Below are 1,101,786 nucleotides of genomic sequence, written 5' to 3'. Positions count from 1 at the left end.
CGACTTACATCCAAGGCTACCCCCTCTCCCTCACCCTTTGTGGATCCACTGAGAATTGTTAAAGGTCACCCAGGGGAATCACCCAGCAACTGTGTGACTTTCATCCAAGGGCATGACGAAATTCGACAGTCATCATCTGACATAAAAATGACGGAAAACACCTCTCAGCCAATGGAAGCATAATGAACTGTCGGAAATGCCAACGGACCAATAGGAAATGAGCTCTCATCTCCCCTCCCTTTGTTATATTATGAATCCAGTATTCCAAGCCCCGTGTCTGAACTCCATTTTGAGAGGATGGTGAAATGCAAGTACCAGCAACAGTGGCCAGCCAGCACCCTCTGCCGTAAGAGGAATGAGACTGGAAGTAAGTATCAAATAGTAATTATTACTATCGTTACTAACAAATATAAATTAGAATATATACTTATGATTTGTTATTGTTTCTTCAACACAGTGCACACCTGAACCCGTGGTAGCAGAGCTGCTGGATTAGGACAACCACATACTATTGGCCACAATGCCGCAGCAGCAACAGCTGCAGATGGTGTTCCTGATATATTGGACTTGGCATCTTTCAGCTATACTGTGCAGCCATCTTCATTCAACTATCCTGTGCTGCAGCAGCAGCAGCAGCAGCGACCATCACCACTGCATCTCACGGAACTGCTGGAATTTTCTCCATAAACAGTACTATTGTTCACAAGCACAAACAACATTACTGCATGTGGATCTAAACGTCTAAATGAGTGTCTGGATCCTGATGATGACTGTGCTGTGGTTATTAAAATTGAAAACGCGCAACGTGTTGATTAGAAAGTTCAATAGTCATGATTCGAGTGGGAATGTATGAGCAGTATGGTCCGTTATATAAAGAATAAGATGTAGGACGAGTATGATCCTTCCCACATTTTAACTGACAGTCAAGTACTAGGCCATAAAGTCACTATAGATGATATTTATATGAGGTGATGTTAGAATTAATATATTTAAAATATTAGAGAGTTGTGAAATTAGATGATAAGTACTGTGCAATAACAAATGCCACAGAAAGATCGTGTCATTGGCAACCACATCTAATACCTGCTTAGTATGAGTTAGTATGAGGGCAGTTCAATAAGTAATGCAACACATTTTTTTTCTGAAACAGGGGTTGTTTTATTCAGCATTGAAATACACCAGGTTATTCCCCAATCTTTTAGCTACACAACACTATTTTTCAACGTAATCTCCATTCAATGTTACGGCCTTACGCCACCTTGAAATGAGGGCCTGTATGCCTGCACGGTACCATTCCACTGGTCGATGTCGGAGCCAACGTCGTACTGCATCAATAACTTCTTCATCATCCGCATAGTGCCTCCCACAGATTGCGTCCTTCATTGGGCCAAACATATGGAAATCCAACGGTGCGAGATCGGGGCTGTAGGGTGCATGAGGAAGAACAGTCCACTGAAGTTTTGTGAGCTCCTCTCAGGTGTGAAGACTTGTGTGAGGTCTTGCGTTGTCATGAAGAAGGAGAAGTTTGCTCAGATTTTTGTGCCTATGAACACGCTGAAGTCGTTTCTTCAACTTCTGAAGAGTAGCACAATATACTTCAGAGTTGATCGTTTGACCATGGGGAAGGACATAGAACAGAATAACCCCTTCAGCGTCCCAGAAGACTGTAACCATGACTTTACCGGCTGAGGGTATGGCTTTAAACTTTTTCTTGGTAGGGGAGTGGGTGTGGCGCCACTCCATTGATTGCCGTTTTGTTTCAGGTTCGAAGTGATGAACCCATGTTTCATCGCCTGTAACAATCTTTGACAAGAAATTGTCACCCTCAGCCACATGACGAGCAAGCAATTCCGCACAGATGGTTCTCCTTTGCTCTTTATGGTGTACGGTTAGACAACGAGGGACCCAGCGGGAACAAACCTTTGAATATCCCAACTGGTGAACAATTGTGACAGCACTACCAACAGAGATGTCAAGTTGAGCACTGAGTTGTTTGATGGTGATCCGTCGATCATCTCGAACGAGTGTGTTCACACGCTCCGCCATTGCAGGAGTCACAGCTGTGCACGGCCGGCCCACACGCGGGAGATCAGACAGTCTTGCCTGACCTTGCGGCGATGATGACACACGCTTTGCCCAACGACTCACCGTGCTTTTGTCCACTGCCAGATCACCGTAGACATTCTGCAAGTGCCTATGAATATCTGAGATGCCCTGGTTTTCCGCCAAAAGAAACTCGATCACTGCCCGTTGTTTGCAATGCACATCCGTTACAGACGCCATTTTAACAGCTCCGTACAGCGCTGCCACCCGTCGGAAGTCAATGAAACTATACGAGACGAAGCGGGAATGTTTTAAAATATTCCACAAGAAATTTCCGGTTTTTTCAACCAAAATTGGCCGAGAAAAAAAATGTGTTGCATTACTTATTGAACTGCCCTCGTAGAATATTTGAGCAAAAATAATGTTACAATAAACCAAGTGGAGCAACACATAAATTGCTGTATACCCCCTGTGCCAAAGTGTGTATATTTAGGACCTGTAAAAACTGTCAAGGGTGAATTCACAGATGGGATTCCTATGTGGGTAATGCCACCTGTCGGCTTGTTTGCCATTCAGGCTGAGTTTAAGTCCTACAGACGGCTGTTATTTTTCAAATTCTGTGCAGCCACTATGCATTGTACCTAAAAGTCAATAAAGAACGATTTCTGTGCATAAAGAGTTGTTGTTCTTTCAGTCCCCCCCCCCTTCTACTCCCACACACACATGTCATATCTGACCACTTAATGAAAGAATGTATAGCTTCTCCATATGAGGGCTCAGTGTGCCACCCCCAGGCTACTGCTAGGCTACTGCAGCTGCTACAGCCGCCGCCCCCAGCTCGCTGCTACCCACATCCTTGGTGTGTTAGTACTACCTCCCTGGAAATGTTAGTACCACCTCCCTGGAGATGTAAGTAATGCCAACCAGGATGCTGTCAGCAAGTCAATGAAAATAGAATGAGTGTTATATAAGAAGTGCACATTGAGACAGCCACAGGCAGGTGGTTATCAGCTCCCTGATAAACAGCCCACACTTTGTGAGCATCTCATATGACACCCTATAATAGTCAGAGTGATTGAGAAACGTCCAGCGTCTCTCATTGGTAAACATCTACAAAATAATTACACACACTGAACAGGAAAAAACCATTTATTGTTTTCCATTTTATTACCAACATAATGCAGTTTAATAGCTGTGGACCATCGAACTGGCATCAAGCATTTACATCATAATATACAGAGTAAGAAGTTCATCCCTCTTAAACACTTGAGGTAGTAACATAAACCTATGTGAAATTTCACACAGCTAAGTTATAAGCTGTGTAAGAAAGAGGTAACAATCCACTGCATTTAATGATTTAAGCGCTCCACAAATATTTCGTGATTTCAGCCACTTACAGACGGAATATACTGTAGTAAGCCACTTATCATCCTCTTGGGATCCATAATCCTTCAGCTGAATCAATGCAACATATTCAGGAAGTCCAGAATGTGTAGGTTAAGCAGTCATCTTGAGTACACTGAAGTTCTGCAGTCAATAAATAGAGATGTAATGGTCGACACATCAGTGAGTCTGTCTTCCAGTATACACTCACTGCCCTCACTTAAGTTAACAATAAGCACAGTCACTTCACAAATGATCATCATCTTGTTAATTCTGGGGATGAACTGGTCGTAGTGGCCAGAATAACCATTATTTATAGTTTTTTTAAAGTTGCTCACACTGTTGCAAAAAATGTGTATAAACAATGATCGATAAATAGCTCATTCAGTTGTGAGAGAACCAGCAAAGGACTAAGAAGTCAAGGCATATTGCAGCAGCAGCAGCAGGTGAGTTGTAGAGGCCACATGATGTGATAATTATGTTGCCTAACAGTAGCAGCAGTTTAAACAATGCAGGCTGTAAATGCACCAATTTTGATATGATATCTGACTGAGAGTTCTATCCGGTGGACTTATTGCATATCCACGATTTCATGAGATTAAAGGTATATTATCTGTTGATGAGTGGTACTGACTATGTGATAGATCCATGCAACTTCAGCACTGTTGCACAGCAACGTTCATTCACCATCAATAATGCTGGGGGATCATACTGACACAGTAGGTGACTTCCCTGGAACCGTTACAGTATTTAACGGCAGAGAGTGTTTCCACCTGCAGGAAAAGAAGATTGAAAATCTAGTGTACACAAGTCATAGTATAAAGTATGGTGTAAACTGTTGACTAAGGTGGCAATTGCATGTTCACTAGTTCTAGGGAGACAATGTGCAATAAGCTTTTGGAGTCTGCTCGCTGAACTCTGCATCCATCAGAAGAAACCGTCGCTCAGTTGTATGATACAGGTTGCTTTGGACTGGCGGTGGCAAATGTATGAGCCAAGAGTCCCACATATAGGCACAAAACTGCTCTCGTACTTAAGTCTGTTCATATACTCTGCAATATGTTAGTGTTTATAAGTTTACTGTGTGGTCCCATATAAAGTGCCCTGTATGTCAATGTGAACGTCTACCTGTTGTTATGGCAGAGAGGACGAAGTAGCCCCTTCACAACAGTCTTGTGGTAACTGACTGGACCTTTAGTGATGACACTGGAAACTGGAGGAGGAAGAAGAAGAAAGGGTCATTATTACTTTGCGATTACATTTGCGATTTAATTGTGGGGTCTTCAGGCTGTGGAGAAACTAATTCAGTTCCAGCATTGTTAACACATCCTGAAGGTGTCTGCTTCGATCACATATGTATTTTTTCAGAAACCCTACTTCAGCCGAAACATTGGCTATTGCAGGAGATATTGCACGCCATTGAAGGGGTGATGTAACAGACATTCAGCGAAAATAGCGATATTTAACCATCCGTGAAAGCAAAGCCAAACAGTGCGTTCATACTTGGCAATGTCACAATGGAAAACCAGGATGAGATTAGAAAATATTTCTGCTTTGGTCGTCATATGCAAGTCGATATACACTAATCGGCTAGTATGATATGACCACCAACCTAATAGTCGGTATGTCCACCTTTTGCATGGATGACAGCAGGGCTGCCTCATGGCAAGGAAGCAATGAGGCCTTGTTGGTAGATCGCTGGAGGGAGTTGGCACCACATCTGCACACACGTCACCTAATTTCCGTAAATTCTGGGGAGGGGTGCGATGAGCTCTGACGCTATGTTCAATCACATCCCAGATGTGTTCGATAGAGATCAGATCTGGAGAGCTGGGGGTGAGCACATCAATTATAACTCGTCACTTTCTTCCTCAAACCACTTCATCACACTCCTGGCCTTATGACATGGCGTATTATCTTGTTAAAAAAACGCCACTGCTGTCAGGAAACATGAACGTCATGAAGGGTTGTACATGGTCTCCAACCAGTGTGCCTTGCACAAGCTCCACTGTACCCATGGATGCCCACGTGAATGTTCCCTACAGCAGAGGCCTAATGGAGCTGCTGCCAGCTTGTCTCCGTCCCACAGTACAGGTGTCAAGGAGCTGTTATCGTGGAAGATGACAGATTTGCACCCTCCTGTTGGCCTGATGAAGAAGGTATCAGGATTCATCAGACGATACAATGTTCTGTCACTGTATCAATGACCAATGCCGATGGTTACATGCTCATTTCAGTCATAATTGCCGATGTCATGGTATTAACATTTGCATTTACAAGGTTGTTGGCTGTGGGGGCCCATTGTTAGTTATGTTTGGCGCACTGTGTGTTCAGACAAGCTTGTACTCTGGTCAACATTAAAGTCTGATGTCAGTTCCGACACAATTTTGCCACCTGTCATGTTTTACCAGTCTGCCCAGCATATAGTGTCCGACACCTGTACTGAGGGGTTGCCTGCCCAACCCCACAACGTAGTTTCACCTTGATTTCACCATGTGTTGAAGACACTAACCACAGGCCTTCTCAAACACCTGGAAAATCGTGCCATTTCCGAAATTCTTGTACCAAGCCTCCAGGCCATAACAATCTGACCTTGGTCAAACTCAGATAGACCGTGCGCCTTCTGCATCCTACACATGGACAGCATACTCACTGATATTACATACACTGTGCGTGTGTCTGACTAGCAGTCATTCTTCACCAGGTGACGCTGCTATCACCTGGACGGGTTTATGTCATAGTAGGTCAGTGGTCATAATTTTCTTCCTGAGCAGTGTATTTTATTTGAACCAGACATACTCAAGGATCCCAAAGCAGTTGATCCAGGAAAATGCAAGCTTATTATAGCTTTCAAGCTGGAAAGTCCGAATTTAAAGCATATTTACCAAACTCATGTAGGAACTGACATGTTATTCAAAGAATTCGTAACCATATGCAAGGATTGATGGAATATCTCGCAGTATCGATCTATGATTATTAATAAAACGAAGAAACTGAATGAGGGGCGATATAGACGAAACTTCAATGAGATACTGTATAAAAGGCAGATTAGGAGAAGGTAGTGTAAGTTGATGAGGATGACGAATTTTGAATTTCTCTGATAACTGTACAGATGATGATACATGTACTATGGTATTGTGTCATTAGCACGTCCTGTTGACATGCCTGTTGAACTAGACTCACTTGGTCGTTTTGTTTTGTTGAGAACAGAGGCTTCGAAGTGGACACTGGTTTTGTAGCAGTTTTGCCTGCTGTTTAAATAAGTATCATGTAAGTAGTACTTCCATTTTAATAAATATTAATTGATTCCTCTTAAGCCTTGTAGATTTAATGTTGTTCTCATAACGGTTTAATGACATTGTTCTGTGAGACTTTGCATGTTTAAGTCCGTATCCAAAATGTCGACTGCAGCTAAGATGGTGAATCCGCCATCTTACTCACCTCTCTCTGTTGCCATATTTCTAATTCCTCTGTTACTTTATAGTCATGTCATTTTGATTACAGGAGACGTAGTAATCATGGTATGATAATCATGCTTAGAACCCATGGCTGCCACTTACAGCTCACACTCAATCAAAATAAACACTGCTTCAAACTGCACCTGCACGGAGGGCGTGGGAACTGCAAAGCAGTGCCGATCTCACTGACGCATCGATACCGGAAGGTAAAGGATTGGGATTTCTCTGTTCACACCCACCTCGATATACAGAGGTATCATATGAAAGACTTCGATATAAAGAGGTGACTTCGATATGAAGAGTTTTCGTCCACTGAACTTCGACTTACATACGTAAAATCTACCCTTTTTGTGCCTTCGAAAAACTTCGATATAACGGCGGGTTTTCTTCGAAATATTAAGGTTTTGGGCTTTCAGAGGAAGGGAATGAAACGAAAATTCAATATAGACACGTCTCCGATACATCGAGATTAGATATATCGAGGTTAGTACCACATCTCTTTATGGTTAGTCAGCAGTGACAATCAGAGCTGTGATCGAGTGTCGTCAGGCACGAAATGTTTGCTTGGTTACTATTCGGTTTCGATCCATATCTGGAACGAAACAATCCATCATGTCATTTAAGTTACAGACATGTGCACAACTGGCTGCTCATCATTGACTTTCATTTTTAATGTCATTTTGTGTTAGATAACAAGTACAATGGGCGGTTTTCGAACAGCACATAGATGAATTTGCTGTCATGAATACTCTGAAATTATTAGTGATACATTGTTGATGGTGATGTCTCAATAGATCGTTTGATGCTGTTAATCATGGTATTCCCAATTAGTTAGTTCATTAATCAGTTTATGCAAATGAATTCGCCAAGCGAACAATGATCAACAGATGGTTGGAAAATCCTCTAGAGAGCGTTGTAGCATCGTGGTATTACTTTACATCTGGAGTTATTGCCATACAGAGCATTTCTTTCTAGTGGTTACTTGTAGTAATCATTTTGCATAGTCAAGCAACTGAACCAAAACGATATTAACGGATCTGCAGGCCACATGCAAATCAGGAAGAATGCAGTTCAGGTCTGAAACTTCCTGGCAGATTATATCAGCGCACACTCCACTGCAGAGTGACAATCTCGTTCTGGCAGTTCAGGTCGTTTGGATACTTTTGAGCATGATAATACATTACGAGATGCTGTAAACTTTGGAAACTTATGATTAGACCTTTACATTTATGTAAAATCATAATCGTTAAGTTTATCTTTATTTGTCTTTTTGTTGCATTCTTTTCTGCTTTCAACAAAAGAATAGTCGATATTGAATGTACTATGTTGATTATTCCATGCACTTTGTACATATTATTACGAGTAATAGAATCACTAGCACTAGTTAACCCGCTGGACATCGCCTGAGTTGTCATATTCTGAGAATTATTTAAACCAGTCGTTAGCGTTGGCATATCGTTACTTGGGAAGGTGTTGTAGTCGGTACTATGAGGTGACAATTATGTAACTTTATGGACTAACATGGACAATACATAGACATAAGGTTGCCTTGTGGGGATATTGGCATTTATATCCACGCAAAATATCTCTCAGCAGCATAAACTATCTACAAAAATGTATAGTGAAATATTAAAGTAATAGTACCTGCAGAGAGTCAGGATGCTTAGCTACTGTCATGGTCGCTTCCTGAATTTGTATCTGTAAACATTAAATTTGTGTTTCTTTCAAGTAAAAGACTAGTTGCATTTACAGAACTTGTGAATGTTAAAGCAGATGTTGCACTTTCTGAATGACAAGCCACTTTTTGAAAAGTTACACTTTCAAAGTAAAATATCACTTTATCCTTCTTTTAAGTGAACAGAAAATTACATTTGTCACATAATTCACGAAACTGTGTAGACTGAAATCCAGCAAGGTATTTGCTACTAGGAATAATATAAAGTCACAATACCTTTCGTCATCTTCTCCTGGCGTCCAGTATCTGTTACACATTATATTTTTTTAAAGAATTTAGACAGTAAATATTTATGGTTAGTTGCACAAACTTGTCTTCATGTACATAATTGCAATGCTTTATATTACAAAATACTATACCAGCTTTATAACCACTGAAAATTATAAGGTTTGTAATATACGTTTAGTAGGAAAAAGGACACTCCTACTAAATACAGAAACTCAATGAAATAAAATTTTTGTTTTAAACAATAGTCACATATATATTACTTAACTTTTACACAGCAGTTAAAACATGCCTTTTACAGAAGAGTAAGTCTTCCTGGTATAAAGTTCACATTATACTGACTACACAAATAAATAATATACTTCCGTCTTTTGCACTGATGGTGACCTATCTTCAAGCCTCTAGCGAGAAATGCCAAAAGATGAAGAATCAGCAGCTTACATTTGTGGCTTGAAGTAATATCGTTACTTCAGTAGTATTTCGTAGCTTATATAATGTACCTTGATTTAGTGTAGTGCGTAAGCTTACCCAGACACACTAGCTTCAAACTGGCAATTAATTATATCTTCTTCTGTGGATTATCGCTGCATAAATACTATGTGGAAATACAAGTAACATTTATATCTCGTCCATCTGATGCTATTCTTGCTAATAAGCTCCGAATTCCACCACACGCTACTATACTAAGTTCAGAAGGACGAGTGGCGCGGTGGCTAGCACACTGGACTCGTATTTGGGAGGAAGACGGTTCAATCCCGCGTCCAGCCATCCTGATTTAGGTTTTCCGTGATTTCCCTAAATCTCTCCAGGCAAATGCAGGGATGGTTCCTTTGAAAGGGCATGGCCGATTTCCTTTCTCGTCCTTCCCTAATCCGATGAGACCGATGACCTCGCTGTCTGGTCTCCTTCTCCAAACAACCCAACCCCCCCCCCCCCCCCCTTTCAGAAGGCTGAGTAAGAGACTTCTTCGAGAACCTCCACATGATATGAAAAGCGTGATAACTTCGCCACCTAAACCCATCTTGGGGGGATCCGCCTAATGATTCTGACTTAATACTAAAGCCATGACCAAGTACACTAACATTTCACTGAGCGAGGTGGCACAGTGGTTAGCACACTGGACTCGCATTTGGGAGGACGACAGTTCAATCCCACGTCCAGCCATCTTGATTTAGGTTTTCCGTGATTTCCCTAAATTGCTCCAGGCAAATGCTGGGATGGTTCCCTTGAAAGGGCATGGCCGACTTCCTTTCCCGTCCTTCCCTAATCCGATAAGACTGACGACATCGCTGTTTGGTCTCTTCCCCCAAACAACCCCAACCCCACCCAACTAACATTTCAGATAACATAATCTCCCTAAGGAAATCTATAAAACAATACAAAACAATTACTTAAACAGTATCTTTCACAAATATGCATATCAGTTTACACTGTACGGTTACTCACTTGGTGAGAGCACTCTTCAGGGCCTGTTTGAGGAGCTTCTACCTACACTATATTGGTTTTTTGCTATTGCAACTATATGGCATATGCTTACTTTAAGATGTCATCTCCCACCTCTATTACTTCTGTAAGCAGGAAGATGCTTATGTGTTGCCTACCACAATAATAAAACTATTGCAAAAAAAACTTGAATGGTTGAAATATGATGGTATACAGAGGTACATCATTGTTTAAGTGATAATAATGATTAATATTAATGTATTTGTGAACTGTACGTATAAGTAAATTTTTCATAGTCCTTTTTGGGAATGTGTTGTCATGGTGTTTGTTAAAGGATCTTTGCAGTTGACATGTGAAAACCTAATGTGAATTTAAATTTAAGTGTATAATTCTAATAATGTAATAAATTGTCACTAAATAACAAATAATGATTTGACAGCCCCATTTTTTTTAGATATTACGTCTACATCTACACAGATACTCTGCAATCCATTGTACAGGGTACCCTTTACCATTACACCACTAATAGTCATTTCCTTTCCAGTTCCACTCACAAATAGAGAGCGGGAAAAACGACTGTCTGTATGCCTCCATATGGGCCCTAATGTCTCGTATCATGGTCCTTAAGTTCAATGTATGTTGGAGGCAGAATAATTAATCTACTGTCACCTTCAAATGATGGTTCTCTAAATTTTCTCAATATTGTTCCTTGAAAAGAATGTCGCCTTCCCTCCAGCGATTCCCGTTTGAGTTCCTGATGTGTGTCTGTAAGAAGTGTGTACTTTTCAAACCTGCCAGTAACAAATCTAGTTCAAGCCCAAAGCACTTACCAGTAAAATAAAATTAATGTTAATATGTTTTCTCTGGAACATCATCATGAAATTTAGCACACACATTAACAAATAATGTAGGACTTATATACATTATTTCGAAACAAAAAAAAAACCGTTTTGGAATTTCCAAAAATTAAAAATTATTTGATCTGGTAAAATTTAGCACCATTATGAATCTTTTCAATTAGCATATCCTTTGAAAGCTTATAAGAAACTGACTGAAATGGTACAAATTTTAGGTCTGTAAGTCAAATAGTTGTTGAGAATAGTGATTTTAAGGTTTAAAAAGTAACAAAATTAGCATAATTTTGGAGGTTTTAAGCATTAATAACTCATACACCCCCATGAACCATGGACCTTGTCATTGATGGGTAGGCTTGCATGCCTCAGAAATACAGATAGCCATACAATAGGTGCAACCACAATGGATGGGATCTATTGAGGGGCAAGACAAATGCGTGGTTCCTGAAGAGGAGCAGCAGCCTTTTCAGTAGTTGCAGGGGCAACAGTCTGGATGACTGACTGATCTGGCCTTGTAACATTAACCAAAACGACCTTGCTGTGCTGGTACTTCAAACGGCTGAAAGCGAGGGGAAGCTATAGAAGAATTTTTTCTGAGGGCATGCTGCTTTACTATATGGTTAAATGATAATAGCGTCCTCTTGAGTAAAATATTCTGAAGCTAAAATAGTTCCCCCATTTGGATCTCCAGGTGGGAAATACTCAGGAGGACATCATCATCAGGAGAAACAAAACTGGCGTTCTACAGATCGGATCGTGGACTATCAGATCCCTTAACTGGGCATGTAGGTTAGAAAATTTAAAGGGAAATGCATAGGTTAAAGTTAGATGCATTGGGAATTAGTGTAGTTCGAAGGCAGGGGGATAAAGACTTCTAGTCAGGTGAATACAAGGTTATAAATACAAAATCAAGTAATGGTATTGCAGGAGAAGATTTAATTATGATTAAAAAAAATAGGAAGCTACTACAAACAGCATAGCGTATGCATTATTGTAGGCTAGATAGACATGAAGCCCACACCTACCACAGTAGTACAAGTTTATATGCCAACTAATTCCACAGATGATGAAGAGATTGAAGAAATGTATGTTGTGATAAAAGATGTTCTTCAGATAGTTAAGAGGTACGAAAATTTAATAGTCATGGGGGAGTGGATTCGATTGTAGGAAAAGGAAGAGAAGGAAAAGTAGTAGGTGAATATGGACTGGGATAAGGAATGAAAGAGAAAGCCGCCTGGTAGAATTCTGAACAGAGCATAATTTAATCATAACTAACACTTGGTTTAAGAATCATGAAAGAAGGTTGTATATGTGGAAGAGGCCTGGAGACATTGAAAGGTTTCATATTGATTATACAGGGTGAAGCGCTTAAAACTACTTGCCGGAATTTCCGTCGAAATACACATCGAATTAAAACAAGTGATAATAAACAATGTTCACCTCGACGTCGGACACCTGTTAACAAAATGCTCGATACTCTGCACCACCCGTGGGGGCGGGAGGGCGGGGATGACTTTGAAATCTTAAATGAAAACCTCTATTTTCATTGTGGTTTTGGATTCTCCGTGCAAAAATGTGCAACTTTTGAATGAAGCATTTCTTTCATTTGATGATAGATGGCGACGTAATCGGTACACATGAATATCGGGTGACAATCTACATCTACGTCTACATGGACTCTGCAAATCACATTTAAGTGCCTGGCAGAGGGTCATCGAACCACCTTCACAATTCTCCCTTATTCCAATCTCTTATAGCACACGGAAAGAATGAACACCTATATCTTTCCGTACGAGCTCTGATTTCCCTTATTTTATCGTGGTGATCGTTCCTTCCTATGTAAGTCGGTGTCAACAAACTATTTTTGCATTCGGAGGAGAAAGTTGGTGATTGGAATTTCGTGAGAAGATTCCGTCGCAACGAAAAACGCCTTTCTTTTAATGATGTCCAGCGCAAATCCTGTATCATTTCGGTAACACTCTCTCACATATTTCGCGATAATAGAAAACGTGAGGCATTTCTTTGAAGTTTTTCGATGTACTCCGTCAGTCCTACCTGGTAAGGATCCCACATCGCACAGCAGTATTCTAAAAGAGGATGGACAAGCGTAGTGTAGGCAGTCTCCTTAGTAGGTCTGTTACATATTCTAAGTGTCCTGCCAATAAAACGCAGTCTTTGGTTAGCCTTCCCCACAACATTTTTTAAGTGTTCCTTCCAATTTAAGTTGTTCGTAATTATCATACCTAGGTATTTAGTTGAATTTACGGCTTTTAGATTGGACTGATTTATCGTGTAACCGAAATTTAACGAGTTCCTTTTAGCACTCATGTGGATGACGTCACACTTTTCATTATTTAAGGCCAACTGCCACTTTTCGCACCATTTCGATATTTCTTCTAAATCGTTTTGCAGTTTGTTTTGATCTTCTGATGACTTTATTAGTCGATAAACGACAGCATCATCTGCAAACAACCGAAGACGGCTGCTCGGATTGTCTCCCATATCGTTTATATAGATAAGCAACAGCAAAGGGCCTATAACAAAACCTTGGGGAGCGCCAGAAATCACTTCTGTTTTACTCGATGACTTTCCGTCAATTACTACGAACTGTGACCTCTCTGACAGGAAATCACAGATCCAGTCACATAACTGAGACGATATTCCATAAGCACGCAATTTCACTACAAGCCACTTGTGTGGTCAGTGTCAAAAGTCTTCCGGAAATCCAGAAATACGGAATCGATCTGAAATCCCTTTTCAATAGCACTCAGCACTTCATGTGAATAAAGAGCTAGTTGTGTTTCACAAGAACAATGTTTTCTAAACCCATGCTGACTGTGTGTCAAATGGCTCTGAGCACTATGGGACTTAACTTCTGAGGTCATCAGTCCCCTAGAACATAGATCTACTTAAGCCTAACTAACCTAAGGACATCACACACATCCATGCCCGAGGTAAGATTTGAACTTGCGACCGTAGGCGTCTCGCGGTGCCAGACTGTAGCGCCTAGAACCGCTCGGTCACCCAGGCCGGCGACTGTGTGTCAATAGACCGTTGTCTTCGAGGTAATTCATTATGTTCGAACACAATGTATGTTCTAAAATCCTGCTGCATATCGACATTAACGATATGGGCCTGTAATTTAGTGGATTACTCCTACTTCCTTTCTTGAATATTGGTGTGACCTGTGCAACTTTCCAGTCTTTGGGTCCAGGTCTTTCGTCGAGCGAACGGTTGTGGATGATTGTTAAGTATGGAGCTAATGCATCAGCATACTCCGAAAGGAACCTAATTGGTATACAGTCTGGACCAGAAGACCTGTTTTTATTGAGTAATTTAAGTTGCTTCACTACTGCGAGGATATTTACTTCTACGTTACTAGTGTTGGCAGCTGTTCTGGATTCGAATTTTGGAATATGTAATTCGTCTTCTTTTGTGAAGGCATTTCGGAAGGCTGTGTTTAGTAACTCTGCTTTGGCAGCACTGTCTTCGATAGTATCCCCATTGCTATCGCGCAGAGAAGGCATTTATTGTTTCTTGTCGCTAACATACTTCACATACGACCAGCATCTCTTTGTATTTTCTGCCAGGTTTCGAGACAAAGTTTCGTTGTGGAAACTGTTATAGGCATGTCGCATAGAAGTCCATGCTAAATTTCGAGCTTCTGTAAAGGATCGCCTCGCAACCATGGAGATTTTGCGTCTGTTTAAATTTGGCATGTTTGTTTAGTTGTTTCTGCAACAGTGTTCTAACCTGTTTTGTGTACCAAGGAGGATCAGCTCCGTCGTTTGTTAATTTATTTGGTATAGATCTCTTAATTACTGCTGATATTATTTCTTCGAACCCAAGCCCCATCTGGTCTACACTTATATTACTAATTTGGAAGGGGTGGAGATTGTCTCTTAGGAAGGCGTCAAGTGAATATTTATCTGCTTTTTTGAATAGGTATATTTTTCGCTTATTTTTCGAGGATTTGGGGATTACAATATTCACTCTTGCTACAACTGCCCTGTGTTCACAAATCCCTGAAGCGGTTTTGATGCTCGTTATTAACTCAGGATTATTTGTTGGTAAGAGGTCAAGTGTGTTTTCACAACCGTTTACTATTCGCGTGGGTTCATGAACTAACTGCTCGAAATAATTTTCAGAGAATGCGTTTAGCACAATTTCGGATGATATTTTATACGTACCTCCGGCATTATACATGTACTTTCGCCAGCATATCGAGGGTAAATTAAAGTCTCCACCAACTATTATCGTATGAGTCAGTTACGTGTTTGAAATCAAACTCAAGTTTTCTTTGAACCTCTCAGCAACTGTATCATCTGAATTGGGAAGTCTACATCTACATCTACATCTATACTCCGCGAGCCACCTTACGGTGTGTGGCGGAGGGTACTTATTGTACCACTATCTGATCCCCCATTCCCTGTTCCATTCACGAATTGTGCGTGGAAAGAACGACTGCTTGTAAGTCTCCGTATTTGCTCTAATTTCTCGGATCTTTTCGTTGTGATCATTACGCGAGATATATGTGGGCGGTAGTAATATGTTGCCCATCTCTTCCCGGAATGTGCTCTCTCGTAATTTCGATAATAAACCTCTCCGTATTGCGTAACGCCTTTCTTGAAGTGTCCGCCACTGGAGCTTGTTCAGCATCTCCGTAACGCTCTCGCGCTGACTAAATGTCCCCATGACGAATCGCGCTGCTTTTCGCTGGATCATGTCTATCTCTTCTATTAATCCAACCTGGTAAGGGTCCCATACTGATGAGCAATACTCAAGAATCGGACGAACAAGCGTTTTGTAAGCTACTTCTTTCGTCGATGAGTCACATTTTCTTAGAATTCTTCCTATGAATCTCAACCTGGCGCCTGCTTTTCCCACTATTTGTTTTATGTGATCATTCCACTTCAGATCGCTCCGGATAGTAACTCCTAAGTATTTTACGGTCGTTACCGCTTCCAATGATTTACCACCTATGGCATAATCGTACTGGAATGGATTTCTGCCCCTATGTATGCGCATTATATTACATTTATCTACGTTTAGGGAAAGCTGCCAGCTGTCGCACCATGCATTAATCCTCTGCAGGTCCTCCTGGAGTACGTACGAGTCTTCTGATGTTGCTACTTTCTTGTAGACAACCGTGTCATCTGCAAATAGCCTCACGGAGCTACCGATGTTGTCAACTAAGTCATTTATGTATATTGTAAACAATAAAGGTCCTATCACGCTTCCCTGCGGTACTCCCGAAATTACCTCTACATCTGCAGATTTTGAACCGTTAAGAATGACATGTTGTGTTCTTTCTTCTAGGAAATCCTGAATCCAGTCACAAACCTGGTCCGATATTCCGTAAGCTCGTATTTTTTTCACTAAACGTAAGTGCGGAACCGTATCAAATGCCTTCCTGAAGTCCAGGAATACGGCATCAATCTGCTCGCCAGTGTCTACGGCACTGTGAATTTCTTGGGCAAATAGGGCGAGCTGAGTTTCACATGATCTCTGTTTGCGGAATCCATGTTGGTTATGATGAAGGAGATTTGTATTATCTAAGAACGTCATAATACGAGAACACAAAACATGTTCCATTATTCTACAACAGATTGACGTAAGCGAAATAGGCCTATAATTATTCGCATCTGATTTATGACCCTTCTTGAAAATGGGAACGACCTGCGCTTTCTTCCAGTCGCTAGGTACTTTACGTTCTTCCAGCGATCTACGATAAATTGCTGATAGAAAGGGGGCAAGTTCTTTAGCATAATCACTGTAGAATCTTAAGGGTATCTCGTCTGGTCCGGATGCTTTTCCGCTACTAAGTGATAGCAGTTGTTTTTCAATTCCGATATCGTTTATTTCAATATTTTCCATTTTGGCGTCCGTGCGACGGCTGAAGTCAGGGACCGTGTTACGATTTTCCGCAGTGAAACAGTTTCGGAACACTGAATTCAGTATTTCTGCCTTTCTTCGGTCGTCCTCTGTTTCGGTGCCATCGTGGTCAACGAGTGACTGAATAGGGGATTTAGATCCGCTTACCGATTTTACATATGACCAAAACTTTTTAGGGTTCTTGTTTAGATTGTTTGCCAATGTTTTATGTTCGAATTCGTTGAATGCTTCTCTCATTGCTCTCTTTACGCTGTTTTTCGCTTCGTTCAGCTTTTCCTTATCAGCTATGATTCGACTACTCTTAAACCTATGATGAAGCTTTCTTTGTTTCCGTAGTACCTTTCGTACATGATTGTTATACCACGGTGGATCTTTCCCCTCGCTTTGGACCTTAGTCGGTACGAACTTATCTAAGGCGTACTGGACGATGTTTCTGAATTTTTTCCATTTATGTTCCACATCCTCTTCCTCAGAAATGAACGTTTGATGGTGGTCACTCAGATATTCTGCGATTTGTGCCCTATCACTCTTGTTAAGCAAATATATTTTCCTTCCTTTCTTGGCATTTCTTATTACACTTGTAGTCATTGATGCAACCACTGACTTATGATCACTGATACCCTCTTCTACATTCACGGAGTCGAAAAGTTCCGGTCTATTTGTTGCTATGAGGTCTAAAACGTTAGCTTCACGAGTTGGTTCTCTAACTATCTGCTCGAAGTAATTCTCGGACAAGGCAGTCAGGATAATGTCACAAGAGTCTCTGTCCCTGGCTCCAGTTCTGATTGTGTGACTATCCCATTCTATACCTGGTAGATTGATGTCTCCCCCTATTACAATAGTATGATCACGAAACTTCTTCACGACGTTCTGCAGGTTCTCTCTGAGGCGCTCAACTACTACGGTTGCTGATGCAGGTGGTCTATAGAAGCATCCGACTATCAAATCTGACCCACCTTTGATACTTAACTTAACCCAGATTATTTCACATTCGCATTCGCTAATAACTTCACTGGATATTATTGAATTCTTTACTGCTATAAATACTCCTCCACCATTGGCGTTTATCCTATCCTTGCGGTATATATTCCATTCTGTGTCTAGGATTTCGTTACTGTTCACTTCCGGTTTTAACCAACTTTCCGTTCCTAATACTATATGCGCACTATTTCCTTCAATAAGAGATACTAATTCAGGAACCTTGCCCTGGATACTCCTGCAGTTTACCAATATTACGTTAACTTTTCCTGTTTTTGGTCTCCGAGGACGGACATTCTTTATAAACGATGATAATGTCCTCTCTGGTAAGCCGTCAGGTATTTTATCGTTTCGCCCAAGGGGGGGTCCCTCTAACCTAAAAAACCCCCGTGTGCACGCCACACGTACTCTGCTACCCTAGTAGCTGCTTCCGGTGTGTAGTGCACGCCTGACCTGTCTAGGGGGGCCCTACAGTTCTCCACCCAATAACGGAGGTCGATGAATTTGCAAGGATCCAATTATTATTTTATTCCGGTTGCCGACAACGACCACTGCAAATACTAACTCACAGGAAGTATCTACTTCAATTTCGCGACAAGTTAAACTACATCTGAGAGCAACAAACACGCCACCGCCAACCGTGTTTAGCCTATCCTTTCGGAACACCGTTAGGTTCTTCGCAAAAATTTCGGCTGAGCTTATATCCAGCTTTCAGTGCCTATAATGATTTGAGCATCAGTGCTTTCTGTAATTCTTCATGCTATCCCGGCGATCTGTTGACATCTTGGATATTCGGGAATCCAGCCGGATGTTCGCGTCGTTCTCGCACGATATTTCAACAGCGTGCCTCGCTGTCTTCTTCAGGTGCTACCCAAGGTTCATAAGGATGGGGTTCCACTACGACCTATTGTCAGCAATATTGGAGCAGCAACTTACCCTACTGCGAAATACCTGAAGATAATGTTGACACCACATGTGGGTAAATGTGCACATCACATCCGGAACTCAGAGGATTTCCTGCAACGACTGGGCTAGCAACACATCACAGACACAGACATCATGGTCAGTTTCGATGTGGTGTCTCTCTTCACACGGGTACCACTGAAGGAGGCACTTGAGCTATTGGAGAGAAGTTCGATGGGGCTCTCCTTGACCTATTCAGGCATGTACTCACCTCGACGTACTTCCTATATGGGGGTCAATTTTACAAACAAACACAAGGGGTGGCGATGGGCAGCCGTCTATCACCAGTGGTGGCCAACCTGTTTATGGAAAGGTTTGAAGAGAAGGCACTCTCTTCAGCCACATATCAACCCAAGTGCTTTTTTAGGTATGAGCATGATACCTTTGTCATCTGGCCCCATGGTAGAGAGAAGTTAGATGAGTTCCTGCTACATCTGAACTCTTGCCATCCAAACATTCAGTTCACAATGGAAATGGAGAACCTACTTCCGTTCTTGGATGTGCTGGTGAAGAGAAAGGCAGATGGCACATTTGGACAAAGTGTGTACCGCAAACCTATGCACATTGACTTATACCTACAAGCCAGCAGTTGCCACCATCTGGCACAGAAGAATGGAGTGCTCAAAACACTGGTCCACAGAGCACAAATTCTGTCAGATCCTGATAGTTTGGCCACAGAAATAGAACACTTACGATCAATGTTCAGCAGGAATGGGTACTCCTCTAGAGATATCCAGAAGGAATTTCAACCTGCCAACCAGCCAAAGGATCCAGAAGAAGAACCAGAAGAGGCAAAGAAGATGGCATACCTGCCATACGCTGGACCTATCTCTGCCAAGATCAGTAGGATTCTCAAGAAATATGACATCAAGAGCATATTTTGCCCACCCACCAAAATTGGGGCTATGCTGGGCAATGTAAAAGATGTATTTACAACATACCATGCCAGTGTGGAATGTCATACATTGGCCAGACCACCAGAACTGTGGACATCAGGTGTAAAGAACACCAGAGACATACCAGACTCAGGCAGGCAACTAAATCAGCCATAGCAGAGTATTGTCTGGAACTTGGTCATTCAATGGATTACAATGACACCAAGATTGTGACACAGACCTCAAGATTTTGGGACAGTGTCATTAAAGAAGCCATTGTGATTAAGGTCACAGACAATCTAATCAACCGTGACTCGGGATACCAAATCATCACTGCCTGGAATCCAGCGCTTGAGCTTGTGAAAACTCAACGCAGGACACTCCGGGATTCTACAAGAAATAGAAGTGGAGACCGAGAGAACAGCCGTGAGACAAGGTGTCGGACATTAGAGATCATGAACTCGTCTTCAGAAGACGGCCAGGCCGGGCGCGGACGGCGGAGGGAACACCGGCGACCAGAGAGGGACAATGTAGCCGCGTCTGGCGGGCGCGGACCTCAGACGAAACACACGACGCGGCGCGGACCGATTAGGGAGCGCCCAGCACGAAACAGAAGTGGAAATCAGAGTAACAGTCAGGAGATAGAGCACCCAACATCTCAGATCGGGTCTGACACATCTCAGATGACAACCACACCCGTTGAGGACGGCCAGAACGGGCGCCGACGGCAGTCAGAACATCAGCGACTGGAGGGGCCCATTGAAGCCGAGTCTGGCGGGCGCGGACCACAGATGGAACACTCGACCCGGCGCGGACCGATTAGGGAACGCCCAGCTCCTCCCAGGCATAAGTACTGGACTCGATCGACCCAAGGACCATTCTGAGTTAGTCAGCGGGCGCTCCGCAACTGCCGCGTGCAGAGTAAGAGAGGGCTGATCCGTGGTGAGAGCGCACGTCTCGGAAATATTGTCGTGTCGCTCCAAAGCAAATTGTCGTGAAGAGACGACGCACTCGCCATGGGCAAAGGGAAATGCGGGAAACGCAACTCACCTGCAAAGATGCTAACTCGCGCAGACTTTCTTTGGTCGGACGGCAGCGAGCGCAGCGTCTCTGCAGACCGACACAGCTGCTCCGTCGCACCGACTACCCACGCAGAAGAAGAGGTGGTAGCACAATCATCTGTTCGACCCTCCGCCCAAGTTCTCCCTGTAATCATACGCTACGCGGGTCGAGACTGGGTGGAGACTTACGATGAGGTGGCAATGGAACTGCGCTACCACCCAAAAGTGCAGACGTTGGACAATGACGCCACACTGTCCATCCAGCCACGTTTGCAGGAGGATCGAAAGATTCTCTGCGATAGGCTGAAGGCGTACCTCAAGGAGCTATCCACTACTTACAAGAAGAAACTGCTGCGGAAGGTCCTACTAAGGGGGCTACCATGGGTCATGACGACCGACGCGGTGCGCAAAGCCCTGTTGCACCATAACTATGACGCCATAGTTAAGCTGCACAACAGGATGAATAAGAAGAGGCCGCCACTGTTCATCCTGGCTGTCGAGTCGCCTCAAGAAGACTCCAGCCAGGAAGGCAACAAAGACGTCGGAATCTGCAGGCTAATAACCCTGGCACGTTTCGACGAGACGGTCGAACCACTTCTGCCTGACCTCGACACGAAACCTCAGTGTTTCAAGTGTCAGAGGGAGGGTCACGTGGCAAAGCACTGCCGCTACGAAACGAAGTGCGCCAAATGTGGAAGCGGCCATGACACCCGCGAGTGCACTTTGTGTAGAGAGGACAAACCAACTTGTGCTCGCTGTGGCGGCGACCATGTTGCCAGCTGGCGAGGCTGCAGGGCATTTTCAGCCCACATAGATGTCTGCCACAAGAAGAATCCGACGGCAACGAAGAGAAGGAGGAGGAGGCACAAGCGCACAAGCGCTGATGCCCCAGAGAAGGCGAACAAAGCAGCAGCGCCCCGCCACAACGCGCGGCCGGCCCCTCCACCCGCCAGTAGCAGAGGCGGTGGGCAAGGGGGGGGGGGGCCCTCGCGCGAGCAGGAGGGACGCCACTTAGCAAGTTGCAGCGGAGAGAGCAACATCGACGCGCTGATGGAGGAAGCCGAGTCACGTTTCCGTATGGCCCTCCACGCGGAGATGGGGGCTGCCTGCCTCCTGCTAAGGGAAGCATTGGCTCTCCGCCTGCAACGTGACGTGCCGACGGCACATAGCAGCGCGTCCGCGGCCACACAACAGAAGATAACAGCAAGAAGCCGACGGCACATAGCAGCGCGTCCGCGGCCACACAGACAGAAGATAACACCAAGAAGAAGAAGAGGATGGTGATCAACCGCGCCAGCCAGACCACAGATGGCACACCAACCATCCCCACGGAAATCTGCGTGCGTGTCGAAGAGGGCACCCAGACGTCGTCCAAACGGTACAGGCGCCATCGAGGCACCCAAACCGTAACGGCAGATGCGGAGTCCATCGGCACACAAACCGAAATGGCAGCTATGGGGCCCACTAGGACTCCATGGCAGCTACATAAGGTCACAACAACGAGCAGCAAACCTCTCACTCCGAGATCTCCCTCTCCAGAGGTAGAAGACCTCGGAATAAGACGAATATTAGGTGACGCCCAAGAACGTGGCCCCAGCACAAATCCGGCAGCGCCACAGAGAAGACCAACGTCCTATAGAGAGTACGATTATATCAAACATTGGAAACTGAGATAGGTCCAATCAAATAAAGTCAAAAGGTTGGAAACAACCAGCAGCTCCAGGCGGGTTTTGCAGGTTTTCCTTAGGCTGTAAGGTGAATACTGGAGCTGTCCCCAGAAGTTCCTGCAAACAAATTCCCAACTGGGAGAGACAAGCCCCCCCCCCCCTTATACCCCAAACCAATAAATAAACAGAGCCAAAACAGCATTCCATTAAACTAAGGCCAAATAAAGCAAGTTGCCCTCCAGTGCCCCGCCCACTACCACTCAGGTGTGGGAATAAAAAAACATAAAAAAATTAAAAAAAAACAAAAACCCAGGGACCAGTCTCAGGTAGCACCTGAAGAAGACAGCGAGGCACGCTGTTGAAATATCATGCGAGAACGACGCGCACATCCGGCTGGATTCCCGAATATCCAAGATGTCAACAGATCGCCGGGAAAGCATGAAGAATTACATCAGACCACTCTATGCGGAGAAGATGTACCGTAACATCAAGAAGCTGGACAAGCTTCGACAGAGGAAAGGGAGGATGCTGTGTTCTCTCAGTTTCCTGCTGAGATGCCGAGAGGGGGAGGTAGTTCCAGTTTTCGCCAGGATCATGCATCACGTTAACTCGAGAGCGGCAAACAGGATCAAACACCGAGCTAGTCTCGCTCTGGTTAGAGTGAGAGTGCGCAACCTGCGCCACCGACTGGATGTTACGTCCAGGGAGTTGCTGTATCTTCACCTAACTATAGCAGCTTCCTTGACCACTCAAGACTGGGACCAGGTTGACGGTGCCTCCTGGTCTCTAGCAGAATGCACCAGCAAGAAGTCAATGGCACGCCAACTAGCCAAGTTTGAGCGCCTCAACAACAAGGTGCAACAGACTGGGGACACACGCATGGTGGTCAGTCTAAGTGACAAGCAGCTCGATGAGACCACCTTAAAAGTACTTAGCAAGGGCCTCAATTTCGCAGTGACCCCTAGAAATGTGCCTGTCACAGCCTTCATCAGTGCAGTTGAGCAAGTGGCCAACACGCTACCTTCTAGTGTGGCCGAAGAGATCCGAAGAGAGGCCTGCAGGGCGCTCACCAAGACCAAGCCACCCAAATCCAACATTTCAGGTGATGAAAGGGTGGCACTGAGGCGTCTCCGGGAGGATGACAGCACTTGGTGGTGCCCGCAGACAAGGGGAACTCCACAGTCATCCTAAAGAAAACAGAATATGACAGAAAGGTGCAACAACTTCTGGAGGATCCTGCATACAGGTCAATAGCAAGGGACCCTACAGAGAAAGTGGACAAAAAGACCAGGGCTCTGTTGAAGGAGACGGGCCTGCCTGAACAAGTCATCAAGAAGCTGCATCCCAAAGTGCCAGCACCACCTAGACTTTATGGACTCCCCAAGGTTCATAAGGATGGGGTTCCACTACGACCTATTGTCAGCAATATTGGCGCAGCAACTTACCCTACTGCGAAATACCTGAAGATGATGTTGACACCACATGTGGGTAAATGTGCACATCACATCCGGAACTCAGAGGATTTCCTACAATGACTGGGCCAGCACCGCATCACAGACACAGACATCATGGTCAGTTTCGATGTGGTGTCTCTCTTCACACGGGTACCACTGAAGGAGGCACTTGAGCTTATTGGAGAGAAGTTCGATGGGGCTCTCCTTGACCTATTCAGGCATGTACTCACCTCGACATACTTCCTATATGGGGGTCAATTTTACAAACAAACACAAGGGGTGGCGATGGGCAGCCGTCTATCACCAGTGGTGGCCAACCTGTTTATGGAAAGGTTTGAAGAGGAGGCACTCTCTTCAGCCACATATCAACCCAAGTGCTTTTTTAGGTATGAGCATGATACCTTGTCATCTGGCCCCATGGTAGAGAGAAGTTAGATGAGTTCCTGCTACATCTGAACTCCTGCCATCCGAACATTCAGTTCACAATGGAAATGGAGAAGGATGGACTACTCCCGTTCTTGGATGTGCTGGTGAAGAGAAAGGCAGACGGCACATTTGGACACAGTGTGTACCGCAAACCTACGCACATTGACTTATACCTACAAGCCAGCAGTTGCCACCATCTGGCACAGAAGAATGGAGTGCTCAAAACACTGATCCACAGAGCACAAATTCTGTCAGATCCTGATAGTTTGGCCACAGAAATAGAACACTTACGATCAGTGTTCAGCAGGAATGGGTACTCCTCTAGAGATATCCAGAAGGCATTTCAACCTGCCAACCGGCCAAAGGATCCAGAAGAAGAACCAGAAGAGGCATTGAAGATGGCATACCTGCCATACGCTGGACCTATCTCTGCCAAGATCAGTAGGATTCTCCAGAAATATGACATCAAGAGCATATTTTGCCCACCCACCAAAATTGGGGCTATGCTGGCAATGTAAAAGATGACCTGGGGCTATGCAAGCCAGGTATTTACAACATACCATACCAGTGTGGAATGTCATACATTGGCCAGACCACCAGAACTGTGGACATCAGGTGTAAAGAACACCAGAGACATACCAGACTCAGGCAGGCAACTACATCAGCCATAGCAGAGCATTGTCTATTCAATGTATTACAATGACACCAAGATTGTGACACAGACCTCAAGATTTTGGGACAGTGTCATTAAAGAAGCCATTGAGATTAAGGTCACAGACAATCTAATCAATCGTGACTCGGGATACCAAATCAGCACTGCCTGGAATCCAGCGCTTGAGCTTGTGAAAACTCAACGCAGGACACTCCGGGATTCTACAAGAAATAGAAGTGGAGACCGAGAGAACAGCCGTGAGACAAGGTGTCTGACATTAGATGTTGACTCTGAAATTATTGGTATATCTGAACACTTCTTAAATAAGGAGATAATTCAGAGGCTTCCTTTACCTGGATACAGGTTGGCTGGCAGCTTTTCTAGGAGCTCTTTGCGGTGTGGGGGAGTAGCCATGTATGTGAAAAACGGTATCCCATTTGAGTCAATTGATGTTTCAAAGTACTGCACTGAAAAGGTGTTTGAATGTTGTGCAGGTGTGGTTAAATTTAGTGGAGCTAAACTTCCTACAGTTGTTATTTATAGATCCCCAGACTCCGATTTCACAACATTTTTGCTAAAGCTAGAGGAGGTTCTTGGTTCACTTTATAGGAAATACAAAAAGTTAGTTATATGTTGTGACTTCAATATAAATTGTATAAGTGACTGTGCAAGGAAAAGGATGCTGGTAGACCTCCTTAATTCATATAATCTTATGCAAACCGTATTCTTTCCAACGAGAGTGCAAGGGAACAGTAGAACAACCGCAGACAATATTTTTATTCATTCGTCATTACTAGAAGGGCGATCTGTTAGCAATATGGTGAATGGCCTTTCAGATCATGATGCACAAATTTTAAGTCTAAAAGATTTTTGTGCTGCAACAAATGTTAAATATAGTTACCAACTTTTTAGGAAAGCAGATCCAGTTGCTGTAGAGACTTTTGTAAACCTTATCAAGGAACAAGTGTGGCAAGATGTTTATAGTGCTGATACAGTAGACGATAAATATAATGCTTTCCTCAAGACTTTTCTCGTGCTCTTTGAAAGTTGCTTTCCGTTAGAACGTTCAAAACAGGGTACTAGCACAAACAGGCAGCCTGGGTGGCTGACTAAAGGTATAAGAATATCTTGTAGAACAAAGTGGCAATTATATCAAAACGTTAGAAACAGTCACAATCTAAATGCAATAGCCCATTACAAACAGTATTGTAAGGTGCTTAAAAAAGTTATTAGGAAGGCAAAAAGTATGTGGTATGCAGATAGAATAGCTAAGTCTCAGGATAAAATTAAAACCATATGGTCAGTCGTAAAGGAAGTGGCTGGTCTGCAGAGACAGGTCGAGAATATAGAATCAGTGCGTAGTGGGAATGTCCGTGTTACTGATAAGTCGCATATTTGTACAGTATTTAATAATCACTTTCTGAATATTGCAGGTGAACTAAATAGAAACCTAGTCCCAACAGGGAATCATATAGCGCTCGTAGAAAAAAGTGTTCCGAGACTGTTACCTGAAATGCTCCTCCATGATACTGACAAGAGGGAGATTGAGTTAATAATTAAATCACTAAAGACCAAGAACTCTCATGGATATGATGGGGTATCTATCAGAATACTGAAGTATTGTTACATGTATATTAGCCCAGTACTTAGCCATATCTGTAACGTTTCCTTTAAGAGTGGTCGGTTTCCTGGCCGATTAAAGTACTCGGTAGTGAAGCCACTTTATAAAAAGGGAGACAGGGATAATGTTGATAATTATAGACCTATTTCTATGCCAGCGGTGTTTGCTAAAGTTATCGAGAGGGTTGTATACACAAGGTTACTGCAGCATTTCAATTCACATTATTTGCTGTCAAATGTACAGTTTTGTTTTAGAAATGGCTTAACAACTGAAAATGCTATAGTCTCTTTTCTCTGTGAGGTTTTGGACGGATTAAATAAAAGGTTGCGAATGTTAAGTGTTTTCTTTGATTTAACGAAGGCTTTTGACTGTGTTGACCACAAAATATTACTGCATAAGTTGGAACATTATGGAGTAAGGGGAGTAGCTTACAATTGGTTCGCCTCTTACTTTAAGAACAGAAAGCAGAAGGTAATTCTCCGCAATATTGAGAGTGGTAATGATGTTCAGTCCCAATGGGGCACTGTTAAATGGGGCGTTCCCCAAGGGTCGGTGCTGGGGCCACTGCTGTTTCTTATTTATATAAATGATATGCCTTCTAGTATTACAGGTGATTCAAAAATATTTCTGTTTGCTGATGACACCAGCTTGGTAGTGAAGGATCTTGTGTGTAATATTGAAACATTATCAAATAATGTAGTTCATGAAATAAGTTCGTGGCTTGTGGAAAATAATTTGATGCTAAATCACAGTAAGACTCAGTTTTTACAGTTTCTAACTCACAATTCAACAAGAGCTGATATTTTAATCAGACAGAATGGGCATGTTATAAGCGAGACAGAACAGTTCAAGTTCCTAGGCGTACAGATAGATAGTAAGCTGTTGTGGAAAGCCCATGTTCAGGATCTTCTTCAGAAACTAAATGCCGCTTTATTTACCATTAGAACAGTATCTGAAATAAGTGACATTTCAACACGAAAAGTAGTCTACTTCGCATATTTTCATACGCTTATGTCATATGGTATTATTTTTTGGGGTAATTCTTCTGATTCAAAAAGTGTATTTTTGGCTCAAAAACGGGCTGTTCGAGCTATGTGTGGTGTAAGTTCGAAAACCTCTTGTCGACCCCTATTCAATAGTCTGGGAATTTTGACATTACCCTCACAGTATATATTTTCTTTAATGTCGTTTGTTGTTAGCAATATTAGCTTATTCCCAGGAGTTAGCAGCTTTCATTCAGTTAATACTAGGCAGAAATCAAATCTGCATGTGGAATGCACTTCCTTGACTCTTGTGCAGAAAGGAGTGCAGTATTCTGCTGCATCCATTTTCAATAAGCTACCACAAGAACTCAAAAATCTTAGCATGGGCCAAACGCTTTTAAGTCTAAACTGAAGACTTTCCTCATGGCTCACTCCTTCTACTCTGTCGAGGAGTTCCTGGAAGAGCTAAAAAATTAAGCAAATTCCAGTGTTACATTCTTGATTTTCTTTATTTAAACTAACGACGTGTCGCTTGAATATGTTTCTTATATTTCATTTTATCTGTTTCTACAATCTACAGCTGAATATGTTTCTTATATTTCATTTTATCTGTTTCTACAATCGTGTTGTAATTTCATGTATTGACTCGTTCCATGACCATGGAAACTTCTCCTTAATGTGGTCCCACGGAACAATAAATAAATAAATAAATAAATAAAAAATAATGAGACTAGATCTGACACACCTCAGATCATGAACTCGACTTCAGAAGACGGCCAGGCCGGGCGCGGACGGCGGAGGGAACACCGGCGACCAGAGAGGGACAATGTAGCCGCGTCTGGCGGGCGCGGACCTCAGACGGAACACACGACGCGGCGCGGACCGATTAGGGAGCGCCCAGCACGAAACATAAGTGGAAATCATAGTAACAGTCAGGAGATAGAGTACCCAACATCTCAGATCGGGTCTGACACATCTCAGATGACAACCACATCCGTTGAGGACGGCCAGAACGGGCGCCGACGGCAGTCAGAACATCAGCGACTGGAGGGGTCCACTGAAGCCGAGTATGGCGGGCGCGGACCACAGACGGAACACTCGACCCGGCGCGGACCGATTAGGGAACGCCCAGCTCCTCCCAGGCATAAGTACTGGACTCGATCGACCCAAGGACCAGTCTCAGGTAGGCTCAAATGGCTCTGAGCACTATGCGACTTAACTTCTGAGGTCATCAGTCGCCTAGAACTTAGAACTAATTAAACCTAACTAACCTAAGGACATCACACACATCCATGCCCGAGGCAGGATTCGAACCTGCGACCGTAGCAGTCCCGCGGTTCCGGACTGAGCGCCTAGAACCGCTAGACCACCGCAGCCAGCAGTCTAAGGTAGCACCTGAGGAAGACAGCGAGGCACGCTGTTGAAATATCGTGCGAGAACGACGCGAACATCCGGCTGGATTCCCGAATATCCAAGATGTCAACAGATCGCCGGGAAAGCATGAAGAATTACATCAGAAGACTCTATGCGGAGGAGATGTACCGTAACATCAAGAAGCTGGACAAGCTTCGACAGAGGAAAGGGAGGATCCTGTGTTCTCTCAGTTTCCTGCTGAGATGCCGAGAGGGGGAGGTAGTTCCAGTTTTCGCCAGGATCATGCATCACGTTAACTCGAGAGCGGCAAACAGGATCAAACACCGAGCTAGTCTCGCTCTGGTTAGAGTGAGAGTGCGCGACCTGTGCCACCGACTGGATGTTACGTCCAGGGAGTTGCTGTATCTTCACCTAACTATAGAAGCTTCCTTGACCACTCAAGACTGGGACCAGGTTGACGGTGCCTCCTGGTCTCTAGCAGAATGCACCAGCAAGAAGTCAATGGCATGCCAACTAGCCAAGTTTGAGTGCCTCAACAACAAGGTGCAACAGACTGGGGACACACGCACGGTTGTCAATCTAAGTGACAAGCAGCTCGATGAGACCACCTTAAAAGTACTTAGCAAGGGCCTCAATTTCGCAGTGACCCCTAGAAATGTGCCTGTCACAGCCTTCATCAGTGCAGTTGAGCAAGTGGCCAACACGCTACCTTCTAGTGTGGCCGAAGAGATCCGAAGAGAGACCTGCAGGGCGCTCACCAAGACCAAGCCACCCAAATCCAACAATTCAGGTGATGAAAGGGTGGCACTGAGGCGTCTCCGGGAAGATGACAGCACTGTGGTGGTGCCCGCAGACAAGGGGAACTCCACAGTCATCCTAAAGAAAACAGAATATGACAGAAAGGTGCAACAACTTCTGGAGGATCCTGCATACAGGTCAATAGCAAGGGACCCTACAGAGAAAGTGGACAAAAAGACCAGGGCTCTGTTGAAGGAGATGGGCCTGCCTGAACAAGTCATCAAGAAGCTGCATCCCAAAGTGCCAGCACCACCTAGACTTTATGGACTCCCCAAGGTTCATAAGGATGGGGTTCCACTACGACCTATTGTCAGCAATATTGGCGCAGCAACTTACCCTACTGCGAAATACCTGAAGATGATGTTGACAACACATGTGGGTAAATGTGCACATCACATCCGGAACTCAGAGGATTTCCTGCAACGACTGGGCCAGCAACGCATCACAGACACAGACATCATGGTCAGTTTCGATGTGGTGTCTCTCTTCACACGGGTACCACTGAAGGAGGCACATGAGCTTATTGGAGAGAAGTTCGATGGGGCTCTCCTTGACCTATTCAGGCATGTACTCACCTCGACGTACTTCCTATATGGGGGTCAATTTTACAAACAAACACAAGGGGTGGCGATGGGCAGCCGTCTATCACCAGTGGTGGCCAACCTGTTTATGGAAAGGTTTGAAGAGGAGGCACTCTCTTCAGCCACATATCAACCCAAGTACTTTTTTAGGTATGAGCATGATACCTTTGTCATCTGGCCCCGTGGTAGAGAGAAGTTAGATGAGTTCCTGCTACATCTGAACTCTTGCCATCCGAACATTCAGTTCACAATGGAAATGGAGAAGGATGGACTACTTCCGTTCTTGGATGTGCTGGTGAAGAGAAAGGCAGATGGCACATTTGGACAAAGTGTGTACCGCAAACCTACGCACACTGACTTATACGTACAAGCCAGCAGTTGCCACCATCCGGCACAGAAGAATACTGGATTCGATCGACCCAAGGACCAGTCTCATGTAGCACCTGAAGAAGACAGCGAGGCACGCTGTTGAAATATAGTGCGAGAACGACGCGAACATCCGGCTGGATTCCCGAATATCCAAGATGTCATTAGTGCTTTCTATTAGCGCTTGGAGCTCTGGTACTTTTCCAACACAGCTACGACAGTTTACAACTGTTATACCAGTGGTACTTGTATCTACGTTTTTCCTGTGTTGGTCTGCACCCTTTGTGACTGAAGCCCTTATTGTGTTTTCCCGAGACCCTCTAACCTAAAAAACCGCCCAGTCCACGTCACACAGCCCCTGCCACCCGTGTAGCCGCCTCCTGCGTATAGTGGACACCTGACCTATTCAGCGGAGCCCGAAACCCAACCACCCTTTGGCGCAAGTCGAGGAATCTGCAGCCTACACGGTCGCAGAACCGCCTGAGCCTCTGATTCAGACCCTCCACTCCGCTCTGTACCAGAGGTCCGCAATCGCTCCTGTTGCAAACCGGTAATAACTCACAAAATACACCTCTGATTAGGAAAGTCGAAGTACATTGGTTGATATTTGGGAAAATGCTATAATGTGCCAACGTCTATCCCCCGTAATGCATTCTTAGACTACATTTAGCATTACCCAGGAACAAGAAGGTGGACGTAGTAGTAATGTGTTCCCTTTGGGATGCCTGATTTTGGTGAGTCGCGTTGTTTCTCACTATCTCGGGGTGCTTGCTGACTGTGAGTCCCCTTGCCTCTCACAAATACTCCAGTGCAGCAAATGTTCGAAATGTCCTTTTTTTCTAATGCATATTGCAACTCTGTGTTTGAATGACAACCCGACATGTATTAGTGTCTCTGCGCTAATGTTTCCGCGTTCATTACCAATTCGTTGCCGTATATCTTCTGGGTTGTTGGTACATTCATGTAAACTCTCTCTTTTAACCATCCCCACAAGAAAAAAATCGTCAGAAGTCAAATCGGATGAACGTGCGGGCCACGTTTGAGGATCTCCTCGTCCAATCCAGCGACCTGGATAGTTTCGATTCAAAACTTATTGAGCTAGTCGTGAATAATACTCTGGGCACCCATCTTGTTGTAACCATATGTCCAGTCTCTCTGAAGTGAAACATCGTCCATTAGCAAGGGTAAAACATTATCCACAAGATCGTTGTACATTTGACCAGTCAGATTACCTTCTATGAAGTATGAGCCAATTGCCTGCATACCTAAAATACTGCACACAAACGGTTACACTATATGGGCGTTGATGTTCAACTTGCCGTACCCTATGGGGATTCTTTCCTGACCAATAATGCATATTATGTCGATTCACTTGACAACGTTTCATAAAATTTTATTCACTGCGGAAAAGTACTTGCGAAATGAAATTGTCATTGAGTGCCAGTTGTTCCTGTATGCAGCTGCAGAAATTCAGAAGATTGTGAAAATCGTCACCAGGCAATTTTTAATGCAGCGATAAATGAAATGGATGCCATTTGTGTGCCTGCAGTATGCGTAAAACACTTCTTTGCGAAATTCCTGAACCTCGCGGAATTTGCCGGAACTAATGTGAGGATTTGCAGCAAGCGCAGCTAAAACATTCACCGTGTTATTTTCGATTGTCATAGGCCACGGTCGGGCTTTTTTTCTAGGTTTACACTTCCCGTTTCTGTAAGCTGGTGGACAATACTGCGAAACTTTGTTGTAGACGAAGCGTTTCTACCGGGGAGCAGAGTAGCATACCTTTGACGAGCTACAAAATACGTGGCAATGATGTTGACCCTTTATGCAATCATTAACATTGCGGAACAACTGCGACGAAATGTGTACAGTCCGAATCATTGAAGTAACATGCACAATCTGACCGCGGACTGAGATCATGATCTAGGTCAGTGCTTCACTCAATTGTGGGAGGTGCCACACGATACCCTTATCAAAAATATCAAAAACGTACTTCGATTGTCTTAGCTGGATGTGTATTTGTTTGAGATAGTAAGAGGTTCCATCCTTTTTTTTTTTTTTGCATGTCGATTCTCATTTTCATCAACTTTATTAATATTTTATATCATTTCGCGGTGGTAATGGGCCGAATAAGGTTATTCTGATGAGAGTATTTGTACTGAGAGCTCAAATTACTTTTCACTTGGTTGCTATCCATGTTGGGAACTGTATGTGGTCTTGCTTTTAGTTTTCTCTGTTACTTCCCTGTATGGCTCGTTGTGAGGCGAGCATCGGAGAACGCGACACACTGTTTCCGTGAGGGGTCTGCATTTACACAAACACGGAGAGGGTTGCACACAATGCGCTTGTGCGCCTGGTGAGGCGAGTGACCTTGGTCGAGTTTCGCCTACTGTAAGAGGGGCGAAACGATTTACGAGCCGTCTGAGTGTCGCCACTGTTTACATGTTTACCGTTCCGGTGCATCTGGAATGGAGACTGTTGGCACCAAGTGACTGCATTGTCTTCGTGATTCTGAGAATTCTTGTGGGCGATGCCCTGCTTGGTGCGACTGTCTGGCGCCAAATGGCCGGTGGTCTTGGAATGCAGTTATCTAGCCGGTCAAAGGGCAAGTTTAGTGCCCCCAACTACGACTTCGGTCACATTCCAGATTCATTCTGCGACTTAAGACCCAAATTCTTACTCTGCGTTTTCGTGCCTGAAGCGACAGGGCGAGTTTAGGCGATTTTGCTGTCTCTCTTCCTGGAGCTACATTCTCGTGCATCCAGGAGTTTCTCTGGTTCGGCCACGTGAGGAGAACTTAGAATTCTCGGACAGCATTCGAGGCCACAGGTTGAAATAGAGTTGCTGTGCAGCAGGAGTCAGAATGCTGCCTACCGATGATTTGCTGCAGGTTTCAGGACTGGTAAAGTATTTTGCGGCTCTGGCATTATAGGACCTATCATTTTTATACTGAAGTCTGAAGCACCACTCGCGCTCACATTGCTACAAGTCCACTTTTTTGTTTCTCCATGTGTTCCGATTTGAGCTCTCACTACTAATCCCGAAACCGCATTGTAGTCGGTGGAGTAATATTTGATTCATTAGGACCTCCAGTTATTACCAAAAAAAAAAGTTCAAATGTGTGTGAATCTTATGGGACTTAATTGCTGCCCGCATCTCGTGGTCGTGCGGTAGCGTTCTCGCTTCCCACGCCCGGGTTCCCGGGTTCGATTGCCGGCGGGGTCAGGGATTTCCTCTGCCTCGTGATGGCTGGGTGTTGTGTGCTGTCCTTAGCTTAGTTAGTTTTAAGTAGTTCTAAGTTCTAGGGGACTGATGACCATAAATGTTAAGTCCCATAGTGCTCAGAGCCATTTGAACCATTTGAACTTAATTGCTAAGGTCATCAGTCCCTAAGCTTAGACACTACTTAACCTAAATTATCCTAAGGACAAACACACACACCCATGCCCGAGGGAGGACTCGAACCTCCGCGGGGACTAGCCGCACAGTCGATGACTGCAGCGCCGCAGACCGCTCGGCTAATCCCGCGCGGCAGTTATTACCGTCAGTCACAGAGAGTAGGAGCCCCTTGTTCTCGAGCAAACTCTTATTCTCATAATAGTTCAGTATACCCTATCTTTTAGCCTACAGTTTGTATCGACAGTCAAGTAAGTACCTTTATGTTTTGATATACAAAAAAAATCAAGAACTCCAAACTGCAGCAGGATCTACTGCAAGTATTATGACAGTTAGGCGGGAGATAAGAAAACTTGGATTTCATGGTCGAGCGGCTGTTCATAAGCCACACATCACGCCAGTAAATGACAAACGATGCCTCGGTTGGTGCAAGGAAAATATACATTGGACGTTTGAACGGTGGAAAAACGTTGTGTGGAGTGACGAATCATGGTATGCAATGTGGATATGGTGAATGCCCAGTGAACGTCATCTGCCAGCGTGTGTAGTGCCAACAGTGCAATTCAGAGGCGATGGTGTTGTGGTGTGGTCGTGTTCTTCATGGAGGGAGCTTGCACCCCTTGTTTTTTGCGTGGCACTATTACAGCATAGGTCTACATTGATGTCATGAAACGTCCTCTTAGAAAATTATATATTACTGTGTTGGTAAACCTCTTACGTTATTTGTTTTTCAAACAGCTGAGTAAAACTGAACGTACTGAGACATTTCTCTTTTTACATATTCTGATCATCACTAAACTGACACTCAATATTTTAAGCGTAGCGCAGTCTGACTTTCAATAATTCCCACAAAAGAATGGCCCTGACTAACAATAACCTGTACCTTTCATGAATCACTTACCTCACAAAAATCTTCGTTACTCGAACTACTGCAATACAGCGAGTGCCAATACTGCTAGCTAAATAAAAGATTCTAACTGCTGAAGGCACTAACTGCTGATAGGCATAGATTTTGATAGAGAACAAAAACAATGCTCTGCTGAAGAAATCGGACTTACCAGAGCAAATGAAGAAGCGACTGTGCCCCAGAGCCCCAGGGATACCACGCCTCTATGGACTCCCCAAGATCCATAAGGAAGGGGTACCTCTGAGACCAATTGTGGACTCCATCAACTCTCACAGTTACGAACTTGCCAAATACCTAGCGACACTGCTCAAACCCCTTGTGGGACACTGCAGCCACCATGTGAGAAACTCAGCCGAATTCGTAAAAATACTCAGGGACATGCGACTACAAAGGGAGGACCTACTCGTGAGCTTCGACGTGACGTCGATATTCACGAAAGTGCCTCTTCAAGACTCCTCGGCACTTTTAACCCAGCATTTTGAACCACAAACAGTCAGCCTCTTCGAACACGCACTAACAACCACCTACTTTCAGTACAACGGGGAATTCTTCGAGCAGATCGACGGTGTGGCGATGGGCTCCCCATTGGCTCCTGCGATTGCAAACCTCTATATGGAACATTTCGAGGAGGTGGCCCTCCAAACTGCCAGACAGAAACCGAAGCACTTCTTCCACTATGTCGACGACGCTTTTGTCGTACGGGGACATGGCAAACAGGCGCTAGATGAGTTTCTTGAACACCTCAACAGCATCCATCCGAACATCAAATTTACAATGGAAATGGAGGAAAATGGAAGCCTCTACTTCCTTGATATTTTAATTAAGAGGAAGGCAGATGGATACTAGGCCATGCAGTACATAGGAAGAAGACACACAGAGATCTATACCTTCATGCAACAAACAGAACTGACCACCCTGGTACATAGGGCGCGCGCCGTCTGCGACAAAGACAGCCTACCATCCGAACTGCAACACCTGAGGGAAGTCTTCCAACAAAATGGCAACAGTAAAACGCAGATTAACAGGGCACTTAAAAGGAAGAAGGAAGCAGTGAGAACCCCAGAAGAAAATAATGAAGGAGAAGAAGAAGATAAACGACTCGCTTTCCTTCCGTACGAGGGTCCGCTCTCGACCAAAATTGCACGACTTCTGGGAAAATACAAGATCAAAACCATTCTCCGATCACCACCGAGGACGAGGGAGCTCCTAGGTCCTGCCAAAGACGCGCTGAACCTTAACACACCAGGAGTATACAGTATACCATGCGAATGCGGAAAGCAATACATTGGGCAAACACAGCGCTGCGTATCTAAACGCTGCAAAGAACATATCAGATGTGTGCGACTAGGCCACACAGAAAAATCAGCCATAGCAGAACACAGCATCAATGAAGAACACACCTTCAACTTCGAAAACACGAAGGTACTGTGCCGAGCATCTGGCTTTTGGGAAAGCGTTATCAAAGAATCCATAGAAATAAGGATTCACGAGAATCTGGTCAACAGAGACGAGGGATACCAACTCAGCGCAGCATGGAACCCTGCGATAGCGGCAATCCGTCGGGAGCACGCCCGTCAATGTCCTCCGCCGCGGACGCAGACAGAATGCTTACACCGAGGACTGAACACGGTCGCCGGGAGCGCCCGCCATCTCCACCACCGCGCGACGCCGCTGGTCCACCGCAGCCACCCTAGGTCTAGTGGAGGGGGGTGAACAGTGAGACCAGAAACTCGAAGGGCTGGACACCACGCGACCCGGCGTGTGGCAGCTGGCCCGACACTTCACCAGGGAGAAACTGTACACCCCCACGTTACAAGGGCCCGACGGACCAGCATATTCTGCGGAAGAAAAAGCGGAACTGTTGGCCCTCACACTCGTAGCGTCATTCACACCGAACCTGGATCCCTCAGACCCAGCGTTCACACTTGCTACGGACCAGGAGGTCACACGCATCTTGGCCCAACCAGCGCGCAATATCATCCGACAAGCTAGTACAGCTGAAGTCAAATGGGCCATCATGCATACCACCGCTAGGAAAGCCCCTGGTCACGATGGCATTCAAAACCGTGTCCTCCAGGAGTTCACGGACAAAGCTGTAGACTACCTAACACACATCACGAATGCCAGACTCAAGCACCAATACATCCCCGCCTTTTGGAAGACGGCCAAGGTCCTGACGTTCAGGAAGCCGGGGAAAGACCACTCCCTCCCACAAAATTACCGACCCATCAGTCTGCTGAGCGCGCTCAGCAAGATCGTTGAGAAGGTAATATTAAAACGACTCACCAGGCACTGTATCACAAACGACACCTTGAGACCGGAGCAATTCGGTTTCAGGAATGACCACTCAACAACACAACAACTCCTCCGCGTCGTTGAATACATAACACACGGATACAACACAAACAAAGCGACTGGGGCGGTGTTCCTGAACATCGAAAAGGCTTTCGATCGTCTATGGCACAACGGTCTAATACGCAAACTTAGTGAGGCAGGGTTCCGCGACGGGCTCGTACGTCTCATACACTCATATCTCACGGACAGGAGTTTCAACACCGACGTGCAGGGCAAACAATCGACACGACATGGTATCCAGGCAGGAGTACCCCAAGGAAGCATCCTAGGGCCCTTACTGTTTAACCTCTACATTAACGGCCTCCCAGCTACACACAACACGACGGTAGCAATCTACGCGGATGACTCCGCCATCCTTGCGCAAGATTGGAAGCCGTCTAACATTAATTCACGACTACAGACTGCACTCAGAACGGCGGAGCCTCGGCTGGTGAAATGGCGTGTTAAAGTAAACGTCGACAAGTGCGAGGCCGTTCTGTTCACTAGAAGACCGAAGCAACTGCGCAAACATCAGCACTGCAGCCCAATAACACTACACACACGCCTAATACGTTTCCGCGAGAAGGTCAAATACCTCGGTGTCTCGCTGGACAGGAAACTACTCTGGGGGGACCACATTCAACACGTGACCAACAAAGCTAACGTGAGGCTCAAACAACTCTACCCTATGCTTAACAGGCGTAGCACACTGAACAGGAGGGTGTCTAGGTCCATGTATATGACACTTATTCGACCCCTGATGACGTACGCAGCCCCTGTCTGGGGATACGCTGCGCCAACTCACCTGCGCCGTCATCTAACAACCCTACCACAACAAAGGTCAAAATTTTAATAACGATTGTGGTGTTGCTCACGCTGCTAAATACTGCTTTTTCGGGCAACATCAGTCACATTATGTGGCAGGTGTCATTAGAGCACAGTTAATAGTCATTTCATGTAATAATGAAAAAACTAGGCCCTCATCTTTTTGTGTTTCCCACGCTGGTCTCGTATTATCATGGCTCAATCGTTGAAAATCTAGGTGATTATGATTCCAAGCTCGGATGCAAAGAGGCCTAGGTTTTATTCTGCTGTATTCAAAAGTTTTGTAGATGCGCCTCTCAAACCATTCTTGGAGATTACACTTTTGCTGGACAATGGTGATGTAAAAAAATAATCAGCACTCCGAAATTAAATTACACTTCCTTTTAATTGCTTTTATTGCAATATCACGCGACACACTAAACATCACTTCACAATACAAAACATACTTGAAAACATCTTCCTCACAGTCACTGTTAAAGTTCACATTTTATAAGCGGACTACAATACGCGTCTTTCCAACATGACGTCCTAGACTTGACTTTCTCAATGTCCGACTCTCTAACAACTTAACAATTAACTAACTATCGTTTACGCGCCCAAAAATCAGAATTACAAGTACTCAATAATCATAGTGACAAAAGAAAGAATACACATAAGAATAATATCATTGCAATATAAACATATCGATGTATCACAAATGAAATCAAATCTGAATGTTGTCTCAGAAATTTGTTAAGTAGTTAACAGAAACACAGTAGAATATTACTGGTATCGATAAGTTCAGGTGAGGTGCCGTAATGGTTGCGTAATTCAAGTACCATTACAGTCTGCAGCTCATGCAGAACAAAGTTCTCAAAATCATAAGCAACGCTCCGCGCTACACACGCATCGCGGACCTTCACCGGGAATACCGGCTAGATACTATCTTGCAGGTATTCCAAAAACTCTCCACACGACTGTACAATAACACGAGACACTCGCGCAACCCGTTTATCCTTTCTCTGGGTAACTACGACCACAACCGTAGATGGAAGCATAACAGACCAAAGACACTACTGGCTAGGAACTAAACATCTATAGTCCATAGAACGCTAACACGACAGTACTGGCGAGCCCCTGTAACACAGCTACTACTGGCAACCCCAGATTTTCGACCACCCGAAAAACAGGCAACCGCAGGGAAACCATACTGTACACAGCACACAAACCAACCACACACACCCCCTACACCGTCTGTGAGCCGATCTATGACCGATCGCCCACTAATGTACAACGACCTTGAACTGTTGCAGGGACGCAGCAACTGCAGCAAGCATCGCAACGAGCTCCAACAAAGACAAAGGTAACGATGCATAATACGTCGCACTAACATAACCACACCTTGCATGCACTGTCGCAGATAACAAGCCGCTACTGCCCTTACTACCCGTCCTACTGTCGCAGAGGATTTTTCCCTTGGCGCTTGCCTTGGCACTTTATTTTCCTCTGCCCTTACAACCGCTAGCCTTCGATCGTTTTCGACCACTTCTATCTCCTGATGGACCATGTTAATGAGTAATCTTACCCAGACGCATGGATAACATCACAACCCGCATCCTGTGACGCCTGATTCAAAAACTAATATGTTTACGGAGGTGACAGCAGAACTTTTGGTTTGGTCACCACTTTGGTGTGGGCATGGAGGGGCCCCATCCTTCAGTTTAAAGAATCTCGACACTTCGCCAGGAGATGGGTAGTATGACACTTCCCGAAACGTCGCGAGATATCAACGCTACCACCCGGCTGGAGACCCGAGAAACCTTCATCAATGTATTTACCTTAATAATGTTCAAAAGTCGTCATATATACCAATTCATGACGTCCATCTTTACAAATTTCCTTTTTCTGGCGGACACACGTCCAGGTCATCCGCTTATAGCGACCTCTCAAAACTCTGACATCTCTCTTTACACATCCACCACTGCTGGCGGCTCACCTCCAACTGCGCAACGCTACGCGCTCTTCACATCCACCTGCCAACACTACAATAGTGAATATTCCAACAATGCCAACCAGCCACAGACTGCACACAGCACAGTCAGTGATTTTCATACAGAGCGCTACGTGGCGTTACCAACATAAAAACCTAAACAGCCTACTTACAATGTTTTAAGCATCTTCTTGCTTCTCACTGCAGAAGAGCAATTCGGGGATGGCGACTGCGTCTTTCAACACGATCGAGGACCTGTTCATAACGCACGGCCTGTGGCGGAATGGTTACACAACATCCATGTAACGGACTGGCCTGCACAGAGTCCTGACCTGAATCCTATAGAACATCTTTGGGATGTTTTGGTACTCCTACTTCGCGCCAGGCCTCACTGACCGACATTGATACCTCTACTCAGCACAGCACACCGTGAAGAATGGGCTGCCATTTCCCAAGAATCCTTCCAGCACCTGATTTAACGTATGCCTGCGAGAGTGGAAGCTATCTTCAAGGGTAAGGGTGGGCCAACACCATATTGAATTCCAGCATTACCAATGGAAGGTGCCACGAACTTGTAAGTCATTTTCGGCCAGGTGTCCGGATACTCTTTGATCACATAGTGTACATGAGACCCTTAAACTTACATGGTTTGTAGAACCATGCTCATTAACAAAACTACCCCACTATGTATCATAAAAAACGTAAGTACTCTTATCATTAATTATTAGTTAAGCAAATCACAACAAACTATAACTCTTCAAATAACAAATGTCATTTCATAAGCAGTCTTTTGACCTACTCAAAATTATAACTGGCTGTGCAAATAACAACACAACTTTATATTCAAGTTTAATCACTTTCTCATAATAAATTAGGGCACACAGAATTAAATTCGCTAGGATAGGATTCCTATCCAGTTTTCTGATTTGGTATAATCACGGGTATAAGATAGAGTTTTTAGCAACACCACAATTATTATTAAAATAAACCAAATTCCACATTTACAGAGTGCCAAATGCAAACAATTTAGTGCACTGAGGGCGCAATTTGCAGTGGCTGTTAACTTGGCAGCGATGCAATCATGGCAGTACTGTTAGCCTCGCCCTATTGCTGATCTTCTTGGCGTCGAAATAATATTTTTATAGGGTCAAAAACCATGCCATTGTGACCTCCCCTCTCTTTCTTTCTCTCTCTTGCTCTGTTGTCATCGTTTTCTTCTTTTCTCCTCGGCTGTCCAAACCCTCTTCATTCATCCTTCGTCGTACTGCGGCTGTATCTCAGGGTTTTCGACAAAAGGGAGGGAGAAGGGGGCACATATGTGGTTGATCACGATGACGTAGTGCTATGTGTGAGTGTCACCATTATCTCTGTTTTGGGAAGATTGATGACTAAAGCTGAAAAATTCTTCTAAAAAGATAAGTGCTCTCTTTTTCAAAAGGTGAAAATTGTAGTGTAGAACATAATTTTTATCGATCTACTAAATTGAAGGAACATGACACAGTTTATAAAGTTCCAGCTTCGGATGAAGTTTATTTAACCCGAGGAGCTGATACAAAACACATTCGTTCCAAAGTCATTCACAACGAGAGTACTTAGTTTTCTGATGTGCGTGTAGTGGTCACCAATGATTGAAATGATCGTTCCGGTAATTCCATTACAAACTGTTTATTGGTTTCTAGCCAACATATCAATCAATCGACTATTCCTTGACAAATATATGTCGTATTATGAGGTAACGGGCGAGTTGCGGCGCCCTGGAAATATTCTAAGTTCAGAGTTGGCGGCCACCACTCGGGCCGTTGGGCAAGCCGTGGATCATTAGCAACCGCGTAATGCCGCACAACGGCCGGACCACGTGGTCCATCGGCCGCGTGGCCGGGAATTCGATAATGACGCTGTGTCGGTGAAGGAGAGACGCCGGGAGTGCCAAAGATGGCGGACTTTGTGAAACCATCATTGCAAACATTTCACAGTTCGTATAGAAATTAATAATAGCCAGATGAATCATGATACCTCAAAAAGAAAAATGTGCATTACTATTGTTTGCACGACGATTCTGATGGTGTAAACAGGTTTCCAATATCTTTATTAGTTTAAAGTTTAGTATCTGACGGTAAACTGTACAAGTAACACCCAGCAACGAATTTCCAAAATCTAAACGGTTCATCCTATTTCGTCAATCAAAGTGTCTATAAAAAGATGTTAGTGTAAACCTAAATTGGTATAAATTACAGGCATGTAACTTGAGTAGTACATGAGTTATTGGAGTTCAAAGTGGCCGATTACTATCGATCGCGTCAGGCCATAAGTACTTCACAGTTACACGAAATAACGGTAGCAGCATGCTTATAAATATATTTATTCGTCTGTGTCTTTGTTTATATTCGATATATTCTATTCATGAAGAAATTGGTTAAATATTTACTGTGTGTTAGAAAGCACAGAGACATTAGGCTACTGGCCTACCTTTAGTTCTATTCCTTTGATATATGTTTATTTAATTTGTTTATGTATCTAATAACGCGTGTTGGAGCGTGTTTATGGTCCAACCGTAGGAATATTTATTTCATTTCAAGTATTTAAATGTAAATCCATTATTTCGAATGTGGTTAAATATGTTTGCGGGTGTACGTTGCCTTGGAGACATGGAGGGAGCGCTCTAGCCAATCACAGCGCTCGTTAATGGTGAGACTGTATGAAATTGGGGGAGGAGGATCGTTTCGAGTCGGCCGAAGTGGCCGAGCGGTTCTAGGCGCTTCAGTCCGGAACCGAGCGACCGCTACGGTCGCAGGTTCGAATCCTGCCTCGGGCATGGATGTGTGTGATGTCCTTAGGTTAGTTAGGTTTAAGTAGTTCTAAGTTCTAGGGGACTGATGACCTAAGATGTTAAGTCCCATTTTTGATCGTTTCGAGAGAGGGCACTGGGGCAGTTTGGGACAGTGCGGCAACTACTATCCCACACCCTAGACAACGAAACCAGCCAAAACTTTTAATATTGCAACTCTGTGTCTGAGGGTACGTAGCTGAGGGCCACCACATCATTTCATTTTACTAATTGAAAGCCCGCAGTATTCAAACAGTAAATGAAAACCCCATTTACTGTAAGCACCAAGAACGATTACTATAACCTCCAATAATTATTTAATAATTATTACCAAGTTAATGTCAAGAAATTACGGGAGTATCAAGTAATCCTTCACGCCAGTATAACGCGCGATAGCCTACCGCGTATCTCAAACTTCGCGCCGTTATTTCAGTCCGCGCGCGATCTGTTTGTAACAAAGTTTGGCCGTGGCTTTCTAGAATGTTTTGCAAACCAACTACGGATTATGGATTATCAGTTTTAGGTCACTTGTTTAAAATTAAAAAGGATCCGAACTCGATTACAACTTGTCCGCGCACTTGAGCAACTCAGAAGTTATTATCTTTTTCAAAGGAAAAAAATTTGCGCATAACACAGCATTGTGATCTGCTAGGTAAAAAAAACTCATTACCTATTGATTCTTATACACGCGTTACTACCTGTTTTGACTCTCCTACCCTCACGTGACACAAAGCATATCTGACTTTAATGGACATCCCGACAAGATATTTGCTTAAAGATTTCGTGGGCTACTCCGACGGTTACCCATGTAATGCTACACCATAATAATGGTATCATCAAATTATGCATCCGAGGCCCACAGAAACCGCCTCTTAAGCTCTTCTGGCCTCAAAAGTCCAGGAACACGAGCCATTATGATTCGCTGCTGCTAGCGAGGTGTTAACACAGCATTGCCCAGCCCAGACTACTTACTCGTCACAAAGGACGAGTTGCCACTTGCGCGCCAACCACAGCTTTTCCATTCCGCCAGGCTACTTCCGTATCTGTGGGGCTTCCCCACATCTTTCACATTTAACCCTACGTTCCCTAATTATGGACCCACATCTTTTACATTTAACCCTATGTTCCCTAATTATGGACCAAGTCATTTATAGTACACTCCTGGAAATTGAAATAAGAACACCGTGAATTCATTGTCCCAGGAAGGGGAAACTTTATTGACACATTCCTGAGGTCAGATACATCACATGATCACACTGACAGAACCACAGGCACATAGACACAGGCAACAGAGCATGCACAATGTCGGCACTAGTACAGTGTATATCCACCTTTCGCAGCAATGCAGGCTGCTATTCTCCCATGGAGACGATCGTAGAGATGCTGGATGTAATCCTGTGGAACGGCTTGCCATGCCATTTCCACCTGTCGGAACAGCAAGTTCCCTTGCCGGTCTAGGAATGGTAGAACGATGGGTTCGATGACGGTTTGGATGTACCGTGCACTATTCAGTGTCCCCTCGACGATCACCAGTGGTGTACGGCCAGTGTAGGAGATCGCTCCCCACACCATGATGCCGGGTGTTGGCCCTGTGTGCCTCGGTCGTATGCAGTCCTGATTGTGGTGCTCACCTGCACGGCGCCAAACACGCATACGACCATCATTGGCACCAAGGTAGAAGCGACTCTCATCGCTGAAGACGACACGTCTCCATTCGTCCCTCCATTCACGCCTGTCGCGACACCACTGGAGGCGGGCTGCACGATGTTGGGGCGTGAGCGGAAGACGGCCTAACGGTGTGCGGGACCGTAGCCCAGCTTCATGGAGACGGTTGCGAATGGTCCTCGCCGATACCCCAGGAGCAACAGTGTCCCTAATTTGCTGGGAAGTGGCGGTGCGGTCCCCTACGGCACTGCGTAGGATCCTACGGTCTTGGCGTGCATCCGTGCGTCGCTGCGGTCCGGTCCCAGGTCGACGGGCACGTGCACCTTCCGCCGACCACTGGCGACAACATCGATGTACTGTGGAGACCTCACGCCCCACGTGTTGAGCAATTCGGCGGTACGTCCACCCGGCCTCCCGCATGCCCACTGTACGCCCTCGCTCAAAGTCCGTCAACTGCACATACGGTTCATGTCCACGCTGTCGCGGCATGCTACCAGTGTTAAAGACTGCGATGGAGCTCCGTATGCCACGCCAAACTGGCTGACACTGACGGCGGCGGTGCACAAATGCTGCGCAGCTAGCGCCGTTCGACGGCCAACACCGCGGTTCCTGGTGTGTGCGCTGTGCCGTGCGTGTGATCATTGCTTGTACAGCCCTCTCGCAGTGTCCGGAGCAAGTATGGTGGGTCTGACACACCGGTGTCAATGTGTTCTTTTTTCCATTTCCAGGAGTGTATATTACATAACAATTATTCCAGTAGTTATTTAAATTCACAAGTACAGTTTAAACAACATCGTTCAAAAGTTCACGAAACTGAAATATGTACACATAGTCAAAGAATTTCCACGACAGATACATCATACATAAGCAAGACTACAAATTGACATAGAATTATCCATATACAAGGGCGTACCCAGGATCTGAACTAGGGGGGGGGGGGGGGGGGGAGAGGGGACAGGTCATACTAGTCTCAGGAAACAAGGACTCGAGACAACATACAGCACTTCTTATTAAATAAAACAGTAAACCAGTGAAAAACTGCTTTTAATAAACGTTTTAAATACAAGAATGCACTTGTACAATCCGAGAAAACATGCAGCAGTTCTTATTAAATTCGGCCGCTACAGTATAACAATCCTCAAGCATCTAAAGTAACATCACCAATTGGTGAAGATGGGTCTAGTCAGCCGAAGGATTTATTGTTTGAGATTTTGGGGATGGTAAAGGACACAAAGCAGAACCTAGAAAAGAAAATGGACGAAGTAGAGAATAAGATGCTTGCGAATGTGAACGAAGTCAAGAGGGAAATAGTAGTGGTCAGTAAGACGAGTGTCAAAGCAAAGAAAAGGGCCGTCTGAGCCAAGACAGACGTAGGGCTGGCAAGGGTGGAGGCAGCTGGCCCAAAAGAAAAGGGCCGTCTGAGCCAAGAAAGACGCAGGGCTGGCTAGAGTGGACGCAGCTGGCCCCAAAAAAGTTGCATGCAAGAAGCGCCATGCAAATTGCTGTAATAAAAGACAAGGGGAAGAAAGCGCTTGCGAGCACGACACAAAAAATGGAATGCGTTGAAGAACGCGTTGCGGGTACTACCCAAAGATGCGAAAGTGTAGAAGAACGTGTAGCTCGCCTGTAACGCCAAGCAGAAATTGGAACATCGCGTCCAGAGGCGACGACCGGTGGACATGGAAGTGTGGCGCTGGACGGAGGCCCTCCGTGCACTGAGTCGGCGCAAGATAGTGCACTACCAAGCACACACAGCACCAAGGGAGCGCACGGACGCAAAATCACAGCCCGATCGGAACAACTAACACTCAGTCCGGTATCATTATGGGGCAGGACTATGGGGTCACAGCACGCACCAGGAGATGTCAGTTCACGTCGAACAGATGGGCGCGTTTGATACTAGAACCGATGGAAATGTGCAAGAGGGACCAGAGTTAGATTACAAACACTTTTTATAGGTCCTCAAAATTTCCAGGTAAATGGAGGCTTACTTCGCCGAAAAATTTGGCTGTCACAATTTTATAGCACGCTCTCAATATCTTGGCCATTTCTAGCAAAATTAGAATTTCTCTGGGGCGCATCGAGGGCACGGCAACTGAGGAAATGCGCGGTGTTTCGGGAACATGCCGATCGTACCAAGAATTCACCGACGCGTTTCTAGGAATGCATTGGTGGCGCGAAATGCAAGATCGAATAAAACAGGAAATCATTTTGTGTCCAGATCTGGATGTGTCAGGATACAAGACCCCCCACGAAGCTCTTTGAGACTTTAATTAAAAAGAATCAGTTTCTTGATGTGCCACATAGTGATAGAGAAATAATTACGTTCTGTTTCACGAAACTGCCAAGCAACTACCAGCAAGCACTTGTAGGAAAGTACGGATCGAATATTGAAACATTCAAAAGCCTTCTGCGCGAGTTGGAGTTAATTTTTGAAAAACAAGCAGCGCATGGCCGAAGGAAAGGGCAATATAACTATTACAATGGCGACTTTCGTGGAGCACCACGCAATAACAACAACAGTGATAGGAGGAATGAGCGTGATGGAACATCCGGGAGGCATGGGAGACAAAATTCAGGACGGCAAAGTAACTGGCAGAGGGGAAATGATACCTGCCAGTACGACACGAACTGGAGGCGCAGAGATTCATATGAACAGCGGGATGAATCAATCAAAATACGTAGTCCTAACCCGAGTTCCAGTCACCAAAACAGAAACGGAGGGCGAGCAAGAGACTCCCACCAGAAAGGATCTCTATCCTACAATTAATGGGACAGTAGGGAGCGTACGACTACATGGAATTCTGGACAGTGGCAGTCACATAACTGCGATCTCTGATGCAGCATTTCAAAAATGCCCGCACAAGGAAAGCTGGCCCACCTTGTCCTTGGAAAAGACGGATACCATGGGGCCACTACAAGGAAAATGCACTGAGGTCAACAAGCAAACGAGGTTAGAGTTCACATGTCAGGGGAACAGGCAAGAGACCAATTTCTTAGTCATGCCGAATCTATCCACCGACCTGATAATAGGCATGGACTTTCTAAATGAACACCAAGCTGTACTTGACTTAGGAAGGGGAGAGGTTGTGCTGTGGAAGGACAAGACCGTCACCATCAAATTTGAAGAACACGTGATACAAGCAGAACTTCCCACCAATTGTGTTAGACTCAATTACATGAACAATAGTTATGAAGATAGGAAACGTGTGTCTGACCAACCTGAGGGAGAGGAGGAAGAAGACAGGACTGAAGCGGCGACATAAGAAATTAAAGCAGTCATAGAGAAAAAAGTTGAAGAGATAAAGAGTATAGAGCCAACCAAGTGCAAGGAGTTACACGATATGTTATCAGAAAATAGAGAAGTATTCCTACCGAAGACTGGATACATAAAGAATTTTCTATATGTATTCAAGGTGAACCCGCAAAAGAAGTTCTTTGTGCCACCTTATGTCATATCAATGGTTTATAGGGCGAGAGTACGAAAAGAAATTATCCTCATGTTAAGAGAGGGAATAATAGAGACAGTGAGGTCGACATATAACAATCGTTTGAGAATTGTCGACAAGGCGAATGGGGGAATTCGTCTTGTCCTAGACTATCAGCAAATAAACACAATCATTGATCCTGAGATGGACTGTCCTGAAAGATTAGATCAACTACTACAAACATTTGAAGAGGTAGCAGTATTCACCTCTGTGGATCTGAAATACAGCTTTTGGCATCTTAAATTACATTCCAGCTGCAGGAAATGCACTGCATTCCTGGCATTTGGGGAGTGCTACCAATTTTGTCGATGACATTCGGCCTAAACATTTCATCTGCAGCATATTTTAGGAGGCTTGATGGGATTCTCAGTGAAAATCTAAAAAGACACATCACCAGTTATTAGATGACCTGTTAATAGCGGAAGTATCTTTTGGGCAGCACAATGCAGTCCTCAGAGAACTGCTGCAAACCTTCAAGGAGTTTGGGGTTATGGTGAATATTGAGAAATCGAACTTTGGCACGTCCTCTGTGAAATTTCTGGGACACATTATTACAGGTGACGGCATTGCTCTGAACCCAGAGAAAACAGAAGCCATAGCGAAATTTCCGAGGTCATGGAACAAAAGACAGCTGAGAGGATTCCTCGGAATAATAAACTTCTATAATCGCTTCATTCACATGAAAACACAGAGCTGTTCCCGGATGAATCAAATAACAGGAAAGAAGGTTGCCTGGGACTGGGACGAAACTGGAGAGAGCGAGTTTCTGTCACTGAAGGCGGCACTGCTACAAGCACCAATCCTCTCGCAGCCAAACACAGCCCAAGACTTCCGCACGGTCACTGACAATTCGTACTCAGGATTGGCCCTAATGATTTTCCAGGATTATGTCGAAGCAGGTAACCAGATGCGGGAAACTATTGTGTTCGGGAGCAGAGTACTTTCCAAAAGTGAGAGGAACTATTCGGTGACAAGAGTTGGATGCATTGGGAATAGTGGAGGCGTTTGAGAAATTTAAGTTCTTCTCGTACAGCAGGAGAACCAGGGTCTACAAGGACCACAAAGCACTGGAATTTCTACTTACTGCCAAACTCAGCCACAAAAGATTGAGAAGGCGGGCGACATATCTGCAGCAATATAATTTCATTCTAGAATATATTCCAGGCAGTCAAAATGTTATTGCAGACGCTTTGTCACGTACTCCGATGGGACTTGAAAGTAGTACAAATGAGGAAGTTGAAGGCAGCTACTACAGTTTGTACTACATGCAGATTGTGACATTCGAAAATTTCGTGACATGTAGTATGAAAGACATACAGGGGGAACAGGACAAAGATCCAGACCTCACCAAAGTAAAACAAAAGTGGAAGGACAGGGGACATGGACAATTCTACCTTTTGAGAACAGGCATACTTTTTCATCGGAGTGGTGGGGGAGATGTCGAATGGTGCCTGTGTCTTCCAGAACATTAATCAATAAGGTGGTGTGGCACACCCGCCACAGTTATGGGCATTTCAGACCACGGAAATGCTTCCTGAAGCTCAGAACACTGTGTCACTTCGGGAACATGGAGTGAAGGATCCGGCGAGTGCTGTTGGTTTGTAAAGATTGACAGAAAGCAAAACACACCTCTGTCAGCATGCAGGCACCGCTGTTCCCGATAGTGCCTACGAGACTGAGACAGTTAGCTGCGACCGATCTGATGGGACCTTTGCCAAGGACACATAGGACATATAGTTATATATTAGTGTTTGTCGAACTGACATCGAAATTTGTAACGTTTACTTCTCTCAAAAAGGCAATGGCACTTACAGTGTCGCGCGCCGTAGCTCGGGACTTTCTGCCACAGGTGGGACACATCCGCAGTACAAGTCGAGTAAGTGGAAGTAGACGTTGAGACGTCACAAAATTGAGCCGATCTTCGTCTCGTCACACCACCTAAACTCCAATGTAGCAGAACGGGTCATAAAAAATCTTGGAAACTTGTGTCGACTGCACTGCCACAAGCTGCACACATCACTGGATGTCTTTTTGAAGGATTTTCAAGACGTCATCAATGAGGCACCACATGGGATTAATAAGTTGGCACGTGCCACTGTGCTAAAGAACTGACAGCCTCAGGATCTTATCTAAAAACTACTGGATTTTCCACTGAGAACCTGTGGACAACACCGGGCCATAATAGAACAGGCATTAAATAGAATAACGGGTGCAGCTAGAGACAGGAAACCCAGTGCGGATAAAGGAGAGCGAGAACACATTTTTGGTATAGGGGAAAAAGTATTGGTGAAATCTGTTCAGTTTCTGAATAAACAAAAACAGAAACGCCAAAAGTTTTTCTCGGTGTAGAATGGGCCCTACAGGGTTAAAAGAATCGCCCGCCAGAACACGTATGAACTGCAGATACTGATGGGCAAGAAATTCATTAGTATTCACCACATATCCTACATCAAGCCGTTTGTAGGATAAGTCTTGTGTGTGAAACAAAATGGAAAAATTAGCAAAATAAACTGGATTAGAAAACATCTTTCCATTGTGTACGTATTAGACATTAAAGGTGGTAATTTGTTTTTATTTATATTCTGTAACATGTACATGTGTAACTTGTAGAGGCTACGAAGTGACGTATGATTTTGCGCCATCTTGGTTAACTCTGAAAGTGAAGATAGGAGTTGTGTCGGTCTAACTCCTCAATTTTCCGGACTCAGCGTTACAAGGGGGAGCCACCACTCTTCCGAGTCAATAGTAACACAGACTCGATCTTCAAGTGTCTTTTGTCTTTACAACATACGTATCACTGTGTCTTTGTTGAGCAAGAGCTTCTGGATGCATATCGACAGTGTTCTGGGCAGCCGGCCGAAGTGGCTGTGCGGTTCTAGGCGCTGCAGTCTGGAACCGCGAGACCGCTACGGTCGCAGGTTCGAATCCCGCCTCGGGTATGGATGTGGGTGATGTCCTTAGGTTAGTTAGGTTTAACTAGTTCTAAGTTCTAGGGGACTAATGACCTCAGAAGTTGAGTCCCATAGTGCTCAGCGCCACTTGAACAGTTTTTTGTTCTGGGCACGCCTTACAGGGTTGCACCATTTGTTTGTTTTCGTGGTATTTGTCACTGGTGTTATGGGCACACTATTGCAGTGTTGCACCTATTTTCAGTGAGGATTTACACGTGGTATTTTTATTAAATTCCATTACTAAGGCAACTACAGCTAATTTTATCTCTCCTAATATGTGTTCATTGTGTATTTGTGTGCAGCCGCCATGTCTTGAGCAGTTTCAGGGACCCATCGAGGCCTCTGGGATCAGAGACAGCGAGGGACGTGCAGTGGCGACTGTCGATAGCATAGTTAGCGAAGTTAAATTGTCGTCAGTAGTTGTAAGCCTGCTCCAGTGACGGGTAGGCTGTAGTTGGGATTACATATAGTAGATAGATTATGGTTATGGGTAGTGTACTTCAGATTATTCTTTATCTTAATGAGTCAATAATTACACATACACACACTAGTATTAACGATGGGCCCATAGGTTAAGTCACTATACTTTATAATTAATATAATGGTAAATTCTGTGAACAGAGTATAAGACATTTTATATTTATAGTGAATTGGTGTAACAGTTCTATTCATGTAAACATTCATTTCTATTATTTTGTTATTGAATGTACAAAATATTATCTGAGCGATTCTAAGGAGTTCTTAATGCTGTATTTGCAAAAAGTTTTTGGGGAGGCACACTTTTTAAACCGATTTGAGTATTGCGCAGGTACTGGAGGCAGCGAGAGATTGCTGGACGAGAACTGACGCTATAGGGTGCTCGGTGTGGAATAAATGGGCCCGAGCGACACGGAAAAGCCTGAGGGAGGCCGCTGTCAGTCACGACACATCCCTCCTTCTACCCGAGGGCTCGGAAGCACGTGCCGCCTCGCCTACCTGGTCAGCACTGTGAAAGTAAAGCCGGGTTCACACACGCAACGAAAGTATCGCCACAAGTGAAGTCATTCTGAAGTGGCGCAGTGAACTTACCGTTGACACAAGATGCCACAAATTCTTCGTAATTGCGCAGTTTGCAAAATGGAGTCACCTGTCTCAGCTGATTAAACGGCTGTATATATTACTAAATAAGATGTTTTGGAAACATAATAAATGTAAAATATTATTTACCAAAGTGTTTCTCGTCTCTCTTGTCTCGACTACATGTTTTAAGAACCGATCTGCAACTTCAAACCAAGCAAGGCTGGGTTTATAATTACCGTCTGTAGACGCACCACTCTTAAAGTGATTTCAGTACTTTTTTATGTTCATTCATGTAAGCATTTCGAATGCTTCGAATTTTTAATTTTGTTGTTGCTACATTAATTCCAGGTACATATACACGCATACTGTTTACTATTTCAATTAACGCAGCATCTCTCAAATTTCTGTCTTTGTATGATTCGCTTTTGTGGTTCCAAAGGCATTCTCGATCTTGATACACCTCCAAGAATCTAAGACTCTCATAATTGTCGCTGTTGACCACTTTTTCGACTATTAATAACAAACGCACAAACAAAAACACTATCTGCGAACGAATACGCACTAGAAAGGTTTGAATCCAGCCGCGAGGTAGCAATCGAATGACGTTTTTCGATTGTGGAGAAGACAAAATGGCGTAACAAAGTAGAGCCAAGTTCAACTTTTCGTGGCGTGACAAAAGTTGCGCTTCTTAAATGGCGCCACCGAAAACTAGGAGTTCACACATGCAACTACAAAGCAACTCCAGTTCGCCATTAGCAGTGGCGATACTTTTGTTGCCTGTGTGAACCCGGCTTAAGGCGGTGGCTCACCTGGCGGACGGCTCTGGGTCAGCTGAGGAAGGACGCAACCCTTGGAATCCCACTGGGATGGGGGAATACGTTAGCGGCTGACCGGGGAGACAGCATGGCGCCATTCAGCAGTGATACAGAAATCGAGATTCCACTGTAGAAGAGGAGCCAGACGATGAAGGTGTGCTCTAACAATGACAGCAAGAGACGTTGGAGAGCAGGGCTCTGAGCCGCACTTATGATGGACGCCATTTTCAGTTCCTGCACGAGTTAACATAACTCAATTATAATAGGCTGGACTGCATGCCCAAAGCAGTGCCATGCTGGGTATTGCTGGACCACGGTGTTTCGTGATGGTCTTCTCTCCTACAGGGAACACTTTCGAGCAATCAGCCATATTGATCGATCTTGTTTCGACCTCTGTCGGATTATTCCACGACAGCTAGAGTCACTCTGAGAGAAATATCCTGTATTGCAATTTTTTGGTCTACATAAGGTCAAGTGTTACTGTCTTCGGACAGCCAACTACCTGTCCTATGGATCTGTTCCGAATCTTGCGGCCCCCAATGACAATCAGATCCTGTACATGTGCTTGCCATCATACGGCACAGTACTGCAAATCAACAATTGGCTGTCCTACCACCATATGAGCTTCCTGTCGACTTACAATGCAACTACAAAGACGGAAGAATGACTGGAGATACTTCCGGATCCTATTTCCGCGCCTGGTTCTGGGAAACATTAGATTGGTGGGTCACACCACTAGCCGCACTTCCCCCAGCAGGTGCCATTTTCTCCACACCAGGAAACACAACCCCACTCCACAGATGAGTGCGGAAATGTCCATGTGTTGAGTGATTCGTTGTGTGATGTTAGGGCGTGAAGGATGTTATGGTCAACTGCTTTTTTTTTTTTTTCGCTCAGACAACTGCATGAACACATTAAATTCGTGTCCCTAGTGAAAACATCCCCCCCCCCCCCCCAATATATCCTGGACCTTACCGTTGGTGGGGAGGCTTGCATGCCTCAATGATACAGATAGCTGTACCGTATGTGCAACCACAACGGAGGGGTATCTGTTGAGAGGCCAGACAAACATGTGGTTCCTGAAGAGGGGCAGCAGCCTTTTCAGTAGTTTCGGGGGCAACAGTCTGGATGATTGACTGATCTGGCCTTGTAACACTAACCAAAATGGCCTTGCTGTTCTGGTACTGCGAACGGCTGAAAGCAAGGGGAAACTATACCCGTAATTTTTCCTGAGGGCATGCAGCTTTACTGTATGATTAAATGATGATGGCGTCCTCTTGGGTAAAATATTTCGGAGGTAAAATAGTCCCCCCTTCGGATCTCCGGGTGGGGACTACTCAAGAGGATGTCGTTATCAGGAGAAAGAAAACTGTCGTTTTACAGATTGGAGCATGGAATGTCAGATCCCTTAATCGGGCAGGTAGGTTAGAACATTTAAAACGGTAAATGGATAGGTTAAAGTTAGATATAGTGGGAATTAGTGAAGTTCGGTGGCAGGAGGAACAAGACTTTTGGTCAGGTGAATACAGGGTTATAAATACAAAATCAAATAGGGGTAATGCAGGAGTAGGTTTAATAATGAATAAAAAAAATATGAGTGCGGGTAAGCTACTACAAACAGCATAGTGAACACATTATTGTGGCCAAGGCACTAAGCCCACGCCTACTACAGTAGTACAAGTTTATATGCCAACTAGCTCTGCAGATGGTTAAGAAACTAATGAAATGTATGATGAGATAAAAGAAATTATTCAGGTAGTGAAGGGAGACGAAAATTTAATAGTCATGGGTGACTGGAATTCGAGAGCAGGAAAAGGGAGAGAAGGAAACATTGTAGGTGAATATGGATTGGGGCTAAGAAATGAAAGAGGAAGCCACTTGGTAGAATTTTGTGCAGAGCATAACTTAATCATAGCTAACACTTGGTTCAAGAATCATGAAAGAAGGTTGTACATATGGAAGAAGCCTGGAGATACTATAAGGTATCAGACAGATTATATAATGGTAAGACAGAGATTTAGGAACCAGGTTTTAAATTGTAAGACATTTCCAGGTGCAGATGTGGAATCTGACCACAATCTTTTGGTTATGAACTGTAGATTAAAACTGAAGAAACTGCAAAAAGGTGGGAATTTAAGGAGATGGGACCTGGATAAACTGAAAGAACCAGAGGTTGTACAGAGATTCAGGGAGAGCATAAGATAACAGTTCACACGAATGGGGGCAAGAAATACAGTAGAAGAAGAATGGGTACCTTTGAGAGATGAAGTAGTGAAGGTAGCAGAGGATCAAGTAGGTAAAAAGACGAGGGCTAGTAGAAACCCTTGAGTAACAGAAGAAATATTGAATTTAATTGATGAAAGGAGAAAACATAAAAATGCAGCAAGTGAAGCAGGCAAAAAGGAAAACAAACGTCTCAAAAATGATATCGACAGGAAGTGCAAAGTGGCTAAGCAGGGATGGCTATAGGCTGCAGTAGGTACTGGGAGATGAAGAAGCTTGCACAGGATAGAGTAGCATGGAGAGCTGCATCAAACCAGTCTCAGAACTGAAGACCACAACAACAACAGTGAAAACATTGTTTTATGTGCACCCCAAACTTTATTTCAGAGACTAGAAACTGGAAATACAATGTCAACTACATGTATATTGTTTTGTTTTATATCTTGAAGTTCTTTTTCATATGCGTTCACGTTCAAGATATGCTGATTGCCTATCACCATGTCAGTTTGAAACAAGTTTCTTATGATGCACACTCTGTGTGATCTTCAATCACACAGGTACACTTACACAATTTCTGTCTTTTTTATGTACACTATATCCATCTATCACACTTATGTTCATGCCCACCAATTGTCACTATATGTACAGATTTCTTGCGTATGTACCAATATTTACAAAATGCTATACACAATAAAATGCCACAGTTGCATGAAAGTTTTTGTTTATTTTATGTATGTGTACGGGATATCAGCAGTTACAATTCTGGTTAATGTTGAATGGACCATAAGTCAATCAATCACTCTGAAAAACTTTCATCCTTTCTGTTCAGGCAGATAGCGTGAATGTGGTTAAATGTTTCAATCATGAAGCATAGAAATATTGTCTTTCTGGCTTCATGCAGTAGTATGTGCATGTTTGAGTTGGGCACCAGTCGCTAACTCTTAAATGTTAACTTAACGAGAAGCTTGCAACGCCTACATTTTACGGCAGCTTCGAACTTGGCCTTCTGGCATATTTCCAACATTTGTGTGAATGTGCGAGTATGTCCATGAACGACAGTCGGTCCCCTGAGGGTGAATTTGTGTTGGGTGAGAGTAAGATGTTGGCAAAGTGGTAAGAAAAATTCCGCCTTTCTTTTTATCATCAATTTGTTGTGACAGTTTCTTTTGGGTGATCGATAGACTAGCTCTGTCAAGTGAGTCAACCAATACCAAAAATAAATCTAAAGTGACTGGGGGTAATGAGAGGTTCCATGCCTTTCTTTGCATGTTGACTCTCATTTTCATCAATTCTATTAATGTTTTATATCATTTCACCATGAACCATGGACCTTGCCCTTGGTGAGGACGCTTGCGTGCCTCAGCGATACAGATGGCCGTACCGTAGGTGCAACCACAACGGAGGGGTATCTGTTGAGAGGCCAGACAAACGTGTGGTTCCTGAAGAGGGGCAGCAGCCTTTTCAGTAGTTGCGGGGGCAACAGTCAGGATGATTGACTGATATGGCCTTGTAACACTAACCAAAACGGCATTGCTGTGCTGGTACTGCGAACGGCTGAAAGCAAGGGTAAATTACAGTCGTCATTTTTCCCGAGGGCATGCAGCTTTACTGTATGGTTAAATGATGATGGCGTCCTCTTGGGTAAAATATTTCGGAGGTAAAATAGTCCCCCGTTCGGATCTCCAGACGGGGACTACTCAAGAGGACGTCGATATCAGGAGAAAGAAAACTGGCGTTCTGCGGATCAGAGTGTGGAATGTCTGATCCCTTAATCGGGCAGGTAGGTTAGAAAATTTAAAAAGGGAAACAGATAGGTTAAAGTTAGATATAGTGGGAATTAGTGAAGTTCGGTGGCAGGAGGAACAAGTCTTTTGGTCAGGTGAATACAGGGTTATAAATACAGTCAAATAGGGTTAATGCAGAAGTACGTTTAATAATGAATAAAAAGATAGGAGGTGGGTAAGCAACTACAAACAGCATAGTGAACACATTATTGTGGCCAAGGCACTAAGCCCACGCCTACTACAGTAGTACAAGTTTATATGCCAACTAGCTCTCCAGATGACGAAGAAATTGATGAAATGTATGATGAGATAAAAGAAATTATTCAGGTAGTGAAGGGAGACGAAAATTTAATAGTCATGGGTGACTGGAATTCGAGAGCAGGGAAAGGGAGAGAAGGAAACATAGTAGGTGAATATGGATTGGGGGTAAGAAATGGAAGAGCAAGCCGCCTGGTAGAATTTTGCACAGAGCACAACTTAATCATAGCTAATACTTGGTTCAAGAATCATGAGAGAAGGTTGTATACAGGGAAGAAGCCTGGAGATACTAGAAGGTATCAGATAGATTATATAATGGTAAGACAGACATTTAGGAACCAGGTTTTAAATTGTAAGACATTTCCAGGTGCAGATGTGGATCTGACCACAATCTATTGGTAATGAACTGTAGATTAAAACTGAAGAAACTGCAAAAAGGTGGGAATTTAAGGAGATGGGACCTGGATAAACTAACTAAATCAGAGGTTGTACAGAGTTTCAGGGAGAGCATAAGGGAACAATTGACAGGAATGGGGGAAAGAAATATAGTAGAAGAAGAATGGGTGGCTTTGAGGGATGAAGTAGTGAAGGCAGTAGAGGATCAAGTAGGTAAAAAGATGAGGGCTAGTAGAAATCTTTGGGTAACAGGAGAAATATTGAATTTAATCGATGAAAGCAGAAAATATAAAAATGCTGTAAATGAAGCAGGCGAAAAGGAATACAAACGTCTCAAAAATGAGATCGACAGGAAGTGCAAAATGGCTAAGCAGGGATGGGTAGAGGACAAATGTAAGGACATAGAGGCTTATCTAACGAGGGGTAAGATAAATACAGCCTACAGGAAATTTAAGAGACCTTTGGAGAAAAGAGAACCAACTGTATGAATATCAAGAGCTCAGATGGAAACCCAGTTCTAAGCAAAGAAGGGAAAGCAGAAAGGTGGAAAAAGTATATAGACAGTCTATACAAGGGCGATGTGCTTGAGGACAATATTATGGAAATGGATGAGGATGTAGATGAAGATGAAATGGGACATATGATACTGCGTGAAGAGTTTGACAGAACACTGAAAGAACTGAGTTGAAACAAGGTCCGGGGAGTAGACAACATTCCATTAGAACTACTGACGGCCTTGGGAGAGCCAGTCCTGACAAAAGTCTACCATCTGGTGAGCAAGATGTATGAGACAGGTGAAATACCTTCATACTTCAAGAAGAATATAATAATTCCAATCCCAAAGAAAGCAGGTGTTGACAGATATGAAAATTACCGAACTGTCAGTTTAATAAGTCACCGTGTAACGCTGCGCTTTGTGCACACACGATACTCTTTAAAGCCTGTAAGTTGATGGGCTTCACCTTGTGAGAAAGGATTTTTGTATAGACATTGACCGCGTCTACCTGAATGGAGGCAAATCAGACTTACATCCACTCTGTAATAACAATGATACGTCAAGCAAGTCTGAAATGCAACTACACGTAGGATGGACAAGAAACAACACTGAAGATGATACTAATTTGTTAACAATACGGTCGCCAGCCTAATTAGGTATTAACTGAGTTTCTTCCCTGTACAAGTTGATATACGTTCGTGCAAAACAACACGTAGTAACACTGCATAATATGGTAAATTTTAGAACCAGAAAATCTACTGAACTGATAATTTCACTTTCTGTACTAATATGGATAAACCATAAATACATAACATTACACTATGTTTACTATAACACTTCGTACTGCCTATTTATCTGATTAAAATCGGGCATAGGTTACCCTAGAAATAGCACTTTCGAAACACACACACACTGTCAATTTTGATAAAGGTAAAACACTGATAAATTTTGGTTTCTATTTTGGCTTTGATCTTGCTGGTCAAATCAGTTTAGAACACTTCAGAATTCAAATGAATAAAAAAAGGGGGGGGGACCCTGAAACTGTTATGATCACTGTATTAAAACAATTAATTACTGAAATCATTATGTGCTCAAGATTTCCAATATATTAGTTACTACTCTTTTCATTTTATTTCCTGCTCATTTGAATACCATTATATCTGTCTCGAAATGATTAAACTTCACTACTAAATCAATATCAAAATTATCTTCCAACTTTGTCAGACCTTTGTTATTCGTCTATTAGTTCATTAACAAAAAAGTTCTTTAAACATCATTCTCACATAGCTAGGTCTGCAGGTAATTATTATTAACATAAACTTTAATTCTTCATTTCGGGACACTCAGATTGCATAACATTTGGAAAGGACCCTGGCTAGGTTAGTTGTGAGGATAATTAAATGATAGGACAGTTCTGGTAAAATTTAAGATGTTATTGAACAGTATGGAACAAAAGTAACACTGGTCCACACGAATACAGTACTAAAAGTTTCAACCTGTTCGTATCGATGCGGCGGTTGGCGGGCGGCGAGATGGCGAGGCACAGAGCAGCTATGGCTCTTGATGTATCGGCACTTTACTTCTTCATAGTGCCGCAATACTTTTCCATTTAGTGCCTATGGAATTTTGCCATGCTGTATAGGCGTCGGAACGGCAGATCCGAGGCTCAATGAAACCACGTCTTCCAGGAGAGCCTCCTCGATCCAGAACGTGTTGCTCAGACCAATACCCAACTCCGCCTACTACTGCTGAGCCCGTTATGCCGTGCAGCGCCCGTGTGCATTTTCCCGCGCTCGCCTGCCATCCACCTTTTACCGCTCCCTTACAGACAGGGTATTCACCATAGGTTTTGCATTCTACATATCCTAACACGTTGCCTACGTATGGACCAGACGCACAATTATAATTTTAAACATGTTACAATATATTCAACGTTTGCTACACTTCAATTCTATTACAATATTGCTTGAAATTTGACATAAACATTAATATTCACATTGAAAATTGTTTACAGTTTCGTTACCATAATGGCATGAAACAAAAAAAAAAAAAGAAAAAGAAATGAAATCGGAACATCGATTACACTAATTTATCAAAAAATTAAAGAAAAAATTATTTGTATAATAGTACAGCGTTGTTGTTGTTACAACAGCTGCAAAATACTAACGCGAATTCTCCACAGATGAATGGAAAAATTGGTAGAAGCCGACCTCGGGGAAGATCGGTTTGGATTCCGTAGAAATATTGGTACACGTGAGGCAATACTGACTATACGACTTATCTTAGAAGAAAGATTAAGGAAAGGCAAACCTACATTTCTAGCATTTGTAGCTTTTGACAATGTTGACTGGAATACTCTGTTTCAAATTTTAATGGTGGCAGGGGTAAAATACAGGGAGCGAAAGGCTATTTACAATTTGTACAGAAACCAGATGTCAGTGATAAGAGTCGAGGGGCATGAAAGGGAAGCAGTGGTTGGGAAGGGAGTGAGACAGGGGTGTAGCCTATCCCTGATGTTATTCAATCTGTATATTGAGCAAGCAGTAAAGGAAACAAAAGAAAAATTCGGAGTAGGTATCAAAATCCGTGGAGAAGAAATAAGAACTTTGAAGCTCGCCGATGACATTGTATTTCCGTTGTAGACAGCAAAGGACCTGGAAGAGCAGTTGAACGGAATGGACAGTGTCTTGAAAGGAGGATATAAGATGAACATCAACAAAAGCAAAACGAGGATAATGGAATGTAGTCCATTTAAGTCGGTGATGCTGAGGGAATAAGATTACGAAATGAGACACGTAAAGTAGTAAATGAATTTTGCTATTTCGGAAGCAAAATAACTGATGATGGTCGAAGTAGAGAGGATATAAAATGTAGACTGGTAATGGCAAGGAAAGCGTTTCTGAAGAGGAGAAATTTGTTAACATCGAGTATAGATTTAAGTGTCAGGAAGTCCTCACTGAAAGTACTTGTATGGAGTGTAGCCATGTATGGAAGTGAAACATGGACGATAAATAGTTTCGACAAGAAGAGAATAGAAGCTTTCGAAATGTGGTGCTACAGAAGAACGCTGAAATTAGATGGGTAGATCACATAAATAATGAGGAGGTATTGAATAGAATTGCGGAGAAGAGGAGTTTGTGGCACAACTTGACTAGAAGAAGGGATCGACTGTTAGGACATATTCTGAGCCATCAATGGATCACCAATTTAGTATTGGAGGGCAGCGTGGAGGGTAAAAATCGTAGAGGAAGACCAAGAGATGAATAGACTAAGCAGGTTCAGAAGGATGTAGGTTGCAGTAGGTACTGGGAGATGACGAAGCTTGCACAGGATAGACTAGAATGGACAGCTGCATCAAACCAGTCTCAGGACTGAAGACCACAACAACAACAACATCATTTCACGGTGGGAACGGGCCATCTAATGAGAGTATTTCTACTGAGAGCTCAAATTACTTTTCACTTGGTTGCTATGCATGTTATGAACTATACATGGTCTTGCTTTTAGTTTTCTCTGTTACTTCCCTGTATGGCTTGTTGTGAGGCATATACTGGAGAATGCGACACACTGTGTTTTCGTGAAGGGTCTGCGTTTCAGTGAACACAGAGATGGTCGCACAAAATGGGCTTGAACGCCTGGCGGAGCTACTGACCTCAATCGAGTTTCGCCTACTGTATGGAGGGCGAAAAGACCTGTGAGCCATCTGAGTGTCGCCACAGTTTATGTTTTTCCATTCCGGTGCATCTGGAACGAAGACTGCTGGCGACGACTGGCTGTATTGTCTTCATGATTCTGAGAATTCTTGTGGACAATGCCCTGCTTGGTACGACTGTCTGGCGCCAGATGGCCGGTGGTCTTGGACTGCAGTGATCTAGCTGGTCAAACGGCAAGTTTAGTGCCCCCAACAACGACTTCGTTTTTACTCTAGATTCATTCTGCTACTTAAGACCCAGATTCTTACTCTGCGTTTTCGTGCCTGAACCGACAGGGAGAGTTTAGGCGGTTTTGCTGTGTCTCTTCCTGGATTTACATTATCGTGAATCCAGGAGTTTCTATGCGTCGGCCACGTGAGGAGAACTTAGAATTCTCGGACAGCACTCGAGGCCGCAGGTTGAAACAGAGCAGGAGTCGGCGCCTACGTCATCAGAATGCTGCCTATCGATGACTTGCTGCAGGTTTCAGGACTGATGAAGTATTTTGTGGATCCAGCATTATAGGACCTATCATTTTTATACTGAAGTCTTCAGCAGCACGGCGCTCGCTTTGCTACAAGTCCACCTTGTTTGCTTCTCCATGTGTTCCGATTTGAGCTCTCAATACTAATCGTGATACTGATTACAGTCAGTGCAGTAATATTTGATTCATTAGGACCTCCAGTTACTAACGTCAATCACAGAGAGTAGAAGCCCCTTGTTCTTGAGCCAACTCTTATTCTCATAATAGTTCAATATACACTATCCTTTAGCCTACTGTTTGTATTGACAATCAAGTACCTTTATGTTTTGATATATAAAAATCTCATTGTAATATTTAATCTGCACATCATTTCGTAGATAGATGCAGAATCCCATTTTCTCTCGTTTCTTACGATAAAATTCCCTTTTCTTTTACTGAGTAGATTACGATTTTTATTAAATTATTGTGAGCGTGCACTCCTTATTTTACCAACTAGCAGGGTTCACCATCAATTCCTTTCGTTACCATTGTGCACATAGTTAATTAGGTGGTAGGTAAGGAGGGGGTCGAGTGTGTGTCTAGTTCTCATGCAAAATTCGCCAGAATTAAAGAGGTACAAACTCTTCTCCACCCCAGCACATCGCAATAGTACCATTTTGCAACAACTGCCACCTCATTTCCATGTTTGCCGACTAAAGCACCATCTATCATGAAATGAGAGAAATGTTTCATAAAAAAGTTACATATTTTTCACGGAGAATCCAAATCCGCAACAACAAATAGGGATTAATAACTAAGAATTCAAAGTCACCCTCCTCTCCCACCCCTGGGGGTGGTGCAGGGGGATCGGACGTTATGTTGATGGATGTCCCTCTTCAACGTGGACAACGTTTATTACCACTTTTTTAAATATGATGTGTACTTCGCCAAATATTCGGACAAACAGTTTTACATGCCTCATCCTGTATAATGATAAGACAGAGGTTTAGGAACCAGGTTTTAAATTGTAAGATGTTTCCAGGAAAAGATGTGGACTCTGACCACCATTTATTGGTGATGAACTGCAGATTAAAACTGAAGAAACTGCAAAAAAGTAGACATCTAAAGAGACTGGACCTGAATAAACTGGAGGAACCAGAGGCTGTAGTGAGTTTCAGACAGAGCATTAGGGAATGGTTGAGAAGAACAGGAGAAAGAAATAGAGTAGAAGAAGAATGGGTAACTTTGAGAGATGAAATAGTGAAGGCAGCTGAAGATCAAGTAGGTAAGAAGATGAGGGCCAGTAGAAATCCTTGGGTAACAGGAGAGATACTGAATTTAATCGATGAAAGGAGAAAATATAAAAATGCAGTAAATGAAGCAGGCGAAAAGTAATACAAACGTCTCAAAATGAGATCGACAGGCAGTGCAAAATAGCTAAGCAGGGATGGCTAGAGGACAAATGTAAGGATGTAGAAGCATATATGACTAGGGGTAAGATAGATACCATGTAGAGGAAAATTAAATTGACCTATGGATAAAAGAGAAAAACTTGTACGAATATCAAGGGTTCAGATGGGAAAACAAGCTTAAGCAAAGAAGGGACAGTAGAAAGGTGGAAGGAGACAATCTATACAAGAACGATGTGCTTGAGGGCAATATTATGGAAATGGAAGAGGATGTAGATGAAGATGAAATGGGAGATATGATTCTGTGTGAAAAAATTGACAGAGCACTGAAAGACCTAAGTCAAAACACGGTCCTGGGAGTAGAAAACATTCCATTAGAGCTACTGATAGCCTTAGGAGAGCCAGTATGACAAAGCGTTTCTATCTGGCGAGCAAGATGTATGAGACAGGTGAAATACCTTCATATTTCAAGAAGAATATAATAATGCCAATCCCAAAGAAAGCAAGTGTTGACAGTTGTGAAAATTACCGAAATATCAGATGCAAAATAGTAACATGAGTTCTTTACAAATGAATTGGAAAACTGGTAAAAGTCGACCTTGTGGAAAATCAGTTTGGATTCTGTAGAAATGTTGGAAGACGTGAGGCAACACTGACCCCACAACTTATCTTAGCAGACAGTTTAAGAGAAGGCAAACCTACGTTTTGTAGATTTAGAGAAAGCTTTTGACAATGTTGACTGGAATACCCTCTTTCAAATTCTAAAGGTGGCAGGGATAAAATACAGGGAGCGAAACCAGATGGCAGTTAAAAGAGTCGAGGGACATGATAGAGAAGCAGTGGTTGGGAAGAGAGTGAGACAGGATTGTAGCCTATCCCTGATGTTATTCAATCTGTATATTGAGCAAGCAGTAAAGGAAACAAAAGAAAAATTCGGAGTAGGTATCAAAATCCGTGGAGAAGAAATAAGAACTTTGAAGCTCGCCGATGACATTGTATTTCCGTTGTAGACAGCAAAGGACCTGGAAGAGCAGTTGAACGGAATGGACAGTGTCTTGAAAGGAGGATATAAGATGAACATCAACAAAAGCAAAACGAGGATAATGGAATGTAGTCCAATTAAGTCGGTGATGCTGAGGGAATAAGATTACGAAATGAGACACGTAAAGTAGTAAATGAGTTTTGCTATTTCGGGAGCAAAATAACTGATGATGGTCGAAGTAGAGAGGATATAAAATGTAGACTGGCAATGGCAAGGAAAGCTTTTTTGAAGAGGAGAAATTTGTTAACATCGAGTATAGATGAGTCAGGAAGTCCTCACTGAAAGTATTTGTATGGAGTGTAGCCACGTATGGGAGTGAAACATGGACTGTGAATAGTTGGGACAAGAAGAGACTAGAAGCTTTCGAAATGTGGTGCTACAGAAGAATGCTGAAGATTAGATGTGTAGATCACATAACTAATGAGGAAGTATTGAATAGAATTGGGGAGAAGAGGAGTTTGTGGCACAACATGACTAGAAGAAGGGATCGGCTGTTAGGACATGTTCTGAGCCATCAATGGATCACTAATTTAGTATTGGAGGGCAGTGTGGAGGGTAAAAATCGTAGAGGGAGACCAAGAGATGAATAGACTAAGCAGATTCAGAAGGATGTAGGTTACAGTAGGTACTGGGAGATGGAAGATGCTTGCACAGGATAGACTAGAATGGAGAGCTGCATCAAACCAGTCTCAGGACTGACGACCACAACAACAACAACATCATTTCACGGTGGGAATGGGCTGAATAAGGTTATCTAATGAGAGTATTTGTACTGAGAGCTCAAATTACTTTTCACTTGGTTGCTATGCATGTTATGAACTGTATGTGGTCTTTCTTTTAGTTTTCTCTGTTACTTCCCTGTATGGCTTGTTGTGAGGCGAGTACCGGAGAATGCGACACACTGTGTTTTCGTGAGGGGTCTGCATTTTCGCAATAGGCTTGGACGCCTGGCGGAGCCATTGACCTCGGTCGAGTTTCGCCTACTGTATGGAGGGCGAAAAGATCTGTGAGCCGTCTGAGAGTCGCCACAGTTAATGCTTTTCCGTCCCGGTGCATCTGAAACGAAGACTGCTGGCGCCGACTGACTGTATTGTCTTCATGATTCTGAGAATTCTTGTGGAGAATGCTCTGCCTGGTGCGACTGTGTGGCGCCAGATGACCGGTGGTCTTGGACTGCAGTGATCTAGCTGGTCAAACGGCAAGTTTAGTGCCCCCAACTATGACTTCGGTTTTACTCCAGATTCATTCTGCTACTGGCCATTAAAATTGCTACACCAAGAAGAAATGCAGATGATAAACGGGTATTCATTGGACAAATATATTATACTAAAACAACCACCTCTGCCCGTAATAACGGCCTTGATACGCCTGGGAATTGAATCAAACAGAGCTTGGATGGCGTGTACAGGTGCAGCTGCCTATGCAGTTTCAACACGATACCACAGTTCATCAAGTGTAGTGACTGGCGAATTGTGACGAGCCAGTTGCTCGGCCACCATTGTCCAGACGTTTTCAACTTGGGGAGAGATCTGGAGAATATGCTGGCGAGGGCAGCAATCGTACATTTTCTGTATCCAGAAAGGCCCGTGCAGGACCTGCAACAAGTGGTTGTGCATTATCCTGCTGAAATGTAAGGTTTCGCAGGGATCGAATGAAGGGTAGTGTGGTGTCACCGCCAGACACCACACTTGCTAGGTGGTAGCTTTAAATCGGCCGCGGTCCATTAGTACATGTCGGACCCGCGTGTCGCCACTTTCAGTGATAGCAGACCGAGCGCCACCACACAGCAGGTCTAGAGAGACGTACTAGCACTCGCCCCAGTTGTACGGACGACGTAGCTAGCCATGCACACTGACGAAGCCTCGCTCATTTGCAGAGCAGATAGCCTTCAGCTAAGTCAATGGCTACGACCTAGCAAGGCGCCATTAGCCTTACATAGCTTGTATCTAAAGAGTCTCACTTGTCTCGTCAATAGCGATGTACCAAGGATGGATTAAAGTTAAGTATTCCAGAAGCTACGTACTTTTCTTTATAGCATTCATTACGTATCCTGTTACAGACCTATCTCTTGCCTGCGTGAGCTAAACGCGTGCCTTTCGGCTACTTCCGTGGCGTGGCTGCCTTGTTAGGCCACAACAGTTGGCGACAAGAGTAAAAGCGGTCTTCTTCTTTATACTTGCTTTGCTTACATTTGCTTGTGTCATGGCTTCGCCACAATCTCCAGATGTACTGTCCGAATTTTATCGCTTGCAGAATCAGCAGACGCAGGCCTTATTGGATGCCCTTGGACAGCTCGTCCAGGGTCAACGTGCAATGCAAAACGATGCGGCAGCCGCCGCTTCACCGCTACCGCAGCCACAACATGCAGTTGCACCCCCATTCCGTAATTTTCAAGCCGACGTGGAAACATGGACGGAGTGGTCACGCCAATTTGGATTCCATCTCGCCGCCTACAGAATTCAAGGTAACGAGCGGCAGCCTTTTTTATTGGCCTGTGTAGGTGTGTCCACCTACCGTGTGATAGTGAAATTGTTTCCCCGACGCGACGTGGCGACTCTGTCCTACGAAGAAATTTTGTCGGTGTTAGATGCCTATTTCAAAGAAAGAGTAAATGTCGTTGCAAAAAGGTATACGTTCTTTCGTACTAAATGTACGGCCGGTCAGACTAATAGGGAGTGGGTTGCAACTTTGCAAGGCCTTACAAGGGATTGTGCTTTTGAGTGTGAATGTGGACTCCCTTATTCAGATACTATGGTACGTGATGCAATTGCACAGAACGTTCTGATGTTCGTATACGGGAGCAAATTTTGAAACTAGTCAATCCCTCCCTTCAACAAGTGATAGACATATTAGATAGGCAAGACACACTTGACTTTGCACAGGAATCATTTGAAACTTCGCCAGCCGTGTGTCACATTAACCAGCCCGCCGGGCGCGCTGCACGGAACGATAAACAGCCCTCGCGCTCGTCCGCGCAGCTGCTGCCTAGCTCTCCACGTGTGCCACGTAAGCGAGCAAATGCAGTGAAATCATGCCCGCGGTGTGCGACTAGACATTCGCGTGACAACTGCCCGTCATGCCAAGCTATTTGCTTTTACTGTCATAAGAAAGGTCATGTTCAAAGTGTTTGCCAGAAAAAGCTCAGAACAGACAATAACAACCATTCCAGGCCCTTTGCTTCGCGCCGGAATCGAACCAAGAATAATCAGGCTCGTGAACCTTCGCCCATGGACGTTCATGTAGTTAATTCCACTCCGTCCAGTGCCACTTTCTCTACCAGTGACTGTGTTCGTCCCACAAAACGTGTGCGTCGGCGTCAACGGAAATCCCGTCAGGTCGCAAGTGCTTCTGTACCTGTTTCAGTTCAAATTGCATGAGACAGTCGCTCTTGTCGTCAGCAGGACAATAAACTTTTTGTAGACTTGGACTTTGGAGGCAAAGAGATCCCATTCCAGCTCGATACCGGAGCTGCAGTTTCATTGATCAATCACGACACGTACAAACAACTGGGCAAACTTCCATTGCGTGCCGCAAATGTTCAGCTCACTAGTTATTCAGGACAGCCTATCCCTGTGTTAGGACAGTGCAGCCTTCTTGCGACATACAAGGGACAAACAAAACTTGTGTCATTTTACGTACTTCGTTCTTCTACTGCAGTGAACTTGTTTGGTTTGGGTTTATTTAAGTTGTTTAACATGTCTATAGTCAATCAGGTCCTATCAGTGCATCAGACTGTGCCTTCAGCCAGTGTTTCTCGCCTATGTGAAGAATTTGCAGACATTTTTGCACTGGGCCTTGGTTGCGCTAAGAACTATGAAGCACATTTGGAACTGAAAGTCAACGCACAACCGAAATTTTTCAGAGCGTGCAATGTTCCCCACGCATTGCGTGATGAGGTCGCAAGAACATTACACGATTTAGAATCACAAGGTGTAATTGAACGTGTGCAGGCTTCTCTCTGGGCCTCACCCTTAGTCATTTTGCCAAAACCTTCCGGAAAACTGAGACTTTGTGTGGACTTCAAGGCCACTGTGAATCCACAACTAGTGATTGCAACTTTTCCATTACCCCACCCGGAAGATCTTTTTGATAAACTGTGCCCGGGTAAATACTTTTCGAAGTTGGACCTCGCAGATGCGTACTTGCAAATACCAGTGGACGAAGACTCCCAGCGCGTCTTGGTGGTTAACACGCATCTTGGTTTGTACCGATTCCAAAGACTGCCATTCGGGTGTGCCTCCGCCCCTGCATTGTTTCAGCACTATTTACAAACTGTTTGTGCGTCAGTCCCTACTGCTGCGAACTATCTGGACGATATTGTGATCTCCAGAAGGACAGCCGACGAACATTTAGCAAATCTAAGAACATTATTTCAGGTATTGCGACAAAATGGTCTTCGCTTGCGGAAGGACAAATGTGTGTTTTTTGCTCGTGACTTACCATATGTGGGACATGTAATCAATGCCCAAGGCATCCATCCCAGTCCAGGGCACCTCCGTGCCATACAAGACTTGCCTTCGCAGCAGAATTTGAAGCAGCTACAGAGTGTGTTGGGTAAAATTAACTATTATCGTAACTTTCTCCCGCATGCCTCTTCCATTTCAGCTCCGCTTCATCGCTTACGTCGTAAAGGTGTTCAGTTCGTCTGGACGACGGAATGCGAACGCGCCTTTCGCCAGTTGAAATCGGCGTTGCTTTCTAATACTTGCCTTACGCCATTCGATCCCCAGAAACCCCTTTTGTTGATGGTAGATGCATCGGATTTCGGGATCGGTGCTGTGCTTGCGCACAAAGATGGATCGCATGATCGCCCTATTGCCTTTGCGTCCAAATTGCTCTCGTCTGCGCAAAGAAATTATTCGCAGATAGAGAAAGAAGCTTTGGCTCTTGTGTTTGGTGTTAGTAAGTTCCATGATTTCTTGTATGGTCGTCACTTTACCATTATCACGGACCACAAACCTTTGACATCGCTTTTTCATCTGAACAAGCCTGTACCTCCACGTACAGCGCAGAAATTCATTCGTTGGTCTCTTTTCCTCATGCAGTACCGCTACGATATCTTGTATCGGTCCACTGCTAAGCACGGCAACGCTGATGCGTTGTCCCGTTTGCCTGTTGCTGAGGATAAAGCATTCGATTCTTCCGAACTTGCTTGCATGTTCCTTGATGCGGAAACCGATGACGTGGTCGAATCGTTTCCGATTGATTTTCGTCGTGTAGCTACAGCCACAGCTGCTGACCCTGTCCTTGCTACCGTTTTGCGTTTTGTTGCTACGCAATGGCCCTTGTCAAAGTCGCGGATCGAGGATCCGCTGGTTCGCCGATTTTTTGCTCACAAGGAGAGTCTTTTTGTTCGACGTGGTGTTTTGCTGTTGCGTTCTGATAATGATCAGTCCCGAGTCGTGGTCCCACGTTCGTTACAGTCCTCTGTCTTACGGCTTCTCCACCAAGGACATTGGGGTATTGTGCGAACGAAACAACTTGCTCGTCAGCACTGTACTTGGTTCGGCATCGATGCTGCGATTACGAATATGTGCTCTTCTTGTATGGTGTGTGCCGAACAACAATCCGCACCGCCGCGGAAATTCTTTGCATGGACACAAGCCACTTCCCCTTGGCAACGCTTGCACATCGATTTTGCTGGTCTGTTCTGGAATGCTCGATGGTTGGTTGTGGTGGATTCCTTCAGTAATTTTCCTTTTGCTGTCCGGATGTCTTTCACGACGTCTTCTGCCACCATCCAAGCCTTATCCGCTATTTTTTGCATTGAAGGTCTTCCACAGACTATTGTTTCTGACAATGGCCCACAATCCATGTCCGCAGAATTTCAGTCATTCTGCAAGGCCAATGGTATTCAACATCTGACATCCGCGCCGTTTTCGCTTCTGTCAAATGGTGCCGCTGAAAGATTGGTCCGGACTTTCAAGTCACAGCTGTTGAAGTTGAAAGAGTCGCATTCTCGGGAGGACGTGTTGTTGCTCTTTTTGTCTTCGTATCGCTCTCAGTCCCGAGATGGTCGCTCGCCGGCTGAGTTGCTCCACGGTCGTCCTCATCGAACCTTAATGTCTTTGCTGCATCCGCCGCGTCAGGTTCCTGTGCAGCGGCAGCCACCTGCTTTTGCTCCAGGCGACGTTGTATTCTATCACAACTATCGCGGTTCACGGCGTTGGCTCGCAGGGCGCATTATTCGCTGCCTCGGCCGCGCTATGTATCTGGTTTTGGGGGCCTCTGGTGAGGTGCGTCGGCATCTCAATCAGCTGCGCCTCTGTCGTCGCCCGGGTTCTGCCGCTCCCCGTCTGCTTTCAGCGACGGTGCCGTCTGGTCAGCGCCCTGGGGACCCATCTACTGGCTCGCCACATCCCCAGGTGTTACCGACGATGCCTTCCATTTTGCCCCATGGCGACGCGCCGCCGCCGCCTGTTCTCCCGCCGGCGCCGCCCGCAGTGGACGCTTCGCTGCAGCCGCCAAGCGCCTCCCTGGGTCACGCGCCACCGATCGCTTCCCGTGACCAGCTGTCCTCCGCCATGGACCTCTTACCCGCTCCGGACCACATGGCGTCATCGCGCGTCGGATACCCCGACGCAATGGAGGTCGACCCTTCGGCCCCTCCTGTCTCTTTACGGGCGCATACACCGCATGTTGACGTGCACCCTGGACTAGGTTTTCAGGCGTTTCCTAGCTCCCCTCGGACCGAATGGCCGGGTGCGGGTGGCATAGCCTCGCCTGTTGTTAGGCTCCCCACCTCATCGCATACGTCAACATGGGGTGCTCCCCACGGCGGGCGGAAGCCTTATAACACGACCGTTCGCCGATTTGCGGGGGAGGAATGTGGTGTGACCGCCAGACACCACACTTGCTAGATGGTAGCTTCAAATCGGCCGCGGTCCATTAGTACATGTCGGACCTGCGTGTCGCCACTTTCAGTGATAGCAGACCGAGCGCCACCACACGGCAGGTCTAGAGAGACGTACTAGCACTCGCCCCAGTTGTACGGACGACGTAGCTAGCGATGCACACTGACGAAGCCTCGCTCATTTGCAGAGCAGATAGTTAGAATAGCCTTCAGCTAAGTCAATGGCTACGACCTAGCAAGGCGCCATTAGCCTTACATAGCTTGTATCTAAAGAGGCCGGCCGCGGTGGTCTCGCGGTTCTAGGCACGCAGTCCGGAACCGTGCGACTGCTACGGTCGCAGGTTCGAATCCTGCCTCGGGCATGGAGGTGTGTGATGTCCTTAGGTTAGTTAGGTTTAAGTAGTTCTAAGTTCTAGGGGACTGATGACCACAGCTGTTAAGTCCCATAGTGCTCAGAGCCAGCCAGCCAGCCAGCCAGTTATCTAAAGAGTCTCACTTGTCTCGTCAATAGCGATGTACCAAGGATGGATTAAAGTTAAGTATTCCAGAAGCTACGTACTTTTCTTTATAGCATTCATTACGTATCCTGTTACAGACCTATCTCTTGCCTGCGTGAGCTAAACGCGTGCCTTTCGGCTACTTCCGTGGCGTGGCTGTCTTGTTACGCCACAACAGGTAGAGCCACGGGTCGTAACTCATCTGAAATGTAACGTCCACTGTTCAAAGTGCCGTCAATGCGAGCAAGAGGTGACCGAGACGTGTAACCAGTGGCACCCCATACCATCACTCCGGGTGATACGCCTGTATGGCAATGACGAATACATGCTTCCAATGTGCGTTCACCGTGATGTCGCCAAACACGGCTGCGACCATCATGATGCTGTAAATAGAACCTGGATTCATCCGAAAATTGACGTTTTGACATTCGTGCACCCAGGTTCGTCGTTGAGTACACCATCGCAGGCGCTCCTGTCTGTGATGCAGCATCAAGGGTAACTGCAGCCTTGGTCTCCGAGCTGATAGTCCATGCTGCTGCAAACGTATATACTGGAGAATGCAACACACTGTTTTTTCGTGAGGGTTCTGCATTTCCGTGAACACAGAGAGAGTCGTACACAATGGGCTTGAGCACCTGGCGGAGCCACTGACCTTGGTCGAGTTTCGCCTACTGTATGGAGGGCGAAAAGACCTGTGAGCCATCTGAGTGTCACCACAGTTAATGTTTTTCCGTCCTGGTGCATCTGGAACGAAGACTGCTGGCGCCGACTGACTGTATTGTCTTCATGATTCTGTGAATTCTTGTGGAGAATGCCCTGCCTGGTGCGACTGTCTGGCGTCAGATGGCCGGTGGTCTTGCCATGTAGTTTTTGCAGCTGCTCAAATGGGAAGTTCAGTGCCCCCATCTAAATAGCTGGGGCATGATTGGTCAACTGAAACTGAGGCCAGTTGATGTCATAAAGCCTTGCACGAAATTGGTAGGAATGGTCGATACTGGCGTGAACGATGTGAAAGTGTTGTTAATAAAACTCCTCTATTTAAACCAGACTGAACTGCATGTGACTGCTTTAGTCTTTAATAAAACTTGCATCTGACTGTGTATTTAACTGAACTGAATTTTATCTGACTGCATGAAAATATTGTTGGAAAATTAATACTCAAAATACACATATGACTGCATGAGAGTTTAGTGATAAAAATAAATGAAAGTCACCAACCTGCATCCGACTGCGTCTGTGGACTTAGCTCGTGCACTCCTTCCTGTTTAGCCGATAATAAAACATATATTCAACTCAGACGTAGTGCAATGGCATGAAATTGTCATTCTAGATAACTTTACTCATTTTGGTCCTGTTTGTTACTTAATAAAAATTCTGTCCTGATCTGAATAATTTGCCAACTGTGCAATGGCATATAGATTATTTTACTCTGATAAATGAAATTGTTAGCTTTACTCATGGGAACTTTACTTTAATGTACCTTCTGGTTCAATGCAAGCACAGGATGCGGAGAACGACATAAGGTGTGAGATGAAACACTAATTTTATCTAAAAAATATTTATTGTTGAAACTTTAAAGGCACATGTGGAAAACTAAAAAAAACTTCTATAGCATGGCTTTACGAGATAGTTTCACAAAACGCTTATTGCATCAACAATGGGATTTCTATCTAGCTTTTAGACATTATTTAACCAATGAAAACCTATTTTATTAATTATTCTTTCTAGTTTCCCCAGGTATGTGCCGCGTTTCGGTCAATATATAGCTTATTATGTGCGTAGCGCCAATTCTTACTTTGATGCTGTCACGACCCGGCTGCTTCCTGCAGGCATCTAGCTCCGACTCGAAACACGTCTGCGGTGTCTACACATCTCCTCACCACTACTCAAACTTTTACCGCGTGCACCTAGCTCTGTTAGCTGTCAAAGAGCGTACTACTCGAAGATGTACTACTCGTCCAACCTTGCTGTTGGGAACTATCGACATTTTTCACTGGCTCTATCGTGATTGAATCTCAGCACATACCTTTCAGTTGTTCTGGAATAGTGTGGGGGAATTTTGGAATCAGCACTGAATGGTGATTCGCATCTTTTCGAGTGTAGTGGGGAGTTAAATAACGTTGGCTTCGCTCTTGCATTGCGTGGGCGCATGGCATCGGGATCTGAACATTGTCGGAATCGGACAGTCTTGTGGCTTTGTCAAACTTTTTCAGAATCGTTGTGAAGCTGACTTTGGTCATACTCCAGTTTCTTTCTGCGACTTAATACTCAGATTCTTACTCTGCGTTTTCGTGCCTTAACCGAAAGGGCGAGTTTAGGTGGTTTTGTTGTGTCTCACCCTGGAGTTATGACACAGTTGTAGTGCATGTGTTTTTTAACGTACTTGATCAAATCCCTTAAGCGCATTTTAAAGAAATTAAGCATATTCATTATTTTAGCGATAGTTCTGCAGCACAGTACAAAAATTCTAAGAACTTCCTAAATTTTTGCCACTGTGGCCTTAATTCACAAAATTTGGAAAATCCAGTTTCCGGTCCATTTTTATTGCGGTATGCAATAAACATTTCTTTTAAGTTGCTCCGTAATAAGTATTTCTGTTTTTTAACCTTTTCCCCATCTATCTGAACAGTAATACAGTCCTTTTTTCCTGGACAAATCCGACCAAACTCTTCATCATAAAAACGTTCTATGATTCTTGCCTTCACATCCTCAGAAAGCTTTTTCCCTCATTTACCTTTGGGCTGTGTCAATATTCCCTGTTCAGCTTTTAACTCTCTAGCCTTCCTTACCATTCTTTCTGAAACACTAAATACTTCCATAGTCTTTTTGATAGACCAGCTTTGGGGAACTAAGGTCAAAATTTGAGTTTTCTCGTTGTTATTTGATATATGTAATTTTTCTTTCAGTTATTGGATCAGCTCAATGTAATCTGGACAAGTAAGCATTGCTTGCTTGTGGATAATTGTTGCAATTCACTAGGATCAAGTCCTCCCACTTCTGCAATTTTCTTAATAACTGCATCTTCAACTTGATGTATTTTGCGCTTTGCATATCCTTTTGTATCCCTTGCACCAATTCATTGAAATTTTAATGGTGATATTCCAACAGATGTTAAGCTTGTATTCAAATTGTGAACAACATTAGTCTCATCATCTTCATCTGACTGATATGTAACGTCAATTTGTGAATATTTCAGTGTATCAAATTCTTTTCTACAGGAATGGTACTTCTTTGGCCTGGTTTAATATCAGACATGGTTATACTTTTTAGCAGGTCAGCTGTTTCTATGTTGATTGAGCGCAAGCTTTTTCGTGCAGTGTGGTTTTTCGTGCCAAATGGGTTGGAGCATGATCTTCGCAAAAATTCAAATCTTTTTAGGAGTAAAGCTTCATGATAGAAGCATAGTTGAATATTTTCAGTAGAGTGTAAACCGCTCCATCTAGTAAGTAATTCTCGTTCTTCTAAGGAAAGTGCTTTACAGCTTTCAGAACTTTTAAGGCACTGTATGTCGTTAAATGGCATGGGGAATCAGTATTTCCAAAACTGCATACATTAACTTGATCTTGTTCTTCCATTTAACAACTTGATATGCCACAGACACTAAAATCAAATTGTCGAGTCCTAAATGAAGAAAAGAAATAAAATTAATAAGCATTCAGATTTCCAAAAAATTATGTAGCAGTCTCTAGTACAGTTAAATGGTTAAATTTAGCAATGAAGCTGTCACAGACAGGTTTAAAATAACCGAATAAACAGCAAAATGAATATTTAAACAATGAAGACATAATCAACAAAATTCCAAATTTTAGACGATATTTTCGCACCTTACCCAAAGAGACACCAAAATGAAAATAAGTTTTTCTAATAGAATGAAATGTACTCTGTTGAATGGTGTTAATTAACGTAATGTGGTAGGTGTCCATTTTGAGATACATGACTTTGAAAACGGGTATATTTTGATACATTCATGCAAATTTACAGAATGGTAGCACAGTAATTAAACACACAAGCCAGGTCAAAATTTGTGATATACTAAACACCCAGACAGACAGTAGTTTGGCGAAAGACCAGGTCCATAGCGCACTTTATCCACTACTTAAGTCTCGTAAAAGTATGGGGCAAATTTCTCGCGATATGATTTTTTGCCCACTTTGAACTGAGATTATGCCAAATGCATTTCTTCCTGAACTCTACTTGCAACATTTGTGTGTAGAGCACACAAAGTTGGACCACTACAGCCAGAAGCAAGAGTCTAGCTCTTTTACATTAGGAACAGTGGAATGCCAAACTTGACGATTTCTTCACGATTTCTCGGTCTCTCTAAAAGTAATCTTCACGAAATGGCTCTACCACCTCAACCAAGTTACAGGTGAGCCTGAAACTTCGCATAAGATCATGTAGAGTCCTCAGGTACATCCTGTACAAATTTCAGCAAAATTGAAGAAGGTCGAGCTGGGAGCCCTAGGACACTTCACGTGGAATGACCCTGTTGGAAAGATGGTTCATTAGATGTACGCCTCAATATTCTCCTTTACCTTTGCTGATCACTCACTTTTCGGAGTAAATGAAAAACACTCAGTAATAAAACTTGCTTGATAACAAGGATTCGGTACTCTAGGTATAAATCTACAACCACTTCTGATGCTTTATCACTGTGATAACGTGTAATTTACGTTCGAGCATGTTCTCCTATTACATAATGAGTAAATGTGCTGAAAGTGCCAGAAAGCCACGAACGCACTGCATGGGTAACCAGTGTAAACAGTGTATAGGGGTAGTGTTAATGTTTTTATGTTCTCGTTAGTTGTAGACAGCTTTTACTGTTCCTGGCGGACACTATCAGTATATACGTATGCCGTTCGGGTGGAAGAATGGACCACCCACTTTTCTGCGATTATTAGATGGGCTTTTAAGGGGATTGAAACCAAAGACATGTATAGTTTACCTAGATGACATTATAGTATCTTCGAAGGATAAACCAGAAAATGTATCGCAGTTAAGAGAAGTCCTTAGAAGATTGCGGTCGGCACGGTTAACTTTAAGTTTACAAAAATGTAATTTTGCGCAGACGCAGGTCAAATCTTTAGGTCATGTAATCAGTGAACAAGGAGTTCAAAGCGATCGTAAATTTGTAAAAGATTTTGCTAAAATAGCCGAGCCGTTAACAAAGCTTTTAAAGGAAGGGGTTAAATTTCAATGGACGGAGGAATGGTAGCAAGCTTTCGATGAATTAAAGATGAGATTAGTTTCTGGTCCGGTGTTGATGTTTCCGAATTTTGAAGAAGACTTCATCTTACCACGTGACGCTTCAAATGGCGCACTAGGATGTGTTCTGGGGCAAACGGTAAAGGGAGAGGAGCATCCGGTGGCGTATGCTTCCAGACAGTTAAATAGGGCAGAGCGGAATTATTCCACAACGGAAAAGGAGGTGTTGACTGTAATATATGGAGTTAACGTATTTTGGTTGTTACCTTTATGGTAGGAAGTTTAAGGTCATACAGATCATGTGGCGTTGAGATGGTTACTGGGACTTAAGGATTCTTCTAGTTGGTTAACACAGTGGGCTCTAAAATTGAATGAGTTTGACTTTGAAGTAATTCATAAGCCAGGGATGAAACACGGGAATGCAGATGCATTAGAAATAATGGATAAGAGTGTCGCGGATTGGCAAAGGGCACAAGCAGAGGATGAGGAGTGCCAGGGTTTTAGAACTCAACCACATTTCATTGTGGAGGGAAATTTGTTGTGTAGAGTCACCAGGTGTGGACCATGGGTAGTGGTACCAAAGAGTTTGAGAGAGGAAGTCTTAAAGCAGGCCCACGATCATGTGCTTTCAGGGCATGGGGGTCGTCGAGCAACGGAAAGACGAGTAGCAGAACGATTTTGGTGATGCACTCGGAGAAGGGATGTGGAACAATACGTAACAAATTGTGTACCATGTGCGCAGTGAGCGGATGTGACACACGCAAGAATTCCATTGCATAGGTTACCGGAGGCTTCGAAACCTTTGGAGTTTATCGGGCTAGATGTCTGCGGGCCATATAACAAAACACCGACAGGGAATCATTACATTTTAACTATAATTGATCTCTTTTCGCGGTTTCTAGCCGTGTTCGCAATACCAGACCAGCAGGCAAGTAATGTCACACAAGGGTTAGTCAATAACTGGTATTGAAGTTTGGCGTGCCTGATACCATAATTACGGATCAGGGAATGAACTTCATGTCCGAATTAATGACACAGTTGTGTCGGTTATTGAGAATTAAAAAATTATGGACCAGTCCATTTCATCCACAGGCGAATGGGAGAACGGAGCAAATACATAAGACAATTTTAAATCTGCTAAGTTATTATGTGAATGGAAATCATGATAAGTTATAACACCAAAATACATTTGGGGGGCGGAATGTCACCATTTGAGGTGGTCTATGGTCTATGCCATCACCGTTTGACGTTCTATGTCCGAAATCGGGAGCTAAAGGGGACGCAGTGATGAAATTTGCACGGACAATACGGGAAGTCTGGAAGAGGATACAGAATGCCAATACGAAAGCGTTGGAAAGGCAGGAAGAACAGAATAAGCAGTTGGGACCTTTACCACAGTACAGGGTAAGTCAATGGGTACTGATCACGAATCCAAATACACCCAAGGCAAAGACGAAAAAATTCTTGATGAAGTACCACGGACCATACCAGGTCGTGGAGATGACTTCGCCTGCAAATGTTAAAGTGCAGCTGCCAACAAAAACATCCGTTATCCACGCAAGTAGAGTAAAGCCTTTCAAAGGAATGGTGGACGGATTACCTCAATTACAAGGAAGTGACCCAACTGCAGAGGCTTGGCAAAGCAAACGGAAGAAGGAGGTCGCGGCGGAGGGGCAACAGCAGATGCATAACGTTCCCTACGTGTTACAGCCATGAAGGGAGTAAATTATTATATGTGTAATATTGTATGGCATGTTTATATTTTGTATTTTTGTATCAAGAGATAATTTGCGTTTTTTGTGTTTTGGTGGGGCAGATAGTAGTTGCGTTTTTCTTCTTTGTTGTTTTAGTTTTGTCATTGTATGGGGGGACTATTTTCAGAGAGTTCGATAGGGCCGGAGTGTACTATCGGGAATTTTTGAGGGTGTCGTACGATGTTGTACTGACTTGTAGTGGGAAGGGGTTCTGGAGATATTACCAATGCAGAATCTGACATATCTAAACTCCACGTTAAATCCAGAGGGTTTGAAAACGTTGCATTCCTTTATTAATGCACAGGAAGGATCTAGTATTGGAAGACGTTCGAATGTTACAACAGTACCACACTGACAGAATAATGACAGTGAGCATTTCAGCCACAGGGTGTGCCGTTTTTCTATTTTTCCTGAGTATAGCTTTGTGGAGAGTTTGGAAACGTGCACCAGTAGAGGAGGTGCCACAACACATCAGTTGTCTACGGCGTGGGTAAACAGTGTATCGGGGTTGTGTTAATATTTTATGTTCTCGTTAGTTTTAGACTGTAGCATATAAGTTTTGTGAACAAAGTATGTTTACGCAGCCACAGGCCATGGCTGTTATATTTCGATTCGGGACGAATCTTGTTGAAAGGAGGGTGTGCTGCGCTAGTATTAGTCGTAGTCATAGGAAAGGGGAATTTTGTTAAAATTCAGTTACGGCGCGGTTGGGCGACGAAGTCTGGGGCCGCTGGCAGTGTGTAGTATTAGTCGGCAGCCAATAGGCCAGACAGGGTAAACAAGTGTGGAGCTGTAGCGGCGTATTACACGTACGATTTGTTTGGAATGAAGCAACAGCGAGGCAGGGAGCTGCTGCGTTGCTTTAAGTTATTGCGATGTATGAGGCGGGGCACTATTCCAGATCCAGGAGGGCGATGTGTAAATGACTGACGTATGGGAATTTAGCCCTGTCATAGTTTCTGTCTCTCTCTGACACTACGTCAGAAGCGAGGGGAAAAGCAGTATAAATAGTCAGGCACTTTTAGCTTGAGGAGTGTATCAGGTCAGTCGAGAGTCGGGTCGGGCCTGTGCTGGTCTACGCTTATAGGGGACAGTGTGGCAGCGATGTGGTAAAATTCTGTGTAACCTGTACTTTATTTCTATGTACTTGTTCGGGCTGTATCCACCTCCAGGGACGCAACACTGGGGCGGGACGGAACGGCAGCCGGGTACTTGTGGATAGCACGGTCTGCCTGAAACAGGGCAGCGACAGCGATCTGCAGTGGGTCCAGGACGAGCCATGTTCGCTTCCCGCCTGGCGTACCGGGGTCCGGGTGAGGTGTTTGCTGCGGGAGGCGCGGCAGTGCTGCAGTTGCACCAGAGATGGCGGCGGGTGTTGCCATCCGGCAGGCACCACTAGCGGCAAGTTGCGGCACCGCATCCAGGATGACGCAGGTTCGAGTCCGGTCCTGACCTGGGAGCAACAACGGCCCGAGGGCCACGGGTGACCAGTACAACCACCTTCGTCCCATGGTCAGACGGAGTAGGCCAAATGGGGCGGAGGGCGGCGAGGACCAGGGACTGTAGGCAGTCTCCGGAATTTCGAGCAGCTACGCGATGCAAGACACGACGCCACAGCGAGCAGCGACTGGGGAGAGCGCAGCCAACTACCAGCTGAGTGGCCTTGATGATAGGGCATCAGCGTCGGCATACCAGGAGTTGCTGAGCCGGCTGGACTCGTGGGACAATGCTGCGGGTGGCATGCTGACACTACGCTGCACCCATCATAGTACTGTAAATTATGTGAATAAAGGAATACTTCCGAATCCTGCTGTATCACTCTGCACTGCCCCTTGATGCCACTGAATTTTCTCAGCCTCCTGACGAAATACGGCGCTTCAGCTCAGTATCTGGAGTCTCGGGTTCGACCATCGACACCCCACAACACTAGAATGGTTTTCTGTTGTTCCATCTGTTGGCTCCATTGAATTGACTGAAAATGGCAGAAAATATTTCATGGCAATGGGATTTTGATGGATTTGCAACGAACCGTGAAAAGGTTGAAATATGGGGTTCTTCTTCCTTTTGGAGCAAAATGCCAGATTTATTATGTAACAGTTACTTGTATGACATATGACACTGAATGCAATTCATAGGTACCCTGGCAGTCATGATTCATATTGGTATGTGAGCATAGTTGACTGAGCTACTTTGTAAAATTTCATCTATAACTCTACATGAAGAACTTGGTGGAGATGAAATTCTTCCAAGTCAGTTAATTATCTGTAGTTGATAAGTTATTTCGCTTGACAATGGGATGAGCTGCGAGGGTTTTAGCCAATTAAACAAGCTAGGAGTAGAGGGTACACAAAATGGATGCATCCATTTGTATGCAGACACTAATGATAAGATGCCACATCTGTCGACTGTTCTCTAGTAGGGGAGCGGTTTTCTGTGAATTGTTACAATATTCACGAGGGGTGGAGTTACTTGAACTTTATAGAGCAGTCCTCTTACAGGCACAATCCCATGGATGATACAAAATGCCAATAAAACTGTATTTACAGCACTGATTGGTGGAAATGAATTGATCATAAACAAATTCAGAGACCGTTTTAACTCGTGGAATCAAGGAATAGGTGGTTTACTTCCCTAGGGGTAGACTAGAGGTCCTAGTATCCATAGTGATGCAGAACATGGTACTTTAATACACTGGTTTTATGAGAGGAATACGAGATCCGTATGCCATTGCCAAACATATTTCGAGTGCGGAAAGACAACAAGACTTTGTTGAATTTCTGTGTGTGGGATCATAATTTATGAGAAATTTACCATAGAGTTTGGGAGTGGGCAGAGTAGTGGTGGTGTATAATGTTGTGAAAGCCTGTTATTCCCATTAATCACCTCCAAAATGAAGTGTCTGTCTGTTATGAAGATATTTAATCATTCACAAAAAGGTATAAGTATAGGGCGTCTTCTTGTGCTTAACTAGGGTGTGAAAAGGTTATGTTGTGTGTGAGATAGAGAGGTATTCATGCTCTTCACACATTGTTGTGCAGTTGTTTCAACAGCTAAAATTAAGTTTGCGTTACAATCTGGTTGACGACGAACACTGTTAAAGGATTTTGGAAGTTTGACATAATGAATCTGAAGCATCTGGATAGCCTGTTCATATTTCAGCACTGTCTGCCCATGTATATCATCGCATTTGTATCCCCAGATGTTGCTGTGGAACACTATGTGTAGACGACATCCCAGATTACCTTTTTTAATTTCTTCTTATGTATAGACTTGCTGACATTGAGTTTTTGATTAGAACGAGCGCTAACTTATTTACACTTTATTTTTAACATAGCAGTCTATTCTAACAATTACTCCTCGATAGTTCCCAAACGAATATTCTGATAACCCACAGACTAAAACAGAAATAAAATAATGACAGCTATGAAGAGGAAGGCCATCCAATTAGTTTCCCCGCTCTTAATTTATGCTATTTCTGTTGAGCTATATGCCTTGCCTTATACCTCTCATATTTCAGGTATTTGTCAATTCGCAAGCTATTTCCGCTGAGTCTTTGAAGTGCAAAGCTTTATTCCTGGATTGGTAGCCGACTCAAGAACCACATCAGCTCTGGAATCGTATTCCTTCTTGCAGTGAGGACGAATGGGACTTTGGGAACATTGTAGATTAAGTCTGGCAATCCTGTGATAGTCGAGAAATTTTCTGTAGTGACACAGAATTATCCTTCTAACTTCATTTGATATAGGCTTGGTATTTCAGTTAAATATTATGAACAAATTTCACTTATGGCGTGTCATCTAGCTAATGTTTGTTTATAGTCGAGAAACGTCAATTTACGCAGAAACTACAACTTATTCCGTCTTCATCGCGAATTAACTGTCTTAGTCAGCACTAGGACTATGAGGAAGCACTAAATACTGTATTTGTATCGGGAATGTTGTCGAGCTGCAAACAAAAGTAGCATTGGTTCTAGGTTGCAGTCTCACAGGAGACTGTCGTTTTACCTCTAGTGTGACAGAGCTACAATCGTAGCACATGACTGTAACACATAATTCTCGTCAAAATGATCCTATAAGAGACGACTTGAAAGCACTCAGCCTGTAGAGGCACAGATATTCGAAGTTCCTGCCTTCATCATTTTATAAACTCGAAACAAACCTATGCTACCACCTCCTATTTCCAGGTAAATTTTGCTTAGTATTCCTCATATAATATATTGAGAAAATCCTGGTTACAGCATTATTGTTACGGTATGGTGTATACACAGTTCATAGAAAATATTCCAAGCTGAAAACCAAACGACAGTATTAAATAAAATCATGCTTGCACGTATGGTTTTAGAAACGTCTGCTGTTGATCTTGAGCTCAACGCGCGAGACGTCGCGATTACCTGGACTGACGCCTGCTAGCATCAAGCGACTGCAGGCTGGCGGAGCAGAAATTGATATCACGGTAGGCAGCGATGAGCTCTTCATGTAAACGCTTCCCCAAGTTTTTGCTGTTGCTATCAGTTTAGAAAATGATACAAATTATTTTCAAACTTTCAAAAAATTGATACTGTTAGCAGACCTACGAGTTGTGCTGTATCATGGAAGGATCAGGGTTCGGTTGCACTTCGCAACGTTTACCAGCCAGCGCAGCAGAGTCGTTGAAGTGGAAGCAACACTTCCTTTGGAAACTTCTGCATCCTACAGGGCTGGCAGTTTGAGTAGGTGACAGTCATGTGATTTTATTTCAGTTATTACAAAATCTAAGTTGAATTTACGCCATGGATAGTTGAGGCAACTGTTTAATGGCGACTCAATCGAGCAGGATGAACTGAACAGACCAGGGAGTCAGGAAGTCTGAATTCTCGTCCAGTGCAGTGCAACTGAGCTACGGCATAATCGTGACGAAGCTATATGCGATGATCAGTTTTACCATTGCTTGATGTGCTTACAGAGCACCATGTAGAGGTATCTTTAAGGAATTAAAAATCATGACCTTACCATCTATATTTATATTTGAAAGCATCTGCTTCATTAAAAACCATCAAGTTTCAGCTGTGAATAGTGAGATCCACAATTATCAAACAAGGAACAGGGATGACTATCCTTGGGATGCGCACAGAAAAATCAATATATCAGGACAGTGCTATTTACAAACCAAAAATTCTGTACAATGCATTGCCAGATAGCATCAAAAGATACCAAACATTAATACGTTAAAAAAAGAACTAAAAAAGTCTACTAATAAACAGCAGCGTCTACAGCATTAATGAATACCTGGAATTTTGCTCAAATCTGTAGGTCTGCTTCATAAGTCTTTAAACAAAAATTCATAATTATCAACCATTCCTAGATAAAAACAAACTTCTTTCATCCATGTATGTATCTAATTATGCACCTAGCTAATCATCTTGATGTTGAAGCTGTTTTGTCTGTATTTGCTCTAACAATAACATATGTTTTTGAGTAGGGTCCACCTTTAGCAAAACACAATTTCGTTTTTTGTCTCAGAATGTTTCACTGCAGTTGCAGATCATCAGTGTTTTTTTATTGTTATGGCTGTTAAACATAAGAAATGTTCTTTACTGTTTAAATACATATATAAATATTCGTTTCTAAATCATAATTATAGGTTTTTGAAGAGCACATAAAATTGTTTATTCATACGTTCTTACCATAAGGCGTGGTTTTCCTGCTGTATTACGTTTATACAGTGACTGTTTTTCTTTACAATTTGTCACCTGCAACTATATACAACTTAATGTAGGCAAAACATTTACCCAAAAATTACTATTTCTAAGCTGTTATGGCTATACCTGAGATTAATAATTTATGTGTAAGTGTGTGTGTGTACCTATTCACATTATGTTTCACTTACGGTTTCTTTTTCGTAATCTTCTTCATTGTCAAGTTCTATGTATGGGAACGGGATACGATTATCAGTCGGATGCAATAACTATCCCCATTAAATTCCACATAGAGTTGTATTTTGTAGTTAGTCATAAACGTGTACTCAGCCTGAGATACAGAACAGAACTAAAAACCAATATGGAGGCTCAGCAGAGCAATAAGAGTCCAAATATGGTGTTAATCGTGGTCGATACGACCAATCGACGCCACACAGCCCCCTCTCCCCCATGCAGTATGGAGTACGACCTGTGAGGCTTGAATGGAGGTCATGTGGGCGTCGGCGTCAGTAGTAGTCGTGCGAGGTGGCAGGTGCACGACCAGGATTTCCATCTCGGTCGAGGCGGAGTGCGGAGGCGGAGTGATTGGCAGCAGGTCCACCTCGCAGTCAGTCAATCAGCGGAGGCAGACGATGCGTCGGCCGACCCGAGAGCAGGCGTGTGGAACGGCCTGCGGTGTGGTTCAGGCGTGCCCGCCCCGAATGCAGATCGGGTCGTCTGAACAGATGAACGTGCAAATTTCTGACGGGTCGCACTCACGGGGGAGGTACAGGCTGACATTTAACTGCCCGTTGGTGGGTGACGCCCTGGTGTCTGTTAGGAGCACGAGCACACGGTCATCGAAAATGACGATCGACACGTCGGCCACGCGGTGTGGTGGTACATTGCAGCACAGGTTGAATGTGGGAGAGCGAGTGTCAGCAGTCGGTGAAGTGGCGGCGAAACCCGCACGTGGGGTGGATGGCGACGTGCCTGGAAAACCTGCGAATAGCAGCGCCGAATCATGGGTTGGAGGAAACAGGGCCGTGGAATGAGACAAAGTATTTTCGCGCTCCACGGCGAAAGAGTCGTCAGGAAGGTCCGACTGAGACGGCAGAGGGGCGTCGGCGTCCACGAAAGCAGTTTGAGCCTGCGCAATTAAACAGTTCGAGGATGATCTTTTACCATAATGCCGAATGTTGTCTCGCCCTGTCGGAGTACCTTAAAGGGGCTGAGGTAGGGTGATTGCAGGGGTTGTCTGACCACATCATCCCTGAGCATAATGTAGGAGCAAGTGTCGAGTGAGGTTGGCACGTAAGTGTCCGGTGGGGAATGGCTGATAGGCGGGTGTAGCCATGCATGTTTGAAGTGAGTGTACATGCGACTAATGAAATCTGGGGAGGGGAGAAAATACTCGGGTGTTTGAGGCAGGATAAGTTCCCCTGGTAGGACTGGGTTCTCCCCGAAAACGAATTCAGAGATGGTTCCCTGTTAGTCTGGTTTAATGGTCAAATGGAGATCGAGTAACACCCATGGAAGCACCTCAGACCAGAGGTAGTCATGGCACCTGAAGGCAGTTTTGAAGGTGCGGTGCCACTGTTCAATTAACCCGTTGCTTTTTGGGTGGTAGGCTGTTGTATGAATGTTTTTAATGCTGCAGATGTTACATAAAATGGTGAACAGGGCAGACTCAAACTGCCGACCTTGGTCGGTGGTGATGGTGGTTGGGCAACTGAACCTGGCAATCCATGAGGAGTCGAAACCCTTGGCCACAGTTTCAGCAGTGATGTTGGGTAAAGGAACAGAGCTTCCACCCAGCGAGAGATGCGGTTGATTGTGGAGAGAATATATCTGTGAACATCCTACAGTGGTAGTGGATCGATAAGGTCGATATGTACATGACGAAATCTTCCTTGTGGAACTCGGCTAGTGGAGGGGAGGTGTGGTGACCGATTTTGTTGCATTGACAGGAGATGCAGCTGTGTGCCCAGGTCTGACACTCCCATTTAATATTTTTCCAAAGGAAACGCTCAGATACGAGCCATGTGGTGGCGCAGACACCAGGGTGAGCGAGGTTATGCAAGGTGTCGAAGGCTTGTCGGCGCAATGTGGGCGGGAGCAACGGCCGAAGGGTGCCGGTAGAAGAATCACACCACACCTCATCCAAAATGGTGGGGAACTTGGCTTCAGTAAACACAAGAGTTGTTTGAGGATCTGCAAGGAGAGCTTGAGATTCCTTGCCAGAGGCCTGGAGAGCGGCCAGGTAGGATAAATCGATGATATGTGAGACAGTATTGATCCACGAGAAAAAATCAGCGGGGATGTTTTTTGTGCCTCTGATGTAGCGAACGTCTGTTGTGAATTGAGAGACTAAATCAAAGTGGCGGAAAAGCTGAGGGGATGGATTCTCAGGAGGGTTGCTGAAAGCATCCGCTAGTGGTTTGTGATCAGTAAGGATGAAGAAAGAACAGCCCTCGACGATGGGGCGAAAGTGTTTGACGGCTTCATAGACTGCTAGAAGTTCCCTCTCAAAGCGGAATATTTCTTCTGAGCTGTAGACAGTTTTTTAGAGGAGAAACCATGTCACCTTTGTGTCGCTGGCATCCATAGTGATGAACAACTCGGCCGACGGGTTGGGATGGGCGAGTGTCATGGCGTGAGCTAAGGAAGATTTAGAGCCTTGAAGGCCTCCAGCATAGGTTCAGTCCAGCGAACTGGTTTAAGGCCGGAAGTCTGTTTGCCTGACAGCGAGTCTGTCAGCGGGGCCTGCATGGCGGCGGCAGAAGGCAGATGCCGACGGTAGTAATTTATTGTACCCAAGAAACGTCAGAGTTCTTTGTAAGTAGCCGGAGGCGGCAGTGACGTTTGGCCTTCACGTGGGATTTGGGGGGCTGTATTCTGTCTGTACGGATGGTGTAACTCAAAAATGTGACAGAAGACTGGCGCAATGGGAATTTGTCTTTGTTGATCTCGACGCCATTGGAGTTCAAGGTCTGGAGGACATTGGATAAATGATTTTCGTGTTCCTCAGCCGGGTTTCTGAAAATGAGTATGTCATCCAGATATGCAAAGCAAAACTCGAACTCTCGTAAGATTGGGTCGAAGAACCACTGCCATGTTTGTGCCGCGTTTTGCAGGCTGGACTGCATGAAGTTGCATTGGAACAAACCGGGTGGCATGATAATAGCTGTATTTGGAATGTCTTCCGGTGCTACAGGAATCTGGTGACAGGCATGTTTACAATCAATAACACTGAAGACTGGCACCCGATAACATATGAGTGAATTCGTTTATGTTTGGCACTGGGTAATTGTCAATGATGATACGAGCATTTAAGCGTCTGTAGCCGCTGCACATTCGGAAAGAATCGTCATGTTTGGTGACGAGGTGAATCGGTGAAGACCAGTTGCTGTCCGATGGTTGCAGGATACCTGCCTCCAAAAGTTCGTTAATTTGCTGCCGGGCCATGCGTATCTTAATGGGGTTGAGGTGTCTAACCTTGTACCTAATAGGAGGGCTAGCAGTGGTAACTATCTTGTGTGTCGTTCTGTCAGTGACAGAAGAAACTGAGAACTGCACACGAGGCCGAGCAATGTCCTGACGGGAATTTTTCGGACGAGTGGGGCGCGACGAGGTGTAACCGTTAGCGCGAATGGGAAACGGCAGCACAAAAGTCACCAGCCTATTATGTGAGTGCGGCGTGCGCTTGTATGGAGAGGTCGGCTGCGTGCACAGTGCGGAGCGGGATGGGACGCGCAGTGACTGTCTGTTGTCAGCCTTGCCTTGGGTAGCCGGCGCGGGCGAGAGAGATGTTGGCATCACAGGGGGATCAGAGATGGCCACCGAGTCACGTGGCTGGTGTGTGATAGAGGGGGAATGTTTATGAACACGCGGGGCATCTGCTTGTGCGGTGGGTGTGGTCGTATCGCGCGCGTGACTGTCATTAGAAGCACAGTTTAAACACATGGCACTGAACGTGGTGAGCGCGTCGGGGGTGTGGTGTCTACCGGACGCGAATTGTCACACGCAATTAATGTTTTTGAACTAACCTGCTGAGTGTCTGAGCTGGTGTGTCCTGGAGAAACACTATTAGGTGGCGGCACTGTGGACTGCAGCTTCAGCAGTAAGGTACAAGCCGCGACAAGCTCATTGTAAGTGTGTGCTATTCGTTGTTTCAGCTCGTTTTCCCCGCGGACTTGTGCCGCTGAGTCGTATTCTGACAGTAGGTTAGTGATGCAGGTCACAATGTTGCCCGCGAGGGCAGAGCACTCACGTACTAATTCACATGTTGCAAGAGAAACAGAACATGAAGCATAAGTGCGGGAACACAGCATCAGTGTGTTAGCAGGATGATGTAGCACTGAGCCCTGAACCAAGCTCAAAGAGTTTGTAATGTGACAAAAAATTCATACCGAGAATTGGTTCATTGATGTCGGCAGTGTAGAAAGTCCACGGAAAACACAGAGAAGGAGATAGGTGCACCGTAACTTTGACAGAGCCTGAGGTTTGTAACATTGATAGCTCATAGAAGTGACCTCGTTGGTGAAAAGGCGGGAGGAGCCTATGATGTGGGTATGATAGACACGTCAGCACCTGTGTCGACTAGGAAGATGAGCCGTGACGAAATGTCCGTCATGTATAAACAAGCGCTTGGCCGAGTGGATGGAGTGCAAAGTGTGAGGACGCCTGTGAGGTTCCCCGCAGGACTCGGCATCTTCTAGATCCTGCAGTCAGTGTTTGGGTGGTGGCAAAGTAATCGACACTTCTTGGCATCATTGCCGAAAATCTTGTGGTACCAACAATATGGATCAGCTGGATGTGGTGGTGGCAGCGACTGTGGCAGCAGAGGAGGCTTGTCCTAATTGATTTGTTCTGGGATGTATACTGGCATGTATGGTGCATGGGCATTTCTTGAATGCTCAGACGGAGGAGAGAGCAAGTGGATACTGCCAGGCAGTGTACACGGTGTGGAGGCGAAGCGAGCTCTGCCTCTGCCCACAGACGGCCGGTAAACAGGAGCAGTTGTGCCAACCAGTGGTGAGTGGTGTGCTGGTTGGTATTGTTGTAGCATTGCACACAGGTGGTCTGCGATGCGAAGACAAGAGCCGATTGACTCGAAGGATTGCAGTAGCAGGTGAATCTGTAGGTCGGTAGATAACTGGACCATACCACCCACAGAGTAACGTCCAGTATCGTATGTCCACTCATTCACAAGTAATCGAAGGCGGCGCCAGAGTTGTGATGGAGTTCCGTCCCCCCAGGTGCTCCTCGTACAAGGCCTCAATGATTAATTCTTATGGTGAGCAGGCGAGTTGGTCCAATATTGTTTTCTTTGCGAACTCATACTTTGGTGGAGACGGTTGCGAGAGGAGTAGATCACTAATTAAGTCAGAGTGATCATGGAGGTGTGTGACGAGACATAGGAATTTAGAGTTGTCGGACACATTATGTAACTCGAAACAAAAAAACTCAAGCGCAAACCATGATACAGGGTTGTCCTCATGTAAAGGGGACAGCTTCAGCAGATGGCCACAGGGGGGAGGGAATGAAGGTAGCTTCGGTGTATCTTGGACGGCCTGCTGGTCTGTGGTAGGAGAGGCTGTACTGCACTCTAGCTCCATAGGCATAGGTGTGTTATTGGCAGGCATGTCCGAAGCAACGGCAGGCTGCATTGTCCTTGACGTGTCGCGAAAACATGACGTGGCTGGCATGGTTGGTACTGTGGGAATGAGCGGTTGCGCAACATGTGTGGTAGTTCCATAAACTGGACTGAAGGTTAGAGATACAGATTGGAAATTGTCCACCTTGGAAATGACGGGGAAGGCTGGCGTGGCAGACACAGGCAGAACTGTGGGAGAGGCGAGCGGCTGAATGGCCGGAATTGGCGCCCCCGTGTGTGTGTGTGTGTGTGTGTGTGTGTGTGTGTGTGTGTGGGAGGGGGGAAGTGTAGGGGGGGTTTGTACTTCGTGCGACAACAGTGTGAGTTATCTGTGCACATCGGGAACACACCCCATGTGGTCGGACTATAAATTACCAGTGAAACTTGCTGAACAACGCATTGCTGCGGTAAAATGTTCCTGGAAGGCAAAACACTGTAAGATGTGCTCGAGCCCACGTAGTCAAAAAACTGAGCAACAGGTCTGGTGGGTTAGCAAGGGGAATTTGGTGCATGAGAATGTCCATCGTTAGTTTGTGAGTGAGGCAAAACCGGAATAGGTTGATAGTGTGTGCGTTGCACACGGCACGACTGTAACTGACATTGTGGCCTGTTGAGAGTCAAAGTACGTGTGCGAATGTAGATTACTTTGAACATTACATGATCGATCGGTAGTAACACAGTTCTGAAAATTATCCACTTCACATTTCACATGTTGGCGAGCACAGTCTGGCGACATGAAACCTGAGTCCATTGTTTCAGTTAACGGTGTAGCACTCGACCATTGTAGAACAACAAAGTCTGAGGTTAATTTGGTTGGAGATCGTGAACCACTGTTGATCACCGGAGAGCCGGCCATTGGCGAAGGATTGAAATGGCCTGGTTGTCGTAGTTGGGCCTCCAAATCTTCGAACAAAGCACTGGGTGAGGTAGCCATGGCGTCGTGCGCATAACCTGTTGATTTACAACACCCGGTGCAGAAGTCGCAGAAGGCCCAGAAACTTCAGAATCACCAGTATGGGAACGGGTTACAATTATCGGTCGGATGCAATAACTATCCCCACTAAATTCCACATAAAGATATATTTCGTAGTTAGTCATAACGTGTACACAGCTTGAGATACAGAACCAAAAACTAACATTGGGGCTCGGCAGAGCCCAAAGATGATGTTAATTGTGGTCGATACAATCTATCGATGCCACATATGTATTGTCACTGTCACTGTTTACCAGATGTAATAACAAGATTGCGGATGATGGAACAGTAGAAGGTGTGAAAACAAGATGGCAGACAGTGGAACAGTTGAAGATGCCTTTGGCAGTCGTTTTTAAATTCCTCAGGTGTGTGTGTGTGTGTGTGTGTGTGTGTGTGTGTGTGTGTGTGTGAGCGCGCAGGCGTGTGAAAAGAAAGAGAGAGAGACTGAGAGAGAGAGGGGAGGGAGAGAGAATAGGTTTGAAGATTTATCATTGTTATTATAATTATATTTAATTATTCTTAGTTTTATGTGTGTGTGTGTATGTATGTGTGTGTCTGTGTGGGGGGGGGGGGTGGGGAGGGGAGGGAGGGGAGAGTTCAATACGTTGCGGTTACCTAATAATTCTTTGAGGGCAGAGAACAGAATTCCATTGCAGAGAGTTGTGTATTCATTTATTACGTGCTTTCCTTCAACTCTGGCTTTTTGTATTTGATAATTTTCTTCAATTGTTAGTTTTTGTGGGGGGCTCTTGCTGCATTTGAGAATTTTCAAATCAGTGTTGATATCTGTTGGGCTATGTTTACTGTCCATAAGGTGTTCAGCAAATGTGGAATGACAGCTGTTACTTTTCAATGCTCTTCTGTGTTCTGTGTATCCGGTATTAAAGTTTCTGCTTGTCTGTCCTATATAAACTGATTTGCAGTCCTGAAACATTAGTTGGTAAATACCAGATGTGTTGTGTTTGTCTGTACTTGTGTTGGTTGTCCTTAGTTTCCTCTGTGTTGTCTGTCCTGTAGGCTATTTTTAGCCCTTGTTTTTTGATTATGTTGACTATTCTGTGGGCTGCTTTGTTATTGTAGGTGAGAACGAACCACATGTTTGTTGTTGTGGGTGTTTCTAGATCATGTGTTCTCGTTTCTGTGTTTGTAAGTTGATGATAAGGCTTTTGTGTGTTGGGTGTCTTTTATAGGTTGTTTTAATTGTGTGGTTCAGTTTATCTATAGTGTTTGCGTCAAATCTATTCTCTACAGCTATTTGTTTGATTGTCTGTAATTCATTGTTATAGTGTGTAGCATATATTGAAAACTAGCTAGTTTGTGGGTAGTCGGATGATTGGAATGTTTGTGAATGGCTGTGCTGGTGGTGGTTACTTTTCTGAATATGGAGAATTGGTGTTGGTTGTTGTGTCTGTGTATTGTGAGGTCAAGGAAATTTAACTCTTTGTTGTTTTCTGTTTCTAAGGTGAATTTTATTTTTGGGTGGACTTCGTTCATATCACTATGAAGTTATCGGATGCGACTGAGTGTTTCATCTAGAAGACATATGACATCATCTACATAACGATACCAATATATTACTCGGTACTGTTTAGGTACTACTATTGTTTCAAATATTTTATTTTCAATGTGATTAAGAAGGTGGAACATAATGTAAATAGATACAAACACACTCTCACAACCTTTCACATAAATTATTAATCTCAGGTATAGCCATAACAGCTTAGAAATAGTAATTTTTGCGTAAATGTTTTGCCTACATTTTAAGTTGTATATAGTTGCAGGTGACAAATTGTAAAGAAAAACAGTCACTGTAAAAACATAATACAGCAAGAAAACCACACCATGTGGTAAGAAGGTATGAATACACAATTTTAAGTGCTCTTCAAAAACCTGTAATTACAATTTAGAAACGAATATTTATATATGTATTTAAACAGTAGAGAACATTTGTTATGTTTAATAGCCATAATAATAAAAAAAACCTGATGATGTCGCAACTGCAGGGAAACATGTCTGGCACAAAAAGAAAATTGTGTTTTGCTAAAGGTGGACCCCACTCAAAAACATAGGTTCCTGTTAAAGCAAACACAGACAAAAGAGCTTCGACATCAAGATGATTATCTCGACACCCTGCCAGGCATTTCAAAGCAAGCTCTACAACAAATTCTGGAACAACACAGCAAAGTTACATCAAACAATTTTAAATATAAAATTCAACAGAATCTGTCTTTCACATTAATGTAGTACCTAACTACATACACGTAAATGTAAACAGTATGTCACCTGCAGCCCAACATACCAAACACAAAGCTGCAATTGAGTGGATGAAGCAAGAAATTACATATCTACATACAAAAAAAGCAGGCACTCAATGCTGAACTGTTCAAAATTCCTCTGGAACTAGGAAATCACAACAAAATCTCTGAAATACCGTGAAGCGGTGTGACTTTGAATGGCGAGGCGACTTTGAATAGCAATTTAGTGTCTTTTTTAAAGTAAATGCTGCACTCTAATGTGTAAATAAAGAACTACGGTCAACGTCATAAAATATCACCAATAATAGATACTTTCAGATGATGTAACAGTCGACATGAAATAACATTGTATACTAACGCCAGAAAATAAAATAATTTTCTATAAATTAAGTTCCTTCACAAATGCAAAACATTTGTCTATTATTAGAAGCATTTTTGTGTGTAGAACTTGAAACGAATTTCCGTGGGCAAGGTTAACACTTGAATGAACATGTGGATTTTTTGGCTTTAGCGACCGACTGCCCACAGAAAACTCCAACCAATTGCCGATCAGGCACTTTAATTAAGTTTGTGTGGCTACACCAAACACAAGAAAAACACTACAGAAACTCACAGCATGCATATTGCAACTAAAGTCCACAAGACCGACCCCAAAGAACGAGACCCCAAAGAACATTTACTCTACACTTTGTAGGTGGCAGTTACATGGGGTCGATGGCTGCCACAGAGCACCCTCCCCCGCCCCCCCCCCCCTTACCTCCAGGAGTGCGGAGCACTGGGGGAAGGAAGTGTGCATCTTCCTGTGTATTGGTGGTTGTGGGATGCTCTCTGGTTGATAACGGTGTATGTGAAGAGTCCATGCTGTCTGTGCAGGGTGAGCTAGTGCTGGTATAGTCCGCCATCCAGTGGGGGTGACGGACTGGTCGACCTGCACACTTGAACTGGACAGGCATGGAAGATGTCGGTGTTGCAGTACATCCGAAGAGGCGGATGCGAATCTTGAGCATCCCGTCGGTGCGGAACGTATCCATCCCATTTGGGATGGGGATTGTGTGCAGGATGGTGGACTCGCATGAAGTGTCCCCTATGCGGAGGATGAAGATGGATCCCTCGTGGAGCTGCAAGGAAAGCTCGTAGTGTGGGCACTCAGAGGCGTTGATTGAGATGCAAATTTCGTCGACAGTGGACTTAGTGGGCACTAGGGGAGGTGGTGGGGAAAAATATGTAGTTCAGGAGAAACACTGGAACACTCTGCAGGGGCATTGGCTGCTGAGAGTTGCGATGGAGTAATGTCAAATGCAACATGTGGCTGGGCTTGAGGTTGTGGATTGTCACACGCAGTGCCTGAGTGAAACGGGGGTAGAATATCGTCACACGCAACAACTGAGCTGCCCACAGGTGTAGGCTCAGTGCACATATGATCATGGTGGGGCACAGGGGAGTGTGCAGTCTGTGTGAGATCGGAATCATAACCTGATGGTGAAACACTCGACTCGAGAGGGTGTCGTACAGATGCCTCAATCATCCAGGCTGGTTTCACGCATTTAAGGGAAACTGTCTGGCGATGGCCACTGACCAGAATGTCCACAATGTGAGCCACTACTCAATGCGGGCCAGAGTAAGGTGGCTGTAATGCCAGTTTGACTGTGTCATGCTGTAACATAATGAACTCACAAGAGTCCAGTGCCGAATGCATCAAGTCCCAAGGATGGGTGTGTGGTTGTGGAGGGGGTGTGTGGATCGCAACTATGTGTGTCTAGACATGCCTGACTAGAGCAAGGAGGTCGGACAGGTCGCCAATTGCTTCATCATTGACGAAGTCTGCAGGCAGAACTAGGGTCTTGCCTTACAGGACCTCCGCAAGTGAAGCCTGGAGGTCTGTCTTGTAAGCCGTGCATATTCCTAACATAGCTCAGGGAAGGGCGTCGGACCACTCACTGCCATGGCACATGAGGGCCGCTTTCAGAGTCCTGTGCCACCGCTCGACCAGTCTGTTGCTCTGTGGGTGGTAAGACATAGTGTGGTCTATCCACCCCACAGAGTACGCAGAGTTTGTTAAGCAGCAGGCATTCAAACTGCCTTCCTTGGTCAGTAGTCCTGAACAGCCGAATCGAGCTATCCAGGAGGATACGAATGTGCATGCTATGGAATCCACTGTGATGTCCTACAGGGGTATTGCCTCCACCCAACATATAACACGATCAATGACAGACAAGATGTACCTGAAACCATCAGACATGGGTAATGGTCCTACGAGGACCAGATGCACATGTCGGAAGTAGCCTTTCAGGATGTCGAATTTACCTAGACGGGGTTATGTGTGCCTGCCGACTTTGCTGTGCTGACACTGTAAACAAGCACGAGCCCAAGTACAACAATCCCTCTTCACTCCCGGCCAGATAAAGTGTTCTGTAACAAGGCACGTAGTAGCCTTAGCACGAGGATGTGAAAGGTTATGTAATGTAGTGAATACTTGGTGACGCAGTGCAGGGGGAACAATAGGCCGGGCAGTATCCGTTTAGGATAGGGAAAGTTAGTTTTGTGCAATATTCGGAGCATGAGTTACAGCCAGGTGTGGGCCACATTGCAGTAAGTTCTGCATGCGTAACGCAAAGGGGCACACTTAACAAAACAGAGGCGCACAGCCGAGTACATATAGGTGCTGTTTTCTAACAAGATTGATTCAAATGTGGCAGCTCTCCTGGATGGCGGGGCTTGTCACACCACCAGGCTACATGCAGCAACAGATGGGGTGACAGCATCCCAGTCCACAGTGGGTCGTTGGTTCAATCCTCTGAGGCCGACGTGGAGTCCACAGCCAGCCAGCGGTGGGCCAGCACAGGCAGTCGTCTCAGCTCCTGACACACCCCAGAGACCCGAGGCGAGGGCTGCAGATTCGGACACCAGATCGCGGGTGATCATTGCCGCCTCATTCTCAACTACGCCACCGAGGAAGAAGCAGCAGCAGGGCCAGTCTACGGCTCCTGGCGAAGCAGTGCGGAGTCAACGAGTATGGTGGCTGCTGACGCAGCCATCCTGACATCATTGGAACTCAGCGGGCCGGCCAATGCTGGCATGACACAGCACTGCATTGCACAGCCTGCTGGGGTGCTTGCTCAGCATTGCGGAGCCCTGTGATGCAGATCGAGTTGAATGGAGCACTGTAGTGGAAACAAATAAATTATTTGGAAAGTTCTCACCAAGTTTCAATACGGGACCTCCTGGCACCCATCCACTACAGATGTATCGCACCACAGTGGCCTGACCGAGCCCGTATGTTACGGGAAATGATCTGGAGGGAAGTACCTGGATCCTGTCGGAGGCTGTGCAATTCGGTCGGTATCATTGTCCTGTAAGGGGGCCAATTCATCAAAATTAATGGGGGACGAAATTACAGTGATACGTGATAGTTAGTCAGTCACCACATTTTCTGAACCTTGGATGTAACTTATGTCTGTTGTGGATTGGCAAATTAAGTCCATCTGCTGAAACCTACATGGGGGAAGGTCAACAGCGGGGTTACAGATAGCCTCCATGAGAGGGCAATGGTCTGTGCAGAAATATTTTACAGCTTCATAAACCGCAAGCAATTCTCTGTCAAATGCTGACCATTTACCTTGAGCCATAGATAGTTTTTTGGAAAATAAATGGAGTGGTTGTGTTGTGTCACTGATGTACTATTGGAGGACTGCACTGATTGCAAAATCACTTGCATCTGCCGTAAGAGAGATGCAGGAATTTGGCAAAGGGTGAGCGAGAGTGACACCGTGCTAATGCTGCCTTAAGGTCTTCAAAAGCTCTCACCATGTTGTCAGACCACTGTACTCAGCGATGGCGCAAGGTTTGTTTCCCAGCCAATGCGTCAATCAAAGGGGCTTGAATTGCTGCCGCCATCGGCTGGTCATGACAGTAGAAATTGATAGTTCCTAAAAACTGGCATAATTCACGAAATGACACTGGGAGAGGTAGACCGCGAATGCAATCAACACGCTCCTGAGGGGAGAGTATACCTTCCGAGGAGATGGTGTACCCCAGAAAATTGACAATGGTGCAGTGGAGTTGTGAATTGTCATTATTGATCTTGACTCCGTTACGTGTCAATAAGCCCTGTATCATGGCCAGGTGGAGGTTTGTGTTCTCTGTCAGAGGAGAAAAAAATGACTATGTCGTTGAGGTATGAGTAACAATATGTGCAGTTAAACAAAAGTGAGTCTATAAAACGTTGTTAAGTTTGGGCCACGTTTTTGAGGCAATAAGGCATGTAACAAAATTCATAGAGGTCGAAAGGTGTGATCAATGCTGCCTTTGATATGTCATTCTTTTCCATGAGTATCTGTAAATGTGCCTTACAGCAGTCCAAAACACTGAAGATGCATGCTCCGCTAAGTACTTGCATTTAGTCTTGTATATGAGGTATCGGATAATTGTCTAATATGGTCTGTGTGTTGAGGCGGCGATAGTCGCCGCAGAGGCGCAGAGTTCCTTCCCTTTTGGGAACTAAATGTATGGGTGAAGACCAGTTACTGTCCAACGGACGAACAATACCTGCCTGCAGAAGTTCCTCCACTGTGGCCTTAGTGAGGCATAGTTTATGTGGCGGCAGTCATGGCGCTTTATGACGCACTGGTGGCCCATCTGTTGTGACAATTTGTGTGTCATGCCATTCGTGATAGCATTCAGATGGGCTGGTAAACTTGCTTGGGGGCCATTGTGAACGGGGATCAGTAGCACATGAAAGTCACTAACCGATGTGCTGGAGAAGCTGTCTGTGTTGGTGGCAGCAAAGTTGCACAAGGTGCGTCTCTGGTGTCAGGAGGCAGCGGCGTCAAAGTCCCACACAGTACATCGCCGGTGTTGGAGGGTGGCGTCATTGACAGGCATTGGATGAGGCATCGAGCCTCGGCGAGGGCTTGCATAGCCGACGATATTGCGCTGTTCAGTTCGGCGTTGCGAGTGCGGTGATCGTCGACTGCTAGAGCCCTTAGACTGAAGCTGGGTGATGGAAGTTGCAAGGCTGTCCACTAGTGAAGAGCACTCAATGAGAGCCATGTCAAAATCGTCAGGAATCTGAGGGGGTGGGAGGTCTGAGGAAGCGACTGAACACACAATATGAGTGGATGAGGCATGGTACAATAATGCAGCCGACTGGGGGTCTGGAGACAGTCACCTACAAATATCCTACACCTAAACACATGACATGTGGTGGAAATGTTAGATGTTCTACACACAATGTGAAACATTTATAATTTATGTGAAAAGCCAGTTAAAAATCCACTGTGAGCCCTGAAATTAGATCACATTCTGTTTGAAGGAAGGATGGTTGCAGTTTCGTATACACCAATAACAAATTTCCATCACACCAAGGCGTGCCTACAGTGGAAATCTGTTAGTTAAAAAATTATACAGCTGCCCATCAAAAGTGTGTTTCTGCCATCATGGTACAACTGATAGATAATCTTTGAGTACAAATCATCTACAACTACAGCTAGCTGTGAATCTATTGCAACCCACAGTATGAACCTATCTTATCAAGTGTACGAATCTACCTTTTGCCTACTGTTTGAATCTTCTACAGCCGTTAGTATGGCATTAAACCAATTGAGCCAATGCAACCCAATGTATTTTGTGTCCAAAGTAGTAATTTAACCCTCTTAAAGTTTCTGCAATGTTATCACAGAGCTTGTCTGGAACCAGCTCTGAGTCCTGCTACAATATATCTGATGCTGCATCTGCTGTGTTGATTTCAGATTTGTAATTATTTTCCTGTATTACATGCCATAGGAACTAAGTATGTTGCTGTAACACTAGATACAGTACTATCTCTACATGCTTCTAGTAGATTTGTGATGTTTGGCTCCTATTTTGCCTTGTTCAAGTTGATGTGAAAATTCAATGACTTGCTGTATGCATGTATGTGACCTGACACCATTTAGAAATCCTAGGGAGGTGCAATCAGGAACATTATCTTTTGTGTAGCACAGAACAGATGGTGTAATGTATTCAGATTTGTAAAATTCAATCAGCTATAGTCAGCTACCAGTATGGGAGTGACGTTGGCCACTCAGTACTGCTGTTTGCAGGCCTCAATCACTGGTGGGGTGAAGTGCATGATTCACAAGATACCTGCAGAACGCTGTCGCTTTCACCGCACGATCCATTAGGTTTCTGACAGCACTCTCAAGTTATTCTGTTCATATTTCCTTCTTCAGATGGAGCTAGAAACCTGTGCTGTGTGGCTGGTGAAAGCTACAGTCATGTATCACCAGTTGTCGCAGCACTCTATTTGTGTTGACAGATCAGTTTTTCATCTTGAAAAATGGTGTACAAGTATGGTGTAGAAAATATCATACTTTCCTGTCATATGTATCTGCTGTGATTTGAGAGTTATGTTTCAGTTTGTAAATACACTGCTCAACAAATGTTTGGAATATTATTGTAAAATGTAAGCTACGATACTAGAGGTCTCATTGACCTACGCACTTCATGCCTTATCCAGTCAGAGCCCATGCAATGGACTGCATTTAGTAAGGCATGTTTTGTGGCAGTTTCTCAGTCATGTAAGCATACTGCTGCCACAGTGGCACACTGCGAGCAATCCAGTATCAACAACAGCTTTGTTCGGTTTGTGTTCAGCACTGCAGTAACATGCCATGTAGAGGCATATGGCATACAATACTTTGATAGAGTCAGGATAGTGGCTTTACTTTCAGCAGGTCATACACAGCAAGATGTTGCTGATCAGTTCATGTGACTCAAAGTGGTGTATTTAAGGTGTGTAGAAAACAGAGACAAGAAATGTGAGTGATAGACCTCACATGGTTGTCCTCACATGACAACACCAATGCAGGATCATTTCCTCCAACTCTCGGCTCGTAGGCACCTGACATCAACAGCCAGAAATATTGGAAATTACTTCTCCCGGGCAACAGGGATTCGTATCACAGACCAAGCAGTGCGTAGAAGATTGCATCAGGGTGGTCTTCATTCCAGACGACCAATAAGTTTTGCACTGAACCAACGGAACCTGGACTATTACACATCAACAATGGACCAATGCAGAATGAAGTAATGTCATATTTGCTGACAAGACCAGGATTGGTTTGCAACCAGATGCTATGATACTAGAGATCTCACTGACCTACGCACTTCATGCCTTATCCTTCAGAGCCCATACAATGGACTGTGTTTAGTAAGGTAAGCTTTTTTGCAGTTTCTCAGTCATGCTAGATTTGTTAGGGTTTGGAGAAGCAGTAGTCGACATCAGGAATGCCAATGTGTTCTGAAAGTCCATCTGTTTGCAGGTGGAAGTGTAATGTTCTCGGCGGCAATAATGATGGGTTGGTTAGAAGCAAAGATTTTCCCAAGAAAAGTACAAGGAATTATTTAATTGTGTGTGTATCATAATACTAAGCCGATACAACCTACAAGAACAGGAAGGTTAATAGTGTAACAACCACAGCAAGGCACTATTCAAGTGAGACTTACTTGCTGACTATACAAAACAGAGAATGTTGTTTATTCAATGTAGTAGATTTGGTTATGGTCCATGTACTAGTTTCAGAATGATTATTGTATTATTAAGACAGTGTACAAGGGTGAGCCAAAATTATCCACAATGTTGACATAACTCTTCTTACTTTGTTCATACTGACTTCTGTTTTTCACAGTGTTGCACAAACAAACCTACGTATCACATAAAATATCAGGCTGATTGATATATAATTCTCTTTGTAAGTTTTCTCCATTGGAGTTCACTGACTTTGCAGTCCATTGTAACACTTTTGAAAGTTTCATATTTTAATGTGTATTTGATGGCTAATTAGAGTAAGGTCAAATACACTTCACACATCATGCGGCAGTTTTTCATGTATCTAACTGTGTATGATGTCATATTTCCTGAAATATGATAGGTCGGTAGTTCTTAGCCCACAGCGATTGTTGCCTTACAGTAAGAGAAGAGTGTCTTTAAGTCTGGTTGAAATCAGTCCCTGTAGTTGAGGAGATGTGGAACATACACACACATACATACATACATTAAATCATTTTTATAATATGTATGCATACATCAAGTTTTTTACCTTATAACTAAATAGGGTTCCTGTGACTTCCACTAGTTATGCTGCACAAGTCCCATCTGAAGTTGATTTCTTACCAAACTCAATGCAGCATGTCAGGTATGACTTGATCAATTGGAAGACAGGAGAGGTGAAGAGGAGAGGTGAACCATCTTGCATAATATTCACCAAATTCTTAGTTGTTAACATCAATCTGGCGATTAAAAAGTTTTTCAACATATCTAAGTACACTATTCTGTTGATAGCTTTCTCTCAAAAAAAAAAAAAAAAAAAAAGGAGAGAGAGAGAGAGGTTGGTTAAGGCAGACATCTTTGTTCCAAGTGCCATCAGCATTTGTGGTGGCACGATTCTGTACTAGTGTGCCACAAGAACAAAACTTGATCTATTTTGCTACAAGTTGACAAAGAGATTAAGTTGGTAAGCCATATGAATAACTTTGTATGAATTTTCAAAGTTGTAGCCTGTTTTGATACATCTGATATCGCAATGAGAGATCTGCTCCCAGCAGTGCCTCATTAGCTCAGTGATTGTGCACATCTTATGATGTAAGGGTGGTGTGTTTTGTCAGTTCTAATCACAGTGTAGCCAAGAACACTAAAGTTTCTCATTTTCTGTTTTATTTAATGGAGCAGCAAATTGCTACAAGAAATTATTTAATAAAATCTGCACAAAATCTTTAGATATTAAGTGATCTCACAAGCTCATCTCAGCAAACTGCGTTAATAATCATCGATGTCTGACTTATGAGAGCCAAACTGTAACACTATACACTGACGAGATAAAACATTACAGCCAACTGCTTAATAGTTTATTTGTCCATCTTTGGAATGAAATGCATCACTGATTCTGCGTATCATGGACCCAACAGTTTGTTGGTAGGTTTGAAACCTTAGATGCCTATGCACAGGTCATGTAATTTGTGTGAATAATAGGCCGCTGATTTGCATACAAGTTGATGGCGCCTGATAGTGACTCATTTGTCTTCCATAGGATTTACATCAGGCGAATTTGGTCACCAAGACACCGATGTAAGTTCACTATAATGCTCCTCAAATCATTGCAGCACGGTTCTGGTTCCAAGACACAGACAGTCATACTGCCAAAAGATGACACAGCTGTCGGGGAAGACATCAAGCATGAAGGGGTGCAGGTGGTTCGCAGCTGTCATGGGTCCCATGCAAGTGCAGGAGTCTCCCATAGCATAATACTGCTCCCATCAGCCATAAAATAACAGTGTCTCTTGCAACTTGATTGTCTGCACCAAAAATGCTCTTGCTGTAGCTGAAACAGGTCTCTGCCACACAGCTCATAAGGAAAGAGTAGATTCACATATAACCCAAGCAGCAATATGTGTGCGGGGAAAGGACAGTACTCCCACTTCGTCCAAGAAGCTGATTTTAAAGATGAGCATTGTCAGAAGCTCTCAAAGTCACATGGTGTTCTTATGCTGTTTTCAGAAGATCTGATGGAGGTTTAATATTAGCTGCAACCTTTTCAGTAATTTTTGCATCTCTCTTCTGAAAAATATTGTTCACAAAGTCCTTATCCATTGGATGAAGCACAAACAGGCCCTTGGAAAAATACACAGCATATTCAGCCTATGGACTATTCATTTCATCCTAATATTCCAACCTTCCACCACAATGAAAACACATGGTTTCATCTCCATCACCAGTATAAAAGAGTCCAGCTTCACTTAGTTAGTTAGGGCATTGCTTAATAGCTAAAGACTAACCTTTGAAAGATGTCAGCCTTGCATCATATGTTCTATATTTAGTGTGAGCTACCCTAATTTACTGTATATCACACACCGAACTGCATAACAATGCTGATTTAGGAGATAAAACAAAGAGTTTGACCCACCAAATATACCTACCCAACACCCTCAGACACTGACTATGTAACAGAGCGACCTGCTTCCAAAGCTCTCTTTATATATAGCCTACTCTAATGACCCAAGATGCTGACACTACTGCTCACATGATCATGACATCGCTTCAGAACACCGAGCAACTTTGAGAAATTCTGACAATGCTCACTTGCATAAAATCTGCCTCCTGGAAAAAGTAGGCAAACTGTTCATTCCCTGCGTATTGCTGCATGTATTAACTGTGAACCTACACTTTCCTCATGTATTGTGAGTCAGAGATCTGTTTCAGCTACAGTAAGAGCATTTTTGATGAATGCAACGATGTTGTAAGAGATGCTGTTTTGATGTACTGTACAATGTATTTTTCATGCTGAGTTAAAAAACATTGTGAAGAATAAAGCATTATTGTTAAAATGTGTTCTTTTCTTTTTTTTTTTTCCTACATCAATCACACGTAGACCTGTTCTTTGATAGTTACGAACACATAGTGATCTTAACACCTCCGGACCTGTGCTGAAGAATAGCTATCTTTTTAGTGTCGAAGTATGGAACTGACATATAATACTACAATTCTGTCAATGTATTCAGTCTTCCAGGGGTTTGAAAAACATTTCACCACCAGCAGAGTACTGTTGTTAAAATCTATGCTACAGAGTTCCATATGATTTGCAACAACTGCTTTGCGACATGTACACCCCGCTAAGCTAGTAGTGACTAGATTCCGTCAAAAAAAAAAAAAAAAAAAAAAAAAAAAAAAAAAAAAAAAAAAAAAAAAAAAAAAAAAAAAGGTTCAAAATGGTTAAAATGGCTCTGAGCACTATAGGACTTGACATCTATGGTCTTCAGTCCCCTAGAACTTAGAACTACTTAAACGTAATTAACCTAAGGACATCACACAACACCCAGTCATCACGAGGCAGAGAAAATGCCTGACCCCGCCGGGAATCGAACCCGTGTGCCGGAAGCGAGAACGCTACCGCACGACCACGAGCTGCGGATGACTAGATTCTGTCCTGAGGTGAATTGCAGGGAGAAAAAGAAAATCTGATTGTTGCCTACAGCCACGCATGATATAACTTCAGTATGAAGCTTTACACAGCAGATGTAATCCGAGTTCACAGTTAAAGGAGCTTCGTTCCTTAATGTATGCACTACATGTTGGATGGAAGTTACATATCAGTACTTTAACAGGGGGGAAGTCTACACATTCTAGAGACAGTGTACCATGTTCCATAGTCAGGAGCATGGCGTATATTTGGAGAAACTGGCATGGACGCAATGGGAGTAAAAAAAAAGGTCCATCTAAAGCAGATCTGGCTGACATTGACATGGACAATCAGCTTCCAGAGATCACAAGTAGTTTATGAATTCAGATAAAACGTATTCTAAATTCACTTGTAAATTTAGCAAAACTGTAAACACTTAGCAGAATTTGGCTATTTCTCTGCATGATAGATACATTTAAGTTCTCTATGATAGAATCAGTTCTTTAAAAGATTTCAAATCAAGATCCACTACTTCATTTTTCACAGCATCACACTGTTTCTCAAATAACTGTTTCTTCTAACTTCTGCACTGCATGGATACATGAACTGAAGCACTGTTCTAAATCATTCACATGTATACTACACAAACAAAGATAGACCATAACATCACTGTACACAACTTGAATACATAGTAACCAGTGGTTCAGTATCTGTGACACAAGAGATGGGGCCATCCCTAAGTCTTAAGCTGGTCGTAGGTTGTGTTCCAAAAATGAACAGCATAGAGACAGAAGTGACGACACTTTCTGCAGACCTGACCATCATTTTACAGGACAATGCTCAAGCACGTACAGTGCAGCCTGTTGCTGATTTGTTTTACTGATGGAGCTGTTAAGTGCTATATCACCTACTGCACTCCCCTGACTTAAGCCCTCACAAGTTCAATTTGATTTCTAAACTGAAGGAAACACTTCACGGCATTTGCTTCACAACTGCTGCAAATTCGTTGGGCAATAGACCGAACCGCTTGAACTGTCAACACAACTGGCACTGCTAAGAGTATCCTACGACTTCCACATTGCTGGCAACTCGTTATACACAATGCCGGTGACTACTTTGAAGGTCAGTAAAACTTTTAAACATGTACCTATTTTGTATGAGCTGTAAATAAATAGTTGCCACGATTAAAGTTCCAACCCTCGTATAAATAAAGGCATATGACACTGACACTCTCCCAACCAAATCTTGCCATATTTGCGATATCCAAATACTACCATACTTTTCTTTGGTATCCAGATGACAAATGGATTCATATGTTGTTGGTGGATAACAATATGTCTGTTGTTGATGATGATGGAAAATTATGCACAGGATTATATCAATCACTATTCAGTCATCACATTCCTTCTCAAAGGAAGTACAACAACATGGAACTGGGAGGAGAGTCATATGTCTTTAATGACTTATCATTCACAGAAAAGCACCTTCTTGCATCATTCCACACATTTATCAATATCCAAAACTGTCATGGAGTAATTCAAAAAAAGCAAAATGGGATCATCTGTCACTTCCCACAAATTTGAGAAGCTGTCAAGCAGTCTTATGGATGCTGGCACCATCATAATGAAAGGAGATTTGCCATTGAGAAATATCAAGTGGAAGTTCAGTATTCAACCACAAATCATGAATCTTGCTTTCAATTACCTTAAGAAGCACAAACATCTACAAACCAAAGTCAGTCCTTCAGTTCTGAATGACAGGATAGTTATGTGAATGATTCATATCAGAACTGGAGCCAGGGACAGGTACTCTTGTGACATTATCCTGACTGCCTTGTCCGAGAATTACTTCGAGCAGATAGTTAGAGAACCAACTCGTGAAGTTAACGTTTTAGACCTCATAACAACAAATAGACCGGAACTTTTCGACTCCGTGAATGTAGAAGAGGGTATCAGTGATCATAAGTCAGTGGTTGCATCAATGACTACAAGTGTAATAAGAAATGCCAAGAAAGGAAGGAAAATATATTTGCTTAACAAGAGTGATAGGGCACAAATCGCAGAATATCTGAGTGACCACCATCAAACGTTCATTTCTGAGGAAGAGGATGTGGAATAAAAATGGAAAAAATTCAGAAACATCGTCCAGTACGCCTTAGATAAGTTCGTACTGACTAAGGTCCAAAGCGAGGGGAAAGATCCACCGTGGTATAACAATCATGTACGAAAGGTACTACGGAAACAAAGAAAGCTTCATCATAGGTTTAAGAGTAGTCGAATCATAGCTGATAAGGAAAAGCTGAACGAAGCGAAAAAGAGCGTAAAGAGAGCAATGAGAGAAGCATTCAACGAATTCGAACATAAAACATTGGCAAACAATCTAAACAAGAACCCTAAAAAGTTTTGGTCATATGTAAAATCGGTAAGCGGATCTAAATCCCCTATTCAGTCACTCGTTGACCACGATGGCACCGAAACAGAGGACGACCGAAGAAAGGCACAAATACTGAATTCAGTGTTCCGAAACTGTTTCACTGCGGAAAATCGTAACACGGTCCCTGACTTCAGCCATCGCACGGACGCCAAAATGGAAAATATTGAAATAAACGATATCGGAATTGAAAAACAACTGCTATCACTTAGTAGCGGAAAAGCATCCGGACCAGACGAGATACCCTTAAGATTCTACAGTGATTATGCTAAAGAACTTGCCCCCTTTCTATCAGCAATTTATCGTAGATCGCTGGAAGAACGTAAAGTACCTAGCGACTGGAAGAAAGCGCAGGTCGTTCCCATTTTCAAGAAGGGTCATAAATCAGATGCGAATAATTATAGGCCTATTTCGCTTACGTCAATCTGTTGTAGAATAATGGAACATGTTTTGTGTTCTCGTATTATGACGTTCTTAGATAATACAAATCTCCTTCATCATAACCAACATGGATTCCGCAAGCAGAGATCATGTGAAACTCAGCTCGCCCTATTTGCCCAAGAAATTCACAGTGCCGTAGACACTGGCGAGCAGATTGATGCCGTATTCCTGGACTTCAGGAAGGCATTTGATACGGTTCCGCACTTACGTTTAGTGAAAAAAATACGAGCTTATGGAATATCGGACCAGGTTTGTGATTGGATTCAGGATTTCCTAGAAGAAAGAACACAACATGTCATTCTTAACGGTTCAAAATCTGCAGATGTAGAGGTAATTTCGGGAGTACCGCAGGGAAGCGTGATAGGACCTTTATTGTTTACAATATACATAAATGACTTAGTTGACAACATCGGTAGCTCCGTGAGGCTATTTGCAGATGACACGGTTGTCTACAAGAAAGTAGCAACATCAGAAGACTCGTACGTACTCCAGGAGGACCTGCAGAGGATTAATGCATGGTGCGACAGCTGGCAGCTTTCCCTAAACGTAGATAAATGTAATATAATGCGCATACATAGGGGCAGAAATCCATTCCAGTACGATTATGCCATAGGTGGTAAATCATTGGAAGCGGTAACGACCGTAAAATACTTAGGAGTTACTATCCGGAGCGATCTGAAGTGGAATGATCACATAAAACAAATAGTGGGAAAAGCAGGCGCCAGGTTGAGATTCATAGGAAGAATTCTAAGAAAATGTGACTCATCGACGAAAGAAGTAGCTTACAAAACGCTTGTTCGTCCGATTCTTGAGTATTGCTCATCAGTATGGGACCCTTACCAGGTTGGATTAATAGAAGAGATAGACATGATCCAGCGAAAAGCAGCGCGATTCGTCATGGGGACATTTAGTCAGCGCGAGAGCGTTATGGAGATGCTGAACAAGCTCCAGTGGCGGACACTTCAAGAAAGGCGTTACGCAATACGGAGAGGTTTATTATCGAAATTACGAGAGAGCACATTCCGGGAAGAGATGGGCAACATATTACTACCGCCCACATACATCTCGCGTAATGATCACAACGAAAAGATCTGAGAAATTAGAGCAAATACGGAGACTTACAAGCAGTCGTTCTTCCCACGCACAATTCGTGAATGGAACAGGGAAGGGGGGATCAGATAGTGGTACAATAAGTACCCTCCGCCACACACCGTAAGGTGGCTCGCGGAGTATAGATGTAGATGTAGATGTAGATGTAGAAAGGAAGTGATGTCTTCAAAAGCAGCATTAATGCCAATGGGAAATTTTTTTATGCTATTTTGTCGAGTGCACGTACCTTTTACAGAAACAAGCAACTGCAGCTGGGTCACTATATGCTTATGGCAAATGAGATCAACACTGCAACAACTGGTCAACCTATTCACGCCGTTTCTGCTCTTTGTGGAGAAGAAATGTAGATTACTGCTTCAACAGCAAGGAAGTAACAGAGCACTGTTTTAGATCAATCAGCACTGCTTGATCTGAAAACCGAGATGAGAATAATGGACGGGATACTGTTAGTCACGAAAAAATTAGCAACTATCTCATAATCGCTCATCAAATCAAGACTGTGGCTTTACATCACAGCCATAGCATATATTGCCACACTGGCTCATATGCTCGAACTTGTGCGAGTTATCATTTGACATCTTCTTTAACAACTGCAATTGCCGTTTGTGGCTCACTGGAAATTGTACTCAGGCATCTCAAAAACATCTGTGAAGTGACTGGAGAATTTAAGACGGTACTACTGACTTCAATGTCACCATGTCTGCAGTGATAGTGAATAAAACAGATGATTTATTGTTTTAAAACAGATGATTTATTGCCTAACACTCTTTCGCTATCTGGCAGAGAAGATCTCTCTCTTGTTAAACTTGTACTCTGGGCTTTGAAGGCATCTGTCTTCATCGTGTACTGCAGGAGTTTCTCACAGAGTTAACTAATGGAACAGGGGCAGGGGGAAAACTACAGTCAATGAAACAAAGTCAACTTGAACATACTATATACTGAAACTCATAAAATAACACAAATGAGAAGTAGCCCTGTTACACATTATCTTTCAAACTATCTAAAATCTAAAATTTTGAGTGCCTTGGTGATTTGCTGACCTGATGCAGGAGAGGAAATAAAGCAAGAAAACTACATCAAATACATACTCTTAACACATTTATCAAGAAGCAAATTGGTTGTTTATATGCCTTTGTATGTATGCTAATATCCTTTTGAGCACTATACAAGATAAAGATTTTTACATGGAAAGAACATAGGGGGATAGTTCCCCAGAGCAATGACCAAAGAAGCCTTACTATCTCACCTTTGATATATGAGAGCTGGAACAGGAAATTCACTGATGTCAAATGATTGTGTATACAGGTCTCTGTCCGTGACCTAATCTTCTTTATCGTATTCATATGACCACTATGCTGAATATACAATGGTGGTATTTGTTGAATGCATAGCGTTTTTGCGAGAAATACTTGTTTTTCTCTTTTTTTCCTCAAACGAGATATACCAAAATAACACAATTCTAACATTGCCACATAGCTTCCAACACACTATCCACCGAATCATTTACACTGGTGCAACTGTTATGCAGATCAGTCACAACTACACATAACTCAGAGTTACTGTATGAGAAGGGATTGATAATGATATTGTATTATGGCTAGAAGAGCATGTACCATCTTCTTTTTCCACATTGGCAATGCACGTAAATGCAGTGGTACTTACAGTTTTCAGAAACAAACCTGCCAGTACTTACACAGCAGTCCGATTTGAAGTGTTATAGTCCATAGGTGACATGCCGATGGGATTTATGACTGCTCACCTGCTACACACAAGTCAAACTATCAGTCCTTGGTGTCTGGATTATTCTCTTAAGATTCATGCAAACGAATCTGAGCCAGACATATCCATCCTACTTAGCTCGCTCCACATGTTTACTGCTAGGTATTTTACTGCAGTTAATGTTTCTGGTGACAATGTGTATCTTCCAAATATTTTGCTATATTTAGATGCCACTACAAAATCTCTATACCCTTTCCAGTGAGTATTAAATGGTTTCAGACTAAGATGTCCCACACATAACTTTTTATGTGTGCCCTCGCTCCAGTACTTTGATTTAAAAGCCACTTAAATTCCTCAGAACTTTTTAGATAACTATAGTTTGCTACTCCTGTGTATCATGTCTCTTACCCTAATTGTTAAGCAGTGAGGATACTACCTCAGCTTTCACAATAGTAACAGAAGACAGGTAACTTATCCACCTCTAAATCTTTACTGCAGTCAGTTCCTTCACTACCTGAGGATGCCATATTAACTCATAATTTTACCAGTTGTGGCTTCATTTCATTTCTAAACCCTGTAAGAATTCTTACATTCTTATTCATAGTATCTAGTAATACTTTTTATAATATTTCCACTCTGCTCACTATAAAATCTTCTACTGATTCAATGATCTAAATGTTAAAACTTTGTTTTCTAACTTTTCTTCCAATAATTCATGATGATCATCTAAATCCTGTACTTGTTTTAATCTTAATTCTACTCTCTTTTGTAGTTTGTACATTCTAACACAAAAAGGTGCAATCGCTCCACCTGCTATTATTCTGTCCTACTTAAATTACTAAACTTTTTCCTTTATTTTCAGCTAAATTGAGTTATACACATCATGTATAAGCTGTGTGTACCTAAATCTGCCAAACATATTTTATGTAGCTTTGTTATTCACACAGTAATTTTCAATATGCTGTTTATAGTAAAACATATAGTTTTGCTGGAAATTGTGTTAATGAAGAATAACTCATAAATAAAATTATTATGACAGCATGTAATGGCCAAAATAGTGTGAGCTACTCAGAAGATTTGAGTATTGACATCACTCATTAGAAAGTCCTTATTTCATTATTTCCAGTAATCTGGCTTGGTTTTCTTAAAAGTAATTAATTTAAAATTATATAGATAAAAAAATCAGGGAAATTTCAAAACCTGAGGGCTTAAGGGTGGAAGATATAGTAGTATGCAAGACAGAGATTACCCTATCTTCCACCTTCAAGCTATCATGTTTCCAAATCTTGTAAGGTGCAGTCCACAACAATCAAGTCTTTCTTTCTCATCCTTCTGATAGGGCTCCCCTGAGCTACTTTTCCAAACTCTTCCCATTTCCTAAGCCTCACCAGTCATTTTCCTTCACCCCTCTTCCTTCCCCTGCAGCCCCTCTGCAAGCAGAAGAAACCACTGGCTCCAAAAACTTGCAAAATTTTAATACCTTTATATGTGTGTCCTCCAGCTGCCACCTGGTGAGTAGATCTAATTACATTTTCGAAAACTGATTATTTCTTGATATTATTAACTTAAAAGACATTTATAATTAAATATTGGTCACACTCAAATTAACATTTGCCCACTGAGCTATTATGCTTGTAAGATTCCGGGATTTGACTTCATATTTTTGTTGCCCTAATTTTCCTGAACCACATAATACTCTTCAGTATTCAATTGCTAAATATTAAATTTCCAACTTGCAGTTTTATGAACTACAATTTAATTCTCAAGATCACAAAATATCATTACACCAGTCTTTATATAGAAACCCATTCCAAAAATCTTCAGTCTGCCGCCAGCATTCATACGATTAACATATCTCTGTTAAGGCAGTTGTAGGATTGCAGTCAATGTGTTATTATCATGCAATAACTTGTGTTACCTTTTATTGAATTCTTTGTATCAACAGGAGTGACTTTCATTTCAGTTGTCTCTGTGTGTTACAACATGGACTTTTGCATATTTCTTCCAGTAAATCTTGTATGTGTTGTCTGTAAACTACAGACAGTGTTTTGATACTCATCTGTTAGGCTTTGTATATGAAAATGCACTGTAAACATTCTGTTACTGTCATACTTTTTCATAGGTTGTTGAAAGCATTTACCTATGATGAACATTTTATATGAGATCTGAGACTGGTCATTGTGTTGCTGCATGTGTTAATAAATGTGGAAACAACCCAAATTAAGTCAATACTATGTTGAATACATTATTTGAGAATTTATCATAAAACCAGATTACATCAATTCGATATATGTACACTGATGAGACATAAAAAATCACAGGTAAGGCACCTTTTACAATTCCTTATTTAACTGAGAACCTTAATGAAATACATTTGAGAAAGTCTTCCTTCCATTTCAAAGATTCTGTTGCTTATACACTACTGGCCATTAAAATTGCTACACCAAGAAGAAATGCAGATGATAAATGGGTATTCATTGGACAAATATATTATACTAGAACTGACATGTGATTACATTTTCATGCAATTTGGGTGCATAGATCCTGAAAAATCAGTACCCAGAACAACCACCTCTGGCTGTAATAACGGCCTTGATACGCCTGGGCATTGAGTCAAACAGAGCTTGGATAGTGTGTACAGGTGCAGCTGCCCATGCAGCTTCAACACGATACCACAGTTCATCAAGAGTAATGATTGGCGTATTGTGACGAGCCAGTTGTTCGGCCACCATTGACCAGACATTTTCAATTGGTGAGAGATCTGGAGAATGTGCTGACCAGGGCAGCATTCGAACATTTTCTGTATCCAGAAAGGCCCGTACAGGACCTGCAACATGCGGTCGTGCATTATCCTACTGAAATGTAGGGTTTCGAAGGGATCGAATGAAGGGTAGCACCATGGGTCATAACACATCTGAAATGTAACATCCACTGTTCAGAGTGCCATCAAGGTGAACAAGAGGTGACCGAGACGTGCAACCATTGGTACCCCATACCATCACGCCGGGTGATACGCCAGTATGGCGATGACGAATATATGCTTCCAATGTGCGTTCACCGAAATGTCACCAAACACGGATGCGACCGTCATGATGCTGTAAACAGAACCTGGATTCATCCGAAAAAATGACGTTTTGCCATTCATGCACCCAGGTTCGTCGTTGAGTACACCATGGCAGGTGATGCAGCGTCAAGGGTAACTGCAGCCATGGTCTCTGAGCTGATAGTCCATGCTGCTGCAAACATCATCAAACTGTTCATGCAGATGGTTGTTGCCTTGCAAACGTCCCCATCTGTTGACTCATGGATTGAGACGTGGCTGCACGATCCGTTACAGCCATGCGGATAAGATGCCTGTCATATCGATTGCTAGTGATACGAGGCCATTGGGGTCCAGCACGGCATTCCGTATTACCCTCCTGAACCCACCGATTCCATATTCTGCTAACAGTCATTGGACCTCGACCAACACGAGCAGCAATGTTGCGATACGATGAACCGCAATCGCGATAGGCTACAATCCGACCTTTATCAAAGACGGAAACGTGATGGTACACATTTCTCCTCCTTACATGAGGCGTCACAACGACGTTTCACCAGGCAACGCCAGTCAAATGCTGTTTGTGTATGAGAAATCGGTTGAAAACTTTCCTCATGTCAGCACGTTGTAGGTGTCGCCACCAGCGCCAACCTTGTGTGATGCTCTGAAAAGCTATTCATTTGGATATCACAGCATCTTCTTCCTGTTGGTTAAATTTCGTGCCTGTAGCACGTCATCTTCGTGGTGTAGCAATTTTAATGGCCAGTAGTGTACATACACTGGTATGGCACTTATACATACAGCGAGTCGAAACTGCATCAAGTAAACATAGAGTTTGCTCCCTGCAGGCTAACTGTCATATAGGCTACACTCCATCTTGTTACATACCACATTTTTTTTTTTTTTAATACCAACAAACAACTGACTGATACAAAGAAGTTAACACAAATATTGCGATCTGGCAATTTAACTACCGAATGCTGACTGGCAGAATGATTGTCCTGAATGCTGATTAACAGAATCATCGTCCTGCCTTACTATTTCTATACGTTCATAGTAATGCAACTCAAAATACATTTCAATGTTGTTAATAGCAACCTACGAGAGAGAAAATTTACTGGGCATGAAAATTTAATGAGCAAAGCAAAGGAGCAAGACTGTTTTTAACTATGCGTTGGATAAAGGGAAAATCGATAGAAGTATAGGAAGTACATTGTGAATATTATGTATAACACAGACCCTGCCAAAATTGTCTCAAGAATGAAATTTTCTTGATCAAATGATTAGTTAACCACATAGTTTTCTTAATTTTCTTCTGAAAATGTACTGTTGCTATGTTGGTAAGATTCTTTGGATGTGCCTATGCCTTGCCTACAGTTTAGTATGTTTTATAGATTCAGCCTAATCAGACACTTCCCCCAACTCCTTAATTTGCATAAAGCTCCTTATCTGGCTGGAACTGGCAGTATGAGATTGTTGTAGACATATTTGCTGATTACAAAGTTCCTGCCTGTCCTCCTATTCCTTCATGTATACAGAAAAGGGAAGATTCTTTCAGTCATTCCTTGCTGTATACATGTATAATACAAGAGAGAAACTGATAAGAGGACAATGCCCCTGTTAACTTCCTAAGCTTAATTTGAACCATACAACGAGGTTCTTTAAAGTATGGGAAAACTGCTACTCAAAATGGCTGAACGTTTATTGCTGGGTTGCAGGGGATATGATGCAACACTCACAGATGAGATGGAAGGGACCACTTTTTCTAATCAGAGCTTTGAATATCTTACTGAACATATCCAATCGGGGACACGACTATTAAATTTTTACTAAAAATTATAACACAGAAGAATCACGAGTAATGAAAAGAGTAAAAGAAAAATTTTTTATGTGGTGTAATTACAATTTAACAATTTTTAGATTTTTTCGCTTTACTTGTACTGTGAAAATTTGCTTCTTGTCAGACTTCATGATTCTACATTAACAGGAAATAACCTATAGGTTTTGCTGAGTGAGGTTTTGATGAGTGAGCGAGATAAATGGCCAAATCTTTTGAGTGCATTGATTTAGAAGCTTAAATTTTTTACACCACCAAGGGATCATAGACCTTAGAAAGTCACACAAACATGAATTTGATATGCCAACAAGCTCACAAGAAAAAGGAGTCTTAACAAATGGACATACAAATAAATAGATGGATAAAAAAATATTTGTTTGTGTTATATAATAACAAATTAACCATTTTGGATATTTTCCTTTACCTGTAATGTGAAACCTTGCTTTTCACTGAATTTCATGATTCCAGGTCAACGGGAAGTAACCTATAGGTTTAATGAGTGGGTTTGTGCCTTTCAAAATATGTGATATAAGTGGCAGAATCTTGAAATTGAATTGGTTTAGGAATTTAAAAATCTTTACACCGCCAAGGGCCACAGACCTTAGTATGTGACATAAATTTGAATTTGATATGCCAATCTGTTCAAGAGAAAAAGGGGTCTTAAGAGATGGGCAGATTAATGGACAGGTGGACAACCAAGTGATCCTATAAGGGTTCCGTTTTTATAGATTGAGGCACAGCACCCTAAAAATGAACTCACAGATAAGCTTTTGGACCATGTCCATCCTCAGAAAACACACACACACACACACACACACACACACACACACAAACAATAGTTACAACATCCAGCACAACAGCCTTACAGGTGAGGTCAGGTAGAGTACATGAGAGGAAAAAGGGGAGGGGAGGAAGGAGGGAGAGACAGCACAGGAACAGGATAGGAACTGGCAAATGCAAATTCATTCTGGTGCAGGCAGGGAGGGTTGCATGAGGTACACAACGAAATAGAAGGAATGGGTTGGGAAGAAGGGGAGGGGGAAGCGAAGCAAAAAGAAACAACTGAGGAGGAGGGAGATCACAGAGAGAACAAAATGGTGCCAGTTAATGGATAGCTGAATCAAACTTGAATGAAGTGGAAGGTATTAGGGGGTAGAGGTGAGCGTGGGGCAAGAAGTAGTATGAGTTTGTGGTCAGAAGGATTGGGGGAAGGGGGGCGATCCATATGAAATGCGTTTTGAAGCTATCAGTGCAAGTTAACATGTTGTGATCAGCAGCATTCTCTGCTGCTGGTTGGTCAATTTCCCTCTTGGTCCAAGGTTGGCATTGGCCAATCATTCATGTGAATGGGTGGTTGATGGTTATATCCATTTAAAAGGCCATGCAGAAGTTAGAGTACAGTTTGTGATATGACTGCTTTCACAGGTGGCACTCCCTTAATGTGGTAGGTTATGTTTGTGATGGGTGGAATAGGATATGCTGGGTGGCATATATGCATGTCTTGCAATTGGATCTTTCACAGAAACATAATAGCACAATGACAGACAAGCATATTTCACAGATTGGTTGAGTCGGTGCGAATTACCACTTTGGGAATGACGGAAAGATGGTCATTGTTTCAGTGCAAGATGAAAGACATTCACAGTTCTGATGAAAATTTTAGTTAAACAGTTCCATTCCAGGGTGATAGTAATAATATAGAGTGTGCTATTATGAATAATACAGGGGGGTGCCACTGTGCAGCTGGTTAGTGGGAGAGATTGGAAAGTTAGGATGTAGTATGGGAGATCTATTTGAGCATTAGATTCGGTGGAGAGTGTCTTTCTATGAAGGTCTTAACAAGACCTTCAGCATACCGAGCAGAGGACTGCTCATCAGTGTCAGTGACCATCCAAGAATAGCTGGACTGTGCAGGAGAGACTTTCTAGCATTGACAAGATGGCAGTGATTGAGGTGCAGATACTGTTGGTGGTTGGTACGTTTTATAAGGACGGAAGTTTTTGTGGAGTTATTCGAGAGGTGGACGGGCAATGTCCAGGAAGATTCTGGAGTCTCGTTTCTTCACATTCTTAAGACTGTTTCTCTAATCTTTGTGCAACATCACTTTCATTGCCTACATCCTATCATCAAAAGTTTTGATGTTTTACATTCAACCTAATGACTTCTCATGCCATAATGAACTTATATCTTCAAAACTATATTTACATACACTTCAATATTCGTCTACTGCCCGAATATTTAGCCTGTATCAGCAACAGTTTCTGTAAACACAAACAGATGACTTGAAGTAAGGATTTTACTTACAAACAAGGTGATCCAACACATCCACATGATACTGAAGTGCAAGATATAGGGTACTCCATTGTGACCTGGAACAAAGTAATCATGAAAGATAAGCAACTCAAGCACAGTGATAGAGTAACAAGCAATTTAATCACATATTAATTTATTTTGAGACAATATGTATCTACCAAAAATTCTCAGTCCCTTTTTATGTTTAAAATTCCAATCTAACTAGTGTTACCCACATATGTAGCAGGTTGCATTTTATTTTAACATTATCATGTTTTTAAAACCTTGAAGCAGTTTCTTTTTTAGTTGCATAAAAAGCATAAACCCTGAAATTCTCACGTTAATTTGCCCCATCCACCCAGTCTTCAATGCGTTCATCTACAAAGCATTTTCCCAACAGTCCATCCCTAGTAATATGTATCCACCACTCATAATCGTATCCATAAGTAACAAGATCTCTGAAAGCAGCAAAGAATACTAACATTCAGTGCCCTGTCTCTGATAAGATCATAGTAGTCAGAAGATAATCTTGGACTGAACAAAGGATGGGAAGGAAAATGACTGTCATTTACGAGGAATCATCACAGGGATCCATGAAACACTATATGCATCTGTAAAGGTATCCTGGCAACATAAGAACACATACATTATACAGTGATAGAGATACAGCAGATCATGGTCGCTATGTAGCACTTACTGCAAATGGTATCCCTACATCCACTAGCACAGAAAATATCAAGTTTTATGTCTTTGCTTTGCAATATGGAATGCACAAGGACTCCCATCAGCAGATCTAACTTTGCAGCATGGCTTGTTATAGCATTTTTCATTGCTAGACAAGTGCCCTGTTGATGTCAGCATGGTCTACAGAGCAATGTTGGAGATGAAATACACTAGTATGCAGTGATGATGTATGTACAACTGGATTTTATTTTGGATAGTGTGAGCTGACCACTCTGGATGCAAGATGCCCTCATTTTACAGGTACTCATTTGACAGACTAGTTCAGTGTGCTTGAGTGTCATCAGATGGAAAGTGCTACATAGGAACCACGGAAAAGATACAAAAGTCCTTCCTGTAGACTACAGTCATCATGGTACTCCTAGGAAACACATGCAGTGGTGTAAGTGCTCCTACCATGAGGCTACACAAGATTATAAAACTGGTACTGGCATAATGATCCATTCCCACACTACTGAGATAGTTGTAATGTTTGCCAGGGGCATGCCAGATGAAGAAACAGTGAGAATCATTCTCCTGGGTAAGCTGTGACTCACTTGCAAATAGGAACATTACCCCAAAATATTTGAGTCCATTCATGGCATACAAGACAATGTATTACCCAAGCCATACAGTGCCTTTGTGTGAGAGGAATCTATGTTTACAATCATAATCTGCTAGCCAGCATACAGTGCAAGGTGAATAGTACCTGGTACTGATGTTAGTCATTCCTTTTCCTGTTCCACTCATAAATAGAGTAAGAGAAAAACGACTGTCTATATGCCTCCTTAGCACTAATTTCTTTTATCTTGTCTCTGCAGTCCTCATGCGAGATGTACATTCTTGATAGCAGAATTGTTCTGCAGTCAGTCTCAAATACCAGTTCTCTGAACTTTCTCAATGGCGCGTCACGGAAAGAACACTGTATTTTCTCCAGGGATTCCCATTTGTGTTTGTGGAGCATTTTCATAATACTTATATGTTTAACAAATCTACCAGCATAAATCTAGCAGCATGCCTCTGAATTGCTTCAGTTTCTTCCTTTAATCCAACCTGACGAGTATCCAAAATACAGTATTCAAGAACAGGTAACACAAATGTTCTATACACAGTCTTCTTTATAGATGTGCTGAGCTTTCTTAGAATTTTTCCATTAAACTGAAGTCTGCCATTCGCTTTTCCTACAACCAACATCATGGTCCAATTATACACAGTCTGATAAAAGAACACTGTAGTACTCCAAAGATGCAGTCAGATGTAAATGTAACTTCATACAAAGACACCATCAGCAAGTATGTGTGGGTGCAACTTGGACATCAAATCTGTCCCATTGTCATTATCCAGAATATCAAGGACCACTTGACACAGCTGTGGGCCAGTCAATCTCAGGAGAGGATACAACTGCTTAATTACTCCCTTCCTCACCAAATCAACTTATCTATCCAGGTCACAGTGGGAGAATGGCAAACTGATATGTAGGCTTGTACTCTGAAGTTCTTTGTAAAATTCACTCAATTTTGTAATCATTGCATTATCATCAGTACCCTCTCAACCTGTGATATTTCACTTCATTTCCTCTTTCCATTCTTGGTGCTTCATTTTTTTTTGTCAGGCAGTGCATTTCTTATTGCTTTGGAATGTTACACATAGATATTTCATTGCTGTGACTGTTTGAACCAGGACAGCACTAATACTGCATGCTACAGGATTTTTTTCTACAATCTGGTGGGTCTCTAAGGAACCTTTTGCAGTCATCAATACACACTGTGACAGAACAATACACTCTCTCATGGACGATAATGGGCATAGAGGATATTGGGAGATACTGTGCAAGTTGGATATCTTTTGCCATTTATGGCATTATAACAATTCTGGTACTGGGTTGCAACAGATTGCTGACCTTGCCTGTATTGTAATTGAGTGATTTCTCCTAATGGTACATCTGACATCAAACACCTGGTGTAACTTGTGGTAGTTGTGATGAACCTCAAATGATCTGACCACTTGGTGTGTCATATATGTCATATATTTATGTGTTGTCCTGCCACAGTTTACTCTGCATTGTCTGTGACCCAATGTTCTTTTCAAGAATCTCAAAAATAGCTTAATTTGTGTACATAAATATACATGTTTATGCGTTGTTGTTGTTGTGGTCTTCAGTCCAGAGACTAGTTTGATGCAGCTCTCCATGCTACTCTATCCTGTGCAGGCTTCTTAATCTCCGAGTAACTACTGCAACCCACATCTTCTGGATCTGGTTAGTGTATTCATCTCCTGCTCTATCTCTACGATTTTTATCCTCCACGATTCCCTCCAATTCTATTCAGTAGCCCCTCATTAGTTACATGATCTACCCATCTAATCTATTCTCTTCTTGTCTGAAATATTTATCATCCATGTTTCACTTCCAAACATGGCTACACTCCATAAAAATACTTTCAGAAAAGATTTCCTGACATTTAAAACTATTCTCAATGTTAACAAATTTCTCTTCTTCAGAAATACTTTCCTTGCCATAGCCAGTTTACATTTTATATACTCTCTACTTCGACCATCGTCACTTATTTTGCTCCCCAAATAGCAAAACTCATCTACTACGATAAGTGTCTCATTTCCTAATCTCATTCCCTCAGCATCACCTGATTTCATTTGACTACATTCCATTATCCTTGTTTTGCTTTTGTTGATGTTCATTTATATCCTCCTTTCAGGAACAGGCCATTCCGTTCAACTGCTCGTCCAGGTCCTTGGCTATCTCTGACAGAATCACAATGTCATTGGCAAACCTCAAAGTTTTTATTTCTTCTCCATGGATTTTAAATCCTACTCCAAATTTTTCTTTTGTTTCCTTTACTGCTTGCTCAATATACAGACTGAATAACATTGGGGATTGGCTACAACCCTGTCTCACTCCCTTCCCAATCACTGCTTTCCTTTCACGTCCCTCTACTCTTATAACTGCCATCTGGTTTCTGTACAAAATGTAAATAGCCTTTTGCTCCCTGTATTTTACCCCTGCCACCTTCAGAATTTTAAAATAATTTTATGTGTCATTCAAAGTAAATTATTTTCTTATTGGTGATGGTAACAAGTTATGCCTTTACTACTATATGCTCTTACTTTCCTGGATTAGTTGGTGCTTGAGGATTTATTTTTTCATTTGTTAAGGCTGTTATACAGTTCTAGTCATTCTGAAATGCTAACATGACACAGTAACACACATTCAATTCTGTTTCCTTTAAACTTAAAAATTTGCAGTAGAAATTGTTAAAATGCTTCAGAAGGCAGTGGTGGTCTAGCAGCTAACAAGCTCTGCTCAGAAAAATGGTTTAGATTTCTATCATAGGCCACATTCTCACAAATTTCTGAAGAGAATGGATTTAGTAAAATTGTATATAATTAGAGTTGATTTGCTGATTTCAATTGTATAGATCAATGCCATTACAGCTCATTTAACTCTGTCAAGAAATATGGCACAAGTGATTGCTTGATTATACTGATGAGTGTAGATGAACATTATTTGTTACATTACTCAACTTCCAGAATAAAAGCCATTATAGCCATCACTGATTTCATTTACACAAATAATGGGAAGTCTGAGTAGTATTTAAACTCCACTCATGCCAAATACAAATCAAGTGTGTTAATCACCAGTGCTGGATGATGCAGTTTTTGCTGAAGGAGGGTGTAAACACTGTGGACATTCACAGGAAACTGATGGCAGTGTGTGGTGAGAATGTACCATCATGGAAACTGCTCTTGCAACACGGCAACGCTTGTCCCCATACAAGTCAGAAAACCATGGCTGCCATTGCTGAAATGGAGATTCAAGTTCTGCCAATGCACCATATTCTCTTGGTTTGGCTGCTTATGATTATCATGTATTTGGGGCTCTGAAGAAACCTCTAGCTGGAACTCATTTTGCAGTTTTCCAGGAACTGCAAGCACTTGTCCTGTGGCAGGTTGGCAAGACTACAGAAAAGTGGTCCGAGGAGGGCCTACAGAAGTTAAAGTTGACAAGTCACAAGAATACAGTGGTGTGGCAGTACCTGGAAACCCATTTCAACTATGGCAGCTGTGCTTTTTCAGTTTGTGTGGGGACAAATGTAGTCTTGTTGCAAGAGCACTTTTTGTGATCGTGCACACACTCTACACACTGCCATCAATCACCTGTGAATATCTGCATAGGTTACATCATTCTTCCACAGATATTACACTTCTAGTGATTGTCTTGCCACTTACAGTTGACTAAAAGTACTACATACTTGCAATTGTAATGAGGAGTCAAATGGTGCAACATGAATAATGGGGAATAATATAATGGGGAAAATCAATGTGGAATGCCTCTCGTATTTTTCTGAAAGTCCAATACTATGCCTCCAGTCTCATAGATACTACACACCAAATTAAATAGCAGTTTGTTTGCCATTTTCCCCATTTTAGAAATTTGAAGGGAATGTTATCTATATATATCTTCCATTGTAGTCCATTACAAATCTGCCAAAACACTGTTAAACTATGAATGAAATACAGGAGCCCCTTTTCTCTCAAACTGACCTCCATTTATTCTTGTATCACAAAGGTAGGAAAATTTCCTCACAGAGGTCTTTAACATATTATTTCCACCTATTTGCTCTCTTCTCTACATTTCACAACAGAATTTATATTGCACTTTTACTGTTGAAACCCTTTCTTTTAATTTCACCTATGTTGTTTTGACTTTTCTCTATACAGAATCTGTTTACCCGAAGACCATTTCTGTTTTAATTTCTCCCATTTTTCCTGCAGCCACTTCACATTAGTTCCACTACACTTCCTATTTATTTCATCCCTAAATGACTTATATTGTTGTGTTCCTGTCTTTTTCTTGTGCATTTTTGTGCTCCATTCTTGCATCAATCAAGTGAAATATTCTTCTGTTATCCAAGATTTTTTTGCAGTTACCTTCCACATATATTTGTCCAAGCAACTTCTGTAATTGCTCTTTTTAGAGACATTCATTCCTCTTCTAATGAACTGCCTGTCATTGTATTCTTTACTGAAATATATACAGAATTAGAGAACTTCCAACACATTTCATCAATCCTGAGTACTTCTGTATCCCATGCCTTTCAAAACCGATTCTTCCAGATGATCCTCAAATTCAAGTCTACCCTTCATCATTACTAAATCATCACCCAAGTTATACCTGCTCTTGGGTATGCCTTACAATCAAATATCTGATTTTGAATCTCTGTCTGACCATGAAGCAATCCCGCTCAAATTTTGGAATCTTCCTGTATCTCCCGACCTTTTCAAAGCATACTTCCTGCTTTTGTGACATTTGAGTAGTATATTTGCTGTTACTATCTGAAATTGATTGCAAAACTCAGTCTCCCCCTCTCTCATTCCTATTACCAAACTCATATTCTCCCTAACTCTTTCTTTTATTCCTTAACCTACTACAGCATTTCAATCACCCATGCTTACAAGTGTCTTTAAATAAGACCTCAGAAAAAGATAGAAAAACAAATTATTTCATGACTTTTTTAAAAATTTTTCAGCACAATCCCCTTTTAACTCCATACACTTTTCCAAGCATTAACCCCACTTTTTTGATGTTGTTGTTGTGGTCAGTCCAGAGACTGCTTAGATGCAGTTCTCCATGCTACTCTGTCCTGTGCAAGCCTCTTCATCTCCGAATAACTACTGCAACCTAAATCCTTCTGAATCTGCCAAGTGTACTAATCTCTTGGTCTCTATGATTTTTACTCTCCGTGCTTCCTTCTAGTAGTAAACTGGTGATACCTTGATGCCCCAGAACATGTCCTGCCAACTGATCTCTTTTTCTAGTTAAGTTGTGTCACACATTCCTCTTCTCTCCAATTCTATTCACTACTTCCTCATTACTTCTCCAGAAACGCTTCCCTTGCCATAGCCAGTCTACATTTTATATCCTCTCTACTTCGTCCATTATCAGTTTTTTTGCTCCACAAATAGCAAAACTCATTTACTACTTAAAGTGTCTCATTTTAGTCTAATTCCTCCAGCATCCTCTGATTTAATTCGACTACATTCCATTATCCTCATTTTCCTTTTGCTGATGTTCATGTTGGCAAGCCTCAAAGTTTTTATCTCTTCTCCATGGATTTTAATTCCTGCTCCAAATTTTTCTTTGTTTCCTTTACTGCTTGCTCAATATATACATTGAATAACATTAGGGATAGGCTATAGCCCTCTCTCATTCCCTTCTCAATCACTGCTTCCCTTTCATGCCCCTCTACTCTTTATAACTGCCATCTGGTTTCTGTACAAATTGTAAATAGCATTTTGCTCCCTGCATTTTACACCTGCCACTTTCAGAATTTGAAAGAGAGTATTTCAGTCAATATCGTAAAAGCTTTTTCTAAGTCTACAAATGCTATAAATGTAGATTTGCCTTTCCTTAACCTATCTTCTAAGATAAGTCATAGAGTCAATACTGCCTCATATGTTCCAACATTTCTATGGAATCCAAACTGATTTTCCCAAGGTCAGCTTTTACCAGTTTTTCCATTCATTTGTAAAGAACTTGTGTTAATATTTTGCAAGCATGACTTATTTATCTGATAGATAGATAATTTTCACACCTGTCAACACCTGCTTTCTTTGGGACTGGAATTATTATATTATTCTTGAAGTCTGAAAGTATTTTGCCTGTCTCATACATCTTGCTCACCAGATGGGGAAATTTTGGTCATGGCTGGCTCTCCCAAGGCTATCAGTAGTTCTAATGGAATGTTATCTACTCTCAGGACCTTGTTTCGACTTAGGTCTTGCAATGCCGTCAAATTCTTCACGCAGTATCATATCTCCCAATTCATCTTCATCTATGTCCTCTTTCATTTCCATAATATTGCCCTCAAGTACATCACCCTTGCATAGACCCTCTATATACTCCTTCCACCTTCCTGCTTTCCCTTTTTTGCTTAGGACTGATTTTCCATCTGAGCCCTTGATATTCATTCAGGTGGTTCTCTTTTCTCCAAAGGTCTCTTAAATTTTCCTGTAGGCAGTATCTATTTTACCTCTAGTGATATATGCTCCAACATCCTTACATTTGTCTTCTAGCCATCCCTGCTTAGCCATTTTGCACTTTCTGCTGATTTCAATTTTGAGACTTTGTATTCCTTTTTGCCTGCTTCATTTACTGCATTTTTACATTTTCTCTTTTCATCATTTAAATTCAATATATCTTGTGTTACCCAAGGATTTCTACTAGCCCTCGTATTTTCACCTACTTGATACTCTGCTGCCTTCACTATTTCACCTCTCAAAGCTACCCATTCTTCTTCTACTGTATTTCTTTATCCTGGTCTTGTCAACCATTCCCTAATGCTCTCTCTGCCAGGTCTCATCTCCTTAGATTCCTATCTTTTTGCAGTTTTCAGTTTTAATCTACTGTTCATACTCAATAAATTGTGGTCAGAGTCCAGTTCTGCCCCTGGAAATGTCTTACAGTTTAAAACCTGGTACCTTAATCTCTGTCTTACCATTACATAATCTATCTGAAAAATTCCATTGTCTCCAGGCCTCTTCCACATATACAATCTTCTTTTACAATGCTTAAACCAAGTGTTAGCTATGGTTAAGTTATGCTCTGTGCAAAATTCTACCAGGTGGTCTCCTCTTTCATTCCTTACCCCCAGTCCATATTCACCTCCTACTTTTCCCTCTCTTCCTTTTCCTGCAATCAAGTTCCAGTCCCCCATGACTATTAAATTTTTGACTCCCATAACTATCTGAGTAATTTCTTTTATTGCATCATACATTTCTTCAATTGCTTCATCATCTGTGGAGCTAGTTGGCATACAAACTTGTACTACTGTGGTAGGCGTGGTCTATGTGTCTATCTTGGCTACAATAATGTGATCACTATGCTGTTCATAGTAGCTTATCCGCATTCCTATTTTTTTATTCATCATTAAACCTACTCCTACATTACCCCTATTTGATTTTGTATTTATAGCCCTGTATTCACCTGACCAGAAGTCTTTTTCCCCCTGCCACCAACCTTCACTAATTCCCACAATATGTAACTTTAACCTATCCATTTCCCTTTCCAAATTTTCTAACCTACCCATCCAATTAAGGGATCTGACATTCCAGCTCCGATCCATGGAATGCCAGTTTTGTGCCTCCTGATGGCAACGTCCTCCTGGATAGTCCTAGCCCAGAGATCTGAATGGGGGACTATTTTACCTCCAGAATATTTTACCCAAGAGGACGCCATCATCATTTAACCATACAGTACAACTATATGTCCTCGAGAAAAATTACGGCTGTAGTTTCCCCCCTGCTTTCAGCCATTCGCAGTACCAGCACAGCAAGGCTGTTTTGGTTGATGTTACAAGGCCACATCAGCCAATCATCCCCTGCAACTACTGAAAAGGCTGCTACCGCTCTTCAGAAACCACACATTTGTCTGTATTGCTGAGGCGCGCAAGCCTTCCCACTAACAGCAAGGTCCATGGTTCATGGGGGGGGGCCAAGTTTTTTAAGCCATTCGAAAGGTAGGATTTCAGAAGGTCTGCAAGATAGTCATTTGTTTGGATGATGATCTCCTGGTTCAACGTGAACTGATATCTATTGAGCCATTTTTTTCATGTTTGAAAATATATGTATATAAAAAAAAATCACTAGGAGTCAAATCTTGTGAATGCAATGGATGCTGCAATAATTCAGACTTTTAATTCCATAATTTTGGCCATCAAAACTGCACAGGTGCACATCTGTGCATTGTCATTGACGGAAGAGGATTTTTTTCTTTTCAAAATGGGGATTTTTTTCTTCTACTCCTTCACTCAACCAGTACAATAATGATGCATAATACTCTCCAGTTATTGTTTGTCCCTATTTCAAGTAATCAACACAAATGATTCAATGTGCATCCCAAACAAACTTGGCCATCACTTTGTCAGCCAATTTCACCATCTTTGGAGCCCATTTGCCTTAAAAAAAAAAAAGCTTTGATTGCTTCTCATCTCTGGAGTAGTAGTGCATCCATCTTTTGTCCAGTTACCAATCAATGCAAAAATCCAGGAGGATTTAAGCAGAAAAGTATAAAAACAGCCTCAGTGTCAACCACATGGTTGCATTATTCTCCACAGGCCAAACTTTTTTTTTACACCCATTTTTTCATGCAAAATTAAAAACATTGTACTCTGCAATAAACCTGTGGCATCAACTATTTCGTGCATGGAATTTGTCAATAATTTCGGAGGGGTGGTAACATCCACCGGGCGTGCTGAATGCTGTTCATCTCTTGTGGATCTATGGCGATGTTTGAATTTGTTTATTGAGCTGTGAAAAATGGCAAACACAGTATCAGATGTGCTGTTAACTTCATCCGACTTAGCTTTGACCTGTTTTGGTGTTAAGCTTATAAATGTAAGTGTTTAACGAACACTTGAAACTCACTTTTTCCATGTTGCGAAATAAACATGCTTGTTGCTTCAATCAACTGGGACACTGAAACCATGTGATGGATACGGCTGCAACTTTACCTGCCTGTTGGTGACAGATGACACTTACTACCAGCAAACAGTTTTGAAATAATCTTATCAGTGAGATGTTCACAGTAACTCATTCTCTACCACATCTCCCTATTCATGAAACAGCATAGTCCCATTACATCACTTTATGCTGCTATTAATATTACCCTTTATTCTCCTGACCGAAAATCCTCATCTGCCTTCTGTTTAACTTCACTGACCTGCACATTATCTACATCTATACGGATATTCTACAAATCACACTGACGTGCCCAACAGAGGATTCATTGATCCACTTTTACAATAATTCTCTACTATTTCAATCTCGAACAGCATGTGGAAAAAATTACACCTACATCTTTCTGTGTGAGCTCTGATTTCCCTTATTTTATTATGACGATCATTGCTCCTTATGTAGGTCGGTGTCAACAAAATATTTTCACATTCAGGAGAGAAAGATGGTGATTGAAATTTAATGAGATCTCGATACAGTGAAAAATGCCTTTGTTTTAATGATGTCCCCCCAAATCTTGTATCATATCACTGACACTCTCTTCACAATTTCTCAACAACACAAAATGTGCCGCTCTTCTTTGAACTTTCTCGGTTTACTCTGTTAATCCTATATGGTAATGATCCCACACCGCACAGCAGTACTCCAAAAGAGAACAGACAAGCATAGTGTAGGCAGTCTCTTTAGTAGATTCTGCCAATAAAATACAGTCTTTGGTTTGCCCTCCCCATGACATTTTCTATGTGTTCTTTCCAACTGAAGTATTTATTAGGTATTTGTGGCCTGTAGATTTGACTGATTTACCATGTAACCGAAGTTTAGCGGATTCCTTTTAGCACTCATGTCAATGACTTCACACTTTTCATTCTATCTATATCCGAATCCCGCTCCAGCTACTGCCGGGTCTGGGTGCTGATGAGTCCTCTCCATTTGGCTCGGTCCTCCCACCACTTTTCTTCCTCCACTTGCTGCCAGGTCACACCTCTCCTTTCAACAGACATTCTCACTCCCATTTTCCACCGTGTTCTTGGGCGCCCTCTAGGTCTTTTCCCATCCATCTTTAGTTCTTCCATAATTTTGGGGAGTCTCTGCCCATGCATCCTCTTAACATGCCCATACCATCTTAATCTCTTTCTTTCAATTTCTTCTCTCATGCTTTTTTGTTTGAGGTCCCTTCTAATCTCTACATTCCTTGCTCTGTCCATTCTTGTTTTTCCCTTAACTGCTCTGAGAATTTTCATTTCCCCTGCTTGCAGTCTGCTCCAGTTCCTTTCTGTCATTGTCCATGTTTCTCCACCATAGGTGACAATAGGGATGTAATAATTCTTTTACATAAGGAGTTTTGCTCTTTCTGAAACTTCATTATTCCAAATCAGATGTTTTATTGTTTGGTAGAAATTGCCTCTCTTCTGTACCCTCCTATTAATTTCGTTAGTTATTCTTCCATCCCTAGATATTTCACTCCCTAAATAAGTGAAACTTTCTACCACTTTGACGGGTTCTCCATTCAAGGTAATATTTCCGTTGATTCCTTTCTCCCTTCCAAACACCATTACTTCACTCTTATCTTTATTTATTTTTAATCCATACCTTGTCATTATTTCCTTCCACGCATCAAGCTGTAACTGTACATCTACCTCTTTATCACCCCATATTACCATATCATCTGCAAAAATCATATTTTTGTCTTTTTCTTTTACTATATCTTTAACTGCCCTATTCATTCCCTCCTTCACAACATTAAAAAGCGCAGGAGATAGAATACTTCCTTGCTTAAGTCCTTGTCTTATTTCGAAGTATTCAGAGTTCCCCAATGGTGTTCTAATTCTACAATTGTGGCCTCTGTACATTGTATTTATAACATTAATGTATCCATCTTCTACATCTATCTACTTCAGTTCGTCCCAGAGTCTTTCCCTGTCAACTAAGTCATATGCCTTTTCTATGTCTATAAAAACCATTATCACCCTTTTGTTATACTCCCAACTTTTTTCCATCAGTTGACAGATAGAAAATATCAGGTCGATCGTGCTCCTTCCTTTCCTAAACCCATGCTGTTCTTCACTCAGCTCCTTTTCTATCTTTTCACTTATTCTATTTAGTAAAATTCTTTCAAAAATCTTGGCTGTATGACTCATGAGGGTTATTCCTCTGTAGTTTTTACAAAGTCTTTTATTGCCTTTCTTGAAGATGGCAACAATGTCTCCTGTTCTCCAGTCGTCAGGTATTTTACTATTACTCCACACGCTTGATAGTACTCTATACAGCCACTGCATTCCCACTGGACCTGCTGCTCTTATCATGTCCACTGATACTTCATCAGGTCCTGGGGCTTTCCCCCCATTCATCTTCTTCACAGCTTTTTCCATTTCTTCCCATGTAATTTGTCATAATTCTGCTTCCCAACTTCTCTCAATTTCTTCATTATTTGTTGTTTCCTCATGCACCTGCTCCTCAGCATTTAACAGCTTCTTAAAATGTTCTTTCCAGAGATCTTTTATATTCCCTGGATCTTCAATAATGGTACCATCCTCTGTTTCCATCTTTACTGGTACTTCAGAAGCCTTCCTTTTATTTTTCATCATTTTATAGAACATTTTCTTATTGCTCTTCACATCTTCAAGTTTTTTTTGTAAACTCTTCCCATGCCTTTTTCTTTGCTGTTTCCACTATTTCTTTGCACTTCTACTTTTCCTCTATATATCTTTTATGGTCTTCGTCATTTTTAGTTTTCCACGGGATTGGAAATTGAAGGAGAGTGAATGTGCTGAGAAGTACAGAGAATTAATAACACAAAAATTTCCAAAAGAAGTTTTCTGCGATGTAGAAAAAGAATGGAGTTTATTCAAAGGCACTTTAGTCAAAGCAGCACAAAAAGTATGTGGCAGAACATCTGGAAAGGAAAAAATAAGACAGACAAGTTGGTGGGATGATACCACAGTCCAAGCAGTTAGAAGAAAAAATGGAGCATGGAGAAAATGGTGGAAAACTAAAAATGGAAAACACTTTTCATTATTTAGGGTTAATTGCCAATTTTTGCACCTTACAGATATCTTTTCTAAGTCATTTTGTGAGTTGTTTTGATCTTCTGATGACTTTACTAGATGCTCATATTGTCTCCTAAATCATTTATATAGATAACGAACAGCAAAGGGCCCATAAAACTACCTCAGGGAATGTCAGAAATCACTTCTGTCTTACTCAATGACTTTCCGTCAATTACTACAAACTGTGACCTCTCTGATGGGAAATCACAAATCCAGTCACATAACTGTGCTTATATTCCTTAAGCACAAAATTTGACTACAAGCCGTTTGTAGGGTACAGTTGCAAAAGCCTTCTGCAAATTTAAAATCAATTTGAAATCCCCTGTTAATAGCACTCAATACTTCGTGAGAGTAAAGAGCTAGTTGTGTTTCACAAAAATGAAGTTTCTTAATCCATGTTGACTTTGTTGACCTTGTTCTCTTCAAGGTAATTCTTAATATTCAACACAATATATGTTCCAAAATACTGCTGTATATCAATGTTAATGATATGGGCCTGTAATTTAGTGGATTACTTCTATTGCCTTTCTTGAATATTGGTGTAACCTGTGCAACTTTCCGTTCTTTGGGTATAGATCTTTCATCAAGCGAATGGTTGTATATGATTGTTAAGTATAGTGCAATTGCATCAGAACACTCTGAAAGGACATAACTGATATACAGTCTGGACCAGAAGACTTGCTTTTATTAAGTGATTTAAGTTGCTTCACTACTCGGATGATATCTACTTCTAAGTTACTCATGTTGGCAGCTGTTCTTGATTTGAATTTTGGCATATTTACTTTTGAAGTCCATGCTAGACTCAGTCTTTGCATTTGCCTTTCCAGTTTTCTAGCTTTCCTATCACATTCAGATTTCTGACATTCCACACTCTGACTCATAGAATGCTATACTTCCACTGGTTTCTCATTTTTTTCTCATGGTCATATCCTCCTTGGAAGATCCCACGGGGCAATCAGAATAGAGAACTAATCCACAATCTTTTTCCACTTGAGAGACTACCATGACACTTTTCAATTACAGTCCAAATGTTCTGCAGATACCAGTGCTTCCATCTTTTAGGAGCAGCTTTTCATCTCTGTCTAATCCTCACATTGTTTGACAAGGCTTTTGGTAGAATGATGGTGACTGCTTATGGTGGAAGTTTTCAGCCACCCCTGCTGTGCAGTATTTGTTTCATACTAACCAGTTTTAAGCACAGCTACATAACAACTGACTAGCACATTCACAGATACTATGGTGCATAGCGCATAATAAATTGAGTCTGACAAGTAATACAGAAAGGGGTTAGGAGCTGGCACCTCTTTTACAAGTTATCAAAGAGAATAAAGATATTATTTAAATAAATACTGAATTTTTCAGCATACCCATCCTGGCATTAATCCTAAAACATTACCACTGTAACCAATAACCACCCAGTTCTACCTCAGAGAGCTTTCTCCCTCTCATCTCCGACAATAAAGGTGGACACTCAAACAACTCTTACATTGTCGTCAACGTTCCAATCGCACTACAAAACTGTGCTGGGATGCGACATAAAATTTATGGTGTCAGGTGTGTGGGGTGATTTACAAGGTGGTTTGGTAGACAAGTGGATAGTTGAACATAAAAAACAGGAAAATAGGAAATTGTAGTGGTGTCCCAGAATCGCACTACAAGAAGAAGAAGAAGCCATTTATGAACAGCAGAGCCCAAGATTCCGGAGAGCCCAGCAGACAACACGAGTAGAGATGCCCAACTGCAGCAGATCAACAGAAGAACAAGAAGATCCAGTCAACAAAACAGGTAAGCCAATGCAATGAATTAATAATAAGATCCTTTGAACTTGTAACAAGATGACGTCCTCCTGTAGCGATAATATGGGTATCAGTGCTAAGGATGCGGTAGGATTGATTCTGAAAACATTCAATGGGAATAAGAAGGAATCTCAAGAGTTCATAGAGAATGTGAATGCTGCTTTTGGAATAGTTAAAAACAAGGATGCAAAATTACTATTTCAATAAGTAAAATCTAAAATCACTGGGGATGCGAGATCAAAGTTAATAGTACGGGAGAACACAAAAAATTGGGCACAAGTAAAAAGTGTGTTAGAAGAAAATATTCAGATAAAAGAACTAGTGATTTTTACACTTGCCATATGTTCAAAGCTACTCAGTATGCAGGGGAATCAATTGCCTCATGGGGTAATAGGATAGACGAATTGTGAATGCAAATCTTTCAGGGTGGCTGTAACTAGGGTAATGGATAGAGAACAGCAAAAAGAGGCTGTAGAATTAGTATATGCATTAGGGTGTGCATGTTTAATACAAGGGTTAGCAAATGAGAGAACTCAAATTATAGGGAGCGCAGTAGAGGAGAAAATGTGAGTTGGGGGAAGCAGTAGAGATAACCCAACAAGAAGGAAGTGCTATTACGTCAATGAAGGAAAAGAATCAGGTGTCGAAGGGAATGAGTTGGCATGATAGCAAAAAGAAAGCACTAAGACCAGTGAAACGTTACAAATGTGGAAAAATAGGACATGCATCCAAACAGTGTCGTAGTAATATGCAAGTCAGATGGGTACCACTATCCAACAAAGAAGTGCAGAAGAAGCGCAAAAGTTTCAGAATTATTGTTATCACTGTGATAAACCGGGGCATACAGATGCAACCTGTGAGAAGATAAATATGTGTCAAAAATGTAGAAGGAGAGGACACAGTGCGAAAGATTGTCGAACTCCCAGGTGTCATACTTGTAATAAATATGGGCATAGAATGTTTAAATGTGGAGAAAACCGCAGAAGGCAACCAGGAGAATGGCTGGGAAACGAAGCAGGTTGTACGCAAAGCAGTCACACATAACCACTGTTATGTGTCAAAAATGTAGGAGAGGACAAAGCGCGAAAGATTGTCGAACTCCCAGGTGTCATACATGTAATAAATATGGGCATAGAATGTTTAAATGTGGAGAAAACCGCAGAAGGCAACCAGGAGAATGGCTGGGAAACGAAGCAGGTTGTACGCAAAGCAGTCACACATAACCACTGTTGTGTGTCCAAAATGTAGGAGAGGACAAAGCATGAAAGATTGTCGAACTCCCAGGTGTCATACTTGTAATAAATATGGGCATAGAATGTTTAAATGTGGAGAAAACCACGGAAGGCAACCAGGAGAACGGCCGGGAAATGAAGCAGGTGGTATGCAAAGCAGTTGCATGTAACCACTGTTAAGTGACCTGAAGTGCGTGTAGTAGACTGCGAAGCAGAAAATGAAATAATTACGATATACTGCCAAGAACTCGGTACGAGGTTAAAGTTTTTAATTATATACGTCTGCTCAAGGTAGAAGCAATAACTGTGGAAATACCTGTGAATTGTAGAGAAATAAGAAGATTGAAAGGGGTTACAGAAAGTACAATGAACACAATGGGCATAGCGGAATTGAATTTAAGACTAAACAGAAAAGTGTTGGCTAAACAGACATTCCATGTATTATGCAAGGGAACAGATGTTCCACATGACGGACTAGTAGGAAGAGATTTTCTACAATGGCAGAAAGCTATCACCGGTTACCACAGGAGACAACTCAGAGTGAATGGGCAGAGCATCCCGCTAGTAACGAAACAAGAAGGACAGCGATCACAGTTAGGACCAAGGGCACGTTACCAGGAAGACAAGGAGCTGACTACAGAATTGCGTGAACTCTAGGGCGCAGTAGCTGTGGACGGGCAGATAAGAGATAAACATTATGGCTCGTTAAGGTCACAGCATAGAAGGACAACAGATCTGGACCTACACGAACGCACAGAAATAATAGGACTTAGGGAAGAAAGGGTAATTAAAATTAGATTGGCTGAATATGAAAAAATTCCGGAGGGAGGAGACGTAATAGTACCAAAACAAGAAGTACTTAAGGGTGTGTACATTCCAGAAGCAATTGTGTAAAACATTCAAGGGAAATGTATTATTAATATGTTAAATACCAATGAAGTAACATGTGATGTGAGTCCAGTACACTTAAGCACAAAGTCATTAGATGTGGAAGCAACAGTAAGGAGAGTAAAAGAAATGCCAGAACAGGCAATGAATTACAAAAGTCATGCAGCACAGGTTAGACACACATTACGAGTGGATCATTTAAATGAGGAAGAGAAATATTAAGTGAAAACTCTGTGTAGTGAGTACTGTGATGTATGCCATTTAAAAGGAGATAAATTATCGTTCACAGAGACAGTAAAACAGACTTCTGATACTGCCAGAGCATGCAGGAAAAGTCATTAATGTCAGACAATATAGAATACCAGAATCCCAGAAAGAAGCACTACAAGAGCAAGTAGAAAAAATGTTAGCAGACGATATTATCATAGAAAGCCAAATTCCATGGAATGCACCGATTCTATTAATTCCTAAGAAAGCAGATGCTAGTAGGCAGTTAAAAATGTAGATTGGTGATGGATTATCGTAAAGTAAATGAGATTTCAGTAGGGGAAGCATTCCCGATCCCGAATATATCGGAAATAATAGACCAGCTAGGAAAAGCAAAGTACTTTTCAACATTGGATTGAGCCAGTGGATATCACCAGATATTAATGGAACCCAAAGACAGAGAGAAAACAGCGTTTAGCACTAATTATCAACATTATGAGTATAAAAGAATGCCTATGGGTTTAAAATGAGCGCCCAGTACATTTCAGAGATTAATGAACGTAGTGTTATCAGGATTACAAGGTACCAAGTGTTTGGTGTATTTAGACGACATAACATGCTATGGAAGTTCGCTAAAGGAACATAATGAAAAATTAAGAGAGATTTTTGATAAATTAAGAGAACACAGGCTGAAGTTACAGCCAGAAAAGTGTGAATTTTTATGAACTGAAGTTATATTTTTGAGGCATAAGATAACAGACAAAGGCATACAGCCAGATGAGCGGAATATAGAAAAGATAAAGAAATTCCCAGTACCAAAGACAAAGAAGGAATTAAAAGGATATCTAGGTCTTGTAGGATACTATTGCAAATTTCTACAGAATTTCAGTGAAGCTGCAGCGCCTTTACATGAATTATTAAAGGATGACGAACAGTATAAATGGGGAAGGGCACAGCAAGAGGCATTTGAAGAATTAAAGGAAAGATTAATCAATTCCCTCATTCTGCAGTATACTGATTTCAAGAAACCTTTCATTATTATGACAGCTGCAAGTGGAATAGCAGTTGGTACAATACTGTCACAAGGGAAAATTGGAAGCGACCTACTGATCGTATACGCCTCCAGAACATTAAATAAAGCAGAAAGAAAGTATTCAGCCACTGAGCTGGAATGATTAGCATTAGTATGGGCAACAAAACCATTTTGACCATATGTGTATGGAAGAAAATTCAAAATAGTAGCAGATCACAAGCCTTTAATGTGGATTTTCAGTGTGAAAGATCCATACCCAGGTTATTAAAATGGAGATTAAAATTAGAAGAATATTCATACGAGATTGTACAAGGTTATTACAAATGATTGAAGCGATTTCACAGCTCTACAATAACTTTATTATTTGAGATATTTTCACAATGCTTTGCACACACATACAAAAACTCAAAAAGTTTTTTCAGGGATTCACAAATGTTCGATATGTGCCCCTTTAGTGATTCGGCAGACATCAAGCTGATAATGAAGTTCCTCCCACACTCGGCGCAGCATGTCCCCATCAATGAGTTCGAAAGCATCGTTGATGCGAGCTCGCAGTTCTGGCACGTTTCTTGGTAGGGGAGGTTTAAACACTGAATCTTTCACATAACCCCACAGAAAGAAATCGCATGGGGTTAAGTCAGGAGAGCATGGAGGCCATGACATGCATTGCTGATCATGATCTCCACCACGACCAATCCATCGGTTTTCCAATCTCCTGTTTAAGAAATGCCAAACATCATGATGGAAGTGCGGTGGAGCACCATCCTGTTGAAAGATGAAGTCGGTGCTCTCGGTCTCCAGTTGTGGCATGAGCCAATTTTCCAGCATGTCCAGATACACGTGTCCTGTAACGTTTTTTTCGCAGAAGAAAAAGGGGTCGTAAACTTTAAACCGTGAGATTGCACAAAACACATTAACTTTTGGTGAATTGCGAATTTGCTGCATGAATGCATGAGGATTCTCTACTGCCCAGATTCGCACATTGTGTCTGTTCACTTCACCATTAAGAAAAAATGTTGCTTCATCACTGAAAACAAGTTTCGCACTGAACGCATCCTCTTCCGTGAGCTGTTGCAACCGCGCCGAAAATTCAAAGTGTTTGACTTTGTCATCGGGTGTCAGGGCTTGTAGCAATTGTAAACGGTAAGGCTTCTGCTTTAGCCTTTTCCATAAGATTTTCCAAACCGTCGGCTGTGGTACGTTTAGCTCCCTGCTTGCTTTATTCGTCGACTTCCGCAGGCTACGCGTGAAACTTGCCCGCACGCATTCAACCGTTTCTTCGCTCACTGCAGGCCGACCCGTTGATTTCCCCTTACAGAGGCATCCAGAAGCTTTAAACTGCGCATACCATCGCCGAATGGAGTTAGCAGATGGTGGATCTTTGTTGAACTTCGTCCTGAAGTGTCGTTGCACTGTTATGACTGACTGATGTGAGTGCATTTCAAGCACGACATACACTTTCTCGGCTCCTGTCGCCATTTTGTCTCACTGCGCTCTCGAGCGCTCTGGCAGCAGAAACCTGAAGTGCGGCTTCAGCCAAGCAAAACTTTATGAGTTTTTCTACGTATCTGTAGTGTGTCGTGACCATATGTCAATGAATGGAGCTACAGTGAATTTATGAAATCGCTTCAATCATTTGTAATAGCCTTGTATATAAGCCAGGAAGATTAAATGCCAATGCAGATGCCTTAAGCAGAATGACGCACAGCGATGAAGAGGCACAGGGAATCGAAAATCAAGAGCCAGTTAGAAGAATAATTCATGATACGGAATTAAGTGAAGACACCAAAGAGCTAAGTGAGGAACAAAAGGCCAACATTGTGAAAGAAATACATGACAATCCATTGGGTGGACATCGAGGAACACATAGGACACTAGATTGTTTAAAAAGATACGGTTCATGGAAAGGAAAGAAAAAGGATGTTGAAGAGTACATTAGAACAGGTGATAAATGCCAACAGAATAAATTTATGCAGGGAAAAACAAAAATACCATTAGTTATTACGGACATAGCCGAAACAGTGTTTGAGAAATGTTATATGGATATAGTTGGTCCATTAGGCATAACTGTGGAAGGGAACAGATACATTTTGATGTTTCAGGATGATTTAAGCACGTTTACAGCAGCAATTCCAACAGAGAGACAAGATGCAGACACAATAGCCGAGAAGTTCATAGAAGAAGTTATTTTGAAGTTTGGTATTCCTTCAGTAATACTGACAGATCAAGGATCAAATTTTCTAAGTCAAGTGTTCAAGAGAATATGCAAATTATTAAGAATAAAGAAGGTACAGACAATCGCATTTCATCCGCAGACAAATGGATCCTTGGAACGAATGCATAGGGCTCTAGTAGAGTATTTAAGGAATTTCGTTAAGGAAGATCATACTGATTGGGACAAGTGGATATCATATAGTTGTTTTGTATTTAATACGACATCACATAGCAGTACAGGGTCTACCCCGTTTGAACTAATGTTCGGAAGAACAGTGAACCTACCAGGAATACTGCAAAAGGAAACAGCCATAACAGGATATGATTACGACGACTGTGTATACAATTTCAATGCTAGGATGCAAGAAGTGCATCGAGCATTATGACAAAACAGAGCATCAGAGAGCTTTTCACGTAGGCGACAGAGTACTATTGCATGACGAAAAAATACAATGTGGGAGATCAAAAAAGTTAGATTCCCAGTTCATGGGCCCATATGAGATAGTGAAAGTGGAACTGCCCAATGTGATCATAAAGATGAAAAGGCAGCAGGAATTGAAAGTGCATGCAAATAGATTAAACCCATATTACTAAAGAAGTTAGAAGGGTAACATCAAGATTTCTGTTACAGACCCATCAGGATGGCATCAATCCTAATGACGTGGATTCTAATTATGTTCAATGGATGGTTGAATCACAGTTGCCACGAGCAAGGAAAAACGGATGGACTTGTGAAGATTAATCAGATAAGAGAATCACCAGGGCTATGTTACCATCACAAAGGCGATGTTGAAATTACGAGTACAACATGGAAATTGGTAACATATGTAAATTTGAAAACATTAGATGACAAATTTCATGCTGTAAAAAGAGAAAGATTAAAAATGATACAGCAAAGCAAAGAGAGACTGGAATGGTTAAACATTAGTCAAGTAAAGTGTAATATGTTGATTAACGCGTTTACGCACCCTATAGAGCAATTGAAAGAAACCAAGTCCCTCATTAATCAATTAACAAGACCAGTGAGAAGGCAAAAGAGAGGAAATTTAAATTTTGGAGGGGAATCGAGTGAAATTTTATTTGAAACCTCAGACGAGGCAGAAGCCGAATATTATAAAATGCACATCAATAATATGGAGTCAAGATCTGAACAATTGTTAAAATTATCTAAAGAGCAAGTAGCAGTAGTCAGAGCCACATTGTCAGGCTTGAATGAAACAGTAGATGCAATCACGACCAATGAGCAATTACTCAAAAACGGAATGAATAAATTAGAAAATTTTGTTAAATATTCTCTGAGGACCACAGACTATGGCCTCAAGAAAATGGCTGCATTCATGACACTCAATGTACAACTCTTACAATTTCAAATGGTATGTAATGAAATAAGTAGGGAATGTGAAGGATTAGTAAGTGCAATAATTTATGCACAGAAGGGTATCCTTGCACCTCATATTGTTAATCCAAGAGAAGTCAAATTCCCGATCCCCTTAATGGAAGAATATGGATATATATTATTGAAAATTATAAATCTCAATGTATTCATAACTAATGAAATATTGGAATCTGTTATTAATATACCACTGATTGAAAACAAAGATTTTAACCTGTATAAAATGTTACCAGCACCCATTAAGTTAACTTCAGGTGTAGCTCAATATGCGTATATATATATATATATACAACCAGAAAAGGAATAATTACCAATAGATAGTTCTAAAAAACTATATACTAAGTTATCACGGGATGAACTAAATTGTAAAGATGTAAATGCACAAAGAAAGAGATGTAAGCAAACGTTTGGGTTAATTTCCACGTATAATCAAGAAGATTGTGAGGTAAAATTATTACAAGACAATCATAAACTTACTAATTGTGCCAAGAAAATGATTTCATAGCTCCTATAACATTTGTATGCTGTGCAAAATGTAACTGTTGCAAGGATTTATACAAAAAGTTTTTTGATGATGGAAATTGCAGTCGATCTATTTGTATCAAGATGAAAGTCGTGCAAACCCGTAAAGTAAATAGAATTCCTTTAAGATCAGCTGACATAGAAGAAGATGTGGTAATATATGAAAGAACTCCCAGAAACATAGATGACTGAGTAATAATTACCAACAGACGATTAGATGTTTTCTTTCAGATGCAAAATAAGAACTATGTAAAAGGGAAATGTGAAACCCTTATGTAAAATTGAACATAAAATTGTCAAATATAATGATTTCAAATGAATAAATGTTTTTTGTAAATATATGACAAATTTTCTTGCACATGGATAAATGTTAAAATGTATTAAAGGCACTCTGAACAGTGCACATTAATGTAATTTTGGGGGGAGGTGTCCAGTCCCAAGGAAAAAAAAAAAAAAAACAAATTAATAATGATTTTATTACACAATACTTGTCAGATGAAATGAGCGGAGAACAATTGTCACTTCATGAAGTTAGAAACCTCAGAATTTAATTGAGAAAATCCTGGTGGAGGATGTTTGTGAAGGGGTGAGAGATAATACGCATACAATCAAAACGTGCACATTAAGAAATTATTTTAACCACAGTTGAATGACAACAAAAGTTTTCCATATCTTATGTAAAGTAGTGACCTTCAGTAGCCCGTAAGATCATGGACTAAACACGTGATGGAACTATTTGAGACTGCGCCAAGGGATACAAGCTCTGATGTCAACAGAAGCTTTCCAGTACACGTAAGTGGTAACATCGAGCGAAAACCTCTAGGAGAAATCCGACATTAAAGTATTTACGTGTCAAGGGAGCCAGGTAATGGAAATATCCCGAAAGGCTATTATCAAGGGTCAACCACAACTTAGACGGTATATAAGCAAGAGGTAAAATGAGAAGAGTCAGTCTGATGGAGTAGTCTGACAGAGGAGTCCGAGAGCAATAGTATGACAGTCCGCTGCAACCTGTGTATGCAGAAGTAATGTTCGCAGCGAGAAGTTGGTGATCAGGTCTGGAGACACACACAGCAACTGCAAGATAAGTAATCATTATCTATTCTGGGGAATAGCTCTGAACAGAGACGATTTATCTTTGTCTCAAAGAACAGCTTGCATTTGTAGCTTCGTAATTAACAAGAACAATTTACGGAATAGTAATTGTCTCTTGTAAGCTTAGGCGAGTGGCCTCCTGATAAGAGTAAATTGAATCTGACAAGTAATACAGAAAGGGGTTAGGAACTGGCACCTTTTTTATAAGTTATCAAAAGAATAAAGATATTACTTAAATAAATACTGAATTCTTCAGCATACCCATCCTGCCATTAATACTAAAAGATTACCACTGTAACCAATAACCACCCAATTCTATCTCAGAGAGCTTTCTCCCTCTCATCTCCGACAATAAAGGCGGAAACTCAAACAACCCTCAGATTGTCGTCAACGTTCCGATCGCACTATAAAATTGTGTTGGGATGCAACAGTTCTTCTCTTCTGCATTCTCTACAATCACCTCACACCCATTACAGACCGCAGAACTTATTTTAAAAATTTCACAGTTTATAATATTGTGTTGTCTGTTCTACCTCTTACATAAACTGAAATTTTATAATTGTAAAATTTGAAAGTTTTGACAAAAATGTAAACTCCCATATTTCCTGGGATCCCCCTTATTGTGGCTGTTCTTTTTAATCCTCTTGGCTCCCTTATTGACTGCCTCTTTCTCCTGTATATTTTGTCAATGATCACTGTTATATAAAAATTAATCCCCCAAAGTAATATGGATAGCTCAAATTCCATGACCAACACATCTAAAGAAGTTTTAATGTAATAATCAATACCATTGTCGACATATACCCTTTTCACTGTTTGTGCTTCTATACAAAGAAGACAATGTTGCTCAACGAAATGCAAGGAGCAGAGAAAGAATAACACAGTCTATGCGTCTCGAGTGGTTGGGAGAGGGGGAATATTTATTTGTTTTTCAGTCACTACTGGCAACCCACAGGTGCACTTGCCTCATATTGATCAGCAGCTGTGGTGTAAATAACACACAGAAGTAACAAGGACTCGCAAAAGAGCATTGTGGGAGTGCTCATGTTTAAACACACACTTTACTTATTTCTCAATTGACTCACACAACAGAACGACATTTTGCAACACTTCAAAAGAGACACGGTCTCCCCTTCCAAGAAAAAGTAATGTAGTTGTGCACCTGAAATTTATTGTGACTAAACCCCCTTAAGTCATGGTTAGACATTGGTCATCTCCCTTAAAAGCAAAATGTTGGTAACCTTACTCCCTATAGATGTGTTGGGGGCATAAATTTTGTTCAAGGTCTTACAGTTATATTTCTTGAGTATGATGTCATCAACAAAGTTAGGACTACAGATGTTGAGAGATGACACACATTTAACTGTGTTTAATCCTGTAGGATATCTTGTTTTCACTTTTGGGATGCATGTGAAATGATGTACCAATCTCAAGCAATTGAATTTTGCCTGCTGCCATGCAAAAGTCTTCATCTGCGTACGGTCTACACGTGACTGTGTATTGTTAACCTGCACCTTATGCATGTTACTTCACACAGTACAGCACTTGGGAGCATGCCTCGTACAAACAGGTGATTTTATGAACTTTTGCACAGACTACCTTCAATACTTATACACTGAGTTTCATAAAAGCAATGCCACTGTTATTCCAAAAGAAAATGTACAATTGATATAAAAAGTGTTTTGTATTATCCTTCACTGTAGGAATGAAGTATTTCAAATTTTCTGCATGGGAGGGGAGTGGAACCCACATATAAAGAGCCTGCACGTAAAAACCTATGTGAGCACAAAGGATGTCACAGACTGTACATTTCTCCCTCTATAACAAATCTCTAATGGAGGAATAAGCTGACTACGAAAAACTAGGGGCAGCAGTCAACTTGACAATGCTCCTACTGCTTCACTGAATATGATCAGGTAGGGTCTAGTTCTATGCTTACTGAACAATGGAGTTGATATCGTCCACCGGCTTGATGTGAGATTATCAGATCACAAATTGATGATGATGCTCATCATTGTTACTGAATCCCTTGACCGAGGAATGAGGCGTTTGTAGCACAATTCATCAGTTTTGCAATAGCCGAACTATGTGGTGACACCTCCCTCTCAGATGCTTACATTTGCAATGCGGTAGCACAATTCATCACTTTTGCATTAGCTGAACTGCAGCACTGCCATCTCCCTCTCAGATGTTCACAACTGAATGGTAGACCTAGAGATGATGGAACCGGACAGTGACAGCATGGTCAATTTTGCCATTTGCCATACTAACATACCTGAGTATCACCCTCAGGCCTGCCCTGTTGGCTCCCTTCAACCAGGTAATTGTCACAAAACATGGTCAAATTAGCACTGCACAGCTAATGTGAGATGTTAAACAATCCAATGAAATTAACTAACACAAAAGAGTTGCCCCAGACACTTACTTTCACAGACTGCACCATTCTCATTACAGTAGCACTCTTTTACCACTTCTGGCGTAGGACATTTACCTGTCCACTACACTTTCCCTTATCGTGCTACAGATACTGCTGACTGCTTCTCCATTTACAACACACATCTTCATAAACCAGCAATTATCTATATTTACAAACTGCTCCAAAATATCCTGACAAGGGTCGGTATGGGTTTTCCTTAGAGGGAGGAGGGGATGTGGGCTACCCACTTACTTCCTCCATCTAGCTACCCAGAAACATTAGCCAACTGCCAACAATGACAAAGCACTGATGGCACACTTGCATCACTGAAGCAGACCATGCTGCCATATTCAACTGACCATGTCAATATCCACAACATGCCCAACAGAAAGCTGACTATGTCAAAACAGCCCAATAAACACAAACATGTGACTGGCCATAATTTAGAACAGCTGTTGGAGCCCGTTTGCTGGAGGAGCTCAAATCCAAAGAACTGGTGCCCTTATTATGACTGGAACCACTGTGCCCCAGTTTCTAGAGGACTGATGTAGTTCTCAGCACACACATATTGCTTGCTTACTGAGAATAAATGTTTCAAGTTATTTCAGCCTGCGTAAACTTTGATGCCTACCTTGGATCAGTGTACTTGCCACCATCACTGTCGACACACAATGGCAGATCTACTACTGCTGGTCCTCGAATCCTGTATCATCCATTCTAATGACCTTCTGATACTCCATCCCCAAGTGGCCCTTTACAAAATTAATTAAAACGTATTTCAGCATGGCTGGCACAAGCAATGCATTTGATATTTTACAACTAAGTTATTCTGTCATAGCTGTTGAACAGTGCACAGAGAAGTAGATTTTACTCACAATTTTTACCAGTTCAAAAATTCAAGAGCTGATGAAACCTCAATTCTAAAATCTCCCATCAATGCTACATAAAAGTTTTTGGGGTCTCGAGAAACAAAAATTCATAAAAGATTTTATGTCCTGCAGTGTCACAGTTGAAACAGTTCTCTATTAGGCCTGAGAAAAGATGGATTTTCAGTGAAAGCATTCAATAGAGCAGCTAGTTATTTCTTATTACCTATCTTTAGACAATGTGAAGAATTTTATAGAAAAAATAGATACTGGTACTGTTTTTTTTCTATAACACATTGTTTTTATATATTTAACTAGAAAACTTTTTCCTTATTAGTGTATGTTTTAGTGTTCATTGCCATGGTTTCCATACAGTTCATTACAAGAAAAGATTTTAAATAATTACTTATAGTACTATCTTCTTCCAAAGTGATTTTGTGATTGCAAAATAATCTTTGTATAAATACAGATTTCATGATGTATCAAAGCCCATATGAATATGTGGGATAGTAGAAGAAATACTATACAATTTGTTTTCAGTTAATTGTATGCATCAATTTTATAGTCTGATTTCACTTGCAAGGCCTATCAGGCCATGGAACTTCGTACTTCTGATCCTTTTCAATGAAGCCAGTCTGTTGCTCTCCTATGGTCTGTGTACTCAACTAGCATGGATAGCATGACATAACTATAGAGCAAATTCTTTTTCCAAAACTCCCCTGTCTATTTCATTCAGCTTTGAGGCACATAAACAACTTTTCTTATGGGAGTAGTCAGATGCTCACAAACCTAGTCAGAGCCCTTTCTTCACATTCCAGTTATAGGCATCAAAAATATTATCATTGGATCACATATTGAAACAGAATTAAGGAAAACTCACTGAACAATTAAGATATACTTGCAATTCTGTGTTCTGTCCTCATTTCTACATTCTTTTCTTGTCCCTTCTTATATACTGTGTTCAATAAAGTTTGTAGAAGCAGCTGTGGTTTTATAACATTTCACCAGTTTCCAATTTTACTTTTTCTAATTTATGCAAAGCGTGTCATCACTGTATTTAAATCTCTGTATTTTATTTTCAATGCACACATCTTCTAAAATAAAAGTGAAAGTGCATGTTAAGGAAATTAATGAATTTCTACTTTTTATTTGTTCAGTTATTACTTTGCACCAAAAAGGTGCTCTGAATGCTATGGTTTTTATCACATTGGTCACAATGTTAAATAATATAATTATCACATGAAGTGCATGAACAGCACCTTGTAATTACTATCCGATTATCAAGTCATAAAACAATTACTGCACAATTATGTAGTATCACATTAGTTTTGTTCATAGTTCTTAATGCTGTTTACTCAATTTTGTGACAATAATTAAAAACTAAAAAGTATAAGGAACAGAATGCACTTCTTGTGCTCCTGGGTCTACTTTTTTCTTTAGTATCTTAATTTGAAGCGATTCCTACTTCAGACTCTTTGAATTTCAAGTCCTTATCAGGTGCAAAGTAACCAACCTCATCCTCCCTAGAATAACACCGACTTTTTCATGGAAACTTCATTTAATGCTTTCATACTATCAATATATAGACACTGAGTCTGCCTTATATATTTTGGTAAAGTACAAAAATGTTATTTTTAAATGTATATGATCTTGAATATTACATCCATAAGGGATGGCATTATGAGGGCTGCAACTATTGATCAATACAAATTAGTTTCTTTAATTTGTATATGATCTTGCTCTACAAAATGCAGTTTGCTCTTCTAACAAGGTTTTTGTTTTTAAAAGTATATAGTTCATCACTTGACAGAATTTATGGTGAACAGAACTTGCTGCAATCCTGCATCTTTATCTTTGCACAGATCTTGCATGTAATTTCTTTATCAGTCCACAAACTGTAACAGCGCCCTACACACTTACCTTCACCTATGATATCTGTTTTTGCATTATTTTTTCTCCTGAAAGCACTATTTTTCCTTACATCGCAGTTTCTTTTTCTTCATTGTAGAATCTCAAGTTTTCACTTCTTTTCCTTCATATGCAACATCCAAAGGAATTAAATCTTGTCTTCTTCCTCTTCTAAAAGAAAACTTAATATTGTTTTCTTCTACATTGAAGTCTAACTCTTACTTTATCACTCTCTCATACATACTTATACAAACCAGTACTTTCATGTGAAACTGAATTACAGACACCATATTTGTTGGAGAAGAATTCTTTTTTACCACAGCCAATGAAATAGTGCAGCTTGTCAATGAAGTAGCAAGGTACAGAACATCAGTGCATTTAACTTTCGATGAAATGTGGTTGCTCATTGTATATGAAGCATCATCTCAGACCTCATACAGTCAATGGGCTTGTCACATTGCATAGAGTCACAGGTTCACTGAAAGCATTTATTTTTTCACTGGTGTTACAATAAGAGTTGACAGCACTGGACAACAAAATGTTGTGACAAGGGTCTACATCACCTAAAAAGGATTTTAGCATTAGATGGACAGGCCACAATGCACAAAATTTGTAAATTTTAGTCTAAATAATAAGAGAAAAGTCAGGCAACCTCGTATGTCTTTGTAAGCAATGTGTTTGACCTAGATACAGCTCCAAAATGTCTCTGAGCTGAGGGCAGCAGTTGGGTGCTCATGGATGAGGATAGCTTTCAAACTCTTTCAATGTCTCTTGAGGTGACTGTGAGACATCACGGCCATCATCAGAGTGCAAATGGATGGTACAAATTACTAAGTAGGTGTCTATAGAATTAAAGTGGTTATGAGTATAATTTCATTATGAGTATTCTAAAAGCAAATACCACTTCCACTGTGATGTTTGTTTACATTTCTCAGTGACGCTTTGCCCAATGTGTTGTTATAATATGAATAATGGTTTCGTAATGCAATCTCCATATTTTGGGATGATTTTTTATTGTCTAAGGTTATGCATTACTCTGAGCTACACTCATAGAAACGATGGGTTATTAGTTCAATGAACCATTCTCTTCTTGATAACAAGACAACTTATCACAAGCGGATTTCTGTCCTGTTAACAAGACCCAAGTAATAATGGTATTTTCTACAGAAACAACAACCTGTTTTACATCTCAGCATTTCCTTTGTTTGTCTGTTAAAGATGTCAGAGAGATTTTGAAGGTTGCTTCCTTTCTATGACATATATTTCTTCGGTATCAGCATTTCTTCCCAGTAACTATTCCCTTCTTCAGTACCTTTTAGTTTTCTGTATCTTTTAATTTCTGACGTGTCTATTTTTCCCCAGCCTCCACCTCTACCACATACAATCTACTTATCTTTCCGCTCTTATTAACTCTTGCACAATGTTTTGTCAGTAATCTCTGTTTTGCTTACACACTACTTCCACCTTTAAGCTATCAGGTTTTCAAATCTCATCTGGTGCAGTCCCTAACAATCAGTCTTTCCTTATCATCCTGTATGGTAAGTCTCCCCTGACCTGGGGTTCTAGGCAACTTTTCTGAACTCTCCCCATTTCTCAAACCTCACAGTCCTTTCCCTTCAACCCTTCTGCGGAAAGAGAAGCCACTGGATTTGAAAACTTTCATATTTACTTAACCTCCTGAAGCCACTTGGAGAGTAAATTTTTTTATCTGTACAATTGCATTATATTTTCAAAAACTGATGATTTTCCTTGATCCACTATAGTACTATGTATGACTTCACAGACAGTAATCAAGATTAAGATGAAAAACATGAAACTTGTGTTGATCTAAGAAAGCTTTTGATACAACAGATTGAGAGAGACAATTTACAAAAATGAAAAGAAGACATAAAAAACTAATTTCAAAATTATAAAAAAGTCAGCACTGATTAAGATATCGTGAATGAAATGTCCTCCAAGGTTTTTTTTCAGTGAAGGTTAAGTAACGAGTTAGACATAGATGTTCATTGTTTCTTTAATATACTTAACATTTTTCATAATTATAAGAGGGGTACTAATGGAACTACAGTTTTTGGTAGAAGGAATGTTTATAATAAGAAGCAGATCTAAAATATGTCAAAAGGTACACAGCCAATTGAACCCAGTAACTGACGATAAGTACACCACTATGAGAATATATTAACTCTACACCCCCATGTCCCCTCCACAAAGGTATATTTGGCAGATGTGTGTTACATTGTCCCTCTGTCACCTACAGGTGAAGTCATGCCAGCAAGTACTATCAGAGCTGATCTGGTTGTAAGGGTATAAAATGATGTCTATTGGATTAAAAGTAGTGTTGTGCCAGAACTATTTTGCTTGGCATGGTTGAATGAACTAAAAGACACCACCATGGTTAATGCAAGAGCCTCATGGAAGTAGTTCAGACCAAATCCGGTCAAGCGAAGTTACATCAGAACAACCCGCTGATAAAATAAGTACTGTCACCATGTTGACAAGCAGTTACCCCACACTCGACTCAGCAGAGGGACTAGAGTTATAATATCATCAATGCAACACAAAGGCAGAGCCACTGTGGCAACGGTGACCTAGCTACTACAGGTCAAAACTACAAGGTCTGTCTAAAAACTATCCGACCTTTGATTTTCCTGCACAAAATAGAGATGATAGTGAGGTGCCACTGTACACAGTAAAGGAAGAGACCTTTATGTACATGCTGAAATTTGTCCCCGCCTTCCAGCATGTCAGTCGCTGCCTGTCAGTCGCTGAGTGAGGTGCTACACAATGTGTTTGTTGGATTACTAATTCTCTCAAGATGACTGAACGTATTGAGGAAAGAAACTGCATCAAATTTTGTCAAAAGCTTGGTGATTCACAAAATGAAACAATTCATAAGATTCAGCAGGTATTTGGAGAAGATGTGAGTGTAACACAATTTAAGGAGTGGTTCAACTGATTCAAAAATGGCTGCACATCAGCGGAGAGTGACCAGTGTTCTGGCAAGCCCCAAACTAGTCGGAGTGCAGCTGTTGTTCAGAGGGTGCAAAATATGGTAATGGCAGATCATCGTTTGACTGTGCGGGAGATTATCCAAGAGGTTGGACTGAATAAGGATTCTGCACATGCAATTTTGCGTGACAATTTGAACATGCACCAAGTGGCTGTGAAATTCTTGCCCAAGTTGTTGCCGGAACAAAAAGACCTCCATTTTTATATTGCACAGGTCCTTCTGGACACCACCAACACTGATCCTGGGTTTCTGAACACTGTGATAACTGGAGACGAGTCATGGGTGTACGGGTATGACCCAGAAACAAAAAGACAGTCGTCGCAATGGAAGCATCCCGAGTCTCCAAGGCCGAAGAAAGTGCGGCAGGTGTGAAGCAAAATCAATGTGATGCTGAATGACTACTTTGATGTCCGTGGAATTGTGCATCACAAATATGCACCAGAAATACAAACAGTGACAAAGGAGAACTATCAAGACATTCTCTGGCGACTCCGTGATGCAATTAGGCACAAAAGACTAGGCGTGTGTAACTGCATCACGACAATGCACCTGCGCATTCATCCTACTTGATTCAAAATTTCTTGGCCAAACATGGAATTACAGCTGTTCACCAACAACCTCCCTACTCTCCAGACATGGCTACTTGTGACTTCTGGTTGTTTCCGAGACTAAAGACGCCACTGAAAGGATCCCATATTGAGAGTAGAGAAGAGATAATGCGGAACATGACGACAGAGCTGAACACCATTCCAAAAGAAGACTTCCAGAGGAGTTTCCAGCAGTGGGAGGATCGGTGGGCTAAGTGTGTGCAAGCACAAGGGGCTTACTTTGAAAAGGGATTAGCATCCCAACCCCATCAAGTATTCGAAATATTTTTTCTGGCCAAAGGCCAGATACTTTTTAGACAGGCCTCATAAGGTTCTGTTGCTGCTTACATTACAGAAATCGATCCCTTGGTAAAACAGGGACAAGCCAATCATTTACAAATACTCATTTCTATACAGATATATGCAGTCTTACAGCCACCAACTGTGAGAAGGGAAATACACTGGATCAGCTAGCCTGAATTCTGTTGCTGCTAGCTGCAACTCTGCTCACTGTGCCAAGTCTAATGCTGCTGACTTAGTGCTTCCTGCAGGCCCACTTCAGTCACTCCCGGGCTCTTACCATGGCCATTTACAGTTCATGCTTGGAGCTGTGCAGCTGCTGAACTACCACTGCCTGTGTGTGTGTGTGTGTGTGTGTGTGTGTGTGTGTGTGTGTGTGTGTGAACTCCTTGCTGTCTGCATCTGCTCATGGGCAGGCACTGCTGTTGGGAACAGTCTCATCTGTGCTGAATCCACTGTACGATTCTGTGCGCTCTGGCGTGCCCCACCCTGAGCTGAGGCCGCATATGTGCCCCATGTGTGCATCTGACCAAGCTGCTACCATCATAATTTCAATGACTGAGCATTGTAGTAAGCTGCTTGCTGACACCACCACCTCCGCATCTGCACTGTACGAGGTGCTACCCAACATATCCTCCTAATATCCTCTTTCACCTTCAAAGTAATGCGCTTGGGAATGTACACAATGTTCCCAGCATTATTCCCATTTTTGGAAGTGCTCCTGGAAGAACACAGGGTGAAGGATGTTCAGGACCTGCTGTGATTCTACTTTGGTGTCTTCAACCAAGTCAAAACATCACCCTTTCAACGTGATTTTCTTCTTCAGGAACAGGTAGGAGTTGCATGGGGGTAGGTCTGGTGAGTAGGGACGGTGGAGGACCACTGTCTTGTTTTTTCGGCCAGGAATTCCTTCATAACAGGTAAGGTGAGAGCGTGTGCATTGTTTTGGTACACCAACTAGTCTTTCTTTTTCCACAACTCTGGCCATTTGTGCTGAACATTTTTCCTCAGTCACCTCAAAACTTCACAGTAAATCTGCCCATTGACAGTCTATCGATGCCTTATGCACTATTCCCTGAATGTTGGGGAAAAATTACCATTGGCTTCATGTTGCCAGGAACTTGTTGAACTTTTTCCGGCCTTGGAGTAAATTATATTTTCCATTTTAATCATTGCTGCTTTGTTTCAGGGTCATCACTGTAGATTGAAGATTAGTCATCTGCTATGACTCTGCACACTCTCAGACACTATGTTGTGGCACAGTACATGTCTGAATTCAGAGATTTTGTTAGGCTGAGAAGGTGAGGGAACAACTATGCTGCAATTCATCTCATGTTCAGCTCATCTGCCAGAATTTGTTGACATGTACCATATGACAGCCCAAGTCTGTTACTAACATCATGAAATGTCTGCTTTCAATTTCCATGAGTCACATCAAGCACTTTTAGTTCATTTCTGGTGTTGTGCATGTTGACATTTGACCAGAATGTTTGTCACCTTCCACAGATTCTTGGCCTTCCTTGAAGTGCTTTAACCACTCAAAATGTTATTGCTTGACTCTGTGCTCTCTCAACAAAAGGCACTGTCAGCATGTGGTGGGTTTCAGCTGCAATTCTCTTCAATTGAAACAGAATTTGATGCAAATCCATTGCTCCTTCACATGATCCAATTCACAATTTGCAGAAATATTGAAACACAGCCTAACACACCAATACAACTAACAACTGCATGTGACAAAGATGACACAACTTTGTGTCACAGCAGCTACGTGTACCTTTTAGACATCCACCAACGGAATGTTGTACTGTTACTGGTTTGATCAATACAATGAAATTCTTGAATATTTTGGGTTGCACCTAGTACAGCTTAAGTCTTGTGGGCATTGTCCCCTCCAAGCATTACCACGACTGTTCTAGTTTCCTGAGCAATAAATGAATGTTTTAACAGTGTTGTTGTCATAGCAAAATGTTGGACGACAAACTGGCATCCAGTTGCTGCTCCAACATTATCCCACCCAGGATGGTGTACTATGAACTTTCTGACCTCTGACAACCTAGTTTCACCATGTATCATAGAGGCCAACTACTTCTGGACTCAATATATGGTGTCAGAAGCAGCTACTGACATCTGCAGCTGAATCCATGACATCTCCAGCCAATTGTGCAATTTCAATGGTAGTAGTGTAGCTGGTGAGTTTTTTTTAATTTTTGTGTCATTTTTGTTTTGGTTTGTACATGGTTGTGATAGACAGAACACAGGGATATGGAGGTACAACTTGTGAAACTGAGGGACCAGAGCATTTGTCGTGGTTCAAGATGAACTAGCTGAAAAGGTGGAGGCAAAAGCTCCATTCAGTGTACTCACTCCCTCTTTGGATTTGGCCACAGCTAGTCTAACAGCTCCTTTTTCAGATAAGATAAGTGAGGATGTGTCAGCATTTATCAACAATCTGGAAGATGCTGCTGTGAGCCTGGGTCGGGCAAAGTACATTTTCACATGGCCACGTTATGACAGCTGGGTGAGGCAAAGGGATACATAATCTGTTAATGAGCAGTTGAATAAGGCACCTACATTCGAACAACTCAAGAATAGACTCTTTCAGCACTTGTGAAAGCAGTACAGTACCAGGTTCTTTAGAGAGCAGCTCGATGAAATGTCTCAGAAATGGAATGAATCAATGGAAACATTCTTAGATACAAATAGGAGAATAAATGTGTAAAAGTATGACATAACACAGAATGAGATGACAGATAAAACTGTTGTGAAGATGCAGAACATAAAAGTGCTGGATGTGCTTTTGAGAGGGCTACCACCTGATACATCAAGGACAGTACAGATGGAAAATCCAAAGGATTTGATGCTCCATTAAGGTTGTTACACAACTGGAGAAAGTAGATATAGCAACATGGACATTGAGTGGAGACCTTTGTTTCAGACAAACAGTCAATGCATCTGCATTGCACAAAAAAGTACAGCATTTAAAAGTAAAATAACACAGCTTCAGAAACTTTGTTGATATGATTTGTAGATTTGTTCCACCCCAGTGGACCATTACCAGTGACACTCATGACATAGTACAAAATCCCAGTGGGGTATAATCCTCCTATCTATATGGAACCATAAAGAATAACTCAGCACTTGCAATCAATAATGGAAGATTTCATCTATCACCAGCTGGATGATGGCATTATTGAGGAGTGTGATAGTTCATGGATAACACCCGTTGTCATGGTGCCCAAAATATCATCAAACAAGATAAATAAATTAAAAGTTCTGTTGCAATTCCCAATATCTAAGCACAAGGACAGTGATGAAAGCATATCCTATACTGAATATAATGGAAACACTGGACAACCTGGGTCAATGTAAATACACCGATGACTGGGTGCTGGCAGTGAGCCATTGAAATTTTGAAGAAACGGAAGCCATCTTAACATCTGATTTGGCGATAATAGGAACATACTTTCAGAGACAGAGACTGAAACCAAATCCTACTAACACCCAGATGGCTTGCTTCCATTTGTGCAACAGAGTGGCTAACAGCCAGCTCCAGGTCTAATTTGATGACCACAATTAGTACCCAATACCTGTATGAGTTACACTAGACTGGATGCTGTCCTACGAAAAGCATTTGGAAACACCGCTGCAAAGATATGAACTAGGAACAATATCATACATACACTGTGTGGAACAATCTGTGGCTCTGCACACACTTTAGCATTAAGACTACTATACAGTGGAACACAGTGCTTCTGTACGACTCAATAGCACACACAAAAAAATTTTGGCACACAGCTGAACAACAAAATGAGAATTATCAGTGGTACACTAAGATCAGCCACCAATGAATGGCTGTCCATTTTGAGCCACATTATGCCCCCTGGACTTAAATGAAAAGCAGCTCTACTCCATGAGTTTAAATGCATACAAAGCAACCTGCAACATCCTATACATCAAGATGCAAGAAAGAAATTGCCTTTGATCAAGAAAACCATCCCAGAAAAGAGCCACAGAACTGCACAAATGTCAGTTCAACATTAACAGACTCACAGGAACAAGACTTAACAGAGGCTTGCTCTCCACATTACCAAAATTTGTCTCGCATAAGAAAGAAACCCCCTGCCTTTGACCAGTCATGCATAACATGGAAAATATTTTAACGGAATACACCCCAATCACGGCAGACGCATGGATACACTTCACAGAGGGGTATGGCTCCATCTCCAAAATGTGATTGTGGAGCAGCCAATCATACCGTTCGTCACATAGTTACAGAATCCCCCAACAGGGATTATCGTGGTACTTTCAATGACTTCCTGATGGGAACAAATGATGCAATTGATTATACTAAAAATTTGTGTGTCTGTGTGCAAACTACGTGAGTTATTGTTTGTATTATACTAATTACTGTGCTTAAAAACCACATGATAAATAAATAAATGTAAATACTTCTCCATTACAGGTTTAAAGAGTAAGAATCACCACTTGGAAGTTTTTACAGAAGTCTAGGCAAAGACCATATTCACTCACATTTGGGGACATTACGAATATTCAGTTTGATAGCCACAAGATACAAAGAGGGAGCCACGCCATTCTACAAGTCTGCATGGATCAACTATCTACCATCTCTGGACTCTACTGCTGCAAGCTGGAGGTCATCTATTCGCACCATGTCCGATGCAGCCACACATGCACCCTTGCCAAGCTGTTGGTGGCACTGTTTCACCATTTGCGCTCAAGAATGTACTGGCATGTTTCAGAGGTTATTAGATGGAGTACTAAGATGGTTAAAACCACATCAGTGTACTGTCTATTTAGCCAATATTATTATTATTATTGTTATTATTAAATACTTGGAGAAACATGCACAACAGCTGGAAGAAGTGTTTAAGAGGTTGTGTTCAGCTTGAAGTAAACTATCTAGGCCTGATTAGCCAAGATGGCACGAAAACTGACCCAAGATTGATATGTTCTGTTTGCGATTTCTTAGTGCCACAAATTGCAAAACAATTCCAATTATTTACAGGTCTATGTGATCGTTACAGAAAATTTGTCAAAGTGGTTGCTGAAATCATTAGACTGTTAATGCAATTGTAAAAACACGGTGCAAAATTTTAGTGGGCAATCAAATGTTAAGTCACCTATTTTCATTGTTACCTGTGTAGTATGAAATTTGGAGTTGTAAAACACCAACCGGCATTAAAATGATTGTTAGGGATAAAAGATCCTTTGAGCAGATTAACTCATTGGGAATTAAAATTAAGTAAATTCAATTATGAATAGTACACAAATCAAGCAGGAAACACAGCAATGTCGATGGGTTGAGCAGAAAGATTGGGGTCATGTGGACACTTCTCGGAAGCCTTGCAGAGTGGCAGAAGACACAGACCACTGACACAGACTGTTAGTTATTGCGGACACAGTCAAGTTTGCTGTGCATGATGGGATATTCAGGCCATGTGTTGTGATATCCACAGCTCGGAGGATGAAATCGTGCTTGTTTGAGGAAGCAAAAAAAGTTCACTGGACTAAACATAGTAAAACCCATTTAGATTAAGGAACAGCAAATGAACTCTGTGGTTTAATCTGAAATAATGTAAAGGAAAAATTGAATGTACTGTACATAATTGTCAATTTGTCAGACATGTGTCACGACTGCAGAACTGCAATGAGCTGAGCTGGTGGGCCAGATTTTCTGAAAAAGGGAGGTGTGCTGTGCTACAACAGTTATACTTGCATGGCTGAATAAAATAACGCCATGGATAATGAAAGAGCCTCATGGAAAGCAGATCACACCAGAGCAGGCCAGGGAAATTTACATCAGGAGCGATCTGTCACCGCAATATCAGGAAGTTAGCACCTGTCCCAGCAGGTGACCAGATTTGATATAATCGATGCATCAGAAAGGCAGAGCTGACGTGGTGCAGGTACCTGATTGTTACATGTCTGAGCCATGGCTCTGTTGCAGCTTACTTGATGGGAATCTATGGCTTGGCAAAACAGGGACGAGCCAAACCCATACAAAAACTCCTCTTTTATAGACAGAGGAATGCAGTCTGATGCCACAAGATCCGAGCAGGGACCTATGCCATTTTACAAGTCTGCAGAGTTAAACCAACTACCACCTCTGGACTCTGCTGCTGCTATCTGGAGCCTTGCTATTCACACCAAGTATGATGCTACCATCGTACACATCCTTGCCAAGCCGCCATTCCAACAGTACCATGCCCAATTTGGTGAACTATAGCTTGCTGATGTTTGAAGACTCATTTCCACCACCTACTGTAAAGGTCAATCACTTCTTGACACTGCGGTAGTAAAACACAAACTTCTTATATGGCTGTATCTTCTCACAACAATTATTATCACAATTAATGACCTGTTCGGAATCAGGAAGAACAAACTTCTATGCACCTCTTTTGCTGCTAAGAAGCATGGCAAGGCCAACTTGTTGACTTTGCTGTCCACATTATCATTTCCTGCCACTCATTTTTCCATCTTCCAGCCTACTTGCCAATGACTTATACTATGCTGTATGGCATCCCATGGTGTCACAGTCTGGCAGACTGTAAGACAATATTTCTGGAATGTCAGCCTTATCATTTTTATACACTCCCACATGCCCTGGTACACAGTTCCTTAGTTTTACTCGATAAAAGTTTAATGGTATCTCAATGTTCTTGATAATTCGTCCAGTAGGATATATCTGTTGTATTGATGTCAAACACCAAAGGAATCAGCGTAAACAATTATTTTCCCTTCATCTTCTTCTGTGATTTCAGTTTCAAATCACATATAGAGAACAGAAACTTTGTTCCATCACAAGATTTTCTTGAGAATTCCAAGTTTTTCAAGGCTGAAATTAAACAAAAATTCATGAACCAGTTTTTATGTATGCGAGAGTAAGATATACTTCACTTCTTTTCAGGCCCACAAATGATATTTTTGAGCTGTTGCATGTCTTATTAGTTATTGTTCTCAGTTCAGCTATGATTTACAGTTGTATCATCAATTTTGCAAGTCAAAGTCTTGTCATCCTTGGAAATTCCTTTGTTACCATTGTTTGACAACATTCCATGCCTTGCTGTCTCATTGCATGACAGCCTCAACTATATGAGAAAATGGTCATTGTTGGTTGTGCAAAATGTCAACAAAGTACTACTTTGCCTTGAAATTAGTAAAATAAAGACTTTTGTGATGTGAGAATAAAAAAGTCAGCATCTACTTGCCATTTTCTCATGTGCGTATTACGCTCCATTGCATTCACAATCTTGCAATGGGAAACAGACCTAAAACCAGAGAATGTAAAGATAATAACAGTAAACCATGTGGTCATCGCACGTGCTGAAGTTAGCCACGATTGAGCAAGAAACACTGAAACAATCGAATGAACATCTTCATTTTTCTTTATGTGACCACAACCAATTGTATATCAAGCAAAATCTCTGAATGTTTTCTAACCAAATGACTCACAAGGGGAGGGCACAGGATGGGACTCACCAATTTGGCTCAAACTGTGTGCATAGAAGCAGGTAGATGCCCTTTTCAAGTTCCTACAATACTGACCTGAGAGGGCCACAGGAATAGAAAAAATGCTCCGTAAATATTTCTAAGTAGTCTGTGAAGGAGTTTTCAGTACCCATAATCAAGTCAATGGCACAGCACATGACAAGCATATCGACTGAAAATCTGCTGGCTTGGGTTTGATTCTCGATACTTTCCTTAACACAACATTAAACTATTGAGCATAAAACTTAAATAGATTTAAACAGTTCAGTTTATATAAATTAAATTAATGTATTCAGTTTCATTAAGATTATGTAAATTTAATTAATTTAAATATGAACAGGTATTGTTTAAAGATACAATTCCGATGGTTTGTGATTTCATCCATTCTTCAATACGAAGTTTCATTGGGTTCATATCACCACTCTACTTCTTTTCCTTTCTCTTTCATGAGTTAAGAGCACATGGCTCTGGGATCTGTACCAAATCCCCTATAGTTAGCCTTTACTATACTTGTTTTCTGATGTTTTGTTACAGTCTCTACAGTCACGAACAGTGTCTCGCCATGTGTATGCAGTGATTTTCCCTGAAAGCTTATTGCTTCATTGGAAAATCAAAACCCAACAAGAATTAGATACATGTGAAGTGATTAGTGAAAACATCGAAACTATTACTTTGGATGAAAATTTAAAACAAAATATTACCAGTGCTCATCATTATTATTCTTTTTCAATATATATAATAAAAGGTATCATCCCCAACAATCCTTCTGCATATGCGGATCCCGTAGCAACAGATATGGGTCAAGCAATTGCAGAACAGGTTACTGAAATTATTAATGACAATTTCACAGTAAATGTAACAGGTTCTTTCTTCAAATACTCACACAAATGATGCCAATTATGATCCTAATGAATATTACCCTCGAACTTTGGCGTCCTTGGCTGGCAAGAAGGAAGTCTTTGACTTTGCTGCTGCTAATCCAAAATCAAAGTTTCCATCATTAAAATCATGATTCCCACTCTTTGGGAAAAAGTGGAAGGGAAGAGTGAGCCTGTGAGCGAGCAAGCGTGCTACTCAAAAAGGGCTTGCCCCCTCCCCTCCCCTCATGGCTCCAAATTTGGAAACCACATGATCCCAAAATGAATAAATCCATTCAATCAGGTACTTGCAAGCAAATAATATTTGGCTCAACAGGATTATATGTACATTAAAGTCTCCAGCTGTTAAGGTTATATTTTTACAAGCTTCAGCAACCAGATGATCATGTAGTGGCAGGTATAAAGAATACACTGTCTCTGTGCACAGCTTTCAACAATTACTGCTTGCACCCTGTGGAGAGGGAAACTTTGGGTAGCAGTTGTGCGAATCTTTAATCAATATCAACCATTAAAGAATGCTGTCACTTTAGCCTCTGCTCTGTCTCCACTAATATCATCTTTCTCAAGGATGTTGTAGCCTGTTAGCATGTTTGTACCATGGTTTTTTTTGAGAACATGTTTATACTGGACTTCACTGTACTCAGAACATTATTCCCTCTGTCAATCTATTATTTTCGTGTAATATAAGTACTGGTTTAATTGGAGTGAGGACACCACAAAAAGTACAGAAAGAATTTTTATACTAACCTTCGCAAACTTCTACATTCCTAACAGTCTACTCCATTTTAATCTCTGATGTGATATCTGCAACCCACTCTCCACTACTCTGGGCAAAAATGATGACTGCTTTTGCTGGAGAAAAGTTATTTGTACTTGCTGGCTGTTAAAGTAGTATGTTGGCTTGGTTACAGCTGCCTTGGTAGTCACAGTCACTGTGTACCCTTTAACATTTACATTAGTTACATACAACTGTTGTTGCTTAGTCTTTGTTGAGACTTCTCACTGCAGTAAAGGTATATTGAGAGATTGTGTGAACATTTTTCTGGTTTTGAAGGCCTTTTTCTGTTTCCAGCAAAGTGTCTTAGCTAATTACCATAGTTTCCAGAACCTTTATCTTCCTAATCGATCATAGTGGTTTAATCAACAATTCACACAAGAAGATGGCAAGGAGAATTCTACTCATGGTCAGTGGCACTGCAAGCACAGATGGCACCTGGGGCACAACACTTTATTGCCACTCCCCCCCCCCCCCCCCCCCCCCCCAAATGGCAACCGGGGCAAAAACTTTATTGCTGCCCCCCTCCCCCCCCCTCATCAGCTCCCAGGGTACGACACAGCACTTTACAGGCACCCCAGTCCAGAAACACATTTAGTAATATAACATATAGAATTTACTCTAACAATAATATATTTTCTGGAAAAATCTTGTTTGTCTTGGTGACTATTTGGCATCTGGAGAAACCCCTTGCCACCCCTCCCTCTCTACTCCATTGCTCATAGTTCTTTAACATCTGATATGTGTTGCATCCCTCTAGCATAAGAAAGTAACAAACATATCTACATCCACATACATACTCCACAAGCCATTACACAGTGCATGGTGGATGGTATCTTGTACAACTACTAGTCACTTCCTTTTCCCGTTCTGCTCACAAATGGGGAGAGGGGAAAACAACTGTCTACATGCCACTATACGAGTCCTAATTTCTCTAATCTTGTCTTTGTGGTATTTATGGGAAATGTTAAGTAGATGACAATTGAATCATTCTGCAGTCAGCCACAACTAATAGCTCTCTAAATTTTCTCAATAGTGTTCTATTCAGGGTCCCCTGTTCAGATGATCTACACTTTTCTACAACCCTTCCAACAGACCAAAGTCATCCATTAACTTTCCCTATTACCAATCTAATGTGGTCATTCCATTTCATATTGCTTTCCTATGTCATGTCTAGAAATTTAATCAACATGACTATGCCAACTGCCTGCCACTAGTGCTGTATTCAAACAGAACGAGATGGTTTCTTCTATTCATCTGTTTTAAATTACTGTTTTCTAATTTAGAGCAAGTTGCCACTCCTCACACCAAATAGAAATTTTGTCTTAAATCATCTCGAGTCCTCCTACAACACAGTCACTCAACAAGAACTCTTTCTGGTATATGACAACTACTGAACTTATGAATCACATACTCATTTATACAGAGTGATCCTACAAACTTTGCCCAGGGACCAATTCCGACATCCAGGGCTGGTTAAGTCACATGAGGGGGGGGGGAAATGTTCTTGAACCGGCGCTGCCAATATCCTTGTCCCCGATGAACACTCACTGTCAAAGACAACATACTGGGATCTGTTACTTAAAAACTATCACTGGTAACTTAAAGAATCCATAGTATTACAAAAATAAAGCCTCATTCTCAAACAAATTAATAATGTTTTAGTACATCTAAGACACACTGAGACATTAAATGCTGTTGATGTATGGATGAAATAAGGTTGTGTCAATGAATTTCAGGACATAGTGATTCACTTACCACCCCCAAGGTGAGTGTGTGACAACACAGTGACCAAGTACAGTGGCACATTGGTTAGCACACTGGACTGTCGTTTGGAAGGACAACGGCACAAACCAGCATGTGGCCATCCTGATTTAGGAGTTCCGTGATTTTTCCTAAATCACTTCAGGCAAATGCCAGGATGGATCCTATGAAAGGGCATGGATGACTTCCTTTCCCATTCTTCCCTAATCCCATGGTACTAATGACCTTGCCGTTTGGTGCCCTTCCCCAAACCAACCAACCACACAACAAACCCAGTGATCTGCAAACCACCCTACACGACATGTGTCAGTTGAGCCACCAGCCACGTTTGAGCTGCCGATCATAACCAGATGCCCGCAATGTGCTGGATCTACCAGCATCCACTAGACAGCTGTCACTATCAATCTGTCAGAAGTGAAATCCATTGAAAAGTTACGCATTAAGAGTGCACCTGACCCACGTGTCAGGTCAGAAAGTCTCCACCAATCAGACTCTAGCCGGCCAGCCACCAGCTACTCTCTTTGAGATCTGAGGTTTGACACTAAAGGGCTGCCCGTGTAATACAGTGATGCATTCACATAGCCACCGCTCTGTTCTTAATGCAGTTGTTCTGACCTCTGAGAATGTTGTGCCAGATTCAGTTTAGTGCTGCCACGGCATTGGTCAGCCACCACCACCACCATCGCCATACACGTATAAGCACAATATGTTACGTTGCCTCCAAGCACTGTGCCTGACCTTCAAGGATGACTTCTTCTAGTACAACAGTATGACAATGTCAAGATGTCATGGATTTAGCTCACATTCTGCCCATCAGATGAGTGTAAGTATCTATATATTCTCTAGCTTGATGAATAATACGAAAGTTTCCTGAACTCCAACTATCTTGTTGCAGCCACCTCCAGCGGACTCCTGTCTCCTCGTCAGCCCATTGAATCGCCTGGGTGGGAGAGCACCCAAGCCAACCTGACTGACCTAAGAAACACTCCCCCACATCGCAGCATTCACCCCACTGTTACAACTTTTAATGGGAGAGCAATGACACAGTTGGAGATGAGTTTTTGTCGCTTTCTGACATTGTTATTGCTGATTTTAGAAGAGATGGTTGATGGCATCACTGTCGCCATTTCCATCGGTATCAGTGTCATTTAATGGACCAACAAGTGTTGGGATTGGCAGCTCACAGTTGGAGTTGGAAGCAGAACTTCAGCAAGGCCATTACGAGTAAGTGGCAGCACGTGTGTACTGAAACCACTCGTGGGTTCTTAGTTTCATATCTGTCCCATTTTCTTGTGTTTATATATCATAGACAGTTATAACAGAAATAGAAACTGATTCTGTAGATATGAGTGAATACATCATACTGTTTCCAGAATGAGATTTTCACTCTGCAGCGGAGTGTGCGCTGATATGAAACTTCCTGGCAGATTAAAACTGTTTGCCCGACCGAGACTCGAACTCGGGACCTTTGCCTTTCGCGAGCAAGTGCTCTACCATCTGAGCTACCGAAGCACGACTCACGCCCGGTCTCACAGCTTTACTTCTGTCAGTATCTCGTCTCCTACCTTCCAAACTTTACAGAAGCTCTCCTGCGAACCTTGCAGAACTAGCACTCCTGAAAGAAAGGATACTGCGGAGACATGGCTTAGCCACATTCTGGGGGATGTTTCCAGAATGAGATTTTCACTCTGCAGTGGAGTGTGCGCTGATATGAAACTTCCTGGCAGATTAAAACTGTGTGCCCGACCGAGACTCGAACTCGGGACCTTTGCCTTTCGCAGGCAAGTGCTCTACCATCTGAGCTACCGAAACACGACTCACGCCCGGTCTCACAGTTTTACTTCTGCCAGTATCTCGTCTCCTACCTTCCAAACTTTACAGAAGCTCTCCTGCAAACCTTGCAGAACTAGCACTGGCAGAAGTAAAGCTGTGAGACCGGGTGTGAGTCGTGTTTCGGTAGCTCAGATGGTAGAGCACTTGCCCACAAAAGGCGAATGTCCCGAGCTCGAGTCTCGGTCGGGCACACAGTTTTAATCTGCCAGGAAGTTTCACATCATACTGTAATTTTCTTTACTTTTAGATAGGTAAGATAAACAACTGTACAAAACCTCCAGGACCCAAAAACCTACTCCTATGTACAAGTTAATACTGCTGCAGAACTGACAAGTGAATTCCGTGTACTATTAAGTGTTTTAAGGATTAACATTGCCTGGAGACTCAGAGGGACAGCATACAAAGTGTTGCATCAACTATGTAACAAGTGGACCCAAGCATAAAAAGTGTATAAATTTATCGGTTACGTTAGCGTCTGTGTCATTGCACAAATACATTTTCTTCAGAAGTAGCCAGTGACGAACTATAGGGACACTAGTCATTTCTAAATATATCTTAGTGCATTACTCTAGTTAGTTTTCATCAAAGCAACACCATGCTAAATTAAAAGACTGAATTGCTACAAAGAGGGAAACTATGTTGCATGATACCGTGATCCCAACGAATTATGGGACACACTGATTCACTTACCGAAAGAATGCAGCTGGTGACACAGCAACTTGCAAACTGCTCCACATGCTATGTCAAAGTGTGGGATGACCTGAATAATGACGCATCGAAGCAGCATTGTGTCAATCGGTAGCGCATGCCTTAGCTGCCAGACAGCCAAAGTCATCACCTCCAGCATGATAGAAGCAAAGAGTTATAACGTGACATAAGCAAAGAGTTATATGTTAAAGAGTGCAACAGACCCATGTGTCTGATCAGACAGCCTCCTTAAGCTAGAAGCTAACCAAGCTGTTTGGGGTCCAGAGCTTGACTGTGACAGTCTGCACACATAATCCAGTGACACTTTTTGTGTAACCCCCCACTGACTGCGAGTGGTAAGTGATGCCTTCACATAGCCGCCGCTCTGTGATGACAGCCTATACTGTGTTGTACAGTGATGCTGTCAATGTCAGGCTACACCTACCAGACAAGGGTATGTATCTGTATCTATTCTAACTTGATGAATAATAAAGAGTTCCTGAACTCTGATTACTTCGCTGTGGCCATTCTTAACTCTGGTGGACTCCAGTCTCCACCGACACTTGGGTGGGGCCGCAAATACATCATCCCGACAACCTAAGTAATGCTTCTCCAACTCACAGTAAACTTCAGTGACACCTGCCCATTACAATATTAAAATGAAAACTGATATTCTACAGTTCACAAGTGGCCTCTTGGGAACAATTTTTCACTTTGGACATATTGTTGTAACCAGAATGAAGACTGATCTGCTGCACCTCTCCATGCTACTCTATCCTGCGCAAGCCTCTTCACCTCTAAATAACTACTGCAACCTACACCCTTCTGAATCTGTTAACAGTACTCATCCCTTGGTCTCCCTCTATGATTTTTGTGCCCCCCCCCCCTCCCCACACACACACTGCCCTCCCTCCAATACTAAACTGAAGATACATTTTTGTATCAGAACGTGTCCCATCAACCAATCCTTTCTTTTACTGAAGTTGTCATACAAATTTCTAGTCTCCACAATTATATTCAGTACCTCCTCATTAGTTATGCAAACTACCCATTAATCTTCAGCTTTCTACTGTACCAGCACATTTCAAACGCTTCTATTCGCTTCTTGTCTAAACTGTTTATCGTCCCTGTTTTGCTTTCATATAAGCCTACATTCCAGACAAATATCTTGAGGAAAGACTTCCTAGCACTTAAGTCTATACTTGATGTCAACAAATTTTTCATCTTCAGAAACACTTTCCTTGTCACGGTGAGTCTACATTTTACATCTTCTCTACTTCAGCCACCATCAATTATCTTACAACCCAAATAGCAAAATCTACAATTCTAATAAGTGCCTTGTTTCCTAATCTAAATTCCCTCATCACAACCTGATTTAGTTCATCTATATTCCATTATCCTTGTTTTGCTTCTCTTGACGTTAATCTTATGCCCTCCTTTTAAGACACTGTCCATTCTGTTCAACTGCTCTTCAAAGTCCTTTGCTGTATATGACAGAATTACAATGTCATCAACAAACAGCAAAGTTTTTATTTCTTCTCCATGATTTTTAATTACCATTCCAAATTTCTCCTTGCTTTCCTTCCTAGACTGCTCAACATGCAGATTGATTAACAATGAGGATAGGCTATAACACTGTCTCACTCCTTTCTCAACCACTGCTTCCTTTTCATGCTCTCAACCATTATAATTGCCATCTGGCTTCCCTGAACAAGTTGTATACAACCTTTCACTCCATATAGTTTTATTCCATATTTTATCTTACTATCAAATTCCATTCCCCAATCACAATTAAATTTTTGTCTACCTTAAAAATTTGTGTAATTTCTTTTATCTCATCATACATTTCTTTAATCTTTTCATCATCTGCAGAGCTAGTTGGCATATAAACTTTTACTACTGTGGACTTCGTGTCCACCTTAGCTAAAACAAGCTTATCTAAATTCCTGTTTTCTTATCCATCATTAAACCTACACCTGCATTACTCCTGTTTGATTTTGTATTTATAGCCCTGTATTCACCTGACCAGAAATCTTGTTCTTCCTGCCACCGAGCGTCACTAATTCCCATTATATCCACCTTCAACTTATCCATTTCCCTTTTAACAAAAGTGGCTACTCACTTGCACTTAAACATTACTCACACACAAATGTGCGTGTGTGTGTTTTCAACAAAGACCTCGGCCAACGAGGTATTTGTTGAAAATAGACCACCACACACACACACACACACACACACACACACACACACACAGTCATGTGTGTGTGTGAGTAGTGTTTTAGTGCATGTGTGAACACGTGTGCACGCTTTTTGTGTGTGTGTGTGTGGGGGGGGGGGGGGGGGGGTGCGTGCCTTTGCATGTTGTCTATTTTTGACAAAGGACTCATTGGCCGAAAGATTGTCTGTGACAGTCTTTTTGTGTCTATCTGCGACTCAACATATCTGATATATAGCGAGTAGCAACTTTCTTTCTCATAATATTGTTACATTCCATCCTGGATTTTTCATTGTTTCATTTTCCTTTTAAAATTCTCTAACCTAACTCCCGATTAAGGACTCTCCAACATACCACCCTCCACCCCATAACTTTTGTTTCTCCTGATGACAAAATCCTCCTGAGTAGTCCCTGCCTGGAGATCCGAATGGGAGACTATTTTACCTCTGAAATATTTTACCCAAGAGATACCATTATCATTTAACCATACAGCAAAGCTGCAAGTCCTTGGAAAATATTATGGCTGTAGTTTCCCCTTGCTTTCAGCCATTCACAGTACCACCACAGCAAGGTCATTTTGGTTGATATTACAGACCCAATCAATCATCCAGACTATTGCCCTGAAACTGCTGAATAGATTGCTGCCCCCTATCCCTCCATTGTGGTTACACACATGGTACGGCTATCTGTATTGCTCAGGAAAGCAAGCCACCCCACCAACAGCATGTCTGTGTTTCATGTAAAAGTAGTAGTAGTAGTAGTAGTAGTAGTAGTAGTAGTAGTAGTGGTAATAACAACCAGCAGAAAAATGTTCCTGTTGGAGAACAAAACAGGTGAATATGCTCTTTATCAAAAGTCTCTCGCTGAAATTTGGGGTACCAGCTGTCTCGTTCTACCTTCCCCAACATCTTTAAATTTTTTTTGCAAAGGTATTGACATGTGAACATATTTGTGCTCTTTTTAACATGTAAGTCACATCTCACTCCCACAAACTGCTTAAATTAACTTACTCATACCCACTAGCAGATCGCTGTAAGTCTTTCACATCCACCCACTCACAATTAGCCACTCTCACTCATGGTCACTATCTCTTTGTGGCTCCCCAACTGTCACTGTCTCCCATCTCATGGCCTCAGTTGCCTTCATCCTGTCCTACCACTGCCAGCCGGTGTGGTCATGCTGTTCTAGGCACTTGTCTGGAACCGCGTGACCGCTACGGTTGCAGGTTCGAATCCTGCCTGGGGCATGGATGTGTGTGATGTCCTTAGGTTAGTTAGGTTTAAGTAGTTCTAAGTTCTAGGGGACTGATGAACACAGGTGTTAAGTCCCATAGTGCTCAGAGCCATTTGAACCATTTGTCCTACCACCGCTGCCTCTTCTCACTATCACTGTCTCTATCTTGTTCTCTCTTATTCTTATTATCTCATTTTTCCTTCATACTGCTGCTCTCTCTTTTCACATTCTCTATCTCTCTCTCTTCCTAGCTCTCATTGTCATAGACTGTCTCTTCTTATCACTGGTTCTCACCCACTTACACTTTCTCCTTCTCATTATTCCTCTTCTACTGGCACTGTCTCCTTCACTATTTTCCTGTCATCTATGTTCCCCCAGCACTGTCCCCCTCTCTTTCTCTCACACTGCTATTTTTTTCACTCTTTCTATACAACAACCATTGCCTACAATCTTTCAGCATTTATTACTTTTCCTTCTCTTTTCCGCTGCGACTGTCCCCTCCTCTCAAAGCATAAAAAAGTGCAAATCTGTTCGCATGTCAACATGCTTAACAACATTTTTAAAAGTGCTGAGGAAAGTAGAACGAGGCAACTGGTACCCCACTTTTCACTTTTCAGTCAGAAAGAGCATATTTACCTTTTCTGTGCTCCAATTGGAGCATTTATCTGCTGGTTTCCCTTCTTTTCCTTACCACAGCTGGAAATGCCTCTTGTACGAAAAGATCTTGATGGGTCAGTAAAATTTAGACAGTTTACTTATGTGCAATTGAAATATCGCAAAACTAATTTTACATCACAGATTGGATCTTATGTGCACAAAAATTTTGCATGTGTTTCATTACTACAACATAGAGTGCCCAGAACCCTTCTAATGATAACAGACACACATTACATCATATTTATCCATGCTATGTCACTTTATAAGATATGTTTTCACTGCACACCACATTTTACATGCACCAGTAGGGTAACTTTGAACCTCTCTGTATCTCAGAAACTGGAAAAGATATCGAGAAAATTTTCAAGGTTCTTGAAGATAGAAATCTCAGGAATATGTTGTAAAAATTACAGCCACTTGCTGTGCATAGCCATCTTTGAATGCGCGACTGGGGTTTGGTCCACTGCTGATGGCAAAAAATGGTGAAAAACTGTTTTTTTTTATTTCCTCAGGAACTGCATCATTTGTTCATTCACGGATAAACCTGTCATCAGTCAATTTAATTTTTATGTGTACAAGTAGTGTAACTTTGAAAGTCTGTATATAGCAAATTTTCATGGTTTTTCAAAATCAGGATCTTAGGAACACATCGTAAAAAGTTCAGCCATTTGCTGTGCATAGTCATCTTGGAATCCATGACTGAGGTTTCATTAAAAAAAAAAAAAAAATTACTTTCAACTATTTTTTACACCTACAGGTAATACAATTTTGACAAACTGTACCCACAAAACTTACGCAAATGCATTATTCATTCATTTACAGGTATACTCGTCACTTTAATTATATCATGGGTACACCCATCAATCAACCTTTCATGCATAATTTACGTATACTAGTAGGGAAACAGATATCAAGAAAATTCTCAAGACTGACTGAGAGTGTTTATATTCATCTTGGAATCTTCAGCAGGGTTTGGTCTGCTGGTAAAAGTGGAAGAAAAAACTTTTTTTGCCCCCTCACCCCTCCAAAGGAATTGCTCATGAACTGCTGGTGCCTCCATAAGCCCCACCAAATGCAAAAAAGAACCAACTGTGTTCCTCCATTTGCCTAAGCAGGAGGACTTGTGTAATATTCGTACGCTGACCCTGTACTGTACAACAGTGATCCTAAGACACTCCTTCTGTTGTGTAAAAAACTGGTCCCTAGCACACAAGAAATCCGTAAACTTGACCCTACCTTTTTATCACAAATAGAATCCAAGGTATGAGCATCAGAAAATCCCGTTTTTATGCCTGGCATTTCGGAACATATTGGTAAGCATATTGTTGAATACACACCAATAGTAATAATAATAACCCTACTGTGCAATATCTTGGCGTCAGGTACCTGTTTCCAAACATTTCCTGTATCTCCATAAACTTAGTTGACACACATTCTGATCCCCACAGCCTCTTTGGTGATTGAGTGCCAGCAGTTTGAAGTGTGTATGCTGTGTCTGCTTGAATGAGTTCTTCTGCTGTTCATAAACCTGTGTTCACTAACAGAATTTTTTTTTTCTAGATTCCTGTAGTTGACTAACGTTAGGTACAGCAATGGGAAATGGTTCGCATATACTGTCCCACACAACCACTGCCACATTCACAGGGATATCATAGCAGCTGGGACTCTGAAGCTCTCGTAGTCTAAAGAGTTGAGCCAGACACACATTGAATCCATTTGTTGAGTATGGTACACGGTTTATTCCAGATCTGGTACCAAGAAGGTTATCATGCATGTTCAAATAAATAGTGGTTCATTTCTCATTTATCCTCAGTAAAAGGTGGCAGCATAAACTGTCACCTACTCTTACGGTAACACATGATTTGGGTTATAAGGAACTGACGCAACTCTGGATGGAATAAGGCCTGGAGCACTGTAGATTTCAGGTGGTTTTCCACACTTCTTTAACACATGGTGGGCGCTCTCTGTAGTGGACGGAGTGCAGCACTCACAGGTACTGAAGAACAGACTGTACTGATGTGCTAGCTTTTGAGACAGAGAGGTGAGCTAGATCCAGATCGAATCTGCATAATGGGTGAACTACTGCTGGACTGGTACACTGGTCAATCTGAGTGTGGTTCTTAGACAGTTTTCCATAATAGTTTAAGCAAATGGAGATTCCATCTCAAACCATACAGTTTACGTCAACTCGTGGTCATGAATTTCACTGGAAAAAATGTATATTAGACCTCTGCATCAAAAATGTTAAAACATGAAATATTTTCATTTCATCTTAATTTTTGTAAATGGGACAGCCCTTTGAAAAATCTATATTCTGAAAATAACTCTTAAAACAGTAGAGAACAAAAAAAATTATATATATATGACTAATAAACCAAAAGTACTGGAGACCTGGGGCAGATGTTTTGCATTAAGCTCCCTTTTAGCGTGTTGAAATTTAGTTGACACCTGCACACTTATGGGCTTCCTTTACGTTAAAGACAAAATACAAAATTTAAGTTAATTTTTCCAATTAATTTTTTTTTCTAATTTGGAAAGTCACAGGATGCTATCTTTTCTGTCATATTATTAGATACTACTGATGTAATTATAAACAGTATCTTCTCTGCCCCAGTTGTATGTATTATGTAAATATTTATTACCAAAAATGTAAAAAAAATGTATTTTTACAAGTTTGTATGAATTATTTAAACGAAAAACCCCATCTGAAAACTTCTAAGAATTATAAAAAAATATTGTTTGGTTAATATGTTAGTAGTCAGTGCAAACACAGTGGGCAATATTTTTCTGTGTCAAGTATTAAAAATTTTCAACATTCTACATATTCACATCACTGAATTTCTAGTGTAAAATACGGATGTATGCAACACTATTTCAGCACTCTTCTGTTTATAACAAATGTGTGAGAACCTGCACATAAACCATTCTGCATCTAGTTCTGCGTTTGGTTTGAACATTTTGTTAGATATTATGTCAGTGAGGAAATAAAGCTGTCAAAGAGTGAGGTGTGCGATCAATGAAAAAATACTTGTTATGTGGTGTTTAAGAAAAGTGAAAAACACTTCACTGCTGTTGGAAATCTGTCACAGGTATTGTAGTAATATCTTGGGCCTCAAGTAACAGTATTAACATCACATCTATTATGCAGGAATTGCTACACTCAATACAAGAAGAAATTTAGTGACAACCCACCTGAACGATCACCATCACCCGAATGTGAAACTGAAGACAGTGGAGATATTTAAATCCCTGCATGTGAAGTTGTTGATGCATTGAATATTAGCATTTCTGCTGTAGTCCCTACTATATCCCCCTTTAAACATCCAGGAAAGGTAAGAAGCACAAGGAGAAAACAGTATGTAAAAAGAAAAGTGGAAGAAGCTGGTACAAGTTTTACACATGCAAAATCTTCAAAACTTTTTGAAGTGTATAATGTCGATGCACTTGGTGCAGAACCTGAAGATAATGATATGTGCACGAAATGTGATGTGTGGTTTCAAAAACTAAATAATGCTACTCAGCAGCCACCTATACTGAGAAGGTACAATTACTGAAACTAATACCAGATAGCTACCCAAGCAGCAGATACAGAAATACATACCCACTTGGTCACATTATTTGATTTCAAAAGTTAACTGTGGGCATCCGTTGCTAGATGATACGCTTACTGTTGCTCTGGAATATTATCTAAGTGATGACAAAGACTGCAGTAGGCAAAGTCCTAATCAGGCTGATGATGATGATGATGATGATGATAATGATTGGTTTTGTGGGGCGCTCAACTGCGTGGTCATCAGTGCCCATACAAAGTCCCAACTTTCACAGAGTCCATTTTTTGTTTACAATCCAATCTAGTCACTGTCACAAATGATGATGATGAAATGATGAGGATGGCACAAACACCCAGTCCCTGGGCAGAGAAAATAACCAACACGGCCGGGAATCGAACCTGGGACCCCATGATCTAGAGGCAGCAGGCTAACCTGCCTGATGTTATCTCTGTTAGTGAAAATGGTTAAGAAGCTAAAGGATAGATGACAATGTCAATAAAAGAAGCATATCTCCTAATGTAAAAGGAGAAATTGAATTTAAAAATTGGTCTCACAAAATTCTACTCCTTACGGTCCTGAAGATTTTCTGTATATATCAAGAGCCGTAAGATAAAGGTTGGTTACAGGAGTGTGCCATGTGCTCTGGTGCTGAAGTGATGACTGTTATAGCATTACACCTTCAGGATACTGACAATGACATAACCAATGCATTGTGGGAGGAGGAGGGTTGGTGAAGAATATAGTAGAGCCAGAGAAATTTGTTACAGAGGTTAGCCATTGGGTCATGAAAGGAACAGCTCACCATCACATCCAGAGGATTCAGAGACAGACCATAGCATAAGTAAAATCAGCCACATTCCAGAATACTAACACACTAGTTCTTCTTTTCGACTTTGCTGAGAACTGGTCCGTAGCTTTGCAGAACAAAATTCAAAGTTACCACTGGTACATATCACAGGTATCAATATTCATATGTTTTGCTCACTTCCTTGAAACGTCACACTACTTTGTTATTGTCAGTGATGATCTCATTCATGACGGTGCACATGCATGCTACGCTGTCAGCATGATAATTGATGACATAGCATCTAGAGGCCATGGATTTCCTAAATGTGTATGTGACTGATGGTGCAGCATCTCATTTTAAAAACCGCTTTCAGCTTTATGAGGTTGGTAAATACTGTAATACAGGAATTATGACAAAAAAATGGATATTTTCAGCAACAGGTCATGGAAAAAGTGCATGTGATGAGGCTGGAGGTCTCTGTAAACATCTTGAAACAAGATTTAATCTCCACCATGAAGCTGTTGATACTATAAGAGATGCTACTGGATTTCTACACACCATATCAACAGTAGTAACAAACATGAAACTCTTAATTTTAAATGAAAGTACATTAAGAGAATTCCATTTAAAAAAGAGAAAAGAGCGGTCTGCTATGCAGCCTGTGTCAGGTCACTACTAGGTTGCATCCTGGAGTGGCACATACATTGCAAGAATGGACCTCCACGAAATGCAGTCTGTTACTTGTGTGAAATGCAGAGACCATAGTATACATTAAAAAACTTTGTAGTGAGCCACTTCATTTCTTGTGTGTATGACAATCAGTGGTGGATGGGACAGATAATACGTGTCTCTCATGAGCTGCAAGATATAACCATCTCCATTATAACACCTCATGATCCTGCTAATGCTTTCAAATGGCCATCATCAAAAGATCAGTGTGCAGTTCCCATTCTCCAAGTACTGCTCTGGTTGGACTATCCTTGTCTGTGTGCAAATTCAGCTTGGCTATATAAGTTCAATGAGAAGAACATGTAAACCAACAAATGAACTCTTTTCAACAGTGCAGTGTTGATTGTTACATTACAGGCAATTTTAACTCACAGAAAGTCATGATGAAGTAAAATCATGATAGAATACACTGATAATTTGTGAATAATATCATAAAAAGAAAAATGGGTATTCTATATCTCATTTTTGTTATAAAATGCTTTTAAACAAAATTACGAATTGTTTTCTCACTCATTTATAATGTTGTAAAGTAATAATTTTGGTTCAGAAATACCAATTTTGCATGGGAATTACTTAAAATCAGTGATCAATTTAAATATTTAAGTGTCCATGATTTTTTGATCTTGTGAATAGAGCTAGGTCTACTTAAAAATTTCTCACAATATGTACAGACAAGTATTGCCCACTCTGATTGTACATTCCCTAAGTACAATGAGCAACTAACATACCACGAAATTTTTAGAACATTCAGGATGGGGTTTTGGAGAACGTAATTTCTAAATAACCAACAAATTTCAGATTCTTTCATCTTTATGTGCAAATATTTTGACAGTTTAAGAATCTCATGCATTAGTGCATAGCTGACAGTTAGCAGTCCTTCCACTTTATGATTTCAAAGACAGTTAACATCCTGTGGCTATTCATCAAAGTTCGCAAAAAATTACAAATTTTCATAGTTTGTTTAAAAAGGGGGGGGGGACAACTCCATTACCCCTTTTGATACAACATTTTCACAAGTACTCTCATTTAGAGTGGTTTGTAGAATTTTAACATATCATCAGAAAATCAAAATATTGTAGTTTTCAAGAGGCATCATGTGGAACTTAACCATATATTTTTTTTCAGCAAACTTCGAAATGTGACCATTGCATCATTTGGGTGATTTCATCTCAAATTCCACTGGTGAATAGCGAATGTGTCACATCACTATTTCAAAGTTTGCTGAAAAGCCTCGACAAACAGAAACAGTAAAAATACAATAACACAAAGAACAAAGTTCACACGATTCACAAATAGATGGTGGACACGACTTTAGTCCCCAGGGGCCATTCTATCATTTGGGTGATTTCGTCTCAAGTTGTACAGGTCAATAGTGAATGTGTCACATCACTATTTAAAAGTTTGCTTAAAAGCCTCAAAGAACACAAACATTAAAAATACATTAACACAAAGAACAAAGTTCACACCATTCACAAATAGATGGTGGACATGAGTTTAGTCCTTTTGTTCAACAGATTATCATGGTGACAAGAAATACTTTCACTTACTCTTTAAAATCCATTAAACCACTACATTAACTACATTCTTATAAAATTGAAGGTGATTTTCTTGTTAAGAATATCATTTGAAGAGAGTTCCGTTGAGAAAATGGATGCCTGACATGTGGTTGTTTCCAATCAAAGACATCTGACACTACGATGACCAATATGCCCTGGTGGATGTAGGAAGAAAGTCTGTTAAAGGTACCCCTTTCACTCTAAATAACTGTGAAGACATTTTTATTTTTTTGTGTCCCCAGTGTGTGTCTCAAATAATGTCAACACTTTGCAAGATGTTTTTCACTGTCAAACCAGTTAAGCTAAGCTCCTCATTCTCTGAATGATGCACAACACTTCACTTCATTGCACAATGGGAGTACTTGAGACATCTTACAGTTTACAATAACAGAGGGCTGGCAGAGCTGATCAACAGCATGTTGGGGAAGCACAAATTTTTCAAACATTGATCCAATTGTTAACTAATCTCCCTGAAGCACTTCCAGTAAAAACTGTTGTAGTACAGTCTTTCTCGAAAGAGCAATACCAAAGATAAGAAAAAGCTCTGCAGATTCTAGAAATTACATGAATTGTGTGTTAACAGGTTTTAACACAACATACCAATCTTAATACAAGGTGTTCACAAAAAAAATGCCTCAGTTTGAATGGTGTATTTTGCGTACGTGGCATTATAAATTCAATTTAGACTATTTTTCAAGAAATCATGCATCAAACCTAAGATTAACTTTGTTTTTCTTACAACTGTTCAATATGTGCTCCTTTAGTTACATGGCACATGTTCAACTTAAAAGCCAATTCTTCCCACACTCTGGTAACAAGTAGGGAGTAATGGAAGCAACAGTCTCTTCAGTTGTGTGTCTCAACTATGACGAATCATTTGTTAGTGGCAGAATGTAGAAAAGATCTTTTACAGAGACCCAACGGAAAAAAAAATCACATTTCCTGAGGACACGGGAATGTTGTGGCCAGTGGAAAAGAGCTCTGTTGTATTGATGATTACAAATGATTCAACAGTCAGGGACTTTGACATTCAACTACTGTTGTACATAGAAATGCCAAAGCGGAAGGGTTCCATCTTGTTGCTGAATAAAGTTTTCAGTTTCACCTTCTAATTGAGGAAAGAGTCATTCTTGCAACATAGCTAAATAAGCCACAGTTATTATCATAACTTCAGCAAAAAATGGTCAACACACTTTAATTGGGGAAACAGCACTAAGAATGGTTTAGTTTCGGAGAATCTCTTTCATGTTGTACATGTGCGTGATGAAGTTCTGCCTGCCCACTTAGATGAAAAGTTGCCTATCACTGAACAGCACACAATCAAGAAAGTGATCTTCAAACTGCAACACTTCACTTGCAACGTTATAAAGTACACCACTGTCATCTGGCTCTAAAGCATATATCAACCAAAACCAGTATGGGCGCATGTGTAAACATTTTCTTAAAACCATCCACACTGTTCTCTGTGGCAACTGACATTCAAGACTTGCTTTTTGAACAGACTTCTTAAAACCACGAAGGTAAGATGTTCTCACATAGTCAAAATTCTATTCAAACACTTTTTGTTGGCCTGTACTTATTCCCTTGCACACACATCTGGTCATTTTGAATTGATTATACCTTTGGTAGAAGTTTTAGCCACATAGGGGATCACAATTACACCTTAATTGAAAGACACACTGCAACTGACATTACAGTTCACTCGTAGCAAACTGCAGAACACAAAACACTTTACACTCAGGAGTTGCCATTTTGTGTGTGCATGTGGTGCCTGCAAGTGGGAAAACAGAAAGCAGTACTCGTACATGCAATTATCTAAAACTGTTTGAGTTGCTCTTTAATTTTGACATTTCACCAGCACTATAATGCTTCCAGTTGGTACTATTAATACTTATGGACATTCTATATACTATAATAAAAAATAAGTCGTACATCAAATGAAGAAAGATTTGCAAAAGAAAGCACTGTAGAAAAGACAACAGTAAATCAAATAACTGAAATATGATATTTGGGCTGTAGAGCAGTTATGAACATCATAAAATTCAGTTGTATGACAATATTGGGAGAATTAGACTGGGTAATGAGACACTAAAAATAGTAGAGGTGTTTTGCTATTTGGGCAGCAAAATAGCTGATGGTGGCCAAGATGAGGATACAAAATGTAGTCTGGCAATAGCAAGAACATCATTTCCCAAAAAAAGAAAATTTTTAACACTGAATATTAATGTAAGTGCTAGAAAGTGTTTTCTGGAGGTACTGGTTTGTAGGTATCCTTTCACAGAAGTGAGACAAGAACTATAACAGTTCACACAAGAAGAGAATAGCTTTCAAAATGCCGTAGTATAGAAGAATATTGAAGATTAGATGGTTAGACTGCATAAATAATGAAGTACTGAACTGAATTGAAGAAAAAACGAAATTTATGGCTTAACATGACTACCAGAAGGTATCAGTTGTTAGGACTCATACTGAGGTAACAAGGAATTATCAGTTTGGTAAAGAAGGGAAGGTTGTGTGTGTGTGTGTGTGTGTGTGTGTGTGAGCATACATGTGTAAAGGGGGGGGGGGCAGCAGAGGATGTAAAAATTGTAGTGAGACACCAGGTTTGAATACAGTCATACAGTAAGCAAGTTCAAATGGATGTAGGTTGCACTATTTATGTCAAGACTAGCTGTTACATGTGGCTGCACTCGCGTGTCATTAGTTTAGCTGTGATGAGTGGTGGTGAGTAAATAAGCTAGTGTCCATGCAATAAAGTGAGCTGCCCTGTGTGTCTGCCTGTTCAAGTGCATGTGGATGGGCATGGGCAGGGGTGCACACATATGCATCACGTAACTGAAGTAGCTATAGTAACTTTTTAATATGGTTTATGTTCACAGGTGTTCCATCCCTCTACTTCACACCTCTTTTTTTTTTTTTAGCAAGTATGAAGTTTAAGCCATTTTAACATTTCACCTGATTGCATAAACGAGTACGAATGTTTAGCTGTTTTAACCTTTCAAAATTGGATTTATATACCACCTGAAGTACACACACATATATTTGACACCTCAAAACAAACACCTCCAAATGGTTTAAACGATTATTCTGTAATAATGTTGTTACAATGTATATTCTTTGCGCTTTGCGATTATGTCTTCTCTTCTGCTGTACGAACCTTGCACCCAGCTGATTCCAGACGCCATATTTGTTTACAAAGGTGGCAGTATACATGTGAAGTGTTATGACAGAAAAAGGAACCTGTGACCACTGGAGGTACTCTAGTTTACTCATTAAAGTTTACCATTAAATATCAGTTTAATTTTTTGTCAACAGTTATCCAAAACCATATTCTGAAATAGTGTCTTGTTTCTCCACTAGGCAGTGCCACAAGTTCCTCCAAATGTCGTAACACAACATACACACATATGTAATACTAACTAATGTAAATCCACCCGATGATGGAGGTTTAAACCTTCGAAACGCGTCGTGGAAAAATAAAACGGTGACTGGTAACAGTAAACTTGTTGTTTCATTTAATGTCAGTAACAGTCACGGTAAGGCCTAACCTAAAAATGTTCGCATTTAAAGTTAGACGGATAGATCATACAACTAGTGAGGGGGTACTGAACAGAATTGGGGAGGAAAAAAAAAAAGAGAGGGCACAATCTGATTAAAAGAAGGGATTGGTTGATAGGACTCATTCTGAGACATCAAGGGATCACCAATTTAGTACCAGAGGGGAGGGAGGGGAGGGGTGAAAACTGTACAGGGAGACTAAGAGATGTATACAGCAAGCAAATTCAGAACGATATAAGTTGCAGTAGATATTCGCAAATAAAGAGGTTTGCAATGGGTAGAGTAGCAAGGAGAATTACATAAAAGCAGTCTTCAGATTGAAGATAACAACAATAGTAACACATAAACTGAAATTTTAAGCAGTAAGAATGCAGGGCAGTTATTTCCAATAAATTGATTAATCGAAACAATGGAAAGCCTACATATGCATGTGCGGGCAGTATTTTGAACCCCTCTGCTTCTGAGTAGGAGTCCAGTGTCTTAATCAAAGAACCATCTTGCACTGTTCTCAATGAATTCACCTTGGCTTCTTACTTTGCAAGGTGACGAGATGACATTAACTGCAGGGAACTGAAAGGAAATATTTACTCTGTCCTTGCAATCTAACATCAAAGAGACGTTGAGTGTATTCACATGTCCATAGCTGTGGTTACATCATGATGATAAAAGTTATGAACTGACATGTAAAGAACCTAACTAAATTTACTTGAGATCTCAGGATATAAATTTTGCACAGGGGCCCATAGCAAATTTTTACTGCAATTTCAGATAGATGTTGGAATTTGTTAGATCCCTGAATGTATTTTTTCATGAGAAAATTGCGAGGTTTGAAATAAACAGGAGTTTAAAAAATATGTAAAATTGGAATTTAAACAGTATCTTTCCAAACCAGTAGCAGAGCAATGAGAGAAAACAGAAAATGAGGTGACACCTTGCTTTGTCTTATGTGAATCTTTCATCCTGCCAACTGCACATGTCTGTGTTAGACAAAAACTTATTTACACACGTGTATGGCACCATTTACGAGGGCCGTTCAGAAAGTAACCTCCGGTTGATTTAAAAAAATACACCAAGTTAAATAAAAATATTTTAATATATACATCTTACAACTACATCTTTGCACTATTTTTCTACATAGTCTCCATAGCGATTGAGGCACTTATCGTATCTCTTCACAAGCTTTGAAATTCCTTCTGCATAAAAATCACCCGCTTGTGCCTGGAGCCAGCCTGTGACTGCATCTTTGAGCTCGTCGTCGTCATCAAACCGCTGTAACCCGAGCCATTTCTTCAAATGCATGAAGAGGTGATAATCACTTGGCGCCAGGTCTGGGCTGTAAGGTGGATGGTTGATAACGTCCCACTTGAAGGACTCAAGAAGGGCCGTTGTTCTGCGAGCAGAGTGAGGACGGGCGTTATTGTGCAAAAAAACGATACCGGAAGTCAGCATACCACGGCGTTTGTTCTGTATAGCCCGTCGTAACTTTTTTATTGTTTCACAGTACACGTCTTGATTAATGGTCGTACCACGTTCCATGAATTCAACCAACAACACCCCTTTGGCATCCCAAAACACCGTTGCCATCAGTTTTCTGGCAGAAAAATCTTGCGAGGCTTTTCTTGGTTTGGTAGGCGAATTTGAATGTGCCCACATCTTTGATTGTTCTTTTGTCTCAGGGTTCACGTACTTAATCCAGGTTTCGTCACCGGTCACAATTCTGTTTAACAATGGTTCTCCTTCGTCCTCATAACGTGACAGAAAGTCTAATGCAGAGGCCATTCTTTGAGTTTTGTGGTGGTCGGTAAGAATTTTGGGCACCCATCGTGCACAGAACTTACGGTAACCCAATCTTGCTGTCACTATCTCGTACAAGAGAGTCTTAGAAATCTGTGGAAAACCAGTAGACAACTCCGACATTGAGAAACGTCGATTTTCACGAACTTTTGCATCAACTGTCTGAACGAGTTCGTCAGTCACCAATGATGGTCTACCACTCCTCTCTTCATCATGAACGTTTTCTCGTCCACTTTTAAATAAACGTACCCATTCATGGACAACTCCTTCACTCATAACTCTTGGTCCGTACACGGCACAAAGCTCACGATGAATAGCTGCTGCAGAATATCCTTTGGCTGTAAAAAACCTTATGACAGCACGCACTTCACATTTGGCGGGGTTTTCTATTGCAGCACACATTTCAAACTGCCACAAAAACTAAACTAGCGCAGGTACGATGTTCACTCGACCACGGCTTGATGCCGACTGACCTGTTGAGTGCGTGAACGCACAGATGGCGTCGCTGCTCCCCCCACAACCCGCACTGTGACCAATCGGAGGTTACTTTCTGAACCGCCCTCGTAAAACTGAATCATACTCTTGAGTTCTACAGCTAAACAATCGAAATGGTGAATTCAATGGAAAATAATTTTAGCTCCAAGTTAATAAAAAATGTTATCAGCAGATACAACTTAATGACTAGGAGCGAGACATTCCAAGAGAACATAACAGTATGCACTGACCTGTCAGACAAAGACAGCTAATTTCTACTATGTGACTGTTTCCATCCACAGAGATTATTAGGGTCAACCTCTCAAAGCAGTCATCAGAAATGGAGAACAATCTCAGACTGCTTAAGTTAGTTAAATAGTTACTTTCATGTCCCATGGATCATTTTGCATGATAATTCGTCATGAGGTGGAACGAGTCATTTTACATTCATATTACAAATTATTTGCGCAGCTATTTGTACTCTTAACATCACTGTATTATTATTCCACCAAAATGGAAACAAGATTACAGATTGAGTTACCAATTCCTACCCACCATCTTTTACACATTACAGACATAGAAATTCTTCTGAGGAATAGAAAGAGTTGTCAAAGAGAAATTTTTTCAATTTATTTTCAAATTTTGTCTTGCTGTCTGTTAGGCATTTTATATCACTGGGTAAGGGGTCAAAAATTTTTGTTGCAGCATTGTGCACCCCTTTCTGTTGTAAAGGACAACCTTAATATTGAATAATGAATGTCATTTTTTCTTCTAGTATTGTAATTATATTCCGCATTGTTCCTTTTGAACTGTAGTGGATTATTTACAACAAACTTCATGAGGGAATAAATATACTATGAAGCACTAGTCAGAATGCCCAAGTCCTTAAACAGATGTCTACAAGATGATCGCGAGTGATCACCACATATTATTCTTAAAGCACGTTTTTGGGCAATGAAGACCTTCTTTCTTAAAAATGAGTTACCCCAGAACATTATTCGATATGACATTACTGAGTGAAAATAAGTAAAATATGTCAACTTACTGATTTCTCTCTCCTCAATACTTGCTATGATTCTAAGCATCATGATTCTGATCAACCAGACACTTTCACTTAAACTAACCTGAAATTTGCCTTAAGTGATTTAAGATAATCATGAACTAATAAATATGGATGTCAGAAAAGTATTTTAGCTGTCATTTTACCATAGCACCTCACCAAGTGTCATCTAAAATGTTTTAGCCATACTGGATACTTCACAGAACCCTACAGAAAATAGACGCCCAGACAGACATTATGTGCCTTTTTCTTTTCCTTGTAAGCATGTAAGGCTTGTAGTTATGTACAGCAGTGTCACTGTAATAATATACACACAATGGAACAACCAATTCAACAGTTAATTTAATAAGCTTTGTGCCATATACAACATGTTTCAGTCTTTGATAGATTTTGAACTGATTTATTTTACTATTAACATGGACAATAATGGCATTCATTGCCTGACATATCCAGTTTGCAATAACTTAACAATTACACAATACAAATCTCTGAAAGATTTCATAATTACCAACACTAAGAGAGGTTTGTTGTTATTCTGGAAGTGAGAAAAGTGTCTTTTCATGGTGCTAGTAACTAGGGATTGTCTCATATGAGAGCCTCAATATAGGGAGGGGGACAGGAGGGGGAGGTAAAAAAAAAAGTAAAATTCTCACATAGTTTCACAAGAAGTGTTGAACTGTGTCCTCCTTCCTTGAATGGGTACCTTGAATGGGTATGAAAATCACCGTAGTTTTAGTCCCAGAATTACTCCCTTCATGCACAGCTATTTGGTTAAGTCTCAAATGCAGTTGCTGCACACGCAAAATAAATGGTTCTTTTCCCAACTATCCCCTCATGACAGTATTTCGATGTGCAATGCAAGCATACCTAACTGTACATACTGGTAGCTTTGTATTTTCATACAGTAAAACCATGAGTAATTGTAGAGAACTTATTTCAAGTTCCTTTTTGATGATTTGCAGTCAATCACTGCTCTCTATGAAAGCAGCTGCCCACAAACCTGTTGTTAAGTACAAATCTGAAGATATTCCACCATAAACAGTTGAGTGGAATTTTCCAACAATCAGTGATATCATTTTAACAAAATTGCATTCATTAAAAATTAGAATAACCATTTCTATCTCATTTCATTAGTCCAAGAATTCCTAAGACTCATTTTGTAACTTAGTGTGTAATTTATTCTGTACATACAGCTCTTGCTGCCATTTCTAGAAATTTTCCTCATATACTATGTGATCAAAAGTATCCGGACACCTGACCGAAAATGACTTAAAAGTTTGTGGCACCATCCATCGGTAATGCTGGAATTCAGTATGGTGCTGGGCCACCATTAGCCTTGATGTCAGCTTCCACTTTTGCTGGCATACATTAATTAGGTGCTGGAAGATTTCTTGGGGAATAGCAGCCCATTCTTCACAGAGTGCTGCACTGAGGAGAGGTATCTATGCCGGTTGGTGAGGCCTGGCATGAAGTCGGCTTTCCAAAATATCTCAAAGGTGTTCCATAGGATTCAGGTCAGGACTCTGTGGAGGCCAGTCCATTACAGGAATGTTATTGTCATGTAACCACTCCGCCACAGGCCGTTCATTAGGAACAGGTGCTCGATCGTGTTGAAAGGTGCAATCGCCATCCCTGAATTGCTCTTCAACAGTGGGAAGCAAGAAGATGCTTAAAAAATCAATGTAGTGCCATGCAAAACAACAAGGGGAGCAAGCCCCCTTCATGAAAAACACCACCACACCACAACACTACTGCCTCAGAATTTTACTTTTGGCACTACACACGCTGGCAGATGACATTCACTGGGCATTCACCATACCCACACTCTGCCATCGCATTGCCACATTGTATACCGTGATTCATCACTCCACACAACGTTTTTCCACTGTTCAATCATCCAATGTTTACGCTCCTTACACTAAGAGAAGTGTCATTTGGCATTTACCGGTGTGATGTGTGGCTTATGAGCAGCTGCTCGACACGAAATCCAAGTTTCTCACTTCCCGCCTCACTGTCAAAGTACTTGCAGTGGATCCTGATGCAGTTTGAAATTCCTGTGTGATGGTTTGGATAGATGTTTGCCTATTAGACATACAACCCTCTTCAACTGCCAGCAGTCTCTTGACAGTCAACACATGAGGTCAGCCTGTACGCTTTTGTGCTGTATGTGTCCCTTCATGTTTCCACTTCACTATCACATCAGAAACAGTGGACCAAGGACTGTTTATGAGTGTGGAATTTCGCATACAGACGTATAACAAAAGTGACACCCAATCACCTGACCACATTCAAAGTCCGCGAGTTTCGCGGAGCACCCCATCCTGCTCTCTAAAGATGTCTAATGACTACTGAGGTCGCTGTTATGGAATGCCTGGCAGTAGGTGGCAGCACAATGCACATAATATGAAAAATGTATGTTTTTGGGGTGTCTGGATACTTTTGATCACATAGTGTATTTCTTGAATACCTCAATCTAATGTGCAGAGCTGGACATCTCTGTCCAAACTCTTTGCCTTTACACATGTCTGCTTGTGTGTGTATATCTGCGGATGGGTGTGTGTGTGTGTGTGTGTGTGTGTGTGTGTGTGTGTGCGCGCGCGAGTGTATACCTGTCCCTTTTTCCCCCTAAGGTAAGTCTTTCCACTCCCGGGATTGGAATGACTTCTTACCCTCTCCCTTAAAACCCATATCCTTTCGTCTTTCCCTCTCCTTCCCTCTTTCCTGATGAAGTAACCGTGGGTTGCAAAAGCTTGAATTTTGTGTACATGTTTGTTAGTGTCTCTATCAACATACCAACGCTTTCGTTTGGTAAATTACATCATCTTTGTTTTTAGATATATTTTTCCCACGTGGAATGTTTCCCTCTATTATATTCAATCTAATGTGCATTTGAAATAGACAGTTATGTTTATCTGCAATTTGACACAGTTTGCTCTATGTATATTTTCTTTTTTCTGTGCCTATTCTTGAAACAGACAGCACATTCTCTCCAGCTTTCTGCCTTCCTTGTACATTGCTTTTGTCACAGTACTGGATCCTCATACAATATTAAACTTTAGATTGTTTTCATGCTGGAAAATTTTTCTAAGTACTTTACCAGACCGCACTCATATGAAAATTATAATTTAATCATAGGAACTTTTTTTAAGAAGGTGATGCTTGAATATTTCTCAAAAGTTCCATATGGACATGCCCATATAACCATGTGCATTAGCACTTTGCTTCCGGGATATGGGGAGTGCGCCAACCACTGACTACATCTGTCCAGCGGATTAACGATGAGGGTCAGCATGCCAGTCAGCCTGATATTCTTCTTAGGTTGTTTCCCACATTCAACTAGGTGAATATTAGGCTTCCAAATATCTCAAAAATGTTATCACACTTTCACAAGCCCATTGATGGTTATGAGGAAGAGTGTGACACTTAATACAGAACCCTGTGGGATACCATTCTCCTGAATCTGAGGGGTGCTGAGTGAAGTGCCAACTGGAACCTGGAATAGCCGGGGGGGATAAAAAAATCGCGAATAAAAATCGGTAGGGGGCCGCGTAAGTCATGGAGGGTAACTAAAATGTGATGCTTAGGCCTTATGTACATCAAAGAAGACTGTGACAAGGTGCTGACAGTTAGTAAAAGCCAGTCAGATTGCGGTTTCGACTCTCAGTAAATGGTCAGTTGGAGATCGTCCTTCCCGGAAGTCACACTGATACGGGGACAAATGGCCCCAAGATTCGAGTACCCAACATAATCGGAAGCTAACCATCCTATCAAGCAGTTTACGAAGTACATATGTCACGCTAATTGGACAGCAGCTGTCAAGAGACATTGGTTTCTTCCCAGGTTTAAGGACAGGGATAACTATACAGAGTCACTACGGTGAGGGGAAGGCAAATGTGGTTGAAGACCCTAAGTTTGCCTCTGTGTAATGTCCAAGTGTTGGATCATCTGGTTGTGAATGGAATCTGGGCCTGGGGCCACGTCATGTGAAGCGGTAAGAGCCTGCAAGAATTCCCATTCAGTGAAGGGTTCATTATAGGGTTCAGCTTGGTGACGGTTAAAACAGAAGGGGGGTCTGTTCAACTCTGTGTTTCTGCCAGAGAAAGGTGACAGGATAGAAAGAGGACACCGATGCTGTCGCAAAGTGTGTCGCAAGGTGTTCTGCAAGGACCAATGGATCAGCAGACAGAGCACCTTGGAGAACAAGCCCCTGGACAGTTGACTGTCACTGGTGTCCCAGAAGGCTACAGAGCTTGGACCAAATCTGCGATGAAGAGCCGTATGTCCCCAGGGAGGAAACATAGCGCACCCAGCATTCCTTTTTACTTCACTTAATAAGGTAACAAATCATAACATGGAGACATTTAAAAGCGAGGAAGTTTGTCAGTGAAGGGTGTCATTTAAATCGCTGCAGTGGCCGTCGGAAGTCCTGGACAGCAACTTCTACATCCTTGGTCCACCATGGTAATGGTCGACAATGAGGGGGACCTGTGGATACGGGAACAGCAATCCAGCATAAAGAATAATGGCAGTAATACCCTGCACGGATGCATCAATGCAGTTCGAGAGAGAGGTGTCAAAGTGCACAGCAGACGCATATAAAAGCCAATTGGCCCTGCGGAATGCCCAACGTGGGGGCCTGTCTGCCTGCCAGTGGCAGGGGACTGACAGAATCACTGGAAAGTGGTCACTGTCACGAAGATCATAATGGAGTGAGCAATGTAGGCAAGCCACGAGAGCAGGAGAGGAGGTTGAGAGATCGAGAGCAGTGAATGTTCCATGAGCGGCACTGAAGTGGATAGGGGAACTGCAGGAGACACAAATCGAAGTCTGTAGTAAGTTGGTCAAGTATAAGATCCATACCCAATGAAGGGGTGGTGTGCATTGAAGTCTCCAAGGAGGAGATACGGGGCGGGAGTTGCTGTATTAAGGTAGACAGTGCAACGTAAGGAAGTGGCCTGCCTGGGTGGGAGGTAGACATTGCAAACAGTGATTGCCGCAGTTGTCTGCATTCTAACTGCTATCGCTTCCAGTTTGGTATGAAGGAGGATCCAGTCACTAATGACATCAGTGCGAACCAAAGTGAAGACCCCTCCAGACACTATCCTGGGGCCGGCACGGTTCCAACAGAATGCCCAGTAATGTGAAATGTTGGAGAGTGGTCATCACGAAAGTGCATTTCTTGAAGAGAAAGACAGAACGAAGGGTAGGAGAAAACAAGGCATTGTATTTCTGGGAGATAATGATAATATCTGTTGCAATTCCACTGGATTATGGTGTGGTGAGAAACCAGGTGAGGGGAGGTCAAGTCACTTGGTTGGTGGTCTTCGCCAATGAGGATGGGGTAACGTACATAACAAGTGGGTCTGAATAGGGATGAGCTGGAGGGGTGAAGCCCTCTGGGTAGCTGGGAAAGCCTCGTCCTTTGACTTGTGCTTCTTCTTCTTCTCCCTCGGAGGGAGGGAGGAGGAGTTATCAGTAAGGGAGTAGGTGGCAATGATGTCAGGATCGGACAGAGAGTGAGTGGCTTATAGGCCCTCGGAGCGTGAGTCTCTCCTCCAGCCCGATGGTACAAGCTTCCTGTCCTGAGAATGCTGGGGAGGGTTGTTCTGAGATGGAGACCCATCCCTAGCAGGAGCCAGAGAAGAGGATGTCTTCGCTGGCCAAGGAGGAGGAGGAGGAGCAGTTCCTGGAGGGGAAGGGACGGGAGCCATTGAGGGTGAGGAAATGGAAAATGGGGCAGAATGGAGGTAAGAGGGAGGGGTGAGGAGGGGAAGGCGTAACTGAGGCATAGGGTGAGGAGAGATTTACAGGGTGAAGTCTGTCAAATTTCTTCCGGGCTTCAAAGTAGCTGAGATGGTCAAGGGTCTTTATTTCCCGAATTCTTCTTTCCTCCATATACACTGGACACTCCAGTGAATGGGGAGAATGCAGACCAGAGCAGTTTACACAGTTAGATGGTGGGGTGCAAGGGCTCCTCACATGAAGAGGGCGACCACAGTCACCACAAACAGGAGTGACATCGCACTGCAAGGACATATGGCTGAACTTAAGGAAGAATGGGAGGTGGAATGCACAGTTTCACATCACATCTGTAAAATTACCGACTGTCTCGGGCAGGGTATCCCCCTCAAATGTCATCATGAAAGCACCAATTTCTACATGATGGTCCTTAGGGCCTTTCTGGACATGCCAAACGAAATGAACACCATGTTGTTCCAGATTAGCCATAAGCTCATCAAACTCAAGAAGAAGGTCTCTATGGAAAATGACATCCTGTGTCATACTGAGTGACTTGTGAGGAGTAATAGCCAAGGTGTTGTCTCCTGAACAGTCACGGGCACAGAGGGAGGCTGACTGACTGGCAGAAGTTATATAAACTACTTTCAAAGTGCCAAAATGTACTAGAATAAGTAAAATGTCTATAAAATGCCACAATGTACTTGCGGTGAGACAGCCGCAATTCCTGAAATCCACTGTCCATGGCCTCTGCCCTGCCGAGGAGCACCACAGTTCTGATCCCATGGATAAACCACGAAAATCTGCTGCATTACACCGCACACAAACAGACCTGGCCTGCAGACAGATCGGTGAGACTAGATCTGAAGGGCAGGGCCTGCACATTAGTGGGAAATGATGGGCAGGTCTGATCCTTTAGAGATTCCCACAAAAATGGTCTGTGGTTTTGGCCCATCATGGAAGTCCACTGGTGTGGCCAGCTATTTACATGCCACAGATATCATGTTGATGAAATGAGACCACAGTGATCAATCCATGCAACACGTAACTTGTGTGAATACTCTGAAAATCAATACTAATGAGGATATGTAGCAACTCACCATACAGATGATCACTGAGCTGCAGACAGGCACATAGCAAAGACAATCACACTCTCACAACTAAATTTTTGGCGATAGCCAACACGAGAGCACACACACATTCATACAATCATTCAGACACAACTCATGCACACATGACCGCTGTCTGGCCGCTGCATCAACAGTCTCTGAGAATCAGATCCAAAAAAACATTGCCTCACGCCTCCCTGCCTCTCATCAGCAGCTGCTAGACTAGCAGCAAGAGGTGGTGGCAGCACTGACTGAAAACTGAGGGGAGTGGCAGAAAGGGAAGAAGCAATAAGAACGAGGGAGTATGGAAGCGGTTCACATACTCAGCTGAGCCCAGCAAGCGACGATGCACGACATCTCAGTAAACAAACCATTTCATCTACTGAGACAAAAACTAGTTTTTCCAGCCTTTTTTTTCCAAATTTCCCTTATATTTCCCTGAAACATTTGACATTTACTGATATTCCCTGATTCAAGAAGTTCTAGCAACCCTGCAACATATTGTCGTTGAGAAAAATGTGTTCAATGCCATGATGACTACATTGAGAAATAAATATGTAGAAATGAAGAATAAAGATGTAGGGTGTTGATAAAGATTGGTTTATTTAAAAAGGTTTAAGAGTTTTTACATAAAAAATTCAGAGGCATTACTCTTTAGCATGATCTCGTACATTTAAGCAAGCTATTTTGTTCAACTTAAACATGAATTCTAGACTGACCTCTTCAAATGCAAATTCCTTGGTCAGTTTTTGACAGTACGTCTGGGGTAAGAAAACACTTCCAGCATTCTACACGTAAGACACCTAATTCTATACTCTACACAAATATCTAACATACCGAACTGTGTTCTGGTGCAATGTAAACTGCATACAACACATTCCCGACTTGCTTCTTAATTTAAGGAAACTTGTAAACTTATTTGCTGAAACACACAAACTACATTGATTTAGAACTTTCATCATGTTTCTGCTATTAGACTGAATCCAAACTACACATTTATCAACAATGATACTGTTGAATGTCTTCCTACAGTATTTAATCTCTTTAATCTGGTTCAGGAGTCTAAGATTCCTGATAACCACTTAGATCACAAATTACTGTTGCTGCCCCCACTGCAATAGTGATATGTCAACATGAATTATGCTGGGAAGGTGGCCACAATGAAAATGGATCCAGTGCCTGAAACCTTCGTCCAACATAAAAATCACTTCATTGAAACACAGAACAGGTTGGAAGCAAAAGAGTATAATTATCTGTAACATACAAGGTAGGTCCCCAACGTTTTCACTTCAAATAGCTTCCAATATTTTACAGATACTGATAATTTAGTTTCAATGAGACAAATACTCTTTTATTGATTGGCGACTCCATAGTCTCCTGTGCACTACGACCAGATAATGGGTATACTTGAAAGGAGAGACAGCATTGGTCGTATATTTTTGTTTATTATCGCAAAATCACTTAGTGACCATCTTCAGTGCTAGAAGTTAAAAATTTTTTCACATTACAATCAGAGAGTATAAACCAGAAAATCACAATTACATCTGCATATGAACATAACACTTGTAAGGAACATACCTGTAATATATAACTTAAATTAGTAAGCACTGGTGTCAATAAGCTTACGGCGATCACATAGACTGAGGTCGCTGTTTACATGCACTTGTTCAGCAGACCTCGGTGTGACGGGGCTTGACACGCCCTCTATGCGACATGTGTCACGTGAAGACATAGTATTACTGGTTTTGCGAGATATTAATACTAAATAACTCTTGCGCATTTGTGAATTGTGCAGTAATTCAAATTTAAAATGTACGTACAACACATAGCAGGCGAAGGGGGAAGGAAATATCTAAAATACATTGGCGTATTGTTTTAAAAAAAAAACTTATAAAACATAAAACAGATCGATGATAAGTTGTCAGTGTGCAGGACATATAAAAGAGCAAAAGATAATGAAAAAGAATAATAAATGAATAACATGAAATGAGGTGTAACACAGGTTTTTTTAAAAAAAAACATAATACCCACCATCTGGCGTGGGAAGTTAGAAATACAACGTTCGTGATTTACGTAAAATGTTACGTTTAGACTAAGGAGTCAAATATATAAAAAAATAATAACAGTACGAAACTGCAATTACTTAATAATTAAAATTCCGTGAAACACAATGTTCATTACAAAAATGTTTGTAGGTGTGGATAAACAATTTTGTTATCATATTTAACCGACATGCTGATGTACGTCTCGTTTGTCCCTTTGGGCAAGCTAGCAGTGTTATAATATTTAACCGACATGCTGATGTACGTCTCGTTTGTCCCTTTGGGCAAGCTAGCAGTGTTATAACAGTGAGTATAGGCTTCCGCATAAGCACTGGGTCAGAACCTATATATACATGACATCAAATATACACGGTTGCTTACTGTAAAACATAGCCCCATCATTTCATCACAATTACATCTGCATATGAACATAACACTTGTTAGGAACATACCTGTAATATATAACTTATTAACACCAGTGCTTACTAATTTAAGTTCTATATTACAGGTATGTTCCTAACAAGTGTTATGTTCATATGCAGATGTAATTGTGATGAAATGATGGGGCTATGTTTTACAGTAAGCAACCGTGTATATTTGATGTCATGTATATATGGGTTCTGACCTAGTGCTTATGCGGAAGCCCATAATCACTGTTATAACCCTGCTAGCTTGCCCAAAGGGACAAACGAGACGTACATCAGCATGTCGGTTAAATATGATAACAAAATTGTTTATCCACACCTACAAACATTTTTGTAATGAACATTGTGTTTCACAGCATTTTAATTATTAAGTAATGGCAGTTTCGTACTGTTATTATTTTTTATATATTTGACTCCTTAGTCTAAACGTAACATTTTACGTAAATCACGAACGTTGTATTTCTAACTTCCCATGCCAGATGGTGGGTATTATGTTTTTTTTAAAAAAAACCTGTGTTACACCTCATTTCATGTTATTCATTTATTATTCTTTTTCATTATCGTTTGCTCTTTTATATGTCCTGCACTCTGACAACTTATCATCGATCTGTTTTATGTTTTATAAGTTTGTTTTTTTAAAAAAACAATACGCCAATGTGTTTTAGATATTTCCTTCCCCCTTCGTCTGCTATGTGTTGTACGTACATTTTAAATTTGAATTACTGCACGATTCACAAATGCACAAGAGTTATTTAGTGTTAATATCTTGCAAAACCAGTAATACTATGTCTTCACGTGACACATGTCACATAGAGGGCGTGTCAAGCCCCATCACACCGAGGTCTGCTGAACAAGTGCATGTAAACAGCGACCTCAGTCTATGTGATCGCCGTAAGCTTGTTGACACCAGTGCTTACTAATTTAAGTTATATATTACAGGTATGTTTCTAGCAAGTGTTATGTTCATATGCAGATGTAATTGTGATTTTCTGGTTTATACTCTCTGATCATAATGTGAAAAAATTTTTAACTTCTAGCACTGAAGATGGTCACTAAGTGACCAAAAATCGATTTTGCGATAATAACCAAAAATATACGACCAATGCTCTCTCTCCTTTCAAAAATACTCTTTTGTTGTCCATAAATTTTTTAACCATAAAAGGATTTGCTAAGATAATGGTGGAATACAAATAAAGGAAAGAGTAAAGGTAACCACTTACTGTATAACTGATCATCCAGCGATCAACAAGCATGTAAAGATTGCCAGTGTCACTGAGTTTTCAGACAATGTCTTCCAGAGTTAATCAAACACACACAGCTCCAGTGTCCTGGCACTGCAGTCCAACTGAGGCAAAGTGTTGGGGTTATGTCAAATGGAATGAGTGACAGAAGAAAGGAGGCAGAGATGGGGGCGGGGGGTGCTGGTAGATAGGATGGTTGACATCTGGGAGGGATATACAGCAAATGAATAGGAAAGGAGGTTGGCAAAGACTTGCTCACCCTGATGCAGTCAGGGAGATTTGTATGTGGCACAGGATAAAGTCGAGGGATGGGTTCAATGGTAGAGGGGGAGGGTGGGGGGACTGATAGAATAGAGGAACTGAGAGACCGCAGAAATATAGATGAGTGTACTTTAATTGGGTGAAGTGGGACGTATGAGGTCAAGGATGGAGGTGGGTATGGGAAAAGGACTAGAGGAGATTGAGCCCACAAGCACTGTGTGAACATGTTGGGGGTGGGAAGAGGAATTATTTGTATTTGCATCTGTCAACGGGTAATCTGATTCATTTCACAGTTGGAAGATATGCTGCTTTTGTTGCTTCACTGGCAATATTATTACTGTTTTCTTGTGGCCAAAGATCAAGACTTGTAATGACAATTGAATGTCTAGAAAAGCTCAGCATTCAGTTACATCTAAATTTGGCTCATCAAATGGTGTTATTTTGGAACTAAAAAGCAGCATGATTTCACTTAGGGATGAAGTAGGTAAAAATTTGGTGTTCAAATCTCAATGGTTGGAAAAAATTTATCAAAATATTTGCCTTTGTAGCTGTATGTTTATATGAAAATAGAATAACTTTTCTTACATATTAGTTGCTTCTTCCTGTACATGAGATATGGTTAAACATGTAACTTTTCATTTTGCATAAAGATGAAAACTGCCTTCCATTTTCTCTCTCTCTCTCTCTCTAATAGTTATACTGTGCTAAACTTGTCAGTGCACTTACATTATTACTAGGGTTTCCATTTATCAAAATTTTTGTAGGACAGCAAAATATTTTGTTCACCTTAAGTTTTTGGATGCTAGAATTCAGATGCTGGTATTTAATCTCATTTTTATGAAAAATGTATTGGATGTCAACTTCAATATAATATGTTGATTATTTCGAGAGGTCAGTGGTCCCTAGATCTTCTAAACAAACACGTATTTCCTGACTTCAGGGTGTTGTATAGTTGTACTGTAATTTAACATTGCTGCTGCTTGCAGCAGTGATTAAGCAAGTGTACACTAAACAATAAGACACTGCAAGAATTGTGTAAAACATTCTTCGACTACCTTCCATGTCAATTCAGGGAAACACTTCTAGCTTTCGACGATTACCTCCACTGTCTTTGTCAGGAACAACTGACTGTCGAAACTGCTTCTATGGTGGCCTTATACAGTTCAAAGATTGGGCTGCAGTACACAGAGCGGCCGAGACGTCCATCTGACTTTCGTTGTACCAAAACATCCAAAAATGTCGGCCTTCCCTCTTTCTCTGTCTCGACACTGAAGTGGATGTTTGGGAGCATATTGTTCATATGTTCACAGACTTGCTCAAGATCTCCTAAGCATGTGGACAGACCATAAACGTGTCATCAACACAATGATAAGGTGAAGATGGACGAAGGGGATCCAAATTTAATTCCTCAAAATGTTCCATAAAAACAGAAAACCCGCACTCACAGCCATTCTGTGCATCACTTTACAAAATTTACCACTGTACCAGAAATATGTGGTCGTCATAATCAACTTTATTGTTTCAGGAAGAAAATGCTCTGCCAACAGTTTCAATGTGTCCTCCAAAGGAAATTTTGAAAATAGTGAGACCATATCCAAGGTGACCAAACTAACATTTGGGCCATCTCTAATCTGTTTATTTCCTCAATGAGCATATGAGAGTTTTTGATGTGATGTTGACTCTGATAGTGGGCCACTGTGAATAGTTCGGTTAAGTACTTGGCCAGCCTATAGGTATGAGATCCAGTAGTGCTAACAATTGGCCTCAATGGAATACTGTGGACTTTATCTAATCTGTACAGCCTAGGAGACCTAGGAGCTAGTGCTCTAAGATTTTAGATGACGTCGTCTGGTAGACCAGAATTCTTCATGAGCTCATATTTTTCTGCTGTATCACAGAGTTGGGTCCCTTTTTAGGCATTTGTATGTGCTATCTTCCAACAATGGGCAACTCTTTCATGTAACATTTTGAGAAACATGCATTAAATTTGGCTCTCCTTCGCCCATCTTCATTTTATCATTATGCTGATGACAGGTTTATGGTCTGACCACATGGCATAGAAGCTCTTGAGCACTTCCATGAACATATGAACAGTATGCACCCAAACATCCAGTTCACCATCAACACAGAAAGAGAAGGCTGCCATTTTTAGATGTTTTTGTACAACGAAAAGTCAGATGGTCATCTGGGCCCCTCAGTGTACCGCAAGGGACACACAGCGATTTATATCTTAGCGCACAGAGTTTTGCCATTCACTCGAGAAGAGAGCAGCTTTAAATAAACTGGTACACAGAGTAAAAGCTGTTTCTGACAAGGACCACTTGGATTAAGATATTCATCATCTGAAGTATGTGTTTTGAAAGAACAGCTAAGGCTCACATGTTATGAAGTCAGGGTTTTCTAAGAAAATGAAGTGTGATGAGCCACCGATAGCATTCCTTCCCTTCTGCAGAACTACGTAATGCAAAATAGGCAGAGTCCTGGGAAGATGGTGTATCAGATCTACTTTCCAACTTCTTAACAAGATAAATCAGATGCAAAGTCCTGTTAAGGACAGTCTCAGCCTCAGGAACCCTGGGTTTTACAGCATCTCTTGTGACTGCAGTAGCAATAACATCGGTCAGTCCATCTGCAACATTTCCGAATGCTGTGCAGAATATAAACAACAATATTAAAAGTCGAAAACTGGAGAAATATGGAGTTGCTGAGCAAACAAACCTAAAATACTGTCTGACAGAACAAAGGTTTTGTCCCAGGCTCCTACACACTGGGATTCTGTAATCAAAGAAGCTGCGAAAATAAGAAAGTGTGAGACAATCTTCAACCGCAACAGCAGATATAATCTTAGCGGTGCATGGAAACGAGCTCTCGATGCAGAGAAGAGCCAGAGACATTTGTTCCAATATTTACGTTACAGGAGGAGTGGTGGCGACACAAGTGCAGAAGTTAACATCATCTGTGACAGAATGATGAAGTCAGTGGGCCAATCAAAAGCCATCTTTGGGCTACATATGGTCACCACAGCAGCAGTTTTGATAGTCATTTGCTCCTGACAAAGATGATAGAGGTAATCATCGAAAGCGAAGGTTTTACCCTGAGCTGACATAGCAAGAAGCCCAAGAATATTTTATACAACAGTGCCATCCCATAAGACTATGTTCTCAGTGCAAGAACATGTTGAGAATGCTGAGTGTACAGTCTGTGGTACGAAATTTAGCATTAGGTATGTAGGACACATTGACACAATAACTCCTATGTCTTCTTCTTCTTCTTTCCCTTGTGCCTTTGTCCCAAATCAACAAGGGTTGATATCATTATAAATGGATTTTGAATGGTTAATTTGAGGGCTGGCCAGATGCGCTTCTTGTCACCACCTCGTTATCCTACATGACAGAATGTATGCACCCCCACTATGTGTGTGGTACTATTCAGTTGAAAGTGAGCAAAAGTTTTCTAAATGTTTGGGAATTGTGTAACTGAGGCAAGCTGTGGGGACCAACCTGGTACTCACCAAGTTGGATGTGGAAAACCACCTGAAAACCACATCCACATTGTCTGTCACACTGGCCTTCATCCTTAACCTGCCAGGATGAATTCGATCCAGGCCAGTGCACCTTCCCATCCCAGAAGCAGTGCTTTAACATGCACAGTTATGCAGATAGGCAGTAACTCATAAGAAGTCCAGTAAACATAAAGCTGCACTATAGGGTTAACAGTTGAAGATACTAATACCACTAATTACTTATCAATGAAGGTAAGCAACTTCTGGTGCAAGAAGTTAACCTGCATATTACAGTGTGATGCACAACCCAAGTTTCTAGTTCATGGACTGAACCCCTGATATAACTAAATCACTTTTCAGCAAAAAGTTCTAGTTCTTACATACAAATACCAAATCAGTTTTTTCTAACTTGAATGTCCCATTTACCAAGGAATAAATAATGAAGGTTCTGAAACAAATACAGCTTATCTCAGTGATGACAGATTTCTCCAGGCACATACTGGTTCTTTTAGTGATAACATTTTATCATTGAGATAAAGGTACTGTAGTGGTAGTGTTGGCGCTGGTGAACTTTGGTGTTGAAAGTGCAGAGCATCTGACTTCATATGTCTTAAATGTGTTAAAAAGTTCCATCTTAAAGAAAAAGTTGCAGCCATTTTGTCTGCAAGCACAGATATCAATTATTGATGAAAGAAAAGGAATGGTAAAAACAATCTTTACTTTAAGTTGCAAGAGAAGAATGAAACAATTTAAGGGGGAATGGAATGATGTTTTTGCTACAAAATTATTATAAAATTTTTTCTGAATCTCTAGCATTTTATGTTTAAAATGGAGTTTTAATATTGTTTATAGTGCTGAGACAAGCATTTCATTTTATTTTTTACATAATTGCTTGCACAAGAATTTGTCGGCCACACAACATCAATATTGTCGCAAAACTGTGGTATAGTGGTTATGATACCAGACTGTCGCATGGTGGGTCGTGAGTTCAACACTCACCTCAACTGTAAAATGTTAATTTCTATATTCAATTCGAGTACATTCCACAAGTATCCACAAATGTCAAGAATCATTGTACTGGAATGTTCTGGAACTGCACATATACCGTAAGTGTTCTGGCCGGAGGTAGTTTGCTCCGTGGTCTTGTACGTGCAAGTGCTGAATAAACCTTCATTAAGTTAATGTTAGTCATTCATCTAATTACACCTTCTTCTATGTGACATTATTCTGGTGGAGGTGCCGCGTATTGGAACTTGTGATAGCACATATTATTGACGGCACAGTGGCTCCCATCAGGCCACAACAGCGCCGCCATTTACGTGGCGAGAAACCTGAGGTCGAGCCTTATTCAACAGATCCCAATCTATCGGAGACAAAAGAAGAAGAGGACATTATGATGACAGCAACTGTGTGCCACCACATGAGACATCCTTCCGGGTTCTCTGGTGACAATGGCCAAGATCCAAACAAGTGGCTGAAGGTATGTAAGCGTATAACCAAATGGGATGACATTGTGTGTTTGGCTAATGTATTTTTCTGCTTGGAGGGCACTGTCAAGCAATGGTATGAGAACAACGAGGAGAAGTTCACAAGCTGGGAAGTATTCCAGGCGGAACTGCACAAGTATTTTGGCGACACACAATGGCAGAAGTGCAAGGCTGAAGATAAATTAAAGTGCAGGACACAGCGTCCAGGAGAAACTACAGCATCCCACATTCAAGTCGCCTTGGAGCTGTGTAAAATAGTGGATCCTAGAATGAAGGAGGAAGATAAGGTTGCACATCTCATCTCATGAAGGGTGTTGCTGAGGACATGTATCAAGCCCTACTCTTGAAGGAGGTTCCGACAGCAGACATCTTCATAAAATGGTGCCAGTGTATCAAGACAATGCATCAAAAGAGAATTATACGCAATAAGTTTGAACAGCTTCCAAACATCGTATCAATGTCTGTGGCGGAGGAAGAAACTGATTTCACATGTGTTCTTCACCAGATAGTGAGAGAGGAACTTCAGAATGTACATGGATTGCATGGCGAGCAAAAAACCAAGACGCTTCAATAGGTCATAACGGAGGAAGTGGAACAGACATTGAACCGAATCTCTCATCCTTCATTTCCCTTTAAAACGGTGAAAAAGTCAAGGCCCAGGCAGAGTTACATTCCTACAATGCCGCATGAGGAACCTGTTTGGGCACAAAGGAAGACTGACGTCTGGAAGACCCAGGATAACCAACCAGTATGTTTCCACTGCGGACGACCGGGACATGTGGTGCACTGTTGTCGAGAAAGGAGGCAGATATTTGATGATGCCTTCACCAGAAGACAGCAGACCAATCTTAACCGACACCAACTCCGGGACGACGAAGATGAACAATAAGACGTGGGTGCAGGACGACGTAGGTCACCATCGTCGCAAGCTAGCCACTGGAGAGGACACTCCCCAATGCGCTGATCAAGGTCTCCATCGCCGTTTAGAAGTTCCAGCCGATCACCTAGCCGCCATCACCTGGAAAACTATAGGGTGGGACTTTCCTTGGAAGTGAAGCTGCTGAAGAGAAAAATCCTCCACCGCCAATCGCTACAAAAATGATAGGGAACTATGTCGATATCCTCACGGATGGCCGACCAGCCAAAGTTCTTGTGGACTCTGGAGCATCATCTTCAGTCATTTCAGAGAAGTACCATCGCCAATTGCAGAAAATCATATTCGCCGACAACAAAACATCTCTGCTGAAGGTGGCTAATGGGAAATATGTAAAACCTACAGGAAGATGTGTCATTCGTGTGGGTATAAGTGGCCATACACAGCCCTTAGAATTCATTGTCTTATAAGAGTGTATTCAAGACATCATTCTCAGATGGGACTTTTTGAAAGCTTCTCAGGCGATTATAGATTGTGGTCGCTCGAAGATTATGCCAGACAAGATGAGATACTGTGGACAGGAAGATACGCATCCGAGTGTGTGGAGACTATGTGTGCTGGATGAAGTGATCAATACTGCAGTCAGCGCTAGAAAGTATCTGTCATGTGTCATGCCATGCATCAACACATGGATCTTGTAGTCGAATTTAAGAGAAACATACCACTGAAGAATAACTTGGTCTTCTTAGCCTCTGCTGTCTCGTTTAAGACCAGATTCGGTGAATTGTGGATAGTTAACTCTCGCCGAGAACTGCAGATCCTTCCAAGACACATGTGCATAGCAAATGCTGAGCCGTTAATTGCAGAACAGCTGACCATCATAGAAACCTCCCGTGCTGAGTCTGTGGGCGAAATTAGCACTACCTCTACGAGACAAAATCTAGCTCGACTATCACCGGATCTCAATAAGAAACAACAGAAGAAGCTACTTGCATTCTTCAAGAGTTCTCTGAATGCTTCAATCCATAGGCGAAGAGCAAATTAGACAAATCGACGGTGAAGCACTGGATTAGCACTGGAGACCATAAACCAATAATCCAGAGAGCATACCGTGTGTCAGCAATGCAATGTCAAATAATTCGCAACAAGGTAGAGAAAATGATGAAGAATGACATCGTTCAGCCCTCGCAGAGCCCATGTTCGTCACCAGTGGTCCTGGTCAGGAAGAAGGATGGCAGTTGGCACTTTTGTGTTGATTACAGGAAGCTTAATAAGATAACTAAAAAGGACGTTTACCCTCTTCCATGAATTGACGATACACAAGATTATCTGAAGGGGGTCAAGTTTTTCTCAACCATGGACATGTACTCGGGATACTGGCAAATCAAAGTAGATGAGGCTGATCGTGAGAAAACTGCATTCATCACCCTTGAGGGCCTGTATGAGTTTAAGGTAATGCCGTTTGGTTTGTGTAATGCACCAGCAACATTGAATGGATGATGGATAATCTTCTAAGTCACCTGAAGTGGACGATGTGTCTTTTGTTATTTAGATGACATTATAGTGTTCTCAGAGACATTTGATGAACACAATAAGACTGAGGGCCATTCTTAAGTGTCTCCAACAAGGTGGACTGAAACTTAATCCAAGAGTGCCTCTTCAAAATACTTGGACACCTTGTGTCAAAAGAAGGTGTGTGGCCAGACCCAGAAAAGGTGACATCTATAACGGAACTTCCTATTCCTAAAAGTATTACAGATGTGAGAAGCTTCCTCAGATTATGTTCTTATTACTGTTGTTTTATCAAAGACTTCTGTATCAAAGCCAGGCCACTCCAAGAGTTGTTAAAAGCTGATGATAAATTTATCTGAGGTAGTGCCCAACAAGATTCTTTCGATGTGCCACGAGAAGCTCTGACGACTGATCCTGTACTTGGTTTGTATGATGAGAGCACCTACAGAACTACACACAGATGCCAGTGGGTATGGGATTGGCGGTGTTCTGGTGCAAATTTCAGATGGAAAAGAGAAGGTTATAGCTTATGCTTCTAGGACACTTACAAAAGCCAAGAGAAGCTACTCAACTACAGAAAGAGAATGTCTTACTGTGATCTGGGCCATGTGCAAATTTTCACAGTATCTCTATGGAAGGCCATTCACAGTTGTTACAGACCATTATTCACTTTGTTGGCTGACAGGTCTTAAAGATCCAACAAGATGACTCGCCAGATGGGCACTACGTCTTTAAGAGTATGACATTACCATAGAGTACAAAAGTGGAAGAAAATACTATGATGCTGACTGTCTCTCAAGAAACCGTGTGCAAGACCATCAAGACCTTGATGAAGATAGTGATTGTCTTGCTGCACTCCAGGATCTCTCCGCTGAGCAGAAGAAGGACGCCAAGATATCTCAAATTATGCTTGCCTTAAATTGGTCAGAGGATGTGAAAGGACAATTTAAGGTAGTTAATGGATTACTTTGCAAGAAAAACTTTGATCCGTTTGGAAAGAGGTGGCTACCAGTGATTCCTAGACACATGTGCTTAGATGTTCTACAGAAATTCCATGACACACCTGAGACCAGACATTTACGATTTATTAAGACATGAGATTTTTCTGGCCAGGTTTATTTAGGAGTATCCATTGCTATGTGTCGCACTGTCGAGAGTGCCAGAGGAGAAAGGCAGTTCCTCAGAAACCACCTGGCCAACTCTCACCAATTCCACCAGCGAAACACCTTTCCAGCGTGTTGAGATTGACCTCCTCGGACGATTTCCAACATCTGCTAGTGGCAATAGATGGATTATTGTTTGCACTGATTATCTGACATGCTATGCCATTACAAAAGCCGTGAAAACAGCCAAAGCATCCGAGGTAGCCAAATTCATCGTGGAAGACATTGTATTAAAACTTGGTGCCCCAAGGTTGTTAATTACAGATCAAGGGAAAGTTTTTCAATCAAATAAACCGTCGGTGCAACATTACTCATCACATGATGACTGCCTACCATCCACAAACTAACGGGGTTTCTGAACGCCTTAATAAGACCTTGGCCAACATACTATCAATGTCCGTCAATGTTGAGGGGAGCAACTAGGATGAGGTGCTACATTTCATGACGTTTGACTACAACACCGCCATACAAGACACCACAGGATTTATGCTATTTTTCCTGGTGCTTGGGCTTGGGCGACTACGATGATGGACACTGTGTTTCCGTTACGTCCTGATGACGTGTACAATGACTACATTGGACAGGTATTAACCAGAGCTGAGGAAGCTTGGCAGTTATCTCGACTCTGCACACTGTAGGCTCAAGAAAACGTTTGTCGAAAGTATAATACGAGCCACCGCCCTGTTGTCTACCAGTCTGGTGACCTCGTCTGGATCTTCTCTCCTGTTCGGAAGGTTGGTGTCTCTGAGAAGCTCCTGAGGCGCTACTTTGGACCTTCTAAGGTTGTAAGACAGTTGTATGATGTTACTCATGAAGTTGACGATTTCAACACCAACAGAAGATAATGCAAGATCAGAGATACGGTCCACATCATTCGAATGAAGCCCTATAAGGATCCTGCAACCCAGGGTAAATTCGAAGCTCCAGCAACAGGCAACATGTGGAAAGGTGACGAAGAGCGTAGCGGCAAAGGAAGTTTTAGAAGATAACCCCCTCAGGGCGAACATCAGTCACCGGGAGTCGGAGTACGCATGACCGATGACTCGTTCCCGGAATAGGAGGACGTAACACCAAGATGCTGTACTCTTAAGGGGAGATGGAAGGCAAGTGGGCTTCAAAAATTCGATTTTTATATTTTAGCATGTCTGAAATGCCCGGTCTTTTCTGCATGAAACAGTTTTTGTTTTATATAAATAAGACAACTTTTTCGTGAGATATAATGGTTTTCCTGACGCTCTGTGCAATCTGGCATTTAAATGCCACACCTTCCTTTTTGCGCCATGCAGAGATAATGCACAGTATTCTTTTACTCCAAGTATATTATTTCATGCTTCTATTGTTTTATCACTTCAATGTTTCCTACCCTGTATCTACTATCGATACTCGTTTTTCCAATTGTGTTTGTTATTGTTTTTGAGTGTTAATGGTTGTACTTAGTGAAGTTTACTGTGAGTGAAGTACGTGTTGATTTGCGTTTTCTTTGGTTCCACGTGTTTTCTTAAAAAGCCATGAATAAAGAAATTCTTGCCTAAATTAAAATTCAGAGGAAGTAAATATGTAAAGGTAAACGAGGTAAGCGGGTCAAAGGACCCAAGAATGTTAGGCAGAAAGAAAATCAACACATCAAGAAAGAAACTGCAGAGTCTTCAAGGCATTTCCTCCCAGTCAGCTTGTGGAGATGAACATTCATTTGGAAATATTATGGTGAAACTTAGCATGCTCTGTGATTTCATTTCCAAAAATACTGTGTGCAGAATATGTGGTGGTGATGTATCTTTGGATGAGAACCAGTGTCTTCATAAAGGGATTGTTTCAAACCTGACACTGAGTTGTACAAACTGTGGTGCAGTTGCTACAACAATGACATCAAAAATGGCAAATAATAATTTATATGAGAACAACATAAGGCTAGTTTATGGTCTCAGATCTACTGGTAAAGGGGGTTGGGTTGTTTGGGGGAAGAGACCAAACAGCCAGGTCATTGGTCTCATCGGATTAGGGAAGGACGGAGAAGGCACTCGGCCATGCCCTTTCAAAGGAACCATCCCGGCATTTGCCTGGAGCAATTTAGGGAAATCACGGAAAACCTAAATCAGGATGGCCGGACGCGGGATTGAACCGTCGTCCTCCCGAATGTGAGTCCAGTTATTGGTAAAGGGATGGAGGCAGGCAAACTCTTATGTGCATTACTTGACATTCCAAATCTTCCTGCAAAATTTATGACTTACAATAATGTTATTGGTACTGCTGTTCCTGAAGTTTGTAACATCTCAATGAAGGAAGCAGCTGAAGCAGCACTCAAGGAAAGTGATGACAGTGAAAGTGGTGATATTTGTGCATGTTCGGATGGCAGCTGGCAGAAATGTGGACACACTTCGCTAAATGGCGTTGCGACGGCTACATCATTTGATACTGGCAAGGTAATTGATGTAGAGATTCTAAGCAAGTACCGTAAAACTTGTGGCAGTGGAACTGAGAAAGAGTATGAACATAACTGTCAGATGAATTGTACTGGTCCAAGTGGTGGGATGGAAGTAGCAGGAGTTCTCAAGATTTTTATTTGTTCAGTGGCACAGAAGTGTCAGATACACATAGTATTTAGGGGATGGTGACAGCAAGGCTTATGACTGGGTAGGTGCACAACAACCCTATGGTCCTTACGTCACTACTTCTAAATTAGAGTGCATTGGGCATGTTCAGAAGGGAATGAGGTCCATATTGAGAAGATTATTGAAAGAAAAGTCAAAAATAGTATTGGAAGATATTAAGAAGATAGGTGGTAAAGGTCGCCTGACAAATGTTGAAATACTTTACAGAATTATTATGGCTTAGCCATAAGAAGAAATGTAGGGAATTTAGAAAACATGAGAAAAGCTGTATGGGCTATCATTTTCCACAAGCTTTACACAAATGAATCAGTGCTTGGTCTTTGCCCCGAATGATCCTGACTCTTGGTGCAAGTACAGATGACCACAAACATTCTTTACCTGCATCAGTAATGAATGAAATTAAACCCATATTTAGAGACCTTTGTAAAGATACCTTGTTGAAGAAATGTCTTCATGGGAAAACCCAAAATTTAAATGAATGTATGATTTCTGTCATTTGGAACTGGTTACCGAAAACTGTATTTGTTCAGCTTACAACCCTCAAATTTGGTGTTTATGAGGCTATTTTAGGCTTCAATGATGGTGTAATTAGAAAACTGGCTGTTTTGGATTTATTGGGCATAAAATCTAGTGGAAATACTGCAAAATTCTTGGTGCAAATAGATAAAGAGAGAATCTGCAAAGCAGATATTGGTAATTTAAAATGCACAAGAGAAGCCGGACAGAAAAGATGAGGAACCAAGAGAAGAAAAGAAGATCACTATGATTCAGATGATGCTCACTAAGGTGCAGGAAAATATTAGTGGTAAGTAATCCTCATCAATAACCATACCAGAATTGCAATATTAAACTTTAAACGGATTTTTCTCAAAACTACATTTTTTTACTTTCAGGTACCATTATTTGATAAACAAATGGGGTTAGAAACATGAAATTTGGTCAATTTGTAATGCAGATGGTAATAAGTTATTCCAAGTAAATTGACAACCACCAAACAATCAGAAACTCTTTTATAATAATTAATGTACAAAAAAAGTTAATTTTTACTAGTGAAAGAATATTTTTTTTTCTTCAAAACCATAAGAGGTATTATGTTTATTTCACGTGTAAAGTGAGGCATATATTGGCAGGTTGATAGACACACAAACAAACATACACACAAAATTATAGCTTTCGCAACCAACGGCTGCTTCATCAGGAAAGAGGGAAGGAGAGGGAAAGACGAAAGGATGTGGGTTTTAAGGGAGAGGGTAAGGAGTCATTCCAATCCTGGGAGCGGAAAGACTTACCTTAGGGGAAAAAGGGGTGGTATACACTCGCATACACACACATATCCATCCGCACATACACAGACACAAGCAGACATTTGTAAAGGCAAAGAGTTTGGGCAGAGATGTCAGTCGAGGCGGAAGTACATAGGCAAAGATGTTGTTGAATGACAGGTGAGGTATGAGCGGCGGCAACTTGAAATTAGCGGAGGTTGAGGCCTGGCGGGTAACGAAAAGAGAGGATATACTGAAGGGCTAGTTCCCATCTCCGGAGTTCTGACAGGTTGGCGTTAGTGGGAAGTATCCAGATAACCCGGACGGTGTAACATTGTGCCAAGATGTGCTGGCCGTGCACCAAGGCATGTTTAGCCACAGGGTGATCCTCATTACCAACAAACACTGTCTGCCTGTGTCCATTCATGCAAATGGACAGTTTGTTGCTGGTCATTCCCACATAGAAAACTTCACAGTTTAGGCACAGTGCGGCACTTTTGGGGTTCTTCTGTGGGAGGTTCTGGGTTTGAGGGGATGAGGAAATGGCTCTGGTTATTTGCTTCTGTACCAGGTCGGGAGGGTGGTTGCGGGATGCGAAAGCTGTTTTCAGGTTGTTGGTGTAATGGTTCAGGGTTCCGGACTGGAGCAGATTCGTTTGCCACGAAGACCTAGGCTCCCACAGAAGAACCCCAAAAGTGCCCCATTTGTGACAGCATACTTTCCGAGACTGGATCAGACTCTGAATGTGGCTCTCCAGCAGGGATACGACTTCCTCAAATCCTGCCCTGAAATGAGATCCATCCTTCATGAAATCCTCCCCACTCCACCAAGAGTGTCTTTCCGCCGTCCACCTAACCTTCGTAACCTCTTAGTTCATCCCTATGAAATCCCCAAACCACCTTCCCTACCCTCTGGCTCCTACCCTTGTAACCGTCCCCGGTGTAAAACCTGTCCCATGCACCCTCCCACCACCACCTACTCCAGTCCTGTAACCGGAAGGTGTACACGATCAAAGGCAGAGCCACGTGTGAAAGCACCCACGTGATTTACCAACTGACCTGCCTACACTGTGACGCATTCTATGTGGGAATGACCAGCAACAAACTGTCAATCGCATGAATGGACACAGGCAGACAGTGTTTGTTGGTAATGAGGATCACCCTGTGGCTAAACATGCCTTGGTGCACGGTCAGCACATCTTGGCACAGTGTTACACCATCCGGGTTATCTGGATACTTCCCACTAACACCAACCTGTCAGAACTCCGGAGATGGGAACTTGCCCTTCAGTATACCCTCTCTTCTCGTTACCCGCCAGGCCTCAACCTCCGCTAATTTCAAGTTGCCGCCGCTCATACCTCACCTGTCATTCAACATCATCTTTGCCTATGTACTTCCGCCTCGACTGACATCTCTGCCCAAACTCTTTGCCTTTACAAATGTCTGCTTGTGTCTGTGTATGTGCGGATGGATATGTGTGTGTATGCGAGTGTATACCACCCCTTTTTTCCCCCCTAAGGTAAGTCTTTCCGCTCCCAGGATTGGAATGACTCCTTACCCTCTCCCTTAAAACCCACAACCTTTCGTCTTTCCCTCTCCTTCCCTGTTTCTTGATGAAGCAGCCGTTGGTTGCGAAAGCTAGAATTTTGTGTGTATGTTTGTGTGTCTATCAACCTGCCAGCGCTTTCGTTTGGTAAGTCACATCATCTTTGTTTTTAGATATATTTTTCCCACGTGGAATGTTTCCCTCTATTATATTCATATCATTCATTTGAACCCAACAATTACATTTGTTATTGTCACTGTTGCATTTCGAAATCTTTTCTGTCATCTTATTTTCTCTTTCTGTTTTTGCAAGTAGTTTCACTTTGTATTCACCTTCTCCTTTTTACCGTAATCTACCATAGAATTTTATCCCGCCTATATATACTCAATAATATGTAACCCACTTCCAAACCATAACCAAAATTTTTTTTCTGCTTTCAACACTACCGCTGCTATAAAATCCACCGTTTCCAGTTCACAAACAGTTCATTTCACCTATTAAACAACCATTTCAGCTAGTTCTAATAACTTTCGCTTTTTTCCCACATCACTGATCATTTTTAGCTGCTTCCCACAGGTTTTAACGTCATTATTTCTTCGTCAGATAATTGTTAGCCTCATTTTCATAATCTGCCACCACAAAACCGCTCCTTTTAATACATTTGCACGCAGTTTTTTCAAAATTTTCCCGAATTTCTCCACCCTTCAACGTGTTTTGGAGGCAACACAACCACCTAACCTTTGTGCACATCGTTGTTTACCAACCCAAGTTCACCACAGGATCAACATAGCTCAGCTTTTACCAGCACTTTTTCGCCTTTTTTCACGCCAGATCTCCAGTTGCTTTCCAGTTCGCCTTTATCTCTCCCCATATATTTTTATTTTCATTTTCATTTCAGCCTCATGTCACACTTTCCAACCTCTAATACCATGTCACCCTCACAACATCCCCACAACGACCCCATTAAGTTTTATTTACATTCCCTCCGCAAACATGCCTTCGCCCTAGCCAGATTACGCTCCCATACTTTATTTTCTCAGGCTTGTCTGACATTTGGCATTACCCCCAAAGGCCTCACACTTAAAGTTCCCATCTCTGGCTGCAACCCTTCTTTCCATCAGTCCCTATACCAGTTCCAAACTGAACAATCCATTGCCCTCACCCACCTAATCCTTCTCCTACACATCAACTCAGCCAATGAACACACCCGTCAACTCCTATCCTTAATAAAAGTCCTCAATCTTTCCTCTCCCACATCCACACCGGCTGTTCAGAGCATCCTCCTACAGGCCAACCACAAATTAGAACAGCATGCCACCCTTCACCTCAAAAAACTATCCAATCTCCTGGTTTCCCACCTCCGGAAAGGCAACTCACTCACCCTTCACAACCTTTCCAGCAAACCTCAACCTCCTCTCATTGTGCACAAACCCAGTCTCTCCCATCTACTCAACCTCCCACTTCCAGCTCCACTCCTTCCAAAACCTCAAAATTCCAATCAACACAATCTGGAACCACAACACCCTAATTCAGTAGTTAACCTTTCCTCCAAACCTCTCTCCCAATCCGAAACCTCTGTCCTATCCAAAGGCCTCACCTTCAGCCCCACTCCCAGATTCAACCAAACAGCCCTCGTCAAAGATTTACTGTCCTACACTCGTACTCTCTGCTGGAAGTATCACTTTGCCATGAAGAAAAATGATCCTAATCCTACTCCTAATGATCCAACTCATCAAGACACTATCCAAATTGAACCCTGCCTGGAACAGTTCCGTCCTCCGTCACAGCGGGACCCACCTCCTCTTCCTCAAAATCACCCTCTCCAAACCTTCCAGGAATTTCTGACTTCCAGCCTTGCCTCTCAATCCTTCTTAAAAAACCTTAATCCTACTCCCAACATCACCACTGCTGAAGCCCAGGCTATCCGTGATCTGAAGGCTGACCGGTCCATCGTCATCCTTCCTGCGGACAAGGGTTCCACGACCATGGTACTTGATCGTCGGGAGTATGTGGCTGAGGGACTGCGTCAGCTTTCAGACAACACCACATACAAAGTTTGCCAAGGTAATCCCGTTCCTGATGTCCAGGCGGAGCTTCAAGGAATCCTCAGAACCTTAGGCCCCCTACAAAACCTTTCACCTGACTCCATCATCCTCCTGACCCTACTGACACCCCGCACCCCTACCTTCTACCTTCTTCCTAAAATTCACAAACCCAATCATCCCGGCTGCACCATTGTAGCTGGTTACCAAGCCCCCACAGAACGTATCTCTGCCTACGTAGATCAACACCTTCAGCCCATTACATGCAGTCTCCCATCCTTCATCAAAGATACCAACCACTTTCTCGAAAGCCTGGAATCCTTACCCAATCCGTTACCCCCGGAAACCATCCTTATAACCATTGATGCCACTTCCTTATACACAAATATCCCGCACGTCCAGGGCCTCGCTGCGATGGAGCACTTCCTTTCACGCCGATCACCTGCCACCCTACCTAAAACCTCTTTCCTCATTACCTTAGCCAGCTTCATCCTGACCCACATCCTGACATCAACAATTAAAGGGAACAGCCATGGGTGCCAGGATGGCCCCCTCGTACGCCAACCTATTTATGGGTCCCCTAGAGGAAGCCTTCTTGGTTACCCAAGCCTGCCAACCCAAAGTTTGGTACAGATTTATTGATGACATCTTCATGATCTGGACCCACAGTGAAGAAGAACTCCAGAATTTCCTCTCCAACCTCAACTCCTTTGGTTCCATCAGATTAACCTGGTCCTACTCCAAATCCCATGCCACTTACCTTGACGTTGACCTCCACCTGTCCAATGGCCAGCTTCACACATCCGTCCACATCAAACCCACCAACAAACAACAGTACCTCCATTATGACAGCTGCCACCCATTCCACATCAAACGGTCCCTTCCCTACAGCCTGAAATGAGATCCATCCTTCATGAAATCCTCCCCACTCCACCAAGAGTGTCTTTCCGCCGTCCACCTAACCTTCGTAACCTCATAGTTCATCCCTATGAAATCCCCAAACCACCTTCCCTACCCTCTGGCTCCTATCCTTGTAACCGCCCCCGGTGTAAAACCTGTCCCATGCACCCTCCCACCACCACCTACTCCAGTCCTGTAACCCGGAAGGTGTACACGATCAAAGGCAGAGCCACGTGTGAAAGCACCCACGTGATTTACCAACTGACCTGCCTACACTGTGAAGCTTTCTATGTGGGAATGACCAGCAACAAACTGTCCATTCGCATGAATGGACACAGACAGACAGTGTTTGTTGGTAATGAGGATCACCCTGTGGCTAAACATGCCTTGGTGCATGGCCAGCACATCTTGGCACAGTGTTACACCGTCCGGGTTATCTGGATACTTCCCACTAACACCAACCTGTGAGAACTCCGGAGATGGGAACTTGCCCTTCAGTATATCCTCTCTTCTCGTTACCTGCCAGGCCTCAACCTCCGCTAAATTCAAGTTGCCGCCGCTCATACCTCACCTGTCATTCAACAACATCTTTGCCTATGTACTTCCGCCTCGACTGACATCTCTGCCCAAACTCTTTGCCTTTACAAATGTCTGCTTGTGTCTGTGTATGTGCGGATGGATATGTGTGTGTATGCGAGTGTATACCACCCCTTTTTTCCCCCTAAGGTAAGTCTTTCCACTCCTGGGATTGAAAATTCGAAGGGTAAAATAGCATTGGCAGAATAGCGATAAAAATTGCCTTCTGTCTCCCCTTAAGGAGGGAGCAATGTCGCAGAAACTGTGGTGTAGTGGTTATGATACTAGACTGTTGCATGGCAGGTCGTGAGTTCAACACTCACATGAAATGTAAAATTTTAATTTCTATATTCGGTTTGAGTACAATCTAGAAGTATCCACAAATGCCAAGAATCATTGTATTGGGATGTTGTGTAACTGTATATATACCGTATGTGTTCTGGCTGGAGGCAGTTCGCTCTACGCTCTTGTATGTGCAAGTGCTGAATAAACCTTCATCAAGTGAAGTTAGTGTTCATCATTCATCTGGTTACATCATCTTCTACGTGACAATATGGCTGCAACCTTAGTTGTCACACTGAGAAATTTTCTGCTAGCTAGTCCCAAATTTGCAGCTATTCATATGAAATATGAAGCCGAAGGAGGATATTTTTCATATAGGCTAGCCTGGTATCACTGGCTTCATAGGATTCTACATTCTCTTTCTTTCTTTCTTTCTGTGCCCCATTGTAGGCAATGAACACCTCTTAACTCCATCTATCTGTGAAAACCTCATAATTCCAGTAACCAGAAACTCCATTATAAAAGAGGGATTTGAAAGTGCATAGATTCCTCTAATCTGTCAATAACTAGGCTTCTCCTGTACAGTTACACATGTACCAACTTCATCTGTATCACTTTACATTATTTTTAAAGAAACTGTTTCTGTTTCCAAAGCAAATTTTTTTTTGTGTTAGGTTTTCATTGCCTACCATCAATACTTTCATTTACACACATGATTTGTTGTGATGTATTTCTATTAATGTGAGAAAGTTTCTGCTTATAGAAGAACAGTAGTAGTACTATAATTATAAAATAACTAGGTAAGATACTACATAATTCAAATGCCTTGTTGATGGGATGAAGAAGTGTAAAAACAGTGAAGAAACAAATTTATCAGCTGTTGTTTCACCAGTGCCTTCTAACCTGAATAGGCCTTTTGCTCCACCCAAAGAAAGTTCTTCCCAAAAAATCTTAACAATGTAAAGAATAAATATAATACTAGAATAAGGACAGTAATGAACTTGAAATAAGTGATATTTTTATTTTATCAAGTGGTTTGGAGAACCAGGTACTGCACAAACAATGCAAGAGAGAAGGCATGACATTTGGACTAGCTACAGGGCTACAGTTAAACTGTAAATATAGTGTTAGTTTTTTCCTATACGTCATATTACAACTGACAATAACAGCAAATTGTACAGTTCCAATATTAGATTAGTATACAGCTAACGTTCTACCAGATCAAAACTTTGCAATTATAATTATATATTAGGGTCTACAGCTGAACATGTTACAGTAAAGGAATCAAAGGTAAAAAACACTGACTGTGACAGTTAAAATGTATATAAGTGCAGCATTTGATGGCACTAAGAAAGTGACATATGTTACTATTATGTCCAATTTTGTAAGTATTCAGAAAGACAAAGGCGACTTCATTTAGACATTTGTACAGCAAATTTCAGTACTGCAAGTGGAGCCACGGAAGTGGCAGGAGCAAAGAAACTTTGGCATCACTCTCAAACTTTGTTATCATGTATGGTACATCAATTACTCAGGTGATGGAGGCAGCGATGCCTATGATGAAGTTGTGGCATTCAAACTAGAGATGGGATAGAAACAAAGAAACTTCAGTGTGTGGAGCATGTGCAAAGGAGGAAGCAGGCCTTATTCAAAAAGTGAAGCCATCACTAGGGAAAACATGCATTAGTGACAGGAGACTAACTGGTGGCACAGATACACTGACAATACCAGCTATAAAGACTCCAAGATGATTATCGCTTTGAAAGTAAGAAAAATACTTACTGTGAAGAAGCAATGAAGAAAGCTGTAAGAGCAATGTATTTTTGTACACTCTCCAACAATGATGAGCCATAATATGGACTGTGCCTGGCAGGTGTGGAAAGCCGGTGCTAGTAAGATATAATAATTGATACTTTGCATATTAGTTATGCAGGCACTAAATTCAATACTGAAAGACTTGGCAAACACTATTTGGACGGCAGGACATAGAATACAAACAAGTCTGTGAACAATGACATTTGGATTAGCTTATACAAAAATGTGCTTGTGCGCCTGTATGCTTTACATTTTGCATTATATGATGCCACTGCTATTTTCAATCAAAGTAATGGTAGTACATGTGAAGTGCAGCACTCTCCAAGATTAAGCTGCATTTTCCTAGCTGCAGGAATTTCCCACAGCATGCTGTGTAAAACACGTGCAAGATCCTGCTGTTCACTCGCACAATGCAAACATACGAGAGTGTTTTCCCTAGGGTGTGTATAACGCAGTGCCGCAGAGGGTTCCGCCCGCAAGAAATGCTTACATGCTTTGGAAGGAGTCTGGTCCTGTATGTCGCAGCAATTTACTTGGCCGGAGGAGCGAGGCTAGTCAAACTAGACAGCAACGAGACAACAGCTCCACTGTTTTTTTCACACGTACAGGCAACAACAGACAATTTTTGACAGAGTTGTTAAGAAACAATCACCAGAAATGTTGACTCACCACTTCTCCCTCTCAGAGGATGAGTAACTTATCAAACTGGTTTCCAAAAAGCAAATTTTGAGGAATATGACCGACGCAGAGTGGATAAATCAAATGAAAAAAAAAAGATGACTTAATTTGGTCAGAAATCAGAAGAAAAATGAATAAAACTATTCGTGAGAGGAACAGGGTTGGAGGGATCTGATAGTGGTACCAAAAGTACCCTCCACCTCACGCCATTAGATGGCCTGTGGAGTATGATGTAGATGTCTTTTATTATGTCCAATGAAATACATTTTGCCACTCGGTTACAGGAATTACTTCTCAATTTGTCTTCAATTAAAAAAAGAAAATAATGAAACTGAATGAGTGTGAATCTGAAAAATGACAAACTTCTCGCGTCGTCAAGCATATGTTTTGTAACTAAATTTTATATGCTGCTTCTTCTTCACATTCATCTCAGTGCATTGTGCTTCCTGAATACTCTTTCCAATAGCATACAGTTCTCCTCCTGTTGCCTACCTTCCAAGTACTTTCAGAGCACCAAAATTAACAGTTTTTAGCTCAAGCACGGCACTGCATGTTTGGCCTTCACTGTCTCTGCTGCTTCTGTCACACTGCACTGCCCCGGGCCTAGCAGACAGCTCCTCGCTTTGCGCAGTAAATAGCGTCGCGCCAACAAACCGCATGAAACTGCTTTTGTAGAATTAATTTAGGAGATATGGCATGATAAATATCGAGCAGCATGAAAAATCAACTTTTCTTAAAATCTTGAATATTTACCTATTTCAACAACACAAAATTTTCATTGAGTTAAAAAAAGGAAGAAGAAGTTTCATTGTTTAGGTTCTGATGCCCACCGCACTGTGCCTAGGAAAACGTTTCATGCAGCACCCTGCGACCCGCATCGCACAGCAGAAGACGCGAGCGTTTTCCGCAGCACGCTGGAACAAATTCCCGCATCTAGGAAAATGTAGCTTTAGGTGTACGATGTTGCACTGTTGAGGTGGTGAGAAATTTGGATAGCAAGAGACTGAGAAATGCTCGAAACAAGCTAAAGATATACAACAGGGTTGCAAGAGAAACTAAAAGGGGTGCCGAGAGGAAATTACAACTGGGAGATGAGGAGGACCCTTATGATCCAAACTATGCAGCAGGCACGTTTCAATGTCTCAACTTGGGACTCCGTTTTCAATAAGTTTATTTTTTCAATACAAAAGATAGTTTTCCCAGTTTATATTCAATACAGAAAGTTGAAATTTTCAGGATTAACTCAAACATATATTTTGCATCACTTTAAGTTATTTTTCATATGAAGAGATATATTTTAACATTTTATCACGAAAATAGAACTGAAATTTAAAATAAAAAATGAAGCTTAGAGAAAAAAAATATCTTCCCTTATAAGCAATATTGCTACACCCCTACATCAGCAGTTACATAAGAAAAATATCAATGATCCCCAAAATATCAAAATTTTTGATTGCTTCGTTTCTGAGCTAATGTACCTTCCAAAAAACCTTATTTTACATTATCCAGATAGGGCATTATGTTTCCCCAAGGGGAGTTATAATGGAAAAAAAAAATTTGTTTGTCATTTTTGGATTATTATCTCATTATGAAATTTGCTATTTTCTTAACAAAACAGTATATAAATCATTTGTAAATTCACATGGGAAGTATGTTATCTCATTTTTTACATATCGGCTTCACCTATCTGAAGTGTTAAAAATTGTAAATGCATTACTTCAAGATCAAATATAATCTGTCTGTGTGTGTGTGTGTGTGTGTGTGTGTGTGTGTGTGTGTGTGTTGTGTAGCTTATGGGCACTCAACAATGAGGTTATCAGTGCCCTTACACACACTAAAAGAAACAAATATGATAACTTTTTATATAGAAGGCTGTGGACTGCTGTATTACAAAGACAAAACTATGTTGTTTCTATTGGTAGTACTGTCAAATACAATGTAGTAGCTTTCTGTAATATAAAACCACATGCAGAAGTTCTAAGAATTCTGTTGCTGCAGTGAACAGTGTGGATATCAGAATGACAAAACATATTATAATAAACATAAATCAGTGAATGAAGCAGCGCATACCTGTGATACGAGCTATGAAGGATCTAGTGATGGAACGGAGGCCTCTGTAGCTACTGAAATTTTCAGTCGATCCATAAATGAAATGGCTGTTTGTTACTTTAAGTTCTTAGGTAATGGGGACTGAAAAGCATGCAGAGTGAATTAGGCTGGCCTTATGCTGGTAATCTTATCACAAAACTGGAATGTGTGGGTCACGTATAGAAGACGATGGTCATGAAGCTGTGGAAATTGAAACTTTCCGAAAACCATAAAGGGTAAGTTGGCAGAACAAATTACTGATGAATTACAACAGTGCTATCGGATGACCATTTGGAATAACACTGACAATTAGGGCCGGCAGTATGGGCAAACTGTCAACAAAGGACAAACCAATACAACAAATTTGCCCTTCCCGACCAGATTCCCTGTGCAAGTGTCACAACATCCAATACTGGTAATTCATACAGCCAGAAACATTCCATCCTAGCATCAGTCTAGGAAAACATTAAGCCCATTTACACAGACCTGTCACATTCTGACATTCAATAAATCTCTATGTGGACATTCTGAGCATCCAAAAGAGTTTTTCAGCAATCTCATACAGACACAGTTACCAAAAATATTTTGCTGGAAGGAAAACATTAAAATGAGGAATCTATGATGCTGTTATTGCTTTTAATGATGGCAACATTTGTAGGATGAAAGTGCTATAGCACATGGGAATTATACATGGAGTAAACAGCATCATAGAAATTCAACAGATGGACAATGTTTGCATTGATAAAGCAAAGTATCCGGCAGGAATGGGCACTTAACAGTCCAGAAGGGAGAAGAGATTGAGATCCATGGAAAATGATCAAGAGGATGACACACAGTACGATTTAGAGTGTGTAAAAATTGAAAATTAGGACATACATTAAGTAAGTTTTAGTGATTTCGAACTTTAGAAGCTATTTCTGAAAATTTAAATTTTCGGTTGAATTATTCCCTAAATCTCAGAAGCTGCATGCAGTAGAGTATTTAAATTTTCAGGAGTTACAACATACGTACATTGTATCTATATAATGTACAGTTTAATTAAAATTTTATTGAAAATAGCACAAAAATTATACACAATTTTAAATGTATAGTTAAAGAATTGTATTTCTCAAACCACTGGCTGAAAGTCAACGATTTTACATCAGTACATTGAGAATGTAATGTGTATGTAATGTAAAAATTTCCTGTTCATTGCTACGAGGGTTTCTGAAATACAGGAAAACCAAGTAATGAAATTTAAAGTCAAAATAGGACATTCCAATTCCCCTTAACAGGAATACAATGTCCTGGTCATATTGTGCACAATGCTGTCCAGACTGGCATAGACAGATTAACTCTTGAAACTTCCTGGCAAATTAAATCTGTGTGCCGGACCGAGACTTGAACTCAGGACCTTTGCCTTTCGCAGGCAAGTGCTCTACCAACTGAGCTACCCAAGCACGACTCACGCCCCATCCTCACAGCTTTACTTCTGCCAGTACCTCGTCTCCTACCTTCCAAACTTTACAGAAGCTCTCCTGCAAACCTTGCAGAACTAGCACTTCTGAAAGAAAGGATATTGTGGAGACATGGCTTCGCCACAGCCTAGGGGATGTTTCCAGAATGAGATTTTCACTCTGCAGCGGAGTGTGCGCTGATATGAAACTTCCTGGCAGATTAAAACCGAGACTTGAACACGGGACCTTTGCCTCTCGCGGGCAAGTGCTCTACCAACTGAGCTACCCAAGCACAACTCCGCCCCGTCCTCACAGCTTTACTTCTGCCAGTACCTTGTCTCCTACCTTCCAAACTTTACAGAAGCTCTCCTGGAAGGTAGGAGACGAGGTACTGGCAGAAGTAAAGCTGTGAGGACAGGGCGTGAGTCGTGCTTGGGTAGCTCAGTTGGTAGAGCACTTGCCCGCGAAAGGCAAAGGTCCCGAGTTCAAGTGTCGGTCCGGCACACAGTTTTAATCTGCCAGGAAGTTTCATATCAGCGCACACTCCGCTGCAGAGTGAAAATCTCATTCTGGAAACATCCCCTAGGCTGTGGCGAAGCCATGTCTCCACAATATCCTTTCTTTCAGAAGTGCTAGTTCTGCAAGGTTTGCAGGAGAGCTTCTGTAAAGTTTGGAAGGTAGGAGACGAGGTACTGGCAGAAGTAAAGCTGTGAGGACGGGGCGTGAGTCGTGCTTGGGTAGCTCAGTTGGTAGAGCACTTGCCCACGAAAGGCAAAGGTCCCGAGTTCAAGTCTCGGTCCGGCACACAGTTTTAATCTCCCAGGAAGTTTCATATCAGCGCAAGCTCCGCTGTAGAGTGAAAATCTCATTCAGGTTACCCCTTGATACTCATCTCATAATTGGTAAAATCTATCAACATTTCCATATCTATGCTGCCCATGTTAACATAGTAGAACCATTCTGTTAGTTGTGGTAAAATACACCAACATTTCCATATATGCTGCTCATGCTAACAAAGTAGAATCCTTCTCCCAGTTGACTGAAATAGGATATAAGAAACATTTACACTATAGTAAAACCACATGGTTATCATTTCTAACTTCTGTTGAAAGAATCATTGATATTTGCGAAGCATTAAAATCGTACTTCCTGTCCACTGAGAAATGTCCTATTATCCAAAATAATTTCTTCAAAAATCTGTTCTCTTGTATCACCCTTGGGCTCCTTTCAAGACATTTAAGTATTTTCTCAAATAATATTCTGTGCACTGAAATGGAAAATGTTATTATAATTGGACTTCCAGACAAAATGAATATTTTACTTAACAAACTAGAAGATGTAAAATCTGAATTTTAACTTCTGTAGTAAAACAGCAGTTACAGGAGTTTGAATATGATGAGTTAGTGATACTTTCAGTTCAGCAGTATCACCACAGCTGCCTCTGATACGAATATATTTGGGAATGGTGTGAACCATTTATGAAACCTCTTCAGCCAATGGAGTAGACCACCTTAAATAAAAAAGTCAACTTAGATTAGCATTCAAGAATTGTATAGATTTGTAAAATCTAGTGTCATGAACTTCACTGTGGATGGGGTAGAACTGTTTCTCAAGAACTGTTGTGTAAGTAAATACTGTGAAAGCTGTCTTCTGGACTGAAATATGAAATCTAATGTTAAAGTCAGTGAAAAATGGTATGAAATTTTCATTCATTTTCACAATCAGCGAGTGTGTCTAAAATAAACAGTGCATCAAAAGGAATCATCAGATGTTGCACGTCTATGTTTCTGAAACGAATAAACATTTACAATGAACTTTGTTTTTTGATGAACGGGGAATTCAAAAAGTTTTTTTTTTTTTTCATACCTTTTCGTAGGTGTTCAATATGCCCCCCTTTGAGATGCACGGCATATGTCAATGTGGTATTCAAGTTGTTCACACACTGCAGAAGGTATGTCTTGAGTTGCAGCTTCCACAGCTTCTGTTATGCGGTGTCTCAGTTCATTCATTGTTGTTGGTAATGGAGGCACATAAACAGAGTCTTTTATAAACCCTCACAAGAAATAATCACATACAGTGTGGATGGATATGTGCGTGTGTGCGAGTGTATACCTGTCCTTTTTTCCCCCTAAGGTAAGTCTTTCCGCTCCCGGGATTGGAATGACTCCTTACCCTCTCCTTTAAAACCCACTTCCTTTCGTCTTCCCCTCTCCTTCCCTCTTTCCTGATGAGGCAACAATTTGTTGCGAAAGCTTGAATTTTGTGTGTATGTTTGTGTTTGTTTGTGTGTCTATGGACCTGCCAGCGTTTTTGTTCGGTAAGTCACCTCATCTTTGTATTTATATATAATTTTTCCCACGTGGAATGTTTCCTTCCATTATATTAACTATTATGTTATTTGAGATATGGGCGTGAACAGTATACTGTTGGAAAGAGCAAACTATCGAGTTTTATGTGGTTCCTGCTAGGTAGCAGCAGTTTGTGCCCACTTCACTTCTAGTGAAAATGGTGTGAGGACAACAGAAAGCATTTCGTTTTCTATGTTTTGTGCAGTTTGGGTCAGTAATAACTGTCCAAAGTGACTTTGGTACTAGGTATGGTGTGGATCTTCCTACAGCACAGAGCATTAGACGATGGCATAAACAATTCTGAGAAACATGTTGTTTGTGTAAAGTCAATTCGCCAGGCCATCTCCGAGTGTCAGACACAGATGTCGAATGCATCCGCCATAGTTTCACAAGGAGTCTGCAAAAATCCGTTCGTCGTGCAGCTCGACAGCTCAGCATGCCCCTGATGTCCATCTGTCGTGTTGCGTTGATGATTTACACATTAAACCATACAAAATTCAGCTACTGCAAGCTCTTTGTGAAGTTGGCAAACAACAATGTGTGGAGATTTACATCTACATGGACACTCAGCAAATCACATTTAAGTGCCTGGCAGAAGGTTCATTGAACCACCTTTACAATTCTCTATTATTCCAATCTTGTATAGCGTGCGGAAAGAACGAACACCTATGTCTTTCCGTACGACCTCTGATGTCCCTTATTTTATCATGGTGATTGTTTCTCCCTATGTAGGTTGGTGTCGACAAAATATTTTCGCATGTGGAGGAGAAAGTTGGTGATTGGAATTTCATGAGAAGATTCCGCCACAACGAAAAACGACTGTATCATTTCAGTGACACTCTCTCCCCTATTTCGTGATAATACAAAACGTGCTGCTCTTCTTTGAACTTTTTCGATGTCCTCCACAATCCTATCTAGTAAGGATCTCACACAGCGCAGCAGTATTCTAAAAGAGGACAGACAAGCATAGTGTAGGTAGTCTCCTTCATAGGTCTGTTATATTTTCTAAGTGTCCTGCCAATAAAAGTAGTGTTTGGTTATCCTTCCCAACAACATTTTGTGTGTGTTCCTTCCAATTTAAGTTGTTCAAAATCGTAATTCCTAGGTATTTAGTTGAATTTACAGCCTTTAGATTTGACTGATTTATCATGCAACCGAAGTTTAATGGATTCCTTTTAGCGCTATTCTGTAACTTCGTTCTTCACAAGACGGAGGATGACAGCTTTCTTCCATGCTTAGTGTTTAGTGACGAGGTGACATTCCATTTAAATGGAAAGGTGAACCATCATAATCTGAGAATATGGGGTACAGAACCACCACATGAAGTTGTAAAATATGAGAGGGTCTCCTAAAATTTAATGTGTTTTGTGCACTTTCACTGGAAAAGGTGTATGGTCTGTTCTTCTTTTCCGGAAACGCTGTTACAGGAAGCACATGTCTCGATACGCTTGAGAACAGGAAGCACATATATCAATATGCTTGAGAACTTTCTTTTCCCACAGTTCGAGACTGATTTAAATGACATCATTTACCAGCAGGATGGGGCGGCACCACCACACTTTCATCTGGAAGTGCCGAAATTTTAAATCAAAGGATTACTGAATGATGGATCGGTTATACTAGACCAAATGATTCAGCCTTACATTACTGGCCTCCAAGGTCATTGGACCTGACTGTATGTGATTATTTCTTCTGAGGGTTTACTGACTGTATGTGTGGATGGATATGTGCGTGTGTGCGAGTGTATACCTGTCCTTTTTTCCCCCTAAGGTAAGTCTTTCCGCTCCCGGGATTGGAATGACTCCTTACCCTCTCCTTTAAAACCCACTTCCTTTCGTCTTCCCCTCTCCTTCCCTCTTTCCTGATGAGGCAACAATTTGTTGCGAAAGCTTGAATTTTGTGTGTATGTTTGTGTTTGTTTGTGTGTCTATGGACCTGCCAACATAATAGTTAAGATGTTTTTAAAATCGAATGATTCTTTTTGACACACCCTGCATATTGGATGCTTGGCTGAATTTTCAGTAGCTGCTCCAGGCTCTAATTCATCTGATGAAAGTGTGTTCTCAATAATTAAAGCTTTGTGGACAAAAGAAAAAAACAGACTAAGAAAGCTTTTACTAGGCTAATACAAACATTTGTTACCCTCTCTTTTATGGACTTCTACATCTTGATACTTAATTTAAACAACTTCTAGAGCAAATGCACACTGCAAAAAAGTACTGCTCAAGTACCAGTGAGTCTGTACTATCATCTGCAAAGTAAAATGTGGGAAATTTGTTTGTATATGAAAAACTGATGGTTACCTCTCACAGTAGTACAGTAAATTATTTGAAAATAAATTATTATTAACACTATATTGGCCACAATTATTGCATTTCCTCCTTTTTATTCATTTGACCTGAATTTTTGTGCATTACTTTGAAAAATGCCCTAAATTTGGTTAAAAACATTAGGGGAGCCTTATTTGTTACTGAATATGAAAAAACAGCAATGTCAGTCTAACTTTGTTTCTTTGGTTAACTGGTTCTGTATGAAATCCAGCATAGGTAAATTTTTATAACTGAAACTAAACACTGTAGTTCTTGCTGAAAAACACATTGTAATTTGAAATAACATGTAACCAATATTGTGAACTACTATTGTCCAAATAGCCGGTATCAGAACCAAAAGCCATGTGAATACAAATGATTGCTTTCACAGGTAGCCACTTCTAGGGAAGCAGTGAGATTTTAACTGTTATTCAAAACTATAAGTGGTCGAATTTCCGTTAACAAAACTCTAAGATAGCACAAAAATTCAAATCTTTCGAACACATGACGAAAATTAAAGGGTCACACAGGGACACATAGTTTTAATTATTACACTAAAAAAAAAAAAAAGCCTAGAAAGTTGTAAAATTAATCAAAGCTTTAACAAAAAGTTAGCAGGTGCAGAGGCTGCCTGTACAACACAGTCAAAACAAATAATCAATCATGCACAACGTACAACAGGAGAGCACAGTACAGTCGTACAGATTGAAAAACAACCTGACTTGTAAAATAAAACATTAGCATCTCTCTCTCTCTCTCTCTCTCTCTCTCTCTCTCACACACACACACACACACACACACACACACACACACACGCACACGCAAACACACGGCATGTAAGCAAGTAAATATAGGATTCCTTTGAAGTTGACACTTAAATGACTAATACAGCAAGACAGTTTCATTCTTGACAACATGAGTGTGACATTTTATACGTCATACTGATGTGTTGCCATACAAAAGAAATAGAAGAGAAATGAGTGATAGCAGTATGAACAATTTGTATTTTCCAACTATCACTATGTTGAACCATGTAAAGTTTTCATAATAATTACAAAACATATATCATTCACCATCACATTTTTAGTACTGACAAAAACCTCTAATTTACAAAGAAGGACAGTAACTTCAAGTACTATAACAATCATTTTATTATGTACAAAATCCTTACACTGCAGTAAGAATTAGAAAGAAAACTTTCACAACTGGGAAATCATAAAACTGTGCTCCTTTAAATTCTACAATGACAAACAAATAAAAACATCTAAAGTCTTTCAAACATTTGAGAATTGGGGGAAACAACACAATATATTTCTACATACATTTATTTTTGAAGTTGACAATTTTTTTTGCATTACATGTTTGTTTGTTTTTTTTAAAAAAAAAGGAAAAAAAGAAAGAAGAAACATGTATGATAATACATCATTGTCCGCAATATCAAACAGATGTACCATCAATGCAGCTTTTATTTTCTATTTAACAGATTACTTTTATCAATAATCTTTTGTCAATGGAAATGGACAAACACATAATTTTATACTGTTTCATCAGTATAAATCTTCTGCATAGATCAGCTGAAAAACTTGCTTTCACCTGAACTGAACTCCATCTTCACAAATGAAGAGCAATATTACAGTGCCTCGACGTTCAGCACCCACTCAACAAATTAAGTGGACTAATAGTACGTACGATTCTGACCTTGGTAGGGATAATAATCAGTCCGCTGCTCTTGGTAAGAAGTCTGTCCATACTGATTATAATCATCCACCGCATACGTATTTTGAGGAGGTACACTATAGCTGGAATATTCCTGGCTAGGAGTTACAGGGGGTTGGTTATTGTAACTGTTGCTATATTCATTACCGTAGTTACTCTGATACTGGACTGTGTTTGAGAAGTCTGTTCCTTGTGGTGTGCCATAAGATGCAGAATAATCTGTATGCTGATAATGAGAGTAATGCTGCTGTATAGGAGCCATGTTATTTGATGTATCCTCTGCAGTATAATGGTGGGTAGACTGACTAGAGTCATATCGACCGCCATATGACCGCGTATTTACAGTATATATATTGCTTACATTTGCACTTGCGGAAGGTGATTGTAGATTGTCTTTTTTCATAGCTGATTTTATCACAGAAATATCTTTCCTTGGAGATTGTTCTGCATTATGTTTGTTTGGGTACTTGGAAGGAAGCTGTCCCATTAAATTAGCAATCATTGCTTTTGTCTCTCTAAGGAGATTGGCAGGGTCATCACTTTTATTTGTAACAGAACTAGATGACTCACTGTGCTTTACAGATGCTCTTTCCTTCTCAAGTTCTTTTGCTTTTGCCTTTGCTTCTTCACTCTCTTTAACCTTCTTAGATGCTGCTGCATATATTTCCTCGTACGTATACTCTTCATCAGAATCATCTACATCATTTTTGTTTTCTGTTTCTTTTTCATATGTAGGTTTCTTACTTTCTTTGTCCTCTACATTAGAATTTGAACTAAAAAGTCTCTGCGAAAATGGAGAAAGTCTTCCTCTCCTGCCAGCAATGATCTGAAATCTGTCTGGTGATGGCGTAGGTTTAGAAGCCGTATTTAATGGGGATTTCTTCACTGGAGGCTCAATAACAACATATTTTCTTAGTTGTTCTACTCGAACTGGGTCACTTTCTTCTAGTTTGCGTAAGTATGTTATTAGACATTGCTGTTCATGAGCTGAAAGATCTTTAAAATTTTGAAGCAATGTTTGTAATTCTACTTCTGACAAGTAACTTATCTCTTTTCCTGTTCTGTTATCATGTCCACTGGGTTGCTGTTTTTTCTCATCCACAGACATACCAGCACCCTGGGAAGAAATGTTACGTTGTTTGTCACCTCTAACAACACTATTTGTTACGGGCGAATTCCTTGGCTCATCATATGCAGTTTGCAATAATTGTAAACCACTTACATTATCTTTAGAGCTCCCACTTGCAGAAACAGTATAGGATGATGGTTTGGAGGTCACTACAGACAACAGCTGCTGTAATGCAGTAGCAGGTTCTTTGGAGGCGGTATTTATATTTGACATCATCATTACAGCAGGATTTTGAGGATTCATGAGATCACTCCCTCCACCCATCTGCTGCCGCTGCTGCTGTTGTTGTTGTTGCTGCTGCTGCTGTTGCTGCATTGCAACAAACTGAGCAGTAGATACGACTGAGCCAGAACCTTTCGAAGCCTGTGCCATGCCTGTGAAAATATTTATTAATTGCTCTAACTCTTCCTGAGTGACATCTGTTTTACCTTGTGCCACAAGGGCTGCTGCAATCTGCTGTGCAATAGCCACCTTGTCCAGTGGGTTAACTTCTGGAACAGCCACAAGTTTTGGTTCTTCTGCCACAGGAACATTTTCCACAATTGGCTTCATAAAATCAACTGAAGGTTTCAGAACAGGTGAAACAGGTGCTGTTTTGATTATCTTATCATCAATTTTCTTCAAGGCATTTACTAACAGATCAAGACATGTCTGTGTCGCTGATAACATGTTTTTTTCAACTATACCTGCCATAAGCTGACCCTTGAGTTTCTCCTTAACAGTCTCAAATAATACAATATTCTCAGGAACCGTTAAGAGGGAATCTGCTGAATGGGACTCAATTTTTTCTAGTGACAAAGCTTTTCCCATTAGATTATTAATCTTGGGGCCAAGGGAACCTAATTGCGATTCCATTGCTGTAAGAAGACGTAAAATTGGCACTATTTCCGCTTCGTCTGAGCTCTTAATCACATCAGGTTTTCTGTTCTCCTCTCTCTTCTCAATTACAATTATTTCCTCAGTCACTTGTTTGGGTACTTTAGGTTTCTCTTTCACTTTTTTCTCAGTTATTTTAGTTTTCATCTCTGGTTCCCTATCTTTAGATGTCTCCTTCATAGGAGAGTGACTGCTTCTGATATTTTTAGTTGTACTTACAGTGTGCTTTGATGACTTTGACTGGATCTTGTCATTTACAGTTACAACATTCTTTGGTGGGTCTGCACACACAACTGTTCCATCTTTATTAGCATGGAGTGGTGCTTTCTTTTTTATGCTGGTAACTGGAAGGGGCTCTTCTTTTGGAAGCCCTAATTTCTTTTTCAGTTGTTCCTTTTTATTTTTTACATCTTCCTTATGCAAAAATAACATTCTTTTGTTCCAGAATTCAATCCATTCAGGTTTAAAATTATGTTTGTTTGGATCTTTTCCTTCTGCCTGTAATTCTTTATATCTTATACTCCAAAATTTTTTCCATTCATCTGGATACATTGGGTGTTTTTCTGGATTTTGTTCATGAAATTTTAAAAGTTTGGCTGCCTCTCGGTCAATTTTATCAACTTCATGGCGAAATGTATCCCACTTACTTTTCTCATCAGCTATTGGGTCCTCTTTCGGTGATCTTTTATGGCTTGGTGATAACCGAGGAGTCTCCTTCTTATGATGGTGTGATCTGACAGGAGACTTCGAGTGCGATCTAATTCTCTGCCTAGGTCGTGACCGTGAACGAGACCGTGACCTCGAATGCGACCTAGATCGTCTGTATCGGTGCCTAGAAAACGGTACAGGAGATCCTCTACTTGTTCGTCTATGGAAGGACCTTGAACTTTCTAGCCTGCCTTCTCTATAATTTGGTGCGTGTGCAGGTCTTGAAACTGATGGAGAATAAGATCTTGACCGAGCTCTTGCTTTCTTTCTAGACCTCGATTTTGATTTTGATCGGGATCTTGATCTGGAAATAGATGTACTCGAAATTGAAGAGAGTGAACTCTTTGGTTTATTTTCTGCATCAACATCGTCTTCTGAAAACAAATTGAATTTGAAGATATATATATATATATTTATTTTTATAATTAAGTCTTTGATGAAACAAATAAGAAAATCAATAACATTCATTATTAAAAACAAAACAATTTTAACAGGTTTCAAATAAGTAGCTAGTCAATGACAGACTAACCTCCAACTTCTAAACTTTTGCGTTGTTCTATTGACGATCTATCTGATCTTCTAGGTGTGGTGTCTTCTTCCTTTGAATGTCTTTTCAGGTTCTTGTTAGCACCAGCCACTGAGGTTTCTTTCTTCTCAAAGCTGCTCTCAATGTCTCGAGTTCTTAGATGTGCAGCAGCTATTTTCCCTTTGTTGAAAGTACTGCAAGAACATATAGATTAAAGTAACTTCCCCTTTCTAACAACTGTATTAGCACAATATATGCTGTACAGACAACATTAACCGTATGATTATTAAGAACAGGTAAAGTTTGTGTGTGCTCATGTGGTGGTTGTGTGTTGAGAAAAAGGGGGTTGAGGTGGAGTAATACAATGAGGGCTCTGAACCAGTTTTTTGCTAAGCTATAAGATAAACCGGGTTCATGAACCACTAAATTAAATATTTAATACCTCTGATGGAATATATTTTTAAGGATGATGTGGATATTGTAGGGAGAGAGTGGAGGGGAAAAAAAAATGTGGGGGCATAGTCTTCTCTATATGGTTGTCAGGATTTAATTATCTGAGAGTCAATTTTATCGAACTAAAAGTCATCTCTCACCAAATTCTAAATAAAATTAGTTACCATTCTAACTCTTCAGTTAACTGATTCTTTCATCATTGCTTGGTGGAAAAACTGTGTACTTGTAAAAGAAAAACACAAAAATGTGGATATTCTACAATATCAATTTAGTTAATTAACTTGTTCTTGGCTTACAAGGCTGTACCATCCAGTAAAATTGTCTGACAATTACCCTGTCATAAAAAATTATTAATTAAATAAATTAACACTGTAGAACATCCAAATTTTTGTTGTTTTTCATTTACAAACTGTTTTCCATGGAATAATTTTCCATTTTAATGCAAATGTATGTATCAAACTGCCAAATGTTTCGTTGGCAAAACTGGCCAGCATGTTATTACACTGTCCTCCTGCCAATGGTATCTATAAAATATTACGCAATCTAAAGTGCAAGTTGTGACTCCATACTTATAGCCCCATCTATAATACTTTCAACATATTTCTCAATACTTTTTCAATCAATTCAAAAACTGTGTAGCTCACTAGCAAGTACAGTAAATTTCTTTTGGAATATATAACAATAACATGAGGAAAGTGTTTTGGTACAGTCTCAAGTATCCAGCCACAAGAAAATCAAAGAAAAACTGAAAACATGAAAGATACTGCATACACTCTTGCTATTCACTGCACTTAATACATATCTAACATATCATTTCTCCATATACCCTCCATACCTATCTCACTAAACCTGAGACCACCCATCTTCTGTTGCCCTTTTCATACTCTTGTTATTTCCCCGGGAAGCTTTTGTTGCTCTTCATTGCTTTCCCCAATTTCAGCTAGCAAGTACATTTTTTCTGGATTACAGAAATGAGATATTTTAAATCTCATTGAATCTATTGCTTCCATTCTTTTTTAGGCACATTTTCAAGTACTGATTTATTATTTTGTGTGTGTGTGTGTGTGTGTGTGTGTGTGTGTGTGTGTGTGTTGGGGCTTACGGGTGCTCAACGTCACGGTCATCAGTGCCCTGACACACATTAAAAGAAACAAATGTGGATAGACTTAGCAAAACTTAAGCACACACGCAGAGAAAGCAGGAAAAGAAGGAAAATTCTGTATAAAAAAGCAAAACATAAGGAAAACGAAAATGGAGCATCAAGAATGCCACAGGAAATTGTCATTGGCTGGCCACTTACATAAAATATGTGCGAGTTTGTCACCCAGTGAGCAAATTAAGACCCTCTCCCTAAAATCTTTGTAAAAAGATTTGAAAAGTCCCAGAACTTTAAAACTTTAACCACATTCATTCGAGTGTTTCCTAAAAGAGATGGCAGATCTGCTGGAAAGTCAGCCGCGGCCCGCTGGTCAGAAAATAAAACGCAATCCAATAAAATGTGGTGCACAGTGACCCGGATACCACAAGCACCATACACTGGAGGGTTCTCTCACTGGAGCAGGTAGCCATGCATCATAGGACTGTGGCCTACCCGAAGCCGAATGAGGAGAACCTCGTCCCGTCTACAGGGCTGTAAGGAAGTCAACCACAACACACGTGTTGTGGGCTTGACCAAACAGCTTACTGTCAGTCATTTCCAGCCACTCATCCTCCCACCAACACATGACTCAAAGCTCAACAGTGAGGTGAGTGCGTGCAGGGGGATAGCACACCGAAACAATTGGGATCAAGACATGCCTACTTGGCTGCGAGATCTGCCCTTTCGTTCCCAACAATGCCGACATGCCCTGGAACCGAGCAGAAAGCCACCACCTTCCCCAATCGTTATAGTTGTATAGTTGGAGGAGGGCACCCTGGATGGTCTGGACTTGTATCTGCTGGATACAAATGTTGCAATGAGTGAAGGGCACTTAGTGAATTGGAACAGACAAGAAATTTAGGACAGCAAGAACATCTCATCTGCTCCAGTGCCCGCAAGATTGCAGACAATTCTGTATAAAAGACAGTAAAAGTCTGAGGCAGTCGAACCTTGAGGATACGATCTGGAAAAACAACAGAGCAACCAATGGAATCCCCGTTTCAACCCATCTGTAAAAACAGCTATATAGTCACAGTGCTCAGCTAAAATGGCAGAAAACGTTGCATTAAAAACGGTGGCAGGAGTGCAATCTCTCTCGTACTGCACCAAATCTAAAATCACTCTGGGCCTCTCCAGTAACCAGAGTGGCAGGCAGTTAAAACCCTGGATTTGGGGTCGTACAGACTCCACACCGAGGGACTCCAGCACATGTTGCACATGGGTCCCAAACGGCATCGTTGCCTGGGGACAGTGGGAAAAAATATGGTCCAGAAGCGGATGAGCAACAATATGGTGAGCAGGCGAGGTTGGAGCTGCCACCGGATGGTAAGTGGTGGTTCCCCGGCCTCAGCACAGAGGCTGGGTATGGGACTGGTCTGATAAGCACCTGTGGGCAGTTGAATCCCGATAAAACTGGAGGAGATGCGCCCTGCCCGCTTCCCAAGACCTGTGGCTGAGGCACTTGAGGATGTGCAGTGCCTTCAGGGTTCTGGCTTTCAAGTCTCGTAGGTGTGGCAACCATGACAACCCGGAGTCAAAAATTAGGCCCAGAAACCGCACCGTGTCTCTAAAATGTAGGATAGTGTCCCCCATATGCAAGGTAGGCAAATTAAAAAGACGACAAGAATGATTAAAATGAACACAAATACACTTATCGGCAGAAAACTGAAAACCCATCTTTGCAGCCCACTCCTCTAACTGGCGCACTGTTAGTTGCAACTGACGGCTCACTGTTGCAACACTGGAGGAGGAACAGAAAACAGTAAAGTCGTCCACAAATAAGGAGAACTCTACTGGACTCCTCACTGTAGATGTTATACTGTTGATGGCTATGGCAAAGAGGGTAACACTTAAAACACTCCTGCTCCAATCGATCAGACAGTGTGTTACCAACTCAGGTCCAAAAAAACCGCTGAGACAGGAAAGACAGAATGAAAATGGGGAGGTGGCCATGAAAGCCCCATTGATGCAGTTGTGCAAGAATACAGTGTCTCCAAGTAGTATCATATGCCTTACTGATATCAAAGAATATGCCGATACAGTGATGCTGATGGAGGAAAGCCTGCTGAATAGCCACCTCTAGGAGGGTCAGGTTGTCGACCGTGGACCGAAATTTTCAGAATCCACATTGAGAGCGGCTGAGGAGTTGCCAGACCAGACGACAGTTAACCGTCGGTTCCAGGGTCTTTCCGACACAACTCGTCAAGGTGATACTCCGATAACTACTGGGACATGTGCGGTCTTTTCCTGGTTTGAGGAGAGGGATGAGAATTGCCTCCTAAAATAAAATAAAGACATGCCTTTGGTAGCTCTAAACCGTATCTAATCTGTGACAATCAAGCCTCCCAAGGTGAATCAGTTTTATTTATTTATTTTTTTTTTTTTTCGTCATTATTCCAAGATATGCCCAGTAGGTGACTGATCCATGTATACAATGTTCCTTTTACACCTTCATTTCTGTCAACAGCTCACAAACTATAAAATAGGTGAGGCAAATATCAATGATACTGACTGACTGACACATTCACAAACACTTTAAAATTTGAAATGTGTTCACTCAGCATCTGGTACGGATATAGTATGGAAAGTTCTGGCAGAATTTAAATAACTTAGGACAAAAGAAAACAACTCGCACATTGCCCTCACTGAATACACAATGCCTGTATTGCAGTTTGGCACATAGACTGAGATGAGGGTTCGTGGTGTTTGGAATGGGTAATGGGAGAAAGGAGGTGGGTAATGGGAGGGAGGTTTGGGGAAAGATGGCTGACGGTTGGGAGAAAGGCCACAGGTATGTGATATAGGAATACAAGAAAGAGGAGCTGCAGGTGCACTGGATAGAAACACTAGCCCCCTGAGTGTAAAAATAATTCTGAACTGCTAAAAAGATTTATTCAAGAAATATATAAAGTACAAATAACAGTATTCCCCGATACAAGTGCAGGTCTATTTATTCACAGTAACAACGATCAATTATAATGGAAACAACTCATCGTTAAGGTGCAGCATGACAACTAGGCACAAAAATACAGACTTTTTATTGTGTTGTTAAACTTATTTGATAAATGTTATGCAATATCGTATCAACAATGGGAAGAAATGTTTTGTTACCTCTTTTCCTATAATTTGAGCAATAAAATCTTGACCATGCTACATGGATACACATACCTTTCTATTACTGCAAAGCTGATTATACTGCATTATTTAAAACACAAAACTACAGTGGATAGTGACACATGCAATGTGTGTGTGTGTGTGTGTGTGTGTGTGTGTGTGTGTGTGTGTGAGGGGCTTGGGTGGTGAGGGTGGAGGGGAGGGGGGGGATGGGACGAAAGAGGTGGGTTGGGTGATGATAAGGGGGCATCAGAGGCAAAACGATTATGCACAGATATGTAACAAATTGCTTGTGACCTAACAGAAGAAATTACCCTAACATTAAAAAGTGTATTAGAGAAATTATGGGAAATCAACACTAATTTGGTTCAAATGGATGTAGGTTCCAGTAGTTATGCAGAGATGAAATGGCTTGAATTATTGTGGTGAGCTGTATCAAGCCAGTCTTCTGACTGAAGATATGACGATGATGACGACGGCAACGGCAGCGACAACAATAATGTGGAAATCTATATCACAGTGGCTGCATTTGGATTTTGCTCCTGCTCCTACAAATGTAAGTCCGGTTACACCTCACTTTGCAGATAACCTAAGAAGGGCCAGAGACAGACGGAAAGACAAAGATCCGACAGCATAGACTGGACATGGAGAAATGTGTCAAACATGTAACTGTTTCCTTAATTTGGAAAAATGTGCTTTAATGCAGCACACTGTAGGAAAAGTAATATAAAGGTCACAAAGTAATCACAAATTCACAGAAGCATTGTAATTTTTTTTTCATTTCATTCACCACAATTTTGTGTGTGTGTGTGTGTGTGTGTGTGTGTGTAACAATAACGAAACAACAGGTAAGAATGAAGACAAGAATACAATTAATGTACACAAATAACTTCTTCATTACTGGTTGCCACAAACCAAGAATTAAAAAAAAAAAAGTATGTATATAACAAATACTCACATCAATCCACCATCTTTCGATTTGTCATCCCATGGCACATGGAGATCTGGAACCAATACATTAATTTAAATACATCTAAAAATCTACTTACTAATTTGACATACATAAATTACAATTTCTTCTCCAAGCCATTTATAAAACGTTTAATAGATCACTGTTCTACATATATATATTAGACTTGTCTCCAAACATAATTGTTATGACCCATGATAATAACTTCAGTTTTCACTTCCAATTAATGAGCACAAATCTCGATGTGTGTGAGTGCGTGTGTGTGCATGCACATCAAAGCACATGCACGCATGTGCACACGTACACGCGTGCACACACACACACAATCTGCATTATAAGACAAGAAGCTCCACTCTGGAAACAATACTCATACATGGATATTCAATATACATAACCCAATAGGCTAAATTTCTGTAAAATAATTTCAAACCATGATGTATAATACCACTTGATGTACATACCATGCGTAACTCTTTCGCAAATTCTTCATAATTGTTGAAGTTCTTTTCGAGCAGGGCATCAGTACTTCTTTCTCCCATCTTTGTTGTTAACCATTAATCACTTCTTTGGATTCGATGATGTGGAATTGCTGGCCTTTGCGAGAGAATTTCAAATGTATGTAAACACACAGCTGGTTCTACACTATGTCCGGACTATTGTCAAATTGTCCCCAAATCAAATTCTGGATGGGATCATACATTAAAATGGCAATACTGGACGAGCAATCATGAAATATCACAAAAGCTCATCTAAGATTGTCGCATAATGTATTCCCCTTGCACAGTTTAATTCCTTTTGCGTACTGAACAGATACTTGTAGCAAAAGCTGAGCCTCAACACGATAGTTCCATTAATGAAAGGTAGTTTCCTTCAAAAAAAATAAATAAAAACACTTTTGTTTTGAATTACACCTCTTAATTGGCCTCCACTGTTCTCCAAAGGCACAAACTGTTGAACTGTCACCTGTTTGCTGAAATAGTACTGGCAGCCTAATTTGGAACACAATTTAGGAGAATCGCTATAATAATAATTTTTTTTGTTTTACATTTTAGCACTTAAACATCAGACGCAGTAACGCTTTGTGGACATAATGTTTGTTATGTACGTTATCTTGGAGTCAGAATCACAAATTTACAGGAAATGGAAGAGAATATGAGACTCGGATATATACACAGTCTTCTGTGACCCGTGTCAATCTCATTCAAATTCTCCCGGCTGTACTGCTGTGTCATTTTATAAAATGCATTCTAGCATTTTAAGTATTTTATGACACAGCTGTAAACTGAGAAGGATTTCAATTAGATATGACAATTACCTGATTTGAATCATCTCATTTGATGTACTAAATCATCTTCAGTGGAGAAGTCAAGATTTCCGTATTTCATAAAACATGAAATAAGTTCTTTACAGCAAAGGAATTGCTGAAAGATCACATTTCAAAATTTTCTAATTTCCTTCCATAAAATGTGTAAAAGTCTTTCAAATATCTTCTTGGCTAAGAATCTAAAATCTATAAACCCAACATCACTTCACATAAATATTTAGAACAGCTGAAGAGATTATACATCGAAGTCTCATTAATACAATATTACTACGAAAGTCAAACAAAAGAATCTGATGTCTCAGCTGCCATTTTGACCTTAAAACGAAATGAAACTTTGAAATAATGGCATATCATAACAATGGTGCTGATGTTTGTACTAGATAAAACTATTATTCTGTATGAAATTATTCTTTCCACCATTACTTTTTTCACTACATGACCATTTTTGGGAGAACCAATCCTGTATTCAAATGCATACATACGCTCAACAATACTAAAAATGCAACACATTTGTTTCATGAACAAACTAACTCATAAACTTACAGTGTAGAACAAAACCACAAGCTATTGGAGTATTGCAAGAGATATCTGCTGATACTTCTTGTAGTATCCATCAATAGTACAGTCTTTCTGGCAGCACATGTGCATTCCTTCATTGTACGTTGAGCAGTAAAGCCCTTTACGTAAATGCACGTGACTATAAATAAAAAGTGCAAGGCCATCCACACAAACACACCAAAGTTACCACATTCTGAACGTTTACTGCTAATGCTGATTTGTAATGAGGATTCTGCATTGCCTTATGAGCTATGTTTGCATCTACTTGAGAATGGGATTGGATAATCCAAAAGCTGTCGTGCCATGAGAAAGCAGTTGTGGAAGGAATAAATTTATTTTCCAGTCATAAATAATGGATCAATTTGCAGATCAGATCCTGACAGTAATGTATACCACAAAATTTGAGAAACTAACAAGAAGTAATAAAACTTTAGGGATCAGTTTGGCTATCCTGAATTTGGATCAAGATGATGCCATTCAATCAACTGCTGACTGATACCAGCTCCAGCTATTAAGCACACCTTTGCAAGCTTGTACATCACCCAAGTGTAAATTTAATATCTCCATGAACAATGCCAAAGCATATGTTATTTCTTTATTGTGCAACACCCACAATTTTACACAAATTTACATTTCACAGCATAGCACAAAAAAAATTCAATTAAATTTGAAATACGAAAGTGAAGCAATCAGAATACTTTAAATCACAAAAACAACTGAATAAATATTTGGCTGGATTCCAAATGTTAAAGTAAACCAAGAAAAATTCGTATTCAAAGACTGCTGGAAATTTAAACACAACCCCAACTCCACATTGAAACTTTTGTATGACAACCAACCGACAATGTCTCTTGCTTCAACAAATGCTACTCAAAAATTCAACTGTCGTTGGCCATAGAAACAGAGTGGAAACTAATAAATAAATATCAAATAAGCTGTCAGTCGTGAAGATCATCGATCGCCAATTTATTTTATAGGCTACCAGTTTCAGTGATATAATACGCACTCATCAGGCCTTCTATTCTAGATAGTGGCTAAATTTTTCCATAACAAAAGGCATGTACATCATACAAGAAAAATAACCACTCTTAGCACAACCTTACAAACTCACGATTTTAGTGCACATCAGCAACTAGAACACAACAGTGACATGGAGTTGTGTTCTGGTTGATGACATATATTGAAGTCATGTGTGCATAAGCTGGTGTGAAGGATGTTTGACTGGTTTGATGCGGCCCGCCACGAATTTCTTTCCTGTGCTAACCTCTTCATCTCATAGTAGCACTTGCAACCTACGTCCTCCATTATTTGCTTGACGTATTCCAATCTCTGTCTTCCTCTACAGTTTTTGCTCTCTACAGCTCCCTCTAGTACCATGGAAGTCATTCCCTCATGTCTTAGCAGATGTCCTATCATCCTGTCCCTTCTCCTTATCAGTGTTTTCCACATATTCCTTTCCTCTCTGATTCTGCGTAGAACCTCCTCATTCCTTACCTTATCAGTCCACCTAATTTTCAACATTCGTCTATAGCACCACATCTCAAATGCTTCGATTCTCTTCTGTCCCGGTTTTCCCACAGTCCATGTTTCACTACAATACAATGCTGTACTCCAGACGTACATCCCCAGAAATTTCTTCCTCAAATTAAGGCCGGTATTTGATATTAGTAGACTTCTCTTGGTCAAAAATGCCTTTTTTGCCATAGCGAGTCTGCTTTTGATGTCCTCCTTGCTCCGTCCGTCATTGGTTATTTTACTGCCTAGGTAGCAGAATTCCTTAACTTCATTGACTTCGTGACCATCAATCCTGATGTTAAGTTTCTCGCTGTTCTCATTTCTACTACTTCTCATTACCTTCGTCTTTCACCGATTTACTCTCAAACCATACTGTGTACTCATTAGACTGTTCATTCCGTTCAGCAGATCATTTAATTCTTCTTCACTTTCACTCAGGATAGCAATGTCATCAGCGAATCGTATCATTGATATCCTTTCACCTTGTATTTTAATTCCACTCCTGAACCTTTCTTTTATTTCCATCATTGCTTCCTCGATGTACAGATTGAAGAGTAGAGGCAAAAGGCTACAGCCTTGTCTTGCACCCTTCTTAATACGAGCACTTCGTTCTTGATCGTCCACTCTTATTATTCCCTCTTGGTTGTTGTACATATTGTATATGACCCGTCTCTCCCTATAGCTTACCCCTACTTTTTTCAGAATCTCGAACAGCTTGCACCATTTTATATTGTCGAACGCTTTTTCCAGGTCGACAAATCCTATGAAAGTGTCTTGATTTTTCTTTAGGCTTGCTTCCATTATTAGCCGTAACGTCAGAATTGCCTCTCTCATCCCTTTACTTTTCCTAGCACATTCTCAATTTTCTTTTCCATTCTTCTGTATATTATTCTTGTAAGCAGCTTCGATGCATGAGCTGTTAAGCTGATTGTGCAATAATTCTCGCACTTGTCAGCTCTTGCTGTCTTCGGAATTGTGTGGATGATGCTTTTCCGAAAGTCAGATGGAACATCGCCAGACTCATATATTCTACACACCAACGTGAATAGTCGTTTTGTTGCCACTTCCCCCAATGATTTTAGAAATTCTGATGGAATGTTATCTATCCCTACTGCCTTATTTGACCGTAAGTCCTCCAAAGCTCTTTTAAATTCCGATTCTAATACTGGATCCCCTCTCTCTTCTAAATCGACTCCTGTTTCTTCTTCTATCACATCAGACAAATCTTCACCCTCATAGAGGCTTTCAATGTATTCTTTCCACCTATCTGGAAAGGATGGTTACTTTTCATATATGCTGTACATACATTAGTCATTGAAAAATTCAGCAACTATCTAGAATAGATGGCCTGATGATGGCCTGATGATGGCTTATTATATTACCAAAACCGGTAGCTGTAAAATAAATTGACAATGAACATAAAGCTAATAGCTTTTTTTATATGTATTACACACATATTGGCAGCTGTACCACCATCCAACAAAGCAATAATGGCTGCACCTATGTTAGTAGAAACTAAGTTGGTCGTGGGTGGATAATTTTCCAGGCCCTAAAGTAGTGCTCCTGTTACCTTACAGTTTATGGACAGAAAGTTGATAAGCAAATAGTTCCTCACAGTCTTGAGCAGCTAACTGCTGTTTTTACAATCAAATTTATTGATAGTGACATGGATAAAAGTAGGACTGCAAGATGCTGAAGTTGAGTACAGTTATGACTTGGGACGTGCATCGAAAAGGACATGATACATAGAGGCTGGGATTTGAGTACTATCATTGAATAATAATAGGAAGTGACATCCTCATACTCATTTATTTAATTGATGACATGGATAAGACTTTTTAGACAGCAATTTCCACGATACGAAGGACAATCTAATGAAATAGTAACGCTGCAGAAACTTCACAGCTTTTGTCATAGAGAAGTGGACTTCAAGGCTTGCGAAGACACACTCATAAAAATTACTCTATCAAAGACACTGCATTTTAAATTGCGCTAGAATAAAGGAATGAATGAATGAACAACAGGACACAGTTGCCAGAAATGTAACAATAGGTATATTTAGCGGAGACATGTATCCTTACCACCTAGATGTTAATAAATGCTGTCAGAGAAAATAATCAGAAACATCGATTTTCAATTATTGGTAAATTGATTTAAAGACTGAATGTTCATCTGTTTTTCCTCATATGTACATGCTGGAGCAGCTTTTACATGCCTATGCTGAAACAAGCTCACTACCCCATATCACTTCATCTTGCACCTCAAATAGCCACTGAAGCATCATTCAGCCAAACGTTCTTTCGACTTAGGAAACAAGTGGTGATGTGAAATGGGAGGGGCTGAGGGGTGGGGGTGGGGGCATTGTCATGCAGAGTGCGATTTTGCACTCAAGATTCATCTCTGGCTTCGTATCACCCCTCAACTTGTTTAAGTATCTCACTGTAACTGTCACCTTTTACCCTTAAAGTACATCAAAAATAACACTATTCAATCCCAAAACACAGTTGTCATGACTTTTCTGGCAGACAGTGTTTGTTTAGATTTTCATAGTCTGGATGAAGAGAGAGCCATCACTTAGGTGACTGCTGTTTGGTTTCACATGTGAAATGGAATGTCTAGGATTCATCGCCCTCAATAATCAATCAGATCTACAAAGTTTTCCTTCTCAACCACACAGCACTCCGAAGAAATTCATTGAAAGAGAAGGCATTGTCACTATCTGATGTGTGAGCATTTTCAGAACCCTTTTTGCACACACCTATTGATATTGTAATTTATTTATGAATGATGCTTTACAAAACACTAGGAACTAAAATGCAAATCATTAAGACAGATTACATGCTCTTGATGCACTATTATTCAGACTTTGTGATGGTCTTATTGGAGCTCAATATCTCTTGCTTCTTTTGTCTATGTGAAATTTCTTATAGCACTTGCAGACCTTTTTCACATCCATATATCACTCTCCATACATTCCCTTCAATTGGTGATAAATTCTGTTTGGCTTAATGGCTTTGTCTTTCAGAACTTTAATAATCATTCTAATTTCATGCCTGGCAGAAGTGGCAAATATGAGCTTCACTACATAAAACTAATGAGCCAGTATCCCAGTGGGTTGAGCAATGGCCTGCGCAGGTGTGGGAGAGTCAAGGAATAGCACAGTATGACCAACAGCCATGTGTATAGTTTTCCTGTAGCCCTCACACTTAGGAGATATTACCTCCTGGAGCTTTTCAGTAATTATATGTATCATGACAATCAACAGAATAAGTCGTCTACTGCTAGTTCTGTGAAACAAAGTACAGTCCAGCCTTGCCAGGAACCAGATTCATTATCAGCCACACCAAAGAAAACTGAACTTCTGACTTAGAATAAGAAACAACACACTCTTCTTGTCACCATTATATACATTCTGCAACGTAATTATTTGTTCACATTGATGGCTTATTACTGACATAAATGTGATAGAACCAAAGTATAATTTTGCCAAGAATAAGATCTGTGGTCACAATAGCTAAATTAGCCCATACAAAATAATGTTGAAAACATAATTATATCCTTGGGCAATTCTAATGACTCATCCATGTGCTGTAGCATAGATACTGATAATCTAGGAAATAACATCTAACATATTTTCATTACAAATTTCATCTCACTATTAGTAATAAGTAATACCTTCTGGACATATTACATGCACCCTGTAGTTTCTTCTTTCTGCTGCTGGGGAGATTGTCACAACCACTCAGTAAGATATGCTTTGATGCAGAACATAACTGACCACATATGTCAGCATGGATACAAGTATAGGGTCATCACTACTATCCAGTGTATTCATGGGTTAGGGGCACTCAACCACAAAGTTATCACTGCTCAACTACTGTAAACTCCACAAGCAAAGCTAATAATGATGATCCAATTACCATGCTAGATAGTTCTGTGGTTCCCACCTGTTAAACACTGAAGAGCCACGGACAAATAAATGTCAGTTCATGCCTCTCATAGGCTAACCAACAACGTTTGTGTGTATGTTACAATGGTGCTGCTACTTTCAACAGAAGAACATTTGAACTTATGTTTTAATACAACAACATTTCATTTGATTTTGCTGTATAAGGGTAACTTCTTTCTTTTAGGTCATTTGCTGTGCAGTCACTGTATCTGGATCAGAAAAATGAAGTGACTGTCTGTGAAGTACAGTTGGAAGGGGATGGTGATGTTGGTTCGCCAATGCCTGCATGAGCAGTACAGTTGTAACAGCATCAGCTGGGCGGTTCCACACTGACTATCTTCTCACGCTTCCTGTTAATGTGCAGTACTGAGTTTGCATTACAGAACTGTCATATCCTTGTTGCTTAACGAACGCACTGCAGTGTGGAAAATGACACAATTTTCCTATTATCTGTAACAGGACATTCTGCTGGTATACTCAATAAGAAAGGAGAGCTAAAATATGCCTTTCATTTGAATATAATAACTGGCAATATTACAGTAATATAAACTGCTTAAGTACTTACCAATCACTGCAAATTACATGCAGTATGTCATACATGTGCAGCAGGTATTCCTTAATAATGAGATGAGATTTATTATGAAAATGTGGTAGATGCTATTCCTTTAAAATATGAAACACAAGCAATATCTACAAACACAGAACAAAGACAAATTGCAGCAAAAGGTAACTGCCACTTATTTCATCACTTTCTTCCTAGAAACTTTCAAAATCTGTGCTAAATTAGTACGTGGATGAGTCACTGGAATCACCCAAGGATATTACTATATTTTCAACATTACTTTCTACTCACACTTCACCATTCCAGGCTTCTTTAACAACTGTTTCTGTGTGACACACGTTACTCCATATGTCACTGCTTCCTCTAATAGTTTCTAAATTTCTGTCACACTGAAGCTTTTATTATTTGTTGCCACATAATGTTTGTTCTGTATCCAAATCATTTCGATGGAGTTAAAGTGGCAGGGATATGGTGGAATCCCAAGAACCCTGTGACTGTGTTCTTTAGCCACGTCATAAAAAACATACTGTGGAAACAGACTTATTTTGTTTCACTAGTTCCACGAAATAATATTTACACAAATTGTGATTTTTAACCACACAATAACAATGGCTTTTCTCATTGCCATCGTTCAATCTTTATGTATAACAACTGATGGGTATGGGGCAATTTTCATTAAAATGACAGATGGTCAATGTAAATTTTGCAACAGCTGCCACTTCAGAAAATTATCATGGTTTATCTCCTCATGGTACTTGCTTGTTTTCCCTGATCTGTACTGCAGGAGACAGTTTGGTATGAAACCAGATTAAGCTCCAGCATGTAAGGCAATAATTCTTGTGCTCTTTCCCACAGGAACAGTAGCACTTCCACATACACTGTCATCTATCCAGTCTTTTCTGGCGAAACAACCACCATTTATCCACGTTTCAATGAACCACACAACATCTTCAAATGCCACTTTAACAATGTCTCTTAAAAATTGACAATGTCATCCAACAATATCACTTCTCCCTGTAATAATATTATGTTTATTAATTTTTTCGTGCCTGAAACCAAGGGCTCTAACTAGTGGTGGATAGTTCATGAATGATCAGGTCCAAAGGAACAGTTCTCTATGGTGAACAGAAAGACCAAGTAACAAGTTCTAAGGAAAGGTCATTCACCATTCATGTTGGTCATGGTCAGTCTTGTTAATGGGATTGGTCAACCACTTTGGTTGTGGTCAGCCTCGTTCCCAGGCACAATTGTTGACCGTTCACTTTGGCCAGCCTCATTCTTCACTCTGGTTCCTCTGTTCCTACCTCAGTCTTGCTCAGTTTTTCTTTTTTTCTTCTCTTTCACTTTAGTTCCTCTGTTCTCACCTCAGTCTTGCTCAGCTTTTCTTTTTTCTTCTCTTTTTTTCTTTTTTTAGTAGTAGTAGTAGAATTTTTTATTATAAAACTTCCATAAAAATTAAGTTGTATGTAATACATACATTTTTTCAGACAACAAAAAGAGAAATCTGCTTATCTCTTCAACATTTTGATTAACTGTAGAACATGTACTTACCACAAGGTAAGTTGTTTTTTGTTTTTGTTTGAGCAAGCAAAATGAGCAGCCACTGCTTTTTTATCTGCTAATTTATGAAGCTGATTTAATGACAGTTTGAGGTAATTCTTAATCATTTTCTGTACTGTAGTGTAAAAAAGTTTTATGCAAACCTGGTTTTCACATTTCTTCAAAAAATAAAATATGAAACATACAGAGGCTCCTACTTTTCAAATTTGGTTGTTTCTTTGTGGTACCCCCTAGTTTGGTTTCTTTGAATAAAATAATAAAGAGAGAGAGTTTGGTTTCTTTGAATAAAATAATAAAGAGAGAGAGAGAGAGAGAGAGAGAGAGAGAGAGAGAGAGAGAGAGAGTTGCACGCGATTTTGGCTCAGTGCGAAAAGAGGAAGTGGTGGCTCTACATTTGAAAAATTGCAGAATAGCATAAAATCTTGTTTACCATCTTTTAAAAAAACTGTTCACAAGAACATTGTTAACGAAATACTTTTTTACTTTCAGCTTAATTATTAATACCATATTGCTGCATTAACTTTAACAATACAACAAGTAAACCTACTATTTACTACGTGTGTTATGCAAATATGATGTGAAAATTGCATTTCATTTTAAGCGTACTTATTCTTCTGCAAAGGCTCTTATTTGCTCTAGAAAATTTTAGGAATACTCTGACACAACCTGAAGTACTTATAGTTTTTTTTAACATTCTTTATTAATGTGCTCTATGAGCTTCCCACCTGTCTAAGCCAGATAATTTAAAACTTTTAATTTAATAACTAGGGGTAGTGTGTTGACATCATTTTCATACCACTGTGGAGAATCTGTCTTAAGAAACATGTCCCTTAAATCAAACCTGTTTACAGATACTCTTATTTTATTAAAAGCAAACGGTTCAATCCCATTAGCCATAATTTTTGGGACTGATCAATTCCTGTTTGTCCTTGTATATTTTCACCAGTTGGTTCTGCTTCATGGTACATCCACAAGATGATTCTTTGGAGAAGAGTTCGCAGTTAATTCAAATACTATCAACATAATCCTGTCACATACTGTATGCCTGCAAGATAAATACAAGAGATCTTATTCTAAAATGTTTTCAATCAAAACACACACCCCTCTAAACGCAAACATATTGCATGCTGTTGTGAGAGAAACTAATGATTTTACTAAAAAGCCATTCAGCACAAGTATCATGGACAACTTTTTCCTGCCCTTTTCCATAATACGTCATATGACCAAAATACGCATAATATTATCAGCAACGAGCCAGCAGTGAACTGTTCTCTTCAAATACATTTGTGTGTAAAATTTATATTTTAAGTGTTTTCACTTTCATCAATTAATGGCTATCTGTGCTCATTCAGAAGTTCGCTTTCTGAAATAACTGATGACCTATTCCATGCATGAACCTTGAGGCCCTTTCAACTGATGACTGATGTAAAACTGTTTATTTTTTCAATTATACAAATCTTCATAGCAAAAATGTGTGCTATGCCATCAAAGTTTTGGGGGAAAAAAGGGGGCAACATTTATTTTCACTTACAAAGTTCCGATGATCTCCCAGCATATTTGTGTAGTTGCCCCCATAGCTGATACAAAGTAAACTTTAGTAAACAATTTCTCAGCTTCTGAATCAGAAGTTGCGATATTTCTAAATAAATCTTTACTTCCCACACAGATAGTACGGCACTTTGATGTGTAGTTAATTTACACACCGGCTCACTGTAGAACAAAAATTATACTGTTGGTCTGACAGATGGCATGGTCCACTATGTAGCATAAACAGTTTCCATAATCTGTACTTTCACTCCCTAGCATCTCTCTACCTGCCTTGCAATCATTGTCCGTAATGTCAGCTGACATGTTCCTTAAAAACGTTCACAACAGCATTTTTATGACTCTTCAAAGTGTCTGCAGTTTTTTGATTACCTATGTCAGAGGCAATGAGTCTTACTATTGTCCCTCTCCTTTTTGAAATATTCCACCACTGAGCATGCAGACTCATGTATCTGACCATACAAAATGTGAGAAGACTGCTGAACTGTCCATTTAGCAACCACACTTTCCTGCACACTTCTGTTGCAGTCTTCAGACATTCTATAGCACAAAATTAAGTTGCTGCACAAAGAAACAACTGTTAGGTGACCGACTGTAAGCTTTGTCTGCAACTGGTTAGTACCCGTAGCAGAGATTTTTGACAATAGTGAACGGAACAAAAGATGTTCCCTCGTTTATTATATGATAGTATCTCTGTAAATAGATAGGTGTCAACATTTTGTTACATTGACCCAGGTAATGAGTTTTCCTGAATTAAATTCGAACTACTGTAAAGGAATAGAAAATAGTGGAGCAGGAATAATAAAATTCTAACAATACAAGTAAATTAGCTGTGTGCAGAAAGAATGTAGAGCAATTTTGAAAGAACGATAAACCATCAGTTATTTAAAGGTCAAAAAATATGTAACTGATACAGACACCAAGTAAAATGCCCCCCTACCAGATAAAGCAGGTTTGTTTTTGTTTGCTTTTATTTTAAGTACTAACCTACAAACACTGTTAAATATTTGTTACATCTCAGCACAATACTTATTGTGTGATACTGTCTCTGGTGAACTATACTGAACAGGTAGTGGCATCTGTCGTACCAGAAAGTACTTAATTCAATATCTTACATACATGCAAAAAAAACTTCAAAAGGCTGCAGGTACATATGCACTCTCTCATAAGCTAAGTTCTGACATGTGAAACTCTGTACATTCTCAATCACCTTTTATTACAAATCCTAAATGTATCATTATGCAAGTAGCTCAATTAATTTTGTACTCAGCAATATCCTTAACCACAAAAAGCATGCAGAATTTCACTTAAATCAATGCTCAATGCTTTGGATAACCCATTAAAAAAATGGCAACCAACGTAAAAATGTTGCTACAACTTGACCACGTAAAACTTGTGTGCACAGAGCAGTTGCAGCTCTTTTCAAACTACCAGTACAGCTGGTTATACTACACTTTTAGATCTGTGCGCAGGCAACAGAAGACGTTGGGGAGCATGTAGGTCTTATAAATAAGTTGACTACAATATTCTCAGAAATCTTTATTCCTTGTGCATTAACAGTCCTCCTCTGCATAGGAGAACAACGGCAAATGTTTCCCATTTGCAATGAGCATGTAACTCCCCCTCAGTCACAATGCCCCAAACTACAGCATAACACTGCCTTTCTCATGAAGCATGCACACTGGCCAAGCCGTATCTTTACTTAAAATTCATGATCAACCCAGCCTATTTTATTTTATCTAAAAACATAGCACTGTGTCATGGTGACATTTAACAATGATAAATTTTTGTATCTGTGTGCAATTTATAAGGGAAAAAGGGAGGAAAAGGGGCAGAAGATACTAGGCACTATTACTGTTAAAACCACGATCCTTTATTTTCATGAACAGTAGCTTCGTGTTAACAAACTTTTTTTTTATCAGTGTGGTGCAGTTAATTATATATATAAAAAAAGGTTGTATCTTATAAACTGTGACTGATCACTGATTGATACAAGATATTTGTATCCAGTGATATACTGGAAATACATGTCACGTGTAATAAATTGTAGATTTTTTAATATATATATACTGGAAAACCCATAGCGTAATACAAACAATGGAATGAGTAAAGATAACCACTGTACTTATAGTGAAAGCACTGAGTGGTAAGTATGCACAAAAACAAAACTTGGAAAATGGTAGCTCAATTTACAAACTCTTCCATATAGTCTGTAAATCACTTAATAAGCAGTGAACTTGGAACAAGATGACAAATTGTTTTGTGTTCATAGTTTCAGGCTGCTGTAATATAATGATTCAGTTCTTAAAAAAAAAAAATTAAATTAATTTTCAATGACTCACCAGTTGGCGAAGAACGAACAGAGCTGAGGATATTCTTGTCAACTAATTCTACAAATGTTTCTCCAGGCTTCTCACTAAAAAGTAAAAGGAAGTACCACTTTAGCATCATCATATTTTAGTGTGTCCCACTTCAATGTAACTAATATGATGTTTGCCAGCCAAAGAAGTACAATCAATTTATCCACAAAAACAGAAGTTTACCTATGTTAGAACGGACGAACTGAAAAAATATCACAGTTCCACAAAACTAATTTAGACACAATTTGTCGTGCAGATATATACCTCCACTTTAATAATGTTCAAAGCTTCTGTGAGAAACCACTGCTAAGGACAAAGGTAAGCACAGCAGGAGAAGATGAGAAGTATTCATCCTCGACCACATTAAGAAAAAGAAATCACTATTTCAACTTAATATCTCCTAAGTAAACAGTGTTACAAAAGCAAACAAACCTGAAATGATGAGCTCCTATAATCTGTGTGAGATATTTATTTTTCTTGGCTTCAAATGTGTGTTTATCTACAGCCATTGGCTGAAGTCGACCATGTAGTTTTTCAATGGCGCGACAAATATTTGTTAAAACTAATAACATTGCCTTTTTCCCATCTTTAGTTTTTGGAAAATCAGAGGCCATAGCCCTACTTGCAGTAGGAAAATACATTCCCTAATAAAAGCAAACACATGAATAATTATTTATTTGAAGTATCAAGTGGATTTAATATCGTGATGTTGATTTACAAAAGTGACACAATAATAAATACAAGTACGTACTGAAATGACACAAAATGTTGAATTGACAATAAGTACTTCCTTATCAGCTAATGAAAAGTTTTGCTTACAATATATTTATTGTAATGTTCAAAACTGGTGAGATGACCCAGTACGACATGACGTTCACCTTTCTTCTCACATAAAAGGCACACATATTTTGCCTCAGTATTGCCAAGTTCATCTGTCAATTCCAACAGATACTCCAGCCCTGCACAAAAGAAACATTGTTGATAGCTAATCGAAGCAAATACAGCAAGCTTTCTTAAGAATTAGTCATATTGTTAATAGGACTGGAGCAGGAGCAATGGTAGAAGTACAGCATTATAAAATAAGAGAGGTTGTGTATTGTAATGATTTATTTGTTCACAAACCTGTACTCCACTTCTTAGGTCACCATTATGTAACAATTGAATGTTGCATTTATCACTTGTCACCTAATGGCATATTAAAAAACTGAAAACTAGTTTATGAAAATTACAAAATGTTCCTTCTTTTGTAATTATCATCATGATCTACCAAACACTGATGTGCAATTGAATTAATGTTTTAAGACATGCTATCCAAATAAATGAAATCATTGTGATAGCTGCTGTTGCTACCAGTAACTAAATGTATTACGTTCAACTCAATTGAATAATATGGAGAATCATATGTACAATGAGGTCTAACACGAAAAAGAAGCAAAAATTAATTCAAATCAAGTCAATGACAAGGAATCAGTAACTTAATTAATTTTATACCGAGCAATAATTGTTGCTGTACTAACCAATCAAAGGTTTATCTTTGACCTTGTCGAGTTCTGACTGGATCTGAGTAATTCGCCGCACTTTATCTTCAAAACCTGGAGGAACAGGTTCCCCAGGTGCCAATTGTGGGAAATCGTCTGGAAAAAAAAAGATACATTTTATGCTGGAATTCTAATATAAAAGTGTAATCAAAAAACTATTTTAACTTTAAAATGCTATAATATCAAATTCATCACACCAAACAGGATTTCTAGTAAGTAACTGAACTGAAAGGTCCTGCAGTCCAGAAGTAGCCTTATTCCACTCATGTTCCTAAAAACATTGTTCCAATTCCATATTCTAAGAAAATAATACTGTAATATACACTCTAAGCTAAAGTTTTTCTTACTGATGTACCCAGTTGCTTAATAGTGGATTTCTAATGATTTCTTGTAAATCAATTTGAGCCAATAGACTGATAGTTACCAAACAATAAATGGTGAGAACTTACAATTCCCTCAAATGACTCCACCCTACTGAAGGAATTGTGAGTGCAGGGCGAGAAGATCTGCATGTTAGAGAGAAGGCAAGGTCGGTGTCACAGATGTAGTAACCAACAAGTATCCAAATCAAGGATGCTGCATTAATGAATGATTGGAGGATTCATCATTGGGGTTAATTGTCTTCATACTAAACTATTTTAAAACAAATGAGGTTAATACATTTAAAATTTGTGTTTTAAATGGTGAAATTTATAATTTAAATTAAATTCGCTCTGGCACATTGTTGCGAGTCTTCTTGCCACAGGAGGTTCACATGTCTAATGGTAAAGTGTCTTGCGTCATATTAAAATTACTTCATCTTGCTTCAGAGACGAGGAGGAGGATGTTACAGCTAGATGATTGGTTTTACATGAAGGTTGTTTTTCAATTATGGGCACTCTCCCTCCCCTTTCAGCATCATCCCATCCCTCAGTAGCAAGTTGGCTGAATTAAGGTGGTAGTGGTGGTGGTGGTGGTGGTCGTGGGCAATAGTACTTCTAAATGTAACGATTTAGAAGAGGTTCATATGCAGCTTCATTTTCATGTGTGCAGTACTAGGCATAATGACACTTCCTTCCTCTAAATGTAAAAGTTGGAAAAATAAGTCGTGGATTGTCTGGAACTCTTTAGGAGCTGGACACTTGTGACAGATAGCCTAAGGCACGCTTTCAGTCTCTGAACAGACGAGGAATTCAGTGGCAGAAGTGCATCTCATCTGCTCCAGTGTCCTATTTTTCAAAAATAATTCTGTGTAACATAAAGTAAATTAATCGTGAGATAAATGTAGGAAATACAATAATGCAGCTGACAGAGTTCCACAACTTAAAATCATCAGTGTAGTTTCCACTTATTTGTCTTGCTCTAATAAAATTTCGCAGGTAAAAGACTTTAAAATGTAATACATCTACATCTATACTTTGCAAACGACCTTGAGCTGCATGGCAGAGGGCATATCCCATTGCACCAGTTATTGGAGTTTCTTCCTGTTCCATTCATGTATGGAGTGTGGGGAGAATGACTGTTTGAATGCCTCTGTGCGTGCAGTAATTATTCGAATCTTATCTTCATGATCCCTATGTCAGCGGTACATAAAGTGGTGTAGTACATTCCCAGATCATTACTTAAAGCCAGTTCTTGAAATATTGGTAAAATACTGTCAATAACCTGAAAAATCTAAAATAGTGATCAGCTTCCATATTAACTGGAAAATGGTATACTATTCCACCATCAGATAAGAACAACAACAGGACCCACATCAATGGCACCAAGTTGTACGTAACATGAATCCCAAATAGCACTGTTGTTTACAGTCGACTTCACTCAGGATATCATAAAAGAAGATATAAAGGTCCTGGAACATATGAGCATATTAATTCTTTTACATGGTCACTATGGCTGCCTAAGCATTTAGTCAATCAGCAAACCAATCTTTTGAAACAGACACAAAATAAATATAGGTCCAGGTCTAGGGGCCTTGTAACGGCAACCTCCTGTATGTCAACACTGGTTCTGAAGGGGCAACCAGGTAGGTGCTTAGAAGAACTTTAATTGTCTGAAATGATAAAAATCACATGGTGCGAGATCTGGGTTGTATGAAGGATGTTCCAATACAGTATATTAGAAATGCTGGACCAAATCACACATAACTGACACTGTATGATGTCAAGCATTGTTGTGCAATTCATGTCACATTTCCAAACGAGTAAAAGTCATTTCCTCCTAATCATCTTCTGCAGTCATTCCAGCATGGCACAGTAACTGACAGTAGTCGTCATCTCTTAACAGACAAGGAAATTAGCGAGCAGCACACATTACACGTCCCAAAGGACTATGGCAGAGCTTTCTTGACTGATGTTGGGGAGATGAGGGGTGTCTCCATAACACTGGTGCACACACGTTTAATCCTTGTGAAAATAAGGCGCACAAATGGAATACCCTCTGTATATACTGCATTATGTGCTTCACTTAGTTTTATTTTCATCTCAGTGAGTAGACTTCTTCCAGTAGTCCAACAAGTTGCGCTTGACATTCACTACACTGCCAATGGAAATGATGAGTTCATCTGTAGTCTGCATCACATGAATGTGATGACTGACTTGAATTAACTATTCAACACAGCAGGAGAGGAAGGGGAAAGGATAGTTACATAGTTATGGAGAATCAAGGATAATCAGTAACTTACTGAAGGTAACAACTAGCTTTTCTGAATACTAGTTCATTAAAGCAAAAGAGACTCATGTGAAAATTGTATTCACTCCTTGTCTGTGTTTCCTTAATCTCATCAAAAACTTCACACTGATCATGATAATGTAAAATATTGAGTAGTACTAATATACTCATTACCGATTGTTGTCATTTGTGACTGTGACTGTGATGGTGGTTATCAAATGGAGAACAGTAATTTGTGATGGCATCAAAGCTCATGCAGTAGCATTTGATTTGCCACAGGGGTAAACGTTGCTATGCAAGAAACACTCTGCGATGATCTTCCTTATGAGGCTGGAATACACATGGGGCCTATTTAATCACTGATTACTTGTGGAATGTGCTCATGCAAAGTGTATACACGGACAAGAAAGAACAAGATTTTTTTCTGGAATTATCAGCCAAAAATACATATTTCCCCCAGGTGAAAATACACTACACCCTGAGTGAAGGTACAATTTCCCGGGTTAAGCAATAATATACTTTCCCTCATAGTTGTAAAACTTATCAATCCTTTCAATAGTAAAGGTCTTATACACTGGCAGGAAAAGAAGCCCAGCAAAAAACAAAAGGTTTGGGAAAGAGCTTTGATGGACAGCAACGTGTACAGTGCATATTTTTGTATTACGAAACAAATACAAATTTCACCGGATACGGCACAGCAGCTTCCAAAGCACTGAAATCAAGATTACGCTGTGCAATGCACTTTTGTCAGCCAGTCACAGCTCATGTCATACGGTCTCGTCAGCCAATGTCAGCAGATATTCAGAGCATGGGGTACATGATGTAGTCAGCCAATAACAATATCACAGTTAGGTAGCGCAAACAAACAAAGAGGAGAAGTTAAATGTTTAAATTAATACATATACAGGTTTAGGTTAGTGTTGTTTACCGTCTCGTCGACAACGAGGTCATTAGAGACGGAGCGCAAGCTCGGGTTAGGGAAGGATGGGGAAGGAAATCGGCCGTGCCCTTTCAAAGGAACCATCCCGGCATTTGCCTGAAACGATTTAGGGAAATCACGGAAAACCTAAATCAGGGTGGCTGGAGACGGGATTGAACCGTCGTCCTCCCGAATGCGAGTCCAGTGTGCTAACCACTGCGCCACCCCGCTCGGTAATACATATACAGCACACCTGCAAGAAAAGCCAAGCTTTCACATACAATATTGACTATCAAATTATTATTATTATTATTATTGTTATACTTTTTAAAAGTATAACTATATTTTCTGCCATTGTTATTGCATAATCTTTACTCTATGAAAGAACAAAAATAAATATGAGAATCTAACTCTGAAGCTTGGTCTTCTGTTTAGCATGTATAATGCTTGAATATGTATGTAACACAAATGTTCCACCAATATTTTAAATAGTGGCATAAATGGCTGGTCTTCTGGGCACAAAACTTTCCTAAGTAGCTGGTGCTCAGTGAATAAGAGTCAAGTGTTCCACCATGATATAGGAAATATATCACACATTCTCACACGTAACTTAATTCATCTTAAGTAGAAGGAAATTTATAAAAACATGTTTTAAAACTACCATTTACAATATTTCCTCGCAATCTGTTAGAAATATAGACAGCTGTGAAATTACACTCACTGAAAGCAGTTTGTTGTGCTGCATAGTATTTGTCCTAAAGCCTTTGGCACAATTCAATGTCGGCAGATGCTTGCGTGTGCACTGTGTTTGGTTGTTGCAAAGGTGCATTTTCTTGGTAAGCAAAATTTTATTTTGCTGCTATTTTTTCATTTAGGTTTTATTGCTGCAGTAGCAGACTAAAGTAAAATTCTTTACATGAGTGCACACTGTTTGTCTGAAAGAACAGACACAACACAGAATCCGCAGCTGTGAAACATTATGTGTAAATTGAAAGGGGAGGACTAATGTCAGCTGCAGCGGTACATTGAGCAGAATCAGTGGCAACGAGTGAAAATGAGTATACCGGACCAGGATTCAAACCCGGAATCTCCTGCTTACTAGCAGACATGGTAAACACTTCACAATTCAGGACACAGCGTTATCGCAACTGCAAGGCTTATCTCGGCACACCTCACGGCCGATCCACAGTCCCATCGAGCGCCACCTATCCGCAGTCCATGTCCATTACACTACTGTTCGCTACTCACAGATTCCCCACAGATCAACGTATTTGTGCATTTGCACTGAAGATACAGAATCCATTGCCCAGCCAGGCTTATCAGTTATGTATATAAGCACTTGTCACTGCTGATTCCGCTTAATGTCCCACTGCACCTGACAGCAGTGATCCCCCTTCAATATACCTGTACGTTCTATGTTAGGGTATCAATTCCCACATACTCCAATAACTGTTTAAGCCTCAATAATATCCTACAAGCACATGTGCACATGTTTGCGGGAGAGGAAGGCATTTTAATTCATACTGTTGTCATTCTTTCATGGTATTCTATCATTAACAAACTTCTGCATTGAAAGAATGATTTAAGTATTCTCTTCTATGCTCTTAAGATCAAAATGTTTATAGAGGCACACTAATTAGTAAGAATGAACAATAAATTAAGATGCGTACTGCAAGAGGCATGTGAGCTGGTTTGTGAGGTATTTATTTTTAAATGCTAACTACTACAACAAAATTTAATGGATTACAACCTCTTAATCAAGGGCAATCCTTGCTCATGGCACAGTCTTTGAAGAGGGCGAACTGTTAAACAGTTTACAGTATTTTGTTCGAAGTTGTCCAGCGGCACGAGAAGGGGATGTTAACACACAGAGTCTTACGCAACTCATATGTATCCAAGGGGGAAGTTTGAGAGTAAGATGGACTCTCGCAGTCAGGAGAACCCACACGGTCAGAGAAAAAAGCCAACACAGTTGGAGAGGAAATTCATTTCAGTCATGCACTTGGCAGTGAAGGGGTGCCAAAATGGCTGAGGATGAAACACTAATAAACTCACCTGGTACTTCTGGCACTCACTGAATTTCATCGCACTAAAATAAACTGCATTGCACTCAGTAATGCTGGTGCTGATACCGGGGCATGAACTGTCTGACCGGCATCAGACTCTGTACAACTGAAACCAATTGAAGTCCCCTCGAGGAAACACAGCTCTTGAAGGCAGCAAGAAAGATGCGGTATCACTTGTCTCATTAACTGGACTGTGGGAAACTGTGGAAACTGGACGTGGGTGCAAAATTCTGGTGTCAGCAGGTACTATGGCGAAGTGCGGCAGTTATCTACGGGACAAGATGTCTGGAACAGAGCTGGGAGAAGTTGCCTCATCGAAGCAGGAGCAGAGACTGGCTGACTGACAGTTCGGCATGTGTGACCACCGGAAAGCAAAGTAGTCTAAGGTCTACCTGTGGCAGTAGGACCAGCAGGGGTGCTGGGGAGATGCGGTGGTACCTTGGCTGGCAAGAGCTTCACCGATTGCTGTTTTTTGGTCAGAGCAGCACTTCGTCTACTGCTACAAGTGGTGGTGAATGGAATGAGTTGCCACACAGTTCCCATCTTCCCAGAGGGAAAACACCAGTGCCAGCCTAGCAGAGGAGTGTTTGGAGCTGACTGAGGATGCTTGCTGAGGGACACATAAGTTTGCTCGAGCGAGTGCAGTAGCTTCTGGTGAGAGGCAGGGCATGGAAAGCTCCTGTGCATGGCACTGGAAGTGTTTGAAACAGCTTCGCTAATCCAATGGTGCAGGTGATAGTGGTGGTAATGGTGATGGTGGTGGTGGTGGCAGCATTGTGCCATGAGTGGCAGGCACATGTGGGGGCAGGGAAGCGTCTACATTGGCAGGAGGCTGCATAAAAGGCAGTGCATTGGTGACATCATGGTCCCAGGCACTGGAAGGTATGTCACACATGTAGTTGGACAGCAATGGACCGGGGGACCACGGTGTGTTAGACAGCGTGTTGGTCAGTGGCACATTGCAAACAGTATAGAGGCAGAGTTTGCCTGTGTCTTATCAGAAGCAGTGTTGGTGGTGCTGCAACTGGGGCCAGTAGCACACAGGGACAACTCCGCCTTGGCGGTGCTGTGCTTGTTGGCTAGAGATGACTCCAGGACACAGGCTCACTTGAGCCTGTCTATGGAGATGGTTATTGTAGTCCCATTCAGATGAATGGAGAATGTCTTGTTCCCACATTGCAACAAGAAGTGTGGGCCCAAATACTGTGGGCAGAGCAGTGGCTGGTACGTGTCAACCGAACATGACTTGTGTGCATGCTGTGAGGACACAGAGGAAAGTATGGTGTTCACCGCGATATTGGGGAGGGGGGATTTTGGTTGCAGCTGGGGCATGAAGCTTTGGAGCAGCTGCGCAAAACCTGGAATGAAGCTATCAGGAGGAAGTGGTATTGCTTCCAAAAAATTGCCGAGAATGGCAAGTGGCTGCCCATATACAAGCTCAGTGACAGAAGTTCCCAGGTCGGGTTTGTGTGCAATCCACAGGCCTAGAAGTACCAGGGGTAGACCAGCAGACCACTTGGCAGAATAACATATAAGCCTTTAAATGTGCATGGTGGAAATTGGAGCCACAGGTACCTGTCAGAAATCGGAAGAGGGCAAAGGTGGACTTGCACCCACGATCTGTAGTGACATCATGTGGCATCCAAAGTGGGACAGCAAGACCAAACAACAAACAGTACAGCCATAGATTCAGCTGAAAGGTTGGGGATGGGGTGACCTACAGCCAGAGCATAACTCACAGCTGTCGGAAAATGGTAGAGGGCTGACAATGTCATGATGTATGTGTTTGAACTGGTGTTGTGTGGGGAGGAAAGTGGCCATGGGAGAGTGAGCTTGGCATGCTGACATGGTATAAAGGACCGGGCCCAGTTGCTGCAGTCGCGTTGAATGTCTGGCCAGACAAAACATTGTTTCAAATGGGTGGCAGAAGTGCAAATGTCTGCATGTTCAAAGCCATGGATGCAATTAAAAGCCTGTTTTTGGAAGGTGGGAGGGAGAAAGGGATGGGAACAATCATTGGAACTGTCTGGTTGTGAAGGATCCACAAGAATATAAACCAGTTTTTACGGTTGGAGGCAGGTATGGATCTTAGATGGAGGCTGAGGCCAGAGACAGTGTTCTGAAGGGCTTGGTTTAGGTCAAATCACCTTCTTGAGCATTCAACAGAGCATTGTGGTCTAAGGGTTGGGTGAAGGTGCAGGAGCGGCTAAGGCAATCTTCCATAATGTTATCGAAGACTGCAATATGTCGGATGCCTGTATACCTGTAGCCTAAACTGCTGGGGTAAGATCTGGTCTATGTCTTTACTGTAAAATCTGGAGACAAGGGGGCGGTGGTCTGTACAGATCATAGAGACATGTCCCTCGACTGAAGGTTGGAAATAGCGGATGGCTTTGTGGACTGTGAGCAGCTTGCAGTTGCATGCGCAATAGTCATATTGTGCATCAGAGAGCTTGGAAAAAAAGAAGGCGAGCCATTGCCAGATGTCCACGCACTGCTGTGGCATGGCCCCAATAGCCATCTGGCTCACTTCCACCACTATAGCGAGGCGGGCAGTAGGGTGGGGGTGAGCCAAAACGGGCCACATGGTGAGGTCCTGTTTTGTTTTTTCAAAGTTCTCAATCATGGCCCGGGCCCAAGGGACTAGTTTAGTATCCTTATTTTTTTACTGCCATGGAATGAGGGGTCCTTTGCTGGCAAAGGCATCCGTAAGATGTTGACGGAAGCAGATGACCATGCTGGCGAAATGCCAGAGGCCTTTGTAGGCAGTAGGGGTGGAAAGACCATACTGCCTCTTCTGTCTAGGAGAGGGGTGGGATCTGGTGGCAGAGACCAGTAGATGGACCTAACAGAGGCGCTGTCGATTAAACGACGCTTTGCCAAGACTGCTAGAATTGGTATCATATGGAATTGAGCACTCAGAATGTGGTTGGTAACGTCCGCAACTGTGAAGGTCTATGGGGATTTGCACTGAAGACTAAATTGAGCAAGAAGGTATACACACTGTAAGTAGGGATGGCTGAATTAAAGGTGATGGTGGTGAGGAGGGGAGAGGAAGGGTAGTTTGTGGGGGAATATGGCTAAGTTGGACCCAGTGTTGATGAGGTAGTGGATAGGGGAACCAGCGACATTCAAATCCCTATGAAGAGTGAAGAGGTAAAGCAAGTGGGTGCACCTACAGCCAGTGGCTGCCAGGGTTTGGAGCCAAGGAGCACGGGAGTCTGCAGTTGGCAGTGTTCTCGCCAAACCACTGGTGGTAACAGCAAGCTGCACCTATTTTATGGTGCTAATTAGAGGGGCAGTTAGAACCATGTTTGTGGGAGTGCCTATTTTCACCTGGGGGGGGGGGGGGGGGGGAGGGGGGATGGTTGGAGCTCTCAGCACCTGGTGGCAGATGCATGAGATGTAGGCAGGTTACACTGGTGATAAAGGCTGCCATCTCCGAGATCAGGCACATCAGAAACTGGCAGAGGTCGGGGGCCTACATGCTGCTGGCTTGAGCCGCAGAGGGATATTCAGCTTTCTGCACTGAAGCTGTAGGCAGGAGGGAGTTCAGGGCTTCGATCAGCTTATCAGCCACGACCGTTGTGTCACCTAATGATAAATGGGCATGCAAGGCCAGGGCAGCATGTTGGGGAGCAGGAAGGTGCACAAGCCGGCAAATTAGGAGCATGCCCTCAGGGATGATGTGTGGTTCAGCAAGTCCCTGGATGTGATTTAGCAAGAGGAACAGGAGCAAGTTGCCATATTGCTCGGATGATAACAAATCACCTGCCCATTGCAGCTCAGGAGACCTGAAGCTGGATATGATGCGCTCTTTTCGTTTATTGTAGTTGCCGAAGGGGGTTGGCTGTAAAATAACAACCTGGACTTGGGTGGATGTGGTCGGGTCGAGGTTGACAACAACCATTCCGAATATTGTTGCACTGCTCATGACAGAACATCCTGCACTTGAAGAAAGTAAACCACACCGTCAGTCTTGTGGGCTGAAGAAGGCAAAAGGACAGCTGTGCGATGGGGAGAGGGTCTGCAGAGTCAGAGTCATGTTGTGCTGGGTACATTACCCTGTTGATCAGCTAGGTGCAAACAGAAACATGCATAGTTCTGAAACTTCAAATGCTCGTAGGCGCTGGGGGTGAGGGGTAGTGGGAGGCTGCTGGCTAGAGAGCCCGTAAGGCATGATCACTACAGGAGTGGGAATGTTTGGCAGTGACATTGTGACTTTCAACAGTGCACATAGTGTGTCATGGTATGCAGGGTGGTGCTGGCAAAGCAATACAGCAGAAAAGAAGATAAGTGGGACATGCAGGATGTGGATCAAGCAATAAATCACTCCTAATGCCTACTACCAGATAATTTACGGAATTAACTGCTTCCAGTTGCTGACCTGCTATATTGTAGCTAAATGATAAGGGATCTTTCTTTCTATGTATTCGCAGCACATTACACTTGTCTACATTGAGATTCAATTGCCATTCCCTGTCCCATGCGTCAATTTGCTGCAGATCCTCCTGCATTTCAGTACAATTTTCCATTGTTACAACCTCTCGATATACCACAGCATCATCCACAAAAAGCCTCAATGAACTTCAGATGTTATCCACAAGGTCATTTATGTATATTGTGAATACCAACAGTCCTACGGCACTCCCCTGCGGCACAGCTGAAATCACTCTTCCTTTGGAAGACTTCTCTCCATTGAGAATGACATTTTGCGTTCTGTTATCTAGGAACTTTTCAATCCAATCACACAATTGGTCTGATAGTCCATATGCTCTTACTTTGTTCATTAAACAACTGTGGGGAACTGTATCGAACACCTTGCGGAAGTCAAGAAACACGGCATCTACCTGGGATCCCGTGTCTATGGCCCTCTGAGTCTCATGGATGAATAACGCGAGCTGGATTTCATACGATCGTCTTTTTCGAAACCCATGCTGATTCCTACAGAGTAGATTTCTAGTCTCCAGAAAAGTCATTATACTTGAACATAATACGTGTTCCAAAATTCTACAACTGATCCACATTAGAGATAGAGGCCTATAGTTCTGCACATCTGTTCGACGTACCTTCTTGAAAACGGGGATGCCCTCTGACCTTTTCCACTGCTTGGAATGCTATGCTCTTCTAGAGACCTACGGAACACTGCTGCAAGAAGGGGGGGCAAGTTCCTTCGCGTACTCTGTGTAAAATCGAACTGGTATCCCATCAGGTTCAACGGCCTTTCCCCTTTTGAGCTATTTTAATTGTTTCTCTCTCCCTCTGTCGTCTATTTAAATAGCTACCATTTTGTCATTATGTTGATCAGATGATGATATTGTTGAAACTTGTCATGGAATAATAAAGTGGTCTTGTTTTCTTTATCCACATTCCTTTTCAAGAGATTTGCTTTACATTAATGCTAATACTTTGGGTAATTCTGTCAGCAGCTGAATTTAGAGATGCAATTATGCTCTTGATATATGGTTTTCTTTTATGGTATAACTTCACTTCTGCATGATTTGTGTTGGGAATACCTGCTAGGTTTCTGAAGTGCCATAAGAAGTACAAAATATTTGTATTAAGCACATTTTCTTTTAACAATGAGATACTGTAAGACATTTTTAACAGAATTTTACCCAAATCACTTTCACTTCTAATTAATTTCTCTCTCATGCCACAGCCAAAACAAAATTTTAAGTCTCTATGACAATTTCAGTATATCACTTACCATCATACTCTTCTCGTTCTATTCTGGGGAAAAATGCCTTTGGGTGTGAAGGTAATAAAAGTTTTTGCTGGTGTTTCTTTCCCTTAATATGCAGATGCAAGTTTCCAAACCCGACAACATAAATGTCACACATATGGCAATGCCAGCGAATGACATTATCGCCCTCTGATGTCGAAAACAGATGTCCATATGTACCATCGTCAAGTTTCACCTTCTGACTCAGCAGACGCCTTTCTTCTAGTTCTTGATTCTAAAATATAATTCAACATAAGTATTAACACAAAAAGCTGTGAATGCAAACTGACTTTGTTAATACAATGGCTATAACACAACATTCTGCAGTATCAACTAACGTTTAAAAACGGCAAGGGTTTGAATTATGTGCAAACACTATTTCAACTGCAAACGTTACTTGTATTAAAGGAATAACCCTTAACATAAAAAAATGTTCATCTTTTTCAGCAGCAAATCGAGCAAATACCTTTTGATGAGCGACCTAAAATACAGATCTACCATCAGTAGGAGACAGGATATACTTTGAAAGACAAAATCTGCTGAACTATACTTCCTTGTAACGTTGCTTCCTTATGAGAATGGAATACATGTGAGATATATTTCATCATTTAATGGGGAAGTCAGGGTTTAATACCCGAACAAACTAATTTTTTTTTTTTTTTTTTTTTGGTAGGTTATCTTGGTTCCTGTTTTGTTAGTAAGATTGTTATTTATCAGGTTGTGTATAATCTTCTTTTTCCTACAATTTATTCCACCATACGATGTCCTCTGTTTGACAATTTGACAAATTCATTATATTTAATTTTGTGACTGGATGTCATTCCAGTTACTATAGTCATCTGTTAATCTAGGGCAGAAAAGTCGTAGTAGTGTGTACCCTATAAATGTGAATCTTGTGCACTCTTTCTTTCTTATTTTTGGGGAAGAGGGGGGGAGCAGGGGGATGTGGATGCAAGTTTTTTGACCCCCCCCCAGCCATATTGTATTTAACTGTTTGCTAATTGTATTGTGTATGGCAGAGATTGTGGACAAGCACAGGATGTGCTTTAACAAGCACAGAAAACTACCTAAAGACCACACACAAGCTGGTCAGTGTTCCAGACCACAGGTCATTAACCCACTGCCCATATTTCATTTGTGTCTGGCTGAACAGCCTGCATCACAAGGTAGCATATAGAGTATTAAGATATACGAGCAGGAGCATCAAGTTAAATATAACATAGGAATCGATTACCAACTAGAGATGCCAATTAACACCGGGAAAATCCACAATGTGAATGATAGTGACAAATTAGTAGCAGTAACACAAACAGTCACGGCTTAAGTTTCTTGATGATATGAAGAATATAACTCATAATATACATATGTACAAGGAAACATTCACCTACATGGAATACAAAGCAATTAATTTAAGCAGGAAAAGAAGAAGTAGAAGACTTTCTTGTAAAATTATGTAACTTATCAAACCTTTTTACACATTAATAGAAGTACGGTTTTATAATGTGGTTGTGTTGTAACTACTAGGCAGCTACATAATCACAATTTGTGATTTTCATTAGGAATAAACAAAAGCCACTGCAATGGGATTAATGTATATTAACTGAAGTCATGTCTTTCTGACATTATTGATTAGATATAACATCTGGCTACTTCTGGTACTGCATTTCCACAGTCTCAATTCTTCTTAGCTAAAACTCAACTATGTAGCTGCACCGCTCATAATCATCATCATCATCAACAACAACAACAACAACAACAACACAGTACAACTGTCTGTCATGCATACCTCCGCCAGCAGAACCACTGGCAAAAACAGTAGCAGCAGTACCTATTCGTCATCATTCTGCTGTTGGGTAAATGTTTCCTCCAGACTTCTATATGCACAACAGACTTTGGCTATATGCAGCCATTTTACTTTTGACTAATGTCTAATACCATCTATCCACCTTTCATTAAGTCATATTTTGTGTTTTTCTTAACGTTTGCAAAGCAATAAAAAATTTCCATGGTCCACCTACCATCCACTTTCCTGGGCACAAGTCATTCATTTTGATTATAGCCCTCATCATATTATCCTCTGTGAAGAGGAAGATTGGTTTCTGCATGCAATACATCAGACAGTAATCATGTTAATGTCTTCTACCTGCATGTAAACCTGAATCTCTGGTGTTTGCAGGGAGGACCCTGACATATGAGTTGTTTGCAAATTTCAAGAAGTGTGTTAATTTCTGCATGCATCCCAATGCAACTTAAGATGTCATTTCTGCACACACACACAGATATATATATATATATATATAAATAAACAAAATGTCTGCTTGTGTGTGTGTGTGGGGGGGGGGGGGGGGGTGCGGGCGTGTATACCTGTCCTTTTTTCCCCCTAAGGTAAGTCTTTCCACTCCCAGGATTGGGATGACTCCTTACCCTCTCCCTTAAAACCCAAATCCTTTCGTCTTTCCCTCTCCTCCCCTCTTTCCTGATGATGCAACCATTGGTTGCGAAAGCTAGAATTTTGTGTGTATGTTTGTGTTTGTTTGTGTGTCTATCGACCTGCCAGCGCTTTTGTTTGGTAAGTTTCATCATCTTTCTTTTTATATATATATATATATCACACACACCAAACGAAAGCGCTGGCACGTCGATAGACACACAAACATACACACAAAATTCTAGCTTTCACAACAAATGGTTGCTTCGTCAGGAAAGAGGGAAGGAGAGGGAAAGACGAAAGGATTTGGGTTTTAAGGGAGAGGGTAAGAAGTCATTCCAATCCCGGGAGCGGAAAGACGTACCTTAGGGGGAAAAAAGGACGGGTATACACTCGTGCACACACACACACATATCCATCCACACACATATACAGACACAAGCAGACATATACAGAGGCAAAGAGTTCGGGCAGAGATGTCAGTCGAGGCAGAAGTGCAGAGGCAAAGATGTTGTTGAATGACAGGTGAGGTATGAGTGGTGGCAACTTGAAATTAGCGGAGATTGAGGCCTGGTGGATAACGGGAAGAGAGGATATATTGAAGAGCAAGTTCCCATCTCCGGAGTTCGGATAGGCTGGTGTTAGTGGGAAGTATCCAGATAACCCGGATGGTGTAACACTGTGCCAAGATGTGCTGGCCGTGCACCAAGGCATGTTTAGCCACAGGGTGATCCTCATTACCAACAAACACTGTCTGCCTGTGTCCATTCATGCGAATGGACAGTTTGTTGCTGGTCATTCCCACATAAAATGCGTCACAGTGTAGGCAGGTCAGTTGGTAAATCACGTGAATGTTTTCACACGTGGCTCTGCCTTTGATCGTGTACACCTTCCGGGTTACAGGACTGGAGTAGGTGGTGGTGGGAGGGTGCATGGGACAGGTTTTACACCGGGGGCGGTTACAAGGATAGGAGCCAGAGGGTAGGGAAGGTGGTTTGGGGATTTCATAGGGATGAACTATGAGGTTACGAAGGTTAGGTGGACGGCGGAAAGACACTCTTGGTGGAGTGGGGAGGATTTCATGAAGGATGGATCTCATTTCAGGCTGTAGGGAAGGGACCGTTTGATGTGGAATGGGTGGCAGCTGTCATAATGGAGGTACTGTTGTTTGTTGGTGGGTTTGATGTGGACGGATGTGTGAAGCTGGCCATTGGACAGGTGGAGGTCAACGTCAAGGTAAGTGGCATGGGATTTGGAGTAGGACCAGGTTAATCTGATGGAACCAAAGGAGTTGAGGTTGGAGAGGAAATTCTGGAGTTCTTCTTCACTGTGGGTCCAGATCATGAAGATGTCATCAATAAATCTGTACCAAACTTTGGGTTGGCAGGCTTGGGTAACCAAGAAGGCTTCCTCTAGGGGACCCATAAATAGGTTGGCGTACGAGGGGGCCATCCTGGCACCCATGGCTGTTCCCTTTAATTGTTGATGTCAGGATGTGGGTCAGGATGAAGCTGGCTAAGGTAATGAGGAAAGAGGTTTTAGGTAGGGTGGCAGGTGATCGGCGTGAAAGGAAGTGCTCCATTGCAGCGAGGCCCTGGACGTGCGGGATATTTGTGTATAAGGAAGTGGCATCAATGGTTATAAGGATGGTTTCCGGGGGTAACGGATTGGGTAAGGATTCCAGGCTTTCGAGAAAGTGGTTGGTATCTTTGATGAAGGATGGGAGACTGCATGTAATGGGCTGAAGGTGTTGATCTACGTAGGCAGAGATACGTTCTGTGGGGGCTTGGTAACCAGCTACAATGGTGCAGCCGGGATGATTGGGTTTGTGAATTTTAGGAAGAAGGTAGAAGGTAGGGGTGCGGGGTGTCAGTAGGGTCAGGAGGATGATGGAGTCAGGTGAAAGGTTTTGTAGGGGGCCTAAGGTTCTGAGGATTCCTTGAAGCTCCGCCTGGACATCAGGAACGGGATTACCTTGGCAAACTTTGTATGTGGTGTTGTCTGAAAGCTGACGCAGTCCCTCAGCCACATACTCCCGACGATCAAGTACCATGGTCGTGGAACCCTTGTCCGCAGGAAGGATGACGATGGACCGGTCAGCCTTCAGATCACGGATAGCCTGGGCTTCAGCAGTGGTGATGTTGGGAGTAGGATTAAGGTTTTTTAAGAAGGATTGAGAGGCAAGGCTGGAAGTCAGAAATTCCTGGAAGGTTTGGAGAGGGTGATTTTGAGGAAGAGGAGGTGGGTCCCGCTGTGACGGAGGACGGAACTGTTCCAGGCAGGGTTCAATTTGGATAGTGTCTTGATGAGTTGGATCATTAGAAGTAGGATTAGGATCATTTTTCTTCATGGCAAAGTGATACTTCCAGCAGAGAGTACGAGTGTAGGACAGTAAATCTTTGACGAGGGCTGTTTGGTTGAATCTGGGAGTGGGGCTGAAGGTGAGGCCTTTGGATAGGACAGAGGTTTCGGATTGGGAGAGAGGTTTGGAGGAAAGGTTAACTACTGAATTAGGGTGTTGTGGTTCCAGATTGTGTTGATTGGAATTTTGAGGTTTTGGAAGGAGTGGAGCTGGAAGTGGGAGGTTGAGTAGATGGGAGAGACTGGGTTTGTGCACAATGAGAGGAGGTTGAGGTTTGCTGGAAAGGTTGTGAAGGGTGAGTGAGTTGCCTTTCCGGAGGTGGGAAACCAGGAGATTGGATAGTTTTTTGAGGTGAAGGGTGGCATGCTGTTCTAATTTGCGGTTGGCCTGTAGGAGGATGCTCTGAACAGCCGGTGTGGATGTGGGAGAGGAAAGATTGAGGACTTTTATTAAGGATAGGAGTTGACGGGTGTGTTCATTGGCTGAGTTGATGTGGTTGTGTTGGCGCCAAAACACATTAAAGGATGGAGAAATTCGGGAAAATTTCGAAAAAACTGCGTGTAAATGTATTAAAAGGAGTGGTTTTGTGGTGGCAGATTATGAAAGTGAGGCTAACAATTGTCTGGCGCAGAAATAATGACGTTAAAACCTGTGGGAAGCGGCTAAAAATTATCAGTGATGTGGGAAGGAGGAGGAGGAGGAGGAGGAGGAGGAGGAGGAGGAGATTGGTGTTTAACGTCCCGTCGACAACGAGGTCATTAGAGACGAAGCGCAAGCTCGGGTGAGGGAAGGATGGGGAAGGAATTCGGCCGTGCCCTTTCAAAGGAACCATCCCGGCATTCGCCTGAAGCGATTTAGGGAAATCAGTGATGTGGGAAAAACGGAAATGGAAATAAAGCGAAAGTTATCAGAACTAGCCGAAATGGTTGTTAAATAGGTGAAAGGAACTGTTTGTGAACCAGAATCGGTGGATTTTATAGAAGCAGTAGTGTTGAAAGCGGAAAAAAATTTTTTTTGGTTATGGTTTGGAAGTGGGTGACGTATTATTGAGTATATATAGGCGGGATAAAATTGTATAGTAGATTACGGTAAAAAGGAGACGCATCCTTTGGGGGGCCAGCCCCCATTCTACGCCCAATACTTTTAAATCCTACACGCTCACGTTAGTCAAAATTTTTGCGCTCGACTCATGTAGTACTGTCACCGTCAGAGGATGGTACGGGGCTACAAGTGAATATATATTGTCACAGGCCATCAAAGGGGTATGCTCACCACCAAACTGTCCATTCGCATGAATGGACACAGGCAGACAGTGTTTGTTGGTAATGAGGATCACCCTGTGGCTAAACATGCCTTGGTGCACGGCCAGCACATCTTGGCACAGTGTTACACCATCCGGGTTATCTGGATACTTCCCACTAACACCAACCCTTCTGAACTCCGGAGATGGGAACTTGCTCTTCAATATATCCTCTCTTCCCATTATCCACCAGGCCTCAATCTCCGCTAATTTCAGGTTGCCGCCACTCATACCTCACCTGTCATTCAACAACATCATTGCCTCTGCGCTTCTGCCTCGACTGACATCTCTGCCCAAACTCTTTGTCTTTAAATATGTCTGCTTGTGGATGGATATGTGTGTGTGTGCGAGTGTATACCCGTCCTTTTTTCCCCCTAAGGTAAGTCTTTCCGCTCCCGGGATTGGAATGACTCCTTACCCTCTCCCTTAAAACCCACTTCCTTTTGTCTTTCCCTCTCCTTCCCTCTTTCCTGATGAGGCAACAGTTTGTTGCGAAAGCTTGAATTTTGTGTGTATGTTTGTGTGTCTGTCAACCTGCCAGCACTTTCATTTGGTAAGTCACATCATCTTTGTTTTTAGATATATTTTTCCTATGTGGAATGTTTCTTTCTCTCTCTCTCTCTCTCTCTCTCTCTCTCTCTCTCTATATATATATATATATATATATATATATATATATATATATATATATATATATATTCCTGCCAGAGGAATGTCAATTTACGTTTCTAACAAATGCAATCTTTTTATTGTAATCATGTCAAAAAACTGTACCACTCTTACCTATTTTCCACCTGTCTGATTAAAAATCTTACAGATACTATTCAATTTTGATGTGCTTAATGCACTGATAGTAGGATTAATTCAGCATAAAGAGTAGTTACTATTATCTTCCAGAAGTGGCACTGAAACTGGAGCACATCATTTAGTTGTTTTCGAGTGAGTATTTGCTGAACAGTAGAATCGTTACCATTACTTGTGTGGTCAACATGGCAAAACCACATCTACAAAAATTCTTAAACCTGTGACTCTTTATCAACAGAGGATTTTGAAACAAGGTGCTGTACTTTGTGAAAAGAAGTAATAAAATTATCCAAATTAAATAAAAAACAGCAGATGAGAAGGACTGTTGTCTTTGACACTAGTGCCAAACAACAGTTACTGATGAAGGAAAGTAAATGAGAGTAATTTACTTTTTACGAAAGACAGTCAATTCTGCTTGTGGAGAACAACTGATGGAGACAAAAGAAAGACTTTTTTCTAATGGAATCCCTAAATACCACCAAAAAACACTACAGAACTTGCTGATGACATGTAAAGGAAACGCAGGATCACAGGCAGAGAAGGGTAGACTCAAGTGTCTGCAATAACTGTGTCTTTTATAATTTAACAAATAATGGAAAGAGTGAAGGTAAAAACTCACCACACAGTTAAAATGCTGAGTGTTCGACAAGCATATAATTATAACAAGACTGAAACACTGCAAAGCTTTCAGATGAGTCCCCCATCAGAACTAAGAGCAGATCAAGCTGCAGTCTTGGTACAATGTGAACAGCTGGGGCATTATAGCCCTGCAGGTTGTGTGTGTGTGTGTGTGTGTGTGTGTGTGTGTGTGTGAAGTCTGAAGAAGAACTTGCCTGAAAGATTTGTAACGTTTTTGGTATTCTACATCACTTCAACTATACAGTGAGTTGTTACCTTCACTCCTTCCATCATCAATATTCCATTATGGTCTTTCCACTGCCATACTTATTTTGCAGCAAATTAGATTTACATTGTGGTGCTGTAGTAACACTGTTCGACTATTTTGCAAGGCTCACTGTAAATTGCATTAAATGAGTAAAATCATCTGCTCTTTCTTCTCTAAGTATTCTTACAATATTAATAATTTCCTGCAAATATCATATCAAATATCATATCATTTCTGAAGTCTGTCTTTCAGTGCGATGGGTACTTCCATTACTCACTGTCCAAGTACTTTCCATCGAAATGGAAATATCATCACTTATCCCAAAAACTGATACTGTTACTGCAATACTTTTATGCTAATTGGTGCCTTCCTTCACATTTTTTTCTGCTATGCCCATAAAACAAACAATACAACTTAGCTGTTAGCTTTTTTTTTCCCTTTTCTACTCCCAAAAAATTTGTTGCTCAGAGAGCTAAGAAGTTACTGATATTTTGCATGAAATATTATGAGATGAAGCAACATTGATACTGAACAGCACTTCATGTCTAATTTCACTGTCTCTGGCAACAGTTTGTCAGGGAGAGAGATTACTAGTTCAGATCCACTAAATAGTATGGGAATGACTGCTCTAGGGCACAAGTAACTGCAGCCCTCGCATTTAATACATAATTAATCTGTGACAGACACTAATGCCAAATAACTGTTTGTTTAGTGCTGGTGTAAGAGATACAGCTAATTTGTGAGAGAGACTGTCATTTTCTTAGCACATGACTGTTGTTCACAACATGGTGCAAATATGCTGAAATAACCTAACTGCGACATTCACAGCCATATTTCAAAGCACACAGTATTCACCTTACATTTCAATCTTATCAGCCATGTTGTATTCACAATCAATCAATACAGTTGATACTAACATGCTGACATCTCTCTCATTCAAGGGTCCAAATTACTGAACAATTGTTCTGCAATATCTTACAAAACTGTTATTTTCATTTGATTTGTTCAAATGCTTATGAAATCAATGGGACAAGCTACTGTAAGTGCAGATATCTGTAATGGATTCTCTGCTACAAAGCTGACCACACGTGTTCAATGTTTAAACTGGTGAAGGAGCCACAGAATGTGTTAAGGCTGATTCATGCGTGTGTCACGCCAAATCTGTGAAAGTGCTAGCAGAGGAAACTGCAATATCACAAGGACAGTAAAACTTTACGAAGAGAGAAGTTCAGCTACAGTTAATTAAATTAACTCAAAAGAATCTGTAATTGAATAATATTAATTCAGATATAGAAGTGTTCAAACATGTCTTTACAGGAATAATTTTTAATTAGAAAAATACACACTGCAAAAGCACCACGTGCCAAATAGCACTATTTTAGCAATATAACTATAATTTTACACTGTAGTGGTCATAGCTTGCCAACGGCCTTGCCGCAGTGGTAACATTGGTCCTTGTCAGTCCACCGAAGTTAAGCACTGTTGGGCTTGGCCAGCACTTGGATGGGTAACCACCCGCTCTGCTGAGCTCTGTTGGCACGTGGGGTGCACTCAGCGCTTGTGAGGCAAATCGAGGATCTACTTGACTGAGAAGCAGTGGTTCCAGTCACGAAAACTGACAATGGCCGGAAGAGTGATGTACTGACCACATGCCCCTTCACATCCTCATTCAGTCAGTGACATCAGGCTGAGTATGACACGGTGGTCAGTCAGTACCATTGTGCCTTCCAAGGCCTTTTCGGATAGAGTTTGGTTTAGTGGTCATAGCTTACTGGTTGCAAAATATTTTCAATAAAATTCTTCTGGGTTGTACATGGTCTCACATAAAATTTTACAACATGACACTGTTTACAACACAGAAGAATTTTATATCGGCTCCAGCCACAAAAATCTACCAATGTACAAAATTAATTATGGCAACATCTAATTTTATTTCTGCTTATGCCTTTGAAAGAAGAGAGAGCGCTACAAAGAGATTGCATGAAGATGATATCCATATCAATAATTTTCATTTGGCAAAAGTCGAGCTTGCTGGTCTAATGGTGCAGTGCATGCCAGGAAATGGGAGTCCCAGTCAGACATTAAAATTTTCAGTTTGCCTTTATCCTAGCCTTCACCTCTCCATGATTTGAAGATATGCCATGAACAACATGTGGTTCAGATTCCATGTTAACACTATAGGTCTGTTTTCCCCAGTAGGATTATTGGGGTAGGATAGGTGCAACTAAGTCACTGAAGAGTATCCAATTAACAAACTTGCATCAGGAGGTTGAACATCCACCTTGTGGGACTCTTAGCAAATTGTGCCATATGACTATTTCTTTATTTGTCAAAATATTGACTGTTTAGGCAAACAGACCTGTCAGAATGAAAAGAAGTGTGGGAATTGCCACACAGCTGAGAAATTGGTTTCAATTTGTAGTCCCATCAATAATGCTCTCAGTCAGGAACCTGTGGCGTAACTTGGTAAAAGTACTGTGGACACTGTTAAATAATCACTGTGCCTTGGAAACAAGTGAGGAGAAAGAGTATGTTGGCAAACAAAGTGGACAAAGACCAGTCTGTGGTTGCGAATAAAATAGTGCAAATCAGAGCTAATAAAATAGCGACAAGGGCCTCCTACTATATTTGATAAGGAAGAGCTCAGAATGTGTAACTGTGTATGAAATCAGTAATATCACTGTGAACAGTAGTTAAATAATAAAATGATGTCGAGCAGAACTTTTTAAGATACACTGCTAAAAAGAATTAGGGACACATGATTTTGGGCATCTGCCATACTCCGCTGAGCAATAATTGAGGACTGGATATGTTACCAAATTATATCTTTATCTTTCACAAATTAAATACATATCTAAACACCATAACATCCTCAATCATTTACATAAAAGGACAGAAATGTCCAACAGGTGTAAAAAACAAAGTGGAAACAATTATTCATTCCTCATCTGGACATAGCACGCTCTGCAGAAGTCTACGGAGAGTTCTTCGAGAGTCTGTGGTGGAACTGGACAACCACAAACACGTCTGCCAAGCATGTCCCACATATGCATGATTGGAATTAGTTCATGATTCACTACTGGCCATTCCATTACTTCAATGTAAGAAATCCCTTTCTGATGCCCGCCACATAGGCCATAAGTTTAGAAGGTTGGTTGGTTGGTTGACAGATTTTTTTTTTTTTGGGGGGGGGGGGGGGGGGGGACAAAATAGCAAGGTCATCAATCCCATCAAATTAGGAAAGGATGGGGAAGGAAGTCGGCCATGCCCTTTTGAAGGAACCATCCTGGCATTTGCCTGAAGCAACTTAGGGAAAACATGGAAAACCTAAATCACAGTGGCTGGACACATGTTTGAAACGTTGTCCTCCCGAACGTGAGTCCAGGGTGCTAACCACTGTGCCACCTCACTTGGTGGCATTCAAAGGAATTCAGGGCCACCTCCATACGCAGCAGCCACTATATGGTCCAATATGATCTGTTCAGTGTACTGCCTGGAAGTAAGGCAACCATGGACAACAACAAGATCCATATGGCTGCCAATAGGGAAGCCTCCCCACAACATCATTGAACCTTTGAAATCTGTCAATTTCCTGGACAACATTTCACAGTTACCACTCACCACGGGTCTCCACACTCGAATACAGCCATCACCTTGCATGAGCAGATATATGTACCCATCTGTGAATAACAAGTTCTGTCAGTGACGAAGTTGCTAGTTGACACAGGAACGGCAGAACCGAAGGCTAGTTACAAGATGTTGTCGTGTCAAATGGGGTACTCAAAACAGGATGTCTGGGTTGTTATGTCCCTTCTCGTGACCTGTTACTTACAGTCTGATAGGACACAGTGGCTGAACTGGCCCTTCTGAAATTGTCTTGCACTGCTCTAGCAGTATCCATATGACATCGAAAAGCAAGCGCAGTGGCAAATGAAAATTCGTAACTTGGCTGGGATTTGAACCCAGGTCTCCTGCTCACCAAGTAGATTTGTTGGCATAGTGGTTTTGCACAAATGCAGAGACTACCATAGCATATCTCCCTCCTCAATCCAAATTGCCATTCACACTTTAGCCCACTCAATATTCCCCCTAAACTCGAACAGCAATGCAGAGGCTTTCCAACTGCATTGGAATAACACCTCAGTGTTGAATGAAACAGAGGTGCCTGCCTGAAACCCAGCTTTAATCAAATGAAACTACACTGATCAACCAGAACATTATGACCACCTACCTAATAGCTGGTACGTCCACCTTTGGCACGGATAAGAGCGGCAGCGCATCATGGCATGTAAGCAATGAGGCTTTGGTATGTCGCTGGAGGGAGATGGCTCCACATCTACACACACAAGTCACCTAATTCCTGTCAATTCCAGGGAGGAGGGTGATGAGCTCTGACAGGCCAGCACATCAACTGGAACTCACCACTGTGTTGCTTGAACCAGTCCATCATACTCCTGGCCTTGTGATATGGCGCATTATCTTGTTGACAACTGCCACTGCCATTGAGAAATATGATCGTCATGAAGGGGTTTAAATGGTCTGTGGCCAGTGTACGATACTCCTTGGCCATCAAGGCATCTTGCATGAGCTCCACTGGACCCATGGATACCAATGTGACTGTTTCCCAGAGGATAATAGAGCTACCGCCAACTTGTCTCTGTCCCTTAGTACAGATGTCAAGGAGCTGTTCCTCTGGAAGATGACAAGATCTGAACCCTCCCAGAGACAGGCCTAAGAAGGTATCAGGATTCATCAGGCAAAGCAATGCTCTGCCCCACTGCACCAAAGTCCAGTGATGATAGTCACATGCCCATTTCAGCCGCAGTTGCCGATGTCATTGTGTTAACATTGTCATGTGCTCGAGTCGCCAGCTGCGAGGGCCCATTTAGTTACCCCACAGTTCACTGCCTGCCCTGTTTTACCAGTCTGCCCAGCCTACAACATCCGACATCTGTTAACGAGGAGGTGGCCGCCAAACCACACGACATCTGGAAATGGCTTCACCTTGGTTTAGCCCGGTGTTGAAGACTCTCCTCAGTCAAACTCAGATAGATCATGCGCCTTTCCCATTGTACACACAGACAGCATGTGCACTGATACCACATGCACCGTGCATGTGTCTAACTACCAGTCATTCCTCGCCAGGCGATGCTGCTATCACCTAGACAGGTTTATATTGAGAATAGGTTGGTGGTCATAATGTTTTGGCTGATCAGTGTATATTGTTCCAGAGACATTTTCATGTTTCAAACAAGAATTTTCAGTCATCGCTTCAGTACATCATAGACATCTGAAACTTGAAAAGGTCTCTGGAACTATATAGTTTCATTTGATTAAAGCACCTATGGCTGGTTATCAGGCATGACTCCTCACTTCATTTCATGCTGAGGTGCTACTCCAATACAATTGGAGAGCCTTCAAGTTTAGGGGGAATACCAAGTGTGCTAGAGTAGTCCACACAGTTGTGCAAAGCCACTGTGCCGGAGTGGCGTGGTGCTTAGTACATCTGCCTGGTGAGCACAAGACCCAACTGCAAATCCCAGACTTGGTATAAATTTTCATTTGTCATAGACTCTCGAGACATGACAATGTCTCTGGAAGCATATAGTTAAGAATATGTACATACATCAACATGGTGTACCGTAGGGTTCTATTCTCACTCCTCTGTTTCCCAGGCATATATAAATTATCTTCCACTTGCTCTGTCAGAAGATGCAAATCTTCCTCTTTTTGCATTCAGTGCACTCATTAGAATAAAATTTAGTGCTGGTCATCTTACTGAAAACACAGCTAATGCAATATTTGAAAATAACAGCAGATTGTGAAAGTCAAATGGATCCTCATTATTTTTTGACAACACTCCAGCCATACAACTCAGTACTTTGAGAACTCCACAAGGTACAAAATAATCTATTCGAACAATAAAACACAAGCTGCAGAAAGTATTAAATTTTTGGGACTACAGATATCTCAATCTCAACTGGTAAATACACACATAAGAATTAACAAAGTGCCTTACCTAGGTTACATTTGCATTAAGTGAGGTTACTGTCATAGGTGATTTACAAATGAGGTCATTTTGTGCATTTCCATTCACTAATGAGTTACACAATTATTTTTGCGCAAACTCAACTAATGGTGACGATATTTTTTGAATAAAGGAACATGTCAATATATCACTTTCTTCAAAAAATACTGCAAATGACGGAAATAACAATGGAACCAAAAGCATTGTCTATAAGGACATCAACGGATTAATGTTGGGTCAGAAAGGGGTCAGATACACTGGTAAATGTCTATTCAATAATCTGCAAGAGCATATCAAAATTGTTGGAATTCAATATTGAATTAAAAAAACTTTCTGTTGGGTGACTGCTACTGCTCCATTAAAGATTATCTTCACATAAATCCTTAAAATTAATGTTTATATTTCATTTTATAATTAATATTAGCATTGCAATACAATAATATTTCATAATGTTAAATGGGCCGTGAACCATGGACTTCGTGAAGTGGGGTGGGGTAGCTTGTGTGATTCAATGGCTTGCTGTACGTGCAACTGCAATGAAGGGGTATCAGTGGAGAACCCAGCTTAAGATGTAGTTCCATGAAGAGGAGCAACGGCCATTGCAGTAGTTGCAGAGGATGATTCACTGATCTGGTCCTGTAACATTTGCCAACATGATCCGGCTATAATGGTACTGCAAATGGCTGAAAGCAAGGAGAAACTACAACAGTTTTTTCTTCCAAAGAGCATGCAGCTCTACTTTATTGTTAAATGATGATTGGGTAAGGTATTCCAAAGATAAATTAGCTTCCCAGTTGGATCTCCAGTCAGAGACTACTTAGCAGTATGTCATCATCAGGAACAACAAGACCATCATAATAGGGGTCGGAGCGCAGAATGTTGGGATCCCTCAATCAAGTAAGTAGGCTCAAGAATTTAAGAAGGGAATGTATTAGTTAAGTGAGTTGGAATTAATGAAGTGCAGTGGCAGAAACAACTGGGCTTCTGGTGCGGTGAGTACAAAATGGAAACGGCGGGTAGTGTGAGAATAAGTTTGAAAATTGATAATAAAATATGATATTAAAAGCCTGAATATACATACTGATGTTCCACAATAACATTTATTTAATAGTTCATTACGAACCAGCTTTTGGCTTCCTAGGGCGTCATCAGATAACTCAATACAAAACATATAGTCCACACAACAAGAGTGAGATTTCATAGCTGTACAAAGATAGTTTTTCAGAGATATGTGACTTTTACGACTATATGTCGATCCAAAGACACAAACACAATGTAATACCCAAGAAGCTCTAAACAAATAAATCTTACACTGGTCCATGCACAACACTGCCCTTAGCCTAGCGATCATTTATATACCTAACACAAGAATGGGCATACTGTAGCTATTAAGTACAGTACCAAATTTTAAACATTACACACCTTCTCCAGCCTGGGCAAATTGGCTGCTTCTTCTGCATTAGGCATGGTCTATGATGGGCCCTAGAAAGCTTATAAAAAAATTATTTCTTCATGGACGGTTCCTCAGAAAAGCCTGAAAAACGGTTTTTAGGTGCCAAAAGTAACAATTGTGGGGATAGCCACTTCTATAATTTCTATTTGTGACAAATAATCGAAATTTTTACCAAATGTTCTTAAAGGTATGTTCTTACAGAACGTCGAAATTTTTTCAATATCATAATCTGTTACCTAAGATCCAGAGGTTCAAAGTTACCATACTTACACAAATAATATACGGTCTGAGGCATAAATTTGGATTTAACTGACATAGTTAACACATGGGAAGATTTCCGTAGTCATTGCAATTTTTCTGAAGTTGTCACACTGTTGTTTTTGGTCACCATTTTTTCACCAGTAAAACTTTACGAGGCTCGTCTCTGTATAATGGGCACTTCATGACAATTCAAGCTGTCTTGCCCAGAAATTATTCAATGGTGCCACCCGGCAGCTAAGCGCCTCACAAATAGTTGTTTTGTCACATGAAATTCTTTGTACTTGTAAATCAAACTCTGCATCTTCCTGTATATTGCAGGGGTAACCTAAAAATGTTTTCATTTTCATGTAAAGTAGTGTAAAATGAACTTGCATTTTATAGGAGACTATTCTGCGTTAACATTATATTGTGCACATTTATCTGTTATTTGTATGTGTGATTATTATGAAAAGGATGGTTGCCACTCACCATATAGCGGAGATGCTGAGTCGCACAGAGGCACAACAAAAAGACTGTCAGAAAGTGAGCTTTGTAACATTCCATCCTGAATTTTCCATTATATGTGTCAAAGTATATAAAGAAACTGTCAAACTTATCCATAGAATCCGTTTTATATAAGCAGCACACCGTGCTGCAACAGGGAAAAGAAGGGAACCAGCTGAAAAACGCTCCTGACAGAGGACAAAAATGATGAATATGCTCCTGTTTGGACTCTGCCTCAATCCTCCTCCCACTCTCCTCACCAGAAATTTTGGCATGCAAGCATATTCACACTTATATGCTAAAAGAGAGTAGCAGAGTGAACTGACTGTGGAAGAGAGTGTTGACAGTGCCATTGTGAGAGAAAAGATAATGCTGATGGGAGAGACGAAGTGACAATGAAAGAGAAAGAGGAGTGGGGGGGGGGGGGGGGGTTATGAAGACAAGTGCAGTGGAAGCCAAAGAGAGAGGAGATAGTGATGGTCAGTTAGAAGCAATGGCCGTAAAATAAAAACAGAGATGGAATGGTACAAAGTAGTGGGAGCAAAAGAGAGAGAAGACAGTGAAAATGTGAGTTGAGTGGAGACCATAGGTAGGCTTGTGGGGTCTGGACACCTCACACCAACGAAATTTAACATGAAAAAATTTACCCACTTTACCCATCCTCTATACCCACATATAAAATTACCCAGTCTAGGGGAAAGAAGACATGTGTGCAAAGAAGACAATGGTGGTTGAAGAGAAAGAAAGAAAGAGATATATATATATATATATATATATATATATATATATATATATATATATATGCAATGGCAGAGGGAAAGTGAAACTGGCAGCAAAGGAGGGTGTGGTAAGGAACAGCAAGAGAAAGGGATGAAGAGAGTGACAGTACGAGACAATGTGAGAAAAACAAGACATACATAGTGAGAGGGAGATGCTGAGTAGCAAGGTTTTACTGTAAAGCGACTGCTTAAAAGGAGTTAGAATATTCTGTGTTAAAAGAGTGTGAATATATTCCCATGGCAAAATTTTTGGTGAGGAAGGCAGAATGAGAATTGAGGCAGCTGGTTCCCCAATTTTTTTTTAATAGGAGTCTTTTAAAAAGGGGCATATTTGCCATTTCTGTGCTCCGACAGGAGCTTTTTTCAGTTGATTACAGTACATTCAAAGATTGAAGTATAGGGATGTAGAAGCCAAAAATGTTGTAAAAGTGAGTAATAGAACAGACTACTATGTTATATGGACAAAACAGGTGAATTTTATGAACAGTTCAAAAAAAAAAAGGGGGGGGGGGGGGGCAGAGGTGAGAAAGGAGTCTATGTAACATGGGTGTTGAAAAGATAGGACTCATATTGAGAGATATGAAATGGAGTGATCACACTGGCTCAGAAGTGGGTAATGCAGGAGGCAGACTTCAGTTTATTGGTTAATACTGGGGAAGTGCAATCAGTTTACAAAGGAAATTGCTTAAAAATCAATCATGTGACCTATTCTAGAATACTGCTCAAATGTGTGGGTCCTGTACCAAATAGTACTAACAGAGGTATTGAACATATACAAAAAAAGGGCAACACAAATGGTCATATGTTTGTCTGACCCGTGGGAGAGTGTCACAGAGATTCTGAAGAAACTGAATTGGCAGACTCTTGGAGACAGATGTAAACTATCTGAAGAAAACCTACTTACAAAGTTTCAAAAACCAGTTTTAAATGAAGACTCTACGAATATACCACAACCCCTTACGTATCCCTCACATATGGATTGTGAAGGCAGAATTAGATTAATTATGGCACACAAAGAGGCACTGAAACAATCATTCTTCCCACATTCCATACGCGAATGGAATGCGAAGACATCCTAATAAATGATACAATAGAATGTACCCTCTGTCATTCACTTCATAGGGGTTTGCAAAGTACAGATGTAGATGCAGATCAAGAAATCATCTATTTAGTAATGGAGGGATGGGGTGCGGAGTGGGGGGTTGCAGGCGGTGAAAATTGTAATGGTGGGCCAAGGCCTGAATACTGGAACTAGGTTAAAATGAATGTATGATGCAGTAGTTGTGCAAGATAAGACACTTGTAGAAAAAAAGATAGCATGGAAAGCTGCATTAGCCCAGTCTTCAGGGGCAGTGGCCATGACAACAACAAAAACGACATGTACCCTCTACAACAAAGCACATGGTGGCTTCCAGAACACAAATGTAGAAACTGAAGAACTGCCACCCCAAACCATCATATTATAGATAATGCAACATTACAACAACCACATTTCAAAGATCTTGGTTATACTCACATAAATGGTTGAGCAACAATTAAAGCATAGCTGATACATGACATGAATGCTTTATAGGTGTGTGTGTGTGTGTGTGTGTGTGTGTGTGTGTGTGTGTGTGCGTGCGCGCACACAATAAAATAGAACATACTCGTGCTGACGGGATATGACTGATATGCAACCTTCTGCATGTTTCATACTAGTTAGCTCAGAGGAAAGGCATTGCACTAAAGTTCAGCAGTATTTTCAATCAGCTCTTTTGCCTATCCAGCTCTCAATGCGTCAACTACACACTGACTGGCTACCTTTGCTCTTAATATTTGCATTCCACCCGAACCTTCTTAGTATCAACTGAATATAAATTTTCACTAACTACACAGTTAGCAGCCTAATGACAACAGAATCCACTGACAAGTTACAGAAACCAGGAAGATAATATTTAGTGACAATACAGGTTGCATTTATGAAATCTGCCATGAAGAAATTTCTACAATTTCCTTTTCTCAACTACCTAAGCTCATCAATGAAACAAGAAATGCAGTGGCAACCCACATAAATCAAGTGTTCTGCTACATCAACAAATCCACAGGTACAAATTTCAATAAAACTCTTCTGGACGTGCGACCCTGTCATAATCTGATAACATGATTTTGACAACCACTGCAGATAGCCTATCCAGATGAAGGTATCCCACAATGGTAGCCAAAGCCAATATGTCGGTAGTTTTATCACATCATAACATGAAATATATTGAAATGGACTCCAGCCCTGGAATTCTACACCATTATATGAACATATAAATGTCTCTCTGCAATTATTACCAGCCATCATTCTATTGTCAGAACTAGACCCCAATATCAACAAAATCAATCATTAAAATCATACAACGGTAATGAGTTGCTTTACCAAAACATTTTTTTCCGTCAGTCATAATTTCTCTGACAAGTTTGACGCAGTCCATCACAACTTCTTCTCCTGTGTCAACTTCTTCATCTCTGAGCTGCATGGATATACTACATCCTGAGTTACTTGTTGGCTATATTACAATCTCTGTCTTCCCTTTACTCTCCACAGCTCCATATAACAACATGGAAATTATTTCCTGATGCATTAATATATGTCCTATCACACTCTCTCTCTCTTCTTCTTCTTCTTGTTAATGGGTTCCACGTGTTCTTCTTCTTGTAAATTCTGCAGACATCCTTCTATTACACCAGATCTCAAATGCTTTGATTCTCTTCTTTCACAGTTTTCTCACAGTTGGTAATTCCCTTCCATACAATGTTGTGTTCAAAATGTACATTCTCAGAAATTTCTTCCTCAAATTAAGACCACGGTTTTCTCATAGTCGGTAATTCCCTTCCATTCAATGGTGTGTTTGAAATGTACATTCTCAGAAATTTCTTCCTTAAATTAAGGTAATATCATACAACTAGTCTTGATCAGGAATGTTCTCTTTGCTTATGCTAGTCTTTTTATGTCGTCCTTGCTTTGATTATCATTTCTCATTTTGCTCCAAGATTACAGTATTCATTCACTTGGTATATTTTGTGGTTCCCGATTCTGATGTTAATTTTATTACTAATCTCATTTCTGCTACTCCTCATTACATCTTTCTTTCATTTACTCTCAATTCATATTCATTGCTCGGTACACTGTTCAATCCACTCGACAAGCCTTGCATTCTTCCCTGACTTTCACTGAGGACAGCAAAGACATCAACAAATCTAATAACCAATATTGTTTCACCATGAATTTTAATCTAAGTCATGAGCCTTTCTTTTATTTCCATCACAGCCTCTTCAATGTACAGACTAAATTGTTTTCAATCACAGCTCTATCTTCTTAGTCTTCCACACTTACTGTTCTTTCTAGGTTCTTATACATACTATGTACTGCCCATACATCTAGCACCATTTTACATTGCCAAACATTTTTTCTAGGGCTCAGTGGTAAAGTGTCATATTAAAAATATATAAGTCTTTGGTACAATTCCTGGTCAATCCTATCTGAAATTATCTTAAGTCTTGCTTCCATTATTAAGTGTTAACTGTTCCTCTGATGCCTTTACCTTCCCTAAGGCCAAACTGCTCATGCCTAACAAATCCTCAGTTTTCTTTTCTATTCTTGCCAGCAAATTGGACAAGTGAGTTGTTAGGCTTTGTGTGTGATAATACTTGAACTTCTCTACCCTTACTATCTTCAGGATTCTGTGGATGATATTCTTCTGAAATTCTCATGCCATGTGTCTCTCAGATTCTACACACTAATTTAAATACTTTAGTTGGCATTTTAAAAATTCTGAAAGAATGCTATCTATACCATCTGCCTTATTTGACTACAAGTCTTTCAAAGGTCTTTGAAAGTCGGGCAGTAATAATATATTCCCTACGTCTGCCAAACCAACTTGTACTACTTCTTCCTCACATCACCAGACAGTTCCTCGCCCTAATGTACAGCGCAATTACACTGCACTCTTTCCATCAACCTGCTCTCTCTCCTCTACACTTAACAATGGAATTCCTTCTGCACTCTTAACATTGAAACCCTTGCTTTTAATTTCACCAAAGGATGTTTTGACTTTTCTGTAGGCTGAATCTGCCCAATTTCTTCCCATTTTTCCTGTTGCAAAATCCGTGATGGTCATGGGGGAAGTTTTTTGAAATTAGACCACTTAGCATGGAATGGCCCATGAGTTAATGTGTGTTAAATATTTGACGTTAAGCATGTAAGCAAAAAACGCTTAGAAAATATTTCAAATTATGTTTAAAGTTTCTTGGAAGTTGCTAAATGGTCCCATCTTCAAATACTGAGTGAATATAGTCAGGGTAACCGGTGTGCCACGTATTACACTGCCTCATGACATTTTCAAAGCCTCTAATTGTTTGTCTTAATATGTTAAACCTTTACCAAAACGAGTATGTGAGATATTTAAAAGTAAATTTTTATTGGCCCTGATAGTTCTTAGATAGGCAACCTGCAACTTGGACAGTGCACTATGAACATTTAAGCAATAGTAATTTAGATATGGAGGGGTAGAAGGACATTGAGGGGTGATACATGAGGGCAGAGGGGGAGGGGGGAGGAAGAAGAGAGCAGAGAGAGAGAGAGAGAGAGAGAGAGAGAGAGAGAGAGGAAGGGAGGGAGGGAGGGGTGAGGAGCCTGGGGCAAGAAGGTGGGTGGAGGATGTGGGATCAGTCAAGAGCAAGAAGCTGAACAGGAACATAGCAGGAGAGGCAGGCCAAGAGCGTAGAGGGAGGGGTGGCCACGAGTGTAGTGGGAGAGGTGGGCCAAGAGCATAGAGGGAGGGGCGGGCCAAGAGCGCAGAGGGAGAGGTGGGGCTAGAGGGCAGAGGAAGAAGCGAGGGAATGGGGAGGGCAGAAGAAAAGTGAGTAGAGTTTTGAACATGATATTAGGAAAAGGATTAGATTGCTACTCACCGTAAATATGACACATCAAGTGTCCTTTTCTTTACTGAAAGGTAGCAGTTTTGCAGACTGGCACAACGGAAGGACTGTTACACATTATAGCTTTTGGCCAAAGCCTTCTTAAAAAAAAAAAGGTTGCACGCACGACCCCCCCCACACACACACACAGAAGCAAGTACACCTGACACACACACACAGCATTCTCTGAAACTGAATCTCTTGCTCTCCAGCATCCGGAAGAGCATTCCAACATTACCTCCATAAGTTTTCCCACTTGCTGACATTCCCTACAAAACTCCCTCCCAACACTCCAAATCCAAAGCCTGAACAATCCTGGAACACTGTTGTTAACCTTTCCACCAAATCCTCAACCCCACAGTAGTTTCAGTTTTATCCAAAGGCCTCACCTTCAGCCTACACACATATTTAACCAAGCTGAACATGTCAAATACCTACTACTCTTCTTCCAATCCCAATTCTTTGCTACCAGTCCCTCCAACCAAAGTGAATCCACTGACCCCCAACACACACACACACACACACACACACACACACACACACACACACACACACACACACACACCTCTAGTTACGTCTAGGTCATCTCCCAGGAATTCCTTACCTCCAACTTGGCTGCACCATCCTTCCTCAGGTCCCATCCTAAGAATACCAACCTTTCAGTAGAGGAAAGGACAGGCATAAAGTCTCAAAACAGATCCTGAGCTAATCATCTTCCCTGCAGACAAAGGCTCCACCACTGTCGTGATGAGTCGCAGTGACTACCATCTATCTGACTCGTCCACCTATAAACTTGGTCACAGTGAACCCACCCCGGAAGTTCTACATAACCTCTAATCCCTGATTAAAGCCTTACGCCCTTCTAGAACCTCTCCCCTGAATCCATTTCCCTCCTCACCCCTATGACACCCAACTTCTGTGTGTGCTCCCCAAAATTCACAAACCCAACAATCATGGACACCCCACTTTAGGTGGTTATTGTGCCCCCAATGAAAGATTTTCGGCCCTCATTGACCAACACCTCCAATCAATTGCCCGTAATTGGGCCCCCAATGTCTAAGATAGCAACCACTCCGTTCATCACCTCTCCACCAACCCCATCCCTTTACCTCCTGGTTCCCTACTGCTCACTGCTGATGCCACTTTCCTATGTACCAACATCCCTCATGCCCATGGTCTTGCCACAAATGAACACTACCTTTCCCAATGTTCTTCACATTCGAAACCCACCCCATTCCTCAAAACCTTAATAAATTTATCCTAACACACAACTACTCTCCTCTGAAGGCAAGGTATACAAACAAATCTGTAGCACAGTCATGGTCACCTGCATGGCACACTCCTACGCCAACCTGTTTATCTAGAGGAAACCTTCCTAGTCTCCCAAGGCCCAAAACACCTGGTTTGTTCAGGTTCATTGATGATATCTTCATGATCTGGACTCAGGGCCAAGACACTATCCTCATTCCTTCACAACTTCAGACATCATTCCTCCCACCAGCATCACCTGGTCCTCCTTAGCCCAGCATTCCACTTTCCTAGAAGTTGACCTTCTCCACTTTGATGGATCCATCCACATTATAACCACCAACAGTAACTACATTTGGACCGCTGCCATCCCTTCCACCCCTCTCATGCAGACTTGCCACCTGGAGATAGCATATCTGCGGTGACAAGAACTCCCTTTCCCAATATGCTGAAGCTCTCATCAAGGTTTTCACAGACATGCACTCTCCCTTGGACCTGGTCATCAAAAAAATTTCCCACGCCATTTCCCCAAACATCACAATAATCCCATCAACCCCGAGAGCCAGCTACAAAAGAGTGTCCCTCTTCATCAACCAATATCACCTCAGACTGAAACAACTGAACCACATCTTTCATCATTCCCTGAAATGAAGGACATCCTAACCAAGATTCTTCTCACCTATCCTGAAGTGGTGTTCTGTAGCAAACTCAACCTCCGCAACATTCTTGTCCATCCCTATGCCCCACCCAATCCCAACCCCTTGCCACAGGGATCATATCCCTGTGGAAGACCTAGGTGTAAGACCTGCCCAATGCACCCACCCAGCACTTACTACTACAGTCCTGTAACAGGCTTATCTTACCCCATCAGAGGCTGGGCCAACTGTGAAACCGGCCATGTTGTAAGCCAACTATGCTGCAAGCATTGCACAGCTGTTTATATTGGTATAACTACCAACCAGCTGTCCACAAGAATGAACAGCCAACACAAAACTGTGGCCAAGAGCAAAACAGACCACCCCATGGCACAACATGACACTGAAAATAATACACTTGATTTCAATGGCTGCTGCACAACCCCAGGTCAATGGATCCTCCCCTCTACCACCAGATTTTCTGAACTAAGCAGATGGGAGTTATCCTTAAAACACATTCTCCACTCGCAAAATCATCCTGGTCTCAGCCTACAGTAACCTACTTTCCCCCCACCCTCCACGCGACAGTTTCCATCCCTTCATCCTATCACCTCTTCCCTTTTCACATTCTCTCACCCTCTTCATGAGCCATCCTCTGCCGATGTAGCTGCCTATCCCTTCCACTTCCCTGCTCCTCTCCTTTTCTGTTCTCCTCCTTTTCCACTCCCCATTTTTTCCCCGACATCCCACCTCCAGACACTGCACCTTGTAGTCTCTAGCCCCTGCACATTCCGCCAGACAGTACCATCCTCCCCCCACCCATACCCTCTCATCCCTCCACCTTTCCTGCCCCACTCCAGATTTCTATTCCCACATGACAGATGCATTCCGGTTGGAGCTGTTTGGTCAGTGGCAAAAGTCATTTGCGTGTGAGATGTGCTTGCTTGTGAGAATGTGTGTTTGTGTGTGTGTGTGTGCATGTGTGTGTGTGTGTGTGTGTGTGTGTGTGTGTGTTTTAACTGCTGAAGATGGCTTTGGCCAAATGCTATAATGTGTCAGTTTTTTCATTGTGCCTGTCTGCAACTCAATGGATCATTTTTACGGTGAGTAGTAATCTATCCTTTTCTAATACTGTTGATATTGCAACCTGGAGTTTCCATCATTAGATTTGAAAATAAAATTGAAAGTAGTTCTGCTAAACAAAAACATTTTACTAAACATAGCAACATACTTTTCACTGATAAGACTCCAGCATTCCTGGGCAAGTCACTCTGGGTTTGATAAGAAATTTTATCTTTTCTATTTTAACACGAAATTAGTAAATTAAAATTTCTGATGACATCAACATTTTATTACCTATGCAACAGCATTCCTCATTTCTTCAGAACATGATGCCATCTACTGTGACTGGGGTACTTTCATTATCCCTCTCAATAACTCTCTAACTCTTTAACTCATTTTCTCCTGTTGTACCTGTTCCATTTTCATTGCTCTCTTCCATAATCATCCAACCGATTATTAGTGATATCTCTCTTGTTCAACACACTAAATATGTATTTGGAAGAAATGACACTAACTAGCGAAGGGAAATACTTGCTGTTACTGATAAGGTTTTATTCTGCTTTAACAGTATGTAACAAGTACAGAACATCATTAATGAAAATAAAGTGACAATCGGAGACAGTTGTCCTAATTGGAAGGACCATCTGGGAAGAAAATGTTGCCAGGTATCCACGAGCTGTGTCTGTGTTCCATGCCAGGAACAAATATCAAAGTTATATACTGGATAGCTGTGTGGCATGCTCTATAGGTGTGATGATGGAAAAGGTTACCCAAGAAATTTTGCATGTACAAAGACTGCCACATTAGAGTAGTGCTTAAGCTATTTGTACCATGCTGTAAGAGAAGATAAACCTGTTCGAATTCCAAAAGTTATATGCAAACATGAATTTGAGTCTGGACAGTATAACAAAAATCTCTTTTGTCCCCCATACCCGTTCTTTTTCATGTATGTCCAACTGCCGGCCACCAACAGAAAATCTTCTTTCTATATTTAAATCATCAAAATCTTCATGTGACTGGTTGATACGTGCATAACCTTCCATGTTATATGGTGCCAGTCCAAATTAATGAGATTCTGGAGTTTCTTGGTTACACTGGAAAAAAATGTAGTAGTTATACTACTCTGGAAATAGTAAATTAGAAGTATGTACAAATAATGTTCCACTTAGGGTATAATCTCTCTCTCTCTATTAAACATGCACGCGCGCGCGCACACACACACACACACACACACACACAAAAGCGTGTGTACGCCCGCGCCCGCACACACACACACACACACACACACACACAAAAATAACTATTACTAAACTTGTCACGTTGTAACAATCATATTCATTTATAAAAAGGGATGTACAACCACACACACAGCATCTAAAACTTACCACTTTTGCGATGGGAGTAAAGTTCTGAGGCATCTTCTGCTCCTCCAATGTCTTCATGTAATTCCTCAAACTCTGTATTTCACTCCATAAACAGAATTTATTCGTTCCTTGTAGCACACAGTTCGTGTAGATTACATCCACAGATATAAAGAAAAGTTGTCAATTGTAATTCAATCTCGCGTATAAATTCTGATTCTTTTGATTGTCATCATGTTTAAATTTCATATGGTTTTATCAACTGACACAGACTCTACTTGAGAGACAATGACTTCCATAAAAGCTGAACATATTTTTATTTAACAATGCAAAAGGCAACAAAATACAGCTCACAGTAATCAATATATTCACTAACACACAATTAACTGAATAACACATAATCAACATATTAAATATCATGTAAAATAACAGCAGCACAGTAATAAACTGTAGAGAAAGAACAATTTGCAATGTGATTGGTCATGTCATTTAGCGTATACTACATAAGGAATAAACCATAGCAATGAATTCTAGAATCTGTATCCATATTTTTTTTTTTATTTTCTACGCTAAACAGTAATAATGCCATACTGTAGATGCTTTATGGGTTCATAACTATAACTCGGCAGTCATGAAGGTTCTCAAAGTTCATTGCAGGAAACAGTAAGTCAAGTGACAAAAACTACCATTTCAGTTTAACCACTTTACTTCAAATCAGTAGTATCTTGAAGTTACTGATAAATTTAGTTGGTGCTTTTTCTTCATTTGCTTGAAAATTTTCAGTAGCAAATTCATTAAAGTCTTTGTCTAAATACCTAGTGCAGGGTGTTCCAACACTGTCCAATAGGGCACTCGTACTCACTTAGCTTGTTCCAATGTATACTGTCATACATACGCTGAGACAAACTTCTTTTGCCGCAAGCAACCAATGACAGCATTTCAAGACTCAGACAATCTCTGTGGCATAAGGAGAGAGAAAAGGGATATACATAAAAGCTGTACTACATAGCGAAGAGGTTCCTCTGAATAGTAAAGCTGCTCACCCAACTACTGTCTAGTTCTGAATTATGAGTCGCTGCATTGAAACATATCTACCTAGTATTCCCATCTTTCAATAAATGTCAGCAAGATCAGACAACATCAATTTGTTGCAGAGCCTGACAGATAAATCTGAGAGTGGTGGGTTTCTCCAAATCAAGGTAACCACAATACATCACTGAGATGATGGCACACAAAAAACGTTACGTCAGTATGACCTCTTTGATAGTATGTTCCATGCAATAGACATCCAGCCTCTGGTGAAAATAGAAATATTGCTTCCAGAATGAGATTTTCACTCTGCTGCGGAGTGTGCGCTGATATGAAACCTCCTGGCAGAGTAAAACTGTGTGCCAGGCCGAGACTCGAATTCGGGACCTTTGCCTTTCGCGGCAAGTGCTCTACCATTGAGCTACCCAAGCAAGACTCACACCCCGTCCTCACAGCTTTACTTCTGCCAGTATCTCGTCTCCTACCTTCCAAACTTTACAGAAGCTCTAATGCGAACCTGGAGAACTAGCACTCGTGAAAGAAAGGATACTGCGGAGACATGGCTTAGCCACAGCTTGAGGAATGTTTCCAGAATGAGATTTTCACTCTGCAGCGGAGTGTTTTAATCTGCCAGGAAGTTTCAGAAATATTGCTGTTGCACACCTTGTCTACCCTATGCTCAACTGCCATACTAGAACCACTCAGATGATATGCAGAGCTATTTCATTTGTGGCCATGAAAGGAGTCTTCACTCTACGACAAAGCAGTTATCCGAATTGCTCACATATGCATGAACATAACAGATAATTAAGGTAGACTAAATAGAGTAACCCCCCTGAAAAAAATAAATAAAAAAAGAAACCAAGGAACAATAGGTGAAAGACACATGTAACTCACTGCAACAGCCTGTTTGTTTAGAAAAATAGCTACGAAATGAAGTAATAAACAAACAGACTGAATAACTGCAACACAAATTGCTGATAAAAATCACAGATAATAAAAGACAAACATGAAAATCTTATGCTAACCAAATGAAAGCAGCCAAAATTGAAAATGAATATTTAGCACATCTGTACAAAAGAAGGGATAGCATCACAGAACAAAAGCAAACAAAGAAGAGGAAGAAACAAAGCTCCCAAAAATTACCTAACAGTCCAAAACAAAAACAAAATCTGGAGTAGCACTGTGTGTTCTAAAACCAAAAAAAAGCTGCAGGACCAGACGGACAAACAGTTGTTCACTGTCAAATACATGAAGAGAAATGAGACAATCTTGCAGCTACAGATTTATTGTCACGACAATGAAAGTCATGACACAAAATATACCTAAACCACCGAAAGTTGGATTATCATGACACAAATGTAGACCTGCAATTAATATTCCTCCTTCAGAGAGAATTTATAAACAGTCTTCCATACTAACAAAATGAGTATTATAGTTCTTGATGAACCACATCACATGCCACACACTAATATACACTGAGGGAAAAAAATTACCACAAGGAAAGAGAATTAATGTACGGTAATGAAATTTCAGGAATACATTTGTCTAGGTAACATTGTGCGAGGCTTCTCTCCTCCTTGAAACATTCTTCTTAATCATTTTGGAGGAATTCCGCCTTCCAGACTTTTCCTGTGAAGTGGCTAATATTACATAGTAACAGGCATTGGTAAGTTCACAAAGCCATTTCATTATCCCAAGTACAAATTGATTAACTTCTGATCGACAATAAGGACAGACTCTCTCTACAATTCTGAGTCCAATTTCATTGTGTGTTATACATACATCTCCCTAGCTACTCAGTCTCACAATCACCGAACTTCACCCTGCACTCTTCTCCAGACTCTGAACCCCTGCCTGCTCTGACATTATGAGTAGCCGTCCTGCATCACCATAGTAGCTTCAATATAAATCACCACACCAATCTGAACACAACTTTACATAAATTCAGCCTTCCATGGATCAACTCTCACTGTATACGTATTTCTATGAACACCACCACACACGATCTCACAATCTCACTTCAGCAGTATGGGGGCATGTCACCAACTCCCACTGACCCCATGCGCATTTGCATCCTTAAAATTCAGAGGTTAATTCAACGGCAAGACACGCCATTGCAAATGTGAAGTGCTGGTACATTAATAATCTGTGGTAATCGCCAGAATGTTGAATGCAAGCATGCAACTGTGCATGCACTGTGTTGTACAGGTGCCAGATGTCAGTTTGTGGGATGGAGTTCCATGTCTATTGCATTTAGCCTGTTAATATAGGGACAGTTAATGCTGTACGTGGATGACGATGGAGTTCTCGTCCAATGACGGCCTATTATGTGCTTGACTGGAGACAGATCTGGCGACTGAGCATGCCAAGGCCACATGTTGACACTCTGTAGAACATGATTGGTTGGTTGGTTTAAAAGAAGGGGGAAGGGACCAAATTACGAGGTCATCGGTCCTTTGCTCCAAAGGAAACAATGCCACAAGGGTAAGAATAAGACAATGATACTTACACCACAAAACAGAATGAAAGGAAAAACCACAACAAGGACTGAAGGGCAATGAACACTTAAATGGACAAAAGGGGACAAGAAAACCACAAAGACGCAAGAAACAGGTAGAAGAGGTTAAAACAAGAAAGCAGGTTACCAAGGCTGACTGACCATGAGGATAAGAAGGAAAAACCAGCAGCTCTGCAACACATTAAAACCTCCATCCTGAAAGCACTAGGGTGGGGGACACACAGGGACAAATGATAAAACTCACCCTCATGAATAAAACGTAGAACTAAAGCTGCTGTTGAGGCACTGTCGCCCAACACCGAAAGTAGGGTGCTGGGATGGTTAAAAGTCCGCCAAAGAGCAGTTAAAAGTGGGCAGTCCAGCAAGAGATAGATGACCATCATTCGTGAGCCACAGCGACACCAAGGTGGGTCCTCGCGACAGAGTAGGCAGCCATGCATCAGCCACATATGGCCAATGCAGAGCTGACAGAATCCCTGCGAGAGGCACGCATGGAGGTCTTCCACACATTCGTAGTTTCCTTAATGGCATGCAGCTTGTTGTGTGTACTGAGGTTAAGCCATTAAGCCTCCCAAAGCCGCAAAACCTCATGGCATTATACAGAACACAGGCTAGTTTCAGAGAAGCCGATCTCCATAAGCGGTTTCCGCATAGCCTGTCGGCAAGTTTGTTGCCTGGGATTCCGACATGACCTGGGGTCCAGACAAACACCACTGGACCATTCCAGGGCATAGATGGACTCCTGGATGGTCAGTACCAAATAATGACAAGGGTAGCACTCGTTGATACCTTGTAGGCTGCTAAAGGAGTCAGTACACAAGAGAAATGTCTCGACTGGGCATGAGCGGATAATGAGCATGAGATATGACCGCCAGCTCTGCAGTGAAAACACTGCAGCCATCTGGGAAGGAGTCCATGAACATAGGCAAAGCCAACGTGACCATCAGCCATCGAGGCCCTACAGCAGGTGCTAGACCATTAATGGCCACTAGAAATGGAGATACACTCAATACGGAGCCCTGTGGGACCCCATTCTCCTGGATATGGGGAGAACTATGGGAGGCACCAACTTGGACAAGGGAAGTATGAAGCAACAGGAAATTGTGGATAAAAATCGACAGCGGGCCTCAGGTCATGTCATGCACTTTTCATAAATCAAAAAAAGATGGCAACCAGGTGCTGGCATCTGGAAAAGTTTGTTCTTGACAGACTCAAGGGACACAAGATTATCAGTAGTAGAGCAACCCTGGAAGAAGCCGCCCTGACATTTAGCCAGTAGGCCATGTGACTCCAGGACCCAACCAAACTGCCGACACACCATACATTCCAGCAGCTTACGGAGAATGTTGGTGAGGCTGATGGGCCGATAGCTATGGACATCAAGCGGGTTCCTCCCAGATTTAAGCACAGGAATGATGGTGCTCTCCTGCCATTGCCAAGAACGAACTGCCACACCATCCACGAAATCTCTCTCTCAAACAATAAAAAATTTAGATAATTTCCACCTACCACACAACAAAAAGTGCCGTAGTCCAGCCAAAATTTTACACAAATGTCATGGCTCAACAGAGCACACTGTGTGATAATTCCACACAGCATGACAGTTGCATAAACTACACCCATACTAATCAGCTGTTTTATCACATCAGTCGTTCCTGCACTCTGAGTTGCTGTGCCAAGGATAAGCACCCCCCCCCCCCCCGATCTCTTTCTCTCCGCACGCGTACACACACACACACACACACACACACACACACACACACACACACAGTTTTCTTCATCAACTTGTTAGTCACTGATGTCCTCAGTATCTCTCCCCATACATCAAATACCTATCTTCATTCTGTAACTGCAACACCACATGGGACACCCTGATCATCTTGGTTGTACCCAGAGGTAACAAAGTCTTTTGTGATCTCTTTCTTGATTTCAGCCATACAGCACTGGAACAAACTGCCCAGCAATCTGTGTCTATACAAAATCACTATGCATTCAAGAGATGGAAATACGGAAGCGTCCGATCCCGCCCGTCTGCTTTGACCCATGACGTCACAAATATGGTGAATACGACCATAAACCACGATTCCAATATGGCGCATATAAAGTCTGTACGTACACATTATGAGGACGAAAATACATCGAAAAAAAAAAAAACACACACACTTTCCTCATAAAACCTAATGACACTAACGGGACAAGCGCGGGAAATGGGGTGTTTTTAAGTGGGGGCAAACTAAATACAAACAAATTTAGACACCCACCCCCATACAAAACGACGAAAAAACCGACATCACAAAGCTCCCCAAATACCACTAAACACAATACCATCTGGAATCGGACACTTCCCTTGACCTATATAGCTCAACTGCAGCTCCCGATCCCATAAATTAGGATCAAACACTTCCCTTGGCCTATATAGCTCAAAAACATCTCCCGATACCAATATCAACATGCACAGCCACACGTTGGGAGCGAACACTTCCACTGACCTGCGCACTTAATTTTATCCGATTAATTTTACTAAAATTACCACATGATGTATAGCAAACAACACTAAATTAACCCTGACACAAAATCGTTGACTCACTGAAATGAATTCCACTACAAACACAGCCGACACTCGAGCAATTCTGGATAATGAGCAAAAGCAAACTGAGCCCATTACACCACACAAACGAAAACCCTGAACATACCACCAGAGAGCGCAACAAACCACAACACGACGACATCTACAAACACGCCACACTCACAAATCAAACTCCGCACCGTCATGACGTCACACATGACAACACCCATACGTCACGGGTCAAAGCCGACGCGTGGGATCGGACGCTTCTGTCGAGCCCAAGAGATAGCACCTGCTATCATTGGCATACCTTCCATCTCAGTACATGCAAGCTATTTTCCTTTTGTTGGACAGTGAACCAGTATGTGTCAAATTGTCAACAATACTGATGTATTTCGCATTACTGTCTATTTATGTTTTGTCTTTCCATCTCAGCTGCTAACCTCATCCTATTATTACTCAATCAACTTCTCCACTTCTGATTACTTCTGCACTCGTTGTACATCTCTCTGTGATGCCTTTCCATTTGACTTAAACCTTGGGCTCTGCTACAGGTCAGTCTGTCACCACAACCAAGATTTCAGGGGGAGGCATGTCCAATAAGTAACTTTAGCCCATTTCCAAAATTCCATATATTCAATGTTATATCAATCATCATCATCATCATCATCACTATGAACATATATACAATGTACACAGTAATGTTAAATAACTAATGCTGTCTGATTAAGACTGGGCCCGAATCTTGCCAGGTGAAACACATGCCACTAATAAACAAACATGCTTATCCACAAGAAAGAGCTATTAGCGACAGTTGATATTATGAAACCTTACGTCATAGCAAATGCAGTGAAAGTAAAATAAACCCTGTATATACATTCATTCGCACACGCTAATGACCAATTTGAATTCATGAACCAAATGAGAACGCAAAAAGCTATTCCAACAAATAACATCTAGCTACAGAGGGATAGCTTTATTTAAATAACGATACATTTGAAGCTGTTGCTGTACTGAGTTAGAAAAGTCATTCAGAGTGTTTCTGGTAAAATACTGCTACATGTAAGTTCTTTAATATCCACAGTTTGTTGTGAAAAAATAGAAAAACAACATTGTAAATAAACAAAAACAGGGTATGAAGACAAAAATTAATAGAGACAAGAAGATTACAACCAATGTTTGAGCTTTGGGACGACTGTGCACATGTAGTCAAGATTGTTGAATCATAAAATGTTGCCCACAAAGGCAAAAATCGTTATTTCATTTCAAATAGTGTTAAATGATCTTGAAATTTCAAATAAAATAAAAAAAAGGATGGCCGTCATCAATTTTAGATCATCAATTTTAGACATGTTTGTACACAAAGAAGAGATAACAACATCAACAAACTGAAATATGATTAACTAACTTTTATTCACTATTGTCATTACACGCCACATATTCCATGTATGTAAATCACCTGTGTATAAGTTTCCAGTATTCAACAGGCACTGTCAAAATTACTGCTATGATTGGCATCAGCTGAAAGTTTTCTGTCAGTGTAATAGTTATGTATCTTCTTTATATGAAAACAATGTAAGTGTAGTTGTAAGCCATCATAGGTTCAAAATAAACAGCACACCACTATTAAACAATGAAATCTTTTGGCGAAAGGCGCTGACCAATTACAGTACAGTACTTGAAAATACAATATGTCGTTCTGTCACATAAGCTATAAACAGCCTACTGTGTTACACTAAATTTTCATTTCAACATGTTATATATTAATTTTACAAGTGGTCAAAAAATGTTATATGTTGTAACAGGTGGAACTGCTACAAATACTTGGCGAACTTGTTCAGTTTTTTTTAAAAAAACAAAAAAAAAATGTCATACACATGTGAACAATTATAACAAGCGAAACGCAGAGGGATCCACAGACTACAAAAATTCAATGTAGCCTACTTTATATGCACATTAACAAAGAGGGGGAGATGAATACTTTCAAACAGAATATAGCAGATTAAGACACCATGTCGTAAGTGGATCAAAAAACAGGAAGCGATGCCATATGCGAAACGCGATATTTTCTATTGCATCGGTGTCAGCGGCAGAAAGTAAGCATCATACATGGTACCGTTTTTCCAAATACTCCAAATATATTTAACATCACCCGTTTGAAACACTACCACACTGTGTGATGGGCGTTACTGTTTATCAACATTGAACAGAGTATTTACTCTGATGTTGATAAACAGAAACACAAATTACGCAGATTGCAGACGAAGTATTCGCAATAAAATCATCAGACGAGTCTACCTAGCATCAAACAGCATAAATTTTCTTTAACACTTAAGACTGTGAAGAAATTTGTAAACACACATAAAAAACCACAATAAGCGGTTGTTGTTGCTAAGGTGTCAATCATCGGGGAACGAAGACATGCGCATCGCCAGCCGCATAGCACATACCATTAACATTTCGCAACACATTGGTACATTCTGTAAATAAAGTAATATCATCACAACTGTATTTCCCGAAACAGGCGATATAATGCTCGCAACTACGACGAAATGTATTAAGTCGATAGCTATCTACAAGAACAGATTATTCCGCCACATCCACGCATAACGACGATCCGAATCGGTAAAGCGCTTTTCTCTTCGGAAAAAAAACGAAAATGAAAACATCACCAAACATCTACTATGTGCTCGTTGCAGAAAACATTTTGTAATTTTCAGAGGCACGAAACTTACCTCGTCAAACATTCCTTCTTCCGTAACTACACTAACTTTTTGTAAACAGTTACAACCACCGATTAAACAACTACCACCAACAACAATATCGATTCTTCAACTGTGACTATCCCCAGAAAGATAAAAACCAAAGGTCTTAGCATCTTGTCCATCCAAGAAATTTATAATCCAGCTTCCATTGAATTACAGCATAGACGAACTCCGCTTGTACTTGAATCACATATCTTTAGCAGTAGTCACATTTTTGTTTTCCCTGCAGTTGTTTATGTTACAGTGTACGTTACGAGACGAATAAAATACAAATTACATGTTCTACTTAATTTCCATTTATATATTTTTTGAGTTTTTCCACGTCATAGGGTCTCACACGCAAAAATTATCTACGAAATATACATATGAATAGAATAAATAAATAAAACTTACTAACTTAGAGTAGATATTTAAAGCAAAAATACGAACTATTGAGAACTGCAAATGATATCTCTTAATATGAGAAGCTAACATTTTCGAATAATTAATTTGAAAGTGGAAACAAGATAATTTAGGCCTACATATATATAAATACACGCAAACAAAACAATAAAATTATATCCATCCTAAGCTTGATGATTCACAACCAAATAAGTTAGAAATTTAGAGGTAAAGCTGTAATCAACCTTAAGATTGGTCTGAACACTACAGTAATATAAGCAATGTTCGCACATGCAACAAAAGTGTCCTCACATTTAGAGGCATATTGCAGTTGCAATGCACTTGCATGTGCGAATTTCCAGTTTTCAGTGAAACAACTGGAGAGATGCAACTTTCGGCACCCAACAAAAAGTTCAACTTGGTTGTACTTTGTTACGCCACTTTTCTTACTCCTTTGCTCCCTACTAGCTGTAGTTCTGAACATATAGATTTTGCAGCAGTTATCGTGAAGTTGCTGCTGCTGCAGTCTATTCCACTGTGTTTTCATGTTACTACTGAAAAAAAGTCAAACCAGTTGTTGGCAGGTACACTTTTGAAGCTTGTGGAATTGCAAGAAGAACAACCCATCCAATGTTTAATTTTCTGTAGCAGTGTGTGTGTGTGTGTGTGTGTGTGTGTATGTGTGTGTGTGTGTGTGTGTGTATGTGAGTACAACATTTGAAAACCAGTTAGGTAGGCCTGTCCTGCAGTCTTGAAAACTTTTTGGATGAATAAGTAAATAAACCTAATATATAAAATCGAGTCGTATTAACTTTGTGACCAAGCACTGTATAAATTGTTTATTATATATGGGAAAGAGCACCGAGTGTGATGTTGCAGCTGTTAAACTAAAAATTGGTTCGAACAGACCACGGGTGTATTGCCAGTCCTTAGTGTCCAATGGGGACAATATTCGGCGATCAGACATGTCGCCATCGTCAGGTGCGCTGACGAACTAAGATTCTGAGTTCTTCTTCTTCTTCTTCCTTTTTTTTTTTTAAGCATATTTCATTCCTTCCCATAAGGGAAGGCGGGCCTTACTAGAGCTTGCTTTGCTCTTTTTCAGCCGAGGGTGTACAGGGGACATCATTTGGTTATTTTATTTTATTCATCTGCATATGTGCTAATGGGAGTGGGGAGTACTCATATCTCCCAATTGGGAATTTATTTGCAGGAAATTCGGGGAACAGCTCCGGTATTCATCTTGCAGCCTGAGGAAAACCTGAAAAACCCGGCCAGAGTTGTTGGTGTTCCCACATTTGGTTGTTGTTTCTTCTCATCCCATGCGCTCCTCTTCAGGTCAGTAGTGCTAGTTGCGGCAGTAGTTGTAGTAGCATCGCTTCTCCTCTTCGTCCCGGAGGCGAGCTTCTTCCTCTTCTTTCCTCCTTTGCGGCCGGTACTCCAGCCAGCTGCACTGATCTCTGCCTCACTCGTCATGACTTGCGCATATTTATTCCATTATCTCGAGGTCAATTATGTATCTGCTGTCTGTGAAGACTTCTTTCATCAACACTTCTTTGTCGATCAGTGTGGCGCGGTTTGCCTGCTTGGCTTGGTCACTTGCAACAGACGGTTCTGTTTCTGCTTGTACCGCCACCGCTGCTGTTCGCAACTTGCGCTCGAATGCCTCCCCTAGCATGAGGCAAGCAGCTTCCATCTCCGCATGCAGCACGATCTTGAAGCGCGTTTCCGCTTCTTTCAGCGCGGCTTCGATGGTTGCGTCCGTTCCTTCTTGGCTGCTGTCCTCTCGTGCACCGTCTTCTGCCACTGCGGCGTCTTCGACTTCCCGGCGGTCTGGCGCCGGCTGACGTCGCCTGTTCGCGGTCGGCCGACCCGCCCCTTAGCCACTCTCACTGGCAGTGGGGGTGGCTGTTCGCTCAGGGGGACAGCGTGTTGCCATCTCGTTGTTCCTCTGCGCTGGGGACGAGCGTGAGGATGTCTTGCGTCGTCTTCTCCATCGTCTCTTCGTTTTGGCCTTGGCATGTTCTTCAGGTGCAGCTCGCTGCGCCTTGATGATTTTGGTATGGCCGCAAAGGCCTTGCAGCCATGCCAGCTGGCCATGTGCAGCTCGCCACAGCGGACGCACATCGGTGCTTCTTCTTGTAGTCTTGTGCATGCGTGGCTGTATGGTTGCCAGTGCACTTGACCCAGGTTGACTGGTTGTGGCAGTATCTTGCCACATGCCCCTCTTGTTGGCACTTAAAGCACTGAGGCCTGGTGTCCAGTTCCACAGGCAGAGGCTCCATCGTCACGTCGAATCCCAGGATGCTGTTGATCCTGAGTACTTGGTCCACTGGGGTCATCCCTGGTGTGTTCACAGCCAGGATGAATAGTGGAGGTCTTCTCCTGTTGGTTCGGTTGTGTAGCTTTACGCTACATCTCCGAACCCGTCGCCTCATAGTGTTCTCCGTACCATATCCTCGGAGCATAGCCAGGGAAGTCCTCTAAGGAGGGCCTTATGTTTTCTTTCTTCTCTTTCAGCTGGGGCTTCTCTTGGGCCGGCGTTCTGTATGCATCACGTATAGGTGTGAACACCTTGGAATCATAGAAAATCCCCTCCCCCTGCGATGCGTTATCTCCGCTGTCCGCACCCGCAGTTGCATGTCGGAGGTCGCTGAGACACTGGCATCGGCGTCTGTGGTGGCGTTGGTGTAATTGCCTCATTCACCCTGGTCTCTCGTTCGTTTTCTCTCCTGAACGTCTTTTCAATTAGACTCAATGCTGGTTCCCATGCCTTTCTAAGGCTATAGCGGCAATCTCGGTTGATGACTACGAATTTCGATAGCCTGTCTAACGACGCTGTCCCAGTATTTAGATGTCTGTGCAAAGACCCTTGTATGTTGGTAATTCATTTCATGATTTTCGGGCAAACAGTGCTCTGCGACCGCCGACTAAGTCAAGTGTGCCTCTGATGTTCTCGGCAACGATCTTCGATGGTGGGCACTGTCTGTCCATTATAAGTCTTCCCACTCTGACACGGGATCTTGTATATGCCGGCCTTCCGCAAAATCGTCTTTGACACTTCCCTATAATGCTCGTGTTTTATTGGGTGGGTAAAAGACAGTTCCTACTCGGTGTTTCTCCAATATCCGTGCTATTTTCGCCGATAGTGCGCCAGTATACCGTATATAGGCAATGGCCGTCTCTTCCTCCATACTTCCTCCGTCTCCACACGCTGTACTATAGAGGTGGGGCGGAGAGTGCGTCTGATCTGCAATTCCGAATACCTATCTTTCCGGAATACAGTTGTGAGGTGTTCTGGCCCATGGGGCAGACTCTCTGTGTCAGAGATGGTGCATTCCCCGTGCATCATTATTTTCAGCGCCCCATTCCTCTGTGAAGGGTGGTGGCAACTATTCGCATGCAAATACAGGTTATTGTGCGGTTTCTTCCTGTATACCCCGTGGCCCAGGGTGCCATCTGCTCTTCTTTTGAACATGATGTCCAGGAATTGTAATCTTCCTTTTGCTTCATTCTCCATAGTGAATTTGATGTCCGGATGTATGTAATTCAGGTGTGTAAGAAAGTCTAGGTGTTTGTCCCTTTCATGGTGCCCGATCACGAACATATCATCCACATAACGGAGAAAACAAGTAGGTTTCCATTTGGATGACACCAAAGCTTCCTCCTCGAAGTAGTCCATATAGAAACTCGCGACCACAGGCTAGAGTGGGCTTCCCATTGCAACTCCTTCTGTTTGCTCATAGTATTCTCGATTAAAGAGAAAATACATGGAGGTCAGAACGTGCCTGAAAAGGTCAGTCATCCTCTCGTCAAATCTCTGTGCAATAAGCTCAACTGACTCTCAAAGAGGCATCCTTGTGAATAATGAAACAATGTCAAAACTCACCAGGATATCTGAGTCTTTCAGCTTGAAGTTTTACGAAATTCACAGAATTACGAACGTGATGAGGGCATTTACCCACATAAGGGCTTAGTAATTCTGCCAGGTATTTGGTCAGCAAATATGTAGGTGCCCTAATGTTGCTGACAATTCGGCGTAGCGTCACCCCTTCTTTGTGGACTTTAGAGAGTCCATAAAGTCTTGGCGGTACAGGTCCTTGAGGTGTCAATTTCTTTGTGACACCCACTGGTAAATCTGCGTCTTTGAGAAGAGCCATAGTCTTGTTCTCCACCTTCTTTGTGGGGCCAGCGTTGACCTTCCTGTAAGATTCGTCATTTAGCAGGCTCTGCATCCTCTCAATGTAGTCCTTATGGGAAAGAACAACCATAGCATTGCCTTTGTCACTCGGTAAGACAACAATCTCAGGGTTCTGTTTCAGGTCTCAAATGACTGCCTCTTCCTGCTGGTAATATTCGACTTGATCGGTTTAGTTCTCGTCAGAGCACAGAAGGTTTCCTGGCGTACTTCTTCAGCTGCTTCAGGTGGTAGTCGTGCAGCAACCTGTTCAACTGCACTGACAAAGTCCGCTACTGGCGTTAAACTAGGTGTGGGAGTAAAATTAAGTCCCTTCTCCAGAACAGAAACTGCATCCCCAGTCAGTTCAATGACTGTGATATTGATGACCGCCTTGCGTTGGGCCTCCAGCGATGATTTGTCAGAGAGATGAGAATATCTGACTTCCAAAAACCTTCTTACATGCAGAATCGGCGGTCACCCATGTAACATCATCAATCCCGTACCAGGTACCGGAATTGAATGATTGGCTAGTTGTAGATGTAGATTAAGAACTTCCTGGGAGTTGCTCTCAAGGCTGCGCATAGTAAAGTGCAGAAGAAAGATTACCATTCCTGGACGTTATGGTCAAAAGAAGAGCAGATGGCACCCTGGGCCACGGGGTATACAGGCAGAAAACGCACACCGCCCTCTATTTGCATGCGGGTAGTTGCCACCACCCTTTGCAGAGGAATGAGGTGTTAAAAACACTGGTCCACAGGCCGTGCACAATCTATGACTCAGAGAGTCTGCCCCATGAGCCGGAACACCTCAAGTCTGTATTCCGGAAAAACGGGTACTCGGAATGGCAGATCTGACGCGCTCTCCGCCCCACCTCTACAGCATAGCGTGTGGAGACGGAGGAAGCGATAGCCACAGACTATATACCGTATACTGGCGCACTATCGGCGAAAATAGCACGGATATTGGAGAAACACCGCGTAGGAACTGTCTTTTACCCACCCAATAAAACACGAGCATTATTGGGAAGTGTCAAAGACGATTTTGAGGAAGGCCGGCATATACTAGATCCCGTGTTACTGTGGAAACACCTATATTGGACAGACAGTGCACACCATCGAAGATCGTGGCCGACAACATCAGAGGCACACTCGACTTAGGTACCCGAACAAGTCGGCGGTCGCAGAGCACTGTTTGTCCGAAAATCAAGAAATGGACTACCAACATACCAGGGTCTTTGCACAGACATCTAAACATTGGGATAGCGTCGTTAGAGAGGCTATTGAAATTCCTAGTCATCAACCGAGATTGCGGCTATAACCTCAGCAAGGAATGGGAAACAGTGTTGTGTCTAATTAAAAAGACGCTCACCAAAGAAAACCAACGGGCTACCAGATCGGATGAGGCAATTTCATCGACGCCACCACAGACGCCGACGCCAGCGTCCAGCGACCTCCGACGCGCGGCAGCGGGCGCGGACCGCGGATAGAACACCTCGCAGGAGGGGATTTAAGACGACTCAGTTCGTCAGTGCACCTAATTCCGCTTGTGCAGCCGTGGCGAGATGGTCGCTGTAGGCAAGCGCTCGTTACTGTAGAGGCCGAGCTGTCGGATTGGCAGGTGAAGCTGGCCGGAGTGGCCAAGCGGTTCTAGGCGCTACAGTCTGGAGCCGCGCGAACGCTATGGTCGTAGGTTCGAATCTTGCCTCGGGCATGGATGTGTGTGATGTCCTTAGGTTAGTTAGGTTTAAGTAGTTTTAAGTTCTAGGGGACTGATGACCTCAGCAGTTAAGTTCCATAGTGCTCAGAGTCATTTGAACCGATTTTTGGCAGGTGAAATTGCAAATTTTCGTCTTGCCGTTCTAACGGCAAGAACAAAATTGTTGTGTAAAGCACGCACTGCACCATGGGCAGAAAATCAAATAAGAAAAGGAACACAGTAACAAGGAGTCCGTTGATCGAAGCATCCGCTGTGAAGGGAAACTTTGCGAACGACGGAGAAGATACAACATGTGAAGAAGAACAAGCCGCCCACGACTTCACACTGCCGCCATCGCCGATCTATATCCGATGCTGGGACGATTGGTGGGATATATACAGCAAACTGAAGAACGTTGCGACAGGCCCACTGAAGGTGAAGTGTCTGGATAATGACACTTTACTGGGAGTGGAACCAAGTTGCATCTATGGCTCCAAGATGTTCACACCTATCCTGGAGGCATACAGATCGCTGGCCCAAGAGAAGCTCCAGATGAAAGAGAAGAAAGAAACATCAAGGTCCTGCTTAGAGGGCTTCCCTGGCTGTACCATAAGGATATGGTACAGAGAGCACTATGAGACGACGTGTTCGGAGATGTAGTGGTAAAGCTACACAACCGAACCAACAGGAGAAGACCTCCACTATTCATCCTGGCTGTGAACACACCAGGGATGACCCCAGTGGGCCAAGTACTCAGGATCAACAGCATCCTGGGATTCGACATGACGATGGAGCCTCTGCCTGCGAAACTGGACACCAGGCCTCAGTGCTATAAGTGCCAACAAGAGGGGCATGTGACAAAATACTGCCACAACCAGTCAACCTGGGTCAAGTGCACTGGCAACCATACAGCCACGCATGCACAAGACTACAAGAAGAAGCACCGATGTGCGTCCGCTGTGGCGAGCTGCACATGGCCAGCTGGCATGGCTGCAAGGCCTTTGCGGCCATACCAAAATCATCAAGGCGCAGCGAGCTGCACCTGAAGAACATGCCAAGGCCAAAAAGAAGAGACGACGGAGAAGACGATGCAAGACATCCTCACGCTCGTCCCCAGCGCAGAGGAACAATGAGATGGCAACACGCTGTCCCCCTGAGCGAACAGCCACCCCCACTGCCAGTGAGAGTGGCAAAGGGGCAGGTCGGCCGACCGCGAACAGGCGACGTCAGCCGGCGCCAGACCGCCGGGAAGTCGAAGACGCCGCAGTGGCAGAAGACGGCGCACGAGAGGACAGCAGCCAAGAAGGAATGGACGCAACCATCGAAGCCGCGCTGAAAGAAGCGGAAACGCGCTTCAAGATCGTGCTGCATGCGGAGATGGAAGCTGCTTGCCTCATGCTGTGGGAGGCATTCAAGAAGGAAGAGAGAAGAGGAAGAAGCTCACCTCCGGGACGAAGAGGAGAAGCAATGCTACTACAACTACTGCCGCAACTACCACTACTGACCTGAAGATGGATGAGAAGAAATAACAACCAAACGTGGGAACACCAACAGCTCTGGCCGGGTTTTGCAGGTTTTCCTCAGGCTGCAAGATGAATACCGGAGCTGTTCCCCGAATTTCCTGCAAATAAATTCCAATTTGGAGATATAAGTACTCCCCATTCTCATTAGCACATATGCAGATGAATAAAATAAAATAACCAAATGATGTCCCCCGTACACCCTCGGCTGAAAAAGAGCAAAGCAAGCTCTAGTAAGGCCCGCCTTCCCCTTTTGGGAAGGAATGAAATGTGCTTAAAAAAAAAAGGTCAGTGCACCTGATGATGGCGACATGTCTGATAGCCGAAATATTGTGCCCGTTGGACACCACAGACCGGCAGTACACCCGTTAATAATAAAATAAAATAATGGAATAGATGATAATAAAATGTTGAAATGTGTGGGTTTTTAAAATGTATTGAGTTAATGAGATTAATTTTTTTTTGCATGAATGACAAGCACAATAAGCTGAGCTATGCCTGGAAATAAGTTCGTATTAGCTCATATTATTTTGCAGGGGGAAGTAGCTTCTTTCTCCACTGTTGATTTGTGCTTACCCTTCTTTATAATGCCCGTTTTGTCGCCATGTTCACCTTCGAAGTCTTGACCGTGTTCCCATTGAGCTTATCGGATCTTCGTAATATTACAAAGTACACAGGTGGGCTTCAGTTCTTGTAATTATCGTACTATCTGAAATAACAACTCACACGATCTTTCTGTTAATAAAACAATATTGTATTTTCTAAACGGTGCACATATGAAATACATACTCCTCACTTATTCATAGCGACCCCAAAATGGCGGTCTACAATTACTCGCTTAAAATGGCGTGCTTCTCAGTCGTTCACTAGCTGAGCGCGAATCCTTCCTTCTTCTTACAGCTACACGAAAATCTCCTCTCTTTTTTAACAACTGAAAATCAAAATTACATGACGGTAGGCATAGGCTCTATGATGGGCTACCGCTTCATCTTTTTTCTTTGCCTTTAAAGAAGACGAAAAAATAAAAGAAATGCAAAAGGTTTATCACACCGTGGACTGTTTGAGCAAGAAATACGCTGAGGGAAACTGAAGAATCACATAAAAATTGGTTATTTGAAAAGTCTAGATCAACGAATACAATAACATTATAAAATCTTCGAAGAGTGCTGTAGCTGCAGATGATATTTTGATATTTACAGTACGTTCCAGCTGTTGGCTAGTTTGTAATAGCAGACAGCATTTTCGTCTTCGAGTATTCTTTCTTTCGTAAACGCATTTGTGGTCCCTGATTTATCGCCGTGCGAAATCTATTTTCTGATCTATAATTATCGTCTTCCTTGTATTTAACTCTTGTCACAGCGCTAATGCCGTAACCTGCACTATAACATAAATAACCTCCTATATGAGTTCAGTTGACATCATGCTGAAAGCTGTGTAACTACATTGAATTTGTGGTGCCACATTAATTTCGCATGCGAACTCGGCTTAACGCCAGGTTTCCACAGCAAAGAATTTCTTAAACATGTATCCCCACCACACCACTCATGTAAATAAACTTACATGTGGAAATAGTCTATTTGCACACTGTCATGCCAACTTATGCATAAGTCACGAAAATTGAAAGGTGTTCCGCTTTCTTGCATGATGTCACTATCCCCACCATCACCTGTGAGCTTCAACAATTGCCCTTAGGTGGATCTGCTCTCATTCTGCTCTTGTTCAGTTGACAGCACATTGTGCATGTAAGCATGGTGATGGGTGAATAAGAAATTCGTGACCATGGAAACCTGCCTTTACACATTATGATAGCAGCAGAAATATACCAACCAGAAGTGCCATTTGCCGTAACTTGTGAAGTATCTGTTTCTTCATGATCATTATGTATCCTGATGTATAAATGTCAAAGTATTTATGACAAGGAAGAATATGAATGTTATTGCGCCTCGTTTCATTCACAGCAATTTAACCTGTACTCATAGTTGTAAATTGGAGCGTAGATTTATGGTAACAGTTTACCACGTATCGTAAATGTTAAGCATGTAAGTAGGAGACATTAGAATGTAAATAAGGCTAGATCTCACATCAGGTGCAGAAACACAACAGCGTGTCTGCACTATTGCACTGCCAAAGGCAAATCGACATCAACTCTGCAATTCACAACATTATCCATTATGCTAGGCTTGAGGCATAAGATTGCCACTTTCTCTCTTTGTCATCATAGTTTCTCCCAAAGCCTTATATTGTTGAGCAATTAGTAAGTGACATTTAATGATAAGGGTGACATGTTTGAGATAAATTGTCAGTGAGCCATCACCTTGAAGTGGCATAGTGCAAGCTATAACACCAAACAGCTAAATATGGAAATATTTCTAAATGAGTATAACGTCTGTTGCACAGGGTCAAGTATAGTACCAGTAGGGTGTATTGGTCTCTAGAACTAAACACAAGTGATGTAATTCTGCAGTTATGTGTATTGTGAGTTATAAGGCATGTTCCCACCAGAGGTAGTAACTTTTGAACCAACTGTACAGGACAAGGGGTTATTTTTAGGATATATGGTGCGAAATTGTGATTTAGTGTGTTTCAGTGCGCGATGCGCCAGTCTCACGGCAGACAGCGGACGAAGGTTGGCACGTTATGCAGGTGACACAGTTTTGCAACGACCGTCGGTATGTGTGTATGTGCGCGGCAGCCACTAACAGCCAGAACGCAGCATTAGCAGAATTAAGGAGGCGAGGGCTGTGTGTGGCGCGGTTGTGTTAGCCAACTCGTCGAGAACGTTCTAATAAACACGCCACCGCGTAACCGGCGGATTCAGCAGCGGTCGGCACTATTTAAGGGTAACAGAGGTGGGCGTCGGCATTCGGTTCGACCGATTGGGCGTTCGGTTGCTGTTAGGTCGTCGTCATCAGTGACGCTGTCCCTGAGGACCGGCAAGTGGAGGGCATTGCCCACTGCTGCACTGGCGACTCCCGGCGTCGTCACGAGCTGCAGCGTCTCCAAGAGGCGCGCTGGGCCAGGCCTCATGCTGTTAACCTGCAGCCACTGACCGAGCATGGCGTCGCGTTCCCTGGGCTGCGTGCATCAACACGTCTCCACCACGACATGAGCGGTGGGGCTGAACTACCGGAAAATGTATTGGAAGAACCAACAATAAAGAGGAAGATTGCTAAAAACAGCCACCTTCTTCTATCCAGCCACGCCCTACAACACCGACCATGTCACCTGCTCCGGTCATCCTATTACAAGTGGTGTCAGTCGGGCAACCTGCGCATCACACACTCCTGTTACAATTGGTGACAGTAGTGGTCTCTCTGGATTGGAGGAAATTGTGGCTGGTAATCGACGAAGATATGTAGCACCTGAGAAGGTCAACACTGGATCAGCAACTCCTGCAACATGACAAGCAAGTGCCAGTTTTTCGTATAGTCCGTCTTTCCTTCCTGTTCTTCTTTCTGGGCTTACTGTAGCCTTGATTCGATAGCTTGTAGTGATGGAGCAGTCTGTGTCAGCTGAGGTGGCTATTCAGCAGCTACTTGAGCGAGTGTCGGAATTAGAGATAGAGCTTACTCAGTCTAAAGAAGTGAGCAAGGAACAGTTTCCTGTTAATGCAGTAATTCTTAACACTAACGCTGTGTCTTTGGTCACCCCTTTCTCGGGAAAAGCTGGGGAGGATGTTATGATTTTTTTTAAAACCTTAGTACAGCCGATATATTGGGAAATTGGGACGCAGAAACATTTTTGCATGTGGCTAAGTTGAAAGTAACTGGGGATGCCAGAGCTTACGATACATGCCATGAAGAATTAAGGGATGCTTGGACATTTGAAGTATTCAAAAAAGGGTTGTTGGAAAGGTATCGGAGGAAAAATATGTCTAGATATTATCGGGAACAATTGAACAGAATGTATCAAAGGAATGGGGAATCAATAGAAGCTTTTGTAGATCAAATTAGAAAAAGTAATGTTAATACCTATGAGCTAACAGATTCCGATAGGGTTAATGAAGCCATTCTGCAGGAAGCTGAGCAGAGGGCACTAGACGCATTTTTGCGGGGAATACAACCCGAAACCTCCCGCAAGATTAGGATGGAATTCCCTACGACTCTTAATGAGGCACTCGGAATTGCTGTGGCGTTAGAGGAAGTTCAAGCAGTAACAAAGATGTGGGACAGGAAAGCAGTGTTTAATGCAGAAATAAAATGTTTCAGATGTGGTCGGATGGGACACATTAGACGCGATTGCAAGGAAGTACAGTGCAGGAAATGCAGACGTTGGGGTCATCGGGAGCGAAATTGCAATGGGTCCTTGCAGAAACATGATGGGAAACCGCATGGTGGGACTCACCCCCCTCAGTTAAATGGGACAGGGGGTGGTGTGTCCACTGTGAAACACCCCCGGTAAGGATTAATGCTAGTGCAGAATCAGTGGCAGACTTTTTTCTGACCGGCTTGGTGAGGGGCAGGCCGTGCAGATTTTTCTTGGTTCCCCTATGAGCCGTGGACCTTGCCGTTGGTTGGGAGACTTGCATGCCTCAGCGATACAGATGGCCGTACCATAGGTGCAACCACAATGGAGGGCCATCTGTTGAGAGGCCAGACAAACGTGTGGTTCCTGAAGAGGGGCAGCATCCTTTTCAGTAGTTGCAGGGGCAACAGTCTGGATGATTGACTGATCTGGCCTTGTAACACTAAGCAAAACGGCCTTGCTGTGCTGGTACTGTGAACAGCTGAAAGCAAGGGGAATCAACAGCCATAATTTTTCCCAAGGGCATGCAGCTTCACTGTTTCGTTAAATGATAATGGCGTCCTCTTGGGTAAAATATTCCAGAGAGAAAGTAGTCCGCCATTCGGATCTTCGGGCAGGGACTACTCAAGAGGATGTCGTTATCAGGAGAAAGAAAACTGGCGTTCTACGGATCACAGCGTGGAATGTCAGATCCCTTAATCGGGCAGGTAGGCTAGAAAATTTAAAAAGGGACTTGGATAGGTTAAAGATAGATACAGTGGGAATTAGTGAAGTTTGGTGGCGGGAGGAACAAGACTTTTGGTCAGGTGAATACAGGGTTATAAATACAGAATCAAATAGGGGTAATGCAGGTGTAGGTTTAATAATGAATAAAAAGATAGGAGGCGGGTAAGCTACTACAAACAGCATAGTAAACACATTATTGTGGGCAAGGCACTAAACCCACGCCTACTACAGTAGTACAAGTTTATATGCCGACTAGCTCACCAGATAACGAAGAAATTGAAAAAATGTATGATGAGATAAAAGAAATTATTCAGGTAGTAAAGGGAGACGAAAATTTAATAGTCATAGGTGACTGGAATTCAAGACTAGGAAAAGGGAGAGAAGGAAACATAGTAGGTGAATATGGATTGGGGGTAAGAAATGAAAGAGGAAGCCGTCTGGTAGAATTTTGCACAGAGCATAAATTAATCATAGCTAACACTTGGTTCAAGAATCATGAAAGAAGGTTGTATACATGGAAGAACCCTGGAGATACTAAAAGGTATCAGATAGATTATATAATGGTAAGACAAAGATTTAGGAACCAGGTTTTAAATTGTAAGACATTTCCAGGGGCAGATGTGGACTCTGACGACAATTTATTGGTTATGAACTGTAGATTAAAACTGAAGAAACTGCAAAAAGGTGGGAATTTAAGGAAATGGGACCTTGATAAACTGGCTAAACCAGAAGCTGTACAGAGTTTCAGGGAGAGCATAAGGGAACAATTGACAGGAATGGGGGAAAGAAACACAGTAGAAGAAAAATAGGTAGCTCTGAGGGATGAAGTAGTGAAGGCAGCAGATGATCAAGTAGGTAAAAAGACGAGGGCTAGTAGAAATCCTTGGGTAATAGGAAGATATAGTGAATTTAATTGATCAAATGAGAAAATATAAAAAAGCAGTAAATGAAGCAGGCAAAAAGGAATATAAACGTCTCAAAAATGAGATCGACAGGAAGTGCAAAATGGCTAAGCAGGCATGGCTAGAGGACAAATGTAAGGATGTAGAGGCTTACCTCAATAGGGGTAAGATAGGTACTGCCTACTGGAAAATTAAAGAGACCTTTGGAGAAAAGAGAAGCACTTGTATGAATATCAAGAGCTCAGATGGAAACCCAGTTCTAAGCAAAGAAGGGAAAGCAGAAAGGTGGAAGGAGTATATAGAGGGTCTATACAAGGGCGATGTACTTGAGGACAATATTATAGAAATGGAAGAGGATGTAGATGAAGATGAATTGGGACAGTCGATACTGTGTGAAGAGTTTGACAGAGCACTGAAAGACCTGAGTCGAAACAAGGCCCCGGGAGTAGACAACATTCCATTAGAACTACTGACGGCCTTGGGAGAGCCAGTTCTGATAAAACTCTACCATCTGGTGAGCAAGATGTATGAGACAGGCGAAATACCCACATACTTCAAGAAGAATATAATAGTTCCAATCCCAGAGAAAGCAGGTGTTGACAGATGTGAAAATTACCGAACTATCAGTTTAATAAGTAACAGTTGGAAAATACTAACGCGAATTCTTCACAGACGAATGGAAAAACTGGTAGAAGCCAACCTCGGGGAAGATCAGTTTGGATTCCGTAGAAATATTGGCACACGTGAGGCAATACTGACTCTACGACTTATCTTAGAAGAAAGATTAAGGAAAGGCAAACCTACGTTTCTAGCATTTGTAGACTTAGAGAAAGCTTTTGACAATGTTGACTGGAATACTCTGTTTCAAATTTTAATGGTGGCAGGGGTAAAATAAAGGGAGCGAGAGGCTATTTACAATTTGTACAGAAAGCAGATGGCAGTTATAAGAGTCGAGGGCCATGGAAGGGAAGCAGTGGCTGGGAAGGGAGTGAGACAGGGTTGTAGCCTCTCCCCGATGTTATTCCATCTGTATATTGAGCAAGCAGTAAAGGAAACAAAAGAAAAATTCGGAGTAGGTATTAAAACCCATGGAGAAGAAATAAAAACTTTGAGGTTCGCCGGTGACATTGTAATTCTGTCAGAGACAGCAAAGGACTTGGAAGAGCAGTTGAACGGAATGGACAGTGTCCAGAGAGGAGGATATAAGATGAACATCAACAAAAGCAAAACAAGCATAATGGAATGTAGTCGAATTAAGTCGGGTGTTGCTGAAGGAATTAGTTAGCAAATGAGACACTTTAAGTAGTAAAGGAGTTTTGCTATTTGGGAAGCAAAATAACTGATGATGGTCAAATTAGAGAGGATATAAAATGTAGACTGACAATGGCAATGAAAGCGTTTCTGAAGAAGAGAAATTTGTTAACATCGAGTATAGATTTAAGTGTCAGGAAGTCCTCACTGAAAGTATTTGTATGGAGTGTAGCCATGTATGGAAGTGAAACATCGACGATAAACAGTTTGGACAGGAAGAGAATAGAAGCTTTCGAAATGTGGTGCTACAGAAGCGAATGCTGAAGATTAGATGGGTAGATCACGTAACTAATGAGGATGTATTGAATAGGACTGGGGAGAAGAAGAGTTTGTGGCACAACTTGACAAGAAGAAGGGACCAGTTGGTGGGACATGTTCTGAGGCATCAAGGGATCACAAATTTAGCATTGGAGGGCAGCGTGGAGGGTAAAAATCCTAGAGGGAGACCAAGAGATGAATACACTAAGCAGATTCGGAAGGATGTAGTTGCAGTAAGTACTGGGAGATGAAGAAGCTTGCACAGGATAGAGTAGCATGGAAAGCTGCACCAAACCAGTCTCAATACTGAAGACCACAACAACAACAACAACAACACTGGGCCTCAGGTATCCGTGTCGAGTAGAAATGTACTCGGTAAAGTAGAATTAAAATCGCCATGCTGGACGTGGGTGTGAGACAGGTGAAGTCACTCGGATCAGCGGTGTTAAACTACCGAGTGGGAATGAGGAACTTCCAGGTGAAGGTAGAAGTTCCTCCAGTTGTTGGCAGCAGCTATGATGTCATACTTGGATTGGATTTCCTGGTTGCGCATCACGCAAAAGTTAACCTGGAACGGCGTACAGTAGAAATGGACGGAATACAATTCCGTCTAGGTTCTACAGCCAAAAAAACATTGTCGCAAGGAACCGCCCAGACGTCGGGTGGGCCACCAAAACCGCGTACAGGGTCCCTTAGGGTTAACTCGCGGGATACTATACCGAAGGGTACAGGGAAAATAATCTGGGCAGATGTTGGAACTAGCGTGCAGGTAAATTCGTTGTTTGTCGTTGAACCTTTGTCTGAGAATGAGCCGCTGGATAAAATGAAGTGTTTTACGCGCCGTTGCATGTCCTACGTGCTGTAGATAGAAGGTAAAAAGGGTGTGCCTCTGAGTATTGATAATTTTGGCCTTGAAGAGGTGCAGTTAGTACGGGGTACCGTAATAGCGAATTTGGAGATGACAGGGGAAGATGAACTGGATAAGGATTTCGCAGCAGATTACACATTGCTGGGAGAGTCTGTCAGCTGGTCCGCACTGAGGGGTAAAATAGCACATTTAGAAGGGCAAGACAGAGAAGAATTATTTAATTCTCATGGTCCACTGCCCCCACACCATTAGTTCAGCACTTCAACCCCACTGGGAATGAAGCACCGGTGTATAAATGTTCATATCGTGTTCCAAAAAGTTTACAGCCTGTCATGGAAGAATTTGTTAATCAACAGCTCGGGGATGGGATAATAGAAACCAGTAGTAGTCCCTGGTCCGCTCCTGTCGTAATAGTGGGTAAAAAATGACCTGATGGGGGAAAGGAATAATGTTTTTGTTGTTATTATCGTTTCCTGAATCAAAAAACTGTATCGAATGCATACCCAGTGCCTAATATCACTGAAACTCTTGATAATTTGGGTCAGCGTCGGTACTTCACGACGTTGGATCTTCGAAGCGGGTACCATTAGTTGGAGGTCGCCCCGGAAGACCGACGGAAGACGGCTTTTTCAACACCTACAGGTCATTTTCAGTATCGGTGAATGCCTTTCGGACTCAAAAATGCTTCGGCAACCTTCCAACAGTTAGTAGATAGAGTGTTACGAAGGCTAAAGGTACGTTGTCCAAGACACGACGCACACTAGCGACTGCGACGGGTCGCTTCGTGACGTCAGAAGTTGCCTGCTGGCGCATGCGCAGTTCGAGTTTGGGATGCGACGTGCGACTGTTGCGGCAGCTGCCGCAGCACTGCACCAGTGAGCAGTGTTGCGACGGAAGTCGGACGACACAAAGACGTACGGCTGACAGAAAGATGTCGAGCCAGTCAAGGAAAACTGAAATGAGCCACTCACAGGATGCGATGCTCTGTGAGCTGGTCTCGCAACATCCTTGCCTTTACGATTTGAAGAACCCTAAATATACAGACACTATGTTCAGAGACAGAATTTGGAAAGAAATTGGTGCACAGTTGAAACTGGCAGGTGAGTGAAATATATAATATTTTCCCATTAATGCAAATTTTTCAGGCCTGTTATGAAAATCAGTATAATCTATGCAGATGTAGAATTAGAATGATGAAAATGAACTTGAAGGTCAATTTTCGCATTACTCTTTTTTGTGACGATAAAAATTGAAAACGGCAAGTACATTATAAAATGAACAATCTAAAGTACAACGAGATAGTTACATTTTACAATACCTTCACTTTGAAAGTAAATGGTAGATTGGTGTCTTGATGATACCTTCTAGTTGTGAAAAACCACCAGCAGATTGTTGTACAGCTTTCAGTAATCAATAGATGTTCGTTTTTGAGGAATGCGTTTCTCAACAGATTGCGCAAACAGTATGCTGCAATAAGTAATTTGTCACATTCACTACAATTCATTGGTAGAAGATAGTGCTCAAAAAACTTGTGCCAAAAGTGCACTACTGTTTTACAAGGCCCTTCTTGTCTGACACAGTTCACAATTGAAATTCGTCTTTTGTAAATCCTGGAGTCATCTTTTGAGTGCAGCTTGACAAGATTAAATGTTCATGTCATCCATAACGATGTATGCTGTCAGAATATAAGAATATGGAAGTTCATTTGGATGGGAATAAAGAGTCAGTCGGCTATGAAAGTTGTCTTAGCTTGTTCCAATAGTTTCTGCATGGGAGAAACTGACAAGTATAATTTGGGGAAATTTTGTGAACAAGCACGGACATTGTTTCTTCCACATTTCTGCCAGTGTATACCGTAGACGTTCAGAACGAAAATTCTAGAGACGTTTAAGGTGTAACCCTATCTTGTTGTCAAGAACTTGAAACAATGCAATGACGCTAGCGTGCGCTTATTGCTAATAAACTTATCTTTCATTGGAATTTTAGGTGAAATGTGCAAAAACAGGTGGAGGAATATTCGGGACTCGTATCAGAGAAATAAACGAGAAAGAAAGCTTGGAACAGGTTCAGATGCCTCAGCAAAACCAAGAAAATGGGTTCTGCTTGATCACTCGGCTTTAAGAAACTACATTTCGTGGCATTTTAAATGAAATTGTCAAGAGCATATGGAGAAACATTAGTAACTCATACCGGAGAAATATATGACATGTTAAAATGGTTTCATTAGGTCCAAATGTGTCAGCGAAACAAAACAAATGCATTCTCTATCGTGTGATGACCACACGATTCTCGTTGCGCGTCGACAGAACTGGCGGCTAGTCGCGACGCTCCCGGAGATATATGAGCCCAAATTTCGGAAACGGAGATCGATATCATTCTGATCTCAAATTTAAAAATAATTTCGATGTGTTAGCTTCTTTTCATCGGCAACGATGTATGACCTAACGTGAACCATACGTAAAGTAGCCAGCGACCACATTTTTCACTGTACCCAATTCAAATTTTGTGCAGTAGGTTACTTGTAAATTAAGTATCGGAATAACTGTGACGAATATCGGAAAAATAGACACCTCATTATCAAGCTGTGATGTGAAACTCTGAGATACGCAAACATAAATTTTTTGTGCCTTTTACTTTCCTCACAATTGATACACAAGTAATACACAGCGAAAAAAACACGCAAAACCGGAAGAGATACTTTTCAATTTTTTAAAGTAAAAGGAGAATCTGTATCGAAAAACTAACTCTGGGAGCCGATGTAACTTTGTTGCATTAACATACAGTATTTTTTACAGCAAGAAAATCGGAATTCTTATTTTTCTTATGCATTTGAATCCGGCGCCGCCGACCGGAGCTTGGGAAACAGCGACGACTCCAGTCGTGTTGCGGCCGTGTCGCAGTCTGCCAGGCTGGGAAAAGAGGAGGGGGCAGCGTCGCAGTCGCAGCCAACTGTCGCGTCTTGCACAACGTAACTTAAAACCTAATCAGTGTATGGCATATTTGGACGACGTAATTGTTTTCTCAAAAGACATGAAAGAACATGTTCGCCGTTTCCGCGAAGTTTTCCATCGTCTGAAAGCAGCGCGATTAACTCTTCATATGGAAAAATGTCATTTTTTGTTGCAAGAAGTCCGTTATTTAGGTCGTGTTATAGGACAAGAGAGTTCCACACGGATCCAAAACGTAGTGGATTTTCCGACATCTTATTTAGGTCTCGCCAATTTTTACAGGAGTGTTGCGGCCACATGTAGTAAGCGTTGCTTCACGCAGTGGAGAATGGCAAAAGAGAGGCAGCTGGCGATCGCGGCATTGCAAAGTAGGTGCGCCACAGATAACCTTGCTGACAGTTGCAGTCTACCAACCGGCTGACGCAAGGACGCACGCAGACAGAGCGAAGCCTGGAGAGTGCTGAGTAAGGGAAGTGAGGCCAGCACGCTAACTTACGCTGCAATATACTGCGGGAGTAATAACAAGAAGCTGCCACCGGAGGTAAAAAACATTCTCCTGCCGGATATAAATAGTGGAGCGCAGGCAGCAACGGACAGAAGCCATTAGGAAGCAGTTTGGATCTGAGGACAGGCGTGGTCCGTGTCCGAATGTTCAATCTTCGTAGGTGACGATTCCGGAAGTCTGTTCCACCTCGCAGGAGTCATCCGTTCGCCGCCATGTCAACTTCAGCTCTGGAGGTCGGCCCGAGTCCGGTCGGCACCATGGCTAACTACAGCGAGAACTTCCAGCAGGACCGGCCGCAGCGCGGCCTTGGGCACAGGCGCAGCCGGGGACTGACGCCCGGACTCCACGACAACCCAGCCCCACGGCGCGTGGTCCGTCCATGACGGGAGATCGCGGACATCGCGACTGCCGGCTTCCCAGCCGCCGGCAGCTGACCTCACGGTGACGTGGCTCCGTGGGGGTGCCATACTGGGCTGCCGAGTGGCGACAAGTTCATCTCAACCACAGGGCATCCTGATTGCAGTGGAGCTCTGGTGGCGCGCGTTGCGCGCATTGTCGGAGGATTTGCACAGCAGCAGCCAGACGGAAGGATCAGCAGGGCTGGGCAGCGACGACGAGGGAAGAATTGTAAAGAAAGCTCAATAAATAATTGTAAAACTCCACGCCGTCTCAGTCTTCGGTGCAGCTACTGTGTCTGCTGCTAACAAGTACTGCAGAAGTCGTAACAAGTAACAAACGGCCATAACAAATACTGCAGAAGTCGTAACAAGTAGCAAACGGCCATAACAAGTACTGCAGAATTCGTAACAAGTGACCATCTGACCTAACAGGAGGTATATTCCAAAATTTGCGGAAATTGCGAGGCCCCTCAAGCAGTTGTTGAAGAAGGGAGCAAAATTTCACTGGTCAGCAGAATGTGAAGGGGCTTTTCAAAAGTTGAAAAATTTGTTGATGTCTAGTCCGGTTTTGGCTTTTCCAGATTTTAGTAAACAGTTTATATTATCTTGTGACTCTAGCAATTTTGCTTTGGATATTGTATTATCTCAGGAAATAGATGGGCAGGAACACCCAATAGCATATGCTTCCAGACAGCTAAACAATGCAGAAAAAAATTACTCATCAACCGAGGAGTTATTGGCAGTAATTTTCGGAATAACCTATTTCCGGTGTTATTTGTATGGACGACGTTTCAAGGTGATTACTGACCATGCAGCACGTAAGTGGTTCTTAGGACTTAAAGACCCAACGAGTAGATTAACTAAATGGGCTTTGCATCTTACTGGGTACGATTTTGAAGTGATTCATCGACCGGGTAAATCGCACGGAAATGTGGATGGTCTGAGTCCTAAAGTATGCGCTGTGGAATGGGCAGGAATAAATGAGAACGAATGGGTGGAGGCACAAACCGCCGACACAGATTGTCGACGATTTAACTCACGGCGACAGTTCGTCGTGGAAGACGGGATATTCTATCATAAAACTAGGAACGGTACACATAGTCGTACCACAAAAACAGCGAAGCGAAATTTTAAGGCAAGCACATGATTCAACGTTTTCTGGTCATTCGGATCGACGGGCAACAGAAAGGAGGGTAGCACAGAGTTATTGGTGGTCAACGCGTAGGCAAGATGTCGAATAGTACATAAAGAATTGCATTCCGTGTGCTCAACGGGCGGAATTGAGTCATCAGAAAATTGTGTAGCAATGACTACCGGAAGCGGATAGACCTCTCCAGTTACTTGGCGTAGGCGTCTTGGGACTGTTTGTGCAAACACCAGCGGGTAATCGCTATGTTTTAACAATAATAGATCATTTTTAGCGGTATGTGTCTATGACAGCTATTCCGGACCAGCGAGCTGAAACAGTGGCTCACGCCATGGTACATCAATGGATATTGAAATTCGGAACACCTGAAGCTTTAATTACAGATCAAGGGACAAACTTTATGTCCGATTTGATGAAACAGTAATGCAAGTTGTTGCATGTAAAGATATTGAGAATGAGCGTGTTACACCCGCAGACTATTGGTCAGACCGAGAGAGTTTATCATACAATAGCTAAGATGTTAAGTTATTATGTAAATTCGCAACACAATGGGGATACTCTATTGGCGTTTGTAACCCCGGCGTATAACTTAAAAGTGCATTAATATACAGGATTGTCTCCGTATGAAGTACTGTTCGTTTGGAAGATGCCATCTCCGTTTGAATTGCTCAAGACCCTGCCAGGAACCGATATTTCAGCTGTTAAGGATTCATCCACAAAGTTGAAAACAATCTGGCGGCAGGTGAAAAAAATGAACACTAAAGCGTTAGAGAGACAGGACAAAGTTCACAATAGAAAGGCGGCTCTACCCAAATATCATATAGGCCAACGGGTGATGATGACTAATCCGTATGTGCCAAAAGGCAAAACGAAAAATTTGTATCCCGTTATCAAGGTCCTTTCCAGGTGATCGAGATGACATCGCCGGTGAATGTAAAATTACAGCTTCCAACTCGCCCTACTATTGTGCATGTGAGCCGAATTAGGCCTTTCAAGGGGAATTTCGAGGAACTTCCTACATTGTCTGCAGTAACTTCTAGCAGAGAGAAAGATGAATCTAAGAAAAAGAATAAGAAAGGAGTGGATAAACAAGAGAACCAAGTTAATTGTGTAAACGATGAGACATGCTATTATGCTCTTAGGCCACGTGTAAAAAGGGAAGAGCTAATGTGAGTTGTTTTTCTTTTGTCTCTCAGGAGGCGTCACATTCTGGTAAGACCAGCAGTTCCAGCGTCATGGGTTGCGCTGAAGAGGGAAGAGGGAAGGTGTGCACTATCTCTCAGCATAGTTATTCTGTTTTGCTGTTGCAACTTAGCTGAAGCCTTGATAAATGGTTCAAATGGCTCTGAGCACTATGGGACTCAACATCTGAGGTCATCAGTCCTCTAGAACTTAGAACTACTTAAACCTAACTAACCTAAGGACATCGCACTCATCCATGCCCGAGGCAGGATTCGAACCTGCGACCATAGCAGTCACGTGGTTCCGGACTGAAGTGCCTAGAACCGCACGGCCACCACGGTCGGCGAAGCCTTGAAGGTACATCCTATATCAAGTGGTGTTTTGTTCTCGTGACAAGTGGACGGAATTATGGCCGGACATCAATGGACCTTAAGGGTGAATTAGAGGATACATTTAATGAACTTCATTCCATGGTGGCTAATCAGTCAGGGTTTAATGACACACAGAGGGAATATCAGCTACTACGATCAGCTTTAGCACGCTTACAAGCTCAGATGCAGCAAACTGCAGGGTTAATCCCTCACGTCCGTAGGAAAAGAGGATGGTTAGATGCAGGTGGCCGTATCCTAAAAACTGTTTTTGGGACCGCTGATGCGGAAGATATTAAAAGTATTAACCCTAGCATTACCAACGTATTTTTTGTTACATGTAATACCAACGGGGGGCCTCAAAGGCCCATAAAGAATACCACAATTTATTTTATCATAAATCAAGTTTATTTATTTCTGATACCTCTAATAACAATTCAAAATGCTTAGACATTGTTTTTGTATACTGGATAATAAAAGATGTTATTATAATAGGAATAAAATGAACAAATCACGAGATTCAGTTTATATATTTTTTGGAATAATGTTTCAAAATAGTGTTTTCTTATAAAAACGACTTTTTTAATTCGATACACTACATGAAGCAAACAAAATTTACTATCTCATTCTGCAACGCATTTTTCACACAACACTGTCTTCCTGCAGTGTTTCCCACAGACGTGTTTGTGGCACTGAGAGCAGGTAACAGTTGACTTTCCCAGCTTGTTGTACTTGATCTTTTTAGATGCAGCTTCTTGGCAGCATAGGTGGCACCGTCCATGTGTTCCTGGTTCTGCTGTTGAGGATGATGGTTCTACAGAGCAGCTGAGCTTCCGTTGTGTGATGCTTTCCATTGCCATTATTACTGGCTTCTGAAGTCCATACAAATTTTGTGCCCGTTTATCTACTTGAGATCTTATTAGTTCGAGCCCTAAGTTAGTGATAAAAACTCTTCTGCGGTTTAGCAAATTCTTTTTCCAATTCGGAAAGTTGAGGAGGAAGAGTGAATATGCATTTATTGCTGCTATGTCAATGAGTGTGTAGAAGAGGGACAAAGGCCATCTTCTTGTTCCTCTCTTTGTGCTGTAGTGTCTTGCCATCTGGTCTATGGTGTCCACGCCTCCCTTTGTAGAATTATAAAAAAGATTTATGTTAGTCTTTTTTGAGTCTTCATTCAACACCCCTTCTGAGTGATAAGTTGAAAGCACCAACAGCAGTCGTTTTGGCTTCTCGCGGACTAGCGTTGATGCCAGAGTAACTGGTGGCCTCTGTGTCTGAGGGTCAGTATAAGCAAAGATGGAAGAGTGTAAACTGCGGCCAGTTGTAGTTTTCAGCTCTTCAGGTATGTGTCGTCTGTTAGACTGTAGGGTGCCAACAAGTGTGAGGTGAAAATCATTCCATAGAGTCTCAGCAGGCTCCACTGAAGTATAGTACCGATCTGTGGTAACATTACGGCCTGATTTTTCAATAGGTTTTATTAGTCTCTTTACAATTTCCATCGGTCCATTTGAATGCTGTGTATTTCCTGACTTGCCTGTATAGATGTCCATGCTGATCACATATCTAGTCTCAGAATCAGACAGCATTCGAATTAGAATGCCGTATTTTCCAGGTTTTTCTTTTAGAAACACCTTGAATGGACAGCGACCACGGAACAAAGACAACATCTCATCCACTGTTGTATGTAGACCAGGAATGAAATACAATGGAAGTGAAGAATTGAAGCTTTCAAAAATTTCCCTCATTGGAGCAAACTTGTCAGTCTGGCGACGAATTTCTCTTGTATTCTTATCATCAAACCTCAATATTTTAGTCAGTTCGAAAAATCGGGTCCGACTCATTAATCCATAGTACACTTGTCGGCCCTGAAGCAAAGACCATAAATCTTGGACAGGTATCTTATTGTCATGATTTGAACCCATGATTAGCAAGAGTCCTATATAACAAAATAACTCATCTTCATCTGTGTGCTGAATACCTAGTCGAGAAGCCTCTTCATTTGAGTGTAGTTTTATTAGATTCATAATTTGAGGTGTAAAAAAGAGCTCTATAGCCTCTTTCGGAGACGCAATTCTTCCTTGTTGTCCTAGCCCCATTCTTTCTCGCACTATATTTTGTACAGAACGCCGATATTGTCGAGATGGCTTCGTAATATACTCTCGTCCACTTTTTACAATGAATTTATCACATTCCGTATCATTATCATCTGGTGGATTGGCTTCAACCTCATCTTCATTCTCAGACGATGAATCAGTTCTAATTTCTTCCACATCATCATCCACTTCACTTTCCTCTAAATCTGATTCGTTCAAAACTTCTTCTAGCACTCTTTCAATGGAACTATCACGTAAACGATGTCTACTCATGTTGCTGGTTCAACAGCAGCAGAAACACTGAAAATAACAATGGTCCGCTTCATAATAATATGTCTGAAGGCAACAATGCCAAAATTAGTTGCATGGTAAGAATTTGAAACGAGAGACTCAACCTCGTAAATCTTTCCTTGCTATTACCAACGGGTGGGCTTCTAAGGCACACAGAAAATTAAATCAAGTAAATGAATTTTAATTACATTTTTATTCCGAAATTCTGTAATGACTCAATAGTACATTCAATAACGAACAATTACCTTTGCTTTCAAGTTCATATATCAAAGGGTGTGGATACAACATGGAAAAAGTGAGTCAGTGGGCCTACGAGGCCCCCCCGTTGGTAATGCTAGGGTTAATGAAACGCTACGCCAGGTACAGGATAATGTGAATAGCAACCAGGGAATGCTAGATCTTCACACAACCCAATTAGAGAGTTTGGAGAAAGACGTAATTAATAATATGCATCAATTACAAGCTTTAGCCGCGACCTTGAAGTCCCACATTAAGGCCACAGCCGACACAACCTATCATGACTTGGGTATAATCAAGTACCGGTTGGATAACATCAATTCACAGCTGCTAATCGCTAAGCTGCTCCGTTATCTTGCTGATAGTATTACGGAAGCACACATAGAAGCCATGGAACTACAGGAGGCAACAATGCATGCAATGCATGGGCACCAACCCCGGTACTGTTACCTTCAGAACAACTTCAGGAAGGATTACAGAAAGTTCAATCGGAATTGCCGCATCCCTGGAGCTACTGACGACATTAACAGACGAACTATTATCTCTGTACTACAAATTGTCCACTGTTACCAGTCCGCGGACAGGTACCCTGCTGAGAATTCATATCATAATACCATTAACATGTAAGGATTGTAAATTTGAATGTTACACCTTGCATACGTATCCAGTGAACTGGGAATTTTTGCAGAAATTCGTACAATTAACTGTACGGGAACTACTGTTAGTGGCACGTAACAGACAAGCTCATGCGTTTCTCACTGCACAAGCCTTGCTTTGTTGTCGAACAGGTCCAATTACCATCTGCTCCGCGAAATTGTTATACACTGTTCCCAAATCTTGTGAGTTTTCTCTATTCCGTTCTCAAGAACCAGTCGCGGAGTGCCCTAAGGAAATTATAGCAGGCACAGTGCAGTTCTTTCAGCAAGTGGGCCCACATTGGGTATTTTCAGTAATGGAAAACACTGTCGTTATTTGCGTTTGTTACAAGCAGGGTAAGCAAGGGAGTATGCAAAGAATAGAATTGCAGGGGCAGGGACTGTTAATTAACGGCACCCAGTGTGACCTTTCAGCGCCAACTTTCCATTCACCAGCCGTGATTACTGGAGCTACAATCATGAACATAACACTCACATTGATCTATGTACCTGACGAACTGGTGCAATTCGTTATGAAAGAATATCTCACTCTTTTGAATAGCACATTAGACTCGATTTTGCTCCACTCTTTGGACCAGATGCTAGCAGCTCAGGATGGACATATAACTATGGAACATCTTTTTCAACGAATGCATGAGTACCGTATTGAGCAGAAGCAATGCTTACTAGTTATTGGATCATCAATCACCGCCACCTGTATTTTTATCTTTGTTGTGGGATTAGTGTACTATTGGCTCAATACGAAGGTAGCCCAAATCCCGCCCTTTCCAACCTTTAACCTAAGGGTCCAGACAAAATCTCTGAACAGTTGTGAGGCACTGCAGCAGAACAATGAGTAATGTTTATGAACAAAGATTAGACTAAGGATAAAAGTGAATGAACACCGTTTAAATAGTGAATCAATCGCATTTTGTGGTGTTTGTGAAGTGAACTGCATTTGTTTTGACTTTTCGATGAATTCAGGGACGAATTCTTTTCGTACAAGGGAGGAAATGTAGAGGAAAAGGGGTTATTTTTAGGAAATATGGTGTGAAATTGTGATTTAGTGTGTTTCAGTGCGCGATGCGCCAGCCTCACAGCAGACGGCGGACGAAGGCTGGCCGGCACGTTATGCAGGTGACACAGTTTTGCACGAGTGTCGGTATGTGTGTACGTGTGCGGCAGCCACTAACAGCCAGATGCAGCATTAGCAGAATTACGCAGGTGTGAGCCGCGTGTGGCGTGCTTGTGTTAGCCAACTCATCGAGAATGTTCTTATAAACACGCCGCCGTGTAACTGGCAGATTCAGCAGCGGTCAGCACTATTTAAGGGTATCAGATGTGGGCGTCGGCATTCGGTTTGACCGATTGGGCGTTCAGTTGCTGTTACGTCGTCGTCATCAGTGACGCAGTCCTCGAGGAGTGGCCAGTGGAGGGCGTTGCCCGCTGCTGCACTGCCAATTCCCAGCGTCGTCACGAACCGCACCATTTGCAGGAGGGGCGCTGGGTCTGGCCTCGTGCTGCTAACCTTCTACCACCTGCGCAGCTGCTGACTGAGCATGGCGTCGCGTTCCCCGGGCTGCATGCATCAGCACGTCTCCACCATGACACGGGCGGTGGGGCTGTACTACCGGAAAATGTATTGGAAGAACCAACAATAAAGAGGAAGATTGCTAAAAACAGCCACCTTCTTCTACCCAGCCACGCCGTACAACCCCGACCACATCACCCGCTCCGCTCATCCTGTTACACAACTAAGAATGTTATTGGGGGAACTACAGTTTAAAATGGACTCCGAATCACTCTGAAACACGGCATTTTTTACATTGGCAAACACTCTCAGAAGTGAAATAAGTAGTGTGTAGCAGATATAAATTCAAAGAAAGGTCGAGCTTCAAATACATGACCTTTAGATCTGTAGCTGTCCTATGGACAACAGACCCCGCACACCCTTCACAATGCAGAAAAGAAGCATGCACAACCAGCTGAAAAATGTTCCTGTCAGAGCATAAAAAAGACGAATGTGCCCCTTTTTAAAAGACTCTCACAGAAAAGTGGGCAGTCCACTTCCTCAATCCTCATTCTGCCTTCCTCATATTATATCTCTTAAAAAAATATACGTCCGAATAATATTCTCCCTGGCCCCTTAAATTGCTGCTTAATTGAAATATGGGCATCTCTTCGTTTTTTACCTGTACGCTCAGGTAATCTTTACCGGGTGTACTTACTGTTCGTGTTAAATCCAGTACAATCTGCTTATTTTCATTCAGTAAGGAGATCTTCCCGCAGGAGAAATCAATTTTTGCTTTCTTCTCGCTCAGGAAACCTCCCCCCAGGATGCAGGTTACTCTCAATCCTTTGACTACGAGAAAGATACATTTTACGTTATCTTCCCCTAGGCATAAATCTACCAGTACCTGATACTGAACGTTTTGTGCTTGTGCTCCCATGGCTCCAATGACACAGCAGTTTTGTACAGGAAATGTCGGTAAGTTGCGGTTTTGGCTCAAGGTTTTGAATAGATCATAGCTCATAACATTAGTAGTGGCACTTGTATCTATGTATATTTCTACTGGCAGTTCATTAATTCTAGCTTTTATGATGGTTTGTGCTTCAGTTATTTCTTTTTTGTTACATTGTTTTGATTCCATAAGTAAATCATGTTGTGTACTGTTCCATCTTGGTACCTCAGTAATAATGTATTATCTTGTGTATTGTTTATAGGTGTGCCCCCTGTTTTTTCGCCGACCATCAATTGGGAGCTTATTGTGGCCGTTGTTCGTTTGACGGTCTTGCACTATGGTGGTTTCCGTCAGTGGGCATTTCTACTATCCTTACGCTGCTATTCGAGTCTGTCCATGTTTGTGGTACTGCATTAGTATTCTGCATAGAATTCCTATTGTCACACTGGTACTGGTTACGGTTAGGAGTCGGTGGAGGTGGCATAGAAGTTTGCACCGGGTAAGTGCGATTGTTGGCACTACTGCGTTGTTGCGGCCATTGACCTTCATTTCGACGTATGTTTAGCAATTATTATTACTGGTAAGGTGGCCGGGATGTCCTCTATCTTTCCACCTACGTTTTTGATTGTAAGATGGTTGGCCGTTTCCGTTCTTCCTGTTTTGTTCTGTGGATTGATCTTCCTTTCCATTTCCGTGGCTTCCAAAATTGGAATTGTTGTTGCCATTTTTAAACTTGCGTGGTGAACCATTACTGTCTCCCGGTCTTTATTTATCCTATTTTCTTCCTGGGAGAGATCGATTTCGTCCAGCACGGACAAGTACCGTTCCAGGTCATTTTCGGGTACATTTATTAATTTGTCTCGTATATAACCGGGCAATCGTAATTTTAAGATTCTGATCACATCATGGGCTGATATAGGGTCATCCCAATGTCTAGTTTTGTTGATGTATTGTTGTGGTTGGCAGGAGAGCCAACACCGTGTTACTAGAGGAAGCCGAAAGGCACGCGTTTTAGCTCACGCAGGCTGCCGTGAGGTCTGGAACAGGACAAGGAAATTAGAACTTAGAAAAAAACGGACGTAGCTGGTGGAATACTTGACTTTAATCCAATGTGCTTTGCACGCGTGGGTTCGAATCCCATCCTCGTCGCCAATGCTGTGGTTGGCAGGAGAGCCAACACCGTGTTACTAGAGGAAGCCGAAAGGCACCCGTTTTAGCTCACGCAGGCTGGCGTGAGGTCTGGAACAGGACAAGGAAATTAGAACTTAGAAAAAAACGGACGTAGCTGGTGGAATACTTAACTTTAATCCATTAATGGTGAACGTCGCTCTGGACGGTACATGATTCACAGTATCAATAGTAACTGGTAATGGCGCCTTGCTAGGTCGTAGCAAATGATGTAGCTGAAGGGTATGCTAACTATCGTCTCGGCAAATGAGAGCGTATTTTGTCAGTGAACCATCGCCAGCAAAGTCGGTTGTACAACTGGGGCGAGTGCTAGGAAGTCTCTCTAGACCTGCCGTGAGGCGGCGCTCGGTCTGCAATCAATGATAGTGGCGACAAGCGGGTCCGACGTATACTAACGGACCGCGGCCGATTTAAAGGCTACCACCTAGCAAGTGTGGTGCCTGGCGGTGACACCACATATATTTTTCAAAATATTTATCGGAGTGTACCCTGTTTGTGATTGTACATTTGCGGGCTGTATACTTCAGTCCTTAGGCGTTCTTGAATAGCCTTAGACCAGTATCTGTCTAGAAAATATTTTTCAAATTGTGTCAGGCTATGGCAATTTTCTATGACTTCATTTGCCCATAAGGCAGCGTCGCCATGTATGTGTGCGATTATGAACTGAATTTTTTCGCATTCATTCCAGTCACTCGGTAATACATTTCGGAATCCCTTTAGGAAGATTATCGGGTGCACTGTCTTCTTTTCCGCGTTAAATACTTGGAAATGTCCGTGTTTTATTAAGCTTTCATCAGTGTTATTGCTTGTGGAAGTAGACGCTGCCCCCACGGGGTTATGAATAGGAATGCTTCCTTTAAATTGTTTGTTTTCTCTTTCCGAATCGGTTTTTTGTTGGTATGAACTGTACGTAATGTTCTCATTACCGTACACGTTCCTAACAGGTGTGCCACAGATTTTGTTAAGCATTTGCCAATGTGCACGCTCGAGTCCCCGGCAATTCTGTATGTTATTTCCTGCTGCCACAGCGGTACTGGCAATTTGTATCTCGCTTCGATTTTTTCACCTGCGAGTGGTAGCGTGTCTACTGTGGACTGTTTACATACAGCTGCTCCGTTAGTTTCATTTTGCAGAGCAGACTATATTTTGCTTTCTACACGTTCTGTGATCTGGCTTTCTTTCTCAGTGAGCCAGTCATGGAACTCTTTTTCTACTTTCTGGGCTTGATCATTTAAATGCGTTTCCATGGTTTCTTTTTGTGTCATTTCTAAATTGTCCATTCAGTTTGTAGCGTTGCTCTTGGGGGACAAAAATAAAAAGAATTGTTACCTTTTTTTTTAATGTCGAAAAAGTGAGTATTTTGGTGGGCCACTTGGCAACAGAATCAGGGATTTATTACGCTATTATAATAACATACGTTGACCATTAAATACCTGAATAAGAGCAGCATATTGATATATATATATATTTGAGATCGCTCGGAAGAAACATTATCATTTCTGTGCATTTTTATAGTCGCGATGTAGTCATACCCGGATCAACACTAAGGGACCAGAAGATTTATAGACTTTAAAAGAAATGCAACACTACACGAAAAAGTTGGTTCAGAAATAATAGGAAAACGATAATGTTCCTTCTGCCTCATGCTGCGTTCGGCCCATCAGCGTGATCGTAATTTCTGATGAAGTAACACAAAAATAATTATCATTCAGTTAAATAAGGAGATGGAATCATCAAGGTTAATTTACGAAAATAAGCACACTTATCTTTAACACACTTTTTTTTTAATGCTACGTACCTTTTCATATTAAATTACAATAGATGACCATTGTGGTTAAATACTTTATACATAACAGTCAAAATGTCCTCTTGATGCTGTCTGTTCGATATCAGTTACAAGAAACTACATCTTTTCTGATTAAAAAAATAACAATTAGCATATTCACTCAATATTTTCACATCAAATATAAAATACATTTGTGGAACGCAGCAAGTCCGCGTCCGCCTCTCATGGAACACAAACAGTAAAAGGTGAGGCGCGAAAAGCCTCATTTGTCTTGAAACAACAGAATTCTTTTTTTATACCATTAATCGATACATGTACATAGAGATTTACTGGCACCGCGCAAGAAGGGCAAAGATAAAGAATAATAGATTCTGTCGCTGCTATGCGATGATTCATTTCTTTTACTTTACAATTTTTCGATAACTTTAGGCCATCAGGCGTTTACTATTGAGCGTATATTAATGTTTGTGAGGCGAAAATTACTAATATTACACTGCCTCCCATGAGGAGGGAAGGAATACCGAAGGTATTACTTTCATCCTCATGCCCATTGGAATATTTGTAATTTTCGAGTGTAACATACAGGTTATTAAAAGTTTCATTTTATATTCATTCCATAATAAAAGAATTAACGTTTCAATTTGTAATTACTGACGGTGGATCATTGTGAATTTGTTCTGTTTTCTATCAGTGTTTGCATGGATTCAGTCTTTCTTGGTGATTCTTAAAATTAAGCCTATAAGTACACATATTTACAAAATTTATAAGGAAATAGAGTCACACTTCATTTTTCATCGTTGCAAAAGTAATTTGACTACCACAACTGGTACACAACTTTCTGTTTTGACAGTATTCATTATATTGTCATCGTCTTGTCGATTGATTACCTTGTCCGTTGTCGCACTTAATTATACATTTATTTTCGTCGCACATACACTATTTATGATAGACTTGGATTGTAGAGCGGCCACTGGTGATGGCTTCGACAAGGAAGTCCATATCTTTCATTTTCAGGGCTCGAGTGTGGCTCTCCGAATTATTTCACATATGAAACAGATAAAATATCTTATATTAGAATAGCTTACAAAACTAATTTTATATACATGTGGGATGGGATATAGGAAGGATCGGATCCTTTGACGTATTTTCGTGTGCTTATTTTCATTCGTATCGTGACCTCTCGTCAAGGTTTACATTTCAACAGTGTTCAGAGGTGACCTTGTGACTTGTCTCTGTGTACAATCAGTCATTATAATAATTACGTTAACTTCTCTATCTTAGAGTCTCTCGGAAGGTTTATGATACATACAAAATGTTTTCAGTACTGGGTGTGAATGTTTTTACTACAGAATGTAGCGCACAGCAACTGTGTTGGCGGTTGAACGTTTACATTATTTCGTCACGTGGTGGCTGTCCGCCTCCACTGTTGCGAGCAATCTTGAAATTCAGTCTGTGCGCGCGCACGTGACCGGAGCTTTCTTGCAGAGCGTTGATTTCGCGCTTGAGGTGCCGTGCGTCGCTTTTGTTCGGCGGATCGTGGCTTTGTGCTTTTTTAGATTGCTGGAGGGAGCTTCTGCCACCGAAACTGCCTCACATCACTTCCTGTCCACTATCCAGTTACGGATTCACAGGTAAGTGGTAGCTACCGCTGCAACTGCATGTGTGGAATGACACTGATTATTACACACTGCACACATCAACGAAATTGTTCACACATATGGTGCAGTATAATACTGCCACTGAAAACCGTCGAACTTTAAAACTTCACTTGCACTGTGGTGAGCGTCTGCGTGAACGGTGTATTAAAAGAAATTCTCGCGTCATAACATCACACGGTGTTTACAAGTTGATTTACATACTAATATTTACAAGAGTTCATTTAAATCGATAAATAATCTAATTGACCACTTTGAATCAAAACAATTGTTTCTCAATTAGTCTTTTTTTTTTTTATTTAAGCCTACGGTCTTTGACCGAATCCATTCCAATCTCCTTTACAAATCAATTTCATTCATAGTAATCTTTATCACGCTTGCTTATTCATTTCGTAGGACCAATACATTTTTTTTAGTGCTCGTCTTATTTAGTGACTTGTGAGGGGAGCTTCATTTATGTCAAAAGTTTTTCTCGTATGTGCTTGTACTTAAAGAAAGTTCGAGCACAGATTTGAAAATAGCAATTCCGCCTCTGAGTTTCGTGTAGAAATACAAACAGTCGAAAAAAGAAAGGTGGGAAAAGCGGGTCTACTCGCTGATCGTCGACAGAATTTAAATTACTCCTCTACCAGGTCGAAAATTTAATTTACATTGCGCATTACAAAAGCAATTTGCGCGTCGCGAACCTACACATTTTTATATGTAGTGCCTCACTTCCTAAGCACACGTGCATCTTTACAATTTGATCCTGACGAGTGGATAGGATCAAGGATCTTGAAGGATTTGCACTTAGGAAAGGGATTCAATAATCACATAATCACAGAGAAAACAATAAATATTGCAGTGCACACTTAAAATAAAATCTATCACTTCAAGCATGTATATCTAATATGTATCTTGCTGCAGCTTGCTTACTACTCTTTGCTCATTTCTTAGACTAAGTCAAGTTTATGCATTACGCATTTGGGTATTAATTATCATTTGTATATATAAGCCTCTCACTAGAGTGTTGTTTGCTGCTGTCGCTACCTGTGAAGCTTGGGCGAGATCCTTATTCTATGTGCTGCTAGCTTGTGAATTTGCAGTATCGCTAATGCTCAATAGTACCGTGAAGTTGGCATAATAAACCATGTTACTCATATGTTCTTTTACTCAGCTTGTTTATAGTCTGGACTCATCTTACTTTGCGTTATATAATAAACTTCCTTTTTATTCCATCACGCTTTTACTTAATGTTAACGTCAGGCCTTTTTTAGAACAATTGCACTGCGTTATCAATCTGTTCATGCTTAATCCTAGGTATCTGTTCACTTCAAAGAGATGTTATTTTATCGCTGGCACAGCACTGTGCTGGAATTTACAAGTTAAATCTACCGACTGTTTTACGCTAACAGGTGGTGCCTTATTTACGTCACCTTTGAAAATAGGGAATAACCTCATGGAATCGAATCTTTTCTTACAACTTTCCTATTTTGTCTGGACGTTTAAGTATTTCCTTTTAAAACAGGTCATTAATTTGTCCTCGATTAAATTTCACTTACTAATACTAAGCACATATAATCATCATTTTATATTACTATTTAGTGAGAGAAGTGCATTATTCGCTCCTTCCTGCTCATTCTCAAATTACTATTTAGCGAGAGAAGTGCATTATTCGCTCCTTCCTCTTTCCTCATTTTAGTACCTCGGGGCTAATTAATACCTCTCGAGTACATCATTTTCCTACATACTAACTTATAATTAAAATTGGAAATCGCCTCTAGGACATGTCCTCCTGTTTACATAAAGATTATTCATGTAAATACTTGTCTACAACTTATTCTGTATTTTATTTTCCAGACACGTTGTTTTGATACATAAGGTTTCCTTTCAGCACCGGTTAACGTCCGTAGTCAGTTCAGTTCCGTTCTTGTTACTCATTGGTTAATCCTGATCTCCAATACCTTAGAATTTTCTTACAGCTTAAATTAACTTAATTCCTGGCGTTATAAAATTTTCTTAAATCTTGATGGTGGAACAATCCTTTGATTTTATTCGTGGCAGGGTCAGATAACAAATAGCTACCAATGTGTGGTTTCCTCATTATCACAAAGGGACCTTCATAAATGTGTTGCCACTTACGATTCTTCTTTAACAACAGGGATGGTTTAAAGTGAGTCCTGACTAATACCTTTTCTCCTTCTTTGAAATCTATAACTCTGTTTATCTTCTTATCAAATGCCTTTTTTCGGAGGTTAGCATACGTTGTCAATGATATGAGAGCTTGCCTGATTTTTGCGTCTAGGTCCAATTCGTTGTCTTGTAACTTTGGAAGGGGGTCTATCCATTCATTCCTCTCTTTTGATCTTGACATTAACTCATGTGGCGTGAATCCGGTCGACAGATGAGGAAGGTGGTTTACAATCTGTTCGAATGGTGTTACGAAGTCTACTCACTTAGATTGCTTATTCGGAATGTACGTCCTTATAAATCTGTTAAATTCTTTGAAGATTCTTTCTGTCGGATTCGATTGCGGTCGAAACAGGGATATCAAAATTTGTTTGATTCTATGGCGAGCAAGAAATGCACGCCACGGGCGTGATGTGAAATTTGAAGCATTATCAGACAAAATTGATTCTGGAACCCCGAATCGTGGGAAATAATCATTTTCAATGCGACGAATTATTGGATTTGCACAAGAAGATTTTACTGCGTACAGTCTTATGTGCTTAGAAAAATTGTCCAGGATTGCTACTAAGTATTTAGCGCCTCCCCTACCGGTGGGTAGTGGACCTGCTAAATCAATACTAAGAAGCTGGTTTGGCCTTTCAGCAACTATTGGATTTAGTGGAATTGAAGTGGAAATGTTTAAGGATTTTGCCTTTTGACAGATGACACAGTTTCTCAATAATTTATGAATTCTCTGGTGTAGATTCGGAACATAACAGTAAGTCGAGATTTTCCTTTTACATTTTTCTGGTCCGTAGTGACCCCATGAAATGTGAGTGTACCACAGAAGATGTTCAATGAAATTTCGAGGGATGCAAACACACCACCTCTCAGATGACTCAGACGTCTTATGAAATAGCACTTGGTTATGAACTTTATAAAACTTGGACAACTTGTGGGCTGGATTTTCGTGAAGAATTTGTATAACCTTTTTCCATTTTGGATCTGTATTTTGAAGAATCTGAATCTGCCTACATAACTGAAGAAAATACTTTCTGTGAATTGGATCTTTCATTAACAAGACTTTATAATTAGACATTTGTTCCACCAGTTCGCTGGTTTCTAGTAAGCCCTCAGGTGAGCGAGAAAGTGCGTCTGCTATAACATTATCTTTACCTTTTATGTATACAATGTCAAAGTCATATTCCTGCAGGAATAAGCACCATCGAGTAAGACAAGGGTGTTGCAACTTGCATGTAAGGAGGAATGATAAGGCTTGATGGTCTGAATAGACTTTAATTTTTCTTCCATAGATATAATAGTTAAATCGCCTAAAAGCCCATATTACGGCAAGTGCCTCCAACTCCGTAACCGAATAAGACTTCTCACACTCTGATAACACTCGACTCGCAAAGCTAATCACTTGGATTTGCTCGTGTCCATTTACTAATTGAATCTGGAAAAGACAAGCGCCGATACCCACAAAGGAAGCGTCTGCAGTAATACAAAATTCCTTATCCATCTGAGGATGATGGAGAATGTTACTGTTAACCAGACTGTCTTTAATTTTCTTAAATCCGTCTTGGCATTCCGGCGTCCAATTCCAATGTGAATTCTTTTTTAAAAGGTTGTGAAGAGCGGGATTGTTCAATACCTGATTGGGAACAAAACGTCTGAAAAATGACGTAAGACCGATAAATCCTCTCAGTTGCCTTTTTGTAACAGGGGTTGGAAAGTTTTTTATAGCAGATAATTTTTCCGGGTCGGGTTTAATTCCTTCAGGGGTGATGATGTGCCCTAAAAATTTAATTTCACTTTTTCCAAACTTGGATTTCTTAAGATTTGCTGTAACACCATACTCTCTGAATCGTTGAAATATCTTTTGCAGAAGGGCCACATGATCTTCCCAATTTTTCGATGCTACAAGAACGTCATCCACATAGACTGTTACCTCATCTAAAAGTTCAGGACCTAGTACATAGTCAAGGGCAGAAATAAAAATTCCGGAACTCACATTTAGTCCAAACGGTACAACTTTGAAATGGTAAGATCTACCTGCAAATATAAACGCAGTGTACTTCCTAGACTCCTGCGCAAGTTTTACTTGCCAGTAACTGCTTTTCAAATCAAGGGTACTCAAATACTTAACTCCATGAAACTTCTGCAGATGCTCTTCAAGAGCCTCTGGTCTCGTTCTTATGGGTACTATAATTTTATTGATTAATCTTGCATCTAGGACTAGCCTTACGCTACCATCTGATTTTAGCACAGACAATAAAGGACTCGAATAAGGTGAATGAGATACTTCTATCACATTCCAGCGTAACATTTTCTTGATCTCGCACTTGACAGCTTCGCGTCTCGCATATGGAATGGAATAGCTTGTTCTACAGTAGGTTGAATGGGGCAGGACATCCATTCGATATTCAAAGCCTTTTATTAGTCCAGGTTTCTTAGAAAATACTTGAACATAATCTGTTAACAAATTGTAAAGCTCATTCTTCTGTTGTTTGGATAATTCAATGAACTCACTAGCTTTACCGTATAATTCATTCTGACCGGGAATTAGGTCTTTATACTCATCGTCATTAACACTTTCAAGATCTGTCATGTCTTCTGTCTGACTGTACTGTTGTCTTTTAGTCCATGGCCGTACTGCTGTTTGAAGCACCCCAAAGTTTGTCTTCACCTTACTTCTTAACAAATTAACAGTTACTTGTTGCTGGCTCGCTACTAGAGTACAGATTCCACACTCGATGTCAATTTTAGCTTTCGTCTGCCTCAAGAATTCCATACTCAGGATACATGGCACTGATAGGTTTTTAACAATAAGAAAAATGCACGTTACTGAAATAGACTCTATCTGGATTTGAAGCTGAGTCTGAAGATTTACACGTTGTGTTAGTGGACCAATTGCTCCCGATATGGTGCAACCTTGAATTGGAAGTGATAAAACTTTGCATACAGAGGATATTTGCTTAAATAAACATAAAGATAAGACATTTATATTAGCTCCTGTATCTACAATAGCTGTTACTGGTATGTTGGCAATTGATACCCTTATGGAAGCTTGAACTTGTTCGTCCCATACGTCATCATTGTCTTTCGTCTCAGTGTCTGCTACTAGATCATCCCGTAAGTTTGTCTCTTTGTCATACCTAATTGCTTTAATTTCGTGTGGACTAAGGGACAGGGTGCCCCCATTCAAACCTGCAGCATCCTCTAGGAGGCTCAAAGGTGCTGCTTTTAATTTTCCGCTCGACGCTTACTTTCCTGCTGATTTATATTTCTTAATGTTTCTTCCGTCCTGAACTGGTGTTGGTTTTGTGGTACGAACTCGGTTGGAAACGGATCTTGTTGTCCTGGCGTATTTGCTTGCGCATAATAAATTTGCGTATTATGCGGGCGTTTAGGCTTCAGAGTTCCCGAAGGTCCGTTCGCTTGTGGCTGAACAGTATTTTGCTGTGGCTTGTGTTGATTGTAACCGTTAGTGAAAGGTGTACATTGGTCTTCACCTTGATTATGCCATTTATTTCTTTTCCACTGTCGATTTGAATCGTAAGACTGATCGTTTTGATAATTCCCGTTGATCGGTTGCGTGTTTCCATATTGCTGGGGCTGTGTGTTATAATGTGCATTTTCGTACTGAGGTGGTGACGAATTATATATTGGATTGTATCTCTGGCCGTTATTGTACTTATTTTTGTATTTGCTGTTGGAGTACGTAGTGTGTTTATTTTTGAAACCGTTGTGGGGTTGGTACTGGTTGTCGCTGTGACGCGCTTTCGCTCGGCCACCATTGTTGCCTACGTATTCTGTATTGTGCTGGCCGCCTGCACTGAAGTGGGCGTTGCCAACATCAACTCTAGCGTCCTCGTAAATCAGATCTAACGAGTCTAACACAGATAGGAAAGTGTCCGTATCGTCCTCAGACACGTTTACTAACTTTTCTCTGATCGCAATCGGTAGCTTAGTTTTTAGAATCATAATAACGTCTTTGGCGGTGATCGGCGAATCCCAGAACTTGATTTTCGCTAAATACTTTTCAAAATATCTTCTCAAACTACCGCGCTTACTGTTAAACACTTCGGCGTTGTAAACCTCTTTTCTCAGGCGCTGCTGCACACCAGAACTCCAGAATTTAGCTAAAAACATCTGTTCAAACTCTTTGTAACTTTTACAAGAGTCGACCATTTCGGTTCCCCATAAGGCAGCATCGCCTACGATAAATCCACTAACAAATTGAATTCGCTGGCGGTCACTCCAGCTACTCGGGAAAATTCCTGAAAAATTTCGGAGGAACACTATAGGATGAATTTCTCTTTTCTGTGGGTGAAAGGTCGGAAAAATACGATGCTTGATCACGCTTTCCTCCTGCATCAAACTGACAAAAGTGGGTGGGCTGGTAGTCTGGTTAACTTGTGCTTCTATAGAACTATGAGTTTGAGCGTTATCAAATGGTGAACGGTTATGTACCTGCTGTTGTTCATTACTTCGTGGTGAATTATTCCAGTTTCCTGACACGGGAGGTGGGGAATTTTCAACTTGACGTTTTAGTGTACGAACTTCATCAACTATCTGTTGACGCCATTCAGGTAAATCTTGAGCTAACGTTCGTCTTATCTGGCCTAATTCTGACATCACCGTGTCTCCTGTTTTTCCAGGGGCTGCCAATATTTCAAAGGTCATGTTTTTGACAGTTTCCCTGAGTTCGTTCTTGACCTTGTTTTCTATGAATCCGTCTTTGTTTTTAATCCACTCTTGGTAGTGATCAGACAATGCTTCAGCATGTGCCTTAACAGTATTCTTTATTTGGTCCTCTACATTAAGAGTCTCAATCTGTTTCGAAAGATCATCAACAACATTCTCGATCGTGTCTACTGCGGTTTTAACTCCTTTGACCTCATCAGAGATTGCAGTATAATCTTCTTTTAAGGTCGCAGCTTGTTTTTGATATTCTATCACTTTTGAATTTATCTCCCCCTTGGCTGCTTCGATTTTTTCATCTAACCGTTTTGAAATATCCTCTATTTTTGACTCTACTTGTGTGTCAATTTCTAGCCTCATGATCGTGATCTGACTGCTGATTTGGCTTTGGACATTACCCAACAGGGTATTTAAATCAGCTGTTATGTCTGCCTTTAGTTCGGCCTTTACCGAATTTAACCGTGTATTTAGGTCATTTATCTCCCTCCGTTTGCAGATCTGTTTTTACTGAATTTATGTCTGTTTTTACCGAATTTATTTCTGTTTTTACTGAATTTATGTCTTCTTTTACTGAGTTGCACAGATTTGTAAGGACCTGATTTTTATTATGCCGTCTTTCGGCCTTCTCTTTTTCTTCGCGGGCCTTTTCATCTAATTTTTCCTGCTTTTCACGTTCCTGTCTTTGCGCCTCTCTCTGTCTTTGACTTTCGAACTTGCGTTCCATTATTGCTTCGATCATTGCAGCCAAGTCATTTTTTTCAAAAGCGGGAATAGTTTGCACACTAGGACCAGCTTCTAAAACTTCGGTCGAGGCTGCTTCTGCCTCCGCTCGTGTACCTATCGCGCGTGATCGTAATGGATAGTGAGGTCCATTCGCATCACCGCTGTCGTCTGGTTTTGTTTGTGTCCGCTGTTTACCGTCAGCCATGTTCATGAATTATTTGTCAAACGTCAAAATGCTACAGATATTGTTTGTCACTGCCGTCAGTCGTTTGTCTGTGACGTAGTGCTATGGCTTACTGGGACCTAAGATAAAATTTTAACTCTGGGTAACAACTGACGTTCATTTACGCCAAGAAGACAAGATGGTTCCTACTAATTACAAACAAATGAAATATCACACGTTTTACCAGTTTTGAGCGTAGTTATCCGCCATATCGTAATTTTTTTTTATGCACTGACAACAATGGTACACTTTCACTGAATTTAACTACATAGGAATGGACTATGGACAAATTAAAATAAAGCTGTTTCAAGGCAAGGAAAGACAGGTTTATGTTCTGATCAACTCGAAAGATGCTACGTCACTACGAAAGCTTGGCTACTGCGTATAAAAATTTGACTTACTATGGCTGTCTTGATGGTGATACGGATGAATACTCGCGTTTTTTGGTAATTTCATCAATCGTTCTTCTGAATTAACTAAAAGGTTTTCCCACTTCTCTTTCTCGGTTGAATTGCATCCACATGAAAAAATGAAACAATTACTAGAACAAGCACTGAAAAATTAATAAACACATACATGAAATGATTTTTGATCAAGTCCCTGTTCGGGCGCCAAGTGTAGCGTTGCTCTTGGGGGACAAAAATAAAAAGAATTGTTACCTTTTTTTTTAATGTCGAAAAAGTGAATATTTTGGTGGGCCACTTGGCAACAGAATCAGGGATTTATTACGCTATTATAATAACATACGTTGACCATTAAATACCTGAATAAGAGCAGCATATTGATATATATATATATTTGAGATCGCTCGGAAGAAACATTATCATTTCTGTGCATTTTTATAGTCGCGATGTAGTCATACCCGGATCAACACTAAGGGACCAGAAGATTTATAGACTTTAAAAGAAATGCAACACTACACGAAAAAGTTGGTTCAGAAATAATAGGAAAACGATAATGTTCCTTCTGCCTCATGCTGCGTTCGGCCCATCAGCGTGATCGTAATTTCTGATGAAGTAACACAAAAATAATTATCATTCAGTTAAATAAGGAGATGGAATCATCAAGGTTAATTTACGAAAATAAGCACACTTATCTTTAACACACTTTTTTTTTAATGCTACGTACCTTTTCATATTAAATTACAATAGATGACCATTGTGGTTAAATACTTTATACATAACAGTCAAAATGTCCTCTTGATGCTGTCTGTTCGATATCAGTTACAAGAAACTACATCTTTTCTGATTAAAAAAATAACAATTAGCATATTCACTCAATATTTTCACATCAAATATAAAATACATTTGTGGAACGCAGCAAGTCCGCGTCCGCCTCTCATGGAACACAAACAGTAAAAGGTGAGGCGCGAAAAGCCTCATTTGTCTTGAAACAACAGAATTCTTTTTTTATACCATTAATCGATACATGTACATAGAGATTTACTGGCACCGCGCAAGAAGGGCAAAGATAAAGAATAATAGATTCTGTCGCTGCTATGCGATGATTCATTTCTTTTACTTTACAATTTTTCGATAACTTTAGGCCATCAGGCGTTTACTATTGAGCGTATATTAATGTTTGTGAGGCGAAAATTACTAATATTACAAGTTCGCAAGCTGTTCTACTTCGTCCCGGATGGCTGTGTGTCGTCTGAAGCGTTTGCACATCTTGTGCTATGTTGCTTACAATGTTCAGCAGTTCGGCATGGGTTTTCTTTATTTCTGTCATTTCTGAATGTATCTTTTCGAACATTGTACCTATACTTTCTATTAAGACCTTTTCTCTGTCTTTGTTTTGTTCCCTTATCTGATTGACTAGCTGTTCATTCCTCTCTTCCCCCAATCTCTCTTTCTTCGTTTTGTTCCCTTATCTGATTGACTAGCTGTTGATTCCTCTCTTCCCTCAACCTGTCTCTTTCCTCATTCAAGTTTATACATGAAATGGAATTTGATAGACATTAGAATACATACAATACATGTTAACAATTACATACATACAAACCCTAAAAAAATATTTTATCTCTTCGGGCCCCACGTAACAGGGTGCTATTTATTATATCTCTTAAAAAATGTAACTATTTATTTAGAGGAAACACTCTCCTAGTAAATTTGTTTGTCCATTGATTTATCGTGATATGTTACTGATTTTTAGTGAAGTTAGTTTTTACGTTTAGCTTTCAAAAAAAAATACAAAAGAGATATAATAAGCAAAATAATGAATTTCGTAGGTTGCCAATTACGTATTATATCTGGTTTTATCGAGCGCCAGGCTCCCTACAAATTACTGTAAATGCAACAGCGTAGTATTACTCAGCTCTAGTTCACTATCACAGAAAAAAGACAAGTTTTAATAAAATTAATTCACTGGATTCCTTCAACTAATCTCACTGAATATTTTTACATAATTTCTTCCGCTCCGGCCATCAGACATTGTGCTGTGAAAAAATATTTTTAAATGTACCGCGTAATGGCGGCTAATTGTTAACAGTCAGAGATCACTGTTACTCGCTCCGCAGCACCTGGAAACAAAGGGTAAACACTGCTGTAAGGCATGTTAACACTGAGGTGAACAGGATGCTCCAGACACTGGCAGAATCTCACATACGTATTGTTCCAGTAAATGCTATTGGTTGGTGGGGATACACTACACATGGCCTGCACCTGAATAGCATGGGGAAAAATAAGTTAGCTTCTCTATAAGCAGAAACTGTAAGGCAGTCCACAGTCACACAAGGGGTATCCCTGTGGTTAATGGGTTCAGGTGACAGGTTTTTTTAGGTTAAAGCCAAAGTCCAAACAGCTGACAATCAAGGTAAACAGAATAAAAGAAACTTCATGTACAGTAAATAGGTGTAAAGCTAAGGGCAGTATCAACTTACTTCATCAAAATATCAGGAGAATAAAAAATAAAATAGATGATAGCAAAAATAAGAATGAGACTAATATACTCTGCCTGTCTGAACATGTATCTGTGGGCATGGATAGCGTCAGTATAAGCAGGTGTAACATAGCATCTTACATTTGTAGATCTAGAATAGATAAAGGAGGAGTTGCCATTATCATAAAGCAAGGGTATAAATGCAAAACTATAGAAGTAAGCAAATTTTGTGTTGCTCAGCACTTTGAGGGTTGTGCATGTGAACTTCAGATAGATAATGTAGTATTGATATTAGCAACAGTGTACAGGTCCCCATTAGGAGACTGGGAGCTGTTCATAAAAAAGTTTGACTCCCTTTTATGCTGGTCTGTCAGACAAAAAGAGGAGTTATTAATCAGTGGTGATTTCAAAGTAAACTTTTAAGTAATTCTGATAGGAAAAGTGAACTAGAAGTGTTATTAACAACATATAACTTAGAATCAGTGATCAATTTCCCTACACTTATAGCTAAAGACAGTAGCATGCTGATAGATAATGTATTTGTACAGAAAGAGGATTTAAATAAACCCATGCTTTCCCTGTGGTAAATGGTTGTCAGACCACAATGCACAACTGATTAACTTACAAAATCTAACAGGGTGTACAGTTCAGAAACCATTAAGTAAAAGTGTGAGGTCGCTAAACCCAGTACCTATAGAGCAATTCAGAAAAAGCTTAAGAAATGTTAATTGGGAAGAAGTATATAATGAGCCAATTGCTAATGATAAATGCAACATATTTTTTGATAAATTTATATTCCTTTTTGAACATTGTTTCCCAAAGAAAATTACTAACTGCAACATCACACACTTTTCAAACAAACCTTGGATTACTACAGGTATTAAAACGTCTTCAGAAAGAAGAAGAAAACTGTATGAAACCGTAAGAACTAGTAAAGATCCAGAAGTAGTTTTACACTATAAAAATTATTGTAACATACTGAGCAAAGTCGTAGTAAAATCAAGAAATATGTATGTTAGAGAAGAAATTAACAACTCTGGCAATAAAATAAAACCAATATGGAATGTTGCTAGAAGGGGGACAGGAAAAGTAACCACTGGGGTGGGTAGTACTATTATTAAAGAGAACGAGACCATCATAACCAACAGTATACAACTAGCTAATCTATTTAACAACCACTTCTTAAGTGTAGGAGAAAAAATTGGCGAGAACAGTTCAAAAGAAAAAGCTAGGCAGTACATGGAAGAGACTGCTTTGAAAAAATTTAGTAAGATTAAGTTACACCTAACAACCTCTTGTGAGCCCGCATCTCGTGGTCGTGCGGTAGCATTCTCGCTTCCCACGCCCGGGTTCCCGGGTTCGATTCCAGGTGGGGTCAGGGATTTTCTCTGCCTCGTGATGGCTGGGTGTTGTGTGCTGTCCTTAGGTTGGTTAGGTTTAAGTAGTTCTAAGTTCTAGGGGACTGATGACCATAGATGTTAAGTCCCATAGTGCTCAGAGCCATTTGAACCATTTGAACCTCTTGTGAAATAAGTAAAATTATTAAATCTTTGAAAAATAAATGTTCTGTTGGAGTAGACGACATCTCTAATAAGATATTAAAACAGTGTGGAGCAATTACAGCTGATCTTCTCAGTCACATATATAATGTATCACTAACTCAAGGTATTTTCCCAGACAGGTTTAAATATGCCATTGTCAGACTTCTCTACAAAAAGGGGGATACCACAGATGTCAATAATTATTGGCCAGTATCTTGGCTTACAGTATTTTCAAAAATCTTTGAGAAAGTAATGTATTCAAGAGTGGTTAGCCATCTCAACAGTAATGGGATACTTAGTAAATCACAGTTCGGATTTCAAAAATGCTGTTCCACTGAGACAACACTATACAATTTCACTGTCCACATAATAGAGTCTTTAAATAGTAAAATGTCACCAATAGAAATTTTCTGTGACTTGTCCAAAGCATATGATTGTGCGAACCATGACATTATGTTACAGAAATTACAATGCTATGGCATAAATGGAATAGCATATGAGTAGTTTAAGTCATACCTACAGAACAGGAAGCAAAACGTTTCCGTATATGGGTCATGTGCTTTAAATAAGTTTGCCTCTTCATCTAATTGGGGTGAAATTACATTAGGTGTTCCACAGGGTTCAATCATGGGACCCCTTCTGTTCGTGATATATGTGAACGACCTCCCTTCCTATCTGAAACAGGAAGCTGAACTGACACTGTTTGCTTATGATACAAGCATCATTAGCAGTCCAGTAAAAGAAACTCCAACTGAAAATGATGCAAATAAAGTCTTTGGAACACTCATTAATTGGTTTTCTGCAAAGGGGCTTGCTCTAAACTTTGAAAAAACACAGTACATCCAATTTTCTGCTGCCAAAAGTACAGTTCCTTCAATAAATATAACACATCAACGGAAGTCAGTAGACAGGGTAGAACATACTAAGTTTTTGGGTGTACATATAGATGAGAATCTTAATTGGAAAATTCATATTTTGGATCTTCTAATGCGACTAGGTTCAGCAACTTTTGCAAGCAGAATAATTGCCAATTTTGAGGATATAGAAATTAGTAAGCTGATATACTTTGCATACTTTCACTCTCTGATGTCACACGGAATAATATTTTGGCGTAAATCAACATTTAGACAAAAAGTATTCACTGTGCAAAAGATAGTGGTTAGAATAATGTGTGGGGTTCATAGTCGCATATCTTGTATGCATCTTTTTAAAAGATTGGGAATTCTTACAACAGTGTCAAAGTACATTTAGTCGTTAAGGAAATTTGTTCTCAACAACATGGACCAGTTTAAAAACAACAGTGACATTCATGATTATAAGACCAGAAAAAAGAACGACTTACACTATCTTTTACTCAGCCTATCTTTGTCACAGAAAGGGGTAAAATATGCTGCTATAAAAATTTTCGACAAATTACCAGATGAAGTAAAATGTCTGACAGACAGCAGTAATAGCTTCAAAAATAATTTGAAATCATATATCCTTGACATCTTCTTCTATACCATAGATGAATTCTTGAATAAGAATGGATAAATCTATAAATACAGTATATGCATTCTGTGCCATTTAAGGGAATGGAGTAAATGATAGAAATATTAATCTTAAACTCTGTATTGTAATACATACATATTCAAAAATCTTGTTCCATATGTGCTTTTCTTGTCTGATTGACACATTCCACATCATAATGGCTACCGTACCGGCGATTGATCAGTGGAACACGCAACCAACTAACTAACTAACTGCCCTGTGTTCACTATTTTAGTTAAAACTACATTTGTGACTCAGACTAGATGTGATAAGTAGGTATGTAGTGCTAGTTCTAGCGCAGAATGTGTCACTGATGACCTCACTGATGATGTCATTTATGAGTCTTGGGCATCCCAATCCCAAATCCCTCCCCTCCCTGCAACCCATCATCCTCGCTCACCCATTTCAGAAAGGGCAAGTGCCCTTTGTATAAAAGGGCTGGTATTCAAAATTTGGGTGGCCAATTCAAAATTTTGGCAGAAAATTTTAAAAATAGTCCAATTACCCTAGTGCGGAGAAAGAGCTGTTGTTGTCCTAAATGTATATTGTCAAGAAATTCAAAATGGTCCATTGTCATACTGGTTGACTTGGAGTACTGGTATAGTCTTGCTATGATGTCAGAATACAAGATGACGATGCATGATGGTGGACCTGTATAAGACATATTGATGAGCCAAAACATTATGACCACCTGCTTAATAGCTTATTTGCCCATCTTTCGAAGGAAAAATATCACTGATTCTGCTTGTCAGGGACACAATAATTTGTTGGTAGCTTTGTGGTGATGTGTGGTATTAGATGTGTACGCACAAGTCATGTAATTCGCGTAAATAATGGCCCACTGATTTGTGTACACGTTGATGGATCCTGGTCGCGACTCAGATAGGTTCCATAGGACTTACATCAGGCGAATTTCGTCGCCGAGACATCAAAGTAAGTTCACAAAATTTCTCTGTAAACTACTGTAGCATGATTCTGGCCCGAGGCATGGACAGTTATACTGCTGAAATATGACATAGCCATCAGGAAAGACATCAAGCATGAAATGATGCAGGTGGTTCGCAGCTTTCAATGTATCTTTGATTACTATCACAGTTCTGATGCAAGTGCAGGAGAATGTCTCCCATAGCATAATACTGCTCCCACCAGCCTGTGCCTATGCCACACTGCACTTTTCAAGCCGCCATTCACCTCGATGATGGCGTTTGTGGAGACGACCATCAACCTAGTGTAGCAAAAATGTGATTCGCCCAAAGAATCGACAGGTTTCCATAGATCAATGGTCGAATCCCAGTGGTCTCTTGCCCACCGTAATCGTAAATGATGATGCCATTAGGTCAACATGTGAACACACAGAGTTCCATGTTCAATAATGTACGATGAACGGTGTGCTCCGAAATACTTGTGCGTACTCCAGCATTGTGATATTTCGACAGAGATGCCACAAATCGCCATCTATCCAACTTTACAGAACACACAAGCGTCCGAACCCCACTTTCTGTGAAGTGTCTGAATAGTTGCTGAGGGGAATAGGAGTATAAGGGGGCGTGCATAAAATATAACATATAATGGAAACTGATTAAAATCTGTGGCTTAAATAATTAAAAAAGAAATTTTGAAAGAATAATTGAAAGAAATTTGAAAGTACTCATATTCTGAGTGAACTTTAACTGGCTTTAATATCAACAGACAATCAATATTCAATACATTATTAGATTGAAATTCGTAAATTTACATACATCCTTTTCTTGTTACCACTATTGGTATGACAATATTGGTTCCGGATCGCCCCTCCTCTGCTCACGCTAATTCTTCTTGTTAGTTTCGATGCTGTTGAAGAATTCTCGGCGCGTCGCGGAATATTAATCAGAATATGAATGTGCGAATGAAGTGTGCTATCCTGATAGCTTACTATAACACTTTTTATCGTACGATTGGAATACACATTTTTTAACAACGTGAACTCGGCGGAACTCGTAATACGTCTGCGCGCTATCACCTATTGTGACAAACCGGTGAATATACACAAATTCATCAGTTGAAGAGCTTATCTCTACTTGTTTTGTTTCTATGCCAAATCTATGGTACAAAATTATTATATATATATATATATATATATATATATATATATATATATATATACAACAAAATTATTATTATTTTATGTGTGTATATATATATCTATATATATATAATGTATAAATAGAAAATAAGGAGGGGGAAAAGAAAAAATTATAATAAAGTGATACATAACAAGTCATAGACTTCCAACCATTTAGCGTCTAATGGTAATTTCACTATACTTCTACCTCTTTCTGTAGATCCTCATGACAGAAGCAGGTGATCATTCTACAAGCTTCGCCATTCTTGAGATATTCGTTTACAGGCTCTGTGTAATAGTAATCTGTCCTTTGTCAAAGTCGTTTGTCTCAATGGATTTACCCATTTGCATCCCACATCTTCGCTAGGGTGATCTATCTGCCTTTTGTGTCTGCTCTGCTTGCATGTTTTTGCTACTGCATGATATTCCTGCAACGCCACCATGTGATCTGGCTTTCTTTCTCAGTGAGCCAGTCATGGAACTCTGTGTGTTTTCGCACAGTAGAGCTGAGACGGTTTTATCGCTGACATTAGAGATTGCAGTTACAATGAAATTAATATCTATGTAATTGGAATATCTATATAAATTTAAGCGAACAAGCACTCGCAGCTTCTTTGTTCTCTCTCTTCCTGGTCACCCATTGTCTGGTATGGTCATAAAATATATTGCTTGGTCTATGTTATGTAGATATTTTGTTATTTGTGCTCATTTTGCATAATAATAACTAATTAATTTCATTGTTTTTGTTATTACGTCTAATCATACCTTTATTCCTCAGCTTTTTTCATGAACTTGACAGTTAAATGTGGCTCACTTTGTGTGGGGATGTCTGTTAGTAAATGATTTCGTATTAATGGCACCAATCAGTGTAATACGTTAGGTTTGCTTTCAGAATAGAAGCTGCATTTAAAATTTCACTTTTCACAAAATGAAGTCCGATAGCTTTTAGGTGTAGGTCATGTCCAAAAATTATATTACCAACAGATAATCCCAGTAGATGAGCCTAGATTAAAATTATAGTGGTAATTAAATTCCAATTTCAATAACTAAAAAATATGTTTACATAATTTTCTTGCTTTAATTGACGACTCATTTAGCCAAAGATAATTTTAATTTGATTCAGACTTGCATTTGAGTTCAAACATTTTAAAAGCCAAAATAATATAAAAATAATTACTAATTTCAAAACCCAATAATAATAATAAATAATAAAACCCACAATTAAACTGTGGTCATAATGTTTTGGATTATCAGTGTACAGCTGACACACTACGGCTGATTTGGAATACTGGTGCAGGCTCTTTGATGTCGCAAGCTAAGACTTAGAATACTGGCAGTCTTGCTATGATGACAGAAAAAAAGATGGCGATGGAAGATGGCCGGTCTATACAAAATATGGCTGACATAAGATAGCCGGCCTGGATAAAACATGGCCAACATGGAATTCAGGTGCAGTCTTAGTATGATGTCACAACCTAGTTCTTGCAATAATGGCACAGTCTTACTGTGACATCAGCATACAAGATGGCCAATGTAGAATACTGGATAGGGAGAATCAAGACTCTGAATACTGACAACAACCTAACTATGACATCAGAATTTTATGTGTAGGTCCAAGCCTGTCTGCTGACATGTTTTCCCTCCAAGCTACTATTCACTCAGAGGTGCATCCTCTGTCTCCAATTAAGCCCCACGCTGGGAGGAAGGGTCCACTCCCACAGCCTCTGCTACCACCATGCTGCTCCCACTGCCACCCCTGTGCATGGCACCACAGTAACTGACCATATGTGTCTGTAGCTGCTGCTATTTGCCTGGCTGCGTGCAGTGCTCCAAAGACAAGTGTTGCTGTGGTTAGCTAACTGTTAGCTGGGGCTGTAAGTCATAAGTGATTGCTCACATCAACTCGTTCATGTCTGATACAATGTCTATCTGGCGTTTAGGTAAAAATGTTCATATTTCAACAGTTTTAATGGATACTTTCTTATAGGAAGGATGCATGCAACATGGATGTTAACTCCCATTGTAAACAATTTGAACACTTTACGCAGTTCTCTCTCTGCCTACAGTAAAGGAATGGAAGTGATCATCCGTATAGATAGGATGCGTGCTTTGCACATGTAACTAATCATTGTAAACCATTTGAACACTTTATGCAGTTGATTCTGCTTAAATTGGGGTGTAAGTATGTCCATTCTTGAAGACAGAACATGTGCAATGCAGATGTAACTGGACATTGTAAACAATTTTGTGTATATACTTATGACATGGTTGAGTGAAAGAAAATGAATGACTACAGTTTAACAAAAAGATTTATTTTTGCTCCTCAAAATATGTTTTTTTCGAAAAATATGTCTCACTTATTGGGCTGTATCACATAATATATTTGTTCTGAAAATAAAAAATTAACTGCAGATAATATTTTTCATACAAAGAAGTACATCCCACGTACTGGACTATTTCCTTTAGCATAGATGAACTATAAGTCTCTCACATCTTCTTTATACAGAACAAAAAAACTGTATGCAATATTTACAATAAGCAACATAACAATTTTCAATAATATTTTCAAAAATATATCTCATAGATTGTGTTTCACTCTCTGCAGTTGGTAGATTTTTATTTTTACAACTGACTGGAATATCACACATTTGTTTTACAAATAGTTATTGGACTTTTAGCCTTCCAGCAGCTTGGAATATTCATTTAACAGTTTTTTACGGGCAATTGATGGTCTTTTAATCTTCCAACGACTTGGAATTCTTGCCAGACTTTTACATTTTAGTTGCAATTCACATGAATGTTTATTTATAGTTTGGAAGCATTACACATTTTAAATATGCTTGACATGGAATATTTTATTTACAGCTTCCTCCTGCGACATACGACACTAAACTAATGTGATCTCTTTTTGGGTATGTCCAGCAGCATTGAAAATTAACCTACTATACATACACAATGTGCAAAAAACAGTGTGACTCACAGAAAACTATATGTCCCCACATAAAGGGTGTGCAAAAAATTAGATTAACTAGAGCATACAAGGTGTGCAAAAACAAAAAGCAAAAAAAAAAAAAAAAAAAACAGATTAACTCATGCACATGGCAGAACTCCTGAAGATAGTAGTTGACTGTGGATATTGAATCACAGACACAATCCCTTTGACTGTTTAGAGGTGTCACTAAACCCACCCAGAGATGTAAACAACCGTGCATGAGAGCGCCTATCGGAAGGAGGGTGTCCGACAGCAGATCACTTCCACTCATTCCACTAGGAAGAAGGTACACAGATCGTGTTGTCCGTAGTTCAACCACGCCTAGACAGTCAATACGGCAGTTTGATCGCGTCCACTTTGTTACCTTGTGCCAGGAAGGGCTCCCAACAAGGATAGTGTCCAGGCATCTTGGATTGAACCAAAGTGATGATGTTCGGACATGGAGGAGATACAGAGAGACAGGAACTGTCGATGACATGCCTCGCTCAGGCCGCCCAGGGGCTACTACTGCATTGCATGACGGCTACCTACAGATTATGGCTCAGAGGAACCCTGACAGCAACGTCGCCATGTTGAATAATGCTTTTACTGCAGCCACAGGACGTCGTGTTACGACCCAAACTGTGTGCAATGGACTACATGATGTGAAACGTCTATGGCGAGGTCCATCTTTGCAAGAACGACACCATGCAGCACGGTATGGATGGGTCAACAACATGCCGAATGGACTGCTCAGGATTGGCATCACGTTCTCTTCAACAGCGAGTGTCGACTATGCCTTCAATCAGACGATCATCGGAGACATGTGTGGAGGCAACTCGGTCAGGGTGGCACACTGTCCAGCGAGTGCAGCAAGGTAAAGGTTCCCTGCTGTTTTGGGTGGCATTATGTGGGGCTGATGTATGCTGCTGGTGGTCATGGAAGGAGCTGTAATGGCTGTATGATACGTGAATGCCATCCTCCAACAGATAGTGCAACCATATTGGCGAGGCATTCGTCTTCATGGACGACAATTCACGCCCTCATCATGCACATCCTGTGAATGACTTCCTTCCGGATAACGACATCGTTCGTCTAGAGTGGCCAGCATGTTCTCCAGACATGAACCCTATCGAATATTCCTGAGTTGGATTGAAAAGAGCTGTTTATGGACGACGTGACACACCAACCACTCTGAGGGATCTACTCTGAATCGCTGTTGAGGAGTGGGACAATCTGGACCAAATGTGCCTTGATGAACTTGTGGATAGTATGCCATGACGAATACAGGCATGCATAAATGCAAGAGACGTGCTGCTGTGTATTTGAGGTACCAGTGTGTACAGAAATCTGGACCACCACCTTTGAAGGTCTCGCTGTATGGTGGTACAACATGCAATGTGTGGTTTTCATGAGCAATAAACAGGGCGGAAATGAAGTTTATCTTGATCTCTATTCCCTATATCTGTACAGGTTCCAGAACTCTCGGAACTGAGGTGATGCAAAACTTTATATATATATATATATATATATATATATATATATATATATATATATATATATATATTCAACCGATTCTCACTTTCGTTACAGTTTGCACCTCATTGAATACTGAACTGCCGTACCATTTGCAGAGTGTAGGGAGGAGCACCACCAACACCACCATGCAGGCACTTCAAGTAATCTTCAAACATGAGTGCCCAATTCGCTGCAAACCACACACCCTTTGTCCTCGTACCAGTGTCTATATAGTGCACATACATGTTTAAGCAGAGACTACCAAACTTCACAACAGGCGACTCATTCCACTCATGAGACCAATAAACTTATCGCCAGCAGGTGTTACGCCATAAGGATTGTAGGCTGCAATACCAGACATGTCGAAAGTGTTAGGGTGGCCCCTTATTACTTCATATGGATCACAATCGCCCGACTAGTAGATGAAGACGTTGGTATAAGTATGAAGCAACATTGGATTTGCAAAGTGAGCTTTCGAAAAACCGTAATGGAACTGGTACATGTGGAGTTTCAATAGGTCCAATATGTACATACCAATCTAAAAAGATCTCATGAAACCTACCGAAATCTTAGCCATCTCCAGAATAATGGAATCCTTGTTGAAGATTTTGGCCTGTTTAAAATTTGGCTTGGCTATACAATCTACTGTGTCAAAAATGTCCTTCCAGTGGATAATTTAGTGTATTCGGAATGTTCTCTGATATTTTGCGTAGTTTTGTCGAAATCTGCCTTATTCATAAGTTCGTGAAAATCTTTCTCACGTGTACACAGCGCGAGTGTCCTCTTTTTGGTTTTTACATCAATGTATTCATTCAACCAGGGACGCTGCTTGAAGGAAATAGCGCCAACTACAACTTGAAGCATTGCTGGAGATTGTGATACTGTAGTATGCATATTGTATTACCCTCCAGCGTTGTTGTCAGCTTGGGATGGGAATCGGTAACTCAGTGCTCTGGACACAGTGGTAAATCATGCAAACTTAAACGATACATTAAATCCACCTCTAGGGTGTACCATTTTTCAGAATCTGCCTGCACATGCTTGCTTTTTTTCCCTGAGCTGATGCATTACTCATCAGAGGCCCATCGAAACCCTTCTACCTGTAGAGATTGTTGCATGCCTTGCCCTTGAAAGTTATTTACATCAACGTACATGATGCACCTCAAATGAACAGATGCACTGAACTGTTTACACAGTGTTTATCTTCCATGCCTATGGGCACACTGTCATCGTCACCACGAATCCCTCGTTCAAAAAACAACAGCTTGTCAACATTGGTCAAGGGTCCAATATTGACATGTGTATTTTTCAACAAAGTGTCCCACAAAATCCCTGGCGTAATGTAGTAACCCCCAGGATCCAGTTTGTATATGTCCATGCATATACTCTGGAATCAATGGAAAATATCTGCAAGTAAGTACACATCCATATCCATATAAAGTTTCGCATATTCCTTTAAATTATGGATGGCGAACTCCTGCCGTACATTCACCGTATACCCATACTTCGCATACAGTATGGCAGTGCCTGAGAGTTTGTTGGATAATGTGGTTATGTCAGGCAGTGTGTTTTTGTTGAGTTTTCCCATGGATGCATATATTAATATGGAAGAAAAACCTTCTTCATTATGGGCTGAAACTTTGTATCATATAGAAATGCAGCTTGAGTGAGATGTCAATCCTCATGATGCATCATTTCAGAAGCTTCCATAGTGGTGTCTGCATGAATCTCTGTGAGTCGAGCAACCTCAGTGAAACTTTCTTGGTGATAATCTTTAAAAATGAAATGTATCTCTCAGTGGTGTCATGTAGGACTCTAACCTGATCTCTGCTCTTTCCATAATCAGCCAAGAGCTCGACTATGAATTGATCATTATACCTACTTAAATTGAGGGTGAAAACGGGTTTGTGTCCTGGAAGTTGGTAGTTCAAGTTGCATGTATCGTGTGGAGCATGTGGAATTTGCCATTTATATGGCAATGATCCCTACGTGTTGTTCCAGCTTCTTTATCTAACAGTTGCAAATGTAACAGTCAACAGCATTCTCATACAGTGATTTATCCCCTTGCATTTCCGTTGTTGGAATGATGCCGTTGTAAGTGCCATCAACTTTCCTTGTAAGGCTTTCAAGCTCAGAGAGCAACATATCCGCAGGTTCGTCCCCAATGTACGAATCAAAATGATTAAGACTTGAATAGTACGAACATACAAGCTGATAAGCAGCAGCAAAAGGCATGTATTCTGTGAGAGTAGTAAGTGAGGCAGTAGTTTTACCTCCACAGTCTGCCATGGGAGCGAGAAGACATTTGTAGTCTGTGTATACAGCAAAGGGTACATGCTCCTTGTGGAGAAAATTCTTAAACTTTAAGATTTTATTCTCTTTGGTAGGTATTATAACACGTTCCAGGTCCTTGGTAGAGTAATCTAGCCAATGCTTCATTAACAGCTCACTCGTAGTAAACAATTTCAAGTACCTAGAGCAAAAATGCTGTCTATGTGTTTACTTATTTAGGAATAGATAAGGCGGGACATGTTTTGGATTCAACAGTAATGTTATCTGTCATGTTCAGTGACTAACCATAAATCCCTGTGTTTTGTTTGCCAGCCAGAGACTTCAAAACAGTAAGTGGGTCCAATGACATTGCGTGTAACAACACTGTCATCTGACTTACATTCCCTCAGGACTCTTACATGAATAGATATGTGGGAATTCTAGCTCACAAATTTACCAATGTCCTGAAGGTTCAAGGGGAATTCAATAGCATTGTGTTTATAACATCCACTAATATCCATGCAGCATTGTTCTGGATGATGTGCATCTTTTTCGTAGCTTCTTTCGAAGCCAGAAGTGACCACAAAAAGCAGTACTGGTCTTTATTTTGACATTAACAACGGCCTTTTTATCAGAAATATTCTTTGGAAGGCAGATATGCAAGGACTCTCCGTGGAAAAGATCATATACATGAACGTGAATCTCCAAATACACCAAAGAGAGCTTTACCCGAATCTCTTAGTTGGAAATCAGAGAGGTGGGACTCTAAAGGCTTCATGGTACCATCATAAATTCATTTTGCAGTTGATGCGCCCTACGTTATCTCGCCCGTATTACCTCGATTATATATGATGACATCTTTCGAGACGCCCTCCTTAGGTGGGAGAGTGAACTCACAACATATTGTAGCAAAGCACTTAATGGTGGAGTACTGCATATCCGTTAAGATCTTGGAGATTTCCTTTCCAGAACAGGCAGATGTCTATACAGGGAAAAAAATCGGGTCTTAGTATCCAGTTGTATTACTGATGCAAGTAAGTAAGATCCTGTCTCCAAGTGAATTTTGAATCACTGAAAATAGTAATTCTGCGAGACATGCTTTATCCTCACTATCAGGATGGGTGCAGGGGCTGCTGCTGGTCGATAGCTCATCGTTGCTATTACTACTGTGTAGACACCACCTTAATGATCCAGGTGTCGGCGACGCTTGCGATGGTCTGGCTGAAGGTGCAGGTGTAACCGCCAGTGGAGGTTCTACCCCCGCTACCAGATGTGGTCTGGACGCTGACGCAATCAGGATTGCTAGTGGAGTTCCGGCCGCTTTCATTGCTGCTTATGACAGTGACGATGCAGGCGTTGATGGTGCCAAGGACAGCAGTCCCAGGTCATCAAGCAAATCTGAAATACCACACAACAACAGTCTATAAACTTCAGGAAAAAATTTAGACACCTGCTCAGTCAAGCAGTTCTGTAAGCATCCAAAAAAATTTATACAGTGATCTAGAGATAATTACTCAGGAATTTCACCATGCCCAACTGACTCATGGCTGTATGCCCCCCATTGAACCTCTCCTCTACTTTACTCAAGAACTCATTATTACTTGGAACTGAAGGTTGCCTCATTGGAGGTGTTACAGGCAGCAATGATACCTGAGGCACCTCAAATGCATTCAGCATTTCTGTGCAACAGTACAACATCCCATGAGTATCAGAAGATAACTACACAAAAAACATGCACACAGACAAATAAAAGAGATACTCACATAAAAATTCAGCATACCAGCATCCTCATCATCATCAGCATCATCATCATCATCATCATCATCGTCCTCACATGGCACCTAGCTTGTTGGGAGCCACCGACCCATCACAAAATGAATTGTGTGATGTGTCTGGCTCACTAGATCTATAATGTTTTTGTCACGTATACATAAAAGAAATGTAGTAGATGTGTATACACTCATATATATGGAGAAAGTATCACAAACGATACACAGGTTAAGTAAAAACATGCACAAGTAGGAAATACTTCCGTGGAGAATCAATTCTGTGATTTTCTTCCCTGGCACTATTTGGTACTACCCATCAGGAGGTTCAATACCACTCTCCTGTGAAGGGGTGGCCAGCATTTAAATACAAGGTGTGACATCCAGTCGCCACCCTCAGATGTTGGCGATGCTGAAAGCGGGCTAGGGACACTGATCACTTCTGAAGCAAACAACAATGCTGGTTAAGTAAAGAAAGAAATATTGCGACACTTGCACATGTATTGAGGGACACCCAGAAATAATGGTACTTGTGTGCAAGCTCCTTATCAAGCATCAAAGCAGCAAGCATCTCGTATTAGAGCCAGGAGCCGAGCAGATGGTCTGAATCAAAGGCTCAGACGGTTCTGTGACCATTTAGGCTCCGGATTCCTCGTCTTACGCCGTAGGGTGGTGGGTTTCAGGGTTCTACTTAATTGTTCAGGGGTCCACTATACAAGGAAATGGCTACACAAGTGGGAGGGGTTGAGTGAAGGGAACTGGATGGTTTTTCTTTTTTTTAGGTTAGAGGGTCTCAGGGTGCTAGAAAAAGGATGTCAGTCTCGAAGGGTGGAGGGCAAACAGGGGAAAGAAGACCTAGAAACAATTGGCATTGCAGTTGTGAACTGTCATAGCTGTGCTGGAAAATAACCAGAGCTCCTAGTGCTAATAGAAAACACTGAAGCTCAAATTGTTATAGGTACAGAAAGCTGCCTAAAGCTGGAAATAAGTTAGGTCGAAATTTTTAATGAGGTCCTAACTGTGTTCAGGTAGGACAGATTAAATACAGCTGGTGGTGAAGTGTTTAATTCTGACAGAAGTATTTTTACCTTGTAGTGAAATCAAAGTAGATAGTACCTATGAGTTAGTATGGGCAGAGGTTATACGTGACCACCAGATTAAATTAACAATTGGTTCCTTTTACCGATCTCCAGAGGCAGATGGTATAGTTACTGAACATTTCGAAGAAAACACATGATCTAAAGTGTAGTAAAGCAGCTTATATAACTTAATAAAGGCAATCTTACTGATCCTGATTACAGACCAGTCAGATTCCTCTCAGGGTATGCTATCAACATAATTATGCAAATTAATCAATTGATCGGTTAATTACTCCCACCCCCTGATGATGTCATGGTTTTCCCTAGCCAGCATGTTGATCTTCTCCATATCTCCCCTCGCTTCCCACTTCCCATGCCCCTCCCCCTACAATGATGGGAAATTGAAAGTTTGACAGGAAATCCAAAACATGGCGGGAAATTCATATTTATAGGTAGGAATATCAAATACTGTGTGTTGACCTTGATGTTCGGACACCAAATGACGTAGATCACAACACCACCACCACCAGAAGGTGCTGTTGGTCCTCCACCATTCTCCATTCTCCATTCGCCACACCCCACTCCCCAACCCCAACTCCCCACTCCTCACTCCCCTCCCTATCTGGAAACCGGTGGGAAAAGAACTCAGTCTGTGTTCGGTTTCTGGATAGGACTGACATAAGTCTTTATTATTTTGTACACAGCTCGAAATATTGTTTATTTAAACCATTTGAGTTGCCATTGATCGAACACTAGACAGTAGCTCCACCCATTTCGCCAGTAACTGCTAGATGTCGAGTGGATATTTTCGCTATTAGTCTAGCACTGAAGAGTTGCTCCATCCTGTCTAGCCAATAGCACTCTATGGGAAGGATGGATGGTAATAATAATAGGACAGCAAGCTATCACTGAATTACAGGGGAGTAGCCTCCTGCCAAACTACAAATGAATAGCTGCTGTTAGAGGAATATAAGGATGAGTAATAATAATATTAGAACAGCGACTCACTTTTTTTCTTTATTGTGATTTCGTTCCCCTACTCCATGTGGGTAGGGGAGGGCTGGCAGTGGCAGAATCCGCCACTCTTCAGCCAGGTGATACAGTTAATAAAAAGATGAAAATGATACATATAAAAGGCGATAAAAAGGGGGCATCAGAATGTATGATGGGGAGTTGGAAAATACGTTTCCCCTGTCGACTGTGGGTAGAGTTGTGTTATATGGGTGAAAGACGACACGGCAGGTGAATGCACACTTGCAAGACACCGATACACCATTGGGTAGAGGTTGACGACGATCAAGCAGATGGCGCTGTCGCAGTGCCTGTGCAAAGTGGAGGCCAGCCGCTCAGTCTTTTCCTGGAGCTATGGAGAGAAGGTGCGTTTTGGAGTCGTGGTCAAAGGCGGAAGTGAGAGCTGTTATCTGCTATGAATGGGCACCCGGAGTATCAGGCACAGAAATTCATAACCGCCTTGTTGAGGTGTATGGGTCACATGTGATGTCGAGACTAATGGTGTGGAGATGGTGTCAGCAATTCAGTGATGGACGTCAGCAAGTGCAGGACGTGCCGAGACCTGGACAGACGTGCACGGCCACTACAGATGCAAATGTCAGACAGGTAGATGACATTATTAAAGCGAACCGGCGTATCACCATCGATGGAGTAGCGGCAGAACTTGGAATTGGATATGAGCGAGCTCACAAGATCATCCACGACATTCTTCGATACAGGAAGGTGTTAGCACGATGGGTGCCCCCCCAACTGACCCTGACATACATGGAACAACGGATGGCGTTCAGCCTGGAAGAACTTGTGCGTTACCATGAATGTGGCAATGACCTTCTGGGGGGTGGAAACGTGGGTCCACCATTACACGCCCATATCGAAGGCTGCATACATAGACTGGAAACATCCATCATCTCCTGCCCAAAAGAAGTTCAAAAGCACTCCATCTGCAGGTAAAGTGCTAGTCATCGGTTTCTGGGACGCCAGATGAGTTTTGCTACTGGACTTTCGGGAGGATCCAACCATCTATGGTGCGCGATAATGTGCTACTCTGTCGAAATTGAAATAGGTGATTCGGAAAAAGCGGTCTGGCCTTTTCAGATCTGGCATTATGTTGTTGGATGATAATGCGAGACCACACACGGCGACGGCAACGCAAAACCATATTGCAATTCTTGGTTGGGAGTGGCTACACCATCCACTTTACAGTCCGGATCTCGCACCAAGTGACTTCCATCTGTTTCCTGCTTTGAAGAAGACTCTCGGCGGAAGGCGCTTTGGCAGCAATGCTGACGTCAAACAAGCTGTTCAATGCTTCTTCTGTATTCAATGCCCTAATTTTTTCCTGGAAGGCTTTTTGAAACTTATAAATTGGTACAACAAATGTCTCAATGTACATGGAAATTATATCGAAAAATAAAGATATGTCTTATCTTTAATGTCTAATTCTCTTTTTTTTTCCTTCCACAAACAACTCTGACCACAGTCGACAGTGGAAACTTATTTTTCAACTCCCCCACGTAGTAAGAGGAGACAATGGGTGTTAAAATATAGACTTACATGGATACGTTCATTGTTAGATAGTTAAAAAAGACCACATAATGATAAAAATACAGTTGGCGATTTGCATAGCATGTAAAATACACTGAAATCACATACACAAGTTAAAAGTTGGCCACAGTATTAAAACACACCAGAACGACGACACAACGACGACACTATAAAACCACTGCACGAGACAGAGCACACATGACAAAGTACAAAAACTGCTGGGAGGGATGTGCTGAGGGAGGGGAGACCTGAGAGAAGGGAAAAGAATGGACAGGAAGGGACAGTGGGGGAGGGGGCTGGCGATGGTGGGAGGAAAAGAAAGGTGGCCAGGGGAAGCACCAAGGGGTAGGAGACGAGTGGTGTGGGAGAGGGAAAGGAAAGGCAATCCAGGAGGGAGTAAAGATATGTGGAAGGGGTGTACTGGAATGGGAGAGGGCGTAGGAGGGAGAAAAAAACCGTTCAGAGTAAGGAAAAAGGAGGAGAGAGGAAGCCCAAAGGAGAGGGGATGGTGGGCTTAGAGTTGGTAGGAGGGGTAGCTGTTAGAGCGAAGCTCATCATCAGGGAGGGGTAGGCACTGGAAGGTATGTTGGTAAAGGAGGTGGAAGGCATGGAGATGGAGAGAGGGCGGGATACAACAGTAAAGGCACAGAAAGGGGCTGGGCATACAGAGGATAGGAGACACCAGGAGTGGGAGAGGGGGGCTATCGAGTGTCCGGATGATATACAGGGTGCGGATGTGTTTGAGGAAAAAGGAAGATGCGGGAAGGGGATGTCATAGAGGACCCATGTATTATCGAATTTACAGGGTGTTTCAAAAATGACCGGTATATTTGAAACGGCAATAAAAACTAAACGAGCAGCGATAGAAATACACCGTTTGTTGCAATATGCTTGGGACAACAGTACATTTTCAGGCGGACAAACTTTCGAAATTACAGTAGTTACAATTTTCAACAACAGATGGCGCTGCAAGTGATGTGAAAGATATAGAAGACAATGCAGTCTGTGGGTGTGCCATTCTGTACGTCGTCTTTCTGTGTAAGCGTGTGCTGTTCACAACGTGCAAGTGTGCTGTAGACAACATGGTTTATTCCTTAGAACAGAGGATTTTTCTGGTGTTGGAATTCCACCGCCTAGAACACAGTGTTGTTGCAACAAGACGAAGTTTTCAATGGAGGTTTAATGTAAACAAAGGTCCGAAAAGCGATACAATAAAGGATCTGTTTGAAAAATTTCAACAGACTGGGAACGTGACGGATGAACGTGCTGGAAAGGTAGGGCAACCGCGTATGGCAACCACAGAGGGCAACGCGCAGCTAGTGCAGCAGGTGATCCAACAGCGGCCTCGGGTTTCCGTTCGCCGTGTTGCAGCTGCAGTCCAAATGACGCCAACGTCCACGTATCGTCTCATGCGCCAGAGTTTACACCTCTATCCATACAAAATTCAAACGCGGCAACCCCTCAGCGCCGCTACCATAGCTGCACGAGAGACATTCGCTAACGATATAGTGCACAGGACCATCGTCCCTGCATCCTCAAAAGGTACTGGTCTGGGCCGCCATTTCTTCCAAAGGAATCATTGGCCCATTTTTCAGATCCGGATAGATTACTGCATCACGCTATCTGGACATTCTTCGTGAATTTGTGGCGGTACAAACTGCCTTAGACGACACTGCGAACACCTCGTGGTTTATGCAAGATGGTGCCCGGCCACATCGCACGGCTGACGTCTTTAACTTCCTGAATGAATATTTCGATGATCGTGTGATTGCTTTGGGCTATCCGAAACATACAGGAGGCGGCGTGGATTGGCCTCCCTATTCACCAGACATGAACCCCTGTGACTTCTTTCTGTGGGGACACTTGAAAGACCAGGTGTACCGCCAGAATCCAGAAACAATTGAACAGCTGAAGCAGTACATCTCATCTGCATGTGAAGCCATTCCGCCAGACACGTTGTCAAAGGTTTTGGGTAATTTCATTCAGAGACTACGCCATATTATTGCTACGCATGGTGGATATGTGGAAAATATCGTACTATAGAGTTTCCCAGACCGCAGCGCCATCTGTTGTTGAAAATTGTAACTACTGTAATTTCGAACGTTTGTCTGCCTGAAAATGTACTGTTGTCCCAAGCATATTGCAACAAACGGTGTATTTCTATCGCTGCTCGTTTAGTTTTTATTGCCGTTTCAAATATACCGGTCATTTTTGAAACACCCTGTATAAAGTGATACATAGTATAAATTTGATATTTACAACTTCCTGTGCTGTTAGCTTGAGAGACGTCGAATGTGACGAGACATTTGTTTATTTCAAGAGAGTTCGAAAGTGAGAAGGCATCCTGTGACAGAGGTAGAGCATGCTCTTAGCACTCCATCATGAGCCAAAAATGAGTTTCCTGTAATGCAGGACGTGGCAGATAAGAGCAGATTTTTCTAACTTCTAAGAGAATACTTAGACGAAATATAGATTATAGTGTTGTACAGGATTTTCACAACACATAACGATACTTTAGCGATGCGAAAACGCGTGTATGGTCCGATTTCTTATCTTCGAAAATCTACAGTACATATGAGAAATTCGAGGTGTGTTGACTAAACAACATCCCCATTTCGGAATTTTTTTTTAATTTGAGGGCTCTATGTCTGGGGCAGGACTGGAGTTAGTCGGAGTCGCGCCTCGTTGCGTCGCAGCTGGCGGCGGGAATGGTCAGGTGACCGGAATTAGAGGCTTAAGAAAGATGTCACGATCTGTGTTTTCTTAGCTGGCCATCTCTTCAGGTGTACAATATACTCCATACATGGCGCTGGACTAGACTGGAGGTGACTGGTCAGTTTTCTTCTTCATCTTGAGACACTGTGTTTAGGTAAGTAAATGAGCATTACATTTGTGAAAAATATGACATATTTCCCATGTTTCAGTTGCCGAAGAAGAGAATTGTGACTTGTAAATAGGTATAAGTGCGTTTCATTCCCAAATGATGTTGCTACAGGAGTCCTGTATGAAGGGACAGGATGTTACAGGCGCAGTGGGACCCTCGACTGTCACCTCACCTGGACCCCCATCACTATTTAAGAGGTTGGAAGTCTATAGTTAGCAGAGATGGAGGTTAGAGGTCCGAAGTGTTAGCTCGTGCAGGTCGTCTGGACGTGTCTGTCATAGAGATTTAAAATTATTTACGATTATACAATTTTTTGAACTGAGTGTCACATTATTAAGTTAAAATTTGCTAAATACATTGTTTACTCTGCAACAAAATCTTTTCTTTGCTAACCACAAGCCAATTAGTAGTTAGAGCCTACAGTATTTATTTAACTGGTTTTATTGGTGCTTGCTGTATCGCTGAAGTTCGTGTAATGAAGATTTATTGTGAGGTAAGTGTGGTATGAAATGTATAAGGTTAGTGTTGGAATTTCTTCTAATTCGGGGCCATTCTTTTGTGTTAATTATATGAGCAGTCAGATTGCATATTGCTGTATATTGTGGGTCATAAATGAATAGAATAAGTTTGAGTGGTATTTGTCAGGAATTATTCTGTAGGTCAGATATAAAATGATAAAGACAAGCAAAGTGACATTACGTTCAGTTTCATTCAGCAGTTCAAGCAGGTTCACTTGCATTCAATTTCACTCGGCAGTTTCAGAATCAGATTAAGAAGTATCATCTTCCCAGTTATTACAGTCCAAGTAAAAAAATTTGATATGAAGAAGTTTCAATATAACAATTTCTTCATCCACATGTGAGGAATGTGTCCTGCAATTTGTACTGTGCATTTTTGTTACGCCCTGAATAAGGCAAACAACGTGCAATGTGCAGGATCACATTATAGAGCATCAGCAGTATACTCGCCCTCTCCAAGCACACAAGTCTGCTATCACAGAACACTGTATTTCCACTGGTTGTTCGATGAAATATAATGAAATAAAAATTGTGTCCCGTAGTCAAACTTTTGTCACTCAGTTATCAATGAATCAGTGGAAATATAATGGTCTGAATCCCTTACGAATCGAGATGACAGTTTCTAATTCAGTTTTGCATGGGACTCGATTATAGAAAAATTTCGTCTTGTGTGTAATCGGCGGCGTCCTGTGGTCTTACTATGGAAAGACAATAGTTTTGATATAGAAGATGTTCTGGCATAACCACGAGCGCCAGAACGAAGAGGAAGAACGCAAGACCAGAGAAGGCGATGAGGCGATGTCAGCCAATAGCCCGCTGACAAGGACTGCACTGTGCCAGGAGCGACCTCTACAAGAAGTGAACATAAGCGCCGCTCCTGCCGGCCTTGGCTGGAAATTAGTGGAACGTATTCACAGAGTATTAGCATGGCCTAGCAGAGAGAGCTACAGTATCAGATAGTAGTGATCCACGAACTGTGTGTCAACTTGCAGGAACATTACATATAGCCAAGGACTCTGAATTATGTTGCATGTCACCCATCGATTGTGACAACATTTTGTACATTCAAGTTAAGTATTTTCAAATTTGCTTTATGGAAATAAAACTATTAATGTTATTTGCTTGAATTGCTGTGTATCATTCTGAGAATGCAGCATTCTTTAGGCCCCCCATACGGGATGAGTGGGCAGTACCCCACAGTTGGCGATGAGAATCCTCTGAACCCAGTGCCCGACAGACACGAACTTTTCGTTTATGTTGTGCTGGCGCCTTAGTTCTCTCTTGTCTTTAATTTACAGGGGCCCTTAATTGATTTAACAATTTCTTGCCGTTCTTGCTAATCAGTGTTTTCAGGTGGGCTTTATAGAAGATCTCTGTACATGTCTTTTTGTTACATTTGTGTCTTCCAACATGCCCCCCTCCCACCTGTCTCGCCCCCCCCCCCCTCCCCCACTGCTCAGGCGCCGCAGACAAAAGTGTTAGCTGCAACACAGCTAATGCAGATGTTTCAGTTTCAGGCGAAGCAAATATCTACACTGCTCAACACAGTGCAGCAGCTACTGGCCAACACTGCGCGCCCGACAGAACAAGCACCACCTACTACAGCTGCTATACCCCGTTTTCGACAATTTTGTGAACACGAAGAGGAATTGGTCGAGTGGTTGGCCCAGTATGAGGCACATATTCCTAGCTCACAAGTTACCAGGTATTGTGAAACTTCCCTCCCTGTTATCAATGGTAGGAAGTGCTGCAGTGTTCAGATGTATCCAGAAGTTATATCCTAACGCCACTCTGAGTGAACTGTCGTACGACCAAGTAGTACAGTGCCTAACTAACTATTAAGAGCAACAAGGGAATGTGGTAGTCGCTAGGTATCAATTCTTTAATTGCAAAAAACTGTCAGAACAAACTTATCATGAGTGAGTAACACATTTGCAGGGGATGATATAGAAATGCAAATTCAAATCTGCTTGTGGTGCTTTATATTCTGATGTTATGTTGCGTAATTCGATTGTGTACAATGTATCTGATGTTAAACTCAGAGAACAGAATGTGAAACAGTCTGATCCATCATTTCAGCAGGTAGTGCAAATACTAGATCAGCACTATTGCGTGCCTTGTCGGCTCATACATTTGAGCAGCCAGCTATTTGCTGGGTTGAGTCCCTTGCTTGTGATCTCCCCATTCACCTATGGCATGTGCTAGCTACGCCAAGTAAACAACGTATTCATGGAGTATTAGCATGGCCTAGCAGAGAGAGCTACGGTATCAGATAGTAATGATCCACGAACTTCGTGTCAACTTGCAGGAACATTGCATATAGCCATGGACTATGCATTATATTGCATGTCGCCCATCGTTTGCGACGACATTTTGCACATTCAAGTTAAGTATCGTCAAATCTGCTTTATAGATATAAAACTATTAATGTTATTTGCTTGAATTGTTGTGTAGCATTCTGAGAACACAGAATCCTTTAGGCACCCTATGCGAGACGAGTGGGTAGGACCTCACACAAGACACGAACTTTCATGTTGGAGGGCCCGCAGAGCAGCACAAGAAGTAACAGCTCAAGTGCATGGGCTTAAGCAACGAAAGCGCAATGCGAACTAGGAACACCATGAATGTGCTGGCAGGATTTTAAATAGGGAAGTCAGAAGACTCTGAGCTGAAATATAGTGCCAGCAAGTTAAGACATCCGGAAACTCTCCCAAAATTTCGTAGAATCGACGGTTTATTTCTGTATTCCTCAATAAGCAATCTTGAAGTTTATGCGTTAAGTGTTTGCTTCTCAAAGATTTCTAATTCCAATACTGAATGGAAATTTTTATATCTCTCTGGCAATGACATCACCTTGGTTATTATCATCTTCTCTGAAAATGGTTCGCCTGCTACCTTCAGTTTAGTGTTGATCTCTTCTGTTTTCGATATAGCTATAACCACTGGGTCATCAGCAAGTTGGAGAGAGAAAAACTTGTGCTGGAGTAAATTGCCCTTGCTTTCTGTCGTAAGAGACCTAGAAAATTAATATAGTTCACTTGAGGCACTTTTCTCAGCTGAGGAACTGCAGAAATGAAAAAGACGATTTAAACATCAACACCACAGACTCTTTCTCATACATGGTATTCTGTTTAGTCCACATGCCAGCTGATGTCGTTCGAGAAGTAGATGAGTGAGGGGCGCTGCCTTCAATTACTTCATAATAAGTTCCTGCGATTTTGCGCATTTTTCCATCAATGTTTTTTCCTCGGCTTCTTTGTCTTTCAGGTGTTTAATGGCAATGCCACTGATAATATCTAAAAAGCCTTTTCCTCTGAGTATCGCTTCCATTTGGAATTTCCATACTCCCATTTTGTCCCCTCCAGACAACTTCACACATTGATATGTAGACTGTACTATTGCGCTATGACAACACTACGCTGGTAATGTCAAATTTGCTGTCACTCACGATGCCAAATTAAAACTCTGCCACAATGTAGAGCTACCGAGAGACAGATTCAAATAGGGAAGAAATCTAAAGATGAGCAGGGAGATGTGGACACTTAGCCACATCTCTGGATATGAAAAACAACAGCAGACAAGCCTGGAGTCTGCTCAGGAATCTCAGCAATGACTCAACAAGACCCAAAACACTTCAGACTGGTGTTTTGCCAAATCAAATCGCCCATCAGCTTCTACTCAGTGGACAACCATCCACAGATTGCCCTGGCTTTCTGTCGTAAGAGACCTAGAAAATTAATAAAAATCAGTTAAGGCACTTATCACAGTTGATGAACTGCAGAAAATAAAGAGACGATTTAAACATCAAATAAATTAAACAAAAAGTCTGAAAGTAATGAACAACTATGTCAGCATGATACAGATCCTCAAGGTGTGTAGAAAGGCAAGAGTGGTAGCCCTATTAAAATAAGGTAAGGATCCAATGTTAAGAACTTTTGTCCAGTATCTCTGATTCCTATATATCACCTGTTTCAGGCCATCCATAGAATGATGATGGGTAGAATATTGAAACCTGAGATGAGATCCTAAGGCCTGGACAAGCTGGCTTTAGGCCAGGACGCTCTTGCACTGAGAAACTCTGAATTTAACCCAGCATATTGAAGACGGATACGAAAGAAAGCAGGAGACTGGTGTGGCTTTCATTGATCTGAGCGCAGCCTATGATACTATTAACCACAATAGACTGATATGTATGGTTTACCAGGTGACTAAGGATTTTGGACTTTTAAGATTTGTATTGTGTGTACTATAGAATAGGTGCCTCTATGTTACCATGCAGGAAAATAGAATAGTATGTGGCGAAAAAACAAAAAAATGGTCTCACTCTGGCTAATGTATTGGCTCCATTGCTGTTCAATATATATGCCAATGACCAGTCGACAAATCCCAAAGGCAGGCAGTTTATATATGCTGTGACATGGCCATGGCTGCCCAAGGGAGCACCTTCGAAGAAGTGGAAAAGAAATTCATTAGCAGCATTGAAATAATCGGTGATTACTATCACAAGAACAGCCTGAAACCAAATCCAGCAAGAATCAAGGTTTTAGTTTCCACCAGAGGAATAAGGAGGCCAAAAGAAAACTCCATATGAGTTCGAATGTACAAGAGCTAGAGTACTGCTACACTCCCAAATACTAAGGTGTGAAGTTGGACAGAGATCTATAGTTTAAACATCGCTTTCTGGATACTAAGCAAAAGATCAGTGCAAGGAACAATATCATTCATAAACTGACCAAAACAAACTGGGGTGCTGACCCACAGATGCTTTGAACAACAGCTGTTGCAATCAGTTTGGCAGCAGTTGAGTATCCCACAACTGTGTGAAAGAATCTGGCCCACATGATGTGGCTGTAAATCAGTCATGCTGCATCATAACAGGGTGTTTGAGGCTCATGTCGATGGAGAAGATCTACCCTCTCATAGGGATAGCTCCCTCCAGTATATGGTAGTAAGCAGCTGCGGAAGTGGAGAGGAAGAGACAGATGGCAGATAATTGTCACCCTTTACAAGTATACCAACAATAGCCCAGGTCGCTTCGCCCACGAAAGAGCTTCCTTTTGATGTCAAAGCCAATCATTGAAAAGAGGAGACTTCAGTTATGGGAGGAGGTAGCTCCAAATCCTATTCTGCAGCTGAAAGAAGAACTTGGAGCTGGAAGAAACAAATCCTTTACAACTTAGAAAGCTCTCAACATGCTGAGGACAAGGGTCTCAATTTGCTAATATAATCTTTGCCGATGGGGCTACCATTATATGACTGTGGGAATGTCCAAATGAACAATGGCTTACTGACGTGCCCAGACCTCAGCAAAAGCTGTACCCTGATAGATTTCAGGTTAGCAAGTGATAAGTTCATCTGTGTAGCTGATTACTGTGCAAAACTATTTAGACTTTAAATTTTATTACAGTTGACTTATACTAGTTTTTAATACATGGTGTTCCAGACATTATACTAGATTTCCATATATGGTGTTCCAGACACAGAAATAAATAAAAACTACACTGAAAAACAGCCTTATACTTCTGAGCTCATAACTCATAATTAGGTGCAGAAAATGAAGCTTGATAGTAAGTCTGTCTGTACAGAGTTTATTTAAGTATGTAACAGTTTAGAACACGATGGCAGAGGACAATAACGCACACAGAGGATAAACAAGAAAACGAAAGCATCCAGAAAATGGAAGTTACTACAAACCAAAATAAAAACAACGTTGCTGCAATAAAAAAACTTTAACACTGTACCACTAACACCAATCTTTGCTAATCCCATTAAGACTGCAACGAAAGAACAAATCTTAGACTTCTTTTAAATTTATTAATTCTTGTCAGAAGCATAGTAAAGTTTCTGGGAAGGCAAATCTACAACAACAGCAGCAATAAATGTGGTTGCTACGATGAAACAGAGTTTTGAAGAGAAATAATCTTTATCAGTGACACTTTGCGACCTTAGTATGGCGTTTGACTGCATTCCTCATAAGATCCTGGCAAATAAGCTCAGTCAGTATGGTGTTGGAGGCACTGTTCTGGCAGCCCTCAAATATTATCCAGAAAACAGAAGGCATATTGTGTCTTTCCCAGGAGTGCTATCATGTTAACAGCATATGGAATATTGTGCATCACAGGGATTGGTAATGGGCCCCCTCATGTTCCCAGCTTTTATAAATGACTTAAGCTCTAATGGGCAGTTCTTGCACTTTGCAGATGACACAACTTTGTACTCAAAAAGCATCAGTGCCAGCAAGGCTCAAAAGAAGCAGATGCGTTGCTTCAAGTGTCAAAAGTTTGGTTTGTTAAAACCAAAATGAAAATCAATGAAGAAAAAAACGAAAAACGGATATGTAGCCTCAAAGACAAAGGACACCCAAGCTGTGTAGGTATTGTGAAACTTCTGGGGTTCATAGAGGACACAAAATTACTGGCAAGACCATATGGCATGTGTGTGTGAAAAACTGTCATGAGTTGAACTGAAACACTTGATAACTGATCGGCATCTCCTAATAGTATATTCTTCGTTGTTTCACAGCTGTATCAACTGTAGAGTGTTACTATGGGGTCACTCTGCAGGCTGCAAGAAAGTATTATTACTTCCAAAAAAAACAATAATGATCATGATATCAAGTGGGAGACAGGAGAACTGTAGGCCATTATTCAGAAAATTGTAGATAATGATTGTTTATAGTCATTATGTACTTTTGTGTCACTTCAGATTAAGAAAATCTAGATTCCCTCAGCATGAGGCACAACAAACATGACCAGAATACCCACAACAAAGAGATCATAAACATATTAACCTGTTGATTGAGAGATAGCGTTCCATACGTTGCTCTGAATATGTTCAGATCTCTATCCAAGTAAGTGCCGATCTTGCCACTAGAGATTTTCAAGAACAAAATTGTAAAAGACTTAAAACTAGTCCACTGTACGGCATTTTGCCTTTTTTAAACTCACATGTCAATAGCAGATTAATGTATATAAGGTAAAATTTGTATTGTTATGAATTATTTGTATTTATCAGTTTTGTAAGTTTTGACGCAGTCTATCCAGCCATGGATGGTACACAGACTTGGTGCGAAAGTTAATAAAGTAATAAATCAAACCAAACTACACAGAAATGCACTGTATTTGTAATGTACGATACTCCACTTGCCTATTGCAAAATAAAATAAAATAACAAAAAGGCAGTGCCTTGATAGAAAACACTTTGGAAAGATATGTGGAAATTCAGTCATAGACAGTATTTGTATCATGTGCAAGCTGTAAACATCAGTTTTCTGTGGTGTTATTGCGTAGAGCTTAAGGTTGCAGTTTGACATTCGAGTTCTTAAACGTTGTCGCTGCAGTTGCGTACAAAATCAGTGTTGTTGTAACTGTCAATGGAGAAATGTTTCACGAAGTGGTACGAGTTGCAAATTAACATATGCTTGTTGGAAATAGAGCATATTTTATATAATTGCAGAAGTATCATATCTATTAAATTTTACACTCGCTACCGCATTCGCTGATGAAAGGCTACAAGAATATCAGTTTAGCAGGAAAAGAAAATAAATACGCGAAAACCTAAACCTTTTCACACAACTGACTGATGATAATTTTGTACACTGACACAAGGGAAAAAGCAGTGGTTTATTGCAGTGAAAATCATCATCAGTCACACATTTTTTGTCCACACAGTGTTTGAGAACAAGATTTTTTCCCAATGGACTTCGGGTTATACGTGTTGCGTTCTTCAATAATTGTGTTTGGCGACTCAGTAGCAAAATCTTCTGTCATTCGAGGTGTGCAACATAATTTATTGAAGGCACCCACTAACATTTTCGAAACTAGTGGCAGAAACCAGGTCAAATTCACTCATCTATAACTGAGAAAAGTACTCTCTCCAGAACAGCGAAGTATATGTAAACGCGTATGTTTGAAAGCATAACATTAAAGTAAGTTAGAAAATATTTAATTTTTTAAAAGCATTCCCATCGTAGGTCAAGAAGTTGGATGTACATGCTAACGGCACAGGAGTGAATGAGACATTGAAAGCAATGGATAGTGTAGATAGTTTGATTTACCTTTTAGCGAAAGGTAGTTCCAACGTAAGAATACTCTTCTTTCTGCTTGAGGTCATGTTTTTGTTTCCTCATAGCATTTATGCCCTATTGTGGTACGTCTCAAATTGTGTTCTTAATAGCCATATGTATGTACATAGATAAACCCGAGAAATTCTGTTTATTACGTTCCAGGAAATAGCTTTAAATAGTGAATCTAAGAACATACTACAACCCCAAGATGTATAGCTGCTGTAAGAACTGCGAGGAAAATACTAGTGCCCGAATTTTTTAAAGAACCATTCTCCCCACGCTCCCTATGCGAATGGAACGGAAAGAAGCGCTAGTAACTGATATAGTGAGAAGTACGTTCTGCTATAAACTTAACGGTAGTTAACATACTATGGGCGTGGATGTAGATTGTTACATTGAGAGTGGTTGTGATCATAATTGTGTGTGTGTGTGTGTGTGTATGTGTGTGTGTGTCACATGGAAGTTCAATGTTAAACTGCAGAAAGTGTTTCTCATAAAGTGAAATTCCTACTGGTAGTTGAGGAAATACAAAGCAATGCTGGGGTTTGGGGTGACTATTATTGACACACAATCAGTTATTCAGATGGGTTACAAACAGATAAACAAGGTGAAAAATATGTTAGTGTACCAGAGAAAGTGTGGAACTTAAGTATAATATTATAAATATCTTACACAATAGTGAAAGCAAGTAAATAATGTTTGTTAAACTGTGTAACATATTCATTGCTTCCGCTAACTTGTAGGTTATTTAAATATGGGAACCCAAATATTGGAGCTAGAAGATCATAAATGTGTAGTATGCTATCTCAAAATGCATTTGGAAAATACGGAATTGCCATATGGGTAACAAAGTGTCCAAGTTCAGAACTGTAGACAATAATTTGTGTATATCAACATATGGAAGTGCATTCATGTCAATTGTTACTTCCTGCATGCACACTTTAAATTATTACAATTTACAGACCTCCACTGACAGTTTCAAACGTTTGTGGGTAATAAAAATAAATAAATAAATGTATGGCTGCTTATAGTTCTGTTAGTAATTTCTTAAAAGATTCACAACAGAGAATGACAGTTAAGCAATTTAAACTATATCATTTGCTTTCAGCTGATAAAACTGGTGTTGCAGAAATTCAATATAGTAACATTTTAATGTATCATTGTGTACACCAGAATAATGCATGTTGTTGCCATGAAAACACACAGTAGTGTTAGCAAATAAAACACCAATGTTTATGATGAAACAAACAGAGTAAAATTAATAGTTTGTGATTGCAGTGATAAAAGTAAATCCTTCATTCAGAATAATATCTCAAACTTCACCCTTCTTAACCAAGTTGATCAGTAAAACTTGACACCGACACATTATTATGGAAACTGGGAATTGCTACAGGAAATAGCTCTTATTGTGTAAACTGCCAATGAATTTCAGTTGATCTCATTTAAAGATTTTTGATACATTCACAGAAGCTATAAAATATTTAAAGGGATGTTTAAGATTTATAACTCTGTGAGTGAAGTAAAAAAAATAGGGGTCTAGTGTAGCAGGGGATACAACCCGTCGGCTTTGGACAATGACGTCACAAGTCGCCAGAGAGCAGTTTACCATTTTCGCTTTTACTGTTATGTTTCAGTTTCGTTTTTTTACTGATTGCTTAATAAAGTGGATCTGTTTATTCTATCTCGTGAGATTTTTTTTTTAAAAAAGCCAAAAAACACTTATCAGCCACTGAAGGGAGCTACAACACTAAGAAGAATCGCTTCTCGATTGGCCACTTGTGACGTCATTGTCCAAAGCCGACGGGTTGTATCCCCTGCTGCACTAGTCCCAAAAATAGCCACTAATGTAAAGGAAAACACAAATTTACTCACGTAGCAGGGTAAAGTAGATTTTGAAATGGAATGGTCAAGTTGTATGATAAAACGTGTAGAAAACATTTTTTGAAAGAGCTTGTCATGTAAGATGACACAGCTAAATACACTCAACTAAAAAGTGTGTGGTGATCTTTGCATTCTGAATAGTATTAACAGACATTAAGTCTGTTTGAGGTTGTTATGACTTGTAACTCCCAAAAACATAAAAGGTTATTAAATATTGATAGATTATTAAGCAAAGTTTAAGTGCCTGTTTTACCCAAATACCTTTCCATGTGTTTTGTGCACCACATGAACAAGTAATTGCTCCAGACATCAAATGGTTGATGCGATCCTTTGTCCAAAGACTGTTCGACACATTCTTTGCACTAGTCTGTCCTCTGCAAGCCTCTTCATTTCTACATAGCTATTGCGTACCATCCCGTGGTCTCTCTTTTACAATCTCCTCCGTTCTCCCCACCCAGTTACCTACATTACCAAATGAGCGATTTCTTGATGCCTCAGGATGTGTCCTATTAGCTGACCCTTCCTTTTAGTCAAGTTGTGCCATAAATTTCTTTTTCACAATTCAGTTTGGTACCCCGTCATTAGTTACCTGATTTACCCATTTTACCTTCAGTGTTTTCTGTATATAATATTTGAAAAGCATCTAGTCTCTTTTTGTCTGAGTTGCTTATTGTTACACTACATACAGATACCTTCAGAAAGGACTTACGAACATTGGAATTTATGTTAATTGTTTGCAAGTTTCTCTTTCTTAAATGCTTTTCTTGTATTTGTTGCCAGTCTGGATTTTATAGCCACTCTGTTTCAGCCATCAGTTATTTTACTGCCCAAATAGCAAAACTCATCTGCTGCCTTTAGTGTCTCACTTTCATCTAATTCCTTCGGTATTGTCTGACTTAATTCGTTTTTCTTTCATTGACATTAATCTTGCAACCTCCTCTCAAGAATACATTCCATTCAACAAGTCTTCCAAGTCATTTGCTGTCTTTTAGAGAATTACAGTGGCATTGGCAAACTTCTAAAGTTTTTAATTCTTCTCCTTGAACATTTAATTACCTTTTCCAATTTCTGTTCAGTTTCTGTTTCTGCTTGCCAAACATACAGGTTGCATAATGTTGCAGACAATCTGCAACCCAGTCTCACTCCCTTCTCAACTCCTATTTCCCTTGATTTAGTTAGTTAAGTGTTCTATTGATCAATCTCATAGTAACCATTTTGATGTGGAACGTGTCAAGTGCATAAGAAATGCACACATGAATGAAGGCCTTCTTGTTATTTATTTTAAAAAGAAGAGCTTAAAATTTTTGTTAGCTACCCCATGGCCTAAAAAATGCACAAAATACATATATTAAATACCTATATATTTATTTGTTCCTATTCAAGAATTCATCTGTGGTATAGAAGGAGTTGTCAATGAGATTTCAGTTTATTTTTAAAACTGTTACTGCCGCATAGTAATTTATTGAGAAGTTTTACAGCAGCATATTTTACCCCTTTCTATGCCAACAATAGGTTAAGTAGAGTATAGTGTAAGTCTTTCTTTCTTCTGGTATTGTAATCATGAATGTCACTTTTTTTTTTTTTTAAATGGTCCATGTTGTTGAGAACAAATTTCATTACTGAGTAAATGTACTGTGACGCTATTACAAGAATTCCTAACCTTTTAAAGAGATGCCTACAAGATGTGCGACTGTGAGCCCCCACACATTATTGTAACCACTTTCTTTTGAGCAGTGAATACTTTTTGCAATAAATGTTGAGTTACCCCAAAATATTATTCCGTATGACATCAGATAGTGAAAGTATGTAAAGTAAGTTAGCTTGCTAATTTCTATATTCTCAAAATTAGCAATTATTCTGGTTGCAAATGTTGCTGAACCTAGTTGCTTTAGGAGATCCAAAATATGAATTTTCCAATTATGGTTCTCATCCACATATATATACTCCCAAAAACTTAGCATGATCTACCCTGGCTACCGAGTTCTGTTGATGTGTTATATTTTTGATGAAGGAACTGTACTCCTTGCAGTAGAAAATTGGACATACTGTGTTTTTTCAAAGTTCAGAGAAAACCCATTCACAGAAAATCAGTCAATAACTTTTCCAAAGATATTATTTGTATCATTTTATATTGGAGTTTCTTTTACTGGATTAATAATGATGCTTGTATCATCAGCAAACAGTGTCAGTTTAGCTTCTTGTTTCAGATGGAGGAGGTCATTCACATACATCAATAACAGAAGGGGACCCATGATCAAACCCTGTGGAACACCTAATGTAATTTCACCCCAGTTAGATGAAGTGGGGAACTTCCTTAAATCACTTAAACCATATAAAGAAACGTTTTGCTTCCTGTTGTGTAGATATAACTTAAACCACTAATATGCTGTTCGATTTATACCATAGAACCACAATTTTTTTAACATAATGCCATGGTTCACTCTATCAAATGCTTTGGATAAGTCACAGAAAATTCCTATTGGTGACATTTTACTATTTAAACACACTATTATGTGGGCAGTGAAATTGTATATTGCTGTCTCAGTGGAACAGCATTTTGAAATCCAAGCTGTGGTCTACTGAGTATCCCATTGCTGCTGACATGGCTAACCCCTCTTGGGTACATTGCTTCCTCGACAGTTTTTGAAAATGCTGTGAGAAAGGATACTGTCCAGTAATTAGTGACATCTTTGGTGTCCCCTTTTTTGTAGAGAGGCTTGACAGTGGCATATTTTAACCTGTCTGGGAAAATACCTTGAGTTAGTGATACATTACAGATGTGACTCAGGATATCAGCTGTAACTGCTCCACATTTTTTTAATATCTTGTTAGAGATGTCATCTACCCCAACAGAACATTTATTTTTCAAAGATTTAATGATTTTCCTTATTTAACAGGAGGTTGTTAGATGAAAATTAATCTGGTAAGGATTTCTCAAAACTGACTCTTCCATGTACTGCAAGGCTTTTTCTTTTGAACTATTATCACCAATGATAAAATCTTCTTGGGTTGATAGCTGAGTCAATGTGTTCTCAAGTAAAATTTCAGGAAGTTCCTTACTTGCCACCTTCAGGCGAAGTGTCGGGGTCACGTCTCGTCCAGTTCTTTGTAGCTGCTGAACTACGAGCTTGTCTGCATCCTCGGCACCAGTTGGGCGAATCAGGTGCAAGTAGAATCAGCGTGGCAGCGCATGGTGGGGAGGAGCTGCGGCCGCCAGGTCCTGTCGTCTTGTCTCGGTGTGGCCTGTTTATTCCATCCGCCGCCACCGACCTGCCTCCATCGGTGTGCTCTCGTCTTATTCTTGATAATGTTGTGTTCAACGCTGTGCTGAGTTGGAAGCCACTATCCTGGTTGACCAGGTTATCACTGACATGTATCTCCACTGCCTCTTTAATAAGAGTGTCCCAGAAACCTTTCGCTGTACACAGTCTCTTGGTTTCTTCAAATTGAAATGTGCGTTCTTCGCTGAGGCTGTGCTCTGCTACCGTGGAGATCTTTCTGCCATCAATATATATCACATGTAAATGCAGGAAGGTAGAATGTAAGTACTTTTGGATTGAAGGAGACCACATACTGAAAGGCAGAAGCGCTGTAATTGTATGGCACACACACAAGAAAAAACTTGGTAGTCTTTAGAGTTATCCTTTTTTGAGCTAGACCAAAATACACTCAGGAAACAAGTAGATACCCACAAATATGCCTATGTCCCTACATGGTGCCGGCTGGACGAACAATAAATGCGCTGACCATATAGTGTGCGTGCGCATGTGCGCGCATTTTTTTCCATGTATATTTTACTCTAGCTGGTAAAAGGAATACTCCAAAAGCTGGCATTTTTTTTTTCTTTTGTATGTGCCTTTGAATAATTCTGCCTTTTAGTGAGTGATCTTTTTTAATCCAAAAGTAATTACACAATCCCTCATGTGAGGGACGCAAACACAAGATAAGAGAATCCGCACTCACAAAGAAGCATATGGACAGTCGTTTTTCCATTTTTCCATTTGCAAGTGGAACAAGAGGAGTGAATGACTAGCAGTGGTACAAGGTGCACTCTGCCATGCACCATATGTTGGCTGTGGAGTATAAATGCAGAGGGGGATAGGGTGGAGTTCCAGACATCTAAAGCAATACTTTTATGAGACTTCGCTCTTATGGCTAAAGTATTATGATAGATCTTGAACAGGATTATTTACTATTTTCAGTGTTAAGTATATCTTTCGTTGTACTTCCGATAAAGCTTCTGTTGTCAGGAATATTTAAACTTTCTTAGATATGTAAACTATTGCACCAATCAAGAATGGAATTCCAGAAGGACTTACCACAGAACGTAACATTTTAATTTATTTGTCTAATGCATCCTGGCACACAAATCTCGACATTGTTTCAGAGCAACTAATTTTTTTAATATTGAAGATAAAATTAGTAACTGTTTAATTTAATATTTGTATTAAGTTGTATACACCAGTTATCAGGCATAAGGAAGCATCATGTTGTAGGGCTGGTTATAGTCTGTTATTTGGGTTGATAGCCTTTTCATTACTGGGGCATACTTCCATATCATTATTGTGTCAGCTATTGTTTGTGTTACATACAAGACCTCCTTCTGTTTAGCTAATGATGTATGCCCATCAGAGGAGAAACTAAATGAATTTTTCTACTGCGGGATACTGTATTAGTTTGGGTAAAATGCATAATGTACCACAGTATGTGTAATAGAATGTGGCTTCATTACTTACATTGTAGCCTAAGGGAGAGTCAGTTACTACAATCTGTTAGTTTGCATTATAATTTATAAACATGTGTTAATATCATTTAACACTCAAAATTGGCACCTGCTATTCAATAACTGCTGACTGATTTGTTAATGCAAATGTCAGGAAGTTAGACTAATACTACAGAGCAATTCCATAATTATTTTATAAGTAATATCATACAGAAAAGGATGTGATAATAGTTTTAATATGCAGCCATAAAAAAATTGTGGTTGCCTCTCATATTAATTAAAGGTGGATGACTGAGTTCATCAATATACATACAAGATATACAGTGTTGGTGTTGTATTACCACCAAGAAAAAGAAGTTTTCATAAGGGTAGTGATGCATTCCTGAGCATGTTGAAACATAATGATTGTGAGCCAATGAACACACAAAAAACTAACAACAGTCTATAAATAAGTTGCATAAGTTCGTAGATCACCTTAATTGTGAAGATTTTCATTGCTGACTGAAACTGGTAGTCTGAAGACCTACAGGTTTGTGAACATAGACATGAAATAAAAGAAATTTATCCTACAGCATTAGGGGTGACCTGAAATAAATAGAATAATAATTCCCCCCCCCCCCCCCCCCCCCCCCCTCCTTCACACATAAACTTAGTAGTTCTGTGAATGTCCTACAGTGCTGTGACCAACTCGTGTTAACACTGCTGTGAGGCATGTGAGCACTTAATTGAGAGCAGTGTCTGTTGCTACAGTTCAGAGGTGGGAATATACTAGATGCAGTGTACATCTGAATAAGAGAGGGGAAATGTAGATTGGCTGAGCTTCTTGCAGAAAATGTATGGGAGGGCAGAGGGTTGGGCACGCAATCACAGAAAGCAAGATCTCTGTGGTCCCTAGTGTCGCAGAACCTTTTTTTTAGGTTAGAATCAGAATTAAGCTCCTGTTGTGAAAGAGTTTAAAATAATGGACGAGCACCACAAAATGAATAAGAATGTGCAGAAAACTAAGATTAGCTTATTTCATCAGATTATTAGAAGATTGAGTGATAAGATTAGAAGAGCTCCTTGTCTGTTTGGAAAATTTAGGGAACTCTGAAAAGACAGACATCTGAATTAGATAAGTTAAATATGAAGTTACAGTCCTGCATCTTACTCATGTAGAACTAATATGGGAAAAGCAAGAGTTGTTACATACACTGATGAGCCCAAACATTATGACCATATGCTTAATAGCTTGTTTGTGCATCTTTCGAACGAAAATACATCACTGATTCTGTGTATCAGGGATCTGATGGTTCGTCGATAGGTTTGTGGAAGTACATGGCATTAGATGTCTACACACAGGTCATGTAACTCTTGTAAATAACGGGCCTCTGATTTTCTTTTGTGGTGTTGGCACCCGATAGTGACCAAGACTGGTTCCATAGGATTTACATCAGTTGAATTTGGTCACAGAGACATCAACATGAATTCACTATAATGCTCCTCAACCCACTGTAGGGTGGTGATGGATCTGAGACATGGACAGTTATACTGCTGAAAGGTGACATCATTGTCGAGGAAGATATCAATTATGAAGGGATGCAGGTGGTTCAAAGTGTCAGCGTGTCTTCAATTACTACCACATGTCCCATGCAAGCGCAGGAGAATATCTCCCATTGCATAATACTTCTACACCAGCCTGTGTTTGCGGCACACTGCATGTTTCGAGCCACTGTTCACCTCAATGATGGTGTATGTGGAGACGACCATTGATCTAGTGTGGCAAAAATGTGATTCACTCAAGGAGCAGACATGTTTCCATTGATCGATGGTTGAATCCTAATGGTCTTGTGCCCATTGCAGTTGTAATTGATGATGTCATTGGGCCAACAAGTGAGCAGGTAGGGGTGGTCTGCTGCGGACCTCCATGTTCAATGATGTACAATGAATGGTGTGTCCCAAAATACTTGTGTGTGCACTAGCAATGTGCTCTTTTGGGAGAGATGCCAAAGATCACCATCTATCCTACTTTACAGAGCAGGCAAGCCCCCAAATCCCATATTTTGTGAAGAGTCGTGCATGTCCTACCACTTAGTGCCTACTGCTAGTTTCACTGTCGTACCTCCTTCTGTAGATGCTCATGGCAACAGAACAAGAAAACATTCAATCAGCTTTGCCATTTTCAGGATACTCATTCACAGGATCTGCTTAATAATAATAATAATAATAATAATAATAATAATAATAATCTGCCCTTTGTCGATGTCGCTTATCTCAATGGATTTCCCCATTTGCAGCCCACATATTCACTAGGTTGATCCCCTGTCTGTGTCCGCTCCGATTACACACATTTTTGTTACCATGATACGTGCCTGCTACACCACCAGGGGCATCCAGTGTCAGTGTGCAGTGGTCATAATGTTTTGGCTTATCAGTGTATATTGAGACAGAACATAAGTTCAGAAATATTGAGAGAAGTAGATTTTGTAGTGATCAGCACAAAGAAGTGTTTGCTTGTGAATTAATACTGAAAAATAGATCACTTTTAATTGTAACTATATATAGATCCCTACTGAGAAACTTTGCTGTGTCTATGAGGAATTTGGATTTCTCACTAGATACTCACCAAGCAGCGGCTGAAGACACACACACACACACACACACACACACACACACACACACAAAAAAGAAAGTTATAATTAGGTAAACTTTTAGAGCCAGCAGCTCCTGCTTCATGCAGAAGGGTTGAAGGGGAAGGAAGAGGGGTGAAGGAAAAGTACAAGAGTGGTCTAGGAAAAGGGGTAGATTTCGGGAAAGTCACACACAACTTCAGGACAGGGGGGAGACTTACCAGAGAGGATGAGAAATTTTTCCTTCACCTCTCTTCCTTCCCCTTCAACCCTTCTGCCTGAAGAAGGAGCCACTGATCTGAAAATTTGCATTATTATATCATAGTTTTACGTGTATGTTCTGCTGCCGCTTGATGAGTAGATTTTTTATTTATCCAATTACATATATGGTCAAAATTGACAGTTAATAGTCTGTGGTGATTTCAGTGTAGATTTTGTAAAGGATTCTTGTAGGAAAATTGATCTGGAAACCTTTCTTTGATTCTGCAATTTGATCTCAGTAATTAAGTTTCCAATACAGGTAGGTAAAGACAGTAGGACCCCAATTGTTCGTTGGTTTTTTTGCTGAATCTCAAAGCAAGAAAATAACTAAATACCCAGTAATAAATTTTCTCCCTACACAGTTGGGATAAATAAGGTAGTTCCTTACGGTATTCAGTGGCAATCAGAATAATTAATCACTCGATAACAGATGTTTCCAAATTGGTTTATTCTAGATGACTTGGTATGAAATTTGTAACGAACCAAATGGTGGCATAAAATTTTATCTGTTCCATGATAAATTAATTTCATTATTTGAAAATAGCTTTCCACATAAGCTAATTAGCTATATAAAAAATCATGGATCACTAGAGGGAGTAAACTATCCTGTAAAAGGAAAAGGGAAGTAGATCTGTTGGCAAGATCAAGTAGATAAATTTAGACAACACTGTCAATGGAGTGCAGGGATCTGGTGCTATACTTTCGTTGAAACAACAATCAAGATCACAATAACATTTGTTTATTATCATCGGTTTTGACTTATGTTAAAGCCATCCTCAGATTTTTGCCCTCTCTGTGGCTGGTGCTAGCAGCTCCTCAGTTTCCCCTCAGTTTTCCACATGTTACCACAATCATACACTGGGATCTTGGTAACACATGAAAAATGGAGGAGCTGCCAGTGCTAGCCACAGGGGCAAAAAAAAAAAAAAAAAAAAAAAAAAAAACAAGGGTGGCTTTAACAAAGTCAAAACTGGCCATAATAAACAAACTGTTGTTTTAACCAAAGAACAATTAAGAGATCCTGCAGTAGTTGCAAACTATTACTACTACTACTACTACTACTACTACTACTACTAAACATTACCAAGAAAAGCAAGAAAAGTTATTAAAAATCAAGGAACTTGCACATTATGTCAGGAATTAGTAATTCCAACCACAGACTTAAGGCCGTATGGAGTGCAGTGAAATGAGAGACTGTACAGTCAGGCATAGAACAGGATAACATCACTATTGAATTAAATGGAAGGCCTGTAAAAGGTGAGACAGAGTTGCCATTTATGTTTAATAACCATTTCCTAAATATAGGGACAAACAGTTCAAGATAAAAATTACAGCAGTGTTGAAAAAGCAGCTCTCATAAAAATTCAACTTCTCCTCCTGAAATTAAGAAAATTATGTATTCTCTCAAAAATAAATGCTCAACTGGATGTGATCATGTCCAGTAGAGAATCAAAGATTTGTTTCCATATAATAAACCCTGTTTTATCTGAAATATTTAATGCATCACTAACTCAAGGCATTTTCCAGAGAGACTGTAATATGCATTCTTAAATCCCTTTACAGGGAAGGTGATAGAGAGATGTCAGTAACTACTGACCTTTATCACAACCGACATCTTTATTGTAAATATTTGAGAAGGTGATGTATTCTAGGATATGATCTCACCTGAGCTTCAATAATACCCTCAGCAAATCACAGTTTGGATTTAAGAAGAGTTGCTATTCTGAGAACCCCATTTACAAGTTAACCCACAAAATTTTTCAAGCAGTACTTAATACACAACAAGCAGAATTAGTTCTTTTTGTGGATGACACTAGTGTTGTAATCAATATAAGCAGGCATGCAGTAACAGAAGAAATGGTAAACAATGTTCTTAAAAGTATATTCACAGGTCTTTTGTGAATGGCCTCTCTCTCAATTTCAGACAGGCACAACATATTTAGTTCTGCTCATGAGAATGTACTACACCAATGACAAGTCTAACATATATATTGATGAGAATGTAAAGTGAAAAAAGCACAATTTGGAGCTCCTAAAGCAACTTAGTTCAGCCACATTTGCACTCAGAATAATTGCAAATGTTGGTAAGAGAGAAATCAGTAATCTGACATTTTGTGTCTTTGCTTTCTGTAATGTCATATGGGCTAGTTTTCTGGGGTAAGTCAGATTTGAAAAAGAAAGTCTTCATTGCTCAAAAATATGCTGTAAGAATAGTATGTGCTGCTCAATTGTGATCATCTCTGACCTGGTCAGGAATCAAACCCGAGCCCCTCGCATAATATTCTGTTACACTGACCATTCAGCTATGAAGGCACGCATTATGCCACTTTACTTAAATGATCAGCATGTAGCCTTATTTACAAAATAATTCGTAATGTGAATATAAAATGTCTCATTCCACTTTATTACAATTTATGGTGCAAATGATCCATGGAATATAAAAGTACTTTTCCATCCGAAACTTGCACCAGAACAGCACTGGTCCCATACCCACTGGAATCTGTGTGTAGTTCTGTAGGCGCTCTCTCATCATACAGACCAAGTACAGGGTCAGTCATCGGAGCTTTTCGCAGCACACCGAAAGAATCTTGTTGAGCACCACCACAGATAAATTTAGCATTAGCTTTTAACAACTCTTGGAGTGGCCTGGCTTTGATACAAAAGTCTTTGATAAAACGATGGTAATAAGAACATAATCCGGGGAACCTTCTCACATCTCTAATGCTTTTAGGAATAGGAACTTTCGTTATAGATGTCACCTTTTCTGGGTCTGGCCACACACCTTCGTTTGACAGAAGGTGTCCAAATATTTTGATTTCTTTTGCTCCAAAGACACAATTTTTTTGGATTAAGTTTCAGTCCACCTTGTTGGAGACACTTAAGAGCGGCCCTCAGTCTTTTTATATGTAATAAAATGTCTCTGAGCACACTATAATGTCATCTAAATAACAAAGACACATCATCCACTTCAGGTGCCTTGCAAGATTACCCATCATTCGTTCGAAAGTTGCTGGTGCATTACACAAACCAAACAGCATTACCTTGAACTCATACAGGCCCTCAGGGGTGATGAATGCAGTTTTCTCATGATCAGCCTCATCTACTTTGATTTGCCAGTATCCTGAGTAAGTGTCCATGGTTGAGAAAAATTTAGCCCCCTTCAGACAATCTAGTGTATCGTCAATTCGTGGAAGAGGGTAAACGTCCTTTTTAGTTATCTTATTAAGCTTCCTGTAATCAACACAAAAGCGCCAACTGCCATCCTCATTCCTGACGAGGACCACTGGTGATGAACATGGGCTCTGTGAAGGCTGAACAATGTCGTTCTTCATCATTTTCTCTACCTTGTTACGAATTATTTGACATTGCGTTGCTGACACATGGTATGCTCTCTGGCTTATTGGTTGATGGTCTCCAGTACTAATCCGGTGCTTCACTATCGATTTGTCTAATTTGCTCTTCACCTCTGGATTGAAGCATTCAGAGAATTCTTGAGGAATGGCAAGTAGCTTCTTCTGTTGTTCCTTAGTGAGATCTGGTGATAGTCGTGCTAGAGGATCTTGTCTCTTAGTGGTGGCACTAATTTCGCCCACAGACTCGGCATGGGAGGTTTCTATGACATTCTGCTGTTCTGCAATTAACGGCTAAGCATTTGCTATGCACTTGCATCTTGGAAGGATCTGCGGTTCTCAGCAACAGTTAACTATCCACAATTCACCGAATCTGTTCTTAAACGAGACGACAGAGGCTGGGATGACCAAGTTATTCTTCAGTGGTATGCTGCTCTTACATTCCACTGCAAGATCCATGGGTTGATGCATGGGATGACACATGACAGTTACCTTTCTAGTGCTGACTGCAGTATTGATCACTTCATCCAGCACACATAGTCTCCACACACTCAGATGCACATCTTCCTGTCCACAGTATCTCATCTGGTCTAAAATAATCTTCGAGCGACCACAATCTATAATCGCCTGAGAAGCTTTCAAAAAGTCCCATCCGAGAATAACATAATGAATACACTCTTGTAAGACGATGAATTCTAAGGGCTGTGTATGGCCACTTATACCCACACAAATGACATATCTTCCTGTAGGTTTTATGTATTTCCCATTAGACACCTTCAGCAGAGATGTTTTGTTGTTGACGAATATGGTTTTCTGGAACTGGCAGCAGTACTTCTCCGAAATGACTGAATATGATGCTCCAGAGTCCACAAGAGCTTGGGCTAGTCAGCCATCCATGAGGATATTGATGTAGTTTCCTATCATTTTTGTAGTGATTGACAGTGGAGGATTTTTCTCTTCAGCGACCTCACCTCTAAGGAAGGTCACACCCTTTAGTTTTCCATTTTGTGGTGGCTAGATGATTGGCTGGAGCTTCTAAACAGTGATGGAGACCTTGATCAGCATGCTGGGGAGCGTCCTCTCCAGCGGCCAGCTTGCGGTGATGGTGACCTTTGTCATCATGCACCCACATCTTCTTGTCATCTTCATCATCCCAGCGTTGATGTCAGCTAAGATCAGTCTGCTGTCTTCTGGCATGGATGTCATCAAATATCCACCGCTTTTCTCGATGATAGCGCACCACATGTCCCGGTCGTCCATAGTGGAAACATACTGGTTGGTTATCCTGGGTCCTCCAGATGTCAGTCTTCCTTGGTGCCCAGACAGGTTCCTCATGCGGCATTGTAGGAATGTAACTCTGCCTGGGTCTCGATTTTTTTCACCGTTTTAAAGGGAAATGAAGGACGAGAAATTGGTTTCACTGTCTGTTCCACTTCCTCCCTTATGGCCTCTTGAAGCATCTCGGTTTTTTGCTCGCTGTGCAATCCAAGTGCCTTCTGAACTTCCTCTCTCACGATCTGACGAAGAACACTTGTGAAATCAGTTGCTTCCTCCACCACAGACATCAATACAATGATTGGAAGCTGTTCAAACTTATTGCGTGTAATTCTTTTTTGATGCATCGTCTCGATATACTGGCACCATTTTATGAAGTCGTCTGCTGTCAAAACATCCTTCAGAAGTAGGGCTTGATACACACCCTTCATGAGATGTGCAACCTTATCTTTCTCCTTCATTCTAGGATCCACTATCTTACACAGCTCCAAACTGCCTTGAGTGTGGGATACTGTAGCTTCTCCTGGACGCTGTGCCTTGCACTTTAATTTATCTTCAGCCTTGCACTTCTGTTGTTGTGTGTCGCTGAAATACTTGCACAGATCTGCCTGGAATACTTCCCAGCTTGTGAATTTCTCCTCCTTGTTCTCATACCATTGCTTGGCAGTGCCCTCCCATTTGTTAATTTTGGCTATACACTCATATACCTTCAGCCACTTGTTTGGATCTTGGCCATCATCACCAGAGAACCCAGAAGGATGTCTCATGTGGTTGCTGTCATCGTAATGTCCTCTTCTTCTTTTGTCTCCGATAGATTGGGATCTGTTGCATATCGCTCGAACTCGCGTTTCTCACCACGTAAACGACGGCTCTGTCGTGGCCTGATGGAAGCCGCTGTGTCGTTGATAACGGGCGCTATCACAAGGTACAATACCCAGCGCCTCCACCAGAATAATGTCACTTAGAAGAAGGTGTAAGTAGATGAATAATGAACACTGACTTCACTTAACGAGGGTTTATTCAGCACTTGCACATACAAGAGCGCGGAGCGAACTGCCAGAACACATACAGTATATATACAGCTACAGAACATTCCAGTACAATGATTCTTGAAATTTGTGGATACTTCTCGAATGTACTCAAACCGAATATAGAAATTAAAATTCTACAGTCCAGGTGAGTTTTGAACTCACCACTCTGCATGCAACAGTTTAATATCATCACCACTACACCGCAGTGCTACTCACCTAGTCATATGACCACCATGGAGTTTTCTGTGGATAACTGTTTTGCATCTATACTTACGTGATTCTTTTAAAATTAAATTTTCAATTTAATGACAGTAAATTTAACCTACGTGCAATACATGTTCAGTAATTGATTTCGTAGATAACAAGTAAATGTTTGACTTCCAGCCAGGTATGTGCCTTTTGATCTGATCCCAATTCACTATGAGGATGAGTGGAGCTTGTTCCAGACCTTACCACCTAAGAATAATCTGAGGTGGCCCCATGAACTGAAATCAGGACCTTTGCATCAACAGCCAGCAACACTAACACTTGTTCATCTGGGCAGCATTTCTTGGGTAGTTAATCCTGCTGATGGGAGCTTGTCTCCTGAAACACTATTTCTATTTTATCAGCATTGACCTTATATTTAGGACTCTCTGTGTCCTAGTCCACACACCAACCTAACTGCATTTTTAATGTTGTGCTGGGGACTCCTTTGACAGATGAATGGGTACAATCCATTGCTAGTTTTTCCCCAAATAAAGTTAGTGCGATTTACCCATCAATCTTTGTTTGTCTAGATTAACCAAGAAAGTTAATATTGGCATTTTCCAATGCTGAGGTATTGCATATAATGTCCACTTCCATCTGATGTGAGCTAACTGTCTGAAATGCTAGTAACTGGAATTCTGATGCTTTAATGTTTAAGCCCTGATGAAGAGAATATAAGCTAATATCTGTCGCACAACCAGTCACAACTGATGTGGGCTCATTATACTCTTTTTCCCATAAAACAAAAGAGGTGTCATTTGCGTAGCTTACCATGTGTAAATGACAAGGAGGGGATGGTTTAGCAGTATCATTAATCAACACCAGTGAGAGGAAGGTCCAAAAACTTTAGCGGTCAGTAACATCCTGTATTACTGCACCACTAGTCAACTGGAAATAATATAATTTTATCTATTTTGTACAGAAGTTTTGTGCACTTCTTACAGTTATCTAAAAATAGATGGATGGTGGATGCTTGAGTAAGTCCTTGATATTGTATATTTTCAATTTATTTAGCTATAGTCCATTGTTAACTGAATCATATATTTTTTAAAGAACTGAAACCATGCCTGTTGATGCCTACTTTGGTCTACAGGGCTGTGTACTTAGAGAAACTCAGTGGCTCAATGCACAGGGACTGTACTAACTGTTTAGTAGTATTCCCTGGTTACATCTCAAGTATTCACCTTCTCACTGAATTTACAATGCTCCATACAGAGACATCAATTTATAAAGCTTTTAACGCATGATTGACTATATGCCACATTTTAACAGAGTTCATTTTGTAGCCTTTATTACAGTCATCTGTAAATTCGCATTTTAATTGACCAAAATTATAAAGTGCATTAATTTAAAGTTTTCTTTATTATCTGATCTCATCCTCAAGTAAGAAGACATTATCTTTTGGTACATGATTGCTGACTCATCCATTTTTGATGTAGTGAGTAGCCACATGTAAGTAGATAACACTGTTTTAATCTTTCAGTACATATAGTAAACATTGTTCTCCTTATCTCTCTCCCCCCCCCCCCCCCTGCCCCCTCACTTTTCTCTTTCTTATTAAAATACTTATTGTTGTCCTTCAACTAGAGTATGAATGTGAGTGTTTTAATTTTAACCAATATGTAAAGGGAGTAACAGTGATCTGTTCTTGACGATCAGTTAGTAAAAACAAAGACCAGAGAATATCTCATTTATAAAAGACATCATTGTTCTGAGAGAAGGAAATCTTTAAGTTGGTTTTGAGAAATGTCTCATTGTAAAATTTTTTGAGTGGAGCTGTTCACCACACTGGTTGCTCCAGCCAAATGGTGCTCATAATCTGAAGATGGCCGATTAAACATATCAAAACCAGCCATTTTAATAAATGAGATGTTCTGTGATCTTGACAGTTTTACTAATTGATGCTTCTTTTTTAATGGCCTCATTTTAATCAGAATATTGAAATTGGTGTTTTCCATAGCAACTGCTGCTTTTGTGACAACACTGTAGGTCTCAAGGTTAAAAATGTTAGTCATATAGAGGTGGGGACCAATGTGGCTGTAAGATTTAAAGTAACAAGGCACATTTTTTGTAATAGTGGAGCCAATTTAATTCATTTATAAATTTTTTTGTTTTGGTCCATTTTGCAGTAGTGTAAATAATCTTTCACGACTTATGAGGATTAATCATATATGTTACACTATTTTATTGCACAACTAAAGGCCAACTTCTGTAATGGAATGGCTGACAGGAGTTAGTGCATTGAAAAGAATGTTTCTCTCAAAATTGGCACCATTTGGTGCCGTATTCCTCTTCTAATGCATCAATACATATTTATAGAAATTCATTGTTCTGAGAGAAGGAAATCTTTCAGTTGGTTTTGAGAAATGTGTCATTGTAAAATTTTTTTCTGTCAAGTAGTGGTCAAAATACTTCTTTGGAGCTAACAAACTAACAGGAAACACAAACAGCTACATTGTTTGGTGCTGCAACCTTACTAGGACATGCACATGACACAACTGGAATAGATTGTGCTAGTAGCTGCATACGATTATCTGAATTTGCAACTGAGAGGCAAGAAATATTTTGGGGGACATCATGCATTCCCTTCTTGGACATAAACAGAAAACTTCATGGATTTAATAATCAACTTACTCAGGGGTGCTGCTCCTTGGGTGCACAAGACTTTGGCCTGTGCCTGAGAATCATATTTCCTACAAGCAGAAGCGGAACAGAGTTAATCAAGCTGTGAGAAATGTGAAACTGAAGTGTGCTCATACATTAACCGACAAAAGAAATAGACCAGCTGACCTATGAAAAAATGTGTGTTGTTGATATAGGCAAAGTAAAAGCTGCAGCCGATCTCATTGTCCCAGACTAATAACTGAATTGGAACTTCACATTACCTACAACTAAAACTGAACTGCAAACGAAACAGAGACTTATTGATTACTTCATGAGAGTAAACAACTGTAGCCATGAAAAATTCTATCTGAAGCATGTTAATTGCAATAGTATCCAAAAATACATTAAGCGGATCAGATCAGCATCTGCTGGACATGACAGCATTACAGTCCAAAAGAAAAAGCTTATTATTGACACACTATAGCCCACTACAGCAGATATCTTCAGCCACTCCTTAAATATGTGTTTTCCCTGAGGCATGCACACAGGGACTAGTTAAGCCACTACCTAAAAAGTACATTGCCACAGCACCCTCTGATTATTGACATATTTTCATTCTTCTGCACCATTCAAAACCCTAAAATATATACAGGGTGTCAATGATTAAAGTTCCAGTTTCAAAATTCTGTAGAAAGAGAACCACTGCCATGAATAATGTCAAATTTTAACAGCATATTATTAACGCAGTGTAAATGTCATGGAACAAAAACAAATTAATGAAAATTTTACCAGTAGATGCCACTGTAAGCATGTTAACGTAAATGGGGTTGGCTACAAATGATATATGAATCGCCATACGGTGGCTATGGTTTGAGTTGCTCATTACACCATCTGTACTGTTCCATGTGCATAACTGCACAACTTCGACAGTCAACAGTTGTGGCACTATTAGTTAGATAAGTCCATCCGCCAAGGCAAGGTCATACCAGATTGGATGGAAAAAACAGGTTTTATTGTCCTGAGACCAAAAACCACATAAAAAGCAAAATTTCATTGATTTGTAATTGCCTTGGGGCCAAAAACTGCACAAAAAGGAAAATATCAGTTTCTAATTGTTTTGAGACAAGTTGAAATCAAGAAACAGCAAGTTCCACAACAGATCAGAGTGTCCACGGGGTTATGTTCAGAACGCATTGCGCAGTGTGTGCCTTCGGTTCAGTTACATCCATAATTGGAGCACTGAACACAACATTTTTTGAATAACCCCACAGCAGGAAGTCCCATGGATTAAGATCAGGCGATCTAGATGGCCAGGCTGCAGGAAAATGATGGCTGATAATTCTTGCGTTTTCTAAAATGCCTCTGCAGCAGCTGCATCACTGGCTGTGCAGTGTGTGGAGCAGTGCTATCTTGCATAGAAGTGGTCCTACCCACACATCCACACTGTTGATGTTGGAATAATGTGGGTGCCCAAAAGACTCTCATAGTATTTACCAGTGATGGTACAGGCAACAGGACCTGTAGGACTCAAATCCTTGAAAAAATACGGCTCTACGTTAAGTGATGCCATCAGATAGCACCACAATACTGCTGTTACCTTTGCAGAGGAAATGGTATGGGTTGGTGCGTGTGCGGATTTTCCATTGTCCATATTCTGCATATTGACATGTCCTTGGATGTGGAAATGGGCTTTGTCTTCCACAGAATGTTACATGGCCATTCATAGTCCCCTTCCAAGTGGGCAAGAATTTCCAGCTCAAGTGTATGTCTTGCTGGCAAGTCAGCAGGAAGCAATTCCTGAACATAGCAATGCAGGATGTTTCATACAACTTTATGCTTCATGCTCACAGGCATGTCCAGTGTTCTGGCAATTCCTCTTGTATTAGATGTTTGCACACCATCGTTTGACCCCTTCTATAATGCTGTTGTCACATCATCAACAGATGTCACATCAGTTGCTTTTCTCCCTCTGCCACACTGGACTTCAAAAGAACACGTCTTTTCGAATGTTGTAATCAGTTTCTTTAGATCCTTGGCAGACAATGGACTGATGCCTTTTTTCATGCGCATGAGTATCTGGAACATCTGCAGGGCTACTGGAGCACAGTCACTGTTCTTGTAAAAGAGCTTTAACAGCAGTGTATGATCTTTCATGGAGACAGTCATGTTGCTACAATTTCACTCGTGCCTGACGTCTTGTCAGCAATGCATCATGTCCAGCACCATACAGTCACAGTGGATGCAAATAGTGTCAGGTATCCTCCAGGGTTTGGTGTTAGGCCCTATACTCTTTTCATTGTATATCAATGATGTGTCATCTGTTTTGTCCTACTGCAAATACCACAAATAGGCTGACGACCTCCAGTTGTATCTAAGTGGAAAACCATTAAACCTGGAGACAGCTGTCGAGAATCTCAATCCTGACCTGAGAGCACTATCAAAATGGGCACAGAACATAGGAAGAAGTGGTACTGGTTGGTCATTCTATGCTCATTAGCTCAAAAGATCGGGAATCCGTACCATCTTTAATCCTAAACGGGACACGTATCAACTTCACTCCCTCAGCAGAGAATCTAGGAGTAATAATAGATGGAAATCTAAATTTTACTCAGCACACAACTGCAGTGTGCAAGAAGGCATCAGCATCTCTCCATGCTCTACAAAAATATAAAAAGCTCTTCCTGCTTAACCTGAAAAAGAAATTTGGACTAACACTTATACTTCCAATTATTGATTACAATGCTGTTATCTTGCAAGATCTCTTGCAGGAAAGCTCATAGCACCAGGAACTGGTTATGAATGCCTGTCTTTGTTATATCTGTGATGTTTGACTCTTTGATCATATTTCACCATCATATGCGCAGCTATCATGCCTGGATGCAGGCAAGCACAGGGATTTTCATAACCCCCCCCCCCCCCCCCCCTCTTTCTTCTCTACAGTCTTATCAATATACACTGTTCCTCATATCTTTCCTTGACCTTAACACTCTTGTCTGAACAACATGACAGAAGTAACCATTCCCCTCAGAACAAAATCCTTTCGTCCCACTTAATCATTCAACCACTTTCTAGGAGTCCTTCTCACAAGGGAACCTCCCCATCGCACCCCCCTCAGATTTAGTTATATGTTGGCACAGTGGATAGGACTTGAAAAACTGAACACAGATCAATCGAGAAAACAGGAAGAAGTTGTGTGGAACTATGAAAAAATAAGCAAAATATACAAACTGAGTAATCCATGTGCAAGATAGGCAACAACAAGGATTATCTGAACTCAGGAGCGCCGTGGTCCCGTGGTTAGCGTGAGCAGTTGCGGAACGAGAGGTCCTTGGTTCAAGTCTTCCTTCGAGCGAAAAGTTTAATTTTTTATTTTCAGACAATTATCAAAGTTCCGGCACTCACACATAATCAACTTCGTTCTCCAAAATTCCAGGACATGTTCAGATTTGCTTGGACATATGCAGGATTTGACGGTCTACACATGGAAAAATTTGAAAACGTTAAAAACATATGTTTTGACAGAGCACAGGGAAAAGCGTGCGACTGTGAAACTGTTGGATTCATTTGTTGCAGTTTATGTGACAAACTCTTATGTTTTCATCACTTTTTGCGAGTGATTATCACATCCACAAGAAAACCTAAATTGGGCAAGGTAGAAGAATCTTTTTACCCATTCACCAAGTGTGCAAGTTAGGTGGGTCGACAACACATTCCTGTCATGTGACGCACATGCCGTCACCAGTGTCGTATAGAATATATCAGACGTGTTTTCCTGTGGAGGAATCGGTTTACCTATGACCTTGCGATCAAATGTTTTCGGTTCCCATTGGAGAGACACGTCCTTTTGTCTACTAATCACACAGTTTTGCGGTGCAGTCGCAAAACACAGACACTAAACTTATTACAGTGAACAGAGACGTCAATGAATGAATGGGCAGATCATAACTTTGGGAAAATAAAGAAAAACTTTTCGCTCGAGGGGAGACTTGAACCAAGGACCTCTCGTTCCACAGCTGCTCACGCTAACCACGGGACCACGGCACTCCTGAGCTCAGATTATCCTTGATGTTGCCTATCTTCGCATGGACTACTCAGTTTGTATATTTTGCTTATTTTTTCATAGTTCCATACAACTTCTTACTGTTTTATCGATTGATCTGTGTTCAGTTTTTCAAGGCCTATCCACTGTGCCAACTTATAACTAAATCTGAGGGGGGTGGGATGAGGAGGTTCCCTTCTCAGTAGCAATAACCTGACTCTGGAATGAGGGGGGTGCGATGGGGAGGTTCCCTTGTCAGTAGCAATAACCTGACTCTGGAATAACCTCACACATTGTATTAGAGTACTGAGAAGGCAGTTAATGTCATATCTACTGAAGGAACAATAATGACTACCATTGTCCCTGTATGCACTCATTACCCATGACATCCTTATTTCCAACTAGATCTTCCTCATTTCCCAGCATTTTTCACTGATGCAGTCTCCTTAAATTTCTGCTTCCCAAGACTCACTATATCAGAAATCATCTATTTTTATAGACCTGTAAATTCTTTTTATGTTTGCCATTGTCATTATAGTCATCATCATCATTATTATTATTATTATTATTATTATTATTATTATAGTTTGATCCATGAATGATGGCATTCACGCATGTTGAGGCATGGACAAGGATTGTGTTGGTGATGATTCCAAGTGACAGTATGCGCATGTGTGTGCTTTCTCCTTGAAGAAAGCATATATCCTGCAAATTATGTCTCTAGTTTGCTTGTGCAGAATGTATTACTTATCACCACCATCAACCATGACAACTCACAACAAATGGCATAAAAATTCAACAAAGAACTTACTACGGTAACACTTAATGCTTGCATTAGCTACAGCATTCAGAGCAGAGTGCTTGGATCACTACTGAACTCTCATTTGCCATCAGAGAATGCGTGATGTAGGTGTGCATAACAAGCCCAAACTCAACCACCATCGTTCGTGACTCCAACTATAGCGGTGATAGTAGCAGCAGCAGCAGCAGCAGTAGAAGTACTGCCAGTGTTAACATTATTAGTTCATAACAAAACACTCAGGTAAGAATGTATGGCTACATTGTTGTAACAGTTTCATTGTCCCATGTGGCAGACTGATTGGGTTGAAGGGTTGTGTGAGATAGAGTGTTGAGAGAAATAAGGTGGAGTGAAGGGTAGTAACAGTGAAATGGGGCAGAAATTTGGCACCAGTGAGTAGCAAATGGGGTCCATGTTCCATCTGGTACACACAGTAGGGCTGTGTGTGTTAGCTTGTGGTAGATACTCAAGATTTGCTTGCTATGATCTTTTCTCTTCACAAATTCATGCAGGTAGTTGATTCTACATGTACTTTCTCATTTGGAGTTGATATGCTTTTCCTTCCATTGAGCCAGATTTGAAAAAAACTCTTCCACGTAAAGCAAAAAGCAAATCAAGATGATATGATGATTCTTCCTTAAAATATTCTACATAGAAGTGATAGCCCTGGTTCCTGTCAGACCTTGTGAAGTTAAGTGCTGTGAGACTTGGCTAGAACTTGGTTTGGTCACCGTCTAGATTTGCTGAGTGCTGTTGGCGAGCAGGGTGCACCCATGTCATGTGGGGCCAGTTGAGGACTACTTGATTGAGATGTAGTGGCACTGGTCACAAAAAGTGATAACAATTGGGAGTGTGGTGGTCTGATCATGTGCCCCTCTGTATCTGCATCTGGTGATACCTAAGGGCTGAGGATGACGCAGCAGCTGGTCAGTACTGTTTGGCCTCCCAAGACCTGTTCGGATGGTGTTTGTTTGTTTATATACAGAAGTTTATTATGATTGCCAAGAGTGATGTACCTGTACCAATCACCATGTTCATAAATAAAGACACTCTAACAGGGAGGTATTTAGAGGTCCAGATATGGCCAAACATGTAACCTGTTTCAGAAGTGGATTTATGTTTGACAAGTAGGTGTACCACAGGTACAAATAGTAGTAATTAAGTTGAAAGAGAGACTGCATCAAAAACTATGTTTACATCTTTTCTGAAATTCTCTGGTTTCTGTATGTTTCTTAGGATATTCCCTTGAATGACTTGGACACAATTATTAGTTTGGTTGCCTGCTTGTCTCTCCTCTCTGTGAGGCTGTGACCAATGTGAAATTTTTGCTTTTGTTCGTACTTCATTTGTATGAGTGAAAAAAGAATTGTCTCAATAAGAAAAAAAGATAATGGCAGTCTTATGCATGACATATTATATTTAGCTTTTACTGGAGTTATACAATTTTGACTTTCAAAGTTACAAAACTATGCTGTATTGAACATCCAGTATCTCTGATAAAGCTTAGTTGCTTGTGCAGTATCAGATTCAGATATTTTTCTAAGTTTATGTTGTCAGAGTGACATATTGAAATTCCCTGTTGTTGTGTGTGACTGAATCTGTACACGATTATCAAATTTAAACTTATAATGAACGAGCTGCATATTTGCCTACCCTTTACATTGCATTTATAGTCACCTAACATATAAGGCTGGAACCTTCAACATCACAGCGCGTCAGCAATCGTTGGTTAATATATTAAAAAACTAAAAACCCGTTTGATTGCGAAATCGAGGCGGGTTTTTAGTTTTTTAATATACACGGCTAGAGCTTATTCCTTGCCTTTGTGAAGAAATGTATGTGAGTGATGAAACTTCCTGGTAGATTAAAACTGTGCAGAGCAAACTCAAACCTAACTCAGTCCCTTTCGTGGACAGTGCTCTTACAAATATGGTTATCCACCTACAACTCGATACCTGACCTCAGATGTTCACTTTTTCTGGTAGTTATCTCCAAATTTTCAAACTTGACTATGTCAGGTAATGTATTTATACAAGGCAGTTTTTGTTTTGCTGCTGTGATCAGAAATAATTGCATGCTGTGTAACTTCTTCACACTGGTGTCGTTCCACTTTGTTTTGAATTATTATACTTCAGCTAGGCAGCACTTCACAAGCAGCCTGTTTGTGCAAATATAGTGAAATTAATTTTGTATAACTTGTTCTGCTTGCAGGCTTGCACTTCAAAAGAAGACACTGTTTTTTTGGTCCACTGGCACACACACGTGCAGATTTTCCCGATTATTAAGTTCTTCAGAAGTTTCGACAGCTTTGCGACCATTTTATTTTTCTGTGCATCCTGACCTCTTTGGTCAGTATCCAACTGAGAGGGTAAGATTAGCTGATTTTATTTTGCTGTGAATTTTTCCTGTCATTAAGTGTAAATTAAAAGCAGGTTGTTTCTAGGTTGGCAGATGCCACAGTGAATAGCAAATAGCAAACATAGAACAAAATTGTTGAATGTGTTGGTATCATAGGTGTCAGATTCTGAATTAATAGCACTCTCAGGTTAATCTTTGTTCTTTTTTTCCAAGAAGATTTTTCTAAATAAAAAGAGTAATATTTTTTAGTGTTTTGTATGATACATGCTTGGGTTCTTGTTGATCTATTTGTGTATTATAGGTGTCAGATTCTGAATTAATAGCACGCTCAGGTTAATCTTTGTTCTTTTTTTCCAAGAAGATTTTTCTAAATAAAAAGAGTAATATTTTTTGGTGTTTTGTGTGATACATGCTTGGGTTCTTGTTGATATATTTGTGTTAATAATAATTTTAGTTACTTACTCTTGATTCAAAGATGATCTCTTTGTTTAGAACTATGTATGAAAATTGGTTATTATTATTGTGTTGGAAAGTGAGAAAATATTCCAGTTTTTCAGGGAAGAGCAGCCAGAGTGACATTTAAAGTGCAGCAAAGCTATACTGGAGAAAATAATTAGGGATGAGATGAGATATCATACATTACATATTAGGCAAATTTTTAATTAATACAGATACCATTCAACAAATATAGTACAACATATGGGAATGTAGTAGTAAGGGTACTCCGAAAATCATTTCTTAATGACTTTAATATTACAGGGCAGCATTTTCCAACAATGTAATTGCACAACAACAGCCAAAGAGTCACATTTACTCTCAACCAATATAATATCGTCGATGATTAAACAATGCAGCGTAACTGACGAATTGCTGATTTTTTATTTTTCAGTCAGATGATGTTGTAAACAATGCAGCGTAACTGACGAATTGCTGATTTTTTATTTTTCAGTCAGATGATGTTGTTGACCATACGCGCATCTGCTCTTAACGCCATAATGCCAAATTTTTAGTTATTTACCATGAAAAAATTATATAAAACAATACCGCGTATGTCACACAGTAAATAAATAGATGGTAATATTGCGGAACTGTAGAGAATTAAATACCACGTATCTGTAAACAATACCGTGTAAATACAAAAGCGCACTCAGCCACAGCACATTGTTACTGGCTTATTACGTATTTAACAGTGCTCGAAAGTGGTTCCATGCTTGTACCTTCATTCATGATAATGGACAGCGATATAATTGACGATCTTTTTACTGAAGAACAAATTGTTTCTCAGCTGAAATCAGCTTATGAAAGCGGAGAATCATTTCTGAGAGTGACTGACAGTGGTAAGAAAATTGTTTTATTTTTCACCTTTGAATGTTAGTAGCACTGCAAGTGTCTTATTGTGATATAAATCAGAAAGCCCCCACTTCACTCGTTCTGTGCCTTATTCATTTCTGCCAAAGATTTGTAGACTGTCCACTTTCTTGTAGGATCTCACGTAAACGCAGAACAAGCAATAGGTGAGAAAATCCGTAATGCTGAAGTTACATTTACTGAAGAAGAATTAATTTCGTATATGGGGTTCTCGGTTACTGTTCCTGCAACATCTAATGATGCAGGTAAATTTTCTTGGGATTATTGTTAATAGTGTTACTGATGCTGTCGTTCTCATAAATACATGAGTTTGAGCTTCATCTTTGTATGCTTAAATTAATTTATAAATATTTTTCCATCTAGAAACTTCAGTGGCTGTATCCAACAATGCTCAAAATGAAACCTCAGTCACAGTTTCCACTAGAGACGACAGTACTTCACAGTCATTGCTATGCGATGGTGCTCATTGTTTGCCAAACACTCTGGATAAATTATTGGAAGATTATGGGAGCAATAATGATGCTGACAGTGAAGGCCAAGAATTTTATTGTGATGTAAGCAGTGTCAGGAAAAGGAAGTCTAAACCTCATCCTGAAGATTGGAAGAAAAATGCCAATAAAATTCTGAGAATGTGTGGACAGACATGTATTGGTTACAAAAGAAGTCGAATTGGTAAAATCACTCATGATACTCCGAGAGAGGCACAAAAATTAGGTCCAACATGTACTTCGAAGATGCACCAGAGATCTGTTCAAAGGAAGTGTCATCAGTTTTCTGCTGATGATAGGCAGGCAGTATTTAACACATTCTGGGAAACGATGTCATGGGATTAGAGGAGGGTTTACGTTATAAACGTTGTGGACATAATTCCAACCAAATGTCCGGGAAAAACACTGGCAAATCCAGCTGAAAAGGGATGCACATCTATCATTTGAAAAATGGGCTGGGTAAACATAAAGTATGCAAAAAGATCTTTCTCAATACTCTTGGTATTAAGGAATGGACTGTTTGATATTGGCTGTAGTTGCATAAAATTTTGATCTTCCAGTATGTGAAGTTGTATAGTTGCTCTTACAAATTGCAAAAGTTTCTTTAGTACTGCAGGTCATGTGCACCTTCACTTTCACAACTTTTTGATCTTCAACTGTTACAGTTATAATATCTTTTTTGTTGACACTCTGGTGAGAACAGTCTTATTTATCTTCCAGATGAAATGACTGCATTATTTGAATTTGATCTGCTTCTACAGGATGACCATAATAAGGATCTGGTCTTCCAACTGGGGCAGAGAAGATAATCAATATTTCTTATGGTGCTCCTAGTCATTTTAAAAACAATTACCACAGACAACAGCACACTTAATGTTTCCTTTATCACTGTGATAATATAAATTGTTTCTCTTTGCAATCTATATTCAACAATAAAGTTTTAATCTTGTGCTCCAGAATCTGTTACACTATTGTCCATCAATTAGTGGTATATAAGGTTTACCTCTCACACAACTGCCGACATCTTTTTAACCTTGAAATCTCAATTTCACCATCTGCTGCACTATTTCTTTACTAACTTTGCCTCTTGTTGTTTCTGATTACATTTATATTTTAGGTTTTCCTTCTCTGATCTCTATCTTACTGATCACAACTCCTGCACAGTGATGTGCTGACTTCTTGAGTTTTTTAAAAATTCATATGAAGATGCACTCCACCATCTATCACCTTTCACATGAGTCTCAAATACAGCTGTAGACCACAATTTGGAGGATTCTTATATCTAGCTCCTAAACTGCCCTGTTACCGTTTTGCTTTGACTCCCATGGATCTAGTCGAGGCATAGTCCATATCAGTTCAGGCAGGCCAAGAAAAAATCTTACCTTCATAGTCTTGGATGTTATTGAATTTAGCATATGTTAAAATGAAGGACTAAGTTTTCTCCAAAAACATTTCCACTCCGAGATACAGCCTCCCAAAGATGACACTGCGCATACCATTTTGAAGATGTGAATTTTGGAAAAAATTTAAAAACCTGTATCTCTGGAACAGTTCTAGATATTTCACTGTTTTTTTTTTTTTTTTTTTTTTTTTTTTTGAAAGATAATTGCTTCATGATTACAAAGAAATGCTCCTTTTGGAATTATCTGTCAAATTTGTTTCACCATAGCATTTATAATTTACAGAAAAGAAATTTTCAAAAATGCCAATTCATTAAATTTTGATTTTGTTCTGTTGATTAGTACCATATAGTTCTACATTCCCTGAAAACAAGAGCTTCCACTTTTAGGTTGAACAGGTTTTATAAACAATTGAAATTTTTACCGTACATAAAACCTGTTTTATTACCACATTATCACATAACAGGCTCACAAAAATCAAAACCTAGCCTTATTTAACATAATTTTAGTTTTGAAAGATGAGTAAGAGACTCATTTTTCAAACATTTTAAATGGTTCCAAAATGTATGTGAAAGGTCCAAAGACTTAAAGGTTTCAATTTATACAACTTCTGTGCACTCTGTTTTGTACTGAAATCAGACAGTCAGTGAACTAAAACCTGGTTCCACTGCTTCAGTATCTTCCTTTGACATAGAGTGATGCCTTCCTGTTGAATTAATAGGAACCGGAGCACTTACAATCTTCAAAACATTGTGAACAGGAAGTGAGCACTGATGACTTTGTTGCTGTCCTTCAGCTGGAAACTATATCCAGCAGCTGGTCCAAGTGGTAGCATAAAGTTCACTACAATTTAACTCATAAATGGTGTCTGTTATCTCTGCAATCCACCAGTCACAGTCATACACACACACACCACAAACAACCCCCTTCTCTCGTAGTGAATCTGAATATTATCCTGCTGTTTCTGAGGTGTTGGCCAAATGAACGAAATTACTTTTTTCTTGCTCTTTAAAATGCATGCAATATGAGTTCACCCATCACTTCGAGTCCAAAAATGTGTCTTCTGAATTCCTTTCACAAGAGTAGTTAGACCAATCTTCTTTTTTCTGCTCACGGAATTCTTCGATTTCCTCTTTGGACAAAAGAATGAGGGCTGTGGATGTGTAAGTTTTCACGACTCTCGTAAAATCCTCAGCATTCTGAATCGCAGCTGTATATGATCTGGAAAGGTTATGTTTTGTAGCATGGTGCTTCAGCAGGCATTCTACACCATGTCAAAGCCCCTTCCCATGGCCAGTAGCACTGTATACCCTGTCAGTTGGCGCAAGATACCCTCAGACTTCAAGAAGAATATAATTCCAATCCCAAAGAAAGCAGGTGCTGACAGATGTGAAAATTACAAAACAATCAGTTTAATAAGTCACGGATGCAAAATACTAACGTGAATTCTTTACAGACGAATGGAAAAACTGGTAGAAGCGGACCTCGGGGAAGATGAATTTGGATTGGAACACGTGAGGCAATACTGACCCTATGACTTATCTTAGAAGCTAGACTAAGGAAAAGCAAACCTACGTTTCTAGCATTTGTAGACTTAAAGAAAGATTTTGACAATGTTGACTGGAATACTCTCTTTCAAATTCTGAAGGTGGCAGGGGTAAAATACAGGGAGCGAAAGGCTATTTACAATTTGTACAGAAACCAGATGGCAGTTATAAGAGTCGAGGGACATGAAAGGGAAGCAGTGGTTGGGAAGGGAGTGAGACAGGGTTGTAGCCTCTCCCTGATGTTATTCAATATGTATATTGAGCAAGCAGTGAAGGAAACAAAAGAAAAATTCGGAGTAGGTATTAAAATGCTTAGAGAAGAAATAAAAACTTTGAGGTTCGCCGATGACATTGTAATTCTGTCAGAGACAGCAAAGGACTTGGAAGAGCAGTTGAACGGAATGGATAGTGTCTTGAAAGGAGGATATAAGATGAACATCAACAAAAGCAAAACGAGGATAATGGAATGTAGTCGAATTAAGTCGGGTGATGCTGAGGGTATTAGATTAGGAAATGAGATACTTGTAGTAAAGGAGTTTTGCTTTTTGGGGAGCACAATAACTGATGATGGTCGAAGTAGAGAGGATATGAAATGTAGACTGGCAATGGCAAGGAAAGCGCTTCTGAAGAAGAGAAATTTGTTAACTTCGAGTATAGATGTACATGTCAGGAAGTCGTTTCTGAAAGTATTTGTATGGAGCGTAGCCATGTATGGAAGTGAAACGTGGACAATAACTAGTTTGGATGAGAAGAGAATAGAAGCTTTCAAGATGTGGTGCTACAGAAGAATGCTAAAGATTAGATGGGTAGATCATATAACTAATGAGGAGGTATTGAATAGGATTGGGGAGAAGAGAAGTTTGTGGCACAACTTGACTAGAAGAAGGGATCGGTTGGTAGGACATATTCTGAGGCATCAAGGGATCACCAATTTAGTATTGGAGGGAAGCGTGGAGGGTAAAAATCGTAGAGGGAGACCAAGAGATGAATACACTAAACAGATTCAGAAGGATGTAGGTTGCAGTAGGTACTGGGAGATGAAGCAGCTTGCACAGGATAGAGTAGCATGGAGAGCTGCATCAACCCAGTCTCAGGACTGAACACCATAACAACAACAACAACAACAAGTGTGCTGTCATTGCGTCACAAGATGCTTTTATGACAGAGTATTGCGTGTTAAAATCTGACACTGTATGCCTATCCCCATTAATTATATAGTATGTTTCCTTGATTGTGCATACAGAAAACAGAACCAGCATTTATATTGTACAATAATGCATGTGTAACCATTGTTCACCAGTTAAACTTTTTCTTTGGTGTGCAATTGAAATAAAAAATGTGAGGAGTCATTGGATGTGTGATCAGAGATAATTGCTTGGCAGATGTTCCAATTCCACAGACCCTATTTGATACCAGTGTATCTTTGCATGGCTATAATACTTTGTGAATTCTGATGATGACTTCTTATTGACAGGGTGAGGACAAGTCATCAGTCTTTCATCGATTGCAATAGTATTTTCAATTGTGTGCATGATTCAAGTGACACTGGGCTAGCACTCAGGAGGAGCAGTGTTGAAATCTATATCTGGCAATTGAGATTTAGTTCCATCAAACGGGGTGATTTTGGCCACCGGGACAAATTCGGACAGTATGGCTTATTTGCACTTTGCCACTGCATAGAGACAAAGAGTTACTTATTTTAACATCCATGCACCAGTTATTTTACGCGCAAGATTGCATTTATTGCTTTCCACAACTTTTATTTTGCATCAATTGTTTCCCTAGGTGAATAATTGATGAACAGTCTCAGTGTTAAAAATCCATGCATTATTGTAAAGTATAAACTTTCTATTGTTGCGCCGAGTGGGAAGTTATCGTGACTGTAATTGTCGACTCGCACAGTAGCTAACAGCATTGAGACAATTTCTGCACAAGTTTGTCAAGTTTCTCGTGCAAGGTTATAAACTAGCGACAGTTTTTGTATAACTGTGTACTGTGTGGGGTGATTTTGGATAATGCCAAGAACGTATAAGAGCAGGAGAGGTGCTACAGTACAGTGTAATTATGACCCAGAACTTTTAGATAAAGCTGTTCGTGATATTCAGAGTGGTAAATTATCGTACAGAAAAGTGTGTGATTTGTATGCTATACCTAAATCAACCCTACAAAATAAAGTGCAGAAAGCACATCCGAAAAAAATGGGAGGACAGCCAGTGCTAAATAAAGAAGAAGAAATGTTGAAGCAAGGTATCTTTAGGGCTGCACATTGGGGGATTTCCCTTCTCTAAATTGGATATTAGACATTTAATTAAAGGCTACCTTGATAAATCTGGCTGAAAAGAAAAGAAATTTCGTAATAATTTGCCAGGAGAAGAATGGGTGCATTTGTTCCCCAAACGACAGTCAGATCTTTCCATTTGCTTAAGCGAAAATATTAAACGAGCTCATGCCAAACTTATCTGTAACATATAAAATTCATTATATCATTCCATATCACTTGTTCATAACAAAGGGCTACCTTAAAATGTGTAAAATGTCACCAAAATCAAATAAAAAACATGTAGAATTTTAAAAAAAGCCAGTAACTGTCCGAATTTGCCCTCTATATGCTGTAGCTTCGGACAGAGATTTTAAAAACACGTGCGTCCGAAATCACCCCAATCCATGGGGTGACTTCAGACACTTTATTTAACTGTCTCAGATAAATATACCTACACATAAGGTTTCTGGTTCGGGGATATATTATTCGTTACACATATATCCTACCACTCCCATAACAATCAATTTAATCTAACAATATATACGAAAGTTACAATCAAAATAACGACAAAACCGTCCAAAATCACCCCATTTGACGGTTCTTCTGTATTTTTCCAGAATCAATTATGTACTCGCTTAGAAGGTTCCTTTGGAAAAAAATACTGCTAATTTCCTTTCCCATCCTTGTCCCATCCAAATTTTTACTCTGACGTTAATGATTCTTGTCATTCTTGGGATGCTAAACTTATTTTCCTTCTTTTTCAAACAGAAAAGCTGACAGTACATATCATTGTTTGGGGGAAAGGGGGAGGGCTATGTTCCTTAGAGGCTTCTTGTTTGAATATAGACCACCTTCCATATCTGCACACACCTTTGCCTCTGAACCAGTATTCAATCCAGATGCCATTGGTGATACTGGAATTACTACTAGAATGACCTGAGTGACTTAAAGACTGGTGGCAGCATTGGGCCCACAGTGAACTCCAACATAGAGAGACAAGAGGCCTAAGGTCCACAGAAGTCACAAATAGCTGGCACTGAGCCGTGTAGTCTGGCGATAGCCTATTGGTGTCTTCTGCAGGTAGAGTGTGAATGCGTAATGGGGCTAACACACCCTTTGTTTTCTAACTGGTTGCAGTGGTTACTGACTTGATCTGTGTGCAGTTGATGTATGTAGCTACAAATATGGTGACCATTTGCAGAGACCACAAATTTGGGGTGGCTAAAAGACTTAACATAGTGGTGAGCGTCTGTCTGTATGTCTGCCCAAAACATCAGCAGGACCAGACATCTCTTCTGTGACTGTATCACGTGGGGTAGTGCTTGCGAGGTTTCTGACATGTTTCCTACAACAGATGGAGGATGGTACAGGAGACCACAGAAAGAAGGTTCCCACTGGTATGTGGTCTTGCCACCAATGCCTTCCTGTAGGTACTCATAAATAGGACATTGATGTCAGTGACAAAGATCCTTGCATTGCCTTGAGTATGTGTGCCATGAACACCATAATCATCATCTTAACTTGGGACTGCAGTCATGCAGCATACACTGTTTTAGATGCAGAAACTGCCATTATTTCTGTGATGTGAACTGTAGGCTATTATTTGCTATGTTACATTGTTCCCAGGGCAAACATTTATTATGACATCAGCACCACAAATGTGGCCTCTATCATGATGGAAACCATAAGGTGATGAAAGGGAACTTTGAAAATGTATCCATCATGGCAAGTGACAGTGCATTCAAAAATAGATCTGTGAAATAAAAAATGTAGGCATTCCAGGGTTCGTGTTTTGTAGGTCACTGTTGCTGAGACTTCCAGAGGGAGCATTAGGCAATGGTTGACTAGAACATGGGAAAGGAATACAGTAGAAGACGGATGGGTAGCTTTAAGAGATGAAATAGTGAAGGCAGCAGAGGTAAAAAGATGAAGCCTAGTAGAAATCCCTGTTTAACACAAGAGATGTTGAATTTAATCGATGAAAGAAGAAAATATAAAAATGCAGCAAGTGGCCAACAAATTTTCATCAAGGAACAATTTTTATGGAAATCTTCTGTTTATTCATTATCATTCTTGGTTCTTTAGTGTCAAATGACTGCAAATATTTTTGGATCAGTTTCATTAAATTCCTTTCAATTCTGAATAAATTAACAGCTTAGAGCAATAACTTTACAGGCCCAGTATGACCTATATCACAAAACTGCAAACCTTTTCACAGTTTAACTGTGTTGGGCATTGTCATTCAAAGCCTATGTAACATCACACCCATTAACAATACTTACGTACAGCCACACCTATCCCATGACCCATACTATTAAACACAATGTAAATGCAGAATTAAACCATTGTTTCTGATGGGTTGATAAAATCCAAATCTTGTGTGCAAGTTGATCCTCCTGTATTTATATAAAAAAAAACAAATTGGTTCTTCCAACAGAGTGATGGTTTTAGGGTAGTTATGAACAAACAAGCAGTGAGCAGCTCTTATCACATTCATAGGGTGGATGAATGTTTTTTTAAAAGGAATTTATTGGTCACATATCTCCTGCTACCTCTAGATGAACAGTCATCATGGTAACTAATATGTCTTTCAGCCAGTATCCAAGCCAAAGTTTGCCATATGGAGTAACCACTGTGACCACCAATTTCTGCATTTATTGGAAATACTGATTTGCAACACACAAATATTTGCAAATTACCTGAATGAAAATATAATCACTAGTATCACAAAGAAAGATTACATGCAGAATGTGCAAGTTCTGTTCTCACTATTTCACACAGCTGGTTTGAAATGCATGTCTTTCACACTTCTGTTAGGAACTTGGACTTGTTTTGAGTAAGGCAGACATTCAGCCCACCCAACAGCATCGCAGAGCAGTAGATCATCTCCCTAAATCATTAAATCTGAAAGAGCTCCATTTAATTTTGTGGAAGAAAAACTATTACACCATTTCCCATTTGCTCATTGCGCTACATAAAATAGGGGCTCAATTCAGATGAACAATAGAATGTGAAAAAGAAAATTTATATTTATTAGTGATGTTTCAATTAAACCATTTAGCTCCATCTGCAAGTGATTATATTGGACTTAAGTTTGTCACCATATCTCCTATAAATAAAGTCTCATTCAGATTTGCTTCAGAAGTGTAAGACACAGTGCAAATGAGGCCAAACTACAAAACCTACAATGTTGCCATATTCATAGAAATATGCAGACTAACTTTATTTTAATACTATTATCTGAAGATGAAGCTAATTCTCCAAATCTTATATGATTAATATATAATATGGCAGACAGAAAAACATTTCAACTAACGAATGTTTCAGAATACATACATCAAGCATCAATAAATATTTAGTTAACACATCAATTAACACCTATAAGTCTACCAGATAACACATAAAAAAGTAATTAAAAAAAGTGAAATGTAAGCTTCATATAAATCGGAGGAACATTCATAAATAGGTAGTGGTTGCATCGACAAACTGCCTACTGGCTTCTGTCTCGGGTTCTTCGGCCGACGTTCATCTAATGATTTTTCTGACGTTTCGCCAGCACGAGTGGCTGGCATTGTCAAAGCTTCACCCTCCACTGCTCTTTGATCCTGGTGTTAATGGATCGTCCAGTCATTCCGACATAAACTTTTCCGCATGTGCATGGTATACGGTAGATTCCCAACATTGCAAGTGGGTCTCTTTTCTCCTTCGCCGATCTAAGACACTCTTTGATCTTCCTTGGCGATTTGAAAATCGTCTTTACGCCATGTTTGCGCAATATACGGCCGATTCTGTCCATCACTCTGGGAATGTAGGGCAGAAAGACCATACCCGACATTTCTTTTTCTGGTTCCTTACTCCACAATTAAATGGGTACTCCACAAATTATATTAGAAGTGTAACAGAGCCAAACACTCGGTGAAGTAAGGAACCAGAAAAAGAAATGTCGGGTACGGCCTTTCTGCCATACATTCCCAGAGTGACGGACAGACTCGGCCGTATATTGCACAAACATGGCGTAAAGACGATTTTCAAACCGACAAGGAAGATCAAAGAGTGTCTTAGATCGGCGAAGGAGAAAAAAGACCCACTTGTAATGTCGGGAATATACCGTATACCATGCACATGCAGAAAAGTTTATGTCGGAATGACTGGATGATCCATTAACACCAGGATCAAAGAGCATAAGCGACATTGCAGGTTGGGGCAGGTGGAGAAATCGGCCATGGCAGAGCACGCACGGAATGAGACCGACCACGTAATAAAATTCGTCAACACGGAAGTTCTGGCTGTAGAGAAGCACTATCACACGCGCTTTTTCAGAGAAGCTGTGGAAATACAAAAACACGCGAACAGTTTGAACAAGAAAGAGGAAAGCCTTAAGGTAAACGGATCCTGGCTTCCCGTACTGCAGCGAACGACCGTCGCAGGTAGCAAGAGGAGAACCGCACCGGAAATGACCGCAGAGAAGCCCTCGGATGTTGGCGCGCCAGGTACATATAGTCTGCGCCCGCGAGCTCGGCTCCAGTTCACTACCGGCAATGGAGGGTGAAGCTTTAACAATGCCAGCCACTCGTGCTGGCGAAACGTCAGAAAAATCATTAGATGAACGTCGGCCGAAGAACCCGAGACAGAAGCCAGTAGGCAGTTTGGAGAGTATAATGTTGGCTCTCACTGTGCGAACTTCCGAACTGCCATGTACTACAGTTTTCTCTTCCCATCAGTTTCTCAATTGGAAGCAGTGAATTATTATTTAGGGACATTATTGTATTAGCTCGTATATGGTTCCAAATTGCTATATCCTGTCACTAATTTTTTCTAGCCAATGATCTTGTACATTTTTTATAATACTACACTAAATTATACGGCTTGCGCCAATAACCTGTTAGCATAGTAATTTGCTGGTGATATCAAACTGGAACTATAAGATTTATTATGCACATTAATAAGTTAAACACTGTTACACAAGCTCTTGTACCAATACAGTCCATGCAAATAACAAGAAGAGCTCCCACAGCAATGCAAAAGATATTTAGACAAGTGAAGCATAGATTCTAATTTCTCACAGACACATACGAACTCTAACCCATTGGGGCAAAGGGGGAGGTATTCAGCAGTGTCAGTCCACTGGGCAGCCAACTGTGACCACTGTCCTAGTGGAACTCATCCAGGGATAAAAGGGAACTTTGGAAGTGTGTCCATCACGACAAGTGACAATGCAATGAGAAACAGACATGTGAAATCAAAATGTAGGAACTTCCACGGTTTGCGTTTTGTAGGTCATCATGACTTTGTGAGACTGAAGAAGCACCACTACAGAGTCACATGATATCAGTGTCAGTCCACAGCCAGTATGGTACATGGCTACAGCTTCATTCTTACTGTGCCCTAATGGTTGTATTGGATTTAGGGTGCAGGGATGACCATTTGCTGCTTCACCTGTTCAGTGATAATAAAGAGGCTGTTGGTGCCAGTCTGTGCCGCCAGAGAGAACTAGGTCTGTTGAGACAGACAAATGCCACTTGTGCCTAATATATTTTGTGACTCTGGGAGCAGATCAGTTGTTGTTAGCCGAGACTGGAAAGTCCTCTTTCCTCTTACTGCAGTCCATGGGCTGGATACAGTATAAAACTCGTGCTATTCCAACAAAACATGGAGATGAAAGAAACTGTCCTACAAATGTTTAACCCTCGAGTGGGCATGCCTATGTATAAAGTGTGCCAAGCATAAATAACATTGTCTTTTACAATGCCATTGTTGTTTTACAATTGCAAGCCCACACCTATTCCTTCATCACTGCTTCGGCTAACACATTGATACACTGTGTTGTCATACATCCAGTGAGCATCAGTAATATAAAATAAACAGCTAGCTAGGTGACAAAAAATTTATGATCCATGCAAGAAAATGACCTAGATTATGAGCTAGCAGCACAATCCCACAATAAGGCAGTTGTCTGCAAGACAACAAGTCATTAAATAAGTGGCTGGCTGGGATCTCATGCAACTGCACTGTTTAATGCTTCGATATGGTCATTACTGTGGGATAACACTTGTATGCAGCAAAAGATTGATATAATGAAAGTTTATTTTATTATTATTTACTTATACAGTGATTTAGCACACTATGTGAGTTTATTTTCCTGTTGTATTAAACTGACATTAAACAGTGAATCTGTTCATACACAATTACCTTGGTAAAATAAAGACAGCTGTTCTGACAAATGTACAAAGTATGTCGTGCACCAGCTCATATGAAAAACGGCTTGCTCACTCGAGGGTCAACAAAATATCAGATGAGTTGTGTCCCTGCCCCAAAATCTAGAGAACGACCAAATGTCTCTCAGTAACTCTATAGGAAAAACTTGAGCATCTATTAATCACCATACAGCATAGACCCTCACAACCAGAGTATTAACAAGATGTTTCCATCTGGTTAGATGTTTGCAATCTGGTTTTTAAAATTAATATTAACACTTACCTACCTCATCCAACTAGAAACCGTCATATAACAAACTTCCCTGCACAAACAGCATTTCATTGGCCTTAATTTTTATTTGCAGTAAGCATATGTCACCAATTGACGACATAATACTTATGTCAACTACATTAATGTAAATTTTGTGAATGTCTCTTCATGTTGCTCAGTCCTCCTTTGATGAGTGGAATGTTTAGTATCTGACTAATATCAACCACAGAAGTGATCCGTGTGGTGCTTTGATATGAACTGGAAAGCACAACTGCCTCTTTTTTGTCCTGTGAGGGGGCACATGTGCTCTCCACCACGCTGACTTAAAGACATTGCGGAGAGCTTCCACTCACTTGTTTATAACTGAATGATAGTCATCAAAGGACAAATGCAGTCAGCCATGGGGCTCAGGGCTCACAGATGCTACGAGCATTTGCTGAAGTTAAATACAATTTTCAGCGAGTGCATGATTCTCTATTCTACCAACTTAAATGCCCGAGAAGTGTGTCATTCAGATTTGGTAAAAGATGACCTTGGAACTTGCTATTTGTATCTACAGAATTGATGGACAAAAGGGGGATTCATGTCTCAAGGTAACTGGCACTTGCTGCATTTATTTGGTGTGTCTTAGCGAGCAAATTATATGAACAATTTTCCGCATGTGCGTGGTATACGGTATATTCCCGACATTGCAAGTGGGTCTATTTTCTCCTTCGCCGATCTAAGACACTCTTTGATCTTCCTTGTCAGTTTGAAAATCGTCTTTATGCCATGTTTGCGCAATATACGGCCGATTCTGTCCGTCACTCTGGGAATGTAGGGCAGAAAGGCCGTACCCGACATTTCTTTTTCGGGTTCCTTACTTCGCCGAGTGTTTGGCTCTGTTACACTTCTAATACAATTTGTGGAGTACCCATTGCTCCTCAGGACAGTTTCCAGGTGTTGCATTTCTCGTTTGAGGTGTTGCGGCTCACATATTCGTCCTGCTCTCGTTACGAGCGTACTGATCATGCCTCTTTTCTGGCTCGGGTGAAGTTGGCCACCACTGGACTGAGAGGACTACCCATGGCGACGCCTTCCAGCTGTTCGTAGAAATCGCCATTCCACGTGAAATAGCTCGTGGTGAGACATGCATGGAAGAGCTTTCTGATGTCTTGCGGGAAAATGGAACCGATGTGCTCCAGAGCGTCACTGAGTGGCACTTTCGTAAATAACGAAACAACATCAAGGCTGACCAGGATGTCGTTTGGTGCAAGTTTCAGTTTCTTCAGCTTCTCAATGAAATGTCCTGAGTCCTTAATGTATGTGTCGGTCTTCCCCACGTGTGGCTGGAGCAGAGAGGCCAAGTGTTTTGCCAGTTTATATGACGGTGATCCAGGAGCGCTAACGATTGGTCTCAGTGGAACGTTGTTCTTATGGATCTTGGGTAATCCATACAGCCGAGGTGGTAGGGCTTCTGTGTTGCGCAGGTTTCTCTGTATGTCCGCCGGCAGAGAAGACGCCTTGATCAATCGATTCGTATTCCATGTGATACGCTGCGTCGGATCTGCGCTTAGTTTTCGGTACGTCGTCGGATCTAATAGGTCTCGAATCTTTTGCTCATAATCTTCGGTCTTCATTACGACGGTCGCATTCCCCTTATCGGCAGACAGTACCAATATACTCTTGTCGGCGTTGAGATTCTTAATGGCTTGTACCTCTTCTCTCTTCAGGTTGCAAGCTGGTGGTTTTGCTCGGCACAGTATCCTGGCTGCTTCAGTGCATATTTCCTCCGCCCTTTCACAGGGAAGGATCCGAATGGCTGCTTCGGTGTTGGCAATGATGTTCTCCATAGGTATAGTTCTCGGGATGATAGCGAAATTCCCTCCTTTTTGAAGAACAGACACTTCCTCTTCGGTCAGTTGTCGTTCAGTGAAGTTGACCACTGTGTGTGATTTGTCGGGAATCGCCTTGTCGGTCTGCTTCCGGCATCTTTCAAACTTTTTCTTCTGTCGCTCGGTGCAGCACTCGAGTTCGTTCTGCATGCTCCTGTGAGTGATGCTGTCGATCTTGTCCCAGTCGTCTCGCTGCATTCTGCTACTTAGTTGGTAGAAAATGTCCAGTAGTTCCTGATCCGTTCTTGCCAAGTCTCTCCGTGTTGTATGTATTCGCTCACGAAGAAAAGCTCGTTCCATTCTGTCGTAGATACGATGTGCTTGGGCGGTGGTGAATAGGTGCTTACATCTCAAGAACTTCGGTGTAGCGCATTCATCTCGGCACCGTGACAGAAAGGCGAGAGAGGACATCAGTCGCGCTTTCTTCTTCCGTCGTTGGTCAAGGCGTCGGTACAATCTGCAAATCTCCTCCCCCTAGAGGCGTAATACAAAATTGTTGAGGCTTTCGTGGCCACTTGTTGACAAACTGCCTACTGGCTTCTGTCTCGGGTTCTTCGGCCGACGTTCATCTAATGATTTTTCTGACGTTTTGCCAGCACGAGTGGCGCCCACGAGCTCGGCTCCAGTTCACCACCGGCAATGGAGGGTGAAGCTTTGACAATGCCAGCCACTCGTGCTGGCGAAATGTCAGAAACATCATTAGATGAATGTCGGCCGAAGAACCCGAGACAGAAGCCAGTAGGCAGTTTGTCAACAAGTGGCCACGAAAGCCTCAACAATTTTGTATTATATACTCTCCGTCCATTCGTTGATACACGGTTTACATAAAGTCTGGGAACACTTTCAATTATTTATTGCACAAGTACCAAACATTGTACAGTTGTCATAAATATTTCATTTTGAAGAGAAACTGTGAAAGTTTTATTCATGTATACTTCCACAGCGTAGTTTGGTAATTTGCTGATAGTCAGCACTAGTCGCAAACATGGTGAGTTCAGGTGCGGAGCGAGCTTTCTGTGTTGGATTTCATGAAATGGCCTTCCCAGTTACCAGATCTCACTCCGTGTTACTTTTTTCTGTGGGGACACATTAAAGATCTGATGTATGTACCGCCTCTATCACGTGATGTAGCAGAGCTCTGAGAGAGAATAAGGAAAGCGACTGCCACAGTCGACGATGGCATGCTGGGATGGGTATGGCAAGAATTCAGTTACTGTATTGATGTCTGCCAGGTCACTCATGGTTCGCATATTGAATGTTTGTAAAAAAACTTTCAGAGTTTCTCTTCAAAATGCATTATGTATGATATTTGTACAATGTTTAGTTCTTGTGCAATAAATCATTGAATGTGACTGCAGACTTTATGTACACCCTGTATATGTTCATTTGCAAAATACATCTACACCTAAAGAAGTGTGTTACAATGTAAAGAGTCAACATTATACTCTCTGTCAATTTGTATATATATGTTCATTTGCAAGATACATCTACACCTAAAGAAGTGTGCCACATTGTAAAGAAAGGTTTACTGAAGAAACTGCTGATAACCAGACCAAAAAATTGAATCAAACAATGGAAACTCCAGGTAGAAAATTGTTCATCAGTTGAAGATTAAATGTCAAAGATAAGTTCCGTGTCACAAAACTTAAATGGCTTGAGCTCAGAAGTTAAAGAATGGATTGCGTGCATTCTACTTGCAGGGGTACCAGGCAAACACAAACCTATGATTATGAGTTTAGAAAATTTAAACTTGCCAACCATAGGAAATTCCACAAAAAATATATTACTGCAAGAAATAAATGACAAAGCCTGTAATAAACTACCGATAAGTGACACTGCCATGCAAGTCATCAAGGAAAAAGGAATGTTGATGTTACTTTATGGGTATGTGGCACAAAATTGTGACAGCAAAAGTAAAAATGAGGAAAACATCGGCCAAGTCAGCAAGCTACCAGATGTTCTTTTCAAATGCAACTGCAGGTAAAGGTGCACAGACAGAATGGTATGTAGACTCAGGTGTGTCAGTGCACATGTTTAAATATCAATGTGATGAAAATAATGTTAAACAGTTATAGGCTCACAAGTTATAATAGCAAATAATGACAACTTACCTGTAAAAGGCATAGGCTCTTCATTTGCAGATCTTCTTGTGGGCAGTAATAAATACCAAATTAAATTAGAAGATATCCGTTATGAGCCTCAACTAAGCATAAATCTGCTTTATGTGAATAAAATAATAGACAAAAGTAATTTTATTTTATTTAACAGACAAGGTTGTCATATTTATGCGGTTGCCACGGTGTCATTAGTAAATGGTATGTACTGAGCAGACCAGATGTACAGGGTGTCCGAAAAGTCTTTCCCTGATTACATAAATTGATAACTGAGGCTAGAAGTAAGATACAAATATGAAACTGGTGTCTAATTGTTTACAGACTATCAAAGTTTTTTTATACATCAGTAAACTTCCACATGAGCACCCTTGGTAGTACGTAGCACATCTAGGCGAAATTCAATTTCCATCCACACATTAGTCAACATAACTGGAGGGATCGATTCAATGACTGTGGTTATCCGTTGCTGCAGGGTTTCAAGATCTGGTACACGTGTTCAGTAGACCTCATCCTTGACAGAACCCCATAAAAAGAAGTCTAATGGAGTTATGTCAGGAGAGCGTGGAGGCCAAACTGTTGGCCCATCATGACCAATCCGTCGCCCAGGAAAGGTCATCTCGAGATAGGCACGGACGTCCAAACCCCAATGAGGCGGTGCACCATCTTGCTGAAACAAGACATCGGGGTGATGCTGAAGCAGCTGAAGAACAGCATACAGTTGCAACATGTGGAGATACACTGCAGATGTGATGGTAGCCTCAGCGAAGAAGAATGGCCCGATAAATCGATTGTGCAATAGCGCGCACCAAACATTCACCTTTGGACGGGCTCTGGTGCACTCCATGACCTCGCCAGGGGGTTGTGAACCCCAAATGTGCACATTATGGCAATTCACTACTCCACTGACAAAAAAGGTCGCTTCGTCGGAAAAGGCAATTCGTCTGAGATAACCATCATCGTCCTCACGTGATAGCATTTCAACCGCAAAGTCATATCGACGTGTACTGTCATTGGGCAACAAGGCCTGAACGATGTGTGAAAAAAACTTTGATAGTTTGTAAACAATTAGACACCAGATTCATATTTGTATCTTACTTCTAGCCTGAGTTATCAATTTTTGTATTCAGGGAAAGACTTTTCGGACACCCTGTATGATCTAAGCTTTGAAGCAAAACCAGTATTACAGTCAAATACCCCAGACTTGGGGCATAAAAGACTAGGTCATCTGCATCCTGAAGCTGTGCATACGTTTTGCTGAGGTCTGGCTTATGGAATTTCATTTGAGGAAGCTGTTAATACTTCATGTGCAATTTGCTTAGAGGGTAATCAAATAAGACTTTCTTTTTCAAGATCTGGCTCAAGAGCCACAGACGTTTTTCAAGCTGCTTCACTCAGATTTGTACAGACCAAAGCAAATTAGGCCAATTGGAGCAGCCAAATAATATTTACTTCAGTTGATGACTATTTCCTGAGAGTATTTGTATATACACTCATAAATAAAAATCAAGTACAACAGCTGATTTGAGACTTTAAAAATCTAGTTGAAAGGCAAACTGGAATAAAGATCTGCACACTTTGTACAGATAATTTCATGGAATAAGTGAGCGATAATTTGATAAACTTTTTCAGACAAGAAGAGATCTGACACCAGACTGCAGTACCATATACACCAGAAATGGGGTAACTGGGCCTTATAACTGTAAAATAGTGGAAAAAACAAGATGCCTGCTCTTCTAAGCAAATTTGCCAAATAACTTATGCACAGAAGCAGTCTTCACTACAATCTAAGTAATTAACAGATATCTGACTAAGACCCTAAAAAGCAAGACTGCAGAAGCAGCTCAGACAAACAAGAAGCTGGATCTGTAATACCTCAAAATATTTGGAAGCTAGGCCTCTGTCCATATTCCATTTCAGAGATCGAACTGATGAAAATGGTTGAAAAGGTATGGAATGTACCTCGGGAGGGTACTATGAAGAATCAAAAGCATAAATTCTTTTTTTACTCTAACTGCCAAGAATTCCAAAAAATGAGGCACAATATTTTTGATGAAGTTACTTTTAAACAGTATAAAAAAAGAAACCGAGTTGCAGGAATCGAGTCAGTTGTTTCTGCCACTGACAGAAAAGAAGCCAATTGAAAGAATGACTGAACTAGAAAAAATTGAACCCATACCTGAGTCTATCACATCAAATAATAGTTCATGAAGTACTAGCGGCAATGAGGAATCAAGTCCAGACAATGCAAATAATGATAACGATCAACTGCAGCAACTTGAGTTAGTATGAAAGTCATCTAGAATTCAGACACCAAAAAAACTGGATGACTTAATAACTCATCAGTCTAAACCGTCAGTCAACATGGACCTTTTGTCACTTTAAGAAGCATCAATGCCAGACAACGCTGGAAACTGGCTGAAATCAATATAAGAAGGGTTGCATTCTCACAAAGAGAACCACACATGGGTGTCTGCTGTTTTACATTCAGATATAAAACAAGTGCAAAACGGGTGTTTAAAACAAAGGAAGATTTGAAAGGCCACATTGTGTACAATAAAGTATAGCTAAATCAAACAATGGAAACTCCAGGTAGGAATATCAACAATGTAGGAAAATTCAGATTGCTACTTATCAAAAAGGAAGACACGTCAAGTTACAGACAGGCACAATGAAAAGACACTTACATATAGTTTTTGCCCACAGCCTTCATCAGTAAAAGAGAAACACACACCATTCTTAAACACAAGCAAACACACTTCACGCACGCATGACCACCAGCTCCAGCATCTCAAGCTGGATGGCAAGTAATAGGAGGTTGTGCTCAGAAGCAAGGCCTGAATTATGATGAAACATATGCACCTGTTATAAGATATAACTCTGTAAGATATTTATTTGCTATAGATGTTAAACATGATCTTGACTGATCATCTAGATCTTGTCATGGCTTTCTTAAAAGGTTATTTATATGAAGAGATTTATGAGGAAGTTCCAGAAGTAGACACTGTTACAAAGATGGTGAAAGATAGTGGTATTAAAAGACTAAAAAAGGCAGTATATGTTTTAAAGCAGGGCTGGAATAAAAAAGACAGTATATGTTTTAAAGCAAGGCTGGAACTTGAAATTAGATGGTACACTGTTAAATCTAAACTTCAAAAGATCACATCTGACTCTTGTATCTATTACAAAAATTACATTTTGATAGTTGCTGTTTATGTGGATGATTGCTAATTTTCAGCAACACTTCATGAGACAAAAAAGTTTTCAAAAATAGTTTAAGAGAAAAATTTAAGCTGAAATATCTACATGAAGCTACAAACTGTGTAGGTATCTGAATTACTGGGAACCACAAAGAATGTAATTTGTAAATGAAATGATAATTAAATGGACACCCTAGCTGCAAACAGGCGTTGATGTACTTCATTGTGGACATGTTGATATAAGGTAATTTGTGGATAGACCAGACACACTATGTGGAGCAAATTCTCAACAGGTGTAATATAAAAAAGTGTAACCCAATGTCTACACCACTGGACAATAACCTGATGCTCACTCCATGAGTACAAAAACAGAACAATAACAAGAATCTATGAAGAAATACACTATCGTGAACCATAGTTTAATGTAAGCTCATTTAGGAGCAAGGTCAGACCTAGCTTATCCAGTAGGAACTGTCAGCCGTTTTTGTAACCATACGGGCATACCCTACTGGCAGGTAGTGAGAAGGATCTTTAGATAACTAAAAGGTACCAAGGATAGGAATCTGTTGTTTTCTGAAGCAGAGTAGTGGCTTGTAATAGGTCACTGCAATACAGATAGGCCAGATAGTCTGGAGACAGGAAGTCAACAACTGGATATCTGTTTAAATCTCAAGGACCAGTAATATCCTGGGAGAGTAAGAAATAGCCAACCGTACCCTTATTCACAACTGAGGCAGAATACATGGCCCTGATCTCAGTATGTCAGGAGGCCCTGTGGCTTCAAAGATTAGACAGTGAAATATCTCCAAACCCCAAAACAATCCTATCAAACTATATGTGACAACAAATCAGCAACTGACTTGTCTAAGACAAGTGGCTACAAGTGTTGCACTATACATGTAGTCACAAGACACCACTTTATAAGGGGGGGGGGGGGGGGACGACAGTATCAGGACAAGTTGCTGTGGATTACAGAAAAAAATAGAATCTGGCCAAATCACTGTGGATCACATATCTTTACACCAGATGCTGACCGACGTGTTGACAAAACCTGTGGCAAAGTGTTGCCATGATCTGTTTGCTACAAGATTTTAGACTGAAAATGTAGTAGTTTTTTCCATTAAAGGCATGATTGTAAACAGAGTGCGAGAATTTAGAATCTTATGTCTTGCTTGTATAATTTTTTTTTTGAGTTGTTATGGACACTCCTTTATTTATTCCGTGGACTGTGTTCTACAAAAATTTATGTAACAGTTATTACCTTGTTAATGTGTATAATAATTCTTATAATTCCAATCAGCTCTGTATAGCAGTGGGATCAAATGTAGGTGCAACAGGTTGACAAGCTGTTATATCCAAATCACTGTAAAGGGCCTCCATGCCAATAGCATCAAAGGCTTGTGGTTGTGGTAGGTTGACAAAGGCAATGCATGTGAGGGCTTGGCCCTTCTTCTGAAGTTGTCAAAGAACAGATATTGTATTGTCTGTGGAACAGCTGGTTCAAAGTACACACTATGTCTCATGATAGATTTGTTCAGCCAGCATCTCCTTTTTATCTTTGATGGTAAGTCAGTCTTCTACAAGTGTTGCATTTACTTTAGTTTCCTTTTCATTTGGGCTGTGTTACTATAATTTCTTACCTTATATTGTATTGTGTCTTCAACCCAGCAGTGCATTAGAAGTTCATATCTGGAGTCTTACACATATTTGTAGGTAGGTGCTTTCTGTTATAATTAATTCCATATTTAGTCCTTTAAGAACAAGATGAAGTTTGCCATAGGTTGGTGGGGATCATCCGCTTCCATTGTGATGGGGAAAGTTGGCAGTCTATTCAGTGCCTAATCATTCGTTCTATGCCTGTCTTTATAGCTGCCCCATTTAGGTGTTTGACAGCTGCTCAGTATCTGACACTAAAACCATTCAAGTGCTGGATGCCTTCATACACATCTGGAAGTCCCCAATATCATGGTTGTACTGAATGGACCTGTAGAGATTTGTGTAAGATTCATTCACACAGCACTGCATGAGAAATTTGTGGTTTGGCTGCATGGGTCTACAATGAGACTTCTATAAAATTGATTTGTGCAGCATTGCACAAAACTCCAGGGCCTCATGGAATACCTGTCAGATTCTATACTGATTTTGTGGCCAAATTAGCCCTTCTTTCAACTATAGATCTCTCAAACAAAAAGCTGTGCCCAGTTCTTGAAAAAAAAAAAAAGAAGCACAGGTCACATCTGTCTATGAGAAGGGTAGTAGAAGTGATCCAAAAAAGCTACCATTCAGTATCCTTGACATCGATTTCTTGTAGAATCTTGGAACATATTCTGAACTCAAACATAATGAGGTATCTTGAACAGAATGATCATGTCAATGCCAACTAGCATGGATTCTGAAAACATTGATCATGTGAAACCAAGTTCACACTTTTCTCACATGACATAGTGAAAGCATTGTTTCAAGGCAGTCAGATCCAGTATTTCTTGCTTTCTGAAAAACCCTAGACTCCATACCACACCTACACTTATTGTCAAAAGTATGATCACATGGGGTATCAAGTGAAATAGGTGACTGGACTGAGGATTTTTTGAGAGGAAGGACACAGCATGTTATCTTGGATGGAGAGTCATCATCAAATGCAGAAGTAACTTAAGATGTGCCCCAGAGAAGTGTGTTGGCACCCTTGTTGTTATTGTTGTATATTAATCACCTTGCATACAATATTAACGGTAACCTCAGACTTTTTGCATGTGATGCAGTTATCTATAATGAAGTACTATATGAAAGAAGCTGCATAAATATTCACTCAGATCTTGATAAGTTTTCAGAGTGATACAGAAATTGGTAACTTGCTTTGAATGTTCAGAAATGTAAAGTTGTGCCCTTCACAAAATGAAAAAAAAAAAAAAAAAAGCCATAGTATCCCATGACTATAATATTGATGAGCTGCTGTTGGAATCAGCCATCTCATACAAATACATGGGATGCTTTATAGGAATATAAAATGGAATAATGATACAGGCTCAGTTGTGGGTAAAGCATGTGGTAGACTTTGGTTTATTGGTGGAATACTGGAGAAGTTCAATCAGTGTAAAAAGGAGATTGCTTATAAATCACTTACGTGATCGGTTATAGAATATTGCTCATGTGTTTGGGACCTGTACCAGATAGATCTAACAGGAGATAATGAACATATACAGAGAAGGGTCACAGGTTTTTCTGATCTATGGGAGACTGTCATAGAGATACTGAAGAAACTGAACTGTAAGGCTCTTGAAGGTATATGTAAACCATCCCTTGAGAGTTCTGTTAACAGTGTCAAGAACCGGGTTTAAATGATGACTCAAGGAATATACTACAACCACTTAAGTATTGCTACTTAGGGATCATGAGGATGAGGTTAGAATAACTACTGAATGCACAGAGGCATTCAATCATTCTTCCTGCGCTACATATGTGAATGGAATAAGAAGAAACCCCAACAACTGTTTTGCAGAGCATAGATGTAGATGTAGATGCAGATGCACAAGATGTTAGAGATCTGTATTGGCTTTCTTGTAATCAGGTTTAACACAAATCTGTAGAGTGGTTAAATAATGTGAGTGAATTTATTTTTGTTTTATATAAGGACACTCATCAGACCAGTCACTTTGAATTGTGTATTTTCTCCCAAAAATTCCCAGAATCATTTGCATAAGAATCTCCTTGATTGTTAATCACATGGTTCCAGCAGTCTCTGTGTGACACAGTGATGTAAAGTCTAGTTTATCTTTCAGTTACATGGAAAAATGGAGAAACATTGCTAAAAGTTGTGTTGTGAGATGATGGGAATGTTGATTCTCTTCATGGCACACTGAATGTCTTAATCAACCGTTGTGATGACAAAATACGTTTTTTAAAGTGTCCACAGACCAGTTGGTATTGTTCTTTTGGTTTTCCAGACACTGAACATATCATTTGGTATGAAAACCATAAATATTGTGGAGCAATCTGTGTCAGTGTACTGTATGCAGTGGCACAGACTGTTTTTCCCAAACACTTCCAACTTCTGTTTGATTTAGTACCACAATATGTTGACTTTCATTGTAGACATAATAGCAGCTTTGCAAACACTGCTAATTTTATCATAATGTGATTGTGTTGCTTCAGTCTTTAGAAGTTTATTGTAACCATTTGTAATCAGTGTCTATCTCGATTCTGCTGATTTGTTCATGGTTCTTCCGATAACTTGAAGAACATAAATGTAATTTTTATTTCTAATCTGCATTATTGAAACATTAGATTTCACAATAAACTGTAACTGAAGTCTGTACATTGGGACCATCCCTTCCTAGTTTTATTTGCTTTATTCACCAATAAATTGAATATATTTTGGTAGTTATTGCTGCCTTCATAGATGATTAATGTTCACTATGTTCATGAATTTGATTAGCCAAATGGCCTCCTGGGATGTACCATATAGTGAGTATCTCAGGAAGCTTGATCTTCGTTGGCTGGGTACAGGTTTGTTGAAATTGTGTTTCCTGAGCTGGGGGCTGGTGAATGCCACCAGCCCTGTAAACTCTGGATAAGCTGCAATGCCCACAGTGTGGCGTGTTGATGGAATGTTATGTTTCACAGGTACTGGGATCTTGGCTTAACTGCCTGAATTGCAAGGATGATAATTACATTTATAAAAGACCTTCAGCCCCAAGATTTGCTATATGCCAATCAGATAGATGACTGTTGAAATGAAACATTCACTAAGGGGGCAACCTCTGGGAACCATGCTGCATCTCAGTTGTGTAAGGTATCCCAGACAAGAAGGGCTCTGTTTTGATGGACTCCCTATCTGTTTGTCGGATCAAGATGGCTCTTTGTTTTCAAACAAAAAAGTATCCTCTGGAGGGTCAGATGGACCACTAATTGTATCTACATCTACATATGTTATGTGCCAGGAGGTGCCTTGTATCACTACTTGTCATTTCCTTTTCTGGAGCAGAAACAACTGTCTGTATGTCTCTACCACCCAATCACCAAAGACAGCTTATGAGGCTAGTCTTGAGCTATCAGCAGTGACTCTGAGAAATGGGGACAGTGACAGGGTACATCTGAATCAAAATCTGTTTATTGTTATTAAAAGGGATGGGAGACATTTGAAAATATGTCACCTTTCTACATTCACAAAGTGCTGGATTGTATAACAGTGGGGAATTCCCTGTTGTGATAGAGAAATATAAATCCCTTAACTCAAGCAAAGGTGTGCTCTCTTGCCATGATGTTGTGAATATAGGCACTCAGAAATTACTGATGTAATGGTCTGATTTGTGCAATGTGTTGAAGCACATCAGTGGTGAACTTATAAATTTTGACTCTCTGAACCTGCCAGAGTATGTTTAGGCAGGTTTCGTGTAGTTGAAAGTGTGGCCGTGTCTCCCAGACCTCATAATCTATTTCAGTTATCAGTGATGTGGGCACACAACTCTCACAAACAAGGTGCAGGAAGTCTGTGGTAAGTGTAGCAAAGCAGCCCACTTGCTCCTTTTCTAAACTCTGTGTCGGTTGCTGTGGTACGAAGCTGCAAAATATGTCAGGAGGAAAGGAGTTGCAAAAGATTAAAAGTGGCAAAAAGGTTATACAGTGCAATGTGGTTGCCCACATTCACAGCATCCTTAATGTCAGTGGTTAAGAAACCTGTCACAGAGATCAACACATCCACCCAGGTGTAGATCAGCAGCATTGTTATAACTTCAAGTTGAACAAATATATTTCAAGGACGACGCAATACATGAAAGTCACAGATCAAGTAAACAGAGTAAGACGTGTGTACACTTAAACAGTCAAATCATAATTGAGTCTGAGTCTAGCGGCCGCTGGCTGGCTGGCCGCTTAGGTGGTGCTGCTGCTGCTGCATGGCTGGTGGACAGCGCTGCATGTAGAGGACGCGCGTAATTGCGCGGCGGCACTTTGAAAGATCAGCGAGTCACAGCACTTTCCCCCCCTTTGAAGTTTTTGCACAGGTCTTGATGGAGGTGGCCTCTAGATTGCTAACGTCCATAGGTGTTGTTTGACTGACCGTAAGTCATGAGGAGGAGGCTTCCCGTACGGACAGAAGTGTCCCCGATGATAACGGGTCGAGATGACAGGAGACGTGGGGGTCGAATCTGCTGGGGCCCCGTGCACCAATCTGCCCATTGCGGCAAGTGCGGTTGTTATAACAGGAGACGTGGGCGATGTGTCTGTGTCCGTAGGAGCAGGAGGTGAGTAGAGTTGCTCTGACAGATGGTGGTCATCTGGTTCCTGCATGGGTACGTCTCCTGAAAAAAATTTGATTTCTGAAGATTACACTTAAGACCGGCAGTCTGTAAGACATGGAAAAGTGTGTGGAGATTCTGAAGATGTTCTTCAGTGGTGGAGCCAGTGACAACAATGTCATCCATGTAATTTATACACCCAGGGACAGTAAACAATAATTGTTCCAAGAATCGCTGAAAGAGAGCAGGGGCGCTGGCAACCCCGAATGGCAATCGTTGGTATTGGTATTGGTAGAGCCCGAAAGGCGTGTTAAAGACCAGAAACTGCCAGGAAGCAGCGTCGAGAGGAAGTCGATGATAAGCTTCCGGCAGGTCAATACTGGTCTCCAGCAAGTTTAGTGAACAATTCTTCAGGTCGAGGCATAGGGTAAGTGTCGATAAGGCATTGAGCATTTACAGTGGCCTTGAAACCGCCACCGAGACGAATATCACCATTTGGCTTAGCAACGACAATGACAACGACAACGACAGGAGTGGACCACTCAGTGGAAGTGACAGGAAGCAAGACCCGTGAAGCAGTGAGATGATCCAACTCCCATTTGACCTGATCACGAAGGGCCACAGGAATGGACCGAGCCCGAAAAAACTTAGGCCAAGCAGTTGGTTTGAGAGTGATATGAGCTTCAAAGTCGTTCACACAGCCTAACCCAGGGGAAAAAAGGGACGAAAATGTCGTCGACAAGGAATCCAATTGAGCATAAGGGATAGCATCAGAGACAATATTGACAGAGTCATCTATGGAGAACCCAAAAACGCGAAAGGCATCGAAACCAAAAAGATTTTCCGCATTACTAGGGTCGACCACAAATATGGGAACAGTGCAAACGACAGATTTGTAAGATACCTCAGCATCAGATTGTCCCAAGAGAGAAATCTTCTGTTTATTGTAAGACCGTAATTGTCTAGTGCCAGGTGACAGGACTGGAGTACCCAACTGAAGATAAGTCTGAGAACTGATGATAGTGGCAGCAGAACCAGTATCCACCTGCATGCGAACATCTCAACCAAGTATTTGGACAGTGAGAAATAACTTCCATGAAAGGGAAGAAGTAGAATTGACAGACAACACAGAATCAGAATCAGTGCTATGTTCATGAACATCATGTATGTGGTCGGATTTGCAAACGGATGACACATGGCCCATTTTTTTTTTTTTTTGCATTTGTTACACACGGCCCAACGTTGTGGACAATCCTCTTGTGAATCTTTCATAAAACACCGCGGACATGAAGGAGGTTGCTGTGGGTTTTGCTGCAGCTTCTTAGAGGTTTGTTTACGGTTAGGCCGAGGCTGCGCTTGGGAGCGTACTGTGGCCACATCGGCTGGTGGGGACACGCCACACGCTTTGTCAACGGCGCACAGAAGTTGTATTTCCCTGACGTCACCCCATGCCTCTATTTGCACTCCAGCGCTGCGAGAAATTTCAAAAGACTGAGCGATGGAGAGGACTTCATCTAGAGTCGGATTTGCCAACTGAAGTGCACATTGCCTAACTTCTTTGTCGGGACCAGATAATAGCATTCCGTACCATGGAATCAGTGTAGGATTCTTTGTGAACATCAGTAACAAACTGACACTTTCTACTGAGGCCGTGAAGTTCAGCAGCCCAAGCGCGATATGATTGATTCGTTTTTTTTTTTTGACAATGATAAAAGGCAACACGAGAGGCTATCACATGCGTTTGCTTTTAAAAATAGACGGACAGAAGTGAGCACATTTTAGCAAAGGACAAAGATGCAGGATCTTTCAAAGGAGCCAATTGCGACAACAACCAATACATTTGAGGTGAAATCCATGAAAGGAACAGAGACTTACATGTTTGGTTGTCCGCGACATGAAATGCCAAGAAGTGCTGTCGAAGACGTTTTTCGTAATCAGATCAGTCTTCCGCCTCTCGTCGTAAGGAGGAAAAGGAGAGATGCCCTGCATGTGATGCCGCGACAAAATCATAAGTCGCATTTGTGAGAAACATTTGCTGTTCTATGAGACCTTGCAATAGTTGCTCTAAAGTAGCCATGGAAACACGTGGGTCAACGATGAAAAAGAAAAATTCACTACCTCGTCGCCAGTTGTTATAACTTCAAGTTGAACAAATATATTCCAAGGACGACGCAATACATGAAAGTCACAGATCAAGTAAACAGAATAAGACGTGTGTACACTTTAACAGTCAAATCATAACTGAGTCCGAGTCTAGCGGCCACTGGCTGGCTGGCCGCTTAGGTGGTGCTGCTGCTGCATGGCTGGTGGAGCGCTGCATGTAGAGGACGCGCGTAACTGTGCGGCGGCACTTTGAAAGATCGGCGAGTGACAACAAGCATACCACTTCCACACCAGCAACAAGAAACCAGTTATGCAAAATACTGAGGGTGCTAAGAACGCAACCACACCAAACTCAAGAGCATCACAAAATACAGCAGATAGCATGCTAAAATGCAAATCACAGCCAACATTGCTGCTGCAAGAGAATTATCCAGTGGACAGTCAAAAATATGAAATGGCAAGTCCAATGTCACGAGACCATCCAAAATTAGTTTTGATTGATGAATCTGAAGAGGACCCAACTGTGGGTGAAATGGTTTATTAAGAGTGTTGGAGGGACCAACAAGTTCTTTCATTTTACCCGCAACTGCCATACAGTTGCAATCTCGGCAGCAAGAAGAGAAGGCAAACTCACTGATAAAATGGCTCTCATACTGCAACAGAACCTGAGCAGGTTATAGTTTCTTTTGGATGAGTTAAGACACAGAAGAGTCTTCAAGAGACGAACTTTAAGGAATATGAGAATATAGTATTATGGTGGTTATAACCTCCACAGAAACGAAGACTTCATTGGCTAGAGAGCTAAAGGTAATGTAGATATATTCGTCAGTGATGAATACCACTGCTCACCTCTTCTCAACACCAATTTGCAAGCAGTTGCTGTAGTAGTACATATGCCATATAGGCTTGCACTTACTCTTTATATCTACCTCCAAATGATATAGTTCCTGAGGCTAATATTGATTTCCTTGCACAGTTCGCCTGTCCTATGCTCCTTTTCAGAGATGTTAATGCACATAATTTGCAGTGGGCATCAATGACCACCTGCCCCTGGGTCAGGCTGTTGAATATCTCATCTTTTCAGAATTATTATGTCTTCTGAACATGGAGCAGAGCACACACTTTAGCATTGCTATGGGGTCATTTCCTGCCAAAGATGTCCTACCCTAGATGATACTGCTCAGTGGGAGATGGTCAGCAGTTAGCACCACATCCCCATATGGATACATATGGAAGAGCAAAGAATGCAGAAAGTAAGCCACCAAAATAGCTGCTCAGAAAGGCAAATTAGATGCTGTACAGTCAACTGGCTGTGTTTGAACATTAAGACAGTATCCAGAAATGGCTGTATCACATTACAACAGTGATCCACGAAGCTGCTGATGCAGCCATTCCCAGCTTTTTTGATGGTCTAGGAACACTGCCTATGCTGTGGCAGTGTGAAAAATGCTTCTCTACAGTCAGTGTCAGGTGGCACTGTGGCATTGTGTAGGTTCAAATGCCAACCAACTGCAGAGAACCTCTAAGTTCTTTGCATGATGAGGGCCAATTGTCACCATACTACTAAGGAGCAAGAAGAGATAATGAAAGGGATTCCTGAATTCTTTAAGCCATTCTACCAGTTCAGAACAAGAATGCAAAGTCACCAGAAGGATATCTCAAAGACAAAGTAGGCCACCAATGGCAGCTGTAATTTATTTATTTATTTATTATTTGTCCCGTAGATCAAATCAGTACAATGGGTTGTACAACTGATATGGGATAAGTCAATACAAATATACAATTTACAGGAGCCTAAAATAGTAAACAAGAATACAGAAGAAAGATTATTTTACATTACCTACAAAATTATGTTACTTAAAGTTACAGCTTTACAGAGAATTGTTACATGATGTGACAAAATTGACTTAACAACATTCAGCTTTGATACATTATCATGCCCTAAGACAATTTTGATTCCAAATATTCCTGGATGGTATAAAAGCAGTCTTTTATTAAAAGAGATTTCACTGTCTTTGAATTTATTTATTTATTGGATTTCTTGTATAAAAGTTGGAAGATGATTATATAATTTTATTCCCATGCACTTGACACCATCACTGTACAGTTTTGTTGAGAGGGGAAGTATTCTTAGAGAGGTTTTTAATCTTGTGTCATAATCGTGGTAATCCATATTTTTGCTAATTTTGTTGATACTTTTTTGGTAATGAATAATAATTCTAGTATGTATTGGCATGGGAGGGGCAAAATATTTAGTTTCTTAAATAATGGTTTACTGGTGTCTCTTTGTTTTTCGAACATAATTGTTCTGACTATCTTCTTTTGCAGTTTGAATATCTTAATTGTTTCAGAATTTTGGCCCCAGAAGATGATTCCGTAGTCAAGTACAGAGTGAAAGAGTGCATGGTACATTGTGGTTAGGGTACTTGTGTTAGTGACATTCCTTATTGATCTAATCATGAAGTATACTTTACTAAGTTTTGTGCTGGTAACGTCAATGTGCCTTTTCCATGTGAGCGTATCAGTAATAGTGACCCCCAAAAATTTTATTTCATTTTCAAGTGTAACATTATTTTTTTCCAGTGATATAGTTGGTAGTAATGGATTTCTGTTTTGGGCAGTGTGAAAGGTGATTCCAATTGTCTTTTTTGCATTAAGCAGCAGCCTGTTACTTTGGAGCCATCGACTTATTTGATCTGTGATTCTATCTATATTAGATTGGAGAATTTGTTCGGGCGCAGATATGAGTATAGAGGTGTCGTCAGCGAATAAAAGGGTTTTTGTGTTTGGTAGGCTGTGAGGAAGGTCATTTATGTAAAGTAAGAACAGCAAGGGGCCCAGGATGGAGCCTTGGGGAACGCCTTGCTTTATGGTATATATGGAGGAATGTAATGGAGGAGGAGTGTCTCCAAACAATACACAAAGCACAGAGACATTGCACAGGCAATGGCACTGCATTTCACCACAACTACCTGTACTGACAGTCTTAATCCAGCACCGTGTCATAACCATCTGAACATAGAAATTGGTGGGTTGGACTTCATGTCCAGTAACATTTGAGTCCTATAACTGCCCCTGAGTACTGGAGTCAGAACTGTCTGAGACTTGTGATACTGCTCCCAAGTCATGATAAGACTGAGCACAACATGCTACAACAACTCAGTGAAAAATTCAAAGAAATTCTTCTATAACATTTTCAATACAATATGGCATGCAAGACTGCATTCAACTCATGGAGGGAGGCACTTTCATCCATCTCCTCAAAACAGGGAAGGACCAAACAAGCTCTAGTAGTTATTGAAGTGAAGTGTCACATTAAATAGCTGTGTAGGAAAGATACCTGGTAGGCATTTTTTTTAGGTAAGGCATATGGTACTACTTGGAGACACAATACTCTGAGACAGCTATATCAATGGCATGCATTTCGTAGGAAGGCCACCTATACTCATATTGTCCTTCCTATCACAACATTTTTTAAAAATATACTGATTTGGTGAAGTTCTATCTGACAGATTTGAGCAGAAGAATGGTGTCCGTCAACTTGGGACCATAAGTATAATTTTGTTCTAAGTTGCTATTAATAATATAACATCTGCAGTAAGAAGCCCAATGCATTGTTGCTTATTTACGAATGATTTTACATTTTTTTGTTCCTTTCGCAATCCTGCTACAGCAAACTATCAGTTGCGACTTCCCATCAAAAGATTGGAAGAGTGGGCTGCTCGCACTGATTTTAGATTTTCTGCAGATAAGTGTGTGTGTGTGTGTGTGTGTTAATTTTAACCATTCTCAGTGCCACTTTAATGTAAATAACCTGCAAATGAGGAACACAGTTTTAAATGTCAAAGATTCGATGAGGTTTCTGGCCCTCGCATACGATTCAAAATAATTGTTGCTACGACACCTAAGGGACCTAAAAGCAAGGTTGCTCAAGGTGCTAAACATTTTAAAGTGGTCATGGGCAGCTGACAAGGCACATCTGCTCCAGTTTTGTAAAGCTTTTGGATGATCCTGGCTAGATTTGGAAGCACAATTTGTGGGTCAGCGAGATCTAGTTATCTCAAGATATAAAACTGTTAAGGCTTATCTCAAGATACTTGACCCTATCCACTATGAAGGGATTAGGGTGGCCACAGGTGGCCCACACCTTGCATCTGTGGTGAGGCAGGGAAGCTGCCATGTGTCACCTGGCAACAACTTCTTATAGTGTGCCATGTTTACAGGTTCTCTACTGTTCTAGCTTCACTGCTAAACTGTTGCTTGCCCTCCTATGAAAGCAGGTTTTAAAAATTGTCTGTGAGCAACAAGGTTGTTTGAGATTTGTGCAAAGCCTCATCTTGTGGCACTTGGTGTAGGTCAAATACAAACACTGATTCATGGTTGGGGACAACAGCCATCTTGGCTGCTGAAGAGACCCAAAATAATTTTAGACTTTTTACAGTACAGGAGAGGCAGCACTTGTGTGTGTATTTTTAATTCAATATCTAATATAATTTTAAATGAGCACCACAACTGTGTAGTTATATTTACAAATGAGTCTATGCAGTGAGAATCTCTTAGCTGCTTAATTCTTTTCCCAGAACATGTGCTCAAGCTTTGTTTACTACATGAATTTATGAATTTACTGTCTGTGATGCAGAGTTGTATCCAATCTTGAGGGCACTGGAGCAGATGGGACATATCCATGCTGCGAAATTCCTGGTGTGCTCTATCTAAGTGCCCTGTAGTCTATTCGGTGAATGTACCCAGCAGACAAATATGCTCAGGACTCTTTTGTCTGCTTGCAAAGGCTGAGAAATGAGATGGCATTTGGCTGGTAGCAGGGCACAAGGGAATTTCGGAAAATGAATCGACATATGTGTCAACCAACGAAGTAAGTATTCTAAATCGGGTGTCACAGTGCACTACCCCTTTACGGGGTACATCTCACTGTTGCATCAGTAGGTAGAAGAATGGCTGGAAGTGACAGACAGTAAGTTGTGGTCAGTAAAACCAACTAGTAGGCATACCTCCTTCCTGCCACTTAGGCTTTGTGAATCTCTCCTTACTCATCTTTGATGGGGCTGTCCAAAGAAGCATGGCTTTCTGCTCCAGCAACAGGACCCTCCAATGTGTGGAGCTTGTGGCTTATAGATTACAGTATGCCATATTTATCCGTATGTGTTTTATATTCAAACAAGAGGGCAGAGGTTTGATCTAACCTTTATTCTAGCTAACCATGAGATGAATGTGGTACAATTTTTACATTTTTTGAGGTGTCATACTTGCTCCCTAAACTTTTTGGGAGCAGTTTTTACTATGCTACCAGTATTGGTAACCCATGCTGGTTTTTTGTAAGTGATCCACCAGCCACACTTTTCTGAGTTTTTCTTTAACTTTTATCTTATAGTTTAGAATCTTAATAACACAATTTAACATTGACTGAGTTGATTGATTATGAATGATTAGGTGAATGTGAGTAAAAATGGGAAAGAATTATTGTAATTTTAAGTGAAATGGTTTAATCTAACTTTTAGAACTTGCACAAGAAGATAAGGAAAGAAAGTAAGACCTGCAAGTGTTAGAGGGATATGAAAGGTGTCACTAGGGAATGTGTCTTCCGTCATACACCAGACTTGTGTTAAAGGGTGGTGTTTCTGCGAAACATTTGGTAGCCCACGATTTAAAAAGTACACTGCCACTGGTAGTGGTGCACTCTCATGCAGTGAAATTTGTACAGTAAGCAAGTTTAAGAAGAAAATAATTTCCAACAAAGTCATCTCTCTCAAAACCAACAAATCAATAGTTTAGCTTTATTGAACAAAAGTGATTACATCGTGAAAGTACAGTAGTTCTGACTTTCAAAATCTATACAAAGATCCAACCTGCAGCTTTCAATGAACAAGTTAAAACCACAGTCATATTTAAAAGTATTATATCATAAATGAACAGCTTTATGCTTGTTAATATGAATCTTGTGGGTCCTGGATTATAGGGCATGCCTGTATTACATTAAGATGGCATTTGAGTACCTCCAGTATATCATTCTTTTCTGTTTCTTGCTTCCAAGAGATCTAGATTATGTTGTCAAAAAAACTTTAATCCCTAAATTTGGCATCAGAAATTCCATAGCTCTATTGGTAAAATTAATGATATACAAATCCCACCCAATTCTAAACTAATATCATTTGACATCAGTTGTTCATTTACAAATGTACCAACTAATGAGTATATAAACATATTGATGGAGTTTTGGACAAATCAAAAGCAAATCATGTAGGATTATGTGACATAATCATTGCTACTTAAATATGTGTAAAATGGAACTATTTCCAGTTTTAGAACACTTGTTTTAGTCACGTCTGATGCCTAGCTGTGAGTTCCCCTCTTAGCCCTATACTATCTGAAATTGTAATGGACAGTTTTGTGCAAATTTTCGTACAGCAAGAATCAATGAGTTGCAAAATTGAATATGGGATCAGATGTGTGGATGCTTTGCTGTGCTCGTGGATTGGTACCACTAGACAATTGGATACATTCTTACAACATTTAAACTCCTAGCGTAAGAAAATGTTGGTTCACAATGGAGCTGGGATGCCCTCCTAATTTCTTGGACCTTAATATAGACATTAGCACATGGAGACACTCATTTAGTGTTTTCAAAGAAACCATAGCTACAGATGTGGTAATCCCTGCAAGCTTCCCAGCACCAACACAGTTACAAACATGCAGCTGTCCATTCTATTGTGTATCAGCTTATATCTGTTCCATTATCTGCCTTTCAAACAGAACTACAGACTCTCAGACTTACAACTTCCAGTGATGGCTATGACTCCGTCCTGATTGATAGCATACCATGAAAAAATAAAATGTGTAAATGTACGCTACCCAAAAGGAAACAGTCAATACTTATAAAAACTGGTGCATCATTTCAAATGTTGGCAAAATTTCAGATAATCTAGCTTATTGTAATACTGGCAGCATATAAAAAAAAATTGTTCATGGTAAAGACAAATTCTGACCCTTGGCATGGAGTGGTGTGTATAAAATCACATGCAAGCACAGTGGAAATGTATGTGTTGGTCAGTCAGGCAGAGCTGTGGCAGTTAGGTTATCTGAATGTGAGAGAAACTGGAAATTAAGAAAGAAAGATTCAACCTTTGTAACCATCTTATAATGGAATAACAACCACGTGATGTAGATTGTGAATTTTTCCTTTTTTTTCAGAAAACCAGAAAGACAACCCTGTTGGAAATCAAGAATCATATGACACAAAATATCAGCTTAGTACAAACTGAGGAAACATGATTTCTTTATTTTCTTTATCCCACCGCCCCTCTCCCTGTTAAATTAACTTTTAGTTGTACAAATATTAGATTACAATTGTAAATTCAACTTTGTTTTCATCTGCTATTAAATGTATCTTCACACAAAAGCGTTACCTTTCCTGTTTCAGTTAAATGCAACTATTTGTGTTTGCCAAAAAATATCCTGTGTAAGCACTGTACATGTCATAAATTTTCTATCTTCTGTACACAATATCTGTGTAAATCACATGCTATTTTATCTGTTTTTGTGACAGTCATTTTCCACATGATAGTGATGTAAGAAGCCGAGATCTGGTTCATGACTGAATAAATATAAATTTGCAGGACATTAAGAAGTGTTTCCTGTTTAATATTGTCATCATATTCTGTCACGCACTGATGGAAAATTCAGTTAATGTATAGTTTTTTTGTGGTCTTCACTGAAAAATAGTAGATGGTGAGACTTTAATGCATTACTTTGAAGAATAGTTTGAGTATTGTCTTAGTTTCATTTATATTGTTTTAAAGTTTCAAATTTCACACTGATTCACTCCCAGTTTATTTCAACCTTTATTTCAGACTGTGAATGAAAATTCTCTCAAACAACTTAATTCATACCTCGAACTGCTGCAGCAAAAGCGACCAACAAGGCCAGCAACACTTACTTTTTATCTGAGGTCTCAGAGTCCTAGTTATGACAACACTGTAAAAGGTATGATCTTAGTTTTAGATCTTTACTTTTAAGGTACTTTCACGTTGCCAATGATGCTTGTAACAGAGTAAAGAAATAAAAAAAATGAGAAAATACAGTTTGAAGTTCACAGTAAGGAACTTGTTTAAAAGACAAGTCATTATAATTTCAAGATTCCATAATTCTCATAACTTTGTACATTGAAAATATATTGTTTTCAACAGAAGTGAAATGTTTCTTAAAATTTGAATTCTCACCCAAAAGTGTAAATACTGAGTGAATATGAACTAGACCTGGTAAAGACTTACACACTTGATATTTTTGGGTTAGTACATTGAGTTATTTTGAGAGTTGTATTCATGATATGCAACATTAAGTACTATTTTACATGGAATTTGTGAAAAATAATAAACAATCACCTGAGAGAGTAATTTTGATAGGGGTGCACTGCTCAGGGTTCATTAATATTTCAAATTAATCCTTTCTGCTTCAGCAGTGAGTGGCACTCGAAATTGTGACATTTGTTTTCCACTCCTATATTGGGCCCCATCCGACCCAATTTTTTGTAGATCTCACATGCTCCATTCTTGAATTTGACAGCAGTAGGCATCAGTGCTGCATAGTGCATAGTACTGCCATCTAGGCAAACCTGTGTTGACTTGGTTTTGAACTGTAGCAGTTGTGTTGAGAGAAATGTTGTAATTATTACTTTTAATTTAGTAGGTGCAAAATGACTAGTTCTTCATATACAGTTCTTCATCAGGAAGAGATTGTAGCACTCTTATAAGACTGTCTAAGTGAAAACAAGAATGACAATGATTTTGATGATTACAGTGATTTATTTGTAAACAATTTGAGTGAAGTGATGATAAAAACAGTTACTCATGAAGTGTGTTTCAAAAAATACTACACAATGAAAAGTTTTGCATTGTAATCCTTATGTAAATATATTTGAATGCAAGTGCACTTTTTGTTGTTATGAACACCCTAATTGTTGGTCAGTGGCCACATTGTTTCCACAAAAAGATTCACATAATTCTCTGTGATGTGCTTGCCATGCAGGCGGCAGCAATAAAATGAGAGCACCCAGAGATACCCTGTGTCTGCATTATGGACTGCAAAGGGTTAACACTTTCTTTGTCACAAATTAATGGTTTGGTTAAAAACACATACTCTTCTGAGTGACTGCATTAACAGTTAGTATAAAGAGGTAACTATTCTGTTTCTATGACCTAGAAAAGGCCTTTGACATGGTGCCAAGAGAAGTTTTGTGTAAGGTCATATTTTGGCTGCCTGGAACACTTTGTTGGGCTGATTCAAACCCACTATGATAACAAGTGTGGGCAAATACTATGCAAGAATGAAACATCTAATAAGTTACCCATTACTGATGGGCTCAAATGAAGATGTGTCCTTGTGCCAATGCTGTTTACCCTGTACCTCACAGCAATCTTTTATGAAATGTCTGCAACTACAGACATAGAACTTAATGTATGTATTTAATGGAGGACTGTGCAATCTGCCTGTACTCCATTGTAAGAGGTTCACAAGTCTCAGCGAGGTAACTGAACTGCAATATGCAGATGGTAGTGTTTATCTAGCTCATACACCCACAGATCAGCATATGTGTGTAAATTGTTTCAGTAATACATAGTGGTTTGGCCTGAACATTAACATCCCAAAAACAAAGGTACTCGCATAGCCAGCTCCAGAAACTGCCTTTCTCTGTTTCAATAGTTCTATTTCCATCACACTTTTGGAACAAGTGGGTTGTTTCCCCTATCTACAGGGTGTTTCAAAAATGACCGGTATATTTGAAATGGCAATAAAAACTAAACGAGCAGCGATAGAAATACACCGTTTGTTGCAATATGCTTGGGACAACAGTACATTTTCAGGCGGACAAACTTTCGAAATTACAGTAGTTACAATTTTCAACAACAGATGGCGCTGCAAATGATGTGAAAGATATAGAAGACAACACAGTCTGTGAGTGCGCCATTCTGTACGTCGTCTTTCTGCTGTAAGCGTGTGCTGTTCACAACGTGCAAGTGTGCTGTAGACAACATGGTTTATTCCTTAGAACAGAGGATTTTTCTGGTGTTGGAATTCCACCGCCTAGAACACAGTGTTGTTGCAACAAGACGAAGTTTTCAGCGGAGGTTTAATGTAACCAAAGGACCGAAAAGCGATACAATAAAGGATCTGTTTGAAAAATTTCAACGGACTGGGAACGTGACGGATGAACGTGCTGGAAAGGTAGGGCGACCGCGTACGGCAACCACAGAGGGCAACACGCAGCTAGTGCAGCAGGTGATCCAACAGCGGCCTCGGGTTTCCGTTCGCCGTGTTGCAGCTGCGGTCCAAATGACGCCAACGTCCACGTATCGCCTCATGCGCCAGAGTTTACACCTCTATCCATACAAAATTCAAACGCGGCAACCCCTCAGCGCCGCTACCATAGCTGCACGAGAGACATTCGCTAACGATATAGTGCACAGGATTGATGACGGCGATATGCATGTGGGCAGCATTTGGTTTACTGATGAAGCTTATTTTTACCTGGATGGCTTCGTCAATAAACAGAACTGGCGCATATGGGGAACCGAAAAGCCCCATGTTGCAGTCCCATCGTCCCTGCATCCTCAAAAAGTACTGGTCTGGGCCGCCATTTCTTCCAAAGGAATCATTGGCCCATTTTTCAGATGCGAAACGATTACTGCATCACGCTATCTGGACATTCTTCGTGAATTTGTGGCGGTACAAACTGCCGTAGACGACACTGTGAACACCTCGTGGTTTATGCAAGATGGTGCCCGCCCACATCGCACGGCCGACGTCTTTAATTTCCTGAATGAATATTTCGATGATCGTGTGATTGCTTTGGGCTATCCGAAACATACAGGAGGTGGCATAGATTGGCCTCCCTATTCGCCAGACATGAACCCCTGTGACTTCTTTCTGTGGGGACACTTGAAAGACCAGGTGTACCGCCAGAATCCAGAAACAATTGAACAGCTGAAGCAGTACATCTCATCTGCATGTGAAGCCATTCCGCCAGACACGTTGTCAAAGGTTTCGGGTAATTTCATTCAGAGACTACGCCATATTATTGCTACGCATGGTGGATATGTGGAAAATATCGTACTATAGAGTTTCCCAGACCGCAGCGCCATCTGTTGTTGAAAATTGTAACTACTGTAATTTTGAAAGTTTGTCTGCCTGAAAATGTACTGTTGTCCCAAGCATGTTGCAACAAACGGTGTATTTCTATCGCTGCTCGTTTAGTTTTTATTGCCGTTTCAAATATACCAGTCATTTTTGAAACACCCTGTAGGAAGTATATTGTCAACTAACTGATCATCCTGAATCTGTATGAACGTCTTATCCTCTCCAAGTCCAAGACTAGCAGTAATTAACAATATTTCAACTGTTCTTCTTTTTTCCACTACAAAACAGCACATTATTAAAATGACAAATGTTGTAAACATCAACTCTGTAGCTGTGTTTAATAAAGATATAGTAAATTTAAATTATCAGTATTTTCGGTTAAGAGCACCAGATCATCATTTCGTCCACACAAAACACTAAATTCACCACCAATCACGCTCTCCTGCTCTGAATTTGGGCTAAGCGGCTCGCTAGTATTTTCGGACCCGTACAAACTGGCCAACTGCTTAATATTAGCGACTTCTATTGTTGGCAATTGAACTACAGAATCATACATAATCTTGCTATGAGCACAGGTACTTAGCTTTGTCGTGGTGGATCCTTCTGCCACGGTATTGCTGTCGATGTTGCAGTTGAAGCCAACACTGAAGATCTCGTAGCCTCTACTGTGGTACTCCAACCGCCGCTGTGTGATGAATCGCCATTGAAGATGCTGCTGCTGGCTGGAACCATGTGCTTTCGATGTTGCCTCTTCTTCCACATTACTTTTTTATCATTCCTAACCACTGCTGAAACTCTGTGCACACAACAGAATGTAATTAACTGTGAGAATTACAATTGTAATTTCACAACTATTAAAGAAACCTAATATTCAGTCCTGAACCGATCTCACATTTAACTTTTGCGAGAGGTCCTGCCTATTGAAATTCGGGTAATACTTTTGGAAACAATTTGCAGATTTCAAATCCAATTTTAAAACTTTCCAGAGTTCATATTCTGCAACTAACACTTTACAAAATCCAATCCTGTTCCAACACTTTGCAAGATTCGTACCCCTCAACTAACAGTTTCCAAGTTCCTGTCCTGAGTGAGCCCCCAATTGAAAGCTAACATCCGAAAGATGTTCGGGCTCGCATGCGGTTCATCTTCATCAAAATGTCTTGGCTCAAACTCATCTCGGGGTTGAACCGCACGTGTCACATTACATGCCCTAAATTAGACACCTGTGACCATTTTGTTAAATTGTCTGGCTGATGGCAAGTTTGTGAAATACAAAGTTAACATAACATATAACAACAGTGATGATAATATCGGGAACTAAATTAATGACCCATAAATGATGTAGGCCAAACAGTTGTGATTTGGTTAGAATGATGTTTATTCAGAAAGCAAACTAATAGTGAAAGTGGTCGTATTCAGAATTACTATTACCCTCTAGCGCATATCCATTTGACACAGTTCAATCAATTACAATCTCATCGTGAATTACAAGTTTGGTATTCCACCTCATTAACTGTGCGAAAAGTTAGGAGTTGACACCAGGCACGTGATTGCTCACCGCTCAGAGTCTAAGTCCCATGATACCAAACAACACGAAATTTCCTAAGTTGTTTCACTTCCTAGCTGCCTAAAAACCAATTGCCCACTTTCACGTCTGCATCCAAACTGTACCCCATGGTGTCTCCAGCCAAACTGTCCGCTTTTGTGTCTGGCCCGGTACTATTCCTCTGCTTGTCCCTGGCTTCGTTTACTGCATGCCGAATATCCTTGCTCAACTGACTAGGGCAGTTCCCTTTCCTGAAGCTGTTCATTTGGTTGGCTACAGCTTATTCTACATTATTTTACATTTTAACATATTTAAATAATCAAAGGTTGACCACTTTCACGTTCTAAATAAAGTAACAATAATTTCCATTGTTAAATTCTTTTACATAAAACCAATACAATTTCCTTCTTAACTTTGAATGTTACAGCCAGTAGCCTTGCACTAATGTGCTTTCTGATGAATAAATAAAGAACAAAGTAACTATTAAGTACTAAACTTTACAACATATATTCTATTACATAATGTTTCAATAAGGTGTCATGCTGTCATAGTTCAATGTGTTTTGTGTGGAGGAAATGCTGATCTGGTGCTCTTAACTGAAAATACTGATAATTTAAATTTATTATATCTTTTAAACAAATAAAGCTACAGAGTTGACGTTTACAATGTTTATCATTTTAATGATGTGCTTCTATATGGAATGTCGATCACTAAGATTGACCAAAGTGTTCAGATTTTAGCATTCAGGTCTTTGTTACAAAACTTGTTAATTTTACTTTGACAGTAAATCCTAAAATCCTAAACTGTTATAGATCTGATCAATATTCAAGTTTTATTTGGATCACCATGAAAATTTATGGAGGATGGGAGATTAAAATTACTGTGGCTTCATTCCCTATATTACTACAGAATTAAATAGTTTCCATAAATGTTTCCCTTCATGGCCAATCTTAGGTCCGCCTTATTTAACACTGCTACATCTCCTTGCCCACAAAGGGCTTCTACTGGGTTTCCCTATGACATAGGCTCTCATCTGTCTCACTCGCACACTACAGCGCTTAGGCCTCATTCAGCACAATAACGATTTCACCATCTCATAATGAAGATGTTCGTTTCACAATTCCTGAAGGCTGGCCCTTCGGCCATATATTTAAATGAGAGTGAAATGCTCATCAACTCACAAGTACCACATCTCAAATGCTTTCAGTATCATCTTTTCCAGTTTACCCACAGTCTATGTTTCACTACCACACAATGCTGTGCTCCAAACATACATTCTCAGAAATTTCCTCATCAGTTTAAGGTCTATGTTTGATACTAATAGACTTCTCTTGACCACGAACAGCCTTTTTGCCAGTGCTAGTCTGTCCTTGCTCTGACCATCATAGGTTATTTTGGTAGCTAGCATAATTCTTAACTTCATTTATCTCATGATCCCCAATCCTGATATTAAGCTTCTAACTGTTCTCATTTCTGCTACTTCTCATTGTTTTTGTTTTTCCTCGATTTATTTTCAATCTGTATTCTGTATCCATTAGAAAGTTTATTCCATTCAACAGATCCTGTAATTCTTTTTCATTTTCAGTGAGGATAGTGATGTCATCAGTGAATGTTATCATTGATATCCTTTGATGACCTGGAATTTAATTCCACTCTTGAACCTCTCTTTTATTTCCATCATTGCTTTTTTTACTATGTATAGTAGGGACATCCCTTTGTTATGCCCTTTTTAATCTGAGCACTCTGTTCTTGGTCTTCCCCTCTTATTGTTCCAAATGGCTCTCTAACACATATTGCATATTATCCATCTTTCCCTGTAGCCTACCCCTATCTTTCTCAAAATTTTGAACATCTTGCACCATTTGACATTGTCAAATACTTTTTCCAAGTCAATAAATCCTCTGAATGTGTCTTGATTTTTATTTAGTCTTGCTCCCATTATCAGCTGCAACACCAGAATTGCTTCTCTGGTGCCTTTACCTGCCTTAAAGCCAAACTGATTGTCATCCAGCACATATTCAATTTTCTTTTCCATTCTTCTATGTATTATTCATGTCAGCAATGCAGATGCATGAGCAATTAAGCTGATTGTGCAATAATTCTTGCACTTGTTGGCTCTTGCAATGTTCAGAATTGTGTGGGTGATGTTTTTCCGACAGTCTGATGGTGTATCGCCAGACTCTCACATTTTACACACCAATATGAATAGTCATTTTGTTGCTGCTTCCCACAATGATTTCAGAAATTCTGATGAAATGTTATCTATCTCCTCTGCCTTATTCGGTTTTGGGTCTTCCAAAGCGCTTTTAAATTTTGATTCTAATACTGATTCACCTGTCTCTTCTATATCAACTCTTGTTCCTTCTTGCATCACTTCATCAGATGAGTCTTTCCTCTCATAGAGGCCTTCAGTGCAGTCTTTTCACCTGTCCGCTCTCTCCTTTGCATTTAACAGTGGCATTCCCATTTCACTCTTAATGCTACCACCCTTGCATTTAATTTAGCTGAAAGTTGTTTTGATTTTTCTGTATACTGAGTCCAACAATCATTTCTTTCTTAATTTCTTCACATTTTTCATGCAGCCATTTCACCTTAGCTTCACTGCAATTCCTGTTTATTTCATTCCTAAGTGACTTTTATTTCTGTATTCCTGAAGTCCCCTAAACATTTTTACACTTTCTCTCATCATCAATCAACAGAATTACTTCTTCTGTTACTCATGGTTTCCTCACAGTTTCCTTCTTAGTACCTATGCTCTTGTTTCCAACTTCTATGATAGATACCAAGATCTATAGTTTATATGTTGCAGTGTGACACATTCATCAGTGCAGCCTGCAGTTGGTGGCATTGCCCCTTTATATCAATCACTATATGGGCCATTGCTGGTAGACTATCCATACAGTATGTAGCAGTTGTGGCACTGATGTTGTTCACTGAAACCCACACACGTCCAGCAGTTTTGATAATACACTCAATTTTTCCTCAGAGACTGACTGGGTTGTTATGGTTAATACCCTTAATTCTTCTTCTTCTTCTTCTTCTTCTTCTTCTTATTCTTCTTCCTGCATTGCAGCTGGTGTTCTGGTCTAGTGGTGCAGCATTTAGCTAGAATGTGGAAGGGTGTGGGATCAAATCCTGGTTGAGTCAACTTTAAGAAGAGCAGTGCATTTTGTTATGGAATCATTTAGCCAGTGCAAGTGTGTTACTGAGATGCTCAACAAACTCCATTGGGAATCATTACAAGAGAGGCATTGTGTGTCACTGAGAGGTTTACTACTGAAATTTTGATAAAGTATATTCCACGATGATTTGGACAACATATTACTTTCTACCACATACATCTGACATAATGATCATGAAGAGAAAACTCGAGAAAATATAGCTAATACGGAGACTTACCAACAATCATTCTTCCTACTCGCCATTCACAAATGGAATGAGGTAGGGTGGGATCAGTTAGTTGTACTATAAGTATGTACTGCTACATGCCTTTAGGTGGCTTGTGGAGTATAATGTAGATGTAGGTGTGTTTGACATTTGTCTTCTATGTTCCTTTGATTTAAATGATTGATGTTTCCACCTTTTCCTCAGTTCTGTGGAACATAAGTAGAGTTTCCTGTCTGACTCTAGTTCTGAGTGTTACATAGATTGTTCCACTCATGTAATGAAATATTTCTGGTTTCTTCAATATGTCCATTTCTGCCATGAGTGAGATAGTATTTCTTGAAAAGTTCATTGAGTTTACTCTTTATATTTTCTCATAATTTATTATTATTCTGCCGAGAATTGGCACCTAGGCCCTGAAAACCACCATTTTTGTTCTCTTTTAAGATACAAATAGTTTATATAACTTAACCATTGTGAATAAAGTATGAGCAGCTGTCTGATGTGTGTTCTCATTATTGGCAGTCATGGTTTGATCATCAGCAAAGGTAATGTCAGTTGCTGAAGTCGTTTGCATACCTATTGCCTAAGCATATATATTTAAAAAAATTATATATATATTAAAAAGAATTGGAGACAAGCTGCATCCTTGGCATTTTATGGTCCTGCTTTCCACTACCTTTATTACATGCAGAGTTTCTGATGAAACAGGAACCTCCTAAAATGTTGATCGTACTTATTATGATGTTCCATAAACTCGGACAAAGAATAGAAGCAGTGGTCAAGCAAGAACTGTTTTAACTTTATTTTAAATGCATTTAATGTTGGTATGCATTTTAGGTAAGAAGGCATATGGTTATATAACATAGCATTAGAATGATACACTCCTCTTTTGCATAAGTTTGTATTTACTGTGTTCCTGTGAAGGTCCATCTTCTATCTAGTTCCATATGTTTGTATATCATAGTTGTGTTTGAAGAGATTTTTCTTTTTTAAGATGCTCTCTTTTGTGAAAATTAGTATTTCATATATATGCAAGCAAGGTAGTGGCAATATTTTCAGAGTTTTAAAAATGGGTCTACAGGAATCCTTACATTTAGCTTTTTTATCACCCTGACAATCTTTTTCTGTATTTTAAATGTTTTTGTAGTATTTGTGGACTTCCCCAAAAAATTATTCTATACATAAGTAGTGACTGTATGCTGCAATGATACATTGTCAGCACTTATGAGCCGCTTGTATTTTGAGTGAGGATCCTAACAGCATATGCTAGTGAATTCAGTCTCTTATTTAAATTGTTTAGGTGTACCTCCCACTTCAGATCTGCCTGAACATTTTGTATGACTGACCATCAACACATTTTTCCCCTCGATAATGAAAACAGCGTTTGCAGGATGGAGGCTTTGTGTGGTATGAAAGTTAACTGCCACAGTTTTTACAGAATTTATGATGAGCCTATTGGTCTTGAATCAGTGTGTTAAGGTACGCATAACTGATACTGCAGCCTCCTGCAGATTTTCCTCATTCTGCGATTTAATTAGAATACTAGTGTCATCTGCAAACAGTACAGTGGTTCCATCATGTATTTTACTAGCCAAGTCATTTACATACAGCAGAAATAGGACAGGTCCTAGAACTGACCCTTGTGAGACTCCATACTTGATTTTCTGCTCATCACTGTAAAAACTAGAAATTTTTTGTGTTTCACTATCTTTGTTTTTTATTTCTGTAATCTGCTGACGATTACTGAGGTACGACTGGATCCACTTTTGAGACTGGCCTCTAATTCCATAATTACTTAATTTACACAAGAGAATGCCATGATCAGTTACGCCAAAGGCTTTACTTAGATCCAGAAATATCCCAGATACATGCTGTTAATCATCCACTGCTTTTGATACTTCATTTAAGAAGCCAAAAATTGCTGACTGAGTTGACTTTCCAGCTCTAAAACCATGTTGGTAGTCACTTATCAGCCTCTCTTTATTTACGAAAACTGTTAATCTTCTAAGGATCATTTTTTCCATAATTTTGCTGAAGCCTGACAAAACTGAAACTGGTCTATAATTAGCAATATCACTTTTTGTACCCTTCTTATGCAAAGATGTTACTTTTGCAGTTTTTAGATTATTTGGAAATACACCACTCTCAAAAGATGAATTTACTATGTCTGTTAGTGGTTCCACAATAAATGTTGCACTAGCTTTGATAATAGCATCTGGTATCTCATCAACACCCTCTGAATATTTATTAGGTAATTCTTTTAGGATTCTTGACAGTTCCTCAGGTGTTGCTGCATATAGGAATGATGTGTTTGAATGAATTTTTTGATCTGAGTGACTGGTTGGCTGTTTGTCATGGTGTGTATTTATTAACTGCTGTGCTATATTTGAGAAATAATTGTTGAAAGCACTAACAACGTGTTTGGGGTCAGTTAGTTTATTTTTATTCATAATCAGCTCTACATTACTGTGATTAAGTGGCCTGGTACCCATTTATTTCCTTATAATTTGCCAGGTTGCTTTAGTTTTATTCTTGGAATCTCACAGTATTTTGTCATTTTCTAGTTTTTTTGGTTTTGAAATAACTCGTGTTAGTATTCTTTTGTATCTTTTGAAATATGCAAGAAAGTTAGGACTGGTATTATTCTTGGAGTACTCATACAATCTCCTTTTATTTTGACATGATATCCTTATCCCTTTTGAAATCCACTTGTTTGTTTTTTGAGTAGAGTTCAACATAGTTGTTTTCGTGGGAAAAGCCATTAAAAAAAAAATGTTTGAATGTAGCCATAAACTTATCATATTTCTCATTGGTCTAATTGCAGTCATATATATCTTTCCAACTTTCACCCTCTCGGAGAGAACAAAAATATTCCACATTTTTTATAGTGAAATTCCTTACAGTGTTGTATTCGACTGGGAATTTGGCGTTCTGAAACATTCATTGCAAGAATTTCAGCATAGTGATTGTTAAAACCCATGTTTACAACTTGTGTGTTATAGGCATATTTGCACGCATTTATCAAGATCTGATCAATAATAGATGCAGAGGTAGATGTTTCTCGAGTTGGTTCAGTTACTGTTGGGCTGATGCTGAATGACTGTAGTAAATTTATAATGTCATCTTTGAATTTATTTGATTTCAAGAAATCAATATTAAAGTCACCACATATAATTATATTTTTCTTGGGAGAGTGAATTTCTTCAATGAGTTCTTCAATTTGATTGTAAAACACTTTTTTGTCTCCATCTCGTGACCTGTATACACAAATAATAACTGTATTTTACCTTGGTAGTTCAGCAATAGAGACTTCTATATCTTTTTCACAGGACAGTTTATGGTATTTAGTTACACTATTGAATTCAATATTTTCTTAAACACATATACAAGTACCCCCATGACTTGATATTTTCTTACAAAACGTGCTTGCAAGTTTGAATGGAGGAAGGTATGTTTGCTCTAACATATCTTGTTTTAGCCAGTGCTCTGTAAAGCATAGTACAGAAATATCATTAAGATAATTTAATATTATTTCTATTTCATTTAGTTTATTTGGGAGCAACTGAACATTTTGATGGAGTAATTTAAAATTAGGGACAGGGAGGGAATCATTTCTTGCTTGACCACTTACCTCACAATTTGAGCTAGTGTGCTTAGTGGTAAAAAATCCTCATGTTTTCTGGGGATGGTATTCATGGTGTTTGCTGTGTGGCTTGCTGGTTCACCGTTTGTAGGTTCCTGCCTTTCTTCTGTCGAAATGTTCCCAATTTTCACTTTTTTTCCATCCTTTTTCACCCATCTGTCCATTAATGACTGCATTTGATGGCTTGAAATTCGACCTAGTAAGTGTGTTATGACTTTCATTGGGCTTATTTTTTGTTATAAAATGGTCCATAACTGTCTGTTTTTTCTTGGGTGGCACTTTCACTTTGAGACTTACACTTTCTATCTGATTGTGCATTTTCATATGCTTTTTTCGTGTACCAGTACTTGGTTTTTCAGTTTTCGCCGTGTGTATGAAAGAAGCAAGCCTATTACAAATGCGAATCTTTCCTTGTTTGTTTGGATGTAAACCTAGAGTTGTATATTCATTTTTTTTTTCAGGCATTCGGTTTCTAAATTCACAGATAATCTCTTCCTACATACCCCTGTGGCACTGTTGATTTTTTTCTAACATAATGCAGTTTGCAGCTTTGATTTTCCATTTAGACCTTGAGTGTCATGTCTAAGCGGTATTGGATGAATTACTACATTTGTTTTTTGCGTGAGTTTAAGTATGTATTCCAAAGAATCTTTCATGTTCCTCTGCAATTCTTACAGAGGTTTATCAGTGTCATTTGTGTCACCAATAATGATTAAAGTATCGTTGATGGAGAAGTTATCAGTTAATTTGTCTGCATTTTCACAACTTCCTTAATTGATGCCCCAGGTTTTATAATACTTTGCACACTGAATTTTTTGTCTAATTCATCTTGTAGTATACTTCCACAGTTTCTGCCATGACTGTTGCTTAAAACAAGAACTTTATTCACTTTTGTAGCAGTTGTTTGAGGCCTAACAGATTGCAACTTTTCACACATAACATGGTTACGGTTTTCCACTGCATTTTTTTAACTTCGTTCTTGATCACTTGAGACCACTTGTCAGAAAACGGCATTGCTTCTGGTGGAATATTCAGCGCACTTTTCTTTATCAGCGCTTCACATTTTGGTGTTGGAAGTTTAGTAATTTCCATTTTTAGTGTACTGATGATAAACTGTAGACTGGATAGTTGTTTGTGTAGTTTCAATATTTCGTCCTTACAATTTGCACACAATTTCTTTTTACTGGCAATATTTACATTTTTAAGAGGAGATGCGTGACATACTTTTGCACTGGCCACCATATTACTTGGGAATCAATGCAACTACGTAAGGTGCAACGCCTCAGTCGTACACATGTGTGGTCACCCCATCCTGTTGAACGACCTCTCGAGTTCAGTATTTGCATCTTTAATGGAAGTCGTACACATGTGTGGTCACCCCATCCTGTTGAACGACCTCTCGAGTTCAGTATTTGCATCTTTAATGGAATGCATCATTTAGAGTTTGTGTTGAAGAAATAGTGCACTTTTTTCACATTTGTGTGTGGAGCATTACCAACGATTTGCTTGATGCCATTCTCAGTTGTGAAATTGAAATTAGAATCCAACCACTTAACACCCTGTCCTGCTCCAATAGTCACTACATAACTGTCTTTAATAATCTTTCCCCAAAGAACTTAAAAGTAATATCACTAATTCCAGCACTTGCCTTTCAAAAACTAATTACGTAGTATTCACTAACCAAGGAGTTCCGTTCGGGTTCTGGCATTCCCCTGTCACAACTTCTCAGTAGAAGATACATGCTGCTGCTGCTGCTGCAGATGAAACATTAAGCAGAAAATTATGCATATCATAATGACCTAAATGACATAAATCACGTGACTACAGAAGTGAATACTTCTTTAGAAGCCTTTCTTCTTTTTAATACCTACTCTATTCACCAACACCTAGAATTCCTTAATTTTGATGGTCACTGGTTCATGTAGTTATCACAGTCTAGAGCAGAGCGTACTAGAAAACCTGATCTATAGCACAGAACTAAGCAGAGCATCAGACAAGAACAGTAGGAAGAGCATAGACAAAAATATTGGAAATTTACATCCCATGGCTACTGGGAAATTAATGTATGTGTACAGTGTCCATGTTAAAAAGGATATTATAAATATTATCCATCAGGCAGAAACAGAGTTGTGTGTACAGCCATAATGTCTTGTTACATGCATATGGGGATGTATGTGATGATGATGCAGCTTTAACAGATAAAGAAATCTATAGAAATATGGAATTAATACCCAGTTACTAGTGTTGAACTAGTTTTACTACCAACCCATAAAGGAATGTGCCACTACTGGTATGCAAGATTGCATTTAGTTCTCAAATGTTATCACATCGCGTAGTAATTTTAGGAAGCGAGATGCTCAGCAGAACAATATATTGCTCCAGGAATACAGTGCACGAATTTTTGAAAATATAACCATAGCAACCCACAGTATAGAAGCCAAACTAGATGCAGTAAATGCTACGCACCACATTAGATAGATGTTTGCTTGGAAGAAGCAGTGTGTTGTTTATACTGTTACGACCCACATTTCGCTACAGACAGTTGTGCCAAGTTTATAAATACCAACAAGAAATAAAACACAGCACAGCCCATTCTGAGACCACAGAAGTAACGGGAAATCTACTCCAACAACAGACAACATATGTAGAAACTTTAAATCCTCCTGTGGATAACAGTTATACAGACTTTCTATCCCTACAACCATGGGTGTGGCAACCAATAGAAGCACCCGTAGCTCAAGATCGACTAGCTGATGTAATGCAGCCGAAATCACAACAGAAATAGCAAAAACAACATTGTATACAGCATACGATCCAATTCCCAGGTCAACAACAGGTTTGAGAACAGCCAGTCGAGCAATCAAGCATATCACTAAACCCCAAAAACCAGTCCAAATCACACAGCTGTAACAGCGCATGGCATCTGGCTTATGCAAGATGAAACAAGAAACTTATATGTGACATCATCTTCCCCATTCACTCTACCTTACATAACCCAATCCTACTCAGCCTCATAACCGCACGATCTCAGAGGGGGTGTGAATTCTGAAAAGAGAAAAATATTGAGTTTATTGTAAACATAAAAGGTAAAGCTAAGTCAGTACCATCAGGACCCATTCATATGCAACTGTGCAACAATTATTTGCCAGCTGCTTATCTACAAACATACAACATAATGCAGTCGAATGCTCATTCAACATGGGCAAATTAAGACATCCTACATTGTGAATTAATTACAAGATACATTTCCTTGGCATTTACCTGTGAACTTTGGTGTATTTTAGAGGATTTAATATATTTTGACATGGTAGGGAAGGTGCAGGAGGAAGAGTAGCTAAATCACTACATTCATGGTTGCCTTAAGAGGAAATAAAAATCGATTACTTGAACATTAATATGTATCAGACAGTGGCTATTAGCACCAGAATAATCCACTTGGAAGTATGTATAGTATCATTGTACTGAGAGTTTCAGAGGAAGCATTAGGTAATGATTGACTAAAACAGGGGAGAGGAGTACCATAGAAGATGAATGGGTAGTTTTGAAAGATGAAAAAGTGAAGGCAGCAGAAAATCAAATAGGTAAAAAGACAAAGCCTAGTAGAAATCTTTGGATGTCACAGGCGATATTGAATTTAACTGACGAAAGGAAAAAAATACAAAAACCCAGAAAATGAAGGAGCAAAAGGGAATATAAATGTATAAAAAATGGGATTGGCAGAGGTCCAAAATGGCTAAGCGGGAATGCCTAGAGTACAAGTGTAAACATTTAGAAGTATTTATTACTAGAGGAAAGGTAAATACCATCCACAGGAAAAATAAAGAAGCCTTTGGAGAAAAGAGAAGCAGCTGTATGAGTATCAAGAGCTCAGATGGAAAACCACTACTAAGAAAAAAGGGAAAGCTGAAAGGTGGAAGGAATATATAAAGGGTCTATACAAGTGATATGAACTTCAAGGCAATATTGTGGAAGGGGAAGAGCACACAGATGAAGATGAGTTGGGAGAAATGATACTGCAAGAAGAATTTGACAGAGCACTGAAAGACGTAAGTCAAAACAAGGCCCCTGGAGTAGATAACATTCCGTTAGAGCTACTGATAGCCTTGGGAGACCCAGCCATGACAAAACTATTCCATCTGGTATCCAAGCTGTATGAGACAGGTGAAATACTCTCAGACTTCAAGAAGAATGTAATAATTCCAATTCCAAAGAAAGAAGGTGCTGACAAATGTGAGTATTACCGAACTATTAATTAATAAGTCATGGATGCAAAATACTAACACAAATTCTACAGAGTAATGGGAAAACTGGGAGAAGCTGACCTTAGGAAAGATCAGTTTGGATTTCAGAGAAATGTAGAAACATGCAAGGCAGTACTGATGCTACAAATTCTCTTAAAAGATAGATGAAGGAAGGGCAAATGTATATTTATAACGTTTGTGGACTGTGAGATTGATTTTGACAATGTTGGATGGAATACTGTTTTTGAAATTCTTAATGTACAGGATAAAATGCAGGGAGCAAAAGGCTACTCACAACTTGAACAAAAACCAGACAGCAGTTGAAAGAGTTGATGGGTATGAAAGAGAAGCAGTTGTTTAGAAAGGAGTGAGACGGGGTTGTAGCTTGTACATTGAACAAGGACTATAGGAAACCGTTGTGACCAGACTAAATTACACTCATCTAGTCACAACTGTGAGTTCCTTGAGTGCTCTAGGAGATGGTTAATTTTTAACAACTACAGATGAAATATCAGTTGACTTCATTACACAAATGAATAAAAATACTTACTTGACTTGACACAGTTCTTTGTCACAGGAGCATGTAGAATATTTACAACTGTCATTCACTATGTAAACATCACTTGATGTATAGAATCACGAACTATTTTCTTGAAGTACAATGTTCAATATTAACACAATTACATGTACCACTGAGACTTCAACTAACACTGTCATACTAAATGAAGTTGACTGCTGGAGCTGAGGCCACAAACTGGGCTGAGTTCTTGCATGCACGACAGTATACTGACCTTCAGTGCAAAGGTGCTGCTGTGCCATGAGCGGAGGCCTGGTCTGCAGGAATGCTCCCATATGTCAGTGAAAATTGCAGCAAGCCCTCGCCAACGCCTGTGGTATAGATTTGCAATGCCAGCTTTGGTGTGCCATCGTGATCTCTGAACAACACCAAAGAAAAATTTGCAGTGCAAATTAAAGTTCAGGAAGAGGAAATAGAAATGTTGCAGTTTGCCAATGACATTCTAACTGTCAGAGATAGCAAAGGACTTGGAGGAGGAGTTGAATGGAACAAACAGTCTCTTGAAAGGAGGATATAAGATGGACACCAACAAAAGAAAAACAAGGATAATGGAATGAGTCAGATTAAATGAGGTGATGCGGAGGAAATTAGATTAGGAAACACTTAAAACAATTGGTTTTGCTATTTGGACAGGAAAATAACTGCTGATGGCCAAATTAGAGAGGATATAAAATGTAGACTGGCAAAGGCAAGAAAAGCGGTTCTGGACAAGTGAAATTTATTGACATTGAATATACGGGGTGGTCCATTGATAGTGACCGGGCCAAATATCTCATGAAATAAGCATCAACCGAAAAAACTACAAACAACGAAACCTGTCTAGCTTGAAGGGGGAAACCAGATGGCACTATGGTTGACACGCTAGATAGCGCTGCCACGTCAAAGGGATATCAACTGCGTTTTTTTAAATAGGAACCCCCGTTTTGTATTACATATTCGTGTAGTACTTAAAGAAATATGAATGTTTTAGTTGGACCAGTTTTTTCGCTTTGTGATAGATGGTGCTGTAATAGTCACAAACGTATAAGTACATGGTATCACGTAACATTCCGCCAGTGTGGACGCTATTTGCTTCGTGATACATTACCCGTGTTAAAATGGACCGTTTACCAATTGCGGAAAAGGTTGGTATCGTGTTGTTGTATGGCTATTGTGAACAAAATGCCCAATTGGCGTGTGCTATGTATGCTGCTTGGTATTTTGGATGACATCATCCAAGTGTCTGGACCGTTCGCCAGGTAGTTACATTATTTAAGGAAACAGGAAGTGTTCAGCCACATGTGAAATGTCAACCACGACCTGCAACAAATGATGATGCCCAAGTAGGTTTTTTAGCTGCTGTTGCGGCTAATCCGCACATCAGTAGCAGACAAATTGTGTGAGAATCGGGAATCTCAAAAACGTCGGTGTTGAGAATGCTATATCAACATCGATTGAACCCATACCATATTTCTGTGCACCAGGAATTGCATGACGGCGACTTTGAACATCGTGTACAGTTCTGCTACTGGGCACAAGAGAAATTACGGAACGATGACAGATGTTTTGCATGTGTTCTATTTAGCGACAAAGCGTCATTCACCAACAGCGGTAACATAAACTGGCATAATATGCACTATTGGGCAACGGAAAATCCATGATGGCTGCGACAAGTGGAACATCACTGACCTTGGTGGGTTAATGTATGGTGCGGCATTATGGGAGGAAGGATAATTGGCCCCTATTTTAATGATGGCAATCTAAATGGTGCAATGTATGCTGATTTTCTACGTACTGTTCTACCAATGTTACTACAAGATGTTTTACTGCATGACAGAATGGCGATGTACTTCCAACATGATGGATGTCCGGCACATAGCTCGCATGCTAATGAAGCGGTATTGAATAGCACATTTCATGACAGGTGGATTGGTCATAACATGGGCCGCACGTTCACCAGATCTGACGTCCCCGGATTTCTTTCTGTGGGGAAAGTTGAAGGATATTTGCTATCATGATCCACCAACAATGCCTGACAACATGTGTCAGCGCATTGTCAATGCATGTGCGAACATTACGGAAGGTGAACTGCTCGCTGTTGAGAGGAATGTCGTTACACGTATTGCCAAATGCATTGAGGTTGATGGACATCATTTTGAGCATTTATTGCATTAATGTGGTATTTGCAGGTGATCGCACTGTAACAGTATGAATTCTCAGAAATGATAAGTTCACAAAGGTACATGTATCACATTGGAACAACTGAAATAAAATTTTCAAACGTACCTACCTTCTGTATTTTAATTTAAAAAACCTACCTGTTGCCAACTGTTCATCTAAAATTATGAGCCATATGTTTGTGACTATTACAGTGCCATCTATCACAAAGTGGTCCAACTAAGACATTCATATTTCTTTATGTACTACACGAATATGTAATAAAAAATGGGGGTTCCTATTTAAAAAAACACAATTGATATCCATTTGACCTATGGCAGTGCCATCTAGTGGGCCAACCATAGCACCATCTGGTTTCGTTCTTTGTAGTTTTTTCGTTTGACACTTATTTCGTGAGATATTTGGCCCGGTCATGATCAATGGACCACCCTGTATGTTTAAGTGTTAGAAAGTCTTCTCTGAAAGTATTTGTCTGGGATGTAGCTGTGTATGGAAGTGAAACTTAGAAGATACACAGCTTAGAAAAGAAGAGGATAGAAGATTTTGAAATTGGTGCTACAGAAGAATGCTGATGATTGATTGAGTAGATCACATTACTAATGTGGAGGTACTGAGTAGAATTGGAGGGATGAGAAATTTGTGCCATAGCTTGACTAAAAGAAGGGATCAGTTGATAGGACATATTCTGATACATCAAGGATTCACCAATTTAGTATTAGAGGGATGTGTGGGAATAAAAATCGTAGAGGGAGACAGAGAGATAAATACAGCAAGCAGATTCAGAAGGTTGTAGGTGACAGTAGTTATTCGGAAATGAAGAGGCTTGCACAGTATAGATTGGCATGGAGAACTGTGTCAAACCAGTCTTCAGTCTGAAGACCACAACAAGAAAAGGAACAACAACAACATTGTACTGTACATTGAGATCTTCTGTTACAAGAAAGGAATGGCACAATTTATGAGCCAGATAGAACTGTCATTAATTATTTGTGGAGATTTTCATGTCCACTGTCATGCTTGGGGATGTGACTATAAAGACAGTTATGGAACAGCTTTACTTGAAAATGTGTATGAGTTTGGTCTTTATCTTTTTGAGTGGTGGATTGCCAACACAGATTCTGAAACTGGAAAAATGACTATCTGTGATTAATATAACTCTGTGTTCACGAAACCTCACTACTGTTCATCAGTTGAATATCATCAGTTACCCATGGGATGAGACCACTGTGCCATAAAAATGCAGACAGTTCAAGATTATCATTTGGCAGTGCTCACTAACCCGTCAAGAAAGTCAAAAGTTATGAAAGAAGACCAGGTGAAACACTAAGAAATAATAGAGGACTTGCTTAAGACACTAACCATGTCACCCTTACATATGGAAAGTTCTATAATTTTTATAGTAATTTATCAGTCACCCCTCAGATCAGAATCTTTTAGTGGGCAGGTGAGGTGAGGTGGTGACATTGCAAATGCGGGATTCCAATCTCGAGAGCTGGAGCGGGTGGCGGTTTTGCATCCTAAGGCACTAGTTAAACAGCCTTACCTGGAAACACAGTTATTGCTTGGGATTTTACAGTGTGCATTGGCTTGTCTGTCATGGCAGATGCCATGCCGAGACCCACTCAAGTGCGGAAAAGAATGTGGACGCAGTGCTTTCTCAGCTGTTGCTGTGATAGGATCCAGTGGTGGTGTTACGGAAATAGCCAGAACAGGTGTCTGTAGGTGCAAACCTTAAGTGGCTCACCAGCAGGTAGTGCAGCCCACCCCTGCGGTCGTTATACCTGTACACGGCAAGCCACCTTACAGTGTGTGGCGGAGGTTACTGTGTGTTCCAGCATCAGTTCCCCCCTTTCCTGTTCCAGTCATATATGGTTCATGGGAAGGACTGGTGGTAAGCCTCTATGTGGGCTCAAATCTCTCATGTTATCTGAGATATACATAGGAGGGAGCAATAGGTTGGTTGAGTCTTATAAGAAACTTTTAACAGTAGACTGTAACATGATATGGAATACCTGTGTTGCAGCATCTGTCACTGGTGTTGGCTGAGCATCTCCTTAAAACATCTCCATGATGCTTTCTTGCGTACTAAATGAACATGCAACGAGACATGTTGCTCCTTCTTTCGACCTTCTCTATTTCCTCTAAGTCCTATCTGGTACGCATCCCATACTGACAAGCAGTATTCAAATATTGGTCATATGAGTGTTTTGTAAGCTACTTCCTTTGTTGATCGACTGCATTTCATGAGGATTGTTCCAGTGAATCTCAGTCTGGCCTGTGCCTTACTCATGATTAATTTTATGTGTATGTTCCACTTCAAATTGCTCCGTATGTTTGCTATGAGATATTTTGTGGAAATAACTGCTTCCAGTGATTCTTCTGCAATTTTGTAATCCTATAATAAAGGGTCATTCCGTCTAAGTATTCACAATATGATACATTTGTTTACATTGAGGGTCACTTGCCACTTCCTGCACCAAGCATTGATCCTCTGCAGATCTTTCTACATTTTGCTACAATTTTCTAGTGTCGCTACTTTTGTTGATACAACAGCGTCATCCACGAAAAGCCTCATGGAATTTCTGATGTTATCTATTAGGTCACTTATATATATTGTGAAAAGTAATGCTCCTATAACACTATCCTAGGACACACCCAAAGTTATTTTTACATGTGAAGACTACTCTCCATTCTGAATGACATGCTGTGTGTCTGTTGGCTAGTGTTATTTAAACATTGATAGTTAGAGCATCCGATATTATTGATAGTATTTTTTAAAACTATCAATATACCTATTAATTATTGATTATTTTGTGCATATATTTCAAATGAAAAATAGCTTTCTAAGAATTTTTATTGTTTGAACTACGACAAGATATGCAGATTTTGTTTTATGAAAAGTAAGGTATTTAAATTTTTGTCCTTTAGTCTGTTGTTTAAAATACAAAATTAAAAGAAATGCAAATTTTATTTTATAAAAATTAAGGTATTTAAATTCTTCCCCTTTAGTCTGTTGTGTTTTTCAGTAATTATTTATCCTGCATTGGAGATAACCCTTTCTGCAGAAACAGAATTTTCTGGACAGCACAAAAATTTAGTGGCCGTTACAGGTGTACTATTAGAGGTTGCACACTATTCTAATACTGAAGCATGCTTGTCTATTACAGGCTTTTCAAAATATTGACATAGGTCAATTATGGAATCACTGACTGGTGTAACGTTACAATGTTGCTAATTGGGCAAAAAAAAGTAGCTCTTCCGATTTCAAACTGGTAGACATATCGGTAGACACGCTAGATAGCGCTGCCACGTCAAAGGGATATCAACTGCGTTTTTTTAAATAGGAACCCCCGTTTTGTATTACATATTCGTGTAGTACTTAAAGAAATATGAATGTTTTAGTTGGACCAGTTTTTTCGCTTTGTGATAGATGGTGCTGTAATAGTCACAAACGTATAAGTACATGGTATCACGTAACATTCCGCCAGTGTGGACGCTATTTGCTTCGTGATACATTACCCGTGTTAAAATGGACCGTTTACCAATTGCGGAAAAGGTTGGTATCGTGTTGTTGTATGGCTATTGTGAACAAAATGCCCAATTGGCGTGTGCTATGTATGCTGCTTGGTATTTTGGATGACATCATCCAAGTGTCTGGACCGTTCGCCAGGTAGTTACATTATTTAAGGAAACAGGAAGTGTTCAGCCACATGTGAAATGTCAACCACGACCTGCAACAAATGATGATGCCCAAGTAGGTTTTTTAGCTGCTGTTGCGGCTAATCCGCACATCAGTAGCAGACAAATTGTGTGAGAATCGGGAATCTCAAAAACGTCGGTGTTGAGAATGCTATATCAACATCGATTGAACCCATACCATATTTCTGTGCACCAGGAATTGCATGACGGCGACTTTGAACATCGTGTACAGTTCTGCTACTGGGCACAAGAGAAATTACGGAACGATGACAGATGTTTTGCATGTGTTCTATTTAGCGACAAAGCGTCATTCACCAACAGCGGTAACATAAACTGGCATAATATGCACTATTGGGCAACGGAAAATCCATGATGGCTGCGACAAGTGGAACATCACTGACCTTGGTGGGTTAATGTATGGTGCGGCATTATGGGAGGAAGGATAATTGGCCCCTATTTTAATGATGGCAATCTAAATGGTGCAATGTATGCTGATTTTCTACGTACTGTTCTACCAATGTTACTACAAGATGTTTTACTGCATGACAGAATGGCGATGTACTTCCAACATGATGGATGTCCGGCACATAGCTCGCATGCTAATGAAGCGGTATTGAATAGCACATTTCATGACAGGTGGATTGGTCATAACATGGGCCGCACGTTCACCAGATCTGACGTCCCCGGATTTCTTTCTGTGGGGAAAGTTGAAGGATATTTGCTATCATGATCCACCAACAATGCCTGACAACATGTGTCAGCGCATTGTCAATGCATGTGCGAACATTACGGAAGGTGAACTGCTCGCTGTTGAGAGGAATGTCGTTACACGTATTGCCAAATGCATTGAGGTTGATGGACATCATTTTGAGCATTTATTGCATTAATGTGGTATTTGCAGGTGATCGCACTGTAACAGTATGAATTCTCAGAAATGATAAGTTCACAAAGGTACATGTATCACATTGGAACAACTGAAATAAAATTTTCAAACGTACCTACCTTCTGTATTTTAATTTAAAAAACCTACCTGTTGCCAACTGTTCATCTAAAATTATGAGCCATATGTTTGTGACTATTACAGTGCCATCTATCACAAAGTGGTCCAACTAAGACATTCATATTTCTTTATGTACTACACGAATATGTAATAAAAAATGGGGGTTCCTATTTAAAAAAACACAATTGATATCCATTTGACCTATGGCAGTGCCATCTAGTGGGCCAACCATAGCACCATCTGGTTTCGTTCTTTGTAGTTTTTTCGTTTGACACTTATTTCGTGAGATATTTGGCCCGGTCATGATCAATGGACCACCCTGTATGTTTAAGTGTTAGAAAGTCTTCTCTGAAAGTATTTGTCTGGGATGTAGCTGTGTATGGAAGTGAAACTTAGAAGATACACAGCTTAGAAAAGAAGAGGATAGAAGATTTTGAAATTGGTGCTACAGAAGAATGCTGATGATTGATTGAGTAGATCACATTACTAATGTGGAGGTACTGAGTAGAATTGGAGGGATGAGAAATTTGTGCCATAGCTTGACTAAAAGAAGGGATCAGTTGATAGGACATATTCTGATACATCAAGGATTCACCAATTTAGTATTAGAGGGATGTGTGGGAATAAAAATCGTAGAGGGAGACAGAGAGATAAATACAGCAAGCAGATTCAGAAGGTTGTAGGTGACAGTAGTTATTCGGAAATGAAGAGGCTTGCACAGTATAGATTGGCATGGAGAACTGTGTCAAACCAGTCTTCAGTCTGAAGACCACAACAAGAAAAGGAACAACAACAACATTGTACTGTACATTGAGATCTTCTGTTACAAGAAAGGAATGGCACAATTTATGAGCCAGATAGAACTGTCATTAATTATTTGTGGAGATTTTCATGTCCACTGTCATGCTTGGGGATGTGACTATAAAGACAGTTATGGAACAGCTTTACTTGAAAATGTGTATGAGTTTGGTCTTTATCTTTTTGAGTGGTGGATTGCCAACACAGATTCTGAAACTGGAAAAATGACTATCTGTGATTAATATAACTCTGTGTTCACGAAACCTCACTACTGTTCATCAGTTGAATATCATCAGTTACCCATGGGATGAGACCACTGTGCCATAAAAATGCAGACAGTTCAAGATTATCATTTGGCAGTGCTCACTAACCCGTCAAGAAAGTCAAAAGTTATGAAAGAAGACCAGGTGAAACACTAAGAAATAATAGAGGACTTGCTTAAGACACTAACCATGTCACCCTTACATATGGAAAGTTCTATAATTTTTATAGTAATTTATCAGTCACCCCTCAGATCAGAATCTTTTAGTGGGCAGGTGAGGTGAGGTGGTGACATTGCAAATGCGGGATTCCAATCTCGAGAGCTGGAGCGGGTGGCGGTTTTGCATCCTAAGGCACTAGTTAAACAGCCTTACCTGGAAACACAGTTATTGCTTGGGATTTTACAGTGTGCATTGGCTTGTCTGTCATGGCAGATGCCATGCCGAGACCCACTCAAGTGCGGAAAAGAATGTGGACGCAGTGCTTTCTCAGCTGTTGCTGTGATAGGATCCAGTGGTGGTGTTACGGAAATAGCCAGAACAGGTGTCTGTAGGTGCAAACCTTAAGTGGCTCACCAGCAGGTAGTGCAGCCCACCCCTGCGGTCGTTATACCTGTACACGGCAAGCCACCTTACAGTGTGTGGCGGAGGTTACTGTGTGTTCCAGCATCAGTTCCCCCCTTTCCTGTTCCAGTCATATATGGTTCATGGGAAGGACTGGTGGTAAGCCTCTATGTGGGCTCAAATCTCTCATGTTATCTGAGATATACATAGGAGGGAGCAATAGGTTGGTTGAGTCTTATAAGAAACTTTTAACAGTAGACTGTAACATGATATGGAATACCTGTGTTGCAGCATCTGTCACTGGTGTTGGCTGAGCATCTCCTTAAAACATCTCCATGATGCTTTCTTGCGTACTAAATGAACATGCAACGAGACATGTTGCTCCTTCTTTCGACCTTCTCTATTTCCTCTAAGTCCTATCTGGTACGCATCCCATACTGACAAGCAGTATTCAAATATTGGTCATATGAGTGTTTTGTAAGCTACTTCCTTTGTTGATCGACTGCATTTCATGAGGATTGTTCCAGTGAATCTCAGTCTGGCCTGTGCCTTACTCATGATTAATTTTATGTGTATGTTCCACTTCAAATTGCTCCGTATGTTTGCTATGAGATATTTTGTGGAAATAATTGCTTCCAGTGATTCTTCTGCAATTTTGTAATCCTATAATAAAGGGTCATTCCGTCTAAGTATTCACAATATGATACATTTGTTTACATTGAGGGTCACTTGCCACTTCCTGCACCAAGCATTGATCCTCTGCAGATCTTTCTACATTTTGCTACAATTTTCTAGTGTCGCTACTTTTGTTGATACAACAGCGTCATCCACGAAAAGCCTCATGGAATTTCTGATGTTATCTATTAGGTCACTTATATATATTGTGAAAAGTAATGCTCCTATAACACTATCCTAGGACACACCCAAAGTTATTTTTACATGTGAAGACTACTCTCCATTCTGAATGACATGCTGTGTGTCTGTTGGCTAGTGTTATTTAAACATTGATAGTTAGAGCATCCGATATTATTGATAGTATTTTTTAAAACTATCAATATACCTATTAATTATTGATTATTTTGTGCATATATTTCAAATGAAAAATAGCTTTCTAAGAATTTTTATTGTTTGAACTACGACAAGATATGCAGATTTTGTTTTATGAAAAGTAAGGTATTTAAATTTTTGTCCTTTAGTCTGTTGTTTAAAATACAAAATTAAAAGAAATGCAAATTTTATTTTATAAAAATTAAGGTATTTAAATTCTTCCCCTTTAGTCTGTTGTGTTTTTCAGTAATTATTTATCCTGCATTGGAGATAACCCTTTCTGCAGAAACAGAATTTTCTGGACAGCACAAAAATTTAGTGGCCGTTACAGGTGTACTATTAGAGGTTGCACACTATTCTAATACTGAAGCATGCTTGTCTATTACAGGCTTTTCAAAATATTGACATAGGTCAATTATGGAATCACTGACTGGTGTAACGTTACAATGTTGCTAATTGGGCAAAAAAAAGTAGCTCTTCCGATTTCAAACTGGTAGACATATCGGTAGACACGCTAGATAGCGCTGCCACGTCAAAGGGATATCAACTGCGTTTTTTTAAATAGGAACCCCCGTTTTGTATTACATATTCGTGTAGTACTTAAAGAAATATGAATGTTTTAGTTGGACCAGTTTTTTCGCTTTGTGATAGATGGTGCTGTAATAGTCACAAACGTATAAGTACATGGTATCACGTAACATTCCGCCAGTGTGGACGCTATTTGCTTCGTGATACATTACCCGTGTTAAAATGGACCGTTTACCAATTGCGGAAAAGGTTGGTATCGTGTTGTTGTATGGCTATTGTGAACAAAATGCCCAATTGGCGTGTGCTATGTATGCTGCTTGGTATTTTGGATGACATCATCCAAGTGTCTGGACCGTTCGCCAGGTAGTTACATTATTTAAGGAAACAGGAAGTGTTCAGCCACATGTGAAATGTCAACCACGACCTGCAACAAATGATGATGCCCAAGTAGGTTTTTTAGCTGCTGTTGCGGCTAATCCGCACATCAGTAGCAGACAAATTGTGTGAGAATCGGGAATCTCAAAAACGTCGGTGTTGAGAATGCTATATCTACATCGATTGAACCCATACCATATTTCTGTGCACCAGGAATTGCATGACGGCGACTTTGAACATCGTGTACAGTTCTGCTACTGGGCACAAGAGAAATTACGGAACGATGACAGATGTTTTGCATGTGTTCTATTTAGCGACAAAGCGTCATTCACCAACAGCGGTAACATAAACTGGCATAATATGCACTATTGGGCAACGGAAAATCCATGATGGCTGCGACAAGTGGAACATCGAGTCCGCACCTCTAATATCGGTTTCAGTTCTTTTTTTGTTTGCTCTTTTCTGAACATTGCACAGTTTGTCACTGTGCAGTGTAGAGTTTTGATAGAAAGTCACAATAGCATTTGTTTTCAATAAAATTTTGGAAAATTTTTCTGCTTTGATACAATATTGTACTATTAACTTGATGCAGTGGGAAAAACAGGGTGAATTTCAAATCCTTAAGATTTCGGTAGCTTTTTATCTGTAACCACTACTATTGTCTTATCACGAATATTGTATTCTGGTAAGATTTGATTGACGACCTGAAAAAAATGTAATGCTAAAATCACCTTCCAGTTTGTCCAAAATTTTGCATATTATTGTGAAAAAAAAATCATTTTTCAGTGTCTTATTATCTGAAAAATTACTGTCATATGTAAAAAAATAATTGTTATAAAAACTGGACCAGTATATTACTTGTTGATGTTACATTGAGCTTAAGCATCTTAGAAACAGAAAAAAGCAGGAAAAGAAGGAGAAGAAAAGGAAGGTCACCACAAGGAATAGGGATATGCGAGGGGAAATGTTTCCTGGTCCGGCATGCAGTGCTGGTACCTTAGACATCCATGCTTGCTGATGAAGTGCAGTAGATATGGTATAAACTGCACATGGGAATAGTAAGACTGAAACTGTGTTGAAGAGACCAAGGGTAGCTTCAACAGTCATTATGTTTTTTCTCAGCTGAGTTGACACTCAGTACAAAACAAAAGGGGCATCACACTACTGCAATGGTACAGCTGCTACATCACTGAGGTCGGCAGCAGTCGTTATCTTAATGCAGTCGACATAAAGTTTGTAGCATATAGAAGTTCTGTTGGAAGCTTTGCCGTTCATCGGGGAAAGTGCATGGAGTGGTATAAAGAGTACACTATCAGTGAAGACTAAGGAAAGATGCGGTGAGAGACAGCGGTGCTGGCACCTTCACCCATCATACCGATGTGTTCCTATAATATACCTGTGCCGCTCATAGTCTGCACTTGACAGAGCCTGATAGATAGCATTTTGTTGGCTTCACTGTAGTGGAGATACTACAGCTTCAATTACACAATAGCTGAGAGTTTTCCTTTATCACTGGAAAGTTATGATTCGGTTAATACGGCCTATATATACAACTTGCTATGGTTAGTCTTTTTTTTGGACAAATATATGCATTACTATTGATACGATTTTATAAGCACCAAAAGTTTTATTTCTGTTCCGATTCGCGAACACATTGGAGGAACTTACACATAAATCGCATACCAAACCACGTAGTTTATATACTCGGAAGACAGCAATACAGTAACTTAATGCCTCACCCAGCTGATTTTGCTGTGCCTTGCTAATTTTGGTCCAGATGGTGTTGGGGTTTGCATTTGTTTCTCACTTGTTACTCTGCTATCTCCCAAGTGTAAACTTGGGGTGTCTCTTGAGTGTAAACTTTGGGCACAGAAGTAATAGTGTTTCGAGAAAGCACATTATAGACATGTACATTTTCAAATGTGTTGCTTATTTGTAGTCATGAATTAGAAAATATATGAAGTCTGTTGTAACACAATTATTAAATGATTTGTTACAGTTGGCAGTGTCCATAAACAGAACACAAATGATACTACAGCTCCACATTTCTGTCGACAAGAAGGTGAGGGTGAGTGATTTCTGTTGACAAGAGGTTGAGAGTGAGGGTGAGGGTGAGCGGTGGCGAGGAGGGATAGGGGGGGGGGGGGGGGGGGGGCGTGGGAAGCAAAGCTGCCAAGAAAAACTATACAAGTTACGCCAACTTGACTTATGCTGACATGTACCGATCACAAGAATGAACCAAAACTCAGCATGGCATTGAAAAGTTTAAGAAGGAACCATTTTAAAAAATGTTAGTTATTATGTATGTAGATGACGTTGTGATGACCTGCAGTTTTTGTCACTTTTGATACGGGTGAAACTAATTTTTTGTCCATTATAACATGACAATTCAATGCCTTCATTTGCATTGTTTTCCCACATGTCCGTTGTAACAATAAAAAAATTACATTTTGTAATGGCTCCCTCTAATTTATTTTTTCTCTCTCTTTAACATGAGATGAGTGAACATTGAAGTATGAGTTTATCTGGCAACTCATATCTGCATTCTAAGGCATAAACAGTTTTTTTCAAACCTTGATGGTTGGAAGTTCTGTACGGCAGCATATCAGTAACGATCATTTGTGTGTAAAGAGAATCAAGTTTTTTTTTACTTTTGAGCTGATGTCGTACAACTGACTTCTGTTAAAACAATTTTTATTGAGCTTCCCGATTGTTTTGGTTGCGCCTCTTCCACCTGATCTAGGTCACAAGTTGATCCCTCAGCTTTCTTTTTAAGTGGTCTCTTAAATTAGTCCTCTTCCCTGATCATGTTGTTGTTTAATGCAGGTTGTACACTTTACAAGTTGAGTATTATTCTCCACTTTCTTGAAAAAATTCCACACATATGATTGCTTTTTACTATTAATTTTCCAAATAATAAGAAAAAATCTCTATTTACGCATCTCTTAGATAAACAAAGTAATCTTGGAATTGTGGAAGCGCAGAATTTCCTTGGACAGCAGAGACTACCAATGCCACGCAGAAAGTACTGATCGTTTCATGTTGGCACCATTTGGAACACTTCATGGCTATTGTGCTCTCTGTCTCACTGCTGCCAACGACAGTGATTCAGCAGTTGTGGCACTATAGTTGCATGATGAAGAACAATCCTGTTGTTGTGTGGCATTTAAATAACAAAATTAGTGATGAAGAAGCCGTTGTTGGCAGTTGAGGTCACCTCCTACGATACCCTGAAGAGCTAGAAACTTTACAGCAGAACTCTTCCTCATGATGCTCGAAAAATTATTAATCAGGTCGCAGAATGATGTAAACTCGAAAAAATAAAAATAATGGTGAGCTAATTCACCTGCTGTACGAGTTTCAAACAAGGGGTTTCTGCATTAACAGGCAAGAGCTTAAGAAATATCTACAGGATGATAAGTTTCGCAAAAACATTCCCGGACATTCACTATCAGCTTTTGGCAAGGAGAGATTAGTTTTGTCTCACATCCATTGAAACATTCACATTTTGCTCGAATTACTTACGAATATGCACTGTGATACTGTAGAAGCAGATACTATGTAAATACAGCTGTATACTTTAATGATTATGTCCAATGACCATGCAAATTAAAAAGTTTTACTCTCTACAGGTTCTGCTTTTACTATATTCAGTTTTACAGAAACTGGTGTGTCCTTGAAGAAACAAGCTGCGCTAATCCAACACAACCCAGGCAATCAACATTTGAACAATATTTGTGCTTCTACAAAAACAGAAGTAACGCAGGGGCGTTAGGATTGCATCAGTGTATTATGTTATACATTAAAATGTACAACCGACAACACTTGTAACTATAATGAGGACTCAGAAACAGAAGAGGACACTAGCAAGTGTGTTTCATTAATAATGATAATAATAATAATAATAATAATAATAATAATAATAATACGACACTGCTAGCCAACTCAAAAATGATTTAAATCCAAATAGAGGTGTTTTGCAGGATATGCTTCCTGCAACCACCCTAGAAGGAAAACAAAGACAGAGGATGAGATGGTCAAATGAAGTTAATCGACACCTCATGTTCTGTTATTACCAAGCAACAAACCTAGGAATCAACACAACTGGATACAGATCACAAGTATACACAACATTTATTATCAGATACCCAGAATTAAAATTTTTAACAGAACAACGACTAGCTGATCAGATCCGTGTAATAATCAAAAATAACAAGATACCCCAGTCAGAATTAGAAAACATCAAACAACAAGTACAACAAATACTGGAACAAAATAATGTGCAATCAGAAGAAGAAGAAAATACAGTAATAGACTCAAACATCCCAGAGCAAACAAACGAAGAACAACACGCATCAATTAAACAATCAGATGAAAACGAAATCTTAAGACAGCCACCAGAACAAGCACAAATAGAACTCGAAGTAACACACATGTTAGATGTAGAAGAAAAATTTCAGCTGACATATATAGAATACAAAGACACAAATACAGACATTAGACCATTCTTGCATAGACCGCCAAATAACCCACAAGTCGAAACAACAATAAAAACTATCAACACAATCATACACAACAAAATAAATGAAAACACAACTATGGAAGAGTTACAACTACTGGTTTATATAGGTGCACTCACTACACTAAATATACACACTAGGCAGAGATCAGAACCAACCAACACACACCACAAAACCAGCATGGCAACACAAGCTACAGATCAGAATAGAAAAACTGAGAAAAGACATCGGACAGCTAACACAATTTATAAGAAATGAAATGTCAGACAAAAAACGAAAAAGGTTAGGTAAAATCTCACAAGAAGAAGCGATAGAGCAATTAGATGAAAAGAAGCAGAAATTACAAGCATTGGCCAAACGACTTAGAAGATACAAAAAAAGTGAAAATAGAAGGAAACAAAACCAATCATTCAACACAAACCAAAAGAAATTTTACCAGACAATAGATAACACACACATTAAGATAGACAATCCACCAAACATAACAGACATGGAACACTTCTGGAGCAACATATGGTCAAACCTGGTACAACATAACAGGCATGCACGGTGGATACAAACAGAAACAGACACATACAAGATGATACCACAAATGCCTGAAGTGATAATTTTGCAACATGAAGTCACCCAAGCAATTAATTCTACTCACAATTGGAAATCCCCTGGAAAAGATAAAATAGCAAATTTCTGGCTAAAGAAATTCACCTCAACACATTCACATCTAACTAAATTATTTAACAGTTACATTGCAGACCCATACACATTCCCTGATACACTCACACATGGAATAACTTATCTGAACCTAAAGATCAAGCAGACACAGCAAACCCAGCAAAATATCGCCCCATAACATGCCTACCAACAATATACAAAATATTAACTTCAGTCATTACACAGAAATTAATGACACATACAACACAGAATAAAATTATAAATGAAGAACAAAAAGCCTGTTGCAAAGGAGCACGAGGATGTAAAGAGCAACTGATAATAGATGCAGAGGTGACATATCAAGCTAAAACTAAACAAAGGTCGCTACACTACACGTGCATTGATTACCAAAAAGCTTTTGATAGTGTACCCCACTCATGGTTACTACAAATATTGGAAGTATACAAAGTAGATCCTAAATTGATACAGTTCCTAAACATAGTAATGAAAAATTGGAAAACCACACTTAATATCCAAACAAATTCAAATGATGTCACATCACAGCCAATACAGATTAAGCGTGGAATATATCAAGGAGACTCATTAAGTCCTTTCTGGTTCTGCCTTGCTCTGAACCCACTATCCAACATGCTAAATAATACAAAATATGGATACAATATTACTGGAACATACCCACACAAAATCACACATTTGCTATACATGGATGATCTAAAACTATTGGCATCAACAAATCAACAACTCAACCAACTACTAAAGATAACAGAAGTATTCAGCAATGATATAAATATGGCTTTTGGAACAGACAAATGTAAGAAAAATAGCATAGTCAAGGGAAAACACACTAAACAGGAAGATTACATATTGGATAACCACAACGACTGCATAGAAGCGATGGAAAAAACAGATGCCTATAAATATCTAGGATACAGACAGAAAATAGGAAAAGATAATACAAATATTAAAAAAGAATTAAAAGAAAAATATAGACAAAGACTAACAAAAATACTGAAAACAGAATTGACAGCAAGAAACAAGACAAAAGCTATAAATACTTATGCTATACCAATATTGACCTACTCATTTGGAGTAGTGAAATGGAGTAACACAGACCTAGAAGCACTCAATACACTTACACGATCACAATGCCACAAATATAGAATACATCACATACATTCAGCAACAGAAAGATTCACATTAAGCAGAAAGGAAGGAGGAAGGGGATTTATCGACATAAAAAATGTACATTATGGACAGGTGGACAATTTAAGAAAATTCTTTATAGAACGAGCAGAAACTAGCAAAATACACAAAGCAATCACTCATATAAATACATCGGCTACACCACTACAATTTCATAACCACCTCTACAGCCCTTTAGATCACATAACATCAACAGATACGAAGAAAGTAAATTGGAAAAAGAAAACACTACATGGCAAGCACCCGTATCATCTAACACAGCCACACATAGATCAAGATGCGTCCAACACATGGCTAACAAAAGGCAATATATACAGTGAGACGGAAGGATTCATGATTGCAATACAGGATCAAACAATAAACACCAGATATTACAACAAGCACATTATTAAAGATCCCAATACCGCAACAGATAAATGCAGACTTTGCAAACAACAAGTAGAAACAGTAGATCACATCACAAGCGGATGTACAATGCTAGCAAATACAGAATACCCCAGAAGAAATGACAGTGTAGCAAAAATAATACATCAACAGCTTGCCATGCAACATAAACTAATAAAACAACATGTTCCCACATAAAAGTATGCACCACAAAATGTACTGGAGAATGATGAATACAAATTATACTGGAACAGAACCATTATAACAGATAAAACAACACCACATAACAAACCTGACATCATACTCACCAATAAAAAGAAGAAATTAACACAACTAATCGAAATATCCATACCCAATACAGCAAATATACAGAAGAAAACAGGAGAAAAAATTGAAAAATACATCCAACTGGCTGAGGAAGTCAAGGACATGTGGCATCATGATAAAGTTGACATTATACCAATTATACTATCAACTACAGGAGTCATACCACACGATATCCACCAGTACATAAATGCAATACAGCTACATCCAAACATATATATACAACTACAAAAATCTGTAATTATTGATACATGTTCAATGATCCGAAAGTTCCTAAATGCAATGTAACATATACCGTACAGTTAAAAGGAAGTCATGCTTGATGAAGGTCTGCGTCACTTTCAATTTTTAACCAGACCTAAGGTCTGAGAAAGGAAAGAAGATAAAATAATAATAATAATAATAATAATAATATACCAATTATACATTATACCAATTATACTATCAACTACAGTAGTCATACCACACAATATCCACCAGTACATCAACGCAATACAGCTGCATCCAAACGTATATATACAACTACAGAAGTCTGTAATTGTTGATACATGTTCAATTACCCGAAAGTTCCTAAATGCAATGTAACATATACCGTACAGTTAAAAGGAAGTCGCGCTTGATCAAGGACCGCGTCACTTTCCATTTTTAACCAGACATAACGTCTGAGAAAGGAAATAAATAAATAAATAAATAAATAAATAATAATAATAATAATAATAATAATAATAAATAATAATAAACTAGCTAGAGAGGCAGGCCGGGGTGGCCAAGCGGTTAAAGGCGCTACAGTCTGGAACTGCGCGACCGCTGCGGTCGCAGGTTCGAATCCTGCCTCGGACATGGATGTGTGTGATGTCCTTAGGTTAGTTAGGTTTAAGTAGTTCTAAGTTCTAGGGGACCGATGACCATAGAAGTTAAGTCCCATAGTGCTCAGAGCCAAACTAACTAGAGATAACAGAAATATTCAGCAATGATATAAATATGGCTTTTGGAACAGACAAATGTAAGAAAAATAGCATAGTCAAGGGAAAACACACTAAACAGGAAGATTACATATTGGATAACCACAGTGACAGCATAGAAGCGATGGGAAAAACAGATGCCTATAAATATCTAGGATACAGACATAAAATAGGAATAGATAATACAAATATTAAAGATGAACTAAAAGAAAAATATAGACAAAGACTAACAAAAATACTGAAAACAGAATTGACAACAAGAAACAAGACAAAAGCTATAAATACCTATGCTATACAAATATTGACCTACTCATTTGGAGTAGTGAAATGGAGTAATACAGACCTAGAAGCACTCAATACACTTACACGATCACAATGCCACAAATATAGAATACATCACATACATTCAGCAACAGAAAGATTCACATTAAGCAGAAAGGAAGGAGGAAGGGGATTTATCAACATAAAAAACCTACATTATAGGACAGGTAGACAATTTAAGAAAATTCTTTATAGAACGAGCAGAAACTAGCAAAATACACAAAGCAATCACTCATATAAATACATCGGCTACACCACTACAATTTCATAACCACCTCTACAACCCTTTAGATCACATAACATCAACAGATACGAAGAAAGTAAATTGGAAAAAGAAAACACTACATGGCAAGCACCCGTATCATCTAACACAGCCACACATAGATCAAGACGCATCCAACACATGGCTAACAAAAGGCAATATATACAGTGAGACGGAAGGATTCATGATCGCAATACAGGATCAAACAATAAACACCAGATATTACAGCTAGCATATTATTAAAGATCCAAATACCACAACAGATAAATGCAGACTTTGCAAACAACAAGTAGAAACAGTAGATCACATAACAAGCGGATGTACAATACTAGCAAATACAGAACACCCCAGAAGACATGACAATGTAGCAAAAATAATACATCAACAACTTGCCATACAACATAAACTAATAAAACACCATGTTCTCACATACAAGTATGCACCACAAAATGTACTGGAGAATGATGAATACAAATTATACTGGAACAGAACCATTATAACAGATAAAACAACACCACACAACAAACCTGACATCATACTCACCAATAAAAAGAAGAAATTAACACAACTAATCGAAATATCCATACCCAATACAACAAGTATACAGAAGAAAACAGGAGAAAAAATTGAAAAATTCATCCAGCTGGCTGAGGAAGTCAGGGACATGTGGCATCAGGATAAAGTTGACATTATACCAATTATACTATCAACTACAGGAGTGATACCACACAATATCCACCAGTACATCAAAGCAATACAGCTACATCCAAACTTGTATATATAACTACAGAAATCTGTAATTATTGATACTTGTTCAGTTACCTGAAAGTTCCTAAATGCAATGTAACATATACCGTACAGTTAAAAGGAAGTCACGCTTGATCAAGGTCCGCCTCACTTTCCATTTTTAGCCAGACATAACGTCTGAGAAAGGAAAGAAATAATAATAATAATACTTATTTTAAAATGCATTGTATATTACAATCACAAACACTTAACAATGCTTTAAAATGTCATTTTTTTCTCTACTAAAGTGCGCGTCATTTACGACGGCGGCCAAGTTTAGGTTCGTTCTGTGCATCTGACGTCACAAAACACAGTCAGCCAATGAACAGAGAATGACGTTGCCAGATCTCGACTGCAGTGCAGAGCACGGACGAGTGTCTTCACTTTTAGAAACGTTCAGTCATAAAGAAAATAAATGAACAAAAGCAATGTCTTGATAGCAGGTTTTCTATTAAAGAAAGTTTGGGAAAAGCATTCTTTATACCAACTGTTTCATATTCTATTAGTTAATTAAATCAAACAAGCAATATGCCTCCTAATTCAGGCGATAGCAAGGAAATTCATTCTCACTAACCGCTTTTTCGCAAGAAAGAACAACAGTAATTGTTTATTTCCAATTGTACTTCGACAAAACGTGAGTAATTCATAGTCGTACCAACAGCGTTTGTCAGTATTTTGCTTGATTCTTTAAAGTACTCCAGGTATTATGTTGACCGACGAGCTGCGTTAGCATAATGGTTAAGGTGTTTGGCTACTAAGAGTCCGAGTTCAAATCCTGTTTGGTGCTTAATATTTTCTTTATTTAAAAACAATATCGAAGTGTCTTACTTCATGGATTTTATTCGTTTGACTGTAATTTTTTGAAATTTCTAGTGGCAACTAAAATCGACCATACGGAAAGTATATGCTGTGGACTTTTACCTCTGCAAACTCTTCAAAATTTCGTGCAATGGTTTACTACATTTAATGCTGCACAATAACTGCGTTGAACATCGAAACAAAATTAGGTCATCTATGTGGGGAAGGTATCAGTCAAGAAGATGTGTAAAAATCAAATGTTTGGGCCAAATAGTTTTTGTGAAATCGTATGATAAAGTGTGTCAAAGCAGTCGGAACACTATGTGTCTGCACAGGCGAGCAGGGCAGTGATGGCAAAACTGCGCACAGCGCGGAATGCGGGGAGCACGTCTTTGTAGCAGCGAAAGCGTTAATGCGGCTGTAGTGGCATTACTTCATAAACTGCACGCTCCACCCTAAACGTAAGTTTGCGAACTATACTATACTATGGCGCTGCTTCTCTTGGCGCGTGCAACTGGCAATGCAGGAATCTCCCGCGTCTGGGCGGGCATGCGCTAGCCGCCAAGATAAAAGAATTGAACTATAACTGAGTTGTATTACAACGGCCTTACTTACATCTCTGTTCCTTGCTACAAGTAAGTAAGCTCACACATTTGAAGATGACAATCTGTATAATGAGCCTTCACTAATCCATGTTGTTTACGTGTGTAGTTTTTACCTTAAGCATGTGATCAGTATGAGACGTGCACGACCATGAGTTGTCATCACTGGCAGACAAACAAGAAAATTCCCACTCTCAAGCCCCCTCTCCCCACAGCCACCATTCTATTAACAACATAATTTATAAACTGCATAGACTGGCTAAGGCTCCACCATATTTGATGTTGATTAAATACCTCTATACAATTTACTTTCCCTCTGCACTCCAAACGCCATGGGGGTAATATGATCTGACAATCTTTTGCACACCAATTAAAAAATAATTACATTTTAAATGATATGACTATCTATAGTTAAAGCAGACTACTGACAGCTACGATAGTGCAGATAGTATTGATTAATCGATAATTTATTGATGTTTAAGTAACACTACTGTTGGCTAGAAACTCTTCAGTCCAGTGAGACAATTTGTCTGATATTCCATACACTTGTACACTTGTATTTTGTTCATTAGGTGTGCATTTAAATGGATGCCAACAGTGTATAACAGATGGCAGGTGTTGTGAAGGTGGAAGGACCGACATCAGCAATCCAGCTTACAGCCAGGGAGGCAGTATCACATACAGCCAGGGAGGCAGCACTCAAGTGCCCCACCCAACAGGTTGAAGGCAGTAGCTTGCAGTCAGTTGGTATTGTCCTTGACCAGAGGAAGGCACAGACACTGTGAAGAAAATGTCCGAACAGTGGTGGCAGCTTGCAATTTTTAAGTTCCACTACAGCTGGCAGACAGCGATCTGAGAGGTGAAGTTTTCACTCAGATAGCAGACAGGACATCATGATTCACCAACCAAGGTGATGACAAGGTATTGAGACTGAGATTTCCAAAATGGGGGTATGTATACCGCAAGTTATTTAAGTAATATTGCAACAAGCAGTGCAGTCATTTGCCCTCATTATTCGGAGGTGTCAGTGTACTTGTTCCCACTGTGGTATCTCAATTATTGTCAGTTCCCCCTGCCTCTACACTTTTTATCAGTGCTAGGATGCTGTAGAGCAGCTGAGCTCAGGTGTTACTGTTACGGCTTTGTACTGCAAGGCTCGTAGAATGGCTGTCATACAGCGTCATTTGAACTCCATGATTCTGGCTTGGCTTGGTGTGGAAATGTATTACGAGCAGCGCTCTGCCTTCTGCAACATTGAGACTCTTTGCATGCTCCAGATACCGATTGTGACAGAGGATATGAGCTGCATCTAGTGCCCTCCTGTCTGTGCCAACTAGTAATTTAAAAAACATATATATTTGCTCACACAGGAATTGGACCTGCCGTGTAACAGTCATCCCTTCTTCAAAAAAAATCATCCAGTATTTTACTCTGGTGTCACCCTAGAACAACTTAATTTTACATATATTATGTTTTACGCTGGTCTATACTATACAATCTCTGTCGACATCTCATGAGAGTGTGTTACGTTACTTGTTCCCACTTAACTCCTAGGTTTGACACTCTAATGTGGACAATGTCTTTGTCATTCCACTTACTGTAGTTCAATTACATATGTCGGTACTAATGGTTTCAGTTCCTACTCCTTAGTTCTGGCACAAAGCCTTTCTGCAGGGATCTGGTCAGAGGTTGGTCCGGAGGATTGGAAACTTTACTCCTTAAGCTTAGGTAGAAGTATACAAGTTGCTATAGGGAACATGGCTATGCTGTTTCCATTTCTGTCCTTGTATCACTAATTTACAGTTTTTCTTATTCTATCCTATGGTATTTTAACCCACTGTTCTGATATAACATGTGAAACTTTGCCTTCAAAATAATGGTTTCCATTACACTCCCATGATACACATGTCCTTACAACTATGCTTACACAACTACTACTCGCTGTGCAACCACAGTTTACTGGTCAGTAGCTCTAGTTCCTTCTCTTGTTCCACAATTATTTACAGATTGACTTTGAACATTGTGCTTTCTTATACCTTTCCCTTTTACAACCAACTTCCTTGTGTTCCTTGGCAGTTTACTGTGTGCATTGACCCTTAGTGATAACATACACATTTAAAATGGTTCTACTTTCATTATAACAGACCCTTGCAATTTTGCCTCACTTGCAGCTGTCTCCTTCACTGAAACACTGTCTTTTTGTTTTGACTGTTCTTTTAAGAATAATTACACAACATTTTTTCCTACCTTCGTTAGCTGTAACATTGTAAGCATTGTCAAATTTACCTTAATCATCAGCCACACAGTCTGAAATCATTTAGTCTTGTTGGCTCAATAATCAGCTTTACAAGTATTTTCCCTTCTCCTTCTCTTCCTCTCACCCCCTCTTTAGAAAATGTGTTAACCAACCTGAATGAAGACAAATCTGCATCCCTCAGGACTAAATGTATCTGGACTACTTCATCATCCACAAAATTTGCAACACAACTAACATCAATAACTCCCTGTGCATTCTCCATAGTACCTACCTTAAAATCACTGGCTGCAGTTCCACTATGCATGACACAGAAATTGAGGGGTACATGAACTTCTTCATACAGTTGGCCCAGGCTGCACAGCCTCAAAACAACAAACATTATCACAGATAGTGTAGATACTACTGCACCTAAATCAGTATCACCCATGTTGCTACTCAATCATCCATTTACTTCTTTACATCACAAAATTACTTCCACTGGCACTTCAGCTAGTTCAGAACCCGCATTTTCACAAGGTATTGAAGCTGACATTTCTACACTACTCTCCGTTACTTCCACGACACCAGTACTATGCATATCATGTAAACTTACAGGAACTTCCACAGACTTTGATTCCTGACACTTGTTTGCACTGTCTAGTTTCAGATGAGCATTTTTCTACTGTGATTGCTTCTGCTGCCTCATAGTGATGGTGTGCTTTATTCCTGGCCTAAACCTATCAGCTTGTATCATCCACCAAGCATCCCATTCTTACTCGCTCTTCTGTAGTACCTCGAGAGTAGCAAAAAGCCATTCATGTTTTGTACCTTTTTTGACCCTTATTTCTCCTCTACAGCTGCGTTATGTGCCTTTGTATCCTGTACAGTTTTAAGCAAATTCACACTGTTCACTAGTAACGGTGCCTGGGCCTTGTAATGTTCTACTTCCGAAATTGGTATGTTACTTGTAACCTAATGATCTGCTCCATCACAGTAGCAGCAGAATAACCCATATTAGTGGTACGTGTTTCTACCGGTATCTTGCATATTCTGCTACTGCCTAAACAATAAAGGAATGTACAATGCAAATGAAAATGAGTTACCCTCAGATAAAAATGCCCATCACTATGATCCATCGTGACCAATGAATTACAAAATGAAAACAACCATTTATAAGGTAAACAAAATGCATCTCACTCACCAACCTGCATTGTGTGAAGCATTGACTCCAAGTTGAGCGAAGCTGCTATGGGGATGATGACAACGTCAGAAACTGGCTGTGGTTATAGTGGTGTCAGTTGCAGCAGTGGTGGTGTGAGATGCACTTGTGGTCACCTGTTGTCATGGTGGTGAGCACTTGTGACATCAGTTGTAGGGAATTGTCTTGAGGCCCACTTCTGATCACCAGTTGCAGTGGTCACCACTTGGGTCGGGATTCTCAGTGCACAGGAAGGCTGAGAAGATGAGGTGGTGATGCTACAGGTGCAAGAGGCTGAATTTGGGAGCTGAAGCAGGTGGCTGTCATATGCCTTAAAGCACCGGTTAACAACACTGTCTGGAAAAACATTTATTGCTTGTGATTTTACAGTATGGAGTGTGACTTGAGTGTGACAAAGAATGTGGGTGTAGCATTTTGTCAATTGCAGTCATTATGTAGGTCAGTACTCAATGGTGGTGGTGTGCAAGCAGTCAGAACAGTAAGTCCGTAGGCGCAAGCCTATTGTGAAAGTTCCTGGCAGATTAAAACTGTGTGCCGAACTGAGACTCGAACTTGGAACCTTTTGCCTTTTGCGGGGAAGTGCGCTACCATCTGAGCTCTCCAAGCACAACTCACGACCTGTCCTCGCAGCTTTACTTCCACCTGTACCTTGTCTGCAACCTTCCAAACTTACCTGTGAAAGGCAAAGGTCCCTAGTTCGAGTCTTGGTCCAGCACACAGTTTTAATCTGTCAGGAAGATTCATATCAGCACACACTCCACTGCAGAGTGAAAGTCTTATTCTGGAAACATCCTCCTGGATGTGGCTACGCCATGTCTTCGCAATATTCTTTCTTCCGGGAGTGCTAGTTCAGCAAGTTTCATAGGAGAGCTTCTGTGAAGTTTGGAAGGTAAGAGACAAGGTACTGGCAGAAGTAAAGCTGTGAGGATGGGTTGTGAGTCATATTTGGATAGCTCAGATGGTGGAGCACTTGCCTGCAAAAGGCAAAAACCCCGGGTTCAAGTCTTGGTCCGGTAGACAGTTTTAACCTGCCAGGAAGTTTCACATCAGCGCACACTATGCTGCAGAGTGGAAATCTCATTCCGGAAGCCTATTGTGGCTCACCAGCAGCTAGTGTGACCTGTCCCAGCACTCTCGAAGACGGATGTGCTGTAAAGTTGGTGTCAACACCTTATCATGGACAGCGGATGTGACAAATGTGCAAGGACAGCGGATATGACACATGTGCAAATGGAGGACCGAAAAGCAAGCCAGCTGATAGTGAGGGAGGTGGTACCACATACAGCCAGGGAGACAGTACTTAGATGCCCGCCCAACAGGTTTAAATTAGTAGTTTGCAGTCACTTAATATGCCTCTTCACCAGGGGAAGTCCTAGATTCATCTGCATCAAATATGATCAAATAGTGGTGAAAGCTTGCTGTTTCTGAGTTTTTATACAGCTGGCTAACAGCAGTATCAATGACACAGCAATCACGTCAATCCCTGCAGTTAATCCAGCCCACACACCGAGAGAAACGTTGATGACCTGGTGGAGTAAAGAGTGTGATGTCTTTATTAGAATATAGAAAGAAGCCTTTAAAATAACCAAACAAAGTTCTAATTGGGAAAACTTTATGAAATATAAACATGCATATGCTCGAACAGAAGCAACTAAATCAAAATAGTTGGCGTGATGACTGTCAGGATATTAATAAAATCCCTCCTTTGTCTGACTTCTGCTCTGTGATCAAATCTATGAAAAAGAAATCAAGTAAACATTGTTTGTTAAGATATTGAATAGAGGAATTTGTGGATAGACTTGCACCTGCAATGGGTGTGTATAGGATGCGTGCATTTGAGTCATCTAACACCCATGGTGACCAGCACAGCGATTGGAAAACTGATTTACTATAGCAGAGTTGGAAAAAGCATTGAATTCAAAGGCTAATAATTTACCAGGATTTGATTATCTAAACTACTCAATGGTCTCTCAACTGCTGGAAAACTGCTCATCAAATTCTGTAGTGCACTGTGGAGTACCACTACATTTCTAACAGAGTGGAGCACACATATAATCATCTCTATCTGGAAACTGGAAAAGTATCCACTCATGGCCTCCTATTATTGATCCAATTCCTTGTCTTCATGCAATGGTAAGATGTTTGAAAGGCTCATCAAAGCGTGCTTGGAATTGTGGCTAGAAAAACACAGCTTGTTACTGCAGATACTATTTGGTTTTTGGATAATGTCAATATTCTAACAATGTGCATAGAACACACATTTTTAGTACAGGGATATCTAATAGTGGTATTTCTTGATGTAAGTGAAGCATATGATAATGTGGAGATAGAAATCCTGATGCAGTAACTCACAAATTATAGGGCTACCAGAAATGCGTATCCGTGGGGTCTGTGCCATACTCTCCAAACAAATACTTTTTATATGACAGCAAGATAACACACATTTTGGCCCATGTATCACAATTTAAGAATTACCTCAAGGGGCGATATTGAGCCCTATATTGTATGTATTGTACGCAGCTGACCACGAAAACGTATTTCCTCCTAATATCAAAGTCATCAAGTACGCAGATGATATATGCATTTATGTTAACTCATCATCTTTAAGGGAAACCCGTTTGTGGTTTAGTGATGCAATGAGAACATGATGTGTGGTCATTAAAAATGGGGGTCTCACTATCACCAGATAAATCACAATTAGTTACCTTCACAAGTAAAAAGTTGATGCCAACCCCCGATAATATATGATTGGGTCCATATGTCTTCCATAATAAACCACCAGTCTAGTTCTTAGGGGTATATCTAAATGGCAGACTATCACAACACAAATGCATCAATTACACAGTTCTAACAATCAATCAAAGACTGAACATTCTCCTGTCCACCACACGCCCATGGTGTAGAGCTGAGCCAGAGAGACTTCTGATTCTCTCCCAGTTTTTAATATGGTTTGTACTAGATTATTGCTGTATGTCCTATTGGAAAGAGCCAAAATATGTATTAAAGAAACTGGACAAATTACAATACAGAGCAATGAGAATATGTCTGTGGGCCATGTCAACATCACCGACCAATCCACTGCTTGCAGAAGGAAAAGAAATGCCAGTCCACATTCAGCAACAGTTACCAACACATATATACTTACTAAAACAACACATGGATACCAATAACACTATAAGCAAGAAAATACAGCAGTTATATCAAATAATATGACATAAAAACAGAAACAAACTCAAAGAACTTCTCTTCTCACAACAAACTAGCATTGGCTCCAAGCATTATTACCATTAACCCTACAAGACAAACGAAAGCGCTGGCAGGTCGATAGACACACAAACAAACATAAACATACACACAAAATTCAAGCTTTTGCAACCAATGGTTGCTTCATCAGGAAAGAGGGAAGGAGAGGGAAAGACGAAAGGATGTGGGTTTTAAGGGAGAGGGTAAGGAGTCATTCGAATCCCGGGAGTGGAAAGACTTACCTTAGGGGGAAAAAAGGACAGGTATACACTCACAAACTCACCCATATCCAACCACACATACACAGACACAAGCAGACATTTGTAAAGGCAAAGACATAATGTCTGCTTGTGTCTGTGTATGTGCGGATGGATATGTGTGTGTGTGTGTGTGTGTGTGTGTGTGTGTGTGTGTGTGTGTGTGTGTGTGTGTGTATACCTGTCCTTTTTTCCCCCTAAGGTAAGTCTTTCCACTCCTGGGATTGGAATGACTCCTTACCCTCTCCCTTAAAACCCACATCCTTTTGTCTTTCCCTCTCCTTCCCTCTTTCCTGATGAAGCAACCGTTGGTTGCAAAAGCTTGAATTTTGTGTCTATGTTTGTGTTTGTTTGTGTGTCTATCGACCTGCCAGCACTGTCGTTTGGTAAGTCACATCATCTTTGTTTATGAGTGAGCATCCTTGGGCAACAAGTTATTTTATTCACCCACGTAGAAAAACAATGTTGAGAACAGACAATATTGTCTCTCACAGAAAACAGGTGGCCAAATTACATCCAAATCTGCAAGGACAGCTCCATGACACCAGAACTCCATGACACCAGAATGAACGGCATATGCTTTCTATTGCCTGTTAACAAATGATATGGGAAGATATGCAATTCCTAATGAGGTGTCTATTTACACTGTGGAAATTTAGTATTTTGCAGAGTGGCTACCTATGGAGTAAGGAAAAAAATTTCAAAAAGTTTTAGTCTTCACAGACTCTCCAGATGATAGAAACTTCATATAGTAATGCTATCACCCTGATTACACAGAAGATACATCAAGTTTAACTCATACTTCAAGAAAAGTTGATGTAAACTTATTGTAGATCAGAGGACATACAGGCACATAGGAATCGAAGTAGCCAATAGGTATGCTAAGGAAAGTATAACTCAATGCATATTTCAAGGAATTAGACCCCCCTGCAGTGATTTTATACAGGAAACAAGCAACATGTCCCAGCTTTGTGTGGGTAGTACTAATTATCAATGGCTGTCTGCTTTGTGCTCTATACGTATACTGGCTGTATGAGCCACTCATTAGCTCAAAATCACCACTTGGTTCTGCTACCACCACTCCAGGTGATATGATAGCTGGCAGTTCCCATCATTTGCATGAGAATTAACTCAAAAGTGGCAGTTAAATATGGAATAGATGACATTTGTGGCTCTTGAGATCTTGCCGTCTCCAGTGCCAATCTGAAGTAAGTATAAAATCTCTATGATATTTTCTTTTATATGTACAAATTTTGTTGAAGAAAAAATAAAGAAAAAGGAAAATGTGCATGTGCATTGACAGATGCACATGATCTTGTCTTCCCTCTCCCCCTATATCCAATTACACTGACATTTTCTGTCATTATGAAAGTTGTTTACATATGTTACTGCAGTGGCAAAAGAAATATGAGCTACACAGACGCTATGTCAGGACACTGGTAGTTCTCATTTAATTTTCATATCACACAGACCCACAGCTACAAATTATTCAAATTTTTATTATGCTGTGTAATTGATGTGTTACACTGTGATCTTCTTTTGAAGAAAGTAATAACTCTTTTATATCTGTCTAAAATATTGCTTGAATGTTTGATTAGTAATGAATGATAATATACAAGTACATTCCTTAAACATTTTCAGAAACTGCTCTGATGATGAACTGACAATTACAATGTGTAACTGTTGTTAAGTATGTAACTTTTATGTGAATGGTTACACAAAGATTGTTACATCAGAAAAGGGGCCATTGTTAAATGAAGCACATAATATATTTACAATGGATATGGACATGTGTGCTGATAGCTGATTAATATGTGTAGCCTATTTGAGGTTTTGGACTTGAAGATAGAAGTGATGAATGTTTACTTCACACTCATTGGCCATTAAAAGATGAAGTGGCCATTCTGCTTTGTGTCTGTACGAGCAGCATGAGTGTGAATTATGTCATGTTAAAAATGTTTTTTTTTTTTATTTCTTTCTTTTTTTAGACTCATAGTGAGTGGATTCTTGTTGATATGTAACATGTCAGGAAATACAGAATGAGTGTTTCACAAGAATTATTATGCTTGGATATAGTGTTCATGATACATTCGCATAGTGACTGTGCCCTCAGGGTGCAAAAGAGATTAAAAAAATTAAAACTTATTTTCATTTGAAAAGTAATGCAATACTTGTTGCAGATGTGTATGCGACAATACATAAAATAATTCCTGTATGTGGATTAAAATAACTTTTTGATTAACATTTCAGCAAGTTGGGTGATAGGGGCCAAGCACGAGCCATTCATTGGGAGCGTGAAATTCTTGATGTTGTGCTTGTTTTTGCAGTCAGTGCAGAACTCTGTCAAACATGGTTGTCTGCACGCTAGCAACAAGCCCCCCCCCCCCCCGATCCCTTCACAACCACCACCACCATCACTGCCGCCACTGCTGCTGCTGCTGCCAGTACAATGTACCAGTCCCAAAATTATTTTATTTGAGCTATAGGCTATTAAGTCTGTTAAATCACTGTAGTCTTTGGTAAAGTTTTTGACTACAGATCAAATCATACTGAGTCCCAAACTCAGTCCTAGCCAGCACATAGATTTTGGGGAAAAAAAATCATTGGCAATAGTAGCTGAATGCTTCAGAAATAAGGAGTCATCACCATTCTGCCAACCACCTAGTTAGGGAGGATGGAGGAATGGATAGACATTCAGGTTACCCTCTTGCCCTTGAGAGTAAGAAACTAAGGAGAATAGAATAGAATAGTTTTATTCACCTGTCAGTATTTTTCATACAGTTGGCTTCATCAAATTTTACAGTGGTGTCGAGTTTTATACAATAAACAATTACATATACATAAAATAATGCAGAAAATAACTAGCTTATATAAAAATAAAAAGATTTTCTTTATAACTCAGGGAAAAAAAGATGTTTGATTAGTTTTTAGGAATTCTTCAGTTGAATAAAATTCACTTTATTTTAGTCAAGTTATTTTTATTTAGTGGTACTGTATGAGCTCAGTATGGTAACTTATTGAAATGTTTTATTTTCAAATATTTATAGTTATTATGGACTATAGCGAATCTTGAAAAAGGCAAATCTGGTGACTATTACATCTTATTGTCCTCTTCTGCCATCTGAAAATACGTTTAACTACTGGGGAACTGAGCTGGAGCAGTATTCCATACTGCGGATGAGAATAGAAGAAAGCAAAATATGACTGGAGCAACCACTGTTTGCTCATACTGTTCCTTAATTTATAGAATAAAAGAAGTATACAAGCTATTTTGTTGCAGAGGTAATTGTGTGTTCATCCCAAGAGAGTTTTTCTTCTATGAACAGTCCAAGTAGTTTTACTGTTTTGTTTTGATTTTTGGTTACCTTTAGATTAAAAATTATTTCTTCTTTTGCTGTTTGGTTCACGCACAGCTGATTGGCATGACACCAGTGATTAGCCATTTGCATCATTTCTCTGTTGTTAGCTAGTACACTTTGTAAATTTTTGCCTGTGGTTATTAATGTCATGTCATCAGCACATATTATATTCATACATGGTATATAATTTGAAAAGTCATTAACATAGACAATAAACAGGAAAGGCCAAAGAACAGAACCTTGGAATATTCCTCTTTTTATTGGAAATATTGCTGATCCCTGCTTATTTGCATATACAATCTGTAACCTATTGATTATATAAGGTTTCATTAAATTGCATGATTTACCTTCTAAGTCATAATAATCTAACTTTTTGAGACTATGTCGTGCAACACTGAGTCAAATGCTTCACTTAAATTAGTAAGTGTTCCAGACATAGAGAGCATTTTTTCTTATTCTTCATAAACATTATTTACGAAAGCTTCAACTGCTTTTACAGTTGATGGACCAGAACTGAACCCCAACTGTTGCTTATTTAAAATTTTGTTGCTTACAAAATAGCTGTATATCTGTTTATACATACAGTTTTCTATTATCTGTGATATGACTGGTACTACTGAAACGGATGTGTAGTTATTTGGGAGGTTTTTATCATCATTTTTATACATAGGTAATGTGACTGTGAGCTTAAGACATTCTGGAAAAATTCCTTCATTTAGGATTCTGTTAGACAGTGAAAGAAGTGGCATTTTGATTTCCTTTGCTATACATTTAAATGAAATTACTGAGGCAAAAGTAATCTTCTGTTTTGGAATTACTTTGTTTGTGATTCAGTTTTGAATGCCATTAAAAGTGATGAGAGGCCACGTAAATTTCTCACATATGTTGTTCATACTTGTCGGCACCAGAACTCTTTGTTTGTGGTTGGGAGTGGCATGGATAAGATTTATTGCACCTTCAAATCAGGGGGGTGTATACTGGCAGCCGAGACTGTATACTCCAAGAATTGGACAGATTGTTAGCATAGTTGCAGTTAGTCGGTGCTAATCTCGACTCTGTTAGATGAGAGTGTGTCCTTTACTATCGTGATGTGGCGTTCGTGATCTTGCATGGTGTTCCTGAAGATCAGGATATTGTTGAGATATACAAAACAGAAGTCGAACTGGAGCAAGAGATAGTCAATAAAGCTTGCCACATCTGGACAGCATTTATAAACCCAAATGGTATGAAATGGTACTCGTGCAAGTCGACGGGTGTGATAAGTGCCATTTTCAGAATGTTCTCAGGTGCGACTGGGATTTGGTTATAAGCATGTTTGCAGGCCAGTAGGCTGAAAATTGTAGCACCTGTGAGAAGGCGAGTGAAGTCGGAAATGTTTGGTACAGGATAATTGTCCATCACAGTTCTAGTGTTGGATTGTCTGTAATCACCACACATATGAAAGAAGCAGTCCTGTTTGGGCTGAGGTGTATGGGTGATGAGCAGTTACTATCGGACGGCTGTAATATTCCCACCTCAAGAAGTTCCTGTATTTGCTGGCAAGCCGAGCAAAACTTAAGTGGGTTAAGGTGGCGTGCCTTGTGGTGAATAGGTGCGCCCTCAGACTGACGATGCGATGAACGGTTCCATTCATGATGGTGGAAACATTTTGTCCGATGAGTGGGTGTGGGCGGGGCACAGTGTTGGTTGAATTTTTAGGGGCACATGACTTGGAAGCAGCATAGTTGTCTGCTTGGGAGGGGTAAAACAGCAAAAAGTCATATGTTTGTTATGTTTATGCCAGCACGGATGGCAGTTTGCGAGTGCCAAGTGTGTGGCGGGCACGAACAGTGCACATAGAGTGAGACTATTGTCTGAAGTGTACGAGAGAGACACATTTGGCGGTGGCGGCGCTGCTAGGGTCCATGGAGCTCTCAAGCAAGCCATGCAAGGAAGGTATGAGAGTTGAGCGGGGGGGGGGGGGGGGGGGGGGGGGGGGGGGGGAGGAGAGGGGGGGGGGGGCAATATTTATCAACACACAGGGCAGGTGCATGCTTGGTGGCAGGGTGCATGGTAGGAGCCCGGGCGGCTGGATTGTCATGAGTGTCAATTGGCGAAACAGGTGAGAGAGGCATTGAGTGGAACACACTTGATGGGGGTGGGGAGGTGGAATAACACTGTGTGGTTAAGACTGGAGTCATACGAGGTAGATGTGGAGTTGCTAACCTGTGTGCTGTTGTTGGCGAAGCTGTCAGGTGTGGTGGATGAAAACTCAGGCGTCACTGCTGCCGAGTGGTGTGAATTGATGTGGGTGGTGATTGCAGCAAGCTCATCCTCAGTGCGTACAATGCAATATTCCAAAACAGCGTTCTCACAGCAGAGGGCACATGTCTTGACACTTTCCACCAGGACGCGATCCATGGTTGCCAAAGTCCAGCTCGTGACAGCCACGCACTGATGTACTAAACAGTTAACAATGTTTACACTTGGAGAAAGTGGCGGAGCACATACACACGGGATGTGAGAGTTAGAGGTGTGGTGAAACAGAGAACCTTGAATGATGTTGGAGACAGGTGGTGGTGTGATAAGAAGCGGATTCCCAGTATTAGTTCTGTGATTCCACCACATGGAAGATCCAGGGGAGCGAGAGGCTGTTAGAGAGGCAGAGTTGAAGCTCGACGGAGTCACAGGTCTGGAGTGTAGCTGAGTTCCCAGCTGCCAGGAGAGAGCATGTGCATATGACGGGGTACAATTGAGACATCAGTGCTGGTGTCCATGAAGAGGATGTGACTCGAACGATAGTCTTTGACATAAAGGTGGCCGTTCAGTGGGACGGAGGCGTGAATAGAATGTAGTGTGGTTTGGCACTTATCGTACGATTGGCTTTTCGGATGCTTAAACAGAGGGTGGTACTTCTTAGCATGATTGCTGAATACGGTGCAGTACCAACAGTGAGGGTACATTGGGAGAGGAGGTGGCTGATTGTCCTTGATGTGTTCGGGAACATATGCTGGGGTGTATGGCGCAAGCGCGATATGCAGCGGTTTGGTGGATGGAGAGTGCACGTGCTGGGTGCCACGTGGTGCAGCAGTTTGAGGGAGGGGCATGCGGCCTGCCCCTGCATGCGGCCAGGTAAACTACTGGTGCAGGAGTGCCAACATATTGCATGAGCTCCTGCTGATGGCGCTGGTGTGTGAGCGAATAGACCTCATCAGCCATCTGCACATGCGAACTGATGGATTCCAGGGCATGGGGTAAGAGATGAACCTGGAGATCTGTAGGCCATTTTGATAACCACACTAACCACAGCATTTAGTTTGGCATCATCTGTTCGGTGACCAGAAGGTGTAGCTGGCGCTAAAGCTGGGACAGGGTGCAGTCGCTAAGATGTTCCTCGTATAGTATTCACAGAGTAATCTCTTGTGAGGAATGTGAAAGGCACTCTGTGATAGTCTGTTTTGCAAAATCTTACTTCGAAGTTAGCAGCAGCATCAAAAGTAGGTCGCAGATCAGGTCTGTGCACTCATGTAGATGAGTCATGAGGCACAGGAATTTTGAACTGGTGTCAGTGATGTGATACAGTTTGAACTAGTTCTCCACCAGTGCAAATCCCGTTGCTGGGTTGTCCTCGGATAGGGGGGGGGGGCAGGGCCAGTAATCGGCCTGGTGGTGGTAATGAGGACACACTAGTCCTGTATCTGAGTCCCTCTTATCACTAGTATGACGTGGATGCTGGAACAGTGCGGTCAAAGCGGATGGCACTGCGTAGGGTGTGAGTGAGCAGTCTGTTGGAACGGATGAGAGTGGCACCGAAGCACTAGGAAATGGTGCTGTAGAACTGTCTGATGCAATGTTTGTGGCACTGAAGTCCAATGTGGAAGGCATTGCCGGCTCCATGTGAAAAGCAAGTGGGTAAACGGCTGCAGCCAAAGCCCCCTGAAAGTTTACTTGGGGCGGTGGGGAGGGTGGAAGAGTGGACGTGCGCGGAGGAGCACAGTTAAATATTCCCACCGGGCTGTCGATAAGACGAACTGGAGCATGTTCAGAGGTGCGGAAACCACAGTTAGTATCACTCTGCAGCACATTGTTCATGTGAGGTAGGAGCCCATAAAGTGAACTGAGAGGCCGAACAATCACTGAGGGTGGAAACATACCTGGAATTGTTCATGATATACACTGGGTGTTGTCCACTTTGTAAACCGATGAAGTGGTATAGCACTTGGGCATCGTGGGAGCATGTGGTCTGTCCTAACAAAGGTGAGGTCGCACACGGCACTGTTGTAACGGTCGGCCGGGCGTCTGGCATCTGATACATAGTTTGTGCATGAAATGCAGAATTCACACTTTGCTCACCTCATTATGAAAATGCACATGTCGATGCACACTCACTGGAGAGGCAAACCCAAGTTTACAGTCACATGTTACATTGTTAAGTGTCTAATGTGTTGAGGTGACAAAGCTGCAGAAATGTATTGTGGTGGGGAAGTGACGAAATAACCCATTGTAGATACAGGAGCTTTGATATCCACATGTTACGCGGCTGGGTACATGGCTAATTGGAACGAATGAAGGCATAAACAAAGCCAGTGTGTTAGATGAGAAAATACTTGCACTACGAGGAAACAGCACTCGAATTCTTACTCAGGGTCACCACTGTGGAAATTCGGTTGGGTTGTAGCCCAAGGAAAACACACTTAATACTGCAAGACTCAATATTTTTTGTATTGGTAAGTAAAAACATCCACACTACAGCAAGTCATAGAGCAAACTGAATAAGCAAGATGGCATGGGCCATTAGAGAGTCAAAGATCTTGCGATGATGGAGATATGTTGTTTGTACTTGTTTATGCCACAATCTTATTTTTGATGTTGTGCTTTCTTTTTCCAAATTGTAATGTACTATGAATACTCACTTTTTCAGATGATTAATAATTAAAAATACGAAGATGCTACTTTAATTAAAATTTATGATGCAATACATGTTAATGAATTTTTCCATTTTTTAGTAGATGAAGAGTTTAAATGAAAGAAAAAAGTGTTGCTCCTAGTGAGAATTGAACCAGTGACTAAGTCATTACAACATTTACATGGTGTGCACTCAGCTACCAACAACTCTCTCAATATATTTGAAATATCTCAGACTTAACAGTGCTCATAAATCTTTGAAATATGTAATGGGCTGTAGTATATTCCTAGGTTATTCACGTAATGGTAGTACTTGAGGTTTTTGTGGTATGGTTGACATCTGTCTTACAGTGTCCACCACTTCAGGTTTTTCATCTCCTGCGTGGTGCTGTATTCAGTATGTCGTCTCATCACTCAATGGAGTCAGTTTTGCACACACGGTCTCCCCTGCTTTGTAGCTAGGAGTAGTTTGGCAGTCAGCAGCTTTTGTATCGTATTTTCCATGACTTTTCAGTAACACCCTGAGCCATTAACTCATCCTGTGTCCAAGCCAGTTCATTTAATTTCCTTGAGGTAGCAAGCACTTGGTATTTGACATATTACTAGTTTGCTCACATTTGCTGCAACTGTTGTCTAGAATAACTGTCTCACAGAGGCAGTGTTTTGCAGTGTTTCAAGACTGATGACAGGTAAGTAAGTGCAGTCGAATATGTGAAGACCCAAGTTCCAGACCATTAGCAATCTCTCATGGCTGCTCACATTACTCACTCACTGTCTGAGTGAGTCTCTCTGTATCTCATAATTTACAGTTTGCTTTCTCATCTCCCACACTTTTTCTCCTCCAGGGCACTGAATTTTCGTTTTAATGGCTTTGTCATTTGTAGGCTGAATTTCAAATCCCACCCATTTGCTGACCGACTTTCCATAACCATTCCTCATAATTTTCATGCAGAGTGACAGTTTTCGATTTTGCGGCAGCTGGCGTGTGACCTGGGAACTCCCATCTTTTTCTCATGTGCTATATGTTGTGGCAGTTGCCAGTGTTGGCTGTAATATTCCCAGTGAATTGTTTTGAGCATTTGTTGACATATGTCAAGAAAGCAGCTACACAATAACAAACCCACTTGTTTGTAATGTGAACACTTGGACTTCATGTCTTAGGTATCTATGACTTAGCGGCATCCCTCTTGCTGTCTGTTGAACTTTAAACAGGGCAACTCCTCATGAGGAAGGCAAATACCTTGGTTAAGCTGCCCTGTCTGGCACACTGGCTATGGTTTATAAGTCCCTTTTGTTCACAGTGGATGGTGGAGAAGTCTTACACTGTGTTATTTTTCTATTTCATATCCCCACAAATTGTTCCACTGAGATGTTTGTATACATTGATTGATTCCAGCTGTGACTAGTTGGTATTGTTGTCATAGGCATGGAGTGATTCAACAGTATTGTAATCATAGGACACTACATTTTTTCATTTTGTAAAGTGCACAATTTTACGTTTCTGAGCACTTCAAACAAGTTTCCAATGTGAGACCTTAACTTTTCCCGGCTAATTGAATGTTCAAATAACTTACGTGTTTGCTGCCGGGTGATGTCGTCGACCACCGCCAATATTTCGACAGGAGCACACCCTGCAGTTGTGCCTTGAGAATGGCAGGGTGTGCTCCTGTCGAAATATCGGCGGTGGTCAGTGATGTCACCCGGCTGCAAACCCGTAAGTTATTTGAAGTTTCCAATATTTGCATCACTTTGAAGTTTATCAGGAACTGAATGAATATTTGTGCCCTACAAAAATTCTGTGGTTACTATTATGACTACCAAACATCCCAACACACCCTGAAGCACACCTGAAACTACTTCTACAGATATGGATGCCTCCCCATACAAAATAATGTACTGCACCCTCCTTACCAAGAAATCCTCAACCCAGTCCAAAATTTGGTTTAATGCCTTACAAACGATGGAACTTTTGGTAATAGACATTGATATGATGCAGAGTCAGGTGCTTTTTAGAAGCCGAGAAATACTGCATCTGTATGACTGCTTTGTGATGTATGCCTTCGAGGATGTCATGTAGGGAAAGCACAAGTTGGGTTTTGCTTTACAAATGTCTTTGGAATACACACTGCTTAGCATGGGGGAGGTCATTCTGTTTGAGATTTCACATTTCAGCACAGGTTATGTGCTGAGAAACTATAACAGATGGATTTCGCAGTTACTTGACAGTAGTTTTGTGGATAATATCTGCTACTCTTCTTGTAGCCAGATGTGCCCTGTGCTTTCTTTCAACCTGTGGGTGCTGTGTTGTTTTTGTTTGTGGGATCTGTGATACGTTTTGGTTAAAATAGGGTTTAACTCAGCCATAATTTATGTATAGAATCACAAAATGATTTCATCAGGTTCTGACGCTTTATTCAGTTTTACAATTTCAGCTGCCTTTCAGTGCCACTGAGTCTAATAACTATAACATTCATCTTTGCAGTGGTGGGAGAATTAAACTGAGACAGCACTCCGGATTTGCATTGTAAAAGAACATTTCAAAATGGAGTTCAGCATTTCTGATTTTGCTTTTCTGTCCTAAATTTCAGTTACAATATTATGAATTTCATTTACAGTTTAATCCATGACTCTATGATCCCTAACCTTGGTGTTACTGATAGTCTTCACATATGACCAGAATTTTTTCTGATAAAATTGTGCTTTGATAGTCCTTGCTGCCTATATGTAGTGTTCTTGTGACAGCCAAACTATTTTCTTTTAGCGTCCCTGTATCTGTAGCCTGATACTTTGTTTTATGCCTATTGCACAGCAGGCAATTTGTCTTTATAAATATCACATCCAACATGAGCTTTTCTGCTAGATACATACCTATCCAGAGCATGGACAACTAATCTTTTAAATTCCACCACAGTTCTTCTACAAGCACCTGCCCAGAGCTAAATGTTCGAAGCTCCTCTTTGAGAAATGACACTACTGATTCTTTATCTGGTCTAGTGAAAATATAAATCTTTCTTCTAGTTTTTGTTACACTTAGTTCTTTGTTAATCGTTGTTGCTGCAACTGTGTCATGTTCACTAATGCCAGTTTCAATCTGGACATTCACAAAGCAGGCAGGTCTGTTTGTTACCATTACATCCAATATATTTCCATCATTAATGGGCTCCTTGGTAGTTTTCAGAGAAGACATTTAGTAATGTTTTGAAGAATGTCTTGTAACATCCATAATTTAAAAAACTGTAGTTAACCCAGGTGATGGTTGAATGAATCAAATCACCTCCAATGATGATAGTATGATAGGAAATATCTGTGGTAGTGAACTGAGGTTTTTCTCTAAAGTGTTTGGTTACATCTGGGATAGCGTCCAATGGTCAATAGAAATATCCAGTTATAAATTTCTGAACACCCTTGATACTAAGTCTCTCCCAAACAGTCTTGCATGCAACTTCACTTTCTATCTTCGTAAATTTGAGTTTATTGTACACCAAGGGGCCTGGGTTCGATTCCCAGCTGGGGCAGGAGATTTTCTCCGCTCAGGGACTGGCTGTTGTGTTGTCCTCATCATCATTTCATCCCTATCTGCGACGTGCAAGGCACCCAATGTAGCTCAATTGCAATAAGTAATTGCCCTCAGTGGCCGAACTTCCCCGAATGGGGGACTCCCAGCCCACTATTCCATACGCTCATTTCCATGAGTTTCTTGTATTCTGTGACAAATATTATACCACCATTTTCCATTAATGTATCCTTTCAGTATATACTTCAAGCACATTTGTTAATTTGAGCCTTTAGCCAGCTTTCTGTACCTAGTATTTTGTAAGCTCCACTGGTTTTTAGCAATGATTCAAACAAGGGCTTTGTTGTGAATTCTTCAGCTGTTCATCACCATGATTTTAAAGCCATTCATCAAAAGAATTTTGATAGCATCATCTGTGAAGGGCATTTGTTTCGATATTATGTTGATGTCTCCAATAGCCCCCCCCCCCCCCTCCCCCGCCCCCTGGCCTGAGGTATTCCCGCCTGTTGTAAGAGGTGATTAAAAGGAGTCCCACACATTTTGGCCTTTATGTGATGATCTCCTACAGGGTTTGGCCTCCATTTTTCCAAAATTTCCCAAAGAGCGAGCCAGTTGTGGAAGGGCCCCTTACACGGAGCATGATGTCCATCGTGCATGGTGATCTTTGGCCCACTTTATCATTGTGGATTTGCAGTTACACTCATCCTCCATCTGTTGGTCAAGGACACCTTCCTGGGTGCATTTTTCTCCATCCACTGTGCAGTGTCGTTTTCTACGCCGACGATGACCATGGACTTCTTTGCACCTGATATCCAGCGCAGTAGCCGGTCCACTGTGGTAGGGTTGTAGCCCCCTGACTACACAGGGATCACTCTGCTGATGCCTGCACCGTTAGCTCCCCATGTATGCCAAGGAGTAGGTGCCTGTCACAGTCGAGCATCGGGACTCCCGGCAGTGGCCATATTGCCAGGTGGCCTTTGCTGCAGCTGGATGGTGCCTGTGGGGGAGGGCCTCTGGTAGGAGTGGGTGGCATCAGGGCGGATGATATGCCATGAAACATAGTATCTCATCTCTTGCTGGTGGACCACGACCAACAGTCTCTAAGCTTGAGGTCTAACTTCAATGCAAAAAAATACAACCCCAAATTGTTCCCCTCCCTGGCCACACCATGGGAGGAATGCCAGGTTAAGGATGGCAGCGAAGCTTATACGACCCGTTACCTCGTATGTATGAGAGTTGATGGGAATCTTTCGTGTCCATGAAGCCTCAGTTTTTTGTGGAGAATTTAGGGGACAAGTTTGGGAAGGTGGAGGGATTGCCCAAAATGCGATCTGGGTCAGTCTTGATAAAAACCTCTGCCTGGTCATGGGCATTGCTCACCTGTTGTGACAAGTTGGGGGATGTTTCAGTTACCATCATGCCCCATAAGAGCTTAAATATGGTCCAGGGTATTATATTCCACAGGAACATTCTTTTGCACTCTGACGACGAGCTGCGTGCCAATTTAGAGTGGTGAGGTGTTCATTTCATCTGGCATGTCCATTGGGGTCCGAGGGATAATCAGTTTGCCACCGGTGCCTTCATCTTGGCCTTCGAGGTGACACATTACCTGAGAAGGTCAAGGTGATGGTCTACTGCTATGATGTCAAGCCCTATATCCCTCCCCTGATGCAGTGCTTTAAGTGCTGGAAGTTGGGGCATATGTCTTCCCGCTGTACTTCCAGTGTCATCTGTTGAGATTGTGGATGTCCTTCGCATCCAAATACTCCATGTGCCCCACTTCCCATCTGTGTCAACTGTGGAGAGCACCATTCCCCTTGTTCAACGGACTGTAGGATTCTACAAAAAGAAAGGAAAATAATGGAATACAAGACCCTGGACTGACTGACCTACACTGAGGCTAAGAGAAAATATGAGAGGCTACATCCTGTGCATATGACATCCACTTACAGCACCGCTACGACAACAGTTCTAGCACCTTCTGTTACACCATGTACAGTTGGCTCTCAGAGCAGTCAGACTCCATTTGCCCCTTGATGGTTGGGGGCACTTCTATCCCAGTTGCTCCTGCACCACCTACTTCGAGAGCAACACCCCCCACAACCGTCAGGGACATCAGTCCCCACTTCCCAGACAGAGAAGCGTAAGTCTTCTTCGACTCCTCTTGCTAGGAAGGGATCCCTTGGGTCACTTCTTTCCCAGGTTTCTACCAGTGGCAAAGCAGACACCTGCCAGTGGCTGTAGATGTTCATAGGGCTTCACAGTCCTCCTCAGTCCCTGGGATTAAATCAGTGAAGCCCTCCCAGCTGAAAAAACCTAAAGAGCAGTGAGACAAACCAAAAAGAAGACGACCCCCAAGAACCCAGACATTTCGGTGGCATCCATACCACCACTACCTACCAGCTCTGCGTCTGAGGATAAATTGGAGATTCTGGCATCCGCTGAGGATTTAGATCTCGCTGGGCCCTCAGACACAATGGATGTTGATCGCACAGGTACTCAGTCTGTGGCGGCAAGTGACCCTGAGCATTTCATGCCTTCCCAGCCTCATGATAATGTCATCCTCCAGTGGAATTACTGTGGTTTTTCCGCCACCTGGCTGAGCTACAGCAACTGTTAAGCTTTACATTTGCTTTCTGAATTGCCCTCCAGGAAACCTGGTTCCTGGCAATGCGAATCCCTGCCCTCCGCAGCTATAGAGGATATTACAAGAACCGTAGTGACTATAATAGAGTGTCAGGTTGAGTTTGCATCTATGTCCTGAACTCGGTATGTAGTGAACCTGTGCCTCTTCAAACTCCTCTTGAAGTTGTGGCTGTCAGGATAAGGACAAAGCAGGAAATAATTGTCTGCAACGTATATCTTCCTTCAGATGGTGCAGTACCCCTGAACGTATTGGCTGCATTGATTCATCAACTCCCTAAACCTTTTTTACTTTTGGGAGATTTTGACACCCATAACCTCTTGTAGGGTGGCACCATGCTTACTGGCCGAGGTGGAGATGTTGAAAATTTAGTGTCCCAGCTCGACATCTGCCTCCTGAATACTGGGGCCACCACGCATTTCAGTGTGACTCATGGTACTTACTCGGCCATTGATTTATCACTTTGCAGCCCAGGACTTATCCCATCTGTCCACTGGAGAGCCCACGATGTGGCAGTGACCACTTCCCCATCTTCCTGTCACTCCCCCCACCTCATGCCCACAGACATCTGCCCAGATGGATTTAAACAAGGCGTACTGGGAAACTTTCACCTCTGCTGTCACCATTGATTCTCCCCCACTCAGTAACATCAATGTGATGGTTGAGCGAGACACCAGGACTCGTTTCTGCGGCGGAAAACATGACCCCTGTTCCTTAGGGTGCCCCAGGTGAAACACAGTACCTTGGTGGTCGCTGAAAATCGCTGAGGCAATTAAGGAGTGTTGGCGGACTCTACAGCGACATAAGCATCACCCGAATTACTGGCTCCTTTTCCCACCTCAGAGGTTTATCTCCTGCATTGGCGGCCCAGGTCAGGGCTTATGATCACAGTTCGTACCCGATCCCTCCTCTGTGAACTAGAGTCCTTTCCTTTACCACTTCCCCTCCGGGTCCATCTGCATACACCTCCATGGTGTATCACTAGGCCGCGGCTTCATCTGGACCTTTCACATGACCCTAAGGACACAATTACTCCTGCGGCTCTCCACTGTCACTTCCTCTTGATTCTTGATGTGTTCCGGGGCTCTGAAGTGGTTTACAACGATGGCTTGATGGCTGATGGTCACATCGGCTTTGTCTATGTTCACAGAGGCCATATTGAACAGCATTCCTTGCCATGATGGCTGCAGTGTATTCAGTGCAGAACTGGTGGCCATATCTCATGCTTTTGAGAGCACATCCGTTCATGCCCTGGTGAGTCATTTCTTCTCTGTACCGACTCCTTGAGCAGTCTCCAAGCTATTGACCTGTGCTACCCTCGCCATCCTTTGGTAGCAATCATCCAGGAGTCCATCTATGCTCTGGAATGGTCCAGTCATTCCGTGGTGTTTGTGTGGATGTCAGGACACATTGGAAGCCCAGGCAACAAATTTACTGACAGGCTTGCCAAACAGGCTATGCAGAAACTGCTTCTGGAGATCGGAATCTCTGAAACTGACCTGACCTGATCTGTATTATGCTTCAAGGCTTTTTCCCTTTGGGAGAATGGCATAGCCTCGGTATGCACAACAAACTGCGTGCCATTAAGGAGACTACGAGTGTGTGGAAGTCCTCCATGTGGGCCTGTCACCGGGAGTCTGGGGACAATGACATAGATTTTGAATTTCATTAAGATTCTGTGACCAAGGCTGGTGTCTCTGTTTTCCTTGCCAGCTGCTGCCAGACGACAGGCATCATTAATTCCAACATGGTAAAAAACCTTTTGTTTGTTGCACCTGGTTCTCTCAGTGGCTGCTGGAACAGTCTCTTCATTGTGTTGAAGAGACTGTTTCCCATCTCTTGTCGCCATTTCTCTAAGGGGTATTATTATTCACCAGATGTTCAAAACGCTGACAATTAACAGACCCCTACCTGTTTGCACTTGCTGTTGCTGACATGGGACACATCACGTGTACTGTGCTAATGTGTCTCACAGAGTGATTATTAACTTGCCATAAGAAATAAATATTCCTTTTTGTTTACTGTCCTTTCTTTGGTCTTGAAATATTGTCTGTAGTTTATTGATTTGTAAAGATGTTGAGTACACAAAATGAAAATGTAAGATGGTATTTTATTCCAAACATAATATTTTTCCTACACTTTTTCTTCTTTTTAGGTTTGTTTCGAACAGTGAAGATTAATCTTTCACACAGAGATTTACGAAAAACTGTCCATGGTATTTTAAAGACGTGTAACTTACCAACTGCGTATGTAGAGAGGATACCTGAAAAATCTGAAACCACAAGTCCAAATGAATTCAAGTTTGATGCAGTGAAATTTGAACAGAACGATCCCATGTATGGAAGCTACATTCTTAAAAGTAAAATTAAAAAAGCAAAGGAAACAGAAACATTAAGGCAAGTGACAATTTTTTTGAAGACAATTTTAATAGAGTATTAAGGTGTACATTAAAGGGAGAAACAAAGTGTAGGGGTCAAAAGATGAAGAGAAGATGAAAGTGGAAAAAAAGGTGTGCAATAAACAATGTACAGAGTTCATTCAGCATGTCGTATGTTATGTTGCTGCTCACTACAGATTGCATGTGTTATTTCTTTTTTATATGTGTGTGTATATTTTAATTTATTTATACATACATCAGAATACAGTTGTCATGTATTTCTCTTCAATATGTTTTCATACAGCACAAGCATGTTAGCTTTGGTAGAAGGTACAAATTATTGTTAGCTACTGCAGAAGGTGATATTGATGATTGTTGATGTGTTTACAGTTGTAGGAAGTGGATACAAGGTAGACCTTTATACTATAAACACAAGGACATACAGTTCCATGGGTAAAATTCGTATACTTTTATTTACAATATGTACACATATTCAAGCAAGCAAAAGCAAATATTTAACTTCCTTTGTTGCATTTACAATTGTTGGACTGACTGAATACTGTCATTGTTTCTCCAACTAGTCATTTTTAGTAATTGAGGATTGTGGCACAGGCTTCGAAGGCAGTCTTCCAAGGTTCATAATATCTTCTGCGCCAGATCTCTGTGTGTTCTGTCTTATAAAGAAGTGTGGGAGGATACGGTTTGCTCCATTGGAGGCATGGTTATTAGCAGTGACTATCTGCATTTCTTGCACCACATTTTGGTCTTGCAGTGAGTGATGGAGATAATGAAATGAGCGAAGCATCCTCTAGCATCCAGCCAGGAGTTAATACAGTTGGCTGATTTTGGAGTTGTGGACTGGCAGTGTCATGTGTGGTCAGCATAAATGCTGTCAATCCCACAGCCAACTTAAATGATAGAATGTGCATAAATTTGTCAATATTTGTTTATTAGACCATGCCCATCATTTAAATATTCGCCAGAGTTTCCTGAATAACAGCTTAATCAGCTGGAGGAATTGCATTGTATTCAACATTCAGTAACAATGTCAAACTGTGGTCACTTAGAGAGCGGCTTCTGTTCAACTGCTCTTCTCATCTTAGATAAAACCCTGTTTTCTGACATTTGCATTTAATGGTCCGGTTGGCCAAGTTCCTCATGCATGCACAGAATATGCCATACATCATAAGGTGACTTGCAGGGTGTAGATGTAGACATAGAGTTGGGCCACGTGGCAGGCAGCCTGTATTAGCTGCTCCTTCTCCCACTCCTGCAGCATTTGAATAGCCTGGTCTATAGCCTTTCTACAGTCCCTGTCCCATTACCACCATAATCCTTACTTCTCACTGTGAATACTATGTGACTGTACTCAACATTCACCATCTCCACGACCTTGCTGTCATGAGCCACTATCTTCCCTATGTTGTCCTGACATTGAACTGGTTGCTTGCATGCCACATTGTTATTTACTAGCAAGATTGCTAACTCACAAAGCAATATAAAAATACCGCAGGGCTATTATAGTGTGAATGACAGATATAGAAACAGCCAAGTCCATTTTGTCAGTTTCAGCATCTGGAGTGGGAATTAGAAGTTATCCATGGGTGCTGATGGCCTTCCCATATCCTTTACACACAGTATCCTACCCATTTACTCTAGGAATAGACTTCTTGTTCCATTTTGTCTTGTGCCACTAACAATCTCATTTCCACTTTCAACTATTTAGCATACTTCCCTTAACCAATATCACTGAAGCCTGGAAAACATCAGCCTTGTCCTTTTCCAAGGCTTTGCTACTTCTTGTTGTGCCTTGAGGAGATATACTACAAAACATCCAACAGTCATCATCCAAAGTTGTTTTCTATCAACCATCTAACCTACAGAATATTCTAGTTCACCCCTTGCCAGGCTGCTCCCTGTTTCACACTTGATGATCATTATCTTATGAACAACTCAGGACAAGACTTTTCGAATACACTCATTCATTGCCTCCTACTGCCATCCTGTCACAGCATCTACAAATATCCCACCTCACCAAAGGTAATTACTTTTGGAAGCATCCATTGCAAATAATAGATGTGCACTTTTTATGTAGGTATGGCAAAAAGTCAGCTGTTAACTCCATTGAATGACCATTGTCAAACTGTAGCTAAAAACAAACTTACCATCTAGTTAATGAACTTGTTGCACCCCATACCATCAATGCCTTCATCAGGTCTTTCAATATTTGTGTCATTAAGATACTCCTCTACAACATAAGCCTCTCTGAACTTTGCAGGTGGGAATGGTTCCCCCACATCTTCCATTTTCACAATCTTTGCAATCCTCATATCTGCTTCCTTCCCACTCCATTGCTTTTACTCACCTGGTATTAGAGTCACCCCCTCTCTCTTTCAAATTAGGTTCCAAGTCTTGCTTTCTCTGCTGCTCCCCTTAACCATTAGCAGATAGTTTTGTATTATACAATGAGTTCCCTTTTGTTACCAGTAACAGTGAAGCTTTTTCATTTGATTACTGCTCCATTGTGCTTGTGTCAGTTTCTAAAATTATTTCTGTAGCTGTTGATTTTGCATTTTTTAGATATTTTTGCCTAGGATGAAGTTTGTGAGTATGTGCTACAGGTGATGATCAATGTGTGGATCTCGCATGTCTCAACAATACAGATACCTGTTCTGTAGTTGCAATCACAGCAAAGGAGAATCTGTGTAGATGTCCAGTCAGATGGTGCTCAGATAGGCCAAATAATGGAAAGTTTTGTAGAAGTTTGAGGCAAGTTTTCTGTGTGCTTTTGGGGGTTCTAACTTCAAATTTTCAAAGTCCCACCAAAATTTTGCCCCAAAAAAGGCCAAAAAATGGAAAAAACAGGAAAATGGTACCTTTTTTCAGTTTTTCACTTATAGCTGCAAAACAGTGCAGTTTTCAGCATGCTGACCATTTATAAAAATAAAGAGAATAAAATTTCCCACAAAACAGATCTCATTGATGTTTTTGTGAGGCCAACTGTGTGGTGTGTAGCACATTTAAAGTTGGTGCAATTTCAAAGCTGAGGAGTTGGGCCATCTCAGGACCTTATTCTGTGACTAGTAAAAATACCGTCAGTGGAGGTAATTAGACACACTGACTCCGTAAAATTGAAATATTTTGATGAAAGTGATAATTCAGTAGTTTTGGGAGCCAAGGTCAACAGTATTTGGGTTTGCTTGCTGTTGTCATCATCACAAACATCACTGGATACTGTTATTCTACATCAATATCCCCACCCGATCTACCGTGGTCATATGTCACATTCAGTCAACTACCAGATACTCCTAGCTGGAATTGGTTCATGGAGGAAATTATCAAAGATATACCTTACCAATGAACCCTCATTTGTACGAAGTGTGAAGAGGATGAAACTTGTTTAAATTTTGTTTAAAATTATTGTATTACTAATATATCATGATAACAATAATTATTATTATTACCAAATGCCAAACAAAACTTAATTATTGTCAGTATATAAGTTATTTGAACGTCTTTTAACTGTAGGAGTGATGAAAGCTTTCATTTTGCCATTTGAGTGAACATTATAGATGGGAAGTTGGGTTTTGATGGTGGCACCCAAAATTGTGGTAACTTCAACATGCGCTACATGCCATATAGATGGTCTGATGCAAAAAGTCACTTAAACCTAATTTATGGGAAATTTTACACTCTTAATTTTCATTCAAAGTCAACTTTGTTGAAAATTACTTCATTTCCAAATTAGGGATGAAAAGATCTATTTATTCATTCCTCTCTTTTTTTTTCCTTCTAAGAATCACTATGTGATTTGGCTGTAGGTGCTAGACTAACATGATTCCCTAAGAGGGGCAGTATTTCCAATGTGCTTATGGGGTCATATGACTACAGTGGTACTTGGAGGGTTAAATGATGTGTTTGGTGTATGAATGTCATCCTGTGATCTGTTTGGTGAATGCATCTTATAGTTCCAGATTTCAGTGCTCTCTATTCTGGCAGATGTAAATGTTGGTAGATGAATGGCCTATTTGAATTTCTTGTGTGGAAGCACAAAATAGTTTGTGATATGAGTGTCATCTAGAAGGCAGCTGATCATACTAAGAGTGGTGCCATGCTGAGACTGCTTGTGAGACTAGTGCTGTGTAAGGTGGCTGTCAGAAACACATCATCCCTCTCTGGAGGAGGAGGAGGGGGGGGGGGACAAGCTGATGCAGTTGCCTTCATTAGCCTGATTGATTGATCAAGTGTTGTCCTTGTCCAAGTCCATTGGCTTGTCTATGGGGTGAGTTGCATCTTCCACATCCATCTGGTCATCACTGGTTGGCTACAGGTGGGCCTCACTGCTCGAGATGACACTGGTGGTGACTGCTGGCCGCATCTGTAGATACCCCAGATGGCCAGCTGCATTGAAGTCTTCTGAATATGAACAGTGTAGAAGTTCTGCCTATGTGCGAATGAGTGTGTTGCAACTACATCTGGTTGCTCTTGCATACTGTGACACTATGAAAAGTTTTTATTTGATACATGAGATAGCTGAGCTGCTGTATGTCTTTGCCTGGTACCCATACTTTCTTTCCAGATTTGTACATTGTAATCAGTACTGGATCATTTATTTTCAAATACTTTTGTCTTAACTGTAATTAATGCTCCGGCCCTAAAACTGACATTAAAGTATGATTCATTTTCCCATGTAGCTTTCAGCTGGAGATTTTGCTCCATCTAGGGTGATTCTGTGCTGAGAAAGAAATAATGACAAAGCATTGTCTTTATTATACTGCTGAGTGAGCTTTGTCAGTTGCAACTTGAACATCCATATAAATCTTTCTGCAAGTTTGTCAGCTTTTTGTGTGGTTTTAAAGTATGAAGAGCTTTTCTTTTACGAAAAAGTCTGAGCTCTTGAGGAGAAAATTGATTGTCTTTGCCAGCAACTATTGCTTTCACAGTCCTTCAGTGGAGAAAACCTGTGACAAATTGTCAAGGATGAGCTGACTGGTATTTTTGACATACGTGGAATTTAGTGAGCATCAGGTATTAACTCTCTATCTATACCTATGCTGCAGCAGTGCCCTCTGACAACATGTTTGACATGGACTATGCCCTAGTATCATTTATATGGCATTTGAAGTTCTTTTGGATCTAAGCACTTCCAAAAAACCATTTGTGTCTTTACTGATTCTGAATGTACCAGAGTGACATCTTGTAACTGTGAGAGTGTGTCTCATACCAAATAAGATTTAACTTAAAGCTGATTAATCAACTTTCCATTTATAGGCCACTCCTTCTGAATGGATTGTTTAGTGTTAGATAAAACTGGAACCTTTGACACATGCTTTGCAGTTAAGTTAGAATTCAATTGGAAATTTTCCACAGTGTCTTGACTGACTGAATCTAATGAAAAAATACATCTCCTGAAAAATCAAAATTTTTGTCCTGCTCAGTTGGCAGTTGTGAAAGCAACTCTGCATTCATGTGTTGCGCTGTGGTGCTAAAAATTATTTCATGGTCATAATTGGAGAAAAGTAGTGCCCTCACTGCAATTGTTGAGCTGTCCCATGGAATAGTACTATGTGGTTCAAAAATATCCACAAAAGCCTTGTGGACTGTGAGTAGAATGAATTTGTGGCTGTAGATATGACACTTTTTAACAGAAAAAATAACAACAAATGCTTCTTTCTCAATCTAACTGCAACTGTCAGTGTTTTTGATGAAAATGCTGCTGGCCATTTAAAACCATATTGTCAGTGCAACAGAGCAATGCCAAATTCCATATTTTGATGAATTGGTTGCTATTGTCAATGTTTTGTGTGTCATATGTTGTTAAACATTTGGCACTGAGCAAACTTTGTTTCAGGTTTTTGAATGCATGTTGGCATTCACTGTTCCAGTTCCATTTTGTGCCTTTGCTTAATAATTTGTGAAGTTGTGAAATGGTTCACTTATAGGTGCAACATGTGGGATAAACTTCCTATAGTGACTTATTTATTGTAATATGACACTTAATTGCTCAAAATCTTTGGCAGGAAGCAGCATTGGCCTGATGCTGTGAGTAAACAGAATGTTTCCTAAGTATTGTACTTTATGGTGACAGAGTATACATTTGCTTTTATTATATTTAAAATCTGCTGCTTGAAAAATCTTGAAGACGGCTTCCATATCACATAATGGCTGGTCCGGAAATATGCCTTAGAAAGTGATGTCATCCAGGTAGTTCACAATGTAAGGAGACTTCCTAAGTAAATAATGCTGGAACAAACTTTCAGTAGAGATCATGAATATTTGTGTGTTGTCATCCAAAGGTATTTGTACATAGGACTCCTTGAGATCAAGTTTTGCGAAGTATATGGTCACCTTCACATCCCCCCCTCCCACACACATGCACTAATTCAGACATCAGTTCTTCTGGTCTTGGAATTGGATAAGAATCAATGATAGATTACACATTTATTGTCACTTTGAAGTTTCCACAGGTCCATAATGTGCCATTTGGTTTCTGTACAACTACAACTGGTGTTGTCCAGTGATTGGTGGTTATGGATTCTATAATACCATTCAGTTTTGACTATATTCTGTAATGCAAGGGAATTTTGTGTGCTTTGTAAAATTTTGATGCAGCATTCAGCTTCAGCAAGATGTGTGCTTGATAATCTTCAATGCTAGTTGTTGACTTGGAAAAAAGTTATCATATTTTTGCAACATGTGTTGCAGCTTTAAGATCAGAATTTCAGGATGAATCTGATTCACTCTTTCATGAATGGAGAAGCCAAGTGCATGGAGGAGATCAAGGCCCATCAAATTTGTTGCTTTTTGAGAACTGACAACTATGAATCTGGCCTGTCTGGTTAATTGCTTATGTGCAACATTTTTAACGAAACTGATGTTTAACTGGTACCTGTTGATCGCTTTAGCAAAGTAGTGAACTTGAAATTCATGTAGTATCAATGATTCTAATTTCTTTTACATCTGCAGATAAATTATAGAAATTGAAATTTTGATGGCATGTTGTTAACGTGAAGTGTTACAGAAAAAGCCTTATCATTTACTGAAAATATCACATTCATATTACATTATCATTGTGAAAAATTATTGATTTGTGCAGGTTCATTGTAAACCTTATTTAAATTTTAATTCTGAATCACTTTTGTATTCCTGATGGTGAGTGTGTTATTTCGTTGCCTGATTCATTTAGTGTTACACACCCCTGATAGATGTCCTGACTTGTGATAATGATTAAACTGTTTTGAAAGAAACAATATTCTCACTTGTGATTACCCCTCCATGTGCACAAAATTTTTATTTAAACCTAGAGAATCTGTGTATGAAATGTAGATTCCATTGTGATCTTCACATGCCTTGTGATTTGTTGGTGCAGCTGCCCTGATTGCGTGGCTGGACTGCCTGTGTCTGCACCACAGTCATCTGTGAGCATGTCAGTTAATACTTGTGTCTGTTCATATGCCCATATTAATGACAGACAGTCATGCAGAGACAGATTAATCAAGCTAAGCAGGTCTTCCTTTAATTTACTTGCTGCTGAGTGCGTGGTAAACATATTTTGAGAGAGAGATTCTGCATATGATATTTTATTAATGAAATTTTTGCACTGAAACTTATACTCTGTAGTTAAGCCTTGTAACTGTGCTATCCACTCTTTGTAACCTCAATTTGGTTTCTTATAACATCAAAGAAGTATGCTTGGCAGCCGAAACAAGTATTTGAGGCTAAAAATATGATTACAGTTTATCTTCAATTGCTGAATAGGTCAGAATCACTTGGTCAACTTCTGGACATAGTTTTTTCACTAATTGAAAGATATCTGCACCAGCATTAGAAATAAAGAAGGTTTTGCACTCAACGTCATCTGATACCTGATGTATGATGAAATGTTGTTCTGGTATGAGAGTATAATTCAACCAGGCTTAAAGTTTCTGGTCAAATGCCAGAAATAGCTCTTGCATATTGAGAAGTAGTTATAGCAGCAAAACTATTCGCTGCAGTAGTTCTGTTTGGACCATGTCTGAAAAATATAAATCAGAACACTATAGAATATTCAATTAAATCTTAATGAAAAGGATTTGGGGTTAGCAGTTTCTATAAAGATCAGGAATCAATTGAATAGCTAAACTCAGTTATTGTCAATTACCACAGAAAATTCAATGCACTTGTCCAAAAGTTGTTTGTCATTTAAGATGTACTGGCAGAAATCCTTTCTGAAATCCTCTTGAAATTTTTGCTTTCATTTATGGCACATTTCCTTGTCACTAATTTGTGTAAAATTGGCAATGTGCTGTCTGCTTTTCCCTCTGCCAGCTTATGTTACATAGACCAAAAATAGGTGTCCAATGCAAAAGTAGCAGGAAGCTACCAGTAATCCCTTACTGCAGGAAACCATTGCTATATGAAAGTGGCCTCCTTGCACACTAGAGACAGCCTCTCTAAAACAGAATCACTAATGGCACCACATAAGCACAATAACAATCATTTCTTAAAAAGATGCACATCACAAAATATACTCAGCTTTTTCTTTGTGAGAAGGATGGCACTAATGGAACTAATGTAATCTAACACAGTATATGATTAACACTAATGTAATTGAAATTCAGAGAGTTTAAGTTCAGGCTCTTGGTAGGTAAAAACCCTGACTGTCACTTTGACTTCTGTTCGACACTCATTGTAAATTGTCTGACATCTGGAGCTGTTGAATTTGAACTGATCAGAGTGGCTGACAAGTGAGTGATAATTGCTGGAACTGGCTGATGAGAATTGGCTGATAACCAGCTGTGTTGGTGTACAGCCACTTAAATCATGTATTTGGTGTATGAATATCATTGTGTGAAGTATGTGCCACATGCATCAAACAGTTTTGGGTTTCAGCACTCTGTTTGTGGTAGATGTAACAATTGGTGGATGAATAGCCTATTTGAATGTCTTGTGGGGAAACACAAGACAGGTCCTGGTATGTGTGCCACCTAGGAGGCGGCTGAACATGCTAAGTGTGATGCCATGTTGAGACTGCCTGTGAGAGTGTACTGTGGCTGGCAAAGGAGCAGCACTGTGAATAGCTGAAAGTAAGGGGAAAACTCCAGCTGTTATCGGAATAAGAATTTTGCTGTCTCATAACATATATGGTCAATTGATTTAGTCTACAGGAGCCTTGTCAGCTGATAACTGCAACAGATTATAAATTTTTATTATTATTTTATTAGTATGTAGTATAAATATTTATTACCATATGGTTCCATAGTATGAATTAAATTTTTTATTCTGCTCAGATTGTCAGACCATCATTAAAATCTTCTCAACAGCATAATAGCATTTCTGTACCAGAGTGCTATATAATTTTCTTTTTATTAACTAAATTTCAGCCTTTGAAAATTTGTGACTCTGAACTTGTTGCATATTTTTATTCCCGTATATTGTGGGGTCCGTGCAGAAAGTGGAAGTGTGTGTTTAGAGAACATGAAACTTCCTTTATTTGTAGTTTCATATGTGTGCTAGAAATAATTTAGAAGAAACAGTTCAGGGTTATTATTTTTTAAGAGAATTATTTCATGTAAGTGTAATGAAGGAACACATATTTTTGGGTCTCATAATAGTGGCTGACAAGATTCTTTTAGCCTTGCATTGCACTTGTTTCTGCAAGGTTAGTACTCTCAGCATGTTGCTAGTATTTTCCCAAAACACAATATCGTATCTTTTCAGGTAGTCTTTGTGGGAGGACCCTGATAGATTTCTGTCCAATTGCATTTATAAGAATTTGACATGTTCTGCTTCATTTTGCTCCTGTCTTCTGCACGAAATATGAATATCATTTGTTTTAGACTGTTTTATCTTAAACTGCAACAACGGCATTTTTTAGTATTTAACTTTAGGCCATTTGGATGGAAAAAGACGTCTAGGTTTACTAGAGCATTTGTGATATTTTCGGGGAATTGTTCTGTATTTTGATTTTCTATCAGTGCTGATGTATCATCAGCAAATAAAACTGAATGATGCTGATATGTTTATGATCCCTCTGCTTTCTCTCTGTTTGATACAGCTTATGCCACGGTACAGCACTATGCATAATTCCATACTTTTGGGAAGCTGCTGCAACTGTTTATGCAAACATCCACTATTCCAGAATATACAAACATAAGATGTTTCAAGAAAATTCAAGAGATGAGAAATACTAAATAACAAATAATTGATAGTGGTCAGGTCTGAACTGGCAACCCACAGCGTGCCAGCCAGTGATGCTAACCATTGTGCCACACTGCATGCACCACGGTTCGTGACATTGCTCCCTCTCCTGGAGAAGCATCAGAAGTTCTCACTGAAGCCATCTACAGCTCCCTTGATCTACATCTTGTCAATGGTTCTCTTTATAGCGTCATCAGGGAATACTTGCATTCAGATCATGTTGTCATATCATTTTCACTATGATGAACATCAGTTGTAGCCCCTCCCATCAATGCTTCGTATTCATAAGTGGGGTCTTCAGTGTCCTTGAGCAAGAACTCCATTGTCAATCGGCACCTTAGATCTGTAATAGTGCTTCATCTGAATGATATAGGTGACATCTCTGCACCTTGTCTTCTTTATGAAGAGTCATAAACCTTCACTTCGTTTGTGACATCTGATAAGCGACAAAGTAGATGATAGGGCCCAAAGTAGTGTTTTAGTAACTTTTATGACAGTCTTGCATTCAGCAAAGGTGTAAAACTCTGTATAGGTATTGTATTGTATTGTATTTTTTATTGGTCCTGTTGTCTACATAGCAGCTTATGCATAAGACAGTGGACAAGTCAAGTTATAAATATACAGGCTGAAAGTCATTTCAAGGCATACATATTTAAGGTTACAATAATACACTTTACATGTAAGTATTTATATAACACATTTCATAAATTTAAATATTCTTCAATGGAGAAAAAGCAGTGATGCTGTAAATATGACTTTAGAGATTTTCCAAATGTATTGACCTCAGTGATAGGTTTTATGTTTTCAGGAAGTTTATTATAAAGCTTAACTCCCATGCGGAAGGTACCTTTTTGGCACAGTGCTGTGCTGATTTGAGTCACATGTAAGTTTCTGTTTTGTCTGGTAAAGTGCTCATGTATATCACAGTTTTTTTGCAGTCTCCGGTCCTTGCCTGTTACATTTAATTTAAAGAACAAAAGGGTTTCCATAATGTATACACATGGTAATGGAGGAATAGCAGATTTCTTAAACAGGGGTTTACAAGAGTCTCTAGGCTTGCACCCAAACAAGATTCTAATGGCCCTTTTTTGTAGTTTAAAAGTGCTATTAGCTGTTTTAGAGTTTCCCCAGAAGGTGACCCCATATCTAAGACGAGAATGAAAGTACGCATGATATGCATTCAATACTGTTTTCTCACTACAGCCTGATTTTAATGAACAAAGAAGGTAACATGTTTTGCTCAGTTCTGCATTGAGATATTCAATATGCTTATTCCATCTGATGTTACTCTGCAGCCAAAGTCCTAAGAATTTGGTTTCAGTATTGTTACCAACTGGTTCGTCATTTATAGAGACTGATGGGATAAACATGTCCTTGTTAGGAACATTGTGGAATTTTAGAGCAATGGTTTTCTTACTGTTTATTACAAGCTGATTACTCTGTGCCCAGCTGCTAAGTTGTTTGTGACCATGTTTTCTGTGTGCTGTAACTGTTCATCGTTGTCTCCTTTTAGTAGAATTGTGGTGTCATCTGCAAATATGATTGTTTTTTGTACATCAACATTTAAGCTTAGATCATTTATGTACAGAAGAAACAGAAGGGGTCCCAATACTGATCCTTGGGGTACACCACATTTAATTTGTTTATAGTCAGATAAGTGATTTGATACAGTTTTTAGTTCAATATTTGTGTGCTTGATGCACACTGCCTGCATACGATTAGTCAGGAAGGAACTGATCCACTTGTTGGACAGACCTCGAATACCATATCTTTCAAGCTTTGATAGCAGAATTTTATGGTCCACCATGTCAAAAGCTTTTGGCAAGTCAATAAAGACGCCTATTGTTTCCTGTTTTTTGTCCATCAGGTTAAGGATGGAATTGATGCACTCATAGACAGCAGTTGTCGTTGACCTCTTATTTCTGAATCCTTGTTGTTCATTACATAGGATGCTGTTTTTATTTATAAATTTCATAAGTTTCTCATACATAACTTTTTCCAGTACTTTAGAGATGCAGGAGGAAATTGTGATGGGTCTGTAGTTATTTACATTGTCTTTATCCCCTCTTTTATATACAGGAATAACTTTTGATGTTTTCAACACATCAGGGAAAGTATCTGACTGAAGTGAGCAGTCGGATAAGTGTGTGAGTATTTCAATTAGGTTTGATGTGCTCTTCTTTAACATTGTTGCAGGTATACCATCAATACCTGTCGATTTGGAATTTTTTAGTCCTTTTATTGCTTTAGTTACTTCATCTTGTGAAACAGAACTGATGTACATTGATCCTCTACATGCACTTATTTTATATTCATTTGCCTGGTTGCTCTTAAAGTTTGATTGTAACATATTATCAGCAACACCTGTGAGAAAGTTGTTAAGTATGTTGACTACTTCTACAGGGTTTGTTACCTTTTTATTTTTATGTGATAGTGTTATATTTTTGCAAGGTTGTCTGTATTCTCCACATTCTTTTTTTATAACACTCCACATAGCCTTTGATTTATTAGCTGAATTATAAATGATTTCATCATTATGCATTATTTTTGCTGCTTTTATTACTTTTCTTAATATTTTGGAGTATTTTTTATAGTATGCGCATAATACAGGTGAGGAATTTTTTGAGTTACATATTTCATGAAGTAGTCTTTTCTTCTGGCATGAAACCCTTATTCCCTTTGTGATCCAGCTGTTTGTTCTAGAGTTCCTCCTATGGGAATGCAAGTTCAAAGAAATAGGTTAATGTATCAATGAAAGTGTTGAAGTTTTCATTTATATCATTCATTTTGTACACTCCTAGCCATTTTTATTTCTGTAATAAGTTGTTGAAGTAGTTTACATTACGCTGATTATAACTTCGATATGTTGTTCTGAAAGTCATGTTGTTAATAATACTGCCTTGTACTTTTATGCTTAATATTTGAGCAAGATGATCACTAAAACCTGCATTGAAAATTTTTAGTGAGGTGTTGTGTAAACTCTTCTTGACTAGAAACTGATCAAGAGCTGTTTGGCAAGTTTCTGATACTCAGGTAGCTGCTTTTACTTCAGCCTTTAAATTGTAGGACGTTGCAAGGTTCAAAATGGTCTCCCTATTTCCACTATTCGTGAGGAAGTAAATATTGAAGTCACCACAGATTATCAATTCACAATTCATTTTATTTACTTTATTTAGCAATGACTCCATTTTGTTTAAGAAAAGTTCAAAATTCCCGGATGGTGATTGGTAAACTGTAGCAAAAACCAGGTTGAACTGAGTAATTTTTATAGCTGCAATTTCATAATCCTTTTCGACATTTGACCTAGTTAAGTCAGGTAGTGTAATAAAATCTACATTATCCTTTGTGTAAATTGCTACCCCACCCTGCTTGATGTTTTTCCTGCAGTAGTAAGCAGCCAAGACAGATTTGTTTATTTTCATATTCTTGATTAATTCTGGGTTAAGCCAGTGCTCAGAAATGCTTAACATGAAGATATCATTAAGTTCATGTGTTAATAGTACGTTAATTTCATCGATCTTATTACGCAGGGATTGCACATTATGGTGATAAATTTTTAGTTCGGGCGTATTCACGATTTGGTAATTGGGAATCATATTTACAGCATCACATACCTCTAGTTTAAATTAGGAACGTCAGCAGTGTTGTATTTTCATTCTTCTTTCTTGTTTATTTTGTTGTCCTTGCTGTTGTTGGAAGGATGTTCAGGAAGCTGATAGATTGTTCTATCCCTTGCAAGTCTTTCTTTAATTATTTCATTAACATGATCACAAACAATTATTTTCCCTTCATAGTTCAAATGCATTCCATGCTTCGTGTGCAGATTTCGATGCAGCTTGCTTATATCCAGTACATCGCACTTAGCGTATTGAGAACACAGTTTCCTTATTTTAATGTTTGTTTTCCGAATTTCTTTGTTTACACACGAACTATAAATCAGATCATGTCTATGAGGAAGTGTGGCAACTAGTGTGTTTCTGCATTTATTAGCTTGTAAAAAACTTTGCAGCATTTTCTCGCAAACCTCTGCTTCATTTTTTGCCACATTGTTTGAACCCATTATACAGACAATAAAGTCATTTTCTTGCATTAATTTCATCTGAGAGTTAATGTCTTCAACATTTTTACATCCCGCACCCGGTTTGACTACACTAGTCACTGCTACGCCGCGATTTTTCTCATGGGGCATGCTAGATAGATTTCTGTCTGTTAGTAATAGTACATTACTCTTTTTCCTGGATGATCTGTGTTTGTTGTTGACATTATTTGAAAAAATGCTATTCATTTTCAGTTCACTGACTTTTTCAAGTTCATGATCATTTGGAGAGTCGTTATCACAGTCACTCGTTTGCAAAACATGATATTTGTTTTTTTCCGAAAATGTGACAGTTTTAGCAGACTTTGTTGTTCTTTTTGTAGTTGGAACACTATTTTTGTATGACACTTTTACCCACTTGGACGATATATTACTTTTGTCTTGCATCACTTCACTTAGTGTTGGCTTCGATCGTAGATCCCGATTTTCTTTCTTGAGTGAGTCAATATTGCTTCTTAAGGAACTGACTATGAATTGTAAGCTAGCAATTCATTCTTTTAGCGTTGTTATTTCAGTGTTACAATTCTTACAAACTCCCTTTTTAACAGCATAACTATAACTATTTCTCAAGTTAGAATCACACACTTCTACACTCGTGGCCGTCTTGTTACTCGTGGCCATGTTGTATCTTACTGGCCATCGCTTGGTATTATAACTCCTTCGGACTTCTCTTGCCTGTTCATAGGCTGTGTCCAAGGTATCTGTCTTGCTTATTCAGTCATGATGATGAAGTGTTTCACATAGTCATGTGAGTATCATCTAGTTGAGACAGGAAAAGTGTATCTATCATTCTTTCACCTTTGCAACTGTTGAGTGGAAAGAACAATGTGAAGCCTGTAGTGTCTTCCTTCACTGTATTACGTGTGATTGTCACTCTGGGTGTATTATATCCCAACCTCTCTGTTTGACATTGCTGTACATCAAGAGCTCATCTTACACCATCATACTAAAACACTCTGGGGCCATTAGTGTGTGAGTGATAGGCAGTTGCCATCCTCTGTGTGTTGTAACATGTAATTACCTCTGACACTGTGTGGGGCTGCAGTTAATAATCATATGCTCATTACTTCATTTTATCATTATGAAAAGACTCTTAAATTGTCTGTGTGTGCTTTCCACCTACCTTCGCTGTCTACAAGAGCCTGAAAACTATATTTTGCCATCAGCTAGAAAGCGATCGAGAACATTCTGACCACAATTTCCAGTCTGCAAGTCCTCATGAGTCTTTGTACTCACTGAAAGAAAATGATCCTATTAGCTATTTACTCAGTGGGACCAGGAACTATGACAGCAAATAAAAGTTTTTGAGTTTTAACTGATGGATATATTCTGTAAAAGGCCACACCCACAAAATATAAGCCTTAGTATTGTTAACTAATATCACTATTGGAAACAGCACCATTTTTAGAGTTCAGAGGTGACATGTACGTGAAGTTCCAAGTAAAATGGTCTATCGCCGTGACTCCTAATCACCAAAAGTTAATTGCTCACCTTAAAACTGGAAAATAATCTCACTACTTGCCACGCAGTTTTGTCAACATTAGAGGTGGCACACAAACAGGTACTTCTGTGAAATCTTTGGGATCCCGTGTGGTGTACAGTCCTTGAGTCCACTTCCTACTTTTACTGAAAATGCACTCAAATCTGCACAGCTCTGACTTCATACAGATACTGACAGTTTGATATCTTGGTGCGGTGTGTGTCCTACCACTGCCTCTCAGGTTGTATTTATAAAGGAGCACAGCAAACTACCAAATGGAACGTGTGCTATCAAACACATTAGACACAGGTAGCAGTATCTAAATGGCCCCTTCCTTGAACTTGTATTAATTAATAGCTTTGTCATTTAACAATTTACAATCTTCTTATTGTTCTTATAAATACAATTAAGTTGGCTTTAGTCACTGACAAAGTGTTGTATCAAAAAACTCATGACAGTAAACTGTATTAACTGAATTTTATTTGTACTACCGGACATGGCCGTAAGCCCTCATTTGGTACAAAAATCACTTAAAACATTTCATTTCTCATGAATATTGGAACACAAAGCATTGAATATTTTAATCCACATGAAACACATTATACAAAACTCATTCATAAGCATTTACAAGCATGGCAGTCATCCTGTTCATAATGAATTATTTTGTAATTGTAAGTGAATCCTGTAATTATAACTTTCTGTTAAAAATACAAATGATACTTAATCTACCATGAATAAGAATGTTTTCATCTCACATTTGTTTTTTAGTAAATAACTCGAAAACTAGTAGAGGTAGCTTTTGATGTCATATTTTAATGTTTTTACATGAAACTGAGGTTACATACAAATTTTGAGATTTCTGAGTCTAATGTTTGGGCAGTTTCAATTTTTCATAAAGATGTCGATTTTAACCAAAATATTGCACTGATCAAGTGGAGACTTGCAACTGTTAATTGTCCTTTGTTTGTTAAGCATATCACACTATGACAATGTGGCACTGGCAATAGTGAACTGGGGTAAGCCCAGGCACACTCACTCACCTCTGTACCTCTTACACTGATACAGTGTTTGTTTTGCCTCAACTGGTCCTGACAGAAAAACATTTCCACAATCCGAGATCATTGCATAGAGTGCTCTGTGCTTCACAATGATGCCTCATACAAGAAATCTTTGCAGTTGCTGTATCTTCAGCACAGCTGTGGTAACAATGTAGTAGATGAGGTAGTCAGTGCAAACTATTATTCATTGATTCCAATTTTTCAACTTCAAGAACCTTCCCAGAACTTCAATTCCAATCCACTGGAATGTCACTGCTGCAAGTAGAATTGATATTAGGTGTTCTGGAGGTAGTTGGGGCACTTGTTTCTGTCACTGGCATTCCTTACAGGGGGTCATACAGTGTTTAATGGATCAGTGAAGGCATGCCCAGTTATACCAGTGTCTGATTAGACAGAGTCATCGTGAATGCTGTGTGTTCAGTTGTTGGAGCGTCATGGAAATACTTTAGGATAGCTGGCCTTAGATGAGCAGGAATGACAAGCAACCATTTCTGATCTATTGGATAATAGTTCCTTATGTACAGTGTTCTGTTTATTAATTGGAATTCTCCTTTGGTTGGTTGCCCCATCATCAAGGCTTGAAGGGTTTGCATCAGTCCCTCTGTTCAGCACTAGTGTCATTTATTGAGATTTCATCCATTCTGCTGTGTTGCAGCAAAGGATTCCTTGAAAGGCCGTTGGCATCCTTGTGTTTGTGTTAGTTTTTGTGTACCACTGTGACATTTTACTACTGAAGCCTATGTGCCCATCTTGCCAATTGACCCTACAGATCCTTCAGGCTAATCAGGTATGACAGAGAACATTGGTCTGTCATAACAGTGAATAAATATTGTCGTAATGTGTTGATGACCCAAACAACTGCAAAGCACTCAGTTCATCTTGGACTTGGAGAGAACTCTGGAAGCATAAGCTACCAACTTTACAGTATCTTTCAGTATTTGCACAAGAACTGTACATATCCTGGATTGTTTCAGCTGTTCACATGAATGTTCATCTAGGTGTGAGTTGTGGCTGTTGATGACACATGGATATCCAATATTCTCCTTGATCACCTAGAATGCTTATGGTTGTTGCTGGTATGTACTTCATAACTTGAGTAGTTCTTTGCAATTGACAAAAGCTTCACAGTTTGACTCGGTATCTAGATTGCTGACTGGAACTTGTTGATGGCAGTGGTATAAAATCTTCATTGACAAACAATCAACCAGACCAATCTTTTTTACATGTGCTTATTGAAATAGCTTTTTTAATATGTACTCTAATCTCCTGTAGTCTGTGACTGTGAAATCTTTAGAAGTCCCATTTGAGAAGAACATTGTGATTGTTTTCATTACTGAAATATCTTTTCATGAAAATTTCTTCTTCCATTTTCTTTATTTTCAGTAATTTGATAAGCATCAAGGTATGACATTTCTAAGTTCAAAGAGAATTCAAAAATGTTATTAAATGTGTAATTTATTAAAGTATTGCCTCTGCATGTTGCTGTTCACTCATTTACCCTGCTAAAATCACTGAAATTTAGGTTAAAACCAGAGTCTTGATTTAAGTCAATAAATCTAGTTGACCTGCTTGTTTTCCTCATTGTATCTGTGTTAAAATCATCAGAAGTTACATTTTTTCTTTTTTTTTTTTAAGTTCATGTAGGAGGTACTGGAATTTACGTAAATATAGTTTGGTTGCATCACTACCTGGAATCCTGTATATTGAGATGATGATAATATTCTGCCATCATAACTCTACACACCCTAAAATTTATTATTTTATTTAAAACTGTTATAGAATGTATAGCCACTGATCAATTAGGCAAATGACGATGATATTTTTTTCTGAAAGAATAATTTGCAGAAAGTCAATTTTTGTGATTCTAGCTTGTGGATACGTTTCAAACAGGTTGTTTATGTTCCAGAATCCATTTAGAATGAAGATTACAAATTTACCGATGGCACCCTCTGAGATAAAATATTCTGGAGGTAAAATGTATAACCCCATTTGGATCTCCTAATGGGTCCTACTCAGGAGAACATTTTCATCCAAAGCAAAAACAAATCTAGCATTCAGGTCTCAGTTTTTATGTTAGATTCCTTAACTGTGTAAGTAGGTTGCAGAACTTTAAAAGAAAAATGGATAAGTTAAAGGTACGTCATGTGAATTAATGAAGAAGGAAGAAAAGAATTTCTGCACAAAGCCTAATATGGCTAATGCAGGAGTAGGTATAATAAAGTGTAAGAAAAGTGGGCATGAAAATGAATTACTGTGAACAGTAACTGAATACATTATCATAGCCAAGACACACACAAAGTCCACACTCACCACATCAGTACCAGTATACATGCCTGGTAGTTCCCAGATAATGAAGAGAGTGAAAGTTTCTGACGAGTCAAAAGAAATAATTCAGGTTATTAAGGCAGGTGAAGATTTAGTTGTGATGGGGGGCTGGAATGTGATTGTAGGAAAAGGAAGAGAAAGAAAAATAATAAAACATGGACTGTGTGAAAAGAATGAGATGGACCTAGCAGATTTTGCATAGAGCTCCATTTAATCTTTGTAAACATGTGAGTTAGAATCATGAAAGAAGGTTGTATGTATAGAAGAGATCTGGAGATGCCAGAATGTTTCATACAGGTTATGTAATGGTAAGACAAAGATTTTAAAACTGGCTTATTAAGTACAAAACATTTCCAGGGACACATGTGGACTTTGGCCATCATTTGCTCCTTATGAGTTGCAGATTAAAACTGGAAAATTAACAGAAAGTTAAAACTGAGGAGATGGCATGTGAGTAAATTGAAAGAACCTATGATTGTTTTTAGTTTCAAATGGAGTGTTGTGGTATGATTGACTGAAACAAGAGACAGGAATGCTGTCACATCAAACAACAATCAAGTACAAATGCAAAGGCATGGTCATCAGTAAAGTAAAATATGTAGAATTGAAAACATGTTTGTCACTGACACAAATATACAGCCAAAACTGATCTCCTGGTCAGAGAGTGCAGCTATTTATACAAATATTGACTATTCTAGAATGTGCTAACATTACAAGCATAAGATATTTCAAGAACCTTCTAGAAATGTGATTGCTAAATAACAAATAATTAATGATGGTTGAGTTTGAACTGGCAACCTGCAACATGCCAGCCAGCAATGCTAATCGCTACACTACACTGCATGCACACAGCTTGCAGCATTGCTCCCTCTCCTGAAGAAACAGTGATCCACTTGTAAAGAAGTTCTTATTGGAGTCAACTACAGCACTCTGGATCTAGATGTTGCCAGTGGTCCTCTGTATGATAGTGCTGGCAGATCCTCATGTTCTGGCCATTTTATGTCCTCTTCACTATGATGAGCATAGAAGGTTGTCCATACCATTGAGGCTTCATGGTCATTGAGTGGGTCTTCAGTTTCATTTAACCTCCCAGCACTGATCCACATCTCTGGACTGCCATAGCATCTCATATGGAGGACATGTATGGTGTGTCTGTGCTTTTGTTTTCTTGATGAAAGATGAAAACCCTCAACGTCATGTGGGATGTCTGACAAACAATGATGTGCCCTAAGTAAGTAACTTTTCTGATAGTGATAAATAAGAATTTTTGCACCCAAGTTCATGTATTGAAAAAATTTGTATTTCCTCAGTGACTGGTTTTGAAAGGTATTGTGGAAATACGAGGTGCATCCAGAAAGTAAGTTTCTCAATGTTGTTTCCTTTAAAGTAGATGTATTTGGCCAGAAAATTGCACATGTGCAATAGATCTGTTGGTGTGACAATCAAATGCCAGCTGGACAGATCCCACCTGGTGCCAGTACTACATCAGCAGTGTCCAGAAGTGTTATCTCTGATTCATTCTCCCGCCACCTGTGAGGTTTGGTCAGTGATAAAGTTCCCTAATGCACAAAAAATAGTGGCCTTCGAAATTCCCCGCAGCTCTGTCAGGTCTACGGACAGAGCATCATGAACAAACACATAACACAGATGCGTTTCTGGTGTAGACTTTTTTTCCGAAGCTCTTAAGTGTGTCCATGTTGAAGAGTGCAGTGGGCAACTGTCCCTCATCAGTGATCACACCCGATCACCTGGTTGAGCTGGGCACGGGAGGGGGGGCACAGCACATCTTCGAGAAACATAGCTTCATGATCATTACGCAGCTCAGCAGTCATTTTCCACATATATTGTGATCCTTGTAGCAGGAAATTGCCGCTAAGCACCTGATGTTCAAGAAATTGTGTGCCAGATGGGTGCTGAAAAACCTGACACCTGAGCACGAAACAAAATGCTTTGAAGCACCACTGACATTTCTGTAGTGGTATCATGCTGACAGTGAGGAGTTCCTCAACGGAATTGTTATGGGCATGAGACATGGATTTTTCATTTGACACTGGAATTCAAGCTGCAGTCAATGCATTGACATCACAGTGGATCTCTGGTCAAGACAAAATCCAAACGGATAAGTGTCGGTGCAGAAAGTGATGTGACTTTGCCATTCAGAACAAGAGGCATGGAATGCTTACTGCAGGTGTTGTGCTGCTCTGTGGCAATGCTCTTCCTCATATGGCTTGGCGCACAGCAGCTGTTTTGCAAAAATTTTGCTGGGAGCTGTTTGATCATCCACCATACAGTCCTGTTCTTGCTCCCCCCAGTTTCCATCTTTTCTTGGACCTCAAGAAATTCCTGTCCTCTGGCCAGTGTTTTGACGATGATGAAGAGCTGAAGATGACTGTCACACACTGGTTCCATTCACAGACAGGATACTTCTACGTCTCAGAATTATAGAAATTGATCCCACGATATGGCAAGGCAGGTGTCTCATTTATTTCAGTGACTGTTGAAAAATAGCTAAAAAATTGCTGTACCTGTTGTCAATAAAGTTTTTCCTGTAATTATGTTGTTTTTTTAAAAAAATGAGGAAACTTACTTTCTGGATTCACCTTGTAATACTACAGAATACCCAAAGATGACAGCTACATATGTTGAAACTGGTCACTGAGCAAATAATAAATTTTTCAATGCAAGATCTTGGCTGCAAAGATCAGATTGCACCCAGCAACATGTGCAACATATATATTTTCTGATAGTCCCACTTTCCGCACAGATGTGAAAATCCATACCAAGTCTCCTGTGCCGTATCTCATTCCACACTTCCTCTTTCAACTCTACCAAGGGAATCCATTTTGCATAACCCATAGTTCTATTTGACTTATAGTTGTTGTGCTAATTATGATGGTTGATCACAGTTCAATAAAATAGCTATCAGTGGTGAAGATACTCAAAAGTGAAACAAACATCTCAGTTTATAATTAAAATTCTAGCATGTTAATGATTGTTATTTTAACAGTTTTTCCCAGGATTCTGGACAAAATGGAGTAAAAATTGGAGTTTTTATTAGAAACACACAAAGAAAGTGATGAAATCAAGCTCATGAGTAATACAATTTTTGTAATCAGGTCTATGTAGGAACTACAAAACTTAGTATTCATGAAAATAATCAATTTTTGAAGATACAGTGTAAGTGGATAGATTAAAAATCTACTCACCAAGAGGCAGCAGGAGAACACACACAAGAAAGATATTACAGCTTGCAAGCTTTCAGAGCCAGTGACTCCTTACAGCAGAAGGGTTGAAGAAGAAGGTAGAGGGGTGAAGGAAAAGGGCTGGTGAGTTTAGGAAAAGGAGTAGAGTTTGGAAAAGTCACCCAGAACCCTGGGTCGGGGGAGACTTACCATCAGTTCCTCAGGGAATTAACAAGTCTCTTAAGTACTTCCCCCATTCCCCTCCTCTTCTGCTCCAAAGACCTCACCATGGTAAAAAAGACTGAAGAAGAAAGAGGAAAGTTCAGCTGTAAGATTGATTTGGTACTACTGTAGAATGTCAGTGAATTCAGATTTCATGTGGAGGAATATATTTGGCACTGGTGCCATAGTGCTAAAAGGTTATATCCTTTCCCACACAGCACAACTATACAGTCAGTCATGTATCAATTCATGTGCATTATAGGATAACCATGACCTTCACAAGCAACTGTATGAATGTTTAGATCAATTAGCTGTCACTGAACTCATTACAAACCCCCAAACATACATCTTACGTAGAAATTTGGTGCGTACAGTTTCTTCTGGGGACTCAGGTACCAGCTGCTCCAGGAGCTGACCTTATTATCAGCAAAGTGATATGTAATGAACTCAGCAGAGCATGCACTTAAGCATTGGAAAAAGTTCGTGTTAATGCTGAGCTTTCAATCCATCTATACACTGTTCACCCTCAATGACTCTATTCTACACAGTGTTGAGTGCTCAATGATTTTCACTTCATTTGTGACCTCCCAATATAGTTTCATGTACTGGACAGGACAGTGTCTGAAAGTAAGCTATAGAGATGGGTGCTCAGCAAGATGAGTTGGATGCTGTATAACAAACATTCACAGGGCCAGTTAGGCTTCCATTGTACAGTGTTCTGTCCAGGCTGACTTCTGATGAGTGAAAAGAGTTGTTCCAAAATAGTGGGCAAATGAGTGACTCTGTGGAGATTCAGCTGCCTTCAGAATAAGAGAAATGCTGTATGGTTGTGTTATTAAGGAGAACAGAAGAGATTGTTACTGTGTTCAGTGACTTCTCTGCTCTTTAGGGAAAAGCTATATTTTAAATTCTGGTATATTACTTTATGCATATAAAGACATTAGTATCATGGGTATGAATGCCAGTATCAACAGTACCATCACTTGTCTAATTTTACTCTCAATTTTTATTTTCTCGTGTAATTATTTAGCTACACCTTATATTACTGACAAGTAGTACAATATTTGCTGTATTATCTAGTATTTCTGAAGATCTTAGAGAGCAGATCAACCAAAACTGTGACCTAAAAATCTACATCTACATCTAAACTCTGCAAATGGAGCATAATTATGGTACCATTGCCATTTTCCCACCTTTCTGTCCCATTTGCAAATGGAGTGTGGGAATGATGCTAGTCGTACACCTCCACATATGCTCTAATATCCCTCATTTTCTGATTGTGGTCATGCAGTGAGGTTTCTCAGGAGTAATACATTGCCCATCTCTTCTCCCATTGTATGCTCTCAGGAGTTCAACATTAATTTTCTCCATGATGCATGATGTTCCTCTTGTAGCATTGCTACTGCTCTTTGATTAGTAATCCCGTAATGCAGTTGAGTTTACTTGAACTCATGATGAAAAGCATTGCTCAACCCCCTTGGTCCTAAATAACGTTTCCAATTTGGCCTTATTTGTGCACCAGAAGCCACTTCTCTCAGACTATTCCTATTTTTCTTGAAGAGTATGTATAAATGAAATCAGGTCTGCATTAAACTCTTAGTAGCATGGTTTGTCAGTCTTACTTGTAATACAATATTTACACAGAAGAAATGTTTGGTATGGTTACAAAAATTTCCCCCACACTTAGAATTTCTTCTGACATCAAGGAAATTCTATCATGAAGAATTCTTCCAATATTTTTTAAACATGGTGTGAATGAGATGCATTATTTTTATATTCATAGAAAATTTCTCCATTTCCTATTTTCCATTGCTCCATTTAGAGTGTATTGTAAACTCACAAAAACAGGTTTCAACATTAATTGATTACATTTTGTTGGTCCCTGACTTTAGAGAATGTGAGTGCTAAGAGTACAGCCATCTGTTTACATCCGCAACCTTACTGTGTCTGACCTAATCACTTTACTGTTTTGGAAATTTGAACTTTCTCTTAATAATAAAGTAAGTAACAGATCTCAGTAATCCACATGGTCTACAAACTGCAGACAGCAGTTTCCTGCACTTGTACTGCTAAGTGCTGATTTTGTGTTTAAGGTCTCATTATTTTATTCATGTGTATGTTAAGTCATACAGCTTTCTGGAAGATGGTGTGTTTAGTTAATAAATTACATAATGGTTGCTTCAGTCCTTCAGAGCAAGCTAAGATAGTTTTGCTCATTTGTAATTACAGACAAACTTAATAGTGCTTTCAGTATAATATGAATTGCTGCCTGTTATGGTTTATGATTTTGCTGTAAATATTTTCAGCTTGCAGTGACTTGTTATCAGTTGTGAGTTAAATGCCTGTGTGTTACACAGTGTAGAGGCAAAAACTGTAGAGGAAGACAGAGATTGGAACACATCCAGCAAATAATTGAGGATTTAGATTGCATGTGTTATTCTGAGATGAAGAGGTTGCTACAGGAGAGGATTTCGTGGCAGGTCACATCACACTACTCAGAAGACTGATGACTCAGAAAATATACATCGGGTCATCAGTCTTTTGACTGGTGTGATGTGACCCGCCACGAATTCCTCTTCTGTGCCAACCTCTCCATCTCAGAATAACACATGCAATCTACATCCCCAATTATATGCTGGATGTATTCCAGTCTCTGTATTCCTCTACAGATTTTGCCCTCTACAGCTCCCTCTAGTATCATGGAAGTAATTCCTCGATGTGTTAACTGATGTCCTATCATCCTGTCCCTTCTCCTTGTCAGTGTACAAAATGTACAAATTTTTAAATTTTTGTAGGTCCTGGCTGGAGGAAAATGTAACTGTGGCTCGAGAGAAGCTGGCTGCTAGAAAGCCTGTAAGAACAGAAATTGTAAGACTACAGGATACATTAAGAAAATCTTTGGGCCTTAAAGCAATATTGTGGGACTGTGGCTGGAATGTGACACACTTTCGTGGTTGCTTACAAAGTTTCCAGGCGTTGGTACGAAACCATCCAGAAATTGTTGGCGCTCTACAAGGTTGAATATTTATACAGTATTTGTTCTGATTTCAACTATGGTTTTACTTAAGAAATTTTGTTTTTCCTGTTTAAGTGTACTGTACCCACTTTATCTAGTATTATATTCAGACTTTTTAAATTTTTTCTCAAAATGTTATGTGTGTGCGTTAATAGAAGTTTAGAGGTAGTGATGATGATGTGTATGTGTAGTTATAATAAGAGCTAAGGCAGCTCCAGTTACAGAAGAGTAGAGCAAAAAGAGAAGAGTGGATCTTTGGTCGTCATGGTTGTATGGCCAGTAAATCACATAAGGTTTGTGTTCTTTTGAATATGTCCAAAAGAATAGACACCATATATCAAAATAGGTATGTATTACAAAACATGTGGTTGCTCTGGCCTTGCATTGTTCTGAAGCAATGCAGTGAGAGTGCCTCATATAGTGCCAAAGTGATGGTGTAAAGGCCTGGTGATGCTTGATTGAGTGGAGCTGCTTACAGGATAACATTAATGTTTGAAACTTGAACAACAAGAACAAGGGGACATCCTTTGAGTGCAATATGGATGGACAGTTCACCATGGGGCCAAAATAGAGAATTATAGGTTCATACATTCTGTATTGATTATGCTATTATGATGTAAATTAGAAATTTTTCAATTCACCAGCTCTTACAGTTATAGCAAAATACCTGTGTACTACAAAAACCACTGACAAAATGAACTTTCCTGTTCTCTTTAAATAAAATATTAAATGCAGCTTCATAATTTCAAGAGGGGATAAAGAACTCCCTGGTTTCATCAGTGTTGGAATTACACGTGATTTCTAACCACATGCTTAGGCAGCTGACAGAATGATAAGTGGTTAAATTGGTATGTCAGGTTCTGTTTAATGAGCTATGCCAATTTTATAATTAATATTTGGTTAAGAAAGTTGAAATTGAATAATGAAGTCAACTGGCAGGTCGCAGCACACTATTACCTATTATGTTTAAAACTATTTAAGTCAGTAAGTATCTAATAAGCTTTAAAATGCTGTAAGGTTACTCAAAAATATTCGCTTGGTTTTTGTGAATTTCTTTGTTGTTTCTTGTCATGGTGTGTTTGTGGATTGTCCCATCATATCCTGATACATACCATAGAGTACATATGTACAACACAACTTTGACATACCAGTCATGTTTCATCAATTGAATCTTAAGCTTTGTCAATTAAAAACTTAATGCCAACAAATAACCTACAGGCATAAGGCTAGAACTGTAGTGTCAAGCCAAACAGTCTGCACTGCAGGAGAAGACATGGCACCTGTTAAAGGGCATTGGGACCCCAGTATGTCTGCAGAGTGCCACCTCTTTCCATGGCTTATGTGGAAAGTACTGGTTAATTAAACAACTTAGTATACATGATTCAAAACCTGACATTATTCAGTGGTCCACAATCTAGATCACTGTCAATTTTTTTACAAGGAATATACTGAACAACATTGCAGGATAAAATTGTTTGTATTCATTATAAATAAGTGTAAAAGTAAAAGTTGAAGAAATCCTGTATAAAAATGCCTACACATCCTGCAATAACTTATTTGTCTAATATACAAATATGTGTTTTAAGATAAGACCATAGCACATATTAAGTTCATACATAAAATGTGGATCACTTACTTTACAAAGCGCAATATGTTGCTCACATCAGGTCACTGTAATAGATTTATTATTTCATGAAGATATTTTGGCTCTAAGAACAAGAAACTTTAAAAAGAGATTGAATTAAATCGTATGTTCCTGAGGCGACTCAGTAAAGTAAGCATCTTATTCATTTTGATTGAGAATTAAACCATATGTTTCCAAAGTAATTCAGGAAAGTAAGCATCTTATTCATTTTGACTGAGAAGCAATCCATCAGATATTCCAAAAAATCAGTCCCAGGTATTTTTTGGGTGTTCATTCATCACACTAGCAAGAGTTTAATGTTTGTCATTGTAAATTTCTAACTCTTCTAATGTATCTAAATTATTACTCTTATTCTCAGTGTGCAATACAGTAAGTTATTTTTCCATTTCTATTAGCTTATGGTTATGCTGTTGTAGATGTGCTCCCAGGGGCCATTGCTTATGTAGCCATGTTCCCTAAACTGTTTTCCAATTTCTCTGTTTGTCTGCAAAATGTAGTAGCAGCTGCATGAACTGTATGTAATTGTATGTACTCCTGCATTACAGTTAATTAATTTAGGGTGTTCCAAACTGAGGTGTAGAAATTGCCCTAACTTTTTATTGTCTAGAAACCTGCCTGTATGTTCTGTTTTCTGAAATCATTTGTAACTTTTTCAGGTAACGAACCATAATATGTCAGAGATATTTTATTAGTATTAAATCTACAAAGGATTTTTATTTTCTATTTTCCTAAACACTTTTTCACCAATCTTTCTATTATCACTTTCCCTGTAGCCATTCGCCTTGCATATCTGAATAATGATGCCAATTTCTCTATTCTTATCTTCCTGATCTAATTGAAACTTAGCATGCTGTGATCACGGATAAAATGAATCTGCTGGAATAATTATGTCAGAGGTGATTGAATTGCAAAAGATGTTGGGTACAAGGTTCGAACCTAGACCATTAGGTCAAGAAAATTGAGTGAACTGTTTTGTTCCAGTTCTTTCATAAACGTTCTTTAGCACACAAGGAATTTAAAGGAACATCCATCTCTGCAATTCATTCTACACTACCACTGAAGAATTTTAAAATGTTGACTACATGTCTCCTGTATAAAAAGATTTTCTTGCACAGTTCACTATTGGTTTGGAGAAATTTGCCTTCTAAATTGTTCATGAAAATCTTTGAGAGTATATCTGAGAGACTTGAATCTATTGTCAATCCCTTGTTTTAACAGTATGTTTTTTTGAGTGAAAGAGAAATAGTTAAAAGGTAGTGTTAATTTTGTAAGCTCAAATGCAGACAAATTTGAAACACAATCCTCAATGGATACATTTGTGTATAGGCTATTTATGTCAGAAGTAAGTAATGTACATTTTCTGGTAAAACAATATCTTTTATGGCCTGAATCATTTCCTAACTATTTTTTAAACTATATGGTTTGTGAAATGTGTAAAGTTCTTTAATCTTTGGTTGGCACAACCTGGTTACGTGATAGTTTGGGCTCTTCCACGCACCAATAGTGGGACGAATATGGGCATTATCTTTGTGCAGCTTGATCTGTGCTTTTAAGAAAGGCATTTTAGGGTTGATCATTAATGGACTTTCTTCTCTCCAGTTTGAGTTTAGCAGTACTTTCGAGTTGTTAATGGTCATTCTAATTTCATTGGCAAAAGTCTGTAGAGCACATTTCTTTACTTCTACAAAATCATTTTCTTCAAATTTTTTATTTTTACTTTAGCAGTGTGTTCATCATCATTAATTAACACTGACATATTACTCTAGTTACAGTGACATTATTTTGGCACACAAATACTTTCACACGGTAACCACCATACTGGCTTGTACAAATTTAGGTGCCTTTGCAGTTTCACATTCACTTTTCTCTTTGCCAATAAATTTTTTGGACACCTAATCACTTATCTTTGTTGGGAAGTTATAATTTATCCCCCTATTCAGAATGTTAAACTCTATCAGGAAATGATGTATTTGTTAAGTTCACAACACATGCTGGTGAGTTGAGTGATTTTTTTCCACCAATGCCTGTGTTGTATTATTTCTATTTCATTAGACACAAATTGAGAAATAAAGTTGAAAATATTCCTGGAAACCAGAGGTTTGAGATCGGCCTTGAGCTAACATAGTAGTTCTTCAGTTGCACACATTGCCAAATATTTTTGCTTGTGCCTGCTCCAATTTCACATCATATCCATAGCACGTAAAATTTTTTAAGACATTATGTATTGTATGATCTTTTACATAAAGTGACTCTGGTGTAAATTGGTGTAATGTCATGACTTATAAGTGTTTTATTAAACTTGATTAACAGAATGGTCATTATGTTCTTTTCATGCAATACGAACTACGAGCCTCCTTTTTTGTCTGGCTGGGTGCTATGATTTTCATTCCAATTTAAATTTAAATCATCTATGAGAGTCTTACAATTACATCTACAAAATTACAAGGGATGTTCTGTAACAGCTCACTTAAATAAGACGACAATCTTAGATATTTGAGACACCGTAGGTTAGCACGAATACCAGCATAATGTTACAAGACATGCAAGTATTATAAACATAAGGCTCATTACAGTTTTCATATGCTTGCAGAGGAGATATATGCTCTGTGGGAGATATTGCACCGAGACACTGAAAATGTCGTTGCTTACATAGACAGTATGCAAGAAGAACAAATGTTACAACCAGTAATGTTGAGAGTGTTGTGGAAATCGCAGTAGTGACCAAAATAGTGAGGCACAGCTTCGGCTAAGTAACATGCTCCAGTTCGTGCCTCAGAAATTGATAGAATGACTGGATTAACGTGTTGTCAGTATCATCAGGTAGTTACAGCAACATTTTGTGATGTTCCAGAGGGAATAAAATTGTGACAGATGTAGTTTATATCTACAAGACTACTTTGCAATTTACAGTTAAGTGCCTGGCAGAGGGTTCATTGAATCACCTTCTAGCTATTTCTCTGCAGTTCCACTCTCGAACAGCACATGCAGGGAAGGACTTAAATTTTTCATGTGAGCTGTGATTTCTCTTATTTTATTATGATGATTATTTCCCCCTATGCAGGTGCACCAACAAAATATTTTCACATTTGGAGGAAAAAGTTGGTGATTGAAATTTCATGAGAATGATTGCAACACCAGTTTTTGCATATCATGACTATTCATTTATTTCCATGTCAAGTTCCAATGGACCAAATTTAGGACCAAATCTCCAAGGTCATGGAATGTGTCAGTACCTGAAATTACAACATAAAGGTAATAACAGATAAAAATAAAATGTTTATGAACCAGAAAAAAGTCAATCCATAAGGTTAAGTAAATGCAAACAACAATACAACAAGAGTCAGCTTACTGTTTCAAGGAACTCCTCGACAGAATAGGAGTAGTGACCCATGAGGAAACTCTTCAGTTTTGATTTGAAAGCGCGTGGATTACTGCTAAGATTTTTTAATTCGAATGGTAGCTTATTGAAAATGGATGCAGCAGTATACTGCACACTTTTCTGCACAAGAGTTACGGAAGCCCGATCCAAATGCTGGTTTCAGTTCTGCCGAGTATTAACTGAGTGAAAGCTGCTTATTCTTGGGAATAAGCTAATATTGTTAACAAGAAATGACAGTAATATATATATATACATATTAATAGAGGGAAACATTCCACATGGGAAAAATATATCTAAAAACCAAGATGATGTGACTTACCAAACGAAAGCGCTGGCACGTTGATAGACACACAAACATACACACAAAATTCAAGCTTTCGCAACAAACTGTTGCCTCATCAGGAAAGAGGGAAGGAGAGGGAGAGACGAAATGATGTGGGTTTTAAGGGAGAGGGTAAGGAGTCATTCCAACCCCCGGGAGCGGAAAGACTTACCTTAGGGGGAAAAAAGGACGGGTATACACGCGCGCGCGCGCGCGCGCGCGCGCACACACACACACACACACACACACACACACACACACACACACATCCATCCACACATATACAGACACAAGCAGGTGTCTGTATATGTGTGGATGGATATGTGTGTGTGTGCGAGTGTACACCTGTCCTTTTTTCCCCCTAAGGTAAGTCTTTCCGCTCCCGGGATTGGAATGACTCCTTACCCTCTCCCTTAAAACCCACATCCTTTCGTCTTTCCCTCTCCTTTCCTCTTTCCTGATGAGGCTACAGTTTGTTGCGAAAGCTTGAATTTTGTGTGTATGTTTGTGTGTCTATCGACGTGCTAGCGCTTTCGTTTGGTAAGTCACATCATCTTGTATATATATATATATATATATATATATATATATATATATATATATAACAAAGATGATGTGACTTATCAAATGAAAGTGCTGGCAGGTCGACAGACACACAAAATTCAAGCTTTCGCAACAAACTGTTGCCTCATCAGGAAAGAGGGAAGGAGAGGGAAAGACGAAAGGAAGTGGGTTTTAAGGGAGAGGGTAAGGAGTCATTCCAATCCCGGGAGTGGAAAGACTTACCTTAGGGTATATATATATATATATATATATATATATATATATATATATATATATATATACCCTAAATGCAAACAACAATACAACAAGAGTCAGCTTACTGTTTCAAGGAACTCCTCAACAGAATCGAAGGAGTGACATATATATATATATATATATATATATATATATATATATATATATATATATATATATATATATATATATAAAAAAAACAAAGATGATGTGACTTACCAAACAAAGTGCTGGCAGGTCGATAGACACACAAACAAACACAATCATACACACAAAATTCAAGCTTTCGCAACCAACGGTTGCTTCGTCAGGAAAGAGGGAAGGAGAAGGAAAGACGAAAGGATGTGGTTCCATCAGATTCACCTGGTCCTACTCCAAATCCCATGCCACTTTCCTTGATGTTGACCTCCACCTGTTCAATGGCCAGCTTCACACGCCGTCCACATCAAACCCACCAACAAGCAACAGTACCTCCATTATGACAGCTGCCACCCATTCCACATCAAACGGTCCCTTCCCTACAGCCTAGGTCTTTGTGGCAAACTAATCTGCTCCAGTCCGGAATCCCTGAACCATTACACCAACAACCTGACAACAGCTTTCGCATCCCGCAACTACCCTCTCGGCGTGGTACAGAAGCAAATAACCAGAGCCACTTCCTCATCCTCTCAAACCCAGAACCTCCCACAGAAGAACCACAAAAGTGCCCCACTTGTGACAGGATACTTTCCGAGACTGGATCAGACTCTGAATGTGGCTCTCCAGCAGGGATACGACTTCCTCAAATCCTGCCCTGAAATGAGATCCATCCTTCATGAAATCCTCCCCAATCCACCAAGAGTGTCTTTCCGCCATCCACCTAACCTTCATAACCTCTTAGTTCATCCCTATGAAATCCCCAAACCACCTTTCCTACCCTCTGGCTCCTACCCTTGTAACTGCCCCCAGTGTAAAACCTGTCCCATGCACCCTCCCACCACCACCTACTCCAGTCCTGTAACCCGGAAGGTGTACGAGGTGTGGCTAGAAAAAAACCGGACTAGTACTGGTGAAACGAATGCAATAAGGCTGAAAGTCGCATGGCCTGTCACGTGACTCTCGCTCCGCCTACTGCTCGAGTTTCATCTGCCTCCTGCACTCAGTCTGCCCATGGCGTCTGTTTTAAGTAGTTGACGTTTTGTCTGTGCGTCAGAAAATGTTGAGTGTACAGAAAGAACAGCGTGTTAACATAAAATTTTTTTTCAAACTAGGAAAATCTGCAAGTGAAACGTTTGTAATGTTACAACAAGTGTACGGCGATGATTGTTTATCGCGAACACAAGTGTTTGAGTGGTTTAAACGATTTAAAGATGGCCGCGAAGACACCAGTGATGACACTCGCACTGGCAGACCATTGTCAGCAAAAACTGATGCAAACATTGAAAAAAATCGGTAAACTTGTTCGACAAGATCGCCGTTTAACAATCAGAGCAGTGTCTGAGTTAACAGGAGTTGACAAGGAAAGTGTTAGGCAGATTCTTCATGAAAGTTTCAACATGAACAAAGTGTGTTCAAAAATGGTTCCAAAGTGTCTCACAATTGAACAGAAGGAACGCCAAAGAATGATTTGTTCTGACATCCTGGAAAACATTGAAAGTGATCCCACCTTCTTACAAAATGTTATTACTTGCGATGAATCGTGGTTTTTTACTTATGATCCCGAAACTAAACGCCAATCGATGCATTGGAAAACTCCTGGTTCTCCACGACAAAAAAAAGCACGAATGTCAAAATCGAAATTCAAGGCAATGATGATTGTTTTTTTTTTGACATCAAAGGGATTGTGCACATTGATTGGGTACCAGAGGGACAAACAGTGAATCAGCATTACTACATTAGCATCCTGGCTACCCTACGTGAGCGAGTACGGAGAAAACGGAACAATTTGTGGAGAAAAAAGTCATGGATCCTTCACCAAGACAATGCCCCACCTCACAGTGCGTTGTCAGTGAAGACGTTTTTGGCAAAACACAACATTCCCATCTTAGATCATCTACCCTACTCACCTGATTTGGCCCCCTGTGACTTTTTTCTTTTCCCTAAAGTCAAGTCAGCTTTGAAAGGAACTAGATTTGAGACTGTTGAAGCAGTAAAATAAAAAGCGACGGAAGTAATGTATGGACTTACCGAAAATGATCTGCAGCATTGCTATGAACAGTGGAAAATTCGTATGGAGCGGTGTAGAGACCGAGGAGGAGAGTACATTGAAGGAAATAACATGAAATTGTAAATAATTGTAAATAAATGTTTTTTCCAGCATCAGTCCGGTTTTTTTCTAGCCGCACCTCGTACACGATCAAAGGCAGAGCCACGTGTGAAAGCACCCACATGATTTACCAACTGACCTGCCTACACTGTGACGCATTCTATGTGGGAATGACCAGCAACAAACTGTCCATTTGCATGAATGGACACAGGCAGACAGTGTTTGTTGATAATGAGGATGACCCTGTGGCCAAACATGCCTTGGTGCACGACCAGCACATCTTGGCACAGTGTTACACCGTCCGGGTTATCTGGATACTTCCCACTAACACCAACCTGTCAGAACTCCGGAGATGGGAACTTGCCCTTTAGTATATCCTCTCTTCTCATTATCCGCCAGGCCTCAATCTCCACTAATTTCTAATTTCAATTTGCCACCACTCATACCTCACCTATCTTTCAACAACATCTTTGCCTCTGTACTTCCGCCTCAACTGACATCTCTGCCCAAACTCTTTGCCCTTACAAATGTCTGCTTTTGTCTGTATATGTGCGGATGGATATGTGTGTGTGAGCGAGTGTATACCTGTCCTTTTTTCCCCCCAAGGTAAGTCTTTCCGCTCCCGGGATTGGAATGACTCCTTACCCTCTCCCTTAAAACCCACATCCTTTCGTCTTTCCCTCTCCTTCCCTCTTTCCTGACGAAGCAGCCGTTGGTTGCAAAAGCTTGAATTTTGTGTGTATGTTTGTGTTTGTTTGTGTGTCTATTGACCTGCTCCTTTTAGAATGGGACATATGACATAAGTGAATGAAAATAAGCAAAGTAGACTAATTTTGGTGTTGAACTATCAGCCACTTCAGATACCGTACAAATAGTAAATATGGCAGCATAAAGTCTTTGAACAAGATCCTGAACATGAGCTTTCCACGACAATTTACTATCTATATGAACACCTAGAAATTTGAACTGTTCAGTTTCACTGATCATATGCCCATTCTGTAAAATTAAAATGCCAGGTTTTGTTGAATGTGTGTTAGAAATTGTAAAAACTGAGTCTTACTGTGATTTGGTGTTAGTTTATTTTCTATTTAAGTCATGAACTGCACTATTTGAAACTGAGCCAGTGTTGCACACAACATCCTTTACTACCAAGCTAGTGCCATCAGCAAACAGAAATATTTTAGAGTTACCCGTAATACTAGAGGGCATATCATGCCCTGGGGCACATCTCATTTGACCATACCCCACTCAGACACCATATCACAGCCATTCTCAACATTGTGAATAATGACCTTTTGCTGTCTGTTGCTAAAGTAAGAGGTGAACCAATTGTGAGCTACTTCCTGTATTCCATAATGGTCCAACTTATGGAGCAATATTTTGTGATCAGTACAATCAAACGCCTTAGTTAAATCAAAAATATGCCTTGTGTTCAAAACCTTTTGTTTTACCCATCCAGTACCTCACAAAGAAAAGAGAGTAATAGCATTTTCAGTTGTTAAGTGACTTCCAAAGCTGATCTGTACATTTGATAGCAAATTGTGTGATATAAAATGATCAATTATCCTTGTATATACAGCCTTTTCGATAACTTTAGCAAACACTGAGGGCATAGAAATAAGTCTAAAATTCTCTGCATTATACATTTCTCCCTTTTTATAAAGCGGCTTCACTACTGAGTATTTTAATCATTTAGGAAACTGCCCATTCCTAAAGGAAAAATTACAAATATGACCAAATACAGGGCTAACATCTGCAGCACAGTACTTTAATATTCTGCTAGGCACTCCATCATAACGATAAGAGTCCTTAGTCTTCAGTGGTTTAGTTATTGACTCAGTCTCCCCCATGTCTGTATCAAAGAGGTGTATTTCAGACATCAATCTCAGAAAGGCATTTGCCAAGAAAGTTATATGATTCCCTGTAGAAACTAAATTTACTAACTTTTTATTTAATTCACCAGCAATGCTAAGAAAATTAGTGCTCAATACTGTACATATATCTGATTTATCAGTAACATAAATATTTTTACTATGAACTGACTTTATAATGCCGACCTTGTGCTGCTGACCAGACACTTCCTTCACAACTGACCACATGGTTTTAATTTTATCCTGTGAATTAGGTATTCTATTTGCATACCACATACTCTTTGCCTTCCTAATAACATTTTTAAGCACCTTACAATACTGTTTGTAATGGGCTACTGCAGCTTGATTGTGACTACTTAACATTTTGTTATAATTCCCGCGTTGTTCTACATGATATCCTTATCTCACTACTAAGCGACCCGGGTTCCCTGTTACTGCTAGTACCCTGTTTAGAACATTCTAATGGAAAGCAACTATCAAAGAGCATGAGAAACGTGTTAAGGAAAGTGATACATTTATCACCTATGTTGTTGTTGTTGTGGTGGTGGTCTTCAGTCCAGAGATTGGTTTGATACAAATCTGCATGCTACTCTATCCTGTGCAAGCTTCTTCATCTCCCTGTACCTACTGCAACCTACATCCTTCTGAATCTGCTTAGCGTATTCATCTCTTGGTCTCCCTCTTTGATTTTTACCCTCCACACTGCCCTCCAGTACTAAATTGGTGATCCCTTGATGCCTCAGAACATGTCTTACCAACCGATCCCTTCTTCTAGCCAAGTTGTACCACAAATTTCTCTTCACCCCAATTCTATTCAATACCTCGTCATTAGTTATGTGGTCTACCCATCTAATCTTCAGCATTACTATGTAGCACGACATTTCGAAAGCTTCTATTCTCTTATTGTCCAAACTATTTATCATCCGTATTTCACTTCCATACATGCCAACACTCCATACAAACACTTTCAGAAACGACTTCTGACATTTAAATCTATACTTGATGTTAACAAATTTCTCTTCTTCAGAAACACTTTCCTTGCCATTGCCAGTCTACATTTTATATCCACTCTACTTTGACCATCATCAGTTAGTTTGCTCCCCAAATAGCAAAACTCCTTTCTACTTTAAGTGTCTCATTTCCTAATCTAATTCCCTCAGCAAGACCCGACTGAATTCGGCTACATTCCATTATCCTCATTTTGCTTTTATTGATGTTCATCTTATATCCTCCTTTCAAGACACTGTCCATTCCGTTCAACTGCTCTTCCAGGTCCTTTGTTGTCTCTGACAGAATCACAGTGTCATCAGCAAACTTCAAAGTTTTTATTTCTTCTCCATGGATTTTAATTCCTACTCTGAGTTTTTCTTATGTTTCTTTTACTGCTTACTCAATATACAGATTGAATACCACCTGGGATAGGCTACAACCCTGTCTCACTCCCTTCCCAATCACTGCTTCCCTTTCATGCCCCTCGACTCTTATAACTGCCATCTGGTTTCTGTACAAATTGTAAATAGCCTTTCACTCCCTGTATTTTACCCCTTGCCACCTTCAGAATTTGAAAGAGACTATTCCAGTCAACATTGTCAAAAGATTTCGCTAAGTCTACAAATGCTAGAGACATAGGAATGCCTTTCCTTAATCTATCTTCTAAGAAAGTTGTAGGGTCAGTATTGCAGTATTGCAGTATTGCCTCACGTGTTCCAGTATTTCTGTGGAATCCAAACCAATCTTCCCTAAGGTCAGCTTCTACCAGTTTTTCCGTTTATCTGTAAAGAATTCCCATTAGTAATTTGCAAATGTGACTTATTAAACTGATAGTTCTGTATTTTTCACATTTGTAACACCTACTTTCTTCAGGATTGGAATTATTTTATTGTTCTTGAAGTCTGAGGGTATTTCGCCTGTCTCATATATCTTGATCACCAGATGGTAGAGTTTTGTCAGGGCTGGATCTCCCAAGGCTGTTAGTAGTTCTAATGGAATGTTGTCTACTCCTGGGGCCTTGTTTAAACTTAGGCCTTTCAGTGCTCTGTCAAACTCTTAATAATATAGTAATAATAATAATAATAATAATAATAATAATATTTATTCAACATCGAATAATCAAATACAATCCCTAGAAATAATACAGTTTCAGGACATCATACAGATTATTCTTCTGAATACGTCAGTTTATAAATTACAAACTAAAGATTTATTTGTATTAATAAATTTTACATTTTGATGGATTTTACATTTGGTAGTATACAATCATGATATTACAAATACTGTTTTTATCAACATTATATTAGTTGTAGGTTACTTAAAACTATGAGCTTGGCATACTTATGAAGCACTTTTCATATGGATATAATACTCGTCTAGGGAATAAAAAGGGTTTTCAATTAGAATTCTTTTTAGCTGATCTTTTAATTTGTTAGTAGGAAGGGCTGTGAGACTTTTTGGTAGGGCATTGGCTAGCTTCAGCCCAGCATGAAGTGCATTTTTTTCATATAAAGCTGTTCTGTGGCTATTTGCATGGTATCTGAACTTTTGCCTTGTATCATACTGGTGCAGGTCACAGTTGAAATCTTCACACGGTATTATATCTCTCCCATTTCATCTTCATCTATATCCTCTTCCATTTCCATTATATTGTCTTCAACTACATTTCTGTTGTATAGACCCTCTATATACTCCTTCCACCTTTCTGATTTCCCTTCTTTGCTTGGAACAGGGTTTCCATCTGAGCTCTTGATATTCATATAAGTGGAACTCTCTTCCCCCCCCCCCCTCCCCCCAACCCCTCCCCCCCCCCCCCCCCCAGCCCCCTGTGGGTCCAGGGGTTGGAATAGGCCTGAGGTATTCCTGCCTGTCATACGAGGTGACTAAAAGGAGTTTCACATGTTTCGGCCTATATGTGATGGCCCCCTGTAGGGTTTGACCTCCATTCTTCAAAATTTTCCCGAAGAGTGATCCAATTAGGGAAGGCTGCCTTACAAGGTGCACCGTGTCTCGAGATCTTTAGCCCACTTTCTCATCGTTGCATTGCAGTGCTGCCCATTCTCCATCTCTTGGGTGAAGACACCTTCCTGGCTGCTTTTCCACCATGCACTATGAAGTGTCAATTTCTGTGTCGACGATGACCATGGACTTCTTTGCACGTGATATCCAGTATGGTAGCCAATCCGTTGTGATGGGGCCGCCATGTAGCCTGTTGGTTGTAGCCCACTGACCACACAGGGATCGCTCTGCTGATGCCTGCGCCGTTAACTCCCCACATATACCAAGGGGTAGATGCCCATCCCCCTGGGGCATCGGGACTCCCGGTAATGGCCATCCTGCCAGGTGGCCTTTGCTGCGACTGGGTGGCGCCTGTGGGTAGGGCCCCTGGTCAGAGTGGGTGGCATCAAGTCAGATGAGACATGATGAAGCATAGTCCATCATCTCTTACTGGTGTTGAAACACCAGCAGTCTCTAAGCAATCACGAGCTCAATTCAGTGCACAGAAGTATGACCCCAAATCGTTCTCCTCCCAGGCCACATCATGGGAGGAATGACAGGCTAAGCATGGCAGCGGATCTTATTCCCCCTGGTACCTTGTATGTTCGAGAGCTGATGAGTAGTTCATGACGATGAAGCATCAGTTTTTTGTTGAGCATTTAGAGGACAAGTTTGGGGAGGTGGAGGGCTTGTCCAAAATGAGATCTGGGTCAGTCTTGATCAAAAGAGCATCTTCTGCCCAGTCACAGGAGTTACTCACTTGTGACAAGCTGGGGGATGTTCCTGTAACCATCACGCCCCATAAGAGCTTAAATATGGTCCAGGGTATCATATTTCTCATAGAACTTCTTCTGCAGTCCAACAATGAGCTGCGGACCAATTTAGAGTGGCGAGGTGTACATTTCGTCTGGCATGTCCACTGGGGTCCGAAGGATAATCAGGTTGCCACCGGTACCTTCATCTTGGCCTTTGAGGGTGATACATTGCCTGACAAGGTCAAGGTGGTGGTCTACTGGTGTGATGTAAAGCCCTATATCCCTCACCCGATGCAGTGCTTTGAGTGCTGGAAGTTCAGCCATATGTCTTTCCGCTGTACTTCCAGCCGCACATGCCGAGGGCTCCCTTGGGTCACTCACTTCCCAGGTTTCTTCTAGTGGGAAAGACGACACCCGCCAGTGGCTGAAGAGCCCAAAAGCAGCTGGTAGTAGGGCTTCACACTCATCCTCAGTCCTGGAGACTGAGCCAGTGAAGTCCTCCCAGCCAGGGTAACCTGAGGAGCAGTGAGAGAAATCCAAAAAGAAAACCCCTAAGACCAAGGAAATTGAGATGGCACCCACACCACCGCTACCTACAAGCTCTGTGGCTGAGGATGGGGTGGAGATTTTGGCATCCGCTGAGGACCTAGATCTCGCCAGACCCTGTCGGGCCCTCCATCTCACCTTCTCTGTATGCAGACGACTCCTGCATTTCGTACTGCTTCTCCAGTACTGTTGTTGCTGAGCGGCACTTCCAGGGAGCCATCCACAAGGCGCAGTCATGGGCTCTAGACCCCGGCTTCCTGTTTTCAGCCGCCAAGTCGTGTGTCATGCACTTTTGTTGGCATTGTACCATTCATCCGGAACCCGCACTTTACCTTAATGACGATCCAGTCACTGCAGTGGAGACATCAATTCCTAGGACCGGTTTTCGATGCTCGATTGACTTGGCTCCCTAATCTTCATCAGCTAAGCAGAAGTGCTGGCAGCACCTCAATGCCCTCCGTTGCCTGAGAAACATCAATTGGGGTGCAGATCACTCTATGCTGCTGGAGCTCCTTGTCTAATCCCGAATTGACTATGGGAGTGTGGTTTATGGTTCTGCAGCACCTTCAGGATTACATTTACTTCACCCTGTGCACCACTGTGGGGTCCAATTAGCAAGAGGAGCTTTTAGGATGAGTCCGGTGACCAGCGTATTGGTGGAGGCTGGTGTCCTTCCACTGCAGATCAGATGTGGGCAACTGCTCGCCAGTTATGCAGCACACATTCATAGTTCCCCTGAGCAATTACCTTCTCCTTTTCCTGCCCGTGGCAGTCCATATCCCACATTGGCGGCCCAGATCGGGGCTAACGATTGCAGTTCATATACGGTCCCTTCTCTCCAAACTGGGGTCCTTCCCTTTACCACCTCTACTTGCAGTCCGTTTGCGTACACCTCCATGGTGTACAGCTCGGGCACAGCTTCGTCTGGACCGTTTGCATGGCCTGAAGGACTCCATTAGCCCCGCCGCTCTCCACTGTCACTTCCTCTCGATTCTTGTGGTTTACACCGATGGCTCAATGGCTGGTGGTCATGTAGGCTTCGCATATGTTCATGGAGGACATATTGAGCAGCACTCCTTGCCTGTTGGCTGCAGTGTTTTCACTGCAGAGCTGGCAGCCATATCTCATGCTCTTGAGTACATCCGCTCATGCCCTGGCGAGTCATTTCTCCTGTGTACTGACTCACTGAGAAGCCTACAAGCTATCGACCAGTGCTACCCTCGCCACCCTCTGGTAGCGTCCATTCAGGAGTCCAACTATGCCCTGGAACAGTCCCAGGACACATCGGAATCCCCTGCGACCAACTTGCCGACAGGCCTGCCAAACAGGTGACGCGGAAACCGCTTCTGGAGATAGGCATCTCTGAAGCTGACCTGTGTCCGTCTTAAACTGCAGGGTTTTCTGGCTTTGGGAGACAGGATGGCATAACAGCACGCACAACAAATTGCGTGTCATTAAGGGGCAATGAATGTGTGGAAGTCTTCCATGCAGGCCTTCGCAGTGGATCAGTTGTCTTCTTCTGGCTCTGCCTTGGCCATACGTGGCTAACACATGGTTACCTACTCAATCACGAGGACCCACCTCAGTGTCACTGTGGCTCCCAAATGACAGTTGTCCACCTTGCAGTGGCCTAGTGTAATGTTAAGCTCTCTCTATACAGCTTAAGCATTTTCGTGGACCTACTTGTTGAAGAATGCTGGTTCTGCTTCTTGCAGTGCCGATGTCTTCTGCTAGCACTGGATGCTTCTCTGAAGATTTCACTGCTTGGAAGGGAAATTTTCACTCTCTCTCTCTCTCTCTCTCTCTCTCTCTCTCTCTCTCTCTCTCTCTCTCTCTCTCCTCATTTAAAAAATACGCTACTCTTGGAACATCATTCAGTGCACCAGAACATATTTATTTCCACTTTGTACAAAAAAACAACTAAACTTTATGACGTAAGCCCACACATTACCAGGCACCCAGAATCAGTTAATTACACATTTTTGAACACAATTGATACATAAGCTTTTATCGTGGCTGACTATCCATGTCCAGTCCACGTACTCCCAACATCAGTTCAATGTTTAATAAACAGTCACTATCTCGAGTCACTCCATTTGTTTTTCAACAATACAAAGCTACATTACTCTTTGCAGCCGGCCACGGAACTTCTGGGCCGTATTTGATTATTTTTGGCAGGTTGCGCTGAACACTTGCCAGCGCCGACAAATTATCTCCCTTCCAGTTTCACCTGCACAAACAATAAATGGGTGCAGTATCACCTGCTCATCCTTACGCCCTGCTTTAAAATAACGTGTGTTCAAAATGGCTGGAACACAAGTGTCTCCAGACTTTCGTAAAATTCTGAGGGCACTGCAACCTCTTACTGGACTGTCCACTTTTAGCCATTCTGTGGCAGGCTTTTAACTTTCCCAGCACCCTGCCTTCAGTGTTGGGTGCTTTTAGGGTGGAGGTTTTAATGTATTACAGAGTGGCTGGCTTTCCCTTTTTATTCTCATGGCTGGCCAGCCACTGTAATCTGCTTTCATGTTTTACTCTCTTCTGTTTCTAGTGTCTCTCTGTTCTTTTCTTGTCCTCTTTTGAGTCTCTTAGTGTTTGTTGCCTTCCCTTCGTTCTTCTGGCTTTTCCTTTCTTTCCGTTTTGTGTTATATGTTTCGTCCATTTTATTCTCACACTTGTGGCATTGTTTTATTAGGACCAAGGGTCCAATGACCTCATAGTTTGGTCCCTTCTCCCACCTCTTAACCAACCAACCATCTCTCTTCTCCAAAGGTCTCTTTAATTTTCCTGTAGGCATTATCTATCTTACCCTTAGTGAGATATGCCTCTACATCCTTAAATTTGTCCCCTAGCCATCCCTCCTTAGCCATTTTGCACTTCCTGTCGATCTCATTTTTGAGATGTTTGTTATTGGCACTATAAACATCCTGCCACTCTTGTTCCTTGACAAGGTTTAAAAACCTCTCTATTGCTGTTGGATTAACTTTGCTGCATAGTTTGTAATTACATGTGACGTTTGTTTGAGTACAAAAGCCTTCTAGTGTTAAAATTTGTGCATTATGGTCTGAAAGGCCATTCACCCTTTTTCCTAACAGAATGCCCATCTAGTAATGAAGAATGAATAAAAACCTTGTCTATGACTGTGCTACTGTTCCCCTGCACCCTAGTTGGAAAAAACACAGTCTGCATCAGATCATATGAGTTTAGGAGATCTACCAACATTCTCTTTCTTGCACCATCACACACAAAATTTGTATTGAAGTCACCACATATAACTAATTTCTGGTACTTGCTACGAAGTGTATCAAGAGTCCTCTCCAGCTTGAGCAGAAATGCTCTGAAATCAGAGTTGGGACCTATAAACAACAACAATTAGAAGTTTAGTTTCACTAAATTAAACTGCCCCTGCAAAACAATCAAAAATGTGTTCAGTGCAGTGCTGTGATAGGTCTATGGACTCAAATAGAATAATGTGTTTTATGTACATAGCCACTCCTCCACCCCGCAAAGAATACCTTGAAAACAGCCAGCTAATCTGTATCCTGGTAAAGGAACCCTCTGAATTGTCAAATTATTTAAGTGGTGCTCCGACATACCAATAATTTCAGAGTCAACATCTAAAGCAGTTCTCTAACTTTATCTCTAATACCTCTTATATTTTGATGAAATATGCTAATTCCTTCTCTACTTGGAAACGTGAGATCCTCTGAAGGATAGCCCTTAATTAGAGGGACTTCCTTTAAGCCGATACACCTATCAGATGACTTCAATCTAAAAAAGGTGCAGCTCTAACACCAACTACTACAGGAATTTACCATGAGTGATCCCACCACCACCCACTACACTGTCACCTATAAGCTTTGCCAGCCTCCCCTTCCCATACCTACGGAGGTGCAGGCCATGCCTAGTGAAACCTGATTTACTAATAGACCCAACTTGCACCACTGAAATATGACCCATGCCCTCTGCCATCAGCAACCTCCCCAGCCCCATGTTAATGCACCTAACAGCTGCATTAAGATGACGCTGATCATAATGCTGAAACAATTGCATGAAATGCACAGTAGTACCACCACTTTGAGTAGCTATCTTTACCAGGTCACCACTTACATCATATTCCCCGGCCCTATGAAGACTGTTCCATGCTCCACCCTTTTATCAGTACCTGATTCTCCTTTGTAAAATTCATACATAAGTCCCTCATGCTGTCAGTCACCTGAGCTAATCCTGCACTAGGCTTCGTAATGCTGGTGACCTGGTACTCACTCCCCAACACTTCCTTCAACTGCTGGCCCACACCTCTACTGTGCAAACTACCTAGCGGCAGAACCTTCTTCTTTCTGTTTGACTTTGCAGCTAACCTAGGCTTCCTAACTGCTGTGAACTGCTGCATGTTCCCTACATCTACAGCTACAAGAGGCTTCTCTCCACTCAACTCTGACAGTTGGTCATATCTATTGCATATATGCAAAGTACACTACTGGCCATTAAAATTGCTACACCAAGAAGAAATGCAGATGATAAATGGGTATTCATTGGACAAATATATTATACTAGAACTGACGTGTGATTACATTTTCATGCAATTTGGGTGCATAGATTCTGAGAAATCAGTACCAAGAACAACCACCTCTGGCCGTAATAACGGCCTTGATACGCCTGGGAATACCACAGTTCACCAAGAGTAGTGACTGGAGTATTGTGACGAACCAGTTGCTCGACCACCATTGACCAGACATTTTTAATTGGTAAGAGATTTGGAGAATGTGCTGGCCAGGGCAGCAGTCGAACATTTTCTGTATCCAGAAAGGCCCGTACAGGACCTGCAACATGCGGTCGTGCATTATCCTGCTGAAATGTAGGGTTTCGCAGGGATCAAATTAAGGGTAGAGCCACGGGTTGTAACACATCTAAAATGTAACGTCCACTGTTCAAAGTGCCGTCAATGCGAACAAGAGGTGACCGAGACGTGTAACTAATGGCACCCCCTACCTTCACGCCACGTGATACGCCACGCTTCCAATGTGCGTTCACCGCGGTGTCGCCAAACACGGATGTGCCCATCATGATGCTGTAAAAAGAACCTGGATTCATCCGAAAAAATGACGTTTTGCCTTTCAGTACACAGGAGAAATGACTCGCCAGGGCATGAGCAGATGTACTCAAGAGCACGAGATATGGCTGCCAGCTCTGCAGTGAAAACACTGTAGCCAACAGGCAAGGAGTGCTGCTCAATATGTCCTCCATGAACATATGCGAAGCCTACGTGACCACCAGCCATTGAGCCATTGGTGTTGAGTACATCATCGCAGGCACTCCTGTCTGTGATACAGCGTCAAGGGTAACCACAGCCATGGTCTCCAAGCTGATACTCCATGTTGCTGCAAACGTCATCGAACTGTTCGTGCAGATGGTTGTTGTCTTGAAAACGTCCCCATCTGTTGACTCAGGGATCGAGATGTGGCTGCACGATCCGTTACAGCCATGCGGATAAGATGCCTGTCATCTCGACTGCTAGGGATACGAACCTGTTGGGATCCAGCATGGCATTCCGTATTACCCTCGAGAACCCACCGATTCCATATTCTGCTAACAATCATTAGATCTCAACCAACATGAGCAGCAATGTCGATATACGATAAACCGCAATTGCGATAGGCTACAATCCAAACTTTATCAGAGTCAGAAATGTGATGGTACGCATTTCTCCTCCTTACACGAGGCATCACAACAACGTTTCACCAGGCAATGCCGGTCAACTGTTGTTTGTATATGAGAAATTGGTTGGAAACTTTCCTCATGTCAGCATGTTGTAGGTGTCGCCACCGGTGCCAACCTTGTGTGAATGCTCCGAAAAGGTAATCATTTGCATATCACAGCATCTTCTTCCTGTCGGTTAAATTTCGTGTCTGTAGCACGTCATCTTCGTGGTGTAGCAATTTTAATGGCCAAAGTGTACCTGTCTGAAAACCACCTCCTCCTAGCTGCCTTCTTGCCAACTTCCAGTTCCCATTCCTCACCATCCTTCACCCTCCTCAATCTATCTAGTTCCTCCTTTGTGCATTGTAACTGCACCTGAAGGGCACATATCTTATACTTCTGCTCTATCAACTTATTTCTTCTACAGATTCTGCATTCCCAGGAGAGGATCTTGTTAGAATGCTCACTAACTTCCCCACTGCTCCCCCCCCCCCCCTCCCCCTCCCCCAATGAAAATACCTTGAACAAATCTCACACCTTAATCCATTACTTACAAAACTATGACAGAGCCCACACTTTTCTCTCAAGGTAAAATTTTACAGTTACTGAAAAAAACTATACATCTACGTTATTCTCTCCCCTATTTCCTTCTCAGCACATTTACTCATTGATGTCCTTTGTCATTTGCAACATCTTCCTTTTACACAAAATATTACAAAACATGATTATAATAGCAGAACCAAAAACAATCTTTATAAGGACTGTAAAAGCTTAACATTAGTCAAATACATGGGTACTCATATATTCAGTAACTTACCAGAACATACCAAAGGTCCTGTAAGTGATAAAGATTGGTTTCAGAGTGAATTAAAGAACTTCCTGTTGGCCAACTCCTACGACATCGATGAATATCTTCACAAGGATTATAGCTCATAACTCTGTGTGCATTAGAATTGTACAATATCCAAGTATCTGAGTAAAAAACTTTGACTCTTTCCACATCCCAGAGACTCCTGTCCAAGGGATCCATGGAAGACGATAAATGTAATGTAATACAAAATGAGCTGCTCTTCTTTGAACTTTTTTGATGCCCTCCATCAGTTCTAGCTGATGTAGATCCAATACTGTGCAGTAGTATCCCAAAAGAGGACAGACAAGTACAGTGTGGGCACTCTCTTTAGTAGTAATGTTGCATTTTGTAAGTGCTCTGCCAAAAAATTCACTATCTTTGGTACATCTTTCCCACAACATTATCTAGGTGATCACAATTTAAGTTGCTCATAACCAAAATTTACCATGTTCCTTGTGGATTTCATGTAGATGACTTCATATTTTTTGTTATTTGTAGCCAATGGCCACTTTTTGCACCATACAGATATCTTGTTTAAACCATTTTGCAGTTGGTTTTGATCACCTGATGACTTTACATGATGGTAAATGAAAGCATCATCTGCAAACAATCTAAGACAGCTGTTCAGATTGTCTCCTAAATCATTTACATACAATAGGAACAGCAAAGTGCCCTTGCTCTTCCCTGGGGGACTCAGAATATTACTTCTGTTTCACTTAATGACTTACCATCACTTACTGCAGACTGTGATCTTTCCGACAGGAAATCATGAATCCCGTCACACAACTGAGATGATACTCTGTAGGCACACAATTTGATTAGAAGTCACTTGTGAGGAATGGTGTCAAAAGCCATCAGGGAATGTAAAAATTAGGAATCAGTTTGACATCCCTATCGATAGTGTTCACACTTCATGAGAATGAAGAGTTAGTTTTGTTTCACATGAATGATATTTTCTGAATATATGCTGACTGATTGTCAATAAATCGTTTTCTTCAAAGTAATTCATAATTTTTGAGCCCATGTTCCAAAATCATACTGCAAATATGGGTCAGTAATTCAGTGGATGACTCCTATTTATTTTCTTGTGTATTGGTGTGACCTGTACAACTTTCCAGTTAAGTATGGAGCTATTTTATCAGCATATTCTGATAGGAACCTAACTGGAATACAATGTGCAGCAGACACCTTGTCTTTTTTAAGTGATTCAAGCTGCTTTTTTACACTGAAGATCTCTACATCTAAGTTACTCGTGTTGACAGTTGTTCTTGATTGAATTCTGAAACATTTACTCCATCTTCTGTGGTGAAGGAATTTTGGAAAACCATGTCTAGTAACTTTCTTTTATTGATACTCTCATCAGTAACATTACCATTGCTATCACACAGTGGTGGTATTGATTGTATCTTGCTGCTGGAGTACTTTACATATGATCAGAATCTCTTTAGATTTCCTGCCAGGTTTTGAGACAGAGATTCATTGTGGAAACTGTTAAAAGCATCTCAGTAAAAAAGTTTCAGGGTGGTATTCAGTCTAAGTTCCAATGTGGCAATATATGTGTAATCCAGTCCTACAGGGTCACAAACAAGAGCTTTTAAGCATCTAGCCACTTCTGTTGAAAGCTACAATGTATGTTAGCAACAAATTTGCCATAGTATCATTTAATAGATGATGATAAGTGTTTGGGAATGGTAAAAGGCCAACTGTTAGAGATTCCCATAAGAACTGGAAGAGAGAAGTTTGAGTTTGAACATTGTCTAAAAACTATGAAATCTCACAGCTATCTGCCCTGCAATGTAACGTCACTTTGATGCTGATAAAATATTGTCTCATTTATCTTGGTGCATTTCATTAATGGACTTTGCAACATCGATTTTTCTGTCTCCACTCCTGTAAAGAAACTCTCCAGTCTTCCATGCAGTATAAATTTATTTTTTTACTTTTATTTTTGTTTATTTTTTATTTGTTATGTTGCAGTGACTGGAAAGAGCTTGTAATTTTAAACACACTGCCCCTACATGGTGTGGGAACAGTTTAATGAAAAAACAGGTTATGACCAGTTTTGATAAGGTCTACTCCAATGTATTCATAGTAAGACCATAAACAGTGCAAGGGTATCATCCTAAGAGAAGAATTGACTTAGGTGCAGGAATTAGATAATAACTGTCGTGAAAGTTGACTTAGTAGCAATACAAGCTCAGTCAATGGTGTAGACCTAGTTTTACAGCATCAGTTAAGTAATTAATCTGCTTCTACACTGAAATCAAATTATAAAACATCAGTTGGAGTGTTTGGGAGATGACCATGGCAGAAATGATATTGTAAAGTTCATGCGGCATGATGATGATGATGATGATGATGATGATGTCCCATACTCTGAGGAGCATAGGGGACGATGCAGGAAACCCGTATCGCCATACTAGGCAGGGTCCTAGCGGAGGTGGTTTGCCATTACCTTCCTCTGACAGTAATGGGAATGAATGATGATGATGAAGACGACCCAACGACACCCAGTAATCTCGAGGCAGGGAAAATCCCTGATCCCACCTGGAATCGAACCCGGGACCCCACGCACGAGAAGCGAGAACGCTGCCGCAAGATGATGAGCTATGGACATGCTGCATAAGTGACATTAAATCAGTAGCCGCAGATCTGATTTGTTGCACTACAATAACATTTCTCTTCAATGTATGTAAGTCGCATATCCTATTACGATGCAGTATCGTGCAAGTTATCCATGAGAGACTCAGTGCACTGAATTGCAGTGTCCTAATGCCATGCGTCTCTTTGATTAAGGGTTCTGAGAATGCATTTTAGCACTGTATCACCAAGATTAACCAGGCATGTTTTGTTCTTTATTGGGGTATACTTTTCGTTATACTCAGTTTGTTCCCAAATGGTTTCAGTTTAGTGATGAATGTTTGTTAACACATCAGTTAAGTTTTATTTTGACTTAACCTCCCAGAATATGCATCAATTCAGTCAGCTGTTAATTGGTCAAGTGAGGCATCCTCTTCTTTTAAATGTGCTAGATCCATGCTGGCAGTAGTAAGTGTGAAATATGGCACAAATATAGTACTAGGTACTCGTTCAGATAGTCTAAAGTGGTCATTGGATGCACTGAAGAGGATGGTGGTTCCATGAAGGAGTAGGCATAATCACCATATAATAGTGAATTAAAGAAGGTTCAACATTTTTGCAAACTCACAATTATTGTTTTGCTTTAATACCCAGACGTTTTTAATCACGGTTGTGGCATCCCCTGTGCATTCTTTTTTTTATTTTTCCTTAAATACATACCTACAGATTTTATTCATAGTAAGAAATATGTTGCATCAAATTTGGTTGTTGTTTAAATAACTTATGCACTTCACCTTTTCTTTACCGTACACTGTGGCCAGAAATGGAAATCAACCCCAGGCCTAAATTAATTCACCCTGTCGCATGCAAATATATGGGAAGTTAGGGTATTGACTGAGCTGAATTTTCATTTAGAAAGACATTCTTTAAGTATGTATCCTGGTAAAATAGTGGCGTGTGACCCGTTTCAGCCTTACCACTCATAATGACCAAAATAATAAGGAACACAACTACATGGTAAATTGGTGATTTACAGATTGAAACTGGAAGGTTGCTATGGTAGAAAAACAAACAGATCTGGACAATAACTGGGCTCTGAAATGTATACAGAGTAATTACTCAGCCAGTGAGGTGTGAGAGATACAACTACTATGGGGATACCATTAACCCTCGAACAGGCACGCCTGTGTATAAAGTGCACTAAACACAAATAACATTGTTTTTTACCATTACATTGTTGTTTTTCGGCTGTGAGCCCTTACCTATTTCTTCGTTATTGCTTCAGCTAACACAGTAATATGTTATGTTGTCATACTTTCAAATGAGAGCAGTAATGTAAAATAAACAGCAAGCTAGGCTAGAAGAAATTCTCAACCCATGCAAGAAAATGATGCAAGTTCCCAGCTACTAGCGCAATCCCATAATGAGGTAGTTATCTACAAGGTAACTGGTAATCAAATAAGCGGTTGGCAGGGATCTGATGCAACTGCGTTGTTTAATTTTCCTGTCGGGTAACACTTGCGTGCAGCAACAGAGTGGTACAGTGAAAGGTTTATTTTATTATTGTTTAATTAAACTGTGATTTAGTGCATATAATGGAAGTTTATTTTGTCATTGTCAGAATAAACTAAGATTAAACTGTGATTCTGCTGATTCATGTTTACCTTGGTAACACAAATACAGCTATTCCATACATATGTCCAAAGTGTGCAGCACACTTGCCTGTGCTACAAATTATGGCACACCCACTTGAGGTTTAAATATTATAGCCAAACATAGATCAAATAGTTGAATATAAGAACTTTTGTATGTTACATACTGTGGAAATCTAGATGAGCACTTCCAGTTGGCAGACAAGTGTTGAATTGTAGGCTGAAGTTAAAGCCTGTAATGTATTTATTGGTGTAGTTAGCATTGTGCCATTGGAAGCTGCCAGCAGCATGTGGAACCTTTATGACATATCATAGTGTCAGCATCATTGCAATGTGCCAACTTGGCTGGACATCTACAAGTGCAGCAAGCCACCTAGGCTGTCTTGCTTTAAAGATTAAATGTATGATCCCAAAATCGACTGATAGACATTCTTAATAACTCACCATTATAAATAATGTGTGGTTTCTCACTAATTCATACAGAATACAAATTGATGCAAGGCAATTAAAAAATCTTAGGAAAAATACACCATTAGAAAGATAAATTAAGGAGTGAAGATAACAACTCATTGAATAATTGAGGTGGTGAATCATTGATAGGCAAATAAATAAGACTGAGGTTGTTAGTATACTTAGGACGAAGCTTCGCGCAAATGTATGGGATAGAAATATGACACTGGTGGGATGTCCTGGCTGCAGTCAATGGGAGTGGTGTAAAGCATACAGTGAGGTGGAGAAATGAATGTGGAGGGGAAGACAGAACAGATGAGGAGGGAGACTTTGAAGAAGAGGGTGTGAGGCAAGGTAAGAGGAGTAAGGTTCATGCAGCAATGTGGAGGTGTGTGTGCAGCAGGGGTTGACGGGGACTGAGGCCAATTGAACAATATGTTTCAAGGACAACTCTTTCCTGTGTAATTCAGAGAGGTTAGGGTGGGGGAATTGGGGATAGAAGGGGACAACTGGTAGAGATTGTAAAGCTGCCATTGGAATCGAGCATGTTGTGTGTAGCAGCAGGTTCTGATATTGGATGGTGACAATTAGGTGGGGGTTTTAATTCATGTGGGTAACTGGTTGATGATCATGACCTAATTTCACAACAAAATACTTCTCTGTCAATTCACCCTTTAGTGTGACACTGACTTGCAGAGACCTTTGTTGTAGAAGGCTGTGTTTTGACTGTTCAGCAATTATTCCATCTCATAACTCACCTCTTTGTCATTCTGGAAATGTCAGTCATGCAATTGTTTCTTCATCTGAGGAAATAAGTGGTACTCAGTGGGTGTCTTGTGGGGACAGGGTGTATATGCCCTAGAACAACCAGGAAATCTGGGAAAAACCTGGGAATTTTGTCATTTGGGAGAAAACAGGGATTTTTTTTTTTTTTTTTTTTAAATTCTGCGAATTTTTAATTGTTTCAGTTTGAGTCAATTTTTTGTAATTTTGGCTGGTAAGAACTAATACTCTAACAAAGTCTCTTACTTTAGCCCACTACAGTAGAATAATACTACAGCAATAAAACACAAACAAGAGAAAAACACCAATATAAAACTTAAGTTGCAGAGAAAATGCACCACTGACAACAATAAAACACAGTGCGCACACAAGTGTGTGCTGACAGCAGACTGTGTCAATACTATGCAAAACTTCGTAGCAACAAACTGCTTTCAATGAACATGGTGTCACAATTGTTTAAATTAGGTTCATTTGAGCAGTTGCCAAGGTGCTCTAGCGCATGCACAGAGCTGAAGTCACGTGTGAGTACTGAGTTTTCCCACTTCTCCCTACTTTAAGTGTGGCTGTGTAAGCAATAGCTGCAAGAGCCAGATGCTAGCCGAAAAAAATTTTCTGGTGAGTCCAAGCTGCCAGATTCATGCATGCGTAGAGCTATCAGAGTTGCAGTGGGGAGTAGTTTCCACATGACCTGCATTTACATTTCATGATTTTGCTGTTCTCTCTTTGTTTACAGCTGTCACATCAAATGAAAACAAAATGGATTTCTGCGGCTGGGAGCTGTCAAACGAATTAAAATACATTCACATAACTACTGAAGACTAAATTATGTTATTAGTTTCAGTTGTTTGACTTAATTTTATTTCCCTTTAATAGGCAATCAAGTATTAATCATTTTCCAGAATGATGAAGTAATTTTTGTAGGTTTGCTAAAGAAATGTGGCTTTTACTAATCTTTTGTGCAGAAGCAGTCAATTTATTTGATACGAAGTGTTTCATTGCACAATATTAGCTAGTTTCAACTGTTTACTGAATTTCAAGTGCACATTTTGATCTTCTTGCACATGTGACATTATGTCACGATAAAGAACCAAACTTGAAATAATACATTAATGATACTCCAAGAAAATTGGCTTACAGAAAACCACACTAAAAAGCTTTAGCAAACTTTTACCTATCTGCCTTCCATGAAAAACAATGTTTTTCAATCACAAGACGTGCTTCAACTTGTGTCTGGTACCTTTTGTAGGCTTGATGTTATTTCTTAATTTGTGTTGTTTCTGTCTTAAATTTACAGATTGCCATTCTTTGGTAAATTACAGACAGGCAGCATACTGTGTTTTATCATTGTAACTCCCCACAAGCCTTTATATTTACTCCTGGAGTTGAATATAAACTGCCGATTATACAGGTTTTTGACTTCACAAGTAACTTTGTCACAAAGAGCCTACTGCTCTTAGTTCTCATGTATGCAAACAACTGTGTTTTTGCAAGAAATTTATATTGTTCCATACTAGCTTTTTGCAGTGGAAAAAAAAAGAAAAATATTGTTATGGTAAAGTCATCACATAGCAAACTATTAGGGTACTTTGAATTGTAGAGTCTAGATTTGAAATGAATATTGTGCCAAGGACTGATTTATGATTTTGTATTGCCTTTTTGATCAGATATGATAAAACAGTTGCCCTAAGTACAATAACTCAGTATGTGCCCTCCAAGCAACAAGCTATGCTGCTACACAGGGTCACATGATGCCCCACTACACATGAAATTCCAAACAAAAATGCAACATAAGGTGTATGAGCAGAGCAAACACCAAGCACGGCATCCTATCTCATTGTAGTAGTGCATGTGCAGTAACATCTGCCTTCTGTGCCCTATGGGAACTGCTCAAATGAAACTGTTTCTAACAGGTTGCAGGAAAATATTGGGAATGGTGATTTGAGAAGCATTACCTTCAAAGTAGATTTCCTTTTATGTGAGATGAATTAGATTAGTGTGAGAAAGTGTGGTGAATTTCTTAAATCACAAAGCATTTGACTCTCATTCAAAACTTAAAATTTTGAGGACCAGCCACTTTTCGGGCCCAGAAGACCAGAAATTTCTGTCATCACTCAAAATTTTACTAGCACATTTGTGTTTGATATATCTTAAATGGTAATGCACACAAAAAAGATGAATATTATATGGAAAAACTTAGCTTTTCTTGTAGCTGTACTGCATGTCTATTAATTTAAACTACTGCGTGTCTATTAATTTAAACCATGACTCTTTCCTGTTTGTGTGCTTGCACTGTTTAACAGTGATGTTGGTATTGACTGACTACATCATGTGTCTTATGGTATAAATATCTGCTGTTGTTTGCTGGTGGGATAATGTGACATGAGCTATAACTGGCTAACAAAAGCACATTACAATTTTGATTTCAGAGCTTCAGACACTAATGTGCTGTGTTTGGTAGAATTCGTATTAGTAATATGAAAATGTTCAGCATATATGTTGCTGTGCATTTAAGATCTTTTCAAAACATATTATCTTTTTGCTAGGTTTTGATTCCTAAAGTGCCAGTGTATGAAACTTTTAACATTCAAAGGACTGATAAGTTTTACAGTTCCAAGGGAAAGTATACTGTCACTTAATACAGAGAGAGTGTGTTTTCACCAAGGAAAATGTGTAAGAGAATTTTTGTTGTCACCTAGGAAAATGTGTATCTTCACTCAGGAGAAAGTGTACTTTTAACTGGGAAATTCAGGAAAAATTCTTACTTTTTTTTCCTTGTCCATGGAAGAGAATATGGGGTGACTGTGACATTTGATAGCCAAAGAAGCAGCACGTGTGACTGTCCTGTGACTGTCCAATGCTGAGTGAGCTGGAATGTTGTTCTGGAACAAGAAAGCCCCATTCAACAGCTTCTATTGAGAACTGTCTTGACAGACTCACCAGGACATTCCTGTAGTATACTCCTGTGATGGTTTTCCTCTTAAGAGTTAATCTGTTAGCACCACACTGTGGCACTCCCAAAAAACACTCAGTATGAGTGTTTCCACTATTTACTTTGCTCCTATGTCTCTGGCTCATAGTGATACAGCCAGCACTCATCCAGGATGAATTTGAAGTTAACAAAGTAATTGCACAGGTGCAATATTTCTACTGTTCCCTCAATTTGGCGGACTTTGTGCAAGGGCAAGAGCAATACTGGATCACACTGTGCAGTGACTTTTATCGTGTTCAGAATATCACAAGATGTTGGAAACTGATTCGTGACTGATTTTCACTTTTTCCATAGCTTCTTCAGTTGTGAGATGCAGGTCTTTGAGCATCAGTGCCTCCACCTATCTTATAGTTTCTGGTTCTTCATGGAGCAATAATCTGCTACTTCATCATTCGGATTTGTTTGACCACATTAGAAGTATTTACACCACTAACTGCTTTGTCATATAATGATGCATCACCGTTGTACACTTCTACCAACTTAGCATGGATTGTTGCAGCATTGTTTCCTTCATATGCTGAAAGAGCTCCAATTTGTCAGTGGGTTGGGCTGTTTTGTTTTGTTTCTTCTAGCTGTGTGCTGTGGTACTGTGGCATGGTAATTTGAATGTTTGCCAAAAATGCAAGTGCGTACCCACAAATAAACAGAAAGTAATTATACAACCTTATTTTTTCAAACCATTGATTGAAACTTTATGACTACTCTTCATAAAACTCTCTGCATAAATTACACAGAATTGGTAAATGATATGACTGCTTTTACAGGTGCTCTGCCGCTGATAGTGTCGGACATGCCTGTGAAGGTATTTAAGCAGGACTTGCTGGTAGATGTATCTGATTGGTCTTGCACTTGTATCTCCCACAGGGGTAGGTGTAGCACCATATCATCCACCAAACGTTCGATAACTTTTCTTCATACCCAGAAATGAGGAACATACTACCCACAATCCTTCCCACCCCTCCAAAAGTGGTATCCCACTGCCTACCCAATCTGTGTAGTATTCACTATCCCTTTCCACATGGGTCATACCAGTGTGGAAAAGCCAGGTGCAAGAGTTGTCAGATACGACGACTAGGCACATCCTCCTCCAGTCCGACCATAGGCGTATCCTATTCCATCCTAGACACCTGTGGAAGCAGATCTACTGTAATTTCTGCACAGTATTTTATTTGAGCATAACCACCAACCAATTGTTCATGAGAATGAATGGCCACTCAAACTGTGGCCAAGAGAAGAGTTGGCCAACCACTGGCAGAACACGAGGCAACAAGATCGATTTTATGGCTTCTTCACAATCTGTGCCGTCTGGGTGTTTCCCCCATTACATGCTTCTCAAATTACGTAATTGAGAGTTTTCCGTGCTGCAATGTTTTGGTTTCTTGACCCCTCTGGCCTCAATCTCTACTAATACTTTCCTGACACACACGTCACTTCCACCCCTACCCCATGACTCATTCATCCTGCACTCACACCCTTTTCTCCACAGTTTCACTTTTCTTCTGTTCTATCACCTCATTCCTGTTCACTCCTCCACAGTGTTGTGCATAGCTGAACAAAGTGGCTGAGCGGTTAGCACACTGGACTGGCATTCTGAAGGACGATGGTTCAAACCTGTGTCTGGCCTTCCTGATTTAGATTTTCTGTGATTTCCGTAAATTTCCTTAGGCAAATGACAGGATGGTTCACTTGAAAGGGCATAGCCAACTTCTGTGGGGACTAATGGGACTCATGACCTCACTGTTTGGTCCCCTCCGACCAAGTCAACCAACCAGCCATTGTGCATGACTCCCCTTTTTCCATCATTGAAGCTTAGCTTCCTTTGTTTTCATTGGTTTCTTGTTCATTTTGTATGAGCTTGAAAGTGTTCACTCTTTCTATGTTTATCTATTATTTTGATTAGGGTAAATAAAAAATACTGTTAAGACATCCATGTGCTTTTATTTCTAAGTTGATTGAATTTGGTTCTGATCATAGCTTCTGCACAAAACATGTTATCTTCTTTGTTCATTAAAATCATGCTGTAGTGAGAAAACAGTAATGAATGCATATCATGCGTACTTTCATTCTCGTCTTAGATATGGGGTCACCTTCTGGGGAAACTCTAAAATAGCTAATAGCACTTTTAAACTACAAAAAAGGGCCATTAGAATCTTGTTTGGGTGCAAGCCTAGAGACTCTTGTAAACCCCTGTTTAAGAAATCTGGTATTCCCCCATTACCGTGTGTATACATTATGGAAACCCTTTTGTTCTTTAAATTAAATGTAATAGGCAAGGACCAGAGGCTACAAAAAAACTGTGATATACATGAGCACTTTACCAGACAAAACAGGAACTTACATATGACTCAAATCAGCACAGCACTGTGCCAAAAAGGTACTTTTCACATGGGAGTTAAGCTTTATAACAAACTTCCTGAAAACATAAAAGCTATCACTGAGGTCAATACTTTTGGAAAATCTCTAAAGTCATATTTACAGCATCACTGCTTTTATTCCATTGAAGAATATTTAAATTTATGAAATGTGTTATATAAATACTTGTGCGTAAAGTGTATTATTGTAAGCTTAAATATGTATTATTGTAAGCTTAAATATGTATGCCTTGAAATTACTTTCAGCCTGTATATTTATAACTTGACTTGTCCAATGTCTTATGCATAAGCTGCTATGTAGACAACAGGACCAATAAAATACAATCTACAATCAGATACTATTATGCTTCCTTAAGGGTGGGTCACTGACATACATCAATAACTAGGGCTAGGATTTTTATGATAGGGCATACCTACATTTTTCGGTGAGACTAACATGTTCCTTAAATATCTATAAATGCTTGTTATTGAAAAACTAAATGAATTACAATCATTTGTTAAGGGATATTTATGGATATATGGCCATTTCTCTTGCATAGAGTATATTTTAATAAGTAAATGGTCATATTTATTGTATTTTCACTCTTTCAAGAAGCAAAGAACTTTTCTCTCACAATTTCTTTCTTCTGTGTTAAATTTCTTGATATTGTGCATCTCATTTTGTTTCCTAAATAATGATGAATATATACCTTCTTCATATATTTCATCTGAATTCACGATATGGACTTCATCCTTATGCAACAGTGAGGTTGTGTAGCCTTTGCTTAAGCCATTCACTGTGCTGTTCAGTCTTGTTGAAGTCGGAAGGATATACAGTAAAGTGGTAGGCCACAAAAGTACATAAACTGAAGCAAAGTATTCATGTAAAATTATAAAAGTTCATGTCTCATTATGGTGAGAAAATATTTTAGACTGATGGTAAAATACTGTTCTACAAATTGTGTGACAGAGGAGTAACTGTGGAGAAGTCATTTCCTGTTCAGTAGCATGTGGCAACAGGAAAACATAAATGTGGACTGCAGTGGATTGAAAATGGAAAAGCACTACAGCAGATGCTTTTAGGGGAATCTTGCCACTCTTATTCACCATTCTGCAAAGAACTTTAAACAGCTTTCCTTTGTGCTAGCATTCCCTTAAGTAAACTGAATCATGCAAAATTTTGTGATTTATTAGAACAGAATGCTGGCCTGATTCTTTCACATTAAGAAAGGTCAAAATAAACTGAAACTGTAAAAAAAATTCAAAAAATCAGATGACGGGTTGCAAATAAAAAAATATGGGTATCAGTTGATGAAACCACAGATTCTGTGGCAAGAAATAGTTGCAAATGTCATTGTAGGAACTATGGAAGAGGATTGTCCAGACAAAAAATTTCTAATTAACTGTGACCATTTAGAAAAGGTAAGTTTTTCCAACATTAATAAATTGTATGACTTATAATCTGAAAGTGATAAGCATGACTGTGTACTACTCTTTGTAACATGTACTGTATATGGTGAAAGCTGCCAATTGACTAAACGCATTTTACAGTACAGTAAAATAGTGCGTGTGACTTATTTAGCTCACACTTTTACACAGACTTGCAGAAGAGATCTGTAATAAATACGGTGATGTTTATGAATTTATTAAGTGAGCCAGAAAGATATTTTTGGAAGCCCTCTTATAGTCTTGCAACATTTAAGTTGTTAGCTCCGGACATTTCCTTACCACCATGACAAGATGGATATCCCCTACTATTACTGCCAGAACTTCAATGTTGTGAAAAGCATCGTTGATTCATTTGGTTCCATAGCTGCATTGTTAGCTGCACAAAGAAGGCAAAAGACGTGCTTTGCTGGTGCTGCACATTTCCGTGATTTTGTTGGAGATAAACTGGTGATGCAGCATCCATCTTTCGCATGCCAGTATAGAAGTTGCCACAGAATCAGCTAAGTAAAAAAATTCATGCAATTTGCATGTTTATTTATATGTAAAAGCTGGCTGTGGAATTTTCATTTGCGTGACACCACATGTGCCAGATTCATATGCTGATGTGAAATTCTAGATTCGCATATTTCACTGTTTACATCATTTCTGCATAATCTTTCATTGATTGTATCAATACATGCTCATTTGTATTGTGATACATTGTGAAATGGCGAACATTTGCAAGTGTCACGATAAACTCATACTGGTACTGTTGTCCTCAACTGCAGGCTTAAAGTTATTTGTGCTGTTTTAAAATTTTTGAGAACAATGGACTTCATTGTATAATTACATGACAAATAGGTTATTTCTGAGAATTTTTGGATGCTTAGAAAACTATATTTTTTAAAATTTTCGTAAGTTATGAGTGTGTTAGATGACTTATTTCGTAGCAAATCAGCGGTTATGATTCACAACTATTGCCAAAGAATATGTCTCCCCAGATTTCAGTTTATACAAACATAAATAAATGTAAGTTTTTGAGAAATTTTCAAAAGTTCTTATTACCCTGTGGATAAACTAAATCAGCAGTTGTGGTTTAGATAGTGTAGCACATTGTAACTAACATATTGTGTTCCATCTAGTACTTCCTTTCAAGAGGAGTATGTGTTATCTAGATTTACCTTAAATCAACTCTGTTTCTGAGTTTGTTAGTGACTATAATTATCTTCAAAAAGTTTCAGGGAAACAGTCATTTTTATCACAGATTTTTCTTGTTGTAATATATATCTCATTTTGTGCCTGTGTTTCAGTTCTTACAGAGAATTAGTAATTTCTTAGCTCAACAGATTAAAAGATAGCAGGCAGGGACAGCTGTAGGGTAAAGGGGGTGGGGCAGGAGGTGAGACCGTGCCACCTCACAGGGCAGTGGTGGTTTGGGGATAGCAAAATATTACATTTTAATAAATAATACAATGAATATTTTGCACAAATGAAGAAGTGTGAGAATATGTTGGAAATACAGATCATTCATAAAAATCTAGTGTCTTACTGGAAATGATTTAAAGTATTGTGAAACAGATGACAAATGAAGTGGTGGATTTGGTCACCTTGGGTGTGTCCTTCAAAGCAGCAAACCTTCCCAGTTGTCATGTTGCCAACTGAATTTCTACCATGAGTGGGGCTGTTTTAAGGCCCAAGTGATACAAGCCCCGCATCAGGCACCAATATGAGAAAGATTCCAAACTGTAAGACTTCTATACAGTGATTATCACAGTTAGTAGTAAAAACTGACTTGGGTGAAAGTGAAAGAGGGAAATGGGGAGGGAAATGGATGTGGAAAATGAAAAGCTGATTATCTGGAAAAAGGTTCTTGAACCGGCCCTGACCATGCACCCGCATAACATTGAAATGTTGACACGTCCACTTGAAAGGCTCTACAGAACCAAAAAGATCTAAAATAAAGAAATAAAGGTAAATGACAGCATATGAGTGTCTAACCATTCCTATACAGCAACCTTAAACAATTATAGTAACATCGCTGAGAAAAATACGTTCATCATCATCATCATTTAAGACTGATTATGCCTTTCAGCATTCAGTCTGGAGCATAGCCCCCTGTATAAAATTCCTCCATGATCCCCTATTCAGTGCTAACATTGGTGCCTCTTCTGATGTTAAACCTATTACTTCAAAATCATTCATAACCGAATCCAGATACCTTCTCCTTGGTCTGCCCCAACTCCTCCTACCCTCTACTGCTGAACCCATGAGTCTCTTGGGTAACCTTGCTTCTCCCATGCGTGTAACATGACCCCACCATCTAAGCCTGTTCGCCCTGACTGCTACATCTATAGAGTTCATTCCCAGTTTTTCTTTGATTTCCTCATTGTGGACACCCTCCTGCCGTTGTTCCCATCTACTTGTACCTGCAATCATCCTAGCTACTTTCATATCCGTATCCTCAACCTTGTTGATAAGGTTTCGCTCCCATACAACAAAGTTGGTCGAAAGATTGAACGGTGCACAGATAACTTAGTCTCGGTACTGACTTCCTTCTTGCAGAAGAGAGTAGATCGTAGCTGAGCACTCACTGCATTAGCTTCGCTACACCTTGCTTCCGGTTCTTTCACTATGTTGCCATCCTGTGAGAATATGCATCCTAAGTACTTGAAACCGTCCACCTGTTCTAACTTTGTTCCTCCTATTTGGTACTCAATCCGTTTAATTTCTTTCCCACTGGCATTACTTTCGTTTTGGAGATGCTAATCTTCATACCATAGTCCTTACATTTCTGATCTAGCTCTGAAATATTACTTTGCAAACTTTCAATCGAATCTGCCATCACAACTAAGTCATCCGCATATGCAAGACTGCTTATTTTGTGTTCACATGTCTTAATCTCACCCAGCCAGTCTATTGTTTTCAACATATGATCCATAAATAATATGAACAACCGTGGAGACAAGTTGCAGCATTGTCTTACCCCTGAAACTACTCCGAACCATGAACTCAATTTACCATCAACTCTAACTGCTGCCTGACTATCCATGTAAAGACCTTTAATTGCTTGCAAAAGTTTGCCTCCTATTCCATAATCTCATAGAACAGACAATAACTTCCTCCTAGGAACCCAGTCATATGCCTTTTCTAGATCTATAAAGCATAGATACAATTCCCTGTTCCACTCATAACACTTCCCCATTATTTGCCGTAAGCTAAAGATCTGGTCCTGACAACCTCTAAGGGGCCTAAACCCACACTGATTTTCATCCAATTGGTCCTCAACTAATACTCGCACTTTCCTTTCAACAATACCTGAGAAGATTTTACCCACAACGCTGATTAAAGAGATACCTCTGTAGTTGTTACAATCTTTTCTGTTTCCATGTTTAAAGATTGGTGTAATTACTGCTTTTGTCCAGTCTGATGGAACCTGTCCTGACTCCCAGGCCATTTCAATTAGCCATTTAAGACCTGACATTCCACTGTATTTGATGAGTTCTGACTTAATTTCATCCACCCCAGCTGCTTTATTGCACTGTAATCTATTGACCATTTTCTCCACTTCCTCAAATGTGATCCTATTTCCATCATCATTCCTATTCCATTCTACCTCGAAATCTGAAACATTACTGATCGTATTTTCACCTGCATTGAGCAACTCTTCAAAATATTCCCTCCATCTGCCCAACTAGACCACCGCGGCCGGCACCACGACTCAGAATATGTATGAGATGCCCAGCCTTATTCCAAAGTAACTGGTATCCCGACTGTCAGGACCACTTACTTGGGCACTCATACGTTGCCCGTGGTTCATGAACTAGGACATGACTACAGGAACCCACACCATGAACCACAACCAACGTTGTAGTAAACAAATAAATATAAACAAATAAATAAATAAAGAATAAATAAAATATTCACTGCCAGTTACGTACCATAGTCCTTTCAATCCAGACTTTGTGATTCAGCAATGTTCGCATGTGGAAAGTTACTTGAAATTCTTCCCCTACCACTCTCTCTTCTTTAGCTTTGTCATTAGTACCGTTTACATTGCTCTTATTCTGGTCACACTCCTGTAAATTAGCTTTTTGGTGCTTTGTCTGTAACTTCTTTTGAGTTCACACTCATTCCTTTTGCTTTCTCAGTGTTAAAACCATAATCAGTAGATATTAATGTTTAGATCATATGGGGAAAGAACATTTCAAACTTTATTTTGGAACTAGAGCAACTTAACTGCAATGCACGAACAGTTTATCCAGTTTTGCCATATTTCACACTGTTTACATTCCATCAACTTTATTTGGGATTTAACTGTTACTTTTTGCTGCACTAAATAAAAGTGCTTTCAAAACTGCATGTTTCCAGCCATAAATAGTGGCCACGGGATGTTGGAAAGCATGCATTCTTTGTATCTGACCATAGCCATCTTTTCTTTATGTACTATGGATGCATGAAATAGGTACTGACAGTTTATACACTTTTTTTTAACAAATACAGCATTTATATGTAAGTCTCTGGAAGACCTGAGATCAAATAAGGCAGAAGGGATAGATAATATCCCATCAGAAACTCTAAAATCGCTGGTGGAAGTGGCAAGCAAGTGACTATACAAGTTGGTGTTTAGAATCTATGAGACTAGTGACATACCATCAGACTTTCAGAAAAATGTCATCCACACAATTCTGAGGATAGAAAGGGCAGATAAGTTTGAGAACTATTGTACAATCTGCTTAACAGCCCTTGCATCCAAGCTGCTGGCAAGAATAATGTACAGGAGAATAAAATGAAAATTGAAGAGCCATTAGATGATGGTCACTTTGACTGTAGGGAAGGGATGTAGTTCTTCATAATGGAATCAAAGACTGAAGAAAAATCAAGACACGCTCATAGAATTTGTTGACCGAGAAAAAGCATTCAACAGAATGAAATGGTGCCAGATATTTGAAAGTCTGAGAAAAATTGGAGTAAGCAATATAGAGAGACAGGTAATTTGTAATATGTACAAGAACTGAGAGAGAACAATAAGACTGGAAGACCAAGAATGAAGTGCTCATATTAAAAGGAATGTAAGAAACGGATGTAGTTTTTTGCCTCTACCATTCAATGTGTACTTCAAAGAAGCTATGACAGAAATAAAAGAATGGTTCAGGAGTGGAATTAAAATTCATTGTGAAAGGAATTTTGCTACTTTGGAAGCAAAGTAGCCCATAACAGACAAAGCAAGAATGACATATAAAGTAGACTAGCGCAAGCAAAGAGGGCATTTCTGGGCAAGTGGAGTCTACTGTTATCAAACATAGGCCGTAATGTGAGGAAGAAATTTCTGAGAATGTACATTTGGTGCACAGTATTGGATGGTAGTGAGTAGTGGACAGTGGAAAATGGGAACAGAAGAGAATTAAAGCATTTGAGATGTGGTGCTACAGAAGGATCTTGAAAATTAGGTGCGCAGTTAAGAAAAGGAATGAGGATATTCTCTGCAGAATTGATGAAGAAAAGAGTACATGAAAAACACTTACAAGAGGAAGGGACAGGATGATTGAACATGTGTTAAGACATCAGGGATTAATCTACATGGTTCTCGAGGGTGCTGTAGAGGAAGGTGGAGGCTGGAATACATCCAACAATCAATTGAGGACATAGGATTCAATTGCTACACTGAAATGAAGGTTAGTGCCGGAGATAAATTCATAGCGGTCCACATCAAACCTTTTGGAAGACTGGGGTGGTGGGAGGGGGACATTGTAACCACTCGCTGCATTGTTACCATCCACTTAGTACAGCAGAAGCGTCACCTTCCACCAATGGAGTACTTAGCTGTACTGGCTGCTACAAGTTTTGTGTGACAATCTCCCCTCTACTTCGGGAATAAGAAAAAGTGAACAGATTTTACTTATATTTTCTGTGAGTGACATAACTTAAGTTTGGTTGACATAGTAAACTTTGGAGATATAAATCAAGATGTATTACACTTTAAACATTTCACTGAGAGTTGGCCCATACCTGGCCCTACATGGCTCCTTGGCCTACTTTGCTCTTGGCCACAGTTTGTGGGTGGCCGTTCATCCTGGTAGACATCTGATTGGTAGTCACACCAATATAAAAAGCTGTGCAATGGTTGCAGCAGTGCTGATATATGACATAAAGTGGTCTGGCCCCATCAGAGGTCAGGTCCCTGCAAAAGCAGCCATGGCATATACCAACACTGTGGCAATTGTTGCACAGCTTTTTATATTGTTATAACTACCAACCAGATGTCTATCAGGTTGAATGGTCACTGCCAAACGGTGACCAAGAGCAAAGTAGACACCCTGTGGCACAACATGCAGCTGAAAATAATGATTTCAATGGCTGCTTCATAACCCAGGCCATCTGAATCCTTCCCTCAACAACGAGCTTCTCTGAACTACACAGATAGGAGTTATCCTTATAACAGATTCTCTACTACCAAAATTGTCCTGGCCTCAACTAAGGTAATCTGCTGTCTCCACACCCTCCACCCAACTGTCTCCATCCCCTCTGCCCTGTTACCTCCTCCCCGTTCATGCCTCTCCCCCCTTCCCCCACTGTGCTCCACTCTCTGCCAACACCATCAGACTTTTCCCATCTCTGCTGCTCTCCTTTTATGCACCCCCAACTGCCCCTCCCACCTCTACAGCCTCTCGACACCATACTAGATGGCCTTGGCTGGCCTCCCTCTAGTCCCTGCATGCTCTGTTGGGCAGCACTGACTCCTCTCCCCCCACCCATACCCCGTTATCCCTTCCTCTTCCCCACCTTGCTCCAGACTGTGACTTCCACTCGACATGATACCATTTCATTTTGATTGCAGCGGCCAGAGAGAACAGTCATATATGTGTAAGGAGTGCTTGCTTGTGTGAATATATGTACGTTGCTCTTTTCTTTTCTGAAGAAGGCTTTAGCCAATAGCTCGGCATTTAATGGTATTTTCATTGTGCCTGTCTTCAAATCAACATGTCATCCTTATGTTGATTAGCAATCTATCCATTTCAAAATGGTAAAGGTGTTGGAAAAAAAGAAAAGTATCAATCTCTGTCATCCATTTCAGTGATTTTGTCTGGTGAATCAGTCTCTCTTAATCATTTAGATATTGTCCATTTTAATGTGTGCTCCTCTTGTGTCAGCTGAAGTAGAAAGAAGTTTTTCAAAATATAAGGCTGTATTGGCTGACAATAGGAAATCTTTTGTGTTTGAAAATTTGCACATGGTAGTCATTGTTTATTATAAATTGAAATAAAACTGAGGATGTAAAAATAAAAAAGGTTGTAGCTTAACTATGTTCTGATATTGTATATGCTTGACATTATTCCACTCTGGTGAAATCTAGATTGATGATATGAAGTAGGACTAATAAACTTCAAAATACCATGATCATTTTTATGGAGAGTTTATTCAGATAACCAGTTGCAGCAAACAATGTTGCCATCTTCTGATCTTATGCAGTACACTCAAGGAATCTCGTCCATGTGTGCAATAATTTGTGTCACATAATAGACATTTTAAGAACATGCATAGCATGTCAAAAGTAAAACAATCATTATGCTACCTTCTGATCCCTGCACACTCCGCCAGATAGCTCTCCTATCTCCCCCCTCCCCTCCCCTCATATCTTGCATACCTTTTCTGTCCATCTTCCCCCGGCCACAGCGGCTGGAGATAGTGTTCACATGTGCGTGAGGTGTGCCTACTTGTGTCAGTGTATGTGTTTTCCTTTCCTTTCTGATGAAGGCTTTGGCTGAAAGCTCACTGTGTAACAGCCTTTTCGTTGAGCTTATCTGCAATTTAAAGTGTAATATTTATGATGAGTAGCAATTGCTCCTTTTTGTAATTGTTGATATTCCATAGTGAACTTCCCATTCTTTGGTATTTTATGTAATTTTTTTTTTTTTTTTTTTTTTTTACTTTTGACATGCCGATATACAGAGTGGGGCAAATAAAAGTTGCATTACACTGCCATCATTTTGAAATCACTTGTTTCAGCATTAATGTAGGAGGAAAAGAGCTACAGTTACCTCTAACAGGATGGAGCAACTGCCCATACAGCTGGTCGAACCTTGGAGCACATTTACACAGTCTTCGCGCCTGACAGAGTTGTTAGCAGAGGTCAGTCTGGTTGTGTCCATAGCTGCCACCCGGGTCACCTGATCTGTCAGCGTGTGCTTACTTTGTGTGGGGAGCCCAAGTCTAAGATGTATCTCCACCCTGTACTATGCCATGCATGTTCTTGGAATGTGTTTTTATTATGTGACACAAATTATTGGACACATGGATGAGATACGTTGAATTGTAGTACATAAGATCTGAAGATAGCAACATAGTTTGCTGATACCGGTTATCTGAATAAATGCTCTACAGAAGTGACTGAGGCATTTTGAAGTTTGTTACTTCTATTTTCACAAGTTCTGATAATGTTAATAAAAAGCATACTACAACATCAGACTCCACAGTTTAGCGTATTTCTCATGTACGTTTTATTCTTAAATAAATAGTTCATTCCCGTAACATGACATTAGTTTATTTTACAATAGAATTTCACCCATTTTCATATTCTTAGGTCTTATGTTTGTAAATTTTTAGTCATAACAGCATATTTTTGTATAGATATTGTGGCACTTTTTAGGTCATGTAAGTCCTAGCCCTATCGAAACTAACATTTTGTTGCAGGAAGAACTCTGCTGTTTGGTAATGACACTGGAGTGAGTCTGGATGGACATATTATGCTCAACAGTGGAGAAGTTAGGCACAATTGGCTAGATGTAAGTACTGTGGTTGAGAAACACTTCAGTATTTCTGGTAGGTATTATAAGTAGATTGATCTCATGGTTTAGGAGCTGTTTATTAACTGTCTGTATTACAAACACATGAAAATAATATGAGAGCAATGTGAATTAAATTTTTTCGCTGTTATATGATATGCAGATGTAGGATAATCTTTATGTAATATCATTTTTGTAATGTCAAACAGTGGGAACTCCAGGTAGAATATTAACAATGCAGGAAAAGATAGATTACTACTTGCCATAAAGAAGACATATCAACTTGCAGCAGGCATAATTCGAAGACACTAATGTAAGTGTCTTTTAATTGTGCCTTTCTGCAGCGTGATGTCTTCTTTATGCGAAGAAGCAATCTATCTTTTCCTACGTTGTTCATTTTTGTAATGTAATTGTCAGACTATACATTTGTTGATTATTCAGGTGCTACCAGCACAGCATTCATTGTAACAGTGTCAAATGCTTCTTCGTAGTCATATAAAGTAACAACTGATATTAATTGCTTCCTTTCAGTAAGTGGTTCATTGTGCTATACACACTTCTGAAGCTGGCTTTTCTTATTCTGCTGTTGAAGTCTAAAACTTTTCCCAGCCAAATAATAAGAGTTTTTTTTGTAAAAATCAAGAATATGTCTAACAAAAGACTGACAAACTTGTAGTTCTTCACATCTTCCCTGGTCTATTTCTTGTGCATTACATCACTGACAGTGTTTTTCCAAGTATTGGTTAAAAAGCAGGTGTAAAAGTTGAAATAAAAATAAAGGGAAATACATCTCATGCATCACAAACATCCAGATGTATTTTGTATTTGTTAGCATCATGGGTTATCAAGAAGATTGGATTACTAGCCAAGTGTGACTATAAGCGCATTCTACTGTAATGTGGTAGATGTTTTAACTATTGGCACCACTTTTGCATTTTGCTGCGGTTGTCTTCCCACATCAGTACATCAAGTCTTCACATCTGTTATGATTTGTTCTTGTCATATTGAGGCTGATCCATACATTCTGGCATCCATTGAAGCCTATTTTTTAATGTGGCATGGAGAAATTCATAAGCATTTATTGGCGAGGACGTTTTTCACTGTTCTTGCCATGCATTGGGTATTAAAATTGTTAGTTAGTAATTTCCTTGAATTTAAGTACAGAGGAACTCTGGAATGCGTGAAGTTGATTTCCACTACTTTGGGGAGTTTCTGAGATGTAAGTAAAGGAGTACTATGTATTTCAGTCTGTTAACTGAAAACATCATTGTTCGGCAGTATTTGAGGTGGATAAATGTGGTTCAGCATATGGAGCTAATGGGTGAGTATAGGCCTTATTATTCCAGATATTATGAGCAAAGTTCATTTTACTTCTGCATTAACCTTCTTTATATGAGCACTATATCCTACAGCAGAGGACACTAGACTTGCATCTGAAATTCAGAGAGCAGAAGTTGAGGTTCCTAGAGGTTTTGCAGAGGGTTGATGGTTAAAGTTTTGCAGCAATCTCAGTTAGATGTTGTCTATAGCTTAAAGTTCAATACGGTGCCACACTGAGATATTGTAAGAGTTTCATTGTAGGGAAGAACAGTGTTCTCAAACATTGTAAGTATGTGGATGGCCATTGACCTTGTTTTTGGTTGGACTACATAGAAGTCTCCAGTTGAAAAAGAGTGCATACATGCTTTGACAATAACAGTGCAAGGTTCGCTTTCACTATCTCTCCCTCTGCTTTTATCATTTCTACTCCTGAGAAGTTTTTTTCAATTCCACCCACTGAATTGCTTTCTCTCCTTGTAGTAGTATTTCTGGCATTCCATTATTCTCACAGTCTACTATCTCAGTTTTTGTTGACTGAGGTGCACTGTACAGAGTAAAGGAATATTAAAACATATCTACTCATAATAAGGTGTACTGGTTCATTGTAACAGTGCCACCTGACACTTGATTGATATGGTATGATGTGTAATGAGCATAACCATTTGCTTTGTTCATGCTTTGGTTGTTCTTTATTGTCTCCCTTTATAATCTGCTCATTACAATTCCTAACGTCTTCTTATAACATTTCTAAATAGTTTTGCATATTCAATTCATCCTATCTGATGGTGGTTGTCATATACTAGTAATTATTTTCTCATCTTCATCAGAAGCCTTGTGTACTCTTAAATTCTGTTTTGTTCATTGGTAAGACTCAGAAGAACAGGGCTTATGGAAGTTACAGCCTGTTTTTGATTGCGTCTGAATGTCAAGGATAGAAATGACCAGTTTTAATGATGAACATGTGTTGGAAAGGGTCATCCAGTTATAGTCAGTCAGTCATTCAGGTCAGTCATATCAGTCAGTCAGTTAGTTTCTTACTACAGAAAGTAATGTCATATGTCTGGAACATTGCAGGCATCTACTGAACCCACTGTCTGCAGTGCAGGTTGGAGAGCTGCCCTTGAGTGCCTGTTCACTAAACTTCCAGTGACTGTGCCACTGTTCGTGTAAATGTCAGCTTCATGTGAACATAGACATCTTTCTACCCATATGGTCAGTGCTAAATTAAGGTGGTGTCACCTGCACCATAAAGCATCTCTTTGTTTCTAATCATCTACGTAAGGTTTTTGATCTTAAGCAAAAGGCTTAGAAGCAATAATTAACAGGGACAGTAAAACATGAAGAATGAGCCGAACTTTAGCCGTGATGAAGTAGGGCTGCTGCATGGCACTGGCAGACAGACAGTGCCATGCTGGCTGGCACACAAGATGGAAAATCAGGCAAAGTAGGCTAACATTTACCAGTCTCTCAGTGTCTGTTGTTATTATCAACTGCATTGGAAACTGATCAAGAACTAGCCATGTACTAATGCTACCCAGGATAATACTGGTCTTAAAACATTTTTGTAGAAATGCCTTATGTTCCAGTTTCTGTATCCTTAACATGCAAATATATACTGAATTTGCTGTGCTCTAGCTCCACTGTCCTTGTCATATTGGTAAAACCTTTTGGCCATTTTTTTTTCCTTGCTTCACCTGTCCACTCTAGTTTTCTGATGAGCACATAAAATTGTACTTTTAAAAAACAAGACAAAATCTGACTGCCCATCAATATTGGGTGTTATGTGAAACACTTGATGAAGAGTATTTGTTTGCATTCACTCTATCTACACACTGAAAATTGAAATTTCTACCAAAACATCACAGAATATGTGCCTGACAACTCTATGGAGAGACACCCACTATAAAAAGGATTTGCATAAGCCCAAAAATGGTGGCGCCATCAAGGGTAGAGGGAATATTTGTAACGTACGGAAAGTTTGACAAGGCAATGACTAACACTGTCCACATTGATTTTATAAATGATCTTACAAAGATTTACAGTGTAGGCCAGGGAGTAAACAAATGTTCCAGGTGGTGAAGCTTGATTTACAGGGCTCTTTTTGATCTTGCATTCCATATCTCAGTCAATTGCTGGCCAGTGTGCATGGTTCCACACTGTATTATTAATTTGTGTTATTCCCGTATGGTTCTGGTGGAAGAGGTCCATGGTAGGTCTCTGCAGGGCTTGTGGACATGTCTATCATTGCGTAATAAGGCAAGGCTGTTCATAGGACTAGATGGTAATGAATTACAAACATGGCAGAGAGAGTATGTAATATATTCCTCTGTAATGTTGTGGGCTTCCCATGCTTGATATTCTATGAGGTTAGTGTAGAAAGTGATCTGTCTAGTTTTGAGAGCAGCTGTGGCCACTATAATAGAAAAATTCTCTGATGCCTCGTGCAATGTCACAGCGATTTGGAAAACTGCTCGTTTGCTTTTGTCAGTCAGTGTTCATAGGTACATCTATATCTACATTTGCATTTTTATCTATATTCTGCAAACCACCATGAAATCCATGGCTGAGGGTACCTCTCATTGTATCAGTTATTAGCGTTTCTTCTCATTCCATTCATGTGTGGAGCACAGGAAGAATGATTGTTTGATTGTCTCTGTGTGTGCTGTAATTATTCTAATTTCATTCTCATGATTCCTATGTGACAGATATGTAGGATGTTGTAGTATATTCCTAGAGTGATAATTTAATGCTGGTTCTTGAGACTTCCATCAGGGCCTGGAGCTCTGTTCAGTTTTAATGACTTTTGGGGTAGTTTACATCTACCTTGAAGAGTCTGCCAGTTCAGTTTTTTCAGTATCTTTCTGGAACTCTCCCATGGCTCAAACAAACCTGTGACCATTCATGCTGCCTTTCTCTATGTATGTTCAGTATCCCCTGTTAATGCTATTTGGTATGGGTCCCACACACTTGAGCAGTATTCTAGAACCAATTGCATGAGTGATTTATAAGCAATCTGCTTTGTAGATTGATTGCACTTCCCCAGTATTCTACCAATCTATCAATAAACCAAAGTCTACCACCTACGTTACCCACGACTGAGCCTATGTGATCATTGCATGTCATATCCCAACAATGTGTTACGCCCAGGTATTTGTATGAGATGACTAATTCCAGCAGTGACTCATTGATATTATAGTCATAGGATACTACAGGTTTTCATTTTGTGAAGTGCACACTTCTACATTTTTGAACATTTAAACCAAGTTACCAGTCCTTGCACCACTTTGAAATCTTATCAAGAACTGACTATATATCTATGCAGCATCTTTCAAACAGTACTTCTTTGCAGATAACTGCATCATCTGCAAAAAGTCTGAGGTTACTATTAATATTGTCTCCAAGATACCCTGGGACACACCTGAAGTTACTTCTACATCTAATGATGACTCTCCATCCAAGATAACATTCTGCATCCTCCCTCCCAAAAAGTCCTCAATCCAGTCCCAAATTTCACTTGATACCCCATATAATCGTACTTTTGATAATAAGTGTAGGTGCGGTACTGAGTCAAATGCTTTTTGGAAATCGAGAATTCCTGCATCTACCTGGTTTCCTGGATCCAAAGCTTTCAGTATGTCATGTGAGAAAAGTGCAAGTTGGGTTTCACATGTTCGATGTTTTCGAAATCCATGCTGGTTGGCATTGAGGATGTCATTCCTTTCAAGGTACTTCAGTATGTTTGAGCTCAGAATACATTGTAAGATCCTACCACAAATCAATTTCAAGGATATTGGATGGTAGTTTTGTGGATCACTTCTACTGCTTTTCTTGTGACAGCTGGGCACAGTTTTTTGTTTGAGGGATCTATGATATATTATAGTTAGAAGAGGGGCTAACTCAGCTGCAAATTCAGTATAGAATCTGACAGTGATTCCATCAGGGCCTGGAGCTTTGTTCAGTTTTAATGGCTTCAGCTGTTTTCAACAGCACTGACACTACTACTTATTTCGTTCATCTTTTCAGTGTTTTGAGGATTAAATTGGGACAATTCACCTGGGTTTTCCTTTGTAAAGGAACATTTGAAGATCGATTTAAGCATTTCAGCTGTTACTTTGCTCCCCCCAGTTTCAGTTGCTATCTCATTCACTAGGGACTAGACACTAACTTTAGTGCTACTAACAGCCTTTACATATGACCAGAATTTCTTTAGATTTGGTGAAATGTCATATGGGAATTTTCTGTACAGTAGTCATTGAATGCATCATCCATTGCTCTCTTGACAGCCAAATGCATTTCATTCAGCATCTCTCTGTCTGTACCCCTACTCTTTGTTTGCACCTGTTATTTAGAAGTTTCTTTACAATGATTGTGTACCCTGGAGATCGAGGCCAACGAGAAAGACAGGCCGCGCCGCGTACGTCACACAGAGGATGTCACGTGACCGGCAGCGTCCTAACATCTTGTCACTTCAGAACAGATAGCACCTCTTTCTAAAATGCGTCCACGAAAGTTTTATATGAATTAAAGTTGTGCTGGGTACACATACACTAGATTTCTGAATACTGGTAAACTTCGATGCGAGATATACTTAGAAACCTAGCAATCAAGAACACTGATGTAGGCACACGTATTTAATAGCTGAAAAACAGCAGGTCTGGCATGACAAATAAAACATATGCATCCCAATTACGAGTTTATTCAATTTGTTTGCTTACTAACCAAGCACAGTTTACGTCTAGATGTATGTGGTTTTAGACATTTTTGTCTCCAGTAACGGGTAAAGTAATTACACTTCACAATAATTGCATGAAGGAAAGGAAAGAATGTGTACAGATTTTTATCTAAAATGCAGTTACAGACAACTAATTTTCAACAGGCTCTCACATAGAATTCCATTCATAACATTATTTGTAAGTGTATGAACATTTCTAACAGATAGCGAAATATTCAAATCATAATGATCGAAACAAGTTAAAAGATAGACGTGTCGTAGGCATTTTCGTCCTAGATTACATTCACGCAAGGCGCAGAGAAATATAGGTAGACCGCCTTTGCTTTCAGTAGGTGTTTTTTTCCTCACACGAAAGAAAATGTGAGCAGCCGATATTTTTCCTCTTATATTTCGCCGAATTTTCTCCAAGGTGTTTCATTTTTAATGAGTGAAAATTTAATTACAAAAGATGCTCATCTCTACAGAATGATTTCGACGAAGTTGTGCATTACGCTTCAGTTTTGACAACACTTGTAGGGCGATCACCTGAACGTAATAGATGTACCTTATTTTCTGTTTTGCACAAATGCCACGTTGTTTCTAAGAGGCATAATAAAATTGCTTCTATTAAATACTCTAAGATAGGAATTATTACGTTCTTGGATATGAACAAACCTAATGTATCGAATTGTCAGAAGCAAATTCTCACCTGTATTTTTCTTGCATATTTTATTCATTGCAATTAGAAAAAGGCACCTGATAATGAGGAAGAGGTTTCCTCGAAACAGGTTGTGCAAAATAAAGTAACTCGTAACATATTTGTGCACCATTTCAGTGCAGTAATGTGTTCATTGTAAATAAGTATTACAGTAGTTCTATTACCTTGTAAATTAATAAAAACTTTTTTATTTTAAATTCAGTGCATTAGTATTTGTAAAATGACTCTTAGTGTTCATTAAAAAATGACGATCATTCCACTTGGGACCTGTGGAATGGTACATTAGCTTATTTGTTTTAGTTGTAAATATTTGTCATGTATTGTTGTTTTTCTGACATGTTCCACATCCTGGAGGACCTCCTCACTACGGATCAATTGGAATGAAAGTTAATCTAATCTAAAAACAAAAATCTCACCTGTAGTTTGACAAGAACTTGTCACTTACCTGTCTCTTGAGGAAGTCAGTGTTGATGCAGATATTATGTTTATGGAATAAGGGCTATTAGTTTTTTGGAAGAACTGCTACATCATTTCACAGTTCTCCACAATGGAAAAATTTCTACTTGGAGTACTGACTGTGTAGTAATTTTTAATACACATTCACAAGGCTACGAAGTCAAAAAAGTACTTTCTGTCAATATATATATTGGTTTGTGTCTGAAGATGACACTACAAAATGCATAATCTAAGTTGTGTATTTTTTTCCATTTTATGCTCACTGTATATTCTAAGTAGTTCCAATATAAAATTGAACATTTACCATCTTGGATTACCAGTTTAATTCTCTACTGGCCCCCTAACTGTCAAGCAGCACCCACATATACAAATAGAAGGAACTGATGGAGAAGGAACCGAATAAAAGGAAATGAATTTCCAAATCGAAAGGACAATTTCAATTTATAAGGGGCCCTGTATCCAGGACAGTAGTATCTAAAACTTTTTTGAATGTACCCAACTGTGTTTGTTGGCTTACATCTGCAACACCTGAGATAAACTATCATCAAACAGTATACTACATGTAAGTTTCCACAAATCAGCAACAAGCACTACTTGATAAACATTCAAATTTCTTTAGCATTATGCTTTCTGTACAACACGAATTTATACCAAGGTCTCTCTGTCCTAATACCCCCCCCCCCCCCCTCCAAAACAAACAAACACACACACACACACACACACACACACACACACACACACACAGAGAGAGAGAGAGAGAGAGAGAGAGAGAGAGAGAGAGAGAGACTTGAATATACCAAGAACAAACATCAGTAGATTTTTTTCACTTTTCACTTCATTCCTAACTGAAGTGTAGTATAGCAAGAACCAGGTATCAGACAATAATGAACAGGAACAAGCATTTCACATACATAATTTATTTTAACAAATTTGTAATGCATTTAAAAACACACATTTTCATTACTCATAACAGTTGATATTAATTGAGGTAAGATAATAGATTAGTTCATAAACATTAGGGAGGTAAATTTGTGGCATCTTTTAATCTCACTACAGTAGTGTGATAAATTTGTAAATATAATTTTACATCTTACTGTGAGCTTTCAAGTTTCCAATAGAAGTGACTCTATATGCCCCTTTGAAGGTTTTAATGAAACAAGATGTTTCAACCTATTGGTGCTATACATTTCATGGCAATACGATACTGCCTTAGGTCAATTTATTATTCATTTAATGATACTATTTTCAAAAATTTAGAGGCAGTTTACACTTCTAATAAATTCTTTACAGGCATTGTAGAAAATATGACAGAATTAGCCAAATAATCACAAAATCTGTTGCTGCCATGGATGTGACACCAAGAAAAACAAAAACATATGCTTCAATCAGACTAAATGCCTGACTATATAAAAGAAATTAGATACAAAGTTCTCCGAAAATGCTTTACAACCATATTTGCAGTATCACTACTTTATCAAATAATATTTGCAGTAGAATTTGCTTTCTCATGCTGTGTGTGTGTCTATATATATATATATATATATATATATATATATATATATATATATATATATATATATATATATATATATAAAAAAGAAAGATGATGAAACTTACCAAACAAAAGCGCTGGCAGGTCGATAGACACACAAACAAACACAAACATACACACAAAATTCTAGCTTTCGCAACCAATGGTTGCCTCGTCAGGAAAGAGGGAAGGAGAAGGAAAGACAAAAGGATATGGGTTTTAGGGAGAGGGTAAGGAGTCATTCCAATCCCGGGAGCGGAAAGACACCTTAGGGGGAAAAAAGGACAGGTATACACTCGCACACACACACATATCCATCCACACATACACAGACACAAGCAGACATTTGTAAAGGCAAAGAGTTTCATATCATATATATATATATATATATATATATATATATATATATATATATATATATATATATATATATATATATATATATATATATATGCAATCTGAGGTATAGATGCCAAGTGTGGAGACACTGAAGCATTTGTACCAAGATTTATTTTCTGCTCCACTCTATGTATGCTACCTTATAATGACACATCTGTGTTCAATGTAATTTTAATGTAAACAAACCAGCCACAGAAACAATATATGTATAAGCAGTATGTAATTGTAGATTATATGTGTAATGTTTGCAGTCTGGACAAAAATAAAGAAATGAAAACTCAAGCAATCAAGTGGGCTACTAGTGTGCCCTGTTGCACTTTTCATTATCAGTAAATCATGAATAGACACAAGAAATCTAACAGCAGGAATTGAATCTGTTACATTCTATTTCCTAGTATGTGAAATGAACTGAATGGGAGGGTGGAGATGCAAGTATGACAAAAGAAAAAAAAATAAACATACTTCACAGAGGAAATAAACAAATTCCTGACAATCCATGGTGTTTCCATGGCATTATCTGTAAGTTACTGAAAACATCATCCTCACCAACATCAGAAGCTGCAGAATCACCATTAGCAGCAGTAACAACATCAACAGCACTTTTGAGGGATGAGAAGTCAATACAAGCAACATTCTGTAGTACTGTGTGGAAACAGAAAATCATGCCTGCTCTTCATCCAAAGGATTTTTGGTCAAGGACAAAAAGAGAGAGAAACCTTCAAGGTAAGGTTTCTTAATCCTCCACCAAAATATTCTGTCCATGAGAAATAAAGTCCAGCAACTACAAGTGGAACTGCAGACTATAGACAACTCACTCGTTTGCATCACAGAAGATTGATGTAGCACACCTTACATAAGTTTTAATAGTTTAAACACTTATAATCTAGCATTTCAGTATAGCAGAACCTTTATGTGGGATGGTGGGCCATGCATGTATGTTAAGGAAGGCATTATGTATGAAGTCCAAAATGATATTATTTCATTAAGTGGAGAAAAACATATAGAAATATCAGCCATAAACATATGGGACACAAATATGTTCCAAAGCCTAAACATATTATATATACATCGTTCTCCTAGCAGTGATATGGAAATTTTCATCACAAAACTGAACCTTCTGGGAGGTAAATGGGCAGAATATAGAAACACTTGCAACTAAAACAAAGGGTTATACATATTATATTAAACAGTAACTAGAGAGCTCACTGGAGAGTGCTGTTTAAAAACTTGGGTATCCTGACAGTTCCATGTGAATACGATTTTCAAACAGTGAGATACACAAAGAAAAATATTGACCAGTACCCAACCAACAGTTGCTTTCACAAACATGGAACCACATCTGGTCACTATTTACACCTCCACAGGAAAAACAAAGTAAAAATCAAAAATAGTGTGCTACATAATGAAATAAAATTGTACAATAAGAACAGTGAGATATCTGTAAAACTTGATAACATGAGGAAGTACAAAAATAGAAATGGTATCTGTGTAGAGGGCTTCAAACTTATGTGTCAGTCCTAAGCTTCTTCACTTTCCTTGAATCTATTTTGGACTTACATGCCTTATCATTATGCATTTTCTCAAAATTGTTAATGAGTATCCTGTTGGCACAGAGAGATACATATTCCAGTTTGCTTAACAATGTGTTGTGAAGCAAACACATACATTCAGCATTATCCACTGCTTTCACAACTTTTGACATGCATATCTTCTGAGAAATGGAAAGCTGTTTACCACATGACATAAATTGCTGAAGAAAGTCATTCACAAGTAGAGAGACTGTATGCCACACTATTCCAACTGTGATCACTACTGTCTCTGTAGGCAAAGTCAGTTTACCCCTGTCCAGTTCCTTCACAAAGTTGTAAGAAGAATCTACCTCAACTTCTTTGTTCAACTGCAACCATTCAGTACATTTGTCACACTTAGATTTCTGAAGGGCTTTCCTAGCTGCATAACCTCCTATGTATGTCAAAATAGGTAACATGTTAGGTGGAACATCATCCATACCGAAGGTGATGTCCATAATATCAGAAAAAATGCTAATGTCAATATTACGGTCTAGCTGTTGTTGGGCAGGAATTATGTGTTTCAAGTGCACATTATCATTTTGAGCTGCAAACAGTACATCATTTTTGAATCTTAATTTTCTTTCATTTTCTAAAACTTGGATGTAACTAATGTAGTAATTTGCTCCACTCAACTGTCGGTAGCACCCAAAGCGGCCCTCTAAATCATCACTTTGAAATTTTCCTAGCAATATGTAGTCAATGTCATATTTATCAAATAAGTATGGAATTATCTGCAGAAAAGATTCAGTTGTTAATATTAAAGACTGGAATGTCTGTGATGTTAAAGCATCACTTATTGGTACAGATACTCTCCAAACTTTTAGCCAATGACACAGATTATTTAGAAAAGTCACCTGATTGTCTGTTGTCTTCCTGATGGCTTCTCTGTAAGGATCATTGAATCTTTGTCCTTCAAATACACTTCTAACATTCACAATCTTCCACCAGTTCACAATCACCTGAAGGAAAGTCACTGTCTGATTTATGTGCTCAGTAACATTAGGCATATCCTTTGTTGCATGTTTCAAAGCTACTATGTTATTATCATTGAAAATTTTCAAAGCTAATTTAACATTTTGTTTTTGAATAGATGATGGATACAGTACTCTAGCTGATAGTGTGTGGCCATATTTGACTAAAGAGTTTCTTTCTTTCTCATATACCAGCTCCAAATGCTTGTACTGTGCTGTCAATATTACTGAATGATCAGTCATGTCAGGAAACTGTAACATTTTATTAACACTTCTCTTTGTCTGCCAATTGTTCCTGATACATTTCAGAATGTGTACAGTGTCAAACATAAAAAAAAGTTTCCTGGAAGGATCTAGAGGGTGTTCAATACTGGGTTGGAGAATTCTACTGGGGGTGAACAGTTCATATGCCTTCCTGTTTACACTGTTGTTATCTGCTATCAGACTAACAACTTTGAAGCCCACTCTTTCCACCATGCACAGAACATTACTGATCAAAGATTTCAGCTCTTCACTTGTCATATTAGCTACTGGTATAATTGCTACAACATCAACATATTTAGACAAAAGGGAAGAGACCATAAAAACCTGTGCTGTTTTGGCACACGTCTCAGGATGAAAAAAGCTACTCCCATGTATTGAGCCAGATTTAAATGAAAGTTGTGGTTGCACATAAATCTCATCTAACAACAAAGACACTAATAACTCATGTTTTTCTAAATATTTCACCCTGTTTTCTAAATAAGGACTAGTTTGAACTGATGAAGTGACTAGCTGGTAATTACAAATTATTTTCTGCAGGGTTCGTGGGTGGGGTAAAAACATTAAATCACATTTCCTCAAGGCATTGTATGCACTGACAGAATGTACATACAAGCAGCATGCCACTATCATGGTGTTGTTGCCATAGTGTCTGTTGTTTTTTGAGATTTGTGATACATGGAGTTGTTCTACAATAAATTTCAATTGTGCATTTTCATCATAATTTGGGATAGTCTGCAAGCAATTGACAGCACAGTTTATTTTATCTGTAACACTAGGCAAAATTTCCCCTTTCTCAACCATTGACATTACATTTTCTAAAACGGTTATGGAAGTTAATTTCTTCACATCATTGATGGATGCATTAATTGCAAAATTAATTCCTTCACTAACATTTACTCTAAAGCTCAAATCACTATTAACAGTGATGAATGCAGTAACACAAGGTATTCCCCTGTCTAATCCCAAAAGACAGATATGCAATTTTTCATCATCTCTAATCACAGACCACTTGTTGCCGCAAATTTTCTGGCCTTCTAGAAATACAGAAATATCATTGAGACACGAAAGTGAATTTTGTTGGAGGTGTAAGTTGTTTGACTCAATACTGTCTTGAATAGCTTTTCTAAGATTATCGTCTTCCACATCAGCAAGACGTCTCACTTTTGTAGTTGATTTAGAACAGTATGAGGGAGTGTTGGGAAAAATAGTTGGCACAGCATTTTCGGTGAGTTTTGGGATTATTCTGGGAAATTCTTTCAGTTGTCCTCTGTCCATAATTACGTCCACTCGAATTACACGATTCATCGAAGTGTTTTACACAAATATTTGGCCGTTTTAGTTTGGTTAAGTCTGTTGGGATATTTCGAAGCCACAGTGCACGTCGACTCTCGTCAGATGGCAAAGAAAATGTAGTCGTTCTCTCTGTTTCGGAATCATAATTCGACCGACAGCCGAACACACTACATCGACGTGGCATTTCAAGAGTTCCAGATCTAGAAATAAAATGAAACCGTATTTCAATACGTTACCTCGAAGTTACAGTCAGGTGTATGATCTCAAAATCACGTCAGGATAAACACACACAGACGGTCAGAATCTTCTAAAGTAGTAAATGAAGATGCATTTGAGGTTAACATACCTTGCTTACAATTATCAATGTTTCGCACACAACACTGCAAACATAACAAATTGTGGATGCATCACCATCACACATTCACATATACGCACGTATTCTGTCGATGCACTTAGTTAAACACCACTTTTGTAGTACGAAAAACAACGAGGCAAATAGCAATGCTCTTTCACACACGTTGCTTCCACTAGCAAATCAAGACGCCGAGTGTGACGTCACGTTCACGCACCGGGGCCTGTCTTTCTCGTTGGCCTCACTGGAGATCCCTCGTCTTATGAATTGCTCTACTGGGTACATATCTATCCACTGCATGGTCAGCTAGTCTTTTAAACTTGAGCCAGAGTTCATGTACATGCTCCTGCCCTGTGCTGAAAGTTGCAGGTTTCTCATTGAGATATGATGTTATTGACTTTTTATCTGGTTTACTGAACATATATATCACCCAGCTTATTTTAGTTGTTCTTTGTACTTTGGTAATCATTGCTGCCACAGGCACTTTATGGTCACTGATAACAGTTTTAATGTAAACTTCCTAAGAGAATCAGGTCTATTTGTTGTCATTAGATCCAACCTATTGCCATCGTGATGGGGTTCTGAACTATCTGTTCTAGGTGGTTTTCAGAGAAAGCATTTAGTAGCATTTCACAGGACGTCTTATCATGCCCAACAGTAACAAAAATGTAAATTTCCCAATTGATTGTTGGAGGACTGAAGTCTCCACTGATGATTACAGTATGACTGAGGAACTGACATACAAGCAAACTGAGGTTTTCTCTAAAATTTTTGGTTTCATCAGGAAATGAACCGATGCATGGTCGAAGGATCTGTTGTCGTTTTATCTCGACCCACGATACAGAGTCTTGCCCAAACAGTCTCACATGCAGCTTCAATTTCTGTCTTGGTGGATTTGAGTTTCTTGTCAACTGCGACAAATACACCATCCCCAATTCACATTTGCCTATGCTTTCAAAGTTGTTGTGGTCTTCAATCCAAAGACTGGTTTGATGCAGCTCTCCATGCTACTGTATCCTGTGCAAGCCTCTTCATCTATGAGTAATTACTGCAACCTACATCCCTCTGAATTTGCTTAGTGTATTCATCTCTTGGTCTCCCTCTACGATTTTTGCTCTCTCCACTTCCCTCCACTACTAAATTGGTCATCTCCTGATGCCTCAGAACGTGTCCTATCAACCAATCTCTTCTTCTAGTCAAGTTGTGCTGCAAATTCCTCTTCTCCCAAATCTATTCAGTACCTCCTCATTAGTTACGTGATTTACCTATCTAATCTTCAGCATTCTTTTGTAGCACCACTTTCAAAAGCTTCTATTCTCTTCTTGTCTAAACTATTTATCTTCCATGTTTCACATCCATACATGGCTACACACCATACAAATACTTTCAGAAATGACTTTCTGACACTTAAATCTATACTCAATGATAACAAATTTCTCTTCTTCACAAATGCTTTCCTTGCCATCGCTAGTCTACGTATTGTATCTTCTCTACTTCGACCATCCTCAGTTATTTTGCTGCCCAAATAGCAAAATTCATCAACTACTTTAACTGTCTCATTTCCTAATCTAATTCCTTCTCAGCATCACCTGATTTAATTCGATTACATTCCATTATCCTCATTTTGCTTTTTTTTTATGTTCATCTTATATCCTCATTTCAAGATGCTGTCCATTCTATTCAACTGTTCTTCCAAATCCTTTGCTGTCTCTGACAGAATTCAATATCATCAGCAGACATCAAGGTTTTCATTTCTTCTCCCTGTATTTTAATTGCTACTCCAAATTTGTCTCTGGCTTCTTTTACTGCTTGTTTGCCTTTTGCAAATATTCAAAATTTCACAATATATCACACTACAAATGAATACTGACACAAGGAAGGAAAGATTATGCAGAAGTGACACAAACAGGAAAATTGTGTATCTAGAATTTCATATTGGTACTTGAATTTTGTACGTGCAGTTTCACACAGAGGAAAATTCCAAAATCAGCTTTTATATATAAATAACTGTGGTAATTGCATGGTCTTTTCACTTAGATGTTTGTATGCCAACTTACGCATGCTGAAGAAGAACCCTGCAGTGTGAGTTTATTTCAGTCAAAATTGCTAAAATGTGCAGCACCAATAAAGTTCATCTTCTGCCTGTTATAGCTAACAATGCTGTCCTAGTAGATGGAATAAGGGATTCTTATTTGCATTGTATCTTGTAGATTGAAAGTCAGTGTCATAATTATATACACCAAGAGAGAATGTGTTACTTTGTAACCATTATGTTGTTTTGTTACAAATTTTATCTGCAGGGCTCAGTATGAGCAAGAGCATGAAATTTGTATGAATGTGTGAATGATGACCTTTGCCTATTTCTTCATCTTCAGATAATTTCTGTGGGCCAAGGTTAAGATTTTCAAGATACACATTATTGGTTATTCTCCACCACTAGGGTTGTCGCGTGACAGCACTGCATCTGTTCCAGGTTGTGGTGCATTTGCTGCTATTATTAAAGACTTTCCAGAACATAACTAGCCAAGCAAACTATCAAAGAACTTTGCCTATTTAGTTCATGTATACTTGGTTCCAGGGAGTACCATGAAGCCATACAAAATGGTGTGTGTCCTAGAACTGAAGGAGGAAGATAGGGCAAAACATGGCTGTGTCAAACAGTTGAAAGTGATGAATCCTGATTCCATCTGACAGGAAATATGAACTCTCAGAACACCAGATACTGGTCAACAAACAATCCCTATGCTATTAATGAGAAACCTCTTCACACTGAAACAAATTGGTATAGGGTGTGCCATTAAGCAAGTCAGACTGTGAGTTCCACATTTTTTTAAAATAACAATAAACACTGCTGTGTGTATGTGAATCTTTGAGGATTTTACACACAGTTGACTCCCCATGAACATACATATGCTGTCTTTCGACAGGATGGGATGACCTGTCACAAATCATGCAAGTCAGTCTCATGAGTTCATGAAAGTTTCACAGAAGAAGGAACTGTCAGCAAAGGATTGTGGTCACTACATTAGCCAGACCTAACCAGATGTGACTTCTATCTTTGGAGCGGACACTTTAGGGAAAAGTGCACACAAATTGCCCAATTACATTAGAAGACTGGAAGGACAATATTAATAAAGATATTTCGAGAATTGGTGCAACAGAATTGTGCAAAGTGTATGTTAAAACATTAGGGTTTGCACAAAAGCGTACTGAAGCATAAGGAAGTCATTTTCAGCTCCTAACATAATGTAATGTAAAAGATAAGGTCAATTCAGTAAGTGTAGACATTTGAATTAGCTTATTTGTTATGTCTTTGTCATCTAATTATTACATGTTTATCTATTTGTTGCCGTATCTGCTTTTATCTCATTTAAAATCCTGAAAACAGGTGTATTTTTGCTTCTGATGAAGGTATATTTAGATATACCGAAACTGCGGACAAGGATTTCAATAAATCTTTATCCTGGAACTGTTTGGCTCTTATCATTTACCGTGAAGAATTTTTCTTATTCGATACTGTGAAACAAATAATTTCTTCTGCAGGTTCTTTGCTTGCCATGCTTTGAGAAGTGTAGTATGGACCAAAACAAGGAAAAAAAGTCCAGTAATCATGTGCTCTAAAATGAATACCTTAAAATTTATGAACACTTGAACATTAGAAGAGTTGTGTTTCAAAATAGCAAAGATGAACAAGTGCTCATAGCTCTTAAGGAATGCATTTTAGAGCACATATTTTTGGACTTTTTTCCTTGTTTTGGTCCATACTACAAGTTCCCAAAATATGGCAAGCAAAGAACTTGCAGTAGAAGAGATTTGTTTCACAGTATCAAAGATGAAAAATTGCTTGTAGATCTTAAGGTATGCATTTTCGACCCTATGTTTACTGATACTTTTTTGTTTCTAGTATCAAGTACTTTCAACGGTATGTGTTTACACCATTAATTATGATATACCCTGTATACAAGCTTTTGGACGAAGTGCTTCATCAGCAGTAGAACTCTATCACATTCATACAACAACAACTCACATGCACATGACTACTGTCTCTAGCCCCTAAGGGCTGACTGTGACTGTGCAACTATGCTTGATGCAAGCAATAATCTGCTGGGGTGGATGGTGGGACTAAGGAGGAGCTATGGGACAGGTAGGGGGAGGGGTACCAGGGTATGGGTGGGGGAAGCTGCTAGTGCTGCCTTTGGTGATTGCAGGGACATGGTGGGGACTACCAGCTGATGTATGTGTGTGGATGTGTGTGTGGGAAGGGAGGGGGGGGGTGTATTGGCAGGGGGAAATGAGAGAAGGGAAGTGGGGGCGAGGGGAAAGGACTTGTAGGTGCACTTGTAGGATAGGAAATATGTGTGTATTGTAGTGGAAGGGGTTAGACAGGTGGAGGACAAGGAGTAGCAAAGGTTGAGACCAAGGAGGTTAAAGGAACACTGTGTACATTGTAGGGAGAGGTTTCAGCAGCTCAATTCAGAAAAGTTAGTGTTGGTGGGAAGAATCCAGGTGGCAAGGGCTCTGAAGCAGTTATTAAAGTAAATCACATCATGCTGGGCTGCATGTTCAGTGACTGGCTGTTCCAGTTGTCTCTTGGGCACAATTTGACAGTGACCCTTCATATGGACCAACAGTGTACTAGTAGTGATGCCCATGTAGAATGCAGCAGCATAGTGATTGAAGCTATGTTTGTAGTTCACACTGCTGCTTTCATAGATGGCCATGCCTTTTAGGGAGGATGATTTGTGAGAGTATATGCCAGTGATGACTGGAGTAGTTGATAGTGGGAGGATGTAAGGGACTAGTCTTGTGCATCTCCCATGCCTTGTCTCACCAGTCACCTACCATTCCCCACCATACCAGTAGTCCTGACACAAAGGAGCACTTCTTTCATGACTCAGTACCATAGAAGGCTGAGAAATTGAGTCACATTACCTACCAGGTTATTGATTATTTGTCGTCTTGACTCACTATCCTCCTCGCCTCTCCCATAGTGGTATTCCACCTATTTGTTCCTGTTCCACCACTGCTCCCAACCCCTTGCCTCATGGCTCATATCATTGCAACAGACCCAGATGCAAGAACAGTTCCAGACATCCTCTCGCTATCACTAGTCCAGTCTTGTCATTGTCTCTCTTTCCCTTTCAAAGACAGACACACCTGTGAAAGCAGCCATGTGGTCTACAGACCTAGCTGCAACCACTGTGCCACATTGTACATGAACATGACTACTAACAAGCTGTCTGTCCATGTGAATGACCAGCTGTCTGCCCACGTGAATGACCACTACCAAACTGCGACTTACAGGCAGCTGTACAACCCAGTCACTGAACATGCCATTCAACACAATGTGCTTCACTTTAATGACTGCTTCACAGCCTGTGCCATCTGGACTATCTGGATTCTTCCCACAAGTACTTGTATTCTAAATTATGCAGGTGGAAATTCTCCCTACAACAAATCCTTCGTTTTTGTAACACTCCCTGCCCCTGGTCTCTGTCTTTTCTTTGCTAATCCTTGCCCTCCACCTGCATATCCCCTTCGCTGCCCTCTCTCCTTCTACAGTACACACACACACACACACACACACACACACACACACACACACACACACCTCCTGTCCAAGCGATGCACGTATAAGTCCTTTCTTCTTCTCTTAATCCCACCTACCTCCCTCCCTCCCACACGCACACACACACACACACACACACACACACACACACACACACACACACACACACACCTCCTGTCCAAGCAATGCACGTAAAAGTCCGTTCCTCTTCTCTTCTCTTAATCCCACCTTCCTCCCCCTTTCCCGCCCCCCCCCCCTCCTTCCCCCCACCCCCCACCACCAATCACAGTCTTCCGGTGATGCACCTAGCAGCTGTATCTGTCCCCACCATGTCCCTGCATGCACCAGCTTCCCCCACCCATACCCTGCCATTCCTCCTCTTCCATGCCCTATGGCACCTCCTTAGCCCCACCATCCACCCCAGCAGATTACTGCTCACATCAGCGTAGTTACAGTTGGTTCTTAGTGGCTAAAGGCAGTAGTCATGTGTTTGTGAGTTGTAGGTGTGTGAATGTGTGAGAATCCTACTTTTGAGGAAGGATGTTGTCCGACAGCTTATATATTTCTAGTTTTCTTTTCTTTGAGCCTGTCTATGTTGCATTGCCTCCTCTATGTTGTGAGAAGCAATCTGTCTGTATTGTTGTTGGATTTGGTATTGTTATTGTATGAATTTATCATATTATCAGCAACACTTGTGAGAGAGTTGTAAGTGTGTTAGCTACTTCCAAGGGGTTTGTTACTTTTTTATTTTCTTGTGGTAGTGTTATATTTTTACACATTATTCTCTTTCCACCAGTTTTTTTTCTTTTTATTACACTCCACATGGCCTTCACTTTCTTTGCTGAATTAGAAAAAGTGTTTCTCATTATGCATTGTTTTTGCTGCTCTTATTACTTTTTAGATAGTATTTTTGGAATTCATGTGAGGAATTATTCCAAGTACACATTTTATGTAGTGGTCTCCTCTTCTGCCATGAAACCCTTATTCTTCTTGTGATCCAACTGTTTGTTCTAGAATTAACCAATACGGTTACTGTTTTCTGTGGATATGCATTTTGAAAACAACTAGTTGATATGTTAATGAAGGTGGTAAATTTTTCATTTATGTCATTAATTTTATAAACTTGTGGCTGTTTATCTTTGTTCCGTAAGCTGTTGAAGTAGTTTGTGGTATCCTCACTGTATCATCTACATATGGTTCTTGAAGACATTTTATTCTCAATACTACCTTTTACGTTCAAACTTTGAAGCTAGATGGTCACTAAACCATGCACTGAAAATTTTTAGTGAATGGTGTGTAAGTCATTTGTGGCTAAAAACTGCTCTAAAACTGTTTCAAAAGTGTCTGTTATTCAGTGGCAGCATCTACATCTACATCTACATCTACATCTACCTCAACATCAATACTCTGCAAACCAGGTGATGGTGTGTGTACCATTAACTGATTCCATCATTCCTGTTCCTCTCATGAATAGTGCGTAGGAAAAATGAATGTCAGTATGCATCTGTATTAGTTCTAATTTCTCAAATTTTTTCATTGTTGTCTATTTGTGAGATGTATGTCGGAGGAAGTAATATGTCACCTGACTCTTCCCATAAAGTACTCACTTGAAATTTCAACAGTAAACTTCTCTGTGATGCACAACACCTCTCTTGTAGCATATTCCACTGGAGTTTGTTTAGCATCTCTGTAACACTCTTGCCACAGCTGAATGATCCCATGATGAAATGCAACACTCTTCTTTGGATCTTCTCTGTCTCTTCTAACAGTCCCATGTGATAAGCATCCAGATTTATGAACAATATTCAAGAACTGCTTGAACCAGCACCTTGTAAGCCACATCTTTCATGGCTGAGATACATTTCCTTAAGATTTGGCGTATGACTCAGTCTAGCATCTGCTTTTCCTGCTATTTGTTTTATGTGGCCATTCCACTTAAGGTCATTCTGGATAGTTACTCTTAGATATTTGTGGTATATACTATTTCCAGCAATTCGCATCAGTACTGTAGTAGTACAGTAGTGGATTTCTTTCCTTTTGTTTGCCCTTTATGTTACATTTATTTATGTTCAGGGCCACCTGCAAGAGCCTTGCACCATTCATCAATCTTCTGTAGGTCATTTTGCAAACTGATACTGTCTTCTGGCATTGCTACTTTCTTATATACAACCACAACATATGCAAACAGTCTTAAAGGGATTCAGACACTTCCTAGTCGATCACTGATACACATTGTAAACAGTAATGGTTTATCATATTTCCCTGTGGTACTCCAGAAATTACCTTTACATCTGTAGATTTTTCCGTTATGAGCAACATTTTAAGTTCTAGCCACAAGGAAGTCTTGACTCCATTTGCAAATCTGGTCTGATACTTGGTAAGCTCTTATTTTTTTCACCAGATGGTAGTATGGAACAGTGTCAAATGCCTTCCCGAAGTAAATGAATATAGCATCAATCTGAGCACTATTGTCTACAGTGCTATGGATGTCATGGAAAAACACAGTCAGCTGAGTTTTTCAACACCTCTGTTTGTGAAATCCATGTTGATTTTTATAGTGGAGATTTTCATTCTTGAGCATAAAACGTGCTCTTTATTTTACAGCAGATTTATGTCAACAAGCGAGGCGTATAATTATGTGCATCTGTCCTATGATATTTCTTGAAGATGAGAGTGACCTGCACTTTTTTCCAGTCAGTAGATGCCCTTCATTGTTCCAGCGACCCATAATAAACTGCTGCTAGAAGGGGAGAAGTTCTTTCACTTAATCTGTGTAGAATCTTACAGGTATCTCAATATATGTCATTTCAATGTTTGTATGATGATGGAAAGGAGGGACTGTATTACAGTTTTCCATGGTGATACATTTTCAGAAGACTGAGTTAAGTATTTGAGCCTTCTCTCTGTTACCTTCTGTTTCAGTGCCTGTAAGGTCACTGAGTGACTGAATAAATGATTTCGACCCACTTACTAGTTGTACATAAGACCAAAACCTCTTAAGATTTTCAATCAGACCAGTTGACAAAACTTTAAAAGTCATTGAATGCTCCTCTCATTGGTCTCCTTACTCACATTTTTGCTTTGTTCAACTTTTGTTTGTCAGCTAGGTTAGACTTCTCTTGAATTGTGATGATGCTCTCTTTGTTTATGTAGCAATTTTCTATCATGGTGAGTCTTTCCTGTCCCATAAGACCTTGCCTGGAACATATTTGCCTAAGGCATATTGAACAATGCTTTTGAATTTTTACCATTTGTGCTCCACATCTTTTTACTCATCACTGAGTATTTGCTGCTCTGACTGCTCAGATAACCTGCAGTTTGTATGCTATCACTCTTGCTAAGCAAAAAGATCCTCCTGCCTTTCTTAACGTTCCTTGTAAAACCCATAGTTGTAGTTGCTTTCACAGTCTTATGATCCCTGATACTTTCCTCTATGTTAACTGATTCAGGTCTGTTTGTTGCTAGGAGGAGTTGGTTTTCTAATTGCTTGAAGTAATTTTGGACAAGATATTCAGAATAATGTCACATGAATCCCTGTCTGTGGCATGAATTTTGATGGCATGACTTTCCCAATCTATACCGGACAAGTTGAAGTTACCCTGTTACAACAGCATGATCACGAAAGTTATTAACTGTATTCTGCAGTTTCTCTCTGAAGTGTTTGACTGCTACAGCCCCTGACCCAAACGGTCCATAAAAGCATCTGATTAAGATTTTTTACCGATCTTTTCTGCGTAACTTCGCCCAGATTAATCCACATTCAGAATCAGTGATAATCTAACTAGATATTATCAAATTCTTTTTTAATACAAATACACTGCCATGATTGGTAACTAACCTGTAACTGCAATAAATATTCCAGTTTGAACTTATAATGTAATTGGACAGTTAAAAAAATCTAATCACGAAGCGGCAACTTTTGGAGCCAGTAGCTCATTCTTCTGAAATACAGGTTGAAGGGGAAGAAGGAGGGGTGAAGGAAAAGTGCTGTTAAGGTTTAGGAAATGGCGAGAGATCAGAAAAGTCACCCAGAACCCCGGGTCAGGGGAGACTTACCAGACAGGATGAGAAGGGAAGAAAAATTTGAACTTAGGATTTCACTGATATTCACTTCCAATTTCAACAAACTTCTGTTTCTAAAACTATGTGTATATTATAACTTTCAATTAGTGATACTAATTCTGGGAGCGTTCCTTGGATGCTCCTGCAGTTAACTACTATAGTAATCTTTTCTATATTCTATCAGTGAAGCGAGCATTCTCTGAGAACATTGTGGCTGATGTATTTTTGAGTTTGGCAGCAGTTTGTATCTGAAACCCAAAGGGAGGGTTCCTCTAACTTAAAAAAACACATACATGTATACCACATGTACTCCACTGTTCTAATAGCCACTTCCTGAGTGTAGTGCATATATGAACTATTAAGGGGGAACCCTAAAATTCTCCACCCAATAGTGGAGGTTGAGAAATTCATGGTGAGTACTGTCACAAAATCGTCTGAACTCTGAGTTAGACCATGCACTCTGCACCTGCAGAGGACCATGATCAACCTTGGGTACGATGTTGCAAATAGTCAGCTTTGCCTGTACCCCATGTACTGTGCTAGTTGCCGTCACCAAATCGGCCATCCACTGAAAGAAACTGAGAATGGCTTCATAACCCAAGCAGTAGACAAAATTCATGACAACATGTGCCACTGTTTGTAGTCAGTTGCACCCAGTTGTAGGGTCTCCTCCATGTCTTGGATGAGAACCCCTGCAAATATACTGAGTGCACACTGACAGTCTTTCCTGCCCTGCATGCTATTTCCGTAAGGAGCTCCATTACCCACCTAATATTGGAGCTCCAATAACTAGCATACCACACTCTGCACTTATCCAGACTGGTCAGGGAAATCGGCTGCTGGTCCACCATGAGAGACAGCCTGTGCTGGCTCAGAAGTATTATAAAACAGTGTAGCATCTCATAATTGTTGCTGAGGTGTAAGGAGCCAGCCACCCAGCCAATTTTCTCATTTGCCTTCTGACCAGTGATGAGTGACCCCACCACTGTCTGCCACTCACTATGGAGTGAAGATGAATCGGTCAGATGTTATGTATCTGAATACACAACGACAACCAGGTCGCCACGTATTTGAGTGGCACCAGAGGTGTCGCATGTCTCGTCACTGGTGCCACGATGTTGCCACAGCTTTGAGCAATACCCAGTAGCCTGTTAACTCTGACCAATGCAACTTCCAGCTATTTATGGGCAGCAGGCAGTTCTCCTTTTATCCACTCACCAAAACCACAGCCACTGTCCATGTTGTCATGCTGTATAAGAAAACTGCATAAGATCTCAGAAAATACAGACAAAGCAAGCAATGTATACAAACTGTGTACTACACTATGAAGTAAATTCACTCAGTGCAAATAATTGAAAAATATGCTAACCATTACATCAAAAATAAGCAACACTATTAGAAATCATATACTCTTTACGTCTACTCAGAAATAGGTTAGAGTAACACTAAACTAAATAATGTATTATACAAACTGTGTCCAACAGATAGGCTGTACTCCTTTTGCTCTCTGCTGTGTAGGAGGCTGGAGCTCTACCCTACCCTGGAGCTGTACTTTACTTCAGCCTTTAAATTGTAGAATGTAGTAAGGTTCGAAAGGGTCTCTCTACTTCTACTTTTTGAAATAAAATCAGTTTTGATGTCTCCACAAATTATCAAATCACATTCCATATTTACTTTGTTTAGCAATGTTTCCAGTTTATTTTAGAAAACGTCAGAGTTTCCAGTTGGTGATTGGTAAACTGCTAAGTTTAGCTTGGAACATTTATAGTTCCAATCTCATAGTCCTTTTCAACATTTGTTCAAGTTAACTCAGGTAGAGTAGTAAGAAGGATGTTTTCCTTTATGTAAATCGCTACGGCACAGTGCTTGCTAATATGTCTGCAACAGTAAAAAGACAAAAAGAATTTAGTTATTTTTGTATGTTGAATTAATTGAAGATTAAATCAGTGCTCAGAAATGTATATTACTGAGATGTTCTTTAGCTCATCTTTAGTAGTACATGAATTATGTTTATGTTATCTTATTGTGGTGAGGTTATATAAGGTGTGATCAAAAAGTAATGAATTTTTTTTAATTTCACGAGCTTTATAATCTGATTCTCAATTTTTTTGTTTTTTTATTTTGTTGATATAGATGTTCCTGACGTATGTTATCATTCTCTGCTGTTTTGAATATTTAGTTTATTGTTGACAGTTGAAAAGATTATATGTGTTTTAGAATGTTTGATGAATTTTTACTTTTGGGAAAGATGATCAAAGAATATGCATTAAATTTTGCTTGAAAAATGGAATAAAATGCAACACCGCATTCAAAATGTTGACTGTTGCTTTTAGAGAAGCTACTATGAGTAGGACAAGAGTTTACAAGTGGTATAAACATTTCAAGGAGGGTCGAGAAGACATCAAAAATGACGACCGCCCTGGAACTGACAACAGCGTGGAAGAAGTAAAGAAAATGATTCTGAAAAATCACCATATCACCACCAGAGAGATTACTGATGATGTCGGCATATCCTTTGGCTCATCCAACCAGTTTTTTTGGATGTTTTGGGCATGAAACTTGTAGCTGCAAAGTTTGTTCAGAAGTTGTTGAATTTCGACCAAAAACCACATCACATTGACATTGCCCAGCAATTGCTGAATGAAGTCAACAGTGATCCAGAACTTTGAAAGAAGCTTATAACAGGTGAAACCAAGGCCCAGTAATCCCATTGGAAACCGCATGAAGAACCAAGACTGAAAAAAATTAAACAAGGTCGATCGCGTGTGAAGGTTCTTGCCACTGTTTTCTTTGATTACAATGGGATAGCGCATCATGAGTTCCTGCCTTGTAGTTGTATGGTCAATAAGAAATACTACCAGGAAGTTGTGCACCATTTTCATGGAGAAATACAAAGAAAATGACCAAAATTGTGACAAGGCCACTCACGGAAATTGCATCACGATTATGCTCCCACTCACACCTCAGTGCTCGTTCATGAATTTTTGGCAGAAACCAAAACTGTGATGTTGCCTCAGTCACCTTATTCATCAGACATGGCCTGCTATGATTTCATTTTATTCCCGAGATGCAGAGAACCATGAAAGGATGTGGTTTTGCCATCAGTGATGAAATAAAAACAGAATTGCTGAAGGACCTGGACACCATATCAACAAGTGAGTCCAGAAGTACTTTCCACATCAGAAAACTGCTGGCACTAGTAATATCTGAGGCGAATGAGTTTGAAGGAAATAAAGTTGATGTTGATGAATAAATAAACATTTTTTAAGAAAAACAAAAATTCCCATTACTTTTTGGTCGCATCTTGTTCATTATGATAATAAATTTTTATATATATTCAGATTGCCATTAGTGTTGCATTTTCTTCTTATTCCTTGTTCATTTTACTTTCCTTGCAGAAGCCTGTGCAGCATACAGGAAACTGTGTTCCATTCCAGTCCTCCTTTAATTATTTCATTGACATGATCATCACAAACTTCCTCCCTTCACATTATTTCCAGATATTTTCATACTGAGATTGTCACTGACTGTTTCTGCACCAAAATAAATGATAAAATATATTATATACTTTTCTCACAATTGCAAACTGTAAAAATTTTTATGCCATCTCTACTTGCCTTCACTTGGGACTATTGCTTTATTTCTAGATGGCCTTTGAATGACATCAGTGATTCATCTATTTATATTTTTTCAAAATACAAAAAGATTCCTCAAAAATCTTTTGAAAATGTTCTGCTGTTAGTCATATTTTTGACAAATACTGTAATCTCCATTTAGAGGCAAATTAACATGAAAGTGAAACAAACTCAGCAACAGAAGATATCAGTCTTTATGGAGTAATTTATAAGAAAATAATGTGTGCAACAAGGGAACTGTTGATCAATGGTCACTCAGTTTTAGCTATTTTATGTTTGCTATAAGGATACAGATGCAATAAAAACATAAATTTTGGAGACATTTATCTCACTCCACTTGTTTATTCTGGTGTTTGTCTTTACTTCCATATTGGCCAATCGATATGTGCAAACTACTGAACTGCTGTGCCAGTCACTTGTATTCAAGGTATGGCACACTTCAACCGCTGTGGTAGTCAAGAGGCTAAAGGCTTCTCTACAGAGATACCAATACATGATCCCACAAAATCTGTTCCGATAGAACCAACCAAGGAAAGCTACCCCTTTGGCATTATCTGTGATCTTGTCAAGCTCTTCTGTGGTATATATCATAATACTTTACTAGAGAAAGTAAAATCTTATGGTATTACATGCATCCCCCTTGAAAGACTGGAATTGTATCTTAACAATAGAAAACAGTCAATCACATTAACTATTGATACTGCTGAAATAAGTCTAAATTGAAAGTAGGAAAGCAGTAAATATCATCATCTCTGATAATTCAGATAAGGTCAAAAAAGTGTTGCCTCTACAGATGCATATTATGTAAAGCTTGTAACCATTCATTTTGCAGAAGCTTCTTCAGGGGTCTGAGGATCTTAGAATCATGTGCCAATTCATTTACTTTATAATCAATGATACTTATTTTAAATAATGAGAGTGAATGTAGGATGAACTGTGTAATTCTCAAATGTAATACTGCAAGTAAAAATACTTTCATAAACACTACGCATCCCCAGTATAGGGCTCAGAATGGAATTTTATGTTCTTGTGTGAAAGTCCGTAACAATTGTTGGTAGTCATCTAGTAGAAAATTCAAACTCCACAGATAGTCAAAAGCAAAGAAAAGAATACCTTAATAATCATGCCTATAATTTATAAGAATATTTGGGCACAGAGGTGTAACTCACACTTAACTCCACTATTTGTATTAAGAAGGTGTTTATTTTGCTTTTATATAGCACCTGATAGTGTTCTTTGTAAAGTTAAATTAATGCTTTGTTAGATGTTTCAGATAGATACAGCAACTGACCAGTGTAACAGGTTTAGTGGTGGCACTTTTGAAAATAGTTACTTTCTTCCATTATACATCTGTACTACTGTATAAATACAAGTCCTTGCTTAACACATTACCAAAAATATCAAAAAGTTCCTGACAGATTTGTTTCAACTTTTACATGATACTCTAATACACACTCAGATGCACATAAGCCACACATTTCCTTAATATATCAGTTATATAGCTATCTAGACTAAGAATAAAACTGCAAAACTGTCAAGTTAGTTAGTTAGTTTGTGGTAATCTACAAAAGTCTATATGAATTTTCTTGGGGTTTTCACAGGAAACTTGAGTGTAGCTAATGGCAGCTTATAGGCTTTATTTCATCAAAATTGGATCATGGGGAAGAAAGATATCATAATTTACACAAAAAAAGGTGGTGCTGTGGTTTTTTTAATCTCAGTGACAGAAATATTTTTCAGAAGTGACAGAACTAAGTGCCACAGTCGTATGTTTATGAATACAAACCAGCAATGAATTTATGTGGCTAGAATATATGGATTTACTGATATCACTTTGTGTATTAAAAACTTAATAAAATAGCTTTGTTTCTTTCAATAGGTTTTATTTATATTTGACTTCTTGGTTAGGAAAAATGAATTTATTGACAAAGTGGTCCTATAAGGGTTCCCTTTTTACCAGTTGAGGTACAGATTCCTCAAAGTAACAATATGCAAATGTGCTTCTGTCATTTCTGTTGTGAAGATGGGTGTGTAGTTAGTATATCTAAAAAGTCAATACTAATATATACAGACAAGCCATTGTTTAAGGTTGTTACCAAAAATCTTGAAACATTTGTGACTGATTTACTTCAAATATTTACACAATTCTCATATAAATGTTTAGACCGATGTAGGCTACAATTTTTTAAATTTCTATGATATCTAAAAGTATCTCTTCTATATAAAGGAGAAATATTGTTAGCAAAAATGATTATCCTTGTTGCCAAAAATCTTTAACCTTGACCGATTTACACATGGGGGGGGGGGGGGGGCAATTTGTAGACGTGATGTACACATACAGACAAACAAGCCAGTAACATATTCGTCCACCTCTAGCCCTTAATCAAGCAGTTATTCGACTTGGCATTGATTGATAGAGTTGTTGGATGTTCTCCTGAGGGATATCATGATAAATTCTGTCTAATTGGCAGGTTAGATTGTCAAATCCTGAGCTGATTAGGGGCCCTGCCCATAATACTCAAAACACTCTCAATCTGGGAGAGATCCAGCAACCTTTCTGACCAGGTTAGGATTTGGCAAGCATGGAGACGAGCAGTAGAAACTCTTTATCTTGCTTGAATGTACGCTCAGAATGACTTAGCAAGCAGGTAACAAAATACGGTGTAGAATACTGCCGACACACTGCTGTGCTATAGGAGTCTCGCAGATGAAAACCAAAGGGATCCTGCTATGAAAAGAATTGCCTCCCCAGACTATCACTCCTGGCTGTCAGGTCATATGGTGGGTGACAGTCAGGTTGATATCCCACCTCTATCTGCGGCATCTCCAGAGAAATCTTTGGCCTGGAATCTCATTGACTGGAGTAGAATTGCCTTCATTGATAAGTCTTGGTTTGAGTTAGCCCTAATGACTAGCAAAGACAGATCTCAGAGACACCCAGACAGCAGTGTAATACCAACCTGACTGTCATCTGCCATACTGCCTGATATTGAAGGGTGATGGTTTGGAGTACCATTTCATTTCATAGGATGACCCATTTGGTTGTTGTCTATGGGACCTTTACAGCACAGTGGTACGTTGACAATGTTCTACACCCCTTTTTATTGACATCCATCAACTCTATCAACTAATGCCAAGTCCAAGTCAGGTAACTTTTTGTGTAAGGACCAGAAGTGAGCCAACACATTATGGACTTGCTCAGTTTGTGGAGCTCTTTCTCTTGAACAAATTGTCCAGTTTTTCTGGAATTGCAATGATTTGTTTGTCTGTAGACGCATGTCACATCTGCTAAAATCAGTCGCATTCAGATAATTCCTTCATGGTACGTAGTTTTTGTGAGTGCATTTCAGATTTTTACATAATACTTTATTAAACTGTTGGATGCATGTGGGTAATGTGTTTCTTGAAACAAAAATGTATAGGTTTTCTGTTAAAACTGATTGTGAGAAAGAAAATGCTATGCTGTGAAATGAGAGGTTTCATTTTCTTTGTTGCAGTCACTTTATCCTAAGATAGCAGGGCATTTAAACCATTACACAAATTTTTTCTTCCATGTATATTCTTTCTCCTTATGTGTAATTTGAAACAAAGAATTGTGTACACGACTATGTGTTGTTTTGTTTGCTTCCTCACAGCTGGTTTTAACAGAAAACAGAAAAGTTGTGTTTATGGCTTATCGGCTTATGATTAAAATACTGCCTGGAATCTAAATTGTCTGAAACTTTAAAATCCTAGCCATTAACAGATTAAAACTGTGCGAAATACTGTCATTGAAGCTTCTGTCCTCACAGATCCAGCAGCAAGAGAGGTCTCTCATACCCATATACCATTGATCCCAACTGATTTTCCCGTTAATTTTAAGCGACTTCAGTTCCAAATCAAAGTTCATTGCCAATAACAGCAAACAAGATAGATGTGGGAAAAGTAGATGGAAAGAGAGAGGAAGTGGAGCAAATGGACATAGAGAGAGGGATGGAGGAGGTGGAGGGAGAGGGAGGAGGGAAGAGGAAGTTTGTCTGTCTGTCTGAAAAGGCCTCAGAACCCTCAATGGTACTGGCTGACTACCATTTCGTCCTAAGCCGATAAGTTTCACTGGATGTGGATAAGGAAGGGTGTGTGGTCAGCACACCGCTTTCCTGGCTGTTATCTGTTTTTGCAGTCTGAACTGCTACTTCTCAGTTAAGTAGCTCGTCAATTGGCCTCACAAGGGTGGTGTGCACCTGGCTTATCAACAGCACTTGGCAGACCCTGACAGTCACTCAGCCAAATGCTAGCCCAGCCAAACAGTGCTTAACTTCAGTGATCTGATGGGAACTGGTGTTACTGCTGTGGCAAGGCCATTGGCCATGTTGATGGTCACCTGCTTTTCAGTGTATAATTTAGAACATCACTGCAGACTCTCCTTTGGGATGGGATTTAAGGAACTCAATACATGAATGAATGTCATCAAATAAATCAGTGTGGCTAAATCTTCTGTGTTCCACTTAAAATGTAAAGTCGTGGCTGCCTAAAGAAATTACTATATTCAGTGGCTCCAGAACTACTGTACAACAGATTTACTATGCTGTGGCTCCATTAATAATCATTCTCTCTCTTGCATGAGGAAAAGTAGGTCATACCTGTTTACAGTACCACATTGCTGCAATGTGGCCTTGCTTAACACTCTTTCTATGTTTGATGATGGGGAAACCAGGACTGATTTTGTTGCCTAAAATAACTTTTACAAGAAGAGAGTAAAGGCATTTCATGTATAACAGTGTTCTTAAAAGAGTAGCAAAGTTTGACATCATCATCATCATCATCATCTTCATTTAAGACTGATTATGCCTTTCAGTGTTCAGTCTGGAGCATAGTCCCCTGTATAAAATTCCCCCATGATCCCCTATTCAGTGCTAACATTGGTGCCTCTTCTGATGTTAAACCTATTACTTCAAAATCATTCTTAACAAAATCCAGATACCTTCTCCTTGGTCTGCCCCGACTCCTCCTACCCTCTACTGCTGAACCCATGAGTCTCTTGGGTAACCTTGCTTCTCCCATGCGTGTAACATGACCCCACCATCTAAGCCTGTTCGCCCTGACTGCTACATCTATAGAGTTCATTCCCAGTTTTTCTTTGATTTCCTCATTGTGGACACCCTCCTGCCATTGTTCCCATCTACTAGTACCTGCAATCATCCTAGCTACTTTCATATCCGTAACCTCAACCCTATTGATAGGGTAACCTGAATCCACCCAGCTTTCGCCCCCATACAACAAAGTTGGTCGAAAGATTGAACGGTGCACAGATAACTTAGTCTTGGTACTGAGTTCCTTCTTGCAGAAGAGAGTAGATCGTAGCTGAGTGCTCATTGCATTATCTTTGCTACTCCTTGCTTCCAGTTCTTTCACTATGTTGCCATCCTGAGAGATTACGCATCCTAAGTACTTGAAACTGTCCACCTGTCCTCCTATTTGGCACTCAATCCATTTTTATTTCTTTCCCACTGACATTACTTTTGTTTTGGAGATGCTGATCTTCATACCACAGTCCTTACATTTCTGATCTAGCTCTGAAATGTTACTTTGCAAACTTTCAATCAAATCTACCATCACAACTAAGTCATCCGCGTATGCGAGACTGCTTATTTTGTGTTCACATATCTTAATCTCACCCAGCCAGTCTATTGTTTTCAACATATGATCCATAAATGATATGAACAACAGTGGAGACAGGTTGCATCCTTGTCTTACCCTGAAACTACTCTGAACAATGAACTCAATTTACCGTCAACTCTAGCTACTTCCTGACTATCTATGTAGTGACCTTTAATTGCTTGCAAAAGTTTGCATCCTATTCCATAATCTCATAGAACAGACCATAACTTCCTCCTAGGAACCCGGCCATATGCCTTTTCTTGATATAAAGCATAGATACAATTCCCTGTTCCACTCGTAACACTTCTCCATTATTTGCCGTAAGCTAAAGATCTGGTCCTGACAACCTCTAAGAGGCCTAAACCCACACTGATATTCATCCAATTGGTCCTCAACTAATACTAGCACTTTCCTTTCAACAATACCTGAGAAGATTTTACCCACAACGCTGATTAAAGAGGTACCTCTGTAGTTGTTACAATCTTTTCTGTTTCCACATTTAAACATTGGTGTCATTACTGCTTTCGCCCAGTCTGATGGAACCTGTCCCGACTCCCACACCATTGCAATTATCCTGTGTAGCCATTTAAGACCTAACATTCCACTGTATTTGATGAATTCCGACTTAATTTCATCCACCCCAGCCGCTTTATTGCACTGCAATCTATTGACCATTTTCTCCACTTCCTCAAATGTGATCCTATTTCCATCATCATTCCTATCCCATTGTACATCGAAATCTGTAACCTCCATCTGCCCAAGGCATCAACAGGATTCACCAGCAGTTTTCCTGACCTGTCCAAAATACTTGTCATTTCCTTCTTACCTCCCTTTCTGAGACTGCTAATTACACTCCAGAATGGTTTTCCAGCAGCTTGACCCAAAGTCTCCAACCTGTTTCCAAAGTGTTCCCAAGATGTCTTCTTGGATGCTGCAATTATCTGTTTGGCTTTGTTTCTTTCTTCAACATAACTTTCTCTGTCTAGCTGAGTTCTAGTATGTAGCCATTTTTGATATGCCTTCTTTTTCCTTTTACAGGCTGCCTTGACACTGTCATTCCACCAAGCTGTTTGCTTCATCCTACCTTTACACAATACTGTTCCAAGATATTCTTTAGCCACTTCTAGTACTGTGTCCCTGTACCTTGTCCATTCCTTTTCCCACCGAGCGAGGTGGCGCAGTGATAGCACACTGGACTCGCATTCGGAAGGACGACGGTTCAATCCCGTCTCCAGCCATCCTGATTTAGGTTTTCCGTGATCTCTCTAAATCATTTCAGGCAAATGCCAGGATGGTTCCTTTGAAAGGGCACGGCCGATTTCCTTCCCAATCCTTCCCTAACCCGAGCTTTCGCTCTGTCTCTAATGACCTCGTTGTTGACGGGACGTTAAACATTAACCTAACCTAACCATTCCTTTTCCAATGACTGTAATTGACTACATTCAACTACCTGGTACCTTTCTGAGATCGCTGTTATGTACTTGTGCCTGATTTCCTTATCCTGAAGTTTCTCCACTCTTATCCTCCTACATATGGACCTGACCTCCTGCACGTTCGGCCTCACAATTCCAATTTCACTGCAGATTAAATAATGATCAGTGTCATCAAAGAATCCCCTAAATACACGTGTGTCCCTCACAGCCTTCCTGAATCCCTGATCTGTTATTATATAGTCAATGACAGATCTGGTTCCCCTGCCTTCCCAAGTATACCAGTGAATGTTCTTATGTTTAAAAAAGGAGTTTGTGATTACTAAGCCCATACTGGCACAGAAATCCAAGAGTTGTTTCCCGTTCCTGTTGGTCTCCATATCCTCTCCAAATTTACCCATAACCTTTTCATACCCTTCTGTTCGATTTCCAATCCTGACATTAAAATCTCTAACAACTGAGTGCATCATAAAAACTATCCATCTTATCTTGATCTGTCCCTTCACAATGCGAATATACTGACACAATCCTAAGTTTCTTGCTAGACACTGTCAAATCTATCCACATCAGACATTCGTTTACATACCTTATTGTAACTACGCTGGGTTCCATTTCTTTCCTGATGTAAAGCCCTACACCCCATTGTGCTATTCCTGCTTTGACTCCTGACAGGTAGACCTTGTATTCTCCCACTTCCTCTTCTTTCTCACCCATTACCCGAATGTCACTAACAGCTAAAACGTCCAACCCCATCTTACTTGCAGCCTCTGCCAGCTCTACCTTCTTCCCAGAGTAGCCCCCATTGATATTAATAGCTCCCCATCTCGTTACCATTCATTTGCCGAGTCTTTTCTTAGGAGTCCCTGGTTTGTCAATTAGAGGTGGGACTCCGTCACCTCCAAAGGTCTGAGGCATTTTGCTCTGATAGTTACCAGCATCATATTTAAAGTAGCAGGGAAGCAGGTTGCTAGCCTTACTTGCCCCGGGTCCCATTGAGTTTTACCCGTAACGGTGGAGGGACTAACTGGTGGATTTGGTAGCCTGTGCCGTCTGAGCACAAAGGTGACCACGACTCAAAAAAATGGTTCAAATGGCTCTGAGCACTATGGGACTTAACTACTTTGGTCATCAGTCCCCTAGAACTTAGAACTACTTAAACCTAACTAACCTAAGGACATCACACACATCCATGCCCAAGGCAGGATTCGAACCTGCGACCGTAGCAGTCTCGCGGTTCCGGACTGCGCGCCTAGAACCACTAGACCACCGCGGCCGGCACCACGACTCAGAATATGTATGAGATGCCCAGCCTTATTCCAAAGTAACTGGTATCCCGACTGTCAGGACCACTTACTTGGCCACTCATACGTTGCCCTTGGTTAATGAACTAGGACATGACGACAGGAACCCACACCATGAACCACGCAAAGTTTGACAGCGACATTGTAAACACTGAATTATCTGGTGTTGTCCATGGAAGGAATGAGGAATGAGCTCATGCACTGACATACTCTATGCAAAAATCGTTTCTCAAGGAATATCAAATTTTAGTGAATAGTAAATCCACTGGCTTTATCCCAGAGAAAGTTTTTAAAGCAGTGACAGTTCTCTAGGATCCTGGCTTGATAAAAAAGAACACACTCTGAAGAGTTGGGTCACCTACAGGAACAAAGTCAAAAACTGATCTATTGCATAAAATGTTGGAAATAGCACCCTGTTGGATACTGATGACAACATATAACCAGTGGCTGTAACAGATTGTGATCTCTTCACTCTTTTTGTACCTTGTGCTAGTCTGCTTGCTGTTGAACTGGGCAAGACTTCATTATGGCAATATTAATTACAAAGCACAATTGAGATAACAAGTATTGGCCCAATGATAGGCATGTGACTGAGGCCATTATTTAGATGTTCTTTTCATTCCATGCCAGCAGATGCTGCAGGATGTAGAACTTGTCAGAAAACAGGAATACATAATGAATATTTACAAAGAAAAAAAATACAGTTTGCTCCTTTTTTTAAAATTAAAATCCACTGTTGCATGTATTTTGTTGGTATAATGAAGGACATAAGGCTGATAGATGCATTGTTTTATGTCTTTATCTGTTGACTATCCTGTGAAGTAAAACTTTTACAGCTTTGTTTGAGCTTTGTGCAGTTGTGTTCTCCCACAGACATTTTGTAAATACTGCAATTTTGTTTGTTTCTTTTCTTCTATTTTTCTTCCAGCTGCAATCATTCCTTTAACCCTCAAGTGGTTTAGACACCTTCTCAGGCATTTCAGTCAGAATATTGTATTCTCAGGATTAAGAATAATTGTTCTTTAGTTTTTTTCTAATTTCTTTAGGTTTTTCTAATTAAGGTTTTTTCTAATTTTCTATGTATAAAGTGCTCCAACCACAAAAATATTGTCTTGTACTGTTCCACTGTTGTTTTACAGTTGAGAACCCATACCTGTTACTTCATTATTGCTTCAGCTAACACAGTGAGAAATTGTGTTGTCGTATGCCCAGGTGAGCAGTAATAATATAAAATATAGGTGAGAAAAAATGTACGATCCATGTAAGAAAAGCCATAGACTCCGATCTAGCAGCGCAGTTCCACAATGAGACAGTTGTCAATGAGATAATTATTGTGAAAACAAGCATTAGGGTGGGATCTGATGCAACTGTGCTGTTTAATTCTCCAGGTGGGTCATTACTGTAGTGTAACACTTGTACACAGCAACAGAGTGATTCAGTGAAAGTTTACTTTATTATTGTTTAATTAAACTACGATTTTGCTCATATATGTTTACCGGTACCTTGGTAATATAAATACAGCTGTTCTTTACTGTGTACAAAGTATGTCATGCGCCTGCTTGTGTTATGGAAATCGGTGTGCTTACTTGAGGGTTGAAAACCCCCAGTATTATTTTGTAATGGAGTTTGTCATCATGTACCAGTTTCTGTTGTTCTTTGGCCTTTGAGAATGTTAAATGAAATATGCTCAGTGTTTGTTCTTTTGTTGACTTCCAAAGACAAGCATTACGTGATGAGCCCACTTAGAAAGGATGCAAAAAAAAAAAAAAAAAAACACTGGAAGGTTTAGGTTTAACAAACTTTCACAGACAAGATTAATAGAAAGTGAGCACATACTCAGACTGGGGAAGGCTGGGAAAGGAAATCAGTTTTGTACTTTGCAAAGAAACAATTACCAAAAACTGGCTTAAGTCATTTTCGGAAACCTTATTAGGTATAAACCTGGTTGGCCAGATTGGGATGTGAAACATTCCCCCCTCCCCCCTCCTGAATGGAAATCTAGTGTACTAAGCCTATTTTATACAATCAGCTTCCTAATCTGTGTTGACTAGTTCTGCTGGTTATGCATTGCATGCCAGTGCATTAGTCAACCAAAAGCCAGTGACCAGTGAGTTGTATCATATTTAGTGTGCCAAAATCCAGAGCTTAGTGAATACTATGCATGTGCAGAAATGGGGTTGTTGGTGTCATCTGCTAGTATCTAAAGTTAGGTGTCACCTGCCAATATCTAAAGTTAACTAATCCTCACTCCATTCATTAATTTTATAGTAATGGATTTTGTGCTTTTGTGTCTTCTGAATCTTATTTATTTGTTATATGCTTTAGTTTTTGTGGTGCATACCAGTGTCTACATAAGCAGTTCATATTTATACTGTGAGTGTTCTCCAACAAAAATGAATAATCTGGACCCAAAAAATTATTTAGGTTTTACAATACCTAGCCAAAGAAGATGCCCACACTTTACGTAAATAAGGATGTAAATAAGTAAATTAAAAACAAATCTAATGGCATTTGTTTCAATAGTTAAAAGTTCAGCTATACTGAAGGGGCAACATAGTTTTGAATGCTATTTAGCACTTAGAAATAAAACAAAACATAAAATAAAAGGGTACTTTGTACTTTTTCCTAAACACTTTTTGATATATTTGTATGTATATATTTTTTGGATGAATAGATATTGACATTTTGAAATTTAGGGACAATATTTACCCTATTCTTTCGGTTCTCAGTGCTGTGGAGAATGTGCCACATGATCTTTGTCAAAAACATCCACTATGTATTTGGCTTAGGTCATTAACAACAAACTACCATATTTAGATTAGATTAGATTAGATTAGTTTTTCGTTCCATAGATCCATGTTGAGGAGATCCTCATGGATGTGGAACATGTCACTTTATTTTTTTTTAAGCTGAAATAACAATACTAATAGTATGAATATATACAATACATCATTTGTTTCTATTAAAAAATTCGTCAATGGAGTAGAAGGAGTTGGCCACTAGTAAGTCTTTCAGGCTCCTTTTAAACTTATCTTTATTTGTAACTAAATTTTTTATGTTTGCTGGCAAATTATTGAAGATGAGTGTTCCTGAGTAGTGGACCCCTTTTTGAACTAAAGTAAGTGCTTTTAAGTCCTTGTGCAGAACATTTTTGTTCCTGGTATTGTATGTATGAACTGAGCTGTTTGTTGGAAAAACAGATATATTATTTAGGACAAATTTCATTAAGGAGTAAATATACTGAGAGGCAGTAGTTAGTATACCCAGTTCTTTGAAGAGGTTTCTACATGACGTCCGTGAATTTACTCCACAAATAATACGTATTACATGCTTTTGGACTCTGAAAACTTTTGTTTGACTTGAAGAGTTACCCCAAAATATTATACCATATGACATTATGGAATGAAAGTAGCCAAAGTATGCAAGCTTTTTCATTTTTATGTCACCTATATCTGCTAACACTCGAATTGCAAATACAGATTTGTTAAGGCGTTTCTGCAGTTCTGTGGTGTGCTCCTCCCAACTGAATTTATTATCAAGTTGTAATCCCAGGAGTTTAAGACTGTCAACCTCTTCTATCTGCTCTTTTTCGTACTTTATGCATATGCTGCTTGGAAACCTCTTACAGGTTCTGAATTGCATGTAGTGAGTCTTTTCGAAGTTTAATGCCAGTGAGTTGGCTTTAAACCATTTATTAATATCCATGAAAATATCATTAGCAGATCTTTCTAGAACTACACTCGACATACTATTTATTGCAATACTTGTGTCATCTGCAAACAAAACGACCTCTGCTTCTGACAGTGTAACTGATGAGAGATCATTAGTGTACACAAGAAAAAGCAATGGCCCTAAGATGGATCCTTGTGGGACACCACATGTAATTTCTTCCCATTCTGATGATGACTGATGACTTAATTCACTAGTCCCTTGTACTGACACCCTTTGTTTCCTGTTAGCTAGGTATGACTTGAACCATTTTGCAGCACTGCCCGTGACACCATAGAATTCTAATTTATTTAAAAGGATGTTGTGGTTCACACAGTCAAATGCCTTTAACAAATCACAGAAAATACCTGCTGCTTGTAATTTGTTATTTAATGAATTAAGTAGATTTTCACTGTAGGTGTAAATAGCCTTCTCGATATCAGAACCCTTCAGAAATCCAAACTGTGTTCTTGATAATATGTTATTTGTGGTGAGATGGTTGAGAAGCTGCCTGTACATTAATTTTTCTAAAATTTTTGAGAATGCTGGCAAAAGTGAAACCGGTCTGTAGTTTGATGGTATCTCTTTATCCCCTTTCTTGAATAGAGGCTTAACATCTGCATATTTTAGCCAGTCAGGAAATGTCCCAGTTATAATTGACTGGTTACACGAGTAACTTAGAATTGTACTAAACTCACAAGAACATGCCTTAATTAACTTTATTGATATTTCATCATAACCTCTAGAGTGCTTTGTTTTCAAAGATTTTATTATGGAAGTTATTTCTTTTGGTGAAGTGAGTGACATATTCATGTAGCTGAAGCTATTTGTAAAGGCTAGTTTCAGATATTAAAGGGCGTTATTTACTGATCCTGACAATGCCATTCTATCAGTAATGGATATAAAGTACTTGTTAAATAGATTTGCCACACTATGCCCATCGGTTACTAATGTGTCATCTACCCTTAATGCTATTTGCTCCTGTTCCTTTCTGGATCTACCAGTCTCCTCTTTCACTATATCCCATATTGTTTTTATTTTGTTCCCTGACATTGCTATCTTCTTCTCATAGTGCATTTGTTTAGATGTATGAATTACTTTTTTTTTTAAATATTTTACAGTATTCATTGTATTTAGCTAAATCATCAGTATTGGAGCTATTCTTGGTCGACAGATACATTGTCCTTTTTGTCTTACAGGAAATCTTTATTCCTTGTGTAATCCATGGTTTTATTGTAGACTTCTGTTTAATTTGAGTAACTTTTAGAGGAAAACAGTTTTCAAACATGGTGCTGACATTGTTCATGAATGTATTATATTTTTCATTCATGTCATGGGCACTATAAACATCTTTCCAGTTCATATCTTTGAGCAGTTTTCTAAAACACTCAATTTTTGGTTGACTGACTACTCTCCTGTACTCAGACTTAGCCGTCTTGATAATCTGCTCAGAATTTACATCTAAAACAAGGAGCTGCATGTCATGATCTGATAGTCCATTTATTACAGGTTTTTTGATATGAATTTGTTCCTTTGATTTGTCTATAAAAATGTTATCAATGGCTGTCATTGAGGATTTAGTGATCCTAGTTGGAAAGTTTACAGTGTGAGTTAGATTGAAAGACAACATTACTAACTGCAGTAAATGTTTACTGGAAGATTGAATTAGAAAATCTGTATTAAAGTCACCAGCAATCAAAATTTCTTTGTTTCTTCCTGTTAAATAACCCAAAGAGCTTCTAGATTATTTATGAATAGATTATAATTTCCTGCAGGTGCTCAGTAAATAGTTACTATTATATAGGATCTGTTATGGAACTCTACTTCTGTTGCACATGCTTCTAGATGCTGCTCTAAACAGAATTTATTAATGTCAGTGTTCTTGAATTTATGGCAGTTTTTAAATAAATGTGGCAACTCCTCCTCCATCCATATCTACTCTGCAGAAGTAGGAAGCTAGCTTAAATCCTGAAATGTCTAACATATCTGTACCAGTGGTCACTTGATGTTCAGAGAGGCAGATTATGTCAATTTGGTTAGATGAATTCATTTCATCGATACAAATGAGTAGTTCATCAACTTTATTTCTGAGTCCCGGAATGTTCTGGTGTAATAAAGATAACTGATACTGCATACTAATGGGATTATAACTGCTTTGGTGAAGATGAACTGGCAGTTTCTGATTACGTTTTCTGTTAAACATTGTTTAAATTGAGGCTGTATGCTAAAATATGACTCCTGTTCATCTGTTTTCTCAAACTGAGTGTGTCTGCTAATCTCTCTTAAAACTTGTTTTCTATCCCCCTTTCCTAGCCTAAAAAAGGCATCCCTCTGACACCTGTGACCACTGGTATTTTACCACTTGTGATAGTGTCCCCCCTTAAGTTTTCTGCAATCAACCCAGACAGTTTTCCCTTCCCTTTCCTATTGAGGTGAAGGCCGTGCCTAGTGTAGTCCCACCTATCAATAGCATCCACAGGAATCAAACCAATATGGGACCCTATATCCGTCCTAAGCAGCCACTCAACTCCAAGTTCACCCTCCGTACAGAAGTGTTCAAATGAGGCCGATCATGGCGTCTCAACACAGACCCAAATCCCACACTCGTATGCTTCATTGCTGATGCTATCTTCACCAGGTCACTCTCTATGGAATATTCAGAGTCTCTGTCAATGCTGTTTCCCGGACCACCCACTATAACCACGGAATCCTCCTTCACGAAATCCTTGCATAAAGAACCTATATCCTCTGTTACCTGACCCAGATCTGTACTAGGCGTGAAAAAGTTTGTGACCTGGTACTCTGGACCTCGATTTTCCTGCAGTAGTTGGCCAACACCTCTACCATGAGAACTACCTAACAACAGAACTTTCTTTCTCTTTACAAATTTCCCTGCCTTTTTCAAGTCCTTGAAAGCTTGTTGTGCCCTTTCTACAGCTTCAGCTACATGAGGCTCATCCGATTCTGACTGAGGCAACAGGTCAACTCTATTTTCAAGATTTATCACAAAGCTGTCTGATGCTCTCCTTTTCCTGTTCCCCCTATTACCTGTTGCCACTTCCCACCTCTGTTCACCCTTCTCCCTCTTTAACCTGTCCAGATCCTCCCTTGCCTTGTCTAGGTCAGCTTGAAGAGCTGCAATTTTCCCTTGCTGTTCCAGTATTTTCCTATCTCTACTGCAGATCCTACAATACCACTGGTGAGCCTCATTTATGTCCCCATTTCCCACGCCACTACATTTGCCCCAATGAAAGAAACAACAACACCCATCACACCATACCCCGGTACTAACGATCCTACGGCATGTCACACACTTCTCATTCATGGCAAAAACAGAAATCGTATAAACTGATTTAAGTACTGACTAATACGTAAACAAAGGACCCTAGAAACTATTCAGGTAGATATAAATAAATTGAAAAAATAATGAGTAAAAAAACTGGTGATTACATATAAGTTTAAGTCACTGTTTACTTACGATACACGCGCGTGAAATTAAGCCTAAAATCTGTGCTATAGGCGCTAGAAGGAAAATAAACTTCTAACCCCGTTTAATCTTATTTAATGCTTCACTAACACTTCCACTAATGTAACAACACTTATAATATATTTATACCAACTGGAAACGTTTACCTATAAGTTTAATTCACTGCTTATTTACGATCGCGCGTGTGAAATTAGGCCTGGGATTCGTGCTACAGGTACGAGAAGAAAAATACGCTTCTTACACCGTTTAATCTTATTTTATACGTCACTAACACTCCCACTAATTTAACAACACTTATATTATATTTATAACACCTGTAGACGTTTAAAAATAGCTTAATAACAACGCTTTTTATAATTATTTAGTGCAGCAAATACTCGAAGAGTCTGCGTCGGCGCAGTGTTTCCAACCAAGTTTTAATGGTGTTATTGTTTTTTTTTCTTTTTTTCATTCTCTTTTTTTATTTATTTATTTATTTTTTTTTTTTTTAAAGAACTATCCCTCATAAGCTCACTTTCAACAGCTCTCAGAAGACAGGCAGTTTTGGCATTGGCATAACACCATGTCACCTTGCTGAGTTCCCCCCTTGGTGGACATACTTTAACTAAGTCCTGAAAGTGAGGAGAGGTTGGAGGGTAGGACTATGCAGGAGAAGGAGGGCAAATGTGAACACCAGGGATCTCTGTGTGCAATAAGTGCAGGTCACTACCAAGATGTGGAGTACCCAAAATAGATTAGATTGGATCCACCAGGATATGTAATACATCAGAAAAACAAGGATATGCAATAAATATTTATGGAGGGAAACAAATATGCTAGTGTACCATTCAAAGGCCTCGAGTGAAATGATCCTCATGGACATGGAAAAAGTACAAATATCTTAAACATATTTTTATTTAAAAGTTGATAAATAACTTGTCACAAAATATGTAAATGTTCAATACATTGAGATTCTTACACTACCTTAGCCAAACATCTTGAAATAGAAAAATTATTTTATAACACTTATTTACAATGATCATATTACTATACTGAATTTGTGTGGAAGTCAGATTGGACTAATACATTATTTGATGTTATTAGTAACATATACACATCACTCTGTTCTATTAAGAAATTTGTCAGTTTAGTAGAAGGAGTTTGCCACCAATAAATCCTTTGGCTCCTGTTGAACTGAACTTGTTAAACTTTTTCTGGGTGCTGGCAAGTTGTTCAAAATGTATGTTCCTGAATAATGGACAGCCTTTCTGTCAAATACAAAGAATTGGACCTCTCAAAATAAAACACATGCACAGCCCCCTTGTGAGTTTCTGCAAAGTGTTTTCTGTAAGGGAATTATACAAGCCACCAGCATGTTATTGGCCGCTTCAGAATTCTATCTTTGTAACTGCTACTTTTTGATAAATAGGTGCATTGTGTATGTCTAAGACTGACTTGATGTATTTTATGCTTCTACTGCTCTGTCACTTTTTGGGTCTCGCAAAATACCGTAGAACACTAAATAGTGCACTGTAAATCCAAATCTCATGATCATCATCATCTATTTGGTTTCTTATTGCTCTCTTGTAACCACTATTTACTTTTGACGGCATTGAAATACATGCTTGTGATAGGAAAACCATTTGTTGGGAATCACTTGTATTGGTAGGTTCCATTTTTAAATTCTTATGTAAGTTATTTATTCTATATTGGCAATCTTTTTGTGTGTTCATGCAAAATATTCCACCTTCTACATTTAAACAACTGCATATTCAGCCAGAACATAGTGTGAGAGTGTGTGTGTGTGTGTGTGTGTGTGTGTGTGTGTGTGTGTGTGTACTATACCTTGAAAAAGGTTTTGTCTGAAATCTAGTAATGTTTTCATTCTTTTATGCTTACATGTTGACGACTCAGTACTTCTGCTATTCAGTGTGTTGTTAATTTCACTTGTAAATTATTTACAATCTGCCAGAGTTTTCCATACCTTATTTTTCTCCTACATTTTTTGTTTTTAATTTTTGTTGTCTGTGTATTTTGTTTACAGCTAATAAAAAATTTGCACAAGCAAGATGATGCTCTTCTACGAATCCCTGCATTTGAAAAGGCTGTATCAAGGGTTCTTAAGGATATCAAAGTTGTAAGAAGGTAAGAAAGAAGAAAATATCTTCACGGAAACAGGATAGATAGTAGATTATAATTTCTTTAAACCAGGAGCACTATGTAAATCTGTGTGGAAAAGAAATGGTTCCTAATTTCACACCCTCTCTATTAATAGAGAAGTTATAAATTATTCTGATAAACAACATAAAAGAATGATCCACAGAAATGTATGTCTAAACTCTACAGTTGTACAACAGCCAGTGATCTCTCATTAGTCTGTGGCAAGTCTGCATTTTTTTTGCTTCTTTGTGCAACAGTCATCTTGTTTGCAAGAAAGTATCCAAATCTGCCACCTAACTCCCATGATCTGCTATCCTGACAGTCATTCAGTTTGGATGATGAGTAATCACTTGGCCAGGATTTCATAAATTCAACACTTGTTGTACTCATCCTGAAATCTGTGTTTACCACCTTCCTGACAGATGTAATACATGTAATTTGTTTTGGCTTCTTTAACCCGGTTGGGACTTAGATTTTCTATCTTCAGGTTTAATTTCGTCCAACTAGTGTTTGTTTTATCACTGAAAGATCACTGACTTTGTAGTTTCTAGCTGATTGGCATATAGTTTTTTTTATGTCTTCTCTGTCTCCCATAGTGTAAAGTAGTACTTTTATAGAATTGTTCTGGTTTTGAATACAAAGTTATGTTTACTAAATTCTATAAATAATCCTGCAGGCTCATTTTGTATTTTTTTTATTTGAACCATTGTTACTGAAACTTATTGTACTTCAGCTTTGTATCTATCTGTCTGTCTTCTTGTGTCCTAATACCTTGAGTAATGTCCTCTGTTGTTAAAAAAAATATGTGACCATACTATGAGACAGCAAAGGACTTGGATGAGCAGTTGAATGGAATGGACAGTGTCTCGGAAGTAGGGTATAAGATGAACATCAACAAAAGCAAAACGAGGATAATGGAATGTAGTCGAATTAAGTCGGGTGATGCTGAGGGAATTAGATTAGGAAATGAGACACTTAAAGTAGTAAAGGAGTTTTGCTATTTGGGGAGCAAAATAACTGTTGATGGTCGATGTAGAGAGGATATAAAATGTAGACTGGCAAGGAAAGCGTTTCTGAAGAAGAGAAATTTGTTAACATCAAGTATTGATTTACATGTCAGGAAGTCGTTTCTGAAAGTATTTGTATGGAGTGTAGCCATGTATGGAAGTGAAACATGGACAATAAATAGTTTAGACAAGAAGAAAATAGAAGCTTTCAAAATGTGGTGCAACAGAAGAATGCTAAAGATTAGATGGGTAGATCACATAACTGATGAGGAGGTATTGAATAGAATTGGGGAGAAGAGGAGTTTGTGGCACAACTTGACTAGAAGAAGGGATCGGTTGGTAGGACATGTTCTGAGGCATCAAGGGATCACCAAATTAGTACTGGAGGGCAGTGTGGAGGGTAAAAAATCGTAGAGGGAGACCAAGAGATGAATACACCAAGCAGATTCAGAAGGATGTAGGTTGCAGTAGGTACTGGGAGATGAAGAAGCTTGCACAGGATAGAGTAGCATGGAGAGCTGCATCAGACCAGTCTCAGGACTGAAGACCACAACAACAACAACTTAAAATGAGTTAAATGTTACGGATCCTGGCGATGATTAGTAAATGTGTCTACTTTAACGGGGAGGGTGGGGGGGGGGGGTGGGGGGGGGGGCACGACCAATACTGTAGGCATATTGACTTATTAAACAGCAAACCTCAGTAAAATTCACTTTGACAAAAATAAGAGTAATTGATTAGTTTCCCTGGCTAATATATAAGAAATCATCCTCTAATTTATACGGTGTGAAAATTTCTGCTATGTATACAGGATTGGTTCCTGTGTGCAGCCAGCATTGTAAATAAACAAATAGCTTCTTATTGTCAGCAGTCACTTGTGTCAGTGCCATGCTGCTATTGTGGTATATTCTGCCTATGCAACATTAACAAGCGTAGAGCAAATCGATTCTGTCATGAACATGTTGCGGTAAGCATACATTCCCTGATAAAAGAAGAAAGAAATGTAGACTTGTAATTTAAAATAATAAAACCAAGTAAAAAATCTTACGGAACCAGGAAAAACTCAAAAGAAGTTAAAATGCCATGAACTGTACCATAATTAATTGAGAAAGTGTAATTCTGTATGGTAATACAGGCTGAAGCATGAATTAAAATTTTTATGCATCTTTAAACCCATTAGATACACAGGAAAGCAAAATTATCGCAAAAAGTTATCATTGCGGTGCTCAAAATTAAAAATATCTTACAATAAGTACTATAATGAAGAAAATAATCAATTTTTGGCAATATAATGTAAATGGATAGATAAAAAATCTACTCGCCAAACGGCGGCAGGAAAATGCACATATAAAATATGGTTTTATGGATACAAGCTTTTGCAGCCAGTAGCTCCTTCTTCTGACAGAAGGGTTGATGGGGAAGGAAGAGGGGTAAAGGAAAAGAACTGGAAAGGTATAGGAAAAGAGGTAGTGTTCAAAAAAGTTGCTCAGAACCCCAGGTCAGGGGAGACTTGCCGTAGGGGATGAGAAGTAAAGTTTTCTTTATCATCCTCCTAACATCTTGGTAACTATAATCCACGGAGGATTTTCACCTGTAGTGACCTCAGCTCCACAGACGGTTGCCTTGGTTAGTTATTTCTGAAATCAGCAGCTACGTGAGAGGTTGTTACTTCTGTACAGCATTGGGGAATGACTATGGTACAGTGGGCAGGAACCTCATCTGGGGTATGACAATGGGCTTTGTGTCACAAGTCAACTATAACTGTGTGCAGGTGATTGGCGTGAACAGAACTGTAGTGATGGTTGAAGTCTGGTGGCATAGTAGTCGTTGAAAACTTGCCTTCCTTTTGTAAAATAGTATACAGTGTCTTGACAGTACTCCACAATAGAAACATATCAGCGTGTTGTCCTCCATCCTTAGAATGTCTGTTGTTCTATTGGTCATTATACTTGACAGAGGAGTTGATTGTACTCGCATTGGTCAGATGCTGGGTTGTTGTTTGATGTCTGTGAGGTAAGTCCCAGTTGACAGAGTTCATTAGTCATGACACATTCGACTGGTGGTGGAGATTGGTACTAAGATAGAGAAACCTCTTCTTCAATGTGCTCTTTTGCCTATTGATGTATGGGGTTGGGGGTGGTGCGGGAGGCAACTTTAAAATTTCAAATGGGAACCCTCATTTTTTATTGCAGAATCAGATTCTACATAAAAAACTGTGTACATTTTGTTTTGATTCTTGGCAGTTGGTGCTGCTGTAATTCAAGAAAATCCATATTCTCATTTTTGAGTGGAAAATGGTTTCAGATAAATAAAAAATACTTATTTAATTCATAAATTTTGATTCGCTAAAACTAAAACTCTCCCTCTCTCCCCATGGGGAGGATTTTCTTGAATTACAGTGCCAACTACCAAGAATCAAAACAAATGTTTAAGACAAAATGTACATAGGTTTGTATGTAGAATCTGATTCTGCAATAAAAAATGGGGCATCCAATTTGAAATTTTAAAGTTGCCTCCCGCCCCACCTCCAGGGGGTGGTGGGCTAATTTTAGCACTAGCAGATGTCCCCCCTCAAAAATAATCAACTTTGGATTCTACACATTTTTTCATGTGAAGCTTATTTTTCGAGTTATTCTGGTTTGTCAACTTAAAATTTACACCCTTTAAATGTTTTGAAGTACCTAGCATCTTCACCAGACTATGACACATTTTAAGCACAATCAAGACCAAATCTGAAAACAGGGTCACCACTGAAGTATGAGACTTAGCACTAACATTACTGGCTCACAGATTGAGAATGCTGATATTTGTACTAACATTGGAAATTTCAGAATATGCACACATTACAAACATAAAAATTTCAAGAACCATCTAGAAAAGAGAAGTACTAAATAACATCTGTATGAGGATGCAGTCATTTTATCCTCATACTGGGTGGATATGCCAACACATATGCACCATGATTTGGGTTATTTTTGGTTTCATATGGCCCTGAGAACAATGGCTGCCAGTTTTTATTCTTATGTTGTAATAATAATGATTTCAGATTGGTTTCCAACAGAATTTTGGTCCCAGTTGTGTAGCTTTGCCTGTTCCTTATTGGTCAGCCGTATTGCTGTTTCTCACAGCTTTTCACCTCCCATCTCTCGATTTTCTTTGTTGCTTGTGGTCGACAATTAAACCACCCATTCTTCCGTATGCTTCTTAACATTAACTTCGCTGAGATAGTGTTAGTTGTAGATTTCTTTGAACTGATTAATGTAATTAATCCGGTGTGTTTGCTTGTGGTAGCAATAAGTACATGGAAACTGATTTAATCCTCAAAAGAGGTGTTCAACTGGGTTACTTTCAGGATGATAGCAAGATGTGAGGATTTGTTTGATATTATTTTGCTTGTAAAAATCTTTGCCACTGGTAGCCTATGAAATTAGCAGCATTGTCAGACAGCAAGTTCTGCACCTTACTGATGTGCTGAATCTAATCATTCGCCATCTTGTTAATAATCACTTGGGATGTAACCATTTTGATGGTTTTATAATTTAACATATTTACTGAATAAGTCATAAAATCCTATGATGTGTTTCACTTCTCCTCTAGCCTGACTGATGGGCCCATTACATCAATACTGACAACTTGCAGAGGTTTCGTTATTATGATCAGATGCAAAAAATATTTCGAACCCTGATTTGTATTATGATCAGATGCAAAAAATATTTCAAACTGTGGTTCTGACGAAGATGAAATTTTCATAGCACGTTCTGTACCTTATATTGTAGATTTGGTATGTTGCAGTACTGTCAGATTTTTTCTTAACACCAAATAACTCCATAGTGGGGGGTTGGGTTGTTTGGGGAAGACCATACAGCGAGGTCATTGGTCTCATCGGGTTAGGAAAAGATGGGGAAGGGAGTCGGCCGTACCTTTCAAAAGAACCATCCCGGCATTTGCCTGGAGCGATTTAGGGAAATCACGGAAAACCTAAATCAGGATGGCCGGATGTGGGATTGAACCGTCGTCCTCCCAAATGCGAGTCCAGTGTGCTAGCCACTGTGCCACCTAGCTCGGTAATTCCATAGTGCCCCAAGCAATATGTGTATGCAAAAGTAATTTTGCTTTGTAATTGGATGGAATAGATGTGGACCATTGTTTGGATTATGGAGTTCTCCTGTGATCCAACATGTGTTGGTACAATTTGTACAAAGTGATAATGTTCTGATTATCTCCAGTGCAAAGCTGTTGAATAACATGTTTCCAATGATTATGTGCCTTCTGCAATTCGTACATATTGCTTCAGATTTCTAAATAGTATTTATGATAATTTTTGTCCTTCATTAAAAAAAATATAGAACTCAGACATTTGTTCATCAGCAGCCTCTTTATTCCTCAATCCTTCCAGAAGTCAAGAAAGAGCATCACCCATAACATTATTCTATTTTTACATACACTATTTGAGAACTGTATTCTTGTAGGATTAATGTCCAATGTGCTAAACATGGTTGTAACAGCCTGCACGTCTGAAGAAAACTTTAAGACTGATAAGACTTCGATGTGTACCAGCCAGATAATAGTGGAATTTGCAGGAAGACCAGATAATGGTGAGTGATTCTAATTTGTCGTCATGTAAGCATGTTCACAATATGTTGAGATTTGGCTAGCAAATGCCATTGCACAGAATGGTGGCCAGTTTGCCAGCTAGGAATGCAGGAGGGAGTGGCAGTAGGTATATGGGTGGCACGATTGTAGTGGCCAGTGGGAAATGGCACACATTGAAAGGGGCTTGGAGCATGAATTGGGAAGGGTTGGCCGAACGGAGGAATGGGAGACTGTTGGATGGAGAGTGCAGGGACAGTGGGCTACATGGAGTGAGGCCAGGATGATTACGGGAACAGAGGATGTGTTGTAAGCATAACTCTCATCTGTGTTGGTAAGAGAAGCTGATAGTGAAGGGTAAGCTCCAGATGTGTTATGAAGTAGTCATTGAAATTGAGCATGTTGTACTCAGCTGCATATTGTGCCACCAGTTGGTCAACTTTTTTCTCGACAACAGTTTGGCAGTGTCCATTCCTCCTGGTGGACAGTTGGGTGGTATTCATATCAACATAAAACGCTGTGCAGTGCTTGCATCAGAATTGGTGTATGGCTGCTTTAACATGTGGCTCGGCCTCTGACAGGGTAGCAAAAGCCTGTGATAGTACCAGAGTATGAGGTGCTGTTTCGGTGGATTTGGCAGGTCTTGCACCTTGGTTTGCCACAGGGATATGATTCCTGGGGTTAGGAGTTGGAGTGGCAAAGGGATGAACTAGAATGTTGTGTTGGTAGGTTGGGTGACAAAACACCAGTTTGGGAGGGGTGGGAAGAATATTGGGTAGGATGTCCCTCATTTTAGGACAGGATGAGAGATGGTAAAAGCCCTAATGAAAGAATGTGGCTCAGTTGTTCCAGACTGGGGTGGTGTTGGATGTCAAAGGGGACACTCCTATGTAGCTGGTCCTTGGGAGTATGGGCAGGGGGGGGGGGGGGGGCGGCATATGACTCAGGAAATCTATTTGTGGACTAGGTTTGAGGGGTATTACTTCTCTGTGAAAGCCTTTGTAAGGCCTACAGCATGACAAGACTGTCACCAGGCACAGCGTCGAGAGGCTGTGGGGTAGGGAGGTGGGGAGGGATGGGGAATGAGGAGTGGAAGAGGAGAGGAGCAGGGTAGAGGAAAGATGAGTGAGTGCATTGGCAGAGGATGGCGTACAATGGGGATGAGGGGGCTTGAGCAGGTAGAAGGTGATAGGACAGAATGTGTGGAAACTGTTGGGCGGAGGGTATGTGGGCAGTAGGTTGCTGTTTTTCAAGGCCAGGGTAATTTAAGGAGTTCAGAAAAGCTGATTGTGGAAGGGAGAATACATATGGCTTGGGCTGTGAAACAGCCATTGAAGTCAAGTTTGTTATGTTCAGTGGCATGTTGTGGATAAGGGTCTATTGTCCACTTTGCTCGTGGCCACAGTTTGGTGGTGGCCGTTCATCCTGATAGACACCTGGTTGGTAGTCATACCAGTATAATACACTGTGCATGGTAGCAGCGGAGTTGGTATATAACAAGGCTGCTTTCACAGGTTGCTCGGTCTGATGGGGTAGGATAAGCCTGTCACAGGGCTGGAATAGGAAGTGCTCGGTGAGTTAATTGGGCAGGTCTTTTACCTGGCTCTTCCACAGTGATATGATCCCTGTGACAAGTGGCTGGGATTGTATGTGGCATTGGGTTGGACTAGGAAATTGTGTAAGCTTGATGGGCAACGTAACAGTACTTTAGGAAGGGTTGGAAGGGTGTTGGATAGGATGTCCCATCATTTCTGACCATGATAATAGGTAATCAAAGTGCTGAAAAAGGATATGGCTCAGTTGTTCCAGCCTGGTGTAGTATTGAGTGACAGAGGGGCACTCCTTTGTAGCTGGTTCTTGGGGATCTTGGGAGAATTGTGGGTGTATGGGGAAATGGGAAGGGAAGGTCCTATCTTTGGACCAAGTTTGGAGTTTAGTGCCTGTCTGTGAAGGACTTGGTGAGACCTTCAGCATACTGGGCAATGGAGTTTTTGTCACTGCAGATTTTTTTCTGTGGAAGGGATGAAGGCTGTCAAAATTTGGGTACCTTTGGTGGTTGTTGGGTTTAATGTAGGTAGAGATGTGGATGGAGCCAGCAGAGATGAGGAAATCAATGTCCAGGAATGTGGCATGCTGGGTTGAGGAGAACCATGTGAAGCAGATGAGAGAGAAGTGTTGAGGTTGTAAAGGAATGAGGATATATTGTCTTGGCCCTGAGTATAGATCATGAACATATCATCAATGAACAGACTATGGGTTTGGCATTTTGGAAGGCTAGGAAGAACTCTACATGACCCATAAACAGGTTGGCATTGAAGGTGTCATGTGGATGCCCATGGCTGTGTTGCAGATTGTTTGTATACCTTTCCTTCAAAGGAGAAGTAGTTGTGAGCTAGGATAAAGTTAGTAAGGCATATGAGGTAGGAGGCAGGAGGTTTGGAATCTGAAGGATGTTGGAAAAGATAGTGTTCAATAGTGGCAAGACTGTGGGCTTGAGGGGTGTTGGTCTATATGGAAAAGGTGACAACAGTGATGAGTAGGTATCCAAGAGGTAAAGGAGTTTGGGGATGGTGGAGAGTTGGTGAAGGAAGTGGTTTACATCTTTGATGTGGGGGCCTAGATTTTGGGCAATTGGTTGGAGGTGTTGGTCAATGAGGTCTGAAATTCTTTCAGTGGGGGCACAATAACCAGCAACAATGGAGCATCTAGGAATGTTGGGTTTGTGTGTTTTGGGGATCATGTAGAAGGTGGGTGTGGGGGATGTCATAAGGGTGAGGAGGGAAGTAGATTCACAGGAGAGGTTCTGGGAAGGGCCTAAGACTTTAAGTAGGGGTTGGAGGTTATGTTGGACTTCTGGGACAGGATCACTGGCACAGTTTTAAGTTGGAGGAGTCAGATAATTGGCAGAAGCACTCCACCAGGTAGTCACTGTGGTTCATAATGACAGTGGTGGAACCATTGTCTACAGGTAGGACAATTAGGTCAGGATTTGTTTTGAGGTTGTGTATGGCTGTCCCCACACCCACCCACTCCTCACCTTACTGCTCTACAGCCTCCCGACTCAACACTGGTCCTGGTGGCAGTCTTCTCATGCCTCCGTATAGTTCCTGCATGCTCCACCAGACAGCATTCTACACTCGCCACACCTGTATCCTACTCCCTGCCCCCTCCAGATTTCTGTGTTCATTCAATGTGACAACTGCATTCTGGTCTGTGCTGCTGAAGATGGTGGTCATACATGCTTGAGGTGTGTTTGCTGGTATGAATGAGTGTATATGTGTTTCCTCTTCTGAAAAATTCTTTGGCTGAATGTAAATGTGTAACAGTGCTTTTATTGTGCATGTCTGCAGCTCTGCGAGTCATCTTTATGGCAAGTAGCAGTCTATCCTTTTCCTTACATTATTATTATTATTCTAATTTTGTCACTCAGAGATGACATGGATTGATGATGAACTGAAACTTTTTTATTATGTGGAAAAGTCCTGCTGTGAAATTCATTTGATCCTTTTACAGACTCCATGATACTTTACTTCATGTTGATATTTGCCTGTCTGTTAGACACTTTCACATTATGTTAGCCAACAGCCTAACGTTTCAATGGTTGACATCTCTTCTACACTGATATTATCGTCCCCTACTGCTTTATAATTTGTGTAATACAGGTCTGTTGTAAAGCAGACTTGATACATGTAGCAACAACTATGTAAATGGTCTTTGCACCACAAAGCTTCCCAGATGTACTTGTTTCCAAGTGAACTGTTTAGACTGTGGTGGCTTGTTCTCTAGATGTATATATTAAACTTTTCTTCCTCAATCATAGTTATCAGACCAAGCTTTCCCATTAACTCTGATTGCTCTCATGGAACTAGATACAGAGTCTCTGGATATCTGTAGGAGATTTATGACTGTTGTCTTGAAATAAATAAACACTGATAAGATTCTGTAACTGGGAGTTTGTGTGTTCCATCATAACAGAAGATCAGCATTGCACCACAGTGGTCACAGATGTTTTGCTGCTCAGACAGCATGCCATCAACCAGATCTTAATTAATACTAGTGTCTTTGTCCTGGATTTCTTCTCCCTGGCTACCCTTCCATAAACTGGAAATAGAGAAGAGTGAAAAAAGGTCTCTACGTTCAAATACGTATTTGATGTAAACTAAAATGACCCAAGAAGTAGCAACTTCGAGTTAAAACTCCTCCCATGAATGAGAAATACATAATGGGTGCACAAGTAGAGGTTGTGATGCAGGAACAATGACATATGCAAGACAAGTTTGAGTCTGGCTGTGAATTGCACACAGATAGCCAAAATGCTTAAGGAGGCCACTTGCATAAAGCAAGAAATCTGGGTTTGTGTACCAGTCTGGCACAAATTTCCATTGTCATCATTTCCTTCTACAGCCGATGGGTGTTCAAATTCGTGACTGTGTATACATTCATGTATTTCATTATGGCTGTATTCACCCAACTGCCTGTTCATGCATGTCTGAAGAAACATTGCATCATTCTTTTTAACTACACAAGCAGTGTAATATTGTATTTATTCACCAATACCAGGCAGCAACTTTCAATTAAAATGCCCTTCTCTGTATGGACATTGTGTAATGTGTGTACAAGTATGGGAATGATGAGATATGGAAATTGGTGCCTGGTCATGATTTGTGCATGGATAGCCATTGCATTTAAGTTGACTGCTATTGTAAAGCAGTACAAAGCAGTACAGAGGGCTAAGCGGAGACACCTCTGCATAAAGTCAGGATAGCTGTTGATAGCGTGTGATGCATTGGTGACTCACTAAAACATTATTATTTATTATTTTATTCTTAGTGTCTGCAAGTCATTGTTCTTCTGCACCAGCCTCAACTGTTGCTCATTCAGCTGCACATGGGGTTCTAGCCAATGTCTGTTGATTCAGCTCAATGACTGCATGCTCAGGATGTGATCTCAGTGACCCCAGCGCTGTGGCAGACAACTGGCAACCAGGCACAGCCATTGCCCAGCATGAAGTGATTTTGTGCTGGCTGCTGGAACGCACAGTCTCACTCCGAATTCTATAATGTCCCTTGATGACCCATATACGCTGTACCTGGTGTTCATAGTTGTGCAGTGGGTTGATCTCCTCCCAATCCCTGGTAGGTGTCAGTGCCCAAAGGCACATGAGTGTTGAACAGGAATGTGGTGACCAACAGGCCCTGTTGCTGGCTTCCACATCGAAATCTGGTACTGGCAGCACTCTGCAGTGTGGTGTTGTTGGAAGACAGTCAGTTTCTCCATCAGTACCTGGTAGGTGGTGAGCAGCATGAAGTTCATCAAGTGCATGTCTTCGTCTAGTTCGTAGACTATTCTGTAGCATCTAGGACATACTGTAGATTCACTACAGTGTGGTAATATGGTATTGAGTTTAGTGTGAGTGCTATCGATCCCAATGTTCAACTCATGATGACAGCTGGAGAGCTGTAATATTTAGAAGGAGCTAGCATGAGGCTGTGAGGTGAAGCTTGGTTCATAATGACCCTATTCTATCCAAAGACACAAAAAAATACCGGTAGTATACAGGAAATGTTACAAAATCTTTTCAAGGAAGTGCGAAATATACATGAATACTTATGGAATTGAAACAGTTTAAGCCACAACAAAAGAGCTGTCATTGCATAAGTAATGGCCATTTATCATATGTAGAGCATAACATGAATTCCAGTACACCACAAAGGACTTCTAATTACATGTGTAAACAGAGTAGTGCTGAAGAGAAGATCAGAGGTATAAGTGTTACAGTTGCACAAAATATTTAGGAGTTGGTCATGTGAAACTATACCATAAATGTTCACCAAAGATAGTCCAGCCCCTGCACTTAGCGAGAAACTTATTGTCAAGATATTTTTGAACCATATAACAAAACTACTGTCTAAAGATCTTTGACCAAGAGTTTTATTCAGTACTACTATATTTACACATGTTACTAGTATATTTTCTTTCAAAAGTCCTATGTGGTATACAGGAATTCATGACATGATCTACATACGAGATGTGGCCAAATGTGATGATGTGGCGTAAACTGTTTTAATCCTGTAAGTATTCGTGTATATTTTACACTTCCTGGGAAAAGAAATTATAACATTTCCTGTGTAGTACATGTATTTTTTGTGTCTTTGGGTAGAATCCTTGAAGATAGTCTATGTCTGAAACTGGCCGATATTTGGGTTTTAAATGTAAAATAAGCTGATGGTCAAACAAGCATTATATACATTTCTTGATGGCCTTTAATAGTCACCTTCCAAAAATGTTATTAGTAATAAGTGTATACATGCCTTGTATTAAAAAAAAATTAGTCTACAACTGTTGTCTGTGTTGCATCTCAATCTAAGTCTTGAATATTAGGTAGCATAATTAATCTACTTTGTAACCGTGTCCTGCTGCATACAGTATTCACACTTTCCACTTGTGTTACTTTTTACTAGTTCGTTTTCATTCCACAAATATCTGGTGGATGGTTAACTCAGTTGAACGAGACATCTGATGCTTTGTACAAATGTAAGTTGCACAAATGAACACTAGAACCAAGGTTATGCTTGTCATTGATACATTGAAGCCCTCAGGGGCTCACTATTCATTTGCTGGGTTCAAGCTTGGTGACCCCGGGTTTTCTGAGCTGGGGACTTGTAAGCGCCACCAAACCCCTGTCACTGTAAGCTCCAGGCCTACTTTAGCAACCATTGCACAGTGTGGCAGTGGAACTTTGTGTGTCATTGAGAACAGAGATCTTGGCTTGACACCTGAACTGCAAGGATGGTAAAAACATCTATAAAAAACCCTCACTCTCTGAGTGTGCTGCACGCTGATGAGGTGCATGGCTGTTGAGCTGGATGTGGGGCCAAGATGGAACTCTCTGAATTATCTCCTCCTCCTCCTCCTCCTCCTCCTCCCAGCGGTAAGGGTGGACCACTGATAGGTACTAACACTAAGTCAAATAAGAGGGCTTGTGTAGCCAGTCCTCCTGACACAGGGGTAAAGTCTGAGAGTTTTAGGTTTAGTAAAAGAACACATGCTGACAGTTGGAATATGTTTTTAATAGAGAAAAAATAGAGGGCAGCTTTGAGGAAGTTTTGCCTTTGTATATTTTAAAAGGCTTAGAAGGCATTGCTGACAGTTTAAAAATCAGTTAAGTTATTATGTGATGGGACACTGTTGGTGGAAACAGCAAGTTCTCAACAAGTTAAGCACCTACAGAAAGTGCAATGCCTTGGGGCATATGACATCGAAACTGAGCTGCACACCACCTTGAATTACAGCAAAAGTGTGGTCACATGCAGGGATCTGATGGACATTCGTAAAGAGGAAATGAAAGGTGAATGGGCTCAAAAAGGTACAGTCGATGTGCAAAATAGGAAGGAAGGGAGGCAGATTGGGTTTAACATCCCATTGACATTGAGGTCATTAGAGACAAAGCACAAGCTCGGAGTGTGTCAAGGATGGGGAAGGAAATCAGCCGTGCCCTTTCAAAGGAACTGTCCTAGCATTTACCTGAAGTGATTTAGGGAACTCAAGGAAAACTTAAATCTGCATGGCTGAGTGCTGATTTGAACTGTTGTCCTCCCAAATGCAAGTCCAATGTGCTAACCACTGTGCCACCTTGGTCTGTACGCAAAATAATGTGAAGAGGATGAATGAGGATCTTGTAAAGTCTGACTAAAGTCCATCTCCTGTACCTTGATGTTTAATACCACGAAACTTCCTGTGCGTGTTAAGGCAGGTTTCCGTCACCTATGTGTGTGGCCTTATATACAAATCCAATGCATTGTTTCAAATGCCAGCATTTGGGCATACTACTCTTGGGTCTCATGTAGAAGCTACTTGTGGCAAATGTGGCTAGGCCATCATGAAGGTGTCCCATGTTCCTGTCCGTTGAAGTGTGTGATTTGCTCTGGAGCTCACCCTGTCTGGAGCCTGGACTGCAGCATATACCTGGAAGAACAGAATATTTAACAGCTTAAGACTACAGAGCACATCCAATATAACGAGGCCAAAACAGTGTATAAAGGCTTGCTGCCCCTAGCGTTTGCTACCTCCTTTGATTCTGTTGTTAAACAGCCAGTGCAGAAAGCCGATGCTGATACACAAATGAAAGTTGCTGGAGTCAGCACTGGTAACTGAATATTGCTGCAGTCATTTTGAGTGGAGCTCCAGGCCCCTTAAAAGGTTCCATTTGGTATGCCGTCCAGTGTTGCCACAACCACAGCCCTGGCTGCAAAGCCTACACAGGGAAAAAAATCAAAGGTGCAATGTCCACCACAGGTGGAATCGGGAAGTAAACAGCCTGACAATGTCAATGTCTTCCTCACTGACGTCTCTCTTGATTATTCTTCAGAGGTGATGGACCTTGATATCAGGCTCAGGCAATCATCGCACACCAAGACTAAGCCTCCACCTGTTGCGCGCTCCCCTCCACGGCAGAAAGTCAGGATGATATTGTAATCCCGTGATAGACGGCTCCCATCCTCCCGTGGAACATTAATGGGTTCAAGACACATGTGGAGGAACTGAAGGCCGTAGCACAGGAACATTCCCTGTGCTTGTTTTTGCAAGAAACACATTTTAAAGCATCTGGTGCCCCTGTCTTATGGAGAGCTATACACTCAATCACAAGGATGACCCACCCCGTGGGTTTGGGGATTAGAATAGGCTGGAGGGATACCTGCCTGTCGTAAGAGATGACTAAAAGGAATCTCCTACTTTTTGACCTTAACCATCTTATATCCATCATGCGCTGAGACCTTCTGCACCTGTTACTGTCATGGCTCCGCAACTCCACCCATAATCCAGCTATTTGGGTGAGGATACCGTACTGGGTGCATAATCTATATTTGTTGTTTGCTGTCATCTTCTGCACCCATGACAATAATGGATCTTTTTGCACTCAATATCCAGCATGGTAGCCAGTCCATCATGGGGGGGGGGGGGGGGGGGGGGTTGTCATGTACCCTTTTGACATAGCCTGCTGACAACTCAGGGATAGCTCTGTTGTTGCAAATTCGCAATGTATGCCAAGGATTTAATGCCCACCTACCTGGGGCATCAGGACTCCAGGCGATGACCATCCTGCCAGGTGGCCTTTGTTGAGGCGGGGTGGCACTCATGAAGAAAGCCCCTGGTCAGAGTGTGTGGCATCAGGGCAGATGACCTGCATTGAAGTGGGCGAAGCCATCTTTTGCTGGTAGTCAGATGACCCCAGCAGTCTCTAAGAAAGAAAGGCTAGATTTCAATGCCAAGAAGTATGACCCCAATTCATTCCACTCCCTGTAGGAGGAATGTAGGGCTACAGAAACAAGACAGCCATATTCAGCTCATTACTTAGTTTGCACCAGAACTGATGGGTACTTCTTTCTGGTTGTTGTTGTTGTTGTTGTGGTCTTCAGTCCTGAGACTGGTTTGATGCAGCTCTCCATGCTACTCTATCCTGTGCAAGCTTTTTCATCTCCCAGTACCTACTGCAACCTACATCCTTCTGAATCTGCTTAGTGTATTCATCTCTTGGTCTCCCTCTACGATTTTTACCCTCCAAGCTGCCCTCCAATACTAAATTGGTGATCCCTTGATGCCTCAGAACATGTCCTACCAACCGATCCCTTCTTCTGGTCAAGTTGTGCCACAAACTTCTCTTCTCCCCAATCCTATTCAATACTTCCTCATTAGTTATGTGATCTACCCATCTAATCTTCAGCATTCTTCTGTAGCACCACATTTCGAAAGCTTCTATTCTCTTCTTGTCCAAACTATTTATCGTCCATGTTTCACTTCCATACATGGCTACACTCCATACGAATACTTTCAGAAATGACTTCCTGACACTTAAATCTATACTCGATGTTAACAAATTTCTCTTCTTCAGAAACGCTTTCCTTGCCATTGCCAGCCTACATTTTATATCCTCTCTACTTCGACCATCATCAGTTATTTTGCTCCCCAAATAGCAAAACTCCTTTACTACTTTAAGAGCCTCATTTCCTAATCTAATTCCCTCAGCATCACCCGACTTGATTAGACTACATTTCATTATCCTTGTTTTGCTTTTGTTGATGTTCATCTTATATCCTCCTTTCAAGACACTGTCCATTCCATTCAACTGCTCTTCCAAGTCCTTTGCTGTCTCGGACAGAATTACAATGTCATCGGCGAACCTCAAAGTTTTTATTTCTTCTCCATGAATTTTAATACCTACTCCGAATTTTTCTTTTGTTTCCTTTACTGCTTGCTCAATATACAGATTGAACAACATCGGGGAGAGGCTACAACCCTGTCTTACTCCCTTCCCAACCACTGCTTCCCTTTCATGTCCCTCGACTCTTATAACTGCCATCTGGTTTCTGTACAAATTGTAAATAGCCTTTCGCTCCCTGTATTTTACCCCTGCCACCTTTAGAATTTGAAAGAGAGTATTCCAGTCAACATTGTCAAAAGCTTTCTCTAAGTCTACAAATGCTAGAAACGTAGGTTTGCCTTTCCTTAATCTTTCTTCTAAGATAAGTCGTAAGGTCAGTATTGCCTCACGTGTTCCAGTGTTTCTACGGAATCCAAACTGATCTTCCCCGAGGTTGGCTTCTACTAGTTTTTCCATTCGTCTGTAAAGAATTCGTGTTAGTATTTTGCAGCTGTGACTTATTAAGCTGATAGTTCGGTAATTTTCACATCTGTCAACACCTGCTTTCTTTGGGATTGGAATTATTATATTCTTCTTGAAGTCTGAGGGTATTTCGCCTGTTTCATACATCTTGCTCACCAGATGGTAGAGTTTTGTCAGGACTGGCTCTCCCACGGCCGTCAGTAGTTCCAATGGAATATTGTCTACTCCGGGGGCCTTGTTTCGACTCAGGTCTTTCAGTGCTCTGTCAAACTCTTCACGCAGTATCATATCTCCCATTTCATCTTCATCTACATCCTCTTCCATTTCCATAATATTGTCCTCAAGTACATCGCCCTTGTATAGACCCTCTATATACTCCTTCCACCTTTCTGCTTTCCCTTCTTTGCTTAGAACTGGGTTTCCATCTGAGCTCTTGATATTCATACAAGTCGTTCTCTTATCTCCAAAGGTCTCTTTAATTTTCCTGTAGGCGGTATCTATCTTACCCCTTGTGAGATAGGCCTCCACATCCTTACATTTGTCCTCTAGCCATCCCTGCTTAGCCATTTTGCACTTCCTGTCGATCTCATTTTTGAGACGTTTGTATTCCTTTTTGCCTGTTTCACTTACCGCATTTTTATATTTTCTCCTTTCATCAATTAAATTCAATATTTCTTCTGTTACCCAAGGATTTCTACTAGCCCTAGTCTTTTTACCTACTTGATCCTCTGCTGCCTTCACTACTTCATCCCTCAAAGCTACCCATTCTTCTTCTACTGTATTTATTTCCCCCATTCCTGTCAATTGCTCCCTTATGCTCTCCCTGAATCTCTGTACAACCTCTGGTTCTTTTAGTTTTTCTGGTTATAAAGTGTTTATTTTTTGTTGAAAATGTAGATGATAAGTTTGGGGAAGTGGCGGTCGAAAATGAGAAATGAGTCAGTCCTCATTAAGACAGCATGTCCAGCCCAGTCACATGCTTTGCCTGCCTGTGACAAGCTGGATGATATTCCCATTTCAGTCACTCCACATAAAAGCTTAAACATGGTCCAGGGGCTTATTTTTCATCGAGATTTCCTGTTGCAGTTGGACAACAGGCTACATGCCAGTTTAGAATGACAGGGTGTCCACTTTGTCCAGAGCATCTATAGGGGATTAAAAGATAATTTGTTTGCTATCAGTGCCTTCATCTTGGCCTTTAGTGTGATTCATTACCTGAAAAGATCAAGGTGGTGATATACCGATGTGATGTTAAACCATACGTCTCTCCACCCATGTGCAGTGCTCTAAGTGCTGGAAATTCGGGTACGTCTTCCTGGTGCAATTTGAGCACCACATGTAGAGACTGAAAATATCCATTTCATCTGAATATTCCATCTTCCCCTCTTTCCACCTGTGTCAACTATGGAGAGCACCACTCCCCCTGCTTACCGGACTGCACGGTTTCCTGAAAGGAGAGGAAAATTATGGCATACAAGACCCTGGATAGGCTGACTTACCAATAGGCTAAAAAGAAATATGTCCAGTTGTATCCTGTTTGATTGATATCATCCTATGCTGCAGCTACAACAATGTCTCCCTCACTGTTGATGGTGGTTCCCTCATCTCTGCCTCCTACAGTGGCCCGTCTTGGTGGTTGGGGGCACCTCTTCTTCCATTGCTCCCAAAGCTCCTCCCCCCCCCCCAAATGCTAGGGACATTGGTCCCCACACACCCCCACCGGAGAAACAACAGCCACCTCTGGCTCCTCTCACGTGAAAGGGTTCCCTTGGGACTCTACCTTCCAATGTCTCCACCCGTGGAACAGTGAGCACCAGCGGTGGCTGAAGGAGGCACAGTCTGCTGGTCGAAGGGCTTCACACTCTTCCTCTGACACTGAAGCTACTTCAGAGAAGCCCACCCAGCAAGCCCCTAAAGAGCAGCAGGAGGGCAAACAGATGAAGAAAAGAACTTTTGAGAAACAAGGGACTCTGGTGGTCCCCACACTACCACTCCTTACAAGTTCCATGTCTGAGAATGAGGTTGAGATTCTAGTGTCCCCCAAGGACCTAGATCTCACCAGTGCCTCAGAAGCAATAATATTACATATGTGCATTCAACAACCAGTGGCAACAGTTGACTCAGAGGCGTAAACTGCATCCTTGGTCCCTTCATGTCTTCCCGGACTACAGAAAGCATCACCCTCCAATGGACTTTAAGCAATTTTTTCCACTACCTGGCTCAGCTATGACAACTCTTAAGCATGGCAGCTGTTTTCTGTGTTGCCCTTCAGGAGACCTGGTTTCCAGCAATGTGGACCCTCTGCCCTTCATGGCTGTCGGGGGTATTACAATCATAATGACTATAAGAGGCTGTCAGGTGGAGTATATGTCTTCAACCTTGTATGTAAAGAACCTGTGCCCCTTCAAACAGCTTTAGAATTTTTGGGTGTCAGGGTGAGGACAACACACAAAATTATCATCTGCAATTTCTACCTCCCTCCAGGTAGCAAAGTACTGCAAAATGTATTGGCTGCACTAATTTCTCAACTTTCTCCATCTTTTCTACTTTTGGGTGAATTCAATGCTCATAACCCTTTGAGGGATGGAACCAAGATTACTGGCCATGCAAAGATATTGAGATTCTACTAATTCAACTTGACCTTTGCCTCCTAAATACAGGTGTGGCACATGGCACACACTTGGCCATTGATTTGTCAATTTGCAATTCTGGCCTCCTATCATCTTTACCCCAGAGAGCTCAAGATAACTTTTATGGTACTGACCACTTTCCTCTCTTCCTGTTCCTTCCAGCATCACTCACCTGGACACTTGCCCAGTTGGGCTTTTACCAAGGCTGACTGGGGTTGCTTTCACCTCTGCTACCACCATTGGATCTCCATCACACGGCAACATAGATGTTGTGATCCAGAATATTACTATGACCATTGTTTCTGCAGCTGAATCAACAATCCCTTCCTCAGGCTACCCTGGCGAAAGACAGTGTCATGGTGGTTGCTGGTAAGTGCTGCGGCCATTAGAGATTGTAGGTGGGCTCTACGTCAAAAACAGCACCCATCAATGTAGCACCTCATTGCATTCAATCAGCTCTGTGCCCAGGTCTGTCAACTAACCAAACTACAGAAGCAGGAGAGTTGGGAGTGGTACGTCTCTGCCATTGGAACACAAACCTCTCCTTCCTAGATTTGGACTAAGATCAGACACCTTTACAGATGGTGCTTCCCACAATTCCTTGCATATCCAAGAGAATTGGGTCGCACGGGGTTCTGTACTGAGTGTCCCTCTCTTTTTAGTGGCCGTTACTGATCAAACAGCAGCTGTGGGATCCTCAGTATCACCTTTCTTATATGCTGATGCCTTTTGTATTTCCTTTTGCTCATCTACTGTTGCTGTGGCTTTAATGTCGACTGCAGGGAGCCATACGAAAGGTGCAGTCACTGGCCCTCACCCTCAGCTTTCAGTTTTCAGCCTCCAAGACTTAGGTCATCCACTTCTGTCACCATTGTATGATTCATCTGCGCACACAACTTTATCTTAATGACCATTTCTGCAATGTAGTGGACTCTATCACTTTTCAGGACTGGTTTTCAACACCCACTTATCTTGGCTCTCCCATATTTGTCAGCTGAAGCAAAAGTGCTGGCAGCATCTTAACATTCTTCATTCCCTGAGTCACACTGACTGGGGTGCAGATTGCCATACACTGTTGCAGCTGTACAGAGCTCTTGTACAGTCCCATCTTGACTATGGGAGCCCGATGTATGGTTCAGCATTGCCGTCAACATTGCAGATGATGTGACCTAGGGTTCAGAGGCATTTACACAGATGGCTCGATCGTTGATGTCATGTTGGGTTTGCTTACCCATGCAGGACATACTGACTTGTGCTCCTTGCCCAGAGCTGTAATGTTGTCACTGCAGAGCTGGTAGCTATCTCTTGCACTCTTGAGCACATCTGTTGCAGTGCCTGAGAATCTTTCTCCATTTGTAGTGACTCCTTGAGCACCTTACAAGCTCTTGACCAGTGCTATCCTTGCCATCCTTTGGTAATGGCCATCCAAGGGTGTGTTTATGTCCTCAGGCAACGTGTATGGTTAGTGGTCTTCATATGGACCCCAGGACATAGTTGAATCCTGAGAAGTGAACGTGCCAACAGGCTAGCCAAAGAGGCTACTCATAACCGAAGTCTGGAGATCGACATACTGGAATCTGATCTTCAGTCAGTATTACGTCACAAAGTTCTTGTGTTCTGGACTACTGAATGGTGCTTCCTGACTTTGCTGAATAAGTTATGTATGATAAAGGAGATGATGAATGTGTGGAGGTCCTCCATGTGAGTCTCTCACAAGGACTCCAATGTCCTTTGCTGGCTCTGAATTGACCATACTTTGCTAACTCACGGTCACTTCCTATGTTGCAAGGAGCCACCTTAGTGTGTTGTGGTTCATGTTTGACAATGGTCCATGTCTTGCTGGACTGTCCAAATTTAGTCACCCTGAGCCAGACTTTTAATCTCTGTGAAGTGCTCCCATCGATTTTAGGTGACAGTGCCTCAATGGCTAACATAGTTTTGCAGTTGCCACTGAATTTCGTGCACATTGGAGGATTACCATTTGCGCATTGTATTTATCTCTGCTAGATACAATAGACTCTGAGGCTCTCACAGATCTTATGGTACAACTCCCCCAACCATTTCTTCTCCTGGGAGACTTCAATGCCTATCATGCCCTGTGGGGCTTGACCTCTGTTTGCCCTTGGGGTCAGGTTTTGAAGAGCCTTCTGACATCTCAAGAGCTGTGCATCCTGAAAACTGGTGCTCCCACTCATTTCTGTGCTGCTACTGGGTCATTCTCAGCCATTGACCTATCTCTCTGCTCTCCAGCCCTTGCAGATTCTGTTCATTGGGAAGTCATTGACGACCTTCATTACAGTGACTTCTTCTCATTCTCCATTCACCTACTGTATGGCGGATTGCTTGGAAAGATGCCACTAAACTGGATGAAGAGCAGGTATAACTGGATGCTGTTTAGCACGCTGGTTGTGTGTTTGAACACTGTGACTGTGTTCAGGAATGGATGGACCATATCACACGAGTGATCCATCATGCTGCTGACTTATTCGTCCCAAAGTCTTCTGGTCATCTTAGGAGAAGACCTATATGTTGGTGGACTGCTGAGTGCCATTCAGCAATCAGGAAAAGGCGTGTGGCTCTTTCCCAGTTTAAATGATGCCTGACAGCAAACCACCTCAAAGCCTTTCAAGATGCAAAAACAGGAGCTCGATGCATAATTTAGGAGAGTAATATAAGATCATGGCAAGAGTTCCTGCACTGCATCAATCGTTCCACTTGTCCTACAAAAGTATGGGGAGCCATCCAGAGGATTTCCGATAAACACAGTCATTTACCAATAGCAGCAGGGCTCTGCCAGTAACTGAGCAGTGACTCCAGGCACTGCCTGGAGACACTGTTCAGATATTGGCAGAACATTTTGCAAAAACTGCCACCAAGGCAAGCCAGGATCTGGTATGGCATATTTCCACTGCCACACAACTGTAGAGAGGGGGAAGTTGGACTTCAGATCCAAAGATTCTGAGTCTAACATCTACCCTTCCTCCATGTTGGAGCTGGTATCGGCTCTGTCTGAGACTTGTGATACTGCACCCGGTCAAGACTAAATCCAGTACTGCATGTTTCAATAATTGCCAGCAGTGTCGAAGGACATCCTCCTCGAATGTTTTAATTTGATATGGCAGTCAATTCTCTTTCGCAACTCACGGAGAGAAGCTATTCTGATACGTCTCCTCAACCCGGGAAAGGACCACTCATGTCCTAGTAGTTATCAGAGTATTGTGTTAATGAGCTGTGTAGGAAGGACATTGGAGTGAATGATTAACCATTGTCTAGTCTGGTTGCTAGAGACCAGGCAACTTCTTAGCCACTCTCATTCTGGATTCGAGAGATTTCAGTCCACTGTTGACAACGTGACCCTGCTAGAGGCAGCTATTCAGCAGGCTTTCCTACGTTAACATCACTGTATCAGCATATTCTTAGATTTCAGTAAGGCATACGATGCTACTTGGAGACAAAGTATTCTCATAAAACTGCATCAGTGGGGCTTTTGTGGCCACCTCTCCATCTTCATACAGTGTTTCCTGTCCCAGCAATGTTTTAAGACGTGAGTTGTTGATTCACTGTCAGATCATTTTAAGCAGGATAATGGTGTCCCACAAGGCAGTGTTTTAACTGTTCCCCTTTTAGCCATAGCCACAAACAGTATCACATGTACAGTAAGGAGTCTTGTAAAGTGCTCCTTATATGTGGATGATTTAGCTGTTTTCTGTTTGTCCACTAGTGTTGCAACAGTGATCCATCAATTGAAAATTACAGAGCATTTATTAGAGGAATGGGCTGCAAAGACGGGTTTTCAGTTTTCTGCAGATGAGTGTGTATGTGTTTATTTTAATCATTCTCACCGTATTTATAATTTACATGACTTCCATATGAGGGATGCCATTCTCCATCTTAGAGACTCTGTGAGGTTCCTGGGTCTCATTTTTGACTCAAACTGGTCATGGCTGCCACACCTGAGAGATCTGAAATCCAGAACCCTGAAGGCTCTAACATCATAAAGTACCTTAGTCACAGGTCTTGGGGAGTGGGCAGGGTGTATCTGCTCCTGTATTATACAGCTTCTGTGCGTTCGCGGTGAGACTATGGGTGCACGGTGTGTAGATTGACGAGGCCTTCTTATTTGAAGGTCATTGACACTGTTCATCATTAGGGGATTAGACTGGACAAAGGTGCTTATAGGACCATCCCCATACCCAGTCTCTGTGCTGAGGCTGGAGAACTGCCACTTACAATTTGATGGCACCCCTCGTGGTGCGTGAGGCATGTATGTTTCTTGTAGCTACAAATTCACCCACACACCTCATGGGTACTCATCCCTCTCTGGAAAGCCTTTTTACTATTGTCCATGAGCAACAAGGCCATTTGGGATCTACGTGTGACATGTGCTGGAGTTACTTGGAATGGAGTACAACATTTGTACCTAACAGACAAAGTAGTCCAGAATATTCAGGATGCCCTTGTCCAACTACGACGAATGGGGAAAGGTCTTTCTGCTGGGTACCAGGACACAGGTATTGCAGGGAGCGAAAAGCCGGATCTAGCAGCCAAGGAGGAGTGCTGTGATCCTCAGGTATTTCGTTGTGCCATCCTCCTGCATGCTATCACAAGACTGTTGAGTTTCAAAGTCATGTGTTGATCAGAAGGCAAATGGTTGGAAGTGACAGACACAAATCTGTGTCTAGTAAAGCCGACGGTCTGGTTCTGGCATACCTCCTTCAAGTCATGTTATGTGCTCATAGGCAGCACACCGTGCCTGGTACAGGCGGCGCTCAGGGACCACAGCACAGCTACGACTCCTGATGATGGGCTTATAACAGTCCGAAAGCAGTCGTGTGAAAATAAAGTAATTTACAACTGAAGTGGTATTTTCAACCTCTGCCATGTTGGTGGGATGAGGTCCTCCTTAGTCACCTTTGCATATGCCACAGCCCTATGAAGCATGGCTTCTTGCTTCGGCGAGAGGACTCTCCAGTGTTTGTCGCATGTGGTGTACAGATCACATCACACCACATTTTATTGGACTGTGTTTTATTTTCCAACCAACGGGCCATGGTGGATTGGCTGCTGGATCTGCTGTCTATTTTAGCTAACTTTAAAGCGAATGTCATTTGAGTTTTGAAGTTTTGTGAATTGTCCAACACTTTTCCCAAGATTTTAGGAGAGGGGTTTAATGTGTTAACTGGCTGACTGGCTCATCCAAGTTTTATTGTAAGTGGTCAGCAAGTGACATTTCATTGTGCTTTTCTTTTAGCTCCTTTGTCTTTTACTTGTGCACTAATTTCATGTGTAGCTACTTTTCCTCTTTCTAAGTTGTTTTAATGTACGAGTAGAGTGACTGTGCAGTCATTTTGAGTGTATGAGTGTGCAACAATTTTAGAGATTATTTCCACAACTGTTTATTTTAATGACTTCATAGGTGCTGATAACCTCACCATCGAGTTCCCATAAGATCCAAACACACGCAATACACTGAAAACAATAGTATTTGTCTATGGTCCTTGCGATTTGTGTCACAGGTTGCATTACTTGAGTGAATGAAATTTGTCCTTTTTCTGAAATTGTTGTTTTGTCTGTGGATTGTAACAGAGTGGAATCTAAGGTATCATTAACACAGGTTAGATTCTTGTAAGTAATGTGTGTGGTGAAATGATAATTGATTCAACACCCTAGCTGCATTGATATATATCATTGGAGACATGTTGAAAATGTGTGCCCCAACTGGGACTCGAACCCAGGATCTCCTGCTTATATGGCAGACGCTCTATCCATCTGAGCCACCGAGGGCACAAAGGATAGTGTACCTGCAGGGACTTATTGCCTGTTTGCAGCTAGGGTGTCGACTTACTTATCATTCCATTCTAGAGAAGCTGCATGGTCATCAGTGGTATCTGTTCTTTTGGGAACAGATACTACCTTCATCTATAGTTAAAATATGGCTACTGGGCCATTAACCTTCTTGTGCGAACGTACATGCTATGCCTCAGCTCGTACGGGACTTTGTAGATTAATCTGCCACGAGCAATGAGTGTGATGGGCAAACATCTATTAGATGCACTACGAATGTAGTGGTGTGGACATGTTGCGAATATGGGTCTCTTGGGGAGCGTGCAAGGGATAAGTCCCTGCAGGCGCACTGTTCTCTGTGCCCTTGGTGGCTCAGATGGACAGAGCGTCTGCCATGTAAGCAGGAGATCCCGGGTTCGAGTCCCGGTCAGGGCACACATTTTCAACATGTCCCCAGTGATTTATAACAATGCCTGTTTGCAGCTAGGGTGTCGACTTAATTATCATTTCATTCTAGAGAAGCTGCATGGTCATCAATGCTATCTGTTCTTTAGGGAACAGATACTACCTTCAAATATGTGTGGTAGTTCCTGTGGCCAAAACAACACTGGTCAGGACACATTAACCATTACTATGTCATAAAAGAACGTTGTACATGTGGAAGAATCCTGGAGACACTAGAAGGTATCAGATAGATTATATAATGGTAAGACAGAGATTTAGGAACCAGGTTTTAAATTGTAAGACATTTCCAGGGGCAGATGTGGACTCTGACCACAATCTATTGGTTATGAACTGTAAATTAAAACTGAAGAAATTGCAAAAAGGTGGGAATGTAAGGAGATGGGACCTGGATAAACTGACTAAAACTGAGGTTGTACAGAGTTTCAGGGAGACCATAAGGGAACAATTGACAGGAATGGGGGAAAGGAATACAGTAGAAGAAGAATGGGTTGCTCTGAGGGATGAAGTAGTGAAGGCAGCAGAGAATCAAGTTGGTAAAAAGACGAGGGCTAGTAGAAATCCTTGGGTAACAGAAGAAATATTGAATTTAATTGATGAAAGGAGAAAATATAAAAATGCAGTAAATGAAGCAGGCAGAAAGGAATACAAACGTCTCAAAAATGAGATCGACAGGAAGTGCAAAATGGCTAAATAGGGATGGCTAGAGGACAAATGTAAGGATGTAGAGGCTTATCTCACTAGGGGTAAGATAGATACTGCCTACAGGAAAATTAAAGAGACCTTTGGAGAAAAGAGAGCCACTTGTATGAATATCAAGACCTCAGATGGAAACCCAGTTCTAAGCAAAGAAGGAAAAGCAGAAAGGTGGAAGGAGTATATAGAGGGTCTATACAAGGGCGATGTACTTGAGGAAAATATTATGGAAATGGAAGAGGATGTAGATGAAGATGAAATGGGAGATACGATACTGCGTGAAGAGTTTGACACAGCACTGAAAGACCCGAGTTGAAACAAAGCCCTGAGAGTAGATAACATTCCATTAGAACTATTGACGACCTTGGGAGAGCCAGTCCTGACAAAACTCTACCATCTGGTGAGCAAGATGTATGAGACAGGCGAAATACCCACAGACTTCAAGAAGAATATAATAATCCCAATCCCAAAGAAAGCAGGTGTTGACAAATGTGAAAATTGCCGAACTATCAGTTTAATAAGTCACGGCTGCAAAATACAAACGCGAATTCTTTACAGATTAATGGAAAAACTGATAGAAGCCGACCTCGGGGAAGATCAGTTGGGATTCTGTAGAAATATTGGAACACATGAGGCAATACTGACCTTAAACTTATCTTAGAAGAAAGATCAAGGAAAGGTAAACCTACATTTCTAGCATTTGTAGACTTAGAGAAAGCTTTTGACAAAGTTGACTGGAATACTCTCTTTCAAATTCTAAAGGTGGCAGTGGTAAAATACAGGGAGCAAAAGGCTATTTACAATTTGTACAGAAACCAGATGGCAGTTACAAGAGTCGAGGGGCATGAAAGGGAAGCAGTGGTGGGAAGGGAGTGAACCAGGGTTGTAGCCTCTCCCCAATATTTTTCAATCTGTATATTGAGCAAGCAGTAAAGGAAATGAAAGAAAAATTCAGAGCAAGTATTAAAATCCATGGAGAAGAAATAAAAACTTTGAGGTTCGCTGATGCCATTGTAATTCTGTCAGGAACAGCAAAGGACTTGGAAGAGCAGTTGAACGGAATGGACAGTGTCTTGAAAGAAGGATATAAGATGAACATCAACAAAAGCAAAACGAGGATAATGGTGTGTAGTCGAATTAAGTCGGGTGATGCTGAGGGATTAGATTAGGAAATGAGACATTTAAAGTAGTTAAAGGAATTTAGCTATTTGGGGAGCAAAATAACTGATGATGGTCGAAGTAGAGAAGATATAAAATGTAGACTGGCAATGGCAAGGAAAGCGTTTCTAAAGAAGAGAAATTTTTTAACTTCGAGTATCGATTTAAGTGTCAGGAAGTCGTTTCTGAATGTATTTGTATGGAGTGTAGCCATGTATGGAAGTGAAACATGGACGATAAATAGTTTGGACAAGAAGAGAATAGAAGCTTTCGAAATGTGGTGCTACAGAATATTGCTGAAGATTAGATGGGTAGATCACATAACTAATGAGGAGGTATGGAATAGAATTGGGGAGAAGAGGAGTTTGTGGCACAACTTGACAAAAAGAAATTACTGGTTGGTAGGACATGTTCTGAGGCATCAAGGGATCACAAATTTAGAATTGGAGGGCAGCATGGAGGGTAAAAATCGTAGAGGGAGACCAAGAGATGAATACACTAAGCAGATTTAGAAGGATGTAGGTTGCAGTAAGTACTGGAAGATGAAGAAGCTTGCACAGGATAGGGTGGGGTGGGGGCCTGTGTCAGACCAGTCTCAGGACTGAAGACAACAACAACATGTCCATGATAGTAGCTGGAAGATAAAATTGTCTTCCTGGTATTTCACATCTAATTCTCTTAATTAACAATCCATTGACTTGCAATTCTAGTTTCATTTTCCTGGTTGGTTTACTGTTTTTATAGCAAGCAATAATTACTGTTTCGGTTGTAAATGTGGATTAAATCCAGTGATCTTTGATTTTCTGGAATTTTGACTAGTGAACTAACACTTTTTTATCACAGTCTACTACTTCCATTTCCCCTAAAAACAACTTCATCTCACATGCTGGCTGTTCGTTTGTATCACTCTTGTTGGACAAATAATATTTTCTGTAATACAATCTCATAAATCTGCTACAGATGTACTGACATAAGCATCTCACTGTGTAGGAACTAATATTACTTTGTGAGTTTTTATCTGTATCCATTTCCCAGTTGTGGTGTTTAAAGTTTTGATATCTTCATTATCTCATTATCCACTGTTCCAAACACAGTTTTTAACAGTTTCCTTCCTGCATCCTTGTTTTCTACATATTAGTGTTTGTGGTACTATCTCTGTTAACTGTTGAAACTGAAAACTCAGTTTGTCATAATAGAGTTTTAATTCCTTGGAGAAAAGGAACTACCATCGATCCCCTCCCTCCTTTACACATGTAAATAAACACAGAATGTGATGAGCAAAGAAAAGTAAGACTAACCTAAGTAACTGAAAAATTCTATATGTGTACTTTACATGAAATTTATCCTATTTCTTTGACCTAAGTGCATAAGATATGTTTCTCTGATGTTCCTTTTTCCTTGGTAAATTTATTTTTATGCAACAGTTGAAGGAATCTGTGGCAGTGCAACAGTTGAAGGAATCTGTGGCAGTTCATGAGCTTCACATCCAAATGGTTTGCTTCTACTTAACATGGACTGTAGAATTCTACATGACAACTGTAATTTTATGTTGATTGGTGAAGTCATTTTGATAACTTGGTAAAGTCCATGATACTTCAATAATTTTTATTTTTTTAATTTTTTAATTTTGGGATATACAGATTACCTAGTAGTACCCACTGTCCTGTTGTGCATTGTAGCAGTTGACTTGTTCATTGCCTAATATGTTCTTGCTTTTGTAAAGCTTTTGTGTTGGCACACTTTACCCTTTGTCAAAGTTCTCTGAATTTTCTGACAGTTTTGTTTGAACTACATCAGAAATTGATGACATTTTTCACCCATATATTACCTCGTACAGTGAGAGGCCAGTCCAGGATGAACTTTTGAATTATATGCACCCACAACAAAATTTTAATATATGTCCCGATCTGAATGCTATGCATTTATGTAATGACTTAATATTTTGGATAAAATATGGTGAACTCATTCTGTCTGTCCATTCATTTGAGAGAGTGAAATGGACTAGTTCGTAGCAAGCATAAACATTCTGTCTGTCCATTCATTTGAGGATGGACTGGATTAGAACGTAACAAATATAAGCAAGATAACTGTGGCATTAGTTCAGATGCAGAGTTAGTTCCCTGGTCTGTAATAATGCTCTCTGGCACACCAAATTTCAGTAACGAGTTGTTTATTGTATTACCCGGACGCCTTCTTATTTGGGATGGCTGCCATAATTGAATATCGTGAAATATGATCTAACATCATAGGGAGGTATTTATTACACGCTTGTGTTGTATTAAAAGATCCTAAAACATCCAATCCCACCTTAGAAAATGGTCTATCAGCTTCTGGTAGTCTCTGTAGCTGAAGTTTTTGGTGACTTCAGTTTGTCTTTTTGCACACAGAATGCAGTTTCTTACATACTTTTCTACATCACTAATCTACATTTGACATTAAAAATCTTTCAGCTACATGTCCATGAGTTGTTCTTTTCCGTCCATGACCTGATAAGATTTGGTCATCTGCCTGACATAATACTTCTATTCACAGTGCTGCGGGAATTACAACCAAGCTCTGCACATTATAGATCTGCATAGCAAGCCTACTTGCATTTCAGACTGGGGTTTGGCATGAAACAATTGACACTCACTGTCAGCCGATTATGCCTTTATCCGATCTGCCTGGCTTCGACTTACTAATTGTAAAACTGCTATCTTATTGCTTAGGGTATCAGTATTTGTATCTTCAACTCCTGAATTATGAATTACTTCATAGTCGAAGTCACTTAATTTTAATGCCCACTTGTTAATCGACTTAATGGATCTAGCAACCCAAATAACCATTTTAAAGATGCATAATCTGCAATCGCTTTGAATTTACAACAATACAGATAGCAACAAAAATAAGAGATTCTGTAAGTAACTGTCAAATAATTAGTTTCATCCAGTTGTCTGCAGGTATATGCCACATGTTCTATCCAATCAACAATCTGCCTTAAAATGCAACCAAAAGCATTGTTGGAGGAATCACATGCAAGTTTGAATTTCTGTTCAAAATCAGGAAATATTAACACTGCATCTGATATTAATATCTCCTTGAGTTTCTCGAATGCTTCTTGACATTGACCATTGCACAGCGACACTCACTATACTCAATTGCTGCATGACCATACCATCTAAAAGCAGAACAAGCTATTGGTATGAAATTATTGCATGGTTCAATATGACCCATGAAATGACAAATAGTACATCTCACCAGTACTAAATATGTCTTTTTAGAATTTTCTCTGAATTCTGACAAATCAACAGGTTTCATAGTTTTCATGAAAGATACTTTGGACATAGCACACCCATCAGTATACCTTAACTCTACCATATCACAACCAAAGAAAAATATTTTTCATGCTTCCTGCATTGCAATTACTGCTGCAGTGTGGAAACGTCATTGTTGCAGACCACTGCCTCTGAATTTCAGGCATTGGAGTCAAACAGTTATGATGATGTATCGGAATGTACACTTCTGCCTGCAGTTTACAGAGCCCCACACAGAGAAGCCGCTATGTGCGGTTAGGATAGTTGTTGGGAACCTTTGAGGTATCAGTAACACTAGTAAAACATTATTACAGTTCAGTCTTTCATTCTCATTGTTTACATGTCATTGTTCTTCTGCGCCAGCCTCAACAGTTGCTCATTCAGCTGCACATTGGAATCTAGCTGACGTCGGCTGATTCAGCTCAGTGATTGCATGTCCAGGATGTGATGTCAGTGAACCTGGCGCTGGGGCAGACAACCGGCAACCAGGCACAAACATTGCCCAGCACAAAGTGATTTTGTGCTGGCTGCTGCAATGCACTCGGTTCCACTCTGAATTCTACAATGCCCCTTGATGACCCATACACAATGTACCTGGTGTTTGTAGTTGTACAGTAGATTGATCTCCTTCTAATCCCTGGTAGATGTCAGTACTCAAAGGCACCTGAGTGTTGAGCAGGAATGTGGTCCCTAACAGGCCCTGTTGCTGGCTTCCAGATTGAAATCTGCTACTGGCAGCACTCTGTGATGTGGTGTTGTTGGAAGACCATCAGTTTCTCCATCAGTAGCTGGTAGGTGGTGAGTAGCATGAAGTTCATCATGTGAAGGCCATCTCTTGAGTAAATCTTTGTCTATTCGTAGACTGTGCTGGAGCATCTAGGACATAGATTCACTAAAGTGTGGTAATCATGGCATCAAATGCTATTAGTGTGAATGTCATCGATCCCAATGATTATCTCATGACGAGAGCTGGAGAGCTGTAATATTTAAAAGAAGCTAGTGTGAGGCTTGGTTCACAATGACCACAAGCATCGTCTGTAGCCTGCTATATTAACTTAAAAGGCTGTTAACTGCTGTGTCATTTCCTTGCTATGTACTCTTGTGAAAGAGATGAGATAATCTTGCAATATGTCTTACAAGCTAACAAATATGCCTGTATCACTTCCTTCAATTTTCTGTCACAGTCTCCTTTCTGCTGAGTGTGTATCCGCACTTGACAGATGGTGTCGTAGTATGTCATCGACCTGACCTGCTTGTGATATTCTGGCTCGCTTCCAAATTTGTCTCTGGCATGCCTTGAGTTTGCCTGTGGCAATATGAATGAGTCTTAATAAAAATTTGCAATTTGTACCCATTAATTTTCTCTGCCATAACAGTGGGAAATCCAGGTTTTGTGTCCTGGTCTGGCACAAATTTTCACCGTTGTCATTCCCTGTACATGTCATGGCTGTTCATATTCACAACTGTGAATACATTTGTTGTATTTCATAGTGGCTGTAGTCACCACAGTGCCTGTTCTTTGAACATGCATGCATGTGTGAAAGAACACTGCATTGTTCTTGTTAACAACAGAGGGACTGCAGTATCATAATAATTTTAATGTCTTATGTAGTGACTGAACATCATCAGTAACAAAAACCATTAAACAGTAAATGAATTGAGAAGTGAATGTAAGAAATCCAAGATCCTTAAAAAAATTCTCTGCAATATGTGTATCTATCTGCTGTACAAAATATTGTAATTGCTCCAATCTACTGAATAAAAACTTTGTTTACTGTAGCTACATTTGCCCCACAAGATAGAGGGGAGAAAATATGCAAAATAGGGTCTTTGGGTGGACAACTATTGATGCCACATCCCTTTACACTAACATCCCTAATGCCCATGGCCTTACCGCATTGAACACTATCTTTCCGAACACTCGACAGATTCCAAATCTACTACGTCCTTCCTAATTACCATGACCAACTATATTCTACCCCACAGTCACTTTTCCTTTGAAGGCATTACTTAAAAACAAAGCCGGGGTGCAGCTGTGGGCACTCACATGGCACCATCCTATTCCAACCTATTCATGGGCCATCTAGAGGAATCCTTCCTAAAAACCCAGAATCCCAAATCCCTCACCTGGTTCAGATTCAATGATGACATCTTCAGGATCTGGATCGATCGCAGGATCTGGATCGATCGTGAGGTCACCCTATCCACATTCCTCGAGAACCTCAGCGCCTTCTTCCCCATTGCACTTCACCTGGTCCTACTCAACCTAACAAGCGATGTACCTCAATGTTGACCTCCACCACAAATATGGCTACATCAGTACCTCCATCCATATCAGACCTACCAACCACCAGCAATACCTCCACTTTGACAGCTGCCATCCACTCTATACCAACAAGTTTCTTCCATACAAGCCACCATCCCATAGTGATGAGCGGTCCCTCCCAAAGTACACCAAAGGTGTCACTGCAACCTTCACAGACCATAATTACTCTCCCAAACGTGTACAAAAACAGAAGTCCTGTGTCTTATCTCTCCAATCATCCACCATTTCCCAAAGTCCCACTGTCTGGCCACAGAGGAGCATTTCAGTTGTGACTCTGGAAAACTCAGGACAGGAGCAATTGAATCACATTCTCCAGCAGGGTTTCAACTAATTCTCCGGCAGGGTTTCAACTACCTCTTGTCATGCCCTGAAATGAGAAATGTCCTACCCACAGTCCTTTTACCTCTCTCCTTTTTCGCTTCCTCCTCCAAGTCCCCCTTCCTGCTGTATTCTATCTTAGGTCTTCCTCAAAAACTTTTCAAAATTTGCTTTTTCCAGTTTTAGATGTTACTGCATCATATTTAAGTCTGTCAAAAAATAGTCTCAGTTGTTTGACTGATTACACTGTTAGCTTAGGGGTAGATCTATCATGTAAGCACAATATTTTAATAATCTGTAGCAAACATGATCATTGTGTGTGTTGTTATGCCCAGAAATTTGATTAATTTTTGGTTATCTGAACATATCCTGTTGTTCTATGACCATGCTCAGAAAAATGATCAATTTTATTTGTGTCTCATGATTTTACAACACAACACCACTTTCAGCGTCCTCTCTTTTTTCTTGATCACTTAATTGCCTTTTCTTTGATAAATCAAAGTTTTTTCTGTTTGACGAAGAAACAAGAAGACTGGTTTATATAATATTTAAATAACCTTAGTCTTTTGTGTTATTTGAACCACAGCTATTCCCTTTTATCTGTTGGATTAATTGTTTTGATAACTCAGGGATACTCTTATAGCTCTCAAAAGCTTCCAATGCTAAATAGTTCTTTTTCCTGTAATTTGTTAGTTATAGAACACAATAGCATTCGTAATGGCTTTAATTATCCATAATTTTAATTGCAGTAAATAAGATTGTAAATATCAATGAAATTGATTTTTAGTGTTATGCATTTACATCACATTTACTAAACTGTACGTGTTCTCTCAGGTATTGCTAACAGAGAAATGCACAAACCTTAACTCGACAGACAGGATATTACAATATCAGAATGCATGATCATGCTACAATACTCTCATTCCAGTTTTTTCTTGATACTTCAGTTAAAAAGAATACAAAGCTCTTTTTTAAAATAAGAATGCAATAAATGCAGAGTACTGCAACACTGAACTCTGGGAGTTTCTTCCATCACTGGCTGTCACATGTATTATGATGGTGGCCGGTTCAGCATGTGAGGATACTGCCATCTAAATGTTGCATGGGTTGTTCATTCAAGATAAAACAAAAAGAAACTGAGTGAGGTGGCAAAGTGGTTAGCAAACTGGACTTGTATTAAGGAGGATGACAGTTCAAACCTACGTCCGACCATCCAGATTTAGGTTTCCCTTGATTTCCCTAAATTGCTTCAGGCAAATTCTGGGATAGTTCCTTTGAAAGGGCATAGCCAACTTCCTTCCCCATCCTTCCCTAATCCAGTGGGACCTATGACCTCGCTGTTTGATCCCCTCCCTCACATTAGCCAGCCAACAAACAGAAATACACCTTGATTAAATATTGGTTTCAAGTAAAAACATGCACATATATAATCAAGTCTTGATACTTTGTGTCACACTTTGGTAGCTAGTAGAACTATTCTGTTTTAGTGATGCAATGAATTTTCTATCTTCTTTGGAGATGTATTTTTGAAACTAATATCTGGTGTGAGTGAATATGGGATCTGATGAAGTAAACTTGATGTATCTGCATTTGGTTGTGTATGGGTGAGTGCAATGTTTCTTGTCACTGTGAGAAGGCAGTAATCTAGTTTTATGGCTAATTATTTTTCAGTGTGTCCCCATTTACGTCGCAGCCATTTACTTGCGACTCAGTTTTATTTGTATTGCTATTTTTGTTTTTTGTTATTTAATAATGTTCCAAAGAGTTTTATTTTTTGAGCACAGAGCTTGTATTTCACTTTTTTAATGACAGACTGGACAATTTTACCATACTGATGGGTATAGAATTCATCTCTTGACCACAGCTTTTGTGAAGGTTCAGATCTCTCTGCCTTGCACAAAATACCCACCAGTTATCCATTCATTGTTCTTGATTGTGTTATATATTACTATTTTTTAATTTTGGAGAAAACAATATTCAAAGTGCTATAGGATTATGTTTAAAAGTTAGTTAAATTTTTCAACTGCACTGTATGCTTCATAAATCTCTTTCCATTTTTCTGACCTCTCTCCAATACTGTGATCAAATCATTACTTATGATTCTGTGATACAACACTTTTGTTATATGATCTGCATAGTTTATTGTTAGCATTTGACCATCATGTTTCGATAAACCAATTCACCATTGCTTTTATGTATCTGTCACTGAAGGCTGATACTATCTCAACTTATCCATGCTTGCATTCAGGAGAAGGCGCTTTACACAAAGGTGCAGTGTTTGTAATAAAGAGCCAAGTGTCAAAAAAGAAACTACTTGACCCTGTCATTGCTGGCTTGGACTAATCGTTACCATGTTCGAAAAATTCCCCCTTTCATTTCTCTCCCTCTTCTTCAACAAGCAAATTCCACTGTGTCCTAGTTTAGATTTTGTCTGCTGCAGTGTCAGAGATCAGTAACTACTTTCCTCTTAACTGCTAATGTGTTACCTAGAAAAATGTGCTGATTAGAGATAACAGACATTAATTCATAGCATTGTGAGGATGAACTGTGAGACACTTTCTAAAGTCCTGCCTATGTGGAAGCCCAGTTGAGACCATTGTTAAAAAGTTGCAGAACATTGCTTATGGTCTTAGTTTGCAAACAGAATGCCATATTGATACCAGAACTATCCAGTATTGTGCTTTACAGACTGTAGTTGTGGAGTCTAACATTATGTTTTGAGTAGTTTTTTGAGTAGAAGTCTCACAACTATCTAGCCATTAACTTTGCCATCATAGTAATTTTTAATTTATCAGTTGTTGCATTTTATTTAGTAGTGTGTGTGTGTGTGTGTGTGTGTGTGTGTGTGTGTGTGTGTGTGTGTGTGTGATAGATACGAGGTTTGGAACTTAAATAGTGGCAACTATTTATTCACAACCGATACAAAAGAGTTACATGTTTGCACCTGTTACTGTCCTTCAAAGTAGTCACCAGTGTTGTATAGAACCAGTTGCCAGCGATGTGTAATGCATAGTATACCATTAGCAGAGCCTGTTCTGTTGATGGTGCGAATGGAGCGGTCTACTGCCTGTTGAATCTCTGAAACAGTTCTGAAGTGAATGCCACGAAGTGGTTCCTTCATCTTCAGAATCAAATCAAACTCACTTAGGTCTGGGGAGTATGGTGGATGGTACAGTATTTCCCAGTCCCATCAACCGAACAAAGCAGCCACAGCTTGCGCTGTATGCACTGACGCATTGTCGTGCAAAATGATGGGCGGGTTGCGCAGAAAGTGTCACCGCTTCTTTCGCAGAGCATTATGGGTCACCGCAGAAGGCAAAAGTGCGTCATAGCCGCAGTATGGTGAAAGTTATGGTGAGTCTCCTGTACGACTGTGATGGTGTTATCCTAACGCTTTACGTTCCTCCACAGCAGACCGTCAGTGCACAGTATTACTTTTCATTTTTGAAGCATCACCTGTGAACAGCTTTGCGAAAGAAGTGCATCACTTTCTGCACAACCCACCCATCATTCTGCATGACAATGCGCAGGTGCATACAGTGCTAGCTGTGGCTGCTCTGTTTGGTTGATGGGCCTGGGAAGTACTGTACCATCCACCATACTTCCCGGACTTAAGTGACTTTGATTTGATTCCGAAGATGAAGGAACCACTTCGTGGCATTCGCTTCAGAACTGTTCCAGAGATTCAACAGGCAGTAGACCGCTCCATTTGTACTGTCAACAGAACAGGCTCTGCTAACGGTATACTACGCCTTCCACATCACTGGCAACGGGTTCTACACAACGCTGGTGACTACTTTGAAGGACAGTAACAGGTGAAAACTAGTAACTCTTTTGTAACGGTTGTGAATAAATAGTTGCCACTATTTAAGTTCCAACCCTCATAGTATTGATAGATTGATAGATAGAGAGAGAGAGAGAGAGAGAGAGAGAGAGAGAGAGAGAGAAGGAATCTGTTTTGTGTATTAGACATTAGACTCTCACTGTGTTGCCAGTTTGAAATGTAATTATTTGTATGTTCTGGACATAATTTTTTGTTTGTTGAGAAGTTATTTTGTCTTTTCAATTCTTTACTATGTCTAACTTTTATTTTCCCAGGAAATTTCAGCCAAAAGTGATGGCAAAGCACTATGAAAACCATTTACGTCGTCTTATGACGTCTCTTGGTGACTACAGAGGAAGAACTGGCTATCCTAGGCACTGGCCCAACACACTGGAAAACTATGAATTAGTTGTAGAAACGTGAGTGATTTTGTTTGTAGAATACAGTTGTTAATCTTTTATGTATTTTAATTATTTTTTTCTTTCACAGTCATAACCCCATATCATGACACTGAAAGTAGGCCGGATGAGGTCGTCTGTTATATTTATACATAACAACTTTATGCTACACATTAATTTTACAAAATTCAATACTTGGCTAGGTCTGTTGGGGAGTGACGTGACAAGGATTATAAGATACAGTTGGGTTGCAGTACCATGATGTAAGGTGTGTGTGTGTGTGTGTGTGTGTGTGTGTGTGTGTGTGTGTGTGTGTGTGTGTACGTATGTATGTATACACGCAATATGCTCTGGAGAAGAATGCAAATTTGCAAGGTGAGTTGCTATGTTGTGGTCCACACAAGTAATGGGAATGCAGTTGGGTTATGTCTTCGACAGCTCTCAATATTTCAACAGGTAATCATCTCATCATTTTCAAGGCACAAATGCAACAAGAAAGTGCTGTGCAAGGATGAGGGCCATGCCAAAAAAGAACCATACTAAGGCATATGCAGCAAAACAACACACACACACACACACACACACACACACACACACACACACACACACACACACACACAAACACACACACACACACACACACACACACCATACCGAACCACACAACCAAAAATGCTGAACATCAACAGTTATCAATAGTGAGTGTCAGTTAACACTGGGTAAACAAGCATCATTAACACTGCCTCTCTGTTGTTTGACCAAGGAGAGAGTAGGATTCCAAGTGAGATTTAAAGAAAGACTCTATCTCTAGTTATAAAATCAGTTGCAATATTATGTAAAGGGAAGTTGCTACTCACCATATAGCGGAGATACCGAGTCACATATAGGCACAACAAAAAGTCTGTCACAACTAAAGCTTCCAGCCAGTAAGACCTTTGTCAAAAATGATGAAGGCCTTGCTGGCCGAAAGCTTTATTTGTGAAAGTCTTTTTGTTCTGCCTATCTGTGACTCAGCATATCTGCTATATAGTGAGTAACAACTTTCCTTTTCATAATATTGTTATAAAATCAGTTCTCAACATCTTAATATCGCTCTCCAAATAGCTACAAGTGTATGCCAGAATCTCTGTGTTGTGGTGTTCCATAGGATGACCACTACCAAGGCAGTGTTGTGCAATAGCAGATTTGCTCAGCTATTGTAAGTGTGTGTAGTGCGTATGCTCTGTATGCTGGCTCTCCACAGTCCTGATGTTCTGACCAATGTATGACACATCACAACTGCATGGGATATGGTAGACACTAGCCTTGTGCAAAATAAGACTCTGAAATTGTTATCTTACCTAGGGACAATGGCAATGCTATAGTTGTGTTAGTTAAACAGGATTGTGTTCAGAAGATGAGTGTTTACTATCTGATCCAGCTTATCACAGAGTCAGTGCGACCCGACAAAAAGGATTGAGAGGAAGACAAACAATCTCCTGAAGAAATGTTCCTTATCACAACAGACTATCAAGAGCCATAACTCTTATTCACAAGGAAGGGATTCAGCTTAGGCCTACTGTCAGTAACGTTGGTGCTTTAACATACATGTAGCAAAAAATCATGCTACTCTGTTAAACCCTCTAGTAAGTCAGTGTGTACACCACATTAGGAACTTAGCAGATTTCTTATATCAGTTAGAGAGATTGTGCTTGAATGAGTCTGATATTTTAGTAAGTTTTGATGTGGTCTCTCTCTCTCTCTCTCTCTCTCTCTCTCTCTCTCTCTCTCTCTCTCTCTCAGCATGCACATTCCTCTGTTTCACTTGTTACAGCTGGTTACAGACTAAGTTTGGTCTTGAATTAACTAAGCTGTTTTGACATGCAAAAATATCCACGTTTATGTTATTCAGTGCCCATTTCTATGAGCAGACAGATGGATTTGGATGGGGAGCCTTTTGTTACCTATTATTGCCAATTTTCTTTATGGAAGATTATGAGAAATGTGCCCTGGAGCCAGCGATGCTGAAACCTGCATGCCTTATATGAAGCCAACTGTCACTGATTTGTATCTTCGGGCTGATAGTTCTCGTCACCTGGCTCAGCGTGAAGAGATACTACATACTCGTATTTTGGTTCATAGGGGGCACGTCAAATCAGACCACAAAAGTTTGTCAGCTGAGTTAGCCCATCTCACTCACCTTTTGCCAGAATGGGTTTAGTGAAAGACGGATAAGATATGTTGTGGTATTGACCAACTGCGAATTGGGTGAGTGGTGAACATAAAGAGGTGATACTTAAGTCTGTGACCTTGCAGCTTTACTCATGTAGCATTTTGAACAGAGTTGGTTGTATTCTGCAGGAACATGACGTAAAATGTGCTTTTCGGCCACCATAGAAGATTATGGTCCTTAGCCTCTGTAAAGAATGACCTCGGTTTCTGCAACACGGGTATCTACCACAACTCTTGCAGGTTGTGGCATATCATACAGTTTTTTTAACATATGGCTTACAGAATCATAGGGCACAAGTACATATGTTAAACTGATACAAAATCAGACAAAATAATATGACACAGAGAAAGTACATAATGAAAGCTGGAGAACCAGGAGTAGCTAAAAGAGGTTGAGATAACCATTTTCAGTCACAGCTGGATATGGAATGACACAGCCAGTTTATTACTGCTGATGTTGTGTCGGCAATCTCTTCCCAGATACCCATGAATTTTCTTTCTGTGCAGTCACGTAAAATGTGCCCCAGCATTTGTTCCAGTGTTTTGAAGCCACATTGGTCTGCGCTGGTTATTCTCCATGCATATGAAGTGTTGCTTTTGTCATGGTGTGGCCAGTTCTGACACAACTGTTGGAGCTTCATATTTTTCTTGGTAGGTTCACTCCCAGTTACTGGAAGGTCAGGTCTCTTTTACCTAACTTCTTATGTCCACAGAAGGGCGTCCATGGATTTATCTGTTCTTCTCTTAAATCATAGCTTTCTCGGCCTTTGTTTACCCAGATTGATTCTCTAGATTTTAATCAGGTGCATGGTAAATTGATCAGTATTTCATGAATTCGTAAGATCTTTGATGAAGGCACAACTTCACCTAGGCTTGCACTGCTTCATCACTATCAATGTGAAGTCCTTGAAGGTGTTCAGTAAATTGTGGAAACAGATGAAAATCAGATGGGTCCAAATCAAGAATGTATGGACGAAGATCAGTGGTAGGGAACTCAAGGCATTAGAGTGTTACAAATGTTGCAGCACTTATATCAGTGCGAAGTCCTTTAAATTATGGAAACAGATGAAAATCAGATGGGGTCAAGTCAGGACTGTATGGATGATGAACAATGATAGCTACCCAAGGTGTCGGATTGTTGCAGATGTCGCAGAACTTGTATAGGGTCTGGCATTCTCATACCGAAGGAGTGTGTGCTCCTTGTGTGGATGAACTCATCGAATTCAAAACCTAATTACAGGATGTTGTTTCTCATAGTTACATTATACCCCACCATGTTACACACTATAATTTGGAGCTGTCTACCAGCAGAGGGCCGCAAATACACTCCTGGAAATTGAAATAAGAACACCGTGAATTCATTGTCCCAGGAAGGGGAAACTTTATTGACACATTCCTGGGGTCAGACACATCACATGATCACACTGACAGAACCACAGGCACATAGACACAGGCAACAGAGCATGCACAATGTCGGCACTAGTACAGTGTATATCCACCTTTCGCAGCAATGCAGGCTGCTATTCTCCCATGGAGACGATCGTAGAGATGCTGGATGTAGTCCTCTGGAACGGCTTGCCATGCCATTTCCACCTGGCGCCTCAGTTGGACCAGCGTTCGTGCTGGACGTGCAGACCGCGTGAGACGACGCTTCATCCAGTCCCAAACATACTCAATGGGGGACAGATCCGGAGATCTTGCTGGCCAGGGTAGTTGACTTACACCTTCTAGAGCACGTTGGGTGGCACAGGATACATGCGGACGTGCATTGTCCTGTTGGAACAGCAAGTTCCCTTGCCGGTCTAGGAATGGTAGAACGATGGGTTCGATGACGGTTTGGATGTACCGTGCACTATTCAGTGTCCCCTCGACGATCACCAGTGGTGTACGGCCAGTGTAGGAGATCGCTCCCCACACCATGATGCCGGGTGTTGGCCCTGTGTGCCTCGGTCGTATGCAGTCCTGATTGTGGCGCTCACCTGCACGGCGCCAAACACGCATACGACCATCATTGGCACCAAGGCAGAAGCGACTCTCATCGCTGAAGACGACACGTCTCCATTCGTCCCTCCATTCACGCCTGTCGCGACACCACTGGAGGCGGGCTGCACGATGTTGGGGCGTGAGCGGAAGACGGCCTAACGGTGTGCGGGACCGTAGCCCAGCTTCATGGAGACGGTTGCGAATGGTCCTCGCCGATACCCCAGGAGCAACAGTGTCCCTAATTTGCTGGGAAGTGGCGGTGCGGTCCCCTACGGCACTGCGTAGGATCCTACGGTCTTGGCGTGCATCTGTGCGACGCTGCGGTCCGGTCCCAGGTCGACGGGCACGTGTACCTTCCGCCGACCACTGGCGACAACATCGATGTACTGTGGAGACCTCACGCCCCACGTGTTGAGCAATTCGGCGGTACGTCCACCCGGCCTCCCGCATGCCCACTATACGTCCTCGCTCAAAGTCCGTCAACTGCACATGCGGTTCACGTCCCCGCTGTCGCGGCATGCTACCAGTGTTAAAGACTGCGATGGAGCTCCGTATGCCGCGGCAAACTGGCTGGCACTGACGGCGGCGGTGCACAAATGCTGCGCAGCTAGCGCCATTCGACGGCCAACACCGCGGTTCCTGGTGTGTCCGCTGTGCCGTGCGTGTGATCATTGCTTGTACAGCCCTCTCGCAGTGTCTGGAGCAAGTATGGTGGGTCTGACACACCGGTGTCAATGTGTTCTTTTTTCCATTTCCAGGAGTGTATATAGACATGAAGAATAAAGATGTAGAATGTCAATAATTTTTGTTTTATTTAGAAAGCTTTAATAACTTTCACATAAAAAATTCAGAGGCTTTACTTCTCAGCAAGCCATCATGTTTTGAATGTGAAATAATGGATTTAGTGGGGCTGTCACTGGCCTGGCAACAATGGCTGCATTTTATCATTTTACAGACTGATTTCATATCTGTGTAGCTTGAAAATACACAAGGGGCAAAAATAGCTAATACTGAGAAATAATGAAATAAAGCGTTTATTTAAAAAATAAAAACTGCATCCGCAGGACGACGACTTTCATGAAGAAATTTGCGGCACCTGTGGAACCATATATACAGGAGATCTACTAACATGAAAGGAGAAATAGGTGTCTTCAGAACATTATGAACACAAAACACTGAAAACAATGGCTACACTATGTCACCCTTAAGCAGAACAGTCATACCATCTGTAGTAGTCACACATAACAATGAGAACATCATCTCATTACTGTAATTTCAATATAATCACTGTTGACACTTAAGCAGCAAAAGCAAAAAGTGTCAGTTAGCGGTAAGTTAAGACAGAGAAAATACAAGATAATGATTAGAGGCTCACCAAGCTTTGTGTGGGGTGTATTGAAGACCCCTATAGACTATCAGAATACTCATATGAGAATTATCAAGGTATAATTATTAGAACATACACACACCAAAAAAAGTTTTGCATCATCCTGGTTCCCAGAACTCCTGAAGATAGACATTAAGTGTGAATATTGTCTCACAGACACAGTCCCTTTGACTGTTCAGAGATGTCACTAACCCTGCCCAAAGATGTAAACAACCATGCATGAGCAGTGCCTATTAGACGGAAGGGGTCTGACAGCTGATCGATTCCAGTCATTCCACCAGGAAGGAGATACATGGCCCGTGTTGTCTGTAGTTCAACAATGCGTAGATGGTCAATACTGCGGTTTGATTGTGCCCGCATTGTAATTTATGCCAGGAAGGGCTCTCAACAAGGGAAGTGTCCAGGCGTCTTGGAGTGAACCAAAGCGATGTTGGTCAGACATGGAGGAGATACAAGCAGACAACCATGACACCATGCAGGGCGGTAGAGATGGGCCCAACAACATGCCGAATGGACCGCTCAGGACTGGCATAATGTTCTCTTCACCGATGAATGTCGTATATGTCTGCAACCAGACAGTCGTCAGAGATGTGTTTGGAGGCAACCTAGTCAGGCTGAACGCCTGGGACACTGTCCAGCGAGTGCAGCAAGGTGGAGTTTCCCTGCTGTTTTAGGGTAGCATTATGTGGGGCTGACGTACGCCATTGGTGGTCATGGAAGGCGTCGTAATGGTTGTTTGATATGTGAATGCCATCATTCGACCAATAATGCAACCATATTGGCAGTATATTGGTGAGGGATTCGCCTTCATGGATGACAATTTGCGCCCCCATAATGCACACCTTGTGAATGACTTCCTTCAGGATAATGACATCGCTTGACTAGGGTGGCCAGTATGTTCTCCAGACATGAACACTATTGAACATGCCTGAGATGGATTTAAAAGGGCTGTTTATGGGTGCTGTGACCCACCAACCACCCTAAGGGATCTACATCAAATAGCCCTTGAGGAGAGGGACAATCTGGACCAACAGTGCCTTGATGAACTTGTGGGTGGTATGCCATGACGAATACAGGCATGTATCAATGCAAGAGAGTGTGCTACTGGGTATTAGAGGTACCTATGTGTACAGCAATCTGGACCACCACCTGGTACAACATTCAATGTGTGGTTTCCATGAGCAATAAATAGGGCAGAAAGGATGTTTATGTCGATCTCTAGTCGCATTTTCTGTACATATTCTGGAACTCTCGGAACCAAGGTAATCCAATTTTTTTTTATGTGTGTATTTCTACATTAATTCTAGCAGCTGAATATAACTCAATCATTGATGCCAATTTTAATTTCAAACCATCTACTCATGACATGCATAATGTGTTTCGAACTATTCTGACTCTTGTGTTGCCTGCCTTGTGAAATTCACCAGTGTTGTGATGCCCAATAATCAGAACTGAATGCAGATGCACACAAATCTTATCACTTATCACTATTGTGGGGGGCTGATTTCTTCTTTGAAGTATGCTATTGAATGGGATTAATCTCTTCTCAGTAGCATGTTTCTCACTACAGTAAATAGTGAAATATGTAGGGACTTCAGGAAGTAAGTTACACATCATTCAACATGAAGACCATTGCACAAGAGCATGGTGCATTGTCAAAAGAGGGTACATGATCTAGGTTTGCTGCAGTCACAGTTCTGCTATGATGAGGCTCACAGGTGCTTCACACTGTGTGATTGAAATTGTCTAGGAACAGGAAACAAACTCCAAAGTTGAAGTACATGGAACAGTACAGTTCTTGTGGGCAAAGTGTCTTAACTGTGCTCAGATTCACCATGAGAATCTGCAAGTATATGCATAAAATGCAGTGTCTCATCCAATTGTAGTGAAAGAGTGCCAACAGTTTGACCGAGGCTACACAGACATGGGTAATACTGAGCCATCATGCCATCCAGATCTTTTACAGCAAGCTGAAAGAACATTGGGGGGGGGGGGGGAGAGGGGGGGGGGATTTTTCAACAATCTACATCTACATGTACATTTATACTCCGCAAGCCACCCAACGGTGTGTGGCGGAGGGCACTTTACGTGCCACTGTCATTACCTCCCTTTTCTGTTCCAGTCCCGTATGGTTCACGGGAAGAACGACTGTCTGAAAGCCTCAGTGCGCGCTCGAATCTCTCTAATTTTACATTCGTGATCTCCTCGGGAGGTATAAATAGGGGGAAGCAATATATTCGATACCTCATCCAGAAACGCACCCTCTCAAAACCTGGCGAGCAAGCTACACCGTGATGCAGAGCGCCTCTCTTGCAGAGTCTGCCACTTGAGTTTGCTAAACATCTCCGTAACGCTATCACGGTTACCAAATAACCCTGTTTCGAAACGTGCCGCTCTTCTTTGGATCTTCTCTATCTCCTCCGTCAACCTGATCTGGTACGGATTCCACACTGATGAGCAATACTCAAGTATAGGTGGAACGAGTGGTTTGTAAGCCACCTGCTTTGTTGATGGACTACATTTTCTAAGGACTCTCCCAATGAATCTCAACCTGGTACCCGCCTTACCAACAATTAATTTTATGTGATCATTCCACTTCAAATCGTTCCGCACGCATACTCCCAGATGTTTTACAGAAGTAACTGCTACCAGTGTTTGTTCCGCTATCATATAATCATACAATAAAGGAGCCTTCTTTCTATGTATTCGCAATACATTACATTTATCTATGTTAAGGGTCAGTTGCCACTCCCTGCATCAAGTTTCTATCCGCTGCAGATCTTCCTGCATTTCATTACAATTTTCTAATGCTGCAACTTCTCTGTATACTACAGCATCATCCGCAAAAAGCCGCATGGAACTTCCGACACTATCTACTAGGTCATTTATATATATTGTGAAAAGCAATGGTCCCATAACACTCCCCTGTGGCATGCCAGAGGTTACCTTAATGTCTGTAGACGTCTCTCCATTGATAACAACATGCTGTGTTCTGTTTGCTAAAAACTCTTCAATCCAGCCACACAGCTGGTCTGATATTCCGTAGGCTCTTACTTTGTTTATCAGGCGACAGTGTGGAACTGTATCGAATGCCTTCCAGAAGTCAAGGAAAATAGCATCTACCTGGGAGGCTGTATCTAATATTTTCTGGGTCTCATGAACAAATAAAGCGAGTTGGGTCTCACACGATTGCTGTTTCCGGAATCCATGTTGATTCCTACAGAGTAGATTCTGGGTTTCCAAAAACGACATGATACGCGAGCAAAAAACATGTTCTAAAATTCTACAACAGATCGACGTCAGAGATATAGGTCTATAGTTTTGCGCATGTGCTCAACGACCCTTCTTGAAGACTGGGACTACCTGTGCTCTTTTCCAATCATTTGGAACCTTCCGTTCCTCTAGAGACTTGCGGTACACGGCTGTTAGAAGGGGGGCAAGTTCTTTTGCGTACTCTGTGTAGAATCGAATTGGTATCCCATCAGGTCCAGTGGACTTTCCTCTGTTGAGTGATTCCAGTTGCTTTTCTATTCCTTGGACACTTATTTCGAGAATATTCACACAGCAATTCTTGAATAGCGCCTTGGCCAAGGAGCAAATTTCTATTGTTGGGGTAGAACATTCAATTGCTTACAGAGACTTGGCAACCATGTTCAAAAATAGTGTTATGTATGTGTGTCACTTTGAAGCATACTGCAGTATTCAGTAAAAGTTACATAGCCTGCCATAATAATGTGCAACCTACTTTTTAAAGGCCCCTTGTAACATAGTGTTTGATACGCTGAAGGACACAATAATAGCTGCTTTAAGATGACATTTATTTCAAAAGTTTTAGTGTGGTTTTTGCACTTCTAATGACTTCCTAGTGCATGTTGTGTCATAAGTAAAAATTTTAAATTATGAATAAAAAATGTCGTGTGACTAGGGCCTCCCGTTGGGTAGACCGTTCGCTGGGTGCAAGTCTTTCGAGTTGATGCCACTTTGGCGATTTGTGCGTCGATGGGGATGAAATGATGATGAGTAGAACAACACAACACCCAGTCCCTGGGAAAATCTCCGACCCAGCTGGGAATCGAACCCGGGCCCTTAGGATTGACATTCTGTCTCGCTGACCACTCAGCTACCGAGGGCAGACAATTATGAATGACATAGCTAAAAAACACTCACACACAAAAGTATTGGAGTGCTGATTGCAGAATATGTCTTGAGGGAAATCATTTTGAGCATCTGGCTTAGAACTATATCTTGGCTTCAAACCAGAGACTGGGATTGTTTCTGGGTACAATTTTGCAACTAGGGAACTGTGCTTGCACCCCATGTGCATTGCTGGCTACTTTCACCAGTTGAACCAACTGTCTAAAGAAACTATTTTAGCCATTCATTTCGTATTCATATCAGTAACAGAATACCTAGTCAGAAGAGTTTATATCGGGAAGCCCGTTATGTAGTTATGAATCTACAGCCATTTCTGATGATTTTTCGTGGGAGTAATATAGCATTTTACAGCAGAGCATATTACATGATTATTGATAAGTAATATGCATACTAGTACCAGAAAGCCATGGACACTTGGTCATAAATAGTGTAGAATGGTTGCAGTTGTGTTATCCGCTGGCTCCATTGAATAAACTCAAAGTGATGTAAGAAAACCATGGAAACCCAAATCTGGATGGCTGGGCAGAGTGAACCTGATCCAGATATTAGGTCAGTACCCTAAGAGCGCTGGCCGCTCTGGTCGAGCGGTTCTAGGCACTTCAGTCTGGAACCACATGACTGCTACAGTCGCAGGTTCGAATCCTGCCTGACTGATGACCTCAGATGTTAAGTCCCATAGTGCTTAGAGCCATTTGAACCATTTTGAACCCTAAGAGCTTCACTACCTCATTTGGTTGGGGATATTATACAGTTTTCTTTGTTTTACACACAAATAGCTTATGATGACTAATAACATAAAAATATAGTTCTGCTCTTTATTGCCACACACATGAAGGACACCCATTGATAATTTCTGGACCATGAAACTGTTGCTGTTCCCCTTGTGATGACTACAACCTATTTGGACAACCAATACAAGTATGCTCCATGTTTACTGTACTCCCTGTCTTCCTCTCTCACTTGAAGAAACTGTCAGCAAGGCATTATTATGATGCACTGTAGATCCTGAAACATGACTTTCTTGCAAAAACTGTTATCATATGTGGGAATGCAACAGTGTGTTGTAGTTAACCCCTGTCATTATTACCCCCAACTCTGAGTACTCCAGGTAATCTTTTACTGCAGAATATGGGTTAGTTATTAGGAAATTTTTAGCTGCCTTTCTGAAAAGATGAATTTTAGTAATTTCTTTCATTTCCATGGGAAATTTATGATACAATTTTATTACGAAATAGAAAATGCTGTTTTGAACTTTTTGTTTGTTTCTCCTTGGTGAGGGTAAGCCCATATTACCTTTTTTATTGTTATGTATAGAACTGTTGGTGAAATATTCAGCAATGTTACCTCTGATATGCACCATAGATTGGTAGATGTGCTTACTTGGTGCAGTAAGGATGTCCAGTGGCTTACAGTGAGCCCAATTAATGCTTCTAGTTATTATTCTGATGATCTCTTTCTGAAGTTAAAAAATGTGTGTCCATGTTTCACGCCTTTAATCCCCAGAAAAGAAACCAAGAATAGTAAGAATAGTACAGGGTGTTCAACAGAGGAGTCTCTGATTTCAAAATTAAAAATCTTGAAAACTAAGATTGAGAGATGAATGCAAGAACAGCATGTATATCGTGAAAGCTGTAAAATTTGATACAGAAGTTTCGAAATAGTTTGAAACCCTGTTAGAAGATGGCACTGTAATCAAAATGCACAGTTCCTATAAATAGTGGGGTGCAGCTCAGAACGATCAGTTCCACTGTCAAAAAATGAAAGGAGGTTAGCATTCCGAAGAAAGAGCTTGAAATCATGTATTCTATTATTGAACAAAATGTGTTTTTGGTATTGGAATACCACACGTTTAAACACAGTCCTATAGTAACAAGGCAAAGTTTTCAAACATGATTTAGTGTTACAGAAAGACCCAATGTGACAACCTTTCGCAAACTCATTGTCAAATTCCAATGGACAGATAGCATGGCTGATGATTTAGCAGGACCCAGGTACTGTAGTTACTCATGAAAATGTCGACATGGTTTCTGGAATTATTCAGCAAAATCCAAGGAAATCTATCTGAAGAATTGCAGCACCAACTGCTTTGAAGCATTCCAGAGTGCAGAAAATACTGAGACAGAGACTACCATGTTTCCATTCAAAATCCAAAGCCATAAGGCCATACCTGTACGAGCTGTGCGACAGTGGGGTGAATTGGCAAACCAGATTCTCAAAACAATTGGTAATGAAGGATTTGATGTTGGCTGTGTCTGGTTCACAGATGGAGCACACTTCCACTTGAATGAAGTTACGAATAAACAAAACTGGTGAATGGGGTTCTGAAAGTCCACATTTGTTTGTAGCAAAACCATTGTAATCTCTCAAAGGTACTGTTTTGGCTGCAGTATGCAGAAGATACATTATTGGCCATTTTCCCATGTGATATATGATCACCAGTGAACATTATGTTGCAATTTTGGACAGTTTGTCTCACACAAATAACCTTAGAGGATCGACCTTGCAACGAGTGGTTCATGCAAGATGGGCCAGACCACAACGCACCAAACAGGTTTTTTGTTTTCATGATAAATACTTTGGGAATAAAGTTGTTGTAATGGATTACTGCAAATTTAGTGGTGCAGGGATGGATTTGTCTCCATTTTCCCCCAATCTGACTCCTTGTGGCTACTTTTTGTGGGGTACATTGAAAGACACAGTTTATTGGAACCAGCTCACCTTGCTGAACATGCTTCAGTTGGCGATCTGTGTGGCTTGTGAATCTATTTATGCACAGACACTACAGTATGTGGTGGTAAATTTCGTTGTTCATATGCGTCACCTCTTAATGCGAGTGGACAACATTTCGAAAAGCGTGTGATATGATTGCAATGACTGTTTGCAGGGGATGAGTTTAACTATGGGTTCTGATACTGTATGAGGTGCACAGCATACAGTACCACCTGTTAGCAGCTTTTCAAACTACTTGGAAACTTCTGTATGAATTTCCCAATAAACACGCCTCATTTTGCACTCATCTATCAGTCTTAGTTTTTAAGATATCTAATCTTGAAGTCAGGATCCCCTTCACTGGACACACTGTATGTCACCAAGAGATACTGGCTTTTACAAATGGATGATAAAATGCTAATTGCATAACATGCTGATGACATTACTTTTGCCATTATCTTCTGTGCTCGTCCCATGTTGATTGAGTAAGAGTATTCATACCTAAAAACTTTATGCTTGTCAGACAGTCTATAGTTTTTTCACCTATTCCTAATGTGACGGAGTTGTTTTCCCTCTTTGTATTGAAGTACATATTGTTCATTTTTTAAACATTCAGCCTATTATTTAATGCCCAACAGTAAACATTCTAGAGGGTTTCTTTTGCTTTCCCTAATAGGAGCCCTGGTGTTATATCAGTGACTATGATGTTGTTGTCACTACCAAAGAGAACTTTTTCTCCAAGCCTTGCACTATGTAGGAAGTCATTCATATATATTAAGAATAGGAGCAGACTCTATATACTTTCCTGAGAAATACCTATGTTTGTGTTTCTTGTCTGACAACTATTTAAAACCTTATCATCAATAGACATATGGACTGTTTCTACTTTTTGCACACTGCTTTCCGAGTAAGGCTGGAAGCACACTTTCAGTATTTCTCTTGCATCTAGTGCTTCTAGCTTGTTTCACAGTATTTTATGGCCAACAGTGTCAAAAGCCATGCGCACGTCTAAGAATATACCTGTCAAGAGCTTCAGGTACCACTATTGTGAACTCAGTGATGGCCAGTATTGTACTTCTGCCACTTCAGAAACCAAACTATGCTTCCAGAATGAGATTTTCACTCTGCAGTGGAGTGTGCGCTGATATGAAACTTCCTGGCAGATTAAAACTGTGTGCCTGACCGAGACTCGAACTTGGGACCTTTGCCTTTCGCGGGCAAGTGCTCTACCATCTGAGCTACCGAAGCACGACTCACGCCCGGTACTCACAGCTTTACTTCTGCCAGTATCTCATCTCCTACCTTCCAAAGTTTACAGAAGCTCTCCTGCGAATCCTTTCTTTCAGGAGTGCTATTTCTGCAAGGTTCGCAGGAGAGCTTCTGTAAAGTTTGGAAGGTAGGAGACGAGATACTGGCAGAAGTAAAGCTGTGAGTACCGGGCATGAGTCGTGCTTTGGTAGCTCAGATGGTAGAGCACTTGCCCGCGAAAGGCAAAGGTCCCGAGTTTCGAGTCTTGGTCGTGCACACAGTTTTAATCTGCCAGGAAGTTTCAAACTATGCTTGTTTAATCCCCCTTATCATGGGGGTGAATATGACTCCATAAGCACACTAACAATATATTTATCTCCCTTGTTTTCCAAAGTATTGTTTTCAAAGCATATGACTGACCCTATGAGTCACTTGTATCCAGGATGTTTCATTCATTTTTATATTTACAACAAATTAAAGTTTATTCATGGTTTTTGCATTGAGTACCATGAAGGTTAGTATGACCCCAGTTTAAATTGTTTGTTTGTTCCTTGAATGTAACATTTGCGAAAATAGAATGATGACTGTTATATTTAACAGCTGTTATACAAAAAACTTGCAGCAGCGAAAATATTATTTCCTACTTATTTTTGTGCTCATTGTTAGGGTTTCTCGGATCAGCTGTTGTAACACCTTCCTAGTACCACTGTGGTCAATATGAACCTATACGCACATTATAAAATCATATATCCCTTGTTTTCAAAGCTATTTTCTTTTCTAAATACATGGCTTTCTCTCTCTGAATCAATTGTATCCAGTTATACTTTTTTCAGTTTCATATATACAACACATTATAATTTATTTTATGTCTTTAATGATGAGTATGACTAGGGGCCAATATGACCACAATTTAAATTTATTTTTGTTTCTTGAATATAGTATGTGTGAAAATAGAATCCTTAATGTTGCACTGAAAATTGTAATTTACATTTTGATGTTAGTTCTGTAAAGTATTATGAACATACCTGGTGTAAATTACTAGAGGTCTATTTGACCCCAGTGGTACTAAGTGAGAGAAAAAAGATTACCAGTAGGATGGTTAAAGGGGTTATATGTATATTAGCACAGTGTATGCCAGACAGCCACGTGCCTCATGTTCATTGTACTTCTTTTATTACATTGTTTGCCTGGGTCATTTACCAATGCTTAGTTGACTTCACTGGTTGCTCTCCATACAAAATAGTAAGGGCACAGTTTAGTCATCAGAAAAAATGTGGGGCGACGACATCCACCTGTGTTACCCCTCTGATACTGCACTAGTTCTTTGTCATCATTTATCACTTTTGTGGCCCTGTGTATATAATGATACTGTTATATGTCAAAGTAAACACTTTTACCTGTTTGAATAATTTCTGTACAAGCTTTTGAGCATTTTAGTCATGTGAATTTTCCAAAATTAGTGTATGAAACTAACTTCTTCATGTGTGTGAATTGTGTTTTTGTGTGCATTTCAGTTTTTATTATAAACAGATTGATCGTAGGGATGATGATGATGATGATGGTGTAATAGTTGTTCCTATTTATCTCCCAGGGAAGCAGGCCCATTGATGCTGTCTCCTACTGGGCAGTTCATAGTTCCTGCATCATGCCCTGGTTTTCTTGTTGTCAATTTTATAGACGGAAACATGGAAAAAGCTGAAGAACTCCTTGTCTGCTACCAACAGTAAGTCATTTCATTTACAGTTAGCTCTCCTCATTTGTTTCACTTTGGACACTAAACTGAATTTTTTTCTGAGTTCAGAAATTTTATAATTAAAGATACATTCTCCTGTATTCCATTTTATTTTGTATGCAGAAAGATTACATGATAAGGTCTCTCAAATTAAATATCTTAAGGATCAGGGATATTTATGTCTTATCAAAACTGAAAATATGGAATCATTTGCAGATCACAAGGTTTATATTTTGTGAATGAAATGTAAATATATTCTGCACTTGGGTGAATGTTATGTAAACATTTTTGATTTATCATTCTATCCTGATATCTACGCATACTGAACAACATTAGTCTTTCATACAGAATATTTACATGGTGAGTATATGGTTTCCAGAAGAGTGAAGTAGTATACAAGTAGCAAAATAAGAGAAATCCAGAAATGCTTCAGTCAAAATTTGTAAACCAAAATAGTTTCTGATAGTCAGCAGTTTGTTACAACACCTTTCAAGTAGTCAGTAGTAGAATAAGCAGCCTCTTGCTACAGTATGTGCATAATGGTTGATTGCTGACTAAACTATTGAACAAAACAGGCCATTCACCAGAAGATATGAAAATCTCAGTCAAGCCTCTCACATAACGTAATAGACTGTGAAATGTTTCACTAGGTTTTTATTACCTTGTCTGAGCTATCCTGTCAACTTTAGAACATTTGGATGGAATATGATAACACAGATGCACTGCAATGTACTTGGTGTTTCGTGTATTTACATCAAATTTTATCTTCAGTAAAAAATAAACACCTCCTCTAGTATAAATTTGAAGGAAGAAAAGATTGCAGTCCAGTAATAAATGTCACTACAGCACAAAACTCGCAATTTAGCAATAACAATCCACTGTGACTTCCGTAAAGATAGAATTATATTAAGAAAAAGTGATAAATATGGGTCAGAATTACTGCTCAGCATTTATTTTCAGAAGGTAGAATGTTTAGTACTGTTGCTAGACACACAAAAAAGTAAAATGATGACATTATCCTAACTTTTGGCACTATTAGTTCCTTCTTTGGGGAGGAGAGAGGGATAGAGTGGGAAAGAAGCACAGAGAGGTCACTCAGACTCCAGAATCTGTAGGACCCATCTTGTTCTCATTACAGGAGGGTCCATCTCACTGTGGGGTCTTTTCTAAGAAGTCTTTGCTTGTAGGAAAGGGAGAGGGGAGAGCAGGCTAGAACATGGCAGAGGGGTGGTGTGGGTAGAAGGAGGGACAGCAGAGGAAAGGTTTTGGAAAATTTCTGTTGATGCAGAACATGAAGCTTATGGTAGTGCAGGAAACTTCTAGGAAAATCACTAAAAAAGTAGTGCAGGGCAAAAAGGAAGGATCCTCCCCCTTTACCTTCCACTTTCCTGGAGAAGGTGTGGCCAGGGAAAAAAACTCTTGTTTTGTACAGCTGAATGCCTAAGCAGATTGGGGCTTATTATCAGGTACTGGGACACCTAACACTTCCTAACACCTTAAATTGTGGGTTTGCAACCCATCACTATTAGCTAAAGGTCTTGGAATGCAGTAAGGTTGCCTTGGTTCCCAGTACATCTCCGAGATACAGGGGACTGGGGAACACCAAGGTTAATTTGCATTGCACATCATTTAGATAATCGAGAGTCAAGTTAGTATACACGCTTGCTCGATTTTCTTCACATTGACTTTCAGAGCTCCTCATAAGAAAAGGACAAAAAAAAAGGTCATCCCTCTGAGCGTTCATAAGTATCTCCTGCTAATTCTTAGCAACCAATTTCCTTTTAATTTTTGAGGGGGATATGTCCTGACAAGTTTGTGGTATTGTTTTAATACTTTGGAGATTGTCTTTCATCTATTAAAAATCAATGTCATCATCACAAAAATATGAAATTTTATTTAAAAAGGAGCTGAATTTTAGTATGTAATTGCTCAAGATGATGCAGCGCATTGTTGAGAGATGGAAGTTGTTAAACATGAATTTATTTAATTGACAATAGCTGTTTCTATTTATTGCAAGTTTTTTGTTAGTGTCTACTCTGACTCATACCACATGCCTGAAGGTTGTCCACTTTGGTGAGATCTTTGTACTTTGGTGACTGAATGTATGAATAAATGAACTAGCTTTAGTTTACATTAATTGCCTTTAATTAAGACATCTCATTGTATTACGATCTATGGAAATTTAACATTAGCAATCTGAAATTAGACTTTCTAAAGCTTAAGCTTTCACCTCCTTCATTTGTTCCAGTCAATGAAGGAATTGTCTATTCAAAATTTTAACTTAATGAAACAAAGGCAAGGCAACCCCTAAAGATTGACAAGTTCTCAAATGTTCTACTGGAAAGCAACTTTTTTCATATAAGTTTATTTCAGTTATTTTGTTTGCAATGACTTTCAGCCACTTTCCTGGAAATTGTCAGTTTTCATTAATTTAACTAACATATGATCTTAATTTCTGATAGTATGTAATTTGCTATTGCTAAGATTATATTGAGGTCAGGATGTGACCCGAAAGGATGATGGGTGAATGGGGCTGTTGGCAAGACAGGATGGAGTGGTTTTCCTCTGATGGGACATGGGTGCAGTGGTGGTGGTCAGTAAAACATCCCTCATTAGTACACTTCTTTATTTATGACAATTACAAAGATGGATTTGTAGCTTGAGAGGAGGCTGGTGCTCTTGGTAACACAGCCAGCCTCAGTCGCTGGAGTTTGTCAGCGACAGTGGTAACCCATTAGGAAGGTGGTGTGTCCTGGGGGCTGCATGTGCTTGTGTCAGTGCAACCACAGATTCGGCATTGTTGGTGATGAGTGGAAGGAAACTCCCCAGGCTATCTGGCTGCTCCCGTTGCAACAGCATGCAACACTTCGGATCAGACAATGCAAACCCACATCTTCTGGCATGGCTGAAGAGTGTGCCGTGAGCTTGTTCTGGGTGCTGCACAGCAACAGTGTAGGCCCATGCAGGCCCACATTGGCCAGTGGATAGGGACAGCACAGCTGGACAGCTAGGTGGCCCAGGCTGAAACCCATGGCCAACCAACAAGGTGGCCGTCAGCAGAAAGTAGTCATCCAGTGAGTAACTCGACTGTGCGATGGTGCCAGGTTGACTGCCCCAGTAACCATAGCAGGCTGTAAAAGCCGGGTGCTACTGTTGGGCAATAGTGACTTCATATGCTCCAGTTTTTCTTGTACTCAGCTCCTTTGGAAGCCCTGCAGTATCTGTAAGATGTTTCAGCTTGGGATTTCAGAGACACTGGTTGGTGTCTTCCTCTTTGTCAGTGTCCTGAATGAGTGTGCTTGCTTCCTGAATATGTGCTTTTTTCACATAGCAACAGGTCATCAGATTAATGAACACTTGTCTCTCTACAATGCCATTCTGCTCTGATTGGCATAGGAACAATTCATCCCCCCCCCCAAAGTCATGGTGCAATACTCCTACCCCATTTGAAAAATCCAGTCACTGGTTTGTGACCAATTTACATTTTTGGACAAGAGCATCTTAACATGTGTTTCATGAGTTGCCATAAAAAACACAATATTCCCTGCTCTCCCTACTTTAATTCAATGTAAACCACATGGGTCATTGGCTGCTTAATAACTTGAATGACATTTTCTAAGATTGCCGTTTTCCACTTGAGCTAGGTACAGTTTATGCAAAGTAGAGTTATAACAACAATGGTGCCAAAACTGAGACATGCATTGTCATGATTTATGTTGCTGCTTTTCTTGGTATCACAACACAAACAGAACAGTACAACACCTTGGACTATAGCAAATGTGTTGTGTCATGCAGGGATATTGTCAATATTCCCAAGGAAAAACTGAAGGGTGAGTGGGCTCAAGTGTTTTTTTTTTTTTTTTTTTTTTTTTTTTTTTTTTTTTTTTTTTTTTTAAGTGCATTATCTGAAAACTACCTTGAGCAGTTAAACAGAGAACCGACTCATGGTGATAACATATTAGACCTTCTGGTGACAAACAGACCCGCTTGACGGCTCAACACAAAAGTTTTATCTCGAGTACAGATAGTGTTGCGGATCAGTGGACAAAGTTCAAAACCATCCTACAATGTGCATTAGATGAGAATGTGCCAAGCAAGATCGTAAGAGATGGAAAAGAGCCACCGTGGTACAACAACCAAGTTAGAAAACTGCTATGGAAGCAAAGGGAACTTCACAGCAAATATAAACATAGCCAAAGCCTTGCAGACAAACAAAAATTACATAAAGCGAAATGTAATGTGAGGAGAGCTATGTGAGAGGCATTCAGCGAATTCGAAAGTAAAGTTCTATGTACTGACTTGGCAGAAAATCCTAAGAAATTTTGGTCTTATGTCAAAACGGTAGGTGGATCAAAACAAAATGTCCAGACACTCTGTGACCAAAATGGTACTGAAACAGAGGATGACAGACTAAAGGTCGAGATACTAAATATCTTTTTCCAAAGCTGTTTCACAGAGGAAGAGTGCATTGTAGTTCCTTCTCTAGATTGTCGCACAGATGACAAAATGGTGGATATCGAAATAGATGACAGAGGGATAGAAAAACAATTAAAATTGCTCAAAAGAGGAAAGGCCCCTGGACCTGATGGGATACCAGTTCAATTTTACAAAGAGTACGCGAAGGAACTTGACCCCCTTCTTGCAGTGGTGTACCGTAGGTCTCTAGAAGAGTATAGTGTTCCAAAAGATTGGAAAAGGGCACAGGTCATCCCCATTTTCAAGAAGGAATGTCCAACAGATGTGCAGAACTATAGACCTATATCTCTAATTTCGATCAGTTGCAGAATTTTGGAACACGTATAATGTTAGAGTATAATGACTTTTCTGGATACTAGAAATCTACTCTGTAGGAATCAGCATGGGTTTCAAAAAAGACGATCTTGTGAAACCCAGCTCGTACTATTCGTCCACGAGACTCAGATGGCCATAGATATGGGTTCCCAGGTGGATGCCATGTTTCTTGACTTCTGCAAGGTGTTTGGTACAGTTCTCCACAGACATTAAATGAACAAAGTAAGAGCATATGGACTATCAGATGAATTGTGTGATTGGAGTGAAGAGTTCCTAGATAACAGAATGCAGCATGTCATTCCAATGGAGAGAACTCTTCTGAAGTAAGAGTGATTTCAAGTGTGCCACAGGGGAGTGTCGTAGGACTGTTGCTATTCACAATACATATAAATGACCTTGTGGATAACATCGGAAGTTCACTGAGGCTTTTTGCAGATGATGCTGTAGTATATTATGAGGTTGTAACAATAGAAAATTGTACTGAAATGCAGGAGGATCTGAAACGAACTGACACATGGTACAGGGAATGGCAATTGAATCTCAATGTAGACAAGTGTAATGTGCTGCAAATACATAGAAAGGAAGATCCTTTATCATTTAGCTACAATATAGCAGGTCAGCAACTGGAAGCAGTTAATTCCATAAATTACCTGGGAGTAGGTATTAGGAGTGATTTAAAATGGAATGACCATATAAAGTTGATTGTCGGTAAAGCAGATGCCAGACTGAGATTCATTGGAAGAATCCTAAGGAAATGCAGTCTGAAAACAAAGGAAGTAGGTTACAGTACACTTGTTTGCCCACTGCTTGAATACTGCTCACCGGTGTGGGATCTGTACCAGATAGGGTTGATAGAAGAGATAGAGAAGATCCAATGGAGAGCAGTGTACTTCGTTACAGGATCATTTAGTAATCGTGAAAGTGTTACGGAGATGGTAGATAAACTCCAGTGGAAGACTCTGCAAGAGAGACGCTATGTAGCTCGGTATGGGCTTTTGTTGAAGTTTTGAGAACATTCTTTCACCGAGGAGTCAAGCAGTATATTGCTCCCTCCTGCGTATATCTTGTGAAGAGACCATGAGGATAAAATCAGAGAGATTAGAGCCCACACACAGGCATACCGACAATCTCTCTTTCCATGAAGAATATGAGACTGGAATAGAAGGGAGAACCAATAGAGGTACTCAAGGTACCCTCTGCCACACACCGTCAGGTGGCTTGCGGAGTATGGATGTAGATGTAGATGTAGGTATAACTGATGTGAAAAACATCATGAAAAGGGAAATTGGACTCCTTTATTCTTACATTCAGTAGTGCTACATTTCCAGAACTTATCAAGGTAGGTTTCATTCACCTAGTCATGAGGCATTGTACCCAGTCCAATACACTTTTTTAAATCCCTGCACTTTGGGCACGCCACTGTAGTGTGTAAAGGAGAAGCCACTTGTGGCATATGTCATAAGGCTGTCCACGAAGGCGTCAGTTGTCTATTGTAGTGACTGCAGTATGTACCTTGAAGAACAGAAGGTACAGGAGCTGAAAACTATAAAGTGTGTTCCGTACTGTGAGGCTAAAAGGATCTGTGCAGCAATACAACCTCAAGCTTTCTCAACTTTGTTTGTTTCAGTTATCAGACAAATCTGTTCAGAAAGCCGATACCTCAACACAAACAGAAGTTATCATTGGTAGCACAAGTACCAATGTTTATAAGTGCAGTTGCAATGGTCTATTGTTACTCTACCTTTAGTTCCCTCCAGAACATCATAAAAGGCACTCTTGCCTGAAAGGCTGACCCCAGTAAACAGGCACTACTGCCGCCTATCACTGTGACATCTGTTCCTTCAAGTCTCCTCTGGCAACTAAACCTAACGGAAAGTGTGAACCACAGAAGAAGACAATTAATACATTGTCAGACTATATAGATGTCATTCTCTCTGATGATTCCAATGATTCAACTTCAGAGACAATGGAATATGAAGTCTGTCTGGGACTACCATCTAGCCCTTAGACTAAGCCTCCAAATGTTTCAGGGTCCCCACCCAGTGAGAGACAGAGTAAAACAAAAACCTACTGATAAAAGGTTACCATATTAGTCGGTTCAGGATACATACAGAGGAACTGAAACTCCTAGTGAAGGGGAACATCCACTGCACTTATAAGAAACACATTTTAAACGTACTGACTCTTGTGATCTGGAGCTAGAGGGATAGCTGTGTTTGTCAGTGACACACATCATTCCTCTGCCCTATCTGTGGTTACTGACCTGCAAGCAGTTACCACTGAAGTTCACATGGGTGAAGAATTACTGTATGCTCCCATTATTTACCACCTGAGGAGACAATGGATTCTGAAGCTTCCAACAACTTCCCTGACCTTTTCTCCTACTGGGAGACTTCAGTGCCAATAAGGCATTATGGGATTCACACTTTACTTGCTAAAGGGGTTGAGTTTTAGGGAGCCTCATGATATCTGAGCAGCTGCACATCCTTGACATGGGCACTCTCATTCATTTTATCGCTGTTGCTGTGTCATCCTCAGTCCTCAGTCACTGTTCAGTGGGAAGTTACTGATGACCTTCAGTCCAGTGACCACTTCCCATTCTGAATTGATATACCCGATGAAGTAGTCCTTGAAAGGAAGCCACAAAAATGGATGATCAGCTGGACAAACAGGGTGAGCTGATTGTTTTTGAAGACTGAAGCAGTATTCAGTAAGAGGTAGGCCATGTCACACATATGGTCCACCATGGCACCTCCCAAAGGCCCCAAGTCATCTTGGAAATCATCCTGTACTTTGGTGGACCGATGAGTGCCACTCATCACTCCAGGTCAGGTGTGTGTCTCTGCGATAGTTTAAGTTCTGTCCAACAGTAGAAACCCTTGCAACCTTTTGAACAGTAAGTGCCAAAACTCAACACACAGTCCAGTAGAACAAGAAAAAGTCATAGCAAGCATTCTTGGTCTGTATCAAACACTGTATTTGTTTTATGAGTGTATGGGAAGCCATCAGAAGGATTTTCAGCAAATTTAATCAGTTACCCAAAGCAGCAATGCTGAAACACGGCTGTCACCAAACAACACCCAGAAACGCTGCCCAGACAACTGCACAGTGTTTTCCAATGACTACTGACACTGATAGCCACGACCCAGCTTCAACTGCAACCATGTGTACATGGAAAGGGATGATTTGGGGTTCAAGTCCAACAATTCTGAAACCTACAACTATTATTTCTCCATGTGTGAGCTAGATATAGCACTTATAACAATATACTTCAACAGTACATATAGTCCTGCTAATGGAAAAGCCACTTATAAAACTCTTATATGGGGAATTGTGTATATAGTACAATGTTACTCCTTTGATAGGATTAATTAATTAATTAATTTATTTATTTAGCACCCGTATTATCACATTCATGATATTGGACTTGTTAAAGTACAAAACAGTATAAAATATTAAATATTTACATCATGTACAAAATCTTATCATTTGTATCAACAAACTTCATGACAAAAACATTATTCTGCTTAATTAGATTTTAAAATTATATACATACAATCAGATAAAATAAAATCTAGTGAAGCACTTGGTTGATTTTACTAAAACTATTAAATACCTGTACTTTTGTTAAATAGGCATAGTAACATATGGCACAAAAGTTAGGTGCATAAGTAGGTACATACATTGATAAAAGAAGTTCAGTTTTATCTGGGAATGGTTTGATAATTATGAATTTTTTTAGAGAGCTACCGCTTTGAGCAAAATTGCAGATATTTATTAATGCTGTAGAAGCTGTTGTTTATTAGTAGATTTGTTAGTTCTTTTTGAATGCATTAATGATTGGCATTTTTTGATGTTGTTTGGCAATGCACCATAAAGAATTTTTGGTTTGTAAACAGCACTGTCCTGATACATTGATTTTCTGGGCACATCCCTATGATAGTCATTTCTGTTCCTTGTTTGATAATTGTGGATCTCACTATTCAAAGCTGAAACTTCATGTTTTTTAATGAAGCAGATACTGTCAAATATAAATATAGAGGTAAGGTCATGATTTTTAATTCCTTAAAGGTACCTCTACAGGATGCTCTGTAAGCAACATCATTTATTAATACTACAGCTTTCTTTTTAAGCTTAAAAGACTGCTTTGCAAAAGAGGTATTTCCGCAGAACACTATACCATACTTCAGTAGACTATGCATGTATGTGTAATAAGCACTTAACACTGTTTCAGTATTGCAGCAATCTTTAAGCATTCTTAATATGTAACAGTACTTGCTTAATTTTCTGTTAAGGATTTCTACATGTTTTTTCCATCTTGGATGCCCATCCACCCATAATCCTAAAAATTTTATGTGATTCTTTTGCTGAATTTGGCTATTTGATAATGTGAATTTTACATTGGTCCTTTTTTGGTTCCTTATATGGTTGAAATTCATCCGTACCGTTTTCTTGTCGTTGACAACTAGGCAGTTACCTTTAAACCATTTTTCTGCCACTTCTGCTGTTTTGTCGGTTTTTTCCTGCATCTCATAATCATTCTTCCATTTTATAATGAAGCTGGTATCATCAGCAAATGGTATAGTATCAGCTGTTGAAAACTGTTGTGGTAGGTCATTTATAAAAACCAGGAATAACAATGGTCCCAATACTGAGCCCTGGAGCTGGTGGTATCTTCTACACATATGTCCATAATGTATTTTTTAGTAGATTAACCAGTTTCTGCCCTTTACAATTGTCCTTGAAATTAACATTGAAATCCCCAAGCACAATTATGTATTTTGACTGACCATTTAGATGGTTCAGAAGATATTCCAATTTTTCAGAGAACAAGTCAGAATTGCCAGATGAGGACATATATGAACATGCAATTATAATTTTAGTATCTGTTAGTTCACATAAACAATATTCAAAATCTTTTTTCAATACAGCAGACATTTTTAAACCTTATTTCTTTTGATTTGATACCTGTTCTTACATATACAGGGTGTTACGAAAAGGTACGGCCAAACTTTCAGGAAACATTCCTCACACACAAAGAAAGAAAATATGTTATGTGGACATGTGTCCGGAAACGCTTACTTTCCATGTTAGAGCTCATTTTATTACTTCTCTTCAAATCACATTAATCATGGAATGGAAACACACAGCAACAGAACGTACCAGCGTGACTTCAAACACTTTGTTACAGGAAATGTTCAAAATGTCCTCCGTTAGCGAGGATACATGTATCCACCCTCCGTCGCATGGAATCCGTGATGCGCTGATGCAGCCCTGGAGAATGGCGTATTGTATCACAGCTGTCCACAATACGAGCACGAAGAGTCTCTACATTCGGTACCGGGGTTGCGTAGACAAGAGCTTTCAAATGCCCCCATAAATGAAAGTCAAGAGGGTTGAGGTCAGGAGAGCGTGGAGGCCATGGAATTGGTCCGCCTCTACCAATCCATCAGTCACCGAATCTGTTGTTGAGAAGCGTACGAACACTTCGACTGAAATGTGCAGGAGCTCCATTGTGCATGAACCACATGTTGTGTTGTACTTGTAAAGGCACATGTTCTTGCAGCACAGGTAGAGTATCCCGTATGAAATCATGATAACGTGCTCCATTGAGCGTAGGTGGAAGAACATGGGGCCCAATCAGGACATCACCAACAATGCCTGCCCAAACGTTCACAGAAAATCTGTGTTGATGACGTGATTGCACAATTGCATGCGGATTCTCGTCAGCCCACACATGTTGATTGTGAAAATTTACAATTTGATCATGTTGGAATGAAGCCTCATCTGTAAAGAGAACATTTGCACTGAAATGAGGATTGGCACATTGTTGGATGAACCATTCGTGGAAGTGTACCTGTGGAGGCCAATCAGCTGCTGATAGTGCTTGCTTACGCTGTATATGGTACGGAAACAACTGGTTCTCCCGTAGCACTCTCCATACAGTGACGTGGTCAAAGTTACCTTGTACAGCAGCAACTTCTCTGACGCTGACATTAGGGTTATCTTCAACTGCACAAAGAATTGCCTCGTCCGTTGCAGGTGTCCTTGTCATTCTAGGTCTTCCCCAGTCACGAGTCATAGGCTGGAATGTTCCGTGCTCCCTAAGGTGCTGATCAATTGCTTCAAACGTCTTCCTGTTGGGACACCTTCATTCTGGAAATCTGTCTCGATACAAACGTACCGCGCCACGGCTATTGCCCCGTGCTAATCCATACATCAAATGGGCATCTGCCAAATCCGCATTTGTAAACATTGCACTGACTGCAAAACCAGTCCAGAACAGATTGCATTTTTATTTTTTACACTCCCACAACTGTCAGAAACAGGTATGACTGTGCATGGAGCAGTCACTGGAGATGGGGCTGCCTCCACTGGAACTGGAAAAGAAACAGATGAGGGCACTGGAGTCCACTCCTTCACCCCCAGGGTGCCGAGAGCCTGGCTGGAGCAAAGCGGAGGTGGTAGCTGGAGAGGTGGGAGAGGTTGAAGCAGCAAGACATCCAGGGCTGGAGGCATAGCTGGTTCTGATGGCGCCACTAAAGATGGCCCCTAGTGGAGACCTTGTACATCCGATGACCGTGAGAGCCATGGACTGTAGGAGGAACCCAGATGGACAGCGACCAAATGATCGCCCTCACACAGGAAACCTAGCTGGAATGGGGGCAATGGGCCCGAGATTTGGAGGGGAGAGACTGACTGATCCTGGTGGAGATGGCAGTGTAAGGAGAGTCTGCAGTGGCTGCCCATGTAGTAGCTCAGCAGAGCTGTTCTGAGCAGTGGGAACAGCATGATAGCTGGCCAAAAACAACGTGAAGGCTTTGCCCGTGGAAGCAGAGTGTACCATGGCTGACATCTTCTCTTTGAAATTTTGCATTATCCATTATGCCTCCCCATTGTATTTTGGGTGGAATGGGGTGGTGAGCAGGCCTGTGATACCTTGGAGCTCATAAAAATGAGTGAACTATCTGGAAGTAAACTGGGGCTGTTGTCTGAAACAATGGGTGATGGGAAACCCTCGAAAGCAAAAATGTAAGACAAGGCCCAAATGATGTTTGTTGACATGGTAGAAGAGTGGATATAAGGAAACTTGGAGAATGAGTTGACCACAGTGAGGCACATCTGCTGCAAAGAAAAGGTGAGCAGAGGAAATTTGAAGACACTCCCAGGGGCGACAAGAAGGTTTGTAGAGGATGTTGTATGTATATGTGGACAGAAAGAACATCCAATCCTGAAGCTGTAGTGTTGGGAGTCTGGACTGAGGACCAAACAATGCAAATAACTGCTTTTGCTCCACGATCAAATGAAACTTTGTGCTGTACAGATAGGTATGGAATTTCTTCACTGCATACACAATAACTATTGCCTCTTTTTCTGAGTAATTGCACTGAGTCTGGGTGGGAATTTTGGAAATGAATGCAATTGGGTGTTCGGAGACATTGAGGTCCTGGTGAGAGAGCACTGCACTGACTCCATGCTGTGAGGCTCCAGTGGTGAGGAGAAGGGGCTTTCTCAGTGAGTACATGACAAGACAAAATGCCGATTGCAGAGCCTGCTTTAGGAAGAGAAATGCAATCTCATATGTAGGTGACCACATGAATCGAGCCCCCTTCTTACCCATGGTGTTGAGAGGGTTGGTGAGCTTGGCAGCTTGGGGCATAAAACTACCATAATAGCTAATCTTACCCACAAAGGACTGTAGTTCTTTCAGAATTTGGGACCAGGGCATGTTGTTGATGGCCGCATCTGATCTCTGGTTGGAGAGATGCCTTGTTTACTGGGGAAGAACCCAAGATACACCACTGAGTGTTGGATAAACTTACACTTACTGTGGTTACATTTCAGGCCCTAAGCCAATAAGCGAGAAAACAAGGAGTGCAAATTTTGCATGTGCTCGGCCATAGATACCCCTGTCATAATGATGTCATCTAAATAATTGCCATGCAAGGGAATATCCTGAATCAACTGTTCCAAGGAGAACTGAAAAACAACTGGGGCACTAGTGATTCCAAACAGAAGCCAGTTATACCAGTAGAAGCTGAAGGGTTTGTTAAACATCAGCAGGTCACAGGAATCTGAATGTACTGGCAGCTGTAATTATCCCTCCAACTGATCATCTTCGTATTACAGTCTCCATTCTGGAGCCTGGAGAATAGGTCCTCTGGTTGTTTAATTGGAGAAGAATCTATGATCAACTGATCGTTCACAGCTTTAAAATCACCACACAGCTTGGGAGAGCCATCTGGTTTTTTGACAATGATTAGGGGAGAAGTGCAGTGAGTGAAAGAAACTGGGTGACCATACTGAGGTGACCAGTCTGATCGTTCTGCCTTCACCATGTCCCAGAATATGAGAGGAATTGGGCATGCCTGTACAAAGCACAGGGCTGAATATAGCTTCAGTTGAAGGCATAACCCAACAGATGCCACCCAACCCAAATGTAGAGTGAACAAATACTGTAAAGGGGTTGTCAAACCTTTAGTGCCATGAGACAGAATATCCAGGGATACCAAACACATATTCTCAGAAGTGGAAAATCCAAATTTTCAAATGCATTTAACCCAAAAATGTTTTCTGGTGTGTTGGGACAAATCACTAAAACTGAAAGCTTGCAGGACACATTTTTATGTAAGACCTCAGTAAAAAACGTCCTGTGCTCCAGAATGTCACAACCACCATAGGCCACGACCTTCCTCTGAAATGGATACAATGAAGGAGAGCCCAGCATCGCATAGGTAGAACTACTGATCAGAGAAGAAGAGGATCCAGTATCCAACTGGAATGGTATTGCCCAATCCATCATGTACAGCATGAATGGGATGTGTTTTCCTGATGTCGGTGAAGCACATGTCAGTAGTGTGAATGAAGTCAGCCAGAGAAGATGACTCTTTGCGCACAGCCGTGATCTCACTGCATTGCTGCATGGGTGCAGTGGGGCACACAGAAGCATTGTGGACGTGAATGCAATAGGCAAAATGGATAACTGACCAGTGCAGGCAGCACAAGCATGAATGCTGAGTGGAACACTGAGGACACAAGGGAAGAAAAAACTACCCCGTGTACTTGCCAGACAGGGAGGAGACACAACTTACGAAAAGAAACTACAAATAGAAACATTCGATGTGTTGCTGTCCAACGTGGAAGGACTGTGGGGAACAAGTTGTTTGCCAGAATGCATGGGCAGTTTGCAGTTTTCCTGGTGCGTGCTTGTGATGTGTGGAGTGCTGACCTGGCTGTAACATCTAACATTGCAAAACAAGACTCCCCTCTACAGTCTGAGTCCTACATAAGTTCAGAAGCTGTAGTGGTTTTAAGATTTTTGTTCAAGGAAAGATCTGGTTGGTGCATAGCTTGTGTGCGCACTTCCCTATCCAGTGCAAATTGAAGAAGAGAATCTGTAATCGTAGATTCAGGATACTGTCTTCAAAAAAACATCTGTTGAGCAGATGAAAGTACAGTGACAACTAAGGCTGTGAAGTTCAGTGACCCTATCTTTATACAATTCTGATGGTAACTTTCACTGCTGATAGAATTCCAACCTAGCACACACAACCTGAGACTTGCTTCGACCGTGTTCTGACAACAAAGTGCAAATATCAGGTAATGACAAAATATTGGGATTCACAGTAGGAGACAACTTGTGGAGCAAAGCAAACACATCTTGAGAGGACTATGGCAGAAAAAGGATCTCTTCTGATTGGTGTCGTTTGCTTGGTACACTACAAAATTATGGTTGAAGTGCAGTAGATACGTGTTCCACTGATCACCATCATCCACAAAGGAAGGAAATGGAGGAACAGTGCTGGGCGAGTCACCTCTCGCAGACAATGCCAACACCTGTTGTTGTAGTAAAACCAAGTACTGACGCAAATGAAATACTGATACTGTTGCTCCATTAACTGCGTATCCAACTGACACTGTTCCTGTATTTGCACTAGCCACTGTCACAGCAATTCTAAGTTCATGATGTCAGAGTAATTGAAGCAAGGTAGGTCAAAAAATACTGGTCACCATGGTTGAGGTTTACCCTAACTAACACTCTTTATTCTGTATTCACTGGATAGACAAAGGGTGAACAAGAAGTACAGAATCACACAGTCCAAGAGTAGTCTGTGTCTGAGACGGAAGTTGTCATCACATAGCAGCCGGCATAATATGCATATCATATGGAGCATTAACAAGAACTCCGATTCCTAGCAGAACGCCTGCTTGTATCAGGCAGGTCAGCCATAGGATCCCACCAGGTAATGCAGTGATCACTTTGAGGGTGTGGATTCTTTCCAGCATTTGTCCTGTGGCAGCCACTCACAGCTCGCAATGACATTGGTGCTGTGGCCAGCAAGTATGGATCTATTTCGGACAGTTGTGGTAACTCCATCTCACTGTCTGAGTTGGTTAAATTTCATATTTTTCTCAGAATTTCAGTCATCTTGCACTTGCCAGATTAACAAATCCTATGAATGTGTTTTTATTTTTCTTCAGCTTTGCTTGCATTAACAAGTGCAACATCAGGATTGCCTCTCTAGTGCCTTTACCTTTCCTAAAGTCAAGCTGATCACCAGAGACAAGGGTAAGTTCAGGAGTGCCCCAGGGAAGTGTCATAGGACAGTTGCTATTTTCTGTATATGTAAATGGTCTGGCAGACAGTGTGTGCAGCAATCTGTGATTGTTTGCTAATAATGCTGTAGTGCACAGGAAGGTGTCAAAGATAAGCCACTGTACATTGCTCAAGATGACCTAGAGAAAATTTCTGGTTGGAATGATGAATGGCAGCTGAGTCTTTATGTAGAAAAATGTAAGTTAATTCACATGGGAAGAAAAAACAAACCTGTTATATTCGAACACAGCATTAGTAATATCCTGCTTGACACAATCGTGTCATTTAAATATCTGGGCATAATGCTGTGAAGCGATATTAAATGGAATGAGCATATGAGGGAAGGTGAATGGTCAACTTCGGTTTATTGAGAGAATTTTTGGAAAGTATTGTTCATCTGTAAAGAAAACCGCATGTAGGATGTTCATGGGTACTGCTCGAGTGTTTGGGATCCACACCAGGTCAGATTGAAAGAAGACATTGAAGCAGTTCAGAGGTGAGTTGCTAGATTTGTTACCGGTTGGTTCGATCAGCTTGCAAGTGTTATGGATGTGGCTTCAGGAGCAAGTGGGAATCCCTGGAGGGGTAAACAAATTGGTATTTGCAGCTGGCTGCAGAACGATCATACTGCTGCCAACATACATTTCACGTAGGGGCCATGAAGGTAAGATCCAAGAAGTTGGGGCTCATGCGGAACCAAGTAGACAGTCATATTTCCCTCACTCTCTCTGTGATTGGAAGAGGAAAGGAAATGATTAGTTGTTCAAATGGCTCTGAGCACTATGGGACTTAACATCTATGGTCAGTCTCCTAGAACTTAGAACTACTTAAACCTAACTAACCTAAGGACATCACACACATCCATGCCCGAGGCAGGATTCAAACCTGCGACCGTAGCGCTCACGCGGTTCCAGACTGAAGCGCCTAGAACCGCACGGCCACAGCGGCCGGCTCATTAGTTGTGGTACAGTGTACCCTCCACCACACACCATATCGTGGCTCGAAGAGTATGTACAGGGTGTTTCAAAAATGACCGGTATATTTGAAACGGCAATAAAAACTAAACGAGCAGCGATAGAAATACACCGTTTGTTGCAATATGCTTGGGACAACAGTACATTTTCAGGCAGACAAACTTTCGAAATTACAGTAGTTACAATTTTCAACAACAGATGGCGCTGCGGTCTGGGCAACTCTATAGTATGATATTTTCCACATATCCACCATGCGTAACAGTAATATGGCGTAGTCTCTGAATGAAATTACTCAAAACCTTTGACAACGTGTCTGGCGGAATGGCTTCACGTGCAGATGAGATGTACTGCTTCAGCTGTTCAATTGTTTCTGGATTCTGGCGGTACACCTGGTCTTTCAAGTGTCCCCACAGAAAGAAGTCACAGGGGTTCATGTCTGGTGAATAGGGAGGCCAATCCACGCCGCCTCCTGTATGTTTCGGATAGCCCAAAGCAATCACACGATCATCGAAATATTCATTCAGGAAATTAAAGACGTCAGCCGTGCGATGTGGCCGGGCACCATCTTGCATAAACCATGAGGTGTTCGCAGTGTCGTCTAAGGCAGTTTGTACCGCCACAAATTCACGAAGAATGTCCAGATAGCGTGATGCAGTAATCGTTTCGGATCTGAAAAATGGGCCAATGATTCCTTTGGAAGAAATGGCGGCCCAGACCAGTACTTTTTGAGGATGCAGGGACGATGGGACTGCAACATGGGGCTTTTCGGTTCCCCATATGCGCCAGTTCTGTTTATTGACGAAGCCATCCAGGTAAAAATAAGCTTCGTCAGTAAACCAAATGCTGCCCACATGCATATCGCCGTCATCAATCCTGTGCACTATATCGTTAGCGAATGTCTCTCGTGCAGCAATGGTAGCGGCACTGAGGGGTTGCCGCGTTTGAATTTTGTATGGATAGAGGTGTAAACTCTGGCCCATGAGATGATACGTGGACGTTGGCGTCATTTGGACCGCAGCTGCAACACGGTGAACGGAAACCCGAGGCCGCCGTTGGATCACCTGCTGCACTAGCTGCGCGTTGCCCTCTGTGGTTGCCGTACGCGGTCGCCCTACCTTTCCAGCACGTTCATCCATCACGTTCCCAGTCCGTTGAAATTTTTCAAACAGATCCTTTATTGTATCGCTTTTCGGTCCTTTGGTTACATTAAACCTCTGTTGAAAACTTCGTCTTGTTGCAACGACACTGTGTTCTAGGCGGTGGAATTCCAACACCAGAAAAATCCTCTGTTCTAAGGAATAAACCATGTTGTCTACAGCACACTTGCACGTTGTGAACAGCACACGCTTACAGCAGAAAGACGACGTACAGAATGGCGCACCCACAGACTGCGTTGTCTTCTATATCTTTCACATCACTTGCAGCGCCATCTGTTGTTGAAAATTGTAACTACTGTAATTTCGAAAGTTTGTCCGCCTGAAAATGTACTGTTGTCCCAAGCATATTGCAACAAACGGTGTATTTATATCGCTGCTCGTTTAGTTTTTATTGCCGTTTCAAATATACCGGTCATTTTTGAAACACCCTGTATGTAGATGTAGATGTGGATCATCATCTAACAGGTTCTCAATTTTCTTTTCCATTCTTCTGTATATTATTATTATCAGCAACTTGGATCCATGAGCTGTTGTGGTAATTGTGGGATAGTTTTCACATCATCAGTTCTCGCTATGTTTGTAATTGTGTGGATGATATTTCTTTGAAAGTTTGATGGTATGTCACTTACCTGCACTCTTAATGTCGCCACCCTTGCTTTTCATTTCATGGAAAACTGGTTTGACTTCTAATTACTGAATAAGTCCTTCTGATGATCATTTATTTTTCGATTTCTTCTTAGTTTTCTTACAGCCATTTCACCTTTGTTTCCCTTGCTTCCTATTTGTTTCAGTACTAAATGAGTTATTTTTATGTACTCCTGTCTTTACCCGAATAGTTTTGTACTTCTTTCTTTTTGACCAATTTATGCTTTATCATTACTAACTTTTGCTCTGAGTCTATATCTGCTCCTTTGTGTGCCTTACAATACATCATCTCTGTCTCACCATGATGTGATCCAGCTGGAATCCTCCCACATTTCTGGGTGTTTTCCAAGTATATCTCCTCCCCTTGTGATTCTTGAACTGAATAGTCACTGTTACCATCTGAAATTTATTGCAGAACTGAATTAGCCTTTCCTCCCTCTTACTCCGACTGCAAAGCTCATATTCTCTCTAACCCTTTCTTCCATTCCTTTCCCTACAACTGTATGCCAGTTCCCCATGATTAATAGATTTTCATCGTCTTCTACATATATGATTACCTACTCAATATTCTCACATACGTTCTGTATCTCCTCATTTCCTGCTTGCAATGTTGGCACTGGTTTGCTATCGAATATAATGAGAACAGTCCTATCACTGAACTGTTCACAGTGACTCACTCTCTGCACTGTCTTCCTTTTAATAATGAATCCTAGTCCTGTTATTCCATTTTTTGCTGCTATTGGTATTACCCTGTATTTTTCTGACCAGAAATCCGTATTTGCTTGCCATGTAACTTCACTGACATGCGCTATACTTCAGTTGAGCCTTTTACATTTCTGTCTTCAAATTTTCTAGCTTCTTTATCACATTCAAACTTCTGACATTGCATGCTCTGACTCTTAAAGTGCTACCATTTTGTTGCATATTCTTTCTTCTTCCCATTGCTATCTCCCCTTGGCAATCATCTCCTGGAATCTGAATGGGGGACTAATCCACAATCCTTTGCCAGTGGAGAGGTCATCTTACCACTTTTCAGTTTCCTGCCCCAAGGGCAAAAGACTGCCCTGAACCTCTGTCCTCCCTCTTTGACAAGGCCATTGGCAGAACAAGGGTGACTTCTTATGCTGGAAGTCTTTGGCCACCATTTCTGATGATTTTTATTCAGAATTTAAGCAGTGGTTAGGTTGGAATCCAGGGCATTTTAATTAATAGTCAAAGACACTACCTTTAGACAACTGGTGCATTACTGCACCACACTTTGACAAACCATATTTTTTGTTGACAAGAGGGCAGCAGCTTATTTGCTGACGGTTTTGTGTAGTATTTTAACTGAAAATGAGAGGAATGTAGTACACACGTAAAGATTTTGTGAAATGTCCAATGTGTTCCTTTTGTGAAATGTCCGATTTGGGCCCTGAAATTTTATGGAGTAGTCTTTAACATATTATCAGGATGGCTGACTCATCACTGCTTTTTGTAAGTGATCGAAGAGCCACATATTCCTCTGTATCTGTTTCAGTTTTCATCTTATCTTAATTGTGTTTTAATTGACAGTTTTAGAACATCTGACCATATTAACAGGGTGTGAGCTAGTGTGATTGTGTGGGTGATCATACTTTTTGATTGGGAGAGAGGGAGTGCAAATTTATATCAGATTGCTTCTTAATTCTATTATCTCATTTTCAACATTTTTGTTGCACATCAATGGTGACACAACTCATTCCGTTATGTTACTGTACCCATGGACAATTATTAAACAATATATCAAAATAAAAACGTAAATCACTCTTATTATCAAAACATCATAACCCCAGCAAAATATGACAACTACAAAGTGTCCACTGCGGGATCCCCTGACATCAAAATTACATATTTCAAAATCTAAGATTGATGGATGAGTGCATCAACTGTATGCTTATTCTGAAAGCTGTGAGAGTTGTATAGGGAAGTTCTGAAATAGTTTGAAAAGCTGCTAACAGATGGTGCCGTAATCACAATACCTGCTACCTGTAAATAGTGTGTCACAGCTCAGAGTGCCCAGTTCCACTTAAAATGGAACTGCTGATGGTGAAGAAGTCAGTGTTGTGTGGGATGTGTATAATATGATTTGCTGATAATTAAAATATTTGCAGGCTACAAAAGGTGAAAGTTTATGTCAAAAGATTCATGGTAACAATAACTATGTGAACCACAATAATTTTTTTTAAAGAAATGGGCCTCCTCTCTCAATAAATAGTTTGACCTGAAAAAAAAAAAGCAGGACTGTCCTTTAAATTACAGATGAAATTTTGTTACGAAAACTGTTTGTGAAATTTACATAACTTGTAGAACTTCATTCTTGAAGTGTAGCTTCATTGCAAGTATTCCTGAGCTCTTCTGCTGTGATCCTGTACAAAACTCATTCCAGGTACAGATTTTCCACAAAATTGCTTTATTCACAGGCAAGATGGTGGAGAAAAATATGTAAACAAAGTTGGTTCTGCATGCTGTGTTGTTGATTGTTGGTAACAAACTACCACTGCTGCTGTGCACAAACCACTGGTATTTATATGATTTACAACAATCACTGATAATCAGAATTACAAATTGTAAGAAATGACAGTTAGAAGCATGTAACAAAATTAATTCACATACATAGAAAAATAACGAAAATAATACTTTACAATTTTGTGTGGACATGGACATAATTCTGTTGAGAATTCTGAAGTAACTTACAAGTTTCCAGAAAATAACAATACACATTGCATTTTATTTCATTGCAGTTGAAAGAAGGAACAAAAAGTATTCCTACGATGTTTATGAATTCCAAATAATATGTTTATCAAAAATAGCTAGCCAATTTGCTGGAAATAAATTTTTAAGCTGCAAAATGTGCTTTGTACTCATTACATCAATTACGTAGTAATTGTTGAAAACACAGTGCTTCTAGCATGTTCACATAACTTGTTATTGAGTGCAGAATACAATAGCAGACTGAGATTTCCTATAAGATACCTCAAGCAGATTAATTACTAGTATAGGAGCATTTTAGCATTGTACATTAAACAATAAATTAAGCCTAAAATAAATGTAGTCTCTTCAGGGGGTGGAAAAGGATTCCCATGGGCCTGTTCTATTACAATACCCCACCAAAGAGATTTGGCTATCTAAGGGAGCCGAGGCTCTTTCAAACTTCTTTACATAAACATGAATATGAAAACAAAAAATACATACAAGGAAAAAAAAAATTGGGATAATCATACAAACTGATTGGTTCAACAAATTAACACATTAGGTACATAGAACAAAGAAGTATAAAATTTGCAAATGACTACAGTAAAAGTTTTACATAACAGTCTCAATTACATTTGTGTATGATACTGTATTTACAATTCCACAGGGCCTGAGTTTAAAAAAAGTGAAACATACAGCTTCAATCAGCCTTACATTCAAAGTATTGCATTTATCATCATGTTATAAAATAGCACATGAAAATACAATTGATATTTAAATAACATATATAAAATTTAGTGCCTAAGATGTGTGCAACTTTATGCGCTATTCATGCAGTTCAGTTAATTTTACTCTAAATTCTGTCATCTTGAACTCTTAATTCAGATAATATGGTTCATACAAGACATTTCACATAACATAGGTGTAATCATTTGTGAACACACGAGAATATACACCAGACAGTATGCCAGACACTCAGTTAAGTTTATTGGATCAGTGCCAATCACAAATATCACAAAAACTACTTCTCAAATTTCATTAAAGCAAACAAGCAGTATTCCTTGGTATAAAATACTCAATCTCAAAGTAATCATGGGTAAGAATGTCTTTTATCTCTCATGTAATCTCTTATATAAGTGTTAACTCAGTGGCAAGTAGTAGTATCATGTAATCAATTCATTATACAACCTCTTCTTCAGTCAACAAAACTCTATGTAACTCATATCTCCCCAAATCAATAACATATCATAATTATTTTATGTCAGTGCAAAATCAGTCTTTGATGTCTAACACAAGAGAGTAATTTTCACTTTCTTTGTTACAGTATCCCATTCTATCTCCTTTGTGTAAACTCATTTCATTCAGTGAAGTTCAACTTAAGAATCTATAATCATAAATTTGACTGTAGCATACCACATGTTATTGTAGTATGTGTAAGGTAATAAGCAATAACACATCATAGTACAATGTCATCATAGTATATGTGTGTATAAAAGCACAAGCATTAAAGCATAATGATGTCAATATGTAATAAGGAAAATACATCACCATCATCATCGTCATCATCATAAAATCATTTCTGAAAATAAGTGTGATTTGGGATCAGCTGCTCAAACATCTCTGTGTTCATAAGCAAACTGTATATTCAGTAAGCCAAAATAAACAGGTTGTTGGATGACATTATCGACACTCCACAGACTCAATCTACTTCACACCCTATTTCTTTCTGCTTCAGTTTCAATCATCAATATTCTACCATAAGCTTCATCGGAATAAATGTAACATCAGAAAATCTCAAATAAAAAAGGATATTGTACCGTTGAAAGGTATTCGATATATGTAAGCATCCTAAGCAAGCAATGTGTATAGCCTAGAATTCAGTGCGAATAAGTATATCAGGATCACAGCTGCAAAAGTGTCTTCTAAGAACTGTGGCCCAACATTTCATAACAAAATTCTTCTTCATTAATTTGTGGATAAGCATAGAATGTGCGTAAGCATAGTATAATTATAGCATATGATAATGTAGAAAATTGTATCATCATAAAGTATTAGATTGCAAAAGCGATATATTCAGAAGTAGTGAGCATCTCGCTCATCAATAACATTGTATGTGTTAGAATAAATGTGTCATCAAGTCAAAGTAAGTAGCAATTAGTATTCAATAAGTAAAATCTTCACAAGCATACTGATAAAATGTAGAAAATTCTCAACTCTTTCTTCTCAAATTGTGGTCAGGTAGAGGTGTGTGTGAAGAAAGGTGTTCAAGAATGTGACATTGGTAGTGTTTTTGTGAAACTGTATCTGAAGTTTTAATCAGATAGATACATGTGATGAAATATGTTAAGTAAAATAATGCAGGTTAAGATCATCATTAGTTGAAAGGTGTGTAAATAAAGAGCGAACAAAAACTGTGAAATTGGTAGTGCTCCTGTGAAGCAAATGTCACACTGGATGGGTAAAGTTGTGTAAGCCACACACATGGTACAAAAAGTTTGTGTACTCCCCTGAGGGTTTGTTGTTATTAATAAGGCTTCAATTGAGTGATATTTCTTAGTTCAAAAGAAATTCACTGCCAATATTATGTGTGAAAGCTTAGCCTTTCTTGATGAAAAATATCGTCTAGTAGTTGCATTTTGCAAAGCAAGAGTACTATTATTGCATCATATTTTCCCAAATTCAAAGTTAATGCCTGGCCACTCGGAGCGCTACTATGGTCTCTGTTTCCGTATCATAGCATGAACATTGCACTTGTTATATTTTGCTGTTCTGTGCTCTGTGTTCAGAAACTACCTTGCTGTATCTGGGGAATTCCTATTTATACTTTCGTAATACGAAGGTATGCACTCTACATGCTGCCGCACATTAAAAATGTTTCCAAAATGTGTTGTTTCTGCTGGGAGTGCTGGAAAGCTCTATGCCTGTGTATGAAACCTTTACCAGCCAAAGGACTGATACGTTTTACGGCTCCAAGGGAAAGTGTATTGTCACTTAACATGGAAAAATGTACTTTCTCCCAGGGTATAATGTATTTTCACTTGGGAAAAAGTGTGTTTTCACTCAGAAAAAAGTGTTTTTAACTAGGAAATCCAGGAATTCTTTTTAATCTTGTCCATGTATACACCCTGATTTATCATTTTGCTTGTAGCTTTCTTCAGGGGATATAGTTTGACAAGTCTTGAAAATAAATCTACAGCAATAAACAAATAGGTGTATCCTTTAGTGTGGGGTAGTTGTCCAAATAAATCTATGCCTACTAATTCTGACTCACCTTTTGGAATAATACTCTGCATAAAACCTTTGTGTTTTTTATTAACAACCTTCACTCTTTGGCATCTGTTGCATTTTACTAAAAATTTTCTAACTCTACTAGCAGTGTTGAAATAAACATACTTCCAAATCTTTTGAATACATTTCATTGTACCACAATATCTGAAAACTTTGGAGTATGCTTATAACAAAAGTGTGATTGTGTTCCTCAGGCCAACTGACTTTCCAGATATCTGAATCCAAAGTGTGTCTTTCAAATGAAACTCTTTTATAAACCTGGTAATATTGTTTTACTCTGTCATGACCCCTCTTTCCTAAATAACTTTCACTCATCATCTTGGTTTGGATTTTGTCTTAACTGTTCACAAATTTCTTCAATTATCTTTCTTCCTTAGATTATATATTATTTTGAAATTTCTGTTGTCCTGAATGTTCTCCTTTTCATGTTCGCTCTTCACTGGTAATCTAGATAATGCATTTACTATGATGTTTTGTTCACCTTTTATGTACTGGATGGTATAACCAAACTGTTTCAAATAAACTGCCCACCTGGTAATTCTGCTGTGGTACAATTTGTACTCTTGTACGGTGTCTGTTCAAAAAATTCTGGAACTTTGTCCATAAAATTTTTTCTATGCTTACCTTTTACTTATTGTGTGCATAGTCTCCTTCAAAATACTCTCCTCCATAATTGATACACCACTCCCAATGCCGTTTCCACTTGGAAGCAGGCTTGGTACACCTCTTGCTGGATCACGCAAAGCACCATCTGCTAATTTTCTTTTATCTTGTCTGTCGTTACAAATCTTTGTCCTTTCAAGGGGGTTTTCAACTTTTGGAATTAAAAAGAAGTCTCCAGGCATCAGGTCTGGAGAGTACAGAGGACAAAGCAGCATAGTTATTTCGTTTTCTGTGCGGCAGTCATGCACCAACAAGGATGAATGTTCAGGTGCGTTATTGTGATGCAAGAGCCATGAACTGTCTCACCACATTTCAGGCAGGCCGTTTCCTTCTCACAGGCATTGCAACATGTCTCGATAGTACCACTGATTAACAGTTTGTCCCTGTGGCACAAATTCATGATGATATAATCCTTCATGGTCAAAGAAAACTATCAGCATGACTTTGACATTTGACCTGAACTGACAAGCGTTTTTTGGTCTCAGAGAACATCATAAGGTCTTTCTAGTCTTGAGTGATGAGCCATGGGATGAACTTGGCAACAACATGATGAATTCCAAGAAGCTGTGTCAAAATTTCATGCACAATCCAGCTGAAATGCTACATTCTTCTCCAATCTCTTGGACAGTCAGTCTTTGATTGGCATGCACGATTTTGTTAACACTTGTGACATGAGCATCATCAGTATATGTTGAAGGGTATCCTGAACAAGGATCATCTTTAATTTCCATCTGACCATTTTTAAACCATGTGAGTCATTTGTAACACAGAGTACAACATGAACACTCATCACCTTGGTGATAGGAAATTCTGTATAATAGTCTGTGTTCTTCAGTCTATCTCCTTAAATGACCAGAAATTCCACAAAAATGACTAACAATATCTACTAAACAAATTTCATTCCAAGTACCAATAGAAATCTCAATGTAAAGAGCACCAGGTATTTCATGCTTATCAATATTTTCATCTTCTGCTGGTAAATCATCTTCACTCTCCTTAAAATTTAAATCAGGGTTCAACTGTAGTTCATTACCTGGTGTAGGCTGTAACGCACTCAGCGGCAGTGTACAACTAGACTGTGTATCTTCTGAAACTGACACATCACTTTCACATGTGGCTGTATGTTGACTTAATGAAACAATCTATCTGTGTTCAAAGTACCACAAAGTGTCTGTGTGTGCTTAAAATTAGCATCAAATTAAAATTTGTATCACAAACTGAATTATACAGTTAACTTCAACACCATTTGATCTGTTCAAAACTTCATCTACCTTATTACTAATCTGCCTAGTTTGTTCATCTTTATCACTACAGCTGGTCTAGATCTCACTGACATCAGTGGGGATTAGTTCACTCTCAAGTACCTTCTCCACTAACATCAAAGCACCTTCATCAAGTCCTATAATCTTACTACTTACTTCATCAACTAACACTTCTACAAAAATCATACCATCTAATTCACCACAGAGTAATGCCTCAGATGAACATCAACAATATCACCACATCTACTAAAATCATCATCAAAATAATCAGTAGTATCACTAGCATCAATATGAACATCCAATTCTATGTCAAAACTCTTTACAACTAAATCATCATAAGTATCATTTATGTTTGCACCAGTAGGCATACAAACAGAATCAGGTATCAAATCATCAGCCTCCATAGGTACAAGAGTATCAACTTCTGCCACATCTACCACAGATAAGACTGACACAGCATCATCACACAAGAAACTGGCAAAACCATATTCATCAAAGTCATTACACATAGCCTCATTACAAAACAACACACTGGTCATAAAAAAGACTAGTCAACTCATCACCATAAAGTTTAAACTGATTTTCCACCTTTCTGTCTCATCTTTGCTCATCTCTTGTAGCATGAAATCCCAAAATTCACTCCCAAAATTGACTGTGTTTACCTGGTAATCACTACTGCGTCTGGTGTAGTGTTTCTAGTCTGAACCATGTCTACCTCTTCTACTGTTAGCCTGATTTCTAGTAATTCTTATCACCTCAAACTGACAGGCTATAAATGAGGTGGCTAGCTATTTTCCTGACTCTTTTTCCTATTCTAATTTGATCTACCATTGTTTCTCCTCTCACTATTATTATTTTGGTGATTTTTGTGGTTATTATTATTGTTGTCATTATTCCTATTCTGCTGTGATGGTTATTACCATTACTGTTATTTCCTCTATTTTTATAATACTATGCCTATTTTTGTTGTTGTGATGGTGTTCAGAGGACCCCCAACTTTTAATTGGTTCTCTCTATTGCCATTGCTGTTATTTGACCTGTCATTATTTTCCCATGCACAATCCAGTTCGTCAACATATTTAAGAAATTCTTCAAGCAAATAGTCTTATCTGTAGACCAGATCCTATTGAACATGGTTAGGCAAGCGCTGTTTCAGTACATCAGTTTGTATGATCTCGTCTAATGGCTTATCAAGGTGTGCTAATTTCTTAACCAGTCCCTCATAAAATTTGTGCATCTTCATATTGCCTTCATGATATGTGCTATAATTTAGGAATTCTATCTTAATTCTGGCTTGTTTACTTTCTGATCAAAATTTGTTCAAGAATAATCTTTCAGAATCAGTAAAAGTAATTTCTGGGTTAATAAGCTGGTTAGCCTAGAACAAAGCTTCTCCATCCAGAAAATACTTTGCTAATTTAATTTTAAGTAGTTGTGACATACCAGATGCAGATCTGTCCTTGCACTGGTATATAAACCCATGGGATGCAGTTTAAAATGTCTCAGCAAAAATTTCAGTGTAACATTGTTACAATTATTTACAAACATGCTGCCACTATTATAGGCATTACTAAACATATTTGTTTCCAAATTGTCTACTTTGAAGTTGACTGAAGATTTTGAGCAACAGTATCTACTTTATTGTTAACAGCAGAAATTTGTTCCATGACAAACACTGAATTTAATTTTAATTTTTCCTCAGTATAATTACTCTCTGTCTCAGTATAGTTTTGCATTGTTTTGAACTCAGATTTTCTCCTACTTAACTTGTCCATGACAACACTTTCAATCTCTTTTACTTGTCTTGCGCTACATCCACTTGATCATTAACCAATTTTAATTCAACATCTGTGAATTTCTTCAATCAATCGACTTCTAATTCTACATCATCTACTCTCTCATTAGTGGCCTCTATTTTTTTATGTTCTTTAGCAGTATCCTCATTAATTGATTTTAGACTGTCACTTAGTTCTTTGAACTTTACATCTGTTCTCTTAAATTTTTCATCCATATTTGTACTAACATTTTTAAAATTATCAGCCATTTTCTTATTTTGTTCTGATAATTTACAATGTAGTAACTGAGAAAGCTGTTCAATTAAATTAATGGATGTCCTATGTGCTGAAAACCTTGAAATGGTGATGACGAACTGCTGGATGTATTTCCGCAATTCTGATCTGGAAAAGTTTAAGTTTCGAGTCGATGCAGATAAGCTGATGTTCGAATCTGGTCATCACGCCTATTTGATCTAAATTAGTTTCGTTCATAAGGTGAAACTCTTTATCAAACAGATCACACAAAAACACTTCTCCTAACAAATTTTTCCCGAGGGCATGCAACTTTACTGTATGGTTAAATGGTGATGGCGTCCTCTTGGGTAAAATATTCCAGAGGTAAAATAGTCCTCCATTCGGGTCTCCGGGCGGGGACTACTCAAGAGGATGTTGTTATCAGGAGAAAGAAAACTGGCGTTCTACGGATTGGAGCGAGGAATGTCAGATCCCTTAATTGGGCAGATAGGTTAGAAAATTTAAAAAGGGAAATAGATAGGTTAAAGTTAGATATAGTGGGAATTAGTGAAGTTCGGTGGCAGGAGGAACAAGACTTTTGGTCAGGTGAATACAGGGTTATAGATACAAAATCAAATAGGGGTAATGCAGGAGTAGGTTTAATAATGAATAAAAAAATAGGAGTACAGGTAAGCTACCACAAACAACTTAGTGAATGCATTATTGTGGCCAAGATAGACACAAAGCCCACGCCTACTACAGTAGTACAAGTTTATATGCCAACTAGCTCTGCAGATGATGAAGAAATTGATGAAATGTATGATGAGATAAAAGAAATTATTCAGGTAGTGAAGGGAGACAAAAATTTAATAGTCATGGGTGACTGGAATTCGAGAGTAGGAAAAGGGAGAGAAGGAAACATAGTAGGTGAATATGGATTGGGGGGAAGAAATGAAAGAGGAAGCCGCCTGGTAGAATTTTGCGCAGAGCATAACTTAATCATAGCTAACACCTGGTTTAAGAATCATGAAAGAAGGTTGTATACATGGAAGAACCCTGGAGATACTAAAAGGTATCAGATAGATTATATAATGGTAAGACAGGGATTTAGGAACCAGGTTTTAAATTGTAAGACATTTCCAGGGGCAGATGTGGACTCTAACCACAATCTATTGGCTATGACCTGTAGATTAAAACTGAAGAAACTGCAAAAAGGTGGGAATTTAAGGAGATGGGACCTGGATAAACTGAAAGAACCAGAGGTTGTACAGAGATTCAGGGAGAGCATAAGGGAGCAATTGACAGGAAAAGGGGAAATAAATACAGTAGAAGAAGAATGGGTAGCTTTGAGGGATGAAGTAGTGAAGGCAGCAGAGGATCAAGTAGGTAAAAAGACGAGGGCTAGTAGAAATCCTTGGGTAACAGAAGAAATATTGAATTTAATTGATGAAAGGAGAAAATATAAAAATGCGGTAAGTGAAACAGGCAAAAAGGAATACAAACGTCTCAAAAACGAGATCAACAGGAAGTGCAAAATGGCTAAACAGGGATGGCTAGAGGACAAATGTAAGGATGTAGAATCTTATCTCACTATAGGTAAGATAGATACTGCCTACAGGAAAATTAAAGAGACCTTTGGAGAAAAGAGAACCACTTGCATGAATATCAAGAGCTCAGATGGAAACCCAGTTCTAAGCAAAGAAGGGAAAGCAGAAAGGTGGAAGGAGTATATAGAGGGTCTATGCAAGGGCGATGTACTTGGAAGAGGAAATGGAAGAGGATGTAGATGAAGATGAAATGGGAGATACGATACTGCGTGAAGAGTTTGACACAGCACTGAAGGACCTGAGTCGAAACAAAGCCCCCAGAGTAGACAACATTCCATTAGAACTACTGACAGCCTTGGGAGAGGCAGTCATGACAAAACTCTACCATCTGATGAGCAAGATGTATGAGACAGGCGAAATACCCTCAGATTTCAAGAAGAATATAATAATCCCAATCCCAAAGAAAGCAGGTGTTGACAGATGTGAAAATTACCGAACTATCAGTTTAATAAGTCGCGGCTGCAAAATACTAACACGTATTCTTTACAGACGAATGGAAAAACTGATATAGAAGCCGACCTCAAGGAAGATCAGTTTGGATTCCGTAGAAATGTTGGAACACGTGGGGCAATACTGACCCTACGACTTATCTTAGAAGAAAGATTAAGGAAAGGCAAACCTACGTTTCTAGCATTTGTAGACTTAGACAAAGCTTTTGACAATGTTGATTGGAATACTCTCTTTCAAATTCTGAAGGTGGCAGGGGTAAAATACAGGGAGCGAAAGGCTATTTACAATTTGTACAGAAACCAGATGGCAGTTATAAGAGTCGAGGGACATGAAAGGGAAGCAGTGGTTGGGAAAGGAGTGAGACAGGGTTGTAGCCTTTCCCCGATGTTATTCAATCTGTATATTGAGCAAGCAGTAAAGGAAACAAAAGAAAAATTCGGAGTAGGTATTAAAATTCATGGAGAAGAAGTAAAAACTTTGAGGTTCGCCGATGACATTGTAATTCTGTCAGAAACAATAAAGGACTTGGAAGAGCAGTTGAACGGAATGGACAGTGTCTTGAAAGGAGGGTATCAGATGAACATCAACAAAAGCAAAACGAGGATAATGGAATGTAGTCGAATTAAGTCGGGTGATGCTGAGGGAATTAGATTAGGAAATGAGACACTTAAAGTAGAAAAGGAGTTTTGCTATTAGGGGAGCAAAATAACTGATGATGGTCGAAGTAGAGAGGATATAAAATGTAGACTGGCAATGGCAAGGAAAGTGTTTCTGAAGAAGAAAAATTTGTTAACATCGAGTATAGATTTAAATGTCAGGAAGTCGTTTCTGAAAGTATTTGTATGAAGTGTAGCCATGTATGGAAGTGAAACATGGACGATAAATAGTTTAGACAAGAAGAGAATAGAAGCTTTTGAAGTGTGGTGCTACAGAAGAATGCTGAAGATTAGATGGGTAGATCACATAACTAATGAGGAGGTATTGAATAGAATTGGGGAGAAGAGGAGTTTGTGGCACAACTTGACTAGAAGAACGGATCGGTTGGTAGGACATGTTCTGAGACATCGAGGGATCACCAATTTAGTATTGGAGGGCCACGTGGAGGGTAAAAATCGTAGAGGGAGACCAAGAGATGAATACACTAAGCAGATTCAGAAGGATGTAGGCTGCAGTAGGTACTGGGAGATGAAGAAACTTGCACTGAATAGAGTAGCATGGAGAGCTGCATCAAACCAGTCTCAGGACTGAAGACCGTAACAACAACAACAACAAATTCTTTCAAAATTGTCACATGCAGTATTCTGTAACTGATTATATGGTGTGAACAAGGAAATCAGTTCCTATTATCAATTTTTTTATATACTGAAACTAGAGAAAGACAAGAAAATCGGTAAATGTACTCATCTGACAAAATTCATGGTTTTGGCAATGGTCCACACTTTTACATGTATACTTTTTGCCAGATTGGTCCATCCACATCCAAAGGAAGCATAGCAATTTTTGCAGTCAGTTGTTGTACGTAACTTAACACATATTAGCGTTCTGAGCAGACTGCGCTTCCTATTTCCTTACAACACATTAAGGGGGGTAGGACGTCAGACAGACCGACTTGGAGCAGGAGAGGCACCACAGGACATTTTAATTTCCACTGTCTATACTTTTATAAATAAATTCATAAAACTTTGCCAGCATGACCAGAAAGGATTCAGGATTCATACTCATAGCAGTGGAAGTTCAAAAAAGTAACAAAATAAATTTTTTTAACATGTGAAATTTCACTTACTATTGGCGATTCTTCGATGAATTGTGCACAGCATGCAATCCATACTTACAGGTGTATGAAACTCTAGAATTTTCCAAATCTATTTAAAACTGTGGTAAAAATTGAGATAATTAACTATAAAATTTGAGTTTTTTTCTAAACATGAAGATTGAATTCATCGAAGAATCTCTCTTACTTGTGAAGAAAAGTGTACCTATAGCAACAAATGCAGCAAATAGTAAGTGAAAAAATGATGAAAGAAGTTCACATGCTAAAAAAAATTTATTTTGTTACTTTTTTGTACTTTCACTGCTATGAGTATGAATCCTGGATTTTTTCTGGTCATGCTGGCAAAGTTTTATGAATTAATTTGTAAAAGTATAGACAGTGGAAATTAAACTGTCCTGTGGTGCCTCTCCTGCTCCAAGTTGGCCCGTCTGACGTCCTACCCCCCTTAAAATGGAACTGTTTATGGCGAAGAAGTGAATGTGGTGTGGGATTTGTATAATATGGTTTGCTGATAGTTAAAATATTTGCAGACTTACAAAAGTTGAAAGTTTATGCCAAAGGTTTCACAGCCAGAATAACTGTGTGAACCACAAGAATTTAAAAAATTGGCCTTCACCAGCTGAGAAGCAACTGTCTCATCAAATTGTGTGAACTGGAAAAATGTAGAACTGTTCTTTAATTTAAAGATGAAATGTTGTTATCAAAAATGTTTGTAAAGTTTACATAACTTGCAGATTTTCATTGTTGAGGATAGGTTCACTGCAAATAGTCCCAAGCTCCTCTGCTGTGCTGCTGCACAAAACTGATTGTGTAATGTACAAAACAAATTCCAGGTGCAACTTTTCCACAAAATTTATTTGTGCACAAGGTATTTATATGATTTACAGCAATCTTTGACAATCAGAATTCACAAATTTTAAGAAATGACAATTAAAAATGTGTAACAGAATTTATTCACATACATAGAAAAATAGCAAAAATAATACTTTACCATTTTGTGTGGACACAGACATAATTTTGTTAAGAATTCTGAAGTAATGTACAAGCTTCCAGAAAATAGTAATGCATATTGCATTTTATTTCATTACAGTCGAAAGAAAGAATGAAAAGTTATCTACCATGTGCATGAAGTTCAAATAATATGTTCATCAAAACTAGCTAGCTGATTTGCCAAAAGTAAATTTGTTGTTGTTGTTGTTGTTGTTGTTGTTGTTGTCTTCAGTCCTGAGCCTGTTTTGATGCAGCTCTCCATGCTGCTCTATCCTGTGCAAGCTTCTTCATCTCCCAGTACTTACTGCAACCTACATCCTGAATCTGCTTAGTGTATTCATCTCTTGGTCTCCCCCTACGATTTTTACCCTCCACGCTGCTCTCCAATTCTAAATTTGTGATCCCTTGATGCCTCAGAACATGTCCTACCAACCGGTCCCTTCTTCTTGTCAAATTGTGCCACAAACTCCTCTTCTCCCCAATTCTATTCAATACCTCCTCATTAGTTATGTGATCTACCCATCTAATCTTGAGCATTCTTCTGTAGCGCCACATTTCGAAAGCTTCTATTCTCTTCTTGTCTAAACTATTTATTGTCCATGTTTCACTTCCATATGTGGCTACACTCCATACAAATACTTTCAGAAACGACTTTCTGACACTTAAATCTATACTCAATGTTAATAAATTTCTCTTCTTCAGAAACGCTTTCCTTGCCATTGCCAGTCTACATTTTATATCCTCTCTACTTCGACCATCATCAGTTATTTTGCTCCCCAAATAGCAAAACTCCTTTACTACTTTAAGTGTCTCATTTCCTAATCTAATTCCCTCAGCATCACCCGACTTAATTCGACTACATTCCATTATCCTCGTTTTGCTTTTGTTGATGTTCATCTTATACCCTCCTTTCAAGGCACTGTCCATTCCGATCAATGGCTCTTCCAAGTCCTTTGCTGTCTCTGACAGAATTACAATGGCATCGGCGAACCTCAACATTTTTGTTTCTTCTCCATGGACTTTAATACCTACTCCGAACTTTTCTTTTGTTTCCTTTACTGCTTGCTCAATATACAGATTGAATAACATCAGGGACAGGCTACAACCCTGTCTCACTCCCTTCCCAACCACTGCTTCCCTTTCATGCCCCTCGACTCTTATAACTGCCATCTGCTTTCGGTACAAATTGTAAATAGCCTTTCGCTCTCTGTGTTTTACCCGTGCCACCTTTAGAATTTGAAAGAGAGTATTCCAGTCAACATTGTCAAAAGCTTTGTCTAAGTCTACAAATGCTAGAAATGTAGGCTTGCGTTTTCTTAATCTATTTTCTAAGATAAGTCGTAGGGTCAGTATTGCTTCACGTGTTCCAACATTTCTGCGGAATCCAAACTGATCTTCGCCAAGGTCAGTTTCTACCAGGTTTTCCATTCGTCTGTAAAGAATTCACGTTAGTATTTTGCAGCTGTGACTTATTAAACTGATAGTTCGGTCATTTTCACATGTGTCAATACCTGCTTTGTTTGAGATTGGAATTATTATATTCTTCTTGAAGTCTGAGGGTATTTTGCCTGTCTCATACATCTTGCTCACCAGATGGTAGAGTTTTATGGGGACTAACAAATTCCAGGTGCAACTTTTCCACAAAATTTATTTGTGCACAAGGTATTTATATGATTTACAGCAATCTTTGACAATCAGAATTCACAAATTTTAAGACATGACAATTAAAAATATGTAACAGAATTTATTCACATACATAGAAAAATAGCAAAAATAATATTTTACAATTTTGTGTGGACAGAGACATAATTTTGTTAAGATTTCTGAAGTAATGTACAAGCTTCCAGAAAATAGTAATGCATATTGCATTTTATTTCATTACAGTCGAAAGAAAGAATGAAAAGTTATCTACCATGTGCTTGAAATTCAAATAATATGTTCATCAAAAGTAGCTAGCTGATTTACCAAAAGTAAATTTATAAGATGCAAAATTTTCTTTGTACTCATTGACATAGCAAGTTTACATCAATTATGTAGTGATTATTGAAAGCACAATATTCCTAACATGTCCACAAACTTGTTATTGAGTGCATAACATAATAGCAGACTGAGATTTTACAAAAGGTGCATTGTACATTAACCAATTAATTAAGCATAAAATAAATGTAGTCTCTTCAGAGGGTGGCAAAGGATACCCGGGGGTGGCAAAGGATGCCCAAGGAGCTGTTTTGTCACACACTGTTGAAATGTGAAAAGAGGTTAGCGTACCAAAGGAAAAGGTTGTAATTGTATGTTCCACTGAACAATGTATTTTTCTGGCACTGGAATACCACAGATTACAACACAGTTCTGTGGCAACAAGACATAGTTTTCAGACATGATATAATGTTCCAAAAGGACTTGATGTGAAAACCATTTGCAATCTCTTTGCCAAATTCCAGTGGATAGGCAAAGCGCCTGATGATCTCTTGTGGCCCTAGGCAAACTGTAGTTGCGGTAATGTCGCCATGGTGTCTGGAATTATTCAGCAAACTCCAAAGAAATCCATCCAAAGAATTGCAGCAGTGACTTATTTGAAGCATTCCAGCATGCAGAAAATACTGAGAAAGAGCCTTCAAATTTCCATTCAAAATCCAGAGCTACCTGTACAAACTGTGCAAAAGAGGACTGACTTTGCAAATCAGATTTTGAAGGATTTGATGTCGGCTGCCTCTGGTTCACCTGAATGGAGTTGATAATAAATTCAACTGACGAATTTGTGGTTCCAAAAATCCTCATTTGTGTGAGTTGAAACCATAGTATTTTCCCAAAGTTACTGTTTTGGCTGTGGTATGCAACAGAGAAATTACTTGCCCTTTTCCGTGCCAGAAATGATCACTAGTGAATGTTTTGTTGCAGTTCTGGAGCAACTTTTTGCCACACAGCTAGTGTAGGATGATTGTCCAGGCACTGAGTGGGTCATGCAGAGTGGGGCAGACCACATTGCATCAAACAGGTGTTTTACTTTTTCGATGAATACTTCGAGAACAGAGTCATTCCATTTGGTCTCTATACTTGCGTTATCTGACTCTTTGTGGCTAATTTTTGTGTGCACATTGAAGGACACTGTCTACCATTCCACCACACTGTACGAGCTTCAGTCGGTGCTCTGTGTGGCACCTGAATCCATTTCTATTGAGACACTACAGTATGTAATGGCAAATTTAAATTTAGTTTGTACTAGTGGTGGATATTTTGAAAAGATTGTGATGTGATAGCAAAGACTGCTTGCAGGAAACATGTTTATTTTTGAACTCAGATAGTGTGTGAGGTTCACAGAGTACAGCACCATCTGTTGGCAGCTTTTCAAACTGTTTCTAAACTTCTGAATGAAATTTTTACAACTTTCACAATAAACACACATTTTGTGGCATTCAGCAGTCAGTTTTAGTTTCTGAGATGTTTAATTTTGAAATAAAGCTCTCCTCCGCTGGACGCCCTGTATATGAACATAACATAATCTACCACAAAGTGTTATCACATGTTCTGTGAGCTTTATCACTTACAAGCATGACCTAAGTGCAAAAGGTAACTCACTTGCAGCCTTTCCATGGTCAAGTAATTTTTTTTATTTTTATTTATTTTTATTATTTTTTTTTATAATTGAGACATGGTTCATAGTAGGCTGCAATGTGATTTTTATTTAATCATGCTATTAGCTAATTTCGATAAATGTCATTGTCAAGCACTTGTAAAACCAACATGTAAAAGCACTATATTGTCTGCATGTATAAATAATGCTTTACATGACTCACATTAAGATAAAACATTGTTGTTGTGGTCTTCAGTCCTGAGACTAGTTTGATGCAGCTCTCCATGCTACTCTATCCTGTGCAAGCTTTTTCATCTCCCAGTACCTATTGCAACCTACATCCTTCTGAATCTGCTTAGTGTATTCATCTCTTGGTCTCCCTCTACGATTTTTACCCTCCACGCTGCCCTCCAATACTAAATTGGTGATCCCTTGATGCCTCAGAACATGTCCTACCAACCGATCCCTTCTTCTGGTCAAGTTCTGCCACAAACTTCTCTTCTCCCCAATCCTATTCAATACTTCCTCATTAGTTATGTGATCTACCCATCTAATCTTCAGCATTCTTCTGTAGCACCACATTTGAAAGCTTCTATTCTCTTCTTGTCCAAACTATTTATCGTCCATGTTTCACTTCCATACATGGCTACACTCCATACGAATACTTTCAGAAATGACTTCCTGACACTTAAATCAATACTGGATGTTAACAAATTTCTCTTCTTCAGAAACGCTTTCCTTGCCATTGCCAGCCTACATTTTATATCCTCTCTACTTCGACCATCATCAGTTATTTTGCTCCCCAAAAAGCAAAACTCCTTTACTACTTTAAGTGCCTCATTTCCTAATCTAATTCCCTCAGCATCACCCGACTTAATTAGACTACATTCCATTATCCTTGTTTTGCTTTTGTTGATGTTCATCTTATATCCTCCTTTCAAGACACTGTCCATTCCATTCAACTGCTCTTCCAAGTCCTTTGCTGTCTCTGACAGAATTACAATGTCATCGGCGTACCTCAAAGTTTTTATTTCTTCTCCATGAATTTTAATACCTACCCCGAATTTTTCTTTTGTTTCCTTTACTGCTTGCTCAATATAGAGATTGAACAACATCGGGGAGAGGCTACAACCCTGTCTTACTCCCTTCCCAACCACTGCTTCCCTTTCATGTCCCTCGACTCTTATAACTGCCATCTGGTTTCTGTACAAATTGTAAATAGCCTTTCGCTCCCTGTATTTTACCCCTGCCACCTTCAGAATTTGAAAGAGAGTATTCCAGTCAACATTGTCCAAAGCTTTCTCTAAGTCTACAAATGCTAGAAACGTAGGTTTGCCTTTCCTTAATCTTTCTTCTAAGATAAGTCGTAAGGTCAGTATTGCCTCACGTGTTCCAGTGTTTCTACGGAATCCAAACTGATCTTCCCCGAGGTTGGCTTCTACTAGTTTTTCCATTCGTCTGTAAAGAATTCGTGCTAGTATTTTGCAGCTGTGACTTATTAAGCTGATAGTTCGGTACTTTTCACATCTGTCAACACCTGCTTTCTTTGGGATTGGAATTATTATATTCTTCTTGAAGTCTGAGGGTATTTCGCCTGTTTCGTACATCTTGCTCGCCAGATGGTAGAGTTTTGTCAGGACTGGCTCTCCCATGGCCGTCAGTAGTTCCAATGGAATATTGTCTACTCCAGGGGCCTTGTTTAGACTCAGGTCTTTCAGTGCTCTGTCAAACTCTTCACGCAGTATCGTATCTCCCATTTCATCTTCATCTACATCCTCTTCCATTTCCATAATATTGTCCTCAAGTACATCGCCCTTGTATAGACCCTCTATATACTCCTTCCACCTTCCTGCTTTCCCTTCTTTGCTTAGAACTGGGTTTCCATCTGAGCTCTTGATATTCATACAAGTCGTTCTCTTATCTCCAAAGGTCTCTTTAATTTTCCTGTAGGCGGTATCTATCTTACCCCTAGTGAGATAGGCCTCTACATCCTTACATTTGTCCTCTAGCCATCCCTGTTTAGCCATTTTGCACTTCCTGTTGATCTCGTTTTTGAGACGTTTGTATTCCTTTTTGCCTGTTTCACTTACCGCATTTTTATATTTTCTCCTTTCATCAATTAAATTCAATATTTCTTCTGTTACCCAAGGATTTCTACTAGCCCTCGTCTTTTTACCTACTTGATCCTCTGCTGCCTTCACTACTTCATCCCTCAAAGCTACCCATTCTTCTTCTACTGTATTTATTTCCCCTTTTCCTGTCAATTGCTCCCTTATGCTCTCCCTGAATCTCTGTACAACCTCTGGTTCTTTCAGTTTATCCAGGTCCCATCTCCTTAAATTCCCACCTTTTTGCAGTTTCTTCAGTTTTAATCTACAGGTCATAGCCAATAGATTGTGGTCAGAGTCCACATCTGCCCCTGGAAATGTCTTACAATTTGAAACCTGGTTTCTAAATCTCTGTCTTACCATTATATAATCTATCTGATACCTTTTAGTATCTCCAGGGTTCTTCCATGTATACAACCTTCTTTCATGATTCTTAAACCAAGTGTTAGTCATGATTATGTTGTGCTCTGTGCAAAATTCTACCAGGCGGCTTCCTCTTTTATTTCTGTCCCCCAATCCATATTCACCTACTATGTTTCCTTCTCTCCCTTTTCCTACACTCGAATTCCAGTCACCCATGACTATTAAATTTTCGTCTCCCTTCACAATCTGAATAATTTCTTTTATTTCATCATACATTTCTTCAATTTCTTCGTCATCTGCAGAGCTAGTTGGCATATAAACTTGTACTACTGTAGTAGGTGTGGGCTTCGTATCTATCTTGGCCACAATAATGCGTTCACTATGCTGTTTGTAGTAGCTTACCCGCATTCCTATTTTCCTATTCATTATTAAACCTACTCCTGCATTACCCCTATTTGATTTTGTGTTTATAACCCTGTAGGGGTAATGCAGGAGTAGGTTTAATAATGAATAGGAAAATAGGAATGCGGGTAAGCTACTACAAAGAGCATAGTGAACGCATTATTGTGGCCAAGATAGATACGAAGCCCACGCCTACTACAGTAGTACAAGTTTATATGCCAACTAGCTCTGCAGATGATGAAGAAATTGAAGAAATGTATGATGAAATAAAAGAAATTATTCAGATTGTGAAGGGAGACGAAAATTTAATAGTCATGGGTGACTGGAATTCGAGTGTAGGAAAAGGGAGAGACGGAAACATAGTAGGTGAATATGGATTGGGGGACAGAAATGAAAGAGGAAGCCGCCTGGTCGAATTTTGCACAGAGCACAACATAATCATAACTAACACTTGGTTTAAGAATCATGAAAGAAGGTTGTATACATGGAAGAACCCTGGAGATACTAAAAGGTATCAGATTGATTATATAATGGTAAGACAGAGATTTAGGAACCAGGTTTTAAATTGTAAGACATTTCCAGGGGCAGATGTGGACTCTGACCACAATCTATTGGTTATGACCTGTAGATTAAAACTGAAGAAACTGCAAAAAGGTGGGAATTTAAGGAGATGGGACCTGGATAAACTAAAAGAACCAGAGGTTGTACAGAGATTCAGGGAGAGCATAAGGGAGCAATTGACAGGAATGGGGGAAATAGATACAGTAGAAGAAGAATGGGTAGCTTTGAGGGATGAAGTAGTGAAGGCAGCAGAGGATCAAGTAGGTAAAAAGACGAGGGCTAGTAGAAATCCTTGGGTAACAGAAGAAATATTGAATTTAATTGATGAAAGGAGAAAATATAAAAATGCAGTAAGTGAAACAGGCAAAAAGGAATACAAACGTCTCAAAAATGAGATCGACAGGAAGTGCAAAATGGCTAAGCAGGGATGGCTAGAGGACAAATGTAAGGATGTAGAGGCCTATCTCACTAGGGGTAAGATAGATACCGCCTACAGGAAAATTAAAGAGACCTTTGGAGATAAGAGAACGACTTGTATGAATATCAAGAGCTCAGATGGAAACCCAGTTCTAAGCAAAGAAGGGAAAGCAGAAAGGTGGAAGGAGTATATAGAGGGTCTATACAAGGGCGATGTACTTGAGGACAATATTATGGAAATGGAAGAGGATGTAGATGAAGATGAAATGGGAAATATGATACTGCGTGAAGAGTTTGACAGAGCAGTGAAAGACCTGAGTCGAAACAAGACCCCCGGAGTAGACAATATTCCATTGGAACTACTGACGGCCGTGGGAGAGCCAGTGCTGACAAAATTCTACCATCTGGTGAGCAAGATGTATGAAACAGGCGAAATACCCTCAGACTTCAAGAAGAATATAATAATTCCAATCCCAAAGAAAGCAGGTGTTGACAGATGTGAAAATTACCGAACTATCAGCTTAATAAGTCACAGCTGCAAAATACTAACACGAATTCTTTACAGATGAATGGAAAAACTAGTAGAAGCCAACCTCGGGGAAGATCAGTTTGGATTCCGTAGAAACACTGGAACACGTGAGGCAATACTGACCTTACGACTTATCTTAGAAGAAAGATTAAGGAAAGGCAAACCTACGTTTCTAGCATTTGTGGACTTAGAGAAAGCTTTTGACAATGTTGACTGGAATACTCTCTTTCAAATTCTAAAGGTGGGAGGGGTAAAATACAGGGAGCGAAAGGCTATTTACAATTTGTACAGAAACCAGATGGCAGTTATAAGAGTCGAGGGACATGAAAGGGAAGCAGTGGTTGGGAAGGGAGTAAGACAGGGTTGTAGCCTCTCCCCGATGTTGTTCAATCTGTATATTGAGCAAGCAGTAAAGGAAACAAAAGAAAAATTCGGGGTAGGTATTAAAATTCATGGAGAAGAAATAAAAACTTTGAGGTTCGCCGATGACATTGTAATTCTGTCAGAGACAGCAAAGGACTTGGAAGAGCAGTTGAATGGAATGGACAGTGTCTTGAAAGGAGGATATAAGATGAACATCAACAAAAGCAAAACGAGGATAATGGAATGTAGTCTAATTAAGTCGGGTGTTGCTGAGGGAATTAGATTAGGAAATGAGGCACTTAAAGTAGTAAAGGAGTTTTGCTTTTTGGGGAGCAAAATAACTGATGATGGTCGAAGTAGAGAGGATATAAAATGTAGGCTGGCAATGGCAAGGAAAGCGTTTCTGAAGAAGAGAAATTTGTTAACATCCAGTATTGATTTAAGTGTCAGGAAGTCATTTCTGAAAGTATTCGTATGGAGTGTAGCCATGTATGGAAGTGAAACATGGACGATAAATAGTTTGGACAAGAAGAGAATAGAAGCTTTCGAAATGTGGTGCTACAGAAGAATGCTGAAGATTAGATGGGTAGATCACATAACTAATGAGGAAGTATTGAATAGGATTGGGGAGAAGAGAAGTTTGTGGCACAACCTGACCAGAAGAAGGGATCGGTTGGTAGGACATGTTCTGAGGCATCAAGGGATCACCAATTTAGTATTGGAGGGCAGCGTGGAGGGTAAAAATCGTAGGGGGAGACCAAGAGATGAATACACTAAGCAGATTCAGAAGGATGTAGGTTGGAGTAGGTACTGGGAGATGAAAAAGCTTGCACAGGATAGAGTAGCATGGAGAGCTGCATCAAACCAGTCTCAGGACTGAAGACCACAACAGCAACAACAACAACAACAACCCTGTAGTCATCTGACCAGAAGTCTTGTTCCTCCTGCCACCGAACTTCACTAATTCCCACTATATCTAACTTCAACCTATCCATTTCCTTTTTTAAATTTTCTAACCTACCTGCCCGATTAAGGGATCTGACATTCCACGCTCCGATCCGTAGAACGCCAGTTTTCTTTCTCCTGATAACGACATACTCTTGAGTAGTCCCCGCCCGGAGATCCGAATGGGGGACTATTTTACCTCCGGAATATTTTACCCAAGAGGATGCCATCATCATGTAATCATACAGTAAAGCTGCATGCCCTCGGGAAAAATTACGGCTGTAGTTTCCCCTTGCTTTCAGCCGTTCGCAGTACCAGCACAGCAAGGCCGTTTTGGTTATTGTTACAAGGCCAGATCAGTCAATCATCCAGACTGTTGCCCTTGCAACTACTGAAAAGGCTGCTGCCCCTCTTCAGGAACCACACGTTTGTCTGGCCTCTCAACAGATACCACTCCGTTGTGGTTGCACCTACGGTACGGCTATCTGTATCGCTGAGGCACGCAAGCCTCCCCACCAACGGCAAGGTCCATGGTTCATGGGGGGGGGGGGATAAAACATTACTTTATCTTAATGCTAGGTGTGTAAAGTGTTATTTATACCAGACGATGCAGTGCTTTTCCATGTTGGTTTTACAGGGGCTTGACAATGACATTTACTTGAAATTAGCAAATAGCATCATTAAATAAAAATTGCAGTACAGCCTACTACAGATAATGTTTATGTTTATTAAACATCTGGAGGCTGTGGATCCTCACAAATACAAAGTTTTATATAAGTGTCTTGATATGTACACTGCTGGAGCTCATTCCCATTTGCTTCTTGACTTAGAACATATCCTGTTGCCTGATTGTGTGTATTTTAGGACAGAATAAATTTCTCTTCATAATTTGGAAATATTAATACAAGGTTAGTCGTTAATGCCTCCTTAAATTTCTGTAACAGCCAGTCGTCCACTCTTCTTTAACACTTCCAGTCATTGCATATGCTCCTGCATATTCTTGGAGAAGATGATAATATCATCCAAGTAAACCATGCACTGACATATCATAAACCTTCCCAACACCCCACCTAGCAATGTGGCCAGTGCACTCTTTAGACCAAACAGCATCCATTGGTATTGGTAATGCCTCCAGGGGATGCTAAATGCGGTCTGTGGCTGGTCTTTTGGCACTAGTTCCAACTGGTGGTAATCACTTTTTAGATCCATTTGGAAAAATATTTCCATTGACCCAAGTAATCCAATATTTCCATATTTTTTGGTATAGGGTGTGCATATATAACCATTGTAGCAGTTAAACAATGATAATCACAACAGAACCAGTACCTTTTTGTCTTATCAGTACCAACTGGTGCTTCTTGAGGACTATTACTCTCTTCAATAACACCATCATTGAATTACTGATTGATAAATTCCTCCTTGTTGGTTGTACAAGAGGTGTTCAATATTTAATGCAACATTTTTTTCTGAAAACAGGTAGATTTTGTTCATGATTCCAGAACCCTGTATTATTTCACACTCTTTTGTCTACAAAACCTTATTTTTCAGTAAAATCTCCATTAAGTGTGACAGCTTAATGCCACCGTACTGGGAGAGCCTGTATGCGTGCATGGTACCACTGTACTGGTTGACATCAGAGACATCTTGCTGCATCAATAACCTCCCTATCATTCACGTGATGGCTCTTGTGGAGTGCATCTTTCATTAGGCCAAATCAATGACAATCAGAAGATGCATGATCTGGGTTGTAGGGTGGATGAAGAAGAACAGTCCAGTGAAGTTTTGTGAGCTCCTTTTGGGTGCATAGACTTGGGCAAGGCCTTGAGTTGTCACGGAGAAGTAGAAATTTGTTTGCAATTTTGCGGTAATGATCATGCTGAAGTTATTTCTTCAGTTTCCTGAACTTATTAAAAAACACTCCCAAGTTGATCATTACACCATGAGGGAGGACATCGAACAGAATGACTTCTTCAGAGTCCTAGAAGAATGTCACCATGACTTTACCTGCTGAGGGTGCAGCTTTGAACTTTTTATTTGGAGTAGAGGTGGTGTAGCATCATGTTCAATGTGATGAACCCATGTTCCATCACCTGTGATGGGGTGATCAACAAAACAGTGTCAGAATCAGCCTCAAAACGCACAAACAATTCTGCACAGATCGTCTTTGTTGAGTACCCCAACTGCTAGATGAGTGTATCAGCACTACCAACAGAGACATCCAATTGTACAGTAAGGTGTCTGATTGTGACTCACCAATCACCTTTAATCTCAGTGTGTGCACATTCTGACATTGCAGGAGTCACTGCTGTATGTGGCCAGCTGGCACACAGTAAATAAGACAGATTTGTATGACCCTGTTGTGATGCTGACAGATGCCTTGTCTCACTGTGCTTTTGTTCACCACTAGGTCTTGATAGACATTCTGCAAATGCCTGTGAATATCTGTGATACTCTGGTGTCCGCCAAAAGAAACTCAGTGGCAGCTTTGAAGGGTACATATAGTGCCACTACCTATCAGAAACTCTGGTGTCCGCCAAAAGAAACTCAGTGGCAGCTTTGAAGGGTACATGTAGTGCCACCACCTATCAGAACATCATGAAAATATAGGGGCTGAAGCGGAATATTCCATGACCTCTCACAGCCCTTTTGCCAAAACCACTTCATCGACACTGAGATTTTCCACATTAACAGGAAACACATATTCTCCATGACTTCTTGGATGTGTACTACATTCCAAGTACAAATCAGTGTGATGTATTCAGTTTGTTGTTGTCCACCAATGGTTCTGTCCACCAATGGTTCTACCACACACAAAATATTATAAGGCACGTTGGTACTTATGCCTGTAAAAGATCAGTTTTTGCATGATGTTTTCGTAAGATGCCCAATCCCAAGATTGCGTAGTACCCCTCACCTACATGGGGCAAATCTTCCATATTCTCCCAGAAGTGCTATGCTCCAGTGTGAAGACTGAGCATCATCAAAAGCAGTGGTGCAACGTCATTGTTCCCTACTCCACGTGACCTATAATTTGGAGAGTTCAGACACTCCCTTGTCGAGAGGTCCAGTTTGCTGCAGAGACATGTAGTCCTGTGTCTAATAACATCAATGTTCCATACCATTTATCAAGCTAAGCAGCAGTTCACCTCTGTATACATTTTTGTAGCACTGAGTTTTACTGGGAATACCAACTGGGAATTATGGAGTCCCCATTAGTGTTTAATGACCATTTACCATGTCCTCGTCAATTATGTTTCATACTCCTACCATCCTGCACGTGGTATCCCACTACTCCACACTCATAGCATTGTCGTTTGTGACACTGCTTCCAAATGTGACCTATGGGCCCACATCTGTCAAGAAAGAAACCTTGTTTGTTTTCCGTTTGCATTGCTACACCTACCTCTTTTACAAGTGTAGCTATAATGATAACAGTGGCCATATCCTTTGGGTTTCCCATTTGTACCTGCCAAGTAATGTTGGCTACAGCAACAGCCACTACCAGCATTCAAAATTAACCACAAAAATGTGTTGAATCATTAACCATGACACTGATCACTGGTGTTCATCATGCTCATAGTATTGTCACATACTACATGACGGAGTATGAGGCAGTTAGTGGCCTGACAAATTGCACTCCGTGGATCTTACTGGATGTATGATATTTTAGTCTTCTATGAAATTTCACTTTAACTGAGATAGCACAGCAGGCTCCTCAACCACACCTTCAGATTCTTGTGGCAGTCAATTCTCCATACCATACTAGTTTAGAAGAATGGAGGATAGCTACAAAAATAACAAGTCTGTTCACCACACTGTGCCATAGGAAATGCAACCTGGAGCTAGGTATGACATCACAACTGGAGCATCATTTCTATGAAAGGCAGCTGTTGATGTTGCAGCAACTATTGCTGTCACCAAAACTGCAGCCCATCAGAAAGGTGTTCACCAGCAGAAGGTAGTCACCCATCTGATGACTCAACAGTGCAGTGGTGCCAAGTTGACTGCATGCAGACTTCAATTCAGGCAGAGGTCTGCAGCTATGGACAGCAATGCTTCACAACAATGGCTGGCTGCTTCATTTTGAACTGTGAGCTGCCTTCTCGTAGTCATCGGCTGGTAGTGATGGCATTGCTTGGCAGACTGTACCCACCTGGAAACTACAGAGCACAATCTGAGAATGATAGTCTGATTTGGGTGGTATGTACTGTAGGTGAGTTGGCTGGGTAATTTTTTTTAAGAAAGCAGTACTCACTCCCACCTGTGAAACGATAGTCAGCAGTAGCAGACGGGCATTGTTGGGCAACAGTGATTTAATTTGACCCAATTTTCCTGTCAAGTCAGCTCCTTCAGTTTATGGATGCACTGACTGGTGTCTTCCACTTCGTCAGTGACCTAGTGTCCTGAACATGTGCTATTGCTGCGTACTGCCTGGTCACCAGCCTGGTGGGCACTTGTTCCTCTATGATATCATTCCGCTGATTGACAAAGGACTAATTCATCACCCTCAGCAAAGTTGTAGTGCAACAATATGGGGAAAAATGTTTTCCATGTGAATTACATTACATGAGATTCCATAAAATAATTATTACTAGGTAAAATTATAATGCCAACATTTGACTTTTATTATTATTATTGTTGTTGTTGTTGTTATTTGATAAAATTATTTTATGATATCTGTATTTTTATAATGTTATGTTCTTGATTTACTAATTTTGTAACCAAAGATGAAGTTGTCATTTATGATGTTTTTATCAATTACTGTTTCACACAGTTGGTGCCACTAGTTCAAAGCAACTTCAAGAACAAATTCTCCTTAGAATTTTTAAATGGCATCTATTATTTCCAGTAATTCATCATACAAATTAAGAAAAATTTTTATGCTTGTCTTTATGGCTACATTTCCAGTCAAATCACTGGAGCTAAACTACTTTCAAACTGGCAAGTTTTAAATCCTTTCTTCCACAGTTTAAGACGTGTAAAGCTTACCACAGTGGAAAACTTTAGAGAAGGAAAAAGGAAGAAACAAGTAGTTTATGGAAATGACAGTGAACCTCTTTGACATAGCTTATTTAGATGCTTTGGAACAAATGAAAAGTTCTGAATTCTTGAGTGCTAAAGGACAGTCAACCTTCGTGGTTAGTGCAGATCAAAAACTAAAACACAAGGAAGAAAGTCCCGTTGAAACTGCAAGGAGAAAAGTGACATATAAAGAAAAGAATTAGTGTCTTGACACTCACAGCTTGTTCCACAAGAAGCAAATGCTTCATCGTCAACCAGGAACACACTGCTGGTGCCAACAGTCAAAAGTTGTCTGTCATCATTCAATAAACATCAGAAACATTAATAAGCACAGCAACAACAGTTATGTTACAAGCAGGCATAGATGATGAAGAGAATAAAGGAAAATATCAATTGAAGGGGTACCATCTATATCAGAGTGAGTGTTCTTTCTTTCCAAATGTCAAATTCTCATCTTTTATCCTGCATCATCTTTCTAAAAAAACCTTCAGTTTGGATCATGAGCCTTGTTACAAAAGTGGTATCCAAAGAAGTCAGTAGACAGTTGTATGCATAAAGAGGTATCATACTCATCCAAGATTACAATAAAATCTAAGAAATTGTGATTTACAAATTGTTGCTGAAAGCTGTAAAAACACTCAACTTTTTAAAAAAATCCTTTCATAGGAAATAATTGTTCTCATTATTTACATCTACATTTATACCCCGCAAGCCACCCAATGGTGTGTGGCGGAGGGCACTTTACGTGCCACTGTCATTACCTCCCTTTTCTGTTCCAGTCGAGTATGGTTCGCGGGAAGAACGACTGTCTGAAAGCCACTGTGCACACTCGAATCTCTCTAATTTTACATTCGTGGTCACCTCGGGAGGTATAAGTAGGGGAAAGCAATATATTCAATACCTCATCCAGAAACGCACCCTCTCGAAACCTGGCGAGCAAGCTACACCGCGATGCAGAGCGCCTCTCTTGCAGTCTGCCACTTGAGTTTGTTAAACATCTCCGTAACGCTATCACGGTTACCAAATAACCCTGTGACAAAACGTGCCGCTCTTCTTTGGATCTTCTCTATCTCCTCCGTCAACCCGATCTGGTACGGATCCCACACTGATGAGCAATACTCAAGTATAGGTGGAACGAGTGGTTTGTAAGCCACCTCCTTTGTTGATGGACTACATTTTCTAAGGACCTTCCCAATGAATCTCAACCTGGTACCCGCCTTACCAACAATTAATTTTATGTGATCATTCCACTTCAAATCGTTCCGCACGCATACTCCCAGATATTTTACAGAAGTAACTGCTACCAGTGTTTGTTCCGCTATCGTATAATCATACAATAAAGGATCCTTCTTTCTATGTATTCGCAATACGTTACATTTATCTATGTTAAGGGTCAGTTGCCACTCACTGCACCAAGTGCCTATCCGCTGCAGATCTTCCTGCATTTCGCTACAATTTTCTAATGCTGCAACTTCTCTGTATACTACAGCATCATCCGCGAGAAGCCGCATGGAACTTCTGACACTATCTACTAGGTCATTTATATATATTGTGAAAAGCAATGGTCCCATTACACACCCCTGTGGCACGCCAGAGGTTACCTTAATGTCTGTAGACATCTCTCCGTTGAGAACAACATGCTGTGTTCTGTTTGCTAAAAACTCTTCAATCCAGCCACACAGCTGGTCTGATATTCCGTAGGCTCTTACTTTGTTTATCAGGCGACAGTGCGGAACTGTATCGAACGTCTTCCGGAAGTCAAGGAAAATAGCATTTACCTGGGAGCCTGTATCTAATATTTTCTGGGTCTCATGAACAAATAAAGCGAGTTGGGTCTCACACGATCGCTGTTTCCGGAATCCATGTTGATTCCTACAGAGTAGATTCTGGGTTTCCAAAAACGACATGATACGCGAGCAAAAAAACATGATCTAATATTCTACAACAGATCGACGTCAGAGATATAGGTCTATATTTTTGCGCATCTGCTCGATGACCCTTCTTGAAGACTGGGACTACCTGTGCTCTTTTCCAATCATTTGGAACCTTCCGTTCCTCTAGAGACTTGCGGTACACGGCTGTTAGAAGGGGGGCAAGTTCTTTCGCGTACTCTGTGTAGAATCGAGTTGGTATCCCGTCAGGTCCAGTGGACTTTCCTCTGTTGAGTGATTTCAGTTGCTTTTCTATTCCTTGGACACTTATTTCGATGTCAGCCATTTGTTCGTTTTTGGGAGGATTTAGAGAAGGAACTGCAGTGCGGTCTTCCTCTGTGAAACAGCTTTGGAAAAAGGTGTTTAGTATTTCAGCTTTACGCGTGTCATCCTTTGTTTCAATGCCATCATCATCCTGGAGTGTCTGGATATGCTATTTCGAGCCACTTACTGTTTTAACATACGACCAGAACTTCCTAGGATTTTCTGTCAAGTTGGTACATAGAATTTTACTTTCGAATTCACTGAACGCTTCATGCATAGCCCTCCTTACAATAACTTTGACATCGTTTAGCTTCTATTTGTCTGAGAGGTTTTGGCTGCGTTTAACTTGGAGTGAAGCTCTCTTTGCTTTCGCAGTAGTTTCCTAACTTTGTTGTTGAACCACGGTGGGTTTTTTCCGTCCCTCACAGTTTTACTCAGCACGTACCTGTCTAAAACGTATTTTACGATTGCCTCGAACTTTTTTCAAAAACACTCAACATTGTCAGTGTCGGAACAGAAATTTTCATTTTGATCTGTTAGGTAGTCTGAAATCTGCCTTCTATTACTCTTGCTAAACAGATAAACCGTCCTCCCTTTTTTATATTCCTATTAACTTTCATATTCAGGGATGCTGCAACGGCCTTATGATCACTGATTCCCTGTTCTGCACTTACAGAGTTGAAAAGTTCAGGTCTGTTTGTTATCAGTAGGTCCAAGATGTTATCTCCACGAGTCGGTTCTCTGTTTAATTGCTCGAGGTAATTTTCGGATAGTGCACTCAGTATAATGTCACTCGATGCTCTGTCCCTACCACCCATCCTAAACATCTGAGTGTCCTAGTCTATATCTGGTAAATTGAAATCTCCACCTAAGACTATAACATGCTGAGAAAATTTGTGTGAAATGTATTCCAAATTTTCTCTTAGTTGTTCTGCCACTAATGCTGCTGAGGTGGGAGGTTGGTAAAAGGAGCCAACTATTAACCTAGCTCAGTTGTTGAGTGTAACCTCCACCCATAATCATTCACAGGAACTATCCACTTCTACTTCACTACAGGATAAACTACTACTAACAGCAACAAATACGCCACCACCGGTTGCATGCAATCTATTCTTTCTAAACACTGTCTGTGCCTTTGTAAAAATTTCGGCAGAATTTATCTCTGGCTTCAGCCAGCTTTCTGTTCCGATAACGATTTCAGCTTTGGTGCTTTCTATCAGCGCTTGTGTGCTCACCTTGTGTTTTGGTGTGATAGATGTTGTAAATTTAAATGTGTTTCTCTTATTGAAGTTGTGTGCATTTTTTCCTGTTTTTCAGAAAATGTATCCTTGGAACTGCAGCAGTTGCTTTGATGTTCCCCATGATAAAGTTTCTTAGAATCAAAAAACAAATGGATAAGATGGGAAATTGTGTACAATTTTTGAATGGAATTAATCAATGCTTATACTAGTTCAGCATGTTTGGGGATTACCTAGCAGTTGTCCTATTTAGCAGAAATTTTGCAGACTCTTTTTTGGTGATCATAACATGATTATATAGTAGGAATTGTACTATTTTAACCTCTTAGAAAATTACCAATAACTAATGGCCACCTTAATGTACCATGATACGTTTTCTTTTAATTTTTTGACCAGAATTAAAAAAATCTGAAACCAAATAGAATAATAAAAAAGACTATTTTATGTGTTTAACAGCAGTGGACATGATGGTAATGAAAAACTGTAAAAATCATGAATGTTGAATTTTCAAAACTGGAAGTTTCCTTTCCATATGGTACAAGACTAGAAAAAAAAATAAAGATGTAGGTAGGTGGCAAGAGTAGTGATGTAAACTGCATTTTCTTAAAGGCTTGTATGAAGAGAGAGGATGATTAGCAATGTTGGTCTTGCCTTTTATAAATCAGATGTAAATTTAGACTCACAGAATATATTTAGACTCACAGAATATAACTTTTAAATTGGCTAGAATTACTCGAAAAGACACTTCAGTTAGCTAAAGATAGAAAAAATGTAATTACCAACAAAACTGTGAAAGTGATTTGAAAGACACATACAGAAAGATGAAAGTATTTTGAACTTTCAGAAGAAAGCTGCTTCATTTATTAGAAGGTGAGAATGAGTATACTTGATCAGATACTTTGGAGAGGATTAAACAGTGAAGTTACCCAAGATCTTAGGCCAAAATACATTGCAGCATAGGACAAGATACAAGTTAATATCAGAGAGCAACAAACTAGATAACATACTCATTCAGAAAGCTGAAATTATTCTGCCTGAGATTGCTAATGTGTCATCAAAATTTCTTATGACTTTGTGATAGAACAACATACTATGCAGACCTGCATTTCACTACTTCTTGCCACTTCTTTTGGAAAGCTGAAGAACACATTTTCCAGCATAAATCCCATGGTTTTTGTACAAAATCTTGAAGTGTAATATTTATACTTGCTGTGAAAAAGCACATGACATTGTTTTGCGTGTATTCATTGTTACGTTTGCTATTATTTTTGCACACATCTTCATGTAAGGTCTAGAACATCTCTGTGACTTTGTCACTGACTCCAGTTTGTGTACAGTGTACTTTAGGTCACCTGTTAAGAGAACTTCAACTCCCTAGCCTTCTCTTTGTACATTAGATAGTTTAAATGACAGATTATATGTGTTGAATAATTAGTCTGCGGAATTGGAGGCATTGCTGGCCCTTGGCTATGATGAGGAGGACTGTGAGATAATGCCTACTCTGGGTTTTTAATCTCAGCATCATTCATCCTGATCATCTTCCTGGACTATAGGCACTAGGGCAGTTACACTGGATAGCTCTCCGGTGTCCTTATCAAGTGGAGTATGCTGGCTGTGGGAACCCTGTTACTGGCAAGAACTCATGATATCTGTGGCTTTATTATGGAAGTCAAACTGGAGTGCAAAGTAAACTAAATAGTCCACAGTGTATAACAGTTCCCTAACTTATAATTTGTTTCCACAATAACAGCCCATGATTGTTACCTGCAATGAATGCAGGTGCTAATCATGCCAATTTTTTTAACATGGTTTAAACAAAGCATGTATGTCCCTCAGTTCAAACTTGTATGAATGGCATTTGCTCTTAAAAATTCTCATCATTTTCTATATTGTAAGTGAATTATCAAACTGTTAAGTATATTTGATATGAATATAATAGAGGGAAAAATTCCACGTGGGAAAAATATATATATAAAAAAAAGATGCTGTGACTTACCAAACGGGAAAGCGCTGGTAGATAGACACAATAAAAAACACACAAACACACACACAAATTTCAAGCTTTTGCAACCCAAGGTTGCTTCATCAGGAAAGAGGGAAGGAGAGGGAAAGACGAAAGGATGTGGGTTTTAAGGGAGAGGGTAAGGAGTCATTCCAATCCCGGGAGCGGAAAGACTTACCTTTGAGGGATTTTACATATGCCTGCCTGTGTCTGTATGTGTGCGGATGGATATGTGTGTGTGTGTGTGTGTGTGTGTGTGAGAGAGAGAGAGAGAGAGAGAGAGAGAGAGAGAGAGAGAGAGAGAGAGAATACCTGTCCTTTTTTCCCTCAAAGGTAAGTCTTTCCACTCCCGGGATTGGAATGACTCCTTACCCTCTCCCTTAAAACCCACATCCTTTCGCTTTCGTCTTTCCCTCTCCTTCCCTCTTTCCTGATGAAGCAACCTTGGGTTGCAAAAGCTTGAAATTTGTGCATGTGTTTGTGTGTTTTTTGTTGTGTCTATCTACCAGCACTTTCCCGTTTGGTAAGTCACAGCATCTTTGTTTTTTATATGTTGTTGTTGTTGTTGTGGTCTTCAGTCCTGAGACTGGTTTGATGCAGTTCTCCATGCTACTCTATCCAGTGCAAGCTTCTTCATCTCCCAGTACCTACTGCAACCTACATCCTTCTGAATCTGTTTAGTGTATTCATCTCTTGGTCTCCCTCTATGATTTTTACCCTCCACGCTGCCCTCCAATACTAAACTGGTGATCACTTGATGCCTCAGAACATGTCCTACCGGCCGATCCCTTCTTCTGGTCAAGTTGTGCCATAAACTCCTCTTCTCCACAATTCTATTCAATACCTCCTCATTAGTTATGTGATCTACCCATCTAATCTTGAGCATTCTTCTGTAGCGCCACATTTCGAAAGCTTCTATTCTCTTCTTGTCTAAGCTATTTATCGTCCACGTTTCACTTCCATACATGGCTACACTCCATACAAATACTCTCAAAAACGACTTACTGACATTTAAATCTATACTCGATGTTAAGAAATTTTTCTTCTTCAGAAACGCTTTCCTTGCCATTGCCAGTCTACATTTTATATCCTCTCTACTTCGACCACAACTCCATTCTCTTATCCTCGTTTTGCTTTTGTTGATGTTCATCTTATACCCTCCTTTCAAGACACTGTCCATTCCGTTCAACTGCTCTTCCAAGTCCTTTGCTGTCTCTGACAGAATTACAATGTCATCGGCGAACCTCAAAGTTTTTATTTCTTCTCCTTGGATTTCAATACCTACTCTGAATTTTTCTTTTGTTTCCTTCACTGCTTGCTCAATATACAGACTGAATAACATCGGAGATAGGCTACAACCCTGTCTCACTCCCTTCCCAATCACTGCTTCCCTTTCATGTCCCTCGAATCTTATAACTGCCATCTGGTTTCTGTACAAATTGTAAATAGCCTTTTGCTCCCTGTATTTTACCCCTGCCACCTTCAGAATTTGAAAGAGAGTATTCCAGTCAGCATTGTCAAAAGCTTTGTCTAAGTCTACAAATGCTAGAAATGTAGGTTTGCCTTTCCTCAATCTAGCTTCTAAGATAAGTCGTAGAGTCAGTATTGCCTCACCTGTTTTTTATATATGTTAAGTATATTTGTTATTCAAGTGAATACATGTTGCAACAGGCCTCTTTCATGTGTTTTACTGTGATTTTTCAGTATGTAAGGCAAAAATGTAACTGCTTATTGTATAGTGGAGCTATTGCATGGTTGACAGGCACATAAACAAGATTGGAATCATTGCTAAGATTTTGTATGTTCTTTGCTTGGAACATATTGTCCAAAAGCTTTCTGTCTTGTTTATGTGCCTGTTAACTGCTCAATTCTTTGACGTTGTATGTATTGTACCCAGGACTTCCCTGTATCATTGTAGCAGACAAAATATTCTAAAAGAAAACAATGTTTATTTTCACCATCTCATTCGCATATATGTGTAATGGAGACTGTGAAAAATCAACTTTTTTGAAATATAGAGTTGTCACCACTCACAATGAAATGTCCATTGTCAGTGTTTGAAAACAATACACAAACAGTTTTTCTATGATTAACATTTATAGTATTTTGCACTGTCAGCTCATCCTTATAAGAACCAGAACCCTTAAAAACTGGAATGAACATTGATGAGAACTGGTTAAATTTGCCTGCAAGTTAATGCAAGTATATTTATATACTCTCCACTATTGCTATTGCTATTTCTTTTACACATCTCTTTTGTATTTCAGTGACAAACATATTGAACGAGACCTCTGTAAACAGTGTGAAGAGGTATTTCAATTGGAAGCCCTACAGAAAGATGACAACATAACACCTGAATTGATGATAGAATGTTGCACTCAGTTGCTGAAGAACGTGGATGTCCTTGTACCAGTCCTGAAAGGTGTGCACTTGTGGGTTACAAACTATTATTCAGTTCTCTCTGGTGGAGAAATGTGTATACCCTGGAATTGGAAACTCTGATTTTTTTGTTCATAGAGTTCTTGATTAATGAGAGAAATATCTTAAATATGTGTAGAATGAAGAATGATAATGTTATTTGACAATATGGCTTTACTTAACTCTGTAGCAAGTAAATTATTGTGAACCATGTAAATACAATCTGTATAGTATTACATGAATGCTCAGAATGTGAAAGGAAAGATAAATTGTTACAGAATATGTTTTTGTATCACGATGTACCTGAAAATTAAAATAGTTGTGTATGTTGAACATTTTTTTTCTTCTTATAGAAAAAATTTTTCTGATAAAATGTCCAGATTATTGTTATATTGCTGAACTCAAATCTTGCTACTGAATTGCCAATTCTGTTTGATTAATATTTGCACCATTTCAATTAATTTATTTTCTTGACATTTAGAACCATTTGAAAATATCACCATCTTCCTGCCTCACCGTCCACCATTTTCACCATGCAAATGCGCACACTTTTTAAAAAAATAATTTATTTTTTACAGTGGAAAACCCAGGATATAATTAACCATCCTATGAAAAGCACAATTGCTATTTACCATATAGTGGAGATGCTGACTCGCAGATCGGCACAAGAAAAAGACTGTCAGAAAATGAGTTTCTGACCAACAAGGCCTTCGTCTGAGATAGAACACACACACACACACACACACACACACACACACACACACACACGACCACACTCTCTGGATGCTGAGGCCACATGCAAAAAGCTGTGCATGATGAGAAATTCAACTGGTTGGTGGGGGTAAGGGAGGCTGGGGCGGGGAGAGGCAGGTATAGCAGAGTAGGGCAGCTAGGTACAGTCGGGAGATTAGATGGAGAGTGTCAGGGGGAGAGGTTTAACAGAAAAACAGAGAGGTAAAAAGACTGTGAGTGCATTGGTGGAATACAGGGCCGTGGCTAGAGGGTAAGGACAAAGGTTGAGGCCAGGAGTGTTATGGGAATGTAGGATTTACTGCAGGGAGAGTGCCCAACTGCACAATTGAGAAAAGCTGGTGTTCTGGGAAGGATCCAGATGGCAGTCATTGAAATGAAGGACATTGTGTTGGGTGGCAAGCTCAGCAATGAGTTGGTCCTGCTGTTTCTTGGCTGCAGTTTGTTGATTATCATTCCTGAGGAGACACCTTGTTAGTTGTTATGCCCTCATAGAGTGCAGCACAGTGGTTGCAATTGGTTTGTAGATCACATGACTGGTTTCACATGTAGCCCTGCCTTTGAAGGGAAGATGATGCTTTGACTGGACTGGAGTAGGTAGTGGTGGGAGGCTATACGGGACAGGTCTTGTATCTAGGTCTATTACAGGGATATGAGACATGAGGCAAGAGGTTGGGAGCAGGAGATGTGTAGGAATGGGTGAGGATATTGTGTAGATTCAGTGGGCGGTGGAATACTACTGTGAGGACGTTCCTCATTCGAGGGCACGGCGATAGATAATTGAAACCCTGACAATGTGATTCAGTTGCTCCAGTCCTTAGTGGTACTGAGTCACAAGGGCAATGCTCTTCTGTGGCCGGACAGTGACACTTTAGGAGCAGTTGGGTGATTAGAGAGATAAGGCATGGGAGATCTGTTTTTGTACAAGCTTGGGAGGATAATTATGGTCTGTGAAGGCCTCAGTGAGGCATTTGGTGTATTTTGAGAGGGACCCCTCATCACTACAGATGTGACGGCCATGAGTGGCAATGCTGTATGGTAGGAACTTCTTGAAATGGAATGGGTGGCAGCTGTCGGAGTGAAGGTACTGCTGGTAGTTAGGTTTGATATAGATGGAGGTACTGATGTAGCCATCTTTGAAATGCAAGCCAACATTGAAGAAGGTGGCTTGATGGGTTGATTAGAAACTGGTGAAGCAAATGGGGGAAAAGGCATTGAGGTTCTGGAGGAATGTGGCTAGGGTGTCCTCACCATCAATCCTGATCATGAAGATATCAGTGAATCTTAACCAAGTGGGTGGCTTGGGATTCTTGGCAGACCATGAAGGTATCGTCAATGAATTTTAACCAGGTGAGGCATTTGGGATTCTGGGCATTTAGGAAGGATTCCTGTAGATGGCCCATGAATAGGTTGGCGTAGGATGGTGCCATGCATTGTCCATAGCTGTACCCCAGATTTGCTTGTAGGTAATGGTTTCAAAGTAGAAATAATTGTGGGTGTGGATATATGGATATAGTTGATCACAGCATTTAGGAAGGAGGATGTAGATTTGGAATCTGTCGAGCATTGGGAAAGCTAGTGTTCAGTAGCGAAAAGGCCATGAGCATTAGAGACGTTAGTATAAAGGAAGGTGGCATCAATAGTGACGGGCAGAGCACCATTGAGGGAGGGGGGGAAGGCAGGAACTGTGGAGATTTATTGGTGGAAATGGTTGGTATCTTTTATATAGAAGGGTAGGGGGTAGATTGCAGGTAATAGGCTGAAGGTATTGGTCTAAAAGAGCAGAGATACTCTCAGTGGGGGCACAGTAACTGGTCACAATAACTGGTCACAAAGAGGCGTCCTGGGTAGTTGAGTTTACGGACTTTAGGAAGCATGTAGAAAGTAGGAGTGCAGGGAGTGGTAGGGGTGAGGAGGTGTGTGTGTGTGTGTGTGTGTGTGTGTGTGTGTGTGTGTGTGTGTGTGTGTGGGTGTGTGGGTGTGTGTGTGTGTGTGGAATGGGGTCACTGTGGCAGGGTTTGTAGGTGGATAAATCTGACAGCGGGAGGAGTCCTTCCACCAGGTAATACTTGTGGTTCGAAACAGTGGAGGAGCCTTCATTATCAGGTAAGATTACAAGGTTCTGATCAGTTTTGAGGTGGTGGATTGCAGCTCTTTCAACTGATGTAAGGTTAGTTTACATGTTGAGGTATTTGGGAATCCTGGTGAGGCAAGGTTCAAGGTTAAGAAATTCTAGAATGTTAGGAAGGAGTGATTTGGGGGATAGTTGGGGTGGGTGACAGTTGGATGGAGGAGTGTACTGAATCAGGCAGGTTTCAACATTGGTCGTTGGTTGAAACACAGGTAGAAGAGCTACCAGAGTACATTATTACTGTTCTTTTTTAGTGTTGCTACCAGGCCTGGTAGGATAGATAAGGGTCATGAACAGTGTAAGATGTCGAGAAACAATTGTGAAGGACACGGAGATGCCGCATACTCATGTTAGACAGTGTTAACACCTGACAGAGCTTGAAAGGGTCCTCATTGTGTGTCTTTATTTTGCTGGCTGGTTGAATTGTGGAAAAAAAAAAAAGGCAACTATGGCCTGATGTTGTTGGATTGCATGGGAATATGGGGACAGGCACGTTTGTCGTCAAGTTCTTGGTCACCCACATTTGACTACCACAACCATTTTTCAACAGGATAATGCTTGTGCACACAGGGCACAGTTCTCTGTGGACTAGTTGTGTAATGTCGAGGTACTCCTGTGGCCAGCAACCTGATAGAACACATGTGGGAGCAGCTCCATCCCACTGCAAGTATCCAGAATATCAAAGACAAGTAACTGCAGTTGTGGGGCAGCTTGATTCAGGAGAGAATATGACGACTTCAATACACCCTTCACAACCAAATTAGTGCATGCATGTAGCCCAGAGTGTGTGCATTGCCACATCGATAAGTGGCCCATACAGTTGAGTTCTCTTTAAATTTGACTCAATAGTGTAATCACTGAAATATCATCATATACCTTCTCACTTAACCTATGAATTTTAATTTTGTGTCCTCCTTACCTTTTCTTTTTTTCTTTTTTCTTTTTGCTAGGCAGTATAAAATAATGATAGCTATGATGAAGTCAGATTTGTGTAATCTGCATATAGATACAAATAACTGCTCAAATGTTGTAAGATTCTTTGGGCTGTATTTGCTACTGAGGCCCTAATACACTAATCAGCACAATGGTTTACTTAATTCAAGCTTTATGTTGTTTGTGGACTGCATGAAGAGTGTGAAGTCGATTAATGTTTGAAACAAATCACTCATGAGCAAGTTTTTGTTTGTCAGAAGGAGAAAGGAGTATAGGAAAACAGTTCTTAATAAAAGGGTACACAATTTTTAGGAAATATATTTATTTCTACAATGTCTGAGAAACTTTAAAAATATAATCTTCACAACATGTAGCAAACAAATTGTCACATACAATACAGTTGAACATGGAGGAACATATGGCCATATTCTGGTATACAACATATGCAGGGGACTTATAGTCTGAAGCTAAGTAAGACACAACATTCAGAAAGGTGATATAATGTACAACATGGACAGCAGAGTCACCCAGTTTGTGTGTTCTTAAAATGTAAACAAAAGATATGAAATCAGATGAAGAGTAGAAATGGAAAATATTTTAAGTGCCATTTTTTCACAAAATGGTTTTTCAGTGTTAGCATTCTTGGTTATCTGTTAAATGTTCCTAGATTTGAGATAGATGCCAAACCATTCAGGGACTTCAGGCCAAACTGTGCTGGAGTTCCTAAATTTAATACATGTTGTTTCTTCCAAAGAAAAAGAACAGAAAACACCCACTGTTAATAATGCTATTTATTTAGACAAAGAGTGTCATTACCAGTTTCAAAGTGACAGGTTCACCTTCAGACAGCTGTTCACATTTATATTACATCTGATGTTGGTTACAGTAGTCATCGGAAGAAACAACCAGCAACTAATGTAATATAAACATGAACACTTGTCTGAAGATAGAACTTGTTAGCACTATTTGTGTAAATAAATAGCATTATTAACAATGGTTGGGTGATGTTTTCTTCTTTGCAGGAAGAAACTTGTGCAAACTGTGTTTTGACAGTGAGAATCATTCAGTTTCCTGGTATGGCACTTAAAATGTTCTTAATAAAGTATTATTTTTTAATTTGTCTAATTTTTTGCTGTGATATGATGAACATATAATTTTGATTTATCATAATACCTTATCAGTTATGTACAGAGATACGTTGTTTTTTTCACTCTCCTGGAAAATGTCAGGTTTGACACAAGTTTCCTTTTCCACTCTTCAATTACAAAAGTGTGTACAGCATTTTTCTCACTCTAATTTGGTGCAGATCTTTGAGAAGAGATGTATGTTTTAAACTAACAGGAAATTTCGTCTCTAAAGTTGTTTAGCACAGCCTAAGAAATGAATTATGAAAAATTAAATATAATGAGATAATCCAACTAACAGAAATTCATATGTAAAACACACAATGTGGTCACATTGATAACACACAGCTGACTGAACTGACCCTATTTCTGTGAGCATTAAAACAAGTGAAAAACAAAAAAATAACTGTACAATTCAGGTACCCAAATCATAATATAAAGAAAAATAAATCTGTAGAATTACCATACACTGAAGACACTAATATTTTTTTTAATTTACTGCTTCATCAGAGAAGATACAAAATTTAATGCAATGAAGAAATTCAAAAATTTAAGTTTGTTTGTAAGCATTAAAACAAGAAATTAATGAATCAATTGCACACAGAAGTATTGAACACAGCCAATGTTCCAAAACACACACAACAGAGGAAATAACATCTTATATTACATTTTATCACAGTACTTCTTTAATATTTACAAACAATTTATATAACATACTTCAATGTATCCTCAAAACCATGATTGAGGACATGTACAGAAACGTTCGGTTGGTATGCTGAGCTGTCATCAGCAATTATTTTAGAATTGTGTAAGTGATGAAAAGTGCTCTGTCTCCAATCAGTTTTTTTATACACACATGTGAGTAAGTTGGATGAAAATAAAATGAAGAAGACTGAAGATAGAGTATGTCATCTTTCTTACACTGCTTTTTCAGTCAAGGAACTCAATTGAAAAGTGTTCCCAGCTTCTCCTCGTACAGAGCTATAATAAGCATTATTGCACCACCGACAGCAATACCCAAAATATGAATGATAAGATCCTTGATGGTAGGAGGGTCTTCACAGCTGGAATTCATTTCCGGCAACTGCAACAATAAACACACACATTTGTTACACATGAAAGGAGACAGATTTGAAGACAGCATAACCTTACTGTGCAAGAATTCAGAGATGGTATTTACTTATGATCTCAGTGTAACTGATTATGCACTGCATAAAATGGACACAAAAATTTGACAGAATACCCAAAGGCACACCATTAATGGCATTTACTTTCTTGGTGACATGATTTTTTTCGGTCATAATAAGCATGAAAATAGCAGAAGTTGCGAGTGTTAGCAAAACTGTCATGTCCGTTGTTCCTTAAATCAAGGCAGTACCGCAAAAGTTAACTCTTGTGATATTCATATTTTAGTTTGAGTAGCATGAGAAGGATATATCCCACAAAAATTATGTTTCATATTTGATTCTGATCTAATACCATGTGTACTCAAAACCAAACACTGATGATCATTAAAACCTCTTTGTTCAGATGGAAAAATGTTCTTTTTTCGTCTGAATAAGTTTATGTCAGAGAATTTAAGTACCTCTCTGTATAACCTATCGTAGTAAGACATGAAACATTGGGCAGAAAATTATACCTAGGACCTCGGCTTTGGACCCAGCAAACCTGTGAAATGCTTCACTATCTTCCTTTAGTCTCACCTGATGATGATCTCAAACATTACAATAGTCAATAATGGGTTGCATAAGTCCAGTCTCCTATATAGGTGTAGTAAGCTCTCCCAGAATTCTCCTGATGCACTAAAGTTTCCAGTTTTCCTTTCCTACTTTTGACACTATGTGCTTGTTACACTTTAACTTGCTTTGCAGCATTACACCTTGGTATTTAATTAATGTGACTGAATCAATCAGCAGATGATTAATGCTGTCTTCAAAGCATTACAGGAATGTTTGTCTTACTTATTTGGACCATCTTACATCTACCCACATATGATGCAAGCTGCCATTCATCATGGCAAATAGAACTTTAGTCAAGTGACCCAGAATCCCCTACAGTCATTCAAAATGACTTTCTCTGCACAGAACAAAATCATTATTGAACAGACTCATTGTTACTCATCCTATTTGACAAGCTGTTTATCTGTGTGGAGAACAAGAGTGGCACTGTCGCACTGGGACAATGCTGACATTATCTTTTGCTCTGAAGAACACGTCCTTTCCAGGAGAATGTACTGGTTTCTATTCATGTAATCAAAAACTCATGGAGCCAGTCACTTTGAGAAGCTGTTCTGTATGCTTGAAGCTTTTATAAAATTGTACTGTGTGATACAGTGTTGAACCCTTTCCAGAAATATGGCATCTCCCCATTGACCTGCATTCATAGTGTGCAGGATGTTTTGTGATGTGTCCAAAGAAAGAGTGTCTTCTGCATGAGCAGCGCTTCCTATATCCATGGTGATTTATCGACAAAAGCTTTTCTCCTCCAGAAAACTCATTCTGTTTAAGATTAGACTATGCTTGAGGATCCTGCAACAAACTGACATTGAGGGTTTTAAATATGTAATTTTTCATACATTCTTCTGATGATTTTATATATGGGATAAGTTGTGTTTTTTTTCAGCTGCTTGGATCTGTTCACTTCATGGAAGTTTTGTAAGAAAAGCAAACTTAGAAAGGGACCAATGCCAAACAGTACTACCATCACAAGACTGAATGTCACTCGATTTGCATTGTGAGCATGGGATGCAGTAAGGAATGTATATAAGTTGAACAGAAATGAATGGAGAATCATTCTAATGGCACAGATCACAAATGGGGGAAATTCACTGACATAAGTAACTATGGCAATGGCCGGTTTGTAATGGCCAGCACCTGGAAATGAGCATATGAGAAATGGTGAAGCTGGTCCACTGTTCACTTGGTATCAAAGCAGGAGAGGTGGGATGAGGGGCAGATCTGATGAAAGAGTACAATGGCAATGCAGGTTCAAGTGTTTTGGAGCTCACGGTTTAGCATATGTTGTTGAACATGGGGTAACCACAGAAGATGACCCCTATGTGTTTGCATGTTGATCCAATGTCATCGTCAGATATGATTGCAATGGGCATTGGATCATGAAGAGTGGACTGTGAATCAATGGAAACATGTCGCCTTGTCAGGTGAATCACGTTTCTTGCTACACAAAGCTAATACTCATGTCTGGATAGGCTATCATCCACCTGAACTGCCACTCAAAAAATGCACCCACCACAGGTGGAGCAGCCCATGGGAGGATATTCACCTGAGCTTCCATGGAACCTGTGGTAGTAATCGAAGGCAACACAATAGCTGTGAACTATATGAACATTACAGCAGATTGTGTGCACTACTAAATGCTCTATATTTTCATCAACGGTGACAGTATCTTCCAGTACAATAACTATCCATGTCACAAGGCCAGAATCATGCTACAGTGGTTGGATGGACATGATAGTGAACTTACACTGATGGCTTGGGCACCAAATTTGCCAGACTTGAGCTTGATGGACGCATGTGGGCCACTATCAGGGCCAGTTTCAGGCCCTCACACTGTCGGCCTGTTTAATGGGAATTACATGACCTGTGCAGAGACATTTGGTACTGCATACTTGAGGAAACCTACCAGGGACCTGTTGAATCCATGCCAGCAGAATCGCTTCTGTATTGTGTTTCAAAAGTGAACAAACATGCTGTTAAGGATATGGTCATAATATTTTGGCTCATCATGTAGCTCTGCTTATAGAAGGTTGCCTGTCTGAATTTTAGTACCCCGTTTTTGAATTACAGTTACAACAATCTGTTTCATCAGCATGTTCTGAATACTATTGAACCAAGATGCATCTTTCCTATCCTTAATAAAATTAGTCAGTACATACTTGTCCAGAGCGCAATGTATGATAAGTCAAAACTTTTCCCAGAGATCCTCAGGGTCCATCACATTTGAGCTAAGTGATGCACATTCATTTTTAAGTCAGATGTTAATGCAAGCTTATCTGCTCTGCCAAGTGAAATGAATCTCTCCTAGCTTTCTAAATGGATTTATTGCATGTTTTAATTACTGGAGCTATAAAACTGAAGTTGCCAATCCCTGTATCATTACTGCCACTGCTAAAAATGTAAGGTCTGTTTGTAGTCGCCGATGCTCAGATGTTTAGGCCGTCTATTTCTTAAAGCCAATATTTGAAGAAAACCTACAAAATTACATTGCAGTTCTAGTTATCATTTCCACTGCTAGTGAATGTGTAGACACCCCAGTCTGTACTCTATAAATTAAAAGACGACAATTGCTCCTCCTCCGCTACCACCACCACCACCACCACTACCACAAACTAGTGATGAATGTAAAGTAACTTTAAAACTTAAACTACGAAATGACACATGCACAGCTGTGACTTTGACATATTATTATTGTATTATCTTCTGATTGTCAGCTTCATCCTGATGTTTTGTTTCATGGAGTTCTGGAAATGATGAAAAATAGTGAAAAACTGACACTTCAGAATGAATATTCTACTTCGATGGTAAATTGAGAATATTGTATCAATGAAATCTGCTGAAAAGCTTGTGTTTGGAAATGACTTTGGCTTTATTTAAAGCAGATTCATTCATATGGTATAAAATATATATTCAAGATGCTATGCAAATTGGATGTTGAACCATTTACATTCAAGAGTTCTTTCTTTACTGGTGATTCTTTATGTTTCTTGTGAACAAAAGTTGAATGCAAGTGTCTATAGCCTATGATAGGGCATGTTAAATCATAGAATTAGCAGATTATGCCAATCAGAAAAAACCTATAGAACTGTAAGAAACAATTCAATATTTGTTTCATAACACATACTGTAGTCACTAATTGATCCTGAACTGTATGCTGCCAGTAGAAATCAAAAATTTGTGCTTGAATGGTATTTCTCTATTGTTATGGGGATTAAGCCAAAGAAAAGTGCCAGTAATTATTAGTACCTGTCAATATAGGTTCCATACTGTAATCTCTTTGGTATAACATTTTTTTCAGTTTTGAGCCAGGAGAGGATAAAGTATCAAATATGGAGACAAACTGCATGCGATATTCCCACTTTGTAATTTTCATTTTGTTCCTGTAAGAGGCAGAACTCAAGCCCTGCAAAGTTGGTGGTACAATACCACACTTCCTAAAAGAACTGTTTGCTGGACTGGAACTCAAATCTGGACCCTTTGACACATACAAATTAATTCATTAAAGGATATCTCACATTTCAAGACTGGAGTCAAAATGTGATGGAAGACTGTATGAAAAGAACTTAATTTATGGTATTTATGTCCATTTGCTCCACCAGTTGTGTAAGTTTTGCCAAAACAATTATCATTTTTATCATTACAGCCTGCCCCCGTGTTCCTATCAATGTTCTCCTACATTGTTTCTTTCTTTTTTCTAACTGCTGTTTTCAGTTTACTCTAATAGCTTAGCTATCACAGTGCTGTGAAGCATTTACATGGAGTATTATAAATATATTAAAAAACCCTTATGTGTTATTTCTATCTAAGTTACTTCTAAAAGTAATACTTACAAGATCTACTAAAGCTATATACAGGAATGAACCAGCAGTGGCAGAGTATATCCACATGGCAGCATCCTCATATTCACCCACCCAAAGTCCACACGCCATGCCCAAAAAGCTAAGCACTGAAGAAAGAATATTGTAAACCACTGCACGACGAATGCTCATGCCTGACTGCAGTAGCACTGCAAAATCACCTGTAATGAGAAAGACTTTTTGAAGTTAAGCTCAATACACTGAAATGACAACACACTAATCAGACAAATATGAACTTTCTATGACAGAAGTTGTACCATGAGAAAGAAATTAAAAGATGCTTAAAGTCATTTAAAATCTCTTTAGAATGTCTCTCTAATTGTTTTATTTTGTAAGCAAATTTTGAGGTATGGTGATTTACAGAAAAGAAAAACTGGGAACTAGTTTCTCAGTTTACAATAACAATACGAGTTTTTCTGTAGGAATATGTTTGCATATTTGCTTGTAGGAGCTTAAGTACACAGCCAGCTTTCATCATCAGTAGAAATATAGGCCTCACCATGCTCTATAGTAACTTAAAAAAGATCAAAAAGAGCTCTGAGGTGTCCCGTAAATTTGTAATAAAGGATGAATCTCTGCAGACAAGCTCAGGAGATGTATATTACCAGGACAGAGTCGAGTACTGCATTTCTAGCCAAGCTTCAGCTTTGTGCTGCTACAGAACAGTCACAGAGATAGCAGCTGTGACTACAGTTTCATTGATAATGAACTTAAAGCACTATTTGCTTTTTAATGAGGGACTCATGCTGTGCATTGCTCATGCCACAGGCTTGCTAACATGTGTTGAAAGCATGTTTTTACACTTTGCAGAAAACGATAAATAAATTGCCATGAATCTCCTCCACTTAATATGGGAGATAGGACCATTGTAGACTCATGGACAAGTAATTTTTCTCATCTTCAGAGCTTAAATGACTCTGCATCCAAGTAGTTACATAAGTGATTCACTGACTAAGTGCATGCGATGATCTTCAAACAGATGTCAACTCACCTTACCTAGGTTTGAGGATTTAGAGTGTTCCTTAGTCAATTCCCACATAAGTTCAGGAGATGTCAGTCTGTCATTAATGATGTCCTCATTTGTGTGTGTGTGTGTGTGTGTGTGTGTGTGTGTGTGTGTGTGTGATATGACTTTACTTATCTGTAAACCACATAATTTGTAATTACATGGGCCATGTTTTAATTCTGTACTATTCCCTTTTCATAATTCTGACAGCAAATCATCTTAACCTCAAAGCTGATCTGTATAATAATTACTCTAAATCCTCACAACAAAGAAATTAAATTAGTGTAGTTTCAGTTCTCTGAGACTGCAGATGTGTGTGCAAGTTGCACTTACACGTGTGTGTGTGTGTGTGTGTGTGTGTGTGTGTGTGTGTGTGTGTGTGTGTGTGTGTCTATTGGTGACAAAGGCTTTAATGTCTGAAAGCTATGATTGTGTGAATCTTTTTATTGTGCCTATCGTAACTCAGCATCTCCGCTATATGGTGAGTAGCAACTTTCTTTCTATCGTATTGTTACATTCCATCCTGGATTTTCCATTGTTTGATTAAGAAATTAACTCTGACAGATTTATTCTCTTTCATCTGATGGTTTTCTACTATTTATGTTTCTTATGCAGCTAATATTTCTCCATCATACATTTTTTTTTAAAGCTTTTGCTTTGCTGTTAATAATTCCAAAAGCTACTGACAAATGTGAACGTACTACTACTGGCAGAAGTTGAGAAATATCACTACAAACCAATGATGATGCCTGTGATGGCTCAGTTACAGAGGCTCTTACAAATTTATGGATATCACTTTCCTGAAAGAAGAAGGTGAACACTTACCCAATTCGTGAGGCAATTCATGAAAGAAAACAGCTATTGCAGTAGCCAAGCCTGCAGCTGTGCTTCCGGCAAATGCTGTTCCAATGGCAAGACCATCAGTTAGATTGTGTAGTCCGTCACCCACAATCACTACCCATGCTACAGATGAAACATCATGGTCATGGCTGCCAGCTATGCTGGTGGATAGTCCATGGCTGTGAGTGTGCTTTCGGCTGAAGCTGTTTTTTCTCTCTGGGCCCTGCATGATGATGCCAACCTCCAGATTGCTTCCAGTCTCTGCAATGGTCAAAATGTTCTCAGTTACCACTTTTTTATACTTGCTGTATTTCTATCACAGTTACAATTTTTGTGTTTGGTGACTCTGTAATTTTGCGGTGAAGCTTGGTAAGTGCACTTTCCTTTCTCATCTCAAAAGTTTAACTGCACGAAGCAAACATGAAAGACAATTACATTTAATTGTTTTACATAATGAATCTTGGCTTCTCAGACCTTTCGACCTCAACTGAAATGTTTGATTCCGTATAAATTTTGGTGTTTTGTTTTTTACTTAAATTATATATACTCAACATTTAATGATAATTTTGCATGTAATTTATCACCAAAACACTATTTTTCTGAAAACTTAATTTTATTTCATATCAGTCCATTTAGCAAAATTGATCTTGAAACGTGAAAATGAGTTACACAACTGTTAAATGAGTCAAAAACCACTTTAAGTGAAACTAATATTATTATGCTTTAGTTTTCTTTAATTTTTCTATCATAATTCAACTGACAATTGTATGAAGACAGGAAGCTGATAAGTTTGCATATAATAAAAATTTGCAACCTTTGTTATTAGGCACATAAATCTTCACAAAATAATTATTTACAGGAAAAATTTTATTAATTATACTTGAAAAGTAATTTCAATTAAGATAGTCATAAGAAAATTCATTTGAACTACATCTTGTTCTAGAAGGATGTGGAAGCTATGTACAAAATACTTACAAAAATTTTAGGCACTAAACCGCCGTAACAGTTTCAGTTGTTGTTGAGATTGGTCAATGCAACTATCAAGTTTTTTATGTTGTATTGAAATGTTGCACAATGCACTTACTTAAAGAGTGGTGTTGTAGAAAGTGTCAAAAATTTATGAACAAATACTAATGATGTCAAAAAGCAACAATATTCCAGCAAATTTTACTGAAACAAATATCTTGGGCCTACTAAATGACAAGCATAAAAAGGAACCTACACATTAGACAACGAGGCAACCATAGCAAGATAAGTAACATTTATCTGCTAATATAATGTTTCCGCACTTACGAAATTCTGTAGACATTGACAACACTAGAATAGTTAGTTCAAAGTAGGATAGTTACTTTCTGTACATCTACAAACATTTTTTGATAGTAGGGGATATGTAGCATTATACTTATGAAGCAAAGTTTCAAATTACATTATTGACAGCAAATTTTGTAGTTGATGAAGCCATGATGAGCCACGGATGCACCTTCCATTTTTTATAGTATCAACTGAAATGGAGAATGGATTGGTTCCTAGAGTACTGCCTGTCAGACTGCTTTCTTATAAGCTCAGTTTATGAATACCGACTACTGGAGGATAATAATGAAGCAAATCTCACTCACATTCAACAGTCAATATGTCTAAAACATTGACAGGCTGAGAACAAAGCTACATCTACTTTACTGGGAAAGAACATTGGACATTGTCTTTTTGGAATACAACACAAAGGTGTTTGTCCCTGCAGTTTCCATGAGGAATTATCTAGAAACACTTAAAGGTGTTTGTTTCTGCAGTTTCCAGGAGAACTAATCTAAAAATACTTGCGGTGCACAATATCATCATTCAGCAGTTATGGTTTTCAAAACAACATGCTGAGATCTGTAATCGACAACACTATCATTCAGTGCAAAGTTGTACATCTCTCCATTCAAATAAACAACAACTGTGCAGAAAGGTAACTATTATTACATTATTGTCTATGTTCATGGGCCCACTGGTCTGAGAGATCTGTTACTTCAGAGCAAGTTCATCTTCTATAAAATATTGCTTCAAAGTATATCTCCAGATAGCAGATACCATCAAATCATTGATGCATCAGCAGGGTCATACCCAATGTGCACACAGAGATGTGCAAAAACTAAGCGGAGAGGGGAAGAGGGGATTAAAAAATAAAGACAATTTAAGAATTAACTAGGAGAGGTACGTTCCTCTGTTCTGCCTTTGAGAAGAAGTCTTTCCCTTGGCCTGAGATTGTAAACACACACTCTTGTCATTCCATCCAAGATGCATCATAAAGAAATGACTACTGATGTCGATACTTGACATCGGTCATATATCAAAAGTGCACTTGGTTCATACTGCTGCCTACACAGTAAGCTCATGTTCAAAAACACAGTTTTTGCTATTACTTTGCTACAGCATTCAAGAATCTCAAATGCTGGTGAGGTGATGTTGAAGCAAATATGCCATCTGACCGAAGACTTCTGATTTTAGAAGATTTCTGCCATCTAAGGATTGAAGTGAAATTGTTTAACCTAGAGTGCTTTAAAGTATTTAATGGGAATGGGAAAAAGATCACATATGTAACACATCATTTCATCTCACTTTCTTTTATGTCAGGAACACTCTTAATAAGAGCTCAGTGTCTTATTTTGAAACATATACAGGAGATTTTGGTACCAAATGTAGCAGAAAGATTGAGACAGTTAACAAAATAGCGTCCTTCAAATTCCAGTAGAAGGAGCTGATGAAGAGCACTGATACAGCTCCATTTAGATATTTTGAAAGTTTGCCTGGCTACCTTTTCCAAACATTTCAATTTTGTTTTCATTACAGTTGTAATCACATCTCCCATGATAGTGTGTTCTGTGATATAGTTTGTTGGCAGACTGAAGAACAAACGGTGCTCATGGGAAAAGTGGCCTTTTGTGGACGAATGATGTATTTGCTGTACAAGATGACTAAAAATCAGTTTCTCATCCAGCAACGCATAGCAGCATGTGGTGATTTGCATAAATTTTTCTGATGTGTGTTTATTGTGTTAGCTTCATTCGTTACTAATTTCTGTATTGTGTGTAATATTAAAACATTTAGTGGAAAATATACACTTCATGCATGTCTGGACACTGCCTTGCCATTCGTTTAAAAGGGAGAAGGGCCCAGTATAATATTATGAAACATACTGTAATTGTTCCTTGTGATGTATTTAGGTGCAGAGTGAGGACTCTGCTGTTCTCTCATCAGATTACTGACAGACTATATATTTCATTATTTTTCTGTTTGTTTGCAATTCCAATATGCATCTCTCTTTATTCATGACCAAGTTTCAATTTTAAAATGGTTCTACTACTACATTGTTATTTTTTATATTTCATTTTTGATCTGTTAATTGTACTTAATTTTAATTGTAGTATAACAACTTCCTGTCCTGGTCTCAAAATTGTTGTGTTAAACTGTTCCATTTTGTTGTTGAAGTTTATGTACATTAGAAGTAAACAGTACAATGTCAGCTGCAAAATGCCTGTGATTCAGATAGCTGCTGTTAGAATACACTGTCTCATGTACACAGTTTATGCATCCTTTAGAGCTGTTACAAATAGTTCTGATGATATGAAATTTTCTTCTCTGACCCCCTTCATTTATGAATAGCCTGCTATTCTTATAAATTATAATGGTAATCTATTTTCATTATTATTAATTTTTAAATTTATCATTTAGGATAAGGAAAAGACTTCCCACAATTGGTACTCTTTTATCGGCTGCAGATATTTTTCAATACCTATTTCAGGATTATTTTCAGTACCTATTTCAGGAAATATGGCACTTATAGCCACACATAAACAATGTGTGCTAATGCATAACACACGTTAAACAAGTAGAATACAAAATATGAAGGTCAAATATGGGTAACAACATCAATATGTGCTAATGAATAACACACGTTACACAAGTAGAATACGAAATATGGAGGCCAAAAATGGATAACAATATTATTGGACACAGAGGACAATTTGCCTACCGTTAGGGAAAATGGAAACATTTCTAGATGTCTTTCTTACATTCACAGCACTAGATATGCACCTGGTGGTCAAAGTTGGAATTAATTTTTTTCCAGCATAAATCGATTCCGCATTAACTCATTAGAATATATGCACACACTCACTGCCATACTCTCCCATTCCTTTCCCCATCCTATATTCTTTAAGAACTTTATAACAATAATGGAAATTCCTGGTTGGAGCAATATGTAAAATAAGGGAAAGACAACCACTCACCTATAGTGGATTCATGCGTGGAGCACAGTAACACAAAACAGAAAACAGCAGTCACACTTGCTTTCAAGCACTAGCTCTTTTTCCTGATATAGTGCACACATTAACACACACAGCCACTCAAATGCATACTCCCATGGCCAGGGGCAGCAAAAGTACACATATTCACTCACACAACCATGGGAGTGTGCATTTGGGTGTCCGTGTGGTTGTGTGTATGAATGTGTGTACTGTTGCTGGAAAAGAGCTAGTTCTTATTTAAAGCAAATGTGCGTGCTGTTGTCTATTATGTGTTACTGTGCTCCATGCATTGATCCGCTGTAGGTGAGGAGTTTCCCTTTGGTTGCCTTTCCCTTACTTTAAGAATTTTATTTCTTTATTTTATATTTAATGATAACATTTCAGACTCCAATGGATATCATGTCCTCATCAATCTACCACCTGTTTTACTGATTCATGAATGTTTGTTTATTTTTTCATCTCACCTTGCAAAATGTGCATATAAACTAGTTAATTTTCTCTTGTTTTATTATCAGAATATTAATTTTGCGACTCTGTTATTCACTGTAGCTCAATCTTAACTCCAATTTCTTAATGTATTGCTCCATTTGTCAGGGATGTGTGTGTATATTCCTTCTCCTACCCTTCCTCTTCCCTATTCACCTTACCAAGTAGTTGCAGCCAAAGGTTCCAATAACAGGAAAACCTAACTCCAAAAATTTTTGCAAGGAAGGAAACAAATTGAAAAATTACTTTAGAAATCCAATGTTTGGAATCTGACCACTACACCTGGAAATATTTATTGTTTTATTTAACTGACAGATATGGTAAGAGATAAGCAGAATAATAAAACAGCAGGACGTGAAAAACTGTTAGTATAAACTTTCCCCTTTTTGTATCACAATTGGACTTATTTTCCTGAAAATGTAGAGCAGTGTCATTGGTTGATGGACCTGTTTACACTTGTCACAGGTAATTGAGAGAGACTCAATTAGCAATGGCTAACAAAAAACAAGGTGTTGAATTTGCATTTGGCTTCATGTCTTCTACTTCACCACCGCATTAAGCTGATATTGGAGAAGGTGACATAAAGAAAATATATTCCAAAATTTCTTTACCTCATCCTATTTGTCAACACACACAGAAACATTAAAAAAGTGGTGAAAAATATTCTACAAAAATATGAACTGATCTAAGTTATATTTTCAATATTAACTGAATATTCATCAGTGACATGAATTAACAGGTTACTGATAGCTTTCACTTGTAAGTGGTCTGTTCAGAAAATCCCGAAACTTTGTCCACAAAATTTTTCTGTGGTTACCTTTTACTTTTTGTGCATGGTCTCCTTCAAAATACTCTCCTCCACAATTGATACCCCACTCCCAACACCGTTTCATCTACCAGAAGCAGTCTTGGTATGCCTCTTGCTGGATTGCGTGAAGCACCGTCTTGAATTTTCTTTTATCTTGTCTATCGCTGCAAATCTTCATCTTTTCAGTGGGGTTTTCAATTTTGGAAAAAAAAGAAAGTTTGCAGGGGCCAGGGTCAGGTCTTGAGGTATGGAAGATGAAGCAGCACAGTGATTTCATTTTTGTGCAATAATCAAGTACCAAAAGGGATGAATTTTCAGGTGCATTTTCATGATGCAAGAGCCATGAATTGTCTTGCTACATTTCAGGCAGTTTCCTTTTCATGTTTTCTTGCAGTCATCATAACATGTCCTGATAGTACTATCGATTCACAGTTTGTCCCTGTGTCATGAATTCATAATGAACTAATATTTCAAAGTCAAAGAAAACTATCAGTATTACTTTGACATTTGACCTGACCTGACAAGCTTTTTTGGTCTTGGAGAAATTTTCCTGGCCCATTACAAAGATGGGACCTTGGTCTCAACATCATAGCTGTAGACCCATGTCTCATCACCAGTTACAATTCTCTTAAGTAACATCTTGTTCTTATTTGCATGATCCAAAAGCCCTTCATGGGTTGTGAGGCGGAGGTCTTTCTGGTCTTGACTCATGAGGCACGGGATGAACTTGGTGGCAGCATGATGCATCACAAGATGCTGTGTCAGGATTTTATGACATGTTCAAATTGGAATGTTACATTCTTCTCCATTCTCTCAGACAGTCAGTCTTTAATTGGCACACACAATTTCATTGATGTCCTTGACATCAGTCATCACTAGACGTTGAAGGGCGTGCTGAATGAGGGTCATCTTCAACTTCTATCTGGCCATTTTTAAAATATGTGAACCACTTGTAACACCAAGTTCAGCTTAAGCATTCATCATCATAGGCTTTCTGTATCGTTTAGAGTGTGTCCATAGAGTTTTTCTTGAGTTTCATGCAAAATTTAATCCAGACATGTTGCTTCTCTAACTCTGCCATCTCTAAATTCGCAAGCTGTGCGACGCAATATTCAACTCAATGTAGCAGTGAACAATAACTAACAGACATATAACAATGAAACTTCCAGGAGCTACACAGTGAACCTAAGCATGTGCAGGGATGCTAACCGCATTTCACTTCAACTCACCATTTATGCAAAATTATGAATTTTCTAGAATTTTTCGAACAGACCTCATAATCAAGTACCAACAGGGATGAATTTTCAGGTGCATTTTCATGATGCAAGAGCCATGAATTGTCTTGCTACATTTCAGGCAGTTTCCTTTTCATGTTTTCTTGCAGTCATCATAACATGTCCTGATAGTACTATCAATCATAGCTGATGACCATTTAAATGCTGTACAATTTGCAAAACAGGGAAACAGTTCCACAATAGTGAATGCATGTTTATCAAATGATGGAAAGGGAAAGACTGCTATCCATAAGTGAACAAAATAAAAATACATGAAATTTTAACTTACCACCAGAATTAATTATTTTCTGCTGCACGTCCAAATCTTTGGTGGCAATTTCTTTCTTGTAGCTGTTTGCTCGCTAAAATTTTAAGTGTAGTGTTAAATCTTTATAATCTGGCATTAAATCACTGAATAATCGTCAAAACGTATGTCAGGCAAAATATATTTTTTAATATCTGTCATTCAAAAGACCTACTTACATGTATCCGCAGAACAGTTTCCATACAGTAGAAAAACATTATGGCTCCAAATACAACTAGACTGTGAAATGCATGAGCCACATGGTCATCACCAACACTTAATGCCTGCAGCAATTGAAGACACTGTTAAATATTGCTCTAATTACCTACTAATGAAGAAAATTGTATGTTTTGAACTACACGGTACATACATGTGGAAGCATGTGTAACAATGCATCACCACAAAGAGTTCCCACTGCTGTTGCAATCAGGAAGCTCAGCACCTGATGATAATATGCCTTGCTTGCTAAAGGCACCACAATGAGTCCTATTATGCCACTCACACTTATAATGGCAATGCTTAAAGTGGCATACAACCATGCTGCAACAAAAATGTATGCATATATGCATATAAGCATCTATCTCCTAAAGTTAACAAACTGCACAAATTGGGTACAGCAGTCTTCCTCAAACACTGCAAATATCAACTTTAAATCAAAATATGCAATAACACATAATACACAAAAATAGAAACTAAACAAAAAGTTGAATAAATACAGAAGAAAAAACTACTTCCTGCCTCACTTTTACCTTTGTTTCAAAATGAGATAATACTTCAGCAAGTGTGTTAACATCTCAGTATCATCATACTCACTGAAAACATATGATCTGAAACACTTGAGAATTAAGGTATCTAGTACATTTACCAGTATATAAATTTTATAAAACATTCATTTACACTTGCATTGAAGGAATATCTTATAATATGGCTTTTTTGCCTCATAACCTTTCTTACATTTTGAGTGGATAATTATCAAAAGTGGTCTACATTCTTACAGACTTACTACCCTTCGTGGTAATGTAAATAGTTTGTATATGAGTTTATGTAAGGCTGGTTCAGAAACATATTTCCATGCAAGTGACATGTGATTTAGTGCCCTCCCTTCCACCCTTAGACAGAAGTTGCCTTTCCTTGGGCTGTTAGCCCGACCCTTGAAAATAAGACTAAATCTAGTGTTTGCTAAAATGGGTTGTTTTTTTCTGTTAAAATAAATGCTACAAAGACATTTCTCTGTAACAGGAATATATTTCTAACATTCCAGCACTACATGTTAAAGGAAACAATCTGTGTCTGTTTAAGGTGATTCATAAGCTGTTTGAGAGTTTTTAGTTGAACAGAAAGGACAAGACTTATTCTATTCTTCTAGCTTCAATAAAAATGTGCTTTGCTTCAATAAAAATGTGCTTTCTATGAAATGGAGTGGAAAGAATGAAAATATATAATTTGTTATAGTTTTTAATTTAGTAATGGAACTCATTAATTCAGTAATTTATGAATTACTTCACTGTCAATTGGAAAAAGTGGAACAGAAATGCAAAAACATCACCTAATTTTATGCTTTTGTGTTAAACATGACATACTATTTAACTGCATTAGTTGTGTGTTATATGTGAAGAAAACTCACTAGGAAGTAGTTAAATTTTACAAAATTTGCCACAAAAGTAGTTGAAAATTTATGAACATGGTCAAAATTTTCAAAGTATGTAACTAAAAAGGAAAACTTGTATGTGACATAAAGGAAAAATATTCTGTTAAAAGAGTCATGTATAATTCTGACAGTTATTCAATATATGGACTAGCAATTTTTCCCTTGGATAAAAATGTTATATGGAAATTTTTCTAGACTTTAGTTAGTAAAATCTATCAAAACAGCATCTGATTCTATTGACATCAAGGTATCACTTTCAATGCTAAAGTTTACAGTCCATATGACTATTCTTGAGCAAATTTTGCTCTAAGGTCTTGACTTCAAAAAATCTTCTTCCATATTTAGCTACAGATATAAGCAAAGTCCAGAGGATTTGGAAGTTTACAAAAGTATTTGGAAATGTGTCAAACAAATAGCTTTTTGGAATGTGATATAATTACCTTTTCAAAGAGCTTTCAGTAAAAAGAATGTGCGCTTCGATAAGAGTTCATTGTTTGGTGGAATAAGAGCCCATTGAGGTAGACACTTAATTGATAAATTTACATTTCAAATACATTTGTACTAAGTAGGACAGTATTTGATCCTGAAGTCAGTGGTAGGTCATGAACATACATTTGCAGAGTCTTGTTTACTGGTATCAGTTTTTCCTATTAATTATGCTACATCTTTATACAAATTTTGCACTAGAGGAGCTTGATTGCTTGATGCTCTGAAAGGCTGTTGTTGATACCTACACTAGTGTCCAAAATTAAAGCAACAAACCACTATTTGTGCATCCTGTGCCTAATTCACAATATAATTGTACAAACTGTCAATGGATGTCGGTACACTCATGTTCTCACAGAAGATGGCATTCTGGTCAACGGATAACTTGCCAATGATAACATTAGGCACCTATCAAATGGGTTACTGTTTGCCGGGGTAGTCCCACATCCATCATCACTGTGTACACAGTCACAGTTGGTGCTTTATGGCACAGAGAAGACACCAACCAGGCTCTCTGAAATGGAGAGCCATGAGAAGAATGGAAGCAGGACAGCCGCAAACTGATGTGATGTGATGGCTTAATGAGAATAAGTTTGTTGTTTTTTAGATGTGGCAATAGTTTATAAAGCTCTAAAATGTATGCCGAAGACCAGGGCTAGGCCGACCACGTGTAACATCAGAAAGAGAGAACCATTATTTGGCTGTAAGCACACGATGATACTGCCTTAGCACTGCATGACAACTGGCATCTGACTTCACTGCATCCACTGGATGTGTTGTAGTGAGGCAAAACATGTACAGAAAGCTTCAGCAGAGTGGCTTTTATTGTTGGAGACCTTCTGCATATGTACCTCTGATGTGTCTTCACAGCAGGGAATGTCTAGAGTGGAGCCGTCAATGTGCCACCTGGATACTCAAACAGTGGGCCACTGTCCTTTTCACAGATGAGTCCTAAATTTGGCACGGACAGTGAGTCTCGGCGGATTCGCATCTGGAGGGAATGTGGAATACAATTTCAGGACCCAGCCAAAGGAAAGAGACTTATATCACGTATGATCCCTAATGGTGTGGGCAGGGATTATGTTGACCACTCAAACTCCTCTTCATGAAATTTTATGGTTAAATCAATGAGGTTTAACTGCTTTCAGGCATCATGGTGACATCTTGAGACTTCGTGTGCAGTTGTTGCAAGCTGCTGTGGGCCCTGCTAGATGATAATGTTCGACCTCATAGAGCACATGTGGTTGATGTTTTCTTGGAAATTGACGTTATTGCACACATGGCATGGCCTGATCACTCTTGCGATTTGAATCCCATAGAGCACATTTGGGATGCTCTAAGAACATGGGTTGCATCACATCAGCATCCACCAACCACTCTCCAAAAGTTGCGAGCAGTGCTGCAGGAAGACAGGGTGTTAATGCCTCAATATGAGATTGATGACATCATTCAGAGCATGCCCCGCCATTTATCAGGCCTGTATTGCTGCCAGAGGTGGTCACACCCCACACTGAGCACATTAACCATTTGTCAGAATATGTGTGTAAATTTGTTAAGTTGGAAAAGATAAAGAACACTTTTGTCTACCATTATGCATGTTGAAGTTGTTTATGTTTTGTATTCTTTATGTTGTTTCTTCTACACCATCACCTGATTATACTGTTTTGTGGCAAAATAAATGTAAACTTACAAAATTTCGGCTTTTTGCTCTAATTTTGGACACCATTGTATGTACATGTACGTGCCAAAACTTTGAGAACAAGGATAAACAGCTTTTAACAATGCAGGGAGATATTACAAAAAGAAGAAGAAGACCCCTGTGATGAATTATCCCTAAGATTTTGCACTCAAATCTGAATCAGACTAATAAAACATTAACAGGAAGAGAGAGAGAGAGAGAGAGAGAGAGAGAGAGAGAGAGAGAGAGAGAGAGAGAGAATGAATCTGACATTAATTCAGCAATACGTCTACTCATATACACTAAGGAGCCAAAGAAACTAGTACAGTTGCCTAATACTGTGTAAAGCCCCATGAGCATGCAGAAGTACCACAACACAACATGGCATGGACTCAGCGAATGTCTGAAGTAGTGCTGGAGGGAACTGACACCATGAATCCTGCAGGGCTCTCCATAAATCCATAAGAGTATGAGGGGATGGAGATCTCTTCTGAACAGCATGTTGCAAGGCATCCCAGATATGCACAATAATGTTCTTGTCTGGGGAGTCTGGTGGCCAGTGGAAGTGTTTAAACTCAGAAGAGGGTTCCTGGAGCCACTCTGTAGCAATTCTGGATGTGTGAGGCGTCGCATTGCCCTGCTGGAATTGCCCTAGTCTGTCTGAATGGACATGAATGGATGCAGGTGATCAGACAGGATGTTTATGTACTTGTCACCTGTCAGAGTCTCATCTAGACATACCAGGAGTTCCATATCACTCTAACTACACATGCCGCACGTCATTACAGAGCCTCCACCACTGTGTACAGTCCCCTGCTGACATGCAGAGTCCATGGATTCATGTGGTTGTTTCCATACCTGTAGATGTCCATTCACTTGATACAATTTGAAACGGGACTCGTCTGACCAGGCAACATGTTTCCACTCATTAACAGTCCAATGTCATTGTTGATGGGCACAGAAAAGGTGTAAAGCTTTGAGTCATGCAGTCATCAAAGGTACATGAACAGGCCTTTGGCTTTAAAAGCCCATATCGATGATGTTTCATTGAATGGTTCACACGCTGACACTTGTTGATGGCCCAGCATTTAAATCTGCAGCAATTTGCGAAAGGGTTGCACTTCTGTCATGCTGAACAATTCTCTTCAGTTGTCGTCGGTCCTGTCCTGGCAGGATCTTTTTCTGGCCACAATGATGTGGAGAGCTGATGTTATACTGGATTCTTGATATTCGTGGTGCACTTGTGAAATGGTTGTATGGGAAAAACCCCACTTCATCACCACCTTAGAGATGCTGTGTCCCATCATTCATGTGCCGACTATAACACCACATTCAAACTCACTTAAATCTTGTAGCAGCAGTAACAACTGTGCCAGACACTTCCTGTCTTATATAGGCACTGTCGACTGCAGTGCTGTATTCTGCCTGTTTACATTTCTCTATATTCAAATACACATGCCTACACCAGTTTCTTTGGCACTTCAGTGTAAATTGACTAATAAACTCTAAAGTGCAACTCTTAAGAATTTTTATTGAATTCATTAAAAGGGATTTTAGCAATGTTACCTGTATTAATCATTTGTTACCCAATCAAAATAAAATACTATTTATTCCATTGAAATATATAGATAAACTCCCTCCATTAATGCTATCTGCTACTAAAGTGTATTTTATTTTGCTCAACGGAGTCATGCTAATGAAATTTAGTGTTTAAAAGCCACATCACACAATCTTACTAGCTGCAGAGTATACAGTAATTTTGCTTAATGTGTTATTTTTGTACACGATTAATAATATAGTTAGTATGAATGCTTTTCTATTGAAATGTAAAATCGTTATTATATAAATGCAGTGCTGGAGGATACTAAATTATTGACCATACCTATGTAACCTTCCTATTATATGAATGGAAATTATTTATTTCTCTACTTCCCAATTTCAAAACTGTACATAAAAGTAAAGTACTCCTACTACGTGTGCTTATAAAATTTTCGTTTCAACACAGTTTTTGGTTATTACTCCTAATGATGAAGGTTAATTATGTAGTAAACAGTTACATTACACACTAGACATATACCTTGTCCAATCACATTAATGGGACCACCTGTCAAAAGCCTGAATGACCAACTTTTGCAGCATGGATGCTGCAAGTCATGCAGCAAGACAGTTAGTGAGGTTTTGGAATGTACTGACGTGTGTGGAGCCATGCCAACTCCAGTGCCATGGCCAGCTGCATTAGGTTTCTTGGCTGAGGATCTATGGCGCAAACAGCCCAACTGAAGTGTCCCACAGATTCTCGACTTGGTTCAAATTCAGGGAGTTTGATGGCCAGGGCAAAACAGTAGACTCATCCTGGTGATTTTTTAATCTCTCTCTCTCTCTCTCTCTCTCTCTCTCTCTCTCTCTCTCTCTCTCTCTCTCTCTCACACACACACACACACACACACACACACACACACACACACACACACACACACACTGTGAGCTGTGTGAAATGTTGCATTATCTTGCTGGTAGATGCCACGGTGTGGAGGAAAAACAAACTGCATGTAGGGGTGGACATGGGTCTCAAGGATAGATAGATGCACATTTATGCTGATCCACTGTGCCTTTCAGAATGATGAGATCACGTGAGGAATGCCATGAAAACATTCCCCAGTCCATAATGCTCCCCACCCCAGCCTGGATCCCTCTGACAATTGTTTCAGGGTATTTACTTTCAGGCAATTCACACTGTACATGCCAACGGCCAACTGTCATCTGAAAAGGCTACCTGTCATCACTCAGTGAACATCCAGTTGTGATAATAGTATGCAAATTCCAGCCTCTGTCGCCCATGAACAGCAATCAGCAACGGGTGCATGAACCAGGCACCTGCTACTGAAGCCTGTACTCAGCTAAGTTTATTGAATGGTCATTGAGGAGACACTGTCAGTAGCCCCATGGCTCATTTGAGCAGTGAGTTGCTCAGCACTTGCATGTCCATTTGCCCGTGCACACCTCTGCAGCCATCGTTCACCCCTGTGATGTATGGCCCATGGTGCACCACAGTTTCCACAGTGCTGGTTATTATTATTGCCATTTTTCCATCACAGTATACTTTAACCATGGTGGCACGTGCACAGTTTATAAACTTAGCCATTTCAGAAATGCTTCTTCCCTTTGGCCTGAAAAGCCAATGATCGTGCCCTTTTGAATAACAAATAAATTGCTCCATTTCCACATTACAACAACAGCTGCACTCTTTTCTGCATCCCCGACATACTTTATATGCACTCCACTGCTAGTGCTGCCAGCTGCTGTTAGTGAGTGGTTATTGCACGTGACATTGGCTGTGGTCACACTGATGTGACTAGACTGTATACAAAAGTATCCTAGCTTTAAGAACTATCAGTTTGTTCCTCAGGGAGAAAAGTGTGTCAGGTTTGGAATTGTTTGAAAGGTATAGCATTTCACTCTGTCCCCTGGTTGAAAGTGACCACTGATGTGAGGACAAGGGGAGACAAGATGAAGGAAGAGGCAAGGCTTTAGAGAGAGTGAGAGGTCAAAGGTAATATTTTGGTCAGCTGCGTCCCTGCTACAAAGGCCAGACAGAATGAGTAAAGGTGGATGGGTGGAGAGGGGGGAGGGAGGGAGAGAGAGAGAGAGAGAGAGAGAGAGAGAGAGAGAAGGAAACTGAATAAACAAGTAAATATAAAAATGCAATAAAAAGAAAAGGGGAGACTGAATGTTAAGGGAGGTTAAGTGCTAGTATAGGAGTATGTTACAAGGCAAGTTCCTGTCTCCTGAGTTCAGGAAAATTGATATTGAGGAGAAGAATCCAAATAGCGTATGTCGTGCAGCACACTTTCAGGTTCCTTGAGTGAATCTGCAACCTATGCCCTCAGAAATTGGTGCAGGGTACATATGACTGCCATTTGCTAAGAACATGGCTAAGAACATCAATGGACACAGAAGAATTGTGACATCCAGTACCCATCACCAGCTTCTGAGGGCATAGGTTACAGCTTTACTCAAAAAATCTGGATGCATGCTGCACCACATAGGCTATTTGGATTCTCCTCCTCAACATGATTTTCGCTGAATGCAGGAGATAGGTACTTGCCTTGCAACTTACTCACATCCTGGCACTTTTGTTTAACCTGAATCAAAATTCAGTCTCCCCTTTTCTTTTTATTATATTTTTATATATTTAATTATTTACTCAATTTTCTTGTGTCCCCCCCCCCCCTCTCTCTCTCTCTATCTCTCTCTCTCTCTCTCTCTCTCTCTCTCTCTCTCTCTCTCTCTCATAACTTTCAACTTGTTTTTTTTCTGGTATAGGGACCCTTACCTCAAACTGTTACAGAATTTCTCAGACTGAGAAGGATAAATGTACATCACAGAATAGCCCTGTTTATACATACATTTTCAGGTGCCAGTGCCTCTAGCCATCATTGGATGACGTCTCCAGACATGTGTTCCTATGTAAAACTTGATTTGCTATTTCCCCTCTACAACCTCTAGAAGTGTGTAGCATGAACTGTGAAACATCCCGTATAAGTTGGATGTGTGATGGATTGGAGATTCTGGTCTGCCAGATGCATTTAAGGGGAGTTTTGATGTCAGTTTATCTTAGCCACTTACTTTATGAAATTTTCATTTCTTCTAAATACATGAGGCAACCTCTACCCCAAGCAGGATGATTACCTGAGCAATTTACACAGAAGTCTGGTGTCTAACATGATCTTACTTCATGGCAGCATTTCCCACATATTGTCTTGCCGTTACATTCTATTGCCATGTGACTGTATCACTGGTATTTGAAGCACTAATTGGATCACGTACATAAGGTCTTATCTTTAGCTGAATAAATCTGGCCTTGATGTGCAGTATGATAATCAAACTACAAGATAGGATGAAGGTAGAAGTCTGCATCTCACCGTTCACTCTTTGCATCAAATTTCTAACTTTCATTATGAGTCCCATTTCCTATTCTTTTTGCAGTTCAGCAAATACACAATACCAATGATTTTTCTACAGTTTAGGATTCCTTTGCTGATGTTCAGAATATTTTTTTCTCATGCTATGGCTATGGTATAGCAGTATCAACCTGGAGCATATTGTTGGATAGTCAATAGATTTTGCAGCTCTAGTCATACTTCACAGTGTCTTTTTTATGTAGAAGCAGGATACCTGGCTGAAACACCCTTCTTTGCTCTTTATACAACCAGATCATTTTGACATAGCTGTGCTCTGTCACAATAAAGAACACTTACTTTTTCTAATACATTTCTATGTTGACTTTTCTGTCAAGGCCTCCTAGTTTTGTGGTGATGATCTATAAACATGACCCAGAAGATACAGAGATTTGTTTCTCTTTTTCCTGGCCGTTATCCCACATCTTCATGGGGTTGGTGTGTTAATGTTGATTAGGCAATGCTAGTGGCATAAGTTGGACAGATGCCCTTACTGTCAATACTCCTTCCTTCTCCAGGAAGGAATTTGGACAGATGCCCTTACTGTCAACACTCCTTCCTTCTCCAGGAAGGAATTTGTGTACTTCATCTGTCTGTGTCTAGTGTTATCCCACATTAAAGTGTGAGAACATTTTCAGAATGTTCGCAAAGCAGGACATGGGTACCAGCCCATTGTTAATGCACTTTGCTGTGGGAATCCACCTAAAACCCATATCCAGGCTGTCCAGCACATCTGCCCTCATCATTAATCCACATGGCAGATTCGATCTGGGCTGATGTGTCTCGCTGAATCACAAAAGTGGACCATTGGCATGTGACTACCTGGGTTGGGTACCATAGAAAGTTGTGAATTCATGGAACAGCAAGGAATCAACACAGCTCATGCACATAGACAGGCACCTGCATGGGAAGCCTTATACAACTGAAATGTGGCAAGTTCAGCAGAAATTGCTCATTAATGAGTGTTTTGTCTAGACAGCTGTCCTTCTTATCAGCGTAATGTAGTGGATTTTGGGATTGATATTTTTTTAGCAATGATGTTTCATACTGTCTTTATGATCCACGCAGTGAAGCTAAGATGACTCAGAGAGAGAGAGAGAGAGAGAGAGAGAGAGAGAGAGAGAGAGAGAGAGAGAGAGAGAGAGAGGAGGGGAGGGGGGTATAGAACAGGTCAGTGGTTAGATTTATATCATGTAAACGGAAACAATATTGGAAAGCCTCAGAGCCCAACGTTCATCATCATATGCTCACACAATAGACATGACTCTGTCCCTTTAGGGAAAGGATGAGCTGTCTGTAATAAATTTGCAGTTAATGAGATGCGAAACTCTTACATAACTTCATTTTTTTCTCATGGGAAGGAAGGTAGAGGAGAGGTGAGAGTTTAGTGTCCTTTGATCTATGCAAGGGACTCAGACTTGGCTACTTTAATGAACCATTGCATTAACAAACACATCAAAAAAAGTTTTGCATCACCTTGGTTCCAAGAGTTTCGTAACTTGTGCAGAAAATTGGAATAGAGGTCAACATAAACATCATTCCCGCCCTTTTTATTGCTCATGAAAACCACACTTTGCATGTTATACCACCATACTGCGAGACTTTCAGAGTGGTGGTCCAGATTTCTGTACACACTGGTACCTATAATACCTAGTAGTACGTCCTCTTGCACTGATGCATCCCTGTATTCGTCCACAAGTTCATCAAGGCACTGTTGGTGCAGATTGTCCCACTCCTCAATGGCGATTCGGCACAGATCTCAGAGTGGTTGGTGGGTCACGTCGTCCATAAACAGCCTTTTTCAATCCATCCCAGGCATGTTCGGTAGGGTTCATGTCTGGAGAATGTGCTCGCCACTCTAGTCGAGCGATGTCGTTATCCTGAAGGAAGTCAGTCACGAGATGTGCAGGATGGGGGCGCGAATTGTCAATCAGGAAGACGAATGCCTCGCCAATATGCTGCCGATATGATTGTACTATCGGTCGGAGGATGGCATTCACGTTTTGTTCAACCATTACGGCGCCTTCCATGACCATCAGAGGCGTACGTCGGCCCCACATAATGCCATCCCAAAACAGCAGGGAACCTCAACCTTGCTGCACTCGCTGGACAGTACGTCTAAGGCGGTCAGCCTGACTGGCTTGCCTCCACACACGTCTCCAACGATTGTCTGGTTGAAGACATATGCGACACTCGTCGGTGAAGAGAGCGTGATGCCAATCCTGAGCGGTCCATTCGGCATGTTGTTGGGCCCGTCTGTACCACGCTGCATGGAGTCGTGGTTGCAAAGATGGACCTCGCCATGGACGTCGGGAGTGAATTTGCACATCATGCAGCCTACTGCGCACAGTTTGAGTCGTAACACGACGTCCTGTGGCTGCACGGAAAGCGTTATTCACATTATTCAACGGGATGGCGTTGCGTAGGTAGCGGTCATCCACTGCAGTAGTAGCCCTTGGGCGGCCTTAGCGAGGCATGTCATCGACAGTTCCTGTCTCTCTCTCTATCTTCTCCATGTCCGAACAACATCCCTTGTTGAGAGCCCTTCATGGCACAAAGTAACAATGCGTCTAGGCATGGTTGAACTACAGACAACACGAGCCGTGTACCTCCTTCCTGGTGGAATGACTGGAACTGATCGGCTGTCGGACGCCCTCTGTCTAATAGGCGCTGCTCATGCATGGTTGTTTACATCTTTGGGCGGGTTTAGTGATATCTCTGAACAGTCAAAGGGACTGTTTCTGTGATATTATATCCACACTCAACGACTATCTTCAGGAGTTCTGGGAACCAGGGTGATACAAAACTTTTTTTGATGTATGTATAATCTTCTCGTGCTCCCAGCCGCATCAGATCGTTAAAATCCGAAGAGCTTTCGACGGAGGTCTCCTCAGTTATTGATAAGTGATAAATGACTGCCATATCGCCGGCGCTGCTTTTTTACTTCTACCACCTCTTTTGGAACACTATCCCAAAATCCCTTCGTCCTCATAATGACAGATATTTCGTCAAATAGAGCTCTGTTTCAATTTTCTAAACTGTGTTCTGCCACGGCTGATTTTTCAGGATAAGCGTAGGTGCGTAACCACCTCTCGTGTTCCATCCCGCGTTGCTCCACAATGCGTACAGTTTATCCACATAGTAACTGCCACAAGGACATGATATTTTGTACACTCTAAGCGTTCTGAGCCCTAGATCGTATTTCACAGGCCTCATGAGCGTCGTATTTTTGTTGGTGAGATGTGTCTCTCCAGGAGCCGGCTAATCTTTCCCTATACTAAGTCACACGAAGGCAAAAACACAAGTTTCTTGTTTCCTTCGGTGGTGTTTTTCCTGCGGGTCTCACCAGAAATAGCCTATGGTACCTGGCAGTGACTGTAACCGTTTTCCCTGAAAATATTTCAGAGGTGGCTTAGTCCTAGTGACAGATTTTCAGCGTCTGAGACGACTTTAACATGGTTTTTATGTCGAATGGCGGTGGCTAAGAGCGTGCAGATACCAATCCCTGTGTGTAGGTTTCCTGATTACACCATGGCTGAGGTGTTCATTGATTTTCCGGCGAACGAGGACGTCAATGAAGGGCAATGCACCATCATTCTTTACTTCAGTCCTAAACCTAATGTGGTCGTGAATATCGTTCAGGTGTTCTTAGAATTCTCGCAGTTTTTCATGTCCATGGGGCCAGATGATGAAAGTGTTTCGACGTAACGATAAAAGCAACTTGACTAATCTGGAGCTGCATCCAAAGCGACGTCTTCAGATTTTTCCATAAAAAGGTTAGCTGTAGATGAAGCTAACGGGCTTCTCATCGCCATACCGTCAAGCTGGTCGAAATACTGGCCACCAATAGGAAATACTGTGACGTCAAAGTTGGACTATCAAATCACTGGGAGAGGAGACCTATGTAGATTTTGACATGAACACGCGTAAATAGGGAGACCACATCAAAACTGACCATTATATCACCTTGACATCGCGAGGTTGAAGCGGGCGCGACGGACGCGGGACGGGAACACTACATTTGGCGAGGAATAGCACCAGTGACGTCACAGCCGACAGCCAGTCTATACAATAATGGCGAAGCCGCGGCGACACGGCAGTCCATTTACCGCCTGAAGATAGCCGAGAAGACCTCGGTCGAAAGCTCGTAGGATTTTTACCACCTGCCACAGCTGGAAGCTCGTAAAGATTTTATTAACTCTTATCGGTGCTAGATCATGCATTCATAAAACCATTGTACTATTTGTCTGAACCTATTTACAAAAACAGTGGGAAACACAAGCGAAAATGACCAGACAGCAGTTCTAACCTGCTTCTCACAAATACGAGTACAATGATTTAACAAGCCTGCCACGTGACAGCGAGCTGGTTAGCGCAATGGTTAGCATACTGGACTCACATTTGGGAGGACGACGGTTCAAATCTGCGTCCGGTTACCCTGACTTAGGTTTTCCGTGATTTCTCTACATGCTTACGGCGTGAACAGTTTTTAAGTAAGACACTACCAATTCTCTAACTTGTTGCTGCATTTGGTATGAGTGTATTCCGTAAACACCTGATAGGAGAAATGTTGTTGTTGTGGTCTTCAGTCCAGAGGCTGGTTTGATGCAGCTCTCCATGCTACTCTATCCTGTGCAAGCTTCTTCATCTCCCAGTACCTGCTGCAACCTACATCCATCTGAATCTGTTTAGTGCATTCATCTCTTAGTCTCCCTCTACGATTTTTACCCTCCACGCTGCCCTCCAATACTAAATTGGTGATCCCTTGATGCCTAAGAATATGCCCTCTTATAGTCAAGTTGTGCCACAAATTTCTCTTCTCTCCAATTCTATTCAATACCTCCTCATTAGTTATGTGATCTACCCATCTAATCTTCAGCATTCTTCTGTAGCACCACATTTCGAAAGCTTCTATTCTCTTCTTGTCTAAACTACAGGGCTATTACAAATGATTGAAGCGATTTCATAAATTCACTGTAGCTCCATTCACTGACATATGGTCACGACACACTACAGATACGTAGAAAAACTCATAAAGTTTTGTTCGGCTGAAGCCGCACTTCAGGTTTCTGCCGCCAGAGCGCTCGAGAACGGAGTGAGACAAAATGGCGGCAGGAGCCGAGAAAGCGTATGTCGTGCTTGAAATGCACTCACATCAGTCAGACATAACAGTGCAACGACACTTCAGGACGAAGTTCAACAAAGATCCACCAACTGCTAACTCCATTCGGCGATGGTATGCGCAGATCAAAGCTTCTGGATGCCTCTGTAAGGGGAAATCAACGGGTCGGCCTTCAGTGAGCGAAGAAACGGTTGAACGCGTGTGGGCAAGTTTCACGCGTAGCCCGCGGAAGTCGACGAACATCATGATGTTCGGCATTTCTTAAACAGGTGATTGGAAAACCAATGGATCGGTCGTGGTGGAGATCATGATCAGCAATTCATGACATGGCCTCCACGCTCTCCCGACTTGACCCCATGCAATTTCTTTCTGTGGGGTAATGTGAAAGAGTCAGTGTTTAAACCTCCTCTACCAAGAAACGTGCCAGAACTGCAAGCTCGTATCAACGATGCTTTCGAACTCATTGATGGGGACATGTTGCGCCGCGTGTGGGAGGAACTTGATTATCGGGTTGATACTGCCGAATCACTAAAGGGGCACATATCGAACATTTGTGAATGGCTAAAAAAACTTTGAGTTTTTGTATGTGTGTGCAAAGCATTGTGAAAATATCTCAAATAATAAAGTTATTGTAGAGATGTGAAATCGCTTCAATCATTTGTAATAACCCTGTATTTATCGTCCACGTTTCACTTCCATACATGGCAACACTCCATACAAATACTTTCAAAAACGACTTCCTGACATTTAAATCTATACTCGATGTTAAGAAATTTTTCTTCTTCAGAAACGATTTCCTTGCCATTGCCAGTCTACATTTTATATCCTCTCTACTTCGACCATCTTCAGTTATTTTGCTCCCCAAATAGCAAAACTCATTTACTACTTTAACCGTCTCATTTTCTAATCTAATTCCCGCAGCATCACCCGATTTAATTCGACTACATTCCATTATCCTTGTTTTGCTTTTGTTGATGTTCATCTTATATTCTCTTTTCAAGACACTGTCCATTCCGTTCAGCTGCTCTTCCAGGTCCTTTGCTGTCTCTGACAGAATTACAATGTCATCGGCGAACCTCAAAGCTTTTATTTCTTCTCCATGGATTTTAATTCCTACTCCGAATTTTTTCTTTTGTTTCCTTTACTGCTTGCTCAATGTATAGATTGAATAACATCGGAGATAGGCTACAACACTGACTCATTCCCTTCTCAACCACTGCTTCCCTTTCACGCCCCTCGACTCTTACAACTACCATCTGGTTTCTGTACAAAGTGTAAATAGTCTTTCGCTCCCTGTATTTTACCCCTGCCGCCTTCAGAATCTGAAAGAGAGTATTCCAGTCAACATTGTCAAAAGCTTTCTCTAAGTCTACAAATGCTAGAAACGTAGGGTCAGTATTGCCTGACATGGTCAAACATTTCTACGGAATCCAAACTGATCTTCCCTAAGGTCGGCTTCTACCAGTTTTTCCATTCGTCTGTAAAGAATTCGTGTTAGTATTTTGCAGCCGTGGCTTATTAAACTGATAGTTCGGTAATTTTCACGTCTGTCAACACCTGATTTCTTTGTGATTGGAATTATTATATTCTTCTTGAAGTCTGAGTTATTTCCCCTGTCTCATACATTTTGATCACTAGATGGTAGAAATTTGTTAGTCCTGGGTATCCCAAGGCTGTCAGTTGTTCTAATGGAATGTTGTCTACCCCCGGGGCCTTGTTTCGACTCAGGTCTTTCACTGCTCTGTCAAACTCTTCACGCAGTATTGTATCTCCCATTTCGTCTTCATCTACATTCTCTTCCATTTCCAGAATAGTGTCCTCAAGTACGTCGCCCTTGTATAGACCCTCTATATACTCCTTCCACCTTTCTGCTTTCCCTTCTTTGCTTAGAACTGGGTTTCCATCTGAGCTCTTGATATTCATATGAGTGGTTCTCTTTTCTCCAAAGGTCTCTTTTTATTTTTCCTGTAGGCAGTACCTACCTTACCCCTAGTGATATGCGCCTCTACATCGTTACATTTGTCCTCTAGCCATCCCTGCTTCGCCATTTTGCACTTCCTGTCGATCTCATTTTTGAAATGTTTGTATTCCTTTTTGTCTGTTTCATTTACTGCATTTTTATATTTTCTCCTTTCACCAATTAAATTCAATATCTCTTCTGTTATCCAAGGATTTCTATGAGCCCTCGTCTTTTTACCTACTTGATTCTCTGTTTCCTTCACTATTTCATCTCTCAAAGCTACCCATTCTTCTACTACTGTATTTCTTTCCCCCAGTCCAGTCAATCGTTCCCTTATGCTCTCCCTGAAGCTCTCTACAACCTCTGCTTCTTTTACTTTATCCAGGTCCCATCTCCTCAAATTCGTACCTTCTTGCAGTTTCTTCAGTTTTAATCTACAGTTCATAACCAATAGATTGTGGTCAGAGTCCACATCTGCCCCTGTCTTACCATTATATAATCTATCTGAAACCTTCCAGTATCTCCAGGCTTCTCTCATGTATGCAACCTTCTTTTATGATTCTTGAACCAACTGTTAGCTATGATTAAGTTATGCTCTGTGCGAAATTCTACCAGGCGGTTTCCTCTTTCATTCCTTACTCCCATTCCATATTCACCTACTACGTTTCCTTCTCTTCCTTTTTCTACTATCGAGTTCCAGTGACCCATGACTATTAAATTTTCGTCTCCCTTCACTATCTGAATAATTTCTTGTATCTCATCTTACATTTCATCAATCTCTTCGTCATCTGCGGAGCTAGTTGGCATATACACTTGTACTACTGTGGCAGGCGTGGTCTTCGTATCTATCTTGGCCAAAATAATGTGTTCACTATGCTGTTTATAGTAGCTTACCCAAATCCCTATTTTCCTATTCATTATTAAACCTACTCCTGTATTACCCCTATTTGATTTTGTATTTATAACCCTGTATTCACCTGACCAGAAGTCTTGTTCCTCCTGCCACCGAACTTCACTAATTCCCACTATATCTACCTTTAAGCTATCCATTTCCGTTTTTAAATTTTCTATGCTACCTGCCCGATTAAGGGATCTGACATTCCATGCTCCGATCCGTAGAACACCAGTTTTCTTTCTACTGATAACAACGTCCTCCTGAGTAGTCCCCGCCCGGAGATCCGAATGGGGGACTATTTTACCTCCGGAATATTTTGCCCAAGAGGACGCCATCATCATTTAACCATACAGTAAAGCTGCATGCCCTCGGTAAAAATTACGGCTGTAGTTTTCCCTTGCTTTCAGTCGTTCGCAGTACCAGCACAGTAAGGCCGTTTTGGCTAGTGTTACAAGGCCAGATCAGTCAATCATCCAGAATGTTGCCCCTGCAGCTTCTGAAAAGGCTGCTGCCCCTCTTCAGGGACGACACGTTTGTCTGGCCTCTCAACAGACACCCCTCCGTTGTGGTTGCACCTACGGTACGGCTATCTGTATCGCTGAGGCACGCAAGCCACCCCACCAGCGGCAAGATCCATCGTTCATGTGGGGTGAGGGGGGGGGGGGTTGGGGGGGGATAGGAGAAATAAGTTTAATAATTAACTTTGGAGAACGTACCATTTTCGTTTGTTTTACTTGCACAGTCTACTGTGGTAGGATACTTTGTTAGGAAACAGAGACATATAAGGAACTAGAGTTCTTTTGGCAGGTCAGTAGGTTTCATCACCATTACAACGTGTTTTCGTCCGTATCGAGGCAGTGTGCCACAAAAATACTGCAGCACATGGTTTAAAAATAACCACACAGGATAAAAAATTAGTCACCCTCAGGAGGCTTCGCGCTAATACCGCGTTGCTTTGATAGTGGCCTCAGTTTGCCCAGAAGAAGAGTCGATAAGTTTCTTCTGGTATGCTATACTCAGTAGAAGCCACTCATTAATGATTAGATCAGGTAGAGCCTCCAGACTGTGGGAATGATGGTTACTACATTTCACCCGCTGTTCTAAATAACCGAGATATTTTCTACGCAATTGAAACAGGGTGGTTTAGCAGGCCATTTGAGAAGTGACAGGGTGCACTACTGACTGTCACACCATGAGCGTATGCGTGCAGCCCTGTGATCACGGCTGATATCTCTGGAGAGGCATGTGTTGATACCATACTTATCATGAAACTGCAGAAGAAAAGGGCAACACTTCGTCTTCAATACCACTGAAATAAACATCTCGGTTCACGTTCACTGTAAACAGAAAATGTGGGCCAAGGACATGTCACGAAAAATACCCCCACAATCGTCACAGAACCACCTCTGGGTGAAACTACACCTCGCACACCCAGCGGCTTAAAAACCTCATTGGGTCATCGATTCACTCTTCACCTTTCATCATTTGAGAATAACCAAAACAGTGTCTCCTGTGTCCGCACTAGACGCTTCCAGTCAGCTCCTATTAAGTACGTGTGTTGTTTGGTTACTGAAGATGTGCCGCTTTATGTGCTGCTGTGCGTAACTGCCTTTTGCGAGATACTCGGCTCCAAATGTCCATTGCACGCAGTTTCCTTTGCAATCTTCACTTAGAAACTGGTGGAGATGGACCTGCATTCATTGACATCAGCAGTTGCCTGTCTGGTTTGAAGCCAATCCTCAGTTAAAAGGTGTGAAACTCTTCTCCAGTAGCTGTCCGATTAGGATCTTTTTGTGATTACTCTTCTTACGCCGCGTTATGTACCTGCGAGTAGTGCAGCGCTGCTGTAGAAACGACGGACAGCCCGTGCTGACACACCATGTAACAACTTTGTTCATTCACGGTGCGAACAATTGCACAGCCCAACACAATACTATATTTCGATCATGTCTCCACATAGGGGCGGTTCGGAACCTTTTCCCCACACAAGTGACGTATCATTTAGCATCCTCCAGCCCCTCCCCCAACCTTCTGTACGGAATTTTTTTACCTGCCATTTTCTGGACTCTTGGTAAGACCCATAAAAATAAATGTAAATTCAGTGATAGTGATTTGGTTCTTTTCTTTTAAAATAAGTGCTACATGGGCATTCATCTGTAACAGAAATAAATTTCTAAATCTTGTTCCTGTGCTTAAGCAATATAATTCATTTTCAGTCCAGATAATTCCTGAGATCTTTAAAAGCTTTTAGTGAAAGCAGAAGTAAAAACGTTATGGAAAACATGGGTCTGAAACCATTTATGAGGTAACTGCGAATGTGTGGTTATGAGCTGCCACTGGCTTCAGTAAAAAAATATTGTCTTAATTAGTGTGTGTGAAATCTTATGGGACTTAACTGCTAAGGTCATCAGTCCCTAAGCTTACACAATACTTAACCTAAATTATCCTAAGGACAAACACCCACACCCATACCCGAGGGAGGACTCGAACCTCCGCCGGGACCAGTCTTAATTAGTGCGGAAATTTGTGGTAAGTTCCTATGGGATAAAACTGCTGAGGTCATCGGTCCCTAGGCTTACACATTACTTAATCTAACTTAAACTAACTTACGCTATGGATAATACACACACTCATGCCCGAGGGAGGACTCGAACCTCCGACGGGGTTAGCAGCGCGAACCGTATCAAGGCGCCCTAGACCGCGTGGCTACCCTGCGCGGCTCTTAATTAGTACAAACGTATTTGGAAGTGTACATTAAATTGAGCATGTAACATGCTGAAGTAATATTTTACTGCTGTCAAATTTGTACAGTAGTGGAAATCTGCGCTGCTCTTAATTAGTACGAATGTATTTGGAAGTGTACATTAAACTGAGCATGTAACATGCTGAAGTAGTATTTTACTGCTGTCAGATTTGTACAGTAGTGGAAATCAGAATAAAGGCATGGATATTTGTAGGAAAATTAACATTGTCGGTTGGAATAGTTGTGGAATAATGTGAGATCCAGTAAACAGATAAGTGCAGTCAAACGGTGTCGCATTTGATGTCAGTAGTACGGTATATACTAAGACATTTGATGTCAGTAGTAGGGTATATACTAAGACATCGACGATTCAGGTGGTGGAGGGTGGAACTCAGTAAAAAGGCAGTTGGCTCTGCGCAGTTTTAGTGTGTGCGTACGTGCGTTTACTGCAGACAGGAAACAGACACCGTGATAGTGTGTGTTGTCTGCGTAAACCACGATTGTGACAATGCCACGTGAAATACAGCCATTATGTAATGAAAAAGCAAAAACTGGTGTGTACAAGAAAATGGGTCTCTCTAATCGTAAAATCGCCAAGAAGTTGAACTGTTCAACTACAGTGACTGATAATTTCGTAAGACTGGGCGCATGATGTGGACAGAATGGAAAATATGGACAAAGCAGAAATTTACCTGTGGCATTGAAACGGTTACTTTTGCGCAAAGCAAGGGCCTCAAACAGTTACTCTTCTCATCTTGTTGCTGCTTTACAGTTGCCAGTAGCTGCCAGACGTGTAAAACAAATTTTGTCAAATGACAAACATCTTGCATTCAAGAAAATGCTGCAGAAACCTTCTCTAACAACCAAACATAAACAGAATGGATAGGAGTTTGCTAAAAAACATATGTCATGGTCTTCAGATCGGGATGACGTGGTCTTCAGTGATGAGAAGTAGTTTAATTTAGATGGGCCGGAAGGATTTCAGTATTGTCGGCATGATCAGGTAAGAATGAGCAGAAAAGTTGGTGGTGTAAGTGTTATGATTCAGTGCACTCTTGTGTTCAGCCAAGCAATACTTCTAACATGTACGATAAGATGCTTGAAGACAGAATTGATTAGAATGTATGACGACCTAGGAAACGAAAGTCTAATGTTTCAACAAGGTAATGAATCCGTTCATATCTCTGTTAGAACCAAAAAGCGGTTTGAAAATAAAGATATCTATGTCTTGCTCTGGCCTGCACATAGCCCTTATATGATACTAATGGAAAATCATTGGGGAATAACTTACAAGGCGTGTTTGTCGCAGTGTAAGGCAATATGAGGTCTTATGTGAGCTGAAAAGAGTGATACGAGAAAAGTGGGCCACCATTGCACTGCAAGAACTAGAAGCCCTAACAAAATCAATACCGAAGAGAATTTTCGAGGTAATTAGGAAGAACAGAGCTGTAACACACCAGGATAGTGACTACCTTATCAACTTTCATCTAGGAAATGCAAACGCGTTATTCCCTTACTCGTCTTAAGAAACTATGTGATTCCGTCTTATGTGTGTCTACTATTTTCATAATAAATTAGATACATTCAAGCCTTAAGCAATGTACTACTTCTTTAGTAGAAACACAGCCTTTATATTGACTTCTACTACTGTATTGTATTGCATTTCTTGTTAACCTAGGCCATGTGTGAAATCTGATGGCGTGTGTGAATTCCTAAGGGACCAAACTGCTGAGATCTTCGGTCCCTAGAATTACACACTACTTAAACTAACTTAGGCTAAGAACAACACACACACCCATGCCCGAGGGAGGACTCGAACTTCCGGCGGGAGGGGCCGCTCAGTCCGTGACATGGCGCGTCTAACTGCGCGGCTCCTACGCGCGGCGGTGAAATCTGTGCCCAGTTAGATGGGGACTAACGAAAATTAACAAATGGTTCAAATGGCTCTGAGCACTATGGGACTTAACATCTGAGGTCATCAGTCCCCTAGAACTTAGAACTACTTAAACCTAACTAACCTAAGGACATCACACACATCCATGCCCGAGGCAGGATTCGAACCTGCGACCGTGGCGGTCGCGCTGTTCCGGATTGAAGCGCCTAGAACCGCTCGGCCACAGCGGCCGGCGAAAATTAACATTTCAAACATATTTACACTTGATAGGACAATATTTTATACCGAAGTCAGTGGTGCCGCCGGCCGTTGTAGCCGAGCGGTTCTAGGCGCTTGAGTCCGGAACCACGCTGCTGCTATGGTCGCAGGTTCGAATCCTGCCTCGGGCATGGATGTGTGTGATGTCCTTAGGTTAGCTAGGTTTAAGTAGTTCTAAGTCTAGGGGACTGATGACCTCAGATGTTAAGTCCCATAGTGCTTAGAGCCATTTGAACCATTCAGTGGTGCCTCATAACCACACATTCCCAACTATCCTACAGGAGACTCGTTTTATAGCCATGACTACCGGGATTTTTTTAAATTCTCATATCGTGTACTCTCATCTTCGTCATTTTTTGCCTTTAATTACTGTGATACACTCCATATACAAATTTTGCACTTGGTAAAGTGCCTATACATACAGGGTGTTCGGAAATTCCCGTTACAAAAAATGGTTCAAATGGCTCGGAGCACTATGGGACTTAACATCTGAGGTCATCAGTCCCCTAGAACTTAGAACTACTTAAACCTAACTAACCTAAGGACATCACACACATCCATGCCCGAGGCAGGATTCGAACCTGCGACCGATTCCCGTTACAAACTTGCAGAACTTGTAGAGGGGAGTGAGTACATAGTATTTTGAACAGGAACCCATTTCCGGAAACGTCATCCAATGACGCTACAAAACTCAGGTTATAGACACCGGCGCCTCTAAATGTATGTATATATAGGGTGATTCCGCGATGATGCTACAAACATTGGAGAAGGATAAATGTATCAGTTTGAGGTCTTAGGAACAACAGTACCAGTATATGTATTCCAATGTCAGAGGTATCAGAAAGGTTTCTCGTTTACAATTTCCGACTCGTTCGTTCCCGGTGCAGAGGCTCTTACCTCAAATTGATAAATTTATCCTCCACCATCATCCTTGAAAGTTCGTTACATCATCGCGGAATCACCCTGCGCATACATACATTTTCAGGCGCCGGCGCCTACAACTTTTCACGCTCTGTGGCGTCATTGGATGACGTTTCCAGACATGGGTTCCTATTCAAAAATGTTATGTACTCATTCTCCTCTGCACTTCCTAGAAGTTTGTAACGGTAATTTCCGAACACCTTGTGTAGGTTGGGCGCATCTGACGTTCCTATGCGTTTGGCGCTGGGCCTTGAACGGGCCCTGTCTGCATGTCGACGTATGTCTCCAGACAAACAAACGCACACGCACATACATAGGCGTGCGCGCGTGCTCGCTCGTATCCACAGCCATGACTTCGCCAGCGATGGAGGGTCACGTGTCTGCAGTATATAGGTACAGAAGTGCTACACTGCTCCACAGTGACTGGAGTGCTCTCATAGGAGGTGACTAATGGTTTGTCTGGTGAGCTCGTAAGTCTAAGAGCTTCTGACGACGGACGTACCACGTCCAGAGTGCATGCGTTGCTTCTGTAGATAAATATTTGTCCATTATAATTATCCGGGCTGTTATGCCGTGGTTGGTTGATGAATTCTGTGTCAATTCCCAACGTTTCGCCTCCGTCTGCGGAGGACATCTTCAAGGGGGTCTGTAGCTCGATGGAAGGTCCAACACACCCACTGGCTCGCTACCGACTGCCGCTAAATTCCGTGTCCTCGCGTTCCCGAGCCGAGGCGTGACGTCACGTGTTTTGAAAACGTCAGTGCAATTGGCCGCTGCCCGCTGCCGTCGATCGCCGTTGCCATCACCCAGTAGTGGACGGGTGGTACACATCTTCTTCAACACCGGCATCCATATACAGTTTAATTTCACGCCCTCCTCCTTTCGATTGAAATTATTAGGGTGTTTGGCGATTTCGATTGGCTCCCTGTAGAGCCTTTCGTAATATCCGCTTGTGCCCGCTAGTACCTGCGTCTCCTCGAAACAAATATTGTGGTTCCCTGGCTGGAAAGCATGATCCGCAACAGGTGATCGTTCCGTTTCTCCTCTTCTACAATTGCCCTTGTGCTCTTCCAAACGTTTTGAAACAGTTCTTTTAGTGGTACCCACATAAACATCTCCACAGCTGCATGGGACCCTATACACTCCAGCTTTTTCCAATGGTTTGCGAGCATCCTTGGCAGGCTTAAGGTATCCCTGTATCTTCCTGGTCGGCTTGTAAATTACGGTAATATTCCGCTTCGTCAAGATCCTCCCTATTCTTTCCGTTACATTTTTAACAAACGGCAGGAAAACCTTAGTTTTTGCAGTAGCCTGTACGTCACTATGATGTCTGCGTGGCTGTCTCAACAGCCCGGATAATTATAATGGACATGCCATTTCCGGCCGTGAAAGTCTACATTTTAGTATTAGATAAATATTTACAAGAAATTCGAAGCTGGTTACGGCTTGTTAGGTTAAATATGGTAAAGTAGCTGTAGACTGGGGTACGCACCGGCCGCGGTGGCACCGACGACGTCCTGGTGGACGTGGCTCTCGGCGGTGGCGCTGGCGGCAGCGTAGCAGGCGCGCTGGTCGATCTCGTAGACGATGGCGGGGCAGAGGTGCAGGAAGACGGGCTGCGAGATGAGCACGTCGTGGTGTGTGGGCAGCCCGTGCGAGCGCAGCAGCTCCTGCGCCGACAGGCAGGGGCCCGGCAGCGCTCCCGGCGGCGTCTCTGCGGGCAGCCCACACCACGCCACTCAGGCCGGGCCACTCACTGCTGGCGCGTCATCTGCACGGCCACGCGACGGCCAAAGAAGCGCACCGAGTCTCACAGGACTATTTAACCTGCGCTCTGTGACAGGCGAAGACCTCGAGCTGGTTCGTTTTTGGAGCAACTACCAACGCCGGCCATCCTAAAAATCTAGCTGTTATTGGATGCATCAAAGTTAGTCAGGAAGAAGATGCTGTGATATGCAAATGATTAGCTTTTCAGAGCATTCACACAAGGTTGGCGCCGGTGGCGACACCTACAACGTGCTGACATGAGGAAAGTTTACAACCGATTTCTCATACACAAGCAGCAGTTGACCGGTGTTGTCTGGTGAAACGTTGTTGTGATGCCTCGTATAAGGAAAAGAAATGCGTACCATCACGTTTCCGACTTTGATAAAGGTCGGTGTAGACTATCGCGATTGCGGTTTATCGTATCGCGACATTGCTGCTCGCGTTGGTCGAGATCCAATGACTGTTAGCAGAATATGGAATCGGTGGCTTCAGGAGGGTAATACGGAACGCCGTGCTGGATCCCAACAGTCCCGTATCACTAGCAGTCGAGATGACAGGCATATTATCCGCATGGCTGTAACGGATCGTGCAGCCACGTCACGATCCCTGAGTCAACAGATGGGGACGTTTGCAAGACAACAACCACCTGCACGAACAGTTCGACGACATTTGCAGCAGCATGGACTATCAGCTCGGAGAGCATGGCTGCGGTTATTCTTGACGCTGCATCACAGATGCGATGGTGTACTCAACGACGAACCTGGGTGCACGAATGGCAAAACGTCATTTTTCGGATGAATCCAGGTTCTGTTTACAGCATCATGATAGTCGTATCTGTGTTTGGCGACATCGCGGTGAATGCACATAGGAAGCGTGTATTCGACATCGCCATACTGGCGTATCACCCGGTGTGATGGAATGGGGTGCCATTGGTTACACGTCTCGGTCACCTCTTGTTCGCATTGACGGCACTTTGAACAGTGGACGTTATATTTCAGACGTGTTACGACCCGTGGCTCTACCCTTCATTCGATCCCTGCGAAACCCTACATTTGAGCAGGATAATGCACGACCGCATGTTGCAGGTCCTGTACGGGCCTTTTTGTATACAGAAAATGTTCGACTGCTGACGTGGCCAGCACATTCTCCAGATCTCTCACCAATTGAAAACGTCTGGTCAATGGTGGCCGAGCAACTGGCTCGTCACAATACGTCAGTCACTATTCTTGGTGAACTGTGCTATCGTGTTGAAGCTGCATGGGCAGCTGTACCTGTACACGCCATCCAAGCTCTGTTTGATTCAATGCCCAGGCGCATCAAGGCCATTGTTACGGCCAGACGTGGTTGTTCTGGGTACTGATTTTTCAGGATCTATGCATCCAAATTGCGTTAAAATGAAATCACATGTCAGTTCTAGTATATTTGTCCAATGAATACCCTTTTATCATCTGCATTTCTTCTTGGTGTAGCAATTTTAATGGCCAGTAGAGTATTTTTCGAGCACCGTATGGAGACGGCATTGGTTGTTTTGAGCTTCGGTAATAATTTCATGAGTCTCTACTATTAATAACGATTTTAATGAGAAGACTATATTTAATCACAAACATATGTGGATCAGCGGCTAGCAGATCACTATAACTGCGTCGTATAGGATAATACAGGGTGGCGCACGAAGAACCGGCTCCGGGTACAGACTGCTCGCCAATTACGCACGAATTGTTGCCCTCCACGAGCAGACACAGCAACAAAAAGATAAACATGTAGTAACTAGATAATAAAGAAATATTGATCTTATCTTTTGCATTACATTATATTAGTTGCTGAAAACGACCTTGTGCATCAATGCACTTTTACGCGCGCCCCAAATGTTAATGTACTCTTTGCGCAACTCTGCGGCATCAGTTCTCACAATTTTATTAAGAATATTTTCCTTCAAGTCTTGTAACGTTATTAGGTTTCTTGCACACACTATTCCCTGTAGACTGCCCCACAGATAAAAGTCACAAGTAAAGTAGGTGGGTCCAGCGATCGCGGCGACCGCAATCCTTTGCTGCAGTTTTTTCTTCTGTGAGTCTTTCATGATTTCATGGGATTGACTCAAGTGAAGTATGATAGGTGGCCCCAGCCTGTTAAAAGACAGAATAATTACGTCATGGGGGAGGGGATGAGGGGTAAACTGTGCGTAAAATTTGTAAAAGATTCGCATATATACCGCAGCGTCTACTGTTGTTTCAATCCCGCAATCCGACTTTCTGACACGGCACACGGCACTCCGATTTTTTGCTCGTGAAGAGGTTCCTCATTAATCGTTTAGGGATTTTTTGTTGAGTAGTATCTGGTGTTCTGGGAGTTCACATGTCCTGTCAGATGGAACCATGCTTCTCCACTCATGGAATACAGCAGCAGATCCAACATTCCACTCTCAACCGTTTGACATAGCCATATACACTGATGCACACGTTTTGCCTTATATTCCTCCTTCAGGTCTTGGACGCATGTCACTTTGTAGGGCTGATACCTTAATACGGTGTAAACCACGTTGTCAAGGCCTACACGAAACACCCATTTGTTGCGAAAATTTGTGTGTCGACTTCTTTGGACTCGACCATTCGTGCTCGAATATCCGCCATGACAGCATGTGTACGAACGGAAGGAGCTCTATTCTTTTATGCATTTGCATCTGACGCAGTAGTACGCCACTTTGTCACCAAATCATGTGTGCTGCTTTTTACTGGTGTGGAAACGCCAGGAAATTTCTTTGCAGAAATGTCCCGCGTGCCCTTAAATTAGCCAGTAGACGCGTACGCCTCCACTGTTGCGATTCTTTCTTGAAGAGGATACATATCGCAGAGATACCTTCTTCACACTAACTAAGTTACAAGGGCTTTCGTACTGACAATACAAAACAGTTTCGAAATAACAGAAGACAACTGGCGAGCGACAATGACCAGTCTAGTACTCGAGGGCGGTTTATCGTCCGCCACCCTGTATGAGCAAATTTCATCTATTATACGTTTATTCGGTAAAATATGAGGACTAATCTACATGTTGATTAAATACGCGAAATAGATGTAGACAAAACTGACGGAACATTTTCCCAGAGTGAGTACCAATCGCTTTCGCGAGAATACCAATAACAATATTGGGCCGACTTTTACAGCTACCTAGGTGCAATAGATTGTAGAGCTACGGAATGGAGTGACCATATATGCCCAATAGTAGGTAACGCAGGTGGCAGGCTTCAGTTCTTTGCAATCAGAGTACGAAGAAGACTGCTTACAGAACACTCATGGCATCCATCTTATAATATTATTGAAGTGTGTGGGGCCCACACAAAATAAGACTAACAAGGACGCCCTTAGCGTGTACAACGAAGAACCGCATGAATGGGTACAGGTCTGCTTGGCCCATGGGAGAGCGTCAAGGAGATGCTGGAAGGTAGAAGCCAATTATATCGCCAGAGCCTATTTATAAAGTTTCAAGACCAAGTGTTTAGGAGGAAACTTGAAATATTCTACAATCTTTTACGTATCGTTACTGTAGGGCCCGCTGGGCCAAGATTAGACTCACTGTAACACGCACAGGAGCATTTCAACCGTCTGTCCTCGCGGTTCATGGTTCATGCGGCACTGGAATGTATGGTACCATGCTACGTACTATTTGTCCCATACTTCACAGTGCTTTGCAGAATATACATACAGGATGCACCAGAAAAACACCGACAAGTTTCAGGGACAGGTTCCTTACACCAAAACGAGAAAAAATGTCTCAAATGTGTATCTTAATTGTGAAACATCTCTTCTGCTGAACATGTGCTCACAGCTCTTAAGATGTGTATTTTAGAGCCCATGTTTGCTAGACTGTTTTCTTGTTTTGGTCCATGTTATTTCCTCCAAAAATATGGAAATCAGCAAACTTCAAGTAGAAGAGATGTATTTCATAGTATTGAAGGTGAACAAGTGCTCATAACTCTTAATGTACGCACCTTAGAGCTCGTGTTGACTGGACTTTTTCCTAGTTTTCGTGCAAGGAACCTGTTCCTACAGCTTGTGAGTGTCTCTGGGACACCCTGTATAGATGTAGATGGTAGGTTTTTTGAGTGTAGCTACTTCTGTTCAATATTATTTAAAAGATAGCTACTTGAACTGTAACCGTGTGAAAATGTGCTCTGGGAAATCTGTGAACTTTTGACAGACTACGTGAAAGTGTACGTGGTGTAGACGCTCTACAATAAAAGGAGGCACACCATACCTCGTTTCTTTCTTCTTGCCAATAACAAAATTTTTGTTGCGAACGATTAGCTCCAAACCTCGTCACACGATCCATACAACATCGCTTTCGACTCATACTGTCACAAGTAGTCCACTGAACGAGCGATGTGAGTAGCTGCAGGGTAACCACTGCCGGCGCGTAGTTCCTGCGAGGCTGCAGTGCAGTGTCCTCCTGCCGCAGTGCCAACTGGTTGTCACCGAGCAAAAGTAGGAAAATGTTCAAATGTGTGTGAGATCTTATGGGACTTAACTGCTAAGGTCATCAGTCCCTAAGCTTACACACTACTTAACCTAAAGTATCCTAAGGACAAACACACACACCCATGCCCGAGGGAGGACTCGAACCTCCGCCGGGACCAGCCGGCAAAAGTAGGAGCAACCAGGCTGAGGAGACCATGGAACAACTTCAGTGTACAGTGAGGCAGCCTCTTCATCTTGCATGGATATTCATCGACAGATGTAGCAGTAACTTCAGCTGTAACCCGCGAGTGTGTGTTTGGGACCGTTCTGTTCATGCTGTACATTAATTACCTCCCAGACGGCATTAATACTAGCCTCAAATTATCTATAATTTTATAAAGAAGTACTGTCTGATAAAAGCTGCTCAAACATTCAGTCAGATGCTGATGAGATATGGAAGCGGCGCAAAGATGGGCAACTCTCTTTAAATGTTCAGAAGTGTAAAACTGTGCACTTCAAAAAATGAAAAAGTGTAGTATCTTGTTGTTGTGATCCTTAGCCCAGGGCCTGGTTTGATGCAGCTCTCCATGCTTCTCTATCCTGTGCAAGCTTCTTCATCTCCCAGTACCTACTGCAACCTACATCCTTCTGAATACGCTTAGTGTATTCATCTCTTCGTCTCCCTCTACGATTTTTACCCTCCAAGCTGCCCTCCAATACTAAATTGGTGATCCCTTGATGCCTCAGAACATGTCCTACCAACCGATCCCTTCTTCTAGTCAAGTTGTGCCACAAATTTCTCTTTTCCCCAACTCTATTCAAAATTCTTCTGTAGCACCTCATTTCGAAAGCTTCTATCCTCTTCTTGTCTAAACCATTTGTCGTCTATGTTTCACTTCCATGCATGGCTACACTCCATACAAATACTTCCAGAAAAGGCTTCCCGACACTTAACTCTATACTCGATGTTAGCTTCTCCGACTGCTCAGGCTACGAAAAAAAAAAAAAAAAAAAAAAAAAAAAAAAAAAAAAAAAAAAAAAAAAAAAAAATTGTGCACTATCTGCTGTAAGAATGAAATAGTAAGGCTGTGACACAAACTTTTTTTATTTAAATTTACGGTAACAAGATTTTCGAATTACTTGAGATGCCAGTGAGGTTATTTGGTGAGACTATCCATTGATTCAGGGAAAGGACACCCATTTCAGACATGGCATTTTACCAAAGGAAAACTGTTGGTAACATTGACGCTGAACATTTATGTTTCGTTCTATGAAATATGTTTCGTTGCATATTGAGTAAAAGTTGCTTGTACATTAAAAATCTTTGATTATCTAGTTACATTATTCTTTTGTCACGCATTCCTTCGTCCGCAACAATATCACTTATTTCCTTCCACTGACACTTATTTTTAACCCTCGAATTGAATATTCAGTCAAAAAGAAGTTCCTTATCGCTCTACGACGTTCAGATGGGCAATACAGCGCTATGTATGTTCCGAAAAACAACTCACTAACTCTATGGTTGCTGAAGTAAGTGCGCACACGTGGCTTGCTTCCAGCCATTGGATTGGTTGCCGGGTCCTTGGTCTCTGCGGCTGCTCGCTCAGGCATATGTCATCCCAGTTGCCAACAACTAAGTTGACACTGCTTTTAAGAGTGCTAACGAGCACATGCAGCGCCGATGTGACGGACTGTCGAAAAGAAGACAGCTCCTATTAGTGGTCATAACATGAAGGGAGTTGGGAAATTCTCAAGTTTATCGTCGTGCTTTACCGGCAAATGCAGATGTTGTGGCCGACAAGTAAATCATGTCACGACTGTAATGGGCGACGACTGTACCAATAGAAATGTGTATTCAATGGACACGTGATAATGCACTCCTTAACCAGAATACACTGGAAACGACGACGGAAAAAAGCAGTCGGAAAAAAGCAGTCCGTAATTGGATTGACAAACGTGATATTATGCAATATTTTTGAATTAACGCTGCCGATTTCTCAAGATTTTGTAGCTTTGCAGTCTTTGCGCATTACGTTTAAAGTGAGGCTCTTTGTTTTTGGGTGGTGTGTAAAAGCAGCCAATGGAGTTCCGGGATGCGTGATTGGCTACCTGCAAAAGACAGACATCTTTCTTTGTGATTTTATTCAGTCTTCGTAAATCAATGCAGAAATGCCATGTGCCATCCTCACCCTCAAGATCCACAGAAGAGTACCAAGGACTCTCTGAAGGTTAAATGACGTCATCTTGAGCATTTTCTCCACTTCTTCCCGAATAATGCGTTGTTCAGCCGACGAACCCTACAACGTGCCGGTTAACTGGTGAATGACCCCTAGCGTTGATGCGGTATGTTATCGTTGGCCGCTTGGTCTGCCTTTTCTCCGATTCAGAACTGAAGGCATCCGAGAATTGTCGCAGAATGGGTAACACTCGCCGATGTTCTTCCTGGATCAGGCCAGATCCTATTAGCAGTTCGATAGCAGCTTCCTCCACTGCAGTGTCTGTAGTTGCAGCGAAGCACGATTCTTCGTCTCTGGCAATGAGCTGCCCATCCTGGACTGGGCCAGCTGTATAAGTCTTCTGATCAAAAGTATCCTGACGTATGTCTGTGGACATTAACTGTACGTTAATATGGGACATGGCTACTTTTCGTCTTAGTGACTATTTAATCTCCGCTGGGGACATTTTCAATTAGGTGTCTGAATTTCTGTGGGGGGAGTGGCAGCACATTCTCCCTTAACAGCAAAAACCAGATAATATCTACGTTCTAACTAATCCCAAAGGTCTTCGATTGGCTTCAGGTCTGGACAAGCCAGTCCATTTCAGGAATGTTATTCTCCACAAACCGTTGTCTCGCATACTACTTTTGACAGCTTGCGCTTCATGCTGATACGAAGTCATCTTCTCCGATGTGTTCCTTTACTATAAGTAGTAGACAGAGTTATAAAACGTGTTCATATCCTTCCACATTTAGCGTTTTCTACAGCGCAATCACAGCCTAATCACGATAAAAAGTCCAACACCCTAACACCACCGCCCCTGTAGTTCGTGTTGGCAGTACACACGATGGCGTATAACATTCTCTAGGCATTCGCACAAACTGAAACCCTCCCATCGAACTGCCACAGATACAGCGTGATTCATCAGTCCAAATCACTTGTTTCCAGTCATCTACTGCCCAGTGCCGTCACATTCTACACCACTTCAAGCTTCGCTTAGCATTGACTACAGAAATGTATAGCCTTCGAGAAGCTCCTTAACCATTCTACATCTACATGGATACTCTGAAAATCACACTTAAGTGCCTTTTTAACTCCCTATGCACATTCATTGTGCTACCTGGACTGCTGGTAGACGTTTGGACTCTAGAGTGATTTTTTCCACTGATTTCATGCGATTGTTCACCTGTAGCCTCCGCAGTGCTCTTCCGTCTCAGTTCGTCAGTACTTGAGGTCGGTCTGGTTAAGCTGTGGCTATTCCTTTGCGTTTCCACTGTAGTATCACATTACCAATAGTCGACTTGAGTAGCTTTAGAATGGTTGAAACGCCCTGTTGGATTTGTTTCTAGCCCACGTTCGAAGACAACGGGCCCTCCTGACCGACCCTTATCTACTGTTACTGTTTCTCTAACGACAGACCAATGCTCCCCAACTAATTTTATACCGTCGTGTCCGCTTCTCGTGGCATCTAGTGGTCAATTCAGCAGGGATGTCCGGATACTTTTGATCAGATAGTGCATCTTTAGGGATGACTTGCGGTTGCTCGTATGAGTTAGTGATCCAAAGTTCCCCCTGACCACCTTCAAGGCTCATGAATGCTTTTCTGGGATGTAGATTTCTTTTGAGTGATAAAGCTTCACAGTTTAACTGAGCACTTGGATTGACTGGAACTCGTCCCATTGGTGATGGCAGGAAAACAACTTCTTTGATGGCATGCAACCATTCAGTGCAATCTTTGTTGTACGTGCTTGTTGGAATCGCTTCGTCAGTTTGGAGATATGATTTCCACTTTCAATGGGTGCTTGTGAAGTTGTAAAGTCCCATCTGAGAATATTATTGAGACTGTATTTTGTTTATAACGACCAATTCAAAGAGCTTTGTGCTGTCATTGATAGTTGTTCGTCTAATACATCGTCTTGTCGGCTGAACGTATTTCCCATTTGCGATTTTCCACCATGTCATACTACATACTGGATTTGGTAACTCGTTCGAATTATATGAGAGATTTCCTCGGGTCCTGACCAACGTCTCTGAAAACACTGACGGATGCTTGACGCCGACCTGAGTTACTGCTGCTTTGGAATCCACTAATCGAAATACACAGATCATGGGAACGATACTGCTTGTACTCCGGTTCCTGTCCATTAGGGCGACGGCTTTTACATCACGTAATTAGGACCACGGTGATGCAGATGTTTCGAAGTAACCGGCGTTTCCACCAAACAACGTCACTTCGTATCCACAATGAAGTCCAAATTCGAAAGCAAGGTCGTCTGTTACGTACAACACTTTGCACTGAAACCACTTTTATTACAGACATCAATGTACAGACATAACACAACTGCCTACTGCACAAATAGTGCTGCTGTTTATACTAACATGGAATATTACACAATATGTAAACATTAAACACATAAGAAACCTTCTAAAATGATAAATACTAAGTAATAAATATTTGCTGGTGAATCAGGTTTGAATTGGCTACCCGCAATAAGCCAACAAACAACACTAGCCGCTACTGAACATTTCTGTTCCGCAGCTCTCGATATTATGAATGGCGTGGAAATAGGGGTAATTAGGTCTGGTATCTGATAGTTTCCAACGTACAATTTGAGTATTTGATCTAACTATCTTCCTGAGACTGGCCTCTTTATGAGGTGTCTGCACGTAACATTGGAGAAGTAAAAATGTAATTTGTAATTATTATGAAGGAAGACAGTCAGCAATTTGCTAGGTGATGTTTTTTTACATACGATTGTCATCACAACTGTGGAGTCGTAAGAACACCACGCATCACCGGGCAGCACCACAGGTCGATAGGTCAACAACATCCCACTCAAGAGACGGTGTGTGAGGGGCGGTTGAAAAGTTTCTAGCCCGAGATAGTTACCGTAATGTCTGACACAAACAACACTGCCTACTTTTATGGCGACCCTTTGTGAGTATGCAAGTCAAATTTCTCGGCTCCAGCTTCGTTAGGTTTGCCGCTATGATGCGTTGTATACCATAGTGTAAGCAAAATGGCGAATATCGAGAGAATCAAGAGCCGTGCTGTGATTGAATATCTTCATTTGAAGGGAATGACGGCCAAGGAAATTGCGGAAGACGTGCGGAATACACAGCGATACGGCTTATACAACAATGAAAAACTGGGTGTCCGACTTCAAACGTGCAAGAACGAGTGTGGAAGGTGGTCCAAGGAGCGGAAGGCCTGTCACTGTTGCCACTGATGAAACAGTGACTGCAATTCACGATACGATTTTCCAGGATCGTCGAACTACGTTGCACCACACTGAACATTTGCAATCTCCCATGTGAGTGCTCATGACATTGTTCTGGATATTTTGGGAATGCGGAAAGTTTCATCTCGGTGGATCCCGAAAGTCTTGAATGCAGATCAGAGACGGGAGCATGCGCAGTATTGTGAAGAAATCGTCCGCCAATTTGAAGCGGATGAGGACGGCTTTCTTGCAAGATATATGACAATGGACGAAACGTTGGTTTATCACTTTAATCCTGAGACGAAACAACGGTCACAACAATGGAAATATGCTTCATCCCCTACCCCAAAAAAATCCCAGGCGCAAAAATTAGCCTGTAAGGTGATGGCATCGGTCTTCTTGGATGCAGAAGGGGTAATTATGGTGGATTACTTTCGAAAAGGGCGTAACTATTAATGCATCATACTATTGCACGCTCCTGCTCCGCTTGAGACAAGAAAGGCGCGTAAAATTGGCACACGGAGTTCTTTTGTATCAGGACAACGCACCGGTGCACAAAGGCCTCGTATCACTGGAAAAACTGCGTGACTGCGGGTTCGAATTGTTACGTCATCCGCCATAGTCTCCAGATTTGGCTCCATCAGCCTGTTTTGTTTTCCCAAACCTAAAAAACGACCTCAAATGACAATGATTTGACAATGATGATGCAGTGACTGATGCTGTGAACGCTTGGCTGGAGTCGAAATAGAAGTCCTACACTATTGGCCATTAAAATTGCTGCACCAAGAAGAAATGCAGATGATAAACGAGTATTCATTGGACAAATATATTATACTAGAACTGACAAGTGATTCCATTTTCACGCGATTTGGGTGCATAGATCCTGAGAAATCAGTACCCAGATCAACCACGTCTGGCCGTAATAATGGCCTTGATGCGCCTGGGCACTGAGTCAAACAGAGCTTACATGGCGTGTACAGGTACAGCTGCCCATGCAGCTTCAACACGATACCACAGTTCATCCAGAGTAGTGACTGGCGTATTATGACGAGCCAGTTGCTCAGCCACCATTGACCAGACGTTTTCAATTGATGAGAGATCTGGAGAATGTTCTGGCCGGGGCAGCATTCGAACTTTTTCTGTATCCAGGAAGGCCCGTACAGGACCTGCAACATGCGGTCGTGCGTTATCCTGCTCAAATGTAGGGTTTCGCAGGGATCGAATGAAGAGTAGTGCCACGGGTCGTAACACAACTGAAGTGTAACGTCCACTGTTCAAAGTGCCGTCAGTGCGAACAAGAGGTGACCGAGACGTGTAACCAATGGCACCCCATACCATCACGCCGGGTGATAAGCCAATATGGCGATGACGAATACACCCATCCAATGTGCGTTCATCGCGATGTCGCCAAACACGGATGCGACTATTATGATGCTGTAAACAGAACCTGGATTCATCCGAAAAAATGACGTTTTGCCATTCGTGCACCCAGGTTCGTCGTTGAGTACACCATCGCAGGCGCTCCCGTCTGTGATGCAGCGTCAAGGGTAACCGCAGCCACGGTCTCGGAGCTGATAGTCCATGCTGGTGTAAACGTCGTCGAACTGTTCGTGCAGATCGTTGTTGTGTTGCAAACGACCCCATCTGTTGACTCAGGGATCGAGACTTGGTTGCACGATCCGTTACAGCCATGCGGATAAGATGCCGGTCATCTCGACTGCTAGTGATACGAGGCCGTTGGGATCCAACACGGCGTTCCGTATTACCCTCCTGAAGCCACCGATTCCATATTCTGCTAACAGTCATTGGATCTCGACCAACGCGAGCAGCAATGTCGCGATACGATAAACCGCAATCGCGATAGGCTACAATCCGACCTTTATCAAAGTCGGAAACGTGATGGTACGCATTTTTCCTCCTTACACGAGGCAAAATGGTTCAAATGGCTCTGAGCACTATGGGACTCAACTGCTGAGGTCATTAGTCCCCTAGAACTTAGAACTAGTTAAACCTAACTAACCTAAGGACATCACAAACATCCATGCCCAAGGCAGGATTCGAACCTGCGACACGTAGCGGTCTTGCGGTTCCAGACTGCAGCGCCTTTAACCGCACGGCCACTTCGGCCGGCTTACACGAGGCATCACAACAAGTTTTCACCGAACAACGCCTGTCAACTGCTGTTTGTGTATGAGAAATCGGTTGGAAACTTTCCTCATGTGATCACGTTGTAGGTGTCGTCATCGGCGCCAACCTTGTGTGAATGCTCTGAAAAGCTAATCATTTGCATATCACAGCATCTTCTTCCTGTCAGTTAAATTTCGCGTCTTTAGCACGTCATCTTCGTGGTGTAGCAACTTTTATGGCCAGTAGTGTACTATTTGAATCGTTTGCAGAAGTTATCTGAGCGTGCCCGCAAGTGTTTTAGTGTACACAGGTATTCATTAAAAAATAAGTTCGTATTATGAAAGTTGTGTCATTCTTTGCTTGTTAGGCGACAAACTTTTCGACCCCCTCTCGTACAGCTCTGCGATTGCCGCACCAAGAAGTCGCAGCAGTTGCGCCTCCAGAGAAGTGATGTGCGCCGACGCTACAGCAGAGCGGTAGTTTCAGCTCAGACTGCCGAGGAGACCGCCTTCTACTTGTGAACTTCGCGCCCGCGGTGCATCGTCTGCCTTTAGCGAGTCCACACCAGCCCGTCTTCAGTGAACATGCTAGTGGGACAAGAACTGTTTACTACCCAGCCTTAGTTCCTGGAATAGTAGTTTTACTTCAGGAACTGCTGCCTGAGCCGATTTGTACAAAGGTGATTATTCGCTAATAAATGTGTGTGTATGTCCTGGTCACTAATCATTATTACTGTTTCAGTTTTCTCCTCGTTCTCCTCCCATAGTGTTTCCCTCATGGCACTGTAAATATTGTGGGTGGCTACTTGTAAAATCTGCTTCTGTGGTGGTATCAAAAGTACGATACAACAATAACAATTTAATTATCACCTCGAGAACAGTGTTACGTATTTTTTTACAGGTGCTTGTCTACTATGTCAGATCGACGTGACATACCATTTCTCTGTGAAGAATCGGGAATCACAAGAGAAAGCTACTGGTCCTCGAAGACCACGTATTTTAGCCCATGTGCCAAGCCCCATGCTCTGTAATGTGCACTGAACGATGAACTACATGATGCTCTACCGCGTGCTTGTGGTTTCATCATCCTTCAACCACTTCAACACAGATGCTCACGGCGGTAGCATGCGAACAGTTTCGCCACTCGCAAAGCCAGGTCGTAACACTCTGCCCTCTGTCAGAGTCCCTTATGTCAGTGGATTTCCTCCTTTGTGTCTCATATCGTCGCTAGAACGATTCCCCATTCGTCTCTGCTCGGCTTATATACATTCCTTGCCGCGTCGTGTGCCTGCGTTGCCACGAGCCATCATTCATTTTCGCCGTCAGCAGTGGTCATAATGTTTTGGCTCATCCTTGTATGAGAGAGAAGATATACCCTCATACTTCAAATAGGATGTAATAATTCCAGACAAAGCAGGCGTTGGGAAGCGTGAATATTGCCGAACCATTAGTTTAATAAACTGCGATGGCGAAATACTGACAAGAACTATGCACAGAAAAGACTAGTAGTTGGAGATATGGGAAAATCAATTTGGATTCCATAGGAGTACAACGAGGCAATACTGACCCTAAGAGTTATCTTAAGAGACACCTAAAGAAAGACAAATGTACGTTTGTAGCATCTGTAGTATAGAGGAAGCTTTTGAGAACGTTGGCTCGAACATGCTCTTTGAAATTCTGAAGGTAGCGTGGATAAAATACAGATCACTAAATGCTGCCTACAAGTTGTACAGAAATCAGATTGCCGTTATGAATCGGCGGACATGATATGGAATCGGGAATTTAGTAGGGAGTGAGACAGTGTTGTGGCCTGTCGTCGATGTTACTCAATCTGTATACTGAGCAAGCTCTGAAGGAAACCGAGGCTAAATTTGAAAACAGAATTAATGTTACGAAGCAAGAAATTAAAAGTTAGAAGTCTGCAGACGACATTTTAATTTCTTTAGAGCTGGGGTACAATGTGGAAGAGCTGTTGAGTGACATGTATAGCTTTTTGAAGATATATAAAGTGAAAAATCAAGAAAAGTAAAAGAAGGATAATGGATTGTGGTCCAATTAAATCAGGCGATGCTGAGGGCAAGCCTTGAACGGAAGTGACACTAGATGATAATCAGACAAGACGAGAAGGGAATAAAGCAGAAACGTTTGAAGTGTGGTGCTACGAATGAACGATGAATATTAGATGTGTTGATTGGATAACTGGTAAACAGGATGTGAATCAATCTGAAAGAAAAATTAACGACGCATTTAAAAGAAGCGATCGATTGAAAGGACAGATTCTGAGGCATCTGGGAATCGTCACTTTGGTAAAGGTTGTAGAGGGAAGCAAAGTAGCGACTACCGTACGGTGGCTCCAAAGCAGTCTTCAAATTAAAGACGACGACGACAGCATCGTGTCAACCTTGTCCAACTTTTGGGGAGTAAAAACTTATGGCGTCATGTGATTCTTTAGTTTCTCCCGGCGAATTTCTTGCTTGAACAGTTCACGGGTGTACTGTCGGTCCATAGTGTCCAACGGGCACAATATTTCGGCGATCAGTTCGTCAGCGCACCTGACGATGGCGACATGTCTGATCGCCGAAATATTGTGCCCGTTGGACACTATGGACCGGCAGTACACCCGTGGACTGTTCGAGCTTATGGCGTCATATTAGTGGCACATGTACGCAGCCGTGGCCAAATTAGAGGGAACGCAACTTGGAGACGAGGTGGCTACCGGTGCGGCCAATGGCCGTGGGAAAGCGGCCGCGTGTCGCAACTCGCGGGCTCTGACCCCGCAGTGCCATCTCCAGCGCTCTCCGGGGTTCTCACCAGCCAGCGAGCAGTGCTTCTAACAAGGAGATTGCGTCTACTTATCATCGATTTCGTCATATTTATGTTATATGCCTTGGCCAGAAATTCAAGTGTCAGATGTGGGAGTTCCACATGGCCATATTTTAATAAAAGGCATGTAAAGGAAAGGAAAATTTGGGATTGCAAATAAATTTCCAGAGAAGGTTTACACGAGTCCACGAGGACTACGCAAATAAGTTTCCAAGAAGAGGCTGTAATTGAAGTGTCAGATCGAACAGGTAACAGGAAAATAATAATGCTGCACAAAGCACTCTCTGCGACACACAGTAAGGTGGCTTGCGGAGTATGTAGATGTAGATGTGAGTCGAGATTTCTAATTCGTCGACTACAATCAAAATACTCTTTTTAACGTCACGTATAATAAAAATATTTAATTCGTTCTTTTCTTTCCAGGTTGCCAGTGTAAGTAGGCTGTTTAGGTGTAAGTAGGCTGTTTAGGGTTTTATGTTGGTAACGTCACGTAGCGCTCTGTATGAAAATCACTGGCTGTGCTGTGTGCAGTCTGTGGCTGGTTGGCATTGTTGGAATGTTCGCTACTGTAGTGTTGGGCAATTGGGCGTTAACAGCGCGTAGCGTTGTGCAGTTGGGGGTGAGCCGCCAGCAGTGGTGGATGTGGGGAGAGAGATGGTGGAGTTTTGAGAGCGGATGATCTGGACGTGTGTCCATCAGAGACAGTAAATTTGTAAGACTGGATGTCATGATTCATATATATATTATGACTTTTGAACACTATTAAGGTAAATACATTGTTTGTTCTCTATCAAAATCTTTCATTTGCTAAGTATGCCTATCAGTGCTTCTAACAAGGAGATTGCGTCTACTCGTCATCATCGATTTCGTCATATTTATGTTATATGCCTTGGCCAGAAATTAAAGTGTCAGATGTGGGAGTTCCACATGGCCATATTTTAATAAAAGGCATGAAAAGCAGTAGTTTGAATCTTTTATTTAGCTGGCAGTAGTGGCGCTCACTGTATTGCAGTAGTTCGAGTAACGAAGATTTTTGTGAGGCAAGTGATTCATGAAAGGTATAGGTTATTGTTAGCCAGGCCCTTCTTTTGTAGGGGTTATTGAAAGTCAAATTGCGTTGCGCTAAAAATGTTATGTATTGATCTAAGTCTGCTTCTCGAGTAGCACAGGGGGATAGAGTTCAATAAGTATGCCCATTTCGCTCGTGCATGAACAAATGTTAATAACTGCGTAACTACGAACAGCAAAGTAAATTTCGTTCCGTAGGCTGTTAAGAATAAAGAAACGCTAATACGCTAGTAAGGACAGGGGCTGAACCTTAATGCTACGAAAGCGAGAGAGGGGTGTGTGTTATGTGTGGGGAGGGGGTGGGGTGGCAGGGGGGCGGAGTGTCACTGAACAAGGCGAGACAGTGTTTGAGAGTGGAATCTGTAATGTGTTCTCAAGTCTCTTTGATGAAAATAAGCACATCGAAAAAAATTAGTCATTTTCCCCCTTCCCTCAGGACACAGCACCGCGTCTCCAGCATTGATAGCGGCCTCAGTTCGACGAGCAAGGCAATCCACACTACCACATCATTCCCAGCTGAAGCCATGAAGCCAACTCAATGGTTAGATCCCACAGAGCTGCCTGATTGCGAAATTGTTGATTGCTACGTTTCACCTACAGTTGCAAAAAGTTACAGATATATTACGATCAAGTGATTTAGCGGGCCAATTGACACGCGGTAAAGTGCCAGAGTGTTCGAAGAACAACGTATGCGTGCAGTTACGTGAAAATGGCTTTTGTAATCTAGGGAGACGATGTTGTCCACAGCGTACTCGTTGTGGAGATGTAGAGAAGAGGCCATCAGTTGGTCACCGGTAATGCTGAAACAAACAACCTTGTCTTGAACCACTTCCAGCCTGAACTACAATCTCGACACCATGCAGTTCTCTGGAAGAGTTAACATAGAGACTCGTTGGACCACACTACACGCCTCTAGTCAGCTACGATCCAATTCCTGTGCTATATAGTCTATTGTATATCTGAAGTTTTATGTGTTGCTGAGAACAATGGGTTCTTGAGAGGTATTTCACTTTAAATGCCCATTGCACATAATTCCCTTAGAAATTTCCGCTTGGAAACTGGTTGAGAAGAATCTACTTTCACTGACAGCAGCAATTCCTGTCGAGTTTGACACCGATTGTCGTTGGCAAGGCGTGACACTCATCTCTGGTCTCTGTCGGTTAGGAAGTTGTTACGAACACCGTTCTTACGCTGTGCTACATAGTTGCGAGAGGTACACCATTTCTTGTAGACATGTTACAAAGTCTGCGTTTATACATCGACAAAGCGCGCCATTTCATTCACAGTGTGTTCATGGACACGTTCAAATACGATAACTCGTTTCTGCCATTCTGCTACGTCTCCATATCGACCCATCTTACTGCGCTGACAGCGTACACACCACGTCACTGCCATGACTTACATCTGTGAGGGTCACGTTACCATTGTAACGACACAGTTATTTCAAGACAGTAACATACACTTAAAATCACTCACTTACGAAACATAGAAGTACAGCATAATTTTTATCTGTGAGTTTATTAATGTCAGTTTGTAATACGATCTGGAATATTTCGAAGTATGCGCCACTATTCTGTAACCATAACTGATTGCATAAACACTGGAGTTTCGGACAGAACACTTAAGTATTGTCGGGTAATATTATTTGTGTAATCAATTAAAAATATGCAAAACGTTTATTGTAGTTGTAAGAGAACTGCACTAGCTAGGCAGAGTCTTTCTTTACCGTGACAACTTTGAGAGTAGAATTCTGTGGTTGTCTGTTTGTTATGGCAATGGTGCGTGCTCTGTGTGCAACTATGAGCATTCCGTGATGACTGATGAAATACATGTGGAGCAATATCTATAACGTGGCTATGCGAGTTGTGTGAAAAAAATAAGGAGTGACTGTTTTATCTACCAAAGTTTTTATTTTTTCAAACGACAGTATTGTCCCCTTCGTAGTAGATCCCTTCGGCAGCTATACGCCGGCGGATTAGTTGTTCTGGGTCTTGGTAACGGCGCTAAGATGTTTCAGCTGGTAGGGTCTTTAATATGTCTGTAATATTCTTTTGAATTTTCTCAAAATGACGTTCTTCTGAGACATTTTTCAGTTTCGCGAAAAGAAAAATGTCACAGAAACTCAGATCAGGTGAATAGGGGTTCTGTGGAACAACAGAAATGCCATCTGAGGCCAATAATTCCGTGTTGGAAGCGGCCGGGTGACATGGGGCATTGTCGTAGTGCAGCATCCACTTTTCTGCAATGTTCGGTCTCACTCGATTCACCCATTTCCTTAGCCTTTCAGAGACATCTTTACAAAACACTTGGTTGATTGTTTGTATGGAAGAGTATGCATACGTTCGACGTTTCGTCGGTTTTTGAAGCTGAAGGTCTCCCTGAGCAAGGTTCATCTTCAGCATGTTCATGGCGTTCAAAAAACGCTTTGTGACAGAGAAAAACTTGTGCTCTTGATAAGGAATGTTTCCCATACGCCAGTTTCAACATCACAAGCTCGGATTCCCCAAGTTTAACACAAAGCTTAATGGCATAATGTTGCTGTAAATTCCGCTGTTCCATTTCCGTAACACGTAAGTAAAACACAACTTCACTAGCGGCGCTCTCAAAAATCTCGTGATGGCTGTACGGAGCTGAGCATCTGGAAGGGTTGAACACCCCGGTCTACACAGGTAGAACAACACAGCGTTGCCAGATCGCTCGCTGTGTTGCCAGTCTCATTACTTTCTCACACATCCCGTACATGGAGATACTAGAAGAAGAGATGTGCCACTACGTAGTAATTAATGTAACATGACAATAAAAGGAAATTATTTGTCTGCTACTAAACAGCGACGTCATAGCAACAATCCAGTAAAGTGATATTTATTTGTGAAGCGCAGTTTTTCACTAACAATTTGTATTAACATTCTGAGACTGAAGGATTAAATACAATATAAACCATTGATTTATTGCATTAATTATTTTAAACAACCCTTCATTACAAATTATTTTGGCACTCAAAAGTTTCCTTACATATTACAGGGATCATGTGGGTTTGAATAACGGACGAGCTAACGATACCACTGAGAAACTATATCGTGTTAGCTGTGGAGCTCCACGTAAAACTGATGTCCGAGGGGAATGTCATGGAACACTAGTGTGTGTATGTAGATGAGGATATCGTTAAGGTATGCAGAATATTTTATGCAATCTCTGGGACCACTGAAACTTTCTACCAGTCTGACTACGAGTGGTTTGAATTACGTTCAGCTTTACATAATAATTGTTTTCTCTGGAGAGGATGACAACTTTCAGCATTTTGTCACATAAATAGAAGTGTGTCAACATGCGGCTTCCAAGTTCTCCGGTTTCGGTAGAGTTACACATCTGTGAGACTGCGTTGATCGTCGTGTTTTCCGTATAAATTTTCTACCACACAGCCTTCAACGGCTGCAGAACACATGAAATGAGGAATCCTTGAAGACCCATAAGCACCCGACGGAGAGACTTCCAGATCGTAATAGACGGTAAATCATCAAGTAAAACTGAAGTGATATCAGGTGTTCCGCAGGGAAGCGTCCTGGAACCTCTGCTGTTCCTGATCTACATAAATGACCTGGGTGACAATCTGAGCAGTTCTCTTAGGTTGTTCGCAGATGATGCTGTAATTTACCGTCTAGTAAGGTCATCCGAAAACCAGTATCAGTTGCAAAGCGATTTAGAAAAGGTTGCTGTATGGTGTGGCATGTGGCAGTTGACGCTAAATAACGAAAAGTGTGAGGTGATCCACATGAGTTCCAAAAGAAATCCGTTGGAATTCGATTATTCGATAAATAGTACAATTCTCAAGGCTGTCAATTCAACTAAGTACTTGGATGTTAAAATTACGAACAACTTCAGTTGGAAAGACCACATAGATAATATTGTGGGGAAGGCAAGCCAAAGTTTGCGTTTCATTGGCAGGACACTTAGAAGATGCAACAAGTCCACTATTATAAGAGACGGCTTACACTACACTCGTTCGTCCTCTGTTAGAATATTGCTGCGCGGTGTGGGATCCTTACCAGGTGGGATTGACCGAGGACATCGAAAGGGTGCAAAAAAGGGCAGCTCGTTTTGTATTATCACGTAATAGGGGAGAGAGTGTGGCAGATATGATACGCGAGTTGGGATGGAAGTTATTAAAGCAAAGACGTTTTTCGTCGCGGCGAGATCTATTTACGAAATTTCAGTCACCAACTTTCTCTTCCGAATGCGAAAATATTTTGTTGAGCCCAACCTACATAGGTAGGAATGATCATCAAAATAAAATAAGAGAAATCAGAGCTCGAACAGAAAGGTTTAGGTGTTCGTTTTTCCCACGCGCTGTTGGGGAGTGGAATGGTAGAGAGATAGTATGATTGTGGTTCAATGAACCCTCTGCCAAGCACTTAAATGTGAATTGCAGAGTAGTCATGTAGATGTAGAACACTATGTTCGAGAGAATATCTAAAGTATTGCCGTTTTCTTCACTTGCATTACTCCATATGGTAAATGACATGCTACAGACGGATGCCCTCATGTGGGACATTTAGCAGAGGGATGCACAGGGTGCACGTATTATTAGACACATCTCTCAAGTCCTGTGCTTACAAATCACGAGAAAAGAGTATTTACTATTATCGATATTTACTGTTTGCTTAATATTTAGTTCTATCTATAGGACAGTCAGTCCAGTACTTTCATTATAGCGTGACAAGGAATTCTGAGAAAGAATTTGATCGTTTTGTGCTGAATTCTTGGTACGAAAATGGATTTCATACTCCGAACGGGGCCCGGCCGGCGTGGCGGCCCCTACAAGAAGACAACCCGCGACACGGCCGTGGTCTGCTCCTCCGCCGCGCGGACGCGCCTAAGTGGCTCATCCTGGCTAAACCCGCCCACAGCGCTCTTCGTCGCGGAAACTTCTACGGTACAAATCAGGCTTTCTCTCCCCTCTAATGTTCATCGCACAGCGCCCGTGATGTTCACCCACGCCATTTGTAATTGTGCTTGCATGACACTTCGCTATACACAGTCTACTCCCTGTTTAATTAACATTCTTTTTTTTTACGAATCTGTATTAGTTTCACGTGGCACACTGAGACAGAGAAATACATTTTACGAATGTAATTCCTTTGACTGTCTGCATTTGTATTTTCTTTCCTACACATATTTCAGAATTCACTGAGGGTTTTTCATCACTTTGAGCAACTGAAGGAAGTTATGTTGTCATACAAATGTGAAAAATAATTTTAGCGCAATAAAAACCCAAACTACAAGGCATATTACGAGAACGTGCTTCACTGATGGTCCGTGCTGAAAGTCTTCTGAGATTTTTAGTTTTAATTACACAGATTTATCATTAACAGTCAAAAGAATGGAAACATCGAGAATAAACATGGTATGTGAACAAAGGTGTTCGCTTAACGTACTGCTTTTCTATAGGTAAGGTGCACTGGATAAACAAAGTTGCTGAGAAATCACTGTGAGAAACTACATAAATCCTAATGAAACGAAGTACTGAGTGTTCTTACAATTAATTTTTAAGATGAGTTAGTTTTAAAGAACGAGAAGACGATAATACGAAATAAGAGCTTACACTGGATGGCATACTTTATGTTACAAGGAAGTTTTCAGAATTTCGGTGTATTTGCTGTTTGTCTTTTAGTTAAGTTTGTGGTGAGGTTGTGTGTCTATGTGACTGAAATGTTGCTAAAAGTTCTATCATGTCATGTATTCTGATTTGTTTTGTTAATACAATACACCAATAGTAGCTATGGCATTTTTGCCTCAGTGCCAGTGGAGTTGTGTGTTCTTTTAATTTTCTGTTTATGTCAAAAGTTTGTGTGAACCTGATAAAAAACAAATTCTCTTTATAAAAAAATTGCAAAAAAGACTGATAACACTTACATCGCCAAACAGCACTGACTGTAACATCACGATATAGCACAGTCTGGAAATTTTTTGGCAATCTCTCATTTAATACAGCTAACACATTTAAGCAATTTAAAATAAATATTAGTTTTTGTACAAAAAATAAACTGACGCTACAGATATTAAACAAACAAAGTAACACAAACTGACAGTCTTGAATAAGAAAGGTCATCTGCCAAAACTTCTATTTCAACACAGATGAAAGTGGCAGGAATTTCAGAGTGAAGTTACCACACAATTAATAAAGATATACACAGCGAATAAACTAGAATTCTCAATAACGTAAAGGAAGTTTGGATTTAAGTATTACACCCATTGTAAGATCTTATGTCTTAGCTTTTTCTTTTCCTTTGAAATCAAATTGCTACAAAAAATGTAAAAACTCTCTCGGCATTTTTTCATTGTGATTAATAAAATTTCTCATAATAGCAAGAAAATTTTAGTGGTGGGGTAATCTGGTTTACCCTATGTATATAGAAAAGTAAACTTTTTATGCGAATATCATTGATTACATAGCAATAGTGCATCAGCTAACCTTAAAGTGTTTGTGCTACGTATATAAAGACAGAAAAAGAAGTCACACGTTACAAAACAAAAGTAAGGACTCCAACTTTTAATTAAACGTAGACAGACTACTCGACAAACTTGTTATTTCGCAGCTCCAGAGTGGCACATGTACGACACAAATGTGTTGATGAAGATACAGATGTATTAAGCAAATTGAAGAAACACCAAAAGCCGAAACATGTTTTGGCATAAATACAGCTATACAAAATGTGGTTGGTTTCTGTATTTCTCCAAGTAATCCAATCCACAATGCGGAGATAAACCACCACTAAAATTGAGAAGTTAATATAAACGACTAGTAATTGATACGAAGAGGAATGAAACAGCAGACTAAATGTTGGTTAATTATTTCTTTTCTGCAACTATCACGGGATAAAGCAAGAATTTCTACACGAGATATCTCACTAAAAAGCGTTTTGTGGTTCAATGAAGGTACCTATTGAGTGGCAGGCAAATTTCGCGTTAAATCCTACCAGTTCCACATTGGTCTTTTCCTTCCCATTTGGCTCCTTAATAAACATTACCCACAGCGTAATAAATCCTCAACGGAGAGTCAATTCTTTTAGAAAACGGCAATGTTGGGTTACGTTTAGGAATTCTACGACACCCGTGCCCAATTTGTCGGGCAAAACGCTCACCTCATTGTCTAACAAACCACTGTATATAAAGTAGTTGCAACGTTGATCGGTGAAAAGTTTAAAATGCAGCATAACCATAACGAATGGGACTTTTGTTTATTTTTATACAGATACTGTGGCGTCCCGATAGTCTTATATGAGCTGGCGGCTTGAACTTTGGCTGTAGAGAGCAAACAAATTGAAGCACTGAGGAGCGCATTGAACTCTACGTCTTCCTCTTTACATGTACATCCGTGCTCCATAAGGCACTGTAAAGTGCATGCTGGAGGGTACATCGTATCAGTATTATCTGTTTCCTTCACTACTCAGTCATTTTTCCCTCGCCTAACTTGTGACAATGTGCCTCTGAACGTGCCCTACGCTCTCTTATCCTCATGATCCCCTCGCGAGATATCCGATGGTGGCAGCAAGTAAATCTGCTCTAAAATTTGCCAACAGGGTGTTGCGAGAATTATGTAGTCATTTTTCCAAGGACCCCTATTCGAGTTCCCCAAATATTTCTGTTCCGCTTTCGTATGCGCTACGACGACCTGTTAAGATCCTAGAAGCGGGTCTCTGAATTCACAACACCGAAACAGTATTCTTGGATTAGTTGCACTAGCGTCCATTGTGCGATTTCCTTTACTGATGGACTGCATTTTGCCAAGACCCTTCCAACGGATTTAATTTTCCATTCGCGTTCCTTAATACTGATTTTCCGTGATCGTCCCATTGCATATCACTTTTTATTACGTTTCCCTAAATCCGTGTACTCTGTTTCGAACTCAAGATGTTCGCCACTAATCCTGTAATCGTAACTACTGGGTGCTCTCTCTTTGTTATATAATCTTACATTTATCCATATTTAACACTTAAAGCGACAGTGGTAAACATATGTGTCACTGCTCTAAAACTAAAAACAAACAATGTTATTGATCTTAATAAATTTACAACAGTTTCTCCGAAAAGTATGGATACCACTTTTATATCGATGGACTTGAGATACCAACGAATAAATGAGTAATGGTATGAATATTTACTGATTGTCGTTTAGTCATTCATCTTCAGACATGGTTGTGTGTTCAACTGGCATTTGACACCTGTGGATTTGCTCTACTGATATCTTCTGATATAAACAATGTAAAGTTCGATTCACAGTAACATTATTCCATAATAAAGTATGAAGTCAGTAAGGGAGTTATTTCCATGTACTGCGCAGAAGAAAACAAGGTGTAAATTTGCTTACAGACAAGTAGATTGTCGTGAATTGAGTTCCTAATGACATCCAATTTTACTGATTATGGCTGTGAAATGGTCGTGCTAATGGAGAACGAACATTGCAACAGTATTGTTTTACAAATTATCTCCAAGTCTTTCTGCAGTTCCTTGCGATCATCCAACGACGATGCTTTCCTGAATATAACAGCATCGTCAGGTAGCAATTTAATAGTTCTGCCGACACTATCTGATAAATCTTTTGCATATACCAAGAACATTAGAGACGCTGTTGCGCTTACTCGGGGCACACTTCATGTTACTTTCGTTGCTGTGAAAGTTTATCGCATCAACTACGTATCTCTGAAGGTACTGCATACGGCAGTATCTTGGTCAGTAGTCGAGAAAGTGCACAGTGTCCAGCGCCTTTCGGAAATCTAGAAAGACTGGATTCGCTCGTTCATGAATAAAGTAAACTGCGTTTCACACGAGTGGAATTTCCCGAATCCTCGCTCATTCTTTGAGAGAAGCTTACTGTCTGCAGGAAAAAAGCATAATGTTTCATCTTAGAACGCGCTTCAGGAATCTACAACAGGCTGGCGTCAGCGACACTGCCCTGTAATTCTTTGCAGACAATCTTTTACCCATTTGGCAAACAGAAGTAACCTGCACTATTTCCTAGTTACGCGGGACTATTTGCTGCTCCATTTGCGTTTGCGATGATCGGGAGCCAAGCCCCTTCCAGCCGCCTAGGTTTATCGTTTGAGGAAAATGCAGGTATAATTTCTTTAAAATCGACATGTTCGATTTCCTTTCCCATTCTTATTATTTGCGAATTTTGCTCCACATCTATCCTTATGGTCGCGATGTTCCAGAATCTTCCTTACTGATTGTGTTCTGTAAGCGGTGGGGGGAGGGGGGAGGGGAGAGGCGCTTGCGGACGTTATGCTGATATAGGTGACTCTGCAGCTGTCCTTACTTCCCTACTTGATGGGAAGCCATGTAGCCACACGACCATCAAGGGAAGCTGTAGAGGAAAGTACAGATGACAAAGTCGGCATTCACGCAACGAACACATCCATTAGAGAGCTGTTATGCTAACTGGTTATCTACATATGTACGAGGGTGAGTCAAATGAAAACCTTAAATATTATTTATTGTGCAGAAGTGGTACAAAGTTGGATCATTTTTCAACATAATCTCCCATACACTCAATGCAAGTTCTCCAGAGCTTACAAAGTGCATAAATTCCCTTAGAAAAAAATTCTTTTGGTAGTCCGCGAAACCGCTCATGCACCGTGTGGCGTACCTCTTCATCAGAACGGAACTTATTTCCTCCCATTGCGACTTTGAGTGGTCCAAACATATGGAAATCACTTGGGGCAAGGTCTGGTGAGTGTGGTGGATGAGGAAGACACTCAAAATGCAGGTCTGTGATTGTTGCAACTGTTGTACGAGCAGTGTGGGGCCTTGCATTGTCATGTTGCAAAACGACACCTGCTGACAGCAATCCACGTCGCTCTGATTAGATTGCAGGCCGCAGATGATTTTTTAGGAGATCTGGGTATGATGCACTGGTGACAGTGGCCCCTCTAAGCATGTAATGCTCCAAATGACGCCTTTTTCGTCCCAAAAGAGAGTCAGCATAACCTTCCCTGCTGATGGTCCTGTTCGAAACTTCTTTGGTTTTGGTGATGAGGAATGGCGCCACTCCTTGCTCGCTCTCTTCGTTTCCGGTCGGTGGAAGCGAACCCAGGTTTCGTCCGCAGTAACGATTCTTGCAAGGAAGCCATCACTTCCTCGTTCAAAGCGCCGAAGAAGTTCTTCACAAGCATCAACAAGTCGTTCTCTCATTTCAGGAGTCGGCTGCCGTGGCACCCATCTTGCAGACACTTTGTGAAACTGAAGCACATCATGTAAAATGTGGTGTGCTGACCCATGACTAATCTGTAAATATGCTGCAATGTCATTCAGTGTCACTCGGTGGTTTTCCTTCACTATGGCTTCAACTGCTGCAATGTTCTGTGGAGTAACAACTCGTTGTGCCTGACCTAGACGAGGAGCATCTTCCACTTAAGTCACACCATTTGCGAAATTCCTACGCCATTCGTAGACTTGCTGCTGTGACAAACATGCATCACCGTACTGAACCTTCATTCGTCGATGAATTTCAATAGGTTTCACACCTTCACTATGCAAAAACCGAATAACAGAACGCTGTCTTCCCTGGTGCAAGTCGCAAGTGGGGCGACCACCTTTATACTGATACTGCGACGGTATGTGTGCATCTGCACTATGCTACCACCTACAGGCCATTCTGCACGCTGTTTGTAGCAAGCTTACCAACTTACAGGATAACGGCGCGAAATTTCGATTTGTTATTACAAATTTAAGGCTTTCATTTGACTCACCCTCGTATTTACGCCCAATTCGTGGAAGAGAAGCATGCGATGTCTTTCGCTGTCAAATGTTTGTTACTTCCAAACTGGTCTCTAATTATTAGGTGACATAATAGATTCACGACATGACATTTCAGCTTCTTCTTTACATTTAGCAACGGTTAGAGACGAAAAGTGGAGACACTAACCTTGCTGAAGCGAGACGTCCGATGTCTCACCATCGTCTCCACCGTCTCCGACTTCTCCATCGTCTCCAGACGGCGGTATGCCCAAATCCAACTCGAGTGGCGAGTCTGGAAGACAGTGTCAAACAGTGCCGTTACAAAAATGTACAAGCCCTGCGTGGCCAGTAGCCACCAGAACTTCAATCATTTAAACAGTTACACGGTCCTAGCCATTTAATTCAAATTCTTCTAAACAACATCAGCAATTTATATGAAAAGTTTATCTGTTTTACAAATTACGTACAGGGGAGTGCACAAACTATGGAAACACCACAAAACCATCAACACGTCTAATAAGGAGTAGGAAACCCGATGGCATTCAAAACAGCTTCCAGTCGCTTCGGAATGGATAAATACAGTTCCTGTATGGTTTTCAAGGGAGCCTTGTACTGTTCCTTCTGCAAAATAGTGGCAAGCTCAGGTTGTTGTTGTTGTTGTTGTCTTCAGTCATGAGACTAGTTCGATGCAGCTCTCCTTGCTACTCTATCCTGTGCAAGCTTCTTCATCTCCCAGTACCTACCGCAGCCTACATCCTTCTGAATCTGCTTAGTGTATTCATCTCTTGGTCTCCCTCTACGATTTTTACCCTCCATGCTGCCCTCCAATACTAAATTGGTGATCCCTTGTTGCTTCAGAACATGTCCTACCAACCGATCCCTTCTTCTAGTCAAGTTGTGCCACAAATTGCTCTTCTCCCCAATTATGTTCATTACCTCCTCATTAGTTAAGTGATCTACCCACCTAATCTTCAACATTCTTCTGTAGCACCACATTTTGAAAGCTTCTATCCTCTTCTTGTCTAAACTATTTATCGTCCATGTTTCAGTTTCATACATGGTTACACTCTATACAAATACTTTCAGGAACGACTTCCTGACATTTAAATCTATACTCGATGTTAACAATTTTTTTTCCTTCAGAAACGCTTTCCTTGCCATTGCCAGTCTACATTTTATATCCTCTCTACTTCGACCATCATCAGTTATTTTGCTTCCCAAATAGTAAAACTCATTTATTACTTTAAGTGTCTCATTTCCTTATCTAATTCCCTCAGCATCGCCCGACTTAATTTGACTACATTCCATTATCCTCATTTTGATTTTGTTGATGTTCATCTTATACCCTCCTTTCAAGACACTGGCCATTCCGTTTAAGTGCTCTTCCAAGTCCTTTGCTGTCTCTGACAGAATTACAATATCATCGGCGAACCTCAAAGTTTTTATTTCTTCTCAATGAATTTTAATACCTACTCCGAATTTTTCTTTTGTTTCCTCTACTGCTTGCTCAATATAGCGATTGAATAGCATCGAGGATAGGCTACAACCCTGTCTCGCTCCCTTCCCAACCACTGCTTCCCTTTCATGTCCATCTGCTTTCTGTGCAAACTGTAAATAGCCTTTCGCTCCCTGTGTTTTACCCCTGCCACCTTCAGAATTTGAAAGAGAGTATTCCAGTCAACACTGTCAAAAGCTTTCTCTAAGTCTACAAATGATGCTCAGGTAAAGATGATGAAAGTGGATAGCGATCACGCGTCCTTCTTTACGAAGTAGACTGCAAAGACTCGGTAAAATTGTGATTTGGTGACTCTGTTAGCCAGTGGAAATGTGATGACTCATCTTCGCGCTCACGAAACCAATCCTGGACGACGCCAACTGTGTGAACAGGGGGCCTGTAGTCTTGGAACATAGCGTCACAGTTCGGGAACAAATATTATCATGGGGTGGACGAGATCAGTCAAAATGGTCAGGAAATCATTGGCAGTAATGCGACCTTGCAGAATAACCGTAAAACCCACGGTTTACCACGATATGGTTGCCCAAATCACCACCGAATCCCCGCCATGGGCCCGAAGTTGGAAACAAACTGAAATAATATTCATCCGAACAAATGACTTTCATTGTTCCACAGTCCAGGTGTTATGCCTTGGGCACCACTTTTTCTATTAGAAGCATTTGTATCACCGATTAATGGTTCTGAAACTCCAGCTTCCCCTGCAATTTATGGAGCTACGTTCGTGTTGTTTTGGTGCTGACGGGGTTCGCAGGTGCGACATTCTGTTCCTCAGCGACTTTTGCAGCTGTCGTCATCTTATTTGTCGTCACATTCCTCTTCAGTGATCGTCCATCACTATTATTCGATTCATATTTTCGACCACGTTGTGACTTAGCGGATGATTTTCTTCGTTTTCCTTGCATGCGATATAAGTAACACTTCGGTTACATTGGTTAGGAAGCACCCACCATACGCGCACCAGCAGTATGCCCATTTGGATTTCACTTATCTTCAACATAGTGGCCTCACAGCAACATGGAGCGCTGCTCTGATCACGACTGAGATATGCAACTTATTTAGGACATTACACAGGTGGTCAACGACAACTGCTCAACCTGTGGCCTTGGCTAGCATCTTTTTCTCGCGTTGTTTCCATATTCTTGCCCGACCCTTGTAAGTACGATGTAAAGCCACACTCTGAAAGGTCGATGATCAAACTTTACAATTAATAATAAGAACAACAACAACAACAAGCTGCGACCGGTGTTTCTAACGTGAAAAGACCGTTGGCTATTGAGAATTAATTCCGCCAAAGAAAATGAAGTTCATCTGATACTATAAAATAAATTATGAAACTTGACTAATTAAGAGTTCGGAAAATTTGCATAACAATTTCATGTCTGATGCGAGAGCGACAGAAAGATGATACATAAACAGGACATATAGGTATGCTGGTTCTTTTGAGACGATACATGTTTATTCTAATACGATGGCCATTTCTACCAAAACAAATTTTTCCCGTTCAGAGATACACCTGCAAGGTGAAGTTGGTCGTTAGGATACTTCAGTACATTGCAATTTGAATGTGATCCCTCCAGTACCGTTGCAAAAGAAGCAGTTATTTTATTTATTTATTCATTTATTTTACCTGGCAAGATTAGGGCCTTCAGGCCCTTTCTTACACCTAACCGGCATCCTCAGATTGAACGAATTTCAGTTTGTACAGAACATTATGGACATACCTTGTGTTATACAGTATTGATGTCAAAAAAGTAGAGATTATAACAGTAGTACAAGGATAATTACAACAATCAAAAATAATTATAACAATCAAGAATAATAATAATAATAATAGTAGTAATTACTATGTATATGAAAGTAAACATATTTTTCTTTTATGAATGTCAGTCCTACTGCTAGTTGGGAATTTTCTCGTTATGTTCTTGGACCTTGTGAGTTATTCACATCGAACAGAGACATAAGACGATAGAATGGGGTGAAAGAGATGTAGAAGAGGTAGCTAGGTTAGAGAAAGAGAAATAGAATGGTAAAATTCGAAGCTATAATGGAGAGGAGAACGAAAGAGATTACAGGGGCACAACAATGATGGCTATACCGTCCCTAATAAGTAAGTTTTGAGTTCCCTCTTGAATGTTGAGCGGTTCTGGATAAGACTCAGATCACAGGGGAGCGCGTTCCATAGTTGTATGGCTGAGATGGAGAATGACACAGAGAAAGATTTTGTGTTATGTAAAGGTACAGCCAAGATGCTAGATGTATCCGATCTGGTATTGCGCTTGTGGAATGATGATAGGTGTTTAATGTGAGAAGATAAGTATTGGGGGCACCAGTGACTAAGAAATCGATGAAGTAAGCACATCGTGTGGAGATCGCGTACCTTATGTGGGTGTATCCAACCTAGCTGGGAGTATGAAGGACTGATATGATCATACAAATGTATATTGCTCACGTATCTAACGCAAGCATTCATCACTAGCTCGAGGCATCTCGAATTTTCACTATTTGTGCCGTGTTGAACTACATCACAGTAGTAAAGATTAGGCAAGACTAGTGTTTGGACTAATTTTTGTTTAACACAGGTTGGAAATATTTTTCTGAATTTTTGGATTCGTGTAGGGAGGAGAGCGATTTCCGGCAAGCTGTGACTGTTTGTTCTTCCCAGTTTAGATATTCATCCAAGATTATTCCAAGGTCTTTTACTGTTTTTTGGTATGGTAGTTGGATACCATTGAGGAGTATTTGAGGTACTGTTTCGCGGAAGTACCGGCTGATTAACTTTGGATGAGATATTATATTTGAATTTCTCCTGTTGAGCGATCAGTGAATGCCGGACTGATAAACTGAACAGTCTAAACACGCTTTCACACCCATTTTAGTGCTATCACGTCAATTGATAAAGTGAGCTTCTTGTCTCTGTATCTGACGGTTTCATTCAATACACCTGTTTCTTTGAATCTTCCTACAACTCTTCACTGACGTACCTGTCATTAATTCCCTTTAGTAGCTTGACCTAAATCACAGTGAATGAGTGAGAGGTCAAGGTTAATAACGTCCGAAAGTACGAGAGGACAGGAAGCTTTAAGGCGGGTGTCCACCTCAGCAAGAGCACACACTGCCAGGGGAGGCTATTACAACACTTCCTCTGAAAATGCGTCAGCATTATTGTGAGTGGAGATTCTTTATTTTCTGTGCTGGACTGTGTTCTGCATGGGTCACTGTGGTAAATGTTTAACAGCAAATAGGTATTCAGTGAGGAGGAATCAAATATTGGTAATTAAATAGTCAGTTTGATTTATTTGTTTACGACAGTCTCATCAGTATGAAAGAAGCTATGGTGTTTTCTAGGAATTTTTGCGAATGGGTAAAAATGTCTTTACTGGGCATATTTAGATCTAAATGTGCCTGCTGGCAAACAATTGGCTTCATATAGTCTCAGCGTAGTTAAACATTCGTGAATGATGTTCGTGCTTTCCCTTTTCCTGATCCTTGGAACAGAGAACGATACCTTGGTACGCTGAAAGATTATGCACTGTGATACTTTGTCGCTGTATTTTCGAAACGTAGAAGAAAATGTAGCTCTGCTGTTACCCCCCAACCTAACCACAAATTCGGCTCCGTAATATATTCGGAAAGGCAGTGAAATATTTGTAACAACTAAGATTATTAATTTAATTGCTACTCGTTAAGTCCCAAAATAGCCACAACCTGTCGTGTTCCGTGACGCGATTGGCTGACTGATCCAAACCGTGCAGACACCATGTTGATTTCAGTATTTACGAAGCTGACGGGCAATATTTCATGGTCTTTGCAGTTATACATGCGTAATGCTAAAATATGCAATTTCAGTGCTACAACACATTAGAGATTTCTCCAAAATCCGTCATTCTTAGTACCTTTGCTGTGTTGAAGTATAAGAAAATGTGACGACGGCGAATAAAAACGGTACCAAGTATTTTACACGGAAGTTACATGGTATTGTATAGTACTGTGTGAACGTCCTTTTACCATACTGAATGCTACTTCATTTAGTTAACTTACACATAATTCAGTAGTACATCCAATGATTAAAACATGGCAACAGTGAGCAGAAATGCTATATATTTCAGGGGTTTATTCACTTCGAAATTTTCTTTGCAGGGGGAGCATTGATTTCTGCTAATGCGTATTGTTATTTGACCATGATGCACAAATTTTAACACTAAAAAGCTTCTCTACTCAAATAAATGTCACATGTAATTACAAACTATGTAGGAAAGTTAATCCAACAGCAATAGAGTTTTTTAAACCTTGTCAAGGAACAAGACCGGCAGGATGTTTATAGTGCCGATAACATAGATGGTAAATATGATGCTTTCATTAACACATTTCTCATGCTCTTTGAAATTTGCCTTCCATTAGAACGTTCTAAATGGGGCACTAGCAGTAACAGGCAGCCCGAGTGGCTGACTAGTGGGATAATGATATCATATAGAACAAAGCGGGAATTATATCAAAATGTTAGAAGTAGTCACACTCAAGCTACAGTAGCCCATTACGGACAGTATTGTAAGGTGCTTAAAAATGTTATTAGGAAAGCAAAGAGTTTGTGGTATGCAAAGAGAATAGCTAATTCACAGGATAAAATTAAAACCATATGGTCAGTTGAGAAGGAAATGTCTGGTCAGCAGCCAAGGTCGATGACATAAAGTCAGTTGGCAGAAAAAAAATATTTCTGTTACTGATAAATCAAATATATGTACAGTACTTAACAATCATTTTCTGAGCATTGCTGGTGAATTAAATAAACATTTAGTTTCTACAAGGAATCATATAACTTTCTTGGCGAATGCCTTTCCGAGATTAATATCTGAAATACTCCTCTTTGATACAGACAGGGGGGAGATTGAGTCAATAATTCAATCACTGTAGACTAAGGACTCTCATGGTTATGATGGAGTGCCTAGCAGAATATTAAAATACTGTGCTGCACATGTTAGCCCTGTATTTAGCCATATTTGTAATTTTTCCTTTAGGAATGGTCAGTTTCCTGAGCGATTAAAGTACTAAGTAGTAAAGTCACTGTATGAAAATGGAGAAAGGGATAATGTAGACAGCTTTAGACCTATTTCTATGCTCTAAATGTTTGCTAAAGTTATTGAAAAGGCTGTGTATATGAGGATAATTGATCACTTTATATCACACAATTTGCTATCAAATGCACAGTTCGGCTTTAGAAGTCGCTTAACAACTGAAAATGCTATATTCACTTTTATCTGTGAGGTACTGGATGGGTTAAACAAAAGGCTTCGAGCGCTAGGCACATTTTTTTTATTTAACTAAGGCGTTTGATTGTGCTGATGACAAAATATTGCTCCAGAAGATGGACAATTACAGAATACGGGGAGCTCACAATTGGTTCACCTCTTACTTTAGCAACAGACAGCAAAAGGTCATTATTCACAACGTTGAGAATGGCTGTGATGTGGGGTCTGAGTGGGGTATGGTCAAGTATTGTGTGCCCCAGGGATCAGTGTTGGGGCCACTCCTGTTCCTTATTTATATAAATTATATGCCCTCTAGTATTATGGTTACCTCTAAAATATTTTTGTTTGCTGATTACACTAGCTTGGTAGTAAACAATGTTGTGTGCAAATAGTGCAGTTCATGACCGAAGTTCATGGCTTGTAGAAAATTAACACTAAGTCACAGTAAGACTCAGTTTTTACAGTTTCTAACACACAATTTAACAAAACCTGACGTTTTAATTTCACAGAATGGGCATATGATCAGTGAAACTGAACAGTTCAAATTTCTAGGTGTTCAGATCGATATTGCACTGTTGTCGGAAGCCCACATTCAGGATCTTGTTCAAAGACTCCTGCCGTTTTTACTATTCGAACGGTATCTTAAGTGAGTGATCGTTCGACACGAAAATTAGTCTACTTTGCTTATTTTCATTTGCTTATGTCGTATGGTATTATATATTTAGGGAACTCTCCCCATTCTTTTAGGTTATTTTTGGCTCAGAAAGGGGCGGTTCGGGCAATTAGTGGTGTAAGTTCACGAACCTCTTGTCGACCCTTGTTCACGAGTCTGGGTATTTTGAATTTGGCCTCTCAATATATATATTCCTTACTGTCATTTCTTGTTAACAATATTAGCTTATTACCAAGAATAAGCGGGTTTCACTCTGTTAATACTCGGCAGAAATCAAACCTGTATTTGGATCGGAATTCCTTAACTCTTGTGCAAAAAGGTGTGCAGTATACTGCTGTATCCATTTTCAATAAGCTACCACTCGAATTCAAAAATCTTAGCAGTAATCCACGCGCTTTTAAATCGAAACTGAAGAGTTTCTCCATGGCTCACTCCTTCTATTCTGTCGAAGAGTTCATTGAAAAATTAGGCTGATTCTTGTTGTATTGTTGATTGCGTTTACTTAAAATTATGGATTGACTTTTTCAGGTTCATAAACATTTTATTTTTATCTGTTATTACTTTTGTGTTGTAATTCCATGTGTTGACACGTTCCGTGACCTTTGAGATTTGCTCCTCAATTTGGTCCTACGGCTCCTAACTCGTAAATAAAAAAAAAGTAAATAAATAAACCTACTGCCGGTCGCGGTGGTCTCGCGGTTAAGGCGCTCAGTCCGGAACCGCGCGACTGCTACGGTCGCAGGTTCGAATCCTGCCTCGGGCATGGATGTGTGTGATGTCCTTAGGTTGGTTAGGTTTAAGTAGTTCTAAGTTCTAGGGGACAGATGACCAAGAAGTTAAGTCCCATAGTGCTCAGAGCCATTTGAACCAATAAACCTACTCATAACGTGTGAACACATTTGAGTAACTACTGTTACATTTTTATCATTTGTAAGAATGAATGCTCTATGTTTGTACTGAGGTATTTGACATTACACTGTTATTTAAAATGGTAGTTGAACTGTAGCCCATTGAATCATGTTACAGGTTGCCACTGGGATGAGATCTGTAATCATACTGCCCTGAGTGTTATATTTGTTCTGTTTCTTCCTACCATAAAGTAAATATTCTGCACCATATATGATTGTCTTTCTAGGTAAAAATTATTTGTTACTGGCATATTCACAGAGGTTATATTTTCATTTAAACAAGCCAGTAACATGTTATCCTGTATTCCAAGGCCACACAAAGCAGGTTCTTAATCTAGACTGACATTCACACACATACATGTGGAAATACCTAATGCAGTAGAGATCTTCCCCCACCATAACGCTCAATATACTGTAGCAGAATGGCCTAATATATATTTACAGCATCGGCCTAATTATTTAATGTAACATGTAGCTAGATTTGGTCTATATCGCGATGTGTAGTGGTGTTAAAAATGCCATTTTATTGATAAACCTATTCAACCCACTCTGTGTTTTGCGTCACAAAGCATACCAAAAGTGGTTTTCATTGTGATCGGCGAACGCTCGGAAAAGAGCTGGTGTGTCGTCCTGCTCATCGTGATTTGCAGCACTCTCCGGCGGCACTTGTCGGCTCTATCTGGCTCGCACACCATACTGTTTGTTTATGAAAAATCAACGCGCGTCAAATTACTGCATACGCGGTATTAATATGGGCACTTGCCTCTGTATGCATATGCTACCCATGTCGTTATGTTTGCAGTACACATAAATAAGAACTCCAATGCTAAAGAAAATGGTTTACTGCAAAAATTAAAGTCCCGATGTCCATACAGTAAGCGCGATGCAAATATGCAATAGTCTTGCACATAAAATGAAATGTTTATCATTCTCATTTTTTACTAAAACTATAGGATCACTCTGATGAGATCACTACTCCTCTCCAGTAGCAGTAGGGGCTTTTAGAATTTTGTCTGCGTTTCCTTTCTTGTTTTTCTTCCCAAAGTCCTTCAGATTGTTCTGCGGATACCTCGAAATTTATTAACCTCTTTTTCAATGTTCTTGTGATAGCTAAAACTAATACCACATCCTAGATAACTGAATGGGATGCTTGTTCTAAAATTTTCTCATTAATTGCTATTATCGATACAACTGGATTCTTCCCTTTGAAAGCTATTATCTTGTTCGCAGATGTAGTTAACAAGTAGTATATTTCGTTTGAGCTCAATCTATATAATGATCTTTGTAAATTATCTTGTGTTTCTTGTGTACTCATCTGGTCATCGGCATATAATAGAGCAGGTAATGGTATGCTATCCTGTTTTCATTTCTAATTGTCTCCCATATTTGTCCTTCATAACTACGTCGTCAATACATTAATAAAGTGGGTGATAGACTACACCCTTAAACTTATTGGTTTATTAAAATTTCATCCGACATTTTCGAGCCTGAACATAGAACCATTTTCGTATTTACATACAGACAATTTATGTTCTAATAAGTTATTAGTGAAACATTTTGTTTCCAATATATTTATATATAGGACATTAGCTGTAATTTAAAAACCACCTAACACAGGCCTCAACGACAACGACTTAATCCAATATGGCGTTTCCTAAGCTATTTCAAAACAAAATTCAGTAGTCAGTTGTAAAGGTTTCGCTTTAACGGCTTCAACAGATTAATGTGTCCTTTTCAGAAGGTTGATATTGGTTTAGTAGATGTCAGTATCATAGGCACCGAAGCAAAATGTCATGATATGTCAAAAATGTACATATTGTATGTGATAATTGTAAACAAAGATTGATTATTTAAGTCAATGAATCACATTTATATACATAATCAAGTTGTTGACCTAGCACAATAATGGGGCATTATGGAGATATTAACGTCTGCTAAACCACTATTAAGCTTCTGAAGACGACAGATAATCTGTTGAAACCGGTAAAGCGAAATTTGTGCAACTGCCGACTGAATTTCATTTTGAAATACACTCGTATACCACAGTTAGAGAGAAAATAGAAACTACGAATAAAATACACTCCTGGAAATTGAAATAAGAACACCGTGAATTCATTGTCCCAGGAAGGGGAAACTTTATTGACACATTCCTGGGGTCAGATACATCACATGATCACACTGACAGAACCACAGGCACATAGACACAGGCAACAGAGCATGCACAATGTCGGCACTAGTACAGTGTATATCCACCTTTCGCAGCAATGCAGGCTGCTATTCTCCCATGGAGACGATCGTAGAGATGCTGGATGTAGTCCTGTGGAACGGCTTGCCATGCCATTTCCACCTGGCGCCTCAGTTGGACCAGCGTTCGTGCTGGACGTGCAGACCGCGTGAGAAGACGCTTCATCCAGTCCCAAACATGCTCAATCGGGGACAGATCCGGAGATCTTGCTGGCCAGGGTAGTTAACTTACACCTTCTAGAGCATGATGGGTGGCACGGGATACATGCGGACGTGCATTGTCCTGTTGGAACAGCAAGTTCCCTTGCCGGTCTAGGAATGGTAGAACGATGGGTTCGATGACGGTTTGGATGTACCGTGCACTATTCAGTGTCCCCTCGACGATCACCAGTGGTGTACGGCCAGTGTAGGAGATCGCTCCCCACACCGTGATGCCGGGTGTTGGCCCTGTGTGCCTCGGTCGTATGCAGTCCTGATTGTGGCGCTCACCTGCACGGCGCCAAACACGCATACGACCATCATTGGCACCAAGGCAGAAGCGACTCTCATCGCTGAAGACGACACGTCTCCATTCGTCCCTCCATTCACGCCTGTCGCGACACCACTGGAGGCGGGCTGCACGATGTTGGGGCGTGAGCGGAAGACGGGACCGTAGCCCAGCTTCATGGAGACGGTTGCGAATGGTCCTCGCCGATACCCCAGGAGCAACAGTGTCCCTAATTTGCTGGGAAGTGGCGGTGCGGTCCCCTACGGCACTGCGTAGGAACCTACGGTCTTGGCGTGCATCCGTGCGTCGCTGCGGTCCGGTCCCAGGTCGACGGGCACGTGCACCTTCCGCCGACCACTGGCGACAACATCGATGTACTGTGGAGACCTCACGCCCCACGTGTTGAGCAATTCGGCGGTACGTCCACCCGGCCTCCCGCATGCCCACTATACGCCCTCGCTCAAAGTCCGTCAACTGCACATACGGTTCACGTCCACGCTGTCGCGGCATGCTACCAGTGTTAAAGACTGCGATGGAACTCCGTATGCCACGGCAAACTGGCTGACACTGACGGCGGCGGTGCACAAATGCTGCGCAGCTAGCGCCGTTCGACGGCCAACACCGCGGTTCCTGTTGTGTCCGCTGTGCCGTGCGTGTGATCATTGCTTGTACAGCCCTCTCGCAGTGTCCGGAGCAAGTATGGTGGGTCTGACACACCGGTGTCAATGTGTTCTTTTTTCCATTTCCAGGAGTGTACTTTTATCTTATTCACCATGTTCCTCTCCACAAGCTAAAATGTAACTTGTTTGAATTTGTCTTACACACCTGAAAATGCTGCAGAACGTGAAATTCCACTTACGTACTAAAAAGAAACACTTACAGCCACCATCACGTCGAAGTCATAAAATGCTAAGGTGAAAACCGTATATACACATATTTACGTCATATGAATGAAATGGGCATGGGACATAAATATCCCCATATAAGGTTTTCACATCAGCATTTTGATAGCTTTACCTGTATCGACACTTAGATATTGTTGATACTGTCCTTTGCACATAGATGCGTATTTATTTGGTTTACTTATTTCTGATGTTTCTTTCATACCTCTATAATTTTCTTAATTTATTTCTTTAGTTTGGTGGGTTACTTCAGGATTTTGCAGTTTAGTGTGTCACCTGACTAATTTTTATCATGTGATATTTAATTGGTTGGTTGGTTGTTTTGGGGAAGGAGACCAGACAGCGAGGTCATCGGTCTCATCGGATTAGGAAAAGACGGGGAAGGAAGTCGGCCGTGCCCTTTGAAAGGAACCATCCCGGCATTTGCCTGCAGCGATTTAGGGAAATCACGGAAAACCTAAATCAGGCTGGCCGGACGCGGGATTGAACCGTCGTCCTCCCGAATGCGAGTCCAGTGTCTAACCACTGCGCCACCTCGCTCGGTGATATTTAATTAATGATTTCATTAATGACTGGTACAACGTATAGAGCGGAAATTTGTTCTAGTATACTATATATATTTCTGTTTTAGGTATGTGGTAATGGATGCATCTGTTGGCTTTTATCAAATGATTACTGTAAATCCACTGATATAGTAATGTTCTTGAGTTTTATTGTGTTTTAATCTCTCTTTGTATTTGCATGGTTGGTAAGCTGACGATGCTATCATTACTGTTCATGCATGCAAGCCTGAAAAATGGTGCACTGAGTCACCGACACTGGTAGCAATATTATAAAATAACATCAAAACGACGTCTACAGGCGATTCATTTTATTGCAATAAATGAATGTCGGAAGTCCCACAAACTATCAACCACAAGGATGGACATACAAAAAGTTGAAAATCCACTGCCTGACGTCACGAAACTCTACCGGCTTCTCGCCTGTGTTCACTTTCACGCGCGCCATGAGAATAGCGTAGAGTAGGCACGGGGCAGCATCGCCTGTACTCGCCTGTGTCGGGGATGCCCCTGCGCCGGCGGTGGTGGTGGTGCGTGTGCAGGCGCAGCTGGTCGTGCACCTCCTGGAAGGTGCCGTTGATGCGGTGCAGCGCCACGCTGTGCGACTTGTCGAACTCCAGACGCCCGATGCCCAGGTTCTCCAGCAAGTGTTCGAAGCCCTGTACACCACAACGAGCCCGTTACTCATACGTCTACGTTCAATGGAAACAGTACATTGCTGCAATATCGTAACATTACAAAGCCGAAAATTGTACGGAAATTAATTATCGTTAGAAATTACATTATACTTTTCTGTTTCCAAAATTTAGTCTTCAGAATTGATTGCAAGTGCATTAGAGCTTATAAGATGGCGTTCTATTGTCGGTTTGACAATAAATCACAACTGCCAGTACTCAAAGGAACCCAAAAATTTAAATTAATTACGGGTGCAAAGTCCCAAGAAACTACCACACATATTCTGTAAACGCTTAATATCCACAGTTCTGTGGGTAAGATTATTTTGAAGCGCGGGATTAGCCGAGCGGTCTCAGGTGCTGCAGTCATGGACTGTGCGGCTGATCCCGGCGGAGGTTCGAGTCCTCCCTCGGGCATGGGTGTGTGTGTTTGTCCTTAGGATAATTTAGGTTAAGTAGTGTGTAAGCTTAGGAACTGATGATCTCAGCAGTTAAGTCCCATAAGATTTCACACACTTTTTTAAAAGATTATTTCGTTTTCTTGTTAGACTACTAGAAACTGTGGAAATCAAAGCCACCTACTTTTCGTTTATAAGTGAGGCACAAGAACAATTCTCGCATGTTTTATTTTTTGAGACCCCTTATCTTAAGGCCCGGAGTGGTTGTGTGTGATGCTTTGACAGTTTCACTGGCTAAATGCAATGAATTATGAGTAATGTACGCAACCCTCAATGTTTTGAGATGTTCTGTAACTTTGGTTTGGTTGGTTGATTGACTTGGGGAAGGGGACCAAACAGCGGAGTCATCGGTCCCATCTGATTAGGGATTGATGGGGAAGGAAGTCGGCAGTGCCCTCTCAAAGAAACTATCCCGCCATCTGTCTGAAGCGATTTAGGGAAATCACGGAGAACCTAAATCAGGACTGCCGGACGCGGGTTTGAACCGTCGTCCTCCCGAATGCGAGTCCAGTGTGCTGACCAGTGTGCCACTTCGCTCGGTAAACTATGGTTTCAGGCATAGCTTGAGTACTGAAGAAATTCTGGCCGTCCGTATGACGACTATAAATAGTTCAAGAAACTTAGCTTTCATGATCATTTAACACAGGTTGACCTGAGGAAGTAAGAAGTCTGTAGTCACTAACAAGAAATCTTTGTTGTGCTTCGTACAGGTAATTCAGAAACTATACACTCTTCGAGGCTTACTAAGACACTCAACATAATGGGAGCGGCGAAAGTTATACACTATACAAAGAAAGAGAGTCTATGCAACTGTACCCAGAAATTTTATGGCTGCGCTTGTCTCAGTGACGGACACGTTGCGAAACATGGGACATCTTTCACAAGATAATCGACGATTTTCACGGTAAAACTTAACGTCATCACTATACACTGCCATTCTGAAATGTAAAACGCCTTTTATATTGTGCCTTTGTGCGATATATTTCACTTTTCGTAAATCTGTGCTTACTGTAACTTCGCCGGAGTGGTTCCTTAACCGTAAGAAAGATGCTAATCTTGGACTCTTCAATAAGATGAATGTTAGAGAAAACCGTTGTCGATTTGTAAACTGTGTAAAATTTCTTGCCGCGCGGGATTAGCTGAGCGGTCTGGGGTGCTGCAGTCATGGACTGTGCGGCTGGTCCCGGCGGAGGTTCGAGTCCTCCCTCGGGCATGGGTGTGTATGTTTGTCCTTAGGATAATTTAGGTTAGAGACATAGCAGTTAACTCCCGTAAGATTTCACACACACACACACACACACACACACACACACACACACACACACACACACACACACACACACACACGTAAAATTTCTTCCTGTACTGCATAGTAAAATACTAACACGACGGACCTTTCAATGTCCTGATATATCACAAACTGTTCAATGAGTTTTCTTCCCTTGACCAACAGCTGCATCAAGAGAAAACATAACATCGCAAATGGGTTTCAAAGACTAAAGATAAAAATCGTTGACATCCCGTCAGACATTCGTTTATGGTTTCCCAGACTATTTACCCCGTTGCTGTACTTTTAATAACTGGGATGATCCGAAAACAGCTCCATTTGCTTTGTTGAGGGACATAATGTCGAACGACTGACACAGAACTACACAATAGTGATTTAATCTGGCTTCAGATGAACAGTCTTCAGCACATACAATAGTATCGGATGAAAGGCACCGTAAGCTACGAAATGGCGATAAGGCGTGGTTGACGACTGTGTTTTACGTAGCTGTACCTGGGTATTTCATCCGTAGTAGCTGAATGAAATTAACTGGAATGAAGTGAATGGCATCAACTGGGATGATGCCAAAGAAACGCAGTGATACGATTTGATAGAATTCCATTCAGAAGTGCTGAACCCGTAAAGTTACAAATATGTCGCTACAATGGAAAGTCTGCCGGTTCCGCTTTTACGAACGGATGTCGCAGATTTATTTCATACGCCATTGTATTTCACTCTCTTCATAACAATTGATTCCATTCCATTCACTTCATTTCACTGAATTTTTACACGGTCGGTAAAACCACAGCACTCCACCAAATGCGTACCCCAGTGGTGTTTACTTCCACTTACCCCGCAGAACTCTAGAAGTAATAGGAGCAAACATCCATGCCTTTCGAACATAGATTCCAGCCTGGAGGCATGCACAGGTAATGTAAACGGTAGGGCGACTGCCAACGAAAAGCTGGCAGTCCAGGTCCTAATGTGGGTCGGGTACTAGATTTCGCTTTTCAAGACGTACTCATATTGAATGTATGGCATGTGTGTCTCCTTCAGTCTACAGAGATTTCCGTCAAAGTAGATATTTTGACAATCGTGCGCAGGTTTCTTTGCCAGTCTGACATCAGCCGGAAAGACGATGGTGAGGGAACATGGCTCCATTTATTTTTCAGACTTTGCCATTATTAACAGCCATATCAAGGCTCTCAGGTTAAACCCACGGTTCGGTTCTAGTGTAATGGCCGGCGAGTCCTAGAGGACACGGAATGAAGCACCCGTATAAATAGCTGAGCGGTAATTGAGTTTTCTCCGGAGGCAGTTTGCTGATGCCTCGTCCTTGCTGGCTCTGCCAACTCTATCCTGGCAGGCAGACGCTCATCCGGCATCTGTCACCTGTGCCGTGTTAAAGTCTTTTGGTCTTTTGACGAGACAGAATGGAAGACCCAAATTTAGAGGCGGTGAGGAAGGAAGGAACCTCACTGTGACTGATCTTCGACATTGGGCGCAAAAAATTTGTTTTAAAACTCACTATACCGGACTGGATAGCATTTCATGCCCGACTGTTATGTAATAACGATAGTTGCAGTGAGTCGCTGCAGATGGATGTGGGCCCAGGCACCGGTCTGGCATGGTATAATTTTAAAAATGAACCTCATGCGTCTCAGAGGTATGCCACACAGGACATACGAACGGCACCTGACCTTTGATAATCATCTAACGTACAAGTAACGAAGCAACCGAATTAGCCAGTCTAGCTGAGAACTTTCACAGACTGCCGTCTTGTGGAAAAATCTGCGAGGTCTAACAATAGGCAAACTCAAATCTGCAGCTGAACCCTTAGTTCCTATTGAGGCTCGAACAGAGTATTTCGCCACGCCGATCTCTTTACTTTACCAAAGCACAAGAGCGCAAACCACCGATTCCCTTAAGGACAGATGTAGGGCAAAATGCATTCTTGTACTTAGACATATGTATCTCCAAAAATGTTACACCGGTAATAGTAAACTTGGGACTATTATGTAAAACTTAATGCTTGAATTTCTGTGCAATATTGGTTTTAAAATGCACATCGGCATACATTTTAAAAGGATTTGAATTTTTAGTTACCATTGTTTCTATAATGTACCTTTCCTCGTAAACTAATCAAGCAATAAAAATGGAATTTCACAGTTTATATCTGCATAAGTGGCTAATTATGCACATGGAACAGATTTTTCTTTAGGTCATAGTTGCTGTGAAATTAATTTTTCAGTTTTGTGTTACCCGGGACTGCTCTATTTTTCTCAAATTTTAAAGGAGAACTTTTCTCAGAGAAAAGACATAGGAAAGGTGCTGCACAGGATTATTCAGTAAGTAATTCTTAAGAACTGTGCAAATTTCAGTATGCTACCTTTTATATTTCCTGAAAGGTACATTATAGCTCAAAAAAGTCAGTTTACAGTAATTCGCTGTTTACTTCAATTTTTGACAATATTGCTATACCTCTAATGACTAATGCTGTCCATATCCATAATGTTTATTCTCTTCCTCGTCTTCCTGGAGTAATAGCTTCCCCTCCCTCCTTTGCCTGGCCAACTTTTGCATTTTTTCTTCTGCTGCCTGAGTTTTGCCCAGTCGCACTTCATCGATGCTTGTGTCTTCAAATGTAAATGCACCTGGATGAAAGCCTAGTCTCTGCAAGCACCTGCGTTTCCACTACTGAACACTAGACAGGCATCACATGCAGCTATGTTCACAATAATTGAGGACACAAATACTGTTTTTGGAAAACACATCCATATACGATGATTGTAGCTCTTATTTGCGTTCTGTACACATTTTTTCCGCGGTTCAGGATTGGCTAGGTACCTGATAGTTTGTTCTATAACATCCAAAACAGAAAGTTTTGTGGGTTACGGCTTTCCAATGGCTTCTGCCTGAAGATATTTGCACCATGATATGTCACAAAGGGAATGTTGAGGATTATCATCCGTGGAAAGTTTGTGAAAGAATATTGCCCACATGGCTTGCTGCATTGATTTCACACTGTTTGGGCTCTCGCTGATAGCTTTTCCATAATATACTTGTAAAGTGTGAATTTCCTCGCCTGTCTGTTAACACCTCTCAGTGGCTTTCTATCTTCTAATTTCTTGCCTTTAATTTCTTTCTTCAATTTGAGAATCGCTTTTGACCATGTCTCACACATTCCAGGTTTTCTATTTTAGTTTGTGAGCCATAAGGATCTCCCTAAAACAGTCTCAAAAGCACTTTATCCACGTTCCATCACAAGAAACACACAGATCTGTCTTCACTACTACACAGTGCCCTTCTTCCCCTTCATTGTTAATATTTCAAACTCGCTCAACAGCTAATTTCACGTCCTCCTGGCACTCAACTTCAAGAGCATTGAGGAGCGTTCTGTTGTAATCACTGAATCTAGTCACTGGTGCAGGCAAACATCAATCATATGGGCAAGTATTTCTAAGTCAGTTAACCTAAATACACTGGAAAACTGGTCTCTGGCACTGTACACAATATCGTCAATTCCTTCATTAATTTTCTTCTTCGATAAACTCTGTGACTTTGTCGAAAATTGCTCTTCACACTTAGAAGCAACATCTGTCACACTGTTATTTAAAATTCCTGTATCTTTTACATCTGAAATTCGACATTTCCTCACTTTTTTGACTATGCGTCCACCGTTAAGACCCATTTTGAACAAAAATAAATATATGTAAAACTAACATCTAAAGTAAATATGCAGCAGGCTCTCTTAAAAAAACCCACGTCGTAAAGAAAGGAACAAGCAAAGACAAGTTTTCTCATAGCCTTCCAGACTCAGGTGCAGTTCGTTTCGATTGTGTGAACGAAAAATTAACGCACAAAAAATTTCTAGCGTAGAGAAAATGTGGATCACAGCAAATAAAGAGGAGCAGTGGCAGGCGGAGACGCCCAAACAAACTTAAAAAACATATTTCTAGACAGAATCCTATTACGAAACTTTGCGATGTTATTCTTAAAAAATTAGTCTAATACATTATCCTATAAAAATTCGATTTTTTTGCAATTTTGCCCTATATCTGCCCTTACAGTATCAGTGGTTGGTACTAAAGAATTTTTTTTTCTGCTGCCGCTAAACCCTAGCACGGACAGAAAATCAAATGCGCGAATTCAATCGGCAGCTGTCAGTAATGATAATATGACAGTGCAAATGATCAGTTTTGTCGTCGATCCTCTACTGCTCAAAATAACTGACTTTTTGACCTTTCTCTGACATCCACCATCTTCCCAACAGCCTGGAAGCAGAGACGCATAAAACCATTACCAAAGAAGGAATCTGCCGTACAGCTTTCCGACTACAGGCCCATTTTCATTCTACCAGCATTATCCGAGGCTTCAGAATACATGGTTCACAAACAGATTACTAATTATTTAGCATCAAATAACATTTTAGACGAATACCAGTCCGGTTTCCAGCAAAAGCGCAGTGTGACGACCGCTCTTATTAAAGTGACTGATGAACTGAGACAAGCTATGGACAAACAACAGACGACTATTACGTGCTTTTTGGATTTAGCAAAGCTTTCGACTTTATCAACTTTTACATTCTACTTCTAAGCTCCCAAGTCAAAATTTTTCTTCAAGCGCAGTACAGTGGCTCCATTCATACCTTGCATCTCGCCAACAGTGTGCAATGACTGTAACAAAAACGACACAATATAGGGATGCAGTATCAAAGGTCCCACAAGCGGCCATTACTCTTCTCATTATGTGTTAATGATGCGTCAGCTATTCTCTCCCACTGCAAGTATCACCTATATGCTGACGACACCTCGTTATATCTACACAAAAGTCCAACATACCTGTGCACAGCTATCCAGCATGTAAATGCTGATTTACTTGCCCTGTCAAGTGGGCGCAGAGCATAGGTATGAAACTTAAGCCATCTAAAATGCAAGCAGCCTTAATCGCTCACAAAAGACTTATTACCACTCAGTTCATAGAATCTCTCCCACCATTATTCCTAAACGGCAAATAAGTAACCTTTTCTTCTTCTGCAAAGAGCTTAGAGATAATTCTGGACAATCACTTAGACAGAACTGAACATATTCTGCAGTCTGTAAGGTAGTGTCAGCGTCACTTCACTCACTGCAGAAATATGAAAAGTGTTTCCTTCCAGTACAATCCTATTTCATTTATAGTTATGAAGAGTAGCTCCTACTTCACATTGCCCACAGCTTTTTTAAAATGTCAATATAGGCAACATAAGGCCACACATTTACATCCCTACTGCGATCAAACAGCATGTGCAAGCCCAAAATTATTTCTCTTCTTCCACTGCCTTCTATAAATCCAAATTGGTCTTCTGCAATATACTTTTCTACCTTTTGTTTTATTCTTCTGTTAACTAAATAAATGTGTATTCTGGAGACATGTGATAATATTGATAATATTCTATAATTGTTGCAGTCAAATGCCTTTTCTATTTTAGGTGTGGTAATGGTTCTGTATTGAGTGATGTTTTCTTGCATGCTTCCTCTTTCGCAGCTGACGTTCATTTATTTATTTATTTATTTATTTATTTATTGTTCCGTGGGACCACATTTAGGAGAAGTCTCCATGGTCATGGAACGAGTCAATACATGAAATTATAACACGATTGTAGAAACACATAAAATGAAACAAGTCGTTAGTTTAAATAAAGAAAATCAAGAATGTAACACTGGAATTTGCTTAATTTTTTATCTCTTCCAGGAGCTCCTCGACAGAATAGAAGGAGTGAGCCATGAGGAAACTCTTCAGTTTAGACTTAAAAGTGTTTGGGCTACTGCTAAGATTTTTGAGTTCTTGTGGTAGCTTATTGAAAATGGATGCAGCAGAATACTGCACTCCTTTCTGCACAAGAGTCAAGGAAGTGCATTCCACATGCAGATTTGATTTCTGCCTAGTATTAACTGAGTGAAAGCTGCTAACTCTTGGGAATAAGCTAATATTGCTAACAACAAACGACATTAAAGAAAAATACATACTGTGAGGGCAATGTCAAAATTCCCAGACTATTGAATAGGGGTCGACAAGAGGTTTTCGAACTTACACTATACATAGCTCGAACAGCCCGTTTTTGAGCCAAAAATACCCTTTTTGAATCAGAAGAATTACCCCAAAAAATAATACCATATGACATAAGCGTATGAAAATATGCGAAGTATACTACTTTTCGTGTTGAAATGTCACTTATTTCAGATACTGTTCTAATGGTAAATAAAGCGGCATTTAGTTTCTGAACAAGATCCTGAACATGGGCTTTCCACAACAGCTTACTATCTATCCGTACGCCTAGGAACTTGAACTGTTCCGTCTCGCTTATAACATGCCCATTCTGTCTGATTAAAATGTCAGTTCTTGTTGAATTGTGGGTTAGAAACTGTAAAAACTGAGTCTTACTGTGATTTAGCATCAAATTATTTTCCACAAGCCACGAACTTACTTCATGAACTACATTATTTGATAATGTTTCAATATTACACACAAGATCCTTCACTACCAAGGTGGTGTCATCAGCAAACAGAAATATTTTTGAATCACCTGTAATACTAGAAGGCATATCATTTACATAAATAAGGAACAGCAGTGGCCCCAGCACCGACCCTTGGGGAACGCCCCATTTAACAGTGCCCCATTGGGACTGAACATCATTACCACTCTCAATATTGCGGAGGATTACCTTCTGCTTTCTGTTCTTAATGTAGGAGGCGAACCAATTGTAAGCTACTCCCCTTACTCCATAATGTTCCAACTTCTGCAGTAATATTTTGTGGTCAACACAGTCAAAAGCCTTCGTTAGATCAAAGAAAACACCTAACGTTCTCAACCTTTTATTTAATCCGTCCAAAACCTCACAGAGAAAAGAGAATATAGCATTTTCAGTTGTTAAGCCATTTCTAAAACCAAACTGTACATCTGACAGCAAATTATGTGAATTTAAATGCTGCAGTAACCTTGTATATACAAGCCTCTCGATAACTTTAGCAAACACCGATGGCATAGAAATAGGTCTATAATTGTCAACATTATCCCTGTCTCCCTTTTTATAAAGTGGCTTCACTACCGAGTACTTTAATCGGTCAGGAAACCGACCACTGCTAAAGGAAAAGTTACAGATATGGCTAAGTACTGAGCTAATATACGTGGAACAATACTTCAGTATTCTGCTAGATACCCCGTCATATCCATGAGAGTTCTTGGTCTTTAGTGATTTAATTATTAACTCAATCTCCCTCTTGTCAGTATCATGGAGGAGCATTTCAGGTAACAGTCTCGGAACACTTTTTTCTAAGAGCGCTATATGATTCCCTGTTGGGACTAGGTTTCTATTTAGTTCACCTGCTATATTCAGAAAGTGATTATTAAGTACTGTACATATATGCGACTTATCAGCAACACGGACATCCCCACTACGCACTGATTCTATATCCTCGACCTGTCTCTGCAGACCAGCCACTTCCTTTACGACTGACCATATGGTTTTAATTTTATCCTGAGACTTAGCTATTCTATCTGCATACCACATACTTTTTGCCTTCCTAATAACTTTTTTAAGCACCTTACAATACTGTTTGTAATGGGCTGCTGCATTTAGATTTTGACTGTTTCTAACGTTTTGATATAATTGCCACTTTGTTCTACAAGATATTCTTATCCCTTTAGTCAGCCACCCAGGCTGCCTGTTTGTGCTAGTACCCTGTTTTAAACGTTCTAACGGAAAGCAACTTTCAAAGAGCACGAGAAAAGTCTTGAGGAAAGCATTATATTTATCGTCTACTGTATCAGCACTATAAACATCTTGCCAATCTTGTTCCTGGATAAGGTTTACACAAGTCTGTACAGCAACTGGATCAGCTTTCCTAAAAAGTTGGTAACTATATTTAACATGTGTTGAAGCACAAAAATCTTTTAGACTTAAAATTTGTGCATCATGATCTGAAAGGCCATTCACCTTTTTGCTAACAGAATGCCCTTCTAATAATGACGAATGAACAAAAATATTGTCTATGGTTGTTCTACTGTTCCCTTGCACTCTCGTTGGAAAGAATACGGTTTGCATAAGATTATATGAATTAAGGAGGTCTACCAGCATCCTTTTCCTTGCACAATCACTTATACAATTAATATTGAAGTCACCACATATAACTAACTTTTTGTATTTCCTATAAAGTGAACCAAGAACCTCCTCTAGCTTTAGCAAAAATGTTGTGAAATCGGAGTCTGGGGATCTATAAATAACAACAGTAAGAAGTTTAGCTCCACTAAATTTAACCACACCTGCACAACATTCAAACACCTTTTCAGTGCAGTACTTTGAAACATCAATTGACTCAAATGGGATACCGTTTCTCACATACATGGCTACTCCCCCACACCGCAAAGAGCTCCTAGAAAAGCTGCCAGCCAACCTGTATCCTGGTAAAGGAAGCCTCTGAATTATCTCCTTATTTAAGAAGTGTTCAGATATACCAATAATTTCAGAGTCAACATCTATAAGCAGTTCACTAACTTTATCTCGAATACCTTGTATATTTTGATGAAATATACTAATTCCCTCATTAATCGGATACCCAAGCTTTGTAGAAAGTGGTTTCTTTGTTAGAGAGACTTCCCTTAAGCAGGAATACCTATCAGCTGACTTCAATCTAAAAAAGGTACAGCTCTAACACCCACAACTACCGGAATTTTCCCATGAGTGATCCCACCACCCCCACCTATGCTGTCACCTATAAGTTTTGCCAGCCTCTAACTAATTGGTCTTTTCAGCAATTATGTCATGATTACCGACAGCTTTTCGTAATTTGAGACTCCGAAGAGCATGTTCAAATTCATGCCGAGGGAAACCTCACATTTCTCTTTCACGCTTATTGATATTTCAGTTAGATTATTTTCATTTTTTAAGTCCTTATCGTCGTCCTGTTCTTCTGTCTAGTCTTTCCAATTCCCTTAACATTCCCTCTGTACTTTTTATCACTTCAGGGTCCGTGGGAATCTATCAGATTCTAAATTGAATTTGCGGTTGAGTTAACCTCTCTTCAAACTATAACCTATCGTAGATCTCTCGAACAAAGAAACCAAGCGCAGTTCTTTGAAAAGAGCACAGGTAACATCCATCTAAAAGAAGAATAGTGGAAGTGATCCAGTTAACTACTATCCAATATCCTTGACATTGATTTGTTGTGCAGTCTTAGCACACATTCGGAGCTCAAACACAGTGAGGTATCTGTAACAGAATGACCTCCTTAATGCTGACCAGCATGGATTCCGAAAAAATGGATCACGTGAAACCCAACTCACATGACATACTGAAAGCCTTGGATCAAGGCGGTCAGGTAGATGCAGTATTTCTTGATTTCCGACAAGCATTTGATGCTTATTATCAAAAATACGATCACATGGGGTCAAGCGAAATTTGTGACTGGATTGAGGACTTTTTGGTAGGGAGGACGCAGCATGTTATCTTGGATGAAGAGTCATCGTCAGATGTAGAAGTAACTTCGGGTGTGCCCCAGGAAAGTGTGTTGGGGCCCTTGCTGTTCAGGTTGTATATTAATGACCTTGCAGGCAATATTAATAGTAACCTCAGACATTTTTCAGGTGATGCAGTTATCTATAGTGAAGTACTATCTGAAAGAAGCTGCATAAATATTCAGTCAGATCTTGATACGATTTCAAAATGGTGCAATGACTGGTAACTTGTTTGAAATGGTCAGAAACGTAAAATTTTGCACTTCACAAAATGAAAAAATGTAGTATCCTATGACCATAATCTCAATGAGTCACTACAATGAATCACTGTTGGAATCGGCCAACTCATACAAATATCTGAGTGTAACACTTCATAGGCATATGAAATGGAATGATCACATAGGCTCAGTTGTGAGTAAAGCAGGTGGTAGACTTTGGTTTTTTGGTAGAATACTTGAGAAGTGCAGTCAATCTACAAAGAAAATTGCTTACAAATCACTCCTGCGAACGGTTCTAGATTATTGCTCAAGTGTTTGAGACTCATACGAAAAAGACTAACATGGGATATTTAACGTATAAACAGGGGATATTTAACGTATACAGAGAAGGGCAGCACAGTTTGTTTGACCCATGGGAGACTGTCACAGATATTCTGAAGAAACTGAACTGGGAGACTCTTCAAGTTAGATGTAAACTTTCCCGAGGTAGTCTATCTAAGTTTCAAGAACTGGCTTTAAATGATGACTCTAGAAATATAATACAATCCCCTACGTACCTTTGTTCCATTAAAGTATAATCAAACTGAAATCGTCTTTTGTCTGGTGCCTCTCATGTGAACCTTCTTTTAAGAGGAACTTGACATAATGTGTTTGTAATAACCATATCATTGTTATTGCAGAAATATACCAAATTTTCACCTCTTTCATCTGTTTCTCCCAAGACAAATTTTATCTGTTGTCTTACTGCCTGTATGTGGGTCCCCTCTACTGTATTAAAGTCGTCCATAATAGCAACACGCAACCAAGTAAGACACACAGAAAAACACTACAAGAGCGCTCCATCTCTTGACATAATGCGTAGACTAAGCAGCATGCGATCAGGACGTGGATTCAGTCACACTTTTCAACCAAGTGGCCTCACAAGGGTTGAGTGTAGCCCGCTTACCAGGAGCTGTCGGCACATCCAGACGATCAACCATGCAAATGGTAGTCAACCCCGACAGCTCCTAACTTCGGTGGTCTAATGGGAACCGGTGTTAACACCGCGACAACCATTGGCGACTCCTACAACACTAGAGGGGAAAAAATTACCTTTATTACACATTATTAAAGCTGTCAGTGACTCATAAAGGAGTTAGATATAGAGTAACAGAAATTTTGATCACTTGCCCAATTACATAAAATATCTGACCGGTATCAAAGTAAGTTTTAAACCTGTCTAAAATCATTTCTCCTGAGAAACTTTCCTTCCAAGGACGAATTTTTATTTAAAAACTGGTAGCTTGTGAAAGAAAAGGATTTAGTTTTTAAGTGTAGTTGTAAGAGCGCATGAGTGGGTCTAAAAATACCATGATCATTATGTCAACATTTATCACGCAGACCTCATATACATAGGCTGAAAACTGATTCGTTCCACATCATTGCGATAAAATAATAGTTCAAATGATCTAGAAAAGATGTAACTGACTGACAATGACGGTGAAAATAACGCCAAGACAGAAACGAGTAGTGCTGAATGAAGACTTGAAAACGAAGAGTACATAGGGCGTTAATCTTGTCAACAGTACAGGGCCTGTTCGAGAACAGTTTTCCACACAAACTACTTGCAGGGTGGTTATAACTAAACTTTCGCTGCTTGAGCCAGTGTAGACGGAAGATTATTTACCGTGTGGGTATCCAGTTTTTAAGTAATTATGTTCAGACTATGTGCTGCTGGATTTGCGATATTAGGAGAGTCAGTGTAAGGATTTGCCGTTAGCCGCCGACACTGGTACGGCGACGTAGGGTTGAAACAAAGGCGTCAGTGAGCATTACAGTTGTAGACAGTCAACATGGGTCTGGATAGGTGGACAGGGCTTTATTCGCAGTTTTATCAAAACAACAATAGTGCCGCTGCACTTCGCGAACATCGACGCATTAAAGGCACACGGAGAGGTTCTCTATCCGGATCGCGATTGAAGAAGGTGATTCCAGTACTTCGAATTAAATGGCGATTGCGGATTACTCCTGAGAGAGGCCGACGGTCAACTGCGCCACAACTTGTAGAAGTCACTGTTGGCTGAGAATGAGACCCCCAACGTGCCATCTGAAGCAGTCCACGAGCTGTATCACAATGGCTGAACATTCCATGGTCCACCGTTCGAGACGTACTGCGATCAGTTGTCAAATGGTATCTTTAGTACGGTTCCAGGCTGTCGTGAATACAGACGGTCTTCACACTGGGCAAAGTCCGTAACCTGGAAAGTAACCTTGGTCCGCATTTAACAAATGTTACTCTCTCATGTGGAAATTAAATTGTGCTTCTTTCAATGGTTTGTTCGTTATTTTCTCTTCTTATGCTCTTATAAATGATTCCACATTGTTTCACTGACCTACAATCACGTGTTTTTCATGGTGGCCCTTAGAAGTGCCTGAAGTTTGATTATAACCATCCTGTGTAAGGCGCCCCGTCCCTTTTCCCTCTTACTCTTTCACCCGTGTGAGGTTTCGCTGCTGACTGCAATACGCAGTGCACTATACAAATCTTGCCCTTGGGTCCCCGCTGGCGCCCCTCTCATCTTGGAATCCCAAGAGGTCGCTACTAATTGTGGTACGTTCTCGTCGGAAATTTTACAGGTATGACGCCTCTGGTAGCCTTTTCAGCTTAACGCGCCAAGCGGCAGCTCATCTCTTAAACCGGCCCTGCAACAGCAAGTAGCGTGAATGAATGGAACAAACATCTTCCAAACAAGACACACAACGCATACCTGCGCCATTTGCACTGTTGTGCGTTTTGTATCCCGCCTGGATAGGCGACGCATGAATCAGCTCCTGTGAACTGCTTCTGCAAAATAGGTCGACAGTGAAGGATGCGAGTAGGAGCAGGAAAAGGTGAAGTACTTCGGTACTGCCTGTAGATTTTACAAGTACATAAATAGTTACTTAACTTTGCTGAGATGAGCACGTAGGTGCAAAGCCGTACACGTATCAAAGCTAACTGCTTCTAGAAGTTAACAAAGGCAAAATCTGTAGTGGCTCATCCACTATGAAATAGAAACACTGTTGCTTGGTCGTCTACTCGCGATCAAATGGGCTGAATCTGGAGCGACGCTCGTGGAGCAGCACAGTGCCGGCTAGAGGGCGCTGTCGTCGAAATAGGTGTCGTAGTGCCAACCTAAGAACTTGTACCTACGCCGTGGCATCGTAGCTATCGATACCACAGCGCGGATATGTCAGTGTAATACAGTTACAAAGATAAATGTGAGAAGAAATCAAACGAAATGCAATTACTGTACTGTGTAACGAGCGACATGTGCCACATATCAAAATACTCCGAAAATAATTCTGACCAACCTCCGAAATTTTGTGGGCGGATTACGGGTTCGCACTGTATAAAGCTTTAATGAAAACATACTCCAATCTGAGTTTTAATAAGAACAATTTTGTGTGAGAAATTTTGAAACTTTTTATTTGGGGAAGAGGGCTTTCCGTCCAATGTTTAGACATTTGCTGTCTACCGTATGGACACTAGTGATGGGAAAAATCGAATAAAACAATCGATTTAGTCGATTGTAGTGTTACATACCGACAGGATTATTATTCAGTCATTTCTTTTGAGTGAAACCGGTCTGTAGGAGCAACAGTGTCCGTTGTAGTTTTGCATATCATACCCACGGATATAAAACGTTACATTTTACAGCCTTTAAAAAGTGGCAGGTATAGCATTTCACCGGGTTGAAGAAGTACACTCCTGGAAATGGAAAAGAGAACACATTGACATCGGTGTGTCAGACCCACCATACTTGCTCCGGACACTGCGAGAGGGCTGTACAAGCAATGATCACACGCACGGCACAGCGGACACAACAGGAACCGCGGTGTTGGCTGTCGAACGGCGCTAGCTGCGCAGCATTTGTGCACCGCCGCCGTCAGTGTCAGCCAGTTTGCCGTGGCATACGGAGCTCCATCGCAGTCTTTAACACTGGTAGCATGCCGCGACAGCGTGGACGTGAACCGTATGTGCAGTTGACGGACTTTGAGCGAGAGCGTATAGTGGGCATGCGGGAGGCCGGGTGGACGTACCGCCGAATTGCTCAACACGTGGGGCGTGAGGTCTCCACAGTACATCGATGTTTTCGCCAGTGGTCGGCGGAAGGTGCACGTGCCCGTCGACCTGGGACCGGACCGCAGCGACGCACGGATGCACGCCAAGACCGTAGGATCCTACGCAGTACCGTAGGGGACCGCACCGCCCCTCCCCAGCAAATTAGGGACACTGATGCTCCTGGGGTATCGGCGAGGACCATTCGCAACCGTCTCCATGAAGCTGGGCTACGGTCCCGCACACCGTTAGGCCGTCTTCCGCTCACGCCCCAACATCGTGCAGCCCGCCTCCAGTGGTGTCGCGACAGGCGTGAATGGAGGGACGAATGGAGACGTGTCGTCTTCAGCGATGAGAGTCGCTTCTGCCTTGGTGCCAATGATGGTCGTATGCGTGTTTGGCTCCGTGCAGGTGAGCGCCACAATCAGGACTGCATACGACCGAGGCACACAGGGCCAACACCCGGCATCATGGTGTGGGGAGCGATCTCATACACTGGCCGTACACCACTGGTGATCGTCGAGGGGACACTGAATAGTGCACGGTACATCCAAACCGTCATCGAACCCATCGTTCTACCATTCCTAGACCGGCAAGGGAACTTGCTGTTCCAACAGGACAATGCACGTCCGCATGTATCCCGTGCCACCCAACGTGCTCTAGAAGGTGTAAGTCAACTACCCTGGCCAGCAAGATCTCCGGATCTGTCCCCCATTGAGCATGTTTGGGACTGGATGAAGCGTCGTCTCACGCGGTCTGCACGTCCAGCACGAACGTTGGTCCAACTGAGGCGCCAGGTGGAAATGGCATGGCAAGCCGTTCCACAGGACTACATCCAGCATCTCTACGATCGTCTCCATGGGAGAATAGCAGCCTGCATTGCTGCGAAAGGTGGATATACACTGTACTAGTGCCGACATTGTGCATGCTCTGTTGCCTGTGTCTATGTGCCTGTGGTTCTGTCAGTGTGATCATGTGATGTATCTGACCACAGGAATGTGTCAATAAAGTTTCCCCTTCCTGGGACAATGAATTCACGGTGTTCTTATTTCAATTTCCAGGAGTGTACTATTCACATTCACACACTGGTACTTCAGCTTCACAGTTACCCGGAACTATGTTCGGGCGCTTTCAGTTCTGAAGGGAAACATTCGACCGTTTTTTGGCATTGTTAAATCATTATTATTGACTGCACTCTGCTATCCCGTGCCTTTACCGTCATTGCCGTTTCGATGTTTCCCTCTTACTGCGTGCCAATAAATAGCTTTTAGTTCAATTTTTCATCCATGTTTATCTATACGCGTTTCCTTAACAGTGAACTTCGCATCTGGACCAGAATGGCGAAACACTCAGTGGAGTGTCAATAGAAGTAATCATATAACTGGAATAACTGTGAACCTCGAGACAAATTCAATGCGATTACAGTACTGCAGGGATGGTTCATATTATAAAGTATATTAGTCAAAGGAATATAAGGAAAAATAACGGATGATGACAAATATTTCTCCCATAAAAAAGAAATTATTCCGGCAAGTGACAGAAGACGCTTGAAAAGCAAGTGATTGTCACCACACAATTTTAAAAAATTGTGTCGTATGTATCCTGTTCACATCATCTCAGCATTTACCGAAAGAGAATTGCCAGTGGTGGGTGCAAAGCAGTGGGAAGAGAGAGGGAGAGACAGAACTTCAGTACATTTAAACAAACCAATAATTGTTCTTTTATTTAAATATAAATTTATAATGGAGCATTAGAGATTAGCCTTTCGAAATCAAGAAAAAAAACATATTTAATGACATAAATACGTAACATTTGTATTCAAATAAAGAAATACATAAATTTTTAAAATATATCATTATTTAAAATAGAGGTTTTTAGTCACCTCTCCTTAAGGGAGATACGTTATTTGTCTCTAAAAAAAGTTGGGAACCCACGTTATGGTTCATGTACAACCGAAAATCCTGGAAAGGTACGTAAATGAAACTACTTAAAACCCAGAGAGAGAGTGAGAAACATACAGCTGAAGTAGCCTCGGAGACTAATTTCACTGGGCGGTTTCATTCGACTGAGGAAAAAGACTGAACGAAAAACAATCGACTGGCCAACCGTTTGCTGAGCCTCACGCCTGATCGGGAACTTGCAGCTCTCTGAGCGTCCCTGGACAGCCGGCGGACAGACTGAGCGGAGCAGAGCGCGGCCTCGCTTGTCCAGCCCAGCACGCCCATCGCTTATCGATCGGACGTCCGCGGGCCGCACTTCGCTTTCTTCAAGCGTCCGCGGGCATAACGACTCGCGGATCTGCCCTCGCCGCGTCCGGAACCCGTCTGCAATCTTTTCGAGACGCTCCACTCTCAGATTCCGGCTTCCAAACTTAAGGATTCTGGCGGCAAATCGACCATACTGACTTCGGCCCACGTCCAGCCAAAAGCAGCTCGATGACACCAGTACCTCTGCTCGATTAGTTGCATCTCCCACACATTCGTTTTCCTGGAAGGAGGAGTTGCATTTCCACTGTCATAGAGAGCCTGACCCTGCCGACTTGTAAAATGTGCGTCAGAAATAGAACAGTCATTTTACTTCACACTGTAGTGTCGTCCGAAGAACGAGATGGAAAGGTTAAGTTGGTACCTCGCGACGGAACCACAAGTAAACAAAGTCGCTGCCAAAAGCAACGATGAATGAGCGACGGTGGCGTAGACATCCATACGCCACGTCATCAGCTCGCTTGCGTATTAGTCGACCACAATATTACTGCACTTTGTAAGGGATCCGTGATCCCACGAACATAGATATTAGTATCCGACAACCAGGTTGATAGCAGACAGGAATCGATTTTCGAGCGCTGCAGGAGGCAGTGAGACTAGAGTCGAGTGAGCGGTAGTGTTGGAGAGACGAGCAAGAATGGTGGTCGAGTGAGTAGTAAATGGTAAACTCACCGGAGGGTGACAAATGATCGCGTCCCCCTGAACGTCGTGGGGTTGGCCCTCATCGATACCGATTCGCGAGTGATATGATACCAAAGTGACAAGTGCCGAGTCTCGTGTTTCGCCTCAACTGCGTCGGCCAGCAACAACCATGGATTGTAGTGAGGATTATTGTGAATGTTAACCATCATCATTGCGTGTGACGAAGTACTTAAAATCAGCAACCAATAAAAGATATAACCGTAATTAAACGTGTAAGACGAAGGTAGCAACTAGCCTTGGAATTTGTGTGTTAGTAGAAAATACATATCAATTTGTACATCGCAACCTTTACGGTCTTTAATAATAGACACACTTTCAATCATTAACTATTCCGTCTCAGAACAGCCGCACTCGGTTGAAATACCCCCGAAACCACAGCAGGAAAACCGATAGCCTTTCATCCATTAACCACACGGTCATATAATTATAATAATTAATTGTTTGGCGGCTTCGGTAATCACGCAAAACGCAATGAAGGACATAACGGGGGTGTTTCAACTTGTGAGTGGGAGCGTTTAGGTTGGCTTATTGTGAGTCACCGCGTAATCGGAGTTGATAGTATACGCACAACTGATCTTAATTAATTTACAGTGCGATGCGTTTTTCTTATTCACGACTATACTTGTTTACTGTAACGTCACCGCGTGTTTCCGATAACAGCCAAGTGCAACAATGTCGTGGCTGAGTAGTTCGTCTGAGCGCAGTCCCGCTCGGTCCACTCAGCAATCTCGTGGAAGACAACATCGTCTCTCTACCGAGCCAACAGTGCGACTATTCTGTGAGAAGTGACTTTGTGTCATGTTCTGTATCAAGTCAGACGTTAATGTTCATTGACAGTAATGTTACTAATGACATTCCTGTGGACACGGATTGTAACAAAGTTAACTAGTTCATGTTATAATGAAGTGATTTAATATTTCGTCTGTTGTAATACCTTCAGCTCCCTCCAGGCGTAAAGCTAAGAACGCACCACTGTAGTGATGAGTGTTATTTCGTCCGGAACAACAAAAACGATCATGCTGCATTTCGTACTCTAGGGTTACCGATTCTATAATTACATTATATAAAAGCAAACTGTCATTTGGATAAAATTCATCAAAATCTCGTAAACTGTCTGGAAACTGTATAAAGTAACACACGAATGACTGCAAAAACTTTGCTTTCATAGCAAATAAACGAATCAGCTGGCGTGTGCAAGACTCAAAACAACGAAAAGGAACAAAACAACCATTATTGTATTTTTCGGTTTCGGGCGTATTTCTGCTTAAGAGTGTTGCACCAGACACATTTGGTTTTTACTGACAAAGCACCATCAGTGGTAGTTATGCAAAGTAGTATACGTAACACCATTCTACATTTTGATTCTTCTAGATTAAAAACGATTTGTTCTTGTGTATGTGACTGACTTACGACACTTAGTACTTCTTTTTACATGTTTTCACAACAGGTTAAGGAACAGATTATGAAATGTAGGTAATAGATATCAGATCTCTTCCTGTGTCATATCCTGTTATCCCCACACAGTTCCGTTTGTCCACGATAGCTTGACGATTTTACTGGTGCTGCCAGAAACGGAGGAAATCGGCATTATTTGAAAGGTATTCACAGTCTCCGAGCACTGCCAGCGTTAAGCTGCCCCAAGACATAGGTTTTACAGTGCGCGTTATTAAGGTAACGTTGCCAGGACTGTGGCAAGCAGCTGACGCTGCCTTTCCCTCACTGCTCCTGCCTCCTTGGCAGTCCTAATCCGAGGTCTAGGCACGTCTGCCATTCCCGACAGTCAACGCGCGAATCGTGAGCTTACAGTACTTTACTCTTCTTCCTCCAGGCGCCTCACCTACAACCACCACTGCTCTTCCACTCCAATTCAACCCTCTCCAATCACTCTCGACTTCCTCTGCTACTTCCGTTATTTCACTACATCACATGTTTACTGAACTCTTAAAACATCTCTTCTAATTTTCACACACACACACACACACACACACACACACACACACACATATATATATATATATATATATATATGCGAGCGCGCGAAAGTATTCTTAAAATCATTACATTCGCATTGATGATATTACTTGCAACACACACGATAAGCAAATGAACACAGAATACCACAATGCTGAATGTGAAACACGTGAGACCACAGTAAAATTTCTATAAGAGAATTTGTGAAGTTTTCTACAGTGCAGTGAAATGCAAACAACGAAAATGAAGAAAACGTGTCGTTGAAAGTCAAAAAATCATGATGGTTGTTGAAAGCGTAGCCGGCCGGAGTGGCCGAGCGGTTCTAGGCGCTTCAGTCTGGAACCGTGCGACCGCTACGGTCGCAGGTTCGAATCCTGCCTCGGGCATGGATGTGTGTGATGTCCTTAGGTTAGTTAGGTTTAAGTAGTTATAAGTTCTAGGGGACTGATGACCTCAGATGTTAAGTCCCATACTCCTCAGAGCCATTTGAACCATTTTGTTGAAAGCGTAACCAGACCAAATGTTTTCGACTGCAACGTCTCCTAGCAATGAGGGAAAACCTTTTGATGGAAAAGCAAGTAAAATTGAGCAATAAACGTCGTAAGTACACCAAATTCACAAAGAAAATTTTTTTATAATCTGAATGAATCACAGTTTACAAACGTATTATGCACCCTGTATTTACAGAAACACCATCGATAATGCTTCGACAATGAAAGCAAAATATGTTTGGTGTATCCGTGTTAAAGTGCTGTAGCCTTAAAACATAGATACACCTGATACGTAACAGCTTTTGCAGAACATGTCCATCCAAACATTTTATAGACAAAACATTGTTTTAACCCTTCTAACAGAACTGCAAACAAGAAGACAGCGCCAAAAACTAAAACATTCCGTCGTTTGCAGACGACAAGCAGTGTGTGAGGTAACAAGTATCAAATACCACTCCAAGGGCGTCAAAGATGGTAACGGAATTGCAAGTCTCCGTCAGACGCAGACGGTAGTCGCGGGGGATTTGGCGGACCCAATGGCGCACGCCCGCTGAGCCGCGACTGCGACAGCTCACAACTACGAGCGCCCTCTGCCGCTGGTACGTAACGCTGCGCAGGTGCCGACTAGTTGCGGCCCAGACTCCATCGATGGTGCATAGAGCCTCATCCTTGTTGCTACTGGGATAGCTGGACACCTTTAGAAGAAAATTTTTAGATGGCAGACTTCTCCCTAGTCCTGAATCGGTAGAAGTCGGTAAACGTCGGGAGGCTTCGGTAGGCACGCAGTTTCGACTGCTGCCAACATTACGTAGCTCACTGTGTTGTACAAGGTAGCCATTGTCGTCTGCTTCGTTATTGTTTTGCGTTGTACTGTTCTGCTTGTTTTTATTGTGCAGTTGTACTAAACATTACCAAAATGAGTGAAGAGGCAGTTGCTGGCCCATCTCGGGAGTCGCCAACAACCCCTACCGGTAGGCCTACGGTTAGAAGGAAACCAGTATTACGTAGCGATGCTCGCAAAATTATCGGATGAATGGTTTGTGAGTGCATAGTAGACAAACATACATACATTCATATATATATATATTTTAATGTACATGCCGATTTCAGTTTCGTTTACGAACAACATTTAAAGCGAGTTTTACTTCCAAGCCTTTCGTCTGCTTTCGTGTAAGCATGACGCGCAATTTGTAGTGCCAGCACTGCAACTGGTAGGCGTGGCTTGTCCCCCCCCCCCCCCCCCCCATCGGTTCCACTCCCCTCGCCAGCCAATGCTTGCTTCCTCCTCTCCCCGCACTCCCCTCACAACTCAGCCGTCTTACAGTTAACACACTTCTTGCTGCATTACTCGTAACGAGTCTTTGTACACTTGGAGAAATACAAGCTAATTAAATCTTCTGTTTACTATGTTAACATGTTCGCTAATCATTTCTGCTTCTGTCCATCTTTCCTACACCTCAAGTTGACACAGCACCTCTCCTTACTGTTGCTTACCAAGCTGTACTCAACAGTATGAAGCATATTTCATGTCACACTACCAACACAAAATGACTCCTATTGTAATGTAAGGCAGAATAATAATGAAGATCCAACCTCCCTCCCCCCCCCCCCTACACACACACACACACACACACACACACACACACACACACACACACACACACACACAAAGTGGCTACTAAAGAGATGATTCTGGACTGCACGACCCTCGAACGGAAACTTTTTGTTCGCTGCTCATAAAATGTAGCATTCTGTTCAAATCATATTAAAATTCGGATCGGGTAATACTCCAATGCGTAAGTTTTTCTACATGCGCCTGAGGTGTTATACAGAGCGGTAGTCATAAAGTTTCATTTATGACCCCGAAAAAATAGTTATCTAATTCTAGTTGGTAACATCCCCCAGGCTGGGGCTAAGCTATGTCTCCGCAATATCTTTTATTCCAGGAGAGCTAGTTCTGCAAGGTTTGCAGTCGAGCTTCTGTGAAGTTTAGAAGGTAGGAGACGAGGTACTGGCAGAATTAAAGCTGTAAGGATGGATCGTGAGTCGTGCATGGGTAAATCAGTCGGTAGAGCACTTGGCCTGCGATAGGCAAATGGCCAGAGTTTGAGTCTCGGTCCGGCACACAGTTTTGATCTGCCAGGGAGTTTCATATCAAAGCACACTTCAGCTGTAGGGTGAAAATTTCATTCTGGAGTTTTTATTTAGCAGCTTGATGTCTGCGGTCCTGGTATAGACTGGAATTATCGCGCTATAGTGCCGTAGTACGCCGCCAGACGACGTCAAGCAAAGTGATGCAGCCCAGCGATAAGGTGGAGATGGGTTGCGGAATTTTGTTTCGGATCATCTAGTAGCGTTCTGTGGCTCGGGAATTTCAGTCTATATCCGGGACTGCATACCTGTATCTGCTAACAAAGAAAAAATCATTTATTATTAATTTATTATTTTTCCTAAGGTGCAAATTAAAATTTTGACTATTAATTGCATAGTCTCGAGACGACAGCTTGTAACAAAATATTTGTTATCCAGTAATATGTAGTTTCCAAGACATGCTTCACTCGTTATGTAAATACAAACATTGGCATAAATGTGCATTTCTTGTATATATTGTGGATTTTAACAACTGACAAGCATCAAAGGCTTGATACTAATGTATACAAGAAAAGTTCAGCAAGCTGCACTTTGTGTGTATATTTTTACTTGTGACAAACCTGTTTGTAATTTTACTTTTGACAAACCTGTGTGGAATGTGCAGTATAATCTTCACTAAGATGTTAACATGACATGAGTAATTAACTCGCTATGGAACATGAAGTAAAAGTAAAACAGGTTTTGAAGATGATAGCGTTACCTGTCGAAAACGGCCAATAAAAAGTATTTTTGAACACGATGTTCGCTATGTAAAAAATAAATTTCCTAAATTTACTGGGCAAGTTACATGCCAAGATAAGCAATAATTAACACACGTCGCCGCGCGATTAGAGGCGCCATGTCACGGACTGAGCGGCCCCACCCGCCGGAGGTTCGAGTCCTCCCTCGGGCATGGGTGTGTGTGTTGTTCTTAGCATAAGTTAGATTGAGTTAGTTTAAGTAGTGTGTAACTCTAGGGACCGATGGATGACCTCAGCAGTTTGGTCCCTTAGGAAATCACACACATCTCAACATTTTTAACACACGTCACAGACTACTTATTCTCGTTATCTGTGTTACTACTTTGAAATGTAAGTCATAAAATTTATTGTTATTTAAACTGCTGATAAAGAACGTCCAAATTTCCATAATTTCGAAATCCATGATACCAACTTTGTTAAACATATTTATTTGGTAATAAATAGGTTCCTGAAATAGTAAAAATTATATAAAAATATTTCATGGTAACTCTAATGAACACTGTATTCTGTTAAGTATTAATAATCAAGGAAAATAAGGGCAAATTACCTGATTGTCACAAACAACTATTTTCTTTTACGTAATCTTGTTGTTATATCACACATGTAGTGTTTAATAATCAAAAATAAATTTTAATTTAAGTTTGCCGGCCGTGGTGGCCGTGCGGTTCTAGGCGCTGCAGTCTGGAACCGAGCGACCGCTACGGTCGCAGGTTCGAATCCTGCCTCGGGCATGGATGTGTGTGATGTCCTTAGATTAGCTAGGTTTAAGTAGTTTTAAGTTCTAGGGGACTGATGACCTCAGATGTAAAGTCCCATAGTGCTCAGAACCATTTGAACCATTTTTTATCTAAGTTTACTTCCTGCAAGAACGAACGAAATAGCCACACGTGAAACCAAATTATAAAGAACACATTAGATCACGACTCGATTCTTGTCCCGCATTCCGTCCCTGTTCCTGTCACTCCCGCTTCTTTCTCATATCTCTCGACTGTCCAGTCTTTCTATCGATCTATCGATAGTCACCAGCGAATCGTTTTAGTTCGTCTCCCGGTGCTGTCCACCAGCGACAAAAACGGAAATCGCCCCTACGGAGCTTCTTATTCCGATTCAAGGTGCGTAACCATTCTTTGTTTGTCCATGTAACTTATCCAAAATAATGAACGAAATTGCCTGCGCGACAGCTGTGTAAAGAGCAGTGTGGGCGTGGTGGACGGCAGCGGATCGTGAAGCCGGTGGTCTGCGCGCAGCCACACGGACACGGCCACGCGCCCTGCCTGCGAGCAGAGGGCCGCTAATGGCCGTAAATCAGCGCGGCGCGCTCGACTGCAGCTGCAGCTGCCGCCTCCGACTCCCGCCAGCCGGCCGGTGTGGCGCGAGCACGACGCGCCGGCACCGCAAGCCAGCTGACACCTGTCTGCTAGGTCTCAAATGCGTCACTCCTACAAAGTGCAGTGTTGCTCAATCTAAGTACGCATAACTGGCGACCACTCACTATAAAAATATTGATTTATTTCCGTTAATTAATTTACGGCCCTTTTTAGGCTCTTCTTCAGATGCGGCAGGCAGAAGTCTCGCACTTTTTAGCATGAGGCTGGGTACTGGTTCTGTGACAAGATAGAAAAAACTTTAATGTACACCCGAAATGTATTCGCAGTTGCGAATACGGACATCCATTAGCTGTACAATGGAATGATGACAATAAAAATTTACGCCGGACTGGGACTCGAACCAGGATTTTCCGCTTTACGCGAGCTATCGCCTTAACAGCATTGGCTATCCGTGCACAATTCAATCCATCCGGAAACTTATACTTTTCGTCGTTCGTGAGTCACAACCTGCTCTCGTACACATCATGTGATTCCCGTACCGGAGGGGGGGCAGTTTAATTGAAAGTCACTTGTCAAGAAGTACGATGCAATGTTCCTTTCGCCATGCATGCATGGCTGAAGGAACGCTGCATTGTTCTAGTAACACAGGCACACTACAATATCGTATCGCCTTTAATGTATGGCCATAGGTGACGGTTAAATGGCAAGTTGTGTCGAAAAAACGAACTCATTTTTGCCAGAACTATGGCCATAGATTAAAGTGTTTCCTGTCTTGTCATAGAGCCGGCATCCAGCCTCATCCTACAAAAACGAGAGGTTTCTGCAACCTCCATATGAGGATTAACCTGAAACGACCGGAAAATAGTTTACAGAAATAAATGAACATTGAAAAAGACACTGATCGCAGTTGTGTGTCTTGGTATTCAACCGATACACAGTCACGAGTTCTAGAATCACCACACGGATAAATTTTATACAGTTGTTGGTGTTGTTTTCAGTCCGAAGTCGACTTTGATCCAGTTCTCCAGGTTAGTCTATCCTGTGCAAGCCTCTTCATCTTTGCATAACTACAACATCCTGCATCCATTTGGCATGCTCACTGTACTTGAGTCTTGGTAGCACTCCACAATTTTTATGCACCATACGTCCCTCCATAATTAACCTGAGTGCGCCAAAATGCCATAGTCAGTGTCCTTTAACCCCAGAGATTCCAACGTATTTTCCATAATGCTTTTTCCCAAGCGGAGCGGATACTTTATGCCCAGCACAGAAAAATTAAAGAGGAAATAAATTTCATTACTTGTTGTTAACTTTTATTTCGTGATGCTTAAGTCGGGTCTAGAAAAAAATATCTAACCCGTGGGCCCCAAGTGGCCCAAAGCAAGTTTCAGTGAGGTCTAAAAACTGAGCATCTATCACACGATATATAAAAAGATACGTAAGTATATTATGAGAGGCTAAAAAATACTCGTCTTCTACAAATATGGTCCACGTAAACTAAAAGGTTGGACAGCCCCGGTCTAGAACCTGAAAATATCTTTTAGTTGAATTTGAGCAGTACCAACGGGTTTTTACAATGCGACACAGAGAGGAGGGGTACACAAAGACAAAATATAGATTTCGTTAACTGTTGCTGAGTTTTATTCACAACGTACTATTTAAAGATACATAGATGCGTAAGATTGCTCCAGAACTTGAAAATATGATTGACATTTGTTATGAAAAGTCACATTTGTTACAAAGACTTAAAAATTTTCAGCTATATGTTATTGAAATATTCAAAATAATTACAGAATGTTCTATAAGAAATGATTAAAACAATACATATTTTTTTCAAAATTTTAAAATATAGATTACATACTTAGATTACAATATTTTCAAAATGTTGGCGTAGAGATCCCCCCGCCATTTTGGAGTTGAGAGGGTTAAACCTATCCCATTTTTTACTCTAGTTGTGCCAAAGGTCTCTCGGCAGCCGTTGACCACATGTTCCCAATCGCTGAGAGATCTGGACAACGAGCTAAACATGGCAACCAGTTATCACTGTTTGTATCGAGGTAGGCCGCAGCAGCACGGGTAACATGCGGTCTTGTGTTACCTCGTTGAGCGATAAGGTCACGAATCGTCCAAGATAGGGCACAAACACTGGTCGTAACACGTCAGAAGTGTAGTGGTAGCTGGCCAGATTACCGCCAAATGGCACCCCATACCATTTCGCCAGGTACTGGGCCCATATGACGATGACGAATGCAATGTGTCTACGTTCCACCTTATCGGAGCCTCCACACACAGATGTGTCCATTGTGGGGTTGTATGCCGAATCAAGACGCGCAAAAAAAGTCGTGATGATACTCCTGGGTCCAGTGTTGTTGCTGGGCGCACCATTATCGGCGAGCGTGTCCCTGACGGCGCAACAATGGTCGTCGTGCAGACATTGGTCGGTGCTCCAGATGTCGTCGCATTCTCCTCCCGCTTCCTGACTCGTGTTGCGTCACGTGACTGTACGATACTTCACGGCCGAGAGGGCAACGTTTGTCGTCTCGGACGCTTGTCGAGTGGGGCCGCTGAAATCCTAAACATATCATCTCGATATCCGCGTAACAAGTCTTCCGACGTCGACCAATCCGAGCAGAAATATCATACAACGACAAACTGCAGCCTCCATTGATCACCATCCTGCCGCTGTCGAATTCAGACACCTGCAGCTAGTTCTTTCTCCTTACATGAGGCATAACACGTTCTTCTTGCGGATGACATTCAAATGCGACATCTGAATGAGGAAACTGCCGCCTCCACATTTCCTTTTATACACTTTCTGATATCGCGTCGGACCTCCTTTTGTCAGGCGTAGTGCAGCAACTCGACGTGGCATCGACTCAACAACTAGTTGGAAGTCCCCCGCAGAAATACTGAGCCACGCTGCCTCTATGGCCGTCCATCATTGCGGAAGCGTTGACGGTGCAAAATTCTGTGCATGAACTGACCTCTCGATTATGTCCCAAAAAAATGGTTCAAATGGCTCCTAGCACTATGGGACTTAACTTCTGAGGTCATCAGTCCCCTAGAACTTATAACTACTTAAACCTAACTAACCTAAGGACATCACACACATCCATGCCCGAGGCAGGATTCGAGCCCGCGACCGTAGCGGTCGCGCGGTTCCACACTGTAGCGCCTAGAACCGCTCGGCCACTCTGGCCGCCGATTATGTCCCATAAAGGTTCGATGAGATTCATGTCCAGTGATATGGGAGACCAAATCATTCACTCGAACTGTCCAGAGTGATTTTCAAACCAATTGCGAACAACTGTGGCCCGCTGACATGGCGCATTGTCTTCATAAAAATTCCATCGCAGTTTGGGAACAAAGCCCATGAATAGCAAATGGTCTCACTGTAGCCCAAAATAGCCATTTCCAGTCAATGATCAGTTCAGCTGCACCAGAGGACCCAGTCCATCCCATCTAAACACAGCCCACGCCATTATGGAGCCACCACAGGCTTGCACAGTGCCTCGTTGACAACTTGGCTCCATGGCATCATAGGCTCTGCACTACCAACAGCTCTTACCAACTACAACCAGGACTCATGTGACCAGACCATGGTTTTCCAGTTGTCTACTGTGCAGCCCACGTGGTCACAAGCCCAGAAGGGGCGCTGCAGACGATGTCGTGATGTTAACAAAGGCACTCGAGTCGGTCATCTACTGCCATAGCACATTAACGCCAGATTTCGCCCACTGTACTAACGGATATATTCATCGTATGTCTTATGTTGATTTCCGCGGTTATTTCACGCAGGGTTGCTTGTCTGTTAGCACTGAAAACTGTACGCAAATGCCCCTGCTCTCGGTCGTTAAGTGAAGGTCATCGACCACTGCGTTGTCTTTGATGAAGTCGTAATGCCTGATATTTGGTATTCCCGGCACACACTCGGCACTGTGGATATCGCAATACTGAATTCCGCAACGATTTCCGAAATGGAATGCCCCATGCATCTAGCTGCACTACCATTCCGCATTCAAAGTCTGTTAATTGCCGTCGAGGGGCTATAATCACGTCGAACACCTTTCCACATATACCATCTGAGTACAGATGACAGCTCCACCAGTGCATCGCCCTTTTATACCTTGTGTGCACGATATTACCGCCATCTGTACATTTGCATATCGCTATCCCACGACTTTTGTCACCTCAGTGCACAGAATTTACGTGGCGTGAATCGCTCCCAGTTTTTGCAATCGTGCTGATACGCTGCTGATCAGCAGAGTATAATGCCTAATGTGTTCCTTCTACAAGACCGCGGGTCACGGATTGGAGATTCGGTAGACAGCCCTTCATAAGGGTGTGTTCCCCAATCACGTCTGCGGTATAGTCCTTCCTTACTCCCCAACTTCGCCGTGCAACTCAACATAAAAAAGGGTATTGAAATCGCATAATTATTAGGTATTGCGATCGACAGGCAATTCCGTGCAAGAAACTATGTTATCTGAAACACTGATTTTTAGTAATGTCACAACAACCCTCGAATCAGAAAATCTACAAAACTTATGGAATAAATATGAACCCTTTAAAATATTGTAAACTGTCCATATAACTGCCTATTACCACAGAGAGCTTCAGTACCACACCAAGGACTGTCTGCAGGTGACGATGGCATATCTACGTATTGATTACTCAAAACCTTATTAGGTCCATCGTATAATATAAACAGAAGATCTCACGACATTAATCCACAACAAGTTATGTAATTGTACTGTTACGAGCTACCGAATGCTCTGTTATACTTGCATAATTTTGTTTCAGGGATGTAGCGCTTTGGTGCCACGATGTTTGCTCGACGATATGTATACCAGATGCCAATCAATAAATTGAAGGGAAAAGAACCTTCTCTGATATCAGCATTTTTTCACTAACGTAATTTTTTGTCTATCTCCAGGTAGAGCATAAAAACTATAGTTCTATCAGACTCCTTTTGGTAATTCATCATTTTGTGAACGTGCGTCACGGTAAGACAAGTTTTCTGCCTGAGCCGAGCATCACCCGCTGAGAGCGTCCCACGGCGGCCGTGACATTGCTTTGAACGACACACGGATTAAAAAATCTTTTAGTCTCAACATTGTAGATACATACACCTTTCATAAAATGCAATTACAAAAAAATCGAGTTTTCGACCATTTCGAATGAGAACCAGGCCTATAGGTAAATGTCGGAATGGCCGATTTCGTTCCTCACAATTCCTAAATACAAGCTTGTGGTCCGTGTGTAATGACCTTGTGTTCGAAAGGACGTTAAAATCTCTAATTCGCTTCTCTAGTCATTGTCGCACGCTACAATTTCGTGAAGCTACAAATTTATGAGTTTAACTGAATTTTCAGTCGGTTCTTGCTAGAACATAACAATAACATCAAGGTAATAATATTTTCTGATTTTCTGCAAGATATTATTTATTTGAACAAGACCCGACTTTCGGCATTTTTGGACCAGGGTCGGGTGGCAACTGAATGTCGCAACCACAGATAAAATGACGTGCGACTTAAGCCCATGATATATATAAAATGATAAAATACAGACTGTTTACAAAGAAAAGTGTCACGTTTATATGTTTTGGAATGCTTGCATTGGTATCATTGGAACCTAACACTATACTATTATCAGATCTGTTCAGTTCCCTACGCCAATGCTCTGTCAATACATAACCATCACTGTACTAACAAGGGAACATCCCCAATTGTAAATAAACGATCTTGATGAAACTTTGCGGGTGTGGCGGACTGCGAAATCGAGGATCTGTTTTTGAAGCCCAAAATGTCCTTGTGACAACATCGAAATATGGTATTTGTAAGATATTTTCTTTCCGAGTTAGGAAGAAAAATCTGTGTTGCAGTTAGATTCTTGGAGTGGTCAATGTGAAAGGATCGTTTAGAGCATCGCACAGGAGAACAAGGAACTTGTTCATCGGGTGATCCAAAAGGGCTCGATGGCACCGGTGTCGTGGGTCGTACACGATTTTCGATGTTGTAAGAACTTTCTGAGAAGAGTTTTCAGATCTTGTTCTGTTGAATTATTGTGATGTTAATCGCCACTTGAGAAACAACGTAATCAAGCTGCAGTCACTAGTAATTTCTCCCGGCGTATATGATGTTCAAATAACTTACGGGAATGCAGTTTTGACTTGAAAATGGCAGGATGTGCTCCTGTCGAAATATAGCGGTTGGCGACGACGACACCCGGCTGCATTCCCGTAAGTTATTTGAACATTGTCAGTTCTCTTCGCCATGGCTTACCGATGTACTGAAATATGCCTGATGCAAATCGGGATACTTAGGTCTCCCGCGACAATTTGAAATCCTGCTGAATTTTGTTTTACGTTGTTCTTTGTAGCATATATTATGTGAAGAAACTTCGTATATTTTATCTGCACGGCGAAACAAAAAGTTATGGTTTAAGCATTTCTTAACAGATTATCGCTACTGTTATGCTCTTGTATCATAATCGAAAATAAGTAACTCATTATTAACAAAATGCAAGTATGTGAAACGCAAAACTAAACACCAAAAATTTTATGTAAACATAATTTAAAACATAAGTAAATAATTGGAATAATAATGAAAATTTAGATCTTTTAATCAGGTATGTCGAAAACACTCCGGAAGCACATTCTCTACAGCTTATTTTCCAAACGTAGTATTTCGGATACAAGTTTTAATGCACGTGGATGAATCTGACTTGTAAGTGCCTAGACATGCTTACGGAGCATTGATGCACCCTTTTATTTGTTTACTTATTTATTTATTTGGGTTTAGGCGATATACACTTATTAACCAGCTACTTTGTTGATACATAAGGTAGTCTTTCTTCATTTAGAGGTTACGTATTCTGATATCATCTACAACAAAACCGAAATTTAACATTAATGTGGCAGACGTGTGTACAGAAACCATTCAAGACAAATGTAACTAAATATCTGTCTTTGTCTTTCAGATACTTTCCTATAATTTGAAAAATCCTTTTATCATTCGCGCTTGATAGGATATAGACGGATATCAGTAATGGTATCTTCAGTTAGTTCAACGTGCGATATAATTTAATTTGTTGTGTACGGTAGTTGGTACATGCTAATATTACATGATTTAAGTTGGCTGCTTCTTCACCGTCATAGCTGCACATTAGTCAATCTATAACTTTGATTTATTAAATTGCCTGGCATCTTCTATAGCCTAATCACATTCTTATTATGGAGCTCTGTGGTTCAACTGAGTCGGACTGAGTGAACGCTCCCAGTTTCCACAAGAGTTCCGGTTGAATACGGGCATAAAATTTTCCTTTGTTCCTTTGGGTAATTGTCTACTCCCTGCGCCTTTCTTCCTGTGCTTGGTGATGTATGTTCCGTATAAAGTCACTAGATAGGGTCAAATTCCCGGAATATGCCTTGAGTTATAGTTTCTTTGGCATGTCTATCGGCATCCCGTTTCCAGTGACGGCTGTTATGTCATTTTATCCACAAGAAGTTCACATCAATATCAACTTTTCTTGCAGTTTGCAATCAGAAGTGGTCGCGTTCCAATATCAACTTTTCTCTGGAGAGTAGTTTTAGAGTCTGTTAAGATCAAAACATTTTAAAATTCGTTCCTTATTCCTTAGGCAGCCGCTTCGCGAGTTGCCGATATTTCTGCAGTATGAATGGACATTTAATTAGGTATAGCATACCACTCGATAGTGTTTTGTTAACGGGCAATAGAACACGTAACCTGATCCTTCTGGTGACCCGGAATCACCCGTGTAAACTTGGACGTAATTTGACCACCTATTTTATATGACAGACAATGTCCTAGATATTGTTTTTCGATATGGGCAAACAAAATATCTTGTTAGCCAAGGAAGGTGACTTATCGACAGAAGGATTCCGATATACTGCCGTCTTGAAGGATAATAATACTACTACTACTAATAATAATACTCTGAGTTGATGATAGTTGGTCATATGAAGAGGAGTTCTATGATTTTTTTATTTTTGTGTCACGTACTTTGATATAGCTGCTATATTTTCTTGATCATCGCGTTATTAGTAAGTATTTTAGGGTACTCTACAAGAGTGTGTTGGTTATCTATGTCGATACAGCCTCCAAACATGCTCTCATTATTCTGTATTGTAGTTTGTCCAATTTCTGTAATACACATTTTCGCGCGTTCCCGTAGAAGACCGAACCGTAATCTAGCACAGAGCACGTTAACAACTAGTAGAAAACCAGAAGAGTCTGTGGGTCAGCTCCCCACGATGTGAGTATGGTGGATCCGGGAATGTTCTGTTTTTGATTACTTTTTAACGTCACGTAGTCGTCCCCTACGCTCCACGGAGTATGGAACCTCCTCCTCATCATCATCATCATCAGTCCGTGTGTCTTTAGCATGATATTCTGATGTCTAAATGCAGCCCTAAGAACCTGACTATTTATTAGGGAAGGTATACCGACCCAATAGTGTGCTACTGGCACCGGCGTCAGCTTTTTCCTTGTAAAATTAACTGTGGTTTACCTGCAGATAGTGCGAGCCTGTTTCTGATGAACATGATATTTATATTCAAGGGGTAAACTAACTACGTACTATATTCATTACAATAAATATTGAAGGGTGCGAACTGAGGTTCAATGAAGCGTTAGGCAGCAAAACACGGGTTTCAATCACTCACGGTAATTCAGTAGTTCTTAATATTGTTGTAGAAAGGACTAGCACACCACTACAATTCGAAAGCCTGGAACATTACAAAGTAATTTCATTTTGTACACATTGACATTAACATATTAATAGATCTTGTTAAATAAATGTAGTTTTGATAGAGTCATTAAACAATATTCAAATATATAGTTAATAGGTACATTTGACACATTTCAGATGAAATAAAATTTACAGCTACCTGTCTTATAAACACAATAAACCCAAGGTAAGACAAGTAACAAATAATTAAAATGCATTAGTTTATTTATACAGCAGAGCATTTTGAAGATTCTTTGCAGTTTTGAGAAATAATATGAAGAACTGCAATTACGCTAGCTGATTTTACGCTCGACATTCATCCGACACATGTAGGAGCGCCAGGTTTTCTAACTGAAAATAAGGGCCATTCTGAAAATTGCTAACGCGTTATGCGATGTAGGCTGTAACATTACACTATGGACATTTTCTATAGCACTTCTTATTTCGCTTTGATGAGTCCAAGGCAAATTTATTTCCACACACTTAAAATACATAACACACTTGCATGTACAGACCTGATTACAAACATTTGCAGTCTGGTTTGCTTTCAGAAGGAAAACTAACATCACCTTTCACATATATGAAAAGTATATGTATGAAAAGTATATATAAGACAAGTATATATATGACAAGTATATATATGAAAAGCTTATTTTAAATTTGTTACAATTTACAGTTCAGCTTTAATGAGTTGAGCAGAGCCTCTGTTTCTCACATCAATACACTTATTATTCATAAATGGAAACATTCTGTGTGAGCATTACGTCCTAATATATTCATAATAAAACACATGACTTTTTCAAATTTTTGACACTAATTTCTTCGTATTAGGAAGCACGAAACAAAGATATCTCATTTCACAAGAATTAACAGCAAGATTAACTTTATCATTTAAAATTTCCTTAACGGTACAGAACTCATCACACAGTTCACCTTTACATAAAATTCAAAATATGAACGTTTTGCAGCTCATTGAAATTAATTTCTTTGGTTAGGCAAAGAAGGTGTGTCGCACTTCCAAAAAAATTATCATTCTTTCTCTAGCAGCTTTTCTCACCAAGTTCCTTTACAGTAATGTAAGTTCCATAATAGTTAGATCTGCATTGTCTGTGTAGTTCTAGAACCTAATACCAACATAAACTTACATACATACACTTTTTAGTACATGCTTGTATAATTAGTAGTTGAATGTTGGAAATGACGTTAATGCGCTGCATATTAGGTTCATTACGGGTTCGGGATAAAGCTTTGATCCCAAACAGTTCGACCTATAGTTCAGAATATTTCGATAATCGATGTTGAACCGTCAAAAACCGAAAACTTCAACCACACAAAACTTAGTTCGTTTATGGAATACTAAAAACCGCAGGTTGTGTTCAAGTTCACAAGTAGTAGTTGTGGAACTGCGTACTCTCCGCCAGGCACCGTACGGTGGCTTATAGGAGTTTCTGTGTATATGAAGATGTAGAACCTTTGCGTCCATTCACTGATTACTACTGAAGTTTCACAGATGTATCAAATCAGAGAAAACTGGAACGTACAATGGTCATATATTTGATAAATTCACAGAAAATTGTCATGGAAGCGGCGAAAAACCCGAATTGGCATCTGATTTAAGGAAGAGTCTGCTTGCAAGAGTTCAGAATCCGATTTCCGTCGCTTGATCTATGACATTTCTGCAGCTCTTGTGCAGCCATCAATAGAACTATACTAATCAGAGACCTGCTAGGGGCATTAAGCAATGAATGGATGAGGAAGAGCCTCTGACTCGTGATAAGTGCGACCCAGAAAGGTGGAACTTTTAGAATACACAACGGTGGGCAACTGCAACTGGCTGCTTCACGGAGCAGGGAGAGAGCAAATATAACCGTGGAGCAGTGAAACGGCTAACACCACTGTTTCGCCATAAAAAAGTTTCGTAAAAAGAAAAGATAGCTTGGAAGTTGCGCAAAGGAAATTCCGACGTGTTTTCCATTTAGAGGGTCTTGGTCTGTTGCACTCTAAACACGACAAGAACGTGAGTTACAAACTTGGAAGAGACTGGCTCAACACTGAAAAACTAACCAAGAGGACGACTGGGAAGAGCACGTACTGTGCTTACATCGAATCTGTACTTTTTTCACTATTACGGAACCCACAGCGTTACCGTAAATAAGAGGTGTTCACAGAATTCTTCGTGTTTATTTAAACTCTTACGGATGAGTTGCAGCTTCAAGAAGAAGAACAACCATTAAATAATTAGATTTATGATAGCTGATTAAGAGGAATGTAAGCTAGTACAACGAATTTATATACGAGCAAAAGACGACAGATTAAGTCAAGGTTCACGCGAGCAAGGAAAAACATTGTTACGAGGCACATAACAAGCTTAATGCGCTTCGTTGTCAACATTTAAATAACTGTGAGGGCACAGTAAGACATGCAGCTACCTCACACAGAAATATCGTACCTCACTTTTTGGGAAAAATGGATGGCGGACCGCAGTGACTCACTTGGGATCAGTGCAGAGTTGCGCTGAAGTCTTTCGTTCCATCTAAATTGTACAATTTTCTGGAACTTCGTAAGGCCTGGCTCCTACAGGGCTGTGCAACGTTGCAAGGAGCAAGATGACCTGTGACAGTTGTTGCAACTAGAATGAAATTTTCACTCTACAGCGGAGTGTACGCTGATATGAAACTTCCTGGCAAATTAAAACTGTGTGTCGGACCGAGAAGCGAATGTGACCATTCTGTGAAGTTTGGAAGGTAGGAGACGAGGTACTGGTGGAATTAAAGCTGTGAGGACGGGGCGTGAGCCGTGCTTGGGTAGCTCAGTTGGTAGAGCACTTGCCCGCGAAAGGCAAAGGTCCCGAGTTCGAGTCTCGGTCCGGCACACAGTTTTAATCTGCCAGGAAGTTTCAGTTGTTGCAACTGTTCTGCGGGTTAAATAAATATTCGGCAGTCACATCATCTCAAAATGTGATGGTGTTCCGTAGCGTCTGAGTTCATCAAGTGATCCCCTTCGGTCCGCAGCTCGTGGTCGTGCGGTAGCGTTCTCGCTTCCCGCACCCGGGTTCGATTCCCGACGGGGTCAGGGATTTTCTCTGCCTCGTGATGACTGGGTGTTGTGTGATGTCCTTAGGTTAGTTAGGTTTAAGTAGTTCTAAGTTCTAGGGGACTGATGACCATAGATGTTAAGTCCCACAGTGCTCAGAGCCATTTTTTTGATCCACTTCCTAACTCCCACGGGAATCAATCATTTGCGAGTAGGGGGCTAATGGACGAGGAACACTGCACTGCAGCGTGTGACAAGCTGGAAATTTCAGTCGGTCACGGACTGTGTCCGGATGGCTGAAGCGGTTAACGCAACCGCTCATGAGGTAAATTGGGATTCCATTCCTGGTCCGGCACAAATTTTCAACTTCCGCTGTTGCATTTCTACAGTGCTCTGTGCAACTGGAAGTCACTAGATTTCCGCCCCCTCTCCTTCCTTTTTTTATATTAAAATTCACGCTTGATATTTTCCCTTAAAGAGTGCACGACTCCGCCAAAACATCCTGAATAAGTTTACATTAACTGCACCCTGACAGATCTCGGGCAGCGACTCTTTCTGAGTCTCAGAAGACAAACTGGGTGGAGTAAGCAATCCATAGATTGTAATATTCAAGCACTGATGATTTGAATTCGGCTCTTTCATTTTAAGTACTAACTGTTCAGTTACTTGCAATGGAACATTTTTACTGAATTTCTTCTACTTTGGTTGGGGGCTCTGTACGCATTTGCTCTACATCTGCGTGCGCATCTAGTCTCTGAAAACTAACTGCAGAGTGCATGGTAGAAGATACGTGTTACACTATATACACTTATGGCTATTAGAATTGTAGTAACATTAAGGCGGCAAGCAACGAACGTCGGTCATGACACGTACTGCAAACATGGATAAGCAAATGAAAAGCATTTCTGTGCTACCGCTAAAAGTAGGTAGCAGTTGCGACATATACTTACTGTATGCAAGGGATAATAACGCAGCGGGTTTCTCGTTCATAAACCGCATTTGGATTTTTTTTTTTTATCGTGTCGTACCTCTCTTAAGAAGGAGAAATGTCTGTCAGTGAATTCGACAGAGGCAGGATCGTGGCTTATTGAAACAGTGGTTGAATATTTCACGATATTGCCGCTCGCACTGGTTGAGATCACACAATTGTTGTGCGAATATGAATATATATGCCATATTCGGCGTCATGTAGGATCTCAACGGCACCACGCGACTAGTACCCGAAAGGAACACATTTTATTCGTTCCTCCGTGCAGGATTGTACTGCCACTTCAGGTACCTTGAGCCAGGGAATGAGCTTGTTTCCAGCAAGACAAGTATCTACACGGACAGTGCGACGACGTATGGAGTACCATGGTCGGCAGGGCGACCACTGTTGCGGCTTTTATTGACGATGCAAGAGAAGTACCACGTCATCTTTTCAGACTAGTTCCTATTCTGCATACAGCATCACGACGGACGCATCCGTGTATGGAGACCTCTAGGGAACTAACATTGCAAGACTGCGTTCGCCATTGTCGTATGGGCCTTGGAACCTGACGTAGTTAATGGTAACGGGTCCGACTGGGTACAAAATACGAGCACCCCTAGTTCATAAAACTGGTAATTTGGATAAGAGGTGTGGCATTCCTAACGTGTTAAGGCCAGCTGCTCTGCTGTATCTTCGGGACCTCTGTGACGTTATCTTTCAACATGATAACGGAAGACTACATATTGCCCATGCTGTTCTGACCTATCTCCATACAGATGGTGTTCAACTCGATTGTTGAACTCGGGCATAAAATTGAAGCAGCATGGAATGAGGTACCGTACTTGTCACCCAAGCTTAGACTCTATGCTGAACCAGGTCAGAGCCGTTGTTGCTGCAGGACGTAGTAGCTGGTGTACTAGTTTTCGCATCCAGTAAACCCGTTAACACTTACAGATTAAATCACGTATTCTTCCTACATACTGTTATGACAAAACGACGCTAGAATCTTCCGGCCACAGCTGTGAATTGTTTGATTGCTCTGGGATAGGGCTCATCGAACTACAACATATGAAATACTAGTTCACTTTATTACATGAATGATAAAAAGATTTACATAACTTGAATTAATACTGTGCCACAAGAGTGCCTGATAATTTACACCTGTCGTTGACTATTAAAGCATCACTTAATGCGCTAATTAACAGACTGTTCCGTTGAAGTACAATCTTCAAAATTTCGATCAGAGATTTTAATAATGCTGTAGTCCTACTCGATGATGTTGATTGCTTCAGCTGAGGTCACGAACTGGGCCGACCACTTATATGCTCAGCTTTATATTCACCTCCGTGCGACATAACTGCTGAGAGGGAGGACGTGATCTTCTCAGCTTCTGCCATTCGTCACTGCGGATTGCAGAAAGACCTCGCTAACATCTCTGATATCGATGTGCGTTGCAGACTTTGGCGTGGAACCGCGATCTTTGGACGATGTCTCACATATTGTGTATGAGAAATAAAATTTTGGTATCTCTCTTAGTGATGCAGTTTTAACGATCAGTAGTAACTGAAGCTATGATGCCACTACACTAGTCATATAATTTCACGATCGATTATCGATCCTAACCTGAATTATATTAGGTGAATACCATTGTTTCTTACACATAAAAGGTATTTATAATAATAGCAAATCATTGCTGGTTCCTTGCTGATACCGTAATCACTATAAAAATCTTATGAAACTGTATTTTAGGATTTTCGTAATAAACCCATATTTCGAATTCTGAAACAGTTTAATTTATCCCCCCCCCCCCCCATATTTTTTTGTCATCAATTGAGGATCCACAGCAACTAAAGACCATAATAGGATCGTAGGATTCATGGGGTGGGGGGGGGGGAGGTAAGACGGGCGGAAACCCACTCATTTGATTAATTCCTGAAGTGTGTCACAGGTGGAAACTGTTGTGCAACATTAAAATTCAATTAAACGACTGATTTGAAAGCTAACATTTATTCAGTGGATGCTGGAGAACAAAGGATCATGTTTTACACGTATAACTCCAACCGAAACCCATTAGTTGAATTAATATTACTAATACATACTAATACATAAATTATCCTCTCCAGGAGACACCACCTTACAGAAGCACTGTCCGTGTGGGCGGAGAGGTTTCTGTGTTCAGATAACTTTAAGAGCTATGCCGGCGGTAGCGTAGCTCCTGGCAGGGCCTCCCAAGCCGGACAGGTCTTAGTCGATGAAGCAGATGAAGTGTATCTCACGACGACCTATCTTTCCACTCCCAGTCCTTCATTCTTTCACATTTATAAGAAAACAGGAGATGAACCTCGACAGCTGAAGAGAAAGCAATTCATCTAGGGGAAGGTTACCTCAAAATCAAATACCTTGGTCCTCCAGGTTGGGGTTGGCAATGAATTACCACACCATCACGGAAAATTTGTTAATGGTAAACAGACTACAAGGAAGCCTCGGAATTTGGTAATACAAAATAGACGAAAAGAGCGAGAACAAGGTTTACGATTTGTTACATGGAATATTCGTAGTTATATAAAACAGGCACCGCAGTCAGTCTAGTCAAGGAGATTGAAAGATATAAGATGGATCTTGTCGCTTTGCAGGAAGTCCATTGGGAGGATACTGGTACCCTAGATATCGAGAAGTAAACAACCTTTTATGGAGGCTGAGAGACAGGACACAAACTGGGTACGGCATTTTGTGTGAGTAAGGCTCAGGCTGCTAATGTATATGGGTTTGAGGCTGTGAGCCATAGAATAGCAGTTTTAAAATTGGCGTAGAGAGATGTATATCGTTTGTGAATTGCCATGCACCCATAGAAGAAAGAACACTCGACAGCAAAAAAAGTGGGTCACCCCGAATTCCAATGTGTAGGCTGCACCTGAATGTATGCAACCAACATAGCATATCTGTGTTGCACATAGTCGCAACCCTCCACAGTACAGTCGTTGTAAGATATACAATGGGTACCGATAGAGACTACTAGAGAACACGAGTCTTTATGACAGTCCGTCCAGATGTAAAGTAACACCACGATAGTACAGAAGAGATCAGACAGTCCTTAACGTTTGTAAACTAAACTTAATTACAATAAGTGACATTTCAAATGTTATGGGACAACTAGTTTTGTCACATAAATCGTTCAGAAATCCTTAGGCACAATTAAATATTTGAGACAGTATATGGATTTATAAAGTTGTATGGCAATTGGAAACAAGTTCTTTGCTGTCTAAAAGGTTTACCCAACACATGCTGAACGTTGTTCAACGTTGCGTGGTTTCGTATCAACTTTATGTAATACTAAGCAGTTAAAAGAAAACGTGATTAACGGAGGCAACCAGTCTACGGAAATCCCAACATTAACAGCGCATCACAAGTAATATCATTGTTCACATTACTCATCAACAGTTACTTGTACACTTGTACTTTAAATGACATTACCAACGTCTTCGTTCTGGATACGGATGCAAACCCAGAACGTAAAGCCATTGTTAACCAAGCAAAGCTTTGTGCCTTATCGAGACTCGATCACTAGGCAGAAAGAGATATCAAATATTGACGTTTGCACCAGTATCAGTTATCAATTCTCAACTTGAACGTAAATGACGATAATGTTTGTACGAAAGCAGGGGACCCTAACATGACAATTACCTTCTTGGTAATTAACCTCGGAAGACGTTGTATAGTGTTCCATTGTCAAGGAATAAAGGATGCACATGTTTAAAACTGAAATGCCATCAAGTAATGCTGGGCACAAGGATGTGAACCCAGCACCTAATCGGATTGTTGAATAAGTACGTAAAATCAGAATGCAGATATCACAGTTTGTCACCAGTAGAGGGGTTGGAACCTTAAATGACGACTGAAGTTGTATTGCCTGACCGGGATTCGAACCCGGCACCTACCGCCGTCGTTGTCTAACCAGGAACAGACGAGAAATGTCCAATGTTGATCCACCATCAGCGAGATGTGCACACGTTTAACTAGAAATAAGGTGACGAAAACGTCTATGCTGACTGAGAGTCGAACGCCGCACACATGGTTATGAAGACACGTTAATAATCAACTTCATATTCAGTAGTAGCTAGGAGTAGCACGTTTAGTTGCAAACCTTAAGGCCTTACTCATCCCTAGTAACGTGTTGCCTAATATCTGCGATATCATGATATTAATTTACAAGTGGATTGACTGCCGTAAAGAGCAATGTTCTCTAGTAGTCGTGTATCATTGAGATGTAAATGAAGTGCCTCAGCAGAAATTAATTTCCGTCGAGCAGCACGTATTGTTTCAGAGACACTGAGTACATGTTATAAGTGCACAAAACGCGTATTATATACTAAGTATATACTATTATCTGGAGAAGCTGCCACCAAACCTGTTTACTTTTACATTCCGCTTAGTTGTCGTGGTTGAATACAGGTTTTCTTAAGGCTACATCTAATGCACAGCGCTTACAAGAAAGTATAGTTTCCTGCGTCATGCTATTGCTAACTAGGTGAAATATTTTGTGGTAGTTATGAATGTATTTTTGAAAGTATTGTTCGTCATATATTTGAATAAATCGTCAACTGTAGGTGTGCCTGCCCATGTTATAGCATAATAGCTGTAGCTGCGTTAGTTTGTACTACAGACTTGGGTAGGTTAGGTGTAACTTTTGATCCTTCAAGGGCCGGTCAAAGTGGCCAAGCGGTTCTAGGCGCTACAGTCTGGAACCGCGCGACCGCTCCGGTCGCAGGTTCGAATCCTGCCTCGGGCATGGGTGTGTGTGATGTCCTTAGGTTAGTTAGGTTTAAGTAGTTCTAAGTTCTAGGGGACTGGTGACCTCAGAAGTTAAGTCCCATAGTGCTCAGAGCCATTTGAACCATTTGATCGTTCAAGGGGTGATCGTGGCCATGCGGCCCGGGTCTGTACTAGCCGCGGCTCGCGAGCTACGGGCCAGCCAGGCTGGCCGAGGCGAGACGCAAGTGAGCGAGCTGGCGGTGGCGTTGGTGGGCCAACAGCCCGGGACGAGCCAGCATGGCTGCGCCGCATGCCTCTGCCCCTGCCGCTCCGTTTGACGTAAATATGTTTACCTCCTCTCCTAGAATCAGTATAAGAGCGGCAAGCAGAAATACACATCAGGCTGTCTGCCGTAATGGCTCACTGGGAGAGGTCTATTTGAGGTAGAGTCAAAAAATGGTTTAAATGGCTCTGAGCACTATGGGACTTAACATCTGAGATCATCAGTCCCCTAGAACTTAGAACTACTTAAACCTAACTAACCTAAGGACATCACACACATCCATGTCCGAGGCAGGATTCGAACCTGCTACCGTTGCGGTCGCGCAGTTTCAGACTGAAGCGCCTAGAACCGCTCGGCCACTCCGGCCGGCCGAGGTAGAGTCGTCGCTCTCATTGAGGAAGGAGGATGTTCCATCAGAGAAGCTGGCAGACGGTATGGCGTACCACATACCACTGCAACGAGATGGTGGAGGATCTGCCTTGAAAGAGGCACCACCAACAGGGCACCTGGCTCAGGTAGGAAGAGAGTGAGAGAGTGATCTCACAGCAGGAAGACAGGAACCTAGTGTCTAGGAGCAGAGGAAATCCCTTTCTGAACGCGAACCAGTTGCGGCGGGAGACCAACTTCCCCGGCTCCAGTGACACGATTCGCCGAAGGCTGAGGGACGCTGGACTGCATACACGACGATCCGCCGTGAAACAAGAGCTCAGCGAAGACAACGTTTTATGCCGGCTAGCATTTGCGGAGCTCCATCTGAGGGCGTCGTGGGACAACGTCATTTTCACTGATGGAGGGTGTTTTCCACCAATAACGACGGTCCACGAATCGTTTACAGGCCGCAAGGGACTAGCCATCGACGCGAATATGTAACCACGACGAGAAGAAGTGGCCGGCTATCTGTTACCTTCTGGGGTTGGAATTCTGCGAGAGGGGCGGGAATTCTTCACAGGATAGAAGGAACTCTGGACAGTGCGCAGTATGACCACATATTCGAAAATGTGATGCTTCCGTCAGTGCGAATGCTGTACGCAGAAGCGGACGTCACATTGGAAGAGGACCATTCTCCCATTCACAAGTCTGCATTTGTTCAGCAGCGGCTCTCCACGATTGGCGTCAACGTCATGGACTGTCCGCCACGGGCGGCAGATATGAACTCCATGGGAAACATGTGGGCTGAGGTCGCCAGAACATTAACAGAGAACTGGCCACGAAACCAACCAACTACTGCGGACGCTCTTTGGGACTGCGTCCTGGAAGCCTGGGAGGAAGTTGCTTCTTCAGGCTGTTACGTCCGACGGCTTATACATTCTATGCCAAGACGCGTGATAGAAGTACACAATAATGAAGGATTCTGGATAAAATATTAGAGTTCTTAAAATGTTTTGTTATGTCTTCTTTTTCGTCATTTTTCCTCAATTGGAGCTAGTGGAAGATCGCGTGGCAACAGAAAAGATACAATATGGGTTAGCTTTCCTTTCAGTTGCCTTTTTAATTCAAGTGGGTTTCTTTTGAATATACAGTTTGTTAAGTATTCTATTTTGATTTCATTTATACCCTGTCTACATACTTACAAACTAATCAGCGTAGATGGGCTCTGTCACAGTACTTTTTGATATTTCAAATTCGTCTCTCTCTTCACCTCCATCCATGAATACACCCTCCGTCCTCCACACAATATGCCAACGATTTCATGCTATGTTTAATCGCCGCGCGGGAGTAGCCGAGCGGTCTGAGGCTCTGCAGTCATGGACTGTGAGGCTGGTCCCGGCGGAGGTTCGAGACCTCCCTCGGGCATGGGTGTGTATGTTTGTCCTTAGGATAATTTAGGTTAAGTAATGTGTAAGATTAGGGACTGATGACCTAAGCAGTTAAGTCCCATAAGATATCACACACATTTGAACATCTATGTTTACTCGTTGTTAATACCTCTTCTATTGTCTCTCACACACTCTCTCTCTGACACTATCGCCGCAAGTGCCCTTCTATTACACTCCCCCAAAACTTTGTAAACAAATATAGCGGTTTCCAATGAAGCCACATTTTCTCTTTTAATTGCTGCTATCTTTACTCTCTATCATTCCTCTCACCACCTATGAAACCGTATTCTTTGATCTCCCCTTCCCTATAACCCATTCTTCGTCCTGAGAACAGTCCTTCCTTATCTCTCGGTCCTACGATAAAACGAACTGTGGCACACATCTAAGTAATCAATACTTTGCAAGCATTTCACGCTTATATTTTGCACTTCTGCACTTCTATCCATTCCCAGATCCCGCCCTCCTTCCTGTTACGCGTCCCTTGACATCTGCATCTTCATCTAAATGAATACTTGAAGTTCATAATTATGTGCTTGGCAGGGTGTTCTATGGTCTGGTGGATTAATCTTGTATTGATGTGTAAAACGTGTAGGTTCACATCTCACGTCAGGCGTAGATTTTTAGCACACACAAGTAGCTCTCCTTTACCCCTAGTAACGCCAAGTGCAGAACGCCAGAAAGCTCCGTAGTTCAATATCCGCAGTAAAGATAACATCCCTTCGCTGCCAACTGGGCATTCGTTTGAGCTGTGACAGATGGAGAAACCCCGTAAGTCAGAGACTCTGTCACCAGCAAGCCATCGTAAACTAGAAAACGTATTTCATTTAATGAACCAATGGCCATGTAAGTTCACAAGGCTCTTACTTTATTTGAAACAGACGTTGAAAATTGTGGTGCTGGACTGGGATTAGAATTCGATTTCACTGTGTTCCCGAAGATTGCAAACTCTTCTAGGCGACACCGAAAGGCACCTATCTGGTTTCGAATACTGATCAGCACAAAATATTCATTATTTCATTTCAAGCCCTAGCATGTGCACTCCGAACTACTGGTGAAAAATAATTGCATTTTCAACGTCTCTTCGTGCGTTGTCAGCTGTAACGTGTTCGTTTCAACTCACGGCCACATGATGAGCTTTTTATCACAACATTACAAGATCAAACGTTTCCGTTTGTTGAGAACTGCTTTCAATGATTATAGATGGTACAATCACCAACAATGCGACAATCTTCCAAAGAAGAAGGACCACTAGGCTTCACCCATAAGTGAATACTACAATCCGAATTTATCTTACAACGTCTACGACAAGACAAAGACAAACTTCCGTGCGGAAGAAGGTACGAACCCTCACTAGCAATAATAATCTCAGAAACAGGTATAGTACGGTAAGCCAAGATTTCACGAGTTTCAAAGGATTCCAAACCGGTTCTCCCTGCATTGTTACAAGCAACGAAAGCAACTGTTATCCATCCGTTACCCAAACTGGAAGAAGAAGAAACTTTCATTAGAGAAAAATTTAACTTCGCACCACAAAATAAAGTAGGTCCATGAATAAGAACAAATTGAGTAGTTTTACCTACTCCCCTTACTTCGTTCTTTTTACCCTTACCAGAAGATGTCGAAGCACCAAGAGTGCCGTCCACATTGACAAGTGATTTGTAAACCAGCATTCGCCGGCGACGACGAAAACAACGTTTTCAAGTTCAAACATTCCTCTCCATCCTACTGGTGAAAACGTATTTGGGTTCGACGTTGTGTTCGTTGTGATTACCAACGACGACATGTTGTAGATTCAACTTCTAGCCAGCAGAGTATTTTTCATCACATCATTGAAAGTACAAACATGCCATACCTAGCTATTATTGGAAAAGAATTTGATAGTTAAAGTTTCATGACCACGTGTGCGGAGTTTGAATTCCATTCAGTACAGAACTTTTCGTCGCCTGATGTCTAGCTAAACATGCGCCCATCTCGCTACTGGTGAACTAACAATAGCTATTTATCGTCTGTTCCTGGCTAGAAAACGACGGTGCTAGATGATGGGTTCGAATCCCAGTAAGGCAAAAACAATTCTATCGTCAATTAAGGCTCCAGCATTTCGCTATTGGTGAAAATATTTGATATTTAACTTCTGATTTTATGTACAGTCGTGCTCAAAAGTATCCGAACGACCTGAATTGCATTTCACCTGATTCCCATGCGACCTACATAACGCAGCTGTCTAGCAGGTCCTCTAATCGCTCCTTGGTACAGTCGTTTGACTATTGAAAATGGTTCCAACAAATCACCACTACAAAACACTGCTCTGTATCGCAATAACTCAAGATGTAAAGTAATACCACGATACTACAAATATCAGGGAACACCTCATCACAGATAAGACTGTCCGTAAGGCTTGTAAGCTCACATTTATTGCAATAACTGACATACCTGAAATGTTAGCACTCTCATTATTACGTCAGAAAGGTAATGCAACTAGTTGAGACTATGTATGAACTTCAAATGACACGACGAACCGCCTCATGCTGCATATGGATTCAAACCCAGGCCATGCAGGCTAGGCCGCGGTGGCCGTGCGGTTCTAGGCACTTCAGTCCGGAACCGCGTGACTGCTATGGCCGCAGGTTCGAATCCTGCCTCGAGCATGGATGTGTGTGATGTCATTAGGTTAGTTAGGTTTAAGTAGTTCTGGGTTCTAGGGGACTGATGACCTCAGATGTTGAATCCCATAGTGCTCAGAGCCATTTGAACCAATCATGGAGGCTACGATTTCGTGGCTGACGGAAATTAACAGTCATTCCTGACTAGGCATAAAGAGAGTGATATACCTCAGTTTTGGACAGTATCAGATAGCAAGTATCAATTTTAAATTACATAACGGAACATTTTTAACGGTCGCGAATTCCTACCCAGCGTCTATTGTCCATGTTAACGAACTACGAGAGATGTTAAATAATGCTACTTCACAAGTAACTTACTTGAAATGCAGCGAGGTAAAGCTTTGTGTTGGACAGGGATTCGAACCCAGAACCTAATCGGATTGTTATCGAAGCACAATCAACTTTGACGTATCGGATTTTCTCGGCAGTAGCTAGATGTATTAAATGAAATGACGAGACGAAACATTAATTTTTCCTTCCAAGGACTCCAACCCGGCACGTATCGCTATTACATTCTAAAGAAAAGGAACGTTAAGTATGGGTTTGTTACACCAGCAGCGACATGTGAGCATGTTTGAACTAGAAACAATATGACGAAGTGTTCAGTGCTGACTGAGAATCGAACACCAAACATATCGTTGTTGAATACACACAAAGGCACGTCCGCTAACGAATTTTTCTCCACATTCAGCTCGGATTAACATCCTTGAACTTACAGTGATCTCGCAAATAGTTCTGTGTCTCACTGGGAGTCAAATACGTCAGATATCGTTAGTGTTGACAACGAATGAAAATGCATTAAAAACAAAAATTATTATCCACCAGCAGATAGGTGTTCTCATGCTAGAGCTTGATAATATATAGTGAAAAGTTTAGTGCTGGGCCAGGATTCCAAGCCATTCATGCGCAATATGTGGAGATGTTGAGGAATCTGCAGTTTTGAACAAACAACAAGTTGTAGTCGAGCTGTATTGTCACGAGGGATCAAATTCCGCGTTAAGGGCGGTCTGATTTGCATTCCCAGTTCAGAACCAATTTTATCGACATACAGAAGCTCAAATAAAAGATGGAATAAGTGTCCTGTGACCATACACTGGGTCTGTTTCGTCACTAGAAATAAATAACTAGTATAAGAAAGGTTACTGGTGATAGAGTTTCTACATGTCGCCACTCCTTACTTTATTGTGGTTCCACCTAACGTCTACTTGGTAGAGAGGGAATATCACATTTAATGTGATTTTCAGACCACAATGCCGTTATACCTTCTTCACTTGGCGTAGCCAGAAGAGAATAGAATCTGCCTCTCCCTATCAAAAAACATCGGCAGAAGTTGGAATCGAACCGAGACCAACATCATATGAAACTATCATCAGTCCAACAGATCACCAAACCCTCTTCTCTACGACTCATTTCTCTATCATAACACCAATGCGGCACACAAGACGAGAATTCTGACACACAGGCTCTCTGTAGTGGTTTGCAGGATGTTAAGTACATTCATTTACTTGGTTGACCGAATCGCCATGAACTAGCTGCCTTGGCTCCCCTTTGCATACATTCGACTATTTTGTAATCAACGAAATAAAATAACGTAAATGCCACCTACACATAACTGCCAACAGTGTAGAATGCAGAAATTTAAATAGGAAGTGTTCCTTTCCATTTGATCGACTCTATTGTGCTATCTGTTTGTTGAAACCATCGCGCAGTGCAAAAGAAATGCTGTAACTGTCTGTCTCTCAGAAGTCTAGATCCGGCCATATGCATTATCTCACAGCACTGTGGAATGCCGAAGTTCTGGAGGAACTGTTGAACACTTCCAGAGGTGCTGTAGCTACGTCACAGATAGTAGCGTAACGGTAAGCGTCGGCCACTGTTGATAAGACGTCGCGTGTTCCATTACATTCGCTACTACATTTTTTTTAAAACGCAATTCTGCTGATAACATCACGTCTCTGATAACGTCAGAGAATTCGCATATATCGTTGATGATTAATTTCTCTCTCATGTTTAGTATTGTTTTAACAACACTAAAAGAAACCTTACGAAAACTGTGCACTGCATTGTAAGAAATGAAATAACACTACCCACGATAACCTTACGACGAAAGTTAAGTCTGTTTTAACAAAACTGAGTATCTGTACACAAGGGTGCCTCTGTCTGCACGAATTAGTAAAATACTACTCACTTACATTTCGATTGGGTCTGTGTTTAAATTGTATGCTGTGTCATACTGAACAGGTATGCAAATGTGGCACTTCATAAATAAAGTTACGTATTCCTAGAAACCCAAAATTTGCTTGTCAGCAGCGGAAAGACGCGTTGCCTGTTGTGCAGCATTGTAAGTTTTTCACCATTGCACTTTGAGCTGAAAGTATTTTCTTGCGATTTGCTAATCTATTTATTTCCTTCATACTTATCACCATGGCATGGGAGTCTTGAGTGAAGAACATTATTCAATTTCGTATCGTTGACATTCGATTCGAATTTCTTCAGAGAACCTTGTATTGTATAGCAGCTTGGCAGTCAGAAAGCCGAGATCTACGACCATTAACACAACTTACTGAGTCGAGCTGCCAAGAGGATTTGATGTGTAAACGTTTTCTTCTGTTTTTGTTACAGAATTTTTTTCTGGGAATTCGCAGCACCATGAAATAATACAAAAAAAAAAGCTCGCACGCGCTGCCCCTACCACGGTTAGAACTGACGATTTTCTTAACCGTTGGAACACGAGACGCGGGCGGTACCACGGGGCTACGGACACACTGCTGCCAGCACACCACTCTCGTCATCGTATTGGTCGCTCAGCCTCATAATGCATCGTGAAAGATATTAAAAGTTGTCGCTTATGTGAAGAATAGCATTTCTTTAGCCAAAAAATTGAAATTTCTGTCTCAGTGTCTTAGTCTACGTGAGGATCATATACCACGAGTCATTCAAGTAGAAAGGGAATATCAAGTGAATTTAGCGAGTCAGTTCAGTATCATACGCGGAAGTGATTGCACTGTCACAGTGTTGCCAAATGTTTGTGACGATGTTGCCAATTCTCAGCTGTGCTAGGAACAGCTCTGTAGCGTTATAGGAGGAGAATCCTGTGCTCGTGTCATAGGAGGATACGGTGAGGAGGCGCGGGGTTTGGTTAATATGCAGCGTTTTCTCCTACCAGCTGTGTCAAACATTCAGGTGTGTAATCTTCCATCACGATTACAGTTTCCCACAAAATATATACGAATAAAACACTTACCTTGTTACTTTGTTACAAAAGATTATTTCAGTACAATAAAAAGTCTTTGGAAATCAACTTTGCCAACCTGTCACGAAAAGTAAGTTAACAAACCCTATGCACCTCGAAATCGATTGCATCTACGTGCAGTCTTGTGATCATACAAGTAGACTTTCATGAATTGCGCGAGAATGTAGAAAAATGTTGGTGCGAATGGAAGCTGTAAGAAACACAGTCACCTAATTATTCTGTGCCACGTAATAATCAATTCATTTGATAATTCAGAAGAGAAGAAACTAAAAATTATGCCCATTAAGACAGAAACTAAAGTGCAGATGCGGGCACTGTGCAGATCTGCGCTTTTTCATCTTCAGGTCTATACAAATAATGTATACTAACCAGCGTATTCATTGCTTTCGTAATGTTTCCCTCTTGTTTAGTCTTGTTATGATGAACTGGATCCACACCCATGAGTCTCATTTTTTCTTTGTATCCTTCCATCTACTATCTTAGTGTGTTATTGCTCGGTGTTCAAAAAGCAAAATATTATGCCTGCTCCCACGAGGTATTAAAATGAGGTCGCAAAAAGGCTAACGAATTATAATCAAAATACAGTGAGACGCCAGACAGTGTCGTCATGGTGTTAAGTGGACAGAAATAGTTGGGTGTTATTGTCGTCTTTTCTTATTGAGATTTTCATATTACCCTGACACAAGACGCCGAGATAAATGTGTATATTCTCCGTGACGAAACATCCCACATTCCATTCATCCTGATCCATTCGTTACGTGCATCGGCGGCAATGAGTGATAGGAAAGCTGTTGTGGGGTGACGAATAACAATAACAACGGTAGTAATTACAAATCAATAATCAAGGATGTTTACTGCATTACAGATGATTAACAAAATAACCAAGAATGGCTGAGTGTTTAATTGGCGCACTGAGTAGGTGTTCTTACCACTTTGTTACTGAATTCTGTTCTAGTTGTTTGCAGAGAGAAAACAAGATACATATCGCTAGTACAACGAGATATTACCTATCAACTATCCTTGCTTTACATCACGAGACGAACATGGCGTCACTGAGCTGATATTTGAAATACATTTCTGTTTTCTCTCTCTGTCTCTGTCTCTCTCTCTCTCTCTTTTTATTTTTATTTTAATTTTTTGAGGAAAGCATCGAGTAGCGCGATAATAAGCAAGTAGGCATATAACCTGTTTACAGTTATTTACATCGGGATACATGATGCAAAAATACAACTTTTAAGTGTGTTATTGAGTAATTCCAGATATTGACAGTCTATTCGTGAGTTTGCTCGCATTCAGTGGGGTGAAACCTATCACAGAAGCAAGCAAAACACAAATATTTCTTGCACCATGCGCAACACATAAACGAAATCTCGCTGCACTGACGTGTTGTCCGATATATTGCACGGAAAACATATCTGATTCATGTTGCTAAATACAGCTCTATCAGACATCAATTTGGAAGCGTACCAAGTGTATAAATGTGTATCTTGAAATGCGCAGAAAGGCCCATAGTGGTATTCGACTGAAACATAGCCATGACCAAATTGGAACTGTGGTCGACAGCATCGTCGTCTACCACCTTGACAACTCGAACGGTGACAGTGCTCGGCCGGTTACTTACGTTTACTGGTATCAAAGCTACAGCATGAAAACACAAAAATGTTAATAAACCGAAGATCATTAGTTTTGGAACCCATAGAAAGTAAAGCAGACATCAGTCGTAAGAGTGGTTTGAACACCACAGTGCTTTAATCGGCACGGACTTGTTGGAGGTGGTAAGCTGTTGCTTTCATCCGATCTTTGAGTTGACTTACCTAGCCAGTTAATAGGGGAACCTACAGTTTTACGTGGCTTTCGGATCACAGTGCAACTCGGCATTTTTCACATCAACAAACACTGCCACAGGGGAAATATGTGTAAAACGGCACATAAAAATTGTGGGACTGGTGAGGGATCGAACCTGAGACCTTCGTATCCATAGTCTTGCTCTTTATCACCTTGCCACCATGCGGGCAACATTGTGCTTTCTGCTTGCCATTAAAATTAAGGATCTCTCGTTTGTGCCTGCGTTGGCACTTGCGTGTCCCTTAGGAGACCTTACCTTTGTGATTACCCTCGTATACGTGTGTGTAAACGCCTTCCAACGCCCACTCAAGGAAGACAAGGATACCTAGTCTACCTTCAATATTATAAATACGCCTCTGTTTCTGGATGAACGCAGACTTAGGTTGATAATCATTTTGAATATTTATCAGTACTGTACCCATTGGTGTGAAACTCGTTTTCTACCAATGATTCCCACAGCTACAGGAACACTACTTTAGTACCTCTTACACAAAATACTTACGCAGTGCTATCAGACGAAAAGATCAATCTGACACAAACTGTGGGAAGTTTGTTTTACAACCTTCGTACCTGGATAAAGAGCTTTTCCTATTTGAGATATCTGTGAACGGTGCTGCGTAAGACGATTTAAGAAGAAACTAAATTCCTTCAGCTACGCCAAAGTTTAAAGAAATCTTGTGTACGGCACTAAATCGTGGTTTGTAAATCGTTTACCAGCCGTGCCCTGCCGCATTTCGCTGGTTCGAAGGCAAAAAGCTTATTGACTAATTTCACAGAAGGAAAAGGGGGACGAAATGTCTCCCACTCGAAGATCATGTTGTTTTACTTAAATGATTACAAAATCGGGTAAAACGAACAATGAGGTTGTCAGTATAAGCACATTACTGTTGACACTATGATGTTGCACCGCCCAGGGCCTGTAATGATAAAGGGCCCGTTTAGGTTAGGTATATTGTACACAGAAGTGGAAGAGAGAGCACCACTAAATTCTACAATCCGTATGCATTGCATACACACAGAAATTACTGTTACAGTGTACTTATGGAGCCCAATGAGTGAATTGCATATTTTCCGGTGAGAAAGAGCACTGGCAAACAGTCTTCGCTACATTAGGTTACTTAAACTGGCGTCACTTTGAGCTAGAATTTATGGCCAGCGACTAAGTGTAAGGACAGTGAGTCGGATGCGGGTTTTGCATCTGTGAAATACTTTCCTTACATTATGGAAGCGAATATTAAATTTGAACTAATATTGCGAAAATTTTGGACTTGGATAGCTTAGAATGAAAATCTTTCTGTTTATTGCAAAGGAAAACAATTGATTTTCTAAAATATTCTGTGCCATACACAACATGAAACAGGTCACGTCGACCAAATCATATGGAAGAACCGACAGCGACGTACATTGGAAGGCAGTAAGATCCCTTGGCTTTTGGTTTGGCAGTATTCGACATCCATTTCTAGGCGCAAGTAAATGAAGAAAGGCAGTGCGTTTTCGTTATCAAGTAACGTCTTCATCAATTACTTTAGTTTTAATGTGATCTACGAGTAATTGCTGATGTTTGATATTAACATGAAAAGGATTCTGTAGACAGGGAAAGAACTTGTTCTTGGGCAACTACTTCTATAATGACCAAAAGGACTTAAATGATCTTCAAGCACATGTGTTCCAGCAGCGGTATGAAGAAAATGATAGTAATAATGACGGTGATAATCGAATTATCCGGTAACTTCACACTTCACAGTGGATTTTCTGGAACTAAGAAATTTCCTGAATTAGTGAAAATTTCAAAATGGCTTCAAATCGAGGCTATGACGCCTAGAAGAGTCTTTACATCCTGCTGACATGAGAATAGCATAATCTCCACGTCAGAAGCTTGCTTCTACTTAACCATTTAATAGACCCGCTTTTTTTTCCACCGTGACTAGTTTAGTAAGCTAAGCACATCATCCATTACAGCACACTCCTGAGGCTGGGAAATGTTGCCACAATGGTCTGGTGGAACGAACTATCACAAGTGCAATGCGTGGGTTCAGGCATTTACTTTTAAGAGGCACAAACAGATTTACTTTACCTCTGGTAACCTCAAGAGAAAGCTGTTATAATCCAGAATCCGCATTAAACATCACTTTCCTTCATTCCAAACTGGGCAGAGCCGGTTTACGTTGGAAAATGACATAGGTGGAGGTCAGGGTAAACAGAAATAATGTCACCAGTAAACTTACTCATATTAGAAAATTTTATTTTATTTGATGAACTGATAGCCGTCTAAAGGAACAGGGCTCTTATTTTACTTGTACTTGATTGAACTAGAGACGTTGAAAAATTTGGTGCCGGACTGTGATTCGAATTCGTATCTCCTCTTTCGAGGATCTGAATCTCTCGGAACAGTATAGTTCAATCATTTCATTCCTTTTCCCAAGACTGCAGTCTTCTCTAGGTCTCCTCCAAAGGTAAATATGTGGGTCTGAATCCAGATCCAGTACAAAAATATTCATAATTTCATTTCAAGCCCTATCACGTGCACACCGGCTTGCTAGTGAAAATTAACGTGCATTTTTTATGTCTGTTCATGTTGCCAACAATTTCTGGACAAACACGCACACATCTTACTGTTGGTGAGTAATCAATTGATACTTAAGAAATATTCGTGGACAATAAAGAAGAACGATAGGAGTGGGGTTCGATTGTCGCTCAGGCACAAAAATTTGTGTCCTTATTTTAGATTAAACACCTAGCAGCTGGCAAGAAAACCGATACGTAACATTTGATTTTACTTAGTTAACAATCCGATTACGTCTTGGGTTCGTATCTCCGCCGCAGAACTTCACATCATGCGCTTCATCTTTAAATTCATACACACTTCGTTACTTCTGAATTTAGGTATATCAGACATCTTTCATGGCTAGTTAACAGGGATGAAAGGGTCTTGATAGGAGTCATGGTTTATTACAAAAACTGTCGTCTTTTATTTTCAAGTTTAAATTTGGTTACTGATATAGGCGAAAATTTCGCTACTTCATGACTCTTCATGGATAGTCAGCAATATGATATGATTAGATTAGATTAATACTTCTTCCATAGATCATGAATACGACATTTCGTAATGATGTGAAACGAGTCATTTTAATGAAAGATTTCTTTACATACCAGTATTCAATTTCTTTACAACAATTTTTTACCCCCCCCCTCCCTCACACACACACACACACACACACACACACACACACACACACACACACACATTCTCTTTTTATTTTTATTTGTTTGTTGTGCTCGACTATCGGCGAGGCACGAAAACGTCCGTGAATGAGTTTCTTAGTTTTGAGTACAGTTACGAAAGAAATATAAAAACAACTATGAGAGTTACAGATTTATGATGCTTAGTAGCAGTCAGTTCTGAGTATTATTAGCAACTGAGCTCCTGTCCCTAAACCTAGTTAGAGAAATGCGAATCAGACGCATTACGTATTCCAGGCCGTAGCAGCCGCGTCTTTGAGGCGCCATCTATGGTCACTTCCCAGCCCGCTGTAGGATCACATCGGTTCGTCTTCTTCCTGCTGGTAATGTAACTGAGATTTGGCAACAACGCAAGGTATGTTTGGCTACTCTGTGATCGACGAAATACTTCCTGGTGTGCACGGAATTAAGCCTCAAAGTTCATTTGATTTTTCGTGTCATTTCCATTGAATAACCTGAGTTGTAATCGCTTGAGGTGTAACAGAAGATTGTAGATTTACGGTTTTCAGCCCAGCAAAGTCATTGAACGTGGAAATCGCAACTAATCTCTTCCTGTAAATAGCGGTTTACGAGTTCTAGCCACTACTGGCCTCATAAGAGGAAGGCACAAACAATATCTATCCGCTAGCTCTGTGCAGACGTGCTGACCTGTGGAAACGCGACTGTATGGTCCGCGTTTCCAGCCTCGCTGAATGTAACGTTTTTATCCTTTCTGTGTAAGAGCTGCAAGCAGTCAGATCAAACATCGATATGCATATCGTAAGAAAATACTTTCAGCTCATAGCGCAATGGTGAAAAACTTACAATGCTGTACAACAGGTAACGTCTCATTCCGCTGCTGACAAGCAAATTTTGGGTTTCTAGGAATAAGTAACTCTATTTATGAAATGCCACGTTTGCATACCTATTGAGTATGACACAGCATACCATTTAAACACAGATCCAATCGAAATCTAAGTGAATAGTGTTTTACTAATTCGTGCAGATAGAGGCACGGTTGTGTACAGATACTCAGTTTTGTTAAAACAGACTTTCGTCGAAAGGTTACCGTGGGTAGTTTTATTTCATTTCTTACAATACAGTGCACAGTTTTCGTAAGGTTTCTTTTAGCGTTGTTAAAAAAATACTAAACATGAGAGAGAAATTAATCATCAACGATATGTGCGAATTCTCTGATGTTATCTATAACAGTCTGACAATGCACATGCAGTTTATTGATTACATACATGTAGAAAACTTGTTCTGAGTTAAAGCTGTCAAACAAGGTCTGAAGAAGAATAAAATGCCACTACCAGACGACACCTAATGTAGAAAATACTTTTTGGCACGATGCGCTCTCTCCATACATAATACAAAAGCTTCGAGCGCATCTGCTGCCTGGCCGTCTATTAAACCTGAAAAGAACAAAATGACGCAGAAGTTAGACTTTTTCCACATGCGACTATTTTGGGTTCAGAAGTGAAGAGAATTATGTTCAAAGTTCCATTAAATTGATAACTTCGGCAGACAGCAGAATTGTGTTTTAAAAAAATGTAGTGGCGAATGTAATAGAACACGTGACGTCTTATCAACAGTGCGCGACGCTTACCATTACGCTACTAGCTGTGACGTAAGTACAGCACCTCTGGAAGTGAACAACAGTTCCTCCAGAACTTCGGCATTCCACAGTGCTGTGAAATAATGCATATGGCCGGATCTAGGCTTCTGAGAGACAGACAGTTACAGCATTTCTTTTGCACTGCACGATGGCTTCAACAAATAGCGCAATAGAGTAGCTCAAATGGAAAGGAACACTTCCTATTTAAATTTCTGCATCCTACACTGTTGGCAGTTATGTGTAGGTGGCATTTACGTTATTTTATTTCGGTGATTACAAAATAGAGTCGAATGTATGCACTGGGTAGCCAAGCCAGCTAGTTCATGGCATTTCGGTCAACCAAGTAAATGAATGTACTTAACATCCTGCAAACCACTACAGAGAGCCTGTGTGTCAGAATTCTCGTCTTGTGTGCCGCATCGGTGTTATGATAGAGAAATGAGTCGTAGAGAAGAGGGTTTGGTGATCTGTTGGACTGATGATAGTTTCATATGATGTTGGTCTCGGTTCGATTCCAACTTCTGACGATGTTTTTTGAAAGGGAGAGGCAGATTATACTCTCTTCTGGCTACGCCAAGTGAAGAAGGTATAATGGCATTGTGTTCTGAAAATCACATTAAACATGATATTCCTGCTCTAACAAGTAGACGTTAGGTGGAACCACAATAAAGTAAGGAGTGGCGTCATGTAGAAACTCTATCACCAGTAACCTTTCTTGTGCTAGTTATTTATTGCTAGTGACGAAACAAACCCAGTGTATGGTCACAGGACACTTATTCCATCTTTTATTTGAGCTTCTGTATGTCGATAAAATTAGTTCTGAACTGGGAATGCAACTCAGACCACCCTTAACGCGGAATTTGATCCCTCGTGACAATACAGCTCGACTACAACTTGTTCGTTCAAAACTGCAGATTCCTTAACATCTCCACATATTGCGCATGACTGGGTTGGAATCCTGGCCCAGCACTAAATTTTTCTCTATGTATTATCAAGCTCTAGCATGAGAACACCTATCTGCTGGTGGATAATAATTTTTGTTTTTAATGCATTTTCATTCGTTACCAACACTAACGATATCTGACGTTTTTGACGCCCAGTGAGACAGAGTACTATTTGCGAGATCGCAATAAGTTCAAGGATGTTAATCCGAGCTGAATGTGGAGAAAAATTCGTTAGCTGACGTGTCTTTGTGTGTAGTCAACAACGATATGTGTGGGGTTCGATTCCTAGTCAGCACTGAACTCTTTGTCATATTATTTCTAGTTCAAACATGCTCACATGTCGCTGCTGGTGTAACAAACCCATACTTAACGTTCCTTTTCTCTAGAATATAATAGCGATATGTGCCGGATTGGAGTCGTGGGAAGGAAAAAATTAATGTCTGATACTGTCCAAAACTGAGGTATATCACTCTCTTTATGCCTAGTCAGGAATGACTGTTAATTTCCGTCAGCCACGAAATCGTAGCCTCCATGATTGGTTCAAATGGCTCTGAGCACTATGGGATTCAACATCTGAGGTCATCAGTCCCCTAGAACCCAGAACTACTTAAACCTAACTAACCTAATGACATCACACACATCCATGCTCGAGGCAGGATTCGAACCTGCGGCCATAGCAGTCACGCGGTTCCGGACTGAAGTGCCTAGAACCGCACAGCCACCGCGGCCTAGCCTGCATGGCCTGGGTTTGAATCCATATGCAGCATGAGGCGGTTCGTCGTGTCATTTGAAGTTCATACATAGTCTCAACTAGTTGCATTACCTTTCTGACGTAATAATGAGAGTGCTAACATTTCAGGTATGTCAGTTATTGCAATAAATGTGAGCTTACAAGCCTTAAGGACAGTCTCATCTGTGATGAGGTGTTCCCTGATATTTTTAGTATCGTGGTATTACTTTACATCCTGAGTTATTGCGATACAGAGCAGTGTTTTCTAGTGGTGACTTGTTGGAACCATTTTCAATAGTCAAACGACTGTATCAAGGAGCGTTATGTGGGTTGCATGGAAATCAGGCGAAATGCAATCCAGGTCGTTCGGATACTTTTGAACATGACTGTACTTCGTTAACAATCCGATTAGGTGCTGGGTTCGCATCCCTGTCACAAGCTTTATATGATGGCATTTCAATTTTCAACATGAGCATACCTCGTTCCTTGTGAATGACACCATATTAATCGTCGTTGGGGGTTGTTCCCAGGACGATAACTGTTATGACAGGATTCCCAGTTCAGTACAAACATTTTCGTCATTTATTTACAGGATCTGAATTAATAACTGATACTGGTGCAAACGTCTATACGTCACGTCTCTTTTTGCCTAGTAATCAGGTCTCAATAAGGCACAAACAAAGCTTAGCTTAGTTAGCAATGGCTATAGGTGCTGGGTTTGAATCCAGGTCCAGTACGACGACGTTGGTCATGTCATTTAAAGTTCAAATTTGTGTACACGTCGCTGTTGATGTGTTACGAGAACAATGATATTACTGGTGATTCGCTGTTAATGTTGAGATTTCCTTAGAGTGCTTGTTGCCATTAATCGCGTTTTTCCACTGGTTCGTCCACTATCCAGTTTCCAGAGCCACTCGCCGTTGAGCGTCGTTCAGCACGTGGATGGAAAACCTTTTAGAGAGCGAAAAACTTTTTTCCAATTGCCGTACAGCTTTGTAACTCCATATATTGTCTCAAGTATTCAATTTTGACTAAGGATTACTGTACGATATATGCAAACTAATCCATTTCCTCAGAACTTTTGGAATGCCACTTGTTGTAATTAAGGTTAGTTTATGAGTGTTATGGGGTGTCTCGTCGCTAAGGAGGTGTTTTATAATATGTTTTGTATGACGATATTAGTTGACGCTTAGACTGACTGCCATAAAGACCTTTGGTCTCTTAGTAGTCTTTTGCGGTACCCATTGTGTGTGTAGTCAAACGACTGTACCCCATGGGGTTTTGGTGTTTAGAGGACCTGCAACACAGCTACGTTATGTTGGTTGTATTCGGCAGTGACACACTTTTTTTGCTGTCAAGTGTACATCCCAAGTGAAGGATGAATTCTACGTGGAACTGGAGGTAGTCATAGATGCAATTTCAAATAATAATTTCAAGGTCTTACTGGGAGCCGGCCGAAGTGGCCGAGCAGTTCTAGGCGCTACAGTCTTTAACCGCGTGACCACTACGGCCGCAGGTTCGAATCCTGCCTCGGGCATGGTGTGTGTGATGTCCTTAGGTTAGTTAGGTTTAAGTAGTTCTAAGTTCTATGGGACTGATGACCTCAGAAGTTTAGTCCCATAGTGCTCAGAGCCATTTTTCTTACTGGGAGACACGAATGCTTAAGTTGGAAGGGAGAACGTATTCCAGTCAACAAACGGAAGACACAGTCTTCATGAACCCAGCAATGACAATGACATCAGATTCATTACCTTTGCAACATCCAAAGGGATATTCATAATCAGCACAAATTTCCAACAGAAGGATAGACATAAAGGAACTTGGGTATCGCCAGATGGTAAAACAGTTCATCCGATAGACCACATTGCAGTAGATATCAAAGCGAATCACCTCGAGGGGAACGATCTATTGATACGTAATCAGCATGGTTTCAGGAAACATCGTTCTTGTGCAACGCAGCTAGCTCTTTATTCGCACGAAGTAATGGCCGCTATCGACAGGGGATCTCAAGTTGATTCCGTATTTCTAGATTTCCGGAAAGCTTTTGACACCGTTGCTCACAAGCGACTTCTAATCAAGCTGCGGGCCTATGGGGTATCGTCTCAGTTATGCGACTGGAGTCGTGATTTCCTGTCAGGAAGGTCGCAGTTCGTAGTAATAGACGGCAAATCATCGATTAAAACTGAAGTGATATCAGGTGTTCCCCAGGGAAGCGTCCTGGGACCTCTGCTGCTCCTGATCTATATAAATGACCTGGGTGACAATCTGTGCAGTTCTCTTAGGTTGTTCGCAGATGATGCTGTAATTTACCGTCTAGTAAGGTCATCCGAAGACCAGTATCAGTTGCAAAGCGATTTAGAAAAGATTGCTGTATGGTGTGGCAGGTGGCAGTTGACGCTAAATAACGAAAAGTGTGAGGTGATCCACATGAGCTCCAAAATAAATCCGTTGGAATTCGATTACTCGATAAATAGTACAATTCTCAAGGCTATCAATTCAACTAAGTACCTGGGTGTAAAAGTTACGAACAACTTCAGTTGGAAAGACCACATAGATAATATTGAGGGAAAGGCGAGCCAAAGGTTGCGTTTCATTGGCAGGACACTTAGAAGATGCAACAAGTCCACTAAAGAGACGGCTTACACTACACTCGTTCGTCCTCTGTTAGAATATTGCTGCGCGGTGTGGGATCCTTACCAGGTGGGATTGACCGAGGACATCGAAAGGGTGCAAAAAAGGGCAGCTCGTTTTGTATTATCACGTAATAGGAGACAGAGTGTGGCAGATATGATACGCGAGTTGGGATGGAAGTCATTAAAGCAAAGACGTTTTTCGTCGTGGCGAGATCTATTTACGAACTTTCTCCTCCGAATGCGAAAATATTTTGTTGAGCCCAACCTACATAGGTAGGAATGATCATCAACATAAAATAAGAGAAATCAGAACTCGAACAGAAAGGTTTAGGTGTTCGTTTTTCCCACGCGCTGTTCGGGAGTGGAATGGTACGGAGATAGTATGATTGTGGTTCGATGAACCTTCTGCCAAGCACTTAAATGTGAATTGCAGAGGAATCATGTAGATGTAGATGGGCGAGGGCTGTAAAGACAGCAAGGGGTGCAGAGTGTGGGAGTGATCATTTCCTCGTAAACAGCTGGCTAAAAGTACAACCCAAAACCAAAGTTAGAAAGAACTTTACAAAAGTTGTCCACTACCATATCGATGCGCTGAAAGACAACACAAAGAAAGAAGAATTTCAGCTCCAGCTCAACAACCGCTTTGAGTATCTGCAGGAAGAGGTTTCACAAGAGAACACAGATGAAATGTGGAAAGAAGTTAAGGATGCCGTAAATGAGGTGGCAAATGTAGTCATCAAGAAGCGGATCAGAGGGAAAAAGATTTGTTTTGGGGATGAATGTACTAAGGCATTAGCCAAGAGTAGAGAATCCAAGGAGAGCTGGTTACAAGGGGCTGATTTTGCACAAGGCAAAGCGCAGTTCGGAGAGGTTCGGAGAACTACCCAAGTAACCCTGAGAAGAGCCAAGAGAATGTTCTTTTAAGGACTGATAGATGAGGCTCAACAAGATTTCTTGGGGAAAGAGGCACGGAAGATGTACCAGAAAGTAAAATTCTTTAAGAAGGGGTATTAAAGCCCCCAAAAACTCATCTAAGACGGTAATGGCAGCATTCTCACCATTGAGCTTGACATTGCTGTAAGGTGGAAACAATACTTCAGGGAACTCCTCAACCGTGATGAACCTAAAGACCTGTTTGAATTTCAGTTTCCTGAGATTGTAAATTCAGACTTCCCCACCCACATTGGAGGAAATAAAGAAACAGATAATGACGCTAAAGAAGAACGAAAGCCCAGGAGAAGATGGAATCCAGGCAGAAATCATTCAAGCTGGAGAGGAAGGACTCCACAAGAAAATTCACTAATTAATAAAGAGGATCTGGATTTTGGAGGAGATCCCAGAAGATTGGAAGACAGCTGTCATATGCCCTATACACAACAAAGGTGACAAAATGAACTGCACGACCTACAGAGGAATCGCCCTACTGAATGTCTGCTACAAGATCTTGTCCAACTGTATACCGGATAGAATACAGCCATTTGCAGAAGCAGTGATTGGTGAAGATCAGGGGGGATTCAGAAAGAGCCGTTCCACTGTCGACATCTTTGTGCTGCGACGACTCACCGAAAAGTTGTGGGAGTATGGCGAAGAACTTCATGTGCTCTTCATAGATTTTAAGAAGGCGTATGACTGTGTCCACTGGAAGAGCCTAAGAAACTGCCTAACGGAGTTTGGAATACCTAAGAAACTCGTCAGCCTAGTTGGAATCTGTCTCACTGATTCAAAAGGCAAAGTGAAGCTCGGGAACAAACTCACGGAGAGCTTTAACATAAACATAGGGTTGAGACAAGGAGATGGTGAGTCACCGGCACTTTTAAACCTAACACTTGAAAAGGTAATGAGAGAAGTCTCTCGTAAAAGCTTCGAGGGTACAGAGAAATAGGGTGAGAAAATCACACATCTCGCGTTTGCTGATGATATAACCCTGTTGTCCAGACCTAAGGAGGAACTAATGCGGATGAGTGAAAACGTGGAGGCGGAAGCAAGCAAAGTTGGACTCCTTAGAATATCTGGTGATGAGCAGGACCCATGCTTATACAAGACACCCACTCCAGCCTTTGATAGTAGGAAACCGTTCATACAAAAGGGTTTGTGAATTTAAATATTGGGGGTAATCTTTACAGAAGACACAGCATTTTAAGCAGAAACCAAAGCGAGGATCTAAGCCGCCAACTGAGCATAGTTTGGTCTCGGTCAACTTCTTGCATCAGTGGGCTCTCGAGGAATTTCAATATCCAGCTATATGAAACAATGATTCAAACCCGTAGTACTGTATGGTTGTGAAACTTGGAGTGTCCGGAAAAAAGATTTGAACAATCTTCTTGTTTTTGAGAGGAAGGTCTTAAGGAAGATCTTTGGCCCGGTACAAGTTTACATCAGTGGAGAATGGAGGATCAGACATAATTGTGAACTAGACGAAATGTACAATAGACCAAACATTGTAGGACTGATGAGAACCAAGCGCCTAGTATGGGCAGGACATGTCAGTCGGATGGATAAATGCCGATGGCCTTTGAAAGCTATGGATTACGCTCCCTATGGAAGACGCCCACTAGGAAGACCAAAGAAGAGATGGAGGGATGGAATCCAGAAGGACTTGCTGCAGATTGGATTAGAGAATGATTGGCGCCAGGAGGCGCAAAACAGAACCCACTGGAGGAGGAAGCTTGTAGCAGCGCGCGGTCCTCTGGGCCTGATCGCGTAAAAGTGATTAATACATAAATTATAATAGTAAATTATTTATAACTTCGGAAATATTGCAGACTCCCAAAATCTAAGACCAGTTTTAGAATCAGCACGAAAATTCCTTCAAGCCGAAACATTTTACACGTCATTTTTCAGCCGTTTAAATTTCGTAAAAATTGCATTTATTTTAGTTTGCTAAGATAGCAGACAGTATTGAGGAAATAATAATCAACTGAAGTGTGGTGGCTATCACAGAAATCTACATTTAACGTGCAACAGATAAACTCCTTGAAGCTAATCTATGAAAATAAACATGGAAACCTTCGTTTGTTCAAAACTGTGCATTTCCAAAAGTTATTACCATTTTGCTTTGAAATTTTGATGTAATGTTGTTAGCTAACACAAAAGCTGTAATTATAACTTATTGGTTTATGATCAGAATATTACCACAGAATCGGAATTTGCAATAACAATAAACAAGGATCAAGGTGTGTGTGTGTGTGTGTGTGTGTGTGTGTGTGTGTGTGTGTGTGTGTGAGAGAGAGAGAGAGAGAGAGAGAGAGAGAGAGAGAGAGAGAGAGGAGAGGGAGAGGGAGAGGGAGAGGGAGGGGGAGAGGGAGGGGGGCAGGAGGAGATGGACAGAGAGGGCAAGGAGAAAAGAAAATGGACGGAGAAAGGGGGAAATGGTGATGGACAGAGAGAGGGAGACACAGAGGGCAGGAGGAGATGGAGAGAGGAGGGGAGAAGTAGATGCTCAGAGGAAGAGAAGGAGGAGGAGGTGGTGATGGACAGACGGAGGGGCAACAAGGAAGAGATGGATAAAGAAAGGGGGAGGGGAGATGGACAGAGGCAGGCCACAGAAGGAGATTAGGACATATATCAAATTCCCATACGTATTAGAAATGTGTGCTTTCCCTTTTCTTTCTTTTCCATTTGAGCAGACTGAGCCACAGCAAACCGTGACCGGGCGGAGCTAGTACTAACAGAAATTAAAATAGCGCTAGTCTTTGACACATTAATTCTATTTTTAAGTTCATATTTGTAGTTCATTTTTGTGACCTCACGTCCCCGAAACTGGTGGGAAGAGGGATGTCTAACCTCTTCGGACCCAAGCCAAATTTTTCTATTATTTCAAACATTTTATGATAATGGTGTGACATATGGACGTCACACATGAGCAATGTAATGATAGTTTTTAGTTACTACTCATACGGATAAAGATTTTCCGATGTTCAGCCGGCTGGACTTTATATTTTAGTCTTGGCTATAATTAAGGAGTAACAGTGTGTAATGGGACGCGAAATTAAAGCGTCACCCATCCACAAGGATCATCTCAGTTTGCAGGTAAATATAAGTGTAATTTAGTGGTTTGTTTATGTATTTGTAATATTTTGTTATGTTTGTAAAATATTTAAAGTTTTGTATTTTTGTTTTGTATGTTTCATGTTTGGAGAGAGCAGCGCAACTCGCGGAAACAGCACCTTCACTGCCGGAACCAGAAAGAAAATTGCTGGCGTCACGGGTCAACGGCCACAGAGCAGCAGAAGATCCTGTGACCGGGTTGTTGCGTCGAACCTCCAACATTCAAATAAGTAAAAATTTGTAATTTTCCATTGTAATGACGTCACAGAATGTTTAGTTCATGTTTTATTTTGTTCAGTTCTGTTTTGTCGAGTCTGATGTTCACATCTGTATGTAGCATATACGAAGACAATAAACAGTCTATGCTCTAAAGCTTAAATACGTGTTCGAGAATTATTTGTGAAGAGTTATATTGAGGAAGAATTATTACTGAATTTTTACAAGATATTAATTTTCAGAAGAGTTTGATTTCTATTTTTGAATCTTAAAGGTTTTACATTCTGATTTTAATATTGGAAAATATTACTGAATTTTTACAAGATATTAATTTTCAGAAGAGTTTGATTTCTATTTTTGAATCTTAAAGGTTTTGCATTCTGATTTTAATATGGGAAAAATAAGATAACTTACAAGAATATAATTTCCAAGGAGAAACAAACGACATCTAAATTTCAAAAGTTTGCGCAAACCAGTTGGACCGAGTGAGGAAATTTTGCACAAACGACTCAACTGAAGGTGTTTTAATTACAGTTTCGTTCAAGAATCTTTTATAGAGAACTTTAAAACAATTTAAATAATTTTTTGAAGTGTTTTGTAAACGACGTAGGTGACGAATTCTGCACATGGTCATATTTTAAACAAAAATCATTAAGTCATACGCATCGTTACACTACAAGTGTTTGGTTACTACACAGACTGTAACATAATTTCTTAATCTGTTTACAACAACAAAGACGATAATGCTGATTGTGACATTTGAAATTACGTTTCTTTCAGGAAGACATTACAGAAAGATCGCCAGCAGCGGCCGCCATGTCGCAGTAAGCGGAGCAAAAAAATTACGGAGACAGCTAAAATGTCCAGCGCACTGGACACATGCTTACAGCGTAGAAGAAACTGTAATTGCACTTAAAGCAAAATAGAGACGAAAAATCAGCCGGTTGGAGGTGGTGACTGAAGAGGCTATACATAGAGATACGCCAAAGGTGAGTTAAGAGTGAATTGATGTTGTGGTGTGTCTTGAAAACGTGCTATCATTCAAATGTAAGGATGACAACAGCACAAAAACATGTCCGATGCCAGTTATTACTATGAATTTCTTTTGAGAGTCACTTACATAACTATTGTCCTAGGAAGAAATGTTTTCACTTACCAACGTTTACATGGTACATAGAAAAACCTGACAGCACAAGTAAACTCTGTGGCCAGAACCTGGAATTTGATTGCAGCCATTGAAATTCATCACATGACACTGACGAAACATATAAGTTTAATTTGTAGCACTATTGAATAGGAGCTCAGATTTTATTTCTATCGACCCGAAGCACAGAAAACGTCACACGCTAACGGGTGGATCATGGAAAAAATGACTGATTATATTTATGACATGTCTCCTCCTCTGCAAATGCTTGAAACCTCCACATTGATCGATCTTATATACATCCCACACATGATGTGTTTTCCGATTAGGTCCCACAAATTTCTTATAAGTAATCTCGGCTATGGAATAACTGATGTTTTCGACTGTGTTAAATATAAATTGAAGCCTGCAATTTGATTTACCTACAACTACGACTATGTGGTCATGATTACTCTGCAGTTCACAATTAAGTGCCTAGCAGAGGTTCCATCGAACCACCTTGAAGCTATTTCTCTACTGTTGCACTCTTGAATAGCGTGCGAGGAAAACTAAAACTTAAATCTTTCCGGCTGAGCTCTGGTTTCTCTTATTTTACTATGATGGTGATCATTCTACGTAGGCGAGCGCCAACAAAATATTTTCGCACGCGGAGGAGAAATTTGATGAAAGAAATTTCATGAGAAGATCCTGCTGCAACGAAAAATGCTTTATTTTTATGACTGACAGCTCTCTTCGCATTTTATATTTGTAGCACTCTCCCCTATTTCGCGATAATACAAAACGAACTGACTTTCTCTGAACATTTGCAATGTCCTCCGTCAATACTATCTAGTAAGGATCGTATCTAGTAAGGATCGTATCTAGTAAGGATCCCACACCACACAGCAGTACTCTAGCAGAGGTCGGGCAAGCGTAGTGTAGGCAGTCCCTTTGGTAGACCTGTTGCATTTTCTAAGTGTTCTACCAATAAGTAGCAGCCTTTGGTTTGCCTTTCACACGACGTTATCTGTGTGGTCGTTCCGATATAAGTTATTCTTAACAGTAATCCGTAAATACTTAGTTGAATTCACATCCTTTAGATACGTGTGATTTCTCGTGTAACCAAAATTCAGCGGGATCTTTTTAAAACTCATGACTTCACACTTTTTATTATTTAGAGTCAATTGCCACTTTTCGCACCATGCACAATTTCTTGTCTAAATCGTTTTGCAATTGATTTTCATCCGCTGATGAGTTTACAAGACGGAAGATAACAGCGTCGTCAGCAAACAAGCTATGAGGGCTACCCAGATTGTCTCCCAAATCATTTATATAGATTAGAAACAGCAGAGGCCCTACAACATTTACATTGGGAACGCCAGATATTACTACTGTTTTAATCGATGAATTATCGTCAGTTACTATCAACTGTGACCGTTCTGACGCGAATCGTTCCACTTTATATTCTCACACAAGGTGACTTCCATTTATTTACACCGATCTACTGATATCTGTGACTCAACCTTGCAACATGGTGCTACCATATTTTAAAATTTCATGAATAAAAACAAAATAATAATAAAGCTCTAAACCCCAGTGTCAGTACCGGCTTGATATTTTGTCCAGATCTAACTAGATCAAATATTCTCAATTTAGATAAACGTGTCATCTGCAAAACGTCTAAATTTCAACTAATACTATCCGCTAAGTAATTACAAATTCTCATGAACATCAGATAAGATTATTTAATGGCAAGCAGTCTATGACTTCTTTATTTTCGCAACAATCCAATGAAAAAGCGCTTACAGCAAAATATTTAAATTGTCCAGTATCCAGTGTAATGCTTTAACTATAATTATATGACATTTCTGTACACTGCATTTGGATATTTACCTGTAGTTACTAAAAACTAATTGCCATAATTAACACGTATGTCGTTAAGCAACTATTTGCAGCTGCATGCAAGTGTAATTAATTAAATGCACCGCGACAGAGTTAAAAAATATCTGCAACTTATAAGCCTCATATTACGAAAAGTAATGGTCGCATCGCACTCGAATGGGGCAAACTTTAAATTACCTTGCCAGCGAAGGATCATCCATCATGGATAAGCATTGTATCTGTTAAGAAGTATTCATTTCAGTCATAAACCATGCTATTTATCGAGTACGGACGTAATGTCTAAGTTGGAGACGATTTGGTGCAGATTCTAAAGGTTTACTTAAATTTAGGAACAACGAAACTGCCTTGTTACCTCTGTCCGTAGGAATCTGGGCTCGCATTCGGAAGGACAACAGCTCAGATCCCCGTCCGGCCATGCCGATGTAGGTTTCCGTGGTTTCCCTAAATCACATAAAGAATGCCGAGATGATTCCCTTAGAGGGGCTCCATCCGTCCTGAATTCGTGATTGAGCTCCGTCTCTAATAATTGCGTTGTCGATGGGACGCGAAACTGATGTTTCTTCCTTCCTCCTATCCATAGCGTTTCACATGATCGGTGTTCTACGAATTCCTGCTGCAATAATTTTGTGCTGAGTAAATCACTGTCTGAACACAACATATAATCTGCAGTTCTGAGGCAAACACAGGTGAAAGGTATAGAAAGTTAAAGGTGCCGTCTTTCTTGGAATAGGTGTTACCTGTGTTCTTTTCGAATCTGAGTCTATAAGTAACAAAACACATGCTGTACGATGATATTAAAAAGGATTCGCAGAGTTTTCGCTTTGGTGCTTTAACTACATTGTGAAAAGAATAAAAAATCTGTTATCAGTCTACAAAACAATTGAACTCGAGTTCGAAGAAGATTGCTTTTCTTTAGAAATGGAAGAGAAGTATTTACTTACCGTTATCGAGAACTATTTCGCGGTAAACCAGTTTTGTGGAACTTTTGGTGCCTCTGAGCGGAGGCCATAAAGTGCGTAGAAAGCACCGGCACACGACACACTCCGCAAGCGACCGCCTGCCCCAAACCCCGCTATGGAGTGGGACGGGAAACTGACCTCAAGTTCCGGTTTCTGGCTCCAATTTCCCTCCCCTGTCGACACAACGTCCATTGAAAAAGCCGTCCCGCCTTCAGTTCTTACATACCGACTCAAGTTTCGCGGATGGAAACGTTGCATGCTTCCGGTGCCTTGCAGTGAATAAATAACCACAAGTGGGTTTCACCATGTCCTAAAATACTGATTAGTAGTTATACTCACGTACACGAAAGTAATGAAAGTAAATTATCACATAGTCAACGACAGTTATCATGGTTCATCATGTTAGCTGCGTAGGAATATCGTGATAGTATTTTATCAGTTCATTGGTTACATATTATTTGTTAAGCAATCACTAATGATATTAGGTCGGAGCAAAGCATAACCAACATTAGGGCAATACATAAAAATACGTTGCTTAGGGAAGGGGGATGGAGTTTTAGAGTTTCACGTTTCCTGATGTGGGTTTCAAGTCGTCTGCTTCCTGGTTTTCAGAAGGCCAGCCTTCGCTGATGGCAGCGAGATAGAGTTGCAGAGCAGTATAAATGGATATTTCTGTTGGATTTCTTTCAAGACTCGTAAATGGTCAATTGCGTTCTGTCCAGTTTCAAAACCAACTTGTTTTGCTGCCTAATTTTTAAAAAAAATCTCGTATTTTTTCCTCTCATTGACTCCATGGAATAAATACAAAGAATTTTTAATTAAAAAAGAAAAGAACGAGATAGCTTTAGCGTTAAGAGTAGATTTAGCACAATCGTCCTATCGCAGGGTGAGAAAGAAATTGCAGACTGGATTAAAACGACAGCATGCTGAAAAGTAATGCCTCCGAATTTTTATGTGAAAGCTCTTCGAGCCTTTTAAATGAAACAAAAGTTATTAACATTCCACATCTTCATTCTTCATGTCTACATAACTGCAGCCATCTGCCGCTAGAGAGCTCCGTATTGCAGCGCGTAACATGGCGATGCGTGAGAAACACAGTGCTGTTATCGAGTTTCGAATTCGAAGCGTTCGCCCATACACAGAACACAGTCTCCTTTGACATGAAAATGGCAGACCACACACGTGCTCTGTGACATTTGCAAGAATCCTACGCCTTGGGTTCACTACCGTCGATCATCGTCCATACAGTCCCGACTTGGCCCCATCCGATTTTCATCTGTTACCACAGTTTAAAGAAAACCTTCGAGGACTCCACTTTGATAATGATGAAGGTGAGAGGTGAGATTGTGGCTCCGTCGACACAGTCAGCCTTCTGCAGCGAGGGTATCAACAAACTGGTCTCTCATTGGGAGAAATTTGTTCGTCGCCAAGTAAGAAATAAATATGTAGACATGAAGAATAAAGATGTAGAATGTTAGTAACTTTTGTTTTATTTAAAAAGCCTTAAGACTTTCTACGTAAAAGATTCGGAAGCAATACTTTTCAGTGTGCCCTCTTAGATTTTTGAGTTAGGTTTGGATGCGTTCCAACGAAATGAGTAGTACCAACTCTCGAGAAACAGGGCACTGATTAACTCTGTGTTAGTACACTGAAAATATAAGCATCAATTCTAACGCTTCCATTAACCCTAAACATACCAAGCCCAAGTCGTCAATGTTGTTTGCAAAGCTGGGGTCTTCTGGGAACTCAATCTTTTGTCTTAATTTCTCAACACAGTGATGCAAACAGTTACTCACGTTTGATTCCTTGGGTGTCTAAAAGAATATATAAGTTAAATAAGCACTGTAGATGTGTTGCTTAATCGAGAAACCTGATAAACTGAACGATATAAGCGAATCGATTACGTACCACGGCGACAGTAAAAACCGCACGACTGTTATTTTAGTTCGTTATCCACATTTTATAAATTGATTCCTGTTGGCAGCGATGAGCTGCGGCAATCAGTAGCACACCGAGAAACGCTTGAGCAGAATCTACGTATGTCCTAATTCTCATTCTGTTCAGAACACCATTTGAATTGTAATGCTGAAGAACATGTGAAGCTTCAGCATTTTTGAAGGTGCAAATAGTATGTACACTTCGTTCATCAAAAAAACACGTTGAAAACTTCAGACATACTGGGTGCAAAGTCACTTGCATTCGTTGGCTCAGGAGATCATTTGGCAATGTTATATTGAAGACAGCGAGCCATTGGGGTACTGAACTTGCCCATATCATCCAGCATCTGAAGAATGTCATCGTCTGAGATTTGCTTGTGGACCATATCTGAAAATTTATGATGTTTAAATTACGAAACATTATTTAAAAAATCCATCAAAATATGTAACTTAGTGGCCCCCAGGGGTGTTTTTATTTTTTAAAGAACACATTATGGATCTAATTACATAACATGTATCTTTAACAGATGCAGGATGCACATAAAATATTAAGAATTTATTGGTTCTTACAGTTGCAGCAGTGTCACCAAAAATCACTCACTGAGTGACCCACTTGGTGTGTTCAGGATTAAGCTTCACTGAGGTATTGGGGAAGTCAGAATTTGAAGAGCACCCATACAAGGAGACTAAAGCTCACAAAAATAGTTCTCAGCATCCATAGAGGACGTTTCCAGACTCTCTAATCGGGAGGACAAAGAAGGCAACCATACTAATGGAATATATTTGAACCGCTTGTACTTTTCTTATGACTCTTACTGTTGGATGTCACAGCTACTTTTTCTTCACGTGCTTGCAAAGACAAACGTCCTACACAGAACTGCCGTGTAGAGTTGGCTTGATACGAGCCGGTACAGGGGCTCACATACATCTGCATGCGTAAGCAGTGATACGCTGTGCGACGGAGTGTACTTGTGGTAGCGCTACCTCTCACCCCCTTCCCTGTTCCACCGGCGGATGGCGGGAAGGATAGCGGGCGGCAGAGCTCAGTACGGGCTGGCTCTAATTTCACTGATTTTCTCGTAGTCAGGGTGAAAGGTGCGTGTGAGAAGAAGTAACATGTTTCCCAGTTTTCTTGAAATTCACGCTTTCGGAATTTTAACAGTAAACCTCTCCGTGTCCTCGGGAGAATGAGGACAGGCAAAAGTTAGTAGAGATTCGTGCTGCTGTAAAAAGAGCGATGCGCGAAGCATTCAACCACTAACACCGTCATACCTTAGCAAAAGAAAGAGCTTGCTGAAAACCCAAGGAAATTCTGGTCTTACGTAAAATCGGTAAGCGGGTCGAAGGCTTCCATCCAGTCACTCACTGATCAGTCTGGCCTGGCAACGGAAGACAGCAAAACGAAAGCTGAAATTTTAAATTTAGCATTTGAGAAATCTTTCACGCAGGAGGATCGTACAAACATACCACCGTTTGAGTCTCGTACAGATTCCCGTATAGAGGACATAGTGATAGACATACATCCCTGGGGTTGTGAAGCAGCTGAATGGGTTCAAAATAAATAAATCGCCAGGTCCTGATGGGATTCCAATTCGGTTTCACACAGTGTACTCTACTGCATTGGCTCCTTACTAAGCTTGCATTTATCGCGAATCTCTTGCCCAGCGCAAAGTCCTGAGCGACTGGAAAAAAGCGCAGGTGACGCCTGTATATAAGAAGGGTAGAAGGACGGATCCTCAAAATTACAGACCAATATCCTCAACATCGGTTTGTTGCAGGATTCTCGAACATATTCTCAGTTCGAATATTACGAATTTCCTTGAGACAGAGAAGTTGCTGTCCATGCATCAGCACGGCTTTAGAAAGCATCGCTCCTGCGAAACGCAACTCGCCCTTTTTTCACATGATATCTTGGGAACCATGGATGAAGGGTATCAGACGGATGCCAATTCCTTGACTTCCGGAAAGCGTTTAACTCGGTGCCCCACTGCAGACTCCTAACTAAGGTACGAGCATATGGGATTGGTTCCCAAGTATGTGAGTGGCTCGAAGACTTCTTAAGTAATAGAACCCAGTACGTTGTCCTCGATGGTGAGTGTTCATCGGAGGTGAGGGTATCATCTGGAGTGCCCCAGGGAAGTGTGGTAGGCCCGCTGTTGTTTTCTATCTACATAAATGATATTTTGGATAGGGTGGATAGCAATGTGCGGCCTTTTGCTGATGATGCTGTGGTGTACGGGAAGGTGTCGTCGTTGAGTGACTGTAGGAGGATACAAGTTGACTTGGACGGTATTTGTGACTGGTGTAAAGAATGGCAGCTAACTCTAAATATATATAAATGTAAATTAATGCAGATCAATAGGAAAAAGAATCCTGTAATGTTTGAATACTCCATTAGTAGTGTAGCGCTTGACACAGTCACGTCGATTAAATATTTGGACGTAACATTGCAGAGCGATATGAAGTGGGACAAGCACGTAATGGCAGTTGTGGGGAAGGCGGATAGTCGTCTTCGGTTCATCGGTAGAATTTTGGGAAGATGTGGTTAATCTGTAAAGGAGAACGCTTATAAAACACTAATACGACCTATTGTTGAGTACTGCTCGAGCGTTTGGGTTCCCTATCAGGTCGGATTCACGGAGAACATAGAAGCAATTCAGAGGCGGGCTGCTACATTTGTTACTGGTAGGTTTGATCATCACGCGAGTGTTACGGAAATGCTTCAGGAACTCGGGTGGGAGTCTCTAGAGCAAAGGAGGCGTTCTTTTCGTGAATCGCTACTGAGGAAATTTAGAGAACCAGCATTTGAGGCTGACTGCAGTAGAATTTTACTGCCGCCGACTTACATTTAGAGGAAAGACCACAAAGTTATGGTAAGAGAGATTAGGGCTCGTACAGAGGCATATAGGCAGTCATTTTTCCCTCGTTCTGTTTGGGAGTGGAACAGGGAGAGAAGATGCTAGTTGTGGTGCGAGGTACCGACCGCCACGCACCGTATGGTGGATTGCGGAGTATGTATGTAGATGTAGATATACAAAGCCACTTTTGTAACGGTTGTCACATCTGTTCGTTGAGAATCTGCGTAATGCTCCGGCGCCTGGGAACAGTCTCAAGAAGCTTCCCACTACATCACTGACATACACACATCAACAAAAGTTTTGCATCACCTCGGTTCCGAGAGTTCGGGAACCAGTAAAGAAAACTGGATTAAAGATCAACATAAACACCATTTCCGCACTTTTTATTGCTCATGAAAACCAAACATTGCACGTTGTATCACCATACAGGTAGATCTTCAGAGTAGTGGTCCAGACTGCTGTGCACACCAGTACCTCTAATACCCAGTAGCACGTCCTCTTGCACTGATATATGCCTGTATTCGTCGTGGCATACTATTCACAAGTTCATCAAGGCAATGTTGGTCCAGATTGTCCCACACCTCAACCGCGATTAGGCGTAGATCCCTCAGAGTGGTTGGTGGGTCACATCGTCCATAAACAGCCCTTTTCAAATTATCCAAGGCACGTTCGATAGAGTTCATGTATGGAGAACATGTCGGCCACTCTAGTCGAGCGATGTCGTTATCCTGAAGGAAGTCATTCACAAGATGTTCATGATGGGGTCGCAAATTGTCGCCAATTAAGACGATTGCCTCGCGAATATGCTGCCGAAATGGTTGCACGATCGGTCGGAGGACGACATTCACGTATCGTACAGGCGTTACAGCGCCTTCCCTGACCACCAGCGGCGTACGTCAGCCCCACATAATGCCACCCCAAAACAGCAGGGATCCTCCACTTTGCTGCACTCACTGAACGGTATGTCTAAGGTGTTCAGCCTGACCGGGTTGCCCCCAAAAACGTCTCCGACGATTGTCTGGTTGAAGGAATATGCGACACTCATCGGTGAAGAGAACGTGATGCCAATTCTGAGCGGTCCATTCGGCATATTGTTGGGCCCATATGTACCGCGCTGTATGGAGTCGGCGCTGCAAAGATGGACCTCGCCATTGACGTCGGGAGTGAAGTTGCGCATCATATAGCCTATTTTTGTGCACAGTTTGAATCGTAACACGACGGCCTGTAACTGCACGAAAAGCTTTATTCAACATGGTGGCGTTGCTGTCAGGGTTCCTCCGAGCCATAAACCGTAGGTAGCTGTCATCCACTGCAGTAGTAGCCCTTGGGCGGCCTGAGCGAGGCATGTCATCGACAGTTCCTGACACACTGTATCTCCTCCATGTTCGAACAACATCGCTTTGGTTCACTCCAAGACGCTTGGACATTTCCCTTGTTGAGAGCCTTTCCTGGCACAAAGTAACAATGTGGACGCTATCGAATCGCGGTATTCACCGTCTAGGAATGGTTGAACTATAGACAACACGAGCCGTGTACCTCCTTCCTGGTGGAATGACTGGAATTGATCGGCTGTCGGACCACCTCCGTCTACATAGGCGCTGCTAATGCATGATTGTTTACATCTTTGGGCGGGCTTAGTGGCATCTCTTAACAGTCATCTACAACTACATGGATACTCTGCAAATCACATTCAAGTGCCTGGCAGAGGGTTCATCGAACCACCTTCACAATTCTCTATTATTCCAATCTCGTACAGTGCGCGGAAAGAATGAACACGTATATCTTTCCGTACGAGCTCTGATTTCCCTTATTTTATCGTGGTTATCGTTCCGCAGCACTATGAAGGTCGGTGTTGGAGAGGGGGTTGTTTGGGGAAGGAGACCAGACAGCGAGGTCATCGGTCTCATTGGATTAGGGAAGGACGGGGAAGGAAGTCGGCCGTGCCCTTTGAAAGGAAGCATCCCGGAATTTGCCTGGAGCGATTTAGGGAAATCACGGAAAACCTAAATCAGGATGGCCGGACGCGGGATTGAACCGTCGTCCTCCCGAATGCGAGTCCAGTGTCTAACCACTGCCCCACCTCGCTCGGTTGTGTAGGTCTGTGTCAATGGGACAATATCCTCAGTCAACGCTTGTCTTCAGTAGTTCTGGGAACCAGGGTGATGCAAAACTTTTTTTGATGTGTATATATTGTAAACAGTAATGGCACACTAACACTCCGTTGGGCACTCCCGAAATTACTTTCACATCTGTTGATTTTGTACAGTTAAGAAGGAAGTCCCAAACCCGATCAACAGTCTTGTGCGAAGGAGGGAAAAAATATTAGTGTTTAACGTCCCGTCGGCAACGAGGTCATTAGAGTGACATTTGCCTGGAGCGACATAGGGAAATCACGAAAAACTTGAATATGGACGGTCGGACGCGGATTTGAGCCGTTGTCCTCCCGACGCCAATGTGATAAGCAATATGACACCTCGCTCGGTAATGTGGTCCGATCTTGCTCGCATTTTGTTCGCTAAACGACAGTGTGGAACGCTATCGAATGCCTGCCGGAAATCAAGTAAGAGTGCATGAACCTGTGCGCCGCTGCCTACACAATAGACTAAGCAGATTCTCGCAGTGTGTGTGTTTGCTAAATCCATGATGATGTTTATAAGAATGCTGATCATAAACACATTGACGTGATCTAAGTCGACCTATAATTACGTGCATCTTTCCGACGAATCGCATTTTTGTTTCGCTGAAGTTGCTCCAGTGACCTATGATAAACTGCTGCAAGATGGCGTGCAGGCTCTTTCGCGTACTTCAGAATTTCATCCGTATCTCGTCCGATCCAAATGCCTTTCTACTGTTGAACGATTTTGTTTTTCTGTTCTAGGATAACTTAATCTGACTATCCGCCATTTCGACGTCTGTTGGATAACTGAAACGCGTGATACGATCTTTCGCAGTCGAAGTATTTAAGAAGACCGAATTCAATGTTTCGTCTTCCGTTATCTTCTGTTTCGGTGAGCAACTGAATATACGATTTCGATCCGGCTACTGATTTTTCGTAATTCAGCCCAAACTTCATACACAAAGGGAACGAGACGACACCCAAATGTGTGACACTGTGAAAGGTACTTTTTTTTTTCAGGGATTTGGAAAACCTAGATGGAAAGAAAGCTAGCGATTGCCACTCAGTGTGAGAACTTACAAATGGCTATACTACACTCCGCTTCCTTTCATGGGGCAATGACAGCAAAGTAACGTTAAATGGATACTGGCATTGAATTAATGCAAGATGTAGGTGCAAAAACGTCGAAGAAGTGGTACGAAGTACGCGAGATGAACATGTCGTTAAAAAAAAAAGAAAAAAAGAAAAAAGAAATGTGTGTTAGAGTATTCAGTCAACACAATTGTGATGAAAATATGTTGGATCGGGACTTAAGCCCGGATCCTTCCCTTGCGCTCCTTACCCTAATTGCGCTGCCCGAAAATGCCTCGCAGACCGAATCAAAAGCTTCAGACCAGCCCTAGTTGCTCTCCTTACCTTCCAAATTCCACTAAGAATGAAATATAGCCCGTTCTTGCAACGCAGCGCTTCCGACAATGCAAAAAGCGCCCAAATCCCGACGCCCGAGCATGCGCCGGTATGGCATTGAGAGCGGGGGGCGGCGAAAGGGGTCCGGGGATGGGCCAACGAAAAACACCGCAGCGAGCAGCGAAAGTCGCGCCCAGTTCTGGGAATACAAACAGCCGCAGCCAACTGATACGGAACTGTTGCCGTCCACAGGCTACGCGTGTTACTGGAGCTACGATCGCTTGATTGTCCGATGCGACATGCCGACCCATTTCCTTTCTTTTTTTGAGTAACACTTCCATTAAATCGACATTGATTCAGGAATGACTGCACGCGGCAAATATAAATGCACATTAACCAAGATATTGGATGTTGAAAAAGAAACGCAGTCCATAAGGGAAATACTAGTAAATGTAAGTACACAGATTCAAAACACTCGACTATGTACCTCATAGGAAAACATGACACCGTCATATTTCGCAGTTTGTATTTTATCACCACCGTAGTTTTTGCAGTGTGCGAATATGTTGATTTGAAAGAAAAAAAATCTGTCAATCAGAGTGAAAGAAACTTTTATGGCGATCCAGTTATCGCATGACTGCTTTAAGCTCTTAGCTTCGGTAGTGGTTTTCACTTATACCAAGTAATACACTAGCGTAGAGTAACATTTTGCCACTTCTGTTGTCTCTGCTCTTAACCAGTTTGATCCATTTCAGACACTTCCCACTTATACTGGATCGAACACGTGCGTCTGTCTATAGCGGTATTCAACACCGGAGAAAGACTTTGTCATCTCCCTGTCTCCCTCCCCCTCCCCACCCCCTCTCTGTCTCTCTCTCTCCCCGGGGGATCACTCTCACGCTAGTACCGAGTAACAATCTCCTCTAACTTGGATTTTGAGTCATCAGTCTTCTGAGTGATCTGAGACGACTTCCTCTCTTGTGGCAACCTGTTTACTGCCTGAGTAGCATTTGCATCCTACGTCCTTGATTATTTGTTGTATGTACTCCAGTATCTGTCTTCCCTCACAGTTTTTACCCTCGCAGCTCCCTCTGTTACCATGAAAATTATTCCCTGATGTCTTAATACATATCCTATCAACATGTCCCTTCTTGAGAGCTTTTTCCGGATGTCCCTTTCTTCGCCAAAAGATGTTCCATTGGGTTCAGACCAGGAGTCTGTGCTGCTAGTCCATTTCAGGAATGTTATTGTTCGAAACAAGGCCCCGGGAGTAGACAACATTCCATTAGAACTACTGACGGCCTTGGGAGAGCCAGTTCTGACAAAACTCTACCATCTGGTGAGCAAGATGTATAAGACAGGCGAAATACCCTCAGACTTCAAGAAGAATATAATAATTCCAATCCCAAAGAAAGCAGGTGCTGACAGAAAGAATATAATAATTCCAATCCCAAAGAAAGCAGGTGCTGACAGATATGAAAATTACCGAACAATCAGTTTAATAAGTCACGGATGCAAAATACTAACGCGAATTTTTTACAGACGAATGGAAAAACTGGTAGAAGCCGACCTTGGGGAAGATCAGTTTGGATTCCGTAGAAATACTGGAACACGTGAGGCAATACTGACCCTACGACTTATCTTAGAAGCTAGATTAAGGAAAGGCAAACCTACGTTTCTAGCATTTGTAGACTTAGAGAAAGCGTTTGACAATGTTGACTGGAATACTCTCTTTCAAATTCTGAAGGTGGCAGGGGTAAAATACAGGGATCGAAAGGCTATTTACAATTTGCACAGAAACCAGATGGCAGTTATAAGAGTCGAGGGACACGAAAGGGAAGCAGTGGTTGGGAAGGGAGTGAGACAGGTTTGCAGCCTCTACCCGATGTTATTCAATCTGTATATTGAGCTAGCAGTGAAGGAAACAAAAGAAAAATTCGGAGTAGGTATTAAAATTCATGGAGAAGAAATAAAAACTTTGAGGTTCGCCGATGACATTGTAATTCTGTCAGAGACAGCAAAGGACTTGGAAGAGCAGTTGAACGGAATGGATAGTGTCTTGAAAGGAGGCTATAAGATGAACATCAACAAAAGCAAAACGAGGATAATGGAATGTAGTCGAATTAAGTCTGGTGATGCTGAGGGAATTAGATTAGGGAATGAGACACTTAAAGTAGTAAAGGAGTTTTGCTATTTGGGGAGCAAAATAACTGATGATTGTCGAAGTAGAGAGGATATAAAATGTAGACTGGCAATGGCAAGGAAAGTGTTTCTGAAGAAGAGAAATTTGTTAACATTGAGTATAGATTTAAGTGTCAGGAAGTCGTTTCTGAAAGTATTTGTATGGAGCGTAGCCATGTATGGAAGTGAAACATGGACGATAACAAGTTTAGACAAGAAGAGAATAGAAGCTTTCTAAATGTGGTGCTACAGAAGAATGCTGAAGATTAGATGGGTAGATCACATAACTAATGAGGAGGTACTGAATAGAATTGGGGCGAAGAGGGGTTTTTGTGGCACAACCTGACAAGAAGAAGGGATCAGTTGGTAGGACATGTTCTGAGGCATCAAGGGATCACCAATTTAGTATTTGAGGGAAGCGTGGAGGGTAAAAATCGTCGAGGGAGACCAAGAGATGAATACACTAAACAGATTCAGAAGGATGTAGGTTGCAGTAGGTACTGGGAGATGAAGAAGCTTGCACAGGATAGAGTAGCATGGAGAGCTGCATCAAACCAGTCTGAGGACTGAAGACCACAACTACAACAACATTGTTCTGAAACCAATGCTTCAAAGATGCTGCTTTATAATATGGTGCATTATTACGCTGATGCAGTCGTGGTTTCTGCAGTGTTCGTCAGTATACAATGCTATAAAATGTGTTCATATCTTTCCGGAATTAGTGTTATCTTGCGTGCACTAAGAGGACCACACCCTAACCACGAACCTCCGCCACACCGTATACCACCTCCTCCGCACTTCACTGTTGGCACTACACGCGACTGTAACATTCTCCACGTATTCGCCAAATCCAAGCTTGTTCATAGGACTGCCACAGGATAAAGCGTGATTCACCGCTCCAAATCACTCGTTTCCGGTCACTGTCCAGCTGCGTTGCTCTTTACATCACCTCAAGCGTCGTTTAGCATTAACTACAGAAATGTGTGTCTTATTACGATCTGCACGACAGTTATGCCCCATTCTTCTCAACTCCCTGTGCACAGTCACTGTTCTAGCTGGATTACTGGTAACACTTTGAAACTTACGAATGATTCTTCCCGCTGATTTCATGCGATTATTTTAACCAACCTCCGCTATGCTCGACGGTACCTGTCCGTCATGTGCACGAGGTCCGCCTGGTCTCGATTTAGCTGCTGTTGTTCGCGTTTATCCTTCGCAGTTACATCACAAACAATCGAATTGGACATCTTCATAACGGTTTCAGTATGCATGATGGATTTTGCTACTTACGAGAAATCCAAAAGCTGGTCCACGTTCGAAGTAGCTGAGCTCTGCTGGTCGACCCAATCTGCTGTTACTGCTTTTCTGCTGCCTCCTTTTATAAAGGCGCGTCTGCCTCTCGTGACGTTTAGCGGTCAGTTTGGTGTTGCGTAAAGATGTCTGCATACTTTTGCTCAGACAGTGTCGAGAGAGGTGTCGGAGTGGCACAGTCGTTATGGCCAATTTATCAGAATGTAATTTAGTTTTTTTAACACGTTGCAAGATGGGGATTTTGCCTGTGTTTTATTACACCTCATGAGGCACGCGTGTCTGTCGATTTTAGACGTCGCACACTGTTCTCCACGCAGCTCTCTCCAATAACGAATGTCTGTTGTAAATTTTCGTACAATATAATTAATATGTATGTATATATGTATTGAACTGTGGACCTAGAAACGACGGAGGCTTCGTCCCCGCCGTAGTCCTCAGTCGTACACAACCCCACAACAGGCTACAGCAGTCCACTCACCCCACCGCCGCCCCACACCGAACCCCAGGGTTATTGTGCGGTTCGGCCCCCAGGGACTGGGTGTTAAGTTGTCCTTATTATCATCATTTCATCCCTATCGACGCGCAAGTCTCCGAAGTGGCGTCAAATCGAAAGACTTGCACCCGGCGAACGGTCTACCCGATGGGAGGCCCTAGTCACACGACTTCATTTCTGTGGTCTGGCGCCACCTACCGGTGTTTTGTTACTTGTTAGACAGCTTAATCACCACAGTCAGTTGGCATTGGTTCTCTTCGAATGGACAACGGCACTGTCAAATATGCCTAAACGAGATGAGATCTGTTTTATGTTTAGTCTATGTGCTTATTTTCTTGAATTTTTCACTCAAGTCTGATTTAAATGTAAGTCTTCGACCATAGATACTAGTAGACAGGCCTTGCTGTGCAGAAGCTATAGGGCTGGTGTGGCTCCAACATAAGCCACGTGACTGTTGGCAAAACGTGGCGGCATTTCAAATCAGCGGTCTGCCATCCTATGTTTGTATCGTATTTTACCCACATTTCTCAATTGACTGCCAAACGCTTCTAACAAAAATTACTTTTTTATTTTCGAAAAATGTCAGAACTACATCTGACCTGGATTTGTTCACAGTACCATTTATAAAATCTAACAAATACATCGAACGCCCCTCTGGTGGGCAGCGGGACGAAATTACTATAAACTATCAATTAAAGTAAAATGTCGTTAAAATTCTTTTAAACAATAAGAGTGGGCTCGTTTCAAAACTTTAAATATTAGATTCACCGCAATTTGAGCTCTAGTCACTTATAAAAGAAAATGGGATATGGGAATTATGTCAACTATAGGTGCCAAAGTTGTCGACTTTAGGAGCAGGTCCATTTTAGAGTATCAATTGTAGGTGCACTTCAAAGGTGCAGTTCCTACTATTTTTACAAAAGTTTAAACTATCAGTTTAAAAAAAATGACATTTTAGATGAAAGGTGAGACTTTGAAGTTTCAGAAAATAATTTTGGAGCGTACATTTATTTAATAGTATTAGAAGGTAGAAAAAATTTTCTTCATGTGTCGACTATAGGTGCTCTTACCTTATTATAATCTCACTTGTATATACAAAAAGGCGCGTATGTGTAGATGGCTTAAAGTTTTTCCGTTTCAGGGCCTGTTTTCATCCTTAGGGAACCTATGAGTAGGAACGAGAAACAGTTATACTTACTTCTGTAACCGAATTATCACAGATACTTTCCAAAATGTAATATGAGTCTGACATTACAGGCACCACTTTCAACACTTTAATTTACGTGATACTCTATTTCAAGTGTAAAAAACATATAAAAGTCACTTCAGCAGATTTCAATAAACTCATCTGCACTATCATAGAAACACACGTGAAATGTAATGCCATTTCCCCCGACAAAACGCTGAGTACAGCCATAAGCGCAACACGAAACAACCATGTTTTGCCAACATTCACGTGACTTTAGCCCAGAGATGTTGGAGCCACGAAAATGACGTCAGGGCCAGTCTATTATATTTATAGCCGAAGATGTAAGTACAATATTAAATGATAATTCTGTATACGGGTCACTAAGATGCATAATTTTGTTGGTGTGTAAATATTTGTTATTGTTAATTTCTTTGTACACTATATTCCACGGCTTCAGTCTGATGATGAAATTTTGAAACACGTATCGCTAAATAAAGATCTGAGCTATCACGACCTTCCTGTATTTCAAAATTATGATTTCCTTTTTGTTTTGTGAGTGTGGCGCGTATTTGTTTGTGCCCTTTGTAAGTTAACTTTCGCAAGTTTAGATAGCTACAACTGTTGATGACGAATTTGTATTCAGCCATGGCTTATACTTATGCACTCTGATACAAGAGTAGTCCCTGCACTCCTCTGAATTCCGTTGACCCGGATTTAATTATGCGGTGTCTCTCGGTGCTGTCTTTCAGGAGGTTTCTTACAAACTGATGCCTGTGTTGAAACGCACATTCAAAGATAATATTTTAATCTTTCTCGTTTTGCCTTTGGTTACTTGCCGCTTATTAAGTTCTAAACGTTCACTAAGAAGCAGGGTCGTCCTCGAGCAAATACATCAATATGGCATTCAGCTCTGGTGCCCAGTCTGTCGGAATAGGCGGCAAAATGCAATTCAGCTGCAGCGATCTATACCATCAATAACAAGGTTCATAATATCCGTCCGAAATAATCTTCGTGAAGGTGGGTTGAACACGAAGACGTTGGGCGGAAGTACACTGAGGCCAGGCACACAACGAATAGGCCCTGTGTCTTGTTCTTTGGAGAGTCACGAATTAGTGTTGAGCTAGAGACGTTGACGTTTGTACTCCAGAGACGTACAATGCGAAACAATCCCACATTTAAGTATGAAAATATCAGATACTGTAATGCTTAACTTATGTCAGTGCCAAGACGAATAAATAACAAGAATTATTTTTTGACGATTAGTAAGGAGACTGCGCTTACGTCATAACCGATTTCATCCCAAATTTATGATATATGCAGGGCTTGGCGAGAAATGAAAGAGACAGAAGTGGTAGCTCCAGATGCCAAGGCGTTTGGGGAAAAAACGGCATTTCTGACGCGGGTCGGGTGATGCAATAGTCATTCATCTTATGCAGTTTCCAAGCAGAGGCTGGTGAAGCAGAGAGTACAGAGCAGTAATCAGAGGGTCGTATGTTCGCGACCCTCTGGTGGAAATAACTATTTTTAAATTTTTCTCTTGTACGTTACACACACCGCAAACAAACCGAAATAATGCTCAGATTTTTGTATTTATTAATATTTTCATAAAAGGCAAGAAAAGGAAAGGCAAACGAAAATTTAGTATTGCTAACAAATTTCGAAGAATGGACTGTGCTAACAGCGTCCACGAGCACTCTGCAAAGAACTTTCCCATAAGGGATTGTAATAAAAACGTCCGATCAGACAGCAGAGTCGAAGATTCCCATTCATCGACTTCAGTCTAAATACTCTTTTTAATGTCACTGTAATAAAATTTTTCAATTCGTTGCTCTATTTACAGGTTTTCAGTAACAATCGACTTATAACCGAATCCTGGACCATCAAGGGGCAAAAGCACATCTCGTGAAAAAACAGGATATCAACAAAGTAAACCACTAGTATACAGTAAAACGTGCTATAACGCTTTCTGGAAAATTATTGCTAATAGCCTACGTGCCTAGATGGGAGTATTGACTCTTTTGGAATGTGGGTTTAAGAAACGGTGGATGAGTATGCGCCAAAATGAAACTTACAACAGGCTTTTACAAAAAGTTTTTGACTAATGTGATGAAGCCCTACATGCAGGGGAACAAATTTCTTCCGTTAATTGAGTGACTGGGAGAGGAGAGACATCCGCAACTATGCGAAAACTTTTTTGTAAGATAAAGGAGGATTGTCTTGTGCAGTATTAAAGCCATTCCCCTAAATATTCCACTAATGGAACCCTGCAATGTCTATTTTTATTGTAACGTAAATAATTTGATCAAAATTTTCAAAACTGTTCTTGTTACATCGTGAGAGAAAACTAAATCACTTCCTGAAAAAACTGTATCAAAATAATTACGTTGTCGGCCACCAGCTATCCTCACCGATATGTCAGTGTGATGAGGGAGAGCATTTTATGAATGGAAACCAAGTTTGTTTTTTCTATAGAAAACGTACTTGTAAGAATGCGGAGTTTGTAACCTGGGCAAGATACCGAGGAAATAACGATTCCCCTGTTTTTACGATGAATTTCACCGCAGCATCATCAACTGTAAAATAATAAAAGTAATTTTATATCCGAAAATCTCTTTAACGCCTTATAATACCTTTCAGTAAATTTATTTGCAATATCACATTTTCCTTCGTCTTTCCTTGATCTACATTTATATCATAGTCCGCAACCCACCTAGTGGTGTGTGGCGGAGAGCACTTTTATACCACTGAGACCTCCAACCCTGTTTCTCTCGCGATTAGTGCGTGGGAAGAATGATTGTCGGCAAACCTCCGTATTGACTCTAATTTCTCGTTTGTTTTTTTTTCCCTCGCAGTTATTACACGAGATGTGTGTGGGGAGAAGTAATATGTTGTCCGACTCTTCCCGGAGAGTGCCCTCTCGAAACTGCAGGAGCACGTATCTCCCCGATGCACAACGGCTTTCTTATTACGTCTGCCAATGGAGTTTGTTGAGCATCTCGGTAATGCTCTCGCGCCTGCTAAACGAACCCGTGAAGAAACGTGCAGCTCTTCGTTGGATTTTCTCTATTTCTTCCATCGGCCCTACCTGGTAGAGATCCCTGCTAGATGGACAATATTCAAGAATCGGTCGAACAAGGTCAAGAATCGGTGGAACAAGGGCCTTATAAGCCACTTCTTTCGTGGATGAGTTACATTTCTTTAAGATTCTTCCTATGAATCTTAGTCAGGCGTCTGCTTTTCTATTTGTTTTACTTGGTCATTCCAGTTAAGGTCGTTCTGGATAGTTATGCCGAGATATTTTACGCTAGATACTGTTTCCACCGGTTTGTCATCAATAATGTAGCTGTACAATAGTGGGTTTCTTTTTCCTAAGTATGCGCTATACGCTACATTTACTTACGTTCAGTGTCTACTGCTAGAGCCTGCACCATTCATCAATTCTCTGGAGGTCATTCTGGAAATAGTAGCCGGCCGAAGTGGCCGTGCGGTTCTAGGCGCTGCAGTCTGGAACCGCGAGACCGCTACGGTCGCAGGTTCGAATCCTGCCTCGGGCATGGATGTGTGTGATGTCCTTAGGTTAGTTAGGTTTAACTAGTTCTAAGTTCTAGGGGACTAATGACCTCAGAAGTTGAGTCCCATAGTGCTGAGAGCCATTTTTTGGAAATAGTATCTTCTGGCGTTGCTACTTTGTTACAGACAACTGCATTATTTGCAAATAGTCGTAAAGAGCATCCGACACTTTCTACTAAATCATTTATATATATGTTGTGAGCAGTGAGGGCTCCATGACACTTTCTTCAGGTACTCCGGAAATTACCTTTACATTCGTCAGTTTTGTTCCGTTAAGAGCGACGTGCTGAGTTCTATCTCCAAGGAAGTCTTGAATCTAGTTGCAAATCTGCTCCGATACTCGATATGCTCGTATTTTTTTCACTAAACGGAAGTGTGGGACGGTGTCGAATGCCTTACTGAAACGTAATAACACGGCATCAACCTGAGCGCCGTTGTGTTCGGCGTTTTGGGTCTCATGAAGGAACAGAGAGAGCTGATCTGAGTTTCGCAGGGTCTTTGTTTGCGGAATCCATGCTGATTTTTATAGAGGAGTTTTTCATTCTCCAAAAATGCCATAGTTCTTCATCACAGAACTTATTCCATAATTCTACAACAGTTTGACGTCAACTACATAGGTCTATAATTGTGTGCAACTGTACTACGGCCGTTCTTAAAAACGGGAACGACCTGCGCTTTCTTCCAATCGCTAGGTACCCGTCGTTGCTCAAGCTAACTACGATAAATTACTGCTAGAAGGGGTGCAAGTTCTTTCGAATAATTTTTGTAGTCTTATAGATATCTCTTCTGGTCCTGACGCCTTTCCACTACTAAACGATTTTATTCCGCGATTTTATTCCGCCATTTCAACGTTCTTGCGACGATTGAAGGGAGATACTGTGTTCCGACCTCCCGCGGTGAAACAATTTCGGAAGACCGAATGCAGTATTTCGGCCTTCTATTACCTTCTGTCGGTGCCCGTATGGTCACTGATTGACTTCTGAAATATTTCAATAAACGCAATATATCGAGCAATATTTCGGCTAATTTGCAGTGTGAGTAATGCAAAAAAAATAAATAAATAAAATAAAATAAAATAAAAAATAAAAAACAAAATAAAAAATAAAAAGAAAAAGTCTGCCCACTATCCTCGGATTACAGTTTGTTTTTCCTTTCCGCTGCGCCAACAGCTTTCTAGAAACTATGCCACCATAAATGGATCATGCCTCGCCCGACCGCCGTTACAAATGCTATTTTTTCCTAAAAGTGTTGCCATTTGGACCTCTCACCTTTTCATTTCTGGCCAAGTCCTGTGTGTACCACAAATCTGGATGAAATAACGGGTAGGCGCGGTCCTGCCTGTAAGATTTTACGACAAAGCAAATGTAGCAACATATTGAAAGGTGAGGATATCGCTCTATTATCGTGGCCAACTTTTTCTTCTTTAACACAACATGTAGTCTTAACTACAACCTGAGCTTTATGTAGATATTTTCCTCATTTTTTTCATATCTACTTCTTAAATTGTGTTGTCATCGTTCTGAGTTACCATTTCTAAACGTTACTTACTACTTTTGTTGTTATAATTATGAAAATATCGACGAAAGGCTTACAATCCTTACTGCGTGAACTAAGGATATGTTGATAACTGCTAAGAAAAAAGAGCATCTTTGGAAACAGCTGAACTCGATTCGAGTAAGTGAAGAAGAGGCGACTGTATGCTGTGTGGTCTTTGAAAATTCATGATTTGCATCTAAAAGGGTTCGGCGTATTTTGATGACTAAGACCAGAAGAAGAAGCCATTATTTAGTGTTGTTTGTTTAAAAATTATCGATCGCAGATGAATAGATGAATCGTCGCTTAATGAGCTTGTGCAAGCAGCATTGCAGATATAGATCAGTTCTACCCGTAAGTGCTTCAAAGTTCTCCCTAAAAAAAAAAACACAAACAAATCTCTTCAGGTAACGATCAGCAATCGCAATAAATTAAAGTAACATCGTATTGTACTGTTGGTTGCCAGACTGAAGGTTAGGTGTAGCCGTCAGATGGGAAAGAAACAATTTTTACGCACACATTGGCATCTTAGTTTCGATAAGTGTAAATGTCTTGAGCATACCTATTTAGCGAGACTTAATATAGTGTTCAGTGTAGTATCGTGTTTTTGTTGATGAGAAAGACAGTGGTGAGGGTAAATCTGGTGCTGGCACAAGACGTATTCCTTCGGGAAGTAACGAGCATCTCACTGCGTTTAGGAACTGCTGGAGATGTTTGGCGTTTAAACCAAGGGCATCGATGCGCAGTTCTCCGGAAGCCACTGTACAGTGCTATACAAGCGAATCAATAATGTTATTGTGTTTATGCCACAGAGATGTGAAGCAGTGTTGATCGTCCGAGATTACAAACAGCGTATCGGGTGAGAATACTTATGCCTGTTACGCCTCTTTCGGAGATATTTAATTGAGGCAGTAATTATCCTCTAACGTCGAAGGATTTAATGCATGAAGATTTTGACGATGACATCAGTCGATTATCCTCTTACCTTCTGATTTATAAAGACTGAATTTATACGTAGCTTCCATTAGCAAATTCATGTATTTTGTACTGTTTCAGAAACTTTATCCTCTTGCGGATAATGTCATACTAAATTCAAAGAGCAAATTTGTGCAATGTTCGTTATTTCATCTGATGTTCACTGTTATATTCATCGATGTTAGCAATGTAACTGAATATTTGGCGTAACAGTGTCTTATATATCTTAGTGAATCTTTTAATTTTAAACATCATAATAGCACATTAAGGACATGAACATGCAATATCGGCGTTCTGTAATGACGTTGTGTTTTGCGAACTGAATACTACTTAATTCTATATGTTTGTTTACATTCTTCAAAAAAATGGCTCTGAGCACTATGGGACTTAACATCTGAGGTCAACAGTCCCCTAGACCTTAGAACTACTTAAACCTAACTAACCTAAGGACATCACACACATCCATGCCAGAGGCAGGATTCGAACCTGCGACCGTAGCTATCGCGCGGTTCCAGACTGTAGCGCCTAGAAACGCTCATTCTTCAATCGCTTCTTTGTCGTTGGTGCGAACTACTTCTGTCTGGGTGATATTTTGTGACCAGTCATTCACGACGTTATAATGACATAGGTTGCTGGTAAGTTGAGGTTCAGGTAGTGGTTTCGCACATAGCATGGCGATGCATGGGTGCCGGCCCTTGCCGTGGAGTTCGTACAGCCTAATGCACAGTAGTCGCTACTCGGAGTCACACACACTATCTCGAGACCAGACTAGCTGCTAAACGCTCCACTTATGAAATGTTAATCCGCCCCCACGGGCGAGGTGGCCAATCAGTTGTGGCACGGCGCCGCTAGATACGAAGACAATCGTTGCTGCCTCCTAAAACGATAATCACCATAAATGAGCGCATCCTTTGGAGTGAGACAGTTCGATGACAAAGCGCTGTACATTGATTAGTAACGAAGATTAACACGAGTGAGAGTATACGACGATAACAGAAGCAAAAATGTTGTAGTAAACAGTGGTCCATAAGCGAGCTGTATGCGAGGTTACTGCGAATATGTGGTTACGAGGCACTACTGACTTCAATATAAAATATTGTCATAGTTATAACATATTATTTAAAGTCTCAATTTTTTGATTAAGTCGCCATCTGATGGGGCTCAAATTTCACAAAATAATGCAGATAGTTGTATTACGTAAATCAAGTAGAAAAGACAGGAAGGAGATTTCTAGTCAAGTGGTTATGGGGAGGGGAGAAGGCGAATGAAGAGGATGGAAGGAACTGTTACTGATTTTGCATAATGTACGACCTTAAAAAGCTTGTCCATATTGTGACTTATCTGTGACAGTCATTGACTGCAGTAAATAAAATTCCAACTTTTTCTCTTAATAACAATGCTTCGAGTATCGTAGGACTAAAGCCCATCTTCAGGATTTTCAGCATGGCCAGCTACAAGAACGTGGCAAATGATAAGTTACCAACAAGTTTAGCGGTAAGACCCCTGGAAGCGAACAGCGCAACATGCTGTATCGCCTTCTGAAAACTAATCACATATGAATGTAACAGTAGATTACAGACGTAACCCGTAACTGTGTGAGCAAAACCTTCGATTATCGTCTGGTTAAATGACAGAAAAGAAAGCAAAGGCATTTCTATGTTCCGGGGGCTCAATTTATCCAACATTATAATCGTTGTGCCTGTTTAAAATACAACAAAATAAAAAAGCACGTTTCCCATATATTTTAAATGGTCAAATCTAAAATAATTAAGGGCAGAGGTAATTAATATGCACCTGCAAGTACACTCCTGGAAATGGAAAAAAGAACACATTGACACCGGTGTGTCAGACCCACCATACTTGCTCCGGACACTGCGAGAGGGCTGTACAAGCAATGATCACACGCACGGCACAGCGGACACACCAGGAACCGCGGTGTTGGCCGTCGAATGGCGCTAGCTGCGCAGCATTTGTGCACCGCCACCGTCAGTGTCAGTGTCAGCCAGTTTGCCGTGGCATACGGAGCTCCATCGCAGTCTTTAACACTGGTAGCATGCCGCGACAGCGTGGACGTGAACCGTATGTGTAGTTGACGGACTTTGAGCGAGGGCATATAGTGGGCATGCGGGAGGCTGGGTGGACGTACCGCCGAATTGCTCAACACGTGGGGCGTGAGGTCTCCACAGTACATCGATGTTGTCGCCAGTGGTCGGCGGAAGGTGCACGTGCCCGTCGACCTGGCACCGGACCGCAGCGACGCACGGATGCACGCCAAGACCGTAGGATCCTACGCAGTGCCGTAGGGGACCGCACCGCCACTTCCCAGCAAATTAGGGACACTGTTGCTCCTGGGGTATCGGCGAGGACCATTCGCAACCGTCTCCATGAAGCTGGGCTACGGTCCCGCACACCGTTAGGCCGTCTCCGCTCACGCCCCAACATCGTGCAGCCCGCCTCCAGTGGTGTCGCGACAGGCGCGAATGGAGGGACGAATGGAGACGTGTCGTCTTCAGCGATGAGAGTCGCTTCTGCCTTGGTGCCAATGATGGTCGTATGCGTGTTTGGCGCCGTGCAGGTGAGCGCCACAATCAGGACTGCATACGACCGAGGCACACAGGGCCAACACCCGGCATCATGGTGTGGGGAGCGATCTCCTACACTGGCCGTACACCACTGGTGATCGTCGAGGGGACACTGAATAGTGCACGGTACATCCAAACCGTCATCGAACCCATCCTTCTACCATTCCTAGACCGGCAAGGGAACTTGCTGTTCCAACAGGAGAATGCACGTCCGCATGTATCCCGTGCCACCCAACGTACTCTAGAAGGTGTAAGTTAACTACCCTGGCCAGCAAGATCTCCGGATCTGTCCCCCATTGAGCATGTTTGGGACTGGATGAAGCGTCGTCTCACGCGGTCTGCACGTCCAGCACGAACGCTGGTCCAACTGAGGCGCCAGGTGGAAATGGCATGGCAAGCCGTTCCACAGGACTACATCCAGCATCTCTACGATCGTCTCCATGGGAGAATAGCAGCCTGCATTGCTGCGAAAGGTGGATATACACTGTACTAGTGCCGACATTGTGCATGCTCTGTTGCCTGTGTCTATGTGCCTGTGGTTCTGTCAGTGTGATCATGTGATGTATCTGACCCCAGGAATGTGTCAATAAAGTTTCCCCTTCCTGGGACAATGAATTCACGGTGTTCTTATTTCAATTTCCAGGAGTGTATTTACGTAAACTCTGAAGTTTCCTTTAGCACTTCAACATGCCTTCAAAAGCCAACATTCCTAAACGTTTGTTAAGAATAATTATGTTCGTTACATGTAACGACAAAATTATTTAAAATGCGTCACGTAACACCCCGGCCAGCTCTTCCCATTGGCTCTGTGGTGTGCTTAGGACTCCTCAACAGCAAACAACCCCCAAAAACTGCTTACAGTAACGACATCATCGAATACGTGGGTATTAGTGATGAACCAAAGTTACTAGCCACAGTTAAACTGCGCCTCCTATCACACACCTCCTACGTACGTATAAGTGGGATTTGGAGACTCATAAAATTCTTAGTACGCGCAGCACGTCACCTTCGCTGCCGTAAACTTCAGAGATCCTGTAATTCTACTGGCGCGCACCTACTAACGACTGTCGGAAATTACGACTGATGGCATTTAATGTCCGCTCGGGGACGCCATTAAGCGCACTCGAGAAGCAGCATAACGGCGACGTTATCGAAGAAATGAAACAGTCAAACGAATCAAAGGCATCGATTGTGAAAGTCGATTTTCCATATGCGGCAACTATGTAGCAGCATTTCCCTGAGCAGTGGAAGTTCTCAATGTGGCACAGACAGCGGATTTAGTAAGATTCGATGGGCTCTGTAAATGAGCACCTGCACCGGAATATGCAACGACATTACGTTTCTGTTAGCAGATGATTCTTTTGGCTGTGACGCGACAACATTACAGTATGCATTAACTTCTCATAAAAACGTTGTACTAGTGGATACACATATAAGGTGGTCAGAAACAGTCGGAAAAGCTTTTAAGGGTGTAGTAGGTTAGGTTGTGGTGAGGAAAGCACAACAAGCTAAGAAAAAAAAGTCGGTACGTTACGCAGTTTCCGAATTTATTACCACTGAAGTTAGCCGATCAAGCCACTGGGCGCGCAGATATAATTAGTGTCAGTTGTTCTCATAGAGTAGGTGACAGCGCATGAGACTGCTCAGCCTTTGGCTTTGATTCCATCATCACTAACGTCCCATGTCCAATTTTTGCATAACTCACTTGTTCAGTTTTAGGAACTCAAACGAAGAACACATTTGACAACACTGTCTCCGGCGGGCCGCTTTAATTTGTGCGTACAACGTCCTGATTGGCTAATTTCAATGCTAATTGACTCTGAAACGGCGCAACATATCTAAATTTCTTCTTCACAATTATCTTTCTGCACAACCTACCCTCCAAAATCCTTACAAGCTTTTCTGACTACCTCTGACCACCCTGCATAAATGTAGTACTGGTATATTATACACATTATAAAATACAAAGTCCTGTCCACGGTTTGCGAAATCCAAAATATCAACAACTGTTACATTTAAACTAGGTTTGATAACTTACTTCCAATCGAAACAAGTCAAATTTTACTTACAGTGAATTTTATATAGCGTGACTCGCTCCTTTTTGAGTGTTATACATTTCCAGACACTAATATAGGATTTATTGATTACAGTTTTGGTGCAGTTATCTTGCTTTAATATGTCAAATTCTTATTTTTTAAAGCTGTGATCCAGACTATTATTTTGAGGTTTGTATAGAATACATAAACAGTAAACCTACACGTGGTATATAATATGTGAAGGCCGTCCCAGAAATTTTCGACAAACTTCGAGGGAGGGTGTCTTGAGGAACAAATCGAGGATAGGAACACGTTTCTGCAACATCATCCAACGACGCTAAAGAGCGTCGAAGTTATTAAAGGCGCCAGCGCTTGTCCCCTAGGTCACCTTTTCTACAGTAAACGTGACTTCGTGCGCTGACGGACCGTAGGCGGAACGTTTTGCAATGTCTTTTGTTATTCAGTGACCGCAACTGATTGCCGCGAATGACAGGCCTTCTCTCTTATTAATGTGACGCTTTCTTGGCTTGCTTGACGACTGTTTCGGATACGGGTTTCTGCCTACAGCCTATTTTTATCCTTTATACCCAAAAACGTTGGAAATTTTAGAGGGTTCCCTGAGGAAAAGAGATCGTGAATGGAAAGCCATGTCTGAAACTGTCATCCACCAAGGCAACAGAGCATCGCATTCATAGGACTCAAGGCCTTTTTACGCAGCATCTAGCTTCATCTTCTCCACGGGCGAACGTGGCAAACAGTCGCGATCTCTGAATAACAAACAGCGTTGCGAGGCATTCCGCCTACGGTCCCATGGCGTACAGGTCACGTTTGCTGCCGAAGGGATGGGGCTGGTGACAGTCACCGGCGCCAATAACTTCGATGCTTTGCAGCGTCGCTGGATGACGTTTCCAGACACGGGTCCTATCCTCCATTTGTTCCCCAAGACACCCTCTACAACCCCTTGAATTTTGTCGCAAGAGGTTGGGACACCCTGTCCATGATTTCTTTTGTAAATCATTATTGTATCTGTGCACTACCAAAGTCTTCTAACATTACAGAGAACCACACGAGTACATTCAATACGAGGTGCATTCAAGTTCTAAGGCCTCTGCTTTTTTTTCTCCAGACTGGAAAGAGATAGAAACATGCGCATTGTTTTAAAATGAGACCGCGTTCATTGTCAATACGTCCCAGAGATGGCAGCACCGTACGGCAGATGGAATTTTACCGCCAGCGGCGAGAATGAGAACTGTTTTAAATACTTAAAATGGCGACTTTTTCCTTACTTGAACAGCGTGCAATCATTCGTTTTCTGAATTTGCGTGGTGTGAAACCAATTGAAATTCATCGACAGTTGAAGGAGACATGTGGTGATGGAGTTATGGATGTGTCGAAAGTGCATTCGTGGGTGTGACAGTTTAATGAAGGCAGAACATCGTGTGACAACAAACCGAAACAACCTCGGGCTCGCACAAGCCGGTCTGACGACATGATCGAGAAAGTGGAGAGAATTGTTTTGGGGGATCGCTGAATGACTGTTGAACAGATCGTCTCCAGAGTTGGCATTTCTGTGGGTTCTGTGCACACAATCCTGCATGACGACCTCAAAATGCGAAAAGTGTCATCCAGGTGGGTGCCACGAATGCTGACGGACGACCACATGGCTGCCCGTGTGGCACGTTGCCAAGCAATGTTGACACGCAACGACAGCATGAATGGGACTTTCTTTTCGTCGGTTGTGACAATGGATGAGACGTGGATGCCACTTTTCAATCCAGAAACAAAGCGCCAGTCAGCTCAATGGAAGCACACAGATTCACTGCCACCAAAAAAATTTCGGGTAACCGCCAGTGCTAAAAAAATGATGGTGTCCATGTTCTGGGACAGCGAGGGCGTAATCCTTACCCATTGCATTCCAAAGGGCACTACGGTAACAGGTGCATCCTACGAAAATGTTTTGAAGAACAAATTCCCTCCTGCACTGCAACAAAAACGTCCGGGAAGGGCTGCATGTGTGCTGTTTCACCAAGACAACGCACCCGCACATCGAGCTAACGTTACGCAACAGTTTCTTCGTGACAACAACTTTGAAGTGATTCCTCATGCTCCCTACTCACCTGACCTGGCTCCTAGTGACTTTTGGCTTTTTCCAACAATGAAAGACACTCTCCGTGGCCGCACATTCACCAGCCGTGCTGCTATTGCCTCAGCGATTTTCCAGTGGTCAAAACAGACTCCTAAAGAAGCCTTCGCCGTTGCCATGGAATCATGGCGTCAGCGTTGTGAAAAATGTTTACGTCTGCAGGGCGATTACGTCGAGAAGCAACGCCAGTTTCATCGATTTCGGGTGAGTAGTTAATTAGAAAAAAAATCGGAGGCGTTAGAACTTGAATGCACCTCGTAGGTAATCCTATCGTATCTGCCAACAGTAAAGCAAATCACAGATCACTTTGGAAGTGCAAAAACTTAGCCGTTTTGGCAATATTAAACTACAAAAAACCTTTAGCATATCCCTGAACAATAATGCTCTCATTACAGTGTATTGGCTACTGATTATAAACGTGTCCATTTTGGGGATAGGGCTGGCAACTGTGTCAAAATGGTTCAAATGGCTCTGCGCACTATGGGACTTAACTTCTGAGGTCATCAGTCCCCTAGAACTTAGAACTACTTAAACCTAACTAACCTAAGAACATCACACACATCCATGCCCGAGGTAGGATTCGAACCTGCGACCGTAGCGGTCGCGCGGTTCCAGACTGTGGCGCCTAGAACTGCTCGGCCACCCTGGCCGGCTAGCCAACTCTGTCGTCGATAGGTAATTTCGTCTTGTTGGAACACTTGCCGCAAACTGTAAACAACATGCTGTGGTCCGTTCAGCTCTCAAGGGAGTGAGATGCCCGATAGATTAACTACAATTTACCTGAACCCGAAAGTTCGTTTAAACACAATAGAGCTTTAATCTCGGATCATTAAATTGCATTACCCATTATACGGCGCCTACAGTTTAAAATGGACTCCGAATTACGGTACAACACAGTATTTCTCACATACGGGTTGTGTAAGAAAAGTAATGAGACTGATTTTTTATGTATCAAAGTTTTTATATATCTCTAACAAGAGATCCCTTCAAAGAAATTCCCTTCGGCACCTATACGGCGGCGGATTCGTTGTTCCCGACGCTGAAAGGCTTTAACTGATAGGGCCTTTAACATGTCAGTCACAGTCTTTTCAGTGTTCTTCACGGTTCTAAAATATCATCCTTTTAAGATTTCTTCAAGTTTGAGAAAAGAAAAAATTCAGAATGACTCAAATCAGGAAAATAGGGGGGCTGTGGAACAAACAGGAAGGCCTTCTGAGGTCAAAAGTTCCGTGATGGAAGTAGCCGTGTGACATTGGGCGTTTTCATGATGCAGCATCCACTTGTCTGCAACGTCCAGTCTCAATCGGTCCATCCTTTTCCTGGGCCTATCAAGGACATCTTTGTGAAGCACTTGGAGGACAGTTTGTTCTGGAGGAACAAATTCTGTCTAATTTGAAAAGAGCACGCACACTTTCGACGTTTTCATCTGTTTTTGAAGGTGAAGTTATCCCTGAGCGAGGTTCATTTTCAATGTATTCTCGGCCTTCCAAAAATGATTAGTGCCATCGAAAAATTTGCTCTCTTGGTAAGGAATGTTCCCCATAGGCCTGTTGCAACTTTTCAAAGGTCACACTCGCTGATTCCCCAAGTTTAATACAAACCTTGATGACATAACGTTGCTTTAAATTCCGCTGCTCAACACAGCTTGTCTGCCCGCTCACGGTGTTGTCAGTCTCATTACTTTTCTCGTACCTCGTATAAAAATCGTCAGAGGTGAAAGAAGCAACGATGGATAAAAAGTACGAGATCACTGATTACTGAACTCCGAATATTTGGATTTGCAATCTGACACTCAGTTCTCCATGAAACCAGACCCCGAATGGTTACACGACCAAAATATCATCCACGTGGTTGCAAGTAACGCTTTACTGAGTACAAGGTATATCACAGGCACAAAAATAATGTCTCACATATAAGAAACAACTTGCGGCTCTATCTTTCGCTGGAAGTTCTCGAGATGCAGATACGCTATATAGAACACCTCTCAAGACTAAACACGAACTCATTGTGAAAGATAAAGCAGGGTCATTGATCCAATAACCACTTCAAGTTACTAGACTGGCACTGGCACACGTTGTGCTGATTAGCTTCATGCTGATGATAAATCTTGGATAAGTTATATCTTTAACTACACGAATAATCTCCCAGACCGTTTCTCTCACTTTCTTCTCCTGATCTCCCCTTTACGATATTAAACCACATAATCCATTACTTTATACAACTTGTCCAGCAAATGACTGTGTATTCCACTACAGTTACGACAAAGTCAGTCGATGCGAGAAGAGACAGATCATTATATAGATATATACACACACTGGTGTCCAAAATTAAAGCAATTTCCCCGTCCTGTGTTTCATTCGCGATATAACCATACGAAATGTCAACCAGATGTCCGTACGATGGTGCTCTGCGTGGAAGATGGCATTCTGGTCAACGGGCATCCTTACCAACGATGACTTCAGGGCACCTTTGAACGAAGTAGTGTTTGCCGGGTAGCCCCGAATCCACAATCGCTGGGTACACAGTCACAGACGGTGCAGTATGACGCAGAAAGATGCCTATCAGAGTCTCTGCGGTGGAGGGCCATGGAAAGAAAGAAGGAAAGGCAGGAAGCAGGATAGTCGCAGACTGATGTGGCTCGATGGCTTAATGTGAATCGTTACGTTGTTTCTCGGATGTGGCGACTGCTTGTAGAGATCGAAATTGCATCCGGAAGACCAGGGCAGAGTCGACCACGTATGACTGTATAAGGATCATTATTTGGCTGTAAGGACACGACACTACCATCCTAGTACTGCACGGCAAATGGCATGTGAGCTCGTAGCATCCGTTGGATGTGTTGTATCGAGGCAAATCTGTGCTGAAGGCTTCGGCAGAGTGGCCTTTATTGTCGGAGAACTGATGTATGCTACATCTGGCGTGTCTTCACTGAAGGGAACGTCTAGAGTGAGTCATCAACATGCCACCTGTGACGTCGGAGAGTGGGCCTGTATAGTCTTCAAATATGAGTCCCCATTTAGTCTGGAGAGGGATTCTCGACGAATTCGCATCTGGAGGGAAGGTGGAACACGATTTGTGGACCCAAACATTGTGGTAAGAGATAGATATCGAGGAGAACCCTTAATGGTGCGGGCAGAGATTACGTTTACCACTCTAACTCCTGTTCATGAAGTTGTACGGGTAAATCGACAAGGTTTAACTGCTGTCAGGATCTTGACACCTCATTTGCAGTTGTTGCGACGTACTGAGGGCCCAGACTTAGTATTGATGGACGATAACGCGCGACCTAATAGAGCACAGGTTGATTGACGTTTTCTTGGAAACGGAAGATATTGCACACATGGCGTGAGCTGCTATGGATTGTAGCACGACAGCATCCACCAACCACTCTCCAAGACTGCGAGCAGCTCTGCAGGAAGAATGGGAGTTATTGCCTCACCACCATGAGACTGGTCACATCATTCACAGCATGCCCCGTCATTGTATTGCTCCCAGAGGTGGTCACACCCCATACTGAGCACATTAACCACTTGCCGGAATGTGTGTGCGAATCCGTTACGCTGGAAAAAACGAAGAACATTTATGTCTATCGTTATGCATGTTGCGGTTGTTTACGTTCTGTATTTTTTACACTGTTTCTACTTTACACCACCTGTTTATACCGTTTTGTGGCAAAATAAACACAACCTTGCAAAATTTCCGTTTGTTGCTTTAATTTTGGACGCCAGTGTATACACAAGCGCACGCCAAAATCTAAGAGAGATCAATGTAAGAGTAGATGAGCGTACAAACATCAAGAATACATGCACTCACTGGGGGCATCGATCATAAGCGCAGTGTTCAATTATTAATGTAAACGACTAACGACAGAGAAAGAAATGTGTTTTCTTTTTCTTTTTTTTTTGCAGCTTTGTTCTTTAGGTACACATTAAATGGAAGGCTCTACAGCAGACTGAAAGCGACAGTGAAACGCTATATTAAATAACACATATGCTGAAAAGGCAGGTTGTTCAATAATATTCACCGCCTCGCTTAATTTAAAGTTCGTTGTGTTAAGTGCATTCGTAAAAACGACAGGGCGGTTGTCATTTTTGCTCACTTAGTTTTATAAAGATATAAGCTGAACCCACGTGTACACAGACTGACCATCTACATCAGTGGGGACTGCTGGTGTAAGCCGATGGTTCTCTCGTAACATCGTCACAGTTATGGTTTAGACCAGCTTACAGTATGTGTATGAAGACCAAGTTAAAGATTCCGAAAAATGCGAAAAAGATACTGCGGAAGGGAAGTTTTCAAAGTGTTAACAAAAACCGTGCTTCTAAAAGATGAAATATTATCTTTACCCATAAATAAGCCTTTCTTACTTAGCTGTTAAATGACCTAAATGTCATTGAACTTCTATGGTTATTACACGAATAAGCTATGCTATAAATTTACGTGACCGCAAGTTGCCTCTATTGGATTTTTCAGGATGAAATATATATTAACATGACGTACGAAATACGAATGACACACTCTTATTAAAAAATATACCTCTTTAGAAAGTAGTTTTTTTTACTGATTTTAACGCAGTCATCTATTAGTATTCTTCATCTGTGGACTGCACCCAACAATATCACCACTTCAGTTACCAGTGTTGAAACTATATTCTGGCAGAATATTTTCTGAAACTTCCTGGCAGATTAAAACTGTGTGCCGGACCGAGACTCGAACTCTGGACCTTTGACTTTCGCGGGCAAGTGCTCTACAATCTGAGCTCATTCTTGAAACATCCACCAGGCTGTGGCTAAGCCATGTCTCCGCAATATCCCTTCTTCCAGGAGTGCTAGTTCTGCAAGGTTCGCAGGAGAGCTTCTGTGAAGCTTGGAAAATAGGAGACGTGGTTCTGCCGGAAGTAAAGCTGTGAGGACGGCGCGTGAGTCGTGCTTGGGTAGCTTAGATGGTAGAGCATTTGCCCGCGAAAGGCAAAGGTCCAGAGTTCGAGTCTCGGTCCGGCACACAGTTTTAATCCCCAGGAAGTTTTATATCAGCGCACACTCCACTGCAGAGTGAAAATGTCATTCTGAGAATATTTTCTACTTGACATAAGAAATTTCTGACTTTTGCTGCATTGGAGCTTTAAATACGTCAATGGCGAGAGATGAAAATTTGTGCCGGACCGGGATTCGAACTCTGATTTCCCGCTTTAAGCGATCGGTCTCCTTAATCGCTTCGGCTATCCGAGCACGTCTCCCACCCGACCCAAATCTCCATATGTCACACACTCCAGAGTAATGTCCCCTACCCATTATTCCTTTTCGCTGGCGGCGCTACTGTATTCCCGCGAGAGGTCGGACATTATTGTGTGTCTGCTTTGAAAGATCGATATGCTATCAGGCGCATATACAGGCTGAGTCGGAAGGAACGCCCCTTTTGTATTGGTTACTGCGCCTGCGAGTGCACGCGCACGTAGTCGGTGCCACGCTAGCAGCATTGCAAGGGAGTGTGAAAATCAGTTACGATGGAAAAAAGGAGTGTGCAAGACCGTGTCCATGTGGCAACGCGGTTTGGGTCTGTGATTAAAAATTTTGACGTCCTTGCGCTACAACAGCATCCCCATTCAATTACGTGCAATCAACAGGACGGTGGAACTGCACACAGCGCCCACCTGTCAATGGCCATCAGCGTGAACCATTTCCTGGACGTCCCATCTCCCGATTTGGTGATATGGCTTGGCCGGCACGTCCACCCTATCTGACGGTTTCCAATTTCTTCCTCTTCACTCTTCCAAAGTGTTCGAAGATCGCCCGAACACTTGCAGGCGCCGGAGGCCGATATCCGTAGACAAGTCGCCGGTATTCGTTTTACCGTACTGGAGGACACATTGCGTAGCTGCTTCGATAAAAGCGTTGCTCATTTGAGTGATGTCATCTGTAAGAAGTGAGTGCTGTATTCTGCAATTCTGCATGAAACTCCAAAGACTAACAGGTCTGCATTTGCAAATCATGAAGACCTGTGTCAAAGTTCTTGTGATTGGTTGCAAAAAAAAAAGCACACGCAACCGTGAGCGCGGCGAAAGTCTGCGAGTGATCGGTGTAGATGAGAGTATAAACATTTCCGAAAGAATGGATACCATACCTATTTAAGAATATTTTTCTTTGCTTATTTTCTCATCTTTGATCAGACCGTGTATGTAGTCCGACAACAAACACTTCTTCATTTTTAAGCTAATGAACTACTTCACAGTATTACGAAACCCTACCAACATATATTCTGTATGTTGTTGTTGTTGTTGTTGTTGTTATGGTCTTCAGACCAGAGACTGGTTTGATGCAGGTCTCCATGCTGCTCTATCGTGTGCAAGCTTCTTCATCTCTGAGTAATTACTGCAACCTACATCCTTCTGTATCTGTTTTGTGTACTCATCCCTTGGTCTCCCTCTAGGGTTTTTACCCTCCACGCTTCCCTCCAACAATAAACTGGTTATTCCTTGATGCCTCAGAAGCTGTCGTACCAACCGATCCCTTCTCTTAGTCAAGTTGTGCCATAAATTCCTCTTCTCCCCAATTCTATTCAGTACGTCCTCATTAGTTAGGTGATCTACCCACCTAATCTTCAGCATTCTTCTGTAGCACCACATTTCAACAGCTTCTGTTCTGTTCTTGTCTAGACCATTTATCGTCCATGTTTTACTTCCATACATGGCTACACTCCATACAAATACTTTCGAAAGACTTCCTGACACTTAAATCTAAACTCGATGTTAACAAATTTCTCTTCTTCAGAAACGCTTTCCTTGACATTGCCAGTCCACATTTTGTATCCTCTCTACTTCGACCATCATCAGTTATTTCACTCCCCAAAAAGCGAAACTCATCCACTACTTTAAGTGTCTCATTTCCCAATCTAATTCCTTCAGCATCACCTGATTTAATGAGACTGCATTCCATTATCCTCGTTTTGATTTAGTTGTTCATCTTATATACTTCTTTTAAGACACTGTCCATTCCGTTCAACTGCTCTTCCATGTCCTTGGCTGTCTCTGACAGAATTACAATGTCATTCTGGAAACATCCTAAAAGTTTTGCCAGGACCAAAAGCAAGTGCTGAAATTACGGAAAAAGAAATTGATGCATTTTACCTACGTATTACTGATGGGATAATTATTTTTCCTTAGGTTAAAAATCTAAAACTAATTGCGGTGCAAAAGCCACAACGCGTCCACTTATGGAAGTATGAAAGCCGCGTCCACCGAAGGGTTTATCTAAAAAATGGTTCAAATGGCTCTGAGCACTATGGGACTCAACTGCTATGGTCATCAGTCCCCTAGAACTTAGAACTACTTAAACCTAACTAACCTAAGGACATCACTCACATCCATGCCCGAGGCAGGATTCGAACCTGCGACCGTAGCCGTTGTGCGGTTCCAGACTGTAGCGCGGCCGGCAAGGGTTAATCTATCTTCTAAGATAAGTCGCAGGGTCAGTACTGCCTTACGTGTTCCAACGTTTCGGCGGAATCCAAACTGATCTTCCCCAAGGTCGGCTTCTACCAGTTTTTTCCACTCGTCTGTACAGAATTCGTGTCAGTATTTTGCAGCCGTGACTTATTAAACTGACAGTTCGGTAATTTTCACATCTGTCAACACACGCTTTCTTTCGGATTGGAATTATTATATTCTTCTTGAAGTGATTCTGTATGCATAATAATGAAAATACGGACGAACGGCGAGCTCTAATTGAAGAAGGATTAGCAGGAAATCAATCTTGCCCTTTTCAAGTGAGTCATTTCAGCATTCACCTTAGTGAAATTAGGGAAATCCGGAAAACTAAATTGGTTGGTTGGTTTGTGGGGTTGAAGGGACCAGACTACAAAGGCCATCGGTCAAAACTAAATTTAGGTGGCTTGTTGTGATTTCGAACCTCATTCCTTCAAACACAAATCCAGTGCCTTAACCACCGTTAACCTTGCTTGGTGACCGCTGAAGACCAAAGTTGTAGCGAAAACTATAACATTTGGAACTGGAGTCGCCTTTCTCTCAGATTCAGTGAGAGTAAGGTCTACGCCAAAACCAATCAAATTTCTATGTGTAGATTATCGTAGAAGTCGTGTTATTCCATGTAAAACTAATTTTTAAAATAAACCGTTGTGTTTTTATGAACCTTAAGTGTAAACTGCAAACGTCTTACCGACCTTAATTCTTTTCAGATGTCTTCACACTTCGTAAATATGTAATCTATCTATTAAGAAGGGAAACATTTTCCACTTAAAGTTTCGAGGAAACCTGCATGCTGGACACCTGGTCACCTACAGTCCTCAAGGCGAGATACGTTCAAGGGCACTCAATTGTAACTCTTTTGTTAAGCTTATGTTTCACCTTTTCACTCTAAATGTTTCCTTTTTTTCTGAAGGCCACACTTCTCCGGGACAGTTTCTAAGGAAAACGAAGCTAAAAAAAAAGACCTATGGCACTGATTTGGCACAGCTTTTGTGGAAACGCCCGCTGCTTGAGCGTGGGTATTCAGCGCGACAATTGGTTGTCATGCAGCGAAGCCCGTAGCCACAGGCGGCGCTGAAAACTTTGGGTAAACTCAAATCAAAGGCTCTGCGCAGCAGTGACGGCGTCACGGTTAGCCAAGAGAGCGTTACAGACATGTTAGTTGGAGCATTTCTGGAAACCGCTGCGCAAAGTGTGTGACACACGCTAGCGAAGAGCCAAATACTGACTTCCTTGTGACCAAAACCTCCGTAATCCGATTTAAAGTAGTTGTCATTTTACAATTAACTGATTTAACTGCTCCCACCATCAATAAACCAATGGCAGCCAACCACTGTAGGCTCCCACTTCCACTGCACGAAGCATTCCGCATGCCAGTCCTCAACTTTTCCGAATGTAAAAATTTCACCTTTTTCAAGAAAAACCCTAACTCTGGCCCTATTTAAAATTAACAACTGATTTTTTTATATATTATGAAGCACTAAAGAAATACACCAAACGTGATTTTTTTAATATTTACAATAAATTTTTGTAGTAGATTGAAACGAAAGCAGTTTTCTATCATTGTTGATATGGGAGCGCTCTCTTGACTGCCTTCAGACAGTATCTGGTGCGGCACCTTCGCAATTTCAGATCCTAAATGTCAGATACCAACTAATTTAAATAAGACTACACGAGACATCCCTGTTACTCCATAACTAGTTGAAGGTACGAGCATCAGGTTTTGGGACAGAGAGAGAGCGCGGGTTGGTGGTTCAGTACTTTGATATAAGGTTAGTGTTCTTCATTTTATCCGCTGATATGAAATAGAGAATGGGAATAGAAAGGGATTGGACGGGTGGGAATACGTGACTTCCAGCCGCGCAGGGCATTGTGGCAATGCAACGGAGAAAGTTGAAAATGTGCTGGACTGGGGCTCGAACCAGGATTTACCGCGTCTCATGAGCGGCTGCCTTAACCGCTTCGGCCATCCGGACACGGTCCCTGACCGACACAAACTTCCAATTTATCGTAGGTTGCAATGCAGCGTCCCTCGTCCATTAACTTTTTACTCGGGAATTATTGATTGCAGTAGAATTTTGAATGTTATTAGTGCATCCGCGCTGAAGCAAAAGTCAAGAAGCGTCGCGCTCTTACAGAAATGTACAGTATGATGTACACTCCTGGAAATTGAAATAAGAACACCGTGAATTCATTGTCCCAGGAAGGGGAAACTTTATTGACACATTCCTGGGGTCATATACATCACATGATCACACTGACAGAACCACAGGCACATAGACACAGGCAACAGAGCATGCACAATGTCGGCACTAGTACAGTGTATATCCACCTTTCGCAGCAAAGCAGGCTGCTATTCTCCCATGGAGACGATCGTAGAGATGCTGGATGTAGTCCTGTGGAACGGCTTGCCATGCCATTTCCACCTGGCGCCTCAGTTGGACCAGCGTTCGTGATGGACGTGCAGACCGCGTGAGACGACGCTTCATCCAGTCCCAAACATGCTCAATGGGGGACAGATCCGGAGATCTTGCTGGCCAGGGTAGTTGACTTACACCTTCTAGAGCACGTTGGGTGGCACGTGATACATGCGGACGTGCATTGTCCTGTTGGAACAGCAAGTTCCCTTGCCGGTCTAGGAATGGTAGAACGATGGGTTCGATGACGGTTTGGATGTACCGTGCACTATTCAGTGTCCCCTCGACGATCACCAGTGGTGTACGGCCAGTGTAGGAGATCGCTCCCCACACCATGATGCCGGGTGTTGGCCCTGTGTGCCTCGGTCGTATGCAGTCCTGATTGTGGCGCTCACCTGCACGGCGCCAAACACGCATACGACCATCATTGGCACCAAGGCAGAAGCGACTCTCATCGCTGAAGACGACACGTCCCCATTCGTCCCTCCATTCACGCCTGTCGCGACACCACTGGAGGCGGGCTGCACGATGTTGGGGCGTGAGCGGAGACGGCCTAACGGTGTGCGGGACCGTAGCCCAGCTTCATGGAGACGGTTGCGAATGGTCCTCGCCGATACCCCAGGAGCAACAGTGTCCCTAATTTGCTGGGAAGTGGCGGTGCGGTCCCCTACGGCACTGCGTAGGATCCTACGGTCTTGGCGTGCATCCGTGCGTCGCTGCGGTCCGGTCCCAGGTCGACGGGCACGTGCACCTTCCGCCGACCACTGGCGACAACATCGATGTACTGTGGAGACCTCACGCCCCACGTGTTGAGCAATTCGGCGGTACGTCCACCCGGCCTCCCGCATGCCCACTATACGCCCTCGCTCAAAGTCCGTCAACTGCACATACGGTTCACGTCCACGCTGTCGCGGCATGCTACCAGTGTTAAAGACTGCGATGGAGCTTCGTATGCCACGGCAAACTGGCTGACACTGACGGCGGCGGTGCACAAATGCTGCGCAGCTAGCGCCATTCGACGGCCAACACCGCGGTTCCTGGTGTGTCCGCTGTGCCGTGCGTGTGATCATTGCTTGTACAGCCCTCTCGCAGTGTCCGGAGCAAGTATGGTGGGTCTGACACGCCGGTATCAATGTGTTCTTTTTTCCATTTCCAGGAGTGTATATACCTCTCAAATATATACAATTATATCCTGAACTAATGTGTCAATAGCGGAAGAGGTGCATTGTTGTTATTGTTGTTGTTGTGGTCTTCAGGCCAGAGACTTGTTTGATGTAGCTCTCCATGCTACTCTATCCTGTGCAAACTTCATCATCTCCCAGTACCTACTGCAACCTACATCCTTCTGAATCTGTTTAGTGTATTCATCTCTTTGTCTCCATTTAGGGTTTTTATCCTCCACGATGCCCTCCAATACTAAATTGGTGATCCCTTGATGCCTCAGAATATGTCCTACAAATCGATCCCTTCTTCTTGTCAAGTTGTGTCACAAACTCCTCTTCTACCCAATTCTATTCAATACCTCCTCATTAGTTATGTGATCTCCCATCTAATCTTCAGCATTCTTCTGTAGCACCACATTTCGAAAGCTTCTATTCTCTTCTTGTCCACACTATTTACCATTCATGTTTCACTTGCATATATGGCTACATTCCACATAAATAATTTCAGAAAAAACTTCCTGACACTGAAATCTATACTCGATGTTAATAAATTTCTCACCTTCAGAAACGCTTTCCTTGCCATTGCCTGTCTACATTTTATATCCTCTCTACTTCGACCATCGTGAGTTATTTTTCTCCCCAAACTCATTTACTACTTTAAGCGTCTCATTTCCTAATCTAATTCCCGCAGCATCACCCGATTTAATTCGACTACATTCCATTATTCTAGTTTTACTTTTCTTGATGTTCATCTTATATCCTCCTTTCAAGACACTGTCCATTCCGTTCAACTGCTCTTCTAGGTCCTTTGCTGTCTCTGACAGAATTACAACGTCATCGGCGAACCTCAAGGTTTTTATTTCTTCTCCATGGATTTTAATTCCTACTCCGAATTTTTCTTTTGTTTCCTTTACTGCTTGCTCAATATACAGATTGAATAACATCGGGGATAGGCTACATCCCTGTCTCACTCCCTTCCCGACCACTGCTTCCCTTTCATACCCCTCGCCTCTTATAACTGCCGTCTGGTTTCTGTACAAATAGTAAATAGCCTTTCGCTCCCTGTATTTTACCCCTGCCACCTTCAGAAATTTGAAAGAGAGTATCCCAGTTAACATTCTCAAAAGCTTTCTTTAAGTCTACAAATTCTAGAAACGTAGGCTTGCCTTTATAATCTATTCTCTATGATAAGTCGTAGGGTGGATAACCTTATTTAATTCTGCAGTAAAATTTTTTGCAGATGTGTGAATGTGACGAGCAAAGCTATCCGCACAGCGTGGTCTGCCCTACTTCACCACGTAAATATCCGGTAACGATGCTGCTGCAGTGCTTCAACTACTTTTCTTGTAAAAAGAGTCATCGGCAAGCAGTATCGTATTACTAACTCCTTTTCAACAGCTATAAAATGTCGTTAAAACATCTGGTTTCATTGAAGGATCCTACATGCCTCAATGCCTCACTAAGTAAAGTGCACGACAAACAAGCCCTCCCCTTTTTTAGAAAGCATTTTATTCAAAATCTTTATTTCTTAAATATTAGATATTCTAAACGACTTAAATTTATTCAGGGTACTCGAAACAGAATCTTTTCGTCTGTAACTTACAAACAGTTAGTGAAAGGAATATTTAGTTAGGTGAATTTAAGAAACTTTACACCGACAGTGTACAAATCAGCTCAAATCGAATTCCTATAAACGTTCAAACATTTTGTGGGCAATAATTTCTATACTGTGCTGTTTCTGGTGATACTTCAAGCAGCTCAATATAAAACTTTTTCTTTCTTAATGTGCATGTATTGAACCGCCGCGTGAAAATGGCAGCTCCAACTGGTACCAGTGTGGTGAATGTGCCAGAATATGCTTGATAGTGCTGCTGAAGGATAAGCACGTAGCGATAAGTGATATATTGGTTTGTGCCGTATCTGACACGCCGAGCGCTAAGGGACTGTTTTCATTACATGATGGGAGTGGTATTTTAAGGGATAATTTAATACCATCAAATAAGAATTTGTGATGAAGCATAAAAAGGAAATTTCAGGTGACTATAGTTTCCTCGTGAACTTGCAGGGATAACTGCGGTAATAACGTAATAGACATGTAGCATGTTGTTCTCAGCTCAATTAGAAGAGCTTATCCGCACCAGAAGTCGTTAGCTGTCAATGAACAAAGGATACGTTTTTTTACTCTTCACTCTCAAAGCGGCATTTGATACTATTATTAAGAAACTAAGGAGTGGGCAGTGTGTAACCTTCGTCTTTTGAGAGAGAATACTGAACTGATTTGGTACGGTATTGGAAAACTGTGTTGCACGTGATGATGGTCATCAGCCCTCTACAAGAAAAGTTTATGGAAAGTAAAATAATTGCCCAGCAATGCGATCAACCATCAGACGCGTCCACACAGTCGTTTTAGAGCTGTCGCCTACCATTGCCGATTGATTGTGCCCTGGCACACCGCACACGTGAAAAGTGGATTTGGTGGGAAATGACACGTTCTTCCAGACATCACAGTTCTTATTTCCATAGCAAATTCCGTTCCTTGTAGCCTCGTCAACGGATATCACTGACTGCAGCAGTTGCAATCGGTAATACTACTGCAAAACAGTTTCGAAGAAGTGTGTAGAGTCGTCCTAGAGATTTACAGCTCCCGTGAGGCCCTTTGAAGACATGTGTCGTGAAAGCTGTATCATCTTCACTTATCTTTGGTCGGCCAGATACATCATATATACACACTGTAAAAGAATTATTATTTGGGGTACACTGCAATATTTGACTACAGCCGACTGCTTCTGTCTTCAACAGACTCGTGGGGTCGCGATCTGCACACAGTGAGCACCAGATATTCTCTGGCAATGTAAGGGCGATGATAACCGCGCTGCCAGAGAACCAGTCGGTTAGGTCGACACCGATAGGGCTGTTGTGTGTATCGCTTGGATAGCCGTCTGTCTCTTCCCCTTCACTTTTTTACCTCAAATAACTCCATTTTCACCTAGATGAACAGTGAGCGGAGACATATGAAATACAGACGAACGGGTTTACGCCACTACTTTTACACGGATGTATAATCATTAACTTCGTTTCTTTAATAGAACGATGGTGGTTGTTTGCACCACATTAGCAGATTTGTATGGAACAAATTCAGAGATACAACCCTCTTGCACACATGATGAGAAACTGAGGAATAAAAAATAATTGAAAGTTGGTTAGCTTGTGCGGTTATTATGGTCTTTTAAATGGCACAGCCTCTGGCAGTGAAAGCCACAAATTTTATTATGCTTATAGCCTGTCCAAGCTATTGCAGTGCTGTCTATCTGTATAGATGACCAGAACCTGGTCGCCGACGTGTTGTAACTGATCTTTATTATGATTTGCTCACCGTATTTCCAATTTCGCGACACTCCCTGCATTTGCCATGGTTCAAATGATTCAAATGGCTCTGAGCACTATGGGACTTAACATCCGAGGTCATCAGTCCACTAGACTCAGAACTACTTAAACCTAACTAACCAAAGGACATCCACCGAGCGAGGTGGCGCAGTGGTTAGACACTGGACTCGCATTCGGGAGGACGACAGTTCAATCCCGCGTCCGGCCATCCTGATTGAGGTTTTCCGTGATTTCCCTAAATCACTCCAGGCAAATGCCGGGATGGTTCCTCTGAAAGGGCACGGCCGACTTCCTTCCCCATCCTTCCCTAATCCGATGAGACCGATGACATCGCTGTCTGGTCTCCTTCCCCAAACAACCCTCAACCCCAAAGGACATCACACACATATCCATGCCCGAGGCAGGATTCGAACCTGCGACCGTAGCGCTCGCGCGGTTCCAGACTGTTGCGCCTAGAACCGCTCGGCCACTCTGCCCTGCCATTTGCCAAGGCAAATTGCAGTTGTGAGGTCTGTTTGAATGATGGGCTCAATAATGATTTCCTTTTTACTGAAGTTTAAATGGAGGAGGAGGTTAGTAATTAACGTCCCGTCGATTACTAGGTCATCAGCGACGGAGCACAAGCTCGGGTTATGGAACGATGGGGAAGGAAAGCGGTCGTACCACTTACCAAGGAACTATCCAGGAATTTGCCTTAAGCGCTCTGGGAAGTCACGTAAAACTTAAATCAGGATGACCGGACGCGGGTTCGAACCGTCGTCCTCCCGGAAGCGAGTCCCGTGTGCTAACCACTGCGCTACCTCGCTCGGTCTGAAGTATAATGCACTGAAATTAAGCAGCAATCGTCAAAACTCCCATAGTAGTGGCGCACGAACGACTCAGTATGCCCCAATCACAATGCACGACCGCGTACTGGTTAAATTATTTAGGAATGTTGGACTAAAGCTGTGACAATTGTTCCATTCCAGTTGTACTCACCGGATTTAGCCTCTTTCCCGAGGTAAAAGTCAATTTGAAATGGCGAAGATTTCATGTAAGTGAGGAGATTCAAGCGGAATCGTTTAAGATATTAAATGCCCTAAACAAACAGAGCGTTCCAACATACGTTGGAGGAGAGACAGAAAGTCGGGATCAGTGTATTAACTCCCAAGGTGACTACTTAGAAGGTGGAGGTGCAAGTAAGACCTAACCAAGATGTAATAATTTTAATTAATGTGTTTTGGGAACTTATGGACTACACTAAGGTCGAGGAAATGATTGTCATTATTCGAGAGTACTTGTCGCATTAGAGGGGATGCGCACAGGTTACTAAGCTAACCACAAACAACACTCTCAAAGGCGTCAGTGTTCGCTGTACGGCCTAAGATACGCTGTACTTTCCGGTGTACACTCTGCAATTCGTTTATCGGCATAACGTCTTTTATCTTTGACATTCACACCCACAGCAGAACACTGTGGGTTAGCAACACTTGAGTGCTTCTAGAGAAAGAGCAGATGTTTATTGGAGGACGCACAATAGGCAACTGGGGGAGAATGTTTCACCGGCCACAATGTTGTGTTGTCACACAGGAGGTGTGTAGAGGGAGAGGGGCAGTGGCGCTATCTGCCTTCCGCCAGGCGGCTGGGATGACGCTGGCGAGCCAGCGAGACGTCGCCTTGTCCCATGGCGGTGACACCGGCCTGTCCCCCGTCCTCGGAGAGGCGGGAGGGAGGTGCCCACACACCAACATCAACTGCCTACCTCTGCACATACGAAGTCTTTCCCCGACACCAATGACGCCTATTTTTTGTGTTGACAGTCAGAGCCACATTATGTTGATGTATTACTTTAAAAAAAAAAATCTTGTCACTAATGTCCAACTGGTTTCGTTGTCCTGCGGCATTATGCAAAGGTAATAGCAAGAGAGCTTTACAAAGTGGTGTCAGACACTGAGACGCGTATAAAACCTATGTGTCACCGAATTCGTCATTGCTGAACAAACTGCGCCGATTGAAATCCATCAACGTATGCTAAAGTTGTATGGAGACGACACACAGTAGAAGCGGTTGAGAAGCAGTTTAGGGATGGCTGTTATCTTGGAAGCAACCGGTTTCCGGTTCCTTGAACGCCAGTTAACCCCGTGTTAAAACTGTTCAAAATAACCAGTTTCTGAAATAACCGATTTTCGATTTTGTTCTTCCTATTAGTTCCTGTAATAAACGTAGAAATCGAACAAAGATTGAAAAATTTTGACTCCCTCAGTTTCAAGATACAAAGAATCAAAATATTTAATTAAATAGGCAAATAAAAGACAACTAGTCAGTCCACCATTCGCTGTTTTTCTCAGAAAGTAAGAAGTGATTTCATATTTAAAAAAAGTATCCTACCGATTCTAATTTTTTGAAAATCTGCTTAGAAATCATGTGATCGAGGATCATACCACTACTTCGCCTTTACGAAGAGTCAGTGCTAAAGAGTGAAAACTGGGACTGATGAACTAAGTTTCTCATGTTAGTTTGTCCATTTTCAAAACTTACAAGCAGATAAAGGAGTATTATGTAGACATAGGCAGCATATCAGTTACTTTCTATATTTACTACAAAGTATGAACGCATTGTTATATTTCAAGTTTTCTCCTTATATGATGTCTCAAGTTTGTTGTTAATCCTCCCGTTCTTCATCTTTTAAAGCATATGGGGGATTGTACTTCACTGATACCGCACTTCGTAAAACATTTCCAGACTAGGGCTGGAGGCATTCTGTAATACAACGAATGTCCGACGACGACAGCGAGAAACTACAGTATAGATAGCATGGGGCAAGTCTCGTACACTGCGTATACACACCATCAAGTAGGCCACGCCACATGGTAGAGGTACATTATGCTCTCAGAAATACTGCACCAATTTTTATGCCATGTGTTTCTGTCGGCATTGTAATTAAAACACCACTGGTAGCTATTCTCATCTTCTATAATAAAACAATGTGTCGAAGCAATAGAAAAAATGAGCAGCTTCCATTTGTAATGTTTCTAATGTTTATTAAAAATACCAAAAGTTAGCACTGCTTTTATGGCTAATTAACATTTCGGTTTTTTACCTGTTTATTGGGAAAAAATAAAAACGCACTTGTTATAACCTCGACCAAACGAATGCCGAAAAATACCGGTTATGCAGAACTAAAATACCGGTATCGCTTTTAACCTAATGGTTCAAATGGCTCTGAGCACTATGAGACTTAACATCTGAGGTCATCAGTTCCCTAGAACTTAGAACTACTTAAACCTAACTAAGCTAAGGACATCACACACATCCATGCCCGAGGCAGGATTCGAATCTGCGACCGTAGCAGTCGCGCGGTTCCGGACTGAAGCGCCTAGAACCGCTTGGCCACCGCGGCCGGCCGCTTTTAACCGGTCGGTTTTTTCCATTCTTAGTTCGGTTCAGGTGGGAGAGGGGCACAGGTGATAATCCTCTTCTTCTCCTCCCCCCCCTCCCTCCTTTAGATACTTAGTATTACACATAAAGTCTTACTGAAGTCTAGTGTTATACACTATTCTTGCAATAAACGGGATGTTTTTCTAAGGGAAGACAATATGTTAGTAACATCACTTTGATTTTGGCTTGAGCGTCCGGCAAAACTTCCATTGCATAACCTTTTAAAATTAAGTATGGTCTAGAGTAGTGGTCGTCAGACTACTTTGCTCAAGGGCCAATAATGACACTGAGTGGAGACACCTCAGACCGCAAATGTACCAATCTTATTAACAATAACTGCTACTACCATAAACTACTATGTTACGAGCCTCCAAATGACTACCTACGGTAAGATTGCAATATTTTGGTCGACGGTCCCCATAGTTAAAAGCTGGCATCAATCAAAACACTTCAGATCAACTGTCCTCTGTTTCAGATTGCTGCCACACTCACAGACCCAAAACTGTGACATTGTAATTGCCTGAGAAAGCGTTGTATTGCTGTGTGAGCAGCTGCTTAACTGATTAATAACAGTAATGGACCTTATATGTAACATTTTCACGCCGGTGCTGATAAATGGTTTTTCTCCCCGTGGGGCGGCGCGCTTTTTCATACTTTACTTCGTCTGGCGGCGCTGCTTTTCGTGTTTCTCATCGTGGAGCGGCGACCGTATTCAAACGCTCGAGGCTTCTATTTTAATACACTGACCTTTGCTAAAATGGCTACAAATTATGCGATATCTCATTTGTTCAGAACGCTCTCTCGTTGAAGAGTCGCAGAAAATAATTTCATTCACAGCGGTTCGTTGCGCCTGGCTAATAAGTAATCATTATACGTTATTGTTTCGCTGGTAGCATAGCTGGGAGGTAATCAGGCCTGAGTGACGTGCTGCTCAATCTCATTTGCCGTTCGCGGAGAATCATGTTACGGCAGCACAATAGTTGATTACCAATTGACTTACACCACTCTCAAAATAAAGCGTACAATTTGAGTCTGTACTTCACTGGATAACGGTATTGGTGTTCATAACACTAATGTGAAGAATTGCCGCATATACTGAACGGACTTTATGACAAAACGTCAAATCCACGTGTATTTACTTTATGTGCAGTTACTTGTTTAATTATATGCATACCGGTTCATATGGAACCGGGCCGTCCGGTGTGGCCGTGCGGTTAAAGGCGCTTCAGTCTGGAACCGCGTGGCCGCTACGGTCGCAGGTTCGAATCCTGCCTCGGGCATGGATGTATGTGATGTCCTTAGGTTAGTTAGGTTTAATTAGTTCTAAGTTCTAGGCGACTGATGACCTCAGTAGTTAAGTTGCATAGTGCTCAGAGCCATTTGAACCATTCATATGGAACCGTCAAGTTACTTTCGTTTACGTCCACTAGGCTCCTCTTCAATAATCTATTTGCTGTTACAACTTCGTGTTGGAAACTATACAAAGCTCGTGAAGTTTGTGCATCCTGACGATCAATTGCACGAAATAATAAAATCCATGAATTAGTCAGTACCGCAGTATGTACAGGGTGTTTCAAAAATGACCGGTATATTTGAAACGGCAATAAAAACTAAACGAGCAGCGATAGAAATACACCGTTTGTTGCAATATGCTTGGGACAACAGTACATTTTCAGGCGGACAAACTTTCGAAATTACAGTAGTTACAATTTTCAACAACAGATGGCGCTGCAAGTGATGTGAAAGATATAGAAGACAACGCAGTCTGTGGGTGCGTCATTCTGTACGTCGTCTTTCTGCTGTAAGCGTGTGCTGTTCACAACGTGCAAGTGTGCTGTAGACAACATGGTTTATTCCTTAGAACAGAGGATTTTTCTGGAGTTGGAATTCCACCGCCTAGAACACAGTGTTGTTGCAACAAGACGAAGTTTTCAATGGAGGTTTAATGTAACCAAAGGACCGAAAAGCGATACAATAAAGGATCTGTTTGAAAAATTTCAACGGACTGGGAACGTGACGGATGAACGTGCTGGAAAGGTAGGGCGACCGCGTACGGCAACCACAGAGGGCAACGCGCAGCTAGTGCAGCAGGTGATCCAACAGCGGCCTCGGGTTTCCGTTCGCCGTGTTGCAGCTGCGGTCCAAATGACGCCAACGTCCACGTATCGTCTCATGCGCCAGAGTTTACACCTCTATCCATACAAAATTCAAACGCGGCAACCCCTCAGCGCCGCTACCATTGCTGCACGAGAGACATTCGCTAACAATATAGTGCACAGGATTGATGACGGCGATATGCATGTGGGCAGCATTTGGTTTACTGACGAAGCTTATTTTTACCTGGACGGCTTCGTCAATAAACAGAACTGGCGCATATGGGGAACCGAAAAGCCCCATGTTGCAGTCCCATCGTCCCTGCATCCTCAAAAAGTACTGGTCTGGGCCGCCATTTCTTCCAAAGGAATCATTGGCCCATTTTTCAGATCCGAAACGATTACTGCATCACGCTATGTGGACATTCTTCGTGAATTTGTGGCGGTACAAACTGCCTTAGACGACACTGCGAACACCTCGTGGTTTATGCAAGATGGTGCCCGGCCACATCGCACGGCCGACGTCTTTAATTTCCTGAATGAATATTTCGATGATCGTGTGATTGCTTTGGGCTATCCGAAACATACAGGAGGCGGCGTGGATTGGCCTCCCTATTCGCCAGACATGAACCCCTGTGACTTCTTTCTGTGGGGACACTTGAAAGACCAGGTGTACCGCCAGAATCCAGAAACAATTGAACAGCTGAAGCAGTACATCTCATCTGCATGTGAAGCCATTCCGCCAGACACGTTGTCAAAGGTTTCGGGTAATTTCATTCAGAGACTACGCCATATTATTGCTACGCATGGTGGATATGTGGAAAATATCGTACTATAGAGTTTCCCAGACCGCAGCGCCATATGTTGTTGAAAATTGTAACTACTGTAATTTCGAAAGTTTGTCTGCCTGAAAATGTACTGTTGTGCCAAGCATATTGCAACAAACGGTGTATTTCTATCGCTGCTCGTTTGGTTTTTATTGCCGTTTCAAATATACCGGTCATTTTTGAAACACCCTGTAGAATGCCTACGTAACGTTAATGCTGATTGTTTATATAAGATGAATCAGTGGACTGTTCGGCACATTTTTATGATTAACGGTGTAACTTATATTATTGTTTGACAACAGCGACGAATTCATGGATTTTATTGTTTGGCGCCATTCACTTTATATCCCCCAGGAAGATGTCAATGTTTTACGAGTGTTGATGGTCTTTGGACCGAAACAGGTTGTTCAATAAAGAATACTTAGCAGCAGCTCTTGGCGGTAAAACATCACACTTTTCAAAATGTGGCGAGTGTTGGATTCGTGTCTATTTTGGTTACAGTAATCCGTTCACTATAATCTTCATAGCAGCTCAGGCCCTGACTTTTTTGGGGGGGAAGGGTGAGGGAAACCGGAAACCGGGGTTATCTGCCCCGAGCGGCTATTTCGGGGGGGGGGGGGGGGGGGCAAATTCATATTCTTGAAGAAGAAAGCCTTGTTGCACTAGCACCCAGCGCACGTTGGTCTGTAGATTAGTCATATGATTTTGAAACTCATCCCAGTTGGTTTTTGAACTTTTTTGAACACATTCTAAGTTGATTTCTGAACGAATCATAAGTTGATTTTCTGAATACGTGCATACTATAATTGATATCTCTGCCGGAGGAATCCCCGTCGCGTCTACAAATAAAAAACTTTCCCGCACACAAAAGAAGGCGGAGCTATACGAGCAGAGCCGAGTAACCCCGAACGGGTGAATGCCAATCGCTGTTTTGTTTATGTGGTTGGTTGGGAGTGTGAATGATCAGCTTGGTTATAATTACTAGCGAAATTCATAGAATGAGACTACCCGAGTGGAAATAAACGACTAACAGGAATAACAAATAAGAAAGATTACGTATTAATTTTCTAGGCGTTTCCAAAAAATTAAGTTTTGCCAGATTGATACAGTGCTCAGGGCCAGTTGTGTAGTCCCCGGTTAACATCCACTTAAGTTCTATTCTCGGAATAGGCGCGGAAAATGTGTTGCACGAACACGTAATAACCCCTCACCGCAGAATAAACGCTGGATAACTAAACTGGTGATTTTGGCAGGATTAGTGAAGTTAACAGGAGAGTAATTGGCAGGAATAGTTACAGAATTAGTGATGACAAGATTGTTAGATCGAGGAAGGAGAAGAAACGGGGACATCACGCAAATTATGTGGAAGATTATGAAGATTTCAAATTTGTATAAAAATTCGTACTAGTACTTTTCGATCTCATGCATGAGAAACTGGAGCGTATGAATGAAATGTGAAACTATTTTCTAACGTAAACTTTCTGCTTGTTGTACGCCTTATAGGCATTTGATATTGGCACTTCGGGAATCATGTTCTGTCGAGTTATTTACATAAATGAAGTATATAAAAATGGCCATTTTTACCAAAACAGTCTTGCTTATTTGGCGTGTACTACAATTACTGCAGTATTAGGAAGGCCTATTTAGTTTTATCTAGCAGTGACAAAATAAACGTAATCAAATCGAGAAATCACACTAGTCTTTGACAGTATTCGTATTAACAGCTTTTTCAGTATTTGACAACGACATTTTGATTTTTCATGCAGCAAAACGTTTGACGAACTGTGATGAGGTAATAGTCTTTCGCATAAAGGAAAGCACGCCATCTAAGGCTGTACCAAGATAGAAAGAAAAAAATGCTGGGACCTAAGACTGAAGAAATGTGTACTGTCTTGCTTGTCTGTTGTCTTCACTGGTTTTATGTTTCCTATACTTAATTTTATGTCACACAGTAGTGACAGTTATTAGTTAATAGGCAATAAAGGGTGTAAATTTTTTGACGAGTTCCTATTCTCCCGGTCACAAATAATCCTACGCAGTATTAATTGCTCTTTTTTTTCTTTTTGGGGGAAGTAGGATGTCAAACCGGCCGAGTTTGAGTAGCAGAGGCACCATAGGACATTTTAATTTCCACTGTCCTGAACATAGGTTTGATGGCTTCCTTTACAAAATATATACGTTTGAATTCCACAGAGCGAAATACAGTGACGAGCGATAGAAGAATGGTGTGTGAAGAAGCGTGGCACTGCACTTTGGTACACTTAAGACCGAATAACATGCCTTACATTTCCTCGAACATACAAATTTTGTATGTCATACTCTTCAGAAAGATGCGCGCTATAAAATGAACATATTTTTGAAAAATCTATTTTAATTTTTTGACGTCCTATCTCAAACGCTCCATTTGGGGGGGGGGGGGGGGGAGGGGAAGGAGGGGTGCCACTAACAAGTTTTTTCCCCGGTTCGGAAATATCGTAGATTCGGGCCTGTAGTAGCCTAATCGCACTCCGACAACGGAGTCAGGTTTCGCCATCAACTGCAAAAAGTAAGTATTTCTTCTCTACTGGTAAATTTAAGTACAAAAATTACTTAACTACTGTGTCTTGTGATGTACTTTTTTGGCTTTCTCGTCCATATTTGCACCTTTTCAAATGTATACAGTCCATGTTGCGGCTCCTAAATGCGGAATACTTCACGATCAGACAGCATTCTCATAGTGCGATTAAAATTACTTTGTACCTGCCAACCGACGAAATGGACGCACTGCTTTGCCACCTGTACCGGCGCACCGACAGTTGTAAAGAGCTCTTATGGGGAAGATGGCAACGATGGAGAGTTCGTATGCTAGACTGCAAGATATGACTGGCCCAGTCAGATGTAGGCAACACGTGCTCTTAACCGTCAAGTGCAATGTAATATTAATCGCACTGTAGTTGAAATTAACATCTACAACACGTTAGGTAAACTGAGGCATTTACCGGGTGATAATTACATCGACAAAATTTTAAATAAAACCTAGGCCTCACATGCTCGGAAATTACAACTTCAATAACTATTACCCACTTTTAATATTGATGCTATTATTACACTACAGAAACGCGAGAAGTTGGCCGACAGCCCCAAAGTACTGATCGCTAGATTTCGGTACCATTCGGAACATTTCGTGTTAAATGTGGTCTGTTTCAGATTACTGCCAACCTGAGCAGTCGAACAACTGAGATGCTACAGGCGCGTGATGAAGTGGTGTTGGTTTCACCATGTGTGCAGATGACTTGAATTAATAATAGTATTTGCCGTATAAAGTTTATAAGTAAAATAACGTTTACTCTGATCACCACCTGGTAGTAATGAAAATAGCTTGATCGCTGGATGGATGAAGACAAAAAGGATTGAGGCAAGAAGGCATAAAGGTTTTAAGGTCTACCTGTTGCAGGATGAGAGCATAAACATCTATACCGAAACAGATTGAATCTTTGCCTAAACCAGCAGACACAAGTATTAGTTTAGAAACCGAATGGGGAAATATAAAGCAATGTATTGGACAGGCCGCAAATGAGTCACTAGGAAAAAATAATAAGTGAAGAAGTAAGAAGGGACATAGAGTATGGAATAAGGATACGACAAAAGCAGTTGAGGAAAATAAACGAGCGTATCAGATATATTTACAGGCGAAAACAGATTCAGTGAAATAAGAATATAGAGAAAAGAGATACAGCAAAATCCGATCTCAAGAAAACAAATGAAGAATCGCAGAATACCTCTGTAAGCAGAATTGAACATGACATCCATGGAGACAGGCCATACCTTACAAGATCATATAGCATTTCAAGAAAACTGTAAAAGATACAACAAACCTAAATATAATACCAGAATCTACACGTGTAACACATTACAAACATCTCTGATATAACGAAAACCACGCTTTAGAGAAAAGATCCCCTGCTGAAATGGGTGAACTATATGACGGTGATCTCATAATGACCCAAGAACTAAACGATGCCTTAAATAAAACAAAAAACGGGAAAGCAACAGTCCCGACGACATAAGCGACGAGATACTTAAATACGCAGGTTTATTTTTAAAACTTAGTAGACTTCTTCATTTATACAACATGTGTTGGCAAAGACACCAAATCCCGAAACCATGGCCCGTTGCAGATGTCATTTCAATCTGTGAAAAAGGTAAACGAAATGAATGCAATAATCATCGTGGTATAACATTAGCTGACACAGCTATGTGTACAGATTATCGTCTAAAATCTGTTATCTAAAGAACAAAATGGTTTCAGAAAAGCAAGATCCTGTACTGATAATGTTTTCATACAGTAAACAAATTATAGAAAAATAAAGAGTTGAACAGGGAAACACATATCGCAGAGTCAGAGAAAGCCTTCGACTATGTAGATAGGAAAATCTTATGGAACATATTACACAGGAATGGATATCCTCAGCAAATAATAAAAGTGATATAAGGGTACAAAAATAAATGACAAACTATGCTATATCAGAAGACATATCGGTAAACCAAGGGATTCTATAGGGATGTAGCTTATCACCCACACTTTTTGACATATACATTGACGATATGATTGAAACACGGAAAGAAATTGATCATGGCTAGAGATTATCACATGATGTTTCTTAATATGATGCTTTTCACAGATGACTTTGCAATTTTACGGAATGGTATGACTTCGCTACAAAGATCCATGTATAGACTGAATCAGATTTCTAAATAATATAATATAAAAATATCCACTCCAAAAACTAAAGTGTTGGCTTTCAAATGTACAAAACCACTGACAATTGAAATCATAGTAGGGAACAAACCCACTGAACAAGTTGGTCATTTCAGTTACCGTTGAAGGATTCTAAGCTGCCAGGGTGAACTCTACATTGACAACAAACTTCAAAAAATATCAAATGATGTGCGGAATAATCAATAGAACACTGAGAAAGAAAGTCAGAAAAGGCACAAAAGCCAAGTTCTATAAGATGATGGCTACCCTCACTTTGCTATTTGGAAGCGCAACCTGAACGACAACTAAAAAGCAAGAAAGTAGAATCCAAGTGGCAGAAATGATATTTCTAAGAGGAGTTAAGGGCTGTACAAGATTAGATAGACCAAGAAACGAAGAGATAAGAGCAGGTATTGAGATATATGCTACAAATGAGAAGATCGAGGCTAATCGTCAAAGCTGGCTAGAACATCTACAAAGGGTGCCAGAAACGAGACTACCAAAACGACCCTTAAATTTTAAACTTTTAGGTAGAATATCCGTTGGAAGACCAATAAAAAGATGGCTGGACAGTCAGAAGGTGGAACAGGCCTATTGCCTAGGCCGTGATGAAAGTAGTAGTAGTTTGATAAATGAAATACTATATTTCTTCTACCCACTGCATTTCATTACAACAGCTTAGTTATATGTTATTTGCTACAAGTAAGTATCACATTTGAAGAAGACCGGCTCTGTAATGCGCCTTCACGAATTCGAGATACGTCCGTTTCAAAATTTATGCAGTAGTACCTGGTCGCCACGAATCGAGCATGCCTGTGAGTTGTCAGTAGTGGAAGACGAACAGTACAACATTCCCCCTCTCACATCCCGTAACCCTGCAATGGCCGTACCAGTTATCCGTCTGCTCCTGAGGTAAGCGAATGCACCAGCGTCAATTAAAGTTTAGTACATGTTAAAATAGTACTCTCTCTGTATATATTATTATTTGTTACTGAGCAGGAAAACTACACACTTAAGAAGCTCTTAACGTCAGTTGAAGTTTTTTTTGGATTGGACTGTTAGCTGCTATATACACAGTGTTATAAAATACGGCTGAGAACCGCAGGCTGCACGAATATTTAATTCGGGCCATATGCCGTTCGTCCAGGATGTTTGCTCTAATAAAACTTGGTGTTAACATATTTTCCTGTTAGATCACTTTTCGTAAAGAAGATTTTCACATGACACAGAAAGATTTTCGTGTAGACTATGTTCTAATGTTTAATCAAAGACATGTTGCGCTGTATCTCGCTGTTACAAAGGCTTAGAAGAAGACACCGTCCTGAAATGAACAACTGAACTGATGGACTACAAGTGATTAACTGTAATTTTTGGCGCCAATTTCATAGTGTACCTGTATATAAATTACATTTAATTCTAGAAACACCCAGAACATTCGGTAAATCAAATTAAAAATTAGACTATTTTTACTTTTAAGAATTATGAGAGATTTGAATCCCACTATTCTTTTGGGAAGAAAAACTTTTAGAAATATAATATAAACAAAAGTTTTGATTTTGGTAACAAATTATTTTTTTCAAGGGATACACAAGCTTGGCTGCAAAACAGCCAAGACTATATCTTGAAAACAATTGATACTGGTTGTTGTATCATATCGTCATGAACTAGAAACAGCTCTACAAATAAACTATTTTTCCGAAATAAGCCACGTCACAAGCTACACATAATGTATATTTGTAAATTAACAAAATGTAACTGGCATCTGTTATGAATGATGTTACATCGATTTTATGGCAGAAATGAAAACAACGTTGTACTTTGTACTTCCTGTGACGTTTATACGAGGGTTATTTTTTCATAGCATAACCCAGAAGCATGTAAAATGACCAATATCTAATTGACCAACTTTCAATAACACAGAACTTCGTAGAGTGCTAATACCTTGTGTAATTACGGAAAAATCTGTATCAGATAGCATTTTTTGAAACATTTTACCATGTTTATTTTTGGAAAGTCAGCGGTTATTACAAATGTTAAATTTTATATTATAAAACGGTCCCAGCTGCATTAAAATGTTTGTTTCTTTTCTGGTGACAGTTTTCGACCACTGTTCTGGTCATCATCAGACCACTTACTCTTTGAAGAGAGTAACATGGATGTAGTTAGGGGAATGTAAACTACAAGCACGTACAGAAACATGTACATCAACAAATTCGTAAACTAAAGAAAGAATGGGAGTCTGCTGACGCTGACGAGGAGCTTGCACCACTCTAGAAGGCATACAACCACTGCTGCATCACATGCAATTTACATCACTTACATAGTGGATAGTGGAAGCTCCACCCACCGTCTCCAATATTACGTCATTGCCTGCCAATGGCCGTAAAACGTCAAAATACAATTATTTGTGTACAATATTTACTTCCGGACCATAGGCATATCGAAAATACAAATAAGCTTTATCAAACGATAACATAAAATATAAAATTGAGTAAAAGGAAAGAAAATAAGCTATTAACGAATAACAATATGGTAATAGGCAATAACAACTTAAACATAATGATTAGGAAAATGCGTCCTGGTACTCTGGTAACAACAAAAACATCATTGTATCCTCACTACACAGTAAACGCTGACCTGCTATTACATCTATGTTTTAAAAAAATGTTACACCATGATTTTTACAATGAAGAAATCATGGTGTAACATTTTTAACAGCGTTTACTGTATTGTGAGGTTACATTGATGTTTACTTATACCAGTATAACCACCGGCTTGCACAGTGCCTTGCTGATAACTTGGGTCTATGGCTTCGTGAGGTCTGCGCCTCACTCGAACCCTACCATCAGCTCTTACCAACTGAAATCGGGACTCATCTGACCAGGTCACGGTTTGTCAGTCCTCTCGGGTCCAACCAATATGGTCACAAGCCCAGAAGACGCTGTTAGCAAAGGCACTCTTATCAGTCGTCTGCTGCTATTGCCCACGGACGCCAAATTTCGCCATACTGTCTTAACAGATACGTTCGTCGTACGCCCCTCATTCATTTCTGCAGCTGTTTCACGAAGTTTTGCTTGTCTGTTAACACTGACAAGACGTCGCTGCTCTCGGTCGTTAAGTGAAGACCACCGGTCACTGCGTTGTCCGTAATTTGTTTGTTCGTTTTGTTTTAGGGAGCAAAAACAACTACGGTCATATGCGCCCCTGTCAGAACCGTAGAAGACGAAGATAAAAAGGAGTTGAAAACGACTAAACGTTAAGCCCAATCAACGGAAGAAATGACAGCTAAAAAGAAAGACTTTGAGAAAGGTCCATAAAACATGCCATAGGCAAACGGAGGTTCTGAACTAAAGATTAAATGTCCTTCGCCATATTGCTACGACGAATAAAAAGCAGAACGCGGTCGAAAGCCCGCGCGTAGTTCGCTAAAACAGCCGATAACTCAGACGGCAAAGATAAATGAGAACGTAAGTGGTTAAAAAAAGGTGCATTCCATAAGGAAATGGTGAACCGTCAAAGATTGAGAGAAATGAGCACAGAGTAGTGGAGGAGCACCAATTAACAAATGGAGATGGCTAAAAAGACAGTGCCCAATCTAGCTAGGGTCGAGAGGAGATCGTCCATGCCGCTGGGAGAGACTTACTTCCCCGAAGCTTGTCCCCACGAAGGGAGGACCAGTGGCGATGCCAAAGTGACACCACCTGCTGACAGGCAGCAACACAGAGATCATCGAGGGGAGTGGAAGAATTAGCGGGCCGAGGTGCGATGACTGCAGCCCAGGCAGCAGCGTCAGCGGCCTCGTTTCCCGTCAGGCCGACCTGACCAGGAACCCACATAAACATCGCAGTGGCCCCATCAAGAGTGAGCTAGTGACTGCTTTCCTGGACCCGTTGCACAAAGGGATGGACGGTTTACAGCACACAGAGGCTCTGAAGGACACAGAGAGAGTCGGTGTAGGTGACGCAATTGAAAAGCCTGTGGCGCCAGTTGTACTGCGTAGCCTGACAGGGCGAAGAGCTCTGCTGTAAATACTGGGGAGTGTTTCGGTAGCCGATACCGAAAATCGTCGGTGCCAATGACGAAGACACACCCGGCACCACGGCCACTCCGAGAGCCATTAGTGTACACAAAGAGACTACCGCGAAGTTTCGTGCAAAGGTCGTGAAACTAAAGGCGACAGAGCGAGTCTGGAGTAGTGACCTTAAAAAGCGAATGAAGTACAAAGTGAACACGAGCCGCCATACGAGTCCAAAGTGGTAAAGGGTTCACAGCCATCGGGAAAGTGCACGTAGCGTGAAGTTAAGCTGCGAGAGCAAGAGCCGAAAGTGAACTCCAAGAGATAACAGAGAAGAAGGACGCGCCCCATACTAGCGATCAAAGGAGTTATCGAAGGAGGAGGCTTAGGATGAGTGGCCAGGCATGGCAGACCAACGGCGTGCGTAACTGCTGAGGAGAAAGTCACGGCGGTATGTCAGCGGTAGTTCGGCAGCTTCTACACACAGACTCTCAACCGAGCTAGTGCAAAAGGTGCCATTGGCCAAACAGATGCCACGATGCCGGATAGTATTACAGCGTAAGATAGACGGACGTGCAGATGTATAAACCAAACATCCACACTGTAATTTCGAACGGACAAGGGACCGATACTAAGGTAGGAGGGTGGTCCGCTCCACTCCCCAGGAAGTATTTCCGAGGACACGTAGGACATTGAGGGACCGCATAAGTTGGGCAGCCAGGTAAGACACGTGGGAGGACCAAGAACGTTTTCTATCGAGCTTGAGCCCCAGGAATTTCGTAGTTTCAACGAACGGAAGAGCGACAGGCCCAAGATGTAAAGACGGCGAAAGAAACTAATTGCACCGCCAGAAATTCATACAAACAGTTTTGTCAGTGGAAAAGCTAAAGCCATTGTTGATGCTCCATGACGAAAGACGATTGAGACATCGCTGAAGACGCCGCTCAAGGAGACAAGTCCGTCGAGGACTGAAACAGATCGCAAAATCGTCAACGAAAAGCTAGTTGGAGATGCCTGGCGGGAGACGGGACATAATATGATTAATGGCGATAGCGAAGAGGACGACGTTCAAGATGGAACCCTGGGCATACAGTTTTCCTGGATAATGGCGTCCGACAAGGCAGAACTTACACGTACCTTGAAAATTCAGTCTTTTAAAAATTCCTGAAGGAAACGGGGCATGCGGCCACGGAAGCCTCACGTGTAGAGGGCACGGAGGATACTAGTCCTCCAGCAGGTGTCACAGGCTTTCTCCAAGTCAGTCAATTCAAAAACTCGGAGCGGGTTTTTATCCCACGCGGGGTGCCTACAAGAGCAGCCATATGATAGACTTTAATGTGTGAGAGGAGTGCAACCCTGGGGGGGGGGGGGGGGGGGGGGGGAGCGGGAATGAAGTATTTTTAATGTTTTGGAAGACTGATGGCGACTTTTATAAAAAATTTACAGTTCGGACCCTGTTAAAAACATGCGTGATACCGTGTTTTAAATAATTTTCTTGAAAGAAAAACACCTGACTGCACAGTAGTTTTTTTCTTTCCTTGGGAGTATGAGGCACCCGCCCACCTACCCGGCAGACAGACGGTCTTTGTTCACACCTGCGGCCTCACGGCAGTTAACGTGTCAACGTGTTTCTTTCAATCATTTAAGCCTAGGTTCAGGATTCCAGTCCTTCTAATCAGTTTTTTAGGATATTTGCTAAAGCCTTTTAAACAAGAAAAACGTTATTAACGTGTTGCATCGTCTTTTTTGACGTCTACATATTTATTTCTCACGAAATTCACCTTGGTGCCGAACGCATTTCTCCCAGCGACAGACCAGTTGGTTGATACCATCACTGTAGAATGTTTGACTTTTGACAGAGCCACAACCTCAGGTTTGCTTGCACCGCTTCATCACTATCAAAGTGCCACGATAGTGCTCTTTATGTTTTGGATTTGTGTCAGTCATGTGTCTTAAGGCTAAGCACCATATTGTATGACTAGTTACGGTTAATAACACAGTGTGTGGTTTGTGAATGGGCGTGTCAGCCCGAAATTGGTAACCATTGCAGCAAAAATTTTATATCGATGTAACTGAGACGGACGAAATAAAAAATTATCTGCTTTCCTCTGAATCAGGATTGTTGCTGGCAGCAGGTACGATCAGCACGTGAATGTGAATCTTTGTCTAGCTGGGAAGTTACCAGTCAGAATGAAAGCACACGGCGTGGGCAGGTCCTCACAGAAGCAAATGTATCCTGTGTTGAAAGTAGCTTGAAATACCTAAAATTCCTTGCGATTTCCAGTCTTCATTATTTTTAATTCTCGTCAAGGTCGTTCTGAAATATGGAAATTGCCGTATCGGAAAATATAAACGCTTCTAATAAATGTTTCTTGAGGAAGGTCGTGACCCCACTGAAAAAAAAATTGTCTCAACCCCTTCCGCTTTGATCCAGATCTGGGTACTGCGTTTCTGTAGCGGCGAAAAGAACGTGCACGACTAGCAATGCCCCAGTCGAACCTGGTCAGCTCGTAACCCTCGTAAGCAACACTGCCTCTATCAACCCATCCGTGATGCTCGGTGGATTAGACCAAACAGTCGCGTGCACAGCTGAATGGCTACGGTCGCAAGTTCGAATCCTGCCTCGGGCATGGACGTGTGTGATGTCCTTAGGTTAGTTAGATTTAAGTAGTTCTAAGTTCTAGGGGACTGATGACCTCAGAAGTTAAGTCCGATAGTGCTCAGAGCCATTTGAACTATTTGAACAGCTGAATGTTGGCTGTACTGCCTGAGATAAGATGTTGCGCAGCGTTTGTCATTCGCAAATGACTCGAGTGGATGCTCACACAAGGAACAAAAAAATCATCGAACAGAAATTAGTCGGAGCCTGCTCAACGAATAGGAGACTAATGGTTATAAGCTTCTGAACACATCAGTGGAGATGAGGTGCAGTGTCATCACTAAGAGCGGGAACCCAATAGACAGTCCGTAAAGAAGCGGTATGCGAAGGAATTTAGGACTACATTCTGGCACCAAAGTGATGTGCACACTTTTCTGTGATAGTCAGTGTGATTGTTCTTAATGTCTTAGAGACCGAACTATCAGTTCAGAACATAATGCGACACGCACCAGGCTGTAAGTCCGAATTTCCATAGTCGGGTAAGAGAACACGACAAGCTTGCGCTTACAACGCGATAACGCCAGGCCACAGACAGTTTTGCGAGAATGGAACTCACAGCTGGACTGTCTTTCCATATCCGCAGTACAGTCTTGATTTAGCACCAACAACTTCCGTCTAGAATTGGAAGGAAAATCAGCATTGGCAGTATTTTCTTGTTTTATTGTCAGCAAAATCAAATTTCGGTCACTTAGTGACCATCCTCAGTGCTGTAATATACAATTAAAATTGGTAAGCACTGGTATCAAGCTATAACCACAAGCTTAGACCGATCACATAAACGCGCTCTAAGCTTGTGGTTATAGCTTGATACCAGTGTTTACCAATTTTAATTGTATATTACAGCACTGAGGATGGTCACTAAGTGACCGAAATTCGATTTTGCTGACAATAAAACAACAAAATACGGCCAATGCTGATTTTACTTCCAATTCTATCCACTATTTGGTCGTGGTACACACAACACGCCATGGAGTCTCCAATCAGTAAGACTTCCGTCTCTTTGAGCCTGAAGGAGATCTACTACGTATCCAACATTTTCCTGACTTAGATGCTGTCGTCAGAGTGGTAGGACAGCGGCTAGCACCAGCTGATTCAGGTTGCTACGACTGCAGCATGCAGATTCTAGATCGTTGTTGGCTACACAAAATACACTCCTGGAAATTGAAATAAGAACACCGTGAATTCATTGTCCCAGGAAGGGGAAACTTTATTGACACATTCCTGGGGTCAGATACATCACATGATCACACTGACAGAACCACAGGCACATAGACACAGGCAACAGAGCATGCACAATGTCGGCACTAGTACAGTGTATATCCACCTTTCGCAACAATGCAGGCTGTTATTCTCCCATGGAGACGATCGTAGAGATGCTGGATGTGGAACGGCTTGCCATGCCATTTCCACCTGGCGCCTCAGTTGGACCAGCGTTCGTGCTGGACGTGCAGACCGCGTGAGACGACGCTTCATCCAGTCCCAAACATGCTCAGGGGGGGACAGATCCGGAGATCTTGCTGGCCAGGGTAGTTGACTTACACCTTCTAGTGCACGTTGGGTGGCACGGGATACATGCGGACGTGCACTGTCCTGTTGGAACAGCAAGTTCCCTAGCCGGTCTAGGAATGGTAGAAGGATGGGTTCGATGACGGTTTGGATGTACCGTGCACTATTCAGTGTCCCCTCGACGATCACCAGTGGTGTACGGCCAGTGTAGGAGATCGCTCCCCACCCCATGACGCCGGTTGTTGGCCCTGTGTGCCTCGGTCGTATGCAGTCCTGATTGTGGCGCTCACCTGCACGGCTCCAAACACGCATACGACCATCATTGGCTCCAAGGCAGAAGCGACTCTCATCGCTGAAGACGACACGTCTCCATTCGTCCCTCCATTCACGCCTGTCGCGACACCACTGGAGGCGGGCTGCACGATGTTGGGGCGTGAGCGGAAGACGGCCTAACGGTGTGCGGGACCGTAGCCCAACTTCATGGAGACGGTTGCGAATGGTCCTCGCCGATACCCCAGGAGCAACAGTGTCCCTAATTTGCTGGGAAGTGGCGGTGCGGTCCCCTACGGCACTGCGTAGGATCCTACGGTCTTGGCGTGCATCCGTGCGTCGCTGCGGTCCGGTCCCAGGCCGACGGGCACGTGCACCTTCCGCCGACCACTGGCGACAACATCGATGTACTGTGGAGACCTCACGCCCCACGTGTTGAGCAATTCGGCGGTACGTCCACCCGGCCTCCCGCATGCCCGCTATACGCCCTCGCTCAAAGTCCGTCAACTGCACATATGGTTCACGTCCACGCTGTCGCGGCATGCTACCAGTGTTAAAGACTGCGATGGAGCTCCGTATGCCACGGCAAACTGGCTGACACTGACGGCGGCGGTGCACAAATGCTGCGCAACTAGCGCCATTCGACGGCCAACACCGCGGTTCCTGGTGTGTCCGCTGTGCCGTGCGTGTGATCATTGCTTGTACAGCCCTCTCGCAGTGTCCGGAGCAAGTATGGTGGGTCTGACACACCGGTGTCAATGTGTTCTTTTTTCCATTTCCAGGAGTGTAATAACGAATGGCGGTGACTTTGTGGACAATGATAGTTTGTTGATTAAATCTCACTCTCATTAACTGTGTTATTGTGCCTTCTATATCTATAAATGGAAGGCGTTAGATTCACAACGACCCTCATAGTAGCACTATATGACACGAAGAGGTGGGGGGCGGGGATTACTTTCCAACATTGTTAGTCGCCTCTTTCTCGTTCATTTCCTGTTGAGAAATTTATCCCCTCGTATGCTTTTAAAACTCTTCATATTCATAAAGAAGGCAAAATAACTACTTTACAGTTTTCCTGGAATACTGATTCTCTAAACGTATACCACAGTTTTTAGCTACAATAGCTTCCATTTCTGTTTTCAAGTTGCCTCATCTTCAAAACTTTCAGTGCGATGAAACGACAGTTTTCGACCAAGCAGCACGTGTATCAGTTGCTCAGACCTCTCCCCTCAGCCTGATCTGATAAGGACACTGAAAACAGCAACGGAGCACAAGAACCGCTAGTCTTACGCTGCATTTTGTTTGAAACCATCCAGTACCTCTACAACCCCTACTACTTGTGCCTCCCAATTCATACCGTTTCCTGGATTAATACCATGCTATTGTTTATACTTGTAGTTACTCTTCCCCTGTTGCTACTTCAATTACGTTTATCGTGTAACTAAGAAAAAATATTATCTGCATCTTTCAGGTGAATATTTATTCTGTTTTAAGGCAAACTTGTTCACCTGTTAGTGTTAGACATCATCAGTGTCTGTAAAATAGATCACTGTTTAACTATACGTATCGTGTTATGAGACATGAAGCGTTTCCTGGCAACACATTTAGATTGTCTTACTATTTAAAAGTATGGGACTGTGACTTATCACTTAGGAAACAAAATTAAGTGCTAAATCACAAACTGTAAGTAGTAAAATGAGCTAAATGTGCTGCCAGGAAACGCGACATATAACATCATATGAATATATAAACAATGATTATTTTATTTTGTACGGCACTGATGGGTCTAAACATGTGTAACAAATTTGTTTCAAAACTAAATGAACATTCAGTTGCAAACTAAGGACACATTCAGTTGCAAACTAAGGACAATATTCTCAGTCTTATCTACATGATAACCAAAGTTATATGTGGATACTTTAGCCTTTTGATAGAGTCAAAACGTTCAGCAGTTATCTGAAATTTTGAACTTTTATCCTCTTACTTTTTTCCGTGTGCTTAAAATTCATGACTAAACACACACAAGGAACAGAGAATGATAGTACTGTAGAAAAAAAGTAGCACTCAAGACTCCAAATTAACAGTCCAAATGGTAGATATAGGTTTTCTTTGCACTCTCTCTGCTTGTTTCTCATTCCGTTTTCTTTCTTTTTTAATAAATATTTTTTACTGACAAGGGGATCACATGCAATCGTATTTTTTACGTTAATGGCACGTGAAGTTCAGAACTCAAATATCAATCATCATAAGCAGATCGATGAAACTCTCAGAAAGTTTCGATAAAATCGACTTCGAAGTTTTCCGACCGTCTTTAATGTGCTAAAACAAGGCCGATTTTTTTCTGGTCCTGTGGCTGTGTGGTAGAGTGTTAACCTACCACGTGTGTGGAGTAGGTTCTGTTTCCAACCCTGGCAACATTTTAAATAAACGTGCGCACCCTATGAACATTTCCGTGAAGTGTAAAATATGTAATGATGAAAAAGAATTTAATCTGTAGTTTTTAAATTTAAACAATCTTGTATAAATGATCAGTAATTAAAAATTTATATATACAATCAAAAACGGGTTTTTGTGCGCGATACGTAATTAGAAATAAGAAGGGATGCATTTTTCGAGACTCGAATCAACGATTACCTGTCTCGATGGCTACTGATTTTTTTTCTTTATGAATTATAAATTTCATGGAATTGCTAGTGGGACAGGAACCTTTGTTTAAAACTTGCATCGGCGGGGAATATAACGTAAAACCCCTACGTGCCAGGTACGCATTCTACCACACAGCCTGTCGAGAAAAATCGATCCTGCTTCAGCATATTAAGGACGGTCAGAAAACTTCGAAGTTGATTTCATCGAGAATTTTTGAGAGTCGCATCGAGCTATTTTGGGGAGTTAATATCTGAATTCTGAACTTGACGTACTCTAAATATAAAAAATTACAAAAATCAGACTTCCGTGTGGTCCGCTTGCGAGAACTGACAGTCTACCATCTCCTTCTTTACACTAAGTCTTTTCTTCTGCAGTTCCCAATGTTCTCGAAAACGGGCTTTACGTTTTCCAGATATTGTGTTTGTGCTATCTCGCACTCCCTCCCTCCACTCTCTCCGTCTACTGCTACACCCAGCCCATATTTTGTGTCTCGATGACCAAGGATATACCTCATTAACCGTGTTCTTATGATAGGGTTTTATATAAACTGATCTTTTTCCGCCATCGTTTCTTGTTCCTTCTTATTTCATACCTAATATGTCCACTTGACTCTTTAACATCCTGAAGTAAATATTTTAAATTACTGCTTATATATTTTAAATTACTGCTTCAGTTTCTTAATCGTCCACCCTTCACTTCCACAACATTTTGCGCTCCTGGAACACTGTTTCAGAAACATATTAATCAGTTCCGTATCAATAACGTTCCAGCAAACTTCACTTACGATCCACAACTTTCTTCGCTGGAATCAGTCTGCTGTTAATCTCTGCCTTACTTCAGTCCTCTTGAGCGATCCTATTTGGTTACTTCCCCCGCGTCCTTACCTAGTTCCTGTTTACATAAAAATTAGACCGCATTTCTCTACCTTTTATGCTCAATGCAAATTTTGTGGCATGTTGTTTATTCTCTGCAGAGTACAGCTGTTTCTAACTCTTCCTCACTTTCAATTGCGAAAGTATGCACCCATTTGTACTTTACTCCCATTCTCAATTTTTGCTCGCAACTTCGTTACATTTTCGACGCACAAGTCCGTCTGCGGCAATATGCTCAGTCCTGTATTGGCAATTCCAGCTCATGCGAAGGCTTACCAACACCCGTTCCTTCCACGCATCTTTCGCGATTGGGATTGCAAGGGGGAAAAGCGTTACCTCCCGTCACACAACTTGAGGTGGTTTCCATTAGAAGGTAGTAGGCTACTCAAAAGCAAAACTATCACATTTAAGAGACTATGAATAGATAGAAGACTCAAGACACTTCATCATGTTCGCCTTTAGAAGGTGAACTTACTCATATTTACCATTAAAATAGCTGAGACATACTACAACGGTTAATTTCATTTTCATCCCGTATGACACGGAGAGTGATTATTTATTCACTCCGAGGCTGTAGCTTAACAGGTCACAGAGGCTGGCAGCAGTCGACTCCCGTGACAAGTCTTTCCTGCCTCGTCCCCACTCCCGCTGATACAGAATGGGTCAAAGAAAAGTTTACTGTTATTAATAACAAACATGGAGGTTTGGTACACAACGTCTTCATTAAACAGAAACGACATCCTGCAATGCCACTTGTGCAACCCTCTTAACACATTCATGTATTATTTTGAATATTTTCCAAGCTAAATAAGAAACAGTACAACATCTGTCATTTTAATTAAAACCGACAGCTACGGTCGCTCGAACAGGGGCGTGGCTAATGGTGGCTCCGCGAGCTGGCCTCCATTTCCATAGAGGCAGCAGCTGCTAAGCTGAAACACCTGACGTCTGATCAGGGATCACCGCATATTGTCCACGGTCAGCACCTGTATGTGATTTTCTTTTCCTAAAGTCATATTATATAAACTTGTTATTGCATGGCCTTCTGTTCTGCTAAGTCATAAACCTCGTGAACACCATTTAATAAGCTACTTAATCTCAAAAGTAGTACACGTTTATATGCCAACTAGGCTCCGCAGACGACGAAGAGATTGAGAAATGTATGATGAGATAAAAGAAATTATTCAGATAGAGAAGGGTGACGAAAATTTAATAGACATGGGTGACTGGAATTCAATAGTAGGAAAAGGGAGAGAAGGAAACGTAGTAGGTGAATATGGAATAGGGGTAAGAATTGAAAGAGGAAGCCGCATGGTAGAATTTTGCACAGAGCATAACTTAATCATAGCTAACACTTGGTTCAAGAAACATGAAAGAAGGTTGTATACATGGAAAAGTCCTTGAGATTCTGGAAGGTTTCAGATAGATTATTTAATGGTAAGAAGGAGATTTAGGAACCAGGTTTTAAATTGTAAGATATTTCCAGGGGCAGGTGTGGACTCTGACCACAATCTGTTGGTTATGAACTGTATATTAAAACTGAAGAAATTGCAAAAAGGTAGGAATTTAAGGAGATGGGATCTGGATAGCCTGACTAAACCAGAGGTTGTACAGAGTTTCAGGGAGAGCATTGGGGAACGATTGACAGGACTGGGGGAAAGAAATACAGTAGAAGAAGAATGGGTAGCTTTGAGGTATGAAATAGTGAAGGCAGCAGAGGATCAAGTAGGTAGAAAGACGAGGGCTAGTAGAAATCCTTGGGTAACATAAGATATACTGAATTTAATTGAACAAAGGAGAAAATATAAAAAGGCAGTAAATGAAGCAGGCAAAAAGGAATACAAACGTCTCAAAAATGAGATCGACAGGAAGTGCAAAATGGCTAAGCAGGGATGGCTAGAGGACAAATGTAAGTATGTAGAGGCATATCTCACCAGGGGTAAGATAGATACTGCCTACAGGAAAATTAAAGAGACCTTTGGAGAAAAGAGAACCACTTGTACGCATATGAAGAGCTCAGATGGAAACCCAGTTCTAAGCAAAGAAGGGAAAGCAAAAAGGTGGAAGGAGTATACAAGGGCGATGTACTTGAGAAAAATATTATGGAAACGGAAGAGGATGTAGAAGAAGATGAAATGGGAGATATGATACTGAGTGAAGAGTTTGACAGAGCACTGAAAGACCTAAGTCGAAACAAGGCCCCGGGAGTAGACAACTTCCATTAGAATTACTAACAGCCTTGGAAGAGCCAGGCCTGACAAAACTCTACCATCTGGTGAGCAAGCTGTATGAGACAGGCGAATTACCCTCAGACTTCAAGAAGAATATAATAATTCCAATCCCAAAGAAAGCAGGTGTTGTCCGAACTATCAGTTTAATAAGCCACTTCTGCAAAATACTAACGCGAATTCTTTACAGACTAATGGAAAAACTGGTAGAAGTCGAACTCGGGGAAGAACAGTTTGGATTCCGTAGAAATACTGGAACACGTGAGTCATTACTGACCCTACGACTTATCTTGGAAGATAGATTAAGGAAAGGCCAACCTACGTTTCTAACATTTGTAGCCTTAGAGAAAACTTTTGACAATGTTGACTGGAATACTCTCTTTCGAATTATGAATGTGGCAGGGGTAAAATAAAGGGAGCGAAAGGATATTTACAATTTGTACTGAACCCAGATGGCAGTTGTAAGAGTCGAGGGGCATGAAAAGGAAGCAGTGGTTGGGAAGGGAGTGAGACAGGGTTGTAGCCTCTCCCGGATGTTATTCGATCTGTATATTGAGCAAGCAGTAAAGGGAACAAAAGAAAATTTCGGAGTAGGTATTAAAATCCATGGAGAAGAAATAAAAACTTTGAGGTTCGCCGATGACATTGTAATTCTGTCAGGACAGCAAAGGACCTGGAAGAGCAGTTGAACGGAATGGACAGTGTCTTGAAAGGGGGGTATAAGATGAAAATCAACAAAAGCAAAATGAGGATAATGGAATGTAGTCGAATTAGTAAATGAGTTTTGCTATTTGGGGAGCAAAATAATTGATGATGGTCGAAGAAGAGAGGATATAAAATGTAAACTGGCAATGGCAAGGAAATCGTTTCTGAAGAAGAGAAATTTGTTTAACATCGAATATAGATTTCAGTGTCAGGAAGTCGTTTCTGAAAGCATGTGTATGGAGTGTAGCCATGTATGGAAGTGAAACGTGGGTGATAAATAGTTTACACAAGAAGAGAATAGAAGCTTTCGAAATGTCGTGCTATAGAAGAATGCTGAGGATTAGATGGGTACATCACATAACTAATGGTGCTTAATAGAATTAGGAAGAAGAGAAATTTGTGGGACAATTTGACTAGAAGAAGGGATCGGTTGGTAGGACATGTTCTGAGGCACCAAGGGGGATCATCAATTTAGTATTGGAGGGAAGCACGGAGGGTAAAAATCATAGAGGGAGACCAAGAGATGAATACAATAAGCTGATTGAGAAGGATGTACGTTGCAGTAGGTACTGGGGGATGAAGAAGCTTGCACAGGATAGAGTAGCATGGAGAGCTGTATCAAACCCGTCTCTGAACTGAAGACCACAACAACAACAACAATCTCACAAAGCAGTATCCGTCCATCATCTCTTTTCAAATTTGTAGGTAAAATGATGCGTATACTTGAAAGTAACAGTTATTTTCGTCCAATGAATACGATTATTGTCCATCGTGCCGGAAAGTAACGTTACTTTTCGATAGGATTTTTACTGGTAGGGAAGAAATTTATGGTATACACATGACTATTGAGGCAGCTGCTGGCTTGGACGCTCCTGTAGCCGCAGAGATTGGAACAATTCGGCGATTCACATGAATACGATGTCACCAGGCACTGTACTGCGGTAATCCAACGCAGAGTCGAAAAATCTCCAAGTATGGGTGACTCTGATCGCACTCGGATCGTAGGTGACCTCTGTATGTGGTACTCCATCTCTGAATTTGTGAAACCGGGTCAAGGGTGTGCCTTAAGCACCTAGTTTCGGTGAAAAGGCAGCCGAAAGTAAACTGCTGTGGAGAACGACGCGTTCTCGACAAGTAATGGTGGATAGATGATCCACAGCTCATAAAATCACTTTCCAGTTCAAAGCTGGACGTCGACGACCACAAGGACAACTACAAGGGATCAGTAAGCATGTAATTCAGAAACATTCCACCTCTGTCGGATACAGGGCTAATCGCAGCACATGTCTGCCTCTGTCCAACGTGCGTAAAACGGCCAGAGGCTATTACCGCGGGCGGACACTGTGTCTGGATGTTCGAAGTACGGAAAGTGGGCTTTACGTCTGGTGACTCATGGTGGAATAGCTCTTCTCATTTTGATTTTCTAAGATTCTTCCAAATAATTCCAAGCGGATGTCATAGCGATTTCTAACAATCAGCTATACCCATAATTTTCTCAGTAATGGTAATCTGAAGTTAGAAATTTACGTATTCAATAAGATTACCAATTTTTGGATGATCTGTGTTGACTGTTTTGATGTGACCCGCCACGATTACATCACTTGTATCAATTTCATCTCAGTGTACCACATACACCATACATCCTCAACTATTTGTTGCAAAGGAACACAGATTAATATGGCTCATTAATTTGGCCCTCTACGGCTCCCTCTACTACCGTAAGTTATTTGTCGATATCTTAATACATGAGCTACCATCCTGTTCCTTCTTCTCGTTAGTGTTTTCCAAATATTTCACTCTGCGCCGATTCTGTGGAGAACTTCCTAACTCATGAGTCCATGTAATTTTGAGGACGCTTCTGTAACAGAATGCTTCAAAAGCGTCGATTCTCTTAACTCATTCCCCCCCCCCCCCCTTTCTTATACCGCTCCTAGACGTACAATCTCATTCTTTTTCAAATAAAACTCTGTGTTTTATACGTGTAGATTTATTTTGGAGATTAATGTTCCCTTTGTGTATGTTAATTTACTTCACATATCCTCCTTGCTTCATCCGTCACGCATTTATTGCTCCAAGGTACTATAATTCCTTCACTTCGTCTATTTCGTGTTCGCAAATTTAGATGGTGTATTTCTCTCTCTCATTTCTGCTATTCCTCATCATTTCATCTTTATATAGTTTTCTCTTAGTCCATATTCTGTATTCACTCGACCGATCAATCCGTTCAATAGGGCCTGTAGTCCTCCTACAATATAACAAAGGATAGCAAAGTCATCAGCGAATCTTATTATTGGTATCTTTTCACCCAGTATTTTAAACCTACTTTTTCTTTTGTTATCACTGAATTCTTTTTAAACTCTTAACGTAGGCCCACTTGCTTTAAAATTTATCAAGAGTCATTTCCACCTTTTGAATATGCTAAATCTGTCTTTCGACGACGATTCCTTCGCGATTTCTACACAATTTTCCCGCAGCCATTTCGCTTCAGCGTCCTTGCACTTTCTATTAACGGTATTCATCAGTGACGTATGAGATCGCGCCGAAAAGTAATGGCTAAGAATTTTTTTATTCTATTCTAAATATCGGTTGAGGTATCACATTATTTGCTTATTACTCGGTTGACTTTCCCACTTCGCTGACGCAAATGGCAATCCTCTGCCGCTAGAGGGCTTCGAATTGAATCGTGTAACATGACGGTGTGTAACGTAACTGTGCTGACTTGTGAGAAATAGCTCTGAAAATTGAAACCACGAATTCGAAGAGTTTGGCCACACATGGAGTACCCTCTCCTTTTGCAAGACAATGCCAGATCACACAGGAGAGCTGCGACATCTGCAGTCGTTCGATGCCTTGGGTTCACTGTCATCGATCAGCCGCCATCCATCTATTATCCGTCATCCGTCTGGCCCCATCCGATATTCAGCTGCTTCTAAAACTTAAAGAATACCTTAGAGGGCATCTGTTTGACAGAGCCGAAGAGTGCAAACAAAGGTGAGGTTGCGGCTCCATCAAGGTCAAACATTTTACAGCGACGGTATCAACAAACTGGTTCCTCGTTGAGAGAAATGTATTCGTCGCTAGGGTGACTATGTTGAGAAACAAATATGTAGACATGCAGAATAAAGATGTAGAAGGTTAATAAATTTTGTTTTATTCAAAAAGTATGAAAGATTTTCACATAAAAAATTTAGAAGCATTACTTTTTACGCATGTTCTCGTATATTGCTACGTTCCTTTTCTTTTCGTAAAAATGTATTCCCTTTTTTCTCGATCAATTTAAGTATTTTTCTGTTACTCACAACTACTTTCCCTGTTATTTTCTTGTACCTATACTTCCTGTCCAATTTGAGTGATAGACTTTTTAGAGTTTTACTAAAACGAATTACCTGATGTGTATTATTCATTATCGCAGTAACCGCAGCCTCGGAGAACTTCGAACGCATATCAGTGTACTTCAATAATTCAATGTGCCATCTTCTTGTGTGTCTATTGTTCCTGGCCATTTTTTAAAACTTCAGCCCCGAGTCCATTTCCAGTCTTAGCTGATTTCGGATTTTCCATCTCACAGCGATGTAATCCAGCTGGGATCTGCCGGTACCCCTTTCCCTTTCCAAAATACTTTATCCTCTTGCGATTTTTCAGCACTGTATTTACTAACTGATAATTATTGATGGTCCCAAGGGATCTTTTTCCTCTCTCACTCCCATTCCTGAGGCCATATTCTCCCGTACCTATGCTTTCTATTCGTTCCCCTGCTGCAGAACGAATATAAGTTGATTCTATGAAAGCTTGACATGACAAGTCGAGACATCGGTGACAACTATTATTTTATAAGTTTTTTATTTCAGTCAATAGCCCCGTTTATGTTGATAATGACTACTGGTTCGTTCCATTTTCGAACATCTTCAGATTTGTTAAAACAAAGACACGCTAAACCTTATTTTACATAAATAATGTGAAACTCTCATGTGACAAATATGAAAGTGAACACGATATCTACTGCAATCGCACAGCAACCTGTTAGTTAAGTTGTATGTGTTGCATTCAGCCTCGATGATTCACTAATTCACATATGATACATAGAAGGGAATTGTACTGGAGTGTGGGCGAGCGTGTTATGAGATGTCGTCCTCAATATGTGCTGCATCATGATGATGAAGCCCGGCGACGAGATCAGCCCAGCGCCGACCGGTGTGGCCGTGCGATTCTAGGCGCTTCAGTCTGGAACCGCGTGACCGCTATGGTCGCAGGTTCGAATCCTGCCTCGGGCATGGATGTGTGTGATGTCCTTAGCTTAGTTAGGTTTAAGTAGTTCTAAGTTCTAGGGGACTGATGACCACAGATGTTAAGTTCCATAGTGCTCAGAGCCATTTGAACCAATCAGCCCAGCATGGTAGCTGAACTGCAGGCTGTGAGAGTTCCTGAGCCAACAAAAACAAAATTCTCTGATGGAATACTCTAAGAGAAAGCACACTTGTATGCAAAACTGAAAAAAAAGTGCTCGACAAGTGATCTGCGAGATTCTCTCCCATTCTATTCGTAGTTCTAGTTTTATCCACCGACGGTAATTTTATTTTATTTTTTTATTTTTTTTTAACATACATCATCTTGATGTACAACATATAGAGATCGACAGTTCATAACATGTTCAGACACACTCTTGTTTTTAATTCCTGACTTTATAATGTATGTACTTCAGCGACTTAGTAGATTGAGAGCACCATGTGTATCTGACAGGTTGCTCTGCAGCTGCAGTAGGTATCGTATACACTTTTATATTTATCAGCTGTGTGTTTTAGATTAGTTATGTACGATAAATCTTAGTAAGTGTTATTTGCTGTAACATATCCGTACATATTCTAAGACGGAACGAAACCGGTAATCATTATAAACACAAATGCCTTTACAAACAAATAAAAAACCTTTCAAATAAGTTGGATCTTTTGTTGAAAGCAAAGGATATTGTGAGTTGCAAACTCATCTCTCCCAGATCCAGCTGTAGAAACACTATTCAGACGAATTTTGCGATAACGTGAAAGATGAAACACATTCTTCCTGCCTAGTGAAGAATTGGATGTTAAACTTACACCAGTGGATGTAGTGGAGATTCTCCTCTTACGCTTTAACAACGAGAAAACTGATGCTAGACTGCACGACAGAACAAAATTGCTCTGAAAAAAGTCAATGTTTTCTGCAATACATGTCTAGCGTCACTTTAATCAAGCTTGTTCAGGCTTTTCCTCCTTTGCAACAAACTACAATCAAATAAAACGGGAGACTGCTATCTCTATTGCCAGCTCGTAACTAACCAAGGACGCTCCACAGGCTCGGCTATTTATAAAGAGACCGGCTCCAGCGAGGCAGGGCGACACGGAATATTTCCACACTGTACGTTCGCACGGGGAAGGAAGGAGCGGGATGTTTATCGGCCACGATTCCACGCGCCCACACGGAAGCACGCAATGAACGATACACTCTGAATCAATCCGTAGACCGAAACTTTAATGAGTAGACGACAGTGCAGAAATGAGACTGTGGAGTCTGAACGATCCACTAAGTTTTTCCCCAGGCGCTTCCTGTCTGTTCATGTGGTGTGCTGCGCTAGCTTATAGCGTATTCATAGGCTGGCGAGCAGTTTTGTCTGCTGCGAGGGGCAGTCAGTGTACAAACCACAGCTTAGTGTAACTCCCGTACGGGCAGTGAAAACGTACGCTTGTGTCGGTAATAGAGCAAGGTCTGAGTCCACCCATCTTCTTTGACCCATTACGTCATATTTGGAGCACAGCCTACACGCGTTACTAAGACAACCACGACAACATTTAATAACAGGCTGCTTACATCCTTCGCAATTTAGAGTCATGACGTTACGAGTAAAAGATTATAGGTGTAATCGGACCACTCGCTTGACCCCTTGTGTTTGTAGACAAAATTCAGACTTAATTTCTCTTATCAGTTACAAATGTGACTTCTCGACAGTTATTTCATCAAATAAGTCTGATCCTCGATCGTCCTGTTTACGAGATTCGTTTCTTTATGGAGACATCATACATCACGTGACTCTTCGTACAGCAGCCAGACTATAGAGAAACGTAATTTTCTGATGGACTGCTCTCTCCCAATCCTTTCTCGTTGGGACTTAACATACTCCCTGTAAACCGCACATTTCGTGTTTACGTGCATGTACAAATAGGGTTTATTGCAAGAGCTTTTGAAACCCACGTGTGCGATTATTTCTCAAGGTTTTGACGCTACAAGATTTTAGATAGTGATATAAATAAACAGAAGAGAGGTTCATTATGAACAAATTGTGAAACCAGTACTGAAATGCATAAGTAAATATAAGGGATAACTCAAGGAATACATTGAATGAAAGAGAGCTAGCAGAATACCAGCCATAGATTGGAAAGATAAAGGCACAAGATAGGCACTGACGTTAGCGACAGATTTCTTGTAACCAGAAAGGAGATAATGGCTACATCACTGAAGATGAGGAGAAGGTGGAGGAGGAGGAGATGATATTTCAGTGTAAAGGTTTCAAATTATAGCAGCATATTATATTCAGTGCTTCTCCTGAACAGAAAAAAATATCACAATATTTATCTTTGTTTTTGTTCATGTTGAAGCACTCACTGACACCTAGTGAATAGAAGGAGATGTATCGACAAACAGCTTTTTGGGCGGCCCGACGGAACAGCGCTGTCCTGGGATGACAAACCGTAACTGGGAAGACCGTTTTGAAGATTTATGTGAATAAAATTGCATTTATCGATTGCTGTCAGATCTACGAGAGCTTTTTTTCACCCTACGAAAGGCCATAAATAAAAAGACACGTGTATATAAATGTATTGTATTGTATTGTATTGTATTGTATGGTAACCGGGAACCTAGAAATGACGGAGAGGCTCCGTCCCCCGCCGCAGCCGCAGTGATTCACAACCCCACGACGACTACCGCAGTCCATTTCACCCCTACGTCGCCACGCCACACCGAACCCTGGGCTATTGTGCGGTTCGGCCCCCGGTGGACCCCTCCAGGGAACGTCTCACACCAGACGAGTGTAACCCCTATGTTTGCGTGGTAGAGTAATGGTGGTGCACGCGTACGTGGAGAACTTGTTTGCGCAGCAATCGCCGACATAGTGTACCTGATGCGGAATAAGGGGACCAGCCCGCATTCGCCGAGGCAGATGGAAAACCGCCTAAAAACCATCCACAGACTGGCCGGTTCACCGGACCTCGACACAAATCCACCGGGCTGATTCGTGCCGGGGACCAGGCGCTCCTTCCCACCTGGAAAGCCGTGCGTTAGACCGCACGGCCAACCGGGCGGGCAGTATTTTATTACTGAAAGTTACGCGCACTTCTGGCTACTTTTCGACATAATCACCTTAAAGATTGTGGCATTAGTTGTACTTGTATAGAAGCTTTCCATAACCTTCTTCATAAAATGTTGCCGACAATCAATTACTACCGGAGATTAGACATGTTATTCGCTTCCTGCAAGCAGAAATTCATCTAAAAACGAGTGAGAGCCATTCAAAACAAAAGAAAAAGCATGCAGACTTCTGGAATTGTTCTGATCCGTGATACCACACATCCTCACAGTGCTGGTAAAACTCTGGGGCCTACTGAGCGGTTTCAGTGCGACGATTTCGAGCAACCGCCATACATTTACTTCCATCTTCCCCCAGGACATAAGAAGTGGCCACAAGAGCAGCGCTTCCAAACTAATGAGGAGCTGCAGGACAACGTTAAGACGCAGTTCAATTCATTAGTGGTAACACTTTATGAAGAGACTGTTGGCAAGCTTGTCCAGGGATACGATAACTTCCTAAATCTTGACTGTAACGAAAAGCAACCATAAGTGTATGCAACTTTTAATAATAAAGTAATTAGGGCTCCGTAGCTAAATCAGTAAAAATGGAATCCTAGTAGGATCACTCTCTCGTCTGTCCGTCTGACTTTTCAAAACCCCTTTTCACACGAACAGTTAGACTATTAAGTTTAAATTAGTGTCGTATACTAAGATCTGTGGTCCCTTTGCGGTATAATAAATATTAACTTCCAGGCCAACGCAATAAAACGGTACGGCCATTTATGTCGCATATTTTGATACTTGCAAATTTAAAACCTAGCGTACTTCCCCTTGAAGTAGAATCATGAAATTAAGCACGAAGAAAGGTTTCACTGTGCAAGTAAATGAAAAGAATCAAAAAATTTTTAATTGTTAATCATATTACACGAAAAAAATATTTCTCTTGTCATTTGTTGTCCAAGTCCTGGAATCCCTCGGGCCGATATCTTGCCAGCATCAACATCGATAACAGGCAAAAACCGTCGAGATCCTCGACTCCCGGAATGGATGAACTGTCTAGACACATAATTAGGTTTGTACGGAACTCTAATATAACTTGCCGTCAAATTCAATTTAACATTCCACAAAAACCTAGGATTTTAATAAACTGTTTCAATTGTTTTAACACAATAATAATAAAAATTATTATTTGTTTTGTGTACACTACATTGCTTATGATAGTCAAAGACAACTCCTATTTTACAAAATACAAAATCGAAGTGTGCACTCGCCCTATCAGTATTTCACTAAGCACTGCAACAGTGAACACGAGTCTGCCGAGCGAGTGTGTAAACGAAGGAAAGTCAGCCTTTTTTATTTTATTCTTAGTAGAGAGTCTTTCCCTTTTTGTCTTGCTGGGTTCAGCTTTGTGAAGTTTTCCGATTCTACCTGTGGGCTCACGAAATGCGTCAGATTCGTTGTTAGCAGCAGGTGCAGTAGGCTTGTGAATACAACGGCCACCTTTTTCTAGGCTAGAATATTCTGTACAGTGTCAAGCCGCAAGCACATCAGCGTGAGAAAAACTCAAAAGTACCCTGTGTTAAACACAGCTTGTAGTTTCTTGAATTCTTAACTATTTTCTAAACTGTTAGTTTTCAAGGTAATTTATTCTCCAAAACGTAGCTGTGAAATTTGAAAAATAATACACGCCTAACGTATACAGGGTGTTACAAAAAGATACGGCCAAACTTTCAGGAAACATTCCTCACACACAAAGAAAGAAAATATGTTATGTGGACATGTGTCCGGAAACGCTTACTTTCCATGTTAGAGCTCATTTTATTACTTCTCTTCAAATCACATTAATCATGGAATGGAAACACACAGCAACAGAACGTACCAGCGTGACTTCAAACACTTTGTTACAGGAAATGTTCAAAATGTCCTCCGTTAGCGAGGATACATGTATCCACCCTCCGTCGCATAGAATCCCTGATGCGCTGATGCAGCCCTGGAGAATGGCGTATTGTATCACAGCCGTCCACAATACGAGCACGAAGAGTCTCTACATTTGGTACCGGGGTTGTGTAGACAAGAGCTTTCAAATGCCCCCATAAATGAAAGTCAAGAGGGCTGAGGTCATGAGAGCGTGGAGGCTATGGAATTGATCCGCCTCTACCAATCCATCAGTCACCGAATCTGTTGTTGAGAAGCGTACGAACACTTCGACTGAAATGTGCAGGAGCTCCATCGTGCATGAACCACATGTTGTGTCGTACTTATAAAGGCACATGTTCTAGCAGCACAGGTAGAGTATCCCGTATGAAATTATGATAACGTGCACCATTGAGCGTAGGTGGAAGAACATGGGGCCCAATCAAGACATCACCAACAATGACTGCCCAAACGTTCACAGAAAATCTGTGTTGATGACGTGATTGCACAATTGCGTGCGGATTCTCGTCAGCCCACACATGTTGATTGTGAAAATTTACAATTTGATCACGTTGGAATGAAGCCTCATCCGTAAAGAGAACATTTGCACTGAAATGAGGATTGACACATTGTTGGTTGAACCATTCGCAGAAGTGTACCCGTGGAGGCCAATCAGCTGCTGACAGTGCCTGCACACGTTGTACATGGTACGGAAACAACTGGTTCTCCCGTAGCACTCTCCATACATTGACGTGGTCAACGTTACCTTGTACAGCAGCAACTTCTCTGACACTGACATCAGGATTATCGTCAACTGCAAGAAGAATTGCCTCGTCCATTGCAGGTGTCCTCGTCGTTCTAGGTCTTTCCCAGTCGCGAGTCATAGGCTAGAATGTTCCGTGCTCCCTAAGACGCCGATCAATTGCTTCGAACGTCTTCCTGCCGGGACACCTTCGTTCTGGAAATCTGTCTAGATACAAACGTACCGCGCCACGGCTATTGCCCCGTGCTAATCCATGCATCAAATGGGCATCTGCCAACTCCGCATTTGTAAACATCCCACTGACTGCAAAACCACGTTCGTGATGAACACTAACCTGTTGATGCTACGTACTGATGTGTTTGATCCTAGTACTGTAGAGCAATGAGTCGCATGTTAACACAAGCACCGAAGTCAAAATTACTTTCCTTCAATTGGGCCAACTGGCGGTGAATCGAGGAAGTACAGTACATACTGACGAAACTAAAATGAGCTCTAACATGGAAATTAAGCGTTTCCGGACACATGTCCACATAACGTCTTTTCTTTATTTGTGTGTGAGGAATGTTTCCTGAAAGTTTGGCCGTACCTTTTTGTAATACCCTGTAAATAAAACACTTAAAGTAAAATTGTCTTTGGATAAGGTGATGACCCCATGGGCTGCCCTCTTCTGTAACCCTCCTCCGCTTTTGGATCCGCGCCCGATAACAGCTCGTTCTGTTACACCTTCAATAAAGGTGTCTCGTGCGCGCCCAGTTAGCCGTGCGGTCTAACGCCTGGCGGATTAGAGTGTGGTGTCACCGCCAGACACCACACTTGCTAGGTGGTAGCCTTTAAATCGGCCGCGGTCCGTTAGTATACGTCGGACCCGCGTGTCGCCACTATCAGTTATTGCAGACCGAGCGCCGCCACACGGCAGGTCTAGAGAGACTTCCTAGCACTCGCCCCAGTGGTACAACCGACTTTGCTAGCGATGGTTCACTGACAAAATACGCTCTCATTTGCCGAGACGATAGTTAGCATAGCCTTCAGCTACGTCATTTGCTACGACCTAGAAAGGCGCCATTATCATTTACTATTGATACTGAATCATGTACCATCAAGAGCAACGTTCACCATTAATGGATTAAAGTTAAGTATTCCAGTGCCTTTCGGCTTCCTCTAGTAACCCAATGTTGGCTCTCCTGCCAACCACAACATTGACGACGAGGCACATCCGCGTTCTTAATTATACTGCCCTGATTTGCTTGTGTAATGGCTTCGCCACCATCTCCAGATGTACTGTCCGAATTTTATCACTTACAGAATCAGCAGACGCAGGCCTTACTGGATGCCCTTGGACAGCTCGTCCAGGGTCAACATGCAATGCAAAACGATGCGGCAGCCGCCGCTCCACTGCTAACACAGCCACAACACGCAGTTGCACCAACTTTTCGTCCTTTTGATGCTGCACTGGAAAGCTGGACGGAGTGGTCACACCAATTTGGATTCCATCTCGCCGCCTACAGAATTCAAGGTAACGAGCGGCAGCCTTTTTTGTTGTCCTCCGTAGGGGTGCACACATACCGTGTGACAGTCAAATTATTTCGCCGACGCGACGTAGCAACTCTGTCCTACGACGAAATTTTGTCTGCATTAGATGCATATTTCAAAGAATCAGTCAATGTAGTTGCCAAGCGGTATACCTTCTTTCGTACAAAACGTATGGCAGGTCAGACTAATTGGGAGTGGGTTGCAACCTTGCAAGGCCTTATTAGGGATTGTGCTTTTGAGTGTCAATGTGGACTCCCTTATTCAGTTACTATGGTATGTGATGCAATTGCACAGAATGTTTCTGATGTTAGTATACGGGAACAGATTTTGAAACTAGTCAATCCCTCCCTTCAACAAGTGATGGACATATTGGATCGGCAGGACACACTTGACTTTGCTCAGGAATCATTTGAAACTTCGCCACCCGTGTGTCAGGTTAACCGGCCCGCCGGGCGAGCTGCTCGGAACAGTAAACAGTCCTCGCGCCCGGCCGCACCGCTGCTGCCAGGCTCTCAGCCACGTGTACCGCGCCGGCAAGCAAATGCAGTGCTAAAAACATGCCCGCGGTGTGCTACTAGACATTCGCGTGAGAATTGCCCATCACGCCAAGCTATTTGCTTTTACTGTATAAAAAGGGACATGTTCAAAGTGTTTGCCAGAAAAAGCTCAGATCGGAAGCTCAAAACCATTCCAGGCCCTTTGCTTTGCGCCGGAATCGGAATCGAACCAAGGATACTCAGGCTCGCGACACTTTGCCCATGGAAATTCATATAGTTCATGCCACTCCGCCCAGTGCCACTCTCTCTAACAGTGACTGTGTTCATCCCACAAATAGTGTGCGTCGACATCGCCAGAACTCCCGTCAAGTCGCAAGTGATTTTGTACTAGTGTCAGTTCACGTTGCACGAGACAGTCGCTCTTGTCGTCAGCAGGACAATAAACTTTTTGTGGACTTGGACATTAACGGCAAGGTGATACCATTCCAGCTCGATACCGGGGCTGCAGTTTCACTGATCAATCAAGACACTTACAAACTGCTGGGCACACCTCCGTTGCGTGCTGCAACTGTTAATTTAACTACCTATTCAGCTCTCAAGATCCCTGTGTTATGACGGTGCAGCCTTCTTGCAACATACAAGGGACAAACAAAACTTGTGTCATTTTACGTCCTTCCTTCTTCTTCTGCAGTGAACTTGTTTGGTTTCGATTTATTTCAGTTGTTTAACTTGTCTATAGTAAATCAGGTCCTATCAGTGAACCAGACTGTGCCTTCTGACAGCGTTTCTCGTCTATGTGAAGAATTTGCAGACATTTTTGCACCGGGCCTCGGTTGCGCTAAGAACTATAATGCACATTTGGAACTGAAAGTCAACGCGCAACCGAAATTTTTCAGAGTGCGCAATGTTCCCCATGCATTGCGTGATGAGGCTGCAAAAACATTACACGATTTGGAATCACAAGGTGTAATTGAATGTGTGCAGGCTTCTCTCTGGGCATCACCCTTAGTAATTTTGACAAAACCTTCCGGAAAATTGTGACTTTGTGTGGACTTAAAGGCAACAGTGAATCCACAACTAGTGACTGCAACTTTTCCTTTACCCCGTCCGGAAGATCTTTTTGACAAACTGTGCCCGGGTAAATATTTTTCGAAGTTGGACCTAGCAGATGCGTATTTGCAAATACCGGTGGACGAAGGATCCCAGCACGTTTTGGTGGTTAACACGCATCTTGGTTTGTATCGATTCAAACGACTGCCATTCGGGTGTGCATCCGCCCCTGCATTGTTTCAGCAATATCTGCAAACTGTTTGTGCGTCGGTCCCTACTGCAGCAAACTATCTGGATGATATTGTGTTCTCCGGAAAGACGGAAGAAGAACATTTAGCCAATCTCAGAACATTATTTCAGGTCTTGCGCCAAAATGGTCTCCGCTTGCGGAAGGACAAATGTATGTTTTTTGCTCGTGACTTAGCCTACCTGGGACATGTACTCAATGCCCAAGGCATACATCCCAGTCCCGAGCATCTCCGTGCCATACAAGACTTGCCTTCGCCGCAGAATTTGAAGCAGCTAAAGAGTGTGCTGGGCAAAATTAACTATTATCATCGCTATGTTCCCCATGCCTCTTCCATTTCAGCTCCGTTTCATCGCTTACGCCGTAAAGGTGTTCCATTCGCCTGGACGACGGAATACGAACGCGCCTTTCGCCAGTTGAAATCGGCGATGCTTTCCAATACTTGCCTTACGCCATTCGATCCCCGGAAGCCCCTTTTGTTGATGGTGGATGCATCGGATTTCGGGATCGGTGCTGTGCTTGCGCACAAAGATGGTTCGCTCGATCGCCCTATTGCCTTTGCGTCCAAATTGCTCTCGTCTGCGCAAAGAAATTATTCACAGATCGAGAAAAAAGCATTGGCTCTCGTATTTGGTGTTACGAAGTTTCATGATTTCTTGTATGGTCGTCACTTTACCATCATCATAGACCACAAACCTTTGACATCGTTTTTTCATCCGACCAAGCCTGTACCTCCACGTACAGCACAGAAATTCATTCGCTGGTCTATTTTCCTCTCGCAGTACCGCTACGATATCTTGTATCGGTCCACTGCTAAGCACGGAAACGCCGATGTGTTGTCCCGTTTGCCTGTTGCTGAGGATAGAGCATTCGATTCCTCCGAACTTGCTTGCATGTTCATTGATTCGGAAACCGATGACGTGGTCGAATCGTTTCTGATTGATTTTCGTCGTGTAGCTACAGCCACAGCTACCGACCCTGTCCTTGCTACCGTTCTGCGTTTTGTTGCTACGCAATGGCCCTTGGCAAAGTCACGGATCGGGGATCCGTTGGTTCGCCGATTTTTTGCTCACCAGGAGAGACTTTTTGTACGACGCGGTGTTTTGCTGTTGCGTTCTGATAATGATCAGTCCATGGTCGTGGTCCCACGTTCGTTACAGTCCTCTGTCTTACAGCTTCTCCACCAAGGACATTTGGGGTATAGTGAGAACGAAACAACTTGCTCGTCAGCACTGTACTTGGTTCGGAATCGATGCCGCGATTACGAATGTGTGCTCTTCTTGCATAGCGTGTGCCGAACAAAAATCAGCACCACCGTGGAAATTCTTTGCATGGCCAAAAGCCACTTCCCCTTGGCAACGCTTACACATCGATTTTGCTGGTCCATTCTGGAATGCTCGATGGTTGGTTGTGGTAGATTCATTCAGTAATTTTCCTTTTGTTGTCCGGATGTCTTCCACGACGTCCTCTGCCACCATCCAAGCGTTATCTGCTATCTTTTGCATTGAAGGTCTTCCACAGACTATTGTTTCCGACAATGGCCCACAATTCATGTCCGCAGAATTTCAGTCATTCTGCAAGGCCAATGGTATTCAACATCTGACGTCCGCGCCGTTTTCGCCACAGTCAAACGGTGCCGCTGAACGATTGGTCAGGACTTTCAAGTCATATATGTTGCAGTTGAAAGAGTCGCATTCTCGGGAGGACGCGTTATTGCTCTTTTTGTCCTGGTATCGTTCTCAGCCACGAGATGGTCGCTCGCCGGCTGAGTTGCTCCACGGTCGCCCTCATCCAACCTTGATATCTTTGCTACATCCGCCGCATCAGGTTTCTGTGCAGCGTCAGACACCTGCTTTTGCTCCAGGCGACGTTGTCTACTATCGTCACTATCGAGGTTCACGGCATTGGATCGAAGGGCGCATTCTTCGCTGCCTCGGCCGCGCTATGTATCGGGTTTCGGGGGCCTCTGGTGAGGTGCGTCGGCATCTCAATCAGCTGCGCCTCTGTCGTCGCACGGGATCTGCCGCTCCCCGTCTGCTTTCAGCGACGGTGCCGTCCGGTCAGCGCCCTGGGGACCCATCTACTGGCTCGCCTCAGCCCCACGTGTTACCGACGCTGCTTTCCATTTTGCCCCATGGCGACGCGCCGCTGCCGCCGCCGCCGCCGCATGTTCTCCCGCCGGCGACGCCCGCAGTGGACGCGTCGCTGCAACCGCCGGGCGCCTCCCAGGGTCACGCGCCGCCGATCGCTTCCCGTGACCAGTTGTCCTCCGACATAGAACTCTTGCCCGCTCCGGACCGTATGTCGTCTTCGCCCGTCGGGTGCCCCGGTCCGATGGAGGCCGACCCTTCGGCCCCTCCTGTCTCTCTGCAGGCGCATACACCGCATGTTGGCGTGCACCCTGGAGTAGGTTTTCAGGCGTTTCCTAGCTCCCCGCGGTCCGAATGGCAGGGTGCGCGTGGCACAGCCTGTTGTTAGGCTCCCCATCTCGTCGCATACGTCAACATGGGGTCCTCCCCACGGCGGGCGGAAGCCTTATGCCACAACCGTACGCCGATTTGCGGGGGAGGAATGTGGTGTCACCGCCAGACACCACACTTGCTAGTTGGTAGCCTTAAAATCGGCCGCGGTCCGTTAGTATACGTCGGACCCGCGTGTCGCCACTATGAGTGATTGCAGACCGAGCGCCGCCACACGGCAGGTCTAGAGAGACTTCCTAGCACTCGCCCCAGTGGTACAACCGACTTTGCTAGCGACGGTTCACTGACAAAATACGCTCTCATTTGCCGAGACGATAGTTAGCATAGCCTTCAGCTACGTCATTTGCTACGACCTAGCAAGGCGCCATTACCAGTTACTATTGATACTGAATCATGTACCGTCAAGAGCGACGTTCACCATTAATGGATTAAAGTTAAGTATTCCACCAGCTACGTCCGTTTTTTCTAATATTCTAATTTCCTTGTCCTGTTCCAGATTTCACGCCAGCCTGCGTGAGCTAAAGCGCGTGCCTTTCGTCTTCTTCTAGTAACCCGGTGTTGGCTCTCCTGCCAACCCACAACACAGAGTCGGGGTTCGGTGTGCAGAAAGGCGGTTTTCTATCTGCCTCGGCGAATGTGGGCTGGTTCCCCTTATTCCGCCTCAGTTACACTATGTCGGCGATTGCTGCGCAAACACTTTCCCCACGTAAGCGTACACTATAATTACTCTACCACGCAAACATTGGGGTTGCACTCGTCTGGTGAGAGACGTTCCCGGGCGGGAGGGGGGTGGGGGGGGGGGGGTGGGGGTGGACTGCTGTAGCCTGTTGTGGGGTTGTGTACCACTGCGGGCTACGGCATGGACGAAGCCTCTCGTCGTTTCTAGGTCCCCAGTTATATACAATACAAGGTGTCTCGTACTGGGTGGATAATGGATTTTTGAGAAAATCGGTTGCGATGCAGTAAAAAATGTGTGAGGTAATGGACGAGAACCACGAGCAACGATAATAATCAGAAACGACGTCTGAAATCGACTGAGAGAACGCAAGAATCCCGGAAATTTAATCACGAGACCTCGAGAGAAGACTTTACGGGGAAATGTGAGGTGGTGAAAGACTTCACATGCTCTGGCGATTGTCTTATTGCCTTAGCGGTTATCAGTTAAAGGAAGGCCGCTCCAGTTGCTGGTATACACTATTTAAATCCACGACTGGTAACGTTCCTCACGTCCAGGCCATTTTCAAATGGATCTGAAAACAGTGCTGAAAACTGAAAATGGACTGGATGTGAAGGCCGACACCGCTCGTGAACTTCAAAGTATACCGTGTGTCTCTCTTATCGGTCGTCAGGAGATATTTGCAGTTTAGTTTATGCTATGTGCAACTGGACCTAGCCGAAACAATTACTGCGCGTCACTTTTTTCATGCGACGTCCAGCATCGGTTTGCTTCCAGTTACAAAGAAAACGATTTTTAAATCGGAATTTTATATGCCCTTTCGATAGAGCGGTCCCAAATAAGTCTAGTGCGATATTCTTTTTATAGCTATGCATTGACGGGGACAGTAAAACACGGACTCAAGCAGCACTGCTGCGTGGCGGTATCAGTCATTGTGGGCAAGAGCGGTGGCGTTGCTGCTGCAATATGAGTTATTCTTCGTGTTTTACTTTTCCTGTTAATATATGTCGATAAAACGAATCTCGCACTAGACAAATTTGGGACCTCTCTGTCGAATGTGCATGTAAAATTCCGATTTAAAAATCATTTTCTTCGAAACGGGAAACAAACCGACGCGTTCCGTCGACGCTGGGCGTTGTATGAGACACGTGACGAGCGGTATTTGTCTGAGCTGACTTCAGATACGTATCATATAGACGAAATTACCAATAATTGCCGAAACACTACAAAAAAAGCGACTGACGACTCTTAGAAGAGCTTCCCTATATATCAGGAACTGGAGCGACCTTTCATTAACTGCGTATACAGCTGCGGAACAGCAGTACTCTCCGAACATAGAGAAGCTAATAATTAATGCTTATTCCTGCCTTATCGAGCTGACATTGTTATGTCTGATTTGTTGCTATTTTCCTTGCGTATGCTTGAGAAATTCTGTCTGGAGACAAACGTGTTACGAATCACTTGCCGACTCGTCGGACACTCAGCCGGGTGCAACATCGCAGCTGGGTCCACGGCCGTCAACCCGCGATGTCCGTGAATATCGCTAGCTGTCGGTATTACTGTGCGTGTCGAGATAAGCGGATGATGGCTTTGTTCCCACGCTGAGGGCCACTACGAGGAGTTAACGACCTTGTGAGAAGGGTCAAGTGCTGCAAATCAAGCCGTCCCATATTAGCAAAACCTTTTGAAAACCTAGGCCAATGTATCTGTTAAAAGGATCCTTATTCCTGACAATATTTAATGTTTATTGCTTTTGTGTCATTCTTGTCTTGAAACTGAAGTTATATGAATTCCGGCTGTATTTGTATATAGACTGCTTCAAACTTTCTGTAACACCATTAAAAGGAGGAGGAGAAAGAATAGGGTTTAACATAATGTAGACGACGAGGTTATCAGAAGAAGGGCACAAGGTTGAACTAGGGAAGACTAAGGGAGGATACTGGCCATGTACTTCTCAATGGAACCATCCCGGCATTTGACTTAAGCGATTTAGGGGCGCAATGAAAATAAAAAATGTTTGTGGGTGGACCAATGGGGATATGAACCCTCCTCGTCCCGAACGGCAGACCAATGTCTTGGTATGCGCCACCTCGAATGTCCCCAACACACGTCTGTATTTTGGCTAGTGAACACTTCAGTCACAAATGAAACGTGAGATGACTTGTGTATGTCATTGGTGGTTGTCGAGAACAGTTCATGTCTGCATTCCCGTAATTTGTTTGAATAAACTCATGTTGATTGTCGCACATCGCACAGCAATTACAGAATTATTCCGCATTTTTCAGGAATAGTGTGACAGTTTAACGAAGCCCAGACAAAGATCACTAACGCACGGCTGTGCGGTGGCGCTAAACTCAGTGGAAACCTGTTCGAAATTTAGCGGTGGAAGAAATTTTGACCGCCAGTGTTTGAGTCTCTCCGCTGCACCTGTTACTGATCTCTCCATAGGATGGGGACGTTGAGGCTGGTGGTCTCCTTGATGCCATACGAGAGGAGTGGCTATGTTCTGCCTCCCGGTTTCATCTTCTCCCCTCTCTCATCATCACAAACACAAACATCACACCACACTATTCTCACACCTGTTAGTTAGCTACACTGAACACATACACTCAAGATAAAAATCTCACGCTCCACAAGAAATGAGGCCATTGTGCGTGGAGAAAAAGCCCTTTCTCAGTAGGTGCCTAAACCTTTCTAAGTATCTCCAACTACCAATGTCACACGCCTCCTTAAGTCAACTAAAATTTGCGTACGACTGATGTTGGACAGAGGGTGCGTCCTCGTAATTATTAATCACACTCCATGTGAACTTGTTGTTGTTGTTGTGGTCTTCAGTGCTGAGACTGGTTTGATGCAGCTCTCCATGCTACTCTATCCTGTGCAAGCTTCTTCATGTCCCAGTACCTACTGCAACCTACATCCTTCTGAATCTGCTTAGTGTATTCATCTCTTGGTCTCCATCTACGATTTTTACCCTCCACGCTGCCCTCCAATACTAAATTGGTGATCCCTTGATGCCTCAGAACATGTTCTACCAACCGATCCCTTCTTCTAGTCATTTTGTGCCACAAACTTCTCTTCTCCCCAATCCTATTCAGTACCACCTCATTAGTTATATAATCTACCCATCTAATCTTCAGCATTCTTCTGTAGCACCACATTTCGAAAGCTTCTATTCTCTTTTTGTCCAAACTATTTATCGTCCATGTTTCACTTCCATACATGGCTACGCTCCAAACAAATACTTTCAGAAACGACTTCCTGACACTGAAATCTATACTCGATGTTAACAAATTTCTCTTCTTCAGAAACGCTTTCCTTGCCATTGCCAGTCTACATTTTATATCGTCTCTACTTCGGCCATCATCAGTTATTTTGCTCCCCAAATAGCAAAACTCCTTTACTACTTTAAGTGTATAATTTCCTAACCTAATGCACTCAGCATCACCTGATTTAATTCGACTACATTCCATTATCCTCGTTTTTCTTTTGTTGATGTTCAACTCATACCCTCCTTTCAAGACACTGCCCATTCCATTCAACTGCTCTTCCAAGTCCTTCGCTGTCTCTGACAGAATTACAATGTCATCGGCGAACCTCAAAGTTTTTATTTCTTCTCCATGGATTTTAATACCTACCCCGAATTTTTCTTTTGTTTCCTTCACTGCTTGCTCAATATACAGATTGAATAACATCAGAGATAGGCTACAACCCTGTCTCACTCCCTTCCCAACCACTGCTTCCCTTTCGTGCCCCTCATCTCCTATAACTGCCATCTGGTTTGTGTACAAATTGTAAATAGCCTTTCGCTGCCTGTATTTTACCCCTGCCACCTTCAGAATTTGAAAGAGAGTATTCCAGTCCACATTCCCAAAAGCTTTCTCTAAGTCTACAAATGCTAGAAACGTAGGTTTGCCTTTCCTTAATCTAGCTTCTAAGGTAAGTCGTAGGGTCAGTATTGCCTCGCGTGTTCCAATATTTCTACGGAATCCAAACTGATCTTCCCCGAGGTCAGCTTCTACCAGTTTTTCCATTCGTCTGTAAAGAATTCGCGTTAGTATTTTGTATCCATGACTTATTAAACAGATTGTTCGGTAATTTTCGCATCTGTCAGCACCTGCTTTCTTGAAGTCTGAGGGTATTTCGTCTGTCTCATACATCTTGCACACCAGATGGTAGAGTTTTGTCAGAACTGGCTCTTCCAAGGCTGTCAGTAGTTCTAATGGAATGTTGTCCTCTCCCGGGGCCTTGGTTCGACTTAGGTCTTTCAGTGCTCTGTCAAACTCTTCACGCAGTATCATATCTTCCATTTCATCTTCATCTACATCCTCTTCCATTTCCATAATATTGTCCTCAAGTACATCACCCCCCGTGTGGAGTTTGCTGGTCTCCCATCGGGCGCCTCCCCAGGTGGCGGATAGGGGAATGCTCACCAGATATGGTGGGTATCGGGGAAATAAAATACCCGGGGTGGACCAAAACTAGCAACTGCTGCCTTGTAGTATGATATTGGCTTATCAAAGGCTAAAGGAAGAAAACCTTGAGTAAAAATTACCTGGTCCTCCAGGTTGGGGGTTGTGCAATGGGCCAGCTCCACACTCACATAAAAACATAAAAATGCTAAAATCCTAATAATATGCCTCGGAAAAATTGGAACTTTGGACGACGAACTGGCAATGAGAAACGGAAAATTATGTTTGGATGCTGGAATGTGCAAGGTATTTCCACTAAAATAAATTTACTCCCCGCAGAACTTGACATGTTCAACATGGATGTTGTCGTACTCTCTGAAACAAAGAAGAAAGGCCAAGGAGAAGAAGAACTGGATAATTATGTACATATCTGGAGTGGGGTATCAAAAGCAGTAAGAGCCAAAGCAGGAGTCTCCATTATGATAAAAAAATCATGGAAAGAAAGAATCACAAATTGGACATTCATCAATCAATGTATAATAACTGTTGAAATGACATTATTTGCTAGGGAAGTTGTGATTACTGGCGTATATGCACCCACGAACGACACAAAAGATAAAGAGAAAGATACATTTTGGGACACCCTCAGGGAGACTATTGAAAAAATCCCAAGAAGAAAGGAACTGATTATCATGGGAGATCTGAATGGAAGGGTAGGAATTAGAGAATCTTGTAGAATAGTAGGAAAACATGGAGAGGACGAATATAATGACAATGGAGAACGATTGATTGCAATTTGTGAACAATTTGATCTAAAAATTACCAACACATTTTTCAAACATAAGGACATTCATAAATATACTTGGCAACAGAACACCAGAGAACTTCGTTCTATAATAGATTATATTATCATTAGGCAAACAAGTAGTTTCAAGGCAGTAGACGTCAGATCTTATAGAGGAGCCCAGTGTGGATCAGACCACTATCTAGTTAAAATGAAGTCTTTCTGGCCATGGAAGAATGCAAGAAGTGATACAAGTAACATAAATAAAACGAACCAGACTGAGAAAGATGAAAATTTACCTTTTAATATTGACAGCCTACAAGACGAAAGTATCAGAACACTCTTTGCGGCCAGGATGGAAAGGAAACTGGTTGAATCATTTGAAGGAAGTACAGAGGAAATATATGACTATATAAAAGCTAATGTGAAAATCATAGCAACAGAGGTGTTGGGTAAAAAAGATAGCAACAACAACTGTGCAGCAGAGTGGTGGTCAGAGGAACTAGAGGTCCTCATTAGAGAAAAACGAAATGCGTTCCTTCAGTGGTTGAATGATAAATCAGAAGAAACAAGGTCAATATACAAGGAAAAGAAGAATGAAGTGACGAAAGAAATAAGGATGGCAAAAAATGAAGCATGGGAAAGAACATGTGCCAAGGTGAATAGCAAATTAGGATTTGGGAGAGCAAAAGAAGCATGGTCAGTATTGAAAGGGCTTCGACAGGATACAAAAAGCAAAACTAATCTCCAAATGATAACACAAAAGGAATGGGAAGAGTATTTCCAAAAATTATTAAATGAGGACAGAGAAGAATATCTAGAAGAAGGAACAGGGGAAGATAAAGGACATGAAGATGATGAGATCCATATTTTAGAAAGTGATGTACTTCAGGCGTTGAGAACAGGAAAGAATGGTAAATCACCGGGACCAGGCAATATCAATCTGGAGTGTCTGAAATATGGTGGTGACAAAATTGTGAAACTGATAACACAGCTCTTCAACAAAATGATACATGGAGATTCAATACCCAACGAAATGAAGCTAGGTTACATTAATACACTATTTAAGAAAGGGGATCGCAAAATTTTTTCAAACTATCGAGGAATTTGTGTTACAAACACATTAATGAGAATTTTTGCGAAAGTAATTAAAAACAAACTGGAAAAAAATTTTAGAACCCAAGAAGAACAATGTGGATTCACGGCTGGGAGATCATGTGTAGACCATATTTTCACATTACGACAGATTTTGGAGAAACATAGGGAAAAATCAAAAAGTATAGGATTAATTTTCATAGATCTAGAAAAAGCGTATGATACTGTTCCAAGAAAATTACTTTGGAGAGCACTACATATGGCAAACATAAACCCTTCCTTGATTAAAATAATACAACAGATGTATAAAGATAACATTTGCCAAGTGAAAGTTGGTAATAAACTTTCACAGAAATTTAGAACAAGCAAAGGCCTTTTACAGGGCTGTCCCATGTCACCATCATTATTTAAAATCTATATAGATATTAGCCTTAGAACATGGTCTCGTAAATGTAATAGTATGGGATTAGAAATAAGAGATGGAGTTTACCTACATCATTTATTATTTGCTGATGATCAAGTAGTCGTAGCACAAGATGGGGAGGATGCTAACTATATGTGCAATCAACTAGCAGTAGCATACAAAACTTGGGGTTTGAAGATTAATTACCAAAAAACAGAATACTTGACTAATGATTCAAATGAGCTATACATTGAAGGAAAGAAAATCAAAAAGATAAACACTTTCTGTTATTTGGGATCCATTTTAGAAATCGAGGGAAAATCAGAGTCAGAAATCAATAAAAGAATTAGTAGCGGACGGAGGGTCATTGGGATGCTTAACTCAGTCTTATGAAGCAGGAATGTAATGAGCAGAACTAAAAAATTAATATACAAATCCATATTAGAGAGTGTGGTTCTGTATGGAACGGAGACCTGGACAATTAACATGAAGCACATTAAAAAATTACAAGCTCTAGAGATGGACTTTTGGAGAAGATCGGCAAGAATCTCCAGGAAAGAAAAGATAAGGAACACCGAAGTAATAAGGAGAATGGAAATAAAAGAAAGAATATATGACGTAATGGATAGGAAGAAATTACAGTGGTACGGGCATGTACGACGAATGGAGGAAGCCAGAATACCAAAATTGATACTGGAGTGGGAACCGGAGGGGAGAAGAAGAAGAGGACGACCTGTGACCACCTGGCTCCAAAATGTACAGCACGCAATGAGGAGAATGGGCGCAGAGGAAGAGGACACGCAAGATCGAAACACATTGAGAAATATTTTGAGAGTATAGTTTAAGAATGTTTATTGTTTGTATTGTCATTTCCAGGTAAATTATTATGTTGGAGATAAGCCTCTGTAATGAGGAAAACCTCAAAATAATAATAAGTACATCACCCTTGTATAGACCCTCTGCATACTCCTTCCACCTTTCTGCTTTCACTTTTTTGCTTAGAACTGGGTTGCCATCTGAGCTCTTGATATTCATACAAGTGGTTCTCTTTTCTCCAAAGGTCTCTTTCATTTTCCTGTAGACAGTATCTATCTTACCCCTAGTGAGATAAGCCTCTACATCCTTACATTTGTCCTCTAGCCATCCCTGCTTAGCCATTTTGCACTTCCTGTCGATCTCATTTTTGAGACGTTTGTATTCCTTTTTGCCTGCTTCATTTACTGCCTTATTATATTTTCTCCTTTCATCAATTAAATTCAATATTTCTTCTGTTACCCAAGGATTTTTACTAGCCCTCGTCTTTTTACCTACTAGATCCTCTGCTGCCTTCACTACTTCGTCTCTCAAAGCTACCCATTCTTCTTCTACTGTATTTCTTTCCCCCATTCCTGTCAATTGTTCCCTTATGCTCTCCCTGAAACTCTGTACAACCTCTGGTTTAGTCAGGCTATCCAGATCCCATCTCCTTAAATTCCCACCTTTTTGCAGTTTCTTCAGTTTTAATCTACAGCTCATAACCAATACATTGTGGTCAGAGTCCACATCTGCCCCTGTAAATGTCTTACAATTTAAAACCTGGTTCCTAAATCTCTGTCTTACCATTATATAATCTATCTGAAACCTGTCAGTATCTCCAGGCTTCTTCCATGTATACAACCTTCTTTTATGATTCTTGAACCTGATCATTAGTAAATTACAATGCTTTAACAGTGTTGTTAGTGAATCTGGTAGCGCTCCGAATAATCGGAGCTGCGGTCCTGGAATTTACGGGCAAATACCAGACGCCGATTTTTCCAAGTGAGTACACGTGCAGCTTCACTGCTCACGCGACGGAGTAGCAGCGAGCTGTGAACTGTGCACGCTGAGGTGTAAATATAGCTGTGCTCTGGAAAGGCCAGCGCGATCATCAGGTGTTTGTACGTCATACCGTGCTCCACCGCCGACAGAGCGTGGCGCGCGTTATGAATGCTCTACAGAGAGCGGTGCGACTGACTGTGCGGCCTGGAGGCAGAGATGGGAAAAACCCATGAGTAAAAGCCGATACTGGTATTTTAGTTCTGAGAAACCGGTATTTTCGGTATTTGGTCCCGGTTATAACAGGATTCTATTATTTTTACTAAAAACGGAAATTTTAGTTAGCCGTAGCAGTGCTTACATTTTTCGTTGTTAACTAAACTTTTTTTTTTTTTTTTTTTTTTTTTTAAAGAAGTAAATTTTATTCGTAAAATATGCATTGGCTTGAAATATTACGTTATTACGTAAAATGGGAAAAGCGATCAGTGCTATTTTAATAGCAATGCCGAGAGAGGCGAGAAACAAACACATGGCATAAGAATCGTTACAGCATTGCTGGGACAAGAACGTCCCTGCTGCCGTGTGTCGTGGCTTAAGGTACTCGTTTTCGTGCAATGTGCGAGACTTGCCCGCACCTAGTCTGCACGGTAGTTTCTCGCTGCATAGTCTGGAAATAGTTCTACAAAATGTAGCAATAAAGTACAATGTTTCATTTTCTTAAAAGGTTAAAGATTTATCTGCCATTTCTATGAAAAAATAAAAGAAGGGAATTAGGTAACAGCAATAAATTAAAAACTTAACAATTCATTCGTAGTGTACAATAAAAAGAGTAAGCAGCTGATGTGTTGCCAGTGTCTAAATAATACGCCTTTATCTGCTTGTAGCCCTTTACATCGGATGAACTATCACGAAAAACAGTTTTCATCTTTTAGCACTGAGTATTCGTAATGCCCAAATAGTGGTATGATCCCCAGTTACAATGTTTTCGAGGAGAGTTTCAAAAAATTAGAATCTATGGAAGACTACTCATGATTTTTTTTAGTACTCAACCGCTTATTACTTTTCGAGAAAAGCAGCGACCGGTGGACGGACTAAGTATTTCTTTATTTGTCTCGTTAATTTAACATCCTGATTCTGTGTATCTTGAAACTGAGTCAAAATTTTTCGAAATTTTTTCGATTTCTATGTTTATTACAAAGATAGTAGAAATAAAAAAACGAAAATCTGTTATTTCAGAAACTAATTATTTTGAGCAGTTCTAAAAGTCAGATTAAATTGACGTGAAAAAAAAAGGAAACGAGATAATCTAAAACCGGTTGTTTTGGCGATAATCGTCGTCTCTACCTAAAGACCCTAAAAAGGACGCCAATATTGTAATGTCTTGAGTACTATCAATATTTCTTGAAGTTAATAGACTGACTGACAGCAGAAGTGAAATGTCCAGAAGACAGTCATATCGTTGGTGGGCAATAAAAATCTCTTGTCGGTGAAAAATCTAATTCCAGTAACTCCATAAACAAAAGAGATTTGAAAGTTCATTGTTTTCTCTAATCTGTCAATAACTAGGCTTCTACTGTACAGTTACACATGTAGCAACCTTCAGTATCCGTTTATATTATTTTATAAGAAACATTTTTTTGCATCACCTGCAAAATTGAATGGAATGGAGTTACGAGGTTTTCATTGCCTACCTTCGATATGTTAACGTAACATCTTACTCGTACACGGCATTAGCTCATATGTAAGTGATTAGAGTTGCAATAGTGTGTGGTAGATAGAACGGCCACCAGAGTGCATTAATGTTGATCGTGTTCAGTGTTGTTACCAGTCCTGGTAAGGCATACAAGGGGGCGTAAACAGCTTCTGTTTGTGAGTGATTACTGAAGGAGCCAGAGACACCGCTTACTCGTGTGAGAAGTGTTATCAGCACTTGGTAGGGTTTCAAACGGGTCATCGTATCTATCCATTAGGTTGGCTGCTCGAATCGTGCAATTATCACAACTGTGAAGCATTCGGATATAACAGTCACCCGACGTTGGAGTCTATGGAACGTGAGGACAGGCATACTGTAGACTAATTTTAGAAAGTGATAATTTTTATTATAGACAGTTTTTTTGAATGAGAAAATTTCGAGTTATGTAGATATGTGGACTGTATTATTACGTTCCACTCGTGAAATTACACTACAATGAAGAGCTGTGGCTACGCCTATGGTGCGCATCGTAAGGGGAAGAAAAAGTACAATTTCATCAACTTTACTCTTTACAGTAACAAATTCCCAAAATTTCTTTGCAGAGCAGGCCTGTTATAAAAGGGATTTATGACTTTCAGATTAATGGTTTTTATGACGTGCTGGTTGCCACCTGGGTGTATTTTTTTATCTTGTTTAGAATACAGACCATGTAAATGGCTTAGTTTCCGGCGTGTTGTAGTAAATCGGTTGACAAAATATGTTTGCATTAACTTTAAGCTGCTTTTTCACTTAGGGAATACTCTTAATACTCCAGCAACATATTTCCCTGTCGGTAAGAACAAAAGACATAGTCTGATCTAAAAAATCTGAAAGTGCTCTTGCACATCCTTTTTTTCAGAGAACCTTGTTAACATTTAAATAACGGCATATGCGAATGTACGTCTCTATGTCACTGTATTTCCGCTGAAGCAATCTTGCTGTGACGAAGAAAAAATAAATAAAAATTCAAATGAGAGTATACGAGAAATGTCTTATCCTTTCTTGCTCCCTATTTATTTGTTACACTACAATACTCACTGAACGCATTTTCGACTGAAGGATTCGAGAAATAGCTCAAATCACAAGGGATCAAGCCGGATTTGTGAAAAATTATGGCACAATCGATGAAATTCATGCTGGTTGAAAAAATACCTCTAAAAGAACGAGCCACTGCACCTTGTCTTTCTAGACTTCGAAAATGCTTTCGATCGGGTAATTCATGACCTAATCTAGTTAGCGCTTCGAGACCGTGGCTTTCTGGAGTACCTTGTTAACTGGGTACGGCTTCTGTACTTATAACGAAGGAGCTTTTCCGAAGCAGCTGCAGCAGCGTCTAATGACTTTCGCATCACAGGAGTCCACCTATGTTTGGCCTTACCATACACTGCTGTTTATTATTGTGATGGGCACCGTCTGCAGATGTCACTACCGTGGGCACTTCTCCGTTCCGATGATGTCATGTTGGCTGCGGAGAACAAATTTGATCTCCAGCACCAAACCATGAATGGAACGACCGACTCATGCGATGTGGCCTTCGGTTAAATAAAGAAAACTGAGTAGGTGAAGTCAGATCCGAAAGAGGTTGGGACCATCAACGTTGACGGAGAAGATCTAATAAGAGTAGGAGAATTTAAGTACCTCTGTTCTACAATTTCTAGCGATGGCCAACTTACAAAGAGGTCAACGCAAGGGACGCAGACAGCCTGGATGAAGTGACGAACGACTACAGGCGTCATCTGCGATCGACGGATTAAGCACCATCTGAAGTCAAAGATCTACAGGACTGTCATCCGCCCTGTTGCTCTCTTCAGCATAGTGTGTTGGCCAGCTGCAAAACAGGGAAAACGACGATTGGGCATCGTGGAGACTAAGATGCTTAGACGGATAGGTGGCATCACTCGACTGTATCACGTTTCGAATTACTACCAGGAAACGTTTAGGGGTCGCACCGATCCAAAGGAAAATGCGAGATGACCGTCTGCTATGGTTTGGGCATGTGCTGCGCGCAGACGAAGATACCACTGCAAAGGCAGCGTACACAGTGGAAATCATGGGAAAGAGACCCAAGGGACGACCTACACAGCGATGGGCAGACACTCTGCTCAACGACCTGCGGGTCGTGAGTCTTCATTCATACACGGTCAGCGACCGAACAAAATGGAGCCAGCGAATCCACTCAACGGACCCTGCCACAGGCGGGACAAACGCCAAAGAAAATGATGACTACAAGACTCGTCGTCAAGGTTCCGGTCGACCATTTTTCTGACCTCTGCAAAGTAGGACCGACGTACTGTGCTCCAAGCACATGGTAACACCTTCATATATGCACCTGCCATCCGAGAACAATTGATGGATTCCCTGCTACATCCTGTTATCCCGCACAACTGGTCGGAGACTCGCAGCAGCTGGAACTGAAAATTATTATCCTACGTGTAGGCTGATGATAAAAACGTAACACGAACCTCTGCGTTTGGAATGGTGCCCTTACCGGGAATGGCGTCGCATTGTGTTCAGCGACGAATCGCGTTTCTGCGCTTCCCCTGATGACCATAGACGGTGAGTTTGGCGGCAACCTAGGGAGAAGTACTATTCTGTCAATGTTTTGGTGAGCCACAGTGGTGTTACTCCTGGCGTCATGGTTTGGGGAGCCATCGTGTACCGGTCACTGGTGCTAGTGACTGAGGGAACTAACGGCACAAAGGTACGTTAGGAAGATCGTGCGTGTTTTATGTGTTAGCTCTCTTGCGACAGTACCGCTGTGCCAATATTCGACGGGACAGTGCTCGTCAACACGTGGCACGCGTCTCCACGAATTGTCTGCGTGAAAAGAGCACGTGAGGGACTAGCTCGCAGTAGTGGGCCAGCTTGCCTCAGAAGAGGATGCAATGGTTTTATGACAACGTTCCCAACCGAATCTGTGCACGCATTCAGACCAGAAAGGATGGAACGTCAGACTGATAAGTGGACTCATACAGCCAAGTTTTTTGTAAATTTGATTCGAATTTGTAGTCACTAAAATAACATTACACATCCTCTCAACCAGTGTACTTTCATTTAGTTTCCTCCTCCCCTTCTGGGAACTTCACCTTTTTGTCAAGTAATGTATTACGATATTTGAAGTTACTAATATTTGCGTGTGCATATTTAAAAATATGTTCCGCTGGACGGCGATATATGTGGTAATGCTACAACCGTCAAGTTGCCAATAGAAAGACTATCGCTGGGTCAATGATACTGCGTATCTTCCAGGAAAACAAATATCGACTTCTTGTACAACTATACCTAATGTGTCATGAAAGGAAAACAAGTAATAAAATAAAGATTAATAAGCCACAAAAGCGTAGAATTCATTGATGATGGTTAAGTGCAACGAGAGTAGTTTCAATCAAATGTTAGGAGAAGGTCATACATGACTACATTGTCCCGCCTGTATCAAAAATTTCTTTCAGAGAATCCATGACGCTTACTCTGTTTTATGCTGTTCCCTTCGGTTAGTTGATGTGAATACCTCCATTTGGAATACAGTGTGGAATGTTAGGAAGATGCAGTCCGTGAAGCGATTGACGCCGAGAGTGGCTCAAATACACAATACTACCATATTAAAAATCAGTGATTGTTCTAATCAGTGTCTTCATATTTGTAGATTTATTTGCGAAAAGAAGTAATCATAATTATTTTCAGCGCTCTGGTCGCCGAAGGAGGGACAATACAAGTAAATTACAGGTCTTTATTGAAAATATTTTTAGAGTAAGTTTTGTAAGAGGAAGAAGGAAGATTAGAGTTTAACGCCCCCTTGACAGTCCGATCATTAGAGCACAAGCTCGGATTACGAAAGGAAATCGGCCGTGCCCATCTGAAAGGAACCATTGCAGCATTTACCTGCAGCTATTTAGGGAAATCTCAATGGCGGGACGACGATTTGAATCGGCGTCGTCCCGAATGCGACTCCAAGTCCGCTAACCATCGCGCCACCTAGCTCGGTAGTTTCCTAGATACTTCGTTGTAATTTGCAGTCTTACCGAACTGATCCAAAACTGATTTTGCAGACAAATACGCATGAAGCTGACTAGTTAAGCGCCCGCTGCTTCACTCGCGGGGACTGTATGGTCTCCGCGCAGATTTTTTTCCTCTTTAATCCAATTTTTATGTTGTTCCCAAACAGCAACATCTACATTTTTCACACTAAATAAGACTACAGATTTTTTCACATGTGCTTCTGACAAAAAAGCGATTCTGATAGCCAGAGTCCAAGGTTTTTGTTAATCTTGTCTTTTGCGACCTTGTCGCGATATATCCATACAAACTTTCATCTCTTAACACACATTTCTTCATATCTAACCGAGAAGTGAAATACCACTATTCGTAAACTTAGCTTCGAAAATTTTTTAATTTAATGAAATATTTTCTTAAAACTTTTTATCCTCTATTTCTCCCCCTTAGGGGTTGAATTTCCTAAAGTAATGACACTTTTTTTTTTTTTACGTCTAACGAAAAAGTCATAGATGTAGCTATAAAGATGATTTAATAGTTCTTTAATAATGATTTATTTAAAAAAGAAACATTCGCCCACTGTTTTACCCCCTTAGTGGTTGAATTTCCAAAAATGCAAAACAAAAACCAATTTTCCTACTTCTGGCTTTATGCTTCGATAGCTATCGTACTCAATGAAAAAGCGTTATTGCAGCCAGAGTTATTTGTCTTATATCCTACGCCATTCATGAATATTGCACAGGAAGAAGTGACATACCTAATTCTACAACACCGGTTTTTGTGGAATATGCCTGAAGAGAGAAAAACGTAAGCTGAATTCTTTGATTACAGTTTATTTGCCCTCCATTTTAAGGTCGTACATAAGCGAAATCTTGAACGATGTGAATTAAGCTATCTCGAAACCCCCGCCGTCCATGACACACAAGGCGACGACGATGACCGCTACCACCACCACCACCACCACCAGAAACAACAACAACAACTCCATCACTACCACCACCACCAGGTTAACTGGAACTATCACCTACCTTCATCATAAAATCCTGAGCTAGAAGTCATCCCAAGGAGTTCATTTTACACGCACTGCATGACAGTGACCACATTTAGAGCTCACCAAAAGCGCGTATACAAAACACTAGTCCTACTTGTGCCACGATTCTAGAATAACTTTCAATTACTGTTGCGCCGTTAGCGCCCCATTTCTGGGCAAAGTCTTCCTCTAACTTCTTCCATCAGTCTCTTACGATCGCACTATCATTTCCAATAACAAGAATGTCATTATCTACATCTACTACATACTCCGCAAACCACCATGAGGTGCGTGGCGGAGGGTACCCTCGCACCGCTACTAGTCATTCCATTTCCTGTTCCACTCGCAAATTGAGCGACGGAAAAGAGACTGTCTATATGTCCTAATTTCTCTTAACTTGTGTTCGTGGTACTTATCGAAATGTACATTAGCGGCAGTAAAATAGTGCCGCAGTAAGGCGCAAATGTCTGTTCTCTAAAGTTTTTCAACGGAGTTTTGCGAAAAGAACATCGTCTTTCCTCCAGGTATTTCAATTCGAATTCACGGAGAATCTCCTTAATACTGGATTGTTGATCGAACCTAACGGTAACAAATCCAGCAGCGAGTCTCTTAATTGATTCAACGTCTTCCCTAAACCAACCTGGCGAGGATCTCAAACACTCGCGTGGTTCTCAAGAATGGATCGCACTAGTGTTCTATACGCCATCGATCTCCTTTAAAGACGAGCTACATTTTCCTAAAATTCTCCCAATATACCGGAGTCTGTCATTCGCCTTTCCTACGACAGACCTTACGTGCTCGTTCTATTTCATATCGCTTATATTCTTCTAATCTCACTTACAAGAGGAATGTTTTTCTTTGTGTCAACATACCAAACAAAATGCAGTAATTGATGTAGTGAACTCCTTTTAGACAGCGTTTTCCTTAAACACTACCAACGAACGAAGAGGCAGTTCGTTTGGTAGAGGCACAACTTTATTTTACAGGCTCTATCGAACTGTGCCAGTGCTTGGTGGCTATTGCCCTAGAAGTCAATGGGACGTTGAACTCCGACCCATACCTCACCTCGAGCGATTCCCCCGAGTCCAGTACAGAGTTCCGCCGGCAACAGATTGTCACTCTAATAACCTGTCTGGCGTCTGGTTTCGTCTTCCCCCAGCACGCACTGGGTCACGTTGCCCGTCCAACGCTGTTCTGCGGCGATCGCCACTGACTCCCAATCAAGCCAATATCTGAATGTGACGGGCCATCTGAAAGCAGATACTGGCGTGATACAACGCAGTCAGTGTCTAACGTATCCCGCTTCATCTGATCGAACTGCAAGGACGTTACGCATGCTCAGGGATACTCATTAAATATTTCCTTGGCTCACCATACAAATGTTTAGCTGCGATGTCCGACTTACTTTATGGAACCAGTCATGGACTAATATAGTGAATCGATTCCATTCTGTATCTACGTTCACTGAGGTCTGTTATGCTTTCGTAGCTCGTAGCGCCGGTTCTCCGAGTTTCTACGGTGTCTGCTCTCAGGCTTTCAGATATAGACTTCAATCACGTTTAAAGGTTGAAACACTAACGTGAGTGATATAGAAGACCTCATTCAGGTCGCAAGGGCCATGCGCTTCGGAAACAAGACGACAATTTTTATTTCAACTTGGCAGTTCAGTGCCAACCGCGTAGACTAAATGGCTCTGAGCGCTATGGGACTTACCTTCTCAGGTCATCAGTCCCCTAGAACTTAGAACTACTTAAACCTAACTAACCTAAGGACATCACACACATCCATGCCCGAGGCAGGATTCGAACCTGCGACGTAGCAGTCGCGCGGTTCCAGACTGAAGCGCCTAGAACCTCTCGGCCACCATGGGCCGGCCCGCGTAGACTGTTGCAGCTACTTAGAAATCTACTGAAGCGGAAGTGGATAGGAGACGGTGCAAGAAGCGGATCACCTTCCCCTGATTTTCACCGTAGAACTAACGAAAACTGTCCACTGTAAAAAATAGCTAAATGGTGTACAATCTAAGCAGAACAATCAGAGTTTTAATTAACTGTAAACAATGGCCTGCTGAATACTACAATCTTAGAATCACTCTAAGGTTACAACGATAGTATAACAAGAGCAATATAAATCAGCACCAGAGGACACGCCCTTCAAAAGTAAATAGGGCAGACAGGCCAAGGACTCGAAAGAACAGGATTTTACACATTAAAAGAAAAACACTGCGTTAAAGCGACGTATGTACAAACTGTGCAGACGAACCCAAAAATGACCAATACGAGACGGAATGTGAGAGGTTAAACACACCCATAACATAGGAATTGGCGGAATTCCAAGAGAAACTTGTACGACGCTAGACTACAGAAAATCCGGTCGATATTGGAAAATTTTGAAACAAATCTCTTGTCTCATGCACTTGTATGAGCAGTCCGCCATGGGCAATGAAAAATAGCTACATATGTTGAAAAAGCGGAAGTCTTCAGAAAAATGGCAGAGTATGTGAACAAAAGTTTCCTGAGGAGGCAAGGTTCGATAAAGAACGCGAAAAATTGGTAGTCTAAAAGCTCCTCCTCCCAGTGCCGAAGTAAACAGCGAAGAGAGTGCAGAGGTAATGAGTCAAGCACAGAGAGAATCACACAGCAATGACAACATTGTTCACTGGAGGACCCAGGCTACAAAAATACTAACCAAATGAGGAAAAAGCAAAGGAAAAACGCTGGAGCTCGGAAAGCTCCGCTATTATACGTCCTTCCCGTAATAGTAAAATGTCGAAAATGGGGTTGGACTGCTACAAGGCACAATACTACTGTCAATGAAAAATCGACAAATCCTCAGGCATTTTCTACACGGAAGCAGGCGGGTCATAAGCAGTAATTCTTTATCACCTGTGTATTTGCTCATAACGATATTCCTGGAGGAAGACATCTTACATAGCTTCATACTGCGGAAATAACTTAGAGGAAACATCATACTAAAAAGGAGACAAAACGCAATGGGATTTTTGTAATTTTTTTGTTAGTGGTTTTGGTACCCTAAGGTTGGTTAATTTTCGCCAGGTAGCATGGCTTTGCTGTAGAATGTTCGCCAGCAAATGGGCGGTTTGGGATTGATTCTTGGCCCTGCAAAATTTAACTCTGCAGGCACTTCCATGAAACGTAAAATGAGTGACATGGAAAAAATCGATAACGTTTGAGACTAGTAAAAACTCGATCACTAGTTCGCGCCTCGTTTCGGCCATTTTTTCGTTTTTTCCATTCAGTTCGAATATCTACATCATTTAAATATAAAACTCATCAAATATATTATAATTAACACGTATTTAGTGGTCAAGTTTAAGAAAAAGTGTACGTCTCAAATTCTAATTACGTATCTTACACAAAAATCCAGTTTTGATTGCAAACATAAATTTTTATTTCCGGAGCATTTACGACAGGTTATTAATATAGAGCGTTCGAATAAAAAAACATTACAAATTAATTTTTTCATTTTTACGTGCTTTACTCTCCACGTTAATGGTCGTAGAATATGCAACTTTGTTTAAAACACCAGGTCACTCACTTGAAACACAGGCATTCTACCACATTGCCACGCTGCCTGTCGAAAAGTCAACCCTACTTTAGAGTACTAAAGCAGTCTGAAACTTCAGCTGATCAGTGTTTAAATATTAAATTCCACAGTTATAAATCGGCTTACACACTATAGGGTACCGTACCACACCGAGGATAGACCGCCGCACACATTAACAAATGGGCTGCTGAAATAAGCACATTCTGTACAAGAAAACAATTACTCATAGAAAGTAAGGAGCCACACCCTGCAGGAATTTACTTTGAATACACTGCGGAATTACACCATTTCCTAGTTCACTTTTATCGAGACGTTACTGAAATGCAGCTGTTCAACAAAAAGGATAAAACAACGTATGCAAAAAATTAAAGAGCAATAACGCTAACCTCCGTCTGTTGCAGATTCCTATAACATATACTATTTCATGCGAAGCCACTATGAACTGCTGACATCCTGCAAATGCGATAACTTTCCGCCACAGTAATGAGTGCCCTAAGAATCTCATAGAGAACCAACCTGGCTTCTGGTTTAGACCCACCAAGTGGCATCAGATCAGATTCCCTATCACTACTCGAAATGATGATGCAAATCGACAGCAATGCTGAGATATCACGATTGATGCTAGCTGTCTTTATCATTTCCACATGTTCTCGGAAAGAACCAAAAATAGTCTCAGATTTACGATGACAGGCGTTGTCAGTGTGACAATCTGCAGTTGTCTGTAACCCGTTCCGTCGTTTCATCCTGGGGTACGCAACTAGACTGTATTCTTTTCACTCTATTCACTGGAACTGCCTACTATTGGCAACACCTTCTCAGCTTCGCTCTGCTCCTATTGGCTGCCCTGTCACGAGCGAAGGAAAGGTGTGCCACCTTAAACGTAACCTGTAACACGCACAGTTCCACCAACGGCGCATACCTTTGTTGTATACGTCCTTCCCCGATAACTGTAACTACGTTAACTTTGACATATGCCTCTATTGCAACATAATTTTTGAGAGCCAACGAAGTAGCTTAGCCTCAAAGAAATCTGCAGTGATCAGTGCCACGATGTACTCAAGATCTTGTGGCAGTTTTATTCAAGTTTTAGTTTCCCTATTATACTATTCTTCTATAACTCGACAATGCAGCATACCGGTAAAACTGTAATAGTCTTTAGGCATTGTAGAATGGGATGTCTATTAGGGATTAAGAAAGGGTTACTTCGTTTATAATAGTCTCATGACTCCAGCATAGGAGAGAGAGAGAGAGAGAGAGACAGAGAGAGAGAGAGAGAGAAGAGTGTTTCGTGTCTTGTTTTACGTTGTTGTTGACGCAGAGCAACAGAGGAGAACGAGTGCAATCCGATGTTGTCCCACAGCCACAACTCAAATCTACCACCAAGATGCTGCGGCCTTATCGCTCTCAGGAGTGTCATGTGCCCTCAACCCACAAGCAACAGCAAATTGACTATCTGGCTATCTCCGGTTCGAGTGTCATTTACCAACGTCGGTCGTAGATTCAGTTTATATTTTTGTGCTTCAATAAGAAAAAGATCACGATCACGCAGACATTATAGCAGTCCAGCCCAGAGCACAAGTTTGATTGTGTAGCAGTGTGTGTTGTGTGTGTGTGTGTGTGTGTGTGTGTGTAAGTGTGCCCGCGCGCCCGGGGGTAAGCATAATGGAGATACCTTTAATGAACTACCTCTCCCCTCCCCCATTCGCCATAAGTGCCAGAGAGACTGCGGAAAATCTCATTTGCGATTGACAGACGGGTATTCTGAACCTCATTCCCCAAAGCGCATGAGTAATTTTACATTTGAGCCTTGTCGGTAAAACAAGACATGATGTAAACAGCAAAAATGTTTACATTAAAAAAGCGATTCCAGGTGCAATAGAGAGAGCTGTGTAGTTCACTGCATAGCGTATCTATGTAATAATAATCACGAACACTACGAGGGCAAAACAAAAACGTTTTCACTGGGAACGGAAGAAAGGCCGAGAAGAAAACCAAGTAATGTTGATCGTAAACGGTGGAAACCGAAGTAGAAAGAACAAAATTGAGTGAGGCTGTAGTCTAGGAGTAACAGATGGCAAACGGGCTTTTACACAACGCCTGGCAAAGTTGAAATTTAAAATACTGGCGACTAAGATGACAATGCAGTTTCCGAAGTTCAAACTGAATTGTTCACGATCAGTTTTTCACTAGCGAGTATGCTGTTGTTCTGTGGTGGAAGACTAGTCTCCAAACAATAGTATTCCTCCCCCCCCCCCCCCCCCCCCGCCATATATATTGTTCTGGTTATTGTTCTCAATGCAACGTACGTCACATTTAGCAAAGGCAAGCATTTCGATTCGGATATTCAGAGAATAATGGAACCATTTTTTCCGTGCAAATGGAATGCAACTTATTTTTAAGCCAGATGCTCTTCACTTTAAAAAAATTCAGTAACTATTATTTTCCATACGCGGTGTAAATGTAGTTGGGATCATTGGCCCATAAGTGACAGACGACATCGGCAGAACGATCGGTTCTTGGAAAACTTCTCATTAGCACTGTTTGCGACAGCAGTGCTTAGTGCGCTGCTTTGAATACGTGACAGTTTTGAGAACAGGGTCACCCTGCGAGCTCTTTGAGTCCTCCTACGGTGCACCACTATTTTGACGCAGAGAGTGCACTCTTCGCTACTATTCGTGTTGTTCTCTGCTGACATGGTAACCACGTGCGTATATGAGACTACATCCCTTGTTCGAAGAAAGAAAGCGAGAATGTAACTGGTATCGTAAATTATTTGTTGTGAAGCGTCTTGATTTTGAATATCGCACGGAACATTTTAAAAATTATCAGTCGTGTAACTAATTAGAACTTCTAAGATCGATCCTCCGGGTGCGAATTATCCGGATTGCTTAATATCCGTGCGTAAGTCACCAGTTTTTGGAAAAATAGAAGAAACGTGTTCGTATAGAATTCAGTTATCTGGTCGCGAAGTCGTTGATGACAGAAACATCTGCGATGTCTGAACTGTGCTTTGAGCAGCTAACCGATGTAGTGAACAAAGTGTGATCGCTAGAGAAAGAGTCTGAGAACGAGGCGACTGAGACGATGACATGTGTCGACTTGTTATTACACTAGTCAGTACAAAATTCGTTTGACTATACTGATGTTTTGACTCTCAAGAATATAAGAATCGTCAAGAAGAAAAACAAGGAATGCTCGAGGGACATGTCCGAAGAACATACACGAAACAGGCACACTTTGCTTTTGGAGTAATATGTTGTTCAGAAATGTGTCATCAGAATGAACAGTTTCTTGCAACCCGCCATGAATTCATCTCCTGTGTCAACATCATCTCATATTAGCAGTTACACCTGACCAACTCCAATAATTGTTGGCTGTATTATCCCGTGCAGTTTGTACCATCTACATTTCCAACTAGACCACGAAAGTTGTTCTCTCATGTCCTAACATCCTGTTCTTTCTTATTGTCAGTGTTTTTCACATATTCCTTCCATCGCCGCTTTTGCTGAGGGCCTCCTCATTTCTTATCTTATCAGTCCATCTAATTTTCAAAGTCCTTCCATTGAACCACATCTCAAACGCTTCACTATTAAATAGTAATGTTTTGAACTGTACTTACAGGTTGCGTGGACAATTTCTTACATATTACGCTCCTGTTACATTTTTGGTGTAGTTCTTCTTATGAATGCCAATTTGTGGTTTTTTTCCCGCATTCCACAGCACTATGAACTGAACGCTTGTTTCAACGCAATGTTTTGGTTTCTGTTGACGACTGTCAAATGTTTTTGCCAAAGATCGAATGTTATTGCCAAACTTATTTTCTTGTGCTGTGTGTGTGTTTTTTTTTTTGGTGTGGTATATATATAATTTTTTGTGGTGTGTGTGTGTGTGTGTGTGTGTGTGTGTGTGTGTGTGTGTGTGTGTGTGTGTCGAGAAGGTGAAGGGGGAAGAGTTTTTTTGTTTTATCTTATCATTTTCTTTACTAAGTGTAGTAGGGAGCCTGTGCTGATGTGTATTTGTTCATTTATCACATGTTTGTTTTCTGCTACGGCTTTCTGGATATGGAAGTTTTCTTGTGTTTGTAGAAGATGTTTTTCATGGTTGCTTATTCTCATTATTTTCATTTCTTGTTCCATGTTTGTAGGATGATGGTTATGGTGTTTTAAATGTTCTGCAAATGTGGAATAGTTTGTTTCATACTTCCAACATCTGATATGTTCTTTGTATCGTGTTTCAAAATTCCTGCATGTCATGCCTATGTATACTGCATCACAACTTTGACATTCAAGTTTATATATTCCTGATTGTTGGAATTTGTCCCTTTTGGTAGCTGGCTGGCTTAGGTGTGACTGGAGGGTTTGCCCAGGCTTATATGCTATTTTGAAGCTCTGTCTTTTTAGAATGTTTGCAAGTCTGTGTGTTAGGGCGAAGACAGTTACTGTGTAAAGAATGCCTTCTAGCCAGAATTTTTGTAATAATAAGCAATAAGGCTAAGAACATAATGGACGTCAGGTGGAGTGACAGGAATGAAACGCGGCAAATATTCAGACCAGTAGGTGCGTGGGGCCAGGAGTGTGTGCCCTGGGCCTCTGCTTAAGGCGGTAGCCGTCCCACCCTCAATGTGTAAAGAGGGGAACAATTGTTAAACGTCGCAAACTAGTATATGATTCTGCTTGAGAAGTGTTCAGACGAAATGTTGCAGGGTCTAAAGTGAGGTAGACGGTATAGCAGTGGATGGTGAATTCTGCGTAGGGGTAGACAGTGTGTTTGAAGAAGTGGAAAAAGCCCATGCATGATAAGGAAAAGCCCGACGTGTCCTCCTCGGCTTCTTCCAGTTACTCATTCAGAAGTAACAGGAGTTCCTCTTACATTTGGCACAAACTTTCCGCGAATCAGGGAGCAAGAACTGAAAAAAAAAAAACATCAGTCAGCATCATCAGCTGATGATTCCCGGTGTCTCTTCATTTAAGTAAATGTTTATTTTCAGTTTCTGCTTGTATCGGGACCATACGAAAAACATAAACACAAGGCACCTCCGCACTCCACACAGCAGGCCAAAGGAGGCAGCAAGTGGCGCCTAGCTGCCAGCCTCATCGCGGACAGTCTTCAGCATGTCTCAAGGATTTTTTTTTTTTTCGAGAATGGGAAGAGGTACGGCTCCTTCCACCACCAAAAACAATTTCGATATGTTAGGAACATTTCGCATAATGCAGTGTGTAACGTAAAAAGCGCCAAAAGTAAACTGGTGAGCGACAACATTCTTCACTGCAAACTTATATCCGGTGGTTTATTTATTTGCGAAGTATAATAACTGTGGGCAATAGGGAAAAGAAAACCAGTTTATTTCCTAGCTGTGATATTTTTTTCCCGAATAGTTTCCTTAGAGTCGAATGAGAAAGACTGCATACCAAACAACGCATGCGGATCTGAAAACCGTAGTTTTCAATTTTTTTAGACAAAAATTTAAAAGCCTTGCCGGGAAACTGAGTGGAGAGACAGATCTAGCTTTGCTTCTTTTACAGTAAACAATTTTGTTTTTCCTCGCGCGGAGCAGCCGCGCGGTCTACGGCGTCTTGTCACGGTTCGCGCGGCTCCCCCTATCGGAGGTTCGAGTCCTCCCTCGGGCATGGGTATGTGTGTTGTCCTTAGCGTAAGTTAGTTTAAGCTAGATTAAGTAGTGTGTAAGCTTAGGGACCGATGACTCTAGCAGTTTGGTCCCATAAGAATTTTTTTTTTCTTTTTTGAGGCACTCGTGATAACACGAAATCGTATCGCACGACACAGCTGCATGGAGCAACCAGCACTCACCGATGAGCCGGGCGATACGACAGATATCCGTGTTGATACCGTACCGCTAGTGTCCCAATGTGAACCGGATAAATCCCTTCAACAACTTTGTATGTGCTTCACCAGTGCGGGATGTTTCCGAGTCGTATCGCGAATCGCGTTTTGTATCGAATCGCATGTCGTATCGTATTCGAGACGATTTATAGTCGAACAAAAACAAAAGGAAAGGGGTTGTACTGCAGAATACCGGGCACGTCCGGATATGGGGAAATGAGGCAACAGACAAACTACCAAAGGAAGGGCCGGCCGCGGTAGCCGAGCGGTTCTAGGCGCTTTAGTCCGGAACCGCTCGACTGCTACGGTCGCAGGTTCGAATCCTGCCTCGGGCACGGATGTGTGTTAGGTTAGTTATGTTTAAGTAGTTCTAAGTTCTAGGGGACTGATGACCTCAGATGTTAAGTCCCATAGTGCTCAGAGCCATTTGAACATAAGGAAGCGCGTGGAGGAGGCAATGCGACGTCGGGCGCCGCCATCTCTAATGTCTCATTGTCAAACAGTCTCTAATGTCTCATTGTCAAACAGGAGGATCATGTAGCAGTGGAAGGAATGACGCTCATGAAGTTAGGACTGATTTGATGGGGTTAAAGGGACCAAACTACGAGGTCATCAATCCCTCCATCCTATATGCATGAAGTCGGGAAGAGAACTCAAGTAGAAAGGGCACAGTAGACAAATACCGATAAACCTGTTTGTAGCCGAGAACCAATAAAAGGAAGGGATAGAGACACTAGGCGTGAGAGAGGGGTAAAAGTGTGAAGGTGGGTGAGTTGCTCCGCTCAGAAAACAACTGGAGGCCCCCAGGACATGTTATGCGATCGGACACAAACCCCTCAAGAAAAACTAGCAACACAGACAATTTGGTAAAATCTCAGGAAAGAGGTCAACGGCGACGAGACAGAAAACCAACGGCAGATGAAAGGAATAAGAATTTAAAAGGTGAGAATTTTAGGAACCAGGCCAAACTATCGAGCATGGGCAGGCATGAGCCATTTTACACGACCTCGTTCAAACTCAGTGAGGTGTTGATAATGGCGACTTTGTCCCTTAAAGGCATTCTTGACTAACATCAGCTCAACACACCCAATCTCAAATTTGAATAGTCATTATCTTTCAGAAGTATAAACACGGCTACCAAGTTTCGTTTATGTCGCTCAGCTCCTTGATATTGCGATTTCTTTCTCCGTCAGCGTGTAAAGTCTCCAGTATGAAAGAAAACATTAATTAACCTCACTTCGTGGAATCAATGAGCTGAATATTATAAACCTCATAGTACACTGTGTGATTTTTTCCCCAAAATAACTGGTGGATTTTAATAAGTGACAACATAACTGAGCAACTAATTTTGTCAGCGACGAACCACATATTTATGCTGACATAGCTCGAAATTTTGAAGAAAACTGCTTATATTTGTTCCTCAGGAATCGTCGCAGAATGTCGCTAGTGGAAACAGACGTCGTCAAAATCAAAGGATGTGTATGTTAGTATCCAGTAAGAACGCTCTCGACAATGCTGTTGAGCACCATAAATCCAATGACGTCGTTGTCGTCATTCTTTGGTGCATTTCTACATTTATTTCTATGTAGTTCTTCGTCTGTGGTTTTCCTAAGTTCCCTTACTTTTACTTTTAAGGGTTTCTCCACTCTTCAACAGTTGCCCTATATCACCTTTCATCAGCTCTCACGTCATGGCAGACTTCCTCTTTCAGATTTCTCTTCCTCATCATTGTAATTACTCCCATTCTCAATGTTAACCTTGGCCGTCCACGTTTCCGCCTTCCCGGTGGCCACCATTCCAGGATTGCTTTTGACCATCGTCCTTGCTCAATTCACCGTACATGGCCATATCACAGAAGAGTTCTAGTCTCAGTTCTTTGCTCAACTGGCTGCCCTCCATCCATCTCCACAGTCTGTACTCTGCTAATCTGTCGCTCCTCCAAAGTCCACCCTTCTGCGCCGTACATTGCTATACTTTCCTCTATTGCTTGCAGAATTCTCTTCTTTGTTTCTTTTGGTATTTCCCGGCTGACATAACTCTGTATAGGATTTTAATTGCTCGTCTTGCCTTCTGAATCCTGCGTCCTGATGTGTTTCACAGATTCCCTGCGAATGGATAATCGATCCTAAGTATTTAAACAGCTTTACAGCATTGATAGTTCCTTGGGGTAGGACTATATCCTTTGTATCTCCTCCCGCTACTACATGTACTGCTTTGCTCATACCTATTGTAAGCCCATTTTCTTCTTCCTTATCTTTCATGCCTCTGCCGATCTCCTATACGCAAGCGAGTGCTTCATTCCAGAATGCCTGCCCTTCCTGTACCGAATCCAACATTGGTGCCGTATCCAAGTTGGAAAATATTCATAAAGGCCTATGCTTGAAGGCTTGCATAAATCGGCAACGTCCCTGGTGGGCAGTCGTTGATCACTCTAATTACTTGTTATTGTATTCACGTTTGTGAGAATGTAATCAATACAGTTACGCAGTCATTCATCATCTTCTGGCTTAAATGATTTACTTTTATCACTTGAGAAGCTTCAAGCAGTTCACGACCAGACACTTCTCATTTTTAAAAAGCAAATCCCATTAATCATCGATGATAGCCGTGTTGAGACTGATCATCTTTTTGAATTCAAGTTATGACATTAGCAACATACATCGTAAAGATCAAGCCATCAGTTAATCTTCTTCTCTATAGTCTAATTGGGTTTTTGTGCATGTAACGCTACTTTTTCGCCTCCATGAGCTGGGGTTTCGGAAAGTCAGAAGTTAGACAGACCGTGGTACACGAGCTGAGATGCTTTGCTGTGTGTCTCTTTAGAGGCCAAGGTGACTTGAGTAGAACTCGCCGACCGAGACGATGCGGTGTTCACCCCAGCCTGATGTAGCAGATGCGCTGCCGGCCCATATAGTTTTGGTTCGGCGTCGATTTGGTGCTTGTAGAAAACTTTTTCCTCGTGATTCAGAAAACAGCAGAACGCTCAAGATGGTGACCTGTGGAAATTTTCACTCTACAGCGGAGTGTGCGCATATATGAAACTTCCTGGCAGATTAAAACTGTGTGCCCGACCGAGACTCGAACTCGGGACCTTTGCCTTTCGCGGGCAAGTGCTCTACCAATTAAGCTACCCAAGCACGACTCACGACCAGTCCTCACAGCTTTACTTCTGCCAGTACCTCGTCTCCTACCTTCCAAACTTTACAGAAGCTCTCCTGCGAACCTTGCAGAACTAGCACTCCTGAAAGAAAGGATATTGCGGAGACATGGCTTAGCCACAGCCTGGGGGATGTTTCTAGAATGAAATTTTCACTCTACAGCAGAGTGTGCGCTGATATGAAACTTCCTGGCAGATTAAAACTGTGTGCCGGACCGAGACTCGAACTCGGAACCTTTGCCTTTAGCGGGCAAATGCTCTACCAACTGAGCTACCGAAGCACGACTCACGACCTGTAGTCCTCACAGCTGCAATTTTGCCAGTACCTCCATTTCTCTTTCCCATTCCTCTTCCTTATACTTTTCTGTTAATTTCTTAGCTCTCTTTTTATATGCCTTGTACCCATTCCTATCCTCTCGGCAGATTTCCTAATATTTCCATTTGCTCCTGTGCCAAATTACTTTCATCTTCGTCCAGATTTCCTTAGTAGTCCTACTTCAAAGCAGATACCTTTACTGCCAGCACCGCTAGGGCAGCAGGAAAGTAGTGCTTCTGGAGAGCGGCATCCGTAGCATTCCCGTTGTTACGATAAATATTTCGGGGTCTGGTTGACCTACATCGGAGAGCTGATTAGAGTGCTGTAGACGCAGGCCTAATAGCTGTGGTGGCCGCTATCGGGCGGCCGGCTGGTTGGTTGGCGCGCACGCAGCCTCTGCTTCCCGGACCACTCGCGCGCAGGCGCACAGCCATTACTAGTCTAACGACGGCGCAGATGGGCCTAGTTGGCGGGTCCTTTACAGCTGCAATAGCCACTTTGTTACGCTGCGAGCTGCTGCTGCTTCTGCCGACTGCTTAGCTACGGATCGTTTTACCAGTGTGCGTTTCATGTCATAAAAACAGGTAAACTACATTAAGCCTACATAGTACTGCGCAAGCCACCGTATGGTGCATGGCACAGTGTAATCTGTACCTCTACTACGTAGTGTCAGGTTTTTTTATGTTCCACTCTCAAACAGAGCGAGGGAAAAAACGAGTGTCAATGTCCCCCCCCCCCCCCCCCTCTTTACGAGCCCTGATATCTCTTATCTTCATGGTATTGTATTGTATTGTATGTTAACTGGGTACCTAGAAACGACGGAGAGGCCCCGTTCCCGCCGCAGCCGCAGTGGTCCACAGCCCCACGACGACTACCGCAGTCCACTTCACCCCTCCGCCGCCGCCCCACACCGAGCCCACGGTTATTGTGCGGTTCGGCCCTCGGTGGATCCCCCACGGAACGTCTCACACCAGACGAGTGTACCCCCTATGTTTTGGTGGTAGAGTAATGGTGGTGTACGCGTACGTGGAGAACTTGTTTGCGCAACAGTCGCCGACGTAGTGTAGCTGAGGCAGAGTAAGGGGAACCAGCCCGCATTCGCCGAGGCAGATGGAAAACCGCCTAAAAACCATCCACAGACTGACCGGCTCACCGGACCTCGACCCAAGTCCCCCGGGCGGATTCGTGCCGGGGACCAGGCGCTCCTTCCCATTCCGGAAAGCCGTGCATTAGACCGCTCGGCTAAGCTGGCGGGCTATCTTCACGGTACTTACGTGAAATGTACGTTGGCGACGGCGGAACAATTCTGCAGTCAGCCTCCAATGCCGGTTCTCTAAATTTTCCCAATAGTGCTCCTTGAAAAGAACATAGACTTCTCTTCAGTGATTCCCATTTGAATTCCCGAAGCATCTCCGTAATACTTGCGTGTTTGTCGAACCTACCGATAACAAATCTAGCAGCCCGCCTCTAAATTACTTCGATGTCTTCCTTTAATCAGACCTGGTGCTGATAAACTCTCGAACAGTACTCAACAATGATTCGCATAGTGTCCTTCACAGATGAACCACCCTTTCCAAGAATTCCCCCAATAAACCTAAGTCGACCATTCGCCTTCCCTACTGCTGTCCTTACATGCTCATTCCATATCATACTGCTTTGCAACGATGCGCCTCGATGTTTAATCGACATGAGTGTGTCAAGCAGTACACTACTAATACTGTATTCGAACATTATCAGTTTCCAGAATGAGATTTTCACTCTGCAGCGGAGTGTGCGCTGATATTTTACTATTTATGTGTAGAATTCAAGTTCTTAAGCGGGGTATTTGGAAGTTATAATCTCTGAAACAGTGAAGGCATCACGGATGAAATACAGGGAGCGCGATGTTATCAACATCTTGTATAGAAATCAGACTTCAGTCAGAAGATCCGAAGAACGTGAATGGGAGATAGTAGTTGCGGGGGAGGCTGAGACGGGTTTGCATTTGCATAGCAAAATAACTGACGTTGGCAGAAACACAGAGGATATAAGAAGCAGGAATAGCGTTCCTGATCGAGAGAAATTTGTTAATATCAAATACGATCAGACATGAAATATTTGAGTGTTAGGACATCTAATCTAGAGACATTTATCTCGATTGCAGCCTTGTGCGGAAGTGAAACGTTGGACGATAAGCAGTACAGACACGAAGAGAATGGAAGATTTTGAAAAGCGGTCCTCAGTAGAATGCCGAACATTGGGTGAATAAATAGCATAACTAATGAGAGGTAATGAATAGAATTGGTAGAACAAAATTTTGGGTACATCTTGACTAAAACAAGGGCTCGGTTGACAGAACACATTCTGAGGTAGCAGGAAATGTTCAATGTGGTAATGGATGGAAGTTTTTGGGATGAATATTATAGAGCGAGATCAATGCTTGAAGCAGTAAGAAGGTTCAAGCGGATTTACGTCGCAGCAGTTATGCAAGAGATGACGAGGTTCGCACAAGATAGCCTAACGTGCAGAGCTGTATTAAAACAGTCTTCGGCTGTAAGGCCAGAACAATAAAGAACCTGAGAAATATGTTTTAACTCTTGGATGCATAAGCGGCTGGACTCGCGAAAACAAACGCAAAAGGTGGATATTAAAAGGTGTCAGTAGCACAGAACGAATAAGAAACTATTTATTATGATACTATGACCCTTATTTTACTATAATATGAAATACAATATTATAAATTACGATACAATTTTCCTGACACTGTATAGCGATCTCAGTCTAACCGACCCTCACCGTAAGAGTTGCCTATTTTTTTTAATGCTCTTATCAGTAGTTTCATTTTATTCTTTGGGCATATTTTTCATGCATTTGCAAGGTGTTTGATTCATTTTCTGCATAATCGATGCGGGTACATGTAGCATCTTCTTTTTGGTGATCTTCCAGTTCCCGCAATTTTCGTCTATTGGCGAGCCGCGCCATGACTTGCTGACCTTTCCACTCCTCATGAGAAAAATTCTCCTTTTGTCAGATCTGTACCCCATATGGGTGGCAAGCTGTTGACAAAATAACCATAAGACATTTATTGATACTATTTGTAATACTTCGGTCCATACGACAAAATAACTTTTTCTTGGCTGCCATTTTCAGGTATACCTAAGCGTCTTCTGGACAAGAGAAACCTTACCGTGATCCACACTGATTATAGAACAAAACTTCCTCTCATCTGTTTTTACGTCCTTACTTACAGTGTTCTGTTGCAGAGATTTAGTCTATGGAGCTCCATCATGACCGTTAAGGACATCAGCAATTCTGTAGTCTATATCATCTATTTCTTCACTGCTTGTTTCACTTGGGTCGGAAGTTCATAGTACTGGGGTCCATTAGTGTCTTGATCAAAGAGAGCTTCATCTTCAAGCCAACCAGTAATAGTCGACTGAAAATTTCCATCACTTTTGCTGACTTCAGATGTTCTTTTGTCTCTTACTAGTAGTATGATATGACTTAGTCTTACTTAATTAATGCCGGCCGGGGTGGCCGAGCGGTTCTAGGCGCTACAGTCTGGAACCGCGCGACCGATATGGTCGCAGGTTACAATCCTGCCTCGGGCATGGATGTGTGTGATGTCCTTAGGTTAGTTAGGTTTAAGTAGTTCTAAGTTCTAGGAGACTGATGACCTTAGAAGTTAAGTCCCATAGTTCTCAGAGCCATTTGAACCACTTGAACTCAATTATTGTGCTTACGAAACTAAACTTAGACACATCTCAAATTTTTGACATTAAGAAAATACACTTACCTTCATAAGCGTGCTCCACTGCAAGGTTACAACATTTTCGACCTCTCAACAAAGAATATAACTGTGCAGAACTGATAATTGTCATCAGTAAGTTACTACATTCATACGCCACTCAGATCAATCATAAATAACCTATAGGAAAGACAGCTAGTTTTTAAGGGGTCTTCTACACACATACGATTACAAAGTAGATAAAATAAAATAACTAATCTGACTTGCAATCAGTTATGTTCTTTCCAGAGAAAGTCAATTACATTTCCAAAGATTACATAGGATCTCAATCAAAATAAACTAATTAAAAGACGAGTCATAGAGAAAATGAAAAGTTACCGGGTGTACAAAGACACCTATTATGCATCTATGGATTAATTTCTCATAGTACGGAAAGTACATTGTGCCTCCAAATAAACTGGTATCTGCAGTGAGAGTTTCTGCGCCTGTGGCGCGCTCATCGCACAGCTGAGTGATTTTCACGACCTTTGACCCGCTATCGGGGACTATTACTACCACCATTGGGCGTCTGCCTTCCGGTAGGAATTTAGCTGTTGTAAACATGATGGGGACACATCTTTGCACTGAATAGGGTTACTACAGACAGGCTGCATTGTATTTCTGTCCTTCTGACAGTTACTGTGACTCATTTAGCACCGTCGCACTGAGCATTACTTTCAGATGTGCTATTTGCAACGACTGCATGATGGGTACGAAAGTAGTACTGTGAACATTGCTTTCTATGGTTTAACGCCACGCGACCATGTGTCAATACGAACTGCATGTAGAGATATTCTACCGGCCGCTGTGGCCGAGCGGTTCTAGGTGCTTTAGTCCGGAACCGCGCTGCTGCTACGGTCGCAGGTTCTAATCCTGCCTCCGGCATGGATGTGTGTGATGTCCTCAGGTTAGTTAGGTTTAAGTAGTTCTAAGCCTAGGGGACTGATGACCTCAGATGTTAAGTCCCATAGTGCTTGGATCCATTTGATTTTGTAGAGATTCTACATCAAGTCTAGTACTGACACATCATTAGAAAACAAAGCTTTTGTCAGGAGGAGAGAGATCATTATTTAGTGCGTTTGCCGATGCAGGGAATAAGCGCCTTAAGAAGGTCACGGCCGAGAGATCCACAACCTTCACCACACCGTACTCTTAAATGGCCTCGTAGCCGTTGGCATTGGAAACTCCAAATGGACAAAATTTGAAGCGTTGTTCTTGTGGATGGTGCCAATTGTATCACAACTATCTGATTACGATGCTTACCTACTGCCAGTTTTTTCCGCATTGCATTACCAACCGCGACATCCGATGAGACGAAATGTGTTACTCTTTTTTCAGGTCTATGTTTTCGGCAAGGAAATAAAGGTAGAGATGAACTGGGCTAATTAGAGCCAGCTGATGTATTGGAGGGAACACCTGTCTGCCGTCACAGAGAATGAAACAATTCGGCGCGTCATCTGACTGACTACGGGAACACGGCACGTGTGATAACCCGATTTCTCTGAAACTTTACTCAGTGGAAGAAGGATCACAGTAAGCGAACACGTGCCGCGGCTTATCCCTAGACAGCCGTTTCTGTAAAAACGACGGTCAAAGTTTTACAGGCATCTTCCAGGTATTTTATGTCCCTTTTACCGCGCGATAGCCGCAGACGAAATGGTGGCGCTGTGGTTAAGAGTCGCGGCTTATTAACTTTGTCCCCAGTGTTCGAAACACGATTATTACTTTTTTATCTTTCGTTTATATACCCTTGTTTGTAGAAAATTACTACACGAATGCTTTCCAGTGTATATCGATGTAACATTGTCCCTATTCGTCTATTAACTGTATGTCAGATGAATGAATAAAAAAAAAAATGAGAAAATTATTTGGAAGTGTTTTCAGAGAAATTCCTACAGTGAATTTTCATTCATAAACAATTGCAAGTGGCAGTTTGCGGAAAAGTGATACGTTGTGTATTGTTTGTTGCGAAATTATTGCCAACGAAAGCTTCACCAGTGTTAACGAGCTTTCTTTCCCGAGTGACATTCATATGAAGAAATGTCACTGTGCAAACCTGCCTTGGAACGATACTCTTTGTGTTTGGAATATGTGTTTCGAATGTTTCTACGACCGGTTTCAGTCATTGGAATCTCCTAAACGTTCCTGAAGAATAAACCTATGAATAAAGGACGAGAATTAATACAAGAACTGATATGAGGATGAAATATCGTAATATGAGTATTTACAAAGCTTGTAACTCTTCAACGTAACATAATACACACACATATCTTTATGTATATAATTCTGCTGTACGTGTGTATGTCACTGAACTCCTCTTAAGCGGCTGAACCGATTTGAATGAATTTTTTTGTATGCGTTTTGGCGGCGCCCTGGATGGTTTAGATTCACAAATCAACCCGGCAGATGGCGCTGCAGTCGGTATCTAGGTTATTTATCCATACCGCAACTAAACGGCTGGACAGACATGAATGAATTTTTGTGTATGCATTCAAGTGGGGGCCTGGAAAATTTACATTCTTAAATCAGCACGGTAGGTGGCGTTGCATTTTTGTGTGCAATATTGAGCGTATTATATTCAGATGTAAGTTACGTCCATAGGATTTCGTTTATTTTTCGACATTTTAATTTGAGTGCATTATATTATGTGTGTTTCGTTATTTTGACATTTTTTTTTTGTATGGTGTCTTTTGATATTTCAGGTGTCGCATTTCAGTGAATATTAAGTGTATTATATCTACATATAAGTTACGTACTTAAAACAATGCCACGTCTTCGTGGACGAGGAGGAAATATTGGTCGACCGACTCGGAATTCACAATTAGTCCATAACCATCGGTTAAACAGATCGGAAGAAGATGAATTGACGGACAATGAAAATTTAAGAAACCAGGCTGCAATCAGACGTGCTAATGAAAGTCAAGAGCAACGCAACGAACGCTATGAACAAACACTGTCATGCCTTCAAATAAAAAGGTGAATCGGCCGGTCCTGCTGCGCGTCTGGAAAAGTTGTATTGCCACCATTGAATTCGCCGCCAGAACCATTGAAAACACTGTTGGCTGGAGCTACATCTCAGTCTAAATTGTTTTTGCGTAAAATTTGTAAATTCAATTGGTGCTTTCAAGTGATATCATTTGGAGCAACAAAAATCGTTCAGAATTAGGATGGTCGTAATTTTCAATCAACGTTTAAGATTCAGGGTCAAGTGTAGCATCAAATTGGTTCTTTAATGCCGATGCCTGATACCGATTCAAAATTTCTGCAAATCTACTTCAGGGGTGATGAGGAGCAGCAAATAAACGCACGCTGCCAGTATTACAATATCGAGCAGATGGAGGAGCAAGAAATTGTGGGTATTTTAGAACCGTTTTTACAGAATCACAACCAGTTGGTCCAGTTGTTCAATACTGTTTCAAACAGACTGGAAAACGACAACTATACAGCAAAATACCATCTGGATAGCACGCAAGCCGATATAATGCACCGACCATTAATGAAGTTGCAGTTGTTATGTATGGCATTTGAACGTCGAGATATACGAATCCAACGTAGAGATAACACAGTGCATACGATTGAAGACAGTCGTCGCTCTTACGACGCTTTGCAATATCCATTGATATTTTGGGAAGGAGAAGATGGGTATCATTTAAATATCAAACAAAAAAATGCAGGACAACGTCTGTCGGGTCCGCTAGTATTATATACTTAACGTGTGACACTATCCGGACACCCCAAAAAACATATGTTTTTCATGTTAGGTGCATTGTGCTGCCACCTACTGCCAGGTACTCCATATCAGTGAGCTCAGTAGTCATTAGACATCGTGAGAGAGCAGAATGGGGCGCTCTGCGGAACTCACGGACTTCGAACGTGGTCAGGTGACTGGGTGTCACTTGTGTCATACGACTGTACGTGAGATTTCCACACTCCTGAACATCCCTAGGTCCACCGTTTCCGATGTCACAGTGAAGTGCAAACGTGAAGGGACACGTACAGCACAAAAGCGTATAGGCCGACCTCGGATGTTGACTGACAAAGTCCGCCGACAGTTGAAGAAGGTCGTAATGTGTAATAGGCAGACATCTACCCAGACTATCACACAGGAATTCCAAACTGCATCAGGATCCACTGCAAGTACTATGACCGTTAGGCGGGAGATGAGAAAACTTGGATTTCATGGTCGAACGGCTGCTCATAAGCCACACATCACGCCAGTAAATGCCGAACGACGCCTCGCTTGGTGTAAGTAGTGTAAACATTGGACGACTGAACAGTGGGAAAACGTTGTGTGGAGTGACGAATCACGGTACACAATGTGGCGATCCGATGGCAGGGTCGGAGTATGGCGAATGCCCGATGAACGTCATGTGCCAGCATGTGTAGTGCCAACAGCAAAATTCGGAGGCGGTGGTGGTTTTCATGAAAGGAGCTTGCACCCCTTGTAGTTTTGCGTGGCACTATCACAGCACAGGCCTACATTGATGTTTTAAGCATCTTCTTGCTTCCCACTGTTGAAGAGCAATTCGGGGATGGCGATTGTATCTTTGAACACGATCGAGCACCTGTCTATAATGCACGGCCTGTGGCGGAGTGGTTGCATGTCAATAACATTCCTGTAATGGACTGGCCCGCACAGAGTCCTCACCTGAATCCTATAAGAACACCTTTGGGATGTTTTGGAACGCCGACTTCGTGCCAGGTCTCACCGATCGACATCCATACCTCTCCTCAGCGCAGCACTGCGTGAAGAATGGGCTGCCATTCCTCAAGAAATGTTCCAGCACCTGACTGAACTTATGCCTGAGAGAGTGAAAGCTGTCATCAAGGGTAAGGATGAGCCAACACCATACTGATTTCCGGCATTACCGATGGAGGGCGCCACGACCTTGTAAGTGATTTTCAGCCAGACGTCCGGATACTTTTCATCACATAGTGTAGGTAGATAAATGAAAACAATAAAAATAAAATAAATAAGAATAACAATCAGGTTTCGGACATAGGGCACAAAATTAAGAAGCCACTACGCTAACCACTGAACCACTATTTCGTCTGAGGATATCACGCGGTAAAAGGCACATGAAGTACCTCAAAAATACCTCTAAAACTTTGATTTTCGTTTCTTCGGAAACAGGCGAGTATCCAAGGATAAACCGAGACACGTGTTTGCATACCTTGACTCCTCTTCCACTTAACGAAGTTACTGGGAAATAGGGTGTGACACTTGCCGTGTTGTCCTCGAGAGTTTTGTATTGGCCGTCGGCATGACAGTCGATCGCAGGAGAGAAAGACGCCCAACATCGCTGCACTTTATCCCGTACTGCGAGAGTGTGACAGATGGACATCCATCTCCGAGGAGGTGCAAGCACTCGGCTTCTAACGCGCAATTGTGTTAAGTGAGTAGATTAGGAGAAAACGCCGTCGTTAATTAACTGTTACGAGCAACGACATTGTCAGCTACTGCGCATTGTAACCGTGGACAGACTGGCAACCTTGCAGCAAATCTCGCTCCAATCCAAGCTGGACAACAAGACAGCTACCCAATGCAGAACCATTTCACGCTATGGGGTGCAGAACCACCCGCCCCATAAGTATTCGACTTCTTACTGAAATTCACACAGCACAGAGTTTATACTCCGATTACAATTACTTTGATAGACGGGAGTGGTGAGGAGCAGAGCTGCCGGCCCGTACACAACAAGCCACGTGCTCATCCGATCGATAGTTGCGCGCGCAGCCAAAAAGGAAAATGGCGTTTACTTACCGACTGTTGGGAGGCTAGTGGTGGGGGTCTCTGTTGGTGTAAGGACGGCTATTCCTGCGATACCGTAATCAGGCATCACTCAGCGGCCTACGCTATTTCAAAAAGTGTGTGAATTCCCAAGGGACCAAACTGTTGAGGCCATCGGTCTCTAGACTTACACACTACTTAAACTAACTTATGCTAAGGACAAAACACACACACACACACACACACACACACACACACACTCTCATGTCCGAGGGAGGACTCGAATCTCCGGTGAGAGGGACCGCGCAATTCGTGACATGGCGCCACTACCCGCACGACCGTACCCTATTTCCATCTCGCCGGTAAAGCCAACTATTCGTGAAACTGCAGCTTTATCTCTGTGGCCATTATAGTCTGCATCCAGCTGACTCTTAAACAAAATGTTACTTATCCCCGTTTTCCAAAATTACCGTAATCCACCAGCGTATTTGCTCTGAGAGTTTGGACTCTGTTACGTAGGTCATGTACTATATCGTCACAAATATGCAACATTAAATTCCTGTCAATGACATTTACCCGCTTCCCGAAGAATTAATGTCTAGGAAATCCGAAATTTTGATATTACTCTGAAGTAAAATGTATTTTTTTATATTAACAAGAGCTGCAGAACGATGCACAGGTTCCAATTCTATATTCTTTCAGCCGAGACATCTCCATGGCATTGTTACATTCAACAGCTAAAATTTTCCGTTTTTTACATTAGTGCATCTAGAAATAAAATAATAAAGCATTCGGTTTGTTGGCACAAGGGTTAATACTAACTAAAATCAGAGCCATTGTATTTATGACACCATTACTACGAGTACGTAGTTTTCTTGGAGAACCATAACAAAATAACTTATACTTCCACCGAGCAAGGTGGCACAGTGGTTACCACACTGGACTCGCATTCGGCAGGACGATGGTTCAAACAAGCGAACGGTCATCCAGATTTACGTTTTCCATGATTTCCATAAACTGCTGCCGCGCGGGATTAGCCGAGCGATCCAAGGCGCTGCAGTCATGGGCTGTGCGGCTGGTCCCGGCCGAGGTTCGAGTCCTCCCTCGGGCATGGGTGTGTGTGTGTTTGTCCTTAGGATAATTTAGGTTAAGTAGTGTTTAAGCTTAGGGACTGATGACCTTAGCAGGTAAGCCCCATAAGATTTCACACACATTTGAACATAAATTGCCCCAGGTAAATGCCAGGACGGTTCCTTTGAAAGAGCGGCCAATTTCCTTCCCCATCCTTGACACCGAGTTAGTGCTCCGTCCCTAATGACTTCGATGTTGACGAGACGTTAAACCCAATCTTCCTTCCTTCGTTACACTTTGACTGTGGTGCATAGTGATGTCCTGCGAATATGCAAATAATATTTACTCGACACTGTAATGAGGCAGTGCTTTCCTTCCACCCTTAAAAACAACTTTGTTATGCTGACTGCATTTCATGTGCAGTAACATACATTGAGGTGGCAAAAGTCATGGGATATCTCCTAATACCGTGTTGGACCTCCTTTTGCCCGACATAGTCCAGCAACTTGACGTGGCATGCCGGCCATGGTGGCCGAGCGGTTCTAGGCGCTACAGTCTGGAGCCACGCGACCGCTACGGTCTCAGGTTCGAATCCTGCCTCGGGCATGGATGTGTGTGATGTCCTTACGTTAGTTAGGTTTAAGTAGTTCTTAGTTCTAGGGGACTGAAGACCTCAGAAGTTAAGTCAGACCCATTTGAAACATTTTTTACGTGGCATGAACCCAACACGTGAGTGGAAGTTTGCTGCAGAAATACTGAACCATGCTGCCTCTATAGTTATCCATAATTGTAAAAGTGTTGCCGGTGTAGGATTTTGTGTACGAACTGACGCCTCGGTTATGTCTCATAAATGTTCAATGAGATTCGTGTCGAACGATCTGCCTGTCCAGAATGTTCTTCAAACCAGTCGTGAACAGTTGTGGCCCAGTAACATGGCACATTATCATTAATGAAAATTCCGTCGTTCTAGGGAAACATGGAGTCCATGAACGTCTGAAAATGGTGTACAAGTAACTGAACATATCCATTTCCAGTAAGTGAGCGGCTCAGTTGGACAAGAGGACAGTCCATTCCACGTAAACACAGCCCACATCCTTATGGAGTCACTACCACCTCGCACGTGCCTTGTCGACAACTTAGGCCCACGGCTTCGTGGGATCTGCGGCACACTCTAACCCTACCATCATCTCTTACCAACTGAAATGGATACTCGTCTGACCAGACCACGGTTCTGGAGTCGTCTAGGATCCAACCGATGTGGCCACGAGCCCAGGATAGGCGCTGCAGGCGATGTGCTGTTAGCAAAGGCACTCGCGTTGGTTGTCTGCTACCATAGCCCGTTAAGGCCAAATTTAGCCGCACTGTCCTCAAGCACACGTTCGTCGTACGTCTCACATTGATTTCTTTGATTATTTCATGAAGCGTTGCTTGTCGCACTGACAACTCTACGCAAAAAAGCCGCTACTCTCGATCGTTGAGTGAAGGCAGCCAGCCACTGCGTTGTCTATGATGAGAGGTAATGCGGCAAATTTGGTATTCTCGACACGCTCTTGTCACTGTGGATCTCGGAATGTTGAGTTCCCTAGCGATTTCCGAAACAGAATGTCCCATGCGTCTAGCTCCAACTGACGCTCCGTGTTGAAAGACTTAATTCCTGTCGTGCGGCCTTAATAACGTCGGAAACGCTTTCACATGAATCACCCGAGTATAAATGACAGCTCCGCCAATGCACTGTTCGTTTATATCTTGTGTATTCGATACTACCGCCATCTGTATATGCGCTTATCGCTATCCCGTAACTTTTGTAACGTCGGTGTAAAATATCAAGCGACCTCGTTTTTCACTGCATGCTTTCCGAATTAACTGCCTTAGGATTCTTTATTTAAAAACAAAATAATAATTATGAGCGCTAATGTCAAGTTACGATGTGAAGCTGTAGAATGGGAAAGTTTTTAACCAGTTTGTTTATGATTGCTTGACAAAGATTGTGAATCTGACGTTGTTCTTTTCAGTATTTCTGTGCAGTTTACCGAAGTACTAACTTGAGCAATAGATACAATTTTGCTTAGTTTATATATACACTACTGGCCATTAAAATTGCTACACCACGAAGATGACGTGCTACAGACGCGAAATTTAACCGACAGGAAGAAGATGCTGTGATATGCAAATGATGAGCTTTTCAGAGCTGTGGCGACACCTACAACGTGCTGACATGAGGAAAGTTTCCAACCGATTTCTCATACACAAACAGCAGTTGACCGGCGTTGACTGGTGAAACGTTGTTGTGATGCCTCGTGTGAGGAGGAGAAATGCGTACCATCACGTTTCCGACTTTGATAAAGGTCGGATTGTAGCCTATCGCGATTGCGGTTTATCGTATCGCGACATTGTTGCTCGCGTTGATCGAGATCCAATGACTGTTAGCAGAACATGGAATCGGTGGGTTCAGGAGGGTAATACGGAACCCCGTGCTGGATCCCAACGGCCTCGTATCACTAGAAGTCGAGATGACAGGCATATTATCCGCATGGCTGTAACGGATCGTGCAGCCACGTCTCGATCCCTGAGTCAACAGATGGGGACTTCTGTAAGACAACAGACATCTGCACGAACAGTTCGACGACGTTTGCAGCAGCACGGACTATCAGCTCGGAGACCATAGCCGCGGTTACCCTTGACGCTGCATCACATACAGGAGCGCCTGCGATGGTGTATTCAACGACGAACCTGGGTGTACGAATGGCAAAACGTCATTTTTTCGGATGAATCCAGATTTTGTTTACAGCATCATGATGGTCGGATCCGTGTTTGGCGACATCGCGGTGAACGCACATTGGAAGCGTGCATTCGTCATCGTAATACTGGCGTATCACCCGGCGTGGTGGTATGGGGTGCCATTGGTTACACGTCTCTGTCATCTCTTGTTCGCATTGACGGCACTTTGAACAGTGGACGTTACATTTCAGATGTGTTATGACCCGTGGCTCTACCCTCCATTCGATCCCTGCGAAACCCTACATTTCAGCAGGACAATGCACCACCGCATGTTGCAGGTACTGTACGGGCCTTTCTGGATACAGAAAATGTTCGACTGGTGCCCTGTCCAGCACATTCTCCAGATCTCTCACCAATTGAAAACGTCTGGTTAATGGTGGCCGAGCAACTGGCTCGTCACAATACGCCAGTCACCACTCTTGATGAACTGTGGTATCGTTTTGAAGCTGCATGGGCAGCAGTACCTGTACACGCCATCCAAGCTCTGTTTGACTCAATGCCCAGGCGTATCAAGGCCGTTATTACGGCCAGAGGTGGTTGTTCTAGGTACTGATTTCTCAGGATCTATGCACCCAAATTGGGTGAAAATGTAATCTCATGCCAGTTCTAGTATAATATATTTGTCCAATGAATACCCGTTTACTATCTGCATTTATTCTTGGTGTGGTAACCTCATTTCTCACTGTTTTAGGATTCTTTATTTAAAAGCAACATAATAATTATGAGCGCTAATGGCAAGTTACGATGTGAAGCTGTAGAATGGGAAAGTTTTTAACCTGTTTGTTTATGATTGCTTGACAAAGATTGTGAATCTGACGTTCTTTCCAGTACTTTTGTGCACATTACCAAAGCACTAACTTGAGCAATCGATACAATTTTGCTGCTATTGGTTGACGTCCGGCACTGCCACTCGCCTCAGTGAAATGTCAATCGCATAGTAATTTTAATAGGAGTACTAGAATGGGCGTAGGGATACCGCCACTGCATTCTCGATGCACGGAACAAAGACGCCTTGGCTGAAACATCGCTGTACACGTCGTTAAAGGCCAGTGCGAGACGTAGGAAACTATTAGACTGGTGTATAAGTTGGTTGCGTTTTTCTATAAATTTAATAAACGCAACAGTTGAACATAACAGAGACTTGTTTATTCAACTTCACTATTTACAACATTCTACCAACCCTGGGGTAACTTTACGTTTCCGCTACTAGAGAATTCACGTGGTTTTTAAACGAAGAACTCATCGAACCATGTTCGGAGCGGATTTTCACCCAATCTGGAGGGCGCAAGATGAGATGAATAAGATGGAATGCATTCCCAACCCAATACCTGTATAGTGATTTTGGCAGTCTAGCAGAATGTAGGCGGCCGTTATAGTGGAGTAGGACCACTTCACGCAGTCTTCCTGGTTGTTGTTCTCGGACTGCGTCTGCAAGACGTATCAGTTGTTCACAAAAAATGTAAGCAGCAGTGGTTACACATCGGGGAAGCAATTAGTAGTACACCACATCGTTGCTGTTCCACTAGATACACACAATTACTTTTTGTGGATGCGCTCGGGTCTTTGTTCGGGGAGTTGCTGCTTTGTTTGGGCTCAACCATTCCATTCCTTTCCTTTCCTTGTGTTAGCATGAAGACACCATTTCTCCTCACCAGAAACGATACGGGATAGGAATGGTTCGCGTTGTTCCGAGCCAATTTATGACAAGCAAACAGAGAACAACGTATGGACACTTGCTAATTTTTGTGATTTTCGCTTATGACATGCGGTACCCAACCTCAATTTTTTTAGTCTTCCCCACTGCATAGAAACGTCAGATGATGGTGGAATGATCACAGTGCATCACAGTTGCCAGTTCTCGAATACACTGACGTGGATCATTGCGTTTAAATAATGTTCATCAAAACCCGAACGTCAAAACGATCTTCGTTAAAACGAGAAAACCATTTTCTTGCCGTGCTCCGTCCAGTGGCATTATCCCCATCAGATTTCTCCACTCGGCAATTCATTTCCTAGAGTCTGCAGCTCCCCTCAGTCTCTTCAAATGACAATATGTAAGCTCAAATAGCAACAGTGAACTACAAATAAAAAATGACATTCGATAAATAAATCCATAGCAACGGGAATACCAATGTGCAAAAAAGAAACGCTACGAAGTAATCCACCAACCTATTTTTATAATACACTGCTGGCTATTAACATTGCAGCACCATGAAGACGACATGTGACGAAAGTAAAACTGGCACGAAATGTATTACAAGTCTGAATATGCAAAGTATTAGCATTTCAACACATGCGCACGAAGCAGGAGGGAGTCATGCCATAATGAACGATTACTTAACGGGTTTCGTAGTAAGAAATCGTACTTGTAGATCGTTGTTATGCCTCGTTTAAGAAGGAGAAACGTGTACCAACACGAGCCAGAATGGGTAGGCGACTGGTCTGTGGACTGTCAAACTGTGATACAATGTTCTGCGATATTACTTCTTGCCTTGGTCGGGATTCGACGGTTACCAGGAGAATACAGAATCGAAGGGTGCAGGATTGCAATGACCTTATGCGATTTTAGCCCGAGACAACAGTCATGTTGTTCCCTCGGTCGTGATTGATCGTACAGCTTTGCCACGTGCTTTGACTCAGGAAATTGATGTTTTGCTGAAAGATAAGTATTCACCTGGGCAATGGGATGACATCTGGTGCATCACAGACGATGGGCGATGCATTGGCGGAGCTGTCATTTATACTCAGGTGATTCATTTGAAAAAGCTTCCGGCGTGATTATGGCGCAGGACGAGAATTAAGCCGGCCGGGGTGAACGAGCGTTTCTAGGCGCTACAGTCTGGAACCGCGCGACCGCTACGGTCGCTGGTTCGAATCCTGCCTCTGGCATGGATGTGTGTGATGTCCTTAGGTTAGTTCGGTTTAAGTAGTTCAAAGTTCTAGGGGACTGATGATCTCAGAAGCTAAGTCCCATAGTGCTCAGAGCCATTGGAACCATTTTTGAACGAGAATTAACTGACTTTGAACGTGAATGATAGTTCGAGCTACATGCACGGGACGTTCCGTTTCGGAAATCGTTAGGTAATTCAATATTCCTAGATTCACGGGTCAAGAATGTGCCGAGAATACCAAATCTCAGGCATTACATTTTACCACAGACAACACACTGGCTAAAGGCCTTGACTTGCAGACAGAGTTGTCAGTGCTAATAGCCAAGCAGCATTGCATGAGATAACCACAAAAATCAATGTGGGGCGTTCGACGAACGTGTCTTTAAGGACAGTGTGGAAACTTGGCGTTAATGGGCTATGGAGTAGACAGCCGACGCGAGTGCCTTTGCTAACAGAACGACATCGCCTGCAGCGCCTCTCCTGGGCTCGTGGCCATGTCGGTTGGACCCTAGACGACTGGAAAACCGTGGCCTGGTCAGATGAGTCTCGATTTCAGTTGGTAAGAGCTGCTGGTAGGGTTCTAATGTGGATAAGACTGCACGAAGCAATGGAATCAATTGCTTCATAATGATGTGAGCTGTGTTTACACGGAATGGACAGGGTCCTCTTGTCCAACTGAACCAATCACTGACTGGAAATGGTTATGTTCGGTCACTTGGAGACCATTCATGGACTTCATGTTGCCAAACAACCATGGAATTTTTGTGGATGACAATGCGACATGTCACCGCATCGTAATTGTTCACTATTTTTTTTTTTTTTTTTTTTTGTCATCAGTCTACTGACTGGTTTGATGCGACCCGACACGAATTCCTTTCCTGTGCTAACCTCTTCATCTCAGAGTAGCACTTGCAGCCTACGTCCTCAATTATTTGCTTGACATATTCCAACTCTGTCTTCCTCTACACCCTTTTTGCCCTCTACAGCTCCCTCTAGTACCATGGAAGTCATTCCCTCATGTCTTAGCAGATTTCGTATCATCCTGTCCCTTCTCCTTATCAGTGTTTTCCACATATTCCTTTCCTCTCCGATTCTGCGTAGAACCTCCTCATTCCTTACCTTATCAGTCCACCTAATTTTCAACATTCGTCTATAGCACCACATCTCAAATGCTTCGATTCTCTTCTGTTCCGGTTTTCCCACAGTCCATGTTTCACTACCATACAATGCTGTACTCCAGACGTACATCCCCAGAAATTTCTTCCTCAAATTAAGGCCGGTATTTGATATTAGTAGACTTCTCTTGGCCAAAAATGCCTTTTTTGCCATAGCGAGTCTGCTTTTGATGTCCTCCTTGCTCCGTCCGTCATTGGTTATTTTACTGCCTAGGTAGCAGAATTCCTTAACTTCATTGACTTTGTGACCATCAATCCTGATGTTAAGTTTCTCGCTGTTCTCATTTCTACTACTTCTCATTACCTTCGTCTTTCTCCGATTTACTCTCAAACCATACTGTGTACTCATTAGACTGTTCATTCCGTTCAGCAGATCATTTAATTCTTCTTCACTTTCACTCAGGATAGCAATGTCATCAGCGAATCGTATCATTGATATCCTTTCACCTTGTATTTTAATTCCACTCCTGAACCTTTCTTTTATTTCCATCATTGCTTCCTCGATGTACAGATTGAAGAGTAGGGGCAAAAGGCTACAGCCTTGTCTTACACCCTTCTTAATACGAGCACTTCGTTCTTGATCGTCCACTCTTATTATTCCCTCTTGGTTGTTGTACATATTGTATATGACCCGTCTCTCCTTATAGCTTACCCCTACTTTTTTCAGAATCTCGAACAGCTTGCACCATTTTATATTGTCGAACGCTTTTTCCAGGTCGACAAATCCTATGAAAGTGTCTTGATTTTTCTTTAGCCTTGCTTCCATTATTAGCCGTAACGTCAGAATTGCCTCTCTCGTCCCTTTACTTTTCCTAAAGCCAAACTGATCGTCACCTAGCGCATTCTCAATTTTCTTTTCCATTCTTCTGTATATTATTCTTGTAAGCAGCTTCGATGCATGAGCTGTTAAGCTGATTGTGCGATAATTCTCGCACTTGTCAGCTCTTGCCGTCTTCGGAATTGTGTGGATGATGCTTTTCCGAAAGTCAGATGGTATATCGCCAGACTCATACTCGTATATTCTACACACCAACGTGAATGGTCGTTTTGTTGTCACTTCGACCCAATGATTTTAGAAATTCTGATGGAATGTTATCTATCCCTTCCGCCTTATTTGACCGTAAGTCCTCCAAAGCTCTTTTAAATTCCGATTCTAATACTGGATCCTCTATCTCTTCTAAATCGACTCCTGTTTCTTCTTCTACCACATCAGACAAATCTTCACCTTCATAGAGGCTTTCAATGTATTCTTTCCACCTATCTGCTCTCTCCTCTGCAATTGCTCATGAGTATCTAACTATTGGTTAGAAGAACATTCTGGGTAGCCAGATCGCCCGACATGAATCCCATCTAACATTTATGGGAGATAATCGAGGGTGAGTTCGTACACAAAATCCTGCACTGGCAATACTTTTACAATTATGGACGTTTATAGAGATAGCTTGGCACAATATTTCTGCAGGGGACTTTCAACAAATTCTTGAGTCCATGCCACGCAGAGTTGCTGCACTGCGCTGGGCTTGACGCTTTATTAGCGGGGTTTCCCATGACTTTTGACGCCTTAGTGTAGCGCACTATTGTCTGCCCCCGGTAGCTGACTGGTCAGCTTGACGGATTGTCAATCCTCTGGGCCCGGATTCGATTCCTGGCTGTGTCGGAGAATTTTCTCCGCCCAGGAACTGGGTGTTGTGTTGTCCTCATCATCATCCTATCATGCTCATCGACTGCAGGTCGCCGAAGTGGCGTCAAATTGAAAGACCGGCACCCGCCGAATGGCCTGTCCGACGGGGGGCCCTAGCCATACGATTAAATGAACAGTGCACTATACGTGAACACCGGACACAGGAGTGGCATCACGTCCTTCCTGGCGAATACTGGTTCAGGAAACAGCATCACAATGGATGTATTCGTACGCTGGAGCTCCAAGGATTGCATTAGTCATCTTCATGCGGGCTGGTCACCTGACAAGATGGTAAGGGGTATCGTTACGTACACAACACGGCCACTTCTTGTTTGCACGACCGGTAATGCGGACAGCAGCCTTAACATTTTCAAACTTTAACGTCGGTGGCTATTCCCTGCGTTCTCTAATTCTCCTTGACGTTGTCTTTCAACAAGATAATGCAAGACTGTTTTCCGTGCTGTTCTGACGTATCTCTGTCGAGAGGGTGTTTGACTTGTCCAGCATGTTCTACAGATACACCTGTTCTGGCGAGAGACTGGCAGGCTAGCACTCGCCAGTCGCTGGGATTGACTGAATATGGGACTGAGCTGAAGCAGCATGAAACGACTTACCGTATACCTGTATGTCATTCAAGTTGAGTTTTACTCGATGCCCAGCAGTATTAGTGCTACTGTTGCTGCCAGCAGGGGCAGTTCTGTTTACTAAATTTCGCAATCTGTATACCTCCACATCACTCACAAATTTGAACTACTTATTCTTTCAACTACATCGTATACACACAAAAAGAAATTTTCGTTATTTGTAGTCAATGCTGTTGACATTTTAATGTGCAGATGTATACAATAGTTGAATGCATCCCTGATGCCAACAATGGTCAAGTGGTGACTTTCCACAGTGATGAATGTTTACACAGGTTGAAACGAGGACTGACACGTCTGTCACCACATCTCACAGGCAAACGATACAGGAACCACTCCTCCACTATGAACATCTGTTCGGCTGAAGTGCTCCGCAAGCAGCCAATACTATGAGGTAATCATGCATCGCCATCTTCGCCCCCAGAATTGTTCGGAATGGTCTGAGGAACAGTTCACGTACACTGACATTGCTTGTGTGGATCCTCCTACGTCACCAGAACCTCTGAACGACTGCACGCGATGAAGCGCGATGTTCACGTCTCGGAACCAGTTTCAACCAATCTCCATTCGTAGCAGGCGCTGCTTGAGGTGTCAAATACCACGACTGCTCCCCGGCGCTTTTGGTCTCTCATGGAGAACGTGTAATGACGCGCCTTCGCCGCTGTACTGGAAAATGCAGGTAATATTCGCTATGCAATAAATGATTCAATTGCTCATGAGTATCTACATTTGTACGCTGGAAACTACTATAAAATGCTTGGCAAAAGAAACTTTCCGCTGTACTACGTTTTAGGGTTTCTACAAGTTCAGTTCACGAACGGAGCGCGAGGAGAATCATTGCCCCCGCCTCAGTGAAGCAGTCTTCCCCCTTGCTGAGTGGTGTGATTGTTGTCACACGATTCTGTGTGGTTACGTTTTGTGAAGTGTAATTTTTTTATATATGTCTCTAGACATTTGAAGCAAGTTGCAAACTTTACATCACTTTGAAGCGTTATCAACTTTTGACTTAACATTTGTGTAGCTTTTTGCAGACAGTACTTCATTACGAATAACTGAATCATACGCAAAAAGTCTGATGTTACTCTTAACATTGTAGTCAGGTCATTAACATACAGTATAAACAATAAGGGCCCCAGCACACTTCCCCGGGGCACGTCTAAAGTTACTTCTATATATGTGGAAGACTCTCCATCCAGATTAAAATGCTACGTGCTTCCTACCAAGAAATCCTCAATCCAGTCACAGATTTCGTTTGATACTCTCTGTGATCGCACTTTCGTTGATAGGAGTTGTGGCACTGAATTATGTTCTTTCCGGAAGCAAAGAAATACTACTTCACCTACCTGATTACGCTGACCCATGGATCTGAAGATGTCATGTGAGAAAAGCTAAAGTTGCATTTCGCATTACCAATGTTTTCGGAATCCACGCTGTCTGTCACGGAGAAGGTCATTCTGTTCGAAATACTTCACTGTATTTGAGCTCGTAAAATGTTCTAAGATTCTACAACAGATGCCAGTGATACTCGACGATAGTTCGTGGATCACTTCTGCTAACCTTCTTGTAGACGGGTGTAACCAGTGCTTTCTTCCTACTTCTGGGCACAGTTTTTTCGTGGTATCCGCGATACATCATTGTTAAAATATGGACTAACTCAGCTGCAAACACTACACAGAACCTGACAGAAATTTCACCAGGCCCTGGGATTGTGTTGTTTTAAAGTGGCATCCGCTCTTTCTTAATGCCGCTGACACTAGTATCTGTATGCATTATCTTTGCAGTGCTAGAGCTTTTCCTCTGCTAGTCTCAAATTCAGTTCCTGTGTCGGACATCGATTATTGTGTCACTGACTTCCTTGGCACTGTAAAGTTCTACTTTTCTCTGCGACATGCACAGCAATCGTAGGTTTCGTTTCACTGTAGGGACAAAGGAAAAGTTGTTTATCTACGATCAGTTGCTCTGAGAAAAAGTTTATCTAGTTAGAATCTTCTTATAAATAGTTATCAGGGACGAAAAGCTTTATAGGAGTAAGGACTGCGATGTACGATTAGAGTAGTATCTGGTATAGCGAAAAATAAGCAGTTATTATTTCCAGCTGCATTTGTTCATTTATTTACTTTGTAAGATAATGTTCTTGGATCTTAGCCTTCCAGCCGATTGTAATTCCTGTGCTGGATAATGGAAAACAGGCTTTCACCTTAAATCATACTTGGTCTAGGCGATTTCCGTACCTGCGGAAATGCAATACAGTGAGCCGGTGACGGTCCCGCAGCGATGCACACCAGCGCGATTCTTTTGTTTAGTGCGGTGTCCACTGGACCTTCAAAAACGCTTCATAACTGACACTCTCAACTGTTTTAGGCATGAGGCCCTCATTCTGCTCATCGGTGACCTGATTAAATTGTTTCTGTCAAATCTTCGGCGTTGATTCAGTGCAGTTTTAACATGAGGATATCATCCAGTGATACGCGTATGTTTTGCAGCTTAGAATCACATCAAAATCTTTATCAGAGATCCTGTTGGTGAAGTAGACACACAGACAATTCCTGGGGACCGGCTTCAGGCTGTTAACGTTTCAACAGAGGTTACTGAAACTAACATATGCATCTGTTTTTTTTCTGCTATTCCTGTATATCGAACGAGGTGGCGCAGTAGTTAGCACACGGGACTCGCATTCGGGAGGACGACGGTTCAAACCAGAGTTCGGCCATCCTGATTTAGGTTTCCCGTGATTTCCCTAAATAGCTTCAGGCAAATGCCGAGATGGTTCCTTTGTAAGGGCACGGCCGACTTCCTTCGCTATCCTTCCCTAATCCGATGGGATCGATGCCCTCATTGTTTGGTCGGTTCTTTGTTGCCAGCTATAAACTAATTCTCTCCACGCCTCTTAGCCCAAGAGACTGATGCGGGATCTGCCACTGAGAAGAAATGCGTTAATCATGGCTTTCAAACGCTGCTCTCTCATATTATTACAAATATTAATACAGTGCTGACGCTCCATTCGTGACTGGAAAAAGAAGAAACCCGAACACGCTGCAACAACTAGAACTGCTTAGCGCGTACCTTAGTGTGATTCTTGAAACCTGAATAGACATAGCAGATCCTTAAAAAACAACCTTCATGCTAAATGCACTTCTAGGTGCAGTTTTAGACCCTCCCGTCTCAAGGCCTTGAGCAAGGCCTCAAATCTGCCGGAGAGGAATATTTACCTCCTGTGAACGGACTGTCGAGAACGAGACGTGCCAGGCCAGTGACTTTCGCGGTGAAGGCAATGGGCAGGACCAATGGAGCGAGGTCACCGCGGCCCTCAGAAAAACGTCCTTTAGTTTCATTTTTTGTTTTTACGATCAGAACGGATTCTCGGTGGGTTGTCTGAGACGCCACTTGAAAGTACTTCTGCTGATAGCTGTTTCATGAGCACTTCGCAGACCACCCAGGAGTTGCTTCAGTGGCCTTTTTTTCGCCGTCTCATACGCATGGAGGTTTGTCACTGTTGCGATCGTTCGCTCGATTGAACACTTGCGAATAAAGTTTTCTTTTAATCTATTTGGTCTTCAGTGTCGGTACTCTAGTCAAATAGGCTTCAGCAACTACACCATTCAGCCATCAACAGTTAAAAGCAAACGGTTAAAAAGAAAATAACCTAAGTGTACATATTACCTAAAATTGCGAATGAAAGTTAACCCAACATTATCGTTGAAGGTTGCATCTAGCGATTATTGTCGCCTCCTTCAGACATAAGGCACACTCCTGTAAATTAGCAGTAATCTCTAGGATATTTTTCTGTATAAAAGATCGAGAGTTCACTTTCCTAATAGCCGCATACATTTATTTTTCGGTAAGGCCAATTTTCCCGTATCAAAGACAGTTTATTCGTTAACCTATTAACGGCACATTCACCATTTTCCAACTTAAAATTGAATATCTGTAAGTACATCTCTACTCCGCAAGCTACTGTAGATTGTAAGGCAGACGATACTCGTAACAATATTAACGTCTTCCTGTTGTATTTAGTTTGTGCAGTGAGTGAAGAAACAATTCCTCTAGGAGTATATAGTCTTTACTTTCTCTTACTTTTATCTCACTATCCATACGTGAGTTGCAGCATAACGGTGGCACAGTCCTCTTCAAATATTGATTTTCTAGATTTACCAAATAATTTCGAAAGCAAAACGTGTCTTTCTTACTAAAAAAAGTTTCGCAGAAGCTTGTTACAGAAACCAGTAGTTTCAAGTCACCCACAGCCAAGGTATTTTGAAACTGCACCATATGCGTCGTGTTGTAATATCTTCTTTCGAATCACGAGATAACTGTCTTCACTAAAAATTTTCCTGCTGCAGCAAACTTTCAATTTCAGTTCAGATCCACTACCAGCATGTACCCTCACAAGCTCGCTGTGAAGCTCGGGTGTAGTCGTCGAACACACTGCCTCTGAAATACGCTCCAGACGGTCTTTATTACTCTAGAGTTTATAAACTGACTGATAAATTCGGCAAGAGCATGCAGACGGTATGAGAACACGTTCTCGCTAGACGTTGCACAGAACAGTCAACATTCAGCGTGATAAAACACGTTCAGCACGGCTGCGATCAGACGTGAATGCCGCCGGGAATCACCTCAGGCGGCTCCTACACCACGGGTTCTGTTCAGCTGTCAGCAGTAAAGCGCCGCGTATGGATAAGCTCTCTGAATATGTGAAAGAATGAACGCTATATAATTTTTTCAAGCTACCACTGTTCTGCATTTTAGTGCGCTTTTCTAAAGACAACTGCAGGATGGTTACTGTCTGGCGCAGAATAACGCGTTTATTTCACCAAACATGTGCCAGAAATGGCATATCACTTCTCTGCTAACCATTATCCAAAGTTTTCCGCTATATCGTTGTCGTCCGAGGTTAATACTGCGCCGGGTGGAGGCAACTATTTTTAAATCCCGTTGTTTAGTAAACATTCGTAACCGAAATTAAGTTGACAAGGGCAGAATATGTGGCTGTACTCCATTCCAGATTTTCAAGTTGTGTGTCGGATCTTCACATTTAAAACGAAACTGTTTGTTGTGGTTTTCAGTCTGAAGACTGTTTCGATGTAGCTCTCCACACTTTCCTGTGCAAGACCGCATATCTACGCAACGTATAGTCATTAGAACCTGATTAGATCATTCAAGTGTTGGTCTCGCTGCACAATTTTTATCCTCCTCACGCGTCTCCATTTCCAAATTAGCTGTTCCTTGACGCATCAGGATGCGTCCTATCCAGAGATCCCTACTTTTAAGAAGGCTGTACCATAAATGTCTTTTCTTCCCAGTTCGACTCAGTACCTTCTGTAAAATCAAATTTCAAATCTTCGGTTATCGTGTTGTCTGAACTTCTTATCGTCATCGTTTCACTTCTGTATAAGGCTAAACTCCAAATAAACTTTCAGGAAAGACGGATGTAATAAAGACCAAAGACACACGGCAGATGAGAGATTGTGAGAAGACCATAGGTTATGTGACGCGATAAACTTCATACGTGATTTAACGAGGGTGTGCTGAAAAGTAATGCCGCCGAATTTTTTATGTGAAAACTCTTGCAGCTTTTTAAATAAAGCTAACACTATTAACATTCTACATCTTTATTCTTCTTGTCTCCACATTTACAGCCCTGTACCGCTAGATGGCTCCGAACTGTAGCGCGTAACATGGCAGTGTGTGACGTAACGACGCCCGCACGCGATGAACACCGCGCTGTAATCGAGTTTCGAATTCGGACAGAAAAGTCTCGACTTGGTCCCATCCGATTTTCATCTCTTAAAGAATGCCTTCGAGGACTTCACTTTGACAGTGATGCAGAGGTGCAAACAGAGGTGAGGCTGTGGCTCAATCATTCCGCAGTGGCGCCAAGAGAGCCCTACCATTGCCGGTGCATCACTACCCGGCAATAAGCATACTTTGGTGTACAAGTTCAGCAAAGAAGATGACAGCCTACTGAGCCTGGCAATACTTCTTACAAGAAAAGATGTACACAAATCTGTGGGGTACACCGACTTGCAACCCTACGTTAAAACGCGAGATGAGCACAGCAAATTCCACAGGAGTACTGTTTTAAAACTTATCCACGAAGGCTCCGAGAACAGGATCGGTCAAGGCATTTGTCGGATCACAACAACTATTGAAATGAAATGATCGGATGGCATTGCTGGCCGGTCGGCCCCTTTCGGGAGAGTTCGGCCGCAGTACAGCATGTCCTTTTTAGTTGCCACTCCGGCGACTTGCGAGTCAATGATGATGAAAATGATGATGACACACAACACCCGGTCCCCTGCCGGGAATCGAACCCGGGCCCCCTGCGTGATAGGCGGTAGCGCTACCGCTACGCTACGGAGGCGGACACAACGAATAGATTAGTACGGAACGATTTTGATTGCCACAAGGAAATGATAATCGACGCCTAGAGTAAGGCGTGAATTAAGTAACTGAAATGAAACGAGAGGGAAATGGAAGAAGGCTGTGTGCCATGTTATGAGGCAACAAGAAAGAGGATCTCATCAAAAAGGAACTCGTTATCTAGTATCAGTCGTTCCTTATTAAATATGCTACTCTAGAACAAAACCAGCGTGGAATTTTACAAACTTTGCTCAAAGACTGACAAGTACTTGTCTTAGGAGACAGGAAACGAAATGCAAGACTGGATAACTTTGACTGCACTGATAATATCTTTTATACCAAATGCTTATGCACGTTTCTTATACATCTCATTCGCCATTATAATCAGTCTACTGGACATTTGACGCTAATGCAGAACTTTCTGCCACTGAATTATAGCCGGTAGCAGGAATTTTGTTTTGAAGTCTCACTACGGCTAGTTACTTTTGTTGTGAGATTATCCAATTCAGAGGAACATTTGAGAGGCGTCCGACGCGAGCTACTTTAGGTTGTTTATCACTCATGCACCTGCCCTTTGACTGTTTGAGTTGGCGAGGCACCTTGGGAACATTAGTCTCCGTCAAGGAAATCACTTTCAGTCTTGTAGGGATGACTGTCCCGCTCACCAATGACTGCCTGTGAATTGCGAATTGTCTCGCACTACAGTACTTCGAATATACTTGACGATATCTAAACGCTGTCACACACGTCGCTTTAAACTATATACTTTACTGACATACGAGGGAAACGCAATAGAAACTGAATATTATACAAGGTATCTCAGATAGTACGCCACAACTTCAATATGTTGTAGCACCCAAAGTAATTGAGATTTTCACATCATGTTTTGCTTGTGTGGGAGATAAACTCACAATGCTTTCGTTGTATGTGTTCCAAGTCGTCGTGAGAGGAGCATAATGACTATGGTTCAAGAAAAGGCTCGGTGTGTGAAATGATTTATTCAGGCCGAATCGGACACTCAGGTTCAAAGGAACTTTCAAACTCGGTATGTGTAGGAATCAACGACCCTTGCACGTATGTCAAGGACAGCGTCTACCAAACGCCTATCAATCTCATGAGTGAATCAAAGAACCTAATAGTTGCTGCCATTGCCGCGAGGGATTAGCCGAGCGGTCTCGGGTGCTGCCGTCATGGACTGTGCGGCTGGTTCCGGCGGAGGTTCGAGTATTCCCTCGGGCATGGATGTGTTTGTGTTTGTCCTTAGCATAATTTAGGTTAAGTAAGATTTCACACACATTTGAACACTTTGTTGCTGCCATTGCCACAGTTGATGCGAATATGTTGCGTTGAGTGTGGATAGGGCTGCAATACAGAATGGATGTTGTTCTTGCCACCAAAGGAGCACGAAGTTGACCTGAATTGCATAAAAACTTTTTGACATAAGAGTCACATTAGCCAAAAGTGGTGACAATATCCTAATTAGTTTGGATGCTATTACACATTAAAGTTGTACCATATCTTTTGACACACCCTGTATTTTCAGCGATAATCTGTGGATACGTTTTTCGCCAATTTTTGCGTCAGTTTCGCTGGAGCAGTTTTAACGGAAGGCTTATAGACAGAGGCTGTGAGAGTTTGCTTCAGTCCGAGATGTGTGGAACGAACATTTTGTTTTCCTTCGGGCTACTCTCACACGGATCCACCACCATACAGAACACCTGAGAGCCACGAGTTCACCGAGAGGCTAAACAGCAGCCTCGGTGTAATCATTGGTACATTGTAGCTCTCACTGCAGGGGAGGTAAAGAACAAATGGACACGCATCCCCGCACAATGCGTCATAAATGCGACCCAGGGGTGATTTATCTTATTGTCTGGCAGCTAACGAACTGCTAGCTAGCGCAGCGTGTATCAGCGCAATTTATCGTACCAGTCCTGCCCTTCCTGTACACGTTCCAATTCGAGGGGTTGACATAGTGCTGGCGAGTTAACACCGAAGAGAAGCGAGCAATTAGATGCCTAATCTCGAAACGCGATTGTTAGAGTCTAGAAGAAAAATTTCGAAAGAAAAAGTAGTACTCCGGCAGACGAGTAACGCAGCAGAAAAATGTCTGACGCATAATTTTCTGGTCTAAAGGAAGAGCGCCGTGATTTGTATCGAAACAAGGCTCACAAGGCATACAACCTACGAGCCACCGATATTTCAGTTCTATCGGCGACTATAATACATACTTAGACGTAGAAAACGCTGCACCAGTACAATGTGCGTTTTCAGGAAATCGATGTTCAAAAATTTTACGAACCTATTTAATACCAACCGAGTGTGTCAGCAATCGGCTAAGGTGATAGCCTAGGAGTCTCTCCGAACTGCCTTCGACTCCCGTCGTACTTTTTTTCGTAACTTTTTCGAAACACTTGTATCGCTACAATGAATCACGTTCCTTGGGAAGAGTAACGACAACAACAATAATAATAATACGAGGAGGAGTCAAATGAAATATTTTTTAAATATTATTTATTGTGCACAAGTGGTACAAAGCTGTATTACTTTTCAACATAATCTCCCCCACGCTCAATGCAAGTCCTCTAGCGCTTAAAAAAGTGCATAAATTCCTTTAGAAAAAAATTCTTTTGGTACTCCGCGCAACCACTCATGCACCGTGTGGCGTACCTCTTCATCAGAACGGAACTTCTTTCTTCCCATCTTTGAGTGGTCCAAACATATGGAAATCACATGGGGGCAAGGTCTGGCGAGTATGGTGGATGAGGAAGACCCTCAAAGTGCAGGTTTGTGATTGTTGAAACTGTTGTACGGACAGTGTGGGGCCTTGAATTGTTATATTGCAAAAGGACACCTGCTGACAGCAATCCACGTCGCTTTGATTTGATTGCAGGCCGCAGATGATTTTTTAGGAGATCTGTGTATGATGCACTGGTGACAGTGGTCCCTCTAGGCATGTATTGCTCCAAAATGACGCCTTTTTCGTCCCAAAAAGAGTCAGCATAACCTTCCCTGCTGGTGGTTCTGTTCGAAACTTCTTTGGTTTTGGTGATGAGGAATGGCGCTTCAACTGCTGCAATGTTCTGTGGAGTCACAACTCGTTGTGCCTGACCTGGACGAGAAGCATCTTCGACTGAAGTCTCACCATTTGCGAACTTCCTAAACCATTCGTAGACTTGCTGCTGTGACAAACATGCATCACCGTACTGAACCTTTATTCGTCGATGAATTTCAATAGGTTTCACACCTTAACTACGCAAAAACCGAATAACAGAACGCTGTTCAAGTCGCAAGTGGGGCGGCCATCTTTATACTGATACTGCGACTGTATGTGTGCATCTGCACTATGCTGTCACCTACAGGCCATTCTGCACGCTGTTTGTAGCACGCTTACCAACTTTCAGGATAACAGCGCGAAATTTCGATTTGTTATTATAAATTTAATGTTTTCATTTGACTCACCCTCGTAATAATAATAATATTAATAATAATAATAACAGAGATTGTTCGTGTTGAGATTTAGTAAGTGGTATAATATGGATTTGTGATGAAGCGGCCATTTATTTATTTATTGATACATCCATGTGTACATTAAAAAGTTATCGCAGTGAAGTCATTATACTTATTATTCTTTGTCGTCATTAGTAGGCCGACAGCATCTGCAGTGAAAATGTTCAAATGTGTGTGAATTCCTAGGGGACCAAACTGCTGAGGTCATCGGTCCACAGACTTACACACTACTTAAACTAACTTACGCTAAGAACAACACACACGCCCATGCTCAAGGAAGGATTCGAACCTCTGGCGGGAGGGGCCGCGCAATCCATGACATGGCGCCCTAAACCGCACGGCCACCCCGCGCGGCATCTGCGGTGATATGTATAAGGGGCAATCTAAGGAAAACGAGACAGACAGAGAAAAAGAAAGTAAACTGTTTATAATTTCAAAAATAACTGCCATAACTTAACACATTTATCCCACCGTGACACAAGATAGTCAACGCCTCCATGGAAAAATGTTTGCAGTTGCTTACGGAACCATGATTGAACCCAGGCGTGTACCCCATCATACAAAGCAAATCGATGCCACGAAAGTCTTTCTTCATGACTCCAAAAATATGGAAGTCGTATGGGGAGAGAGCGGGACTGTATGGAGTATGTGTCTGGGCTTCCCAGCGCAACTTCTACGGTGTACCCCAGTGGTCCTGCCCACAGGTGGCCCTTACATATCCTCCGTGCAGTGCATATCTCTCCACATGCAGTTTCCATATTTTTGGAGCCCTGAAGAAAGACATTCGTGGAGTCGATTTACTTCGGATGACGAGGTGCACCCCTATGTACAGCCATGGTCCAGCAGCCAACCGCAAACCTTTTCCCAAAAAGGTACTGACCGTCTTGTCTCACAGTCGGACGTATGTCGGATGTATCAACAGTTATGGCAATATAACTTCTGAAATAATAAACATTTTGTCGCTTATTGTACTCACATGTGTCTCGTTTACATTTGACTGCCCTTTACGTCGTACAAGACTTCCGCCAAGCACAGCTACTGAATGCCACGACACATGCACAATTGATTTTTAATAACGATAGCGTATAACGCATCTCATTAACATTTAAGACGAATGACTCTTCAAAAATAATTTTTGACGCAACTATGCGTATTTCAACACATTTAAACACTGGAGCCGTCGACTGATGTAGTAGCAAAGAGTAGTGAATACTGCAGTGTACACGGAATGATTTGTCTCTCTGGCCCTGCAACACGGTAGGCGCATTCCAAAATCGTTTCAGAACTTTTTTTTTTTTACTTTGCTACAAAATTGTACATAACACGGCTGAGATTCCATATCATAACTCGCCAGGAATGTACTATTATGATTATTACTGATGATGGCGCGCTCTTGCATAAAGTATGCCGAAGGTGAAACAGTCTCCTATTCAGATTTCCGAGCGGGGCTACTGAAGAGGACGCCGTCATAAAAAAAAAAAAACTGGCGTTCTAAGGATCGGAGGGTGTGGAATGTTTGATCACTTAATCGGGTAAGTATATTAGACAATTTAAAAAGGGAAATGTATAGAATGAAGTTCGATATAATGGAAATTAGCGAACTGCAGTGCCAGGGAGAAGATATGTACACATCAAATGAGTAGAGGATTACAAACACGAAAAGAAATAAGAGTTATTCTGGAGTGCCTTCTAATAATGAATAAGAAAACAGGCACGCGGGTAAGCTACGAGTATTATGAACGGTATAATGAACGCGTTATCGTAGTAAAGATAGACAAGGCGCCAAGACCCACCACAATAGTACAAGTTTTTATGCCAACCAGCATCGCAAAATAAGAATAGATTGAATGTATGATGAGGTAAACTGAATTATTCAGATAGTCAAAGGAGAGAAAATTTACTTGTGATGGGTGACTGGAATTCGGTAGCGGGAAAAGGAACAGAAGGAAAAATAGTAAAGAACATGGACGCAAGGAAAGGAGTGAAAGAGGGACCCGTATGATACAAGTTTTTTACGGAGCATAATTTAATCTAAGTTAAAATTTGGTTTAAGAACCATGGAAGAAGGTTGTGTACGTGGAAGAGACACAGGGACACCAAAGGTTCAGACTGATTATATAATATACGACAGAGATTTCGGAGCCAGATTTAAACTGTAAGACATTTCCCTAGGCACATAAGGACTCTGACCACAATTTATTGATTATGAATTTTAGATTAAAACTGAAGAAATTGCACTGGGATCTGGAATAAGTTGAAATAGCCAGAGCTTTTTGAGAGTTTCAGACGGAGCATAGGACAACGATTCACCGAAACTGGGGAAACTAAAGCAGTGAAAGATGAATGTGTAGCTATGACTGCTGAAGTACTGAAGGCAGCAAACGGTGTAGTAGAAATCCTTGATAACAAAAGGATACAGAATGTAACTGACAAATAGAGAAAATACAAAAACGCTGCAAATAAAGTAGGCGAAAAGGAGTAAAGACGTATAAAAAGGCTTGTTAGGGAGGGCGAAATAGCTCAGCAGGAATGGCTCGAACGCAAATGCAAGGCTGTAGAAGCACGAATAACGAGAGGAGAGATAGACACCGCCTATAGGAAAATTAAAGAGACCTTTAGTGAAAAGAGAAGCATCTGTATGGATATCAAGGGCTCAGATGGCAAGCCCAGTACTAAGAAGAGGAGAGACAGCTGAAAGGTGGAAGTGATGACATCGAAAAAGTACACAGAAGGGCAGCTCGTTTTGTATTATCGCGAAATAGGGGAGATAGTGTCACAGACATGATACGTGAATTGCAGTGGCAATCATTAAAACAAAGACGTTTTTCGTTGCGACGGGATCTTCTCATGAAATTTCAATCACCAGTTTTCTCCGACGACTGCGAAAACATTTTGTTGGCACCCACCTACATAGGGAGAAATGACCATCACGATAAAATAAGAGAAATCAGGGCTCGCACAGAAAAATTCAAATGCTCGTTTTTCCCGCGTGCCGTTCGGGAGTGGAAAGGTAGAGAGACAGCTTGAAGGTGGTTCATTGAACCCTCTGCCAGGCATTTTATTGTGAATAGCAGAGTAATCACGTAGATGTAGATACAAAGAGCTATCCAAGAGAAATGAACATCAGGACGATGTTATAAAAAGAGAAGAGGAATCAGATGGAGATGGGATGGGAAACGATACTACGAACAGAATTGGACAGAACAGGGAAACACGTAAGTCATGCTAAGGCCCCTGTAGTAGAAACATTCCCTCAGATTTACTGAGGTTCTTGGAAGAATTACTGAGGAGCTTGGGTGAGCCAGACATTACAAAACTGTTCCACTTGATGTGCAAGCTTATGAGACAGGTGATATGCCCTCAAAGGGCAAGAAGAACGGAACAATTCCAGTTCCAAAAAAGTAAGATGCCAACACATGTGAATATTACCGAACTATCAGTCTAATAAGCCATAGCTGCAACACATTAATACGATTAGTTTACTGAAGAACGGAAAAACTGGTAGAAGGTGACATTTCAGAAGATCTGTTAAGAGTTCTGGAGAATTGTAGGAACACGTGAGGCGACACTGATCCTACGACTTACCTTTGAGGACAGACTGTAGAAAGGCTACGTTAGTAGTAGTTGTAAATTTTGAATAAACAAACGTGATAGGAGTTACGAACAACACTAGAAATGTTGATGGAAAATGTGAGGCCCTGAAAAATAATATTCTACGAGCAGCAAATGGAGTAGTCGGGAGACAAAATGCAAAGCATCAAGAAGAATAGCTTACAGAAAGCATAATAACAAAAATACATTTCAGATTTAAGCTCAAATAAGTTGCCGCACGGTCTAAGGCGTCTTGTTACGGGGTGCGCGCGGCATGCGGCATCCCCCCACCCCCCGAACCACCTTCCCGTCGGGGGTTCGAGCCCTTCCTCGGGCATGTGTATGTGTGTTGTATTTAGCGCAAGATAGTTTAAGTAGTGTGTAAGCTTAGGGACCGATGACCTCAGCGGTTTGGCCTCATAAGATCTTACCGCAAATTTCCAATTTTTGCCAAAACAACGTTGACCAACGACAATGGCAATATTGAGCGTTGAGCAACGAAATCAGCCGAGAGTCAAGAACATTTGTAGGATGAATACAAAGACGCGAACGAAATGATCAAGGGATGGAAACGGGACTGTGCCTATAAATCAGTTAAACAGTTCTGTGGAAACTTACGAATGAAATCAATGGAGCCTAAAAGAGGAATGGTATTATATAAGCAAAAGAAGTAGCAGAAAAATGGAAACTATTTGAAAAGAAATATGCAGGAAATAATGAAGATCAGGAATTGGGGAACGCTGAAAAAGTCGATCCGGAAGACTAGGGAACCATATCTTGCAGTCAGCCAGCTGAAATCTGAGAAAGCCACTCGAGTTGATGATATACCGGCAGAATTCATAGGCCTAATACCTACATGATGAACATCCAATAGACTTTAATGGCTGTGTTAAAACGCCAAGACCATCTACTTTTGTTCTCTTTATGATATACGAGTAATCTTCGTAATGGTCACATGGCTTATTTCGGATCTTGACTGACACTTTTAGCCGGCCGAAGTGGCCGTGCGGTTAAAGGCGCTGCAGTCTGGAACCGCAAGACCGCTACGGTCGCAGGTTCGAATCCTGCCTCGGGCATGGATGTTTGTGATGTCCTTAGGTTAGTTAGGTTTAACTAGTTCTAAGTTCTAGGGGACTAATGACCTCAGCTGTTGAGTCCCATAGTGCTCAGAGCCATTTGAACCATTTTTTTGACTGACACTTTCGTATCGAACCTATAGGCTCTAACACACTTGCGCACGAACTGAACACTATTGAAGTTTAAGAGTCGTACTAAAGATCATCTAATGAGGCTGACAAGGAGTTCTCGAGTGCAAATAGACGGTGGTTCGTAAGGAGCGTTTCCGGTGGTCGAGAATTCTCGGGGTGCGGGTAACCCGTGACTGATGAGCAGGTAGTTTACAAGATTACTGGCCGCAAATTATCACAGATTTTTTAAACACTCGCCTACTTTGAACAGGGTAAAGGTGACGTATAGAGAACAATAAGAACGTCCTAGGTGGGGAAAGGGACCAGCAGGTTTTTCTTGGCTGACAGATCTGCTGGACTATTACTTGTTACTCATATTCACAATCATAATGTAGGTATTTCGGGACACGTTAACTCTTCTGTTACGGAAGCAAGAAAAACATCCCAACCGCAACAATTATTCAAGGGGTATGTAGAATTTCATTGATAGAGACGTTATGTAGTTCCATTTTGGTCACAACAGAGTCTAGAGACAAGTACTACTTTTCAAACGCCATGACCAAATTACGATGATTACTTCGAGAACATGGGCAGTATTTTTGCAAATTTATTTTCCTGGCTGTCGTTTTGGTACACATTTTATATTGAATCCGTCAAAGGTGCGATTTTTCTTCTGTGATAATACAGATGCAAGCGACCACCCAGTCCACTGGGGCAACTATGGGTCAATTAGTTAACATGGCTTTTCTTACTTCTTGAACAAGAATACACAAAAAAGTTATATATGTATAATAATATCCATTACATAAATAATAAAATAACTAGAAAGAAACAGTTCAAATAATCGGAAATAACAGAAAGAAACACTTTTAAGAATAAAATAGTCACGAGAGGGGAAATAAGAACTGGGAAACTACATGGATACGATAAAGCAAGATACAACATGGAGAGAAAGTGAAGGAGTACTGCAAAAATAAGAGACAACAATGAAAGATGAGGAACTGAAGTTGTTACGTGATCTCAGTTGATCAATACAAAGGGTATAATTTGAATACAACGAATCTGTCTGAAGGAAGGGAGGAAATAAGGAAGATCAGAGTATGTCGTTTCATCGATGACGAGATTGTTAGAGACGGAACACGAAGCTCAGATTAGAAAGAATGTAGAAGGGAATTGGTGGCGTGTCTTTTTTTTCAAAGAAACCTTCCCGTCTTTTACTTTAAACCATTTAGGGAAACCACGGAAATAAATTTGGTATAAGACTCTATAAAATACTCCGTCATTCCCATACGGAAACAAAAAGCCCGAAGCTACCCTGAATACTGCAGTCTTCAAATAACAATGCAATTTTCTTTCATAAACTTCTGTCTTGCAGCAGAAAAACTAATCAGTCAAAACATTCGTTAAAGATATAATGAAATAATTGTACTACATTCCGACTCATGTTCCTGGTTATTCGCCATATAGGATGCTTACAAAAAGAGTTCAGGTACACAAGTTGGAGTCTTGCAGATATCACAGATGATACATATAATCCCAATATCTACATTAACAGTCCAACAGAATAGGATACGTTCAGGTCTATGCCAGAATAGATCCTTCAAGCCCTCGATTCACCATTCGGAAAAAGTTTGCAGGAAATAATTTACCGTTTTAGGCGTACCTATGTAAGCTGCGACAAGGTCATTGTCGGTAGAGAGAACCTATGGATACTGTAAGTTTGCCAAGTTAACCCAAAAATTTAAAGAAAAATGTAAAAATAATGAAGACATTTTACTTGTACTAAGAAAGTCCCGAATATTTACAACACAAGAAAAGTGTACGGTACATGTTACTTTAAGACGCTTAGGCCTGATTATCAAGAAGTTTGTATAAAGCACAGTTATACTTCTCATGGAAGAATTGCCGCTACTGCATATTAAATGAGGTTAATTGAATAATCAACATTCCAGTGTTGAGAAGAACGTCTTAACCACACTTGAGAATATATATGTAGAAGCATTTCTTATTAAGTTTGTTAAGACTCTTGCATACAAACATATACAAATAATTGTAATAGATCGTCTTAATGTAAAGTAGAGGTAGTTTCTTGCACGATCCATGTCTAGCTTTGAATACGATGTCATTAAATACGTGAAAATTGCTTTTCTTTGATATAAAACAATCGCCAGAGCGTACCGAAACCTCAGTAGAGTTTTTGACTCCTCGCACCAGCGTCCTGTTAGTGTTGGACCCGTCTTGAGACATGAAGCAACAGTGATACTCCAGTTTTTATCTCAGACCTGACGATGAGAAGAATACAAAAATCGCATAATAAATTTGCAAATCTAGTATTTTCATCTCTATTACATAATTTGTAGTCGAGACAGTTACCTGGGATTTATTAAAGCAGAATCTTTCATTTGCGTATCTCCATTTAACGCAGCCTTTCCTCATACAGTTTTATCATAGAATGTTGATGTAGTATTACACGCATTAACAATTTGTGGTCGTGCTCTTTTTTCAAAGACAACCTATTGTGATACACGGAATTTCGCCAGTGAACACGCAACAAAGGTTACGTTGTCTCACTGAGACCAACACAATGAGTGTCTCACAGAGAACAACACAATGAGTATGATCGTCATGGTTGCGACAGTAGAACGAAAGCCAAATAAAAACTCCAGCCTTGAGAAAATACGCAAAAACAGAGCCAATTGCTTCATGTTCGTAGCTGTGTCACGAGTGTTGTGTTTGTCTCTCTTTTTACTTCGTCAAAACTTACCGCATTTTTGCCCACGTCAACATCCCAAATGTTCCACACCAACTGCTAACACGCTCACTATGGAAGCCACTTAACTGCCGTTGCTCTTTTCCGAACTCACCTTCGGCTTCACTAAAATAATATCCTACGCACTGAAGGGGCGTACCTTGTGCGTAGCAAGAAAACACAGTACTCTGTTTACTGTTACGTTTTGCAGTTTTTTATAACAAGCAAACGAGCGCATCACATATCTAAAAATGAACATATCAATCAACGTGAAAGAACAAGTTCTATTTTCTTTCTCATGCACGAGACATGCTGTAGAATGACCTACTTTGGTATCAAAAGTCCCTTTTTTTTCCTGATGATACGACACGGGAAGGATTTGTATCATTACTCAGATCTGGATATGTAAGCGTTGCTCCCTCTTATCGAGTGTGACAGAACCTTTTGCCGCTGATAAACTAACCAGCTTGAATGTGTTTTTAAGAGATTTGCCGTACTAAGTTTGCATAAACAAATACCACTCCCAAGCATTCTTTCATTAAAAGATAGCGTACTCGGTACACAGCCATGATGATCTGAACGGTGACAGGATTTGTATCAGGCTCTTCCACTTCAAGCTTAGTCATTTTATCATGTTACTGTTGTGGTCTTCGGTTCAAAAACTAGTTTGATGCAATTCTCCACGCTAGCCTCTTCATCCTTGCATAAATTCTGCAGGTCATACGGATTGACCCCGCTTACTGTAATCAACCCTTGGTTCCCTCTACCATTTTCAACCCCTCCCCCCTCCATACACACACACACACACACACACACACACACACACACACACACACACACGTCAAACTGTATCATAAATTTCTCTATAATTTGATTTATCATCTTCCCGCTACTGTCAGTCTGTATTTTATATCCTTCGGATATTACCACCTTTTTTCCAAAACAGCAACACATCCACTACATTTAGTATCTTTTTTCCTAATTTTATTCTCTCAGCATCGTTTGATTTAATTAGACCACATTCCCCTTCTTTCACTTGTGTCGATTTTCATATTATAAATTATATTCAAGGAGCCATCCTTTCCGTTCAACTGATCTTTGTCGTCTCTGACAATGTTTTCGTAAAATCTCAAAATTTTAGTTTCTTCTCCCTGAATTTTGATTCTCTTTCCAAATTTCTCCTCGATTTCCTCTACTGCTTACTCAGTGCACACACTGATAACATAGGGGATTTGTTACAACCCTGTCTCACTTTGCTGTAAACCACTTGTTTCCGTTTATACCTTTCGACTCTCATAAATGTTGTTTGATTTCTATACAAGTTGTAGGTAACTATTTCCTGCCTATATTTTATCCCAATTACCTTCAGAATTGCAAGGAGTGTATTCTGGTCAGCAAAGCCTCTAAGTCTACGAGCGCTATAAGCTTTCTCCAGTCTATCTTGAAGATAAGTCCTGTTCTTACTTTGCTAGGGAACCCAAATCTTCCCTGAGGGTGTCTCCTTTTTCGCTGTTCTGTAAATAATTCACGACAGTATCTTGATCAAATGACTTATCTGTCTGATGGTTCGGTAGAATTTACACTTGCCAGCTTTCTTTGGTGCTGGAAGTATTACATTCGTCTTGTAGTCTGAGGATATTTCGCCTTTCTCGTGAATCTTTCATACCAGGTGGAATAGTTCTGTCATGGTTCGTTTACCCAATGATCCCAGTAATTCTGAGCTTCGTTTTTTTTCAGCTACTCTTCCTGTTACTAGCCCACACTGAGTCTCACCTCCTCTTTTTTCTTTCTTTCCTTTTAATTCAGTAACTGTCAGTTTCGTATTTAGGTGAATATTTATGAACCTCTATTACATTTTCGAACGAAAAATTTGGCACCACTGTTTCATTGCAGTCGCATACAGTTTTCTACAGTGTTGAACTCTGAAAAGATGTTTCATTTTATTTATTGATCCTTTTATCAACGATGATCAGTGCCATTTGACTACGATCATGGGAGCCATGTCGTGGAAGCGGATGCAAGTTTTACTTTAATTTCATTTTGGTATCCTGTTTGACTGATAACGATATTTTTCAGAGCTTGCTGTTTTACTGGAATTCTCTTCTGGAAAAGTACTTAGTAATTCTTACTACGCACAGCGGACAATTCGCAATATACTGAGTGACTGGCCCTCTGCCCGCTTTCTGGAGAGGTCAGCAGTAAGCACTGTAAACGGCAATGTTTTGTCACCTATTTCTCCTTAGGCTCTTTCATACTCCGGCCATCTTCCGTGTTTACCTTCAGTAGAAACTCGCACTTAACTGATCACGTCTTTCTTGTAGTTTTTGCTTACGTATAACTTGTTTATTGTTACTTTAACCAGTTGATGCACAGACCTTCGTCAATATCAGCATTATTTTCTTATTTTAATCTTTTTATCTGTCACAACACCTTACTTTATACAGAAACCGGAAGTTCTCCTTCTCTAAAATACCCATTTTTGATTCAGTATTTTGATGGCTGCTTGACTTGACATAAACCGATTACAGATTGCGATGTTCTTTGAATTAAGTTGGCTTTCTCAGTACTTGTTCGGAGAAAGAAAAAGCTTGCTATGATAAGGCAAGGAAAAGAGTAGAGAGCAATGAAGTTCCACGATCGTTGTTCAGAATTCTGGAAAGAATCACAGTCTCACCGAACAGAGAGCTGCAGCTAGGTCTGTAAAGCATGTGGCAGATATGAAGGGGAGAAGTAGTTCTAGAGATCACGATAATCTTACAACCATAATGACGATTATTGTCGGTTCTTGTTTACTCAGGTGTTTTTCGTTAATACTTAGCGTCTACGAATGGCGTTTATCTGACCATTTGGCACAAGTTTTTCTTTCTTCCTCTCCGAAAGACCCAAATAAACCTTTTCTCAATGATGTTCCGGTTTAGTGTGTCTTTAGATGATTTGACTGATTTCCACTGTCCGTTTTTGACGTTTGTATGCGACACTATTCTTGTTTTCGGTTTCAAGCTAAAAATGTAGAAAATACGTTTGATCTATTTAAAGCCATTAATTCTTCTTATATGACAACAAAATCGAACTCTGCGCTTGCACATTGTGTCCGTAATTTTTTGTGTTTTGGTATATATTTCATACTTAGATATTTTCTTGTAGATCTAGTTTTCATAATTTGAACATATTATATTGTTTTAGCTCTCTATCTCTCTCTGTCCCTTTCTATCTATCTGCCTATCTTTCCTTTCTAATTCGCTCACAGACCACAAGACACCCACATGCATACACACACATTAGTTTTACGACAGTTTCAATGATGTATTTATATTTTTATGGAAGAGCAGTTTTTGCTGTAAACGTTTCTTGTGGTTTGGGAACCTTTTTCCATTTTTTTTATTTCAAGACTTCTTTATTCATCCTACTATCTGTAACCTATTCGCCCACATAAAGTGTGTCCGGGAAGTAAGGACGGATTTGAATTTCGCGCCATTTTGTCATTATATGACGGTTAGCAGCCGTGTTTTTTTTTTCGTATTTGTTATTTGCAAACCTTCCCATTAGTAGCCCCATAGCTTTTGTGTGGTTAGCACTGTTGTTTGATGTTTATTTTCGTCATGGAGCAGATGACAACTGTTCAACGTATCATAGTGGTAAAAGTTATTACAAAAACAGTGAAGGATCCACGGCAACCGTATTTGTATTGCTATGACACTCGGACGTAATGCTGCTCAAATCGACCGCTACGGTCGCAGGTTCGAATCCTGCTACGGGCATGGATGTGTGTGATGTCCTTAGGTTAGTTAGGTTTAAGTAGTTCTAAGTTCTAGGGGACTAAGCCGGCCGAAGTGGCCGTGCGGTTAAAGGCGCTGCTTTCTGGAACCGCAGGACCGCTACGGTCGCAGGTTCGAATCCTGCCTCGGGCATGGATGTTTGTGATGTCCTTAGGTTAGTTAGGTTTAACGAGTTCTAAGTTCTAGGGGACTAATGACCTCAGCAGTTGAGTCCCATAGTGCTCAGAGCCATTTGAACCATTTTTCTAGGGGACTGATGACCTCAGAAGTTAAGTCCCATAGTGCTCAGATCCATTTGAACCATTTTGCTCAAATCGAATCATCAGTTCGGAAGTTGATTCGGAAGTTTGAGACCACAAGTTTGTTTCAAACGTCGGAAATGGAAATGCCGTATGGCTAGGGCCTCCCTTCGAGTAGACCGTTCGCCTGGTGCAAGTCTTCGGAGTTGACGCGACTTCGGTGACTTGCGTGTCGATGGGGATGAAATGATGATGATAAGGACAACACAACACCCAGTCCCTGAGAGGAGAAAACCTCCAACCCGGCCGCGAATCGAACTCGAGCCGTTAGATATGATTTTCCTTCGCGCGGACCACTCAGCTACCAGGGGCAGACTTCCAAACATTAAGAAAACAGGACGACCGCCTTCTGTTCGAAATCATTGCTGTCGTGCCTGACAGTGTGACAGGAAATCGGTTCGCCGACGAGCTCAACAATCGAATTTATCACCAAATTCTCTGCTTGAAATCCTTTGAAAAGATCTGAAAATGCATGCTTACAAGATCTAACGTACACAAGAGTTGAAGACAGCAGATCATGGAAAGAGACATCGGTTTGCTTACAAGCTGTGATCGAGAACTTCAAAAAAGAATAATTTTCGCAGATGAGGCGCACTTCACCTCATCTGGTACATCAATAAGCAGAACTACAGTCCCTAGGGTAACGAAAATCCGCGAGTGACTGTGGAAGGTGAGAAGCATCCACAATGGACGATTGGGCAGTAGGAGTGCTTCAAAAATGGCTCTGAGCACTATGCGACTTAGTTTCTGAGGTCATCAGTCGCCTAGAACTTAGAACTACTTAAACCTAACTAACCTAAGGACATCACACACATCCATGCCCGAGGCAGGATTCGAACCTGCGACCGTAGCGGTCGCTCGGCTCCAGACTAGCGCCTAGAACCACACGGCCCAGTAGGAGTTATCGGCCCGCACTTTTTTGAAAATGATGAGAGAGCTACCATTACCGAATCATGCAGTCTGTTTTTTTCCTCTCTTATTGGCGAAAATGACGATTTTCGGCTGCAACAAGATGGTGCGACATGTCGCACATCCCGTGGAATGACTGCTCTGCTGAATGAAACGTTTCCTCAAAAAATCATCTCTTTGCATGACAACCAGGAAAGGCCTGCCAGATCATGCGATCTTACACCCTGTGACTTTTTTTTGTGGGGTTTTGTGAGATCAGAAGTGTACGTGTACAAACCACAAACAATAGATCACTTGAAGGATGAAATTAAAAGGGTTATTAACGGCATCCTACCAGATGTTTGTGAACGCTTCATCGAGAACTTCAATGAAAGCATTGCTCATTGCAGCGCAGCCTTTGGTTGTCTTTTAGAGGATATTATTTTTCATAGCTTAGTGGGAGAAGTTACTCAATGTCTGTCAAAAAAATTAAGTTTTCAATAAATTTTGTATGTTCTATAGCACTTTAATATTCGTCCCTACTTCCCGGATACCCTCTATTTAAAGCAACTTACGTTCATTACTGACTTCCGCATTCGTCGCTTGCTACTTTAACGATGGTCACTACCTCTCTTTGTTCATGCCATTGCTTTTATTATCTTTCTTCTGTGTTATAGGTAAAAGATACGATGATACTCGATCAACAAATCTAGGAAGAACTGTAAATAGAGATTTAACAATCCCATTGTGTACCAAACGGCAAAGAATGGTGGGAACTGGAAGAGGTGGAAAGCAGGTTGAATTTTTCAGAATATGTTAGTAATGTAGCTCTATATTGTGACAATATAGTTTATTCGTCCTACGATTAAAACACTACCTAGCCGGCAGCATACCATACCCACCTACGACGCTTGTCAAAAACTTAATGAATAACAGTACGTAGCACACTGCCTGGAAAGATGTAACCATCAACTGATGAAGTAGTCAAAGAGATTCTATGATCATTCTTGAGAGATGCTATTGCTTTGAAGCCCTCCTCCTTTTAAAATCATTAAATTAAGAAAATATAGACTAGAAACATGTAAAGCGACGTCTCTGGGTAAAGTAGCATTACGTCTTCTTCATTTTAATAAACACCATACAATGAGAATGATGTCTAGTAAGACGAGTGAGGGCAACACAGTTGACTTGGTGGTCAATCTCTGACGACGAGGAGTAAGTTCCTTCAGATTCTTTCCAATCAATGATTGTTTCCCTCCTTTTGTTTTCTGTTTGCAACACTTTCAGTATTTGTATTTCTGCACATGAGTGTACTGTTTGTTGCTTCGTTTAATGTAGAGCTCTGACGCCACTATTCGTTCTGATCAGTTTCTCCATCAGTGTCTGCTCGCCTTCCCCGCCATACTTCTGGTACATCATGCTAACGTGCTCCTCTGTCCTGGTCCTCTTTTTATTGTACACTTTCTAACCGTGAAGCGTTGTAGTCAAAGACAATTTGTCAATCAAAGACGTACTGCAGGTACGTGAGAGTACCAACATGAAATTCAACATCCAGAGGGCGCACCGCCGTAATTCACAGCGATACTGAATATTGAGACCCTGAACGCTACGCGGCTGTTGCACATCACACTTGCTCTAATAGATGAGTATACTGAACACATGTCGCTTTTTTTTTTACTCAGCAAGATCTGTATCCATTAACAGTGCATTTCTTGTTTCAAACAGTGCCAAAATATCTTATTGATACTTCATTTCATAGCTTTACCCAAAGACAACGGTTTTAGATATTAAAGAAACTTTTATTCGCCACGAATTAAGTATCGTATATTATAATCAGTAGCGCCCATCGCTTTAAAAACATTTCATTGATTTGCTCGTCTCGAGATACAGCCGTTTACATTGTATTTCAAAATGCTGTCTTCTTCCAAGGACTTGTAGCAGCTGAATTCTGTGCGTATCTATTACACTGCCGGTTTGTATTCTTGCTATACTGCAATTTTTCAGTTTCATCTTTTTTAAAGCTACCACTTTCTCAATTTTACCCCAACTATTTTATTTTATATAGCTCACTGAGATATTATTTCTGCCTTACTCATTCCATTATACGACCATCTAGAGATCACGACAATCTTATGACCAATTTTTATCAGTTGTTGTCAGTTTTTGTTTACTCATATCTTTCATGAACACACTGTACCTAAGAACGGCATCCACCTGACCATTTGCCACCAGTCGTTCATTCCTCATCTCTGAAAGACCCAAATATTACTACAGCTTTTCTGAAGATGTTTCGGCTTAGCGTGTCTTCTGATATTTTTTACCAATTTCCTCCGCCTTTTTTTGGCGTTTGTATGCGACGCTATTCTTTTTTCGGTTTCGAGTAAAAATGTCGGAAATACCTTTCATCCATTTAAAGTCATTAATTCTTTTATGTGGCCATGAAATCGAAATCTGCGCTTGCGCATTGTGTCCGTATTTTTTTCTATTTAGACTATATTTCTTGTTTGGGTTTCTTTGATGTAGATCCACTTTTTTATAATCTGAACAAAGGAGATTGTTTTAGTTTTCTCTCTCTCTCTCTCTCTCTCTCTCTCTATCTCGCTTGCTCGCTTTCTTTCCTTTCACGTGCGCTCCTCAGAGACGATAAGATATTCTGATATTCTTATGCAAAGAAACACTGGTTTTACGACAGTTGTAATGTCTTATTTTGATTTTTATTGAAAGGCACTTTTTGTTGGAAACGTTTCGTGTGGCTTGGAATGGTACTTCCATTTTTTGTTTCTTATTTCCCGCCTTCATTCATCCAATTGTCTTCGCCTATTTGCCCATATATTTAAAGCTATTCACGCTCATTATTGACTTCCGCATTCGTCGCCTGCTACTTAAACGATGGTCACTTTCCTTCTTGTCCACGCTGTTGCTTTTATTATGACTAACCTATTATCTCATTTTAGGTCAACTAGATATGTCCAGAATGGCAATGGTAATGCAGCCATCTGCCTATTCCTCTACAGCACACAACTGGGATGGAGTGAGTTTCTTCAGATCTGTTTGTTTATTTATTTATTTTTCAGATCGAGATTATAAATTGTTCACCAGTCCCTCATTCCTAAACATCCTTTTACATCAACTTCTGGCTGCTAATTAACGAACCACTGCATAACGCAAACTGTCTGTTCAGTGTCTGCATGCACACACTTTTCACAGTTTTCCTTCTTGTCAGGCAACCTATTCACCTAAGTACTAGCAGGTACAATACTGTCGACGTAGCCCCCTATTAACTTTTCCAGTCCTGTCTTCAGATCTCAAGATGTGATCATTTCTGCGTTTCATAATCATAGATTCTACAACATCACAGAAATATCTAGCGGATAAATTCTGCATTTTAACAGCAAAAAACGTGAATTTCGCTGAGTCAACTTGGAGAACAAAATTAATTACATAATACTTGACACAAAACACGTTTTCATATATTATTTTGGATTGCAGGCAACAGTAACCAAACGTCCACATTTTTATAAGAAGGTATAAAACACTTCTCTAGTTATAGGAAGTTTTTTATTAAAACCACGACCGGTTTCACTTTAATTTAGACGCATACGCAGGTGTTGCAAACAGGGATTACAAATTAAGTATTTTAATTTTTTTGCCTTTTTACGTTGGCACTGGGATATAGTACGAAGGCTAAATATGAGTCGCAACGTGGCACAGTTTCCATCCCAATCAAATACCTTATCTCAACAGACAACACAGGTTCCACTAGGAAAAAGTACCGCAGTATCCCTTTCTTAGGAGATATTTTCTGATAGAATAGGCAAATGCCAGGTTTCGAAAAACATAGTCCAGGCTTATTATATTCTTAAGAACAACGGGCACAAATTTGACAAGCAAAGTATGCTTCATGATAGGTTTAGGTTCCGGGTGTCTAATGCATCTCATTTCAGCAACGTGACGCTAAATATATAAGCCAAACTGGCAGAAGTTTTTCCAACTCTGCTTAAATAGCATATCAACTGCAAGAGTTCAGGATCTGGACTAATTGCCCATTTACGCGACTCAGGACATCAGATCATGGACATACACGAGGGAACGCAAATCATATTTTTGGATAATACAAGTTACAACCTTAATATTTGAGAAGAGACTGCAATTTTGCGAGCCTTACAAAAATCTCCTGGGCTCACGTTAAACTATTTTTAGGAAATTTTAACTACCTAACAAGGTAGTCCATTGTTCCTGCTGTCCGACAACATATTCCGATGCATGTAAAAAATATTGTTTATAAATTCTCAATAGGTATTAAAATTGTGTGAAATAATATACATTACAAATAGTAGTGGTCTGCATCATACGGGAATTAGAGCATTAGTTTTCTGTACACGCATATTCTATGTTTTCTATCACTTGCTGATTTAAATTATAATTTATTTTGATGTACAGCACTCCCCCCCCCCCCCCCACCTCTCTTTCACGCTTAACCGTTCAGTGCTCCAGCCCCACTTTCTGTAGCCGTCTAGCGCCATCTTGCTGGGTTTCCGGATACCACGGCCAATAGCCGGGGGTCAGACAGCCGATCAGTTCCAGTCATTCCACCAGGAAGAGGGTACACAGCTCATATTGTCTGTGTTCAACCATGTCTAGACGGTCAATTCCGCGGTTCGATCGCGTCTGCATTGTTACTTTGTGCCAGGAAGGGTTCTCAACAAGGGAAGTGTCCAGGCGTCTCGGAGTGAACCAAAACGATGTTGTTCGGACATGGAGATACAGAGAGACAGGAACTGTCGATGAAATGCCCCGCACAGGCTGCCCAAGGGCTACTACTGCAGTGGATGACCGCTACCTACAGATTATGGCTCGGAGGAACCCTGACAGCAACGCCAACATGTTCAATAATGCTTTTCGTGCAGTCACAGGACGTTGTGTTCCGACACAATCTGAGCGCAATAGGCTGCATGATGCGCAACTTCAGTCCTGACGTCCATGGCGAGGTCCATCTTTCCAATCACGGTACAGATGGGCCCAACAACATGCCGAATGGACTGCTCAGGATTGGCATCACGTTCTCTTCACTGATAAGTGTCGCATATGCCTTCAACCGGACAATCGTCGGAGACGTGTTTGGAGGCAACCCGGTCAGGCTGAACGCCTTACACACACTGTCGAGCGAGTGCAGCAAGGTGGAGGTTCTCTGCTGTTTTGGGTTGGCAGTATGTGGGGCCGACGTACGCAGCTGGTGGTCATGGGAGACGCCGTAACGGCTCTACGATACGTGAATGCCATCCTCCGACCGCTAGTGCAACCATATCGACAGCATGTTGGCGGGGCATTCGTCTTCATGGACGACAATTCGCGCTCTCCGTCGTGCACATCTTGTGAATGACCTCCATTAGGATAACGACATCGCTCGACTAGAGTGGCCAGCATGTTCTCCTATCTAACATGCCTGGGTTAGATTGAAAAAGGCTGTTTATGGAGGACGTGACCCACCAACCACTCTGGGGGATCTACGCCGAATCGCCGTTGAGGAGTGGGACAATCTGGACCAACAGGGTCTTGATAAACTTGTGGATAGGATGCCACGACGAATACAGGGCTGCATCAATGCAAGAGGACATGCTGCTAGGTATTAGAGGTACTGGTGTGAACAGCAATCTGGACCACCACCTCTGAAAGTCTCGCTGTACAATATGCAATGTGTGGTTTTCATGAGCAATAAAAAGGGCAGAGATGTTGTTTATGTTGATCTCTATTCCAATTTTCGGTACAGGTTCCGGAACTCTCGGAACCGATGTGATGTAAAACTTTTTTTGATGTGTGTGCATGTTCGCACACTTTGCAGGACTTATTTTATTCTTGTTGTACCAAATACTCGTATTATTTTATTTTAGGGACGCCTTTTAATCAATTTGACAAATTTTTCTGGCGGGTTTTGATTTATCAATGACGTGAAGGACGGGGTGAGGCTTCAGGACAGCGTAAAACAATGTTCCAAACATAATTTGTGAAAATACATGATCTACAGGAGTTTTATACTCCATATTATATTTACTAAGCCAGTGTAAAAAGAAAGTAAAATACTGAGGGTGCACTGAAATTAGCGTGAAGCTGATCGTGATTTTAATAGGAAAGACTTTCTACACCCAAAGCGGTGTTTTCTGCCTTCTTATAAGAGAGATTTTCGTATATGTGATTCATAAGCAGAAATGTGTAATCATTTGAGAAACAATATGGGGAATTCAGATTTTGAGTTGAAGTTTGATTGGAGATTAAATTCTGCTGTGAAATTAAATCAAAGGAAAATATTTCTGTAGTAACTAAATCTTAGGAATCCACCTCTGCACTGTAATCTGCTTTAGTTTTAATTTAGAGGAATATCTATCTTTTCAGTCAATAATTAAGTGTGGCCAGTATTCTGGTCACGATACATTGCAGAGAAGACGATAGATTACTGACAGAATTCATAGCCCAAGACATACATTTTACTTCACAATACGTGAATAATTTTCTGGTGCTACTCAACAAGAGAACTAGCGCAAGATTTAATTTGTCGAAATGCATACGATACAAGCGCTGTTTCGACAATTCGTCTTAGCAAATTGTTCGTTACTTATTTGTGATAAAAGTTGAGAATCCAAAGAATAAAGGAAACTTTTTTCTTTCATATGATGCACCTTGAAATTCACAAACGTGTATCCACTTTGACAAATGAGAGAAAACCATAGATCACGGAAACAAAGATGAGATATAGTCTGGATCGTGTTCCACAGCGACGATAGGAAAAGTCTTCGTTAAGGAGGTACATAGCCAAGGCGGGTGTCGCGATGGTTTTGTGTCCGTGAGAAACTGCAGAAAGTGATCCACTTAGCAGTCTCTCAACCAGTATTAACTTCTTCCTTCCGCCTGGGTCCTCCCTGCACTGTGCTGGGGTGTGCGTTGAGAGTTGTTTGGCCGGAAATATCAGAAAGAAGCGCACTGAGGGTAGCAGGATGCGTTCTGGAGATGGTGAGCCGACCGGTTTAGCCAACTCCAATCAAACTGTCACCTCATTGCCGCTGCAAGCCGCCGTTCATCAGCCCGTAAAGATCCACACAAGGTCTGCATTTCGTTCATGGGAAAGATATAACTCAAATAAAACAAGAGGTTCACAACATCAGTGTTATGAGCATAACGTCACCAATACCACTAATTTTCCGCCATTCTATGCTTTAATCAAACGCCCTCGTTTTACTGCATCACACCAGAGCTGTATATCAGGATCTATGAATCTTCTGCAGACAGCAGCGACAAACGTTCGATAAAGTCAGTGTTTCGTCTTTAACGATAGCCGCACACTTAGCTCTCAAAACAAGCTACGGAAATTTGTAACAGTTAGTATATTGTTTCCATAGTGCGACACACATAAACAATATCCTCAAATCAATTGTTTTTGTCACATATTTTCCGAGGTCTGGATGCACCTCCAATTGGCGTCATACAGCTATTGTATGAAATACATGATCTCCCTTTTACATCTAAATCACCATTTCACTAAACCATCACGAGACGTAGCATAAATTCGAAGATAACGTGTCACTCCAGGAAAAGACTGTTCATAGAAATATGCAATATCTTGTAATTTGTACAATACTGCTGACAAGTGGCTCAGGCTTATGACTAGGGACAGATCGTTTTCCACTGTTTTCCATCGTCACATTTCAAAGAGTCTAAATGTTATAGTGATTATGCATAAAAATTCTTCTCGTCTGTTATAATATTTCCTTGATTTTTAACACTGACTCTAGATATTTTTAATAACGATGTTCAGGTAGTTAAGAAGTGCAGAATTTACTTTTGACGATAACTCAACATATTGCACCTGGTTTCTCCGATACCAGTTAATCAGTGTAATTAGGGTGTGTCAATTTGCGTAGCAGCTTCGGTCTCCCCTGTTTGTGGTACTTATTTCCATCACCCATAGAAGTAAGTTATGATTAACTGACACGCGCCGAAGACAAAACCGTATTGAATTATTCCTTTCCTCACGGCTCTCCAACACCATCATGTAACGAGGGAAACGAAGGAATTTACCGACCGCAGCAATCTGGCAGACATCTAAATTGCTATTACTGTAACAGATACTATGATCGGCACGGTTGTTGGTCTCTTATACATCTTCTCAAAGTGAAAATAAGTTTTCGTGAGTGTTATACGGAGTTTTTTCCTTTTATACAAGTTGTTTACAGCTCTATAGGCCGTTTCCTTCAGCTTCGTATCCAAGTCTTTCGAGCCTTGTACAAATATTCTTTCAAATTTCTTCATTGCATATCCTCCTTTACTTTACTCTTCCATTCGGCACAGTGTCAACTTCTCCTCTTGCATGGGGATTACCAACATAGTACTTTCTATGTATTAAATGCATATTTGAACTATCAGCTGTTTTTATTGCAAACACAAATATTTGGGATCAAATATTCATTTTATACATTACTTATCGGCTGTTGACAGTCACCATCCAAAAATGCTTATAGTAATTTGTTTTGACTTAGGTAAACCCATAATCTGATCATATGTCCGTACCATTTTAAACGCCATTTTTCCACATCTTCCATGATGTATGAAGGGTTTTCATTCGCTTCCTGTTTTCTGTATATGGGATTTTCTCTCGCCTTGAAACTCTATGACTCCTTGCTCCAAAAAATACATTTGCACGGCTTCAAGTCTGCTTCTATCTCGTTCGATCATTTCCCAGGATTCCGCTCATAAAAACAATTTCTTTGTACTACTGACTAAGATAACTATTTTTTGTCTTTTATCTGACCCAAGTATGCAATTCAGCGAATGGATTGTTTGGCTTGTGTTGTCCTCTGCCTTGTTTCTTGTTTATGTAGCGACGAAAATAATTCTTATAGCGCGAAAGAGATTTATCATTCATCTTTACATAATCCAGTTTGTGAACAATCTGGTGAAAGCTAAACACATCATGTAATTGGTAGAGGTACTCCAATAAAACACATACATAATTACAGTCCTCCAAACGCGGAAATGTATAGCAACTTCAAACGCACATAATTTTTACAGCAGGAATAATAGACTTATAGTAAATGAAGAATAGTGTCTCATTAGACATACACTATGGAGTGCTATGAGTCTTACGAATTAGCTGCTAATAGTTTTATTATATTTTGTACAATAGGCCTATTTCGGCAGTACCGCAATTCTCAAGCACTACTGCGTTTGATGCTGCGAACCCAACAATACAAAATACTGACGAGTGCACTGCTTAACTTTCTCACCACACAACTCTTGATACGTTTTGATAAATCAATACACAGGTTTCTCAACCTCTCATTCTGAGTTTTGCTACTGTGTAACAGATAAATCAGCACTGCGTGTACGGGATGCATCACTGCATTTGTTTGGGAATAAAGTTTCGAATTGGAATTATTGAAATCTGGTTAAACACTACCACTGTTGTGCAAATGTTGCTGTTTGGCACTATGCTTCACAGTTAACAAAACAAATACTGTCAAGTCAACAAATCCCCAATTTTAGTGTTCTCAATTTCATTCGAAATTACGGTGCCTTCGTTTTTGATAAATGATTAGTTACAAATAGAGCCTTAAATGTTGGTGAGCGACTAGTAGCGATGTCATCGTCTCGACGTGGTGAGATCAGAGATAGCGTCGAGCAGTGGGGGCGCCGCTGTACGCTATCACTCTATGGACAGCCGGCAGTCCGCAGCAATGCCGGGGCCGCCATTAGCCGTGGCCTCGGTGGCAGCCAAAACATCTCCAGCGACAATCAGCTGACAACAGATATTCATATGCCAAACCTGGTTTTCCATGGGCGTAAATTATAAAATGCTATTCGTTTTACATGCAGGAGAGCGTGAATCCACTGTCTCAGTGTTTTAACACAAGAAAACAAACAAGGTAATAGCTACCAATGGATATAAAACATTTCAGGCGTTTTGTCATGTACGTGCCAACGATGTATATTTTTCTCAGTTCTATTTCACTGTTTTTACAGTTCTAGCTCTCTATATTTACATTAAATTAGTTATAGCTTTCGTCTTGGGTTTTCACGCTGTTCGGGACATTGCCCTGACATAGATTTTTCACTAAAACAATAAAATAAATCCCGTTACCGTGCTTATTTTTCCACTGTCTCGGTAATAAAGAAGCTGTTTTGTAAAGCATAAACCTAACAATTCTAAAAAATTTTAGTGTGTCCGGAGATACAACGCAACATTAGATCTGCAGGGTAAACAAACATAGAACGCACTTCTGGGTAAATCGGTAACACTATTTTTGGTGAAAAGATTCCTTGTTCAGTTGACGCAGGAATCAAAACTGGTGTGTACAAGTTATTGTTATGCGCAAAGTGATATGATTTAAACCATAGAATATAGTTGTCCAATTCTCCTAAAGTCGTTTTGTAACAGAGCTCTTGGAGAATGCTAGAAGCAGCAACAATGTATAGGAATTGATTATAGCAAGCAAGTGATATTACGTGTGTACACGCATAACATACTAAATTAACAGCTAAATTAAAAATAAAAAAATTGTTTATTTCCAACGACTTTCATTCACTGAAACCGAATATATTGGAATTCACACTGAATAACAACCAGCTAGTATGATTATCTCCTTAGTTCAATTCGGTCGTCATCAGATGATAATTTTTATTATCAGTGCAGGCGTATACTTTTCCATTTGTCATCCAACATCGGCACGTTCTCCTTTTAACTTAGCTCACGACGTGCCACACACAAACACTTTAAATATCCAACAGAAAGCACAATTACCGACATCACAATCTTTAGTACGCAGTCAATATAAGAGCGCTGCAATTACACTGAAAGCAGTTCACGACATAGTAATTAGTGGGAAATCAAAGCGCGCGCCGGAGGCGAGGGTTGCTACCCCCACCCCGCAGTGTGCCGGCTGCGCCCTAAACTCACCTCGTAGGTTATGACTCCACTGTTTCCATACTTGTGGAAGATCTCCCTGAGGAAGAAGTCTGTCCTGTCAGCGGCGGCGGCCGCTATTAACAGCGTCACGACTACACAGCAAGCTCCGGTCGTCATCGCAGTTGCATGGCCGTGCACCACCCCCTTAGTCAGGCGCGTCCCTCTGAAATCTCGTCCGCTTCCAATTCTGCTACCACTCCCACCGTCAGCCCGCTGTAAACTGAAGCTGCGGCCGGATTCGTCCGAGACATAGCTGCTGTAAGTTTCATAAACTGCCGCTGGTGGCAGCACTAGCGGCGAAAGTAGCCGGCATAGCTTAGGAGTCCCGCCGCTAGGTGGCATTTCGCCTTGCAGCCTCGAGTTCTTCGGGTGTCCTCGCAGTATACATTTTTTGGGCATTATACGCCTGAATCATGACTTTGGAATCCTTAGTTTCTTAAAATATTGAAGTCATTTCATTAGATGAGCATTCAACTGAAACGGTTGTATAATCCCTTTTCAGATGCAAATCTCATCGCATCGACGACACCGGCACAACGCCATTCCAGATAATGGTTCGTGTAAACGTCGTTGCGGTTAACTACGAACATGTTTTTGTCCATCTTGCCTATAAAAACTTTCCGAGAAGTTGAAGCCGTCTGTCACGCCAGGACTCGAGCCCAACACAATGTACTTAACAGCCAGTGCTCTGCTCCTAAAAAACTGAATCGTCATTATCCACTTACGTGAGTTTCTTCTATAGCAGGGCGAGGGAATGGTACGAGACTTCATCATCCTATGGGTGGTCGAAATACTTGTAGTTCAAGCAGCAAACGATCATTAATAATGATTAAATTAGCGTAATTGGTTTGCAAAAGACAAGGAAAAGTTGCTGCAATGAACACCTCGGCTTAAAATTAACCAATGATGGTCGGAGCAAGGAGGACATTAAAAGCTGACTAGCTCTGGCAAAAATGGCATTCCTGGCTAAGAGAAGTCTACTAGTATCATACATAGGCCTTACTCTGAGGAAGAAACTCCTGTGAATGCGCGTTTGGAGCACAGAATTGTATGGTAGTGAAACACGGACTTTGGGGAAAGCTGGACCAGAAGAGAATCGAAGCATTTGGGATGGGGTGCTACAGACGAATGCTGAAAATCAGATGGACTGATAAGGTAAGGAATAAGGAGGTTCTGCTCAGAATCAGAGAGGAAAGGAATATGCGGGAAACACTGTCAAGAAGAAGAGACAGGATAATACGAAAACTGTTAAAACATCAGGGAATAACTTCCGTGGTACTAGAGGGAGCTGTAGGGGGTAAAAACGGTAGAGGAAGACAGAGGTTGGAATACATCGAGAAAATAATTGTGGACGTAGATTGCAAGTAGTTACTCTGAGATGAAAAGTTTGGCACAGGAGAGGAATTCATGGCGGGCTGGTGACTCAAAAAATACAAACTTTGAAGTAATAACAGAGTAATGTACATAATATACCAAATTAGAAACGAACTTCTGGGATATTTATGTAATCTATCAATTCTGAGGTCGTAGACGGGGTTTTTCTGGTCTACCATCGTATTCTTCTGTGATGCCAGTTTTGCTTTGTGGTTCTCCACTCCAATCTCGAGTCCATCTGTTGGCAAGATTCAATGCGGTCTTCTACAGCGATCCTTGTTGTCTTTGTTACTGGTCGTCTAGAGGAGGGATTTCCAAACTTTCCTCTAACGGAAGGCTTCGAGAATCAGAGTGCTTTGATGGAACACCTTTTTTATTTTTAACGTTATAATTTTTTAAAGAACTAGGAAAACTTGTTTTTTTTTCAGTGGTTACTTCAGTTACAAATCATAACTGTCAACTCAGAAATCATAATAAAATTGAAAAAAATTGACGTCATCAAAAAGTCGAAAAAGGAACTGCCAAGTTATTAATAGTTCTTTGCGGAGCATTTATTCGCTTTACAATTTGTGTAACCCTGTTCTAGAGTGGATCCGGTTATGATATTACGCTTGGAAAGACAAGAACCAGGTCATAAGAACGCAAGGTGGATTCCCAAGTTTCACAAGTTGTCCCATATAGCATTTAGATGACACTATTTTAAATTTTTTGGCTGTTTTTGTTAGGTGCTGTCTGGAAGACTGTTCTATCAGTTTTTAGTGTTACATTGTAGCTGTAGTGTTTTGAAACTGTATGTTGAGTTTTCTTCCAGAGAGTTTACTCAGATGGAAGCGGGGAATCTCAGTTTTGGTGGTGTTTGTTGGAGTCTCCACTTGCGAAAGTACTTTCTCATTACTTATATGCCCACTGCTAGGATTTCTTCTCATTTCAATTAAGCTAAATTTTGTTGCAAGTATCGAGTCGTCAGCATAACCGAACTTCCTCAGCAATGCTTTTTGTACTTCTGTGAGAAGTGGGGCAAAATGTGATACCCGTAGTAGACTGTTCCTTAGTTTTCTTGGGGAGCCGATCACGAACTGCATAACTTGGAACACCGAGTTATTTAGTATACTGTCGATTAGTGGAGCGAATGCCTTGCAAGATTACACGAAGACATTTGTATGTCATGCCTTCTCTAGTCACTCTGACGCAGGCCTGACATTAGTCAATGAATGTAGCTGCGATTTTATGTTTTCTTTGAAATCCTGCCCCGAGGTGTGCGGGGAGTGACAGCTTCGTTTTGGCCACAAGTTCGTCTTGTCCGATTGGGACTGTTTCAAATATTCAAGTACTGATTTTGTTATGAATAAGCCGTTCTGGTAGCTTGTTGGTCATAGATAGCATTGTTATTGGTATGCAGGGCTATCAGCTTGACTGCGAGAATCTGATACAGGGATTACCTTCGAGTGTTGAAATTATTGTGATATACTGGCGGTTTGCGTAATGTCTGTGCAGAAATGAGTCACCCATACTTTTGCATATTTTATGCACATTATTAGGAATTAAGAGTGGCTATTGTCAAACGCTGGCGCTTTTCGTGGCTTAAATGGTGTTGAGACTTGTTTGCAAGTGAAGGGTCAGGATTGTTCCTTTCCTGTGGCTTCGGCTTTTATGGTTATGAGTTCTCGATTCATCTTGATCGTGAGCGCTTTGTCTTTTGTATATCCTGGATATTGCTACTAGACATACAACAACGGAATTTAGAGTTGTGACGTTTGCAATTTTCGGCAACATTACGGGTCCATCGTCGGCAAATTTGGAAGCGACAGATGCGCTTTCAGTAACTTTTTTAACGTACTCCTACATCATGTGATCGATGACATGTAACACCTAGTAGTTCTTAGTTTGAAATTCTCCCCTCCACCACCCTTTTTGTTGCTGGTGTTTTCGTTTTGCAATGAGTTTCCTGTATGGCGACTACTAACAAAGTTGTTATATATGGTACCTTAATATGTAGATACATCAGTGTGTTTGTTGTTTTTTCTCTGCGTTGAAAAGTTTTCTCGCAAAAACGTAAGATGATTTAGTACCTGATGTTTTCTGCATGGTCGCAATTGCATCAGTAAGTGAAATACGCCAGTAGTATAACTACCTGTTATGCATCCATTTGTCCATATGCTGCCCAGGGGAAAATTAGCATTAACAGATTGTTCTTGCCATATGTATTTGGAGGTAGTAAACAAACTAAAAATATACTACTCCTAATAGCTATAATTATTGGTCTACAAATAAAGTAAACACTTACACTGTCATCAGTCGCCAATAAAAATATCTGCACTTGTACCTGTTACACCCTGCATTTTGGGGAAGAGCGAGGGGACGAGAAAGTGAGAAAGAGCTGCGGCCTCCTCCCATAACTCAACCTTGGATCCTTGCCTGAAGACAAACAGAAGAATCCAGAAAAAACTGAGGCAGTCTTGGATTTTATGGAAACCGAACTATCTGAACTCTCAGAACAAAATGTTATAAAACTATTAGATCATTTCAGTGCAAAACAGGAAAGGAAGAAAGCTTCCAAAAAAAGATAAAACACTGCAGTCATCAAATCCAAGACTAGGAACAATCCATTTGAATGCATGGTCATTTCTAAGAGAAATTCTAAAGAAATAATGAATGTTACACCGGTCATAAATGATGAATTTGATTTTGATCATAATATTTTAAACATACTACGATCAAAATCAAATTCTTCATTTATGACTTTTTCCTTTATAAAAACACAAAAAAGGCAACAGAAATTAATAAATTAACACACTTTGAGGCACTTAGAAGAAATTAAAAAATTCCAAGATGAAATAACAATTACTTAACATGTTTAATCGCGAGAGCTATCTAGGCAAATCAATACTGCAGAAAACAGAACAACTGCGTCATCTAGATATACTTGCATAGCGGAATGAAGAGTATGAACTAGCAGAACAGCAAGATCATAAAAATGGAGAAAATGAAAAAGCTCTGGAATCATCGAAAACTATGAAAAACATGAACAATAAAGAAAAGAGACCTAGGGAAACACAGAGAATCGGAAGAGTATTGGAAAAATCACAACTTTTGGAATGCAAGAAAACTTCGAAAAAATGTCAAATATGTGATCTTGTTGCCTTTCTTAGTGAGCCGAATTGATATAAACCTTCTCGGATTTCCAGCTATTGAGTTCATCGAAATGGTGCAACGTTTCGATGTTGACGAAGATGATTGCAGTTACACTTACTTAGCCGGAAACCAGAGATCTTTATTTCAGTTCCAGAGATTTTTATCAGATCTTAAAGAATAAATTGAAGCGCTACCAAGCACCAAGTGTTTGTTTCAAGACTGAAATACTTAGAATTGACTTAAATGATACTGGAAATAGAAAAATATTATGATAAACTGTTAAATTGCCCAGAACCAGATCATAAATTACTGTCCTCTGACTTCTGTGAGAATCTAGATTAAGATGCGCCAATCTAATTTCTTTTCAGAGGTTGATTTATGCCTTACATCAACCACTTTGCCGGCCGAGCGGTTCTAGGCGCTTCAGTCTGGAACCGCACGACCGCTACGGTCGCAGGTTCGGATCCTGCCTCGGGCATGGATGTGTGTGATGTCCTTAGGTTTGTTAGGTTTAAGTAGTTCTAAGTTCTAGGGGACTGATGACCTCAGATGTTAAGTCGCATAGTGCTCAGAGCCATTTGAACCATTCAACCACTTTCTATTTTAATTTGCGAAGTTACTAATATCATTGTACCCCAAACTGTTTACAAAATACTGCGAATGTTCAGGTGACGTGGGCACCTCTTGTTCTAAAACTGCAAAGATCTGTTAGTGCAACGTGCCACTTTTTTCGTCTGTGAGTCACCTTGTTGCGGACACAGAGTCCTACGTGTGTGGGTGAACGTCGCTTCTTATCAACAGAGTCGCAGATCTGCTCGTTTCCTTGCTTTTTAGATGTTTCCCATTTATTTTTACTCACGACTTGCTTCTCCTTGAAACATTCCTATTGCATGAGCGGTCAGTTCACGATTGTGTTCGCACCATTGTTATAACGCCTGTGTTACCTGTTGTCAGCTACTTCCTAGTTTTCATTTCGACCCTGTGGCTCCCTCCGGTAAAAAGCCGTCCGCAGAGAGTATGCGGCGCTTTGTTTTGCTCGTTTGTCCTAGTTTCCTAGTTTCTGCTCCTGCCCGCGGCCCAGAGGGTAGGCCGCAAATCGTGCCTCGTGGACATCCTTCTGTTCGCGCTTTTGTGCCTGTCGGCGCATGCAAGGTCATAGTACTAAAACCTGACTATTGTAGAAGACTGGCAGTCGTAGCCGTGGTAACAAGGCCCTGTATTACAGCTAATTAAAAACCCAGCCATGACACCTTTCTGTTGAGCAGCCGACAACGCACAAAGTATCTTCTGTAGGGTCCCTATTATGCTACGCTCTCTAGGGCCGACGAACTATTACGATGACATGAGGACGCTATCACAGATATTTGAATATAAAGTATTCAATATTATGTGTAAATAATGCTTGTTGCGATGGCGGATGTCGACGAGGCACAATTTGCGGCTTTCGTGCGTAGTCTGAACGGCCCTTCCCACACAGATACACTGAGGGCGCCAGAGGAGCGACCCTGACCGTCAGAGGAAGGCAGTGCTGGCTCACCCTACTTAACTTTGTAGCCTATCGAAAATTGTGCAGATGAGCACTGTTAGGTTGGCTATGAAAAACAGAGCCTTCTGCGCAATCGGCAGTTTTCTACAAAACCCGAGGTGTTAAATAGCTCCCTCAACTAGAGTTCTGCCACATCCGGACCCGATTTCCTCTTCAGTCAAGACGCGGCTCCATGGCTCGTACAGTCTCTGGACCACATGGCGTCACTGTTTGGTTGCTGGATGGAAAAAGTTAACTGTGTGCTACAAGCACACTGCCCAGAAATCTGATTTAAAATCCAAAGAGCTTCTGATAGCATGTAAAATACACAAGCGGCAAGACCCAATCAATACCTTCGCTGCACGATAGCAATGGTAATGTTACCAATGACAGCACCACTACGGCGGAGATACTAAACACGGTTTTCCGAAATTCCTTCACCAAAGAGGACGAATTAAATGTTCCAGAACTCAAATCAAGAACACCAGTAAACATGAGTATCTTAGGAGTAGATATCCTCGACGTAGGGAAGCAGCTTAAATCACTTAATTAAGGCAAATTCTTCGGTCCAGGTTGTGTAACAAATTGGTTTCTTTCTGAGTATGCTGATACAATAGCTCAGTACTTCGAAATCATACACAATCGCTCGCTCGGCGAAAGATCTGCAGCTAAGGATTCGGAACTTACACTCCTGGAAATGAAAAAAAGAACACATTGACACCGGTGTGTCAGACCCACCATACTTGCTCCGGACACTGCGAGAGGGCTGTACAAGCAATGATCACACGCACGGCACAGCGGACACACCAGGAACCACGGTGTTGGCCGTCGAATGGCGCTAGCTGCGCAGCATTTGTGCACCGCCGCCGTCAGTGTCAGCCAGTTTGCCGTGGCATACGGAGCTCCATCGCAGTCTTTAACACTGGTAGCATGCCGCGACAGCGTGGACGTGAACCGTATGTGCAGTTGAGGGACTTTGAGCGAGGGCGTATAGTGGGCATGCGGGAGGCCGGGTGGACGTACCGCTGAATTGCTCAACACGTGGGGCGTGAGGTCTCCACAGTACATCGATGTTGTCGCCAGTGGTCGGCGGAAGGTGCACGTGCCCGTCGACCTGGGACCGGACCGCAGCGACGCACGGATGCACGCCAAGACCGTAGGATCCTACGCAGTGCCGTAGGGGACCGCACCGCCACTTCCCAGCAAATTAGGGACACTGTTGCTCCTGGGGTATCGGCGAGGACCATTCGCAACCGTCTCCATGAAGCTGGGCTACGGTCCCGCACACCGTTAGGCCGTCTCCCGCTCACGCCCCAACATCGTGCAGCCCGCCTCCAGTGGTGTCGCGACAGGCGTGAATGGAGGGACGAATGGAGACGTGTCGTCTTCAGCGATGAGAGTCGCTTCTGCCTTGGTGCCAATGATGGTCGTATGCGTGTTTGGCGCCGTGCAGGTGAGCGCCACAATCAGGACTGCATACGACCGAGGCACACAGGGCCAACACCCGGCACCATGGTGTGGGGAGCGATCTCCTACACTGGCCGTACACCACTGGTGATCGTCGAGGGGACACTGAATAGTGCACGGTACATCCAAACCGTCATCGAACCCATCGTTCTACCATTCCTAGACCGGCAAGGGAACCTGCTGTTCCAACAGGACAATGCACGTCCGCACGTATCCCGTGCCACCCAACGTGCTCTAGAAGGTGTAAATCAACTACCCTGGCCAGCAAGATTTCCGGATCTGTCCCCCATTGAGCATGTTTGGGACTGGATGAAGCGTCGTCTCCCGCGGTCTGCACGTCCAGCACGAACGCTGGTCCAACTGAGGCGCCAGGTGGAAATGGCATGGCAAGCCGTTCCACAGGACTACATCCAGCATCTCTACGATCGTCTCCATGGGAGAATAGCAGCCTGCATTGCTGCGAAAGGTGGATATACACTGTACTAGTGCCGACATTGTGCATGCTCTGTTGCCCGTGTCTATGTGCCTGTGGTTCTGTCAGTGTGATCATGTGATGTATCTGACCCCAGGAATGTGTCAATAAAGTTTCCCCTTCCTGGGACAATGAATTCACGGTGTTCTTATTTCAATTTCCAGGAGTGTACATAGGTCACACCAATACTAAAGAAAGGAAATAGGAGTAATCTGCTAAATTACAGACCCATATCGCTAACGTCAATTTGAAGTAGGATTTTGGAACATATGCTCAGCTAGAACATTATGACTTACCTGAAAGAAAATGATTGATTGGGAAATAGTCAGCACGGATCTTTATTCAGATGACATATTGACTGTAGTCAGCAAGGATCTCAAATTGATTCCATATTCCTAAGTTTCCAGAAAGCTTTAATGTCTTTTCTAACAAGTGACTTCTAATTGAATTGCATGCCTACGGAACATCGTCTCTGTAGTGTGGCTGCATTCGTGATTCTACCTGATCTCCTGGCAGAAAGATCACAGTTCGTACTGACGAAAAGTTATGGAGTCAAACGGAAGTGACATATGGTCTTCCCTAAGAGAGAGTTGTAAGTCTTCTGCTGTGTCTAATCTATATCAACGATTTACGAGACAGTCTGAGCAGCCCTCATGAATTGTTTGCAGATGATGCTGCCATTTACCGCCTGGTAAAGTCATCAGCTGATCAAAGCTAATTGTAAAATGATTTAGGCAAGACATTTGTAAGGTGCGAGAAATGGCAATTGATTCTAAATAATGAACAGTATGAAGTCTTCTACATGCATATTAAAAGGACTACGCTAATTTCAGTCACACTATAAATCATCCAAATCTAAAGGATGTGATTTCAACTAAATACTTAGACATTACAATTACGAATTACTTTAATTGATACGGCCACATAGATGATGTGGGAAAAGCGAACCAAAGGCTGCTATTTATTGGCAGATCACGAAGAAGATACAACAATTCTACTACAGAGAGTGCCTATACTATGTTTATCCGTGCTCTACTGCAGTATTACTGCGCGGTGCGCGATCCGCAACATACAGGATTGACGGAGGACATCGAAAAAGTTCAGAGATGGGGAACGCGTTTTGTATTATCGCGAAATAGGGAGTATTTGAGGGCAGCGTGGAGGGTAAAAATCGTAGAGGGAGACCAAGAGACGAATACACTAAGCAGATTCAGAAGGATGTAGGTTGCAGTAGGTACTGGGAGATGAAAAAGCTTGCACAGGATAGAGTAGCATGGAGAGCTGCATCAAACCAGTCTCAGGACTGCAGACCACAACAACAACAGGGAGGATAGTGTCACGGATATGATACACGAGTTGGTGTGACAATCAGCAAAATAAAGGGTTTTTGTTACGGCGAATCTTTTCGCAAAATTTGTCACCAACTTTTTCCTCTGAATGCTAAAATACACTACTGGCCATTAAAATTGCTACACCACGAAGATGACGTCCTACCGACGCGAAATTTAACCGACAGGAAGAAGATGCTGTGATATGAGCTTTTCAGAACATTCACACGAGGTTGGCGCCGGTGGCGACACATACAACGTGCTGACATGAGGAAAGTTTCCAACCGATTTCTCATACACAAACAGCAGTTGACCGGCTTTGCCTGGTGAAACGCTGTTGTGATGCCTCGTGTAAGGAGGAGAAATGCGTACCATCACGTTTCCGACTTTGATAAACGTCGGATTGTAGCCTATCGCGATTGCGGTTTATCGTATAGCGAAATTGCTGCTCTCGTTGGTCGAGATCCAATGACTGTTAGCAGAATATGGAATCGGTGGGTTCAGGAGGGTAATACGGAACGCCGTGCTGGATCCCAACGGCCTCGTATCACTAGCAGTCGAGATGACAGGCATCTTATCCGCATGACTGTAACGGACCGTGCAGCCACGTCTCGATCCCTACGTCAACAGACGGGGGCGTTTGCAAGACGACAACCGTCTGCACGAACAGTTGCAGCAGCATGGAGTATCAGCTCGGAGACCATGGGTGCGGTTACCCTTGACGCTGCATCACAGATAGGAGCGCCTGCGATGGTGTACTCAACGACGAACCTGGCTGCACGAATGGCAAAACGTCATTTTTTCGGTTGAATCCAGGTTATGTTTACAGCATCATGATGGTCGTATCCGTGTTTGGCGACATCGCGGTGAACGCACATTGGAAGCGCGTATTAGTCATCGCCATACTGGCGTATCACCCGGCGTGATGGTATGGAGTGCCATTGGTTACACGTCTCGGTCACCTCTTGCTCGCATTGACGACACTTTGAACAGTGGACGTTATATTTCAGATGTGTTACGACCCGTGGCTCTACCCTTCATTCGATCCCTGCGAAACCCTACATTTCAGCAGGATAATGCACGACCGCATGCTGCAGGTTCTGTACGGGCCTTTCTGGAGACAGAAAATGCTCGACTGCTGCCCTGGCCAGCACATTCTCCAGATCTCTCACCAATTGAAAACGTCAGGTCAATGGCGGCCGAGAAACTGGCTCGTCACAATACGCCAGTCACTACTCTTGATGAACTGTGGTATCGTGTTGAAGCTGCATGGGCAGCAGTACCTGTACACGCCATCCAAACTCTGTTTGACTCAACGCCCAGGCGTATCAAGGCCGTTATTACGGCCAGAGGTGGTTGTTCTGGGTACTGATTTCTCAGGATCTATGCACCCAAATTGCGTGAAAATGTAATCACATGTCAGTTCTAGTATAATATATTTGTCCAATTAATACCCGTTTATAATCTGCATTTCTTTTTGGTGTAGCAATTTTAATGACCAGTAGTGTACTTTGTTGCCGCTCACCTACAGGGTGTTTCAAAAATGACCGGTATATTTGAAACGGCAATAAAACTAAACGAACAGCGATAGAAATACACCGTTTGTTGCAATATGCTTGGGACAACAGTACATTTTCAGGCAGACAAACTTTCGAAATTACAGTAGTTACAATTTTCAACAACAGATGGCGCTGCGGTCTGGGAAACTCTATAGTACGATATTTTCCACATATCCACCATGCGTAGCAATAATATGGCGTAGTCTCTGAATGAAATTACCCGAAACCTTTGACAACGTGTCTGGCGGAATGGCTTCACATGCAGATAAGATGTACTGCTTCAGCTGTTCAATTGTTTCTGGATTCTGGCGGTACACCTGGTCTTTCAAGTGTTCCCACAGAAAGAAGTCACAGGGGTTCATGTCTGGCGAATAGGGAGGCCAATCCACGCCGCCTCCTGTATGTTTCGGATAGCCCTAAGCAATCACACGATCATCGAAATATTCATTCAGGAAATTAAAGACGTCGGCCGTGCGATGTGGCCGGGCACAATCTTGCATAAACCACGAGGTGTTTGCAGTGTCGTCTAAGGCAGTTTGTACCGCCACAAATTCACGAAGAATGTCCAGATAGCGTGATGCAGTAATCGTTTCGGATCTGAAAAATGGGCCAATGATTCCTTTGGAAGAAATGGCGGCCCAGACCAGTACTTTTTGAGGATGCAGGGACGATGGGACTGGAACATGGGGCTTTTCGGTTCCCCATATGCACCAGTTCTGTTTATTGACGAAGCCGTCCAGGTAAAAATAAGCTTCGTCAGTAAACCAAATGCTGCCCACATGCATATCGCCGTCATCAATCCTGTGCACTATATCGTTAGCGAATGTCTCTCGTGCAGCAATGGTAGCGGCGCTGAGGGGTTGCCGCGTTTGAATTTTGTATGGATAGAGGTGTAAACTCTGGCGCATGAGACGATACGTGGACGTGGCGTCATTTGGACCGCAGCTGCAACATGGCGAACGGAAACCCGAGGCCGCTGTTGGATCACCTGCTGCACTAGCTGCGCGTTGCCCTCTGAGGTTGCCGTACGCGGTCGCCCTACCTTTCCAGCACGTTCATCCGTCACGTTCCCAGTCCGTTGAAATTTTTCAAACAGATCCTTTATTGTATCGCTTTTCGGTCCTTTGGTTACATTAAACCTCCGTTGAAAACTTCGTCGTGTTGCAACAACACTGTGTTCTAGGCGCTGGAATTCCAACACCAGAAAAATCCTCTGTTCTAAGGAACAAACCATGTTGTCTACAGCACACTTGCACATTGTGAACAGCACACGCTTACAGCAGAAAGACGACGTACAGAATGGCGCACCCACAGACTGCATTGTCTTTTATATCGTTCACATCACTTGCAGCGCTATCTGTTGTTGAAAATTGTAACTACTGTAATTTCGAAAGTTTGTCCGCCTGAAAATGTACTGTTGTCCCAAGCAAATTGCAACAAACGGTGTATTTCTATCGCTGCTCGTTTAGTTTTTATTGCCGTTTCAAATATACCGGTCATTTTTGAAACACCCTGTATATACTGAGTAATGGTCATTGTAATAAAATAAGAGAAATCAGAGCCCTCACGGAAAGATTTAAGTGTTCGGTTTTCCGGCGCGTTGTTAGAGTGTAGAACGGAAGAGAAACAGCTTGAAGATGTTTCAATGAACTGTCTGTCAGGTACTTAATTGTAGACTGCAAAAAAAAATCGCTCTGAGCACTGTGCGACTTAACTTCTGAGGTCATCAGTCGCCTAGAACTTAGAACTAATTAAACCTAACTAACCTAAGGACAGCACACACATCCATGCCCGAGGCAGGATTCGAACCTGCGACCGTAGCGGTCGCTCGGCTCCAGACTGTAGCGCGTAGAACCGCACGGCCACTCCGGCCGGCGTAGATTGCAGAGTAGTGATGTAGATGTAGTCGTAGGTCGATGTAACGCTACCGATTGGTCGGAAAATAGATACATGATTTCGTTGTCCGCTAGTTACAACATGTGAAATTACGGTCACCACTCGCGGCTTCAGTCGCAGCCGGATCACAGATACCTCCGTGCAGCCCCTAAGGTAAACTGTTTCGACTGACAGCCGTGTGCCATCATTAGATCGTACCTCCCTCGCTCGCCCTCACTAAGGTGTTTTATTTCTGCCTTTCGTTTAGTAATTCATGTGCACAGTTTTTTTTCTTCAGAGACCTTGTACTGCCTCCCGGTCCAGTAAGTATTATCTTATACTCAGGCCACCCATTCCGGTGCCTTTTCTTTATCTACGCCTGTAGTAAGAAATGATTTCGACGCCTTAGGTCCGATTAAAACAGAGAGGAGGGGAGTACGTGCTTGTTGCCGAGCCAAATAGCTGGGAACGCAGTTCAACGATTTCACATCCATAACTAGTTTTCCATATTAGAATTCAAATTAGGTAGCACAAACACAAATTAGGAACTTACTATTTTTTTTATAAATGCGCTAGAGAGCCTTTGTTGAGTTTCTCATTCGATCTACAGGTGATGCCTGACCTAAGGCATTCGACGAGCACAGAGCAAATGTTCGCCGGCTGCCGAATAGTGACGGCCGGCCGGCAGCTGCTCGCCGATCGCCGATGCCCGCCCTTCCTGTACCGAATCCAACATTGGTCCCGTATCCAAGTTGGCGAATATTCATAAAGGCCTGTGCTTGAAGGCGTGCATAAATCGGCAACGTTCCTGGTGGACAGTCGTTGATCACTCTAATTATTTGTTATTGTATTCAGGTTTATGAGAATGTAATCAATATAGTTACGCAATCATTCATCATCTTCTGACTTAAATTATTCACTTTTATCACTTGAGAAGCGTCAAGCAGTTCACGACCCGACACCTCTCATTTTTAATAAATAAATCCCATTAATCATCGATGATAACCGTGTTGAGACTGATCATCTTTTTGAATTCAAGTTATGACATTAGCAACAGACACCGTAAAGATCAGGTCATCTGTTAATCTTCTTCTCTGTAGTCTAATTGGGTTTTTGTGCTGTAACGCTACTTTTTCGCCTCCATGAGCTGGGGTTTCGGAAAGTCAGAAGTTAGCGGGGCCAGGGGACGAGAGCTGAGATACTCTGCTGTGTTACTCTTTAGAGGCCTGGGCGACTTGTGTAGAACTCGCCGACCGAGGCGATGGGATGTTCACCCCAGCCCGATGTGGCAGATACACTGCCGGCCCATATAGTTTTGGTTCGGCGTCGATCTGGTGCTTGTAGAAAACTTTTTCCTCGTGCTTCAGAAAACAGTGCACAATGAGATAGCCTAGCAGAACGCTAAAGATGGTGACCTGTGGAGACTCACCCAAGAAAATAAATGGCCGTTTTACATCTAGGACCTTCCGTCAAAGCGTTTTCCGCTGAGGGAATTGTATCTTGCCCACTGCGTTCTCAGACGGCAGGTGGAATTGGGACCCATTTGAACAGACCACTATTTGCTTGCCTATACAGAATGTAACGAAACTATTCAGACTCATTTTTACCACTTAATGAAAGCGTTATGAGGAACATATGTTAAGATCCGGTGGGATGGCAGATTATTTTTCCGCCCACAGACAAGAAAGAAATGCGTTGGCCGAGATGCGATGGGCGATCTTAAAATCCGCTAGAGAGGGGGCCTCGAGCTGCGAAAAGACCCTGCTACGGTGGAATAATGAAGCGAGGCGATGTCGTTGGCTCGAGAGTCCGAAATTCTCGGAACAGCGCAGGTGAAAAGCTAGTCATTTGGAGAATGATTTTTACATAGTTTTTTGTGGGAGAAAAACAGTAACATAATAACTACGCCATTGGTCAGAGCTGAGAGAACTTTTTTTCATTCTTGGGCGATTTTTAGGCCTTAACTCTGAGAAGATCAGGCACAAGACGTAGAGACCTGATGACCACTTGGCGGCTGAGAGATGGAGAAGGAATACCAGCACTTTAGACTTCTCGCTGCTTGTGAGGCAGCCTGAATTTACAGAAGGATTTGGTTGGCATCCATATGCACCATTTGCAGCCTACTCTTCAACATACAACAATTATTGTGAGAATATCTTGGGGCATTTGTTGGCTAGGATGGTAGAAAGTTAGGGGACGTCGAGTGTTTCAGAAAATCCACGTAGGCTCGAAACAGACAGGCGTAGATGCATGTTTAACTTTATTTCTCTTTCCGGTACGATCGCACAATCACTATTGTCCGTCTGCGGCGATGTGAGCTGAATTAAGTTCGGAAATTGATTAACGCTGATCCCATTTCCTTGTCCGAAAACTTTGACAAACTTATCAGTGTTTGTTATAGTTTAATATGTGTCAATAGATATTTTTTGTTTCCTTCTAAACTATATTCTAAATAATATCCTTATTAATCCGTGCATCCTAAACATTTTGTAACAAAAAGTCGGGTTCACTTAGGCCAAGTTTTTGATTTCAGAGTTAGAGAATCGTTTTTTCGTGAAGTTTATTAATACTGAATTATAGGAGTGCCAGCACCCAAGGCTTAAAGACTCAGTGCTAGTGCCACCGAGTTTTTTGAAAATAGTATTAAATAAAATCCATTGCGTAGCATTTTTAATGAGTAACTGAGTTCTTCTGGGAGCGATCTGCCTTTAAGCAGCCCAATTGATGCAGATCATTACATTATTCCAGAAGGAAGGTTCAGTTCGACTGGAAAGTCGCACACTTAACTTGTTTGTAGAAATACAAGGTGTAAGAAAACTACTATACAAAGTTGTAGGCTTATTAGAGGATATAAAAAGAAACACTCTTGTTACGTGACACAGATACCAGAGGTGCGCCATTTCCCTACTAAGGGGCCTTGAAGAATTTGAGCTGGACCTCCACTGGCTCAACGTTTACAGCTGCTTTGACTAATTCATTTACAACACATTGATACTGGAATCTAATTTACAACATAGTTACAGCTTACCATTAGGAAGGTAGGTTTTCATCACGAATCGCTGATTGACGCTGCAGGAGATCTGGTTGCCCGTTTGGCTGAAGCTGCAGGCGTTATTAGTGAAACATCTGGTTACTTTGTGTTAGTCAATTATTAGCACGTTGATACCAGTTGCGCATCAATGTAAATGAACATTTTCGCAACATCCGTAAAGCAATATTCTTGACAAGGCTATTTGAACACTGTCCCTGAGCATCACTAGCGCCAAAACCATCATCTACATCTACAGCTACATCTACCCCTACATTCTCCACAACACATTTAAGTGCCTGGCAGAGGGTTAATCGAACCACCTTCACAATTCTCTATAATTCCAATCTCGTACAACACGCGGAAATACGAACCCGGTATGTTTCCGTGCGAGCTCTGGTATCCCTTATATTATTATCGGCGTCAACCAAAAATTTTCGCATTCGGGGGAGAAAGTTGATAACTGAAATTACGTGAGAAGATTCCGCTGCAACAAAAAACTGCCTTTGTTTTAATGATGTCCACCCCAAATCCTGTATCATTTAAGTGACACTCTCTCCGCTATTTCGCTATAATACAAAACGTGCTGCCTTTCTTTGCGCGTTTTTGATGTGCTCCGTCAGTCCTATCTGGTATGGATCCCACACCACGCAGCTGTGTTCTAAAAGAGGACGGACAAGCGTTGTGTAGGCAGTCTCTTTAGTAGATCTATTACATTTTCTAAGTGTCTGCCAATAAAACGCAGTCTTTGGTTAGCGTTCCCAACAATATTTTCTATGTGTTCTTTCCAATTTAAGTTGTTCGTAATTGTAATTCCTAGATATGTAGTGAATTTATGGTCTTTAGGTTTGATTGATTTATCGTGCAACCGAAGTTTAACGGATTCCTTTTAGCACTCATGTGAATGGCCTCACACTTTTCGTTATTTATGATCAATTTCCAATATTCGCATCATACAGATACGTTTTCTAAACCGTTTTGCAATTTGTTTTGATCTTCTGGTGACTTTACTAGTCGATAAACGGCAGCGTCATCTGCAAACAACAGATTGGCTCTGAGCACTATGGGACTTAACATCTGGGGTCATCAGTCACCTAGAACTTAGAACTACTTAAACCTAACTAACCTAAGGACATCACACACATCCATGCCCGAGGCAGGATTCGAACCTGCGACCGTAGCGGTCGCGAGGCTCCAGACTGTAGCGCCTAGAACCGCTCGGCCACCCTGGCCGGCCTGCTCAGATTGCCTCCCAAATCTTTTATATAGACGAGAAACAGCAAAGGGCCTATAACACTACCTTGGGGACCTCTAGAAATCACTTCTGTTTTACTCGATGACTTTCCGTCAATTACTACGGACTGTGACCTCTCTGACAGGAAACCACGAATCCAGTCACATAACTGAGATAATATTCCATAAGCACGCAATCCACTACAAGCCGCTTGTGTGGTACAATGTCAAAAGCCTTCCGGAAATCCAGAAATACGGAATGGACCCGTAGCAGGGAAATAGGACATTTGTGATATTTTTATCACGTAACGAAGTGTTTCTTTTTATCTCCCCTGAACACTTTAAAATTTTGTGTATGTGGTTTTCAACTTAACTGGATCGAGGAAAAAAGCGCTGTCTAAATCCCTCTGTGCGGTTATTTAACCTAAACAATTTAAAAAAGGTTAAAAACAGTGTCTTTTGATCAGATTATTGATCCGAGGTAAGACAGAACAGCATTTCCATGATCTATGTGCTGTTTGTTATTATTAACGTAGACTACACGATCAGAAGTATCCGGACGCTCCTATCTAATGCAGAATTGACCACTTGATGTCATAAGAGGTTGACTGACCATTATAAAAAGAGGCGGGGAGTGTTGTGTAGTCAGTGGTGCAGAAGCGGATAAAAGGAAAGTACAGTGGTCGAGCTGCTGCTCATAAGCCACACACTTCTAATCTAGTGATTTGGTAGTGATGAACCACGGCATACTCTGTGAAAATCGAATGGAAGTGTCTGGGTTTGGTGAATTCATGGAAAACGTTACCTGCCTTCACGTCTAGTGCCTACAGTGAAGTACAGAGAAGTCAATGGTATGGGGTGATTTTCATAGGTTAGGGTGTGGTCTCCTTATTGTACTTGAGAAAACGCTAAGTGCCTGAGGATACGAACACATTTTATTGCAGTGGGTACTGTATGAAATAGAGGAACAGTTCGGGGACGATGATTGTATCATCATGAGAATGCGCTGTGTATTAAAGCAGCATCTGTGAGGCAATGATCTGAGGTCAATAACATTCCTGAAACGGACTGGCTTGCTCAGAGTTCCGATCTGAACCCAAGAGAATACCTTTGGGAGGCGTCAGAATACTAGCTTCACCCCAAACTCCAGCATCCAACGTCACTGCCTTCTTCTGGTCTCAGCTCTTGAGAGAATAGACTGGCATTTCTCCACATTCAGACACCTCAATGAAACTGTAAAGAGGAGAGTTCAAGATATAAAGGCGGATGATGGCCACATCCACTCATATGAGTCCGGATAGTTTTGATCAGATTGAAACAGGTCTGTCAATTAGTCCGTCAGCTGAACGATTGGTTTCATATTTTGCTAGCTACTCCTTCCTGATAAAGGAAGGGTGAGAGTGACCATCATGAATGATATAAACAATTGTAAGAGATCAATTAACGTTACCTACTGCATGCTTCCACAACGGTTGCAAGGCAATGGTTAATAAATTTTAATCAAATATAAAGAGAATAAGTTTCGTTTACAGGTTAAACTCTTTGTATGTTCGTGTTGCAGACTGTGTATTGATGCCCACTCCAGGTGAGAAATGCTCCACCCGAGACACAGGCAAGAGGACCAGTTTCCAGTCTATTCACAACAGGGCCTCAATCGGTGAGCCGAGTCAGCGTCGGTAGGATGCAAGACGCCACGTTGAAATAAGCCTACTCGTTTATTTCCCCTTGTCGGTGTCACTTGAGAATCAAAGGGGTGTTTGCGTCGCTTAGCGGACAGCCAGGCCAGCGGCGATGCAATGATCACTCGCGTGGTGCCGCGTATTTCGTACTCGTGCTTTTTGGTCACACTCTCACAAGTGGAGTGAAAAAGAGGCTTTTTTTTCGTCAGAGGTCTTCTTCCGAGCTATGTCTTGTGGTATACAAGGTATAAAAAGTTCTGTTAAGATGTTTGAGATGATAGAAGTGCAGCGTCGGTCCTGTATGCGTTGTTCGTATTAATGTCGCCTGCAAGTAGTGAAAATTTACACTAATGTAAAGCTAACACTTTCACAGACTAAATGGTTCATATTTGTTAGCATCTAATAGAAAATGAATAACCACGTAAGCTATACTGTTGCCCTTGATGTACATGGGTTCTTTAAGTCATATACAGGGTGACGCGAAATTCGCGCACTTGGGCTTCACAACGCGACTCCTCACATGCCGGCGATAAAAAAAAAATGCCTATTACAAAATTTCATCTGGCGAGTACATCTGTCAGAAAACGGACTTTAAAGAGTGGAAATCTGGCAACACTGTAACCACATGTATGGTGACAACCTCTGCCAGCACATTATTCGTCCTGTATAGCTGGTGCAGAGGATAAAGTTTTGGATAAGCATGCAGGAGATCTATGGTTCGACCCTGGGTTGAGGAATATGCTTTTTATTTGGTAAATGTAGTCAAGGTGGTGCGGTATCTGGCATCTTAATCATCAACAGCGATTGCAGCGGGTCCTCTAGAAAACATTTGCACTTACATACTACAATCGTAGAAATGGAAGACTGGTCAGCTTTGAAAGAAGCCCTATCCACGTCGCGGGCGTGAATTTATTCGCACCATTTCATCTACTAGATGCAAAACCTATTTTCTTTGTACCCTCCTCCAATGGTCTCATAGATTAGTACCAACTATTATTCTTGCCTCGTTCGTTAGGACCTTACGTTACCAGTAGGACTAGCAACGTGCTTAACGAATAATGTCCAAACTTAGTTACTATTTGTATGTGTTATCAACATGGTCCCACTAAATATGCCTTTCAACATTGAGTCTGGTAACCACATGCTGTTTAGTATGTATCTTAATGCATCATTATATTATTATTATTAATCTATCAATGGGATTGTGGAAACATCACATCTATTACCGTTAGGAAAACAGTGTAATTCGAAACCGAACATTTCACAATTAGCGGTGTCGAGATGAATCATGCAGAACAATGTCTGTCAGAGGGAAAATACACGTTACGTGGAACAGAGCGCAGGACTGACGGCGTGTTTATACTGTATGAGCTGTCCACCAGACAGGGACCAGTTGTGAGTAGAGTAACGCCCTCGTGACAGACTCCAATGTACATGCGTACACGTGTCGAATTTTCTCGTTGTAAACCTCTAAACCAGTGTGGCAGACGTATGACATACACAAACGATGAATATGGGGATATACTTCTGGTCCTTGGTGCATCTAACAACCGGGCTGGTGTTGCCACTCGTGAATATGCTACTAGGTATCCCCGTCGACGTCATCCAGAAAAAAAAAATGTCTTTCGTTGTCTGGAGCTGCGCCTTCAGGAGTCAGGTTCTCCCCTTCCACTATCACGTGACAGAGATCGTCCACGGACTCGCCGCACTCCAGCTACTGAGGAAGCTATTCTGGAGGTCATACACTAAGCACCTCAGAGAGGTACACGTAGTGTAGCAACGCAGCTGCGTGTCTCGCAACACACGGTCGTTAACGTGCTGCACGAGCATGGGCTGCACCCCTATCATTATGCTTTCACGCAACACCTGCATCCTGCAGACCGCCATCAGCGGATGCAATTCTGTGAATGGTCCCAACAACAACAGGAAGCCAACGATATCTTTGTGAACACCGTAATATTGTTGGGCGAAGCAGCATTCACTCGTGAGGGTGTCTTCAATATGCACAATGCCCACCATTGGTGTGAGGTTAACCCGTACATCACCTGCGGTCGTAGATGTCAAGTTCGCTTTGGTATCAACATCTGGGCCAGAATACTGGGCGACAGGTGCTTGGGCTCCTACATGTTTCCTGACGGGTTGACTGCACGAAGGTATCATGCACTCCCCTAAAACTATCTGCCTGATGCGCAGGAAGATGTCCCACTACCTGTTCGGCAGAGGATATGGTTCCAACATGATGGTGCACCTCGACACTCTGGAATTAATGTGCGACAGTATTTGGACAGAACATTTCCAGGAAAATGGCTCCGGCGTGGGGGCCCAGTTGTATGGCCACCGCATTCATCTGATCTAAATCCCCTGGATTTCTTCCTATGGGACACCTGAAGGAAGCGACGAATGTGGAAGAACTGGTAGCGCGTGTTCATGTTGCTACTGTCACTGTCGACGCAGCTTAGGTGCGAAAGGTCCAGAGCTGTATGATCCAGTGGTTTGCCCAATGTTTGGACGTGCAGGGAGGTCGCTTTGAGAACTTGTTATTCTGAGGACAACGTATTCTGTTGTGAAGGTCATGCGTACATCAATATGGACATTATTATTGTCACTGGTACTAATGCGCGACTTCTGAACCCTCATATTGCATGTAATATAAATGACAAGTAGATGTTGTGTTGTTGTACTGTGCTATCATCTTTAGCATCTCGAAACTGATATTGTTTTTCTAGTTATTCTGTCCTATGACAGGTCATTTGTTTCAACTATTTCATGTTTTCCTAACCACGTACTTGTTATGTTCAGCGTTTCAAAATGTTGTAAATTTAGGATACATGTGACCTAAGAAACTGTGTATATTACAGTACGAAATGTCAGAATGGAATTAGCAAATAAAAATATGCGCCCCAACCTAGGATCGAATCTTCGACCACCTGCATGCTAACCAAAAACTCTAGCCACTGCATCATCTGTACAGCACATGTAATAGCTTACAGAGGTACTTACCCCAACATGTGGTTACAGTGTTGCCAGATTGTCACTCTTTAACGTCCTTTTTCTGCCGGATGTACTCCCCGGACGAAATTTTGCAAGAGACATTTTTTTTACCGCTGGCATGTAAGGAGTCGCGCTGCGAAACCCGAGTGCGCCAATTTCGCTTCACCCTGTATATATATATATATATATATATATATGTGTGTGTGTGTGTGTGTGTGTGTGTGTGTGTGTGTGTGTGTGTGTGTGTGTGTTTGTGAGTGTGTGTGTGTGGTAAATACATCCACAACGGAGGGGTATGTATCTGTTGAATGGCCAGACACACGTGTGGTTCCTGAAGAGGGGCAGCTGCCTTTCCAATAGTTGCAGGGGATGATTGACTGATCTGGTCTGTAGCATTAACGAAAACGGCGTTTCTGTTCTGGTAAATCGAACGGCTGAAAGCAAGGGAAAACTACAGACGTAATTTTCCCGTGGACATACAGCTTTACTGTATGGTTAAATCATGATGGCGTCCCCTTGGGTAAAATATTCCGGAGGTTAAATAGTCCCCCATTCGAATCTCCAGGTGGGGACTACTCAGGAGAATGTCGTTATCAGGACAAAGAAAACTGGCATTCTATGGATCGAGTGTGGAATGTCATATGCCTTAATTGAAGAAAATTTCCAAAGGAAACTGGATAGTTTAAAGTTAGATATAGCGGGAATTAGTGAAGTTCGGTAGCAGGAGGAACAAGACTTCTGGTCAGGTGAATACAGGACTATAAATACAAAATCAAATAGGGGTAATGCAAGAGTAGGTTTAATAATAAATAAAAAATAGGAAGGCGGGTAAGCTACTATGAACAGCATAGTGAATGCAATATTGTAGCCAATATAGACATCAAACCCACGCCCAAGATAATAGTACAAGTTTATATGCCAACTAGCTCCGTCGACGACGAAGAGATTGAAGAAATGTATGATCAGAAAAAGGAAATTATTCAGATAGTGAAGACAGACGAAAATTTAATAGACATGGGTGACTGGAATTCGATAGTAGGCAAAGGAAGAGAAGGAAACTTACAAGGGAACCTCCCCATCGCACCCCCCTCAGATTTAGTTATAAATTGACACAGTGGATAGGCCTTGAAAAACTGAACACAGATCAATCGCGAAAACAGGAAGAAGTTGTGTGGAAATATGAAAAAATAAGCAAAATATACGAACTGGGTAGTCCATGTGCAACATACGTAACATCAAGGACAATGTGAGCTCTGGAGCGCCGTGGTCCCGTGGTTAGCGTGAGCTGCTGCGGAATGAGAGGTCCTTGGTTCGAGTCTTCCCTCGAGTGAAAAACTTACTTTCTTTATTTTCGCAAAGTTACGATCTGTCTGTTCATTCATTGACGTCTCTGTACACTGTAATAAGTTTTGTGTCTGTGTTTTGCGACCGCACCGCAAAACCGTGCGATTAGTAGACGAAAGGACGTGCCTCTCCAATAGGAACCGGAAACATTTGGTAGCAAGGTCATAGGTCAACCGATTCCTTCAAAGGAAAACACATCTGATATATTCTATACGACACTGGTGACGGCATGTGCGTCACATGACAGGAATGTGTTGTCGACCCACCTAACTTGCACACTTGGCGAATGGATAAAAAGATTCTTCTACCTTGCCTGATTTGGGTTTTCTTGTGGATGTGATAATCACTCCCAAAAAAGTGATGAACACATAAGAGTTTGTCACATAAACTGCAATAAATGAATGCAACAGTTTCACAGTCGCACAGTTTTCCCTGTGCTCTGTCAAAACATATGTTTTTTACGTTTTCAAATGTTTCCGTGTGTAGACCGTCAAATCCTGCATATGTCCAAGCAAATCTGAACATGTCCTGGAATTTTGGAGAGCGAAGTTGATTATGTGTGAGTGCCTGAACTTTGATAATTGTCTGAAAATAAAAAATTAAACTTTTCGCTCGACAGAAGAACCAAGGTCCTCTCGTTCCGCAGCTGCTCACGATAACCACGGGACCACGGCGCTCGTAACCTCACACTTGCCTTGATGTTGCCTACATTTCCCATGGACTACCCAGTTTGTATATTTTTCTTATTTTTTTCGTAGTTCCACACAACTTCTTCCTGTTTTCTCGATTGATCTGTGTTCAGTTTTTCAAGGCTTATCCACTGTGCCAACTTATAACTAAATCTGAGGGGGGTGCGATGGGGAGGTTCCCTTGTTAGTAGGTGAATATGGAATGGGGGTAAGAATTGAAAGAGGAAGCCGCCTGGTAGAATTTTGCACAGAGCATAATTCAATCATAACTAAAACTTGGTTTAAGAATAATGAGAGAAGGTTCTATACGTGGAAGAGGCCTGGAGACATTGGAAGGTTTCAGATAGATTATATAATGGTAAGACAGAGATTTAGGAACCAGGTTTTAAATAGTGAGACATTTCCACGGGCAGATGTTGATTCTGACGACAATCTATTGGTTATGAACTGTAGATTAAAACTGAAGAAACTGCAAAAAGGTGGTAATTTAAGGAGATGGGATCTGGATAAACTAAAAGAACCAGAGGTTATAGAGAGTTTCACAGAGAGCATTAGGAAACGATTGACAAGAACAGGGGAAAGAAATACAGTCGAAGAAGAATGGATAGCTTTGAGAGATGAAATAGTAAAGGCAGCAGAGGATCACGTTGGTAAAAAGACGTGGGCTAATAGAAATCCTTGGGTAACAGAAGAGATATTTAACTTAATTGATGAAAAGAGATAATATAAATATGCAGTAAATGAAGTAGGCAAAAAGGAATTCAAACGTCTCAAAAATGAGATCGACGGAAAGTGTAAAACGGCTAAGCACGGATGGCTAGAGGACAAATGTAAGGATGTAGAGGCATATATCACTAGGGGTAAGATAGATACTGTCTACAGGAAAATTAAAGAGACCTTTGGAGAAAAGAGAACCACTTGTATGAATGTCAAGAGCTCAGATGGAAAACCAGTTCTAACCAAAGAAGGGAAGGCAGGAAGGTGGAAGGAGTATGTAGAGGGTCTATATAAGGGCGATATTATGGAAACGGAAGAGGACGTAGACGAAGATGCCATGGGAGATATGATACTGTGTGAAGAATGTGACAGAGCACTGAAAGACATAAGTGGAAACAACGCCCTGACAAAACTCTGCCATCTGGTGAGCAAGGTGTATGAGATAGGCTAAACACCTTCAGACTTCAAGAAGAATGTAATGATTCCAATTCCAAAGAAAGCAGTTGTTAACAGGTGTGAAAATTATCGAACTATGAGTTGACGGCTGCAAAATACTAGCACGAATTCTTTACAGAAGAATGGAAAAACTGGTAGAAGCTGACCTTGGGGAGGATCTGTTAGGATTCCGTAGAAATGTTGGAACACGTGAGGTAATGCTGACCCTACTACTTATCCTAGAAGATAGATTAAGGAAAGGCAAACCTACGTTTCTAGCATTTGTAGACTTAGAGAAGGCTTTTCACAATGTTTACTGGAATACTTACTTTCAAATTCTGAGGGTGGCAGGGGTCAAATACAGGGAGCGAAAGGTTGTTTACCACTTGTACAGAAACAAGATGGCCGTTATAAGATTCCAGGTGCATGAAAGGGAAGCAATGGTTGGCAAGGGAGTGAGACAAGGTTGTAGTCTATCCCCGAAGTTATTCAATCTATATATTGAGCAAGCAGTAAAGGAAACAAAAGAAAAATTCAGAGTAGGTATTAAAATCCATAGAGAAGAAATAAAAACTTTAAAGTTCTCCGATGACGTTGTAATTCTGTCAGAGACAGCAAAGGACTTGGAAGAGCAGTTGAACGGAATGGACAGTGTCTTCAAAGGAGGATAGAAGATGAACATAAACAAAAGCAAAACTAGGATAATGGGATGTAGTCGAATTAAATCGGATGATACTGAGTGAATTGGATTAGGAAATGAGACACTTAAAGTAGTAAATGAGTTTTTCTGTTTGGGGAGCAAAATAACTGATGATGGTCAAAGTAGAGAGTATATAAAATGTAGACTGGCAATGGCAAGGAAAGCGTTTCTGAAGAAGAAAAATTTGTTAACATCGAGTATAGATTTAAATGTCAGGAAGTCGTTGCTGAAAGTATTTGTATGGAGCGTAGCCATGTATGGAAGTGAAACGCTGACGATAAATAGTTTAGACAAGAACAGAAGCTTTAGAAATGTGGTGCTACAGATGAATGCTGAAGATCAGGTGGGCAGATCACGAAACAAATGGGGAGGTACTGAATAGAATTGGGGAGAGGAGGAATTTGTGGCGCAACTAGTCTAGAAGAAGGGATCGGTTGGTAGAACATGTTCTGAGGGATCTAGGGATTTAATATTTGAGGACAGCGTGGAGGGTAAAAATCGTAGAGGGAGACCAAGAGATGAATACACTAAGCAGATTCAGAAGGATGTAGGTTGCCGTAGTTACTTGGAGATGAAGAATCTTGCGCAGGACAGAGTAGCATGGAGAGCTGCATCAAACCAGTCTCTGGACAGAAGACCACAACAACAATATATATATATATATATATATATATATATATATATATATATATATATATATATATATACTCCTGGAAATTGAAATAAGAACACCGTGAATTCATTGTCCCAGGAAGGGGAAACTTTATTGACACATTCCTGGGGTCAGATACATCACATGATCACACTGACAGAACCACAGGCACATAGACACAGGCAACAGAGTATGCACAATGTCGGCACTAGTACAGTGTATATCCACCTTTCGCAGCAATGCAGGCTGCTATTCTCCCATGGAGACGATCGTAGAGATGCTGGATGTAGTCCTGTGGAACGGCTTGCCATGCCATTTCCACCAGGCGCCTCAGTTGGACCAGCGTTCGTGCTGGACGTGCAGACCGCGTGAGACGACGCTTCATCCAGTCCCAAACATGCTCAATGGGGGACAGATCCGGAGATCTTGCTGGCCAGGGTAGTTGACTTACACATTCTAGAGCACGTTGGGTGGCACGGGATACATGCGGACGTGCATTGTCCTGTTGGAACAGCAAGTTCCCTTGTCGGTCTTGGAATGGTAGAACGATGGGTTCGATGACGGTTTGGATGTACCGTGCACTATTCAGTGTCCCCTCGACGATCACCAGTGGTGTACGGCCAGTGTAGGAGATCGCTCCCCACACCATGATGCCGGGTGTTGGCCCTGTGTGCCTCGGTCGTATGCAGTCCTGATTGTGGCGCTCACCTGCACGGCGCCAAACACGCATACGACCATCATTGGCACCAAGGCAGAAGCGACTCTCATCGCTGAAGACGACACGTCTCCATTCGTCCCTCCATTCACGCCTGTCGCGACACCACTGGAGGCGGGCTGCACGATGTTGGGGCGTGAGCGGAAGATGGCCTAACGGTGTGCGGGACCGTAGCCCAGCTTCATGGAGACGGTTGCGAATGGTCCTCGCCGATACCCCAGGAGCAACAGTGTCCCTAATTTGCTGGGAAGTGGCGGTGCGGTCCCCTACGGCACTGCGTAGGATTCTATGGTCTTGGCGTGCATCCGTGCGTCGCTGCGGTCCGGTCCCAGGTCGACGGGCACGTGCACCTTCCGCCGACCACTGGCGACAACATCGATGTACTGTGGAGACCTCACGCCCCACGTGTTGAGCAATTCGGCGGTACGTCCACCCGGCCTCCCGCATGCCCACTATATGCCCTCGCTCAAAGTCCGTCAACTGCACATACGGTTCACGTCCACGCTGTCGCGGCATGCTACCAGTGTTAAAGACTGCGATGGAGCTCCGTATGCCACGGCAAACTGGCTGACAATGACGGCGGCGGTGCACAAATGCTGCGCAGCTAGCGCCATTCGACGGCCAACACCGCGGTTCCTGGTGTGTCCGCTGTGCCGTGCGTGTGATCATTGCTTGTACAGCCCTCTCGCAGTGTCCGGAGCAAGTATGGTGGGTCTGACACACCGGTGTCAATGTGTTCTTTTTTCCATTTCCAGGAGTGTATATACCGCAGTACACAGGTACTTATGAGTCAATAAAATGATTTACAAGAAACGCTGTAAAATGACTCACTCCTCACTATTAGCAGAACTGGAAATTAAATGTGAATCACTTACACAGTTTCATACAGTCAAGCCAGGATCGTATGTTTCTGATTTACCCTTTTCTACTTACGTCAGGTTCTGGTATGTTAATCAAATTTTTTGTGTTTAAAAACTCGCCAGGGTAATTTATTCTATATTTTAAGCATTTGTTGCGCCTTAGATTGTGCTGTTGGTTTTAAATAAACTGAAGTTTCAAAAGTCCGCGTCATGGACGATCTAATGGCGGTCAGCGATAGTCCTTTCCGCCTCCACAGCAGCCGTGCAAAATTGTTGGAAAATGTCAGATAAGTGGCAAATGGATGTTATTATGTAATAATAATTGAACACATGTACGCTCAGTGTTGCTTTACAATGTATTAAGAAACATAACAATGATACATTTACAACAATACCGGCCTATAACTTCGGATAAGAACAGTCGTTCTTATAACAAATGAAGCAAAAGTAGCTCGATACGACATACGAGCAACAGGATGAAAACCAAACGAGCAATAGAAATCAATAGACAGAGATTCTAATTGTAAGTTGTTGTTTAGACACTATTTACAATGGCAACTATTCTTGTACTGTATGTCTGCTTGTTTCTAAATCTCTTGATCGTCTTTCAAATAATTAATATCCGACTTAATTAATCAAAATATCCCTATATAAAATTTTGTTCATTTTTTATATTGTTTATTAATTTTTAATGTCACTTTATCTATACGTATGTACGATTTGTTGAATTAGCTGCTCACGGGACGCAACATTTCCCCCTCTGATGTCCACACAAAAATGTAATGTTGTTGTGGACGTACCACTTGCGTGCCTATGACACAGTTCACTATACGGTTCAGTTAGTCATAGCTTTCACACTCTGAGATTCAACAGTTCATTTACAGGTAATGGGTTCACTGTACTTGATTTTGCTGCTCAATTTTTGATTAAGGGACGCAACTGTCTTCATATGTCTTTCTGGAGCCATACGGTCTCCGATACGATGCCATGAAAAGGCATTAAGCTTGAAGAAGCTGTTGTCGCGATAGACTGACGCCGTATGGTCTGGTAAACAACGAACTTTACCACTTTGGGTAGTAAAATTTGATTGGCCACTCACTAAACTTCATGTAGAAGGGGACAGCAACTTCGCGTTTCCCTCACCTGACTGGTGCTCTATTTGTTGTTATACAATTCTCGTTGGACGGAGAAAGCGACACGATTTTCTTAGAGAGAGAGAGACTAGGTGAAACTCAGAGATGAAATACGAAGATATTTCTTATGATGGTCTCTGTGTGGAGAAAAGGTAGATTTTGGCGTTAGGCTTAAAGTGGTATAGAAATATACAAGAACGAAAAATGCAGAAAAAAGGCGAATATGTGCTGGCCAGAGTTAGGGATGTAAAAGAAGGGAACTAGATTTTCAACTTTTCTGACAGAGCCAAAGACATTAAAATCAAAACATCTTGACATATTCGCACTTTGTTTCTTGTTAGTATTAGTACCCATATCATCTTAATACAATGCATATATGATACATGATGTTATGTCGTATAACATGACACACGGCATCATGTCATGCAAGATCGCATTTGTAACGTCGTGCAGTATGACACAACGTGTCATTAAAGTTTATGTTGCATGCATGCCCTTTCTGCTAATGCTTCCTGTAGATGCACCCTCACTCTCGGATACTTTCTATTGAAGATGTATCCAACTCTTTAGAAGCACTTAAATTGGTGTCAATTTGTGCCCCTCACCATATATGTACTGGGGATGGGTTTGGGGGAGAAATGATCTCCTAGGCGGAAAAATCAACGCCCCTCCACCCAGAAATCAAAAAATTGTTTTAGCGTCCACCCGGGAACAAATTCAAATCCAGATATTCTATCCCCCTCAGAAAAGCCTTTCTATAGCTATTACATGTACGATCTTTTTCCATTGATATTGTATATTGATTGCTATGGGTGGCGAATCCTCTGGATTTTTGACACAGGATCAGGAACTTTAGCCTACAAATTGCAAGATGGTGTGCCAACACCACCCTACAGCTAAGAAACCTCACTGCGCTGGGGAAGTAGGTTTAACTCGTAAAAAAAAAGCGCGAATATGTCAAGCTGACTTGATTCAAATGTTTTTGAAGCTGCCAGATTCATCGAAAATTAGTTCCCTCCTCTTACATCCCTAACTCTGCCCAGGATAGATTCGCCGTTTTTGTGCTATGACAGTAGCATTTTTCATTCTGGTTCCCAACTTTTAGTCTGCCGTAATTTTGACATTAGATCGCCATAGCATGGCAATAGAAATAGATTTTTGTTGACTCGGGTGACAAATGATCCGGTATAGGCTTTTTTCTGTCTTTCGAACCGTGTTGCTTGTATCATGGCAACGAATGAAGTTTTCACATAACAACAGGACGACCATTAATTACGTGTATTTGTCTTCCTTATTACAAAATTTGAACCGTTTCATAAATTTGAGACTAGAAGAGACACGGATAAAAAAACTCACAAAAAGCATTTTTTGCACGTAAAATCTGAGTGAAGCTAGATTTTTCAAAGCGAGTTTTCAACTTTATAGTAAGTGAGTTTCTTTTATTTGTTTGAATCAGTTTATACCGTTTCCGTGTATTCAAGTCAAATAAGACCGAATTTTACGTGCTACATTTAGCTAAACTTCAAACAATCATATCTCGACAACGGATGAAGATTAGTGGATAAAAAAATCGTTTTGACTTTATTCATTTATCTATCTTCGAGCAAAGTTTGGACCGATGCGTACAAGTTTAAAGTACAGAAGTGGCGCTCTTCATATATCTCCCATAAAATTAAAATCCAAACAAAGCAATGTTTTTTCGAACGGTTAAAACGTATCTTAGACCAACGTCCAATATACCGGAGGACCGAATTTGAACCATCAGTCTCGCTCCAGCCCGGAGTTATGTAAGGGTGACTGGTTCTGCACGTGAAATCCGAACGAGGTTGACTGTTCTTGCACGTAAATTCCGAACGGTGCACGTACAATTGGTGCCATTAGCTCTGCAGTAATTTCAGTCCAATTAAAATCTTTTACAAAAGAAATTAATCGAGTCACACAATTTGCCAGGGCGCCAGCTCCGGTTCGTCGTTCAAACCTTGATTAATATATTGTAGCATAGCTGCAGTAAGACAGATGTTCGAATTGCTACTCAAATGGCAGTACCTCCAGGCGAAACCAAAAATGTTTTACCTCATGTTGTTAGCTCAAATAGGAAAAGTGCACCGAAAAGACCCTCCATAATCACGACTCTACTTGTGGCCTTTTCATACATATTTGTTAGAGAGCTTCCGTGCTGTAACTGTCCTAGTGGGAGGCTCTGAGTGGAGCAGTCTTCGAGAATTTGATGCTGTCGTACTTCATTTCTGGTGGCTGAACCGAGGAGTGCGAGTCGCTGGGAGCAGGGTCTGATGGCTAAAGACGCTGCCTCCATTCTAAGACAGTTGGCGTAAATTCGGTGAGCACGCCACTGCTAAGTATGACACTAGGACCGAGCCGAGTTTCTCAAGCAACACGGAACTTATGGAGGCGCGGGTTTCCTTTCAGTTAAGTCATCTAACCCCTTCTCTTTAACGTATTAGTGGATGACAGGTTTGTGACTGTTTACCTATTGCCGAGCAGACGTAATTTCTTCTCTTTCGTGTTTAACTAACATTTCTGCAGTATCCCAGTCAAATGGTGGTTTTTCCTAAAGAAAAAAAAAGACTGCGGAAGATTTTTCTCCACGGTCCTATATGTTGTTTTGGGGCGCTGAATTCGGATTTCATGTTTGCTGTTTTATAGGAAGTCCGGAAAAGGAAGAAGGCATTTAGTAACAGAATATGGGTACAAAAGACAGGTAAGCTAAATTGCGAACTATCGATGTATGAAGAAATACCTGTACCTATGTCATGTGTACAGTTATTTTACTCAAGTCCATTTGGCTCTAAGCGAAGGGTCTCGGCCATGGAAGGTCTGAGGGATGAGGAATGTCCAAGCTCAATAGTGGATTGTTGGTGTTCTTGAACTGAAAAAAAAATTCAGATCAATGACTAATGTTACGATTAAGAAAATTCTATTCGTGAAGATGCATAATGCTGCAGTACATTGTATTACATGAAGTAGTACGTTTTGTAGCATCACTTGCTTCACAAAGTGGTACTGTAACGGTCTCGTCCAGATCGTCTTCTATACCAAAACTCTCATCGATGTTGGAGCATGACCCTTCACATAGCTGGCACAGTTTTGTGCAAAACAGTCCTGCTCGCCTCACCCATACCGACGGTGGCAATCTGTCTTGAATTTACAAGATATAAGATGAAGAATTCTTTTAGGAGTCGGGAGTTTCAGTGTGTTACTGGGAGCCAACATATTTTTGTCAATTCCCCGCCCCCCTACCCCCCCTACCCCCACTCCCGCCCAGCACTGCTCTGGATTTAAGTGGTTTCTGATCACTGTTGCACCTGATGGTAAACTCTGGAGGTGTGTTGTTGAGTTGCAGCTGCAGTGGGAGGTATGGAATCTGTGTTTCAGCAAACACAAGGCCTTGTTGGATGATGTCACGTGCTGTTTATCTCTCAGCTTGTTGAGTGTTTTGGTTGGGTCGTTATCGCGATAAATGGCAATCAGAAATTTCTCATCACCAGGTGTTATTCCCTTTGGATGGTCTGAAGGATCGGTAACTTAAGTAATGCATGTTTCAAGATCCGAAATTTTGGAGAGGGTTTTGAGAAATTTAATCTTGTTTGGGTTGAATAACGTGGAAGAAGAGTCGTAACAACTCATTGTGTGGAGGGAGAGCATGTGGTAGGCAACGCTCTTCTTCGCTCCACTTCCCAGGTACTAGAGGAGCTGAGGCGCTGTACCTCTCTATGACTTTAGGAAATATCCATTGGAGGTGGAGAGGTGTGGGAGAGTTTGGAGGTCCATTATTATGACTAATGGGTCAACATCTCCGCCCCGCAATTGCGATATTTTTGTGAGCCGAAGCCATGGATTCTGCCATCCGCGCTATTATTGTGTCTGCGCCATCAACTGTCTGCTTGGAGGCAATTCCACTTTCATTACACTTTGTCATCAGCATAGTTATTAGTCCATCCATGTTCTTCGCATTAGATAGAAAATTTGGTTGTGAAACTGTTGGTGTCAGGGTGCTGCTAAATTACATCTCCACGGACTGCTTTTCGGTCAACTTCCTCAAGTACTCCATGGACTTGGTGGTCTTCTGTCCATCCAAATACCAGTTAAACATAATTATCGCACTTCGGTATACTGAGTTTTTACATAATGGATTTATGAATCGCGAATTTCTTGGAATGTATGCCCACTCGACCATACGAATCTGTGCAACAAGAAGCCCCCATCAACCACATATGCTGTACTGCTGGCAGGTAATGTCGTTTGAGGAAGAGGTTTAAAAGCATTTTACAATGCAAATTTTGTGACTTTTCGATTCCACCCTTATCGAACAAAGGTAGGGGATATGGAGCCAATTCGTAGGTTAAGAAACGCTATACTTATTTGATTATTTGGCGATAAACATCCTTCGAAGCAGAGTGGAGGCTAAATGACCACAGATATTTCTTCATACTTCATAGGTTGACTAGAAGTGATGACCCAGTGCTGGGCTCGATTTTCGTTCATTTCATGACACACGTACATTACTACGTACAGATTTCGTGTTTGTCTTTCTGTTCAGTGTATTTATCTAATAAATTGTAAACATAATTTATTAATGTTTTCATCAAACATGCTTTCCCATCAATTTACTCAAAAGAATGTCTTGTAAAAGTAATACACCGAAACCGAAATTGTAACGACCATGAGAGATAGGCAAGTGGAAGGGATCGTTTAGCTGTAGGGCGCAGAAGGCTTTTTTCGTAATTTTTTCTTTGCTGCCTTCCCCCTTACGAGAAAATTTAACGTGCTGTCACGTGGTGTAGTGGTTTTAATTGGTAACATGTATACTTTTCGAGTTGTATTGGGTGGGTGCGGGTGTTTCTGACGGTTTCGCAGAAGGGTCAAGAAATCGCTTCTTTTCAGCACGCTTTAGCGCCGATACCGCTCATTAGAAGTACAAACCTAAAAGTGTATTTTTTATGAAATTTTCTCTGCTTTAATTTGGTATCGAATAGTCATCTTCGAAAAGAAGTATAGTTTTCACGAAATAAGCGAAAAACTAACAAAAGGACAAAATTTTTGAGATTTTCACGTTTTTCGTTGTGAAACAGATTCCCTACAAGGCCGCAAACTTAAAATTCGGATTCAGCACCTCAAGAAACGTGTTGAATCGTTGAGAAAAAGCTTCTGCAACAAGAAAGGCCATTTTGAACACCAATTGATTGGACTATAGTAAAATGTGGAAAAGCAGTAAATTGTTTTCGGACTGCCGCTCTGTGAGGATTTTGTCCGAACTCATTTCCAGTGATATCTTTCGTTCTTTCCTACTAGGTTTCCATGCGGCCGAATCCCGGTGTGCCAGTACCATTTCTTATGTTTACTTAAAGATGGTTAATATTCTAATGTCCCTTTGAGATGTAAATAATTTCTAGAATCTTTACTGCTATTATGTTGTTTATGAGAAATATTGAATTATCTAATGTATCATGGACTAATAGATTCTTTCATGTAGTTAAACTCAACAACCAGCCCTCTTACAAGAAAATGAATATAAAATTTCCATTCGGCATTCTGCACGAATTTTTGATTTTCTCAGACGGTTCTGCGACTAAGTCTGTCACTAATGTTGTGTTACTGTACTTACATCAGCAATAAAAATATTCATAGAACTCTGAAATATATAAACAGTAAATTAAGTAATAAAGATGTTTAAAAACAGCTTATGAACAGAAATTTTCTTTCAGGTAATCAATACTTACGTTACTCTCCTCTGCTTAAGTGACACCATCCAATATCTTCTTGTTCTCAGTTTCTTCTTCGTCCTTGTCATATTGCCACTCGTCAACATCACAAAAGCAGCTGTACTATTTACAAATGCCGGATCACTTTCCATTCCGCAGAGATACTGAACGGCGAATATTCGTTGCCCCCAGAGCGACTATATGTACGGCAACGTGCGCACGTCTGGTCCAAGGCATTTTCCACTTGACGAGTACTCCTTTACACCTCGACGCGCTAGTACCCTGCCTATCGGCGAGCACTTGCTCGGTGTTTTCGCGTATCTGGCACTGCGTTAGAACACATACTGTATTTCAAGTAACCGTCCTTATTCCAAAACTACTAATGTTCTGACTATATTTAATGTACCTCTAGATTAGGAATGGCTGGTATCACGACTTAGGAGAGATTCTCCAGATTATTTTGTTAAAGACCCGACTACCGAGTTAACCTTGTAGGCATACGTAAAAGTCCTGGCTACACCAAACGCATAATATTTCACATAATACAGTTTGTTCATTGCGTGTTGCAATGAATAAGCAGTTTTGTACTCGTAACTGAAAAAATTTAGCTTTTAGTCTGAAGAGAGTTTAATTGTCAAACTCCAGGGTAGTTATATAGAATCTACCCGCATTCATTTGCGGCTTAGATGTACTCCAAAGCATTTAGTAGCTGCTACTGCGCATTTCGTTATTTTCTCAGCCTCTTTCTAACTACGCTTGACCAAAAAAAGTAATCACTTAAAGAATTCTTTCTGACCTGAGAAAAATATTTTGTCGGTGGTCACACTACAAAGTTAATTAACTGTTCCTGCAGATTCTCGGCGGGGAAAAAGGGGAGGTTCTGTAAAAGACGCTGGAATGCAGACAGAAATATGAATAAGGTAAAATACAAAGTCTTGGTTCGATTCAGATTTGTTTATTTTGCGTTATTTGACTCGTTGTAACACTTTAAAAGATTAAAAGTAAGAAACCAGCAACTCCCGGATATGCTGTACACTTTCAGGTTTAAATTCCAGTTTTAAAGATGTAAATTTCTAAAAAACTCCTGACTTTGTTCAGTTTGAAAGTGTGATGTTCGTAAAAAATATCCGACTTTGTTTAGTTGGAAACCGTGGTCTAGTTACTTAATACACTAAAGTTATTCGCAATTGCGAATATGGACAACCATCAGCTGTTGAATGGAATGACGACAATGAAAGTCTGTGCCAGACCAGGACCCGAACCCGGATTTCCCGCTTATCGCGAGTGGTCACCTTACCATTTGGCTATCGTGCACGACTCGCGGCCACAAAAAACTTTCATACATCGTCAACCACGCTTCTACAACTCTGCATCATAATTCAGAATAACACAGGCACTGCAATATCATAGTTATGTAATAGGTTCTTAATCCCTATAATATATCGTTTTTAATACAATTCTTAGTCCTTCTCAGCAATAGGTTTTAGTGTTAATAGCGTTGCAAAATTGTAGCCTTTGCATCGCTTCTCTGAAGTGGTTCTTCGTTTCTTTGTCACGTCATCTACTGTAGTCTGGAAAAAGTGCTGTACCATGTTGTTGTCAATATGAAATGAACTCTTAGAAGCCTATTTTTTCATTTTCTCACGTGGCGTACAGCAAACAATGTTGTCGATTTGTATTCTGTCACAATTTACTTGCTTGTTAGTTCTTTGTACTCTTCGCTCATGTTGTAGCGCCACAAGATTATTTCTGATGAAAGCTGCGCTCTATAAAAAATACGCTTCTTTAGTTTTAGTACATTAAATAAATGACGTAGTAATTGGTAGGTCTACCGGTATTATTGATAGGGAAAGAAACATAAATCAATGTTTAAGATAGAAATTGAAAACCGACAACTTCTCTTTGTTTTTGTTTGTTTGTTTGCTTTGCACGTAAATAGAACTGCACATCATTCAGTTGATCTTTTATGTAACCAAAGAAATTATTTTTTTATACAAATACGGTTTACATGGAAAACAATAAAAATTATATGATTGTTATTATCTTATACCTAGCAGAATGTTCTTCATCGTGATCAAAAGCAAGATTTTCCTGTTATTGTAGATAAATGCAAAAGTTGTTTATGAATAACAGAAACATGTTTTCTATAAGTTAGTCGAAGTATTTAAGCAATGTTTGGTATATTGTTGTTTTACGGTTCTTTTTGTTTTACCTTTATGTTGAGGAAATTGAGTTTTCTAGCGCTATATGATACATCTGTATTGTTTCCTTTATTTTTACTATAACATCCCCCTGGTTCAAATTAACTACAACATCCCTCTGGTTCAAATTACAAATCAACAATGTTTGAATAAAACCTGAGTTAAATAGTGACACCTTCAGTTTTGCTATAAGTACTGTTTAATTTTAAATAACAAACAGATATGTAGAACAAAAATGTTCCGTAAGTTACCCGGCCCTTTATATGTATATCCTGAATCAGATTCTAGACGGTTCACCATATCCGGTTTTCAGGAGACTCTAGTAATACGCTGATCGCATACATAAAAAGAGAGACCGTTATGATGTAACACTGGATAGGTATGCAACACACCTAACATACATGTAACATGAGGCTGCTGGGAAAACTACTGTAACCTACGCATTCTTATGGTAGTCTACTCTGTATTAACTATTTCTGATATATAATGTACTAATGTAGCCGTGCAACAGCGTAATTAGAATCACGTATAGCAAAAGATGTAATTTATGAGTTTTGTTCGTAACTACGTAACTGACTCTGTCCACCGACTGTCAATTTAAATCTGGTCTACACGCAAATTTTTTTCGTCAGTTTTGCATGATCATGCCATATTTGTCAGATAAAACGTTGCATATAGAATGAAGTTTGACAGTCTTGCGTGAAGTAAATGAAGTTTGACGAAGTCGCAAAAGGCTGGTGGACTGGTGCCTTGTGTACATGCAAGGCTGGAAAACAAACCTGTGCTTGTAGGCGCACATCAGTCTTATCGTTCAAATTTAACACCGCGAGCAGTCTACCCACGGTAGCGCTAGAGTTCCCAACTGCTGTTTTAGTGCATGTAGTGGCGAAAGAGAGTGGCGGACTTAAGCAGTGGACTGATAAACTTTTTACGGAGTTCCTAGAGTTGTATCAGCCTCTGTTAACTAGAATCCAAGTATTAAAGCAACCAAGACATGAAAAACGAGCCATAAGCCACTATGCTTGATTATTTTTATTTATTTATTATTATTATTTAGCGTATGGATAGTACAGACATATCATGAAATTAAATTACATATGCATATGTACATATTGACACACAAGAAACTTAAGTTTGTCTTTACAACTGAATATCCAGTCCTTGAATCCAGCGCACTGCATCTAGAGTTGTTAGCAGGAAGTCCTCTTTAGCGCCGTGATAGGCTCGAATCCTCCATTCACTGACAATGTGGAGAACAGTCTGGTATGGAGCCCCGCAGTCACAGGCTGGATCAGGTAGCTTCTTCCACTTAAAGAGAGCATCCCTGCATCGGCCATGGCCGGTACGGATTCTGTTGAGAGTAGTCCAGGTCTTGCGTGGTAGGTCGAATCCACTTGGAAGTATAGCACCTGGGAAGATGTTATGCAGGTGTACATCTGTCACTGCTTCCAACCGATCTTTCCATTTTTCAAGAGGTTTGAAATCCTTAGCAACCATGTCAGCAGCATCGCACAGAGTTGGATGGCGTGATTTCAGTCTCTTACAACTTAAAAGTGGTAGGTCGCTAAGCACGGGTAGGTTAGAATTCCTGGAGATCTTGTGGAATTCTCTCATAAGGGCAGTACATCTACGTAGATCAGGAGACAATATACCGGTTAACAGTGGAAGCCAATAAACTGGAGTAGATCTGATTGCGCCAGATATTATGCGCATTGTCGTATTCAGCTGGGTATCAACAAGCCTTGTATGATGACTGTTCGTCCAAACAGGTGCACAATACTCTGCACTTGAGTACACCAAGCCCAGAGCTGAAGATCGCAGGGTGGTTGCTGAAGATGCCCAGGTAGTTCCGCATAGCTTATGGAGGATGTTGTTTCGAGTCCTCAACTTTTGAGCTAAATTAAGAAGGTGGTGTTTGGAGCATAGTGTACGATCCAGGATGACACCAAGATATTTTGGGTTCCAATTATGACGAAGAATTCTGCCTCTAAAACTTACTTCCAGTTTTAAGTTCGACAACCGGTTATTCAGATGGAAGCAACACACTTCTGTTTTACTCACACTGGGTTGGAGTCTCCAGATTTTGAAGCAATTATCTAACGCAAACAGGCCATTGGCTAGAATCTCTTCTATTGTCTGTATTTCCTGATGTTTTACGGCTAGAGCCAGGTCGTCGGATCTCCTGGCAATGACATATCAACTAAATAGCAGAAACAGTTCTTTTCAGAGCTCATTAACAAGAAACATTGGACCAACTATCAGACTCCTTCAACTTTGCTTGATAAGTACAAGGTAATGGATCGTGAAGCAACAAAACAGCTGGCCACCATAAAGATCAACTCATTTCGAGCAGTTTACCGCAAAGAAAGTGCGAAAATAAGTGTCAACGCGATCTGTAGCTGGATTTGAGGAATTTTATAAACCTTTTTTTGCGGTACATTGTTTTACTCTCCTTCTTGAATGTCGAAGATTAACACCCGAAACGATCGCCGTCAAACACAGAAGATTCCGAAAAGGAGGTAAGTAATAAAAATTAATTTTAATTTATAAATATTATGTGTATTATAAGTTTTTATACGTTTAGTGATGTTCTACTGTATTTAAGCACGTATATGTACTTTTACGATACTACTTGTAAACACCGTATTATGTACGTTTTACACTACGCAATGGTTTCGTCCCGCCAGGGTATTGATCCTTCATTGTTGAAGTATACTTTAATGTTGTCCCTGACTATTTTTGGCTTTCTTGAACGACACCACGTCTTCCAAGTTGAAGAGTATGCATAATTTCGATGTTACATCTTGCTCCTAATACTACAGAACCATCATTTTGATTTTCTGCATCGTTTATACCAGATGATAGGCTTTTGAGAAAGTAGCCTTCATAAAAAATGTAGCAATAGACAGCAAGCCATCACTACGATTTCAACATCATTTACATCCAAATTAATGGCAGTTTGCAAAATTCGGAAACTAGATGCCATTATTCCAAATGTGTTTTCCACAACACTTCGAGCTCTTGACAAATGACAACTGAAAACTGGCGTGTCTCTGTTTAAGATGCTTCTATGATATGGTTTAAAAAATCAGATTGTAGTCCGAAGGCTTCATCATCGACAAACACGAAGGGAAGTACTCGATTACTATTTGAAAGTTTCTCTTCTTTAGAAATCTTGAGGTTACCTTGTGTCAATTTATCATAGAACTTGTAATGACTTCTCCATCCAAAATCCGGTCACTTGTTCTAACATAGATAAACTCACAATTAACGCTGACAATTGCATGAGTACAATGCTGTGGGTGTTTTTTTAATTGAAATAGTGTGGTCCACCACGTGGTCCACTATGCCATGGTGGTACGATTCTCGCATGCTTCCCGACAACTGCACGCAGCCAAGGAGGAAACAGCCATTTCATGTGGAATTCTTCAGTTATTCTTCTTCATTCTTTTTCGGACTTTGGAAACTGAAAATAAAAAAGACTGGATCAGTTAAACAATAGTGAAAGTTAAATAGATGTTTCGTTTACTTTTTGTCTTGCGTCGTAGATAAAAATAAACAGGTTTGTTTTATTTTATTTCGGAGGAAAATGAACAAGAACTAGTAAGCAATCCCATCTTCTCTAACACCACGAAAGGGAACAGCTGAAACTGCAACAAAAACTGTATCAAGCAGTGATACACCATCGTCCAGTAACTAATCTTCGATCAAAAGGCAGAGAATCCAGTTAAGTACTGATGTAGTTACAGAAGTACTTACACTAGCTAGAGAAGAAATCGAAGGCTATTCGTTCTGACGATGAATTTGATGCTTACGGGAAATAAATGGCGGACAGATTACATGACCTTAAAGGGAACCAAAATGTATTTGCGTGTAAGCTTATTAAAGATGTTATTTTTGTAGCTGAACTGGAAGCATTAACAAAAGACCTTGCAGTTGTTAAACGAACTAGTTCTTCCGGAGGACAGAGTTTAATGCAACTCAGACAAACCTCTCCAATAGCACAATGTGTTATCCACAACCCTGTCATCCACTATTCCTACTTCAAATACCAATATAATAAATGTAGAAAATTCCTCGAGGTTACAAGGAATTTCTAAGTAATTTGCTAATTTTGAGAATGATATCTAAAATTATGCAACCCATAATCTATCTGTAAATATATTCTGCATATTTTATTGCTTTATTTCGTTTAATTTTTCAAGCAGTTATTGTTTACTTAAAATTTTTACTTAAAATCGTAAAGTGTTAATATAATATTTTGCCTAATCTCCATTTACTTTAATTAAACTCTTTTCTTTTAAAACGCGGAACATTCGTAAGTTTTATTTACATTTATTTAAGTATTCCTTTTTCAGAACGTTGTATATGGTTTCACGGCTTTCTGGTATGATCCATGTCAAAGCTTGCTTCCAAAAAAATAGTAGTTGTAAATTCAAGGTCCTCGCAGCTCTTCGCAGTCGCTGAAAACCTTAATGTTGAGGTGAGTCTGACCAGGGCTGATAACTGCTCTCATGACACTATCTTGTTTTTTAATTTCTGTGGTTACTAGGGTTAACAGTTTACAGTTCATTTCTATGTACACACGTAACTAACTGCGCCAGTCTTCTGGTTCCTGCAGTAGTTCTTGGAGAAGATTCACCTGGGATCCCAGCACAATCGTGAACGATCTGCAGACTTCGCTTTTATCTTCAGTTTTTATAGCGCCTAGTGCAATCGTCGTCACTAAAAGCAGATCTTACTCCATGACGATTTCGGAACGACCGAGTGAAAGACTGAAAAAAAGACTGGGAGCAAGTTTTAATAGTACAGCTGCAGGATTTGTGTCAGTCTTGCACGATCATCCAAGATCGACGACAAAACGTTATGCGTAGACCAGGTTTACGAAGACTGATGGATCGAACTTAGATTTGTCTTTGCAATAGCTTGGCGCCACAACGTATAGACGGGAGCCAATATGAAAATCGCTAGTGTCCGTGAATATCTTCGTTGTACGCAAACAAGTTGTTTGTCAGATTTTAGAGTTGTGGTCCTAGGATGACGCAATAGTGACAGCAAGTTGTTAGGCAGATGCTGTAACAGAGGAGACCAGCTTACTGACAACACGTGACGATAGGTAGCTAAGTAGATTACACAGGGGCTGATCCGGGAGTCTTTCAGAGATGAGCTGGACACATGCGCCGCAGCTAGTCTGTGTCGTAACTCAGTGGGCAGTTCATGTCTCCCAGCAGACAGCCGTAGAGAAAGCAACGTCATATTGAAAATATCTGTATTGTCTACAAAGTTCGATATTCCTCAATCGATATTCCCCAATCGATAAGTCCTGATATCCTTGGATTTTAAAATTATATCTTCTATAAATTATTAGTAGTCACTAGATTGTAACAAACTACTTGTTTTCTCACAACCTCCTAAATAAATTGAATAAAATCAAGTTTCATTAAATCTCCCAGTAGACCATTGCTAGACGAATTAATTTTGACTTCATGGCAGTCTAGATACATAAAATATACTCCTCCATTCATATCTCTCACTCTATATAAACACTGAACGACTCGGTTACTTCCCGATGTATTTGAAACTGTCCAGCCAGTGAACCCCTGTCTATATGAGCCCATCGAATCGCTAACTCTCCTACTTGAGTGTAGTCAACCATTAGTTCATTTCAGCTGTTCAACCAAATATGTGTGGTGTTATGTGTGTGAGTTTTTAATTTACAGATGAATAAGTAGCATATTATGTCTTTTTATTTTTTTCACAATTTGATGGAACTTCCGCAGTAGTGTAGTGGCAACACATTACAAGACTCGGAGGCAAGTAAAACAAGTTTATGTTTATGACTTCCAGACACTTTTTTATTTTATGTGCTCTGTTATCATTTTGATCCCTGTTTATTATGGGTTTGTCACAATTAACTACTTCTTAACTTATTTACGTTAAAAGTAACGAAGACGTTGATAGGTTTTTTTTTATAAAGCACAAACAAATTTGTTGACAAAAATAGTGTGTAAATCAACAACGATAGACGACTCAAAGAACAAATTTAAGTTATTGATTATGACATATCAAAGAGGCCGATACATCAGAAGTGTCGATAATGCATGCCCATTAGTCCTCAGCGTTGATATCACTCAGATGATTCATCGAAAAGTCGATATACTGATATTTCATAAAAGGTTTTCATCTTTACGCAGATGTGACTTGTACTGTTTGTCATATGATCCATTAATTTGATTCTAGTGTCCACTTCAAACCTAATTCATAATTACAAAAACAAGAAAGACAAACTTCCCATTGCATTGAATGCAATGTTACAGTCTTGAAGAGTTGTACTAGTACCCGGTAGATAGCAGTGATTTTGATTCTTGAAGGGCTCCTTAAAAATTCATCAGGGATGCCACAAAGTCTCGTTTTACAGTTGCACTACTGACCTAAGTTTCTTGGGTGTTCTTCAGTGCGGAGAGTCACTTCTGATGAGTTTCCTGTCTGAGAAACGGTATATTAAACGAACCATTAATATTTTTAAAAGTAAATGTAAAAATAGTCCACAATTTATTCTATTTTTGTTTTTTAAGTTATCAGTCTTCTGACTGGTTTGATGTGGCCCACCACGAAGTCTTCTCCTGTGCCAACCTCTTCATCTCAGAGTAGCACTTCCAACCTACGTCCTCATTTATTTTCTGGATGTATTCCAATCTCTGTTTTCCTCTACAGTTTTTACCATCTGCAGCTCCCTCTAGTACGGTGGCAGTTACTCCGTGGTGTCTTAACAGATGTCCTGCCATCCCTCCCTTCTTGTCGTCAGTGTATTCCATCTGTTTATTTCCTCGCTGATCCTCTGGAGAACCTCCTCATTCCTTACCTTATCAGTCCACCTAATTTCCAGTATTATTCTACAGCATCATATCTCAAATGCTTCGATTCCCTTCTGTTCCGGTTTTCCCACAGTCCATGTTTCACTACTATACAATGCTTTGCTCAAAAGATACATTCCGAGAAATTTCTTCCTGAAATGTTTGGTAGTAATAGATTTCTCATGGCCAGGAACACTCTTCTTGCCAGTGCTAGTCTACTTTTCATGTCCTCCTTGCTGTGTCCATCATGGGTTATTTTGCTTCCTAGGTAGCAAAATTCCGTAACTTCATCTGCTCCGTGATCAACGATCCTGATGTTAAGTTTCTCGCTGTTCTCATTTCGGATACTTCTCATTATTTTTGTCTTTCTTCGATTTACTCTCAATCCATATTCTGTATCCATTAGGCTGTTCATCCAGTTCAGCAGATTGTGTAATTCTTCACTTTTACTGACGATAGCGAATTTTATTGATATCATTTTCGGGCATGGATGTGTGTGATGTCCTTAGGTTAGTTAGGTTTAAGTAGTTCTAAGGCTAGGGGACTGATGACCTCAGATGTTAAGTCCCATAGTGCTTAGAGACATTTGAGCCATTTGATATCATCTTCCCCCGGATTTTTAATCTCACTTTCGAACTTTCCTCATATTTCTGTCATTGCCTCTTCGATGTTTTAATCGAACGGTATAGTTGAAAGGCTTTGTCTCTGTCTCACACCCTTTTCAATCCGAGCATTTCGTCATTTGTCTTCCACTTCTGTTTCTCCCTCTTGGCTCTTGTACATATTGTACATTACCCGTCTTACCTAAGAAGTTACCCCTATTTTTCTAAGAATTTCAAATGTCCTGCACCATTTGACATTGTCGAACGCTTTTCCAGGTCGACAAATCCTATAAACGTGTCCTGATTTTGCTTTATTCTTGCTTCTATTATCAACCGCAACGTCGGAATTGCCCCTCTGCTGCTTTTATCTTTCCTAAAGCCAAACTGATCGCCATTTGACACATTCTCAATTTCTTTTCGATTCTTCTGTTTTTTATCCTTGTCAGCAACATGAATGCATGAGCTGTTAAACTGATTCTGGTATAATTCTCGCACTTGTCAGCTCTTGCCGTCTTCGGAATTGTATGGGTGACGTTTCCCCGAAAGTCAGATGGTATATCGCAAGACTCATATATTCTGCACACTAATGTTAATACTCGTTTCGTTGCCATTTCCCTCAATGATTTTAGAAATTATGAGGAATTTTATCCATCCTTTGTCCTTTATTCGATCTTAAGTCTTCCAAAGCTCTCTTAAATTCTGATTCTAATACTGGATCCCCTCTCTATTCTACATCGACTGCTGTTTCTTCTTATGACACGTCATCAGGTAAGTCTTCCCCTCATAAAACCCTTCAATGTACTCTTTCCACCCACCCACTCTCTCCTTTGCATTTAACATTGCGCTCTTAACGTTACCACTCTTGCTTTTAATTTCAGAGAAGGCTGTTTTGGCTTTTCTGTATGATGAGTCCTTTCTTTTTCGTTTTCTTCACATTTTTCATGCAGCCATATCGCCTTACCTTCCCTGCACTTCCTATTTGTTCATTCCTAAGTGACCTTTATTTCTGTATTTCTAATTTTCCCTGAACATTTTTGAACTTCCTTCTTTCATCGATCAGCTGAAGCATTTCTTCTGTTACCCATTGCTTCTTCGCAGCTACCTTCTTTGTACCTATGTTTTTCTTTCCAACTTCTGTGATTGCCCCTTTTAGAGATATTCATTCCTCTTCAGCTGAACTCCCTATGGAGCTATTCTTTATCACAGTGTCTATAGCCTCAGAGAACTTCAAACGTATCTCTTCATTTCTTAGTACTTCCGTATGCCACTTCTTTACGCATTAATCCTTCATGACTAGTCTCTTAAACTTCAGCATACTCCTCATCACCACTAAATTATGGCCTTAGTCTATATCTGCTTCTATGTACATTTTACAATCCAGTATTTGATTTCGGAATCTCTGCTTGACCATGAAGTATTCTAACGGAATCCTTCCTTTATCTCTCAGTTTTTTCCAAGTATATTTTTTCCTCTTGTGATTCTTCAACACCGTATTCTCCATTACTTGCTAAAATTTATTGCAGAATTCAATTAGTCTTTTTCTTCTCTCACTTTTAGTACTATGCCCATATTATCACGTAACCCACTCTTCTACTGCTTCCCTACAACCACATACCTATCCCCCATGACTATTACGTTTTCATCTCCATTTACGTACGGAATTATCAGTTCAATATCATCATATACTTTCTCTGTCTCTTCATGTTTGGCCTGAGACGTCGGCAGTACATCTGGATTATCGTCGTTGGTGTTGTTTTGCTGTCGGTTCTGATGAGAACAACCGTATCACGAGACTGTCCACAGTAACTCACTCTCTGCTCTACCTTCTATTTATAACAAATGTTACTTCCGTTATACCATTTGCTGCTGCTGTTGATATTACGCTATACTCATCCTACCAGAAATCCTACACTGACCTCTACTATACCTAGACTGAGCCTTAGCATTTCCCTTTTCAAATTTTCTAGCTCCCTACCGCGCTCAAACTTCGAACATTCCACCCCCCCAACTTGTACAATGTTATCCTTTCGTCGGTTATTCGAGCTTTTTCTCATTGTCACCTTCCCATTGGCAGTCTTCTCCCAGAGATCTGAATAGGGTACTGGTTCGGAATCTTTTGTCAATGGAGAGATCATCATGACACTTTTTCAATTACAGGCCAAATGTCCTGTGGAACACATTACGTGTATTTAATGCAGTGATTTCTATAGCCTTCTACATGCTCATGCCGTTGATCATTGCTGATTGTTTTGCCTTTAGGGGCACAGATTCCCACCCTAAGGGCAAGAGATTGCACTGAACTTCTGTGCGCTTCTCCGCCACCTTTGACAAGGTCGTTGAGTGAATGAGGATGACTTCTTATGCTGGGAGTCTTCGGCCGCCATTTCTAATGATTTTTATTCAAAATTTAAGCGGCAGCGGCATACGAACCAGGGGCCGGAGACATTTTGATTATTACCAAAGACCCTACACTAGACCCATAAGAGAAAGAAAAACCAGATACACTTTGTGCTTTTGCTGATATATTTCATGAGAGAACCTGAGCACCTACTTCTCTCGAAGTTTTACTCATGTTCAACATTCGCAGTCACTTGTTACCTCCAATATTAAATATTTAGAAAAAAAATCGGTTAATGCACTAAACCTGACGTCGAAGTCCGCCACCATAGAACAGTTGCAGATTACGCTATTATTTACTCGGCAATGTAAGTATATCCACGCAGTTTTGGGAATATTCGCTGTAATATTTGGTGCACTCCCTGTTTTTTTCTGAGAAATATTTTACTGCAGATGTTATCACTTTTTTTTTGACAGCTATTTGTCCCCGTCTACGTTAGTTTAGTGCTGTGTCACGAATGCCACTAAAATATCATCACTTCATTTGAAATAAACATTGCTTAAAATTTTCCAGTAGTTGAACATTATCTAAAATATTAAGAGGGGAATTTAAAATCTAACACTGTCTCAACGGAAATGTTATCTGCGTCCTTACAAACATTAAAACAAAAAATGTAGAGAGAAGGGCTAAAAATATTGTCACGCCAAGAGGAGTAAACCTGCAAAATCATACTCACTCACTCACTCAATCGCACACAGTCACTCCATCTCACATGGCATAAGACAATTGGTGTGGGGTGAAAGGAGCTAAACCTGGGTTTAAAACGTAAAGAAAACGGCTGAGGAACTAAAATAACAGCACAGGGAAATGCGAATGGCTGACACTTGCATAGAACATGGGTTAGCCCGTCACACTGTTAACGCTTTACCATCATCTCCCTAAAAGTTTAGGAAACGTGTTGGACGTATCACAAAGCCGCCGACAGAAGGCAGCACAAACCACTACTTGGATGAAGGACGCAACTACTAAAATCCATATTGCGATCTTGAGCCCTTTGGTTGCCGAACCTGACCAGCAATTAGAGTAGTTGAACAACATTGCAAAATAACGTCAACAAAGAAGTATGCGCTTGATGCGATGCACGTTTCCGCAGAAACTAGGCATTCACATTCTAGACGGTATTTACGGAGCAAGCGTCACAGACACTGAAGTCCTGGCAACAAAGTTGTGTAGCATCCTCTATCCGGCTTATTTCCATCTTCGGTCTCTCGCTAAGCTGCTTCAGAACAATGGAACAGATTACTTTGTAGCTGAAATCCACGTGCTGTGTCACTTGCAAAGTGTTTCGACGTCCTGTTAGCGGCAGGTGTTATTCCAAACCAGTTACGCTTAGAATACAGATTGTATAACGCGTAATGGTCACTCTCCTCTTGTATTTCATAAGCAATTCAAGATGTCAAAACAAAACTTGTAAGATTTCTAGCTGAACATTTTGCAAATGCAGCCACGATATGTAGTCCATGTAAGGCCGGAGTTTTGATCTATGTTTGAGGTACTGTGTGCTCGAACTGCAGTCTCATAAACAGTGAGTCTCAGGAGGAATGGTCAATATTCAGGGACATGACAGGAACGTTCATCGAAAGCAAAAAAGTCTAGTAAACATTGGATCTGAAACGGGTACCTTAAGAGAACTTCATCTTCGACAGTGTGAAACAAATGTCTTCTACTGCAATTTCTTTGCTTTCCATATTTTGCGAGTTGGTAGTAACGCTCAAAACAAGACAAAAATGTTCAGCAAACATTGACTCTAAAGTGCATACCATAAGAGCTCTGAACATATGTTCATCTCTCATAACTCTTAAGGTATTGCCGGCCACGGTGGCCGTGCGGTTCTAGGCGCTTCAGTCCGGAACCGCGCGACTGCTACGGTTGCAGATTCGAATCCTGCCTCGGGCATGGATGTGTGTGATGTCCTTAGGTTAGTTAGGTTTATGTAGTTCTAAGTTCTAGGGGACTGATGAACTAAGATGTTAAGTCCCATAGTGCTCAGAGCCATTTGAACCATCTTAAGGTATTTTAGAACCCATGGTTAGTGGACCTTTTTGCTTCGAATGATCGTTCCTGTCATGTCCCTGCATATTGACCATGCCTTCTGAGAAACTCTATATAACAAATTTTACAGCATATCTAATTACAGATAAATTTGTTTCTTTATATCGGCAGGTGAAACAGTTATGAATATTAACTTTGCTGAAATATACTAACAAGAACGTAGTCAACAAGGAGAAGAAGAGAGTAGCTAACGCCCACGGCCCGGAAAAGAATAACCAATGTTGTATCACGAAAATAATGTCAGTGACATTCTGCTGTCGCTTCTCCCAAAAATCTTATATCTCTTATGGTTTTACAGTTAATCAGTTTCATGTTCGGTAGTTAAGTCAAGATATTCTATTTGACAGAAATATAAGATACATGTTATATCATTAGTTATTGTCTCCACGTAGCAGTCCTTGAAGAAACAGCAGGCTGTAACCAGTGCGGCTCGTGAGCATACATTCTGGGTGCTCAGAAATTTTTGGATTCAGGTAAATATAAGAGTGTGTAATTAACAGCACACGCTGTATAACAGTTGTGCTTATCAACATATTTATAAAACTACAGTCATGCCAATAATAATAATAATAATAATAATAACAGTAATAACGGCTCTGAGCATTATGGGAAACAACAGTAATAATAATAGTTATAATATGCATAACTTGTCTGAAAAAAGAAAGAGTTGTTTTTGGGGAATTTTTTTGCTTTGTACATAATTAAGTACAATTTAGGGCAAGAATGAAATAATGTTTAAGCTGTGTAGGTGGGAGTTTTCACGCTTTTTTTGTATTTTTTCGGACAAATGCTCAAGATCTCTAGCACATGTATTACTTAACTTACTGGCTGAAAATCAGACATTCTTATGTTGCACCCACACATCAACTTACGCTTATTATACACTGCTATGTTCGCTTCTTGATTTCGTCACTTTCTCAGTCAACCGATCGGCCCTTGGAGGCCCTAGTTCCTTTGCAGCTAACTTTTCTTCGTAAGTTTCTTTTCTGTTAGCACATATAACAGGGTTCGTGTTAACACTATACACGAAAGCAGGTTCCTGCACAGTAAACGACTAACTCCAAACACAAACTGCTGTTTGTGGAAGTGATTAAATTCAAGAAGTACTGCCTATCAACATGATCGCTTGACTAGAGCAGAAATGTGGCGCTGAGAAACGTAAAGGCCAAAAGCAAGCCGTCGTTAATCACACATTCAAGTGAATAAAAAAAAAAAAAAAAAGATCAGAGACAGTTTTTCGTGAATGCTCATATATTTAATGTGGGCCTACAGCATAGATAAATCTGACCCACCATAAGATCAACAGATATCAGAAGCATCAATAAATGCTACTGTCTCACACTCGATGATGATGCACTTTATGGTTCTCAGCGTCTCAGACGGGTTACTGTGTGATAAAATCCAAAACTTTATATACTATATCTCATTCAGAATCCCACAAAATGGGTTCTTCGGTCATTACAAATATAACATATATTGATATCCGATCTAATTTTACTATCTAGTGAGTGAATTGAAATGGCTGAGGAGTACACTGCCGTCTTGTGGGATTTATGCGAAGCGACCGGGAAGAAAGTCTGTTGCAGTATGCTACCACCTTGTGGCATTGACGTAAACCTGTTGTTGAGTGATAAGGGCTAACTGTCCACGTCGCGAACCATGCATGTTGTTTATCTAATCCGTATGTATTTAGCCCGCAAGCAATTACGTCGCGCCAGTTGCGCATGCGCAAAAGCTCCTTAAAACGTGTACAACTGAAGCTGTGCTCGCGACCCTGATGCCAAGTTTCACAGTCTGAGTGGTAGCAATGTAGCATAGCGCGGTAGGTTTAGTCCCGTGTATTTCAGGTTACCGCATCGACATTGTTTTAACAGGATTCAAAGAAAAATGATCAAAAAATGCGAAAGGTGTCAAAAGTTAGGGTGTTCACGTGTTTTGTGCTCTTACACAACAGCCGCCACTGGCTGTAACTCTTCACATACAGTCGAAGATTGGGATGGGTTGTTTTGGGAAGGAGACCAGACAGCGAGGTCATCAGTCTCATCGGATTAGGGAGGGAAGTCGGCCGTGCCCTTTCAAAGGAACCATCGCGGCATTTGCCTGAAGCGATTTAGGGAAATCAAGGAAAACCTAAATGAGGATGGCCGGACGCGGGATTGAACCGTCGTCCTCCCGAATGCGAGTCCAGTGTGCTAGCCACTGCGCCACCTCGCTCGGTCACTGTCGAAGAAATCTCCATAATCTTGTTCAGGGAAAACAAAGTTTTTTATTCATCCAAGCTGTGCAGTGTCAAGGGCTTCGAGCAAACATTTCGCATATAAACTGTCGCGACCACAGCTGTAACTTTCTTCTAGAAATTTTAATGAGTCAATAATTAACGGTGATTTTTCCATTGAAATGGTGATGAGTCCAGCGTGGCATTGAATTTACAAATTCAGATTTCTATTTCATGGCAGAGGAAATATTTCTCTTGTGGCAGCGTTACTGAGATAAAGCTACGAGCATACGTAAATAATCTAAATACGAAAAATGAAAGTAAGGACGTATTAATTAACATAGGTTCCATGTCCGAGCATTTACGTAAATGAAGCAGTAATTATATTTTGTCATTGTTATGCAGACTTACAGTGCACATTTGTACAGCGTGTCGAAAGTAATAAAATAAAAAAAGAAGACTCATCAGTGTCCAGAATCAGAAATGAATGTGAGAGGACTACTAGCTTCGCCGTTTGGCATTGTTCGCCTAGGGATTCAGCCGCTTAAATATGGATATTTGTCTTTATTCGCATCTCAGTCGGAATCTGTATTTTACGAACGGTAAATGTGATGTTTTAACTACAAGTATATCGTGTTGGTAATTAGTATATTGCTTACACTGTAAATATATCCTCGGAGAGATGACTGATGAGAGTAGCTGAATCGGTGGAGAGCGCTGTTTGTTGACCTGTTTCGAGTGCTTTCCTGCTGCCGCCTATTGTATCTTGCAGACAACTACTGCTCAATACGATCTCATAGTCAATAAATATGATTCCGCCAAGTTGAGTCACGAATCACATATTCGAGATGACTCCACGTGTCGCTTCTACCGTCGTAGGTTCAGACGCACTGAATACAGTACTGTCTGCTAGTTAACAACGATTGCTACGAGAAAGGAGTCAATATTGGTCGATATCATTCAATTTCTAATCTGGTAGTTCACAGAATTAGAATATTTGTTAGGCAAAATGAGCTAATGTATCTCCTCGGACAGCTTCTTGCGACGTTTCGTCTAGACGTCTTCTCGTAGCCTTTTCAGAAGATGTCGGCCGTATGCTGCTCTCACGGTTTGCCCCTTACATGCATAATTTGTTAGCAAAACACAACTGCAGTGCCAAAGAAAACTCAGCATCTCCTTGCCTGAAGCAGGTAGGGTATCCGCCTTTTTCGGTGGTGTTGAGTTCACATGATTACTCTGCTTGCTTTGCTCCCCTGTCTCGGGATCGTGCTGGCACACCAAACTCTCTTCTCTGGTCATTAGTCAGCTAAGGCAGTACTGGTCTGACACATCAGCAACATTTACGCTGCTGCCTCGGGTCGGTGGGCTTTACGAATGGGTCAGAACAGCCGCGGTACCCAGCGGGCGCCGCATTTTATCGTAATTTTGCGTAATTGTTTTCCATTTCCCCATAATCTCCTCGACTGTGATAGTCCGGTTTTCGAGCACTAGGGTCTCTTCTACTCCTACGATTCCCGGATCCCCACAGAGAGACGGTCTGCCACGCTGCTCTTCGTCGTTTAGTCTTGCTGGGTCACATTGGAAGCGTCTGACCCACCGAATACTCTGCCAGATGATGTTGCATTGTTCCCCTACACTTCCACCAACTCATCACGGATAGTTGCAATGTTGTTTCCCTTCAAATACAGTAAACGAATTTACCTTACGGTACTCCACTTTATCAATGAGCCAACTTGTCTCCTCTAGCGACGTGCTAAGGTATTGTGGCGTTAGGATTTCAATGCGTGCCAGAACTGCAAACAAACAATAAATTACGTAACTTTGTTTGGGATAATAATTAAAACTGTACAACTACTTCTTCTACAGATAACAACACATTGAAAACTGATAATTAACGAAACAGTGTTGTAGCGAGATATTTGATTTTCCGCATACTCCTGAGGGGAAATATTTATACTTATTAACACATGGCATGTTGCTACTCAGTTTTGTAGATACTTACAATGTAATTAACAATATTTCATCAAAAGCTATTTGTAGTTGGGCCTTTCCAAGGTTTCTGTTGCGAAAAGTTTCCTTCCTGATGGTCCTTGCGCATGACATTAAAAGCTCTCCTACTCTTCACATACCTGCAGCCCTTGAGGAGCTAGTGCTAGCGAGTAGCCCTCTACTATACCCACAGATGCCCGTTATAGTTCATAACTTTACAGCCAGAACACAGCCACGAAAATTAAACATAAGAAGATGAAATGAGTCAAATTGTCCTGGGACTTAACGTTCCACTAAAGTGCTTAGTACCTGAAAACTGCTGATTATTAAAATTGCAACACCAGGAAGAACAGCAAATAATAAACCTTTATTTATTGCGCGTGTACAGTATAGTAGGTAGAATACATGATTAAATTTGTAGGTGATTTGGTGGTATAAAGGATGCGAAATTTAGTAAACCTTTGGTAGGAAGAAATGGCTCTAACCAGACTGGGAATGAAGTCGAACTGAGCTTGCATGAGACATAACTGGTGCGTTATTATTTGCTGCTTCAGCTCCGTGTTGGAGGTCATCGATCATACTGGCTGGCGAATGGTGGTGTGCCAGTCCCTTCACTACCTTTAACCAGATGTTCTCAATGGATGTGACAGATCTGAAAGTGCCGACTAGGGAAACATTCAAACTCGCTCTGTATCGTGGCAGGTCAGGAAAATATCTTACCAAACGATGACGTCGCGGACTCCTCGAAGACAGGGTACAGCCACTGATCTTAACAAGTCACAAATGTAATGTCTGGTGTCCAAATTACCGGCAATACAAACCAGAGAAGATCTTGTCGCGTACCCAATGGGACCTCACAGCGTCACACAAGATTCTGGGCCCATTTGACGACGACGAATGCGTTCTGGCAACGTTCGTTCTCCATTCTCCTCAGAGCCTCCCCGCGTGTATACATGCATTGCGATGTTGTGGAACCGGGACTCGTCCGAAAAGACAATCGGTGTTACTCCTGAGTTTAGTGTTACTGTAGAATGCGCCACTGTCGTAGCGCCTCTCTCAGTTGCTGCGTTAAGGGAAGCTTAACAAAGGTCGCTGCACTCAAAGACAGTGGTGTTCCTGTGCACACTTAACTTGTTGCAAATAAGCTCACCTCCAGGCTCGAGGTACGTGGCCTAGTTGTACAGTCCTATACGAAGAACGAGTGAACAGTGTGTCAGTTTTCTCGAGAGCTAGTTTCGCGGAGTTGCTGAGATATTACACGTCTTCGAGTATGGCCCTCCTGGACCCATAGATTCCATATTTGATTAACAATCGTGGGATCCCGAACAGTGTGAGAAGCAATGTTGTGGAGCTATAAACCACTGCCGTCAAATTCTACTCTTGTTGGTAGACGTTTCTCCTTCTTAGACGTGCCATAACATGATCTTCTCGCCAACATCCAACATCCAAATGTGACTCCTGAATTAGAAACCGATTGCGTAACATTTCCTTATGTACTTTCACTAACTCTGAAATGATAATCAGTTGCACATTCAAGCAATTAGTAAAATTCACCCAATTTTCGGTTTGTTGCACTGCAGCTCTCTTTGTGTTGGAAATTTGATGGACAACAGTGTAGAATACTATGTTGTGTTTACGATTTTAATAGTCTACAGAGACAGAGAGAGAGAGAGAGGGAGAGAGGGAGAAGGAAGTGGTGCCGGTACGTGGCCTATTCTACTCAAATATCAACAGGTGGTGCGCCGGGCTTAACGTCTCCTTCCTGTTCACGTATTACAGGCAGCAGTGTCAGGTCTTTGGATTTACTTCAGGACGTACATACGCTCAGGAATTTTACGCCACCAACCATAATCAAATAATACTGATTTCCTCCACCACCAATATTCGAACTGGCGAGCTTCAGTTGTAGCTCCAAAGCAGTTGGTCGTCTCGACTATCTCCGCTGCACTGGGTGATTTGCTTAGCAGCGACTTTCCAAGAGTCAGTTTAATCATGGACAATTTTATGGTCGACAAATAAATTTACGTAGTTGTTAAGTGCTGTTAGCTATCTCGCTTGTTTTAATGGTGACAGTATTGACTTGCTGGTCTACGTTCGGTCGTATTAGTGACTCATGTCGGGAGTTTCCAGAAGTTTCTAGTTATTGCCTTCGCGCTAAGTGGGGCATTGTCCGCGGTGGAGTTCGTGTCATGTACAGCGTTAGTAGTCATTGGGTCCATCAGTGGTGAGGGTGCGATAGGGGCGACCATGGAGTTGATTCACTAAAATTTACCAGGTCTCTCAAAGTGACTGTAAAAGCGTAAACTCCGCCCACAGGCCCTGGCAGACTAATCGGTACCGACCGACTGCCTTATCACCATCTGCAAATGACATCATCGAATGCGGTACAGAGAGGCGCGGGTTCAACACGGCGCCCTCCCGGCCGTTGTCACTCTCCGTGAGAGGAAGCCGTCACTGCTCGGTCAAGTAGCTCCTCAGTTTGCTTCATGAGATCAATGCACTGCGTTCCAGTCTCCTACCAACGTAAAATGTATCGGGAATCGAACCCACGCCCTCCACATGGCAGTCAGCCGCCCAGATAACGCAGCTGCGGAGGCAGACCTCCAAATGTACTGATTCACAGGCGCTACTCAGTACCGCAGCAGAAGAGCTGTTTTTGTGTCTTTGTACCAGAATTCAGCAAGAAATTGTTATAAGACTGTGAACGCCCAGAAACAATATGGACTGTAAAGTATTTTGTGTCGAAATGCGCATACTCTGAACAGTAGTCTACACCCCCCACAGCTGACATTCGATCCATTTTGTACCAAGATGTTAGGAGATATTGGAACTTCCTATTAGTTGTGACTAACGTTTTGTTCTGTCAGGTTATAACTCAGACTACGAACTGTGTTGCACAAAAACTATAATAGATTATCAAATAAGAATATGTTTCAGCTTTCATTACATTTCTTGCTGTATTCATAATATATGCTCTCAGTATTTATGCCTAGTTTCGGCACGACTGAATAATTTTCAAGCAAGGAGTTCGACATTATTACGAAAACAGAGTTTACATTTCCGTGTACCCATATTGTTACGATTACGATGTTGCTAGAATAATTCTTTTTGGTAAAATATAATTATATTGTGTGATACGGCGTCATGGGACAGAAGATGGACGCCTTCATAGCTTTTGGGTAGACAACCAAGACAGGGGAGGGGAAAGCGTACTCGACAACAAGCAAGAAACCTGAGTGGCCTAGAGGTACCAAGAGAAATTCAGCCAACAATTTTTTGTTGTATATCATACCCCACTGTACTGTTAAATTTAAGACTGAAAAGAGGGAAGTGGTAGGTATTAATAACAGATTGTTAATATTCAATGTACACAATTTTCTGAACCATTCAAGAGATACCTCCTCTCCTGAAGCATCCATCATCATCTGCACAGACACAACTTTCTTCCCATTAATCAGTGCTGCTTCTGTCAGAATTTCTCCTCTGATGACCAGTTCCATCATATGATCTATTTCCTATCTAACCAAGTCAACACTAGTAAATCTATTAGTTTTGTCTCCCTCGACCTTGTAATACCACTACTCTTTTTTGGGATCCTGTATCCTATTCCAGTCTCATCTCTACTCTCACAAAGAGGGCATATATGTAATATTAGTAATTTACACCAATTTAAACAGCTGCTTTGACTTTGTTGTTTCTGGTTATCTGGATTCGAATACACCGAAGATTTTTTGTGCAGCAAGTTAGTAAATTACACTAACATAAACTATTGTTTTGACACTGTTTTACGTTGGGTCTCACCAGTACATGGAATGAAGGATACATGTTGGATTAAAAACTAGTGTACCATCACAATTTGTACACAATACAAACTACAGGCACATGGTAGGAATAAAATTGCTATTGTAATTATGGAGTAATTAACGATTAAAGTTCCCATATTTCAAGTCATCAAGAGACAGCTATTTTTATGTTTTGTTAAATCAGAAATTATTTGTATCCCTAATGGAAATATGCCACGACGATTTTTCGGTCGGGATTAAACACGGCCAAATTGTAATTGGTGTTCGTTAATAGAACTGTACTTACGACCATATAGAAAATGTAAAATTTTACTCATACAAAATGTGATTAATTGAATCTAAGCGTTTCATTCAATACAACTAATTGCTCTGATCACCTGTAAATGATAGGATAATTCTCATTTTAGATAATAAAATAATATATGCCAATTAACGAAATATATTGTTTCAATGATAAAACTGTGATTTATAGTCATAATATAATCAGATTCTTTCCTGTCTTTGTATGAAATTATTCAGTGTTATTCCATGTAATTTTCTACGTAATTTGAGAAGATGTATGTAAAAACTTAAATTGTTAAATATCCAAAATTCAGTATGTAACAGTAACAGTAATTGAAATCATATAAATAGAGGAGATTTGTACGCCGCCAGGAGGCAGTCTTAAGTCAGTCTTCGGATCAGTTTTACGCATGTAGTTCGCCGCCGAACATCTAGTGTGCAAAATAAAATTCTTTGTGAACAGGAAGTACTGAAACTTCTTTACACCATTACATGACTCCCGTGTGACGATGCATTAACATCAAGATGAACCTACGGCAGCATCAAGAAGCAGCACCCCGGATTACACAAAATATGATTTTTTTTTTGGTGGAGGATATCTTTAATAAGACATTGTATATTGTTTTCCTAGTGTTAAGCAACGATACACATCCCAAACTTCATCACGAAGACGTTTTTGCCACGTAATATTACACTGGAGAAAGCCTACGACAATGTCTGGCATTCTGGTCTCCTTTTGAAACCCCAGACCCCAGATACATGCATTTCCAGTTAACTGTGTCTGTCTTATTGCATCCTTCCTATCTAATCGCTCCTCCTTTGTCACTATTAACAATACCAATTCTATAGCTTTAAGCTCACTACAGGAGTGCCCCAAGTGTCTTTCCTCTCTTCTCTTGTCTTCTCTACGATGCTGATATGCCCAAATCACCCTCACCAGTCCACCTCCTTCAATATGCTGGTGACACCACTTTCTTTGACCTCTGACCAACACTCCAGAAACGCAACGATCCCTCCAAATCCACCTCACTGTTTACCTTCTAATGTAGCCAATGGTTTCCCAAGATCAACCCCTCCAAAACCTGGGTAATAATTATAGCATGAACCACCCACACCTTCCGTCTCCATGACTTTTACTTTACAATTTACGACTGTCCTATCCAATTAACTAACACACTAAAATATCTTGGACCTAAGTTTGACTAGGAACTAACATGGTAACCTCACCTACTAACCATCCAACAGAAAGCCCACAATAGACAAACTACTAACTGGTATAAATTGTAGATTAAACCCCTCTACCATTCTCCACATCTACATAATCGTGCTCCAACTCATCCTCTGTTGTTCAAATGTTGCATCTCCAAAGTTGTATAAGTACCTCGAAATCCTGGAACAGTTTTTACTCCATCTCGCTTTCTCCATCCATTTACCTTCTCCCACGTGGATCCTCTACCATTTCATCAAATTCCCACCAGTTCTCATTCACATTGAATACCTCTGTGTCTCCCAACCTACCCGTGGCAATGGCCTTGCCGCAGTGGATACACCGGTTCCCATGAGATCACCGAAGTTAAGCGCTGTCGGGCGTGGCCGGCACTTGGATGGGTGATCATCCAGCTGCCATGCGTTGTTGCCATTTTTCGGGGTGCACTCAGTCTCGTGATGCCAATTGAGGAGCTGCTCGGCCGAATAGTAGCGGCTCCGGTCAAACAAAACCGTCATATCGGCCAGGAGAGCGGTGTGCTGACCACACGCCCCTCCTACCCGCATCTTCAAATGAGGATGACACGGAGGTCGGATGGTCCCGATGGGCCACTTGTGACCTGAAGACGGAGTGCATCCCAACCTACCCACAAACTGGATTACAATAACCCCATTACTTCCCCTCAGATCACCAACTATGGTATGCTGCCATGCCCTTACAAACGCATCCCTCCATCCCTACACCTACACACACTCCGTATCTCATCCCAATGCAGCTTCAACCAACTCCGTCTCCCAGGAAATGAGATCTGCCCTGATATTTATTTCTCCTACCAACTTTAACTCTTCCCCACCTGTCCCATACCACATCAAGGCTTCTTTCTACTTTCCCCTCTCCATCCACTCCCGTCTCTTTCCTCTTGATATCACTATCACACCCACACACCGAATCCCTCATCACCATCGGCCATTCCCACCTTCTGATTTTCCAAAATCTGCCCCAACACCCACCCTCATCTCCATAGTTTCCTTCCTAACAGACCCTCATTTTTTTCTACGCACACCCCTCGGACACTGAAGCGCCAAAGAAACTGGTATAGGCATGCGTATTGAAATACAGAGACATATAAACATTCAGAATACGGCTCTGCGATCGGCAACGCCTATATAAAACAACAAGTGTCTGTCGCAGTTGTTAGATCCATAACAGCTACGACAATGGCAGCTTTTCAAGATTTAAGTGAGTCTGAACGTGGTGTTATAGTCGGCGCACGAGCAATGGGACACAGCATCTACGAGGTAACGATGACGTGGGGATTTTCCCGTAGACCAATTCACGAGTGCACCGCGCATATCGTGCAAGAACGGGACCAACGACGACTGAAGAGAATCGTTCAACGTGACAGAAGTGCATCCCTTCCTCAAATTGCTGCAGATTTCAATGCTGTGCCATCAGAAAGTGTCAGCGTGCGAACCATTCATCGAAACATCATTCACATAGGCTTTTGGAGCCGAAGGCCCACTCGTGTACTCTTGATGATTGCACGACACAATGTTTTATGCCTCGCCTAAGCCCGTCAACACCAACATTGGACTGTTGATGACTGGAAAGATGTTGCCTGGTCGGACAAATCTCGTTTCAAATTGTACCGAGCGGATGGACGTGTGCTGGTATGAAGACAGCCTCATGAATCCATGGACGCTGCATGTCAGCAGGGGACTGTTCAAGCTGGTGGAGGCTCTGTAATGATGTGGTGCGTGTGCAGCTGGAGTGATATGTGACCCCTGATACGCCTGATATGACTCTGACGTACGTAAGCATCCTGTCTAATCACCTGCATCCATTCATATCCGTTGTGCATTCAGATGGACTTGGGCAATTCCAGCAGGACCATGCGAAACCCCACAAGTCCACAGTTGCTACTGAGTGGCTCCAGGAACACTCTTCTGAGTTTAAACATTTCCGCTGCCACCAAACTCCCCAGAGATGAACATTATTGAGCTTATCTGGGATGTCTTGCAATGTGCTGTTCAGAAGAGATCTCCACCCTTTCGCACTCGTATGTATTTATGGACAGCCCTGCAGGATTCATGGTATGAGTTCCCTCCAGCACTACTTCAGACATTAGTCGAGTCCATGCCGCGCCGTGTTGTGACACTTCTGCGTGGCTGCGGGGGCCCTGCATGATATTGGCCGGTGTAGCAGTTTCTTTGGCATATCAGTGTAACTGAATGTGCAGTGATTTTCTTTCAAGAATTTCATCTTTTTGCGATATGTTTTTAAAAGTATCTATTTTCGATTTTAGCTGCTTAGTCCTTTGGTTTTTAATTTAAAGAAGAAAACAGTCTTAATGTTTTTATGTAGACGACAACAAAATTCATCGTATTTAATATTTTTAAAATCATGCGTAACATTTCTCCTTAATATCATTTCTCCTGATCTTGGTTATATTTTTGAAATCGCTCTTGGCTGAAGAATGGACAGCCCACCCCCTCACAGCACTCCCACATGGGGCGAGAGTTTAAAATAACAGCTAAGGAAGAAAATAGGCATGCTGCGTTCTTCCTGCGTCGTGACTCCTGCCCCAACTAGGCGGCCACTGCAAAGCTCCTAAAAATCGTTGTATCTCTTCACCACCACCTCATGGTGCAGGCGAATACCAGAAGACCTAGAATGGTAAAGTATCTCGATTTCCTCGAGGAGGTCCAAAGAATTGCCTTTTTCTGCTCTATGAAGCAAATTCACACGTGACTGCGAGGATAGAATATTACGTCCACACACTATTATGTGGGCAACTAAGTTTGATTTTTAACCATATTACGTCTATAAGAGGCCACATGTTCAACAAGCCTAACCCCTACTTTTCTTCCTGTCTGCCCCACACAAAATACGGCACAATCCCAACATGTAATGTTATACACACATGATTGGTGATAAATACTTCTAATGTCAAAACTGTTGGTTAAAATATGCTCAACGTTATTTCTATTTGAAAATGAAACCACTATCTTGTGTTTCTTAAAAACTGATTCTTCTCTTGTACAAATTTTATCCAAGTATGACAAACAAATGTATGTATTGTTGCTGTCATCCAATCTATTACTGGCACAAGGTCTTACATCTTGTTTTTTTTTGTAGTTGCAATTTTACCATCGTAACCATAACATATGCCCCAAATATCTTCACATTACAAGGGAGAATGATGAGAACGAACGTATTTTGGACCTGTAACTGGATTCGTTCCATAGCATTTCCCTGCCATACAATGCATCTTTTCAAAATTAGAAACTTACTGAATACTACAGATATTTAAACAGTTACTTCACTCCTTTTATACACAAATTACTAAAAAATATGAATGTTAATTAAACCCAAAACAGAAAAAATATCTGAACTCAGGAAAAAAAGACCATTCACTAAATACTGAAAGCAAAATTTTGTATTAAGTAATTCCAAGGGAAAAATGCTCTGTATTAATAAGACCCAAAACAGATAGAAGAAATGGGCATTCAGTAAACCCAAAAAAGGACTATTGGGGATTAATTAGACCAAACAATTATTATTCTGGAGAGACTCATAAACAATTTCTGTACAATATTCTCGGTTCATCAGTTTTTGTTAACCCCCACATTGACAGTATTACACTCTATCACAGTTGGTAAATAATTTCAGTCACTGCCACTTCCTACACCCTTATGATCTTCACAGTGGGAAAATTGCTTCCACAGGCACTGACCTGTTTAACTGTAACATACTCTCTCCCTTCACAGTAGCCTCTCATGTTGCTTAGTTGCCATCTATGTTCGTTTATACTCTGAGCTACAACCGAGGCGAATTCGACACATTAAATTTCCCACAAACAAAGGAATCATTTTTTTCACCTTGCCAAAGAATGGTACCAAACGTGAAACATTTAAAATCTCTCCTCGATCAGTGATTAAGCACCCTATGTTGGGTGAGAGTGGTGGATTTGGAGCCCATCAGTCGGTGGTCTGAATACTGCGACACCATTAAGGTTAAGTCTCCATTGGATATTCCAATTACCCTACGCCTACTATAGACAGTTACAGTAGATCTACAACTCCTTTTCAGTTATAGAACCATTTATAACTTTTTTGCGACCAACAGTGGTTGTTCTTTCTGTCTGGTTTCATTTAACCATCTTTTTTCTTGACCCTTACAATGTTCCAGATCAGTTTCACCACATTCTGGTTCCCGTTTGTTTTCTTAGCCTTTGGGTAAATCAAAAAAATACGCGCTTGGAAGTGGACTCCTAACAATCTCGCATGGCCCTTGGTAGATGTTTAAGAATTTTGATAGTTCCAAATCGATCTCTTCAAATTTTCCACGTCTCTGTACCAGAACCTAATCTCCTACTTTGAAGTTGACCCCATTAACCCACTTATCGTACCACTCTTTTTGTGTCCTTATCTTTTCGTAAGTACTTTTTTCAGTAATTTTCTCTTCTCATATATAGTCACCTCCTTTCTAGAAAAAAATACTCTTAGTCTTCTATTAAATTAAGATTTTGAACTTCAACCATAATCTCTTGAGACATGAAATTCGTGCTCCCATGTACTACATTGTCCAGTACATCTTCGATTTCTGTCAGGAAATTTGCTTAAGCACTATGTTTACGACTAAAGGAAGCCGTATATACATGACCAATCTTCGTCACACATCGTTCCACAGTTTTTGAAGCAAGGTGGTGTGGAGATACGTGATTATATTGCGTCTACTTCATTTTGTTCCATTCCCTCTTTCCAAACTCTCGAAATAAATTGTGGTTCATTATCAGAGGGAACTCCCTTTGGCGTCTCAGTTGATTGAATATCAACACACGTTTTGCTCTCTTTTAAAGAAGCAGATTGATAACCTTGGAAAACAATTGGAAATTTGTGGTAAGGTCTTATGGGATCAGACTGCTGAGGTCATCGGTCCCTAAGCTTACACACTACTTAATCTAACTTAAACTAACTTACCCTAAGGACTACACACACGCCCAGCCCGAGGGAGGACTCGAACCTCCGACGGTGGGAGCCGCGCGGACCGTGACAAGACGCCTGAGACCCCGCGGCTACCCCTCGCGGCGATAACCTTGGAAAACACTTCCAGTACCACAAAAATGTAATAAACGCTCCTGGGTTTGGTAAAGATTCATAAGGTCAACTGATTCCATTATGTCTGTTGCATTTATACTTTGCGTAGATAACCAGTTGGTCAGTTTAGTCACTTTCATACTTCGGCGTGTGTTGCACGTTTTTATTCACCCACAACAATTCGACTCACTCTAGTCTTGGGTATTCCTCTGTTTGATTTCTACCTCCTCTTTTTCTTTATCAAGATTTGTTGTCTATATACCTCATTGGCCCCTTACTGACTCAGAGAATCGCTTTCCACGTTGTTTCCCTATCACATTGATTTCATTTACTTCATCATGGACTGTAGGAAATCCGGAACAGATGAGAACTGAAGTTTTTAAGACGTAGTGCTACAGAAGAATGTTGAAAATTAGATGGACTGATACGGTAAGGAATTAGGAGGTTCTCTGCAGTATCAGCGAAGAAAGAAACATATGAAAAACACTAACAATAAGAACGGACAGGATGATACGACATGTGTTAAGAAATCAGGGGATAATTTCCATGGTACTAGAGGGCGCTGTAGAGGGTGGAATCTATAGAGTAAGACAGATATTGGAATAAAGGGTGAAAACTATAGTGTAAGACAGAGATTGGAATACATCCCGCAAATGATTGAGGACCTTGGTGCAAGAGCTATTCTGAGATGAAGTTGGCACAGCACAGTCTCCCCTGCAAAATCCTTGCAAGTTTTTCAGACTGTTTCTGATCACCCAGCATATCGGAGGGAACACAGTGAAAATGTTACAGAGATCTGACTACATATGGAAGCATATTGGTAGCTGCGAAATTTATGATTGATGCGGGACGGAGGGAAATATTACTGTCTCATATCCTCTCAGCTGTACTATTCAGTTGTATGGGTTGTAAGACGTAGATATTGATAGAGGTGGGCATTTCACTTGTTGTCTCTCTACAGCTGAGAAATATGCAAAAACTCAGTAAAGCAGCAGCAAATAAAGGAAAGGAAGTTACGAATTACGGGCTGATACGGGTGAGACCCGTTCCACCAGTAAATAACAACATTAAGAGCGCAAATTTCTGTGCCAAATACTGCGATTAGTGCACTGGAAAAGTTCACTGATGTGTTATTGATGTCTAGGCCTACTAAACGCGTCCAAGATACATGAACAGAGGACGGCTCGGTCATCATATTCTTCGACACGTCTACTCTGGTAACACGTTTCGTCGGTTCTGCAACGTCACATCGAGGGTATCTTGTTTGTGATACTGAACCACTCGATTACAACAACGTTTCCAGAATTTACGGTTGCAGAGCAATTAACAGTTACGTTTTGTATTTCGTTAGTGTGTCCCTGTTCATTAAAGTCAGTTCCTCTGTGCTGAATAATCAAGCAACCGTTATTGCACTTATTAACTGATAGAAGTTCCATTTGAAAGTTTGCAAGTATTTACAGGTGAACTGAAAGTACTTTGTTTAAGTATTGTTTCACTTTCCTTGCACTGAGCAGCTTATTTAAATTATCTTGCGTGAAACAGGAAGCGGCCACTTGGATAACCGTAGCTGAGCTATCATTTTGTGATTGTAGCGATTGGTAAAACTTAATGCTTTGGTTTACGCGTATGTGTCTGAGTACAGAGAGGGTGTGCTGTTGCCGGCCGCTGTGGCCGAGCGGTTCTAGGCGCTTCAGTCCGGAACCGCGCTACTGCTACGGTCGCAGGTTCGAATCCTGCCTCGGGCATGGATGTATGTGATGTCCTTAGGTTAGTTAGGCTTAAGTAGCTCTAAGTATAGGGGACTGATGACCTAAGATTTTAAGTCCCATAGTGCTTAGAACCATTTGGGTGCTGTTGCAATTCTGGGAGTAAGAGCATTCTTTCCTTTTTTTTTTTTTTTTTTTGTATTTCAATTCCCCATCGGGGCGGGCTGGCAGCAGCATAGGCGCTGCTCTTCAGCCGAAAGACATAGAACAAAACAATAGAAGACATTTAAAAACAGCAAAGGAGAGAATAAGGTGAACATAGATACATAAAAGGGGGAACATCATGGAAGGCAATAGACAAAAAACGGGGTGACTGTAAAATGAAGATAAAAAACTGTTTAAAAGTAGCACACACAAAAAGCCACAAACTGCGGCGGTTAAAAGAACACAAGGCACAGTACGACAGGAGCATAAAGGTAGCGACGGATGGCATAGCACATAACGTAACACTGACAGCGAACCTCAAGGCAGTTCACAATTAAAATCACACCTCTAGACGCACACGAGAAACAGCACTAAACGCAACACTGATTTCGCACACTGATGATGATCAATACAGAGGATCTGCCAGGCGCTAGGAGATGAGGGAGACCTGAAGAAGGGAGGGAGGGGAAGAGATGGGGGAGGTGAGCGGGGGGCGCGCGGAAGAGGGCCAGGTAGGGAGGGATGTGGGAAGGAGAGAGGCAAGTATGGGGTGCAGGGTCTCAGGGAAGGGGGGGACAGAGGAAAATCCGCTCTGGGGGAAGGAGGAAAGAGGAAAAGGGAGCCCTGGGGAGGGGGGGGGGTGAACAAGGCCAGGTTATAGTTGGAAGGAAGGGTAGATGTCACGGCGAAGTTCGTCATCTGGGAGGGGGAGGCGTTGGAAATTGCCCTGATGAAGGAGATGGAGGGTGTGGAGGTGGAGAGAGGGAGGGATACAGCGATAGAGGTGCGGCAATTGGCGGGGGGTGGAGAGGAAGGAGGAAACCTGGGGGGGATCAAGCCTGCGAACAATGTAAAGGATGCGGAGATGTTGGAGGAAGAGGAGGAGGTGGGGGAAGGGGATCAGTTCATACAGGAGCCGTGTGGGGGAAGGAAGGCGGATACGGAAGGCAAGGCGGAGCGCATGGCATTCAAGGATTTGGAGGGCCTTGTAAAAGCGGGTGGGGGCGGAGATCCAGGCGATGCTGGCATAACAGAGGATAGGATGGATGAGGGATTTGTAGGTGTGGAGGATGGTAGAAGGATGCAATCCCCATGTCCGGCCAGACAGGAGTTTCAGCAGGCGGAGGCGGGAATGGGCTTTCTGCTGGATGGTCAGGAGATGAGGGGTCCAGGTGAGGTGTCAGTCAAGGGTGAGGCCAAGGTATTTCAGGGTGGGGGTGAGTTGGATAGGACGACCATAAAGGGTGAGGTAGAAATCATGGAGGCGAAAGGAGCGAGTGGTGCGGCCTATGATGATTGCCTGATTTCTTTCCTTTCTGTTCGACGCTTTTAATGAGGTGCGATTTAGCTGCGCTGTGTGATGTGATAGCATTGCTATTCAGCATCGTGTTCCAGTACTCTATGATGAATCATATTATTATGTTTCTTTCTTCGTTCATTTCTTTTTAAACATGTAAGCTATATACAGGGTGGTCCATTGATAGCGACCGGGCCAAATATCTCACGAAATAAGCGTCAAACGAAAAAACTACAAAGGACGAAACTTGTCTAGCTTGAAGGGGAAGCCAGGTGGCGCTATGGTTGGCCCGCTAGATGGCGCTGCCATAGGTCAAACGGATATCAACTGCGTTTCATAAAATAGGAATCCCCATTTTTTATTACATATTCATGTAGTATGTAACGAAATATGAATGTTTTAGTTGGACCACTTTTTTCGCTTTATGATAGATGGCGCTGTAATAGCCACAAACATATGGCTCACAATTTTAGACTAACAGTTGGTAACAGGTAGCTTTTTAAATTAAAATACAGAACGTAGGTACTTTTGAACATTTCATTTCGGTTGTTCCAATGCGATACATGTACCTTTGTGAACTTATCATTTGTGAGAACGCATGCTGTTACAGCCTGATTACCTGTAAATACCACATTAATGGAATAAACTGCTCAAAATGATGTCCGTCAACCTGAATGCATTTGGCAATACGTGTAACGAAGTTCCTCCCAACAGCGAGTAATTCGTCTTCCGTAATGTTCGCACATGCATTGACAATGCGCTGACGCATGTTGTCAGGCGTTGTCGGTGGATCACGATAGCAAATATCCTTCAACTTTCCCCACAGAAAGAAGTCCGGGGACGTCAGATCCGGTGAACGTGCGGGCCATGGTATGGTGCTTCGAAGACCAATCCACCTGTCATGAAAAATGCTATCCAATAGCGCTTCAACCGCACGCGAGCTATGTGCCGGACATCCATCATGTTGGAAGTACATCACCATTCTGTCATGCAGTGAAACATCTTGTAGTAACATCGGTAGAACATTACGTAGAAAATCATCATACATTGCACCATTTAGATTGTCATCGTTAAAATAGGGGCCAATTATCCTTCCTCCCATAATGCCGCACCATACATTAACCCGCCAAGGTCGCTGATGTTCCACTTGTCGCAGCCATCGTGGATTTTCCGTTGCCCAATAGTGCATATTATGCTGGTTTATGTTACCGCTGTTGGTGAATGACGCTTCGTCGCTAAATAGAACACGTGCAAAACATCTGTCATCGTCCCGTAATTTGTCTTGTGCCCAGTAGCAGAATTGTTCACGACGTTCAAAGTCGTCACCATGCAATTCCTGGTGCACAGATATATGGTATGGGTTCAATCAATGTTTATGTAGCATTCTCAACACCGACGTTTTTGACATTCCCGATTCTCGGGCAATTTGTCTGCTACTGATGTGCGGATTAGCCGCGACATCAGCTAAAACACCTACTTGGGCATCATCATTTGTTGCAGGTTGTGGTCGACAATTCACATGTGGCTGAACACTTCCTGTTTCCTTAAATAACGTAACTATGCGGCGAACGGTCCAGACACTTGGATGATGTCGTCCAGGATACCGAACAGCATACATAGCACACGCCAATTGGGCATTTTGATCAGAATAGCCATACAACAACACGATATCGGCCTTCTCCGCAATTGGTAAACGATCCATTTTAATACGGGTGACGTACCACGAAGCAAATACCGTCCGCACTGGAGGAATCTTACGTTATACCACGTACTTATACGTTTGTGACGATTGCAGCGCCATCTATCACAAAGCGAAAAAAGTGGTCCAAGTAAAACAGTCATATTTCTTTACGTACTACACGAATATGTAATAAAAAATGGGGGTTCCTATTTAAAAAAACGCAGTTGATATCCGTTTGACCTATGGCAGCGCCATCTAGCGGGCCAACCATCGCGCCATCTGGTTTCCCCCTTCAAGTTAGACGAGTTTCGTTCTTTGTAGTTTTTTCGTTTGATGCCTATTTTGTGAGATATTTGGCCAGGTCACTATCAATGGGCCACCCTGAATATAAAGCCAAAGGTAAAGTAACAAACTGGTTTGCAGCAAAGGTAATATTTTGATACAAAGATGAGAAGAGATACACTCTTCAATTGATAAATTCAATTATCTTCACCTGTTTGTTTCTGTAAGTGGTATCGGCGGACGTAGCTCCGTCGTATCAGTATTGTATAAAAATGTGTATTCCAACCTTATATTAAGAAGTATTATAAAAGTTATTAGGAAGGTCAAGTTTATTCATATATTTCTCCAAAAACACCCGTCTGTTCGTCATTTCGCCCGCGCCGAGAATCCTGCATTAGGAGGTTCGCAGCAGACAAGAGGAATTTGCGCGAGCAGTGGAGGGGCGATCCTGTATCGGTATTGTCATAAACAGCACTACGCACAATGGAACTAATGTGAAGCAGTTGTTGATGTTGTTGTTGTTGTTGTTGTTGTTGTTGTGGTCTTCAGTCGTGAGACTGGTTTGACGCAGGGATCCATGCTACTCTATCCTGTGCAAGCTTCTTCATCTCCCAGTACTTACTGCAACCTACATTCTTATGAATATGCTTAGTGTATTCATGTCTTGGTCTCCTTCTACGATTTATACCCTCCACGCTGCCCTCAAATACTAAATTGGTGATCCCTCGATGCCTCAGAACATGTCCTACCAATCGATCCCTTCTTCTAGTCAAGTTGTGCCACAAACTTCTCTTCTCCCCAATCCTATTCAATACCTTCTCATTAGTTACGTGACCTACCCGTCTAATCTTCAGCATTCTTCTGTAGCACCACATTTCGAAAGCTTCTATTCTCTTCTTGTCTAAACTACTTATCGTCCACGTTTCACTTCCATACATGGCTATACTCCATACAAATACTTTCAGAAACGACTTCCTGACATTTAAATCTATACTCGATGTCAACAAATTTTGCTTCTTCAGAAACGCTTTCCTTGCCATTGCCAGTCTACATTTTATATCCTCTCTACTTCGACCATCATCAGTTATTTTGCTCCCCAAATAACAAAACTCCTTTACTACTTTAATAAGTGTCTCATTTCCTAATCTAAGTCCCTCAGCATCACCCGACTTAATTCGACTACATTCCATTATCCTCGTTTTGCTTTTGTTGATGTTCATCTTATACCCTCCTTTGAAGACACTGTCCATTCCGTTCAGCTGCTCTTCCAAGTCCTTTGCTGTCTCTGACATAATTACAATGTCATCGGCAAGCCTCAAAGTTTTTATTTCTTCTCCATGGATTTTAATTCCTATTCTGAACTTTTCTTTTGTTTCGTTTATTGCTTGCTCAATATACAGATTGAATAACATCGGGGATAGGCTACAACCCTGTCTCACTCCCTTCCCTACCACTGCTTCCCTTTCATACCCCTCGACTCTTATAACTGCCATCTGATTTCTGTACAAATTGTAAATAGCCTTTCGGTCCCTGTAGTTTACGCCTGCCACCTTCAGAATTTGAAAGAGAGTATAATCAACATTGTCAAAAGCTTTCTCTAAGTCTACAAATGCTAGAAACGTAGGTTTGCCTTTCCTTAATCTTTCTTCTAAGAAACGTCGTAGGGTCAGTATTGCCTCACGTATTCCATCATTTATACGGAATCCAAACTGATCTTCCCCGAGGTCGGCTTCTATCAGTTTTTCCATTCGTCTGTAAAGAATTCGCGTTAGTACTTTGCAGCTGTGACTTATTTAACTGATAGTTCGGTAATTTTCACATCTGTCAACACCTGCTTTCTTTGGGATTGGAATTATTATATTCTTCTTGACGTCTGAGGGTACTTCGCCAGTCTCATACATCTTGCTCACCAGATGGTAGAGCTTTGTCAGGCCTGGCTCTCCCAAGGCTGTCAGCAGTTCTTATGGAATGTTGTCTACTCCCGGGGCTTTGTTTCCACTTACGTCTTTCAGTGCTCTGTCACATTCTCCACGCAGTATCATATCTCCCATTTCATCTTCATCTACATCCTTTTCCATTTCCATAATATTGTCCTCAAGAACGTCGTCCTTGTACAGACCCTCTATATACTCCTTCCACCTTTCTGCTTTCCCTTCTTTGTTTAGATCTGGGTTTCCATCAAAGCTCTTGATATTCATACAAGTGGTTCTCCTTTCTCCAAAGGTCTCTTTAATTTTCCTGTAGGCAGTATCTGTCTTACCCCTAGTGAGATAAGCCTCTGCATCCTTACATTTGTCCTCTAGCCATCCCTGCTTAGCCATTTTGCACTTCCTGTCGATATCATTTTTGAGACGTTTGTATTCCTTTTTGCCTGCTTCATTTGCTGAATTTTTATATTTTCTCCTTTCTTCAATTAAATTCAATATTTCGTCTGTTACCCAAGGGTTTCTACTAGCCCTCGTCTTTGTACCTATTTGATCCTCTGCTGCCTTTACTATTTCATACCTCAAAGCTACCCATTCTTCTTCTACTGTATTTCTTTCCCCCATTCCCGTCAATTGTTCCTTTATGCTCTCCCTGATACTCTGTACAACCTCTGGTTCTTTCGGTATATCCAGGTCCCATCTCCTTAAATTCCCATCTTTTTGCAGTTTCTACAGTTTTAATCTACAGTTCCTAACCAATAGATTGTGGTCGAGTCCACATCTGCCCCTGGAAATGTCTTACAATTTAAAACCTCGTTCCTAAATCTCTGTCTTGCCATTATATAATCTGTCTGATACCAGTGAATTTTAAAATTTTCCCGGCGAATTGACTGTTGAAACAAATTTCGGGCTTGCAGCCGGCCGTCGTTCAATACTTCGCACGATATTTCAACTGGGCACCTGCCAGTCATCTTCAGGTGAGCCGTCGCAGCCGTCAGATTGTGAGTTACGTACTGCTCAAGAGGACGTCGTTATCAGGAGAAAGAATACTGGCGTTCTACGGATCGGCTCACCTGAAGATGACTGGCAGGTGCCCAGTTGAAATATCGTGCGAAGATTTGAACGACGACCAGCTGCAAGCCCGAAATTTGTTTGAACTATCTGATACCTTTTAGTATCTCCAGGGTTCTTCCATGTATACAACCTTCTTTCATGATTCTTGAACCAAGTGTTAGCTATGATTAAGTTATGCTCTGCGCGAAATTCTACCAGGCGGCTTCCTCTTTCATTTCTTAGCCCTAATCTATATTCACCTACTATGTTTCCTTGTCTCCCTTTTCCTACTGTTGAATTCCAGTCACCCATGACTATTAAATTTTCGTCTCCCTTCACTACCTGAATAATTTCTTTTATCTCCTCATACATTTCATCAATTTCTTCGTCAACTGCAGAGCTAGTTGGCATATAAACTTGTACTACTGTAGTAGGCGTGGGCTTCGTGTCTATCTTGGCCACAATAATGCGTTCACTATACTGTTTGTAGTAGCTTACCCGTACTCCTATTTTTTTTATTCATTATTAAACCTACTCCTGCATTACTCCTATTTGATTTTGTATTTATAACCCTGTATTCACCTGAACAAAGTCTTGTTCCTCCTGCCACCGAACTTCACTAATTTCCGCTATATCTAACTTTAACCTATCCATTTCCCTTTTTAAATTTTCTAATCTGCCTGCCCGATTAAGGGGTCTGACATTCCACGCTCCGATCCGTAGAACGCCAGTATTCTTTCTCCTGATAACGACGTCCTCTTGAGCAGTACGTAACTCAAAATCTGAATATTGATCTTAAATGTATTGACATTGAAGGTCTGTTGATATTAGTACCAGTTAAAGTTCACCCAGGATATGTGTACAGATTTATAAATTACCTTCCAAATCCTTTCAATTATTCTTTCAAACCAATTTTTTAAAAATTATTCAAATAGCAATTATTAATCAGTTTCCATTATTTGCCAGCCCAGCTATATGCCACTATTCAACTCTGCGATTTATTATTTGTGCCTACTGTGTTACATTTTGCGCCATTTTTTAATTACTAATTTAATTCATATATATTTTGGAAAAGCATTCTTTACTATTACATAGTTATGTAATGTCAGCATTAACACTCAGTCAGTTAATCTCAGTTGTAATGTGTCAAAATCATATTAAAATACAGTCATGGGATCACTACTTAGCCGTGAGATCTTCAAAGCGTTTGTCTCTCATGTAGAATTTACGCCGTCTCCCCCTTTCCCCAAAAAAAGAGAGCGAGAGAAGAAACAACGCACATTGCACCAAGAAGGAATTATCCGAATGGGACGGAAATCAGCAGCTGTGATATACATATACAGTGAAACAAATGGTTACAGTTTCAGAAAAATTGGATGATTCATTCACGAGAAAGAGGTTTACAAATTGAGCAAGTCAATAACACACTGGCCACCTCTGGCCCATAAGCAAGCAGTTATTCGGCTTGGCACTGATTGACAGACATGTTGGATGTCCTCCTGATGGGATATCGGGCCATTTTGTTTCCAACTGGCGCGTTAGATCGACAAAATATCGAACTGGTTGGATATCCCTGCACATAATACTTCATACATTCTCAACCGAGAAGAGATCAGTTGACTTACTGGCCGAGGTAGGGTTTGGAAAGCACGAAGATAGGCAGCAGAAACCCTTGTTGTGTGCGGACGAGCATGATTTTGCTGAAATGTAAGTCCAGCATGGTTTGCCATGAAGGGCAACAAAACGTGGCGTAGATGTACCGCTGTACTCTAAGGGTGCCGCGGATGACAACGAAAGGAAACCTGCTATGAAATGAAATGCTATCCCAGACGATCAGTCCTGGCTGCTGGGGCGTATGGCGTGCGACATTAAAACTGGTATCCCACCGCTGTCTGGGCTGTCTCCAGACAGTTTCACTGGTCGGCGGTGTTCATTTCACAGCGGGGCTCATCACTAAAGACAATTCTACTCCAGTCAAAGAGATAACAGACAGAAAACATGTGTGGAGGCGCCCTGGACAGCGGCGTAATACCAACCTGACTGTCGCCCTTCATATGGCCCGATAATCAGGATTGATTGTCTGGGGTGTCACTTCTATTCACTGCAGGACCCCTTTGTTTGTCGTCCATGGAATACTTACACCAGAGGGGTACGTCAATCGTATTGTACGCACCATTTTGTTGCCCTTTCTGGCAAGCCACCCTGGGCTTACATTTGAGCAAGATGATGTCCGCCCGCACACAGCGAGAGTTTCTACTCCTTTTTTTCGTGCTTGCCAAACCCTACTTTGGCCGGCAACGTCACCAGGTCACTCCCCAATTGAGAACGTTTAAAACATTATTGGTAGGGTCCTCCAACCATCCCTTGATTTTGACTATCTAAAGAGCGAGTTGGACAGAGTTTGGCAATATATCCTTCTGGAAGACATCCAACGACTCTAACTGTTTTTATAAGGACCAGAGGTGCACCAAAGCGTTGTTTACTTGCTCAGTTTATGAACCTTTTTCTCTTGAATAAATCATCCAATTTTTCTGGAATTGTAATCGTTTGCTTTCCTGTACTTGTACATCAAATAAATAGATTTCCGTCCCATTTGCATAATACATAAATGGCTCGTCTTTTCTTCCATAGAGTATATTGCGTAGACAAGCTACACTATGTGAACAAAAGTATGCGGACGCTCCCAAAAACGCACGTTTTTCATATTAGGTACATTGTGCTGCCACCTACTGCCAGGTACTCCACATCAGCGACCTCAGTAGTCATTAGACATCTTGGGAAAGAGCAGAATGGGGCGCTCCGCGGAACTCACGGATTTCGAACGTGGTCAGGTGATACGGTGTCTTTCGTGTCATACGTCTGTACACTAGATTTTCAAACTCCTAAACATCCCTAGGTCAACTGTTTCCGATGTGATAGTGAAGAGCAAACGTGAAGGGACAAGTACAGCACAAAAGCGTACAGGCCGGCCTCGTCTGTTGACTGACAAGAGACCGCGGACAGTTGAAGAGGGTCGTAATGTGTAATAGGCAGACGTCTCACGTGACCATCACACAGGAATTCCAAACTACATCAGGATTCACTGCAACTACTATGACAGTTAGGCGGGAGGTGAGAAAACTTGGATTTCATGGTCGAGCGGCTGCTCATAAGCCACACATCACGACGGTAAATGCCAAACGACGCCTCGCTTGGTGTAAGGAGCGTAAACATTGGACGATTGAACAATGGAAAAACATTTTGTCTTGTGACAATCACGGTACACAATGTGGCGATCCGATCGCAGGGCGTGCGTTTTGCGAATGCCCGATGAACGCCAACTGCCAGCGTGTATAGTGCTAACAGTAAAATTCGGAGGCGGTGGTATTATGGTGTGGTCGTGTTTTTCATGGAGGGGGCTTGCACTCCTTGCTGTTTTGCTTGGCACTATCACAGCACAGGCCCATATTGATATTTTAATCACCTTCTTGCTTCCCACTGTTGAAGAGCAATTCTGGGATGGCGATTGCATATTTCAACACGATCGAGCACCTTTTCATAATGCACTGCCCGTGGCGGAGTGGTTACACGACAATAACATCCCTGTAATGGACTGGCCTGCACAGAGTCCTGACCTGAATCCTACTGAACACCTTTGGGATGTCTTGGAACGCCGACTTCGTGCCAGGCCTCACCGACCGACATCGATACCTCTCCTCAGTGCAGCACTCCGTGAAGAATCAGCTGCCATTCCCCAAGAAACCTTCCAGCCCCTGACTGAATGTATGCCTGCGAGAGTGGAAGCTGTCGTCAGGGCTAAGGATGGTTCAACACCATATTGAATTCCATCATTACCGATGGAGGGTGCCACGAAGTTGGAAGTCATTTTCAGCCAGGTGTCCGGATACTTCTGATCACATAATGTAGTAGC

General features: G+C 41.1%; 3 protein-coding genes and 3 non-coding genes across 11 annotated transcripts; 2 read left to right on the top strand and 4 right to left on the bottom strand.

Annotated features, from left to right (window-relative positions):
- Positions 1–221,398: 221,398 nt before the first annotated feature.
- On the bottom strand, positions 221,399–292,428 carry LOC124775065 (uncharacterized protein CG7065-like). 4 transcript variants are annotated; one of them, XM_047249866.1, is made up of 11 exons: positions 292,324–292,428; positions 283,497–283,603; positions 283,044–283,205; positions 257,427–257,676; positions 246,062–246,178; positions 245,364–245,503; positions 244,977–245,188; positions 244,527–244,600; positions 231,160–231,205; positions 225,500–225,690; positions 221,399–225,341 (listed from the first exon to the last, which is right to left on the bottom strand). In XM_047249866.1, exons 3-11 carry the CDS (start codon positions 283,152–283,154, stop codon positions 222,217–222,219), a joined length of 4,266 nt encoding a protein of 1,421 aa, XP_047105822.1. In that variant the 5' UTR covers positions 283,155–283,205; positions 283,497–283,603; positions 292,324–292,428; the 3' UTR covers positions 221,399–222,216. The 4 variants fall into 4 exon arrangements, with proteins under 4 accessions (XP_047105822.1, XP_047105823.1, XP_047105820.1 ...); XM_047249864.1 differs by having other exon boundaries at positions 221,400–225,344; XM_047249865.1 differs by lacking the exon at positions 283,497–283,603 and having other exon boundaries at positions 221,401–225,344.
- A 71,558-nt stretch (positions 292,429–363,986) lies between these two features.
- Positions 363,987–708,715, top strand: LOC124777296 (T-cell activation inhibitor, mitochondrial-like). Of its 2 annotated transcripts, XM_047252647.1 has the most exons (11): positions 363,987–364,145; positions 389,848–390,004; positions 426,909–427,041; positions 456,013–456,075; positions 488,356–488,596; positions 513,915–514,135; positions 556,156–556,247; positions 600,686–600,786; positions 637,785–637,928; positions 653,192–653,323; positions 708,232–708,715. In XM_047252647.1, the coding sequence occupies exons 1-11, from the start codon at positions 364,123–364,125 to the stop codon at positions 708,464–708,466; spliced, it is 1,542 nt and encodes a 513-aa protein (XP_047108603.1). In that variant the 5' UTR covers positions 363,987–364,122; the 3' UTR covers positions 708,467–708,715. The 2 variants fall into 2 exon arrangements, with proteins under 2 accessions (XP_047108603.1, XP_047108604.1); XM_047252648.1 differs by lacking the exon at positions 456,013–456,075.
- Positions 625,360–625,434, bottom strand: Trnai-uau. Its single transcript has one exon. It is a non-coding gene; the product is annotated as a tRNA-Ile (tRNA).
- Trnat-ugu lies at positions 625,794–625,868 on the top strand. Its single transcript has one exon. It is a non-coding gene; the product is annotated as a tRNA-Thr (tRNA).
- A 3,786-nt stretch (positions 708,716–712,501) lies between the features above and the next one.
- Positions 712,502–1,026,605, bottom strand: LOC124775077 (zinc transporter ZIP10). 2 transcript variants are annotated; one of them, XM_047249883.1, is made up of 10 exons: positions 1,026,390–1,026,605; positions 791,912–792,077; positions 779,073–779,177; positions 751,973–752,194; positions 728,288–728,457; positions 728,097–728,201; positions 727,903–727,975; positions 720,745–721,020; positions 718,887–719,074; positions 712,502–714,404 (listed from the first exon to the last, which is right to left on the bottom strand). In XM_047249883.1, exons 1-10 carry the CDS (start codon positions 1,026,513–1,026,515, stop codon positions 714,264–714,266), a joined length of 1,572 nt encoding a protein of 523 aa, XP_047105839.1. In that variant the 5' UTR covers positions 1,026,516–1,026,605; the 3' UTR covers positions 712,502–714,263. The 2 variants fall into 2 exon arrangements, with proteins under 2 accessions (XP_047105839.1, XP_047105837.1); XM_047249881.1 differs by having other exon boundaries at positions 751,973–752,198; positions 779,074–779,177.
- On the bottom strand, positions 999,377–999,448 carry Trnad-auc. Its single transcript has one exon. It is a non-coding gene; the product is annotated as a tRNA-Asp (tRNA).
- Positions 1,026,606–1,101,786: the final 75,181 nt, after the last annotated feature.

Source organism: Schistocerca piceifrons, chromosome 2 (genome assembly GCF_021461385.2).
Source record: "Schistocerca piceifrons isolate TAMUIC-IGC-003096 chromosome 2, iqSchPice1.1, whole genome shotgun sequence".
Lineage (NCBI taxonomy): Eukaryota > Metazoa > Arthropoda > Insecta > Orthoptera > Acrididae > Schistocerca > Schistocerca piceifrons.
The sequence above is the reverse complement of the archived record's forward strand: the minus strand, read 5'-3'. Positions and strand labels throughout refer to the sequence as shown.

Coding starts and splice junctions, on each gene's coding strand:
- LOC124775065 (XM_047249864.1), bottom strand. CDS start 283,154: ATGGAAGGTTATGCACGTATCAACCAGTCACATGAAGATTTTGATGAT. Junction 257,677..283,043: donor ACATACATGAAAAAGAACGG/GTATGGGGGACA, acceptor ATTATATTTTAG/AATCAAGAACTAGAAGAAAG. Junction 246,179..257,426: donor AGAACGAGAAGAGTATGATG/GTAAGTGATATA, acceptor TTTTTTTTCCAG/ACGATTTCCCACAATTGGCA.
- LOC124777296 (XM_047252647.1), top strand. CDS start 364,123: ATGGAGAAATGTTTCACGAAGTG. Junction 390,005..426,908: donor GTCAGTATCCAACTGAGAGG/GTAAGATTAGCT, acceptor CCTTTATTTCAG/ACTGTGAATGAAAATTCTCT. Junction 456,076..488,355: donor ACATTTCTGTCGACAAGAAG/GTGAGGGTGAGT, acceptor TCTTCTTTTTAG/GTTTGTTTCGAACAGTGAAG.
- LOC124775077 (XM_047249881.1), bottom strand. CDS start 1,026,515: ATGACGACCGGAGCTTGCTGTGTAGTCGTGACGCTGTTAATAGCGGCC. Junction 792,078..1,026,389: donor GTGGAGTCATAACCTACGAG/GTGAGTTTAGGG, acceptor TGTGGTGTACAG/GGCTTCGAACACTTGCTGGA. Junction 728,202..728,287: donor TGTTACACATGCTTCCACAT/GTATGTACCGTG, acceptor CAATTGCTGCAG/GCATTAAGTGTTGGTGATGA.